At 43.2% G+C, this 837,324-nt stretch overlaps 1 protein-coding gene and 310 non-coding genes across 317 annotated transcripts; 185 read left to right on the top strand and 126 right to left on the bottom strand.

Moving 5' to 3' along the window:
* Positions 1 to 1,088: 1,088 nt before the first annotated feature.
* Positions 1,089 to 1,162, bottom strand: TRNAT-AGU (transfer RNA threonine (anticodon AGU)). The gene has a single exon. It is a non-coding gene; the product is annotated as a tRNA-Thr (tRNA).
* A 2,055-nt stretch (positions 1,163 to 3,217) lies between these two features.
* TRNAT-AGU (transfer RNA threonine (anticodon AGU)) lies at positions 3,218 to 3,291 on the bottom strand. Its single transcript has one exon. It is a non-coding gene; the product is annotated as a tRNA-Thr (tRNA).
* A 2,056-nt stretch (positions 3,292 to 5,347) lies between these two features.
* TRNAT-AGU (transfer RNA threonine (anticodon AGU)) lies at positions 5,348 to 5,421 on the bottom strand. Its single transcript has one exon. It is a non-coding gene; the product is annotated as a tRNA-Thr (tRNA).
* Positions 5,422 to 7,620: 2,199 nt separating this feature from the next.
* On the bottom strand, positions 7,621 to 7,694 carry TRNAT-AGU (transfer RNA threonine (anticodon AGU)). Its single transcript has one exon. It is a non-coding gene; the product is annotated as a tRNA-Thr (tRNA).
* Positions 7,695 to 9,117: 1,423 nt separating this feature from the next.
* TRNAS-UGA (transfer RNA serine (anticodon UGA)) lies at positions 9,118 to 9,199 on the top strand. The gene has a single exon. It is a non-coding gene; the product is annotated as a tRNA-Ser (tRNA).
* Positions 9,200 to 9,750: 551 nt separating this feature from the next.
* TRNAT-AGU (transfer RNA threonine (anticodon AGU)) lies at positions 9,751 to 9,824 on the bottom strand. The gene has a single exon. It is a non-coding gene; the product is annotated as a tRNA-Thr (tRNA).
* A 2,055-nt stretch (positions 9,825 to 11,879) lies between these two features.
* On the bottom strand, positions 11,880 to 11,953 carry TRNAT-AGU (transfer RNA threonine (anticodon AGU)). Its single transcript has one exon. It is a non-coding gene; the product is annotated as a tRNA-Thr (tRNA).
* A 2,056-nt stretch (positions 11,954 to 14,009) lies between these two features.
* On the bottom strand, positions 14,010 to 14,083 carry TRNAT-AGU (transfer RNA threonine (anticodon AGU)). Its single transcript has one exon. It is a non-coding gene; the product is annotated as a tRNA-Thr (tRNA).
* Positions 14,084 to 16,138: 2,055 nt separating this feature from the next.
* TRNAT-AGU (transfer RNA threonine (anticodon AGU)) lies at positions 16,139 to 16,212 on the bottom strand. Its single transcript has one exon. It is a non-coding gene; the product is annotated as a tRNA-Thr (tRNA).
* Positions 16,213 to 18,268: 2,056 nt separating this feature from the next.
* TRNAT-AGU (transfer RNA threonine (anticodon AGU)) lies at positions 18,269 to 18,342 on the bottom strand. The gene has a single exon. It is a non-coding gene; the product is annotated as a tRNA-Thr (tRNA).
* Positions 18,343 to 20,398: 2,056 nt separating this feature from the next.
* On the bottom strand, positions 20,399 to 20,472 carry TRNAT-AGU (transfer RNA threonine (anticodon AGU)). Its single transcript has one exon. It is a non-coding gene; the product is annotated as a tRNA-Thr (tRNA).
* A 1,423-nt stretch (positions 20,473 to 21,895) lies between these two features.
* TRNAS-UGA (transfer RNA serine (anticodon UGA)) lies at positions 21,896 to 21,977 on the top strand. The gene has a single exon. It is a non-coding gene; the product is annotated as a tRNA-Ser (tRNA).
* Positions 21,978 to 22,528: 551 nt separating this feature from the next.
* TRNAT-AGU (transfer RNA threonine (anticodon AGU)) lies at positions 22,529 to 22,602 on the bottom strand. The gene has a single exon. It is a non-coding gene; the product is annotated as a tRNA-Thr (tRNA).
* A 2,056-nt stretch (positions 22,603 to 24,658) lies between these two features.
* On the bottom strand, positions 24,659 to 24,732 carry TRNAT-AGU (transfer RNA threonine (anticodon AGU)). The gene has a single exon. It is a non-coding gene; the product is annotated as a tRNA-Thr (tRNA).
* A 2,200-nt stretch (positions 24,733 to 26,932) lies between these two features.
* On the bottom strand, positions 26,933 to 27,006 carry TRNAT-AGU (transfer RNA threonine (anticodon AGU)). The gene has a single exon. It is a non-coding gene; the product is annotated as a tRNA-Thr (tRNA).
* A 2,056-nt stretch (positions 27,007 to 29,062) lies between these two features.
* TRNAT-AGU (transfer RNA threonine (anticodon AGU)) lies at positions 29,063 to 29,136 on the bottom strand. The gene has a single exon. It is a non-coding gene; the product is annotated as a tRNA-Thr (tRNA).
* Positions 29,137 to 30,558: 1,422 nt separating this feature from the next.
* Positions 30,559 to 30,640, top strand: TRNAS-UGA (transfer RNA serine (anticodon UGA)). The gene has a single exon. It is a non-coding gene; the product is annotated as a tRNA-Ser (tRNA).
* Positions 30,641 to 31,191: 551 nt separating this feature from the next.
* TRNAS-AGA (transfer RNA serine (anticodon AGA)) lies at positions 31,192 to 31,265 on the bottom strand. Its single transcript has one exon. It is a non-coding gene; the product is annotated as a tRNA-Ser (tRNA).
* Positions 31,266 to 33,322: 2,057 nt separating this feature from the next.
* On the bottom strand, positions 33,323 to 33,396 carry TRNAT-AGU (transfer RNA threonine (anticodon AGU)). Its single transcript has one exon. It is a non-coding gene; the product is annotated as a tRNA-Thr (tRNA).
* A 2,057-nt stretch (positions 33,397 to 35,453) lies between these two features.
* Positions 35,454 to 35,527, bottom strand: TRNAT-AGU (transfer RNA threonine (anticodon AGU)). The gene has a single exon. It is a non-coding gene; the product is annotated as a tRNA-Thr (tRNA).
* Positions 35,528 to 36,950: 1,423 nt separating this feature from the next.
* TRNAS-UGA (transfer RNA serine (anticodon UGA)) lies at positions 36,951 to 37,032 on the top strand. Its single transcript has one exon. It is a non-coding gene; the product is annotated as a tRNA-Ser (tRNA).
* A 551-nt stretch (positions 37,033 to 37,583) lies between these two features.
* On the bottom strand, positions 37,584 to 37,657 carry TRNAT-AGU (transfer RNA threonine (anticodon AGU)). The gene has a single exon. It is a non-coding gene; the product is annotated as a tRNA-Thr (tRNA).
* A 2,056-nt stretch (positions 37,658 to 39,713) lies between these two features.
* Positions 39,714 to 39,787, bottom strand: TRNAT-AGU (transfer RNA threonine (anticodon AGU)). Its single transcript has one exon. It is a non-coding gene; the product is annotated as a tRNA-Thr (tRNA).
* A 2,056-nt stretch (positions 39,788 to 41,843) lies between these two features.
* TRNAT-AGU (transfer RNA threonine (anticodon AGU)) lies at positions 41,844 to 41,917 on the bottom strand. Its single transcript has one exon. It is a non-coding gene; the product is annotated as a tRNA-Thr (tRNA).
* Positions 41,918 to 43,340: 1,423 nt separating this feature from the next.
* On the top strand, positions 43,341 to 43,422 carry TRNAS-UGA (transfer RNA serine (anticodon UGA)). Its single transcript has one exon. It is a non-coding gene; the product is annotated as a tRNA-Ser (tRNA).
* A 2,049-nt stretch (positions 43,423 to 45,471) lies between these two features.
* Positions 45,472 to 45,553, top strand: TRNAS-UGA (transfer RNA serine (anticodon UGA)). The gene has a single exon. It is a non-coding gene; the product is annotated as a tRNA-Ser (tRNA).
* Positions 45,554 to 48,235: 2,682 nt separating this feature from the next.
* Positions 48,236 to 48,309, bottom strand: TRNAT-AGU (transfer RNA threonine (anticodon AGU)). The gene has a single exon. It is a non-coding gene; the product is annotated as a tRNA-Thr (tRNA).
* Positions 48,310 to 49,732: 1,423 nt separating this feature from the next.
* TRNAS-UGA (transfer RNA serine (anticodon UGA)) lies at positions 49,733 to 49,814 on the top strand. Its single transcript has one exon. It is a non-coding gene; the product is annotated as a tRNA-Ser (tRNA).
* Positions 49,815 to 50,366: 552 nt separating this feature from the next.
* On the bottom strand, positions 50,367 to 50,440 carry TRNAT-AGU (transfer RNA threonine (anticodon AGU)). Its single transcript has one exon. It is a non-coding gene; the product is annotated as a tRNA-Thr (tRNA).
* A 1,423-nt stretch (positions 50,441 to 51,863) lies between these two features.
* TRNAS-UGA (transfer RNA serine (anticodon UGA)) lies at positions 51,864 to 51,945 on the top strand. Its single transcript has one exon. It is a non-coding gene; the product is annotated as a tRNA-Ser (tRNA).
* Positions 51,946 to 53,994: 2,049 nt separating this feature from the next.
* Positions 53,995 to 54,076, top strand: TRNAS-UGA (transfer RNA serine (anticodon UGA)). The gene has a single exon. It is a non-coding gene; the product is annotated as a tRNA-Ser (tRNA).
* Positions 54,077 to 56,122: 2,046 nt separating this feature from the next.
* TRNAS-UGA (transfer RNA serine (anticodon UGA)) lies at positions 56,123 to 56,204 on the top strand. The gene has a single exon. It is a non-coding gene; the product is annotated as a tRNA-Ser (tRNA).
* Positions 56,205 to 56,755: 551 nt separating this feature from the next.
* Positions 56,756 to 56,829, bottom strand: TRNAT-AGU (transfer RNA threonine (anticodon AGU)). Its single transcript has one exon. It is a non-coding gene; the product is annotated as a tRNA-Thr (tRNA).
* Positions 56,830 to 58,885: 2,056 nt separating this feature from the next.
* On the bottom strand, positions 58,886 to 58,959 carry TRNAT-AGU (transfer RNA threonine (anticodon AGU)). Its single transcript has one exon. It is a non-coding gene; the product is annotated as a tRNA-Thr (tRNA).
* Positions 58,960 to 60,382: 1,423 nt separating this feature from the next.
* On the top strand, positions 60,383 to 60,464 carry TRNAS-UGA (transfer RNA serine (anticodon UGA)). Its single transcript has one exon. It is a non-coding gene; the product is annotated as a tRNA-Ser (tRNA).
* A 2,049-nt stretch (positions 60,465 to 62,513) lies between these two features.
* Positions 62,514 to 62,595, top strand: TRNAS-UGA (transfer RNA serine (anticodon UGA)). The gene has a single exon. It is a non-coding gene; the product is annotated as a tRNA-Ser (tRNA).
* Positions 62,596 to 64,644: 2,049 nt separating this feature from the next.
* Positions 64,645 to 64,726, top strand: TRNAS-UGA (transfer RNA serine (anticodon UGA)). The gene has a single exon. It is a non-coding gene; the product is annotated as a tRNA-Ser (tRNA).
* A 7,945-nt stretch (positions 64,727 to 72,671) lies between these two features.
* TRNAS-UGA (transfer RNA serine (anticodon UGA)) lies at positions 72,672 to 72,753 on the top strand. Its single transcript has one exon. It is a non-coding gene; the product is annotated as a tRNA-Ser (tRNA).
* Positions 72,754 to 73,304: 551 nt separating this feature from the next.
* On the bottom strand, positions 73,305 to 73,378 carry TRNAT-AGU (transfer RNA threonine (anticodon AGU)). Its single transcript has one exon. It is a non-coding gene; the product is annotated as a tRNA-Thr (tRNA).
* Positions 73,379 to 74,801: 1,423 nt separating this feature from the next.
* TRNAS-UGA (transfer RNA serine (anticodon UGA)) lies at positions 74,802 to 74,883 on the top strand. The gene has a single exon. It is a non-coding gene; the product is annotated as a tRNA-Ser (tRNA).
* Positions 74,884 to 76,928: 2,045 nt separating this feature from the next.
* TRNAS-UGA (transfer RNA serine (anticodon UGA)) lies at positions 76,929 to 77,010 on the top strand. The gene has a single exon. It is a non-coding gene; the product is annotated as a tRNA-Ser (tRNA).
* A 551-nt stretch (positions 77,011 to 77,561) lies between these two features.
* On the bottom strand, positions 77,562 to 77,635 carry TRNAT-UGU (transfer RNA threonine (anticodon UGU)). Its single transcript has one exon. It is a non-coding gene; the product is annotated as a tRNA-Thr (tRNA).
* Positions 77,636 to 79,057: 1,422 nt separating this feature from the next.
* On the top strand, positions 79,058 to 79,139 carry TRNAS-UGA (transfer RNA serine (anticodon UGA)). Its single transcript has one exon. It is a non-coding gene; the product is annotated as a tRNA-Ser (tRNA).
* Positions 79,140 to 79,690: 551 nt separating this feature from the next.
* Positions 79,691 to 79,764, bottom strand: TRNAT-UGU (transfer RNA threonine (anticodon UGU)). The gene has a single exon. It is a non-coding gene; the product is annotated as a tRNA-Thr (tRNA).
* Positions 79,765 to 81,187: 1,423 nt separating this feature from the next.
* On the top strand, positions 81,188 to 81,269 carry TRNAS-UGA (transfer RNA serine (anticodon UGA)). The gene has a single exon. It is a non-coding gene; the product is annotated as a tRNA-Ser (tRNA).
* Positions 81,270 to 81,820: 551 nt separating this feature from the next.
* TRNAN-AUU (transfer RNA asparagine (anticodon AUU)) lies at positions 81,821 to 81,894 on the bottom strand. The gene has a single exon. It is a non-coding gene; the product is annotated as a tRNA-Asn (tRNA).
* A 1,423-nt stretch (positions 81,895 to 83,317) lies between these two features.
* TRNAS-UGA (transfer RNA serine (anticodon UGA)) lies at positions 83,318 to 83,399 on the top strand. Its single transcript has one exon. It is a non-coding gene; the product is annotated as a tRNA-Ser (tRNA).
* A 2,046-nt stretch (positions 83,400 to 85,445) lies between these two features.
* TRNAS-UGA (transfer RNA serine (anticodon UGA)) lies at positions 85,446 to 85,527 on the top strand. Its single transcript has one exon. It is a non-coding gene; the product is annotated as a tRNA-Ser (tRNA).
* A 552-nt stretch (positions 85,528 to 86,079) lies between these two features.
* TRNAT-UGU (transfer RNA threonine (anticodon UGU)) lies at positions 86,080 to 86,153 on the bottom strand. Its single transcript has one exon. It is a non-coding gene; the product is annotated as a tRNA-Thr (tRNA).
* A 1,422-nt stretch (positions 86,154 to 87,575) lies between these two features.
* TRNAT-UGU (transfer RNA threonine (anticodon UGU)) lies at positions 87,576 to 87,657 on the top strand. Its single transcript has one exon. It is a non-coding gene; the product is annotated as a tRNA-Thr (tRNA).
* Positions 87,658 to 88,208: 551 nt separating this feature from the next.
* Positions 88,209 to 88,282, bottom strand: TRNAT-AGU (transfer RNA threonine (anticodon AGU)). The gene has a single exon. It is a non-coding gene; the product is annotated as a tRNA-Thr (tRNA).
* Positions 88,283 to 89,705: 1,423 nt separating this feature from the next.
* Positions 89,706 to 89,787, top strand: TRNAS-UGA (transfer RNA serine (anticodon UGA)). Its single transcript has one exon. It is a non-coding gene; the product is annotated as a tRNA-Ser (tRNA).
* Positions 89,788 to 90,339: 552 nt separating this feature from the next.
* Positions 90,340 to 90,413, bottom strand: TRNAT-AGU (transfer RNA threonine (anticodon AGU)). Its single transcript has one exon. It is a non-coding gene; the product is annotated as a tRNA-Thr (tRNA).
* Positions 90,414 to 91,836: 1,423 nt separating this feature from the next.
* TRNAS-UGA (transfer RNA serine (anticodon UGA)) lies at positions 91,837 to 91,918 on the top strand. The gene has a single exon. It is a non-coding gene; the product is annotated as a tRNA-Ser (tRNA).
* Positions 91,919 to 93,965: 2,047 nt separating this feature from the next.
* Positions 93,966 to 94,047, top strand: TRNAS-UGA (transfer RNA serine (anticodon UGA)). The gene has a single exon. It is a non-coding gene; the product is annotated as a tRNA-Ser (tRNA).
* A 551-nt stretch (positions 94,048 to 94,598) lies between these two features.
* Positions 94,599 to 94,672, bottom strand: TRNAT-AGU (transfer RNA threonine (anticodon AGU)). Its single transcript has one exon. It is a non-coding gene; the product is annotated as a tRNA-Thr (tRNA).
* Positions 94,673 to 96,095: 1,423 nt separating this feature from the next.
* On the top strand, positions 96,096 to 96,177 carry TRNAS-UGA (transfer RNA serine (anticodon UGA)). The gene has a single exon. It is a non-coding gene; the product is annotated as a tRNA-Ser (tRNA).
* Positions 96,178 to 98,226: 2,049 nt separating this feature from the next.
* Positions 98,227 to 98,308, top strand: TRNAS-UGA (transfer RNA serine (anticodon UGA)). Its single transcript has one exon. It is a non-coding gene; the product is annotated as a tRNA-Ser (tRNA).
* A 2,047-nt stretch (positions 98,309 to 100,355) lies between these two features.
* Positions 100,356 to 100,437, top strand: TRNAS-UGA (transfer RNA serine (anticodon UGA)). The gene has a single exon. It is a non-coding gene; the product is annotated as a tRNA-Ser (tRNA).
* A 551-nt stretch (positions 100,438 to 100,988) lies between these two features.
* TRNAT-AGU (transfer RNA threonine (anticodon AGU)) lies at positions 100,989 to 101,062 on the bottom strand. The gene has a single exon. It is a non-coding gene; the product is annotated as a tRNA-Thr (tRNA).
* Positions 101,063 to 102,484: 1,422 nt separating this feature from the next.
* On the top strand, positions 102,485 to 102,566 carry TRNAS-UGA (transfer RNA serine (anticodon UGA)). Its single transcript has one exon. It is a non-coding gene; the product is annotated as a tRNA-Ser (tRNA).
* Positions 102,567 to 103,117: 551 nt separating this feature from the next.
* Positions 103,118 to 103,191, bottom strand: TRNAT-AGU (transfer RNA threonine (anticodon AGU)). The gene has a single exon. It is a non-coding gene; the product is annotated as a tRNA-Thr (tRNA).
* A 1,422-nt stretch (positions 103,192 to 104,613) lies between these two features.
* Positions 104,614 to 104,695, top strand: TRNAS-UGA (transfer RNA serine (anticodon UGA)). Its single transcript has one exon. It is a non-coding gene; the product is annotated as a tRNA-Ser (tRNA).
* Positions 104,696 to 105,246: 551 nt separating this feature from the next.
* On the bottom strand, positions 105,247 to 105,320 carry TRNAT-AGU (transfer RNA threonine (anticodon AGU)). The gene has a single exon. It is a non-coding gene; the product is annotated as a tRNA-Thr (tRNA).
* Positions 105,321 to 106,743: 1,423 nt separating this feature from the next.
* Positions 106,744 to 106,825, top strand: TRNAS-UGA (transfer RNA serine (anticodon UGA)). Its single transcript has one exon. It is a non-coding gene; the product is annotated as a tRNA-Ser (tRNA).
* Positions 106,826 to 107,376: 551 nt separating this feature from the next.
* TRNAT-AGU (transfer RNA threonine (anticodon AGU)) lies at positions 107,377 to 107,450 on the bottom strand. Its single transcript has one exon. It is a non-coding gene; the product is annotated as a tRNA-Thr (tRNA).
* Positions 107,451 to 108,873: 1,423 nt separating this feature from the next.
* Positions 108,874 to 108,955, top strand: TRNAS-UGA (transfer RNA serine (anticodon UGA)). The gene has a single exon. It is a non-coding gene; the product is annotated as a tRNA-Ser (tRNA).
* Positions 108,956 to 111,001: 2,046 nt separating this feature from the next.
* TRNAS-UGA (transfer RNA serine (anticodon UGA)) lies at positions 111,002 to 111,083 on the top strand. Its single transcript has one exon. It is a non-coding gene; the product is annotated as a tRNA-Ser (tRNA).
* Positions 111,084 to 113,129: 2,046 nt separating this feature from the next.
* Positions 113,130 to 113,211, top strand: TRNAS-UGA (transfer RNA serine (anticodon UGA)). Its single transcript has one exon. It is a non-coding gene; the product is annotated as a tRNA-Ser (tRNA).
* Positions 113,212 to 115,257: 2,046 nt separating this feature from the next.
* On the top strand, positions 115,258 to 115,339 carry TRNAS-UGA (transfer RNA serine (anticodon UGA)). The gene has a single exon. It is a non-coding gene; the product is annotated as a tRNA-Ser (tRNA).
* A 2,046-nt stretch (positions 115,340 to 117,385) lies between these two features.
* On the top strand, positions 117,386 to 117,467 carry TRNAS-UGA (transfer RNA serine (anticodon UGA)). The gene has a single exon. It is a non-coding gene; the product is annotated as a tRNA-Ser (tRNA).
* A 2,046-nt stretch (positions 117,468 to 119,513) lies between these two features.
* Positions 119,514 to 119,595, top strand: TRNAS-UGA (transfer RNA serine (anticodon UGA)). The gene has a single exon. It is a non-coding gene; the product is annotated as a tRNA-Ser (tRNA).
* Positions 119,596 to 121,642: 2,047 nt separating this feature from the next.
* TRNAS-UGA (transfer RNA serine (anticodon UGA)) lies at positions 121,643 to 121,724 on the top strand. Its single transcript has one exon. It is a non-coding gene; the product is annotated as a tRNA-Ser (tRNA).
* Positions 121,725 to 123,771: 2,047 nt separating this feature from the next.
* TRNAS-UGA (transfer RNA serine (anticodon UGA)) lies at positions 123,772 to 123,853 on the top strand. The gene has a single exon. It is a non-coding gene; the product is annotated as a tRNA-Ser (tRNA).
* Positions 123,854 to 124,404: 551 nt separating this feature from the next.
* TRNAT-AGU (transfer RNA threonine (anticodon AGU)) lies at positions 124,405 to 124,478 on the bottom strand. Its single transcript has one exon. It is a non-coding gene; the product is annotated as a tRNA-Thr (tRNA).
* Positions 124,479 to 125,900: 1,422 nt separating this feature from the next.
* Positions 125,901 to 125,982, top strand: TRNAS-UGA (transfer RNA serine (anticodon UGA)). The gene has a single exon. It is a non-coding gene; the product is annotated as a tRNA-Ser (tRNA).
* A 551-nt stretch (positions 125,983 to 126,533) lies between these two features.
* Positions 126,534 to 126,607, bottom strand: TRNAT-AGU (transfer RNA threonine (anticodon AGU)). Its single transcript has one exon. It is a non-coding gene; the product is annotated as a tRNA-Thr (tRNA).
* A 1,423-nt stretch (positions 126,608 to 128,030) lies between these two features.
* Positions 128,031 to 128,112, top strand: TRNAS-UGA (transfer RNA serine (anticodon UGA)). Its single transcript has one exon. It is a non-coding gene; the product is annotated as a tRNA-Ser (tRNA).
* A 4,179-nt stretch (positions 128,113 to 132,291) lies between these two features.
* Positions 132,292 to 132,373, top strand: TRNAS-UGA (transfer RNA serine (anticodon UGA)). The gene has a single exon. It is a non-coding gene; the product is annotated as a tRNA-Ser (tRNA).
* Positions 132,374 to 132,924: 551 nt separating this feature from the next.
* TRNAT-AGU (transfer RNA threonine (anticodon AGU)) lies at positions 132,925 to 132,998 on the bottom strand. Its single transcript has one exon. It is a non-coding gene; the product is annotated as a tRNA-Thr (tRNA).
* A 1,423-nt stretch (positions 132,999 to 134,421) lies between these two features.
* Positions 134,422 to 134,503, top strand: TRNAS-UGA (transfer RNA serine (anticodon UGA)). Its single transcript has one exon. It is a non-coding gene; the product is annotated as a tRNA-Ser (tRNA).
* Positions 134,504 to 136,551: 2,048 nt separating this feature from the next.
* Positions 136,552 to 136,633, top strand: TRNAS-UGA (transfer RNA serine (anticodon UGA)). Its single transcript has one exon. It is a non-coding gene; the product is annotated as a tRNA-Ser (tRNA).
* Positions 136,634 to 138,681: 2,048 nt separating this feature from the next.
* TRNAS-UGA (transfer RNA serine (anticodon UGA)) lies at positions 138,682 to 138,763 on the top strand. Its single transcript has one exon. It is a non-coding gene; the product is annotated as a tRNA-Ser (tRNA).
* Positions 138,764 to 139,314: 551 nt separating this feature from the next.
* TRNAT-UGU (transfer RNA threonine (anticodon UGU)) lies at positions 139,315 to 139,388 on the bottom strand. The gene has a single exon. It is a non-coding gene; the product is annotated as a tRNA-Thr (tRNA).
* Positions 139,389 to 140,811: 1,423 nt separating this feature from the next.
* Positions 140,812 to 140,893, top strand: TRNAS-UGA (transfer RNA serine (anticodon UGA)). The gene has a single exon. It is a non-coding gene; the product is annotated as a tRNA-Ser (tRNA).
* Positions 140,894 to 141,444: 551 nt separating this feature from the next.
* On the bottom strand, positions 141,445 to 141,518 carry TRNAT-AGU (transfer RNA threonine (anticodon AGU)). The gene has a single exon. It is a non-coding gene; the product is annotated as a tRNA-Thr (tRNA).
* Positions 141,519 to 142,941: 1,423 nt separating this feature from the next.
* Positions 142,942 to 143,023, top strand: TRNAS-UGA (transfer RNA serine (anticodon UGA)). The gene has a single exon. It is a non-coding gene; the product is annotated as a tRNA-Ser (tRNA).
* A 2,048-nt stretch (positions 143,024 to 145,071) lies between these two features.
* TRNAS-UGA (transfer RNA serine (anticodon UGA)) lies at positions 145,072 to 145,153 on the top strand. The gene has a single exon. It is a non-coding gene; the product is annotated as a tRNA-Ser (tRNA).
* A 2,048-nt stretch (positions 145,154 to 147,201) lies between these two features.
* Positions 147,202 to 147,283, top strand: TRNAS-UGA (transfer RNA serine (anticodon UGA)). The gene has a single exon. It is a non-coding gene; the product is annotated as a tRNA-Ser (tRNA).
* A 551-nt stretch (positions 147,284 to 147,834) lies between these two features.
* On the bottom strand, positions 147,835 to 147,908 carry TRNAT-UGU (transfer RNA threonine (anticodon UGU)). Its single transcript has one exon. It is a non-coding gene; the product is annotated as a tRNA-Thr (tRNA).
* A 1,422-nt stretch (positions 147,909 to 149,330) lies between these two features.
* TRNAS-UGA (transfer RNA serine (anticodon UGA)) lies at positions 149,331 to 149,412 on the top strand. The gene has a single exon. It is a non-coding gene; the product is annotated as a tRNA-Ser (tRNA).
* A 4,179-nt stretch (positions 149,413 to 153,591) lies between these two features.
* Positions 153,592 to 153,673, top strand: TRNAS-UGA (transfer RNA serine (anticodon UGA)). The gene has a single exon. It is a non-coding gene; the product is annotated as a tRNA-Ser (tRNA).
* Positions 153,674 to 155,722: 2,049 nt separating this feature from the next.
* On the top strand, positions 155,723 to 155,804 carry TRNAS-UGA (transfer RNA serine (anticodon UGA)). Its single transcript has one exon. It is a non-coding gene; the product is annotated as a tRNA-Ser (tRNA).
* Positions 155,805 to 157,851: 2,047 nt separating this feature from the next.
* On the top strand, positions 157,852 to 157,933 carry TRNAS-UGA (transfer RNA serine (anticodon UGA)). Its single transcript has one exon. It is a non-coding gene; the product is annotated as a tRNA-Ser (tRNA).
* Positions 157,934 to 158,484: 551 nt separating this feature from the next.
* TRNAT-AGU (transfer RNA threonine (anticodon AGU)) lies at positions 158,485 to 158,558 on the bottom strand. Its single transcript has one exon. It is a non-coding gene; the product is annotated as a tRNA-Thr (tRNA).
* A 1,422-nt stretch (positions 158,559 to 159,980) lies between these two features.
* TRNAS-UGA (transfer RNA serine (anticodon UGA)) lies at positions 159,981 to 160,062 on the top strand. Its single transcript has one exon. It is a non-coding gene; the product is annotated as a tRNA-Ser (tRNA).
* Positions 160,063 to 162,109: 2,047 nt separating this feature from the next.
* On the top strand, positions 162,110 to 162,191 carry TRNAS-UGA (transfer RNA serine (anticodon UGA)). Its single transcript has one exon. It is a non-coding gene; the product is annotated as a tRNA-Ser (tRNA).
* Positions 162,192 to 164,239: 2,048 nt separating this feature from the next.
* On the top strand, positions 164,240 to 164,321 carry TRNAS-UGA (transfer RNA serine (anticodon UGA)). Its single transcript has one exon. It is a non-coding gene; the product is annotated as a tRNA-Ser (tRNA).
* Positions 164,322 to 164,872: 551 nt separating this feature from the next.
* TRNAT-AGU (transfer RNA threonine (anticodon AGU)) lies at positions 164,873 to 164,946 on the bottom strand. The gene has a single exon. It is a non-coding gene; the product is annotated as a tRNA-Thr (tRNA).
* Positions 164,947 to 166,994: 2,048 nt separating this feature from the next.
* TRNAT-AGU (transfer RNA threonine (anticodon AGU)) lies at positions 166,995 to 167,068 on the bottom strand. Its single transcript has one exon. It is a non-coding gene; the product is annotated as a tRNA-Thr (tRNA).
* A 2,200-nt stretch (positions 167,069 to 169,268) lies between these two features.
* Positions 169,269 to 169,342, bottom strand: TRNAT-AGU (transfer RNA threonine (anticodon AGU)). The gene has a single exon. It is a non-coding gene; the product is annotated as a tRNA-Thr (tRNA).
* Positions 169,343 to 173,527: 4,185 nt separating this feature from the next.
* On the bottom strand, positions 173,528 to 173,601 carry TRNAT-AGU (transfer RNA threonine (anticodon AGU)). Its single transcript has one exon. It is a non-coding gene; the product is annotated as a tRNA-Thr (tRNA).
* Positions 173,602 to 175,657: 2,056 nt separating this feature from the next.
* Positions 175,658 to 175,731, bottom strand: TRNAT-AGU (transfer RNA threonine (anticodon AGU)). The gene has a single exon. It is a non-coding gene; the product is annotated as a tRNA-Thr (tRNA).
* Positions 175,732 to 177,786: 2,055 nt separating this feature from the next.
* On the bottom strand, positions 177,787 to 177,860 carry TRNAT-AGU (transfer RNA threonine (anticodon AGU)). The gene has a single exon. It is a non-coding gene; the product is annotated as a tRNA-Thr (tRNA).
* A 1,423-nt stretch (positions 177,861 to 179,283) lies between these two features.
* TRNAS-UGA (transfer RNA serine (anticodon UGA)) lies at positions 179,284 to 179,365 on the top strand. Its single transcript has one exon. It is a non-coding gene; the product is annotated as a tRNA-Ser (tRNA).
* A 551-nt stretch (positions 179,366 to 179,916) lies between these two features.
* TRNAT-AGU (transfer RNA threonine (anticodon AGU)) lies at positions 179,917 to 179,990 on the bottom strand. Its single transcript has one exon. It is a non-coding gene; the product is annotated as a tRNA-Thr (tRNA).
* Positions 179,991 to 181,557: 1,567 nt separating this feature from the next.
* On the top strand, positions 181,558 to 181,639 carry TRNAS-UGA (transfer RNA serine (anticodon UGA)). The gene has a single exon. It is a non-coding gene; the product is annotated as a tRNA-Ser (tRNA).
* Positions 181,640 to 182,190: 551 nt separating this feature from the next.
* TRNAT-AGU (transfer RNA threonine (anticodon AGU)) lies at positions 182,191 to 182,264 on the bottom strand. Its single transcript has one exon. It is a non-coding gene; the product is annotated as a tRNA-Thr (tRNA).
* A 2,056-nt stretch (positions 182,265 to 184,320) lies between these two features.
* Positions 184,321 to 184,394, bottom strand: TRNAT-AGU (transfer RNA threonine (anticodon AGU)). The gene has a single exon. It is a non-coding gene; the product is annotated as a tRNA-Thr (tRNA).
* Positions 184,395 to 186,449: 2,055 nt separating this feature from the next.
* TRNAT-AGU (transfer RNA threonine (anticodon AGU)) lies at positions 186,450 to 186,523 on the bottom strand. Its single transcript has one exon. It is a non-coding gene; the product is annotated as a tRNA-Thr (tRNA).
* A 2,056-nt stretch (positions 186,524 to 188,579) lies between these two features.
* On the bottom strand, positions 188,580 to 188,653 carry TRNAT-AGU (transfer RNA threonine (anticodon AGU)). Its single transcript has one exon. It is a non-coding gene; the product is annotated as a tRNA-Thr (tRNA).
* A 2,055-nt stretch (positions 188,654 to 190,708) lies between these two features.
* On the bottom strand, positions 190,709 to 190,782 carry TRNAT-AGU (transfer RNA threonine (anticodon AGU)). Its single transcript has one exon. It is a non-coding gene; the product is annotated as a tRNA-Thr (tRNA).
* Positions 190,783 to 192,838: 2,056 nt separating this feature from the next.
* Positions 192,839 to 192,912, bottom strand: TRNAT-AGU (transfer RNA threonine (anticodon AGU)). The gene has a single exon. It is a non-coding gene; the product is annotated as a tRNA-Thr (tRNA).
* Positions 192,913 to 194,334: 1,422 nt separating this feature from the next.
* Positions 194,335 to 194,416, top strand: TRNAS-UGA (transfer RNA serine (anticodon UGA)). The gene has a single exon. It is a non-coding gene; the product is annotated as a tRNA-Ser (tRNA).
* Positions 194,417 to 194,968: 552 nt separating this feature from the next.
* Positions 194,969 to 195,042, bottom strand: TRNAT-AGU (transfer RNA threonine (anticodon AGU)). The gene has a single exon. It is a non-coding gene; the product is annotated as a tRNA-Thr (tRNA).
* Positions 195,043 to 196,465: 1,423 nt separating this feature from the next.
* TRNAS-UGA (transfer RNA serine (anticodon UGA)) lies at positions 196,466 to 196,547 on the top strand. Its single transcript has one exon. It is a non-coding gene; the product is annotated as a tRNA-Ser (tRNA).
* Positions 196,548 to 197,099: 552 nt separating this feature from the next.
* Positions 197,100 to 197,173, bottom strand: TRNAT-AGU (transfer RNA threonine (anticodon AGU)). Its single transcript has one exon. It is a non-coding gene; the product is annotated as a tRNA-Thr (tRNA).
* Positions 197,174 to 198,596: 1,423 nt separating this feature from the next.
* Positions 198,597 to 198,678, top strand: TRNAS-UGA (transfer RNA serine (anticodon UGA)). The gene has a single exon. It is a non-coding gene; the product is annotated as a tRNA-Ser (tRNA).
* Positions 198,679 to 199,230: 552 nt separating this feature from the next.
* On the bottom strand, positions 199,231 to 199,304 carry TRNAT-AGU (transfer RNA threonine (anticodon AGU)). Its single transcript has one exon. It is a non-coding gene; the product is annotated as a tRNA-Thr (tRNA).
* A 1,423-nt stretch (positions 199,305 to 200,727) lies between these two features.
* TRNAS-UGA (transfer RNA serine (anticodon UGA)) lies at positions 200,728 to 200,809 on the top strand. Its single transcript has one exon. It is a non-coding gene; the product is annotated as a tRNA-Ser (tRNA).
* Positions 200,810 to 201,361: 552 nt separating this feature from the next.
* On the bottom strand, positions 201,362 to 201,435 carry TRNAT-AGU (transfer RNA threonine (anticodon AGU)). Its single transcript has one exon. It is a non-coding gene; the product is annotated as a tRNA-Thr (tRNA).
* A 2,055-nt stretch (positions 201,436 to 203,490) lies between these two features.
* On the bottom strand, positions 203,491 to 203,564 carry TRNAT-AGU (transfer RNA threonine (anticodon AGU)). Its single transcript has one exon. It is a non-coding gene; the product is annotated as a tRNA-Thr (tRNA).
* A 2,056-nt stretch (positions 203,565 to 205,620) lies between these two features.
* Positions 205,621 to 205,694, bottom strand: TRNAT-AGU (transfer RNA threonine (anticodon AGU)). Its single transcript has one exon. It is a non-coding gene; the product is annotated as a tRNA-Thr (tRNA).
* A 1,422-nt stretch (positions 205,695 to 207,116) lies between these two features.
* On the top strand, positions 207,117 to 207,198 carry TRNAS-UGA (transfer RNA serine (anticodon UGA)). The gene has a single exon. It is a non-coding gene; the product is annotated as a tRNA-Ser (tRNA).
* A 552-nt stretch (positions 207,199 to 207,750) lies between these two features.
* On the bottom strand, positions 207,751 to 207,824 carry TRNAT-AGU (transfer RNA threonine (anticodon AGU)). Its single transcript has one exon. It is a non-coding gene; the product is annotated as a tRNA-Thr (tRNA).
* Positions 207,825 to 209,247: 1,423 nt separating this feature from the next.
* TRNAS-UGA (transfer RNA serine (anticodon UGA)) lies at positions 209,248 to 209,329 on the top strand. Its single transcript has one exon. It is a non-coding gene; the product is annotated as a tRNA-Ser (tRNA).
* A 552-nt stretch (positions 209,330 to 209,881) lies between these two features.
* TRNAT-AGU (transfer RNA threonine (anticodon AGU)) lies at positions 209,882 to 209,955 on the bottom strand. The gene has a single exon. It is a non-coding gene; the product is annotated as a tRNA-Thr (tRNA).
* A 1,423-nt stretch (positions 209,956 to 211,378) lies between these two features.
* TRNAS-UGA (transfer RNA serine (anticodon UGA)) lies at positions 211,379 to 211,460 on the top strand. The gene has a single exon. It is a non-coding gene; the product is annotated as a tRNA-Ser (tRNA).
* Positions 211,461 to 212,012: 552 nt separating this feature from the next.
* On the bottom strand, positions 212,013 to 212,086 carry TRNAT-AGU (transfer RNA threonine (anticodon AGU)). The gene has a single exon. It is a non-coding gene; the product is annotated as a tRNA-Thr (tRNA).
* A 1,423-nt stretch (positions 212,087 to 213,509) lies between these two features.
* TRNAS-UGA (transfer RNA serine (anticodon UGA)) lies at positions 213,510 to 213,591 on the top strand. The gene has a single exon. It is a non-coding gene; the product is annotated as a tRNA-Ser (tRNA).
* A 552-nt stretch (positions 213,592 to 214,143) lies between these two features.
* TRNAT-AGU (transfer RNA threonine (anticodon AGU)) lies at positions 214,144 to 214,217 on the bottom strand. The gene has a single exon. It is a non-coding gene; the product is annotated as a tRNA-Thr (tRNA).
* A 2,057-nt stretch (positions 214,218 to 216,274) lies between these two features.
* Positions 216,275 to 216,348, bottom strand: TRNAT-AGU (transfer RNA threonine (anticodon AGU)). The gene has a single exon. It is a non-coding gene; the product is annotated as a tRNA-Thr (tRNA).
* A 1,423-nt stretch (positions 216,349 to 217,771) lies between these two features.
* Positions 217,772 to 217,853, top strand: TRNAS-UGA (transfer RNA serine (anticodon UGA)). Its single transcript has one exon. It is a non-coding gene; the product is annotated as a tRNA-Ser (tRNA).
* Positions 217,854 to 218,404: 551 nt separating this feature from the next.
* TRNAT-AGU (transfer RNA threonine (anticodon AGU)) lies at positions 218,405 to 218,478 on the bottom strand. Its single transcript has one exon. It is a non-coding gene; the product is annotated as a tRNA-Thr (tRNA).
* Positions 218,479 to 219,900: 1,422 nt separating this feature from the next.
* Positions 219,901 to 219,982, top strand: TRNAS-UGA (transfer RNA serine (anticodon UGA)). The gene has a single exon. It is a non-coding gene; the product is annotated as a tRNA-Ser (tRNA).
* A 552-nt stretch (positions 219,983 to 220,534) lies between these two features.
* Positions 220,535 to 220,608, bottom strand: TRNAT-AGU (transfer RNA threonine (anticodon AGU)). Its single transcript has one exon. It is a non-coding gene; the product is annotated as a tRNA-Thr (tRNA).
* Positions 220,609 to 222,031: 1,423 nt separating this feature from the next.
* TRNAS-UGA (transfer RNA serine (anticodon UGA)) lies at positions 222,032 to 222,113 on the top strand. Its single transcript has one exon. It is a non-coding gene; the product is annotated as a tRNA-Ser (tRNA).
* Positions 222,114 to 222,665: 552 nt separating this feature from the next.
* Positions 222,666 to 222,739, bottom strand: TRNAT-AGU (transfer RNA threonine (anticodon AGU)). The gene has a single exon. It is a non-coding gene; the product is annotated as a tRNA-Thr (tRNA).
* A 2,058-nt stretch (positions 222,740 to 224,797) lies between these two features.
* TRNAT-AGU (transfer RNA threonine (anticodon AGU)) lies at positions 224,798 to 224,871 on the bottom strand. The gene has a single exon. It is a non-coding gene; the product is annotated as a tRNA-Thr (tRNA).
* Positions 224,872 to 226,294: 1,423 nt separating this feature from the next.
* TRNAS-UGA (transfer RNA serine (anticodon UGA)) lies at positions 226,295 to 226,376 on the top strand. The gene has a single exon. It is a non-coding gene; the product is annotated as a tRNA-Ser (tRNA).
* A 2,049-nt stretch (positions 226,377 to 228,425) lies between these two features.
* Positions 228,426 to 228,507, top strand: TRNAS-UGA (transfer RNA serine (anticodon UGA)). The gene has a single exon. It is a non-coding gene; the product is annotated as a tRNA-Ser (tRNA).
* Positions 228,508 to 229,055: 548 nt separating this feature from the next.
* On the bottom strand, positions 229,056 to 229,129 carry TRNAT-AGU (transfer RNA threonine (anticodon AGU)). The gene has a single exon. It is a non-coding gene; the product is annotated as a tRNA-Thr (tRNA).
* Positions 229,130 to 230,552: 1,423 nt separating this feature from the next.
* On the top strand, positions 230,553 to 230,634 carry TRNAS-UGA (transfer RNA serine (anticodon UGA)). The gene has a single exon. It is a non-coding gene; the product is annotated as a tRNA-Ser (tRNA).
* Positions 230,635 to 232,679: 2,045 nt separating this feature from the next.
* TRNAS-UGA (transfer RNA serine (anticodon UGA)) lies at positions 232,680 to 232,761 on the top strand. Its single transcript has one exon. It is a non-coding gene; the product is annotated as a tRNA-Ser (tRNA).
* Positions 232,762 to 233,312: 551 nt separating this feature from the next.
* Positions 233,313 to 233,386, bottom strand: TRNAT-AGU (transfer RNA threonine (anticodon AGU)). Its single transcript has one exon. It is a non-coding gene; the product is annotated as a tRNA-Thr (tRNA).
* A 3,525-nt stretch (positions 233,387 to 236,911) lies between these two features.
* Positions 236,912 to 236,993, top strand: TRNAS-UGA (transfer RNA serine (anticodon UGA)). Its single transcript has one exon. It is a non-coding gene; the product is annotated as a tRNA-Ser (tRNA).
* Positions 236,994 to 239,039: 2,046 nt separating this feature from the next.
* TRNAS-UGA (transfer RNA serine (anticodon UGA)) lies at positions 239,040 to 239,121 on the top strand. Its single transcript has one exon. It is a non-coding gene; the product is annotated as a tRNA-Ser (tRNA).
* Positions 239,122 to 239,672: 551 nt separating this feature from the next.
* Positions 239,673 to 239,746, bottom strand: TRNAT-AGU (transfer RNA threonine (anticodon AGU)). The gene has a single exon. It is a non-coding gene; the product is annotated as a tRNA-Thr (tRNA).
* Positions 239,747 to 241,168: 1,422 nt separating this feature from the next.
* Positions 241,169 to 241,250, top strand: TRNAS-UGA (transfer RNA serine (anticodon UGA)). The gene has a single exon. It is a non-coding gene; the product is annotated as a tRNA-Ser (tRNA).
* A 551-nt stretch (positions 241,251 to 241,801) lies between these two features.
* On the bottom strand, positions 241,802 to 241,875 carry TRNAT-AGU (transfer RNA threonine (anticodon AGU)). Its single transcript has one exon. It is a non-coding gene; the product is annotated as a tRNA-Thr (tRNA).
* Positions 241,876 to 245,428: 3,553 nt separating this feature from the next.
* On the top strand, positions 245,429 to 245,510 carry TRNAS-UGA (transfer RNA serine (anticodon UGA)). Its single transcript has one exon. It is a non-coding gene; the product is annotated as a tRNA-Ser (tRNA).
* Positions 245,511 to 246,061: 551 nt separating this feature from the next.
* TRNAT-AGU (transfer RNA threonine (anticodon AGU)) lies at positions 246,062 to 246,135 on the bottom strand. The gene has a single exon. It is a non-coding gene; the product is annotated as a tRNA-Thr (tRNA).
* Positions 246,136 to 247,558: 1,423 nt separating this feature from the next.
* Positions 247,559 to 247,640, top strand: TRNAS-UGA (transfer RNA serine (anticodon UGA)). The gene has a single exon. It is a non-coding gene; the product is annotated as a tRNA-Ser (tRNA).
* A 2,045-nt stretch (positions 247,641 to 249,685) lies between these two features.
* Positions 249,686 to 249,767, top strand: TRNAS-UGA (transfer RNA serine (anticodon UGA)). Its single transcript has one exon. It is a non-coding gene; the product is annotated as a tRNA-Ser (tRNA).
* Positions 249,768 to 251,815: 2,048 nt separating this feature from the next.
* Positions 251,816 to 251,897, top strand: TRNAS-UGA (transfer RNA serine (anticodon UGA)). Its single transcript has one exon. It is a non-coding gene; the product is annotated as a tRNA-Ser (tRNA).
* A 551-nt stretch (positions 251,898 to 252,448) lies between these two features.
* Positions 252,449 to 252,522, bottom strand: TRNAT-AGU (transfer RNA threonine (anticodon AGU)). Its single transcript has one exon. It is a non-coding gene; the product is annotated as a tRNA-Thr (tRNA).
* Positions 252,523 to 253,945: 1,423 nt separating this feature from the next.
* Positions 253,946 to 254,027, top strand: TRNAS-UGA (transfer RNA serine (anticodon UGA)). The gene has a single exon. It is a non-coding gene; the product is annotated as a tRNA-Ser (tRNA).
* A 2,049-nt stretch (positions 254,028 to 256,076) lies between these two features.
* Positions 256,077 to 256,158, top strand: TRNAS-UGA (transfer RNA serine (anticodon UGA)). The gene has a single exon. It is a non-coding gene; the product is annotated as a tRNA-Ser (tRNA).
* Positions 256,159 to 258,207: 2,049 nt separating this feature from the next.
* TRNAS-UGA (transfer RNA serine (anticodon UGA)) lies at positions 258,208 to 258,289 on the top strand. Its single transcript has one exon. It is a non-coding gene; the product is annotated as a tRNA-Ser (tRNA).
* Positions 258,290 to 260,338: 2,049 nt separating this feature from the next.
* TRNAS-UGA (transfer RNA serine (anticodon UGA)) lies at positions 260,339 to 260,420 on the top strand. Its single transcript has one exon. It is a non-coding gene; the product is annotated as a tRNA-Ser (tRNA).
* A 551-nt stretch (positions 260,421 to 260,971) lies between these two features.
* TRNAT-AGU (transfer RNA threonine (anticodon AGU)) lies at positions 260,972 to 261,045 on the bottom strand. Its single transcript has one exon. It is a non-coding gene; the product is annotated as a tRNA-Thr (tRNA).
* A 1,423-nt stretch (positions 261,046 to 262,468) lies between these two features.
* On the top strand, positions 262,469 to 262,550 carry TRNAS-UGA (transfer RNA serine (anticodon UGA)). The gene has a single exon. It is a non-coding gene; the product is annotated as a tRNA-Ser (tRNA).
* Positions 262,551 to 264,599: 2,049 nt separating this feature from the next.
* On the top strand, positions 264,600 to 264,681 carry TRNAS-UGA (transfer RNA serine (anticodon UGA)). The gene has a single exon. It is a non-coding gene; the product is annotated as a tRNA-Ser (tRNA).
* A 2,048-nt stretch (positions 264,682 to 266,729) lies between these two features.
* Positions 266,730 to 266,811, top strand: TRNAS-UGA (transfer RNA serine (anticodon UGA)). The gene has a single exon. It is a non-coding gene; the product is annotated as a tRNA-Ser (tRNA).
* Positions 266,812 to 268,857: 2,046 nt separating this feature from the next.
* On the top strand, positions 268,858 to 268,939 carry TRNAS-UGA (transfer RNA serine (anticodon UGA)). The gene has a single exon. It is a non-coding gene; the product is annotated as a tRNA-Ser (tRNA).
* A 2,047-nt stretch (positions 268,940 to 270,986) lies between these two features.
* TRNAS-UGA (transfer RNA serine (anticodon UGA)) lies at positions 270,987 to 271,068 on the top strand. The gene has a single exon. It is a non-coding gene; the product is annotated as a tRNA-Ser (tRNA).
* Positions 271,069 to 271,619: 551 nt separating this feature from the next.
* Positions 271,620 to 271,693, bottom strand: TRNAT-AGU (transfer RNA threonine (anticodon AGU)). The gene has a single exon. It is a non-coding gene; the product is annotated as a tRNA-Thr (tRNA).
* Positions 271,694 to 273,115: 1,422 nt separating this feature from the next.
* Positions 273,116 to 273,197, top strand: TRNAS-UGA (transfer RNA serine (anticodon UGA)). Its single transcript has one exon. It is a non-coding gene; the product is annotated as a tRNA-Ser (tRNA).
* Positions 273,198 to 273,748: 551 nt separating this feature from the next.
* On the bottom strand, positions 273,749 to 273,822 carry TRNAT-AGU (transfer RNA threonine (anticodon AGU)). The gene has a single exon. It is a non-coding gene; the product is annotated as a tRNA-Thr (tRNA).
* A 3,552-nt stretch (positions 273,823 to 277,374) lies between these two features.
* Positions 277,375 to 277,456, top strand: TRNAS-UGA (transfer RNA serine (anticodon UGA)). The gene has a single exon. It is a non-coding gene; the product is annotated as a tRNA-Ser (tRNA).
* A 551-nt stretch (positions 277,457 to 278,007) lies between these two features.
* Positions 278,008 to 278,081, bottom strand: TRNAT-AGU (transfer RNA threonine (anticodon AGU)). The gene has a single exon. It is a non-coding gene; the product is annotated as a tRNA-Thr (tRNA).
* Positions 278,082 to 279,504: 1,423 nt separating this feature from the next.
* Positions 279,505 to 279,586, top strand: TRNAS-UGA (transfer RNA serine (anticodon UGA)). The gene has a single exon. It is a non-coding gene; the product is annotated as a tRNA-Ser (tRNA).
* Positions 279,587 to 281,629: 2,043 nt separating this feature from the next.
* Positions 281,630 to 281,711, top strand: TRNAS-UGA (transfer RNA serine (anticodon UGA)). Its single transcript has one exon. It is a non-coding gene; the product is annotated as a tRNA-Ser (tRNA).
* Positions 281,712 to 283,757: 2,046 nt separating this feature from the next.
* Positions 283,758 to 283,839, top strand: TRNAS-UGA (transfer RNA serine (anticodon UGA)). Its single transcript has one exon. It is a non-coding gene; the product is annotated as a tRNA-Ser (tRNA).
* Positions 283,840 to 285,885: 2,046 nt separating this feature from the next.
* Positions 285,886 to 285,967, top strand: TRNAS-UGA (transfer RNA serine (anticodon UGA)). The gene has a single exon. It is a non-coding gene; the product is annotated as a tRNA-Ser (tRNA).
* An 8,030-nt stretch (positions 285,968 to 293,997) lies between these two features.
* TRNAS-UGA (transfer RNA serine (anticodon UGA)) lies at positions 293,998 to 294,079 on the top strand. The gene has a single exon. It is a non-coding gene; the product is annotated as a tRNA-Ser (tRNA).
* Positions 294,080 to 296,125: 2,046 nt separating this feature from the next.
* Positions 296,126 to 296,207, top strand: TRNAS-UGA (transfer RNA serine (anticodon UGA)). The gene has a single exon. It is a non-coding gene; the product is annotated as a tRNA-Ser (tRNA).
* A 551-nt stretch (positions 296,208 to 296,758) lies between these two features.
* Positions 296,759 to 296,832, bottom strand: TRNAT-AGU (transfer RNA threonine (anticodon AGU)). The gene has a single exon. It is a non-coding gene; the product is annotated as a tRNA-Thr (tRNA).
* Positions 296,833 to 298,248: 1,416 nt separating this feature from the next.
* On the top strand, positions 298,249 to 298,330 carry TRNAS-UGA (transfer RNA serine (anticodon UGA)). The gene has a single exon. It is a non-coding gene; the product is annotated as a tRNA-Ser (tRNA).
* A 2,047-nt stretch (positions 298,331 to 300,377) lies between these two features.
* TRNAS-UGA (transfer RNA serine (anticodon UGA)) lies at positions 300,378 to 300,459 on the top strand. Its single transcript has one exon. It is a non-coding gene; the product is annotated as a tRNA-Ser (tRNA).
* Positions 300,460 to 301,010: 551 nt separating this feature from the next.
* Positions 301,011 to 301,084, bottom strand: TRNAT-AGU (transfer RNA threonine (anticodon AGU)). The gene has a single exon. It is a non-coding gene; the product is annotated as a tRNA-Thr (tRNA).
* Positions 301,085 to 302,506: 1,422 nt separating this feature from the next.
* Positions 302,507 to 302,588, top strand: TRNAS-UGA (transfer RNA serine (anticodon UGA)). Its single transcript has one exon. It is a non-coding gene; the product is annotated as a tRNA-Ser (tRNA).
* A 551-nt stretch (positions 302,589 to 303,139) lies between these two features.
* Positions 303,140 to 303,213, bottom strand: TRNAT-AGU (transfer RNA threonine (anticodon AGU)). The gene has a single exon. It is a non-coding gene; the product is annotated as a tRNA-Thr (tRNA).
* A 1,423-nt stretch (positions 303,214 to 304,636) lies between these two features.
* TRNAS-UGA (transfer RNA serine (anticodon UGA)) lies at positions 304,637 to 304,718 on the top strand. Its single transcript has one exon. It is a non-coding gene; the product is annotated as a tRNA-Ser (tRNA).
* Positions 304,719 to 305,269: 551 nt separating this feature from the next.
* TRNAT-AGU (transfer RNA threonine (anticodon AGU)) lies at positions 305,270 to 305,343 on the bottom strand. The gene has a single exon. It is a non-coding gene; the product is annotated as a tRNA-Thr (tRNA).
* Positions 305,344 to 306,766: 1,423 nt separating this feature from the next.
* TRNAS-UGA (transfer RNA serine (anticodon UGA)) lies at positions 306,767 to 306,848 on the top strand. The gene has a single exon. It is a non-coding gene; the product is annotated as a tRNA-Ser (tRNA).
* Positions 306,849 to 307,400: 552 nt separating this feature from the next.
* TRNAT-AGU (transfer RNA threonine (anticodon AGU)) lies at positions 307,401 to 307,474 on the bottom strand. The gene has a single exon. It is a non-coding gene; the product is annotated as a tRNA-Thr (tRNA).
* A 1,423-nt stretch (positions 307,475 to 308,897) lies between these two features.
* TRNAS-UGA (transfer RNA serine (anticodon UGA)) lies at positions 308,898 to 308,979 on the top strand. The gene has a single exon. It is a non-coding gene; the product is annotated as a tRNA-Ser (tRNA).
* A 551-nt stretch (positions 308,980 to 309,530) lies between these two features.
* Positions 309,531 to 309,604, bottom strand: TRNAT-AGU (transfer RNA threonine (anticodon AGU)). Its single transcript has one exon. It is a non-coding gene; the product is annotated as a tRNA-Thr (tRNA).
* Positions 309,605 to 311,021: 1,417 nt separating this feature from the next.
* TRNAS-UGA (transfer RNA serine (anticodon UGA)) lies at positions 311,022 to 311,103 on the top strand. The gene has a single exon. It is a non-coding gene; the product is annotated as a tRNA-Ser (tRNA).
* Positions 311,104 to 313,151: 2,048 nt separating this feature from the next.
* On the top strand, positions 313,152 to 313,233 carry TRNAS-UGA (transfer RNA serine (anticodon UGA)). Its single transcript has one exon. It is a non-coding gene; the product is annotated as a tRNA-Ser (tRNA).
* A 2,049-nt stretch (positions 313,234 to 315,282) lies between these two features.
* On the top strand, positions 315,283 to 315,364 carry TRNAS-UGA (transfer RNA serine (anticodon UGA)). The gene has a single exon. It is a non-coding gene; the product is annotated as a tRNA-Ser (tRNA).
* Positions 315,365 to 317,412: 2,048 nt separating this feature from the next.
* TRNAS-UGA (transfer RNA serine (anticodon UGA)) lies at positions 317,413 to 317,494 on the top strand. The gene has a single exon. It is a non-coding gene; the product is annotated as a tRNA-Ser (tRNA).
* A 2,049-nt stretch (positions 317,495 to 319,543) lies between these two features.
* Positions 319,544 to 319,625, top strand: TRNAS-UGA (transfer RNA serine (anticodon UGA)). Its single transcript has one exon. It is a non-coding gene; the product is annotated as a tRNA-Ser (tRNA).
* Positions 319,626 to 320,176: 551 nt separating this feature from the next.
* On the bottom strand, positions 320,177 to 320,250 carry TRNAT-AGU (transfer RNA threonine (anticodon AGU)). Its single transcript has one exon. It is a non-coding gene; the product is annotated as a tRNA-Thr (tRNA).
* Positions 320,251 to 321,673: 1,423 nt separating this feature from the next.
* TRNAS-UGA (transfer RNA serine (anticodon UGA)) lies at positions 321,674 to 321,755 on the top strand. Its single transcript has one exon. It is a non-coding gene; the product is annotated as a tRNA-Ser (tRNA).
* A 2,048-nt stretch (positions 321,756 to 323,803) lies between these two features.
* On the top strand, positions 323,804 to 323,885 carry TRNAS-UGA (transfer RNA serine (anticodon UGA)). Its single transcript has one exon. It is a non-coding gene; the product is annotated as a tRNA-Ser (tRNA).
* Positions 323,886 to 324,436: 551 nt separating this feature from the next.
* TRNAT-AGU (transfer RNA threonine (anticodon AGU)) lies at positions 324,437 to 324,510 on the bottom strand. The gene has a single exon. It is a non-coding gene; the product is annotated as a tRNA-Thr (tRNA).
* Positions 324,511 to 325,933: 1,423 nt separating this feature from the next.
* On the top strand, positions 325,934 to 326,015 carry TRNAS-UGA (transfer RNA serine (anticodon UGA)). The gene has a single exon. It is a non-coding gene; the product is annotated as a tRNA-Ser (tRNA).
* A 2,047-nt stretch (positions 326,016 to 328,062) lies between these two features.
* Positions 328,063 to 328,144, top strand: TRNAS-UGA (transfer RNA serine (anticodon UGA)). Its single transcript has one exon. It is a non-coding gene; the product is annotated as a tRNA-Ser (tRNA).
* Positions 328,145 to 328,695: 551 nt separating this feature from the next.
* On the bottom strand, positions 328,696 to 328,769 carry TRNAT-AGU (transfer RNA threonine (anticodon AGU)). Its single transcript has one exon. It is a non-coding gene; the product is annotated as a tRNA-Thr (tRNA).
* Positions 328,770 to 330,192: 1,423 nt separating this feature from the next.
* On the top strand, positions 330,193 to 330,274 carry TRNAS-UGA (transfer RNA serine (anticodon UGA)). Its single transcript has one exon. It is a non-coding gene; the product is annotated as a tRNA-Ser (tRNA).
* Positions 330,275 to 332,321: 2,047 nt separating this feature from the next.
* TRNAS-UGA (transfer RNA serine (anticodon UGA)) lies at positions 332,322 to 332,403 on the top strand. Its single transcript has one exon. It is a non-coding gene; the product is annotated as a tRNA-Ser (tRNA).
* Positions 332,404 to 332,954: 551 nt separating this feature from the next.
* TRNAT-AGU (transfer RNA threonine (anticodon AGU)) lies at positions 332,955 to 333,028 on the bottom strand. Its single transcript has one exon. It is a non-coding gene; the product is annotated as a tRNA-Thr (tRNA).
* A 1,422-nt stretch (positions 333,029 to 334,450) lies between these two features.
* TRNAS-UGA (transfer RNA serine (anticodon UGA)) lies at positions 334,451 to 334,532 on the top strand. The gene has a single exon. It is a non-coding gene; the product is annotated as a tRNA-Ser (tRNA).
* Positions 334,533 to 336,579: 2,047 nt separating this feature from the next.
* TRNAS-UGA (transfer RNA serine (anticodon UGA)) lies at positions 336,580 to 336,661 on the top strand. The gene has a single exon. It is a non-coding gene; the product is annotated as a tRNA-Ser (tRNA).
* Positions 336,662 to 338,709: 2,048 nt separating this feature from the next.
* TRNAS-UGA (transfer RNA serine (anticodon UGA)) lies at positions 338,710 to 338,791 on the top strand. The gene has a single exon. It is a non-coding gene; the product is annotated as a tRNA-Ser (tRNA).
* Positions 338,792 to 340,835: 2,044 nt separating this feature from the next.
* Positions 340,836 to 340,919, top strand: TRNAS-UGA (transfer RNA serine (anticodon UGA)). Its single transcript has one exon. It is a non-coding gene; the product is annotated as a tRNA-Ser (tRNA).
* A 2,188-nt stretch (positions 340,920 to 343,107) lies between these two features.
* TRNAS-UGA (transfer RNA serine (anticodon UGA)) lies at positions 343,108 to 343,188 on the top strand. The gene has a single exon. It is a non-coding gene; the product is annotated as a tRNA-Ser (tRNA).
* Positions 343,189 to 345,235: 2,047 nt separating this feature from the next.
* On the top strand, positions 345,236 to 345,317 carry TRNAS-UGA (transfer RNA serine (anticodon UGA)). Its single transcript has one exon. It is a non-coding gene; the product is annotated as a tRNA-Ser (tRNA).
* Positions 345,318 to 345,869: 552 nt separating this feature from the next.
* On the bottom strand, positions 345,870 to 345,943 carry TRNAT-AGU (transfer RNA threonine (anticodon AGU)). Its single transcript has one exon. It is a non-coding gene; the product is annotated as a tRNA-Thr (tRNA).
* A 1,423-nt stretch (positions 345,944 to 347,366) lies between these two features.
* TRNAS-UGA (transfer RNA serine (anticodon UGA)) lies at positions 347,367 to 347,448 on the top strand. The gene has a single exon. It is a non-coding gene; the product is annotated as a tRNA-Ser (tRNA).
* Positions 347,449 to 348,000: 552 nt separating this feature from the next.
* On the bottom strand, positions 348,001 to 348,074 carry TRNAT-AGU (transfer RNA threonine (anticodon AGU)). The gene has a single exon. It is a non-coding gene; the product is annotated as a tRNA-Thr (tRNA).
* A 1,423-nt stretch (positions 348,075 to 349,497) lies between these two features.
* TRNAS-UGA (transfer RNA serine (anticodon UGA)) lies at positions 349,498 to 349,579 on the top strand. Its single transcript has one exon. It is a non-coding gene; the product is annotated as a tRNA-Ser (tRNA).
* Positions 349,580 to 350,130: 551 nt separating this feature from the next.
* On the bottom strand, positions 350,131 to 350,204 carry TRNAT-AGU (transfer RNA threonine (anticodon AGU)). Its single transcript has one exon. It is a non-coding gene; the product is annotated as a tRNA-Thr (tRNA).
* Positions 350,205 to 351,626: 1,422 nt separating this feature from the next.
* Positions 351,627 to 351,708, top strand: TRNAS-UGA (transfer RNA serine (anticodon UGA)). Its single transcript has one exon. It is a non-coding gene; the product is annotated as a tRNA-Ser (tRNA).
* Positions 351,709 to 352,259: 551 nt separating this feature from the next.
* Positions 352,260 to 352,333, bottom strand: TRNAT-AGU (transfer RNA threonine (anticodon AGU)). Its single transcript has one exon. It is a non-coding gene; the product is annotated as a tRNA-Thr (tRNA).
* Positions 352,334 to 353,756: 1,423 nt separating this feature from the next.
* Positions 353,757 to 353,838, top strand: TRNAS-UGA (transfer RNA serine (anticodon UGA)). The gene has a single exon. It is a non-coding gene; the product is annotated as a tRNA-Ser (tRNA).
* Positions 353,839 to 355,883: 2,045 nt separating this feature from the next.
* On the top strand, positions 355,884 to 355,965 carry TRNAS-UGA (transfer RNA serine (anticodon UGA)). The gene has a single exon. It is a non-coding gene; the product is annotated as a tRNA-Ser (tRNA).
* A 552-nt stretch (positions 355,966 to 356,517) lies between these two features.
* On the bottom strand, positions 356,518 to 356,591 carry TRNAT-AGU (transfer RNA threonine (anticodon AGU)). The gene has a single exon. It is a non-coding gene; the product is annotated as a tRNA-Thr (tRNA).
* Positions 356,592 to 358,013: 1,422 nt separating this feature from the next.
* TRNAS-UGA (transfer RNA serine (anticodon UGA)) lies at positions 358,014 to 358,095 on the top strand. The gene has a single exon. It is a non-coding gene; the product is annotated as a tRNA-Ser (tRNA).
* A 2,048-nt stretch (positions 358,096 to 360,143) lies between these two features.
* On the top strand, positions 360,144 to 360,224 carry TRNAS-UGA (transfer RNA serine (anticodon UGA)). Its single transcript has one exon. It is a non-coding gene; the product is annotated as a tRNA-Ser (tRNA).
* Positions 360,225 to 360,775: 551 nt separating this feature from the next.
* Positions 360,776 to 360,849, bottom strand: TRNAT-AGU (transfer RNA threonine (anticodon AGU)). The gene has a single exon. It is a non-coding gene; the product is annotated as a tRNA-Thr (tRNA).
* Positions 360,850 to 362,272: 1,423 nt separating this feature from the next.
* On the top strand, positions 362,273 to 362,354 carry TRNAS-UGA (transfer RNA serine (anticodon UGA)). Its single transcript has one exon. It is a non-coding gene; the product is annotated as a tRNA-Ser (tRNA).
* Positions 362,355 to 362,905: 551 nt separating this feature from the next.
* On the bottom strand, positions 362,906 to 362,979 carry TRNAT-AGU (transfer RNA threonine (anticodon AGU)). Its single transcript has one exon. It is a non-coding gene; the product is annotated as a tRNA-Thr (tRNA).
* Positions 362,980 to 364,401: 1,422 nt separating this feature from the next.
* On the top strand, positions 364,402 to 364,483 carry TRNAS-UGA (transfer RNA serine (anticodon UGA)). Its single transcript has one exon. It is a non-coding gene; the product is annotated as a tRNA-Ser (tRNA).
* Positions 364,484 to 365,035: 552 nt separating this feature from the next.
* TRNAT-AGU (transfer RNA threonine (anticodon AGU)) lies at positions 365,036 to 365,109 on the bottom strand. The gene has a single exon. It is a non-coding gene; the product is annotated as a tRNA-Thr (tRNA).
* Positions 365,110 to 366,528: 1,419 nt separating this feature from the next.
* Positions 366,529 to 366,610, top strand: TRNAS-UGA (transfer RNA serine (anticodon UGA)). The gene has a single exon. It is a non-coding gene; the product is annotated as a tRNA-Ser (tRNA).
* A 2,049-nt stretch (positions 366,611 to 368,659) lies between these two features.
* TRNAS-UGA (transfer RNA serine (anticodon UGA)) lies at positions 368,660 to 368,741 on the top strand. The gene has a single exon. It is a non-coding gene; the product is annotated as a tRNA-Ser (tRNA).
* A 2,049-nt stretch (positions 368,742 to 370,790) lies between these two features.
* TRNAS-UGA (transfer RNA serine (anticodon UGA)) lies at positions 370,791 to 370,871 on the top strand. Its single transcript has one exon. It is a non-coding gene; the product is annotated as a tRNA-Ser (tRNA).
* A 551-nt stretch (positions 370,872 to 371,422) lies between these two features.
* TRNAT-AGU (transfer RNA threonine (anticodon AGU)) lies at positions 371,423 to 371,496 on the bottom strand. The gene has a single exon. It is a non-coding gene; the product is annotated as a tRNA-Thr (tRNA).
* A 1,423-nt stretch (positions 371,497 to 372,919) lies between these two features.
* On the top strand, positions 372,920 to 373,001 carry TRNAS-UGA (transfer RNA serine (anticodon UGA)). The gene has a single exon. It is a non-coding gene; the product is annotated as a tRNA-Ser (tRNA).
* Positions 373,002 to 375,047: 2,046 nt separating this feature from the next.
* On the top strand, positions 375,048 to 375,129 carry TRNAS-UGA (transfer RNA serine (anticodon UGA)). The gene has a single exon. It is a non-coding gene; the product is annotated as a tRNA-Ser (tRNA).
* Positions 375,130 to 375,680: 551 nt separating this feature from the next.
* Positions 375,681 to 375,754, bottom strand: TRNAT-AGU (transfer RNA threonine (anticodon AGU)). Its single transcript has one exon. It is a non-coding gene; the product is annotated as a tRNA-Thr (tRNA).
* A 1,423-nt stretch (positions 375,755 to 377,177) lies between these two features.
* On the top strand, positions 377,178 to 377,259 carry TRNAL-UAA (transfer RNA leucine (anticodon UAA)). Its single transcript has one exon. It is a non-coding gene; the product is annotated as a tRNA-Leu (tRNA).
* A 551-nt stretch (positions 377,260 to 377,810) lies between these two features.
* Positions 377,811 to 377,884, bottom strand: TRNAT-AGU (transfer RNA threonine (anticodon AGU)). The gene has a single exon. It is a non-coding gene; the product is annotated as a tRNA-Thr (tRNA).
* Positions 377,885 to 379,307: 1,423 nt separating this feature from the next.
* TRNAS-UGA (transfer RNA serine (anticodon UGA)) lies at positions 379,308 to 379,389 on the top strand. Its single transcript has one exon. It is a non-coding gene; the product is annotated as a tRNA-Ser (tRNA).
* Positions 379,390 to 379,940: 551 nt separating this feature from the next.
* TRNAT-AGU (transfer RNA threonine (anticodon AGU)) lies at positions 379,941 to 380,014 on the bottom strand. Its single transcript has one exon. It is a non-coding gene; the product is annotated as a tRNA-Thr (tRNA).
* A 1,423-nt stretch (positions 380,015 to 381,437) lies between these two features.
* Positions 381,438 to 381,519, top strand: TRNAS-UGA (transfer RNA serine (anticodon UGA)). The gene has a single exon. It is a non-coding gene; the product is annotated as a tRNA-Ser (tRNA).
* A 2,049-nt stretch (positions 381,520 to 383,568) lies between these two features.
* TRNAS-UGA (transfer RNA serine (anticodon UGA)) lies at positions 383,569 to 383,650 on the top strand. Its single transcript has one exon. It is a non-coding gene; the product is annotated as a tRNA-Ser (tRNA).
* A 551-nt stretch (positions 383,651 to 384,201) lies between these two features.
* On the bottom strand, positions 384,202 to 384,275 carry TRNAT-AGU (transfer RNA threonine (anticodon AGU)). The gene has a single exon. It is a non-coding gene; the product is annotated as a tRNA-Thr (tRNA).
* A 1,423-nt stretch (positions 384,276 to 385,698) lies between these two features.
* Positions 385,699 to 385,780, top strand: TRNAL-UAA (transfer RNA leucine (anticodon UAA)). The gene has a single exon. It is a non-coding gene; the product is annotated as a tRNA-Leu (tRNA).
* Positions 385,781 to 386,331: 551 nt separating this feature from the next.
* On the bottom strand, positions 386,332 to 386,405 carry TRNAT-AGU (transfer RNA threonine (anticodon AGU)). The gene has a single exon. It is a non-coding gene; the product is annotated as a tRNA-Thr (tRNA).
* A 1,423-nt stretch (positions 386,406 to 387,828) lies between these two features.
* On the top strand, positions 387,829 to 387,910 carry TRNAS-UGA (transfer RNA serine (anticodon UGA)). The gene has a single exon. It is a non-coding gene; the product is annotated as a tRNA-Ser (tRNA).
* A 2,049-nt stretch (positions 387,911 to 389,959) lies between these two features.
* On the top strand, positions 389,960 to 390,041 carry TRNAS-UGA (transfer RNA serine (anticodon UGA)). Its single transcript has one exon. It is a non-coding gene; the product is annotated as a tRNA-Ser (tRNA).
* Positions 390,042 to 390,592: 551 nt separating this feature from the next.
* Positions 390,593 to 390,666, bottom strand: TRNAT-AGU (transfer RNA threonine (anticodon AGU)). Its single transcript has one exon. It is a non-coding gene; the product is annotated as a tRNA-Thr (tRNA).
* A 1,423-nt stretch (positions 390,667 to 392,089) lies between these two features.
* On the top strand, positions 392,090 to 392,171 carry TRNAS-UGA (transfer RNA serine (anticodon UGA)). Its single transcript has one exon. It is a non-coding gene; the product is annotated as a tRNA-Ser (tRNA).
* A 551-nt stretch (positions 392,172 to 392,722) lies between these two features.
* On the bottom strand, positions 392,723 to 392,796 carry TRNAT-AGU (transfer RNA threonine (anticodon AGU)). Its single transcript has one exon. It is a non-coding gene; the product is annotated as a tRNA-Thr (tRNA).
* Positions 392,797 to 394,219: 1,423 nt separating this feature from the next.
* On the top strand, positions 394,220 to 394,301 carry TRNAS-UGA (transfer RNA serine (anticodon UGA)). The gene has a single exon. It is a non-coding gene; the product is annotated as a tRNA-Ser (tRNA).
* An 8,027-nt stretch (positions 394,302 to 402,328) lies between these two features.
* On the top strand, positions 402,329 to 402,410 carry TRNAS-UGA (transfer RNA serine (anticodon UGA)). The gene has a single exon. It is a non-coding gene; the product is annotated as a tRNA-Ser (tRNA).
* A 552-nt stretch (positions 402,411 to 402,962) lies between these two features.
* TRNAT-AGU (transfer RNA threonine (anticodon AGU)) lies at positions 402,963 to 403,036 on the bottom strand. The gene has a single exon. It is a non-coding gene; the product is annotated as a tRNA-Thr (tRNA).
* A 1,424-nt stretch (positions 403,037 to 404,460) lies between these two features.
* Positions 404,461 to 404,542, top strand: TRNAS-UGA (transfer RNA serine (anticodon UGA)). Its single transcript has one exon. It is a non-coding gene; the product is annotated as a tRNA-Ser (tRNA).
* A 551-nt stretch (positions 404,543 to 405,093) lies between these two features.
* TRNAT-AGU (transfer RNA threonine (anticodon AGU)) lies at positions 405,094 to 405,167 on the bottom strand. The gene has a single exon. It is a non-coding gene; the product is annotated as a tRNA-Thr (tRNA).
* Positions 405,168 to 406,590: 1,423 nt separating this feature from the next.
* TRNAS-UGA (transfer RNA serine (anticodon UGA)) lies at positions 406,591 to 406,672 on the top strand. The gene has a single exon. It is a non-coding gene; the product is annotated as a tRNA-Ser (tRNA).
* A 552-nt stretch (positions 406,673 to 407,224) lies between these two features.
* Positions 407,225 to 407,298, bottom strand: TRNAT-AGU (transfer RNA threonine (anticodon AGU)). Its single transcript has one exon. It is a non-coding gene; the product is annotated as a tRNA-Thr (tRNA).
* Positions 407,299 to 408,721: 1,423 nt separating this feature from the next.
* TRNAS-UGA (transfer RNA serine (anticodon UGA)) lies at positions 408,722 to 408,803 on the top strand. The gene has a single exon. It is a non-coding gene; the product is annotated as a tRNA-Ser (tRNA).
* Positions 408,804 to 409,355: 552 nt separating this feature from the next.
* On the bottom strand, positions 409,356 to 409,429 carry TRNAT-AGU (transfer RNA threonine (anticodon AGU)). The gene has a single exon. It is a non-coding gene; the product is annotated as a tRNA-Thr (tRNA).
* A 1,423-nt stretch (positions 409,430 to 410,852) lies between these two features.
* On the top strand, positions 410,853 to 410,934 carry TRNAS-UGA (transfer RNA serine (anticodon UGA)). Its single transcript has one exon. It is a non-coding gene; the product is annotated as a tRNA-Ser (tRNA).
* Positions 410,935 to 412,983: 2,049 nt separating this feature from the next.
* TRNAS-UGA (transfer RNA serine (anticodon UGA)) lies at positions 412,984 to 413,065 on the top strand. Its single transcript has one exon. It is a non-coding gene; the product is annotated as a tRNA-Ser (tRNA).
* Positions 413,066 to 415,114: 2,049 nt separating this feature from the next.
* On the top strand, positions 415,115 to 415,196 carry TRNAS-UGA (transfer RNA serine (anticodon UGA)). Its single transcript has one exon. It is a non-coding gene; the product is annotated as a tRNA-Ser (tRNA).
* A 2,049-nt stretch (positions 415,197 to 417,245) lies between these two features.
* On the top strand, positions 417,246 to 417,327 carry TRNAS-UGA (transfer RNA serine (anticodon UGA)). Its single transcript has one exon. It is a non-coding gene; the product is annotated as a tRNA-Ser (tRNA).
* A 551-nt stretch (positions 417,328 to 417,878) lies between these two features.
* On the bottom strand, positions 417,879 to 417,952 carry TRNAT-AGU (transfer RNA threonine (anticodon AGU)). The gene has a single exon. It is a non-coding gene; the product is annotated as a tRNA-Thr (tRNA).
* A 1,423-nt stretch (positions 417,953 to 419,375) lies between these two features.
* Positions 419,376 to 419,457, top strand: TRNAS-UGA (transfer RNA serine (anticodon UGA)). The gene has a single exon. It is a non-coding gene; the product is annotated as a tRNA-Ser (tRNA).
* A 552-nt stretch (positions 419,458 to 420,009) lies between these two features.
* TRNAT-AGU (transfer RNA threonine (anticodon AGU)) lies at positions 420,010 to 420,083 on the bottom strand. The gene has a single exon. It is a non-coding gene; the product is annotated as a tRNA-Thr (tRNA).
* A 1,423-nt stretch (positions 420,084 to 421,506) lies between these two features.
* Positions 421,507 to 421,588, top strand: TRNAS-UGA (transfer RNA serine (anticodon UGA)). The gene has a single exon. It is a non-coding gene; the product is annotated as a tRNA-Ser (tRNA).
* Positions 421,589 to 422,140: 552 nt separating this feature from the next.
* Positions 422,141 to 422,214, bottom strand: TRNAT-AGU (transfer RNA threonine (anticodon AGU)). Its single transcript has one exon. It is a non-coding gene; the product is annotated as a tRNA-Thr (tRNA).
* A 1,423-nt stretch (positions 422,215 to 423,637) lies between these two features.
* TRNAS-UGA (transfer RNA serine (anticodon UGA)) lies at positions 423,638 to 423,719 on the top strand. Its single transcript has one exon. It is a non-coding gene; the product is annotated as a tRNA-Ser (tRNA).
* A 552-nt stretch (positions 423,720 to 424,271) lies between these two features.
* On the bottom strand, positions 424,272 to 424,345 carry TRNAT-AGU (transfer RNA threonine (anticodon AGU)). Its single transcript has one exon. It is a non-coding gene; the product is annotated as a tRNA-Thr (tRNA).
* Positions 424,346 to 425,768: 1,423 nt separating this feature from the next.
* TRNAS-UGA (transfer RNA serine (anticodon UGA)) lies at positions 425,769 to 425,850 on the top strand. Its single transcript has one exon. It is a non-coding gene; the product is annotated as a tRNA-Ser (tRNA).
* Positions 425,851 to 426,402: 552 nt separating this feature from the next.
* Positions 426,403 to 426,476, bottom strand: TRNAT-AGU (transfer RNA threonine (anticodon AGU)). Its single transcript has one exon. It is a non-coding gene; the product is annotated as a tRNA-Thr (tRNA).
* A 1,423-nt stretch (positions 426,477 to 427,899) lies between these two features.
* Positions 427,900 to 427,981, top strand: TRNAS-UGA (transfer RNA serine (anticodon UGA)). The gene has a single exon. It is a non-coding gene; the product is annotated as a tRNA-Ser (tRNA).
* A 2,049-nt stretch (positions 427,982 to 430,030) lies between these two features.
* On the top strand, positions 430,031 to 430,112 carry TRNAS-UGA (transfer RNA serine (anticodon UGA)). Its single transcript has one exon. It is a non-coding gene; the product is annotated as a tRNA-Ser (tRNA).
* Positions 430,113 to 432,161: 2,049 nt separating this feature from the next.
* TRNAS-UGA (transfer RNA serine (anticodon UGA)) lies at positions 432,162 to 432,243 on the top strand. The gene has a single exon. It is a non-coding gene; the product is annotated as a tRNA-Ser (tRNA).
* Positions 432,244 to 434,292: 2,049 nt separating this feature from the next.
* TRNAS-UGA (transfer RNA serine (anticodon UGA)) lies at positions 434,293 to 434,374 on the top strand. The gene has a single exon. It is a non-coding gene; the product is annotated as a tRNA-Ser (tRNA).
* Positions 434,375 to 436,423: 2,049 nt separating this feature from the next.
* TRNAS-UGA (transfer RNA serine (anticodon UGA)) lies at positions 436,424 to 436,505 on the top strand. Its single transcript has one exon. It is a non-coding gene; the product is annotated as a tRNA-Ser (tRNA).
* Positions 436,506 to 438,554: 2,049 nt separating this feature from the next.
* TRNAS-UGA (transfer RNA serine (anticodon UGA)) lies at positions 438,555 to 438,636 on the top strand. The gene has a single exon. It is a non-coding gene; the product is annotated as a tRNA-Ser (tRNA).
* Positions 438,637 to 440,685: 2,049 nt separating this feature from the next.
* Positions 440,686 to 440,767, top strand: TRNAS-UGA (transfer RNA serine (anticodon UGA)). The gene has a single exon. It is a non-coding gene; the product is annotated as a tRNA-Ser (tRNA).
* Positions 440,768 to 442,816: 2,049 nt separating this feature from the next.
* TRNAS-UGA (transfer RNA serine (anticodon UGA)) lies at positions 442,817 to 442,898 on the top strand. The gene has a single exon. It is a non-coding gene; the product is annotated as a tRNA-Ser (tRNA).
* Positions 442,899 to 453,444: 10,546 nt separating this feature from the next.
* On the bottom strand, positions 453,445 to 453,518 carry TRNAT-AGU (transfer RNA threonine (anticodon AGU)). Its single transcript has one exon. It is a non-coding gene; the product is annotated as a tRNA-Thr (tRNA).
* A 1,423-nt stretch (positions 453,519 to 454,941) lies between these two features.
* Positions 454,942 to 455,023, top strand: TRNAS-UGA (transfer RNA serine (anticodon UGA)). Its single transcript has one exon. It is a non-coding gene; the product is annotated as a tRNA-Ser (tRNA).
* A 552-nt stretch (positions 455,024 to 455,575) lies between these two features.
* TRNAT-AGU (transfer RNA threonine (anticodon AGU)) lies at positions 455,576 to 455,649 on the bottom strand. The gene has a single exon. It is a non-coding gene; the product is annotated as a tRNA-Thr (tRNA).
* Positions 455,650 to 457,073: 1,424 nt separating this feature from the next.
* TRNAS-UGA (transfer RNA serine (anticodon UGA)) lies at positions 457,074 to 457,155 on the top strand. Its single transcript has one exon. It is a non-coding gene; the product is annotated as a tRNA-Ser (tRNA).
* Positions 457,156 to 463,715: 6,560 nt separating this feature from the next.
* On the bottom strand, positions 463,716 to 463,789 carry TRNAT-AGU (transfer RNA threonine (anticodon AGU)). Its single transcript has one exon. It is a non-coding gene; the product is annotated as a tRNA-Thr (tRNA).
* A 1,423-nt stretch (positions 463,790 to 465,212) lies between these two features.
* On the top strand, positions 465,213 to 465,294 carry TRNAS-UGA (transfer RNA serine (anticodon UGA)). The gene has a single exon. It is a non-coding gene; the product is annotated as a tRNA-Ser (tRNA).
* A 2,049-nt stretch (positions 465,295 to 467,343) lies between these two features.
* TRNAS-UGA (transfer RNA serine (anticodon UGA)) lies at positions 467,344 to 467,424 on the top strand. The gene has a single exon. It is a non-coding gene; the product is annotated as a tRNA-Ser (tRNA).
* A 552-nt stretch (positions 467,425 to 467,976) lies between these two features.
* Positions 467,977 to 468,050, bottom strand: TRNAT-AGU (transfer RNA threonine (anticodon AGU)). Its single transcript has one exon. It is a non-coding gene; the product is annotated as a tRNA-Thr (tRNA).
* Positions 468,051 to 470,106: 2,056 nt separating this feature from the next.
* On the bottom strand, positions 470,107 to 470,180 carry TRNAT-AGU (transfer RNA threonine (anticodon AGU)). Its single transcript has one exon. It is a non-coding gene; the product is annotated as a tRNA-Thr (tRNA).
* A 1,423-nt stretch (positions 470,181 to 471,603) lies between these two features.
* Positions 471,604 to 471,685, top strand: TRNAS-UGA (transfer RNA serine (anticodon UGA)). The gene has a single exon. It is a non-coding gene; the product is annotated as a tRNA-Ser (tRNA).
* A 2,048-nt stretch (positions 471,686 to 473,733) lies between these two features.
* TRNAS-UGA (transfer RNA serine (anticodon UGA)) lies at positions 473,734 to 473,815 on the top strand. The gene has a single exon. It is a non-coding gene; the product is annotated as a tRNA-Ser (tRNA).
* Positions 473,816 to 474,367: 552 nt separating this feature from the next.
* TRNAT-AGU (transfer RNA threonine (anticodon AGU)) lies at positions 474,368 to 474,441 on the bottom strand. Its single transcript has one exon. It is a non-coding gene; the product is annotated as a tRNA-Thr (tRNA).
* Positions 474,442 to 475,863: 1,422 nt separating this feature from the next.
* Positions 475,864 to 475,945, top strand: TRNAS-UGA (transfer RNA serine (anticodon UGA)). Its single transcript has one exon. It is a non-coding gene; the product is annotated as a tRNA-Ser (tRNA).
* Positions 475,946 to 476,497: 552 nt separating this feature from the next.
* TRNAT-AGU (transfer RNA threonine (anticodon AGU)) lies at positions 476,498 to 476,571 on the bottom strand. Its single transcript has one exon. It is a non-coding gene; the product is annotated as a tRNA-Thr (tRNA).
* A 3,554-nt stretch (positions 476,572 to 480,125) lies between these two features.
* Positions 480,126 to 480,207, top strand: TRNAS-UGA (transfer RNA serine (anticodon UGA)). Its single transcript has one exon. It is a non-coding gene; the product is annotated as a tRNA-Ser (tRNA).
* A 2,032-nt stretch (positions 480,208 to 482,239) lies between these two features.
* On the top strand, positions 482,240 to 482,322 carry TRNAS-UGA (transfer RNA serine (anticodon UGA)). Its single transcript has one exon. It is a non-coding gene; the product is annotated as a tRNA-Ser (tRNA).
* A 2,047-nt stretch (positions 482,323 to 484,369) lies between these two features.
* On the top strand, positions 484,370 to 484,451 carry TRNAS-UGA (transfer RNA serine (anticodon UGA)). The gene has a single exon. It is a non-coding gene; the product is annotated as a tRNA-Ser (tRNA).
* Positions 484,452 to 485,002: 551 nt separating this feature from the next.
* On the bottom strand, positions 485,003 to 485,076 carry TRNAT-AGU (transfer RNA threonine (anticodon AGU)). The gene has a single exon. It is a non-coding gene; the product is annotated as a tRNA-Thr (tRNA).
* Positions 485,077 to 486,499: 1,423 nt separating this feature from the next.
* TRNAS-UGA (transfer RNA serine (anticodon UGA)) lies at positions 486,500 to 486,581 on the top strand. The gene has a single exon. It is a non-coding gene; the product is annotated as a tRNA-Ser (tRNA).
* A 2,041-nt stretch (positions 486,582 to 488,622) lies between these two features.
* TRNAS-UGA (transfer RNA serine (anticodon UGA)) lies at positions 488,623 to 488,704 on the top strand. The gene has a single exon. It is a non-coding gene; the product is annotated as a tRNA-Ser (tRNA).
* A 552-nt stretch (positions 488,705 to 489,256) lies between these two features.
* Positions 489,257 to 489,330, bottom strand: TRNAT-AGU (transfer RNA threonine (anticodon AGU)). The gene has a single exon. It is a non-coding gene; the product is annotated as a tRNA-Thr (tRNA).
* Positions 489,331 to 492,878: 3,548 nt separating this feature from the next.
* On the top strand, positions 492,879 to 492,960 carry TRNAS-UGA (transfer RNA serine (anticodon UGA)). The gene has a single exon. It is a non-coding gene; the product is annotated as a tRNA-Ser (tRNA).
* A 2,048-nt stretch (positions 492,961 to 495,008) lies between these two features.
* Positions 495,009 to 495,090, top strand: TRNAS-UGA (transfer RNA serine (anticodon UGA)). The gene has a single exon. It is a non-coding gene; the product is annotated as a tRNA-Ser (tRNA).
* Positions 495,091 to 506,541: 11,451 nt separating this feature from the next.
* TRNAS-UGA (transfer RNA serine (anticodon UGA)) lies at positions 506,542 to 506,623 on the top strand. The gene has a single exon. It is a non-coding gene; the product is annotated as a tRNA-Ser (tRNA).
* A 2,041-nt stretch (positions 506,624 to 508,664) lies between these two features.
* On the top strand, positions 508,665 to 508,746 carry TRNAS-UGA (transfer RNA serine (anticodon UGA)). Its single transcript has one exon. It is a non-coding gene; the product is annotated as a tRNA-Ser (tRNA).
* Positions 508,747 to 510,799: 2,053 nt separating this feature from the next.
* Positions 510,800 to 510,881, top strand: TRNAS-UGA (transfer RNA serine (anticodon UGA)). Its single transcript has one exon. It is a non-coding gene; the product is annotated as a tRNA-Ser (tRNA).
* A 2,051-nt stretch (positions 510,882 to 512,932) lies between these two features.
* On the top strand, positions 512,933 to 513,014 carry TRNAS-UGA (transfer RNA serine (anticodon UGA)). The gene has a single exon. It is a non-coding gene; the product is annotated as a tRNA-Ser (tRNA).
* A 552-nt stretch (positions 513,015 to 513,566) lies between these two features.
* On the bottom strand, positions 513,567 to 513,640 carry TRNAT-AGU (transfer RNA threonine (anticodon AGU)). Its single transcript has one exon. It is a non-coding gene; the product is annotated as a tRNA-Thr (tRNA).
* Positions 513,641 to 516,716: 3,076 nt separating this feature from the next.
* TRNAS-UGA (transfer RNA serine (anticodon UGA)) lies at positions 516,717 to 516,798 on the top strand. Its single transcript has one exon. It is a non-coding gene; the product is annotated as a tRNA-Ser (tRNA).
* Positions 516,799 to 524,408: 7,610 nt separating this feature from the next.
* TRNAS-UGA (transfer RNA serine (anticodon UGA)) lies at positions 524,409 to 524,490 on the top strand. Its single transcript has one exon. It is a non-coding gene; the product is annotated as a tRNA-Ser (tRNA).
* A 2,049-nt stretch (positions 524,491 to 526,539) lies between these two features.
* TRNAS-UGA (transfer RNA serine (anticodon UGA)) lies at positions 526,540 to 526,621 on the top strand. Its single transcript has one exon. It is a non-coding gene; the product is annotated as a tRNA-Ser (tRNA).
* Positions 526,622 to 528,668: 2,047 nt separating this feature from the next.
* Positions 528,669 to 528,750, top strand: TRNAS-UGA (transfer RNA serine (anticodon UGA)). Its single transcript has one exon. It is a non-coding gene; the product is annotated as a tRNA-Ser (tRNA).
* Positions 528,751 to 581,417: 52,667 nt separating this feature from the next.
* Positions 581,418 to 797,507, top strand: FRRS1 (ferric chelate reductase 1). 7 transcript variants are annotated; one of them, XM_085601870.1, is made up of 18 exons: positions 581,480 to 581,500; positions 599,250 to 599,274; positions 599,709 to 599,731; positions 652,777 to 652,972; positions 663,906 to 664,042; positions 682,065 to 682,159; positions 687,721 to 687,868; positions 689,455 to 689,637; positions 692,422 to 692,520; positions 703,279 to 703,426; positions 713,326 to 713,439; positions 730,820 to 730,935; positions 738,804 to 738,890; positions 751,506 to 751,603; positions 766,302 to 766,360; positions 768,499 to 768,642; positions 781,431 to 781,492; positions 793,920 to 797,507. In XM_085601870.1, the coding sequence occupies exons 4-18, from the start codon at positions 652,777 to 652,779 to the stop codon at positions 794,010 to 794,012; spliced, it is 1,779 nt and encodes a 592-aa protein (XP_085457996.1). In that variant the 5' UTR covers positions 581,480 to 581,500; positions 599,250 to 599,274; positions 599,709 to 599,731; the 3' UTR covers positions 794,013 to 797,507. The 7 variants fall into 7 exon arrangements, with proteins under 7 accessions (XP_085457990.1, XP_085457995.1, XP_085457991.1 ...); XM_085601865.1 differs by lacking the exon at positions 599,709 to 599,731 and having other exon boundaries at positions 581,465 to 581,500; XM_085601864.1 differs by lacking the exons at positions 599,250 to 599,274; positions 599,709 to 599,731 and having other exon boundaries at positions 581,418 to 581,500.
* The last annotated feature ends 39,817 nt before the right edge of the window (positions 797,508 to 837,324 follow it).

Raw genomic sequence — 837,324 nt, 5'->3', positions numbered from 1 at the left:
AAGAGCTGCACGACCATCACTCCCCAGAAAAGATGGATTGAAGGCAAGAATCATCCGCAGACCCTCCCATCTGCCACACTCATCCAGAAAGGTACTGGTCTCGGCTTGGTAGCACTCGCATGCTCAATGCTATGCAGGTTCATCTCACACCCGAGCTTAATCCATACCACACACTGTCACTCACTGGGCTCTCAATCCTTAACCCTTCACTTCCTGTACCTTTTTCTCTGTACTCCTTACCCAATCTCTCATACCTGCCCCTCCCTTCACTTTCATAGAACTGGACCCTTGCTGCGCCTTCTTCTGTGATTCTCCAGAGAACACAGTTTATAACCTTATAAAGAAGATTATGTGCTCAATATTGTCTGCGCCTTCCCTTCATTAACTAACATCTTTTACCCATACTATAGACCACATTACAGCTTATTTATGAGTGAGTGCACATCTTGAAAGGTGTAGTCATGGCCGAGTGGTTAAGGCGATGGACTTGCAATCCATTGGTGTCTCACCGCGCAGTTTCGAATCCTGCCGACTACGCTTTCCTTTTTATTATGTCATTACATTTTGACGTGGAAACTAATTATGTGGTTCGTAACCATCTGCATATCCGCATAATTGTGTCTTTGCTACTCTTGTGCTAAGTGTGCTGCACCTGTTGTTTGAAGCTTGCATTACTGCTTCCCATGTTGTACTTTGATGGCAGTGCAGCTTAAAAACATCTTTTCACTTCACAAAACCAAACTTATACTGAAATGCGCATACTCTCATATAAGTGAATTGATTTATCTTCTGCATTTGTTCATATCACTAACACCTGGCAGACATTAAAGCATGGCTGCATATTTATTGGTTAAATAAATATGGAAATATACCAGTTTCAGCTTTATTTTTCTCACAAAACCCATAATAAATATGGATGAATACAGATAAAGTTGACAACAAATTAAATATGGATAAATACAGACGGAAATGTCAAAAAAATAAACACCATAAAACCGGGAGCCCTAAATATAATAGGACCAACTGGGTTTACAAAGAATGAGTCTATTATCTAACAGTACCTCTTCTATGAGGTTGTGTAAAACAAAAGGTACTGCTGAGATTCGAACTCAGGATCTCCTGTTTACTAGACAGGCGCTTTAACCAACTAAGCCACAGCACCTACTCTGTTACACGGCTCACCACTGTACCTTCTGTCCTGGTGTCACTGTGAGGCCCTGCATATTTGTCTGTCTTGAAAGATTTGATTTTTTTCAGCTGCTACCGAAAAGAAAATGGAGAAGAAAAATCAGATATTAAGATGGAAATATTACAAAGAGGGTCATGAAAAACTAATATCATTATACGTACGTATCTGTATTTATTTTCTAAAGTTTTACACTGATGGGCCAGGGGCTCAATGCATTCGTTAAACTAAACCAGATTACAATTATTTAAAGGTCACCAATATACACAAGATCATTCCTGATGCCTACATTACCCATGTGCTCTTTCCTTCACCTCTCTTGGCCTCTGGACATCCCACCAAGCAGCAGAGGAACCGCAACTCACGGAGAGAAAGTGTCACCTAAGTGACGCGTCCATGTTCAAACAGCGCTTCACAAAGTGCACTTTGAGAGACCCAAGAAAACTTGGCAGAGGCGGGTATCACAGCAAGGAGGGCTGATAGCCCGCAGTGCCCTTTACATGGCTATAGCAATACTCACCCTGGTCCTGGTCCAAACATCAGCCACCAGAGCTCAATAAATTACCAGAATAAACAACAACCCTATATGGTGTTTTTATAGCCTTGTTTTTTAATGGATTTCTTTTCTACTTTATGAAAAAGGTGTTGCCCGTACAGAGATCGAACTCACAGCCTTGGTGTTACTAGCACCATGCTCTAACCAACTGACCCAACCGGCCAAAGCATAATGTGATACTAAAGGAGTTCTATTGAAACTGAAGAGGCAGTGACTGTACACAGAGACATTGAATAGACAGACAGACAGGCCATTGCTGACCCATCATAGAATCAGGCCAAGACATTGAAGCGCTCCAATAATCCTGCACCAATTCGCACACACCGGGGAGCATCACCAAAGAACACAGATAGTATTTAATGAGCTGCACTGAACGTGCTTCAATAACAAAAGCTGCACGACCATCACTCCCCAGAAAAGATGGATTGAAGGCAAGAATCATCCGCAGACCCTCCCATCTGCCACACTCATCCAGAAAGGTACTGGTCTCGGCTTGGTAGCACTCGCATGCTCAATGCTATGCAGGTTCATCTCACACCCGAGCTTAATCCATACCACAAGCTGTCACTCACTGGGCTCTCAATCCTTAACCCTTCACTTCCTGTACCTTTTTCTCTGTACTCCTTACCCAATCTCTCATACCTGCCCCTCCCTTCACTTTCATAGAACTGGACCCTTGCTGCGCCTTCTTCTGTGATTCTCCAGAGAACACAGTTTATAACCTTATAAAGAAGATTATGTGCTCAATATTGTCTGCGCCTTCCCTTCATTAACTAACATATTTTACCCATACTATAGACCACATTACAGCTTATTTATGAGTGAGTGCACATCTTGAAAGGTGTAGTCATGGCCGAGTGGTTAAGGCGATGGACTTGCAATCCATTGGTGTCTCACCGCGCAGTTTCGAATCCTGCCGACTACGCTTTCCTTTTTATTATGTCATTACATTTTGACGTGGAAACTAATTATGTGGTTCGTAACCATCTGCATATCCGCATAATTGTGTCTTTGCTACTCTTGTGCTAAGTGTGCTGCACCTGTTGTTTGAAGCTTGCATTACTGCTTCCCATGTTGTACTTTGATGGCAGTGCAGCTTAAAAACATCTTTTCACTTCACAAAACCAAACTGATACTGAAATGCGCATACTCTCATATAAGTGAATTGATGTATCTTCTGCATTTGTTCATATCACTAACACCTGGCAGACATTAAAGCATGGCTGCATATTTATTGGTTAAAAAAATATGGAAATATACCAGTTTCAGCTTTATTTTCTCACAAAACCCATAATAAATATGGATGAATACAGATAAAGTTGACGACAAATTAAATATGGATAAATACAGACGGAAATGTCAAAAAAATAAACACCATAAAACCGGGAGCCCTAAATATAATAGGACCAACTGGGTTTACAAAGAATGAGTCTATTATCTAACAGTACCTCTTCTATGAGGTTGTGTAAAACAAAAGGTACTGCTGAGATTCGAACTCAGGATCTCCTGTTTACTAGACAGGCGCTTTAACCAACTAAGCAACAGCACCTACTCTGTTTCACGACTCACCACTGTACCTTCTGTCCTGGTGTCACTGTGAGGCCCTGCATATTTTTCTGTCTTGAAAGATTTGATATTTTTCAGCTGCTACCGAAAAGAAAATGGAGAATTAAAATCTGATATTAAGATGGAAATATTACAAAGAGGGTCATGAAAAACTAATATCATTATACGTACGTATCTGTATTTATTTTCTAAAGTTTTACACTGATGGGCCAGGGGCTCAATGCATTCGTTAAACTAAACCAGATTACAATTATTTAAAGGTCACCAATATACACAAGATCATTCCTGATGCCTACATTACCCATGTGCTCTTTCCTTCACCTCTCGTGACCTCTGGACATCCCACCAAGAAGCAGAGGAACCGCAACTCACGGAGAGAAAGTGTCACATCAGTGACGCGTCCATGTTCGAACAGCACTTCACAAAGTGCACTTTGAGAGACCCAAGAAAACTTGGCAGAGGCGGGTATCACAGCAAGGAGGGCTGATAGCCCGCAGTGCCCTTTACATGGCTATAGCAATACTCACCCTGGTCCTGGTCCAAACATCAGCCACCAGAGCTCAGTAAATTACCAGAATAAACAACAACCCTATATGGTGTTTTTATAGCCTTGTTTTTTAATGGATTTCTTTTCTACTTTATGGAAAAGGTGTTGCCCGTACGGAGATCGAACTCACAGCCTTGGTGTTACTAGCACCATCCTCTAACCAACTGACCTAACCGGCCAACGTATAATGTGATACTAAAGGAGTTCTATTGAAACTGAAGAGGCAGTGACTGTACACAGAGACATTGAATAGACAGACAGACAGGCCATTGCTGACCCATCATAGTTTCAGGCCAAGACATTGAAGCGCTCCAATAATCCTGCACCAATTCGCAAACACCGGGGAGCAACACCAAAGAACACAGATAGTATTTAATGAGCTGCACTGAACGTGCTTCAATAACAAGAGCTGCACGACCATCACTCCCCAGAAAAGATGGATTGAAGGTAAGAATCATCCGCAGACCCTCCCATCTGCCACACTCATCCAGAAAGGTACTGGTCTCGGCTTGGTAGCACTCGCATGCTCAATGCTATGCAGGTTCATCTCACACCCGAGCTTAATCCATACCACACACTGTCACTCACTGGGCTCTCAATCCTTAACCCTTCACTTCCTGTACCTTTTTCTCTGTACTCCTTACCCAATCTCTCATACCTGCCCCTCCCTTCACTTTCATAGAACTGGACCCTTGCTGCGCCTTCTTCTGTGATTCTCCAGAGAACACAGTTTATAACCTTATAAAGAAGATTATGTGCTCAATATTGTCTGCGCCTTCCCTTCATTAACTAACATCTTTTACCCATACTATAGACCACATTACAGCTTATTTATGAGTGAGTGCACATCTTGAAAGGTGTATTCATGGCCGAGTGGTTAAGGCGATGGACTTGCAATCCATTGGTGTCTCACCGCGCAGTTTCGAATCCTGCCGACTACGCTTTCCTTTTTATTATGTCATTACATTTTGACGTGGAAACTAATTATGTGGTTCGTAACCATCTGCATATCCGCATAATTGTGTCTTTGCTACTCTTGTGCTAAGTGTGCTGCACCTGTTGTTTGAAGCTTGCATTACTGCTTCCCATGTTGTACTTTGATGGCAGTGCAGCTTAAAAACATCTTTTCACTTCACAAAACCAAACTGATACTGAAATGCGCATACTCTCATATAAGTGAATTGATGTATCTTCTGCATTTGTTCATATCACTAACACCTGGCAGACATTAAAGCATGGCTGCATATTTATTGGTTAAAAAAATATGGAAATATACCAGTTTCAGCTTTATTTTTCTCACAAAACCCATAATAAATATGGATGAATACAGATAAAGTTGACAACAAATTAAATATGGATAAATACAGACGGAAATGTCAAAAAAATAAACACCATAAAACCGGGAGCCCTAAATATAATAGGACCAACTGGGTTTACAAAGAATGAGTCTATTATCTAACAGTACCTCTTCTATGAGGTTGTGTAAAACAAAAGGTACTGCTGAGATTCGAACTCAGGATCTCTTGTTTACTAGACAGGCGCTTTAACCAACTAAGCCACAGCACCTACTCTGTTTCACGACTCACCACTGTACCTTCTGTCCTGGTGTCACTGTGAGGCCCTGCATATTTTTCTGTCTTGAAAGATTTGATATTTTTCAGCTGCTACCGAAAAGAAAATGGAGAATTAAAATCTGATATTAAGATGGAAATATTACAAAGAGGGTCATGAAAAACTAATATCATTATACATACGTATCTGTATTTATTTTCTAAAGTTTTACACTGATGGGCCAGGGGCTCAATGCATTCGTTAAACTAAACCAGATTACAATTATTTAAAGGTCACCAATATACACAAGATCATTCCTGATGCCTACATTACCCATGTGCTCTTTCCTTCACCTCTCGTGACCTCTGGACATCCCACCAAGAAGCAGAGGAACCGCAACTCACGGAGAGAAAGTGTCACATCAGTGACGCGTCCATGTTCAAACAGCACTTCACAAAGTGCACTTTGAGAGACCCAAGAAAACTTGGCAGAGGCGGGTATCACAGCAAGGAGGGCTGATAGCCCGCAGTGCCCTTTACATGGCTATAGCAATACTCACCCTGGTCCTGGTCCAAACATCAGCCACCAGAGCTTAGTAAATTACCAGAATAAACAACAACCCTATATGGTGTTTTTATATCCTTGTTTTTTAACCCCTTGCATGCCCGCCCCTTTCCCCGCCCAGTGCCGCGCTTTGTATTAGCGGGCGGAGTTCATGACGAGCTGGACTCGTCATGGGCACAGCGCCACCGCAGCCCATGACGAGTCCAGCTCGTCATGGGCACTGAAGGGGTTAATGGATTTCTTTTCTACTTTATGGAAAAGGTGTTGCCCGTACGGAGATCGAACTCACAGCCTTGGAGTTACTAGCACCATGCTCTAACCAACTGACCTAACCGTCCAAAGCATAATGTAATACTAAAGGAGTTCTATTGAAACTGAAGAGGCAGTGACTGTACACAGAGACATTGAATAGACAGACAGACAGGCCATTGCTGACCATCATAGTTTCAGGCCAAGACATTGAAGCGCTCCAATAATCCTGCACCAATTCGCACACACCGGGGAGCATCACCAAAGAACACAGATAGTATTTAATGAGCTGCACTGAACGTGCTTCAATAACAAGAGCTGCATGACCATCACTCTCCAGAAAAGATGGATTGAAGGCAAGAATCATCCGCAGACCCTCCCATCTGCCACACTCATCCAGAAAGGTACTGGTCTCGGCTTGGTAGCACTCGCATGCTCAATGCTATGCAGGTTCATCTCACACCCGAGCTTAATCCATACCACACACTGTCACTCACTGGGCTCTCAATTCTTAACCCTTCACTTCCTGTACCTTTTTCTCTGTACTCCTTACCCAATCTCTCATACCTGGCCCTCCCTTCACTTTCATAGAACTGGACCCTTGCTGCGCCTTCTTCTGTGATTCTCCAGAGAACACAGTTTATAACCTTATAAAGAAGATTATGTGCTCAATATTGTCTGCGCCTTCCCTTCATTAACTAACATCTTTTACCCATACTATAGACCACATTACAGCTTATTTATGAGTGAGTGCACATCTTGAAAGGTGTAGTCATGGCCGAGTGGTTAAGGCGATGGACTTGCAATCCATTGGTGTCTCACCGCGCAGTTTCGAATCCTGCCGACTACGCTTTCCTTTTTATTATGTCATTACATTTTGACGTGGAAACTAATTATGTGGTTCGTAACCATCTGCATATCCGCATAATTGTGTCTTTGCTACTCTTGTGCTAAGTGTGCTGCACCTGTTGTTTGAAGCTTGCATTACTGCTTCCCATGTTGTACTTTGATGGCAGTGCAGCTTAAAAACATCTTTTCACTTCACAAAACCAAACTGATACTGAAATGCGCATACTCTCATATAAGTGAATTGATGTATCTTCTGCATTTGTTCATATCACTAACACCTGGCAGACATTAAAGAATGGCTGGATATTTATTGGTTAAAAAAATATGGAAATATACCAGTTTCAGCTTTATTTTTCTCACAAAACCCATAATAAATATGGATGAATACAGATAAAGTTGACAACAAATTAAATATGGATAAATACAGACGGAAATGTCAAAAAAATAAACACCATAAAACCGGGAGCCCTAAATATAATAGGACCAACTGGGTTTACAAAGAATGAGTCTATTATCTAACAGTACCTCTTCTATGAGGTTGTGTAAAACAAAAGGTACTGCTGAGATTCGAACTCAGGATCTCCTGTTTACTAAACAGGCGCTTTAACCAACTAAGCCACAGCACCTACTCTGTTTCACGACTCACCACTGTACCTTCTGTCCTGGTGTCACTGTGAGGCCCTGCATATTTTTCTGTCTTGAAAGATTTGATATTTTTCAGCTGCTACCGAAAAGAAAATGGAGAATTAAAATCTGATATTAAGATGGAAATATTACAAAGAGGGTCATGAAAAACTAATATCATTATACGTACGTATCTGTATTTATTTTCTAAAGTTTTACACTGATGGGCCAGGGGCTCAATGCATTCGTTAAACTAAACCAGATTACAATTATTTAAAGGTCACCAATATACACAAGATCATTCCTGATGCCTACATTACCCATGTGCTCTTTCCTTCACCTCTCGTGACCTCTGGACATCCCACCAAGAAGCAGAGGAACCGCAACTCACGGAGAGAAAGTGTCACATCAGTGACGCGTCCATGTTTAAACAGCACTTCACAAAGTGCACTTTGAGAGACCCAAGAAAATTTGGCAGAGGCGGGTATCACAGCAAGGAGGGCTGATAGCCCACAGTGCCCTTTACATGGCTATAGCAATACTCACCCTGGTCCTGGTCCAAACATCAGCCACCAGAGCTCAGTAAATTACCAGAATAAACAACAACCCTATATGGTGTTTTTATAGCCTTGTTTTTTAATGGATTTCTTTTCTACTTTATGGAAAAGGTGTTGCCCGTACGGAGATCGAACTCACAGCCTTGGTGTTACTAGCACCATGCTCTAACCAACTGACCTAACCGGCCAAAGCATAATGTAATACTAAAGGAGTTCTATTGAAACTGAAGAGGCAGTGACTGTACACAGAGACATTGAATAGACAGACAGACAGGCCATTGCTGACCCATCATAGTTTCAGGCCAAGACAATAAAGCGCTCCAATAATCCTGCACCAATTCGCACACACCGGGGAGCATCACCAAAGAACACAGATAGTATTTATTGAGCTGCACTGAACGTGCTTCAATAACCAGAGCTGCACGACCATCACTCCCCAGAAAAGATGGATTGAAGGCAAGAATCATCCGCAGACCCTCCCATCTGCCACACTCATCCAGAAAGGTACTGGTCTCGGCTTGGTAGCACTCGCATGCTCAATGCTATGCAGGTTCATCTCACACCCGAGCTTAATCCATACCACACACTGTCATTCACTGGGCTCTCAATCCTTAACCCTTCACTTCCTGTACCTTTTTCTCTGTACTCCTTACCCAATCTCTCATACCTGCCTCTCCCTTCACTTTCATAGAACTGGACCCTTGCTGCGCCTTCTTCTGTGATTCTCCAGAGAACACAGTTTATAACCTTATAAAGAAGATTATGTGCTTAATATTGTCTGCGCCTTCCCTTCATTAACTAACATCTTTTACCCATACTATAGACCACATTACAGCTTATTTATGAGTGAGTGCACATCTTGAAAGGTGTAGTCGTGGCCGAGTGTTTAAGGCGATGGACTTGAAATCCATTGGGGTCTCCCCGCGCAGGTTCGAATCCTGCCGACTACGCTTTCCTTTTTATTATGTCATTACATTTTGACGTGGAAACTAATTATGTGGTTCGTAAACATCTGCATATCCGCATAATTGTGTCTTTGCTACTCTTGTGCCAAGTGTGCTGCACCTGTTGTTTGAAGCTTGCATTACTGCTTCCCATGTTGTACTTTGATGGCAGTGCAGCTTAAAAACATCTTTTCACTTCACAAAACCAAACTGATACTGAAATGCGCATACTCTCATATAAGTGAATTGATTTATCTTCTGCATTTGTTCATATCACTAACACCTGGCAGACATTAAAGCATGGCTGCATATTTATTGGTTAAATAAATATGGAAATATACCAGTTTCAGCTTTATTTTTCTCACAAAACCCATAATAAATATGGATGAATACAGATAAAGTTGACAACAAATTAAATATGGATAAATACAGACGGAAATGTCAAAAAAATAAACACCATAAAACCGGGAGCCCTAAATATAATAGGACCAACTGGGTTTACAAAGAATGAGTCTATTATCTAACAGTACCTCTTCTATGAGGTTGTGTAAAACAAAAGGTACTGCTGAGATTCGAACTCAGGATCTCCTGTTTACTAGACAGGCGCTTTAACCAACTAAGCCACAGCACCTACTCTGTTACACGGCTCACCACTGTACCTTCTGTCCTGGTGTCACTGTGAGGCCCTGCATATTTGTCTGTCTTGAAAGATTTGATATTTTTCAGCTGCTACCGAAAAGAAAATGGAGAAGAAAAATCAGATATTAAGATGGAAATATTACAAAGAGGGTCATGAAAAACTAATATCATTATACGTACGTATCTGTATTTATTTTCTAAAGTTTTACACTGATGGGCCAGGGGCTCAATGCATTCGTTAAACTAAACCAGATTACAATTATTTAAAGGTCACCAATATACACAAGATCATTCCTGATGCCTACATTACCCATGTGCTCTTTCCTTCACCTCTCGTGGCCTCTGGACATCCCACCAAGCAGCAGAGGAACCGCAACTCACGGAGAGAAAGTGTCACCTAAGTGACGCGTCCATGTTCAAACAGCGCTTCACAAAGTGCACTTTGAGAGACCCAAGAAAACTTGGCAGAGGCGGGTATCACAGCAAGGAGGGCTGATAGCCCGCAGTGCCCTTTACATGGCTATAGCAATACTCACCCTGGTCCTGGTCCAAACATCAGCCACCAGAGCTCAGTAAATTACCAGAATAAACAACAACCCTATATGGTGTTTTTATAGCCTTGTTTTTTAATGGATTTCTTTTCTACTTTATGAAAAAGGTGTTGCCCGTACAGAGATCGAACTCACAGCCTTGGTGTTACTAGCACCATGCTCTAACCAACTGACCCAACCGGCCAAAGCATAATGTGATACTAAAGGAGTTCTATTGAAACTGAAGAGGCAGTGACTGTACACAGAGACATTGAATAGACAGACAGACAGGCCATTGCTGACCCATCATAGTTTCAGGCCAAGACATTGAAGCGCTCCAATAATCCTGCACCAATTCGCACACACCGGGGAGCATCACCAAAGAACACAGATAGTATTTAATGAGCTGCACTGAACGTGCTTCAATAACAAAAGCTGCACGACCATCACTCCCCAGAAAAGATGGATTGAAGGCAAGAATCATCCGCAGACCCTCCCATCTGCCACACTCATCCAGAAAGGTACTGGTCTCGGCTTGGTAGCACTCGCATGCTCAATGCTATGCAGGTTCATCTCACACCCGAGCTTAATCCATACCACACACTGTCACTCACTGGGCTCTCAATCCTTAACCCTTCACTTCCTGTACCTTTTTCTCTGTACTCCTTACCCAATCTCTCATACCTGCCCCTCCCTTCACTTTCATAGAACTGGACCCTTGCTGCGCCTTCTTCTGTGATTCTCCAGAGAACACAGTTTATAACCTTATAAAGAAGATTATGTGCTCAATATTGTCTGCGCCTTCCCTTCATTAACTAACATATTTTACCCATGCTATAGACCACATTACAGCTTATTTATGAGTGAGTGCACATCTTGAAAGGTGTAGTCATGGCCGAGTGGTTAAGGCGATGGACTTGCAATCCATTGGTGTCTCACCGCGCAGTTTCGAATCCTGCCGACTACGCTTTCCTTTTTATTATGTCATTACATTTTGAAGTGGAAACTAATTATGTGGTTCGTAACCATCTGCATATCCGCATAATTGTGTCTTTGCTACTCTTGTGCTAAGTGTGCTGCACCTGTTGTTTGAAGCTTGCATTACTGCTTCCCATGTTGTACTTTGATGGCAGTGCAGCTTAAAAACATCTTTTCACTTCACAAAACCAAACTGATACTGAAATGCGCATACTCTCATATAAGTGAATTGATGTATCTTCTGCATTTGTTCATATCACTAACACCTGGCAGACATTAAAGCATGGCTGCATATTTATTGGTTAAAAAAATATGGAAATATACCAGTTTCAGCTTTATTTTCTCACAAAACCCATAATAAATATGGATGAATACAGATAAAGTTGATGACAAATTAAATATGGATAAATACAGACGGAAATGTCAAAAAAATAAACACCATAAAACCGGGAGCCCTAAATATAATAGGACCAACTGGGTTTACAAAGAATGAGTCTATTATCTAACAGTACCTCTTCTATGAGGTTGTGTAAAACAAAAGGTACTGCTGAGATTCGAACTCAGGATCTCCTGTTTACTAGACAGGCGCTTTAACCAACTAAGCCACAGCACCTACTCTGTTTCACGACTCACCACTGTACCTTCTGTCCTGGTGTCACTGTGAGGCCCTGCATATTTTTCTGTCTTGAAAGATTTGATATTTTTCAGCTGCTACCGAAAAGAAAATGGAGAATTAAAATCTGATATTAAGATGGAAATATTACAAAGAGGGTCATGAAAAACTAATATCATTATACGTACGTATCTGTATTTATTTTCTAAAGTTTTACACTGATGGGCCAGGGGCTCAATGCATTCGTTAAACTAAACCAGATTACAATTATTTAAAGGTCACCAATATACACAAGATCATTCCTGATGCCTACATTACCCATGTGCTCTTTCCTTCACCTCTCGTGACCTCTGGACATCCCACCAAGAAGCAGAGGAACCGCAACTCACGGAGAGAAAGTGTCACATCAGTGACGCGTCCATGTTCTAACAGCACTTCACAAAGTGCACTTTGAGAGACCCAAGAAAACTTGGCAGAGGCGGGAATCACAGCAAGGAGGGCTGATAGCCCGCAGTGCCCTTTACATGGCTATAGCAATACTCACCCTGGTCCTGGTCCAAACATCAGCCACCAGAGCTCAGTAAATTACCAGAATAAACAACAACCCTATATGGTGTTTTTATAGCCTTGTTTTTTAATGGATTTCTTTTCTACTTTATGGAAAAGGTGTTGCCCGTACGGAGATCGAACTCACAGCCTTGGTGTTACTAGCACCATCCTCTAACCAACTGACCTAACCGGCCAACGCATAATGTGATACTAAAGGAGTTCTATTGAAACTGAAGAGGCAGTGACTGTACACAGAGACATTGAATAGACAGACAGACAGGCCATTGCTGACCCATCATAGTTTCAGGCCAAGACATTGAAGCGCTCCAATAATCCTGCACCAATTCGCACACACCGGGGAGCATCACCAAAGAACACAGATAGTATTTAATGAGCTGCACTGAACGTGCTTCAATAACAAGAGCTGCACGACCATCACTCCCCAGAAAAGATGGATTGAAGGTAAGAATCATCCGCAGACCCTCCCATCTGCCACACTCATCCAGAAAGGTACTGGTCTCGGCTTGGTAGCACTCGCATGCTCAATGCTATGCAGGTTCATCTCACACCCGAGCTTAATCCATACCAAACACTGTCACTCACTGGGCTCTCAATCCTTAACCCTTCACTTCCTGTACCTTTTTCTCTGTACTCCTTACCCAATCTCTCATACCTGCCCCTCCCTTCACTTTCATAGAACTGGACCCTTGCTGCGCCTTCTTCTGTGATTCTCCAGAGAACACAGTTTATAACCTTATAAAGAAGATTATGTGCTCAATATTGTCTGCGCCTTCCCTTCATTAACTAACATCTTTTACCCATACTATAGACCACATTACAGCTTATTTATGAGTGAGTGCACATCTTGAAAGGTGTAGTCATGGCCGAGTGGCTAAGGCGATGGACTTGCAATCCATTGGTGTCTCACCGCGCAGTTTCGAATCCTGCCGACTACGCTTTCCTTTTTATTATGTCATTACATTTTGACGTGGAAACTAATTATGTGGTTCGTAACCATCTGCATATCCGCATAATTGTGTCTTTGCTACTCTTGTGCTAAGTGTGCTGCACCTGTTGTTTGAAGCTTGCATTACTGCTTCCCATGTTGTACTTTGATGGCAGTGCAGCTTAAAAACATCTTTTCACTTCACAAAACCAAACTGATACTGAAATGCGCATACTCTCATATAACTGAATTGATGTATCTTCTGCATTTGTTCATATCACTAACACCTGGCAGACATTAAAGCATGGCTGCATATTTATTGGTTAAAAAAATATGGAAATATACCAGTTTCAGCTTTATTTTTCTCACAAAACCCATAATAAATATGGATGAATACAGATAAAGTTGACAACAAATTAAATATGGATAAATACAGACGGAAATGTCAAAAAAATAAACACCATAAAACCGGGAGCCCTAAATATAATAGGACCAACTGGGTTTACAAAGAATGAGTCTATTATCTAACAGTACCTCTTCTATGAGGTTGTGTAAAACAAAAGGTACTGCTGAGATTCGAACTCAGGATCTCCTGTTTACTAGACAGGCGCTTTAACCAACTAAGCCACAGCACCTACTCTGTTACACGGCTCACCCCTGTACCTTCTGTCCTGGTGTCACTGTGAGGCCCTGCATATTTGTCTGTCTTGAAAGATTTGATTTTTTTCAGCTGCTACCGAAAAGAAAATGGAGAAGAAAAATCAGATATTAAGATGGAAATATTACAAAGAGGGTCATGAAAAACTAATATCATTATACGTACGTATCTGTATTTATTTTCTAAAGTTTTACACTGATGGGCCAGGGGCTCAATGCATTCGTTAAACTAAACCAGATTACAATTATTTAAAGGTCACCAATATACACAAGATCATTCCTGATGCCTACATTACCCATGTGCTCTTTCCTTCACCTCTCTTGGCCTCTGGACATCCCACCAAGCAGCAGAGGAACCGCAACTCACGGAGAGAAAGTGTCACCTAAGTGACGCGTCCATGTTCAAACAGCGCTTCACAAAGTGCACTTTGAGAGACCCAAGAAAACTTGGCAGAGGCGGGTATCACAGCAAGGAGGGCTGATAGCCCGCAGTGCCCTTTACATGGCTATAGCAATACTCACCCTGGTCCTGGTCCAAACATCAGCCACCAGAGCTCAGTAAATTACCAGAATAAACAACAACCCTATATGGTGTTTTTATAGCCTTGTTTTTTAATGGATTTCTTTTCTACTTTATGAAAAAGGTGTTGCCCGTACAGAGATCGAACTCACAGCCTTGGTGTTACTAGCACCATGCTCTAACCAACTGACCCAACCGGCCAAAGCATAATGTGATACTAAAGGAGTTCTATTGAAACTGAAGAGGCAGTGACTGTACACAGAGACATTGAATAGACAGACAGACAGGCCATTGCTGACCCATCATAGTTTCAGGCCAAGACATTGAAGCGCTCCAATAATCCTGCACCAATTCGCACACACCGGGGAGCATCACCAAAGAACACAGATAGTATTTAATGAGCTGCACTGAACGTGCTTCAATAACAAAAGCTGCACGACCATCACTCCCCAGAAAAGATGGATTGAAGACAAGAATCATCCGCAGACCCTCCCATCTGCCACACTCATCCAGAAAGGTACTGGTCTCGGCTTGGTAGCACTCGCATGCTCAATGCTATGCAGGTTCATCTCACACCCGAGCTTAATCCATACCACACACTGTCACTCACTGGGCTCTCAATCCTTAACCCTTCACTTCCTGTACCTTTTTCTCTGTACTCCTTACCCAATCTCTCATACCTGCCCCTCCCTTCACTTTCATAGAACTGGACCCTTGCTGCGCCTTCTTCTGTGATTCTCCAGAGAACACAGTTTATAACCTTATAAAGAAGATTATGTGCTCAATATTGTCTGCGCCTTCCCTTCATTAACTAACATATTTTACCCATACTATAGACCCCATTACAGCTTATTTATGAGTGAGTGCACATCTTGAAAGGTGTAGTCATGGCCGAGTGGTTAAGGCGATGGACTTGCAATCCATTGGTGTCTCACCGCGCAGTTTCGAATCCTGCCGACTACGCTTTCCTTTTTATTATGTCATTACATTTTGACGTGGAAACTAATTATGTGGTTCGTAACCATCTGCATATCCGCATAATTGTGTCTTTGCTACTCTTGTGCTAAGTGTGCTGCACCTGTTGTTTGAAGCTTGCATTACTGCTTCCCATGTTGTACTTTGATGGCAGTGCAGCTTAAAAACATCTTTTCACTTCACAAAACCAAACTGATACTGAAATGCGCATACTCTCATATAAGTGAATTGATGTATCTTCTGCATTTGTTCATATCACTAACACCTGGCAGACATTAAAGCATGGCTGCATATTTATTGGTTAAAAAAATATGGAAATATACCAGTTTCAGCTTTATTTTCTCACAAAACCCATAATAAATATGGATGAATACAGATAAAGTTGACGACAAATTAAATATGGATAAATACAGACGGAAATGTCAAAAAAATAAACACCATAAAACCGGGAGCCCTAAATATAATAGGACCAACTGGGTTTACAAAGAATGAGTCTATTATCTAACAGTACCTCTTCTATGAGGTTGTGTAAAACAAAAGGTACTGCTGAGATTCGAACTCAGGATCTCCTGTTTACTAGACAGGCGCTTTAACCAACTAAGCCACAGCACCTACTCTGTTTCACGACTCACCACTGTACCTTCTGTCCTGGTGTCACTGTGAGGCCCTGCATATTTTTCTGTCTTGAAAGATTTGATATTTTTCAGCTGCTACCGAAAAGAAAATGGAGAATTAAAATCTGATGTTAAGATGGAAATATTACAAAGAGGGTCATGAAAAACTAATATCATTATACGTACGTATCTGTATTTATTTTCTAAAGTTTTACACTGATGGGCCAGGGGCTCAATGCATTCGTTAAACTAAACCAGATTACAATTATTTAAAGGTCACCAATATACACAAGATCATTCCTGATGCCTACATTACCCATGTGCTCTTTCCTTCACCTCTCGTGACCTCTGGACATCCCACCAAGAAGCAGAGGAACCGCAACTCACAGAGAGAAAGTGTCACATCAGTGACGCGTCCATGTTCAAACAGCACTTCACAAAGTGCACTTTGAGAGACCCAAGAAAACTTGGCAGAGGCGGGTATCACAGCAAGGAGGGCTGATAGCCCGCAGTGCCCTTTACATGGCTATAGCAATACTCACCCTGGTCCTGGTCCAAACATCAGCCACCAGAGCTCAGTAAATTACCAGAATAAACAACAACCCTATATGGTGTTTTTATAGCCTTGTTTTTTAATGGATTTCTTTTCTACTTTATGGAAAAGGTGTTGCCCGTACGGAGATCGAACTCTCAGCCTTGGTGTTATTAGCACCATCCTCTAACCAACTGACCTAACCGGCCAACGCATAATGTGATACTAAAGGAGTTCTATTGAAACTGAAGAGGCAGTGACTGTACACAGAGACATTGAATAGACAGACAGACAGGCCATTGCTGACCCATCATAGTTTCAGGCCAAGACATTGAAGCGCTCCAATAATCCTGCACCAATTCGCACACACCGGGGAGCATCACCAAAGAACACAGATAGTATTTAATGAGCTGCACTGAACGTGCTTCAATAACAAGAGCTGCATGACCATCACTCCCCAGAAAAGATGGATTGAAGGTAAGAATCATCCGCAGACCCTCCCATCTGCCACACTCATCCAGAAAGGTACTGGTCTCGGCTTGGTAGCACTCGCATGCTCAATGCTATGCAGGTTCATCTCACACCCGAGCTTAATCCATACCACACACTGTCACTCACTGGGCTCTCAATCCTTAACCCTTCACTTCCTGTACCTTTTTCTCTGTACTCCTTACCCAATCTCTCATACCTGCCCCTCCCTTCACTTTCATAGAACTGGACCCTTGCTGCGCCTTCTTCTGTGATTCTCCAGAGAACACAGTTTATAACCTTATAAAGAAGATTATGTGCTCAATATTGTCTGCGCCTTCCCTTCATTAACTAACATCTTTTACCCATACTATAGACCACATTACAGCTTATTTATGAGTGAGTGCACATCTTGAAAGGTGTAGTCATGGCCGAGTGGTTAAGGCGATGGACTTGCAATCCATTGGTGTCTCACCGCGCAGTTTCGAATCCTGCCGACTACGCTTTCCTTTTTATTATGTCATTACATTTTGACGTGGAAACTAATTATGTGGTTCGTAACCATCTGCATATCCGCATAATTGTGTCTTTGCTACTCTTGTGCTAAGTGTGCTGCACCTGTTGTTTGAAGCTTGCATTACTGCTTCCCATGTTGTACTTTGATGGCAGTGCAGCTTAAAAACATCTTTTCACTTCACAAAACCAAACTGATACTGAAATGCGCATACTCTCATATAAGTGAATTGATGTATCTTCTGCATTTGTTCATATCACTAACACCTGGCAGACATTAAAGCATGGCTGCATATTTATTGGTTAAAAAAATATGGAAATATACCAGTTTCAGCTTTATTTTTCTCACAAAACCCATAATAAATATGGATGAATACAGATAAAGTTGACAACAAATTAAATATGGATCAATACAGACGGAAATGTCAAAAAAATAAACACCATAAAACCGGGAGCCCTAAATATAATAGGACCAACTGGGTTTACAAAGAATGAGTCTATTATCTAACAGTACCTCTTCTATGAGGTTGTGTAAAACAAAAGGTACTGCTGAGATTCGAACTCAGGATCTCTTGTTTACTAGACAGGCGCTTTAACCAACTAAGCCACAGCACCTACTCTGTTTCACGACTCACCACTGTACCTTCTGTCCTGGTGTCACTGTGAGGCCCTGCATATTTTTCTGTCTTGAAAGATTTGATATTTTTCAGCTGCTACCGAAAAGAAAATGGAGAAGAAAAATCTGATATTAAGATGGAAATATTACAAAGAGGGTCATGAAAAACTAATATCATTATACGTACATATCTGTATTTATTTTCTAAAGTTTTACACTGATGGGCCAGGGGCTCAATGCATTCGTTAAACTAAACCAGATTACAATTATTTAAAGGTCACCAATATACACAAGATCATTCCTGATGCCTACATTACCCATGTGCTCTTTCCTTCACCTCTCGTGACCTCTGGACATCCCACCAAGAAGCAGAGGAACCGCAACTCACGGAGAGAAAGTGTCACATCAGTGACGCGTCCATGTTCAAACAGCACTTCACAAAGTGCACTTTGAGAGACCCAAGAAAACTTGGCAGAGGCGGGTATCACAGCAAGGAGGGCTGATAGCCCGCAGTGCCCTTTACATGGCTATAGCAATACTCACCCTGGTCCTGGTCCAAACATCAGCCACCAGAGCTCAGTAAATTACCAGAATAAACAACAACCCTATATGGTGTTTTTATAGCCTTGTTTTTTAATGGATTTCTTTTCTACTTTATGAAAAAGGTGTTGCCCGTACAGAGATCGAACTCACAGCCTTGGTGTTACTAGCACCATGCTCTAACCAACTGACCTTACCGGCCAAAGCATAATGTGATACTAAAGGAGTTCTATTGAAACTGAAGAGGCAGTGACTGTACACAGAGACATTGAATAGACAGACAGACAGGCCATTGCTGACCCATCATAGTTTCAGGCCAAGACATTGAAGCGCTCCAATAATCCTGCACCAATTCGCACACACCGGGGAGCATCACCAAAGAACACAGATAGTATTTAATGAGCTGCACTGAACGTGCTTCAATAACAAGAGCTGCACGACCATCACTCCCCAGAAAAGATGGATTGAAGGCAAGAATCATCCGCAGACCCTCCCATCTGCCACACTCATCCAGAAAGGTACTGGTCTCGGCTTGGTAGCACTCGCATGCTCAATGCTATGCAGGTTCATCTCACACCCGAGCTTAATCCATACCACACACTGTCACTCACTGGGCTCTCAATCCTTAACCCTTCACTTCCTGTACCTTTTTCTCTGTACTCCTTACCCAATCTCTCATACCTGCCCCTCCCTTCACTTTCATAGAACTGGACCCTTGCTGCGCCTTCTTCTGTGATTCTCCAGAGAACACAGTTTATAACCTTATAAAGAAGATTATGTGCTCAATATTGTCTGCGCCTTCCCTTCATTAACTAACATCTTTTACCCATACTATAGACCACATTACAGCTTATTTATGAGTGAGTGCACATCTTGAAAGGTGTAGTCATGGCCGAGTGGTTAAGGCGATGGACTTGCAATCCATTGGTGTCTCACCGTGCAGTTTCGAATCCTGCCGACTACGCTTTCCTTTTTATTATGTCATTACATTTTGACGTGGAAACTAATTATGTGGTTCGTAACCATCTGCATATCCGCATAATTGTGTCTTTGCTACTCTTGTGCTAAGTGTGCTGCACCTGTTGTTTGCAGCTTGCATTACTGCTTCCCATGTTGTACTTTGATGGCAGTGCAGCTTAAAAACATCTTTTCACTTCACAAAACCAAACTGATACTGAAATGCGCATACTCTCATATAAGTGAATTGATTTATCTTCTGCATTTGTTCATATCACTAACACCTGGCAGACATTAAAGCATGGCTGCATATTTATTGGTTAAATAAATATGGAAATATACCAGTTTCAGCTTTATTTTTCTCACAAAACCCATAATAAATATGGATGAATACAGATAAAGTTGACAACAAATTAAATATGGATAAATACAGACGGAAATGTCAAAAAAATAAACACCATAAAACCGGGAGCCCTAAATATAATAGGACCAACTGGGTTTACAAAGAATGAGTCTATTATCTAACAGTACCTCTTCTATGAGGTTGTGTAAAACAAAAGGTACTGCTGAGATTCGAACTCAGGATCTCCTGTTTACTAGACAGGCGCTTTAACCAACTAAGCCACAGCACCTACTCTGTTACACGGCTCACCACTGTACCTTCTGTCCTGGTGTCACTGTGAGGCCCTGCATATTTGTCTGTCTTGAAAGATTTGATATTTTTCAGCTGCTACCGAAAAGAAAATGGAGAAGAAAAATCAGATATTAAGATGGAAATATTACAAAGAGGGTCATGAAAAACTAATATCATTATACGTACGTATCTGTATTTATTTTCTAAAGTTTTACACTGATGGGCCAGGGGCTCAATGCATTCGTTAAACTAAACCAGATTACAATTATTTAAAGGTCACCAATATACACAAGATCATTCCTGATGCCTACATTACCCATGTGCTCTTTCCTTCACCTCTCGTGGCCTCTGGACATCCCACCAAGCAGCAGAGGAACCGCAACTCACGAAGAGAAAGTGTCACCTAAGTGACGCGTCCATGTTCAAACAGCGCTTCACAAAGTGCACTTTGAGAGACCCAAGAAAACTTGGCAGAGGCGGGTATCACAGCAAGGAGGGCTGATAGCCCGCAGTGCCCTTTACATGGCTATAGCAATACTCACCCTTGTCCTGGTCCAAACATCAGCCACCAGAGCTCAGTAAATTACCAGAATAAACAACAACCCTATATGGTGTTTTTATAGCCTTGTTTTTTAATGGATTTCTTTTCTACTTTATGAAAAAGGTGTTGCCCGTACAGAGATCGAACTCACAGCCTTGGTGTTACTAGCACCATGCTCTAACCAACTGACCCAACCGGCCAAAGCATAATGTGATACTAAAGGAGTTCTATTGAAACTGAAGAGGCAGTGACTGTACACAGAGACATTGAATAGACAGACAGACAGGCCATTGCTGACCCATCATAGTTTCAGGCCAAGACATTGAAGCGCTCCAATAATCCTGCACCAATTCGCACACACCGGGGAGCATCACCAAAGAACACAGATAGTATTTAATGAGCTGCACTGAACGTGCTTCAATAACAAAAGCTGCACGACCATCACTCCCCAGAAAAGATGGATTGAAGGCAAGAATCATCCGCAGACCCTCCCATCTGCCACACTCATCCAGAAAGGTACTGGTCTCGGCTTGGTAGCACTCGCATGCTCAATGCTATGCAGGTTCATCTCACACCCGAGCTTAATCCATACCACACACTGTCACTCACTGGGCTCTCAATCCTTAACCCTTCACTTCCTGTACCTTTTTCTCTGTACTCCTTACCCAATCTCTCATACCTGCCCCTCCCTTCACTTTCATAGAACTGGACCCTTGCTGCGCCTTCTTCTGTGATTCTCCAGAGAACACAGTTTATAACCTTATAAAGAAGATTATGTGCTCAATATTGTCTGCGCCTTCCCTTCATTAACTAACATATTTTACCCATACTATAGACCACATTACAGCTTATTTATGAGTGAGTGCACATCTTGAAAGGTGTAGTCGTGGCCGAGTGGTTAAGGCGATGGACTTGAAATCCATTGGGGTCTCCCCGCGCAGGTTCGAATCCTGCCGACTACGCTTTCCTTTTTATTATATCATTACATTTTGACGTGGAAACTAATTATGTGGTTCGTAAACATCTGCATATCCGCATAATTGTGTCTTTGCTACTCTTGTGCCAAGTGTGCTGCACCTGTTGTTTGAAGCTTGCATTACTGCTTCCCATGTTGTACTTTGATGGCAGTGCAGCTGAAAAACATCTTTTCACTTCACAAAACCAAACTGATACTGAAATGCGCATACTCTCATATAAGTGAATTGATTTATCTTCTGCATTTGTTCATATCACTAACACCTGGCAGACATTAAAGCATGGCTGCATATTTATTGGTTAAATAAATATGGAAATATACCAGTTTCAGCTTTATTTTTCTCACAAAACCCATAATAAATATGGATGAATACAGATAAAGTTGACAACAAATTAAATATGGATAAATACAGACGGAAATGTCAAAAAAATAAACACCATAAAACCGGGAGCCCTAAATATAATAGGACCAACTGGGTTTACAAAGAATGAGTCTATTATCTAACAGTACCTCTTCTATGAGGTTGTGTAAAACAAAAGGTACTGCTGAGATTCGAACTCAGGATCTCCTGTTTACTGGACAGGCGCTTTAACCAACTAAGCCACAGCACCTACTCTGTTTCACGACTCACCACTGTACCTTCTGTCCTGGTGTCACTGTGAGGCTCTGCATATTTTTCTGTCTTGAAAGATTTGATATTTTTCAGCTGCTACCGAAAAGAAAATGGAGAAGAAAAATCAGATATTAAGATGGAAATATTACAAAGAGGGTCATGAAAAACTAATATCATTATACGTACGTATCTGTATTTATTTTCTAAAGTTTTACACTGATGGGCCAGGGGCTCAATGCATTCGTTAAACTAAACCAGATTACAATTATTTAAAGGTCACCAATATACACAAGATCATTCCTGATGCCTACATTACCCATGTGCTCTTTCCTTCACCTCTCGTGGCCTCTGGACATCCCACCAAGCAGCAGAGGAACCGCAACTCACGGAGAGAAAGTGTCACCTAAGTGACGCGTCCATGTTCAAACAGCGCTTCACAAAGTGCACTTTGAGAGACCCAAGAAAACTTGGCAGAGGCGGGTATCACAGCAAGGAGGGCTGATAGCCCGCAGTGCCCTTTACATGGCTATAGCAATACTCACCCTGGTCCTGGTCCAAACATCAGCCACCAGAGCTCAGTAAATTACCAGAATAAACAACAACCCTATATGGTGTTTTTATAGCCTTGTTTTTTAATGGATTTCTTTTCTACTTTATGAAAAAGGTGTTGCCCGTACAGAGATCGAACTCACAGCCTTGGTGTTACTAGCACCATGCTCTAACCAACTGACCTAACCGGCCAAAGCATAATGTGATACTAAAGGAGTTCTATTGAAACTGAAGAGGCAGTGACTGTACACAGAGACATTGAATAGACAGACAGACAGGCCATTGCTGACCCATCATAGTTTCAGGCCAAGACATTGAAGCGCTCCAATAATCCTGCACCAATTCGCACACACCGGGGAGCATCACCAAAGAACACAGATAGTATTTAATGAGCTGCACTGAACGTGCTTCAATAACAAGAGCTGCACGACCATCACTCCCCAGAAAAGATGGATTGAAGGCAAGATTCATCCGCAGACCCTCCCATCTGCCACACTCATCCAGAAAGGTACTGGTCTCGGCTTGGTAGCACTCGCATGCTCAATGCTATGCAGGTTCATCTCACACCCGAGCTTAATCCATACCACACACTGTCACTCACTGGTCTCTCAATCCTTAACCCTTCACTTCCTGTACCTTTTTCTCTGTACTCCTTACCCAATCTCTCATACCTGCCCCTCCCTTCACTTTCATAGAACTGGACCCTTGCTGCGCCTTCTTCTGTGATTCTCCAGAGAACACAGTTTATAACCTTATAAAGAAGATTATGTGCTCAATATTGTCTGCGCCTTCCCTTCATTAACTAACATCTTTTACCCATACTGTAGACCACATTACAGCTCATTTATGAGTGAGTGCACATCTTGAAAGGTGTAGTCGTGGCCAAGTGGTTAAGGCGATGGACTTGCAATCCATTGGTGTCTCACCGCGCAGTTTCGAATCCTGCCGACTACGCTTTCCTTCTTATTATGTCATTACATTTTGACGTGGAAACTAATTATGTGGTTCGTAACCATCTGCATATCCGCATAATTGTGTCTTTGCTACTCTTGTGCTAAGTGTGCTGCACCTGTTGTTTGAAGCTTGCATTACTGCTTCCCATGTTGTACTTTGATGGCAGTGCAGCTTAAAAACATCTTTTCACTTCACAAAACCAAACTGATACTGAAATGCGCATACTCTCATATAAGTGAATTGATGTACCTTCTGCATTTGTTCATATCACTAACACCTGGCAGACATTAAAGCATGGCTGCATATTTATTCCTTAAAAAAATATGGAAATATACCAGTTTCAGCTTTATTTTTCTCACAAAACCCATAATAAATATGGATGAATACAGATAAAGTTGACAACAAATTAAATATGGATAAATACAGACGGAAATGTCAAAAAAATAAACACCATAAAACCGGGAGCCCTAAATATAATAGGACCAACTGGGTTTACAAAGAATGAGTCTATTATCTAACAGTACCTCTTCTATGAGGTTGTGTAAAATAAAAGGTACTGCTGAGATTCGAACTCAGGATCTCCTGTTTACTAGACAGGCGCTTTAACCAACTAAGCCACAGCACCTACTCTGTTTCACGACTCACCACTGTACCTTCTGTCCTGGTGTCACTGTGAGGCCCTGCATATTTTTCTGTCTTGAAAGATTTGATATTTTTCTGCTGCTACCGAAAAGAAAATGGAGAATTAAAATCTGATATTAAGATGGAAATATTACAAAGAGGGTCATGAAAAACTAATATCATTATACGTACGTATCTGTATTTATTTTCTAAAGTTTTACACTGATGGGCCAGGGGCTCAATGCATTCGTTAAACTAAACCAGATTACAATTATTTAAAGGTCACCAATATACACAAGATCATTCCTGATGCCTACATTACCCATGTGCTCTTTCCTTCACCTCTCGTGACCTCTGGACATCCCACCAAGAAGCAGAGGAACCGCAACTCACGGAGAGAAAGTGTCACATCAGTGACGCGTCCATGTTCAAACAGCACTTCACAAAGTGCACTTTGAGAGACCCAAGAAAACTTGGCAGAGGCAGGTATCACAGCAAGGAGGGCTGATAGCCCGCAGTGCCCTTTACATGGCTATAGCAATACTCACCCTGGTCCTGGTCCAAACATCAGCCACCAGAGCTTAGTAAATTACCAGAATAAACAACAACCCTATATGGTGTTTTTATAGCCTTGTTTTTTAACCCCTTGCATGCCCGCCCCTTTCCCCGCCCAGTGCCGCGCTTTGTATTAGCGGGCGGAGTTCATGACGAGCTGGACTCGTCATGGGCACAGCGCCACCGCAGCCCATGACGAGTCCAGCTCGTCATGGGCACTGAAGGGGTTAATGGATTTCTTTTCTACTTTATGGAAAAGGTGTTGCCCGTACGGAGATCGAACTCACAGCCTTGGTGTTACTAGCACCATGCTCTAACCAACTGACCTAACCGGCCAAAGCATAATGTAATACTAAAGGAGTTCTATTGAAACTGAAGAGGCAGTGACTGTACACAGAGACATTGAATAGACAGACAGACAGGCCATTGCTGACCCATCATAGTTTCAGGCCAAGACATTGAAGCGCTCCAATAACCCTGCACCAATTCGCACACACCGGGGAGCATCACCAAAGAACACAGATAGTATTTAATGAGCTGCACTGAACGTGCTTCAATAACAAGAGCTGCATGACCATCACTCTCCAGAAAAGATGGATTGAAGGCAAGAATCATCCGCAGACCCTCCCATCTGCCACACTCATCCAGAAAGGTACTGGTCTCGGCTTGGTAGCACTCGCATGCTCAATGCTATGCAGGTTCATCTCACACCCGAGCTTAATCCATACCACACACTGTCACTCACTGGGCTCTCAATTCTTAACCCTTCACTTCCTGTACCTTTTTCTCTGTACTCCTTACCCAATCTCTCATACCTGGCCCTCCCTTCACTTTCATAGAACTGGACCCTTGCTGCGCCTTCTTCTGTGATTCTCCAGAGAACACAGTTTATAACCTTATAAAGAAGATTATGTGCTCAATATTGTCTGCGCCTTCCCTTCATTAACTAACATCTTTTACCCATACTATAGACCACATTACAGCTTATTTATGAGTGAGTGCACATCTTGAAAGGTGTAGTCGTGGCCGAGTGGTTAAGGCGATGGACTTGCAATCCATTGGTGTTTCACCGTGCAGTTTCGAATCCTGCCGACTACACTTTCCTTTTTATTATGTCATTACATTTTGACGTGGAAACTAATTATGTGGTTCGTAACCATCTGCATATCCGCATAATTGTGTCTTTGCTACTCTTGTGCTAAGTGTGCTGCACCTGTTGTTTGAAGCTTGCATTACTGCTTCCCATGTTGTACTTTGATGGCAGTGCAGCTTAAAAACATCTTTTCACTTCACAAAACCAAACTGATACTGAAATGCGCATACTCTCATATAAGTGAATTGATGTATCTTCTGCATTTGTTCATATCACTAACACCTGGCAGACATTAAAGCATGGCTGCATATTTATTGGTTAAATAAATATGGAAATATACCAGTTTCAGCTTTATTTTTCTCACAAAACCCATAATAAATATGGATGAATACAGATAAAGTTGACAACAAATTAAATATGGATAAATACAGACGGAAATGTCAAAAAAATAAACACCATAAAACCGGGAGCCCTAAATATAATAGGACCAACTGGGTTTACAAAGAATGAGTCTATTATCTAACAGTACCTCTTCTATGAGGTTGTGTAAAACAAAAGGTACTGCTGAGATTCGAACTCAGGATCTCCTGTTTACTAGACAGGCGCTTTAAGCAACTAAGCCACAGCACCTACTCTGTTACACGGCTCACCACTGTACCTTCTGTCCTGGTGTCACTGTGAGGCCCTGCATATTTGTCTGTCTTGAAAGATTTGATATTTTTCAGCTGCTACCGAAAAGAAAATGGAGAAGAAAAATCAGATATTAAGATGGAAATATTACAAAGAGGGTCATGAAAAACTAATATCATTATACGTACGTATCTGTATTTATTTTCTAAAGTTTTACACTGATGGGCCAGGGGCTCAATGCATTTGTTAAACTAAACCAGATTACAATTATTTAAAGGTCACCAATATACACAAGATCATTCCTGATGCCTACATTACCCATGTGCTCTTTCCTTCACCTCTCGTGGCCTCTGGACATCCCACCAAGCAGCAGAGGAACCGCAACTCACGGAGAGAAAGTGTCACCTAAGTGATGCGTCCATGTTCAAACAGCGCTTCACAAAGTGCACTTTGAGAGACCCAAGAAAACTTGGCAGAGGCGGGTATCACAGCAAGGAGGGCTGATAGCCCGCAGTGCCCTTTACATGGCTATAGCAATACTCACCCTGGTCCTGGTCCAAACATCAGCCACCAGAGCTCAGTAAATTACCAGAATAAACAACAACCCTATATGGTGTTTTTATAGCCTTGTTTTTTAATGGATTTCTTTTCTACTTTATGAAAAAGGTGTTGCCCGTACAGAGATCGAACTCACAGCCTTGGTGTTACTAGCACCATGCTCTAACCAACTGACCCAACCGGCCAAAGCATAATGTGATACTAAAGGAGTTCTATTGAAACTGAAGAGGCAGTGACTGTACACAGAGACATTGAATAGACAGACAGACAGGCCATTGCTGACCCATCATAGTTTCAGGCCAAGACATTGAAGCGCTCCAATAATCCTGCACCAATTCGCACACACCGGGGAGCATCACCAAAGAACACAGATAGTATTTAATGAGCTGCACTGAACGTGCTTCAATAACAAAAGCTGCACGACCATCACTCCCCAGAAAAGATGGATTGAAGGCAAGAATCATCCGCAGACCCTCCCATCTGCCACACTCATCCAGAAAGGTACTGGTCTCGGTTTGGTAGCACTCGCATGCTCAATGCTATGCAGGTTCATCTCACACCCGAGCTTAATCCATACCACACACTGTCACTCACTGGGCTCTCAATCCTTAACCCTTCACTTCCTGTACCTTTTTCTCTGTACCCCTTACCCAATCTCTCATACCTGCCCCTCCCTTCACTTTCATAGAACTGGACCCTTGCTGCGCCTTCTTCTGTGATTCTCCAGTGAACACAGTTTATAACCTTATAAAGAAGATTATGTGCTCAATATTGTCTGCGCCTTCCCTTCATTAACTAACATATTTTACCCATACTATAGACCACATTACAGCTTATTTATGAGTGAGTGCAGATCTTGAAAGGTGTAGTCATGGCCGAGTGGTTAAGGCGATGGACTTGCAATCCTTTGTTGTCTCACCGCGAAGTTTCGAATTCTGCCGACTACGCTTTCCTTTTTATTATGTCATTACATTTTGACGTGGAAACTAATTATGTGGTTCGTAACCATCTGCATATCCGCATAATTGTGTCTTTGCTACTCTTGTGCTAAGTGTGCTGCACCTGTTGTTTGAAGCTTGCATTACTGCTTCCCATGTTGTACTTTGATGGCAGTGCAGCTTAAAAACATCTTTTCACTTCACAAAACCAAACTGATACTGAAATGCGCATACTCTCATATAAGTGAATTGATGTATCTTCTGCATTTGTTCATATCACTAACACCTGGCAGACATTAAAGCATGGCTGCATATTTATTGGTTAAAAAAATATGGAAATATACCAGTTTCAGCTTTATTTTTCTCACAAAACCCATAATAAATATGGATGAATACAGATAAAGTTGACGACAAATTAAATATGGATAAATACAGACGGAAATGTCAAAAAAATAAACACCATAAAACCGGGAGCCCTAAATATAATAGGACCAACTGGGTTTACAAAGAATGAGTCTATTATCTAACAGTACCTCTTCTATGAGGTTGTGTAAAACAAAAGGTACTGCTGAGATTCGAACTCAGGATCTCCTGTTTACTAGACAGGCGCTTTAACCAACTAAGCCACAGCACCTACTCTGTTTCACAACTCACCACTGTACCTTCTGTCCTGGTGTCACTGTGAGGCCCTGCATATTTTTCTGTCTTGAAAGATTTGATATTTTTCAGCTGCTACCGAAAAGAAAATGGAGAATTAAAATCTGATATTAAGATGGAAATATTACAAAGAGGGTCATGAAAAACTAATATCATTATACGTACGTATCTGTATTTATTTTCTAAAGTTTTACACTGATGGGCCAGGGGCTCAATGCATTCGTTAAACTAAACCAGATTACAATTATTTAAAGGTCACCAATATACACAAGATCATTCCTGATGCCTACATTACCCATGTGCTCTTTCCTTCACCTCTCGTGACCTCTGGACATCCCACCAAGAAGCAGAGGAACCGCAACTCACGGAGAGAAAGTGTCACATCAGTGACGCGTCCATGTTCAAACAGCACTTCACAAAGTGCACTTTGAGAGACCCAAGAAAACTTGGCAGAGGCGGGTATCACAGCAAGGAGGGCTGATAGCCCGCAGTGCCCTTTACATGGCTATAGCAATACTCACCCTGGTCCTGGTCCAAACATCAGCCACCAGAGCTCAGTAAATTACCAGAATAAACAACAACCCTATATGGTGTTTTTATAGCCTTGTTTTTTAATGGATTTCTTTTCTACTTTATGGAAAAGGTGTTGCCCGTACGGAGATCGAACTCACAGCCTTGGTGTAACTAGCACCATCCTCTAACCAACTGACCTAACCGGCCAACGCATAATGTGATACTAAAGGAGTTCTATTGAAACTGAAGAGGCAGTGACTGTACACAGAGACATTGAATAGACAGACAGACAGGCCATTGCTGACCCATCATAGTTTCAGGCCAAGACATTGAAGCGCTCCAATAATCCTGCACCAATTCGCACACACCGGGGAGCATCACCAAAGAACACAGATAGTATTTAATGAGCTGCACTGAACGTGCTTCAATAACAAGAGCTGCACGACCATCACTCCCCAGAAAAGATGGATTGAAGGCAAGAATCATCCGCAGACCCTCCCATCTGCCACACTCATCCAGAAAGGTACTGGTCTCGGCTTGGTAGCACTCGCATGCTCAATGCTATGCAGGTTCATCTCACACCCGAGCTTAATCCATACCACACACTGTCACTCACTGGGCTCTCAACCTTAACCCTTCACTTCCTGTACCTTTTTCTCTGTACTCATTACCCAATCTCTCATACCTGCCCCTCCCTTCACTTTCATAGAACTGGACATTTGCTGCGCATTCTTCTGTGATTCTCCAGAGAACACAGTTTATAACCTTATAAAGAAGATTATGTGCTCAATATTGTCTGCGCCTTCCCTTCATTAACTAACATCTTTTACCCATACTATAGACCACATTACAGCTTATTTATGAGCGAGTGCACATCTTGAAAGGTGTAGTCGTGGCCGAGTGGTTAAGGCGATGGACTTGAAATCCATTGGGGTTTCCCCGCGCAGGTTCGAATCCTGCCGACCACGCTTTCCTTTTTATTATGTCATTACATTTTGACGTGGAAACTAATTATGTGGTTCGTAAACATCTGCATATCCGCATAATTGTGTCTTTGCTACTCTTGTGCCAAGTGTGCTGCACCTGTTGTTTGAAGCTTGCATTACTGCTTCCCATGTTGTACTTTGATGGCAGTGCAGCTTAAAAACATCTTTTCACTTCACAAAACCAAACTGATACTGAAATGTGCATACTCTCATATAAGTGAATTGATGTATCTTCTGCATTTGTTCATATCACTAACACCTGGCAGACATTAAAGCATGGCTGCATATTTATTGGTTAAAAAAATATGGAAATATACCAGTTTCAGCTTTATTTTTCTCACAAAACCCATAATAAATATGGATGAATACAGATAAAGTTGACAACAAATTAAATATGGATAAATACAGACGGAAATGTCAAAAAAATAAACACCATAAAACCGGGAGCCCTAAATATAATAGGACCAACTGGGTTTACAAAGAATGAGTCTATTATCTAACAGTACCTCTTCTATGAGGTTGTGTAAAACAAAAGGTACTGCTGAGATTCGAACTCAGGATCTCCTGTTTTCTAGACAGGCGCTTTAACCAACTAAGCCACAGCACCTACTCTGTTTCACAACTCACCACTGAACCTTCTGTCCTGGTGTCACTGTGAGGCCCTGCATATTTTTCTGTCTTGAAAGATTTGATATTTTTCAGCTGCTACCGAAAAGAAAATGGAGAATTAAAATCTGATATTAAGATGGAAATATTACAAAGAGGGTCATGAAAAACTAATATCATTATACGTACGTATCTGTATTTATTTTCTAAAGTTTTACACTGATGGGCCAGGGGCTCAATGCATTCGTTAAACTAAACCAGATTACAATTATTTAAAGGTCACCAATATACACAAGATCATTCCTGATGCCTACATTACCCATGTGCTCTTTCCTTCACCTCTCGTGACCTCTGGACATCCCACCAAGAAGCAGAGGAACCGCAACTCACGGAGAGAAAGTGTCACATCAGTGACGCGTCCATGTTCAAACAGCGCTTCACAAAGTGCACTTTGAGAGACCCAAGAAAACTTGGCAGAGGCGGGTATCACAGCAAGGAGGGCTGATAGCCCGCAGTGCCCTTTACATGGCTATAGCAATACTCACCCTGGTCCTGGTCCAAACATCAGCCACCAGAGCTCAGTAAATTACCAGAATAAACAACAACCCTATATGGTGTTTTTATAGCCTTGTTTTTTAATGGATTTCTTTTCTACTTTATGGAAAAGGTGTTGCCCGTACGGAGATCGAACTCACAGCCTTGGTGTTAATAGCACCATGCTCAAACCAATTGACCTAACCGGCCAAAGCATAATGTGATACTAAAGGAGTTCTATTGAAACTGAAGAGGCAGTGACTGTACACAGAGACATTGAATAGACAGACAGACAGGCCATTGCTGACCCATCATAGTTTCAGGCCAAGACATTGAAGCGCTCCAATAATCCTGCACCAATTCGCACACACCGGGGAGCATCACCAAAGAACACAGATAGTATTTAATGAGCTGCACTGAACGTGCTTCAATAACAAGAGCTGCACGACCATCACTCCCCAGAAAAGATGGATTGAAGGCAAGAATCATCCGCAGACCCTCCCATCTGCCACACTCATCCAGAAAGGTACTGGTCTCGGCTTGGTAGCACTCGCATGCTCAATGCTATGCAGGTTCATCTCACACCCGAGCTTAATCCATACCACACACTGTCACTCACTGGGCTCTCAATCCTTAACCCTTCACTTCCTGTACCTTTTTCTCTGTACTCCTTACCCAATCTCTCATACCTGCCCCTCCCTTCACTTTCATAGAACTGGACCCTTGCTGCGCCTTCTTCTGTGATTCTCCAGAGAACACAGTTTATAACCTTATAAAGAAGATTATGTGCTCAATATTGTCTGCGCCTTCCCTTCATTAACTAACATCTTTTACCCATACTATAGTCCACATTACAGCTTATTTATGAGTGAGTGCACATCTTGAAAGGTGTAGTCATGGCCGAGTGGTTAAGGCGATGGACTTGCAATCCATTGGTGTCTCACCGCGCAGTTTCGAATCCTGCCGACTACGCTTTCCTTTTTATTATGTCATTACATTTTGACGTGGAAACTAATTATGTGGTTCGTAACCATCTGCATATCCGCATAATTGTGTCTTTGCTACTCTTGTGCTAAGTGTGCTGCACCTGTTGTTTGAAGCTTGCATTACTGCTTCCCATGTTGTACTTTGATGGCAGTGCAGCTTAAAAACATCTTTTCACTTCACAAAAACTAAACTGATACTGAAATGCGCATACTCTCATATAAGTGAATTGATTTATCTTCTGCATTTGTTCATATCACTAACACCTGGCAGACATTAAAGCATGGCTGCATATTTATTGGTTAAATAAATATGGAAATATACCAGTTTCAGCTTTATTTTTCTCACAAAACCCATAATAAATATGGATGAATACAGATGAAGTTGACAACAAATTAAATATGGATAAATACAGACGGAAAAGTCAAAAAAATAAACACCATAAAACCGGGAGCCCTAAATATAATAGGACCAACTGGGTTTACAAAGAATGAGTCTATTATCTAACAGTACCTCTGCTATGAGGTTGTGTAAAACAAAAGGTACTGCTGAGATTCGAACTCAGGATCTCCTGTTTACTAGACAGGTGCTTTAACCAACTAAGCCATAGCACCTACTCTGTTTCACGACTCACCACTGTACCTTCTGTCCTGGTGTCACTGTGAGGCCCTGCATATTTTTCTGTCTTGAAAGATTTGATATTTTTCAGCTGCTACCGAAAAGAAAATGGAGAAGAAAAATCTGATATTAAGATGGAAATATTACAAAGAGGGTCATGAAAAACTAATATCATTATACGTACGTATCTGTATTTATTTTCTAAAGTTTTACACTGATGGGCCAGGGGCTCAATGCATTCGTTAAACTAAACCAGATTACAATTATTTAAAGGTCACCAATATACACAAGATCATTCCTGATGCCTACATTACCCATGTGCTCTTTCCTTCACCTCTCGTGACCTCTGGACATCCCACCAAGAAGCAGAGGAACCGCAACTCACGGAGAGAAAGTGGCACCTCAGTGACGCGTCCATGTTCAAACAGCGCTTCACAAAGTGCACTTTGAGAGACCCAAGAAAACTTGGCAGAGGCGGGTTTCACAGCAAGGAGGGCTGATAGCCCGCAGTGCCCTTTACATGGCTATAGCAATACTCACCCTGGTCCTGGTCCAAACATCAGCCACCAGAGCTCCGTAAATTACCAGAATAAACAACAACCCTATATGGTGTTTTTATAGCCTTGTTTTTTAATGGATTTCTTTTCTACTTTATGGAAAAGGTGTTGCCCGTACAGAGATCGAACTCACAGCCTTGGTGTTACTAGCACCATGCTCTAACCGACTGACCTAACCGGCCAAAGCATAATGTGATACTAAAGGAGTTCTATTGAAACTGAAGAGGCAGTGACTGTACACAGAGACATTGAATAGACAGACAGACAGGCCATTGCTGACCCATCATAGTTTCAGGCCAAGACATTGAAGCGCTCCAATAATCCTGCACCAATTCGCACACACCGGGGAGCATCACCAAAGAACACAGATAGTATTTAATGAGCTGCACTGAACGTGCTTCAATAACAAGAGCTGCACGACCATCACTCCCCAGAAAAGATGGATTGAAGGCAAGAATCATCCGCAGACCCTCCCATCTGCCACACTCATCCAGAAAGGTACTGGTCTTGGCTTGGTAGCACTCGCATGCTCAATGCTATGCAGGTTCATCTCACACCCGAGCTTAATCCATACCACACACTGTCACTCACTGGGCTCTCAATCCTTAACCCTTCACTTCCTGTACCTTTTTCTCTGTACTCCTTACCCAATCTCTCATACCTGCCCCTCCCTTCACTTTCATAGAACTGGACCCTTGCTGCGCCTTCTTCTGTGATTCTCCAGAGAACACAGTTTATAACCTTATAAAGAAGATTATGTGCTCAATATTGTCTGCGCCTTCCCTTCATTAACTAACATCTTTTACCCATACTATAGACCACATTACAGCTTATTTATGAGTGAGTGCACATCTTGAAAGGTGTAGTCATGGCCGAGTGGTTAAGGCGATGGACTTGCAATCCATTGGTGTCTCACCGCGCAGTTTCGAATCCTGCCGACTACGCTTTCCTTTTTATTATGTCATTACATTTTGACGTGGAAACTAATTATGTGGTTCGTAACCATCTGCATATCCGCATAATTGTGTCTTTGCTACTCTTGTGCTAAGTGTGCTGCACCTGTTGTTTGAAGCTTGCATTACTGCTTCCCATGTTGTACTTTGATGGCAGTGCAGCTTAAAAACATCTTTTCACTTCACAAAACCAAACTGATACTGAAAAGCGCATACTCTCATATAAGTGAATTGATGCATCTTCTGCATTTGTTCATATCACTAACACCTGGCAGACATTAAAGCATGGCTGCATATTTATTGGTTAAAAAAATATGGAAATATACCAGTTTCAGCTTTATTTTTCTCACAAAACCCATAATAAATATGGATGAATACAGATAAAGTTGACAACAAATTAAATATGGATAAATACAGACGGAAATGTCAAAAAAAATAAACACCATAAAACCGGGAGCCCTAAATATAATAGGACCAACTGGGTTTACAAAGAATGAGTCTATTATCTAACAGTACCTCTTCTATGAGGTTGTGTAAAACAAAAGGTACTGCTGAGATTCGAACTCAGGATCTCCTGTTTACTAGACAGGCGCTTTAACCAACTAAGCCACAGCACCTACTCTGTTTCACGACTCACCACTGTACCTTCTGTCCTGGTGTCACTGTGAGGCCCTGCATATTTTTCTGTCTTGAAAGATTTGATATTTTTCAGCTGCTACCGAAAAGAAAATGGAGAATTAAAATCTGATATTAAGATGGAAATATTACAAAGAGGGTCATGAAAAACTAATATCATTATACGTACGTATCTGTATTTATTTTCTAAAGTTTTACACTGATGGGCCAGGGGCTCAATGCATTCGTTAAACTAAACCAGATTACAATTATTTAAAGGTCACCAATATACACAAGATCATTCCTGATGCCTACATTACCCATGTGCTCTTTCCTTCACCTCTCGTGACCTCTGGACATCCCACCAAGAAGCAGAGGAACCGCAACTCACGGAGAGAAAGTGTCACATCAGTGACGCGTCCATGTTCAAACAGCACTTCACAAAGTGCACTTTGAGAGACCCAAGAAAACTTGGCAGAGGCGGGTATCACAGCAAGGAGGGCTGATAGCCCGCAGTGCCCTTTACATGGCTATAGCAATACTAACCCTGGTCCTGGTCCAAACATCAGCCACCAGAGCTCAGTAAATTACCAGAATAAACAACAACCCTATATGGTGTTTTTATAGCCTTGTTTTTTAATGGATTTCTTTTCTACTTTATGGAAAAGGTGTTGCCCGTACGGAGATCGAACTCACAGCCTTAGTGTTACTAGCACCATGCTCTAACCAACTGACCTAACCGGCCAAAGCATAATGTGATACTAAAGGAGTTCTATTGAAACTGAAGAGGCAGTGACTGTACACAGAGACATTGAATAGACAGACAGACAGGCCATTGCTGACCCATCATAGTTTCAGGCCAAGACATTGAAGCGCTCCAATAATCCTGCACCAATTCGCACACACCGGGGAGCATCACCAAAGAACACAGATAGTATTTAATGAGCTGCACTGAACGTGCTTCAATAACAAGAGCTGCACGACCATCACTCCCCAGAAAAGATGGATTGAAGGCAAGAATCATCCGCAGACCCTCCCATCTGCCACACTCATCCAGAAAGGTACTGGTCTCGGCTTGGTAGCACTCGCATGCTCAATGCTATGCAGGTTCATCTCACACCCGAGCTTAATCCATACCACACACTGTCACTCACTGGGCTCTCAATCCTTAACCCTTCACTTCCTGTACCTTTTTCTCTGTACTCATTACCCAATCTCTCATACCTGCCCCTCCCTTCACTTTCATAGAACTGGACATTTGCTGCGCATTCTTCTGTGATTCTCCAGAGAACACAGTTTATAACCTTATAAAGAAGATTATGTGCTCAATATTGTCTGCGCCTTCCCTTCATTAACTAACATCTTTTACCCATACTATAGACCACATTACAGCTTATTTATGAGTGAGTGCCCATTTTGAAAGGTGTAGTCGTGGCCGAGTGGTTAAGGCGATGGACTTGAAATCCATTGGGGTCTCCCCGCGCTGGTTCGAATCCTGCCGACTACGCGTTCCTTTTTATTATGTCATTACATTTTGACGTGGAAACTAATTATGTGGTTCGTAAACATCTGCATATCCGCATAATTGTGTCTTTGCTACTCTTGTGCTAAGTGTGCTGCACCTGTTGTTTGAAGCTTGCATTACTGCTTCCCATGTTGTACTTTGATGGCAGTGCAGCTTAAAAACATCTTTTCACTTCACAAAACCAAACTGATACTGAAATGCGCATACTCTCATATAAGTGAATTGATGTATCTTCTGCATTTGTTCATATCACTAACTCCTGGCAGACATTAAAGCATGGCTGCATATTTATTGGTTAAAAAAATATGGAAATATACCAGTTTCAGCTTTATTTTTCTCACAAAACCCATAATAAATATGGATGAATACAGATAAAGTTGACAACAAATTAAATATGGATAAATACAGACGGAAATGTCAAAAAAATAAACACCATCAAACCGAGAGCCCTAAATATAATAGGACCAACTGGGTTTACAAAGAATGAGTCTATTATCTAACAGTACCTCTGCTATGAGGTTGTGTAAAACAAAAGGTACTGCTGAGATTCGAACTCAGGATCTCCTGTTTACTAGACAGGCGCTTTAACCAACTAAGCCACAGCACCTACTCTGTTTCACGACTCACCACTGTACCTTCTGTCCTGGTGTCACTGTGAGGCCCTGCATATTTTTCTGTCTTGAAAGATTTGATATTTTTCAGCTGCTACCGAAAAGAAAATGGAGAAGAAAAATCTGATATTAAGATGGAAATATTACAAAGAGGGTCATGAAAAACTAATATCATTATACGTACGTATCTGTATTTATTTTCTAAAGTTTTACACTGATGGGCCAGGGGCTCAATGCATTCGTTAAACTAAACCAGATTACAATTATTTAAAGGTCACCAATATACACAAGATCATTCCTGATGCCTACATTACCCATGTGCTCTTTCCTTCACCTCTCGTGACCTCTGGACATCCCACCAAGAAGCAGAGGAACCGCAACTCACGGAGAGAAAGTGTCACCTCAGTGACGCGTCCATGTTCAAACAGCGCTTCACAAAGTGCACTTTGAGAGACCCAAGAAAACTTGGCAGAGGCGGGTTTCACAGCAAGGAGGGCTGATAGCCCGCAGTGCCCTTTACATGGCTATAGCAATACTCACCCTGGTCCTGGTCCAAACATCAGCCACCAGAGCTCAGTAAATTACCAGAATAAACAACAACCCTATATGGTGTTTTTATAGCCTTGTTTTTTAATGGATTTCTTTTCTACTTTATGGAAAAGGTGTTGCCCGTACGGAGATCGAACTCACAGCCTTGGTGTTACTAGCACCATGCTCTAACCAACTGACCTAACCGGCCAAAGCATAATGTGATACTAAAGGAGTTCTATTGAAACTGAAGAGGCAGTGACTGTACACAGAGACATTGAATAGACAGACAGACAGGCCATTGCTGACCCATCATAGTTTCAGGCCAAGACATTGAAGCGCTCCAATAATCCTGCACCAATTCGCACACACCGGGGAGCATCACCAAAGAACACAGATAGTATTTAATGAGCTGCACTGAACGTGCTTCAATAACAAGAGCTGCACGACCATCACTCCCCAGAAAAGATGGATTGAAGGCAAGAATCATCCGCAGACCCTCCCATCTGCCACACTCATCCAGAAAGGCACTGGTCTCGGCTTGGTAGCACTCGCATGCTCAATGCTATGCAGGTTCATCTCACACCTGAGCTTAATCCATACCACACACTGTCACTCACTGGGCTCTCAATCCTTAACCCTTCACTTCCTGTACCTTTTTCTCTGTACTCCTTACCCAATCTCTCATACCTGCCCCTCCCTTCACTTTCATAGAACTGGACCCTTGCTGCGCCTTCTTCTGTGATACTCCAGAGAACACAGTTTATAACCTTATAAAGAAGATTATGTGCTCTATATTGTCTGCGCCTTCCCTTCGTTAACTAACATCTTTTACCCATACTATAGACCACATTACAGCTTATTTATGAGTGAGTGCACATCTTGAAAGGTGTAGTCATGGCCGAGTGGTTAAGGCGATGGACTTGCAATCCATTGGTGTCTCACCGCGCAGTTTCGAATCCTGCCGACTACGCTTTCCTTTTTATTATGTCATTACATTTTGACGTGGAAACTAATTATGTGGTTCGTAACCATCTGCATATCCGCATAATTGTGTCTTTGCTACTCTTGTGCTAAGTGTGCTGCACCTGTTGTTTGAAGCTTGCATTACTGCTTCCCATGTTGTACTTTGATGGCAGTGCAGCTTAAAAACATCTTTTCACTTCACAAAACCAAACTGATACTGAAATGCGCATACTCTCATATAAGTGAATTGATGTATCTTCTGCATTTGTTCATATCACTAACACCTGGCAGACATTAAAGCATGGCTGCATATTTATTGGTTAAAAAAATATGGAAATATACCAGTTTCAGCTTTATTTTTCTCACAAAACCCATAATAAATATGGATGAATACAGATAAAGTTGACAACAAATTAAATATGGATAAATACAGACGGAAATGTCAAAAAAATAAACACCATCAAACCGGGAGCCCTAAATATAATAGGACCAACTGGGTTTACAAAGAATGAGTCTATTATCTAACAGTACCTCTTCTATGAGGTTGTGTAAAACAAAAGGTACTGCTGAGATTCGAACTCAGGATCTCCTGTTTACTAGACAGGCGCTTTAACCAACAAAGCCACAGCACCTACTCTGTTTCACGACTCACCACTGTACCTTCTGTCCTGGTGTCACTGTGAGGCCCTGCATATTTTTCTGTCTTGAAAGATTTGATATTTTTCAGCTGCTACCGAAAAGAAAATGGAGAATTAAAATCTGATATTAAGATGGAAATATTACAAAGAGGGTCATGAAAAACTAATATCATTATACGTACGTATCTGTATTTATTTTCTAAAGTTTTACACTGATGGGCCAGGGGCTCAATGCATTCGTTAAACTAAACCAGATTACAATTATTTAAAGGTCACCAATATACACAAGATCATTCCTCATGCCTACATTACCCATGTGCTCTTTCCTTCACCTCTCGTGACCTCTGGACATCCCACCAAGAAGCAGAGGAACCGCAACTCACGGAGAGAAAGTGTCACATCAGTGACGCGTCCATGTTCAAACAGCACTTCACAAAGTGCACTTTGAGAGACCCAAGAAAACTTGGCAGAGGCGGGTATCACATCAAGGAGGGCAGATAGCCCGCAGTGCCCTTTACATGGCTATAGCAATACTCACCCTGGTCCTGGTCCAAACATCAGCCACCAGAGCTCAGTAAATTACCAGAATAAACAACAACCCTATATGGTGTTTTTATAGCCTTGTTTTTTAATGGATTTCTTTTCTACTTTATGGAAAAGGTGGTGCCCGTACGGAGATCGAACTCACAGCCTTGATGTTACTAGCACCATGCTCTAACCAACTGACCTAACCGGCCAAAGCATAATGTGATACTAAAGGAGTTCTATTGAAACTGAAGAGGCAGTGACTGTACACAGAGACATTGAATAGACAGACAGACAGGCCATTGCTGACCCATCATAGTTTCAGGCCAAGACATTGAAGCACTCCAATAATCCTGCACCAATTCGCACACACCGGGGAGCATCACCAAAGAACACAGATAGTATTTAATGAGCTGCACTGAACGTGCTTCAATAACAAGAGCTGCACGACCATCACTCCCCAGAAAAGATGGATTGAAGGCAAGAATCATCCGCAGACCCTCCCATCTGCCACACTCATCCAGAAAGGTACTGGTCTCGGCTTGGTAGCACTCGCATGCTCAATGCTATGCAGGTTCATCTCACACCCGAGCTTAATCCATACCACACACTGTCACTCACTGGGCTCTCAATCCTTAACCCTTCACTTCCTGTACCTTTTTCTCTGTACTCCTTACCCAATCTCTCATACCTGCCCCTCCCTTCACTTTCATAGAACTGGACCCTTGCTGCGCCTTCTTCTGTGATTCTCCAGAGAACACAGTTTATAACCTTATAAAGAAGATTATGTGCTCAATATTGTCTGCGCCTTCCCTTCATTAACTAACATCTTTTACCCATACTATAGACCACATTACAGCTTATTTATGAGTGAGTGCACATCTTGAAAGGTGTAGTCATGGCCGAGTGGTTAAGGCGATGGACTTGCAATCCATTGGTGTCTCACCGCGCAGTTTCGAATCCTGCCGACTACGCTTTCCTTTTTATTATGTCATTACATTTTGACGTGGAAACTAATTATGTGGTTTGTAACCATCTGCATATCCGCATAATTGTGTCTTTGCTACTCTTGTGCTAAGTGTGCTGCACCTGTTGTTTGAAGCTTGCATTACTGCTTCCCATGTTGTACTTTGATGGCAGTGCAGCTTAAAAACATCTTTTCACTTCACAAAACCAAACTGATACTGAAATGCGCATACTCTCATATAAGTGAATTGATGTATCTTCTGCATTTGTTCATATCACTAACACCTGGCAGACATTAAAGCATGGCTGCATATTTATTGGTTAAAAAAATATGGAAATATACCAGTTTCAGCTTTATTTTTCTCACAAAACCCATAATAAATATGGATGAATACAGATAAAGTTGACAACAAATTAAATATGGATAAATACAGACGGAAATGTCAAAAAAATAAACACCATAAAACCGGGAGCCCTAAATATAATAGGACCAACTGGGTTTACAAAGAATGAGTCTATTATCTAACAGTACCTCTTCTATGAGGTTGTGTAAAACAAAAGGTACTGCTGAGATTCGAACTCAGGATTTCCTGTTTACTAGACAGGCGCTTTAACCAACTAAGCCACAGCACCTACTCTGTTTCACGACTCACCACTGTACCTTCTGTCCTGGTGTCACTGTGAGGCCCTGCATATTTTTCTGTCTTGAAAGATTTGATATTTTTCAGCTGCTACCGAAAAGAAAATGGAGAATTAAAATCTGATATTAAGATGGAAATATTACAAAGAGGGTCATGAAAAACTAATATCATTATACGTACGTATCTGTATTTATTTTCTAAAGTTTTACACTGATGGGCCAGGGGCTCAATGCATTCGTTAAACTAAACCAGATTACAATTATTTAAAGGTCACCAATATACACAAGATCATTCCTGATGCCTACATTACCCATGTGCTCTTTCCTTCACCTCTCGTGACCTCTGGACATCCCACCAAGAAGCAGAGGAACCGCAACTCACGGAGAGAAAGTGTCACATCAGTGACGCGTCCATGTTCAAACAGCACTTCACAAAGTGCACTTTGAGAGACCCAAGAAAACTTGGCAGAGGCGGGTATCACAGCAAGGAGGGCTGATAGCCCGCAGTGCCCTTTACATGGCTATAGCAATACTCACCCTGGTCCTGGTCCAAAGATCAGCCACCAGAGCTCAGTAAATTACCAGAATAAACAACAACCCTATATGGTGTTTTTATAGCCTTGTTTTTTAATGGATTTCTTTTCTACTTTATGGAAAAGGTGTTGCCCGTACGGAGATCGAACTCACAGCCTTGGTGTTACTAGCACCATGCTCTAACCAACTGACCTAACCGGCCAAAGCATAATGTGATACTAAAGGAGTTCTATTGAAACTGAAGAGGCAGTGACTGTACACAGAGACATTGAATAGACAGACAGACAGGCCACTGCTGACCCATCATAGTTTCAGGCCAAGACATTGAAGCGCTCCAATAATCCTGCACCAATTCGCACACACCGGGGAGCATCACCAAAGAACACAGATAGTATTTAATGAGCTGCACTGAACGTGCTTCAATAACAAGAGCTGCACGACCATCACTCCCCAGAAAAGATGGATTGAAGGCAAGAATCATCCGCAGACCCTCCCATCTGCCACACTCATCCAGAAAGGTACTGGTCTCGGCTTGGTAGCACTCGCATGCTCAATGCTATGCAGGTTCATCTCACACCCGAGCTTAATCCATACCACACACTGTCACTCACTGGGCTCTCAATCCTTAACCCTTCACTTCCTGTACCTTTTTCTCTGTACTCATTACCCAATCTCTCATACCTGCCCCTCCCTTCACTTTCATAGAACTGGACATTTGCTGTGCATTCTTCTGTGATTCTCCAGAGAACACAGTTTATAACCTTATAAAGAAGATTATGTGCTCAATATTGTCTGCGCCTTCCCTTCATTAACTAACATCTTTTACCCATACTATAGACCACATTACAGCTTATTTATGAGTGAGTGCCCATTTTGAAAGGTGTAGTCGTGGCCGAGTGGTTAAGGCGATGGTCTTGAAATCCATTGGGGTCTCCCCGTGCAGGTTCGAATCCTGCCGACTACGCGTTCCTTTTTATTATGTCATTACATTTTGACGTGGAAACTAATTATGTGGTTCGTAAACATCTGCATATCCGCATAATTGTGTCTTTGCTACTCTTGTGCTAAGTGTGCTGCACCTGTTGTTTGAAGCTTGCATTACTGCTTCCCATGTTGTACTTTGATGGCAGTGCAGCTTAAAAACATCTTTTCACTTCATAAAAACTAAACCGATACTGAAATGCGCATACTCTCATATAAGTGAATTGATTTATCTTCTGCATTTGTTCATATCACTAACACCTGGCAGACATTAAAGCATGGCTGCATATTTATTGGTTAAATAAATATGGAAATATACCAGTTTCAGCTTTATTTTTCTCACAAAACCCATAATAAATATGGATGAATACAGATAAAGTTGACAACAAATTAAATATGGATAAATACAGACGGAAATGTCAAAAAAATAAACACCATAAAACCGGGAGCCCTAAATATAATAGGACCAACTGGGTTTACAAAGAATGAGTCTATTATCTAACAGTTCCTCTGCTATGAGGTTGTGTAAAACAAAAGGGACTGCTGAGATTCGAACTCAGGATCTCCTGTTTACTAGACAGGCGCTTTAACCAACTAAGCCACAGCACCTACTCTGTTTCACGACTCACCACTGTACCTTCTGTCCTGGTGTCACTGTGAGGCCCTGCATATTTTTCTGTCTTGAAAGATTTGATATTTTTCAGCTGCTACCGAAAAGAAAATGGAGAAGAAAAATCTGATATTAAGATGGAAATATTACAAAGAGGGTCATGAAAAACTAATATCATTATACGTACGTATCTGTATTTATTTTCTAAAGTTTTACACTGATGGGCCAGGGGCTCAATGCATTCGTTAAACTAAACCAGATTACAATTATTTAAAGGTCACCAATATACACAAGATCATTCCTGATGCCTACATTACCCATGTGCTCTTTCCTTCACCTCTCGTGACCTCTGGACATCCCACCAAGAAGCAGAGGAACCGCAACTCACGGAGAGAAAGTGGCACCTCAGTGACGCGTCCATGTTCAAACAGTGCTTCACAAAGTGCACTTTGAGAGACCCAAGAAAACTTGGCAGAGGCGGGTTTCACAGCAAGGAGGGCTGATAGCCCGCAGTGCCCTTTACATGGCTATAGCAATACTCACCCTGGTCCTGGTCCAAACATCAGCCACCAGAGCTCCGTAAATTACCAGAATAAACAACAACCCTATATGGTGTTTTTATAGCCTTGTTTTTTAATGTATTTCTTTTCTACTTTATGGAAAAGGTGTTGCCCGTACGGAGATCGAACTCACAGCCTTGGTGTTACTAGCACCATGCTCTAACCAACTGACCTAACCGGCCAAAGCATAATGTGATACTAAAGGAGTTCTATTGAAACTGAAGAGGCAGTGACTGTACACAGAGACATTGAATAGACAGACAGACAGGCCATTGCTGACCCATCATAGTTTCAGGCCAAGACATTGAAGCGCTCCAATAATCCTGCACCAATTCGCACACACCGGGGAGCATCACCAAAGAACACAGATAGTATTTAATGAGCTGCACTGAACGTGCTTCAATAACAAGAGCTGCACGACCATCACTCCCCAGAAAAGATGGATTGAAGGCAAGAATCATCCGCAGACCCTCCCATCTGCCACACTCATCCAGAAAGGTACTGGTCTCGGCTTGGTAGCACTAGCATGCTCAATGCTATGCAGGTTCATCTCACACCCAAGCTTAATCCATACCACACACTGTCACTCACTGGGCTCTCAATCCTTAACCCTTCACTTCCTGTACCTTTTTCTCTGTACTCCTTACCCAATCTCTCATACCTGCCCCTCCCTTCACTTTCATAGAACTGGAACCTTGCTGCGCCTTCTTCTGTGATTCTCCAGAGAACACAGTTTATAACCTTATAAAGAAGATTATGTGCTCAATATTGTCTGCGCCTTCCCTTCATTAACTAAAATATTTTACCCATACTATAGACCACATTACAGCTTATTTATGAGTGAGTGCACATCTTGAAAGGTGTAGTCGTGGCCGAGTGGTTAAGGCGATGGACTTGAAATCCATTGGGGTCTCCCTGCGCAGGTTCGAATCCTGTCGACTACGCTTTCCTTTTTATTATGTCATTACATTTTGACGTGGAAACTAATTATGTGGTTCGTAAACATCTGCATATCCGCATAATTGTGTCTTTGCTACTCTTGTGCTAAGTGTGCTGCACCTGTTGTTTGAAGCTTGCATTACTGTTTCCCATGTTGTACTTTGATGGCAGTGCAGCTTAAAAACATCTTTTCACTTCATAAAAACTAAACTGATACTGAAATGCGCATACTCTCATATAAGTGAATTGATTTATCTTCTGCATTTGTTCATATCACTAACACCTGGCAGACATTAAAGCATGGCTGCATATTTATTGGTTAAAAAAATATGGAAATATACCAGTTTCAGCTTTATTTTTCTCACAAAACCCATAATAAATATGGATGAATACAGATAAAGTTGACAACAAATTAAATATGGATAAATACAGACGGAAATGTCAAAAAAATAAACACCATAAAACCGTGAGCCCTCAATATAATAGGACCAACTGGGTTTACAAAGAATGAGTCTATTATCTAACAGTACCTCTTCTATGAGGTTGTGTAAAACAAAAGGTACTGCTGAGATTCGAACTCAGGATCTCCTGTTTACTAGACAGGCGCATTAACCAACTAAGCCACAGCACCTACTCTGTTTCACGACTCACCACTGTACCTTCTGTCCTGGTGTCACTGTGAGGCCCTGCATATTTTTCTGTCTTGAAAGATTTGATATTTTTCAGCTGCTACCGAAAAGAAAATGGAGAAGAAAAATCTGATATTAAGATGGAAATATTACAAAGAGGGTCATGAAAAACTAATATCATTATACGTACGTATCTGTATTTATTTTCTAAAGTTTTACACTGATGGGCCAGGGGCTCAATGCATTCGTTAAACTAAACCATATTACAATTATTTAAAGGTCACCAATATACACAAGATCATTCCTGATGCCTACATTACCCATGTGCTCTTTCCTTCACCTCTCGTGACCTCTGGACATCCCACCAAGAAGCAGAGGAACCGCAATTCACGGAGAGAAAGTGTCACCTCAGTGACGCGTCCATGTTCAAACAGCGCTTCACAAAGTGCACTTTGAGAGATCCAAGAAAACTTGGCAGAGGCGGGTTTCACAGCAAGGAGGGCTGATAGCCCGCAGTGCCCTTTACATGGCTATAGCAATACTCACCCTGGTCCTGGTCCAAACATCAGCCACCAGAGCTCAGTAAATTACCAGAATAAACAACAACCCTATATGGAGTTTTTATAGCCTTGTTTTTTAATGGATTTCTTTTCTACTTTATGGAAAAGGTGTTGCCCGTACGGAGATCGAACTCACAGCCTTGGTGTTACTAGCACCATGCTCTAACCAACTGACCTAACCGGCCAAAGCATAATGTGATACTAAAGGAGTTCTATTGAAACTGAAGAGGCAGTGACTGTACACAGAGACATTGAATAGACAGACAGACAGGCCATTGCTGACCCATCATAGTTTCAGGCCAAGACATTGAAGCGCTCCAATAATCCTGCACCAATTCGCACACACCGGGGAGCATCACCAAAGAACACAGATAGTATTTAATGAGCTGCACTGAACGTGCTTCAATAACAAGAGCTGCACGACCATCACTCCCCAGAAAAGATGGATTGAAGGCAAGAATCATCCGCAGACCCTCCCATCTGCCACACTCATCCAGAAAGGTACTGGTCTCGGCTTGGTAGCACTCGCATGCTCAATGCTATGCAGGTTCATCTCACACCCGAGCTTAATCCATACCACACACTGTCACTCACTGGGCTCTCAATCCTTAACCCTTCACTTCCTGTACCTTTTTCTCTGTACTCCTTACCCAATCTCTCATACCTGCCCCTCCCTTCACTTTCATAGAACTGGACCCTTGCTGCGCCTTCTTCTGTGATACTCCAGAGAACACAGTTTATAACCTTATAAAGAAGATTATGTGCTCAATATTGTCTGCGCCTTCCCTTCATTAACTAACATCTTTTACCCATACTATAGACCACATTACAGCTTATTTATGAGTGAGTGCACATCTTGAAAGGTGTAGTCATGGCCGAGTGGTTAAGGCGATGGACTTGCAATCCATTGGTGTCTCACCGCGCAGTTTCGAATCCTGCCGACTACGCTTTCCTTTTTATTATGTCATTACATTTTGACGTGGAAACTAATTATGTGGTTCGTAACCATCTGCATATCCGCATAATTGTGTCTTTGCTACTCTTGTGCTAAGTGTGCTGCACCTGTTGTTTGAAGCTTGCTTTACTGCTTCCCATGTTGTACTTTGATGGCAGTGCAGCTTAAAAACATCTTTTCACTTCACAAAACCAAACTGATACTGAAATGCGCATACTCTCATATAAGTGAATTGATGTATCTTCTGCATTTGTTCATATCACTAACACCTGGCAGACATTAAAGCATGGCTGCATATTTATTGGTTAAAAAAATATGGAAATATACCAGTTTCAGCTTTATTTTTCTCACAAAACCCATAATAAATATGGATGAATACAGATAAAGTTGACAACAAATTAAATATGGATAAATACAGACGGAAATGTCAAAAAAATAAACACCATCAAACCGGGAGCCCTAAATATAATAGGACCAACTGGGTTTACAAAGAATGAGTCTATTATCTAACAGTACCTCTGCTATGAGGTTGTGTAAAACAAAAGGTACTGCTGAGATTCGAACTCAGGATCTCCTGTTTACTAGACAGGCGCTTTAACCAACTAAGCCACAGCACCTACTCTGTTTCACGACTCACCACTGTACCTTCTGTCCTGGTGTCACTGTGAGGCCCTGCATATTTTTCTGTCTTGAAAGATTTGATATTTTTCAGCTGCTACCGAAAAGAAAATGGAGAATTAAAATCTGATATTAAGATGGAAATATTACAAAGAGGGTCATGAAAAACTAATATCATTATACGTACGTATCTGTATTTATTTTCTAAAGTTTTACACTGATGGGCCAGGGGCTCAATGCATTCGTTAAACTAAACCAGATTACAATTATTTAAAGGTCACCAATATACACAAGATCATTCCTGATGCCTACATTACCCATGTGCTCTTTCCTTCACCTCTCGTGACCTCTGGACATCCCACCAAGAAGCAGAGGAACCGCAACTCACGGAGAGAAAGTGTCACATCAGTGACGCGTCCATGTTCAAACAGCACTTCACAAAGTGCACTTTGAGAGACCCAAGAAAACTTGGCAGAGGCGGGTATCACAGCAAGGAGGGCTGATAGCCCGCAGTGCCCTTTACATGGCTATAGCAATACTCACCCTGGTCCTGGTCCAAACATCAGCCACCAGAGCTCAGTAAATTACCAGAATAAACAACAACCCTATATGGTGTTTTTATAGCCTTGTTTTTTAATGGATTTCTTTTCTACTTTATGGGAAAGGTGTTGCCCGTACGGAGATCGAACTCACAGCCTTGGTGTTACTAGCACCATGCTCTAACCAACTGACCTAACCGGCCAAAGCATAATGTAATACTAAAGGAGTTCTATTGAAACTGAAGAGGCAGTGACTGTACACAGAGACATTGAATAGACAGACAGACAGGCCATTGCTGACCCATCATAGTTTCAGGCCAAGACATTGAAGCGCTCCAATAATCCTGCACCAATTCGCACACACCGGGGAGCATCACCAAAGAACACAGATAGTATTTAATGAGCTGCACTGAACGTGCTTCAATAACAAGAGCTGCACGACCATCACTCCCCAGAAAAGATGGATTGAAGGCAAGAATCATCCGCAGACCCTCCCATCTGCCACACTCATCCAGAAAGGTACTGGTCTCGGCTTGGTAGCACTCGCATGCTCAATGCTATGCAGGTTCATCTCACACCCGAGCTTAATCCATACCACACACTGTCACTCACTGGGCTCTCAATCCTTAACCCTTCACTTCCTGTACCTTTTTCTCTGTACTCATTACCCAATCTCTCATACCTGCCCCTCCCTTCACTTTCATAGAACTGGACATTTGCTGTGCATTCTTCTGTGATTCTCCAGAGAACACAGTTTATAACCTTATAAAGAAGATTATGTGCTCAATATTGTCTGCGCCTTCCCTTCATTAACTAACATCTTTTACCCATACTATAGACCACATTACAGCTTATTTATGAGTGAGTGCACATCTTGAAAGGTGTAGTCGTGGCCGAGTGTTTAAGGCGATGGACTTGAAATCCATTGGGGTCTCCCCGCGCAGGTTCGAATCCTGCCAACTACGCTTTCCTTTTTATTATGTCATTACATTTTGACGTGGAAACTAATTATGTGGTTCGTAAACATCTGCATATCCGCATAATTGTGTCTTTGCTACTCTTGTGCTAAGTGTGCTGCACCTGTTGTTTGAAGCTTGCATTACTGCTTCCCATGTTGTACTTTGATGGCAGTGCAGCTTAAAAACATCTTTTCACTTCATAAAAACTAAACCGATACTGAAATGCGCATACTCTCATATAAGTGAATTGATTTATCTTCTGCATTTGTTCATATCACTAACACCTGGCAGACATTAAAGCATGGCTGCATATTTATTGGTTAAATAAATATGGAAATATACCAGTTTCAGCTTTATTTTTCTCACAAAACCCATAATAAATATGGATGAATACAGATAAAGTTGACAACAAATTAAATATGGATAAATACAGACGGAAATGTCAAAAAAATAAACACCATAAAACCGGGAGCCCTAAATATAATAGGACCAACTGGGTTTACAAAGAATGAGTCTATTATCTAACAGTACCTCTGCTATGAGGTTGTGTAAAACAAAAGGTACTGCTGAGATTCGAACTCAGGATCTCCTGTTTACTAGACAGGCGCTTTAACCAACTAAGCCACAGCACCTACTCTGTTTCACGACTCACCACTGTACCTTCTGTCCTGGTGTCACTGTGAGGCCCTGCATATATTTCTGTCTTGAAAGATTTGATATTTTTCAGCTGCTACCGAAAAGAAAATGGAGAAGAAAAATCTGATATTAAGATGGAAATATTACAAAGAGGGTCATGAAAAACTAATATCATTATACGTACGTATCTGTATTTATTTTCTAAAGTTTTACACTGATGGGCCAGGGGCTCAATGCATTCGTTAAACTAAACCAGATTACAATTATTTAAAGGTCACCAATATACACAAGATCATTCCTGATGCCTACATTACCCATGTGCTCTTTCCTTCACCTCTCGTGACCTCTGGACATCCCACCAAGAAGCAGAGGAACCGCAACTCACGGAGAGAAAGTGGCACCTCAGTGACGCGTCCATGTTCAAACAGCGCTTCACAAAGTGCACTTTGAGAGACCCAAGAAAACTTGGCAGAGGCGGGTTTCACAGCAAGGAGGGCTGATAGCCCGCAGTGCCCTTTACATGGCTATAGCAATACTCACCCTGGTCCTGGTCCAAACATCAGCCACCAGAGCTCCGTAAATTACCAGAATAAACAACAACCCTATATGGTGTTTTTATAGCCTTGTTTTTTAATGTATTTCTTTTCTACTTTATGGAAAAGGTGTTGCCCGTACGGAGATCGAACTCACAGCCTTGGTGTTACTAGCACCATGCTCTAACCAACTGACCTAACCGGCCAAAGCATAATGTGATACTAAAGGAGTTCTATTGAAACTGAAGAGGCAGTGACTGTACACAGAGACATTGAATAGACAGACAGACAGGCCATTGCTGACCCATCATAGTTTCAGGCCAAGACATTGAAGCGCTCCAATAATCCTGCACCAATTCGCACACACCGGGGAGCATCACCAAAGAACACAGATAGTATTTAATGAGCTGCACTGAACGTGCTTCAATAACAAGAGCTGCACGACCATCACTCCCCAGAAAAGATGGATTGAAGGCAAGAATCATCCGCAGACCCTCCCATCTGCCACACTCATCCAGAAAGGTACTGGTCTCGGCTTGGTAGCACTCGCATGCTCAATGCTATGCAGGTTCATCTCACACCCGAGCTTAATCCATACCACACACTGTCACTCACTGGGCTCTCAATCCTTAACCCTTCACTTCCTGTACCTTTTTCTCTGTACTCCTTACCCAATCTCTCATACCTGCCCCTCCCTTCACTTTCATAGAACTGGAACCTTGCTGCGCCTTCTTCTGTGATTCTCCAGAGAACACAGTTTATAACCTTATAAAGAAGATTATGTGCTCAATATTGTCTGCGCCTTCCCTTCATTAACTAAAATCTTTTACCCATACTATAGACCACATTACAGCTTATTTATGAGTGAGTGCACATCTTCAAAGGTGTAGTCGTGGCCGAGTGGTTAAGGCGATGGACTTGAAATCCATTGGGGTCTCCCTGCGCAGGTTCGAATCCTGCCGACTACGCTTTCCTTTTTATTATGTTATTACATTTTGATGTGGAAACTAATTATGTGGTTCGTAAACATCTGCATATCCGCATAATTGTGTCTTTGCTACTCTTGTGCTAAGTGTGCTGCACCTGTTGTTTGAAGCTTGCATTACTGTTTCCCATGTTGTACTTTGATGGCAGTGCAGCTTAAAAACATCTTTTCACTTCATAAAAACTAAACTGATACTGAAATGCGCATACTCTCATATAAGTGAATTGATTTATCTTCTGCATTTGTTCATATCACTAACACCTGGCAGACATTAAAGCATGGCTGCATATTTATTGGTTAAAAAAATATGGAAATATACCAGTTTCAGCTTTATTTTTCTCACAAAACCCATAATAAATATGGATGAATACAGATAAAGTTGACAACAAATTAAATATGGATAAATACAGACGGAAATGTCAAAAAAATAAACACCATAAAACCGTGAGCCCTAAATATAATAGGACCAACTGGGTTTACAAAGAATGAGTCTATTATCTAACAGTACCTCTTCTATGAGGTTGTGTAAAACAAAAGGTACTGCTGAGATTCGAACTCAGGATCTCCTGTTTACTAGACAGGCGCATTAACCAACTAAGCCACAGCACCTACTCTGTTTCACGACTCACCACTGTACCTTCTGTCCTGGTGTCACTGTGAGGCCCTGCATATTTTTCTGTCTTGAAAGATTTGATATTTTTCAGCTGCTACCGAAAAGAAAATGGAGAAGAAAAATCTGATATTAAGATGGAAATATTACAAAGAGGGTCATGAAAAACTAATATCATTATACGTACGTATCTGTATTTATTTTCTAAAGTTTTACACTGATGGGCCAGGGGCTCAATGCATTCGTTAAACTAAACCATATTACAATTATTTAAAGGTCACCAATATACACAAGATCATTCCTGATGCCTACATTACCCATGTGCTCTTTCCTTCACCTCTCGTGACCTCTGGACATCCCAACAAGAAGCAGAGGAACCGCAACTCACGGAGAGAAAGTGTCACCTCAGTGACGCGTCCATGTTCAAACAGCGCTTCAAAAAGTGCACTTTGAGAGACCCAAGAAAACTTGGCAGAGGCGGGTTTCACAGCAAGGAGGGCTGATAGCCCGCAGTGCCCTTTACATGGCTATAGCAATACTCACCCTGGTCCTGGTCCAAACATCAGCCACCAGAGCTCAGTAAATTACCAGAATAAACAACAACCCTATATGGTGTTTTTATAGCCTTGTTTTTTAATGGATTTCTTTTCTACTTTATGGAAAAGGTGTTGCCCGTACGGAGATCGAACTCACAGCCTTGGTGTTACTAGCACCATGCTCTAACCAACAGACCTAACCGGCCAAAGCATAATGTGATACTAAAGGAGTTCTATTGAAACTGAAGAGGCAGTGACTGTACACAGAGACATTGAATAGACAGACAGACAGGCCATTGCTGACCCATCATAGCTTCAGGCCAAGACATTGAAGCGCTCCAATAATCCTGCACCAATTCGCACACACCGGGGAGCATCACCAAAGTACACAGATAGTATTTAATGAGCTGCACTGAACGTGCTTCAATAACAAGAGCTGCACGACCATCACTCCCCAGAAAAGATGGATTGAAGGCAAGAATCATCCGCAGACCCTCCCATCTGCCACACTCATCCAGAAAGGTACTGGTCTCGGCTTGGTAGCACTCGCATGCTCAATGCTATGCAGGTTCATCTCACACCCGAGCTTAATCCATACCACACACTGTCACTCACTGGGCTCTCAATCCTTAACCCTTCACTTCCTGTACCTTTTTCTCTGTACTCTTTACCCAATCTCTCATACCTGCCCCTCCCTTCACTTTCATAGAACTGGACCCTTGCTGCGCCTTCTTCTGTGATTCTCCAGAGAACACAGTTTATAACCTTATAAAGAAGATTATGTGCTCAATATTGTCTGCGCCTTCCCTTCATTAACTAACATCTTTTACCCATACAATAGACCACATTACAGCTTATTTATGAGTGAGTGCACATCTTGAAAGGTGTAGTCGTGGCCGAGTGGTTAAGGCGATGGACTTGAAATCCATTGGGGTCTCCCCGCGCTGGTTCGAATCCTGCTGACTACGCTTTCCTTTTTATGTCATTACATTTTGACGTGGAAACTAATTATGTGGTTCGTAAACATCTGCATATCCGCATAATTGTGTCTTTGCTACTCTTGTGCTAAGTGTGCTGCACCTGTTGTTTGAAGCTTGCATTACTGTTTCCCATGTTGTACTTTGATGGCAGTGCAGCTTAAAAACATCTTTTCACTTCATAAAAACTAAACTGATACTGAAATGCGCATACTCTCATATAAGTGAATTGATTTATCTTCTGCATTTGTTCATATCACTAACATCTGGCAGACATTAAAGCATGGCTGCATATTTATTGGTTAAATAAATATGGAAATATACCAGTTTCAGCTTTATTTTTCTCACAAAACCCATAATAAATATGGATGAATACAGATAAAGTTGACAACAAATTAAATATGGATAAATACAGACGGAAATGTCAAAAAAATAAACACCATAAAACCGGGAGCCCTAAATATAATAGGACCAACTGGGTTTACAAAGAATGAGTCTATTATCTAACAGTACCTCTTCTATGAGGTTGTGTAAAACAAAAGGTACTGCTGAGATTCGAACTCAGGATCTCCTGTTTACTAGACAGGCGCATTAACCAACTAAGACACAGCACCTACTCTGTTTCACGACTTACCACTGTACCTTCTGTCCTGGTGTCACTGTGAGGCCCTGCATATTTTTCTGTCTTGAATGATTTGATATTTTTCAGCTGCTACCGAAAAGAAATTGGAGAAGAAAAATCTGATATTAAGATGGAAATATTACAAAGAGGGTCATGAAAAACTAATATCATTATACGTACGTATCTGTATTTATTTTCTAAAGCTTTACACTGATGGGCCAGGGGCTCAATGCATTCGTTAAACTAAACCAGATTACAATTATTTAAAGGTCACCAATATACACAAGATCATTCCTGATGCCTACATTACCCATGTGCTCTTTCCTTCACCTCTCGTGACCTCTGGACATCCCACCAAGAAGCAGAGGAACCGCAACTCACGGAGAGAAAGTGTCACCTCAGTGACGCGTCCATGTTCAAACAGCGCTTCACAAAGTGCACTTTGAGAGACCCAAGAAAACTTGGCAGAGGCGGGTTTCACAGCAAGGAGGGCTGATAGCCCGCAGTGCCCTTTACATGGCTATAGCAATACTCACCCTGGTCCTGGTCCAAACATCAGCCACCAGAGCTCAGTAAATTACCAGAATAAACAACAACCCTATATGGTGTTTTTATAGCCTTGTTTTTTAATGGATTTCTTTTCTACTTTATGGAAAAGGTGTTGCCCGTACGGAGATCGAACTCACAGCCTTGGTGTTAGTAGCACCATGCTCTAACCAACTGACCTAACCGGCCAAAGCATAATGTGATACTAAAGGAGTTCTATTGAAACTGAAGAGGCAGTGACTGTACACAGAGACATTGAATAGACAGACAGACAGGCCATTGCTGACCCATCATAGTTTCAGGCCAAGACATTGAAGCGCTCCAATAATCCTGCACCAATTCGCACACACCGGGGAGCATCACCAAAGAACACAGATAGTATTTAATGAGCTGCACTGAACGTGCTTCAATAACAAGAGCTGCACGACCATCACTCCCCAGAAAAGATGGATTGAAGGCAAGAATCATCCGCAGACCCTCCCATCTGCCACACTCATCCAGAAAGGTACTGGTCTCGGCTTGGTAGCACTCGCATGCTCAATGCTATGCAGGTTCATCTCACACCCGAGCTTAATCCATACCACACACTGTCACTCACTGGGCTCTCAATCCTTAACCCTTCACTTCCTGTACCTTTTTCTCTGTACTCCTTACCCAATCTCTCATACCTGCCCCTCCCTTCACTTTCATAGAACTGGACCCTTGCTGCGCCTTCTTCTGTGATTCTCCAGAGAACACAGTTTATAACCTTATAAAGAAGATTATGTGCTCAATATTGTCTGCACCTTCCCTTCATTAACTAACATCTTTTACCCATACTATAGACCACATTACAGCTTATTTATGAGTGAGTGCACATCTTGAAAGGTATAGTCGTGGCCGAGTGGTTAAGGCGATGGACTTGAAATCCATTGGGGTCTCCCTGCGCAGGTTCGAATCCTGCCGACTACGCTTTCCTTTTTATTATGTCATTACATTTTGACGTGGAAACTAATTATGTGGTTCGTAAACATATGCATATCCGCATAATTGTGTCTTTGCTACTCTTGTGCCAAGTGTGCTGCACCTGTTGTTTGAAGCTTGCATTACTGCTTCCCATGTTGTACTTTGATGGCAGTGCAGCTTAAAAACATCTTTTCACTTCACAAAACCAAACTGATACTGAAATGCGCATACTCTCATATAAGTGAATTGATTTATCTTCTGCATTTGTTCATATCACTAACACCTGGCAGACATTAAAGCATGGCTGCATATTTATTGGTTAAATAAATATGGAAATATACCAGTTTCAGCTTTATTTTTCTCACAAAGCCCATAATAAATATGGATGAATACAGATAAAGTTGACAACAAATTAAATATGGATAAATACAGACGGAAATGTCAAAAAAATAAACACCATAAAACCGGGAGCCCTAAATATAATAGGACCAACTGGGTTTACAAAGAATGAGTCTATTATCTAACAGTACCTCTTCTATGAGGTTGCGTAAAACAAAAGGTACTGCTGAGATTCGAACTCAGGATCGCCTGTTTACTAGACAGGCGCTTTAACCAACTAAGCCACAGCACCTACTCTGTTTCACGACTCACCACTGTACCTTCTGTCCTGGTGTCACTGTGAGGCCCAGCATATTTTTCTGTCTTGAAAGATTTGATATTTTTCAGCTGCTACCGATAAGAAAATGGAGAAGAAAAATCAGATATTAAGATGGAAATATTACAAAGAGGGTCATGAAAAACTAATATCATTATACGTACGTATCTGTATTTATTTTCTAAAGTTTTACACTGATGGGCCAGGGGCTCAATGCATTCGTTAAACTAAACCAGATACCAATTATTTAAAGGTCATCAATATACACAAGATCATTCCTGATGCCTACATTACCCATGTGCTCTTTCCTTCACCTCTCGTGGCCTCTGGACATCCCACCAAGCAGCAGAGGAACCGCAACTCACGGAGAGAAAGTGTCACCTAAGTGACGCGTCCATGTTCAAACAGCGCTTCACAAAGTGCACTTTGAGAGACCCAAGAAAACTTGGCAGAGGCGGGTATCACAGCAAGGAGGGCTGATAGCCCGCAGTGCCCTTTACATGGCTATAGCAATACTCACCCTGGTCCTGGTCCAAACATCAGCCACCAGAGCTCAGTAAATTACCAGAATAAACAACAACCCTATATGGTGTTTTTATAGCCTTGTTTTTTAATGGATTTCTTTTCTACTTTATGAAAAAGGTGTTGCCCGTACAGAGATCGAACTCACAGCCTTGGTGTTACTAGCACCATGCTCTAACCAACTGACCTAACCGGCCAAAGCATAATGTGATACTAAAGGAGTTCTATTGAAACTGAAGAGGCAGTGACTGTACACAGAGACATTGAATAGACAGACAGACAGGCCATTGCTGACCCATCATAGTTTCAGGCCAAGACATTGAAGCGCTCCAATAATCCTGCACCAATTCGCACACACCGGGGAGCATCACCAAAGAACACAGATAGTATTTAATGAGCTGCACTGAACGTGCTTCAATAACAAGAGCTGCACGACCATCACTCCCCAGAAAAGATGGATTGAAGGCAAGAATCATCCGCAGACCCTCCCATCTGCCACACTCATCCAGAAAGGTACTGGTCTCGGCTTGGTAGCACTCGCATGCTCAATGCTATGCAGGTTCATCTCACACCCGAGCTTAATCCATACCACACACTGTCACTCACTGGGCTCTCAATCCTTAACCCTTCACTTCCTGTTCCTTTTTCTCTGTACTCCTTACCCAATCTCTCATACCTGCCCCTCCCTTCACTTTCATAGAACTGGACCCTTGCTGCGCCTTCTTCTGTGATTCTCCAGAAAACACAGTTTATAACCTTATAAAGAAGATTATGTGCTCAATATTGTCTGCGCCTTCCCTTCATTAACTAACATCTTTTACCCTTACTATAGACCACATTACAGCTTATTTATGAGTGAGTGCACATCTTGAAAGGTGTAGTCATGGCCGAGTGGTTAAGGCGATGGACTTGCAATCCATTGGTATCTCACCGCGCAGTTTCGAATCCTGCCGACTACGCTTTCCTTTTTATTATGTCATTACATTTTGACGTGGAAACTAATTATGTGGTTCGTAACCATCTGCATATCCGCATAATTGTGTCTTTGCTACTCTTGTGCTAAGTGTGCTGCACCTGTTGTTTGAAGCTTGCATTACTGCTTCCCATGTTGTACTTTGATGGCAGTGCAGCTTAAAAACATCTTTTCACTTCACAAAACCAAACTGATACTGAAATGCGCATACTCTCATATAAGTGAATTGATGTATCTTCTGCATTTGTTCATATCACTAACACCTGGCAGACATTAAAGCATGGCTGCATATTTATTGGTTAAAAAAATATGGAAATATACCAGTTTCAGCTTTATTTTTCTCACAAAACCCATAATAAATATGGATGAATACAGATAAAGTTGACAACAAATTAAATATGGATAAATACAGACGGAAATGTCAAAAAAATAAACACCATAAAACCGGGAGCCCTAAATATAATAGGACCAACTGGGTTTACAAAGAATGAGTCTATTATCTAACAGTACCTCTTCTATGAGGTTGTGTAAAACAAAAGGTACTGCTGAGATTCGAACTCAGGATCTCCTGTTTACTAGACAGGCACTTTAACCAACTAAGCCACAGCACCTACTCTATTTCACCACTCATCACTGTACCTTCTGTCCTGGTGTCACTGTGAGGCCCTGCATATTTTTCTGTCTTGAAAGATTTGATATTTTTCAGCTGCTACCGAAAAGAAAATGGAGAATTAAAATCTGATATTAAGATGGAAATATTACAAAGAGGGTCATGAAAAACTAATATCATTATACGTACGTATCTGTATTTATTTTCTAAAGTTTTACACTGATGGGCCAGGGGCTCAATGCATTCGTTAAACTAAACCAGATTACAATTATTTAAAGGTCACCAATATACACAAGATCATTCCTGATGCCTACATTACCCATGTGCTCTTTCCTTCACCTCTCGTGACCTCTGGACATCCCACCAAGAAGCAGAGGAACCGCAACTCACGGAGAGAAAGTGTCACATCAGTGACGCGTCCATGTTCAAACAGCACTTCACAAAGTGCACTTTGAGAGACCCAAGAAATCTTGGCAGAGGCGGGTATCACAGCAAGGAGGGCTGATAGCCCGCAGTGCCCTTTACATGGCTATAGCAATACTCACCCTGGTCCTGGTCCAAACATCAGCCACCAGAGCTCAGTAAATTACCAGAATAAACAACAACCCTATATGGTGTTTTTATAGCCTTGTTTTTTAATGGATTTCTTTTCTACTTTATGGAAAATGTGTTGCCCGTACGGAGATCGAACTCACAGCCTTGGTGTTACTAGCACCATGCTCTAACCAACTGACCTAACCGGCCAAAGCATAATGTGATACTAAAGGAGTTCTATTGAAACTGAAGAGGCAGTGACTGTACACAGAGACATTGAATAGACAGACAGACAGGCCATTGCTGACCCATCATAGTTTCAGGCCAAGACATTGAAGCGCTCCAATAATCCTGCACCAATTCGCACACACCGGGGAGCATCACCAAAGAACACAGATAGTATTTAATGAGCTGCACTGAACGTGCTTCAATAACAAGAGCTGCACGACCATCACTCCCCAGAAAAGATGGATTGAAGGCAAGAATCATCCGCAGACCCTCCCATCTGCCACACTCATCCAGAAAGGTACTGGTCTCGGCTTGGTAGCACTCGCATGCTCAATGCTATGCAGGTTCATCTCACACCCGAGCTTAATCCATACCACACACTGTCACTCACTGGGCTCTCAATCCTTAATCCTTCACTTCCTGTACCTTTTTCTCTGTACTCATTACCCAATCTCTCATACCTGCCCCTCCCTTCACTTTCATAGAACTGGACATTTGCTGCGCATTCTTCTGTGATTCTCCAGAGAACACAGTTTATAACCTTATAAAGAAGATTATGTGCTCAATATTGTCTGCGCCTTCCCTTCATTAACTAACATCTTTTACCCATACTATAGACCACATTACAGCTTATTTATGAGTGAGTGCCCATTTTGAAAGGTGTAGTCGTGGCCGAGTGGTTAAGGCGATGGACTTGAAATCCATTGGGGTCTCCCCGCGCAGGTTCGAATCCTGCCGACTACGCGTTCCTTTTTATTATGTCATTACATTTTGACGTGGAAACTAATTATGTGGTTCGTAAACATCTGCATATCCGCATAATTGTGTCTTTGCTACTCTTGTGCTAAGTGTGCTGCACCTGTTGTTTGAAGCTTGCATTACTGCTTCCCATGTTGTACTTTGATGGCAGTGCAGCTTAAAAACATCTTTTCACTTCATAAAAACTAAACTGATACTGAAATGCGCATACTCTCATATAAGTGAATTGATTTATCTTCTGCATTTGTTCATATCACTAACACCTGGCAGACATTAAAGCATGGCTGCATATTTATTGGTTAAATAAATATGGAAATATACCAGTTTCAGCTTTATTTTTCTCACAAAACCCATAATAAATATGTATGAATACAGATAAAGTTGACAACAAATTAAATATGGATAAATACAGACGGAAATGTCAAAAAAATAAACACCATAAAACCGGGAGCCCTAAATATAATAGGACCAACTGGGTTTACAAAGAATGAGTCTATTATCTAACAGTACCTCTGCTATGAGGTTGTGTAAAACAAAAGGTACTGCTGAGATTCGAACTCAGGATCTCCTGTTTACTAGACAGGTGCTTTAAGCAACTAAGCCACAGCACCTACTCTGTTTCACGACTCACCACTGTACCTTCTGTCCTGGTGTTACTGTGAGGCCCTGCATATTTTTCTGTCTTGAAAGATTTGATATTTTTCAGCTGCTACCGAAAAGAAAATGGAGAAGAAAAATCTGATATTAAGATGGAAATATTACAAAGAGGGTCATGAAAAACTAATATCATTATACGTACGTATCTGTATTTATTTTCTAAAGTTTTACACTGATGGGCCAGGGGCTCAATGCATTCGTTAAACTAAACCAGATTACAATTATTTAAAGGTCACCAATATACACAAGATCATTCCTGATGCCTACATTACCCATGTGCTCTTTCCTTCACCTCTCGTGACCTCTGGACATCCCACCAAGAAGCAGAGGAACCGCAACTCACGGAGAGAAAGTGGGACCTCAGTGACGCGTCCATGTTCAAACAGCGCTTCACAAAGTGCACTTTGAGAGACCCAAGAAAACTTGGCAGAGGCGGGTTTCACAGCAAGGCGGGCTGATAGCCCGCAGTGCCCTTTACATGGCTATAGCAATACTCACCCTGGTCCTGGTCCAAACATCAGCCACCAGAGCTCCGTAAATTACCAGAATAAACAACAACCCTATATGGTGTTTTTATAGCCTTGTTTTTTAATGGATTTCTTTTCTACTTTATGGAAAAGGTGTTGCCCGTACGGAGATCGAACTCACAGCCTTGGTGTTACTAGCACCATGCTCTAACCAACTGACCTAACCGGCCAAAGCATAATGTGATACTAAAGGAGTTCTATTGAAACTGAAGAGGCAGTGACTGTACACAGAGACATTGAATAGACAGACAGACAGGCCATTGCTGACCCATCATAGTTTCAGGCCAAGACATTGAAGCGCTCCAATAATCCTGCACCAATTCGCACACACCGGGGAGCATCACCAAAGAACACAGATAGTATTTAATGAGCTGCACTGAACGTGCTTCAATAACAAGAGCTGCACAACCATCACTCCCCAGAAAAGATGGATTGAAGGCAAGAATCATCCGCAGACCCTCCCATCTGCCACACTCATCCAGAAAGGTACTGGTCTCGGCTTGGTAGCACTCGCATGCTCAATGCTATGCAGGTTCATCTCACACCCGAGCTTAATCCATACCACACACTGTCACTCACTGGGCTCTCAATCCTTAACCCTTCACTTCCTGTACCTTTTTCTCTGTACTCCTTACCCAATCTCTCATACCTGCCCCTCCCTTCACTTTCATAGAACTGGAACCTTGCTGCGCCTTCTTCTGTGATTCTCCAGAGAACACAGTTTATAACCTTATAAAGAAGATGATGTGCTCAATATTGTCTGCGCCTTCCCTTCATTAACTAAAATCTTTTACCCATACTATAGACCACATTACAGCTTATTTATGAGTGAGTGCACATCTTGAAAGGTGTAGTCGTGGCCGAGTGGTTAAGGCGATGGACTTGAAATCCATTGGGGTCTCCCTGCGCAGGTTCGAATCCTGCCGACTACGCTTTCCTTTTTATTATGTCATTACATTTTGACGTGGAAACTAATTATGTGGTTCGTAAACATCTGCATATCCGCATAATTGTGTCTTTGCTACTCTTGTGCTAAGTGTGCTGCACCTGTTGTTTGAAGCTTGCATTACTGTTTCCCATGTTGTACTTTGATGGCAGTGCAGCTTAAAAACATCTTTTCACTTCATAAAAACTAAACTGATACTGAAATGCGCATACTCTCATATAAGTGAAATGATTTATCTTCTGCATTTGTTCATATCACTAACACCTGGCAGACATTAAAGCATGGCTGCATATTTATTGGTTAAATAAATATGGAAATATACCAGTTTCAGCTTTATTTTTCTCACAAAACCCATAATAAATATGGATGAATACAGATAAAGTTGACAACAAATTAAATATGGATAAATACAGACGGAAATGTCAAAAAAATAAACACCATAAAACCGTGAGCCCTAAATATAATAGGACCAACTGGGTTTACAAAGAATGAGTCTATTATCTAACAGTACCTCTTCTATGAGGTTGTGTAAAACAAAAGGTACTGCTGAGATTCGAACTCAGGATCTCCTGTTTACTAGACAGGCGCATTAACCAACTAAGCCACAGCACCTACTCTGTTTCACGACTCACCACTGTACCTTCTGTCCTGGTGTCACTGTGAGGCCCTGCATATTTTTCTGTCTTGAAAGATTTGATATTTTTCAGCTGCTACCGAAAAGAAAATGGAGAAGAAAAATCTGATATTAAGATGGAAATATTACAAAGAGGGTCATGAAAAACTAATATCATTATACGTACGTATCTGTATTTATTTTCTAAAGTTTTACACTGATGGGCCAGGGGCTCAATGCATTCGTTAAACTAAACCATATTACAATTATTTAAAGGTCACCAATATACACAAGATCATTCCTGATGCCTACATTACCCATGTGCTCTTTCCTTCCCCTCTCGTGACCTCTGGACACCCCACCAAGAAGCAGAGGAACCGCAACTCACGGAGAGAAAGTGTCACCTAAGTGACGCGTCCATGTTCAAACAGCGCTTCACAAAGTGCACTTTGAGAGACCCAAGAAAACTTGGCAGAGGCGGGTCTCACAGCAAGGAGGGCTGATAGCCCGCAGTGCCCTTTACATGGCTATAGCAATACTCACCCTGGTCCTGGTCCAAACATCAGCCACCAGAGCTCAGTAAATTACCAGAATAAACAACAACCCTATATGGTGTTTTTATAGCCTTGTTTTTTAAAGGATTTCTTTTCTACTTTATGGAAAAGGTGTTGCCCGTACGGAGATCGAACTCACAGCCTTGGTGTTACTAGCACCATGCTCTAACCAACTGACCTAACCGGCCAAAGCATAATGTGATACTAAAGGAGTTCTATTGAAACTGAAGATCCAGTGACTGTACACAGAGACATTGAATAGACAGACAGACAGGCCATTGCTGACCCATCATAGTTTCAGGCCAAGACATTGAAGCGCTCCAATAATCCTGCACCAATTCGCACACACCGGGGAGCATCACCAAAGAACACAGATAGTATTTAATGAGCTGCACTGAACGTGCTTCAATAACAAGAGCTGCACGACCATCACTCCCCAGAAAAGATGGATTGAAGGCAAGAATCATCCGCAGACCCTCCCATCTGCCACACTCATCCAGAAAGGTACTGGTCTCGGCTTGGTAGCACTCGCATGCTCAATGCTATCCAGGTTCATCTCACACCCGAGCTTAATCCATAGCACACACTGTCACTCACTGGGCTCTCAATCCTTAACCCTTCACTTCCTGTACCTTTTTCTCTGTACTCCTTACCCAATCTCTCATACCTGCCCCTCCCTTCACTTTCATAGAACTGGACCCTTGCTGCGCCTTCTTCTGTGATTCTCCAGAGAACACAGTTTATAACCTTATAAAGAAGATTATGTGCTCAATATTGTCTGCGCCGTCCCTTCATTAACTAACATCTTTTACCCATACTATAGACCACATTACAGCTTATTTATGAGTGAGTGCACATCTTGAAAGGTGTAGTCGTTGCCGAGTGGTTAAGGCGATGGACTTGAAATCCATTGGGGTCTCCCCGCGCAGGTTCGAATCCTGCCGGCTACGCTTTCCTTTTTATTATGTCATTACATTTTGACGTGGAAACTAATTATGTGGTTCGTAAACATCTGCATATCCGCATAATTGTGTCTTTGCTACTCTTGTGCTAAGTGTGCTGCACCTGTTGTTTGAAGCTTGCATTACTGTTTCCCATGTTGTACTTTGATGGCAGTGCAGCTTAAAAACATCTTTTCACTTCATAAAAACTAAACTGATACTGAAATGCGCATACTCTCATATAAGTGAATTGATTTATCTTCTGCATTTGTTCATATCACTAACACCTGGCAGACATTAAAGCATGGCTGCATATTTATTGGTTAAATAAATATGGAAATATACCAGTTTCAGCTTTATTTTTCTCACAAAACCCATAATAAATATGGATGAATACAGATAAAGTTGACAACAAATTAAATATGGATAAATAATAATAATAAGGGTAGCTTATAAAGCGCATGGTTACGCAGAAGCGTGTCCCCGCGCTACAACTGAAAAACTCATTGCGAGGGTTGCAGACCGGAGATCTTTTATCTGGAGAACAGGTATGTTTTTAGGTTCCTGCGGAAGCTGGTTTCGGATGAGTCAAGGCGAAGATGGAGAGGGAGGGAGTTCCAGCTCTTTGCTGCCAAATAGCGGAAGGAGCGTCCGCCCATGCGGGCCTTTTTGATTCTTGGAACCAGTAGTAGACCCCCATATGCTGAGCGCAGATCACGTGCTGGTGTATACCTTGTCAACAAGTTCTGGAGTGGGATCGGAGATTTTTTAGCCAGGATGCGGTGACAGGTGCAGAGGGCTTTAAATACCACTCTGTTTTTAACTGGCAGCCAGTGGAGGGTTTTGAGAGCGGCTTTGGTATCTGATCGTTTTGGGATGTTTAAGATGAGACGGGCAGCCGCGTTCTGTATTACCTGAAGGCGGTTCATGGCTTTGCAGGTGGTGCCCAGGTAAAGTAGATTGCCATAGTCTAGGCGTGATGTCACCAGGGCATGTACCAGTGTTCTCCGTGCTGACATAGGGAGAAGGTCAAGGACCTTCCTTATGGTTTTTAGGATGCCAAAACAGACCCCTGCAACTCGGTCTATTTGGGGTCCAAAAGATAGGTCAGCGTCGAGCCATATGCCAAGATTTTTGACTCCCTGGGTGGGTATGGGAGCCTCGCCCAGGCATGGAGGCCACCACGTCGATGACCAAGCAGATGGGTCCCTCCCCACCACGAGCACCTCGGTCTTGTTGCCGTTTAATTTAAGGCAATTGGTGGACATCCAGGTTGCAAGTTCTTGCATGCAATCCCTGAAACTGTCCATCGCAAGACCGGGTGCACGCGATAGGGAGATAGCCAGCTGCGTGTCATCGGCGTATGACACGATGCTCAATCCGTGACTCACGGCAATTGAAGCCACTGGAGAGACATAGAGATTAAACAAAGTTGGGCTCAGGGACGAACCCTGGGGAACACCCTGTCCCAAGCCTATGTCTCTCGAGTAGTGGTCACCTTGGCGAACCTGGAAGCTTCTCCCTGTCAGGAAGGATTGTAGCCATTGGAGTGCAGCTTCGGATATTCCTCCATTATTCAGACACTGTAGCAAGTTGTAGTGCGCTACAGTGTCGAATGCTGCACTCAAATCCAATAGGATGAGGGCCATGGTATGTCCCTCATCCACCCCCTGGCGTAGGGTCTCTACTGCTGTTAGGAGTGCAGACTCTGTAGAGTGGCGAGGTCGGAATCCAAATTGGGTGTCGTGTAATAGGGCAGCCTTTTCCACGAAGTCCATTAGCTGAATATTGACCGTTTTTTCCGCCACCTTAGCCAGGTAGGGAAGGAGTGAAATTGGGCGGAGGTTGTCGAGTTTCTCAAAACAGATGGTGGCTTTCTTCCTAAGGGGTAGAACAACCGCCTTTTTCCAATCCCTAGGTACTGTCTTTGTGCTGAAAGATACATCGAGCAAATGTCTAATGTATGGTTCTAGTACTCTTAGACTATCTGTTAGGCGTTTGGGTGTGGTTGGGTCTCGAGGAGAGCCCGACTTCACCGACCTGCAAATTTTTAGAAGATCTTCCGTGGGAGGGGTGACAAAGTTGGTAAGTATAGGTTTATCTCCCCATTCCCTAGGGTTTTCGGCGAACTCTGCCCCGGTTTTGGGCTGCGTAGGGAATGCTAAGTATATTTTTGTTATTTTTTCTGAAAAGAAGTCTGCGATTTTGTCACACAATTCTGGCGAGCAGTCATCAGGGATAGTAGCTGAATTTCCACCTGAAAGAGTTTTATAGAGTGTGAACAGCTCTTTTGTTGAATTACCCGCCTCACTAATCCTAGACGTAAAGTATGATTTTTTTGTTTTTCTGATTAGTCCATGGTAGGTTCGTCTCTCGGTTAGGTACTTAGTTCTGGTTTCTTCAGAGAAACTCTTACGCCATTCTCTTTCAGTTCTTTTTAGAGCAGTTTTCTGGACTCTTAGTTCGGCGTTGAACCAAGAGGCGGTTTTGTTTACCCGGCTCCAAGATTTGGTTTTTAGCAAGGGGGCTGTGCAGTCAAGTGCCTCATTAATCCGTGTGCAGAAGTTAGTATTGGCTGTGTCCACATCCTCCCCCCCTGGGCTTCCTCCTTTCGTCAATTCTTCACAGAATTTGGACTGAGAAAAATTTGCCCATTTCCGTTTAAGGTGGTACATGACTGGTGGCTGTGGGGGTCTACATCCGGGTATTCGTATGGAGAAAGGGACCAGATAGTGGTCCGACCAAGGGATGGGAGTAGGGGTCAGGGCTTCCACTTCCCCCCAGTTGACAAATATGGGGTCCAACAGATGGCCCAGTTGGTGGGTAGGGCCTTTAACAATTTGGTTCAGTTGGAGGGCTCTCAGTGCCTGACCGAAATTCTTGCTGACGTTATCTGAAGGGTTATCTAGATGTAGATTGAGATCCCCAAGAACCAGAAACTTATCATTGCACAGTACGGTTTCCATGATTCCTTCAACCAGACTCTCCTCGAACCTGGCTATAGGGCCTGGGGGTCTGTAAATAAGCATGCCCTTTAGTGTGTAGTTGTTATTCACTTTGACAGAGAAGCTCCCTGCTTCACTGTCCAGGATGGGAGAGCTGTCGAGCTGGCAGCGTAGGGTTTTGCGGGCTATAATTGCGATGCCGCCTCCTCTGCCAGTGGGTCGGTCCTGTCTATGTATAGTATACCCTCCTGGAATTGCCTCAAGGGCGTAGGGGGTAGACTCATTATCTAGCCATGTCTCTGTTAGGAACATAAGATCCCATTGTTTTTCGGTGAGTAGGTCATAGAGGTCTAGCCTATGTTTTCTCAGTGAACGTACGTTAAGTAATCCGCAATGTAAGGTGTAGCCCATACTGTTTATATTATTACCGTTGTCAAATGAAAAGTGACAGTGTTCGCAACCCATAACGTTTTCCACACATAGGCTATGTTTGCAGGAGTCATTGATATTGTGGCATAAGTTCAGTAAGTCCTGCTTGCTCCACCGTATGTGACCCTGTGGAGGAGCAGGGGTTGGGGCCCTGGACCGCGTACGAACGCGGACGGGCGCAGACGGGCTGGACTTTGGCTCGACTTCGGCGCGAAGTCGGCGCTCCCGCTGCGCTCGTCCGCTGCGCGTCCGGGGAGGGTTCATAGTTATGGTGGCGGTGGGCGTGGCCTCAAAGTGGGCGTGGTTTGCGGGTCAAGCGCGCGAAGGCGGCAGCGCTGTTCCCCACCGTCAATCAGCGATAAAGTCCGCTGTGCAGGTGTTTCCCAACAGCCAAGTAAGCAGGGGCTAAGGGAGTGAAAGTGCGCGTTTAAAAATACAAGATTAGTGACACAATTTTTAAAATACAGAAGCTCAATCTCCCGGCTTCCGCCTCAGGAGTGTTCCGGTTGTTTTGGCGCGTTCGTGAGTCAGCGCGACTAAATAGAGCCAGGAGTGGGCGCGGCCTCAAAGTGGGCGTGGTTTGCGGGTCAAGCGCGCGAAGGCGGCAGCGCTGTTCCCCACCGTCAATCAGCGATAAAGTCCGCTGTGCAGGTGTTTCCCAACAGCCAAGTAAGCAGGGGCTAAGGGAGTGAAAGTGCGCGTTTAAAAATACAAGATTAGTGACACAATTTTTAAAATACAGAAGCTCAATCTCCCGGCTTCCGCCTCAGGAGTGTTCCGGTTGTTTTGGCGCGTTCGTGAGTCAGCGCGACTAAATAGAGCCAGGAGTGGGCGCGGCCTCAAGTGGGCGTGGTTTGCGGGTCAAGCGCGCGAAGGCGGCAGCGCTGTTCCCCACCGTCAATCAGCGATAAAGTCCGCTGTGCAGGTGTTTCCCAACAGCCAAGTAAGCAGGGGCTAAGGGAGTGAAAGTGCGCGTTTAAAAATACAAGATTAGTGACACAATTTTTAAAATACAGAAGCTCAATCTCCCGGCTTCCGCCTCAGGAGTGTTCCGGTTGTTTTGGCGCGTTCGTGAGTCAGCGCGACTAAATAGAGCCAGGAGTGGGCGCGGCCTCAAAGTGGGCGTGGTTTGCGGGTCAAGCGCGCGAAGGCGGCAGCGCTGTTCCCCACCGTCAATCAGCGATAAAGTCCGCTGTGCAGGTGTTTCCCAACAGCCAAGTAAGCAGGGGCTAAGGGAGTGAAAGTGCGCGTTTAAAAATACAAGATTAGTGACACAATTTTTAAAATACAGAAGCTCAATCTCCCGGCTTCCGCCTCAGGAGTGTTCCGGTTGTTTTGGCGCGTTCGTGAGTCAGCGCGACTAAATAGAGCCAGGAGTGGGCGCGGCCTCAAGTGGGCGTGGTTTGCGGGTCAAGCGCGCGAAGGCGGCAGCGCTGTTCCCCACCGTCAATCAGCGATAAAGTCCGCTGTGCAGGTGTTTCCCAACAGCCAAGTAAGCAGGGGCTAAGGGAGTGAAAGTGCGCGTTTAAAAATACAAGATTAGTGACACAATTTTTAAAATACAGAAGCTCAATCTCCCGGCTTCCGCCTCAGGAGTGTTCCGGTTGTTTTGGCGCGTTCGTGAGTCAGCGCGACTAAATAGAGCCAGGAGTGGGCGCGGCCTCAAAGTGGGCGTGGTTTGCGGGTCAAGCGCGCGAAGGCGGCAGCAATGTAAGGTGTAGCCCATACTGTTTATATTATTACCGTTGTCAAATGAAAAGTGACAGTGTTCGCAACCCATAACGTTTTCCACACATAGGCTATGTTTGCAGGAGTCATTGATATTGTGGCATAAGTTCAGTAAGTCCTGCTTGCTCCACCGTATGTGACCCTGTGGAGGAGCAGGGGTTGGGGCCCTGGACCGCGTACGAACGCGGACGGGCGCAGACGGGCTGGACTTTGGCTCGACTTCGGCGCGAAGTCGGCGCTCCCGCTGCGCTCGTCCGCTGCGCGTCCGGGGAGGGTTCATAGTTATGGTGGCGGTGGGCGTGGCCTCAAAGTGGGCGTGGTTTGCGGGTCAAGCGCGCGAAGGCGGCAGCGCTGTTCCCCACCGTCAATCAGCGATAAAGTCCGCTGTGCAGGTGTTTCCCAACAGCCAAGTAAGCAGGGGCTAAGGGAGTGAAAGTGCGCGTTTAAAAATACAAGATTAGTGACACAATTTTTAAAATACAGAAGCTCAATCTCCCGGCTTCCGCCTCAGGAGTGTTCCGGTTGTTTTGGCGCGTTCGTGAGTCAGCGCGACTAAATAGAGCCAGGAGTGGGCGCGGCCTCAAAGTGGGCGTGGTTTGCGGGTCAAGCGCGCGAAGGCGGCAGCGCTGTTCCCCACCGTCAATCAGCGATAAAGTCCGCTGTGCAGGTGTTTCCCAACAGCCAAGTAAGCAGGGGCTAAGGGAGTGAAAGTGCGCGTTTAAAAATACAAGATTAGTGACACAATTTTTAAAATACAGAAGCTCAATCTCCCGGCTTCCGCCTCAGGAGTGTTCCGGTTGTTTTGGCGCGTTCGTGAGTCAGCGCGACTAAATAGAGCCAGGAGTGGGCGCGGCCTCAAGTGGGCGTGGTTTGCGGGTCAAGCGCGCGAAGGCGGCAGCGCTGTTCCCCACCGTCAATCAGCGATAAAGTCCGCTGTGCAGGTGTTTCCCAACAGCCAAGTAAGCAGGGGCTAAGGGAGTGAAAGTGCGCGTTTAAAAATACAAGATTAGTGACACAATTTTTAAAATACAGAAGCTCAATCTCCCGGCTTCCGCCTCAGGAGTGTTCCGGTTGTTTTGGCGCGTTCGTGAGTCAGCGCGACTAAATAGAGCCAGGAGTGGGCGCGGCCTCAAAGTGGGCGTGGTTTGCGGGTCAAGCGCGCGAAGGCGGCAGCGCTGTTCCCCACCGTCAATCAGCGATAAAGTCCGCTGTGCAGGTGTTTCCCAACAGACGGAAATGTCAAAAAAATAAACACCATAAAACCGGGATCCCTAAATATAATAGGACCAACTGGGTTTACAAAGAATGAGTCTATTATCTAACAGTACCTCTTCTATGAGGTTGTGTAAAACAAAAGGTACTGCTGAGATTCGAACTCAGGATCTCCTGTTTACTAGACAGGCGCATTAACCAACTAAGCCACAGCACCTACTCTGTTTCACGACTCACCACTGTACCTTCTGTCCTGGTGTCACTGTGAGGCCCTGCATATTTTTCTGTCTTGAAAGATTTGATATTTTTCAGCTGCTACCGAAAAGAAAATGGAGAAGAAAAATCTGATATTAAGATGGAAATATTACAAAGAGGGTCATGAAAAACTAATATCATTATACGTACGTATCTGTATTTATTTTCTAAAGTTTTACACTGATGGGCCAGGGGCTCAATGCATTCGTTAAACTAAACCATATTACAATTATTTAAAGGTCACCAATATACACAAGATCATTCCTGATGCCTACATTACCCATGTGCTCTTTCCTTCACCTCTCGTGACCTCTGGACATCCCACCAAGAAGCAGAGGAACCGCAACTCACGGAGAGAAAGTGTCACCTCAGTGACGCGTCCATGTTCAAACAGCGCTTCACAAAGTGCACTTTGAGAGACCCAAGAAAACTTGGCAGAGGCGGGTTTCACAGCAAGGAGGGCTGATAGCCCGAAGTGCTCTTTACATGGCTATAGCAATACTCACCCTGGTCCTGGTCCAAACATCAGCCACCAGAGCTCAGTAAATTACCAGAATAAACAACAACCCTATATGGTGTTTTTATAGCCTTCTTTTTTAATGGATTTCTTTTCTACTTTATGGAAACGGTGTTGCCCGTACGGAGATCGAACTCACAGCCTTGGTGTTACTAGCACCATGCTCTAACCAACTGACCTAACCGGCCAAAGCATAATGTGATACTAAAGGAGTTCTATTGAAACTGAAGAGGCAGTGACTGTACACAGAGACATTGAATAGACAGACAGACAGGCCATTGCTGACCCATCATAGTTTCAGGCCAAGACATTGAAGCGCTCCTATAATCCTGCACCAATTCGCACACACCGGGGAGCATCACCAAAGAACACAGATAGTATTTAATGAGCTGCACTGAACGTGCTTCAATAACAAGAGCTGCACGACCATCACTCCCCAGAAAAGATGGATTGAAGGCAAGAATCATCCGCAGACCCTCCCATCTGCCACACTCATCCAGAAAGGTACTGGTCTCGGCTTGGTAGCACTCGCATGCTCAATGCTATGCAGGTTCATCTCACACCCGAGCTTAATCCATACCACACACTGTCACTCACTGGGCTCTCAATCCTTAACCCTTCACTTCCTGTACCTTTTTCTCTGTACTCCTTACCCAATCTCTCATACCTGCCCCTCCCTTCACTTTCATAGAACTGGACCCTTGCTGCGCCTTCTTCTGTGATTCTCCAGAGAACACAGTTTATAACCTTATAAAGAAGATTATGTGCTCAATATTGTCTGCGCCTTCCCTTCATTAACTAACATCTTTTACCCATACTATAGACCACATTACAGCTTATTTATGAGTGAGTGCACATCTTGAAAGGTGTAGTCGTGGCCGAGTGGTTAAGGCGATGGACTTGAAATCCATTGGGGTCTCCCTGCGCAGGTTCGAATCCTGCCGACTACGCTTTCCTTTTTATTATGTCATTACATTTTGACGTGGAAACTAATTATGTGGTTCGTAAACATCTGCATATCCGCATAATTGTGTCTTTGCTACTCTTGTGCCAAGTGTGCTGCACCTGTTGTTTGAAGCTTGCATTACTGCTTCCCATGTTGTACTTTGATGGAAGTGCAGCTTAAAAACATCTTTTCACTTCACAAAACCAAACTGATACTGAAATGCGCATACTCTCTTATAAGTGAATTGATTTATCTTCTGCATTTGTTCATATCACTAACACCTTGCAGACATTAAAGCATGGCTGCATATTTATTGGTTAAATAAATATGGAAATATACCAGTTTCAGCTTTATTTTTCTCACAAAACCCATAATAAATATGGATGAATACAGATAAAGTTGACAACAAATTAAATATGGATAAATACAGACGGAAATGTCAAAAAAATAAACACCATAAAACCGGGAGCCCTAAATATAATAGGACCAACTGGGTTTACAAAGAATGAGTCTATTATCTAACAGTACCTCTTCTATGAGGTTGTGTAAAACAAAAGGTACTGCTGAGATTCGAACTCAGGATCTCCTGTTTACTAGACAGGCGCTTTAACCAACTAAGCCACAGCACCTACTCTGTTTTACGACTCACCACTGTACCTTCTGTCCTGGTGTCACTGTGAGGCCCTGCATATTTTTCTGTCTTGAAAGATTTGATATTTTTCAGCTGCTACCGAAAAGAAAATGGAGAAGAAAAATCTGATATTAAGATGGAAATATTACAAAGAGGGTCATGAAAAACTAATATCATTATACGTACGTATCTGTATTTATTTTCTAAAGTTTTACACTGATGGGCCAGGGGCTCAATGCATTCGTTAAACTAAACCAGATTACAATTATTTAAAGGTCACCAATATACACAAGATCATTCCTGATGCCTACATTACCCATGTGCTCTTTCCTTCACCTCTCGTGGCCTCTGGACATCCCACCAAGAAGCAGAGGAACCGCAACTCACGGAGAGAAAGTGTCACCTCAGTGACGCGTCCATGTTCAAACAGCGCTTCACAAAGTGCACTTTGAGAGACCCAAGAAAACTTGGCAGAGGCGGGTTTCACAGCAAGGAGGGCTGATAGCCCGCAGTGCCCTTTTCATGGCTATAGCAATACTCACCCTGGTCCTGGTCCAAACATCAGCCACCAGAGCTCAGTAAATTACCAGAATAAACAACAACCCTATATGGTGTTTTTATAGCCTTGTTTTTTAATGGATTTCTTTTCTACTTTATGGAAAAGGTGTTGCCCGTACGGAGATCGAACTCACAGCCTTGGTGTTACTAGCACCATGCTCTAACCAACTGACCTAACCGGCCAAAGCATAATGTGATACTAAAGGAGTTCTATTGAAACTGAAGAGGCAGTGACTGTACACAGAGACATTGAATAGACAGACAGACAGGCCATTGCTGACCCATCATAGCTTCAGGCCAAGACATTGAAGCGCTCCAATAATCCTGCACCAATTCGCACACACCGGGGAGCATCACCAAAGTACACAGATAGTATTTAATGAGCTGCACTGAACGTGCTTCAATAACAAGAGCTGCACGACCATCACTCCCCAGAAAAGATGGATTGAAGGCAAGAATCATCCGCAGACCCTCCCATCTGCCACACTCATCCAGAAAGGTACTGGTCTCGGCTTGGTAGCACTCGCATGCTCAATGCTATGCAGGTTCATCTCACACCCGAGCTTAATCCATACCACACACTGTCACTCACTGGGCTCTCAATCCTTAACCCTTCACTTCCTGTACCTTTTTCTCTGTACTCTTTACCCAATCTCTCATACCTGCCCCTACCTTCACTTTCATAGAACTGGACCCTTGCTGCGCCTTCTTCTGTGATTCTCCAGAGAACACAGTTTATAACCTTATAAAGAAGATTATGTGCTCAATATTGTCTGCGCCTTCCCTTCATTAACTAACATCTTTTACCCATACTATAGACCACATTACAGCTTATTTATGAGTGAGTGCACATCTTGAAAGGTGTAGTCGTGGCCGAGTGGTTAAGGCGATGGACTTGAAATCCATTGGGGTATCCCCGCGCAGGTTCGAATCCTGCCGACTACGCTTTCCTTTTTATGTCATTACATTTTGACGTGGAAACTAATTATGTGGTTCGTAAACATCTGCATATCCGCATAATTGTGTCTTTGCTACTCTTGTGCTAAGTGTGCTGCACCTGTTGTTTGAAGCTTGCATTACTGTTTCCCATGTTGTACTTTGATGGCAGTGCAGCTTAAAAACATCTTTTCACTTCATAAAAACTAAACTGATACTGAAATGCGCATACTCTCATATAAGTGAATTGATTTATCTTCTGCATTTGTTCATATCACTAACACCTGGCAGACATTAAAGCATGGCTGCATATTTATTGGTTAAATAAATATGGAAATATACCAGTTTCAGCTTTATTTTTCTCACAAAACCCATAATAAATATGGATGAATACAGATGAAGTTGACAACAAATTAAATATGGATAAATACAGACGGAAATGTCAAAAATATAAACGCCATAAAACCGGGAGCCCTAAATATAATAGGACCAACTGGGTTTAGAAAGAATGAGTCTATTATCTAACAGTACCTCTTCTATGAGGTTGTGTAAAACAAAAGGTACTGCTGAGATTCAAACTCAGGATCTCCTGTTTACTAGACAGGCGCTTTAACCAACTAAGACACAGCACCTACTCTGTTTTACGACTCACCACTGTACCTTCTGTCCTGGTGTCACTGTGAGGCCCTGCATATTTTTCTGTCTTGAAAGATTTGATATTTTTTAGCTGCTACCGAAAAGAAAATGGAGAAGAAAAATCTGATATTAAGATGGAAATATTGCAAAGAGGGTCATGAAAAACTAATATCATTATACGTACGTATCTGTATTTATTTTCTAAAGTTTTACACTGATGGGCCAGGGGCTCAATGCATTCGTTAAACTAAACCAGATTACAATTATTTAAAGGTCACCAATATACACAAGATCATTCCTGATGCCTACATTACCCATGTGCTCTTTCCTTCACCTCTCGTGGCCTCTGGACATCCCACCAAGAAGCAGAGGAACCGCAACTCACGGAGAGAAAGTGTCACCTAAGTGACGCGTCCATGTTCAAACAGCGCTTCACAAAGTGCACTTTGAGAGGCCCAAGAAAACTTGGCAGAGGCGGGTATCACAGCAAGGAGGGCTGATAGCCCGCAGTGCCCTTTACATGGCTATAGCAATACTCACCCTGGCCCTGGTCCAAACATCAGCCACCAGAGCTCAGTAAATTACCAGAATAAACAACAACCCTATATGGTGTTTTTATAGCCTTGTTTTTTAATGGATTTCTTTTCTACTTTATGGAAAAGGTGTTGCCCGTACGGAGATCAAACTCACAGCCTTGTTGTTACTAGCACCATGCTCTAACCAACTGACCTAACCGGCCAAAGCATAATGTGATACTAAAGGAGTTCTATTGAAACTGAAGAGGCAGTGATTGTACACAGAGACATTGAATAGACAGACAGACAGGCCATTGCTGACCCATCATAGTTTCAGGCCAAGACATTGAAGCGCTCCAATAATCCTGCACCAATTCGCACACACCGGGGAGCATCACCAAAGAGCACAGATAGTATTTAATGAGCTGCACTGAACGTGCTTCAATAACAAGAGCTGCACGACCATCACTCCCCAGAAAAGATGGATTGAAGGCAAGAATCATCCCAGACCCTCCCATCTGCCACACTCATCCAGAAAGGTACTGGTCTCGGCTTGGTAGCACTCGCATGCTCAATGCTATGCAGGTTCATCTCACACCCGAGCTTAATCCATACCACACACTGTCACTCACTGGGCTCTCAATCCTTAACCCTTCACTTCCTGTACCTTTTTCTCTGTACTCCTTACCCAATCTCTCATACCTGCCCCTCCCTTCACTTTCATAGAACTGGACCCTTGCTGCACCTTCTTCTGTGATTCTCCAGAGAACACAGTTTATAACCTTATAAAGAAGATTATGTGCTCAATATTGTCTGCGCCTTCCCTTCATTAACTAACATCTTTTACCCATACTATAGACCACATTACAGCTTTTTTATGAGTGAGTGCACATCTTGAAAGGTGTAGTCGTGGCCGAGTGGTTAAGGCGATGGACTTGAAATCCATTGGGGTCTCCCCGCGCAGGTTCGAATCCTGCCGACTACGCTTTCCTTTTTATTATGTCATTACATTTTGACGTGGAAACTAATTATGTGGTTCGTAAACATCTGCATATCTGCATAATTGTGTCTTTGCTACTCTTGTGCCAAGTGTGCTGCACCTGTTGTTTGAAGCTTGCATTACTGCTTCCCATGTTGTACTTTGATGGCAGTGCAGCTTAAAAACATCTTTTCACTTCACAAAACCAAACTGATACTGAAATGCGCATACTCTCATATAAGTGAATTGATTTATCTTCTGCATTTGTTCATATCACTAACACCTGGCAGACATTAAAGCATGGCTGCATATTTATTGGTTAAATAAATATGGAAATATACCAGTTTCAGCTTTATTTTTCTCACAAAACCCATAATAAATATGGATGAATACAGATAAAGTTGACAACAAATTAAATATGGATAAATACAGACGGAAATGTCAAAAAAATAAACACCATAAAACCGGGAGCCCTAAATATAATAGGACCAACTGGGTTTACAAAGAATGAGTCTATTATCTAACAGTACCTCTTCTATGAGGTTGTGTAAAACAAAAGGTACTGCTGAGATTCGAACTCAGGATCTCCTGTTTACAAGACAGGCGCTTTAACCAACTAAGCCACAGCACCTACTCTATTTCAAGACTCACCACTGTACCTTCTGTCCTGGTGTCACTGTGAGGCCCTGCATATTTTTCTGTCTTGAAAGATTTGATATTTTTCAGCTGCTACCGAAAAGAAAATGGAGAAGAAAAATCTGATATTAAGATGGAAATATTACAAAGAGGGTCATGAAAAACTAATATCATTATACGTACGTATCTGTATTTATTTTCTAAAGTTTTACACTGATGGGCCAGGGGCTCAATGCATTCGTTAAACTAAACCAGATTACAATTATTTAAAGGTCACCAATATACACAAGATCATTCCTGATGCCTACATTACCCATGTGCTCTTTCCTTCACCTCTCGTGACCTCTGGACATCCCACCAAGAAGCAGAGGAACCGCAACTCACGGAGAGAAAGTGTCACCTCAGTGACGCGTCCATGTTCAAACAGCGCTTCACAAAGTGCACTTTGAGAGGCCCAAGAAAACTTGGCAGAGGCGGGTATCACAGCAAGGAGGGCTGATAGCCCGCAGTGCCCTTTACATGGCTATAGCAATACTCACCCTGGCCCTGGTCCAAACATCAGCCACCAGAGCTCAGTAAATTACCAGAATAAACAACAACCCTATATGGTGTTTTTATAGCCTTGTTTTTTAATGGATTTCTTTTCTACTTTATGGAAAAGGTGTTGCCCGTACGGAGATCAAACTCACAGCCTTGGTGTTACTAGCACCATGCTCTAACCAACTGACCTAACCGGCCAAAGCATAATGTGATACTAAAGGAGTTCTATTGAAACTGAAGAGGCAGTGATTGTACACAGAGACATTGAATAGACAGACAGACAGGCCATTGCTGACCCATCATAGTTTCAGGCCAAGACATTGAAGCGCTCCAATAATCCTGCACCAATTCGCACACACCGGGGAGCATCACCAAAGAGCACAGATAGTATTTAATGAGCTGCACTGAACGTGCTTCAATAACAAGAGCTGCACGACCATCACTCCCCAGAAAAGATGGATTGAAGGCAAGAATCATCCCAGACCCTCCCATCTGCCACACTCATCCAGAAAGGTACTGGTCTGGGCTTGGTAGCACTCGCATGCTCAATGCTATGCAGGTTCATCTCACACCCGAGCTTAATCCATACCACACACTGTCACTCACTGGGCTCTCAATCCTTAACCCTTCACTTCCTGTACCTTTTTCTCTGTACTCCTTACCCAATCTCTCATACCTGCCCCTCCCTTCACTTTCATAGAACTGGACCCTTGCTGCGCCTTCTTCTGTGATTCTCCAGAGAACACAGTTTATAACCTTATAAAGAAGATTATGTGCTCAATATTGTCTGCGCCTTCCCTTCATTAACTAACATCTTTTACCCATACTATAGACCACATTACAGCTTATTTATGAGTGAGTGCACATCTTGAAAGGTGTAGTCGTGGCCGAGTGGTTAAGGCGATGGACTTGAAATCCATTGGGGTCTCCCCGCGCAGGTTCGAATCCTGCCGACTACGCTTTCCTTTTTATTATGTCATTACATTTTGACGTGGAAACTAATTATGTGGTTCGTAAACATCTGCATATCTGCATAATTGTGTCTTTGCTACTCTTGTGCCAAGTGTGCTGCACCTGTTGTTTGAAGCTTGCATTACTGCTTCCCATGTTGTACTTTGATGGCAGTGCAGCTTAAAAACATCTTTTCACTTCACAAAACCAAACTGATACTGAAATGCGCATACTCTCATATAAGTGAATTGATTTATCTTCTGCATTTGTTCATATCACTAACACCTGGCAGACATTAAAGCATGGCTGCATATTTATTGGTTAAATAAATATGGAAATATACCAGTTTCAGCTTTATTTTTCTCACAAAACCCATAATAAATATGGATGAATACAGATAAAGTTGACAACAAATTAAATATGGATAAATACAGACGGAAATGTCAAAAAAATAAACACCATAAAACCGGGAGCCCTAAATATAATAGGACCAACTGGGTTTACAAAGAATGAGTCTATTATCTAACAGTACCTCTTCTATGAGGTTGTGTAAAACAAAAGGTACTGCTGAGATTCGAACTCAGGATCTCCTGTTTACAAGACAGGCGCTTTAACCAACTAAGCCACAGCACCTACTCTATTTAAAAACTCACCACTGTACCTTCTGTCCTGGTGTCACTGTGAGGCCCTGCATATTTTTCTGTCTTGAAAGATTTGATATTTTTCAGCTGCTACCGAAAAGAAAATGGAGAAGAAAAATCTGATATTAAGATGGAAATATTACAAAGAGGGTCATGAAAAACTAATATCATTATACGTACGTATCTGTATTTATTTTCTAAAGTTTTACACTGATGGGCCAGGGGCTCAATGCATTCGTTAATCTAAACCAGATTACAATTATTTAAAGGTCACCAATATACACAAGATCATTCCTGATGCCTACATTACCCATGTGCTCTTTCCTTCACCTCTCGTGACCTCTGGACATCCCACCAAGAAGCAGAGGAACCGCAACTCACGGAGAGAAAGTGTCACCTCAGTGACGCGTCCATGTTCAAACAGCGCTTCACAAAGTGCACTTTGAGAGACCCAAGAAAACTTGGCAGAGGCGGGTTTCACAGCAAGGAGGGCTGATAGCCCGAAGTGCTCTTTACATGGCTATAGCAATACTCACCCTGGCCCTGGTCCAAACATCAGCCACCAGAGCTCAGTAAATTACCAGAATAAACAACAACCCTATATGGTGTTTTTATAGCCTTGTTTTTTAATGGATTTCTTTTCTACTTTATGGAAACGGTGTTGCCCGTACGGAGATCGAACTCACAGCCTTGGTGTTACTAGCACCATGCTCTAACCAACTGACCTAACCGGCCAAAGCATAATGTGATACTAAAGGAGTTCTATTGAAACTGAAGAGGCAGTGACTGTACACAGAGACATTGAATAGACAGACAGACAGGCCATTGCTGACCCATCATAGTTTCAGGCCAAGACATTGAAGCGCTCCAATAATCCTGCACCAATTCGCACACACCGGGGAGCATCACCAAAGAACACAGATAGTATTTAATGAGCTGCACTGAACGTGCTTCAATAACAAGAGCTGCATGACCATCACTCCCCAGAAAAGATGGATTGAAGGCAAGAATCATCCGCAGACCCTCCCATCTGCCACACTCATCCAGAAAGGTACTGGTCTCGGCTTGGTAGCACTCGCATGCTCAATGCTATGCAGGTTCATCTCACACCCGAGCTTAATCCATACCACACACTGTCACTCACTGGGCTCTCAATCCTTAACCCTTCAATTCCTGTACCTTTTTCTCTGTACTCCTTACCCAATCTCTCATACCTGCCCCTCCCTTCACTTTCATAGAACTGGACCCTTGCTGCGCCTTCTTCTGTGATTCTCCAGAGAACACAGTTTATAACCTTATAAAGAAGATTATGTGCTCAATATTGTCTGCGCCTTCCCTTCATTAACTAACATCTTTTACCCATACTATAGACCACATTACAGCTTATTTATGAGTGAGTGCACATCTTGAAAGGTGTAGTCGTGGCCGAGTGGTTAAGGCGATGGACTTGAAATCCATTGGGGTCTCTCTGTGCAGGTTCGAATCCTGCCGACTACGCTTTCCTTTTTATTATGTCATTACATTTTGACGTGGAAACTAATTATGTGGTTCGTAAACATCTGCATATCCGCATAATTGTGTCTTTGCTACTCTTGTGCCAAGTGTGCTGCACCTGTTGTTTGAAGCTTGCATTACTGCTTCCCATGTTGTACTTTGATGGAAGTGCAGCTTAAAAACATCTTTTCACTTCACAAAACCAAACTGATACTGAAATGCGCATACTCTCTTATAAGTGAATTGATTTATCTTCTGCATTTGTTCATATCACTAACACCTTGCAGACATTAAAGCATGGCTGCATATTTATTGGTTAAATAAATATGGAAATATACCAGTTTCAGCTTTATTTTTCTCACAAAACCCATAATAAATATGGATGAATACAGATAAAGTTGACAACAAATTAAATATGGATAAATACAGACGGAAATGTCAAAAAAATAAACACCATAAAACCGGGAGCCCTAAATATAATAGGACCAACTGGGTTTACAAAGAATGAGTCTATTATCTAACAGTACCTCTTCTATGAGGTTGTGTAAAACAAAAGGTACTGCTGAGATTCGAACTCAGGATCTCCTGTTTAATAGACAGGCGCTTTAACCAACTAAGCCACAGCACCTACTCTGTTTTACGACTCACCACTGTACCTTCTGTCCTGGTGTCACTGTGAGGCCCTGCATATTTTTCTGTCTTGAAAGATTTGATATTTTTCAGCTGCTACCGAAAAGAAAATGGAGAAGAAAAATCTGATATTAAGATGAAAATATTACAAAGAGGGTCATGAAAAACTAATATCATTATACGTACGTATCTGTATTTATTTTCTAAAGTTTTACACTGATGGGCCAGGGGCTCAATGCATTCGCTAAACTAAACCAGATTACAATTATTTAAAGGTCACCAATATACACAAGATCATTCCTGATGCCTATATTACCCATGTGCTCTTTCCTTCACCTCTCGTGACCTCTGGACATCCCACCAAGAAGCAGAGGAACCGCAACTCACGGAGAGAAAGTGTCACCTCAGTGACGCGTCCATGTTCAAACAGCGCTTCACAAAGTGCCCTTTGAGAGACCCAAGAAAACTAGGCAGAGGCGGGTATCACAGCAAGGAGGGCTGATAGCCCGCAGTGCCCTTTACATGGCTATAGCAATACTCACCCTGGTCCTGGTCCAAACATCAGCCACCAGAGCTCAGTAAATTACCAGAATAAACAACAACCCTATATGGTGTTTTTATAGCCTTGTTTTTTAATGGATTTCTTTTCTACTTTATGGAAAAGGTGTTGCCCGTACGGAGATCGAACTCACAGCCTTGGTGTTACTAGCACCATGCTCTAACCAACTGACCTAACCAGCCAAAGCATAATGTGATACTAAAGGAGTTCTATTGAAACTGAAGAGGCAGTGACTGTACACAGAGACATTGAATAGACAGACAGACAGGCCATTGCTGACCCATCATAGCTTCATGCCAAGACATTGAAGCGCTCCAATAATCCTGCACCAATTCGCACACACCGGGGAGCATCACCAAAGTACACAGATAGTATTTAATGAGCTGCACTGAACGTGCTTCAATAACAAGAGCTGCACGACCATCACTCCCCAGAAAAGATGGATTGAAGGCAAGAATCATCCGCAGACCCTCCCATCTGCCACACTCATCCAGAAAGGTACTGGTCTCGGCTTGGTAGCACTCGCATGCTCAATGCTATGCAGGTTCATCTCACACCCGAGCTTAATCCATACCACACACTGTCACTCACTGGGCTCTCAATCCTTAACCCTTCACTTCCTGTACCTTTTTCTCTGTACTCTTTACCCAATCTCTCATACCTGCCCCTCCCTTCACTTTCATAGAACTGGACCCTTGCTGCGCCTTCTTCTGTGATTCTCCAGAGAACACAGTTTAAAACCTTATAAAGAAGATTATGTGCTCAATATTGTCTGCGCCTTCCCTTCATTAACTAACATCTTTTACCCATACTATAGACCACATTACAGCTTATTTATGAGTGAGTGCACATCTTGAAAGGTGTAGTTGTGGCCGAGTGGTTAAGGCGATGGACTTGAAATCCATTGGGGTCTCCCCGCGCAGGTTCGAATCCTGCCGACTACGCTTTCCTTTTTATGTCATTACATTTTGACGTGGAAACGAATTATGTGGTTCGTAAACATCTGCATATCCGCATAATTGTGTCTTTGCTACTCTTGTGCTAAGTGTGCTGCACCTGTTGTTTGAAGCTTGCATTACTGTTTCCCATGTTGTACTTTGATGGCAGTGCAGCTTAAAAACATCTTTTCACTTCATAAAAACTAAACTGATACTGAAATGCGCATACTCTCATATAAGTGAATTGATTTATCTTCTGCATTTGTTCATATCACTAACACCTGGCAGACATTAAAGCATGGCTGCATATTTATTGGTTAAATAAATATGGAAATATACCAGTTTCAGCTTTATTTTTCTCACAAAACCCATAATAAATATGGATGAATACAGATGAAGTTGACAACAAATTAAATATGGATAAATACAGACGGAAATGTCAAAAATATAAACGCCATAAAACCGGGAGCCCTAAATATAATAGGACCAACTGGGTTTACAAAAAATGAGTCTATTATCTAACAGTACCTCTTCTATGAGGTTGTGTAAAACAAAAGGTACTGCTGAGATTCAAACTCAGGATCTCCTGTTTACTAGACAGGCGCTTTAACCAACTAAGACACAGCACCTACTCTGTTTCACGACTCACCACTGTACCTTCTGTCCTGGTGTCACTGTGAGGCCCTGCATATTTTTCTGTCTTGAAAGATTTGATATTTTTTAGCTGCTACCGAAAAGAAAATGGAGAAGAAAAATCTGATATTAAGATGGAAATATTGCAAAGAGGGTCATGAAAAACTAATATCATTATACGTACGTATCTGTATTTATTTTCTAAAGTTTTACACTGATGGGCCAGGGGCTCAATGCATTCGTTAAACTAAACCAGATTACAATTATTTAAAGGTCACCAATATACACAAGATCATTCCTGATGCCTACATTACCCATGTGCTCTTTCCTTCACCTCTCGTGGCCTCTGGACATCCCACCAAGAAGCAGAGGAACCGCAACTCACGGAGAGAAAGTGTCACCTAAGTGACGCGTCCATGTTCAAACAGCGCTTCACAAAGTGCACTTTGAGAGACCCAAGAAAACTTGGCAGAGGCGGGTATCACAGCAAGGAGGGCTGATAGCCCGCAGTGCCCTTTACATGGCTATAGCAATACTCACCCTGGCCCTGGTCCAAACATCAGCCACCAGAGCTCAGTAAATTACCAGAATAAACAACAACCCTATATGGTGTTTTTATAGCCTTGTTTTTTAATGGATTTCTTTTCTACTTTATGGAAAAGGTGTTGCCCGTACGGAGATCAAACTCACAGCCTTGGTGTTACTAGCACCATGCTCTAACCAACTGACCTAACCGGCCAAAGCATAATGTGATACTAAAGGAGTTCTATTGAAACTGAAGAGGCAGTGATTGTACACAGAGACATTGAATAGACAGACAGACAGGCCATTGCTGACCCATCATAGTTTCAGGCCAAGACATTGAAGCGCTCCAATAATCCTGCACCAATTCGCACACACCGGGGAGCATCACCAAAGAGTACAGATAGTATTTAATGAGCTGCACTGAACGTGCTTCAATAACAAGAGCTGCACGACCATCACTCCCCAGAAAAGATGGATTGAAGGCAAGAATCATCCGCAGACCCTCCCATCTGCCACACTCATCCAGAAAGGTACTGGTCTCGGCTTGGTAGCACTCGCATGCTCAATGCTATGCAGGTTCATCTCACACCCGAGCTTAATCCATACCACACACTGTCACTCACTGGGCTCTCAATCCTTAACCCTTCACTTCCTGTACCTTTTTCTCTGTACTCCTTACCCAATCTCTCATACCTGCCCCTCCCTTCACTTTCATAGAACTGGACCCTTGCTGCGCCTTCTTCTGTGATTCTCCAGAGAACACAGTTTATAACCTTATAAAGAAGATTATGTGCTCAATATTGTCTGCGCCTTCGCTTCATTAACTAACATCTTTTACCCATACTATAGACCACATTACAGCTTATTTATGAGTGAGTGCACATCTTGAAAGGTGTAGTCGTGGCTGAGTGGTTAAGGCGATGGACTTGAAATCCATTGGGGTCTCCCCGCGCAGGTTCGAATCCTGCCGACTACGCTTTCCTTTTTATTATGTCATTACATTTTGACGTGGAAACTAATTATGTGGTTCGTAAACATCTGCATATCTGCATAATTGTGTCTTTGCTACTCTTGTGCCAAGTGTGCTGCACCTGTTGTTTGAAGCTTGCATTACTGCTTCCCATGTTGTACTTTGATGGCAGTGCAGCTTAAAAACATCTTTTCACTTCACAAAACCAAACTGATACTGAAATGCGCATACTCTCATATAAGTGAATTGATTTATCTTCTGCATTTGTTCATATCACTAACACCTGGCAGACATTAAAGCATGGCTGCATATTTATTGGTTAAATAAATATGGAAATATACCAGTTTCAGCTTTATTTTTCTCACAAAACCCATAATAAATATGGATGAATACAGATAAAGTTGACAACAAATTAAATATGGATAAATACAGACGGAAATGTCAAAAAAAATAAACACCATAAAACCGGGAGCCCTAAATATAATAGGACCAACTGGGTTTACAAAGAATGAGTCTATTATCTAACAGTACCTCTTCTATGAGGTTGTGTAAAACAAAAGGTACTGCTGAGATTCGAACTCAGGATCTCCTGTTTACAAGACAGGCGCTTTAACCAACTAAGCCACAGCACCTACTCTATTTCAAGACTCACCACTGTACCTTCTGTCCTGGTGTCACTGTGAGGCCCTGCATATTTTTCTGTCTTGAAAGATTTGATATTTTTCAGCTGCTACCGAAAAGAAAATGGAGAAGAAAAATCTGATATTAAGATGGAAATATTACAAAGAGGGTCATGAAAAACTAATATCATTATACGTACGTATCTGTATTTATTTTCTAAAGTTTTACACTGATGGGCCAGGGGCTCAATGCATTCGTTAAACTAAACCAGATTACAATTATTTAAAGGTCACCAATATACACAAGATCATTCCTGATGCCTACATTACCCATGTGCTCTTTCCTTCACCTCTCTTGGCCTCTGGACATCCCACCAAGAAGCAGAGGAACCGCAACTCACGGAGAGAAAGTGTCACCTAAGTGACGCGTCCATGTTCAAACAGCGCTTCACAAAGTGCACTTTGAGAGACCCAAGAAAACTTGGCAGAGGCGGGTATCACAGCAAGGAGGGCTGATAGCCCGCAGTGCCCTTTACATGGCTATACCAATACTCACCCTGGTCCTGGTCCAAACATCAGCCACCAGAGCTCAGTAAATTACCAGAATAAACAACAACCCTCTATCGTGTTTTTATAGCCTTGTTTTTTAATGGATTTCTTTTCTACTTTATGGAAAAGGTGTTGCCCGTACGGAGATCGAACTCACAGCCTTGGTGTTACTAGCACCATGCTCTAATCAACTGACCTAACCGGCCAAAGCATAATGTGATACTAAAGGAGTTCTATTGAAACTGAAGAGGCAGTGACTGTACACAGAGACATTGAATAGACAGACAGACAGGCCATTGCTGACCCATCATAGTTTCAGGCCAAGACATTGAAGCGCTCCAATAATCCTGCACCAATTCGCACACACCGGGGAGCATCACCAAAGAACACAGATAGTATTTAATGAGCTGCACTGAACGTGCTTCAATAACAAGAGCTGCACGACCATCACTCCCCAGAAAAGATGGATTGAAGGCAAGAATCATCCCAGACCCTCCCATCTGCCACACTCATCCAGAAAGGTACTGGTCTCGGCTTGGTAGCACTCGCATGCTCAATGCTATGCAGGTTCATCTCACACCCGAGCTTAATCCATACCACACACTGTCACTCACTGGGCTCTCAATCCTTAACCCTTCACTTCCTGTACCTTTTTCTCTGTACTCCTTACCCAATCTCTCATACCTGCCCCTCCCTTCACTTTCATAGAACTGGACCCTTGCTGCGCCTTCTTCTGTGATTCTCCAGAGAACACAGTTTATAACCTTATAAAGAAGATTATGTGCTCAATATTGTCTGCGCCTTCCCTTCATTAACTAACATCTTTTACCCATACTATAGACCACATTACAGCTTATTTATGAGTGAGTGCACATCTTGAAAGGTGTAGTCGTGGCCGAGTGGTTAAGGCGATGGACTTGTACTCCATTGGGGTCTCCCCGTGCAGGTTTGAATCCTGCCGACTACGCTTTCCTTTTTATTATGTCATTACATTTTGACGTGGAAACTAATTATGTGGTTCGTAAACATCTGCATATCCGCATAATTGTGTCTTTGCTACTCTTGTGCCAAGTGTGCTGCACCTGTTGTTTGAAGCTTGCATTACTGCTTCCCATGTTGTACTTTGATGGCAGTGCAGCTTAAAAACATCTTTTCACTTCACAAAACCAAACTGATACTGAAATGCGCATACTCTCATATAAGTGATTTGATTTATCTTCTGCATTTGTTCATATCACTAACACCTGGCAGACATTAAAGCATGGCTGCATATTTATTGGTTAAATAAATATGGAAATATACCAGTTTCAGCTTTATTTTTCTCACAAAACCCATAATAAATATGGATGAATACAGATAAAGTTGACAACAAATTAAATATGGATAAATACAGACGGAAATGTCAAAAAAAAAACCACCATAAAACCGGGAGCCCTAAATATAATAGGACCAACTGGGTTTACAAAGAATGAGTCTATTATCTAACAGTACCTCTTCTATGAGGTTGTGTAAAACAAAAGGTACTGCTGAGATTCGAACTCAGGATCTCCTGTTTACTAGACGGACGCTTTAACCAACTAAGCCACAGCACCTACTCTGTTTCACGACTCACCACTGTACCTTCTGTCCTGGTGTCACTGTGAGGCCCTGCATATTTTTCTGTCTTGAAAGATTTGATATTTTTCAGCTGCTACCGAAAAGAAAATGGAGAAGAAAAATCTGATATTAAGATGGAAATATTACAAAGAGGGTCATGAAAAACTAATATCATTATACGTACGTATCTGTATTTATTTTCTAAAGTTTTACACTGATGGGCCAGGGGCTCAATGCATTCGTTAAACTAAACCAGATTACAATTATTTAAAGGTCACCAATATACACAAGATCATTCCTGATGCCTACATTACCCGTGTGCTCTTTCCTTCACCTCTCGTGGCCTCTGGACATCCCACCAAGAAGCAGAGGAACCGCAACTCTTGGAGAGAAAGTGTCACCTAAGTGACGCGTCCATGTTCAAACAGCGCTTCACAAAGTGCACTTTGAGAGACCCAAGAAAACTTGGCAGAGGCGGGTATCACAGCAAGGAGGGCTGATAGCCCGCAGTGCCCTTTACATGGCTATAGCAATACTCACCCTGGTCCTGGTCCAAACATCAGCCACCAGAGCTCAGTAAATTACCAGAATAAACAACAACCCTATATGGTGTTTTTATAGCCTTGTTTTTTAATGGATTTCTTTTCTACTTTATGGAAAAGGTGTTGCCCGTACGAAGATCGAACTCACAGCCTTGGTGTTACTAGCACCATGCTCTAACCAACTGACCTAACCGGCCAAAGCATAATGTGATACTAAAGGAGTTCTATTGAAACTGAAGAGGCAGTGACTGTACACAGAGACATTGAATAGACAGACAGACAGGCCATTGCTGACCCATCATAGTCTCAGGCCAAGACATTGAAGCGCTCCAATAATCCTGCACCAATTCGCACACACCGGGGAGCATCACCAAAGAACACAGATAGTATTTAATGAGCTGCACTGAACGTGCTTCAATAACAAGAGCTGCACGACCATCACTCCCCAGAAAAGATGGATTGAAGGCAAGAATCATCCGCAGACCCTCCCATCTGCCACACTCATCCAGAAAGGTACTGGTCTCGGCTTGGTAGCACTCGCATGCTCAATGCTATGCAGGTTCATCTCACACCCGAGCTTAATCCATACCACACACTGTCACTCACTGGGCTCTCAATCCTTAACCCTTCACTTCCTGTACCTTTTTCTCTGTACTCCTTACCCAATCTCTCATACCTGCCCCTCCCTTCACTTTCATAGAACTGGACCCTTGCTGCGCCTTCTTCTGTGATTCTCCAGAGAACACAGTTTATAACCTTATAAAGAAGATTATGTGCTCAATATTGTCTGCGCCTTCCCTTCATTAACTAACATCTTTTACCCATACTATAGACCACATTACAGCTTATTTATGAGTGAGTGCACATCTTGAAAGGTGTAGTCGTGGCCGAGTGGTTAAGGCGATGGACTTGAAATCCATTGGGGTCTCCCCGCGCAGGTTCGAATCCTGCCGACTACGCGTTCCTTTTTATTATGTCATTACATTTTGACGTGGAAACTAATTATGTGGTTCGTAAACATCTGCATATCCGCATAATTGTGTCTTTGCTACTCTTGTGCTAAGTGTGCTGCACCTGTTGTTTGAAGCTTGCATTACTGCTTCCCATGTTGTACTTTGATGGCAGTGCAGCTTAAAAACATCTTTTCACTTCATAAAAACTAAACTGATACCGAAATGCGCATACTCTCATATAAGTGAATTGATTTATCTTCTGCATTTGTTCATATCACTAACACCTGGCAGACATTAAAGCATGACTGCATATTTATTGGTTAAATAAATATGGAAATATACCAGTTTCAGCTTTATTTTTCTCACAAAACCCATAATAAATATGGATGAATACAGATAAAGTTGACAACAAATTAAATATGGATAAATACAGACGGAAATGTCAAAAAAATAAACACCATAAAACCGGGAGCCCTAAATATAATAGGACCAACTGGGTTTACAAAGAATGAGTCTATTATCTAACAGTACCTCTTCTATGAGGTTGTGTAAAACAAAAGGTACTGCTGAGATTCGAACTCAGGATCTCCTGTTTACTAGACAGGCACTTTAACCAACTAAGCCACAGCACCTACTCTGTTTCACGACTCACCACTGTACCTTCTGTCCTGGTGTCACTGTGAGGCCCTGCATATTTTTCTGTCTTGAAAGATTTGATATTTTTCAGCTGCTACCGAAAAGAAAATGGAGAAGAAAAATCTGATATTAAGATGGAAATATTACAAAGAGGGTCATGAAAAACTAATATCATTATACGTACGTATCTGTATTTATTTTCTAAAGTTTTACACTGATGGGCCAGGGGCTCAATGCATTTGTTAAACTAAACCAGATTACAATTATTTAAAGGTCACCAATATACACAAGATCATTCCTGATGCCTACATTACCCATGTGCTCTTTCCTTCACCTCTCGTGACCTCTGGACATCGCACCAAGAAGCAGAGGAACCGCAACTCACGGAGAGAAAGTGTCACCTCAGTGACGCGTCCATGTTCAAACAGCGCTTCACAAAGTGCACTTTGAGAGACCCAAGAAAACTTGGCAGAGGCAGGTTTCACAGCAAGGAGGGCTGATAGCCCGCAGTGCCCTTTACATGGCTATAGCAATACTCACCCTGGTCCTGGTCCAAACATCAGCCACCAGAGCTCAGTAAATTACCTGAATAAACAACAACCCTATATGGTGTTTTTATAGCCTTGTTTTTTAATGGATTTCTTTTCTACTTTATGGAAAAGGTGTTGCCCGTACGGAGATCGAACTCACAGCCTTGGTGTTACTAGCACCATGCTCTAATCAACTGACCTAACCGGCCAAAGCATAATGTGATACTAAAGGAGTTCTATTGAAACTGAAGAGGCAGTGACTGTACACAGAGACATTGAATAGACAGACAGACAGGCCATTGCTGACCCATCATAGTTTCAGGCCAAGACATTGAAGCGCTCCAATAACCCTGCACCAATTCACACACACCGGGGAGCATCACCAAAGAACACAGATAGTATTTAATGAGCTGCACTGAACGTGCTTCAATAACAAGAGCTGCACGACCATCACTCCCCAGAAAAGATGGATTGAAGGCAAGAATCATCCGCAGACCCTCCCATCTGCCACACTCATCCAGAAAGGTACTGGTCTCGGCTTGGTAGCACTCGCATGCTCAATGCTATGCAGGTTCATCTCACACCCGAGCTTAATCCTTACCACACACTGTCACTCACTGGGCTCTCAATCCTTAACCCTTCACTTCCTGTACCTTTTTCTCTGTACTCCTTACCCAATCTCTCATACCTGCCCCTCCCTTCACTTTCATAGAACTGGACCCTTGCTGCGCCTTCTTCTGTGATTCTCCAGAGAACACAGTTTATAACCTTATAAAGAAGATTATGTGCTCAATATTGTCTGCGCCTTCGCTTCATTAACTAACATCTTTTACCCATACTATAGACCACATTACAGCTTATTTATGAGTGAGTGCACATCTTGAAAGGTGTAGTCGTGGCCGAGTGGTTAAGGCGATGGACTTGAAATCCATTTGGGTCTCCCCGCGCAGGTTCGAATCCTGCCGACTACGCTTTCCTTCTTATTATGTCATTACATTTTGACGTGGAAACTAATTATGTGGTTCGTAAACATCTGCATATCCGCATAATTGTATCTTTGCTACTCTTGTGCCAAGTGTGCTGCACCTGTTGTTTGAAGCTTGCATTACTGCTTCCCATGTTGTACTTTGATGGCAGTGCAGCTTAAAAACATCTTTTCCCTTCACAAAACCAAACTGATACTGATATGCGCATACTCTCTTATAAGTGAATTGATTTATCTTCTGCATTTGTTAATATCACTAACACCTGGCAGACATTAAAGCATGGCTGCATATTTATTGGTTAAATAAATATGGAAATATACCAGTTTCAGCTTTATTTTTCTCACAAAACCCATAATAAATATGGATGAATACAGATAAAGTTGACAACAAATTAAATATGGATAAATACAGACGGAAATGTCAAAAAAATAAGCACCATAAAACCGGGAGCCCTAAATATAATAGGACCAACTGGGTTTACAAAGAATGAGTCTATTATCTAACAGTACCTCTTCTATGAGGTTGAGTAAAACAAAAGGTACTGCTGAGATTCGAACTCAGGATCTCCTGTTTACTAGACAGGCGCTTTAACCAACTAAGCCAAGCACCTACTCTGTTTCACGACTCACCACTGTACCTTCTGTCCTGGTGTCACTGTGAGGCCCTGCATATTTTTCTGTCTTGAAAGATTTGATATTTTTCAGCTGTTACCGAAAAGAAAATGGAGAAGAAAAATCTGATATTAAGATGGAAATATTACAAAGAGGGTCACAAAAAACTAATATCATTATATGTACGTATCTGTATTTATTTTCTAAAGTTTTACACTGATGGGCCAGGGGCTCAATGCATTCGTTAAATTAAACCAGATTACAATTATTTAAAGGTCACCAATATACACAAGATCATTCCTGATGCCTACATTACCCATGTGCTCTTTCCTTCACCTCTCGTGACCTCTGGACATCCCACCAAGAAGCAGAGGAACCGCAACTCACGGTGAGAAAGTATCACCTCAGTGACGCGTCCATGTTCAAACAGCGCTTCACAAAGTGCACTTTGAGAGACCCAAGAAAACTTGGCAGAGGCGGGTATCACAGCAAAGAGGGCTGATAGCCCGCAGTGCCCTTTACATGGCTATAGCAATACTCACCCTGGTCCTGGTCCAAACATCAGCCGCCAGAGCTCAGTAAATTACCAGAATAAACAACAACCCTATTTGGTGATTTTATAGCCTTGTTTTTTAAAGGATTTCTTTTCTACTTTAGGGAAAAGGAGTTGCCCGTACGGAGATCGAACTCACAGCCTTGGTGTTACTAGCACCATGCTCTAACCAACTGACCTAACCGGCCAAAGCATAATGTGATACTAAAGGAGTTCTATTGAAACTGAAGAGGCAGTGACTGTACACAGAGACATTGAATAGACAGACAGACAGGCCATTGCTGACCCATCATAGTTTCAGGCCAAGACATTGAAGCGCTCCAATAATCCTGCACCAATTCGCACACACCGGGGAGCATCACCAAAGAACACAGATAGTATTTAATGAGCTGCACTGAACGTGCTTCAATAACAAGAGCTGCACGACCATCACTCCCCAGAAAAGATGGATTGAAGGCAAGAATCATCCGCAGACCCTCCCATCTGCCACACTCATCCAGAAAGGTACTGGTCTCGGCTTGGTAGCACTCGCATGCTCAATGCTATGCAGGTTCATCTCGCACCCGAGCTTAATCCATACCACACACTGTCACTCACTGGGCTCTCAATCCTTAACCCTTCACTTCCTGTACCTTTTTCTCTGTACTCCTTACCCAATCTCTCATACCTGCCCCTCCCTTCACTTTCATAGAACTGGACCCTTGCTGCGCCTTCTTCTGTGATTCTCCAGAGAACACAGTTTATAACCTTATAAAGAAGATTATGTGCTCAATATTGTCTGCGCCTTCCCTTCATTAACTAACATCTTTTACCCATACTATAGACCACATTACAGCTTATTTATGAGTGAGTGCACATCTTGAAAGGTGTAGTCGTGGCCGAGTGGTTAAGGCGATGGACTTGAAATCCATTGGGGTCTCCCCGCGCAGGTTCGAATCCTGCCGACTACGCTTTCCTTTTTATTATGTCATTACATTTTGACGTGGAAACTAATTATGTGGTTCGTAAACATCTGCATATCCGCATAATTGTGTCTTTGCTACTCTTGTGCTAAGTGTGCTGCACCTGTTGTTTGAAGCTTGCATTACTGTTTCCCATGCTGTACTTTGATGGCAGTGCAGCTTAAAAACATCTTTTCACTTCACAAAACCAAACTGATACTGATATGCGCATACTCTCTTATAAGTGAATTGATTTATCTTCTGCATTTGTTCATATCACTAACACCTGGCAGACATTAAAGCATGGCTGCATATTTATTGGTTAAATAAATATGGAAATATACCAGTTTCTGCTTTATTTTTCTCACAAAACCCATAATAAATATGGATGAATACAGATAAAGTTGACAACAAATTAAATATGGATAAATACAGACGGAAATGTCAAAAAAATAAGCACCATAAAACCGGGGGCCGTAAATATAATAGGACCAACTGGGTTTACAAAGAATGAGTCTATTATCTAACAGTTCCTCTTCTATGAGGTTGTGTAAAACAAAAGGTACTGCTGAGATTCGAACTCAGGATCTCCTGTTTACTAGACAGGCGCTTTAACCAACTAAGCCACAGCACCTACTCTGTTTCACGACTCACCACTGTACCTTCTGTCCTGGTGTCAGTGTGAGGCCCTGCATATTTTTCTGTCTTGAAAGATTTGATATTTTTCAGCTGCTACCGAAAAGAAAATGGAGAAGAAAAATCTGATATTAAGATGGAAATATTACAAAGAGGGTCATGAAAAGCTAATATCATTATACGTACGTATCTGTATTTATTTTCTAAAGTTTTACACTGATGGGCCAGGGGCTCAATGCATTCGTTAAATTAAACCAGATTACAATTATTTAAAGGTCACCAATATACACAAGATCATTCCTGATGCCTACATTACCCATGTGCTCTTTCCTTCACCTCTCGTGACCTCTGGACATCCCACCAAGAAGCAGAGGAACCGCAACTCACGGTGAGAAAGTGTCACCTCAGTGACGCGTCCATGTTCAAACAGCGCTTCACAAAGTGCACTTTGAGAGACCCAAGAAAACTTGGCAGAGGCGGGTATCACAGCAAGGAGGGCTGATAGCCCGCAGTGCCCTTCACATGGCTATAGCAATACTCACCCTGGTCATGGTCCAAACATCAGCCGCCAGAGCTCAGTAAATTACCAGAATAAACAACAACCCTATATGGTGTTTTTATAGCCTTGTTTTTTAATGGATTTCTTTTCTACTTTATGGAAAAGGTGTTGCCCGTACGGAGATCGAACTCACAGCCTTGGTGTTACTAGCACCATGCTCTAACCAACTGACCTAACCGGCCAAAGGATAATGTGATACTAAAGGAGTTCTATTGAAACTGAAGAGGCAGTGACTGTACACAGAGACATTGAATAGACAGACAGACAGGCCATTGCTGACCCATCATAGTTTCAGGCCAAGACATTGAAGCGCTCCAATAATCCTGCACCAATTCGCACACACCGGGGAGCATCACCAAAGAACACAGATAGTATTTAATGAGCTGCACTGAACGTGCTTCAATAACAAGAGCTGCACGACCATCACTCCCCAGAAAAGATGGATTGAAGGCAAGAATCATCCGCAGACCCTCCCATCTGCCACACTCATCCAGAAAGGTACTGGTCTCGGCTTGGTAGCACTCGCATGCTCAATGCTATGCAGGTTCATCTCACACCCGAGCTTAATCCATACCACACACTGTCACTCACTGGGCTCTCAATCCTTAACCCTTCACTTCCTGTACCTTTTTCTCTGTACTCCTTACCCAATCTCTCATACCTGCCCCTCCCTTCACTTTCATAGAACTGGACCCTTGCTGCGCCTTCTTCTGTGATTCTCCAGAGAACACAGTTTATAACCTTATAAAGAAGATTATGTGCTCAATATTGTCTGCGCCTTCCCTTCATTAACTAACATCTTTTACCCATACTATAGACCACATTACAGCTTATTTATGAGTGAGTGCACATCTTTAAAGTTGTAGTCGTGGCCGAGTGGTTAAGGCGATGGACTTGAAATCCATTGGGGTCTCCCCGCGCAGGTTCGAATCCTGCCGACTACGCTTTCCTTTTTATTATGTCATTACATTTTGACGTGGAAACTAATTATGTGGTTCGTAAACATCTGCATATCCGCATAATTGTGTCTTTGCTACTCTTGTGCTAAGTGTGCTGCACCTGTTGTTTGAAGCTTGCATTACTGTTTCCCATGTTGTACTTTGATGGCAGTGCAGCTTAAAAACATCTTTTCACTTCATAAAAACTAAACTGATACTGAAATGCGCATACTCCCATATAAGTGAATTGATTTATCTTCTGCATTTGTTCATATCACTAACACCTGGCAGACATTAAAGCATGGCTGCATATTTATTAGTTAAATAAATATGGAAATATACCAGTTTCAGCTTTATTTTTCTCACAAAACCCATAATAAATATGGATGAATACAGATAAAGTTGACAACAAATTAAATATGGATAAATACAGACGGAAATGTCAAAAAAATAAACACCATAAAACCGGGAGCCCTAAATATAATAGGACCAACTGGGTTTACAAAGAATGAGTCTATTATCTAACAGTACCTCTTCTATGAGGTTGTGTAAAACAAAAGGTACTGCTGAGATTCGAACTCAGGATCTCCTGTTTACTAGACAGGCGCATTAACCAACTAAGCCACAGCACCTACTCTCTTTCACGACTCACCACTGTACCTTCTGTTCTGGTGTCACTGTGAGGCCCTGCATATTTTTCTGTCTTGAAAGATTTGATATTTTTCAGCAGCTACCGAAAAGAAAATGGAGAAGAAAAATCTGATATTAAGATGGAAAAATTACAAAGAGGGTCATGAAAAACTAATATCATTATACGTACGTATCTGTATTTATTTTCTAAAGTTTTACACTGATGGGCCAGGGGCTCAATGCATTCATTAAACTAAACCAAATTACAATTATTTAAAGGTCACCAATATACACAAGATCATTCCTGATGCCTACATTACCCATGTGCTCTTTCCTTCACCTCTCGTGACCTCTGGACATCCCACCAAGAAGCAGAGGAACCGCAACTCACGGAGAGAAAGTGTCACCTCAGTGACGCGTCCATGTTCAAACAGCGCTTCACAAAGTGCACTTTGAGAGACCCAAGAAAACTTGGCAGAGGTGGGTTTCACAGCAAGGAGGGCTGATAGCCCGCAGTGCCCTTTACATGGCTATAGCAATACTCACCCTGGTCCTGGTCCAAACATCAGCCACCAGAGCTCAGTAAATTACCAGAATAAACAACAACCCTGTATAGTGTTTTTATAGCCTTGTTTTTTAATGGATTTCTTTTCTACTTTATGGAAAAGGTGTTGCCCGTACGGAGATCGAACTCACAGCCTTGGTGTTACTAGCACCATGCTCTAACCAACTGACCTAACCGGCCAAAGCATAATGTGATACTAAAGGAGTTCTATTGAAACTGAAGAGGCAGTGACTGTACACAGAGACATTGAATAGACAGACAGACAGGCCATTGCTGACCCATCAGAGTTTCAGGCCAAGACATTGAAGCGCTCCAATAATCCTGCACCAATTCGCACACACCGGGGAGCATCACCAAAGAACACAGATAGTATTTAATGAGCTGCACTGAACGTGCTTCAATAACAAGAGCTGCACGACCATCACTCCCCAGAAAAGATGGATTGAAGGCAAGAATCATCCGCAGACCCTCCCATCTGCCACACTCATCCAGAAAGGTACTGGTCTCGGCTTGGTAGCACTCGCATGCTCAATGCTATGCAGGTTCATCTCACACCCGAGCTTAATCCATACCACACACTGTCACTCACTGGGCTCTCAATCTTTAACCCTTCACTTCCTGTACCTTTTTCTCTGTACTCCTTACCCAATCTCTCATACCTGCCCCTCCCTTCACTTTCATAGAACTGGACCCTTGCTGCGCCTTCTTCTGTGATTCTCCAGAGAACACAGTTTATAACCTTATAAAGAAGATTATGTGCTCAATATTTTCTGCGCCTTCCCTTCATTAACTAACATCTTTTACCCATACTATAGACCCCATTACAGCTTATTTATGAGTGAGTGCACATCTTGAAAGGTGTAGTCGTGGCCGAGTGGTTAAGGCGATGGACTTGAAATCCATTGGGGTCTCCCCGTGCAGGTTCGAATCCTGCCAACTACGCTTTCCTTTTTATTATGTCATTACATTTTGACGTGGAAACTAATTATGTGGTTCGTAAACATCTGCATATCCGCATAATTGTGTCTTTGCTACTCTTGTGCCAAGTGTGCTGCACCTGTTGTTTGAAGCTTGCATTACTGCTTCCCATGTTATACTTTGATGGCAGTGCAGCTTAAAAACATCTTTTCACTTCACAAAACCAAACTGATACTGAAATGCGCATACTCTCTTATAAGTGAATTGATTTATCTTCTGCATTTGTTCATATCACTAACACCTGGCAGACATTAAAGCATGGCTGCATATTTATTGGTTAAATAAATATGGAAATATACCAGTTTCAGCTTTATTTTTCTCACAAAACCCATAATAAATATGGATGAATACAGATAAAGTTGACAACAAATTAAATATGGATAAATACAGACGGAAATGTCAAAAAAATAAACACCATGAAACCGGGAGCCCTAAATATAATAGGACCAACTGGGTTTACAAAGAATGAGTCTATTATCTAACAGTACCTCTTCTATGAGGTTGTGTAAAACAAAAGGTACTGCTGAGATTCGAACTCAGGATCTCCTGTTTACTAGATAGGCGCTTTAACCAACTAAGCCACCGCACCTACTCTTTTTCGCGACACACCACTGTACCTTCTGTCCTGGTGTCACTGTGAGGCCCTGCATATTTTTCTGTCTTGAAAGATATGATATTTTTCAGCTGCTACCGAAAAGAAAATGGAGAAGAAAAATCTGATATTAAGATGGAAATATTACAAAGAGGGTCATGAAAAACTAATATCATTATACGTACGTATCTGTATTTATTTTCTAAAGTTTTACACTGATGGGCCAGGGGCTCAATGCATTCGTTAAACTAAACCAGATTACAATTATTTAAAGGTCACCAATATACACAAGATCATTCCTGATGCCTACATTACCCATGTGCTCTTTCCTTCACCTCTCGTGGCCTCTGGACATCCCACCAAGAAGCAGAGGAACCGCAACTCAGGGAGAGAAAGTGTCACCTAAGTGACGCGTCCATGTTCAAACAGCGCTTCACAAAGTGCACTTTGAGAGACCCAAGAAAACTTGGCAGAGGCGGGTATCACAGCAAGGAGGGCTGATAGCCCGCAGTGCCCTTTACATGGCTATAGCAATACTCACCCTGGTCCTGGTTCAAACATCAGCCACCAGAGCTCAGTAAATTACCAGAATAAACAACAACCCTATATGGTGTTTTTATAGCCTTGTTTTTTAATGGATTTCTTTTCTACTTTATGGAAAAGGTGTTGCCCGTACGGAGATCGAACTCACAGCCTTGGTGTTACTAGCACCATGCTCTAACCAACTGACCTAACCGGCCAAAGCATAATGTGCTACTAAAGGAGTTCTATTGAAACTGAAGAGGCAGTGACTGTACACAGAGACATTGAATAGACAGACAGACAGGCCATTGCTGACCCATCATAGTTTCAGGCCAAGACATTGAAGCGCTCCAATAATCCTGCACCAATTCGCACACACCGGGGAGCATCACCAAAGAACACAGATAGTATTTAATGAGCTGCACTGAACGTGCTTCAATAACAAGAGCTGCACGACCATCACTCCCCAGAAAAGATGGATTGAAGGCAAGAATCATCCCAGACCCTCCCATCTGCCACACTCATCCAGAAAGGTACTGGTCTTGGCTTGGTAGCACTCGCATGCTCAATGCTATGCAGCTTCATCTCACACCCGAGCTTAATCCATACCACACACTGTCACTGACTGGGCTCTCAATCCTTAACCCTTCACATCCTGTACCTTTTTCTCTGTACTCCTTACCCAATCTCTCATACCTGCCCCTCCCTTCACTTTCATAGAACTGGACACTTGCTGCGCCTTCTTCTGTGATTCTCCAGAGAACACAGTTTATAACCTTATAAAGAAGATTATGTGCTCAATATTGTCTGCGCCTTCCATTCATTAACTAACATCTTTTACCCATACTATAGACCACATTACAGCTTATTTATGAGTGAGTGCACATCTTGAAAGGTGTAGTCGTGGCCGAGTGGTTAAGGCGATGGACTTGAAATCCATTGGGGTCTCCCCGCGCAGGTTCGAATCCTGCCGACTACGCTTTCCTTTTTATTATGTCATTACATTTTGATGTGGAAACTAATTATGTGGTTCGTAAACATCTGCATATCCGCATAATTGTGTCTTTGCTACTCTTGTGCCAAGTGTGCTGCACCTGTTGTTTGAAGCTTGCATTACTGCTTCCCATGTTGTACTTTGATGGCAGTGCAGCTTAAAAACATCTTTTCACTTCACAAAACCAAACTGATACTGAAATGCGCATACTCTCATATAAGTGAATTGTTTTATCTTCTGCATTTGTTCATATCACTAACACCTGGCAGACATTAAAGCATGGCTGCATATTTATTGGTTAAATAAATATGGAAATATACCAGTTTCAGCTTTATTTTTCCCACAAAACCCATAATAAATATGGATGAATACAGATAAAGTTGACAACAAATTAAATATGGATAAATACAGACGGAAATGTCAAAAAAATAAACACCATAAAACCGGGAGCCCTAAATATAATAGGACCAACTGGGTTTACAAAGAATGAGTCTATTATCTAACAGTACCTCTTCTATGAGGTTGTGTAAAACAAAAGGTACTGCTGAGATTCAAACTCAGGATCTCCTGTTTACTAGACAGGCACTTTAACCAACTAAGCCACAGCACCTACTCTGTTTCATGACTCACCACTGTACCTTCTGTCCTGGTGTCACTGTGAGGCCCTGCATATTTTTCTGTCTTGAAAGATTTGATATTTTTCAGCTGCTAACGAAAAGAAAATGGAGAAGAAAAATCTGATATTAAGATGGAAATATTACAAAGAGGGTCATGAAAAACTAATATCATTATACGTACGTATCTGTATTTATTTTCTAAAGTTTTACACTGATGGGCCAGGGGCTCAATGCATTCGTTAAACTAAACCAGATTACAAATATTTAAAGGTCACCAATATACACAAGATCATTCCTGATGCCTACATTACCCATGTGCTCTTTCCTTCACCTCTCGTGACCTCTGGACATCCCACCAAGAAGCAGAGGAACCGCAACTCACGGAGAGAAAGTGTCACCTCAGTGACGCGTCCATGTTCAAACAGCGCTTCACAAAGTGCACTTTGAGAGACCCAAGAAAACTTGGCAGAGGCGGGTTTCACAGCAAGGAGGGCCGATAGCCGCAGTGCCCTTTACATGGCTATAGCAATACTCACCCTGGTCCTGGTCCAAACATCAGCCACCAGAGCTCAGTAAATTACCAGAATAAACAACAACCCTGTATAGTGTTTTTATAGCCTTGTTTTTTAATGGATTTCTTTTCTACTTTATGGAAAAGGTGTTGCCCGTACGGAGATCGAACTCACAGCCTTGGTGTTACTAGCACCATGCTCTAACCAACTGACCTAACCGGCCAAAGCATAATGTGATACTAAAGGAGTTCTATTGAAACTGAAGAGGCAGTGACTGTACACAGAGACATTGAATAGACAGACAGACAGGCCATTGCTGACCCATCATAGTTTCAGGCCAAGACATTGAAGCGCTCCAATAATCCTGCACCAATTCGCACACACCGGGGAGCATCACCAAAGAACACAGATAGTATTTAATGAGCTGCACTGAACGTGCTTCAATAACAAGAGCTGCACGACCATCACTCCCCAGAAAAGATGGATTGAAGGCAAGAATCATCCGCAGACCCTCCCATCTGCCACACTCATCCAGAAAGGTACTGGTCTCGGCTTGGTAGCACTCGCATGCTCAATGCTATGCAGGTTCATCTCACACCCGAGCTTAATCCATACCACACACTGTCACTCACTGGGCTCTCAATCCTTAACCCTTCACTTCCTGTACCTTTTTCTCTGTACTCCTTACCCAATCTCTCATACCTGCCCCTCCCTTCACTTTCATAGAACTGGACCCTTGCTGCGCCTTCTTCTGTGATTCTCCAGAGAACACAGTTTATAACCTTATAAAGAAGATTATGTGCTCAATATTTTCTGCGCCTTCCCTTCATTAACTAACATCTTTTACCCATACTATAGACCCCATTACAGCTTATTTATGAGTGAGTGCACATATTGAAAGGTGTAGTCGTGGCCGAGTGGTTAAGGCGATGGACTTGAAATCCATTGGGGTCTCCCCGTGCAGGTTCGAATCCTGCCAACTACGCTTTCCTTTTTATTATGTCATTACATTTTGACGTGGAAACTAATTATGTGGTTCGTAAACATCTGCATATCCGCATAATTGTGTCTTTGCTACTCTTGTGCCAAGTGTGCTGCACCTGTTGTTTGAAGCTTGCATTACTGCTTCCCATGTTATACTTTGATGGCAGTGCAGCTTAAAAACATCTTTTCACTTCACAAAACCAAACTGATACTGAAATGCGCATACTCTCTTATAAGTGAATTGATTTATCTTCTGCATTTGTTCATATCACTAACACCTGGCAGACATTAAAGCATGGCTGCATATTTATTGGTTAAATAAATATGGAAATATACCAGTTTCAGCTTTATTTTTCTCACAAAACCCATAATAAATATGGATGAATACAGATAAAGTTGACAACAAATTAAATATGGATAAATACAGACGGAAATGTCAAAAAAATAAACACCATGAAACCGGGAGCCCTAAATATAATAGGACCAACTGGGTTTACAAAGAATGAGTCTATTATCTAACAGTACCTCTTCTATGAGGTTGTGTAAAACAAAAGGTACTGCTGAGATTCGAACTCAGGATCTCCTGTTTACTAGATAGGCGCTTTAACCAACTAAGCCACAGCACCTACTCTTTTTCGCGGCACACCACTGTACCTTCTGTCCTGGTGTCACTGTGAGGCCCTGCATATTTTTCTGTCTTGAAAGATTTGATATTTTTCAGCTGCTACCGAAAAGAAAATGGAGAAGAAAAATCTGATATTAAGATGGAAATATTACAAAGAGGGTCATGAAAAACTAATATCATTATACATACGTATCTGTATTTATTTTCTAAAGTTTTACACTGATGGGCCAGGGGCTCAATGCATTCGTTAAACTAAACCAGATTACAATTATTTAAAGGTCACCAATATACACAAGATCATTCCTGATGCCTACATTACCCATGTGCTCTTTCCTTCACCTCTCGTGGCCTCTGGACATCCCACCAAGAAGCAGAGGAACCGCAACTCAGGGAGAGAAAGTGTCACCTAAGTGACGCGTCCATGTTCAAACAGCGCTTCACAAAGTGCACTTTGAGAGACCCAAGAAAACTTGGCAGAGGCGGGTATCACAGCAAGGAGGGCTGATAGCCCGCAGTGCCCTTTACATGGCTATAGCAATACTCACCCTGGTCCTGGTTCAAACATCAGCCACCAGAGCTCAGTAAATTACCAGAATAAACAACAACCCTATATGGTGTTTTTATAGCCTTGTTTTTTAATGGATTTCTTTTCTACTTTATGGAAAAGGTGTTGCCCGTACGGAGATCGAACTCACAGCCTTGGTGTTACTAGCACCATGCTCTAACCAACTGACCTAACCGGCCAAAGCATAATGTGATACTAAAGGAGTTCTATTGAAACTGAAGAGGCAGTGACTGTACACAGAGACATTGAATAGACAGACAGACAGGCCATTGCTGACCCATCATAGTTTCAGGCCAAGACATTGAAGCGCTCCAATAATCCTGCACCAATTCGCACACACCGGGGAGCATCACCAAAGAACACAGATAGTATTTAATGAGCTGCACTGAACGTGCTTCAATAACAAGAGCTGCACGACCATCACTCCCCAGAAAAGATGGATTGAAGGCAAGAATCATCCCAGACCCTCCCATCTGCCACACTCATCCAGAAAGGTACTGGTCTTGGCTTGGTAGCACTCGCATGCTCAATGCTATGCAGGTTCATCTCACACCCGAGCTTAATCCATACCACACACTGTCACTCACTGGGCTCTCAATCCTTAACCCTTCACTTCCTGTACCTTTTTCTCTGTACTCCTTACCCAATCTCTCATACCTGCCCCTCCCTTCACTTTCATAGAACTGGACACTTGCTGCGCCTTCTTCTGTGATTCTCCAGAGAACACAGTTTATAACCTTATAAAGAAGATTATGTGCTCAATATTGTCTGCGCCTTCCCTTCATTAACTAACATCTTTTACCCATACTATAGACCACATTACAGCTTATTTATGAGTGAGTGCACATCTTGAAAGGTGTAGTCGTGGCCGAGTGGTTAAGGCGATGGACTTGAAATCCATTGGGGTCTCCCCGCGCAGGTTCGAATCCTGCCGACTACGCTTTCCTTTTTATTATGTCATTACATTTTGATGTGGAAACTAATTATGTGGTTCGTAAACATCTGCATATCCGCATAATTGTGTCTTTGCTACTCTTGTGCCAAGTGTGCTGCACCTGTTGTTTGAAGCTTGCATTACTGCTTCCCATGTTGTACTTTGATGGCAGTGCAGCTTAAAAACATCTTTTCACTTCACAAAACCAAACTGATACTGAAATGCGCATACTCTCATATAAGTGAATTGTTTTATCTTCTGCATTTGTTCATATCACTAACACCTGGCAGACATTAAAGCATGGCTGCATATTTATTGGTTAAATAAATATGGAAATATACCAGTTTCAGCTTTATTTTTCTCACAAAACCCATAATAAATATGGATGAATACAGATAAAGTTGACAACAAATTAAATATGGATAAATACAGACGGAAATGTCAAAAAAATAAACACCATAAAACCGGGAGCCCTAAATATAATAGGACCAACTGGGTTTACAAAGAATGAGTCTATTATCTAACAGTACCTCTTCTATGAGGTTGTGTAAAACAAAAGGTACTGCTGAGATTCAAACTCAGGATCTCCTGTTTACTAGACAGGCACTTTAACCAACTAAGCCACAGCACCTACTCTGTTTCATGACTCACCACTGTACCTTCTGTCCTGGTGTCACTGTGAGGCCCTGCATATTTTTCTGTCTTGAAAGATTTGATATTTTTCAGCTGCTACCGAAAAGAAAATGGAGAAGAAAAATCTGATATTAAGATGGAAATATTACAAAGAGGGTCATGAAAAACTAATATCATTATACGTACGTATCTGTATTTATTTTCTAAAGTTTTACACTGATGGGCCAGGGGCTCAATGCATTCGTTAAACTAAACCAGATTACAATTATTTAAAGGTCACCAATATACACAAGATCATTCCTGATGCCTACATTACCCATGTGCTCTTTCCTTCACCTCTCGTGGCCTCTGGACATCCCACCAAGAAGCAGAGGAACCGCAACTCACGGAGAGAAAGTGTCACCTCAGTGACGCGTCCATGTTCAAACAGCGCTTCACAAAGTGCACTTTGAGAGACCCAAGAAAACTTGGCAGAGGCGGGTTTCACAGCAAGGAGGGCTGATAGCCCGCAGTGCCCTTTACATGGCTATAGCAATACTCACCCTGGTCCTGGTCCAAACATCAGCCACCAGAGCTCAGTAAATTACCAGAATAAACAACAACCCTATATGGTGTTTTTATAGCCTTGTTTTTTAATGGATTTCTTTTCTACTTTATGGAAACGGTGTTGCCCATACGGAGATCGAACTCACAGCCTTGGTGTTACTAGCACCATGCTCTAACCAACTGACCTAACCGGCCAAAGCATAATGTGATTCTAAAGGAGTTCTATTGAAACTGAAGAGGCAGTGACTGTACACAGAGACATTGAATAGACAGACAGACAGGCCATTGCTGACCCATCATAGTTTCAGGCCAAGACATTGAAGCGCTCCAATAATCCTGCACCAATTCGCACACACCGGGGAGCATCACCAAAGAACACAGATAGTATTTAATGAGCTGCACTGAACGTGCTTCAATAACAAGAGCTGCACGACCATCACTCTCCAGAAAAGATGGATTGAAGGCAAGAATCATCCGCAGACCCTCCCATCTGCCACACTCATCCAGAAAGGTACTGGTCTCGGCTTGGTAGCACTCACATGCTCAATGCTATGCAGGTTCATCTCACACCCGAGCTTAATCCATACCACACACTGTCACTCACTGGGCTCTCAATCCTTAACCCTTCACTTCCTGTACCTTTTTCTCTGTACTCCTTACCCAATCTCTCATACCTGCCCCTCCCTTCACTTTCATAGAACTGGACCCTTGCTGCGCCTTCTTCTGTGATTCTCCAGAGAACACAGTTTATAACCTTATAAAGAAGATTATGTGCTCAATATTGTCTGCGCCTTCCCTTCATTAACTAACATCTTTTACCCATACCTTAGACCACATTACAGCTTATTTATGAGTGAGTGCACATCTTGAAAGGTGTAGTTGTGGCCGAGTGGTTAAGGCGATGGACTTGAAATCCATTGGGGTCTCCCTGCGCAGGTTCGAATCCTGCCGACTACGCTTTCCTTTTTATTATGTCATTACATTTTGACGTGGAAACTAATTATGTGGTTCGTAAACATCTGCATATCCGCATAATTGTGTCTTTGCTACTCTTGTGCCAAGTGTGCTGCACCTGTTGTTTGAAGCTTGCATTACTGCTTCCCATGTTGTACTTTGATGGAAGTGCAGCTTAAAAACATCTTTTCACTTCACAAAACCAAACTGACACTGAAATGCGCATACTCTCTTATAAGTGAATTGATTTATCTTCTGCATTTGTTCATATCACTAACACCTTGCAGACATTAAAGCATGGCTGCATATTTATTGGTTAAATAAATATGGAAATATACCAGTTTCAGCTTTATTTTTCTCACAAAACCCATAATAAATATGGATGAATACAGATAAAGTTGACAACAAATTAAATATGGATAAATACAGACGGAAATGTCAAAAAAATAAACACCATAAAACCGGGAGCCCTAAATATAATAGGACCATCCGGGTTTACAAAGAATGAGTCTATTATCTAACAGTACCTCTTCTATGAGGTTGTGTAAAACAAAAGGTACTGCTGAGATTCAAACTCAGGATCTCCTGTTTACTAGACAGGCGCTTTAACCAACTAAGCCACAGCACCTACTCTGTTTTACGACTCACCACTGTACCTTCTGTCCTGGTGTCACTGTGAGGCCCTGCATATTTTTCTGTCTTGAAAGATTTGATATTTTTCAGCTGCTACCGAAAAGAAAATGGAGAAGAAAAATCTGATATTAAGATGGAAATATTACAAAGAGGGTCATGAAAAACTAATATCATTATACGTACGTATCTGTATTTATTTTCTAAAGTTTTACACTGATGGGCCAGGGGCTCAATGCATTCGTTAAACTAAACCAGATTACAATTATTTAAAGGTCACCAATATACACAAGATCATTCCTGATGCCTACATTACCCATGTGCTCTTTCCTTCACCTCTCGTGGCCTCTGGACATCCCACCAAGAAGCAGAGGAACCGCAACTCACGGAGAGAAAGTGTCACCTAAGTGACGCGTCCATGTTCAAACAGCGCTTCACAAAGTGCACTTTGAGAGACCCAAGAAAACTTGGCAGAGGCGGGTATCACAGCAAGGAGGGCTGATAGCCCGCAGTGCCCTTTACATGGCTATAGCAATACTCACCCTGGTCCTGGTCCAAACATCAGCCACCAGAGCTCAGTAAATTACCAGAATAAACAACAACCCTATATGGTGTTTTTATAGCCTTGTTTTTTAATGGATTTCTTTTCTACTTTATGGAAAAGGTGTTGCCCGTACGGAGATCGAACTCACAGCCTTGGTGTTACTAGCACCATGCTCTAACCAACTGACCTAACCGGCCAAAGCATAATGTGATACTAAAGGAGTTCTATTGAAACTGAAGAGGCAGTGACTGTACACAGAGACATTGAATAGACAGACAGACAGGCCATTGCTGACCCATCATAGCTTCAGGCCAAGACATTGAAGCGCTCCAATAATCCTGCACCAATTCGCACACACCGGGGAGCATCACCAAAGTACACAGATAGTATTTAATGAGCTGCACTGAACGTGCTTCAATAACAAGAGCTGCACGACCATCACTCCCCAGAAAAGATGGATTGAAGGCAAGAATCATCCGCAGACCCTCCCATCTGCCACACTCATCCAGAAAGGTACTGGTCTCGGCTTGGTAGCACTCGCATGCTCAATGCTATGCAGGTTCATCTCACACCCGAGCTTAATCCATACCACACACTGTCACTCACTGGGCTCTCAATCCTTAACCCTTCACTTCCTGTACCTTTTTCTCTGTACTCCTTACCCAATCTCTCATACCTGCCCCTCCCTTCACTTTCATAGAACTGGACCCTTGCTGCGCCTTCTTCTGTGATTCTCCAGAGAACACAGTTTATAACCTTATAAAGAAGATTATGTGCTCAATATTGTCTGCGCCTTCCCTTCATTAACTAACATCTTTTACCCATACTATAGACCACATTACAGCTTATTTATGAGTGAGGGCACATCTTGAAAGGTGTAGTCGTGGCCGAGTGGTTAAGGCGATGGACCTGAAATCCATTGGGGTCTCCCCGCGCAGGTTCGAATCCTGCCGACTACGCTTTCCTTTTTATGTCATTACATTTTGACGTGGAAACTAATTATGTGGTTCGTAAACATCTGCATATCCGCATAATTGTGTCTTTGCTACTCTTGTGCTAAGTGTGCTGCACCTGTTGTTTGAAGCTTGCATTACTGTTTCCCATGTTGTACTTTGATGGCAGTGCAGCTTAAAAACATCTTTTCACTTCATAAAAACTAAACTGATACTGAAATGCGCATACTCTCATATAAGTGAATTGATTTATCTTCTGCATTTTTTCATATCACTAACACCTGGCAGACATTAAAGCATGGCTGCATATTTATTGGTTAAATAAATATGGAAATATACCAGTTTCAGCTTTATTTTTCTCACAAAACCCATAATAAATATGGATGAATACAGATAAAGTTGACAACAAATTAAATATGGATAAATACAGACGGAAATGTCAAAAAAATAAACACCATAAAACCGGGAGCCCTAAATATAATAGGACCAACTGGGTTTACAAAGAATGAGTCTATTATCTAACAGTACCTCTTCTATGAGGTTGTGTAAAACAAAAGGTACTGCTGAGATTCGAACTCAGGATCTCCTGTTTACTAGACAGGCGCATTAACCAACTAAGACACAGCACCTACTCTGTTTCACGACTCACCACTGTACCTTCTGTCCTGGTGTCACTGTGAGGCCCTGCATATTTTTCTGTCTTGAAAGATTTGATATTTTTCAGCTGCTACCGAAAAGAAATTGGAGAAGAAAAATCTGATATTAAGATGGAAATATTACAAAGAGGGTCATGAAAAACTAATATCATTATACGTACGTATCTGTATTTATTTTCTAAAGCTTTACACTGATGGGCCAGGGGCTCAATGCATTTGTTAAACTAAACCAGATTACAATTATTTAAAGGTCACCAATATACACAAGATCATTCCTGATGCCTACATTACCCATGGGGTCTTTCCTTCACCTCTCGTGACCTCTGGACATCCCACCAAGAAGCAGAGGAACCGCAACTCACGGAGAGAAAGTGTCACCTCAGTGACGCGTCCATGTTCAAACAGCGCTTCACAAAGTGCACTTTGAGAGACCCAAGAAAACTTGGCAGAGGCGGGTTTCACAGCAAGGAGGGCTGATAGCCCGCAGTGCCCTTTACATGGCTATAGCAATACTCACCCTGGTCCTGGTCCAAACATCAGCCACCAGAGCTCAGTAAATTACCAGAATAAACAACAACCCTATATGGTGTTTTTATAGCCTTGTTTTTTAATGGATTTCTTTTCTACTTTATGGAAAAGGTGTTGCCCGTACGGAGATCGAACTCACAGCCTTGGTGTTACTAGCACCATGCTCTAACCAACTGACCTAACCGGCCAAAGCATAATGTGATACTAAAGGAGCTCTATTGAAACTGAAGAGGCAGTGACTGTACACAGAGACATTGAATAGACAGACAGACAGGCCATTGCTGACCCATCATAGTTTCAGGCCAAGACATTGAAGCGCTCCAATAATCCTGCACCAATTCGCACACACCGGGGAGCATCACCAAAGAACACAGATAGTATTTAATGAGCTGCACTGAACGTGCTTCAATAACAAGAGCTGCACGACCATCACTCCCCAGAAAAGATGGATTGAAGGCAAGAATCATCCGCAGACCCTCCCATCTGCCACACTCATCCAGAAAGGTACTGGTCTCGGCTTGGTAGCACTCGCATGCTCAATGCTATGCAGGTTCATCTCACACCCGAGCTTAATCCATACCACACACTGTCACTCACTGGGCTCTCAATCCTTAACCCTTCACTTCCTGTACCTTTTTCTCTGTACTCCTTACCCAATCTCTCATACCTGCCCCTCCCTTCACTTTCATAGAACTGGACCCTTGCTGCGCCTTCTTCTGTGATTCTCCAGAGAACACAGTTTATAACCTTATAAAGAAGATTATGTGCTCAATATTGTCTGCGCCTTCCCTTCATTAACTAACATCTTTTACCCATACTATAGACCACATTACAGCTTATTTATGAGTGAGTGCACATCTTGAAAGGTGTAGTCGTGGCCGAGTGGTTAAGGCGATGGACTTGAAATCCATTGGGGTCTCCCCGCGCAGGTTCGAATCCTGCTGACTACGCTTTCCTTTTTATGTCATTACATTTTGACGTGGAAACTAATTATGTGGTTCGTAAACATCTGCATATCCGCATAATTGTGTCTTTGCTACTCTTGTGCTAAGTGTGCTGCACCTGTTGTTTGAAGCTTGCATTACTGTTTCCCATGTTGTACTTTGATGGCAGTGCAGCTTAAAAACATCTTTTCACTTCATAAAAACTAAACTGATACTGAAATGCGCATACTCTCATATAAGTGAATTGATTTATCTTCTGCATTTGTTCATATCACTAACACCTGGCAGACATTAAAGCATGGCTGCATATTTATTGGTTAAATAAATATGGAAATATACCAGTTTCAGCTTTATTTTTCTCACAAAACCCATAATAAATATGGATGAATACAGATAAAGTTGACAACAAATTAAATATGGATAAATACAGACGGAAATGTCAAAAAAATAAACACCATAAAACCGGGAGCCCTAAATATAATAGGACCAACTGGGTTTACAAAGAATGAGTCTATTATCTAACAGTACCTCTTCTATGAGGTTGTGTAAAACAAAAGGTACTGCTGAGATTCAAACTCAGGATCTCCTGTTTACTAGACAGGCGCATTAACCAACTAAGACACAGCACCTACTCTGTTTCACGACTCACCACTGTACCTTCTGTCCTGGTGTCACTGTGAGGCCCTGCATATTTTTCTGTCTTGAAAGATTTGATATTTTTCAGCTGCTACCGAAAAGAAATTGGAGAAGAAAAATCTGATATTAAGATGGAAATATTACAAAGAGGGTCATGAAAAACTAATATTATTATACGTACGTATCTGTATTTATTTTCTAAAGCTTTACACTGATGGGCCAGGGGCTCAATGCATTTGTTAAACTAAACCAGATTACAATTATTTAAAGGTCACCAATATACACAAGATCATTCCTGATGCCTACATTACCCATGTGCTCTTTCCTTCATCTCTCGTGACCTCTGGACATCCCACCAAGAAGCAGAGGAACCGCAACTCACGGAGAGAAAGTGTCACCTCAGTGACGCGTCCATGTTCAAACAGCGCTTCACAAAGTGCACTTTGAGAGACCCAAGAAAACTTGGCAGAGGCGGGTATCACAGCAAGGAGGGCTGATAGCCCGCAGTGCCCTTTACATGGCTATAGCAATACTCACCCTGGTCCTGGTCCAAACATCAGCCACCAGAGCTGAGTAAATTACCAGAATAAACAACAACCCTATATGGTGTTTTTATAGCCTTGTTTTTTAATGGATTTCTTTTCTACTTTATGGAAAAGGTGTTGCCCGTACGGAGATCGAACTCACAGCCTTGGTGTTACTAGCACCATGCTCTAACCAACTGACCTAACCGGCCAAAGCATAATGTGATACTAAAGGAGTTCTATTGAAACTGAAGAGGCAGTGACTGTACACAGAGACATTGAATAGACAGACAGACAGGCCATTGCTGACCCATCATAGTTTCAGGCCAAGACATTGAAGCGCTCCAATAATCCTGCACCAATTCGCACACACCGGGGAGCATCACCAAAGAACACAGATAGTATTTAATGAGCTGCACTGAACGTGCTTCAATAACAAGAGCTGCACGACCATCACTCCCCAGAAAAGATGGATTGAAGGCAAGAATCATCCGCAGACCCTCCCATCTGCCACACTCATCCAGAAAGGTACTGGTCTCGGCTTGGTAGCACTCGCATGCTCAATGCTATGCAGGTTCATCTCACACCCGAGCTTAATCCATACCACACACTGTCACTCACTGGGCTCTCAATCCTTAACCCTTCACTTCCTGTACCTTTTTCTCTGTACTCCTTACCCAATCTCTCATACCTGCCCCTCCCTTCACTTTCATAGAACTGGACCCTTGCTGCGCCTTCTTCTGTGATTCTCCAGAGAACACAGTTTATAACCTTATAAAGAAGATTATGTGCTCAATATTGTCTGCGCCTTCCCTTCATTAACTAACATCTTTTACCCATACTATAGACCACATTACAGCTTATTTATGAGTGAGGGCACATCTTGAAAGGTGTAGTCGTGGCCGAGTGGTTAAGGCGATGGACCTGAAATCCATTGGGGTCTCCCCGCGCAGGTTCGAATCCTGCCGACTACGCTTTCCTTTTTATGTCATTACATTTTGACGTGGAAACTAATTATGTGGTTCGTAAACATCTGCATATCCGCATAATTGTGTCTTTGCTACTCTTGTGCTAAGTGTGCTGCACCTGTTGTTTGAAGCTTGCATTACTGTTTCCCATGTTGTACTTTGATGGCAGTGCAGCTTAAAAACATCTTTTCACTTCATAAAAACTAAACTGATACTGAAATGCGCATACTCTCATATAAGTGAATTGATTTATCTTCTGCATTTTTTCATATCACTAACACCTGGCAGACATTAAAGCATGGCTGCATATTTATTGGTTAAATAAATATGGAAATATACCAGTTTCAGCTTTATTTTTCTCACAAAACCCATAATAAATATGGATGAATACAGATAAAGTTGACAACAAATTAAATATGGATAAATACAGACGGAAATGTCAAAAAAATAAACACCATAAAACCGGGAGCCCTAAATATAATAGGACCAACTGGGTTTACAAAGAATGAGTCTATTATCTAACAGTACCTCTTCTATGAGGTTGTGTAAAACAAAAGGTACTGCTGAGATTCGAACTCAGGATCTCCTGTTTACTAGACAGGCGCATTAACCAACTAAGACACAGCACCTACTCTGTTTCACGACTCACCACTGTACCTTCTGTCCTGGTGTCACTGTGAGGCCCTGCATATTTTTCTGTCTTGAAAGATTTGATATTTTTCAGCTGCTACCGAAAAGAAATTGGAGAAGAAAAATCTGATATTAAGATGGAAATATTACAAAGAGGGTCATGAAAAACTAATATCATTATACGTACGTATCTGTATTTATTTTCTAAAGCTTTACACTGATGGGCCAGGGGCTCAATGCATTTGTTAAACTAAACCAGATTACAATTATTTAAAGGTCACCAATATACACAAGATCATTCCTGATGCCTACATTACCCATGTGCTCTTTCCTTCACCTCTCGTGACCTCTGGACATCCCACCAAGAAGCAGAGGAACCGCAACTCACGGAGAGAAAGTGTCACCTCAGTGACGCGTCCATGTTCAAACAGCGCTTCACAAAGTGCACTTTGAGAGACCCAAGAAAACTTGGCAGAGGCGGGTTTCACAGCAAGGAGGGCTGATAGCCCGCAGTGCCCTTTACATGGCTATAGCAATACTCACCCTGGTCCTGGTCCAAACATCAGCCACCAGAGCTCAGTAAATTACCAGAATAAACAACAACCCTATATGGTGTTTTTATAGCCTTGTTTTTTAATGGATTTCTTTTCTACTTTATGGAAAAGGTGTTGCCCGTACGGAGATCGAACTCACAGCCTTGGTGTTACTAGCACCATGCTCTAACCAACTGACCTAACCGGCCAAAGCATAATGTGATACTAAAGGAGCTCTATTGAAACTGAAGAGGCAGTGACTGTACACAGAGACATTGAATAGACAGACAGACAGGCCATTGCTGACCCATCATAGTTTCAGGCCAAGACATTGAAGCGCTCCAATAATCCTGCACCAATTCGCACACACCGGGGAGCATCACCAAAGAACACAGATAGTATTTAATGAGCTGCACTGAACGTGCTTCAATAACAAGAGCTGCACGACCATCACTCCCCAGAAAAGATGGATTGAAGGCAAGAATCATCCGCAGACCCTCCCATCTGCCACACTCATCCAGAAAGGTACTGGTCTCGGCTTGGTAGCACTCGCATGCTCAATGCTATGCAGGTTCATCTCACACCCGAGCTTAATCCATACCACACACTGTCACTCACTGGGCTCTCAATCCTTAACCCTTCACTTCCTGTACCTTTTTCTCTGTACTCCTTACCCAATCTCTCATACCTGCCCCTCCCTTCACTTTCATAGAACTGGACCCTTGCTGCGCCTTCTTCTGTGATTCTCCAGAGAACACAGTTTATAACCTTATAAAGAAGATTATGTGCTCAATATTGTCTGCGCCTTCCCTTCATTAACTAACATCTTTTACCCATACTATAGACCACATTACAGCTTATTTATGAGTGAGTGCACATCTTGAAAGGTGTAGTCGTGGCCGAGTGGTTAAGGCGATGGACTTGAAATCCATTGGGGTCTCCCCGCGCAGGTTCGAATCCTGCTGACTACGCTTTCCTTTTTATGTCATTACATTTTGACGTGGAAACTAATTATGTGGTTCGTAAACATCTGCATATCCGCATAATTGTGTCTTTGCTACTCTTGTGCTAAGTGTGCTGCACCTGTTGTTTGAAGCTTGCATTACTGTTTCCCATGTTGTACTTTGATGGCAGTGCAGCTTAAAAACATCTTTTCACTTCATAAAAACTAAACTGATACTGAAATGCGCATACTCTCATATAAGTGAATTGATTTATCTTCTGCATTTGTTCATATCACTAACACCTGGCAGACATTAAAGCATGGCTGCATATTTATTGGTTAAATAAATATGGAAATATACCAGTTTCAGCTTTATTTTTCTCACAAAACCCATAATAAATATGGATGAATACAGATAAAGTTGACAACAAATTAAATATGGATAAATACAGACGGAAATGTCAAAAAAATAAACACCATAAAACCGGGAGCCCTAAATATAATAGGACCAACTGGGTTTACAAAGAATGAGTCTATTATCTAACAGTACCTCTTCTATGAGGTTGTGTAAAACAAAAGGTACTGCTGAGATTCAAACTCAGGATCTCCTGTTTACTAGACAGGCGCATTAACCAACTAAGACACAGCACCTACTCTGTTTCACGACTCACCACTGTACCTTCTGTCCTGGTGTCACTGTGAGGCCCTGCATATTTTTCTGTCTTGAAAGATTTGATATTTTTCAGCTGCTACCGAAAAGAAATTGGAGAAGAAAAATCTGATATTAAGATGGAAATATTACAAAGAGGGTCATGAAAAACTAATATTATTATACGTACGTATCTGTATTTATTTTCTAAAGCTTTACACTGATGGGCCAGGGGCTCAATGCATTTGTTAAACTAAACCAGATTACAATTATTTAAAGGTCACCAATATACACAAGATCATTCCTGATGCCTACATTACCCATGTGCTCTTTCCTTCATCTCTCGTGACCTCTGGACATCCCACCAAGAAGCAGAGGAACCGCAACTCACGGAGAGAAAGTGTCACCTCAGTGACGCGTCCATGTTCAAACAGCGCTTCACAAAGTGCACTTTGAGAGACCCAAGAAAACTTGGCAGAGGCGGGTATCACAGCAAGGAGGGCTGATAGCCCGCAGTGCCCTTTACATGGCTATAGCAATACTCACCCTGGTCCTGGTCCAAACATCAGCCACCAGAGCTGAGTAAATTACCAGAATAAACAACAACCCTATATGGTGTTTTTATAGCCTTGTTTTTTAATGGATTTCTTTTCTACTTTATGGAAAAGGTGTTGCCCGTACGGAGATCGAACTCACAGCCTTGGTGTTACTAGCACCATGCTCTAACCAACTGACCTAACCGGCCAAAGCATAATGTGATACTAAAGGAGTTCTATTGAAACTGAAGAGGCAGTGACTGTACACAGAGACATTGAATAGACAGACAGACAGGCCATTGCTGACCCATCATAGTTTCAGGCCAAGACATTGAAGCGCTCCAATAATCCTGCACCAATTCGCACACACCGGGGAGCATCACCAAAGAACACAGATAGTATTTAATGAGCTGCACTGAACGTGCTTCAATAACAAGAGCTGCACGACCATCACTCCCCAGAAAAGATGGATTGAAGGCAAGAATCATCCGCAGACCCTCCCATCTGCCACACTCATCCAGAAAGGTACTGGTCTCGGCTTGGTAGCACTCGCATGCTCAATGCTATGCAGGTTCATCTCACACCCGAGCTTAATCCATACCACACACTGTCACTCACTGGGCTCTCAATCCTTAACCCTTCACTTCCTGTACCTTTTTCTCTGTACTCCTTACCCAATCTCTCATACCTGCCCCTCCCTTCACTTTCATAGAACTGGACCCTTGCTGCGCCTTCTTCTGTGATTCTCCAGAGAACACAGTTTATAACCTTATAAAGAAGATTATGTGCTCAATATTGTCTGCGCCTTCCCTTCATTAACTAACATCTTTTACCCATACTATAGACCACATTACAGCTTATTTATGAGTGAGTGCACATCTTGAAAGGTGTAGTCGTGGCCGAGTGGTTAAGGCGATGGACTTGAAATCCATTGGGGTCTCCCCGCGCAGGTTCGAATCCTGCCGACTACGCTTTCCTTTTTATGTCATTACATTTTGACGTGGAAACTAATTATGTGGTTCGTAAACATCTGCATATCCGCATAATTGTGTCTTTGCTACTCTTGTGCTAAGTGTGCTGCACCTGTTGTTTGAAGCTTGCATTACTGTTTCCCATGTTGTAGTTTGATGGCAGTGCAGCTTAAAAACATCTTTTCACTTCATAAAAACTAAACTGATACTGAAATGCGCATACTCTCATATAAGTGAATTGATTTATCTTCTGCATTTGTTCATATCACTAACACCTGGCAGACATTAAAGCATGGCTGCATATTTATTGGTTAAATAAATATGGAAATATACCAGTTTCAGCTTTATTTTTCTCACAAAACCCATAATAAATATGGATGAATACAGATAAAGTTGACAACAAATTAAATATGGATAAATACAGACGGAAATGTCAAAAAAATAAACACCATAAAACCGGGAGCCCTAAATATAATAGGACCAACTGGGTTTACAAAGAATGAGTCTATTATCTAACAGTACCTCTTCTATGAGGTTGTGTAAAACAAAAGGTACTGCTGAGATTCGAACTCAGGATCTCCTGTTTACTAGACAGGCGCATTAACCAACTAAGACACAGCACCTACTCTGTTTCACGACTCACCACTGTACCTTCTGTCCTGGTGTCACTGTGAGGCCCTGCATATTTTTCTGTCTTGAAAGATTTGATATTTTTCAGCTGCTACCGAAAAGAAATTGGAGAAGAAAAATATAATATTAAGATGGAAATATTACAAAGAGGGTCATGAAAAACTAATATCATTATACGTACGTATCTGTATTTATTTTCTAAATTTTTACACTGATGGGCCAGGGGCTCAATGCATTCGTTAAACTAAACCAGATTACAATTATTTAAAGGTCACCAATATACACAAGATCATTCCTGATGCCTACATTACCCATGTGCTCTTATCTTCACCTCTCGTGACCTCTGGACATCCCACCAAGAAGCAGAGGAACCGCAACTCACGGAGAGAAAGTGTCACCTCAGTGACGCGTCCATGTTCAAACAGCGCTTCACAAAGTGCACTTTGAGAGACCCAAGAAAACTTGGCAGAGGCGGGTTTCACAGCAAGGAGGGCTGATAGCCCGCAGTGCCCTTTACATGGCTATAGCAATACTCACCCTGGTCCTGGTCCAAACATCAGCCACCAGAGCTCAGTAAATTACCAGAATAAACAACAACCCTATATGGTGTTTTTATAGCCTTGTTTTTTAATGGATTTCTTTTCTACTTTATGGAAAAGGTGTTGCCCGTACGGAGATCGAACTCACAGCCTTGGTGTTACTAGCACCATGCTCTAACCAACTGACCTAACCGGCCAAAGCATAATGTGATACTAAAGGAGTTCTATTGAAACTGAAGAGGCAGTGACTGTACACAGAGACATTGAATAGACAGACAGACAGGCCATTGCTGACCCATCATAGTTTCAGGCCAAGACATTGAAGCGCTCCAATAATCCTGCACCAATTCGCACACACCGGGGAGCATCACCAAAGAACACAGATAGTATTTAATGAGCTGCACTGAACGTGCTTCAATAACAAGAGCTGCACGACCATCACTCCCCAGAAAAGATGGATTGAAGGCAAGAATCATCCGCAGACCCTCCCATCTGCCACACTCATCCAGAAAGGTACTGGTCTCGGCTTGGTAGCACTCGCATGCTCAATGCTATGCAGGTTCATCTCACACCCGAGCTTAATCCATACCACACACTGTCACTCACTGGGCTCTCAATCCTTAACCCTTCACTTCCTGTACCTTTTTCTCTGTACTCCTTACCCAATCTCTCATACCTGCCCCTCCCTTCACTTTCATAGAACTGGACCCTTGCTGCGCCTTCTTCTGTGATTCTCCAGAGAACACAGTTTATAACCTTATAAAGAAGATTATGTGCTCAATATTGTCTGCGCCTTCCCTTCATTAACTAACATCTTTTACCCATACTATAGACCACATTACATCTTATTTATGAGTGAGTGCACATCCTGAAAGGTGTAGTCGTGGCAGAGTGGTTAAGGCGATGGACTTGAAATCCATTGGGGTCTCCCCGCGCAGGTTTGAATCCTGCCGACTACGCTTTCCTTTTTATTATGTCATTACATTTTGACGTGGAAACTAATTATGTGGTTCGTAAACATCTGCATATCCGCATAATTGTGTCTTTGCTACTCTTGTGCCAAGTGTGCTGCACCTGTTGTTTGAAGCTTGCATTAGTGCTTCCCATGTTGTACTTTGATGGCAGTGCAGCTTAAAAACATCTTTTCACTTCACAAAACCAAACTGATACTGAAATGCGCATACTCTCATATAAGTGAATTGATTTATCTTCTGCATTTGTTCATATCACTAACACCTGGCAGACATTAAAGCATGGCTGCATATTTATTGGTTAAATAAATATGGAAATATACCAGTTTCAGCTTTATTTTTCTCACAAAACCCATAATAAATATGGATGAATACAGATAATGTTGACATCAAATTAAATATGGATAAATACAGAGGGAAATGTCAAAAAAATAAACACCATAAAACCGGGAGCCCTAAATATAATAGGACCAACTGGGTTTACAAAGAATGAGTCTATTATCTAACAGTACCTCTTCTATGAGGTTGTGTAAAACAAAAGTTACTGCTGAGATTCGAACTCAGGATCTTCTGTTTACTAGACAGGCGCTTTAACCAACTAAGCCACAGCACCTACTCTATTTCACGACTCACCACTGTACCTTCTGTCCTGGTGTCACTGTGAGGCCCTGCATATTTTTCTGTCTTGAAAGATTTGATATTTTTCAGCTGCTACCGAAAAGAAAATGGAGATGAAAAATCTGATATTAAGATGGAAATATTACAAAGAGGGTCATGAAAAACTAATATCATTATACGTACGTATCTGTATTTATTTTCTAAAGTTTTACACTGATGGGCCAGGGGCTCAATGCATTCGTTAAACTAAACCAGATTACAATTATTTAAAGGTCACCAATATACACAAGATCATTCCTGATGCCTACATTACCCATGTGCTCTTTCCTTCACCTCTCTTGGCCTCTGGACATCCCACCAAGAAGCAGAGGAACCGCAACTCACGGAGAGAAAGTGTCACCTAAGTGACGCGTCCATGTTCAAACAGCGCTTCACAAAGTGCACTTTGAGAGACCCAAGAAAACTTGGCAGAGGCGGGTATCACAGCAAGGAGGGCTGATAGCCCGCAGTGCCCTTTACATGGCTATAGCAATACTCACCCTGGTCCTGGTCCAAACATCAGCCACCAGAGCTCCGTAAATTACCAGAATAAACAACAACCCTATATGGTGTTTTTATAGCCTTGTTTTTTAATGGATTTCTTTTCTACTTTATGGAAAAGGTGTTGCCCGTACGGAGATCGAACTCACAGCCTTGGTGTTACTAGCACCATGCTCTAACCAACTGACCTAACCGGCCAAAGCATAATGTGATACTAAAGGAGTTCTATTGAAACTGAAGAGGCAGTGACTGTACACAGAGACATTGAATAGACAGACAGACAGGCCATTGCTGACCCATCATAGTTTCAGGCCAAGACATTGAAGCGCTCCAATAATCCTGCACCAATTCGCACACACCGGGGAGCATCACCAAAGAACACAGATAGTATTTAATGAGCTGCACTGAACGTGCTTCAATAACAAGAGCTGCACGACCATCACTCCCCAGAAAAGATGGATTGAAGGCAAGAATCATCCCAGACCCTCCCATCTGCCACACTCATCCAGAAAGGTACTGGTCTCGGCTTGGTAGCACTCGCATGCTCAATGCTATGCAGGTTCATCTCACACCCGAGCTTAATCCATACCACACACTGTCACTCACTGGGCTCTCAATCCTTAACCCTTCACTTCCTGTACCTTTTTCTCTGTACTCCTTACCCAATCTCTCATACCTGCCCCTCCCTTCACTTTCATAGAACTGGACCCTTGCTGCGCCTTCTTCTGTGATTCTCCAGAGAACACAGTTTATAACCTTATAAAGAAGATTATGTGCTCAATATTGTCTGCGCCTTCCCTTCATTAACTAACATCTTTTACCCATACTATAGACCACATTACAGCTTATTTATGAGTGAGTGCACATCTTGAAAGGTGTAGTCGTTGCTGAGTGGTTAAGACGATGGACTTGAACTCCATTGGGGTCTCCCCGTGCAGGTTCGAATCCTGCCGACTACGCTTTCCTTTTTATTATGTCATTACATTTTGACGTGGAAACTAATTATGTGGTTCGTAAACATCTGCATATCCGCATAATTGTGTCTTTGCTACTCTTGTGCCAAGTGTGCTGCACCTGTTGTTTGAAGCTTGCATTACTGCTTCCCATATTGTACTTCGATGGCAGTGCAGCTTAAAAACATCTTTTCACTTCACAAAACCAAACTGATACTGAAATGCGCATACTCTCATATAAATGAATTGATTTATCTTCTGCATTTGTTCATATCACTAACACCTGGCAGACATTAAAGCATGGCTGCATATTTATTGGTTAAATAAATATGGAAATATACCAGTTTCAGCTTTATTTTTCTCACAAAACCCATAATAAATATGGATGAATACAGATAAAGTTGACAACAAATTAAATATGGATAAATACAGACGGAAATGTCAAAAAAATAAACACCATAAAACCGGGAGCCCTAAATATAATAGGACCAACTGGGTTTACAAAGAATGAGTCTATTATCTAACAGTACCTCTTCTATGAGGTTGTGTAAAACAAAAGGTACTGCTGAGATTCGAACTCAGGATCTCCTGTTTACTAGACAGCCGCTTTAACCAACTAAGCCACAGCACCTACTCTGTTTCACGACTCACCACTGTACCTTCTGTCCTGGTGTCACTGTGAGGCCCTGCATATTTTTCTGTCTTGAAAGATTTGATATTTTTCAGCTGCTACCGAAAAGAAAATGGAGAAGAAAAATCTGATATTAAGATGGAAATATTACAAAGAGGGTCATGAAAAACTAATATCATTATACGTACGTATCTGTATTTATTTTCTAAAGTTTTACACTGATGGGCCAGGGGCTCAATGCATTCGTTAAACTAAACCAGATTACAATTATTTAAAGGTCACCAATATACACAAGATCATTCCTGATGCCTACATTACCCGTGTGCTCTTTCCTTCACCTCTCGTGGCCTCTGGACATCCCACCAAGAAGCAGAGGAACCGCAACTCTTGGAGAGAAAGTGTCACCTAAGTGACGCGTCCATGTTCAAACAGCGCTTCACAAAGTGCACTTTGAGAGACCCAAGAAAACTTGGCAGAGGCGGGTATCACAGCAAGGAGGGCTGATAGCCCGCAGTGCCCTTTACATGGCTATAGCAATACTCACCCTGGTCCTGGTCCAAACATCAGCCACCAGAGCTCAGTAAATTATCAGAATAAACAACAACCCTATATGGTGTTTTTATAGCCTTGTTTTTTAATGGATTTCTTTTCTACTTTATGGAAAAGGTGTTGCCCGTACGAAGATCGAACTCACAGCCTTGGTGTTACTAGCACCATGCTCTAACCAACTGACCTAACCGGCCAAAGCATAATGTGATACTAAAGGAGTTCTATTGAAACTGAAGAGGCAGTGACTGTACACAGAGACATTGAATAGACAGACAGACAGGCCATTGCTGACCCATCATAGTCTCAGGCCAAGACATTGAAGCGCTCCAATAATCCTGCACCAATTCGCACACACCGGGGAGCATCACCAAAGAACACAGATAGTATTTAATGAGCTGCACTGAACGTGCTTCAATAACAAGAGCTGCACGACCATCACTCCCCAGAAAAGATGGATTGAAGGCAAGAATCATCCGCAGACCCTCCCATCTGCCACACTCATCCAGAAAGGTACTGGTCTCGGCTTGGTAGCACTCGCATGCTCAATGCTATGCAGGTTCATCTCACACCCGAGCTTAATCCATACCACACACTGTCACTCACTGGGCTCTCAATCCTTAACCCTTCACTTCCTGTACCTTTTTCTCTGTACTCCTTACCCAATCTCTCATACCTGCCCCTCCCTTCACTTTCATAGAACTGGACCCTTGCTGCGCCTTCTTGTGTGATTCCCAGAGAACACAGTTTATAACCTTATAAAGAAGATTATGTGCTCAATATTGTCTGCGCCTTCCCTTCATTAACTAACATCTTTTACCCATACTATAGACCACATTACAGCTTATTTATGAGTGAGTGCACATCTTGAAAGGTGTAGTCGTGGCCGAGTGGTTAAGGCGATGGACTTGAAATCCATTGGGGTCTCCCCGCGCCTGTTCGTATCCAGCCGACTACGCTTTCCTTTTTAATATGTCATTACATTTTGACGTGGAAACTAATTATGTGGTTCGTACACATCTGCATATCCGCATAATTGTGTCTTTGCTACTCTTGTGCCAAGTGTGATGCGCCTGTTGTTTGAAGCTTGCATTACTGCTTCCCATGTTGTACTTTGATGGCAGTGAAGCTTAAAAACATCTTTTCACTTCACAAAACCAAACTGATACTGAAATGCGCATACTCTCATATAAGTGAATTGATTTATCTTCTGCATTTGTTCATACCACTAACACCTGGCAGACATTAAAGCATGGCTGCATATTTATTGGTTAAATAAATATGGAAATATACCAGTTTCAGCTTTATTTTTCTCACAAAACCCATAATAAAGATGGATGAATACAGATAAAGTTGACAACAAATTAAATATGGATAAATAGAGACGGAAATGTCAAAAAAATAAACACCATAAAACCGGGAGCCCTAAATATAATAGGACCTACTGGGTTTACAAAGAATGAGTCTATTATCTAACAGTACCTCTTCTATGAGGCTGTGTAAAACAAAAGGTACTGCTGAGATTCAAACTCAGGATCTCCTGTTTACTAGACAGGCACTTTAACCAACTAAGCCACAGCACCTACTCTGTTTCACGACTCACCACTGTACCTTCTGTCCTGGTGTCACTGTGAGGCCCTGCATATTTTTCTGTCTTGAAAGATTTGATATTTTTCAGCTGCTACCGAAAAGAAAATGGAGAAGAAAAATCTGATATTAAGATGGAAATATTACAAAGAGGGTCATGAAAAACTAATATCATTATACGTAAGTATCTGTATTTATTTTCTAAAGTTTTACACTGATGAGCCAGGGGCTCAATGCATTCGTTAAACTAAACCAGATTACAATTATTTAAAGGTCACCAATATACACAAGATCATTCCTGATGCCTACATTGCCCATGTGCTCTTTCCTTCACCTCTCGTGGCCTCTGGACATCCCACCAAGAAGCAGAGGAACCGCAACTCTTGGAGAGAAAGTGTCACCTAAGTGACGCGTCCATGTTCAAACAGCGCTTCACAAAGTGCACTTTGAGAGACCCAAGAAAACTTGGCAGAGGCGGGTATCACAGCAAGGAGGGCTGATAGCCCGCAGTGCCCTTTACATGGCTATAGCAATACTCACCCTGGTCCTGGTCCAAACATCAGCCACCAGAGCTCAGTAAATTACCAGAATAAACAACAACCCTATATGGTGTTTTTATAGCCTTGTTTTTTAATGGATTTCTTTTCTACTTTATGGAAAAGGTGTTGCCCGTACGGAGATCGAACTCACAGCCTTGGTGTTACTAGCACCATGCTCTAACCAACTGACCTAACCGGCCAAAGGATAATGTGATACTAAAGGAGTTCTATTGAAACTGAAGAGGCAGTGACTGTACACAGAGACATTGAATAGACAGACAGACAGGCCATTGCTGACCCATCATAGTTTCAGGCCAAGACATTGAAGCGCTCAAATAATCCTGCACCAATTCGCACACACCGGGGAGCATCACCAAAGAACACAGATAATATTTAATGAGCTGCACTGAACGTGCTTCAATAACAAGAGCTGCACAACCATCACTCCCCAGAAAAGATGGATTGAAGGCAAGAATCCTCCCAGACCCTCCCATCTGCCACACTAATCTAGAAAGGTACTGGTCTCGGCTTGGTAGCACTCGCATGCTCAATGCTATGCAGGTTCATCTCACACCCGAGCTTAATCCATACCACACACTGTCACTCCCTGGGCTCTCAATCCTTAACCCTTCACTTCCTGTACCTTTTTCTCTGTACTCCTTACCCAATCTCTCATACCTGCCCCTCCCTTCACTTTCATAGAACTGGACCCTTGCTGCGCCTTCTTCTGTGATTCTCCAGAGAACACAGTTTATAACCTTATAAAGAAGATTATGTGCTCAATATTGTCTGCGCCTTCCCTTCATTAACTAACATCTTTTACCCATAGTATAGACCACATTACAGCTTATTTATGAGTGAGTGCACATCTTGAAAGGTGTAGTCGTGGCTGAGTGGTTAAGGCGATGGACTTGAAATCCATTGGCGTCTCCCCGCGCAGGTTCGAATCCTGCCGACTACGCTTTCTTTTTTATTATGTCATTACATTTTGACGTGGAAACTAATTATGTGGTTCGTAAACATCTGCATATCCACATAATTGTGTCTTTGCTACTCTTGTGCCAAGTGTGCTGCACCTGTTGTTTGAAGCTTGCATTACTGCTTCCCATATTGTACTTCGATGGCAGTGCAGCTTAAAAACATCTTTTCACTTCACAAAACCAAACTGATACTGAAATGCGCATACTCTCATATAAATGAATTTATTTATCTTCTGCATTTGTTCATATCACTAACACCTGGCAGACATTAAAGCATGGCTGCATGTTTATTGGTTAAATAAATATGGAAATATACCAGTTTCAGCTTTATTTTTCTCACAAAACCCATAATAAATATGGATGAATACAGATAAAGTTGACAACAAATTAAATATGGATAAATACAGACGGAAATGTCAAAAAAATAAACACCATAAAACCGGGAGCCCTAAATATAATAGGACCAACTGGGTTTACAAAGAATGAGTCTATTATCTAACAGTACCTCTTCTATAAGGTTGTGTAAAACAAAAGGTACTGCTGAGATTTGAACTCAGGATCTCCTGTATACTAGACAGGCGCTTTAACCAACTAAGCCACAGCACCTACTCTGTTTCACGATTCACCACTGTACCTTCTGTCCTGGTGTCACTGTGAGGCCCTGCATATTTTTCTGTCTTGAAAGATTTGATATTTTTCAGCTGCTACCGAAAAGAAAATGGAGAAGAAAAATCTGATATTAAGATGGAAATATTACAAAGAGGGTCATGAAAAACTAATATCATTATACGTACGTATCTGTATTTATTTTCTAAAGTTTTACACTGATGGGCCAGGGGCTCAATGCATTCGTTAAACTAAACCAGATTACAATTATTTAAAGGTCACCAATATACACAAGATCATTCCTGATGCCTACATTACCCATGTGTTCTTTCCTTCACCTCTCGTGGCCTCTGGACATCCCACCAAGAAGCAGAGGAACCGCAACTCACGGAGAGAAAGTGTCACCTAAGTGACGCGTCCATGTTCAAACAGCGCTTCACAAAGTGCACTTTGAGAGACCCAAGAAAACTTGGCAGAGGCGGGTATCACAGCAAGGAGGGCTGATAGCCCACAGTGCCCTTTACATGGCTATAGCAATACTCACCCTGGTCCTGGTCCAAACATCAGCCACCAGAGCTCAGTAAATTACCAGAATAAACAACAACCCTATATGGTGTTTTTATAGCCTTGTTTTTTAATGGATTTCTTTTCTACTTTATGGAAAAGGTGTTGCCCGTACAGAGATCGAACTCACAGCCTTGGTGTTACTAGCACCATGCTCTAACCAACTGACCTAACCGGCCAAAGCATAATGTGATACGAAAGGAGTTCTATTGAAACTGAAGAGGCAGTGACTGTACACAGAGACATTGAATAGACAGACAGACAGGCCATTGCTGACCCATCATAGTTTCAGGCCAAGACATTGAAGCGCTCCAATAATCCTGCACCAATTCGCACACACCGGGGAGCATCACCAAAGAACACAGATAGTATTTAATGAGCTGCACTGAACGTGCTTCAATAACAAGAGCTGCACGACCATCACTCCCCAGAAAAGATGGATTGAAGGCAAGAATCATCCGCAGACCCTCCCATCTGCCACACTCATCCAGAAAGGTACTGGTCTCGGCTTGATAGCACTCGCATGCTCAATGCTATGCAGGTTCATCTCACACCCGAGCTTAATCCATACCACACACTGTCACTCACTGGGCTCTCAATCCTTAACCCTTCACTTCCTGTACCTTTTTCACTGTACTCCTTACCCAATCTCTCATACCTGCCCCTCCCTTCACTTTCATAGAACTGGACCCTTGCTGCGCCTTCTTCTGTGATTCTCCAGAGAACACAGTTTATAACCTTATAAAGAAGATTATGTGCTCAATATTGTCTGCGCCTTCCCTTCATTAACTAACATCTTTTACCCATACTATAGACCACATTACAGCTTATTTATGAGTGAGTGCACATCTTGAAAGGTGTAGTCGTGGCCGAGTGGTTAAGGCGATGGACTTGAAATTCATTGGGGTCTCCCCGCGCAGGTTTGAATCCTGCCGACTACGCGTTCCTTTTTATTATGTCATTACATTTTGACGTGGAAACTAATTATGTGGTTCGTAAACATCTGCACATCCGCATAATTGTGTCTTTGCTACTCTTGTGCTAAGTGTGCTGCACCTGTTGTTTGAAGCTTGCATTACTGCTTCCCATGTTGTACTTTGATGGCAGTGCAGCTTAAAAACATCTTTTCACTTCATAAAAACTAAACTGATACTGAAATGCGCATACTCTCATATAAGTGAATTGATTTATCTTCTGCATTTGTTCATATCACTAACACCTGGCAGACATTCAAGCATGGCTGCATATTTATTGGTTAAATAAATATGGAAATATACCAGTTTCAGCTTTATTTTTCTCACAAAACCCATAATAAATATGGATGAATACAGATAAAGTTGACAACAAATTAAATATGGATAAATACAGACGGAAATGTCAAAAAAATAAACACCATAAAACCGGGAGCCCTAAATATAATAGGACCAACTGGGTTTACAAAGAATGAGTCTATTATCTAACAGTACCTCTTCTATGAGGTTGTGTAAAACAAAAGGTAATGCTGAGATTCGAACTCAGGATCTCCTGTTTACTAGACAGGCACTTTAACCAACTAAGCCACAGCACCTACTCTGTTTCACGACTCACCACTGTACCTTCTGTCCTGGTGTCACTGTGAGGCCCTGCATATTTTTCTGTCTTGAAAGATTTGATATTTTTCAGCTGCTACCGAAAAGAAAATGGAGAAGAAAAATCTGATATTAAGATGGAAATATTACAAAGAGGGTCATGAAAAACTAATATCATTATACGTACGTATCTGTATTTATTTTCTAAAGTTTTACACTGATGGGCCAGGGGCTCAATGCATTCGTTAAACTAAACCAGATTACAATTATTTAAAGGTCACCAATATACACAAGATCATTCCTGATGCCTACATTACCCATGTGCTCTTTCCTTCACCTCTCGTGACCTCTGGACATCCCACCAAGAAGCAGAGGAACCGCAACTCACGGAGAGAAAGTGTCACCTCAGTGACGCGTCCATGTTCAAACAGCGCTTCACAAAGTGCACTTTGAGAGACCCAAGAAAACTTGGCAGAGGCGGGTTTCACAGCAAGGAGGGCTGATAGCCCGCAGTGCCCTTTACATGGCTATAGCAATACTCACCCTGGTCCTGGTCCAAACATCAGCCACCAGAGCTCAGTAAATTACCAGAATAAACAACAACCCTATATGGTGTTTTTATAGCCTTGTTTTTTAATGGATTTCTTTTCTACTTTATGGAAAACGTGTTGCCCGTACGGAGATCGAACTCACAGCCTTGGTGTTATTAGCACCATGCTCTAACCAACTGACCTAACCGGCCAAAGCATAATATGATACTAAAGGAGTTCCATTGAAACTGAAGAGGCAGTGACTGTACACAGAGACATTGAATAGACAGACAGACAGGCCATTGCTGACCCATCATAGTTTCAGGCCAAGACATTGAAGCGCTCCAATAATCCTGCACCAATTCGCACACACCGGGGAGCATCACCAAAGAACACAGATAGTATTTAATGAGCTGCACTGAACGTGCTTCAATAACAAGAGCTGCACGACCATCACTCCCCAGAAAAGATGGATTGAAGGCAAGAATCATCCGCAGACCCTCCCATCTGCCACACTCATCCAGAAAGGTACTGGTCTCGGCTTGGTAGCACTCGCATGCTCAATGCTATGCAGGTTCATCTCACACCCGAGCTTAATCCATACCACACACTGTCACTCACTGGGCTCTCAATCCTTAACCCTTCACTTCCTGTACCTTTTTCTCTGTACTCCTTACCCAATCTCTCATACCTGCCTCTCCCTTCACTTTCATAGAACTGGACCCTTGCTGCGCCTTCTTCTGTGATTCTCCAGAGAACACAGTTTATAACCTTATAAAGAAGATTATGTGCTCAATATTGTCTGTGCCTTCCCTTCATTAACTAACATCTTTTACCCATACTATAGACCACATTACAGCTTATTTATGAGTGAGTGCACATCTTGAAAGGTGTAGTCGTGGCCGAGTGGTTAAGGCGATGGACTTTAAATCCATTGGGGTCTCTCCGCGCAGGTTCGAATCCTGCCGACTACGCGTTCCTTTTTATTATGTCATTACATTTTGACGTGGAAACTAATTATGTGGTTCGTAAACATCTGCATATCCGCATAATTGTGTCTTTGCTACTCTTGTGCTAAGTGTGCTGCACCTGTTGTTTGAAGCTTGCATTACTGCTTCCCATGTTGTACTTTGATGGCAGTGCAGCTTAAAAACATCTTTTCACTTCACAAAACCAAACTGATACTGAAATGCGCATACTCTCATATAAATGAATTGATTTATCTTCTGCATTTGTTCATATCACTAACACCTGGCAGACATTAAAGCATGGCTGCATGTTTATTGGTTAAATAAATATGGAAATATACCAGTTTCAGCTTTATTTTTCTCACAAAACCCATAATAAATATGGATGAATACAGATAAAGTTGACAACAAATTAAATATGGATAAATACAGACGGAAATGTCAAAAAAATAAACACCATAAAACCGGGAGCCCTAAATATAATAGAACCAACTGGGTTTACAAAGAATGAGTCTATTATCTAACAGTACCTCTTCTATAAGGTTGTGTAAAACAAAAGGTACTGCTGAGATTCGAACTCAGGATCTCCTGTATACTAGAAAGGCGCTTTAACCAACTAAGCCACAGCACCTACTCTGTTTCACGACTCACCACTGTACCTTCTGTCCTGGTGTCACTGTGAGGCCCTGCATATTTTTCTGTCTTGAAAGATTTGATATTTTTCAGCTGCTACCGAAAAGAAAATGGAGAAGAAAAATCTGATATTAAGATGGAAATATTACAAAGAGGGTCATGAAAAACTAATATCATTATACGTACGTATCTGTATTTATTTTCTAAAGTTTTACACTGATGGGCCAGGGGCTCAATGCATTCGTTAAACTAATCCAGATTACAATTATTTAAAGGTCACCAATATACACAAGATCATTCCTGATGCCTACATTACCCATGTGTTCTTTCCTTCACCTCTCGTGGCCTCTGGACATCCCACCAAGAAGCAGAGGAACCGCAACTCACGGAGAGAAAGTGTCACCTAAGTGACGCGTCCATGTTCAAACAGCGCTTCACAAAGTGCACTTTGAGAGACCCAAGAAAACTTGGCAGAGGCGGGTATCACAGCAAGGAGGGCTGATAGCCCGCAGTGCCCTTTACATGGCTATAGCAATACTCACCCTGGTCCTGGTCCAAACATCAGCCACCAGAGCTCAGTAAATTACCAGAATAAACAACAACCCTATATGGTGTTTTTATAGCCTTGTTTTTTAATGCATGTCTTTTCTACTTTATGGAAAAGGTGTTGCCCGTACGGAGATCGAACTCACAGCCTTGGTGTTACTAGCACCATGCTCTAACCATCTGACCTAACCGGCCAAAGCATAATGTGATACTAAAGGAGTTCTATTGAAACTGAAGAGGCAGTGACTGTACACAGAGACATTGAATAGACAGACAGACAGGCCATTGCTGACCCATCATAGTTTCAGGCCAAGACATTGAAGCGCTCCAATAATCCTGCACCAATTCGCACACACCGGGGAGCATCACCAAAGAACACAGATAGTATTTAATGAGCTGCACTGAACGTGCTTCAATAACAAGAGCTGCCCGACCATCACTCCCCAGAAAAGATGGATTGAAGGCAATAATCATCCGCAGACCCTCCCATCTGCCACACTTATCCAGAAAGGTACTGGTCTCGGCTTGGTAGCACTCGCATGCTCAATGCTATGCAGGTTCATCTCACACCCGAGCTTAATCCATACCACACACTGTCACTCCCTGGGCTCTCAATCCTTAACCCTTCACTTCCTGTACCTTTTTCTCTGTACTCCTTACCCAATCTCTCATACCTGCCCCTCCCTTCACTTTCATAGAACTGGACCCTTGCTGCGCCTTCTTCTGTGATTCTCCTGAGAACACAGTTTATAACCTTATAAAGAAGATTATGTGCTCAATATTGTCTGCGCCTTCCCTTCATTAACTAACATCTTTTACCCATACTATAGACCACATTACAGCTTATTTATGAGTGAGTGCACATCTTGAAAAGTGTAGTCGTGGCCGAGTGGTTAAGGCGATGGACTTGAAATCCATTGGGGTCTCCCCGCGCAGGTTCGAATCCTGCCGACTACGCTTTCCATTTTATTATGTCATTACATTTTGACGTGGAAACTAATTATGTGGTTCGTAAACTTCTGCATATCCGCATAATTGTGTCTTTGCTACTCTTGTGCCAAGTGTGCTGCACCTGTTGTTTGAAGCTTGCATTACTGCTTCCCATGTTGTACTTTGATGGCAGTGCAGCTTAAAAACATCTTTTCACTTCACAAAACCAAACTGATACTGAAATGCGCATACTCTCATATAAGTGAATTGATTTATCTTCTGCATTTGTTCATATCACTAACACCTGGCAGACATTAAAGCATGGCTGCATATTTATTGGTTAAATAAATCTGGAAATATACCAGTTTCAGCTTTATTTTTCTCACAAAACCCATAATAAATATGGATGAATACAGATAAAGTTGACAACAAATTAAATATGGATAAATACAGATGGAAATGTCAAAAAAATAAACACCATAAAACCGGGAGCCCTAAATATAATAGGACCAACTGGGTTTACAAAGAATGAGTCTATTATCTAACAGTACCTCTTCTATGAGGTTGTGTAAAACAAAAGGTACTGCTGAGATTCGAACTCAGGATCTCCTGTTTACTAGACAGGCGCTTTAACCAACTAAGCCACAGCACCTACTCTGTTTCACGACTCACCACTGTACCTTCTGTCCTGGTGTCACTGTGAGGCCCTGCATATTTTTCTGTCTTGAAAGATTTGATATTTTTCAGCTGCTACCGAAAAGAAAATGGAGAAGAAAAATCTGATATTAAGATGGAAATATTACAAAGAGGGTCATGAAAAACTAATATCATTATACGTACGTATCTGTATTTATTTTCTAAAGTTTTACACTGATGGGCCAGGGGCTCAATGCATTTGTTAAACTAAACCAGATTACAATTATTTAAAGGTCACCAATATACACAAGATCATTCCTGATGCCTACATTACCCATGTGCTCTTTCCTTCACCTCTCGTGGCCTCTGGACATCCCACCAAGCAGCAGAGGAACCGCAACTCACGGAGAGAAAGTGTCACCTAAGTGACGCGTCCATGTTCAAACAGCGCTTCACAAAGTGCACTTTGAGAGACCCAAGAAAACTTGGCAGAGGCGGGTATCACAGCAAGGAGGGCTGATAGCCCGCAGTGCCCATTACATGGCTATAGCAATACTCACCCTGGTCCTGGTCCAAACATCAGCCACCAGAGCTCAGTAAATTACCAGAATAAACAACAACCCTATATGGTGTTTTTATAGCCTTGTTTTTTAATGGATATCATTTCTACTTTATGGAAAAGGTGTTGCCCGTACAGAGATCGAACTCACAGCCTTGGTGTTACTAGCACCATGCTCTAACCAACTGACCTAACCGGCCAAAGCATAATGTGATACTAAAGGAGTTCTATTGAAACTGAAGAGGCAGTGACTGTACACAGAGACATTGAATAGACAGACAGACAGGCCATTGCTGACCCATCATAGTTTCAGGCCAAGACATTGAAGCGCTCCAATAATCCTGCACCAATTCGCACACACCGGGGAGCATCACCAAAGAACACAGATAGTATTTAATGAGCTACACTGAACGTGCTTCAATAACAAGAGCTGAACGACCATCACTCCCCAGGAAAGATGGATTGAAGGCAAGAATCATCCGCAGACCCTCCCATCTGCCACACTCATCCAGAAAGGTACTGGTCACGGCTTGATAGCACTCGCATGCTCAATGCTATGCAGGTTCATCTCACACCCGAGCTTAATCTATACCACACACTGTCACTCACTGGGCTCTCAATCCTTAACCCTTCACTTCCTGTACCTTTTTCACTGTACTCCTTACCCAATCTCTCATACCTGCCCCTCCCTTCACTTTCATAGAACTGGACCCTTGCTGCGCCTTCTTCTGTGATTCTCCAGAGAACACAGTTTATAACCTTATAAAGAAGATTATGTGCTCAATATTGTCTGCGCCTTCCCTTCATTAACTAACATCTTTTACCCATACTATAGACCACATTACAGCTTATTTATGAGTGAGTGCACATCTTGAAAGGTGTAGTCGTGGCCGAGTGGTTAAGGCGATGGACTTGAAATCCATTGGGGTCTCCCCGCGCAGGTTCGAATCCTGCCGACTACGCGTTCCTTTTTATTATGTCATTACATTTTGACGTGGAAACTAATTATGTGGTTCGTAAACATCTGCATATCCGCATAATTGTTTTTTTTCTACTCTTGTGCTAAGTGTGCTGCACCTGTTGTTTGAAGCTTGCATTACTGCTTCCCATGTTGTACTTTGATGGCAGTGCAGCTTAAAAACATCTTTTCACTTCATAAAAACTAAACTGATACTGAAATGCGCATACTCTCATATAAGTGAATTGATTTATCTTCTGCATTTGTTCATATCACTAACACCTGGCAGACATTAAAGCATGGCTGCATATTTATTGGTTAAATAAATATGGAAATATACCAGTTTCAGCTTTATTTTTCTCACAAAACCCATAATAAATATGGATGAATACAGATAAAGTTGACAACAAATTAAATATGGATAAATACGGACGGAAAAGTCAAAAAAATAAACACCATAAAACCGGGAGCCCTAAATATAATAGGACCAACTGGGTTTACAAAGAATGAGTCTATTATCTAACAGTACCTCTTCTATGAGGTTGTGTAAAACAAAAGGTACTGCTGAGATTCGAACTCAGGATCTCCTGTTTACAAGCAGGCACTTTAACCAACTAAGCCACAGCACCTACTCTGGTTCACGACTCACCACTGTACCTTCTGTCCTGGTGTCACTGTGAGGCCCTGCATATTTTTCTGTCTTGAAAGATTTGATATTTTTCAGCTGCTATCGAAAAGAAAATGGAGAAGAAAAATCTGATATTAAGATGGAAATATTACAAAGAGGGTCATGAAAAACTAATATCATTATACGTACGTATCTGAATTTATTTTCTAAAGTTTTACACTGATGGGCCAGGGGCTCAATGCATTCGTTAAACTAAACCAGATTACAATTATTTAAAGGTCACCAATATACACAAGATCATTCCTGATGCCTACATTACCCATGTGCTCTTTCCTTCACCTCTCGTGACCTCTGGACATCCCACCAAGAAGCAGAGGAACCGCAACTCACGGAGAGAAAGTGTCACCTAAGTGACGCGTCCATGTTCAAACAGCGCTTCACAAAGTGCACTTTGAGAGACCCAAGAAAACTTGGCAGAGGCGGGTATCACAGCAAGGAGGGCTGATAGCCCGCAGTGCCCTTTACATGGATATAGCAATACTCACCCTGGTCCTGGTCCAAACATCTGCCACCAGAGCTCAGTAAATTACCAGAATAAACAACAACCCTATATGGTGTTTTCATAGCCTTGTTTTTTAATGGATTTCTTTTCTACTTTATGGAAAAGGTGTTGCCCGTACGGAGATCGAACTCACAGCCTTGGTGTTACTAGCACCATGCTCTAACCAACTGACCTAACCGGCCAAAGCATAATGTGATACTAAAGGAGTTCTATTGAAACTGAAGAGGCAGTGACTGTACACAGAGACATTGAATAGACAGACAGACAGGCCATTGCTGACCCATCATAGTTTCAGGCCAAGACATTGAAGCGCTCCAATAATCCTGAACCAATTCGCACACACCGGGGAGCATCACCAAAGAACACAGATAGTATTTAATGAGCTGCACTGAACGTGCTTCAATAACAAGAGCTGCACGACCATCACTCCCCAGAAAAGATGGATTGAAGGCAAGAATCATCCGCAGACCCTCCCATCTGCCACACTCATCCAGAAAGGTACTGGTCTCGGCTTGGTAGCACTCGCATGCTCAATGCTATGCAGGTTCATCTCACACCCGAGCTTAATCCATACCACACACTGTCACTCACTGGGCTCTCAATCCTTAACCCTTCACTTCGTGTACCTTTTTCTCGGTACTCCTTACCCAATCTCTCATACCTGCCCCTCCCTTCACTTTCATAGAACTGGACCCTTGCTGCGCCTTCTTCTGTGATTCTCCAGAGAACACAGTTTATAACCTTATAAAGAAGATTATGTGCTCAATACTGTCTGCGCCTTCCCTTCATTAACTAACATCTTTTACCCATACTATAGACCACATTACAGCTTATTTATGAGTGAGTGCACATCTTGAAAGGTGTAGTCGTGGCCGAGTGGTTAAGGCGATGGACTTGAAATCCATTGGGGTCTCCCCGCGCAAGTTTGAATCCTGCCGACTACGCTTTCCTTTTTATTATGTCATTACATTTTGACGTGGAAACTAATTATGTGGTTCGTAAACATCTGCATATCCGCATAATTGTGTCTTTGCTACTCTTGTGCTAAGTGTGCTGCACCTGTTGTTTGAAGCTTGCATTACTCTTTCCCATGTTGTACTTTGATGGCAGTGCAGCTTAAAAACATCTTTTCACTTCATAAAAACTAAACTGATTCTGAAATGCGCATACTCCCATATAAGTGAATTGATTTATCTTCTGCATTTGTTCATATCACTAACACCTGGCAGACATTAAAGCATGGCTGCATATTTATTAGTTAAATAAATATGGAAATAAACCAGTTTCAGCTTTATTTTTCTCACAAAACCCATAATAAATATGGATGAATACAGATAAAGTTGACAACAAATTAAATATGGATAAATACAGACAGAAATGTCAAAAAAATAAACACCATAAAACCGGGAGCCCTAAATATAATAGGACCAACTGGGTTTACAAAGAATGAGTCTATTATCTAACAGTACCTCTTCTATGAGGTTGTGTAAAACAAAAGGTACTGCTGAGATTCGAACTCAGGATCTCCTGTTTACTAGACAGGCGCATTAACCAACTAAGCCACAGCACCTACTCTGTTTCACGACTCACCACTGTACCTTCTGTCCTGGTGTCACTGTGAGGCCCTGCATATTTTTCTGTCTTGAAAGATTTGATATTTTTCAGCTGCTACCGAAAAGAAAATGGAGAAGAAAAATCTGATATTAAGATGGAAATATTACAAAGAGGGTCATGAAAAACTAATATCATTATACGTACGTATCTGTATTTATTTTCTAAAGTTTTACACTGATGGGCCAGGGGCTCAATGCATTCATTAAACTAAACCAGATTACAATTATTTAAAGGTCACCAATATACACAAGATCATTCCTGATGCCTACATTACCCATGTGCTCTTTCCTTCACCTCTCGTGACCTCTGGACATCCCACCAAGAAGCAGAGGAACCGCAACTCACGGAGAGAAAGTGTCACCTCAGTGACGCGTCCATGTTCAAACAGCACTTCACAAAGTGCTCTTTGAGAGACCCAAGAAAACTTGGCAGAGGTGGGTTTCACAGCAAGGAGGGCTGAGAGCCCGCAGTGCCCTTTACATGGCTATAGCAATACTCACCCTGGTCCTGGTCCAAACATCAGCCACCAGAGCTCAGTAAATTACCAGAATAAACAACAACCCTATATGGTGTTTTTATAGCCTTGTTTTTTAATGGATTTCTTTTCTACTTTATGGAAAAGGTGTTGCCCGTACGGAGATCGAACTCACAGCCTTGGTGTTATTAGCACCATGCTCTAACCAACTGACCTAACCGGCCAAAGCATAATGTGATACTAAAGGAGTTCTATTGAAACTGAAGAGGCAGTGACTGTACACAGAGACATTGAATAGACAGACAGACAGGCCATTGCTGACCCATCATAGTTTCAGGCCAAGACATTGAAGCGCTCCAATAACCCTGCACCAATTCACACACACCGGGGAGCATCACCAAAGAACACAGATAGTATTTAATGAGCTGCACTGAACGCGCTTCAATAACAAGAGCTGCACGACCATCACTCCCCAGAAAAGATGGATTGAAGGCAAGAATCATCCGCAGACCCTCCCACTTCCACACTCATCCAGAAAGGTACTGGTCTCGGCTTGGTAGCACTCGCATGCTCAATGCTATGCAGGTTCATCTCACACCCGAGCTTAATCCTTACCACACACTGTCACTCACTGGGCTCTCAATCCTTAACCCTTCACTTCCTGTACCTTTTTCTCTGTACTCCTTACCCAATCTCTCATACCTGCCCCTCCCTTCACTTTCATAGAACTGGACCCTTGCTGCGCCTTCTTCTGTGATTCTCCAGAGAACACAGTTTATAACCTTATAAAGAAGATTATGTGCTCAATATTGTCTGCGCCTTCGCTTCATTAACTAACATCTTTTACCCATAGTATAGACCACATTACAGCTTATTTATGAGTGAGTGCACATCTTGAAAGGTGTAGTCGTGGCCGAGTGGTTAAGGCGATGGACTTGAAATCCATTTGGGTCTCCCCGCGCAGGTTTGAATCCTGCCGACTACGCTCTCCTTCTTATTATGTCATTACATTTTGACGTGGAAACTAATTATGTGGTTCGTAAACATCTGCATATCCGCATAATTGTGTCTTTGCTACTCTTGTGCCAAGTGTGCTGCACCTGTTGTTTGAAGCTTGCATTACTGCTTCCCATGTTGTACTTTGATGGCAGTGCAGCTTAAAAACATCTTTTCACTTCACAAAACCAAACTGATACTGATATGCGCATACTCTCTTATAAGTGAATTGATTTATCTTCTGCATTTGTTCATATCACTAACACCTGGCAGACATTAAAGCATGGCTGCATATTTATTGGTTAAATAAATATGGAAATATACCAGTTTCAGCTTTATTTTTCTCACAAAACCCATAATAAATATGGATGAATACAGATAAAGTTGACAACAAATTAAATATGGATAAATACAGATGGAAATGTCAAAAAAATAAGCACCATAAAACCGGGAGCCCTAAATATAATAGGACCAACTGGGTTTAAAAAGAATGAGTCTATTATCTAACAGTACCTCTTCTATGAGGTTGTGTAAAACAAAAGGTACTGCTGAGATTCGAACTCAGAATCTCCTGTTTACAAGACAGGCGCTTTAACCAACTAAGCCACAGCACCTACTCTGTTTCACGACTCACCACTGTACCTTCTGTCCTGGTGTCACTGTGAGGCCCTGCATATTTTTCTGTCTTGAAAGATTTGATATTTTTCAGCTGCTACCGAAAAGAAAATGGAGAAGAAAAATCTGATATTAAGATGGAAATATTACAAAGAGGGTCATGAAAAACTAATATCATTATACGTACGTATCTGTATTTATTTTCTAAAGTTTTACACTGATGGGCCAGGGGCTCAATGCATTCGTTAAACTAATCCAGATTACAATTATTTAAAGGTCACCAATATACACAAGATCATTCCTGATGCCTACATTACCCATGTGTTCTTTCCTTCACCTCTCGTGGCCTCTGGACATCCCACCAAGAAGCAGAGGAACCGCAACTCACGGAGAGAAAGTGTCACCTAAGTGACGCGTCCATGTTCAAACAGCGCTTCACAAAGTGCACTTTGAGAGACCCAAGAAAACTTGGCAGAGGCGGGTATCACAGCAAGGAGGGCTGATAGCCCGCAGTGCCCTTTACATGGCTATAGCAATACTCACCCTGGTCCTGGTCCAAACATCAGCCACCAGAGCTCAGTAAATTACCAGAATAAACAACAACCCTATATGGTGTTTTTATAGCCTTGTTTTTTAATGCATGTCTTTTCTACTTTATGGAAAAGGTGTTGCCCGTACGGAGATCGAACTCACAGCCTTGGTGTTACTAGCACCATGCTCTAACCATCTGACCTAACCGGCCAAAGCATAATGTGATACTAAAGGAGTTCTATTGAAACTGAAGAGGCAGTGACTGTACACAGAGACATTGAATAGACAGACAGACAGGCCATTGCTGACCCATCATAGTTTCAGGCCAAGACATTGAAGCGCTCCAATAATCCTGCACCAATTCGCACACACCGGGGAGCATCACCAAAGAACACAGATAGTATTTAATGAGCTGCACTGAACGTGCTTCAATAACAAGAGCTGCCCGACCATCACTCCCCAGAAAAGATGGATTGAAGGCAATAATCATCCGCAGACCCTCCCATCTGCCACACTTATCCAGAAAGGTACTGGTCTCGGCTTGGTAGCACTCGCATGCTCAATGCTATGCAGGTTCATCTCACACCCGAGCTTAATCCATACCACACACTGTCACTCCCTGGGCTCTCAATCCTTAACCCTTCACTTCCTGTACCTTTTTCTCTGTACTCCTTACCCAATCTCTCATACCTGCCCCTCCCTTCACTTTCATAGAACTGGACCCTTGCTGCGCCTTCTTCTGTGATTCTCCTGAGAACACAGTTTATAACCTTATAAAGAAGATTATGTGCTCAATATTGTCTGCGCCTTCCCTTCATTAACTAACATCTTTTACCCATACTATAGACCACATTACAGCTTATTTATGAGTGAGTGCACATCTTGAAAAGTGTAGTCGTGGCCGAGTGGTTAAGGCGATGGACTTGAAATCCATTGGGGTCTCCCCGCGCAGGTTCGAATCCTGCCGACTACGCTTTCCATTTTATTATGTCATTACATTTTGACGTGGAAACTAATTATGTGGTTCGTAAACTTCTGCATATCCGCATAATTGTGTCTTTGCTACTCTTGTGCCAAGTGTGCTGCACCTGTTGTTTGAAGCTTGCATTACTGCTTCCCATGTTGTACTTTGATGGCAGTGCAGCTTAAAAACATCTTTTCACTTCACAAAACCAAACTGATACTGAAATGCGCATACTCTCATATAAGTGAATTGATTTATCTTCTGCATTTGTTCATATCACTAACACCTGGCAGACATTAAAGCATGGCTGCATATTTATTGGTTAAATAAATCTGGAAATATACCAGTTTCAGCTTTATTTTTCTCACAAAACCCATAATAAATATGGATGAATACAGATAAAGTTGACAACAAATTAAATATGGATAAATACAGATGGAAATGTCAAAAAAATAAACACCATAAAACCGGGAGCCCTAAATATAATAGGACCAACTGGGTTTACAAAGAATGAGTCTATTATCTAACAGTACCTCTTCTATGAGGTTGTGTAAAACAAAAGGTACTGCTGAGATTCGAACTCAGGATCTCCTGTTTACTAGACAGGCGCTTTAACCAACTAAGCCACAGCACCTACTCTGTTTCACGACTCACCACTGTACCTTCTGTCCTGGTGTCACTGTGAGGCCCTGCATATTTTTCTGTCTTGAAAGATTTGATATTTTTCAGCTGCTACCGAAAAGAAAATGGAGAAGAAAAATCTGATATTAAGATGGAAATATTACAAAGAGGGTCATGAAAAACTAATATCATTATACGTACGTATCTGTATTTATTTTCTAAAGTTTTACACTGATGGGCCAGGGGCTCAATGCATTTGTTAAACTAAACCAGATTACAATTATTTAAAGGTCACCAATATACACAAGATCATTCCTGATGCCTACATTACCCATGTGCTCTTTCCTTCACCTCTCGTGGCCTCTGGACATCCCACCAAGCAGCAGAGGAACCGCAACTCACGGAGAGAAAGTGTCACCTAAGTGACGCGTCCATGTTCAAACAGCGCTTCACAAAGTGCACTTTGAGAGACCCAAGAAAACTTGGCAGAGGCGGGTATCACAGCAAGGAGGGCTGATAGCCCGCAGTGCCCATTACATGGCTATAGCAATACTCACCCTGGTCCTGGTCCAAACATCAGCCACCAGAGCTCAGTAAATTACCAGAATAAACAACAACCCTATATGGTGTTTTTATAGCCTTGTTTTTTAATGGATATCATTTCTACTTTATGGAAAAGGTGTTGCCCGTACAGAGATCGAACTCACAGCCTTGGTGTTACTAGCACCATGCTCTAACCAACTGACCTAACCGGCCAAAGCATAATGTGATACTAAAGGAGTTCTATTGAAACTGAAGAGGCAGTGACTGTACACAGAGACATTGAATAGACAGACAGACAGGCCATTGCTGACCCATCATAGTTTCAGGCCAAGACATTGAAGCGCTCCAATAATCCTGCACCAATTCGCACACACCGGGGAGCATCACCAAAGAACACAGATAGTATTTAATGAGCTACACTGAACGTGCTTCAATAACAAGAGCTGAACGACCATCACTCCCCAGGAAAGATGGATTGAAGGCAAGAATCATCCGCAGACCCTCCCATCTGCCACACTCATCCAGAAAGGTACTGGTCACGGCTTGATAGCACTCGCATGCTCAATGCTATGCAGGTTCATCTCACACCCGAGCTTAATCTATACCACACACTGTCACTCACTGGGCTCTCAATCCTTAACCCTTCACTTCCTGTACCTTTTTCACTGTACTCCTTACCCAATCTCTCATACCTGCCCCTCCCTTCACTTTCATAGAACTGGACCCTTGCTGCGCCTTCTTCTGTGATTCTCCAGAGAACACAGTTTATAACCTTATAAAGAAGATTATGTGCTCAATATTGTCTGCGCCTTCCCTTCATTAACTAACATCTTTTACCCATACTATAGACCACATTACAGCTTATTTATGAGTGAGTGCACATCTTGAAAGGTGTAGTCGTGGCCGAGTGGTTAAGGCGATGGACTTGAAATCCATTGGGGTCTCCCCGCGCAGGTTCGAATCCTGCCGACTACGCGTTCCTTTTTATTATGTCATTACATTTTGACGTGGAAACTAATTATGTGGTTCGTAAACATCTGCATATCCGCATAATTGTTTTTTTTCTACTCTTGTGCTAAGTGTGCTGCACCTGTTGTTTGAAGCTTGCATTACTGCTTCCCATGTTGTACTTTGATGGCAGTGCAGCTTAAAAACATCTTTTCACTTCATAAAAACTAAACTGATACTGAAATGCGCATACTCTCATATAAGTGAATTGATTTATCTTCTGCATTTGTTCATATCACTAACACCTGGCAGACATTAAAGCATGGCTGCATATTTATTGGTTAAATAAATATGGAAATATACCAGTTTCAGCTTTATTTTTCTCACAAAACCCATAATAAATATGGATGAATACAGATAAAGTTGACAACAAATTAAATATGGATAAATACGGACGGAAAAGTCAAAAAAATAAACACCATAAAACCGGGAGCCCTAAATATAATAGGACCAACTGGGTTTACAAAGAATGAGTCTATTATCTAACAGTACCTCTTCTATGAGGTTGTGTAAAACAAAAGGTACTGCTGAGATTCGAACTCAGGATCTCCTGTTTACAAGCAGGCACTTTAACCAACTAAGCCACAGCACCTACTCTGGTTCACGACTCACCACTGTACCTTCTGTCCTGGTGTCACTGTGAGGCCCTGCATATTTTTCTGTCTTGAAAGATTTGATATTTTTCAGCTGCTATCGAAAAGAAAATGGAGAAGAAAAATCTGATATTAAGATGGAAATATTACAAAGAGGGTCATGAAAAACTAATATCATTATACGTACGTATCTGAATTTATTTTCTAAAGTTTTACACTGATGGGCCAGGGGCTCAATGCATTCGTTAAACTAAACCAGATTACAATTATTTAAAGGTCACCAATATACACAAGATCATTCCTGATGCCTACATTACCCATGTGCTCTTTCCTTCACCTCTCGTGACCTCTGGACATCCCACCAAGAAGCAGAGGAACCGCAACTCACGGAGAGAAAGTGTCACCTAAGTGACGCGTCCATGTTCAAACAGCGCTTCACAAAGTGCACTTTGAGAGACCCAAGAAAACTTGGCAGAGGCGGGTATCACAGCAAGGAGGGCTGATAGCCCGCAGTGCCCTTTACATGGATATAGCAATACTCACCCTGGTCCTGGTCCAAACATCTGCCACCAGAGCTCAGTAAATTACCAGAATAAACAACAACCCTATATGGTGTTTTCATAGCCTTGTTTTTTAATGGATTTCTTTTCTACTTTATGGAAAAGGTGTTGCCCGTACGGAGATCGAACTCACAGCCTTGGTGTTACTAGCACCATGCTCTAACCAACTGACCTAACCGGCCAAAGCATAATGTGATACTAAAGGAGTTCTATTGAAACTGAAGAGGCAGTGACTGTACACAGAGACATTGAATAGACAGACAGACAGGCCATTGCTGACCCATCATAGTTTCAGGCCAAGACATTGAAGCGCTCCAATAATCCTGAACCAATTCGCACACACCGGGGAGCATCACCAAAGAACACAGATAGTATTTAATGAGCTGCACTGAACGTGCTTCAATAACAAGAGCTGCACGACCATCACTCCCCAGAAAAGATGGATTGAAGGCAAGAATCATCCGCAGACCCTCCCATCTGCCACACTCATCCAGAAAGGTACTGGTCTCGGCTTGGTAGCACTCGCATGCTCAATGCTATGCAGGTTCATCTCACACCCGAGCTTAATCCATACCACACACTGTCACTCACTGGGCTCTCAATCCTTAACCCTTCACTTCGTGTACCTTTTTCTCGGTACTCCTTACCCAATCTCTCATACCTGCCCCTCCCTTCACTTTCATAGAACTGGACCCTTGCTGCGCCTTCTTCTGTGATTCTCCAGAGAACACAGTTTATAACCTTATAAAGAAGATTATGTGCTCAATACTGTCTGCGCCTTCCCTTCATTAACTAACATCTTTTACCCATACTATAGACCACATTACAGCTTATTTATGAGTGAGTGCACATCTTGAAAGGTGTAGTCGTGGCCGAGTGGTTAAGGCGATGGACTTGAAATCCATTGGGGTCTCCCCGCGCAAGTTTGAATCCTGCCGACTACGCTTTCCTTTTTATTATGTCATTACATTTTGACGTGGAAACTAATTATGTGGTTCGTAAACATCTGCATATCCGCATAATTGTGTCTTTGCTACTCTTGTGCTAAGTGTGCTGCACCTGTTGTTTGAAGCTTGCATTACTCTTTCCCATGTTGTACTTTGATGGCAGTGCAGCTTAAAAACATCTTTTCACTTCATAAAAACTAAACTGATTCTGAAATGCGCATACTCCCATATAAGTGAATTGATTTATCTTCTGCATTTGTTCATATCACTAACACCTGGCAGACATTAAAGCATGGCTGCATATTTATTAGTTAAATAAATATGGAAATAAACCAGTTTCAGCTTTATTTTTCTCACAAAACCCATAATAAATATGGATGAATACAGATAAAGTTGACAACAAATTAAATATGGATAAATACAGACAGAAATGTCAAAAAAATAAACACCATAAAACCGGGAGCCCTAAATATAATAGGACCAACTGGGTTTACAAAGAATGAGTCTATTATCTAACAGTACCTCTTCTATGAGGTTGTGTAAAACAAAAGGTACTGCTGAGATTCGAACTCAGGATCTCCTGTTTACTAGACAGGCGCATTAACCAACTAAGCCACAGCACCTACTCTGTTTCACGACTCACCACTGTACCTTCTGTCCTGGTGTCACTGTGAGGCCCTGCATATTTTTCTGTCTTGAAAGATTTGATATTTTTCAGCTGCTACCGAAAAGAAAATGGAGAAGAAAAATCTGATATTAAGATGGAAATATTACAAAGAGGGTCATGAAAAACTAATATCATTATACGTACGTATCTGTATTTATTTTCTAAAGTTTTACACTGATGGGCCAGGGGCTCAATGCATTCATTAAACTAAACCAGATTACAATTATTTAAAGGTCACCAATATACACAAGATCATTCCTGATGCCTACATTACCCATGTGCTCTTTCCTTCACCTCTCGTGACCTCTGGACATCCCACCAAGAAGCAGAGGAACCGCAACTCACGGAGAGAAAGTGTCACCTCAGTGACGCGTCCATGTTCAAACAGCACTTCACAAAGTGCTCTTTGAGAGACCCAAGAAAACTTGGCAGAGGTGGGTTTCACAGCAAGGAGGGCTGAGAGCCCGCAGTGCCCTTTACATGGCTATAGCAATACTCACCCTGGTCCTGGTCCAAACATCAGCCACCAGAGCTCAGTAAATTACCAGAATAAACAACAACCCTATATGGTGTTTTTATAGCCTTGTTTTTTAATGGATTTCTTTTCTACTTTATGGAAAAGGTGTTGCCCGTACGGAGATCGAACTCACAGCCTTGGTGTTATTAGCACCATGCTCTAACCAACTGACCTAACCGGCCAAAGCATAATGTGATACTAAAGGAGTTCTATTGAAACTGAAGAGGCAGTGACTGTACACAGAGACATTGAATAGACAGACAGACAGGCCATTGCTGACCCATCATAGTTTCAGGCCAAGACATTGAAGCGCTCCAATAACCCTGCACCAATTCACACACACCGGGGAGCATCACCAAAGAACACAGATAGTATTTAATGAGCTGCACTGAACGCGCTTCAATAACAAGAGCTGCACGACCATCACTCCCCAGAAAAGATGGATTGAAGGCAAGAATCATCCGCAGACCCTCCCACTTCCACACTCATCCAGAAAGGTACTGGTCTCGGCTTGGTAGCACTCGCATGCTCAATGCTATGCAGGTTCATCTCACACCCGAGCTTAATCCTTACCACACACTGTCACTCACTGGGCTCTCAATCCTTAACCCTTCACTTCCTGTACCTTTTTCTCTGTACTCCTTACCCAATCTCTCATACCTGCCCCTCCCTTCACTTTCATAGAACTGGACCCTTGCTGCGCCTTCTTCTGTGATTCTCCAGAGAACACAGTTTATAACCTTATAAAGAAGATTATGTGCTCAATATTGTCTGCGCCTTCGCTTCATTAACTAACATCTTTTACCCATAGTATAGACCACATTACAGCTTATTTATGAGTGAGTGCACATCTTGAAAGGTGTAGTCGTGGCCGAGTGGTTAAGGCGATGGACTTGAAATCCATTTGGGTCTCCCCGCGCAGGTTTGAATCCTGCCGACTACGCTCTCCTTCTTATTATGTCATTACATTTTGACGTGGAAACTAATTATGTGGTTCGTAAACATCTGCATATCCGCATAATTGTGTCTTTGCTACTCTTGTGCCAAGTGTGCTGCACCTGTTGTTTGAAGCTTGCATTACTGCTTCCCATGTTGTACTTTGATGGCAGTGCAGCTTAAAAACATCTTTTCACTTCACAAAACCAAACTGATACTGATATGCGCATACTCTCTTATAAGTGAATTGATTTATCTTCTGCATTTGTTCATATCACTAACACCTGGCAGACATTAAAGCATGGCTGCATATTTATTGGTTAAATAAATATGGAAATATACCAGTTTCAGCTTTATTTTTCTCACAAAACCCATAATAAATATGGATGAATACAGATAAAGTTGACAACAAATTAAATATGGATAAATACAGATGGAAATGTCAAAAAAATAAGCACCATAAAACCGGGAGCCCTAAATATAATAGGACCAACTGGGTTTAAAAAGAATGAGTCTATTATCTAACAGTACCTCTTCTATGAGGTTGTGTAAAACAAAAGGTACTGCTGAGATTCGAACTCAGAATCTCCTGTTTACAAGACAGGCGCTTTAACCAACTAAGCCACAGCACCTACTCTGTTTCACGACTCACCACTGTACCTTCTGTCCTGGTGTCACTGTGAGGCCCTGCATATTTTTCTGTCTTGAAAGATTTGATATTTTTCAGCTGCTACCGAAAAGAAAATGGAGAAGAAAAATCTGATATTAAGATGGAAATATTACAAAGAGGGTCATGAAAAACTAATATCATTATACGTACGTATCTGTATTTATTTTCTAAAGTTTTACACTGATGGGCCAGGGGCTCAATGCATTCGTTAAATTAAACCAGATTACAATTATTTAAAGGTCACCAATATACACAAGATCATTCCTGATGCCTATATTACCCATGTGCTCTTTCCTTCACCTCTCGTGACCTCTGGACATCCCACCAAGAAGCAGAGGAACCGCAACTCACGGTGAGAAAGTGTCACCTCAGTGACGCGTCCATGTTCAAACAGCGCTTCACAAAGTGCACTTTGAGAGACCCAAGAAAACTTGGCAGAGGCGGGTATCACAGCAAGGAGGGCTGATAGCCCGCAGTGCCCTTTACATGGCTATAGCAATACTCACCCTGGTCCTGGTCCAAACATCAGCCGCCAGAGCTCAGTAAATTACCAGAATAAACAACAACCCTATATGGTGTTTTATAGCCTTGTTTTTTAATGGATTTCTTTTCTACTTTATGGAAAAGGTGTTGCCCGTACGGAGATCGAACTCACAGCCTTGGTGTTACAAGCACCATGCTCTAACCAACTGACCTAACCGGCCAAAGCATAATGTTATACTAAAGGAGTTCTATTGAAACTGAAGAGGCAGTGACTGTACACAGAGACATTGAATAGACAGACAGACAGGCCATTGCTGACCCATCATAGTTTCAGGCCAAGACATTGAACCGCTCCAATAATCCTGCACCAATTCGCACACACCGGGGAGCATCACCAAAGAACACAGATAGTATTTAATGAGCTGCACTGAACGTGCTTCAATAACAAGAGCTGCACGACCATCACTCCCCAGAAAAGATGGATTGAAGGCAAGAATCATCCGCAGACCCTCCCATCTGCCACACTCATCCAGAAAGGTACTGGTCTCGGCTTGGTAGCACTCGCATGCTCAATGCTATGCAGGTTCATCTCACACCCGAGCTTAATCCATACCACACACTGTCACTCACTGGGCTCTCAATCCTTAACCCTTCACTTCCTGTACCTTTTTCTCTGTACTCCTTACCCAATCTCTCATACCTGCCCCTCCCTTCACTTTCATAGAACTGGACCCTTGCTGCGCCTTCTTCTGTGATTCTTCAGAGAACACAGTTTATAACCTTATAAAGAAGATTATGTGCTCAATATTGTCTGCGCCTTCCCTTCATTAACTAACATCTTTTACCCATACTATAGACCACATTACAGCTTATTTATGAGTGAGTGCACATCTTGAAAGGTGTAGTCGTGGCCGAGTGGTTAAGGCGATGGACTTGAAATCCATGGGGGTCTCCCCGCGCAGGTTCGAATCCTGCCGACTACGCTTTCCTTTTTATTATGTCATTACATTTTGACGTGGAAACTAATTATGTGGTTCGTAAACATCTGCATATCCGCATAATTGTGTCTTTGCTACTCTTGTGCTAAGTGTACTGCACCTGTTGTTTGAAGCTTGCATTACTGTTTCCCATGTTGTACTTTGATGGCAGTGCAGCTTAAAAACATCTTTTCACTTCATAAAAACTAAACTGATACTGAAATGCGCATACTCCCATATAAGTGAATTGATTTATCTTCTGCATTTGTTCATATCACTAACACCTGGCAGACATTAAAGCATGGCTGCATATTTATTAGTTAAATAAATATGGAAATATACCAGTTTCAGCTTTATTTTTCTCACAAAACCCATAATAAATATGGATGAATACAGATAAAGTTGACAACAAATTAAATATGGATAAATACAGACGGAAATGTCAAAAAAATAAACACCATAAAACCGGGAGCCCTAAATATAATAGGACCAACTGGGTTTACAAAGAATGAGTCTATTATCTAACAGTACCTCTTCTATGAGGTTGTGTAAAACAAAAGGTACTGCTGAGATTCGAACTCAGGATCTCCTGTTTACTAGACAGGCGCATTAACCAACTAAGCCACAGCACCTACTCTGTTTTACGACTCACCACTGTACCTTCTGTCCTGGTGTCACTGTGAGGCCCTGCATATTTTTCTGTCTTGAAAGATTTGATATTTTTCAGCTGCTACCGAAAAGAAAATGGAGAAGAAAAATCTGATATTAAGATGGAAATATTACAAAGAGGGTCATGAAAAACTAATATCATTATACGTACGTATCTGTATTTATTTTCTAAAGTTTTACACTGATGGGCCAGGGGCTCAATGCATTCATTAAACTAAACCAGATTACAATTATTTAAAGGTCACCAATATACACAAGATCATTCCTGATGCCTAAATTACCCATGTGCTCTTTCCTTCACCTCTCGTGACCTCTGGACATCCCAACAAGAAGCAGAGGAACCGCAACTCACGGAGAGAAAGTGTCACCTCAGTGACGCGTCCATGTTCAAACAGCGCTTCACAAAGTGCTCTTTGAGAGACCCAAGAAAACTTGGCAGAGGTGGGTTTCACAGCAAGGAGGGCTGATAGCCCGCAGTGCCCTTTACATGGCTATAGCAATACTCACCCTGGTCCTGGTCCAAACATCCGCCACCAGAGCTCAGTAAATTACCAGAATAAACAACAACCCTATATGGTGTTTTTATAGCCTTGTTTTTTAATGGATTTCTTTTCTACTTTATGGAAAAGGTGTTGCCCGTACGGAGATCGAACTCACAGCCTTGGTGTTACTAGCACCATGCTCTAACCAACTGACCTAACCGGCCAAAGCATAATGTGATACTAAAGGAGTTCTATTGAAACTGAAGAGGCAGTGACTGTACACAGAGACATTGAATAGACAGACAGACAGGCCATTGCTGACCCATCATAGTTTCAGGCCAAGACATTGAAGCGCTCCAATAACCCTGCACCAATTCGCACACACCGGGGAGCATCACCAAAGAACACAGATAGTATTTAATGAGCTGCACTGAACGTGCTTCAATAACAAGAGCTGCACGACCATCACTCCCCAGAAAAGATGGATTGAAGGCAAGAATCATCCGCAGACCCTCCCATCTGCCACACTCATCCAGAAAGGTACTGGTCTCGGCTTGGTAGCACTCGCATGCTCAATGCTATGCAGGTTCATCTCACACCCGAGCTTAATCCTTACCACACACTGTCACTCACTGGGCTCTCAATCCTTAACCCTTCACTTCCTGTACCTTTTTCTCTGTACTCCTTACCCAATCTCTCATACCTGCCCCTCCCTTCACTTTCATAGAACTGGACCCTTGCTGCGCCTTCTTCTGTGATTCTCCAGAGAACACAGTTTATAACCTTATAAAGAAGATTATGTGCTCAATATTGTCTGCGCCTTCGCTTCATTAACTAACATCTTTTACCCATACTATAGACCACATTACAGCTTATTTATGAGTGAGTGCACATCTTGAAAGGTGTAGTCGTGGCCGAGTGGTTAAGGCGATGGATTTAAAATCCATTGGGGTTTCCCTGCGCAGGTTCGAATCGTGCCAACTACGCTTTCCTTCTTATTATGTCATTACATTTTGACGTGGAAACTAATTATGTGGTTCGTAAACATCTGCATATCCGCATAATTGTGTCTTTGCTACTCTTGTGCCAAGTGTGCTGCACCTGTTGTTTGAAGCTTGCATTACTGCTTCCCATGTTGTACTTTGATGGCAGTGCAGCTTAAAAACATCTTTTCACTTCACAAAACCAAACTGATACTGATATGCGCATACTCTCTTATAAGTGAATTGATTTATCTTCTGCATTTGTTCATATCACTAACACCTGGCAGACATTAAAGCATGGCTGCATATTTATTGGTTAAATAAATATGGAAATATACCAGTTTCAGCTTTATTTTTCTCACAAAACCCATAATAAAAATGGATGAATACAGATAAAGTTGACAACAAATTAAATATGGATAAATACAGACGGAAATGTCAAAAAAATAAGCACCATAAAACCGGGAGCCCTAAATATAATAGGACCAACTGGGTTTACAAAGAATGAGTCTATTATCTAACAGTACATCTTCTATGAGGTTGTGTAAAACAAAAGGTAATGCTGAGATTCGATCTCAGGATCTCCTGTTTACTAGACAGGCGCTTTAACCAACTAAGCCACAGCACCTACTCTGTTTCACGACTCACCACTGTACCTTCTGTCCTGGTGTCACTGTGAGGCCCTGCATATTTTTCTGTCTTGAAAGATTTGATATTTTTCAGCTGCTACCGAAAAGAAAAGGGAGAAGAAAAATCTGATATTAAGATGGAAATATTACAAAGAGGGTCATGAGAAACTAATATCATTATACGTACGTATCTGTATTTATTTTCTAAAGTTTTACACTGATGGGCCAGGGGCTCAATGCATTCGTTAAACTAAACCAGATTACAATTATTTAAAGGTCACCAATATACACAAGATCATTCCTGATGCCTATATTACCCATGTGCTCTTTCCTTCACCTCTCTTGGCCTCTGGACATCCCACCAAGAAGCAGAGGAACCGCAACTCACGGAGAGAAAGTGTCACCTAAGTGACGCGTCCATGTTCAAACAGCGCTTCACAAAGTGCACTTTGAGAGACCCAAGAAAACTTGGCAGAGGCGGGTATCACAGCAAGGAGGGCTGATAGCCCGCAGTGCCCTTTACATCGCTATAGCAATACTCACCCTGGTCCTGGTCCAAACATCAGCCACCAGAGCTCAGTAAATTACCAGAATAAACAACAACCCTATATGGTGTTTTTATAGCCTTGTTTTTTAATGGATTTCTTTTCTACTTTATGAAAAAGGTGTTGCCCGTACAGAGATCGAACTCACAGCTTTGGTGTTACTAGCACCATGCTCTAACCAACTGACCCAACCGGCCAAAGCATAATGTGATACTAAAGGAGTTCTATTGAAACTGAAGAGGCAGTGACTGTACACAGAGACATTGAATAGACAGACAGACAGGCCATTGCTGACCCATCATAGTTTCAGGCCAAGACATTGAAGCGCTCCAATAATCCTGCACCAATTCGCACACACCGGGGAGCATCACCAAAGAACACAGATAGTATTTAATGAGCTGCACTGAACGTGCTTCAATAACAAAAGCTGCACGACCATCACTCCCCAGAAAAGATGGATTGAAGGCAAGAATCATCCGCAGACCCTCCCATCTGCCACACTCATCCAGAAAGGTACTGGTCTCGGCTTGGTAGCACTCGCATGCTCAATGCTATGCAGGTTCATCTCACACCCGAGCTTAATCCATACCACACACTGTCACTCACTGGGCTCTCAATCCTTAACCCTTCACTTCCTGTACCTTTTTCTCTGTACTCCTTACCCAATCTCTCATACCTGCCCCTCCCTTCACTTTCATAAAACTGGACCCTTGCTGCGCCTTCTTCTGTGATTCTCCAGAGAACACAGTTTATAACCTTATAAAGAAGATTATGTGCTCAATATTGTCTGCGCCTTCCCTTCATTAACTAACATCTTTTACCCATACTATAGACCACATTACAGCTTATTTATGAGTGAGTGCACATATTTAAAGGTGTAGTCGTGGCCGAGTGGTTAAGGCGATGTACTTGAAATCCATTGGGGTCTCCCCGCGCAGGTTCGAATCCTGCCGACTACGCTTTCCTTTTTATTATGTCATTACATTTTGACGTGGAAACTAATTATGTGGTTCGTAAACATCTGCATATCCGCATAATTGTGTCTTTGCTACTCTTGTGCTAAGTGTGCTGCACCTGTTGTTTGAAGCTTGCATTACTGTTTCCCATATTGTACTTTGATGGCAGTGCAGCTTAAAAACATCTTTTCACTTCATAAAAACTAAACTGATACTGAAATGCGCATACTCCCATATAAGTGAATTGATTTATCTTCTGCATTTGTTCATATCACTAACACCTGGCAGACATTAAAGCATGGCTGCATATTTATTAGTTAAATAAATATGGAAATATACCAGTTTCAGCTTTATTTTTCTCACAAAACCCATAACAAATATGGATGAATACAGATAAAGTTGACAACAAATTAAATATGGATAAATACAGACGGAAATGTCAAAAAAATAAACACCATAAAACCGGGAGCCCTAAATATAATAGGACCAACTGGGTTTACAAAGAATGAGTCTATTATCTAACAGTACCTCTTCTATGAGGTTGTGTAAAACAAAAGGTACTGCTGAGATTCGAACTCAGGATCTCCTGTTTACTAGACAGGCACATTAACCAACTAAGCCACAGCACCTACTCTGTTTCACGACTCACCACTGTACCTTCTGTCCTGGTGTCACTGTGAGGCCCTGCATATTTTTCTGTCTTGAAAGATTTTATATTTTTCAGCTGCTACCGAAAAGAAAATGGAGAAGAAAAATCTGATATTAAGATGGAAATATTACAAAGAGGGTCATGAAAAACTAATATCATTATACGTACGTATCTGTATTTATTTTCTAAAGTTTTACACTGATGGGCCAGGGGCTCAATGCATTCATTAAACTAAACCAGATTACAATTATTTAAAGGTCACCAATATACACAAGATCATTCCTGATGCCTACATTACCCATGTCCTCTTTCCTTCACCTCTTGTGACCTCTGGACATCCCACCAAGAAGCAGAGGAACCGCAACTCACGGAGAGAAAGTGTCACCTCAGTGACGCGTCCATGTTCAAACAGCGCTTCACAAAGTGCTCTTTGAGAGACCCAAGAAAACTTGGCAGAGGTGGGTTTCACAGCAAGGAGGGCTGATAGCCCGCAGTGCCCTTTACATGGCTATAGCAATACTCACCCTGGTCCTGGTCCAAACATCAGCCACCAGAGCTCAGTAAATTACCAGAATAAACAACAACCCTATATGGTGTTTTTATAGCCTTGTTTTTTAATGGATTTCTTTTCTACTTTATGGAAAAGGTGTTGCCCGTACGGAGATCGAACTCACAGCCTTGGTGTTACTAGCACCATGCTCTAACCAACTGACCTAACCGGCCAAAGCATAATGTGATACTAAAGGAGTTCTATTGAAACTGAAGAGGCAGTGACTGTACACAGAGACATTGAATAGACAGACAGACAGGCCATTGCTGACCCATCATAGTTTCAGGCCAAGACTTTGAAGCGCTCCAATAACCCTGCACCAATTCGCACACACCGGGGAGCATCACCAAAGAACACAGATAGTATTTAATGAGCTGCACTGAACGTGCTTCAATAACAAGAGCTGCACGACCATCACTCCCCAGAAAAGATGGATTGAAGGCAAGAATCATCCGCAGACCCTCCCATCTGCCACACTCATCCAGAAAGGTACTGGTCTCGGCTTGGTAGCACTCGCATGCTCAATGCTATGCAGGTTCATCTCACACCCGAGCTTAATCCATACCACACACTGTCACTCACTGGGCTCTCAATCCTTAACCCTTCACTTCCTGTACCTTTTTCTCTGTACTCCTTACCCAATCTCTCATACCTGCCCCTCCCTTCACTTTCATAGAACTGGACCCTTGCTGCGCCTTCTTCTGTGATTCTCCAGTGAACACAGTTTATAACCTTATAAAGAAGATTATGTGCTCAATATTGTCTGCGCCTTCCCTTCATTAACTAACATCTTTTACCCATACTATAGACCACATTACAGCTTATTTATGAGTGAGTGCACATCTTGAAAGGTGTAGTCGTGGCCGAGTGGTTAAGGCGATGGACTTGAAATCCATTGGGGTCTCCCCGCGCAGGTTCGAATCCTGCCGACTACGCTTTCCTTCTTATTATGTCATTACATTTTGACGTGGAAACTAATTATGTGGTTCGTAAACATCTGCATATCCGCATAATTGTGTCTTTGCTACTCTTGTGCCAAGTGTGCTGCACCTGTTGTTTGAAGCTTGCATTACTGCTTCCCATGTTGTACTTTGATGGCAGTGCAGCTTAAAAACATCTTTTCACTTCACAAAACCAAACTGATACTGAAATGCGCATACTCTCTTATAAGTGAATTGATTTATCTTCTGCATTTGTTCATATCACTAACACCTGGCAGACATTAAAGCATGGCTGCATATTTATTGGTTAAATAAATATGGAAATATACCAGTTTCAGCTTTATTTTTCTCACAAAACCCAAAATAAATATGGATGAATACAGATAAAGTTGACAACAAATTAAATATGGATAAATACAGACGGAAATGTCAAAAAAATAAACACCATAAAACCGGGAGCCCTAAATATAATAGGACCAACTGGGTTTACAAAGAATGAGTCTATTATCTAACAGTACCTCTTCTATGAGGTTGTGTAAAACAAAAGGTACTGCTGAGATTTGAACTCAGGATCTCCTGTTTACTAGACAGGTGCATTAACCAACTAAGCCACAGCACCTACACTGTTTCACGACTCATCACTGTACCTTCTGTCCTGGTGTCACTGTGAGGCCCTGCATATTTTTCTGTCTTGAAAGATTTGATATTTTTCAGCTGCTACCGAAAAGAAAATGGAGAAGAAAAATCTGATATTAAGATGGAAATATTACAAAGAAGGTCATGAAAAACTAATATCATTATACGTACGTATCTGTATTTATTTTCTAAAGTTTTACACTGATGGGCCAGGGGCTCAATGCATTCGTTAAACTAAACCAGATTACAATTATTTAAAGGTCACCAATATACACAAGATCATTCCTGATGCCTACATTACCCATGTGCTCTTTCCTTCACCTCTCGTGACCTCTGGACATCCCACCAAGAAGCAGAGGAACCGCAACTCACGGAGAGAAAGTGTCACCTCAGTGACGCGTCCATGTTCAAACAGCGCTTCACAAAGTGCACTTTGAGAGACCCAAGTAAACTTGGCAGAGGCGGGTTTCACAGCAAGGAGGGCTGATAGCCGCAGTGCCCTTTACATGGCTATAGCAATACTCACCCTGGTCCTGGTCCAAACATCAGCCACCAGAGCTCAGTAAATTACCAGAATAAACAACAACCCTGTATAGTGTTTTTATAGCCTTGTTTTTTAATGGATTTCTTTTCTACTTTATGGAAAAGGTGTTGCCCGTACGGAGATCGAACTCACAGCCTTGGTGTTACTAGCACCATGCTCTAACCAACTGACCTAACCGGCCAAAGCATAACGTGATACTAAAGGAGTTCTATTGAAACTGAAGAGGCAGTGACTGTACACAGAGACATTGAATAGACAGACAGACAGGCCATTGCTGACCCATCATAGTTTCAGGCCAAGACATTGAAGCGCTCCAATAATCCTGCACCAATTCGCACGCACCGGGGAGCATCACCAAAGAACACAGATAGTATTTAATGAGCTGCACTGAACGTGGTTCAATAACAAGAGCTGCACGACCATCACTCCCCAGAAAAAATGGATTGAAGGCAAGAATCATTCGCAGACCCTCCCATCTGCCACACTCATCCAGAAAGGTACTGGTCTCGGCTTGGTAGCACTCGCATGCTCAATGCTATGCAGGTTCATCTCACACCCGAGCTTAATCCATACCACACACTGTCACTCACTGGGCTCTCAATCCTTAAACCTTCACTTCCTGTACCTTTTTCTCTGTACTCCTTACCCAATCTCTCATACCTGCCCCTCCCTTCACTTTCATAGAACTGGACCCTTGCTGTGCTTTCTTCTGTGATTCTCCAGAGAACACAGTTTATAACCTTATAAAGAAGATTATGTGCTCAATATTTTCTGCGCCTTCCCTTCATTAACTAACATCTTTTACCCATACTATAGACCACATTACAGCTTATTTATGAGTGAGTGCACATCTTGAAAGGTGTAGTCGTGGCCGAGTGGTTAAGGCGATGGACTTGAAATCCATTGGGGTCTCCCCGTGCAGGTTCGAATCCTGCCGACTACGCTTTCCTTTTTATTATGTCATTACATTTTGACGTGGAAACTAATTATGTGGTTCGTAAACATCTGCATATCCGCATAATTGTGTCTTTGCTACTCTTGTGCCAAGTGTGCTGCACCTGTTGTTTGAAGCTTGCATTACTGCTTCCCATGTTGTACTTTGATGGCAGTGCAGCTTAAAAACATCTTTTCACTTCACAAAACCAAACTGTTACTGAAATGCGCATACTCTCTTATAAGTGAATTGATTTATCTTCTGCATTTGTTCATATCACTAACACCTGGCAGACATTAAAGCATGGCTGCATATTTATTGGTTAAATAAATATGGAAATATACCAGTTTCAGCTTTATTTTTCTCACAAAACCCATAATAAATATGGATGAATACAGATAAAGTTGACAACAAATTAAATATGGATAAATACAGATGGAAATGTCAAAAAAATAAACACCATAACACCGGGAGCCCTAAATATAATAGGACCAACTGGGTTTACAAAGAATGAGTCTATTATCTAACAGTACCTCTTCTATGAGGTTGTGTAAAACAAAAGGTACTGCTGAGATTTGAACTCAGGATCTCCTGTTTACTAGACAGGCACTTTAACCAACTAAGCCACAGCACCTACTCTGTTTCACGACTCACCACTGTACCTTCTGTCCTGGTGTCACTGTGAGGCCCTGCATATTTTTCTGTCTTGAAAGATTTGATATTTTTCAGCTGCTACCGAAAAGAAAATGGAGAAGAAAAATCTGATATTAAGATGGAAATATTACAAAGAGGGTCATGAAAAACTAATATCATTATACGTACGTATCTGTATTTATTTTCTAAAGTTTTAAACTGATGGGCCAGGGGCTCAATGCATTCGTTAAACTAAACCAGATTACAATTATTTAAAGGTCACCAATATACACAAGATCATTCCTGATGCCTACATTACCCATGTGCTCTTTCCGTCACCTCTCGTGGCCTCTGGACATCCCACCAAGAAGCAGAGGAACCGCAATTCACGGAGAGAAAGTGTCACCTAAGTGACGCGTCCATGTTCAAACAGCGCTTCACAAAGTGCACTTTGAGAGACCCAAGAAAACTTGGCAGAGGCGGGTATCACAGCAAGGAGGGCTGATAGCCCGCAGTGCCCTTTACATGGCTATAGCAATACTCACCCTGGTCCTGGTCCAAACATCAGCCACCAGAGCTCAGTAAATTACCAGAATAAACAACAACCCTATATGGTGTTTTTATAGCCTTGTTTTTTAATGGATTTCTTTTCTACTTTATGGAAAAGGTGTTGCCCGTACGGAGATCGAACTCACAGCCTTGGTGTTACTAGCACCATGCTCTAACCAACTGACCTAACCGGCCAAAGCATAATGTGATACTAAAGGAGTTCTATTGAAACTGAAGAGGCAGTGACTGTACACAGAGACATTGAATAGACAGACAGACAGGCCATTGCTGACCCATCATAGTTTCAGGCCAAGACATTGAAGCGCTCCAATAATCCTGCACCAATTCGCACACACCGGGGCGCATCACCAAAGAACACAGATAGTATTTAATGAGCTGCACTGAACGTGCTTCAATAACAAGAGCTGCACGACCATCACTCCCCAGAAAAGATGGATTGAAGGCAAGAATCATCCGCAGACCCTCCCATCTGCCACACTCATCCAGAAAGGTACTGGTCTCGGCTTGGTAGCACTCGCATGCTCAATGCTATGCAGGGTCATCTCACACCCGAGCTTAATCCATACCACACACTGTCACTCACTGGGCTCTCAATCCTTAACCCTTCACTTCCTGTACCTTTTTCTCTGTACTCCTTACCCAATCTCTCATACCTGCCCCTCCCTTCACTTTCATAGAACTGGACCCTTGCTGCGCCTTCTTCTGTGATTCCAAGAGAACACAGTTTATAACCTTATAAAGAAGATTATGTGCTCAATATTGTCTGCGCCTTCCCTTCATTAACTAACATCTTTTACCCATACTATAGACCACATTACAGCTTATTTATGAGTGAGTGCAAATCTTGAAAGGTGTAGTCGTGGCCGAGTGGTTAAGGCGATGGACTTGAAATCCATTGGGGTCTCCCCGTGCAGGTTCGAATGCTGCCGACTACGCTTTCCTTTTTATTATGTCATTACATTTTGACGTGGAAACTAATTATGTGGTTCGTAAACATCTGCACATCCGCATAATTGTGTCTTTGCTACTCTTGTGCCAAGTGTTCTGCACCTGTTGTTTGAAGCTTGCATTACTGCTTCCCATGTTGTACTTTGATGGCAGTGCAGCTTAAAAACATCTTTTCACTTCACAAAACCAAACTGATACTGAAATGCGCATACTCTCATATAAGTGAATTGATTTATCTTCTGCATTTGTTCATATCACTAACACCTGGCAGACATTAAAGCATGGCTGCATATTTATTGGTTAAATAAATATGGAAATATACCAGTTTCAGCTTTATTTTTCTCACAAAACCCATAATAAATATGGATGAATACAGATAAAGTTGACAACAAATTAAATATGGATAAATACAGACGGAAATGTCAAAAAAATAAACACCATGAAACCGGGAGCCCTAAATATAATAGGACCAACTGGGTTTACAAAGAATGAGTCTATTATCTAACAGTACCTCTTCTATGAGGTTGTGTAAAACAAAAGGTACTGCTGAGATTCGAACTCAGGATCTCCTGTTTACTAGACTGGCGCTTTAACCAACTAAGCCACGGCACCTACTCTTTTTCATGACTCACCACTGTACCTTCTGTCCTGGTGTCACTGTGAGGCCCTGCATATTTTTCTGTCTTGAAAGATTTGATATTTTTCAGCTGCTACCGAAAAGTAAATGGAGAAGAAAAATCTGATATTAAGATGGAAATATTACAAAGAGGGTCATGAAAAACTAATATCATTATACGTACGTATCTGTATTTATTTTCTAAAGTTTTACACTGATGGGCCAGGGGCTCAATGCATTCGTTAAACTAAACCAGATTACAATTATTTAAAGGTCACCAATATACACAAGATCATTCCTGATGCCTACATTACCCATGTGCTCTTTCCTTCACCTCTCGTGGCCTCTGGACATCCCACCAAGAAGCAGAGGAACCGCAACTCACGGAGAGAAAGTGTCACCTAAGTGACGCGTCCATGTTCAAACAGCGCTTCACAAAGTGCACTTTGTGAGACCCAAGAAAACTTGGCAGAGGCGGGTATCACAGCAAGGAGGGCTGATAGCCCGCAGTGCCCTTTACATGGCTATAGCAATACTCACCCTGGTCCTGGTTCAAACATCAGCCACCAGAGCTCAGTAAATTACCAGAATAAACAACAACCCTATATGGTGTTTTTATAGCCTTGTTTTTTAATGGATTTCTTTTCTACTTTATGGAAAAGGTGTTGCCCGTACGGAGATCGAACTCACAGCCTTGGTGTTACTAGCACCATGCTCTAACCAACTGACCTAACCGGCCAAAGCATAATGTCATACTAAAGGAGTTCTATTGAAACTGAAGAGACAGTGACTGTACACAGAGACATTGAATAGACAGACAGACAGGCCATTGCTGACCCATCGTAGTTTCAGGCCAAGACATTGAAGCGCTCCAATAATCCTGCACCAATTCGCACACACCGGGGAGCATCACCAAAGAACACAGATAGTATTTAATGAGCTGCACTGAACGTGCTTCAATAACAAGAGCTGCACGAACATCACTCCCCAGAAAAGATGGATTGAAGGCAAGAATCATCCCAGACCCTCCCATCTGCCACACTCATCCAGAAAGGTACTGGTCTCGGCTTGGTAGCACTCGCATGCTCAATGCTATGCAGGTTCATCTCACACCCGAGCTTAATCCATACCACACACTGTCACTGACTGGGCTCTCAATCCTTAACCCTTCACTTCCTGTACCTTTTTCTCTGTACTCCTTACCCAATCTCTCATACCTGCCCCTCCCTTCACTTTCATAGAACTGGACCCTTGCTGCGCCTTCTTCTGTGATTCTCCAGAGAACACAGTTTATAACCTTATAAAGAAGATTATGTGCTCAATATTGTCTGCGCCTTCCCTTCATTAACTAACATCTTTTACCCATACTATAGACCACATTACAGCTTATTTATGAGTGAGTGCACACCTTGAAAGGTGGAGTCGTGGCCGAGTGGTTAAGGCGATGGACTTGAAATCCATTGGGGTCTCTCCGCGCAGGTTCGAATCCTGCCGACTACGCTTTCCTTTTTATTATGTCATTACATTTTGACGTGGAAACTAATTATGTGGTTCGTAAACATCTGCATATCCGCATAATTTTGTCTTTGCTACTCTTGTGCCAAGTGTGCTGCACCTGTTGTTTGAAGCTTGCATTACTGCTTCCCATGTTGTACTTTGATGGCAGTGCAGCTTAAAAACATCTTTTCACTTCACAAAACCAAACTGATACTGAAATGCGCATACTCTCATATAAGTGAATTGATTTATCTTCTGCATTTGTTCATATCACTAACACCTGGCAGACATTAAAGCATGGCTGCATATTTATTGGTTAAATAAATATGGAAATATACCAGTTTCAGCTTTATTTTTCTCACAAAACCCATAATAAATATGGATGAATACAGATAAAGTTGACAACAAATTAAATATGGATAAATACAGACGGAAATGTAAAAAAAATAAACACCATAAAACCGGGAGCCCTAAATATAATAGGACCAACTGGGTTTACAAAGAATGAGTCTATTATCTAACAGTACCTCTTCTATGAGGTTGTGTAAAACAAAAGGTACTGCTGAGATTTGAACTCAGGATCTCCCTGTTTACTAGACAGGCGCATTAACCAACTAAGCCACAGCACCTACTCTGTTTCACGACTCACCACTGTACCTTCTGTCCTGGTGTCACTGTGAGGCCCTGCATATTTTTCTGTCTTGAAAGATTTGATATTTTTCAGCTGCTACCGAAAAGAAAATGGAGAAGAAAAATCTGATATTAAGATGGAAATATTACAAAGAGGGTCATGAAAAACTAATATCATTATACGTACGTATCTGTATTTATTTTCTAAAGTTTTACACTGATGGGCCAGGGGCTCAATGCATTCGTTAAACTAAACCAGATTTCAATTATTTAAAGGTCACCAATATACACAAGATCATTCCTGATGCCTACATTACCCATGTGCTCTTTCCTTCACCTCTCGTGGCCTCTGGACATCCCACCAAGAAGCAGAGGAACCGCAACTCACGGAGAGAAAGTGTCACCTAAGTGACGCGTCCATGTTCAAACAGTGCTTCACAAAGTGCACTTTGAGAGACCCAAGAAAACTTGGCAGAGGCGGGTATCACAGCAAGGAGGGCTGATAGCCCGCAGCGCCCTTTACATGGCTATAGCAATACTCACCCTGGTCCTGGTCCAAACATCAGCCACCAGAGCTCAGTAAATTACCAGAATAAACAACAACCCTATATGGTGTTTTTATAGCCTTGTTTTTTAATGGATTTCTTTTCTACTTTATGGAAAAGGTGTTGCCCGTACGGAGATCGAACTCACAGCCTTGGTGTTACTAGCACCATGCTCTAACCAACTGACCTAACCGGCCAAAGCATAATGTGATACTAAAGGAGTTCTATTGAAACTGAAGAGGCAGTGACTGTACACAGAGACATTGAATAGGCAGACAGACAGGCCATTGCTGACCCATCATAGTTTCAGGCCAAGACATTGAAGCGCTCCAATAATCCTGCACCAATTCGCACACACCGGGGCGCATCACCAAAGAACACAGATAGTATTTAATGAGCTGCACTGAACGTGCTTCAATAACAAGAGCTGCACGACCATCACTCCCCAGAAAAGATGGATTGAAGGCAAGAATCATCCGCAGACCCTCCCATCTGCCACACTCATCCAGAAAGGTACTGGTCTCGGCTTGGTAGCACTCGCATGCTCAATGCTATGCAGGTTCATCTCACACCCGAGCTTAATCCATACCACACACTGTCACTCACTGGGCTCTCAATCCTTAACCCTTCACTTCCTGTACCTTTTTCTCTGTACTCCTTACCCAATCTCTCATACCTGCCCCTCCCTTCACTTTCATAGAACTGGACCCTTGCTGCGCCTTCTTCTGTGATTCCCAGAGAACACAGTTTATAACCTTATAAAGAAGATTATGTGCTCAATATTGTCTGCGCCTTCCCTTCATTAACTAACATCTTTTACCCATACTATAGACCACATTACAGCTTATTTATGAGTGAGTGCACATCTTGAAAGGTGTAGTCGTGGCCGAGTGGTTAAGGCGATGGACTTGAAATCCATTGGGGTCTCCCCGTGCAGGTTCGAATCCTGCCGACTACGCTTTCCTTTTTATTATGTCATTACATTTTGACGTGGAAACTAATTATGTGGTTCGTAAACATCTGCACATCCGCATAATTGTGTCTTTGCTACTCTTGTGCCAAGTGTGCTGCACCTGTTGTTTGAAGCTTGCATTACCGCTTCCCATGTTGTACTTTGATGGCAGTGCAGCTTAAAAACATCTTTTCACTTCACAAAACCAAACTGATACTGAAATGCGCTTACTCTCATATAAGTGAATTGATTTATTTTCTGCATTTGTTCATATCACTAACACCTGGAAGACATTATAGCATGGCTGCATATTTATTGGTTAAATAAATATGGAAATATACCAGTTTCAGCTTTATTTTTCTCACAAAACCCATAATAAATATGGATGAATACAGATAAAGTTGACAACAAATTAAATATGGATAAATACAGACGGAAATGTCAAAAAAATAAACACCATGAAACCGGGAGCCCTAAATATAATAGGACCAACTGGGTTTACAAAGAATGAGTCTATTATCTAACAGTACCTCTTCTATGAGGTTGTGTAAAACAAAAGGTACTGCTGAGATTCGAACTCAGGATCTCCTGTTTACTAGACAGGCGCTTTAACCAACTAAGCCACGGCACCTACTCTTTTTCATGACTCACCACTGTAACTTCTGTCCTGGTGTCACTGTGAGGCCCTGCATATTTTTCTGTCTTGAAAGATTTGATATTTTTCAGCTGCTACCGAAAAGAAAATGGAGAAGAAAAATCTGATATTAAGATGGAAATATTACAAAGAGGGTCATGAAAAACTAATATCATTATACGTACGTATCTGTATTTATTTTCTAAAGTTTTACACTGATGGGCCAGGGGCTCAATGCATTCGTTAAACTATACCAGATTACAATTATTTAAAGGTCACCAATATACACAAGATCATTCCTGATGCCTACATTACCCATGTGCTCTTTCCTTCACCTCTCGTGGCCTCTGGACATCCCACCAAGAAGCAGAGGAACCGCAACTCACGGAGAGAAAGTGTCACCGAAGTGACGCGTCCATGTTCAAACAGCGCTTCACAAAGTGCACTTTGAGAGACCCAAGAAAACTTGGCAGAGGCGGGTATCACAGCAAGGAGGGCTGATAGCCCGCAGGGCCCTTTACATGGCTATAGCAATACTCACCCTGGTCCTGGTTCAAACATCAGCCACCAGAGCTCAGTAAATTACCAGAATAAACAACAACCCTATATGGTGTTTTTATAGCCTTGTTTTTTAATGGATTTCTTTTCTACTTTATGGAAAAGGTGTTGCCCGTACGGAGATCGAACTCACAGCCTTGGTGTTACTAGCACCATGCTCTAACCAACTGACCTAACCGGCCAAAGCATAATGTGATACTAAAGGAGTTCTATTGAAACTGAAGAGGCAGTGACTGTACACAGAGACATTGAATAGACAGACAGACAGGCCATTGCTGACCCATCATAGTTTCAGGCCAAGACATTGAAGCGCTCCAATAATCCTGCACCAATTCGCACACACCGGGGAGCATCACCAAAGAACACAGATAGTATTTAATGAGCTGCACTGAACGTGCTTCAATAACAAGAGCTGCACGACCATCACTCCCCAGAAAAGATGGATTGAAGGCAAGAATCATCCGCAGACCCTCCCATCTGCCACACTCATCCAGAAAGGTACTGGTCTCGGCTTGGTAGCACTCGCATGCTCAATGCTATGCAGGTTCATCTCACACCCGAGCTTAATCCATACCACACACTGTCACTCACTGGGCTCTCAATCCTTAACCCTTCACTTCCTGTACCTTTTTCTCTGTACTCCTTACCCAATCTCTCATACCTGCCCCTCCCTTCACTTTCATAGAACTGGACCCTTGCTGCGCCTTCTTCTGTGATTCTCCAGAGAACACAGTTTATAACCTTATAAAGAAGATTATGTGCTCAATATTGTCTGCGCCTTCCCTTCATTAACTAACATCTTTTACCCATACTATAGACCACATTACAGCTTATTTATGAGTGAGTGCACATCTTGAAAGGTGTAGTCGTGGCCGAGTGGTTAAGGCGATGGACTTGCAATTCATTGGTGTCTCACCGCGCAGTTTCGAATCCTGCCGACTACGCTTTCCTTCTTATTATGTCATTACATTTTGACGTGGAAACTAATTATGTGGTTCGTAACCATCCGCATAATTGTGTCTTTGCTACTCTTGTGCTAAGTGTGCTGCACCTGTTGTTTGAAGCTTGCATTACTGCTTCCCATGTTGTACTTTGATGGCAGTGCAGCTTAAAAACATCTTTTCACTTCACAAAACCAAACTGATACTGAAATGCGCATACTCTCATATAAGTGAATTGATGTATCTTCTGCATTTGTTCATATCACTAACACCTGGCAGACATTAAAGCATGGCTGCATATTTATTCCTTAAAAAAATATGGAAATATACCAGTTTCAGCTTTATTTTTCTCACAAAACCCATAATAAATATGGATGAATACAGATAAAGTTGACAACAAATTAAATATGGATAAATACAGACGGAAATGTCAAAAAAATAAACACCATAAAACCGGGAGCCCTAAATATAATGGGACCAACTGGGTTTACAAAGAATGAGTCTATTATCTAACAGTACCTCTTCTATGAGGTTGTGTAAAACAAAAGGTACTGCTGAGATTCGAACTCAGGATCTCCTGTTTACTAGACAGGCGCTTTAACCAACTAAGCCACAGCACCTACTCTGTTTCACGACTCACCACTGTACCTTCTGTCCTGGTGTCACTGTGAGGCCCTGCATATTTTTCTGTCTTGAAAGATTTGATATTTTTCAGCTGCTACCGAAAAGAAAATGGAGAATTAAAATCTGATATTAAGATGGAAATATTACAAAGAGGGTCATGAAAAACTAATATCATTATACGTACGTATCTGTATTTATTTTCTAAAGTTTTACACTGATGGGCCAGGGGCTCAATGCATTCGTTAAACTAAACCAGATTACAATTATTTAAAGGTCACCAATATACACAAGATCATTCCTGATGCCTACATTACCCATGTGCTCTTTCCTTCACCTCTCGTGACCTCTGGACATCCCACCAAGAAGCAGAGGAACCGCAGCTCACAGAGAGAAAGTGTCACATCAGTGACGCGTCCATGTTCAAACAGCACTTCACAAAGTGCACTTTGAGAGACCCAAGAAAACTTGGCAGAGGCGGGTATCACAGCAAGGAGGGCTGATAGCCCGCAGTGCCCTTTACATGGCTATAGCAATACTCACCCTGGTCCTGGTCCAAACATCAGCCACCAGAGCTTAGTAAATTACCAGAATAAACAACAACCCTATATGGTGTTTTTATAGCCTTGTTTTTTAACCCCTTGCATGCCCGCCCCTTTCCCCGCCCAGTGCCGCGCTTTGTATTAGCGGGCGGAGTTCATGACGAGCTGGACTCGTCATGGGCACAGCGCCACCACAGCCCATGACGAGTCCAGCTCGTCATGGGCACTGAAGGGGTTAATGGATTTCTTTTCTACTTTATGGAAAAGGTGTTGCCCGTACGGAGATCGAACTCACAGCCTTGGTGTTACTAGCACCATGCTCTAACCAACTGACCTAACCGGCCAAAGAATAATGTAATACTAAAGGAGTTCTATTGAAACTGAAGAGGCAGTGACTGTACACAGAGACATTGAATAGACAGACAGACAGGCCATTGCTGACCATCATAGTTTCAGGCCAAGACATTGAAGCGCTCCAATAATCCTGCACCAATTCGCACACACCGGGGAGCATCACCAAAGAACACAGATAGTATTTAATGAGCTGCACTGAACGTGCTTCAATAACAAGAGCTGCATGACCATCACTCTCCAGAAAAGATGGATTGAAGGCAAGAATCATCCGCAGACCCTCCCATCTGCCACACTCATCCAGAAAGGTACTGGTCTCGGCTTGGTAGCACTCGCATGCTCAATGCTATGCAGGTTCATCTCACACCCGAGCTTAATCCATACCACACACTGTCACTCACTGGGCTCTCAATTCTTAACCCTTCACTTCCTGTACCTTTTTCTCTGTACTCCTTACCCAATCTCTCATACCTGGCCCTCCCTTCACTTTCATAGAACTGGACCCTTGCTGCGCCTTCTTCTGTGATTCTCCAGAGAACACAGTTTATAACCTTATAAAGAAGATTATGTGCTCAATATTGTCTGCGCCTTCCCTTCATTAACTAACATCTTTTACCCATACTATAGACCACATTACAGCTTATTTATGAGTGAGTGCACATCTTGAAAGGTGTAGTCGTGGCCGAGTGGTTAAGGCGATGGACTTGCAATCCATTGGTGTCTCACCGTGCAGTTTCGAATCCTGCCGACTACGCTTTCCTTTTTTATTATGTCATTACATTTTGACGTGGAAACTAATTATGTGGTTCGTAACCATCTGCATATCCGCATAATTGTGTCTTTGCTACTCTTGTGCTAAGTGTGCTGCACCTGTTGTTTGAAGCTTGCATTACTGCTTCCCATGTTGTACTTTGATGGCAGTGCAGCTTAAAAACATCTTTTCACTTCACAAAACCAAACTGATACTGAAATGCGCATACTCTCATACAAGTGAATTGATGTATCTTCTGCATTTGTTCATATCACTAACACCTGGCAGACATTAAAGCATGGCTGGATATTTATTGGTTAAAAAAATATGGAAATATACCAGTTTCAGCTTTATTTTTCTCACAAAACCCATAATAAATATGGATGAATACAGATAAAGTTGACAACAAATTAAATATGGATAAATACAGACGGAAATGTCAAAAAAATAAACACCATAAAACCGGGAGCCCTAAATATAATAGGACCAACTGGGTTTACAAAGAATGAGTCTATTATCTAACAGTACCTCTTCTATGAGGTTGTGTAAAACAAAAGGTACTGCTGAGATTCGAACTCAGGATCTCCTGTTTACTAAACAGGCGCTTTAACCAACTAAGCCACAGCACCTATTCTGTTTCACGACTCACCACTGTACCTTCTGTCCTGGTGTCACTGTGAGGCCCTGCATATTTTTCTGTCTTGAAAGATTTGATATTTTTCAGCTGCTACCGAAAAGAAAATGGAGAATTAAAATCTGATATTAAGATGGAAATATTACAAAGAGGGTCATGAAAAACTAATATCATTATACGTACGTATCTGTATTTATTTTCTAAAGTTTTACACTGATGGGCCAGGGGCTCAATGCATTCGTTAAACTAAACCAGATTACAATTATTTAAAGGTCACCAATATACACAAGATCATTCCTGATGCCTACATTACCCATGTGCTCTTTCCTTCACCTCTCGTGACCTCTGGACATCCCACCAAGAAGCAGAGGAACCGCAACTCACGGAGAGAAAGTGTCACATCAGTGACGCGTCCATGTTCAAACAGCACTTCACAAAGTGCACTTTGAGAGACCCAAGAAAACTTGGCAGAGGCGGGTATCACAGCAAGGAGGGCTGATAGCCCGCAGTGCCCTTTACATGGCTATAGCAATACTCACCCTGGTCCTGGTCCAAACATCAGCCACCAGAGCTCAGTAAATTACCAGAATAAACAGCAACCCTATATGGTGTTTTTATAGCCTTGTTTTTTAATGGATTTCTTTTCTACTTTATGGAAAAGGTGTTGCCCGTACGGAGATCGAACTCACAGCCTTGGTGTTACTAGCACCATGCTCTAACCAACTGACCTAACCGGCCAAAGCATAATGTAATACTAAAGGAGTTCTATTGAAACTGAAGAGGCAGTGACTGTACACAGAGACATTGAATAGACAGACAGACAGGCCATTGCTGACCCATCATAGTTTCAGGCCAAGACATTGAAGCGCTCCAATAATCCTGCACCAATTCGCACACACCGGGGAGCATCACCAAAGAACACAGATAGTATTTAATGAGCTGCACTGAACGTGCTTCAATAACAAAAGCTGCACGACCATCACTCCCCAGAAAAGATGGATTGAAGGCAAGAATCATCCGTAGACCCTCCCATCTGCCACACTCATCCAGAAAGGTACTGGTCTCGGCTTGGTAGCACTCGCATGCTCAATGCTATGCAGGTTCATCTCACACCCGAGCTTAATCCATACCACACACTGTCACTCACTGGGCTCTCAATCCTTAACCCTTCACTTCCTGTACCTTTTTCTCTGTACTCCTTACCCAATCTCTCATACCTGCCCCTCCCTTCACTTTCATAGAACTGGACCCTTGCTGCGCCTTCTTCTGTGATTCTCCAGAGAACACAGTTTATAACCTTATAAAGAAGATTATGTACTCAATATTGTCTGCGCCTTCCCTTCATTAACTAACATATTTTACCCATACTATAGACCACATTACAGCTTATTTATGAGTGAGTGCACATCTTGAAAGGTGTAGTCATGGCCGAGTGGTTAAGGCGATGGACTTGCAATCCATTGGTGTCTCACCGCGCAGTTTCGAATCCTGCCGACTACGCTTTCCTTTTTATTATGTCATTACATTTTGACGTGGAAACTAATTATGTGGTTCGTAACCATCTGCATATCCGCATAATTGTGTCTTTGCTACTCTTGTGCTAAGTGTGCTGCACCTGTTGTTTGAAGCTTGCATTACTGCTTCCCATGTTGTACTTTGATGGCAGTGCAGCTTAAAAACATCTTTTCACTTCACAAAACCAAACTGATACTGAAATGCGCATACTCTCATATAAGTGAATTGATGTATCTTCTGCATTTGTTCATATCACTAACACCTGGCAGACATTAAAGCATGGCTGCATATTTATTGGTTAAAAAAATATGGAAATATACCAGTTTCAGCTTTATTTTCTCACAAAACCCATAATAAATATGGATGAATACAGATAAAGTTGACGACAAATTAAATATGGATAAATACAGACGGAAATGTCAAAAAAATAAACACCATAAAACCGGGAGCCCTAAATATAATAGGACCAACTGGGTTTACAAAGAATGAGTCTATTATCTAACAGTACCTCTTCTATGAGGTTGTGTAAAACAAAAGGTACTGCTGAGATTCGAACTCAGGATCTCCTGTTTACTAGACAGGCGCTTTAACCAACTAAGCCACAGAAACTACTCTGTTTCACGACTCACCACTGTACCTTCTGTCCTGGTGTCACTGTGAGGCCCTGCATATTTTTCTGTCTTGAAAGATTTGATATTTTTCAGCTGCTACCGAAAAGAAAATGGAGAATTAAAATCTGATATTAAGATGGAAATATTACAAAGAGGGTCATGAAAAACTAATATCATTATACGTACGTATCTGTATTTATTTTCTAAAGTTTTACACTGATGGGCCAGGGGCTCAATGCATTCGTTAAACTAAACCAGATTACAATTATTTAAAGGTCACCAATATACACAAGATCATTCCTGATGCCTACATTACCCATGTGCTCTTTCCTTCACCTCTCGTGACCTCTGGACATCCCACCAAGAAGCAGAGGAACCGCAACTTACGGAGAGAAAGTGTCACATCAGTGACGCGTCCATGTTCAAACAGCACTTCACAAAGTGCACTTTGAGAGACCCAAGAAAACTTGGCAGAGGCGGGTATCACAGCAAGGAGGGCTGATAGCCCGCAGTGCCCTTTACATGGCTATAGCAATACTCACCCTGGTCCTGGTCCAAACATCAGCCACCAGAGCTCAGTAAATTACCAGAATAAACAACAACCCTATATGGTGTTTTTATAGCCTTGTTTTTTAATGGATTTCCTTTCTACTTTATGGAAAAGGTGTTGCCCGTACGGAGATCGAACTCACAGCCTTGGTGTTACTAGCACCATCCTCTAACCAACTGACCTAACCGGCCAACGCATAATGTGATACTAAAGGAGTTCTATTGAAACTGAAGAGGCAGTGACTGTACACAGAGACATTGAATAGACAGACAGACAGGCCATTGCTGACCCATCATAGTTTCAGGCCAAGACATTGAAGCGCTCCAATAATCCTGCACCAATTCGCACACACCGGGGAGCATCACCAAAGAACACAGATAGTATTTAATGAGCTGCACTGAACGTGCTTCAATAACAAGAGCTGCACGACCATCACTCCCCAGAAAAGATGGATTGAAGGCAAGAATCATCCGCAGACCCTCCCATCTGCCACACTCATCCAGAAAGGTACTGGTCTCGGCTTGGTAGCACTCGCATGCTCAATGCTATGCAGGTTCATCTCACACCCGAGCTTAATCCATACCACACACTGTCACTCACTGGGCTCTCAATCCTTAACCCTTCACTTCCTGTACCTTTTTCTCTGTACTCCTTACCCAATCTCTCATACCTGGCCCTCCCTTCACTTTCATAGAACTGGACCCTTGCTGCGCCTTCTTCTGTGATTCTCCAGAGAACACAGTTTATAACCTTATAAAGAAGATTATGTGCTCAATATTGTCTGCGCCTTCCCTTCATTAACTAACATCTTTTACCCATACTATAGACCACATTACAGCTTATTTATGAGTGAGTGCACATCTTGAAAGGTGTAGTCGTGGCCGAGTGGTTAAGGCGATGGACTTGCAATCCATTGGTGTCTCACCGTGCAGTTTCGAATCCTGCCGACTACGCTTTCCTTTTTATTATGTCATTACATTTTGACGTGGAAACTAATTATGTGGTTCGTAACCATCTGCATATCCGCATAATTGTGTCTTTGCTACTCTTGTGCTAAGTGTGCTGCACCTGTTGTTTGAAGCTTGCATTACTGCTTCCCATGTTGTACTTTGATGGCAGTGCAGCTTAAAAACATCTTTTCACTTCACAAAACCAAACTGATACTGAAATGCGCATACTCTCATATAACTGAATTGATGTATCTTCTGCATTTGTTCATATCACTAACACCTGACAGACATTAAAGCATGGCTGGATATTTATTGGTTAAAAAAATATGGAAATATACCAGTTTCAGCTTTATTTTTCTCACAAAACCCATAATAAATATGGATGAATACAGATAAAGTTGACAACAAATTAAATATGGATAAATACAGACGGAAATGTCAAAAAAATAAACACCATAAAACCGGGAGCCCTAAATATAATAGGACCAACTGGGTTTACAAAGAATGAGTCTATTATCTAACAGTACCTCTTCTATGAGGTTGTGTAAAACAAAAGGTACTGCTGAGATTCAAACTCAGGATCTCCTGTTTACTAAACAGGCGCTTTAACCAACTAAGCCACAGCACCTACTCTGTTTCACGACTCACCACTGTACCTTCTGTCCTGGTGTCACTGTGAGGCCCTGCATATTTTTCTGTCTTGAAAGATTTGATATTTTTCAGCTGCTACCGAAAAGAAAATGGAGAATTAAAATCTGATATTAAGATGGAAATATTACAAAGAGGGTCATGAAAAACTAATATCATTATACGTACGTATCTGTATTTATTTTCTAAAGTTTTACACTGATGGGCCAGGGGCTCAATGCATTCGTTAAACTAAACCAGATTACAATTATTTAAAGGTCACCAATATAAACAAGATCATTCCTGATGCCTACATTACCCATGTGCTCTTTCCTTCACCTCTCGTGACCTCTGGACATCCCACCAAGAAGCAGAGGAACCGCAACTCACGGAGAGAAAGTGTCACATCAGTGACGCGTCCATGTTCAAACAGCACTTCACAAAGTGCACTTTGAGAGACCCAAGAAAACTTGGCAGAGGCGGGTATCACAGCAAGGAGGGCTGATAGCCCGCAGTGCCCTTTACATGGCTATAGCAATACTCACCCTGGTCCTGGTCCAAACATCAGCCACCAGAGCTCAGTAAATTACCAGAATAAACAACAACCCTATATGGTGTTTTTATAGCCTTGTTTTTTAATGGATTTCCTTTCTACTTTATGGAAAAGGTGTTGCCCGTACGGAGATCGAACTCACAGCCTTGGTGTTACTAGCACCATCCTGTAACCAACTGACCTAACCGGCCAACGCATAATGTGATACTAAAGGAGTTCTATTGAAACTGAAGAGGCAGTGACTGTACACAGAGACATTGAATAGACAGACAGACAGGCCATTGCTGACCCATCATAGTTTCAGGCCAAGACATTGAAGCGCTCCAATAATCCTGCACCAATTCGCACACACCGGGGAGCATCACCAAAGAACACAGATAGTATTTAATGAGCTGCACTGAACGTGCTTCAATAACAAGAGCTGCACGACCATCACTCCCCAGAAAAGATGGATTGAAGGCAAGAATCATCCGCAGACCCTCCCATCTGCCACACTCATCCAGAAAGGTACTGGTCTCAGCTTGGTAGCACTCGCATGCTCAATGCTATGCAGGTTCATCTCACACCCGAGCTTAATCCATACCACACACTGTCACTCACTGGGCTCTCAATCCTTAACCCTTCACTTCCTGTACCTTTTTCTCTGTACTCCTTACCCAATCTCTCATACCTGCCCCTCCCTTCACTTTCATAGAACTGGACCCTTGCTGCGCCTTCTTCTGTGATTCTCCAGAGAACACAGTTTATAACCTTATAAAGAAGATTATGTGCTCAATATTGTCTGCGCCTTCCCTTCATTAACTAACATCTTTTACCCATACTATAGACCACATTACAGCTTATTTATGAGTGAGTGCACATCTTGAAAGGTGTAGTCATGGCCGAGTGGTTAAGGCGATGGACTTGCAATCCATTGGTGTCTCACCGCGCAGTTTCAAATCCTGCCGACTACGCTTTCCTTTTTATTATGTCATTACATTTTGACATGGAAACTAATTATGTGGTTCGTAACCATCTGCATATCCGCATAATTGTGTCTTTCCTACTCTTGTGCTAAGTGTGCTGCACCTGTTGTTTGAAGCTTGCATTACTGCTTCCCATGTTGTACTTTGATGGCAGTGCAGCTTAAAAACATCTTTTCACTTCACAAAACCAAACTGATACTGAAATGCGCATACTCTCATATAAGTGAATTGATGTATCTTCTGCATTTGTTCATATCACTAACACCTGGCAGACATTAAAGCATGGCTGCATATTTATTGGTTAAAAAAATATGGAAATATACCAGTTTCAGCTTTATTTTTCTCACAAAACCCATAATAAATATGGATGAATACAGATAAAGTTGACAACAAATTAAATATGGATAAATACAGACGGAAATGTCAAAAAAATAAACACCATAAAACCGGGAGCCCTAAATATAATAGGACCAACTGGGTTTACAAAGAATGAGTCTATTATCTAACAGTACCTCTTCTATGAGGTTGTGTAAAACAAAAGGTACTGCTGAGATTCGAACTCAGGATCTCTTGTTTACTAGACAGGCGCTTTAACCAACTAAGCCACAGCACCTACTCTGTTTCACGACTCACCACTGTACCTTCTGTCCTGGTGTCACTGTGAGGCCCTGCATATTTTTCTGTCTTGAAAGATTTGATATTTTTCAGCTGCTACCGAAAAGAAAATGGAGAAGAAAAATCTGATATTAAGATGGAAATATTATAAAGAGGGTCATGAAAAACTAATATCATTATACGTACATATCTGTATTTATTTTCTAAAGTTTTACACTGATGGGCCAGGGGCTCAATGCATTCGTTAAACTAAACCAGATTACAATTATTTAAAGGTCACCAATATACACAAGATCATTCCTGATGCCTACATTACCCATGTGCTCTTTCCTTCACCTCTCGTGACCTCTGGACATCCCACCAAGAAGCAGAGGAACCGCAACTCACGGAGAGAAAGTGTCACATCAGTGACGCGTCCATGTTCAAATAGCACTTCACAAAGTGCACTTTGAGAGACCCAAGAAAACTTGGCAGAGGCGGGTATCACAGCAAGGAGGGCTGATAGCCCGCAGTGCCCTTTACATGGCTATAGCAATACTCACCCTGGTCCTGGTCCAAACATCAGCCACCAGAGCTCAGTAAATTACCAGAATAAACAACAACCCTATATGGTGTTTTTATAGCCTTGTTTTTTAATGGATTTCTTTTCTACTTTATGAAAAAGGTGTTGCCCGTACAGAGATCGAACTCACAGCCTTGGTGTTACTAGCACCATGCTCTAACCAACTGACCTAACCGGCCAAAGCATAATGTGATACTAAAGGAGTTCTATTGAAACTGAAGAGGCAGTGACTGTACACAGAGACATTGAATAGACAGACAGACAGGCCATTGCTGACCCATCATAGTTTCAGGCCAAGACATTGAAGCGCTCCAATAATCCTGCACCAATTCGCACACACCGGGGAGCATCACCAAAGAACACAGATAGTATTTAATGAGCTGCACTGAACGTGCTTCAATAACAAGAGCTGCACGACCATCACTCCCCAGAAAAGATGGATTGAAGGCAAGAATCATCCGCAGACCCTCCCATCTGCCACACTCATCCAGAAAGGTACTGGTCTCGGCTTGGTAGCACTCGCATGCTCAATGCTATGCAGGTTCATCTCACACCCGAGCTTAATCCATACCACACACTGTCACTCACTGGGCTCTCAATCCTTAACCCTTCACTTCCTGTACCTTTTTCTCTGTACTCCTTACCCAATCTCTCATACCTGGCCCTCCCTTCACTTTCATAGAACTGGACCCTTGCTGCGCCTTCTTCTGTGATTCTCCAGAGAACACAGTTTATAACCTTATAAAGAAGATTATGTGCTCAATATTGTCTGCGCCTTCCCTTCATTAACTAACATCTTTTACCCATACTATAGACCACATTACAGCTTATTTATGAGTGAGTGCACATCTTGAAAGGTGTAGTCGTGGCCGAGTGGTTAAGGCGATGGACTTGCAATCCATTGGTGTCTCACCGTGCAGTTTCGAATCCTGCCGACTACGCTTTCCTTTTTATTATGTCATTACATTTTGACGTGGAAACTAATTATGTGGTTCGTAACCATCTGCATATCCGCATAATTGTGTCTTTGCTACTCTTGTGCTAAGTGTGCTGCACCTGTTGTTTGAAGCTTGCATTACTGCTTCCCATGTTGTACTTTGATGGCAGTGCAGCTTAAAAACATCTTTTCACTTCACAAAACCAAACTGATACTGAAATGCGCATACTCTCATATAACTGAATTGATGTATCTTCTGCATTTGTTCATATCACTAACACCTGACAGACATTAAAGCATGGCTGGATATTTATTGGTTAAAAAATATGGAAATATACCAGTTTCAGCTTTATTTTTCTCACAAAACCCATAATAAATATGGATGAATACAGATAAAGTTGACAACAAATTAAATATGGATAAATACAGACGGAAATGTCAAAAAAATAAACACCATAAAACCGGGAGCCCTAAATATAATAGGACCAACTGGGTTTACAAAGAATGAGTCTATTATCTAACAGTACCTCTTCTATGAGGTTGTGTAAAACAAAAGGTACTGCTGAGATTCGAACTCAGGATCTCCTGTTTACTAAACAGGCGCTTTAACCAACTAAGCCACAGCACCTACTCTGTTTCACGACTCACCACTGTACCTTCTGTCCTGGTGTCACTGTGAGGCCCTGCATATTTTTCTGTCTTGAAAGATTTGATATTTTTCAGCTGCTACCGAAAAGAAAATGGAGAATTAAAATCTGATATTAAGATGGAAATATTACAAAGAGGGTCATGAAAAACTAATATCATTATACGTACGTATCTGTATTTATTTTCTAAAGTTTTACACTGATGGGCCAGGGGCTCAATGCATTCGTTAAACTAAACCAGATTACAATTATTTAAAGGTCACCAATATAAACAAGATCATTCCTGATGCCTACATTACCCATGTGCTCTTTCCTTCACCTCTCGTGACCTCTGGACATCCCACCAAGAAGCAGAGGAACCGCAACTCACGGAGAGAAAGTGTCACATCAGTGACGCGTCCATGTTCAAACAGCACTTCACAAAGTGCACTTTGAGAGACCCAAGAAAACTTGGCAGAGGCGGGTATCACAGCAAGGAGGGCTGATAGCCCGCAGTGCCCTTTACATGGCTATAGCAATACTCACCCTGGTCCTGGTCCAAACATCAGCCACCAGAGCTCAGTAAATTACCAGAATAAACAACAACCCTATATGGTGTTTTTATAGCCTTGTTTTTTAATGGATTTCTTTTCTACTTTATGGAAAAGGTGTTGCCCGTACGGAGATCGAACTCACAGCCTTGGTGTTACTAGCACCATGCTCTAACCAACTGACCTAACCGGCCAAAGCATAATGTAATACTAAATGAGTTCTATTGAAACTGAAGAGGCAGTGACTGTACACAGAGACATTGAATAGACAGACAGACAGGCCATTGCTGACCCATCATAGTTTCAGGCCAAGACATTGAAGCGCTCCAATAATCCTGCACCAATTCGCACACACCGGGGAGCATCACCAAAGAACACAGATAGTATTTATTGAGCTGCACTGAACGTGCTTCAATAACAAGAGCTGCACGACCATCACTCCCCAGAAAAGATGGATTGAAGGCAAGAATCATCCGCAGACCCTCCCATCTGCCACACTCATCCAGAAAGGTACTGGTCTCGGCTTGGTAGCACTCGCATGCTCAATGCTATGCAGGTTCATCTCACACCCGAGCTTAATCCATACCACACACTGTCACTCACTGGGCTCTCAATCCTTAACCCTTCACTTCCTGTACCTTTTTCTCTGTACTCCTTACCCAATCTCTCATACCTGCCTCTCCCTTCACTTTCATAGAACTGGACCCTTGCTGCGCCTTCTTCTGTGATTCTCCAGAGAACACAGTTTATAACCTTATAAAGAAGATTATGTGCTCAATATTGTCTGCGCCTTCCCTTCATTAACTAACATCTTTTACCCATACTATAGACCACATTACAGCTTATTTATGAGTGAGTGCACATCTTGAAAGGTGTAGTCGTGGCCGAGTGGTTAAGGCAATGGACTTGAAATCCATTAAGGTCTCCCCGCGCAGGTTCGAATCCTGCCGACTACGCTTTCCTTTTTATTATGTCATTACATTTTGACGTGGAAACTAATTATGTGGTTCGTAAACATCTGCATATCCGCATAATTGTGTCTTTGCTACTCTTGTGCCAAGTGTGCTGCACCTGTTGTTTGAAGCTTGCATTACTGCTTCCCATGTTGTACTTTGATGGCAGTGCAGCTTAAAAACATCTTTTCACTTCACAAAACCAAACTGATACTGAAATGCGCATACTCTCATATAAGTGAATTGATTTATCTTCTGCATTTGTTCATATCACTAACACCTGGCAGACTTTAAAGCATGGCTGCATATTTATTGGTTAAATAAATATGGAAATATACCAGTTTCAGCTTTATTTTTCTCACAAAACCCATAATAAATATGGATGAATACAGATAAAGTTGACAACAAATTAAATATGGATAAATACAGACGGAAATGTCAAAAAAATAAACACCATAAAACCGGGAGCCCTAAATATAATAGGACCAACTGGGTTTACAAAGAATGAGTCTATTATCTAACAGTACCTCTTCTATGAGGTTGTGTAAAACAAAAGGTACTGCTGAGATTCGAACTCAGGATCTTCTGTTTACTAGACAGGCGCTCTAACCAACTAAGCCACAGCACCTACTCTGTTACACGGCTCACCACTGTACCTTCTGTCCTGGTGTCACTGTGAGGCCCTGCATATTTGTCTGTCTTGAAAGATTTGATATTTTTCAGCTGCTACCGAAAAGAAAATGGAGAATTAAAATCTGATATTAAGATGGAAATATTACAAAGAGGGTCATGAAAAACTAATATCATTATACGTACGTATCTGTATTTATTTTCTAAAGTTTTACACTGATGGGCCAGGGGCTCAATGCATTCGTTAAACTAAACCAGATTACAATTATTTAAAGGTCACCAATATACACAAGATCATTCCTGATGCCTACATTACCCATGTGCTCTTTCCTTCACCTCTCGTGACCTCTGGACATCCCACCAAGAAGCAGAGGAACCGCAACTCACGGAGAGAAAGTGTCACATCAGTGACGCGTCCATGTTCAAACAGCACTTCACAAAGTGCACTTTGAGAGACCCAAGAAAACTTGGCAGAGGCGGGTATCACAGCAAGGAGGGCTGATAGCCCGCAGTGCCCTTTACATGGCTATAGCAATACTCACCCTGGTCCTGGTCCAAACATCAGCCACCAGAGCTTAGTAAATTACCAGAATAAACAACAACCCTATATGGTGTTTTTATAGCCTTGTTTTTTAACCCCTTGCATGCCCGCCCCTTTCCCCGCCCAGTGCCGCGCTTTGTATTAGCGGGCGGAGTTCATGACGAGCTGGACTCGTCATGGGCACAGCGCCACCGCAGCCCATGACGAGTCCAGCTCGTCATGGGCACTGAAGGGGTTAATGGATTTCTTTTCTACTTTATGGAAAAGGTGTTGCCCGTACGGAGATCGAACTCACAGCCTTGGTGTTACTAGCACCATGCTCTAACCAACTGACCTAACCGGCCAAAGCATAATGTAATACTAAAGGAGTTCTATTGAAACTGAAGAGGCAGTGACTGTACACAGAGACATTGAATAGACAGACAGACAGGCCATTGCTGACCCATCATAGTTTCAGGCCAAGACATTGAAGCGCTCCAATAATCCTGCACCAATTCGCACACACCGGGGAGCATCACCAAAGAACACAGATAGTATTTAATGAGCTGCACTGAACGTGCTTCAATAACAAGAGCTGCATGACCATCACTCTCCAGAAAAGATGGATTGAAGGCAAGAATCATCCGCAGACCCTCCCATCTGCCACACTCATCCAGAAAGGTACTGGTCTCGGCTTGGTAGCACTCGCATGCTCAATGCTATGCAGGTTCATCTCACACCCGAGCTTAATCCATACCACACACTGTCACTCACTGGGCTCTCAATCCTTAACCCTTCACTTCCTGTACCTTTTTCTCTGTACTCCTTACCCAATCTCTCATACCTGCCTCTCCCTTCACTTTCATAGAACTGGACCCTTGCTGCGCCTTCTTCTGTGATTCTCCAGAGAACACAGTTTATAACCTTATAAAGAAGATTATGTGCTCAATATTGTCTGCGCCTTCCCTTCATTAACTAACATCTTTTACCCATACTATAGACCACATTACAGCTTATTTATGAGTGAGTGCACATCTTGAAAGGTGTAGTCGTGGCCGAGTGGTTAAGGCGATGGACTTGAAATCCATTGGGGTCTCCCCGCGCAGGTTCGAATCCTGCCGACTACGCTTTCCTTTTTATTATGTCATTACATTTTGACGTGGAAACTAATTATGTGGTTCGTAAACATCTGCATATCCGCATAATTGTGTCTTTGCTACTCTTGTGCCAAGTGTGCTGCACCTGTTGTTTGAAGCTTGCATTACTGCTTCCCATGTTGTACTTTGATGGCAGTGCAGCTTAAAAACATCTTTTCACTTCACAAAACCAAACTGATACTGAAATGCGCATACTCTCATATAAGTGAATTGATTTATCTTCTGCATTTGTTCATATCACTAACACCTGGCAGACATTAAAGCATGGCTGCATATTTATTGGTTAAATAAATATGGAAATATACCAGTTTCAGCTTTATTTTTCTCACAAAACCCATAATAAATATGGATGAATACAGATAAAGTTGACAACAAATTAAATATGGATAAATACAGACGGAAATGTCAAAAAAATAAACACCATAAAACCGGGAGCCCTAAATATAATAGGACCAACTGGGTTTACAAAGAATGAGTCTATTATCTAACAGTACCTCTTCTATGAGGTTGTGTAAAACAAAAGGTACTGCTGAGATTCGAACTCAGGATCTCCTGTTTACTAGACAGGCGCTTTAACCAACTAAGCCACAGCACCTACTCTGTTACACGGCTCACCACTGTACCTTCTGTCCTGGTGTCACTGTGAGGCCCTGCATATTTTTCTGTCTTGAAAGATTTGATATTTTTCAGCTGCTACCGAAAAGAAAATGGAGAAGAAAAATCAGATATTAAGATGGAAATATTACAAAGAGGGTCATGAAAAACTAATATCATTATACGTACGTATCTGTATTTATTTTCTAAAGTTTTACACTGATGGGCCAGGGGCTCAATGCATTCGTTAAACTAAACCAGATTACAATTATTTAAAGGTCACCAATATACACAAGATCATTCCTGATGCCTACATTACCCATGTGCTCTTTCCTTCACCTCTCGTGGCCTCTGGACATCCCACCAAGTAGCAGAGGAACCGCAACTCACGGAGAGAAAGTGTCACCTAAGTGACGCGTCCATGTTCAAACAGCGCTTCACAAAGTGCACTTTGAGAGACCCAAGAAAACTTGGCAGAGGCGGGTATCACAGCAAGGAGGGCTGATAGCCCGCAGTGCCCTTTACATGGCTATAGCAATACTCACCCTGGTCCTGGTCCAAACATCAGCCACCAGAGCTCAGTAAATTACCAGAATAAACAACAACCCTATATGGTGTTTTTATAGCCTTGTTTTTTAATGGATTTCTTTTCTACTTTATGAAAAAGGTGTTGCCCGTACAGAGATCGAACTCACAGCCTTGGTGTTACTAGCACCATGCTCTAACCAACTGACCCAACCGGCCAAAGCATAATGTGATACTAAAGGAGTTCTATTGAAACTGAAGAGGCAGTGACTGTACACAGAGACATTGAATAGACAGACAGACAGGCCATTGCTGACCCATCATAGTTTCAGGCCAAGACATTGAAGCGCTCCAATAATCCTGCACCAATTCGCACACACCAGGGAGCATCACCAAAGAACACAGATAGTATTTAATGAGCTGCACTGAACGTGCTTCAATAACAAAAGCTGCACGACCATCACTCCCCAGAAAAGATGGATTGAAGGCAAGAATCATCCGCAGACCCTCCCATCTGCCACACTCATCCAGAAAGGTACTGGTCTCGGCTTGGTAGCACTCGCATGCTCAATGCTATGCAGGTTCATCTCACACCCGAGCTTAATCCATACCACACACTGTCACTCACTGGGCTCTCAATCCTTAACCCTTCACTTCCTGTACCTTTTTCTCTGTACTCCTTACCCAATCTCTCATACCTGCCCCTCCCTTCACTTTCATAGAACTGGACCCTTGCTGCGCCTTCTTCTGTGATTCTCCAGAGAACACAGTTTATAACCTTATAAAGAAGATTATGTGCTCAATATTGTCTGCGCCTTCCCTTCATTAACTAACATATTTTACCCATACTATAGACCACATTACAGCTTATTTATGAGTGAGTGCACATCTTGAAAGGTGTAGTCATGGCCGAGTGGTTAAGGCGATGGACTTGCAATCCATTGATGTCTCACCGCACAGTTTCGAATCCTGCCGACTACGCTTTCCTTTTTATTATGTCATTACATTTTGACGTGGAAACTAATTATGTGGTTCATAACCATCTGCATATCCGCATAATTGTGTCTTTGCTACTCTTGTGCTAAGTGTGCTGCACCTGTTGTTTGAAGCTTGCATTACTGCTTCCCATGTTGTACTTTCATGGCAGTGCAGCTTAAAAACATCTTTTCACTTCACAAAACCAAACTGATACTGAAATGCGCATACTCTCATATAAGTGAATTGATGTATCTTCTGCATTTGTTCATATCACTAACACCTGGCAGACATTAAAGCATGGCTGCATATTTATTGGTTAAAAAAATATGGAAATATACCAGTTTCAGCTTTATTTTTCTCACAAAACCCATGATAAATATGGATGAATACAGATAAAGTTGACGACAAATTAAATATGGATAAATACAGACGGAAATGTCAAAAAAATAAACACCATAAAACCGGGAGCCCTAAATATAATAGGACCAACTGGGTTTACAAAGAATGAGTCTATTATCTAACAGTACCTCTTCTATGAGGTTGTGAAAAACAAAAGGTACTGCTGAGATTCGAACTCAGGATCTCCTGTTTACTAGACAGGCGCTTTAACCAACTAAGCCACAGCACCTACTCTGTTTCATGACTCACCACTGTACCTTCTGTCCTGGTGTCACTGTGAGGCCCTGCATATTTTTCTGTCTTGAAAGATTTGATATTTTTCAGCTGCTACCGAAAAGAAAATGGAGAATTAAAATCTGATATTAAGATGGAAATATTACAAAGAGGGTCATGAAAAACTAATATCATTATAGGTACGTATCTGTATTTATTTTCTAAAGTTTAACACTGATGGGCCAGGGGCTCAATGCATTCGTTAAACTAAACCAGATTACAATTATTTAAAGGTCACCAATATACACAAGATCATTCCTGATGCCTACATTACCCATGTGCTCTTTCCTTCATCTCTCGTGACCTCTGGACATCCCACCAAGAAGCAGAGGAACCGCAACTCACGGAGAGAAAGTGTCACATCAGTGACGCGTCCATGTTCAAACAGCACTTCACAAAGTGCACTTTGAGAGACCCAAGAAAACTTGGCAGAGGCGGGTATCACAGCAAGGAGGGCTGATAGCCCGCAGTGCCCTTTACATGGCTATAGCAATACTCACCCTGGTCCTGGTCCAAACATCAGCCACCAGAGCTCAGTAAATTACCAGAATAAACAACAACCCTATATGGTGTTTTTATAGCCTTGTTTTTTAATGGATTTCTTTTCTACTTTATGGAAAAGGTGTTGCCCGTACGGAGATCGAACTCACAGCCTTGGTGTTACTAGCACCATCCTCTAACCAACTGACCTAACCGGCCAACACATAATGTGATACTAAAGGAGTTCTATTGAAACTGAAGAGGCAGTGACTGTACACAGAGACATTGAATAGACAGACAGACAGGCCATTGCTGACCCATCATAGTTTCAGGCCAAGACATTGAAGCGCTCCAATAATCCTGCACCAATTCGCACACACCGGGGAGCATCACCAAAGAACACAGATAGTATTTAATGAGCTGCACTGAACGTGCTTCAATAACAAGAGCTGCAGGACCATCACTCCCCAGAAAAGATGGATTGAAGGCAAGAATCATCCGCAGACCCTCCCATCTGCCACACTCATCCAGAAAGGTACTGGTCTCGGCTTGGTAGCACTCGCATGCTCAATGCTATGCAGGTTCATCTCACACCCGAGCTTAATCCATACCACACACTGTCACTCACTGGGCTCTCAATCCTTAACCCTTCACTTCCTGTACCTTTTTCTCTGTACTCCTTACCCAATCTCTCATACCTGCCCCTCCCTTCACTTTCATAGAACTGGACCCTTGCTGCGCCTTCTTCTGTGATTCTCCAGAGAACACAGTTTATAACCTTATAAAGAAGATTATGTGTTCAATATTGTCTGCGCCTTCCCTTCATTAACTAACATCTTTTACCCATACTATAGACCACATTACAGCTTATTTATGGGTGAGTGCACATCTTGAAAGGTGTAGTCATGGCCGAGTGGTTAAGGCGATGGACTTGCAATCCATTGGTGTCTCACCGCGCAGTTTCGAATACTGCCGACTACGCTTTCCTTTTTATTATGTCATCACATTTGACGTGGAAACTAATTATGTGGTTCGTAACCATCTGCATATCCGCATAATTGTGTCTTTGCTACTCTTGTGCTAAGTGTGCTGCACCTGTTGTTTGAAGCTTGCATTACTGCTTCCCATGTTGTACTTTGATGGCAGTGCAGCTTAAAAACATCTTTTCACTTCACAAAACCAAACTGATACTGAAATGCGCATACTCTCATATAAGTGAATTGATGTATCTTCTGCATTTGTTCATATCACTAACACCTGGCAGACATTAAAGCATGGCTGCATATTTATTGGTTAAAAAAATATGGAAATATACCAGTTTCAGCTTTATTTTTCTCACAAAACCCATAATAAATATGGATGAATACAGATAAAGTTGACAACAAATTAAATATGGATAAATACAGACGGAAATGTCAAAAAAATAAACACCATAAAACCGGGAGCCCTAAATATAATAGGACCAACTGGGTTTACAAAGAATGAGTCTATTATCTAACAGTACCTCTTCTATGAGGTTGTGTAAAACAAAAGGTACTGCTGAGATTCGAACTCAGGATCTCCTGTTTACTAGACAGGCGCTTTAACCAACTAAGCCACAGCACCTACTCTGTTTCACGACTCACCACTGTACCTTCTGTCCTGGTGTCACTGTGAGGCCCTGCATATTTTTCTGTCTTGAAAGATTTGATATTTTTCAGCTGCTACCGAAAAGAAAATGGAGAAGAAAAATCTGATATTAAGATGGAAATATTACAAAGAGGGTCATGAAAAACTAATATCATTATACGTACATATCTGTATTTATTTTCTAAAGTTTTACACTGATGGGCCAGGGGCTCAATGCATTCGTTAAACTAAACCAGATTACAATTATTTAAAGGTCACCAATATACACAAGATCATTCCTGATGCCTACATTACCCATGTGCTCTTTCCTTCACCTCTCGTGACCTCTGGACATCCCACCAAGAAGCAGAGGAACCGCAACTCACGGTGAGAAAGTGTCACATCAGTGACGCGTCCATGTTCAAACAGCACTTCACAAAGTGCACTTTGAGAGACCCAAGAAAACTTGGCAGAGGCGGGTATCACAGCAAGGAGGGCTGATAGCCCGCAGTGCCCTTTACATGGCTATAGCAATACTCACCCTGGTCCTGGTCCAAACATCAGCCACCAGAGCTCAGTAAATTACCAGAATAAACAACAACCCTATATGGTGTTTTTATAGCCTTGTTTTTTAATGGATTTCTTTTCTACTTTATGAAAAAGGTGTTGCCCGTACAGAGATCGAACTCACAGCCTTGGTGTTATTAGCACCATGCTCTAACCAACTGACCTAACCGGCCAAAGCATAATGTGATACTAAAGGAGTTCTATTGAAACTGAAGAGGCAGTGACTGTACACAGAGACATTGAATAGGCAGACAGACAGGCCATTGCTGACCCATCATAGTTTCAGGCCAAGACATTGAAGCGCTCCAATAATCCTGCACCAATTCGCACACACCGGGGAGCATCACCAAAGAACACAGATAGTATTTAATGAGCTGCACTGAACGTGCTTCAATAACAAGAGCTGCACGACCATCACTCCCCAGAAAAGATGGATTGAAGGCAAGAATCATCCGCAGACCCTCCCATCTGCCACACTCATCCAGAAAGGTACTGGTCTCGGCTTGGTAGCACTCGCATGCTCAATGCTATGCAGGTTCATCTCACACCCGAGCTTAATCCATACCACACACTGTCACTCACTGGGCTCTCAATCCTTAACCCTTCACTTCCTGTACCTTTTTCTCTGTACTCCTTACCCAATCTCTCATACCTGCCCCTCCCTTCACTTTCATAGAACTGGACCCTTGCTGCGCCTTCTTCTGTGATTCTCCAGAGAACACAGTTTATAACCTTATAAAGAAGATTATGTGCTCAATATTGTCTGCGCCTTCCCTTCATTAACTAACATCTTTTACCCATACTATAGACCACATTACAGCTTATTTATGAGTGAGTGCACATCTTGAAAGGTGTAGTCATGGCCGAGTGGTTAAGGCGATGGACTTGCAATCCATTGGTGTCTCACCGCGCAGTTTCGAATCCTGCCGACTACGCTTTCCTTTTTATTATGTCATTACATTTTGACGTGGAAACTAATTATGTGGTTCGTAACCATCTGCATATCCACATAATTGTGTCTTTGCTACTCTTGTGCTAAGTGTGCTGCACCTGTTGTTTGAAGCTTGCATTACTGCTTCCCATGTTGTACTTTGATGGCAGTGCAGCTTAAAAACATCTTTTCACTTCACAAAACCAAACTGATACTGAAATGCGCATACTCTCATATAAGTGAATTGATGTATCTTCTGCATTTGTTCATATCACTAACACCTGGCAGACATTAAAGCATGGCTGCATATTTATTGGTTAAAAAAATATGGAAATATACCAGTTTCAGCTTTATTTTTCTCACAAAACCCATAATAAATATGGATGAATACAGATAAAGTTGACAACAAATTAAATATGGATAAATACAGACGGAAATGTCAAAAAAATAAACACCATAAAACCGGGAGCCCTAAATATAATAGGACCAACTGGGTTTACAAAGAATGAGTCTATTATCTAACAGTACCTCTTCTATGAGGTTGTGTAAAACAAAAGGTACTGCTGAGATTCGAACTCAGGATCTCCTGTTTACTAGACAGGCGCTTTAACCAACTAAGCCACAGCACCTACTCTGTTTCACGACTCACCACTGTACCTTCTGTCCTGGTGTCACCGTGAGGCCCTGCATATTTTTCTGTCTTGAAAGATTTGATATTTTTCAGCTGCTACCGAAAAGAAAATGGAGAATTAAAATCTGATATTAAGATGGAAATATTACAAAGAGGGTCATGAAAAACTAATATCATTATACGTACGTATCTGTATTTATTTTCTAAAGTTTTACACTGATAGGCCAGGGGCTCAATGCATTCGTTAAACTAAACCAGATTACAATTATTTAAAGGTCACCAATATACACAAGATCATTCCTGATGCCTACATTACCCATGTGCTCTTTCCTTCACCTCTCGTGACCTCTGGACATCCCACCAAGAAGCAGAGGAACCGCAACTCATGGAGAGAAAGTGTCACATCAGTGACGCGTCCATGTTCAAACAGCACTTCACAAAGTGCACTTTGAGAGACCCAAGAAAACTTGGCAGAGGCGGGTATCACAGCAAGGAGGGCTGATAGCCCGCAGTGCCCTTTACATGGCTATAGCAATACTCACCCTGGTCCTGGTCCAAACATCAGCCACCAGAGCTCAGTAAATTACCAGAATAAACAACAACCCTATATGGTGTTTTTATAGCCTTGTTTTTTAATGGATTTCTTTTCTACTTTATGGAAAAGGTGTTGCCCGTACGGAGATCGAACTCACAGCCTTGTTGTTACTAGCACCATGCTCTAACCAACTGACCTAACCGGCCAAAGCATAATGTGATACTAAAGGAGTTCTATTGAAACTGAAGAGGCAGTGACTGTACACAGAGACATTGAATAGACAGACAGACAGGCCATTGCTGACCCATCATAGTTTCAGGCCAAGACATTGAAGCGCTCCAATAATCCTGCACCAATTCGCACACACCGGGGAGCATCACCAAAGAACACAGATAGTATTTAATGAGCTGCACTGAACGTGCTTCAATAACAAGAGCTGCACGACCATCACTCCCCAGAAAAGATGGATTGAAGGCAAGAATCATCCGCAGACCCTCCCATCTGCCACACTCATCCAGAAAGGTACTGGTCTCGGCTTGGTAGCACTCGCATGCTCAATGCTATGCAGGTTCATCTCACACCCGAGCTTAATCCATACCACACACTGTCACTCACTGGGCTCTCAACCTTAACCCTTCACTTCCTGTACCTTTTTCTCTGTACTCCTTACCCAATCTCTCATACCTGGCCCTCCCTTCACTTTCATAGAACTGGACCCTTGCTGCGCCTTCTTCTGTGATTCTCCAGAGAACACAGTTTATAACCTTATAAAGAAGATTATGTGCTCAATATTGTCTGCGCCTTCCCTTCATTAACTAACATCTTTTACCCATACTATAGACCACATTACAGCTTATTTATGAGTGAGTGCACATCTTGAAAGGTGTAGTCATGGCCGAGTGGTTAAGGCGATGGACTTGCAATCCATTGGTGTCTCACCGCGCAGTTTCGAATCCTGCCGACTACGCTTTCCTTTTTATTATGTCATTACATTTTGACGTGGAAACTAATTATGTGGTTCGTAACCATCTGCATATCCGCATAATTGTGTCTTTGCTACTCTTGTGCTAAGTGTGCTGCACCTGTTGTTTGAAGCTTGCATTACTGCTTCCCATGTTGTACTTTGATGGCAGTGCAGCTTAAAAACATCTTTTCACTTCACAAAACCAAACTGATACTGAAATGCGCATACTCTCATATAAGTGAATTGATGCATCTTCTGCATTTGTTCATATCACTAACACCTGGCAGACATTAAAGCATGGCTGCATATTTATTGGTTAAAAAAATATGGAAATATACCAGTTTCAGCTTTATTTTTCTCACAAAACCCATAATAAATATGGATGAATACAGATAAAGTTGACAACAAATTAAATATGGATAAATACAGACGGAAATGTCAAAAAAATAAACACCATCAAACCGGGAGCCCTAAATATAATAGGACCAACTGGGTGTACAAAGAATGAGTCTATTATCTAACAGTACCTCTTCTATGAGGTTGTGTAAAACAAAAGGTACTGCTGAGATTCGAACTCAGGATCTCCTGTTTACTAGACAGGCGCTTTAACCAACTAAGCCACAGCACCTACTCTGTTTCAAGACTCACCACTGTACCTTCTGTCCTGGTGTCACTGTGAGGCCCTGCATATTTTTCTGTCTTGAAAGATTTGATATTTTTCAGCTGCTACCGAAAAGAAAATGGAGAATTAAAATCTGATATTAATATGGAAATATTACAAAGAGGGTCATGAAAAACTAATATCATTATACATACGTATCTGTATTTATTTTCTAAAGTTTTACACTGATGGGCCAGGGGCTCAATGCATTCGTTAAACTAAACCAGATTACAATTATTTAAAGGTCACCAATATACACAAGATCATTCCTGATGCCTACATTACCCATGTGCTCTTTCCTTCACCTCTCGTGACCTCTGGACATCCCACCAAGAAGCAGAGGAACCGCAACTCACGGAGAGAAAGTGTCACCTCAGTGACGCGTCCATGTTCAAACAGCACTTCACAAAGTGCACTTTGAGAGACCCAAGAAAACTTGGCAGAGGCGGGTATCACAGCAAGGAGGGCTGATAGCCCGCAGTGCCCTTTACATGGCTATAGCAATACTCACCCTGGTCCTGGTCCAAACATCAGCCACCAGAGCTCAGTAAATTACCAGAATAAACAACAACCCTATATGGTGTTTTTATAGCCTTGTTTTTTAATGGATTTCTTTTCTACTTTATGGAAAAGGTGTTGCCCGTACGGAGATCGAACTCACAGCCTTGGTGTTACTAGCACCATGCTCTAACCAACTGACCTAACCGGCCAAAGCATAATGTGATACTAAAGGAGTTCTATTGAAACTGAAGAGGCAGTGACTGTACACAGAGACATTGAATAGACAGACAGACAGGCCATTGCTGACCCATCATAGTTTCAGGCCAAGACATTGAAGCGCTCCAATAATCTTGCACCAATTCGCACACACCGGGGAGCATCACCAAAGAACACAGATAGTATTTAATGAGCTGCACTGAACGTGCTTCAATAACAAGAGCTGCACGACCATCACTCCCCAGAAAAGATGGATTGAAGGCAAGAATCATCCGCAGACCCTCCCATCTGCCACACTCATCCAGAAAGGTACTGGTCTCGGCTTGGTAGCACTCGCATGCTCAATGCTATGCAGGTTCATCTCACACCCGAGCTTAATCCATACCACACACTGTCACTCACTGGGCTCTCAATCCTTAACCCTTCACTTCCTGTACCTTTTTCTCTGTACTCCTTACCCAATCTCTCATACCTGCCCCTCCCTTCACTTTCATAGAACTGGACCCTTGCTGCGCCTTCTCCTGTGATTCTCCAGAGAACACAGTTTATAACCTTATAAAGAAGATTATGTGCTCAATATTGTCTGCGCCTTCCCTTCATTAACTAACATCTTTTACCCATACTATAGACCACATTACAGCTTATTTATGAGTGAGTGCACATCTCGAAAGGTGTAGTCATGGCCGAGTGGTTAAGGCGATGGACTTGCAATCCATTGGTGTCTCACCGCGCAGTTTCGAATCCTGCCGACTACGCTTTCCTTTTTATTATGTCATTACATTTTGACGTGGAAACTAATTATGTGGTTCGTAACCATCTGCATATCCGCATAATTGTGTCTTTGCTACTCTTGTGCTAAGTGTGCTGCACCTGTTGTTTGAAGCTTGCATTACTGCTTCCCATGTTGTACTTTGATGGCAGTGCAGCTTAAAAACATCTTTTCACTTCACAAAACCAAACTGATACTGAAATGCGCATACTCTCGTATAAGTGAATTGATGTATCTTCTGCATTTGTTCATATCACTAACACCTGGCAGACATTAAAGCATGGCTGCATATTTATTGGTTAAAAAAATATGGAAATATACCAGTTTCAGCTTTATTTTTCTCACAAAACCCATAATAAATATGGATGAATACAGATAAAGTTGACAACAAATTAAATATGGATAAATACAGACGGAAATGTCAAAAAAATAAACACCATAAAACCGGGAGCCCTAAATATAATAGAACCAACTGGGTTTACAAAGAATGAGTCTATTATCTAACAGTACCTCTTCTATGAGGTTGTGTAAAACAAAAGGTACTGCTGAGATTCGAACTCAGGATCTCCTGTTTACTAGACAGGCGCTTTAACCAACTAAGCCACAGCACCTACTCTGTTTCACGACTCACCACTGTACCTTCTGTCCTGGTGTCACTGTGAGGCCCTGCATATTTTTCTGTCTTGAAAGATTTGATATTTTTCAGCTGCTACCGAAAAGAAAATGGAGAATTAAAATCTGATATTAAGATGGAAATATTACAAAGAGGGTGATGAAAAACTAATATCATTATACGTACGTATCTGTATTTATTTTCTAAAGTTTTACACTGATGGGCCAGGGGCTCAATGCATTCGTTAAACTAAACCAGACTACAATTATTTAAAGGTCACCAATATACACAAGATCATTCCTGATGCCTACATTACCCATGTGCTCTTTCCTTCACCTCTCGTGACCTCTGGACATCCCACCAAGAAGCAGAGGAACCGCAACTCACGGAGAGAAAGTGTCACATCAGTGACGCGTCCATGTTCAAACAGCACTTCACAAAGTGCACTTTGAGAGACCCGAGAAAACTTGGCAGAGGCGGGTATCACAGCAAGGAGGGCTGATAGCCCGCAGTGCCCTTTACATGGCTATAGCAATACTCACCCTGGTCCTGGTCCAAACATCAGCCACCAGAGCTCAGTAAATTACCAGAATAAACAACAACCCTATATGGTGTTTTTATAGCCTTGTTTTTTAATGGATTTCTTTTCTACTTTATGGAAAAGGTGTTGCCCGTACGCAGATCGAACTCACAGCCTTGGTGTTACTAGCACCATGCTCTAACCAACTGACCTAACCGGCCAAAGCATAATGTGATACTAAAGGAGTTCTATTGAAACTGAAGAGGCAGTGACTGTACACAGAGACATTGAATAGACAGACAGACAGGCCATTGCTGACCCATCATAGTTTCAGGCCAAGACATTGAAGCGCTCCAATAATCCTGCACCAATTCGCACACACCGGGGAGCATCACCAAAGAACACAGATAGTATTTAATGAGCTGCACTGAACGTGCTTCAATAACAAGAGCTGCACGACCATCACTCCCCAGAAAAGATGGATTGAAGGCAAGAATCATCCGCAGACCCTCCCATCTGCCACACTCATCCAGAAAGGTACTGGTCTCGGCTTGGCAGCACTCGCATGCTCAATGCTATGCAGGTTCATCTCACACCCGAGCTTAATCCATACCACACACTGTCACTCACTGGGCTCTCAACCTTAACCCTTCACTTCCTGTACCTTTTTCTCTGTACTCATTACCCAATCTCTCATACCTGCCCCTCCCTTCACTTTCATAGAACTGGACATTTGCTGCGCATTCTTCTGTGATTCTCCAGAGAACACAGTTTATAACCTTATAAAGAAGATTATGTGCTCAATATTGTCTGCGCCTTCCCTTCATTAACTAACATCTTTTACCCATACTATAGACCACATTACAGTTTATTTATGAGCGAGTGCACATCTTGAAAGGTGTAGTCGTGGCCGAGTGGTTAAGGCGATGGACTTGAAATCCATTGGGGTCTCCCCGCGCAGTTTCGAATCCTGCCGACTACGCTTTCCTTTTTATTATGTCATTACATTTTGACGTGGAAACTAATTATGTGGTTCGTAACCATCTGCATATCCGCATAATTGTGTCTTTGCTACTCTTGTGCTAAGTGTGCTGCACCTGTTGTTTGAAGCTTGCATTACTGCTTCCCATGTTGTACTTTGATGGCAGTGCAGCTTAAAAACATCTTTTCACTTCACAAAACCAAACTGATACTGAAATGCGCATACTCTCATATAAGTGAATTGATTTATCTTCTGCATTTGTTCATATCACTAACACCTGGCAGACATTAAAGCATGGCTGCATATTTATTGGTTAAATAAATATGGAAATATACCAGTTTCAGCTTTATTTTTCTCACAAAACCCATAATAAATATGGATGAATACAGATAAAGTTGACAACAAATTAAATATGGATAAATACAGACGGAAATGTCAAAAAAAATAAACACCATAAAACCGGGAGCCCTAAATATAATAGGACCAACTGGGTTTACAAAGAATGAGTCTATTATCTAACAGTACCTCTTCTATGAGGTTGTGTAAAACAAAAGGTACTGCTGAGATTCGAACTCAGGATCTCCTGTTTACTAGACAGGCGCTTTAACCAACTAAGCCACAGCACCTACTCTGTTTCACGACTCACCACTGTACCTTCTGTCCTGGTGTCACTGTGAGGCCCTGCATATTTTTCTGTCTTGAAAGATTTGATATTTTTCAGCTGCTACCGAAAAGAAAATGGAGAATTAAAATCTGATATTAAGATGGAAATATTACAAAGAGGGTCATGAAAAACTAATATCATTATACGTACGTATCTGTATTTATTTTCTAAAGTTTTACACTGATGGGCCAGGGGCTCAATGCATTCGTTAAACTAAACCATATTACAATTATTTAAAGGTCACCAATATACACAAGATCATTCCTGATGCCTACATTACCCATGTGCTCTTTCCTTCACCTCTCGTGACCTCTGGACATCCCACCAAGAAGCAGAGGAACCGCAACTCACGGAGAGAAAGTGTCACATCAGTGACGCGTCCATGTTCAAACAGCACTTCACAAAGTGCACTTTGAGAGACCCAAGAAAACTTGGCAGAGGCGGGTATCACAGCAAGGAGGGCTGATAGCCCGCAGTGCCCTTTACATGGCTATAGCAATACTCACCCTGGTCCTGGTCCAAACATCAGCCACCAGAGCTCAGTAAATTACCAGAATAAACAACAACCCTATATGGTGTTTTTATAGCCTTGTTTTTTAATGGATTTCTTTTCTACTTTATGGAAAAGGTGTTGCCCGTACGGAGATCGAACTCACAGCCTTGGTGTTACTAGCACCATGCTCTAACCAACTGACCTAACCGGCCAAAGCATAATGTGATACTAAAGGAGTTCTATTGAAACTGAAGAGGCAGTGACTGTACACAGAGACATTGAATAGACAGACAGACAGGCCATTGCTGACCCATCATAGTTTCAGGCCAAGACATTGAAGCGCTCCAATAATCCTGCACCAATTCGCACACACCGGGGAGCATCACCAAAGAACACAGATAGTATTTAATGAGCTGCACTGAACGTGCTTCAATAACAAGAGCTGCACGACCATCACTCCCCAGAAAAGATGGATTGAAGGCAAGAATCATCCGCAGACCCTCCCATCTGCCACACTCATCCAGAAAGGTACTGGTCTCGGCTTGGTAGCACTCGCATGCTCAATGCTATGCAGGTTCATCTCACACCCGAGCTTAATCCATACCACACACTGTCACTCACTGGGCTCTCAATCCTTAACCCTTCACTTCCTGTACCTTTTTCTCTGTACTCATTACCCAATCTCTCATACCTGCCCCTCCCTTCACTTTCATAGAACTGGACATTTGCTGCGCATTCTTCGGTGATTCTCCAGAGAACACAGTTTATAACCTTATAAAGAAGATTATGTGCTCAATATTGTCTGCGCCTTCCCTTCATTAACTAACATCTTTTACCCATACTATAGACCACATTACAGCTTATTTATGAGTGAGTGCCCATTTTGAAAGGTGTAGTCGTGGCCGAGTGGTTAAGGCGATGGACTTGAAATCCATTGGGGTCTCCCCGCGCTGGTTTGAATCCTGCCGACTACGCGTTCCTTTTTATTATGTCATTACATTTTGACGTGGAAACTAATTATGTGGTTCGTAAACATCTGCATATCCGCATAATTGTGTCTTTGCTACTCTTGTGCTAAGTGTGCTGCACCTGTTGTTTGAAGCTTGCATTACTGCTTCCCATGTTGTACTTTGATGGCAGTGCAGCTTAAAAACATCTTTTCACTTCACAAAACCAAACTGATACTGAAATGCGCATACTCTCATATAAGTGAATTGATGCATCTTCTGCATTTGTTCATATCACTAACACCTGGCAGACATTAAAGCATGGCTGCATATTTATTGGTTAAAAAAATATGGAAATATACCAGTTTCAGCTTTATTTTTCTCACAAAACCCATAATAAATATGGATGAATACAGATAAAGTTGACAACAAATTAAATATGGATAAATACAGACGGAAATGTCAAAAAAAATAAACACCATAAAACCGGGAGCCCTAAATATAATAGGACCAACTGGGTTTACAAAGAATGAGTCTATTATCTAACAGTACCTCTTCTATGAGGTTGTGTAAAACAAAAGGTACTGCTGAGATTCGAACTCAGGATCTCCTGTTTACTAGACAGGCGCTTTAACCAACTAAGCCACAGCACCTACTCTGTTTCACGACTCACCACTGTACCTTCTGTCCTGGTGTCACTGTGAGGCCCTGCATATTTTTCTGTCTTGAAAGATTTGATATTTTTCAGCTGCTACCGAAAAGAAAATGGAGAATTAAAATCTGATATTAAGATGGAAATATTACAAAGAGGGTCATGAAAAACTAATATCATTATACGTACGTATCTGTATTTATTTTCTAAAGTTTTACACTGATGGGCCAGGGGCTCAATGCATTCGTTAAACTAAACCATATTACAATTATTTAAAGGTCACCAATATACACAAGATCATTCCTGATGCCTACATTACCCATGTGCTCTTTCCTTCACCTCTCGTGACCTCTGGACATCCCACCAAGAAGCAGAGGAACCGCAACTCACGGAGAGAAAGTGTCACATCAGTGACGCGTCCATGTTCAAACAGCACTTCACAAAGTGCACTTTGAGAGACCCAAGAAAACTTGGCAGAGGCGGGTATCACAGCAAGGAGGGCTGATAGCCCGCAGTGCCCTTTACATGGCTATAGCAATACTCACCCTGGTCCTGGTCCAAACATCAGCCACCAGAGCTCAGTAAATTACCAGAATAAACAACAACCCTATATGGTGTTTTTATAGCCTTGTTTTTTAATGGATTTCTTTTCTACTTTATGGAAAAGGTGTTGCCCGTACGGAGATCGAACTCACAGCCTTGGTGTTACTAGCACCATGCTCTAACCAACTGACCTAACCGGCCAAAGCATAATGTGATACTAAAGGAGTTCTATTGAAACTGAAGAGGCAGTGACTGTACACAGAGACATTGAATAGACAGACAGACAGGCCATTGCTGACCCATCATAGTTTCAGGCCAAGACATTGAAGCGCTCCAATAATCCTGCACCAATTCGCACACACCGGGGAGCATCACCAAAGAACACAGATAGTATTTAATGAGCTGCACTGAACGTGCTTCAATAACAAGAGCTGCACGACCATCACTCCCCAGAAAAGATGGATTGAAGGCAAGAATCATCCGCAGACCCTCCCATCTGCCACACTCATCCAGAAAGGTACTGGTCTCGGCTTGGTAGCACTCGCATGCTCAATGCTATGCAGGTTCATCTCACACCCGAGCTTAATCCATACCACACACTGTCACTCACTGGGCTCTCAATCCTTAACCCTTCACTTCCTGTACCTTTTTCTCTGTACTCATTACCCAATCTCTCATACCTGCCCCTCCCTTCACTTTCATAGAACTGGACATTTGCTGCGCATTCTTCGGTGATTCTCCAGAGAACACAGTTTATAACCTTATAAAGAAGATTATGTGCTCAATATTGTCTGCGCCTTCCCTTCATTAACTAACATCTTTTACCCATACTATAGACCACATTACAGCTTATTTATGAGTGAGTGCCCATTTTGAAAGGTGTAGTCGTGGCCGAGTGGTTAAGGCGATGGACTTGAAATCCATTGGGGTCTCCCCGCGCTGGTTTGAATCCTGCCGACTACGCGTTCCTTTTTATTATGTCATTACATTTTGACGTGGAAACTAATTATGTGGTTCGTAAACATCTGCATATCCGCATAATTGTGTCTTTGCTACTCTTGTGCTAAGTGTGCTGCACCTGTTGTTTGAAGCTTGCATTACTGCTTCCCATGTTGTACTTTGATGGCAGTGCAGCTTAAAAACATCTTTTCACTTCACAAAACCAAACTGATACTGAAATGCGCATACTCTCATATAAGTGAATTGATGCATCTTCTGCATTTGTTCATATCACTAACACCTGGCAGACATTAAAGCATGGCTGCATATTTATTGGTTAAAAAAATATGGAAATATACCAGTTTCAGCTTTATTTTTCTCACAAAACCCATAATAAATATGGATGAATACAGATAAAGTTGACAACAAATTAAATATGGATAAATACAGACGGAAATGTCAAAAAAAATAAACACCATAAAACCGGGAGCCCTAAATATAATAGGACCAACTGGGTTTACAAAGAATGAGTCTATTATCTAACAGTACCTCTTCTATGAGGTTGTGTAAAACAAAAGGTACTGCTGAGATTCGAACTCAGGATCTCCTGTTTACTAGACAGGCGCTTTAACCAACTAAGCCACAGCACCTACTCTGTTTCACGACTCACCACTGTACCTTCTGTCCTGGTGTCACTGTGAGGCCCTGCATATTTTTCTGTCTTGAAAGATTTGATATTTTTCAGCTGCTACCGAAAAGAAAATGGAGAATTAAAATCTGATATTAAGATGGAAATATTACAAAGAGGGTCATGAAAAACTAATATCATTATACGTACGTATCTGTATTTATTTTCTAAAGTTTTACACTGATGGGCCAGGGGCTCAATGCATTCGTTAAACTAAACCATATTACAATTATTTAAAGGTCACCAATATACACAAGATCATTCCTGATGCCTACATTACCCATGTGCTCTTTCCTTCACCTCTCGTGACCTCTGGACATCCCACCAAGAAGCAGAGGAACCGCAACTCACGGAGAGAAAGTGTCACATCAGTGACGCGTCCATGTTCAAACAGCACTTCACAAAGTGCACTTTGAGAGACCCAAGAAAACTTGGCAGAGGCGGGTATCACAGCAAGGAGGGCTGATAGCCCGCAGTGCCCTTTACATGGCTATAGCAATACTCACCCTGGTCCTGGTCCAAACATCAGCCACCAGAGCTCAGTAAATTACCAGAATAAACAACAACCCTATATGGTGTTTTTATAGCCTTGTTTTTTAATGGATTTCTTTTCTACTTTATGGAAAAGGTGTTGCCCGTACGGAGATCGAACTCACAGCCTTGGTGTTACTAGCACCATGCTCTAACCAACTGACCTAACCGGCCAAAGCATAATGTGATACTAAAGGAGTTCTATTGAAACTGAAGAGGCAGTGACTGTACACAGAGACATTGAATAGACAGACAGACAGGCCATTGCTGACCCATCATAGTTTCAGGCCAAGACATTGAAGCGCTCCAATAATCCTGCACCAATTCGCACACACCGGGGAGCATCACCAAAGAACACAGATAGTATTTAATGAGCTGCACTGAACGTGCTTCAATAACAAGAGCTGCACGACCATCACTCCCCAGAAAAGATGGATTGAAGGCAAGAATCATCCGCAGACCCTCCCATCTGCCACACTCATCCAGAAAGGTACTGGTCTCGGCTTGGTAGCACTCGCATGCTCAATGCTATGCAGGTTCATCTCACACCCGAGCTTAATCCATACCACACACTGTCACTCACTGGGCTCTCAATCCTTAACCCTTCACTTCCTGTACCTTTTTCTCTGTACTCATTACCCAATCTCTCATACCTGCCCCTCCCTTCACTTTCATAGAACTGGACATTTGCTGCGCATTCTTCTGTGATTCTCCAGAGAACACAGTTTATAACCTTATAAAGAAGATTATGTGCTCAATATTGTCTGCGCCTTCCCTTCATTAACTAACATCTTTTACCCATACTATAGACCACATTACAGCTTATTTATGAGTGAGTGCCCATTTTGAAAGGTGTAGTCGTGGCCGAGTGGTTAAGGCGATGGACTTGAAATCCATTGGGGTCTCCCCGCGCTGGTTCGAATCCTGCCGACTACGCGTTCCTTTTTATTATGTCATTACATTTTGACGTGGAAACTAATTATGTGGTTCGTAAACATCTGCATATCCGCATAATTGTGTCTTTGCTACTCTTGTGCTAAGTGTGCTGCACCTGTTGTTTGAAGCTTGCATTACTGCTTCCCATGTTGTACTTTGATGGCAGTGCAGCTTAAAAACATCTTTTCACTTCATAAAAACTAAACTGATACTGAAATGCGCATACTCTCATATAAGTGAATTGATTTATCTTCTGCATTTGTTCATATCACTAACACCTGGCAGACATTAAAGCATGGCTGCATATTTATTGGTTAAATAAATATGGAAATATACCAGTTTCAGCTTTATTTTTCTCACAAAACCCATAATAAATATGGATGAATACAGATGAAGTTGACAACAAATTAAATATGGATAAATACAGACGGAAATGTCAAAAAAATAAACACCATAAAACCGGGAGCCCTAAATATAATAGGACCAACTGGGTTTACAAAGAATGAGTCTATTATCTAACAGTACCTCTGCTATGAGGTTGTGTAAAACAAAAGGTACTGCTGAGATTCGAACTCAGGATCTCCTGTTTACTAGACAGGTGCTTTAACCAACTAAGCCACAGCACCTACTCTGTTTCATGACTCACCACTGTACCTTCTGTCCTGGTGTCACTGTGAGGCCCTGCATATTTTTCTGTCTTGAAAGATTTGATATTTTTCAGCTGCTACCGAAAAGAAAATGGAGAAGAAAAATCTGATATTAAGATGGAAATATTACAAAGAGGGTCATGAAAAACTAATATCATTATACGTACGTATCTGTATTTATTTTCTAAAGTTTTACACTGATGGGCCAGGGGCTCAATGCATTCGTTAAACTAAACCAGATTACAATTATTTAAAGGTCACCAATATACACAAGATCATTCCTGATGCCTACATTACCCATGTGCTCTTTCCTTCACCTCTCGTGACCTCTGGACATCCCACCAAGAAGCAGAGGAACCGCAACTCACGGAGAGAAAGTGGCACCTCAGTGACGCGTCCATGTTCAAACAGCGCTTCACAAAGTGCACTTTGAGAGACCCAAGAAAACTTGGCAGAGGCGGGTTTCACAGCAAGGAGGGCTGATAGCCCGCAGTGCCCTTTACATGGCTATAGCAATACTCACCCTGGTCCTGGTCCAAACATCAGCCACCAGAGCTCAGTAAATTACCAGAATAAACAACAACCCTATATGGTGTTTTTATAGCCTTGTTTTTTAATGGATTTCTTTTCTACTTTATGGAAAAGGTGTTGCCCGTACGGAGATCGAACTCACAGCCTTGTTGTTACTAGCACCATGCTCTAACCAACTGACCTAACCGGCCAAAGCATAATGTGATACTAAAGGAGTTCTATTGAAACTGAAGAGGCAGTGACTGTACACAGAGACATTGAATAGACAGACAGACAGGCCATTGCTGACCCATCATAGTTTCAGGCCAAGACATTGAAGCGCTCCAATAATCCTGCACCAATTCGCACACACCGGGGAGCATCACCAAAGAACACAGATAGTATTTAATGAGCTGCACTGAACGTGCTTCAATAACAAGAGCTGCACGACCATCACTCCCCAGAAAAGATGGATTGAAGGCAAGAATCATCCGCAGACCCTCCCATCTGCCACACTCATCCAGAAAGGTACTGGTCTCGGCTTGGTAGCACTCGCATGCTCAATGCTATGCAGGTTCATCTCACACCCGAGCTTAATCCATACCACACACTGTCACTCACTGGGCTCTCAACCTTAACCCTTCACTTCCTGTACCTTTTTCTCTGTACTCCTTACCCAATCTCTCATACCTGGCCCTCCCTTCACTTTCATAGAACTGGACCCTTGCTGCGCCTTCTTCTGTGATTCTCCAGAGAACACAGTTTATAACCTTATAAAGAAGATTATGTGCTCAATATTGTCTGCGCCTTCCCTTCATTAACTAACATCTTTTACCCATACTATAGACCACATTACAGCTTATTTATGAGTGAGTGCACATCTTGAAAGGTGTAGTCATGGCCGAGTGGTTAAGGCGATGGACTTGCAATCCATTGGTGTCTCACCGCGCAGTTTCGAATCCTGCCGACTACGCTTTCCTTTTTATTATGTCATTACATTTTGACGTGGAAACTAATTATGTGGTTCGTAACCATCTGCATATCCGCATAATTGTGTCTTTGCTACTCTTGTGCTAAGTGTGCTGCACCTGTTGTTTGAAGCTTGCATTACTGCTTCCCATGTTGTACTTTGATGGCAGTGCAGCTTAAAAACATCTTTTCACTTCACAAAACCAAACTGATACTGAAATGCGCATACTCTCATATAAGTGAATTGATGCATCTTCTGCATTTGTTCATATCACTAACACCTGGCAGACATTAAAGCATGGCTGCATATTTATTGGTTAAAAAAATATGGAAATATACCAGTTTCAGCTTTATTTTTCTCACAAAACCCATAATAAATATGGATGAATACAGATAAAGTTGACAACAAATTAAATATGGATAAATACAGACGGAAATGTCAAAAAAATAAACACCATCAAACCGGGAGCCCTAAATATAATAGGACCAACTGGGTGTACAAAGAATGAGTCTATTATCTAACAGTACCTCTTCTATGAGGTTGTGTAAAACAAAAGGTACTGCTGAGATTCGAACTCAGGATCTCCTGTTTACTAGACAGGCGCTTTAACCAACTAAGCCACAGCACCTACTCTGTTTCAAGACTCACCACTGTACCTTCTGTCCTGGTGTCACTGTGAGGCCCTGCATATTTTTCTGTCTTGAAAGATTTGATATTTTTCAGCTGCTACCGAAAAGAAAATGGAGAATTAAAATCTGATATTAATATGGAAATATTACAAAGAGGGTCATGAAAAACTAATATCATTATACATACGTATCTGTATTTATTTTCTAAAGTTTTACACTGATGGGCCAGGGGCTCAATGCATTCGTTAAACTAAACCAGATTACAATTATTTAAAGGTCACCAATATACACAAGATCATTCCTGATGCCTACATTACCCATGTGCTCTTTCCTTCACCTCTCGTGACCTCTGGACATCCCACCAAGAAGCAGAGGAACCGCAACTCACGGAGAGAAAGTGTCACCTCAGTGACGCGTCCATGTTCAAACAGCACTTCACAAAGTGCACTTTGAGAGACCCAAGAAAACTTGGCAGAGGCGGGTATCACAGCAAGGAGGGCTGATAGCCCGCAGTGCCCTTTACATGGCTATAGCAATACTCACCCTGGTCCTGGTCCAAACATCAGCCACCAGAGCTCAGTAAATTACCAGAATAAACAACAACCCTATATGGTGTTTTTATAGCCTTGTTTTTTAATGGATTTCTTTTCTACTTTATGGAAAAGGTGTTGCCCGTACGGAGATCGAACTCACAGCCTTGGTGTTACTAGCACCATGCTCTAACCAACTGACCTAACCGGCCAAAGCATAATGTGATACTAAAGGAGTTCTATTGAAACTGAAGAGGCAGTGACTGTACACAGAGACATTGAATAGACAGACAGACAGGCCATTGCTGACCCATCATAGTTTCAGGCCAAGACATTGAAGCGCTCCAATAATCTTGCACCAATTCGCACACACCGGGGAGCATCACCAAAGAACACAGATAGTATTTAATGAGCTGCACTGAACGTGCTTCAATAACAAGAGCTGCACGACCATCACTCCCCAGAAAAGATGGATTGAAGGCAAGAATCATCCGCAGACCCTCCCATCTGCCACACTCATCCAGAAAGGTACTGGTCTCGGCTTGGTAGCACTCGCATGCTCAATGCTATGCAGGTTCATCTCACACCCGAGCTTAATCCATACCACACACTGTCACTCACTGGGCTCTCAATCCTTAACCCTTCACTTCCTGTACCTTTTTCTCTGTACTCCTTACCCAATCTCTCATACCTGCCCCTCCCTTCACTTTCATAGAACTGGACCCTTGCTGCGCCTTCTCCTGTGATTCTCCAGAGAACACAGTTTATAACCTTATAAAGAAGATTATGTGCTCAATATTGTCTGCGCCTTCCCTTCATTAACTAACATCTTTTACCCATACTATAGACCACATTACAGCTTATTTATGAGTGAGTGCACATCTCGAAAGGTGTAGTCATGGCCGAGTGGTTAAGGCGATGGACTTGCAATCCATTGGTGTCTCACCGCGCAGTTTCGAATCCTGCCGACTACGCTTTCCTTTTTATTATGTCATTACATTTTGACGTGGAAACTAATTATGTGGTTCGTAACCATCTGCATATCCGCATAATTGTGTCTTTGCTACTCTTGTGCTAAGTGTGCTGCACCTGTTGTTTGAAGCTTGCATTACTGCTTCCCATGTTGTACTTTGATGGCAGTGCAGCTTAAAAACATCTTTTCACTTCACAAAACCAAACTGATACTGAAATGCGCATACTCTCGTATAAGTGAATTGATGTATCTTCTGCATTTGTTCATATCACTAACACCTGGCAGACATTAAAGCATGGCTGCATATTTATTGGTTAAAAAAATATGGAAATATACCAGTTTCAGCTTTATTTTTCTCACAAAACCCATAATAAATATGGATGAATACAGATAAAGTTGACAACAAATTAAATATGGATAAATACAGACGGAAATGTCAAAAAAATAAACACCATAAAACCGGGAGCCCTAAATATAATAGAACCAACTGGGTTTACAAAGAATGAGTCTATTATCTAACAGTACCTCTTCTATGAGGTTGTGTAAAACAAAAGGTACTGCTGAGATTCGAACTCAGGATCTCCTGTTTACTAGACAGGCGCTTTAACCAACTAAGCCACAGCACCTACTCTGTTTCACGACTCACCACTGTACCTTCTGTCCTGGTGTCACTGTGAGGCCCTGCATATTTTTCTGTCTTGAAAGATTTGATATTTTTCAGCTGCTACCGAAAAGAAAATGGAGAATTAAAATCTGATATTAAGATGGAAATATTACAAAGAGGGTGATGAAAAACTAATATCATTATACGTACGTATCTGTATTTATTTTCTAAAGTTTTACACTGATGGGCCAGGGGCTCAATGCATTCGTTAAACTAAACCAGACTACAATTATTTAAAGGTCACCAATATACACAAGATCATTCCTGATGCCTACATTACCCATGTGCTCTTTCCTTCACCTCTCGTGACCTCTGGACATCCCACCAAGAAGCAGAGGAACCGCAACTCACGGAGAGAAAGTGTCACATCAGTGACGCGTCCATGTTCAAACAGCACTTCACAAAGTGCACTTTGAGAGACCCGAGAAAACTTGGCAGAGGCGGGTATCACAGCAAGGAGGGCTGATAGCCCGCAGTGCCCTTTACATGGCTATAGCAATACTCACCCTGGTCCTGGTCCAAACATCAGCCACCAGAGCTCAGTAAATTACCAGAATAAACAACAACCCTATATGGTGTTTTTATAGCCTTGTTTTTTAATGGATTTCTTTTCTACTTTATGGAAAAGGTGTTGCCCGTACGCAGATCGAACTCACAGCCTTGGTGTTACTAGCACCATGCTCTAACCAACTGACCTAACCGGCCAAAGCATAATGTGATACTAAAGGAGTTCTATTGAAACTGAAGAGGCAGTGACTGTACACAGAGACATTGAATAGACAGACAGACAGGCCATTGCTGACCCATCATAGTTTCAGGCCAAGACATTGAAGCGCTCCAATAATCCTGCACCAATTCGCACACACCGGGGAGCATCACCAAAGAACACAGATAGTATTTAATGAGCTGCACTGAACGTGCTTCAATAACAAGAGCTGCACGACCATCACTCCCCAGAAAAGATGGATTGAAGGCAAGAATCATCCGCAGACCCTCCCATCTGCCACACTCATCCAGAAAGGTACTGGTCTCGGCTTGGCAGCACTCGCATGCTCAATGCTATGCAGGTTCATCTCACACCCGAGCTTAATCCATACCACACACTGTCACTCACTGGGCTCTCAACCTTAACCCTTCACTTCCTGTACCTTTTTCTCTGTACTCATTACCCAATCTCTCATACCTGCCCCTCCCTTCACTTTCATAGAACTGGACATTTGCTGCGCATTCTTCTGTGATTCTCCAGAGAACACAGTTTATAACCTTATAAAGAAGATTATGTGCTCAATATTGTCTGCGCCTTCCCTTCATTAACTAACATCTTTTACCCATACTATAGACCACATTACAGTTTATTTATGAGCGAGTGCACATCTTGAAAGGTGTAGTCGTGGCCGAGTGGTTAAGGCGATGGACTTGAAATCCATTGGGGTCTCCCCGCGCAGTTTCGAATCCTGCCGACTACGCTTTCCTTTTTATTATGTCATTACATTTTGACGTGGAAACTAATTATGTGGTTCGTAACCATCTGCATATCCGCATAATTGTGTCTTTGCTACTCTTGTGCTAAGTGTGCTGCACCTGTTGTTTGAAGCTTGCATTACTGCTTCCCATGTTGTACTTTGATGGCAGTGCAGCTTAAAAACATCTTTTCACTTCACAAAACCAAACTGATACTGAAATGCGCATACTCTCATATAAGTGAATTGATTTATCTTCTGCATTTGTTCATATCACTAACACCTGGCAGACATTAAAGCATGGCTGCATATTTATTGGTTAAATAAATATGGAAATATACCAGTTTCAGCTTTATTTTTCTCACAAAACCCATAATAAATATGGATGAATACAGATAAAGTTGACAACAAATTAAATATGGATAAATACAGACGGAAATGTCAAAAAAAATAAACACCATAAAACCGGGAGCCCTAAATATAATAGGACCAACTGGGTTTACAAAGAATGAGTCTATTATCTAACAGTACCTCTTCTATGAGGTTGTGTAAAACAAAAGGTACTGCTGAGATTCGAACTCAGGATCTCCTGTTTACTAGACAGGCGCTTTAACCAACTAAGCCACAGCACCTACTCTGTTTCACGACTCACCACTGTACCTTCTGTCCTGGTGTCACTGTGAGGCCCTGCATATTTTTCTGTCTTGAAAGATTTGATATTTTTCAGCTGCTACCGAAAAGAAAATGGAGAATTAAAATCTGATATTAAGATGGAAATATTACAAAGAGGGTCATGAAAAACTAATATCATTATACGTACGTATCTGTATTTATTTTCTAAAGTTTTACACTGATGGGCCAGGGGCTCAATGCATTCGTTAAACTAAACCATATTACAATTATTTAAAGGTCACCAATATACACAAGATCATTCCTGATGCCTACATTACCCATGTGCTCTTTCCTTCACCTCTCGTGACCTCTGGACATCCCACCAAGAAGCAGAGGAACCGCAACTCACGGAGAGAAAGTGTCACATCAGTGACGCGTCCATGTTCAAACAGCACTTCACAAAGTGCACTTTGAGAGACCCAAGAAAACTTGGCAGAGGCGGGTATCACAGCAAGGAGGGCTGATAGCCCGCAGTGCCCTTTACATGGCTATAGCAATACTCACCCTGGTCCTGGTCCAAACATCAGCCACCAGAGCTCAGTAAATTACCAGAATAAACAACAACCCTATATGGTGTTTTTATAGCCTTGTTTTTTAATGGATTTCTTTTCTACTTTATGGAAAAGGTGTTGCCCGTACGGAGATCGAACTCACAGCCTTGGTGTTACTAGCACCATGCTCTAACCAACTGACCTAACCGGCCAAAGCATAATGTGATACTAAAGGAGTTCTATTGAAACTGAAGAGGCAGTGACTGTACACAGAGACATTGAATAGACAGACAGACAGGCCATTGCTGACCCATCATAGTTTCAGGCCAAGACATTGAAGCGCTCCAATAATCCTGCACCAATTCGCACACACCGGGGAGCATCACCAAAGAACACAGATAGTATTTAATGAGCTGCACTGAACGTGCTTCAATAACAAGAGCTGCACGACCATCACTCCCCAGAAAAGATGGATTGAAGGCAAGAATCATCCGCAGACCCTCCCATCTGCCACACTCATCCAGAAAGGTACTGGTCTCGGCTTGGTAGCACTCGCATGCTCAATGCTATGCAGGTTCATCTCACACCCGAGCTTAATCCATACCACACACTGTCACTCACTGGGCTCTCAATCCTTAACCCTTCACTTCCTGTACCTTTTTCTCTGTACTCATTACCCAATCTCTCATACCTGCCCCTCCCTTCACTTTCATAGAACTGGACATTTGCTGCGCATTCTTCGGTGATTCTCCAGAGAACACAGTTTATAACCTTATAAAGAAGATTATGTGCTCAATATTGTCTGCGCCTTCCCTTCATTAACTAACATCTTTTACCCATACTATAGACCACATTACAGCTTATTTATGAGTGAGTGCCCATTTTGAAAGGTGTAGTCGTGGCCGAGTGGTTAAGGCGATGGACTTGAAATCCATTGGGGTCTCCCCGCGCTGGTTTGAATCCTGCCGACTACGCGTTCCTTTTTATTATGTCATTACATTTTGACGTGGAAACTAATTATGTGGTTCGTAAACATCTGCATATCCGCATAATTGTGTCTTTGCTACTCTTGTGCTAAGTGTGCTGCACCTGTTGTTTGAAGCTTGCATTACTGCTTCCCATGTTGTACTTTGATGGCAGTGCAGCTTAAAAACATCTTTTCACTTCACAAAACCAAACTGATACTGAAATGCGCATACTCTCATATAAGTGAATTGATGCATCTTCTGCATTTGTTCATATCACTAACACCTGGCAGACATTAAAGCATGGCTGCATATTTATTGGTTAAAAAAATATGGAAATATACCAGTTTCAGCTTTATTTTTCTCACAAAACCCATAATAAATATGGATGAATACAGATAAAGTTGACAACAAATTAAATATGGATAAATACAGACGGAAATGTCAAAAAAAATAAACACCATAAAACCGGGAGCCCTAAATATAATAGGACCAACTGGGTTTACAAAGAATGAGTCTATTATCTAACAGTACCTCTTCTATGAGGTTGTGTAAAACAAAAGGTACTGCTGAGATTCGAACTCAGGATCTCCTGTTTACTAGACAGGCGCTTTAACCAACTAAGCCACAGCACCTACTCTGTTTCACGACTCACCACTGTACCTTCTGTCCTGGTGTCACTGTGAGGCCCTGCATATTTTTCTGTCTTGAAAGATTTGATATTTTTCAGCTGCTACCGAAAAGAAAATGGAGAATTAAAATCTGATATTAAGATGGAAATATTACAAAGAGGGTCATGAAAAACTAATATCATTATACGTACGTATCTGTATTTATTTTCTAAAGTTTTACACTGATGGGCCAGGGGCTCAATGCATTCGTTAAACTAAACCATATTACAATTATTTAAAGGTCACCAATATACACAAGATCATTCCTGATGCCTACATTACCCATGTGCTCTTTCCTTCACCTCTCGTGACCTCTGGACATCCCACCAAGAAGCAGAGGAACCGCAACTCACGGAGAGAAAGTGTCACATCAGTGACGCGTCCATGTTCAAACAGCACTTCACAAAGTGCACTTTGAGAGACCCAAGAAAACTTGGCAGAGGCGGGTATCACAGCAAGGAGGGCTGATAGCCCGCAGTGCCCTTTACATGGCTATAGCAATACTCACCCTGGTCCTGGTCCAAACATCAGCCACCAGAGCTCAGTAAATTACCAGAATAAACAACAACCCTATATGGTGTTTTTATAGCCTTGTTTTTTAATGGATTTCTTTTCTACTTTATGGAAAAGGTGTTGCCCGTACGGAGATCGAACTCACAGCCTTGGTGTTACTAGCACCATGCTCTAACCAACTGACCTAACCGGCCAAAGCATAATGTGATACTAAAGGAGTTCTATTGAAACTGAAGAGGCAGTGACTGTACACAGAGACATTGAATAGACAGACAGACAGGCCATTGCTGACCCATCATAGTTTCAGGCCAAGACATTGAAGCGCTCCAATAATCCTGCACCAATTCGCACACACCGGGGAGCATCACCAAAGAACACAGATAGTATTTAATGAGCTGCACTGAACGTGCTTCAATAACAAGAGCTGCACGACCATCACTCCCCAGAAAAGATGGATTGAAGGCAAGAATCATCCGCAGACCCTCCCATCTGCCACACTCATCCAGAAAGGTACTGGTCTCGGCTTGGTAGCACTCGCATGCTCAATGCTATGCAGGTTCATCTCACACCCGAGCTTAATCCATACCACACACTGTCACTCACTGGGCTCTCAATCCTTAACCCTTCACTTCCTGTACCTTTTTCTCTGTACTCATTACCCAATCTCTCATACCTGCCCCTCCCTTCACTTTCATAGAACTGGACATTTGCTGCGCATTCTTCGGTGATTCTCCAGAGAACACAGTTTATAACCTTATAAAGAAGATTATGTGCTCAATATTGTCTGCGCCTTCCCTTCATTAACTAACATCTTTTACCCATACTATAGACCACATTACAGCTTATTTATGAGTGAGTGCCCATTTTGAAAGGTGTAGTCGTGGCCGAGTGGTTAAGGCGATGGACTTGAAATCCATTGGGGTCTCCCCGCGCTGGTTTGAATCCTGCCGACTACGCGTTCCTTTTTATTATGTCATTACATTTTGACGTGGAAACTAATTATGTGGTTCGTAAACATCTGCATATCCGCATAATTGTGTCTTTGCTACTCTTGTGCTAAGTGTGCTGCACCTGTTGTTTGAAGCTTGCATTACTGCTTCCCATGTTGTACTTTGATGGCAGTGCAGCTTAAAAACATCTTTTCACTTCACAAAACCAAACTGATACTGAAATGCGCATACTCTCATATAAGTGAATTGATGCATCTTCTGCATTTGTTCATATCACTAACACCTGGCAGACATTAAAGCATGGCTGCATATTTATTGGTTAAAAAAATATGGAAATATACCAGTTTCAGCTTTATTTTTCTCACAAAACCCATAATAAATATGGATGAATACAGATAAAGTTGACAACAAATTAAATATGGATAAATACAGACGGAAATGTCAAAAAAAATAAACACCATAAAACCGGGAGCCCTAAATATAATAGGACCAACTGGGTTTACAAAGAATGAGTCTATTATCTAACAGTACCTCTTCTATGAGGTTGTGTAAAACAAAAGGTACTGCTGAGATTCGAACTCAGGATCTCCTGTTTACTAGACAGGCGCTTTAACCAACTAAGCCACAGCACCTACTCTGTTTCACGACTCACCACTGTACCTTCTGTCCTGGTGTCACTGTGAGGCCCTGCATATTTTTCTGTCTTGAAAGATTTGATATTTTTCAGCTGCTACCGAAAAGAAAATGGAGAATTAAAATCTGATATTAAGATGGAAATATTACAAAGAGGGTCATGAAAAACTAATATCATTATACGTACGTATCTGTATTTATTTTCTAAAGTTTTACACTGATGGGCCAGGGGCTCAATGCATTCGTTAAACTAAACCATATTACAATTATTTAAAGGTCACCAATATACACAAGATCATTCCTGATGCCTACATTACCCATGTGCTCTTTCCTTCACCTCTCGTGACCTCTGGACATCCCACCAAGAAGCAGAGGAACCGCAACTCACGGAGAGAAAGTGTCACATCAGTGACGCGTCCATGTTCAAACAGCACTTCACAAAGTGCACTTTGAGAGACCCAAGAAAACTTGGCAGAGGCGGGTATCACAGCAAGGAGGGCTGATAGCCCGCAGTGCCCTTTACATGGCTATAGCAATACTCACCCTGGTCCTGGTCCAAACATCAGCCACCAGAGCTCAGTAAATTACCAGAATAAACAACAACCCTATATGGTGTTTTTATAGCCTTGTTTTTTAATGGATTTCTTTTCTACTTTATGGAAAAGGTGTTGCCCGTACGGAGATCGAACTCACAGCCTTGGTGTTACTAGCACCATGCTCTAACCAACTGACCTAACCGGCCAAAGCATAATGTGATACTAAAGGAGTTCTATTGAAACTGAAGAGGCAGTGACTGTACACAGAGACATTGAATAGACAGACAGACAGGCCATTGCTGACCCATCATAGTTTCAGGCCAAGACATTGAAGCGCTCCAATAATCCTGCACCAATTCGCACACACCGGGGAGCATCACCAAAGAACACAGATAGTATTTAATGAGCTGCACTGAACGTGCTTCAATAACAAGAGCTGCACGACCATCACTCCCCAGAAAAGATGGATTGAAGGCAAGAATCATCCGCAGACCCTCCCATCTGCCACACTCATCCAGAAAGGTACTGGTCTCGGCTTGGTAGCACTCGCATGCTCAATGCTATGCAGGTTCATCTCACACCCGAGCTTAATCCATACCACACACTGTCACTCACTGGGCTCTCAATCCTTAACCCTTCACTTCCTGTACCTTTTTCTCTGTACTCATTACCCAATCTCTCATACCTGCCCCTCCCTTCACTTTCATAGAACTGGACATTTGCTGCGCATTCTTCTGTGATTCTCCAGAGAACACAGTTTATAACCTTATAAAGAAGATTATGTGCTCAATATTGTCTGCGCCTTCCCTTCATTAACTAACATCTTTTACCCATACTATAGACCACATTACAGCTTATTTATGAGTGAGTGCCCATTTTGAAAGGTGTAGTCGTGGCCGAGTGGTTAAGGCGATGGACTTGAAATCCATTGGGGTCTCCCCGCGCTGGTTCGAATCCTGCCGACTACGCGTTCCTTTTTATTATGTCATTACATTTTGACGTGGAAACTAATTATGTGGTTCGTAAACATCTGCATATCCGCATAATTGTGTCTTTGCTACTCTTGTGCTAAGTGTGCTGCACCTGTTGTTTGAAGCTTGCATTACTGCTTCCCATGTTGTACTTTGATGGCAGTGCAGCTTAAAAACATCTTTTCACTTCATAAAAACTAAACTGATACTGAAATGCGCATACTCTCATATAAGTGAATTGATTTATCTTCTGCATTTGTTCATATCACTAACACCTGGCAGACATTAAAGCATGGCTGCATATTTATTGGTTAAATAAATATGGAAATATACCAGTTTCAGCTTTATTTTTCTCACAAAACCCATAATAAATATGGATGAATACAGATGAAGTTGACAACAAATTAAATATGGATAAATACAGACGGAAATGTCAAAAAAATAAACACCATAAAACCGGGAGCCCTAAATATAATAGGACCAACTGGGTTTACAAAGAATGAGTCTATTATCTAACAGTACCTCTGCTATGAGGTTGTGTAAAACAAAAGGTACTGCTGAGATTCGAACTCAGGATCTCCTGTTTACTAGACAGGTGCTTTAACCAACTAAGCCACAGCACCTACTCTGTTTCATGACTCACCACTGTACCTTCTGTCCTGGTGTCACTGTGAGGCCCTGCATATTTTTCTGTCTTGAAAGATTTGATATTTTTCAGCTGCTACCGAAAAGAAAATGGAGAAGAAAAATCTGATATTAAGATGGAAATATTACAAAGAGGGTCATGAAAAACTAATATCATTATACGTACGTATCTGTATTTATTTTCTAAAGTTTTACACTGATGGGCCAGGGGCTCAATGCATTCGTTAAACTAAACCAGATTACAATTATTTAAAGGTCACCAATATACACAAGATCATTCCTGATGCCTACATTACCCATGTGCTCTTTCCTTCACCTCTCGTGACCTCTGGACATCCCACCAAGAAGCAGAGGAACCGCAACTCACGGAGAGAAAGTGGCACCTCAGTGACGCGTCCATGTTCAAACAGCGCTTCACAAAGTGCACTTTGAGAGACCCAAGAAAACTTGGCAGAGGCGGGTTTCACAGCAAGGAGGGCTGATAGCCCGCAGTGCCCTTTACATGGCTATAGCAATACTCACCCTGGTCCTGGTCCAAACATCAGCCACCAGAGCTCCGTAAATTACCAGAATAAACAACAACCCTATATGGTATTTTTATAGCCTTGTTTTTTAATGGATTTCTTTTCTACTTTATGGAAAAGGTGTTGCCCGTACAGAGATCGAACTCACAGCCTTGGTGTTACTAGCACCATGCTCTAACCAACTGACCTAACCGGCCAAAGCATAATGTGATACTAAAGGAGTTCTATTGAAACTGAAGAGGCAGTGACTGTACACAGAGACATTAATTAGACAGACAGACAGGCCATTGCTGACCCATCATAGTTTCAGGCCAAGACATTGAAGCGCTCCAATAATCCTGCACCAATTCGCACACACCGGGGAGCATCACCAAAGAACACAGATAGTATTTAATGAGCTGCACTGAACGTGCTTCAATAACAAGAGCTGCACGACCATCACTCTCCAGAAAAGATGGATTGAAGGCAAGAATCATCCGCAGACCCTCCCATCTGCCACACTCATCCAGAAAGGTACTGGTCTCGGCTTGGTAGCACTCGCATGCTCAATGCTATGCAGGTTCATCTCACACCCGAGCTTAATCCATACCACACACTGTCACTCACTGGGCTCTCAATCCTTAACCCTTCACTTCCTGTACCTTTTTCTCTGTACTCCTTACCCAATCTCTCATACCTGCCCCTCCCTTCACTTTCATAGAACTGGACCCTTGCTGCGCCTTCTTCTGTGATTCTCCAGAGAACACAGTTTATAACCTTATAAAGAAGATTATGTGCTCAATATTGTCTGCGCCTTCCCTTCATTAACTAACATCTTTTACCCATACTATAGACCACATTACAGCTTATTTATGAGTGAGTGCACATCTTGAAAGGTGTAGTCATGGCCGAGTGGTTAAGGCGATGGACTTGCAATCCATTGGTGTCTCACCGCGCAGTTTCGAATCCTGCCGACTACGCTTTCCTTTTTATTATGTCATTACATTTTGACGTGGAAACTAATTATGTGGTTCGTAACCATCTGCATATCCGCATAATTGTGTCTTTGCTACTCTTGTGCTAAGTGTGCTGCACCTGTTGTTTGAAGCTTGCATTACTGCTTCCCATGTTGTACTTTGATGGCAGTGCAGCTTAAAAACATCTTTTCACTTCACAAAACCAAACTGATACTGAAATGCGCATACTCTCATATAAGTGAATTGATGCATCTTCTGCATTTGTTCATATCACTAACACCTGGCAGACATTAAAGCATGGCTGCATATTTATTGGTTAAAAAAATATGGAAATATACCAGTTTCAGCTTTATTTTTCTCACAAAACCCATAATAAATATGGATGAATACAGATAAAGTTGACAACAAATTAAATATGGATAAATACAGACGGAAATGTCAAAAAAAATAAACACCATAAAACCGGGAGCCCTAAATATAATAGGACCAACTGGGTTTACAAAGAATGAGTCTATTATCTAACAGTACCTCTTCTATGAGGTTGTGTAAAACAAAAGGTACTGCTGAGATTCGAACTCAGGATCTCCTGTTTACTAGACAGGCGCTTTAACCAACTAAGCCACAGCACCTACTCTGTTTCACGACTCACCACTGTACCTTCTGTCCTGGTGTCACTGTGAGGCCCTGCATATTTTTCTGTCTTGAAAGATTTGATATTTTTCAGCTGCTACCGAAAAGAAAATGGAGAATTAAAATCTGATATTAAGATGGAAATATTACAAAGAGGGTCATGAAAAACTAATATCATTATACGTACGTATCTGTATTTATTTTCTAAAGTTTTACACTGATGGGCCAGGGGCTCAATGCATTCGTTAAACTAAACCAGATTACAATTATTTAAAGGTCACCAATATACACAAGATCATTCCTGATGCCTACATTACCCATGTGCTCTTTCCTTCACCTCTCGTGACCTCTGGACATCCCACCAAGAAGCAGAGGAACCGCAACTCACGGAGAGAAAATGTCACATCAGTGACGCGTCCATGTTCAAACAGCACTTCACAAAGTGCACTTTGAGAGACCCAAGAAAACTTGGCAGAGGCGGGTATCACAGCAAGGAGGGCTGATAGCCCGCAGTGCCCTTTACATGGCTATAGCAATACTCACCCTGGTCCTGGTCCAAACATCAGCCACCAGAGCTCAGTAAATTACCAGAATAAACAACAACCCTATATGGTGTTTTTATAGCCTTGTTTTTTAATGGATTTCTTTTCTACTTTATGGAAAAGGTGTTGCCCGTACAGAGATCGAACTCACAGCCTTGGTGTTACTAGCACCATGCTCTAACCAACTGACCTAACCGGCCAAAGCATAATGTGATACTAAAGGAGTTCTATTGAAACTGAAGAGGCAGTGACTGTACACAGAGACATTGAATAGACAGACAGACAGGCCATTGCTGACCCATCATAGTTTCAGGCCAAGACTTTGAAGCGCTCCAATAATCCTGCACCAATTCGCACACACCGGGGAGCATCACCAAAGAACACAGATAGTATTTAATGAGCTGCACTGAACGTGCTTCAATAACAAGAGCTGCACGACCATCACTCCCCAGAAAAGATGGATTGAAGGCAAGAATCATCCGCAGACCCTCCCATCTGCCACACTCATCCAGAAAGGTACTGGTCTCGGCTTGGTAGCACTCGCATGCTCAATGCTATGCAGGTTCATCTCACACCCGAGCTTAATCCATACCACACACTGTCACTCACTGGGCTCTCAATCCTTAACCCTTCACTTCCTGTACCTTTTTCTCTGTACTCATTACCCAATCTCTCATACCTGCCCCTCCCTTCACTTTCATAGAACTGGACATTTGCTGCGCATTCTTCTGTGATTCTCCAGAGAACACAGTTTATAACCTTATAAAGAAGATTATGTGCTCAATATTGTCTGCGCCTTCCCTTCATTAACTAACATCTTTTACCCATACTATAGACCACATTACAGCTTATTTATGAGTGAGTGCCCATTTTGGAAGGTGTAGTTGTGGCCGAGTGGTTAAGGCGATGGACTTGAAATCCATTGGGGTCTCCCCGCGCTGGTTCGAATCCTGCCGACTACGCATTCCTTTTTATTATGTCATTACATTTTGACGTGGAAACTAATTATGTGGTTCGTAAACATCTGCATATCCGCATAATTGTGTCTTTGCTACTCTTGTGCTAAGTGTGCTGCACCTGTTGTTTGAAGCTTGCATTACTGCTTCCCATGTTGTACTTTGATGGCAGTGCAGCTTAAAAACATCTTTTCACTTCACAAAACCAAACTGATACTGAAATGCGCATACTCTCATATAAGTGAATTGATGTATCTTCTGCATTTGTTCATATCACTAACACCTGGCAGACATTAAAGCATGGCTGCATATTTATTGGTTAAATAAATATGGAAATATACCAGTTTCAGCTTTATTTTTCTCACAAAACCCATAATAAATATGGATGAATACAGATGAAGTTGACAACAAATTAAATATGGATAAATACAGACGGAAATGTCAAAAAAATAAACACCATAAAACCGGGAGCCCTAAATATAATAGGACCAACTGGGTTTACAAAGAATGAGTCTATTATCTAACAGTACCTCTTCTATGAGGTTGTGTAAAACAAAAGGTACTGCTGAGATTCGAACTCAGGATCTCCTGTTTACTAGACAGGCGCTTTAACCAACTAAGCCACAGCACCTACTCTGTTTCACGACTCACCACTGTACCTTCTGTCCTGGTGTCACTGTGAGGCCCTGCATATTTTTCTGTCTTGAAAGATTTGATATTTTTCAGCTGCTACCGAAAAGAAAATGGAGAATTAAAATCTGATATTAAGATGGAAATATTACAAAGAGGGTCATGAAAAACTAATATCATTATACGTACGTATCTGTATTTATTTTCTAAAGTTTTACACTGATGGGCCAGGGGCTCAATGCATTCGTTAAACTAAACCAGACTACAATTATTTAAAGGTCACCAATATACACAAGATCATTCCTGATGCCTACATTACCCATGTGCTCTTTCCTTCACCTCTCGTGACCTCTGGACATCCCACCAAGAAGCAGAGGAACCGCAACTCACGGAGAGAAAGTGTCACATCAGTGACGCGTCCATGTTCAAACAGCACTTCACAAAGTGCACTTTGAGAGACCCGAGAAAACTTGGCAGAGGCGGGTATCACAGCAAGGAGGGCTGATAGCCCGCAGTGCCCTTTACATGGCTATAGCAATACTCACCCTGGTCCTGGTCCAAACATCAGCCACCAGAGCTCAGTAAATTACCAGAATAAACAACAACCCTATATGGTGTTTTTATAGCCTTGTTTTTTAATGGATTTCTTTTCTACTTTATGGAAAAGGTGTTGCCCGTACGCAGATCGAACTCACAGCCTTGGTGTTACTAGCACCATGCTCTAACCAACTGACCTAACCGGCCAAAGCATAATGTGATACTAAAGGAGTTCTATTGAAACTGAAGAGGCAGTGACTGTACACAGAGACATTGAATAGACAGACAGACAGGCCATTGCTGACCCATCATAGTTTCAGGCCAAGACATTGAAGCGCTCCAATAATCCTGCACCAATTCGCACACACCGGGGAGCATCACCAAAGAACACAGATAGTATTTAATGAGCTGCACTGAACGTGCTTCAATAACAAGAGCTGCACGACCATCACTCCCCAGAAAAGATGGATTGAAGGCAAGAATCATCCTCAGACCCTCCCATCTGCCACACTCATCCAGAAAGGTACTGGTCTCGGCTTGGCAGCACTCGCATGCTCAATGCTATGCAGGTTCATCTCACACCCGAGCTTAATCCATACCACACACTGTCACTCACTGGGCTCTCAACCTTAACCCTTCACTTCCTGTACCTTTTTCTCTGTACTCCTTACCCAATCTCTCATACCTGCCCCTCCCTTCACTTTCATAGAACTGGACATTTGCTGCGCATTCTTCTGTGATTCTCCAGAGAACACAGTTTATAACCTTATAAAGAAGATTATGTGCTCAATATTGTCTGCGCCTTCCCTTCATTAACTAACATCTTTTACCCATACTATAGACCACATTACAGTTTATTTATGAGCGAGTGCACATCTTGAAAGGTGTAGTCGTGGCCGAGTGGTTAAGGCGATGGACTTGAAATCCATTGGGGTCTCCCCGCGCAGTTTCGAATCCTGCCGACTACGCTTTCCTTTTTATTATGTCATTACATTTTGACGTGGAAACTAATTATGTGGTTCGTAACCATCTGCATATCCGCATAATTGTGTCTTTGCTACTCTTGTGCTAAGTGTGCTGCACCTGTTGTTTGAAGCTTGCATTACTGCTTCCCATGTTGTACTTTGATGGCAGTGCAGCTTAAAAACATCTTTTCACTTCACAAAACCAAACTGATACTGAAATGCGCATACTCTCATATAAGTGAATTGATGCATCTTCTGCATTTGTTCATATCACTAACACCTGGCAGACATTAAAGCATGGCTGCATATTTATTGGTTAAAAAAATATGGAAATATACCAGTTTCAGCTTTATTTTTCTCACAAAACCCATAATAAATATGGATGAATACAGATAAAGTTGACAACAAATTAAATATGGATAAATACAGACGGAAATGTCAAAAAAAATAAACACCATAAAACCGGGAGCCCTAAATATAATAGGACCAACTGGGTTTACAAAGAATGAGTCTATTATCTAACAGTACCTCTTCTATGAGGTTGTGTAAAACAAAAGGTACTGCTGAGATTCGAACTCAGGATCTCCTGTTTACTAGACAGGCGCTTTAACCAACTAAGCCACAGCACCTACTCTGTTTCACGACTCACCACTGTACCTTCTGTCCTGGTGTCACTGTGAGGCCCTGCATATTTTTCTGTCTTGAAAGATTTTATATTTTTCAGCTGCTACCGAAAAGAAAATGGAGAATTAAAATCTGATATTAAGATGGAAATATTACAAAGAGGGTCATGAAAAACTAATATCATTATACGTACGTATCTGTATTTATTTTCTAAAGTTTTACACTGATGGGCCAGGGGCTCAATGCATTCGTTAAACTAAACCATATTACAATTATTTAAAGGTCACCAATATACACAAGATCATTCCTGATGCCTACATTACCCATGTGCTCTTTCCTTCACCTCTCGTGACCTCTGGACATCCCACCAAGAAGCAGAGGAACCGCAACTCACGGAGAGAAAGTGTCACATCAGTGACGCGTCCATGTTCAAACAGCACTTCACAAAGTGCACTTTGAGAGACCCAAGAAAACTTGGCAGAGGCGGGTATCACAGCAAGGAGGGCTGATAGCCCGCAGTGCCCTTTACATGGCTATAGCAATACTCACCCTGGTCCTGGTCCAAACATCAGCCACCAGAGCTCAGTAAATTACCAGAATAAACAACAACCCTATATGGTGTTTTTATAGCCTTGTTTTTTAATGGATTTCTTTTCTACTTTATGGAAAAGGTGTTGCCCGTACGGAGATCGAACTCACAGCCTTGGTGTTACTAGCACCATGCTCTAACCAACTGACCTAACCGGCCAAAGCATAATGTGATACTAAAGGAGTTCTATTGAAACTGAAGAGGCAGTGACTGTACACAGAGACATTGAATAGACAGACAGACAGGCCATTGCTGACCCATCATAGTTTCAGGCCAAGACATTGAAGCGCTCCAATAATCCTGCACCAATTCGCACACACCGGGGAGCATCACCAAAGAACACAGATAGTATTTAATGAGCTGCACTGAACGTGCTTCAATAACAAGAGCTGCACGACCATCACTCCCCAGAAAAGATGGATTGAAGGCAAGAATCATCCGCAGACCCTCCCATCTGCCACACTCATCCAGAAAGGTACTGGTCTCGGCTTGGTAGCACTCGCATGCTCAATGCTATGCAGGTTCATCTCACACCCGAGCTTAATCCATACCACACACTGTCACTCACTGGGCTCTCAATCCTTAACCCTTCACTTCCTGTACCTTTTTCTCTGTACTCATTACCCAATCTCTCATACCTGCCCCTCCCTTCACTTTCATAGAACTGGACATTTGCTGCGCATTCTTCTGTGATTCTCCAGAGAACACAGTTTATAACCTTATAAAGAAGATTATGTGCTCAATATTGTCTGCGCCTTCCCTTCATTAACTAACATCTTTTACCCATACTATAGACCACATTACAGCTTATTTATGAGTGAGTGCCCATTTTGAAAGGTGTAGTCGTGGCCGAGTGGTTAAGGCGATGGACTTGAAATCCATTGGGGTCTCCCCGCGCTGGTTCGAATCCTGCCGACTACGAGTTCCTTTTTATTATGTCATTACATTTTGACGTGGAAACTAATTATGTGGTTCGTAAACATCTGCATATCCGCATAATTGTGTCTTTGCTACTCTTGTGCTAAGTGTGCTGCACCTGTTGTTTGAAGCTTGCATTACTGCTTCCCATGTTGTACTTTGATGGCAGTGCAGCTTAAAAACATCTTTTCACTTCATAAAAACTAAACTGATACTGAAATGCGCATACTCTCATATAAGTGAATTGATTTATCTTCTGCATTTGTTCATATCACTACCACCTGGCAGACATTAAAGCATGGCTGCATATTTATTGGTTAAATAAATATGGAAATATACCAGTTTCAGCTTTATTTTTCTCACAAAACCCATAATAAATATGGATGAATACAGATGAAGTTGACAACAAATTAAATATGGATAAATACAGACGGAAATGTCAAAAAAATAAACACCATGAAACCGGGAGCCCTAAATATAATAGGACCAACTGGGTTTACAAAGAATGAGTCTATTATCTAACAGTACCTCTGCTATGAGGTTGTGTAAAACAAAAGGTACTGCTGAGATTCGAACTCAGGATCTCCTGTTTACTAGACAGGTGCTTTAACCAACTAAGCCACAGCACCTACTCTGTTTCACGACTCACCACTGTACCTTCTGTCCTGGTGTCACTGTGAGGCCCTGCATATTTTTCTGTCTTGAAAGATTTGATATTTTTCAGCTGCTACCGAAAAGAAAATGGAGAAGAAAAATCTGATATTAAGATGGAAATATTACAAAGAGGGTCATGAAAAACTAATATCATTATACGTACGTATCTGTATTTATTTTCTAAAGTTTTACACTGATGGGCCAGGGGCTCAATGCATTCGTTAAACTAAACCAGATTACAATTATTTAAAGGTCACCAATATACACAAGATCATTCCTGATGCCTACATTACCCATGTGCTCTTTCCTTCACCTCTCGTGACCTCTGGACATCCCACCAAGAAGCAGAGGAACCGCAACTCACGGAGAGAAAGTGGCACCTCAGTGACGCGTCCATGTTCAAACAGCGCTTCACAAAGTGCACTTTGAGAGACCCAAGAAAACTTGGCAGAGGCGGGTTTCACAGCAAGGAGGGCTGATAGCCCGCAGTGCCCTTTACATGGCTATAGCAATACTCACCCTGGTCCTGGTCCAAACATCAGCCACCAGAGCTCCGTAAATTACCAGAATAAACAACAACCCTATATGGTATTTTTATAGCCTTGTTTTTTAATGGATTTCTTTTCTACTTTATGGAAAAGGTGTTGCCCGTACAGAGATCGAACTCACAGCCTTGGTGTTACTAGCACCATGCTCTAACCAACTGACCTAACCGGCCAAAGCATAATGTGATACTAAAGGAGTTCTATTGAAACTGAAGAGGCAGTGACTGTACACAGAGACATTGAATAGACAGACAGACAGGCCATTGCTGACCCATCATAGTTTCAGGCCAAGACATTGAAGCACTCCAATAATCCTGCACCAATTCGCACACACCGGGGAGCATCACCAAAGAACACAGATAGTATTTAATGAGCTGCACTGAACGTGCTTCAATAACAAGAGCTGCACGACCATCACTCCCCAGAAAAGATGGATTGAAGGCAAGAATCATCCGCAGACCCTCCCATCTGCCACACTCATCCAGAAAGGTACTGGTCTCGGCTTGGTAGCACTCGCATGCTCAATGCTATGCAGGTTCATCTCACACCCGAGCTTAATCCATACCACACACTGTCACTCACTGGGCTCTCAATCCTTAACCCTTCACTTCCTGTACCTTTTTCTCTGTACTCCTTACCCAATCTCTCATACCTGCCCCTCCCTTCACTTTCATAGAACTGGACCCTTGCTGCGCCTTCTTCTGTGATTCTCCAGAGAACACAGTTTATAACCTTATAAAGAAGATTATGTGCTCAATATTGTCTGCGCCTTCCCTTCATTAACTAACATCTTTTACCCATACTATAGACCACATTACAGCTTATTTATGAGTGAGTGCACATCTTGAAAGGTGTAGTCATGGCCGAGTGGTTAAGGCGATGGACTTGCAATCCATTGGTGTCTCACCGCGCAGTTTCAAATCCTGCCGACTACGCTTTCCTTTTTATTATGTCATTACATTTTGACGTGGAAACTAATTATGTGGTTCGTAACCATCTGCATATCCGCATAATTGTGTCTTTGCTACTCTTGTGCTAAGTGTGCTGCACCTGTTGTTTGAAGCTTGCATTACTGCTTCCCATGTTGTACTTTGATGGCAGTGCAGCTTAAAAACATCTTTTCACTTCACAAAACCAAACTGATACTGAAATGCGCATACTCTCATATAAGTGAATTGATGCATCTTCTGCATTTGTTCATATCACTAACACCTGGCAGACATTAAAGCATGGCTGCATATTTATTGGTTAAAAAAATATGGAAATATACCAGTTTCAGCTTTATTTTTCTCACAAAACCCATAATAAATATGGATGAATACAGATAAAGTTGACAACAAATTAAATATGGATAAATACAGACGGAAATGTCAAAAAAAACTAAACACCATAAAACCGGGAGCCCTAAATATAATAGGACCAACTGGGTTTACAAAGAATGAGTCTATTATCTAACAGTACCTCTGCTATGAGGTTGTGTAAAACAAAAGGTACTGCTGAGATTCGAACTCAGGATCTCCTGTTTACTAGACAGGCGCTTTAACCAACTAAGCCACAGCACCTACTCTGTTTCACGACTCACCACTGTACCTTCTGTCCTGGTGTCACTGTGAGGCCCTGCATATTTTTCTGTCTTGAAAGATTTGATATTTTTCAGCTGCTACCGAAAAGAAAATGGAGAAGAAAAATCTGATATTAAGATGGAAATATTACAAAGAGGGTCATGAAAAACTAATATCATTATACGTACGTATCTGTATTTATTTTCTAAAGTTTTACACTGATGGGCCAGGGGCTCAATGCATTCGTTAAACTAAACCAGATTACAATTATTTAAAGGTCACCAATATACACAAGATCATTCCTGATGCCTACATTACCCATGTGCTCTTTCCTTCACCTCTCGTGACCTCTGGACATCCCACCAAGAAGCAGAGGAACCGCAACTCACGGAGAGAAAGTGTCACCTCAGTGACGCGTCCATGTTCAAACAGCGCTTCACAAAGTGCACTTTGAGAGACCCAAGAAAACTTGGCAGAGGCGGGTTTCACAGCAAGGAGGGCTGATAGCCCGCAGTGCCCTTTACATGGCTATAGCAATACTCACCCTGGTCCTGGTCCAAACATCAGCCACCAGAGCTCAGTAAATTACCAGAATAAACAACAACCCTATATGGTGTTTTTATAGCCTTGTTTTTTAATGGATTTCTTTTCTACTTTATGGAAAAGGTGTTGCCCGTACGGAGATCGAACTCACAGCCTTGGTGTTACTAGCACCATGCTCTAACCAACTGACCTAACCGGCCAAAGCATAATGTGATACTAAAGGAGTTCTATTGAAACTGAAGAGACAGTGACTGTACACAGAGACATTGAATAGACAGACAGACAGGCCATTGCTGACCCATCATAGTTTCAGGCCAAGACATTGAAGCGCTCCAATAATCCTGCACCAATTCGCACACACCGGGGAGCATCACCAAAGAACACAGATAGTATTTAATGAGCTGCACTGAACGTGCTTCAATAACAAGAGCTGCACGACCATCACTCCCCAGAAAAGATGGATTGAAGGCAAGAATCATCCGCAGACCCTCCCATCTGCCACACTCATCCAGAAAGGTACTGGTCTCGGCTTGGTAGCACTCACATGCTCAATGCTATGCAGGTTCATCTCACACCCGAGCTTAATCCATACCACACACTGTCACTCACTGGGCTCTCAATCCTTAACCCTTCACTTCCTGTACCTTTTTCTCTGTACTCCTTACCCAATCTCTCATACCTGCCCCTCCCTTCACTTTCATAGAACTGGAACCTTGCTGCGCCTTCTTCTGTGATTCTCCAGAGAACACAGTTTATAACCTTATAAAGAAGATTATGTGCTCAATATTGTCTGCGCCTTCCCTTCATTAACTAAAATCTTTTACCCATACTATAGACCACATTACAGCTTATTTATGAGTGAGTGCACATCTTGAAAGGTGTAGTCGTGGCCGAGTGGTTAAGGCGATAGACTTGAAATCCATTGGGGTCTCCCTGCGCAGGTTCGAATCCTGCCGACTACGCTTTCCTTTTTATTATGTCATTACATTTTGACGTGGAAACTAATTATGTGGTTCGTAAACATCTGCATATCCGCATAATTGTGTCTTTGCTACTCTTGTGCTAAGTGTGCTGCACCTGTTGTTTGAAGCTTGCATTACTGTTTCCCATGTTGTACTTTGATGGCAGTGCAGCTTAAAAACATCTTTTCACTTCATAAAAACTAAACTGATACTGAAATGCGCATACTCTCATATAAGTGAATTGATTTATCTTCTGCATTTGTTCATATCACTAACACCTGGCAGACATTAAAGCATGGCTGCATATTTATTGGTTAAAAAAATATGGAAATATACCAGTTTCAGCTTTATTTTTCTCACAAAACCCATAATAAATATGGATGAATACAGATAAAGTTGACAACAAATTAAATATGGATAAATACAGACGGAAATGTCAAAAAAATAAACACCATAAAACCGTGAGCCCTAAATATAATAGGACCAACTGGGTTTACAAAGAATGAGTCTATTATCTAACAGTACCTCTTCTATGAGGTTGTGTAAAACAAAAGGTACTGCTGAGATTCGAACTCAGGATCTCCTGTTTACTAGACAGGCGCATTAACCAACTAAGCCACAGCACCTACTCTGTTTCACGACTCACCACTGTACCTTCTGTCCTGGTGTCACTGTGAGGCCCTGCATATTTTTCTGTCTTGAAAGATTTGATATTTTTCAGCTGCTACCGAAAAGAAAATGGAGAAGAAAAATCTGATATTAAGATGGAAATATTACAAAGAGGGTCATGAAAAACTAATATCATTATACGTACGTATCTGTATTTATTTTCTAAATTTTTACACTTATGGGCCAGGGGCTCAATGCATTCGTTAAACTAAACCATATTACAATTATTTAAAGGTCACCAATATACACAAGATCATTCCTGATGCCTACATTACCCATGTGCTCTTTCCTTCACCTCTCGTGACCTCTGGACATCCCACCAAGAAGCAGAGGAACCGCAACTCACGGAGAGAAAGTGTCACCTCAGTGACGCGTCCATGTTCAAACAGCGCTTCACAAAGTGCACTTTGAGAGACCCAAGAAAACTTGGCAGAGGCGGGTTTCACAGCAAGGAGGGCTGATAGCCCGCAGTGCCCTTTACATGGCTATAGCAATACTCACCCTGGTCCTGGTCCAAACATCAGCCACCAGAGCTCAGTAAATTACCAGAATAAATAACAACCCTATATGGTGTTTTTATAGCCTTGTTTTTTAATGGATTTCTTTTCTACTTTATGGAAAAGGTGTTGCCCGTACGGAGATCGAACTCACAGCCTTGGTGTTACTAGCACCATGCTCTAACCAACTGACCTAGCCGGCCAAAACATAATGTGATACTAAAGGAGTTCTATTGAAACTGAAGATCCAGTGACTGTACACAGAGACATTGAATAGACAGACAGACAGGCCATTGCTGACCCATCATAGTTTCAGGCCAAGACATTGAAGCGCTCCAATAATCCTGCACCAATTCGCACACACCGGGGAGCATCACCAAAGAACACAGATAGTATTTAATGAGCTGCACTGAACGTGCTTCAATAACAAGAGCTGCACGACCATCACTCCCCAGAAAAGATGGATTGAAGGCAAGAATCATCCGCAGACCCTCCCATCTGCCACACTCATCCAGAAAGGTACTGGTCTCGGCTTGGTAGCACTCGCATGCTCAATGCTATGCAGGTTCATCTCACACCCGAGCTTAATCCATACCACACACTGTCACTCACTGGGCTCTCAATCCTTAACCCTTCACTTCCTGTACCTTTTTCTCTGTACTCCTTACCCAATCTCTCATACCTGCCCCTCCCTTCACTTTCATAGAACTGGACCCTTGCTGCGCCTTCTTCTGTGATTCTCCAGAGAACACAGTTTATAACCTTATAAAGAAGATTATGTGCTCAATATTGTCTGCGCCTTCCCTTCATTAACTAACATCTTTTACCCATACAATAGACCACATTACAGCTTATTTATGAGTGAGTGCACATCTTGAAAGGTGTAGTCGTGGCCGAGTGGTTAAGGCGATGGACTTGAAATCCATTGGGGTCTCCCCGCGCTGGTTCGAATCCTGCCGACTACGCTTTCCTTTTTATGTCATTACATTTTGACGTGGAAACTAATTATGTGGTTCGTAAACATCTGCATATCCGCATAATTGTGTCTTTGCTACTCTTGTGCTAAGTGTGCTGCACCTGTTGTTTGAAGCTTGCATTACTGTTTCCCATGTTGTACTTTGATGGCAGTGCAGCTTAAAAACATCTTTTCACTTCATAAAAACTAAACTGATACTGAAATGCGCATACTCTCATATAAGTGAATTGATTTATCTTCTGCATTTGTTCATATCACTAACACCTGGCAGACATTAAAGCATGGCTGCATATTTATTGGTTAAATAAATATGGAAATATACCAGTTTCAGCTTTATTTTTCTCACAAAACCCATAATAAATATGGATGAATACAGATAAAGTTGACAACAAATTAAATATGGATAAATACAGACGGAAATGTCAAAAAAATAAACACCATAAAACCGGGAGCCCTAAATATAATAGGACCAACTGGTTTACAAAGAATGAGTCTATTATCTAACAGTACCTCTTCTATGAGGTTGTGTAAAACAAAAGGTACTGCTGAGATTCGAACTCAGGATCTCCTGTTTACTAGACAGGCGCTTTGACCAACTAAGACACAGCACCTACTCTGTTTCACGATTCACCACTGTACCTTCTGTCCTGGTGTCACTGTGAGGCCCTGCATATTTTTCTGTCTTGAAAGATTTGATATTTTTCAGCTGCTACCGAAAAGAAATTGGAGAAGAAAAATCTGATATTAAGATGGAAATATTACAAAGAGGGTCATGAAAAACTAATATCATTATACGTACGTATCTGTATTTATTTTCTAAATTTTTACACTTATGGGCCAGGGGCTCAATGCATTCGTTAAACTAAACCATATTACAATTATTTAAAGGTCACCAATATACACAAGATCATTCCTGATGCCTACATTACCCATGTGCTCTTTCCTTCACCTCTCGTGACCTCTGGACATCCCACCAAGAAGCAGAGGAACCGCAACTCACGGAGAGAAAGTGTCACCTCAGTGACGCGTCCATGTTCAAACAGCGCTTCACAAAGTGCACTTTGAGAGACCCAAGAAAACTTGGCAGAGGCGGGTTTCACAGCAAGGAGGGCTGATAGCCCGCAGTGCCCTTTACATGGCTATAGCAATACTCACCCTGGTCCTGGTCCAAACATCAGCCACCAGAGCTCAGTAAATTACCAGAATAAACAACAACCCTATATGGTGTTTTTATAGCCTTGTTTTTTAATGGATTTCTTTTCTACTTTATGGAAAAGGTGTTGCCCGTACGGAGATCGAACTCACAGCCTTGGTGTTACTAGCACCATGCTCTAACCAACTGACCTAGCCGGCCAAAACATAATGTGATTCTAAAGGAGTTCTATTGAAACTGAAGATCCAGTGACTGTACACAGAGACATTGAATAGACAGACAGACAGGCCATTGCTGACCCATCATAGTTTCAGGCCAAGACATTGAAGCGCTCCAATAATCCTGCACCAATTCGCACACACCGGGGAGCATCACCAAAGAACACAGATAGTATTTAATGAGCTGCACTGAACGTGCTTCAATAACAAGAGCTGCACGACCATCACTCCCCAGAAAAGATGGATTGAAGGCAAGAATCATCCGCAGACCCTCCCATCTGCCACACTCATCCAGAAAGGTACTGGTCTCGGCTTGGTAGCACTCGCATGCTCAATGCTATGCAGGTTCATCTCACACCCGAGCTTAATCCATACCACACACTGTCACTCACTGGGCTCTCAATCCTTAACCCTTCACTTCCTGTACCTTTTTCTCTGTACTCCTTACCCAATCTCTCATACCTGCCCCTCCCTTCACTTTCATAGAACTGGACCCTTGCTGCGCCTTCTTCTGTGATTCTCCAGAGAACACAGTTTATAACCTTATAAAGAAGATTATGTGCTCAATATTGTCTGCGCCTTCCCTTCATTAACTAACATCTTTTACCCATACAATAGACCACATTACAGCTTATTTATGAGTGAGTGCACATCTTGAAAGGTGTAGTCGTGGCCGAGTGGTTAAGGCGATGGACTTGAAATCCATTGGGGTCTCCCCGCGCTGGTTCGAATCCTGCCGACTACGCTTTCCTTTTTATGTCATTACATTTTGACGTGGAAACTAATTATGTGGTTCGTAAACATCTGCATATCCGCATAATTGTGTCTTTGCTACTCTTGTGCTAAGTGTGCTGCACCTGTTGTTTGAAGCTTGCATTACTGTTTCCCATGTTGTACTTTGATGGCAGTGCTGCTTAAAAACATCTTTTCACTTCATAAAAACTAAACTGATACTGAAATGCGCATACTCTCATATAAGTGAATTGATTTATCTTCTGCATTTGTTCATATCACTAACACCTGGCAGACATTAAAGCATGGCTGCATATTTATTGGTTAAATAAATATGGAAATATACCAGTTTCAGCTTTATTTTTCTCACAAAACCCATAATAAATATGGATGAATACAGATAAAGTTGACAACAAATTAAATATGGATAAATACAGACGGAAATGTCAAAAAAATAAACACCATAAAACCGGGAGCCCTAAATATAATAGGACCAACTGGTTTACAAAGAATGAGTCTATTATCTAACAGTACCTCTTCTATGAGGTTGTGTAAAACAAAAGGTACTGCTGAGATTCGAACTCAGGATCTCCTGTTTACTAGACAGGCGCATTAACCAACTAAGACACAGCACCTACTCTGTTTCATGATTCACCACTGTACCTTCTGTCCTGGTGTCACTGTGAGGCCCTGCATATTTTTCTGTCTTGAAAGATTTGATATTTTTCAGCTGCTACCGAAAAGAAATTGGAGAAGAAAAATCTGATATTAAGATGGAAATATTACAAAGAGGGTCATGAAAAACTAATATCATTATACGTACGTATCTGTATTTATTTTCTAAAGCTTTACACTGATGGGCCAGGGGCTCAATGCATTCGTTAAACTAAACCAGATTACAATTATTTAAAGGTCACCAATATACACAAGATCATTCCTGATGCCTACATTACCCATGTGCTCTTTCCTTCACCTCTCGTGACCTCTGGACATCCCACCAAGAAGCAGAGGAACCGCAACTCACGGAGAGAAAGTGTCACCTCAGTGACGCGTCCATGTTCAAACAGCGCTTCACAAAGTGCACTTTGAGAGACCCAAGAAAACTTGGCAGAGGCGGGTTTCACAGCAAGGAGGGCTGATAGCCCGCAGTGCCCTTTACATGGCTATAGCAATACTCACCCTGGTCCTGGTCCAAACATCAGCCACCAGAGCTCAGTAAATTACCAGAATAAACAACAACCCTATATGGTGTTTTTATAGCCTTGTTTTTTAATGGATTTCTTTTCTACTTTATGGAAAAGGTGTTGCCCGTACGGAGATCGAACTCACAGCCTTGGTGTTACTAGCACCATGCTCTAACCAACTGACCTAACCGGCCAAAGCATAATGTGATACTAAAGGAGTTCTATTGAAACTGAAGAGGCAGTGACTGTACACAGAGACATTGAATAGACAGACAGACAGGCCATTGCTGACCCATCATAGTTTCAGGCCAAGACATTGAAGCGCTCCAATAATCCTGCACCAATTCGCACACACCGGGGAGCATCACCAAAGAACACAGATAGTATTTAATGAGCTGCACTGAACGTGCTTCAATAACAAGAGCTGCACGACCATCACTCCCCAGAAAAGATGGATTGAAGGCAAGAATCATCCGCAGACCCTCCCATCTGCCACACTCATCCGGAAAGGTACTGGTCTCGGCTTGGTAGCACTCGCATGCTCAATGCTATGCAGGTTCATCTCACACCCGAGCTTAATCCATACCACACACTGTCACTCACTGGGCTCTCAATCCTTAACCCTTCACTTCCTGTACCTTTTTCTCTGTACTCCTTACCCAATCTCTCATACCTGCCCCTCCCTTCACTTTCATAGAACTGGACCCTTGCTGCGCCTTCTTCTGTGATTCTCCAGAGAACACAGTTTATAACCTTATAAAGAAGATTATGTGCTCAATATTGTCTGCGCCTTCCCTTCATTAACTAACATCTTTTACCCATACTATAGACCACATTACAGCTTATTTATGAGTGAGTGCACATCTTGAAAGGTATAGTCGTGGCCGAGTGGTTAAGGCGATGGACTTGAAGTCCATTGGGGTCTCCCTGCACAGGTTCGAATCCTGCCGACTACGCTTTCCTTTTTATTATGTCATTACATTTTGACGTGGAAACTAATTATGTGGTTCGTAAACATCTGCATATCCGCATAATTGTGTCTTTGCTACTCTTGTGCCAAGTGTGCTGCACCTGTTGTTTGAAGCTTGCATTACTGCTTCCCATGTTGTACTTTGATGGCAGTGCAGCTTAAAAACATCTTTTCACTTCACAAAACCAAACTGATACTGAAATGCGCATACTCTCATATAAGTGAATTGATTTATCTTCTGCATTTGTTCATATCACTAACACCTGGCAGACATTAAAGCATGGCTGCATATTTATTGGTTAAATAAATATGGAAATATACCAGTTTCAGCTTTATTTTTCTCACAAAGCCCATAATAAATATGGATGAATACAGATAAAGTTGACAACAAATTAAATATGGATAAATACAGACGGAAATGTCAAAAAAATAAACACCATAAAACCGGGAGCCCTAAATATAATAGGACCAACTGGGTTTACAAAGAATGAGTCTATTATCTAACAGTACCTCTTCTATGAGGTTGCGTAAAACAAAATGTACTGCTGAGATTCGAACTCAGGATCTCCTGTTTACTAGACAGGCGCTTTAACCAACTAAGCCACAGCACCTACTCTGTTTCACGACTCACCACTGTACCTTCTGTCCTGGTGTCACTGTGAGGCCCAGCATATTTTTCTGTCTTGAAAGATTTGATATTTTTCAGCTGCTACCGATAAGAAAATGGAGAAGAAAAATCAGATATTAAGATGGAAATATTACAAAGAGGGTCATGAAAAACTGATATCATTATACGTACGTATCTGTATTTATTTTCTAAAGTTTTACACTGATGGGCCAGGGGCTCAATGCATTCGTTAAACTAAACCAGATTACAATTATTTAAAGGTCATTAATATACACAAGATCATTCCTGATGCCTACATTACCCATGTGCTCTTTCCTTCACCTCTCGTGGCCTCTGGACATCCCACCAAGCAGCAGAGGAACCGCAACTCACGGAGAGAAAGTGTCACCTAAGTGACGCGTCCATGTTCAAACAGCGCTTCACAAAGTGCACTTTGAGAGACCCAAGAAAACTTGGCAGAGGCGGGTATCACAGCAAGGAGGGCTGATAGCCCGCAGTGCCCTTTACATGGCTATAGCAATACTCACCCTGGTCCTGGTCCAAACATCAGCCACCAGAGCTCAGTAAATTACCAGAATAAACAACAACCCTATATGGTGTTTTTATAGCCTTGTTTTTTAATGGATTTCTTTTCTACTTTATGAAAAAGGTGTTGCCCGTACAGAGATCGAACTCACAGCCTTGGTGTTACTAGCACCATGCTCTAACCAACTGACCTAACCGGCCAAAGCATAATGTGATACTAAAGGAGTTCTACTGAAACTGAAGAGGCAGTGACTGTACACAGAGACATTGAATAGACAGACAGACAGTCCATTGCTGACCCATCATAGTTTCAGGCCAAGACATTGAAGCGCTCCAATAATCCTGCACCAATTCGCACACACCGGGGAGCATCACCAAAGAACACAGATAGTATTTAATGAGCTGCACTGAACGTGCTTCAATAACAAGAGCTGCACGACCATCACTCCCCAGAAAAGATGGATTGAAGGCAAGAATCATCCGCAGACCCTCCCATCTGCCACACTCATCCAGAAAGGTACTGGTCTCGGCTTGGTAGCACTCGCATGCTCAATGCTATGCAGGTTCATCTCACTCCCGAGCTTAATCCATACCACATACTGTCATTCACTGGGCTCTCAATCCTTAACCCTTCACTTCCTGTACCTTTTTCTCTGTACTCCTTACCCAATCTCTCATACCTGCCCCTCCCTTCACTTTCATAGAACTGGACCCTTGCTGCGCCTTCTTCTGTGATTCTCCAGAAAACACAGTTTATAACCTTATAAAGAAGATTATGTGCTCAATATTGTCTGCGCCTTCCCTTCATTAACTAACATCTTTTACCCTTACTATAGACCACATTACTGCTTATTTATGAGTGAGTGCACATCTAGAAAGGTGTAGTCATGGCCGAGTGGTTAAGGCGATGGACTTGCAATCCATTGGTATCTCACCGCGCAGTTTCGAATCCTGCCGACTACGCTTTCCTTTTTATTATGTCATTACATTTTGACGTGGAAACTAATTATGTGGTTCGTAACCATCTGCATATCCGCATAATTGTGTCTTTGCTACTCTTGTGCTAAGTGTGCTGCACCTGTTGTTTGAAGCTTGCATTACTGCTTCCCATGTTGTACTTTGATGGCAGTGCAGCTTAAAAACATCTTTTCACTTCACAAAACCAAACTGATACTGAAATGCGCATACTCTCATATAAGTGAACTGATGTATCTTCTGCATTTGTTCATATCACTAACACCTGGCAGACATTAAAGCATGGCTGCATATTTATTGGTTAAAAAAATATGGAAATATACCAGTTTCAGCTTTATTTTTCTCACAAAACCCATAATAAATATGGATGAATACAGATAAAGTTGACAACAAATTAAATATGGATAAATACAGACGGAAATGTCAAAAAAATAAACACCATAAAACCGGGATCCCTAAATATAATAGGACCAACTGGGTTTACAAAGAATGAGTCTATTATCTAACCGTACCTCTTCTATGAGGTTGTGTAAAACAAAAGGTACTGCTGAGATTCGAACTCAGGATCTCCTGTTTACTAGACAGGCGCATTAACCAACTAAGCCACAGCACCTACTCTGTTTCACGACTCACCACTGTACCTTCTGTCCTGGTGTCACTGTGAGGCCCTGCATATTTTTCTGTCTTGAAAGATTTGATATTTTTCAGCTGCTACCGAAAAGAAAATGGAGAAGAAAAATCTGATATTAAGATGGAAATATTACAAAGAGGGTCATGAAAAACTAATATCATTATACGTACGTATCTGTATTTATTTTCTAAAGTTTTACACTGATGGGCCAGGGGCTCAATGCATTCGCTAAACTAAACCAGATTACAATTATTTAAAGGTCACCAATATACACAAGATCAATCCTGATGCCTACATTACCCATGTGCTCTTTCCTTCACCTCTCGTGACCTCTGGACATCCCACCAAGAAGCAGAGGAACCGCAACTCACGGAGAGAAAGTGTCACCTCAGTGACGCGTCCATGTTCAAACAGCGCTTCACAAAGTGCCCTTTGAGAGACCCAAGAAAACTAGGCAGAGGCGGGTATCACAGCAAGGAGGGCTGATAGCCCGCAGTGCCCTTTACATGGCTATAGCAATACTCACCCTGGTCCTGGTCCAAACATCAGCCACCAGAGCTCAGTAAATTACCAGAATAAACAACAACCCTATATGGTGTTTTTATAGCCTTGTTTTTTAATGGATTTCTTTTCTACTTTATGGAAAAGGTGTTGCCCGTACGGAGATCGAACTCACAGCCTTGGTGTTACTAGCACCATGCTCTAACCAACTGACCTAACCGGCCAAAGCATAATGTGATACTAAAGGAGTTCTATTGAAACTGAAGAGGCAGTGACTGTACACAGAGACATTGAATAGACAGACAGACAGGCCATTGCTGACCCATCATAGCTTCAGGCCAAGACATTGAAGCGCTCCAATAATCCTGCACCAATTCGCACACACCGGGGAGCATCACCAAAGTACACAGATAGTATTTAATGAGCTGCACTGAACGTGCTTCAATAACAAGAGCTGCACGACCATCACTCCCCAGAAAAGATGGATTGAAGGCAAGAATCATCCGCAGACCCTCCCATCTGCCACACTCATCCAGAAAGGTACTGGTCTCGGCTTGGTAGCACTCGCATGCTCAATGCTATGCAGGTTCATCTCACACCCGAGCTTAATCCATACCACACACTGTCACTCACTGGGCTCTCAATCCTTAACCCTTCACTTCCTGTACCTTTTTCTCTGTACTCTTCACCCAATCTCTCATACCTGCCCCTCCCTTCACTTTCATAGAACTGGACCCTTGCTGCGCCTTCTTCTGTGATTCTCCAGAGAACACAGTTTATAACCTTATAAAGAAGATTATGTGCTCAATATTGTCTGCGCCTTCCCTTCATTAACTAACATCTTTTACCCATACTATAGACCACATCTTGAAAGGTGTAGTCGTGGCCGAGTGGTTAAGGCGATGGACTTGAAATCCATTGGGGTCTCCCCGCGCAGGTTCGAATCCTGCTGACTACGCTTTCCTTTTTATGTCATTACATTTTGACGTGGAAACTAATTATGTGGTTCGTAAACATCTGCATATCCGCATAATTGTGTCTTTGCTACTCTTGTGCTAAGTGTGCTGCACCTGTTGTTTGAAGCTTGCATTACTGTTTCCCATGTTGTTCTTTGATGGCAGTGCAGCTTAAAAACATCTTTTCACTTCATAAAAACTAAACTGATACTGAAATGCGCATACTCTCATATAAGTGAATTGATTTATCTTCTGCATTTGTTCATATCACTAACACCTGGCAGACATTAAAGCATGGCTGCATATTTATTGGTTAAATAAATATGGAAATATACCAGTTTCAGCTTTATTTTTCTCACAAAACCCATAATAAATATGGATGAATACAGATAAAGTTGACAACAAATTAAATATGGATAAATACAGACGGAAATGTCAAAAATATAAACGCCATAAAACCGGGAGCCCTAAATATAATAGGACCAACTGGGTTTACAAAGAATGAGTCTATTATCTAACAGTACCTCTTCTATGAGGTTGTGTAAAACAAAAGGTACTGCTGAGATTCAAACTCAGGATCTCCTGTTTACTAGACAGGCGCTTTAACCAACTAAGACACAGCACCTACTCTGTTTCACGACTCACCACTGTACCTTCTGTCCTGGTGTCACTGTGAGGCCCTGCATATTTTTCTGTCTTGAAAGATTTGATATTTTTTAGCTGCTACCGAAAAGAAAATGGAGAAGAAAAATCTGATATTAAGATGGAAATATTACAAAGAGGGTCATGAAAAACTAATATCATTCTACGTACGTATCTGTATTTATTTTCTAAAGTTTTACACTGATGGGCCAGGGGCTCAATGCATTCGTTAAACTAAACCAGATTACAATTATTTAAAGGTCACCAATATACACAAGATCAATCCTGATGCCTACATTACCCATGTGCTCTTTCCTTCACCTCTCGTGACCTCTGGACATCCCACCAAGAAGCAGAGGAACCGCAACTCACGGAGAGAAAGTGTCACCTCAGTGACGCGTCCATGTTCAAACAGCGCTTCACAAAGTGCACTTTGAGAGACCCAAGAAAACTTGGCAGAGGCGGGTTTCACAGCAAGGAGGGCTGATAGCCCGAAGTGCTCTTTACATGGCTATAGCAATACTCACCCTGGTCCTGGTCCAAACATCAGCCACCAGAGCTCAGTAAATTACCAGAATAAACAACAACCCTATATGGTGTTTTTATAGCCTTCTTTTTTAATGGATTTCTTTTCTACTTTATGGAAACGCTGTTGCCCGTACGGAGATCGAACTCACAGCCTTGGTGTTACTAGTACCATGCTCTAACCAACTGACCTAACCGGCCAAAGCATAATGTGATACTAAAGGAGTTCTATTGAAACTGAAGAGGCAGTGACTGTACACAGAGACATTGAATAGACAGACAGACAGGCCATTGCTGACCCATCATAGTTTCAGGCCAAGACATTGAAGCGCTCCAATAATCCTGCACCAATTCGCACACACCGGGGAGCATCACCAAAGAGCACAGATAGTATTTAATGAGCTGCACTGAACGTGCTTCAATAACAAGAGCTGCACGACCATCACTCCCCAGAAAAGATGGATTGAAGGCAAGAATCATCCGCAGACCCTCCCATCTGCCACACTCATCCAGAAAGGTACTGGTCTCGGCTTGGTAGCACTCGCATGCTCAATGCTATGCAGGTTCATCTCACACCCGAGCTTAATCCATACCACACACTGTCACTCACTGGGCTCTCAATCCTTAACCCTTCACTTCCTGTACCTTTTTCTCTGTACTCCTTACCCAATCTCTCATACCTGCCCCTCCCTTCACTTTCATAGAACTGGACCCTTGCTGCGCCTTCTTCTGTGATTCTCCAGAGAACACAGTTTATAACCTTATAAAGAAGATTATGTGCTCAATATTGTCTGCGCCTTCCCTTCATTAACTAACATCTTTTACCCATACTATAGACCACATTACAGCTTATTTATGAGTGAGTGCACATCTTGAAAGGTGTAGTCGTGGCCGAGTGGTTAAGGCGATGGACTTGAACTCCATTGGGGTCTCCCCGTGCAGGTTCGAATCCTGCCGACTACGCTTTCCTTTTTATTATGTCATTACATTTTGACGTGGAAACTAATTATGTGGTTCGTAAACATCTGCATATCCGCATAATTGTGTCTTTGCTACTCTTGTGCCAAGTGTGCTGCACCTGTTGTTTGAAGCTTGCATTACTGCTTCCCATGTTGTACTTTGATGGCAGTGCAGCTTAAAAACATCTTTTCACTTCACAAAACCAAACTGATACTGAAATGCGCATACTCTCATATAAGTGATTTGATTTATCTTCTGCATTTGTTCATATCACTAACACCTGGCAGACATTAAAGCATGGCTGCATATTTATTGGTTAAATAAATATGGAAATATACCAGTTTCAGCTTTACTTTTCTCACAAAACCCATAATAAATATGGATGAATACAGATAAAGTTGACAACAAATTAAATATGGATAAATACAGACGGAAATGTCAAAAAAATAAACACCATAAAACCGGGAGCCCTAAATATAATAGGACCAACTGGGTTTACAAAGAATGAGTCTATTATCTAACAGTACCTCTCCTATGAGGTTGTGTAAAACAAAAGGTACTGCTGAGATTCGAACTCAGGATCTCCTGTTTACTAGACAGACGCTTTAACCAACTAAGCCACAGCACCTACTCTGTTTCACGACTCACCACTGTACCTTCTGTCCTGGTGTCACTGTGAGGCCCTGCATATTTTTCTGTCTTGAAAGATTTGATATTTTTCAGCTGCTACCGAAAAGAAAATGGAGAAGAAAAATCTGATATTAAGATGGAAATATTACAAAGAGGGTCATGAAAAACTAATATCATTATACGTACGTATCTGTATTTATTTTCTAAAGTTTTACACTGATGGGCCAGGGGCTCAATGCATTCGTTAAACTAAACCAGATTACAATTATTTAAAGGTCACCAATATACACAAGATCATTCCTGATGCCTACATTACCCGTGTGCTCTTTCCTTCACCTCTCGTGGCCTCTGGACATCCCACCAAGAAGCAGAGGAACCGCAACTCTTGGAGAGAAAGTGTCACCTAAGTGACGCGTCCATGTTCAAACAGCGCTTCACAAAGTGCACTTTGAGAGACCCAAGAAAACTTGGCAGAGGCGGGTATCACAGCAAGGAGGGCTGATAGCCCGCAGTGCCCTTTACATGGCTATAGCAATACTCACCCTGGTCCTGGTCCAAACATCAGCCACCAGAGCTCAGTAAATTACCAGAATAAACAACAACCCTATATGGTGTTTTTATAGCCTTGTTTTTTAATGGATTTCTTTTCTACTTTATGGAAAAGGTGTTGCCCGTACGAAGATCGAACTCACAGCCTTGGTGTTACTAGCACCATGCTCTAACCAACTGACCTAACCGGCCAAAGCATAATGTGATACTAAAGGAGTTCTATTGAAACTGAAGAGGCAGTGACTGTACACAGAGACATTGAATAGACAGACAGACAGGCCATTGCTGACCCATCATAGTCTCAGGCCAAGACATTGAAGCGCTCCAATAATCCTGCACCAATTCGCACACACCGGGGAGCATCACCAAAGAACACAGATAGTATTTAATGAGCTGCACTGAACGTGCTTCAATAACAAGAGCTGCACGACCATCACTCCCCAGAAAAGATGGATTGAAGGCAAGAATCATCCACAGACCCTCCCATCTGCCACACTCATCCAGAAAGGTACTGGTCTCGGCTTGGTAGCACTCGCATGCTCAATGCTATGCAGGTTCATCACACACCCGAGCTTAATCCATACCACACACTGTCACTCACTGGGCTCTCAATCCTTAACCCTTCACTTCCTGTACCTTTTTCTCTGTACTCCTTACCCAATCTCTCATACCTGCCCCTCCCTTCACTTTCATAGAACTGGACCCTTGCTGCGCCTTCTTCTGTGATTCCCAGAGAACACAGTTTATAACCTTATAAAGAAGATTATGTGCTCAATATTGTCTGCGCCTTCCCTTCATTAACTAACATCTTTTACCCATACTATAGACCACATTACAGCTTATTTATGAGTGAGTGCACATCTTGAAAGGTATAGTCGTGGCCGAGTGGTTAAGGCGATGGACTTGAAATCCATTGGGGTCTCCCTGCACAGGTTCGAATCCTGCCGACTACGCTTTCCTTTTTATTATGTCATTACATTTTGACGTGGAAACTAATTATGTGGTTCGTAAACATCTGCATATCCGCATAATTGTGTCTTTGCTACTCTTGTGCCAAGTGTGCTGCACCTGTTGTTTGAAGCTTGCATTACTGCTTCCCATGTTGTACTTTGATGGCAGTGCAGCTTAAAAACATCTTTTCACTTCACAAAACCAAACTGATACTGAAATGCGCATACTCTCATATAAGTGAATTGATTTATCTTCTGCATTTGTTCATATCACTAACACCTGGCAGACATTAAAGCATGGCTGCATATTTATTGGTTAAATAAATATGGAAATATACCAGTTTCAGCTTTATTTTTCTCACAAAGCCCATAATAAATATGGATGAATACAGATAAAGTTGACAACAAATTAAATATGGATAAATACAGACGGAAATGTCAAAAAAATAAACACCATAAAACCGGGAGCCCTAAATATAATAGGACCAACTGGGTTTACAAAGAATGAGTCTATTATCTAACAGTACCTCTTCTATGAGGTTGCGTAAAACAAAATGTACTGCTGAGATTCGAACTCAGGATCTCCTGTTTACTAGACAGGCGCTTTAACCAACTAAGCCACAGCACCTACTCTGTTTCACGACTCACCACTGTACCTTCTGTCCTGGTGTCACTGTGAGGCCCAGCATATTTTTCTGTCTTGAAAGATTTGATATTTTTCAGCTGCTACCGATAAGAAAATGGAGAAGAAAAATCAGATATTAAGATGGAAATATTACAAAGAGGGTCATGAAAAACTGATATCATTATACGTACGTATCTGTATTTATTTTCTAAAGTTTTACACTGATGGGCCAGGGGCTCAATGCATTCGTTAAACTAAACCAGATTACAATTATTTAAAGGTCATTAATATACACAAGATCATTCCTGATGCCTACATTACCCATGTGCTCTTTCCTTCACCTCTCGTGGCCTCTGGACATCCCACCAAGCAGCAGAGGAACCGCAACTCACGGAGAGAAAGTGTCACCTAAGTGACGCGTCCATGTTCAAACAGCGCTTCACAAAGTGCACTTTGAGAGACCCAAGAAAACTTGGCAGAGGCGGGTATCACAGCAAGGAGGGCTGATAGCCCGCAGTGCCCTTTACATGGCTATAGCAATACTCACCCTGGTCCTGGTCCAAACATCAGCCACCAGAGCTCAGTAAATTACCAGAATAAACAACAACCCTATATGGTGTTTTTATAGCCTTGTTTTTTAATGGATTTCTTTTCTACTTTATGAAAAAGGTGTTGCCCGTACAGAGATCGAACTCACAGCCTTGGTGTTACTAGCACCATGCTCTAACCAACTGACCTAACCGGCCAAAGCATAATGTGATACTAAAGGAGTTCTACTGAAACTGAAGAGGCAGTGACTGTACACAGAGACATTGAATAGACAGACAGACAGTCCATTGCTGACCCATCATAGTTTCAGGCCAAGACATTGAAGCGCTCCAATAATCCTGCACCAATTCGCACACACCGGGGAGCATCACCAAAGAACACAGATAGTATTTAATGAGCTGCACTGAACGTGCTTCAATAACAAGAGCTGCACGACCATCACTCCCCAGAAAAGATGGATTGAAGGCAAGAATCATCCGCAGACCCTCCCATCTGCCACACTCATCCAGAAAGGTACTGGTCTCGGCTTGGTAGCACTCGCATGCTCAATGCTATGCAGGTTCATCTCACTCCCGAGCTTAATCCATACCACACACTGTCATTCACTGGGCTCTCAATCCTTAACCCTTCACTTCCTGTACCTTTTTCTCTGTACTCCTTACCCAATCTCTCATACCTGCCCCTCCCTTCACTTTCATAGAACTGGACCCTTGCTGCGCCTTCTTCTGTGATTCTCCAGAAAACACAGTTTATAACCTTATAAAAAAGATTATGTGCTCAATATTGTCTGCGCCTTCCCTTCATTAACTAACATCTTTTACCCTTACTATAGACCACATTACTGCTTATTTATGAGTGAGTGCACATCTAGAAAGGTGTAGTCATGGCCGAGTGGTTAAGGCGATGGACTTGCAATCCATTGGTATCTCACCGCGCAGTTTCGAATCCTGCCGACTACGCTTTCCTTTTTATTATGTCATTACATTTTGACGTGGAAACTAATTATGTGGTTCGTAACCATCTGCATATCCGCATAATTGTGTCTTTGCTACTCTTGTGCTAAGTGTGCTGCACCTGTTGTTTGAAGCTTGCATTACTGCTTCCCATGTTGTACTTTGATGGCAGTGCAGCTTAAAAACATCTTTTCACTTCACAAAACCAAACTGATACTGAAATGCGCATACTCTCATATAAGTGAATTGATGTATCTTCTGCATTTGTTCATATCACTAACACCTGGCAGACATTAAAGCATGGCTGCATATTTATTGGTTAAAAAAATATGGAAATATACCAGTTTCAGCTTTATTTTTCTCACAAAACCCATAATAAATATGGATGAATACAGATAAAGTTGACAACAAATTAAATATGGATAAATACAGACGGAAATGTCAAAAAAATAAACACCATAAAACCGGGATCCCTAAATATAATAGGACCAACTGGGTTTACAAAGAATGAGTCTATTATCTAACCGTACCTCTTCTATGAGGTTGTGTAAAACAAAAGGTACTGCTGAGATTCGAACTCAGGATCTCCTGTTTACTAGACAGGCGCATTAACCAACCAAGCCACAGCACCTACTCTGTTTCACAACTCACCACTGTACCTTCTGTCCTGGTGTCACTGTGAGGCCCTGCATATTTTTCTGTCTTGAAAGATTTGATATTTTTCAGCTGCTACCGAAAAGAAAATGGAGAAGAAAAATCTGATATTAAGATGGAAATATTACAAAGAGGGTCATGAAAAACTAATATCATTATACGTACGTATCTGTATTTATTTTCTAAAGTTTTACACTGATGGGCCAGGGGCTCAATGCATTCGTTAAACTAAACCAGATTACAATTATTTAAAGGTCACCAATATACACAAGATCATTCCTGATGCCTACATTACCCATGTGCTCTTTCCTTCACCTCTCGTGACCTCTGGACATCCCACCAAGAAGCAGAGGAACCGCAACTCACGGAGAGAAAGTGTCACCTCAGTGACGCGTCCATGTTCAAACAGCGCTTCACAAAGTGCACTTTGAGAGACCCAAGAAAACTTGGCAGAGGCGGGTTTCACAGCAAGGAGGGCTGATAGCCCGAAGTGCTCTTTACATGGCTATAGCAATACTCACCCTGGTCCTTGTCCAAACATCAGCCACCAGAGCTCAGTAAATTACCAGAATAAACAACAACCCTATATGGTGTTTTTATAGCCTTCTTTTTTAATGGATTTCTTTTCTACTTTATGGAAACGGTGTTGCCCGTACGGAGATCGAACTCACAGCCTTGGTGTTACTAGCACCATGCTCTAACCAACTGACCTAACCGGCCAAACCATAATGTGATACTAAAGGAGTTCTATTGAAACTGAAGAGGCAGTGACTGTACACAGAGACATTGAATAGACAGACAGACAGGCCATTGCTGACCCATCATAGTTTCAGGCCAAGACATTGAAGCGCTCCAATAATCCTGCACCAATTCGCACACACCGGGGAGCATCACCAAAGAACACAGATAGTATTTAATGAGCTGCACTGAACGTGCTTCAATAACAAGAGCTGCACGACCATCACTCCCCAGAAAAGATGGATTGAAGGCAAGAATCATCCGCAGACCCTCCCATCTGCCACACTCATCCAGAAAGGTACTGGTCTCGGCTTGGTAGCACTCGCATGCTCAATGCTATGCAGGTTCATCTCACACCCGAGCTTAATCCATACCACACACTGTCACTCACTGGGCTCTCAATCCTTAACCCTTCACTTCCTGTACCTTTTTCTCTGTACTCCTTACCCAATCTCTCATACCTGCCCCTCCCTTCACTTTCATAGAACTGGACCCTTGCTGCGCCTTCTTCTGTGATTCTCCAGAGAACACAGTTTATAACCTTATAAAGAAGATTATGTGCTCAATATTGTCTGCACCTTCCCTTCATTAACTAACATCTTTTACCCATACTATAGACCACATTACAGCTTATTTATGAGTGAGTGCACATCTTGAAAGGTGTAGTCGTGGCCGAGTGGTTAAGGCGATGGACTTGAAATCCATTGGGGTCTCCCTGCGCAGGTTCGAATCCTGCCGACTACGCTTTCCTTTTTATTATGTCATTACATTTTGACGTGGAAACTAATTATGTGGTTCGTAAACATCTGCATATCCGCATAATTGTGTCTTTGCTACTCTTGTGCCAAGTGTGCTGCACCTGTTGTTTGAAGCTTGCATTACTGCTTCCCATGTTGTACTTTGATGGAAGTGCAGCTTAAAAACATCTTTTCACTTCACAAAACCAAACTGATACTGAAATGCGCATACTCTCTTATAAGTGAATTGATTTATCTTCTGCATTTGTTCATATCACTAACACCTTGCAGACATTAAAGCATGGCTGCATATTTATTGGTTAAATAAATATGGAAATATACCAGTTTCAGCTTTATTTTTCTCACAAAACCCATAATAAATATGGATGAATACAGATAAAGTTGACAACAAATTAAATATGGATAAATACAGACGGAAATGTCAAAAAAATAAACACCATAAAACCGGGAGCCCTAAATATAATAGGACCAACTGGGTTTACAAAGAATGAGTCTATTATCTAACAGTACCTCTTCTATGAGGTTGTGTAAAACAAAAGGTACTGCTGAGATTCGAACTCAGGATCTCCTGTTTACTAGACAGGCGCTTTAACCAACTAAGCCACAGCACCTACTCTGTTTTACGACTCACCACTGTACCTTCTGTCCTGGTGTCACTGTGAGGCCCTGCATATTTTTCTGTCTTGAAAGATTTGATATTTTTCAGCTGCTACCGAAAAGAAAATGGAGAAGAAAAATCTGATATTAAGATGAAAATATTACAAAGAGGGTCATGAAAAACTAATATCATTATACGTACGTATCTGTATTTATTTTCTAAAGTTTTACACTGATGGGCCAGGGGCTCAATGCATTCGCTAAACTAAACCAGATTACAATTATTTAAAGGTCACCAATATACACAAGATCATTCCTGATGCCTATATTACCCATGTGCTCTTTCCTTCACCTCTCGTGACCTCTGGACATCCCACCAAGAAGCAGAGGAACCGCAACTCACGGAGAGAAAGTGTCACCTCAGTGACGCGTCCATGTTCAAACAGCGCTTCACAAAGTGCCCTTTGAGAGACCCAAGAAAACTAGGCAGAGGCGGGTATCACAGCAAGGAGGGCTGATAGCCCGCAGTGCCCTTTACATGGCTATAGCAATACTCACCCTGGTCCTGGTCCAAACATCAGCCACCAGAGCTCAGTAAATTACCAGAATAAACAACAACCCTATATGGTGTTTTTATAGCCTTGTTTTTTAATGGATTTCTTTTCTACTTTATGGAAAAGGTGTTGCCCGTACGGAGATCGAACTCACAGCCTTGGTGTTACTAGCACCATGCTCTAACCAACTGACCTAACCGGCCAAAGCATAATGTGATACTAAAGGAGTTCTATTGAAACTGAAGAGGCAGTGACTGTACACAGAGACATTGAATAGACAGACAGACAGGCCATTGCTGACCCATCATAGCTTCAGGCCAAGACATTGAAGCGCTCCAATAATCCTGCACCAATTCGCACACACCGGGGAGCATCACCAAAGTACACAGATAGTATTTAATGAGCTGCACTGAACGTGCTTCAATAACAAGAGCTGCACGACCATCACTCCCCAGAAAAGATGGATTGAAGGCAAGAATCATCCGCAGACCCTCCCATCTGCCACACTCATCCAGAAAGGTACTGGTCTCGGCTTGGTAGCACTCGCATGCTCAATGCTATGCAGGTTCATCTCACACCCGAGCTTAATCCATACCACACACTGTCACTCACTGGGCTCTCAATCCTTAACCCTTCACTTCCTGTACCTTTTTCTCTGTACTCTTCACCCAATCTCTCATACCTGCCCCTCCCTTCACTTTCATAGAACTGGACCCTTGCTGCGCCTTCTTCTGTGATTCTCCAGAGAACACAGTTTATAACCTTATAAAGAAGATTATGTGCTCAATATTGTCTGCGCCTTCCCTTCATTAACTAACATCTTTTACCCATACTATAGACCACATTACAGCTTATTTATGAGTGAGTGCACATCTTGAAAGGTGTAGTCGTGGCCGAGTGGTTAAGGCGATGGACTTGAAATCCATTGGGGTCTCCCCGCGCAGGTTCGAATCCTGCCGACTACGCTTTCCTTTTTATGTCATTACATTTTGACGTGGAAACTAATTATGTGGTTCGTAAACATCTGCATATCCGCATAATTGTGTCTTTGCTACTCTTGTGCTAAGTGTGCTGCACCTGTTGTTTGAAGCTTGCATTACTGTTTCCCATGTTGTTCTTTGATGGCAGTGCAGCTTAAAAACATCTTTTCACTTCATAAAAACTAAACTGATACTGAAATGCGCATACTCTCATATAAGTGAATTGATTTATCTTCTGCATTTGTTCATATCACTAACACCTGGCAGACATTAAAGCATGGCTGCATATTTATTGGTTAAATAAATATGGAAATATACCAGTTTCAGCTTTATTTTTCTCACAAAACCCATAATAAATATGGATGAATACAGATAAAGTTGACAACAAATTAAATATGGATAAATACAGACGGAAATGTCAAAAATATAAACGCCATAAAACCGGGAGCCCTAAATATAATAGGACCAACTGGGTTTACAAAGAATGAGTCTATTATCTAACAGTACCTCTTCTATGAGGTTGTGTAAAACAAAAGGTACTGCTGAGATTCAAACTCAGGATCTCCTGTTTACTAGACAGGCGCTTTAACCAACTAAGACACAGCACCTACTCTGTTTCACGACTCACCACTGTACCTTCTGTCCTGGTGTCACTGTGAGGCCCTGCATATTTTTCTGTCTTGAAAGATTTGATATTTTTTAGCTGCTACCGAAAAGAAAATGGAGAAGAAAAATCTGATATTAAGATGGAAATATTACAAAGAGGGTCATGAAAAACTAATATCATTCTACGTACGTATCTGTATTTATTTTCTAAAGTTTTACACTGATGGGCCAGGGGCTCAATGCATTCGTTAAACTAAACCAGATTACAATTATTTAAAGGTCACCAATATACACAAGATCATTCCTGATGCCTACATTACCCATGTGCTCTTTCCTTCACCTCTCGTGGCCTCTGGACATCCCACCAAGAAGCAGAGGAACCGCAACTCACGGAGAGAAAGTGTCACCTAAGTGACGCGTCCATGTTCAAACAGCGCTTCACAAAGTGCACTTTGAGAGACCCAAGAAAACTTGGCAGAGGCGGGTATCACAGCAAGGAGGGCTGATAGCCCGCAGTGCCCTTTACATGGCTATAGCAATACTCACCCTGGCCCTGGTCCAAACATCAGCCACCAGAGCTCAGTAAATTACCAGAATAAACAACAACCCTATATGGTGTTTTTATAGCCTTGTTTTTTAATGGATTTCTTTTCTACTTTATGGAAAAGGTGTTGCCCGTACGGAGATCAAACTCACAGCCTTGGTGTTACTAGCACCATGCTCTAACCAACTGACCTAACCGGCCAAAGCATAATGTGATACTAAAGGAGTTCTATTGAAACTGAAGAGGCAGTGATTGTACACAGAGACATTGAATAGACAGACAGACAGGCCATTGCTGACCCATCATAGTTTCAGGCCAAGACATTGAAGCGCTCCAATAATCCTGCACCAATTCGCACACACCGGGGAGCATCACCAAAGAGCACAGATAGTATTTAATGAGCTGCACTGAACGTGCTTCAATAACAAGAGCTGCACGACCATCACTCCCCAGAAAAGATGGATTGAAGGCAAGAATCATCCCAGACCCTCCCATCTGCCACACTCATCCAGAAAGGTACTGGTCTCGGCTTGGTAGCACTCGCATGCTCAATGCTATGCAGGTTCATCTCACACCCGAGCTTAATCCATACCACACACTGTCACTCACTGGGCTCTCAATCCTTAACCCTTCACTTCCTGTACCTTTTTCTCTGTACTCCTTACCCAATCTCTCATACCTGCCCCTCCCTTCACTTTCATAGAACTGGACCCTTGCTGCGCCTTCTTCTGTGATTCTCCAGAGAACACAGTTTATAACCTTATAAAGAAGATTATGTGCTCAATATTGTCTGCGCCTTCCCTTCATTAACTAACATATTTTACCGATACTATAGACCACATTACAGCTTATTTATGAGTGAGTGCACATCTTGAAAGGTGTAGTCGTGGCCGAGTGGTTAAGGCAATGGACTTGAAATCCATTGGGGTCTCCCCGCGCAGGTTCGAATCCTGCCTACTACGCTTTCCTTTTTATTATGTCATTACATTTTGACGTGGAAACTAATTATGTGGTTCGTAAACATCTGCATATCTGCATAATTGTGTCTTTGCTACTCTTGTGCCAAGTGTGCTGCACCTGTTGTTTGAAGCTTGCATTACTGCTTCCCATGTTTTACTTTGATGGCAGTGCAGCTTAAAAACATCTTTTCACTTCATAAAACCAAACTGATACTGAAATGCGCATACTCTCATATAAGTGAATTGATTTATCTTCTGCATTTGTTCATATCACTAACACCTGGCAGACATTAAAGCATGGCTGCATATTTATTGGTTAAATAAATATGGAAATATACCAGTTTCAGCTTTATTTTTCTCACAAAACCCATAATAAATATGGATGAATACAGATAAAGTTGACAACAAATTAAATATGGATAAATACAGACGGAAATGTCAAAAAAATAAACACCATAAAACCGGGAGCCCTAAATATAATAGGACCAACTGGGTTTACAAAGAATGAGTCTATTATCTAACAGTACCTCTTCTATGAGGTTGTGTAAAACAAAAGGTACTGCTGAGATTCGAACTCAGGATCTGCTGTTTACAAGACAGGTGCTTTAACCAACTAAGCCACAGCACCTACTCTATTTCAAGACTCACCACTGTACCTTCTGTCCTGGTGTCACTGGGAGGCCCTGCATATTTTTCTGTCTTGAAAGATTTGATATTTTTCAGCTGCTACCGAAAAGAAAATGGAGAAGAAAAATCTGATATTAAGATGGAAATATTACAAAGAGGGTCATGAAAAACTAATATCATTATACGTACGTATCTGTATTTATTTTCTAAAGTTTTACACTGATGGGCCAGGGGCTCAATGCATTCGTTAAACTAAACCAGATTACAATTATTTAAAGGTCACCAATATACACAAGATCATTCCTGATGCCTACATTACCCATGTGCTCTTTCCTTCACCTCTCTTGGCCTCTGGACATCCCACCAAGAAGCAGAGGAACCGCAACTCACGGAGAGAAAGTGTCACCTAAGTGACGCGTCCATGTTCAAACAGCGCTTCACAAAGTGCACTTTGAGAGACCCAAGAAAACTTGGCAGAGGCGGGTATCACAGCAAGGAGGGCTGATAGCCCGCAGTGCCCTTTACATGGCTATACCAATACTCACCCTGGTCCTGGTCCAAACATCAGCCACCAGAGCTCAGTAAATTACCAGAATAAACAACAACCCTCTATCGTGTTTTTATAGCCTTGTTTTTTAATGGATTTCTTTTCTACTTTATGGAAAAGGTGTTGCCCGTACGGAGATCGAACTCACAGCCTTGGTGTTACTAGCACCATGCTCTAATCAACTGACCTAACCGGCCAAAGCATAATGTGATACTAAAGGAGTTCTATTGAAACTGAAGAGGCAGTGACTGTACACAGAGACATTGAATAGACAGACAGACAGGCCATTGCTGACCCATCATAGTTTCAGGCCAAGACATTGAAGCGCTCCAATAATCCTGCACCAATTCGCACACACCGGGGAGCATCACCAAAGAACACAGATAGTATTTAATGAGCTGCACTGAACGTGCTTCAATAACAAGAGCTGCACGACCATCACTCCCCAGAAAAGATGGATTGAAGGCAAGAATCATCCGCAGACCCTCCCATCTGCCACACTCATCCAGAAAGGTACTGGTCTCGGCTTGGTAGCACTCGCATGCTCAATGCTATGCAGGTTCATCTCACACCCGAGCTTAATCCATACCACACACTGTCACTCACTGGGCTCTCAATCCTTAACCCTTCACTTCCTGTACCTTTTTCTCTGTACTCCTTACCCAATCTCTCATACCTGCCCCTCCCTTCACTTTCATAGAACTGGACCCTTGCTGCGCCTTCTTCTGTGATTCTCCAGAGAACACAGTTTATAACCTTATAAAGAAGATTATGTGCTCAATATTGTCTGCGCCTTCCCTTCATTAACTAACATCTTTTACCCATACTATAGACCACATTACAGCTTATTTATGAGTGAGTGCACATCTTGAAAGGTGTAGTCGTGGCCGAGTGGTTAAGGCGATGGACTTGAAATCCATTGGGGTCTCCCCGCGCAGGTTCGAATCCTGCCGACTACGCTTTCCTTTTTATTATGTCATTACATTTTGACGTGGAAACTAATTATGTGGTTCGTAAACATCTGCATATCCGCATAATTGTGTCTTTGCTACTCTTGTGCCAAGTGTGCTGCACCTGTTGTTTGAAGCTTGCATTACTGCTTCCCATGTTGTACTTTGATGGCAGTGCAGCTTAAAAACATCTTTTCACTTCACAAAACCAAACTGATACTGAAATGCGCATACTCTCATATCAGTGAATTGATGTATCTTCTGCATTTGTTCATATCACTAACACCTGGCAGACATTACAGCATGGCTGCATATTTATTGGTTAAATAAATATGGAAATATACCAGTTTCAGCTTTATTTTTCTCACAAAACCCATAATAAATATGGATGAATACAGATAAAGTTGACAACAAATTAAATATGGATAAATACAGACGGAAATGTCAAAAAAATAAACACCATAAAACCGGGAGCCCTAAATATAATAGGACCAACTGGGTTTACAAAGAATGAGTCTATTATCTAACAGTACCTCTTCTATGAGGTTGTGTAAAACAAAAGGTACTGCTGAGATTCGAACTCAGGATCTCCTGTTTACTAGACAGGCGCTTTAACCAACTAAGCCACAGCACCTACTCTGTTTCACGACTCACCACTGTACCTTCTGTCCTGGTGTCACTGTGAGGCCCTGCATATTTTTCTGTCTTAAAAGATTTGATATTTTTCAGCTGCTACCGAAAAGAAAATGGAGAAGAAAAATCTGATATTAAGATGGAAATATTACAAAGAGGGTCATGAAAAACTAATATCATTATACGTACGTATCTGTATTTATTTTCTAAAGTTTTACACTGATGGGCCAGGGGCTCAATGCATTCGTTAAACTAAACCAGATTTCAATTATTTAAAGGTCACCAATATACACAAGATCATTCCTGATGCCTACATTACCCATGTGCTCTTTCCTTCACCTCTCGTGACCTCTGGACATCCCACCAAGAAGCAGAGGAACCGCAACTCACGGAGAGAAAGTGTCACCTCAGTGACGCGTCCATGTTCAAACAGCACTTCACAAAGTGCACTTTGAGAGACCCAAGAAAACTTGGCAGAGGTGGGTTTCACAGCAAGGAGGGCTGATAGCCCGCAGTGCCCTTTACATGGCTATAGCAATACTCACCCTGGTCCTGGTCCAAACATCAGCCACCAGAGCTCAGTAAATTACCAGAATAAACAACAACTCTATATGGTGTTTTTATAGCCTTGTTTTTTAATGGATTTCTTTTCTACTTTATGAAAAAGGTGTTGCCCGTACGGAGATCGAACTCACAGCCTTGGTGTTATTAGCACCATGCTCTAACCAACTGACCTAACCGGCCAAAGCATAATGTGATACTAAAGGAGTTCTATTGAAACTGAAGAGGCAGTGACTGTACACAGAGACATTGAATAGACAGACAGACAGGCCATTGCTGACCCATCATAGTTTCAGGCCAAGACATTGAAGCGCTCCAATAATCCTGCACCAATTCGCACACACCGGGGAGCATCACCAAAGAACACAGATAGTATTTAATGAGCTGCACTGAACGTGCTTCAATAACAAGAGCTGCACGACCATCACTCCCCAGAAAAGATGGATTGAAGGCAAGAATCATCCGTAGACCCTCCCATCTGCCACACTCATCCAGAAAGGTACTGGTCTCGGCTTGGTAGCACTCGCATGCTCAATGCTATGCAGGTTCATCTCGCACCCGAGCTTAATCCATACCACACACTGTCACTCACTGGGCTCTCAATCCTTAACCCTTCACTTCCTGTACCTTTTTCTCTGTACTCCTTACCCAATCTCTCATACCTGCCCCTCCCTTCACTTTCATAGAACTGGACCCTTGCTGCGCCTTCTTCTGTGATTCTCCAGAGAACACAGTTTATAACCTTATAAAGAAGATTATGTGCTCAATATTGTCTGCGCCTTCCCTTCATTAACTAACATCTTTTACCCATACTATAGACCACATTACAGCTTATTTATGAGTGAGTGCACATCTTGAAAGGTGTAGTTGTGGCCGAGTGGTTAAGGCGATGGACTTGAAATCCATTGGGGTCTCCCCGCGCAAGTTTGAATCCTGCCGACTACGCTTTCCTTTTTATTATGTCATTACATTTTGACGTGGAAACTAATTATGTGGTTCGTAAACATCTGCATATCCGCATAATTGTGTCTTTGCTACTCTTGTGCTAAGTGTGCTGCACCTGTTGTTTGAAGCTTGCATTACTGTTTCCCATGTTGTACTTTGATGGCAGTGCAGCTTAAAAACATCTTTTCACTTCATAAAAACTAAACTGATACTGAAATGCGCATACTCCCATATAAGTGAATTGATTTATCTTCTGCATTTGTTCATATCACTAACACCTGGCAGACATTAAAGCATGGCTGCATATTTATTAGTTAAATAAATATGGAAATATACCAGTTTCAGCTTTATTTTTCTCACAAAACCCATAATAAATATGGATGAATACAGATAAAGTTGACAACAAATTAAATATGGATAAATACAGACGGAATTGTCAAAAAAATAAACACCATAAAACCGGGAGCCCTAAATATAATAGGACCAACTGGGTTTACAAAGAATGAGTCTATTATCTAACAGTACCTCTTCTATGAGGTTGTGTAAAACAAAAGGTACTGCTGAGATTCGAACTCAGGATCTCCTGTTTACTAGACAGGCGCATTAACCAACTAAGCCACAGCACCTACTCTGTTTCACAACTTACCACTGCACCTTCTGTCCTGGTGTCACTGTGAGGCCCTGCATATTTTTCTGTCTTGAAAGATTTGATATTTTTCAGCTGCTACCGAAAAGAAAATGGAGAAGAAAAATCTGATATTAAGATGGAAATATTACAAAGAGGGTCATGAAAAACTAATATCATTATACGTACGTATCTGTATTTATTTTCTAAAGTTTTACACTGATGGGCCAGGGGCTCAATGCAATCATTAAACTAAACCAGATTACAATTATTTAAAGGTCACCAATATACACAAGATCATTCCTGATGCCTACATTACCCATGTGCTCTTTCCTTCACCTCTTGTGACCTCTGGACATCCCACCAAGAAGCAGAGGAACCGCAACTCACGGAAAGAAAGTGTCACCTCAGTGACGCGTCCATGTTCAAACAGCGCTTCACAAAGTGCTCTTTGAGAGACCCAAGAAAGCTTGGCAGAGGTGGGTTTCACAGCAAGGAGGGCTGATAGCCCGCAGTGCCCTTTACATGGCTATAGCAATACTCACCCTGGTCCTGGTCCAAACATCAGCCACCAGAGCTCAGTAAATTACCAGAATAAACAACAACCCTATATGGTGTTTTTATAGCCTTGTTTTTTAATGGATTTCTTTTCTACTTTATGGAAAAGGTGTTGCCCGTACGGAGATCAAACTCACAGCCTTGGTGTTAGTAGCACCATGCTCTAACCAACTGACCTAACCGGCCAAAGCATAATGTGATACTAAAGGAGTTCTATTGAAACTGAAGAGGCAGTGACTGTACACAGAGACATTGAATAGACAGACAGACAGGCCATTGCTGACCCATCATAGTTTCAGGCCAAGATATTGAAGCGCTCCAATAACCCTGCACCAATTCGCACACACCGGGGAGCATCACCAAAGAACACAGATAGTATTTAATGAGCTGCACTGAACGTGCTTCAATAACAAGAGCTGCACGACCATCACTCCCCAGAAAAGATGGATTGAAGGCAAGAATCATCCGCAGACCCTCCCATCTGCCACACTCATCCAGAAAGGTACTGGTCTCGGCTTGGTAGCACTCGCATGCTCAATGCTATGCAGGTTCATCTCACACCCGAGCTTAATCCATACCACACACTGTCACTCACTGGGCTCTCAATCCTTAACCCTTCACTTCCTGTACCTTTTTCTCTGTACTCCTTACCCAATCTCTCATACCTGCCCCTCCCTTCACTTTCATAGAACTGGACCCTTGCTGCGCCTTCTTCTGTGATTCTCCAGAGAACACAGTTTATAACCTTATAAAGAAGATTATGTGCTCAATATTGTCTGCGCCTTCCCTTCATTAACTAACATCTTTTACCCATACTATAGACCACATTACAGCTTATTTATGAGTGAGTGCTCATCTTGAAAGGTGTAGTCGTGGCCGAGTGGTTAAGGCGATGGACTTGAAATCCATTGGGGTCTCCCCGCGCAGGTTCGAATCCTGCCGACTACGCTTTCCTTTTTATTATGTCATTACATTTTGACGTGGAAACTAATTATGTGGTTCGTAAACATCTGCATATCCGCATAATTGTGTCTTTGCTACTCTTGTGCTAAGTGTGCTGCACCTGTTGTTTGAAGCTTGCATTACTGTTTCCCATGTTGTACTTTGATGGCAGTGCAGCTTAAAAACATCTTTTCACTTCATAAAAACTAAACTGATACTGAAATGCGCATACTCCCATATAAGTGAATTGATTTATCTTCTGCATTTGTTCATATCACTAACACCTGGCAGACATTAAAGCATGGCTGCATATTTATTAGTTAAATAAATATGGAAATATACCAGTTTCAGCTTTATTTTTCTCACAAAACCCATAATAAATATGGATGAATACAGATAAAGTTGACAACAAATTAAATATGGATAAATACAGACGGAAATGTCAAAAAAATAAACACTATAAAACCGGGAGCCCTAAATATAATAGGACCAACTGGGTTTACAAAGAATGAGTCTATTATCTAACAGTACCTCTTCTATGAGGTTGTGTAAAACAAAAGGTACTGCTGAGATTCGAACACAGGATCTCCTGTTTACTAGACAGGCGCATTAACCAACTAAGCCACAGCACCTACTCTGTTTCACAACTTACCACTGCACCTTCTGTCCTGGTGTCACTGTGAGGCCCTGCATATTTTTCTGTCTTGAAAGATTTGATATTTTTCAGCTGCTACCGAAAAGAAAATGGAGAAGAAAAATCTGATATTAAGATGGAAATATTACAAAGAGGGTCATGAAAAACTAATATCATTATATGTACGTATCTGTATTTATTTTCTAAAGTTTTACACTGATGGGCCAGGGGCTCAATGCATTCGTTAAATTAAACCAGATTACAATTATTTAAAGGTCACCAATATACACAAGATCATTCCTGATGCCTACATTACCCATGTGCTCTTTCCTTCACCTCTCGTGACCTCTGGACATCCCACCAAGAAGCAGAGGAACCGCAACTCACGGAAAGAAAGTGTCACCTCAGTGACGCGTCCATGTTCAAACAGCGCTTCACAAAGTGCTCTTTGAGAGACCCAAGAAAACTTGGCAGAGGTGGGTTTCACAGCAAGGAGGGCTGATAGCCCGCAGTGCCCTTTACATGGCTATAGCAATACTCACCCTGGTCCTGGTCCAAACATCAGCCACCAGAGCTCAGTAAATTTCCAGAATAAACAACAACCCTATATGGTGTTTTTATAGCCTTGTTTTTTAATGGATTTCTTTTCTACTTTATCGAAAAGGTGTTGCCCGTACGGAGATCAAACTCACAGCCTTGGTGTTACTAGCACCATGCTCTAACCAACTGACCTAACCGGCCAAAGCATAATGTGATACTAAAGGAGTTCTATTGAAACTGAAGAGGCAGTGACTGTACACAGAGACATTGAATAGACAGACAGACAGGCCATTGCTGACCCATCATAGTTTCAGGCCAAGACATTGAAGCGCTCCAATAACCCTGCACCAATTCGCACACACCGGGGAGCCTCACCAAAGAACACAGATAGTATTTAATGAGCTGCACTGAACGTGCTTCAATAACAAGAGCTGCACGACCATCACTCCCCAGAAAAGATGGATTGAAGGCAAGAATCATCCGCAGACCCTCCCATCTGCCACACTCATCCAGAAAGGTACTGGTCTCGGCTTGGTAGCACTCGCATGCTCAATGCTATGCAGGTTCATCTCGCACCCGAGCTTAATCCATACCACACACTGTCACTCACTGGGCTCTCAATCCTTAACCCTTCACTTCCTGTACCTTTTTCTCTGTACTCCTTACCCAATCTCTCATACCTGCCCCTCCCTTCACTTTCATAGAACTGGACCCTTGCTGCGCCTTCTTCTGTGATTCTCCAGAGAACACAGTTTATAACCTTATACAGAAGATTATGTGCTCAATATTGTCTGCGCCTTCCCTTCATTAACTAACATATTTTACCCATACTATAGACCACATTACAGCTTATTTATGAGTGAGTGCACATCTTGAAAGGTGTAGTCGTGGCCGAGTGGTTAAGGCGATGGACTTGAAATCCATTGGGGTCTCCCCGCGCAGGTTCGAATCCTGCCGACTACGCTTTCCTTTTTATTATGTCATTACATTTTGACGTGGAAACTAATTATGTGGGTCGTAAACATCTGCATATCCGCATAATTGTGTCTTTGCTACTCTTGTGCTAAGTGTGCTGCACCTGTTGTTTGAAGCTTGCATTACTGTTTCCCATGTTGTACTTTGATGGCAGTGCAGCTTAAAAACATCTTTTCACTTCATAAAAACTAAACTGATACTGAAATGCGCATACTCCCATATAAGTGAATTGATTTATCTTCTGCATTTGTTCATATCACTAACACCTGGCAGACATTAAAGCATGGCTGCATATTTATTAGTTAAATAAATATGGAAATATACCAGTTTCAGCTTTATTTTTCTCACAAAACCCATAATAAATATGGATGAATACAGATAAAGTTGACAACAAATTAAATATGGATAAATACAGACGGAAATGTCAAAAAAATAAACACTATAAAACCGGGAGCCCTAAATATAATAGGACCAACTGGGTTTACAAAGAATGAGTCTATTATCTAACAGTACCTCTTCTATGAGGTTGTGTAAAATAAAAGATACTGCTGAGATTCGAACTCAGGATCTCCTGTTTACTAGCCAGGCGCATTAACCAACTAAGCCACAGCACCTACTCTGTTTCACAACTTACCACTGCACCTTCTGTCCTGGTGTCACTGTGAGGCCCTGCATATTTTTCTGTCTTGAAAGATTTGATATTTTTCAGCTGCTACCGAAAAGAAAATGGAGAAGAAAAATCTGATATTAAGATGGAAATATTACAAAGAGGGTCATGAAAAACTAATATCATTATACGTACGTATCTGTATTTATTTTCTAAAGTTTTACACTGATGGGCCAGGGGCTCAATGCATTCATTAAACTAAACCAGATTACAATTATTTAAAGGTCACCAATATACACAAGATCATTCCTGATGCCTACATTACCCATGTGCTCTTTCCTTCACCTCTTGTGACCTCTGGACATCCCACCAAGAAGCAGAGGAACCGCAACTCACGGAAAGAAAGTGTCACCTCAGTGACGCGTCCATGTTCAAACAGCGCTTCACAAAGTGCTCTTTGAGAGACCCAAGAAAACTTGGCAGAGGTGGGTTTCACAGCAAGGAGGGCTGATAGCCCGCAGTGCCCTTTACATGGCTATAGCAATACTCACCCTGGTCCTGGTCCAAACATCAGCCACCAGAGCTCAGTAAATTACCAGAATAAACAACAACCCTATATGGTGTTTTTATAGCCTTGTTTTTTAATGGATTTCTTTTCAACTTTATGGAAAAGGTGTTGCCCGTACGGAGATCAAACTCACAGCGTTGGTGTTACTAGCACCATGCTCTAACCAACTGACCTAACCGGCCAAAGCATAATGTGAGACTAAACGAGTTCTATTGAAACTGAAGAGGCAGTGACTGTACACAGAGACATTGAATAGACAGACAGACAGGCCATTGCTGACCCATCATAGTTTCAGGCCAAGACATTGAAGCGCTCCAATAACCCTGCACCAATTCGCACACACCGGGGAGCATCACCAAAGAACACAGATAGTATTTAATGAGCTGCACTGAACGTGCTTCAATAACAAGAGCTGCACGACCATCACTCCCCAGAAAAGATGGATTGAAGGCAAGAATCATCCGCAGACCCTCCCATCTGCCACACTCATCCAGAAAGGTACTGGTCTCGGCTTGGTAGCACTCGCATGCTCAATGCTATGCAGGTTCATCTCACACCCGAGCTTAATCCTTACCACACACTATCACTCACTGGGCTCTCAATCCTTAACCCTTCACTTCCTGTACCTTTTTCTCTGTACTCCTTACCCAATCTCTCATACCTGCCCCTCCCTTCACTTTCATAGAACTGGACCCTTGCTGCGCCTTCTTCTGTGATTCTCCAGAGAACACAGTTTATAACCTTATAAAGAAGATTATGTGCTCAATATTGTCTGCGCCTTCGCTTCATTAACTAACATCTTTTACCCATACTATAGACCACATTACAGCTTATTTATGAGTGAGTGCACATCTTGAAAGGTGTAGTCGTGGCCGAGTGGTTAAGGCGATGGACTTGAAATCCATTGGGGTCTCGCTGCGCAGGTTCGAATCCTGCCGACTACGCTTTCCTTCTTATTATGTCATTACATTTTGACGAGGAAACTAATTATTTAGTTCGTAAACATCTGCATATCCGCATAATTGTGTCTTTGCTACTCTTGTGCCAAGTGTGCTGCACCTGTTGTTTGAAGCTTGCATTACTGCTTCCCATGTTGTACTTTGATGGCAGTGCAGCTTAAAAACATCTTTTCACTTCACAAAACCAAACTGATACTGATATGCGCATACTCTCTTATAAGTGAATTGATTTATCTTCTGCATTTGTTCATATCACTAACACCTGGCAGACATTAAAGCATGGCTGCATATTTATTGGTTAAATAAATATGGAAATATACCAGTTTCTGCTTTATTTTTCTCACAAAACCCATGATAAATATGGATGAATACAGATAAAGTTGACAACAAATTAAATATGGATAAATACAGACGGAAATGTCAAAAAAATAAGCACCATAAAACCGGGGGCCGTAAATATAATAGGACCAACTGGGTTTACAAAGAATGAGTCTATTATCTAACAGTACCTCTTCTATGAGGTTGTGTAAAACAAAAGGTACTGCTGAGATTCGAACTAAGGATCTCCTGTTTACTAGACAGGCGCTTTAACCAACTAAGCCACAGCACCTACTCTGTTTCACGACTCACCACTGTACCTTCTGTCCTGGTGTCACTGTGAGGCCCTGCATATTTTTCTGTCTTGAAAGATTTGATATTTTTCAGCTGCTACCGAAAAGAAACTGGAGAAGAAAAATCTGATATTAAGATGGAAATATTACAAAGAGGGTCATGAAAAGCTAATATCATTATACGTACGTATCTGTATTTATTTTCTAAAGTTTTACACTGATGGGCCAGGGGCTCAATGCATTCGTTAAATTAAACCAGATTACAATTATTTAAAGGTCACCAATATACACAAGATCATTCCTGATGCCTACATTACCCATGTGCTCTTTCCTTCACCTCTCGTGACCTCTGGACATCCCACCAAGAAGCAGAGGAACCGCAACTCACGGTGAGAAAGTGTCACCTCAGTGACGCGTCCATGTTCAAACAGCGCTTCACAAAGTGCACTTTGAGAGACCCAAGAAAACTTGGCAGAGGCGGGTATCACAGCAAGGAGGGCTGATAGCCCGCAGTGCCCTTTACATGGCTATAGCAATACTCACCCTGGTCATGGTCCAAACATCAGCCGCCAGAGCTCAGTAAATTACCAGAATAAACAACAACCCTATATGGTGTTTTTATAGCCTTGTTTTTTAATGGATTTCTTTTCTACTTTATGGAAAAGGTGTTCCCCGTACGGAGATCGAACTCACAGCCTTGGTGTTACTAGCACCATGCTCTAACCAACTGACCTAACCGGCCAAAGGATAATGTGATACTAAAGGAGTTCTATTGAAACTGAAGAGGCAGTGACTGTACACAGAGACATTGAATAGACAGACAGACAGGCCATTGCTGACCCATCATAGTTTCAGGCCAAGACATTGAAGCGCTCCAATAATCCTGCACCAATTCGCACACACCGGGGAGCATCACCAAAGAACACAGATAGTATTTAATGAGCTGCACTGAACGTGCTTCAATAACAAGAGCTGCACGACCATCACTCCCCAGAAAAGATGGATTGAAGGCAAGAATCATCCGCAGACCCTCCCATCTGCCACACTCATCCAGAAAGGTACTGGTCTCGGCTTGGTAGCACTCGCATGCTCAATGCTATGCAGGTTCATCTCACACCCGAGCTTAATCCATACCACACACTGTCACTCACTAGGCTCTCAATCCTTAACCCTTCACTTCCTGTACCTTCTTCTCTGTACTCCTTACCCAATCTCTCATACCTGCCCCTCCCTTCACTTTCATAGAACTGGACCCTTGCTGCGCCTTCTTCTGTGATTCTCCAGAGAACACAGTTTATAACCTTATAAAGAAGATTATGTGCTCAATATTGTCTGCGCCTTCCCTTCATTAACTAACATCTTTTACCCATACTATAGACCACATTACAGCTTATTTATGAGTGAGTGCACATCTTTAAAGGTGTAGTCGTGGCCGAGTGGTTAAGGCGATGGACTTGAAATCCATTGGGGTCTCTCCGTGCAGGTTCGAATCCTGCCGACTACGCTTTCCTTTTTATTATGTCATTACATTTTGACGTGGAAACTAATTATGTGGTTCGTAAACATCTGCATATCCGCATAATTGTTTCTTTGCTACTCTTGTGCTAAGTGTGCTGCACCTGTTGTTTGAAGCTTGCATTACTGTTTCCCATGTTGTACTTTGATGGCAGTGCAGCTTAAAAACATCTTTTCACTTCATAAAAACTAAACTGATACTGAAATGCGCATACTCCCATATAAGTGAATTGATTTATCTTCTGCATTTGTTCATATCACTAACACCTGGCAGACATTAAAGCATGGCTGCATATTTATTAGTTAAATAAATATGGAAATATACCAGTTTCAGCTTTATTTTTCTCACAAAACCCATAATAAATATGGATGAATACAGATAAAGTTGACAACAAATTAAATATGGATAAATACAGACGGAAATGTCAAAAAAATAAACACCATAAAACCGGGAGCCCTAAATATAATAGGACCAACTGGGTTTACAAAGAATGAGTCTATTATCTAACAGTACCTCTTCTATGAGGTTGTGTAAAACAAAAGGTACTGCTGAGATTCGAACTCAGGATCTCCTGTTTACTAGACAGGCGCATTAACCAACTAAGCCACAGCACCTACTCTGTTTCGCGACTCACCACTGTACCTTCTGTCCTGGTGTCACTGTGAGGCCCTGCATATTTTTCTGTCTTGAAAGATTTGATATTTTTCAGCTGCTACCGAAAAGAAAATGGAGAAGAAAAATCTGATATTAAGATGGAAATATTACAAAGAGGGTCATGAAAAACTAATATCATTATACGTACGTATCTGTATTTATTTTCTAAAGTTTTACACTGATGGGCCAGGGGCTCAATGCATTCATTAAACTAAACCAGATTACAATTATTTAAAGGTCACCAATATACACAAGATCATTCCTGATGCCTACATTACCCATGTGCTCTTTCCTTCACCTCTCGTGACCTCTGGACATCCCACCAAGAAGCAGAGGAACCGCAACTCACGGAGAGAAAGTGTCACCTCAGTGACGCGTCCATGTTCAAACAGCGCTTCACAAAGTGCTCTTTGAGAGACCCAAGAAAACTTGGCAGAGGTGGGTTTCACAGCAAGGAGGGCTGATAGCCCGCAGTGCCCTTTACATGGCTATAGCAATACTCACCCTGGTCCTGGTCCAAACATCAGCCACCAGAGCTCAGTAAATTACCAGAATTAACAACAACCCTATATGGTGTTTTTATAGCCTTGTTTTTTAATGGATTTCTTTTCTAATTATTGGAAAAGGTGTTGCCCGTACGGAGATCGAACTCACAGCCTTGGTGTTACTAGCACCATGCTCTAACCAACTGACCTAACCGGCCAAAGCATAATGTGATACTAAAGGAGTTATATTGAAACTGAAGAGGCAGTGACTGTACACAGAGACATTGAATAGACAGACAGACAGGCCATTGCTGACCCATCATAGTTTCAGGCCAAGACATTGAAGCGCTCCAATAACCCTGCACCAATTCGCACACACCGGGGAGCATCACCAAAGAACACAGATAGTATTTAATGAGCTGCACTGAACGTGCTTCAATAACAAGAGCTGCACGACCATCACTCCCCAGAAAAGATGGATTGAAGGCAAGAATCATCCGCAGACCCTCCCATCTGCCACACTCATCCAGAAAGGTACTGGTCTCGGCTTGGTAGCACTCGCATGCTCAATGCTATGCAGGTTCATCTCACACCCGAGCTTAATCCTTACCACACACTGTCACTCACTGGGCTCTCAATCCTTAACCCTTCACTTCCTGTACCTTTTTCTCTGTACTCCTTACCCAATCTCTCATACCTGCCCCTCCCTTCACTTTCATAGAACTGGACCCTTGCTGCGCCTTCTTCTGTGATTCTCCAGAGAACACAGTTTATAACCTTATAAAGAAGATTATGTGCTCAATATTGTCTGCGCCTTCGCTTCATTAACTAACATCTTTTACCCATACTATAGACCACATTACAGCTTATTTATGAGTGAGTGCACATCTTGAAAGGTGTAGTCGTGGCCGAGTGGTTAAGGCGATGGACTTGAAATCCATTGGGGTCTCCCTGCGCAGGTTCGAATCCTGCCGACTACGCTTTCCTTCTTATTATGTCATTACATTTTGACGTGGAAACTAATTATTTAGTTCGTAAACATCTGCATATCCGCATAATTGTGTCTTTGCTACTCTTGTGCCAAGTGTGCTGCACCTGTTGTTTGAAGCTTGCATTACTGCTTCCCATGTTGTACTTTGATGGCAGTGCAGCTTAAAAACATCTTTTCACTTCACAAAACCAAACTGAAACTGATATGCGCATACTCTCTTATAAGTGAATTGATTTATCTTCTGCATTTGTTCATATCACTAACACCTGGCAGACATTAAAGCATGGCTGCATATTTATTGGTTAAATAAATATGGAAATATACCAGTTTCTGCTTTATTTTTCTCACAAAACCCATGATAAATATGGATGAATACAGATAAAGTTGACAACAAATTAAATATGGATAAATACAGACGGAAATGTCAAAAAAATAAGCACCATAAAACCGGGGGCCGTAAATATAATAGGACCAACTGGGTTTACAAAGAATGAGTCTATTATCTAACAGTACCTCTTCTATGAGGTTGTGTAAAACAAAAGGTACTGCTGAGATTCGAACTCAGGATCTCCTGTTTATTAGACAGGCGCTTTAACCAACTAAGCCACAGCACCTACTCTGTTTCACGACTCACCACTGTACCTTCTGTCCTGGTGTCACTGTGAGGCCCTGCATATTTTTCTGTCTTGAAAGATTTGATATTTTTCAGCTGCTACCGAAAAGAAAATGGAGAAGAAAAATCTGATATTAAGATGGAAATATTACAAAGAGGGTCATGAAAAGCTAATATCATTATACGTACGTATCTGTATTTATTTTCTAAAGTTTTACACTGATGGGCCAGGGGCTCAATGCATTCGTTAAATTAAACCAGATTACAATTATTTAAAGGTCACCAATATACACAAGATCATTCCTGATGCCTACATTACCCATGTGCTCTTTCCTTCACCTCTCGTGACCTCTGGACATCCCACCAAGAAGCAGAGGAACCGCAACTCACGGTGAGAAAGTGTCACCTCAGTGACGCGTCCATGTTCAAACAGCGCTTCACAAAGTGCACTTTGAGAGACCCAAGAAAACTTGGCAGAGGCGGGTATCACAGCAAGGAGGGCTGATAGCCCGCAGTGCCCTTTACATGGCTATAGCAATACTCACCCTGGTCATGGTCCAAACATCAGCCGCCAGAGCTCAGTAAATTACCAGAATAAACAACAACCCTATATGGTGTTTTTATAGCCTTGTTTTTTAATGGATTTCTTTTCTACTTTATGGAAAAGGTGTTGCCCGTACGGAGATCGAACTCACAGCCTTGGTGTTACTAGCACCATGCTCTAACCAACTGACCTAACCGGCCAAAGGATAATGTGATACTAAAGGAGTTCTATTGAAACTGAAGAGGCAGTGACTGTACACAGAGACATTGAATAGACAGACAGACAGGCCATTGCTGACCCATCATAGTTTCAGGCCAAGACATTGAAGCGCTCCAATAATCCTGCACCAATTCGCACACACCGGGGAGCATCACCAAAGAACACAGATAGTATTTAATGAGCTGCACTGAACGTGCTTCAATAACAAGAGCTGCACGACCATCACTCCCCAGAAAAGATGGATTGAAGGCAAGAATCATCCGCAGACCCTCCCATCTGCCACACTCATCCAGAAAGGTACTGGTCTCGGCTTGGTAGCACTCGCATGCTCAATGCTATGCAGGTTCATCTCACACCCGAGCTTAATCCTTACCACACACTGTCACTCACTGGGCTCTCAATCCTTAACCCTTCACTTCCTGTACCTTTTTCTCTGTACTCCTTACCCAATCTCTCATACCTGCCCCTCCCTTCACTTTCATAGAACTGGACCCTTGCTGCGCCTTCTTCTGTGATTCTCCAGAGAACACAGTTTATAACCTTATAAAGAAGATTATGTGCTCAATATTGTCTGCGCCTTCCCTTCATTAACTAACATCTTTTACCCATACTATAGACCACATTACAGCTTATTTATGAGTGAGTGCACATCTTTAAAGGTGTAGTCGTGGCCGAGTGGTTAAGGCGATGGACTTGAAATCCATTGGGGTTTTCCCGCGCAGGTTCGAATCCTGCCGACTACGCTTTCCTTTTTATTATGTCAATACATTTTGACGTGGAAACTAATTATGTGGTTCGTAAACATCTGCATATCCGCATAATTGTTTCTTTGCTACTCTTGTGCTAAGTGTGCTGCACCTGTTGTTTGAAGCTTGCATTACTGTTTCCCATGTTGTACTTTGATGGCAGTGCAGCTTAAAAACATCTTTTCACTTCATAAAAACTAAACTGATACTGAAATGCGCATACTCCCATATAAGTGAATTGATTTATCTTCTGCATTTGTTCATATCACTAACACCTGGCAGACATTAAAGCATGGCTGCATATTTATTAGTTAAATAAATATGGAAATATACCAGTTTCAGCTTTATTTTTCTCACAAAACCCATAATAAATATGGATGAATACAGATAAAGTTGACAACAAATTAAATATGGATAAATACAGACGGAAATGTCAAAAAAATAAACACCATAAAACCGGGAGCCCTAAATATAATAGGACCAACTGGGTTTACAAAGAATGAGTCTATTATCTAACAGTACCTCTTCTATGAGGTTGTGTAAAACAAAAGGTACTGCTGAGATTCAAACTCAGGATCTCCTGTTTACTAGACAGGCGCATTAACCAACTAAGCCACAGCACCTACTCTCTTTCACGACTCACCACTGTACCTTCTGTTCTGGTGTCACTGTGAGGCCCTGCATATTTTTCTGTCTTGAAAGATTTGATATTTTTCAGCTGCTACCGAAAAGAAAATGGAGAAGAAAAATCTGATATTAAGATGGAAATATTACAAAGAGGGTCATGAAAAACTAATATCATTATACGTACGTATCTGTATTTATTTTCTAAAGTTTTACACTGATGGGCCAGGGGCTCAATGCATTCGTTAAACTAAACCAGATTACAATTATTTAAAGGTCACCAATATACACAAGATCATTCCTGATGCCTACATTACCCATGTGCTCTTTCCTTCACCTCTCGTGGCCTCTGGACATCCCACCAAGATGCAGAGGAACCGCAACTCAGGGAGAGAAAGTGTCACCTAAGTGACGCGTCCATGTTCAAACAGCGCTTCACAAAGTGCACTTTGAGAGACCCAAGAAAACTTGGCAGAGGCGGGTATCACAGCAAGGAGGGCTGATAGCCCGCAGTGCCCTTTACATGGCTATAGCAATACTCACCCTGGTCCTGGTTCAAACATCAGCCACCAGAGCTCAGTAAATTACCAGAATAAACAACAACCCTGTATGTGTTTTTATGGCCTTGTTTTTTAATGGATTTCTTTTCTACTTTATGGAAAAGGTGTTGCCCGTACGGAGATCGAACTCACAGCCTTGGTGTTACTAGCACCATGCTCCAACCAACTGACCTAACCGGCCAAAGCATAATGTGATACTAAAGGAGTTCTATTGAAACTGAAGAGGCAGTGACTGTACATAGAGACATTGAATAGACAGACAGACAGGCCATTGCTGACCCATCATAGTTTCAGGCCAAGACATTGAAGCGCTCCAATAATCCTGCACCAATTCGCATACACCGGGGAGCATCACCAAAGAACACAGATAGTATTTAATGAGCTGCACTGAACGTGCTTCAATAACAAGAGCTGCACGACCATCACTCCCCAGAAAAGATGGATTGAAGGCAAGAATCATCCCAGACCCTCCCATCTGCCACACTCATCCAGAAAGTACTGGTCTTGGCTTGGTAGCACTCGCATGCTCAATGCTATGCAGCTTCATCTCACACCCGAGCTTAATCCATACCACACACTGTCACTGACTGGGCTCTCAATCCTTAACCCTTCACTTCCTGTACCTTTTTCTCTGTACTCCTTACCCAATCTCTCATACCTGCCCCTCCCTTCACTTTCATAGAACTGGACACTTGCTGCGCCTTCTTCTGTGATTCTCCAGAGAACACAGTTTATAACCTTATAAAGAAGATTATGTGCTCAATATTGTCTGCGCCTTCCCTTCATTAACTAACATCTTTTACCCATACTATGGACCACATTACAGCTTATTTATGAGTGAGTGCACATCTTGAAAGGTGTAGTCGTGGCCGAGTGGTTAAGGCGATGGACTTGAAATCCATTGGGGTCTCCCCGCGCAGGTTCGAATCCTGCCGACTACGCTTTCCTTTTTATTATGTCATTACATTTTGATGTGGAAACTAATTATGTGGTTCGTAAACATCTGCATATCCGCATAATTGTGTCTTTGCTACTCTTGTGCCAAGTGTGCTGCACCTGTTGTTTGAAGCTTGCATTACTGCTTCCCATGTTGTACTTTGATGGCAGTGCAGCTTAAAAACATCTTTTCACTTCACAAAACCAAACTGATACTGAAATACGCATACTCTCATATAAGTGAATTGATTTATCTTCTGCATTTGTTCATATCACTAACACCTGGCAGACATTAAAGCATGGCTGCATATTTATTGGTTAAATAAATATGGAAATATACCAGTTTCAGCTTTATTTTTCTCACAAAACCCAAAATAAATATGGATGAATACAGATAAAGTTGACAACAAATTAAATATGGATAAATACAGACGGAAATGTCAAAAAAATAAACACCATAAAACCGGGAGCCCTAAATATAATAGGACCAACTGGGTTTACAAAGAATGAGTCTATTATCTAACAGTACCTCTTCTATGAGGTTGTGTAAAACAAAAGGTACTGCTGAGATTCGAACTCAGGATCTCCTGTTTACTAGACAGGCGCATTAACCAACTAAGCCACAGCACCTACTCTGTTTCACGACTCACCACTGTACCTTCTGTCCTGGTGTCACTGTGAGGCCCTGCATATTTTTCTGTCTTGAAAGATTTGATATTTTTCAGCTGCTACCGAAAAGAAAATGGAGTAGAAAAATCTGATATTAAGATGGAAATATTACAAAGAGGGTCATGAAAAACTAATATCATTATACGTACGTATCTGTATTTATTTTCTAAAGTTTTAAACTGATGGGCCAGGGGCTCAATGCATTCGTTAAACTAAACCAGATTACAATTATTTAAAGGTCACCAATATACACAAGATCATTCCTGATGCCTACATTACCCATGTGCTCTTTCCTTCACCTCTCGTGACCTCTGGACATCCCACCAAGAAGCAGAGGAACCGCAACTCACGGAGAGAAAGTGTCACCTCAGTGACGCGTCCATGTTCAAACAGCGCTTCACAAAGTGCACTTTGAGAGACCCAAGAAAACTTGGCAGAGGCGGGTATCACAGCAAGGAGGGCTGATAGCCCGCAGTGCCCTTTACATGGCTATAGCAATACTCACCCTGGTCCTGGTTCAAACATCAGCCACCAGAGCTCAGTAAAGTACCAGAATAAACAACAACCCTGTATGGTGTTTTTATAGCCTTGTTTTTTAATGGATTTCTTTTCTACTTTATGGAAAAGGTGTTGCCCGTACGGAGATCGAACTCACAGCCTTGGTGTTACTAGCACCATGCTCTAACCAACTGACCTAACCGGCCAAAGCATAATGTGATACTAAAGGAGTTCTATTGAAACTGAAGAGGCAGTGACTGTACATAGAGACATTGAATAGACAGACAGACAGGCCATTGCTGACCCATCATAGTTTCAGGCCAAGACATTGAAGCGCTCCAATAATCCTGCACCAATTCGCACACACCGGGGAGCATCACCAAAGAACACAGATAGTATTTAATGAGCTGCACTGAACGTGCTTCAATAACAAGAGCTGCACGACCATCACTCCCCAGAAAAGATGGATTGAAGGCAAGAATCATCCCAGACCCTCCCATCTGCCACACTCATCCAGAAAGGTACTGGTCTTGGCTTGGTAGCACTCGCATGCTCAATGCTATGCAGCTTCATCTCACACCCGAGCTTAATCCATACCACACACTGTCACTGACTGGGCTCTCAATCCTTAACCCTTCACTTCCTGTACCTTTTTCTCTGTACTCCTTACCCAATCTCTCATACCTGCCCCTCCCTTCACTTTCATAGAACTGGACACTTGCTGCGCCTTCTTCTGTGATTCTCCAGAGAACACAGTTTATAACCTTATAAAGAAGATTATGTGCTCAATATTGTCTGCGCCTTCCCTTCATTAACTAACATCTTTTACCCATACTATAGACCACATTACAGCTTATTTATGAGTGAGTGCACATCTTGAAAGGTGTAGTCGTGGCCGAGTGGTTAAGGCGATGGACTTGAAATCCATTGGGGTCTCCCCGCGCAGGTTCGAATCCTGCCGACTACGCTTTCCTTTTTATTATGTCATTACATTTTGATGTGGAAACTAATTATGTGGTTCGTAAACATCTGCATATCCGCATAATTGTGTCTTTGCTACTCTTGTGCCAAGTGTGCTGCACCTGTTGTTTGAAGCTTGCATTACTGCTTCCCATGTTGTACTTTGATGGCAGTGCAGCTTAAAAACATCTTTTCACTTCACAAAACCAAACTGATACTGAAATGCGCATACTCTCATATAAGTGAATTGATTCATCTTCTGCATTTGTTCATATCACTAACACCTGGCAGACATTAAAGCATGGCTGCATATTTATTGGTTAAATAAATATGGAAATATACCAGTTTCAGCTTTATTTTTCTCACAAAACCCATAATAAATATGGATGAATACAGATAAAGTTGACAACAAATTAAATATGGATAAATACAGACGGAAATGTAAAAAAAATAAACACCATAAAACCGGGAGCCCTAAATATAATAGGACCAACTGGGTTTACAAAGAATGAGCCTATTATCTAACAGTACCTCTTCTATGAGGTTGTGTAAAACAAAAGATACTGCTGAGATTCGAACTCAGGATCTCCTGTTTACTAGACAGGCGCTTTAACCAACTAAGCCACAGCACCTACTCTGTTTCACAACTCACCACTGTACCTTCTGTCCTGGTGTCACTGTGAGGCCCTGCATATTTTTCTGTCTTGAAAGATTTGATATTTTTCAGCTGCTACCGAAAAGAAAATGGAGAAGAAAAATCTGATATTAAGATGGAAATATTACAAAGAGGGTCATGAAAAACTAATATCATTATACGTACGTATCTGTATTTATTTTCTAAAGTTTTACACTGATGGGCCAGGGGCTCAATGCATTCGTTAAACTAAACCAGATTACAATTATTTAAAGGTCACCAATATACACAAGATCATTCCTGATGCCTACATTACCCATGTGCTCTTTCCTTCACCTCTCGTGGCCTCTGGACATCCCACCAATGAGCAGAGGAACAGCAACTCACGGAGAGAAAGTGTCACCTAAGTGACGCGTCCATGTTCAAACAGCGCTTCACAAAGTGCACTTTGAGAGACCCAAGAAAACTTGGCAGAGGCGGGTATCACAGCAAGGAGGGCTGATAGCCCGCAGTGCCCTTTACATGGCTATAGCAATACTCACCCTGGTCCTGGTTCAAACATCAGCCACCAGAGCTCAGTAAAGTACCAGAATAAACAACAACCCTGTATGGTGTTTTTATAGCCTTGTTTTTTAATGGATTTCTTTTCTACTTTATGGAAAAGGTGTTGCCCGTACGGAGATCGAACTCACAGCCTTGGTGTTACTAGCACCATGCTCTAACCAACTGACCTAACCGGCCAAAGCATAATGTGATACTAAAGGAGTTCTATTGAAACTGAAGAGGCAGTGACTGTACATAGAGACATTGAATAGACAGACAGACAGGCCATTGCTGACCCATCATAGTTTCAGGCCAAGACATTGAAGCGCTCCAATAATCCTGCACCAATTCGCACACACCGGGGAGCATCACCAAAGAACACAGATAGTATTTAATGAGCTGCACTGAACGTGCTTCAATAACAAGAGCTGCACGACCATCACTCCCCAGAAAAGATGGATTGAAGGCAAGAATCATCCCAGACCCTCCCATCTGCCACACTCATCCAGAAAGGTACTGGTCTTGGCTTGGTAGCACTCGCATGCTCAATGCTATGCAGCTTCATCTCACACCCGAGCTTAATCCATACCACACACTGTCACTGACTGGGCTCTCAATCCTTAACCCTTCACTTCCTGTACCTTTTTCTCTGTACTCCTTACCCAATCTCTCATACCTGCCCCTCCCTTCACTTTCATAGAACTGGACACTTGCTGCGCCTTCTTCTGTGATTCTCCAGAGAACACAGTTTATAACCTTATAAAGAAGATTATGTGCTCAATATTGTCTGCGCCTTCCCTTCATTAACTAACATCTTTTACCCATACTATAGACCACATTACAGCTTATTTATGAGTGAGTGCACATCTTGAAAGGTGTAGTCGTGGCCGAGTGGTTAAGGCGATGGACTTGAAATCCATTGGGGTCTCCCCGCGCAGGTTCGAATCCTGCCGACTACGCTTTCCTTTTTATTATGTCATTACATTTTGATGTGGAAACTAATTATGTGGTTCGTAAACATCTGCATATCCGCATAATTGTGTCTTTGCTACTCTTGTGCCAAGTGTGCTGCACCTGTTGTTTGAAGCTTGCATTACTGCTTCCCATGTTGTACTTTGATGGCAGTGCAGCTTAAAAACATCTTTTCACTTCACAAAACCAAACTGATACTGAAATGCGCATACTCTCATATAAGTGAATTGATTCATCTTCTGCATTTGTTCATATCACTAACACCTGGCAGACATTAAAGCATGGCTGCATATTTATTGGTTAAATAAATATGGAAATATACCAGTTTCAGCTTTATTTTTCTCACAAAACCCATAATAAATATGGATGAATACAGATAAAGTTGACAACAAATTAAATATGGATAAATACAGACGGAAATGTAAAAAAAATAAACACCATAAAACCGGGAGCCCTAAATATAATAGGACCAACTGGGTTTACAAAGAATGAGCCTATTATCTAACAGTACCTCTTCTATGAGGTTGTGTAAAACAAAAGATACTGCTGAGATTCGAACTCAGGATCTCCTGTTTACTAGACAGGCGCTTTAACCAACTAAGCCACAGCACCTACTCTGTTTCACAACTCACCACTGTACCTTCTGTCCTGGTGTCACTGTGAGGCCCTGCATATTTTTCTGTCTTGAAAGATTTGATATTTTTCAGCTGCTACCGAAAAGAAAATGGAGAAGAAAAATCTGATATTAAGATGGAAATATTACAAAGAGGGTCATGAAAAACTAATATCATTATACGTACGTATCTGTATTTATTTTCTAAAGTTTTACACTGATGGGCCAGGGGCTCAATGCATTCGTTAAACTAAACCAGATTACAATTATTTAAAGGTCACCAATATACACAAGATCATTCCTGATGCCTACATTACCCATGTGCTCTTTCCTTCACCTCTCGTGGCCTCTGGACATCCCACCAATGAGCAGAGGAACAGCAACTCACGGAGAGAAAGTGTCACCTAAGTGACGCGTCCATGTTCAAACAGCGCTTCACAAAGTGCACTTTGAGAGACCCAAGAAAACTAGGCAGAGGCGGGTATCACAGCAAGGAGGGCTGATAGCCCGCAGTGCCCTTTACATGGCTATAGCAATACTCACCCTGGTCCTGGTCCAAACATCAGCCACCAGAGCTCAGTAAATTACCAGAATAAACAACAACCCTATATGGTGTTTTTATAGCCTTTTTTTTTAATGGATTTCTTTTCTACTTTATGGAAAAGGTGTTGCCCGTACGGAGATCGAACTCACAGCCTTGGTGTTACTAGCGCCATGCTCTAACCAACTGACCTAACCGGCCAAAGCATAATGTGATACTAAAGGAGATCTATTGACACTGAAGAGGCAGTGACTGTACACAGAGACATTGAATAGACAGACAGACAGGCCATTGCTGACCCATCATAGTTTCAGGCCAAGACATTGAAGCGCTCCAATAATCCTGCACCAATTCGCACACACCGGGGAGCATCACCAAAGAACACAGATAGTATTTAATGAGCTGCACTGAACATGCTTCAATAACAAGAGCTGCACGACCATCACTCCCCAGAAAAGATGGATTGAAGGCAAGAATCATCCGCAGACCCTACCATCTGCCACACTCATCCAGAAAGGTACTGGTCTCGGCTTGGAAGCACTCGCATGCTCAATGCTATGCAGGTTCATCTCACACCCGAGCTTAATCCATACCACACACTGTCACTCACTGGGCTCTCAATCCTTAACCCTTCACTTCCTGTACCTTTTTCTCTGTACTCCTTACCCAATCTCTCATACCTGCCCCTCCCTTCACTTTCATAGAACTGGACCCTTGATGCGCCTTCTTCTGTGATTCCCAGAGAACACAGTTTATAACCTTATAAAGAAGATTATGTGCTCAATATTGTCTGCGCCTTCCCTTCATTAACTAACATCTTTTACCCATACTATAGACCACATTACAGCTTATTTATGAGTGAGTGCACATCTTGAAAGGTATAGTCGTGGCCGAGTGGTTAAGGCGATGGACTTAAAATCCATTGGGGTCTCCCCGCACCTGTTCGATTCCTGCCGACTACGCTTTCCTTTTTATTATGTCATTACATTTTGACGTGGAAACTAATTATGTGGTTCGTACACATCTGCATATCCGCATAATTGTGTCTTTGCTACTCTTGTGCAAAGTGTGCTGCACCTGTTGTTTGAAGCTTGCATTACTGCTTCCCATGTTGTACTTTGATGGCAGGGAAGCTTAAAAACATATTTTCACTTCACAAAACCAAACTGATACTGAAATGCGCATACTCTCATATAAGTGAATTGTTTTATCTTCTGCATTTGTTCATATCACTAACACCTGGCAGACATTAAAGCATGGCTGCATATTTATTGGTTAAATAAATATGGAAATATACCAGTTTCAGCTTTATTTTTCTCACAAAACCCATAATAAATATGGATGAATACAGATAAAGTTGACAACAAATTAAATATGGATAAATACAGACGGAAATGTCAAAAAAATAAACACCATAAAACCGGGAGCCCTAAATATAATAGGACCAACTGGGTTTACAAAGAATGAGTCTATTATCTAACAGTACCTCTTCTATGAGGTTGTGTAAAACAAAAGGTACTGCTGAGATTCAAACTCAGGATCTCCTGTTTACTAGACAGGCACTTTAACCAACTAAGCCACAAAACCTACTCTGTTTCATGACTCACCACTGTACCTTCTGTCCTGGTGTCACTGTGAGGCCCTGCATATTTTTCTGTCTTGAAAGATTTGATATTTTTCAACTGCTACCGAAAAGAAAATGGAGAAGAAAAATCTGATATTAAGATGGAAATATTACAAAGAGGGTCATGAAAAACTAATATCATTATACGTACGTATCTGTATTTATTTTCTAAAGTTTTACACTGATGGGCCAGGGGCTCAATGCATTCGTTAAACTAAACCAGATTACAATTATTTAAAGGTCACCAATATACACAAGATCATTCCTGATGCCTACATTACCCATGTGCTCTTTCCTTCACCTCTCGTGGCCTCTGGACATCCCACCAAGAAGCAGAGGAACCGCAACTCACGGAGAGAAAGTGTCACCTCAGTGACGCATCCATGTTCAAACAGCGCTTCACAAAGTGCACTTTGAGAGACCCAAGAAAACTTGGCAGAGGCGGGTTTCACAGCAAGGAGGGCTGATAGCCCGCAGTGCCCTTTACATGGCTATAGCAATACTCACCCTGGTCCTGGTCCAAACATCAGCCATCAGAGCTCAGTAAATTACCAGAATAAACAACAACCCTATATGGTGTTTTTATAGCCTTGTTTTTTAATGGATTTCTTTTCTACTTTATGGAAACGGTGTTGCCCATACGGAGATCGAACTCACAGCCTTGGTGTTACTAGCACCATGCTCTAACCAACTGACCTAACCGGCCAAAGCATAATGTGATACTAAAGGAGTTCTATTGAAACTGAAGAGGCAGTGACTGTACACAGAGACATTGAATAGACAGACAGACAGGCCATTGCTGACCCATCATAGTTTCAGGCCAAGACATTGAAGCGCTCCAATAATCCTGCACCAATTCGCACACACCGGGGAGCATCACCAAAGAACACAGATAGTATTTAATGAGCTGCACTGAACGTGCTTCAATAACAAGAGCTGCACGACCATCACTCTCCAGAAAAGATGGATTGAAGGCAAGAATCATCCGCAGACCCTCCAATCTGCCACACTCATCCAGAAAGGTACTGGTCTCGGCTTGGTAGCACTCGCATGCTCAATGCTATGCAGGTTCATCTCACACCCGAGCTTAATCCATACCACACACTTTCACTCACTGGGCTCTCAATCCTTAACCCTTCACTTCCTGTACCTTTTTCTCTGTACTCCTTACCCAATCTCTCATACCTGCCCCTCCCTTCACTTTCATAGAACTGGACCCTTGCTGCGCCTTCTTCTGTGATTCTCCAGAGAACACAGTTTATAACCTTATAAAGAAGATTATGTGCTCAATATTGTCTGCGCCTTCCCTTCATTAACTAACATCTTTTACCCATACCTTAGACCACATTACAGCTTATTTATGAGTGAGTGCACATCTTGAAAGGTGTAGTCGTGGCCGAGTGGTTAAGGCGATGGACTTGAAATCCATTGGGGTCTCCCTGCGCAGGTTCGAATCCTGCCGACTACGCTTTCCTTTTTATTATGTCATTACATTTTGACGTGGAAACTAATTATGTGGTTCGTAAACATCTGCATATCCGCATAATTGTGTCTTTGCTACTCTTGTGCCAAGTGTGCTGCACCTGTTGTTTGAAGCTTGCATTACTGCTTCCCATGTTGTACTTTTATGGAAGTGCAGCTTAAAAACATCTTTTCACTTCACAAAACCAAACTGATACTGAAATGCGCATACTCTCTTATAAGTGAATTGATTTATCTTCTGCATTTGTTCATATCACTAACACCTTGCAGACATTAAAGCATGGCTGCATATTTATTGGTTAAATAAATATGGAAATATACCAGTTTCAGCTTTATTTTTCTCACAAAACCCATAATAAATATGGATGAATACAGATAAAGTTGACAACAAATTAAATATGGATAAATACAGACGGAAATGTCAAAAAAATAAACACCATAAAACCGGGAGCCCTAAATATAATAGGACCAACTGGGTTTACAAAGAATGAGTCTATTATCTAACAGTACCTCTTCTATGAGGTTGTGTAAAACAAAAGGTACTGCTGAGATTCAAACTCAGGATCTCCTGTTTACTAGACAGGCGCTTTAACCAACTAAGCCACAGCACCTACTCTGTTTTACGACTCACCACTGTACCTTCTGTCCTGGTGTCACTGTGAGGCCCTGCATATTTTTCTGTCTTGAAAGATTTGATATTTTTCAGCTGCTACCGAAAAGAAAATGGAGAAGAAAAATCTGATATTAAGATGGAAATATTACAAAGAGGGTCATGAAAAACTAATATCATTATACGTACGTATCTGTATTTATTTTCTAAAGTTTTACACTGATGGGCCAGGGGCTCAATGCATTCGTTAAACTAAACCAGATTACAATTATTTAAAGGTCACCAATATACACAAGATCATTCCTGATGCCTACATTACCCATGTGCTCTTTCCTTCACCTCTCGTGGCCTCTGGACATCCCACCAAGAAGCAGAGGAACCGCAACTCACGGAGAGAAAGTGTCACCTAAGTGACGCGTCCATGTTCAAACAGCGCTTCACAAAGTGCACTTTGAGAGACCCAAGAAAACTTGGCAGAGGCGGGTATCACAGCAAGGAGGGCTGATAGCCCGCAGTGCCCTTTACATGGCTATAGCAATACTCACCCTGGTCCTGGTCCAAACATCAGCCACCAGAGCTCAGTAAATTACCAGAATAAACAACAACCCTATATAGTGTTTTTATCGCCTTGTTTTTTAATGGATTTCTTTTCTACTTTATGGAAAAGGTGTTGCCCGTACGGAGATCGAACTCACAGCCTTGGTGTTACTAGCACCATGCTCTAACCAACTGACCTAACCGGCCAAAGCATAATGTGATACTAAAGGAGTTCTATTGAAACTGAAGAGGCAGTGACTGTACACAGAGACATTGAATAGACAGACAGACAGGCCATTGCTGACCCATCATAGCTTCAGGCCAAGACATTGAAGCGCTCCAATAATCCTGCACCAATTCGCACACACCGGGGAGCATCACCAAAGTACACAGATAGTATTTAATGAGCTGCACTGAACGTGCTTCAATAACAAGAGCTGCACGACCATCACTCCCCAGAAAAGATGGATTGAAGGCAAGAATCATCCGCAGACCCTCCCATCTGCCACACTCATCCAGAAAGGTACTGGTCTCGGCTTGGTAGCACTCGCATGCTCAATGCTATGCAGGTTCATCTCACACCCGAGCTTAATCCATACCACACACTGTCACTCACTGGGCTCTCAATCCTTAACCCTTCACTTCCTGTACCTTTTTCTCTGTACTCCTTACCCAATCTCTCATACCTGCCCCTCCCTTCACTTTCATAGAACTGGACCCTTGCTGCGCCTTCTTCTGTGATTTTCCAGAGAACACAGTTTAGAACCATATAAAGAAGATTATGTGCTCAATATTGTCTGCGCCTTCCCTTCATTAACTAACATCTTTTACCCATACTATAGACCACATTACAGCTTATTTATGAGTGAGTGCACATCTTGAAAGGTGTAGTCGTGGCCGAGTGGTTAAGGCGATGGACCTGAAATCCATTGGGATCTCCCCGCACAGGTTCGAATCCTGCCGACTACGCTTTCCTTTTTATGTCATTACATTTTGACGTGGAAACTAATTATGTGGTTCGTAAACATCTGCATATCCGCATAATTGTGTCTTTGCTACTCTTGTGCTAACTGTGCTGCACCTGTTTGAAGCTTGCATTACTGTTTCCCATGTTGTACTTTGATGGCAGTGCAGCTTAAAAACATCTTTTCACTTCATAAAAACTAAACTGATACTGAAATGCGCATACTCTCATATAAGTGAATTGATTTATCTTCTGCATTTTTTCATATCACTAACACCTGGCAGACATTAAAGCATGGCTGCATATTTATTGGTTAAATAAATATGGAAATATACCAGTTTCAGCTTTATTTTTCTCACAAAACCCATAATAAATATGGATGAATACAGATAAAGTTGACAACAAATTAAATATGGATAAATACAGACGGAAATGTCAAAAAAATAAACACCATAAAACCGGGAGCCCTAAATATAATAGGACCAACTGGGTTTACAAAGAATGAGTCTATTATCTAACAGTACCTCTTCTATGAGGTTGTGTAAAACAAAAGGTACTGCTGAGATTCGAACTCAGGATCTCCTGTTTACTAGACAGGCGCATTAACCAACTAAGACACAGCACCTACTCTGTTTCACGACTCACCACTGTACCTTCTGTCCTGGTGTCACTGTGAGGCCCTGCATATTTTTCTGTCTTGAAAGATTTGATATTTTTCAGCTGCTACCGAAAAGAAATTGGAGAAGAAAAATCTGATATTAAGATGGAAATATTACAAAGAGGGTCATGAAAAACTAATATCATTATACGTACGTATCTGTATTTATTTTCTAAAGCTTTACACTGATGGGCCAGGGGCTCAATGCATTTGTTAAACTAAACCAGATTACAATTATTTAAAGGTCACCAATATACACAAGATCATTCCTGATGCCTACATTACCCATGTGCTCTTTCCTTCACCTCTCGTGACCTCTGGACATCCCACCAAGAAGCAGAGGAACCGCAACTCACGGAGAGAAAGTGTCACCTCAGTGACGCGTCCATGTTCAAACAGCGCTTCACAAAGTGCACTTTGAGAGACCCAAGAAAACTTGGCAGAGGCGGGTTTCACAGCAAGGAGGGCTGATAGCCCGCAGTGCCCTTTACATGGCTATAGCAATACTCACCCTGGTCCTGGTCCAAACATCAGCCACCAGAGCTCAGTAAATTACCAGAATAAACAACAACCCTATATGGTGTTTTTATAGCCTTGTTTTTTAATGGATTTCTTTTCTACTTTATGGAAAAGGTGTTGCCCGTACAGAGATCGAACTCACAGCCTTGGTGTTACTAGCACCATGCTCTAACCAACTGACCTAACCGGCCAAAGCATAATGTGATACTAAAGGAGTTCTATTGAAACTGAAGAGGCAGTGACTGTACACAGAGACATTGAATAGACAGACAGACAGGCCATTGCTGACCCATCATAGTTTCAGGCCAAGACATTGAAGCGCTCCAATAATCCTGCACCAATTCGCACACACCGGGGAGCATCACCAAAGAACACAGATAGTATTTAATGAGCTGCACTGAACGTGCTTCAATAACAAGAGCTGCACAACCATCACTCCCCAGAAAAGATGGATTGAAGGCAAGAATCATCCGCAGACCCTCCCATCTGCCACACTCATCCAGAAAGGTACTGGTCTCGGCTTGGTAGCACTCGCATGCTCAATGCTATGCAGGTTCATCTCACACCCGAGCTTAATCCATACCACACACTGTCACTCACTGGGCTCTCAATCCTTAACCCTTCACTTCCTGTACCTTTTTCTCTGTACTCCTTACCCAATCTCTCATACCTGCCCCTCCCTTCACTTTCATAGAACTGGACCCTTGCTGCGCCTTCTTCTGTGATTCTCCAGAGAACACAGTTTATAACCTTATAAAGAAGATTATGTGCTCAATATTGTCTGCGCCTTCCCTTCATTAACTAACATCTTTTACCCATACTATAGACCACATTACAGCTTATTTATGAGTGAGTGCACATCTTGAAAGGTGTAGTCGTGGCCGAGTGGTTAAGGCGATGGACCTGAAATCCATTGGGGTCTCCCCGCGCAGGTTCGAATCCTGCCGACTACGCTTTCCTTTTTATGTCATTACATTTTGACGTGGAAACTAATTATGTGGTTCGTAAACATCTGCATATCCGCATAATTGTGTCTTTGCTACTCTTGTGCTAACTGTGCTGCACCTGTTGTTTGAAGCTTGCATTACTGTTTCCCATGTTGTACTTTGATGGCAGTGCAGCTTAAAAACATCTTTTCACTTCATAAAAACTAAACTGATACTGAAATGCGCATACTCTCATATAAGTGAATTGATTTATCTTCTGCATTTTTTCATATCACTAACACCTGGCAGACATTAAAGCATGGCTGCATATTTATTGGTTAAATAAATATGGAAATATACCAGTTTCAGCTTTATTTTTCTCACAAAACCCATAATAAATATGGATAAATACAGATAAAGTTGACAACAAATTAAATATGGATAAATACAGACGGAAATGTCAAAAAAATAAACACCATAAAACCGGGAGCCCTAAATATAATAGGACCAACTGGGTTTACAAAGAATGAGTCTATTATCTAACAGTACCTCTTCTATGAGGTTGTGTAAAACAAAAGGTACTGCTGAGATTCGAACTCAGGATCTCCTGTTTACTAGACAGGCGCATTAACCAACTAAGACACAGCACCTACTCTGTTTAAAAATTCACCACTGTACCTTCTGTCCTGGTGTCACTGTGAGGCCCTGCATATTTTTCTGTCTTGAAAGATTTGATATTTTTCAGCTGCTACCGAAAAGAAATTGGAGAAGAAAAATCTGATATTAAGATGGAAATATTACAAAGAGGGTCATGAAAAACTAATATCATTATACGTACGTATCTGTATTTATTTTCTAAAGCTTTACACTGATGGGCCAGGGGCTCAATGCATTTGTTAAACTAAACCAGATTACAATTATTTAAAGGTCACCAATATCCACAAGATCATTCCTGATGCCTACATTACCCATGTGCTCTTTCCTTCACCTCTCGTGACCTCTGGACATCCCACCAAGAAGCAGAGGAACCGCAACTCACGGAGAGAAAGTGTCACCTCAGTGACGCGTCCATGTTCAAACAGCGCTTCACAAAGTGCACTTTGAGAGACCCAAGAAAACTTGGCAGAGGCGGGTTTCACAGCAAGGAGGGCTGATAGCCCGCAGTGCCCTTTACATGGCTATAGCAATACTCACCCTGGTCCTGGTCCAAACATCAGCCACCAGAGCTCAGTAAATTACCAGAATAAACAACAACCCTATATGGTGTTTTTATAGCCTTGTTTTTTAATGGATTTCTTTTCTACTTTATGGAAAAGGTGTTGCCCGTACGGAGATCGAACTCACAGCCTTGGTGTTACTAGCACCATGCTCTAACAAACTGACCTAACCGGCCAAAGCATAATGTGATACTAAAGGAGTTCTATTGAAACTGAAGAGGCAGTGACTGTACACAGAGACATTGAATAGACAGACAGACAGGCCATTGCTGACCCATCATAGTTTCAGGCCAAGACATTGAAGCGCTCCAATAATCCTGCACCAATTCGCACACACCGGGGAGCATCACCAAAGAACACAGATAGTATTTAATGAGCTGCACTGAACGTGCTTCAATAACAAGAGCTGCACGACCATCACTCCCCAGAAAAGATGGATTGAAGGCAAGAATCATCCGCAGACCCTCCCATCTGCCACACTCATCCAGAAAGGTACTGGTCTCGGCTTGGTAGCACTCGCATGCTCAATGCTATGCAGGTTCATCTCACACCCGAGCTTAATCCATACCACACACTGTCACTCACTGGGCTCTCAATCCTTAACCCTTCACTTCCTGTACCTTTTTCTCTGTACTCCTTACCCAATCTCTCATACCTGCCCCTCCCTTCACTTTCATAGAACTGGACCCTTGCTGCGCCTTCTTCTGTGATTCTCCAGAGAACACAGTTTATAACCTTATAAAGAAGATTATGTGCTCAATATTGTCTGCGCCTTCCCTTCATTAACTAACATCTTTTACCCATACTATAGACCACATTACAGCTTATTTATGAGTGAGTGCACATCTTGAAAGGTGTAGTCGTGGCCGAGTGGTTAAGGCGATGGACTTGAAATCCATTGGGGTCTCCCCGCGCAGGTTCGAATCCTGCCGACTACGCTTTCCTTTTTATGTCATTACATTTTGACGTGGAAACTAATTATGTGGTTCGTAAACATCTGCATATCCGCATAATTGTGTCTTTGCTACTCTTGTGCTAAGTGTGCTGCACCTGTTGTTTGAAGCTTGCATTACTGTTTCCCATGTTGTACTTTGATGGCAGTGCAGCTTAAAAACATCTTTTCACTTCATAAAAACTAAACTGATACTGAAATGCGCATACTCTCATATAAGTGAATTGATTTATCTTCTGCATTTGTTCATATCACTAACACCTGGCAGACATTAAAGCATGGCTGCATATTTATTGGTTAAATAAATATGGAAATATACCAGTTTCAGCTTTATTTTTCTCACAAAACCCATAATAAATATGGATGAATACAGATAAAGTTGACAACAAATTAAATATGGATAAATACAGACGGAAATGTCAAAAAAATAAACACCATAAAACCGGGAGCCCTAAATATAATAGGACCAACTGGGTTTACAAAGAATGAGTCTATTATCTAACAGTACCTCTTCTATGAGGTTGTGTAAAACAAAAGGTACTGCTGAGATTCAAACTCAGGATCTCCTGTTTACTAGACAGGCGCATTAACCAACTAAGACACAGCACCTACTCTGTTTCACGACTCACCACTGTACCTTCTGTCCTGGTGTCACTGTGAGGCCCTGCATATTTTTCTGTCTTGAAAGATTTGATATTTTTCAGCTGCTACCGAAAAGAAATTGGAGAAGAAAAATCTGATATTAAGATGGAAATATTACAAAGAGGGTCATGAAAAACTAATATCATTATACGTACGTATCTGTATTTATTTTCTAAAGCTTTACACTGATGGGCCAGGGGCTCAATGCATTTGTTAAACTAAACCAGATTACAATTATTTAAAGGTCACCAATATACACAAGATCATTCCTGATGCCTACATTACCCATGTGCTCTTTCCTTCACCTCTCGTGACCTCTGGACATCCCACCAAGAAGCAGAGGAACCGCATCTCACGGAGAGAAAGTGTCACCTCAGTGACGCGTCCATGTTCAAACAGCGCTTCACAAAGTGCACTTTGAGAGACCCAAGAAAACTTGGCAGAGGCGGGTTTCACAGCAAGGAGGGCTGATAGCCCGCAGTGCCCTTTACATGGCTATAGCAATACTCACCCTGGTCCTGGTCCAAACATCAGCCACCAGAGCTCAGTAAATTACCAGAATAAACAACAACCCTATATGGTGTTTTTATAGCCTTGTTTTTTAATGGATTTCTTTTCTACTTTATGGAAAAGGTGTTGCCCGTACGGAGATCGAACTCACAGCCTTGGTGTTACTAGCACCATGCTCTAACCAACTGACCTAACCGGCCAAAGCATAATGTGATACTAAAGGAGTTCTATTGAAACTGAAGAGGCAGTGACTGTACACAGAGACATTGAATAGACAGACAGACAGGCCATTGCTGACCCATCATAGTTTCAGGCCAAGACATTGAAGCGCTCCAATAATCCTGCACCAATTCGCACACACCGGGGAGAATCACCAAAGAACACAGATAGTATTTAATGAGCTGCACTGAACGTGCTTCAATAACAAGAGCTGCACGACCATCACTCCCCAGAAAAGATGGATTGAAGGCAAGAATCATCCGCAGACCCTCCCATCTGCCACACTCATCCAGAAAGGTACTGGTCTCGGCTTGGTAGCACTCGCATGCTCAATGCTATGCAGGTTCATCTCACACCCGAGCTTAATCCATACCACACACTGTCACTCACTGGGCTCTCAATCCTTAACCCTTCACTTCCTGTACCTTTTTCTCTGTACTCCTTACCCAATCTCTCATACCTGCCCCTCCCTTCACTTTCATAGAACTGGACCCTTGCTGCGCCTTCTTCTGTGATTCTCCAGAGAACACAGTTTATAACCTTATAAAGAAGATTATGTGCTCAATATTGTCTGCGCCTTCCCTTCATTAACTAACATCTTTTACCCATACTATAGACCACATTACAGCTTATTTATGAGTGAGTGCACATCTTGAAAGGTGTAGTCGTGGCCGAGTGGTTAAGGCGATGGACTTGAAATCCATTGGGGTCTCCCCACGCAGGTTCGAATCCTGCCGACTACGCTTTCCTTTTTATGTCATTACATTTTGACGTGGAAACTAATTATGTGGTTCGTAAACATCTGCATATCCGCATAATTGTGTCTTTGCTACTCTTGTGCTAAGTGTGCTGCACCTGTTGTTTGAAGCTTGCATTACTGTTTCCCATGTTGTACTTTGATGGCAGTGCAGTTTAAAAACATCTTTTCACTTCATAAAAACTAAACTGATACTGAAATGCGCATACTCTCATATAAGTGAATTGATTTATCTTCTGCATTTGTTCATATCACTAACACCTGGCAGACATTAAAGCATGGCTGCATATTTATTGGTTAAATAAATATGGAAATATAACAGTTTCAGCTTTATTTTTCTCACAAAACCCATAATAAATATGGATGAATACAGATAAAGTTGACAACAAATTAAATATGGATAAATACAGACGGAAATGTCAAAAAAATAAACACCATAAAACCGGGAGCCCTAAATATAATAGGACCAACTGGGTTTACAAAGAATGAGTCTATTATCTAACAGTACCTCTTCTATGAGGTTGTGTAAAACAAAAGGTACTGCTGAGATTCGAACTCAGGATCTCCTGTTTACTAGACAGGCGCATTAACCAACTAAGACACAGCACCTACTCTGTTTCACGACTCACCACTGTACCTTCTGTCCTGGTGTCACTGTGAGGCCCTGCATATTTTTCTGTCTTGAAAGATTTGATATTTTTCAGCTGCTACCGAAAAGAAATTGGAGAAGAAAAATCTGATATTAAGATGGAAATATTACAAAGAGGGTCATGAAAAACTAATATCATTATACGTACGTATCTGTATTTATTTTCTAAAGCTTTACACTGATGGGCCAGGGGCTCAATGCATTTGTTAAACTAAACCAGATTACAATTATTTAAAGGTCACCAATATACACAAGATCATTCCTGATGCCTACATTACCCATGTGCTCTTTCCTTCACCTCTCGTGACCTCTGGACATCCCACCAAGAAGCAGAGGAACCGCATCTCACGGAGAGAAAGTGTCACCTCAGTGACGCGTCCATGTTCAAACAGCGCTTCACAAAGTGCACTTTGAGAGACCCAAGAAAACTTGGCAGAGGCGGGTTTCACAGCAAGGAGGGCTGATAGCCCGCAGTGCCCTTTACATGGCTATAGCAATACTCACCCTGGTCCTGGTCCAAACATCAGCCACCAGAGCTCAGTAAATTACCAGAATAAACAACAACCCTATATGGTGTTTTTATAGCCTTGTTTTTTTTTTTTTTTTTTTTTTGAAACCGTTTATTACAATCTCAAATAGTTACAAGTATGGGCCTACAACCGTCTGGCCGGCCGCTAGAGTAGCAGTAGCATATGACATACATACAGAAAAATCTCTTGGCGGTGCAAAAAGGGGTAAATCAGGAGATATCAGTAGTGCAGGCCCCTTAACTCCAAACCAACAATACGGTTTCCTTTTGTCAAAACACAACAACACAAAAACAACCACACCCGCAAGGCAACCCGCAATCCCAAGTGACAGCACGCGCTCCTGAAGTGGGGGACCCCAACCAATCGCCAAACTCTGAAGAGGGGAATAAGAACAGATCAGGGACTGGGGAACCACGTGCCCATGGCTGGGGGTGGGGGTCGGCTAGGGGGACGGAGCTGGCGAAGCAGCCGGCAGCAGCGGCGGCTCGCAAATACCCCCGCGATAGGCGTTCCAGGGGCCCCAGATTTTCACCCACGCCCCAGGCTTACCCCTCGCAACATACACCACCTTTTCACGAAACATACACCAATCCATGTGTTCTTTCCAGGCTGACACCGCCGGAGGCCTCTGGGATCCCCACAATTGAGCAATGTCACGCTTAGCGATCATGTATCCCAGAGTCACCCACCGCGTCTGCGGAACCGAGTAGTCAGTTGGCTCCCACACATTCAGCAAGCATCTCCTCGCTTCAGGCAACAGCACGACACGCGTAACCACTCGCAGGACCTCATGCACACCACGCCAGAATCGCTCCACCTTTGGGCATTCCCACAGAATATGCAAGAAAGTTGCCAAAGCACCACAGCCACGCTTACACAGTCCATCCTCAGCTAAGCCCATACGTAGGAGCCTTGGCCCCGTCACGTAGACCCGGTGGAGGATCTTAAGCTGGACGAAGCGAAGGCGAGCCGGGATGGCCACCTCCTTCGGAGAGGCCACCGCGGACATCCAGTCCTCGTCGTCCAACTCCAGCCCATCGGCAACCCAGGCCTCGCGGAGGCCAGTCAGCAGGCCCGATCGGTCGTTAATCAGTTTTTTATATATAAGGGAGATCGTGCTGTCTGGGACATGGCCATCCAGCACTCTGTCCTCCAGGGGGGAAGACTCCGGAATGGACGCGACATCCGGGAAGACGGAGCCCAGCGCGTGTCGGACTTGTAAGTACCGGAAGTACTCACTGCCTTGCAACTGAAACTCCGTCTGCAGCATCTCGAAAGTTTTGAATCCCCCCCTCGTCCAGAGATCTCCCACTGTGCTGATGCCGATCGTGTCCCATTTCTCGAAGCCCTTCGAGGTCCACAAGGAGCCCAACCTCGCCGATGCATATAGCGGTGACGCCCGGGTCAAACGGTCCTTCCACCCCATAGCTGCGTTAGCCGCGTGCCATACACGCACCATGACATGCGTCGGTCCCGTCAGGCGAGGGTCCGGCGCGCCAGAGTAAAGCGCCCGATTGTAGTCGCCACCGGGCAGGAGCATCTTGTCCATTTCAAATGCCGGGTTCAGGGCGGGCCCGTAAAGGCCATGATTAATCGCAGCTAGCTGGGAGGCCCAGTAATACCGTTTAATATCCGGGAGGGCAACCCCCCCATCGTACCACGGGAGCGTCAATTTAGCCAAGGCGATACGTGGCCTCCCATCCCAGAACAGGCGACGCTGCAAACTCTCCACCTCTCGGAAGTAGCGCGCCGGAACCAAATCCATAGTGTTCTGGAGAGCGTACAGAAAGCGCGGCAACGACATCATTTTAAACAAGGCCGCTCGGCCAAGCGGCGAAAGCGGCAGACGCCGCCAACGCACCACGTCCTCCTTCAAGCGCTGGAGGGGGGGCAGCAAATTCCGCTCGTAGCGGGCCTCCGGGTCCAGAGTAATATATATACCCAGGTACCGAAACCCCTGGGAGGCGATCTGGATCGGACAGTCCCGTGGTAGGACCAGAGCCTCCCCGGCAAGCACATATACACAGGATTTCGCCCAGTTGATGACGAGGCCTGAGTTGCGACCGAATGAGCGCAAAACATCAACTAGGACGATCAGTGATTTACGCGGGGAGGCGAGATATAGAAGGATATCATCAGCGTAGAGGGACACACGGTCCTCATGCTCGGGGGTCCAACGGAGACCACGGATGGAAGGGTGCCACCGCAGCCACTCCGCCAGGGGCTCCAGGGCCAGTGCAAACAGGAGAGGCGACAGGGGGCAGCCCTGTCGCGTACCCCGTCCCAGTGCGAATGGGGCCGAAACTCGTCCATTCACCACCACCTGCGCCAATGGGCCGGAATACAACAACTTGACCCAGCTGATGAAGCCCGGTCCGAAGCCAAACTTCGCCAGCATCGCCCAAATGTATGGCCACTCAAGCGTATCAAACGCCATGGTGGCGACCAAGGACGCCAAGATGGCCGGTTCCCGCACGAACGGGACACGCGCGAGCACCCCATGCAAGCGTCGCAGATTAAGGGCCGTGTTACGATGGGGTATGAAGCCGGACTGGTCTTGGTGGACCAAGTCGCCCACCACGCCGACCAGCCGGTTGGCCAGCACCTTGGCGAGGATTTTGGGCTCCGCATTCAAGAGCGAGATAGGCCTATAGGATGTGACCCGCTCACGGGGTCTCCCCTCCTTGTGGATCACCACGATCGTGGCCAGACGCTGGTCCGGCGGAAGGGAACCCCGCGAGCAGGCCGCCAGGAACATCGCGCGCAGGTGGGGCGCCAGCACATCCGGTCGCAGCTTGTACAGCTCGATAGGAATGCCATTGGGGCCCATGGCCTTGCCAGATGCGACCGAGCGGATAGCAAGGGCAATTTCGTCCGAGGTGGGAGGAGCGTCCAGCGAATCCCTGTCCTCCACCGAAAGGGAGGGCAGCGCGATGTCCCGAAGCAGGGCATGGGAATCCTCCTCCGAGCAGGGAGAAACCGGGGAATATACCTCGCGGAAATAATCCGCGAAGCAGGAGACAATGGCGTCCGGCTCGGTGACACATACACCATCCATCCTCTCGATCAACGGAACCACACGACTCGCTCTCTCCTTTTTATCCAACCACGCTATCAATTTACCAGCCTTATCACCCACATCATACAGTCGCCCCTGTTGCTCTCCACTGAGGCCCCTGGCCGCCTCCGTGACGAGGGCCCTATAGGCCGCCTGCTTGAGGTGTAGAACATGCAATGTGGCATCCGTCACCCCGCTCCCCAGGTCACCCTCTAGTTCAGTAATTTCGGCCTCCACCCGGGTTACCTCCTCCCGCTCGCGCCTCCGGGCATGGGAGATAAAGGAGAGGGCCTCCCCCCTAAGAACTACCTTAAAAGCCTCCCAAAGGGAGATGGCAGAAGGGACAGACCCCACATTCTCCTCAAAGTACCGCTGCAAGGATTTGATCAATTCGGCTCGAATAGTGGGGTCGCGCAGGTACCAGGCATTGATTGGGGCTACTCTGCCCTCCCCCCTCGGGAAGACACCAAGATGCAGCAGTAGTGGGGAGTGATCTGAAATACCCCGCGCCAAATGGCGCACCTCTCCCACCCTCCCAGCATAGGCCGCAGGAACAAGGATATAATCAAGCCGCGAGAGGCTACCATGGGCACCCGAGTGGAAGGTGTATTGCAGCTGCGCGGGATGCTTTAGTCGCCAGCAATCCACCAATCCTAGTGTATCTAAGAGGCCGGACAGCCACGCCTGTGCCCGGGGGAGGTCCCTGGGGGGATGACGATCCATAGACCCTGAAGCCACCGCATTGAAGTCCCCCCCAACTACCAGAAGCCCATCCGGGAGGTCAAGGAGGAGGCGCCCCAGGTCCGCAAACGTGGTAGATTGCAACCCCGGCGGAACGTACACTGATACAAAAACGACCACTCTGCCCTCCATTCTACCCACCAAGACAGTGTAACGTCCCCTCTCATCATGGCGCACCTCGTCAATCTCCAATGGGAGCGAGTTCTTAATCATGATGCCCACCCCCCGCGAGCCCGAGGTGAAGCCCGAATGGGCCACCAAGCGATAGCCTCTCCGATTCATGGCATGAAAGGAATTACCTATAAGGTGTGTCTCCTGCAGGAAAATCACATCTGGTGAAATTCGTTTCAGATACTGCAGGACCACACCACGCTTAATCCTATCCCCCAGTCCGTTAACGTTCCATGATAACACAGTCAGGTCCCTACCCCCCATCAAACATGGAAGCCATCAATCGTCCCCCAAAGAGCATCTCAAAAACAACAATACAGTAAAGGGTTCGCCTTGCGGTGCAAACAAACAACACTCCACCCCCACCCACCCATCCCAACAGAACTCCCCCCTCCCTGCACCCCTGCATGAGCCCAGACAGCCCCCCCAAAGTGCAGTGTGCCTGTCGCCCCATAGATGAAAAACTAACTAGTCCCCCAGAGGAGGAGGGAAAGCCCCCAACGGACCCCGTACGACCTCCATAGGAGGGGAACATACACGATCAGTGAATGGTAACCAAAATGTTGTCCAGAGCAAGGCCTACTATTCACCCCTCAGTTCTGATCTGGCGCGCCCTCCCTGCCAACCGCACCCCCCCCACCCCCCCCGGCCCCGATCCCCAGGCAGAGTATCCAACCAGTCCCCAGCCGCCTCGGGACGGTCAAAAAAGTGCGTGCGACCATCCACCTCCACCCTCAGCTTAGCTGGAAAAAGCATTGAGTACTTAAGGTTCATGTCCCGTAGGCGACGTTTAACTCCGAGAAAACTCAGTCTCTGCTTTTGGACCGTCGGAGTAAAGTCAGGGTAGAAATTCACATCCATATTATCAAGCTTGACCGGTCCCTGTAGCCTGGAAGTCTGCAAGATAGCGTCTCTGTCCCGAAAGTTAAAAATCCGGGCAATGAGAGGCCGCGGCGGAGCTCCGACCTTAGGTCTTCCTCCGGGGACTCTGTGAGCACGTTCCACCGCAAAAAGTTTACTCAGCCCCCGGGGCTGGAGATGGGTGAGGATCAGGTCTTCCACAAACAAATCTGCCGCCTCCTCCTCCCGTCCCTCCGGCACCCCGACAATACGAACGTTGTTCCTCCGGGCCCGACCCTCGGCGTCCTCCAGTCGACGGTCCATCATGACGCTCGCCTGGCCAAGCCGGTGCACCTCCTTTTGAAGGGCCGCCACGTCTGCAGTGAGACTTGAGGTGGTGTGGGCCAGGGAATCGACCCGGCCATTTGTTTTAGACAAGTCGGCTCTCACCAGGCCCACCTCCACCAGGGCCGAGTCTATCCTCTGCGCCAGAGTATCAAAGCGCCGGTCCACCGAGGCCTTCATTTCGGCAATGGCGCCCATGACGTCCCGGAGGGTCAGATCCGCGGGTTGAGCAGACGCCTCAGCCGGGCCCGCGGGGGATGTACGCTGTGCCTCTGGGGATCCCTTCTGGAGGGTGTAGCGGTCCATACTGTTTGACTGATGTGCCGGGCCGCGGCGGGTCGATTTCACCTTGGCCCGGTCGCCATCTTGCTTTGTGGACATGTCGCACTCCCAAAGTCGTGCCAATCTCCTCGAAAGGGCCGATAAACCAGTTCACGGGGTCCGGGGGGGGGTGACCACTGCACCGCAGGACAACTCACAGCCGGCGGGTCAGCCGGGCACAGGGGCAAGGCCACACCACTGCACCCCGCTCCGCAACCCTACCCCGCCCGAGGGCAAGGAGGGCGCAAAAGCGAAAGCGAAAGCGCGGGGTACGCGAGTCGCCCAGCCCTGCCCGCCGTTGTTGTTCGCTTTGTCCCCGGATCGCCCCACAACTCCAATCCGGGGGGCCGGCGCGGAGAAGGCCGCAATCTTCGATCAGTGCTCCCACCAGTGTCCGGGGTCCGATTCGAAAACGTAAAACGGGTGCCGCCTCAGCTCGGGTACACAGACACAGTCCCCTCGTCAAAGACAGGATATAATCAGGATTAATTCAGGAGGTCGCGGAGGTCCTCGGGAGCTTCGCACCTACGCGGGCATCTTGGTTGCGCGCTATGCTCCTCTAGCCTTGTTTTTTAATGGATTTCTTTTCTACTTTATGGAAAAGGTGTTGCCCGTACGGAGATCGAACTCACAGCCTTGGTGTTACTAGCACCATGCTCTAACCAACTGACCTAACCGGCCAAAGCATAATGTGATACTAAAGGAGTTCTATTGAAACTGAAGAGGCAGTGACTGTACACAGAGACATTGAATAGACAGACAGACAGGCCATTGCTGACCCATCATAGTTTCAGGCCAAGACATTGAAGCGCTCCAATAATCCTGCACCAATTCGCACACACCGGGGAGCATCACCAAAGAACACAGATAGTATTTAATGAGCTGCACTGAACGTGCTTCAATAACAAGAGCTGCACGACCATCACTCCCCAGAAAAGATGGATTGAAGGCAAGAATCATCCGCAGACCCTCCCATCTGCCACACTCATCCAGAAAGGTACTGGTCTCGGCTTGGTAGCACTCGCATGCTCAATGCTATGCAGGTTCATCTCACACCCGAGCTTAATCCATACCACACACTGTCACTCACTGGGCTCTCAATCCTTAACCCTTCACTTCCTGTACCTTTTTCTCTGTACTCCTTACCCAATCTCTCATACCTGCCCCTCCCTTCACTTTCATAGAACTGGACCCTTGCTGCGCCTTCTTCTGTGATTCTCCAGAGAACACAGTTTATAACCTTATAAAGAAGATTAAGTGCTCAATATTGTCTGCGCCTTCCCTTCATTAACTAACATCTTTTACCCATACTATAGACCACATTACAGCTTATTTATGAGTGAGTGCACATCTTGAAAGGTGTAGTCGTGGCCTAGTGGTTAAGGCGATGGACTTGAAATCCATTGGGTTCTCCCCGCGCAGGTTCGAATCCTGCCGACTACGCTTTCCTTTTTATGTCATTACATTTTGACGTGGAAACTAATTATGTGGTTCGTAAACATCTGCATATCCGCATAATTGTGTCTTTGCTACTCTTGTGCTAAGTGTGCTGCACCTGTTGTTTGAAGCTTGCATTACTGTTTCCCATGTTGTACTTTGATGGCAGTGCAGCTTAAAAACATCTTTTCACTTCAAAAAAACTAAACTGATACTGAAATGCGCATACTCTCATATAAGTGAATTGATTTATCTTCTGCATTTGTTCATATCACTAACACCTGGCAGACATTAAAGCATGGCTGCATATTTATTGGTTAAATAAATATGGAAATATAACCGTTTCAGCTTTATTTTTCTCACAAAACCCATAATAAATATGGATGAATACAGATAAAGTTGACAACAAATTAAATATGGATAAATACAGACGGAAATGTCAAAAAAATAAACACCATAAAACCGGGAGCCCTAAATATAATAGGACCAACTGGGTTTACAAAGAATGAGTCTATTATCTAACAGTACCTCTTCTATGAGGTTGTGTAAAACAAAAGGTACTGCTGAGATTCGAACTCAGGATCTCCTGTTTACTAGACAGGCGCATTAACCAACTAAGACACAGCACCTACTCTGTTTCACGACTCACCACTGTACCTTCTGTCCTGGTGTCACTGTGAGGCCCTGCATATTTTTCTGTCTTGAAAGATTTGATATTTTTCAGCTGCTACCGAAAAGAAATTGGAGAAGAAAAATCTGATATTAAGATGGAAATATTACAAAGAGGGTCATGAAAAACTAATATCATTATACGTACGTATCTGTATTTATTTTCTAAAGCTTTACACTGATGGGCCAGGGGCTCAATGCATTTGTTAAACTAAACCAGATTACAATTATTTAAAGGTCACCAATATACACAAGATCATTCCTGATGCCTACATTACCCATGTGCTCTTACCTTCACCTCTCGTGACCTCTGGACATCCCACCAAGAAGCAGAGGAACCGCAACTCACGGAGAGAAAGTGTCACCTCAGTGACGCGTCCATGTTCAAACAGCGCTTCACAAAGTGCACTTTGAGAGACCCAAGAAAACTTGGCAGAGGCGGGTTTCACAGCAAGGAGGGCTGATAGCCCGCAGTGCCCTTTACATGGCTATAGCAATACTCACCCTGGTCCTGGTCCAAACATCAGCCACCAGAGCTCAGTAAATTACCAGAATAAACAACAACCCTATATGGTGTTTTTATAGCCTTGTTTTTTAATGGATTTCTTTTCTACTTTATGGAAAAGGTGTTGTCCGTACGGAGATCGAACTCACAGCCTTGGTGTTACTAGCACCATGCTCTAACCAACTGACCTAACCGGCCAAAGCATAATCTGATACTAAAGGAGTTCTATTGAAACTGAAGAGGCAGTGACTGTACACAGAGACATTGAATAGACAGACAGACAGGCCATTGCTGACCCATCATAGTTTCAGGCCAAGACATTGAAGCGCTCCAATAATCCTGCACCAATTCGCACACACCGGGGAGCATCACCAAAGAACACAGATAGTATTTAATGAGCTGCACTGAACGTGCTTCAATAATAAGAGCTGCACGACCATCACTCCCCAGAAAAGATGGATTGAAGGCAAGAATCATCCGCAGACCCTCCCATCTGCCACACTCATCCAGAAAGGTACTGGTCTCGGCTTGGTAGCACTCGCATGCTCAATGCTATGCAGGTTCATCTCACACCCGAGCTTAATCCATACCACACACTGTCACTCACTGGGCTCTCAATCCTTAACCCTTCACTTCCTGTACCTTTTTCTCTGTACTCCTTACCCAATCTCTCATACCTGCCCCTCCCTTCACTTTCATAGAACTGGACCCTTGCTGCGCCTTCTTCTGTGATTCTCCAGAGAACACAGTTTATAACCTTATAAAGAAGATTATGTGCTCAATATTGTCTGCGCCTTCCCTTCATTAACTAACATCTTTTACCCATACTATAGACCACATTACAGCTTATTTATGAGTGAGTGCACATCCTGAAAGGTGTAGTCGTGGCCGAGTGGTTAAGGCGATGGATTTGAAATCCATTGGGGTCTCCCCGCGCAGGTTTGAATCCTGCCGACTATGCTTTCCTTTTTATTATGTCATTACATTTTGACGTGGAAACTAATTATGTGGTTCGTAAACATCTGCATATCCGCATAATTGTGTCTTTGCTACTCTTGTGCCAAGTGTGCTGCACCTGTTGTTTGAAGCTTGCATTACTGCTTCCCATGTTGTACTTTGATGGCAGTGCAGCTTAAAAACATCTTTTCACTTCACAAAACCAAACTGATACTGAAATGCGCATACTCTCATATAAGTGAATTGATTTATCTTCTGCATTTGTTCATATCACTAACACCTGGCAGACATTAAAGCATGGCTGCATATTTATTGGTTAAATAAATATGGAAATATACCAGTTTCAGCTTTATTTTTCTCACAAAACCCATAATAAATATGGATGAATACAGATAAAGTTGACAACAAATTAAATATGGATAAATACAGACGGAAATGTCAAAAAAATAAACACCATAAAACCGGGAGCCCTAAATATAATAGGACCAACTGGGTTTACAAAGAATGAGTCTATTATCTAACAGTACCTCTTCTATGAGGTTGTGTAAAACAAAAGGTACTGCTGAGATTCGAACTCAGGATCTCCTGTTTACTAGACAGGCGCTTTAACCAACTAAGCCACAGCACCTACTCTATTTCACGACTCACCACTGTACCTTCTGTCCTGGTGTCACTGTGAGGCCCTGCATATTTTTCTGTCTTGAAAGATTTGATATTTTTCAGCTGCTACCGAAAAGAAAATGGAGATGAAAAATCTGATATTAAGATGGAAATATTACAAAGAGGGTCATGAAAAACTAATATCATTATACGTACGTATCTGTATTTATTTTCTAAAGTTTTACACTGATGGGCCAGGGGCTCAATGCATTCGTTAAACTAAACCAGATTACAATTATTTAAAGGTCACCAATATACACAAGATCATTCCTGATGCCTATATTACCCATGTGCTCTTTCCTTCACCTCTCTTGGCCTCTGGACATCCCACCAAGAAGCAGAGGAACCGCAACTCACGGAGAGAAAGTGTCACCTAAGTGACGCGTCCATGTTCAAACAGCGCTTCACAAAGTGCACTTTGAGAGACCCAAGAAAACTTGGCAGAGGCGGGTATCACAGCAAGGAGGGCTGATAGCCCGCAGTGCCCTTTACATGGCTATAGCAATACTCACCCTGGTCCAAACATCAGCCACCAGAGCTCCGTAAATTACCAGAATAAACAACAACCCTATATGGTGTTTTTATAGCCTTGTTTTTTAATGGATTTCTTTTCTACTTTATAGAAAAGGTGTTGCCCGTACGGAGATCGAACTCACAGCCTTGGTGTTACTAGCACCATGCTCTAACCAACTGACCTAACCGGCCAAAGCATAATGTGATACTAAAGGAGTTCTATTGAAACTGAAGAGGCAGTGACTGTACACAGAGACATTGAATAGACAGACAGACAGGCCATTGCTGACCCATCATAGTTTCAGGCCAAGACATTGAAGCGCTCCAATAATCCTGCACCAATTCGCACACACCGGGGAGCATCACCAAAGAACACAGATAGTATTTAATGAGCTGCACTGAACGTGCTTCAATAACAAGAGCTGCACGACCATCACTCCACAGAAAAGATGGATTGAAGGCAAGAATCATCCCAGACCCTCCCATCTGCCACACTCATCCAGAAAGGTACTGGTCTCGGCTTGGTAGCACTCGCATGCTCAATGCTATGCAGGTTCATCTCACACCCGAGCTTAATCCATACCACACACTGTCACTCACTGGGCTCTCAATCCTTAACCCTTCACTTCCTGTACCTTTTTCTCTGTACTCCTTACCCAATCTCTCATACCTGCCCCTCCCTTCACTTTCATAGAACTGGACCCTTGCTGCGCCTTCTTCTGTGATTCTCCAGAGAACACAGTTTATAACCTTATAAAGAAGATTATGTGCTCAATATTGTCTGCGCCTTCCCTTCATTAACTAACATCTTTTACCCATACTATAGACCACATTACAGCTTATTTATGAGTGAGTGCACATCTTGAAAGGTGTAGTCGTGGCCGAGTGGTTAAGACGATGGACTTGAACTCCATTGGGGTCTCCCCGTGCAGGTTCGAATCCTGCCGACTACGCTTTCCTTTTTATTATGTCATTACATTTTGACGTGGAAACTAATTATGTGGTTCGTAAACATCTGCATATCCGCATAATTGTGTCTTTGCTACTCTTGTGCCAAGTGTGCTGCACCTGTTGTTTGAAGCTTGCATTACTGCTTCCCATATTGTACTTTGATGGCAGTGCAGCTTAAAAACATCTTTTCACTTCACAAAACCAAACTGATACTGAAATGCGCATACTCTCATATAAGTGATTTGATTTATCTTCTGCATTTGTTCATATCACTAACACCTGGCAGACATTAAAGCATGGCTGCATATTTATTGGTTAAATAAATATGGAAATATACCAGTTTCAGCTTTATTTTTCTCACAAAACCCATAATAAATATGGATGAATACAGATAAAGTTGACAACAAATTAAATATGGATAAATACAGACGGAAATGTCAAAAAAATAAACACCATAAAACCGGGAGCCCTAAATATAATAGGACCAACTGGGTTTACAAAGAATGAGTCTATTATCTAACAGTACCTCTTGTATGAGGTTGTGTAAAACAAAAGGTACTGCTGAGATTCGAACTCAGGATCTCCTGTTTACTAGACAGCCGCTTTAACCAACTAAGCCACAGCACCTACTCTGTTTCATGACTCACCACTGTACCTTCTGTCCTGGTGTCACTGTGAGGCCCTGCATATTTTTCTGTCTTGAAAGATTTGATATTTTTCAGCTGCTACCGAAAAGAAAATGGAGAAGAAAAATCTGATATTAAGATGGAAATATTACAAAGAGGGTCATGAAAAACTAATATCATTATACGTACGTATCTGTATTTATTTTCTAAAGTTTTACACTGATGGGCCAGGGGCTCAATGCATTCGTTAAACTAAACCAGATTACAATTATTTAAAGGTCACCAATATACACAAGATCATTCCTGATGCCTACATTACCCGTGTGCTCTTTCCTTCACCTCTCGTGGCCTCTGGACATCCCACCAAGAAGCAGAGGAACCGCAACTCTTGGAGAGAAAGTGTCACCTAAGTGACGCGTCCATGTTCAAACAGCGCTTCACAAAGTGCACTTTGAGAGACCCAAGAAAACTTGGCAGAGGCGGGTATCACAGCAAGGAGGGCTGATAGCCCGCAGTGCCCTTTACATGGCTATAGCAATACTCACCCTGGTCCTGGTCCAAACATCAGCCACCAGAGCTCAGTAAATTATCAGAATAAACAACAACCCTATATGGTGTTTTTATAGCCTTGTTTTTTAATGGATTTCTTTTCTACTTTATGGAAAAGGTGTTGCCCGTACGAAGATCGAACTCACAGCCTTGGTGTTACTAGCACCATGCTCTAACCAACTGACCTAACCGGCCAAAGCATAATGTGATACTAAAGGAGTTCTATTGAAACTGAAGAGGCAGTGACTGTACACAGAGACATTGAATAGACAGACAGACAGGCCATTGCTGACCCATCATAGTCTCAGGCCAAGACATTGAAGCGCTCCAATAATCCTGCACCAATTCGCACACACCGGGGAGCATCACCAAAGAACACAGATAGTATTTAATGAGCTGCACTGAACGTGCTTCAATAACAAGAGCTGCACGACCATCACTCCCCAGAAAAGATGGATTGAAGGCAAGAATCATCCGCAGACCCTCCCATCTGCCACACTCATCCAGAAAGGTACTGGTCTCGGCTTGGTAGCACTCGCATGCTCAATGCTATGCAGGTTCATCTCACACCCGAGCTTAATCCATACCACACACTGTCACTCACTGGGCTCTCAATCCTTAACCCTTCACTTCCTGTACCTTTTTCTCTGTACTCCTTACCCAATCTCTCATACCTGCCCCTCCCTTCACTTTCATAGAACTGGACCCTTGCTGCGCCTTCTTGTGTGATTCCCAGAGAACACAGTTTATAACCTTATAAAGAAGATTATGTGCTCAATATTGTCTGCGCCTTCCCTTCATTAACTAACATCTTTTACCCATACTATAGACCACATTACAGCTTATTTATGAGTGAGTGCACATCTTGAAAGGTGTAGTCGTGGCCGAGTGGTTAAGGCGATGGACTTGAAATCCATTGGGGTCTCCCCGCGCCTGTTCGTATCCTGCCGACTACGCTTTCCTTTTTAATATGTCATTACATTTTGACGTGGAAACTAATTATGTGGTTCGTACACATCTGCATATCCGCATAATTGTGTCTTTGCTACTCTTGTGCCAAGTGTGATGCGCCTGTTGTTTGAAGCTTGCATTACTGCTTCCCATGTTGTACTTTGATGGCAGTGAAGCTTAAAAACATCTTTTCACTTCACAAAACCAAACTGATACTGAAATGCGCATACTCTCATATAAGTGAATTGATTTATCTTCTGCATTTGTTCATACCACTAACACCTGGCAGACATTAAAGCATGGCTGCATATTTATTGGTTAAATAAATATGGAAATATACCAGTTTCAGCTTTATTTTTCTCACAAAACCCATAATAAAGATGGATGAATACAGATAAAGTTGACAACAAATTAAATATGGATAAATACAGACGGAAATGTCAAAAAAATAAACACCATAAAACCGGGAGCCCTAAATATAATAGAACCAACTGGGTTTACAAAGAATGAGTCTATTATCTAACAGTACCTCTTCTATGAGGCTGTGTAAAACAAAAGGTACTGCTGAGATTCGAACTCAGGATCTCCTGTTTACTAGACAGGCACTTTAACCAACTAAGCCACAGCACCTACTCTGTTTCACGACTCACCACTGTACCTTCTGTCCTGGTGTCACTGTGAGGCCCTGCATATTTTTCTGTCTTGAAAGATTTGATATTTTTCAGCTGCTACCGAAAAGAAAATGGAGAAGAAAAATCTGATATTAAGATGGAAATATTACAAAGAGGGTCATGAAAAACTAATATCATTATACGTACGTATCTGTATTTATTTTCTAAAGTTTTACACTGATGGGCCAGGGGCTCAATGCATTCGTTAAACTAAACCAGATTACAATTATTTAAAGGTCACCAATATACACAAGATCATTCCTGATGCCTACATTGCCCATGTGCTCTTTCCTTCACCTCTCGTGGCCTCTGGACATCCCACCAAGAAGCAGAGGAACCGCAACTCTTGGAGAGAAAGTGTCACCTAAGTGACGCGTCCATGTTCAAACAGCGCTTCACAAAGTGCACTTTGAGAGACCCAAGAAAACTTGGCAGAGGCGGGTATCACAGCAAGGAGGGCTGATAGCCCGCAGTGCCCTTTACATGGCTATAGCAATACTCACCCTGGTCCTGGTCCAAACATCAGCCACCGGTGCTCAGTAAATTACCAGAATAAACAACAACCCTATATGGTGTTTTTATAGCCTTGTTTTTTAATGGATTTCTTTTCTACTTTATGGAAAAGGTGTTGCCCGTACGGAGATCGAACTCACAGCCTTGGTGTTACTAGCACCATGCTCTAACCAACTGACCTAACCGGCCAAAGCATAATGTGATACTAAAGGAGTTCTATTGAAACTGAAGAGGCAGTGACTGTACACAGAGACATTGAATAGACAGACAGACAGGCCATTGCTGACCCATCATAGTCTCAGGCCAAGACATTGAAGCGCTCCAATAATCCTGCACCAATTCGCACACACCGGGGAGCATCACCAAAGAACACAGATAGTATTTAATGAGCTGCACTGAACGTGCTTCAATAACAAGAGCTGCACGACCATCACTCCCCAGAAAAGATGGATTGAAGGCAAGAATCATCCGCAGACCCTCCCATCTGCCACACTCATCCAGAAAGGTACTGGTCTCGGCTTGGTAGCACTCGCATGCTCAATGCTATGCAGGTTCATCTCACACCCGAGCTTAATCCATACCACACACTGTCACTCACTGGGCTCTCAATCCTTAACCCTTCACTTCCTGTACCTTTTTCTCTGTACTCCTTACCCAATCTCTCATACCTGCCCCTCCCTTCACTTTCATAGAACTGGACCCTTGCTGCGCCTTCTTGTGTGATTCCCAGAGAACACAGTTTATAACCTTATAAAGAAGATTATGTGCTCAATATTGTCTGCGCCTTCCCTTCATTAACTAACATCTTTTACCCATACTATAGACGACATTACAGCTTATTTATGAGTGAGTGCACATCTTGAAAGGTGTAGTCGTGGCCGAGTGGTTAAGGCGATGGACTTGAAATCCATTGGGGTCTCCCCGCGCCTGTTCGTATCCTGCCGACTACGCTTTCCTTTTTAATATGTCATTACATTTTGACGTGGAAACTAATTATGTGGTTCGTACACATCTGCATATCCGCATAATTGTGTCTTTGCTACTCTTGTGCCAAGTGTGATGCGCCTGTTGTTTGAAGCTTGCATTACTGCTTCCCATGTTGTACTTTGATGGCAGTGAAGCTTAAAAACATCTTTTCACTTCACAAAACCAAACTGATACTGAAATGCGCATACTCTCATATAAGTGAATTGATTTATCTTCTGCATTTGTTCATACCACTAACACCTGGCAGACATTAAAGCATGGCTGCATATTTATTGGTTAAATAAATATGGAAATATACCAGTTTCAGCTTTATTTTTCTCACAAAACCCATAATAAAGATGGATGAATACAGATAAAGTTGACAACAAATTAAATATGGATAAATACAGACGGAAATGTCAAAAAAATAAACACCATAAAACCGGGAGCCCTAAATATAATAGCACCAACTGGGTTTACAAAGAATGAGTCTATTATCTAACAGTACCTCTTCTATGAGGCTGTGTAAAACAAAAGGTACTGCTGAGATTCGAACTCAGGATCTCCTGTTTACTAGACAGGCACTTTAACCAACTAAGCCACAGCACCTACTCTGTTTCACGACTCACCACTGTACCTTCTGTCCTGGTGTCACTGTGAGGCCCTGCATATTTTTCTTTCTTGAAAGATTTGATATTTTTCAGCTGCTACCGAAAAGAAAATGGAGAAGAAAAATCTGATATTAAGATGGAAATATTACAAAGAGGGTCATGAAAAACTAATATCATTATACGTACGTATCTGTATTTATTTTCTAAAGTTTTACACTGATGGGCCAGGGGCTCAATGCATTCGTTAAACTAAACCAGATTACAATTATTTAAAGGTCACCAATATACACAAGATCATTCCTGATGCCTACATTGCCCATGTGCTCTTTCCTTCACCTCTCGTGGCCTCTGGACATCCCACCAAGAAGCAGAGGAACCGCAACTCTTGGAGAGAAAGTGTCACCTAAGTGACGCGTCCATGTTCAAACAGCGCTTCACAAAGTGCACTTTGAGAGACCCAAGAAAACTTGGCAGAGGCGGGTATCACAGCAAGGAGGGCTGATAGCCCGCAGTGCCCTTTACATGGCTATAGCAATACTCACCCTGGTCCTGGTCCAAACATCAGCCACCAGAGCTCAGTAAATTACCAAAATAATCAACAACCCTATATGGTGTTTTTATAGCCTTGTTTTTTATTGGATTTCTTTTCTACTTTATGGAAAAGGTGTTGCCCGTACGGAGATCGAACTCACAGCCTTGGTGTTACTAGCACCATGCTCTAACCAACTGACCTAACCGGCCAAAGGATAATGTGATACTAAAGGAGTTCTATTGAAACTGAAGAGGCAGTGACTGTACACAGAGACATTGAATAGACAGACAGACAGGCCATTGCTGACCCATCATAGTTTCAGGCCAAGACATTGAAGCGCTCAAATAATCCTGCACCAATTCGCACACACCGGGGAGCATCACCAAAGAACACAGATAATATTTAATGAGCTGCACTGAACGTGCTTCAATAACAAGAGCTGCACAACCATCACTCCCCTGAAAAGATGGATTGAAGGCAAGAATCATCCGCAGACCCTCCCATCTGCCACACTCATCCAGAAAGGTACTGGTCTCGGCTTGGTAGCACTCGCATGCTCAATGCTATGCAGGTTCATCTCACACCCGAGCTTAATCCATACCACACACTGTCACTCACTGGGCTCTCAATCCTTAACCCTTCACTTCCTGTACCTTTTTCTCTGTACTCCTTACCCAATCTCTCATACCTGCCCCACCCTTCACTTTCATAGAACTGGACCCTAGCTGCGCCTTCTTCTGTGATTCTCCAGAGAACACAGTTTATAACCTTATAAAGAAGATTATGTGCTCAATATTGTCTGCGCCTTCCCTTCATTAACTAACATCTTTTACCCATAGTATAGACCACATTACAGCTTATTTATGAGTGAGTGCACATCTTGAAAGGTGTAGTCGTGGCTGAGTGGTTAAGGCGATGGACTTGAAATCCATTGGGGTCTCCCCGCGCAGGTTCGAATCCTGCCGACTACGCTTTCTTTTTTATTATGTCATTACATTTTGACGTGGAAACTAATTATGTGGTTCGTAAACATCTGCATATCCACATAATTGTGTCTTTGCTACTCTTGTGCCAAGTGTGCTGCACCTGTTGTTTGAAGCTTGCATTACTGCTTCCCATATTGTACTTCGATGGCAGTGCAGCTTAAAAACATCTTTTCACTTCACAAAACCAAACTGATACTGAAATGCGCATACTCTCATATAAATGAATTGATTTATCTTCTGCATTTGTTCATATCACTAACACCTGGCAGACATTAAAGCATGGCTGCATGTTTATTGGTTAAATAAATATGGAAATATACCAGTTTCAGCTTTATTTTTCTCACAAAACCCATAATAAATATGGATGAATACAGATAAAGTTGACAACAAATTAAATATGGATAAATACAGACGGAAATGTCAAAAAAATAAACACCATAAAACCGGGAGCCCTAAATATAATAGGACCAACTGGGTTTACAAAGAATGAGTCTATTATCTAACAGTACCTCTTCTATAAGGTTGTGTAAAACAAAAGGTACTGCTGAGATTCGAACTCAGGATCTCCTGTATACTAGACAGGCGCTTTAACCAACTAAGCCACAGCACCTACTCTGTTTCACGATACACCACTGTACCTTCTGTCCTGGTGTCACTGTGAGGCCCTGCATATTTTTCTGTCTTGAAAGATTTGATATATTTCAGCTGCTACCGAAAAGAAAATGGAGAAGAAAAATCTGATATTAAGATGGAAATATTACAAAGAGGGTCATGAAAAACTAATATCATTATACGTACGTATCTGTATTTATTTTCTAAAGTTTTACACTGATGGGCCAGGGGCTCAATGCATTCGTTAAACTAAACCAGATTACAATTATTTAAAGGTCACCAATATACACAAGATCATTCCTGATGCCTACATTACCCATGTGTTCTTTCCTTCACCTCTCGTGGCCTCTGGACATCCCACCAAGAAGCAGAGGAACCGCAACTCACGGAGAGAAAGTGTCACCTAAGTGACGCGTCCATGTTCAAACAGCGCTTCACAAAGTGCACTTTGAGAGACCCAAGAAAACTTGGCAGAGGCGGGTATCACAGCAAGGAGGGCTGATAGCCCACAGTGCCCTTTACATGGCTATAGCAATACTCACCCTGGTCCTGGTCCAAACATCAGCCACCAGAGCTCAGTAAATTACCAGAATAAACAACAACCCTATATGGTGTTTTTATAGCCTTGTTTTTTAATGGATTTCTTTTCTACTTTATGGAAAAGGTGTTGCCCGTACAGAGATCGAACTCACAGCCTTGGTGTTACTAGCACCATGCTCTAACCAACTGACCTAACCGGCCAAAGCATAATGTGATACTAAAGGAGTTCTATTGAAACTGAAGAGGCAGTGACTGTACACAGAGACATTGAATAGACAGACAGACAGGCCATTGCTGACCCATCATAGTTTCAGGCCAAGACATTGAAGCGCTCCAATAATCCTGCACCAATTCGCACACACCGGGGAGCATCACCAAAGAACTCAGATAGTATTTAATGAGCTGCACTGAACGTGCTTCAATAACAAGAGCTGCACGACCATCACTCCCCAGAAAAGATGGATTGAAGGCAAGAATCATCCGCAGACCCTCCCATCTGCCACACTCATCCAGAAAGGTACTGGTCTCGGCTTGATAGCACTCGCATGCTCAATGCTATGCAGGTTCATCTCACACCCGAGCTTAATCCATACCACACACTGTCACTCACTGGGCTCTCAATCCTTAACCCTTCACTTCCTGTACCTTTTTCACTGTACTCCTTACCCAATCTCTCATACCTGCCCCTCCCTTCACTTTCATAGAACTGGACCCTTGCTGCGCCTTCTTCTGTGATTCTCCAGAGAACACAGTTTATAACCTTATAAAGAAGATTATGTGCTCAATATTGTCTGCGCCTTCCCTTCATTAACTAACATCTTTTACCCATACTATAGACGACATTACAGCTTATTTATGAGTGAGTGCACATCCTGAAAGGTGTAGTCGTGGCCGAGTGGTTAAGGCGATGGACTTGAAATTCATTGGGGTCTCCCCGCGCAGGTTCGAATCCTGCCGACTACGCGTTCCTTTTTATTATGTCATTACATTTTGACGTGGAAACTAATTATGTGGTTCGTAAACATCTGCACATCCGCATAATTGTGTCTTTGCTACTCTTGTGCCAAGTGTGCTGCACCTGTTGTTTGAAGCTTGCATTACTGCTTCCCATGTTGTACTTTGATGGCAGTGCAGCTTAAAAACATCTTTTCACTTCATAAAAACTAAACTGATACTGAAATGCGCATACTCTCATATAAGTGAATTGATTTATCTTCTGCATTTGTTCATATCACTAACACCTGGCAGACATTAAAGCATGGCTGCATATTTATTGGTTAAATAAATATGGAAATATACCAGTTTCAGCTTTATTTTTCTCACAAAACCCATAATAAATATGGATGAATACAGATAAAGTTGACAACAAATTAAATATGGATAAATACAGACGGAAATGTCAAAAAAATAAACACCATAAAACCGGGAGCCCTAAATATAATAGGACCAACTGGGTTTACAAAGAATGAGTCTATTATCTAACAGTACCTCTTCTATGAGGTTGTGTAAAACAAAAGGTACTGCTGAGATTCGAACTCAGGATCTCCTGTTCACTAGACAGGCACTTTAACCAACTAAGCCACAGCACCTACTCTGTTTCACGACTCACCACTGTACCTTCTGTCCTGGTGTCACTGTGAGGCCCTGCATATTTTTCTGTCTTGAAAGATTTGATATTTTTCAGCTGCTACCGAAAAGAAAATGGAGAAGAAAAATCTGATATTAAGATGGAAATATTACAAAGAGGGTCATGAAAAACTAATATCATTATACGTACGTATCTGTATTTATTTTCTAAAGTTTTACACTGATGGGCCAGGGGCTCAATGCATTCGTTAAACTAAACCAGATTACAATTATTTAAAGGTCACCAATATACACAAGATCATTCCTGATGCCTACATTACCTATGTGCTCTTTCCTTCACCTCTCGTGACCTCTGGACATCCCACCAAGAAGCAGAGGAACCGCAACTCACGGAGAGAAAGTGTCACCTCAGTGACGCGTCCATGTTCAAACAGCGCTTCACAAAGTGCACTTTGAGAGACCCAAGAAAACTTGGCAGAGGCGGGTTTCACAGCAAGGAGGGCTGATAGCCCGCAGTGCCCTTTACATGGCTATAGCAATACTCACCCTGGTCCTGGTCCAAACATCAGCCACCAGAGCTCAGTAAATTACCAGAATAAACAACAACCCTATATGGTGTTTTTATAGCCTTGTTTTTTAATGGATTTCTTTTCTACTTTATGGAAAAGGTGTTGCCCGTACGGAGATCGAACTCACAGCCTTGGTGTTATTAGCACCATGCTCTAACCAACTGACCTAACCGGCCAAAGCATAATATGATACTAAAGGAGTTCCATTGAAACTGAAGAGGCAGTGACTGTACACAGAGACATTGAATAGACAGACAGACAGGCCATTGCTGACCCATCATAGTTTCAGGCCAAGACATTGAAGCGCTCCAATAATCCTGCACCAATTCGCACACACCGGGGAGCATCACTAAAGAACACAGATAGTATTTAATGAGCTGCACTGAACGTGCTTCAATAACAAGAGCTGCACGACCATCACTCCCCAGAAAAGATGGATTGAAGGCAAGAATCATCCGCAGACCCTCCCATCTGCCACACTCATCCAGAAAGGTACTGGTCTCGGCTTGGTAGCACTCGCATGCTCAATGCTATGCAGGTTCATCTCACACCCGAGCTTAATCCATACCACACACTGTCACTCACTGGGCTCTCAATCCTTAACCCTTCACTTCCTGTACCTTTTTCTCTGTACTCCTTACCCAATCTCTCATACCTGCCCCTCCCTTCACTTTCATAGAACTGGACCCTTGCTGCGCCTTCTTCTGTGATTCTCCAGAGAACACAGTTTAGAACCTTATAAAGAAGATTATCTGCTCAATATTGTCTGCTCCTTCCCTTCATTAACTAACATCTTTTACCCATACTATAGACCACATTACAGCTTATTTATGAGTGAGTGCACATCTTGAAAAGTGTAGTCGTGGCCGAGTGGTTAAGGCGATGGACTTGAAATCCATTGGGGTCTCCCCGCGCAGGTTCGAATCCTGCCGACTACGCTTTCCATTTTATTATGTCATTACATTTTGACGTGGAAACTAATTATGTGGTTCGTAAACTTCTGCATATCCGCATAATTGTGTCTTTGCTACTCTTGTGCCAAGTGTGCTGCACCTGTTGTTTGAAGCTTGCATTACTGCTTCCCATGTTGTACTTTGATGGCAGTGCAGCTTAAAAACATCTTTTCACTTCACAAAACCAAACTGATACTGAAATGCGCATACTCTCATATAAGTGAATTGATTTATCTTCTGCATTTGTTCATATCACTAACACCTGGCAGACATTAAAGCATGGCTGCATATTTATTGGTTAAATAAATCTGGAAATATACCAGTTTCAGCTTTATTTTTCTCACAAAACCCATAATAAATATGGATGAATACAGATAAAGTTGACAACAAATTAAATATGGATAAATACAGACGGAAATGTCAAAAAAATAAACACCATAAAACCGGGAGCCCTAAATATAATAGGACCAACTGGGTTTACAAAGAATGAGTCTATTATCTAACAGTACCTCTTCTATGAGGTTGTGTAAAACAAAAGGTACTGCTGAGATTCGAACTCAGGATCTCCTGTTTACTAGACAGGCGCTTTAACCAACTAAGCCACAGCACCTACTCTGTTTCCCGACTCACCACTGTACCTTCTGTCCTGGTGTCACTGTGAGGCCCTGCATATTTTTCTGTCTTGAAAGATTTGATATTTTTCAGCTGCTACCGAAAAGAAAATGGAGAAGAAAAATCAGATATTAAGATGGAAATATTACAAAGAGGGTCATGAAAAACTAATATCATTATACGTACGTATCTGTATTTATTTTCTAAAGTTTTACACTGATGGGCCAGGGGCTCAATGCATTTGTTAAACTAAACCAGATTACAATTATTTAAAGGTCACCAATATACACAAGATCATTCCTGATGCCTACATTACCCATGTGCTCTTTCCTTCACCTCTCGTGGCCTCTGGACATCCCACCAAGAAGCAGAGGAACCGCAACTCACGGAGAGAAAGTGTCACCTAAGTGACGCGTCCATGTTCAAACAGCGCTTCACAAAGTGCACTTTGAGAGACCCAAGAAAACTTGGCAGTGGCGGGTATCACAGCAAGGAGGGCTGATAGCCCGCAGTGCCCATTACATGGCTATAGCAATACTCACCCTGGTCCTGGTCCAAACATCAGCCACCAGAGCTCAGTAAATTACCAGAATAAACAACAACCCTATATGGTGTTTTTATAGCCTTGTTTTTTAATGGATTTCATTTCTACTTTATGGAAAAGGTGTTGCCCGTACAGAGATCGAACTCACAGCCTTGGTGTTACTAGCACCATGCTCTAACCAACTGACCTAACCGGCCAAAGCATAATGTGATACTAAAGGAGTTCTATTGAAACTGAAGAGGCAGTGACTGTACACAGAGACATTGAATAGACAGACAGACAGGCCATTGCTGACCCATCATAGTTTCAGGCCAAGACATTGAAGCGCTCCAATAATCCTGCACCAATTCGCACACACCGGGGAGCATCACCAAAGAACACAGATAGTATTTAATGAGCTGCACTGAACGTGCTTCAATAACAAGAGCTGAACGACCATCACTCCCCAGGAAAGATGGATTGAAGGCAAGAATCATCCGCAGACCCTCCCATCTGCCACACTCATCCAGAAAGGTACTGGTCTCGGCTTGATAGCACTCGCATGCTCAATGCTATGCAGGTTCATCTCACACCCGAGCTTAATCCATACCACACACTGTCACTCACTGGGCTCTCAATCCTTAACCCTTCACTTCCTGTACCTTTTTCACTGTACTCCTTACCCAATCTCTCATACCTGCCCCTCCCCTCACTTTCATAGAACTGGCCCCTTGCTGCGCCTTCTTCTGTGATTCTCCAGAGAACACAGTTTATAACCTTATAAAGAAGATTATGTGCTCAATATTGTCTGTGCCTTCCCTTCATTAACTAACATCGTTTACCCATACTATAATTACAGCTTATTTATGAGTGAGTGCACATCTTGAAAGGTGTAGTCGTGGCCGAGTGGTTAAGGCGATGGACTTGAAATCCATTGGGGTCTCCCCGCGCAGGTTCGAATCCTGCCGACTACGCGTTCCTTTTTATTATGTCATTACATTTTGACGTGGAAACTAATTATGTGGTTCGTAAACATCTGCATATCCGCATAATTGTGTCTTTGCTACTCTTGTGCTAAGTGTGCTGCACCTGTTGTTTGAAGCTTGCATTACTGCTTCCCATGTTCTACTTTGATGGCAGTGCAGCTTAAAAACATCTTTTCACTTCATAAAAACTAAACTGATACTGAAATGCGCATACTCTCATATAAGTGAATTGATTTATCTTCTGCATTTGTTCATATCACTAACACCTGGCAGACATTAAAGCATGGCTGCATATTTATTGGTTAAATAAATATGGAAATATACCAGTTTCAGCTTTATTTTTCTCACAAAACCCATAATAAATATGGATGAATACAGATAAAGTTGACAACAAATTAAATATGGATAAATACAGACGGAAATGTCAAAAAAATAAACACCATAAAACCGGGAGCCCTAAATATAATAGGACCAACTGGGTTTACAAAGAATGAGTCTATTATCTAACAGTACCTCTTCTATGAGGTTGTGTAAAACAAAAGGTACTGCTGAGATTCGAACTCAGGATCTCCTGTTTACAAGCAGGCACTTTAACCAACTAAGCCACAGCACCTACTCTGTTTCACGACTCACCACTGTACCTTCTGTCCTGGTGTCACTGTGAGGCCCTGCATATTTTTCTGTCTTGAAAGATTTGATATTTTTCAGCTGCTATCGAAAAGAAAAAGGAGAAGAAAAATCTGATATTAAGATGGAAATATTACAAAGAGGGTCATGAAAAACTAATATCATTATACGTACGTATCTGAATTTATTTTCTAAAGTTTTACACTGATGGGCCAGGGGCTCAATGCATTCGTTAAACTAAACCAGATTACAATTATTTAAAGGTCACCAATATACACAAGATCATTCCTGATGCCTACATTACCCATGTGCTCTTTCCTTCACCTCTCGTGACCTCTGGACATCCCACCAAGAAGCAGAGGAACCGCAACTCACGGAGAGAAAGTGTCACCTCAGTGACGCGTCCATGTTCAAACAGCGCTTCACAAAGTGCACTTTGAGAGACCCAAGAAAACTTGGCAGAGGCGGGTTTCACAGCAAGGAGGGCTGATAGCCCGCAGTGCCCTTTACATGGATATAGCAATACTCACCCTGGTCCTGGTCCAAACATCAGCCACCAGAGCTCAGTAAATTACCAGAATAAACAACAACCCTATATGGTGTTTTTATAGACTTGTTTTTTAATGGATTTCTTTTCTACTTTATGGAAAAGGTGTTGCCCGTACGGAGATCGAACTCACAGCCTTGGTGTTACTAGCACCATGCTCTAACCAACTGACCTAACCGGCCAAAGCATAATATGATACTAAAGGAGTTCTATTGAAACTGAAGAGGCAGTGACAGTACACAGAGACATTGAATAGACAGACAGACAGGCCATTGCTGACCCATCATAGTTTCAGGCCAAGACATTGAAGCGCTCCAATAATCCTGCACCAATTCGCACACACCGGGGAGCATCACCAAAGAACACAGATAGTATTTAATGAGCTGCACTGAACGTGCTTCAATAACAAGAGCTGCACGACCATCACTCCCCAGAAAAGATGGATTGAAGGCAAGAATCATCCGCAGACCCTCCCATCTGCCACACTCATCCAGAAAGGTACTGGTCTCGGCTTGGTAGCACTCGCATGCTCAATGCTATGCAGGTTCATCTCACACCCGAGCTTAATCCATACCACACACTGTCACTCACTGGGCTCTCAATCCTTAACCCTTCACTTCCTGTACCTTTTTCTCGGTACTCCTTACCCAATCTCTCATACCTGCCCCTCCCTTCACTTTCATAGAACTGGACCCTTGCTGCGCCTTCTTCTGTGATTCTCCAGAGAACACAGTTTATAACCTTATAAAGAAGATTATGTGCTCAATACTGTCTGCGCCTTCCCTTCATTAACTAACATCTTTTACCCATACTATAGACCACATTACAGCTTATTTATGAGTGAGTGCACATCTTGAAAGGTGTAGTCGTGGCCGAGTGGTTAATGCGATGGACTTGAAATCCATTGGGGTCTCCCCGCGCAAGTTTGAATCCTGCCGACTACGCTTTCCTTTTTATTATGTCATTACATTTTGACGTGGAAACTAATTATGTGGTTCGTAAACATCTGCATATCCGCATAATTGTGTCTTTGCTACTCTTGTGCTAAGTGTGCTGCACCTGTTGTTTGAAGCTTGCATTACTGTTTCCCATGTTGTACTTTGATGGCAGTGCAGCTTAAAAACATCTTTTCACTTCATAAAAACTAAACTGATACTGAAATGCGCATACTCCCATATAAGTGAATTGATTTATCTTCTGCATTTGTTCATATCACTAACACCTGGCAGACATTAAAGCATGGCTGCATATTTATTAGTTAAATAAATATGGAAATATACCAGTTTCAGCTTTATTTTTCTCACAAAACCCATAATAAATATGGATGAATACAGATAAAGTTGACAACAAATTAAATATGGATAAATACAGACGGAAATGTCAAAAAAATAAACACCATAAAACCGGGAGCCCTAAATATAATAGGACCAACTGGGTTTACAAAGAATGAGTCTATTATCTAACAGTACCTCTTCTATGAGGTTGTGTAAAACAAAAGGTACTGCTGAGATTCGAACTCAGGATCTCCTGTTTACTAGACAGGCGCATTAACCAACTAAGCCACAGCACCTACTCTGTTTCACGACTCACCACTGTACCTTCTGTCCTGGTGTCACTGTGAGGCCCTGCATATTTTTCTGTCTTGAAAGATTTGATATTTTTCAGCTGCTACCGAAAAGAAAATGGAGAAGAAAAATCTGATATTAAGATGGAAATATTACAAAGAGGGTCATGAAAAACTAATATCATTATACGTACGTATCTGTATTTATTTTCTAAAGTTTTACACTGATGGGCCAGGGGCTCAATGCATTCATTAAACTAAACCAGATTACAATTATTTAAAGGTCACCAATATACACAAGATCATTCCTGATGCCTACATTACCCATGTGCTCTTTCCTTCACCTCTCGTGACCTCTGGACATCCCACCAAGAAGCAGAGGAACCGCAACTCACGGAGAGAAAGTGTCACCTCAGTGACGCGTCCATGTTCAAACAGCACTTCACAAAGTGCTCTTTGAGAGACCCAAGAAAACTTGGCAGAGGTGGGTTTCACAGCAAGGAGGGCTGATAGCCCGCAGTGCCCTTTACATGGCTATAGCAATACTCACCCTGGTCCTGGTCCAAACATCAGCCACCAGAGCTCAGTAAATTACCAGAATAAACAACAACCCTATATGGTGTTTTTATAGCCTTGTTTTTTAATGGATTTCTTTTCTACTTTATGGAAAAGGTGTTGCCCGTACGGAGATCGAACTCACAGCCTTGGTGTTACTAGCACCATGCTCTAACCAACTGACCTAACCGGCCAAAGCATAATGTGATACTAAAGGAGTTCTATTGAAACTGAAGAGGCAGTGACTGTACACGGAGACATTGAATAGACAGACAGACAGGCCATTGCTGACCCATCATAGTTTCAGGCCAAGACATTGAAGCGCTCCAATAACCCTGCACCAATTCACACACACCGGGGAGCATCACCAAAGAACACAGATAGTATTTAATGAGCTGCACTGAACGTGCTTCAATAACAAGAGCTGCACGACCATCACTCCCCAGAAAAGATGGATTGAAGGCAAGAATCATCCGCAGACCCTCCCATCTGCCACACTCATCCAGAAAGGTACTGGTCTCGGCTTGGTAGCACTCGCATGCTCAATGCTATGCAGGTTCATCTCACACCCGAGCTTAATCCTTACCACACACTGTCACTCACTGGGCTCTCAATCCTTAACCCTTCACTTCCTGTACCTTTTTCTCTGTACTCCTTACCCAATCTCTCATACCTGCCCCTCCCTTCACTTTCATAGAACTGGACCCTTGCTGTGCCTTCTTCTGTGATTCTCCAGAGAACACAGTTTATAACCTTATAAAGAAGATTATGTGCTCAATATTGTCTGCGCCTTCGCTTCATTAACTAACATCTTTTACCCATAGTATAGACCACATTACAGCTTATTTATGAGTGAGTGCACATCTTGAAAGGTGTAGTCGTGGCCGAGTGGTTAAGGCGATGGACTTGAAATCCATTTGGGTCTCCCCGCGCAGGTTTGAATCCTGCCGACTACGCTTTCCTTCTTATTATGTCATTACATTTTGACGTGGAAACTAATTATGTGGTTCGTAAACATCTGCATATCCGCATAATTGTGTCTTTGCTACTCTTGTGCCAAGTGTGCTGCACCTGTTGTTTGAAGCTTGCATTACTGCTTCCCATGTTGTACTTTGATGGCAGTGCAGCTTAAAAACATCTTTTCACTTCACAAAACCAAACTGATACTGATATGCGCATACTCTCTTATAAGTGAATTGATTTATCTTCTGCATTTGTTCATATCACTAACACCTGGCAGACATTAAAGCATGGCTGCATATTTATTGGTTAAATAAATATGGAAATATACCAGTTTCAGCTTTATTTTTCTCACAAAACCCATAATAAATATGGATGAATACAGATAAAGTTGACAACAAATTAAATATGGATAAATACAGATGGAAATGTCAAAAAAATAAGCACCATAAAACCGGGAGCCCTAAATATAATAGGACCAACTGGGTTTAAAAAGAATGAGTCTATTATCTAACAGTACCTCTTCTATGAGGTTGTGTAAAACAAAAGGTCCTGCTGAGATTCGAACTCAGAATCTCCTGTTTACTATACAGGCGCTTTAACCAACTAAGCCACAGCACCTACTCTGTTTCACGACTCACCACTGTACCTTCTGTCCTGGTGTCACTGTGAGGCCCTGCATATTTTTCTGTCTTGAAAGATTTGATATTTTTCAGCTGCTACCGAAAAGAAAATGGAGAAGAAAAATCTGATATTAAGATGGAAATATTACAAAGAGGGTCATGAAAAACTAATATCATTATACGTACGTATCTGTATTTATTTTCTAAAGTTTTACACTGATGGGCCAGGGGCTCAATGCATTCGTTAAATTAAACCAGATTACAATTATTTAAAGGTCACCAATATACACAAGATCATTCCTGATGCCTACATTACCCATGTGCTCTTTCCTTCACCTCTCGTGACCTCTGGACATCCCACCAAGAAGCAGAGGAACCGCAACTCACGGTGAGAAAGTGTCACCTCAGTGACTCGTCCATGTTCAAACAGCGCTTCACAAAGTGCACTTTGAGAGACCCAAGAAAACTTGGCAGAGGCGGGTATCACAGCAAGGAGGGCTGATAGCCCGCAGTGCCCTTTACATGGCTATAGCAATAGTCACCCTGGTCCTGGTCCAAACATCAGCCGCCAGAGCTCAGTAAATTACCAGAATAAACAACAACCCTATATGGTGTTTTTATAGCCTTGTTTTTTAATGGATTTCTTTTCTACTTTATGGAAAAGGTGTTGCCCGTACGGAGATCGAACTCACAGCCTTGGTGTTACAAGCACCATGCTCTAACCAACTGACCTAACCGGCCAAAGCATAATGTGATAATAAAGGAGTTCTATTGAAACTGAAGAGGCAGTGACTGTACACAGAGACATTGAATAGACAGACAGACAGGCCATTGCTGACCCATCATAGTTTCAGGCCAAGACATTGAAGCGCTCCAATAATCCTGCACCAATTCGCACACACCGGGGAGCATCACCAAAGAACACAGATAGTATTTAATGAGCTGCACTGAACGTGCTTCAATAACAAGAGCTGCACGACCATCACTCCCCAGAAAAGATGGATTGAAGGCAAGAATCATCCGCAGACCCTCCCATCTGCCACACTCATCCAGAAAGGTACTGGTCTCGGCTTGGTAGCACTCGCATGCTCAATGCTATGCAGGTTCATCTCACACCCGAGCTTAATCCATACCACACACTGTCACTCACTGGGCTCTCAATCCTTAACCCTTCACTTCCTGTACCTTTTTCTCTGTACTCCTTACCCAATCTCTCATACCTGCCCCTCCCTTCACTTTCATAGAACTGGACCCTTGCTGCGCCTTCTTCTGTGATTCTCCAGAGAACACAGTTTATAACCTTATAAAGAAGATTATGTGCTCAATATTGTCTGCGCCTTCCCTTCATTAACTAACATCTTTTACCCATACTATAGACCACATTACAGCTTATTTATGAGTGAGTGCACATCTTGAAAGGTGTAGTCGTGGCCGAGTGGTTAAGGCGATGGACTTGAAATCCATTGGGGTCTCCCCGCGCAGGTGCGAATCCTGCCGACTACGCTTTCCTTTTTATTATGTCATTACATTTTGACGTGGAAACTAATTATGTGGTTCGTAAACATCTGCATATCCGCATAATTGTGTCTTTGCTACTCTTGTGCTAAGTGTGCTGCACCTGTTGTTTGAAGCTTGCATTACTGTTTCCCATGTTGTACTTTGATGGCAGTGCAGCTTAAAAACATCTTTTCACTTCATAAAAACTAAACTGATACTGAAATGCGCATACTCCCATATAAGTGAATTGATTTATCTTCTGCATTTGTTCATATCACTAACACCTGGCAGACATTAAAGCATGGCTGCATATTTATTAGTTAAATAAATATGGAAATATACCAGTTTCAGCTTTATTTTTCTCACAAAACCCATAATAAATATGGATGAATACAGATAAAGTTGACAACAAATTAAATATGGATAAATACAGACGGAAATGTCAAAAAAATAAACACCATAAAACCGGGAGCCCTAAATATAATAGGACCAACTGGGTTTACAAAGAATGAGTCTATTATCTAACAGTACCTCTTCTATGAGGTTGTGTAAAACAAAAGGTACTGCTGAGATTCGAACTCAGGATCTCCTGTTTACTAGACAGGCGCATTAACCAACTAAGCCACAGCACCTACTCTGTTTCACGACTCACCACTGTACCTTCTGTCCTGGTGTCACTGTGAGGCCCTGCATATTTTTCTGTCTTGAAAGATTTGATATTTTTCAGCTGCTACCGAAAAGAAAATGGAGAAGAAAAATCTGATATTAAGATGGAAATATTACAAAGAGGGTCATGAAAAACTAATATCATTATACGTACGTATCTGTATTTATTTTCTAAAGTTTTACACTGATGGGCCAGGGGCTCAATGCATTCATTAAACTAAACCAGATTACAATTATTTAAAGGTCACCAATATACACAAGATCATTCCTGATGCCTACATTACCCATGTGCTCTTTCCTTCACCTCTCGTGACCTCTGGACATCCCACCAAGAAGCAGAGGAACCGCAACTCACGGAGAGAAAGTGTCACCTCAGTGACGCGTCCATGTTCAAACAGCACTTCACAAAGTGCTCTTTGAGAGACCCAAGAAAACTTGGCAGAGGTGGGTTTCACAGCAAGGAGGGCTGATAGCCCGCAGTGCCCTTTACATGGCTATAGCAATACTCACCCTGGTCCTGGTCCAAACATCAGCCACCAGAGCTCAGTAAATTACCAGAATAAACAACAACCCTATATGGTGTTTTTATAGCCTTGTTTTTTAATGGATTTCTTTTCTACTTTATGGAAAAGGTGTTGCCCGTACGGAGATCGAACTCACAGCCTTGGTGTTACTAGCACCATGCTCTAACCAACTGACCTAACCGGCCAAAGCATAATGTGATACTAAAGGAGTTCTATTGAAACTGAAGAGGCAGTGACTGTACACAGAGACATTGAATAGACAGACAGACAGGCCATTGCTGACCCATCATAGTTTCAGGCCAAGACATTGAAGCGCTCCAATAACCCTGCACCAATTCACACACACCGGGGAGCATCACCAAAGAACACAGATAGTATTTAATGAGCTGCACTGAACGTGCTTCAATAACAAGAGCTGCACGACCATCACTCCCCAGAAAAGATGGATTGAAGGCAAGAATCATACGCAGACCCTCCCATCTGCCACACTCATCCAGAAAGGTACTGGTCTCGGCTTGGTAGCACTCGCATGCTCAATGCTATGCAGGTTCATCTCACACCCGAGCTTAATCCTTACCACACACTGTCACTCACTGGGCTCTCAATCCTTAACCCTTCACTTCCTGTACCTTTTTCTCTGTACTCCTTACCCAATCTCTCATACCTGCCCCTCCCTTCACTTTCATAGAACTGGACCCTTGCTGCGCCTTCTTCTGTGATTCTCCAGAGAACACAGTTTATAACCTTATAAAGAAGATTATGTGCTCAATATTGTCTGCGCCTTCGCTTCATTAACTAACATCTTTTACCCATAGTATAGACCACATTACAGCTTATTTATGAGTGAGTGCACATCTTGAAAGGTGTAGTCGTGGCCGAGTGGTTAAGGCGATGGACTTGAAATCCATTTGGGTCTCCCCGCGCAGGTTTGAATCCTGCCGACTACGCTTTCCTTCTTATTATGTCATTACATTTTGACGTGGAAACTAATTATGTGGTTCGTAAACATCTGCATATCCGCATAATTGTGTCTTTGCTACTCTTGTGCCAAGTGTGCTGCACCTGTTGTTTGAAGCTTGCATTACTGCTTCCCATGTTGTACTTTGATGGCAGTGCAGCTTAAAAACATCTTTTCACTTCACAAAACCAAACTGATACTGATATGCGCATACTCTCTTATAAGTGAATTGATTTATCTTCTGCATTTGTTCATATCACTAACACCTGGCAGACATTAAAGCATGGCTGCATATTTATTGGTTAAATAAATATGGAAATATACCAGTTTCAGCTTTATTTTTCTCACAAAACCCATAATAAATATGGATGAATACAGATAAAGTTGACAACAAATTAAATATGGATAAATACAGATGGAAATGTCAAAAAAATAAGCACCATAAAACCGGGAGCCCTAAATATAATAGGACCAACTGGGTTTAAAAAGAATGAGTCTATTATCTAACAGTACCTCTTCTATGAGGTTGTGTAAAACAAAAGGTCCTGCTGAGATTCGAACTCAGAATCTCCTGTTTACTAGACAGGCGCTTTAACCAACTAAGCCACAGCACCTACTCTGTTTCACGACTCACCACTGTACCTTCTGTCCTGGTGTCACTGTGAGGCCCTGCATATTTTTCTGTCTTGAAAGATTTGATATTTTTCAGCTGCTACCGAAAAGAAAATGGAGAAGAAAAATCTGATATTAAGATGGAAATATTACAAAGAGGGTCATGAAAAACTAATATCATTATACGTACGTATCTGTATTTATTTTCTAAAGTTTTACACTGATGGGCCAGGGGCTCAATGCATTCGTTAAATTAAACCAGATTACAATTATTTAAAGGTCACCAATATACACAAGATCATTCCTGATGCCTACATTACCCATGTGCTCTTTCCTTCACCTCTCGTGACCTCTGGACATCCCACCAAGAAGCAGAGGAACCGCAACTCACGGTGAGAAAGTGTCACCTCAGTGACGCGTCCATGTTCAAACAGCGCTTCACAAAGTGCACTTTGAGAGACCCAAGAAAACTTGGCAGAGGCGGGTATCACAGCAAGGAGGGCTGATAGCCCGCAGTGCCCTTTACATGGCTATAGCAATAGTCACCCTGGTCCTGGTCCAAACATCAGCCGCCAGAGCTCAGTAAATTACCAGAATAAACAACAACCCTATATGGTGTTTTTATAGCCTTGTTTTTTAATGGATTTCTTTTCTACTTTATGGAAAAGGTGTTGCCCGTACGGAGATCGAACTCACAGCCTTAGTGTTACAAGCACCATGCTCTAACCAACTGACCTAACCGGCCAAAGCATAATGTGATAATAAAGGAGTTCTATTGAAACTGAAGAGGCAGTGACTGTACACAGAGACATTGAATAGACAGACAGACAGGCCATTGCTGACCCATCATAGTTTCAGGCCAAGACATTGAACCGCTCCAATAATCCTGCACCAATTCGCACACACCGGGGAGCATCACCAAAGAACACAGATAGTATTTAATGAGCTGCACTGAACGTGCTTCAATAACAAGAGCTGCACGACCATCACTCCCCAGAAAAGATGGATTGAAGGCAAGAATCATCCGCAGACCCTCCCATCTGCCACACTCATCCAGAAAGGTACTGGTCTCGGCTTGGTAGCACTCGCATGCTCAATGCTATGCAGGTTCATCTCACACCCGAGCTTAATCCATACCACACACTGTCACTCACTGGGCTCTCAATCCTTAACCCTTCACTTCCTGTACCTTTTTCTCTGTACTCCTTACCCAATCTCTCATACCTGCCCCTCCCTTCACTTTCATAGAACTGGACCCTTGCTGCGCCTTCTTCTGTGATTCTCCAGAGAACACAGTTTATAACCTTATAAAGAAGATTATGTGCTCAATATTGTCTGCGCCTTCCCTTCATTAACTAACATCTTTTACCCATACTATAGACCACATTACAGCTTATTTATGAGTGAGTGCACATCTTGAAAGGTGTAGTCGTGGCCGAGTGGTTAAGGCGATGGACTTGAAATCCATTGGGGTCTCCCCGCGCAGGTTCGAATCCTGCCGACTACGCTTTCCTTTTTATTATGTCATTACATTTTGACGTGGAAACTAATTATGTGGTTCGTAAACATCTGCATATCCGCATAATTGTGTCTTTGCTACTCTTGTGCTAAGTGTACTGCACCTGTTGTTTGAAGCTTGCATTACTGTTTCCCATGTTGTACTTTGATGGCAGTGCAGCTTAAAAACATCTTTTCACTTCATAAAAACTAAACTGATACTGAAATGCGCATACTCCCATATAAGTGAATTGATTTATCTTCTGCATTTGTTCATATCACTAACACCTGGCAGACATTAAAGCATGGCTGCATATTTATTAGTTAAATAAATATGGAAATATACCAGTTTCAGCTTTATTTTTCTCACAAAACCCATAATAAATATGGATGAATACAGATAAAGTTGACAACAAATTAAATATGGATAAATACAGACGGAAATGTCAAAAAAATAAACACCATAAAACCGGGAGCCCTAAATATAATAGGACCAACTGGGTTTACAAAGAATGAGTCTATTATCTAACAGTACCTCTTCTATGAGGTTGTGTAAAACAAAAGGTACTGCTGAGATTCGAACTCAGGATCTCCTGTTTACTAGACAGGCGCATTAACCAACTAAGCCACAGCACCTACTCTGTTTCACGACTCACCACTGTACCTTCTGTCCTGGTGTCACTGTGAGGCCCTGCATATTTTTCTGTCTTGAAAGATTTGATATTTTTCAGCTGCTACCGAAAAGAAAATGGAGAAGAAAAATCTGATATTAAGATGGAAATATTACAAAGAGGGTCATGAAAAACTAATATCATTATACGTACGTATCTGTATTTATTTTCTAAAGTTTTACACTGATGGGCCAGGGGCTCAATGCATTCATTAAACTAAACCAGATTACAATTATTTAAAGGTCACCAATATACACAAGATCATTCCTGATGCCTACATTACCCATGTGCTCTTTCCTTCACCTCTCGTGGCCTCTGGACATCCCACCAAGAAGCAGAGGAACCGCAACTCACGGAGAGAAAGTGTCACCTAAGTGACGCGTCCATGTTCAAACAGCGCTTCACAAAGTGCACTTTGAGAGACCCAAGAAAACTTGGCAGAGGCGGGTATCACAGCAAGGAGGGCTGATAGCCCGCAGGGCCCTTTACATGGCTATAGCAATACTCACCCTGGTCCTGGTTCAAACATCAGCCACCAGAGCTCAGTAAATTACCAGAATAAACAACAACCCTATATGGTGTTTTTATAGCCTTGTTTTTTAATGGATTTCTTTTCTACTTTATGGAAAAGGTGTTGCCCGTACGGAGATCGAACTCACAGCCTTGGTATTACTAGCACCATGCTCTAACCAACTGACCTAACCGGCCAAAGCATAATGTGATACTAAAGGAGTTCTATTGAAACTGAAGAGGCAGTGACTGTACACAGAGACATTGAATAGACAGACAGACAGGCCATTGCTGACCCATCATAGTTTCAGGCCAAGACATTGAAGCGCTCCAATAATCCTGCACCAATTCGCACACACCGGGGAGCATCACCAAAGAACACAGATAGTATTTAATGAGCTGCACTGAACGTGCTTCAATAACAAGAGCTGCACGACCATCACTCCCCAGAAAAGATGGATTGAAGGCAAGAATCATCCCAGACCCTCCCATCTGCCACACTCATCCAGAAAGGTACTGGTCTCGGCTTGGTAGCACTCGCATGCTCAATGCTATGCAGGTTCATCTCACACCCGAGCTTAATCCATACCACACACTGTCACTCACTGGGCTCTCAATCCTTAACCCTTCACTTCCTGTACCTTTTTCTCTGTACTCCTTACCCAATCTCTCATACCTGCCCCTCCCTTCACTTTCATAGAACTGGACCCTTGCTGCGCCTTCTTCTGTGATTCTCCAGAGAACACAGTTTATAACCTTATAAAGAAGATTATGTGCTCAATATTGTCTGCGCCTTCCCTTCATTAACTAACATCTTTTACTCATACTATAGACCACATTACAGCTTATTTATGAGTGAGTGCACATCTTGAAAGGTGTAGTCGTGGCCGAGTGGTTAAGGCGATGGACTTGAAATCCATTGGGGTCTCCCCGCGCAGGTTCGAATCCTGCCGACTACGCTTTCATTTTTATTATGTCATTACATTTTGACGTGGAAACTAATTATGTGGTTCGTAAACATCTGCATATCCGCATAATTGTGTCTTTGCTACTCTTGTGCCAAGTGTGCTGCACCTGTTGTTTGAAGCTTGCATTACTGCTTCCCATGTTGTACTTTGATGGCAGTGCAGCTTAAAAACATCTTTTCACTTCACAAAACCAAACTGATACTGAAATGCGCATACTCTCATATAAGTGAATTGATTTATCTTCTGCATTTGTTCATATCACTAACACCTGGCAGACATTAAAGCATGGCTGCATATTTATTGGTTAAATAAATATGGAAATATACCAGTTTCAGCTTTATTTTTCTCACAAAACCCATAATAAATATGGATGAATACAGATAAAGTTGACAACAAATTAAATATGGATAAATACAGACGGAAATGTCAAAAAAATAAACACCATGAAACCGGGAGCCCTAAATATAATAGGACCAACTGGGTTTACAAAGAATGAGTCTATTATCTAACAGTACCTCTTCTATGAGGTTGTGTAAAACAAAAGGTACTGCTGAGATTCAAACTCAGGATCTCCTGTTTACTAGACAGGCGCTTTAACCAACTAAGCCACAGCACCTACTCTTTTTCACTACTCACCACTGTACCTTCTGTCCTGGTGTCACTGTGAGGCCCTGCATATTTTTCTGTCTTGAAAGATTTGATATTTTTCAGCTGCTACCGAAAAGAAAATGGCGAAGAAAAATCTGATATTAAGATGGAAATATTACAAAGAGGGTCATGAAAAACTAATATCATTATACGTACGTATCTGTATTTATTTTCTAAAGTTTTACACTGATGGGCCAGGGGCTCAATGCATTTGTTAAACTAAACCAGATTACTATTATTTAAAGGTCACCAATATACACAAGATCATTCCTGATGCCTACATTACCCATGTGCTCTTTCCTTCACCTCTCGTGGCCTCTGGACATCCCACCAAGAAGCAGAGGAACCGCAACTCACGGAGAGAAAGTGTCACCTAAGTGACGCGTCCATGTTCAAACAGCGCTTCACAAAGTGCACTTTGAGAGACCCAAGAAAACTTGGCAGAGGTGGGTTTCACAGCAAGGAGGGCTGATAGCCCGCAGTGCCCTTTACATGGCTATAGCAATACTCACCCTGGTCCTGGTCCAAACATCAGCCACCAGAGCTCAGTAAATTACCAGAATAAACAACAACCCTATATGGTGTTTTTATAGCCTTGTTTTTTAATGGATTTCTTTTCTACTTTATGGAAAAGGTGTTGCCCGTACGGAGATCGAACTCACAGCCTTGGTGTTACTAGCACCATGCTCTAACCAACTGACCTAACCGGCCAAAGCATAATGTGATACTAAAGGAGTTCTATTGAAACTGAAGAGGCAGTGACTGTACACAGAGACATTGAATAGACAGACAGACAGGCCATTGCTGACCCATCATAGTTTCAGGCCAAGACTTTGAAGCGCTCCAATAACCCTGCACCAATTCGCACACACCGGGGAGCATCACCAAAGAACACAGATAGTATTTAATGAGCTGCACTGAACGTGCTTCAATAACAAGAGCTGCACGACCATCACTCCCCAGAAAAGATGGATTGAAGGCAAGAATCATCCGCAGACCCTCCCATCTGCCACACTCATCCAGAAAGGTACTGGTCTCGGCTTGGTAGCACTCGCATGCTCAATGCTATGCAGGTTCATCTCACACCCGAGCTTAATCCATACCACACACTGTCACTCACTGGGCTCTCAATCCTTAACCCTTCACTTCCTGTACCTTTTTCTCTGTACTCCTTACCCAATCTCTCATACCTGCCCCTCCCTTCACTTTCATAGAACTGGACCCTTGCTGCGCCTTCTTCTGTGATTCTCCAGAGAACACAGTTTATAACCTTATAAAGAAGATTATGTGCTCAATATTGTCTGCGCCTTCCCTTCATTAACTAACATCTTTTACCCATACTATAGACCACATTACAGCTTATTTATGAGTGAGTGCACATCTTGAAAGGTGTAGTCGTGGCCGAGTGGTTAAGGCGATGGACTTGAAATCCATTGGGGTCTCCCCGCGCAGGTTCGAATCCTGCCGACTACGCTTTCCTTCTTATTATGTCATTACATTTTGACGTGGAAACTAATTATGTGGTTCGTAAACATCTGCATATCCGCATAATTGTGTCTTTGCTACTCTTGTGCCAAGTGTGCTGCACCTGTTGTTTGAAGCTTGCATTACTGCTTCCCATGTTGTACTTTGATGGCAGTGCAGCTTAAAAACATCTTTTCACTTCACAAAACCAAACTGATACTGAAATGCGCATACTCTCTTATAAGTGAATTGATTTATCTTCTGCATTTGTTCATATCACTAACACCTGGCAGACATTAAAGCATGGCTGCATATTTATTGGTTAAATAAATATGGAAATATACCAGTTTCAGCTTTATTTTTCTCACAAAACCCAAAATAAATATGGATGAATACAGATAAAGTTGACAACAAATTAAATATGGATAAATACAGACGGAAATGTCAAAAAAATAAACACCATAAAACCGGGAGCCCTAAATATAATAGGACCAACTGGGTTTACAAAGAATGAGTCTATTATCTAACAGTACCTCTTCTACGAGGTTGTGTAAAACAAAAGGTACTGCTGAGATTTGAACTCAGGATCTCCTGTTTACTAGACAGGTGCATTAACCAACTAAGCCACAGCACCTACTCTGTTTCATGACTCACCACTGTACCTTCTGTCCTGGTGTCACTGTGAGGCCCTGCATATTTTTCTGTCTTGAAAGATTTGATATTTTTCAGCTGCTACCGAAAAGAAAATGGAGAAGAAAAATCTGATATTAAGATGGAAATATTACAAAGAGGGTCATGAAAAACTAATATCATTATACGTACGTATCTGTATTTATTTTCTAAAGTTTTACACTGATGGGCCAGGGGCTCAATGCATTCGTTAAACTAAACCAGATTACAATTATTTAAAGGTCACCAATATACAAAAGATCATTCCTGATGCCTACATTACCCATGTGCTCTTTCCTTCACCTCTCGTGACCTCTGGACATCCCACCAAGAAGCAGAGGAACCGCAACTCACGGAGAGAAAGTGTCACCTCAGTGACACGTCCATGTTCAAACAGCGCTTCACAAAGTGCACTTTGAGAGACCCAAGAAAACTTGGCAGAGGCGGGTTTCACAGCAAGGAGGGCTGATAGCCGCAGTGCCCTTTACATGGCTATAGCAATACTCACCCTGGTCCTGGTCCAAACATCAGCCACCAGAGCTCAGTAAATTACCAGAATAAACAACAATCCTGTATAGTGTTTTTATAGCCTTGTTTTTTAATGGATTTCTTTTCTACTTTATGGAAAAGGTGTTGCCCGTACGGAGATCGAACTCACAGCCTTGGTGTTACTAGCACCATGCTCTAACCAACTGACCTAACCGGCCAAAGCATAACGTGATACTAAAGGAGTTCTATTGAAACTGAAGAGGCAGTGACTGTACACAGAGACATTGAATAGACAGACAGACAGGCCATTGCTGACCCATCATAGTTTCAGGCCAAGACATTGAAGCGCTCCAATAATCCTGCACCAATTCGCACACACCGGGGAGCATCACCAAAGAACACAGATAGTATTTAATGAGCTGCACTGAACGTGCTTCAATAACAAGAGCTGCACGACCATCACTCCCCAGAAAAGATGGATTGAAGGCAAGAATCATTCGCAGACCCTCCCATCTGCCACACTCATCCAGAAAGGTACTGGTCTCGGCTTGGTAGCACTCGCATGCTCAATGCTATGCAGGTTCATCTCACACCCGAGCTTAATCCATACCACACACTGTCACTCACTGGGCTCTCAATCCTTAACCCTTCACTTCCTGTACCTTTTTCTCTGTACTCCTTACCCAATCTCTAATACCTGCCCCTCCCTTCACTTTCATAGAACTGGACCCTTGCTGTGCTTTCTTCTGTGATTCTCCAGAGAACACAGTTTATAACCTTATAAAGAAGATTATGTGCTCAATATTTTCTGCGCCTTCCCTTCATTAACTAACATCTTTTACCCATACTATAGACCACATTACAGCTTATTTATGAGTGAGTGCACATCTTTAAAGGTGTAGTCGTGGCCGAGTGGTTAAGGCGATGGGCTTGAAATCCATTGGGGTCTCCCCGTGCAGGTTCGAATCCTGCCGACTATGCTTTCCTTTTTATTATGTCATTACATTTTGACGTGGAAACTAATTATGTGGTTCGTAAACATCTGCATATCCGCATAATTGTGTCTTTGCTACTCTTGTGCCAAGTGTGCTGCACCTGTTGTTTGAAGCTTGCATTACTGCTTCCCATGTTGTACTTTGATGGCAGTGCAGCTTAAAAACATCTTTTCACTTCACAAAACCAAACTGATACTGAAATGCGCATACTCTCATATAAGTGAATTGATTTATCTTCTGCATTTGTTCATATCACTAACACCTGGCAGACATTAAAGCATGGCTGCATATTTATTGGTTAAATAAATATGGAAATATACCAGTTTCAGCTTTATTTTTCTCACAAAACCCATAATAAATATGGATGAATACAGATAAAGTTGACAACAAATTAAATATGGATAAATACAGACGGAAATGTCAAAAAAATAAACACCATGAAACCGGGAGCCCTAAATATAATAGGACCAACTGGGTTTACAAAGAATGAGTCTATTATCTAACAGTACCTCTTCTATGAGGTTGTGTAAAACAAAAGGTACTGCTGAGATTCAAACTCAGGATCTCCTGTTTACTAGACAGGCGCTTTAACCAACTAAGCCACAGCACCTACTCTTTTTCACTACTCACCACTGTACCTTCTGTCCTGGTGTCACTGTGAGGCCCTGCATATTTTTCTGTCTTGAAAGATTTGATATTTTTCAGCTGCTACCGAAAAGAAAATGGCGAAGAAAAATCTGATATTAAGATGGAAATATTACAAAGAGGGTCATGAAAAACTAATATCATTATACGTACGTATCTGTATTTATTTTCTAAAGTTTTACACTGATGGGCCAGGGGCTCAATGCATTTGTTAAACTAAACCAGATTACTATTATTTAAAGGTCACCAATATACACAAGATCATTCCTGATGCCTACATTACCCATGTGCTCTTTCCTTCACCTCTCGTGGCCTCTGGACATCCCACCAAGAAGCAGAGGAACCGCAACTCACGGAGAGAAAGTGTCACCTAAGTGACGCGTCCATGTTCAAACAGCGCTTCACAAAGTGCACTTTGAGAGACCCAAGAAAACTTGGCAGAGGTGGGTTTCACAGCAAGGAGGGCTGATAGCCCGCAGTGCCCTTTACATGGCTATAGCAATACTCACCCTGGTCCTGGTCCAAACATCAGCCACCAGAGCTCAGTAAATTACCAGAATAAACAACAACCCTATATGGTGTTTTTATAGCCTTGTTTTTTAATGGATTTCTTTTCTACTTTATGGAAAAGGTGTTGCCCGTACGGAGATCGAACTCACAGCCTTGGTGTTACTAGCACCATGCTCTAACCAACTGACCTAACCGGCCAAAGCATAATGTGATACTAAAGGAGTTCTATTGAAACTGAAGAGGCAGTGACTGTACACAGAGACATTGAATAGACAGACAGACAGGCCATTGCTGACCCATCATAGTTTCAGGCCAAGACTTTGAAGCGCTCCAATAACCCTGCACCAATTCGCACACACCGGGGAGCATCACCAAAGAACACAGATAGTATTTAATGAGCTGCACTGAACGTGCTTCAATAACAAGAGCTGCACGACCATCACTCCCCAGAAAAGATGGATTGAAGGCAAGAATCATCCGCAGACCCTCCCATCTGCCACACTCATCCAGAAAGGTACTGGTCTCGGCTTGGTAGCACTTGCATGCTCAATGCTATGCAGGTTCATCTCACACCCGAGCTTAATCCATACCACACACTGTCACTCACTGGGCTCTCAATCCTTAACCCTTCACTTCCTGTACCTTTTTCTCTGTACTCCTTACCCAATCTCTCATACCTGCCCCTCCCTTCACTTTCATAGAACTGGACCCTTGCTGCGCCTTCTTCTGTGATTCTCCAGAGAACACAGTTTATAACCTTATAAAGAAGATTATGTGCTCAATATTGTCTGCGCCTTCCCTTCATTAACTAACATCTTTTACCCATACTATAGACCACATTACAGCTTATTTATGAGTGAGTGCACATCTTGAAAGGTGTAGTCGTGGCCGAGTGGTTAAGGCGATGGACTTGAAATCCATTGGGGTCTCCCCGCGCAGGTTCGAATCCTGCCGACTACGCTTTCCTTCTTATTATGTCATTACATTTTGACGTGGAAACTAATTATGTGGTTCGTAAACATCTGCATATCCGCATAATTGTGTCTTTGCTACTCTTGTGCCAAGTGTGCTGCACCTGTTGTTTGAAGCTTGCATTACTGCTTCCCATGTTGTACTTTGATGGCAGTGCAGCTTAAAAACATCTTTTCACTTCACAAAACCAAACTGATACTGAAATGCGCATACTCTCTTATAAGTGAATTGATTTATCTTCTGCATTTGTTCATATCACTAACACCTGGCAGACATTAAAGCATGGCTGCATATTTATTGGTTAAATAAATATGGAAATATACCAGTTTCAGCTTTATTTTTCTCACAAAACCCAAAATAAATATGGATGAATACAGATAAAGTTGACAACAAATTAAATATGGATAAATACAGACGGAAATGTCAAAAAAATAAACACCATAAAACCGGGAGCCCTAAATATAATAGGACCAACTGGGTTTACAAAGAATGAGTCTATTATCTAACAGTACCTCTTCTACGAGGTTGTGTAAAACAAAAGGTACTGCTGAGATTTGAACTCAGGATCTCCTGTTTACTAGACAGGTGCATTAACCAACTAAGCCACAGCACCTACTCTGTTTCATGACTCACCACTGTACCTTCTGTCCTGGTGTCACTGTGAGGCCCTGCATATTTTTCTGTCTTGAAAGATTTGATATTTTTCAGCTGCTACCGAAAAGAAAATGGAGAAGAAAAATCTGATATTAAGATGGAAATATTACAAAGAGGGTCATGAAAAACTAATATCATTATACGTACGTATCTGTATTTATTTTCTAAAGTTTTACACTGATGGGCCAGGGGCTCAATGCATTCGTTAAACTAAACCAGATTACAATTATTTAAAGGTCACCAATATACAAAAGATCATTCCTGATGCCTACATTACCCATGTGCTCTTTCCTTCACCTCTCGTGACCTCTGGACATCCCACCAAGAAGCAGAGGAACCGCAACTCACGGAGAGAAAGTGTCACCTCAGTGACACGTCCATGTTCAAACAGCGCTTCACAAAGTGCACTTTGAGAGACCCAAGAAAACTTGGCAGAGGCGGGTTTCACAGCAAGGAGGGCTGATAGCCGCAGTGCCCTTTACATGGCTATAGCAATACTCACCCTGGTCCTGGTCCAAACATCAGCCACCAGAGCTCAGTAAATTACCAGAATAAACAACAATCCTGTATAGTGTTTTTATAGCCTTGTTTTTTAATGGATTTCTTTTCTACTTTATGGAAAAGGTGTTGCCCGTACGGAGATCGAACTCACAGCCTTGGTGTTACTAGCACCATGCTCTAACCAACTGACCTAACCGGCCAAAGCATAACGTGATACTAAAGGAGTTCTATTGAAACTGAAGAGGCAGTGACTGTACACAGAGACATTGAATAGACAGACAGACAGGCCATTGCTGACCCATCATAGTTTCAGGCCAAGACATTGAAGCGCTCCAATAATCCTGCACCAATTCGCACACACCGGGGAGCATCACCAAAGAACACAGATAGTATTTAATGAGCTGCACTGAACGTGCTTCAATAACAAGAGCTGCACGACCATCACTCCCCAGAAAAGATGGATTGAAGGCAAGAATCATTCGCAGACCCTCCCATCTGCCACACTCATCCAGAAAGGTACTGGTCTCGGCTTGGTAGCACTCGCATGCTCAATGCTATGCAGGTTCATCTCACACCCGAGCTTAATCCATACCACACACTGTCACTCACTGGGCTCTCAATCCTTAACCCTTCACTTCCTGTACCTTTTTCTCTGTACTCCTTACCCAATCTCTAATACCTGCCCCTCCCTTCACTTTCATAGAACTGGACCCTTGCTGTGCTTTCTTCTGTGATTCTCCAGAGAACACAGTTTATAACCTTATAAAGAAGATTATGTGCTCAATATTTTCTGCGCCTTCCCTTCATTAACTAACATCTTTTACCCATACTATAGACCACATTACAGCTTATTTATGAGTGAGTGCACATCTTTAAAGGTGTAGTCGTGGCCGAGTGGTTAAGGCGATGGGCTTGAAATCCATTGGGGTCTCCCCGTGCAGGTTCGAATCCTGCCGACTATGCTTTCCTTTTTATTATGTCATTACATTTTGACGTGGAAACTAATTATGTGGTTCGTAAACATCTGCATATCCGCATAATTGTGTCTTTGCTACTCTTGTGCCAAGTGTGCTGCACCTGTTGTTTGAAGCTTGCATTACTGCTTCCCATGTTGTACTTTGATGGCAGTGCAGCTTAAAAACATCTTTTCACTTCACAAAACCAAACTGATACTGAAATGCGCATACTCTCTTATAAGTGAATTGATTTATCTTCTGCATTTGTTCATATCACTAACACCTGGCAGACATTAAAGCATGGCTGCATATTTATTGGTTAAATAAATATGGAAATATACCAGTTTCAGCTTTATTTTTCTCACAAAACCCATAATAAATATGGATGAATACAGATAAAGTTGACAACAAATTAAATATGGATAAATACAGATGGAAATGTCAAAAAAATAAACACCATAAAACCGGGAGCCCTAAATATAATAGGACCAACTGGGTTTACAAAGAATGAGTCTATTATCTAACAGTACCTCTTCTATGAGGTTGTGTAAAACAAAAGGTACTGCTGAGATTTGAACTCAGGATCTCCTGTTTACTAGACAGGCGCTTTAACCAACTAAGCCACAGCACCTACTCTGTTTCACGACTCACCACTGTACCTTCTGTCCTGGTGTCACTGTGAGGCCCTGCATATTTTTCTGTCTTGAAAGATTTGATATTTTTCAGCGGCTACCGAAAAGAAAATGGAGAAGAAAAATCTGATATTAAGATGGAAATATTACAAAGAGGGTCATGAAAAACTAATATCATTATACGTACGTATCTGTATTTATTTTCTAAAGTTTTACACTGATGGGCCAGGGGCTCAATGCATTCGTTAAACTAAACCAGATTACAATTATTTAAAGGTCACCAATATACACAAGATCATTCCTGATGCCTACATTACCCATGTGCTCTTTCCTTCACCTCTCGTGGCCTCTGGACATCCCACCAAGAAGCAGAGGAACCGCAACTCACGGAGAGAAAGTGTCACCTAAGTGACGCGTCCATGTTCAAACAGCGCTTCACAAAGTGCACTTTGAGAGACCCAAGAAAACTTGGCAGAGGCGGGTATCACAGCAAGGAGGGCTGATAGCCCGCAGTGCCCTTTACATGGCTATAGCAATACTCACCCTGGTCCTGGTCCAAACATCAGCCACCAGAGCTCAGTAAATTACCAGAATAAACAGCAACCCTATATGGTGTTTTTATAGCCTTGTTTTTTAATGGATTTCTTTTCTACTTTATGGAAAAGGTGTTGCCCGTACGGAGATCGAACTCACAGCCTTGGTGTTACTAGCACCATGCTCTAACCAACTGACCTAACCGGCCAAAGCATGATGTGATACTAAAGGAGTTCTATTGAAACTGAAGAGGCAGTGACTGTACACAGAGACATTGAATAGACAGACAGACAGGCCATTGCTGACCCATCATAGTTTCAGGCCAAGACATTGAAGCGCTCCAGTAATCCTGCACCAATTCGCACACACCGGGGCGCATCACCAAAGAACACAGATAGTATTTAATGAGCTGCACTGAACGTGCTTCAATAACAAGAGCTGCACGACCATCACTCCCCAGAAAAGATGGATTGAAGGCAAGAATCATCCGCAGACCCTCCCGTCTGCCACACTCATCCAGAAAGGTACTGGTCTCGGCTTGGTAGCACTCGCATGCTCAATGCTATGCAGGTTCATCTCACACCCGAGCTTAATCCATACCACACACTGTCACTGACTGGGCTCTCAATCCTTAACCCTTCACTTCCTGTACCTTTTTCTCTGTACTCCTTACCCAATCTCTCATACCTGCCCCTCCCTTCACTTTCATAGAACTGGACCCTTGCTGCGCCTTCTTCTGTGATTCCCAGAGAACACAGTTTATAACCTTATAAAGAAGATTATGTGCTCAATATTGTCTGCGCCTTCCCTTCATTAACTAACATCTTTTACCCATACTATAGACCACATTACAGCTTATTTATGAGTGAGTGCACATCTTGAAAGGTGTAGTCGTGGCCGAGTGGTTAAGGCGATGGACTTGAAATCCATTGGGGTCTCCCCGCGCAGGTTCGAATCCTGCCGACTACGCTTTCCTTTTTATTATGACATTACATTTTGACGTGGAAACTAATTATGTGGTTCGTAAACATCTGCATATCCGCATAATTTTGTCTTTGCTACTCTTGTGCCAAGTGTGCTGCACCTGTTGTTTGAAGCTTGCATTACTGCTTCCCATGTTGTACTTTGATGGCAGTGCAGCTTAAAAACATCTTTTCACTTCACAAAACCAAACTTATACTGAAATGCGCATACTCTCATATAAGTGAATTGATTTATCTTCTGCATTTGTTCATATCACTAACACCTGGCAGACATTAAAGCATGGCTGCATATTTATTGGTTAAATAAATATGGAAATATACCAGTTTCAGCTTTATTTTTCTCACAAAACCCATAATAAATATGGATGAATACAGATAAAGTTGACAACAAATTAAATATGGATAAATACAGACGGAAATGTAAAAAAAATAAACACCATAAAACCGGGAGCCCTAAATATAATAGGACCAACTGGGTTTACAAAGAATGAGTCTATTATCTAACAGTACCTCTTCTATGAGGTTGTGTAAAACAAAAGGTACTGCTGAGATTTGAACTCAGGATCTCCTGTTTACTAGACAGGCGCATTAACCAACTAAGCCACAGCACCTACTCTGTTTCACGAATCACCACTGTACCTTCTGTCCTGGTGTCACTGTGAGGCCCTGCATATTTTTCTGTCTTGAAAGATTTGATATTTTTCAGCTGCTACCGAAAAGAAAATGGAGAAGAAAAATCTGATATTAAGATGGAAATATTACAAAGAGGGTCATGAAAAACTAATATCATTATACGTACGTATCTGTATTTATTTTCTAAAGTTTTACACTGATGGGCCAGGGGCTCAATGCATTCGTTAAACTAAACCAGATTACAATTATTTAAAGGTCACCAATATACACAAGATCATTCCTGATGCCTACATTACCCATGTGCTCTTTCCTTCACCTCTCGTGACCTCTGGACATCCCACCAAGAAGCAGAGGAACCGCAACTCACGGAGAGAAAGTGTCACCTCAGTGACGCGTCCATGTTCAAACAGCGCTTCACAAAGTGCACTTTGAGAGAACCAAGAAAACTTGGCAGAGGCGGGTTTCACAGCAAGGAGGGCTGATAGCCGCAGTGCCCTTTACATGGCTATAGCAATACTCACCCTGGTCCTGGTCCAAACATCAGCCACCAGAGCTCAGTAAATTACCAGAATAAACAACAACCCTGTATAGTGTTTTTATAGCCTTGTTTTTTAATGGATTTCTTTTCTACTTTATGGAAAAGGTGTTGCCCATACGGAGATCGAACTCACAGCCTTGGTGTTACTAGCACCATGCTCTAACCAACTGACCTAACCGGCCAAAGCATAACGTTATACTAAAGGAGTTCTATTGAAACTGAATAGGCAGTGACTGTACACAGAGACATTGAATAGACAGACAGACAGGCCATTGCTGACCCATCATAGTTTCAGGCCAAGACATTGAAGCGCTCCAATAATCCTGCACCAATTCGCACACACTGGGGAGCATCACCAAAGAACACAGATAGTATTTAATGAGCTGCACTGAACGTGCTTCAAAAACAAGAGCTGCACGACCATCACTCCCCAGAAAAGATGGATTGAAGGCAAGAATCATCCGCAGACCCTCCCATCTGCCACACTCATCCAGAAAGGTACTGGTCTCGGCTTGGTAGCACTCGCATGCTCAATGCTATGCAGGTTCATCTCACACCCGAGCTTAATCCATACCACACACTGTCACTCACTGGGCTCTCAATCCTTAACCCTTCACTTCCTGTACCTTTTTCTCTGTACTCCTTACCCAATCTCTCATACCTGCCCCTCCCTTCACTTTCATAGAACTGGACCCTTGCTGTGCTTTCTTCTGTGATTCTCCAGAGAACACAGTTTATAACCTTATAAAGAAGATTATGTGCTCAATATTTTCTGCGCCTTCCCTTCATTAACTAACATCTTTTACCCATACTATAGACCACATTACAGCTTATTTATGAGTGAGTGCACATCTTGAAAGGTGTAGTCGTGGCCGAGTGGTTAAGGCGATGGACTTGAAATCCATTGGGGTCTCCCTGTGCAGGTTCGAATCCTGCCGACTACGCTTTCCTTTTTATTATGTCATTACATTTTGACGTGGAAACTAATTATGTGGTTCGTAAACATCTGCATATCCGCATAATTGTGTCTTTGCTACTCTTGTGCCAAGTGTGCTGCACCTGTTGTTTGAAGCTTGCATTACTGCTTCCCATGTTGTACTTTGATGGCAGTGCAGCTTAAAAACATCTTTTCACTTCACAAAACCAAACTGATACTGAAATGCGCATACTCTCTTATAAGTGAATTGATTTATCTTCTGCATTTGTTCATATCACTAACACCTGGCAGACATTAAAGCATGGCTGCATATTTATTGGTTAAATAAATATGGAAATATACCAGTTTCAGCTTTATTTTTCTCACAAAACCCATAATAAATATGGATGAATACAGATAAAGTTGACAACAAATTAAATATGGATAAATACAGATGGAAATGTCAAAAAAATAAACACCATAAAACCGGGAGCCCTAAATATAATAGGACCAACTGGGTTTACAAAGAATGACTCTATTATCTAACAGTACCTCTTCTATGAGGTTGTGTAAAACAAAAGGTTTCTGCTGAGATTTGAACTCAGGATCTCCTGTTTACTAGACAGGCGCTTTAACCAACTAAGCCACAGCACCTACTCTGTTTCACGACTCACCACTGTACCTTCTGTCCTGGTGTCACTGTGAGGCCCTGCATATTTTTCTGTCTTGAAAGATTTGATATTTTTCAGCTGCTACCGAAAAGAAAATGGAGAAGAAAAATCTGATATTAAGATGGAAATATTACAAAGAGGGTCATGAAAAACTAATATCATTATACGTACGTATCTGTATTTATTTTCTAAAGTTTTACACTGATGGGCCAGGGGCTCAATGCATTCGTTAAACTAAACCAGATTACAATTATTTAAAGGTCACCAATATACACAAGATCATTCCTGATGCCTACATTACCCATGTGCTCTTTCCTTCACCTCTCGTGGCCTCTGGACATCCCACCAAGAAGCAGAGGAACCGCAACTCACGGAGAGAAAGTGTCACCTAAGTGACGCGTCCATGTTCAAACAGCGCTTCACAAAGTGCACTTTGAGAGACCCAAGAAAACTTGGCAGAGGCGGGTATCACAGCAAGGAGGGCTGATAGCCCGCAGTGCCCTTTACATGGCTATAGCAATACTCACCCTGGTCCTGGTCCAAACATCAGCCACCAGAGCTCAGTAAATTACCAGAATAAACAACAACCCTATATGGTGTTTTTATAGCCTTGTTTTTTAATGGATTTCTTTTCTACTTTATGGAAAAGGTGTTGCCCGTACGGAGATCGAACTCACAGCCTTGGTGTTACTAGCACCATGCTCTAACCAACTGACCTAACCGGCCAAAGCATAATGTGATGCTAAAGGAGTTCTATTGAAACTGAAGAGGCAGTGACTGTACACAGAGACATTGAATAGACAGACAGACAGGCCATTGCTGACCCATCATAGTTTCAGGCCAAGACATTGAAGCGCTCCAATAATCCTGCAACAATTCGCACACACCGGGGCGCATCACCAAAGAACACAGATAGTATTTAATTAGCTGCACTGAACGTGCTTCAATAACAAGAGCTGCACGACCATCACTCCCCAGAAAAGATGGATTGAAGGCAAGAATCATCCGCAGACCCTCCCATCTGCCACACTCATCCAGAAAGGTACTGGTCTCGGCTTGGTAGCACTCGCATGCTCAATGCTATGCAGGTTCATCTCACACCCGAGCTTAATCCATACCACACACTGTCACTCACTGGGCTCTCAATCCTTAACCCTTCACTTCCTGTACCTTTTTCTCTGTACTCCTTACCCAATCTCTCATACCTGCCCCTCCCTTCACTTTCATAGAACTGGACCCTTGCTGCGCCTTCTTCTGTGATTCCCAGAGAACACAGTTTATAACCTTATAAAGAAGATTATGTGCTCAATATTGTCTGCGCCTTCCCTTCATTAACTAACATCTTTTACCCATACTATAGACCACATTACAGCTTATTTATGAGTGAGTGCACATCTTGAAAGGTGTAGTCGTGGCCGAGTGGTTAAGGCGATGGACTTGAAATCCATTGGGGTCTCCCCGTGCAGGTTCGAATCCTGCCGACTACGCTTTCCTTTTTATTATGTCATTACATTTTGACGTGGAAACTAGTTATGTGGTTCGTAAACATCTGCACATCCGCATAATTGTGTCTTTGCTACTCTTGTGCCAAGTGTGCTGCACCTGTTGTTTGAAGCTTGCATTACTGCTTCCCATGTTGTACTTTGATGGCAGTGCAGCTTAAAAACATCTTTTCACTTCACAAAACCAAACTGATACTGAAATGCGCTTACTCTCATATAAGTGAATTGATTTATCTTCTGCATTTGTTCATATCACTAACACCTGGAAGACATTAAAGCATGGTTGCATATTTATTGGTTAAATAAATATGGAAATATACCAGTTTCAGCTTTATTTTTCTCACAAAACCCATAATAAATATGGATGAATACAGATAAAGTTGACAACAAATTAAATATGGATAAATACAGACGGAAATGTCAAAAAAATAAACACCATGAAACCGGGAGCCCTAAATATAATAGGACCAACTGGGTTTACAAAGAATGAGTCTATTATCTAACAGTACCTCTTCTATGAGGTTGTGTAAAACAAAAGGTACTGCTGAGATTCGAACTGAGGATCTCCTGTTTACTAGACAGGCGCTTTAACCAACTAAGCCACGGCACCTACTCTTTTTCATGACTCACCACTGTACCTTCTGTCCTGGTGTCACTGTGAGGCCCTGCATATTTTTCTGTCTTGAAAGATTTGATATTTTTCAGCTGCTACCGAAAAGAAAATGGAGAAGAAAAATCTGATATTAAGATGGAAATATTACAAAGAGGGTCATGAAAAACTAATATCATTATACGTACGTATCTGTATTTATTTTCTAAAGTTTTACACTGATGGGCCAGGGGCTCAATGCATTCGTTAAACTAAACCAGATTACAATTATTTAAAGGTCACCAATATACACAAGATCATTCCTGATGCCTACATTACCCATGTGCTCTTTCCTTCACCTCTCGTGGCCTCTGGACATCCCACCAAGAAGCAGAGGAACCGCAACTCACGGAGAGAAAGTGTCACCTAAGTGACGCGTCCATGTTCAAACAGCGCTTCACAAAGTGCACTTTGAGAGACCCAAGAAAACTTGGCAGAGGCGGGTATCACAGCAAGGAGGGCTGATAGCCCGCAGGGCCCTTTACATGGCTATAGCAATACTCACCCTGGTCCTGGTTCAAACATCAGCCACCAGAGCTCAGTAAATTACCAGAATAAACAACAACCCTATATGGTGTTTTTATAGCCTTGTTTTTTAATGGATTTCTTTTCTACTTTATGGAAAAGGTGTTGCCCGTACGGAGATCGAACTCACAGCCTTGGTGTTACTAGCACCATGCTCTAACCAACTGACCTAACCGGCCAAAGCATAATGTGATACTAAAGGAGTTCTATTGAAACTGAAGAGGCAGTGACTGTACACAGAGACATTGAATAGACAGACAGACAGGCCATTGCTGACCCATCATAGTTTCAGGCCAAGACATTGAAGCGCTCCAATAATCCTGCACCAATTCGCACACACCGGGGAGCATCACCAAAGAACACAGATAGTATTTAATGAGCTGCACTGAACATGCTTCAATAACAAGAGCTGCACGACCATCACTCCCCAGAAAAGATGGATTGAAGGCAAGAATCATCCCAGACCCTCCCATCTGCCACACTCATCCAGAAAGGTACTGGTCTCGGCTTGGAAGCACTCGCATGCTCAATGCTATGCAGGTTCATCTCACACCCGAGCTTAATCCATACCACACACTGTCACTCACTGGGCTCTCAATCCTTAACCCTTCACTTCCTGTACCTTTTTCTCTGTACTCCTTACCCAATCTCTCATACCTGCCCCTCCCTTCACTTTCATAGAACTGGACCCTTGCTGCGCCTTCTTCTGTGATTCCAAGAGAACACATTTTATAACCTTATAAAGAAGATTATGTGCTCAATATTGTCTGCGCCTTCCCTTCATTAACTAACATCTTTTACCCATACTATAGACCACATTACAGCTTATTTATGAGTGAGTGCACATCTTGAAAGGTATCGTCGTGGCCGAGGGGTTAAGGCGATGGACTTGAAATCCATTGGGGTCTCCCCGCGCCTGTTCGATTCCTGCCGACTACGCTTTCCTTTTTATTATGTCATTACATTTTGACGTGGAAACTAATTATGTGGTTTGTACACGTCTGCATATCCGCATAATTGTGTCTTTGCTACTCTTGTGCCAAGTGTGCTGCACCTGTTGTTTGAAGCTTGCATTACTGCTTCCCATGTTGTACTTTGATGGCAGTGAAGCTTAAAAACATCTTTTCACTTCACAAAACCAAACTGATACTGAAATGCGCATACTCTCATATAAGTGAATTGTTTTATCTTCTGCATTTGTTCATATCACTAACACCTGGCAGACATTAAAGCATGGCTGCATATTTATTGGTTAAATAAATATGGAAATATACCAGTTTCAGCTTTATTTTTCTCACAAAACCCATAATAAATACAGATGAATACAGATAAAGTTGACAACAAATTAAATATGGATAAATACAGACGGAAATGTCAAAAAAATAAACACCATAAAACCGGGAGCCCTAACTATAATAGGACCAACTGGGTTTACAAATAATGAGTCTATTATCTAACAGTACCTCTTCTATGAGGTTGTGTAAAACAAAAGGTACTGCTGAGATTCAAACTCATGATCTCCTGTTTACTAGACAGGCACTTTAACCCCTTCCATGCTCATGACGGAACGGTTCCGTCATGAGCATCGGTTGAGCTGTGCTCATGACGGAACCGTTCCGTCATGGCCCCGCCCGCGCTCGAACCCTTCAGCACCGCGGGGGAATCCACGCAGCGCTGAAGGGGTTAACCAACTAAGCCACAGCACCTACTCTGTTTCATGACTCACCACTGTACCTTCTGTCCTGGTGTCACTGTGAGGCCCTGCATATTTTTCTGTCTTGAAAGATTTGATATTTTTCAGCTGCTACCGAAAAGAAAATGGAGAAGAAAAATCTGATATTAAGATGGAAATATTACAAAGAGGGTCATGAAAAACTAATATCATTATACGTACGTATCTGTATTTATTTTCTAAAGTTTTACACTGATGGGCCAGGGGCTCAATGCATTCGTTAAACTAAACCAGATTACAATTATTTAAAGGTCACCAATATACACAAGATCATTCCTGATGCCTACATTACCCATGTGCTCTTTCCTTCACCTCTCGTGGCCTCTGGACATCCCACCAAGAAGCAGAGGAACCGCAACTCACGGAGAGAAAGTGTCACCTAAGTGACGCGTCCATGTTCAAACAGCGCTTCACAAAGTGCACTTTGAGAGACCCAAGAAAACTTGGCAGAGGCGGGTATCACAGCAAGGAGGGCTGATAGCCCGCAGTGCCCTTTACATGGCTATAGCAATGCTCACCCTGGTCCTGGTCCAAACATCAGCCACCAGAGCTCAGTAAATTACCAGAATAAACAACAACCCTATAGGTGTTTTTATAGCCTTGTTTTTTAATGGATTTCTTTTCTACTTTATGGAAAAGGTGTTGCCCGTACGGAGATCGAACTCACAGCCTTGGTGTTACTAGCACCATGCTCTAACCAACTGACCTAACTGGCCAAAGCATAATGTGATACTAAAGGAGTTCTATTGAAACTGAAGAGGCAGTGACTGTACACAGAGACATTGAATAGACAGACAGACAGGCCATTGCTGACCCATCATAGTTTCAGGCCAAGACATTGAAGCGCTCCAATAATCCTGCACCAATTCGCACACACCGGGGAGCATCACCAAAGAACACAGATAGTATTTAATGAGCTGCACTGAACGTGCTTCAATAACAAGAGCTGCACGACCATCACTCCCCAGAAAAGATGGATTGAAGGCAAGAATCATCCCAGACCCTCCCATCTGCCACACTCATCCAGAAAGGTACTGGTCTCGGCTTGGTAGCACTCGCATGCTCAATGCTATGCAGGTTCATCTCACACCCGAGCTTAATCCATACCACACACTGTCACTCACTGGGCTCTCAATCCTTAACCCTTCACTTCCTGTACTTTTTTCTCTGTACTCCTTACCCAATCTCTCATACCTGCCCCTCCCTTCACTTTCATAGAACTGGACCCTTGCTGCGCCTTCTTCTGTGATTCTCCAGAGAACACAGTTTATAACCTTATAAAGAAGATTATGTGCTCAATATTGTCTGCGCCTTCCCTTCATTAACTAACATCTTTTACCCATACTATAGACCACATTACAGCTTATTTATGAGTGAGTGCACATCTTGAAAGGTGTAGTCGTGGCCGAGTGGTTAGGCGATGGACTTGAAATCCATTGGGGTCTCCCCGCGCAGGTTCGAATCCTGCCGACTACGCTTTCCTTTTTATTGTGTCATTACATTTTGACGTGGAAACTAATTATGTGGTTCGTAAACATCTGCATATCCGCATAATTGTGTCTTTGCTACTCTTGTGCCAAGTGTGCTGCACCTGTTGTTTGAAGCTTGCATTACTGCTTCCCATGTTGTACTTTGATGGCAGTGCAGCTTAAAAACATCTTTTCACTTCACAAAACCAAACTGATACTGAAATGCGCATACTCTCATATAAGTGAATTGATTTATCTTCCTCCTTTGTTCATATCACTAACACCTGGCAGACATTAAAGCATGGCTGCATATTTATTGGTTAAATAAATATGGAAATATACCAGTTTCAGCTTTATTTTTCTCACAAAACCCATAATAAATATGGATGAATACAGATAAAGTTGACAACAAATTAAATATGGATTAATACAGACGGAAATGTCAAAAAAATAAACACCATAAAACCGGGAGCCCTAAATATAATAGGACCAACTGGGTTTACAAAGAATGAGTCTATTATCTAACAGTACCTCTTCTATGAGGTTGTGTAAAACAAAAGGTACTGCTGAGATTCGAACTCAGGATCTCTTGTTTACTTGACTGGCGCTTTAACCAACTAAGCCACAGCACCTACTCTGTTTCACGACTCACCACTGTACCTTCTGTCCTGGTGTCACTGTGAGGCCCTGCATATTTTTCTGTCTTGAAAGATTTGATATTTTTCAGCTGCTACCGAAAAGAAAATGGAGAAGAAAAATCTGATATTAAGATGGAAATATTACAAAGAGGGTCATGAAAAACTAATATCATTATACGTACGTATCTGTATTTATTTTCTAAAGTTTTACACTGATGGGCCAGGGGCTCAATGCATTCGTTAAACTAAACCAGATTACAATTATTTAAAGGTCACCAATATACACAAGATCATTCCTGATGCCTACATTACCCATGTGCTCTTTCCTTCACCTCTCGTGACCTCTGGACATCCCACCAAGAAGCAGAGGAACCGCAACTCACGGAGAGAAAGTGTCACCTAAGTGACGCGTCCATGTTCAAACAGCGCTTCACAAAGTGCACTTTGAGAGACCCAAGAAAACTAGGCAGAGGCGGGTATCACAGCAAGGAGGGCTGATAGCCCGCAGTGCCCTTTACATGGCTATAGCAATACTCACCCTGGTCCTGGTCCAAACATCAGCCACCAGAGCTCAGTAAATTACCAGAATAAACAACAACCCTATATGGTGTTTTTATAGCCTTGTTTTTTAATGGATTTCTTTTCTACTTTATGGAAAAGGTGTTGCCCGTACGGAGATCGAACTCACAGCCTTGGTGTTACTAGCACCATGCTCTAACCAACTGACCTAACCGGCCAAAGCGTAATGTGATACTAAAGGAGTTCTATTGAAACTGAAGAGGCAGTGACTGTACACAGAGACATTGAATAGACAGACAGACAGGCCATTGCTGACCCATCATAGTTTCAGGCCAAGACATTGAAGCGCTCCAATAATCCTGCACCAATTCGCACACACCGGGGAGCATCACCAAAGAACACAGATAGTATTTAATGAGCTGCACTGAACGTGCTTCAATAACAAGAGCTGCACGACCATCACTCCCCAGAAAAGATGGATTGAAGGCAAGAATCATCCGCAGACCCTCCCATCTGCCACACTCATCCAGAAAGGTACTGGTCTCGGCTTGGTAACACTCGCATGCTCAATGCTATGCAGGTTCATCTCACACCCGAGCTTAATCCATACCACACACTGTCACTCACTGGGCTCTCAATCCTTAACCCTTCACTTCCTGTACCTTTTTCTCTGTACTCCTTACCCAATCTCTCTTACCTGCCCCTCTCTTCACTTTCATAGAGCTGGACCCTTGCTGCGCCTTCTTCTGTGATTCTCCAGAGAACACAGTTTATAACCTTATAAAACGATTATGTGCTCAATATTGTCTGCGCCTTCCCTTCATTAACTAACATCTTTTACCCATACTATAGACCACATTACAGCTTATTTATGAGTGAGTGCACTTCTTGAAAGGTGTAGTCGTGGCTGAGTGGTTAAGGCGATGGACTTGAAATCCATTGGGGTCTCCCCGCGCAGGTTTGAATCCTGCCGACTACGCTTTCCTTTTTATTATGTCATTACATTTTGACGTGGAAACTAATTATGTGGTTCGTAACCATCTGCATATCCGCATAATTGTGTCTTTGCTACTCTTGTGCTAAGTGTGCTGCACCTGTTGTTTGAAGCTTGCATTACTGCTTCCCATGTTGTACTTTGATGGCAGTGCAGCTTAAAAACATCTTTTCACTTCACAAAACCAAACTGATACTGAAATGCGCATACTCTCATATAAGTGAATTGATTTATCTTCTGCATTTTTTCATATCACTAACACCTGGCAGACATTAAAGCATGGCTGCATATTTATTGGTTAAATAAATATGGAAATATACCAGTTTCAGCTTCTTTTTTCCTCACAAAACCCATAATAAATATGGATAAATACAGATAAAGTTGACAACAAATTAAATATGGATAAATACAGACGGAAATGTCAAAAAAATAAACACCATAAAACCGGGAGCCCTAAATATAATAGGACCAACTGGGTTTACAAAGAATGAGTCTATTATCTAACAGTACCTCTTCTATGAGGTTGTGTAAAACAAAAGGTACTGCTGAGATTCGAACTCAGGATCTCCTGTTTACTAGACAGGCACTTTAACCAACTAAGCCACAGCACCTACTCTGTTTCACGACTCACCACTGTACCTTCTGTCCTGGTGTCACTGTGAGGCCCTGCATATTTTTCTGTCTTGAAAGATTTGATATTTTTCAGCTGCTACCGAAAAGAAAATGGAGAAGAAAAATCTGATATTAAGATGGAAATATTACAAAGAGGGTCATGAAAAACTAATATCATTATACGTACGTATCTGTATTTATTTTCTAAAGTTTTACACTGATGGGCCAGGGGCTCAATGCATTCGTTAAACTAAACCAGATTACAATTATTTAAAGGTCACTAATATACACAAGATCATTCCTGATGCCTACATTACCCATGTGCTCTTTCCTTCACCTCTCGTGGCCTCTGGACATCCCACCAAGAAGCAGAGGAACCGCAACTCACGGAGAGAAAGTGTCACCTAAGTGACGCGTCCATGTTCAAACAGCGCTTCACAAAGTGCACTTTGAGAGACCCAAGAAAACTTGGCAGAGGCGGGTATCACAGCAAGGAGGGCTGATAGCCCGCAGTGCCCTTTACATGGCTATAGCAATACTCACCCTGGTCCTGGTCCAAACATCAGCCACCAGAGCTCAGTAAATTACCAGAATAAACAACAACCCTATATGGTGTTTTTATAGCCTTGTTTTTTAATGGATTTCTTTTCTACTTTATGGAAAAGGTGTTGCCCGTACGGAGATCGAACTCACAGCCTTGGTGTTACTAGCACCATGCTCTAACCAACTGACCTAACCGTCAAAAGCACAATGTGATACTAAAGGAGTTCTATTGAAACTGAAAAGGCAGTGACTGTACACAGAGACATTGAATAGACAGACAGACAGGCCATTGCTGACCCATCATAGTTTCAGGCCAAGACATTGAAGCGCTACAATAATCCTGCACCAATTCGCACACACCGGGGAGCATCACCAAAGAACACAGATAGTATTTAATGAGCTGCACTGAACGTGCTTCAATAACAAGAGCTGCATGACCATCACTCCCCAGAAAAGATGGATTGAAGGCAAGAATCATCCGCAGACCCTCCCATCTGCCACACTCATCCAGAAAGGTACTGGTCTCGGCTTGGTAGCACTCGCATGCTCAATGCTATGCAGGTTCATCTCACACCCGAGCTTAATCCATACCACACACTGTCACTCACTGGGCTCTCAATCCTTAACCCTTCACTTCCTGTACCTTTTTCTCTTTACTCCTTACCCAATCTCTCATACCTGCCCCTCCCTTCACTTTCATAGAACTGGACCCTTGCTGCGCCTTCTTCTGTGATTCTCCAGAGAACACAGTTTATAACCTTATAAAGAAGATTATGTGCTCAATATTGTCTGCGCCTTCCCTCCATTAACTAACATCTTTTACCCATACTATAGACCACATTACAGCTTATTTATGAGTGAGTGCACATATTGAAAGGTGTAGTCGTGGCCGAGTGGTTAAGGTGATGGTCTTGAAATCCATTGCGGTCTCCCCGCGCAGGTTCGAATCCTGCCGACTACGCTTTCCTTTTTATTATGTCATTACATTTTGACGTGGAAACTAATTATGTGCTTCGTAAACATCTGCATATCCGCATAATTGTGTCTTTGCTACTCTTGTGCTAAGTGTGCTGCACCTGTTGTTTGAAGCTTGCATTACTGCTTCCCATGTTGTACTTTGATGGCAGTGCAGCTTAAAAACATCTTTTCACTTCATAAAAACTAAACTGATACTGAAATGCGCATACTCTCATATAAGTGAATTGATTTATCTTCTGCATTTGTTCATATCACTAACACCTGGCAGACATTAAAGCATGGCTGCATATTTATTGGTTAAATAAATATGGAAATATACCAGTTTCAGCTTTATTTTTCTCACAAAACCCATAATAAATATGGATGAATACAGATAAAGTTGACAACAAATTAAATATGGATAAATACAGACGGAAATGTCAAAAAAATAAACACCATAAAACCGGGAGCCCTAAATATAATAGGACCAACTGGGTTTACAAAGAATAAGTCTATTATCTAACAGTACCTCTTCTATGAGGTTGTGTAAAACAAAAGGTACTGCTGAGATTCGAACTCAGGATCTCCTGTTTACTAGACAGGCGCTTTAACCAACTAAGCCACAGCACCTACTCTGTTTCACAACTCACCACTGTACCTTCTGTCCTGGTGTCACTGTGAGGCCCTGCATATTTTTGTGTCTTGAAAGATTTGATATTTTTCAGCTGCTACCGAAAAGAAAATGGAGAAGAAAAATCTGATATTAAGATGGAAATATTACAAAGAAGGTCATGAAAAACGAATATCATTATACGTACGTATCTGTATTTATTTTCTAAAGTTTTACACTGATGGGCCAGGGGCTCAATGCATTTGTTAAACTAAACCAGATTACAATTATTTAAAGGTCACCAATATACACAAGATCATTCCTGATGCCTACATTACCCATGTGCTCTTTCCTTCACCTCTCGTGACCTCTGGACATCCCACCAAGAAGCAGAGTAACCGCAACTCACGGAGAGAAAGTGTCACCTCAGTGACGCGTCCATGTTCAAACAGCGCTTCACAAAGTGCACTTTGAGAGACCCAAGAAAACTTGGCAGAGGCGGGTTTCACAGCAAGGAGGGCTGATAGCCCGCAGTGCCCTTTACATGGCTATAGCAATACTCACGCTGGTCCTGGTCCAAACATCAGCCACCAGAGCTCAGTAAATTACCAGAATAAACAACAACCCTATATGGTGTTTTTATAGCCTTGTTTTTTAATGGATTTCTTTTCTACTTTATGGAAAAGGTGTTGCCCGTACGGAGATCGAACTCACAGCCTTGGTGTTACTAGCACCATGCTCTAACCAACTGACCTAACCGGCCAAAGCATAATGAGATACTAAAGGAGTTCTATTGAAACTGAAGAGGCAGTGACTGTACACAGAGATATTGAATAGACAGACAGACAGGCCATTGCTGACCCATCATAGTTTCAGGCCAAGATATTGAAGCGCTCCAATAATCCTGCACCAATTTGCACACACCGGGGAGCATCACCAAAGAACACAGATAGTATTTAATGAGCTGCACTGAACGTGCTTCAATAACAAGAGCTGCACGACCATCACTCCCCAGAAAAGATGGATTGAAGGCAAGAATCATCCGCAGACCCTCCCATCTGCCACACTCATCCAGAAAGGTACTGGTCTCGGCTTGGTAGCACTAGCATGCTCAATGCTATGCAGGTTCATCTCACACCCGAGCTTAATCCATACCACACACTGTCACTCACTGGGCGCGCAATCCTTAACCCTTCACTTCCTGTACCTTTTTCTCTGTACTCCTTACCCAATCTCTCATACCTGCCCCTCCCTTCACTTTCATAGAACTGGACCCTTGCTGCACCTTCTTCTGTGATTCTCCAGAGAACACAGTTTATAACCTTCTAAAGAAGATTATGTGCTCAATATTGTCTGCGCCTTCCCTTCATTAACTAACATCTTTTACCCATACTATGGACCACATTACAGCTTATTTATGAGTGAGTGCACATCTTGAAAGCTGTAGGCGTGGCCGAGTGGTTAAGGCGATGGACTTGAAATCCATTGGGGTCTCCCCGCTCAGGTTCCAATCCTGCCGACTACGCTTTCCTTTTTATTATGTCATTACATTTTGACGTGGAAACTAATTATGTGGTTCGTAAACATCTGCATATCCGCATAATTGTGTCTTTGCTACTCTTGTGCTAAGTGTGCTGCACCTGTTGTTTGAAGCTTGCATTACTGCTTCCCATGTTGTACTTTGATGGCAGTGCAGCTTAAAATCATCTTTTCACTTCACAAAACCAAACTGATACTGAAATGCGCATACTCTCATATAAGTGAATTGATTTATCTTCTGCATTTGTTCATATCACTAACACCTGGCAGACATTAAAGCATGGCTGCATATTTATTGGTTAAATAAATATGGAAATATACCAGTTTCAGCTTTATTTTTCTCACAAAACCCATAATAAATATGGATGAATACAGATAAAGTTGACAACAAATTAAATATGGATAAATACAGACGGAAATGTCAAAAAAATAAACACCATAAAACCGGGAGCCCTAAATATAATAGGACCAACTGGGTTTACAAAGAATGAGTCTATTATCTAACAGTACCTCTTCTATGAGGTTGTGTAAAACAAAAGGTACTGCTGAGATTCGATCTCAGGATCTCCTGTTTACTAGACAGGCGCTTTAACCAACTAAGCCACAGCACCTACTCTGTTTCACGACTCACCACTGTACCTTCTGTCCTGGTGTCACTGTGAGGCCCTGCATATTTTTCTGTCTTGAAAGATTTGATATTTTTCAGCTGCTACCGAAAAGAAAATGGAGAAGAAAAATCTGATATTAAGATGGAAATATTACAAAGAGGGTCATGAAAAACTAATATCATTATACGTACGTATCTGTATTTATTTTCTAAAGTTTTACACTGATGGGCCAGGGGCTCAATGCATTCGTTAAACTAAACCAGATTACAATTATTTAAAGGTCACCAATATACACAAGATCATTCCTGATGCCTACATTACCCATGTGCTCTTTCCTTCACCTCTCGTGACCTCTGGACATCCCACCAAGAAGCAGAGGAACCGCAACTCACGGAGAGAAAGTGTCACCTCAGTGACGCGTCCATGTTCAAACAGCGCTTCACAAAGTTCACTTTGAGAGACCCAAGAAAACTTGGCAGAGGCGGGTATCACAGCAAGGAGGGCTGATAGCCCGCAGTGCCCTTTACATGGCTATAGCAATACTCACCCTGGTCCTGGTCCAAACATCAGCCACCAGAGCTCAGTAAATTACCAGAATAAACAACAACCCTATATGGAGTTTTTATAGCCTTGTTTTTAATGGATTTCTTTTCTACTTTATGGAAAAGGTGTTGCCCGTACGGAGATCGAACTCACAGCCTTGGTGTTACTAGCACCATGCTCTAACCAACTGACCTAACCGGCCAAAGCATAATGTGATACTAAAGGAGTTCTATTGAAACTGAAGAGGCAGTGACTGTACACAGAGACATTGAATAGACAGACAGACAGGCCATTGCTGACCCATCATAGTTTCAGGCCAAGACATTGAAGCGCTCCAATAATCCTGCACCAATTCGCACACACCGGGGAGCATCACCAAAGAACACAGATAGTATTTAATGAGCTGCACTGAACGTGCTTCAATAACAAGAGCTGCACGACCATCACTCCCCAGAAAAGATGGATTGAAGGCAAGAATTATCCGCAGACCCTCCCATCTGCCACACTCATCCAGAAAGGTACTGGTCTCGGCTTGGTAGCACTCGCATGCTCAATGCTATGCAGGTTCATCTCACACCCGAGCTTAATCCATACCACACACTGTCACTCACTGGGCTCTCAATCCTTAACCCTTCACTTCCTGTACCTTTTTCTCTGTACTCCTTACCCAATCTCTCATACCTGCCCCTCCCTTCACTTTCATAGAACTGGACCCCTGCTGCACCTTCTTCTGTGATTCTCCAGAGAACACAGTTTATAACCTTCTAAAGAAGATTATGTGCTCAATATTGTCTGCGCCTTCCCTTCATTAACTAGCATCTTTTACCCATACTATAGACCACATTACAGCTTATTTATGAGTGACTGCACATCTTGAAAGGTGTAGTCGTGGCCGAGTGGTTAAGGCGATGGACTTGAAATCCATTGGGGGCTCCCCGCGCAGGTTCGAATCCTGCCGACTACGCTTTCCTTTTTATTATGTCATTACATTTTGACGTGGAAACTAATTATGTGGTCCGTAACCATCTGCATATCCGCATAATTGTGTCTTTGCTACTCTTGTGCTAAGTGTGCTGCACCTGTTGTTTGAAGCTTGCATTACTGCTTCCCATGTTGTACTTTGATGGCAGTGCAGCTTAAAAACATCTTTTCACTTCACAAAACCAAACTGATACTGAAATGTGCATACTCTCATATAAGTGAATTGATTTATCTTCTGCATTTGTTCATATCACTAACACCTGGCAGACATTAAAGCATGGCTGCATATTTATTGGTTAAATAAATTTGGAAATATACAATTTTCAGCTTTATTTTTCTCACAAAACCCACAATAAATATGGATGAATACAGATAAAGTTGACAACAAATTAAATATGGATAAATACAGACGGAAATGTCAAAAAAATAAACACCATAAAACCGGGAGCCCTAAATATAATAGGACCAACTGGGTTTACAAAGAATGAGTCTATTATCTAACAGTACCTCTTCTATGAGGTTGTGTAAAACAAAAGGTACTGCTGAGATTCGAACTCAGGATCTCCTGTTTACTAAACAGGCGCTTTAACCAACTAAGCCACAGCACCTACTCTGTTTCACGACTCACCACTGTTCCTTCTGTCCTGGTGTCACTGTGAGGCCCTGCATATTTTTCTGTCTTGAAAGATTTGATATTTTTCAGCTGCTACCGAAAAGAAAATGGAGAAGAAAAATCTGATATTAAGATGGAAATATTACAAAGAGGGTCATGAAAAACTAATATCATTATACGTACGTATCTGTATTTATTTTCTAAAGTTTTACACTGATGGGCCAGGGGCTCAATGCATTCGTTAAACTAAACCAGATTACAATTATTTAAAGGTCACCAATATACACAAGATCATTCCTGATACCTACATTACCCATGTGCTCTTTCCTTCACCTCTCGTGGCCTCTGGACATCCCACCAAGAAGCAGAGGAACCGCAACTCACGGAGAGAAAGTGTCACCTAAGTGACACGTCCATGTTCAAACAGCGTTTCACAAAGTGCACTTTGAGAGACCCAAGAAAACTTGGCAGAGGCGGGTATCACAGCAAGGAGTGCTGATAGCCCGCAGTGCCCTTTACATGGCTATAGCAATACTCACCCTGGTCCTGGTCCAAACATCAGCCACCAGAGCTCAGTAAATTACCAGAATAAACAACAACCCTATATGGTGTTTTTATAGCCTTGTTTTTTAATGGATTTCTTTTCTACTTTATGGAAAAGGTGTTGCCCATACAGAGATCGAACTCACAGCCTTGGTGTTACTAGCACCATGCTCTAACCAACTGACCTAACCGGCCAAAGCACAATGTGATACTAAAGGAGTTCTATTGAAACTGAAGAGGCAGTGACTGTACACAGAGACATTGAATAGACAGACAGACAGGCCATTGCTGACCCATCATAGTTTCAGGGAAAGACATTGAAGCGCTCCAATAATCCTGCACCAATTCGCACACACCGGGAAGCATCACCAAAGAACACAGATAGTATTTAATGTGCTGCACTGAACGTGCTTCAATAACAAGAGCTGCACGACCATCACTCCCCAGAAAAGATGGATTGAAGGCAAGAATTATCCGCAGACCCTCCCATCTGCCACACTCATCCAGAAAGGTACTGGTCTCGGCTTGGTAGCACTCGCATGCTCAATGCTATGCAGGTTCATCTCACACCCGAGCTTAATCCATACCACACACTGTCACTCACTGGGCTCTCAATCCTTAACCCTTCACTTCCTGTACCTTTTTCTCTGTACTCCTTACCCAATCTCTCATACCTGCCCCTCCCTTCACTTTCATAGAACTGGACCCCTGCTGCACCTTCTTCTGTGATTCTCCAGAGAACACAGTTTATAACCTTCTAAAGAAGATTATGTGCTCAATATTGTCTGCGCCTTCCCTTCATTAACTAACATCTTTTACCCATACTATAGACCACATTACAGCTTATTTATGAGTGAGTGCACTTCTTGAAAGGTGTAGTCGTGGCCGAGTGGTTAAGGCGATGGACTTGAAATCCATTGGGGGCTCCCCGCGCAGGTTCGAGTCCTGCCGACTATCCTTTCCTTTTTATTATGTCATTACATTTTGACGTGGAAACTAATTATGTGGTCCGTAACCATCTGCATATCCGCATAATTGTGTCTTTGCTACTCTTGTGCTAAGTGTGCTGCACCTGTTGTTTGAAGCTTGCATTACTGCTTCCCATGTTGTACTTTGATGGCAGTGCAGCTTAAAAACATCTTTTCACTTCACAAAACCAAACTGATACTGAAATGCGCATACTCTCATATAAGTGAATTGATTTATCTTCTGCATTTGTTCATATCACTAACACCTGGCAGACATTAAAACATGGCTGCATATTTATTGGTTAAATAAATTTGGAAATATACCATTTTCAGCTTTATTTTTCTCACAAAACCCACAATAAATATGGATGAATACAGATAAAGTTGACAACAAATTAAATATGGATAAATACAGACGGAAATGTCAAACAAATAAACACCATAAAACCGGGAGCCCTAAATATAATAGGACCAACTGGGTTTACAAAGAATGAGTCTATTATCTAACAGTACCTCTTCTATGAGGTTGTGTAAAACAAAAGGTACTGCTGAGATTCGAACTCAGGATCTCTGTTACTAGACAGGCGCTTTAACCAACTAAGCCACAGCACCTACTATGTTTCACAACTCACCACTGTTCCTTCTGTCCTGGTGTCACTGTGAGGCCCTGCATATTTTTCTGTCTTGAAAGATTTGATATTTTTCAGCTGCTACCGAAAAGAAAATGGAGAAGAAAAATCTGATATTAAGATGAAAATATTACAAAGAGGGTCATGAAAAACTAATATCATTATACGTACGTATCTGTATTTATTTTCTAAAGTTTTACACTGATGGGCCAGGGGCTCAATGCATTCGTTAAACTAAACCAGATTACAATTATTTAAAGGTCACCAATATACACAAGATCATTCCTGATGCCTACATTACCCATGTGCTCTTTCCTTCACCTCTCGTGACCTCTGGACATCCCACCAAGAAGCAGAGGAACTGCAACTCACGGAGAGAAAGTGTCACCTCAGTGACGCGTCCATGTTCAAACAGCGCTTCACAAAGTTCACTTTGAGAGACCCAAGAAAACTTGGCAGAGGCGGGTATCACAGCAAGGAGGGCTGATAGCCCGCAGTGCCCTTTACATGGCTATAGCAATACTCACCCTGGTCCTGGTCCAAACATCAGCCACCAGAGCTCAGTAAATTACCAGAATAAACAACAACCCTATATGGAGTTTTTATAGCCTTGTTTTTAATGGATTTCTTTTCTACTTTATGGAAAAGGTGTTGCCCGTACGGAGATCGAACTCACAGCCTTGGTGTTACTAGCACCATGCTCTAACCAACTGACCTAACCGGCCAAAGCATAATGTGATACTAAAGGAGTTCTATTGAAACTGAAGAGGCAGTGACTGTACACAGAGACATTGAATAGACAGACAGACAGGCCATTGCTGACCCATCATAGTTTCAGGCCAAGACATTGAAGCGCTCCAATAATCCTGCACCAATTTGCACACACCGCGGAGCATCACCAAAGAACACAGATAGTATTTAATGAGCTGCACTGAACGTGCTTCAATAACAAGAGCTGCACGACCATCACTCCCCAGAAAAGATGGATTGAAGGCAAGAATCATCCGCAGACCCTCCCATCTGCCACACTCATCCAGAAAGGTACTGGTCTCGGCTTGGTAGCACTTGCATGCTCAATGCTATGCAGGTTCATCTCACACCCGAGCTTAATCCATACCACACACTGTCACTCACTGGGCTCTCAATCCTTAACCCTTCACTTCCTGTACCTTTTTCTCTGTACTCCTTACCCAATCTCTCATACCTGCCACTCCCTTCACTTTCATAGAACTGGACCCTTGCTGCGCCTTCTTCTGTGATTCTCCAGAGAACACAGTTTATAACCTTATAAAGAAGATTATGTGCTCAATATTGTCTGTGCCTTCCCTTCATTAACTAACATCTTTTACCCATACTATAGACCATATTACAGCTTATTTATGAGTGAGTGCACATCTTGAAAGGTGTAGTCGTGGCCGAGTGGTTAAGGCGATGGACTTGAAATCCGTTGGGGTCTCCCCGCGCAGGTTTGAATCCTGCCGACTACGCTTTCCTTTTTATTATGTCATTACATTTTGACGTGGAAACTAATTATGTGGTTCGTAAACATCTGCATATCCGCATAATTGTGTCTTTGCTACTCTTGTGCTAAGTGTGCTGCACCTGTTGTTTGAAGCTTGCATTACTGCTTCCCATGTTGTACTTTGATGGCAGTGCAGCTTAAAAACATCTTTTCACTTCATAAAAATCAAACTGATACTGAAATGCGCATACTCTCATATAAGTGAATTGATTTATCTTCTGCATTTGTTCATATCACTAACACCTGGCAGACATTAAAGCGTGACTGCATATTTATTGGTTAAATAAATATGGAAATATTCCAGTTTCAGCTTTATTTTTCTCACAAAACCCATAATAAATATGGATGAATACAGATAAAGTTGACAACAAATTAAATATGGATAAATACAGATGGAAATGTCAAAAAAATAAACACCATAAAACCGGGAGCCCTAAATATAATAGGACCAACTGGGTTTACAAAGAATGAGTCTATTATCTAACAGTACCTCTTCTATGAGGTTGTGTAAAACAAAAGGTACTGCTGAGATTCGAACACAGGATCTCCTGTTTACTAGACAGGCGCTTTAACCAACTAAGCCACAGCACCTTCTCTGTTTCACGACACACGACTGTACCTCCTGTCCTGGTGTCACTGTGAGGCCTTGCATATTTTTCTGTCTTGAAAGATTTGATATTTTTCAGCTGCTATCGAAAAGAAAATGGAGAAGAAAAATCTGATATTAAGATGGAAATATTACAAAGAGGGTCATGAAAAACTAATATCATTATACGTACGTATCTGTATTTATTTTCTAAAGTTTTACACTGATGGGCCAGGGGCTCAATGCATTCGTTAAACTAAACCAGATTACAATTATTTAAAGGTCACCAATATACACAAGATCATTCCTGATGCCTACATTACCCATGTGCTCTTTCCTTCACCTCTCGTGACCTCTGGACATCCCACCAAGAAGCAGAGGAACCGCAACTCACGGAGAGAAAGTGTCACCTCAGTGACGCGTCCATGTTCAAACAGCGCTTCACAAAGTTCACTTTGAGAGACCCAAGAAAACTTGGCAGAGGCGGGTATCACAGCAAGGAGGGCTGATAGCCCGCAGTGCCCTTTACATGGCTATAGCAATACTCACCCTGGTCCTGGTCCAAACATCAGCCACCAGAGCTCAGTAAATTACCAGAATAAACAACAACCCTATATGGAGTTTTTATAGCCTTGTTTTTAATGGATTTCTTTTCTACTTTATGGAAAAGGTGTTGCCCGTACGGAGATCGAACTCACAGCCTTGGTGTTACTAGCACCATGCTCTAACCAACTGACCTAACCGGCCAAAGCATAATGTGATACTAAAGGAGTTCTATTGAAACTGAAGAGGCAGTGACTGTACACAGAGACATTGAATAGACAGACAGACAGGCCATTGCTGACCCATCATAGTTTCAGGCCAAGACATTGAAGCGCTCCAATAATCCTGCACCAATTCGCACACACCGCGGAGCATCACCAAAGAACACAGATAGTATTTAATGAGCTGCACTGAACGTGCTTCAATAACAAGAGCTGCACGACCATCACTCCCCAGAAAAGATGGATTGAAGGCAAGAATCATCCGCAGACCCTCCCATCTGCCACACTCATCCAGAAAGGTACTGGTCTCGGCTTGGTAGCACTTGCATGCTCAATGCTATGCAGGTTCATCTCACACCCGAGCTTAATCCATACCACACACTGTCACTCACTGGGCTCTCAATCCTTAACCCTTCACTTCCTGTACCTTTTTCTCTGTACTCCTTACCCAATCTCTCATACCTGCCACTCCCTTCACTTTCATAGAACTGGACCCTTGCTGCGCCTCCTTCTGTGATTCTCCAGAGAACACAGTTTATAACCTTATAAAGAAGATTATGTGCTCAATATTGTCTGTGCCTTCCCTTCATTAACTAACATCTTTTACCCATACTATAGACCATATTACAGCTTATTTATGAGTGAGTGCACATCTTGAAAGGTGTAGTCGTGGCCGAGTGGTTAAGGCGATGGACTTGAAATCCATTGGGGTCTCCCAGCGCAGGTTCGAATCCTGCCGACTACGCTTTCCTTTTTATTATGTCATTACATTTTGACGTGGAAACTAATTATGTGGTTCGTAAACATCTGCATATCCGCATAATTGTGTCTTTGCTACTCTTGTGCTAAGTGTGCTGCACCTGTTGTTTGAAGCTTGCATTACTGCTTCCCATGTTGTACTTTGATGGCAGTGCAGCTTAAAAACATCTTTTCACTTCATAAAAACCAAACTGATACTGAAATGCACATACTCTCATATAAGTGAATTGATTTATCTTCTGCATTTGTTCATATCACTAACACCTGGCAGACATTAAAGCGTGACTGCATATTTATTGGTTAAATAAATATGGAAATATTCCAGTTTCAGCTTTATTTTTCTCACAAAACCCATAATAAATATGGATGAATACAGATAAAGTTGACAACAAATTAAATATGGATAAATACAGATGGAAATGTCAAAAAAATAAACACCATAAAACCGGGAGCCCTAAATATAATAGGACCAACTGGGTTTACAAATAATGAGTCTATTATCTAACAGTACCTCTTCTATGAGGTTGTGTAAAACAAAAGGTACTGCTGAGATTCGAACTCAGGATCTCTTGTTTACTTGACTGGCGCTTTAACCAACTAAGCCACAGCACCTACTCTGTTCCACGACTCACCACTGTACCTTCTGTCCTGGTGTCACTGTGAGGCCCTGCATATTTTTCTGTCTTGAAAGATTTGATATTTTTCAGCTGCTACCGAAAAGAAAATGGAGAAGAAAAATCTGATATTAAGATGGAAATATTACAAAGAGGGTCATGAAAAACTAATATCATTATATGTACGTATCTGTATTTATTTTCTAAAGTTTACACTGATGGGCCAGGGGCTCAATGCATTCGTTAAACTAAACCAGATTACAATTATTTAAAGGTCACCAATATACACAAGATCATTCCTGATGCCTACATTACCCATGTGCTCTTTCCTTCACCTCTCGTGGCCTCTGGACATCCCACCAAGAAGCAGAGGAACCGCAACTCACGGAGAGAAAGTGTCACCTAAGTGACGCGTCCATGTTCAAACAGCGCTTCACAAAGTGCACTTTGAGAGACCCAAGAAAACTTGGCAGAGGCGGGTATCACAGCAAGGAGGGCTGATAGCCCGCAGTGCCCTTTACATGTCTATAGCAATACTCACCCTGGTCCTGGTCCAAACATCAGCCACCAGAGCTCAGTAAATTACCAGAATAAACAACAAACCTATATGGTGTTTTTATAGCCTTGTTATTTAATGGATTTCTTTTCTACTTTATGGAAAAGGTGTTGCCCGTACGGAGATCGAACTCACAGCCTTGGTGTTACTAGCACCATGCTCTAACCAACTGACCTAACCGGCCAAAGCACAATGTGATACTAAAGGAGTTCTATTGAAACTGAAGAGGCAGTGACTGTACACAGAGACATTGAATAGACAGACAGACAGGCCATTGCTGACCCATCATAGTTTCAGGCCAAGACATTGAAGCGCTCCAATAATCCTGCACCAATTCGCACACACCGGGAAGCATCACCAAAGAACACAGATAGTATTTAATGAGCTGCACTGAACGTGCTTCAATAACAAGAGCTGCACGACCATCACTCCCCAGAAAAGATGGATTGAAGGCAAGAATTATCCGCAGACCCTCCCATCTGCCACACTCATCCAGAAAGGTACTGGTCTCGGCTTGGTAGCACTCGCATGCTCAATTCTATGCAGGTTCATCTCACACCCGAGCTTAATCCATACCACACACTGTCACTCACTGGGCTCTCAATCCTTAACCCTTCACTTCCTGTACCTTTTTCTCTGTACTCCTTACCCCATCTCTCATACCTGCCCCTCCCTTCACTTTCATAGAACTGGACCCCTGCTGCACCTTCTTCTGTGATTCTCCAGAGAACACAGTTTATAACCTTCTAAAGAAGATTATTTGCTCAATATTGTCTGCGCCTTCCCTTCATTAACTAACATCTTTTACCCATACTATAGACCACATTACAGCTTATTTATGAGTGAGTGCGCATCTTGAAAGGTGTAGTCGTGGCCGAGTGGTTAAGGCGATGGACTTGAAATCCATTGGGGCTCCCCGCGCAGGTTCGAATCCTGCCGACTTCGCTTTCCTTTTTATTATGTCATTACATTTTGACGTGGAAACTAATTATGTGGTCCGTAACCATCTGCATATCCGCATAATTGTGTCTTTGCTACTCTTGTGCTAAGTGTGCTGCACCTGTTGTTTGAAGCTTGCATTACTGCTTCCCATGTTGTACTTTGATGGCAGTGCAGCTTAAAAACATCTTTTCACTTCACAAAACCAAACTGATACTGAAATGCGCATACTCTCATATAAGTGAATTGATTTATCTTCTGCATTTGTTCATATCACTAACACCTGGCAGACATTAAAGCATGGCTGCATATTTATTGGTTAAATAAATATGGAAATATACCATTTTCAGCTTTATTTTTCTCACAAAACCCACAATAAATATGGATGAATACAGATAAAGTTGACAACAAATTAAATATGGATAAATACAGATGGAAATGTCAAAAAAATAAACACCATAAAACCTGGAGTCCTAAATATAATAGGACCAACTGGGTTTACAAAGAATGAGTCTATTATCTAACAGTACCTCTTCTATGAGGTTGTGTAAAACAAAAGGTACTGCTGAGATTCGAACTCAGGATCTCCTGTTTACTAGACAGGCGCTTTAACCAACTAAGCCACAGCACCTACTCTGTTTCACGACTCACCACTGTTCCTTCTGTCCTGGTGTCACTGTGAGGCCCTGCATATTTTTCTGTCTTGAAAGATTTGATATTTTTCAGCTGCTACCGAAAAGAAAATGGAGAAGAAAAATCTGATATTAAGATGAAAATATTACAAAGAGGGTCATGAAAAACTAATATCATTATACGTACGTATCTGTATTTATTTTCTAAAGTTTTACACTGATGGGCCAGGGGCTCAATGCATTCGGTAAACTAAACCAGATTACAATGATTTAAAGGTCACCAATATACACAAGATCATTCCTGATGCCTACATTACCCATGTGCTCTTTCCTTCACCTCTCGTGACCTCTGGACATCCCACCAAGAAGCAGAGGAACCGCAACTCACGGAGAGAAAGTGTCACCTCAGTGACGCGTCCATGTTCAAACAGCGCTTCACAAAGTGCACTTTGAGAGACCCAAGAAAACTTGGCAGAGGTGGGTTTCACAGCAAGGAGGGCTGATAGCCCGCAGTGCCCTTTACATGGCTATAGCAATACTCACCCTGGTCCTGGTCCAAACATCAGCCACCAGAGCTCAGTAAATTACCAGAATAAACAACAACCCTATATGGTGTTTTTATAGCCTTGTTTTTTAATGGATTTCTTTTCTACTTTATGGAAAAGGTGTTGCCCGTACGGAGATCGAACTCACAGCCTTGGTGTTACTAGCACCATGCTCTAACCAACTGACCTAACCGGCCAAAGCATAATGTGATACTAAAGGAGTTCTATTGAAACTGAAGAGGCAGTGACTGTACACAGAGACATTGAATAGACAGACAGACAGGCCATTGCTGACCCATCATAGTTTCAGGCCAAGACATTGAAGCGCTCCAATAATCCTGCACCAATTCGCACACACCGGGGAGCATCACTAAAGAACACAGATAGTATTTAATGAGCTGCACTGAACGTGCTTCAATAACAAGAGCTGCACGACCATCACTCCCCAGAAAAGATGGATTGAAGGCAAGAATCATCCGCAGACCCTCCCATCTGCCACACTCATCCAGAAAGGTACTGGTCTCGGCTTGGTAGCACTCGCATGCTCAATGCTATGCAGGTTCATCTCACACCCGAGCTTAATCCATACCACACACTGTCACTCACTGGGCTCTCAATCCTTAACCCTTCACTTCCTGTACCTTTTTCTCTGTACTCCTTACCCAATCTCTCATACCTGCCCCTCCCTTCACTTTCATAGAACTGGACCCTTGCTGCACCTTCTTCTGTGATTCTCCAGAGAACACAGTTTATAACCTTATAAAGAAGATTATGTGCTCAATATTGTCTGCGCCTTCCCTTCATTAACTAACATCGTTTACCCATACTATAGACCACATTACAGCTTATTTATGAGTGAGTGCACATCTTTCAAGGTGTAGTCGTGGCCGAGTGGTTAAGGCGATGGAATTGAAATCCATTGGGGTCTCCCCGCGCAGGTTCGAATCCTGCCGACTACACTTTCCTTTTTATTATGTCATTACATTTTGACGTGGAAACTAATTATGTGGTCCGTAACCATCTGCATATCCGCATAATTGTGTCTTTGCTACTCTTGTGCTAAGTGTGCTGCACCTGTTGTTTTAAGCTTGCATTACTGCTTCCCATGTTGTACTTTGATGGCAGTGCAGCTTAAAAACATCTTTTCACTTCACAAAACCAAACTGATACTGAAATGCGCATACTCTCATATAAGTGAATTGATTTATCTTCTGCATTTGTTCATATCACTAACACCTGGCAGACATTAAAACATGGCTGCATATTTATTGGTTAAATAAATTTGGAAATATACCATTTTCAGCTTTATTTTTCTCACAAAACCCACAATAAATATGGATGAATACAGATAAAGTTGACAACAAATTAAATATGGATAAATACAGACGGAAATGTCAAACAAATAAACACCATAAAACCGGGAGCCCTAAATATAATAGGACCAACTGGGTTTACAAAGAATGAGTCTATTATCTAACAGTACCTCTTCTATGAGGTTGTGTAAAACAAAAGGTACTGCTGAGATTCGAACTCAGGATCTCCTGTTTACTAGACAGGCGCTTTAACCAACTAAGCCACAGCACCTACTATGTTTCACGACTCACCACTGTTCCTTCTGTCCTGGTGTCACTGTGAGGCCCTGCATATTTTTCTGTCTTGAAAGATTTGATATTTTTCAGCTGCTACCGAAAAGAGAATGGAGAAGAAAAATCTGATATTAAGATGAAAATATTACAAAGAGGGTCATGAAAAACTAATATCATTATACGTACGTATCTGTATTTATTTTCTAAAGTTTTACACTGATGGGCCAGGGGCTCAATGCATTCGTTAAACTAAACCAGATTACAATTATTTAAAGGTCACCAATATACACAAGATCATTCCTGATGCCTACATTACCCATGTGCTCTTTCCTTCACCTCTCGTGACCTCTGGACATCCCACCAAGAAGCAGAGGAACCGCAACTCACGGAGAGAAAGTGTCACCTCAGTGACGCGTCCATGTTCAAACAGCGCTTCACAAAGTTCACTTTGAGAGACCCAAGAAAACTTGGCAGAGGCGGGTATCACAGCAAGGAGGGCTGATAGCCCGCAGTGCCCTTTACATGGCTATAGCAATACTCACCCTGGTCCTGGTCCAAACATCAGCCACCAGAGCTCAGTAAATTACCAGAATAAACAACAACCCTATATGGAGTTTTTATAGCCTTGTTTTTAATGGATTTCTTTTCTACTTTATGGAAAAGGTGTTGCCCGTACGGAGATCGAACTCACAGCCTTGGTGTTACTAGCACCATGCTCTAACCAACTGACCTAACCGGCCAAAGCATAATGTGATACTAAAGGAGTTCTATTGAAACTGAAGAGGCAGTGACTGTACACAGAGACATTGAATAGACAGACAGACAGGCCATTGCTGACCCATCATAGTTTCAGGCCAAGACATTGAAGCGCTCCAATAATCCTGCACCAATTCGCACACACCGCGGAGCATCACCAAAGAACACAGATAGTATTTAATGAGCTGCACTGAACGTGCTTCAATAACAAGAGCTGCACGACCATCACTCCCCAGAAAAGATGGATTGAAGGCAAGAATCATCCGCAGACCCTCCCATCTGCCACACTCATCCAGAAAGGTACTGGTCTCGGCTTGGTAGCACTTGCATGCTCAATGCTATGCAGGTTCATCTCACACCCGAGCTTAATCCATACCACACACTGTCACTCACTGGGCTCTCAATCCTTAACCCTTCACTTCCTGTACCTTTTTCTCTGTACTCCTTACCCAATCTCTCATACCTGCCACTCCCTTCACTTTCATAGAACTGGACCCTTGCTGCGCCTTCTTCTGTGATTCTCCAGAGAACACAGTTTATAACCTTATAAAGAAGATTATGTGCTCAATATTGTCTGTGCCTTCCCTTCATTAACTAACATCTTTTACCCATACTATAGACCATATTACAGCTTATTTATGAGTGAGTGCACATCTTGAAAGGTGTAGTCGTGGCCGAGTGGTTAAGGCGATGGACTTGAAATCCGTTGGGGTCTCCCCGCGCAGGTTTGAATCCTGCCGACTACGCTTTCCTTTTTATTATGTCATTACATTTTGACGTGGAAACTAATTATGTGGTTCGTAAACATCTGCATATCCGCATAATTGTGTCTTTGCTACTCTTGTGCTAAGTGTGCTGCACCTGTTGTTTGAAGCTTGCATTACTGCTTCCCATGTTGTACTTTGATGGCAGTGCAGCTTAAAAACATCTTTTCACTTCATAAAAATCAAACTGATACTGAAATGCGCATACTCTCATATAAGTGAATTGATTTATCTTCTGCATTTGTTCATATCACTAACACCTGGCAGACATTAAAGCGTGACTGCATATTTATTGGTTAAATAAATATGGAAATATTCCAGTTTCAGCTTTATTTTTCTCACAAAACCCATAATAAATATGGATGAATACAGATAAAGTTGACAACAAATTAAATATGGATAAATACAGATGGAAATGTCAAAAAAATAAACACCATAAAACCGGGAGCCCTAAATATAATAGGACCAACTGGGTTTACAAAGAATGAGTCTATTATCTAACAGTACCTCTTCTATGAGGTTGTGTAAAACAAAAGGTACTGCTGAGATTCGAACTCAGGATCTCCTGTTTACTAGACAGGCGCTTTAACCAACTAAGCCACAGCACCTACTCTGTTTCACGACTCACGACTGTACCTCCTGTCCTGGTGTCACTGTGAGGCATTGCATATTTTTCTGTCTTGAAAGATTTGATATTTTTCAGCTGCTATCGAAAAGAAAATGGAGAAGAAAAATCTGATATTAAGATGGAAATATTACAAAGAGGGTCATGAAAAACTAATATCATTATACGTACGTATCTGTATTTATTTTCTAAAGTTTTACACTGATGGGCCAGGGGCTCAATGCATTCGTTAAACTAAACCAGATTACAATTATTTAAAGGTCACCAATATACACAAGATCATTCCTGATGCCTACATTACCCATGTGCTCTTTCCTTCACCTCTCGTGACCTCTGGACATCCCACCAAGAAGCAGAGGAACCGCAACTCACGGAGAGAAAGTGTCACCTCAGTGACGCGTCCATGTTCAAACAGCGCTTCACAAAGTTCACTTTGAGAGACCCAAGAAAACTTGGCAGAGGCGGGTATCACAGCAAGGAGGGCTGATAGCCCGCAGTGCCCTTTACATGGCTATAGCAATACTCACCCTGGTCCTGGTCCAAACATCAGCCACCAGAGCTCAGTAAATTACCAGAATAAACAACCCTATATGGAGTTTTTATAGCCTTGTTTTTAATGGATTTCTTTTCTACTTTATGGAAAAGGTGTTGCCCGTACGGAGATCGAACTCACAGCCTTGGTGTTACTAGCACCATGCTCTAACCAACTGACCTAACCGGCCAAAGCATAATGTGATACTAAAGGAGTTCTATTGAAACTGAAGAGGCAGTGACTGTACACAGAGACATTGAATAGACAGACAGACAGGCCATTGCTGACCCATCATAGTTTCAGGCCAAGACATTGAAGCGCTCCAATAATCCTGCACCAATTCGCACACACCGCGGAGCATCACCAAAGAACACAGATAGTATTTAATGAGCTGCACTGAACGTGCTTCAATAACAAGAGCTGCACGACCATCACTCCCCAGAAAAGATGGATTGAAGGCAAGAATCATCCGCAGACCCTCCCATCTGCCACACTCATCCAGAAAGGTACTGGTCTCGGCTTGGTAGCACTTGCATGCTCAATGCTATGCAGGTTCATCTCACACCCGAGCTTAATCCATACCACACACTGTCACTCACTGGGCTCTCAATCCTTAACCCTTCACTTCCTGTACCTTTTTCTCTGTACTCCTTACCCAATCTCTCATACCTGCCACTCCCTTCACTTTCATAGAACTGGACCCTTGCTGCGCCTTCTTCTGTGATTCTCCAGAGAACACAGTTTATAACCTTATAAAGAAGATTATGTGCTCAATATTGTCTGTGCCTTCCCTTCATTAACTAACATCTTTTACCCATACTATAGACCATATTACAGCTTATTTATGAGTGAGTGCACATCTTGAAAGGTGTAGTCGTGGCCGAGTGGTTAAGGCGATGGACTTGAAATCCATTGGGGTCTCCCAGCGCAGGTTCGAATCCTGCCGACTACGCTTTCCTTTTTATTATGTCATTACATTTTGACGTGGAAACTAATTATGTGGTTCGTAAACATCTGCATATCCGCATAATTGTGTCTTTGCTACTCTTGTGCTAAGTGTGCTGCACCTGTTGTTTGAAGCTTGCATTACTGCTTCCCATGTTGTACTTTGATGGCAGTGCAGCTTAAAAACATCTTTTCACTTCATAAAAACCAAACTGATACTGAAATGCACATACTCTCATATAAGTGAATTGATTTATCTTCTGCATTTGTTCATATCACTAACACCTGGCAGACATTAAAGCGTGACTGCATATTTATTGGTTAAATAAATATGGAAATATTCCAGTTTCAGCTTTATTTTTCTCACAAAACCCATAATAAATATGGATGAATACAGATAAAGTTGACAACAAATTAAATATGGATAAATACAGATGGAAATGTCAAAAAAATAAACACCATAAAACCGGGAGCCCTAAATATAATAGGACCAACTGGGTTTACAAATAATGAGTCTATTATCTAACAGTACCTCTTCTATGAGGTTGTGTAAAACAAAAGGTACTGCTGAGATTCGAACTCAGGATCTCTTGTTTACTTGACTGGCGCTTTAACCAACTAAGCCACAGCACCTACTCTGTTCCACGACTCACCACTGTACCTTCTGTCCTGGTGTCACTGTGAGGCCCTGCATATTTTTCTGTCTTGAAAGATTTGATATTTTTCAGCTGCTACCGAAAAGAAAATGGAGAAGAAAAATCTGATATTAAGATGGAAATATTACAAAGAGGGTCATGAAAAACTAATATCATTATATGTACGTATCTGTATTTATTTTCTAAAGTTTTACACTGATGGGCCAGGGGCTCAATGCATTCGTTAAACTAAACCAGATTACAATTATTTAAAGGTCACCAATATACACAAGATCATTCCTGATGCCTACATTACCCATGTGCTCTTTCCTTCACCTCTCGTGGCCTCTGGACATCCCACCAAGAAGCAGAGGAACCGCAACTCACGGAGAGAAAGTGTCACCTAAGTGACGCGTCCATGTTCAAACAGCGCTTCACAAAGTGCACTTTGAGAGACCCAAGAAAACTTGGCAGAGGCGGGTATCACAGCAAGGAGGGCTGATAGCCCGCAGTGCCCTTTACCTGTCTATAGCAATACTCACCCTGGTCCTGGTCCAAACATCAGCCACCAGAGCTCAGTAAATTACCAGAATAAACAACAAACCTATATGGTGTTTTTATAGCCTTGTTATTTAATGGATTTCTTTTCTACTTTATGGAAAAGGTGTTGCCCGTACGGAGATCGAACTCACAGCCTTGGTGTTACTAGCACCATGCTCTAACCAACTGACCTAACCGGCCAAAGCACAATGTGATACTAAAGGAGTTCTATTGAAACTGAAGAGGCAGTGACTGTACACAGAGACATTGAATAGACAGACAGACAGGCCATTGCTGACCCATCATAGTTTCAGGCCAAGACATTGAAGCGCTCCAATAATCCTGCACCAATTCGCACACACCGGGAAGCATCACCAAAGAACACAGATAGTATTTAATGAGCTGCACTGAACGTGCTTCAATAACAAGAGCTGCACGACCATCACTCCCCGGAAAAGATGGATTGAAGGCAAGAATTATCCGCAGACCCTCCCATCTGCCACACTCATCCAGAAAGGTACTGGTCTCGGCTTGGTAGCACTCGCATGCTCAATTCTATGCAGGTTCATCTCACACCCGAGCTTAATCCATACCACACACTGTCACTCACTGGGCTCTCAATCCTTAACCCTTCACTTCCTGTACCTTTTTCTCTGTACTCCTTACCCAATCTCTCATACCTGCCCCTCCCTTCACTTTCATAGAACTGGACCCCTGCTGCACCTTCTTCTGTGATTCTCCAGAGAACACAGTTTATAACCTTCTAAAGAAGATTATTTGCTCAATATTGTCTGCGCCTTCCCTTCATTAACTAACATCTTTTACCCATACTATAGACCACATTACAGCTTATTTATGAGTGAGTGCACATCTTGAAAGGTGTAGTCGTGGCCGAGTGGTTAAGGCGATGGACTTGAAATCCATTGGGGGCTCCCCGCGCAGGTTCGAATCCTGCCGACTACGCTTTCCTTTTTATTATGTCATTACATTTTGACGTGGAAACTAATTATGTGGTTCGTAAACATCTGCATATCCGCATAATTGTGTCTTTGCTACTCTTGTGCTAAGTGTGCTGCACCTGTTGTTTGAAGCTTGCATTACTGCTTCCCATGTTGTACTTTGATGGCAGTGCAGCTTAAAAACATCTTTTCACTTCATAAAAACCAAACTGATACTGAAATGCGCATACTCTCATATAAGTGAATTGATTTATCTTCTGCATTTGTTCATATCACTAACACCTGGCAGACATTAAAGCGTGACTGCATATTTATTGGTTAAATAAATATGGAAATATTCCAGTTTCAGCTTTATTTTTCTCACAAAACCCATAATAAATATGGATGAATACAGATAAAGTTGACAACAAATTAAATATGGATAAATACAGACGGAAATGTCAAAAAAATAAACACCATAAAACCGGGAGCCCTAAATATAATAGCACCAACTGGGTTTACAAAGAATGAGTCTATTATCTAACAGTACCTCTTCTATGAGGTTGTGTAAAACGAAAGGTACTGCTGAGATTCGAACTCAGGATCTCTTGTTTACTTGACTGGCGCTTTAACCAACTAAGCCACAGCACCTACTCTGTTTCACGACTCACCACTGTACCTTCTGTCCTGGTGTCACTGTGAGGCCCTGCATATTTTTCTGTCTTGAAAGATTTGATATTTTTCAGCTGCTACCGAAAAGAAAATGGAGAAGAAAAATCTGATATTAAGATGGAAATATTACAAAGAGGGTCATGAAAAACTAATATCATTATACGTACGTATCTGTATTTATTTTCTAAAGTTTTACACTGATGGGCCAGGGGCTCAATGCATTCGTTAAACTAAACCAGATTACAATTATTTAAAGGTCACCAATATACACAAGATCATTACTGATGCCTACATTACCCATGTGCTCTTTCCTTCACCTCTCGTGGCCTCTGGACATCCCACCAAGAAGCAGAGGAACCGCAACTCACGGAGAGAAAGTGTCACCTAAGTGACGCGTCCATGTTCAAACAGCGCTTCACAAAGTGCACTTTGAGAGACCCAAGAAAACTTGGCAGAGGCGGGTATCACAGCAAGGAGGACTGATAGCCCGCAGTGCCCTTTACATGTCTATAGCAATACTCACCCTGGTCCTGGTCCAAACATCAGCCACTAGAGCTCAGTAAATTACCAGAATAAACAACAAACCTATATGGTGTTTTTATAGCCTTGTTATTTAATGGATTTCTTTTCTACTTTATGGAAAAGGTGTTGCCCGTACGGAGATCGAACTCACAGCCTTGGTGTTACTAGCACCATGCTCTAACCAACTGACCTAACCGGCCAAAGCACAATGTGATACTAAAGGAGTTCTATTGAAACTGAAGAGGCAGTGACTGTACACAGAGACATTGAATAGACAGACAGACAGGCCATTGCTGACCCATCATAGTTTCAGGCCAAGACATTGAAGCGCTCCAATAATCCTGCACCAATTCGCACACACCGGGAAGCATCACCAAAGAACACAGATAGTATTTAATGAGCTGCACTGAACGTGCTTCAATAACAAGAGCTGCACGACCATCACTCCCCAGAAAAGATGGATTGAAGGCAAGAATTATCCGCAGACCCTCCCATCTGCCACACTCATCCAGAAAGGTACTGGTCTCGGCTTGGTAGCACTCGCATGCTCAATGCTATGCAGGTTCATCTCACACCCGAGCTTAATCCATACCACACACTGTCACTCACTGGGCTCTCAATCCTTAACCCTTCACTTCCTGTACCTTTTTCTCTGTACTCCTTACCCAATCTCTCATACCTGCCCCTCCCTTCACTTTCATAGAACTGGACCCCTGCTGCACCTTCTTCTGTGATTCTCCAGAGAACACAGTTTATAACCTTCTAAAGAAGATTATTTGCTCAATATTGTCTGCGCCTTCCCTTCATTAACTAACATCTTTTACCCATACTATAGACCACATTACAGCTTATTTATGAGTGAGTGCGCATCTTGAAAGGTGTAGTCGTGGCCGAGTGGTTAAGGCGATGGACTTGAAATCCATTGGGGCTCCCCGCGCAGGTTCGAATCCTGCCGACTTCGCTTTCCTTTTTATTATGTCATTACATTTTGACGTGGAAACTAATTATGTGGTCCGTAACCATCTGCATATCCGCATAATTGTGTCTTTGCTACTCTTGTGCTAAGTGTGCTGCACCTGTTGTTTGAAGCTTGCATTACTGCTTCCCATGTTGTACTTTGATGGCAGTGCAGCTTAAAAACATCTTTTCACTTCACAAAACCAAACTGATACTGAAATGCGCATACTCTCATATAAGTGAATTGATTTATCTTCTGCATTTGTTCATATCACTAACACCTGGCAGACATTAAAGCATGGCTGCATATTTATTGGTTAAATAAATATGGAAATATACCATTTTCAGCTTTATTTTTCTCACAAAACCCACAATAAATATGGATGAATACAGATAAAGTTGACAACAAATTAAATATGGATAAATACAGACGGAAATGTCAAAAAAATAAACACCATAAAACCTGGAGTCCTAAATATAATAGGACCAACTGGGTTTACAAAGAATGAGTCTATTATCTAACAGTACCTCTTCTATGAGGTTGTGTAAAACAAAAGGTACTGCTGAGATTCGAACTCAGGATCTCCTGTTTACTAGACAGGCGCTTTAACCAACTAAGCCACAGCACCTACTCTGTTTCACGACTCACCACTGTTCCTTCTGTCCTGGTGTCACTGTGAGGCCCTGCATATTTTTCTGTCTTGAAAGATTTGATATTTTTCAGCTGCTACCGAAAAGAAAATGGAGAAGAAAAATCTGATATTAAGATGAAAATATTACAAAGAGGGTCATGAAAAACTAATATCATTATACGTACGTATCTGTATTTATTTTCTAAAGTTTTACACTGATGGGCCAGGGGCTCAATGCATTCGGTAAACTAAACCAGATTACAATGATTTAAAGGTCACCAATATACACAAGATCATTCCTGATGCCTACATTACCCATGTGCTCTTTCCTTCACCTCTCGTGACCTCTGGACATCCCACCAAGAAGCAGAGGAACCGCAACTCACGGAGAGAAAGTGTCACCTCAGTGACGCGTCCATGTTCAAACAGCGCTTCACAAAGTGCACTTTGAGAGACCCAAGAAAACTTGGCAGAGGTGGGTTTCACAGCAAGGAGGGCTGATAGCCCGCAGTGCCCTTTACATGGCTATAGCAATACTCACCCTGGTCCTGGTCCAAACATCAGCCACCAGAGCTCAGTAAATTACCAGAATAAACAACAACCCTATATGGTGTTTTTATAGCCTTGTTTTTTAATGGATTTCTTTTCTACTTTATGGAAAAGGTGTTGCCCGTACGGAGATCGAACTCACAGCCTTGGTGTTACTAGCACCATGCTCTAACCAACTGACCTAACCGGCCAAAGCATAATGTGATACTAAAGGAGTTCTATTGAAACTGAAGAGGCAGTGACTGTACACAGAGACATTGAATAGACAGACAGACAGGCCATTGCTGACCCATCATAGTTTCAGGCCAAGACATTGAAGCGCTCCAATAATCCTGCACCAATTCGCACACACCGGGGAGCATCACTAAAGAACACAGATAGTATTTAATGAGCTGCACTGAACGTGCTTCAATAACAAGAGCTGCACGACCATCACTCCCCAGAAAAGATGGATTGAAGGCAAGAATCATCCGCAGACCCTCCCATCTGCCACACTCATCCAGAAAGGTACTGGTCTCGGCTTGGTAGCACTCGCATGCTCAATGCTATGCAGGTTCATCTCACACCCGAGCTTAATCCATACCACACACTGTCACTCACTGGGCTCTCAATCCTTAACCCTTCACTTCCTGTACCTTTTTCTCTGTACTCCTTACCCAATCTCTCATACCTGCCCCTCCCTTCACTTTCATAGAACTGGACCCTTGCTGCACCTTCTTCTGTGATTCTCCAGAGAACACAGTTTATAACCTTATAAAGAAGATTATGTGCTCAATATTGTCTGCGCCTTCCCTTCATTAACTAACATCGTTTACCCATACTATAGACCACATTACAGCTTATTTATGAGTGAGTGCACATCTTTCAAGGTGTAGTCGTGGCCGATTGGTTAAGGCGATGGACTTGAAATCCATTGGGGTCTCCCTGCGCAGGTTCGAATCCTGCCGACTACACTTTCTTTTTTATTATGTCATTACATTTTGACGTGGAAACTAATTATGTGGTTCGTAACCATCTGCATATCCGCATAATTGTGTCTTTGCTACTCTTGTGCTAAGTGTGCTGCACCTGTTGTTTGAAGCTTGCATTACTGCTTCCCATGTTGTACTTTGATGGCAGTGCAGCTTAAAAACATCTTTTCACTTCACAAAACCAAACTGATACTGAAATGCGCATACTCTCATATAAGTGATTTGATTTATCTTCTGCATTTGTTCATATCACTAACACCTGGCAGACATTAAAGCATTGCTGCATATTTATTGGTTAAATAAATATGGAAATATACCAGTTTCAGCTTTATTTTTCTCACAAAACCCATAATAAATATGGATAAATACAGATAAAGTTGACAACAAATTAAATATGGATAAATACAGATGGAAATGTCAAAAAAATAAACCATAAAACCGGGAGCCCTAAATATAATAGGACCAACTGGGTTTACAAAGAATGAGTCTATTATCTAACAGTACCTCTTCTATGAGGTTGTGTAAAACAAAAGGTACTGCTGAGATTCGAACTCAGGATCTCCTGTTTACTAGGCAGGCGCTTTAACCAACTAAGCCACAGGACCTACTCTGTTTCACGACTCACCACTGTACCTTCTGTCCTGGTGTCACTGTGAGGCCCTGCATATTTTTCTGTCTTGAAAGATTTTATATTTTTCAGCTGCTACCGAAAAGAAAATGGAGAAGAAAAATCTGATATTAAGATGGAAATATTACAAAGAGGGTCATGAAAAACTAATATCATTATACGTACGTATCTGTATTTATTTTCTAAAGTTTTACACTGATGGGCCAGGGGCTCAATGCATTCGTTAAACTAAACCAGATTACAATTATTTAAAGGTCACCAATATACACAAGATCATTCCTGATGCCTACATTACCCATGTGCTCTTTCCTTCACCTCTCGTGGCCTCTGGACATCCCACCAAGAAGCAGAGGAACCGCAACTCACGGAGAGAAAGTGTCACCTAAGTGACGCGTCCATGTTCAAACAGCGCTTCACAAAGTGCACTTTGAGAGACCCAAGAAAACTTGGCAGAGGCGGGTATCACAGCAAGGAGGGCTGATAGCCCGCAGTGCCCTTTACATGTCTATAGCAATACTCACCCTGGTCCTGGTCCAAACATCAGCCACTAGAGCTCAGTAAATTACCAGAATAAACAACAAACCTATATGGTGTTTTTATAGCCTTGTTATTTAAAGGATTTCTTTTCTACTTTATGGAAAAGGTGTTGCCCGTACGGAGATCGAACTCACAGCCTTGGTGTTACTAGCACCATGCTCTAACCAACTGACCTAACCGGCCAAAGCACAATGTGATACTAAAGGAGTTCTATTGAAACTGAAGAGGCAGTGACTGTACACAGAGACATTGAATAGACAGACAGACAGGCCATTGCTGACCCATCATAGTTTCAGGCCAAGACATTGAAGCGCTCCAATAATCCTGCACCAATTCGCACACACCGGGAAGCATCACCAAAGAACACAGATAGTATTTAATGAGCTGCACTGAACGTGCTTCAATAACAAGAGCTGCACGACCATCACTCCCCAGAAAAGATGGATTGAAGGCAAGAATTATCCGCAGACCCTCCCATCTGCCACACTCATCCAGAAAGGTACTGGTCTCGGCTTGGTAGCACTCGCATGCTCAATTCTATGCAGGTTCATCTCACACCCGAGCTTAATCCATACCACACACTGTCACTCACTGGGCTCTCAATCCTTAACCCTTCACTTCCTGTACCTTTTTCTCTGTACTCCTTACCCAATCTCTCATACCTGCCCCTCCCTTCACTTTCATAGAACTGGACCCCTGCTGCACCTTCTTCTGTGATTCTCCAGAGAACACAGTTTATAACCTTCTAAAGAAGATTATTTGCTCAATATTGTCTGCGCCTTCCCTTCATTAACTAACATCTTTTACCCATACGATAGACCACATTACAGCTTATTTATGAGTGAGTGCAAATCTTGAAAGGTGTAGTCGTGGCCGAGTGGTTAAGGCGATGGACTTGAAATCCATTGGGGGCTCCCTGCGCAGGTTCGAATCCTGCCGACTACGCTTTCCTTTTTATTATGTCATTACATTTTGACGTGGAAACTAATTATGTGGTCCGTAACCATCTGCATATCCGCATAATTGTGTCTTTGCTACTCTTGTGCTAAGTGTGCTGCACCTGTTGTTTGAAGCTTGCATTACTGCTTCCCATGTTGTACTTTGATGGCAGTGCAGCTTAAAAACATCTTTTCACTTCACAAAACCAAACTGATACTGAAATGCGCATACTCTCATATAAGTGAATTGATTTATCTTCTGCATTTGTTCATATCACTAACACCTGGCAGACATTAAAGCATGGCTGCATATTTATTGGTTAAATAAATATGGAAATATACCATTTTCAGCTTTATTTTTCTCACAAAACCCACAATAAATATGGATGAATACAGATAAAGTTGACAACAAATTAAATATGGATAAATACAGACGGAAATGTCAAAAAAATAAACACCATAAAACCGGGAGCCCTAAATATAATAGGACCAACTGGGTTTACAAAAAATGAGTCTATTATCTAACAGTACCTCTTCTATGAGGTTGTGTAAAACAAAAGGTACTGCTGAGATTCGAACTCAGGATCTCCTGTTTACTAGACAGGCGCTTTAACCAACTAAGCCACAGCACCTACTCTGTTTCACGACTCACCACTGTTCCTTCTGTCCTGGTGTCACTGTGAGGCCCTGCATATTTTTCTGTCTTGAAAGATTTGATATTTTTCAGCTGCTACCGAAAAGAAAATGGAGAAGAAAAATCTGATATTAAGATGAAAATATTAGAAAGAGGGTCATGAAAAACTAATATCATTATACGTACGTATCTGTATTTATTTTCTAAAGTTTTACACTGATGGGCCAGGGGCTCAATGCATTCGGTAAACTAAACCAGATTACAATGATTTAAAGGTCACCAATATACACAAGATCATTCCTGATGCCTACATTACCCATGTGCTCTTTCCTTCACCTCTCGTGACCTCTGGACATTCCACCAAGAAGCAGAGGAACCGCAACTCACGGAGAGAAAGTGTCACCTCAGTGACGCGTCCATGTTCAAACAGCGCTTCACAAAGTGCACTTTGAGAGACCCAAGAAAACTTGGCAGAGGCGGGTATCACAGCAAGGAGGGCTGATAGCCCGCAGTGCCCTTTACATGTCTATAGCAATACTCACCCTGGTCCTGGTCCAAACATCAGCCACCAGAGCTCAGTAAATTACCAGAATAAACAACAACCCTATATGGTGTTTTTATAGCCTTGTTTTTTAATGGATTTCTTTTCTACTTTATGGAAAAGGTGTTGCCCGTACGGAGATCGAACTCACAGCCTTGGTGTTACTAGCACCATGCTCTAACCAACTGACCTAACCGGCCAAAGAATACTGTGATACTAAAGGAGTTCTATTGAAACTGAAGAGGCAGTGACTGTACACAGAGACATTGAATAGACAGACAGACAGGCCATTGCTGACCCATCATAGTTTCAGGCCAAGACATTGAAGCGCTCCAATAATCCTGCACCAATTCGCACACACCGGGGAGCATCACTAAAGAACACAGATAGTATTTAATGAGCTGCACTGAACGTGCTTCAATAACAAGAGCTGCATGACCATCACTCCCCAGAAAAGATGGATTGAAGGCAAGAATCATCCGCAGACCCTCCCATCTGCCACACTCATCCAGAAAGGTACTGGTCTCGGCTTGGTAGCACTCGCATGCTCAATGCTATGCAGGTTCATCTCACACCCGAGCTTAATCCATTCCACACACTGTCACTCACTGGGCTCTCAATCCTTAACCCTTCACTTCCTGTACCTTTTTCTCTGTACTCCTTACCCAATCTCTCATACCTGCCCCTCCCTTCACTTTCATAGAACTGGACCCTTGCTGCACCTTCTTCTGTGATTCTCCAGAGAACACAGTTTATAACCTTATAAAGAAGATTATGTGCTCAATATTGTCTGCGCCTTCCCTTCATTAACTAACATCGTTTACCCATACTATAGACCACATTACAGCTTATTTATGAGTGAGTGCACATCTTGCAAGGTGTAGTCGTGGCCGAGTGGTTAAGGCGATGGACTTAAAATCCATTGGGGTCTCCCCGTGCAGGTTCGAATCCTGCCGACTACACTTTCTTTTTTATTATGTCATTACATTTTGACGTGGAAACTAATTATGTGGTTCGTAACCATCTGCATATCCGCATAATTGTGTCTTTGCTACTCTTGTGCTAAGTGTGCTGCACCTGTTGTTTGAAGCTTGCATTACTGCTTCCCATGTTGTACTTTGATGGCAGTGCAGCTTAAAAACATCTTTTCACTTCACAAAACCAAACTGATACTGAAATGCGCATACTCTCATATAAGTGATTTGATTTATCTTCTGCATTTGTTCATATCACTAACACCTGGCAGACATTAAAGCATGGCTGCATATTTATTGGTTAAATAAATATGGAAATATACCAGTTTCAGCTTTATTTTTCTCACAAAACCCATAATAAATATGGATAAATACAGATAAAGTTGACAACAAATTAAATATGGATAAATACAGATGGAAATGTCAAAAAAATAAACACCATAAAACCGGGAGCCCTAAATATAATAGGACCAACTGGGTTTACAAAGAATGAGTCTATTATCTAACAGTACCTCTTCTATGAGGTTGTGTAAAACAAAAGGTACTGCTGAGATTCGAACTCAGGATCTCCTGTTTACTAGACAGGCGCTTTAACCAACTAAGCCACAGCACCTACTCTGTTTCACGACTCACCACTGTACCTTCTGTCCTGGTGTCACTGTGAGGCCTTGCATATTTTTCTGTCTTGAAAGATTTGATATTTTTCAGCTGCTATCGAAAAGAAAATGGAGAAGAAAAATCTGATATTAAGATGGAAATATTACAAAGAGGGTCATGAAAAACTAATATCATTATACGTACGTATCTGTATTTATTTTCTAAAGTTTTACACTGATGGGCCAGGGGCTCAATGCATTCGTTAAACTAAACCAGATTACAATTATTTAAAGGTCACCAATATACACAAGATCATTCCTGATGCCTACATTACCCATGTGCTCTTTCCTTCACCTCTCGTGACCTCTGGACATCCCACCAAGAAGCAGAGGAACCGCAACTCACGGAGAGAAAGTGTCACCTCAGTGACGCGTCCATGTTCAAACAGCGCTTCACAAAGTTCACTTTGAGAGACCCAAGAAAACTTGGCAGAGGCGGGTATCACAGCAAGGAGGGCTGATAGCCCGCAGTGCCCTTTACATGGCTATAGCAATACTCACCCTGGTCCTGGTCCAAACATCAGCCACCAGAGCTCAGTAAATTACCAGAATAAACAACAACCCTATATGGAGTTTTTATAGCCTTGTTTTTTAATGGATTTCTTTTCTACTTTATGGAAAAGGTGTTGCCCGTACGGAGATCGAACTCACAGCCTTGGTGTTACAAGCACCAAGCTCTAACCAACTGACCTAACCGGCCAAAGCATACTGTGATACTAAAGGAGTTCTATTGAAACTGAAGAGGCAGTGACTGTACACAGAGACATTGAATAGACAGACAGACAGGCCATTGCTGACCCATCATAGTTTCAGGCCAAGACATTGAAGCGCTCCAATAATCCTGCACCAATTCGCACACACCGGGGAGCATCACTAAAGAACACAGATAGTATTTAATGAGCTGCACTGAACGTGCTTCAATAACAAGAGCTGCACGACCATCACTCCCCAGAAAAGATGGATTGAAGGCAAGAATCATCCGCAGACCCTCCCATCTGCCACACTCATCCAGAAAGGTACTGGTCTCGGCTTGGTAGCACTCGCATGCTCAATGCTATGCAGGTTCATCTCACACCCGAGCTTAATCCATTCCACACACTGTCACTCACTGGGCTCTCAATCCTTAACCCTTCACTTCCTGTACCTTTTTCTCTGTACTCCTTACCCAATCTCTCATACCTGCCCCTCCCTTCACTTTCATAGAACTGGACCCTTGCTGCACCTTCTTCTGTGATTCTCCAGAGAACACAGTTTATAACCTTATAAAGAAGATTATGTGCTCAATATTGTCTGCGCCTTCCCTTCATTAACTAACATCGTTTACCCATACTATAGACCACATTACAGCTTATTTATGAGTTAGTGCACATCTTGCAAGGTGTAGTCGTGGCCGAGTGGTTAAGGCGATGGACTTGAAATCCATTGGGGTCTCCCCGTGCAGGTTCGAATCCTGCCGACTACAATTTCTTTTTTATTATGTCATTACATTTTGACGTGGAAACTAATTATGTGGTTCGTAACCATCTGCATATCCGCATAATTGTGTCTTTGCTACTCTTGTGCTAAGTGTGCTGCACCTGTTGTTTGAAGCTTGCATTACTGCTTCCCATGTTGTACTTTGATGGCAGTGCAGCTTAAAAACATCTTTTCACTTCACAAAACCAAACTGATACTGAAATGCGCATACTCTCATATAAGTGATTTGATTTATCTTCTGCATTTGTTCATATCACTAACACCTGGCAGACATTAAAGCATGGCTGCATATTTATTGGTTAAATAAATATGGAAATATACCAGTTTCAGCTTTATTTTTCTCGAAAAACCCATAATAAATATGGATAAATACAGATAAAGTTGACAACAAATTAAATATGGATAAATACAGATGGAAATGTCAAAAAAATAAACACCATAAAACCGGGAGCCCTAAATATAATAGGACCAACTGGGTTTACAAAGAATGAGTCTATTATCTAACAGTACCTCTTCTATGAGGTTGTGTAAAACAAAAGGTACTGCTGAGATTCGAACTCAGGATCTCCTGTTTACTAGACAGGCGCTTTAACCAACTAAGCCACAGCACCTACTCTGTTTCATGACTCACCACTGTACCTTCTGTCCTGGTGTCACTGTGAGGCCTTGCATATTTTTCTGTCTTGAAAGATTTGATATTTTTCAGCTGCTATCGAAAAGAAAATGGAGAAGAAAAATCTGATATTAAGATGGAAATATTACAAAGAGGGTCATGAAAAACTAATATCATTATACGTACGTATCTGTATTTATTTTCTAAAGTTTTACACTGATGGGCCAGGGGCTCAATGCATTCGTTAAACTAAACCAGATTACAATGATTTAAAGGTCACCAATATACACAAGATCATTCCTGATGCCTACATTACCCATGTGCTCTTTCCTTCACCTCTCGTGACCTCTGGACATCCCACCAAGAAGCAGAGGAACCGCAACTCACGGAGAGAAAGTGTCACCTCAGTGACGCGTCCATGTTCAAACAGCGCTTCACAAAGTTCACTTTGAGAGACCCAAGAAAACTTGGCAGAGGCGGGTATCACAGCAAGGAGGGCTGATAGCCCGCAGTGCCCTTTACATGGCTATAGCAATACTCACCCTGGTCCTGGTCCAAACATCAGCCACCAGAGCTCAGTAAATTACCAGAATAAACAACAACCCTATATGGAGTTTTTAAAGCCTTGTATTTTAATGGATTTCTTTTCTACTTTATGGAAAAGGTGTTGCCCGTACGGAGATCGAACTCACAGCCTTGGTGTTACTAGCACCATGCTCTAACCAACTGACCTAACCGGCCAAAGAATAATGTGATACTAAAGGAGTTCTATTGAAACTGAAGAGGCAGTGACTGTACACAGAGACATTGAATAGACAGACAGACAGGCCATTGCTGACCCATCATAGTTTCAGGCCAAGACATTGAAGAGCTCCAATAATCCTGCACCAATTCGCACACACCGCGGAGCATCACCAAAGAACACAGATAGTATTTAATGAGCTGCACTGAACGTGCTTCAATAACAAGAGCTGCACGACCATCACTCCCCAGAAAAGATGGATTGAAGGCAAGAATCATCCGCAGACCCTCCCATCTGCCACACTCATCCAGAAAGGTACTGGTCTCGGCTTGGTAGCACTCGCATGCTCAATGCTATGCAGGTTCATCTCACACCCGAGCTTAATCCATACCACACACTGTCACTCACTGGGCTCTCAATCCTTAACCCTTCACTTCCTGTACCTTTTTCTCTGTACTCCTTACCCAATCTCTCATACCTGCCACTCCCTTCACTTTCATAGAACTGGACCCTTGCTGCGCCTTCTTCTGTGATTCTCCAGAGAACACAGTTTATAACCTTATAAAGAAGATTATGTGCTCAATATTGTCTGTGCCTTCCCTTCCTTAACTAACATCTTTTACCCATACTATAGACCATATTACAGCTTATTTATGAGTGAGTGCACATCTTGAAAGGTGTAGTCGTGGCCGAGTGGTTAAGGCGATGGACTTGAAATGCATAAGGGTCTCCCCGCGCAGGTTCGAATCCTGCCGACTACGCTTTCCTTTTTATTATGTCATTACATTTTGACGTGGAAACTAATTATGTGGTTCGTAAACATCTGCATATCCGCATAATTGTGTCTATGCTACTCTTGTGCTAAGTGTGCTGCACCTGTTGTTTGAAGCTTGCATTACTGCTTCCCATGTTGTACTTTGATGGCAGTGCAGCTTAAAAACATCTTTTCACTTCATAAAAACTAAACTGATACTGAAATGCGCATACTCTCATATAAGTGAATTGATTTATCTTCTGCATTTGTTCATATCACTAACACCTGGCAGACATTAAAGCATGACTGCATATTTATTGGTTAAATAAATATGGAAATATTCCAGTTTCAGCTTTATTTTTCTCACAAAACCCATAATAAATATGGATGAATACAGATAAAGTTGACAACAAATTAAATATGGATAAATACAGACGGAAATGTCAAAAAAATAAACACCATAAAACCGGGAGCCCTAAATATAATAGGACCAACTGGGTTTACAAAGAATGAGTCTATTATCTAACAGTACCTCTTCTATGAGGTTGTGTAAAACAAAAGGTACTGCTGAGATTCAAACTCAGGATCTCTTGTTTACTGGACTGGCGCTTTAACCAACTAAGCCACAGCACCTACTCTGTTTCACGACTCACCACTGTACCTTCTGTCCTGGTGTCACTGTGAGGCCCTGCATATTTTTCTGTCTTGAAAGATTTTATATTTTTCAGCTGCTACCGAAAAGAAAATGGAGAAGAAAAATCTGATATTAAGATGGAAATATTACAAAGAGGGTCATGAAAAACTAATATCATTATACGTACGTATCTGTATTTATTTTCTAAAGTTTTACACTGATGGGCCAGGGGCTCAATGCATTCGTTAAACTAAACCAGATTACAATTATTTAAAGGTCACCAATATACACAAGATCATTCCTGATGCCTACATTACCCATGTGCTCTTTCCTTCACCTCTCGTGGCCTCTGGACATCCCACCAAGAAGCAGAGGAACCGCAACTCACGGAGAGAAAGTGTCACCTAAGTGACGCGTCCATGTTCAAACAGCGCTTCACAAAGTGCACTTTGAGAGTCCCAAGAAAACTTGGCAGAGGCGGGTATCACAGCAAGGAGGGCTGATAGCCCGCAGTGCCCTTTACATGTCTATAGCAATACTCACCCTGGTCCTGGTCCAAACATCAGCCACTAGAGCTCAGTAAATTACCAGAATAAACAACAAACCTATATGGTGTTTTTATAGCCTTGTTATTTAATGGATTTCTTTTCTACTTTATGGAAAAGGTGTTGCCCGTACGGAGATGGAACTCACAGCCTTGGTGTTACTAGCACCATGCTCTAACCAACTGACCTAACCGGCGAAAGCACAATGTGATACTAAAGGAGTTCTATTGAAACTGAAGAGGCAGTGACTGTACACAGAGACATTGAATAGACAGACAGACAGGCCATTGCTGACCCATCATAGTTTCAGGCCAAGACATTGAAGCGCTCCAATAATCCTGCACCAATTCGCACACACCGGGAAGCATCACCAAAGAACACAGATAGTATTTAATGAGCTGCACTGAACGTGCTTCAATAACAAGAGCTGCACGACCATCACTCCCCAGAAAAGATGGATTGAAGGCAAGAATTATCCGCAGACCCTCCCATCTGCCACACTCATCCAGAAAGGTACTGGTCTCGGCTTGGTAGCACTCGCATGCTCAATTCTATGCAGGTTCATCTCACACCCGAGCTTAATCCATACCACACACTGTCACTCACTGGGCTCTCAATCCTTAACCCTTCACTTCCTGTACCTTTTTCTCTGTACTCCTTACCCAATCTCTCATACCTGCCCCTCCCTTCACTTTCATAGAACTGGACCCCTGCTGCACCTTCTTCTGTGATTCTCCAGAGAACACAGTTTATAACCTTCTAAAGAAGATTATTTGCTCAATATTGTCTGCGCCTTCCCTTCATTAACTAACATCTTTTACCCATACTATAGACCACATTACAGCTTATTTATGAGTGAGTGCACATCTTGAAAGGTGTAGTCGTGGCCGAGTGGTTAAGGCGATGGACTTGAAATCCATTGGGGGCTCCCTGCGCAGGTTCGAATCCTGCCGACTACGCTTTCCTTTTTATTATGTCATTACATTTTGACGTGGAAACTAATTATGTGGTCCGTAACCATCTGCATATCCGCATAATTGTGTCTTTGCTACTCTTGTGCTAAGTGTGCTGCACCTGTTGTTTGAAGCTTGCATTACTGCTTCCCATGTTGTACTTTGATGGCAGTGCAGCTTAAAAACATCTTTTCACTTCACAAAACCAAACTGATACTGAAATGCGCATACTCTCATATAAGTGAATTGATTTATCTTCTGCATTTGTTCATATCACTAACACCTGGCAGACATTAAAGCATGGCTGCATATTTATTGGTTAAAAAAATATGGAAATATACCATTTTCAGCTTTATTTTTCTCACAAAACCCACAATAAATATGGATGAATACAGATAAAGTTGACAACAAATTAAATATGGATAAATACAGAAGGAAATGTCAAAAAAATAAACACCATAAAACCGGGAGCCCTAAATATAATAGGACCAACTGGGTTTACAAAGAATGAGTCTATTATCTAACAGTACCTCTTCTATGAGGTTGTGTAAAACAAAAGGTACTGCTGAGATTCGAACTCAGGATCTCCTGTTTACTAGACAGGCGCTTTAACCAACTAAGCCACAGCACCTACTCTGTTTCACGACTCACCACTGTTCCTTCTGTCCTGGTGTCACTGTGAGGCCCTGCATATTTTTCTGTCTTGAAAGATTTGATATTTTTCAGCTGCTACCGAAAAGAAAATGGAGAAGAAAAATCTGATATTAAGATGAAAATATTAGAAAGAGGGTCATGAAAAACTAATATCATTATACGTACGTATCTGTATTTATTTTCTAAAGTTTTACACTGATGGGCCAGGGGCTCAATGCATTCGGTAAACTAAACCAGATTACAATGATTTAAAGGTCACCAATATACACAAGATCATTCCTGATGCCTACATTACCCATGTGCTCTTTCCTTCACCTCTCGTGACCTCTGGACATTCCACCAAGAAGCAGAGGAACCGCAACTCACGGAGAGAAAGTGTCACCTCAGTGACGCGTCCATGTTCAAACAGCGCTTCACAAAGTGCACTTTGAGAGACCCAAGAAAACTTGGCAGAGGCGGGTATCACAGCAAGGAGGGCTGATAGCCCGCAGTGCCCTTTACATGGCTATAGCAAAACTCACCCTGGTCCTGGTCCAAACATCAGCCACCAGAGCTCAGTAAATTACCAGAATAAACAACAACCCTATATGGTGTTTTTATAGCCTTGTTTTTTAATGGATTTCTTTTCTACTTTATGGAAAAGGTGTTGCCCGTACGGAGATCGAACTCACAGCTTTGGTGTTACTAGCACCATGCTCTAACCAACTGACCTAACCGGCCAAAGCATACTGTGATACTAAAGGAGTTCTATTGAAACTGAAGAGGCAGTGACTGTACACAGAGACATTGAATAGACAGACAGACAGGCCATTGCTGACCCATCATAGTTTCAGGCCAAGACATTGAAGCGCTCCAATAATCCTGCACCAATTCGCACACACCGGGGAGCATCACTAAAGAACACAGATAGTATTTAATGAGCTGCACTGAACGTGCTTCAATAACAAGAGCTGCATGACCATCACTCCCCAGAAAAGATGGATTGAAGGCAAGAATCATCCGCAGACCCTCCCATCTGCCACACTCATCCAGAAAGGTACTGGTCTCGGCTTGGTAGCACTCGCATGCTCAATGCTATGCAGGTTCATCTCACACCCGAGCTTAATCCATTCCACACACTGTCACTCACTGGGCTCTCAATCCTTAACCCTTCACTTCCTGTACCTTTTTCTCTGTACTCCTTACCCAATCTCTCATACCTGCCCCTCCCTTCACTTTCATAGAACTGGACCCTTGCTGCACCTTCTTCTGTGATTCTCCAGAGAACACAGTTTATAACCTTATAAAGAAGATTATGTGCTCAATATTGTCTGCGCCTTCCCTTCATTAACTAACATCGTTTACCCATACTATAGACCACATTCCAGCTTATTTATGAGTGAGTGCACATCTTCCAAGGTGTAGTCGTGGCCGAGTGGTTAAGGCGATGGACTTAAAATCCATTGGGGTCTCCCCGTGCAGGTTCGAATCCTGCCGACTACACTTTCTTTTTTATTATGTCATTACATTTTGACGTGGAAACTAATTATGTGGTTCGTAACCATCTGCATATCCGCATAATTGTGTCTTTGCTACTCTTGTGCTAAGTGTGCTGCACCTGTTGTTTGAAGCTTGCATTACTGCTTCCCATGTTGTACTTTGATGGCAGTGCAGCTTAAAAACATCTTTTCACTTCACAAAACCAAACTGATACTGAAATGCGCATACTCTCATATAAGTGATTTGATTTATCTTCTGCATTTGTTCATATCACTAACACCTGGCAGACATTAAAGCATGGCTGCATATTTATTGGTTAAATAAATATGGAAATATACCAGTTTCAGCTTTATTTTTCTCACAAAACCCATAATAAATATGGATAAATACAGATAAAGTTGACAACAAATTAAATATGGATAAATACAGATGGAAATGTCAAAAAAATAAACACCATAAAACCGGGAGCCCTAAATATAATAGGACCAACTGGGTTTACAAAGAATGAGTCTATTATCTAACAGTACCTCTTCTATGAGGTTGTGTAAAACAAAAGGTACTGCTGAGATTCGAACTCAGGATCTCCAGTTTACTAGACAGGCGCTTTAACCAACTAAGCCACAGCACCTACTCTGTTTCACGACTCACCACTGTACCTTCTGTCCTGGTGTCACTGTGAGGCCTTGCATATTTTTCTGTCTTGAAAGATTTGATATTTTTCAGCTCCTATCGAAAAGAAAATGGAGAAGAAAAATCTGATATTAAGATGGAAATATTACAAAGAGGGTCATGAAAAACTAATATCATTATACGTACGTATCTGTATTTATTTTCTAAAGTTTTACACTGATGGGCCAGGGGCTCAATGCATTCGTTAAACTAAACCAGATTACAATTATTTAAAGGTCACCAATATACACAAGATCATTCCTGATGCCTACATTACCCATGTGCTCTTTCCTTCACCTCTCGTGACCTCTGGACATCCCACCAAGAAGCTGAGGAACCGCAACTCACGGAGAGAAAGTGTCACCTCAGTGACGCGTCCATGTTCAAACAGCGCTTCACAAAGTTCACTTTGAGAGACCCAAGAAAACTTGGCAGAGGCGGATATCACAGCAAGGAGGGCTGATAGCCCGCAGTGCCCTTTACATGGCTATAGCAATACTCACCCTGGTCCTGGTCCAAACATCAGCCACCAGAGCTCAGTAAATTACCAGAATAAACAACAACCCTATATGGAGTTTTTATAGCCTTGTTTTTTAATGGATTTCTTTTCTACTTTATGGAAAAGGTGTTGCCCGTACGGAGATCGAACTCACAGCCTTGGTGTTACTAGCACCATGCTCTAACCAACTGACCTAACCGGCCAAAGCATAATGTGATACTAAAGGAGTTCTATTGAAACTGAAGAGGCAGTGACTGTACACAGAGACATTGAATAGACAGACAGACAGGCCATTGCTGACCCATCATAGTTTCAGGCCAAGACATTGAAGCGCTCCAATAATCCTGCACCAATTCGCACACACCGCGGAGCATCACCAAAGAACACAGATAGTATTTAATGAGCTGCACTGAACGTGCTTCAATAACAAGAGCTGCACGACCATCACTCCCCAGAAAAGATGGATTGAAGGCAAGAATCATCCGCAGACCCTCCCATCTGCCACACTCATCCAGAAAGGTACTGGTCTCGGCTTGGTAGCACTCTCATGCTCAATGCTATGCAGGTTCATCTCACACCCGAGCTTAATCCATACCACACACTGTCACTCACTGGGCTCTCAATCCTTAACCCTTCACTTCCTGTACCTTTTTCTCTGTACTCCTTACCCAATCTCTCATACCTGCCACTCCCTTCACTTTCATAGAACTGGACCCTTGCTGCGCCTTCTTCTGTGATTCTCCAGAGAACACAGTTTATAACCTTATAAAGAAGATTATGTGCTCAATATTGTCTGTGCCTTCCCTTCATTAACTAACATCTTTTACCCATACTATAGACCATATTACAGCTTATTTATGAGTGAGTGCACATCTTGAAAGGTGTAGTTGTGGCCGAGTGGTTAAGGCGATGGACTTGAAATCCATTGGGGTCTCCCTGCGCAGGTTCGAATCCTGCCGACTACGCTTTCCTTTTTATTATGTCATTACATTTTGACGTGGAAACTAATTATGTGGTTTGTAAACATCTGCATATCCGCATAATTGTGTCTTTGCTACTCTTGTGCTAAGTGTGCTGCACCTGTTGTTTGAAGCTTGCATTACTGCTTCCCATGTTGTACTTTGATGGCAGTGCAGCTTAAAAACATCTTTTCACTTCATAAAAACCAAACTGATACTGAAATGCGCATACTCTCATATAAGTGAATTGATTTATCTTCTGCATTTGTTCATATCACTAACACCTGGCAGACATTAAAGCATGGCTGCATATTTATTGGTTAAATAAATATGGAAATATACCAGTTTCAGCTTTATTTTTCTCACAAAACCCATAATAAATATGGATGAATACAGATAAAGTTGACAACAAATTAAATATGGATAAATACAGACGGAAATGTCAAAAAAATAAACACCATAAAACCGGGAGCCCTAAATATAATAGGACCAACTGGGTTTACAAAGAATGAGTCTATTATCTAACAGTACCTCTTCTATGAGGTTGTGTAAAACAAAAGGTACTGCTGAGATTCGAACTCAGGATCTCTTTTTTACTAGACAGGCGCTTTAACCAACTAAGCCACAGCACCTACTCTGTTTCACGACTCACCACTGTACCTTCTGTCCTGGTGTCACTGTGAGGCCCTGCATATTTTTCTGTCTGGAAAGATTTGATATTTTTCAGCTGCTACCGAAAAGAAAATGGAGAAGAAAAATCTGATATTAAGATGGAAATATTACAAAGAGGGTCATGAAAAACTAATATCATTATACGTACGTATCTGTATTTATTTTCTAAAGTTTTACACTGATGGGCCAGGGGCTCAATGCATTCGTTAAACTAAACCAGATTACAATTATTTAAAGGTCACCAATATACACAAGATCATTCCTGATGCCTACATTACCCATGTGCTCTTTCCTTCACCTCTCGTGGCCTCTGGACATCCCACCAAGAAGCAGAGGAACCGCAACTCACGGAGAGAAAGTGTCACCTAAGTGACGCGTCCATGTTCAAACAGCGCTTCACAAAGTGCACTTTGAGAGACCCAAGAAAACTTGGCAGAGGCGGGTATCACAGCAAGGAGGGCTGATAGCCCGCAGTGCCCTTTACATGTCTATAGCAATACTCACCCTGGTCCTGGTCCAAACATCAGCCACCAGAGCTCAGTAAATTACCAGAATAAACAACAAACCTATATGGTGTTTTTATAGCCTTGTTAATTAATGGATTTCTTTTCTACTTTATGGAAAAGGTGTTGCCCGTACGGAGATCGAACTCACAGCCTTGGTGTTACTAGCACCATGCTCTAACCAACTGACCTAACCGGCCAAAGCACAATGTGATACTAAAGGAGTTCTATTGAAACTGAAGAGGCAGTGACTGTACACAGAGACATTGAATAGACAGACAGACAGGCCATTGCTGACCCATCATAGTTTCAGGCCAAGACATTGAAGCGCTCCAATAATCCTGCACCAATTCGCACACATCGGGAAGCATCACCAAAGAACACAGATAGTATTTAATGAGCTGCACTGAACGTGCTTCAATAACAAGAGCTGCACGACCATCACTCCCCAGAAAAGATGGATTGAAGGCAAGAATTATCCGCGGACCCTCCCATCTGCCACACTCATCCAGAAAGGTACTGGTCTCGGCTTGGTAGCACTCGCATGCTCAATGCTATGCAGGTTCATCTCACACCCGAGCTTAATCCATACCACACACTGTCACTCACTGGGCTCTCAATCCTTAACCCTTCACTTCCTGTACCTTTTTCTCTGTACTCCTTACCCAATCTCTCATACCTGCCCCTCCCTTCACTTTCATAGAACTGGACCCCTGCTGCACCTTCTTCTGTGATTCTCCAGAGAACACAGTTTATAACCTTCTAAAGAAGATTATGTGCTCAATATTGTCTGCGCCTTCCCTTCATTAACTAACATCTTTTACCCATACTATAGACCACATTACAGCCTATTTATGAGTGAGTGCACATCTTGAAAGGAGTAGTCGTGGCCGAGTGGTTAAGGCGATGGACTTGAAATCCATTGGGGGCTCCCCGCGCAGGTTCGAATCCTGCCGACTACGCTTTCCTTTTTATTATGTCATTACATTTTGACGTGGAAACTAATTATGTGGTCCGTAACCATCTGCATATCCGCATAATTGTGTCTTTGCTACTCTTGTGCTAAGTGTGCTGCACCTGTTGTTTGAAGCTTGCATTACTGCTTCCCATGTTGTACTTTGATGGCAGTGCAGCTTAAAAACATCTTTTCACTTCACAAAACCAAACTGATACTGAAATGCGCATACTCTCATATAAGTGAATTGATTTATCTTCTGCATTTGTTCATATCACTAACACCTGGCAGACATTAAAGCATGGCTGCATATTTATTGGTTAAATAAATATGGAAATATACCAGTTTCAGCTTTATTTTTCTCACAAAACCCATAATAAATATGGATGAATACAGATAAAGTTGACAACAAATTAAATATGGATAAATACAGACGGAAATGTCAAAAAAATAAACACCATAAAACCGGGAGCCCTAAATATAATAGGACCAACTGGGTTTACAAAGAATGAGTCTATTATCTAACAGTACCTCTTCTATGAGGTTGTGTAAAACAAAAGGTACTGCTGAGATTCGAACTCAGGATCTCCTGTTTACTAGACAGGCGCTTTACCCAACTAAGCCACAGCACCTACTCTGTTTCACGACTCACCACTGTTCCTTCTGTCCTGGTGTCACTGTGAGGCCCTGCATATTTTTCTGTCTTGAAAGATTTGATATTTTTCAGCTGCTACCGAAAAGAAAATGGAGAAGAAAAATCTGATATTAAGATGAAAATATTAGAAAGAGGGTCATGAAAAACTAATATCATTATACGTACGTATCTGTATTTATTTTCTAAAGTTTTACACTGATGGGCCAGGGGCTCAATGCATTCGGTAAACTAAACCAGATTACAATGATTTAAAGGTCACCAATATACACAAGATCATTCCTGATGCCTACATTACCCATGTGCTCTTTCCTTCACCTCTCGTGACCTCTGGACATTCCACCAAGAAGCAGAGGAACCGCAACTCACGGAGAGAAAGTGTCACCTCAGTGACGCGTCCATGTTCAAACAGCGCTTCACAAAGTGCACTTTGAGAGACCCAAGAAAACTTGGCAGAGGCCGGTATCACAGCAAGGAGGGCTGATAGCCCGCAGTGCCCTTTACATGGCTATAGCAATACTCACCCTGGTCCTGGTCCAAACATCAGCCACCAGAGCTCAGTAAATTACCAGAATAAACAACAACCCTATATGGTGTTTTTATAGCCTTGTTTTTTAATGGATTTATTTTCTACTTTATGGAAAAGGTGTTGCCCGTACGGAGATCGAACTCACAGCCTTGGTGTTACTAGCACCATGCTCTAACCAACTGACCTAACCGGCCAAAGCATAATGTGATTCTAAAGGAGTTCTATTGAAACTGAAGAGGCAGTGACTGTACACAGAGACATTGAATAGACAGACAGACAGGCCATTGCTGACCCATCATAGTTTCAGGCCAAGACATTGAAGCGCTCCAATAATCCTGCACCAATTCGCACACACCGGGGAGCATCACTAAAGAACACAGATAGTATTTAATGAGCTGCACTGAACGTGCTTCAATAACAAGAGCTGCACGACCATCACTCCCCAGAAAAGATGGATTGAAGGCAAGAATCATCCGCAGACCCTCCCATCTGCCACACTCATCCAGAAAGGTACTGGTCTCGGCTTGGTAGCACTCGCATGCTCAATGCTATGCAGGTTCATCTCACACCCGAGCTTAATCCATTCCACACACTGTCACTCACTGGGCTCTCAATCCTTAACCCTTCACTTCCTGTACCTTTTTCTCTGTACTCCTTACCCAATCTCTCACACCTGCCCCTCCCTTCACTTTCATAGAACTGGACCCTTGCTGCACCTTCTTCTGTGATTCTCCAGAGAACACAGTTTATAACCTTATAAAGAAGATTATGTGCTCAATATTGTCTGCGCCTTCCCTTCATTAACTAACATCGTTTACCCATACTATAGACCACATTACAGCTTATTTATGAGTGAGTGCACATCTTGCAAGGTGTAGTCGTGGCCGAGTGGTTAAGGCGATGGACTTGAAATCCATTGGGGTCTCCCCGTGCAGGTTCGAATCCTGCCAACTACTCTTTCTTTTTTATTATGTCATTACATTTTGACGGGGAAACTAATTATGTGGTTCGTAACCATCTGCATATCCGCATAATTGTGTCTTTGCTACTCTTGTGCTAAGTGTGCTGCACCTGTTGTTTGAAGCTTGCATTACTGCTTCCCATGTTGTACTTTGATGGCAGTGCAGCTTAAAAACATCTTTTCACTTCACAAAACCAAACTGATACTGAAATGCGCATACTCTCATATAAGTGATTTGATTTATCTTCTGCATTTGTTCATATCACTAACACCTGGCAGACATTAAAGCATGGCTGCATATTTATTGGTTAAATAAATATGGAAATATACCAGTTTCAGCTTTATTTTTCTCACAAAACCCATAATAAATATGGATAAATACAGATAAAGTTGACAACAAATTAAATATGGATAAATACAGATGGAAATGTCAAAAAAATAAACACCATAAAACCGGGAGCTCTAAATATAATAGGACCAACTGGGTTTACAAAGAATGAGTCTATTATCTAACAGTACCTCTTCTATGAGGTTGTGTAAAACAAAAGGTACTGCTGAGATTCGAACTCAGGATCTCCTGTTTACTAGACAGGCGCTTTAACCAACTAAGCCACAGCACCTACTCTGTTTCACGACTCCCCACTGTACCTTCTGTCCTGGTGTCACTGTGAGGCCTTGCATATTTTTCTGTCTTGAAAGATTTGATATTTTTCAGCTGCTATCGAAAAGAAAATGGAGAAGAAAAATCTGATATTAAGATGGAAATATTACAAAGAGGGTCATGAAAAACTAATATCATTATACGTACGTATCTGTATTTATTTTCTAAAGTTTTACACTGATGGGCCAGGGGCTCAATGCATTCGTTAAACTAAACCAGATTACAATTATTTAAAGGTCACCAATATACACAAGATCATTCCTGATGCCTACATTACCCATGTGCTCTTTCCTTCACCTCTCGTGACCTCTGGACATCCCACCAAGAAGCAGAGGAACCACAACTCACGGAGAGAAAGTGTCACCTCAGTGACGCGTCCATGTTCAAACAGCGCTTCACAAAGTTCACTTTGAGAGACCCAAGAAAACTTGGCAGAGGCGGGTATCACAGCAAGGAGGGCTGATAGCCCGCAGTGCCCTTTACATGGCTATAGCAATACTCACCCTGGTCCTGGTCCAAACATCAGCCACCAGAGCTCAGTAAATTACCAGAATAAACAACAACCCTATATGGAGTTTTTATAGCCTTGTTTTTTAATGGATTTCTTTTCTACTTTATGGAAAAGGTGTTGCCCGTACGGAGATCGAACTCACAGCCTTGGTGTTACTAGCACCATGCTCTAACCAACTGACCTAACCGGCCAAAGCATAATGTGATACTAAAGGAGTTCTATTGAAACTGAAGAGGCAGTGACTGTACACAGAGACATTGAATAGACAGACAGACAGGCCATTGCTGACCCATCATAGTTTCAGGCCAAGACATTGAAGCGCTCCAATAATCCTGCACCAATTCGCACACACCGCGGAGCATCACCAAAGAACACAGATAGTATTTAATGAGCTGCACTGAACGTGCTTCAATAACAAGAGCTGCACGACCATCACTCCCCAGAAAAGATGGATTGAAGGCAAGAATCATCCGCAGACCCTCCCATCTGCCACACTCATCCAGAAAGGTACTGGTCTCGGCTTGGTAGCACTCTCATGCTCAATGCTATGCAGGTTCATCTCACACCCGAGCTTAATCCATACCACACACTGTCACTCACTGGGCTCTCAATCCTTAACCCTTCACTTCCTGTACCTTTTTCTCTGTACTCCTTACCCAATCTCTCATACCTGCCACTCCCTTCACTTTCATAGAACTGGACCCTTGCTGCGCCTTCTTCTGTGATTCTCCAGAGAACACAGTTTATAACCTTATAAAGAAGATTATGTGCTCAATATTGTCTGTGCCTTCCCTTCATTAACTAACATCTTTTACCCATACTATAGACCATATTACAGCTTATTTATGAGTGAGTGCACATCTTGAAAGGTGTAGTTGTGGCCGAGTGGTTAAGGCGATGGACTTGAAATCCATTGGGGTCTCCCTGCGCAGGTTCGAATCCTGCCGACTACGCTTTCCTTTTTATTATGTCATTACATTTTTTTTTTTTTTTTTTTTTTTTTTGAAACCGTTTATTGCAGGTTGTAAAAGTTACAGGTATGGGCCTACAACCACCCGGCCGGCCGCTAGAATGACAAAAGCATATTGCCTACATACAGTAAAAGTCTCTCGGCAGTGCAGAGCAGTGAAACAGGAGTAATCAATGGTGCAGGCCACACAGCTCCAAGCCCACAGTACGGTTCCCTTTTCTTGAAACAAAACAACACCAAAAAACCACACCCGCAAGGCAACCCGCGATCCAAAGTGACAGCACGTGCTCCATAAGTGGGGGATCCAAACCAGCAGCAGAACTCTGAGGAGGGGAATGGGAGTAGGTCAGGGACTGGGGGACCGCGCGCCCGCGGCCGAGGGAGGGGGGCCGTCTAGGGAGACGGAGCAGGTGAGGCAGCCGGTAGCAGTGGTGGCTCACAAATACCCCCGCGGTAGGCGTTCCAGAGGCCCCAGAGTTTCACCCACGCCCCAGGCTTACCCCTCGCCACATACACCACCTTTTCACGAAACATACACCAATCCATATGCTCTTTCCAGGCCGATACCGCAGGGGGCCTCTGGGATCCCCACAATTGAGCAATGTCACGCTTAGCTATCATGTATCCCAGAGTCACCCACCGCGTCTGCGGGACCGAATAGTCATTCGGTTCCCATACATTCAGCAAGCATCTCCTCGCTTCAGGCAGCAGCGCGACACGCGTAACCACACGCAGGACCTCATGCACACCACGCCAGAATCGCTCCACCTTCGGGCACTCCCACAGTATATGCATGAAAGTCGCCAGCGCACCACAGCCACGCTTACACAGTCCGTCACCAGCAAAACCCATACGCAGAAGCCTTGGCCCCGTCACGTAAACCCGGTGAAGGATCTTGAGCTGGACGAAACGAAGGCGAGCCGGGATGGCCACCTCTTTCGGGGAGGCCACCGCGGAAATCCAATCCTCGTCGTCCAGCTCCAGCCCGTCGGCAACCCAGGCCTCGCGGAGACTAGTCAGCAGGCACGATCTATCGTTGATCAGTTTTTTGTATATGAGGGAGATCGTGCTGTCCGGTACATGGCCGTCCAGCACTCTGTCCTCCAGGGGGGAAGACTCCGGAATGGATGCGACGTCCGGGAAGACGGAGCCCAGCGCATGGCGGACTTGTAGGTACCGAAAGTACTCACTGCCCTGCAGCTGAAACTCCGCCTGCAGCGTCTCAAAAGTTTTGAATCCCCCCCTCGTCCAGAGATCTCCCACCGTGCTGATTCCGATCGTGTCCCACTTCTCGAAGCCCTTCGACGTCCATAGGGAGCCCAACCTCTCAGACGCATACAGCGGTGACGCCCGGGTCAAACGGTCCTTCCACCCCATAGCTGCATTAGCCGCGTGCCAGACACGCACCATAACACGCGTCGGTCCCGTCAAACGGGAGTCGGGCGCGCCAGAGTAGAGCGCGCGATTGTAATCGCCACCGGGTAGGAGCATTTTATCCATCTCAAATGCCGGGTTCAAGGCGGGCCCATAAAGGCCATGATTAATTGCAGCTAGTTGGGAGGCCCAGTAATACCGTTTAATGTCCGGGAGGGCGACCCCCCCATCGTACCACGGGAGCGTCAATTTAGCCAGAGCAATGCGCGGCCTCCCGTCCCAGAACAGGCGCCGCTGGAGGCCCTCCACCTCACGGAAATAGCGTGCCGGGACCAAGTCCATAGTATTCTGGAGGGCGTAGAGGAATCGCGGCAGGGACATCATTTTGAACAAAGCCGCTCGGCCGAGCGGCGAGAGCGGCAGACGCCGCCAGCGCACCACGTCCTCCCTCAAGCGCTGGAGGGGGGCAGCAAATTCCGCTCATAGCGGGCCTCCGGGTCAAGTGTGATATAGATACCCAGGTACCGAAAACCGTGGGGGGCAATCTGGATCGGACAGTCCCGTGGTAGGGCCGGAGCCTCCCCGGAAAGCACATAGACACAGGATTTCGCCCAGTTGATGACCAGGCCTGAGTTGCGACCGAATGAGCGCAAAACATCAACCAGGACGATCAGTGATTTACGCGGGGAGGCGAGATACAGAAGGATGTCGTCAGCGTAGAGGGACACACGGTCCTCATGCTCGGGGGTCCAGCGGAGACCACGGATAGAAGGGTGCCACCGCAGCCACTCCGCCAGGGGCTCCAGGGCCAGGGCAAACAGGAGAGGCGACAGGGGGCAACCCTGTCGCGTACCCCTCCCCAGCGCGAATGGGGCCGAGACTCGCCCATTCACTACCACCTGCGCCAATGGGCCCGAATATAGCAATTTGACCCAGCTAATGAAACCCGGGCCGAACCCGAATTTCGCCAGCATCGCCCAGATGTATGGCCATTCAAGCGTATCAAACGCCATGGTGGCGTCCAAGGACGCCAAGATGGCCGGCTCCCGCACAAATGGGACACGCGCGAGCACCCCGTGCAAGCGCCGCAGATTGAGCGCCGTGTTGCGGTGCGGTATAAAGCCAGATTGGTCTTGGTGGACCAGGTCGCCCACCACGCCAACCAACCGGTTGGCCAACACCTTGGCAAGGATTTTGGGCTCCGCGTTCAAAAGCGAAATCGGCCTATAGGATGTGACCCGTTCACGGGGCTTCCCCTCCTTGTGGATCACCACAATTGTGGCCAGGCGCTGGTCCGGCGGGAGGGAACCCTGCGAGTGGGCCGCCAGGAACATCGCGCGCAGGTGGGGCGCCATCACATCCGGGCGTAGCTTGTAGAGCTCGATGGGAATACCATTGGGGCCCATGGCCTTGCCGGATGCAACCGAGCGAATAGCCAAGGCAATTTCGTCCGAGGTGGGAGGGGCGTCAAGCGAATCCCTGTCCTCCACCGTTAGGGAGGGCAGTGCGATGTCCCGAAGCAGGGCATGGGAATCTTCCTCCGAGCAGGGGGAAACCGGGGAGTAGACTTCGCGGAAATAATCCGCGAAGCAGGAGACAATGGCTTCCGGCTCGGTGACACACGCACCATCAACACTCTCAATCAAAGGCACCACGCGGCTCGCTCTCTCCCTCTTATCCAACCACGCAATCAATTTGCCAGCCTTATCACCCACATCATACAATCGCCCCTGCTGCTCTCTACCGAGGCCCCTGGCCGCCTCCGTGACGAGGGCCCGATAGGCCGCCTGCTTTAGGTGTAGAACATGCAACTTGGCGTCTGTTACCCCGCTCCCCAGGTCACCCTCCAGTTCTGCAATCTCGGCCTCTACCCGGGTCACCTCCTCCCGCTCGAGCCGCCGGGCATGGGAGATAAAGGAGAGGGCCTCCCCTCTAAGGACTACCTTGAAAGCCTCCCACAGGGAGATGGCGGAAGAGACCGACCCCACATTCTCGTCGAAATATCGCTGTAAGGATTTGATCAAATCGGCACGAATGGTGGGGTCACGCAAATACCATGCATTGATTGGGGCCACCCCGCCATCCCCCCTCGGGAAGACATCGAAATGCAACAACAATGGGGAGTGGTCTGAGATACCCCGCGCTAGATGGCGCACCTCCCCCACCCTCCCTGCATGGGCCGCCGGGACAAGGATGTAATCAAGCCGCGAGAGGCTACCATGGGCACCCGAGTGGAAGGTGTACTGTCGCAATGCGGGATGCTTTAATCGCCAGCAATCCACCAGGCCCAGCGTGTCCAGAAGGCCGGGCAGCCACGCCTGTGCCCGGGGGAGGTCCCTAGGGGGATGGCGATCCATAGACCCAGAGGCTACCGCATTAAAGTCCCCTCCAACCACCAGCAGGCCACTCGGAAGGTCCAGAAGGAGGCGCCCCAGGTCCGCGAATGTGGTGGCTTGTAACCCAGGCGGGACGTACACTGATATAAAGATAAACACTCTACCCTCCTTTCTTCCCACCAGAACCGTGTAGCGTCCCCTCTCATCATGGCGCACCTCATCAATCTCCAACGGGAGCGAGTTCTTGATCATAATACCCACCCCCCGCAAGCCCGAGGTGAAGCCGGAATGTGCCACCAAACGATATCCCCGCCGATTCATTGCATGAAAGGAGTTACCTATAAGGTGCGTCTCCTGCAGGAAGACAACATCTGGTGAAATACGTTTTAAGTACTGCAGGACCACACCACGCTTAATCCTATCCCCCAGGCCATTAACATTCCATGACAACACAGTCAAATCCCTACCCCCCATCATACGTCGAATCAATCGGTCGTCCCCCATCGAGCATCCTAATAACAACAACATAGTAGCGGGTTTGCCCTGCGGTGCTAACAAACAACACACCCCCCCCACCCCCCGGTCCCAACAGAACTCCCCCCTCCCTGCACCCCTGCATGAGCCCAGACAGCCCCCCCAAAGTGCAGTGTGCCTGTCGCCCCATAGCTAAAACACTAACTAGTCCCCCAGAGGAGGAGGGAAGCCCCCAACAGACCCCACGCAACCTCCATAGGAGGGGAACATACGCAATCAATAAATGGTGAAGGAACAACGTCCAGAGCAAGGCCTATTCAGTCACCCCTCAATTCTGATCCGGCGGGCCCTCCTCGCCAGCCGCGCCCCCCCCGCCCCCCCGGCCCCGATCTCCAGGCAGAGTGTCCAGCCAGTCCCCAGCCGCCTCGGGCCGGTCAAAGAAGTGCGTGCGACCATCCACCTCTACCCTCAGCTTGGCCGGAAAGAGCATTGAGTACTTGAGGTTCAGGTCCCTTAGGCGACGTTTAACCCCAAGAAAGCTCTGTCGCTGCTTCTGGACCGCCGGAGTAAAGTCTGGGTAGAAATGTATCTCCACGTTGTCAAGCTTGACCGGTCCCTGTTGCCTGGAGGTCTGGAGGATAGCATCTCTGTCCCGAAAATTAAAAATCCGGGCAATGAGCGGCCGCGGCGGGGCACCAGTCTTAGGTCTGCCCCCGGGGACCCGGTGAGCACGCTCCACCGCAAAAAGCTTACTCAGCCCCCGGGGCTGGAGATGGGTCAGGATCAAATCTTCCACGAAAAGATCCGCCGCCTCCGCCTCTCGTCCCTCCGGGACCCCCACAATACGGACATTATTCCTCCGGGCCCGACCCTCGGAGTCCTCCAATCGCCGGTCCATCAGGGCGCTCGCCTGGCCACCTCCTTCTGGAGGGCCACCATGTCTGTCGTGAGGCTCGTTGTGGTGTGGGCCAGGGAGTCGACTCGGTCGTTTGTTTTGGACAAGTCTGCCCTCACAAGGCTCACATCCACAAGGACCGAGTCTATTTTTTGCGCTAAGGTGTCGAAACGCTGGTCCACCGAGGCCTTCATCTCTGCGATGGCGCCCATGACGTCCCGGAGGGTCAGATCCCCTGGATGAGCAGATGCCTCCGTCGGGCCCACCGGGGATGCACTCGATGTCTCCGGAGAACCCTTCTGAAGCGTGTAGCGGTCCATACTGTTGGCCTGGTGCGCCGTGCCACGGCGGGTCGTCTTCACCTTCGCCCGGTCGCCATCTTGTTTGGTGGACATGCTGGCTCTTCCACCGTCGTGCCAAGCTCCCCAAACGGGCCGCTATACCAGTCACGGGTGCCAGGGGGGGGGCAGGGGCGACCACCGAACCGCGGGTCAACCCACCGCCGGCGGGTCAGCCGGGCTCCTGGACAAGGCCACCGCACCCCGCTCCGCAGCACGACCCGGCTTGAGAGCTAGGAGGGCGCAAAAGCGAAGGTGAAAGTGCGGGGTACGCCAGTCGCCCAGCCCCGCTCGCCGCTGTTATTCACCTTGTCCCCGGATCGCCCCACTACTCCAATCCGGGGGGCCGGCGAGGAGAAGGCCGCAACCCTCGATCGATGCTCCCACCGGCGTTCGGGGTCCGATTCGAGCCCAAAAAACGGGTGGCGCCTCAGCTCCGGTTCCCCAACACAGTCCCCTCAACAAGGACAGGATATCGCCAGGATTAATTCAGGAGGTCGCGGAGGTCCTCGGGAGCCTCGCACCTACGCGGCCATCTTGGTTGCGCGCTAGGCTCCCATGTCATTACATTTTGACGTGGAAACTAATTATGTGGTTTGTAAACATCTGCATATCCGCATAATTGTGTCTTTGCTACTCTTGTGCTAAGTGTGCTGCACCTGTTGTTTGAAGCTTGCATTACTGCTTCCCATGTTGTACTTTGATGGCAGTGCAGCTTAAAAACATCTTTTCACTTCATAAAAACCAAACTGATACTGATATGCGCATACTCTCATATAGGTGAATTGATTTATCTTCTGCATTTGTTCATATCACTAACACCTGGCAGACATTAAAGCATGGCTGCATATTTATTGGTTAAATAAATATGGAAATATACCAGTTTCAGCTTTATTTTTCTCACAAAACCCATAATAAATATGGATGAATACAGATAAAGTTGACAACAAATTAAATATGGATAAATACAGACGGAAATGTCAAAAAAATAAACACCATAAAACCGGGAGCCCTAAATATAATAGGACCAACTGGGTTTACAAAGAATGAGTCTATTATCTAACAGTACCTCTTCTATGAGGTTGTGTAAAACAAAAGGTACTGCTGAGATTCGAACTCAGGATCTCTTGTTTACTAGACAGGCGCTTTAACCAACAAAGCCACAGCACCTACTCTGCTTCACGACTCACCACTGTACCTTCTGTCCTGGTGTCACTGTGAGGCCCTGCATATTTTTCTGTCTTGAAAGATTTGATATTTTTCAGCTGCTACCGAAAAGAAAACGGAGAAGAAAAATCTGATATTAAGATGGAAATATTACAAAGAGGGTCATGAAAAACTAATATCATTATACGTACGTATCTGTATTTATTTTCTAAAGTTTTACACTGATGGGCCAGGGGCTCAATGCATTCGTTAAACTAAACCAGATTACAATTATTTAAAGGTCACCAATATACACAAGATCATTCCTGATGCCTACATTACCCATGTGCTCTTTCCTTCACCTCTCGTGGCCTCTGGACATCCCACCAAGAAGCAGAGGAACCACAACTCACGGAGAGAAAGTGTCACCTAAGTGACGCGTCCATGTTCAAACAGCGCTTCACAAAGTGCACTTTGAGAGACCCAAGAAAACTTGGCAGAGGCGGGTATCACAGCAAGGAGGGCTGATAGCCCGCAGTGCCCTTTACATGGCTATAGCAATACTCACCCTGGTCCTGGTCCAAACATCAGCCACCAGAGCTCAGTAAATTACCAGAATAAACAACAACCCTATATGGTGTTTTTATAGCCTTGTTTTTTAATGGATTTCTTTTCTACTTTATCGAAAAGGTGTTGCCCGTACGGAGATTGAACTCACAGCCTTGGTGTTACTAGCACCATGCTCTAACCAACTGACCTAACCGGCCAAAGAACAATGTGATACTAAAGGAGTTCTATTGAAACTGAAGAGGCAGTGACTGTACACAGAGACATTGAATAGACAGACAGACAGGCCATTGCTGACCCATCATAGTTTCAGGCCAAGACATTGAAGCGCTCCAATAATCCTGCACCAATTCGCACACACCGGGGAGCATCACCAAAGAACACAGATAGTATTTAATGAGCTGCACTGAACGTGCTTCAATAACAAGAGCTGCACGACCATCACTACCCAGAAAAGATGGATTGAAGGCAAGAATCATCCGCAGACCCTCCCATCTGCCACACTCATCCAGAAAGGTACTGGTCTCGGCTTGGTAGCACTCGCATGCTCAATGCTATGCAGGTTCATCTCACACCCGAGCTTAATCCATACCACACACTGTCACTCACTGGGCTCTCAATCCTTAACCCTTCACTTCCTGTACCTTTTTCTCTGTACTCCTTACCCAATCTCTCATACCTGCCCCTCCCTTCACTTTCATAGAACTGGACCCCTGCTGCACCTTCTTCTGTGATTCTCCAGAGAACACAGTTTATAACCTTCTAAAGAAGATTATGTGCTCAATATTGTCTGTGCCTTCCCTTCATTAACTAACATCTTTTACCCATACTATAGACCATATTACAGCTTATTTATGAGTGAGTGCACATCTTGAAAGGTGTAGTTGTGGCCGAGTGGTTAAGGCGATGGACTTGAAATCTATTGGGGTCTCCCTGCGCAGGTTCGAATCCTGCCGACTACGCTTTCCTTTTTATTATGTCATTACATTTTGACGTGGAAACTAATTATGTGGTTTGTAAACATCTTCATATCCGCATAATTGTGTCTTTGCTACTCTTGTGCTAAGTGTGCTGCACCTGTTGTTTGAAGCTTGCATTACTGCTTCCCATGTTGTACTTTGATGGCAGTGCAGCTTAAAAACATCTTTTCACTTCATAAAAACCAAACTGATACTGAAATGCGCATACTCTCATATAAGTGAATTGATTTATCTTCTGCATTTGTTCATATCACTAACACCTGGCAGACATTAAAGCATGGCTGCATATTTATTGGTTAAATAAATATGGAAATATATCAGTTTCAGCTTTATTTTTCTCACAAAACCCATAATAAATATGGATGAATACAGATAAAGTTGACAACAAATTAAATATGGATAAATACAGACGGAAATGTCAAAAAAATAAACACCATAAAACCGGGAGCCCTAAATATAATAGGACCAACTGGGTTTACAAAGAATGAGTCTATTATCTAACAGTACCTCTTCTATGAGGTTGTGTAAAACAAAAGGTACTGCTGAGATTCGAACTCAGGATCTCTTGTTTACTAGACAGGCGCTTTAACCAACTAAGCCACAGCACCTACTCTACTTCACGACTCACCACTCTACCTTCTGTCCTGGTGTCACTGTGAGGCCCTGCATATTTTTCTGTCTTGAAAGATTTGATATTTTTCAGCTGCTACCGAAAAGAAAATGGAGAAGAAAAATCTGATATTAAGATGGAAATATTACAAAGAGGGTCATGAAAAACTAATATCATTATACGTACGTATCTGTATTTATTTTCTAAAGTTTTACACTGATGGGCCAGGGGCTCAATGCATTCGTTAAACTAAACCAGATTACAATTATTTAAAGGTCACCAATATACACAAGATCATTCCTGATGCCTACATTACCCATGTGCTCTTTCCTTCACCTCTCGTGGCCTCTGGACATCCCACCAAGAAGCAGAGGAACCGCAACTCACGGAGAGAAAGTGTCACCTAAGTGAAGCGTCCATGTTCAAACAGCGCTTCACAAAGTGCACTTTGAGAGACCCAAGAAAACTTGGCAGAGGCGGGTATCACAGCAAGGAGGGCTGATAGCCCGCAGTGCCCTTTACATGTCTATAGCAATACTCACCCTGGTCCTGGTCCAAACATCAGCCACCAGAGCTCAGTAAATTACCAGAATAAACAACAAACCTATATGGTGTTTTTATAGACTTGTTATTTAATGGATTTCTTTTCTACTTTATGGAAAAGGTGTTGCCCGTACGGAGATCGAACTCACAGCCTTGGTGTTACTAGCATCATGCTCTAACCAACTGACCTAACCGGCCAAAGCACAATGTGATACTAAAGGAGTTCTATTGAAACTGAAGAGGCAGTGACTGTACACAGAGACATTGAATAGACAGACAGACAGGCCATTGCTGACCCATCATAGTTTCAGGCCAAGACATTGAAGCGCTCCAATAATCCTGCACCAATTCGCACACACCCGGAAGCATCACCAAAGAACACAGATAGTATTTAATGAGCTGCACTGAACGTGCTTCAATAACAAGAGCTGCACGACCATCACTCCCCAGAAAAGATGGATTGAAGGCAAGAATCATCCGCAGACCCTCCCATCTGCCAAACTCATCCAGAAAGGTACTGGTCTCGGCTTGGTAGCACTCGCATGCTCAATGCTATGCAGGTTCATCTCACACCCGAGCTTAATCCATACCACACACTGTCACTCACTGGGCTCTCAATCCTTAAACCTTCACTTCCTGTACCTTTTTCTCTGTACTCCTTACCCAATCTCTCATACCTGCCCCTCCCTTCACTTTCATAGAACTGGACCCCTTGCTGCGCCTTCTTCTGTGATTCTCCAGAGAACACAGTTTATAACCTTATAAAGAAGATTATGTGCTCAATAATGTCTGCGCCTTCCCTTCATTAACTAACATCTTTTACCCATACTATGGACCACATAACAGCTTACTTATGAGTGAGTGCACATCTTGAAAGGTGTAGTCGTGGCCGAGTGGTTAAGGCGATGGACTTGAAATCCATTGGGGTCTCTCCGCGCAGGTTCGAATCCTGCCGACTACGCTTTCCTTTTTATTATGTCATTACATTTTGTCGTGGAAACTAATTATGTGGTTCGTAACCATCTGCATATCCGCATAATTGTGTCTTTGCTACTCTTGTGCTAAGTGTGCTGCACCTGTTGTTTGAAGCTTGCATTACTGCTTCCCATGTTGTACTTTGATGGCAGTGCAGCTTAAAAACATCTTTTCACTTCACAAAACCAAACTGATACTGAAATGCGCATACTCTCATATAAGTGAATTGATTTATCTTCTGCATTTGTTCATATCACTAACACCTGGCAGACATTAAAGCATGGCTGCATATTTATTGGTTAAATAAATATGGAAATATACCAGTTTCAGCTTTATTTTTCTCACAAAACCCATAATAAATATGGATGAATACAGATAAAGTTGACAACAAATTAAATATGGATAAATACAGACGGAAATGTCAAAAAAATAAACACCATAAAACCGGGAGCCCTAAATATAACAGGACCAACTGGGTTTACAAAGAATGAGTCTATTATCTAACTGTACCTCTTCTATGAGGTTGTGTAAAACAAAAGGTACTGCTGAGATTCGAACTCAGGATCTCCTGTTTACTAGACAGGCGCTTTAACCAACTAAGCCACAGCACCTACTCTGTTTCACGACTCACCACTGTACCTTCTGTCCTGGTGTCACTGTGAGGCCCTGCATATTTTTCTGTCTTGAAAGATTTGATATTTTTCAGCTGCTACCGAAAAGAAAATGGAGAAGAAAAATCTGATATTAAGATGGAAATATTACAAAGAGGGTCATGAAAAACTAATATCATTATACGTACGTATCTGTATTTATTTTCTAAAGTTTTACACTGATGGGCCAGGGGCTCAATGCATTCGTTAAACTAAACCAGATTACAATTATTTAAAGGTCACCAATATACACAAGATCATTCCTGATGCCTACATTACCCATGTGCTCTTTCCTTCACCTCTCGTGGCCTCTGGACATCCCACCAAGAAGCAGAGGAACCGCAACTCACGGAGAGAAAGTGTCACCTAAGTGACGCCTCCATGTTCAAACAGCGCTTCACAAAGTACACTTTGAGAGACCCAAGAAAACTTGGCAGAGGCGGGTATCACAGCAAGGAGGGCTGATAGCCCGCAGTGCCCTTTACATGGCTATAGCAATACTCACCCTGGTCCTGGTCCAAACATCAGCCACCAGAGCTCAGTAAATTATCAGAATAAACAACAACCCTATATGCTGTTTTTATAGCCTTGTTATTTAATGGATTTCTTTTCTACTTTATGGAAAAGGTGTTGCCCGTACGGAGATCGAACTCACAGCCTTGGTGTTACTAGCACCATGCTCTAACCAACTGACCTAACCGGCCAAAGCACAATGTGATACTAAAGGAGTTCTATTGAAACTGAAGAGGCAGTGACTGTACACAGAGACATTGAATAGACAGACAGACAGGCCATTGCTGACCCATCATAGTTTCATGCCAAGACATTGAAGCGCTCCAATAATCCTGCACCAATTCGCACACACCGGGGAGCATCACCAAAGAACACAGATAGTATTTAATGAGCTGCACTGAACGTGCTTCAATAACAAGAGATGCACGACCATCACTCCCCAGAAAAGAAGGATTGAAGGCAAGAATCATCCGCAGACCCTCCCATCTGCCACACTCATCCAGAAAGGTACTGGTCTCGGCTTTGTAGCACTCGCATGCTCAATGCTATGCAGGTTCATCTCACACCCGAGCTTAATCCATACCACACACTGTCACTCACTGGGCTCTCAATCCTTAACCCTTCACTTCCTGTACCTTTTTCTCTGTACTCCTTACCCAATCTCTCATACCTGCCCCTCCCTTCACTTTCATAGAACTGGACCCTTGCTGCGCCTTCTTCTGTGATTCTCCAGAGAACACAGTTTATAACCTTATAAAGAAGATTATGTGCTCAATATTGTCTGCGCCTTCCCTTCATTAACTAACATCTTTTACCCATACTATAGACCACATTACAGCTTATTTATGAGTGAGTGCACATCTTGAAAGGTGTAGTCGTGGCCGAGTGGTTAAGGCGATGGACTTGAAATCCATTGGGGTCTCCCCGCTCAGGTTCCAATCCTGCCGACTACACGTTCCTTTTTATTATGTCATTACATTTTGACGTGGAAACTAATTATGTGGTTCGTAAACATCTGCATATCCGCATAATTGTGTCTTTGCTACTCTTGTGCTAAGTGTGCTGCACCTGTTGTTTGAAGCTTGCATTACTGCTTCCCATGTTGTACTTTGATGGCAGTGCAGCTTAAAAACATCTTTTCACTTCATAAAAACCAAACTGATACTGAAATGCGCATACTCTCATATAAGTGAATTGATTTATCTTCTGCATTTGTTCATATCACTAACACCTGGCAGACATTAAAGCATGGCTGCATATTTATTGGTTAAATAAATATGGAAATATACCAGTTTCAGCTTTATTTTTCTCACAAAACCCATAATAAATATGGATGAATACAGATAAAGTTGACAACAAATTAAATATGGATAAATACAGACGGAAATGTCAAAAAAATAAACACCATAAAACCGGGAGCCCTAAATATAATAGGACCAACTGGGTTTACAAAGAATGAGTCTATTATCTAACAGTACCTCTTCTATGAGGTTGTGTAAAACAAAAGGTACTGCTGAGATTCGAACTCAGGATCTCCTGTTTACTAGACAGGCGCTTTAACCAACTAAGCCACAGCACCTACTCTGTTTCAAGACTCACCACTGTACCTTCTGTCCTGGTGTCACTGTGAGGCCCTGCATATTTTTCTGTCTTGAAAGATTTGATATTTTTCAGCTGCTACCGAAAAGAAAATGGAGAAGAAAAATCTGATATTAAGATGGAAATATTACAAAGAGGGTCATGAAAAACTAATATCATTATACGTACGTATCTGTATTTATTTTCTAAAGTTTTACACTGATGGGCCAGGGGCTCAATGCAAACGTTAAACTAAACCAGATTACAATTATTTAAAGGTCACCAATATACACAAGATCATTCCTGATGCCTACATTACCCATGTGCTCTTTCCTTCACCTCTCGTGGCCTCTGGACATCCCACCAAGAAGCAGAGGAACCGCAACTCACGGAGAGAAAGTGTCACCTAAGTGACGCGTCCATGTTCAAACAGCGCTTCACAAAGTGCACTTTGAGAGACCCAAGAAAACTTGGCAGAGGCGGGTATCACAGCAAGGAGGGCTGATAGCCCACAGTGCCCTTTACATGTCTATAGCAATACTCACCCTGGTCCTGGTCCAAACATCAGCCACCAGAGCTCAGTAAATTATCAGAATAAACAACAACCCTATATGGTGTTTTTAAAGCCTTGTTATTTAATGGATTTCTTTTCTACTTTATGGAAAAGGTGTTGCCCGTACGGAGATCGAACTCACAGCCTTGGTGTTACTAGCACCATGCTCTAACCAACTGACCTAATAGGCCAAAGCACAATGTGATACTAAAGGAGTTCTATTGAAACTGAAGAGGCAGTGACTGTACACAGAGACATTGAATAGACAGACAGACAGGCCATTGCTGACCCATCATAGTTTCAGGCCAAGACATTGAAGCGCTCCAATAATCCTGCACCAATTCGCACACACCGGGGAGCATCACCAAAGAACACAGATAGTATTTAATGAGCTGCACTGAACGTGCTTCAATAACAAGAGCTGCACGACCATCACTGCCCAGAAAAGATGGATTGAAGGCAAGAATCATCCGCAGACCCTCCCATCTGCCACACTCATCCAGAAAGGTACTGGTCTCGGCTTGGTAGCACTCGCATGCTCAATGCTATGCAGGTTCATCTCACACCCGAGCTTAATCCATACCACACACTGTCACTCACTGGGCTCTCAATCCTTAACCCTTCACTTCCTGTACCTTTTTCTCTGTACTCCTTACCCAATCTCTCATATCTGCCCCTCCCTTCACTTTCATAGAACTGGACCCTTGCTGCGCCTTCTTCTGTGATTCTCCAGAGAACACAGTTTATAACCTTCTAAAGAAGATTATGTGCTTAATATTGTCTGCGCCTTCCCTTCATTAACTAACATCTTTTACCCATACTATAGACCACATTACAGCTTATTTATGAGTGAGTGCACATCTTGAAAGGTGTAGTTGTGGCTGAGTGGTTAAGGCGATGGACTTGAAATCCATTGGGGTCTCCCCGTGCAGGTTCGAATCCTGCCGACTACGCTTTCCTTTTTATTATGTCATTACATTTTGACGTGGAAACTAATTATGTGGTTCGTAAACATCTGCATATCCGCATAATTGTGTCTTTGCTACTCTTGTGCTAAGTGTGCTGCACCTGTTGTTTGAAGCTTGCATTACTGCTTCCCATGTTGTACTTTGATGGCAGTGCAGCTTAAAAACATCTTTTCACTTCATAAAAACTAAACTGATACTGAAATGCGCATACTCTCATATAAGTGAATTGATTTATCTTCTGCATTTGTTCATATCACTAACACCTGGCAGACATTAAAGCATGGCTGCATATTTATTGGTTAAATAAATATGGAAATATACCAGTTTCAGCTTTATTTTTCTCACAAAACCCATAATAAATATGGATGAATACAGATAAAGTTGACAACAAATTAAATATGGATAAATACAGACGGAAATGTCAAAAAAATAAACACCATAAAACCGGGAGCCCTAAATATAATAGGACCAACTGGGTTTACAAAGAATGAGTCTATTATCTAACAGTACCTCTACTATGAGGTTGTGTAAAACAAAAGGTACTGCTGAGATTCGAACTCAGGATCTCCTGTTTACTAGACAGGCGCTTTAACCAACTAAGCCACAGCACCTACTCTGTTTCAAGACTCACCACTGTACCTTCTGTCCTGGTGTCACTGTGAGGCCCTGCATATTTTTCTGTCTTGTAAGATTTTATATTTTTCAGCTGCTACCGAAAAGAAAATGGAGAAGAAAAATCTGATATTAAGATGGAAATATTACAAAGAGGGTCATGAAAAACTAATATCATTATACGTACGTATCTGTATTTATTTTCTAAAGTTTTACACTGATGGGCCAGGGGCTCAATGCAAACGTTAAACTAAACCAGATTACAATTATTTAAAGGTCACCAATATACACAAGATCATTCCTGATGCCTACATTACCCATGTGCTCTTTCCTTCACCTCTCGTGGCCTCTGGACATCCCACCAAGAAGCAGAGGAACCGCAACTCACGGAGAGAAAGTGTCACCTAAGTGACGCGTCCATGTTCGAACAGCGCTTCACAAAGTGCACTTTGAGAGACCCAAGAAAACTTGGCAGAGGCGGGTATCACAGCAAGGAGGGCTGATAGCCCGCAGTGCCCTTTACATGGCTATAGCAATACTCACCCTGGTCCTGGTCCAAACATCAGCCACCAGAGCTCAGTAAATTACCAGAATAAACAACAACCCTATATGGTGTTTTTATAGCCTTGTTTTTTAATGGATTTCTTTTCTACTTTATGGAAAAGGTGTTGCCCGTACGGAGATCGAACTCACAGCCTTGGTGTTACAAGCACCATGCTCTAACCAACTGACCTAACCGGCCAAAGCATAAAATGATACTAAAGGAGTTCTATTGAAACTGAAGAGGCAGTGACTGTACACAGAGACATTGAATAGACAGACAGACAGGCCATTGCTGACCCATCATAGTTTCAGGCCAAGACATTGAAGCGCTCCAATAATCCTGCACCAATTCGCACACACCGGGGAGCATCACCAAAGAACACAGATAGTATTTAATGAGCTGCACTGAACGTGCTTCAATAACAAGAGCTGCACGACCATCACTCCCCAGAAAAGATGGATTGAAGGCAAGAATCATCCGCAGACCCTCCCATCTGCCACACTCATCCAGAAAGGTACTGGTCTCGGCTTGGTAGCACTCGCATGCTCAATGCTATGCAGGTTCATCTCACACCCGAGCTTAATCCATACCACACACTGTCACTCACTGGGCTCTCAATCCTTAACCCTTCACTTCCTGTACCTTTTTCTCTGTACTCCTTACCCAATCTCTCATACCTGCCCCTCCCTTCACTTTCATAGAACTGGACCCTTGCTGCGCCTTCTTCTGTGATTCTCCAGAGAACACAGTTTATAACCTTATAAAGAAGATTATGTGCTCAATATTGTCTGCGCCTTCCCTTCATTAACTAACATCTTTTACCCATACTATAGACCACATTACAGCTTATTTATGAGTGAGTGCACATCTTGAAAGGTGTAGTCGTGGCCGAGTGGTTAAGGCGATGGACTTGAAATCCATTGGGGTCTCCCTGCGCAGGTTCGAATCCTGCCGACTACCCTTTCCTTTTTATTATGTCATTACATTTTGACGTGGAAACTAATTATGTGGTTCGTAAACATCTGCATATCCGCATAATTGTGTCTTTGCTACTCTTGTGCTAAGTGTGCTGAACCTGTTGTTTGAAGCTTGCATTACTGCTTCCCATGTTGTACTTTGATGTCAGTGCAGCTTAAAAACATCTTTTCACTTCATAAAAACCAAACTGATACTGAAATGCGCATACTCTCATATAAGTGAATTGATTTATCTTCTGCATTTGTTCATATCACTAACACCTGGCAGACATTAAAGCATGGCTGCATATTTATTGGTTAAATAAATATGGAAATATACCAGTTTCAGCTTTATTTTTCTCACAAAACCCATAATAAACATGGATGAATACAGATAAAGTTGACAACAAATTAAATATGCATAAATACAGACGGAAATGTCAAAAAAATAAACACCATAAAACCGGGAGCCCTAAATATAATAGGACCAACTGGGTTTACAAAGAATGAGTCTATTATCTAACAGTACCTTTTCTATGAGGTTGTGTAAAACAAAAGGTACTGCTGAGATTCGAACTCAGGATCTCCTGTTTATTAGACAGGCGCTTTAACCAACTAAGCCACAGCAACTACTCTGTTTCACGACTCACCACTGTACCTTCTGTCCTGGTGTCACTGTGAGGCCCTGCATATTTTTCTGTCTTGAAAGATTTTATATTTTTCAGCTGCTACCGAAAAGAAAATGGAGAAGAAAAATCTGAAATTAAGATGTAAATATTACAAAGAGGGTCATGAAAAACTAATATCATTATACGTACGTATCTGTATTTATTTTCTAAAGTTTTACACTGATGGGCCAGGGGCTCAATGCATTCGTTAAACTAAACCAGATTACAATTATTTAAAGGTCACCAATATACACAAGATCATTCCTGATGTCTACATTACCCATGTGCTCTTTCCTTCACCTCTCGTGACCTCTGGACATCCCACCAAGAAGCAGAGGAACCGCAACTCACGGAGTGAAAGTGTCACCTCAGTGACGCGTCCATGTTCAAACAGCGCTTCACAAAGTGCACTTTGAGAGACCCAAGAAAACTTGGCAGAGGCGGGTTTCACAGCAAGGAGGGCTGATAGCCCGCAGTGCCCTTTACATGGCTATAGCAATACTCACCCTGGTCCTGGTCCAAACATCAGCCACCAGAGCTCAGTAAATTACCAGAATAAACAACAACCCTATATGGTGTTTTTATAGCCTTGTTTTTTAATGGATTTCTTTTCTACGTTATGGAAAAGGTGTTGCCCGTACGGAGATCGAACTCACAGCCTTGGTGTTACTAGCACCATGCTCTAACCAACTGACCTAACCGGCCAAAGGATAATGTGATACTAAAGGAGTTCTATTGAAACTGAAGAGGCAGTGACTGTACACAGAGACATTGAATAGACAGACAGACAGGCCATTGCTGACCCATCATAGTTTCAGGCCAAGACATTGAAGCGCTCCAATAATCCTGCACCAATTCGCACACACCGGGGAGCATCACCAAAGAACACAGATAGTATTTAATGAGCTGCACTGAACGTGCTTCAATAACAAGAGCTGCACGACCATCACTCCCCAGAAAAGATGGATTGAAGGCAAGAATCATCCGCAGACCCTCCCATCTGCCACACTCATCCAGAAAGGTACTGGTCTCGGCTTGGTAGCACTCGCATGCTCAATGCTATGCAGGTTCATCTCACACCCGAGCTTAATCCATACCACACACTGTCACTCACTGGGCTCTCAATCCTTAACCCTTCACTTCCTGTACCTTTTTCTCTATACTCCTTACCCAATCTCTCATACCTGCCCCTCCCTTCACTTTCATAGAACTGGACCCTTGCTGCGCCTTCTTCTGTGATTCTCCAGAGAACACAGTTTATAACCTTCTAAAGAAGATTATGTGCTCAATATTGTCTGCGCCTTCCCTTGATTAACTAACATCTTTTACCCATACTATAGACCACATTACAGCTTATTTATGAGTGAGTGTACATCTTGAAAGGTGTAGTCGTGGCCGAGTGGTTAAGGCGATGGACTTGAAATCCATTGGGGATTCCCCGCGCAGGTTCGAATCCTGCCGACTACGCTTTCCTTTTTATTATGTCATTACATTTTGACGTGGAAACTAATTATGTGGTTCGTAACCATCTGCATATCCGCATAATTGTGTCTTTGCTACTCTTGTGCTAAGTGTGCTGCACCTGTTGTTTGAAGCTTGCATTACTGCTTCCCATGTTGTACTTTGATGGCAGTGCAGCTTAAAAACATCTTTTCACTTCATAAAAACCAAACTGATACTGAAATGCGCATACTCTCATATAAGTGAATTGATTTATCTTCTGCATTTGTTCATATCACTAACACCTGGCAGACATTAAAGCATGGCTGCATATTTATTGGTTAAATAAATATGGAAATATACCAGTTTCAGCTTTATTTTTCTCACAAAACCCATAATAAATATGGATGAATACAGATAAAGTTGACAACAAATTAAATATGGATAAATACAGACGGAAATGTCAAAAAAATAAACACCATAAAACCGGGAGCCCTAAATATAATAGGACCAACTGGGTTTACAAAGAATGAGTCTATTATCTAACAGTACCTCTTCTATGAGGTTGTGTAAAACAAAAGGTACTGCTGAGATTCGAACTCAGGATCTCCTGTTTATTAGACAGGCGCTTTAACCAACTAAGCCACAGCAACTACTCTGTTTCATGACTCACCACTGTACCTTCTGTCCTGGTGTCACTGTGAGGCCCTGCATATTTTTCTGTCTTGAAAGATTTTATATTTTTCAGCTGCTACCGAAAAGAAAATGGAGAAGAAAAATCTGATATTAAGATGGAAATATTACAAAGAGGGTCATGAAAAACTAATATCATTATACGTACGTATCTGTATTTATTTTCTAAAGTTTTACACTGATGGGCCAGGGGCTCAATGCATTCGTTAAACTAAACCAGATTACAATTATTTAAAGGTCACCAATATACACAAGATCATTCCTGATGTCTACATTACCCATGTGCTCTTTCCTTCACCTCTCGTGACCTCTGGACATCCCACCAAGAAGCAGAGGAACCGCAACTCACAGAGAGAAAGTGTCACCTCAGTGACGCTTCCATGTTCAAACAGCGCTTCACAAAGTGCACTTTGAGAGACCCAAGAAAACTTGGCAGAGGCGGGTTTCACAGCAAGGAGGGCTGATAGCCCGCAGTGCCCTTTACATGGCTATAGCAATACTCACCCTGGTCCTGGTCCAAACATCAGCCACCAGAGCTCAGTAAATTACCAGAATAAACAACAACCCTATATGGTGTTTTTATAGCCTTGTTTTTTAATGGATTTCTTTTCTACGTTATGGAAAAGGTGTTGCCCGTACGGAGATCGAACTCACAGCCTTGGTGTTACTAGCACCATGCTCTAACCAACTGACCTAACTGGCCAAAGCATAATGTGATACTAAAGGAGTTCTATTGAAACTGAAGAGGCAGTGGCTGTACACAGAGACATTGAATAGACAGACAGACAGGCCATTGCTGACCCATCATAGTTTCAGGCCAAGACATTGAAGCGCTCCAATAATCCTGCACCAATTCGCACACACCGGGGAGCATCACCAAAGAACACAGATAGTATTTAATGAGCTGCACTGAACGTGCTTCAATAACAAGAGCTGCACGGCCATCACTCCCCAGAAAAGATGGATTGAAGGCAAGAATCATCCGCAGACCCTCCCATCTGCCACACTCATCCAGAAAGGTACTGGTCTCGGCTTGGTAGCACTCGCATGCTCAATGCTATGCAGGTTCATCTCACACCCGAGCTTAATCCATACCACACACTGTCACTCACTGGGCTCTCAATCCTTAACCCTTCACTTCCTGTACCTTTTTCTCTGTACTCCTTACCCAATCTCTCATACCTGCCCCTCCCTTCACTTTCATAGAACTGGACCCTTGCTGCGCCTTCTTCTGTGATTCTCCAGAGAACACAGTTTATAACCTTCTAAAGAAGATTATGTGCTCAATATTGTCTGCGCCTTCCCTTCATTAACTAACATCTTTTACCCATACTATAGACCACATTACAGCTTATTTATGAGTGAGTGCACATCTTGAAAGGTGTAGTTGTGGCCGAGTGGTTAAGGCGATGGACTTGAAATCCATTGGGGTCTCCCCGTGCAGGTTCGAATCCTGCTGACTACGCTTTCCTTTTTATTATGTCATTACATTTTGACGTGGAAACTAATTATGTGGTTCGTAAACATCTGCATAGCCGCATAATTGTGTCTTTGCTACTCTTGTGCTAAGTGTGCTGAACCTGTTGTTTGAAGCTTGCATTACTGCTTCCCATGTTGTACTTTGATGGCAGTGCAGCTTAAAAACATCTTTTCACTTCATAAAAACTAAACTGATACTGAAATGCGCATACTCTCATGTAAGTGAATTGATTTATCTTCTGCATTTGTTCATATCACTAACACCTGGCAGACATTAAAGCATGGCTGCATATTTATTGGTTAAATAAATATGGAAATATACCAGTAACAGCTTTATTTTTCTCACAAAACCCATAATAAATATGGATGAATACAGATAAAGTTGACAACAAATTAAATATGCATAAATACAGACGGAAATGTCAAAAAAATAAACACCATAAAACCGGGAGCCCTAAATATAATAGGACCAACTGGGTTTACAAAGAATGAGTCTATTATCTAACAGTACCTCTTCTATGAGGTTGTGTAAAACAAAAGGTACTGCTGAGATTCGAACTCAGGATCTCCTGTTTATTAGACAGGCGCTTTAACCAACTAAGCCACAGCAACTACTCTGTTTCACGACTCACCACTGTACCTTCTGTCCTGGTGTCACTGTGAGGCCCTGCATATTTTTCTGTCTTGAAAGATTTTATATTTTTCAGCTGCTACCGAAAAGAAAATGGAGAAGAAAAATCTGAAATTAAGATGGAAATATTACAAAGAGGGTCATGAAAAACTAATATCATTATACGTACGTATCTGTATTTATTTTCTAAAGTTTTACACTGATGGGCCAGGGGCTCAATGCATTCGTTAAACTAAACCAGATTACAATTATTTAAAGGTCACCAATATACACAAGATCATTCCTGATGTCTACATTACCCATGTGCTCTTTCCTTCACCTCTCGTGACCTCTGGACATCCCACCAAGAAGCAGAGGAACCGCAACTCACGGAGAGAAAGTGTCACCTCAGTGACGCGTCCATGTTCAAACAGCGCTTCACAAAGTGCACTTTGAGAGACCCAAGAAAACTTGACAGAGGCGGGTTTCACAGCAAGGAGGGCTGATAGCCCGCAGTGCCCTTTACATGGCTATAGCAATACTCACCCTGGTCCTGGTCCAAACATCAGCCACCAGAGCTCAGTAAATTACCAGAATAAACAACAACCCTATATGGTGTTTTTATAGCCTTGTTTTTTAATGGATTTCTTTTCTACGTTATGGAAAAGGTGTTGCCCGTACGGAGATCGAACTCACAGCCTTGGTGTTACTAGCACCATGCTCTAACCAACTGACCTAACCGGCCAAAGCATAATGTGATACTAAAGGAGTTCTATTGAAACTGAAGAGTCAGTGACTGTACACAGAGACATTGAATAGACAGACAGACAGGCCATTGCTGACCCATCATAGTTTCAGGCCAAGACATTGAAGCGCTCCAATAATCCTGCACCAATTCGCACACACCGGGGAGCATCACCAAAGAACACAGATAGTATTTAATGAGCTGCACTGAACGTGCTTCAATAACAAGAGCTGCACGGCCATCACTCCCCAGAAAAGATGGATTGAAGGCAAGAATCATCCGCAGACCCTCCCATCTGCCACACTCATCCAGAAAGGTACTGGTCTCGGCTTGGTAGCACTCGCATGCTCAATGCTATGCAGGTTCATCTCACACCCGAGCTTAATCCATACCACACACTGTCACTCATTGGGCTCTCAATCCTTAACCCTTCACTTCCTGTACCTTTTTCTCTGTACTCCTTACCCAATCTCTCATACCTGCCCCTCCCTTCACTTTCATAGAACTGGACCCTTGCTGTGCCTTCTTCTGTGATTCTCCAGAGAACACAGTTTATAACCTTATAAAGAAGATTATGTGCTCAATATTGTCTGCGCCTTCCCTTCATTAACTAACATCTTTTACCCATACTATAGACCACATTACAGCTTATTTATGAGTGAGTGCACATCTTGAAAGGTGTAGTCGTGGCCGAGTAGTTAAGGCGATGGACTTGAAATCCATTGGGGTCTCCCCGTGCAGGTTCGAATCCTGCCGACTACGCTTTCCTTTTTATTATGTCATTACATTTTGTCGTGGAAACTAATTATGTGGTTCGTAACCATCTGCATATCCGCATAATTGTGTCTTTGCTACTCTTGTGCTAAGTGTGCTGCACCTGTTGTTTGAAGCTTGCATTACTGCTTCCCATGTTGTACTTTGATGGCAGTGCAGCTTAAAAACATCTTTTCACTTCACAAAACCAAACTGATACTGAAATGCGCATACTCTCATATAAGTGAATTGATTTATCTTCTGCATTTGTTCATATCACTAACACCTGGCAGACATTAAAGCATGGCTGCATATTTATTGGTTAAATAAATATGGAAATATACCAGTTTCAGCTTTATTTTTCTCACAAAACCCATAATAAATATGGATGAATACAGATAAAGTTGACAACAAATTAAATATGGATAAATACAGACGGAAATGTCAAAAAAATAAACACCATAAAACCGGGAGCCCTAAATATAACAGGACCAACTGGGTTTACAAAGAATGAGTCTATTATCTAACAGTACCTCTTCTATGAGGTTGTGTAAAACAAAAGGTACTGCTGAGATTCGAACTCAGGATCTCCTGTTTACTAGACAGGCGCTTTAACCAACTAAGCCACAGCACCTACTCTGTTTCACGACTCACCACTGTACCTTCTGTCCTGGTGTCACTGTGAGGCCCTGCATATTTTTCTGTCTTGAAAGATTTGATATTTTTCAGCTGCTACCGAAAAGAAAATGGAGAAGAAAAATCTGATATTAAGATGGAAATATTACAAAGAGGGTCATGAAAAACTAATATCATTATACGTACGTATCTGTATTTATTTTCTAAAGTTTTACACTGATGGGCCAGGGGCTCAATGCATTCGTTAAACTAAACCAGATTACAATTATTTAAAGGTCACCAATATACACAAGATCATTCCTGATGCCTACATTACCCATGTGCTCTTTCCTTCACCTCTCGTGGCCTCTGGACATCCCACCAAGAAGCAGAGGAACCGCAACTCACGGAGAGAAAGTGTCACCTAAGTGATGCCTCCATGTTCAAACAGCGCTTCACAAAGTACACTTTGAGAGACCCAAGAAAACTTGGCAGAGGCGGGTATCACAGCAAGGAGGGCTGATAGCCCGCAGTGCCCTTTACATGGCTATAGCAATACTCACCCTGGTCCTGGTCCAAACATCAGCCACCAGAGCTCAGTAAATTATCAGAATAAACAACAACCCTATATGGTGTTTTTATAGCCTTGTTATTTAATGGATTTCTTTTCTACTTTATGGAAAAGGTGTTGCCCGTACGGAGATCGAACTCACAGCCTTGGTGTTACTAGCACCATGCTCTAACCAACTGACCTAACCGGCCAAAGCACAATGTGATACTAAAGGAGTTCTATTGAAACTGAAGAGGCAGTGACTGTACACAGAGACATTGAATAGACAGACAGACAGGCCATTGCTGACCCATCATAGTTTCAGGCCAAGACATTGAAGCGCTCCAATAATCCTGCACCAATTCGCACACACCGGGGAGCATCACCAAAGAACACAGATAGTATTTAATGAGCTGCACTGAACGTGCTTCAATAACAAGAGATGCACGACCATCACTCCCCAGAAAAGATGGATTGAAGGCAAGAATCATCCGCAGACCCTCCCATCTGCCACACTCATCCAGAAAGGTACTGGTCTCGGCTTGGTAGCACTCGCATGCTCAATGCTATGCAGGTTCATCTCACACCCGAGCTTAATCCATACCACACACGGTCACTCACTGGGCTCTCAATCCTTAACCCTTCACTTCCTGTACCTTTTTCTCTGTACTCCTTACCCAATCTCTCATACCTGCCCCTCCCTTCACTTTCATAGAACTGGACCCTTGCTGCGCCTTCTTCTGTGATTCTCCAGAGAACACAGTTTATAACCTTATAAAGAAGATTATGTGCTCAATATTGTCTGCGCCTTCCCTTCATTAACTAATATCTTTTACCCATACTATAGACCACATTACAGCTTATTTATGAGTGAGTGCACATCTTAAAAGGTGTAGTCGTGGCCGAGTGGTTAAGGCGATGGACTTGAAATCCATTGGGGTCTCCCTGCTCAGCTTCCAATCCTGCCGACTACACGTTCCTTTTTATTATGTCATTACATTTTGACGTGGAAACTAATTATGTGGTTCGTAAACATCTGCATATCCGCATAATTGTGTCTTTGCTACTCTTGTGCTAAGTGTGCTGCACCTGTTGTTTGAAGCTTGCATTACTGCTTCCCATGTTGTACTTTGATGGCAGTGCAGCTTAAAAACATCTTTTCACTTCATAAAAACCAAACTGATACTGAAATGCGCATACTCTCATATAAGTGAATTGATTTATCTTCTGCATTTGTTCATATCACTAACACCTGGCAGACATTAAAGCATGGCTGCATATTTATTGGTTAAATAAATATGGAAATATACCAGTTTCAGCTTTATTTTTCTCACAAAACCCATAATAAATATGGATGAATACAGATAAAGTTGACAACAAATTAAATATGGATAAATACAGACGGAAATGTCAAAAAAATAAACACCATAAAACCGGGAGCCCTAAATATAACAGGACCAACTGGGTTTACAAAGAATGAGTCTATTATCTAACAGTACCTCTTCTATGAGGTTGTGTAAAACAAAAGGTACTGCTGAGATTCGAACTCAGGATCTCCTGTTTACTAGACAGGCGCTTTAACCAACTAAGCCACAGCACCTACTCTGTTTCACGACTCACCACTGTACCTTCTGTCCTGGTGTCACTGTGAGGCCCTGCATATTTTTCTGTCTTGAAAGATTTGATATTTTTCAGCTGCTACCGAAAAGAAAATGGAGAAGAAAAATCTGATATTAAGATGGAAATATTACAAAGAGGGTCATGAAAAACTAATATCATTATACGTACGTATCTGTATTTATTTTCTAAAGTTTTACACTGATGGGCCAGGGGCTCAATGCATTCGTTAAACTAAACCAGATTACAATTATTTAAAGGTCACCAATATACACAAGATCATTCCTGATGCCTACATTACCCATGTGCTCTTTCCTTCACCTCTCGTGGCCTCTGGACATCCCACCAAGAAGCAGAGGAACCGCAACTCACGGAGAGAAAGTGTCACCTAAGTGATGCCTCCATGTTCAAACAGCGCTTCACAAAGTACACTTTGAGAGACCCAAGAAAACTTGGCAGAGGCGGGTATCACAGCAAGGAGGGCTGATAGCCCGCAGTGCCCTTTACATGGCTATAGCAATACTCACCCTGGTCCTGGTCCAAACATCAGCCACCAGAGCTCAGTAAATTATCAGAATAAACAACAACCCTATATGGTGTTTTTATAGCCTTGTTATTTAATGGATTTCTTTTCTACTTTATGGAAAAGGTGTTGCCCGTACGGAGATCGAACTCACAGCCTTGGTGTTACTAGCACCATGCTCTAACCAACTGACCTAACCGGCCAAAGCACAATGTGATACTAAAGGAGTTCTATTGAAACTGAAGAGGCAGTGACTGTACACAGAGACATTGAATAGACAGACAGACAGGCCATTGCTGACCCATCATAGTTTCAGGCCAAGACATTGAAGCGCTCCAATAATCCTGCACCAATTCGCACACACCGGGGAGCATCACCAAAGAACACAGATAGTATTTAATGAGCTGCACTGAACGTGCTTCAATAACAAGAGATGCACGACCATCACTCCCCAGAAAAGATGGATTGAAGGCAAGAATCATCCGCAGACCCTCCCATCTGCCACACTCATCCAGAAAGGTACTGGTCTCGGCTTGGTAGCACTCGCATGCTCAATGCTATGCAGGTTCATCTCACACCCGAGCTTAATCCATACCACACACGGTCACTCACTGGGCTCTCAATCCTTAACCCTTCACTTCCTGTACCTTTTTCTCTGTACTCCTTACCCAATCTCTCATACCTGCCCCTCCCTTCACTTTCATAGAACTGGACCCTTGCTGCGCCTTCTTCTGTGATTCTCCAGAGAACACAGTTTATAACCTTATAAAGAAGATTATGTGCTCAATATTGTCTGCGCCTTCCCTTCATTAACTAATATCTTTTACCCATACTATAGACCACATTACAGCTTATTTATGAGTGAGTGCACATCTTGAAAGGTGTAGTCGTGGCCGAGTGGTTAAGGCGATGGACTTGAAATCCATTGGGGTCTCCCTGCTCAGCTTCCAATCCTGCCGACTACACGTTCCTTTTTATTATGTCATTACATTTTGACGTGGAAACTAATTATGTGGTTCGTAAACATCTGCATATCCGCATAATTGTGTCTTTGCTACTCTTGTGCTAAGTGTGCTGCACCTGTTGTTTGAAGCTTGCATTACTGCTTCCCATGTTGTACTTTGATGGCAGTGCAGCTTAAAAACATCTTTTCACTTCATAAAAACCAAACTGATACTGAAATGCGCATACTCTCATATAAGTGAATTGATTTATCTTCTGCATTTGTTCATATCACTAACACCTGGCAGACATTAAAGCATGGCTGCATATTTATTGGTTAAATAAATATGGAAATATACCAGTTTCAGCTTTATTTTTCTCACAAAACCCATAATAAATATGGATGAATACAGATAAAGTTGACAACAAATTAAATATGGATAAATACAGACGGAAATGTCAAAAAAATAAACACCATAAAACCGGGAGCCCTAAATATAACAGGACCAACTGGGTTTACAAAGAATGAGTCTATTATCTAACAGTACCTCTTCTATGAGGTTGTGTAAAACAAAAGGTACTGCTGAGATTCGAACTCAGGATCTCCTGTTTACTAGACAGGCGCTTTAACCAACTAAGCCACAGCACCTACTCTGTTTCACGACTCACCACTGTACCTTCTGTCCTGGTGTCACTGTGAGGCCCTGCATATTTTTCTGTCTTGAAAGATTTGATATTTTTCAGCTGCTACCGAAAAGAAAATGGAGAAGAAAAATCTGATATTAAGATGGAAATATTACAAAGAGGGTCATGAAAAACTAATATCATTATACGTACGTATCTGTATTTATTTTCTAAAGTTTTACACTGATGGGCCAGGGGCTCAATGCATTCGTTAAACTAAACCAGATTACAATTATTTAAAGGTCACCAATATACACAAGATCATTCCTGATGCCTACATTACCCATGTGCTCTTTCCTTCACCTCTCGTGGCCTCTGGACATCCCACCAAGAAGCAGAGGAACCGCAACTCACGGAGAGAAAGTGTCACCTAAGTGATGCCTCCATGTTCAAACAGCGCTTCACAAAGTACACTTTGAGAGACCCAAGAAAACTTGGCAGAGGCGGGTATCACAGCAAGGAGGGCTGATAGCCCGCAGTGCCCTTTACATGGCTATAGCAATACTCACCCTGGTCCTGGTCCAAACATCAGCCACCAGAGCTCAGTAAATTATCAGAATAAACAACAACCCTATATGGTGTTTTTATAGCCTTGTTATTTAATGGATTTCTTTTCTACTTTATGGAAAAGGTGTTGCCCGTACGGAGATCGAACTCACAGCCTTGGTGTTACTAGCACCATGCTCTAACCAACTGACCTAACCGGCCAAAGCACAATGTGATACTAAAGGAGTTCTATTGAAACTGAAGAGGCAGTGACTGTACACAGAGACATTGAATAGACAGACAGACAGGCCATTGCTGACCCATCATAGTTTCAGGCCAAGACATTGAAGCGCTCCAATAATCCTGCACCAATTCGCACACACCGGGGAGCATCACCAAAGAACACAGATAGTATTTAATGAGCTGCACTGAACGTGCTTCAATAACAAGAGATGCACGACCATCACTCCCCAGAAAAGATGGATTGAAGGCAAGAATCATCCGCAGACCCTCCCATCTGCCACACTCATCCAGAAAGGTACTGGTCTCGGCTTGGTAGCACTCGCATGCTCAATGCTATGCAGGTTCATCTCACACCCGAGCTTAATCCATACCACACACGGTCACTCACTGGGCTCTCAATCCTTAACCCTTCACTTCCTGTACCTTTTTCTCTGTACTCCTTACCCAATCTCTCATATCTGCCCCTCCCTTCACTTTCATAGAACTGGACCCTTGCTGCGCCTTCTTCTGTGATTCTCCAGAGAACACAGTTTATAACCTTCTAAAGAAGATTATGTGCTTAATATTGTCTGCGCCTTCCCTTCATTAACTAACATCTTTTACCCATACTATAGACCACATTACAGCTTATTTATGAGTGAGTGCACATCTTGAAAGGTGTAGTTGTGGCCGAGTGGTTAAGGCGATGGACTTGAAATCCATTGGGGTCTCCCCGTGCAGGTTCGAATCCTGCCGACTACGCTTTCCTTTTTATTATGTCATTACATTTTGACGTGGAAACTAATTATGTGGTTCGTAAACATCTGCATATCCGCATAATTGTGTCTTTGCTACTCTTGTGCTAAGTGTGCTGCACCTGTTGTTTGAAGCTTGCATTACTGCTTCCCATGTTGTACTTTGATGGCAGTGCAGCTTAAAAACATCTTTTCACTTCATAAAAACTAAACTGATACTGAAATGCGCATACTCTCATATAAGTGAATTGATTTATCTTCTGCATTTGTTCATATCACTAACACCTGGCAGACATTAAAGCATGGCTGCATATTTATTGGTTAAATAAATATGGAAATATACCAGTTTCAGCTTTATTTTTCTCACAAAACCCATAATAAATATGGATGAATACAGATAAAGTTGACAACAAATTAAATATGGATAAATACAGACGGAAATGTCAAAAAAATAAACACCATAAAACCGGGAGCCCTAAATATAATAGGACCAACTGGGTTTACAAAGAATGAGTCTATTATCTAACAGTACCTCTACTATGAGGTTGTGTAAAACAAAAGGTACTGCTGGGATTCGAACTCAGGATCTCCTGTTTACTAGACAGGCGCTTTAACCAACTAAGCCACAGCACCTACTCTGTTTCAAGACTCACCACTGTACCTTCTGTCCTGGTGTCACTGTGAGGCCCTGCATATTTTTCTGTCTTGTAAGATTTTATATTTTTCAGCTGCTACCGAAAAGAAAATGGAGAAGAAAAATCTGATATTAAGATGGAAATATTACAAAGAGGGTCATGAAAAACTAATATCATTATACGTACGTATCTGTATTTATTTTCTAAAGTTTTACACTGATGGGCCAGGGGCTCAATGCAAACGTTAAACTAAACCAGATTACAATTATTTAAAGGTCACCAATATACACAAGATCATTCCTGATGCCTACATTACCCATGTGCTCTTTCCTTCACCTCTCGTGGCCTCTGGACATCCCACCAAGAAGCAGAGGAACCGCAACTCACGGAGAGAAAGTGTCACCTAAGTGACGCGTCCATGTTCGAACAGCGCTTCACAAAGTGCACTTTGAGAGACCCAAGAAAACTTGGCAGAGGCGGGTATCACAGCAAGGAGGGCTGATAGCCCGCAGTGCCCTTTACATGGCTATAGCAATACTCACCCTGGTCCTGGTCCAAACATCAGCCACCAGAGCTCAGTAAATTACCAGAATAAACAACAACCCTATATGGTGTTTTTATAGCCTTGTTATTTAATGGATTTCTTTTCTACTTTATGGAAAAGGTGTTGCCCGTACGGAGATCGAACTCACAGCCTTGGTGTTATTAGCACCATGCTCTAACCAACTGACCTAATAGGCCAAAGCACAATGTGATACTAAAGGAGTTCTATTGAAACTGAAGAGGCAGTGACTGTACACAGAGACATTGAATAGACAGACAGACAGGCCATTGCTGACCCATCATAGTTTCAGGCCAAGACATTGAAGCGCTCCAATAATCCTGCACCAATTCGCACACACCGGGGAGCATCACCAAAGAACACAGATAGTATTTAATGAGCTGCACTGAACGTGCTTCAATAACAAGAGCTGCACGACCATCACTACCCAGAAAAGATGGATTGAAGGCAAGAATCATCCGCAGACCCTCCCATCTGCCACACTCATCCAGAAAGGTACTGGTCTCGGCTTGGTAGCACTCGCATGCTCAATGCTATGCAGGTTCATCTCACACCCGAGCTTAATCCATACCACACACTGTCACTCACTGGGCTCTCAATCCTTAACCCTTCACTTCCTGTACCTTTTTCTCTGTACTCCTTACCCAATCTCTCATATCTGCCCCTCCCTTCACTTTCATAGAACTGGACCCTTGCTGCGCCTTCTTCTGTGATTCTCCAGAGAACACAGTTTATAACCTTCTAAAGAAGATTATGTGCTTAATATTGTCTGCGCCTTCCCTTCATTAACTAACATCTTTTACCCATACTATAGACCACATTACAGCTTATTTATGAGTGAGTGCACATCTTGAAAGGTGTAGTTGTGGCCGAGTGGTTAAGGCGATGGACTTGAAATCCATTGGGGTCTCCCCGTGCAGGTTCGAATCCTGCCGACTACGCTTTCCTTTTTATTATGTCATTACATTTTGACGTGGAAACTAATTATGTGGTTCGTAAACATCTGCATATCCGCATAATTGTGTCTTTGCTACTCTTGTGCTAAGTGTGCTGCACCTGTTGTTTGAAGCTTGCATTACTGCTTCCCATGTTGTACTTTGATGGCAGTGCAGCTTAAAAACATCTTTTCACTTGATAAAAACTAAACTGATACTGAAATGCGCATACTCTCATATAAGTGAATTGATTTATCTTCTGCATTTGTTCATATCACTAACACCTGGCAGACATTAAAGCATGGCTGCATATTTATTGGTTAAATAAATATGGAAATATACCAGTTTCAGCTTTATTTTTCTCACAAAACCCATAATAAATATGGATGAATACAGATAAAGTTGACAACAAATTAAATATGGATAAATACAGACGGAAATGTCAAAAAAATAAACACCATAAAACCGGGAGCCCTAAATATAATAGGACCAACTGGGTTTACAAAGAATGAGTCTATTATCTAACAGTACCTCTACTATGAGGTTGTGTAAAACAAAAGGTACTGCTGAGATTCGAACTCAGGATATCCTGTTTACTAGACAAGCGCTTTAACCAACTAAGCCACAGCACCTACTCTGTTTCAAGACTCACCACTGTACCTTCTGTCCTGGTGTCACTGTGAGGCCCTGCATATTTTTCTGTCTTGTAAGATTTTATATTTTTCAGCTGCTACCGAAAAGAAAATGGAGAAGAAAAATCTGATATTAAGATGGAAATATTACAAAGAGGGTCATGAAAAACTAATATCATTATACGTACGTATCTGTATTTATTTTCTAAAGTTTTACACTGATGGGCCAGGGGCTCAATGCAAACGTTAAACTAAACCAGTTTACAATTATTTAAAGGTCACCAATATACACAAGATCATTCCTGATGCCTACATTACCCATGTGCTCTTTCCTTCACCTCTCGTGGCCTCTGGACATCCCACCAAGAAGCAGAGGAACCGCAACTCACGGAGAGAAAGTGTCACCTAAGTGACGCGTCCATGTTCGAACAGCGCTTCACAAAGTGCACTTTGAGAGACCCAAGAAAACTTGGCAGAGGCGGGTATCACAGCAAGGAGGGCTGATAGCCCGCAGTGCCCTTTACATGGCTATAGCAATACTCACCCTGGTCCTGGTCCAAACATCAGCCACCAGAGCTCAGTAAATTACCAGAATAAACAACAACCCTATATGGTGTTTTTATAGCCTTGTTTTTTAATGGATTTCTTTTCTACTTTATGGAAAGGGTGTTGCCCGTACGGAGATCGAACTCACAGCCTTGGTGTTACAAGCACCATGCTCTAACCAACTGACCTAACCGGCCAAAGCATAAAATGATACTAAAGGAGTTCTATTGAAACTGAAGAGGCAGTGACTGTACACAGAGACATTGAATAGACAGACAGACAGGCCATTGCTGACCCATCATAGTTTCAGGCCAAGACATTGAAGCGCTCCAATAATCCTGCACCAATTCGCACACACCGGGGAGCATCACCAAAGAACACAGATAGTATTTAATGAGCTGCACTGAACGTGCTTCAATAACAAGAGCTGCACGACCATCACTCCCCAGAAAAGATGGATTGAAGGCAAGAATCATCCGCAGACCCTCCCATCTGCCACACTCATCCAGAAAGGTACTGGTCTCGGCTTGGTAGCACTCGCATGCTCAATGCTATGCAGGTTCATCTCACACCCGAGCTTAATCCATACCACACACTGTCACTCACTGGGCTCTCAATCCTTAACCCTTCACTTCCTGTACCTTTTTCTCTGTACTCCTTACCCAATCTCTCATACCTGCCCCTCCCTTCACTTTCATAGAACTGGACCCTTGCTGCGCCTTCTTCTGTGATTCTCCAGAGAACACAGTTTATAACCTTATAAAGAAGATTATGTGCTCAATATTGTCTGCGCCTTCCCTTCATTAACTAACATCTTTTACCCATACTATAGACCACATTACAGCTTATTTATGAGTGAGTGCACATCTTGAAAGGTGTAGTCGTGGCCGAGTGGTTAAGGCGATGGACTTGAAATCCATTGGGGTCTCCCTGTGCAGGTTCGAATCCTGCCGACTACGCTTTCCTTTTTATTATGTCATTACATTTTGACGTGGAAACTAATTATGTGGTTCGTAAACATCTGCATATCCGCATAATTGTGTCTTTGCTACTCTTGTGCTAAGTGTGCTGCACCTGTTGTTTGAAGCTTGCATTACTGCTTCCCATGTTGTACTTTGATGGCAGTGCAGCTTAAAAACATCTTTTCACTTCATAAAAACTAAACTGATACTGAAATGCGCATACTCTCATATAAGTGAATTGATTTATCTTCTGCATTTGTTCATATCACTAACACCTGGCAGACATTAAAGCATGGCTGCATATTTATTGGTTAAATAAATATGGAAATATACCAGTTTCAGCTTTATTTTTCTCACAAAACCCATAATAAACATGGATGAATACAGATAAAGTTGACAACAAATTAAATATGCATAAATACAGACGGAAATGTCAAAAAAATAAACACCATAAAACCGGGAGCCCTAAATATAATAGGACCAACTGGGTTTACAAAGAATGAGTCTATTATCTAACAGTACCTTTTCTATGAGGTTGTGTAAAACAAAAGGTACTGCTGAGATTCGAACTCAGGATCTCCTGTTTATTAGACAGGCGCTTTAACCAACTAAGCCACAGCAACTACTCTGTTTCACGACTCACCACTGTACCTTCTGTCCTGGTGTCACTGTGAGGCCCTGCATATTTTTCTGTCTTGAAAGATTTTATATTTTTCAGCTGCTACCGAAAAGAAAATGGAGAAGAAAAATCTGAAATTAAGATGTAAATATTACAAAGAGGGTCATGAAAAACTAATATCATTATACGTACGTATCTGTATTTATTTTCTAAAGTTTTACACTGATGGGCCAGGGGCTCAATGCATTCGTTAAACTAAACCAGATTACAATTATTTAAAGGTCACCAATATACACAAGATCATTCCTGATGCCTACATTACCCATGTGCTCTTTCCTTCACCTCTCGTGGCCTCTGGACATCCCACCAAGAAGCAGAGGAACCGCAACTCACGGAGAGAAAGTGTCACCTAAGTGACGCGTCCATGTTCGAACAGCGCTTCACAAAGTGCACTTTGAGAGACCCAAGAAAACTTGGCAGAGGCGGGTATCACAGCAAGGAGGGCTGATAGCCCGCAGTGCCCTTTACATGGCTATAGCAATACTCACCCTGGTCCTGGTCCAAACATCAGCCACCAGAGCTCAGTAAATTACCAGAATAAACAACAACCCTATATGGTGTTTTTATAGCCTTGTTTTTTAATGGATTTCTTTTCTACTTTATGGAAAGGGTGTTGCCCGTACGGAGATCGAACTCACAGCCTTGGTGTTACAAGCACCATGCTCTAACCAACTGACCTAACCGGCCAAAGCATAAAATGATACTAAAGGAGTTCTATTGAAACTGAAGAGGCAGTGACTGTACACAGAGACATTAAATAGACAGACAGACAGGCCATTGCTGACCCATCATAGTTTCAGGCCAAGACATTGAAGCGCTCCAATAATCCTGCACCAATTCGCACACACCGGGGAGCATCACCAAAGAACACAGATAGTATTTAATGAGCTGCACTGAACGTGCTTCAATAACAAGAGCTGCACGACCATCACTCCCCAGAAAAGATGGATTGAAGGCAAGAATCATCCGCAGACCCTCCCATCTGCCACACTCATCCAGAAAGGTACTGGTCTCGGCTTGGTAGCACTCGCATGCTCAATGCTATGCAGGTTCATCTCACACCCGAGCTTAATCCATACCACACACTGTCACTCACTGGGCTCTCAATCCTTAACCCTTCACTTCCTGTACCTTTTTCTCTGTACTCCTTACCCAATCTCTCATACCTGCCCCTCCCTTCACTTTCATAGAACTGGACCCGTGCTGCGCCTTCTTCTGTGATTCTCCAGAGAACACAGTTTATAACCTTATAAAGAAGATTATGTGCTCAATATTGTCTGCGCCTTCCCTTCATTAACTAACATCTTTTACCCATACTATAGACCACATTACAGCTTATTTATGAGTGAGTGCACATCTTGAAAGGTGTAGTCGTGGCCGAGTGGTTAAGGCGATGGACTTGAAATCCATTGTGGTCTCCCCGTGCAGGTTCGAATCCTGCCGACTACGCTTTCTTTTTTATTATGTCATTACATTTTGACGTGGAAACTAATTATGTGGTTCGTAAACATCTGCATATCCGCATAATTGTGTCTTTGCTACTCTTGTGCTAAGTGTGCTGCACCTGTTGTTTGAAGCTTGCATTACTGCTTCCCATGTTGTACTTTGATGGCAGTGCAGCTTAAAAACATCTTTTCACTTCATAAAAACTAAACTGATACTGAAATGCGCATACTCTCATATAAGTGAATTGATTTATCTTCTGCATTTGTTCATATCACTAACACCTGGCAGACATTAAAGCATGGCTGCATATTTATTGGTTAAATAAATATGGAAATATACCAGTTTCAGCTTTATTTTTCTCACAAAACCCATAATAAACATGGATGAATACAGATAAAGTTGACAACAAATTAAATATGCATAAATACAGACGGAAATGTCAAAAAAATAAACACCATAAAACCGGGAGCCCTAAATATAATAGGACCAACTGGGTTTACAAAGAATGAGTCTATTATCTAACAGTACCTTTTCTATGAGGTTGTGTAAAACAAAAGGTACTGCTGAGATTCGAACTCAGGATCTCCTGTTTATTAGACAGGCGCTTTAACCAACTAAGCCACAGCAACTACTCTGTTTCACGACTCACCACTGTACCTTCTGTCCTGGTGTCACTGTGAGGCCCTGCATATTTTTCTGTCTTGAAAGATTTTATATTTTTCAGCTGCTACCGAAAAGAAAATGGAGAAGAAAAATCTGAAATTAAGATGTAAATATTACAAAGAGGGTCATGAAAAACTAATATCATTATACGTACGTATCTGTATTTATTTTCTAAAGTTTTACACTGATGGGCCAGGGGCTCAATGCATTCGTTAAACTAAACCAGATTACAATTATTTAAAGGTCACCAATATACACAAGATCATTCCTGATGTCTACATTACCCATGTGCTCTTTCCTTCACCTCTCTTGACCTCTGGACATCCCACCAAGAAGCAGAGGAACCGCAACTCACGGAGTGAAAGTGTCACCTCAGTGACGCGTCCATGTTCAAACAGCGCTTCACAAAGTGCACTTTGAGAGACCCAAGAAAACTTGGCAGAGGCGGGTTTCACAGCAAGGAGGGCTGATAGCCCGCAGTGCCCTTTACATGGCTATAGCAATACTCACCCTGGTCCTGGTCCAAACATCAGCCACCAGAGCTCAGTAAATTACCAGAATAAACAACAACCCTATATGGTGTTTTTATAGCCTTGTTTTTTAATGGATTTCTTTTCTACGTTATGGAAAAGGTGTTGCCCGTACGGAGATCGAACTCACAGCCTTGGTGTTACTAGCACCATGCTCTAACCAACTGACCTAACCGGCCAAAGGATAATGTGATACTAAAGGAGTTCTATTGAAACTGAAGAGGCAGTGACTGTACACAGAGACATTGAATAGACAGACAGACAGGCCATTGCTGACCCATCATAGTTTCAGGCCAAGACATTGAAGCGCTCCAATAATCCTGCACCAATTCGCACACACCGGGGAGCATCACCAAAGAACACAGATAGTATTTAATGAGCTGCACTGAACGTGCTTCAATAACAAGAGCTGCACGACCATCACTCCCCAGAAAAGATGGATTGAAGGCAAGAATCATCCGCAGACCCTCCCATCTGCCACACTCATCCAGAAAGGTACTGGTCTCGGCTTGGTAGCACTCGCATGCTCAATGCTATGCAGGTTCATCTCACACCCGAGCTTAATCCATACCACACACTGTCACTCACTGGGCTCTCAATCCTTAACCCTTCACTTCCTGTACCTTTTTCTCTATACTCCTTACCCAATCTCTCATACCTGCCCCTCCCTTCACTTTCATAGAACTGGACCCTTGCTGCGCCTTCTTCTGTGATTCTCCAGAGAACACAGTTTATAACCTTCTAAAGAAGATTATGTGCTCAATATTGTCTGCGCCTTCCCTTCATTAACTAACATCTTTTACCCATACTATAGACCACATTACAGCTTATTTATGAGTGAGTGTACATCTTGAAAGGTGTAGTCGTGGCCGAGTGGTTAAGGCGATGGACTTGAAATCCATTGGGGGCTCCCCGTGCAGGTTCGAATCCTGCCGACTACGCTTTCATTTTTATTATGTCATTACATTTTGACGTGGAAACTAATTATGTGGTTCGTAACCATCTGCATATCCGCATAATTGTGTCTTTGCTACTCTTGTGCTAAGTGTGCTGCACCTGTTGTTTGAAGCTTGCATTACTGCTTCCCATGTTGTACTTTGATGGCAGTGCAGCTTAAAAACATCTTTTCACTTCATAAAAACCAAACTGATACTGAAATGCGCATACTCTCATATAAGTGAATTGATTTATCTTCTGCATTTGTTCATATCACTAACACCTGGCAGACATTAAAGCATGGCTGCATATTTATTGGTTAAATAAATATGGAAATATACCAGTTTCAGCTTTATTTTTCTCACAAAACCCATAATAAATATGGATGAATACAGATAAAGTTGACAACAAATTAAATATGGATAAATACAGACGGAAATGTCAAAAAAATAAACACCATAAAACCGGGAGCCCTAAATATAATAGGACCAACTGGGTTTACAAAGAATGAGTCTATTATCTAACAGTACCTCTTCTATGAGGTTGTGTAAAACAAAAGGTACTGCTGAGATTCGAACTCAGGATCTCCTGTTTATTAGATAGGCGCTTTAACCAACTAAGCCACAGCAACTACTCTGTTTCATGACTCACCACTGTACCTTCTGTCCTGGTGTCACTGTGAGGCCCTGCATATTTTTCTGTCTTGAAAGATTTTATATTTTTCAGCTGCTACCGAAAAGAAAATGGAGAAGAAAAATCTGATATTAAGATGGAAATATTACAAAGAGGGTCATGAAAAACTAATATCATTATACGTACGTATCTGTATTTATTTTCTAAAGTTTTACACTGATGGGCCAGGGGCTCAATGCATTCGTTAAACTAAACCAGATTACAATTATTTAAAGGTCACCAATATACACAAGATCATTCCTGATGTCTACATTACCCATGTGCTCTTTCCTTCACCTCTCGTGACCTCTGGACATCCCACCAAGAAGCAGAGGAACCGCAACTCACAGAGAGAAAGTGTCACCTCAGTGACGCTTCCATGTTCAAACAGCGCTTCACAAAGTGCACTTTGAGAGACCCAAGAAAACTTGGCAGAGGCGGGTTTCACAGCAAGGAGGGCTGATAGCCCGCAGTGCCCTTTACATGGCTATAGCAATACTCACCCTGGTCCTGGTCCAAACATCAGCCACCAGAGCTCAGTAAATTACCAGAATAAACAACAACCCTATATGGTGTTTTTATAGCCTTGTTTTTTAATGGATTTCTTTTCTACATTATGGAAAAGGTGTTGCCCGTACGGAGATCGAACTCACAGCCTTGGTGTTACTAGCACCATGCTCTAACCAACTGACCTAACTGGCCAAAGCATAATGTGATACTAAAGGAGTTCTATTGAAACTGAAGAGGCAGTGGCTGTACACAGAGACATTGAATAGACAGACAGACAGGCCATTGCTGACCCATCATAGTTTCAGGCCAAGACATTGAAGCGCTCCAATAATCCTGCACCAATTCGCACACACCGGGGAGCATCACCAAAGAACACAGATAGTATTTAATGAGCTGCACTGAACGTGCTTCAATAACAAGAGCTGCACGGCCATCACTCCCCAGAAAAGATGGATTGAAGGCAAGAATCATCCGCAGACCCTCCCATCTGCCACACTCATCCAGAAAGGTACTGGTCTCGGCTTGGTAGCACTCGCATGCTCAATGCTATGCAGGTTCATCTCACACCCGAGCTTAATCCATACCACACACTGTCACTCACTGGGCTCTCAATCCTTAACCCTTCACTTCCTGTACCTTTTTCTCTGTACTCCTTACCCAATCTCTCATACCTGCCCCTCCCTTCACTTTCATAGAACTGGACCCTTGCTGCGCCTTCTTCTGTGATTCTCCAGAGAACACAGTTTATAACCTTCTAAAGAAGATTATGTGCTCAATATTGTCTGCGCCTTCCCTTCATTAACTAACATCTTTTACCCATACTATAGACCACATTACAGCTTATTTATGAGTGAGTGCACATCTTGAAAGGTGTAGTTGTGGCCGAGTGGTTAAGGCGATGGACTTGAAATCCATTGGGGTCTCCCCGTGCAGGTTCGAATCCTGCTGACTACGCTTTCCTTTTTATTATGTCATTACATTTTGACGTGGAAACTAATTATGTGGTTCGTAAACATCTGCATAGCCGCATAATTGTGTCTTTGCTACTCTTGTGCTAAGTGTGCTGAACCTGTTGTTTGAAGCTTGCATTACTGCTTCCCATGTTGTACTTTGATGGCAGTGCAGCTTAAAAACATCTTTTCACTTCATAAAAACTAAACTGATACTGAAATGCGCATACTCTCATGTAAGTGAATTGATTTATCTTCTGCATTTGTTCATATCACTAACACCTGGCAGACATTAAAGCATGGCTGCATATTTATTGGTTAAATAAATATGGAAATATACCAGTTACAGCTTTATTTTTCTCACAAAACCCATAATAAATATGGATGAATACAGATAAAGTTGACAACAAATTAAATATGCATAAATACAGACGGAAATGTCAAAAAAATAAACACCATAAAACCGGGAGCCCTAAATATAATAGGACCAACTGGGTTTACAAAGAATGAGTCTATTATCTAACAGTACCTCTTCTATGAGGTTGTGTAAAACAAAAGGTACTGCTGAGATTCGAACTCAGGATCGCCTGTTTATTAGACAGGCGCTTTAACCAACTAAGCCACAGCAACTACTCTGTTTCACGACTCACCACTGTACCTTCTGTCCTGGTGTCACTGTGAGGCCCTGCATATTTTTCTGTCTTGAAAGATTTTATATTTTTCAGCTGCTACCGAAAAGAAAATGGAGAAGAAAAATCTGAAATTAAGATGGAAATATTACAAAGAGGGTCATGAAAAACTAATATCATTATACGTACGTATCTGTATTTATTTTCTAAAGTTTTACACTGATGGGCCAGGGGCTCAATGCATTCGTTAAACTAAACCAGATTACAATTATTTAAAGGTCACCAATATACACAAGATCATTCCTGATGTCTACATTACCCATGTGCTCTTTCCTTCACCTCTCGTGACCTCTGGACATCCCACCAAGAAGCAGAGGAACCGCAACTCACGGAGAGAAAGTGTCACCTCAGTGACGCGTCCATGTTCAAACAGCGCTTCACAAAGTGCACTTTGAGAGACCCAAGAAAACTTGACAGAGGCGGGTTTCACAGCAAGGAGGGCTGATAGCCCGCAGTGCCCTTTACATGGCTATAGCAATACTCACCCTGGTCCTGGTCCAAACATCAGCCACCAGAGCTCAGTAAATTACCAGAATAAACAACAACCCTATATGGTGTTTTTATAGCCTTGTTTTTTAATGGATTTCTTTTCTACGTTATGGAAAAGGTGTTGCCCGTACGGAGATCGAACTCACAGCCTTGGTGTTACTAGCACCATGCTCTAACCAACTGACCTAACCGGCCAAAGCATAATGTGATACTAAAGGAGTTCTATTGAAACTGAAGAGTCAGTGACTGTACACAGAGACATTGAATAGACAGACAGACAGGCCATTGCTGACCCATCATAGTTTCAGGCCAAGACATTGAAGCGCTCCAATAATCCTGCACCAATTCGCACACACCGGGGAGCATCACCAAAGAACACAGATAGTATTTAATGAGCTGCACTGAACGTGCTTCAATAACAAGAGCTGCACGGCCATCACTCCCCAGAAAAGATGGATTGAAGGCAAGAATCATCCGCAGACCCTCCCATCTGCCACACTCATCCAGAAAGGTACTGGTCTCGGCTTGGTAGCACTCGCATGCTCAATGCTATGCAGGTTCATCTCACACCCGAGCTTAATCCATACCACACACTGTCACTCATTGGGCTCTCAATCCTTAACCCTTCACTTCCTGTACCTTTTTCTCTGTACTCCTTACCCAATCTCTCATACCTGCCCCTCCCTTCACTTTCATAGAACTGGACCCTTGCTGTGCCTTCTTCTGTGATTCTCCAGAGAACACAGTTTATAACCTTATAAAGAAGATTATGTGCTCAATATTGTCTGCGCCTTCCCTTCATTAACTAACATCTTTTACCCATACTATAGACCACATTACAGCTTATTTATGAGTGAGTGCACATCTTGAAAGGTGTAGTCGTGGCCGAGTGGTTAAGGCGATGGACTTGAAATCCATTGGGGCCTCCCTGCGCAGGTTCGAATCCTGCCGACTACGCTTTCCTTTTTATTATGTCATTACATTTTGACGTGGAAACTAATTATGTGGTTCGTAAACATCTGCATATCCGCATAATTGTGTCTTTGCTACTCTTGTGCTAAGTGTGCTGAACCTGTTGTTTGAAGCTTGCATTACTGCTTCCCATGTTGTACTTTGATGTCAGTGCAGCTTAAAAACATCTTTTCACTTCATAAAAACCAAACTGATACTGAAATGCGCATACTCTCATATAAGTGAATTGATTTATCTTCTGCATTTGTTCATATCACTAACACCTGGCAGACATTAAAGCATGGCTGCATATTTATTGGTTAAATAAATATGGAAATATACCAGTTTCAGCTTTATTTTTCTCACAAAACCCATAATAAATATGGATGAATACAGATAAAGTTGACAACAAATTAAATATGGATAAATACAGACGGAAATGTCAAAAAAATAAACACCATAAAACCGGGAGCCCTAAATATAATAGGACCAACTGGGTTTACAAAGAATGAGTCTATTATCTAACAGTACCTCTTCTATGAGGTTGTGTAAAACAAAAGGTACTGCTGAGATTCGAACTCAGGATCTCCTGTTTATTAGACAGGCGCTTTAACCAACTAAGCCACAGCAACTACTCTGTTTCACGACTCACCACTGTACCTTCAGTCCTGGTGTCACTGTGAGGCCCTGCATATTTTTCTGTCTTGAAAGATTTTATATTTTTCAGCTGCTACCGAAAAGAAAATGGAGAAGAAAAATCTGAAATTAAGATGGAAATATTACAAAGAGGGTCATGAAAAACTAATATCATTATACGTACGTATCTGTATTTATTTTCTAAAGTTTTACACTGATGGGCCAGGGGCTCAATGCATTCGTTAAACTAAACCAGATTACAATTATTTAAAGGTCACCAATATACACAAGATCATTCCTGATGTCTACATTACCCATGTGCTCTTTCCTTCACCTCTCGTGACCTCTGGACATCCCACCAAGAAGCAGAGGAACCGCAACTCACGGAGAGAAAGTGTCACCTCAGTGACGCGTCCATGTTCAAACAGCGCTTCACAAAGTGCACTTTGAGAGACCCAAGAAAACTTGACAGAGGCGGGTTTCACAGCAAGGAGGGCTGATAGCCCGCAGTGCCCTTTACATGGCTATAGCAATACTCACCCTGGTCCTGGTCCAAACATCAGCCACCAGAGCTCAGTAAATTACCAGAATAAACAACAACCCTATATGGTGTTTTTATAGCCTTGTTTTTTAATGGATTTCTTTTTTACGTTATGGAAAAGGTGTTGCCCGTACGGAGATCGAACTCACAGCCTTGGTGTTACTAGCACCATGCTCTAACCAACTGACCTAACCGGCCAAAGCATAGTGTGATACTAAAGGAGTTCTATTGAAACTGAAGAGTCAGTGACTGTACACAGAGACATTGAATAGACAGACAGACAGGCCATTGCTGACCCATCATAGTTTCAGGCCAAGACATTGAAGCGCTCCAATAATCCTGCACCAATTCGCACACACCGGGGAGCATCACCAAAGAACACAGATAGTATTTAATGAGCTGCACTGAACGTGCTTCAATAACAAGAGCTGCACGGCCATCACTCCCCAGAAAAGATGGATTGAAGGCAAGAATCATCCGCAGACCCTCCCATCTGCCACACTCATCCAGAAAGGTACTAGTCTCGGCTTGGTAGCACTTGCATGCTCAATGCTATGCAGGTTCATCTCACACCCGAGCTTAATCCATACCACACACTGTCACTCATTGGGCTCTCAATCCTTAACCCTTCACTTCCTGTACCTTTTTCTCTGTACTCCTTACCCAATCTCTCATACCTGCCCCTCCCTTCACTTTCATAGAACTGGACCCTTGCTGTGCCTTCTTCTGTGATTCTCCAGAGAACACAGTTTATAACCTTATAAAGAAGATTATGTGCTCAATATTGTCTGCGCCTTCCCTTCATTAACTAACATCTTTTACCCATACTATAGACCACATTACAGCTTATTTATGAGTGAGTGCACATCTTGAAAGGTGTAGTCGTGGCCGAGTGGTTAAGGCGATGGACTTGAAATCCATTGGGGTCTCCCTGCGCAGGTTCGAATCCTGCCGACTACGCTTTCCTTTTTATTATGTCATTACATTTTGACGTGGAAACTAATTATGTGGTTCGTAAACATCTGCATATCCGCATAATTGTGTCTTTGCTACTCTTGTGCTAAGTGTGCTGAACCTGTTGTTTGAAGCTTGCATTACTGCTTCCCATGTTGTACTTTGATGTCAGTGCAGCTTAAAAACATCTTTTCACTTCATAAAAACCAAACTGATACTGAAATGCGCATACTCTCATATAAGTGAATTGATTTATCTTCTGCATTTGTTCATATCACTAACACCTGGCAGACATTAAAGCATGGCTGCATATTTATTGGTTAAATAAATATGGAAATATACCAGTTTCAGCTTTATTTTTCTCACAAAACCCATAATAAATATGGATGAATACAGATAAAGTTGACAACAAATTAAATATGGATAAATACAGACGGAAATGTCAAAAAAATAAACACCATAAAACCGGGAGCCCTAAATATAATAGGACCAACTGGGTTTACAAAGAATGAGTCTATTATCTAACAGTACCTCTTCTATGAGGTTGTGTAAAACAAAAGGTACTGCTGAGATTCGAACTCAGGATCTCCTGTTTATTAGACAGGCGCTTTAACCAACTAAGCCACAGCAACTACTCTGTTTCACGACTCACCACTGTACCTTCAGTCCTGGTGTCACTGTGAGGCCCTGCATATTTTTCTGTCTTGAAAGATTTTATATTTTTCAGCTGCTACCGAAAAGAAAATGGAGAAGAAAAATCTGAAATTAAGATGGAAATATTACAAAGAGGGTCATGAAAAACTAATATCATTATACGTACGTATCTGTATTTATTTTCTAAAGTTTTACACTGATGGGCCAGGGGCTCAATGCATTCGTTAAACTAAACCAGATTACAATTATTTAAAGGTCACCAATATACACAAGATCATTCCTGATGTCTACATTACCCATGTGCTCTTTCCTTCACCTCTCGTGACCTCTGGACATCCCACCAAGAAGCAGAGGAACCGCAACTCACGGAGAGAAAGTGTCACCTCAGTGACGCGTCCATGTTCAAACAGCGCTTCACAAAGTGCACTTTGAGAGACCCAAGAAAACTTGACAGAGGCGGGTTTCACAGCAAGGAGGGCTGATAGCCCGCAGTGCCCTTTACATGGCTATAGCAATACTCACCCTGGTCCTGGTCCAAACATCAGCCACCAGAGCTCAGTAAATTACCAGAATAAACAACAACCCTATATGGTGTTTTTATAGCCTTGTTTTTTAATGGATTTCTTTTCTACGTTATGGAAAAGGTGTTGCCCGTACGGAGATCGAACTCACAGCCTTGGTGTTACTAGCACCATGCTCTAACCAACTGACCTAACCGGCCAAAGCATAATGTGATACTAAAGGAGTTCTATTGAAAGTGAAGATGCAGTGACTGTACACAGAGACATTGAATAGACAGACAGACAGGCCATTGCTGACCCATCATAGTTTCAGGCCAAGACATTGAAGCGCTCCAATAATCCTGCACCAATTCGCACACACCGGGGAGCATCACCAAAGAACACAGATAGTATTTAATGAGCTGCACTGAACGTGCTTCAATAACAAGAGCTGCACGACCATCACTCCCCAGAAAAGATGGATTGAAGGCAAGAATCATCCGCAGACCCTCCCATCTGCCACACTCATCCAGAAAGGTACTGGTCTCGGCTTGGTAGCACTCGCATGCTCAATGCTATGCAGGTTCATCTCACACCCGAGCTTAATCCATACCACACACTGTCACTCACTGGGCTCTCAATCCTTAACCCTTCACTTCCTGTACCTTTTTCTCTGTAATCCTTACCCAATCTCTCATACCTGCCCCTCCCTTCACTTTCATAGAACTGGACCCTTGCTGCGCCTTCTTCTGTGAAACTCCAGAGAACACAGTTTATAACCTTATAAAGAAGATTATGTGCTCAATATTGTCTGCGCCTTCCCTTCATTAACTAACATCTTTTACCCATACTATAGACCACATTACAGCTTATTTATGAGTGAGTGCACATCTTGAAAGGTGTAGTCGTGGCTGAGTGGTTAAGGCGATGGACTTGAAATCCATTGGGGTCTCCCTGCGCAGGTTCGAATCCTGCCGACTACGCTTTCCTTTTTATTATGTCATTACATTTTGACGTGGAAACTAATTATGTGGTTCGTAAACATCTGCATATCCGCATAATTGTGTCTTTGCTACTCTTGTGCTAAGTGTGCTGAACCTGTTGTTTGAAGCTTGCATTACTGCTTCCCATGTTGTACTTTGATGTCAGTGCAGCTTAAAAACATCTTTTCACTTCATAAAAACCAAACTGATACTGAAATGCGCATACTCTCATATAAGTGAATTGATTTATCTTCTGCATTTGTTCATATCACTAACACCTGGCAGACATTAAAGCATGGCTGCATATTTATTGGTTAAATAAATATGGAAATATACCAGTTTCAGCTTTATTTTTCTCACAAAACCCATAATAAATATGGATGAATACAGATAAAGTTGACAACAAATTAAATATGGATAAATACAGACGGAAATGTCAAAAAAATAAACACCATAAAACCGGGAGCCCTAAATATAATAGGACCAACTGGGTTTACAAAGAATGAGTCTATTATCTAACAGTACCTCTTCTATGAGGTTGTGTAAAACAAAAGGTACTGCTGAGATTCGAACTCAGGATCTCCTGTTTATTAGACAGGCGCTTTAACCAACTAAGCCACAGCAACTACTCTGTTTCACGACTCACCACTGTACCTTCAGTCCTGGTGTCACTGTGAGGCCCTGCATATTTTTCTGTCTTGAAAGATTTTATATTTTTCAGCTGCTACCGAAAAGAAAATGGAGAAGAAAAATCTGAAATTAAGATGGAAATATTACAAAGAGGGTCATGAAAAACTAATATCATTATACGTACGTATCTGTATTTATTTTCTAAAGTTTTACACTGATGGGCCAGGGGCTCAATGCATTCGTTAAACTAAACCAGATTACAATTATTTAAAGGTCACCAATATACACAAGATCATTCCTGATGTCTACATTACCCATGTGCTCTTTCCTTCACCTCTCGTGACCTCTGGACATCCCACCAAGAAGCAGAGGAACCGCAACTCACGGAGAGAAAGTGTCACCTCAGTGACGCGTCCATGTTCAAACAGCGCTTCACAAAGTGCACTTTGAGAGACCCAAGAAAACTTGACAGAGGCGGGTTTCACAGCAAGGAGGGCTGATAGCCCGCAGTGCCCTTTACATGGCTATAGCAATACTCACCCTGGTCCTGGTCCAAACATCAGCCACCAGAGCTCAGTAAATTACCAGAATAAACAACAACCCTATATGGTGTTTTTATAGCCTTGTTTTTTAATGGATTTCTTTTCTACGTTATGGAAAAGGTGTTGCCCGTACGGAGATCGAACTCACAGCCTTGGTGTTACTAGCACCATGCTCTAACCAACTGACCTAACCGGCCAAAGCATAATGTGATACTAAAGGAGTTCTATTGAAAGTGAAGATGCAGTGACTGTACACAGAGACATTGAATAGACAGACAGACAGGCCATTGCTGACCCATCATAGTTTCAGGCCAAGACATTGAAGCGCTCCAATAATCCTGCACCAATTCGCACACACCGGGGAGCATCACCAAAGAACACAGATAGTATTTAATGAGCTGCACTGAACGTGCTTCAATAACAAGAGCTGCACGACCATCACTCCCCAGAAAAGATGGATTGAAGGCAAGAATCATCCGCAGACCCTCCCATCTGCCACACTCATCCAGAAAGGTACTGGTCTCGGCTTGGTAGCACTCGCATGCTCAATGCTATGCAGGTTCATCTCACACCCGAGCTTAATCCATACCACACACTGTCACTCACTGGGCTCTCAATCCTTAACCCTTCACTTCCTGTACCTTTTTCTCTGTAATCCTTACCCAATCTCTCATACCTGCCCCTCCCTTCACTTTCATAGAACTGGACCCTTGCTGCGCCTTCTTCTGTGATTCTCCAGAGAACACAGTTTATAACCTTATAAAGAAGATTATGTGCTCAATATTGTCTGCGCCTTCCCTTCATTAACTAACATCTTTTACCCATACTATAGACCACATTACAGCTTATTTATGAGTGAGTGCACATCTTGAAAGGTGTAGTCGTGGCCGAGTGGTTAAGGCGATGGACTTGAAATCCATTGGGGTCTCCCTGCGCAGGTTCGAATCCTGCCGACTACGCTTTCCTTTTTATTATGTCATTACATTTTGACGTGGAAACTAATTATGTGGTTCGTAAACATCTGCATATCCGCATAATTGTGTCTTTGCTACTCTTGTGCTAAGTGTGCTGAACCTGTTGTTTGAAGCTTGCATTACTGCTTCCCATGTTGTACTTTGATGGCAGTGCAGCTTAAAAACATCTTTTCACTTCATAAAAACCAAACTGATACTGAAATGAGCATACTCTCATATAAGTGAATTGATTTATCTTCTGCATTTGTTCATATCACTAACACCTGGCAGACATTAACCCCTTGGATGCTCATGACGGAGCGGTTCCGTCATGAGCATCAGTTGGGCTGTGCTCATGACGGAACCGCTCCGTCATGAGGACAGCCCCTGGGGGAAGCGCTGGCACTCCCCCCCTGGGGCATCGATCGTGTCCCCACAGACGGGGATGGCAGCGGAAGAGTTTCCGCTGCCACCCCCGAGCCCCCCCACGCTTCCTGGTGACGTCAGCGCGCACAGCGCGCGCTGGCGTCATCAGGAAGTGCTCGGACGCCTGGAAGCCATTTGCTTCCAGGCGTCCACAGAGGAAGGTGAGTGTTGTTTGCTCCGGTGGGGTGGCGGGGGACTTTTAGAGTGTATTGAGGCATCGGGGGAGAGGAAAGAGTATTTCCTCTCCCCTGATGTCTCAATACAGGGCATTCCTGCTCCACGATCGCGCACAGCGTCGCGATCGTGGAGCAGGGATGCCCCACTAGACACCAGGGATGTGTTTTTTTTTTATTTTGGAAGCGACCCCTTGGGTAAGGGTCGCTTCCTGGTGCCATCTATTATTTGTAGACTTTTCTGCCCCCTCTGGGGGCAGATCATTTTTTTTTTTGCCGTTTCTGCTTCCAGGGGGGGCAGAAAAGCCCACTAGACACCAGGGATAATTGTATTTATGTAGGAAGCGACCCCTTGGGTAAGGGTCGCTTCCTTGGGGCCATTTATTATTTGAAGACTATTCTGCCTCTGGGGGCAGATCGGTGGTTTTTTTTCGCCGTTTCTGCTCCCAGGGGGGGCAGAAAGCCCACTAGACACCAGGGATATTTGTATTTATGTAGGAAGCGACCCCTTGGGCAAGGGTCGCTTCCTTGGGCCCCTAAATATTTGGAAGACTTTTCTGCCCCCTCTGGGGGCAGATCGGTGTCATTTTTTTGCTGTTTCTGCTCCCAGGGGGGGCAGAAAAGCCCACTAGACACCAGGGATCTTATTATTATTGTAGGAAGCGACCCCTTGGGCAAGGGTCGCTTCCTTGGGCCCACACATTTTTGTAAGACTTTTCTGCCCCCTCTGGGGGCAGATCGGTGTTTTATTTTCGCCGTTTCTGCTCCCAGGGGGGGCAGAAAAGCCCACTAGACACCAGGGATATCAGTATTTACGTAGGAAGCGGCCCCTTGGGCAAGGGTCGCTTCCTAGGGCCCCTAAATATTTGGAAGACTTTTCTGCCCCCTCTGGGGGCAGATAGGTGTTATTTTTTCGCCATTTCTGCTCCTGGGGGGGGGGGCAGAAAAGCCCACTAGACACCAGGGATATAAATATTATTGTAGGAAGCGACCCCTTGGGCAGATCGGTTTTATTTTTTCGCCGTTTCTGCCCCCACGGGGGGCAGAAAAGCCCACTAGACCCCAGGGAATTAGTTCAAATAAAAATAGAAGTGACCCCTCGCTTCCAGGGTGCAATTTGTTTTCTGCCCCACCTGGCACACAACCCGATTGACCATTTGGGTAGTGACATAGCATGTTATAATGTTTAGTGTTATATTTTTTGTGAATTCCAATTGTAATGTTTTTTTCTTGTTTACTTTTTTGTTCTAGGTGAAGGCTTTTCTTCTTTTCACGTTGCCGTTTTGTGGCTGGTGGTTCTGCTGTTTGTGTAGTTTGGTAAGAGACTTATTTTTGTACAATGTAAATGTGTTTGATTTCTCTGCCTGGTTTTTTTTTTTGCAAATGGTGTAATAATAGCAGTATGTTTGGTTTTTGAGTGTCAAAAACTTTTTGCATTGGTGCTCGATGTGTATTTTGTTGTCTTGTGAGTAATTTGTTTTTTTTTCTTCTTTCTAGTTTGATATCGTTGGTTTTTGCTGTGTCACTGCAGAGTTTGTTTCTGGTGAGTGCAGCTGTCTCTTGTAATTGGATTGTATAGTTTTTGAGTACATTGATCTTTGTGATAAAGGTACACATTTCTTTACTTACTTGGTGTGCACATTGTTGGTTGTTGTTGACTTGTTTGTGCAGTCTTCTATCTTAGTAAGTATAATGGCTAGCCGCAGGATTACTGCTCAGCAGGTTGTTGGTTTGCTGTTTGAGTCTTCCTCTGATATTGGTTCAGAGACTGACTCTGCATCTGAGGGAGAGGAGGCAGGGGACGATTCTGGCAGTGAGTTTTCTCTCCGTATGGGGTCATCGGATGATGAAGATACTCTTAGTGCGGATGAAGTGCCTGTGTTAGAGGAGGAGACTGATGTGCCGATAGTGCGGCAAGAGGCATCTGGGCTGCAGCCTGCGGCTGCAAGGCTTCCCGTTGGTGTAGTGCGACAAGAGGCTTCTGGGTTGCAGCCTGCGGCTGCAAGGCTTCCCGTTGGTGTAGTGCGGCAAGAGACATCTGGGCTGCAGGCTGGGGCTGCAAGGCTTCCCGTTGAAAGTGATGACCTCTGGGTTGCCCCTGGCATGGTGCAGCCGGAATTGCCAGAGTTTACTGGTGTTCCAGGGTCTAGAGTGAATACTGAGAACTTTTTGCCTGTAAATTTTTTTCAGTTGTTTATGGACGATGTGTTTTTGGCAGAGATTGTTGAGCAGACTAATTTGTATGCCGAACAGTTTTTGAGGGACAACAGTGCCAGTCTTAAGCCACACTCTAGAGCTACCCGGTGGACTCCCACAAATGTTGAAGAGATGAAGAAGTTCTTGGGTTTAACTTTTTTGATGGGCTTGCTAAGGAAGCCATCAATGGCTTCATATTGGTCTAGCAGTCCCTTGATGGCAACGTCTATTTTTCCGGCAGTCATGACTCGTGACAGGTATTTGCTTCTGCTTCGGATGATGCACTTTGTTGATAATGGTTTAGCGTTGCCACGAGATCACCCTGATTGTGACCGTCTTTTTAAGATTAGGCCTGTCCTTGATCACTTTGTTGATCGATTTTCTGAGATTTATGCCACTGGTAGAGAAATTGCAGTGGATGAGTCTTTGGTGTTGTTCAAGGGCCGCTTGGTTTTTAGGCAATACATTCCTAGTAAGAGGGCACGCTATGGAATAAAGCTGTATATGCTGTGTGACAGTAGGACTGGATATGTCTCTAATTTCAGGGTGTACACCGGTAAGGAATCTAGGTTTAACCTCCCTGGTTGTCCATCCACTTTTGGAGTGACTGAGAAAATTGTTTGGGAACTTGGTAGAGGATTTTTTAACAAAGGCCACCATTTATATGTAGATAACTTCTACACTGGTGTGCGGTTGTTCAGGGAATTGGCCAAAGTGGACACTTTTGCTTGTGGCACAATCCGCTCTAACCGTAAAGGTTTCCCGAAAGAACTTGTTTGTCAAAAGCTTGTGCGGGGACAGTGCAGTGCGTTGCGTTGCCAGGAGCTTCTTGCTGAGAAGTTTACAGACAGGAGAGATGTCTACATGCTGACTTCCATCCATGATGAAAGCACTGCACCTGTGACTGTTTGGGGTCAGGTCGCTGAAGTGCGCAAACCTGTGTGCATTTTAGACTATAATAGGCACATGGGTGGTGTTGACAGAGTAGATCAGAGGTTGGAACCTTACACTGCTCTTCGTAAGGCTTACATTTGGTACAAGAAGTTGGCTATCCATCTTTTCCACTTGGCAATGTTTAATGCTTTTGTTGTGTTCCAGGATTCTTGCCCTGAGTCAAAGATGACTTTTGCTAAGTTTCAGGAGTCTGTAATAGGCAGCCTTGTTGTAGTGGAAAAGGCAAGTGTTCCTAGAGTTGGAGTGGTGGAGGATGTTGCTAGATTGAAAGAACGCCACTTTCCAGATCACATTCCTCCCACACCCGCAAAAGATTTTCCCAGTAGGAGATGTAGAGTCTGTTGGCGAAGAGGTTTGCGGAAGGAGAGTCGTATGTACTGCCCCGATTGTCCCTCTCATCCTGCACTGTGTCTCCCTGCTTGTTTCAGAGCGTACCACACGCGAAAAAATTTCTGGGAACATTCATGAGTGGTAAAGTGAACTGCCTGGTCTGTATTCTTTGGAAAATATGATTCTGTTTCAAGGTTGGTGTTAGTGCAATGTATTTAGTTGCTGATTTTCTGTTAGAAGATTTGTATCTATTTGCAATTTGTTTGTGTTTTTATTTTTTTCTAAAAAAATCCTAAATGTGATGGCGGTGTGTGTAGGCTTGCGCTTGGCTGTTGGTGTGTGTGGACTGGCACTTGGTTGGTGGTGTGCGTGGAATGGTGCTTGGCTGACGGTGTGCGTGGACTGGCGGTGTGCATGGACTGGCGGTGTGCGTGGACTGGTGCGTGGCTGGTGGTGTGCGTGGAATGGTGCTTGGCTGGCGGTGTGCGTGGAATGGTGCTTGGCTGGCGGTGTGCGTGGAATGGTGCTTGGCTGGCGGTGTGCGTGGACTGGTACTTAGCTGGCGGTGTGTGTGGACTGGTGGTGTGTGCGGACTGGTGTTTGGCTGGTGGTGTCTGTGGACTGGAGCTTGGCTGGTGGTGTCCGTGGACTGGAGAGCTTGGCTAGTGGTGTGCGTGGACTGGAGCTTGACTGGCGGTGTGCGTGGAATGGTGCTTGGCTGGCGGTGTGCGTGGACTGGTACTTGGCTGGCGGTGTGCGTGGACTGGTGGTGTGTGCGGACTGGTGCTTGGCTGGTGGTGTCCGTGGACTGGAGCTTGGCTGGCGGTGTAGGTGGATTGGCGATTGGCTGCCGGTGTGCCTGGACTGGCGCTTGGCTGGCGGTGTGCCTGGACTGGCGCATGGCTAGCGGTGTACGTGGACTGGCGTTTGGCTAGCGGTGTGTGTCGACTGGTGCTCGGCTGGCTGTGTGTGAGTAGTGACTTTCTGCTGGTCACTACACACACTGCTAGCTGAGTGCCACTCCACGCAATCCTTCAGCCTGTGTAGTTGCTGTATCTGGATTGTGGGCGTGTGAAAGTGATGGGCCCTTGAATGGCGCTGTGTGCTGGTGTGGGTTTTGTTATGTGATGGGCCCGCGGCTGGCGGTGTGAATGGTTTTGTATGTCTCACACGTATGAAAGGTGTATGAATGGCCTGTAAAGAGGTTGGTGCCTTGTCGTGGCTTTACAGCTCACGAGCTGTGAGTCAATGGTTCAGTTTCTCGCCCCTTCAATTATTACCAGTGCATTTCATGTTTTGTGAAATCACTTGCTAATACAATTTTATCTACTGAACCATCACTCACCCTCGTGTCAAATCCAACCAGTATGTGTGTGTGCTTGCGGGTTAGATGGCTGTGCAGTAATATTTGTCTTTCTGAAGCAGGGTGTACCTTGTCCCTTTTTGGTGATTTTTGTACTGTGTTGCTTTTGTACCTGGTGGTGCGAATGGTCTTGTTTGTATCACGTATGAAAGATGTGTGAATGGCCTGTAAAGTGGTTGGTGCCTTGACGTGGCTTTACAGCTCACGAGCTGCGAGTCATTGGTTTGGTTTTTTGTGAATTTAATTATTGACAGTGCATTTCATTTTTGTGAAATCTCTTGTTAATAAAATTTAATACACTGAACCATGACTCGCCCTCGTGCCAAATCCAACCAGTATGTGTGTGTGTTTGAGGAATAGATGGTTGTGCAGGAATCTTTGTCTTTAGTTTCTCTGCCAAGGTACACTTTCCATGTAAGAATAACCCACCAACTGTAGATATTGTCGAAAACCCTTGGGAGTTCATGGTGATGTCTCTCTAGTGAATTGAAAAATATTTTTTATCCCCATTGTCCTGTAAACCTCAAACTGTCTGCCACATTTTCTTTGCAGTATTATTCCAAAATTCTCACGCTGTAGTAACAATAGTTAATCTGGTTTTGCAAGGGGGGTTACTTTGTTTTTTTGCCCGGTGCTCGGCGGCCATCTAGGGAAACCTACCAAACCCACAAATTTTTGAAAACTAGACACCCGGCGGCTTCCAGGGAGGTATGGCTTGCGTGGATCCCCCAACGTTTCCTTACCCAGAATCCCCTGCAAACCTCAATTTTTGCTCAAAAAATCACTTTTTTCACACATTTTGGGGTGGGAAAGTAGTGGCATCACCGGGCTCACACAAATTTACCACCACCCAGCGTTCCCCTAGGTCTCCCGGTAAAAATGGTGCCTCACTTGTGTGGGAGGCCCAAGTACCCGCGGCAGGCAAGGGCCCAAAACGTAGTGAGGCGACATCAAAATGGCCTATCGGCAAACCACCTGGTTTTGCAAGGGGGGTCACTTTGGTTTTTGGCCCGGTGCTCGGCGGCCATCTAGGGAAACCTACCAAACCTACACATTTCTGAAAACTAGACACCCGGCGGCTTCCAGGGAGGTATGGCTTGCGTGGATCCCCCAACCTTTCCTTACCCAGAATCCCCTTCAAACCTCAATTTTTGCTCAAAAAATCACTTTTTTCACACATTTTGGGGTGGGAAAGTAGTGGCATCACCGGGCTCACACAAATTTACCACCACCCAGCGTTCCCCCAGGTCTCCAGGTAAAAATGGTGCCTCACTTGTGTGGGAGGCCCAAGTACCCGCGGCAGGCAAGGGCCCAAAACGTAGTGAGGCGACATCAAAATGGCCTATCGCCAAACCACCTGGTTTTGCAAGGGGGGTCACTTTGGTTTTTGGCCCGGTGCGCGGCGGCCATCTAGGGAAACCTACCAAACCCATGCATTTCTGAAAACTAGACACCCGGCGGCTTCCAGGGAGGTATGGCTTGCGTGGATCCCCCAACGTTTCCTTACCCAGAATCCCCTGCAAACCTACATTTTTGCTCAAAAAATCACTTTTTTCACACATTTTGGGGTGGGAAAGTAGTGGCATCACCGGGCTCACACAAATTTACCACCACCCAGCGTTCCCCCAGGTCTCCCGGTAAAAATGGTGCCTCACTTGTGTGGGAGGCCCAAGTACCCGCGGCAGGCAAGGGCCCAAAACGTAGTGAGGCGACATCAAAATGGCCTATCGCCAAACCACCTGGTTTTGCAAGGGGGGTCACTTTGGTTTTAGGCCCGGTGCGCGGCGGCCATCTAGGGAAACCTACCAAACCCACGCATTTCTGAAAACTAGACACCCGGCGGCTTCCAGGGAGGTATGGCTTGCGTGGATCCCCCAACGTTTCCTTACCCAGAATCCCCTGCAAACCTCAATTTTTGCTCACAAAATCACTTTTTTCACACATTTTGGGGTGGGAAAGTAGTGGCATCACCGGGCTCACACAAATTTACCACCACCCAGCGTTCCCCCAGGTCTCCCGGTAAAAATGGTGCCTCACTTGTGTGGGAGGCCCAAGTACCCGCGGCAGGCAAGGGCCCAAAACGTAGTGAGGCGACATCAAAATGGCCTATCGCCAAACCACCTGGTTTTGCAAGGGGGGTCACTTTGGTTTTTGGCCCGGTGCGCGGCGGCCATACAGGGAAACCTACCAAACCCACGCATTTCTGAAAACTAGACACCCGGCGGCTTCCTGGGAGGTATGGCTTGCGTGGATCCCCCAACGTTTCCTTACCCAGAATCCCCTGCAAACCTCAATTTTTGCTCAAAAAATCACTTTTTTCACACATTTTGGGGTGGGAAAGTAGTGGCATCACCGGGCTCACACAAATTTACCACCACCTAGCGTTCCCCCAGGTCTCCCGGTAAAAATGGTGCCTCACTTGTGTGGGAGGCCCAAGTACCCGCGGCAGGCAAGGGCCCAAAACGTAGTGAGGCGACATCAAAATGGCCTATCGCCAAACCACCTGGTTTTGCAAGGGGGGTCACTTTGGTTTTTGGCCCGGTGCGCGGCGGCCATCTAGGGAAACCTACCAAACCCACGCATTTCTGAAAACTAGACACCCGGTGGCTTCCAGGGAGGTATGGCTTGCGTGGATCCCCCAACGTTTCCTTACCCAGAATCCCCTGCAAACCTCAATTTTGGCTCAAAAAAACATTTTTTTCACACATTTTGGGGTGGGAAAGTAGTGGCATCACCGGGCTCACACAAATTTACCACCACCCAGCGTTCCCCCAGGTCTCCCGGTAAAAATGGTGCCTCACTTGTGTGGGAGGCCCAAGTACCCGCGGCAGGCAAGGGCCCAAAACGTAGTGAGGCGACATCAAAATGGCCTATCGCCAAACCACCTGGTTTTGCAAGAGGGGGTCACTTTGGTTTTTGGCCCGGTGCGCGGCGGCCATATAGGGAAACCTACCAAACCCACGCATTTCTGAAAACTAGACACCCGGCGGCTTCCAGGGAGGTATGGCTTGCGTGGATCCCCCAACGTTTCCTTACCCAGAATCCCCTGCAAACCTCAATTGTTGCTCAAAAAATCACTTTTTTCACACATTTTTGGGTGGGAAAGTAGTGGCATCACCGGGCTCACACAAATTTACCACCACCCAGCGTTCCCCCAGGTCTCCCGGTAAAAATGGTGCCTCACTTGTGTGGGAGGCCCAAGTACCCGCGGCAGGCAAGGGCCCAAAACGTAGTGAGGCGACATCAAAATGGCCTATCGCCAAACCACCTGGTTTTGCAAGGGGGGTCACTTTGGTTTTTGGCCCGGTGCGCGGCGGCCATCTAGGGAAACCTACCAAACCCACGCATTTCTGAAAACTAGACACCCGGCGGCTTCCAGGGAGGTATGGCTTGCGTGGATCCCCCAACGTTTCCTTACCCAGAATCCCCTGCAAACCTCAATTTTTGCTCAAAAAATCACTTTTTTCACACATTTTGGGGTAGGAAAGTAGTGGCATCACCGGGCTCACACAAATTTACCACCACCTAGCGTTCCCCCAGGTCTCCCGGTAAAAATGGTGCCTCACTTGTGTGGGAGGCCCAAGTACCCGCGGTAGGCAAGGGCCCAAAACATAGTGAGGCGACATCAAAATGGCCTATCGCCAAACCACCTGGTTTTGCAAGGGGGGTCACTTTGGTTTTTGGCCCGGTGCGCGGCGGCCATCTAGGGAAACCTACCAAACCCACGCATTTCTGAAAACTAGACACCCGGTGGCTTCCAGGGAGGTATGGCTTGCGTAGATCCCCCAACGTTTCCTTACCCAGAATCCCCTGCAAACCGCAATTTTGGCTCAAAAAATCACTTTTTTCACAAATTTTGGGGTGGGAAAGTAGTGGCATCACCGGGCTCACACAAATTTACCACCACCCAGCGTTCCCCCAGGTCTCCCGGTAAAAATGGAGCCTCACTTGTGTGGGAGGCCCAAGTACCCGCGGCAGGCAAGGGCCCAAAACGTAGTGAGGCGACATCAAAATGGCCTATCGCCAAACCACCTGGTTTTGCAAGGGAGGTCACTTTGGTTTTTGGCCCGGTGCGCGGCGGCCATCTATGGAAACCTACCAAACCCATGCATTTCTGAAAACTAGACACCCGGCGGCTTCCAGGGAGGTATGGCTTGCGTGGATCCCCCAACGTTTCCTTACCCAGAATCCCCTGCAAACCTCAATTTTTGCTCAAAAAATCACTTTTTTCGCACATTTTGGGGTGGGAAAGTAGTGGCATCACCGTGCTCACACAAATTTACCACCACCCAGCATTCCCCCAGGTCTCCCGGTAAAAATGGTGCCTCACTTGTGTGGGAGGCCCAAGTACCCGCGGCAGGCAAGGGCCCAAAACGTAGTGAGGCGACATCAAAATGGCCTATCGCCAAACCACCTGGTTTTGCAAGGGGGGTCACTTTGGTTTTTGGCCCGGTGCGCGGTGGCCATCTAGGGAAACCTACCAAACCCACGCATTTCTAAAAACTAGACACCCGGCGGCTTCCAGGGAGGTATGGCTTGCGTGGATCCCCCAACGTTTCCTTACCCAGAATCCCCTGCAAACCTCAATTTTTGCTCAAAAAATCACTTTTTTCACACATTTTGGGGTGGGAAAGTAGTGGCATCACCGGGCTCACACAAATTTACCACCACCCAGCATTCCCCCAGGTCTCCCGGTAAAAATGGTGCCTCACTTGTGTGGGAGGCCCAAGTACCCGCGGCAGGCAAGGGCCCAAAACGTAGTGAGGCGACATCAAAATGGCCTATCGCAAAACCACCTGGTTTTGCAAGGGGGGTCGCTTTGGTTTTTGGCCCGGTGCGCGGCGGCCATCTAGGAAAACCTACCAAACCCACGCATTTCTGAAAACTAGACACCCGGCGGCTTCCAGGGAGGTATGGCTTGCGTGGATCCCCCAACATTTCCTTACCCAGAATCCCCTGCAAACCTCAATTTTTGCTAAAAAAATCACTTTTTTCACACATTTTGGGGTGGGAAAGTAGTGGCATCACCGGGCTCACACAAATTTACCACCACCCAAAGAATGAGTCTATTATCTAACAGTACCTCTTCTATGAGGTTGTGTAAAACAAAAGGTACTGCTGAGATTCGAACTCAGGATCTCCTGTTTACTAGACAGGCGCTTTAACCAACTAAGCCACAGCACCTACTCTTTTTCACGACTCACCACTGTGCCTTCTGTCCTGGTGTCACTGTGAGGCCCTGCATATTTTTCTGTCTTGAAAGATTTGATATTTTTCAGCTGCTACCGAAAAGAAAATGGAGAAGAAAAATCTGATATTAAGATGGAAATATTACAAAGAGGGTCATGAAAAACTAATATCATTATACGTATGTATCTGTATTTATTTTCTAAAGTTTTACACTGATGGGCCAGGGGCTCAATGCATTCGTTAAACTAAACCAGATTACAATTATTTAAAGGTCACCAATATACACAAGATCATTCCTGATGCCTACATTACCCATGTGCTCTTTCCTTCACCTCTCGTGACCTCTGGACATCCCACCAAGAAGCAGAGGAACCGCAACTCACGGAGAGAAAGTGTCACCTCAGTGACGCGTCCATGTTCAAACAGCGCTTCACAAAGTGCACTTGGAGAGACCCAAGAAAACTTGGCAGAGGCGGGTTTCACAGCAAGGAGGGCTGATAGCCCGCAGTGCCCTTTACATGGCTATAGCAATACTCACCCTGGTCCTGGTCCAAACATCAGCCACCAGAGCTCAGTAAATTACCAGAATAAACCACAACCCTATATGGTGTTTTTATAGCCTTGTTTTTTAATGGATTTCTTTTCTACTTTATGGAAAAGGAGTTGCCCGTACGGAGATCGAACTCACAGCCTTGGTGTTATTAGCACCATGCTCTAACCAACTGACCTAACCGGCCAAAGCATAATGTGATACTAAAGGAGTTCTATTGACACTGAAGAGAAAGTGACTGTACACAGAGACATTGAATAGACAGACAGACAGGCCATTGCTGACCCATCATAGTTTCAGGCCAAGACATTGAAGCGCTCCAATAATCCTGCACCAATTCGCACACACCGGGGAGCATCACCAAAGAACACAGATAGTATTTAATGAGCTGCACTGAACGTGCTTCAATAACAAGAGCTGCACGACAATCACTCCCCAGAAAAGATGGATTGAAGGCAAGAATCATCCGCAGACCCTCCCATCTGCCACACTCATCCAGAAAGGTACTGGTCTCGGCTTGGTAGCACTCGCATGCTCAATGCTATGCAGGTTCATCTCACACCCGAGCTTAATCCATACCACACACTGTCACTCACTGGGCTCTCAATCCTTAACCCTTCACTTCCTGTACCTTTTTCTCTGTACTCCTTACCCAATCTCTCATACCTGCCCCTCCCTTCACTTTCATAGAACTGGACCCTTGCTGCGCCTTCTTCTGTGATTCTCCAGAGAACACAGTTTATAACCTTATAAAGAAGATTATGTGCTCAATATTGTCTGCGCCTTCCCTTCATTAACTAACATCTTTTACCCATACTATAGACCACATTACAGCTTATTTATGAGTGAGTGCACATCTTTAAAAGTGTAGTCGTGGCCGAGTGGTTAAGGCAATGGATTTGAAATGCATTGGGGTCTCCCCGCGCAGGTTCGAATCCTGCCGACTACGCTTTCCTTTTTATTATGTCATTACATTTTGACGTGGAAACTAATTATGTGGTTCGTAAACATCTGCATATCCGCATAATTGTGTCTTTGCTACTCTTGTGCTGAGTGTGCTGCACCTGTTGTTTGAAGCTTGCATTACTACTTCCCATGTTGTACTTTGATGGCAGTGCAGCTTAAAAACATCTTTTCACTTCATAAAAACCAAACTGATACTGAAATGCGCATACTCTCATATAAGTGAATTGATTTATCTTCTGCATTTGTTCATATCACTAACACCTGGCAGACATTAAAGCATGGCTGCATATTTATTGGTTAAATAAATATGGAAATATACCAGTTTCAGCTTTATTTTTCTCACAAAACCCATAATAAATATGGATGAATACAGATAAAGTTGACAACAAATTAAATATGGATAAATACAGACGGAAATGTCAAAAAAATAAACACCATGAAACCGGGAGCCCTAAATATAATAGGACCAACTGGGTTTACAAAGAATGAGTCTATTATCTAACAGTACCTCTTCTATGAGGTTGTGTAAAACAAAAGGTACTGCTGAGATTCGAACTCAGGATCTCCTGTTTACTAGACAGGCGCTTTAACCAACTAAGCCACAGCACCTACTCTGTTTAACGATTCACCACTGTACCTTCTGTCCTGGTGTCACTGTGAGGCCCTGCATATTTTTCTGTCTTGAAAGATTTGATATTTTTCAGCTGCTAAAAAAAAAAAAATGGAGAAGAAAAATCTGATATTAAGATGGAAATATTACAAAGAGGGTCATGAAAAACTAATATCATTATACGTACGTATCTGTATTTATATTCTAAAGTTTTACACTGATGGGCCAGGGGCTCAATGCATTCGTTAAACTAAACCAGATTACAATGATTTAAAGGTCACCAATATACACAAGATCATTAGCTGATGCCTACATTACCCATGTGCTCTTTCCTTCACCTCTCGTGACCTCTGGACATCCCACCAAGAAGCAGAGGAACCGCAACTCACGGAGAGAAAGTGTCACCTCAGTGACACGTCCATGTTCAAACAGCGCTTCACAAAGTGCACTTTGAGAGACCCAAGAAAACTTGGCAGAGGCGGGTATCACAGCAAGGAGGGCTGATAGCCCGCAGTGCCCTTTACATGGCTATAGCAATACTCACCCTGGTCCTGGTCCAAACATCAGCCACCAGAGCTCAGTAAATTACCAGAATAAACAACAACCCTATATGGTGTTTTTATAGCCTTGTTTTTTAATGCATGTCTTTTCTACTTTATGGAAAAGGTGTTGCCCGTACGGAGATTGAACTCACAGCCTTGGTGTTAGTAGCACCATGCTCTAACCAACTGACCTAACCGGCCAAAGCATAATATTATACTAAAGGAGTTCTATTGAAACTGAAGAGGCAGTGACTGTACACAGAGACATTGAATAGACAGACAGACAGGCCATTGCTGACCCATCATAGTTTCAGGCCAAGACATTGAAGCGCTCCAATAATCCTGCACCAATTCGCAAACACCGGGGAGCATCACCAAAGAACACAGATAGTATTTAATGAGCTGCACTGAACGTGCTTCAATAACAAGAGCTGCACGACCATCACTCCCCAGAAAAGATGGATTGAAGGCAAGAATCCTCCGCAGACCCTCCCATCTGCCACACTCATCCAGAAAGGTACTGGTCTCGGCTTGGTAGCACTCGCATGCTCAATGCTATGCAGGTTCATCTCACACCTGAGCTTAATCTATACCACACATTGTCACTCACTGGGCTCTCAATCCTTAACCCTTCACTTCCTGTACCTTTTTCTCTGTACTCCTTACCCAATCTCTCATACCTGCCCCTCCCTTCACTTTCATAGAACTGGACCCTTGCTGCACCTTCTTCTGTGATTCTCCAGAGAACACAGTTTATAACCTTCTAAAGAAGATTATGTGCTCAATATTGTCTGCGCCTACCCTTCATTAACTATCATCTTTTACCCATACTATAGACCACATTACAGCTTATTTATGAGTGAGTGCACATCTTGAAAGGTGTAGTCGTGGCCGAGTGGTTAAGGCGATGGACTTGAAATCTATTGGTGTCTCCCCGCGCAGTTTCGAATTCTGCCGACTACGCTTTCCTTTTTAATCATGTCATTAAATTTTGACGTGGAAACTAATTATGTGGTTCGTAAACATCTGCATATCCGCATAATTGTGTCTTTGCTACTCTTGTGCTAAGTGTGCTGCACCTGTTGTTTGAAGCTTGCATTACTGCTTCCCATGTTGTACTTTGATGGCAGTGCAGCTTAAAAACATCTTTTCACAAAACCAAACTGATACTGAAATGCGCATACTCTCATATAAGTGAATTGATTTATCTTCTGCATTTGTTCATTTCACTAACACCTGGCAGACATTAAAGCATGGCTGCATATTTATTGGTTAAATAAATATGTAAATATACCAGTTTCAGCTTTATTTTTCTCACAAAACCCACCATAAATATGGATGAATACAGATAAAGTTGACAACAAATTAAATATGGATAAATGGGGGAGGAGCCTAGCGCGCAACCAAGATGGCCGCGTAGGTGCGAGGCTCCCGAGGACCTCCGCAACCTCCTACGTTTATCCTGTCTTCATCCTGCCTCGGTTGAGGGGACTGTGTCGGTGAGCCTGAGCCGAGGTGGTACCCGTTCCCTGTTCTCGAATCGGACTTCGGGGGCCGGAGTGAGCACCGATTGAAGTTTGCGGCCTACTTCTCGCCGGACCCCGGATTCGCGCTGGGGGGTGACCCAGTGGCAAAGTGAACAACAACGGCGGGCTGGGCCTGGCGAGTCGCGTACCCCGCACTTTCGCTTTCACTTTCGCACCCCCTTGCCGTCTTTGCAAGTGAGATCGCGGAGCTCTTTGTGTTGGGGTGGCCTCGCTGGGAGACCCTGCCTGCCTGCCTGCTGTGACCCACCCCGCCGACTTGGGGTGGCCCCCCGGAGCTCGTGGCCTTGATTGCCTGCCCTCAACGGCGTAGTTGGTGCGGGTGGGAGACCCGCGGCGATGGCCACGAAACAAGATGGAGATCGGTTGAAGACCAAGTCGACCCGGCGTGGCGCCGTACATCAGGCCAACATTATGGACCGCTATTCCCTCCAGAAGGGATCTCCCGGCGGACCGCACAAGTCCTCTGAGTGCCCCCCTGATGCCCCGGATTTGCCCACGGATCTGACTCTGCAAGACGTCATGGGCGCCATTGCTGAGATGAAGGCCTCGGTGGGCCAGCGGTTCGACACCTTGGCGCATAAGATCGACGCGGTCCTCGTGGATGTCAGCCTGGTGAGGGCTGATCTCTCCAGGACCAACGACCGGGTCGATTCTTTGGCCCAAACCGCGTCGGGCCTCACGACTGAGGTGGCGGCCCTCCAAACGGAAGTGCACCGACTTCGTCAGGCGAGTGCGCTTATGGATCGGCGCCTGGAGGATTCCGAGAGTCGGGCCCGGAGGAATAACATCCGCATCATCGGAGTGCCCGAGGGACGGGAGGAGGCGGCGGCAGATCTCTTTGTAGAGGACCTGATCGCTACCCATCTCCAGCCTCGGGGACTGAGTAAATTCTTTGCCGTGGAGAGGGCCCACAGAGTTCCCGGGGGAAGGCCGAAGGTCGGAGCCCCTCCGCGGCCTCTCATTGCCCGGATTTTTAACTTTCGGGACAGGGACGCGATCCTGCAAGCCTCCAGACTACAAGGGCCGATTAAGCTGGAAAATATGGAGGTGAACTTTTATCCTGACTTTACCCAAGCGGTCCAGAAACAGAGACTGAGTTTCCTGGGCGTCAAGCGCCGGCTTCGGGACATGAACTTAAAATACGCCATGCTCTTCCCGGCCAGGCTGCGGGTAGAGGTGGATGGTCGCACGCACTTTTTTGATCGTCCCGAAGCGGCCGGGGACTGGCTGGACACTCTGTCTGGGGGTCGTGATCGAGATGGCGGGGGGGCGGCGGGAGGAGACGGCCCACTGGATCGGGACTGAGGGGTTGATATTGGGCCTCACTCTGGACGACTATGATGCCACTTTCGACCTAGCTTCTGTCTTTGTTTTTTCCCCTCCCTTGGAGGTTGTGTGGGGTCTAGAAGGGGTACTCTTTCCTCCTCTAGGGGGTCTAGCTAGTTTCATTATATAGGGGCGACAGGCACACTGCAAGTTGGGGGGGCTGTCTGGGCTCATGCAGGGGTGCAGGGAGGGGGGAGTTTTGTTGGGGCGGGTGGGTTGGGGTGGGGTGTTGTTCGTTTATACCACAAGGCAAAAGTATTGTTGTGCTATTTCTAACGTGCTCTCTGGAGGACGGGTGATTGCTTCTGTTTATGATGGGGGGTAGGGGACTGAGTCTGTTGTCCTGGAATGTTAATGGATTGGGGGACAGGATAAAACGAGGTGTGGTCCTGCAGTTCTTGAAACGAATTTCACCGATATAGTTTTTCTGCAGGAGACACACCTCATTGGCAACTCCTTTTGTGCTATGAATCGACGGGGCTACCGCCTTGTGGCCCATTCGGGCTTCACGTCTGGTTCAAGGGGTGTGGGCATTATGGTTAAGAACTCGCTCCCGTTGGAAATTGATGAGGTGCTCCATGACGACAGGGGACGTTACACGGCTCTGGTGGGTAGAATGGAGGGCAGAGTGGTCGTTTTTGTGTCTGTCTATGTCCCGCCGGGGCTGCAGACGACCACCTTTGCGGATCTGGGGCGCCTCCTCCTTGGCCTTCCGGAGGGGATTTTAGTGGTGGGGGGGGATTTTAACGCTGTGGTTTCCGGAAATGTGGATCGTCACCCCCCTAGGGATCTCCCCTGTGCACAAACGTGGTTGTCTGGCCTATTGGATACCTTGGGGCTGGTGGATTGTTGGCGTTTGAAACATCCAACTCAGCTACAGTACACCTTCCATTCAGGGGCTCATGGTAGTCTCTCAAGGCTAGATTATGTCCTGGTTCCGGCGGCGCATGTGGGAAGGATAGGGGAGGTGCGCCATTTGGCACAGGGTATTTCGGACCACTCCCCGCTCTTGTTGCACTTTGATATTCTTCCGAGGGGAGAGGGTAGGGTGGTCCCGATTAATCCCTGGTACCTGCGTGACCCCACCATTCGTGCAGAGCTGGTTAAATCCCTTAAGCGATACTTTGACGAGAATGTGGGGTCTGTGGCATCGGCGGTCTCTCTGTGGGAGGCGTTCAAGACGGTACTCCGGGGAGAGGCCCTGTCCCTTATTTCCCATTCCCGGAGGCGCGAGCGGGAGGAGGTGACCCGTGTTGAAGCTGAGATAACCGAGTTGGAGGGTGATCTAGATTGTGGGGTGACGGATGACAAATTACATGTTCTCCGACTCAAGCAAGCGGCCTATAAGGCCCTCGTCATGGAGGCGGCCAGGGGCCTCAGTAGAGAGCATCAGGGGAGACTTTATGATGTGGGTGATAAGGCTGGTAAATTGATTGCGTGGCTGGACAAAAAGGAGAGAGCGAGTCGAGTTGTCCCGTTGATTGAGAAACAGAATGGTGTGTGTGTCACTGAACCGGAAGAAATTGTCTCCTGCTTTGCGGACTATTTCCGTGGGGTGTATTCCCCGGTGTCCACCCGCTCTGAAGAGGATTCCCATGCCCTGCTCAGAGATATCGCGCTGCCTTCCCTTTCGGAGGAGGACAGAGTGTCGTTGGACGCCGCTCCAACATCCGAGGAAATTGCCCTCGCCATACGTTCGGTCGCTTCCGGCAAGGCCATGGGTCCTAATGGTCTGCCCATCGAGTTGTATAAACTGCGACCGGATACGCTGGCGCCGCATCTCCGTGCTATGTTCCTCGCGGCCCACTCGGCGGGTTCCCTCCCGCTAGACCAGCGTCTGGCTACTATCGTGGTTATTCATAAGGAGGGGAGGCCGCGGGACCGGGTCGCATCCTATCGGACTCTTTCGCTGTTGAATGCGGAGCCCAAAATTCTCGCCAAGGTGTTGGCCAATCGGCTGGTCGGCGTAGTGTGCGACTTGATTCACCAGGATCAGTCCGGTTTTATCCCTCATCGCAACACAGCGCTTAACCTGCGGCGTTTGCATGGGGTGCTCGCACGTGTCCCGTTCATACGGGAGCAGGCCATTTTGGCGTCCTTGGACGCCACTATGGCGTTTGACACACTTGAGTGGCCATATATTTGGGCGACGCTCGCGAAGTTTGGGTTTGGCCCAGGATTCATCGGCTGGGTAAAATTGTTGTACTCTGGACCGCTGGCGCAGGTGGTTGTGAACGGTAGAGTGTCAGCTCCGTTTGAGCTGGGCAGGGGCACGCGGCAGGGCTGCCCGTTATCGCCGCTCCTTTTCGCGCTTGCCTTGGAGCCCCTGGCGGAGTGGCTGCGGTGGCATCCTCCTATCCGTGGTCTCCGTTGGACCCCCGAGTATGAGGAACGCGTCTCTCTATATGCTGATGATATTCTCCTGTACCTGGCTTCCCCACGTAAATCACTGATAGTGCTGGTTGATGTATTGCACTCATTTGGCCTTAACTCCGGCCTTGTCATCAACTGGGCTAAATCGTGTGTGTATGTTCTCTCTGGGGAGGATCCTATCCTTCCGCGGGGTTGTCCTATCCAGATCGCCCCGCGGGGATTTAGGTACCTGGGTGTCTTCATTACCCTGGACACGGAGGCCCGATATAGTCAGAACTTGCTTCCCCCCTCCAGCGCCTGAAGGAGGATGTCGCGCGTTGGAGGCGCTTGCCGCTCTCGCCGCTCTCCCCGCTCGGCCGGGTGGCATTGTTTAAGATGATGTCACTGCCGCGTTTCCTGTACGCTCTGCAGAACACAATGGACGTCGTCCCGGCGCGCTACTTTCGCGAGGTGGAGAGTTTGCAGCGCCGACTGTTCTGGGAGGGTAGACCGTGTATCGCCCTGGCGAAGCTGATGCTCCCGTGGTATGACGGGGGGATTGCCCTCCCGGATATCAAACGGTATTATTGGGCCTCCCAGCTGGCTGCGATCAATCATGGCCTGTACGGGCCCGCTCTAAACGCGGCCTTTGAAATGGATAAGATGTTACTGCCGGGTGGTGATTATAATCGAGCGCTTTACTCCAGCTCGCTTGACGCACGTCTGACGGGCCCTACGCGTGTCATGGTACGAGTGTGGCACGCGGCTAATGTGGCGATGGGGTGGAAAGATCGTTTGACCCGGGCGTCGCCACTATACGCATCTGAGCAGTTGGGCTCCCTGTGGACCTCGAAGGGTTTTGAGAAGTGGGACATGATAGGCATCAGCAGGGTGAGTGATCTCTGGACGAGGGGGGGATTCAAGACGTTCGAGGTGCTGCAGACAGAATTCCAGTTGCAGGACAGGGAGTACTTCCGACATATGCAGATCCGTCATGCGTTATGCTCCGCATTCCCGGACGTTGCCTCCATCCCGGAGTATTCCCCTCTGGAGGATAGAGTGCTCGATGGGCATGTACCGGACAGCACGATTTCATTAATTTATAAAAAACGTATCAATGACCGTTCGGGACTGCTGACTAACCTTCGTGAGGCATGGGTTGCCGATGGATTGGAGCTGGATGACGAGGACTGGGTATCTGCGGTGGCCTCCCCGAAAGAGGTGGCCATACCGGCCCGCCTTCGCTTCGTCCAGCTCAAGATACTCCATAGGGTCTATGTTACGGGGCCAAGGCTACTGCGTATGGGTTATGCTGTGGACGGGTTGTGTAAGCGTGGGTGTGGTTCTTTGGGGACCTTTCTCCATATTTTGTGGGAATGACCGGAGGTGGAGCGATTCTGGCGTGGTGTGCATGAGGTCCTGCGGGTGGTTACGCGTGTGTCGCTGCTGCCCGAAGCGAGGAGATGTCTTCTGAATGTGTGGGAGCCAACCGACTACTCGGTGCCGCAAACGTGGTGGGCGACTCTGGGATATATGGTGGCCAAACGCGACATTGCTCAACTGTGGGGTTCCCAGAGGTCGCCGACTGTCTCGGCATGGAAGGATAACATGGATTGGTGCATGTTTCGGGAAAAGGTGGTGTATGTTGCGAGAGGTAAGCCTGGGACATGGGTGAAAGTGTGGGGCCCCTGGAACGCCTACCGCGGGGGAATCTGTACCCCGCCGTTATTGCCCGACCCGTCACCGGCCCCGTCCCCTTAGCCAGTTTATTTCCCCGGTGCCGGGCACTGAGTCCACTTAGTCCCCGTCCTGACCTTTTCCCCCCCTTGATACTCCTATGGATTGGTGGGGTCCCCCTGCTAGGGGAGCACGTGCTGCTGTTTCCGATTTTGGGTTGCCTTGTGGATTTGGTTTTTTTGGTTTTTTTTGTTGTTATTTATATTAAAATGAAACCGTTATGTGGGGTCCAGATGGTGTGGCTACCAACGCTTTTAACTCCTGTGCATTTCTCTCTGCCGCAGCATGCGCACTATTGTCTGTATCACATGCTCCTCTTGCTTGCTAGCGGCCGGCCTGAAGGTTGTAGGCCCATCTTTGTATATTTTTTGGATTTTGTAATAAACGGTTTAAAAAAAATAAATAAATAAAAAAAAAAAAATATGGATAAATACAGACGGAAATGTCAAAAAAATAAACACCATAAAACCGGGAGCCCTAAATATAATAGGACCAACTGGGTTTACAAAGAATGAGTCTATTATCTAACAGTACTTCTTCTATGAGGTTGTGTAAAACAAAAGGTACTACTGAGATTCGAACTCAGGATCTCCTGTTTACTAGACAGGCGCTTTAACCAACTAAGCCACAGCACCTACTCTGTTTCACGACTCACCACTGTACCTTCTGTCCTGGTGTCACTGTGAGGCCCTGCATATTTTTCTGTCTTGAAAGATTTGATATTTTTCAGCTGCTACCGAAAAAAAAATGGAGAAGAAAAATCTGATATTAAGATGGAAATATTACAAAGAGGGTCATGAAAAACGAATATCATTATACGTACGTATCTGTATTTATTTTCTAAAGTTTTACACTGATGGGCCAGGGGCTCAATGCATTCGTTAAACTAAACCAGATTACAATTATTTAAAGGTCACCAATATACACAAGATCATTCCTGATGCCTACATTACCCATGTGCTCTTTCCTTCACCTCTCGTGACCTCTGGACATCCCACCAAGAAGTAGAGGAACCGCAACTCACGGAGAGAAAGTGTCAACTCAGTGACGCGTCCATGTTCAAACAGCGCTTCACAAAGTGCACTTTGAGAGACCCAAGAAAACTTGGCAGAGGCGGGTTTCACAGCAAGGAGGGCTGATAGCCCGCAGTGCCCTTTACATGGCTATAGCAATACTCACCCTGGTCCTGGTCCAAACATCAGCCACCAGAGCTCAGTAAATTACCAGAATAAACAACAACCCTATATGGTGTTTTTATAGCCTTGTTTTTTAATGGATTTCTTTTCTACTTTATGGAAAAGGTGTTGCCCGTACGGAGATCGACCTCACAGCCTTGGTGTTACTAGCACCATGCTCTAACCAACTGACCTAACCTGCCAAAGCATAATGTTGTACTAAAGGAGTTCTATTGACACTGAAGAGGCAGTGACTGTACACAGAGACATTGAATAGACAGACAGACAGGCAGTTGCTGACCCATCATAGTTTCAGGCCAAGACATTGAAGCGCTCCAATAATCCTGCACCAATTCGCACACACCGGGGAGCATCACCAAAGAACACAGATAGTATTTAATGAGCTGCACTGAACGTGCTTCAATAATAAGAGCTGCACGACCATCACTCCCCAGAAAAGATGGATTGAAGGCAAGAATCATCCGCAGACCCTCCCATCTGCCACACTCATCCAGAAAGGTACTGGTCTCGGCTTGGTAGCACTCGCATGCTCAATGCTATGCAGGTTCATTTCACACCCGAGCTTAATCCATACCACACACTGTCACTCACTGGGCTCTCAATCCTTAACCCTTCACTTCCTGTACCTTTTTCTCTGTACTCCTTACCCAATCTCTCATACCTGCCCCTCCCTTCACTTTCATAGAACTGGACCCTTGCTGCGCCTTCTTCTGTGATTCTCCAGAGAACACAGTTTATAACCTTATAAAGAAGATTATGTGCTCAATATTGTCTGCGCCTTCCCTTCATTAACTAACATCTTTTACCCATACTATAGACCACATTACAGCTTATTTATGAGTGAGTGCACATCTTGAAAGGTGTAGTCGTGGCCGAGTGGTTAAGGCGATGGACTTGAAATCCATTGGGGTCTCCCCGCGCAGGTTCAAATCCTGCCGACTATGCTTTCCGTTTTATTATGTCATTACATTTTGACGTGGAAACTAATTATGTGGTTCGTAAACATCTGCATATCCGCATAATTGTGTCTTTGCTACTCTTGTGCTAAGTGTGCTGCACCTGTTGTTTGAAGCTTGCATTACTGCTTCCCATGTTGTACTTTGATGGCAGTGCAGCTTAAAAACATCTTTTCACTTCATAAAAACCAAACTGATACTGAAATGCGCATACTCTCATATAAGTGAATTGATTTATCTTCTGCATTTGTTCATATCACTAACACCTGGCAGACATTAAAGCATGGCTGCATATTTATTGGTTAAATAAATATGGAAATATACCAGTTTCAGCTTTATTTTTCTCACAAAACCCATAATAAATATGGATGAATACAGATAAAGTTGACAACAAATTAAATATGGATAAATACAGACGGAAATGTCAAAAAAATAAACACCATAAAACCGGGAGCCCTAAATATAATAGGACCAACTGGGTTTACAAAGAATGAGTCTATTATCTAACAGTACCTCTTCTATGAGGTTGTGTAAAACAAAAGGTACTGCTGAGATTCGAATTCGGGATCTCCTGTTTACTAGACAGGCGCTTTAACCAACTAAGCCACAGCACCTACTCTGTTTCATGACTCACCACTGTACCTTCTGTCCTGGTGTCACTGTGAGGCCCTGCATATTTTTCTGTCTTGAAAGATTTGATATTTTTCAGCTGCTACCGAAAAGAAAATGGAGAAGAAAAATCTGATATTAAGATGGAAATATTACAAAGAGGGTCATGAAAAACTAATATCATTATACGTACGTATCTGTATTTATTTTCTAAAGTTTTACACTGATGGGCCAGGGGCTCAATGCATTCGTTAAACTAAACCAGATTACAATTATTTAAAGGTCACCAATATACACAAGATCATTCCTGATGCCTACATTACCCATGTGCTCTTTCCTTCACCTCTCGTGACCTCTGGACATCCCACCAAGAAGCAGAGGAACCGCAACTCACGGAGAGAAAGTGTCACCTCAGTGACGCGTCCATGTTCAAACAGCGCTTCACAAAGTGCACTTTGAGAGACCCAAGAAAACTTGGCAGAGGCGGGTTTCACAGCAAGGAGGGCTGATAGCCCGCAGTGCCCTTTACATGGCTATAGCAATACTCACCCTGGTCCTGGTCCAAACATCAGCCACCAGAGCTCAGTAAATTACCAGAATAAACAACAACCCTATATGGTGTTTTTATAGCCTTGTTTTTTAATGGATTTCTTTTCTACTTTATGGAAAAGGTGTTGCCCGTACGGAGATCGAACTCACAGCCTTGGTGTTACTAGCACCATGCTCTAACCAACTGACCTAACCGGCCAAAGCATAATGTGATACTAAAGGAGTTCTATTGACACTGAAGAGGCAGTGACTGTACACAGAGACATTGAATAGACAGACAGACAGGCCATTGCTGACCCATCATAGTTTCAGGCCAAGACATTGAAGCGCTCCAATAATCCTGCACCAATTCGCACACACCGGGGAGCATCACCAAAGAACACAGATAGTATTTAATGAGCTGCACTGAACGTGCTTCAATAACAAGAGCTGCACGACCATCACTCCCCAGAAAAGATGGATTGAAGGCAAGAATCATCCGCAGACCCTCCCATCTGCCACACTCATCCAGAAAGGTACTGGTCTCGGCTTGGTAGCACTCGCATGCTCAATGCTATGCAGGTTCATCTCACACCCGAGCTTAATCCATACCACACACTGTCACTCACTGGGCTCTCAATCCTGAACCCTTCACTTCCTGTACCTTTTTCTCTGTACTCCTTACCCAGTCTCTCATACCTGCCCCTCCCTTCACTTTCATAGAACTGGACCCTTGCTGCGCCTTCTTCTGTGATTCTCCAGAGAACACAGTTTATAACCTTATAAAGAAGATTATGTGCTCAATATTGTCTGCGCCTTCCCTTCATTAACTAACATCTTTTACCCATACTATAGACCACATTACAGCTTATTTATGAGTGAGTGCACATCTTGAAAGGTGTAGTCGTGGCCGAGTGGTTAAGGCGATGGACTTGAAATCCTTGGGGTCTCCCCGCGCAGCTTCGAATCCTGCCGACTACGCTTTGCTTTTTATTATGTCATTACATTTTGACGTGGAAACTAATTATGTGGTTCGTAAACATCTGCATATCCGCATAATTGTGTCTTTGCTACTCTTGTGCTAAGTGTGCTGCACCTGTTGTTTGAAGCTTGCATTACTGCTTCCCATGTTGTACTTTGATGGCAGTGCAGCTTAAAAACATCTTTTCACTTCATAAAAACCAAACTGATACTGAAATGCGCATACTCTCATATAAGTGAATTGATTTATCTTCTGCATTTGTTCATATCACTAACACCTGGCAGACATTAAAGCATGGCTGCATATTTATTGGTTAAATAAATATGGAAATATACCAGTTTCAGCTTTATTTTTCTCACAAAACCCATAATAAATATGGATGAATACAGATAAAGTTGACAACAAATTAAATATGGATAAATACAGACGGAAATGTCAAAAAAATAAACACCATAAAACCAGGAGCCCTAAATATAATAGGACCAACTGGGTTTACAAAGAATGAGTCTATTATCTAACAGTACCTCTTCTATGAGGTTGTGTAACACAAAAGGCACTGCTGAGATTCGAACTCAGGATCTCCTGTTTACTAGACAGGCGCTTTAACCAACTAAGCCACAGCACCTACTCTGTTTCACGACTCACCACTGTACCTTCTGTCCTGGTGTCACTGTGAGGCCCTGCATATTTTTCTGTCTTGAAAGATTTGATATTTTTCAGCTGCTACCGAAAAGAAAATGGAGAAGAAAAATCTGATATTAAGATGGAAATATTACAAAGAGGGTCATGAAAAACTAATATCATTATACGTACGTATCTGTATTTATTTTCTAAAGTTTTACACTGATGGGCCAGGGGCTCAATGCATTCGTTAAACTAAACCAGATTACAATGATTTAAAGGTCACCAATATACACAAGATCATTCCTGATGCCTACATTACCCATGTGCTCTTTCCTTCACCTCTCGTGACCTCTGGACATCCCACCAAGAAGCAGAGGAACCGCAACTCACGGAGAGAAAGTGTCATCTCAGTGACGCGTCCATGTTCAAAGAGCGCTTCACAAAGTGCACTTTGAGAGACCCAAGAAAACTTGGCAGAGGCGAGTATCACAGCAAGGAGGGCTGATAGCCCGCAGTGCCCTTTACATGGCTATAGCAATACTCACCCTGGTCCTGGTCCAAACATCAGCCACCAGAGCTAAGTAAATTACCAGAATAAACAACAACCCTATATGGTGTTTTTATAGCCTTGTTTTTTAATGGATTTCTTTTCTACTTTATGGAAAAGGTGTTGCCCGTACGGAGATCGAACTCACAGCCTTGGTGTTACTAGCACCATGCTCTAACCAACTGACCTAAACGGCCAAAGCATAATGTGATTCTAAAGGAGTTCTATTGAAACTGAAGAGGCAGTGACTGTACACAGAGACATTGAATAGACAGACAGACAGGCCATTGCTGACCCATCATAGTTCCAGGCCAAGACATTGAAGCGCTCCAATAATCCTGCACCAATTCGCACACACCGGGGAGCATCACCAAAGAACACAGATAGTATTTAATGAGCTGCACTGAACGTGCTTCAATAACAAGAGCTGCACGACCATCACTCCCCAGAAAAGATGGATTGAAGGCAAGAATCATCCGCAGACCCTCCCATCTGCCACACTCATCCAGAAAGGTACTGGTCTCGGCTTGGTAGCACTCGCATGCTCAAGGCTATGCAGGTTCATCTCACACCCGAGCTTAATCCATACCGCACACTGTCACTCACAAAGCTCTCAATCCTTAACTCTTCACTTCCTGTACCTTTTTCTCTGTACTCCTTACCCAATCTCTCATACCTGCCCCTCCCTTCACTTTCATTGAACTGGACACTTGCTGCACCTTCTTCTGTGATTCTCCAGAGAACACAGTTTATAACCTTCTAAAGAAGATAATGTGCTCAATATTGTCTGCGCCTTCCCTTCATTAACTAACATCTTTTACCCATACTATAGACCACATTACAGCTGATTTATGAGTGAGTGCACATCTTGAAAGGTGTAGTCGTGGCCGAGTGGTTAAGCCGATGGACTTAAAATCCATTGGGGTCTCCCCGCGCAGGTTTGAATCCGACCGACTACGCTTTCCTTTTTATTATGTCATTACATTTTGACGTGGAAACTAATTATGTGGTTCGTAACCATCTGCATATCCGCATAATTGTGTCTTTGCTACTCTTGTGCTAAGTGTGCTGCACCTGTTGTTTGAAGTTTGCATTACTGCTTCCCATGTTGTACTTTGATGGCAGCGCAGCTTAAAAACATCTTATCACTTCACAAAACCAAACTGATACTGAAATGCGCATGCTCTCATATAAGTGAATTGATTTATCTTCTGCATTTGTTCATATCACTAACACCTGGCAGACATTAAAGCATGGCTGCATATTTATTGTTTAAATAAATATGGAAATATACCAGTTTCAGCTTTATTTTTCTCACAAAACCCATAATAAATATGGATGAATACAGATAAAGTTGACAACAAATTAAATATGGATAAATACAGACGGAAATGTCAAAAAAATAAACACCATAAAACCGGGAGCCCTAAATATAATAGGACCAACTGGGTTTACAAAGAATGAGTCTATTATCTAACAGTACCTCTTCTATGAGGTTGTGTAAAACAAAAGGTACTGCTGAGATTCGAACTCAGGATCTCCTGTTTACTAGATAGGTGCTTTAACCAACTAAGCCACAGCACCTACTCTGTTTCACGACTCACCACTGTACCTTCTTTCCTGGTGTCACTGTGAGGCCCTGCATATTTTTCTGTCTTGAAAGATTTGATATTTTTCAGCTGCTACCGAAAAGAAAATGGAGAAGAAAAATCTGATATTAAGATGGAAATATTACAAAAAGGGTCATGAAAAACTAATATCATTATACGTACGTATCTGTATTTATTTTCTAAAGTTTTACACTGATGGGCCAGGGGCTCAATGCATTCGTTAAACTAAACCAGATTACAATGATTTAAAGGTCACCAATATACACAAGATCATTCCTGATGCCTACATTACCCATGTGCTCTTTCCTTCACCTCTCGTGACCTCTGGACATCCCACCAAGAAGCAGAGGAACCGCAACTCACGGAGAGAAAGTGTCACCTCAGTGACGCGTCCATGTTCAAAGAGCGCTTCACAAAGTGCACTTTGAGAGACCCAAGAAAACTTGGCAGAGGCGAGTATCACAGCAAGGAGGGCTGATAGCCCGCAGTGCCCTTTACATGGCTATAGCAATACTCACCCTGGTCCTGGTCCAAACATCAGCCACCAGAGCTAAGTAAATTACCAGAATAAACAACAACCCTATATGGTGTTTTTATAGCCTTGTTTTTTAATGGATTTCTTTTCTACTTTATGGAAAAGGTGTTGCCCGTACGGAGATCGAACTCACAGCCTTGGTGTTACTAGCACCATGCTCTAACCAACTGACCTAAACGGCCAAAGCATAATGTGATTCTAAAGGAGTTCTATTGAAACTGAAGAGGCAGTGACTGTACACAGAGACATTGAATAGACAGACAGACAGGCCATTGCTGACCCATCATAGTTCCAGGCCAAGACATTGAAGCGCTCCAATAATCCTGCACCAATTCGCACACACCGGGGAGCATCACCAAAGAACACAGATAGTATTTAATGAGCTGCACTGAACGTGCTTCAATAACAAGAGCTGCACGACCATCACTCCCCAGAAAAGATGGATTGAAGGCAAGAATCATCCGCAGACCCTCCCATCTGCCACACTCATCCAGAAAGGTACTGGTCTCGGCTTGGTAGCACTCGCATGCTCAAGGCTATGCAGGTTCATCTCACACCCGAGCTTAATCCATACCGCACACTGTCACTCACAAAGCTCTCAATCCTTAACTCTTCACTTCCTGTACCTTTTTCTCTGTACTCCTTACCCAATCTCTCATACCTGCCCCTCCCTTCACTTTCATTGAACTGGACACTTGCTGCACCTTCTTCTGTGATTCTCCAGAGAACACAGTTTATAACCTTCTAAAGAAGATAATGTGCTCAATATTGTGTGCGCCTTCCCTTCATTAACTAACATATTTTACCCATACTATAGACCACATTACAGCTTATTTATGAGTGAGTGCACATCGTGAAAGTTTTAGTCGTGGCCGAGTGGTTAAGGCGATGGACTTGAAATCCATTGGGGTCTCCCCGCGCAGGTTCGAATCCGACCGACTACGCTTTCCTTTTTATTATGTCATTACATTTTGACGTGGAAACTAATTATGTGGTTCGTAACCATCTGCATATCCGCATAATTGTGTCTTTGCTACTCTTGTGCTAAGTGTGCTGCACCTGTTGTTTGAAGTTTGCATTACTGCTTCCCATGTTGTACTTTGATGGCAGCGCAGCTTAAAAACATCTTATCACTTCACAAAACCAAACTGATACTGAAATGCGCATACTCTCATATAAGTGAATTGATTTATCTTCTGCATTTGTTCATATCACTAACACCTGGCAGACATTAAAGCATGGCTGCATATTTATTGGTTAAATAAATATGGAAATATACCAGTTTCAGCTTTATTTTTCTCACAAAACCCATAATAAATATGGATGAATACAGATAAAGTTGACAACAAATTAAATATGGATAAATACAGACGTAAATGTCAAAAAAATAAACACCATAAAACCGGGAGCCCTAAATATGATAGGACCAACTGGGTTTACAAAGAATGAGTCTATTATCTAACAGTACCTCTTCTATGAGGTTGTGTAAAACAAAAGGTACTGCTGAGATTCGAACTCAGGATCTCCTGTTTACTAGATCGGTGCTTTAACCAACTAAGCCACAGCACCTACTCTGTTTCACGACTCACCACTGTACCTTCTTTCCTGGTGTCACTGTGAGGCCCTGCATATTTTTCTGTCTTGAAAGATTTGATATTTTTCAGCTGCTACCGAAAAGAAAATGGAGAAGAAAAATCTGATATTAAGATGGAAATATTACAAAAAGGGTCATGAAAAACTAATATCATTATACGTACGTATCTGTATTTATTTTCTAAAGTTTTACACTGATGGGCCAGGGGCTCAATGCATTCGTTAAACTAAACCAGATTACAATTATTTAAAGGTCACCAATATACACAAGATCATTCCTGATGCCTACATTACCCATGTGCTCTTTCCTTCACCTCTCGTGACCTCTGGACATCCCACCAAGAAGCAGAGGAACCGCAACTCACGGAGAGAAAGTGTCACCTCAGTGACGCGTCCATGTTCAAACAGCGCTTCACAAAGTGCACTTTGAGAGACCCAAGAAAACTTGGCAGAGGCGGGTTTCACAGCAAGGAGGGCTGATAGCCCGCAGTGCCCTTTACATGGCTATAGCAATACTCACCCTGGTCCTGGTCCAAACATCAGCCACCAGAGCTCAGTAAATTACCAGAATAAACAACAACCCTATATGGTGTTTTTATAGCCTTGTTTTTTAATGGATTTCTTTTCTACTTTATGGAAAAGGTGTTGCCCGTACGGAGATCGAACTCACAGCCTTGGTGTTACTAGCACCATGCTCTAACCAACTGACCTAACCGGCCAAAGCATAATGTGATACTAAAGGAGTTCTATTGACACTGAAGAGGCAGTGACTGTACACAGAGACATTGAATAGACAGACAGACAGGCCATTGCTGACCCATCATAGTTTCAGGCCAAGACATTGAAGCGCTCCAATAATCCTGCACCAATTCGCACACACCGGGGAGCATCACCAAAGAACACAGATAGTATTTAATGAGCTGCACTGAACGTGCTTCAATAACAAGAGCTGCACGACCATCACTCCCCAGAAAAGATGGATTGAAGGCAAGAATCATCCGCAGACCCTCCCATCTGCCACACTCATCCAGAAAGGTACTGGTCTCGGCTTGGTAGCACTCGCATGCTCAATGCTATGCAGGTTCATCTCACACCCGAGCTTAATCCATACCACACACTGTCACTCACTGGGCTCTCAATCCTTAACCCTTCACTTCCTGTACCTTTTTCTCTGTACTCCTTACCCAATCTCTCATACCTGCTCCTCCCTTCACTTTCATAGAACTGGACCCTTGCTGCGCCTTCTTCTGTGATTCTCCAGAGAACACAGTTTATAGCCTTATAAAGAAGATTATGTGCTCAATATTGTCTGCGCCTTCCCTTCATTAACTAACATCTTTTACCCATACTATAGACCACATTACAGCTTATTTATGAGTGAGTGCAAATCTTGAAAGGTGTAGTCGTGGCCGAGTGGTTAAGGCGATGGACTTGAAATCCATTGGGGTCTCCCCGAGCAGGTTCGAATCCTGCCGACTACGCTTTCCTTTTTATTATGTCATTACATTTTGATGTGGAAACTAATTATGTGGTTCGTAAACATCTGCATATCCGCATAATTGTGTCTTTGCTACTCTTGTGCTAAGTGTGCTGCACCTGTTGTTTGAAGCTTGCATTACTGCTTCCCATGTTGTACTTTGATGGCAGTGCAGCTTAAAAACATCTTTTCACTTCATAAAAACCAAACTGATACTGAAATGCGCATACTCTCATATAAGTGAATTGATTTATCTTCTGCATTTGTTCATATCACTAACACCTGGCAGACATTAAAGCATGGCTGCATATTTATTGGTTAAATAAATATGGAAATATACCAGTTTCAGCTTTATTTTTCTCACAAAACCCATAATAAATATGGATGAATACAGATAAAGTTGACAACAAATTAAATATGGATAAATACAGACGGAAATGTCAAAAAAATAAACACCATAAAACCGGGAGCCCTAAATATAATAGGACCAACTGGGTTTACAAAGAATGAGTCTATTATCTAACAGTACCTCTTCTATGAGGTTGTGTAAAACAAAAGGTACTGCTGAGATTCGAACTCAGGATCTCCTATTTACTAGACAGGTGCTTTAACCAACTAAGCCACAGCACCTACTCTGTTTCATGACTCACCACTGTACCTTCTGTCCTGGTGTCACTGTGAGGCCCTGCATATTTTTCTGTCTTGAAAGATTTGATATTTTTCAGCTGCTACCGAAAAGAAAATGGAGAAGAAAAATCTGATATTAAGATGGAAATATTACAAAGAGGGTCATGAAAAACTAATATCATTATACGTACGTATCTGTATTTATTTTCTAAAGTTTACACTGATGGGCCAGGGGCTCAATGCATTCGTTAAACTAAACCAGATTACAATTATTTAAAGGTCACCAATATACACAAGATCATTCCTGATGCCTACATTACCCATGTGCTCTTTCCTTCACCTCTCGTGACCTCTGGACATCCCACCAAGAAGCAGAGGAACCGCAACTCACGGAGAGAAAGTGTCACCTCAGTGACGCGTCCATGTTCAAACAGCGCTTCACAAAGTGCACTTTGAGAGACCCAAGAAAACTTGGCAGAGGCGGGTTTCACAGCAAGGAGGGCTGATAGCCCGCAGTGCCCTTTACATGGCTATAGCAATACTCACCCTGGTCCTGGTCCAAACATCAGCCACCAGAGCTCAGTAAATTACCAGAATAAACAACAACCCTATATGGTGTTTTTATAGCCTTGTTTTTTAATGGATTTCTTTTCTACTTTATGGAAAAGGTGTTGCCCGTACGGATATCGAACTCACAGCCTTGGTGTTATTAGCACCATGCTCTAACCAACTGACCTAACCGGCCAAAGCATAATGTGATACTAAAGGAGTTCTATTGACACTGAAGAGGCAGTGACTGTACACAGAGACATTGAATAGACAGACAGACAGGCCATTGCTGACCCATCATAGTTTCAGGCCAAGACATTGAAGCGCTCCAATAATCCTGCACCAATTCGCACACACCGGGGAGCATCACCAAAGAACACAGATAGTATTTAATGAGCTGCACTGAACGTGCTTCAATAACCAGAGCTGCACGACCATCACTCCCCAGAAAAGATGGATTGAAGGCAAGAATCATCCGCAGACCCTCCCATCTGCCACACTCATCCAGAAAGGTACTGGTCTCGGCTTGGTAGCACTCGCATGCTCAATGCTATGCAGGTTCATCTCACACCCGAGCTTAATCCACACCACACACTGTCACTCACTGGGCTCTCAATCCTTAACCCTTCACTTCCTGTACCTTTTTCTCTGTACTCCTTACCCAATCTCTCATACCTGCTCCTCCCTTCACTTTAATAGAACTGGACCCTTGCTGCGCCTTCTTCTGTGATTCTCCAGAGAACACAGTTTATAGCCTTATAAAGAAGATTATGTGCTCAATATTGTCTGCGCCTTCCCTTCATTAACTAACATCTTTTACCCATACTATAGACCACATTACAGCTTATTTATGAGTGAGTGCACATCTTGAAAGGTGTAGTCGTGGCCGAGTGGTTAAGGCGATGGACTTGAAATCCAATGGGGTCTCCCCGCGCAGGTTCGAATCCTGCCGACTACGCTTTCCTTTTTATTATGTCATTACATTTTGACGTGGAAACTAATTATGTGGTTCGTAAACATCTGCATATCCGCATAATTGTGTCTTTGCTACTCTTGTGCTAAGTGTGCTGCACCTGTTGTTTGAAGCTTGCATTACTGCTTCCCATGTTGTACTTTGATGGCAGTGCAGCTTAAAAACATCTTTTCACTTCATAAAAACCAAACTGATACTGAAATGCGCATACTCTCATATAAGTGAATTGATTTATCTTCTGCATTTGTTCATATCACTAACACCTGGCAGACATTAAAGCATGGCTGCATATATATTGGTTAAATAAATATGGAAATATACCAGTTTCAGCTTTATTTTTCTCACAAAACCCATAATAAATATGGATGAATACAGATAAAGTTGACAATAAATTAAATATGGATAAATACAGACGGAAATGTCAAAATAATAAACACCATAAAACCGGGAGCCCTAAATATAATAGGACCAACTGGGTTTACAAAGAATGAGTCTATTATCTAACAGTACCTCTTCTATGAGGTTGTGTAAAACAAAAGGTACTGCTGAGATTCGAACTCAGGATCTCCTGTTTACTAGACAGGCGCTTTAACCAACTAAGCCACAGCACCTACTCTGTTTCACGACTCACCCCTGTACCTTCTGTCCTGGTGTCACTGTGAGGCCCTGCATATTTTTCTGTCTTGAAAGATTTGATATTTTTCAGCTGCTACCGAAAAGAAAATGGAGAAGAAAAATCTGATATTAAGATGGAAATATTACAAAGAGGGTCATGAAAAACTAATATCATTATACGTACGTATCTGTATTTATTTTCTAAAGTTTTACACTGATGGGCCAGGGGATTAATGCATTCGTTAAACTAAACCAGATTACAATTATTTAAAGGTCACCAATATACACAAGATCATTCCTGATGCCTACATTACCCATGTGCTCTTTCCTTAACCTCTCGTGACCTCTGGACATCCCACCAAAAAGCAGAGGAACCGCAACTCACGGAGAGAAAGTGTCACCTCAGTGACGCGTCCATGTTCAAACAGCGCTTCACAAAGTGCACTTTGAGAGACCCAAGAAAACTTGGCAGAGGCGGGTTTCACAGCAAGGAGGGCTGATAGTCGCAGTGCCCTTTGCATGGCTATAGCAATACTCACCCTGGTCCTGGTCCAAACATCAGCCACCAGAGCTCAGTAAATTACCAGAATAAACAACAACCCTATATGGTGTTTTTATAGCCTTGTTTTTTAATGGATTTCTTTTCTACTTTATGGAAAAGGTGTTGCCCGTACGGAGATCGAACTCACAGCCTTGGTGTTATTAGCACCATGCTCTAACCAACTGACCTAACCGGCCAAAGCATAATATGATACTAAAGGAGTTCTATTGAAACTGAAGAGGCAGTGACTGTACACAGAGACATTAAATAGACAGACAGACAGGCCATTGCTGACCCATCATAGTTTCAGGCCAAGACATTGAAGCGCTCCAATAATCCTGCACCAATTCGCAAACACCGGGGAGCATCACCAAAGAACACAGATAGTATTTAATGAGCTGCACTGAACCTGCTTCAATAACAAGAGCTGCACGACCCTCACTCCCCAGAAAAGATGGATTGAAGGCAAGAATCATCCGCAGACCCTCCCATCTGCCACACTCATCCAGAAAGGTACTGGTCTCGGCTTGGTAGCACTCGCATGCTCAATGCTATGCAGGTTCATCTCACACCCGAGCTTAATCCATACCACACACTGTCACTCACTGGGCTCTCAATCCTTAACCCTTCACTTCCTGTACCTTTTTCTCTGTACTCCTTACCCAATCTCTCATACCTGCCCCTCCCTTCACCACTTTCATAGAACTGGACACTTGCTGCACCTTCTTCTGTGATTCTCCAGAGAACACAGTTTATAACCGTCTAAAGAAGATAATGTGCTCAATATTGTCTGCGCCTTCCCTTCATTAACTAACATCTTTTACCCATACTATAGACCACATTACAGCTGATTTATGAGTGAGTGCACATCTTGAAAGGTGTAGTCGTGGCCGAGTGGTTAAGCCGATGGACTTAAAATCCATTGGGGTCTCCACGAGCAGCTTTGAATCCTGCCGACTACGCTTTCCTTTTTATTATGTCATTACATTTTGACATGTAAACTAATTATGTGGTTCGTAAACATCTGCAGATCCGCATAATTGTGTCTTTGCTACTCTTGTGCTAAGTGTGCTGCACCTGTTGTTTGAAGCTTGCATTACTGCTTCCCATGTTGTACTTTGATGGCAGTGCAGCTTAAAAACATCTTTTCACTTCACAAAACCAAACTGATACTGAAATGCGCATACTCTCATATAAGTGAATTGATTTATTTCTGCATTTGTTCATATCACTAACACCTGGCAGACATTAAAGCATGGCTGCATATTTATTGGTTAAATAAATATGGAAATATACCAGTTTCAGATTTATTTTTCTCACAAAACCCATAATAAATATGGATGAATACAGATAAAGTTGACAACAAATTAAATATGGATAAATACAGACAGAAATGTCAAAAAAATAAACACCATAAAACCGGGATCCCTAAATATAATAGGACCAACTGGGTTTACAAAGAATGAGTCTATTATCTAACAGTACCTCTTCTATGAGGTTGTGTAAAACAAAAGGTATTGCTGAGATTCGAACTCAGGATCTCCTTTTTACTAGACAGGCGTTTTAACGAACTAAGCCACAGCACCTACTCTGTTTCACGAGTCACCACTGTACCTTCTGTCCTGGTGTCACTGTGAGGCCCTGCATATTTTTCAGTCTTGAAAGATTTGATATTTTTCTGCTGCTACCGAAAAGAAAATGGAGAAGAAAAATCTGATATTAAGATGGAAATATTACAAAGAGGGTCATGAAAAACTAATATCATTATACGTACGTATCTGTATTTATTTTCTAAAGTTTTACACTGATGGACCAGGGGCTCAATGCATTCGTTAAACTAAACCAGATTACAATGATTTAAAGGTCACCAATATACACAAGATTATTTCTTGATGCCTACATTACCATGTGCTCTTTCCTTCACCTCTCGTGACCTCTGGACATCCCACCAAGAAGCAGAGGAACCGCAACATACGGAGAGAAAGTGTCACCTCAGTGACGCGTCCCTGTTCAAACAGCTCTTCACAAAGTGCACTTTGAGAGACCCAAGAAAACTTGGCAGAGGCGGGTATCACAGCAAGGAGGGCTGATAGCCCGCAGTGCCCTTTACATGACTATAGCAATACTCACCCTGGTCCTGGTCCAAGCATCAGCCACCAGAGCTCAGTAAATTACCAGAATAAACAACAACCCTATATGGTGTTTTTATAGCCTTGTTTTTTAATGCATGTCTTTTCTACTTTATGGAAAAGGTGTTGCCCGTACGGAGATCGAACTCACAGCCTTGGTGTTACTAGCACCATGCGCTAACCAACTGACCTAACCGGCCAAAGCATAATATGATACGAAAGGAGTTCTATTGAAACTGAAGAGGCAGTGACTGCACACAGAGACATTGAATAGACAGACAGACAGGCCATTGCTGACCCATCATAGTTTCAGGCCAAGACATTGAAGCGCTCCAATAATCCTGCACCAATTCGCACACACCGGGGAGCATCACCAAAGAACACAGATAGTACTTAATGAGCTGCACTGAACGTGCTTCAATAACAAGAGCTGCACGACCATCACTCCCCAGAAAAGATGGATTGAAGGCAAGAATCATCCGCAGACCCTCCCATCTGACACACTCATCCAGAAAGGTACTGGTCTCGGCTTGGTAGCACTCGCATGCTCAATGCTATGCAGGTTCATCTCACACCCGAGCTTAATCCATACCACACACTGTCACTCACTGGGCTCTCAATCCTTAACCCTTCACTTCCTGTACCTTTTTCTCTGTACTCCTTACCCAATCTCTCATACCTGCCCCTCCCTTCACTTTCATAGAACTGGACACTTGCTGCACCTTCTTCTGTGATTCTCCAGAGAACACAGTTTATAACCTTCTAAAGAAGATAATGTGCTCAATATTGTCTGCGCCTTCCCTTCATTGACTAACATCTTTTACCCATACTATAGACCACATTACAGCTTATTTATGAGTGAGTGCACATCATGAAAGGTGTAGTCGTGGCCGAGTGATTAAGGCGATGGACTTGAAATCCATTGGGGTCTCCCCGCGCAGGTTCGAATCCAGGTGACTACGCTTTCCTTTTTATCATGTCATTACATTTTGACGTGGAAACTAATTATGTGGTTCGTAAACATCTGCATATCCGCATAATTGTGTCTTTGCTACTCTTGTGCTAAGTGTGCTGCACCTGTTGTTTGAAGCTTGCATTACTGCTTCCCATGTTGTACTTTGATGGCAGTGCAGCTTAAAAACATCTTTTCACTTCACAAAACCAAACTGATACTGAAATGCGCATACTCTCATATAAGTGAATTGATTTATTTCTGCATTTGTTCATATCACTAACACCTGGCAGACATTAAAGCATGGCTGCATATTTATTGGTTAAATAAATATGGAAATATACCAGTTTCAGCTTTATTTTTCTCACAAAACCCATAATAAATATGGATGAATACAGATAAAGTTGACAACAAATTAAATATGGATAAATACAGACAGAAATGTCAAAAAAATAAACACCATAAAACCGGGAGCCCTAAATATAATAGGACCAACTGGGTTTACAAAGAATGAGTCTATTATCTAACAGTACCTCTTCTATGAGGTTGTGTAAAACAAAAGGTACTGCTGAGATTCGAACTCAGGATCTCCTTTTCACTAGACATGCGCTTTAACCAACTAAGCCACAGCACCTACTCTGTTTCACGACTCAACACTGTACCTTCTGTCCTGGTGTCATTGTGAGGCCCTGCATATTTTTCTGTCTTGAAAGATTTGATATTTTTCAGCTGCTACCGAAAAGAAAATGGAGAAGAAAAATCTGATATTAAGATGGAAATATTACAAAGAGGGTCATGAAAAACTAATATCATTATACGTACGTATCTGTATTTATTTTCTAAAGTTTTCCACTGATGGGCCAGGGGCTCAATGCATTCGTTAAACTAAACCAGATTACAATGATTTAAAGGTCACCAATACACACAAGATCATTTCCTGATGCCTACATTACCCATGTGCTCTTTCCTTCACCTCTCGTGACCTCTGGACATCCCACCAAGAAGCAGAGGAACCGCAACTCACGGAGAGAAAGTGTCACCTCAGTGATACGTCCATGTTCAAACAGCGCTTCACAAAGTGCACTTTGAGAGACCCAAGAAAACTTGGCAGAGGCGGGTATCACAGCAAGGAGGGCTGATAGCCCGCAGTGCCCTTTACATGGCTATAGCAATACTCACCCTGGTCCTGGTCCAAACATCAGCCACCAGAGCTCAGTAAATTACCAGAATAAACAACAACCCTATATGGTGTTTTTATAGCCTTGTTTTTTTAATGCATGTCTTTTCTACTTTATGGAAAAGGTGTTGCCCGTACGGAGATCGAACTCACAGCCTTGGTGTTACTAGCACCATGCTCTAACCAACTGACCTAACCGGCCAAAGCATAATATGATACTAAAGGAGTTCTATTGAAACTGAAGAGGCAGTGACTGTACACAGAGACATTGAATAGACAGACAGACAGGCCATTGCTGACCATCATAGTTTCAGGCAAAGACATTGAAGCGCTCCAATAATCCTGCACCAATTCGCACACACCGGGGAGCATCACCAAAGAACACAGATAGTATTTAATGAGCTGCACTGAACGTGCTTCAATAACAAGAGCTGTACGACCATCACTCCCCAGAAAAGATGGATTGAAGGCAAGAATCATCCGCAGACCCTCCCATCTGCCACACTCATCCAGAAAGGTACTGGTCTCGGCTTGGTAGCACTCGCATGCTCAATGCTATGCAGGTTCATCTCACACCCGAGCTTAATCCATACCACACACTGTCACTCACTGGGCTCTCAATCCTTAACTCTTCACTTCCTGTACCTTTTTCTCTGTACTCCTTACCCAATCTCTCATACCTGCCCCTCCCTTCACTTTCATAGAACTGGACACTTGCTGCACCTTCTTCTGTGATTCTCCAGAGAACACAGTTTATAACCTTCTAAAGAAGATAATGTGGTCAATATTGTCTGCGCCTTCCCTTCATTAACTAACATATTTTACCCATACTATAGACCACATTACAGCTTATTTATGAGTGAGTGCACGTCGTGGCCGAGTGGTTAAGGCGATGGACTTGAAATCCATTGGGGTCTCCCCGCGCAGGTTCGAATCCGACCGACTACGCTTTCCTTTTTATTATGTCATTACATTTTGACGTGGAAACTAATTAGGTGGTTCGTAAACATCTGCATATCCGCATAATTGTGTCTTTGCTACTCTTGTGCTAAGTGTGCTGCACCTGTTGTTTGAAGTTTGCATTACTGCTTCCCATGTTGTACTTTGATGGCAGTGCAGCTTAAAAACATCTTTTCACTTCACAAAACCAAACTCATACTGAAATGCGCATACTCTCATATAAGTGAATTGATTTATTTCTGCATTTGTTCATATCACTAACACCTGGCAGACATTAAAGCATGGCTGCATATTTATTGGTTAAATAAATATGGAAATATACCAGTTTCAGCTTTATTTTTCTCACAAAACCCATAATAAATATGGATGAATACAGATAAAGTTGACAACAAATTAAATATGGATAAATACAGACGGAAATGTCAAAAAAATAAACACCATAAAACCGGGAGCCCTAAATATAATGGGACCAACTGGGTTTACAAAGAATGAGTCTGTTATCTAACAGTACCTCTTCTATGAGGTTGTGTAAAATAAAAGGTACTGTTGAGATTCAAACTCAGGATCTCCAGTTTACTAGAGAGGCGCTTTAACCAACTAAGCCACAGCACCTACTCTGTTTTACTACTCACCACTGTACCTTCTGTCCTGGTGTCACTGTGAGGCCCTGCATATTTTTCTGTCTTGAAAGATTTGATATTTTTCAGCTGCTACCGAAAAGAAAATGGAGAAGAAAAATCTGATATTAAGATGGAAATATTACAAAGAGGGTCATGAAAAACTAATATTATTATACGTACGTATCTGTATTTATTTTCTAAAGTTTTACACTGATGGGCCAGGGGCTCAATGCATTCGTTAAACTAAACCAGATTACAAATATTTAAAGGTCACCAATACACAGAAGATCATTCCTGATGCCTACATTACCCATGTGCTCTTTCCTTCACCTCTCGTGACCTCTGGACATCCCACCAAGAAGCAGAGGAACCGCAACTCACGGAGAGAAAGTGTCACCTCAGTGACACGTCCATGTTCAAACAGCGCTTCACAAAGTGCACTTTGAGAGACCCAAGAAAACTTGGCAGAGGCGGGTATCACAGCAAGGAGGGCTGATAGCCCGCAGTGCCCTTTACATGGCTATAGCAATACTCACCCTGGTCCTGGTCCAAACATCAGCCACCAGAGCTCAGTAAATTACCAGAATAAACAACAACCCTATATGGTGTTTTTATAGCCTTGTTTTTTAATGGATTTCTTTTCTACTTTATGGAAAAGGTGTTGCCCGTACGGAGATCGAACTCACAGCCTTGGTGTTACTAGCACCGTGCTCTAACCAACTGACCTAACCGGCCAAAGAATAATGTGATACTAAAGGAGTTCTATTGAAACTGAAGAGGCAGTGACTGTACACAGAGACATTGAATAGACAGACAGACAGGCCATTGCTGACCCATCATAGTTTCAGGCCAAGACATTGAAGCGCTCCAATAATCCTGCACCAATTCGCACACACCGGAGAGCATCACCAAAGAACACAGATAGTATTTAATGAGCTGCACTGAACGTGCTTCAATAACAAGAGCTGCACGACCATCACTCCCCAGAAAATATGGATTGAAGGCAACAATCATCCGCAGACCCTCCCATCTTCCACACTCATCCAGAAAGGTACTGGTCTCGGCTTGGTAGCACTCGCATGCTCAATGCTATGCAGGTTCATCTCACACCCGAGCTTAATCCATACCACACACTGTCACTCACTGGGCTCTCAATCCTTAACACTTCACTTCCTGTACCTTTTTCTCTGTACTCCTTACCCAATCTCTCATACCTGCCCCTCCCTTCACTTTCATAGAACTGGACCCTTGCTGCACCTTCTTCTGTGATTCTCCAGAGAACACAGTTTATAACCTTCTAAAGAAGATTATGTGCTCAATATTGTCTGTGCCTTCCCTTCATTAACTAACATCTTTTACCCATACTATAGACCACATTACAGCTTATTTATGAGTGAGTGCACACCTTGAAAGGTGTAGTCGTGGCCGAGTGGTTAAGGCGATGGACTTGAAATCCATTGGAATCTCCCCGCACAGGTTTGACTCCTGCCGACTATGCTTTCCTTTTTAATCATGTCATTAAATTTTGACGTGGAAGCTAATTATGTGGTTCGTAAACATCTGCATATCCGCATAATTGTGTCTTTGCTACTCTTGTGCTAAGTGTGCTGCACCTTTTGTTTGAAGCTTGCATTACTGCTTCCCATGTTGTACTTTGATGGCAGTGCAGCTTAAAAACATCTTTTCACTTCACAAAACCAAACTCATACTGAAATGCGCATACTCTCATATAAGTGAATTGATTTATTTCTGCATTTGTTCATATCACTAACACCTGGCAGACATTAAAGCATGGCTGCATATTTATTGGTTAAATAAATATGGAAATATACCAGTTTCAGCTTTATTTTTCTCACAAAACCCATAATAAATATGGATGAATACAGATAAAGTTGACAACAAATTAAATATGGATAAATACAGACGGAAATGTCAAAAAAATAAACACCATAAAACCGGGAGCCCTAAATATAATAGGACCAACTGGGTTTACAAAGAATGAGTCTATTATCTAACAGTACCTCTTCTATGAGGTTGTGTAAGACAAAAGGTACTGCTGAGATTCGAACGCAGGATCTCCTGTTTACTAGACAGGCGCTTTAACCAACTAAGCCACAGCACCTACTCTGTTTCACGACTCACCACTGTACCTTCTGTCCTGGTGTCACTGTGAGGCCCTGCATATTTTTCTGTCTTGAAAGATTTGATATTTTTCAGCTGCTACCGAAAAGAAAATGGAGAAGAAAAATCTGATATTAAGATGGAAATATTACAAAGAGGGTCATGAAAAACTAATATCATTATACGTACGTATCTGTATTTATTTTCTAAAGTTTTACACTGATGGGCCAGGGGCACAATGCATTCGTTAAACTAAACCAGATTACAATTGTTTAAAGGTCACCAATATACACAAGATCATTCCTGATGCCTATATTACCCATGTGCTCTTTCCTTCACCTCTCGTGACCTCTGGACATCCCACCAAGAAGCAGAGGAACCGCAACTCACGGAGAGAAAGTGTCACCTCAGTGACGCGTCCATGTTCAAAGAGCGCTTCACAAAGTGCACTTTGAGAGACCCAAGAAAACTTGGCAGAGGCGGGTATCACAGCAAGGAGGGCTGATAGCCCGCAGTGCCCTTTACATGGCTATAGCAATATTCACCCTGGTCCTGGTCCAAACATCAGCCACGAGAGCTCAGTAAAATACCAGAATAAACAACAACCCTATATGGTGTTTTTATAGCCTTGTTTTTTAATGGATTTCTTTTCTACTTTATGGAAAAGGTGTTGCCCGTACGGAGATCGAACTCACAGCCTTGGTGTTACTAGCACCATGCTCTAAGCAATTGACCTAACCGGCCAAAGAATAATGTGATACTAAAGGAGTTCTATTGAAACTGAAGAGGCAGTGACTGTACACAGAGTCATTGAATAGACAGACAGACAGGCCATTGCTGACCCATCATAGTTTCAGGCCAAGACATTGAAGCGCTCCAATAATCCTGCACCAATTCGCACACACCGGGGAGCATCACCAAAGAACACAGATAGTATTTCATGAGCTGCACTGAACGTGCTTCAATAACAAGAGCTGCACGACTATCACTCCCCAGAAAAGATGGATTGAAGGCAAGAATCATCCGCAGACCCTCCCATCTGCCACACTCATCCAGAAAGGTACTGGTCTCGGCTTGGTAGCACTCGCATGCTCAATGCTATGCAGGTTCATCTCACACCCGAGCTTAATCCATACCACACACTGTCACTCACTGGGCTCTCAATCCTTAACCCTTCACTTCCTGTACCTTTTTCTCCGTACTCCTTACCCAATCTCTCATACCTGCCCCTCCCTTCACTTTCATATAACTGGACCCCTGCTGCACCTTCTTCTGTGATTCTCCAGAGAACACAGTTTATAACCTTCTAAAGAAGATTATGTGCTCAATATTGTCTGCGCCTTCCCTTCATTAACTAACATCTTTTACCCATACTATAGACCACATTACAGCCTATTTATGAGTGAGTGCACATCTTGGAAGGTGTAGTCGTGGCCGAGTGGTTAAGGTGATGCACTTGAAATCCATTGGTGTCTCCCCGCGCAGGTTCAAATCCTGCCGACTATGCTTTCCTTTTTATCATGTCATTACATTTTGACGTAGAAACTAATTATGTGGTTCGTAAACATCTGCATATCCGCATAATTGTGTCTTTGCTACTCTTGTGCTAAGTGTGCTGCACCTGTTGTTTGAAGCTTGCATTAATGCTTCCCATGTTGTACTTTGATGGCAGTGCAGCTTAAAAACATCTTTTCACTTCACAAAACCAAACTCATACTGAAATGCGCATACTCTCATATAAGTGAATTGATTTATTTCTGCATTTGTTCATATCACTAACACCTGGCAGACATTAAAGCATGGCTGCATATTTATTGGTTAAATAAATATGGAAATATACCAGTTTCAGCTTTATTTTTCTCACAAAACCCATAATAAATATGGATGAATACAGATAAAGTTGACAACAAATTAAATATGGATAAATACAGACGGAAATGTCAAAAAAATAAACACCATAAAACCGGGAGCCCTAAATATAATAGGACCAACTGGGTTTACAAAGAATGAGTCTATTATCTAACAGTACCTCTTCTATGAGGTTGTGTAAAACAAAAGGTACTGCTGAGATTCGAACTCAGGATCTCCAGTTTACTAGACAGGCACTTTAACCAACTAATCCACAGCATCTACTCTGTTTCACGACACACCACTGTACCTTCTGTCCTGGTGTCACTGTGAGGCCCTGCATATTTTTCTGTCTTGAAAGATTTGATATTTTTCAGCTGCTAACGAAAAGAAAATGGAGAAGAAAAATCTGATATTATGATGGAAATATTACAAAGAGGGTCATGAAAAACTAATATCATTATACGTACGTATCTGTATTTATTTTCTAAAGTTTTACACTGATGGGCCAGGGGCTCAATGCATTCGTTAAACTAAACCAGATTACAATTATTTAAAGGTCACCAATATACACAAGATCATTCCTGATGCCTACATTACCCATGTGCTCTTTCCTTCACCTCTCGTGACCTCTAGACATCCCACCAAGAAGCAGAGGAACCGCAACTCACGGAGAGAAAGTGTCGCCTCAGTGACGCGTCCATGTTCAAACAGCGCTTCACAAAGTGCACTTTGAGAGACCCAAGAAAACTTGGCAGAGGCGGGTATCACAGCAAGGAGGGCTGATAGCCCGCAGTGCCCTTTACATGGCTATAGCAATACTCATCCTGGTCCAAACAACAGCCACCAGAGCTCAGTAAATTACCAGAATAAACAACAACCCTATATGGTGTTTTTATAGCCTTGTTTTTTAATGGATTTCTTTTCTACTTTATGGAAAAGGTGTTGCCCGTACGGAGATCGAACTCACAGCCTTGGTGTTACTAGCACCATGCTCTAACCAACTGACCTAACCGGCCAAAGCATAAAGTGAAACTAAAGGAGTTCTATTGAAACTGAAGAGGGAGTGACTGTACACAGAGACATTGAATAGACAGACAGACAGGCCATTGCTGACCCATCATAGTTTCAGGCCAAGACATTGAAGCGCTCCAATAATCCTGCACCAATTCGCACACACCGGGGAGCATCACCAAAGAACACAGATAGTATTTAATGAGCTGCACTGAACGTGCTTCAATAACAAGAGCTGCACGACCATCACTCCCCAGAAAAGATGGATTGAAGGCAAGAATCATCCGCAGACCCTCCCATCTGCCACACTCATCCAGAAAGGTACTGGTCTCGGCTTGGTAGCACTCGCATGCTCAATGCTATGCAGGTTCATCTAGCACCCGAGCTTAATCCATACCACACACTGTCACTCACTGGGCTCTAAATCCTTAACCCTTCACTTCCTGTACCTTTTTCTCTGTACTCCTTACCCAATCTCTCATACCTGCTCCTCCCTTCACTTTCATAGAACTGGACCCTTGCTGCGCCTTCTTCTGTGATTCTCCAGAGAACACAGTTTATAGCCTTATAAAGAAGATTATGTGCTCAATATTGTCTGCGCCTTCCCTTCATTAACTAACATCTTTTACCCATACTATAGACCACATTACAGCTTATTTATGAGTGAGTGCACATCTTGAAAGGTGTAGTCGTGGCCGAGTGGTTAAGGCGATGGACTTGAAATCCAGTGGGGTCTCCCCGCGCAGGTTCGAATCCTGCCGACTACGCTTTCCTTTTTATTATGTCATTGCATTTTGACGTGGAAACTAATTATGTGGTTCGTAAACATCTGCATATCCGCATAATTGTGTCTTTGCTACTCTTGTGCTAAGTGTGCTGCACCTGTTGTTTGAAGCTTGCATTACTGCTTCCCATGTTGTACTTTGATGGCAGTGCAGCTTAAAAACATCTTTTCACTTCTTAAAAACCAAACTGATACTGAAATGCGCATACTCTCATATAAGTGAATTGATTTATCTTCTGCATTTGTTCATATCACTAACACCTGGCAGACATTAAAGCATGGCTGCATATTTATTGGTTAAATAAATATGGAAATATACCAGTTTCAGCTTTATTTTTCTCACAAAACCCATAATAAATATGGATGAATACAGTTAAAGTTGACAATAAATTAAATATGGATAAATACAGACGGAAATGTCAAAATAATAAACACCATAAAACCGGGAGCCCTAAATATAATAGGACCAACTGGGTTTACAAAGAATGAGTCTATTATCTAACAGTACCTCTTCTATGAGGTTGTGTAAAACAAAAGGTACTGCTGAGATTCGAACTCAGGATCTCCTGTTTACTAGACAGGCACTTTAACCAACTAAGCCACAGCACCTACTCTGTTTCACGACTCACCACTGTACCTTCTGTCCTGGTGTCACTGTGAGGCCCTGCATATTTTTCTGTCTTGAAAGATTTGATATTTTTCAGCTGCTACCGAAAAGAAAATGGAGAAGAAAAATCTGATATTAAGATGGAAATATTACAAAGAGGGTCATGAAAAACTAATATCATTATACGTACGTATCTGTATTTATTTTCTAAAGTTTTACACTGATGGGCCAGGGGATTAATGCATTCGTTAAACTAAACCAGATTACAATTATTTAAAGGTCACCAATATACACAAGATCATTCCTGATGCCTACATTACCCATGTGCTCTTTCCTTAACCTCTCGTGACCTCTGGACATCCCACCAAAAAGCAGAGGAACCGCAACTCACGGAGAGAAAGTGTCACCTCAGTGACGCGTCCATGTTCAAACAGCGCTTCACAAAGTGCACTTTGAGAGACCCAAGAAAACTTGGCAGAGGCGGGTTTCACAGCAAGGAGGGCTGATAGTCGCAGTGCCCTTTGCATGGCTATAGCAATACTCACCCTGGTCCAAACATCAGCCACCAGAGCTCAGTAAATTACCAGAATAAACAACAACCCTATATGGTGTTTTTATAGCCTTGTTTTTTAATGGATTTCTTTTCTACTTTATGGAAAAGGTGTTGCCCGTACGGAGATCAAACTCACAGCCTTGGTGTTACTAGCACCATGCTCTAACCAACTGACCTAACCGGCCAAAGCATAATATGATACTAAAGGAGTTCTATTGAAACTGAAGAGGCAGTGACTGTACACAGAGACATTAAATAGACAGACAGACAGGCCATTGCTGACCCATCATAGTTTCAGGCCAAGACATTGAAGCGCTCCAATAATCCTGCACCAATTCGCAAACACCGGGGAGCATCACCAAAGAACACAGATAGTATTTAATGAGCTGCACTGAACGTGCTTCAATAACAAGAGCTGCACGACCATCACTCCCCAGAAAAGATGGATTGAAGGCAAGAATCATCCGCAGACCCTCCCATCTGCCACACTCATCCAGAAAGGTACTGGTCTCGGCTTGGTAGCACTCGCATGCTCAATGCTATGCAGGTTCATCTCACACCCGAGCTTAATCCATACCACACACTGTCACTCACTGGGCTCTCAATCCTTAACCCTTCACTTCCTGTACCTTTTTCTCTGTACTCCTTACCCAATCTCTCATACCTGCCCCTCCCTTCACCACTTTCATAGAACTGGACACTTGCTGCACCTTCTTCTGTGATTCTCCAGAGAACACAGTTTATAAACTTCTAAAGAAGATAATGTGCTCAATATTGTCTGCGCCTTCCCTTCATTAACTAACATCTTTTACCCATACTATAGACCACATTACAGCTGATTTATGAGTGAGTGCACATCTTGAAAGGTGTAGTCGTGGCCGAGTGGTTAAGCCGATGGACTTAAAATCCATTGGGGTCTCCCCGAGCAGGTTTGAATCCTGCCGACTACGCTTTCCTTTTTATTATGTCATTACATTTTGACATGTAAACTAATTATGTGGTTCGTAAACATCTGCAGATCCGCATAATTGTGTCTTTGCTACTCTTGTGCTAAGTGTGCTGCACCTGTTGTTTGAAGCTTGCATTACTGCTTCCCATGTTGTACTTTGATGGCAGTGCAGCTTAAAAACATCTTTTCACTTCACAAAACCAAACTGATACTGAAATGCGCATACTCTCATATAAGTGAATTGATTTATTTCTGCATTTGTTCATATCACTAACACCTGGCAGACATTAAAGCATGGCTGCATATTTATTGGTTAAATAAATATGGAAATATACCAGTTTCAGATTTATTTTTCTCACAAAACCCATAATAAATATGGATGAATACAGATAAAGTTGACAACAAATTAAATATGGATAAATACAGACAGAAATGTCAAAAAAATAAACACCATAAAACCGGGATCCCTAAATATAATAGGACCAACTGGGTTTACAAAGAATGAGTCTATTATCTAACAGTACCTCTTCTATGAGGTTGTGTAAAACAAAAGGTACTGCTGAGATTCGAACTCAGGATCTCCTTTTTACTAGACAGGCGTTTTAACCAACTAAGCCACAGCACCTACTCTGTTTCGCGAGTCACCACTGTACCTTCTGTCCTGGTGTCACTGTGAGGCCCTGCATATTTTTCAGTCTTGAAAGATTTGATATTTTTCTGCTGCTACCGAAAAGAAAATGGAGAAGAAAAATCTGATATTAAGATGGAAATATTACAAAGAGGGTCATGAAAAACTAATATCATTATACGTACGTATCTGTATTTATTTTCTAAAGTTTTACACTGATGGACCAGGGGCTCAATGCATTCGTTAAACTAAACCAGATTACAATGATTTAAAGGTCACCAATATACACAAGATCATTTCTTGATGCCTACATTACCATGTGCTCTTTCCTTCACCTCTCGTGACCTCTGGACATCCCACCAAGAAGCAGAGGAACCGCAACATACGGAGAGAAAGTGTCACCTTAGTGACGCGTCCCTGTTCAAACAGCTCTTCACAAAGTGCACTTTGAGAGACCCAAGAAAACTTGGCAGAGGCGGGTATCACAGCAAGGAGGGCTGATAGCCCGCAGTGCCCTTTACATGACTATAGCAATACTCACCCTGGTCCTGGTCCAAGCATCAGCCACCAGAGCTCAGTAAATTACCAGAATAAACAACAACCCTATATGGTGTTTTTATAGCCTTGTTTTTTAATGCATGTCTTTTCTACTTTATGGAAAAGGTGTTGCCCGTACGGAGATCGAACTCACAGCCTTGGTGTTATTAGCACCATGCGCTAACCAACTGACCTAACCGGCCAAAGCATAATATGATACGAAAGGAGTTCTATTGAAACTGAAGAGGCAGTGACTGCACACAGAGACATTGAATAGACAGACAGACAGGCCATTGCTGACCCATCATAGTTTCAGGCCAAGACATTGAAGCGCTCCAATAATCCTGCACCAATTCGCACACACCGGGGAGCATCACCAAAGAACACAGATAGTACTTAATGAGCTGCACTGAACGTGCTTCAATAACAAGAGCTGCACGACCATCACTCCCCAGAAAAGATGGATTGAAGGCAAGAATCATCCGCAGACCCTCCCATCTGCCACACTCATCCAGAAAGGTACTGGTCTCGGCTTGGTAGCACTCGCATGCTCAATGCTATGCAGGTTCATCTCACACCCGAGCTTAATCCATACCACACACTGTCACTCACTGGGCTCTCAATCCTTAACCCTTCACTTCCTGTACCTTTTTCTCTGTACTCCTTACCCAATCTCTCATACCTGCCCCTCCCTTCACTTTCATAGAACTGGACACTTGCTGCACCTTCTTCTGTGATTCTCCAGAGAACACAGTTTATAACCTTCTAAAGAAGATAATGTGCTCAATATTGTCTGCGCCTTCCCTTCATTGACTAACATCTTTTACCCATACTATAGACCACATTACAGCTTATTTATGAGTGAGTGCACATCATGAAAGGTGTAGTCGTGGCCGAGTGGTTAAGGCGATGGACTTGAAATCCATTGGGGTCTCCCCGCGCAGGTTCGAATCCAGGCGACTACGCTTTCCTTTTTATCATGTCATTACATTTTGACGTGGAAACTAATTATGTGGTTCGTAAACATCTGCATATCCGCATAATTGTGTCTTTGCTACTCTTGTGCTAAGTGTGCTGCACTTGTTGTTTGAAGCTTGCATTACTGCTTCCCATGTTGTACTTTGATGGCAGTGCAGCTTAAAAACATCTTTTCACTTCACAAAACCAAACTGATACTGAAATGCGCATACTCTCATATAAGTGAATTGATTTATTTCTGCATTTGTTCATATCACTAACACCTGGCAGACATTAAAGCATGGCTGCATATTTATTGGTTAAATAAATATGGAAATATACCAGTTTCAGCTTTATTTTTCTCACAAAACTCATAATAAATATGGATGAATACAGATAAAGTTGACAACAAATTAAATATGGATAAATACAGACAGAAATGTCAAAAAAATAAACACCATAAAACCGGGAGCCCTAAATATAATAGGACCAACTGGGTTTACAAAGAATGAGTCTATTATCTAACAGTACCTCTTCTATGAGGTTGTGTAAAACAAAAGGTACTGCTGAGATTCAAACTCAGGATCTCCTTTTCACTAGACATGCGCTTTAACCAACTAAGCCACAGCACCTACTCTGTTTCACGACTCAACACTGTACCTTCTGTCCTGGTGTCATTGTGAGGCCCTGCATATTTTTCTGTCTTGAAAGATTTGATATTTTTCAGCTGCTACCGAAAAGAAAATGGAGAAGAAAAATCTGATATTAAGATGGAAATATTACAAAGAGGGTCATGAAAAACTAATATCATTATACGTACGTATCTGTATTTATTTTCTAAAGTTTTCCACTGATGGGCCAGGGGCTCAATGCATTCGTTAAACTAAACCAGATTACAATGATTTAAAGGTCACCAATACACACAAGATCATTTCCTGATGCCTACATTACCCATGTGCTCTTTCCTTCACCTCTCGTGACCTCTGGACATCCCACCAAGAAGCAGAGGAACCGCAACTCACGGAGAGAAAGTGTCACCTCAGTGACACGTCCATGTTCAAACAGCGCTTCACAAAGTGCACTTTGAGAGACCCAAGAAAACTTGGCAGAGGCGGGTATCACAGCAAGGAGGGCTGATAGCCCGCAGTGCCCTTTACATGGCTATAGCAATACTCACCCTGGTCCTGGTCCAAACATCAGCCACCAGAGCTCAGTAAATTACCAGAATAAACAACAACCCTATATGGTGTTTTTATAGCCTTGTTTTTTTAATGCATGTCTTTTCTACTTTATGGAAAAGGTGTTGCCCGTACGGAGATCGAACTCACAGCCTTGGTGTTACTAGCACCATGCTCTAACCAACTGACCTAACCGGCCAAAGCATAATATGATACTAAAGGAGTTCTATTGAAACTGAAGAGGCAGTGACTGTACACAGAGACATTGAATAGACAGACAGACAGGCCATTGCTGACCATCATAGTTTCAGGCCAAGACATTGAAGCGCTCCAATAATCCTGCACCAATTCGCACACACCGGGGAGCATCACCAAAGAACACAGATAGTATTTAATGAGCTGCACTGAACGTGCTTCAATAACAAGAGCTGCACGACCATCACTCCCCAGAAAAGATGGATTGAAGGCAAGAATCATCCGCAGACCCTCCCATCTGCCACACTCATCCAGAAAGGTACTGGTCTCGGCTTGGTAGCACTCGCATGCTCAATGCTATGCAGGTTCATCTCACCCCCGAGCTTAATCCATACCACACACTGTCACTCACTGGGCTCTCAATCCTTAACTCTTCACTTCCTGTACCTTTTTCTCTGTACTCCTTACCCAATCTCTCATACCTGCCCCTCCCTTCACTTTCATAGAACTGGACACTTGCTGCACCTTCTTCTGTGATTCTCCAGAGAACACAGTTTATAACCTTCTAAAGAAGATAATGTGCTCAATATTGTCTGCGCCTTCCCTTCATTAACTAACATATTTTACCCATACTATAGACCACATTACAGCTTATTTATGAGTGAGTGCACATCGTGAAAGTTTTAGTCGTGGCCGAGTGGTTAAGGCGATGGACTTGAAATCCATTGGGGTCTCCCCGCGCAGGTTCGAATCCGACCGACTACGCTTTCCTTTTTATTATGTCATTACATTTTGACGTGGAAACTAATTAGGTGGTTCGTAAACATCTGCATATCCGCATAATTGTGTCTTTGCTACTCTTGTGCTAAGTGTGCTGCACCTGTTGTTTGAAGTTTGCATTACTGCTTCCCATGTTGTACTTTGATGGCAGTGCAGCTTAAAAACATCTTATCACTTCACAAAACCAAACTGATACTGAAATGCGCATACTCTCATATAAGTGAATTGATTTATCTTCTGCATTTGTTCATATCACTAACACCTGGCAGACATTAAAGCATGGCAGCATATTTATTGGTTAAATAAATATGGAAATATACCAGTTTCAGCTTTATTTTTCGCACAAAACCCATAATAAATATGGATGAATACAGATAAAGTTGACAACAAATTAAATATGGATAAATACAGACGGAAATGTCAAAAAAATAAACACCATAAAATCGGGAGCCCTAAATATAATAGGACCAACTGGGTTTACAAAGAATGAGTCTGTTATCTAACAGTACCTCTTCTATGAGGTTGTGTAAAATAAAAGGTACTGTTGAGATTCGAACTCAGGATCTCCAGTTTACTAGAGAGGTGCTTTAACCAACTAAGCCACAGCACCTACTTTGTTTTACGACTCACCACTGTACCTTCTGTCCTGGTGTCACTGTGAGGCCCTGCATATTTTTCTGTCTTGAAAGATTTGATATTTTTCAGCTGCTACCGAAAAGAAAATGGAGAAGAAAAATCTGATATTAAGATGGAAATATTACAAAGAGGGTCATGAAAAACTAATATCATTATACGTACGTATCTGTATTTATTTTCTAAAGTTTTACACTGATGGACCAGGGGCTCAATGCATTCGTTAAACTAAACCAGATTACAATGATTTAAAGGTCACCAATATACGCAAGATAATTTCCTGATGCCTACATTACCCATGTGCTCTTTCCTTCACCTCTCGTGACCTCTGGACATCCCACCAAGAAGCAGAGGAACCGCAACTCACGGAGAGAAAGTGTCACCTCAGTGACGCGTCCATGTTCAAACAGCGCTTCACAAAGTGCACTTTGAGAGACCCAAGAAAACTTGGCAGAGGCGGGCATCACAGCAAGGAGGGCTGATAGCCTGCAGTGCCCTTTACATGGCTATAGCAATACTCACCCTGGTCCTGGTCCAAACATCAGCCACCAGAGCTCAGTAAATTACCAGAATAAACAACAACCCTATATGGTGTTTTTATAGCCTTGTTTTTTAATGCATGTCTTTTCTACTTTATGGAAAAGGCGTTGCCCGTACGGAGATCGAACTCACAGCCTTGGTGTTACTAGCACCATGCTCTAACCAACTGACCTAACCGGCCAAAGCATAATATGATACTAAAGGAGTTCTATTGAAACTGAAGAGGCAGTGACTGTACACAGAGACATTGAATAGACAGACAGACAGGCCATTGCTGACCCATCATAGTTTCAGGCCAAGACATTGAAGAGCTCCAATAATCCTGCACCAATTCGCACACACCGGGGAGCATCACCAAAGAAACACAGATAGTATTTAATGAGCTGCACTGAACGTGCTTCAATAAAAAGAGCTGCACGACCATCACTCCCCAGAAAAGATGGATTGAAGGCAAGAATCATCCGCAGACCCTCCCATCTGCCACACTCATCCAGAAAGGTACTGGTCTCGGCTTGGTAGCACTCGCATGCTCAATGCTATGCAGGTTCATCTCACACCCGAGCTTAATCCATACCACACACTGTCACTCACTGGACTCTCAATCCTTAACCCTTCACTTCTGTTAGAGTCGGGGATCTCCGGTTGGCGCAAGGTTGCCCTTGTGTCAAGCAGGAACCCTCTCCTCCACGTCAGGGCGCAGGATAACCCCTCGCGAATGACCCTTGCTCACCCTCTAGGTGCGTGGCGTGAGCAGCCAAGGCGATTCCTCAGGCGTTGTTGGTTAAGCACTTGCAATCATACACACAGTAAATACATCAATCCCCCCAGAAACGGACACCAGACTTGGATATATATAAAAATACGCTTCTTTATGTAAAAATAAGGTATATATATCTCAGCAGACTTATCACAAGACCAATAACGTTTTCGCTATACCACCAGGTTGTACAGCGGGCAAATGTTCGTTTGTTCGTAGCTTCAAATGGATAGTTCGTAGTCTCTTTTACTCGTAGTTCCAGTACTCACAGAGATCGGTTCCTGCGAACGGGGAAATAAGGCGTTGCGGGCCCCGAGCCCGATACTGGACTTCTTTCGTGATTAGGAGAGTCGGCACAGGTCGGTGCGACTCTCAGCTTGGGAAGTGTTCTTGGGTCCTCAATCAGCAGGTGTGGGCACGTAGGCAGGCGCGGCCAGCGACCCTTTAGCACGGCGGTGCAGGAGGGTCTCCACAGCGGGGGCGGCGCGGCCTGAGAAGTCCGGGGATAGCGAAGCGGGGTCGCAGGGCACGGTTAGTGCAGCTGGGTGACCCGGCGTAGATCACAGTCGTCGGACGGCTTCCGGCAGGAGAGGTGATAGCGCGTTCAGCGCACTCCAATGGCAGGCGGTGACAGGGATGCAGGCGGCCTGGCCCGGGAACAGAGAGCGGCTCCGGACGGAGCGGGGCTCTCACGGGTTGGAGGCAGGCGAGCTTCTGAGTGTCACGGCCCTAGGAGGGGCGATGAGGGGCGCAGTCTCTTTTCCAGCGGGATGCACACACGGCTCGAATTGGAGGACGAGCAAGAAGCACAGAGAACCCACTGTTCCTGGGGTTCAGTTCAGGGGGCAAGCTCAGATCAAGCCCTTGGAGAATGTTCAAGCACAAAGTAGCAAAGTCTTTTCAGTAAGTCTCTTCCTCTCCTTTCTCAGCAAGGCAAGCAGCAGGCCAGCTCCTCCGGCGTCTTCTTCTCCTTCTAGTCGGGCAGAGGTTCTTTGTGGTAAACAGGATTCTGATTTCTTAGGAGCCAGGCTCCTACTTTTATACCATGATTCTTTTGTTCTTTAGCGCCAGGGGGCCTAGGCCTGGCTCAGTCCAGTTCTGGAGCACTTTGTTATGGTGACTCTGCTCTTTCCTTTCAGCAGCAGGGCAGAGACATCAGCCGCCCCACAGGGGGTGGCGCCGGCTTTGTGGTGGCAGAGCACAGGTCTATTCAAGAGTCAAGGTGTACTCCTCCCACCCATCCAGGTGTAATCTCTCTACCCACCACCTGGCAGCCAACCTGTCTCTGGGGATCCCCCCACCCTGCTCCTTACTGTTGCTGGGCAGAACACACACACACACAGCAGAGGCGGACTGAGATGGTCAGGTCAGTAAATACTAACTTTCTAAAAGTAGTATTTACAAACCCAGGATATTAAAATAAACTTGACTACAAGAAGTATTTTATCATCCTGAGTTCAGGCATACTAACCTTGACACTTCTACCATGCTCTCTGAGTCCACTGGGGTCACAGCGTTGGCGTGATCCCAGCAGCCCATTCTGGCCTATGGAGAGCAGGTAGCCTTCAATAGTGAAAAACGACAAGGGCTGTAATTCACTACTAAGACAGGCCACACACACCAGGGCATGTCTTACCTTATGCCTACAATGCACCCTGCCCTTGGGCCTACCAGAGGGGTGGCTAATATGTAGGTAAGGGAAGGTTTAGGGACTGGCAAGTGGGGGCACTGGCGCAGTCAGCGCGACGGTCCCGGACCGCGCACAGGGTCTGCGGTGGCAGACCCTAGACACATTTTACAAGGCCGCTTCTGTGGGTGGCGCAACCAGCGCTGCAAGCCCACCAGCAGCATTGGCATCCACAAGCCCTGGCACCCCTGGTGCACTTTACTGGGGACTGACAGTGAATCCAATGAACCAATCATGGACATCAATTACAGGTACACTTTACCTAGGGAGCACTTGCACTGCGGCACGGATTAGCCGTGGCGCAGTGCCCTGAGCGGACAACACCAGCAAAACAGTCGAGGCACACCATCAAAAAGTGGAAGGGAAACTCACGCCAAGGTGCCAGGTCTAACACGTGTCCCCTCCAGCTGAAATGTGGGGAGAACTACCCTTGCCCAGGGGGTTCCTCGTCACTAAGGCGGAAATACCTGGACAGACCGTCAGCGTTGGCGTGATCTGTACCAGGACGGTGTTCCACCGTAAAGTCCATACCCTGTAGGGAGATGGACCACCTCAACAGCTTCGGGTTCTCACCCCTCATTTGCATCAACCATCTGAGGGGCCTGTGGTCCGTCTGAACCCGGAAGTGAGACCCAAACAAGTAGGGTCTTAGCTTCTTCAGTGCCCAGACCACAGCAAATGCTTCTCGCTCAATTGCACTCCACCTACTTTCCCGTGGAAGTAACCTCCTACTGATGAAGGCTACGGGTTGGTCCCAGCCCTCCTCAGTCATCTGTGAGAGAACAGCCCCCACACCATGCTCTGAAGCGTCTGTCTGGACTAGGAATTCCTTGGAGAAGTCAGGGGCCAAGAGCACGGGCGCCGTGCACATGGCAGTCTTCAGGGTGTCGAAAGCTTTCTGACAGGTGTCAGTCCAAATCACGTTCCTGGGCTGCTTCTTCGAAGTCAGCTCTGTCAAGGGGGCAACGATCGTTCCATAGCCCTTGACAAACCTCCTGTAGTACCCAGTGAGCCCCAGGAAGGCCCTCACTGCGGTCTGCGTCTTGGGGGGTTCCCAAGCCAGGATGGTTTCAATTTTGGGTTGCAAGGGTGCCACCTTGCCGCTCCCCACTTGGTGTCCCAAGTACACCACGGAACCCTGCCCGATCTGGCACTTGCTTGCCTTGATCGTGAGGCCTGCTCGGCGCAGCGCCATCAACACTTCCCAGAGGTGGCGCAGGTGTTCAGGCCAGGTGGCACTGAACACTGCGATGTCATCCAGGTAGGCGGCACTGAACGCATCCAGCCCAACCAGTACCTGGTTGACCAACCTCTGAAAGGTGGCAGGGGCATTCTTCATCCCAAATGGCATGACTCGGAACTGGAAGTGCCCATCTGGTGTAGAGAATGCTGACCTCTCTTTGGCCCCATCGGTCAAGGCGATCTGCCAGTACCCAGACGTTAAATCAAACGTACTGAGGAACCGGGCAGCCCCCAGCCGATCAATGAGCTCATCAGCTCTGGGGATGGGGTGCGCGTCAGTCTTCGTGACTGAATTGAGTCCTCTGTAGTCCACACAGAACCGGAGTTCAGGTGTGGCTCCCGGCGCAGCAGCCTTTGGGACCAAGACCACGGGGCTGGACCAAGGACTGCTGGAGGACTCAACCACCCCTAGCGCAAGCATTTTGGAGACCTCCTCCTTAATGCAAGCTCTGACCCTGTCAGTTACCCTGTAAGCCTTGTGCTTCACGGGTAAGCTGTCTCCTGTGTCCACATCATGGACGCACCAATCTGTGACACCAGGAACCAGGGAGAATCGGTCGGAAAATTGTCCCAGCAAGTGGCGGCAGTCTTCCTGTTGTTCGGGCGTCAGGGTGGGTGAGAGGTTAACTCCATCCACTGACCCATCTTTCTCAGAGGCCACTAAGAGGTCAGGGAGAGGCTCGGTCTCCTCTTCCATTCCATCATCAGTGGCCAGCAGCATGCCCACTTCGGTCCTCTCTAAGTGGGGCTTAAGGCGGTTAACATGTAGGACCCTCAAAGGGTTCCTGGGAGTCTGCATGTCCACCAAGTAGGTGATAGGACTTTTGCGCTCCACAACCTCAAATGGACCTGTCCACTTATCCTGAAGTGCACACGGCTCCACTGGGGCCAAGACCCACACCTTTTGTCCAGGTTGAAGCTCTACCAGAGTGGCATTCCGGTCGTACCACCGCTTCATCTTCTTCCTGGCTGGCTTCCAGATTTGCCTCAGCAAGTTGCCTGAAACGCCGAGTCTGGTTTCGGAAGGCCAGCATGTAACTATATACATTCTGGGGAGGTTTCCTGGGAGATTGCTCCCAGCCTTCCTTCACCAAACTCAGAGGTCCTCTTACCGGGTGACCATACAGAAGCTCAAAGGGGCTGAATCCTAGAGACTTCTGTGGCACCTCTCGGTAAGCGAAGAGCAGGCATGGCAAGAGGACGTCCCACTTACGCCTCATTGGACCGTCCAGGCCCATGATCATGCCTTTGAGGGTTCGGTTGAATCTCTCAACCAACCCATTTCCTTGGGGATGGTAAGGAGTGGTGAACTTGTACGTTACCCCACACTCCTTCCACAGGGATTTCATATATGTGGATATGAAATTGGTCCCCCTGTCGCTCACCACCTCTAGAGGGAATCCCACTCGGGAGAAAATTCCCATCAGTGCCCGTCCCACCACGGGGGCCGTCACTGTCCTCAGAGGGATGGCTTCAGGGTACCGGGTGGCATGGTCCACCAAGACCAGGATGAACCTGTTGCCCAGGGCTGTCTTGGGGTCCAGAGGCCCCACAATATCAATACCCACTCGTTGGAATGGCGTACCGACCACGGGGAAAGGTTGCAGAGGAGCCTTGTGCTTCCCTCCGCTCTTACCACTTGCCTGGCAAGTCTGACAGGTTCTGCAGTAGGAATCGGAATTCTTGTGCATTTGGGGCCAGTAAAAGTGGGTGACAAGCCTGTCATAGGTCTTGTCCATCCCCAAATGTCCTGCTAACGGCACATCATGAGCCAGCCCCAGTAGGAAGGTTCTGAACTTCTGGGGTACCACCAGCACACGGGCTGACCCAGGTTCAGCAGCCTTAGGCTCGGAATACAGGAGGTCACTCTCCCAGTACACGTAGTGTGTTTTGGCCTGAACACCATTGGCCTGGTCTGCAGCCTGTTGCCGCATACCCACGAGAGAAGGGCATTCTTTCTGCTCCCTGCAGAATTCCTCCCTGGAGGGACCTCCTTCTTGCTGCCAATGGGTCAGCTCAGGCAAGTCTCCCAGTTCGGCAATCTGTTCCCCGGTAGGCTCCAGAGCATCCCCCTCAGGGTCTACTTCCTCCTGGGCCGTGGGAACTTCGGGGGCCGGTTTCCCGCGCCTCCTGCGCCTTCTCCCTAAGGCCGGTTCCTGGACCTCTCCCTCAGGCTCCAGGACCCTCTCAACACCCCTACTGGCTGCCATGGACCGGGTGGTCACGCACGCCCAGTCGGGTAGACCCACCATCCTCAGATGCGTGGTCTTCTCCACCTTTTCCCAAGGGGAACTCTCCAGGTCGTTCCCTAGCAGACAGTCTACAGGCATGTCAGTTCTCACAGCGACTTGTAGAGTACCAGAGACCTCCCCCCACTCAAAGGGAACTTGAGCCATTGGACAACGACTCTCTACGTTGTCAGCATTGACAACCCTACAGTAGGCATTGGGTACAATCTGCTCTTGAGACACCAGGTGTTGCCTCACCGAGGTCACGCTGGCTCCTGTATCTCTAAGAGCCTCCACCTTCCTTCCATTGATGGTCACCACTTGCCCATATTTCTTAGTGTTAGAGGGCAGGTAGGTTACAGGGACCATCTCACTGTCTCCTAGCGAGACTAGGGTCATCTGCCCGGGACCCCCACCCTCCTGGACTGCTACTTCCTCCCCAAAGTTAACACTAGCTACTTGCCGGGGTGGAGCACCAGTGGGTGCGGTCTTACCAAACAGGCGACACTTAGGATCAGAGGCAATGTGACCCGGGTCACCACACTTATAACAATTGAAGGGCCCCTTTGGAACAGGTCTACCTGTCGGGGCCCCGTTCTGCTGCGGGGGTGGGGGAGGCTGAGAACCCTTCTGCTGGTTCCCTTGGGAATTACTTTGGGGGCCTTTTTGGAACCCCTTCTGTTTACCCTTGTCCCCCCCACTCTTCTGCTGGGGACCCTGCCCACCTTTGGCGGAGTCTCCCACTTGACCCTTGTGGACCCTGGTGCTGAGCCAGCGGTCCTCCTCCTCAGCAAGCTTCCTCGGGTTGGACAGCTTGCTATCAATCAGGTGCTGGCGTAGCTCAGGAAAACATTGACTGGACAAGTGCTCCCATGCAATTAAATCAAGCAGCCCTTGATAATCATTCACTTTGCTACCCTTCACCCAACCATCCAGCGCTCTGCAGAAAAAGGTCACATACTCCACATACGTACTCTCAGGGATCTTCTTCGTCTCCCTGAACCGCTGTCTATATAGCTCCAGAGTTAACCCATACCTGGTCATTAAAGCTTCCTTCATATGGGGGTATGAGGTTTGGAGATCTAAGGGTAAATCTAACAGTGTGTCACGCCCTTCAGCAAGGAACCTTCCCCACAACCCCGCTCCCCAGTCTTTCTCAGGGACCCGGTGTGAGGACATGGCCACCTCGTAGGCCCTAAACCACTGCCCTATGTCATCCTTTCTAAAATACTCCTTTACTACATCTTTGGGGATGTACACCTTGGACTCTACCTGCACTGGTGGAGTGCTGCCACCAGAAGGAGCGGTGTCCAAACTTTTCGCCTTCAGCTCCAACTCCTTCAATCTGATATCATGATCCATTTGGCGTTGTTGTGCCTCCAGGGCCAACTTCTGCTTTTCCATTTCCATTTGTCCTGCCAACTTTGCCATCTCCATTGCATGCGCCCTGTCGGCTGCCCTGTCTGCCAGCTCCTCTGGCGACCGGACTCTGCTGGGCTCCTCAAGGTTGTCGGGTGGAACGATGTCCCCCGCATTCCGTAGGTCTCGTGACTCCTTCCAGGCTCTCAACGCCTTGGTGTACTGGGGCTTCCTCTTGCATCCAGCATGGGGGACTCTGAACTGTACACTGTAGCCTTTCAATTGCTCCATCGTGTAGCCTTCCAGTCTCTCCCAATCCACCTCATCTATTCCAGAAATCACAGAGAGTGCTCTTCCAGCGGAGTGCGAGCCAGGCATGGTTGCAGTAATGGCAGATGTCTCAACAAAGTTCAACAATTACAAACCTGTGGCTGCGTTATTTGGTATGCTCTCACTATCTGGTGATTAATAATTCACTGTATGCAAATTACAAGTGCAAATCCGAAATCCCACCCGCTGCCACCAATGTTAGAGTCGGGGATCTCCGGTTGGCGCAAGGTTGCCCTTGTGTCAAGCAGGAACCCTCTCCTCCACGTCAGGGCGCAGGATAACCCCTCGCGAATGACCCTTGCTCACCCTCTAGGTGCGTGGCGTGAGCAGCCAAGGCGATTCCTCAGGCGTTGTTGGTTAAGCACTTGCAATCATACACACAGTAAATACATCAATCCCCCCAGAAACGGACACCAGACTTGGATATATATAAAAATACGCTTCTTTATGTAAAAATAAGGTATATATATCTCAGCAGACTTATCACAAGACCAATAACGTTTTCGCTATGCCACCAGGTTGTACAGCGGGCAAATGTTCATTTGTTCGTAGCTTCAAATGGATAGTTCGTAGTCTCTTTTACTCGTAGTTCCAGTACTCACAGAGATCGGTTCCTGCGAACGGGGAAATAAGGCGTTGCGGGCCCCGAGCCCGATACTGGACTTCTTTCGTGATTAGGAGAGTCGGCACAGGTCGGTGCGACTCTCAGCTTGGGAAGTGTTCTTGGGTCCTCAATCAGCAGGTGTGGGCACGTAGGCAGGCGCGGCCAGCGACCCTTTAGCACGGCGGTGCAGGAGGGTCTCCACAGCGGGGGCGGCGCGGCCTGAGAAGTCCGGGGATAGCGAAGCGGGGTCGCAGGGCACGGTTAGTGCAGCTGGGTGACCCGGCGTAGATCACAGTCGTCGGACGGCTTCCGGCAGGAGAGGTGATAGCGCGTTCAGCGCACTCCAATGGCAGGCGGTGACAGGGATGCAGGCGGCCTGGCCCGGGAACAGAGAGCGGCTCCGGACGGAGCGGGGCTCTCACGGGTTGGAGGCAGGCGAGCTTCTGAGTGTCACGGCCCTAGGAGGGGCGATGAGGGGCGCAGTCTCTTTTCCAGCGGGATGCACACACGGCTCGAATTGGAGGACGAGCAAGAAGCACAGAGAACCCACTGTTCCTGGGGTTCAGTTCAGGGGGCAAGCTCAGATCAAGCCCTTGGAGAATGTTCAAGCACAAAGTAGCAAAGTCTTTTCAGTAAGTCTCTTCCTCTCCTTTCTCAGCAAGGCAAGCAGCAGGCCAGCTCCTCCGGCGTCTTCTTCTCCTTCTAGTCGGGCAGAGGTTCTTTGTGGTAAACAGGATTCTGATTTCTTAGGAGCCAGGCTCCTACTTTTATACCATGATTCTTTTGTTCTTTAGCGCCAGGGGGCCTAGGCCTGGCTCAGTCCAGTTCTGGAGCACTTTGTTATGGTGACTCTGCTCTTTCCTTTCAGCAGCAGGGCAGAGACATCAGCCGCCCCACAGGGGGTGGCGCCGGCTTTGTGGTGGCAGAGCACAGGTCTATTCAAGAGTCAAGGTGTACTCCTCCCACCCATCCAGGTGTAATCTCTCTACCCACCACCTGGCAGCCAACCTGTCTCTGGGGATCCCCCCACCCTGCTCCTTACTGTTGCTGGGCAGAACACACACACACACAGCAGAGGCGGACTGAGATGGTCAGGTCAGTAAATACTAACTTTCTAAAAGTAGTATTTACAAACCCAGGATATTAAAATAAACTTGACTACAAGAAGTATTTTATCATCCTGAGTTCAGGCATACTAACCTTGACACTTCTACCATGCTCTCTGAGTCCACTGGGGTCACAGCGTTGGCGTGATCCCAGCAGCCCATTCTGGCCTATGGAGAGCAGGTAGCCTTCAATAGTGAAAAACGACAAGGGCTGTAATTCACTACTAAGACAGGCCACACACACCAGGGCATGTCTTACCTTATGCCTACAATGCACCCTGCCCTTGGGCCTAACAGAGGGGTGGCTAATATGTAGGTAAGGGAAGGTTTAGGGACTGGCAAGTGGGGGCACTGGCGCAGTCAGCGCGACGGTCCCGGACCGCGCACAGGGTCTGCGGTGGCAGACCCTAGACACATTTTACAAGGCCGCTTCTGTGGGTGGCGCAACCAGCGCTGCAAGCCCACCAGCAGCATTGGCATCCACAAGCCCTGGCACCCCTGGTGCACTTTACTGGGGACTGACAGTGAATCCAATGAACCAATCATGGACATCAATTACAGGTACACTTTACCTAGGGAGCACTTGCACTGCGGCACGGATTAGCCGTGGCACAGTGCCCTGAGCGGACAACACCAGCAAAACAGTCGAGGCACGCCATCAAAAAGTGGAAGGGAAACTCACGCCAAGGTGCCAGGTCTAACAACTTCCTGTACCTTTTTCTCTGTACTCCTTACCCAATCTCTCATACCTGCCCCTCCCTTCACTTTCATATAACTGGACCCCTGCTGCACCTTCTTCTGTGATTCTCCAGAGAACACAGTTTATAACCTTCTAAAGAAGATTATGTGCTCAATATTGTCTGCGCCTTCCCTTCATTAACTAACATCTTTTACCCATACTATAGACCACATTACAGCCTATTTATGAGTGAGTGCACATCTTGGAAGGTGTAGTCGTGGCCGAGTGGTTAAGGTGATGCACTTGAAATCCATTGGGATCTCCCCGCGCAGGTTCAAATCCTGCCGACTATGCTTTCCTTTTTATCATGTCATTACATTTTGACGTAGAAACTAATTATGTGGTTCGTAAACATCTGCATATCCGCATAATTGTGTCTTTGCTACTCTTGTGCTAAGTGTGCTGCACCTGTTGTTTGAAGCTTGCATTAATGCTTCCCATGTTGTACTTTGATGGCAGTGCAGCTTAAAAACATCTTTTCACTTCACAAAACCAAACTCATACTGAAATGCGCATACTCTCATATAAGTGAATTGATTTATTTCTGCATTTGTTCATATCACTAACACCTGGCAGACATTAAAGCATGGCTGCATATTTATTGGTTAAATAAATATGGAAATATACCAGTTTCAGCTTTATTTTCCTCACAAAACCCATAATAAATATGGATGAATACAGATAAAGTTGACAACAAATTAAATATGGATAAATACAGACGGAAATGTCAAAAAAATAAACACCATAAAACCGGGAGCCCTAAATATAATAGGACCAACTGGGTTTACAAAGAATGAGTCTATTATCTAACAGTACCTCTTCTATGAGGTTGTGTAAAACAAAAGGTACTGCTGAGATTCGAACTCAGGATCTCCAGTTTACTAGACAGGTACTTTAACCAACTAAGCCACAGCATCTACTCTGTTTCACGACACACCACTGTACCTTCTGTCCTGGTGTCACTGTGAGGCCCTGCATATTTTTCTGTCTTGAAAGATTTGATATTTTTCAGCTGCTAACGAAAAGAAAATGGAGAAGAAAAATCTGATATTATGATGGAAATATTACAAAGAGGGTCATGAAAAACTAATATCATTATACGTACGTATCTGTATTTATTTTCTAAAGTTTTACACTGATGGGCCAGGGGCTCAATGCATTCGTTAAACTAAACCAGATTACAATTATTTAAAGGTCACCAATATACACAAGATCATTCCTGATGCCTACATTACCCATGTGCTCTTTCCTTCACCTCTCGTGACCCCTAGACATCCCACCAAGAAGCAGAGGAACCGCAACTCACGGAGAGAAAGTGTCACCTCAGTGACGCGTCCATGTTCAAACAGCGCTTCACAAAGTGCACTTTGAGAGACCCAAGAAAACTTGGCAGAGGCGGGTATCACAGCAAGGAGGGCTGATAGCCCGCAGTGCCCTTTACATGGCTATAGCAATACTCATCCTGGTCCAAACATCAGCCACCAGAGCTCAGTAAATTACCAGAATAAACAACAACCCTATATGGTGTTTTTATAGCCTTGTTTTTTAATGGATTTCTTTTCTACTTTATGGAAAAGGTGTTGCCCGTACGGAGATCGAACTCACAGCCTTGGTGTTACTAGCACCATGCTCTAACCAACTGACCTAACCGGCCAAAGCATAAAGTGATACTAAAGGAGTTCTATTGAAACTGAAGAGGGAGTGACTGTACACAGAGACATTGAATAGACAGACAGACAGGCCATTGCTGACCCATCATAGTTTCAGGCCAAGACATTGAAGCGCTCCAATAATCCTGCACCAATTCGCACACACCGGGGAGCATCACCAAAGAACACAGATAGTATTTAATGAGCTGCACTGAACGTGCTTCAATAACAAGAGCTGCACGACCATCACTCCCCAGAAAAGATGGATTGAAGGCAAGAATCATCCGCAGACCCTCCCATCTGCCACACTCATCCAGAAAGGTACTGGTCTCGGCTTGGTAGCACTCGCATGCTCAATGCTATGCAGGTTCATCTAGCACCCGAGCTTAATCCATACCACACACTGTCACTCACTGGGCTCTCAATCCTTAACCCTTCACTTCCTGTACCTTTTTCTCTGTACTCCTTACCCAATCTCTCATACCTGCCCCTCCCTTCACTTTCATAGAATTGGACCGTTGCTGCACCTTCTTCTGTGACTCTCCAGAGAACACAGTTTATAACCTTCTAAAGAAGATTATGTGCTCAATATTGTCTGCGCCTTCCCTTCATTAACTAACATCTGTTACCCATACTATAGACCACATTACAGCTTATTTATGAGTGAGTGAACATCTTGAAAGGTGTAGTTGTGGCCGAGTGGTTAAGGTGATGGACTTGAAATCCATTGGGGTCTCCCCTCGCAGGTTTGAATCCTGCCGACTACGCTTTCCTTTTTATTATGTCATTACATTTTGACGTGGAAACTAATTATGTGGTTCGTAAACATCTGCATATCCGCATAATTGTGTCTTTGCTACTCTTGTGCTAAGTGTGCTGCACCTGTTGTTTGAAGCTTGCATTACTGCTTCCCATGTTGTACTTTGATGGCAGTGCAGCTTAAAAACATCTTTTCACTTCACAAAACCAAACTGATACTGAAATGCGCATACTCTCATATAAGTGAATTGATTTATTTCTGCATTTGTTCACATCACTAACACCTGCCAGACATTAAAGCATGGCTGCATATTTATTGGTTAAATAAATATGGAAATATACCAGTTTCAGCTTTATTTTTCTCACAAAACCCTTAATAAATATGGATGAATACAGATAAAGTTGACAAGAAATTAAATACGGATAAATACAGACGGAAATGTCAAAAAAATAAACACCATAAAACCGGGAGCCCTAAATATAATAGGACCAACTGGGTTTACAAAGAACGAGTCTATTATCTAACAGTACCTCTTCTATGAGGTTGTGTAAAACAAAAGGAACTGCTGAGATTCGAACTCAGGATCTCCTGTTTACTAAACAAGCACTTTAACCAACTAAGCCTCAGCACCTACTCTGTTTCACGACTCAAAACTGTACCTTCTGTCCTGGTGTCACTGTGAGGCCCTGCATATTTTTCTGTCTTGAAAAATTTGATATTTTTCAGCTGCTACCGAAAAGAAAATGGAGAAGAAAAATCTGATATTAAGATGGAAATATTACAAAGAGGGTCATGAAAAACTAATATCATTATACGTACGTATCTGTATTTATTTTCTAAAGTTTTACACTGATGGACCAGGGGCTCAATGCATTCGTTAAACTAAACCAGATTACAATGATTTAAAGGTCACCAATATACACAAGATCATTTCCTGATGCCTACATTACCCATGTGCTCTTTCCTTCACCTCTCGTGACCTCTGGACATCCCACCAAGAAGCAGAGGAACCGCAACTCACGGAGAGAAAGTGTCACCTCAGTGACGCGTCCATGTTCAAACAGCGCTTCACAAAGTGCACTTTGAGAGACCCAAGAAAACTTGGCAGAGGCGGGTATCACAGCAAGGAGGGCTGATAGCCCGCAGTGCCCTTTACATGGCTATAGCAATACTCACCCTGGTCCTGGTCCAAACATCAGCCACCAGAGCTCAGTAAATTACCAGAATAAACAACAATCATATATGGTGTTTTTATAACCTTGTTTTTAATGCATGTCTTTTCTACTTTATGGAAAAGGTGTTGCCCGTACGGAGATCGAACTCACAGCCTTGGTGTTACTAGCACCATGCTCTAACCAACTGACCTACCCGGCCAAAGAATAATGTGATACTAAAGGAGTTCTATTGAAACTGAGGAGGTAGTGACTATACACAGAGACATTGAATAGACAAACAGACAGGCCATTGCTGACCCATCATAGTTTCAGGCCAAGACATTGAAGCGCTCCAATAATCCTGCACCAATTCGCACACAACGGGGAGCATCACCAAAGAACACAGAGAGTATTTAATGAGCTGCACTGAACGTGCTTCAATAACAAGAGCTGCACGACCATCACTCCCCAGAAAAGATGGATTGAAGGCAAGAATCATCCGCATACCCTCCCATCTGCCAAACTCATCCAGGAAGGTACTGGTCTCGGCTCGGTAGCACTCGCATGCTCAATGCTATGCAGGTTCATCTCACACCTGAGCTTAATACATACCACACACTGTCACTCACTGGCCTCTCAATCCTTAACCCTTCACTTCCTGTACCTTTTTCTCTGAGTCTGTACTCCTTACCCAATCTCTCATACCTCCCCCTCCCTTCACTTTCATAGAACTGGACCCTTGCTGCACCTTCTTCTGTGGTTCTCCAGAGAACACAGTTTATAACCTTCTAAAGAAGATGATGTGCTCATTATTGTCTCCGCCTTCCCTTCATTAACTAACATCTTTTACCCATACTATAGACCACATTACAGCTTATTTATGAGTGAGTGCACATCTTGAAAGGTGTAGTCGTGGACGAGTGGTTAAGGCGATGGACTTGAAATCCATTGGGTTCTCCCAGCGCTGGTTCAAATCCTGTCAACTACGCTTTCCTTTTTAATCATGTCATTAAATTTTGAGGTGGAAACTATTTATGTGGTTCGCAAACATCTGCATATCCGCATAATTGTGTCTTTGCTACTCTGGTGCTAAGTGTGCTGCACCTGTTGTTTGAAGCTTGCATTACTGCTTCCCATGGTGTACTTTGATGGCAGTGCAGCTTAAAAACATATTTTCACTTCACAAAACCAAACTGATACTGAAATGCGCATACTCTCATATAAGTGAATTGATTTAACTTCTGCATTTGTTCCTATCACTAATACCTGGCAGACATTAAAGCATGGCTGCATATTTATTGGTTAAATAAATATGGAAATATACCAGTTTCAGCTTTATTTTTCTCACAAAACCCATAATAAATATGGATGAATATAGATAAAGTTGACAACAGATTAAATATGGATAAATACAGACGGAAATGTCAAAAAACATAAACACCATAAAACCGGGAGCCCTAAATATAATAGTACCAACTGGGTTTACAAAGAATGAGTCTATTATCTAACAGTACCTCTTCTATGAGGTTGTGTAAAACAAAAGGAACTGCTGAGATACGAACTCAGGATCTCCTGTTTACTAGAAAGGTGTTTTAACCAACTAAGCCACAGGACCTACTCTGTTTCACGACTCACCACTGTACCTTCTGTCCTGGTGTCACTGTGAGGCCCTGCATATTTTTCTGTCTTCAAAGATTTGATATTTTTCAGCTGCTACCGAAAAGAAAATGGAGAAGAAAAATCTGACATTAAGATGGAAATATTACGAAGAGGGTCATGAAAAACTAATATCATTATACGTATGTATCTGTATTTATTTTCTAATGTTTTACACTGATGGAGCAGGGGCTCAATGCATTCGCTAAACTAAACCAGATTACAATGATTTAAAGGTCACCAATATACACAAGATCATTTCCTGATGCCTACATTACCCATGTGCTCTTTCCTTCACCTCTCGTGACCTCTGGACATCCCACCAAGAAGTAGAGGAACCGCAACACACGGAGAGAAAGTGTCACCTCAGTGACGCGTCCATGTTCAAACAGCGCTTCACAAAGTGCACTTTGAGAGACCCAAGAAAACTTGGCAGAAGCGGGTATCACAGCAAGGAGGTCTGATAGCCCGCAGTGCCCTTTACATGGCTATAGCAATACTCACCCTGGTCCTGGTCCAAATATCAGCCACCAGAGCTCAGTAAATTACCAGAATATACAACAACCCTATATGGTGTTTTTATAGCCTTGTTTTTTAATGGATGTCTTTTCTACTTTATGGAAAAGGTGTTGACCGTACGGAGATAGAACTCACAGCCTTGGTGTTCCTAGCACCAAGCTATAACCAACTGACATAACCGGTCAATGCGTGATATGATACTAAAGGAGTTCTATTGAAACTGAAGAGGCAGTGACTGTACACAGAGACATTGAATAGACAGACAGACAGGCCATTGCTTACCCATCATAGTTTCAGGCCAAGACATTGAAGCGCTCCAATAATCCTGCACCAATTCGCACACACCGGGGAGCATCACCAAAGAACACAGATCGTATTTAATGAGCTGCACTGAACGTGCTTCAATAACAAGAGCTGCACGACCATCACTCCCCAGAAAAGATGGATTGAAGGCAAGAATCATCCGCAGACCCTCCCATCTGCCACTCTCATCCAGAAAGGTACTGGTCTCGGCTTGGCAGCACTCGCATGCTCAATGCTATGCAGGTTCATCTCACACCCGAGCTTAATCCATACCACACACTGTCACTCACTGGGCTCTCAATCCTTAACCCTTCACTTCCTGTACCTTTTTCTCTGTACTCCTTACCCAATCTCTCATACCTCCCCCTCCCTTCACTTTCATAGAACTGGACCCTTGCTGCACCTTCTTCTGTGGCTCTCCAGAGAACACAATTGATAACCTTCTAAAGAAGATGATGTGCTCAATATTGTCTGCGCCTTCCCTTCATTAACTAACATCTTTTACCCATACTATAGACCACATTACAGCTTATTTATGAGTGAGTGCACATCTTGAAAGGTGTAGTTGTGACCGAGTGGTTAAGGCGATGGACTTGAAATCCATTGGGGTCTGCCCGCGCAGGTTCGAATCCTGCCGACTACGCTTTCCTTTTTATTATGTCATTACATTTTGACGTGGAAACTAATTATGTGGTTCGTAAACATCTGCATATCCGCATAATTGTGTCTTTGCTACTCTTGTGCTAAGTGTGCTGCACCTGTTGTTTGAAGCTTGCATTACTGCTTCCCATGTTGTACTTTGATGGCAGTGCAGCTTAAAAACATCTTTTCACTGCATAAAAACTAAACTGATACTGAAATGCGCATACTCTCATATAAGTGAATTGATTTATCTTCTGCATTTGTTCATATCACTAACACCTGGCAGACATTAAAGCATGGCTGCATATTTATTGGTTAAATAAATATGGAAATATACCAGTTTCAGCTTTATTTTTCTCACAAAACCCATAATAAATATGGATGAATACAGATAAAGTTGACAACAAATTCAATATGGATAAATACAGACGGAAATGTCACAAAAATAAATACCATAAAACCGGGAGCCCTAAATATAATAGGACCAACTGGGTTTACAAAGAATGAGTCTATTATCTAACAGTACCTCTTCTATGAGGTTGTGTAAAACAAAAGGTACTGCTGAGATTCGAACTCAGGATCTCCTGTTTACTAGACAGGCGCTTTAACCAACTAAGCCACAGCACCTACTCTGTTTCACGCCTCACCACTGTACCTTCTGTCCTGGTGTCACTGTGAGGCCCTGCATATTTTTCTGTCTTGAAAGATTTTATATTTTTCAGCTGCTACCGAAAAGAAAATGGAGAAGAAAAATCTGATATTAAGATGGAAATATTACAAAGAGGGTCATGAAAAACTAATATCATTATACGTACGTATCTGTATTTATTTTCTAAAGTTTTACACTGATGGGCCACTGGCTCAATGCATTCGTTAAACTAAACCAGATTACAATTATTTAAAGGTCACCAATATACACAAGATCATTCCTGATGCCTACATTACCCATGTGCTCTTTCCTTCACCTCTCGTGACCTCTGGACATCCCACCAAGAAGCAGAGGAACCGCAACTCACGGAGAGAAAGTGTCACCTCAGTGACGCGTCCATGTTCAAACAGCGCTTCACAAAGTGCACTTTGAGAGACCCAAGAAAACTTGGCAGAGGCGGGTATCAGAGCAAGGAGGTCTGATAGCCCGCAGTGCCCTTTATATGGCTATAGCAATACTCACCCTGGTCCTGGTCCAAACATCAGCCACCAGAGCTCAGTAAAATACCAGAATAAACAACAACCCTATATGGTGTTTTTATAGCCTTGTTTTTTAATGCATGTCTTTTCTACTTTATGGAAAAGGTGTTGCCCGTACGGAGATCGAACTCACAGCCTTGGTGTTACTAGCACCATGCTCTAAACAACTGACCTAACCGGCCAAAGCATAATGTGATACTAAAGGAGATCTATTGAAACTAAACAGGCAGTGACTGTACACAGAGACATTGAATAGACAGACAGACAGGCCATTGCTGACCCATCATAGTTTCAGGCCAAGACATTGAAGCGCTCCAATAATCCTGCACCAATTCGCACACACCGGGGAGCATCACCAAAGAACACAGATAGTATTTAATGAGCTGCACTGAACGTGCTTCAATAACAAGAGCTGCACGACCATCACTCCCCAGAAAAGATGAATTGAAGGCAAGAATCATCCGCAGACCCTCCCATCTGCCACTGTCATCCAGAAAGGTGCTGGTCTCGGCTTGGTAACACTCGCATGCTCAATGCTATTCAGGTTCATCTCACACCCGAGCTTAATCCATACCACACACTGTCACTGACTGGGCTCTCAATCCTTAACCCTTCACTTCCTGTACCTTTTTCTCTGTACTCCTTACCCAATCTCTCATACCTCCCCCTCCCTTCACTTTCATAGAACTGGACCCTTGCTGCACCTTCTTCTGTGGTTCTCCAGAGAACACAGTTGATAACCTTCTAAAGAAGATGATGTGCTCAATATTGTCTGCGCCTTCCCTTCATTAACTAACATCTTTTACCCATACTATAGACCACATTACAGCTTATTTATGAGTGAGTTCACATCTTGAAAGGTGTAGTCGTGGCTGAGTGGTTAAGGCGATGGACTTGAAATCTATTGGGGTCTCCCCACGCAAGTTGGAATCACGCCAACTACGCTTTCCTTTTTAATCATGTCATTAAATTTTAACGTGGAAACTAATTATGTGGTTCAAAAACATCTGCATATCCGCATAATTGTGTCTTTGCTACTCTGGTGCTAAGTGTGCTGCACCTGTTGTTTGAAGCTTGCATTACTGCTTCCCATGTTGGACTTTGATGGCAGTGCAGCTTAAAAACATCTTTTCACGTCATAAAACCAAACTGATACTGAAATGCGCATACTCTCATATAAGTGAATTGATTTATCTTCTGCATTTGTTCATATCACTAACACCTGGCAGACATTAAAGCATGGCTGCATATTTATTGGTTAAATAAATATGGAAATATACCAGTTTCAGCTTTATTTTTCTCACAAAACCCCAAATAAATATGGATGAATACAGATAAAGTTGACAACAAATTAAAATGGATAAATACAGACGGAAATGTCAAAAAAATAAACACCATAAAACCGGGAGCCCAAAATATAATAGGAACAACTGGGTTTACAAAGAATGAGTCTATTATCTAACAGTACCTCTTCTATGAGGTTGTGTAAAACAAAAGGCACTGTTAAGATTCGAACTCAGGATCTCCTGTTAACTAAATAGGCGCTTTAACAAACTAAGCCACACCACCTACTCTGGTTTAAGACTCACCACTGTATCTTCTGTCCTGGTGTCACTGTGAGGCCCTGCATATTTTTCTGTCTTGAAAGATTTGATATTTTTCTGTTGCTACCGAAAAGAAAATGGAGAAGAAAAATAAACAACAACCCTATAAGGTGTTTTTAAAGACTTCATTTTTAATGCATGTCTATTGTACATTATGGAAAAGTTGTTGCCCGTATGGAGATCAGCCTTGACGTTACTAGCACCACGCTCTAACCAACTGACCTAACCGGCCAATCAGAATGTGATACTAAAGGAGTTCTATTGAAACTGAAGAGGCAGTGACTGTTCACAGAGACATTGAATAGACAGACAGACAGGCCATTGCTTACCCATCATAGTTTCAGGCCAAGACATTGAAGCGCTCCAATAATCCTGCACCAATTCGCACACACCGGGGAGCATCACCAAAGAACACAGATAGTATTTAATGAGCTGCACTGAACGTGCTTCAATTACAAGAGCTGCACGACAATCACTCCCCAGAAAAGATGGATTGAAGGCAAAAATCATCCACAGACCCTCCCATCTGCCACACTCATCCAGAAAGGTACTGGTCTCGGCTCGGCAGCACTCGCAGGCTCAATGCTATACAGGTTCACCTCACACCCGAGCTTAATCCATACCACACACTGTCACTCACTGGGCTCTCAATCCTTAACCGTTTACTTCCTGTACCTTTTTCTCTGCACTCCTTCCCCAATCACTCAAACCTCCCCCTCCCTTCACTTTCATAGAACTGGACCCTTGCTGCACCTTCTTCTGTGGTTCTCCAGAGAACACAGTTTATAACTCTCTAAAGAAGATGATGTTCTCATTATTGTCTGCGCCTTCCCTTCATTAACTAACTTCTTTTACATATACGATAGACCACATTACAGCTTATTTATGAGTGAGTGCACATCTTGACAGGTGTAGTCGTGGCTGAGTGGTTAAGGTGATGGACTTGAAATCGATTGGGGTCTCCCTGCGCATTTTCGAATCCTGCCGACTACGCTTTCCTTTTTAATCATATCAATAAATTTTGACGTGGAAACTAATTATGTGGTTCGCAAACATCTGCATTTCCGCATAATTGTGTCTTTGCTACTCTGGTGCTAAGTGTGCTGCATCTGTTGTCTCAAGCTTGCATTACTGCTTGCCATGTTGTACTTTGATGGCAGTGCAGCTTAAAAACATCTTTTCACTTCACAAAACCAAACTGATTGGCTTTGAAAATTAAACATTCTGGTGGTTGGTGGTACAATACATTGGGATCTAAACACTCGAAAACATCTTTAGCTTCGAAGGAGGAGCATTGTGCGCATGAGGATAATTATAATTAATGCTCCGTGTTTCCAGTTTTTACAGATTTTACAGATGCATATATACTAAAAACCATTTATTTTCTTGCCTATTTGTTTTTAAATATGGATAAAAACGGAAATTGGGTGTTTTTTGAGTGATTCTAAATACACTTTGCCATGACTGCCAGACCAATAACTGTGTGGACTGAAAGGTAAAGGGGTTAAAAAAGAAAGACATTTTGTAAAGAGGATTAAACAGCAGTAGATATGCTCAAAGCTGATACTGAAATGCGCATACTCTCATATAAGTGCATTGATTTATCTTCTGCATTTGTTCATATCACTAACACCTGGCAGACATTAAAGGATGGCTGCATATTTATTGGTTAAATAAATATGGAAATATACCAGTTTCAGCTTTATTTTTCGCACAAAACCCATAATATATATGGATGAATACAGATAAAGTTGACAAAAAAATTAAATATGGATAAATTCAGACGGAATTGTCAAAAAAATAAACACCATAAAACCGGGAGCCTTAAATATAATAGGACCAACTGGGTTTACAAAGAATGAGTCTATTATCTAACAGTACCTCTTCTATGAGGTTGTGTAAAACAAAAGGCACTGCTGAGAGTTGAACTCAGGATCTCCTGTTTACTAGACAAGCGCTTTAACCAACTAAGCCACAGCACCTCCTCTGTTTCAGGACTCACCACTGTACCTTCTGTCCTGGTGTCACTGTGAGGCCCTGCATATTTTTCTGTCTTGAAAGATTTGATATTTTTCAACTGCTACCGAAAAGAAAATGGAGAAGAAAAATCTGATATTAGAATGGAAATATTACAAAGAGGGTCATGAAAAACTAATATCATTATACGTACGTATCTGTATTTATTTTCGAATGTTTTACACTGATGGACCAGGGGCTCAATGCATTCGTTAAACTAAACCAGATTACAATGATTTAAAGGTCACCAATATACACGTGACCTCTGGACATCCCACCAAGAAGCAGAGGAACCGCAACTCACGGAGAGAAAGTGTCACCTCAGTGACGCGTCCATGTTCAAACAGCGCTTCACAAAGTGTACTTTGAGAGACCCAAGAAAACATGGCAGAGGCGGGTCTCACAGCAAGGGGGGCTGATAGCCCTCAGTGCCCTTTACATGGGTCTAGCAATACCCACCCTGGTCCTGGTCCAAACATCAGCCACCAGAGCTCAGTAAATTACCAGAATAAACAACAACCCTATAAGGTGTTTTTAAAGCCTTCATTACCTCCTCATCCGTCTTCCTCACCACAGTATTCAGAATGAGCATTCGGCTCCCGACAGAAACTCCAAGTGAAGATTAGCATACCAGTCTCCCTCTCCCTCTAATATGGCATCCAGTGACGACAGCCAATCCCATAAAGGGATACAGAAATCCTCAAAAGACCTGTTTTTTTGTTTCTGCACTGCTCCGAGTGCTGTGTTCCTGCTTGTCAGGTGAGTGTGGGGCGGCGGTCCTGCTATAGCGGACTCTTGTGCCCTGTGTTTGTTTGGTGTTGGGGGAACGTTAGTTTTTGTTAATTTGTTTTGTTCCTCTGTCCAACGTGCCTCTCCGGTTCCTGCTCTAGCAGCCCCGGCGTGGCGGCGGTCGGGTTCGCTTTGGGACCCGCCTCCTCCCTGAATTCCCCGCCTCGGTGTCCTGCTGCAGCGGACTCTTAGCGGCACATTTTTCAGTCCTTGCCAACCGCACATCCTGCACAGCGGACTTCATGCGGTCGGCGCTTTATTGTTGTTTATGTTCTTCGCGCTTCAGGCGCAGAGCGTTCTGTGCTGCCGTCTTTCTGTTTTGGGATTCCTTTAGCTCAACAGTCGTTGGCGGCGACTCCTCGGCTGGGGTTTCTTCTCGGGTAAGAGGCGCGGGCCTCCGGCTCCTTTATTGTGTGGTGGGGGCGTGTCCTGTGTTTTTTTTCATGATTGACATGGGGCCAGGTGGCCATTTAAACGCTGATTTCTTGCCGGTTTCTGTGCTGGGTTGTTCTTCCCTTACTGCTTTTGCGTTTGCTGCTGTTATGGAGGTTTCTGGTGATGCTGTGGCTCCTGGTCTTGGGGAAGTCGCTTCTGGGTCTCAGGATGCATTGCCTTCCTTGTCTGTGCTTCAACAGATGATTGATTCGGCTGTGGCTGCTGCTTTGCAGGGCAAGATGGCTGCGCCTCCTTCTAAGAAGATCAGGTCTGATCCTGCCTCCCAGGTTGATTCTGATGCTGAGGATGATGTGGAGGTTAGGGGTCGCTTTGTGCAAGGTGCTGACCTTAAGGACATGCTGGGGCACATTCGCATCAACTTGCTGTTTCCTGATTCGGTTGTTCCGATGGAGGAGGATTTTTTTGCGCAATATCAACGTCCGGATCCTGAAAATCTTCCTCTGCATTCTTCTGTTGTTAAGGTGTTAGAGACTGAATGGAAGGATGTTGACAAGGGGGCTTTCCCACGATACTTGGCTAAGCGTTACCCTTTGCAGGATTTTTCTACCAAGTATCCTTCGTCTGTGAAGGTTGATTCCTTGATGGTGGCGATGTCGTCTCATGGGTCTGTGGTTTCTGAGGATTCCTCTCCAGCGGATCCTGTGGATAGGAAGGTGGATGAGGCGGTGAAGCGCACTTTTTCTGCTGTCAATTTTTCCATCCGAGCTGCTACTTATTCTTCTTATGGCATTCAGTCTCTGCTGAAGGATTTTCAGTCGTTGACCGAACTATTGGACCAGGGGGAGGATGTCTCCTCTACGTTGGCCATGATGGAGCAGCAGGTTCGTCTCCTTTGGGACGTCTCTTTTGATGCCTTGGGTGCGGCTGCTTCTGCGGCTGGTTCTTCGGTGGCGGCTAGGCGCCAGTTGTGGCTGCGCTCCTGGAAGGCTGATGCTACCCAGAAGACTTTGTTGATGAAGATTCCATTTACTGGGGTTAAGCTTTTTGGGCTTCCTTTGGAGGATATGGTGAAGAAGACTGCGGAGGATAGGAAGCTGCTGGCTCCGGATCGAGCTGGTCGTTTGTGGTCTTTTTGCGCTACCCGTGCCTTTGGTCCTTCTCGTAGGGGCCGTGTTCACCAGCCCTTTCTGGTTGGGGGCGTGGCCGGGGTGCCCCTTCCACTGATAAGTCCCGGTTCTCCAACGTTCCCTCCTCCGCTTCTGCTCCCTCCAAATCGTGACTCTGTTTCTCCGGGAAAGGGTCCAGTTGGGGGTCGGCTGCGATTCTTCCTGACGTCCTGGAGGTTGACTGTGTCCGATCAGTGGGTCCTTCGTGTAGTTTCCGAGGGTTTTCGCCTTGGGTTCAGCCAGGATTCGCCAGACTATTTCCGGTCCACTCCTTGCCCCCGGTTTGCCCTCAAGATAGCAGCGCTTTTGGCAGGTATAGACTCTCTTCTGGCAAAAGGTGCTGTGATTCCAGTTCCGGAGGCTCAGCGGGGGTTGGGGGTGTACTCCATACTGTTCCTTGTGTCCAAGTGCACGGGGGATCTCAGGCCTGTCCTGGACCTAAAGTGGCTGAATGGCTTCATTCCCCCTCAGACTTTCAAGATGGTGTCTCTGAAGGTGATTCTACCTCTGATTTCTCGGGGAGGCTTTCTGGCGTCAATCGATCTGCAAGACGCCTATCTCCATGTGCCTGTGCACCCCGACAGTCAGCGTTTTCTGTGGTTCTGTGTCCTGGGTCGGCACTACCAGTTTCAGGTATTGCCTTTTGGTCTCTGCTCTGCACCCAGGGTGTTTACGAAGGTTCTGGCACCTGTCATTGGTCATTTGCATGGGGAGGGCCTTCAGGTGTTTCTCTACCTGGACGATTTATTGGTTTCTGCTTCTTCTCTTCCTAAGGTGGTGATCCATGTCCAGAGGGTTTGCCGGGTCCTGGAATTGCACGGAATCCTGGTGAATGTGGGGAAGTCCTCCCTGGTTCCTTCGCAGGATCTGACTTTCATTGGGGCTCGTTTCAGAACTCTGTTGGGCTCGGTGTTCCTGCCCCCTGCTCGGATGGAAACCCTGCTGTCTGCTGTTCGGTCCCTGCTGTCAGGTCCTTCCCAGCCTGCGGGACTTTGGTTGAGGGTTCAGGGTCTCATGTCTGCTTCCTTGTCCGTGGTTCCTTGGACTCGCCTGCACATGTATCCCGTGGTGTCCCACATTTTGTTGCATTGGGACCCCTGTTCTCGGAATCTTGCTCTTTTGATTCCTGTGTCAGTGGGGGTTCGGGAAGCCCTGGGGTGGTGGTTGGACGTGGTTCATCTCTCCCGGGGTTGTCCTTTTCTGGTGGTTCCTTCTCGGGTCCTCACTACCGATGCCAGCCTCTTGGGCTGGGGTGCTACTCTGGGGGACTCTTCAACTCAGGGTGTTTGGGCTCCGAATGTGATGTCTTGTTCCTCGAATTACAGGGAGCTGAAGGCTGTCCAGTTGGGTATGTTGGCCTTCTCGGACCTTCTCTTGGGTCACCATGTTCAGGTCAGGATGGACAATCAGGTGGTCATGGCGTATCTCAATCATCAGGGGGTTGGCGGGTTCCTTCCCTCAGTTCCCTCAGTTACCAGATTTGTTCGTGGGCGGAGTTGCACCTGGAGTCACTGTCGGCTGTTTACCTTCCTGGTCGGGAGAACGTGGTGGCGGACTGCCTGAGCAGGGTCTTTCCGTCCATGGGGTCCTTGTCCCTGACGCGCCCGATGTTCCTGGCTTTGTGGAGGAGGTTTGGGTCTCCGATTGTGGACCTGTTTGCATCCCGGTCCAATGCGCAAATCTGTTGTTTTTGCACGATTATGCCGTGTCCAGAGGCATGGCGGATAGATGCTCTGTCCTTCCTGTGGCCGAAGGGCCTGTTGTACGCATTCCCTCCTGTTCCCCTGATCCCCGCTGTGTTGCCGAAGATCAAGAGGGAGGGGGCCCTTGTTCTTCTGATTGTACCGGGTTGGCGTCGCCGCCCGTGGTTTCCTCTATTGTTGGAGTTGGAGGTGGGCACGGGATGGTTGTTGCCCTTCGATCCTTTTCCTCTGGTGGGCCTACGCTTCCTCTTCCGGTGTTCCGGTCCTTGGGTCTGCGGGCCTGGCTCTTGAGAGGGACTCCCTGATTCGGGGTGGGTGTTCTGTGGTAGTTGCTGATGTTATTCAGCGGTCCAGGCGTCCATCTACTTTGCGTTCCTAGGCTAAACACTGGGACAACTTTGCGCCTTGGTGCGTTCGGCACGATTTGTCTGTGTCTGACTTGGATCCTGCAGGCATTCTTGATTTTTGCATGAGGGTTTTGATTTGGGTTTGGCCATCTCTACTCTTTGTGCACAGTGGGCTGCCATTCGGGCCTTTCATGCGCTTCCTTTGTTCTCTGTGACGCCCTTGGTGTCCAGACTTTTGAAGTCTCTGGCTTTTCAGCGTCCCCGTCCTGTTCTGTCTGGTTCTGCGTGCTCTGCAGTCGATTCCTTTTGAGCCTTTGGAGTCGGTTGAAATTCTTGACTCTTAAGGTCGTCTTTCTCATGGCTATTGCTTCTGCCAGGAGGATTGGGGAGTTGGGAGCTTTCCTGCGGTCTGCTCCTTTTTTGTGTATTCTGGAGGATCGAGTTGTGCTACGCCCTCACCCCACTTTTGTTCCTAAGGTGAATTCCTTTTTTCATCGTTCTGCTGAGGTGGTTCTTCCGGTTCTTTGTCCTGGTCCCTCCTCTGGGGAGGAGTCGCTGCTGCATCTTCAGGATGTTCGGCGCGCCTTGTTGATTTACCTGGATCGGACTTCTTCCTTTTGCAAGGTGGACAATTTGTTTGTGAATTTTGGTTTGTCCCGTAGGGGTTTGCGCCCTTCCCTGTCCACTCTCAGTCATTGGATTAAGGACGTTATTCTGTTGGCTTATGGTTCATCTTCCTTGGTTCCCTCTCTTCCTATAAAGAGGCGTTCCACTCGTTCGGTTTCTGTCTCCTAGGCCGCTTTCAAGGGGGTGTCCCTGGAGGATATTTGCCGTGCTGCCACTTGGTCTTCCCCTCATACCTTCATGTCGCACTACTGTCTTCAGGTTGGTGGTGGTGCTTCGGTTGCCTTTGCCTCTTCTGTGCTCCCATAGGTTGGAGGTTCTATGTGTCTCTTTCCTGTTGTTTGATAAAGTTTTGCTATGATGCTGACTTACGTGGTGGCCTGTGTTCTTCCATGAAGCTGATATGCTTTGGTATCGGCTCATTCTTAATACTGTGGCGAGGAAGACGGACGTAAGTAATGCCCCGGTTACTTACCGGTAATCTTCATTACTCCGAGTCCTTGTCTTCCTTGCCACAGTATAGTTTCCCTTTCCCTCCCGGCCCTCTTATTGGCTTCATGTCCGCAGCTTGGTTTCTCAGGTCGTTTGAGGATTTCTGTATCCCTTTATGGGATTGGCTGTCGTCACTGGGGGCCATATTGGAGGGAGAGGGAGACTGGTATGCTAATTTACACTTGGAGTTTCTGTCGGGAGCCGAAGGCTCATTCTTAATACTGTGGTGAGGAAGACAAGGAATCGGAGTAATGAAGATTACCGGTAAGTAACCGGGGCACTTTTAATGCATGTCTTTTGTACATTATGGAAAAGTTGTTGCCCGTATGGAGATCGAACTCACAGCCTTGACGTTACTAGCACCATGCTCTAACCAACTGACCTAACCGGCCAAAGCAGAATGTGATACTAAAGGAGTTCTATTGAAACTGAAGAGGCAGTGACTGTACACAGAGACATTGAATAGACAGACAGACAGGCCATTGCTGACTCATCATACTTTCAGGCCAAGACATTGAAGCGCTCCAATAATCCTGCACCAACTCGCACACATCGGGGAGCATCACCAAAGAACAAAGATATTATTTAATGAGCTGCACTGAACGTGCTTCAATAACAAGAGCTGCACGACCATCAATCCCCAGAAAAGATGGATTGAAGGCAAGAATCATCCACAGACCCTCCCATCTGCCACACTCATCCAGAAAGGTACTGGTCTCGGCTCGACAGCACTCGCATGCTCAATGCTATGCAGGTTCATCTCACACCCGAGCTTAATCCATACCACACACTGTCACTCACTGGGCTCACAATCCTTAACGCTTGACTTCCTGTACCCTTTTCTCTGTACTCCTTCCCCAATCACTCATACCTCTCCCCCTTCACTTTCATAGAACTGGACCCTTGCTGCACCTTCTTCTGTGGTTCTCCAGAGAACACAGTTTATAACTCTCTAAAGAAGATGATGTGCTCATTATTGTCTGCGCCTTCCCCTCATTAATTAACTTATTTTACCCATACGATACACCACATTACAGCTTATTTATGAGTGAGTGCACATCTTGACAGGTGTAGTCGTGGCCGAGTGGTTAAGGCGATGGACTTGACATCCATTGGGATCTCCCCGCGCAGGTTAGAATCCTGCCGACTACGCTTTCCTTTTAAATCATATCATTAAATTTTGACGTGGAAACTAATTATGTGGTTCGTAAACATCTGCATTTCCGCATAATTGTGTCTTTGCTACTCTGGTGCTAAGTGTGCTGCACCTGTTGTTTGAAGCTTGCATTACTGCTTCCTATGTTGAACTTTGATGGCAGTGCAGCTTAAAAACATCTTTTCACTTCACAAAACCAAACTGATACTGATATGCGCAAACTCTCATATAAGTGAATTGATTTATCTTCTGCATTTGTTCATATAACTAACACCTGGCAGACATTAAAGCATGGCCGCATATTTATTGGTTAAATAAATATGGAAATATACCAGTTTCAGCTTTATTTTTCTTACAAAACCCATAATAAATATGGATGAATACAGATAAAGTTGACAAAAAATTAAATATGGATAAATACAGACGGAAATGTCAAAAAAATATACACCATAAAACTGGGAGCCCTAAATATAATAGGACCAACTGGGTTTACAAAGAATGAGTCTATTATCTAACAGTACCTCTTCTATGAGGTTGTGTAAAACAAAAGGTACTGCTGAGATTCGAACTCAGGATCTCCTGTTTACTAGACAGTCGCTTTAACCAACTAAGCCACAGCTCCTACCCTGTTTCACGACTCACCACTGTACCTTCTGTCCCGGTGTCACTGTGAGGCCCTGCATATTTTTCTGTCTTGAAAGATTTGATATTTTTCAGCTGCTACCGAAAAGAAAATGGAGAAGAAATATCTGATATTAAGATGGAAATATTACAAAGAGGGTCATGAAAAACTAATATCATTATACGTACGTATCTGTATTTATTTTCTAAAGTTTTACACTGATGTGCCAGGGGCTCAATGCATTCGTTAAACTAAACCAGATTGCAATGATTTAAAGGTCACCAATATACACAAGATCATTTCCTGAAGCCTACATTACCCATGTGCTCTTTCCTTCACCTCTCGTGTCCTCTGAACATCCCACCAAGAAGCAGAGGAACCGCAACTCACGGAGAGAAAGTGTCACCTCAGTAACGCGTCCATGTTCAAACAGCGCTTCACAAAGTGCACTTTGAGAGACCCAAGAAAACTTGGCAGAGGCGGGTATCACAGCAAGGAAGGCTGATAGCCCGCAGTGCCCTTTACATGGGTCTAGAAATACCCACCCTGGTCCCGGTCCAAACATCAGCCACCAGAGCTCAGTAAATTACCAGAATAAACAACAACCCTATAGGGTGTTTTTAAAGCCTTCATTTTTAATGTGTGTCTTTTGTACATTATGGAAAAGTTGTTGCCCATATGGAGATCAAACTCACAGCCTTGACGTTACTAGCACCATGCTCTAACCAACTGACCTAACCAGCCAAAGCAGAATTGGATACTAAAGAGTTCTATTGAAACTGAAGAGGCAGTGACTGTACACAGAGACATTGAATAGACAGACAGACAGGCCATTGCTTACCCATCATAGTTTCAGGCCAAGACATTGAAGCGCTCCAATAATCCTGCACCAACTCGCACACACCGGGGAGCATCACCAAAGAACACAGATATTATTTAATGAGCTGCACTAAACGTGCTTCAATAACAAGAGCTGCACGACCATCACTCCCCAGAAAAGATCGATTGAAGGCAAGAATCATCCACAGACCCTCCCATCTGCCACACTCATCCAGAAAGGTACTGGTCTCGGCTCGGCAGCACTCGCATGCTCAATGCTATGCAGGTTCACCTCACACCCGAGCTTAATCCATACCACACACTGTCACTCACTGGGCTCTCAATCCTTAACCCTTCACTTCCTGTACCCTTTTCTCTGTACTCCTTCCCCAATCACTCATACCTCCCCCTCCCTTCACTTTCATAGAACTGCACCCTTGCTGCACCTTCTTCTGTGGTTCTCCAGAGAACACAGTTTATAACTCTCTAATGAAGATGATGTGCTCATTATTGTCTGCGCCTTCCCTTCATTAACTAACTTCTTTTACCCATACGATAAACCACATTACAGCTTATTTATGAGTGAGTGCACATCTTGACAGGTGTAGTCGTGGCCGAGTGGTTAAGGCGATGGACTTGAAGTCCATTGAGGTCTCCCCGCACAGGTTCGAATCCTGCCGACTACGCTTTCCTTTTAAATCATATCATTACATTTTGACGTGGAAACTAATTATGTGGTTTGCAAACACCTGCATTTCCGCATAATTGTGTCTTTGCTACTCTGGTGCTAAGTGTGCTGCACCTGTTATTTGAAGGTTGCATTACTGCTTCATATGTTGTACTTTGATGGCAGTGCAGCTTAAAAACATCTTTTCACTTCACAAAACCAAACTGCTACTGAAATGCGCATACTCTCATATAAGTGAATTGATTTATCTTCTGCATTTGTTCCTATCACTAACACCTGGCAGACATTAAAGCATGGCTGCATATTTATTGGTTAAATAAATATGGAAATATACGAGTTTCAGCTTTATTGTTCTCACAAAACCCATAATAAATATGGATGAATACAGATAAAGTTGACAAAAAATTAAATATGGATAAATACAGACAGAAATGTAAAAAAATAAACACCATAAACCGGGAGCCCTAAATATAATAGGACCAACTGGGTTTACAAAGAATGAGTCTATTATCTAACAGTACCTCTTCTATGAGGTTGTGTAAAACAAAAGGTACTGCTGAGATTCAAACTCAGGATCTCCTATTTACTAGACAGGCTCTTTAACCAACTAAGCCACAGCACCTACTCTGTTTCCCGACTCACCACTGTACCTTCTGTCCTGGTGTCACTGTGAGGCCCTGCATATTTTTCTGTCTCGAAAGATTTGATATTTTTCAGCTGCTACCGAAAAGAAAATGGAGAAGAAAAATCTGATATTAAGATGGAAATATTAAAAGAGCTTCATGAAAAACTAATATCAGTATACGTACGTATCTGTATTTATTTTCTAATGTTTTACACTGATGGACCAGGGGCTCAATGCATTCGTTAAACTAAACCAGATTACAATGATTTAAAGGTCACCAATATACACAAGATCATTTCCTGATGCCTACATTACCCATGTGCTCTTTCCTTCACCTCTCGTGACCTCTGGACATCCCACCAAGAAGCAGAGGAACCGCAACTCACGGAGAGAAAGTGTCACCTCAGTGACGCGTCCATGTTCAAACAGCGCTTCACAAAGTGCACTTTGAGAGACCCAAGAAAACATGGCAGAGGCAGATATCACAGCAAGGGGGGCTGATAACCCGCAGTGCCCTTTACATGGCTCTAGCAAGACTCACCCTGGTCCTAGTCCAAACATCAGCCACCAGAGCTCAGTAAATTACCAGAATAAACAACAACCCTATATGGTGTTTTTAAAGCCTTGTTTTTTAATGCATGTCTTTTCTACTTTATGGAAAAGGTATTGCCCGTACGGAGATTGAACTCACAGCCTTGGTGTTACTAGCACCATGCTCTAACCAACTGACCTAACAGTCCAAAGAAGAATGTGACACTAAAGGAGTTCTATTGAAACTGAAGAGGCAGTGACTGTACACAGAGACATTGAATAGACAGACAGACAGGCCATTGCTGACCCATCATAGTTTCAGGCCAAGACATTGAAGCGCTCCAATAATCCTGCACCAATTCGCACACACCGGGGAGCATCACCAAAGAACACAGATAGTATTTAATGAGCTACACTGAACGTGCTTCAATAACAAGAGCTGCACGACCATCACTCCCCAGAAAAGATGAATGGAAGGCAAGAATCATCCGCAGACCCTCCCATCTGACACACTCATCCAGAAAGGTACTGGTCTCGGCTTGGTAGCACTCGCATGCTCAATGCTATGCAGGTTCATCTCACACCCGAGCTTAGTCCATACCACACACTGTCACTCACTGGGCTCTCAATCCTTAACCCTTCACTTCCTGTACCTTTTACTCTGTACCCCTTACCCAATCTCTCATGCCTCCCCCTCCCTTCACTTTCATAGAACTGGACCCTTGCTGCACCTTCTTCTGTGGTTCTCCAGAGAACACAGTTGATAGCTTTCTAAAGAAGATGATGTGCTCATTATTGTCTGCGCCTTCCCTTCATTAACTAACTTCTTTTACCCATACTATAGACCACATTACAGCTTATTTATGAGTGAGTGCACATCTTGATAGGTGTAGTCGTGGCCGAGTGATTAAGGCGATGGACTTGAAGTCCATTGAGGTCTCCCCGCACAGGTTCGAATCCTGCCGACTACGCTTTCCTTTTTAATCATGTCATTAAATTTTGACGTGGAAACTAATTATGTGGTTCGCAAACATCTGCATAGCCGCATAATTGTGTCTTTGCTACTCTGGTGCTAAGTGTGCTGCACCTGTTGTTTGAAGCTTGCATTACTGCTTCCCATGTTGTACTTTGAGGGCAGTGCAGCTTAAAAACATCTTTTCACTTCACAAAACCAAACTGATACTGAAATGCGCATACTCTCATATAAGTGAATTGATTTATCTTCTGCATTTGTTCCTATCACTAATACCTGGCAGACATTAAAGCATGGCTGCATATTTATTGGTTAAATAAATATGGAAATATACCAGTTTCAGCTTTATTTTTCTCTCAAAACCCATAATAAATATGGATGAATACAGATAAAGTTGACAAAAAATGAAATATGGATAAATACAGACGGAAATGTCAAAGAAATAAACACCATAAAACCGGGAGCCCTAAATATAATAGGACCAACTGGGTTTACAAAGAATGAGTCTATTATATAACAGTACCTCTTCTATGAGGTTGTGTAAAACAAAAGGCACTGTTCAGATTCGAACTCAGGATCTCCTGTTAACTACACAAGTGCGTTAACCAACTAAGCCACAGCACCTACTTTGTTTCAAGACTCACCACTGTACCTTCTGTCCTGGTGTCACTGTGAGGCCCTGCATATTTTTCTGTCTTGAAAGATTTGATATTTTTCAGCTGCTACCAAAAAGAAAATGAAGAAGAATAATCTGATATTAGAATGGAAATATTACAAAGAGGGTAATGAAAAACGAATATCTTTATACGCACGTATCTGTATTTATTTTCTACTGTTTTACACTGATGGATGTGGGGCTCAATGCATTCGTTAAACTAAACCAGAGTACAATGATTTAAAGGTCACTAATATACACAAGATAATTTCCTGATGCCTACATTACCCATGTGCTCTTTCCTTCACCTCTCGTGACCTCTGGACATCCCATCAAGAAGCAGAGGAACCGCAACTCACGGAGAGAAAGTGTCACCTCAGTGACGCGTCCATGTTCAAACAGCGCTTCACAAAGTGCACTTTGAGAGACCCAAGAAAACATGGCAGAGGCGGCTATCACAGCAAGGGGGGCTGATAGCCCTCAGTGCCCTTTACATGGCTCTAGCAATACCCACCCTGGTCCTGGTCCACACATCAGCCACCAGAGCTCAGTAAATTACCAAAATAAACAACAACCCTATAAGATGTTTTTAAAGCTTTGTTCTTTGATGCATGTCTTTTCTACTTTATGGAAAAGTAGTTGCCCGTACGGAGATCTAACTCACAGCCTTGGTGTTATTAGCACCATGCTCTAACCAACTGACCTAACTGGCCAATGGAGAATATGACACTAAAGGAATCTAATGAAACTGAAGAGGCTGTGACTGTACACAGAGACATTGAATAGACAGACAGACAGGCCATTGCTGACCCATCATAGTTTCAGGCCAAGACATTGAAGCGCTCCAATAATCCTGCACCAACTCGCACTTACCGGGGAGCATCACCAAAGAACACAGATATTATTTAATGAGCTGCACTGAACGTGCTTCAATAACAAGAGCTGCACGACCATCACTCCCCAGAAAAGATGGATTGAAGGCAAGAATTATCCACAGACCCTCCCATCTGCCACACTCATCCAGAAAGGTACTGGTCTCGGCTCGGCAGCACTTGCATGCTCAATGCTATGCAGGTTCTTCTCACAACCGAGCACAGTTAACGGTTATTGTTTTTTGCCAAACAGCTGCTGGCACAATAGCACAGAGGTCGTTGCCTATTGAGGGGTGTCAGGTGCCACATAGTGAACTGCGGAGGTCTTGGGGTGTGTTTTTGAAGCCAAGCCTCAATACACATAAAAGGCCTTCTCATAGCAGGTGGTAAATATCTGCATTAAAGTTCCCAGAAACAGAGCAAACATATGGTAACAAACCAATAAAATGCAGATCCAGAAGGTTAATTCCATTCCAGAGACTTTATATAAAATAGTTTATGTTCTATATGACTTTTAAGTTTCAGACTTCTATCGGTTACCAGTGCATTTACTTCACCCAGGCATAAAAGCACCTATCTCCCATCAAGGCATGTGGGTACCCAAGATCGATTTCAATTAGGGGTATCCTCCAGAAGATGCTGCTACACCTTTGTTGCGTTTTGGCTCTTAGCCTTCCTCTTGATGACTTGTTGTTGAGGCTGTGTTAGGAAAAGGGCAAATAGATCACATAAGAACAATGCAACAATGACTTACAGGTGATCTTCTTTACCTACCATCCATCGTTCTCGTCCCAGTCCTGACTCTTAAGGATTTCACAGAAGAAATTAATTGCACCGACATTTGTATGATGCTGACACCACACAATCATTTTTATTCATATTCAAGCATGACTGGACCAAACGTTCTGTCTGAAGAATGTACAGAATCCAATCCATAATGATTTACCATAGTCGGTGGGGTCAACCATGTAGCCGCCCGGTCTCTATCAAGAAAGCTCCACCTGCTTCTGTCCATGTGGCTGAGAAAGATCTTGCTGAGTGCCCCTGAACCTTCTCCGGAAGTTCCAAAAAGCAATGATCTATAGGCTTTAATTTTTTCCAGCTTGACTCACCGACTAAATGTGACGGCTGAAACTTTTTTACCCCTATTGGCTGCACCAAAAGAAATACGAAATGCACTAGATTCCCCAAATGCCTTGTGAAGTCTAAGTAAATCAAAAGGGATCCCCTAAAATGTTTTGTATACCCACCCCATTTTGCATGTTGTTTTATTAATTAGATTAATTAATTAATTATAATCGAACTAATGGTTTGGAGTGATGTGGGAAATACTTACCAACCTTACTAATATATGAATTACACTTGGGATTTGCACCTGCATGGCCTAATAAATACATGAACTAAATTCTGTACGTATATTAATGATAGACAATTAGAATATTGCATGATATATGTCGCTTTTGTGATGTAATTGTGATTTGTGCTTTATTCAGTAAGTATAAACCGCACTGAGTGTCGCTTTTGCTAGATAAATACACACACATATGGGTATTAGCGAGGGAATAACATTTAAATAGCCATTTCTATGTATTAATTACGTTTTTGTGTTTCTTTGCTTAAGTTGACCATTTCGAGTGGCCACAAAATGGCTGACTTCTGTATCCGATGAAACCGGCTCCATTGCACAAGGTTCTGGGTGAAGTGCGCATGCGTCACCGCTAGCAACTGTGGCCTGGACCTGACCCCAGATGAACATGTACCTTCCAAGGACAGTTTGGGACATCAGCCAAATATTTTGAACAAAGACTATTGTGTGAACCGGAACTGACAAGGGTCATAACCCAAAAGACACTTTCGTGAGAAACCAAAAGGATGATCCCTGATTGTCCAATCAGCGAACTCGGATGCCCAAACTTTGATACTTTTAACATTGATTTTACTATTAATTATGGTAGAATAGAGAGCTAAAAAGGTTGTTTTCCAATTTCCTGATGTTATGCTGACGGAGAGGACGGTGACACTGCAGGACAGCTGTTTCCCTGAATCTTTGACAGACTGATCGGATGCCCAATTTCCTGATATACTGAACTTTCAAATTTGACGGGCATAGATTGATGATACTACTGGATTTGACTTAGAAGACGATAATTAGCCAGAATAGGTAAATATGATGGTCAGCTGCTTGAACAACTAATGAATTTACTTGCATTAATTAGATAAAGAATTGATTTGTTTCATTACAGAAATGAGTTGGTTTGTTTATTTATGAAAATGTATTAATGCGAAGGGAAAAGAGAATTAGATAATCATTTAAACAGCAACTAGCAGATCCACCGCCTAAATTATGGGAGGAATACCAAAGATGGAATATAGGGCCTAATGAGCAACGGAAGGTGGTGTAGTTTTGTCACTCATTAGGGTAAAAGTGGTATTTCCTTCTCATACCAGCGTTTGGAAGATCATCGCCTCCCACACGGATTAATGGTGAGTGAATGTTGGTGTTATGGGCCCCACCAGCGAATGTACGGATAATGTGTGTATGTGAGATCTTTGGTCTGTGATAAAGGGAGGGATTTTGCACTCCACGCTGGAGCAGTTTTTCTGGTAGCAGAATGATGGTTTGTTATTGTTTTGGTTTGATGGTTATTGCTTGTATATAGCTTATTGATTATTGATTGGTATTGATTTATGTACTAACACTCTATGTTGAGTTGCGTCGAGTTTAATGTTGTTGGTACGGCTTCTTGGATGTAGGAAGTCGGAAGTTTGTAACGGTTCTGAAGTAGGGCAGAGGTAAGCGCTGCTCTCGGGAAAGACAGAATTGTTGTTGCCCTGTAGGTACACAGGGGAAACGTGTGACAATTGAAGTTGCACGGCGCATTGTCTGGGTTCGATTCGGTAGCATCGTCGTGTGTTGCCATTAGAGACATTTATAGTGTGAGAGAAGAGTGTATGAAAGCAAAGGTTACCTGTGAAATTCTGGTCTTAGGTACCAGGGATCCAACTGGCATTCCGATAACGCTTATCACTGGAAAGGTAATAGGTACTCTCTGAGCTTGTTAAAAGGACAAAGGAGAGGTAAGCGCTGTTTTGTTAACGTATGTCATAATTCTGTAGTAGAACAGACTGTTCGCTGTTCTCGGAAAAGACAGGATTCTGTGTGAATGTACTACATTTTTCTTGTGTGAACGAGTGTGAATATAAAGGCATTTGGGTTAGTTGCGAAACTCTGGGTTTACTTCTCAGGAGCATTGGGTCTCCAACTATGTGTCTTAAATACTAGAGAAACAATTGGCTAATGCTTGATAGAAGGGTGAAGTAGAGGGATGTGCTACTGTATCAACGGAAGTAATGTATCCGTAGTGTGGCAGAGGTAAGCGCTGCTCTCGGGAAAGACGGAATTCTCGTGAGAAAGGTCTTTTGCTGTTCTTTGGTTAGCGAAGCGGACAATGGAGATGTTTCTATGTTGTTACTAACAGAAGTGTAGAAATTGAAACAAAAACTTACTGAGCAGATTTGTAAAGGAGGGGTAGACAGAAGCAGGAGTAGGAGCAGGAGCTGTCGCAGCGGTTGCTGACGTCAGAACGACCGCGCTGGGATTGGACAGTCGGTCATAACTGTGAAACGCTCCGGATTGGTGCGTTAGTGTATGCCGCACTAGGAGTGGAGAAATACAGGGTGACGTGGACGCTCTTTTGGTGCGTTAGTGTGAGTCGCGCTGGGATTTGAGGATTGTGACAGTGACGTAGACGCTCTGAATTGGTGCGTTAGTGTGAGTCGCGCTGTGATTGGATAGACTAGCGGCACAAACGTAAAGAGAGACTAGTGATACGCGAAAGGCAAGAAAATGTATTACGATCCACCAGAAAAAGAGAGAAAAACGTGGTTAGGAAGAATTAAGAAGTGGTTTAAGAAGGACAAACCAGTTAAGACTAGGGAAGGACAGTTACTTGCTCCACCGAAAACCCCCGCATCCTTTATAATTGCGAAATATGGGTATCATACTTGTATTTGGTTAGATAACTGGGTGAGATATACGAAAGAGGACGGAGTATTAGCTTTTCCAGAGCATGGTTCATTTAATTTGGCTGTTTTGAGAAATTTGAGAGAGAAAATGATGAATCTAGAACCAAGACCTAAACCGACGCAGTTGGAGGCTTTGACGGAATGGGAAGACGAAATGCATGAACGAGATAGAGACAAAGAAATGGTGGAGGATATAGATACCTGTTTGGAAGACCATACGGACATGAAACGCATAATGATCGAATGAAAAGATGGCGGGATGCGAGTATGACTGAGGGTGTGTTCCCTGTAAGAACTGTTGGAGAGAATGAAGGACGAAAGTGTGTAGAAAAGAGGCATAATGTGGAGTCGAGAGGGTATGGAGTGAATGAGTCTGAGGATGATGTTCTTGATGATATGTTCTATAAAAATCCACCACTGTATCGACCAGAACCAGAAATATTAACTCCAAGTGCCCCAATGAGAGAAATGATGCGAATTATAAAATCGGAACCAGAATCCCTAAGTTTGAGTAAAAACAGTGCTACTAGGGAAGTAGAAAAGAGGTCGGAAGAAAAAACAGATGGAGAAAATTCTGTACAATTAGCAAAAACAACCCTGGAATTAACTGAGAAAATAAGAGAATTAAAAAAATCTAGAAGCGGTAACTGTTCCAGTAACAATAGGTCCAGTTATGCCTATTTTTGATAAAACAGAAGGACAGTGAGCATTGTTTAACAGTCCCTTACAGAAGTAATAAACCCGTAGAACAACCAAGAGTGAGTCAGAATGAGAATCCATGGAGGCAGACTATGAGTGTAATGGAACCGAATTTTACAAATAATCGATTTGTAGATCAGAATTGTGCAGAGAGACATATGACAATGATAGAGACAGTGTCAGAAACACAAAAAGATTTTGGACACGGAAGTATAGAAAAACCAGTAGGGCCATCGACAGAAGAATTAAGTGAATGGTTAAGAAGCTTGCAGAGGAAAGACAAGGAATCCCAATCAATTGATGTGGCCCAGTTACGAATGGTATTGGAAGAATTAATAGTAGGGACTATTCCAACAGAAAAATTGAAAACCTATCAGGATGAAGAATTATTATTTTTGTGCAAGAGTGTGACCTGGAGAGCAAACAACTTACATGAAAGGTTAGAAGAAGTAGCAAATGAGATGGGCATTGATATTGAAAAGGTAAAAGCCTTACAGAAACCATATCGAGTAGATTTCACTGAAAAGGACATTGAGAATATGAACACCACAGGACGAATAGGTCAAATTAAGGACATAATCATTTTGCTGAGAAAATGGGGAGACGTTGGTAAATGGAGAAGCAGGTGGTATAGAAAACGCAATGATGCCTCAGATAAGACATTTTCAGCCTTTCCTGTAAGAGAAAAGGAGAAGGTAGTGACAGAATGCCCTATGAGAGAGATTCCAGGAGGGGGATATGTACATGTTCCATGGATGAGACAGGATATTTTGTCTTTTACGAATGCTTTCCCTCGTCTGCGTGAGAAGCCCGTCGAGTGGTACAGGCAGGTAGACAGATTTGTGAAATTGTCTAAAGTATTATGGATTGATTTGAATAGTCTGTTTGACATAATTGTACCAGCAGATCTATGGACAGAGTGCAAACTAATGATTAATTGGCCAACCCAGGAATATCCTAGGGATCCTAAAACAGGAGCTCCAGACCCCAAGGTAATGAAGAAATATGAGCAGGTTATGGTATTTTTGAAAAATAAAGTGCCCCCTAAAGAGACAGATTTGGTAAAAGTTGATCGAACACACAAGGAAAGTAAAGAGTCAGTACATGCATCTTACGAGAGGCTAATACTAGCTTTTAAACAGTTTAGCGGAGATGAGAATCTGAGTGAAAAGGATTTGAGTCATTTTGTATACAGATTTGTATATGGTTTACGTCCAGAAATTGGTGAGATGATTAAACAGCATACGGTCGATTGGCAAAACAAGAAAATAGATGAAGTATTGAGACATGCTAAATGCTTCAGTGATGAAATTGAAGCAAAACAGCGAAAGCTAAAAGAGAAGGCAATGTGGGCACAGGTAAAGGTAGTGGAGAGACAAGAAGCACAATTAGTGGAACAAGCAGGGTCAAAGCCGAAATTTAATACTGGGAAGTATAAAGGGAATATTGAAGAAGCTAAAAAGAAATTTCCGTGTCATAATTGCGGCAGGATAGGGCATTGGAAATCGAAGTGTAAGTTTCCCCCGAATACTAACAATGAAAATCCATCATTGAACTCACAGGTGCAGCATGAGGTGAGTGGTCAACTGCAGCAACAGCAGCAAGTTGTTCCCCCACAGAATCAGGTGCCAAAACCGCCTTTTCCACAGAGCAGAAACACACAGAAGTATAGTAGTGAATCGGGATTCTACAATGAAGAACAGGTAAATAGGCCGCCACGCGCTAGCGCTGTCTCGCAGTTTTGGCTGCAACGCGATGAGAGTGACTCAGAAGAGAGCTATTGACGGTGCCGAAGGGAGGAAGAAGAGTGCGTACTTGGCGCAACTCTAGAAGTAGACCAGACAGGACCTTTTGTAGATGGGAAGGTTAATGATGAAAATATTACTTTCCTAGTGGATACTGGTGCTACTCGATCAACTGTTAGATCAGCTGATGTTAAGAATCTTCCTCTCTCGGATGAAACGATCCAAGTAGTTGGTGTGTCCAACAGACAGATTAAATTATATCTTACAGACCCAGTGAAAGTTAGCATAGGGAAATTTTCAGAAATGCACCGCTTTGTGGTGTGTGACACCAGTCCTGTGAATTTATTAGGTAGGGACCTGTTGTGCAAGATGAATTGCACTATATTCTGTACTCCGGATGGAATAGCTTTTGAAACACCAGATGAGGATGTATTGTACAAAATGACCATAGCTAACAGAGAAAATGAAGTTACTGAAACATATGCTGTATTCAACCCTGATGAATTACCTAAAGAATTGAGACAATCTGTAAAAGCAGAAGTTTGGGATTTCACTGGAGAAGATGTAGGGCTAATGAGAAATGTAGATTCAATCAAAATAACCGTAAAGGAAGGAGTAACATATCCAAATGTTCCGCAATACAAGTTGACACGTGAAATAATTGAAGGTGTAACTCCTGCAATAGAGAAAATGATCAGGCAAGGAATTTTGAGAGAAATAATGAGTAGTCCATGTAATTCACCGATAATGGGACTGAAAAAGCCAAATGGGAAATTCAGGATAGTACAAGATCTGAGAAAGGTGAATATTATTGTGGTATCATGTTGTCCCATTGTACCAAATCCATCAGTGATTTTATATCAGATTCCCCATGATGCAGAATGGTACACAGTGATTGATCTGTGTCATGCTTTCTTTTCTATTCCATTGCACCACGACAGTCAGCAAATTTTTGCATTCCGTTTTGGTGAGCGTATTTTGGCATGGTGCCGAATCCCACAGGGGTATACAGAAAGCCCCTCAATATTCAATCAGCTATTAAAGAAGTCTTTGGAGAGTCTAGAGATGCCCGAGAGCTCTGTATTAGTCCAATACATTGATGACCTTTTGGTGGCGCCAAAAACACGTGAAGCTTGTGAGGTAGAAACAATAGCCTTGCTGAATCATTTGGCAGATGGAGGACTTAAAGTGTCGCCAGCGAAACTACAGTTTTGCAAGAAGGAAGTGCGGTATTTGGGACATAACATTGAGAAAGGACTAAGGAAAATAACCATAGACAGAATCAGAATAATAAAAGGAATGAGAGCTCCCATGACTCAAAGAGAAGTGAGGATGTTTTTGGGAATGGTTGGATACTGTCGTCAGTAGATAAGCAACTTTTCCTTGATCGCAAAACCTTTGGTGCGATTAACGAGAAGTGATGTGAGAGATCCCATTGAATTAAACAAGGAGGAATTGGCAGCATTCAGAAAATTGAGAGATGGTTTGTGTGAAGCACCTGCATTGGGTATGCCTGACTATGAGAAAGAATTCGAGTTGTATTGCAGTGAGAGAAATGGATGTGCACTTTCTGTGTTGATCCAGAAGCATGGAAAACTGAGAAGACCAACTGCATATTTTTCATCAATGATTGATCCAGTAGCTGTAGCTTTACCTGGATGTTTGAAAGCGGTGGCTGCAACATGTCGAAGTTTGCAGCAGAATGAAGGAATTGTGATTGGATATCCATTGAAAGTGTTTGTACCTCATGATGTAGAGATTGTGTTAACAAGGAGTCGTACTCAGTATATGACACACAGTCGGCTGACTAAATATGAGAAGGTCATATTGGGTGCAACTAATGTGAGTCTTGCAAGATGCTTGAATGTGAATCCTGCAACTTTGTTGCCTGATGCTGAGATTGTGGAATTAAGAGATGAAGTAGATCATGATTGTTTGGATGTACTTGATTTTTGTACAAAACCCCGACCTGATATAAAAGATGTACCTTTGCCAGAAAGTGATTTTGTGATGTTCGTTGATGGGTCATTTTTGAGAACAGATGAAGGAGTGCTGAGTGCAGCGTATGCAGTATGCACAGTTGCAGCAGTAATAGAAGCATAATATCTGAAAGGAGTGAAATCAGCCCAAGTAGCAGAACTTGTGGCTTTGACTAGAGCATGCAAGATTGGGAAGAGTGTGAGAGTGACTGTGATAACTGACAGCCAGTATGGCTTTGGAATGGTCCATGACTTTGGCCAATTATGGCTACAAAGAGGTTTCCTAACCTCAAGTGGAACTCCTAATAAGAATGCAGAAGTGGTTGGAAAGTTGCTTGAGGCGATACAGCTGCCTAGACAATTGGCTATTGTAAAATGTGCTGCTCATAGTCAAGGTGGTGATTATATCGCCACCGGGAACAGGTACGTCAATGACATGGCACAGTATTGTGCACGAAATCAGAATTCGGTCAATCGGGCTAAGGAAAGAGAAATGTCCTCTTGCTCATTGATGTTTACTAACATTGTAGGGTCTTGGGAAGAGGTAAGGCAGTTGCAAGAAGAGGCAGGAGATGAGGAAATGAGACAGTGGGTAAAAGCAGGATGTGCCCCAAGGGAAAAGGATCATGTGTGGGTCTATAGAGATGGAAGACCAGTTATGCCTGATAGCATGATGTCTACCATGGCACGGATGTATCATGGCCAGGGACATATAGGGAGACATGCCATGATCAGGTCATTTAAGCAGACCTGGTACAATGCAAAATTCAGACTTGTAGCAGAAAGTCTTTGTCAAAGGTGCCTAATATGTCAACAATACAATCCGGGAAGGAAGACAGTAGTAAATCTGGGAACGATAGGTCGAGAAGGAGGGCCTTTCTCCAGAATGCAAGTAGATTTCATTGAGATGCCTCCCTGTAACAGACTGAGGTATGTTTTGGTTGTGGTCTGCCTATTCTCTAGGTGGGTGGAAGCATTCCCAACAAGAAGAAATGATGGGTTGACAGTAGCCAAGTTACTGCTGAGAGAGTTCATCCCTAGGTTCGGGTTCCCAGTAACAATTGAGTCAGACCGAGGAGGACATTTCCATAATGAGATTATAGGATTAATTTGTGAAGCACTGAATGTACAACAAAAACTACATTGTGCCTACCGACCAGAGGCTTCTGGTGTGGTTGAACAGATGAATGGTACTATCAAAAATAGAATAGGGAAAATGTGTTTGGCCACAGGTATGAAATGGCCTGATGTCTTGCCTCTAGTACTCATGACAATTAGGTCAATTCCAGACAGAACTACAGGATTGAGTCCTCATGAAATAATCATGGGACGCGCTATGAGGCATGTGTTTATACCAGTCAACAAGCTGATGACTATAACTCATGACATGGTGTTGGAATACTGTAAAGGCCTGGCTGACGCAGTTCATTCTGTGTTTCATCAGGTTGGAGCAGATGCCACCATACTTGAAAAGAAGCCAGCCCATGATCTGAGCCCAGGTGACTGGGTAAGGATAAAGGTCCACAGAAGAAGAAATTGTTTGGTTCCAAGGTGGGGAAAACCACGATAAGTCATTCTGACCACGACCACAGCTGTGTAGTGTGCTGGACTGAAAAACTGGATCCATGCAAGTCATACATTGAGAATTCCGAATCCGGTGGACAGCACAGGAAAAGAATATTTTGATGAATCAGAATAAAGTACTGAGTCAGATGACGAAGGGTCAAAGACAGGAGAAAACTCTGAAAGGGGGAAAACAGAACAAAGTCCAGCTTTGGTCCCCAGAAGTAGCTCTCTGAGAAGAAGATTGCAGATTTCTGAATCCAGCGATTCTGGAAACGAGCAAGATGCGCAGGGTTCTAAAAAAGAACACAGAAAGAAAAAAGGAAAGAGTGCTGAAGATACAATAAGAGAAATTCGTGAAAATGAAGTACCAGACGAGAGACTGAGAGAAATTCCACCTGAAATAACAAATTTAAGTGAACAAGGGACAGGTACAGAGAGGGAGGGACAGATTTCTGCGGAAGACCCCCAAGGAGGTGTAGGGAACTGCAACATCCAGTTAGGTGAAGGGAAAAGTAGCCAGCAGGAAGATTGCGTGTCGGAGATCCGAGGAGGGACAGAAGCAGGGAAAACAAAACAAGTGGTGGAAGAAGAAGTCGTTGAAAAGACAAAGCAAGTTGAGACAGAGTCTGAAGAGAGTGAAAATGAAATACCTGAAGGTCGAGTTCTAAGAAAGAGAGCTTGGAGGAATGAAAAGAATGACAAAGGGAGTAAAGTAAAAAGAGTTGCGAGAGATGATGTTTGGCCCAATAAAATAATGAAACTGAGATATCGACTGACACGAGTGAATTCACCAAGAGCTGAACAGGTGAATGAAGTGACAAGTCAAGAAAAATCAAAAGAAGACAAATTAACTGAAGACAAAGAGAGTAAAAGACCAAGGAAACCTAACTGTTAGATCTGGGGGTCTCCAGTTGGCAGAGGTAAGTACCTGAGACCAAATAGGGACTCTTGCTTCTAGTCAGGGCACAGGGACACATACTGTAGATAACCCCTGCTCACCCTATAGGTAGCTTGGCACGAGCAGACGGGCTTATCCCCAAGGCAATTTGTTAGGTATTTGCACTCAATCACCACAATGACCCCCCAGTACACCACAAAGGTAGACCACACAGGTAGGTATATGAAAATATATCTTTATCTAGTTTAGCCGGAAAGAAAGACGATCACTTACAGGATGATTTCACATGAGCTTAATGGTTGCACTAGGTTACTAGGAAGTTCTTCTACTTAGAAATAGTCTCAAGTCTCTAATCGCTATCGCAGGGTATCACAGCAGGGCTGTGGGACCAAAGTCAGCTCTTCACTAACTCTAGCGGTACTTTTCTATGCTCTTCTCACAGTTGCGCTTTCCACTGAAGCCTCAGTGTGGGCGGAATCTCAGGAGCAGCCCCGGCCGATCCCGTCCGCTCTTCCGCCCGCTCTCGACAATCCAATGAGCGGCGGGGAGGCAGTTCGGCACTTCTCTTTCTGGGACCGCAGGCCGGGGGCGCTGAACACACTCGCTGCTCCCTCGGCGGGGACGCGTCACGCAGATGCCTCGGGCACCACTTTCGACGGCTTCCCGGGATATTCCGATGACGCTGGCTAATCCCAGCGTGGCGTTAGCGAGGGGGCTCGATCCTCTCGACCAATGAGAGGGCAGCGGGCTCGTTCTTTGCCTCCGAAGCGCCGGCAAGGTACGGCAAGATCGCGGGACGATGTACGGCCCTCAGGCAGCGGAAAACTTTCACGGCAACAGGGTTTGGAGGGTGCTGGCCACGGCTAGGCCGCCCTCAAGGTCCCAGGTGTTGATTTAAGGCAGAATTCACGGGGGGAGGAAACACAGACCTCCGACCCTCGCAAAAACCGTGTGCCGATGAGCACACCGATTGGGACTCTTAGCAGCTGTTGACAAATTCACGCTCCAGGCAGAAACAGCACGGTCTTGATAGCTTAGTTCAGTTTCTTGGGAACCTTTTAACCCTGGGTTCCAGGACAGGAGGCCAGCTCTTCTCAGGCCCTTGGAGATTCAGTCGAAGACACAGCACACAGCAAAGTCTCGGTAGATACATGTAGGCAGGGGCACAGCACACAGCAAGCCCTTCTTCTCTCCTTCAGTTGAACAGCAGAACAGGTCAGCCCTTGGAGCACACAGCAAGGCAATCTTCCTTCAGTTCTTCAGCGGTCCTTCTTCTGGCAGAGGTTCCTCTTGATTGTAGAATCTCATTTTCTGTTGTCAGGGGTCCTTTACTTATGCCCCTAAAAGTCTTTGAAGTCTTTGTGCAAGTGGGTCCTGAGCCCGGTCTGATCCAGTTCTGGGTGTTGCTGGAGCACTTTGTTTTCCTGGCTTCTTCTTTCCTTTCGGAGTGAGGGGCAGAGTCGTCAGCCGCCCAGCAGGAGGTGGAGCCAGCATTGTGGCAGGCAGGCACAGCCCTATTCACTCCCAGGTGCTGTCTCCTCCCTCCACTCTACTTGCAAATGCAGTCATTCAGCAAAGGGCTGACTCATCCAACCTCCTGGGGGCTCCCAAGCCCCTGTCCCTCTCAAACCAGACAGTCAATCCACAAACATGCCCAGGTACACAGAAGGGTCAGACAAGAGAACAGCTGCTCTCTAAAAAGTACTGTACGCCAACTCAGGATTTAAAAACAACCTCTCCTAAAAGATGTGTTATTAAATGCTGAGCTCAGGGATATCAAACACTCATGTCTTACCTTGTTCCTATGAGAAGATAGGCTGATAGCCATTGGCACCAGCCTCCCTATGTTAGCCTATGGAGCAAGATAACCTTGCAGCAATGAACACACAAAATGGCCGCTGTTCACTACCAGAGCATGGTACCTGCACTAGTACATGCTCTACCTTTTACATACACTGCACCCTGCCCAGGGAGGTACCTTGGGCCTTCCATAGGGATGACTGATGTGAACAAAAAGGGAAGGGTTAGGCCCGGCCAGTGTGGACACTGGCCAGGAAGACATGGCAGTCCAGGGACTGCAGGCAGGCCTGCGGTGGCAGGCCTGAGACACCATTTTAGGGCTACTCATGTGGGTGGCGCAATCAGCGCTGCAGGCCCACTAGTAGCATCTGTCATCACCAGCCCTGGCACCCATAGTGCACTTTACTAGGGACTTCATGGCGATACAAATATGCCAATCAGGTATATCCAATCAATATGATATTTTACACAGGGAGCACATGCACCTTAGCACTGATCAGCAGTGGTAAAGTGCCCAGAGTCCTATTGCCAACAACCACAGGTCAGGAAGAAGCAAAAAGTTTGGGGATAACCCTGCAAAAAGGGCCAGTTCCAACACTAACCAGAAGTATAAGTCACCGGAATGGACGTACGTGGCTCTGCCTGAAAAGGGAGAAGAGGCAGATAGTCAAGGAAATCCAGAGGAGGCTGTACTGAAGGTGGTTGAAGACGAAGTAGAATCGGAAATCCTGAGAGTTCTCTTGTCCGACATTGGAGAAGAAGAAATGGAAGTTCAGGAAAGTCTGTATTTGAATGACGAGAGGAAAGTGAAGAATGATGAGATGCCAAAATGAATAAATCAAGAAAAATATTGATGAAGAGAACAAGATATTGAATCAAAAGATAGAGACTGGTAGAACCAAATAGGTGTTAGAACCTTAGGTTAGAAAACTAGTTGTGAAGTGAAAGAGGCTAAGTCAAAAGACACGGTCCATTTTAACAAAGATGACTAACATAGATAGTAGCAAAGGTAGATGTACATTCATGAAAAGATGGTGTAAAATGTGTTGTTGTGGTACAGGATTATTAACCACATCGATGCGAGTGACGGAGCGGTTCCGTCATGCGCGTCGGTTGCGCTGTGCGCATGACGGAACCGCTCCGTCATGGCCCCGCCCGCGCAATAGAACCTTCAGTACAGCGCGGTAATCCGCGCCGAGCTGAAGGGGTTAGTGCTTTTATGGAGCATCCTTGCTCTTGTCATTTCTTTTAACCCCTTCTGTGCCACGCCCTTTCCCCCTCCTGTGCCGGGCGTTTTATTAGTGGGTGGGGTTCATGACGAGATAGTCTCGTCATGGGCACAGCGCGACCGTGCTCCATGACGAGACTATCTCGTCATGGGCACTGAAGAGGTTAAGGTCACTATAGATACATTAGAAGGACATAGTGAAAACAAAACTAATATAGGGAAAATTCCAACGGTAGTTCCAACTAGAATAGATAATAATTATTTGCATAAAGACAGGTCAATAACAGATTTTTCTCATAATGTGTTTTCAAAATTGTATGAATATGTAAAGACAATGGACGTACGGGACTGCTACGTATGTATGCAGTTACCTGCATCTGTTTCTGAAGGAGTGACTTATCATCACCTTCCAGCAACGTATGGAATAACATGTAGTGTAATAGCTAGTTTATTTTATCAGACAGGGAAATTAGAATATTATTTTTCAGATGTAGATAACATTTTTGCGCAAGTGCCTTCTTATAATAAATTAAACAAAGTAAAACCTGCTAGGGTGTTAGGTGAATTTTTCTTAGAAACTAAAGAACTAACATTAGAGTATATTTTTTTTAACAATTTGACATGCAGTTTGAAGAAGGAAGAAAAGACATTCTTAGACATGGTTGAAGAAAGGAGATTGAAAATGCAAAGAAAGGCAGCAGAAGGGAAAGTGGAGAAAACAGTCTGGGATATAGAGAAAGAAAAACATTTGAAAGGAGAAGCTAGTCCAACTATAGCTTTAGATTGGCCTCAGAAAAGGAAATTTTGCACCCGAAGGAATCAAACTGTGTATGATAATTATTTTCTAGGTAATAGTGAGTGCCATGATACATATCGAATCATGGGTGGATGGGGATTTAAAGGTGGTAAAGATCCAGTCTTTCCTGGATTATATTTTATTTGTGGGAACAGGGCATATTATCGTTTGCCAGACCATTGGTATGGCACATGTTACGTAGGCCTGGTCTTTCCGGAAAATTTTCATATGGATAGAGGAGAAGATGGTGTACATAGTTTAAGTAATCATTTAGCGAGGAGTAAGAGAGAATCTTGGGCAGAAATTGTAGGTGATATTTTCGAGGCATTGATACCAGCAGTGGGAATAACTCTGAATGCAAACAAAATTAGAAAATTATCAACAGTAGTGGATCGCTTGTCAACAAGCATCGCTGGAGGATTTTTATTGGTTAACACGGAAATGGTTGCCATGCGTGCTAGGGTAATGCAAAATCGACTTGCCCTTTATATATTATTGGCAAAAGAGGGTGGAGTCTGTGGAATGCTGATAGTTCAACATTGTTGTACTTACAATCCTGACGAAAGCAAAGATCTGAAAAGTTATATTAAGAATATTACTGAATTGCATGAGGAAATTGCACCCCTAGAGGTTGAAGGTGTTTGGGAATAGATTGGAAAGAAAATAGCTGCTATTAAAAATTTCTTAGTAAAAATGGTAGTACTTTTATAGGTAAAATATTATTTCCATTAACATGTGTAATTTTCATATTATTAGTGATTTGATTAGGTTGTATGTGCTGTAAAAATAAGAAAAATAAGAAAAGAATAAAAAGAGAAAAATTAAAAGGAAAGGACAAGGATCAAGATAGAGATTTGGAAGAGATAACATTAGAAGAATGGAAGGAGAGTATGTATAAAACAGCAAAAAGAGAAGAATTGGGTGAAACTGAATTATGAATAAGAGCAAGAAAACATTCTAAAAATTCCGTAAGATAGAACAAAATTTTTGGGTGGTATGGTGATAAAATCACCAAAGGGGGGATTGCTGGAGCGGGTAATACAAAATATTTCGTATACCCACCCCATTTTACATGTTGTTTTATTAATTAGATTAATTATAATCGAACTAATGGTTTGGAGTGATGTGGAAAATACTTACCAACCTCACTAATATATGAATTACACGTGGGATGTGCACCTGCATGGCCTAATTAAAACATGAACTAAATTCTGTACGCATATTAATGATAGACAATTAGAATATTGCATGATATGTCGATTTTGTGATGTAATTGTGATTTGTGCTTTATTCAGTAAGTATAAACCGCACTGAGTGTTGCTTTTGCTAGATAAATACACACACATATGGGTATTAGCGAGGGAATAACATTTAATTAGCCATTTCTATGTATTAATTACGTTTTTGTGTTTCTTTGCTTAAATTGACCATTTCGAGTGGCCACAAAATGGCTGACTTCTGTATCCGATGAAACCGGCTCCATTGCACAAGGTTCTGGGTGAAGTGTGCATGCGTCACCGCTAGCAACTGTGGCCTGGACCTGACCCCAGATGAACATGTACCTTCCAAGGACAGTCTGGGACATCAGCCAAATATTTTGAACAAAGACTGTTGTGTGAACCGGAACTGACAAAGGTCATAACCCAAAAGACACTTTCGTCAGAAACCAAAAGGATGATCCCTGATTGTCCAATCAGCGAACTCGGATGCCCATACTTTGATACTTTTAACATTGATTTTACTATAAATTATGGTAGAATAGAGAGGTAAAAAAGGTCGTTTTCCAATTTCCTGATGTTATGCTGACGGAGAGGACGGTGACACTGCAGGACAGCTGTTTCCCTGAATATTTGACAGACTGATCGGATGCCCAATTTCCTGATGAACTGAACTTTCAAATTTGACGGGCATAGATTGATGATACTACTGGATTTGACTTAGAAGACGATAATTAGCCAGAATAGGTAAATATGATGGTCAGCTGCTTGAACAACTACTGAATTTACTTGCATTAATTAGATAAAGAATTGATTTGTTTCATTACATAAATGAGTTGGTTTGTTTATTTATGAAAATGTATTAATGCGAAGAGAAAAGAGAATTAGATAATCATTTAAACAGCAACTAGCAGATCCACCGCCTAAATTATGGGAGGAATACCAAAGATGGAATATAGGGCCTAATGAGCAACGGAAGGTAGTGTAGTTTTGTCACTCATTAGGGTAAAAGTGGTATTTCCTTCTCATACCAGCGTTTGGAAGATAATCGCCTCCCACACGGATTAATGGTGAGTGAATGTTGGTGTTATGGGCCCCACCAGCGAATGTATGGATAATGTGTGTATGTGAGATCTTTGGTCTGTGATAAAGGGAGGGATTTTGCACTCCACGCTGGAGCAATCTATAGGCTTTAATTTTTTCCAGCTTGACTCACCGACTAAATGTGACGGCTGAAACTTTTTTACCCCTATTGGCTGCACCAAAAGAAATACGAAATGCACTAGATTCCGCAAATGCCTTGTGCAGTCTAAGTAAATCAAGAGGGATCCCCTAACAGAAGCATTGTGAGATTATGCGTCTGGCCGAAAACTGGAAAAAGTATCTCCTGAGATAGGTGAAACTTTCAGTTGATCTTTGGTACAAAGTAAGGGTCTGGTTTTAATACTGCCCTGTCCGAGAAAAATTTCATGTATGGGTAAATCACCACCAAAGAATTTGACTCCCCCAGCTTTCTAGCTGATGTAATGACTATCAAGAACGCTACTTTCGATGACAACTATGGAAGCTTAGTCGATTCCAGGGGCTGAAACAGCAATTCTTGAAGACCTTTCAAAACCACAGCTTAATCCCAAGTTGGTAGAGGGATGGGGACTATTGGTCTTTTACGTCTACAACTTTTGAGAAGCCTACCAACTAGAAGTACAACTGATGATAAGTTATCTGCAGGCCTTTGGAATTCCCTTATTGCTGCCCATTGGGCTTACAGCGTAGCTGGAGCCAAATCCCTCAGATATCTGTCACACAAAAAAATCCAGATTCCTGAAAGGTTCTAAACTTCTAGGATCTGAGAACTTGCCTGTACACCAAGTTTGGAAAGACAGCCAATGATTGGTGTAATGAGGCTAGCATAACTGCCTTCCTAGAAGCCTGAATATCCAAAGCCACTTGTCTAGAACAATCTGTTTGCTCTAACCCATACCTCTCAATTTAAAGGCTGTTAAGGCTAGGTGTTGAAGGGAGTTGAGTGACATATTGGGAAGCTAAAGGTAATGAGGATCGAGAGGAAGGTGTAATGGATCCCAAACGACATCTACATTATTTTGGAAAGCAATGCTGTTCTTGGCCCAAAAAACAGCTACTAAAATGAGTCTCCGTTTCTCCCCCGAATCTTCTAAAACACGGGATCGATAAGGCATCCACCGCATAGGTCGAGGGCATGGAATCTCTGAATAAAAGATTGGTAACATCGCATTGCGAGAGGATGTAAACAGATCTATGCTTGGTGTGCCGAATAGGGAACATATGTGATTGAAGTGTGTCAAAGATGTGCGATATGACACTAACAATAGAAAATTCAGACTCAGTGAATCTGCCTGAAAATTCAGAACGCTGTGAATGGAAATCAAATTAATTGCAAGGAGATGGAGCTTTGCCCAAACAAAGATCATTTTACTAAATTGTCCAATTCTTCGTTCCCCCTTGGCAGTTAATACAATTTGGGCACCATGTTATTAATTCTTACCACAAAATACATCATCTCCAACTGGTCCCATAAAGTTTGAATCACTTCCCACAAAGCGGCTAGCTCCCTCCAGTTCGGAGGATTGACTTCTCTGCTAATCTGACCAATGGCTCCTCACCTCCTGATGCTGGAAAACTGCTCCCCAACCCCAGAGTCTTGCATCTATTGTTAATACTACTGGAGTAGGGAGATGGAAAGGAGTTTCCTTAATCAAATTGTGATCTACTAACCACCACTGGAGATCTAGAGCAATCTGGAGAGTAACTGGAATCCCATCCTCAAAGTTCTGAGATGTCTGATCCCAGAACTGAAGGAGGTAATTTAGAAGAGGCTGCAGGTGGAAATGAGCCAGGGAACCACTGCCGTTGTTGCGGCCATGAATCCATGGACTTCCAGACAGATTCTTGCTGGAGCACTTTGACATGAGTGAAGTCTGGACAGACTTGTCTGGAGAGTTGAAATTATCTTCTGCAGGAGAAACACTCAGCCCACTTAGTTGTTGAAGATTGCCCACCTGAAGATCACTTGGTGATAGTGTGGACTTTTCTTGATTGATGACCAGTCCTAAGTCGTGAAGGAGGCTGCACCATTCTCCTATCTTGCTGAGCCTTACAGAGGGAGGAAGAACATAGGAGCCAATTATCAAGATATGGGAAGGCAGACACTCCTTTTAGCTGTAATATGCTACTACCGTCTCCGTTACCTTCGTGAATACCCTTTGAAATGTAGCAAGATTGAATGGAAGTGCCTGAATTTGGTAGAGTTTTTTGCCAAAAGCAAACCTCAAGTATTTTTGGTATCTTTCAAATCCAAGTTCTCCATGAAATTGCCCATTGATATCAATGGTATTATTGTTTGCTGAGTCACCATCCAGAAAGTCTATCATGAGAAACTTGTTCAGAGCTTTGACTCCCAGTGCTGGATGAAATTAACCATCCCACACTGGGACTAATAACAGTATCAATTAAGAATCCTAACATTTATGGGCTCTGGGAACTCAAACTATTCCCTCCAAGACTAATAAGCCCTGTATGCCCTGCCGCATTTATTCTCTTCTATTTGTATCCAGCGATAATGGAGTACATCTCTACTAAGGCATCGCAGGGCGTGGGTTGAATTGAATGCAATACCCCTCTTTCTCAACTGAGAGAGCTCAGCCATCTTGAACTGTCTGTGTCCATTGGAAAAAAGTTCATTAGTATTCCTCGTACATTAAGATTGTCATTTCTGCTGCTGTTGATGTTGGAAGAACTGGAGGTGGGATTTTCCTCCACTGCGATCCCATGGCCACAGGCCGGCCTCTAAAGGGGCGTTTGCTATCACTTTGATTTTGTAAATTTCTCTTTTGGAGGAAAGATTTTTATCTGGAAACAACTTAAACTGCTTCAGAATTTTTATTTTCCTCTGCGATTTTTGGACAATGTTGTTTAACTCTACTCCAAACAACTTCGGTCCTGTGAAGGGTAACTTTTTAACTAGGGATCGTGTACATGCATCTAGCTTCGAGGGCTATGTCCACTGACGCCTTCTGCCTTGAATGGCTGTCCCCACAGTCATTGATGCAGACCAAAGGGAGTCAAACAAAACATCCAAAAGTAAACGGGCGAGTAGTTCCATTGCAGCCACAATTGAAAATAATACAACCTTTCCCGCAGACACTCATATAGTGACTGAAAATCTTTCAAAAGCACTTGGGCAACATCTGTTGCATAGGTGCTAGCCCTTAGAGAAAAATGTGTTGCTGCATAAGCCATTTTCAAAGAGCTCTTAACTATTTTGTGCATTACCTCAGGCAACATGGCATCTACCAAGGCAAGCAAGGACAAAGATGCCAAGGCTTCAGCACTGTACTGTGCATATAATTTATTCTCCTTCTGAGGTATTTATTCAAACCTCCAACACTTCTCTTATATAGGGTAAGATCTCATGTAGTTGAGAGCTCTGAATATAGTTCCCTTTTGGTTCAGTCTACGTCATCATCTGAATTTGTTCTTGCCCTTTTTGCTTGGGGCTTGATATTATTTTGCTTAGCAGAGCACTTGTGGGACTCCATTACCCAAGATTACTTAACCGTGCTACAGCAGCGGTACTTCAAGTTTAAATATTTATTTTTAAATGCCAGATCTCATCCTGTGGGATTCTGGTACTAAACAAGAAACAGCAGTCTCCTGGGTTGCGTGTGCAAGCAAATACCACCAGATCGGGTTGGGAGCTCTGACTTATGTAGCCTCTACTGGCCCACTTTCCAGCACAGGATGACCTCCCCACCCCAGCTCTGCACATGAATATATGACGTTACAAAACAAACAATCACAAGGCATGCTTTTACAAAGCGGTTTTTACATCGCAACTACCATCACATCGCATGATTTTACAACGCATGCCATTACAATGCATTTTTTAAAAACCACCATTACAACACATTACATTACAACGCATACTATTACAATGCATACCATTACAATGCATAATACTTTTAGGGCAATAGTAGGGTACGTGTTGGATAGTGTGGGGATAAAAATGACTAATCCCACTCCAGTGAGTGCAACAGTAGGGTAAGTGTTGGCTAGTGTAGGGGTAAAATTACTACTCCCATCTACCCCAAGACCCATACTCACCCTAAAAGTAAACAATCTCCATTAATTACCTTATAATGCGTTGTAATGGCATGCGTTGTAATGGTATGCGTTGTAATGGCATGCGTTGTAGTGACATGTGTTGTAATGGCATGCGTTGTATTGGCATGCGATGTAAAGGCAGTTGTGTTGTAAAAGCAGTGTGATGTAATGGCTGCGTTGTAATGGATGTTTCCCCTGCCCAGAAGAGGGGAGCATGCTAAAATGTGGTGCTTCAGGAAATAAAGTCATCTGCTTTGCAGGAGACACTTACAGCGTAATTTATAAATATTTAAAAATGTTATAAAGTAAGAATTGTTTACCAAACAATCCTGAACCTGTCCTGACTGGGGAAAGAATAGGACAAAGGGTGGGGAGAAGCGAAGTCTTATGCTACTAACTACAGTAATAGAACAAAGACTAAAAGTGATATAACTATATTGTTATGGTGTTGTATTAGGGACAGAACTCCTTAAAGAGGCAGGACTGGAACTAGGAGAACGGATGATGGGTAATGCCTACTTTAAGTCAAAGCCTACCAGACAGCGCAGCTGTCTGGTTTGCTAACAACATCTTGGGGACACTCGGAAAGCTTCCCTGGGAATGTATTAAACCCATTGCTTACCACCCATTGATTAACATTGGCTTTGTGGTTTGTAACTCACATATGCTTTCTATTTGCTGTTTTTTTTTGTTTTAGGCTGTCCAGCTTGAATTTGTCACTTCCGCTGCCCAGATCCTAATTTACTGTATTCTTGCACTAGCACTGGATTTTTATAAAAAGGCCTTTAAATTTTGTTCTTATCTTGCCACATTTGCTGTGCAATCAGAGACGATTTAAAATGCCAGGCTCTGTCTTCTAGGCAGCTTGGTGTTTCATTTCTTTTTCCGACTTCAAAGTGAAAGGATTTATGTGACAATCATGCTGGCTACTGGGGGTGTGCTTGAGGAAGGTTGTGTGATTTTTTTTTTCTAGCCCACAACAAAATTTGAATGTCTATGAATCAACTGGGAAAATATTTATGAATATATCAGAGTTCGAAAATGACAAATGAAGCACATTTTTCGGTAATTCTGAAGTATGGTGAAAACAAATATTTTTATATGATTAAAACAAATCAATACACTAGGTGATGACATTGCCACACATTATTGTTAGTGTGCTGTATACTTTTACCAGTAAAACTGTATGTCTGTGTTAATTTATTGGTAATTTCAATTGAAGATGTGTTGTCTGTAATGGCTGTACTCTACCATACCATGCATACTCCACTTTACCCCTCTCCACTCTATTGTCCACACCGCATCACTCTATGGCACTTCATCCTATGTGTCTCTAATCTACACCACTCTACTGTTTGCTAATTCACTCTACCCTACACTACTCTACTATGCACCACTGCACTCTTCACCACTCCAATCTATGCCACTCTACTCTGCAATACTGCACTCTACGCCAATGCTCTCTACGCCAATATACTCTACTCTGTACCACTATACTCTACGCCAGTGCACTCTATGTTAATCTACTCTATGCCCCTCTAATCTACTCTGTACTCTACACTAATCTACTCTACGCCACTGTACTCTACCGTTCACCACTCTACTCTACTCTGAAACAATCTTCTGCATGCCACTGCACTGAGAGCCACTGAACTCTGCACCACTCCCCTCAGCATCACTCCACTTTGTTCCACTCCACTCTACTCTGTGGCACTCCACTCCACTCTGCCCCACCGCTCTCTACGCTGCATCACTGCACTCTACGCCAATGCACTCTACATGACTTTATTCAAAACGAATGCACTCTACGCCAATCTACTCTGCACCACTGCAGTCTACAACAGTCTACTCTGCAACACTGCACTCTCTGCCACTAAAATCTGCGTCACTGCAGTCTACTGAGCACCACTCTATGACTCTCAATGCCAATGCACTCTATGCCACTACACTCTACACCACTACACTCTGCATCACTCTACTCTACTCCACTGCACTCAACCCTGCAGCACTCCACTCTACTCCACCACACTCTGCATCACTCTACGCCACTCTAATCTAATCTGCACCACTGCACTCCACACCACTGTACTCTACGCCACTCTGTGTACACCTCTCCCACACCCTCCCACACCTGCCCGGGTGGGGCAGGTGTGGGAGGGGTGTTAAGGGATGCTTAATTTCACTGCCATCTTTGTAACTCAGGCTCAGAGTTGGGTTGCAACATAGTTTTGCTGGAATGAACAATCTGCAGACCTGATGAGTTAACTAAGTTGGAGCTCCAATGCTTTGAAAATCACTGGGAAATAAGCAAAGACATGAAGTCCTCGTTATAATTTTTTGCTATTTGAGAGTTGAATAAAGAAAGTGCAGTCTTTGGCATTACCACTGACGAACAAGACAACCACTGGAAGGAGATAATTGTAATGAAATAGCACTGAGGTGACCAAAAACTTTTTCAGTAAACATAAAAAAACATATTCACTCTAAATCCAATAAATAATAAATGTTCTTTGTATTTTCTCAAATCACCACTACTTCTGACATCATGGTTCTGTGAGTCACCGAAAGATTACAAATTCGCTGCTCTTGCACAAATTTATCGCTGAGGTTTGGCTCTGAGAGAAGTAATTTTTAACCACTCTTGGCCCTCGTGGATGTACAATGAATCGAAAAGGATTGTTATCACTGCATGCAGTGTTTTGCCAACCCTCACACTTTGTGCAGCTCCAGAATAGCAGAGGCAGGTTTTCCCTGAAGCACTTTTTCTGGTGAAGGGAGTGGAGGGAACAGATACGAGAAACAATAACAAACCAGCAGTGGAAACCCCGCTAGGTTTGACTTTTGTATCATTCATTCAAAGAGCACACACACGCACGCACGCACGCGCGCACGCACACACACACACACACACACACACGCACACACACACACACACACACTCTCTCTCTCTCTCTCTCTCTAGCTCTCTCTCTCTCTCTCTCACAGACTGTCAGATGGTCCAAGAGACCTACCCCGTGATCGTGCGCTCAAAAAATAGTCCATAACACATAACTGTCATGCAGTCCAGTCAGCCATGCACACTGACCACTAACAGATGTTCAACACAAAATGCCACCATGAGGACAGACCAACAAACTCATGGATACACATGCCCAGAGGGAGGTAGAAGGTGATGTGCTTGAGGGGAGCAGAGGGTGATTATATCTGGGGAACCCATGTTGATGTGCAGTAGGGAAGCACAGCAGTGGCGGCTCCTCCGCTTAGGTGGAGAAGCGTCGCCCCACTATTCTCAGAGCAGTGCAACAAGGAAAAATAAAATGATAATAACACATGGTTACTGTAATTTTAGTTTTCTGCACGGAGCCAGGTAGGGGCGGGCGGGGCTGGTACACAGGAGCAGGAGTGGTATGTGCATGACGGTTTGGACGGCAGTCTTGGGTCGGCCAAACCATAATGTGCACTTATCATTTCTCCACCAGGCTGTGTTGCACAGCAGAGTGGAGAACTGTCCCAAGCCTCCCAGGCACTGCAAGAGTGGCCAAACTGGCCACTTATACCAATCACGATGCTGCAGTCATGCTTGTGATAGCAGTGTCATGATTGGCTTAGGAGAGCCTGGGAGCTTAATGCTTCAGGGAGTCAGGAGGAGAGGCAGCGCCGTAGCCAGGTAAGTTTTTTTAGCCACCCTGTTCCTTAGCAGCCACCACGGGACCACAGTGAGACATAAGGCAGCAGGATGAAAGCAAGGTAAAGCAGGGGAGCACAGGGTGTTCAGCACAGGTTGATTTGCACTAAGGGAGCGCAGTATGTTGTGCTTAGGAGAGCACTAAATGTACCATAAGTGAATATATGAGTGTGTGCGTTAAAAGAGCACTGGGTGTTGTGGACTATGTGAGCACTAGGGGATTTGCAGTTCTGAGGCACTTGATTGTGGTCACTTAGTGAATAGAGGGATGTGTGCCAAAGTAGCTTTGGGTGATGCACAGATGGGTACATGGGGTGGTGTTAACCAGGGGGGGACAGGGTAAGGTGTGGGAGGTAGCACACACTGATGCCCAATAGCAGACATTGGTAGGTGGGCTTAGGGTGATATGAGAGAGGTTCTAAATTGTTACATGTGAAGCATGTGCAGCTTTGATTTGACGTCATGAGATATCATGTGATGCATTGTGGTAATATGATGTGTTTTCCAATGTCATGACCTAGTATTTTATTAATCAAGCATATGGTACCTGTTGGACTTGGCCCTTTTTGCAAGGTCATCCCTGAACTTTTTGCCTTCCTCCTGTATTTTTTCAGACCTGTTGTTGGCTGTTTTATGACTCTGGGCACTTTACCACTGCTGATCAGTGCTAAAGTGCATATGCTCTCTATTGTAAATTGATGTATGGATTAGTGACTCCATGATTGGATTATTTGATTTACTGGTCAGATCCTAGTACAGTGCACTGCGTCTGCCCAGGGCTTTTAAATCAAATGCTGCTGGGGCTTGCAGCACTGGTTGTGCCACCCACAGAAGCAGCTTGTAAAGTGTGTCTCAGGCCTGCCATTGCAGGGCCTGTGTGGAGTCTGTGACTGCCATGCTGACTGGGCAAGTGCACCCACTTGCCAGTCCTTAAACCTTCCCTTTTCTTCATATCAGACACCCCTATGGTAGGCCCAAGGGCAGGGTGCATTCTAAGTATAAGGTAGGACATGCCCTGATGTGTGTCGCATGTCCTAATAGTGAATTACAGCCATTTTCGTTTTTCACTATTGCAAGGCTACCTGTTCCCCATAGGCCAGAATGGGCAGTTTGATTATAACATCCTTTAATCCTAACTGACCCAGGGAACATGGTAGAAATTCGAGTTTAGTATGCCAGAACTCAGAATGATAAAATACATCTTTTAGTGAAGTTGGTTTTAACATTCTGTGTTTGAAAATACCACTTTTAGAAAGTAGGTATTTTCTTGCCTAACTATCCAAGCCTGCCTCTGCTAGGTTGTGTATTCCTTGTCTGGAGTTTAAGTGACAGGGGCTGGGGGAATTCCAGGAGACAGGGTGAGTCAGCACATGGCTGAATAGAGCTATCTGCATGTAGATGGGTGGGAGGAGTTGCACCTGGGTCTGAATAGGGCTGTGCCTGCCATCCACAATGCTGGCTCCACCTCCTGTGGTGCGTCTGATGTCCCGTGCCCACACTGTCAAAGGAAAGAAGGAGTCTTGTCAACAAAGTGTTCCAGGACTGACCAGAACTGGTTTGGACTAGGCAAAGGCCTCTCTGCCTTCAGAGAACAAAGAGAATATGAGTATAAATACTGCGGCCCAGACCGCAAGACTTTAGATCACTTCTGGGAAAACAAGAAGAATCTTTGCTGAGGAGAGGAACCAAAGAGAGAGACTGCAGGAGGAGACTATCCCTATTCTGTGTGCTGTTTGAGGATTGGCCTGCAGTGGTTACCTGAGTGCCAAAGAAAGGAGATAGTACTTTGTGCTACTTTCATCAACTTGTAAGAAGATCTCCAAGGGCTTGAACTAGAGCTTGCCTCCTGCTGAAGTCTCAGGGTCAACAGACTTCACCCACCAGCTTTCCCCTGCCTTCCCTTTCTGGGAATTGAAGTGTCTGCTGTGGCGCTCGGCCTTCTGAGACACTCAAGACGAAGAAACGTGTCGCTGCCGCAGCAGTTGTCGTCGCCTCACCAGAGAAGAGTGTCGCCGTCGCAGCAGACGCCGTCGCATCACTGGAGAAGCGTGCCGCCACTGCCGCTGTCGCCATTGCATCACCCGAAGCACCTCACATCACCGGAGAAGAGCGTCGCCGTTGCAGCAGATGCTGTCGCATCACCGGAGAAGAGTGTCGCTGCCGCAGCTGCTGTCGTCGCATCGCTGAGGAAGCGTGCTGCCGCTGTCGCATCGCATCACCGAGGTGCCCCTGGAGAAGAGTGTCACTGTCGCAGCAGACGCCATCACATCACTGGAGAAGCGTGCCGCCGCTGTCGCCATCGCATCACTCGAAGCGCCTCACATCACCGGAGAAGAGCGTCGCCATTGCAGCAGATGCTGTCGCATCACCAAAGAAGAGTGTCACTGCCGCTGTCGTCGCATCGCTGAGGAAGCATGCCACCGCTGCCGCTGTCGCATCTCATCACCGAGGCGCCCCGCATCCCTGGAGAAGAGTGTCGCCATCGCAGCAGATGCCGTCGCATCGCCAGAGAAGCGTGTCGCAGGGCCTGTCGCGGCTCAAGAAGATTCACCGAGTCGGTGCACGGCCGTCGGGCATGCACACATCAGCCATTTGTTGTCGCAACATCAAGAAGACGCCATCTTTGTTTCATTGCACCGGATCTTCCTCGCATCACGGCATTGCTAGCCGCATCACCACAGAAGCACAGTAAGAAACCAACGCATCACCTCCCCGCGCAGAGAAGAACCGACGCATCACCTGTCCTCTGGTAAGGAACCGACGCATCTCTGTTCCCTACGCAGCAGTAGGGAACAGACGCATCACCTCCCCCGGAGTAAGGAACCGACGCATCCCCGTTCTTGCGTGTAAGGAACCGACACATCACCTTCCCTGAAACTCTTTTGTTGTATAGAGTTACGCATCCAAAGGTACATTGAACATAAAGTGTAGCATTTACCATTTTAAGAGAACTAAGCTATTTCTACCATTTTTAAAGTAGAGTATTGTGGATTTTTGTTGTTTGTGGTCTTGTGATATGTCTATATAAATGATACTTATTTTTATACTACAACCTGTGTGGTGTCCCTTTGGAATGTTGTCACTATATTACTATATGTGTTCACAAATGCTTTACACACTGCCTCTGAGATAAGCCTGCCTGCTCGTGCCAAGCTACCAAGGGGGTGAGCAGGGGTTATTTTAGGAGTGTACACCCTTACCCTGACTAGAGGCAAGGGTCCCTATTTGGTCAAAGGTACCTACCTCTGCCAACTAGAGACCCCCACATCTAACAGTAGCTTACAGGGAATGAGTAAGGAGGTGACAACCAGATCTGCTGTCTGAACTTCGAATCACTTTCAATGAATCTTAAACATAGTGCGAAATGATTTCACATTTTAGTTGCAAGATGTACAACCACCTTTGCAAACTGGCTATATGCAAAGAACAGTCATGAGCAATTGATTATAGCAAGATATGGTTGATCAGCTTAACCCTTAGCAAGCCAGGCTCCGGCTTTCCAAGTGCTCTACAAGCCATACACATAAACCTTAAAATGTATTATGAGTTCTACAGGCAGCCAATGGGTTTGTGGCAAAGCAGATATAATACATATGTGCGCTGATATTCAAAAGATGCAGTCTAGCTTACAAACCATTGGATGGTAAAGATACTCCACTTCAATAGTCCAACCTGAAGGATGCCTTGCCTAGGAAGGACAGGTACTGCAATAGACTTCAGAGTTGGTAGAAGGCATTCCTTACAACTGACCTTATTAAGAAGTATGAATCTAATTCAGAGTTTAAAATAAGTTTGAGATAGAGATGATTGACTGGAATGGTTTGGGGCCCTATACACTGATCCAGATTATACATTTTCCGTTTTTTTACTTATTATGACTCATCCATTCCAGATTTGAGTATGCAGTCTTTGAAAGTAGCTACAGGAATGATCAGTGTGCCTTCGATATGCAGCAGTGTGTGGTTATCATCTGCAAAGAAGTAAAATCAGAGCCCAAAGATTCCAATGAACATGGTCAATGGTTAGACATATGTGTTGAAAAACAAGGTGCCATGTCAATCCTCTTGCATGTGATATTTTAGGTTACATTGAGACAAATACAGTGGAAGTGCAACTGGCCAGAAGTGTTCAGTATAAAACAAATGTTTCAAGCCTTTGGTTTGCGTGTGACCCTATTGGTTCTAGCCTATCAGCATAATTCCATTGTGTTGAAAGTCATCGATAGATCCACAAGGCCCATAGCTTCTTCATCAGCTTCATTAGAGATCTGGGACCACATTTACGAACCTTTCATGCAACACAATGTAGCAAGGCAACTTGCTGTACTGTGTTGCGTAAAAGGGAGAGAGCAGAAATGAGCCATATCTACTAAGATATGGCACACTTCTGCTCTTTCATGGTGTTGGCGCACTTCAGGCAGCCTAGCGCCCCAACAAAGGCACTCTTGCATCATGTTGCCAGCGTGCCTGATTTACAAGGAGAATTGTTTTGTGCAGGAAGGAATACCTTCCTGCACAAAACCAACCATTCGAGGCATTTTTCTCTTTCTTTGTGTGCTGCAGATTGCAGCACACATTGAAAGAGGGAATGAGGAGGAGAAAAAAAGATTTTCCTCCTTGTTACTCCATCGCCTGAGAGGCGTGGTGATTTCACGCAATCCCAGTGTTACAAACCTTCGTGTATCTGGGATTGCGTGAAATCCATGGGTGGATGCATGGGAATGTCCATGTTCCACCCTGGGAAAACCTCCCAGAATTAAATCCGCTACACTACATTAAATTTATTTTACAAAGCTACGCAAGGTGGCACAAATCGCCCCTTGCGTGACTTTGTAAATATCTACTAGCATTTCGCATCATTGATGTACCACAAAAGTGGTGCAATTATAACGCAAAATGTTAGTAAATCTGGCCCCGACACATAGCATCCAAAATGGAGAACTGCACTAGAGTGGAAGCCGATCTGAATGAGATCCAAACAGCCATGCATGTCAAAGGGGCTTAACAGTTAGCTGATCATTCCAATCTGCATCACCTTTGCTGGGAAAGGTAGTTGTGAAATGGGTCAGAGGTTATATGGATAGGTTTAACTTCGGTAGGATCTTTTTCCAGAAGGGAAGAAACACTGCTGTATTTGGTACTTTTGGAACAATACCGATATCAAAAGAGGAATTTATATTACAACGCAATGATTATTCAGTGCCACACCATCTCACTTGACTAACTACAGTGGGCAGATTTCTTTAAATCAACCAATTGTTGTGAAATGTTTATGATAGAGTGCCAAGGGGACTGCAAATAGAAGGCCCTTTTGGTGAAGGGCCATCACTGGGACATGGTAATATCCATGACTCTAAGGAGGAGACTAAATTTCCTAGAATCAATATTGAAATAATTTCCTAAAGACATTTGTATTGTTATGGATGTGATGAGTAGATAGAATAGGAAAAATGAAATGTAGAATGTGTGTTCTTGGAAGATGGAATGGATGATGTAGGCATGTAGAGTAAGTGACGCTGATAAATAGAGAGGTTTCTGCGTTGCTCCGTTTGATGTACTTACTCACTTAAATAAAGTCTTCATAGCGGACAACGCTGTTCCTGTTTCAGTACTTCATGGCATCCTCAACAGCATCCCTTCCAGAAGGATGTTGAACTTGATTCATTGCTTATTCTCTTCAAATTGATGATAGGCCAGAAAATCCTACCTGACTTTGGGACCAATAAGAGGATTGAGTAAACCCGATTGAGAAAACCTTCTTGTCTAGCTTGTCCTGTGGGACAGAAAATAATGACTTTCTTCAGCAGCAAGTCTGCAATCCGCTTAGGTAGATTTTTCAGCTTATGAGGATTGACAAGGCAAGGTGTTAGGTCCACACTTGAGTCTGAACTGGTCCTGGAAAAGTGAAGAGCAGAGACATACAGACAACTCCTAACACTTAAGAGTCTGAACTGTAAGTCTGCCAATCAGGGGTGAAGGTGAAGGGGTGAAGGCGAACAGCGGACCTTCCAAAGGCAGAAGGTCCACGTCCAGACTCATGGTAGGAACACTTTAATAGTCATAATGAATTTAATTATTATTGGATAGTCGTAATGGATGTTGTTTGGCCAATTCCTCATCCTGTGGCCAACAAACTTCTGCCCCAGAAGAGTTAGTTTGCAGCGCAAAACCTTTTTGGAAGTGTTATCCTTCAAAGTACGCATCCAGTATTGGTAATAAGCTACCATGAGGGCAGCAGCCATAAGGCATCAAATGCCGAATGAAGTCGGTTTTCCCAATAACTTAAATAGAAACCCTCAATGCATGCCCTCATACGAAGCTACAAGAAGAGCCTGAAAGTCTTGGAGAAAGTACTGACTCATGCATTCTGCATGGGGCTTAAAACAAAGGCAAATAATTTGCAGCTGAAATAACCCTTTTCAGTGATGTGTCCACATGCTTTCATCAGCATCTGAAGGTTATATATCCTCCAAATCCACAGAAGTGTGCCCATGAGGAGGGATGTTCGGAAATATGGCTTTGGAGCTCGTCAGGTTTCTGAATGGTTGCTTAAATGTATGTATTCTACAAGAAACAAATAAAGTAGGGAGGGGAAAAAGAATATGGGCAGCTTGAAAAAGTCTCTGATCTGTCCAAGTACCCTGGTGGTTTGTTAATATACAGATCTTCTATTGGAGTCAGCCTAATGGGTTCTTCTTTCTCCTAGGCTTGTGGGACCGATGCCACATGCAACCTTTGGGAAAGACCAGAATGTCCAGGTAAGTATACATAATGAACTCAAAATTCTCTTTACTTAACGTAGAAACCATTCTCCAATTGCTTGAGTTATTGCCAGCCTTAGTTAATCCTTAAAGCCCATTCACCCATGTGTAATCATGGAATTATTTGGAGTGGTGGAAATTATGCTCATTTCTCCCAAATTGGGCCGGAGTTAGGATTTGCTCCTTACTCAAGGTAGTATCAGCCCCCGGGTAAGGAAAGGTCCGCTATATTGTAAAAGTTAGGAGCATTTGTTCCTTTTCCTCTATTCATGTTATATCCCTCCTACCTCTTACCAACTATGGACTGACCATCTATAGAAAGATAACAAAGCTTTGCAATTCAAAATACCCTTCCCTTATCCTGCTTTCCGGGATCCAGTCACTCATCGGGTCTGCAACAGCTCTCCGGAGTTGTGGTGGGCTTTCTTGCGACAGCATCCACTAGTTCTTGCACCACTTGCCTTCATCCTCTGCATCGGATGTAGCGTCCTCCTTGGCTGCCACTCATTCAGAGTCCCAATGTGCCGTAGTTCTGGGTCACACCTCTGTTTGGGGTGTCTCTCTTCACACTACTCTGTTCTTCACAGGGCCGTGTTCCTCTCTGAAATGTCTGCATCTCCTCCTCTCTCTTTCTCCAGCCTCCTCAGGTACTGTATAACAGTAAGTTTAGTTCGTCCTTTTCCTTGGAGCCCACCAAGACTAGATAGAAGAAATTCAGTCTGAGGACCAATGATATAGACTGTGACAAGGAAGAATAGAGCAGAGTGTGAGGAAATGCTCCCCGAACCCCCCTACTTACCATATAGCCATCTGTTGGCACACCCAGCTGACTCCCAAATCCACTGCAATGCCTGTAAGAAAAATAGAGAAAGGAAAAAACATTACAAAAAAGTCACCCACACCAATAAAAGACTATCATTGTCTTCCACAGAGAGCCGGTGGGCAGCAGCCAATCCCTGGATCCTGGAGGTGGAGAAAAGGGCATGAAGATAGGAAGGAGACAGAGCGAAGAAAGAACGCAGGTTGTGGCCGGAGGACGTGAGGATCAGAGGAGTAAGACGGCAGCTGGGACTACGAACCAGAGAGAGGAAGACGCCAATCCCGACGAGGCACCCGACTCGTGGAGTGAAGAGTAGCAGACACCCTTTGAGGAAGCAGATGAGCGGCTGCAACTCAGGAGAGTTGCGGTGCAGCGGGTACGTTACAGCGGGAAGGGTGGGGAACATATTGAGGGTGGTAGGGGAGGAAGCGGGCTCACAGTGTGAGGGAACACAATATTGGTTTTACTGTGCGTCATGTCACGGGGGATATCTCCCGACAGTACTAATTCTGGATGGAGCCTAGATAATGGGTCGGAGCTGCATACATAAAACACTACCATTGTTCATTACCACATGCCACTAAAAAAGGAAAAGAAGAAAGCTGGGAACCATACGGACTGGGTGAGGGTAAGCTGAAGAAATATCCTGATCTCTGAAAGGAAGAGTACGGACAAAAGCTGCCTGATTAGAGTAATCCCAGAGAAAAGTCATAGTGGTAAAGGAATGCATGGTTTGGTTTTTTAGGCACATCAATTCCCTTATCAGTTGTTGCCGCCCCCCCCCTTCTGCCAAAAAAACATCTCACCCAAAAGACCACGAAATGTAGAGTGTGGTGATGGTTCAGGAAAGAGTTATTTTCCAGAACTCCTACCTACGGCTGATATTTCTTTGTTTTGAGCCTTCGGGTGGTGCAATCTTGACGAACAGAGAGTCTGGAAGAAGAAAAGAAAGACCAAACGAAGCCATACTAGACCTAGAGGGTCGCACGGCAGCATTCTCTGTGTGAAAAGAATAATAAACATCATCATTAAGAAATATATTCAGCCTCCTCGCCTATTTATTCACCCAGACCTCCCACAGTTGGTGTCAGAAGTGGGATACAGTGAAATGAAGGCTGTGGTCACCAAAATGGGAGAGAGTAATGACAAATTGTAGAAGGTTGTGAAGAAGTTTCTAGCCGTGGCAGAAGAAGACCGAGAAAAGCATCATCAAGCTCTAACAGGCCAAAGCCAGCCACATGAGATGGCTATAGGAAAGCTTGCTGAGGCGTTAGGGCAACAATGGGGCCATACAGCTTTACCTTCGGTGGTTATGCAAAAATATGTCAGTGGGGAAACCCTGGATTTAATTTTCTATAACTTTGAGCGGATGGCTAGGCTGCGGCCTTGCCCGCAGACAAGTGGGGTCAATATTCAGGACCTCTCTTATCAGGTTGCTGGAGCAGGGTTTTCTGTTAAAACCCGAACATCAGCTTATATTTTTATATGTCATAATTAAAATTATTAATGATTAATTACTAGATATTAATTTTGTCAAGTTTCTGACTAATCAACCTTACTAATGAAAGATTATACGTGGGAATGCATTTATGTTGCTTTATTAATACGTGAACTAAGTTGGTGAGCAAATTAATTAAATATGTGTGGCTAAAGTGCTATTTGTTATGTGTTTGCGCTTTGAAATAATACGCTGTAATGCTTCTTTATGTCGCAAATGGCTAGATAAATACATACACATAAGGGTTTAAATGGGAATTAACACTGTTTAATCATTACGATGTAGTAACGTTGTTTTGTGTTTCTTTTAATTAAGATTGTCCATTCTGGCCTAGTGAAAGATGGCCGACAATTACAGCCTGCATTTGAATAGATGAAATACGAAGAGAGGCCTCGCTGAATATGGTTGGAATCCTGACCTCGGCCTCTGTCTGTATTAAAAGTTTCCGTGAGGACGGCAGCTCTGGGCTTGATGCCAGTTGTCACCAGTTATCCTTGGGAGAGAATAAAAGCCACAATGAACTTTGATAAACTTGCGGTGGCTTTACTATGATTCCGAGGAAGAGCATTCATGGATGTTACATTTTTTTAGTTTGTGTTTCCTTCTTCCGTGTTTTTATTTTTGAGATTTTCGAGAGCGGAGGTTTTTTTTAAATGTTGCGAGTCAACATCCTTTCCTGCTCGCTCTGCTCAACGGCTCAACAGCCGTTTAGAGCTTGTTTGTAACTTTTAATGTGTAAGTTTTGTTATAAATATTGTTAGACTAGAGAGGGTCTAAGGCCACTTCTTCCCGAACCTATGCTCGAGAGGATCGACGCTGATTGAGAGGACGGCCACTCGGGAGACTTTACTGAGAGACCTGTCCTGACCTAATTACGACATTTAGCTAGAATAGGTAACTATGAGAATAATGATTTTGCTATTGATTGACCTTCATTTGAACTAATTTAGATAAAATAACCTTTTGTTTGAATCACAGTGTCGGGTGGTTATTTCTTTGTCAATTTATTGGGATCTCAGATGTGTTCTTATTGTTTGAATCATGACTCGAGACATATCAATTAGGTTGCATTGACCTCAGTTTAGATGCAGATTGATTTAGGAGTTCTCTCGTATATTCAGTGTGGATAGAGTAATAGAATGAATGTTAGTGTGATGGGCCCTAGCGTATGATGAGTGTATGTGCGTATGACTGTGGAATTACTCTGTCCGTGGAAGTAGGGAGAATTTATAAGCTCCGATCTGCAGCAGTTTCCTGGTAGCAGTATGATGGTTTTGATTATTGTCTTGATCTGATAGATTGCTTGTACATAGGCTTTTGGATTTATTGATTTATTGATTGATGTTGATATATGTACTAACATTATATGTTGAAGTCGTCGTATTGAGTTTTATGTAGTGTGTACGGCTTCTGGAACGTGGGGAGCTGGTGACGGTTCCGTAGTAGGGCAGAGGGAAGTGAGTGCTGCTCTCGGGAAAAACGGGATTGTTGGCCCTGTACGTATGCAGGGAAAAGCGTGTGACAATTGAAGTTGCGCGTCGCATTGTCTGGGTTCGGAATCAGTGACATCGCCGTGTGTTACTACTAGAGATATATTTTCTGTATAAGAGGAGTGTGTATGGTAGTGAAGGTTATCTGTGAAACTCTGGTCTTAAGTCCCAGGGATCCGTAAGGTTCGCCGTTGAAACTTATTGCTGGAGAAGTAATAGGTATTCTCTGAACTTGATTGAAGGACTGGGCAGAGGTAAGCGCTGCTTGGTTAACGTGTGTTATAATTCTGTAGTAGGACAGACTGTTTGCTGTTCTCGGGAAAGGCAGGATTCTGTGTGGATGTGCTACATTTTCTAGTGTGAAAGTGCGTGAATGTATGAGCATTTAGTTAATTGTGAGACTCTTTGGAGCATTCCTAGAGGAAACAGTTATTGGATGCATGTTAGAAGGGCAGAGTAGAGGGATGTGCTACTGTGTCAACGAGAGTAATAATTCCGTAGTGGAGCAGAGGTAAGCGCTGTTCTAGAGAGAAGCGGGATTCTTGTGAAAAAGACCTTTCTTTACTATTCTATGGTTAGCGAAGCAGACAATGGAGATGTTTTTTATGTTGTAACTAATAGATTTTGTAGAATCTGAAACGAAGTCTACTGAGAAGGCTTTGTAAAGGATGGGTAGACGAGTGACAGGAGACGGAGTAGAAGCGACTGCAGCGACTATTGACGTCAGACAGACCGCGCTGTAATTGGACAGTGGATTAGAACAGTGCTCGCGCTGTGATAGGTGCGTTGGTGTGAGCCGCGCAGGGATTGGAAGGAGTACAGGGTGACGTAGACGCTCCAGGATTGGTGCGTTGATATGAGTCGCGCTGTTATTGGACAAAAGATCGTACAGTTGCGGAAAGGACTAGAGGGTTGTAGTAAACGCTAAAATGTATTACCAAACGGAGGAAAAGAAAAAGAAATCCTTGTTCGGTAAAATTTAAAAATGGTTCGACAAGGATAAGGACATAATACCTAGAGAAGGCGAACTGCTACCTCCGACAAGAACCCCTGCATCCTTCATGGTTGCGAAATATGGGTATCATACCTGTATTTGGTTAGACAATTGGGTTAAGTACACTAAAGAAGATGGTGTTTTAGCGTTCCCGGAACATGGTTCATTTAATCTGGCCGTGTTGAGAAATTTACGGGAAAAGATGATGTGTCTAGAGCCTAGACCAAGGCCGACACAGTTTGAGGCATTGGTGGAATGGGAAGATGAGGTGCATGAGCGAGAAAAGCAGAGGAGTGGAGGTAATTATAGGTACATTTTTGGTAGGAAATATGATCGTGAAACTCATTATGATCGAATGAGGAGATGGCGAGATGCTAGTATGTCAGAGGGACTATATCCCATGAGAACTGTTGAGGAAGCAGAAGGGAGGAAAGGTGCGGAAAAGGTACCTGATACAGAATTGAGGAGGTATGGGGCCAATGATTATGAGGATGAAGTCTTGGATGACATGATTTACAAAAGACCACCTCCATATAGACCAGAACCAGAAGTGAGAACATCAGTTGCTACTCCAATAAGAGATACTTTGCAGATCATTAAAACAGAAGTTGCGACACCTGATTTGAAGAGTGGTAGCTCTTTCACGGTAAGAGAGAGAGAAAGAGAGCGAGAGAGAGAGAGTGCAATCGGGAATGAGAAAACAAGAGAGTTAGCAAGAACAACATCTGAGTTGACAGAAAAGATCAGAGAATTAACGAAGAATCTAGAAGCTGTTACAGTGCCTGTTACCATAGGTCCGGTTATGCCTATTTTTGATAAGCAAAGAATGGGTGAAAATGGTTTGACAGTTCCCTATGTAGGAAATGGTTTGGTTAATTCTTCGGGAGAGTCAGGAATGAGGACGGAAGAAAATCATTTGAGACAGTTGAGACATGACACATGTGGTGGAGGGTCAGATGTACAGCCTAATTCAAGATTGAATACTGGTTGTTTGGGAGAATCAATTTTTGAACCACAGAGGATGGCAGAACAAGTGAGTACAGTGAAAAGATCTACAGAAATAACGGCTGAGGATTTGAATGATTGGTTGAAAGTTCTTCAAAAGAAGGATAAAGATTCACAGGCAATTGATGTAGCCAGGTTACGCATAGAACTGGAGGAACTCATAGCAGGAACAATTCCGACAGAGATGTTGAAAAATCATCATGATGGAGAGTTGTTATTCATGTGCAAGAGTATTACCTGGAGGGCTAAAAGTACACATGACAGGTTGAAAGGAATAGCGAGTGAAATGGGAGTTGAAATGGATAAGGTGAAAGCTTTGCAGAAGCCTTACAGGGTGGATTTCTCTGACAAGGACATTGAGAATTTAAATGATGTTGGCAGAACAGGGCAGATTAAGGAAATTATTTCCTTATTGCGAAAATGGGGTGATGTGGAAAAATGGAAGGATAGGTGGTACAAGAAAAGGGAAGATTCAGTGGACAGGACTTACTCAGCATTTCCCATGAGAGAAAAGGAAAAAACAGTGGATGCCTATCCCATGAGAGAGATTCCTGGAGGAGGATATGTACATGTCCCATGGACTAGACAGGATATTTTGTCATTTACGAATGATTTCCCTCGACTGAGAGAAAAGCCCGTCGAGTGGTATAGGCAGGTAGACAGGTTTGTGAAATTGTCAAAAGTGCTGTGGATTGACCTGAATAGTCTGTTTGATATAATTGTTCCAGCAGACTTGTGGGCAGAGTGCAAAATAGTTGTAGATTGGCCTGCTAAGGAGTAGCCGAGAGATCAGAAAACAGGAGCTCCAGACCCAGAGGTCACGAAGAAGTATGAGCAGGTTATTGTGTTTCTGAAGAATAAGGTACCCCCTAAAGAAACAGGCTGGGTTAAGATAGATCGAACACATCAGGATGCAAAAGAATCAGTTCATGCTTTTTATGAAAGGCTGATACTGGCTTTTAAACAGTTCAGTGGAGATGAACACCTGGGTGATAAGGATTTGAGTCATTTTGTATACAGATTTGTATATGGCTTGAGACCTGAAATCAGTGAAAGGATTCGAGAGCACACAGTTGATTGGCAGAGTAAAAAGATTGATGAGATCTTGAGACATGCGAAATACTTCAGTGATGAAATTGAGGCAAAACAAAGAAAGCTGAAAGAGAAAGCAATGTGGGCACAGGTGAAAGTTGCAGAAAGACAAGAAGCACAGCTGGTTGAACAAGCAAATAATCCAGGAAATAGGCCCAGATATGGTACAGGAAAAGGAAAGGGGAATTTAGAGGAGGCAAAAAAGAAGTTCCCATGTCACAACTGTGGACAATTGGGGCATTGGAGATCCGAGTGTACCAATCCACCATTAGTGAGTAATGAGAATAAATCATTGAATCAACAGGTGCAGAACGAGGGGTGTAATCATCAGCAGCAACAGCAGAAGGTTGTCAGACAGCAGAGTCAAGAGCCAAAACCGCCCTTGCCGCAGAATAGAGGGTCCCAGAAATATAACCAGGACTCGGGATTCTACAATGATGAGCAGGTAAACAAACCGAGAGGTTCAAACCCGGTACAGCAGTACTGGTTAAAGAATGAGGGGAGTGAGTCTGAAGGGGACTACTGACGGTGCCGAAGAGAGGAGGAAGTGTGCATACTTGGTGCAACTCTAGAAATAGACCAGGCAGGACCATTTGTAGATGGGAAAATCAATGAGGAAAGTGTTACTTTTTTGGTAGACACAGGAGCGACGAGATCAACTGTCAGGTCAGCAGATATAAGAAATCTTCCTCTCTCGGACGAAGCAATCCAAGTGGTTGGTGTAGCTAATACACAGATTAAGACTCGTCTTACTGAACCAGTAAGGGTAAGAATAGGGAAATTTTCAGACATGCACAGGTTTGTTGTCTGCGACACTAGTCCAGTGAACTTGTTAGGTAGGGACTTATTGTGTAAAATGAATTGCACAATTTTCTGTACTCCGGATGGAATAGCTTTTGAGACACCAGATGAGGATGTCTTGTACAGGATGACTCTAGATAATAGAGAAAGTGAGATTGTTGGAACATATGCTGTATTTAATCCAGATGACTTGCCTCAAGAGTTGAGGAATACAGTAAAAGCAGCGGTCTGGGATTTTACTGGAGAAGATGTGGGGTTGATGAATAATGTAGATCCAGTGAAGATTTCAGTGAAAGAGGGAATCACTTATCCTAATATCCCACAGTACAGATTGACACCAGAGATAATTGAGGGAATAACCCCTATAATTGACAAGATGATTCAACAAGGTGTTTTGAGAGAGTTACTGAGTAGCCCATGTAATTCACCGATAATGGGGCTGAAGAAACCTAATGGGAAGTTCAGGATTGTACAAGATTTGAGAAAGATTAACAAAATTGTGGTAGCATGCTGTCCCATTGTGCCAAATCCGTCAGTGATTTTGTATCAGATTCCCCATGATGCTGAATGGTACACAGTAATTGATTTGTGTCATGCTTTCTTTTCAATTCCATTGCATCATGACAGCCAGCCGATTTTTGCATTTCGGTTTGGACAGCGTATTTTGGCATGGTGCCGTATCCCACAGGGGTATACAGAGAGTCCATCAATATTCAATCAGTTGTTAAAGAAGTCTTTGGAAAGTTTGATCATGCCTGAGAGTTCAGTACTAGTACAGTATATCGATGACCTACTTGTGGCATCGAAGACACGTGAAGCTTGTGAAGTAGATACCATAGCTTTACTGAATCATTTGGCAGATGGAGGGTTAAAGGTATCTCCAGCCAAATTGCAGTTTTGCAAGAAAGAAGTACATTATCTTGGACACAATATTGAAAAAGGTCTGAGAAAAGTGACCAATGACAGGATCAAAATTATCAGAGGAATGAGAGCCCCTATGACCCAGAGAGAAGTGAGAATGTTTCTGGGAATGGTGGGTTACTGTCGTCAGTGGATAAGTAATTTTTCCCTGATAGCAAAGCCACTGATTAAATTGACCAAAAGTGAAGTGAAAGACCCATTGGAACTGAATGCAGAACAAATGGCAGCATTTGAAGAATTGAAGAGCAGAATGTGTGAAGCTCCTGCTTTGGGAATGCCAGACTATGAGAAGGAGTTTGAATTGTACTGTAGTGAGAGGAATGGATGTGCACTTTCAGTGTTAATCCAGAAACATGGACGACTGAGAAGGCCAATTGGGCACTTCTCTTCAACACTTGACCCAGTAGCTGTGGGTTTGCCAGGTTGCCTGAAAGCAGTAGCTGCTACATGCAGAAGCTTGGAACAGAGTGAGGGTATAATAATGGGATATCCTGTAAGGGTGTTCGTACCTCATGATGTGGCAATTCTTTTGACAAAAAGCAGGACTCAATATATGTCACATAGTCGGCTGACTAAATATGAGAAAATCATTCTGGGAGCATCAAATGTGACTCTTGAGAGATGTGTGAATGTGAATCCAGCAACACTCTTGCCAGATGCTGAAAATGTGAGTGTGAGAGATGATGTTGATCATGATTGCTTGGATGTGCTTGATTACTGTACAAAACCGAGACCAGACATAAGAGATCTGCCACTACCTGAGAGTGATCATGTGTTGTTTGTGGATGGATCATGTTTGAGAACTGATGATGGTGTGCTGAGTGCAGCATATGCGGTGTGCAAAGTTTCAGAGGTTATGGAAGCTTCGTCTTTGAAAGGAGTATGGTCTGCTCAAGTAGCTGAATTGGTGGCATTGACGAAAGCTTGCAAGATTGGGAAGAATTTGAGAGTGACTGTAATGACTGATAGTCAGTATGGATTTGGAGTGGTTCATGATTTTGGCCAACTTTGGCTACAGAGAGGTTTCTTGACGTCGAGTGAGACTCCTATAAAGAATGCTGAGGTGATTGGAAAATTGCTTGAGGCGATACAGCTGCCTAAAGAACTAGCAGTTGTAAAATGTGCTGCTCATGGACAAGGAGATGATTTTGTTACTCTTGGAAATCATTTTGCAAATGACATAGCACAGTATTGTGCAAAGAACGATCATTCGATTAACAAGGGAAGAGAAAGGGAAATTTCTTTTTGTTCTGTAATGTTTACTAATGTCCTGGAAACATGGGATGAGGTGAAACAGTTGCAGGATGAAGCAGGAGATGAGGAAATGAGAGATTGGATGAAGGCAGGTTGTGCTCCAAGAGAGAAAGATCATGTTTGGATCTATAGAGATGGAAGACCAGTTATGCCTAACTCAATGCTGTCAACAATGGCAAGAATGTATCATGGCCAGGGTCATCTGGGGAGGGACGCTATGATTAGGTCCTTTAAACAAACCTGGTACAATGCAAAGTTCAGGCTGATTGCAGAGAGCATCTGTCAAAGATGTTTGATTTGTCAGCAGTTCAATACTGGAAAGAAAACAGTGGTGAGCCTAGGAACAATAGGCAGAGAAGGAGGTCCTTTTACCAGAATGCAAATAGATTTCATTGAAATGCCTCAGGTCAATAGATTGAGGTATGTTCTAGTGGTAGTCTGTTTGTTCTCAAGATGGGTAGAAGCCTATCCGACTAGGAGAAATGATGGAATAACAGTGGCAAAGTTACTGTTAAGAGAGTTGATTCCTAGGTACGGGTTCCCAGTGACAATTGAGTCAGACAGAAGGGGACACTTCTACAATGAGCTCATGGGTCTAATTTGTGAAGCATTGAGCATACAGCAGAAGCTACATTGTGCATACAGGCCAGAGGCTTCTGGTGTTGTTGAACAGATGAATGGCACAATTAAGAACAGAATTGGTAAGATGTGTTTAGCCACTGGAATGAAATGGCCTGATGTCTTGCCTCTAGTGCTAATGACTATTAGGTCTACTCCAGATAGAACTACAGGGTTGAGTCCACATGAAATATTGATGGGACGAGCAATGAGACATGCATTCGTGCCTGTCAACAAATTGATGACAATAACTGATGACATGATTTTGGATTACTGTAAAGGACTGGCTGACGCAGTTCATTCTGTGTTTCACCAGGTTGGAGGAGACGCCACCACACTTGAAAAGAAGCAAGCCCATGATCTGAGTCCAGGGGACTGGGTGAGGATAAAAGTGCACAGAAGAAGAAATTGCTTGGTTCCAAGGTGGGGAAGGCCAAGACAAGTAATTCTGACTACGACAACTGCAGTAAAGTGTGCTGGTGTGAAGAACTGGGTTCATGCAAGTCATACTCTGAGAGTTCCAAATCCAAAGGATGGGACTGGGAAAGAGTATTTTGAAGAGTCAGATTCCAGTGATGATGCAGACGCTGAAACAGTGAGAAGAAAAAAGAATCCTGAAAGGGGGGAAGAAGAGTTGGAAAGAGAGTCAGGTGATTCTTTTTTCTTACCAAGAGAAGCTTCAAGAGAAACATAGAGAGCTTCAGAGGAAAGTTCGGATTCTGTTAGAGTGCCTGAAGTTCCAACAAGCAGTGGAGAAAATAAAGGAGGAAAGAGGAAAGAAAAGAGCAATTCCACAGAGACTATACCTGAGTCAGATGAAGAGATTGAGGATCCACCTGAGATTACTTTTGAAGAAGTAGGGTCAGAAGAAGATAGAGAGGGACAGATTGCGGAAGACCCCCGAGGAGGTGTAGGGAACATTCCTGATAAGCTAGGTGAAGGGACAAGTAGACAGCAAGAAGATTGCGTGTCGGAGACTCGAGGAGGGACAGTAGTAGGGAAATCTCAATTGGTGGAGAAGAAGTCTGTGGAGCAAAAGAAAATTGTTGATGAACAAGAGGCAAATGAGACAGAATCGGATGAGAGTGAGAATGGGAAACCAGAGGGTCGAGTTCTGAGAAAGAGAACTTGGATCGGAGAAAGAAATAATAAAGAAGTAAGATCGAAAAGGAGTGTAAAAGGAGATCTTTGGCCTAACAAGATAAAGAGGCTGAGGTACCGACTGACTCGAGCTAATTCATCGAAAGCTGAACAGGTGAACGAGGTATCGAGTCAGAATCAAGCAAAGGGTGAAAAACAAAAAGACTCAAAAGAACCAGAGGAGATCAAGAGAATCAGAAAGCCTAACCAGAAGTATAGGTCACCGGAATGGACGTATGTGGCACTGTCTGAAGAAGAAGAGGTAGAAAGTCAAGGAAATCCAGAGGGGACCTTACGGGAAGTGGTTGAGGAGGAGAAAACTGTTGGAGTCCTGAAAGTTATCTTGACTGACATTGGAGAAGAGTCAGATGCTCAGGATATTGAAGATTTGATACAATTTGATGTTGCTGAAGAAGTAAAAGGTGATGAAAATCCAAATTGAGTGAACTAAAGGAGTCACTTGGAGAAAAGTGAAAAAGAAGAAATCTAAAATTAACAGATTGGAATAATCTAGTGTTCTAGAGATTCAGTAGTGGAGTAGTAGAGGCTAAGTCAAAAGACACAGCCAAAGTAGTAAAATGGCTAACACAGAAAATAATCAAAGTAGATGTACCTTCTTGAAAAGATGGTGTAGAATGTGCTGCTGCTGTACAGGATTATTAATGCTACTATGGAGTGTACTTGCTTTATTAGTTACATTTAGAGTTACAATAGACACTTTTGGAATACATACTGAGAATATGACTAACATAGGGAAGAGTTCACAGAAAATAGTGCCAACTAGAATTAGTAATATATACATACATAAGGATAGATCAATTAATGATTTTTCTAGCAATGTTTTTTCAAAGTTGTTGTACGAATACGTAAAGACAATGGAAGTAAGGGATGCTACGTCTGTATGCAATTGCCTGCATCTGTTTCAGAGGTAGTTACTTCTCATCATCTTCCAGCTACGTATGGGATTTCATGTAGTGTGCTAAGTAGTGTTTTTTATTTTCTAGGGAAAATAGATTATGAGATGTCTAATAAAGATAACATTTTTGGGCAATTGCCTATGAATAAGAAACTGAATCCTGCAAAAGAAGCTAACATTTTTGGTGAGATTTTTATTGAGACAGAAGAATTAACGTTAGATTACATTTTTAGAAACAATTTAACTTGTAGTTTGAAGGAAGAAGAAAAAGCTTTCCTGGATATGGTAGAGAAAAGGAGAGTGAGCATGCATGAAAAGGCAGGAAGATATAAAATGAGCGAGACAATATGGGATATTGAGATGGGAAAGGAGTTGAAGAATGGGGCCAGTCCAACTTTGGCTTTAGATGCACCACAGAAGGGTAGGGTAAACTATGCGTTACCAGAAGGAAATCCCAATATGATAATTATTTCGTTGGGACTAGTGAGTGTCATGATACATACTTTATTGCAACAGGATGGGGATTCAAGGGAGGAGAAGATCCAGTTTTCCCGGGAGTGTATTATATATGTGGGAATAAGGCTTATTACAGGTTGCCTGACCATTGGTATGGCACATGTTATGTTGGCCTGGTCTTTCCAAAGATTTTTCATATAGATAGGATAGAGGATGTAGAACAAATTAATTTACTAACACGCTTTAAGAGAGAAACTTGGTCAGAAATTGTAGGAGATATTTTTGGAGCTTTGATTCCAGCAGTGGGAATTTCATTAAATGCATATGGAATTCGGAAGTTGTCAACAGTGGTGGATCGCTTATCGACAAGCACCGCTGGAGGGTTTCTATTGGTAAATACGGAGATGGTTGCCTTACGCACCATGTCTATGCAAAATCGACTTGCCCTGATATTCTATTGGCCAAAGAGGGTGGAGTCTGTGGAATGCTCAGGTTCAACATTGTTGCACTTACATTCCTGATGAAAGCAAAGATCTAAAGATCTATATAAAAAATATTACTGATTTGCATGAAGAATTAGTACCACTGGAAGCTGAAAGTATCTGGACTAAAATGGCTAATAAGATGATCGCTGTTGAGAACTTTATTGCTAAGATAGGTAGTACCATATTTGGTAAGATATTGTTTCCATTGACATGTGTAATTGTTGCTTTATTGATACTTAGATTAGGGTGTTTGTGTTGTAAAAACAGGGGAGGGAAAAAGAAAATAATAAGAGAAAATTCTGAAAAGAAACAAAAGAGGTCAAAAAGAGACCCACAAGAAATAGAATTAGAGGAATTTAGGGAGAGTGTGTACCTAGAATCAAAAAGAGATGATGAAAGAGAGGCTGGTGTGTAATGTTGTGCAAAAAGACATTTGAATTTCTCCTAAGAAATGGGGACTACATTTTTTTGGGGGGTTGGTTTTTGTGGTGATAATATATCACCAAAGGGGGGATTGCTGGAGCAGGGTTTTCTGTTAAAACCCGAACATCAGCTTATATTTTTATATGTCATAATTAAAATTATTAATGATTAATTACTAGATATTAATTTTGTCAAGTTTCTGACTAATCAACCTTACTAATGAAAGATTATACGTGGGAATGCATTTGTGTTGCTTTATTAATACGTGAACTAAGTTGGTGAGCAAATTAATTAAATATGTGTGGCTAAAGTGCTATTTGTTATGTGTTTGCGCTTTGAAATAATACGCTGTAATGCTTCTTTATGTCGCAAATGGCTAGATAAATACATACACATAAGGGTTTAAATGGGAATTAACACTGTATAATCATTACGATGTAGTAACGTTGTTTTGTGTTTCTTTTAACCCCTTCAGTGCCCATGACGAGCTGGACTCGTCATGGGCCGCGGTGGCGCTGTGCCCATGACGAGTCCAGCTCGTCATAGACCCCGCCCGCTAATGCAACGGCCGGCACTGGGCGGGGAAAGGGGCGGGCACTGAAGGGGTTAATTAAGATTGTCCATTCTGGCCTAGTGAAAGATGGCCGACAATTACAGCCTGCATTTGAGTAGATGAAATACGAAGAGAGGCCTCGCTGAATATGGTTGGAATCCTGACCTCGGCCTCTGTCTGTATTAAAAGTTTCCGTGAGGACGGCAGCTCTGGGCTTGATGCCAGTTGTCACCAGTTATCCTTGGGAGAGAATAAAAGCCACAATGAACTTTGATAAACTTGCGGTGGCTTCACTATGATTCCGAGGAAGAGCATTCATGGATGTTACATTTTTTTAGTTTGTGTTTCCTTCTTCCGTATTTTTATTTTTGAGATTTTTGAGAGCGGAGGTTTTTTTTAAATGTTGCGAGTCAACATCCTTTCCTGCTCGCTCTGCTCAACGGCTCAACGGACGTTTAGAGCTTGTTTGTAACTTTTAATGTGTAAGTTTTGTTATAAATATTGTTAGACTAGAGAGGGTCTAAGGCCACTTCTTCCCGAACCTATGCTCGAGAGGATCGATGCTGATTGAGAGGACGGCGTCTCGGGAGACTTTACTGAGAGACCTGTCCTGACCTAATTACGACATTTAGCTAGAATAGGTAACTATGAGAATAATGATTTTGCTATTGATTGACCTTCATTTGAACTAATTTAGATAAAATAACCTTTTGTTTGAATCACAGTGTCGGGTGGTTATTTTTTTGCCAATTTATTGGGATCTCAGATGTGTTCTTATTGTTTGAATCATGACTCGAGATATATCAATTAGGTTGCATTGACCTCAGTTTAGATGCAGATTGATTTAGGAGTTCTCTCGTATATTCAGTGTGGATAGAGTAATAGAATGAATGTTAGTGTGATGGGCCCTAGCGTATGATGAGTGTATGTGCGTATGACTGTGGAATTACTCTGTCCGTGGAAGTAGGGAGAATTTATAAGCTCCGATCTGCAGCAAGGTGACCTCTAGTCCGCGAACCTCCAGTGTGGTGTTGGTTCAGGAAAGAGGTATTTCCAGAACTCCTACTTACCGCTGCTATTTTTTTGCTTTGAGCCCCTGGGTGGTGCCATCTTCACGAACGGACAGTCTGGAAGAAGAAAAGATGAAAAGAAAGTCCATTGAGACCACACTGAGCCATACTAGACCTAGAGGGTCATGCGGCATAATTATTTGTGTGAAAAGAATAATATACCTATTTATCCACACAGCCCTCCCACACTGAGCAAAGGAGATAACTGGTAAGCAAACCAAGCATTCCCCTCACTCTCCATCACTATCATTACTAGAAGTCGCTGTGACATTGGGACACACATTTTCTTTTAAAAATAGATGCTTTTCCAGGTGTGTTAGTCCAATAGGTTTGCTTGAACTAGACCACAATCACAACTCCCTTAGAGGACGTGTGTGTTAAATAAAGAACTAATTGCTTAATTTTGAGTGCCACAGTAAATTTAAAAATTGGAATACTGTGCAGAATTCTGGTCTCAAAAACTTGCACAACACAATATTTCCAAATACCAAGTGGTAAAATCAGGATGAAGTGCAAAAATCTACCCAATACAATGCAGTAACTATACTTCCCCCAGGAAATTCTTAAACTAGTTTTTGACACTGTGGTGTACTGAGGACATTGGCCTGAAAGCAAGGTATCTTGTGCCCAGGAGTCATCTGAAACTGCATCAGAAAGTGGTCTGAGGGAGGAGAATAGGAGCGTCTAAGGCACCATGAAACCACTACTCCTTTCTTAGACCATAATGATTTAATTTACAATCCTTAGCAAAGCAAATACATCTGATTTGTTTTGAGGTCATGTGTTTGTTGTAGTGTTACATTTCTGGATGCACTAACAGAAAACTCACAGAGAGGCAGCCAATACTGGTCAGGTGGCATGCTGCGTCAAGCACAGGATTTTAGTTAATGTATTTTAAGCCATGCTCTTAATTCAGGGGTCTTCAAACTGTGGGGCGCGACCCCCAGGGGGGCCGTGGAGTGATGCAAAGGGGGTCGCGCTTTCCCAGTCACACTTCTGCCCAGGCACAAGGGCTTCAGCCCCCCCCCCACCTCTTCCCCCGTCCTGTGTCTCAGCCCGGGCTGCTGCAGTGAAACTTGAGCTGCTGGGGGCTCAGCTGGGCAGTGTCTGGAGTCTTATCTCCGGCACCCTCGTGTTTTTCACAGGTCTTTAAAGACCATTTGCATTTTTGCATGCCTTTGCAAACTGGTTACAGAGGCTTAGGTTTTTTTCCTGGTTCCAGTACTCCCTGGGTCCCCACTCAGCCTATTTCTTTCATTTGTATTTTACATTCACTGCCGTAGTGTGAGAATGCATTTCAAGGAAAGGAATACAAAGTAGGCTTGCCAAAAGAAAAATGCCTGCCATGTTTTGTTTAAAGAGCCTGCAAAGATCTCCTCTTGGTACTAAATAGACTTAGAAATAAAAAAGTATGTATGCATTCGTTATGTGACTTTTCTGTCTTTGTTCTCTTTAATTACCAGTCATGGATCATTGAGGCAGCCCTAGAACACAATTAAAAGAGCTTTCTATTTATATTTGCTGTTGGAAGTATGCACAGATAAGTGCTGAAAATACCGCTTTAGGTGACTGCTTTTTTTTGTACCGACTGGGCCATCAAAATAATCTGCTGGCAACCCTAACCATAGGACTGGAAGTTTGTTACAGGATCAGCACATTATTTATTTCCTTCACCCTCGATCCCCGATTAATGCTGCAATAGTTTAACTTAGATCTTAAACTTTACGCCGCCGTCAATAACATGCTGAGTTACTTCATGGGTCTGGGAATGCACCCTGCATTCAGACAACTCATTCCTCATTCTCGCCCTTCATTTTCACGCTCACCCTGCACCCACAGCGATCACAATGCACTCACACTGATCACCATGCACTCGCACCATTCACCCGCTCACCTTGCACTCACAGTGATCACTCTGCACTCACAATGCACTTACGCTGTTCACCCTATACCTCACCCTGCAGTCACACAAGCACACTACTCATCCTGCACTCATGTGACACTTCAAGCACCTGTCCCCCTCACTACTCAATATGCAACTCACTCAAACAAGCCCATCAGTAATCATACATTCCTTCATCCCATTGTGAACTTGCATCCGCACCCAAATTCATACACCACCTTTCTCACCCTGCAGTCACTCCTCTTGTCCTACTCTCACTGTTGCATTGCTCACCGTGCACTCACATGGGCACTCTTGTCACCCACACAGTGCAGAGGATTAATGTGCCTGCTACAAAGAATATGTACCATACAGATCCCAGAAATGAGTGTGAGTAAACTATGAGTAGTGCTATAAAAAATCAAATGTTTGTCAGAAAGGTGCTATAGAGAGATGCGGTGCATTGTTGGTGAGTGGCAGTGAAGGAATTCATGGAGAAGGAGGAAACGGGGGTGGGGCATCGAACAAGACTGATGCACCGGGTGCGACCAGCGTTAGGACCAGCCCTGACTGGGAGTGTTTGCCCCCCCCCTCTGAAGTTCTGGTCTAGTGGCTCCCCTGCTTCTGCCTATTATTATTTACATTTGTAGTGCACTACTGTTACAAAAAGATGTCCTGGGGCTAATAACCATTTACTGCCTGAAGGCAAATGAGAAACACACAGAAGGAGAAGGAGAACCAGCCAAATGGGGTAACCTACAGAGCATAGAGAAAGGTTTTTATATCTTCCTAAAGGATAATAGATTCTTGGTGGAGCGAAGCAAAGGAGGGTGCACGTTCCATAACTGCACGGCCTGCACCAAAACAGCGAGACAGACAATTAATGCCTTCTTGAATTAGGGAACAATAAGCAGAGTGGCACCTGCCGAGAGGAGCATACGGGTCCGACCCGTATGCTTGGTGATGAGAGGATGAGAGAGGACATCAAGGGAGTGAGAGAATTTGATTGAAGAGGTCAGGGATGAGTAGAAATGTGAATTGACGAAGAGAAGTGTGGACACACAAGAAGTGAGTGTGATCCAAAGGTGAGGGCTTCTGTTAGAAGGGGAGATGTGAAAGAGGAATGGAGGGACTGCAGAGGTGTAAGATACAAATAGACAAAAATTTGAATGGAGAGACGAGGTGAATGAGAAGTGCTGAGGGGCACAGGAGGTGACAGGGCCAAAGAGGCCATGAGATAAATGTGAGAGACTGTTAGAGATGAGGGCAGTGAAAAGACAAAATGGCAAAAGGTGATTAAAGGTGAAGTGAGAGGTTGAATGGGGAGAATTCAAAAGTTGTAAAAAGGGGTGAAAGAAAATGGCCTGCAAAGTGAGAGAGGGATCCGGGGTTAGGAAAGGAGAGAGGGATGGAAGGGAGGGGGTGAGAGGAAAGCTGCATGGGTAAACTGCTTAACTCTGCACAAGACCCCCAGGGCTTTAAGGGACCCCTGCTACTCCCGTCCAGGGTCAGGTGAGCTTCTAATGTAGCAGCACGTATTCCTGCAGAGTGGAAGGGCCTTCACAAAGGTTGACTTGAAATCTTTCTGATGATAATTGCTGTATTTTGGTTATAAATGGGTACTGATTGGGTGAAATCTTTCCTCAGTGTTACTGTGTGTAACAAATGTCAAAATAATGAAGCAATGCTAGCCCAAAATACGCGGCATCACATAACCTCATTTACATTTTCATCCCACGCGATTTAGTCAACAGCTTTAAACATTTTTGTCAGGAGGGGGGTCCTTACGCCTCAAAATGTTGACAGGGGGGTCTCGGCATCCAAAAGTTTGAAGACCTCTGTCTTAATTACATAGGGCAAGCTCTAAGGATGCATAGTTAAGCCATTGAACGCTTTAAGAGACCCCCGCTCTTTTCATTTCACTTAAAGCACTGTGTAGTAAGTACTCTTTCAGTTCTAAAGTGTGCTAACTCAGACTTCCATCGTCTGAAGAAAGAAAGAAATCTGTGGGAAACAAGCTGCCGCCCATGTCCCTTTGTTGACTTTTTCACCTACTGGTATTGTAATGTATGACCCACTTATGTTCCTTTTAAGTAAGGATTCGGGTTTATCTACTCACCTCACACATATGTTCCTATAGGTCAAAAGGGAGTTGTCCTCCTGACCCAGCTGATAAATGGCTCCACCCATCTGCTGAGACTCGATACAACCTGAGGAGCGACACGGAAGTGCCTTCCCACAGCGCCGGGCTCGCCAGACAAGGTACGTGCCGCTCTTTCAAGCCAAAAAAAGTTTCCAGACATATGCGTTCAGCAAGTGCAGTTACAACTTTTTCAAGGTGATAGTCGTAATGTAGCAACAAGAGACCGCGCCTGCGGTTTCTTTTGTTTTGTGTGTTTGTTTCTGGGACAGCATGGCTAGGGAACGTGCGTGCAAACGAGAAGGACGAGCAACCCTCGTCCGAGCCCCCATTCAGCGACAGTACGCCCACCGCAGGGCTGCTTAGTGCCAGCCTGCAAAGCAGCGGGGCTTTTAAACCTGAAGGTGTTGTGCTGCTGAACGAGGCGATTTCGTAGTTTTCAAAGTCTGAGCGCTGATTTTTACATTCATCTAACGTTGTGCTTTAAGGCCGATTGCTATTGTGCCGTGTTTTTTTTTTACTGCTTTGTTGTTTGTTCAAGGTAATCTGTGCAGACTGGCATTGCACGCTGGCTTGGGATGTTTTACCTGCATTTTAACGCGTTCTTCCTGACTTAATCCTAATGTTACGCTCCCGGCCACACAGGTAGTGAAGTGAGGGAGGGGAATGATTCAAGACGGCTGTTTATCTTCTGCCCCCTGCTCGCCCCCCCTATACCCAAGCAAGGCTGCTTGTGGTGTTTGTATGTGGCTTGTTTGATCTTCGATGGAGGGCAGAAGCTTGGTTGAGCCGAGCGGAGATCATATTACTGCAGTTTGGGTGAACCTCGCCTAGCTCTATGCCGTCAGGAAAGGCAGGTTACCAGTCCAGTATTTTCATTTGAAAACCAAATGTCTTCTGGGAGCTGTAGTTACTTAGTGTATTCTTCCCTCGGACTAATTGGACCAGCAGCACACGAAATCACAATGATATGTAAAAGAAAAGCCAAGCACCGTTAACATTGTGTCCTACAACAAGGAGCGACAGTTTAAACACCCTCTCCAGTTTTCTAATTTGCAGATAATCCCTTATTTCCATAGCGCTATCAGGGCTGCCATATGACTCCGAGTCATCAGGACACACATTTTCCACTACTGGATTTTCCATTTACGGATCCCTGCTGCGCGGAGGGCTAGTCCCGCGAGTACCACGGAATGAAACCAGCCAGTCTCGGCTGGAGTTGTGCGGTAAATGCAACCCCAGGACTGGAAAGGGTGACCGTGGGGATCACATGGTAATTATTAAAGATGGGAGATGGCAACAGATCGCTGTATGGAGGAGGGATGTGCCGTTTCTAGCTTGGGGCTTTCATTTAACAAAGCTGTGCATTCTGCAAGTTGTAGTTTTTAAATAGGGTAGCACCACTGGCATACGCACCTAGGTGGTCATCACACACTACACGAAACACTAACCACATGGGCTCAAAAAAGCACAACACCCTTGAAGCCATAGAGCCGAGCTGGCTATCCTTGTGGGTAAGTGCTTCAGTGCCCCACACTGAGGTAGCAAGCACTATACAAATGCTGCAGTACGCTACTAAATAAAAATACTTTAATAAAGGAAAGCATGGGGCAGTCAACATGGTGTCCTGCTGATAATCTCAGTCCAGCAATCCTTGATACTTCTGTAGTTAGAGGACCAGAAACAAGCATCCTGGGACCCCTCATCAGCCAGGCCATCTTGAATCTAGTGGCACAGTGAGCACAGGACCCACGTCTGGGCATACGCTTTCCACTTAGGGCAACTATAGCAACACAAAAATGGGGGTAGTCGCCCAGGGAGAGCCTGTGGCCTGGCAGTTCAGACTGGACTGTTTCCATGGGGAGCAGGGTCAAGGCTGATTTGAATATGCGTGGGTCCAAACTGGAATGGCATTGTGAGTAAAACAACAATGGATTCAGGCCCAGATCTCTGTACTGGGGGTGATTATTTGACAATGTTCAGCATTCTGTCCATCATCTTTTTGTGTTGCTGTATTCGCCCCAAGTGGGAAGGGTATGCCCAGACTTGGTTCCCATGCTCACTATGCCATTGGATTCAAGCTATCCTGGCTGATGAGGGGTGATTGCCTGAAACTGTTACCAGGATGCTGGTTTCCGGTCCAGGGAGGGCCTGTGGCATGGCAGTTCGTACTGGACTGTTCCCATAGGGTGCAGGTTCAAGACTGATTTGCATATGGCTGGCTCCAAAATGGAATGGCATAGTGAGCAAAAAACCAATCGATTCAGGCCCAGATCTCTGTACTAGGGTGAATGCTTGACAATGTTGAGCATTCCATCCATATTCTTTTTGTGTTGCTTTGTCATACACTTGACTTGTATCCTTGTTCGCCAGAACCAGTTAGGAGTATTCATCTGGCACTTGAATGATGCTGTACAGCAAGAGCACAGAGAGATATCTAGCCTGGATGTCTAGTGATGCCCTTTCTCATCCCATCCTCCTTACTCCCAAGGCTTGGCCACACCTGTGTCATCAGAGACGCCCTGATCCTACATTCTGCTTTTAAAATTGCTCTGTCCGGACCTGAAACTGGCTACTTTGGCTTGGACAGGTTACCCAGATCCCTGAACCATCCATCTGACTAATTTCTGGAGACAACATCGTGTAGACGTGCAGTAGGGCGCTGACTCTCAATAAAAGTTCTCCAGTGGCGAGAATTGGTGTATTCAGTGAGGTCCCCCACTACCCATACGTTCTCCCAGCGCCAAAATATGGGACTGCCACCCGCTGTTTACCTCCAGTTTTGATAGAATGCTCTTTTAACACCATTGACGCCACAGTAGGAACTTTGACTCTGGGACCGGTTCTAGCAGTAACTGATTGCTCTTAAACTGTGTCTATCAAGAACCTAGAATACCTTCTGTAACCTGGTGGGTCCCGGTGAGCTAATGGTTTAAAATAAATGTCTCACAAGGGATAATCTGTAGTGGACCAGATTCATTTCTGGATGTTAATCTTCGAGAGGGAAATGAAATGTCTGGTTATTTTTTAACACATCAATAATTAAAGATGATTACTTGATGAGAACAACATACCTTTTTAGATTTATTTTAGAAGATGTTTAGTAAATATAATGTGCTTTTTAAACGTTGTTATGGTTTTAATTAACTAAAACAATAAACTTGACTTAACTGGTTAGTTTTTAACACAAAAGGATATTCGCCACACAGAACAAAATGGGTCACTTTGTATGATTCTTAACAAAAGGGCACACAATATACTAAGACAGGCATGCACATCCTCAATACACATTTAAGGTCGTAGCATAATTAGTAAGCGAATACCAGACCAGCTGTTGTCGGCGTTCTTGTAGGTATTTGTGGAGCATTGGAAAATTGTGCTCAAGTGGATATAAACACTTTTTCAATAAGCCAAAACCAATCAACCGAGTCTTCCTCCAGTTGGAAAACGAAAAGGGCCCTCTTTGAGGCAGATGTTCTAAATGCTCGAAGAAATCGATGAGTGAGCCCTTTGTTACAAACCTGCCTATACATGATGCTAGGCTATAATTAAGTTAATAATCAAAATAACAGGGTGGGTATGGGAAGTACTAATCCCGATGACCCATGCAGTGTTGACATGACTGTCAGTCGAACAAACTGGAGCCAATAATCCCTCTTCAAATGAGGTCAGTGTAAGAAAAGCACAGTCACTCATTTTATAAAAATGGATTCAGCTCATTCGGCATATAAATGAGAATGTTGGGTTATGAGTTTTATTTTTTTTAATTTTATTTCAATAACTTCATTTTAGAAAATTGGATATGATGGCCTAATTATTATGATTCTGTGAGCACCTTTCAAAAGTACAATTTGGGGATGTAATGATGAACTATAACAAACTAGGTCAATTGTAAAATGTCAGGACATCGAAATGAGGAAACATATGTTTATGTGGCCTAAAAAGTTCTCAGCAACTAAGTATTAAAATACAAGAGGCATGCTAATAGTCCTACACTTCCTGGAATTCCTGCCAAATTGAGTTGAACAGATTCATGTGATATTTGCCAGGCTAGCGAGGTGCAATAGCAAAGTATCAATTATTAACTTGCTATATAAGTTCCAGTTTCATAAAACAATGTTCTTTGCTACTGTTACCACCATAATAACTTACTTTTTCTATCTGTGACAGTTTGGCTGTGTCATTGGGATTTTTCTCATTGGGACACAAGGTTGTGTGTAGAGAATCTTATTTATTCTCATAGTCATATCGGACCACAATTATTTTGCAACTGGACAACAAATCAACGCATGTGAATACTTTTGATTGTGCCTGTTGACAGCTCCAAGATTCCACCTTCATAAAGACCTAATTTACTTGTGTTTATGTTGCTTAAGTAGGTTGATGTGCCTGGGCATGTGTTTGCTAGATACCTTGACCACTTCACGTCAGTGACGTGACGTTCAATTCAGTGTCCCAGTCATTCGTATTATTTTCAGGGTGTTCACAACTAACCAGAAGCTTAGTGACCTCAATTCACTGTCTAAGAGTTTGAATTGCGTCCTGCACCCCCTACAATTAATCCCACCTACCCCCCTGTTCAGGCCCAGCCATTCACCCACCTTCCCTTTTTGGGTGGTGGGTTGCGGGCTTTTGGATAATTTGGGGAAAATGTTTTTTGGCTACCTGGTCTCCAGACCTCTCCCTTGCCAGGGTGAGAACTAATAAAAAGGACACTTGTATTATGCCAGGCTGGAAGCACTTGTAAGGTTTTATCTGGCTACGTTAATCCTCAAGATAAATTGTTTTTTAGTAAATACCTGAGACTCGACGTTTCTGGAGATAACTAAGGACCCAGGGCTCCATCCCATAGCACCGTTCAAATGAGAAATCCATTTTAATTAGATAATCCTGCCGCTATAAAACACTTTGTGTACATATTGTGGGATAAGCAAGTGCTTGGACCATCTGTTTTTGTATTGTTTATTGTTGTTACTTCGATGTAGATGGTCAACCTTTCTCAGAACAAGGGTCTAGTGCACTGCAGGTCCAGTGCACTGCACTTGTGTGGCTCGGCATTGTTTATTCCTGCTTGCTTCCAACTCTCCTTTTGATTAATTCTTTGTGTTTAAATTGCCTTGCGAAATAATTACCGGTTGAGATATTGTTTTTTGTATGCATACTCCTGTTTTTTTGTGTTTATGACCTTTGGAAAGCTGGCATCTCTACTCCTAATCATTTGTGCCTTCTGCCTGTATCCTGGGTCAGATGACTCTGCTCTTGGTGTTTGTGTATTCCTGCCAGACAGTAAGACAAAGGGGTGTAGGAAAGTTGGGCCATCCTGCCAGGATAGTTGGGGGCAGAGCTGTGTCCAGCGCACACACAAAGGAACCCAACACTTCTTGGAGCCTTAACCGGGCAAGGGTAGAGCTTTTCAGAAACAGATGTGGGGGTTGTCTGGGGAACCCCTGTCTAGGGAATCCCCCCCCCCCCCACTTCAAAGGCTGGCACCAGCTATAAATATTGGACCTGTGGAAGACTTTAGAAGGACTGCCTCGACCTGCTAAGGGCTGCCCTGCTGCTAGAGGCTTGCCTTGCTGCTTGAAGGAGAACTGGATCATCTCCTTGAACCGGAGACCACCAGAAGTGGTTCCAAGGGCTAGTTTGCTCCAGTGGCGGCTGGTGACATTTGAAAGTGGTGCAGCGTAAAAGTTCTTGCTGTATGTAGCATCGTGAGTGAGCGAAGCATGTCAGTGAGACTCTCATCAGGGGGTTCAGAAGGGTCCTCCTCCAAAAAGATTTGAAAGGAACACTGGGAAATGCATGTATTTTAATGCAAATCTGAGAAAGCAAGATGGTTTATAAAGCAATAGTGATAGAATAGACTTGAAATATTTAAACACATGAAAAATACTCCATATTTTACAGAACTAAAATGGTTTAGTTACCGTAGAGTGCAAATGCTACAGTGCAGCAAGCAAGAGTTGTAATTATTTAACCTGCACACACGGTTGTCTGGTCTTTCTACCGTCTGCAGTGCAGCTGCCTGTCTATCATGTTCTTCTTACAGTCTTGTTATGACTTTAATACAGGCATTTCATGATAATGACATAGCTTTAAAGATTGGACTGAGATTGACTGTCTTCCCCCCCCCCCCCCCCCCCGGTCCAAGAGCAAGCACGAGTTAAGCGCCCCTGGCTTTCCCGACTTCAACACTCTCACAGATTGATTGACTCATTCTCCTCCCCTCCCAGTCCAGCAACGAATAGTCTTAGTAGGGTCCAGACGATCCCTATAGCCACTTTCCATCTACACTCCAAGGGTTGTCCAGCTGAGCAAGAGCGGAGGAGTTGTTCCCCAGTAGAGCTTGACCATTTCCACTCACCATTGGCAGCGAATACTCGCCCTCAGGCTAGCGATCCAGCTAGAAGGACTGACGGCCGAGTTGGGCCCATATTGCAAGTGTTGCCCTCCTCCCAGGTCCGGGTGGAACTAGATAATCGGGACATGATGAACATCCTCTCATGGAACCTGGCAGGTATTAGTCGAAAGTGTAACTGCCCCTATTGGTTGGACCTGGTTTCCCGCCAGGAAATATGTTTATTTCAGGAAACCTGGTCCCAGATTCCTATACATTTCCCTGGGTTTATGTCCTTTTTTAAACCAGCAGTATCTGCCAAAGCAGGGCGGGCGTCAGGTGGGCTACTCATCCTGGTAAATCTTACTGTGAATCAAAAGAGCTGGTTACTAATATCCCGGACATTTTGGGGATTAGGTTAGCAAACGGAAATGGGCAAACCGTTGATATGTACAACATATACGCTAGGAGTACCAGAGGTGGTAGTTCGCCGACCCTTCTTGCTTTGGATAATCTATTGGGGGACCGGAATGTCAGCTATCCGCTGATAATCGGTGGCGATTTTAATGTTGCATTCGAACCCCTTGACTGGGTCGAGTTCTTTGACGTGTCTGAAGAGGATAAAGTTTGGAGGGTACCTCCGTTGGAATCCCCTCCAATCAAACCAGCATTGGCATAGCCAATAGGTCTCGCCTTTGGGACCTTATAAGTGTTTAGCCATGCAACAGTTGCATAACTAAATACTTGTAAGGTCCCAAAAGCGAGACCTATTGGCTATGCAAGCAGCTGTGCGGCCGCGAAAGCGATCGCGATCAAACATCAAAGCGGCGTGCGGCTGCGAAAGTGAAAGTAATCGCGGTCAAGCCCGCGCATGCGCACATACACTGTAGCTCTAGGCTGGCCTGGTAGCACTTTTTGGAGCCCTCTCAAAAAGTCTCGCCAGACCAGCACATGCGCTGGGTCAGGCGAGACCTAAAAATAGTCACACGCTGCCCTCCAACTGAATGCAATTTCCCTAGAATACAGGCTAAGGGCCACCAATGGTCGAACCAACTCCTACAAAAGTGGTGGAATGACCTTCATAGGAACAAATTGGTCAAGTCGGATTGACTATATATTAGTGGATCTGACCTTGTGGCCCCAAGTTCAGGACATGTTCATACACCAGGCCTGTGATAGTGATCAGAATTCCCTACACCTATCCATTAGTCATCTATGGGGGAGTATTCGGCAGGATTTCACTGCCCCACTATGCACGAGGGAGCGGAGTGCCACAAATGATAAGCATTGGCTTAAATGGCCCAAGGTCTTGGCAGATGAATTTAAAATGAAAAAGATTAATGAAGTTCTAGCAGAGCATTTAGTGACATTAGAATCAGCAAGTAGCGATCCACTCTCTAATAATACCTGTAGTGTCCTCCATGGAGCCTTTTCTGAGCAATTGGCCACCTTCTTTTACATCCCCCTATAATGATTAGCTCCTTGCGGGGTAGTCGCCATGGAGTAAATCCTTGGTACAACAAAAACTGCAGGCTAGCGAGAGCGAGATTGACCACAGCTATCAAAAACAGGGTCCAAGTAAGCATCCGTGACTACAGAAGGGCCTACAAACAGGCACAGGGTATAGCTTAAAAACAATGGGATGAAGGGAGATGGGAAGAGCTAGAGGAGGCTATTGGTCATCCTGACCCTCGACAATTTTGGTTGCTAGTGGCAAAAACAAACTTCGACCGCTCCCCTCCATTGGCCAACAACATCACATCATTAGAATGGTATAATCATTTCAACGAGCTTTATTCTATAGATAACACTACCAATAGCTTTCGGATGCCCCCCAGCTTGGATGCCCAACGAAGCACAATCGCATTTACTAGGAAAGAGATCATGAGTTCCTTAAATGCCATTATACCCGCCAAAGCCTCAGGCCCAGATGGCATCCCAGGCGACCTCTTTCGCGCTGATAGGGCAAACTGGGCGACATATTTTATGAACTTGGCCAATGATATTGTTGGAGGAGGAAGGATTCCGGATTCGTGGAAGGGGGCTGAAGTGATCCCAATTTTCAAAAAATGGGACAGGTCTAAGCCCTCCAACTACCGTCCAATTAGCTTGATAGATTGCGCCCAAAAGGTCTTCTGTCGCTCGCTCTTAACCAAAATCCAAACCTGGATGGATGAGAAGAGCATCCTCTCTCCATTACAGGCAGGCTTTCGACGGAAGACCAGTACTATTGACGAGGCTTTTCGTCTTCTCTTGCTATATTGGAAGGTGGTTGGGTTGGGCAAAGGCAGTCTATATCTTGTCTTCATAGATCTTACAACCGCCTTTGCGCTTGTTCCCAGAAATCTACTTTGGCAAACCCTCATGAACATGGGAATGCCCCTTGAAATCTTAGAACCTTTGGTCAGGCTGCATGATGACAATTTTGCACGTGTGAGGTGGGGCAGCAAGGGGCAACTTACTGACCCAATTAAGATCCGGCGTGGGGTCCGCCAAGGATGCGTATTGGCTCCTACTCCTTTTTCCCTTTATGTCAATCAGATTGTCAACCTTCTATTTTCAATTCCGGATGATGCTCAACTCATTGGCGAACCAGAAAATAGCTACTTAACTGTTCGCCGATGATACTCTTTTGGTATCCAAAACTCCTATGGGCCTCCAGAAACTCTTGAACCAATTTAAGGCCTTCTGTGATGAGAGGGGTCTGGTTATTAACACCACCAAAACCAAGTTGATGATAATGAACCCTCGTAAAACTTTTAAACAGGACTTGGTCTTAGATAATGTCCCACTGGAGAGGGTTAGCTCCTTTGAGTACCTGGGCATAGTGTTATCTGATAGCATGACTTGGAATAATCATCTGAACAAGGCGACACTAAAATTCTCCCAGCTATCAGGGGCCTTCGGCGCGAGATTTGTTTATCATATACCAAGCCCGTAGCCCCAGACCTTAAACTATATAGCTCAAAGGTTGTGAGTAGTGTGCTCTATGGGGTAGAACTGTGGGGCTCAGTGGATGCAAGGGAATTAACAACATTCGAAAACAAGTTTTTTAGGAGTCTTGTAGCCCTACCTCCAAGCACCCCCCTTCACCTATTGAAACTGTACCTGGGAGTTAGGTCTATGCATGACCAAGCGAGTCTGCGCCCCTTGCTTTTTTGGTATAGGTTGGTCACCACTCTCGACCTGGCCCCTTATGTTGCTGCTTTTAATGAAGTGTCTGCCCTTGACAGGAATACAAAAATTGGGTGGATAAAATATGTTAACATTGTTCAGGCAGCAATTGGCCTCCCAAACGAACCTGTTAGCTCCCCACCACTGTATTCAAAGGACCTCATAAAGCGTCAATATTGGTTTATGGGTAGAGCAGACCACCTATTCGAGGATTCGTCATGGTTGTTTAACCGATGTTATTTTAGATATAAAACTCTCTAAACATCCTGAGAAATATTTTGACATCATCAAAGTGCCTGGGGACAGGAAATTGTATACACAGTTTAGGTTTGGTTGTTTACCTATCAATGCTTTTATCAATCTTTGGCAAAACAAAACCAGCCAGCCTAAGGGATACCCTTCCTGCCCAGACCCAAATGAAACTGTGGGCCATGTTTTCTTTGCATGTCCAGCTTATGACAGACCAAGAAGGAATTGGTTGGTTCCACTATGTAGACAGTTGGGGACTCCGCCATCTTGACGCCTTACAGATTTTAAGATCAGATACAAGACCATCTTTTGTATGTGCTGTTGCAAAAGTTCTTGGTCAGTTTTGGGCCATTAGGCAAAGGCTTCTGTCTACTCTCCCGTGTGCTAGGGACTAGCTGCAGCAAAGACTCTATGATTTGAGGGTGACCTAATTTCCAGGATCCTGTTCTTAACTCCTTTTTTAAAAGTTCTTATCAAAAAATGTTATATCATTTTTACTAAAAGTTACAAAGACAACAGGCTCCCTATCGAAAGCTTCAGAGTGAAAACTGTGGAGATCGTTAGACACTAATGCACTCGCACTTTATTCTTGTTTTATCTATTGAATTTGGCTCTAATGGAGTACAGACATAGCTAACGATGTATCTTAGTGATCTCTTTTGTGGTTACAAACTACATCATGAAATACTTGACCATTAGAACCTGGTGTATTAAATACTGTTTACTGTGACAACTGTATCGTGGGCTCCACTGTCAAGGAAGAATATGTGTGCATCTTTTATGGTTTTATAGCCGAAATAAAGATTTTTTTTTTTAAAACAAAGCTGTCCCCATTCTTTACCTAGAGAACTGTATAATGGACATGAGATGACAGTGCTAGTAGATTCCCACAGATTTCTTTACTTAACACCTTTTAGAAATAAAATCTACTAAGAAGATATGAGCTACTGTGATTTGTCAGACTAGATGAAATGAGACAGAAAGACAGAAACCTTGAAGGGCAGCCTCCAAGACATTTTACGTAAGCAGAATCTTCAGGATACTATAAATTGGCTGTAAAAATACCTCACACATTACACAGACATTGTCTTCTGTGATTGATTGTGTGCTGCAGATCAAGCTGCACATCTGAATTGCTAACCCCCTGGTCACTCAACAACACAAGCAGACTGACTAGGATGCCTTCACTCCATTTGTTCTCTGCCAGAGCTCGGACTTAGGGCTGTAAATTACTTTGATCAAAAAAATCCCAAACTAGAAGCAACCAAATGGGACTAACATCAAAGCACGAAACTAAAGATCCCCTCTTGTTTACATTTGAAAACAACATGTTTTGGAGGAATCTTTAACCCCTCAAATTGGTGAAACAGTAGTGCTAACATTTTGTGACTAGTCTTGTGTGACTGCTGATGCAGTAGGTGGCCGTTTGAATGAACACATAACACAATCTAGTCAAGAGAAGTTTCAACGGTGTATGTCACAAGGACAAGAGAAACAACATAGTTTAGCAGACTTAACTACACAAAATCAAAGACTGTCTTAAGGGAAGGCACTGTGAGGTTTTCTTTTGAACACATTAACTGCGACACATTCCACCTGCAATGCATGCCATTCCATCTTCAAAACAAACAACTTTACAGTTTCCCATTTTAATTGGGTTAAGAGAGGCATTTCAGATTAGGCCCTCTGCGCCATAACTAAACAAGTCCCTTGAACGGCCGTGATTAGGAGAGCAGAGAGGCCAGCCACCGCGCTCAAGAGCCCCAAAACACGCATTGATTCAGAGGCACTACTAGTCTAGTCTGAGGCACATCACTCCAGGGGATGGATGCCCGTGGAAACAGGGCAGCAGTAAATAACAACGTAGCCGGTGGCACAACGATGAACACAAAATACTTTTGAAATTAGTGTCACTGACAAACCATATTCACAGCTGTCAACAGCGCTGAGCACAATACTTGTGAAATGGGGGCGGGCCTCTTAGAAAGTGGTGCCCTGGGCAACTACACTTTTCCCACAAGCTCTAAAACTACCCTGTGTTTCATATGAACAATTGCAAGCATATCAGCGCGGCTGTAGTAGTATAAGCAATGGCAAGCAGACAAGAACGTTTTACTAATGCCTATCGTATTTTTATTTCCAAGGGTATTTTCGAGATGGCAATTGCTTGTGGGTCTTTAAAGTCTAACTGGATAAGGGCTTTATAAGTGAATTGATGGGTTTGTCTCGAGAAGGGTACTACGCTAACTTAGGTGTTTCATGTGAGCCTGCAAAAAACAATAAAGACTTATTTATTCCTATGATGCACCCTCCTCCTACTTTATTTTCACTCCGCTGCACTTGAGTCTATTGGGTCAAAAGAATGTGGGAGCAAATTGGAAGTTTCCGTACTAGTACCACGTTGACATCATGAGGCTGTGACGTTCTGCAAACGGCTGGGCCGGGAAGAATGCATTCACCAAAGATCCAGCTTTGCCTTTTCTTTAAATTCAATTCGTTAGCGGTTGTGTAAACCTGTAATTCGTTAGGCATGAACAAAATAAAACAGCCTGGTGTTCACTCTCAGTTGGGCCTCGTGTAATATTAAAGAAAGGAAAAGCTATTACCTTAGTGACTGAGTGACTCTGTGATTGACTCCGCAACTCAGAGTGCCAGAGCCTGAGCTACTGCTGCTAGTTTCGGTCAGGGGTCCCTGCGCCGAGGTCACCTCATCACTCACCGTCGCGCTCTCTGCTCAGGAAGCAGGAGCTGCTGAGTTAAACGAGGAAGGCTGCTCTCCACGTGCACGGTGCTGTTACTGGTCGGGTGGCTGGCGCTGCTTACGAAGAGGGAGCAGGAGTGAACAGAAATGGCGGCTACTCACTGCATGACTTTAAAATAAAACAATGCAGTGATTGGCCACTGAGTGTTCTGCTGTGGACTGGGATTCTCCCCACCCCCACACGGCCTGTAGGAGACCAAGACCTACGTAGTGACTGCCTGTCTAAGCCAATGCAGATGCTGCTCTTAAACCATGAGAGCACTATAAGGATTGGCTTGGTCAGGCTTAGTCAGCGCTCATTAGGAGTCTTGGGGGCTGCGGCTGTGGTGTTAGAAGTGCTGCTCCCGCCTAACCCTAAAACGTGGGACATAGAAAACATTTCTCTAATAAGTGCCAGAAGAACTGACTGAAGACCTGGACTTACCAGCCAGCCAATCTGCCCAAGATGCATCGCTGGTCGGCTTGACTTTGCATTCACTCCTGCTACGTTCTTCACTTCAGCAGCAAATCCTGTTCAGCAGTACCTCTCAGCGATGGTATCCGGCCTCATGGACCCCTCTTCAGCTACAGCTTACAGCTTTGTCACGCTGGAGGTAAAAATCTTCACCAGGCTTGACAGTAATCCGTTCCCCATTGCCGACTACCTCTTCTGCAAGGTAATCTGGCTTCTACCACTCAGAGCTTTTTCCCGCCAACATCGATGGCTTAACCGAGACTTCCTCCAGTTGTCCTCGGCAACAAAGTTCTCCTCTGCAACAACAGCTACTCCTCGGACGCAGCCTGCTGCCTTGCCTCGCTGAACTCCACCTTCTCCAGGACTTTCCTCAAAAGATTTTGAAGTCCGAATGTAAGCAGAGTACCGGCCCAATCCACCTCTTTTATTTGGTCGTGCTCCATCACGGTCACCTTAACTTTTGACTTTCCCCTGGTGTTGTGCGATCAATTACCTGCGGTTGGCACTTTGATCTTTTAGGCGCTAGATTTCACCAAAAAATTTAAAAAATCATAACTCCAGTTCTGCAGATTGGATTTAATTCGTTTTGGTGTCATTTCATTTATTAAAATGTATCCTAGTTTTCTAAATTAATTTGGGATTTTTCTTGTGTTGTGTTTTCACTTTATTGCTGTTTGTGTGCTGTGCCAATACATTATGCATTGCCTCTTAGTTAAGCCTTACTGCTTTTTGTGCCAAGCTAGAGGGCTAAGCACAGCTTAATTTATTGATTTATGTGGTTTACCCTGACCAGGATTGTGGTAATTGCCTGCGTGGGGCTTCCTCAACTAATAACCCAATCTCTTACATCCACAATCTGCAGAAGAAGTGAAAAAAGAATAAACTGTGCTTATACCAGTGCTTGAGATTTTGTTCTTTAGAGTGTCGGTAGACTTGCATGTTCTGTTACACCAGTGGCCTGAAACTGTGGCTCTCTGCTCTCCAGCACAATTCTGTACATTCTTGTTCTCAAATCAGTGACGGGTCCACATTGTGCAGGGCTTACTGTGGGAGCTGATCGAAGGACCATGATGCATTGTGAAAGTCTAGCTGAATCGTAAAAATGACAACCTTTCTTTTAGGGAACTCAGTTCATTTTTCGAAATTAAATGTTTGCATTTGATAGTAAAAAAAAATATATATAATCAAATGCAAACATTTCATTTTGAGGAAAAAAACTATATATAGACAAGTTGATGTTTGCGGACAATACAATTGTACTTACAAATATATTTTAAGTTTACAGGGAAGTGATAATCATTGATGTTAGCTCCAGACCCACGTCTAAAAGATTTGTGCTATCCAAGCCTGTAAGGTGTCTGCAACACATGCAGCCAGCACCACGCTGCGTTCGGGCAAAGGCCCTGTGTCCAACCCCAAAGGCTGCCTCCCCCCTCCCCGGGTCCCACCACATTCTTTTAAGGAAGGGGGTACATAGCTTCCCTGCTCTGTTCGTATTTGGGCCAAGTGGTCTCCCCATCCCTCAACACAAATGTTTTCATATATTTCCCTGCCCACTTCACAGTGGGCAGGGAAACAGATTAAAAGTCATCTCCCAGCTGGTGGGAGCATTTTTAAAGTTCCTGCCAGCTGGCAGCGGACGTAATGTTTGCTCTCATTTTAGTGGAAGCTTTAAAATTGCTCCTGCCAAGCAAGGGCAAACACAGGTTTCCATGGGCACACCGGGACCTAGCAGGAGACGACCCTGCGGGGTGGGGTCCCCAGGCCCATTAATGCCTTCAGGAAGGAGGGCCCGGTCAGTGCTGAAAATGGCCTGGAGAGGGAGGGGCCACTCGGCCCCCCCTCCTCATTACTATTATGGATGGGGCCCCGGCGCCAACATCGGCTCAGAGAGGGCGGCTGCGTGCCCCCTTCATCCTCTTGGGTCTTGGCCAAATCCGAGGCCCCCGAGATGGCTGCCAACACTTCCTGCTTAAAGTGGTGGCAGCCACTCAGATCTCTTTTTGAGACCTGTCGGATCCGCAGACACTCTGCATTCCTAGATATTTATAAATCTTTTTTTCTTTAATAATTACAAAACAACTGAACAGTTTTACTTCAAATCACATAAAGAGATCTTTCTGGCCCAAGATCTAGCTTTCTGCCAAATTTGGTGTAATTCCATTCAGCGGTTTGGGCTGTAATTGTGTTTTAAAATCCCTATGAGAAATTGCATGGGGTAAACATGTTTTGGGACAACCCCCCCCCCCCCGCCCCCCTTTCAGCTCTCGGTTGATGAAGCACCCCAAAACTTTCCATACAGCAGCTAAGGTGATTGGGTACTAGTTTTGAAATTTTTGTGAGGATTCGTCAAGCGGCACCAACAGTATTTGCAAAACAGAAAAACGCTTTGTCTTTGGAAACTAGATCGTAACTATAACTACCTACTGGCAACCGCCAGTAGGTAAAATATATAATATATCTCTCTTCCTGCTCGGGCCCCCATTGCAATCGTGGAGGTGTAGCGCCTCAGCTAGAGGAGCGTGGCGGTCAAACAATCATAGCCACAAAATCCGATGTAATTAAAGTCGCTCACTCGGGGCAAAGCTGTGTGCCTGGTCTGGTAATCTTTATTTTACGTGCACAGACCTGACAACGAGTTTTGTCCACATCCGGTCTGTTCATAAAAATAAATAAGAGGCACACTGCTTTGCCCCGAGTGAGTGCCTTTATTTATATGGGATTTTGTGGCTGTGATTTATATATAATTTTATTGTTACGAGGCGGCAGCTGTTGCGTGCTGGTGGGCAGCTTCTGTCCTTTTTGGTGCTTGCCGTACCGTGTTTCCTCCTTTTCTCCCACCTCTTTTAATTTACTGTTCTACCATGGCTGGCCACCATGTTTAAATGGTAACAATATCTACCATGTGTCACAATACATTTGTGAGTCACAGTGCAAACTTGCGTCTTGTGTGTATGCTTTCTTAATGGGATACCCATTCCAAGATTGCCAGCCATGCGTACACATTCGTCTTGATGTATGTGTTTGAATGCTGGTGCAAAGCAGTATTGGTACAGCCAATAACTCAGCCATGTAAAGCTAAGACCTATTGGGTTTGCCAGTACTTATTTAAATCTTTATATGAAAATATTCTCATTTAACTTGACTTCAGACGGTGCTGTTTTTTTTTGGCTAATTACAGTTTCTCATTTTAAATAATAATTTTGGCTTGAATCACAATGATCTGAAAGTAATACTACTCATACATTTCTTGAACAGATTGTAGGGGAGACGTTTGATTTAGGATGTTAAACTAATTTTACATTAAAAATTGAGGTAAAACTCACATGTTAAAAAAATAAGTTGCTAGACGCTGCTGTGTTGCAGTGAATTTTTGACTAAGCTGGAGATACTTAGCTTTTAACATTAGCTGACAAGGCAGGCAGGGTTGTCTTTAAAACTCGATGTGGCAGCAGAGATAATTGCACATGCCGAATGTTAGTCTCTGTAAACAGTATGAGAACATTCTAAGGCTAATAATTATCCGAGTACCCAGTGAGCTCTTTAATGGTGTCTCCACAGTTACATTCCAAACTCAAGCTAAGAAAACACTGATAAACACCTGGTCCTTCTTCGTTATTCGATCCATGATAATTCTGAGGGTGCATTTGTCATTTAGGGCAACAATACTGCTAGCTGGCCGCTAAATCTCAAAACAACAACCTTTCAACAAACCTTGTCAAAGCCAATAGGTCTTGCCTATGTGAGATTTATTGGCTTTGCTAATGTTGTTTTCAGTTATGCTGCACTGAATCTAGCGCTGCTGTATACCATGGTTAAGATCTTGCATAGTCGAGCCCTTTTGGCTTTGCCAATGCTTGGCATGCCATATGGTAAGTTATACGTTTTTATATAGTGTTTACAACGACTGAGGTGCTAATGCTATAGAATGGTCCATGTCCATGTCCAGAAGCATTTTAGGACCATACAAAAACTGTGAAAATGTGATACATAAATGCACTGAATGTGACCTAAGTTGTAGGTAAACCGAAAAGTCCAATAGGTTACAGCTTTTTTACAGTGATGCTTTAGGCTATGTGTTACTTTGGGTGCAATGGTTACAAAAGAAGAACTCCTTACATTTTTTTTTTTTTTTTTTTTTTTTTAGTAGTAAAATACAGCAATAATCCGTGTTCATTGAGTTTCCTAGACCTTTTGCCCCTGTGCCACTGCAGCTGCTGCACCATTCAAATCATGACCCTAGTGTCAGCAAAGTAACTGCACCTGTGACTGCTTGTTAAGTAGTAAAATACAGCAATAATCCATGTTCCTTGGGTTTTCTAGACCTTTTGGCCCCTGTGCCACTGCCCCTGCTGCACCATTGATATTATGACCCAAGTGCCTACAAGGACAAATGAGGAAATCATTTATATCCAGTAATATATGTGTTCCGAAAAAGGAACAATTGCAGATGGAATACATAATTGTGCAGCTAAACAAATACAAAAGCTTTCATAAAAAGTGACTTTAAACCTCTCCAACTCTCCAAAACAGAGTTGCCACAGATGTCATAAATAAAGCTTATGCTTTACACATCAAAGTTAAAACCAAGCATTGTTAAATTGTGTTAAAATGTGGCTTGCTCATTCCTGTGAAGGGATCTTATCCTTTGCTTGGTAGTGAATAGGCCAAAAACAGTGTAAATTGCCCAAGATCACCATATGTTAGGCTGATGCCGTGACTGAAATGTGGTTTTGTACTTTGTTGCTAAAAAGGCAGTTTCACAAATTAAATGGACTTGCCGAAGAAGAGTAATTTTGCAAAAAACGTGCAAATGTTTTGTGCAGCTGAAGAACAAGATACCTTTTGATATGGCCATTTCTAAAATGCATTTTTTTTTCTTTTTTTTTTTTAAAGGGCACAAGCGGGCTTCTTGGAGAAAGTAAGCTGAATTTCTCTTTAATATAAATGCCCACTTTGAAGTCAACCACCTCCCACGAAAACACAGCTTGACATTTGACCTCGGTCTTTGAATGCCCAACAAATGTGACAATATAAGAACAAGATTTAAAGGCCTATTTATCACACAAAAATGAGTTAGTGGAAGATTAATGTAAACATTACTTTAGCATTGGGATGGACAAACTCAAGCTGCACAGTCTAAACAAAATAAAGCCAGCAAAGGGAAAGGCAGAAAATGTGAGTTAAAAACCACAAAGCCAATAGCAAGCCACGGGTGTAATGCATTCCCAGGTCAACTTTCTTAAAGTCCCCAAGATGTTTTTCACCTAGCCAGACAGCTGCTCTGTCTGGTAGGTGGCGACCTAAAAATGTGCTCCCCTCCTCTTGGTCTAAACATCGTTTTCTCTTTCCCAGACCTCTGTGTTTCCAGCTGTCAGGTGAGTACACTTCTGGTGCAGGTATGGATTGGGGTGTTTATGGAAGCAAGCAAAGTTGTGTTAGTCCTTTACTGTATATTGCTAAATGATGTTTGATAAATTATGTTTTACTTAGTAGTTGGTTTGAGAAGCTCAAGGCTTTGTTTTTGCAGGACAAGCAGGATTCATGTGCCATATGGCTGAGAAGTTTGCTTCATGCTATTCTGTTACAAATCAGAGGAAGACATTGCCCGAATATGGTGTATCCTACAATATTGCTATAAGCATCTCTGAAACTGGGTTACCTCATTTCACCCCACTCTCCATTTCTGTTCTGTCACCCCTTGAACCAAAGAACTGTGGACCAAAATTACTTTAATGAATCACATTTGCTTGTAAAGAGCCTGTGCTCCCTTATGTCTGACTGGCCTGAGGCCATATGTCTTTGTCCAGGTGCACAACGTCAAAATCTGTTTGACTTTTACATATTGGTCAAAGGAAAGGTGACGTGGGAGGTGTAGTGAAGAACCAGGCTTAATTAGGCCTGGCGGCGTAGGGTACGCCTGAAATCTTCTGAGTTCGCCTTCTAAATGTACAGAGACACGGAACACTCTGTTGGCATAGGAACTTCAATTTATTAGCTGCAGCTAGGTACAGTTGTCCTAGAAGTACATCAGTGGTAGGTTCTCAGGAGACTGCCACTTCAATCCGTGGCTCAGTCTTTTATAGCGTTGAATCCCCTAAAGCAACAACCCCCTCAATGTGCAAAAAAACCGAACAAATCATCCACTAGCAAACCTTCTTTGTACAAGATACAGGATAATAGGTAATAGAAATTCCTTCCCTAGGGGCGTGTTCTCTACCTGACCCTATAGGCCAGGTGGCATGAGCATTCCTAAGTTAAATTAATTTACAACAGGACGTGTTTGCGTGTTGCAGGTGGTGATTCGTAAAACAATTGGAGAGGCAGAGAAGGATCACCAAGGGTCAATAGATGGTTATCACGGGAATTAGTTGCTTCGAGCCGGGTCTCAGAATGTACTTTGCTCAGAGAGACAGGAAAAGGTTGTTTAACATGTTACAGTACAGAGTATGAAAGAAACGCTACGAAGGTTGTCGGTGCCTGAGTGAGGGCAACATCGCAATGGTGTCAATACGCAAGATGGAGCCGTAATCAAATTTCCTCAGACCCTCCTTTTGCCATTACTCAGGCAAAAACACAGAGGCTGTTGTTAATCAGAATCGACTTCAATAGCCATGAAATCTACAAGCTGTTGTTGCAGCATTATCTTCGTGTTCTCTGCTTTCTGGGATACAGGATTTGGAACACACAGGGTGGCGCAGAGCCCGCATATAGCGGGACCACATTGCAGGCAAAGGCAACATGAGAAGAGAATAGCCAAAGTCGCTCCGACAAAGGTAAGAATCGTCCATCCCCATGTAGACAGTAGTCCCCCAAACCATCCCATCAGAGACCAATTCCCTTCATCCTGGTGAACTGACTCAGCGATCTTATGTAGTTTAGAGATGGCTTGGTATACTGTAGGGGCGGTGTCTGGAATATAAATGCAACAGCTAGATCTGATCAATTTGTATACGCCCCCACGGTCAGCAAGCATAATATCTAATACCATCCTGTTCTGAAGCGTGACAAGGCGGTCCGCAATGAGTTCTGCAGTGAGATTACTCAAAGCTCCAGCTGTTTCATTGACAGTGGCTTCTACAACTCGAATTAGTTGTCTTATGTCTCTACTGTTGGCTATTGGACCCCAGAATGGAAGAAGTCCTTTCAAGACATCCCCGACTTCTTGTCCTGACGTATCCTGGTCTGACGCCACCCTTCTTTTCTGTAAATGATGCTTGGCATCTGCTATATATGTAGGGGGCAACAACCAAGCGATATAACAAGTGCCTCTCCAATTAACAGGTAGAGAAGTGTAATCCTTATTTCCACACACGAAGTATGTATTGCGTGAGGGAACCATGCGAGGCCAATCTGTCCCATTCAAGGTCACAATATGTTGGCATTTGCTTGTACCTTTATATTCTAACCCTCCTTTCCTAATACAGAATGGTGCTTGTCCGATCAGCATATTCTGACTTCTCACTATTCGTCCCATATATCCTTTTTCTGTCCCGCCAACATAAATGGTATAGATGTACTCCCAAGCTCCTTACATCTCGGGTATCACCATCTCCAGAAAATACCCAACTGGCACTCAATTCCCACCATGCACTACAAGAACCATTAAATGAAAAAGGAAGGGTAATGTATGGTATTCCAGTATTCACCGAACTTGGCAGAAGACCACAAACCCAACAGTTCGTCGCATTAGTAGCCAGTTGATGTTGGTGTAGCATAGAAACAAATGTGTTCTTACGGAATTCACTCCTTCTTGACTCAACATGAGGTGGTAGAGCGACATGTGTATGCATTTCAACGGTAACTTTGGGAATAGGCTGCATAAAAATTACATGTAGTCCCCATCCTATGCAAGACAATATAATACACATTAAAATCAATATTATTAAAACCACTACAAAACGATTATGCAATAATTTGCAATGCTTCGTGCTCATTGTTTGTATTTTGTCCATTCCCTTTTGAACAGTCATTTCCATCTCTAAATGTTGCCCGTGACGGGAGGTTGCTTCACTCAGCTGTGATTGTCTGTAGTTCTTTTTATTTTCCTACAAGTCCCACAGGCCTAGAGCCACACCTTGGGTCACAATTCTGAGACTACGATCACGGCCCTGCAACATGTGGAAATCGGGATAAAGACAAAGTCAATGAGGCACTATTGAGGTATTTTTGTTCAGTCTGGGCCTCAAATCGTACCTCTGGGAACCAGGTACAAGTTTGTTCGTGGAAGAGGAGATGTGGTTTAGTAGTGTCTAATTTCAATGCCGGTGGTATAGCTGTTTGGAGGACCTCGTCGTCGTCTTTCTCTGATCTGGCAAAGTCTAGGTGTGCATCGCTAAACAGTCCAAATCTTGGTATTCTTTCGCTTTCAGAGTCGCTAATTGGGTTGCGAACCCACTGATCATAAGGCAAAGGTAGTGGCACTTTCTTGCAATGTACCCCATGTACCCAGTTCTTTTTGCCGGCCACCTTCACTGCAGTACGCGACGCTAGAAGTACTTGACGAGGTTCTCTCCAGCGAGGTTCCAAGTTCTTCGACCACTGGAAGTTTTTAATGCAGACCCAATCTCCGGGCCGTATGGTATGACCAGGATCCGTTGAAGCCTGAGGCAAAGTATCTTGTACCTGTTGGTGAAGGACACGTAACTTAGTGGTGAGATCATGCAAATAGTCAATTAACAATGGATGCTCTATCTCTGAGTATTTCTTTGGCCTTGGGACTCCCCAAACATTTGCAGGGCGTCCAAACACAACCTGATAAGGACTAAGCCCCATACGGGAATGGGTGGTTGTTCTGGTGGATAAGAGAGCCAAGGGCAAGGCATCAGGCCAAGCAAGGCCCGTGCTGGCTTGAATTTTCGCGAGTTTAAGCTTAAGAGTGCCATTATAGCATTCCACCAAACCTGCTGACTGAGGATGGTTTGCTGCGTGGAACTTTTGTTTAATGCCAAGGCCTGTACATACTTTCTGCATGATCTGCCCCACAAATTCACTTCCGTTGTCACTCCAAATAATTCTGGGTAACCCAAATCTCGGCAGAAACTCCTTCAAAAGGACTTTTGCTGTGGATAGAGCAGTATTATCTTTCAGGGGATAGGCCTCTATCCATCGGGAGAAGGCACATACCACAACAAGAACATACTTCAGATTGTTACATCGTTCCATGTGAATGTAATCTATTTGCAAAACCTCAAAAGGGTACATTGGGGGAGCAAAGTGGCCTGCCGGTGTTGGTGTTCCCTTCCCCGGGTTATGCATCAAGCATATAATACAATGCTTAACCAGATTGTCTGCACATTTAGGGATCCCCACATTCTGCCATACCGGAGCCAGAAGTTTGCATATACCTTTATCGCTAATGTGGGCTGGACCATGTGCCATGGTAACTACTGGGAGTACATAAGCATCTGGTAACAACCAGCGTTGATGTTCCGACAAGTCTGTCCAGCACCCTGTCACATCCAACCTTCCTATACTCTCTTTCCACGTACTCAATTCTTTCTCTGTGGCCTCTGCCTGGATCATTTTCACACTGTCCACAGTATTCTCACACATCCCTCCTTGTGCAACCCATCTAGCAGAGCCCGCAACATACATGCGGCTTGTAATGTCTCTACCTGTCTCTTTCGCTATCTGGTCTGCGAAAGCATTTCCTTGACCTACATCATCAGTGATCTTCTTATGTGCACTACACTTCACAATCGCTATCTGAGTGGGCAAGGTGAGTGATTCAAGAAGGTCATTTACCAATTGGCCATGCTGTATCTTAGTGGCATGGGATGTGAGAAACCCTCTTTCCTTCCACAGGCAGCCAAAACTATGGGCCACTCCAAACGCATACTAACTATCAGTATACACATTCACCCTTTTTCCTTCAGCCAACACACAAGCTCTAGTCAGTGCTATCAATTCAGCTGCCTGGGCTGAATTATGTATAATACGCGCTGTTTCCACAACAGTGTACAAGGTAGTGACTGCATAGGCTGAGGTCGTTTCACCATTGGGAAGCTTAAAACAAGAACCGTCCACCCATAGGATCCCATCCGGGTCCGGGAGTGGAGTATCCTTTAAATCAACTCTGCCTCTTGTCTCTTCCTCCGTGCGGAGGAAGCAATCGTGCTGCTTCTGAGTACCATTTTCTACTGGAATTGGCAGCAATGTTGCCGGGTTCAGGGCATTACATCGCTTAATGTGTATGTGGCTAGCCAAGAGCGTCAATTCGTGCCCCGAAAGGCGGGCACTCGTGAGGTGTTGAGTCTTTGTTCTATTTAGGAGGGTGTCTACTGCATGCGGCACCATGACAATAAGGGCATTATCTAATACCAATCCAGCAGACTGGCGAATGGAAACTGCCGCTGCTGCTGTAGCCCTCAAACAGCTAGGTAATACCTTGACCACTGGATCTAACGTGGCCGAAAAATAGGCACAGGGACGTTGCTTGTCCCCAAATCGTTGCGTTAAAACTGAAAATGCGCAACCTTCTTTCTCATGAACATAGAGTGTGAAAGGCTTACTGTAATCAGGAGTTCCTAACACAGGAGCAGAGCACAAGGCAGTACGTAAATCAGTGAAACTTTTCTGACATTCCGCGGTCCATGGGAGAGGGTGCGGTGTATCTTTAAGACTAAGTGCCAACAAGGGTTTCGCCAGAAGGGAAAAATTGGGGATCCATTGTCTACAATAAGAGGTAATACCTAAAAAGGCACGCACCTCTTTTTGCGTACATGGAATAGGCATTTGGGCAATTGCTTGGATACGTTCTGGGGTCCATCGCCGTCCCTCCTTTGACAAGAGATGACCTAGGTAGGTAACCTCTTGGCAGCAATATTGCAATTTTGATGTTGAAACCTTGTGGTGGTGGTCAGATAAGTGGCGTAACAGTGAAATGGTAGCCTTTTTACAAGTGTCCTCCGAATCTGCTGCAACCAACAGGTCAGCCACATATTGAATGAGAGTGGCCCCTGGTGGTAAAGACAAAGTATCGAGCTCTGATTTTAATGCTTGACTATAAATGGAGGGGCTCTCGCAATAACCTTGAGGAGCCCGCTTGAACCGGAAGCTTCGGCCTGCTAAGGAGAAGCCCAAAAATATCCCTACTTTCCTCAGCAATGGGAATGCTGAAGAAAGCATTTTTGAGGTCAATGACAGAAAACCAGGAAGCTGAGGCAGGTATCATTGTCAACAGGGCATTAATATCCGGGACAACAGGGAATTGAGGTACTACAATCTTGTTCACCTCTCTGAGATCAATCACAAAACGATAGACAGGTGGCTGAGAGGGGTCGGTTCATTTAAAAAACAGGCAAAACAGGGCTATTGTATACATTTCCCCTAGTCTCTTCAACCACACCATTTTGTACCAAATCATGAACTATAGTCAAAAGAGCTTTTTCGCCGTCACTGGAAATTTTATACTGTGGAATGCGAGGAAATTTAATATTAGGCTTGAGGGTTACAATGTAGGGCGGGATCCGCAGGAGGCCCACATCATTGGGGCCGGTGGCCCAGAGGGTGGCGGGAAGAGATTGTAATTCAGGGGGAAGCTGGTCTTTAGACCAGTACATCGGTGAGGTCAATTTCTTACAGAAGGGGAACAGTGTAATGTCGCGTACAATCTCTTCAATAAATCCAAGCCCAACAAATTTTCACCACAACTAGTTGTTAAAAGGAGCGGGCCTCCAATTTGTAAGGACCTATTGAAATGGGCAAAGGGTGTGAAACTGGGTTTTGAACTGGGGCGCCAGAAAAACCTACCGAAACATTCGTACAGCCAGACAAAGGTGCCCCAGGGAGTTTAGAGTGAATCATAGAGCTCTTCGTCGCACCAGTGTCTAATAGGAATAGTGCTACCACATCAACATAAGGCCCGCTTTGGTCATCTGGAACTGATACTACTGCCTTACTTTGTCCATGGCTGTCCTAGCTACATTGGGAATTCTGGCTCTCATCCTCGGTATAATAATCATCATTGTAATAGTTGGTAGACTGAACATTTTGCTGATCAAAATAATTTGTGGAGTTTCCAGGGGGCATGGAACGTTGGTTATTAGGCGGCGTACCCCGTCCTCTACCCCTGGGTGCTGACTGATAACCACCCCGGCCTCGTGACCCGGGAATGCCGCTCGTGCGCTGTAACAAAACCGGGCAATTATACTTTAAATGGCCTTCTTTACAGTAGGCGCATTGATTCTGGCCCAGTGGGGGTCGGGGAACAAAAGGCCCAGGCCTCTGCAACTGTCTCTGAAATTGTGGAGGCGGCTGATATTCACGTTGGGCAGGGCGAGGAGGATAAGCTTGTTGCAAAAGAACTTTTGTTTTCAGCTCTTTAGGCTTTTTATCAAGTTTCTCTCTTTCCTCTTTATCCCTATTTTCATAATACTGAGCAGTAGCCAATATCTGGGCCGAAGAGGAGACCGCCCACGCACTTTCGGAATTCTTCAAGTTATTAGATATTTCCGGAACCAAATTTGACACAAATTTGTCTACAAACAGTCGTTGGCCACCTTCCGTGCTCCTATCCTGACCACTATGTTCGATTAACGTCTCCTCAAAACGAGTGAAGAAATCAGAGACGTTTTCATCCGCTTTCTGCTTACAAGCTGCTAACTTATCCCAATTAACTCGCAGAGGGGGGCATCATAGTTTTCAGTAAGGCAATGATCCTAGCTGGGAGTTCTGTAATTAAAGCCTCGGGTTTGGCACCACCCACTTGGAGTCTGTCCGCGGTAAGTATGGCAGCCCAATCGCCCCCCAATTCCCTGGGATGGTCCTCCTTTCGAATCCTAGCCCATAATAGTTGTGGGACCACATTACCCATTAGCATGTCTATATCGGCCAAATTCATAATACATGCATCAACAGATTGGGACAACTCTTTGTAGTACCCAGCAGGATTTTTACGGGGGTCCGGTAAGGACTGTTTAAGGGCCAATACCTCAGATCGTTTCCAAGGAACGTGTACCCACACACGTTGAAAGTGAGCAGGTATAAGAGGATTACCACCCTGAGCTGCAACCTCCTCTCTCCACACTGGGGGAACCTCTCTCATAGGATAGTGTTTTAATTTTCGTCTAACAGAGGAATCGCGTTTTGGCAAAGACCGGCAAGCAAACATCATTCTAAATGTGACAAGCGTCCTTACCGCATCCTCGACCTCTGCGCCCACAATCAGCCCTTTATCAAACTCGGCCTGAACATCTAGCAGGCCCTGAGGGGCTGGTCCCAATCCCATATCCTCCCACTCTTGACCTAAAATGTTACACATAGTATCAAAAACATATCTCTGCGTTGGTGCCTCCCACTGTTGAAAGGTGACCATAATGTCTTGCACACTATACTGGGGGCCATTCGTGATCCACCTTTGGGCAAGGAGATCTAGCACTTCCCGTTCATCTGGACCTGGGAGCTGACTACGAGTTTGTCTACGAGGAGGAACAGGGGTCATTTGAAGTGTCCAAAGAGAGGGGACAAAAGGCCAGAAACGGTATCAACCATTCGCCTCCGAGCGGAGGGAGAATTCGTCATTAGGACAGGAGACAGAATATTAGGCGGGGCAGAAGAGGGAGTAATAGGTACAAAGGGAGACGAAGGTAAGGGATAGCTTGGTAATACCGGAAGAGGCTGTGATGGGGGTGCAGGAACCGATTGAGGAGCGACAGGTGGAACAGGTGGAGCAGGTGCTAATAATAAAGGTGCATTCGCTCCCGGAGCAGGCGGTAGTGCAAAAGGTACATTAGCCCCCTGCGCATAGGGCGGAGGTAATCTCAACAGATGGGACATTAAAGGATCCTTCTCAGGGTCCACATTTTTCTCTGTAGGGGTAGTTGGCAACACTGGATAACATTTATCTACCGCCATACGATGTTGCCTATCTGAAACCTCAATCGGATGATCGGTCTCATTATTTTTAAACTGTTGCGCAGCTTGCAAAATAGACATATCCCTCCTATCTCTTTTAGCTTGTTTTATTTCTTTCTGTTTGGCCTCCTTACGCCATAAGCGAAAAGAGTCGAACATAGCCGGCCGGGCTTTTCGTTTAAACGAAGTGTCCTCCAAATTATCTAAGATATTGAGCTCAAAACTGCCATTCTGCGGCCACCGTAAAACACCATCTTTCCTAATATAGCGAACCCACGCCTCATTAAAGGCTATGGGGCCAATACCATGTTTAGAATATACTTCATAAGTGGGAGTCCCGGCCGGAGGAATTGGACAAGAGTCCTCCAGTCGGGAATCCCTATCGCAACAACAACAAAACCATCTTCCAAACTTACTGAAACCAGGCATCGCTATCGCACTAGTTTCTTTACAAACTTCAAGGGTTTAATTAGTCACTTTATAGTACAAAAACTGCACTCACCCCTCGGTTTCGGCTTTTGCAAAAGTCGAACAAAGACAAAACAAAGAGAAAGGAGTGGCCACTATACTTAACTTAACCAGATGTTTTCTTACGCCAACAGAGGTCCGTCTAATGTCTCGCAATACCAATCACCAAGGGAGCCAAAGCGTGGCGGCAGTCAGGGCAGCAGGTCTTCGCAGCCGTTGGAAGGGAGAAGCCACACTGTAAAAACCTTTGGTCCACTTACGACATGCAGGGGTCGATCACGTGGTGCGCGTCCTCCGGAATTTCCTTGCGGGGCTCCTCACGATCCTCGGGCTGGACCCACGACCTCTGAAGCCGCCTCACAGAGGGCACCATTTGAAGAACCAGGCTGAATTAGGCCTGGCGGCGCAGGGTACCCCTGAAATCTTCTGAGTTCGCCTTCTAAATGTACAGAGACACGGAAAACTCTGTTGGCATAGGAACTTCAATTTATTAGCTGCAGCTAGGTACAGTTGTCCTAGAAGTACATCAGTGGTAGGTTCGCAGGAGACTGCCACTTCAGTCCGTGGCTCACAGTCTTTTATAGCGCTTGAATCCTCTAAAGCAACAACCCCCTCGATGTGCAATAAAAACGAACAAATCATCCACTAGCACACATTCTTTGTACAAGATACAGGATAATAGGTAATAGAAATTCCTTCCCTAGGGTCGTGTTCTCTACCTGACCCTATAGGCCAGGTGGCATGAGCATTCCTAAGTTTAAATTAATTTACAACAGGACGTGTTTGCGTGTTGCAGGTGGTGATTCGTAAAACAATTGGAGAGGCAGAGAAGGATCACCAAGGGTCAATAGATGGTTATCACGGGAATTAGTTGCTTCGAGCCGGGTCTCAGAATGTACTTTGCTCAGAGAGACAGGAAAAGGTTGTTTAACATGTTACAGTACAGAGTATGAAAGAAACGCTACGAAGGTTGTCGGTGCCTGAGTGAGGGCAACATCGCAATGGTGTCAATACGCAAGATGGAGCCGTAATCAAATTTCCTCAGTAGTCCTTCCATATTCTTACAGTGGTGTCGATATGCCAATCCAGTGGCATAACATTAGCCCCCGCAGCCACCATGGTGTGAACTCCAGGGGCACTGTGCACATGCTGCGGGCCCCTAGCCTGAGAACTTGTGACTGGGTCTGGAGCGTTGGAGCCCTCTTCATGTACTTTTACGGGAGGAGTCCTCAAGTTTTGTTATGACACTGTGCCAATCTGTAATTAGATTGCAGTAGTCCTACATGGCGTCCTATTTGGGTTGTCAAGGAAACTGAGTCTCGGAGATGTGGGTAGTCACCACTTACCCTGCGCATCAGCTAGGTTTACATGTCAAAATTTTCATGAGTTATGGCAATGACCGCATGAGAGAGGACATTCTCTTGTACCCGCCTCCTCCTCCCTTTTCCTGCCCTTCATTATTAAGGCTAAAAAGTCTGTACGACCTGTGATAAGTACTCACCATGGACTGTTAATGTAAAGCTTGTGCATGCTGAAGCTCTAGTCAAAATGATGTTATTTGCACTGTCTTTCCCCATAACTCATAAGGAAGTGTTCACTGGTAAGGCATGTACAATGGAAAGAGTAAAACCAATAAAAGAAATTACAAGCATAGATCGGGCATTGCTGGGACTGTAGGAGATTAGTCGAAAAGTGTAAGTGTAATGACTCTTAAGTAATTGCAAAGATGGTCAAATGTCACATGTATAACCACCTGCCTAATGAATGTGATGGTCAGCTGGTGGGAAGGGATAATTCTGAACCTTCCCGGTCATCCATTGGCTGGATTCTTCTGTTAATGAGTGATTGCTCGCTGAGTCCCACTCCCTTGTCTTCTAGCCAAATTCAAAATTTAGAACATTTGTAATTTGTCTTAGTTAAGTATGTGAAGATCTTGATACTAATTGTTATTTTGTAAAGAGATCCATGACTAACACCAAAGATGCTGTGTAGGGTTTATACTCTATTTGTAATGATTTTAAGTAATCCTACACGTTTTGCTCTCCCTGTATGAGAGATGATCATTAGTTTAGATGATGGGAGTGTGCAGAACATCACCATCCATGCAGCAGAGGCACCCCAGCCCCTGGGACTTCTGCATCATCCCTGCAGAAGTTGGGATTTCTCTGGTCCAGTGCACATTGTTGTACTTTACTGCAGCATTTGTACAGCGCTTACTACCCCCTGCGTAGAGCACTGAAGTGCTCAGCCACACAGAAAGCAAGCTACAACGTATAGGGTGTGTGGTCGGGAAGGTCATTTTGCTTCCTGTATGGGAAGTTTTTTCATGTCATGGGACTGCGGTGTGGTTATGGAGCGCAGCACCTAGTGGTGTGATGGGTGAGGGTATGTGAGAAACAGACATGCAGATTATAATGAGCCTTAAGCATCTTAGCCTCAGGGACATCATGATGTTGTGGGTCTGTACACCAAAAAGGGTGGTAATCAGAGAATACCCAGTAATCCATATGGCAACATGTGCCAGGCAGATTTGCTGCCGCAGGAGTAACTCAGTCACTCACTATAAAGATTACACCTATAGTGTATCCAGCTGATAAAGTAATGGTGCTCTTGAAAGGACTGCAATCACGCCTGAATGTAATATAGGCTTCTAATAATAGAACAGCACTGAAAGTGAATGTGTAAAAAAAAAAAAAAGAAAAAGAAAAAAAAAAAGATTGTATTGGGTTTCATGAGGTTATTCTCGCATAAAATACAAAATAATTCAATAGAAAAAGACAGGTTTGAGCAATCTTTTGACAACTTCACATTGAGCAAAAGGGAGTTACATTTCTATGGTTTCGAGAGGACAGGATTGCTGCCTATGGGCATATAGTAGATATATAAGCTACCTACATTGTTTTAATTTAGCATGTATATATTGTTGAGTTTGTTTTTAATTTTTATAGCATTTGTGTTCGAGGCTGAATACAAGAACGAATCGGTGGATGAATGAAGTCATGAGTGCAAAGATGAATGACAATGTATGATGATGTATTGAGTGTCTGAACCCATCAGGGACACAAAAGATAATTCCATTATTAGTCCGACCTATTGGGATTGCCAACGATTGCTTCAGTTAGCACCAGAAAGACTTGCTTATATGCAAAATGCGTTTAAAAAAAATGCAAATTACATTTATCTGCACTGTTAATTCTGAATGATATAAGAAGAATGCTATATTTTATGGTTTTACTTTTGGTGATTGTGTTTCTTTTTAACCTATTTGCAGGATGTATGTCCTCTGTTTTTATGGGAATAACTGTTAATCAAATTCTGCCAGTTGGCTATACCTTTAATCGGATGCCAAGTCATGGTATAAACGTTTGTTTTATCTGGGGATACAAACCTAATTAAATTTAAACGTGCGGTGCCAAGCACTCCTCCAGCACACTGCACATGCACTAATCCTGCAGCCGTGCTGACCAATCAGGGTTGATTAGGCTGTCCGCACACAAGATAGAATAAGAAGCCTGAATGACTAGGCTCTTAAACAGAATTACTGTTGGCAAAATAAATACTTTGAAATATTTAATAAAAGAATGTCATCGGTTATGTGTGGCTGCAAAATAGTTTCGTAGGTAATAGAAAATCCAATTTGTCGATTAGATATATTGCTGTTTTATCAAACATTGTTTGGAATATTATTTAAACTGTAATTTGTCTGTTTTATCTACTATTGTCAGCACAGTCAGACATTTTATGATGTTGGCAAATGTTTAGTTGTCGTGGTTATTGTTGGCTATAAAGCAGATAATAATTTTTTTGCTCTTGAAATGATGTAGACTTAAAGGCAAATGTAAAATGTGTACTGTTTAATTTGAGCCAGTTGGAGGGTGGGGTGGGGGGGGGGGTGGGGGGGAGGGGGGGAGGGGGACCTGCACTTATTTTTCCCATATCAGATATTTGTAGAGTGCAGGAGAGGGGAGAAAACACAGATCAAAAAGACGGAGGAAGAAAAAGATTGCATAACTGTTACATGCAGAAAGCAGGAACCTGCAGGTGCGAGAACAGAGTACAGGGAGAGTCCTGTAGTGGATTAAAGTATGCCAGCTTTGGTATTCAGCATGCTGACGTCCTATTTTGCCAGCTTCTAAGCAGAGCTTCGGGTACCGGCAATTTTTTTTTTTGTGTAACACAAATTAAGCACTGGACCCAAGATGAGGATTTGCTCAAAACTGTTGGCCTGTCCATACCTACAGCATGCTAGAGACTGGTAACAGTTTACTCATTGTTCGTGATCGATCAGGGTTTCTTGTTTTTCAGTCTCTTGGTAAAGTCATCAAACAAAATACCCCACTGGTGGTATGGACCTTTTGATTGTCAACTTGAAGTTTAAGAAAGGAGCTAACATCAGAAATACATTGGAACATAGTGAAACCAATGTGGTTCGACAAAAACAACAGGGATGACGGTGTCCAAAGCTTAAGGGTTTATCAACAAATTTAGTTCACGATACACGTTAAATCAGTCAGCAAAATTGACATATGAATTTGGCAAAAACATACATATTTAAATGTTCATGCATTCTGAACTTGTATATTATCAGAAAGAATATGCAAAACAGAATAACATACAGCAAACAAAATATGACCCAAGCGGATTCCATAAAGGAACTTTCCTAGTCTAAATAAAGTATCCAATGTTGTAAGGGGAAATTCTATGAGGAAGGTATCGGCATCAGATGAACCAGGTTTAAGAAGCTTAATGTCCTGGGCAGGAGACATCTGCAGAGGCGAGAAGAGGCCTTCTCTCATCAAAGTCAGGATAAGGTCTGATGTACTATTCTAAAGAGCACACAATTAAAGCATGAAATAAGTTTCCAGAGACTTCTCCTTGTCTTCCATAGAACAAACCAATCAATGGTCAGTGTTCTTGTGGTGCAGGTAGACTCCTTATTTTCCCAGCTTCCATCAAAGAATCCGTGTTCTGTACAACCTTGGATGTAACATCAGTCTGGCCTGCCTGGTACAAGATGGTATCTCCCACAATATCAGTCTCCATATTCAAGGCCAAAAGTTAATTAAAATATCAGTACTTTGCTAGTCTAATACAGGCAACTTATTTTGAGCTAACAAGGACATAGATAAGACCCCTGCAAAGAAAGGAAAACAAGACTCAGGCAAAACATGTTAATAAATGTAAATGTGCCCTGAGGCCTGGTTACAAGTTAGGCCAACACTAGATCGAAATAAGTTCTCAATTAATACAGTTACCATAATTGATTATATCGAATGCAATTTTAAAGAAAAAACATGCATTACTTAATTCAGCAAAATATGACTAGCTCTCAGTAAAGGAATATACAGCCACTTATTGCAATGCATCAATAAAATGCACACAGATTAATACAGTTAAACACATGCGAAGCATATAGGTCAGTGGGTCATACATTAGCTTATGCTGCTCCAATCCCCCTTATGAAGGCTAGAATAGTCCTCATACAAATTAAAGGAACCTTCTGCGATCACTTTAAAATCTTGTTTTCTTCAACAATTTATGCCTTGACTTTGCCAACTCCTTCATCCCTTTTCCTCTTACCTCCCTTTCTGTCAATCACCATTTTCTTTGATTTCATATATTCAAGTCACATAAACCAAGCAAATATACTAATCCAACAAATGCTAGTGATAAAATAGGCCTCAATATAGCGCTTAAAAAATACTAAACCAACAATCTACAGCAGCAAATTACATTCCAACTGCTTCCCAAGTACTAGTTGCTTCTAATTCCTTCAAATCAACCTTCAACCCAGTGGTATTCTTCATAAATCCTCTTATCGTCTTACTCTTATCAAGGATAAAAATACAACATTGTTGTACCTTCAACATCTTACAGACTCTGCCCTTTTTACCATCAAAATGTTTAATGCAAAACGATTTTGACATTATAGACCTAATAGCTCTGTGTCTACAGCCAACAATGCCCCAGCTGTACTAGTGGCAAGTTTATCCACTATTATGGAAAGCGTTAGGATCTTCAAATCATTTAGAACAACACCTACTGAAGGTACCATAACTCCTACTACCATGTAGGAGTTATGGTAGTAGTAGGTACCATGTCACCTACTATCCTTGAGGCACTACTACCGCTATGTTTATGTTTACTAAATGATCCCTTTTCAGGTTTGTCCAGATTCTTTGCATGATAGATTTTTAGAAACACAAGGGCAAGGTAGCAAGTACCCAACCAATATTGGGGCAATTTAAAAGAAGCATCCTGTCCACACAGAAAATAAACTCTAGTATTCACTTGATCACTTTATCTTTTCTGGTAAGAATTCGGAGCAGGGCCACGTAAAGGATCAAATTTATATTCACACGCTCTTTTCCCCATATATCTATTTTGTTCCACACAAGCTAATTTATAAATGCACAACTTCCCTTTATGTTGCGAGTCCAATTTCAACTTGGGATAAATGGGTGCATACATAGCAGTCCTTCACCTACATTGTGCATATGTACTCATACAGTAATCTAGAAAAGACGTTAGTATAAAAGTCTCCTCCTGAAGCAAAACTATATTCTTCTTCAACAAGGTGTAGCCTTAGGTATGGACCGAACAGGGCTATTATCAGGAGGCAAACTTTACCCTATTAATAAAGTAGCAATGAGTATAACCACTACTACTAAAACTCCAGCTACAGATAACCTACGCTGGTCTTTGGTAAGCATACCTATAATTTTTCTACAGTCCGACCCTTTGAGTAGATTAGCAGCAAGCTGTTTTATAAATTCTGCAAAGTTTCTGCGGTCAAAATGCAAAACGTATTTTGATATTACAAGATGAGAATTTTATATATACAGAAGTCTTTAAGTCATCCCTAGCTCTACTCCACCTTCTTCTGAAATGACAACCCTACTCTTCTACTGCAGCCTTGGCCCTAGGGAATTGTCATAATTCAATAAATGCAAAATGAATCAACATTCAGTTCAACAGACCTTAATGGAGGTTAAGTTCATACATACAGTTTGTTACAATGATGGTTATCAATCCAGGAAATCAATTGCTGTTGCAGTGTAAGCACAAATCATGGAGGCTCAGTTGGCACAGTTCCCTTCTCATCCAGTTCATAGGTGAGTGGATCAAGTTCACCACCAACCTTACAGTGGTTGAGAATCCTACAATTTGTGATATTCACAAGCGCATTAGCAGGCAATCTTATGGCCTTTCCCATAAGAATCTCTCGGGGGGGGGGGGGGGGGGGGGAGGATCCTGTTCATTGATCAGGAGTACTTCAGAGACTCATCAGCACCAAAGGCAAAGCATCTGGCTATATCAGGGAGGTAGAAGCACACACTTCAGCATCCCATTCACTTGTTCCACAATGCCAGATGCCTTGGGTCGGTAACTGTAATGCAGTCGCTATTCCACCTGCTAAGCCAAAAACCGCATTCTCAAGACTTCATTATTAAAATTAGTTCCTCGGTCTGTTTTCGAAGAAACTGGGAGCTGAAACCTGGGTCTCAGTTCACACAACAGCAATTTAGCTACAGTGAGACTGTTTTTCCTCCTAGTTGGGTATGCTGCAACCCAATGAGAGGAATTGCACACTATAAACAATCTCTCAACTCGTTACACACAGACCTCTCAAAGTCCAGTTGATTTCGGTTAAAGAGACCTCCTAATCTCCCTATTTGACTCATGGTCACTGGGTATCTTCTCTCTACATCTATCTGCTAGCAGACAGCTAGAACTGCAAGGCGATGTCCTCTCTGAAGAAGAACACAAATCCAGAGTATTTACCATTGGCTGAGATTAATTCAAGCATTCCACCTCAATATTTTGTTTCCCAGGTCAGGTCTGCAGCTGTTTATAGCTCATACTTACAGTGATGTGCCAAGTACTCTATATTGTCTACTGCTAAATCACCCACCCCGTCGGGCTGTAAAACTGCAGGGATGTACAGTTCCTAACCAGAGAAATATGCCCCTTCTTTTCACCAACGGGACCTGTTTATTCCGCATCACGACCAACGCCGACGACACCCTGACAACCGCCGAACACCTTCACTTCCAGGTCCACATCAACCCCAAGACCACCCTCAGAGGCACCCTCATCTACAGACCCCCGGGACAACGCACACAATTCAGCGAACACATCGCCGACTTCATCAGCCCGCACGCCCTTCTCTCCGCTGACTACATCCTCCTCGGGGACCTCAACTTCCACCTGGAGAACAACAACAACCGCAACACCACCACCCTGCTGGACAACCTCGCTAACCTCGGTCTCAAGCAGCTGGTGACCACCCCCACCCACTACGCCGGACACACACTCGACCCAGTCTTCTCATCCAGCAAGGACATCGCCTTCAGCCACGCCACCGGACTCCACTGGACGGACCACAGCTGCGTCCACTTCAGCTTCAGAAGGACCACGACCCACCACCACCACCAACAACAGGCTGCACGCAGAAGCTGGAACAAGATCACAGCCGACCAGCTCGCGACCTCCCTGAGCAAGAACCCACCCACCAGCGCAACGAACCCCAGCCAAGCGGCCACCAACCTCACGAAGTGGATCAGCGACTGCGCTGACGACCTCGCCCCCCTGAGGACCCCGCCCAGCAGACCCGGCAGCAAGAAAGCCCCATGGTTCACCGAAGAACTCAAGAGATCCAAGAAGAACTGCCGAGCCCTCGAGAGAACCTGGCGCAGAGACCCAACACCGGAAAACATGACGGCCCTCAAGCTCGCCACCCGAAAACACCACCAACTCATCCACGCAACCAAGAAAACTGCATTCAAGGAACGACTGGACAACAACGCACACAACAGCAAGGAACTCTTCAACATCGTTAAAGAGCTCTCCAACCCCAACGCCGGAAACAACGACATCACCCCTTCGCAAGACCTCTGCAACTCCCTCGCCTCCTACTTCCACAACAAGATCGCGGACATACACAACAGCTTCAGCACTCAACCGACGCACGCCACGACCGAACCACCGCCACCCTCCACGCCTGGACCCAGATCAGCACCGAAGACACCGTCCGCACAATGAACTCCATCCACTCCGGATCTCCGACTGACCCGTGCCCTCACCACGTCTTCAACAAGGCCGATGCTGTCATCGCACCCCACCTGCGGGACATGATCAACACCTCCTTCGACACCGCTACCTTCCCGGAGAGCTGGAAGCACGCCGAACTCCACGCTCTACTAAAGAAGCCATCAGCCGACCCCACCGACCTCCAGAACTACCGCCCCATCTCGCTGCTCCCGTTCCCTGCAAAAGTCATCGAGAAGACCGTCAACAAGCAGCTGGCCGCCTTCCTCGAAACGAACGGATCCCTAGACCTCTCACAGTCTGGCTTCCGGGCCAACCACAGCACTGAGACCGCCCTGATCGTAGCCACCGATGACATCCGAGCCCTGCTTGACAACAGAGAAACAGCAGCCCTCATCCTCCTAGACCTCTCCGCGGCCTTCGACACTGTCTGCCACTGCACACTTGTGCAGCGACTCCGCAACGTCGGAATCCAGGAGAAGGCACTGGAGTGGATCATCTCCTTCCTCGCCGGAAGGACACAGAGTTCACCTCCCCCCGTTCAGATCTGAAGCCACCGAAGTCATCTGCGGCGTTCCTCAAGGCTCCTCGCTCAGTCCAACCCTCTTCAACGTCTACATGAGCCCCCTCGCAGACATCGCACGCCAGCACAACCTCAACATCATCTCCTACGCCGACGACACCCAGCTGATCCTCTCCCTCACCAACGACCCCGCCACCGCCAGAGCCAACCTCCACGAAGGGATGAAAGAGGTAGCCGAATGGATGAAGAACAGCCGCCTGAGCTCGGACAAGACGGAAGTCCTCATCCTGGGATCCTCACCCTCCGCCTGGGACGACTCCTGGTGGCCCCCTGCCCTAGGCAGCGCACCCAAACCAACAGACCACGCACGCAACCTAGGCTTCATCCTGGACTCCTCCCTCTCCATGACCAGACAAGTCAACGCCGTCTCCTTTTCGTGCTTCAACATCCTGCGCATGCTACGAACGATCTTCCGGTGGATCCCCACCGAGACCAGGAAGACGGTCACCAGGAACCACCGCCAAACTCCAGAAGAGACTACAGCGGATCCAGAATGCCTCAGCACGACTCATCCTGGACATCCCCCGTCGCAGCCACATCTCCGAACACCTGAGAGACCTGCACTGGCTCCCGGTCAACAAGAGAATCACCTTCCGTCTCCTCACCCACGCTCACAAAGCCCTACACAACCAAGGACCAGGATACCTCAACAGCCGCCTCAACTTCTACGCTCCCAAACGCCAGCTTCGATCGACCGCCCACGCCCTCGCCACTGTCCCCCGAATCCGAAGAGCCACCACAGGGGGACGGTCCTTCTCCTACCTCCCCGCCAAGACATGGAACTCCCTCCCGACCCACCTCCGCCTGACCCAGGACCACCTCACCTTCAGGAAGCCGCTCAAGACCTGGCTGTTCGAGCAGTAGCGGACCCCCCTCCCCTAGCGCCTTGAGACCCTCTGGGTGAGTAGTGCGCTATATAAATGCATTGATTGATTGATTGATTGAATCTGCAGGCCTGTAGGTTCCCAATACATCCGAGGGTTCCGTGCAGAGTGTACACATCCGCATGTCGTTACAGATTCACAATAGGTGGATGTGAACATGCAACTTTAATTTCTAGCAACATTCCATTTACTCCAGCAAATAGTGCCTGTCTGATAAATGGTGAGCTCGCACAAACTAATGATACTCTGCTGGTTCAGAGTATTGTTTGTTTTACACCTTGCATAAGTATCTCGAGTGTTTCAACTGTTTTAATGTCCACTTGACTACTACAAAGCACAAAAGGAAGCCAGTTCTATAATTAGTCTCATCACATGACAATAATTGCCTTGTTCCCCTCACATTAGTGTCACTCAAAATGTCATACCTATGTTGAAATGTCACACATAAGCACACCACGAACATTGAAATGTCACACAAGTGTTGCAGCGCAAGTGTGGTAAAATGTTATTTTACGTTAACTCTTACTACTCTAACCGTACTGGGCCCTTTACGATTAGACACTCTGTAGCATTTTCACTTGCCACAGAGGCAATGATCCTCTGAAGAATCTTTCTCTGCTGATTCGAGAGGTAGAAATTAAGTTGGCCAGAACACCACGTTACCTGACCAATGAGGACCATTAATTGACAGCAAACTCACAAATTTGAGATCAGATTTAGGTACACCACTCTTAAGACCATGCTGCAGAAATAAAGAATTACACTGAGAAGACCCACCCTCCTGAAGAAGTTAAGTGGGGCTAGAATTAAGCAGACCAAAAGCTCTTCAACAGCAACACAAAACAAAAGAAGTAATACCTGAAGTTCTGACGGAGTTTGCTGATTCTCATTACAACACATGTAAGTCATCAGTAAAATAGCACAGTTTAAATCGAAGAACCAACAAGACTCAATAATAGACTCAGATAGATATTAAATGAATTTTGGGTAATGTAGTAAAGATTCAAAATTCATAGCAATAAGCAATCTTTTTTGAGAATTTGAGTTAAGAATATCACAGCTAGCATTAAAGCACAAAACATTTAGGCAAGGCTTAACTGGATGATTATTATATAAATTGATTTACAAAGTTACAGAGTTCCACTACTATTAAAGGCAGAAGGATTGTTTGTTTGTATAACAGCTCAAATATTACGAAGAAGTGGAATTGGTTCAGATTTAAAGTCAATTACGTTAAGAGTCAATTAACATAGAATAAAGAAATAAAGGAAAATGAAATGGTTTGGCAAAGGAGAGTTTCAGTCTATCAGCTACAGAGTGTAGCATTCGCAATGGCAGTCCAAAGTAAAGGATGGTTCTTGAAAATCATCAACCTTTGATTAGCATAGTGTTCTAGTCTCAAAGTAAGAAAAATCTCAATAGCGGTTGTCAAGAAGCAAAAATCAAGTAGCGTTGCAATGCCCCTCCTTTTGGAGTTTCTTCTTTTATAAAGTCCTAACTGGGTTCCAGCGATGTAGCATCACACCACCATCAGAAGACTGTCATAATCTCAGATCCACATAATGTCACCTAGGGCCCTGGCAACAGTTAAATGCTTTCCCATGCTAGTCATGAGAAATAAGAGATTTGAAAGTCCACATAGGCCTAACATTGGTAAAAAGAAATACAAAGTGTTAGTCTATAGTTGAAGCTGAAATCCTGTTCCCAGGGGAATAATTCACTGTGAACGTTGAAACATTTAGGAATGTTGAAACTTACACATGTACTGAACAAATAAAGCAAAATGTCACTAGTTGTAAATGGGCCATTGTATTAGGTCAGGGGAAAGTCAGCATTCGAGAAAAAGCATTTTCAAAAGAGCCTTTAAATTAGTATTACACATTTTAAATGCAATGAATTCTAAATCAATATCTAATGTAATAAAATATATTCATATAACCACTGTTTTTCGGGCACTCTGATATATCGCCCACCTGGTCCCTCTAAACAATTTCATAATCTTCTACCATCAATTGTAGCGCCACGCATTAGCGCAGCTTCTAACTACACTGTGTTAGGCGATCTCAATTTTCACTTTGATTCATCGCTGGATCCTACGGCTACTATACTAGTCGATGACCTGGCCGCGCTTCAACTTATCCAACGAGTAAAAACATCGACTCATGTAAAAGGACACCTTTTAGATCCAGTGTTCAGTAACTGTGTGGATTTTGTGGTTGGGCCTCCGCTCCCCCTCCCATGGACTGACCACTCTCTGGTGCCCTTTACTTGGTTTACCCAGAAACCTATTCCGGTAACACCGATGATAAGACATGCTAGATCCTGGACGCGGATACCAGTAGATGAATGGAAAAATGAACTTACGAAAGTACTTCCCTCTAATAATGAGGATCCATGTCTGGCTAACCAGGCCTATGAGAACTGGATCCGGCATTCTCTCGATACCATCCTTCCCCTTAAGAACTTAACGGTAAAACGCCTCCATAAAACAGCACCTTGGTACTCGGAGGCCCTCAGGGACAAAAAGCGCCAATGCCGAAAAATTGAAAAGAAATGGCGTCTAGACTACTCCATGGAGGAAAAAACTCTATATCGAGAAGAAATAAAAGCCTACAAAAAGGAAGTAAAAGCTGCTCAAGCGGTCTACTTTACTGACCAGATCCGAGCTGCAAAATCTAAACCCAGGGAAATCTTCCAAATTCTGCAAAAACTTACAAAGCCTCCCCCTCCCAGCAGATATGAGGAAAAATCTGCTTCCCAATGCAATGACCTGGCGGAATTCTTTTCAGCCAAAGTTAATAAAATATACGCCTCTTTTCCCTGCACTACCACTCCTCTGATAGTTCAGGATAAAACCAGGAGGACAGCCGATGTGCTAAGCTCTTCACCTACGCTTGATCACTTTCCTTGCATGGATCTCGAGGTTGTAGAGTCCATGGCTCGGAAAGTAAAATCTGGCTCGCCAACTGACCCGGCACCTCCAGAAGCAATGTTGTTAGCGTCTCAGGTTGTTTTACCTATCATCAAAAATCTCCTGAATGCCTCCATCACTTCTGGCACCGTCCCTCCTGCCTGGAAACGGGCGATGGTCCGAGCACTGATAAAGAAGCCAAACCTGGACCCACTGGACTTTGGCAATTATCGTCCTATCTCCCTGCTCCCCTGGGTGAGTAAAATCGTGGAGAAGTATGTCAATCTCCAGCTGGTTAGCTTTCTTGAAGATAACCAGCTGCTAGATACCACTCAGACAGGGTTCAGACCTAAGCACGGAACAGAGTCCGCTCTCCTCATGGTCATCGAGGAGTCCAGGAAAATTCTTGACCAGGGAGGATCAGTGGCAGTGATCCTCCTTGATCTCAGTGCAGCGTTCGACACGGTCAGTCATAACACCCTACTGAACCGTCTTTCGAATGTCGGCATTGTGGATAAGGCCTGGCTCTGGTTAAAATCTTTTCTGAGTAACAGGTCATTCCGAGTGTTTGACGGACAGACGGTGTCTTCCAGCATGCCCCTGAAGTGTGGAGTCCCCCCAGGGCTCCTCTTTAAGCCCCGCGCTTTTTAATATCTATATGAGGCCACTGGCTGAGGTAGTTCGTCCGTATGGAGTCAAGATCATATCCTATGCGGACGACACCCAGTTGGTGGTCTCATTAGCGCAGGATGCTCAGCAACCACTTCTAGGTGGACTAATAAAATGCTTGGAGGAGGTAAAGGCCTGGATGACTCTGTCATCATTAAAGCTTAATGGTGACAAAACTGAGCTTATGCTCCTGGGCCCGGCTGATCCCACCTTTTTTAACTCACTATGGCCCACCTGTCTAGGCCCCCCCCCGGCCCCGAAGGATAACATCAAAAGCCTAGGGGTATGGCTGGACAGAAGGTTGTCATTCAACATCCAGGCCACAAAGCTCTCAGCCACCTGTTTTGGATTGCTCAGGACACTGAAGAAAGTCCTTCCTTTGCTCCCAATGGAGGCAAAGCAAACTGCTGTACAGGGCCCGATACAGTCACGCTTAGACTCTAACAACGCCCTCTACCTGGGTGCTCCAGAGTACACCCTAAAGAGGCTACAGCTGGTACAAAACTGTGCTGCTCGTATCCTGCTACAGATCCCACGCAGACTGCCAGTTAGAGCGACACTGACCAGCCTGCATTGGCTCCCAGTGCGTAAGAGAGTCACCTTTAAGGCAATGTGTATTGCTCACCAGGCCTTCTGGGACTCGGGACCCCTAATCACTCGTAGTCTAGTAAACCAGTATCGTCCAGGGAGAGATCTACGATCTAGCCAGGCTTTTATGGCAACAGTCCCTAGAATTAAAAGGACAAGATCGGGTGGAAGGACGTTTGCCTTCAACGCCACCAAGATCTGGAACTCCCTCCCCTCTCATTTGAGATCCAACCCTGACCTCGTCTCTTTCCGTAAACAACTAAAAACACACCTGTTCAATTCTCCTCAATAAACCCAGTTCTCCTTCCCTACCGGTCTACAACCTCACTCACCCTACCATCTGGTTCCTTTTAGCACTTGGACGCCTCAGGGCAGCAATTCGCGCTGTTATAAATTTACATTCATTCATTCATTCATTCATTCATATAAGGAGTTGGTAGAACTTTCACTAGACATTATTACATGGAAATAGCTAACCTTAGAAAGTATCCTGCTATCATAATTTATCTCAATATTCATATAAGTATATCATTTTCTAAATTCACACTGCAAAATTAGTTTTTCAAGTTTCCTAAACTAGATTCTTTAGTATTATGCAAAATTTCAAGATTGTTTGAAAGAAAGGCAACCCCCTATGAAAATTATTAAGGTCAGGGAACAGGGGGAAAAGAGAACAACGAACTATACTGTACAGTATCCCTCAAGACCTATATTGCTTTAATTATCGTGGATTCACAATAGAAGAACACAACAACCTATTACATGTATTGTTTTTTATCTTTTTATTTAATTTCTTTTGTTCATTATTTTACGTACAGATAAAATTAATCTCTTATTTTCAAGAAAACATATAAACATTCATTACTATTTTCATATATACAAAGCTATCCAAATTGTACCAAAAAATATAGCAGGCTTTTTATATGATAGTACCTTTAGAATGCAAAGTTGGTATAGGATGCAATTGAATATTATTTTATACCAGCCTACAGTTATTGGCATAGCTTCAAAAAAGAAAAAGTCCCCACACCATTTACACCTCTCCACACTCCTCATTCATATCACTGACATACATAGCACACACCCTACCCACCCCAGAATCCGACAACATGCACAGAAAGACCAAAAACAGGGGTGAGCTGCTCAGCCCTCTGTTGCTGTGCTGTGCGCTGGGGTGTGTCATACACACTGGTCGACGCGCGTTTCGATGGCTTATTCTCCTTTACTTGCCATCTTCTTCAAGACCTGTTACTAGTCAATTAGGTAACGGGCATGGATGGGGGAATGAGATTTCTGCAAAGAGAATACAGAGTATTATTTTTATAAATTTTACATAAATGATTATGTTGTTGTTTTCAACCCACGAGAGAATTCTTAAATTTTCTCCAAAAGATTGACTCTAGAATAAACATGCTGTCAGAGTTGCAAATATGCCACTAGAAGAGGGTGCTCTAGTTATATAGGAAAAAGCCTCCCCGTGAAGAAAGGTCAAGAACTAAGTGAAAAAATCAAACTAAAAGGAGGTAAAAGCACTACAGGTCAAAGTACTGGGATCAGATTCCTGTATGGGCCAGAAAACGCTTTACTTGTCCATACAGGTTATTTGTTAAAAAGGTTTTCTGCGATGTCTACTCATGATCACTTTATCCCAGAACAAACTGAAGTGGGCACAGAAACCCATCTTAGCTGTCTACCCAATAAACACAGATACATTACTTTACAAACCTTTATGCTGTTTTAGCCTTATTTCGGATAATTTTTTGGATCCAGAAATTGAGCGAGTCGTTTTTCACGATAGATGTACTTAGATTATTGTCTAGATTTCAAGATTGTGCCTAGCTTCTACACATTTTTGCACCGATTTTGATAAAAGGTGCATTCTAAGAAAAAGGCATTAGAAACACTAGGCCACCTTATTGGTTGTACAATTTGATCAATAAATGTTAATAAACTTGTTCGTAAGCAATTAATTAATGCACTTGTTTATATGTATTAGTATTACTTTGTGTGTATATTGTCTTCATCTTACATTTTAAAGCACGGTACTTCTACTACACTTGTCTCGGTTTCTTGTGTCACTGTGTCTATAACGTGTGCAAAGAGTACTTTCAGTTTTTTGTGTCTTAAATCAGTAAATGCGTCGTATATTATATGATTTTCGAAATCTAGCGTCATCATAAGCAAAAATTATTGCCATGTATTCCAACTCCAGGACTGCACTGACATGCTAAACCATTTTTATTCACTCCCATTTCAAGTTATGCGTTCCAACAAAGGGAATGTAATATCGTGGGTGACTAGGCCCAAAGTATGAATGACCACGCAGATACACAGGTGTGGTGTTAGTGGTTAGCCATGAACTAACACCACGCCCAGAGCCCTGAGCTTTTTATTATCATCCTCACGTGGTCTCGACCTCCGTTGAGCCCACCTACAAAGTCTTATTCTCGGGGGTGTTTGCTGGCAACTCTTCCCCTATCGTAGCGAGAGGCGTGGGCTGCCCCACAGTCTCTCGCGATACTACATTCCTCCTCAACCAGGAGACAAAATGAAATAATCATAAACATGCACATCCAGTCCTGACCGTTGGCTACCGGTCGAGTTATAACAAACTGAAACAGTCTTACTTGGAAGTTGTCGGCAACTGCTCACCCTGGCTGCGACCCGACATCCGATCGCCGACTAGCCACTGGTTACGTAGTCTTTGTACCTCTGGGAGAGCTTGGGGCAGGGCCGGAGGTGATACCGGCTTTGACTGCCCCTCAGCTGCGAGTCTGGAGGCTGGTCAGCTGGATCGTGGATGGAAGTCCCACTCTGCTCTCTTTCCGACTCCCGGGCTGCTGGCGGTGAAGACGGCAGGTTGGTGGAGCAACCGGTGGGGCTTGGCTGCCCCTGTTCAGTCCTTCTGTTCCTCGGGCTTGCAGGCCTCCTTTGGGGTGTCTCGTCCTGCTCGGGGGGTATCCGCTGGGTCGCATTCTTCTGCGGGAGGGACCTTTTTAAAGAATGACACATTGCGGGTAACTGTCTCGGAACCCCTCAGAGCGGTCAACATGGTACCCTTGATGGCAACGGTAGTCCATGGATGTCGTTCGAACGGTGTCCGGAACTTTCCTCCGGGATGTCGAACTTTTACAAGTACCTGGTCGCCCACGGCGATGGGGCTCTCTATGGCGCGTCTCCTCTGAGATGCAGCTTCGTTGGTTTTTGTTTGCCAGAGGTCTGATGGGTTCGGAGGAGTCATGGTTCTTTCCCATGTAGAGTGATGGGGAATGGTGTCAGTGACTTTTCGGCCAAAGCACAGGCGGCTCAGGGATATACCTGTGCTACAGTGGGGAGTGAGCCGGTATTCCCGGAGAAACTGATACACAGCCTGCTCTAGGTTGAGTCCCTCGGACAACGCGATCTGTACGGTTTTGTTCAAAGTTCGAATCAGGCGCTCTACTTCGCCGTTGGCCTGGGGCCACCTAGGCGTAATTTTGTGGTGCTTTATCCGATGGGACTCTAGGTACTCAACGATTTCCATGCTGGTGAACGGTGGCCCGTTGTCGGTCCGGAGTTCTCCAAACAGTCCGTGAGTGGCTATCACCTATTCGAGTTTAGGGATGACTTCTGCTGCGGACGTGGAGGAAACTAACTCTACCTCTGGGTACCTAGAGAAGTCGTCAACCACTATCAGCATGTGTCGCACTCCTGAAAGACTGCCGAAATCCGCGCTGACTCTGTCCCATGGGCTGCTGGGGCTTGCTTCGGTGACCACCGGTGCTGGTCTGCTTGGGAGGCTCGTGGCGAGGCATGCGGGACAGTGTTGTATGAGTGACTCAATTTGGTGGTCTAGGCCGGGAAACCACACTTTGCTCCGAAGCCAGTTCTTGGACTTGACAATCCCTTGATGCGCTCCATGGGCAAGGAGTGCCGCTTGTCTGGTGAGGCTCGCAGGTAGGACTAAGCGCGGGCCACGCAGGAGACATCCTTCTGCAGACACCGACAACTCGTGACAGACTTGGTGTAGCGATCTTAGCGTGGCTTGAGCTGTTGCTGTATGCATGGGCGACGGGTTTTGGAGATGCTGCCAGTCTCCGGAGCCGACTGCTTTTATCGCCATTTGGAGGCAGTCGTCGTCCGGGGTGGCGGTTATGACTTCGTGCAGTGACATCGGGAGGGGTCGGGACCGCTCAACAACCATCCGTACATAGTCTTCTGTGGCAGCTGCTTCCTCGGCCTCGGGAGGGGTGACTGGCCGGGCATGCCACGACAGAAAATCGGCAGGGCTCCGTGTGCCGGGTTGGTATTCTACCTTCAGCTGGAACTCCTGTAGTTGCAGTATCCACTTCTCAATCCGTGGAGGGGGCCGGGACGATGAGCCTTGGAATAGCGGAATTAGTGGCTTGTGATCAGTGATGACTGTGAACGGGTGGCGGCATTCCCATAGAATGGCTATGGCCTCTCTTTCAATTTGTGAGTAGCACTGTTCAGTAGGCGTTGGAGTTCTACTCGCATAGGCCACTGGCACCCAGTCACCGCAACTCTGGCGTTGAGCTAAGACGGCACCAAGACCGGTGGGGCTGGCGTCTACGACCAGTTGGGAGTCATGGCACGGGTCAAAGTACACAAGGGTTGTGTCAGCGGACAACGTGGCCTTGGTCTGCTGGAATGCTTGCTCCTGTGCCAGGCCCCAGGTCCAGTGGGCGGTGGTCTTTGTGAGCTCTCGCAGGGGGCCTGTCAGATCCGACAGGTTCTTGATGAACCGGCCACAATACGTGACCATGCCCAGACTCCGGTTACCGATGTGGGGGCTGGCGCTTCTTGAACGTCTCTTACTTTGGCGGGATCAGGCCCGATGCCTCTGTCTGAAAACTGATATCCAAAGAAACTTATGTCTCGGCGTAGGAATTCGCATTTCTCCCTGTGGAGTGTTAGGCCGCAGCCTCTCAGGCGTGTGAACACTGCGTTGAGGCGGGTGATGTGTTCCTTAGTGAAGGGGCGTGGACCAGGATGTCATCGCTTACATTGAGCACCCCTTCTAGCCCCTGCAGGGCAGTTTTGATGATATTTTGGAACACTTCGGCTGCGCTGGAGATCCCGAAGTTAAGGCGTTTGTAGCGCCACAAGCTGGCGTGGGTGGTGAAGGTCGTGATTGGACGCGAGTATGGGTGGAGCGAGACTTTATGATATCCCGACCGGAGGTCCATCTTCGAGAACCACTTTGACCCTGCAAGCTCGCCTCTGATGTCATCAACCGTGGGCTTCCGGTGGCGTTCCCGTTTTGATGGCGAGATTCGGGATTCGCATGTCAATGCATATGCGGACAGCGTCCGGCTGCTTCGGTTTCTTCGCAACCACGATGGGGGACACCCACAGGGTGGGACCTCTCACCCATTCAATGATTCCGGCCGCTTCCAGCAAGCGGAGCTCTGATTCCACTTTCGGTCGGAGGTGAAAGACAATCCTCCTGTGTCTGAGAGCCACCAGAGCTACCGACTTGTTGATGTGTAGACGAACTGCTGGGCCCTTGAGGCACCCGATCCCGTCAAAGAGGGGTGCAAACTCTGATATCAACCGGTCCAGATCATGTGCCTGTACTGCAAAAGCAAAGTGGATGAGGCGCAGTTCTTGGGCTGTGCGACAGCCGAGTAGAAATCCTGACCCTTCTCTGGAAACGTAGACCTTGGCCGACTGACGGATGTCGTTGTGCGCAATTTCCGCTTGGAATACTCCGCACATTCGGAGTGGGGTGTGGGTCCCAAACGCATACACTTGGACGTTGGTGTTGCGGAGCGCAGGCGGGTTGGGCAGCAGTTTGTAGGCACAGATGGCCATGAGGTTGATTGTGGCGCCAGTGTCGATGAGCGTTGTTTCTGGGTGCCCTTGCACGTTAACCGTGCACATGGGTGCAGCTTGCGGTGATGCCGAGAGGGCATGCAGCATGTGTACCACATGCACAGTGGCGGCTTCATCATCGTCCATGTCTTCGCTCGAGGAATCCCCAGGGACAGGCTCCAGCACGTGCACTGGTGGAGCTGGGCCTTGCGACCGCCGTAAGGGCCTTGAGCGACAGACCTTGGAGAAGTGATTGACTTTTCCACATGCACTGCATGTTTTCCCCTGAGCTGGGCACGCGCCGTCGTGTGGGAACGGGCCCCTGCACCATCCGCAGAGGCGGATTTTAGGATTCTGTCCGGATCCTTGGGCCGAGGGTTTTCTGGGTCTCTGCCGTGGGCCTCGTGGATTGGGCTGAATAGCACAGACCGGTTCCTCTTTGATCGCTGCCGGAACTTTCAGTTCCATATGGGCCGCCCTGGCCTTGGACAGTTTTTTGGAGCGTCCTAGGGTCAGTATGTCCTTCATCGCCATGTTGTGCTCTTCAAGGACGCGTTAGCGCAGTTTTGAGGAAGCGCACCCTTGGATGAATTGTGCCCGCACCTCATCGTCCTCATCAGGCAGGGTGCACGTGCTTGCTAACTCCTTGAGTCGAGTGTAGAATACGTCGACTGATTCTTCTGGGAGCTGTTTCGCTTGGCGGAGATGGAACCGTTCGTAGTCTAGGTGAGCATATGGCTCGAAGTGCGCAGCGATGGCATCCCACAACGTGGCTTAGGTCTTCGGGGGTCCGGCTTCATGGGCAGTCTTCGCGATTTTATGAATGTCCGCGCCGCCCAGGTGAAGGAGCATGGACCGCTGTTGTCGCTCTTTAATCTCCGCAGCTACAAAAACGTCTCCAGCCGTTCCACCCACACATTCCATCGCGCAGCTTGGGAAGGCGGCGGACCTGTTATGGCGAAGGGCTCCAGGGGCGGGACGGTGGTCCTGGTGGCACCGCTGTGGACGACTCCTAGGGCGCAGGAAGGCTATACAGCGCGTCTGTGGGGCACCAGAGCGTCGACGGCAGGAGGAAAACTATAGAGGTGCAAGGCGGCGGTGTCTCCACTGGTGGCTGACCAGCAGGAGGTGGCGGCTGGGGCCTTGATGGGGCATGCGCACCACAGGCGGCTGGGACCGTCCCACAGCCGAGGGTCGTGTGCTAGAGGCGTTCAGCAGTTCCTGTGCCAGAGAGGGGATGGGACCCAGAGGTGAGGCAGCGTGGCACCGTGTGGCACGGTTGGGCAGTTGCACTTTGAGGGGTGGGCTCCCTTGAAGTGTTTGGCAGCCACTCCTGTGGACGATTGGTGGTGGCCGGTGGTCAGAGATGCAGGGAAGAATGCTCTTCACAGGCACTTGCAGCGCGCGACTCCCGGGCAGGGTCACCCACAGGTTACGCCGGGATAAGGCCGTATTGGGTGCGGTGACGTCAGACGGCTAGAGGGGCAGCAGAGAGCATGCGAGCACTCACCGCGTCCATGACGTCTCGCGGGGCAACGGCATACGCGCTCCAGCCCTTCTGCCTACAATTCGCTGCAGGCGATCCTCAACGGTCTAGCAGGGACGCTGCGAGGCTTCAGCGACGGGCGGGGACCCAGGCAACGCTCGCACCGAGCGAGGCACACCAGCGGGAGGGCCTGCACGGTGGCAGGTTGGTGCGCGACAGTGGCAGGCAGGCAGCACGGCGGGTCAGAAGTAGGACAGCAACTTGCTGACACCACCTCGTCGCCAGTGTAATATCGTGGGTGACTAGGCCACAGTATGAATGACCACGCAGATACACAGGTGTGGCGTTAGTGGTTAGCCATGAACTAACACCACGCCCAGAGCCCTGGGCTTTTTATTATCATCCTCACGTGGTCTCGACCTCCGTCGAGCCCACCTACAAAGTCTTATTCTCGGTGGGTGTTTGCTGGCAACTCTTCCCCTATCGTAGCGAGAGGCGTGGGCTGCCCCACCGTCTCTCGCGATACTACAGGGAACATGACAAAATGATCCCCACCTTGCGTATGCTTAAGGTAAAGGGGTGGATATGGCTACTAACCTGGGTGAAATATTGTCAACACGCCTTCATGGAGCAGATGCTTGATGTTAGCATTCAGTCTATAGTAACATGTTTCCAAAACGGTTTTAGAAATCCTAATACTCAATCTCACACAATCCACGGTAGTGAGCCGATTTAATTAACTTTGTTACGGATCAAAAGATGAAGAAACCTTTACATTTCTTCCTATTTAATGACACACTTGATGTTTAAAAAACGTTCAGAAAAGACTTCAAATTAACAGAATGCAAGCCTATTGCTCTAGTAATGTTCTCTGCGTTTAGTACTCTGAAAAAGATAAGAGTGAGGCAATTCAAAGATGGCGCTCTATTTACCAATGCAAACCCAGACACCGGCGGCATGATAGTCCTTTCTTCATGGTTGCATGCAGGTACCGTGAGGCTAGAGTGTGAGCCTACAAACTGCAAAAAACAGAGGCGAGGATACTGGTGAACGACCCTAAAAAAAATGAAAATATGTTCGGTAGATGTAATTCCAGAAAGCACGAAGTTCACTATTTTAAATGCTAAAATATTACATCTGCATGCATGATAACAAAACAAAAAACCCTAGTTTTGCCGCCCACATCTTGTTCTCTTTTTGTTGTCCTCTGTCTATCTCCATTGCGCCTCTTGTTGCTGCGTCCTTTTTCCCCGGCGTCCCTCCTTTTGGTGGACGCGACTTACACTTTGTTCGGCTCTTCCCCCCTCCCCTACACGGTATGTCACACTCCACTCCAGTGCTTGCTGAGAGTTTTGGAGCGATGGTTTTGTAGCTCCATTTAGGCATCTTTTGGAGTTTTGAGTTGACACCGAACAGAAGACGATCTGCAGCGACAGGTGCAGACGCTCTCTTGGCTGTCCCCCACCGCAGACCGTGCGAACAGGACAGTATTTCTGGTCGTCTCATGTCGATCAGAATGAAACCCCAGTGAATCATTTGTTCGCATTTCGGTCCCCTAATTTTGTTTTCCTCAAGAATGTGTGATTGCAGTGCACGTTGGATATAATCGCGCATAACTTGGAACATTTCTACTATAAGGAACGTGCTGCTTCCAATAAACACCGCACAATCGTGTTAGTTTGTCTGACTATAATTGCTTGTTTTAGAAATAAATTAAGGGGACCATATTGGGAGTGTTCCATGTGACAAAGTCGCTAGGTGTAAACCTATAGGAAAGCCCACTAAAAAAAAAAATTTGCTTATCCCTAGGGTTCCTTATTTTCGAAACACAACTTGGTGCTAAACAATGACACCGTGATTTCCATTGTACTTTTACAAATGTACCCATAACTTGTTGATATTTTAAGCTAGTTTGCTCTTTTATTTTTTTTGTTGCATATTTATATAGCGCAAACTCGACCCGAATGTATTGGAGCGCTTTACATGAGCACCGTATTTACATTACACATTTAGGCACGGGGAGATTAAAGCGATTTGCCCAGAATCACAGGATGTGGATGCGACCTCGAGGCACGAACTCTGGTTTTCAGCGCCAAAGTCGGCAGCGTAGTCGACGGACCACACCTCCCTTAACATCCTTAACATCTTTACACAACCAATTGAAAAGTAAAATACACAGATCTGATTCTGTTCTACAGTGGATGTCCTGCATTATTCCGTATACAATATTTTTGAGAAACATCGGCTCTCAAATTTCAACAGCCATTTAGGAGCTGTAATAATTAGTAAGTAGCCGTCTTTTTTTATATCGTTTTAATATTAATTTTGCCGTTTTTAAGAGCTTTAAATAGCAGGTTGAAAAATGGAGTGTTTACATCGAATTATTTGTTATTTACAGCACTTAAAAATGACAAAAAGGTTATACCAAACACTATATAAAAATGTTATTTATTTAAAAGTATTCCTTCACTCTGCAAATAATAAATATTGCTGTTTCCCAATCTAAATCGCCACCGATTATCACATTTGCGATACGTCTACCGTTTGTCATGTAAGCTAAACAGGCATACACCGTTATGATACATATACTGTCTGAGTCATTTAGTATTGTACACACCTCTGGTGCTTAGTAGCCAGTTTTGCTCTCTAAAATTCCGCATATGGGTATTCCAAAAGCTAATACTCCAATTAAACAGCCTGATAAATTGTGGCACTCTCGAGATCGTCATACGTGCACAGCAGGTACAGGACTTAAGGGCACATCCTTGTATCCATTAATGGTTGGTGTTATCGTGAACTGGTGCTGAATCTGTCTCATGCATTCCTTGTAATGCAAGACTGAAACTGCTGTACAAGTACACATGTATTCCATGTACAGCACTCTTCCTCACGTTGAGCAGGAAAGCAGGGGTTTCCTCAGATAAGGAGTTTAAGGACGAAGGACTACAGGATCTCCCCAATTATACTTCAAGTAGAAGAAGGTTAGGAGTACACTGTCACACACCCCAGCACTCCATTTGGTCAAATGCATCATGGTAAATGGAGTGGATGATCACACTTCAGTAGAAGTGTTTAATTGTTCAACCTTGTTGGTGCAGCCTGTACTGTGTAACTCCAGGCACGTGATTCTGGATCCGTTCCTTCATCAGTAGAGCGCAACAAGTATTTTTGGGGGTGCTGGAAATACTGCCCAGTCCTCTCAGGTCTCTGTACTACTCACTGGGAGCAGGTCCATCAACACAAGCTCGTCCGCTCAGTAGCTCAAGGAAGCCTTTTCAAACAGGAGAGTGGGAGTACAGTGCCTCACATCCCAGCACTCAATTTGCCCGATGCGTCATGGTAAATGCAGTCCATGGTAAGACTTCTGTAGTTGCCTTTAATTTTTCACCCTCTTTGGTACACCCTGTGCTGTGTAACTCTTGACACGTGTTTCGGGGTCCATTCCTTCATCAGTAGAGAGCAACAAGTCATTTTGGGGGTGCTGGAAATGCTGTCCAAAGTCTTCTAAGGTCTCTGTACCACTACTACTGAAGTGTTATCATGCACTACATTTACCATGATGCATTGAGGCAAATTGAGTGCTTGGATGTGAAGCAGTTGCTCTCAACTTCCTTCCACTTATTCAAGTAGCTGACCCTCGCAATGGCCTAATGGTAAGAATGTTCCATCGAGTACACTTCAATTTTACTCTTGTTTTATGACTTGCAGTTTTCCTTTTAAACCCATTGTGAACTAACAAATACTTTCTTATAAATTAAAAACAAATCTTAACATATAGCAACAGGTTTTGTATAGAACTACTTGGGTAAGCAGTTGAGTTTACAAACCTGATGTGATCTCACCAACAAAACTGAATTGTGATAGTGAACTAATGTAAAATTGGCAGTACAAGATGGAAACGAGGCATACGTGAGAATTGTAGTATTGTTCTTCCACATCTGTAGACCTGCTAAAAGGGTTTGTCCTCACCTTTTAGTCCGTGTACACGGATAGGAATTGTGAGCAATGCGTTAATTTTGATGCATGATGATTCGGTGGGGAAAACACAGATTCCACCTGTAGTTCCTCTTTTTCCAGAGGAAAATCTTTTCATGAATTTTTTTCCCCATCCAGAATATATCTCACCCTGGAGTATCTCTATTTGCCAACAGCGGTAAATACCTCCGTGTTTACCTTCCATCTCCTAATCATGGGCTTAGAACTGGGTTCAAATGTTTGACACAGTCCTCTTTTATTGGTTCCCAATGAACGCTGTTTCCACCAGTTAATTTTCTATGCTTCATTGTCAAAAGTACTTGGTCAACAAGCAAAAAAAGAAGGGCAAAATTGGCCCATCAGCCAATTCACTGACGTGCTCTTCTTTTTCGACAGATGAGCACTTTTAATCTGGCTAAAAACCAGATACTAGAGCGCTAATGGCTAAAGTTGGCTGACCAATTTCTCCATACTGTATAGATTGGTGGGCAGCAGCAATATGTGAATGTTAATTTAACAGACCAGTTGATAAAGAGAGCCCTCCCAAAGCCCCCCAGTTTAAGTCAATGTATTCATCTATTTTCATCAAAAATGTTGTATTACAGTATCCCCATCTTACTGAGAAGGTCATTGGGCAGATAACGCCTGTTCTAGAAAAAATGTTTACTTTTCCCCAATGACAGACTCGATTTTCGCAGTAGGTCGCAATTCTAGCAACAAACAAATATGTACTTCTCTGGGGCAAGGAGGGATTAGATGAGAGAATACATATACAATTGATCTGTTGTCTACACAAGCCAGGAGGATGACCTGCATATTTGCTTTATTTCAATTACTTAGTCGGGGGCATTGCTGTTAGCCTTCTGCAAGTAGAATATGCAATTCTCATGTAGAAGGACTAATATTTTAGTGATGCAACCTATAAAGGGAAATTTGCCCTAGTTGTATGTAACTAGTGAAGTGGATATTTGTTAACACTGAACTCCATTCCCCCCTTTATTTGAAATGAGTGCAGTTAATTGCCCTAATTAATTTTCATCCATAAGTGCCTGAAGTAAACACAATTGCCTCGAAGAAAGGTCAGTGAAAATATTTAAGAAACCTGGCACATGGGTACTCTTCAGTGGACTGGGTTCTGGCTTATGTTCCAGCAGAGTGTTTCCTTTCAAAGTCGAAATTACCTGCCTAATAGTGGAATGATGAAGGAATGTTAGAGGAGAACTCTGAACCTACAACGGATATCCAACTTCTAGGACTGGAGGCACTTACATCAGTTTTACTGAATACTTGTTATTGTAACGATTGTATTGATAGTGACGATTAGGATCCAGGGCTCTGGCTGCCTTTCCTGCCATAGGCGAGGACGCTGGACCACTGTCTTCTAAGAGCTTCAGGTGGGACTATAAGGCAGAAATGTGCTCAGTGTGTTTGGAAGAGTTGGAGAGGATGGCCGCACAAGGACGAAATAGTATTTTGACACACATGCTTTCTCGTGTTTATTTTGTATCTCTGGACTGTTCACTTACTTGAGTATTTGCTACAAACGTTCCAGTTTTCTTGGTTTTTGAGACCACATATTCAGATGGATGAAAGCAAATGGGACGGCACAGAATAGGGCTACCAAAATGTTGACTTCTCATATGTTTGAGGACCCCAACATGAAAACCATGGTACGATACAATGAACATTTAGTTTGCTAAAAGGAACAAAAACAGTACAAGTCAGAGCAGTTTTTTTGTTTGTTTTCTATTTAGTAATCCTGAAACTGAAGGGACACCATATGAGATTAATCAGGTGTACTAATACATATATTTATTTTTTGAGGATCTGGCATACCAGAACAACCTAGAATTGGTGGAGTGAAGTACATTAAAAGAAAAATCGTCACTGAAAACCCACTTGGGTTATTGAGAAGTTAGCCTAACGCATGATACCCTGGTTTTGTATGATTTGGAGTGCTATATTAACTAAATCAATTACAAAGCAAATGAGCATTGGCAAAATCATTTAAGTTAGGATTTCATGTGCCATGCCACGTAAACCAAGACATTCACAAATTATGTTTTTATGCCTTAAATGCATACATACTGTTTCTCATGTGTCCTGATGGCTTTGCTAGTGCTGGGAAAATAGCTAAAAATGATTGCTTTCTAGTTGGAATGCATACAAGAGATAAATAATGTGACGTGTGAATGATTCGGTGTAATTTTCAGATGTACTATAGTCCATCATGCATTGCAGTGGAAACACTTCTGTTATCTACTGAACTGTACCTGTTTCATTTAAACTGTGATGTCATCCATAGAGCTTTAGAATGGTACTGTTTGAATCCAAGGGGCTGCTGTGACAGTTCCCTGGAAGCTGTGGAGACGAACGGTCATTAAACATACAGTTCCTACTCCTACCTGTCTGTTGGTAATTACTTCAAATTTGGCGACGAGGATGGGATAGCCGCTCCTCCTGTGCAAGTTGTTGTACCACCCACTGAACCATGGATGAAGTTAGCTGTAGGTTTTGTAGGGTCTTTCAATGCCCTTCCCCACAGACACAAATTTCTCTTGGTGGTAGCTGACTATCATAGCAAATGGTGGGAAGTTCAATTTATGGTTGATCCCAATACTAGAGAGGTAATTTGGTTCTTCCAAAGTTTGTTCGCTAGGGAAGGTTTTTCCAAGGAGATTGTCTCCGATAATGGGGTGCTGTTTACCCCTAATGAAATGTCGGAGTTGTTATCCCAGTGTGGCAAATTGCACCGCAGTGTGGCCCTTTATCATCCCCTGGCCAATGGTTTCATTGAGCGCTTGAATCGCATCCTGATTGAGTGCGTGCAGTGGGCCCTATCTAATGGCCTGTCCATAGCATGTTATGGGCCTATCGCACAACCCCAAATCAAATCATGGGAAAAAGCCCATTTGAATTGTTGCGGGGGAGAATTGCTACCTTCAGTATGTGTCCTGCGTGGATGAGAAAGTGGGGTTTGCGCTCAAGGGTGGGGACATCCAACAGCTCTCTGTTTGGTTCCCATGATTCTGAGTTGAGCACAAACACAACCACGAGTGATGTTTCCAGTAATCCGATCAAACATTCGTAGGAATCTAAGATTTCTGTTGGTGATTGGGTCAAAATCAACCTACCTACTAAGATGCCAAAGGAATTGTCCAAGTTCAGTTCCCTTGTCAAGGTGGATGCTATTTCACGTTTTGCTGTCAGGATCAATGGGAAGAATTGGTGGAACTGTTCTAGAGTTTACAACATTCTCAAAAATGTGGTCCTCAGATTGAGACTTGAGACTGGTGGTGAGAAGAATAATGATTTGGGCCAGTCTCAAGATCAAGGTCGTTCTCAAGGCCAACCTATTCCTAATTCTCCTTCTCTGCGTATGAGTCTTAGGAGGAGTGTTCCTCCTAAACGTGTGGATCTGAGTTTCTTTCAGTTTTGTATCCTGTTTTCTGTCTTTTATCAACACAGGGTGTACTTTCGCTTGCTATTTCTTCCCACCCTTTCTCTCTCCTTTTCCTGTATTTACCCATTTTACCTTTACACTTTTATCTGCCTTGATTTTCTTCCCAGCCTGTTCTAATTACATCTTCTACTTCTTATGAAAGAAGGGAAATGTTGTTGTAATCTACTGAACTGTACCCGTTCCACTGAAGCTGTGATGTCATCCATAGAGCCTTAGAATGTTACTGTTTGAATCCAAGGGGCTGCTGTGACAGTTCCCTGGAAGCTGTGGAGACGAACGGTCATTAAACATACAGTTCCAACTCTTACCTGTCTGCTGGTAATTACTTCAACTTCCCTGGAAGGCGAAATAATACACCAAATAGCCAATGGCAAGTAGTAAGACAATAACTCTCCTGACTTAAGCCAGAGTTGCTTGATGTACATTTCAAATAATTGGTAACAGTACGTCTTGCAGACGGCTGCACTGTCAAGCCAGTCCTAAAACTGGTTCAGAAAATTTGGCTGATTTTATTAAGTATGTAAATCCTTCAGATGCAATGCCATTATAACTTCCAGAGTACCCAAAGTAAATGTATATTTTATAGCAGACTCTGAGGTGAAAACTCATCTCCGAAATTACAGTCACTTCCTCCACAGTTAACACCTGGCCCACGCACGTTTTTCTGACATGGACTATCCCCTAAAGAAGTTTAAAGTTTTAGGGTCCGTTTCTTTTTTTTAATTTATTGTTTTCTAAATTTCATCGAACACTTAATATAATATTCCGCACATCAGTAAAGCAGATGTAGTGACCATGGACCATGCAGTGTGGTAAGTAAATGACATTAAAAAGCATAAACATTTAAGAGAGTCCGGGTTCATCTTGGATTATGTACTGGAAAAGAAGTTCATAAGTGGTAGCCATGGTTATTTTAAAAGTCGGATAGTGCATCTTGAACTATTAACTGGAAAAGAATGATTGTTACAGGTTATTTTGAATACCGTGAGTGAGACGTGGCATTCCACTACTACTCAAACGTTGGAGGATTAGAGTCTTTATTTTTAATTTGGGTGGTTAGTCGTTGGGTATAATTGCTATAAGTAGGTTAAGTAATTTAGTCCTTATGTCAACAACAAGTATTTTGGCAGCTAAAACCATAACAACAAGTCTTGTAGTAATAGATAAGAGTGATATAATGGAGATTTACTTCTTTTAAAATCTTAGACCAGAATGTGTCGACCTTGGGGCATGGAAATAACATGCCTTCTACGTTCGCTTTAAGAGAATCACATCTCCATTGGTGGACATTACTTTGGAGACCTGCTGTGTAGAATTTATTTGGAGACTAGAGTGATCTGTGGAGAACAAAAAAGATTATTTGTGCAACAGAGGCCGATTTGCCCCAGTGATTCACGCTTTTCCAAATAAGTTCAGTGGTGGTGGTGTTTAATGGAACATTCAAGTAGGACCAAGATTCTAGAGCAGAGGTTTGCAGATCAGGGTGGATGGTGTTTACCCTGGGAGAGGAGCCAGGCACTGGCCAAGAGGCTCATCATGCTTAATATAGTGCGTCGTATTGAGTGGGGGAAAACAGATTGAGCCACTTTTTAATAGGCCATCCCTATGATATTTTGTCACCATTATCCTGGCTGGGAATAGGTGTCAAAGGGAGAAGGGCTCCATATGATCCCTCCACACATTTCTGACAAAGAACCATACTATGTGGATACGTATATCCTTTAGAAAGAACAAGTTGACTACAGCGTATTGGCAATCATGTATTTAATTGTATTTTTAAAAGGTTAACTTAACATAATTGAAATGTTTTCATTCTAAAATTTATTTAGAGCAGCCAATTTTATAGAGTAATTGTAAAAAAATGTTTTCATTCTGGGGTGGTGAGGCTCCCCCCCCCCTCCCTCACCCTCTCATATATATGCTCTGGAGCCAGGGTTTGTGATTGAGTATATGGTGGATAGAAGTTCAAAGGAGGTTTTTGTTCTTGATATTCATCGAGACAAGTGCTTTGGTAATGATTTTAGTAGTTTCTTTATTAATTCTTCTATTCGGAGCACAAAAGTTATAACCAGCTTGGAGTATTTGAAAAGAAATTAAGGAGCATTCTTCAAAGAGTTTACCAATGGAAAACATGTAGTGATGTATCCACACTTAACACAATGTTTGAGGATTCATGATATGAAGGTGATTATTGAACCATAGAGGTTTTTAATTTGTCAAGCTCTGATATTTTGGTTTGTATCTCAAGGCAAGGGAGGAGGTTTGTTTTGGACTTAAGGAGACTATGGAGGTACAGAATTCCTTCTTGTTGATGGAAGGGAATGGGAAGAATGAGTGAGGCTTCAAGCTTAACCCAAGGCAGAGTGGTTGGATCTTCAGGATGTAGTGTCCAGTGTGGTGCTTGCACTTCAGTTAGTGTGTTGATACATATTGAAATCAAGAAAGTTCACATCTAATTTGTTTGGAAGTTTGCCATTGGTTAAAGAGATTCTATTTTGTTGTTGTTGCCTTTCCTTAGATGTAAATTAAGATGCGTGTAAACTTTTTTGAAGAATGATTGTGGATAACACAAGGTGGCTATATAGACTAATTGATGTTAGCATCATTTTGATGGTGTCTAGTCGTCCCCATCATGAGTTAAGAGGAGACCATGTAGAGGTTTACTGAAAGGAATGCCCAAAATACATAATTTTAGAGGGGCTCCTTTTAATATTACAATCATGAAATGTGTGTTAAGCATAGATATGAAAGGGGCACAACTTAATTTTTTTCTGGTTTAGCTTATAATCAGATAGTGATGGTAGATTGAGCTCTCTCAAGCAATTGAAAATCCATTTTTGTGTCTTATTTACAAACACAAGAATATAGTTTGCATAGCCACATAGTTTACAAGTGTTAGATTTGATTGTAATGAATTCTATAGTCTGTTTGTTAAAAATCATTATTATTATAATTGTAAAGCACGCATGATTACCCTAATGTCCTGGTGCTGAAAGATTTACTGCTTAAAGGAAAGGAAGAGGCAGTCTAAAGGGGCTACTGGCTACGGGAATAGCTAGGGTTTGAGATCTTAAAGTGAGTGAAATAAGCCTGGGAACAACAAGAGATGTGAAGGGAGTTCCAATGTCTGGCAGCAAGGAAAGAAAAGGATCAACCTCTGCTTCTGATTCACTTGATTCTTGGATAATCACTTTATTGAGATGTGCAGAGCAATGTGTTGCCGAGGCATTACCAAAGTTACCTAATTTGCTAAGATAGGTTGAGCCTTTGTCAGAGGGCCTGAAGCGCAATCCATGGGGTATTAAAAAGAGATTGTTTACATACACTGAACCAGTGCAGTTCTTTGAGGTGTTGGGCGATATGAGATTTGGCAAGAAGCTCAGGATAAGCCTGGCAGCTCAGTTTTAATTCGGCTGCAGGTAATGTAGCAAAAGATCCACATGGTCTAAGAAAAGGAGTTGCAGTAGTCAAGATGGGAGGTTTTAAGACCCTGAAGTATGGTTTTCTGTGCTGATAGTAAAAGCCAATTGAAGGATTTCACTTACATGTGCAAGATATGAAAGTAAGTTAAGGCTGCTTGAGTTACTTGATTGACCACAGAGAGGCTGTGGTCCAGCATGATGCCCACATTTCTGGGGCATGTTGTAGGAATGGGGCTTGGGCTGATTTCAGTAGGCCACCACATTGGAGACCAGGTGAAACACTTTACAAAACTGAATGACCTCTGTCTTTTCACTGTTATGTTTCAGACTTTTGTCTTCATCCAGCTAGCAATGTGCACATAGAAGAGAAGTTTTCCTGAGTCTACATAGTTCTTGTAAATAAAGACAATAATTTGTGTATCATTAGTAAATGTGTACTTGTAAACGTTTGCCCAGGGGGCCAAAATATATGGTCTATGTTGTAACTGAGGGCCGCATTGATTGGGTGGGGCATGGGAGGTGTGAAGTAGATGTAGGGGAATTGAAGTATGTATTTTGTGTGGGCAGTGAGTCATGGAGGTATTTTGAGGGTTTCATTCCATACTGTCCTTTAAATTAAGCCCCTAATCTCTATAAGAATCTTTCATTTGGCTATACGGTGTTATGCTGTATATGAGTCATTGTCCCTCTAATACACCTAGAGGTAAGTCTTCTCTGCTTGCTATCAGTGCCCTGGCTTAGTCAAGTGTACAACGATAGTAACTTGATTGTTCACTTAGAATAAAATAGAATTACACAATGCGAAACCATAGAACCTGAAATCAATCCCTCTTGACCAAATTGTGTGATCCTTGGCAATTGTTTTATTTCACTTCGCCTCCATTTTCTGCATTATGACATATACGAGCAGCTTGAAATACATGAGTATAGGATGTTTATGAAATCAAACCCTTACAAAGGTTTTCTACAGTAAACTATAATGTTGTTCAGGTACATGAACAATTCAGGCCACCCGGAGAGGTCCACATAACAATTGACGTGCCTCTTCGTTGACTATTATTACAAAAAACAGTGGACCCTAGTAGTTGGGGGATTAAGATAAGGATAGACACAAACTGAATAGTATTTATGTCCTTTGTCCAGCCGGACAGGAATTTATTTGGCGATGCACAAAATCAGAAAGTAATGTGAAGGGGGCACAGCCCTTGACCTACAGTGAACAAGACAAAACAACAAATCTAGGCAACAGCGAGCAAATCGGTCTGTATACTTATAATCAGTGAACAGACTTGATTATAATTTGAGTGACCATTGTACATAGCATTCACAAGCATATTCAGTACATATGATCCGATTGTGTCATCGACGTTTCGATGCCGAAAAACAAAATAAATGGCATCATCTTCAGGACAAATATATAAATCATGTTTGTCTTGGAATTATAAACAATTTGCCTTTCATGCATCAGTGGTGCGTCGATATCAGGATATCCCGCGTATTTATCAAGGAAACCGTCCAGATCACGGCTCAAGTGGTGCCGGTTGCAGAATCGCAGGACGCGGCATCTCTGGCGGGGCTCGCTGGATTTCGTTGACTATTGGCATTGTTGTAAGGTTGGGGTGCGGCATGAATGTTTCTACATTCATGTTTGAAAGCCATCATTTAAAAAAAAATACTTCTCGATGCACTGATGGTATCTGAATACTAAGGTGAAATGCTTCAGCATGTTAATGAAAAACACTTTTTTTTTAATTTAGAAGAGACTATATTGTATTTTTACACATTTTGTTTCGCAATGTCTTTAAAAATGAAGGTGTTTCTAAAGTTAAATGTTGCAGGGCACCTTCTTTGCTTCTTTTCTTTTGCCAGTTAACCTGTATAAATGCTGGTCAATTTATTTACCATCAAATTGAATGTTTGTGCTCTGTCAACTAAACAGCAGTTCAGCGGTTCTGTTCACCAGGAGACCGCATATAAAGGGTAGGAGGGCCGCAGGCGTCCCCTGGGCTGTACTTTGAGTATTACTGTATTAGTATTTGATACAATTTCAAAAGAAAACGTACTGACAATGTTGGCAAGGTGATATACATAAAACATTTTTAAAACATTTGTTGCTCGAGGTTCCCTCAAGAGCTAGAATGACGAGGAAAGAGAACTGCCCAGTGCTTTGAGCAAGTCAGAATCTACAGTACAGCATTTCTTTGTTCAGCACAGATGCTTGGGGCTTAGTGTAGAGGATTTTGATACAAGATTGTATAGGGGAGGCTGTGCCAAAATAGGACTTCAAAATGACCACTCAACTCTTATCGAAGGCCTTTTTGGCATTCAAACCAATCGTACTATGTATTAATTTTGCCTGTGTGAGTATTTTGGTTAAGAGTTTGATTTTACTGCAGAGGAACTGCCCTTAATATACCCTGCCTGGTCTTGGTGGAGCAATGAAGGGCTCATGGTGAATAATTGACAGACTAATATTTCAGCCAGGATTTTGCAATCCGTATTGGTTAATAATATGGGGTTGTACAACGCAGGGAAATACACTTTTTTAACCACGCATGTTTTTACCAAGCATATGCTTTTATAATGCATGCCATTAGCATTGCATTTTTACACCTCTAAAAACAATGTATTTGTGAGGGGAGACCCACCCCATATTGCCTTAAATGCGTGGTAAAGGCATGCACATGGTAAATATATGCGTGCCAAAAAATGAGTGGTAAAGGCACAATTAGGTAATAACCTCGTTGTAAAGGCTGTTTCCCTAAGATGGGGGCAATTGATTTTTGTATCTTGTGGGTATTTGTTTTATATGAATAAGATTGATAATAGCCTCTGTTAATGTGATAACCGGATGGTTAGTATAGTAATTATAGAGTGATAAGAGTCTTTGAATTAATGTTCCTTGTAGTTCTTCATGGAACTCTGGTGGTACTTTTTTACCTTGAGGGTATGTATACTTCTCAGTACTTCATCTTCCGTAATTTTAGTTCTGAGGGTTAAAACGGTCTATGTTCTGGAGATTGGATTGTGGGACTTGGTTTAATGGTGAAAAAAATTCATTGCCATTTGATTTGTAGCTCTTTTTCCACTGGTGTAAAGTGACTGGTAGGATACTTTGTGTTTACAATTGGAATGTTTGGTTACTAGGGTTCCATGTTTGTTTATGACAATTTTGCACCTTTATGATTTTTCCTTGAGATAGTTGGCAAGATGTTTGCCACCTGTTTGATCCGGTGTGATACCTTGCTTTGATATTGCATAAGATGTGGTCAGCTGCATATGTGCATCTTTTATTAGATTCCATATTAAGTAATTCATTGAAAGTTGGAATTGTGTTATCTTTGATAAGTTGAGATTTTACATTTTGAATTTTCCATAGAATGGTTGGGAATCTTTGGCAGCTTCTTTCTTCTTTTTAGGAACTATAGCTTTGATTTCTCTTCTCGGTGTTGACTTGTAGGCATCCCATATAGTTTCTTTGGAAATAATTTCAGAGATGATGTGTTGAGAATTCTTCAATAAATGCCTTGAGCTGATGAACAATCTTAGTATGTTTAAAAGGGCAGTGTTCAGATACAATCTAGTTGAGCTGCTGCACCTAGTTGTGCTCTCTAAGGAAAGAGAGATTGATGCTTTGTTTAAGAGGAGGATTGAACTGATATTTGAGCCTGCTGCACTATTTAGCAGGGACTGTGAGCCAAGGAGCTATTTGATCCTCGTATGTGATTTGCACCAATTTGAGTAGAATGTTTGTTTGGTAGGGTTGGCAAAGACCCAAAGGGCATCAATTTTTACTTTCTTAATTAGTTCAACAGCCCATTCTTTTTAGCTTTTTTGGAATGGGTCTAACAGAATTTCCTATCCCCGTAGCTTTGAGATATGTGTTGCAGTCTCCTCTGACAGTAAACGTCTGTTGGTACCAAGTTTGTTTTGACTCTTTGGATCTTTTCCCGCAAGTGACATTACCTGAGGCGGTAGAGTAGATGTTGATTTAGGTTGTGCATGGTTTCACCAGTAGAGATGGTAATCTATCCCACACTTTCATCAATTGAGGACGCTTAGTCTTTTGTGCATTAGGATTGCTAACGAATTAATAACTTCACCAACTCATTTTTCCATAAACCTGGTTATATTAGTTTTAATGTTTTTCAAGAGTGAAAGGGATTTCTGATTTTTAATGGGGGTTGTTAATGCCTTTTACATCCCATGAGATACATTTAATTGACATACTAAGGAATCATGAGACATACTGCTCGATAACAAATTTAATCAATGGGCTCTCTTAAGCGAGAACTGGAAATGCATGGATGAGATGGGCAGCACGTGGCAAGTGGCAGCTTGTTATTGATTAAGGGAATCTTCATTTCAAGATGATGTTGGCACTCTATGGTTGTTTGATGGATGCAGTTGCCTGGTTAATTGTTTTGTCATCTAGCATGATCAATTCCAACAAGTTTTCTTGTTCTTGGGATCCATTGAAGATTCTCATTTTATTGTTAAAGGTGGTTTTGCACTTCTGCAGGGTCACAAGGCTAGGTCTCCAAACTATACCGACTATACACAGACATCGTCCCAAAAACCAATAGCACTGTATTCGGTAAATAGGCACGAGACATTGGCGAAGATATTTCTTATGTTGTATGAACAAACTGCTGCATGCAAACCAAATTAATTTCTAAGTAAATCACAGACACAAACTACTTCATTTGAAATTAATCAACAGAATATCCTGCATCACTAAACTTCTTCACACCATCAATTCAAGTACCTCCGCCCAGTGCGCCAGCTGCTGTACAGCACCAGCTAGCTTTTCCCACCTAGCCTGGAAATGCCCACTAGTGAAATCACACTTTGTTCCATTGGTAATCCTGCCAATAATTCCAGCAAACAACTGCACTCCTAAACTCCTGCTGCTAGCTATGTGAAACCATTCCCCAATGAGAAGACTTGCAGCCCTGTTAATATTAAGATCACTTAGCGAAGACTGAGTACTGATAATGGATACACACAGCCCATCATCTTAAGAGTTTGATTGCAGTCAATGTGCACTCAAACCTGCCCCCTCCTTGTGAGTTGCACCCCATATTTCATGAGTTTTAACCGCTGCACCCACCATAGCGCTTTGAGATCTAAAGCGCTACATAGGTCTAATTGATTAACCAGTCGCCAACATGCTGTGCTTTTAAAGAGAATGTGTCCACATTTTCCAGCGTCCTCATCGGGTCCTCATGAAAGCGCCAACGAAAGGACTCCCTGAATGGTGCAACGGACATGAAGCAGCCGCTGCGATCAGAAATAAACACTGTGAACGTTGTCCAGTTTCACAGTAACATTTCCTTAATGTTCTTTTAAGTCACAAAATAGTTATACTAAAAGCATCTCAAAATAAAGGAACACAAACATCGAGTTTTCATGTTCTTCGATATTTGATGTTATTGGAACGAGAACATCAAAGGGGCGCCGCGAAATTGATCGCGGGCGAAAGTGATCGCGGACGCTTAATGAGCATGATGAGGTTTGCCATATGGTGCCTCTGCTCCTAAGCGTGCGCCCGCGTAAATGCACTGTAGCCCTAGGCTGGCCATGGTAGCCTTTTTTGAGCCCTCACAAAAAGTCTCGCCAGACCAGCGCATGCGCTGGGTCAGACGAGACCTAAAAACTACAGACACATAGCATGTTGCCATTTGGAAACCTAGGTAGGGGGCAATAGAGCTCTGTACACTGCAATAGGGCTGACATAAAAATATATCAAGGGATTGAACTATAGGCTGGGTCGTGGCAGTGCATCTTGCAGACAGTAATTCAAGAAAATATTTGGCCCTAATATTTTTTTTTCTTATTATACAATTTAAGCAGTCAGCAGTCCATATTCATAACATTGCAATAGAGACCCATCTGAAAAATGGTTCGATCACAGAGTCTCAAATTTTTGAACAAAGACTGAAGACCATCTTTTCATTCTTTGTGAACAAAATAATTTATTGCGCCCATTACAAATTTACCACCCAAGTATTTTTAAACTACTCTAGGAGCAGAGCGCAACGCTGAAATGGAAGTGTATGCATGGTAGTGATAATAGCAGCCCTGATGCAGCAGGAAAAGCTGATGGAATGGAGCTTCCAGTGATAACTACAGACTGAAAACACCTTCTGACAAGACCATGTCAATATCTTCATGATCAGGTCTTCCATGCTCAAAACCTTAGAGGAAATTTTTAACTGAAGGGAAAATGGCCCCATGCAGCAGTAGGAACCACAAATACTTCATATTGACTGACTGGAAGGTTTTTCTTAGTGAATGCAATTTGCTGGCAAACTCCCACATTTAGTTCCTGGTTTAACACAGAGTTGTACAACTCCCTTGATGCCAATATGGATGCATGGAACATGGAACTCATCCCAGTATCAGGGGTTGGGCAAACAGAAGTCAGGTGGAAGATAAACCTAGAACAAATCCCTCCTCATTAGTTTTTAACAACCTCATTACATCTTTCTTGTGCTTCAGGTTTTTACATAAAAGAAACCAGCAGTCAACAGTAGAAAGGTAGCCACCGATTGTTGACCTGAGTGCCAGAGTTGTACTGAGATAGAAATAATGACCCAAGTGAGTCTCCAGAGATGAAACAGTAGGATTACTCATTGATCTATGGACCAAATAAAAGCCACTATGGGCTTAATATATATATTGCTATGCCATCAAGTTGTGGGCGCCTCATGTAGTATATCATATTCAGATTTATAGGCAAATAGCAAAAGCTTTCCACAAAAGGCTCTTCAGACCGAGGATAGGAACATCTTCACCAAATAGATATGACATGAAAGACCTGGAAATTTAAACTAAAATGTTTGAAGAAGTCTTCTGTAACTATGCCATATCTTTCAGAAGAAAAACAAATGTGGCCTAGATATAGACTAAACTGGCACTGATATTGAATCTTTGAAATCAACTTCCAAATTCACAGTTTTCAAGACCACCACACACAATACCATAAACATCCAGACTCAGAACATTACGTTAATATCCGTCTAGGAGCCCATTAGATCACCTGAAGCTGTGAATAAAGCCGGATGTGCTAGAAGAGTTTGGTGTCACAAGACCTATACACATTAATATGCAAACAAAATTAGGAATTATACAAAAAATCTGCACAAATCTACTGAGGGCAAATGGAAAGTCCAACTGATTCTCTATCCCTGGTAAGTCTCATCTTGCGCCCTGCATCCACACTTCTTCCATTATTATATGAACCTCTGGCTGCATAATCAGGACCAGACTTAGGATCTGTGGAATTAAGCCGACTTGCGACTTCATTGTAGTTGTTTAGCATTACACATAATTTAAGAATATCATTTCACCAAATTTCCATTTGCTGTAAAAGCCACATTGTTAGTGAGTTGGAAATTACATGGAGTAACCACTTGTTTTTATGTGAAAGGTCGTAAGGCCCTGGCCGTGTCGTAAATGATCAAAACTGCTCTTTTCGAAAACAAACATTTCGAAATATCGGGACGTTTATTTGCAGGATCCATAATTTCTCTCAGGCTGTTCATATGCCTGGTGAATGCTTAGTGTACTGAGTGGCGCAAATTCTGGATAACCGAAAAAAGTCCACACCTGATGTCCTTGCATTTCAAGATCAAGGCAATACACATTTTATTTTTCACTTTCTGGAATATTCTAGCATGGGTGCACTCCCCACTGTCCCTCAGCACAGATGTTGTGTTCCACTTCATTATCAGAATGTCTCCTACAAAGTGGCATAGCACTCCCAGTGCCACAGGCGCTTTCAACTCTCCGTCCGACATAGTCTCAACTCATCAGCAGCAGCCAACCACACACCCACAACCACACACCCACAACCGCACACACAACACAACCGCGCACACAACACAACCGCCCACACAACACCGCACACACAACCGTACACACACAACCGTACACACACAACCGCACACACACAACCGCACACACACCCAACCGCACACACACACCCAACCGCACACACACACCCAACCGCACACACACACCCAACCGCACACACACACCCAACCGCGCACACACACCCAACCGCACACACACACCCAACCGCACACACACACCCAACCGCACACACACACCCAACCGCACACACACACCCAACCGCACACACACCCAACCGCACACACACCCAACCGCACACACACCCAACCGCACACACACCCAACCGCACACACACCCAACCGCACACACACCCAACCGCACACACACAACCCCCCCACACACACAACCCCCCCCACACACACAACCCCCCCCACACACACAACCCCCCCCCACACACAACCCCCCCCCACACACAACCCCCCCCCACACACAACCCCCCCCCACACACACAACCCCCCCACACACAACCCCCCCCACACACACAACCCCCCCACACACACAACCCCCCACACACACCCAACCGCACACACACACCCAACCGCACACACACACCCAACCGCACACACACACCCAACCGCACACACACACCCAACCGCACACACACACACCCAACCGCACACACACACCCAACCGCACACACACACCCAACCGCACACACACACCCAACCGCACACACACACCCAACCGCACACACACACCCAACCGCACACACACACCCAACTGCACACACACCCAACTGCACACACACCCAACTGCACACACACCCAACTGCACACACACCCAACCGCACACACACCCAACCGCACACACACCCAACCGCACACACACAACCCCCCCACACACACAACCCCCCCCACACACACAACCCCCCCCCACACACACAACCCCCCCCCCACACACACAACCCCCCCCACACACACAACCCCCCCACACACACAACCCCCCCCACACACAACCCCCCCCACACACAACCCCCCCCACACACACAACCCCCCCACACACACAACCCCCCCCACACACACAACCCCCCCCACACACACAACCCCCCCCACACACACAACCCCCCCCACACACACAACCCCCCCCACACACACAACCCCCCCCCACACACACAACCGCACACACACACCCAACCGCACACACACACCCAACCGCACACACACACACCCAACCGCACACACACACCCAACCGCACACACACACCCAACCGCACACACACACCCAACCGCACACACACACCCAACCGCACACACACACCCAACCGCACACACACACCCAACCGCACACACACACCCAACCGCACACACACACCCAACCGCACACACACACCCAACCGCACACACACACCCAACTGCACACACACCCAACCGCACACACACCCAACCGCACACACACCCAACCGCACACACACCCAACCGCACACACACCCAACCGCACACACACCCAACCGCACACACACCCAACCGCACACACACCCAACCGCACACACACCCAACCGCACACACACAACCCCCCCCACACACACAACCCCCCCCCACACACACAACCCCCCCCCACACACACAACCCCCCCCCACACACACAACCCCCCCCCACACACACAACCCCCCCCCACACACAACCCCCCCCACACACAACCCCCCCCCCACACACAACCCCCCCCACACACAACCCCCCCCACACACACAACCCCCCCCACACACACAACCCCCCCACACACACAACCCCCCCCACACACACAACCCCCCCCCCACACAGCCCCACTCACACACACACAGCCCCACTCACACACACACAGCCCCACTCACACACACACAGCCCCACTCACACACACACAGCCCCACTCACACACACACAGCCCCACTCACACACACACAGCCCCACTCACACACACACAGCCCCACTCACACACACACAGCCCCACTCACACACACACAGCCCCACTCACACACACACAGCCCCACTCACACACACACAGCCCCACTCACACACACACAGCCCCACTCACACACACACAGCCCCACTCACACACACACAGCCCCACTCACACACACACACAGCCCCACTCACACACACACAGCCCCACTCACACACACACAGCCCCACTCACACACACAGCCCCACTCACACACACAGCCCCACTCACACACACACACAGCCCCACTCACACACACACACAGCCCCACTCACACACACACACAGCCCCACTCACACACACACACAGCCCCACTCACACACACACACAGCCCCACTCACACACACACACAGCCCCACTCACACACACACACAGCCCCACTCACACACACAGCCCCACTCACACACACAGCCCCACTCACACACACACAGCCCCACTCACACACACACAGCCCCACTCACACACACACAGCCCCACTCACACACACACAGCCCCACTCACACACACACAGCCCCACTCACACACACACAGCCCCACTCACACACACACAGCCCCACTCACACACACACAGCCCCACTCACACACACACAGCCCCACTCACACACACACAGCCCCACTCACACACACACAGCCCCACTCACACACACAGCCCCACTCACACACACAGCCCCACTCCCCCACATAACTAAATAATTAGAAGGTCCCAAAAGCGAGACCTATTGGCTATGCCAATGCTTGTTTCTGTAGCTATATGTTTCTTGCCTGGCATGTGTAGATTGTCTAACGACTGTTTTTGATCTGCATTCTGTTATTTATATTCCTGCGTTTGCAACGGAAAACAAACTACAAGTACTGAATTAATCAAAAAATTTCCTGGACGGAATGTATTACTTGCCTGTTTTGGGACTATTTGACATCGAAATCTGGCTAGAGTAATGGTTGATAAGCTAGCTAGTCCCAAATCACTGAATGATTCAGGAGGAAGCCGTGCTATTCTTGAGGAAAAGCAAAGTATGGGTCTCTCACTATTAATAATGCTGGTGGTGGTCTTTAATGCAAAATGTACAACCTTTAGGGCACTGCGGAATCGTTACAGTTATTAATGCATCTTAGATTAGGTCTAGGTGCAGTCACATCATTTTCAGTGCTAATTTCCGGCAGACACCTCCTCAAATTAAACCATATGACTATTACAAAGAGAGTACATGTGAAAATGTAATTTTGTGAAAGAAGCATTAGAAATTTTGCCAGACCTCTTGAATAAGGAGGAGAGCAAAAAACACCTTATAAATGAACTTGAAATGTTTCTTGAATAGAGAGGATTGTTAATCAGACCTTCCAAACAATTGTTTTGCCTTTATCAATGTGCATTTGTGAATTGACTTGTTGCTGTTTCCCCCCCCCCCCCAATATAGATGATACTTCAGCAGCCTGCTGTAATCTTTGCCGTGTTTTCCCTCCTCCTTGAGCCAGTGGCTGGTTATGCAAATGGAAAAGTAACACGTGCTTGTGGTAGCATGCGCCCTCAACATGGGCATCACGAACAAGATTCTCCCATGCACAATGTAACAGTGGACACAAGTGTATTCAAGCCAGGGAGCCGTATTAAAGGTAAAGTATTTACTTGAAAGTTTAAGCTTACTTTAAAATTGGTCTACATAATGTGTCATTTTATCTTGTGCAAAAGAATTTGGTATTCTATTGAAATGATGCACAAAGTGTTATTTGGATGTGAAAGAAAGTCTATGGTCCATTTTGCTTTAAATGTTTCTTCCCTGAGCTCTGCAAAACTTCTTAAATGTGGACTGTCCAGCCCTACCCAGTATTCAGCCAACTGAAACGATTGCAGAAGGGTGGTAATCTGTATTAAGATTGTTATTGATGGCTGAACTATAATGGTAGAATCAGGGAGGCCTCAGAGAGACAACCTGACACTAACCCTGAGACTTCTTTGAAGGGCCTTCTGGTTTGAACCCATGACCCGAGATTGCCAAGTTGGGCAGTGTTGTGAGGCACCTGATGGCACTCAGTTGAATGCTCCTGCTCCATTGGCCAAGCTGGTCCCCGAGCACACTCAAAGGCACCCAGAAACACTAGGGCTCCCCAACAAAGTCACCAACATGCTCCTTGCTGAAAAAGTGGTGTAGATGAGGGGCAGCAGTTGTGAAGTGTCAGACGCATAGAAGTGTGAAAAGTATCAGGAATAATTTTCTGTAAAGACCTAAAGAAGGTATCGAATCAAGGAAAATTAGTCTAGACTTGTACTAGGTACTTCAGAGCGAGCATCTTGTTTAAGAACTCGGGGTTAACCTAAACCACCACTCTAACACATTTTATGCTTAGTCATGCCCAGTGATTAAGTCCTGCCCAGTCATGAAGTCATGCACAATTAGTCATTGTTATTTTGGTTGGTAGTCGGTCCTGAAATCACACTTTTTAAACCTATCATTAAATTAATCAGAATTTCCATGACTGTGCACAGGTCTATTCTATTCCTGCCCTATCTGTTGCTTTTGTGTAATGCTGCAGTTGCTTTGTTTTCAAGTACGGGTAATCTTTCTCCTGCCTGCTAGTATTACTTCCTCAGCTCAATTCAGTAACACTCATATGTTTGATTTATTTGAATCAAGCACAGTTGTCAGTTGTAAAACCGAGTATCAAAGACTCTTCAAAAAATGCTTTTTCCTCTAACCCTAAAAAATGTGATTGGAGCACCAATACCGAAAAACGAATTAGCTCAGATGTCCAACATTTAGATAGGAAGTTTGACATTTCTGGTTATTTACACGAGCCCTTGGCTTAGAATTGGCAACACCTTGTGTCTGAGAGAATCCGGGCCGGACTGGTAATACCGGGCACCGGGCAATCCCCTGGGAGGACGGAAGGGGTGGGGGCCGGTTTCTTTACAGGGGGCCGGTTTTGTTACTGGGGCCCCCGATTTTAATCGTCCCCCAGCAACAAAATCAGAAGACCATCCTGCTTCCAGGCCTGTGGCAGCATGGCTTCTCATCAGGAATCCAACCCTGGAGTGTCCAAATGCAAAAATGCACACGCAGTATCAATAATATGTACTTGCCGGGAGGAGCGGTGCACGGGGTGACGTGATGGTCAGAGGGAGGAGCCATGCATGAGTGGCAGTTTGGGATCCAGAAGGAGGCCTCCTGTAAGAAAGATGCTGAACACCGAGGCTGCGGTGATGAGAAGGGAGCGCAGGAGAAGAAGTGAAAGGTAGAAGGAGGAAGCAAGGAGCGCTCCAGGGTTAGCGGGAGGCGCCGTGGGAGAAGCAAGAGCTGGCGGGTGAAGGTGGGAGTGCCGGCATGTGGGATGAGAAGGGCACGAGGACAGAGAGTTCAATGATCCGTGCAAGAGGGAAGGGGCGCCACTGCCGGTGACTCGAGAGCAAGGACACCCCACGAGCTGGCACTGCCCAGGAGCACGGGCAAAGACCGGGAGAGCCGGGAGCCCCAAAATAAAGGACCATGAGCCCGGAGATCTGGGGGTTCGAGCCGGGAGACTGACAGAGGAGCATGGGCACCAGGGAGCAGGATTCGGGAGCTGCTGCGGAGTCCACTGAGGAGCAAGCCCTGGGCGGATAAACAGGGAGTATGGGGTGCAGTGACCCAGACACACTGATTAGGAAATGGCCCTGAGGGAGAGGTACTGAGGGCTGTCACTGAGCGAACGGTACTGAGGACTATCACTGAGCGAGAGGTGCTCAGGGATACTGCCCACGGAGAGGCACTGAGGACTGGCACTGATTGAATGATAGTGAAGAGCGCTAAGGACTAGCACCGAGGATTGGTACTCACAGACTGCCTTGAGGATTGGTACTCGCAGAGGGGCACTGAGGGCTGGTACTGAGCGAGGTGTACCGAAGACTGGCGCTGAGGACTGCTGCTAACAGAGGGACACTGAGGACTGTCACTGGAGAGGGATTATGCAGACTGGCACTGAGCGAAGGGCACTGAGGATTGGTACTCACGCAGGGCCACTGAGGACTGTTACTGAGCGAGCAGTACTGAGGACTGGTGCTTAAAGAGGACTTACCCTGAATAAGAAGTACTGAAGACTGCTATTAACTAGGGGAGGAGGTAGGGGGTCAGAGGACTAGTATTTGTGAAGGTCATTGTGGACTGGCACTGAGGGGAACTGAGACTGGCATGGAGCGAGGCGCACTGAGGACTGGCACAATAGGGAGGGGTATTAAGGACTGGCACTGAGAATTGTTACTCACCGAGGGTCTCTCAGGACCGATATGGACCAATTGAGCATTGAAGACTGTGTTGAGTGAGGGGTACAGAGGACAGGTACTGACCAAGTGACTATGAAGACTGTGCTCACTGTGGAGTACTGAGGGCAGGTACTGACCGAGTGAGCCCTGAAGACTGTGTTCACTAAGGGGTTCTGAGGGCAGGTACTGACCGAGTGAGCCCTGAAGACTGTGTTCACTAAGGGGTTCTGAGGGCAGGTACTGACCGAGTGAGCCCTGAAGACTGTGTTCACTAAGGGGTTCTGAGGGCAGATACTGACCGAGTGAGCATTTAAGACTGTGTTCACTGAGGGGCGATTGAGGACAGGTACTGACAGTGACTCTGAAAACTGTGTTCATTGAGGGGTACTGTAATTTCTGATATTTATGTTTCCCTCATGTAGAAAGTGTCACTCATAGTCATTGAATATCACTCATAATTACACTGAATTTATGAAAATGTCACACACCACAATCTGAAACCTTGGCAGCTATGCACAGTGCAGTGTGCACTCCTGCCTCTGCTCTGCGGAGAAAAAGCACAACTGCCATTGGTGAGGTGACCTCTCGCACACGAATGGCAGTGGTGCTTTTTACCCGCACAGACAGAGGTGCTGCGGTGCAGTAGTTGGGTTGAATTTAGTAGTGCATGTGCCTCACACATATTACTAAATAAGTCCCAAGTTACCATACCAGTCCACCCAGCTACTGCAATGTGCGTGCGCAGGGACAGGGTGCCTTGCGGCCGGTGCGTGTAGGCCGCGGCCTGCGTACACTTACTTTCTGCACCACAACCACTGTCTACCACCACCACCCCTCGTGACCAGGCAGGCACTGAGGCACCTGACTTACCTTAATTGTAGGCATAATGACTGGATAACCTGGTGCTCTTTAAGGTCATCATGTACTATTTACTGTGCTTTAAAAGTTCATACAATGAAATTTGTAATGAAAAATGTGCTGTAAAATGCACCATTTTGGTCTGTCTTTTTGCAAAATTTTCGTGGGGGTTGGAACCCCACCAAACCCCTCTAGTAGTGGTCGGGCTCGCTCGCTATACCCTGGATGGGGGCTGCTCTGGTTAAATTTGCCAGGGCTGCTTTCAGTGCCCAGTCCGGCCCTGGAGAGAATCCTAAAAGCACGCATTCAGGAATATATGGAGGAATATGATGTAATATGATGCAAATGCTGCTAATGTAAAAATGAGCATAGAAGTGCAAGAATTTGGGAGATGTGGACAGTCTGTGTCGATGGGGAAGGTAATATTTGTTTGTGTCATCCATACACAGTACATCCTGTCTACCTGTTTTCTTGTCTAAAATAACATTCTATTGCTCAGTACCTGCTCTTACATTTTAAAAGGTTTTTCATAAATCACTCCAGGGGACTTGAAAGCCCGCTATTCACCCGTGAGGGTCTCATGGCACTGGGGGAGGGGGGGGGAGCAGGGGGGGATAGAGCAGCTCCGTTCAGGTAGAAGAGCCAGGTCTTGAGTGTATTCCTGAAGATGTTCAGGGAGGGGGCGCATCTGATGTCGATTGGGAGCTCGTTCCAGGTCTTGGCCGCGATGTAAGAGAAGGCTCGTCCACATGCTCTGGCTCAGCGGATGCGCTGGGTTTTGGCGAGGCCAAGGATCGTAGGTTTCTCTTGGGTACGTGGAAGGAGATTCTCTTTTTGAGGTATTGGGGTCCGGTGTTGTGGCAGCACTTATAGGCGTGGGTGAGTATCTTCAAAGTGACTCTCTTCTCAACGGGGAGCCAGTGGATGTTGCGCAGGTGTTGGGTGATGTGTTTGTGTCGAGGGATGCTAAGGACAAGTCTGGCTGCGGTGTTCTGTATGGCCTGGAGTTTGTAGAGCGGAGACTTTTTGATCCCGGCGTAGAGCGCGTTTCCGTAGTCCAGTCTGTTGGTTATGAGTGCGTGGGTGATGGATTTCCTCGATTCAGGGGGATCCATTTGAAGGTCTTTTGGAGGATCACTCTCTCCTGGGCTTTCTTATTAATGTGAGATCCCTTATTAGGAATAAGCCGGACTGGGTGTTTATCACTGAGACATGGGCCAGAGACTGCTCTGGCCCTGATCTGGTGGATGCAATCCTTTCTGGATATGCATTATCCAGGTTCGACAGGGCAGGCAAAATGGATGGAGGCTTGGGCATTTTATATAAAACTGTCTATTCCTGCCATATCGAGCCGCTCACTACCTCTCTAGATCCGTACTAGGCTTTATACTTTTTATTGAAAGTTCATTCAACTGAAAGTTTTACTGGCATTCTGACCTGTCGCCCACCTGGACCTAGATCATTGTTTAGCCAAGATTTTAGTAATCTTATAGAACCCTACCTGGCAAGACCCAATCTTACTAACCTGGGTAATTGTAATTTTCACCTGGATAAGACACTATCCAAGGAAACGCTAACTTTTCTAGAAACTCGTGACTGTTGTGGTCTGCCACAATTAGTTAGGCGTTCTACTCACTCAGCGGGACCCATATTAGATGGAATCTTCTCTAACGATTCTTGCCTTATGGTAAGAGAACTTCTACAACTCTTCTTGGTCGGATCGCTATGCCGTTCCTTTCTATCTCCAGACTCCTGCTGCTCGTACAGTTCTAAATGAGAAAAGACAACAGAAAGGAAGAGAAACTTAAGTTGTATGAGTAAGGAGGTTCTTCTTAATTCACTTAACAACCAACAATACGGTGGCGGCCACCGAATTTTCAAATTGGCTTCTAACCGCCATAGACAGCCTAGCATCCTTTAAGGAGCATTATGCAGCTAGAAAAAAGCCCTCCACACCCTGGTTTTCCGATAGACTGAGACAATCCTGTTTCCATCAGGAAAGGATCTGGCGGCTAGACCTACATCTTGCGGGATGAGACTCAAACAAACCAAGATTGAGGGAATATAAGGCCGCCATCATTGAGGAAAAAGTGTATTTTTATTCCAAGGTTACAGAATCCTTTAAATCTCCTAGGGAGCTTTTTAATTTTAATTAATTCTCTCTCGTCCCCTCAGTCTCCGGCACGGATATCTCCCGGGACCTCTGACAGAATGGCCAGTTTTTTCCACTCTAAGATCACAGAAATATACACCGCTTTAGAGACTCACAGCGCTGGGATCCACAACTCCGTCCCTGCCAACCTCACCCCTTCACTCAACCTCAAACCTTCACTGAATCCGGCTGAACTAAAAAATTACCGCCCCATCTCTTTGTTACCTGTCCCTGCAAAAAATTCTGGAGAAACATTTGAACTCCCATCTCCGCTCCTACCTAGGGGAATCTCGACGGCTCGCAGCATGGTTTTAGAAGTGATCACAGCACGGAGACGGCATTAACCTCCGTAATCAACCATATTCGCATTCAGGGTGAAGCCGGACATACCACGCTGTTGATTCTTCTTGACCTTACTGCGGCCTTCAACACTATATCCTTTCTGAGACTTGTGGACAGGCTTAAGGAAATGGGGGTCGGGGTGTTGCCCTTAAGCTGCTCACCTCATTCCTTAGTGAATAGGCACAAATACTGGAAATGGGTCAATTTAACTCTTCCCCCTGGCCAGGTGGTTTGTGGAGTCCCTCAAGGCTGAAACCAATAGCATATCTGGTCCCACGCCTGGTGGCCTGACACCCTTGGCCCCTGCCCAGTGTCCCAAGGAAAAAATCTTGGGGTCATTGTGGACAACTCTTCCTCCTTGGGCCCCCAGATTAACAGAACGGTATCTACCTGCTTCCGGACTATCAGGATTGTTAGGAAAATTTCGCAATTTCTTTCCTTCTCCTCTCGAAAGCAGGCAGTCCTCTCCCTAGTGTTATCTAGCCTAGATTATTGTAATGCCCTCTATTTTGGTATTAACAGAGGGCTCATTAATCGTCTGCAGCTGGTACAGAATGCCGCAGCCAGACTGGTGATGGACCTTCCTAAATTCCACTCCGTCTCGACCACTGTTAGTGAGTTCTTTTAAACCAGAGAATCCTGTTTAAGGCTCTCAGGCTTACACATAAGGCCTTCTACAATCTAGGTTCAGAAGGCATCAAAAGTCTCTTCCGTCGTTTATGTTCCTACCAAGCTGCTTAGATCAGCCAACAAAAATCTGTTGGTAGTCCCCAGGTTTAAGAGAGTCAGATGGGGGGGCCTTCTCTGTCGCCGCTGCTAGGCTCTGGCACTCCCCCCTCCCCCCCCCTCTGCAATTTCAGGACAAGAATCTCACTCTCTTCCGCAAGGTCTTGAAGACCTGGCTCTTTACCAGTCTATCAGTGTGAGCGCCACAGGTTTCCATTGTTTGATGGCCTTTTCCGCAGTGCCTTGACGCCTCTGGGCTAAGTTTGCGCTATACAAGACCACTATTCATTCAGGATGCGGAGGGTGTTGAAACAGCTGGAGACGACGACGTTGACGTGTAGGGTCGTGGAGCGGGAGGAATCGAGTAAGATGCCGAGGTTTCGGGCGTCATCCGTGGGGTTGGAGGGGGGCTTTCGAGGGCGGTAGGCCACCAGGTGTTGTCTGAGGATGAGGACCTCTGTCATCTCCTAGTTGAGCTTCAGGCAGTTGCTGCTCATCCAGAACGCGACGTACTTCATTCCTTCCTGGAAGTTGAGTCTGGTGGTTACGGGGCCTTGGTGAGGGAGAAGATGAGCTGAGTGTCGTTGGCGTAGGATATTATGCTGAGTCTGTGCTGTCCTATATTGATTTTGCTCTCGAACCTGCTATTGAAGGAAGGGAATTACTAACCTTGTCAAAAAAATTGTCTCCTGACTGATGCCCGTCACTGTTCTCCATAGAGTGCTTAGCTTGGCGTAACTTTGTGGTATTGAAATGCTGCCTCCTCCTCTGTTCTGTGGTCATCATTGCTATCTATTCATATTTTATTTTTCTCATTTTGTTTAACTTTCTGAAGAACAGTATCCTCCATTGCAGCTCCTCTTTTCTTTTTATCTAAAGATGTTGAAAAATATAGGCACTTGTATTTAATCTTGACTCATCTCACTACTCTGCTCCTTCTTCCCATTATGGGCGCCATTTCTTGCCACTGTGTGTAATCTGTCATTTAATCACTTGCCAGTGCACCTCAGCACTCTTTAGACAGAAGCCAAGAGTATGTAATTTGCACATCACTCCTTTGTAGATCCCTGCCCTGCTCCATAGCTGCTTCCCTCACAGACACCTTCACCCCACTCCTTGCCACTTTAACGGACAGCTTCGGTTTGAAAAGGATAGTCTGCATAGCACTGAAAAGCTCAGTTACATGTGATAAAATTAAAATCTCTTCCAAAGGCCCTTGGAATTCATGAAATGATTCCCATGCCTTACCCCGCATCACCCAGAGAGAGACCAGTACTACAACATTGGGCACCTGAAATGCAAACCAGTGAAAACAAAGTCCAAGCATGTCGCATCTCATTGGCATGGAGGGCAGTAATCCGGTTGGACTAGCTCTATGGGGTACTAAGGCTTTTTTGGATGTAACTTGTCCTTTTCTCTTCTGTTCCTAAGTGGCACAAAAAGGAATATGCATGGGAGAGTGATCCATCCTAGAAACATTCCCTTATAGGTTTACATGGCAAAGTCTGTGATTTTGGCTTAGCATGACTCGAGTAAGGGAAGACCATGGCATGCAGCTCATTAGAGGGACTAAAGAGAATGCACACAAAAACTAGACCTACAACGAATCTGAAGAGATGCCACCCTGAAAATGGGTTGAGCTTCGAAAGGATAAGGGAAAATTAACTGTTTTACCTTGAGAAGCGGCTGCACCTTAGTGGCCAGGCTAGAGTGCCTCAGAGGTCTAGTAACCTTCTGGGGTAGGAAGAAGAGAAGAGGGAGCTTGTGGAAATGGCTGAAAGTCTAGTGGTGACTACAACAGAGGCTGAGTTGAGAGGCAAGCATAGAGCTCTTAAAATCTTAGGGAATCTTTGGGACTGGAGGTGCTTCTGTACAACAGCACGCTAGGACAGTTGATTAAGGGCAATGCTCCTGCAGTAAGAAAGATGGATATCCCGAGACATATAAGTGTTGGGTGGCAGGATGCAAGCTGGAACCTTATTCTGACTCATGACATTGTGTGTACAACAACTGGGCTGGAGAATGAACATCTCTGTGGGCAGAGAAAGTTTTAGTCATATTACGACCTGTGAGGATTTCATGTGGCCTGAATTTTGCATACCAGCTGGAATCTCCCCATACTGTTCCTGAATTTACAAGTGAAACCCATCACAACAGAATAAATCTTGTAGTACCTGGAATTGCTGAGTAGAATTCTGAAAGGTATTCCTAATTCTGGGGGTTTAATGCATACACCGACCCCCTGCACTAATAGAAGAGGGTGGGAGACGGAAGTGGCAAATGCTTCCTTGCAAGGGAATCATTGCATGCATTACTTGTTATTTATCCCGCATCTAGGAAATCTGGTTGTGGTTACGGCCCACTCAAGACTGAGCAGAGCAGAATTAAACAGATTCTGCTCTGCTTGCCTTGTATTTGGGGCCTATTACTGGAGCCTCTTTTGGGCTGAAAAAAGTATAGTGGAGGAAGGCACAACACAAAGCACTCAAATATGTGTGAGGCAGCCCTCCCTTGTGTGAGTAGAAAGGGCTTTGCAATCTGCTGCAGGCATGGTGCAATGGGCTGCACAATAGAAGCTGCAATAAGAGACTTGTGTTTTGTTTACTTTGTGAACGTGTCAGCAGTTCTACAGCATTGTGCACGACAAACCCAAGTACTCCAGTGCTGCAGAAAAGATCTTCAGTGTAATGGAGGAGGGTGAAAGGTTGAAAGCCTAAACTCTTCTGATACTGAAAGTTTTTATGATATCCAGGCTACATTGGTAGCATTAATCGATGATAGCAGAGGTTTTTCTTTTCCTCAGAGCTTGAGTAAGTGGCAGACATACGAGTGAAAAGGGGAGAATCTGTGAGCTTGCAGATCCTGTTCACGCGAAGAAGCTAAAGTAGGCAAGCTCACATCTACAGACAGCAGAACCGTCAGGAGCAACTTCAGAATTGTGGGTTTGCCAGGGGAAGCTTTTGACTGAGAAGCCTTTCTGTAAGTCCTGACCAAAAAACTGATTGCTTGCATCTTGGAAAAAAGGATTCTATCCTCATTTGAGCCAGAGTTAGTATTTCCTGTTCCAAAATTCATATCTATGTTCCAGGATTTCTGGAACACCATCATTAGGCAGGTTTGTGCAACCAGAAATTCTGAAGTCCTAGATCTAACAAATAGTATTTGAATCCCAGTGAACAGCATGTTATGGCCACCAACAGTGTCGGAGTTGATGGTTTCCCCATTCAGATACATCAGAAGCTCAGCAACTATCTGCGGTACATTGTCAAAACCCATCAATACAAATTTAAATTGCTATCATTTGCCAGAATATCTGCAGCCAGGTTATTGGGCAGATTTGTTACTATGCTCACAGCACATCTGAGGAAACTCAGAACTTCAAAGAGGCCCCATTGTGGAGACGTGCTGCCATCCTCCAAACATATCTTGGTGTATTAAAAGTCCAATTTAACTCTGTGACAAAACATAAATTATTATGAGCTGTCAAAAACACAGAATTAATTAACTGATGTTACCTTCCCTTGTGACACCTGATACGTGTGGATCCAGAAGCTAAATGCGTATACTGAGCATTCAAAATACCATTTACAGGGAAAAATGTGATGAATGGAATATGTTCCAACTTTGTCCATACCAATAAGGAAATGGAAGATAAACATTCTTCTAGACAACTGTTTGGCTTTGAACTATCCTGGGGACTGTAATTCTGTTGGCAGAATGTGTACAAAAGATTCAAGAAAGGCTTGGAGGATAGTTTTGACCACTATATCGATGAATGGCAAAATGTGAACTGCTGCACTTTAAGAACTAATCGGGAAACATCAAGAATTTTGCAATCACCCTCTTCTTAAGTCTCTGGCTTCCTTTAGAGTGTTAGAAAAAAGCTGTTGAGTCCTGCCAAGGCATTTTATAAAAATAGAAGCCAGAGTGCCTGCACTGCTCTGGGCCCTGCCAGTGGTCTTCATCCACCCCTGTTCAGCATATCCCCATTATCTAGTAGATTGTAAGGGATCTGACACCGACTGTCCATGTTAAATGATAGCCTGTGCTGGAACCCATACTTGACACGATAATTAAATCATACTGAAGCATCAGATGTGACTATTAATGTTTTAATTGATTTAGGTAAAAGTGGTTCATTGATTTGGAGAGTTTTCGTTTAATATCCATATCATCTTTAATAATCATGCATGTATCATCTCTAGTATATTTAATACCTTCATTTTCTGTTTCAGTAACGCTGTCTGGGACACGTTTTCAAGGATTTTTCCTGCAAGCACGTGATGCTGAGAACCTGGATGGTGATGCAGTTGGATCATTTACGCTGATTGATCCTGAAGAGTCCCAGCTTCTGAAATGTGGCGATGTTCAGGTAGGTTAAATTGCAAATCTAAATGTTTCTTGTGGTGCCATGTAGTAGGAAGATTCTATTGCTTCAGACCAATGATGTGGCCTAAATGTAGGACGCAAAATGGCAATATTCACCCCCTTTGGCGACGGGCGGATGGATTTCTAAATGAAGAATTCTACATTCGTAAAATACGCATTTAATATAAGTAGCGTAGAAGGTAGTTGGTGTGTGCTGGCTTATAGAGATTCCATTGCTTCTTTTCACTATGTCACTTATTTAGTGCTGTGCTGCACCTTCACTAGCTGCCCATCTCGAGGCTTTGACCACAGAAAAGAGGCAATCCCAGATACATTTCTGCGTCGTGGGCATCACCCTAGTGGAGTAGCTTCAGCAAGTACAGGGAGATCCACTTCTAGTAACCCCGTAAAATCTGCTTGCATTTAATTGAGGAACGTGTGCAATTTTGTATTTATTTCTGATGTTCCAACCATAGACACTTATCGTAAATAGGGGCTGGTGGATGGTTGCTGAGAAATTTGTCCACGAAGTTAGGGCATATCTGAAAGAAAATCCCCAAATCTTGGTCTCTCGCAAAGATATTATGACATGTCCTCATGGAATTGATTTGCTTTTGAACCCCCAGTATGTTGTCCTCCTGCCTCCCCACCCTGAGGATTGGATATTCATGCTGTTGCCTGCTGCATGATATGAAAACAGTAGTTTACATTTCTTATATATTTTGCAAGGTTGTTGTACGTTCTTCTCATCAGAAATCTGTTTCTGTGACTTATACTATTCGATGCCACTAAGAATTTGGAAGCTCCTTTCAGTCATACAAGAAAAATTGTTTCAGTCTATTGACTAAGGTTTGCTCGCTGTCCTGGGCAGCTGAACCTTTGGCTGGATAGAATACAGTGCAATTTATCTAGGCACGTTTTTCACTTAGCAAGTCCTACTAGCCAACCGCTTATCTGATTAGAATGTATTCTGCTCCAATAATTTCTAAAACGTATAGTTCCTTTTCTTAGCCAGCTGTGGCACACCAAGAAAAACCTCTTGTAAAGCCACCATTTAGCACGTTTTCTCACTGAGCCATTATAGATTTATCACTTGGAAAAATTATTTTAATAACACACTGAGCACTTTACATCCAAAAGCAATTTGGAACAACTCAGTCAGTGTGGGGAATTTTCACTTGGTAGCCAAAATACGTCCTATGCTTTACAAGGGACATATAAAACAGAGCATAAATAAACACTCAGGTTACACTGTAGGAAGTGACTTTGAAAACTATCTTCCAAATGATCTTTTAGCCACCCTGTCCATAGCAGCAAGACATAATTTTATCCCTATTCATTGTGTTTGTTTTTTATGCATTCCACTAATGGAGTTTCCGCACACTTGGCCAGCCTGTAAACATTGCTCGAATTTCTGATGCATATGAGGTTATAAACAAGGAACATTGATCCATATTTTATGTGCCTTTTCAGTGCTTCGACCAGAACTGCAAAGATGGCTCAAGAAACAATTAGCAATGCTAGTAGGTCTGGCATATGAATGAAATTCCTTTTGTGTTATTGGTGGGTTAAGGCACTCAATAGGTCATCATATATGCAAGTTTTCACTCAGTCTGTACACTGGGACCTCCATTCTTCCATCCATCGCCTGAGTTTCATTCTCCTTCTGCCACAATAAAACACCTCTAAAACTCAACAAATGCAAAATAAACTAAAAGTATCCAAGTAAAAAAAATAAAACCAGCCATTTAAACACAACGGGGAACATGCTTGAAATTACCAAACTTAGCATAGGTGTTTTGGCCTGTAGTGGTATTGTGCGCGGTGTATTGTTGTTTCAAAGTTCAAGCATGGGTGTAACATTTTGAACCGTGTTGGCCATCTTAGAATGGTAAAACAATGATACACAATCAACAACAGTATTACATAATGGTTGTCTGGTTTAGAGGAAGTGGCCATGCGGCATACAGTGCACTCCAGATGAAATAAGTGGCAAGCAGCTGGTCTGTTAGCGATGCCTGGGAAGCTGTAGTATCATCTCAAACATTAAAATAAAATGGGAAGCAAAGAAATGAAAGGGGAACTATAAAGCGAGGAAATTGAAAACTAAGTGACTAGCCAACCAGCTCTGTTACTGACGCTCACTCATTTTCAGGAGGATCTGCACATCTGATCAAAACAATCCGTGACGGAGCAAGAGAGTTGTGGACTGAATCATTACCCCATTCAGTATGTTGTCATTGAAGGAAGCAAAGTGTAAATGACACCCAGACAGGCCAATGGAAGATGAGTGAGGACCCAAAGATCTTGGGCCCGATTCACAGAATTAACTTAAGACAAAATCCTAAACTTACCACCATTTTGGTATTCACAGAAGGCACTTACTCATTTTGGTATTCACAGAAGGCACTTACTCATTTTGGTATTCACAGAAGGCACTTACTCATTTCGGTATTCACAGAAGTTAGGAGTCCTAACTTTAGGACTCCTAAATGCCTTCTGTTAATACCGAAAGTCTTAAAGTTAGGATTTTTCTCAGTTTAGGAGTAGTAAAGTTAGGAGTCCTAACTTTACGTCTCCTAAACTGAGATGTATCCTAACTTTAAGACTTTCGGTATTCACAGAAGGCATTTAGGAGTCCTATAGTTAGGACTCCTAACTTCTGTGAATACCGAAATGAGTAAGTGCCTTCTGTGAATACCAAAATGAGTAAGTGCCTTCTGTGAATACCAAAATGGTAGTAAGTTTAGGATTTTGTCTTAAGTTAATTCTGTGAATCTGGCCCCTTCTATGTTTCTATATCAAAATATATTTAAGTACATGGATGTATGATTTTAATAAAACATTTTTTTTTAAACAAAATCTCGGCAGACAGCTAAGCCTCTCAGGCTTCTTTAAAAGATTCTAGACATATAAACCTAGGACCGATGCCAAATTTACCGAGCACCTCTATTAAGTATTGCCATCCCAGGGTATCCAACGCCTTTTCGGTATCCAAGGCTGCCAGCCACGGGGTATTGGCTGCCGTACTGGACCAGTCCAGCAACCTGAATAGGCGGCGCAGATTCAGCCCTGTTTCTCTCCCCGCGATAAAGCCATTTTGATCCTCTTGTATCGGGAGGGCTGCCATTTCTATTAGTCGGTTAGCCAATACTTTTCCCAGTATTTTATAATTGGCATTTAATAAAGATAAGGGCCGACATGATGCCATTTGCAGGGGATCCCTACCGGATTTAGGCAGTACCACCAACAGCGCCTCCCGCATGGATGCCGGAAGTGCTTCCCTTTCGTAGGCCTCCTCATATACCCTCGCCAGCTGAGGTACCAGTTTCTCAGAATAGGTGGAGTATAGTTCTGAGGGCCAGCTATCGGTACCCGGAGATTTACCTGCCACTAACTGTTTAATAGCGTCCAGTATTTCATGCACTGTGATATATTCCTCTAATGAATCATATTGGGATTGTGTGGCCTGTGGGATCTGTACTGTTGTTAAAAAGCTATGAATGTGAGGGAGGGTATTAGCGACAGGCGCCCTATACAAAGCCATGCTGTATTTTTAGTAAGAATCGTTGATCGCCGCCTGCGTATTTACTAGCACCTCTTCGTTGTTATAAATCGCGGTGATGGAGAGGGTTGAGAAGCATTAGTTTTTAATAGCCAAGCTAAAATGTTGCCCACTTTGTCACCCTCTGCGTGCTGTCCGGCTAAATAGTGCTTGTAGTCTAGTGCATTTAGGCTATCTGAGGTCTCTTTGTATGCCAGCCGCGCCTGAGCCAGCAGCATTATCACCTGGGGATCTGTGGGAGCCAGGCTTTCACATCTTTTAATCTCCGTCTCATGTCTTTGTACATCCCCCATCAGTGCCATGCGTGAGCCATATATCGTCTTGATGGCCTGTACTCAGGCGACCGTTTTAAATGCATCCCATTCCATCCCTCTATTGGAAGCGGTACCGGCATTCTCCTGGAAATATGTGGTGAACATCTGTGAGATAGCAGAGCGAAAGGTTGTGTCTTTGAGTGTGGCTACTGAAAGACGCCATGTCGGGATTCTAGAACTCCGGGCGCCCCATGAGATGGTGAAGCTGAGTGGATCATGATCAGATAACACACGTGCTAGATATTCCATCTGCGTTACCCTAGCTAGGGCTTCCATGGAGCAATATATTGCATCAATCCGTGTGTGACGATTGTGCAGCTTAGAATAATGAGTATATGCGCATTACAGGATGTTGACTACGCCAGGCTTCTTTTAGTTGCATATGATCTGCCCATTCCCTTGGGTGTCTTGCAAGGTGGATGGATTGCACACCCGTAAGCGGTGTACGTGAGCGGTACAGGTCTAGATCGTATGTACAGTTATAGTCTTCCCCCCCCCCACCCCCCCCAAACTGTTGGTGCTGTAGGGTCGGACAGAATGGACGGCCTGAGTGTATGTAGGAACTGCACCTGTCCAGTGTTCAGGGCATACAGAGAGACCAGTGCAAGTGGGGACCCGTCCAACAGGCCCTGTAATATCACGTAGTGGCCCTGAGTGTCAATGCGAGTGTTTTCCAATTTCAGCGGTACGCCAGGTGCCAACCATATGAGGGCGTATCCAGAGTATGAGGTGCCTGTGACCGTGCCCCTCCATCGCTTACGCAATGAAGCCAGTGTTTGTGCGGTGAGATGAGTCTCTTGTAGTAATGCAATTGTGATCTTATGGGAGCGCAAGTATTGATATATTTTATGTCGTTTGACGCACCCTGCCAGGCCACGCACATTCCAGGTTACTAATATGCACTCGTTGTTAGCCATTCAGTCCCTATTGTGGAGAGAGTGGGAGAAGCCTCACCCAAGCGGTCTCCCTGCCCAGCCATCTGTCCCATCCGTTCGCCCCAATCCCTCCCCCCTCCAGCCACTCCCTTGTGTGTTATTTTGCACCACTGCATCACATGTCTTACACAGTAACAAATAGCGATCGCATTGAACAAAGATAACGTCCCCAGAACTCCCCATCCAAGGCTGGCTTGCCAACGGGCAATTGGCCACATGCACTACAATGCCTACAAACTCTGTTATCAAAAAGTGCTATCTCAGCTACCTAACAGGTTGTCGGGACGCAGATGCATGCTATTCTAGCCTGACTTTGGCTGCCGGTTATTACTCAACCAGCCCTAGGATATCACATAGCTCAGTTCCCCATGTTCAGAAAAGAAAACCATAAACAACTAAGCGAGGTGGACTCCAGATCGACTTTTACACCATGTGCTAATAATACAGAAAAGAATACGCAGGACTCTTTCCCCCCCCTCCCCCCCTCGCCTCCCAGTCCCTCTGCCGTTCAATAGTTCAGCATAGAGTCTCATACCCGGGTCTCAGCATACTCCAAGGTTTCGCCCAAACTCATTCACAGACTCTGGGGTAACCTCTGGGCCTTCTCCTTGTAGTTCCGCATGCTGTTACTTTGTTATGGGCACTAGGCCGTCCCGGTCGTCGTCCTAGTCCGGGCTAAACGACGCTGCAGCATTGTTAAGATGTTCTGCTGTTTTTATGGCCTGAGCTCGCTCTGCTGCCACCTGTGTCTCGGGAGGCCGGTGTATCCTGCTTCTCCCTCGCCTTCTGCTTGCGCCCACGAGTTTCCAGGCCGGCCGTGAATCTGCCTTGACAGTGGGTGGAGGATGTGCAAACCCTTTTTGGTCCAACCATGACCAGGCTTCTTCCGGGGTGGAGCAATATATGTTGGAGTCTTTATGGTGAATATGCAGCTTGGCTGAAAATTGCAGCGCATATTGTATCTAGTGCTCTCCCAGGCATTGCTTATCTCTGTGTAAGAGGATCTACGACATTGGACAGCCAGGGTATAGTCTGGGTATATATCAACAGTTGCATTTTCCACCTACCAGGGACCCTTGGACCTAGTTATTTGAAGGATGAGGTATCTGTCCCTGTAGTTGAACAGCCTGGCTGGTTCCCTGGGCGTGGAGGGCCACCCAGGACCCTGTGTGCCCTCTCTATGGAAAATAATTTTGAGACCTTGCCCTGTAGGATTTCGCTGGAGAACCACTGTTCCAGGTACAGGTCCATGGCTGGTCTCTCTATTTGTTCCAGCAGCCCCATAACGCGTAGATTGCATGAAAAAAACACATTTCCACTCAACTTATACTGGCTGGTAATGCTCCAAAGGTTCTATACAACATTCTTCAGTCATTTGTAAAACCTAAGGCCTGTGAGAATGTTGAAGCACCTTCACAAACATTATGCAATGATATTGCATCACACATTTCACAAAAAATAGAATTAATTTATGAAACAATTGTCTCTGCAGGAAATCCACACCAGATGCTTATGACCACAGAAATATCAGAATCAATTCCTTCCATGCTGCTTGAGAATTTTCCCCCACTAACCACAGCAGACGTAGAGGCCCTAATGCATCAAGTGAACTCTGGCTCGCCTTGCGATTTGATTCCTGCGAGAGTAGCCAGTACCATAATCCCTCAACTATCTCCATTGATTGAACATCTTCTGAATTTGTCAATAAAGGAAGGTTTTGTTCCATCGGAATGGAACGCCGCACAGATCATGCCAATTTGCAAAATTACCAAGGTCCCTCTGACCGATCTGACCAATCTTCGTCCCATTTCGCTCTTACCTAATAGAGAGACCCGTCAACAAACATCTCTCAAACCATGTCGAACTTTCAGGCTGCCTAGTCTCCTCTCAGTCAGGCTTTAGGCCCAAATATAGCACCGAATCAGCCCTGCAGTAATCACAGATCACATCAGAATGACTCTAGAAAAGGGCCACTCTATGATTCTGGTGCTATTGGACCTATCTGCCGCGTTCGACACGGTTTCCCATCAAATGTTGCTCAGAAGGCTGAGGAAAATGGGACTAAGAGACTGCCTTTCAGTGGATGTCAAGCTTTCTATCTGGTCGATCTCAGACGGTTAACCTAGGCTCATATCGTTCGGCGCCCATGGAACTGTCCAAGGGAGTCCCACAGGGTTCTTGCTTGAGTCCTACTTTATTTAATATCTATGTGGCTCCCTTGGCCAATGTTCTAAGAAAATATGGGTTTATTCCAATATCATATGCTGACGATAAGCAGTTACTTTTTCCTTTCGACGAACTCACTCCCACTGTCCAGGAGATCTTTTCTTTGGGTATGAGTGCCATCTCACAATGGATGAAGAATTACTTCCTCCAATGTAATGTTGGGAAACCTGAGCTTTTACCTTTCGGAGAGGCTCTCTTATTATGGTCACCTAATTGGTGGCCTATCAATCTTGGGAAGCCTCCCATTCCTAAAACCTCCGTTAAGAACTTAGGAGTTTGTTTAGACCATGCCCTTACCTTTAAGGAACATATTGGCCAGACAGTAGGCACATGTTTCCATACATTGGGCCTACTTCGAGTCTTTCCTTTGCTCCCGGACTCTGTTCGAAGGACTTTGACTCAGGCACTAATATTGAGTTGCCTGGACTACTGTAATGGTCTGCTGCTCTCTGCCAAGGAAACTTCGATTTAGTAAACTTCAGGTGGTTCAGAATCAATCTATCAATCAAATAATTTGTAAAGCGCACTACATACCTGCAAGGGTTTCAAGGCGCTGAGGGTGGGGAGTGGGGGGGGGGGTGCTGTTGCTACTGGTCGAACAGCCAGGTCTTGAGTCGTCTCCTGAAGGTTAGAAGGTCTTCGGTTTGTCGTAGGTTGAGGGGGAGGGTGTTCCAGGTCTTGGCGGCGTGGTGGGAGAAGGATCTCCCTCCGGCTGTGGATCTACAGATGCGTGGGACGGTAGCCAGGGAGAGGTCTGCGGAGCGGAGTTTCCTGTTGGGTACGTAGAAGGAGAGTCGACTGTTGAGGTAGGCTGGGCCGGTCTTGTGGAGTGCCTTGTGTGCGTGGATCAGGAGCTCGAAGGAAATTCTTTTGTCGACAGGGAGCCAGTGCAGGTTCCTCAGGTGGGGGGGGGGGGGGTGATCACCGCTCGGGATGTCGAGGATCAGGCGTGCAGAGGCATTCTGGATTTTTTGCAGTCTGTTGATGAGCTTGCTCGGGGCTCCGGTGTAGAGGGAGTTTCCGTAGTAGAGTCTGCTGCTGACTAGGGCCTGGGTGACTGTTTTCCTTGTCTGTCGGGATCCATCTGTAGATCTTGCGGAGCATACGGAGGGTGTTGAAGCAGGCGGAGGAGACAGCGTTGACTTGTTTGGTCAGGGTGAGTTTCGAGTCGAGGATGACTCCCAGGGTGCGTGCGTGGTTGGTAGGTGCGGGGGTGTCCCCAGCGATGCGGGCCACCAGGAGTCGTCCCATGCTGAGGGGTTGGGCCAGAGGATGAGGATCACCGTCTTGTCTGTGTTCAGCTTAACGCGGCTATCCTCCATCCAGTCGGCGACTGCCTTCATTCCCTGGTGGAGGTTGGATTTGGCGGTGAGGGGGTACTTGGTGAGGGAGAGGATCAGTTGCGTGTCGTCGGCGTAGGAGATTATGTTGAGGTCGTAATGTCAGGCGATGCATGCGAAAGGCGCCATGTAGACGCTGAACAGCGTCGGGCTGAGGGAGGATCACTGCGGGACGCTGCAGATGATCTCGGAGGCTTCAAATCGGAATGGGGGAGGCGGACGCTCTGGGTTCTGCCGGAGAGGAAGGAGGAGGTCCAGTCCAGAATACGGCAGCGCGACTGGTCCTGAGCATGCCTCCCAGATCAGCTTCCCGCCCTCTTCTTTTAAAACTTCACTGGTTACCCATACGCCAACGGATACAATTTAAAGTCTGTTGCACTATCCACAAGGCATTGTTTAATCTTGGCCCTAGTTATCTGTCAGAAAAGTTCACTCTCGATCATCCCCCAATATCCCTACATTCTAGTACTAAACACTTTCTGAAGGTCCCCCTAATCAGGAGAGCAAGATTAGGAGGAAAAGCTCTCTCACATCTTGGCCCGCAATACTGGAATGAACTTCCCCTACATTTAAGAGAATGTTCGAACCATCTTCATTTTTTAGAAAGTTACTTAAAACCATTTTGTTTTTAAGTTCCACAGTTTCCGCATATGTAATTGATACTCGGCCAAAGCGCAGAGTTACTCCTCTGAGTCGATTCTGGCGCTATACAAAACCAAAAATAAATACATTGATACTACGGAAGCGACCTTCGTGGTCCTCCACCTGATTTGTTCAGTATTCCACCTCCAGCTGCAGGGCTTTGATTTGATCTGTGGCAACCGACACTGTAGGGCATAGGGCTGCCAGTGTAGATTCCGACTCCTCCGCTTTGGCTTTGAGCTTTCTGTGGTCATCTCGCAGGAATCCCATATCGATGCATAATGTATCTATTTTGGGCCCCAACGTGGTCTTGATGTCCAGTATTGCCGCCATCAGCTCATCGAATGTGGGGACTGTGCTTTATCGGACTGTGGCTTCCCCATCGGATATGAGGGTATTGGCTAGATCCTAAGACAGCGAGTTTGCAGGCCGCAACTCCCACGTGGCGGGGCTAAATGGGCGGTCTAATGGTCAACCACTCCCATCTAGCGTAGCGATAGGCAGCTCCCCGCTCACTCCTCCTGACCCAGGAATTGTGCAACAACACCATTACAATCCAGTGACTCTGAAGGGTGGAGGGAGGAAACATGTGCGTTGATTCAGGGAGCACAAATGGCAAGTGAGAGACCCACTCCGACTACCATGCCGCTCTACTCAGTGGCTGTCAAGTCACCTAGGATACCACTGCGACTAATGTATAGTAGAGTAATGCTTAATTTGCCTCAGGGCCCGGACCTCTTCCCCTGTTAAGGATGACATCTGTAGCCCCCAGGGCACAGGAGAAGCCTCCGGATCCCCGGTGCAGATGATATTGCCGGCATGTGGAGGAATGTAGCACACACTCCCATTGGCAGCTAGGCCTCAGTGCAAACGTGCGGGCTCCCCGCCATCACATATCACATCCCCCCCCCCGTATAGCCACAGTAACCCATATGGCACAATGTCTCCCAGTCCCCTGTAGGTAGTTCAGCCCCAGTTCTTTTCGCGAGATGGGGGGAGGGGGGGGGGGGGAGGGAAGAGTCTTGGCGCGCACACTACACACCCGTGCCACCAGCCACCAGGTCTCCGATGCAGTGGCACAGGTAGGGGAGGACTGCACTCCTCACTGGACTTGGGCCTAATTGCAATATGTGCGGCCCAGTTTCCAGCAGGCAAACGGCATGGGGGGGAGGAGGGGTGGATGAGTGTTAGGATATCCAAGGCACCCGTCCTCTGCAGGCTTACCAGGTTCCATCGGGAGATGTCGCCTTCCGCGTTGCCCCCGGCGTTATCCCCCTCGCCTCTCCTTCCTTTATGATGGCCTCTGGTGGCTCGGCCTCGAGTGAAGTACGCTATCGGCGACGGCCTCTGCGCCGACACCCCGAATCACCGGGTGTCGGTGACCGGGGGTACCTCCTCCCGCACTGTCTTTGATGTTGCTCCTCCTTACATCCCCTTCGTTGCTTCGGGCGGCTCGGCCTCGGGCACGATCTGCTGTCTGTGGCAGCCACGGTGCCGCTCCGATCTCGCTGCCGTTTCGACCGTCTTGAGTTTGTGATCCGAGGGCACTGTAAAGAACAAAGTGGAAGCAATAGGTTGAGTCGTAAGTTCTTTATTCTTCGCCAACACAGCTCCGAACGTGGAGCGCAAGATTGCAGCTGCTGCTCAGGATCACCAGCTGTCAACTGTCACCAACTGACAGCTGGTGAGGTCACAGCTGGTGAGAGGCAACGATACGGTGTCCTCGCAGGGACACGCAAGTGCATAGGACACTACGGTGTCCACAGGATGACAATACACATACACAACACATCTTCCCCCCTAATGAACAGAGGGAGCATTGACATAACAAGGTTTAACAATATACCTAATCACAAATGTAATCGTTAAGTTTCGCGGGAGGTACTATCCTTCTACCACACCTGCTAGTACTAGATGGTAGTGACTCGTCGTACCTAGGAGTAGGTGGCAAAACCCTGACAACCCTACCTGAATCCGCGCTAGGGGTGTGAGCCACTGGGTTAGGTGCCTCTGTATGTGTAGTGTGTGGGTCCTGTGAGGCTTCACTGTCGGAGGAGTCAGACAGGGAAATGTGGTGCTTGTTATCGTACAACTTACTGTGCACTTTGTTGGGGACTGCCGTGGTGGGCTTACACACCGAGAGGGCCGAGAGGTGACGCACTTTACCATCACTCAAAAGAGCAGAGTTACAATACACTTTTTTAACAATAAGGGGTGGAGAGAACCTGTTCTGACCCTTCGCTATGTGACCACTTCTCTTCACCTTCACAGTATCCCCTATTGAGAGTTGCACTTCTTTGCAACCGTGTTTGTGGTCGTACATTTTTTTGGTTTTGTCCTGCCCATGCTCAACCTTCCTTCTTACTTGGTCACTAGTCCAGTGCACTCTCTTTGAGGCTAAGGCCCAACCCACATTGTCTTTTGAGAGGGGCGTTCTGCCCCGCATGAGTACGAATGGGCTGTGGCCAGTAGAGTCGCATGGCGTGATTCTGTAGGCCCATACTGTTTTTAGGATCTCATTTTTCCAGCACAGTCTGTTGTCGTTAGACAACTGGATAATGCCTTTTAGTACTCTATTGAAGCGTTCCACTGCGCCGTTTCCAGCTGGGTGGTACACCGATGTTGTTTTGTGCGAAATTTGGTTTCTAGATGTGTAGGCCTTAAATAGGTCTGACAAGAACTGCGGCCCATTGTCACTAGTTATTTGTTTTGGGAGCCCTTCTCGCGTGAACACTGAATCTAGAAACTCAACCACCGTCTTGGAATCTGGTTTGACTGTGAATTTAAGTTCAGGCTATTTGGTAAAATGGTCTATAAGTACAATTATATACCACTGCTCTTCTTTTTCCTCTATGGGGCCCATGATATCTATTCCCACTCTTTCCCATGGCATGGCTGGGCAACCAATGGGGTGTAATGGTGGTCTAAGGGTTACTTGGGTCTTGTCGGATTGCTGACACATGTTGCAGCTTCTGACTATTCTTTCTACGTCCATGATTACCCCAGGCCACCAGTAATTTTCCTTGACTCTTCTTTTACACTTAACTATGCCTAAATGTCCCTCGTGACATATTTCAAGGATTCTTTTCCTTAACGTGACTGGGGGTACCACCCTACTACCCCTCAACAGTAAGCTATTTTCGTGTGATAGTTCTTCCTTCACTTCATAGTAATGTCTCATTGTTTCAGTGAGTTTATTTTTATGTGTCCACTCTCCCTCTAACATCCTGATCACAAGACAGATGTCTTTGTCCTTTTCTTGCTCTGTGAGCCATTCTTCCTTTGAGATTCCCTGTAGATTGTCATCTAGGCTGGCTATACAGTACTCTTCCACTTCTGTATTGTTTTCTTGGTTTTCTTCTCTTATTGGTAATCTGCTTAAGTAGTCTGCAACAACGTTCCTCACTCCAGGTACATATTCTATGTTATAATTGTAGTCAAATAGGCGTACAGATAAGCGCGCTAGCCTAGGTGACGCTGAATATAGACCTTTTGTCGTGAACACCTTGGTGAGCGGCTTATGGTCCGTGCATAGTGTGACTTTGTTTCCCCACACATAATTTCGATAGTGCTCCAAGGCCCACACACATGCCAATGCTTCGCGTTCGATGACAGAGAATTTTTCCTCCGTCGGTGTCAATGACCGTGATGCGAACGCAATGGTGTACTGTATTCCCTTGTCATCTTTTTGAGTCAATACGGCTCCAAGTCCCTTCGAACTTGCGTCCGTTGTGATGGTGTTGCGGAGTGAAGGGTCAAAGCCCTGTAGAGGTATAGCATTGCACAAGTCATTTTTAACGGAGTTGAACGCGGCTTGGCACGTGTCAGTCCAATTGAATTGACTTCTCATCTTCAGTAGTTGTCGAAGATCATAAGTTTTTTTCAGAGAAGTTCTTTATAAACTTCGCATAAAATTCTGCAAGGAAAGACCTCAGCTCTTCCTTGTTTTTGGGCACAGGAGAGTATTTTATAGCATCCATTAAGTCTTTTTTCGGGTAGATTCCTTTTCCATTTATTTCGTGCCCAAGATAGTTCACTGACTCACATGCAAACTTGCATTTACTGTACTCTGCCGTGAGCCCCTTAGTTTCCAAGATTCCTAGTACTTGTTCTACCTTATCATCATGCTCCTCCTTAGATTTACCCATGACAAGGATGTCATCCTGAAACATCAGAATACCCTTGACTCCCTTAAAGATGTTGTTCATTAGTCTTTGGAACATCGCTGCTGCGGATGCCAACCCAAAAGGTACTCTCGTAAATTGGTAACACCCGAAGGGTGTGATGAACGTCGTGAGTCTTTTGCTTTCACGATGCAGTAGTACCTGGTGGTACGCGGACTTTAGGTCAATAGTTGAAAACCATCTGACCCCTTTAGTAGTAGCCAACATTTCACTAATTTTTGGTAATGGAAACTGTTCAACTATTATATTTTTGTTCAGGTCCCGTAAGTCCACACATAGTCTCAATTTTCCGTTAGGACGTTTGGCTACGACCAGTGGTGCGACCCATTCACTAGCCTCCACTTGTTCAATTATGCCTTCATTAAGGAGTTTCTCAATTTGTTTCTTTACTTCGTCCTTTATTGCAAACGGTAGATTGCGAGTTTTGTGTACTACCGGTGTTGCATCAGGTTTAACTATTATTTTATGTTGGTACCCCTTTAGTGCTCCAATTTTGTCTTTAAAGACATTTGGGTACTTGTGTAAGACGGATTTGTTATAGTCATTCGTGTTTTGTACCACTAGGACAGGGTCAGAACTGCTAGGGTCCAAGATGATGCTCAAATTTCCCTGGTCCATCCATCCCAAGACCGATGGGCCAACAGCGGATACATAGAGTTTTCCTTCTGATTCTCTCCCTTTGTATGCAAAATTTAGTTTTCTGTAACCACACACGTTAATTGGTTCTCCAGTGAATGACTTAATCAGTATGTCTGCCTTCTCAAGGTGACTGCCAATATGTGGTGTGAACTTTTCTTCCCATACTTTTTTGTTCACAATCGTATAGGGTGAGCCTGAATCGGCGACTATGCTGATATCGACGCCTCCAATGGCCATGTTGCATGTGGGTTTCTTCTTTTTAGTCATGCCGCCAGCACTGACTTCATTTATTTGCTCCTCTTCGATGCTGAGGACACACATATTGACGTCGTCTTCATCCGAATCTTCATCCTCATATTCTTCTGATTCATAGATGTTTTTCACAGAGCGAGCCTTACGCCTTCGACATGCCTTCTGGAAATGCCCGATGACACCACAGTATGTGCATTTCACTCCACGTGCTGGGCACTTTCTGTCGTCAGCCCAATGTGTATTGTCTCCACATCTGTAGCAACGCCTAGTTCCATTATCCCCAGATTTGTTATTCATGCTTTTCGCAGACTTGTTCCATGTGTTCTTCGAATTTTGTTTAACTTGTGTCACCTTGCTGACGGTTCCACTTTCTTTTTTTTCATTGCTTTCTGCTATTACTGCCTTTGCGCAACGTCCGGTTAATTCGGATTTTCTGGCAACGTCAATTATGTTCTGGAGTGGATACTCCCCTTTAGCCCAGAGGCTGTCCTGGATGTCAGCATTTGACCCCTGCATAACGATTTGATCTCTTATGAACTCGTCGTGTAGATTCCCAAAGCGACAGTTCAATGCCAACTCCTTTAGTGCAGATACATAGTCATCGACTGACTCTTCCTTCCCTTGCTTCCTGTGGAAGAATTTATATCTATCCACTCCAACGCACACATTGGGTTTGTAGTACGCATTTAGGTCATCAATAGCATTAGCGTAAACATCTTCTCCCTCCCCTCTTGTTTTCATGTTGATGCTGTTGTACACTTTTATTCCTCCTGCTCCGAGACAATGTAGTAGGAGTTTGTATTTCTTTTTAGGTGTAAATTCATCGTCATCATCAAACTGCGAGATGTAGTTATTAAAATACTCCCTCCATTCTTCCCATTTCAGTAATGGTTCACCCTTGCCAGGTAGGAATGATTGTGGAGGGGAGAGATTCCACAAGTAGCCAGATGCCATGCTGCTTTTAATTTTTTTTTTTTTTTTTTTTTTTTCCTTTAAACACAGTGCTTAATGTGCTAGATTAATTCTCTTTTTTTTTTTTTGCTAATTATTTGGTCCGTTTTTATCCATTAGGATTAGACCAGCGCATAAATATTGCTTAAGTTCGTTGCCGGTAGCTGTTTATTTGCAAAGATCTGAGCTGCCGGGGTTTTTTTTCCTAAATGCGTGTTCGCGCGTTGCCTTGGTGTTTCAATTTCACTTGTATTGTTTACATATGGGAAAATTCAAAATGGCCGCACGTTCGGGTACGTCGTGCGTCACTTCGAGATTCCTGAAGGATTCCTCAATGCGTCTGTGCACACTACGTCACATTTAATTTGCATACGTGATGCTGCTCCAGCTGACAGTTGACACAGTTAAACTGTCGTTTCTTTACAGTTAGAGTATGGTGCAGCGTTTCACCTCACAAATGCTGACTTCAACAGACATGCTAATAGTTACTCACGGTGTCGCCTGTCAATGTTCCACATTACTTCCTTCTCAATTACCACGGCAGTTTCTTCGTTTGCATTATACGCGCAATTCCATGTATATCTCTTCACGCATAAATTTGTATGTTCCTGGTTTTTTTCCGTATTGATGTGCCACAGCTGCTATTTCTTACAGTTCTTTAACCCCTTCGGTGCTCATGACGGAATGGTTCCGTCATGACCCACGGTTGAGCTGTGCTCATGACGGAACCATTCCGTCATGACCACGCCCGCGCAAGATTCCGTCAGCACAGCGGCGGAATCTGCGCAGCATCGAAGGGGTTAACACTCTTTTCTTTTTTGTGTTAGTATTCTTCCTTTGTTTCTGTAAGTTTCCTTTCTCGCCGTTTTTTTTTTCTTTTAAAGTTCATATACCGGTTGTGGGTTCCGGTGTTGGCGCTCGTCGCCACTTTGTAAAGAACAACGTGGAAGCAATAGGTTGAGTCGTAAGTTCTTTATTCTTCGCCAACACAGCTCCGAACGTGGAGCGCAAGATTGCAGCCGCTGCTCAGGATCACCAGCTGTCAACTGTCACCAACTGACAGCTGGTGAGGTCACAGCTGGTGAGAGGCAACGATACGGTGTCCTCGCAGGGACACGCAAGTGCATAGGACACTACGGTGTCCACAGGATGACAATACACATACACAACAGGCACCAAGAATTCAGGGGTCTAGCGCTGCAAATTAGACCTCAAATAGACGGGTCTTGGTGGCATATATCAGGATAATGTGACAGACCAGGCACGGAGTTTACCACAGTGTGTCCGCATTTGCCGCCATTTTGGCTATGCCCCAATCTGTGAGATTCCTTGTAACCAAATCCGTTCCTGTAATAACAATCCTTCCTCAAAAGGATTGATAATAAAATATGCTTTTGTCAATAAATATGTCCGGTCTAATGACATATCATAATGTTTCATATTCAACAGATCAGTCCTTCAGCTATGATCATTTGCTTTCCTCCATATCCAACTCAGTCCTGCTGTACTGAGTGTAAGCTTTGCGCACATGTCAAAAAGTGCTATACTATACTCTGCAGTGGGAGCCGACAATTTCACATCCGATCCTGCACTCCAGGGATCCTACATGTGGATACAGATTAAGTCCATCTCTCAATAGTGCTCTGAATGCTCTTTTTTTGTTGTTGATCACAAAAGGTCTAACCTGTGGCAGCTGTGCTGTCATACTAGATCTAAAAATGCATGTAAATTAGTATAGCCTGGGGCAGGACATACTGCTCATAAACACCAAACTACATTCTGAAGTCAATGGTGAAATGGGAAGTAAAGGGTGCTGTGACCAGAAAACATTACATTCCTCATGAATGCCCTCCTCCCATCTGTGCTGCTGTCAGAGGAAAACCAACCCTGTAAATTATCTACTTATCTAAGACACTTTAGCAGGATTACAGTGCATGTTTGTGCCCGCGAAAGGAACTCCAGCTCCTTCACCTTTAAATAGGATACTTTATGCATGTTAAAGAGCTTTCTATAGGCAGAAACAATTTAAACAACCACAGCTGCGTGGAAGGAGAAGCTCTTTTCAGGTTCATCTCGTAAGGTCTGATGACCGCTGAGCTGTCAAGCTAGACCTAAATAAGGCTGCTGCAATGTGAGTGAGGCTTTGAAATACTCAATGAATTCGGAATATCTTCAAATGACGGTAAATCTAATGACGTTTTATGAATGTAGCTCTGTGCCATTTAAGAGGTGTAGAGGATAGAAACACCTAGTTAACTGGTTGTGTATGGTTGGTAGTTTTTACAAGCTGTCTGGATAGCATATGAATTGAAAAGCTGGCTTCTGAAACTTTTAATGAATATAGCTTGTTTTATTGTTTTGGAAAAACGTTTTACGAGTTTAATTAAATAACAATACATTTGATTTGACATGCTTGAGGGGCACTCCTATCTTGCTTGAGTTACGGGGACATTGAACACCCTGCTGGCCTAGTTTCAGAAAAATACCCTATAAATATTTTAATTGTTGTGCATGAAAAGGATTTCCTTGTTAAACTACCTTCATATTTTCCTAAGCTAAGTAAATTAAAATGTCAATGTTATTGGCCCAGAATAAAATAAGTCCTTTAATGAATTCTGTGTTGTTGCTAATTACGTTCATATCAACATTTGAGGGGGGAGGGTGAGGTTGTCTTTTTCCTCAGGTTTTATGGGCAATTATTTATCATCATAATACCACTGTGCGAACAGGTGGCTCACACTTTTCTCAGTGGTACATGGTGCTGGGATAATCTGCCTTCAGTAAAACGTAATTTGGATGTTGGGACACTTTTGTTTTAATAATGCGAGTGCACTATGCCTTTTTCATGTAAAATGACATATACTTTACTTTACGTTGCCAGTCCATCTCTAATGGGATGTTTAGGCTTGAATTCTCCTGAGGTCTGATTGTAGGCTTGCAGTGCTATTCCTATAGTTACAATCGTCTCTTTGTTCCAGGACTCCGCTGTCAGTCACACAAGCAAATCAAGGAAGACACAGATGGAGGCCTATTGGAATGCTCCCAGCAATGCACCACAGCACATCCAGTTTATGTGAGTCAGCAGATGATTCTTGGGGCGGAAGGCTATATAGATATCTGCTCAACCCGAGTCGCATCTGCAAGTACAAGTGTTTCAGTTAATCAGCTACCCATCACCCATTCTTGTTTGCATGTGTTAATTCAGTTACTTCGTTTTAAGGGTATTGAGGTTACTTCATTCACATTGCAATGCCATCTAATTACTTCATAAAGTACATATTTGGACTATACATAAAGTAAGCAGCCTCTTTCATTGGTTAGGTAAAGCCGTACGGACAGTACACTGATCTTCACTCTTGCCAAATCCTGATGACCTGCATTATTGAAGCCATCTTACTGTTTGCCGATAGCAAATTTTTATGTCGAGGCACCAGCTGGAGGTTTAAAGACAATTTGATTGTGTTGCAAACCTCTCTAGAGTAGCGATTGTGAGCATGTAGAACTTGAACTTCTAGAACAGTGATGGTGCACTTAAAGCAGGGCTCAAGGTTTCAAACCCTTAATGTATAATACAAGCTTAATTGCACTTCATGGCCTACAAACATTGTTATTTTCAGGTAGGACATTATCTAGGGCAGGGATGATGAGATTAAGACTAAGTTAAAGACTCCAGACCTCTAATGTCGACTTTACAGAGTCCTGGGGGTACTAGTGCAGCAACAGTGAGCCTAGAACTTTAAGATTTAGAACAGTGATGACAAGCTTGAAGTAATGCTGCAGCTTGAAGTCCAATTCTAGGCTGTTGTACTGTGGCTGTTGGTAACAGCGATGGTGATCTTTTAAGTAGTAGTTCCGCTCTATACGAATGAGCTGGATAAGTACCTATGGCTCTAGAGTAGGACCAGTGAGCTTTGAAGTTGAAACTCTAGTGTAGAGCTGGGGTGGATAGATTAGTGTCTCAAGCAGTGATTCAGTCTTGTTAGTAAAAGCAGTAATCCTCCACACAAAATGGAATTTAAGGTTCTGTGCAGGGAAGGGTGTAGCTACACAGGATGGATCTTCAGTGATGGTGAACTCAAAGCAAATTTTGACTGGAATTGAACCTCTGCATTAAAGTAAATTATATACTATGCGTGTAACTGAGTGACAATGTTTTTGAATTGATGTAGAATATCCCACAGAAGGGGGTGTATGAAGATGCTGTAGTCTTTCTCCACTATGAAAATTGTGTGCAGTCATACCAGAAGAAAAATATAAGGAGTAAAGAAAAGAAATTCCATTGTGAAAGAGACGTTGAATCGCAGATTCCGCACCATTTTTATATTTCCCAAGGCGTCAGACTGGATCATGAAAATTGAGCAGTACTCCTGTGTGTCTGATAAGTGGCACCCTGCGGCTCCGCAGGAATGTTGCTCTGGTCCAGAAATGACATGCAGGGCCTATGTAGGCATCATGCATGCACGTGACATCAGTTATTTTCTTTCCGTGCCAACAGACGCAGATCAAGAGTTACTCATCTCTTTCGAGACCATCATTTCCTCCCCCAACCCACAAATTTTGCTACAGTGTCCGAGGGAACATTTTACCGCCTTTTGGAGAATGTTGCAAACTAATGTTTCTGATAACCCTGCATGTGGCTTGCCTGGGGTCGGATCACAACCCCAAGACCTACATTGATTGCTCCTTGATACACTCCCAGGACATTCTGAATTGAGAAGCAAAGCGGTTCGTTGCAGTGCACTGCAAAAATTCATGCCATGAACAGTTGAGGTCCAAGGGTAGGTTCTGGTCCCACTTTGGAGTTCGTTCCCATGACAGATTTTTGTCCCAGTCAAATTCTTTGGGTGAGTCGAAGAAAAAACACGAAGTCCAAGTGAGACTCTGCTCCTTCCCGTCACTTTCAAACTCCTGTGGAAGACACAAGGGCGTCAGTGTTCCTCCCATTCTCGGTCCTAAAGCCGTTCTCTTTTGGAGTCGATTCTAACTCTTGCCCCAAGGCAACTTGAATTTTTGGGGACGTCAGCGACTCAAAGCAAGACAATGAATTCCATATTACCATGCTGCAGCTTTTTGGCACATTAACGGCTCCCTCTGGCATGCCTTTGGACCTCAAGGAGCAGAGAGGCCTCCCAACTGGGCTTCCTCTGACATGTCACTTCTTGGTGCCAGTTGGGCCCACTGGTTTCACTCCGGATTTTGGACCTCGCCGGTACCACATTCCATTCTGGAGCATTATATGCCAGCACCGTTGACACCAGTCAGCCCATTGTGATGTCTGGCACTGCTGAAACCTCAAAAGAGGCTGCATACATCTCTCATGGTGCCACAGCCTATTGGCCACCCATCTGATTCTGATATTTTGCCCTTGCCCCTCGGAAGAGTGTATGTCTTACATGATTTGTTTGGCGCCAATTTGGATAGCAGTGGCTATGATGCTGGGGGCTCGTTTGCCCAGCCTAATCTGAGGACAATTGGTATGAAGACCACCCCGATGCCAATAGTCTGGATACTTCCCCAGGCCCTGTCACAGAGTAAAGTGCATCTTTGCAATGGTTGGCGGAAGTTGGCAGAGGTCCTTGATCTTTATCTTCCTACTCAGGAAGTTTAGATCGGTGTCCTAACTAAGGTGCTTCAGACTAGTCAAATACGTTCTGAGCCCCTCCTTCCCTCCAATGAGGCTCTTGGAAACGTCTGGGGACCTGGGATAAACCCCCTACTATGGATTCTATTGGTAGAACCTTTGGCACCAGTGTGACCCTTCGCAGGCCTGCCTCGATGCGGTCTTCTGACATTTTAGGCGATTCCCTGGCCAGTCTCATGGACATACCATTCAATGGTTCCCATCGTTTTGGGAATAAAGTTGAGACTGTCCTGGAGTGTTTTAGAGACCACAGGGCCACAGATTGCTGCCTTTGGTTACCTGCTTCCCCACATCACCATTTTCGCCCCTCTGTGGCTACTGTAGGGGCTTTCAGTACCACCTGTAGATGCAACCAGTACAGCAATCCCCCCCAGACCTTTTGTGGCCGTGACTGCAGTCCCCAGAGACCACATGGACAACACAGGAGTAGCCTGCAACCCAGTCTTTCACTTCCACAGCTTCTGCAGCCCCCAAGCTTCTTTAGCATGCACTTCAATGCACAGAGCCACCCTGCTGGAGGCCGAATCTGAAATTCTCTTCCAGAGTGGCAGGCGATAACTTTGGACAAGTGGTTCCTGCAAATTGTTCAGTCGAGTTGCTCCTTACCATTACTTGCAACCATGCCGCACCCTCCACAATCATCATACCAGTTGACAGAGGACTATCTATCTCTATTGGAGCAGGAACTGCAGGCTCTTTTGGCCAAAGGAGCCATAGAGGGTGCAGGTACCAGAGGTTAGTAGAGGTTGTTACACTCACGACTTATTGATGCAAAAAAAAGGCACCGGTCTCGGTCCCATCCTGGACCTTTCCCCTATCAATAGCTTCTTGGGGAAGGAAAAATTAAAGATGCGCCTCCTGTCCCAGGTCATGTCTGCCCCAGACCCTGGAGACTGGATGATATTGCTGGTACTGCTGGACCTGCAGGACACTTATTTCCACATCCCCGTTCTTCAGGCCCACAGATGTTACTTGTGGTTCATGGTGGACCCAGGGGCATTTTCAATTCACTGTGCTCCCATTTGGCCTAACCAGTGCTTCTCGGGCGTTCATGAAAGTGATGGCTAAGGTCAGTGGTCCGAGTCTTTCCCTACTTCGACAACTGATTGCTGAAGGTGGGCTTGCCAAGGCAGTCGTTACCACCTCAGGTATATGGCAAACCTCCTGACATCTTTGGAGTTTACTATCTATATCAGTCACACCTGACTCCTTCACAGATGCTCCCCTTTATCAGAGCCATTCTCGACTGTTTTGCGCCTGTCTCGTGGAGTGAGGAGTATAGGTTATTGGGGCTATGATTCTGATGTTTTAGCGTCTGTCCTGGATTTCAGTGAGGATGACTCTGAGGATGCTGGAACTGATGGCCTCCTGCATCCTGCTGGTGAAGCACCCCAGATGGCACCTTCAAGCAGCTCTGCAGTGGGAGCTGAATTCCTAGTGGGCACAGCACCAGGGGAACCTCTGTGATCACGTCCACATGTAGGAGGAGACTGCAATGGTGGCTACAGGACCGCAATCAAGTCATGGGCAAACCAGTCTGCTTACCCCACTTGGAGCTAGCACTGGTGACCGATGCATCACTTCTGGGTTTGATTGGCCTCCTGGGAGAGGTGGAGTTCAGAAGTCTCTAGTGGCGGCTTGACTTCACATCAATTTGTTGGAGCTCCGAACCATCCGTATGGCATTGAAAGCTTCCCTTCCTTCCATGAAATGGAGGCTGTTGCAGATGCTCCTGGACAACCACGCCGCCATGTGGTATTGCAACAAGCAGTCTAGGATGGGGTCGTGGACCCTATTATAGGAGACCCTGCACCTTGGAGGCCCTACACCTCTGACATGGCTGAAATGGTATAAGATTTTCCTGCTGGTTTGCCACCCAGGGGAATTTCTGAACATCAGGGCAGACAAACTCCACCATTTATACCTGACCGATCATAAATGGTGGTTACATCTGGAGGTGGTGCAAGGACTCTTCCGTGAATGGGAAAAATCTTGGCTCAGTCTTATCGGCACTGCCAAGAGCTTGCAATGTTGACTCTTTGCACATTAGAGTTTCCAAGGTGTCTCTCACCTGGAGATTCGCTCTGCATAGAGTGGCACTTGGGACTGGAGCAAAGAAAGGCAAAGCAGTGCAGAAGGGGATCATCTTTTGCTCTAAATTAATATCTGCTATTTGTTGGCTAAAAAGCAGTCTTCAGAGAACTTTTGGGATCACTCCATCAGAGCCAAAACAGAAACAACTGCATTTGCATGCAGGGTGCCTATCATGGATGTTTGCCAGGCGGCTATGTGGATGGACCTCCATGCATTCACAAAGCACTATTGTGTGGATAGTCGGATCTGCCCAGATGCATTTTACTTGCTGAGCCCTGCAAGACTTTTTGGTTTGATCTAGTTCAAACCCTTTACCTGGCAGGTTCTGCTTTGGTATCTATTCTAATGGTGAGTCTGAAGTTAGAACTCTCTATCACAAGAACAAGTTACTTACCTTTGGCAACTCCTTTCTTGGTAACTACTCTAACCGCAGGTTCCTCACTGACACTTCCATCCTCCCCTTTGTGTGAACTTGACTCTTCTCGTTTTAAAGTTCCCTATTAGAGATCTACATCCTAGTTTGTATTCTGCGCCTGAGGGAACGGACAGTTCAGAAAGCAACTGATGTCAGTGAATATGGACGGTGCCTACATGGGGGCTGCAGGCCACTTCCGGGGGGCGGAGGCATAGGACACCACTGTCGGCACACTGGGGTACTGATTAAGATTTTCCGGATCCAGTGTGACGCTTAGGGAAAATATTCAAAAGTTGAAGAATCGGCAGTTAGAGTTCACACCAGGAAAGGTGCTACCGAAGGTATAAGTATATTTAGTTAAATAATGTTTGAAGTTTTGTAGTCTTTGGGATTTTGCATTCTAATATTTTAAATGTTGTTCATTTATTTATATTCATCAAAGAAAAATGATAAAAGTCCTATTTTAATTGCGCTTCTCTTTCAGGTTCTCTGTGGTTGAAAAATATAAGATCTACTGGGTGAAGCTTCCTGGACCCATTATTTCACAGACCAGTGCACCTCCAGTGACTAAGAGCCCCAAACCAACTGGTGCTCCATTGACTTCGGGAGCACGATCCCATCTAATAAAACCGGTGAGTGTTGTTTTCCATCATATCTGCCACCATTATGCCGTCGTGCTGGCAAATAATGTACAGTCTTTCAATAGAAGGCACCATACAAAGGCACAAAAATTAATGTGATCTACCATCACCGCCCAGACATTGCACACCAGAAAGACGTACCCTTTGCGTGTGCCTTGAAATCTCCAGTATACACAGGCACAGGTTTTAAGATTGCTTTTTATTTAAAGCCGGTTGTACTTTTTAATTAATAATTCAATCCGCCTTAAAACGGAAGGCCTGATTTAGAGTTCGGCAGATGGGTTATTCCATCACAAACTTTACTGATAGACCATGCGCTACATTACAAGCGCCATTGGATATAATGTACTTGTAATACAGCATATGTAAGCCGTCCCTCGAACTCCAAATCAGACCCTTAGTCTGTTAAACCCAATCTTTAGTTAAATGTAGGCAAACACCAAAAATGGTACCATTGAATGAAAATAAAAGAAAATGCTTTGAAGGAAATTACTAAAGTGAAATGAATTTAAAAATGTGGTCCATGTCCGATCACGTTTCTTCTGTTCAGTTCCTCTTTAAAATCCTGTTAGCTCCAGCTTTAATATACCCCTATTACTTTCTTGTTTCAGCTGAAATGTTGCTTACTTACAACTCTTTTAAATGTATCTACCGCCTGTCCCAGTTAAGCCTGCCTTCTTGCCTTCACTTTTTTGTACATCTTTCAAATCGATCTTACCCCCCCTCTCTTTTTAAAAAAGATATGTTTTTATCGCTTTCTGCTTGGTTGCACATTCTTGAATCCTCTTTTCACAGTTGCTTTTATATAGATTTTGGGATGTAAGAAATACCTAGTATTCTATTGACCAAAGGGTGTGCCACCTTCAGAGGTTAACGACTTGCTGATAGGAAATCTGAGCTTGCAAGTTTTCTTTTCTCTTGTCTTTTTTCCTCTCCTTTTCTCTGCCTCCCTCTTTCCTTTTGCTTTTCTTTTTCTTCAGTTTTGGCACAATTTAGAACTATACCTCTGCAGCCAACTGCAGGTCTCTTTAAAAAGGCAAAACCTTTTTCGACAAAGTGGTGTAGACTGTCTCTTTTTTCCAGAGTATAGCCAGAGCAGCTAATGATATTTCCAACGTTGAAGAGCTAAGTACTTGTGGTGGAGGCCACTGGATGTATACACTTCAGCAACTTGGAATATGAAAGCGTTGTAAAGGTTCATATAATCACGGAAGATGTAACTGCTGTGTGATTAATAAAAGGAGTGAAGACTTATATTTTGAATGTGTATATCTGCAGTCTCAAACTGAGTTTGATGTACTAAGTGAGATGCGTGGATCATGTTCCTCTTGAGGGAGCAATTTACTTTCTTACATTTTTATTACAATGACACTACTGTCATCAGAGTGCTTATTAAAGCCTTCCATGATGCAACCTTGCATCAAGTTCTTTGAATGACCTTCTACACATGTATCTTTCCCATAATAATAGAGTAATTATTTGTGTAATGTGTTTTGGAGAAATGCATTTCTTGTTTGTGTTCTTTTGAACAATAGCTGGTCTATTTAAACTCTCTAATTTTCTGCTCATCTTCACAGTTTAATTCTACAGGATGTGGAGTTTCTAAGTTCTGTGTGACGAATCCTTCACTCTGTGACCCTGAAACAGACTCCCAGTGTTTCTTCCTCTCCTTTAAAGCAGAAGGTGACTCTGTGCTGATTGAGATGAGTGGTCCAAGTGATGGCTACATTGCCTTTGCTTTGTCGCATGACCAATGGATGGTTCGTATTTTATTTGAAACTGTATGCCATTTTAATACATTCCAGATACAGAAAAAGTAGACTCCTGCCTCCGCTTGAGTGGTTAAAGCATAATTTGTGTCAAATACACATTGTTTTAAAATTGCTTGCCTTCTTCGTTTATATATTTTAGGTGGCAGAGCTTGTTCCTCAATCACATCTGCATTTGTAGTTTAGGGGCGGAGAGTTAGTAGTGCAGTTCGGTAGATGTGCAGTAACCAAAAGCGATGACAGGGTGTCTTCTGCTGTCAGTAACCGTAGCCAGATTGGTTCTGGAATTTGTGTTCACTCCATCAATCGGAGATGGATTTGAATATAGTGAGTGCTGTTCACCTGAGCTAGGAGGGCACAGTGGAGGGTCCCTGAAGGATCCTGAAAGTGGCCCTTTGGAATATCCCTCTCCAAAATTGATGGCTAGGATTACCATTAAGAGTTTCTTTCACTCTCTATCGCGGACATGTGAACCGATTGTTGTTTTGTAATTGCATCTATAAAGCGCTTACTACCCTGGACAAGGCGTTGACTGGCTTTAGGATGGGAAGCACACAGCTTCGGAACCCAAGGTTTGTGGTTAGTCCAGTGATATTGGTTAGTGTTAGTTATTGGATTTAATCTTGTGCGTCCAAGCAAGCCATTCCATGCATTTATTCCAGTTTCTTTGTGGAAGATTAATAGGTGTGATCATTAGTGGGGGCTAGGGGAGTTCATGCAGATGGTTGTGGGTTAGAAAAGGAGCTGGAGCAGATCAGGTATTGTTAGGTTTTAAGTGTACGACTTTCAAAGGAGGAAGTTGTGAGCTTGACGGGCGATGCGGACAATTTTCAGAAATACAATCCTAGATATTAAGGCATGCTGTGACTTTGAAAAGGTTGTGCTCCGAGAGGAAAGGCAGAGGACGAAAGGGAAAATTAGGGGCATTTGAAAGAAAAAATGACAGGCCACCGAAGTCAGTGTTTCATGCCCTATTTAGAAATCTAGAAGGTTTTCTTTTTGAGATGGCATACAAATTGGGGGTGCAAAACTGTAGAAAGAAACAACCTAATTCGCATAAGAAGGTGGTGATGATATTAGGTACTTTTGACAGTCGCTAGAATAGGGCTAACAGTCTGAATGCACTCCTGTTAAATTATATTACATGAAGTTGATAAATATTCTCTTCACATTGCCTGAGCATGCGTCTTACCCAGCGAATATTGTCATCACAGCGAATATTTGGTAATTATTTAATCCCAGCATCCCTTTTTGAGTACGATCATGGAGCGCGGTCTACCTCAAAATAGACCATATACCATTTTCCAAAGCAGTCTATTAAGCTCAGTCAGCTTCAGTCAGGGTGCAGCACTTAGACAGCAACCCTTAAGAGTCTTGACCCCATACATATCGGAGCATTGACTGTCATTTCCGTTGATCTCCTAGCACCTTTTTCACACCATTGACTATCTTTCTATTCATACTGTGGAAAAGAGTATGGGGACCACAGGGCATTTGGTAAGTCAGTTTGCCTTCTTACCTGTCGTTTAATCTCTGATGTTAAAAGTCGGAAACTCCTCCTGTGTGGCATCTGAGGAGTACGTTTTAGCTTCATTTTCCGTAAAGACCATACATGTCTCTACAAGCACACTACTGGTCAAGGACCCACCTTTATGTAGGTGAAATTCTGAATGGGTGGCTGAACTTTGCCTTTATTTGAAACCTACTATTCCCTCTATTTTCTGCTGCAGCCTTCACATATTTGTTTACAGTGGTAGCTCACCCAAGCTGGTTTTGCATGCCAAAGGGCTCGTGATTTACTTTAATTCACCTCTGTAAGCTAGACGGCTTTGGGAATTTAGTAATTGCCAAATCTTTCTTTCAAAAAAGTTCAAGACTTTATTCCAGCCATGTTGTCCGTGCCCTTGATGCAGCCAGCAGATGGAGGTACCACAGCCTTTGCATGGGGTCCTGAATCCTCAACCACTTCATTTAGAGATGTTACATTTCGCTCCTTAGCTAGTAGAATGGCCCAAAAAGGATCACATTTCTGTTCTTCGCACTCACCTGGTTGGTTTCCAACAGGAGACAAGTTCTTAGTTTAAGATTTGTTGCTTTGACGCAGAAAGCAATTTACCGCTGAACATCCTTTTTCAGGCCGAAAGCTTGGTATCACTGGTAGGCTGTAGGTCTCCAGGAGTTGCACTAATTGGACCGCTAGAGGCTGCAACATTCGATTTTGAAACCTGCTTCTGATGAGGATTGGAATGGTGACAAGTTTCTGTACAAAACCAATAGTTCCCTTTACCAATAGTTCCCTTTTTGTAATATATTTGGGGTAATTTAAGTTCCTAGGAAATGTCTGTTTGGATTTAATATATTGACTGTTCAATGATTGTCCCATTTATCTTAAATTGTTACAATGTGATCCAAGGTAGCAAAGGGGTTGCATAACAGTTAAATACAAGTGGGGCAGTGGATTTGAGTGTCATATAATTCAGGTTGTCTTTCGTGGCACCAATTTATTGTTGCATGTAATCACTGTTGCAAGACAAAAGTTTATATTTTGGTCCTGCTTTAATTTTTCTAGCATATTGTGCATAATGATTGGATGCAAGTTCTAGGTTATTGAAAATGTAACTTCATGCTTTAGAACTAATTTGATGTCTCTCAGTGAAATCAAATGATAAATCTTAGAGAAGTCTCCTTATCACTGTGCAGAAACTGCATTAATTGTGGTAGTATGAAGCAGAAATGTTCGCTCTGGTAATTTTTTATTTTCATTTTTATTTACAGGGTGGGGACGATGCTTATTTATGTGTAGCTGAAGACCAACAGATTCAAATAAATGCTGCATATTTGTCTGGTCGAACATATCCAGACATGGACAGTGAGGTATTGTTATTAAAAATATATGTTTAAGAGTGATAGTAGACATAAGTATATTTTCTAGATTATAGTCTGGGCTGTGCCTGGATTTTTTCTAGGACTGTGTATGTTCTGACAAACAATCCTTTGAGAAGAGTACATTTCCCAATTTAAGATGTTTCTCAAAGACACAGATTCCTGGTGAACACATCCACAGAGGTGCTGTGCCAGGCAATAAAATATGCAATATAATAAAGTGCTCTATGGTGAATGATTCCCACCTCTTCCTTCTCTGCCGGATATTAGTTGGCAAAACCTTTTTTTGTTTTAAATTAGTTTTGTTAGGTTATTGCTAATACAAAAGAAAAACCACAAAGGAACATACATAACTTCCTACACAACGTAGTTGCTACAGTCTTGTACAAAGTTCTGAATCACAATATTATCAGTATCTCAAATCAGTGTGTTAAAAGCAGAAAAGTGACAGACCCAACCGTGTCGGGTTTTTTCAGACCTTAGTTCCGGATTCGCTAAAGTTTAAGCGGGCCCTAGTGCGCCCCCCTCGGAATCCTGTGTATGGTCCTTAGTCTGCTCAGTAGCCTCTGCTTCCCCTGTGTCTGAATGCGCTAGGAGATATTTTTTCGGGGGGTTCCAAATGCCTTGAGGGCGGGATGATGGCAGCAGTAATTTTGCATATGTATTCAACTGGTCTTGGCAGATTATGAGGTCATTTAGCCATTATTTAAATTTGGGTGCCCTCCCTCTCCCCCATCTGCTGGCCACTCTACGTTTGGCCAACAATAGCGCTAAAGATATATATTTCCTGAATGGGACAGTGAGGTCTTTGGTGTATCCTAGTACTGTGATGAGTGGATCATCGGGTATGTGTACACCAGTCATCTGGTCGAGCGTCTTGGAATGTGACTTTCAGACGCGCCAGGAATAGCATGTCATATGTAATGTTTGCCTGTTGAAGCTTTTTCATGACAGGGAGATGCTTCCTGCGGGCCTCCTGGACCGCCATGGTAAAGTCCGGGTATATGGCTATTTCCGTGTTTTCAAACAACAGTTTCTGTTTCTCTCTCCCTAGTTGTAGAGCGGTATCTCGGTCACAGTAGTTTAATACCCTAGCGATTATCGGCCTGGGGCGAGCCCCGGGTGGAGGCTGGGCGGCCAGTGATCGTTGCACTCTTTCCACTATTAGAATGGCTGAGAATGCTTTTCTGCCAAAGAGCGCAGTGAGTAGGCGTTCAACGTTTTTTTTTTCGTATTTGTAGATTCCGGTACACCAAGAATTCTGAGGTTCTTTCTACGTGACCTAGATTCTAAGTCCTCATTTTTTGCATCTGTTACTTTTAGGGCTTTCTCCATGTTTAGCATCTTCTCTGTGTTTTCTGTGGAGGCGTCTTCTAGCTCCGGTATGCGTTGCTCCGTCTCTTTATATGCTCTTCGTGCTGGTCAATTTTATGTGTGACATTGTCTAGTCGCGTGCACATGGAATCCATTTTGGATTCTATTGAGGTGAGACTGGCTTTCATGGTGAGGAGTAGCTCCTTCAGATCTTCGGTTGATGTGGGCAATCCTGTGGCAGGGACATCTGCAGTGCCTTCGTCCACCTCAATCTGCGTCCTGGAGGACTTGCGGGCCTCAAAGGGAATTTTGGTTTGCTTGCTGTCAGTCTTCCCCATGCTGTACTCTGCACGTCTAATTCCCCCTATTTATTTTTTTGGGTGGGGGTGTTTGGTATGTTTATTGACTTTGGGAAAAGCGGGGAGGTGTGGTGGTAAGAGGTTGCACAGTGGGTAAGCCAGCGCGTGGAGTGCTGTAGAGCAGTGCCGAGGGTGAGAGTGTTCTCTGGGTAGAGGTATGGATGCCACTCCAGGGTCAACAGGGGTGCTCCATGTACATCCCCAATTCGGAGAGTATGTGGGCTTGGATGATTAGGTGCTAGTCTATTGCAGACTCCGTTTCGTGTGCAGGTCTGACCATCAGTTCCTGCTTTATATCACAAGGAGGGGGACCATTGTGTTAAGTTGTGGTGTTCCCCCCTGATCAGATTCTGTTAGAATCTGGGTTCTCTGGTTGGCACAGGTAGGTACTTGTGACAAGCAGGGAACCTTTCCTCTAGTCAGGGTAAGGGGGTTACACTCCTAAAATAACCCCTGCTCACCCTCTAGGTAGCTTGGCGCGAGCAGAGAAGGCTTATCTCAGAGCGTTATAGGTTAAGCATTTGTGAACACCTACAGTAACCAAGTGACAACACTACAGATGGACACCACACAGGTTTTAATATTAAAAATAAGGATTCTTTATATAGACCATTAAACGACAAAAATACACAATACTGTTACTTTAGATGGTAGAAGTTTCTCTTAAGTTCTCTTAAGTTCTTAAATGCGACACTTTAAGTCAATGTACCTTAGATGCGACACGCAGGGCAACAAAAGTGTTGCAACGATGCTGATGCGATGAAGTTTTTGGTGCAAAGAAATAGACGTGAAGATCTTCCAGATGCGTTACGCTTCTCCGATGTTGCGAGAGGACTCGTCTCGATGCGTCGGCTGCAGCAGCGTCACCCCTTTACGCGATGCGAAGACAGCAGCTCCGACGGCGGCACGCTTCTCCGTGGATGCGAGGCGCTTTTCTTGATGTGGTGCAATGCGACAGCTGCGATGGCGACACGGTTCTTCCTCGATGCCAGACTCTTCTCTTGATGCGGTGCAATGCGTCCGATACGATGGCTGCAATGGCGACACGTTTCTTCGGCGTTGCGAGACACTTCCGGAATGATGCGAGATGCTTCCGCTCGATGCGATGCTGCAGCGGCGACGCCCTTTGCGAGATGTGACGACAACAGCTCCGACGGCGGCACGCTTCTCCTTCTCGAGTCGTGCTTCCAGCTCCTTGCGACACGCAGTCCCTCAGAAGGCCCAACAACAGCAGCAGACACTTCCAAAAGACTCTGGGGAGCTGGGGGTGAAGTCCACTGGTCCTGGGACTTCGTTCAGGGGGCAAGCTCAGCACAAGCCCTTGGAGATCTTTTAAGCACAAGTTGAAATAAAGTCTTAGTAGTCTTTTCTCCTCTCCTTTCAGCAGCAAGGCAACCACTGCAGGCCAATCCCCCCAGGTCAGGGACAGTACTCCTCCTTACAGCTTTCCCAGTTCCTTCTCCTCAGGCAGAGGTTCTTCTTGTCAAGCAGGATCTAATTTCTTGGGAGCAGGGTCCCAATACTTATACCCCTAATTCCTTTGTTCCTCTGGGGTAGAGGGGCCTTTGCCCAGTCCAAACCAGTTCTTGAGCACTTTGTTGACATGACTCTGCCTTTCTATTCAGGGTGCAGGGCAGAGACATCAGCCGCTCCACAGGAGGTGGAGCCAGCATTGTGGTGGCAGAGCACAGCCCTATTCAGAGTCCAGGTGCACTTCTCCCACCCATCTGGATGTCAATCTCTCTATTCACTCCAGGCTACCTAACCCTGCCCCTCTGGGTTTCCCCAGCCCTGTCACTCACACAAACCAGACAGGCAGATACACTTCATAGCAGAGGCGGGCTGAAATGGTTAGGCAAGCAAATACCAACTTTCTAAAAGTGGTATTTGCAAACACAGAATATTAAAATAAACTTTACTAAAAGATGTATTTTATTATTCTGAGTTCAGGCATACTAAACTCGATTTTCTACCATGTTCCCTGGGTCTGTTAGAATCATAGGATGTAACAATTCTAACAGCCCATTCTGGCCTATGGAGAACAGGTAGCTTTACAATAGTGAAAAACGAAAATGGCTGTAATTCACTATTAGGACATGCCACACACATCAGGGCTTGTCCTACCTTATGCTTACAATGCACCCTGCCCTTGGGCCTACCATAGGGGTGACTAATATGAAGTTAAGGGAAGGTTTAGGGACTGGGAAGTGGGTGCACTTGCCCAGTCAGCATGACAGTACCAGACTGCACGCAGGTTCTGCAATGGCAGACCTTAGACACATTTTACTAGGACGCTTCTGTGGGTGGCACAACCAGTGCTGCAAGCCCACCAGCAGCATTTGTATTTACAAGCCCTGGGCACTCCTGGTGCACTTTACTGGGGTCTGACAGTAAACCAAATAAGCCAATCATGGAATCCAACCAACATATACATTTTAAATAGGGAGCACTTGCACTGTGGCACTGGTTGGCAGTGGCACAGTGCTCTGAGCAGCCAACACCAGCAAAACACATGAGGCACAGCGACAAAAAGTGGAAGGGAGACTCACGCCAAGGTGCCAGGTCTAACAGATTCCTTTAATGCACTGTCACGTCAAAGGGTGCAAGATGCAGCGGGGGCCGGCTGGACGCAGCTGCGAGCGTGGCAGGCCCAGGTGCCAAGAGAGGCTGCAGTTAAATGAGTTATTGCAATGATTGAGCATCCTGGCAGGTTTCTGTAAACTGATGCATCGCATCCGTTCAGGGCAGCATCGTCGTGTGTAAGGGTGCTTAACAGGTGCTTGGCGCTACTATTGCTATGGTCCTGGCGGGCGCGACACAGTACTCTTTACAGGCGATACAGGAGTTTATGGAGGCACTGAGGGAGCGTTCACGCTGTAAGCGAAATCCTTGAAGGGGGCGACGCGCCGTAGGTGGTGATGTGGCTCAACTCTCGCCCGCAGTCAGCAAGTGATCGGTGCTGTCGGGCTGTGCAAAGTAGGAGCGTTTGAGATGCCAAATTGTTGCAATGTCCTCAGGGGAAGGCTGGAGCGGGGGGAGGCTGGAGGGTGCCTCAGTCCCTCGCAGCTGTGGCATGTTGCTTAACGGCCCTCACTCACCGGGAAGTTGCACTGCGCCTGGGGTGATTCCGCTGGCAGCGTCTGGTCCTGATGCAGTTCGCCGGCCTCCGACCTCGGTGGCAGCAGCTGCGAGCCCTCTGCAGGGGTGGCAGCCGGGTCAGGAGTCAGCTCTGAGAAGGCGCCCGAGTGCACTGGATTATCACGTTGCCGAGCCCCGACATGTCTTGTCTGTTCTCGAGGGTTGGGGTGCTGCAGATCTCGTGGTCTGCGTCCTGCTGGTGATCAGTGGCGCTCCGGTGGCTCACCGTATGGTGTGCAGATCCTAGGGACTTTCCCAGAGCCAGCGGCCGCTACCCAGAGCGCGCGGCCGCCATCTTGGGATATCGGCAGAGTTGGATTCGGGGGAGATTTTCTCAGCAATCAGGGCAGACTCGTTGGTGTCTTCTGCCCCAAAATCTGTCGGCGGTGCTCTGGTCGTATTGTGGCACTTTTTGGGGTCTCTGGAACGGCTTGTGAGGAGGATAATGGTGGTTATGAGCCCTGGGCTGCTAGAACCTCACACAAGTGCGGCCATCTTACTGCGCGCCTTCTAACGCCCACCTAGTCTGCAAAACGTTACACATCTGATCCTCACTCTTATTGAATGTGTAGGAAAGTTAAACTATGGGACTTCCTCTAAGAAAACTTTATATATTACTTGTTCCGCAATGCTAAAGCAACATTAGAAATAATAAATACATGTTAAAAGTCCTAAACCAGTTGAGTTAAGTAGAACAAAATAGAAGTATCACATTGCCACAAAAAGAAATGGAATCCGAAATAGAAATCAAAAGGAATTAAAACCACCAATTGGAATACTTTTTGAATCTCAACTGTCTTTGGGAGTAAAATTCAACAAAACAAGATACTGACCATGGTTATTAAAAAATAAAAAAAACTGTGGTAGCAGTGCATTCATTTTTGGCTCTGAAATAAAACAATTTCCTACTAGGGAATTTGTTTACAAGAGTGTGGTTTTAAGAAGATTATACCTTTTACAAAACCTACTATACACTAGGAGTAAATGTTCTTTAAAAAGTATCTGTTGAAACAGTGTCTCTACCGTCAAGTTTTAGTTCTTCAAGCAGCTGAGTGTCCTCTGCAACCACATCACTTCCTTCATCCTCTGGGCTTTCACCCATCTACTCCTAGTTGAACTCGGCAGTAATGGAAATCAGTCCCTGAATGAACTAAGCAAAAGTTAATGCATTGCCCCCCCCTAGGTTTTACTACATTTCTGATAACTTTTTTGCCTTACAGAGGTCCCGTACTTTAAAGGGCAATCTACAGTGCTTTGTCTCTCAATCTAGCAATTTGACTTTTCAGGCCTGGCTTAGTTCTTCCGTCCTCTAATTAGTCTCAGTCCAAGGTAAAACCACACCTTCCTCCAGAGGATCAAAGAAAGTCCCCACTCCTCTTAGACACATCAGCTCCCCATTCAGGAGCAATAAAGGTCCTATAAATCTGTGACCCGTTCCTCTGGAAGGAAAGAAGTGTAAGGCCACCCACTGACAGGAACTTGTGGCTTGAGAGTTGTCTGGGCTGCATGAAAAAAAAAGTGGATCAAAGCAGATTTTAACATGATTGTTTCTGTCTGGAGTTGCACCTTGCGCAAACTAATTGTAGACTACAAGGGTACCCCCAAAACAGCGGATATTAATTCAAGAATTTCATCCCTCACTTTTTTGTTTCTCTCACTGGGACATGGTAAGTGTGATTGGTATTTCCAGTTTCAGGCCCTGGACCTCACAATGGCATAGGTTTCTAGCTGCTCCTCACTAGGTCTCACATTAATATGTCGGCCGGACCGCCACTACAGGCTGTCGGTGGCAGTCCGCACGACATCTAGGGCAGCGGTTACTATGCTGGTGGTCAGAGGGCGGGGGAGGGGGGTACCCCCCTGCCTCCAACAGGCTCAAGCAGCCTGGTGGGGTGGTGGTCGGACCATAATCCCTACAATGGGGGGGGCGGGGCCAGTCACCGCCGTAGGGATTATGATGTCCATTTCCTGCAGCCTTTCCGTGGCAGTCTCACCGCCATGAAAAGGCTCTCGGAAAAAGCCTTTGGAGGCCCTTAGCCTGGGCCTCCGCTTTGTGGCCCTGGGGACACTTGTGGTGCCCCACCAAACATCCATGCACCGAGGGCCATGCACCACATGGTGTTTGGCACATGGTGAATGGATGTTTAAAAACATCCTTTTTATATTGCAGCATTTGCTGCGGCTCTTTTCTGGCCCACAGCACAAGCGGCAATAGAAAAAAGCATGTGTCCGACCACCTGCACCCTGATTGCATCATAATCTGCTGGGTAGGACCTCTGACTACTTGTCGGGCTGTCCCAATCTCGACTACCATTGTAATCGGGCCCTAAGTGCGAACAAGGCTGAAACCAGTCTCAGGTTGCTTGTGCTCCGGTTCACAAGGGTCATGACCTGACAGATCAAGCTGCCCTATTCTTTTGTACACAGACAAGGCAATAGAGGATATGGTTGCTGCATGTTGAATGACATTGGGAGCATAAAGATGATGGACTGGAGTGTGGCCCATATTAACTACTCATTGCTTAGATTTATTTGAGCTTTCCACCAAGCAAAGTTTTTCAGTTTCTCTATACTGTCAAGTTGGCCACTATAGACTCACTCTTGGTGGGGGCTTGACATATCCTTTTCCTAAGGAGAGCAGCCCTGACTGATTGAAAAGGATGAATGGTATACCATACACTGTATATCTCACAGCATTTTACAGTTCGGCAATGAGGGGTCAGTCCTTGGAGTAGGGGACCCAGTATCAGGTTACTGCTGTTGCTGCTAAGAATTCATGGCGGCGACAAATGTTTCACACAATCGCTGTGCAATAGAGGGGCCTGCCTGTTTCTAATGGGCGAGAAAATACATTTTGTTGCAGAGAACAGCTTGTATGCACTGGAGCATTGCAAACTGTATTATAAAAAAACAAAGGATTATTGCTTTTTGTCTCCTGAGACAGAAGCTCCAGACTTTGAGTGTACCTTCTTGACCATTCAGTGTCACCTTTGTAGGACCTGGCCTGCTTGCTTTCAAGCGAACCACACCTCACCAGATGTGGTACACCAGGACCTCCTGTCCAAGTGAAGAGGTCAGACCCTCTGTGGGTGCAATAAGAATACTGACAAACCTCAACAAATTGGACACAAATGGGCCGATACCGATCATTCATGCATGGAGGATGTGACCACAGAAATGTAAATCGTATTTCCTGTTATTTATATTGTGTATGTTTCAAATCTTCAAATCGACTGTTCTTGGATCCACAATTAATCCAACTTCTTGGCAAATCTTCTATATTGTAAACTGTTCACATTAAAAAAGCCGCTTCTTGTACTCTTGTCAGAAAAAATAGCCCATAAGATACACAGCTAAAGCTGAAGATGCACAACTACAACCGACATGCTTCATAGTAAAAGAAAGCGCTTTGCATCTATGATGCAGATTTAAAAAAAAATTGTTTTACATTAGATTTTTTTTTTATTGATTTAAAAATAATTTCTTTACCATATCTCCCATACATTTCTCTATGCCATATTTTCTAAAGTTACTCGCAATCACTATCTGGCATCACCTCCCACCTCCAGGTCTATCTGTATTCTTGCATAAAACAGATGGAGAGATGGACTTTATGAATTTTTTGAAAAAATAACGATAAAGAATATTTGCTAAGAAGTTGTAGTAGTTCGAATTGATGAATAGATTGTCATCTAGTTGATATAATCTGAAACACTATCGTTTAGTGTACATTTACAGCTGTTGTACTAAAGTTGCAAATCTGGCTTTTTAAATGCAAAAACATACATACAAACCTACACACAAACACGCACACAAATGCAGGCATCCCCTGTGATGCCATACTGTCTCGGTTTTTGTTTTAGAAGTAAGTGGAGAACAGTTTGTCTGCAGGCTTATCTCTTCTGCATATTGAGCCATCTGTGCACTCAATACAGCTGACATACCAGATTTAAATATACCTATTTAATTACAATATGATTTTTCAGTTTTGGGGTAGGGTGCAGTTATTTGGAAGCCTAGTGATTAAAATATCAGTCGCCTGAAGTTCAAAAATCTAAATATTTTATGGAAACCTGACAATCCTGGTAAAAATATGGGTTTTCTTCAGATGCATATTCTACCTGCAGAGCTTTATTTATTTATAACTGGCTACTTTGACATTCCTAATAACTTTTTATTAATAGCTACAATAGGTGAGACTAAGGGCCACATATACGATCGCTACATTTTGTGAGTTCCTAATTTCAACTTTTTGCGACTTACAATTAGTAAGTCGCAAAATGCGATGTACTAATGTGTCTCAGACACATTTAGGGATTCCCAGTGAGCCAATATTCACGAGACTAGTCTCAATCTGTGACCCATTGGTAAGGCCCGTCTGGGAACAGCAACCAAGTCCTGGCAGTTTGATTCTCGACCGGCCCCAGGGTAGGGGCAGGAAGGGAGGTGGTGTGGGGTGCTAGTAAAAAGCACTGCTTCCATTTTTGTTACAGGAGGCCGATATTGCAGCACAACCGGCCACACAGTGACAAAACCGGCCCCTACCCCTCCGGCCCGCCAGGGAAACCCACTGTGCCTGCTATGGCCAGTCCAGCCCTGCCTTTTAAGAATTGCTAAAAACAGAGGGATGGTGGCCGTGATTTTAAATAAGGCAACTTGTTTTTTTTTTTTAGTGCAGCCCCTTTTCTTTAAGAAAAAATGGAAAGTGTTTCAAGAAGAAAAATGAAATGTTTTCGTTAAATTTTTTCAGAGTAGGCAGTAGTCTGTGCGGCCACTGCTTGCCCTTAAAAAAATATTTTCGACTGGCTTACCACCTATGAAAGTCGGTGTAAAATGCGAATGTTTTGCGACCGCATTTCTGTTACAAAACATTCATACATCCCCCTGCGACTCACTGTTGGGGACTCCCTTAACACTTCCTTTCCTAATTCAGACTTGCAAACCCTTTTTTGCAATTTCGTAATAGGTTGTAATAGGTTACCGACTCGCGAAATAGTGTTAGTACATGTCAAAAGGCTATTTAGCGGTCAATTACAGCTCGATTCTTTGTTTGCGACAGCTAAAAACTTTTGTACGTTTTTAGTATTTAGCTTTAGTTGTGTAGTTTTTATTTGTTGCAAGGAAGGCTTGCATTGTGTCACGGCTAGTACACCCTTATGCTATAGGAGGCCTCTACTTCAATTCAAGTTAACCCAGTCACTACACTTTAAAAAAAAAAAAAAAAAGAAAAAGACAAAGTAAAGGCGCTGTTACGGATTTAGGTGGATGTACACTTGGAGATTAAAATGCACAGCATTTCACTATACAATTAGAATAACTCCGCTCTCCCTGATGTAGCAAAGGTGTGCAGTAGCATTGTGTAGTCAAGTAAATGCGGATTTTCTACATTATAATTTTTGTAAGATGTTTCCAGAAATTCCAAGAAGTTCAAAGAAATTACTGTTTTAAATATGAAAAATGCTCAAAAAGAAGTTGAATCTATTTAAACGTATGATTTTATAGACCACTTTCTTGATGTCTCTACTATTGCGGGTATTATAAGATGTATTTCCAAAGCACATTTCAATCCTTTGGTTTGGTATGTACAACTCAGTTGTACACATTTTATCACCCTCAGCAGAACTAAAGGCCGAGTTGACCCACAGGGATTTGAAACTGTTGCCATGAGGTCAAACACATATTTCAGTGGTTCTGCTGAACCATCCAACCTGGCTCAAGGATCACTACCTAACATGTCAAAGAGTAATGCATTTGCATTTTGTGATCAATGTGCCAGAGAAACAGGAGTATTTTTAATAGAGGAAGGTGAAGAATGGTTTGCTAACCCAGTAATGCACTGACTCCAGTGCGGAACTTTCCAGTCTTGATACCATAAGGACAGAAATGGCTGTGTTCTTCTGAAGCATCATTGGGAAACTGATCGATTTTTAATTTTCAGCCCGTCCTTCGAGATACGGCATGGAGGCTGGCCGATGGTGTAATTCAGTGCTCTTTCCGGAGAAACGTCCACCTTCCCACGTACAAATCAAGATTTGATCTTGACCACCCTTATTACATATTTGTAGCTGATGGGGAAGCACGCGATGGTAAGTTGACTAGGATTTCTAATTCGCCCATTCCTGACAAAATGAAATCGTTCTGACAGTAATAGATTATGCACCATTTAAATAAATCATCGTCAATCTTTAACTAATGGGTGGTTTAGTGAGGGTAAATGTTGCTCAGATAGTATCTGTGTTTAGTCTTATGAATGGATTTTTCAGGCTCACTACTGATAAGTCACAAGATCAACCCCAAGCTAGCACTCAAACATTTGACACAGAAATCGGAAATGTGATATACTCAAATTGAACATTTATGAAATTGGTGCCTATGATTCAGTAAGTCTTCTGCATTTTCGGTTTACTATATGTCTGCAGTGATCATTGGTAGCTAAACTAAGAGGAATTAAAATGAAGAGGATTCATGATTAATGATTAACAGTTCAGTTACCGGTTAGTAGGGCAAAGTTCAGAGTCCCAGCAGTTTGCAAAAAAAATAAAAATTGCAAACAAACATTAACTCGTGTTGAATGAGACCTGCATTTCTTCTGTATCTTGCTGCACTTTGCATTTTAAAAAAAAAGCTATTGTATGTATTTGGGTTATTAGTCAAGAAGGGTGACTACCCACCTCGTAAAAGAATTTCAATCCTTGTAAGAGCGAACCATCAAAGTCACTAAATTAACCTTTGCTCAAACCTCTGGTAGCTATGGCACAGAGCAGAAAGGCTTAACTTAGTGTAATGTATAAAATATGTATGCAGTACCAAAGCAGTAATGAAATGCAACACAATAACAATCCCAACCAGATTTGAAAGAGAGTGAATGTTTATAAATAAAAGACAGCAAAATAAAAAAAATCCAATAGGGGAACGGGAGGTATGCTTTATTAAAGTTTTAATCAAAAATAGTACTAAAAAGCATTAAGCGAACCGTAGTCAACTTGTCGCTGTAGACCGGACCTAGATGGGATTTGAGTCCGACCTTGCTAGAGTGCAGTGCGGATACAGAAACCATGTTGGGCCCAGTTGGGGGTTTTCCCTTAAGATTGAAGAAATGGAAGTTCAAAATCTTCAGTGGAGCAGGGCAGTAGGCTTTAGCAGATGAGGGCTCCACAAGGTCGGATACCGGTTTGACTCACTCCCGGTGAAGCTGTTGGTTTTGGCAAGAAAAGCTCAGAGCGGGGGAAATCTGAATATCAAAGTCAGGGAAGTCCTGTCTCCATCTGAATTCTGTTGGAGCCTTCGTCAGGTTAAGAATTCTGCATACGCACTCAGACCAGACCAGAATTCTGAATTGTTCAGGGGGGCACGGTTGTAGTCGAAGAACAAGTGGGTCCAGTCTTGTGAGCTCCTCTTACGTTAGAAACAAAAGGACCAGTCCTCTTCTGTTCCTCAGGTATAGAAAGTGTTCTGAAGAGAGTGCAATGGGTATGCCACATTTATGCCTGACACTAGCTTGTTGGTGGGGTGACTCCTAGCCCATCCCTAACCAATGGGGTAAAAGTTCCCTTGGGTAGCTTTGACCATGTTTGCAGCAGTTCCCACCTGCCCTACTGCACAGTGCCCTTCACTCCTAAAATCCTAAATGGTCAAACCATTCACCAATGGTGTGGACAATAATGAGCAGCTCCTCCTTTTTGGTCACTCCAAACTTGTTCTGGGGGTAGGTCCCCTTCCACTGGGAGTGGTGCCTGCCTGACTGGAGGAACATAAAGAAGGCACCTGTTTGTGTGTCATCTGACATCTGCTTGTGATAGGAGAGGCCTTTTTTAAGTGAATTTAGTCCTTGGGTACAGCCCAAATTGTCATCCTGCTGGATGAATAAAAACACCTTCCCGAACCCATACCTTCTTGGCACCTCAATCAGTTTTCAAACCTAATTCAGGGCATATTCATCAGCTGGGCTACAGTTGGAAAGCTCATGTAAATTAGCCTTTAGGAGTTTCAAGCAGATAAGTTAACTTTCTAAAACATATTTTTCCTTACTATGTATCAAAAATCCAACATCATCGTTGAGTTGGAGTTTTGGTAATTATTAAAAAGAGTTGTTGAATCCTGTTTCTAGCAGGTCTCTACCCAGAGATAGCAGAATTAATATTTACTACTGCTTCCCAATGTTTCTTTACGGGCCGGCCAGCTCTCCTACACTGAAAACAGCTTTTGGTTGCTAGTCTCAGTAAGTACAAGTTAATATTACATTTTTATTTTTGTTACTTTTAAATGTCATGCACCCTGCATTGTGGGCTGCAAGGCCTACTTAGGGGCCGATTCCGTTCCGGGTCGGAAAGCACTCCGACTGAGTCGGATCCGGAGTGTTTTTCGACCGAGCCGGACCCCTACAGTCCGACCGAGCGAGTACGCTGCGCACGTATGCTGTCTGACTCGGTTTTTAGAAGTCAATGGGAGCCAGTTGTACGAGTCGGTGCCATCCACGCCGTACATGCCTGTGTGGGGGAGACCCATGGGTCTCCCCCTGTGTGCGAGTCGTGCGGGTGTCGGGGGGAGGGGGGGGCGGGGGGTGGGTCCGACGCGGGCCCCCGAAGTCCAACTCGGGGAGCTTTTGCGAGCCGGACACTCTGGCTCGCACAGGCTGTCCGACGCGTGCGTCGTACTGGCTCGGTCGTGAAACGCATCCATTGCATGCCACGGTTAGCTTACGACTGAGACGTATGGAGCAGTTCGGACCCGGAAATGTCTCGGTCGGTGAATTTCATGTAGCTCGCATCGTACTGGCTCGCTCGTACGAGTTGGGCAGAAAACACGCGTACGGCTCGTAGTTTTTCCGGCCAGATCGCGTTCGGTGCCCTTCCGACCCGGATCGGAATCGGCCCCTTAGTGGTGAATTTTTAATATTTAAAAGTAAGATTTAGACCTGTCAAAAAGTGTTTATTTTGACTGGTAGGATAGCAGTTTTTACACTGGTCCACTCAAGCTACAATAGTAGGCCTGAAACCATATTTGCACGGTCACTGTAGTGAATGGCCCAAAAGGTGCTGGAGTCCACTAGGGCAATTTAAATTTGTATATATATCAGGGAACTATGAGCAAGATACGTATGCCAATTAGGAGTATACCAATTCAACCATGTTAAAAGGGGAGCACAGGCACTTTACTACTGGTTAGGAGGGGTAGAGTTCACCTTGTTCTACATAGTTCTCCTATTTATTACTGTATCTGGATTTTTGTAAAGTTCTTCACACCCCTAAAAAAAACAAAACCCACCTGAGAACACTTAGGGTTAAAAAAAAGTCTGTGTCAGCAGGCCACTCGGTCCTGGCCTTTCCCTTTACAAATAATTACTGTCCGGTGCATTACTTTAATTGGCTCAGTGGAGCAAATCCAAACTCCCAGATTGCATTGAGTTGTTCAGTGAAACCCCAGTACTGGTAACATGTTGTCACCACATAAATTGAGGTGGCATCCCTCCTTTGGGTGAGTAGAGCCCTTGCATATGCGAAGGAGAGCGTTTCCCTTAGCTTTGGGCATTCATGTTGATGTTCTGTACAATTGCGTTGATATGTAGAGCTGGGGAAGCCCCAAAGAGGACTACCCATTGCATCATAGATGGCCGAAGGCAAGCCTGTCTTGGGTATTTACTCAACAGGCGCAGTGGGCAAAATGTCAGTGATTTTGATGAGTTGTGTGGGAGTGCACTTGGAGTACCCTTCTACATACAGATGAAGAGCTGACCCTTCGTTCTTTTACAGTTGAGTAGGTAATGAAGATTTCAAGGTGCTTTCTATGAGCACATTAAAGAGGTTGAGGCTTCTAAATGCTAAAAAGCCTCAAAATACATTTGTTCACAATAAAGCTTAAGCTACAAAATGGCGTAAGGAGCATCGCCACACAGGAAAAATAAAATGATAACTCTATGTTTACCATTTTATTTTTCCCGTACTGGCCCAGTTGCGTTTTGTTTAAGGGACGGGGCTGCAGCTGGGCTGTCAGCCAGCAGGGGTAGGAGCGGTATGTGCACTTAAGTGCACATGACCGTTTGGCCGCCGTCTTGGGCCGGCCAAACAGTCATGTGCACTTATGTTCTCCACAGTCTGGGTGGTAAACATGCACAGGCTCCCACTCCCTGTCTGAGCGCTGAACCATGGCCCTCCGACCAATTACAACACTGCTATTAAGAGCGTTGTGATAGACTAGGGGAGTCTGGCAGCCTGTGTGCTTCCTGCGTTGTCAACAGAAGAATGGAGAAGAGGCGGCAGCATGTTAAGTGGAATTTTCTTCTTTAGTTTTGACAGAGAAGCAAAGTAAAATGGTTACTGTCACAATTTATATTTCAATTTGATTTTTCTATTTTCAGGAAGCTGAGGGCATTACCTCTGTTCATCTTTCCTAAGTATATTTGGTTAGCTGCAAATGGATGTCAACCATTTTTTTGCCCCTGTGCCTTCTTTATGTAGGATGCCCCTCGCATTGATTGAATGAGGGACCTGTATTTCAGTCATATCCAAATAGACTGAATTATGGACCTTTGGATACCCTAATGCAGGAACATTCAGTTTTCATTGCTTCCGAAACTTAAGCTAGTCATAAAGAGCCGAATTCCAGTAAAGTTTTCCTAAAGTGAGGAGCTTTAAGGAATCTACATTGTTGAATGTAAGAGCACACGAGTGTGCTCACCGCATGGACTTCGAGATGCAGTAGTTGGAAAAGTGAGTTGAGCAATGGGGACAGGGAGTTAAAAGCAAGGCAGTTTTTCTGAGGAAATATTGAAAGTATCTTCTACATAAATAAACCTAAAAAGAGAGCCATCTTGAATAGAGAAAATATGATTTGTGGGGTTTAATAATCGAAGCAAATTCCTTAAGTTATTAGCCACCTTAAAATATATTCACTTTGAGTAGTACAAATACAGAGAGCTAAAGCACATAGATTCCAGTTATATTTGAATTTAAAGAACAACAAAAAAAATCAAAGTGGAAAAAATTTGAATGATCACACAATACAGTGTTTATTTACTGGGAATTGTTTTCTTAAATCTTCATTTTCTAATGGTAAGCATCTAGGTCCAGCATCAAGTTCATTAGGTGTTGCTCAATGGTTGCTTAAATTAGAGCAAGGTCCACCTTTGGCCAATTTTTTTCCCAAAACCTATTGTGCCATCTCTGGGATTCTCATGAAGCTGGCAGAGTGTTTGAAACAAAAAGTTAGAGGACTAAAACCTAGAAGAGCGATGTATTTTTTGAGAGAAAAGCGACACAAAACCTAAACAAAATTTAGCGTGAGAACTATCACACTAGACAATGTTTCGGGGAGTAGGTGATTCGCCTCTAAATGCCGTTTTTTTAATGGTAACTTTACTATGGTAGTAGTTGAGTGTAGTTCATAAACTTTGCTCCTTCACGTAATTATCAACTTGCAGTGTTGGTGGGATCGGAGTTCTGCACAGTCCGAGTTAACTCTTGTTCATTTAGTTGAATATAGATGCAATTAGTTATGTTTATCCATTTAGTCTGGATCACACGGTTATTTTCCTGAAGAAGGAATTGAAGTTACATTTGCGTTTCGTGTAGATGTTAGGTAGTTTTCAGATGCATTTCGAATTGTTGAACATATTTAGAATGAAAATCTTCAGTTTGCATTTCAGGACAGTTTGGGTTGTGGCACCTAAATACAGGCAAGTGCTTTCTTGCATTTTTTGGGTCCTCACACAGGAGTATTCTCAGCTCTTTACATGCTTATCAACAGTGATTTGCAGCTGTGGTCATGCATCAGTAGAATGTGGCTTACCTCTGCAAAAAGGGAGGAGGATGATGCAGCTGGAGTGCCACGCTGCTGGTTGCCACACACTCCATTTGTTGATGACTATTTTTCAATGGTGTTGTCGATTGTAGATTTGAGACACAATTGAGTGATGTTGGAGGATGTTCTGTATTTTACTGTCGGAGCAGAAAAATGAAGCTAGGTTATGTTCTTATTTCTTGATTTGTATTTTCCCCTCTTGAATGTTCTTGCTTGGCTCTCAAAAATCGACCTTTGTCAAGATAACGCCTGGTGAAGCTTTTACATAGATCATTGTATCTCCTTGACTCTAAACCTGAAAGATGAGTGCATCATATATTTTAAAGCCTGTATAACACAGGCTGCATGGTGACTTACAATAGTGCATGCAGAAACATAATAGTAAGGAACACATAAACCTAATTACATACTTCAATTGCATGAAGAATCGTACCGCAAAATCTACTACAATAGGTTTGTCCGTTGATACCATAGTGAGTATGTGAAAGAGATTTTTAAACTTTTCACTGGCCTTGCAATGTATGCATGGGTCAGTCAGTATGGTGCTTAAAAGCCTAGATTCTTTTTTTCTTTTCTGGACTTGTATCTACATGGAGCTAAGAGGGGCTGAATGGGTACTTATCCATGGTCTCTATTTGAGTGATGGTGAGTGAATGTGTGATGCTGTGTACCTTTAGGTGCTTATATGCTAGTGGAGCGGTTTGTATTTTAATTGTAACTCTGATCAGTCAAGGAAGTGTCTCTGAGCATTTTGGTGCAGTAGGATATTGTGTAATGCCAAGAGAATTGATAGGGGTGGTGATAGTGTGACCCCAATAATTTACTGAACCCTAACATTTTGAACACCCCAAAATTATCTTTGGTGATCCGGTGCAAGCACCCTTGATCTAGCGATTAGAGACTCCACCCTCCTTGACATTCGTCTCAATAAATAGCAAAGTAAAATCAAAATAGTGACTGGGACCACTCAAGAAATGAGCTCTAGATCAAATGGAAAAGTAAAGAGTTTTATTACAAATTAAGATCAAGTCTGTACCAAGTCAGAAATCCGAATGATCAAATTCGAATTAAGAACAGTAACAGCATTTCTAAATGAAAAGATTTCAAAAGTGTGAGGAAATTAAAATTCTCGCCCATGTAAACTGTTTTGTAAGGAAAAAATAAAATCGTACCCATTCATATAACAGATATTTTTTTTAATACAATATTTACAGTGAAAACTGTAGAGTCCGCATAGCATGATTATCAACCGTACATTTTAGACAGTTCAGAAAATGTATCCTCCCAAATAAGTCTATAGCACTATCCCACTTCTAAGAATAATTAAAATCTTGTATTACCTTCCACAGCAACAGAAACTGGGGGATGCAAAGCACAATATGAAACGTTCTCTAACGAAGGCCAATAGATTATTAATATGCTAGCAATCCAGTATCCACAGTTCAAGTGGAAATGTCCTCACTGTTTCATCTTAATATCTCCATGTGAATCGAACCAGAGATTTAATCCTGATAAAGCCTGTCTATACCAAAAGCTATAGGCTAGTAACCTATACAATGTTGCAAATGTTCACAAACACACAAGTCTACTGTTCCCGCACTCACTGGCATCTGATAATGACCAACTTTATGTTGGTGATTAACGTAATAAGCTCTGTTGCATTTAGGGGTGCTAAACACAACAACTTTATTAACCTTTGAATATAAATACTGATTAAGGTAATGCCGAAAGAAAGCTGCATTAGACAGTGTTGCCAGTTCTTGGAATTAATTTAAAAATATAGTGTGTTTTAGACTTGGGTAATTCCACTAACCTAAGTGGGCTGGCTAACTTCAAAATGAGGTAGAGAACCAGGACTGAATAGCTGGTGTCCTGATAACTGAAACGTGGTGACATCCTTAGATGGGATGCAACCTTAAGGACGGCCTCACTTCTGGATAGAATTTTGCATAGACTTAATGGATCAAGGTATCCAATAGTAATAACAGACATGCCTTACCATTATCTAGTATGTGGATAGCCTAATTTATGTAGCTCATGAAGGGTAGCTGTTCTGGTGTCACATTTAGGTTTGGAACCAGACTGAACTGATATTTTCTTTTTAATCAACTTTCCCAGAAAGAGGAGTCAAAAGATTGGTGTTGTCTTCTGTAAATCATAATTATCATGGCTTGGTGATGTTAACAGGTGGGAAGGACAATTTAAGCACAGTTTTGAGAGAAGAGGATGTCTACTTGCAGTAGTCAGTCTTTAATAATTTTGAGGACAATTGAAGCAGCTTCTTGTCACAGGATTTAGGGACCCAGAAGATCTGCATAGAATGAATGCTTCTTTATTGAAAATATTGGAAGTAAATTCTTAAGAAAATAATTGAACTGTGTTCTGATTGTGCCAGCTACATGTGGGATATGTGGTTTCTAATCATAATTAAGAATATGCTTTTTGCATGAAAAGTTTTTGCGGGCTTGCTGTAAAGAATGAACCATTTTAATTCTGAAAATATTTGGCCTGGAAAGAACATATGGATTGGTGTATGTTTCGTGAAAAGGTAGTGTATGTGGCGAGGGGTAAGCCTGGGGCGTGGGTGAAAATCTGGGGCCCCTGGAACGCCTACCGCGGGGGCATTTGTGAGCCGCCACTGCCACTGGCCGCCTCACCAGCTCCGTCCCCCTAGCTGACCCCCTCCCCCAGCCGCGGGCATGTGGTTCCCCTGTCCCTGATCTATTCCCATCCCCCTCTTCAGAGTTTGGCTGCTGGTTGGGATCCCCCACTTAAGGAGCACGTGCCGTCACTTTGGATTGCGGATTGCCTTGCGGGTGTGGTTTTTTTGTGTTGTTCTGTTTTGAAAAAAAAGGAAACCGTATTGTGGGCTTGGGGTTATGTGACCTGCGCTATTGATATCTCCTGATTTACCGATCTGCACCGCCAAGAGACTCATACTGTAGGAATGTCATATGCTTCTGCCACTCTAGCGGCCGGCCGGATGGTTGTAGGCCCCTACCTGTAACCTTTTCAACATGTAATAAACGGTTTCCAAAAAAAAAAAAAAAAAAAAAAAAAAAAAAAATTGTTTTTGAAGTAAAAGCTTTGTGACTTTGAATTTAAGATTTTAGGGCATTGAAGAGCTTTGAATATTTTAGGACACACAATTCTTCTCGCGTTTTCTCACTTCATGCTTGCATGTCTATTGCATTCAGAAGATTGGCCTTCACATAATTTACTGCGCTTTTCTAGAGTGTCACTTGAGTTAGCAGAATGTTGAAAATGTGACAACTCTTAACCCCTGATTCTTTATTTTGTAAGTACCACAAAGTTAGGAGCTCAGTTAATTGTCCCCAAAAGTAATATGGTCTCTGAAATCTACACATATATTATGTGAAAATGGTCTTGAGCAACATCACCCGGTAGAATTGCTGTATCCTTTGCATTGTACAACACAAGCAGAATACAAAACAAAAACTACAGTTGGACAAAGGTGTAGAGAGCAATGTGTACCCACTTTGAAAACTACAGGTTTGAACTTCCTGCATTCAAGGTGAGGTTGTTCTCTACATTGACAACTGGTGTCTGAGTACACATTACACCAACTTCAGTAAATGACATGTTTGTTCGATCATCTCTGCACACTCATTGATATATCAGCTACTATTATGAAGTGTGAACGTTTTGCCAGTGACTTGATTGCTTACCAAGTGTAAGTAATTGTCATTAGACTTGTCTTCCTGCATTTAGGATTGTACACGTGCTTTTCAAGATTCCAACTAGCCTGGTAGATGTTTCTACATCTGAAAATATTGTATACTTCACTTTGGAAATAATATCTCTTGATTTCATAACTACATTGAATGGAAAGTAGATTGCAGACTGTTAAGTTATCCCTTTGTAATGCCTCTTTACTGATGATGTTTATAAACTGAGGAATACAAATAATTCATGTTGTTGTCCTGATATCTGATGTTGCATAAAGTTTGAGGTTAACACTTTTTCATAAAGGCTAGATATTCATTAACTGATTCAGACTTAGGATAACAAGTATTTGTTTTGTTTAACTTTTTCCAGTGTTACTGTGGATTCTTTTCAAAATCGATAAAGTATATTTTAATGCATGGACTCCTGAATAGTTACATTTTAAAGTTTCAGAAATAGGGTACCGTACAATGATCATATGTTGCTTGCTTTTCTATTGCAGGTCTGATATCAAGGCATCACCATCAGCCACTAATAACAAGCAATAAATATGTTGTCGTTGGATTTCCCGAGAATGTGGGTGGATCCCGCTCTCCCCTCCTTATAAAGGCTCATGGCAAGTATTAAACTTTCTCCCCACTTAGACTAAAAAAAAGGCGCTCCTACTTTGCATACATATGAAAAGGAATTGCCTTCGCATTTTACACACTCTTAGCATTTAACGCTCACTAGCTCCTGTGCTATAAATTTTTTATTTTTTTATTAGCATTTGAAAGGTATACAAATTAAATACAACCATAACATTGTGGTCACAGTACAATAGCATCCGTTTTGCATTCTTAATCACAGGCCCTCCACACCCTCCGATCATCACTGTATGTAGAATACTCATTTAGTTCACCTGATACTGCTGCAAGAACTGGGTCAGGTGTTTCCAATAATCTCTTGGTTTCGACCTGGTAGGTAGTTCTTCTTCATATGTCTTTAGTGTATCTTTACAATACGTTAAGTCAGCAATCCAGTCTTTAAATTTTGGGATCCTACTGCCATTCCAGCAGAGCGATACTCTCCGTTTGGCCAAGAGTAAGGAAATCACACAAAATTTGCGCTTTTGGGCCTTCACCCCAGGCAGTAGACCCAGCAAACATGTTCTAACATTGCAGCCCACCTCACCACCCACCATATCCCCCAGCATCTGCGTCACCTGCGTCCAATATTCCATAACCACCGTACAAGACCATGCTAGATGAATAAAATCCGCCCCTTCCTCATTGCAGCGGCCACATCTAGAATCCGAGCGTAGCCCATATCTGTGCAATCTAGCAGGTGTGTAATATGTCTGGTGTAGGTACTTGAAGTGGAGAATGCGTAGATTGCCATTAGGTGTGAGTATACCAGTCAGTGTGCAAGCTATAGCCCAGTCTTCCTCAGTTAATGGAACATCTAGACCGCAATTCCATTTTTCCATAGCTTTATGTGTTCAGTCTTCCACTCCAAGGGGTACTCCATGGGATACGGTTGTGTGCTGTCCGTCAAGGGAATAATCAAGGATTTAGCCCAGTTTATATTTATACCCGAGTGATGTGCGAATTTTACATATTCACTTAGTAACAGGTTCAGATTTTCCCCTGGGTCCCTCGCATATAATAACATATCATCGGCATACAATGATATGTGCAGCGGTCTTTGCGGAAATTGAAGAGCCGAGTAATGATGTCCCTGCCGAATTTTACATGCCAGTGGCTCTAGCACTAGAGCAAACAGTAGTGGGGACAAAGGGCACCCATGTCTAGTCCCCCATACGGATATCAATGGGCTCTGAAACACATTTATTCACCCGGACTCGCGCCACTGGTGCATCATATAGCAGTTGTATCCATTGGAGAAACATGGGCGGAAAGCCCATCCTCCGTAGCACTGTATTTAGATATGTCCACTCCAACGAGTCAAAGGCCTTGGCTGCGTCTAGAAACACCGCCGCAGCCCTCGTCATGGGTGTCGGGTAGTGCGACAATGCAAATAGAGTCCGTGTATTATGTGTGGTGGAGCGCGAAGGGATGAACCCAGATTGATCAGGCAAGATCAGCTTAGACATTAAAGGGTTCAGCCGAGCAGCAAGCAGTTTGGCCAGTATCTTATTGTCCACATTTATAAGAGACAAGGGCCTATATGAGTCACAGAGCTCTGGATCTTTTGCGGTTTGAGCAACGCCAGTAGAAGTGCCTCGCGTAGAGTCGGAGGCAAGCTCTGTTGCTCATGGGCATTACCATACATCTCCACCAGGCGAGGTGCTAACTGATCCACAAAGGCCTTGTAAAATTCGCACGTAAACCCATCTGGGCCCGGAGCCTTACCATTTGGCAATGGTTTAATCACTTCCGTGACCTCTTCCACCGTGACAGGCAGAGACAGATATTCCCGATGCGTGTCCGACAGTCACGCTATCGCCACGTCCTCTAGGTACTCCATTATTTCGGCCGGGTCCGCCGTGGGTCTGGAGGCATATGTTTCACCATATGCAGTCACAAACTCGCTTAAAATTTCCTGTGCGCCAAATCTCTTTTCCCCCTGCTTATTGCGTACCATATGAATGTTCTGCGGTACGTGACCTTCACATATTTTAGCCGCCAAGTGTCTGCCCGATCTACCCCCCTCCCCGTAAGCCCTTGCTGTCTGTCTTTTCGCTGTATATTTAACTTCATCTTCCGCATAGTTTTGATATTCAGATAGTATTGTTCTGATGTCTCCTAATATTTTGGTATCTTGTGTTCTCTCATAGTCCCCCTCCAGAATTTGCAGTTTGTCTTCCCTCATCGTTAGCTGTTGCCTTATGTCTTTTAGAATACCAGCGTTCGTGCTTATACAGACGCCGCGGATCGTTGCTTTAAATGCATCCCACAGTACGCCGGGATCTTTCATAGTAGGTGTATTGTGATCAAAATATTCCTGTATCGCCTGCCCAATAGTGTCTACATACATGGGATCCAAGAGAGCTTTTGCGTTAAATCTCCAACTGAAGGGAGGTGGTACATAGTGGGGAAATTCCAGGGATAGGAGCACTGGGCTATGATCAGACAGTGTTCTGGGCAAATGTCTAACCTCCCGTGTCCATAAGGCAATGTCCCCAGATACTAACCAGTAGTCGATGCGAGACCAACTACCGTGTGCTGCCGATGCGTGCGTGGCCTCCCTCCCCTCAGGATTCCTACTTCTCCAAATATCAATAAGTCCCCTATCCACCATTATATCCTTCAATACATGTAGCGCCCGTCTGTGAGGCTCAGTCGTCGACCCAGATCTGTCTAGGTCATCATATAATGCTATATTGAAGTCCCCTCCCCAGATCAAGTGCGTAGCTTGTAGGTCCCTCAGCTTACCCCAGAAGGAATGATAGAATTGCGCATCATCCACATTTGGCCCGTATGTGCTCGCACAATCACAAAGCGCCCCAAGTCATCTGTCACAGTATTTTCTATCTTAAACTGCAGTCCCCTTTTAACCAGTATTAACAACCCTCTTGCATAGGATGAGTATAAAGAGTGATGCACCGCCTCTGCCCACCTTCGCCCTATACTAGACTTATGCGCCGGCGCACAGTGCGTCTCCTGTATTAATGCAATATCTATGTGTAGCCTATCTAAGTATGCTAATGTCTGTCGGATTTTTTTGGGGTTATTAAGCCCCCACACATTCCACATCAGCAATTTGAGGCACCCAGCCCCTACTCTTGCATCCACCATTTACCAATAGTGCTAGTAAGGCATACCCAATACAGGCATTCGGTTAGTGCGTTCCAGTGAACATCGGAGCGCAAAGTGACCTCATCGTTCCCCAGTATAATTATTTGGATTTCAGCGATGCGTCTCATGCACTGCGACCAACAAACCAACTTTCCAACCGCTTTCCCCCTCCCCCCCACCCACTTCAGCACCCCAATCATGCCAAAGACATACCCCACAAAAATAAACTAGCATAAAGTAACGGAGTTCGGGGATCACCCGCTTTGGGGGATCGCCCAGAGCACACATCTCCATCCAACTAAATGGATGTGGCCGGGAATACAATAGGAGTCGGAGCCTAGAGTTTACCATAACAATACAGGTAGCTTACTGTCGTATAACATATCTCACAGTGACCATGTAGTCCATTGTTTCCGACCGCCCCACAGTAGTGCACCCCCGCTGTTTGGCGGACAGCGCCCCAATAATCCTGCAGCCAACCTGTGACCTCACCTGTGTCAGAGGACCACCGCCAATGAGCGGCTCTCTACCCCCTACATCTGACCCATCATCTCTCAGTCCCTCAGGCCCATTATAGCCACAAAACAGGTCAACAGTGCTTGCCAATAGCGCAGTCCCTAGTTTGTAGTTCGTTATCCCCTTAGCAATCATCAACAACCAACAGTCTCAGGGTCCATTTGGTCTGTACGCACTTTGAGGTACCATAGCTCAGCAGATAGTGCGCAAGGGCAACATAGTTCACACCGCTCGTACTTACAGTCTACAGCAGACCAGAAAAGTCCCACAGCCAGTGAAAGGCAGCGATGCTTTTTCCCTGAGGTTCTGGGACTGGCTTAGGTCCGTCACCTTACCATGTGTGGTCATCTCGTCCGCCTCGCACGACCTGCTCCGCCGCTTTCCGAAGTCCGCTCTTCTTCTGCATGCTAGTTTGCATCCGAATTCCGATCCTGTCTCTGCCGCTCTTTGCGTTTGGCGCCAATTTGTTTGAGATCTTGCGCCGCCTTAGGCGTGTGACATATTGTTGCTCGGTCCTCATGCGTTACTCGAAGCCTGGCTGGATACAGCATGGCGTATTCAATTCCAAGGTCACGCAGCTTTTTCTTAACTGGATTGAATTCCTTCCGCGCCAGCTGGAACGCGACTGTGAAGTCCGGATAACATTCCAGCGTATTGCCCTGGTGTGTTATCTGCCGCTTTTCTCGTGCCAGCCGTAAGATGACATCTCGGTCTCTATAGTTAAGGACTCTAGCAACTATAGGACGTGGGGGTGCTCCAGGCTTCGGCCGTGGCGCCAGCGATCGATGCGCTCGCTCAATCAAGAACATCGGGGAAAGGTGCTCCGTGCCAAGGACACTGCGTATCAGCTCCTCCACATATGTTTCCATCCGTCCAACGTTGGTGGATTCCGGAACCCCCGTGATTCTTACGTTATTGCGCCGCGACCGCGCCTCCAAATCCTCCACCTTATTTTTTTAGCACGTCCAGCAGCTGCCCGACCTCCGCACATTTTTGGGCCGTGGCCTGGGAGACATCTTCCACTTATATGCGATTTTTCCGCCTCCACCAGTCTCTCCCCATGTCCATCCAGCTTTGTCGCCATATTGTCAACTCGTAGCGTGATAGTGTCCAGTTTGCCATTTATGTCCTGCAGGATGGCCTGCAGCACCCCCTCCATACTCGTGGACATCGCCTATCCAGCGTCAAGGGCAGCGTCCGATAGGGTTGTGGCGCCTTTCGCTTGTCGTTTAGATTCAAAGGGGAGTTTAGATTGGGTTTTATCCGGTTTCCCAATGTCCCTTTCTTCCACCGTCGGCCACCAGGATAAGCAAGTTGTAAGTCTCCCCGGCTGGGGTGTCGCAGTCCTCCACCCGCAGACGCAATGGACCCCCGTCAATCCGCGCACAGGTCTCCGATGTTCGTGCAGTGCCCCAGACGTCCGTGCCAGCACCAGCGCCCTTCGTGTGGACCACCGTGTGCTTCTAGCCTCCTCCAGCCGCGCGAGCCCTGATGGTGGCAAGTTCACACAGCGCCTTTCAGACACGTTCACAATCAAGGAGGCCACACAGCAGGTGTGCTATTTAATGCACGACAGCCAGCAATCCAGGCGACTTCCAGCCACCTCGCATGCCTCAGGGACAGTGAATAATCGCAGAAGCCAGTCTGGTGCACTCACGTTCTCTAGCGGTCAGCGTTGTATGCGCCGAGGATCAAACCTCCATCTCCTGCTGTGTAATGGCGGCCGCCGAGACCAGCGATCTGCGGTTCACTCTCGCTGCAACCTCGCCTTCTCGCAGTCGCGCTAAGCAGCCCTCAGTCCCCCGACCACACAACAGGGATCCAAGGCCTCCGGGGCAGGCAAGGACACAAGTGTCACGCGGGCAGTGCTCACCCCCGCCGCGCCCACGGAGGCAGTGTGTGGCAGGGTCGTTCGCGGTGCCGGCGTCGCCATGTATCGATGCATCAACCGCATCCAATGATGTTCTCACCCGGATTGTGAGTCCGAGCCGGGCGCCGCCGCCATTTCGCGCATCTCCATTCGTCAGCGCAGAGTCCTCCGGAAAGCACTTAAATCACAAGCGCAATCCCAACGCCCAAAGGCAGTGGCATTCTCACAATCCCCAGCGCACAGGGGCGGCCCGTAGCGATTATCTTGTCGGCTCCCCGCCACAGCAGCCCTCGGTCTCTCCGGGCGGCGCCATCTTGTGTTCCAAGAGCCTCGACTACGGCCAGATGGTCATCAGCTCATTTCCGAGCCCACAGTGCCGGTATTCTGTCCTACACCCCAGCCATACGTGGACGCTCGTGTCCGGTTACCAAAACAGCAATTTTCCGCTGTTTTGCAGCTCCTTACATGCTCGTTTGTGCCGTTGTTAGTCCCTGTCCGGCGGAGCTGTCTCACAAGGCAGCCATTCCACTGTGCGCCCTCTAGCGCCCTCCTGTGCTATAAATTTAGCAATTTAGTAGTGGGGTGTGGCCAATGTATGTTGAAACATGCTTATCAGACTCAACTTGTGGATTACTTAGTGACCCCTATGCACATTATTGCAGATTGTCTAGAAAAAATTATAGTCTTTTTGAATTAGGCAAAGTAATTAATTTAAAGATGACACTGGAAAATTTCCAGGCTCAACTGACAAACCGTGTTTGCAAGTAGTTAACAAGTGCTCGGGATGAAAAGCTCTAATTTCACCAGTGTGTCTTGTAATCATGTCATACGTTTTTAATAAATTTAAGACCGTACAATATGGTGTTGCATTACAAATTGGAGGTGGTTGCAAATGGACCACATCCTATTTGTATACTTTAAAAAAAATTATTGCTGCCTCGAAGTATAACAAAACATAGAATTGAAGAACAAAATTGACGCAAGTAATAAAACTGCAAAGTTCGGTTAAAGAATGGAACAATCCTATCTATAATCCTCTCTGTGTCTCACATAGATGATAGCCAAGTGTGTTCTTCTGGTTAGGCCAGACATTCCATTGAAAAGTCCTTTTTATTTTATTAATATTATTGGTGCAGTTTAGCAATTCATCTGATTTAGGTTTGACATTGCAACTTTTTTTAGTTTGGTTAAAGGGGGCATAGGAAATAAACAGAGGTCAAAAAGTGTAATTTACTATTTAAATTACCATTGGAATCTTTGCTCTCTGCTACAGAAAATGTTGAATGGAATTAGACAGACCTTGACATGAAACTAGAACTTTACTCAAGGAAGTTTCTTTACTTGGTTTAGTGTAATACCCTTAAGTAATTTTCAAGAAAGTAATGTTACACAAATGTGTGTGGTGAGCATGAAAGTGTTATAAAGTTAGATATATCTTGACTGTTCATTACAGATTCTTCATGAACCGTAAATAAAACTAATAAGCTATGTGATTTGATGAGGAGGCTTTTCTTCTGTCTTTCTTCAGCTTTGGGCCTCTAGACCCAAAGCTGTAACCGCAAACTCAAATTATCTATTTGGCTGTCCGCAACAGAGAAAATCCAGTTGCAGCTGCTATTACTGTAAGCAGAACTCTGTCCTCATGCCCTGAAAATAAAAAGTGTCAAAGCAATAAGGGGGATGGGGGAGCATAGGTGGTGCATCTCAAATGGACCCCTGGTGTCAAAATGTTAAATAAAATTCGATTCTGCCGTTGGATTCGTGAACCTGCTGTGAAGATCTCAATCTAGAACTGGCTCATCAAATGCAAAGTTTATGGCCTCACAGCATTAATACAAAAAAGTAACAACTCCTAAAAGTACATTCAATAACAACACGTACTTAAATACACGTACTTAAATAAATGATGCTACATTAATAGTCCTCTCATGCAAAGTGTTAATGGTAGTGTGATGTGTAATCTCATCTGTAAGATTATTTATGGCATTTGTGTTTGCATCTTCCTCATAAAGAGTGGGTCATTGCATTTGGTGAGCAGGTTATGGTTTGCATTACTGTTGTGCTGAACACCGTTGTTCATAGCAAGGGTAGTGCTCCCATTGTAGTTGGGTGAAGAGCCCGGGCAAAGGCCAGGCCCTGCTTCCAACCCCCACTGCAGATGGCCGTCTGTTTGTGGCTGGAGAAAGTAGTTTTTCATGAAAAAACACTAAATCAGCTGAAACAAAAAACACAATTAGGCACAGTTAAGATTAGGTATGGTTCAGTGAACAATACAATTAAAATATCATGATATTCAACAGTTATCATATTTAGCACTTCATAACTTGCACTCCCGGCATGCTCATTACACCATTTTCCTTTTTTTTTATTATTTTTTTTTTTATTAATGTTCCACAAGCCATACAATTACAGTTGTCAATCAAACATAAAGGCCACAAATAGTTACACATAACTTTCATATATGACAGAGCTAATCATAAATATTTACTCATCAAAATAATCTTTTAGCGGGCGCCAAATAATAAGGCCAAATCGTCTCTTGCGTGGTTTTTTCAGCATATACATACTGGTTTCAAGGTTATACAGATTAAATATCTTAGAGCGCCACATATCAAAACTCGGTGCTTGTGGTTGCAACCATGCTGTAGCTATTGACAAACGTATCACAGCTGCTATAATAAAAAGAAAAAAACAAAACTCAAAAAGAGGATGCCCTTGGGTGGTTTCCTCCCCAATGCCCAGTAAATAAATTTGATGACAATGAAACAGATTTACCAAGTACATAACCCAAAAAGTTTGAAATTTGATTAAAAAAAGGCGTTAAGGAAGGACAAGTATAAAACACATGTACTATATCAGCTTTGCATGCTTTACAGCGAAAGCATTCACCCGAATTTGAATATAGGGAAGAGCTGCCCCATTTCATCATCACCGCAGGTGTGCGATATAAATTGAAAATAGTTTTGTATAATTGAGTTTTTAGTGACGCAGAGTAGAGAACCATATGGGCCATTTTGATCGATTCTTGAATGTTAATAGATGTAGATAACAGCCGACAAGACCATTTCTCATTAGTTTTATCAATATCATCTATGCGCTGTGCAATAAGCTCCTTGTAAATAGTACCGATAGGTGATTGCGATCTAATAACATCAATAATACGGATTGAAGACAGCGACGCGGTATGCTTGTGAAGAAAATCGCGGATCTGTAAATATTTAAAGAATTGGTTGTTAGATAAATCAAATTGCTGTCTAAGTGTATCAAAAGAAAGAAAAACACCCGCGGCAGAAACAAAATCACCCAGGCATGTGATACCTTTAGAACGCCAGCATCGTACCACTGAATCGCCAAAAATAGAAGGTAGTAGATAAGGTGCCCTAAGTGGAGTGTATATCATAAATTTGGGTATATTGCAGATTTTCCTAACAGATTTCCATACATTAAAAGCAGAGATGTCTTAAACCGGGTGCGCTTGTAATAGCTACCATCAATATTGGAGATCAAACATTTCTTTGCTATCGAGCCAAGCGTAATTTTATAGATTGAAGGTGTTTCGGCCACATTAGACATTTCCTCTCCAGTCAAGAGAATACGCATCCTTAAAAGTAAACATGAAATCTGATAGAGAGCAAAATCCGGGACTCCCCATCCACCACGGGCAGGTGGCAGCGTCATAAAACGTGAAGCTCTGCGAATTCTTCCTGGAGCCCAAAGATATTTCTCACAGACCGATTTGTAATTGGCGAATCTGGTATCCAGGAATCAAAAGGGGAACAGCACGAAAAAAGTACAGTACTCTAGGTAATATAATCATTTTGAGAAAATTAGCTCTGCCAACCAGGGTTAGGGGAAGACTCTGCCACGACTCCAGTGCATGTTTGGTTTTATCCAATATATCGATCCAATTAACACTAACCAAATCCTCCAACTTAGGCCTGATCTTGATACCCAAGTATACCACTTCGTCCACAATCCTGCTATCAAAAGCTAGCGTTTGGTCCGTACACAAGCATTGTGTCTTAGCTTTATTGAGTTTATACCCAGAGTATCTGCCAAAACATTCCGCTAGTTGTTTTATAGAGGGTAAAGCAGTAGCTAAATCTGACGTAATGACAGCTATATCATCCGCGTAAGCGAGAACGCTGTACTTCGTGCCTTGAGCTATAAAGGGGGGGATTTGTGAGTTAAAATCGAGCATTCTAATGAAAGGATTAATCTAAAAAGCAAAAAGAATAGGGGAACAAGGACAGCCTTGCCGGGTCCCTCTACTGATCTGAACCTCCTCCGATTTAAGACCCATAGCACATATCCTTGCAGTAGGGGACCGATAAAAAATCTGAAGAGCCCGAAGAAAACCTGGGTTAAACCCTAAGCGTACCATAACCTCCCATAAAAAAACTCCATGACACGCGGTCAAAGGCCTTCTCGGCGTCTAGCAGGACAAGACCCAGAGATCTGGAGTCAACCTGCGCGACGTCGAGAAGTGCAATGACCCTATTAATGTGATCGACCGTCCCCCGTCCTGGCACAAAGCCATGCTGCTGTGGTGATACCAAACCTGCAACAAGCGGAGCCATACGATTTGCTAACAGTTTAGCATATAATTTACCATCGCAGTTAACCAACGATATCAGGCGATATGACCCTGGTTGATGAGGAGGTTTCCCCTTCTTTGGAAATACAACTACATGGGCAGCATCCCATGACTGGGGAGGAAATCCCAACCTTGCCGCTTGGAAAGTATTCAGAAGATCCTCACGGAGTTCTTGGGAAAAGGTCTTATAGATCTCTGATGGAAGAGAGTCTGGACCGGCCGCCTTGCCCGAGGGCAATTTAAACAGTGCGCGCTCGATTTCTTCGGCAGAAAATGGCAGATCCAATCTCTCTGCCACAGCAGAATCAAGCCTATTCCATTCTAGCACTGGTAGCCCGAAATCGGGTGGAGAATCGCCAACATCCGGCTGGCTATACAACTCCGAATAAAATTGGTGAAAAACTTTCATAATAGCCAGAGGTTCATAAACTAATACCTGTTGGTCGTTATAGATAGAATTAATTTTAGATATTTGTTTTTTTGCCCGAATCCTTTGAGCTAAGCATCTCCCTGCAGATTCCCCTTAACTCATACAACTGTTTCCTATAAAGGTGATATCTCTAGGGCCCATACAAGATTAATCTTAGCTTTACAGCGAGCTAGTCTATCAAGGCAGTCCTTAGGATCATCAGCTGCCTGTAGTTGAGCTATAAGATCTACTTCAGCGTTCCGTAAATGAGTAAATGGCTGCATCAAATTTTGTTTGCGCAATCTTTGAGCATGTAGGGCAAAGCTGAGGACCTCACCTCTAAAACATGCCTTAAAGGAATCCCAGACTACCGCGGGTTCAGCTGAACCACGGTTAAGATGGAAAAAGTCTGGGATCCACCTTTTCATATAGTTCACAAAAGAAATATCAAGCAGCAACTTCCTATCAAAAGTGAAAGTCTTACTATATCTTATAGTAGCCACATTAGAAAAGGAGATAGCCACAGGAGCATGATCGGATAAGAGACTAGGATAGACTTGAATTTGGCTACAGGAGGCCCAGGCAACAGGAATAATAAAACAATCCAGCTGAAATAGCTTAGTGTGGGGTGGAGAGAAAAAAGTATAACCAGGTGTTTGTGGATATAAAAAATTCCACCCATCAACCAAACCATGATCGGCCATCAGATTCTTTAAAGCTTGAAAAACCTTAGGTTTACGACCCCTGTATAGCCAGGGAGAAGAGCTTGCCCAATCGCTATCCAAATGGAAATTGAGATCTCCACAACACACAACTGGTGAGGGCCATAGAGCAAGCTCACCATTTAAAAAATCAAAAACATTAGCTTCGTCAAGATTAGATCCATATATAGTACAAAGGGTAAACCGTTTATCTCCAACTAAACAGTCAAGAATAACCCATCGGCCATGTATATCTGCCAAGAAGCGCTCAGTTTTAACTAAAGAGGGGCGAGCAAGAATGGCCACCCCCCACGTTGTATCTGATTGTTTCGAGGCGACCAGAGTAACATACCCCAAATCATCTAACTTCTGGCGTACAGACCACGAAATATGTGTTTCCTGAATACACACAATATCGGGGTTAATGAGTTTCAATTCCATTTGCATCTTCCTTCGTTTCTCATAATTATTAAGGCCACAAACATTATAAGTTACGATTTTTAAATTCAAATTGGCCATTAAATTCAACGTTTAGGAGCCCTTTAGTAAATCTAATCATAAATGCTTCAAACAAAAAAACACAGAAAAGAGTCAAACAGTTGGAACATATTTTTTGCTTTTATCCCTCCCATCCCACACCTCGGCCCATGCCTTCCCTCCACCCTACCGAACCCACCCACCCCACCATCAACCTTCCCCCCTCCCACCGCACCCTCCCAAAAATGAGGCATTAGGACCAGAGTCCTAGTGATGGGGAGCTGGAAACACTCACCCGCGGTACCCCATACCCAGAAAAAAACATAAATATAACTAAAGCACACTTGCCACCTTAGCCTCGTTATTATCTGCAGCTCAGTTCACAGGCGCCAACTGTTGCAAATATTCCTTAGCCAATACCTCTGGAAAAAAAAACCTGTTTTGACCCTGAACCACTACCTTTAACTTTGCGGGGTTCATTAAGAACACCTGCGCACCTTTCGCTTGAAACCTAGGTATTAGCTGACGAAGGTGCCATCTGCGAGACACTGTTTCATGCGAAAAATCTGGCCTAACAAAAAAATAGATCCCTTTGGCCAATCTCTTACGGTTTGGACGCGCCAAATCGTAAACCGCTTCTCTAGCTAGAAAATTATTAATTGAGGTCAAGATGGCACGAGAATATACAGGTTCTGATCCTGAGTGAGTAGCTTGTTGTTTTCTATGGATAGGGAATCGATGGGCTCTCTGAATCTCTATCCCCCAATCCCACTGGGAAAGCTCCGGAAAAGCCTCTGTAAACAGTTGGATAATAAACTGTCTCGGATCATCCCGCTCTGCCCCCTCCGGAATACCCAACACTCGTAAATTGCTCCGTCGCATCTGATTTTCAAGCTCAGATAATTTCCAGGTGGCATCATCTTTTTAGTTTTTTTAGTGCAGTCACCGTATCTTTTTGCGTTGATAGTTCATCCTCCAGCGCTGAGATGCGGTTTTCAGTTTCATTACCTCTAATACCAATCTCAGCGCTTGACTTATTAATGCGTCTGACAGCATTTTGTAGTTTGCGACAGGCACCCTGTGTTCTGGCATTCTCTAACCTAGTCTCCGCTCTATGTGAGATCATCGTCTCATAAATCATTTCCAGCTTGATAGGTTTAGGAGAGTCAAATGAATTAAACATAGCAGGATTCCCTGGGTCCGCTTCATGGCCTGAAGCGGGAGGCTTTACAGTGGAGAATGAATAATCCCATGCCAAGTTCTCCCCTAGGGCATTAGGGGTGTTATCAGGTAAATTGCCCCCTAAATCCTTCTCCTCTTCACTCAAGGTTTTGTTGTTTTTCCGAACTGTACCACAAGGGGCCATATTCATATATCCACCCGTTATGCAGTCATCAATTTCTCCCTGCTCATACTCTGCCCAATCCCTGCTGGTCACATCATCATCAGATGTGGTAGACCCATCTGATAAAGAAAAAAGTTATCTAATAAGTCATTATCTGGATTAGACCCGGCCTGGTCAGTACCTAGCCCATCTTGAGTTACCGCAGTTTTTGGAAAGTCGGTAGGCTTAGAAGGGAGAACTACAGGTCCCAGCATGCATCCTGATAAGCCAGCCAACACATTTGAAGTCTCGACCTCCAAGTCCAAAGCGCTTCCTATCGCTGATTGACTACTGTGACTCACCGGTGTTGCACCCCTCATGTCCGCCAAATTATTTCCCTCCAAGGTGGTGTGGGGGACAGCGTCCAAAGTCTGTTGTATCCCACTATCTGCCGATCTGTTCAGGAGCTGTGTCGAAGCTTTAGTTGCTCGCTTGACGAACAGAGGAGCCATCTGTTTAACGGCGGGTGAAGTGGCCGAGGAAGAACAGATTTTGCCCGTAGGGGTCCTAGAACGGGGGAGCAAGCTAGAATCGGAGCCATCATTCAGCCCGATACCCGCAGCCGTTACCTTTGCCTGACCCCCAGCTGCAGAGTCCACGTTCACAGCTTACTTGCCGGCGCGGGACTTTGAATTCTTTATCGGAAGCTTAGGAGCTGTTTTCGGCGGCATTCCTGTAGTGGTCTGAAGGGCCCTGCCAGCCGCCAGAGCCAGAGCAATGAACGAGCACCAGCTCCTCCGGCGCGAAGGGCAAAAGCGCCAGACTCCTCCACGCACACAGATCACAGCGGACGCCGCAGTAAGTATATTCATCGCCGGAGGCGATTTCAGCTACAAACACGGGCACCGCTTTTCTCTTCTCTCGCAGGATGGGGTGTCATATCTTATGCGTTAAAACCTTCTAGGCGAAATCATCTTCGTGGCGGTGTCAATGAGGGGAATCGCCGCGGGGAGTGCAGGGTCCAGCTCACTCGGCCGATGGACCGGCCGCCATCTTGCCTCGCCATTACACCATTTTCCTAATGCACATGTAAAATAAAATTCCATCCAAAAGGAACATGGGATTATGGTGCAAGTTATGTTGTGTGCTGCATACCTTGACTGACAACGTTTAGAGTTTGTTTGGCTTTGTGTTCACTGATTTAAAACTAACCTTTATCTCTTTTCTCCGCCCCCCCCCCCCCCCATGGAAAAAACATATATTTTACATAATATGCTATGGTATTTAAAATACCTGTGGCCTAATAACACGTTGTTTAGGGCAATTGTACTAATAAATGCCCAATCATAACATTTGTTACCACATAACGCGGGTCAAATTTGAGTTGATTACCACAGTACAGCAACATTTACCTATGAAAAACACATTTCAATGTTTCACAAATTGCATGGAACAATTACATAGGTGAACAACTCTCTTGCTACTCATGATTCAATTTGATTTTACTATACTACACAAATGTAACTCCTTTTGTTACAACTAGTACACATGGAAAATATAGTATGGCTCACACCATATATGCAGTTGCACAGAGTGAAATATTGTATGTTATTACCATTGTTGAGGAAGGGGAGGAAAATCATCGCCCACTCAGTTTCGCTGCTTGTGAGTCATTGCCCCGCCCCACACTCAATGATGGTGATAGATTTCATATAATACTCTTGGCATCTGCATACATATTAGATGTCACAGATGACATGCAGGCCCTGTGCTAGTCCCTTTTCCACATTATCACTGTGCGTGTTTTTTTTTTTTATCATACTTAGTTGTACTGTGAATTTTCTTAAAATCAGGATGGGAGTCTAGTCTTTGATCTATGAACCCGGCAACCAAAACAGGAGCTTTTTAAAAAAAATATTTGACCACATCTCCACTTCATCCTTTAGGTCAAGCGATACCACCCTGTCTGCTTTAACTTTACTGGCTCTTTTCTTGTAACGATATAGGGTTCCTACAGCAAAAAGTGTCAGTTGCTGCCAGGTAATCAGATTGCTTGCGTTTGTAAACCCTTTTTGGGTTAACTCACCCAACCAGAGATCTTTTAAAATTAACCCTTCGAAGCCCTGTGACACCATTTTAATGCTAATATCAAAAAACATCTGAACAGATTTACGCCAACCCCCAAAGGGCAACTGTTCTAAAAACATGTGTCTTGAATTTTATTTCAAGTCTGGCATCCTACTAATTTGGCATGTAAACAGACCCTAGGCCTGCCCTTGACATTGCGAGGTCCCAGACCTGTCATGTGGGCTCACCAAGCGTATCCTTCTAGTCAACAGTGGACTGCATTCTTACTCTTGGGTGAGGCACATAAAGCTGTAGTGGTAGTTTACCCTATTGTTTTAATCTTTGGTGTGACCAGAGCTTTTTATCGGTCTGTGAGGATGTTATCTACTGAACCTTCTATTGTAAAGATTTACTATTATGTGAAACCAAAGCCTTGTGCTCCCATCCCATGTTTATGTAGAGTGCATGTATAATATGCATGTTGTACATATGTGGTAATAGTCTGATGATTGAATCAAGCAGGATCCATATTGGAGACCATAGGTTCTAACATAGCACAAGAGAAAGAATTAGGGCAGCTTTTCCCAGGCTGTGAGGGAAAATGTATTGCCTCCTTTCCTGTGACTAGAGGGTTGAGACCCACACACTGAAGTGAAGAGAATGGAGGCCGAGATACCTTTAGAAATATTATGAAGACTTTGTTAGCAAGGGGCTGATGATTAGTTCTTCCTGACCGCTGCTATCTAGTAGACGGTAAGGATGAAAGCTGGACTGTAGTTTCTGTTGTTCAAAGTGAGGAAGTTTCTAGGCCAGGCCTGCCCTTTTGTCTGACACCAATTACTACTTCATATTGTGGGTACTCCAGGGAGCCCCTCTGCCACCTGCTGTGAGTAGCCTCTCTTTAGAAATGGGCTGTGTTCGGTGGACCTGTGAAAGAGACACATTTCATGGAATGTTCCACTAGCCTCTTCGTGCAGTTCATAGAATGAACTGCATTAAGATGTGCCTGAAGCGTGTTACCTGGCAGCCAGCTGTGGGTCTGATCGTTGAATACTGACGATGCTGATGAGGAGCAAAGGAACTACATCACTCAGAGTGCCCCCTCTGCCCAAGGATTTTCCATTGCTGGATATCATCGTCAAGAGAAGATTCGATCTGTAGGCTGCAACAATATTTGGCAGCGCACTGAGGAACTGAGTCTTGATATGAAGACCCACCTCCCTGACACCACAGCACTGCAGCAAATATGCATGTTGTGAAGCAGGATGGTACAAATCCATCCACCACCCTCCCAGGAATGTTGAAAGTGTCTTGCAGGTAAACCACCGGGCTTATACTACTCCCAGAACCAAGTGCCACAAAGGCACAGGCCTTTCCACTGTGTAGTCTGGTACTGTTAAATTAAGACTCAGGAAAAATAACTGGGCTGCGTACTAAACACTGAGATGTTTGAGAACTGCACTTGAGCCTAGTTGCATAGACTAGTGGGGACAGTACCTGCAGGAACCTTAATCCAGGAAGGGAGAAAGGCGATTACTGGGAAGGTAGAAGAGTGAAAATGCTTTAATGATCGGACACTGCATTCTAGAACCCTGTCTTTATACACATTGATTGTACAGGATTTAGTTTTGCTGTGAGAATAGAAAGTGCTCTCTTAAAGTAATTTCTTTTTCATAAAGATATGCACTGGTCTAGATATTACTTTGTCTGTTGGTTGATTGTTAAAATCTCAGTTCTTGACACTCCATTACTTCCCTGAGAAACCTCTGACTGCTGACCCTTGCTACTCTGAGTGTTTAGTGCTGAAAGCGTGGTTCTTGTCCCAGTTTACAGAGCCATGGTAGGGCGCTCCACAGTGGCAAACAACCTCAGGCCCCGAAGTTTGGTCCCAGTAGTCCCTGTCTGCACCGTGGCTCCTGAACTGCATCTGATACAAACTCTCATTAAAACATGTTGGATTGGAAATGGGGTTCATCCTTTTTTTAAGGGACTTCTTCCATGCCGTATTTTTCATACCAATTAAGGAAACTAAGGATGTGTTTAAGGTTGAATCTATTTTTCTAGAATTGTTCAGCTTATTGTAGTTCCTGTGCAAGGTAAGGACACATAAATCACAAATACTTAAAGCTAGCTAACTACTGGCATGCAACACCATATTTCTATCTTTCAGTGTAAAAAAAATGTAACACCTTACAAATGAGCTAATGTAATTTTAAAATTGCATAATTTTGTCCCTTGCTGTCTTACTTTATCTTTGCCACCATGCTAAGGCAGCTCACTGCTTTCTTTTAACAGGTGCTCTGATGTTTGTGGCATGGATGACTCTAGTTAGCATTGGTGTTCTTGTTGCTCGCTTCTTTAAACCAGTTTGGCCTGATGGGACAATATTTGGAGAGACGATTTGGTTTCAGGTAGGTACAAAAGTATCCTGCAAAGTTACAGAAACAGTCTATGATCACTGCAAAGAATTGTGACAAGCGAGTGGGGTTAGTAAGAAAGACATGCATTTGGTGGAATTGCAAATGTTTTGTTGTGTGGTTTCTTTGATCTGATAAAGTCTAGTCCCTCTCTTCTTTCCCTTTCAACTTGCTGAATGTCCAGCTCAACTGGCCGCAAAAAGATCACTCTTAAATAGTATCTAATAGGCTCTGCTTTATAAGCCTGGGGATGTGTGCCTAGTGCCCCCCATGCACAGTAACACGCAAAGGTCTTTTTCCTTGGATCTTACACTGTCTTGCTAATCCTAGCTTACAGGCTCCCACTCTTCTACACCCAGGTTTTGATGCACCTCTCTATTTTGACCTGATGTGAGCCGGGAGCTCATTCCAGTTTTTGGCTGCGATGTAAGAGAAGGATCTTCCGACTGCTCTGGCTTTGAGGATGCGCGGGATTTTGGCGAGTGCGAGGTTGGCTGATCGGAGGTTTCTTTTGGGTACGTGGAAGGGGATTCTGTCGATGTATGTGGCCTGGTGTTGTGTAGGCATTTGTAGGTATGGGTGAGGATTTTGAAAGTGACTCTTTTCTCCACGGGGAGCCAGTGGAGCTTTCGTAAGTGTTGGCTGATGTGCTTGTGCCGAGGGATTCCAAGGACAAGTCTGGCAGCGGTGTTCTGTATCCTCTGCAGTTTGCAGAGTAGGGACTTGTCTATGCCGGCGTAGAGTGCGTTTCCATAGTCCAGTCTGCTGGTGATGAGTGTGTGAGTGACTGTCTACCTTGACTCGGGGGAGGGATCCATTTGAACGTCTTACCGAGGATGCCGAGGGTGTTGAAACAGCTGGAGGCGACGGCGTTTACCTGTCGGTTCATGGTGAGGGATGAGTCTAGTATGATGCAGAGGTTTCTGGCGTGGTCTGAGGGGGTCGGTGGGTTGCCATAGGGCAGTGGGCCACCAGGTGTTGTCCCATGTTGAAGGGGTAGTTCCAAGGATGAGGACTTCTGTCTTCTCGGTATTGAGCTTTAGGCAGCTGTTGGTCATCCAGACTGCGACGTCCTGCATTCCTTTCTGAAAGTTGAGTATGGCGGTGGTGGGGTCTCTGGTGAGGGAGAGGATGAGCTGGGTGTCATCAGCGTAGGAGGCCATGTTGTCGGATGATGGCGGCGAGGGGGGCCATGTAGATATTGAAGAGGATATGGTTTAGTGATGACCCCTGTGGCACTCCGCAGGTGAATTCCGTGGGATCGGAGAGGAAGGATGGCAGTCTGATCCTTTGGCTTATTCTGGTGAGGAATGATCGGAACCAGTCTAGGGCAGTTCCTTGCATGCCGGCGTTGTGTAGTCTGGCGATGAGTGTGCGGTGGGAGACGCTGTCAAGGGCTGCTGATAGGACGAATAGGATCAGGACTGCGGAGTTGCCTTGGTCCAGGAGGGTGTGGATGTCATCTGTGGCGAGGTCTGGTAATTCTTGAGGTCCGTAGGGTCAGCTGAGGGCTTCTTGAGCAAGGGCCTGACTTATGCGAGTTTTCAGTCGTCTGGGAAGGTGCCTGTTTCGAAGGTGGTGTTGATGGTGCGTTGTAGTTCGGGTGCAATGGCAGTGGCGGCTCTGTGCTAGATGTGTGGAGGGCAGGGGTCGGTGGGGGCCCGGAGTGGATGCCTTTCATGGTGGAGGCTGTGTCTTCGGCCGTGATTGCAGTCCAGGTGAAGATGGTGGGCTGGCTGGTGTCTGGGGGCGGGCAAACTGAGGTGTCTGGTGGATGGTCGACGAAGTTGTCGCAGAGCTTTTTGATCTTGAGGTGGAAGTAGGTTCCAATCTTATCGCAGAGATCTTGGGAAAGGGTGATGTCTGTGGTTTCGCTGCGGGGGTTGGTGAATTCCTGGATGATGCTGAAGAGTTCCTTGGAATTGCTGGAGTTGGCAGGGATTTTGTTGTGGATGAAAGTTTTTTTGGTGGTGCTGATTCAGTTGTGGTAGTCCGTCATAGTGTCCTTGTAGGTGGTGTTGTTTCAAGGTGTCTTGTTGTTTCTCCAGTTCTTCTCAAGGCATCTGCAGGTGCGTCTGGCTTCTTGGAGATCGGTGGTGAACCAGGCGGCTTTCCTGGGGCGCTGTTTGTCGGGCTTGCGTAGCGGGCGTGCTTGTCTGCGGCGTTGGAGATCCACGTGTGGAATTCACTGGCTGCTAGGTTGGCGTCGGATGCCGGAGTGTGGTTGTCTCAGGTGAAGGTGGATTAGAGTTGTTAGTCGGTGACTTTGCTCCAGTTCCTTCCTGGTGGGCGTGTGGCTGGTTTGGGTGGCTTCGGTTTGTCGACGAGTAAGTGTACACAGTGGTGGTCAATCCATAGGGGTTGCATTGTGTCGCTGAAGTGGACGCTGTTTCCTGCTGTGAAGTTGGGGTCAAGGGTGTGTCATGCCCTGTGAGTCGGTGTGGTGACGAGCTGTTTGAGTCCGATGTTGGCGAGGTTGTCACGAAGGGTGGTGGAGATGGGGTCGTCGAGGTGGAAGTTCAGGTGTCCGATGAGTATGTAGTTCATTGAGGCGATGGCGTGGGGTGCAATGAGGTCAGTGATGGTGGCGGCGAAGGAGGCCTGGGGATTCTGTAGGCGAGGGTGCCCCGGAGTGTGAAGTTGGGGCACGTCTGGATCTGGAAGTGCAGGTGTTCGGCAGAGGGTAAGGTTTCGCTGGAGGCGATGAGGCGGGGGTGTTCTTGTGGGCAATGGCGAGGCCCCCTCCCTGTTAGTTGAGCCGGTCCTTCCTTCTGGATCTTATATTCGTTCAGGATGGTGGTGTTGATGTCTGGAGCGGAGGTCCAGGTCTCCATGAAGAATGCCATGTCAGGCGAGAGAGTAGAGTAGGTTCCAGATCTGCACGGCGTGTTTGTGCGTAGAGCGCAGGTTGAGGAGGATGCATTTTTGGGTGTCACCGGTGTTGGTTGGGGTTGGTGGCCTTGGCGGTGGTGAAGGTCTGACGACAGTGGAGGCATGAGAACTGGCCGTGTTTGGCGTGGCCTGTTGGCAATCTGAGTTTTCCGGGGTTGAATGGTGGGAGATCCAGGGTCCCTGGCGCTGGTCGCGGTCTGGCCCAGACGGGCTTGCTTTTGGCTCGTCCGTCATTAAGTAGGGGAGGGGGGAGGAAGGAGAGGCTGGGAGGTGGGAGCGGGGGTTTTCCGGGGGGAGGGGCCTCATGGGCAGTAACGACGGTAGGGAGGCAGGCAAAAAAAACAGTGGAGGAAAATAATGCAAGAACACAAATAGACACAATAAACATTGGTGGCACAACAGGGAAAAATAATATAAGTAAACCGGCTGAAAATGGTTATGGTGGCAGCAGGGCGTGAATCGGGCTGAAGGCAGTCTGGTTCCCAGTTGGAGCAGGCAGCAGGCGTGGGCAGCAGCCTCAAACCTCCCAGGAGGTCGGGTCTGGAGGGCAGTAGATGGCACAACGGAACAGCGGGGAGAGAGTGGACCTAGACCGAGGGTCAAAGGTGGTGGTGGAGGAGGAGTGTGGAGCACAAATGCCTAATCTATTTGTTTATTTACTAATGCTCCTGGTTAATCAGCAGTTTAATTAAATTGGCAGTCTTTACGCCAGGATGTCTTGTTGATGATCGTGCTCTAAAAAAAATCCTTCATGTAATAGCACGTTTATCTATATACAAAAATTGAACACATTAGTCCCCCACTGTTGAGTTTTAGGAGGCTGTGCATTAAACCATGATTATGCTTAGTGAATGCATGATTGTTTTAAGATTAATTTTAAGTTCCCTCAGGAGGATACCACTTAATTTCTTGAATATGATATCCAAAAATACAGTTTTGTGGAAAAAAGGAAAACCTGTGATTGAAATTACTGTAACAACTTTTGGGACATAAGTGTTAGTTGTCAGTCACAAACCAATTTTGGGATATAATAAAGTAATATGTACTCTGTTTTGCCTGTTGCTTATTGTTTAGTCTTGGTTTTGCTTCTTCATGATAACTCCACTAATTCTGTTTTCAGGTGCATTTCGCTCAATCAACAAAAATTATTACGTACATTTAAGAAGTAATAAAAACTGAAGAAGTGGTAGATATTTTTAAAATATCATTGCAATGATCGACAAAACGGACACCATGACCTGCAGGACAAAATCCTACGTTTATTGCATGGGTTAGGAAAACTCAAAATAATGAAAGTAAAGTTACATTTAAATGAGGATGTTCATCCTGATGCTCAAAGACACAGACGAGTTGTTTTTCACTTGCAACAATCTGTCGAAAAGGAACTTAATTTTTTGCTTAAACATGACGTCTTTGAACGCTCTTCTGGTCCAACACTATGGGTTAGCCCCATTGTAATAGTGCCTATAAGAGACGGTGAAGGAGCTTGCCGCATCTGCATTGACATGCATCAGGCCAACAAGAGACATCCTGGTCTGCACATTATTGATATGACCACTCATTTGAATGGTGAGAAGTTCTCTCTGCTAAACTAAATAAAGGATATCACCGATTAGAGCTTGAAGAAAAAAAATACAGGTACATAGCAACCTTTTCTACGCATGTTGGTTTGTTTTGCTACAAGCGATTGAGTTTTGGTATATCATCTGCTGCTGAACTTTTCCAACATGTCATTTGATGTATCCTACAGCATGTAGTAAAGTCATCTAACTATAGTGATGACATATTGGTTTTCGGAGCTACACAGAAAGAGCATGACAAAGCTCTCATGCAAGTATGTTATTTGCTGAATGATTCAGATATAACTCTAAATGCTGACAAATGTGAATTCCACAAGAAAAGCTTGAAATTCTTTCAGCCATGTCTATTCTGATGGGGGTATGAAACCTGATCCAGCTAAAGTACAAGTGTTGTCTTCTGCAAATACCCCAGTAAACCTGCTATTTTAAGATAATTTCTTGAATGGCCAGTTACTGTTCTAGTTACATACAAGATTTTGCTACAGCATTGCACCGTTACGAGAACTAAAAAAAAGATTGTGTCTTTTTTATTGGTCACGAGAATGAGAGAAGAGATCAAGCAAGCTATTGAGAGTGCCACTGAAATGGCCTGCTTTGATCCCAAACTTCGTACAGAGGTTGTGGTTGAGGCCAGCCCTGCCAGGTTAGGCGCCATCCTTGCACAGCACAACAGACAGCCCAATGCACGGAGACATAGCAGCATATGTTAGGAAAAGCTTGTCACAAATGGAACATGCTTCTTTTCAGCCTGAAAAAGAAAGGTTGGCAGTGGTCTGGGCTTGCAAATATTTCTGTGTGTTTTGTTGTACAGAAGGCCCTTCACAGTAGTGACTGATCATCAAGCACTGTTGATGATATTCGGCAATCGTAAAGTCAAAATGCCTCCTAGAATTGAACATTAGGGGTTTGGCGCTACAAGAATACAACTAACCGGTTCTTAATCATCCACGGAAAGATCAGAATCCTGCTAATTATTTTTCAAGAGTGCCATTACAATGCCCTGGTACCCCATCTTAGAGAGCGGAGGCTTACATCAATTTTATTGTGAAATCAAGCATACAAGCTGCTATGTTTATAGAACAAATTGTCACTGCCGCAAGCCAAGATAGTGACAAGTTAAAGTTGAAGGACATTATTGCTCATCAATAGTGGAACCAGCACTCTCAACCTTTCATTAATGACAGTGATTATCCAAAACTAAAAAATGTAAGAGATGAACTTTCAGTGACTCAGGAAGGCACACAAATTGTAATTTCCAAGAGTCTCGGAGGGGGGTGTACTGACTATCTTAAAATCTGATAACGGCGCAACTTTTAATAGTCAAGAATTTACCGCCTATCTAAATCACCTCTATATAAAGAATCAAAAAGGCCCTCCTCTTTGGCCCCAGGCCTACGGTTTATGAGTACTATAAAGAAAGCTGTTCAGCGTGCTGCACTGAAGAAGCTACACCTCAAAGTTGTACTCGTCGAACTTACCGTTCGACCACTCACTCAACGACCGGGTAAAGCCTTGCAATTCTTATGTTTGGAAGAGCCATGATGACCAAGCTACCCCAATGGACCAACCTCCGGTCCAAGAATGAGGAAAACATTAATGTTACAAACTTTGGTCACAAACAGAAAAGGAAAATATATGCTGACAGAAGACGCCATGTAAAAGATGCCACCATTACAAGGGTTGATTGAGTGCTTGACAGACAAAGAAACATGGTGACAGCGCAGCATCCTGGGAAGTCCTTTACGACAGATTCTTCTCTTTTCACATGTGGCCCAGCACTCCTCAAGCATCGATGTCAATAGAGAGACTGTGTCCCGAAAGATAGTTGATGACTGTGTCTGCTGATAATTTCACCTCACCTGTGCAGATCAGTTACACTTTGACTGCCAGTTGCCGGTTTCTAATGACCTGATCAGGATTTGTGATTCAGGCGCCATGGCGCCTAATTGAAGCAATGTAATTGCCTGTATTTCTATGATTATCCTTGTTTTTATTTACTTATTTATCTATTTTTAAAAGTTATAACTTGTAATTTTTCAAAGCGGGGGATGTAGTGTCTTGTAAATAAAAGAACGTTGGAACCCTTTGGTTCCCAATTGTACACCGTAGAACTGTGACATAAGTGTTGGAGAGACAAGTTGAAGGCAGGCTCAGAATGTTGCGTTCTGACATACACACATCAGAATAAAGGCAACTCTGTGTGTGTGTGACGTGGTTATTAGCGAGTAACTGGGCTGGCAAGACACTACAGAATGAATGTTTGTGGGTCAGCCAGAGTTGGTAATCCTGAGACTTGACAGTCCATGATGGCGTGTACAGCCTACTTAGTAGAAAATGTCAGTTAGTGAAAGGGCTAGTCCATGGGCCAAAAACGTTTCTGTAGGGGTTTGTTGTGAGTAGAATGCTGGCTTACTTAGTCACGATGTGGAGGTGGACACTGTGGTAAATTGTACTGTACCCTGCTTGCAAAAATGAGTACTTTACGGCCCATGTTGGCTCGAGTCCTGAACTATCGGGACAGAGATGTGAGAAGTTAAGACGTAACGGTGACAGATAAAATCTGCATTGTTGGGCTTTAATCCAGAAAAGTTAGGGTTGCATACCTTTGCTTGTAGCGAGCAAGGTATAATGCTGGACTGTTACCATGCTGGTTGCTCTCCAACCTTATATTATCTCTTAATTCATGGTACTGTAACGTAACCAGTGCCTTGTAGGAGGAGTTAATATCTGCTCTATTTACCCATAAGCTTATCATCCCAAGATCTTGAAGTGACGTTTTAACGTAGTTGAACCGAGGGATAGATTGCACGCTATCTAATTAAAAAACATCTTTCACAATGTCACACATGAACTTTAGCTCTGGAGCATACCATAGTTTGACCCATAAAAGGACAAGTGCCTGTCATATTAAATCTTCTAGGAACCCTAGCTCTACCTCAATATGATAAGTAAAATATATTTACCTACCTGTTAACGTACCTGGCCTTATAATTCCATTTACTTGATGAATTGGAATTGCTCGATTGCCATATAATTTGGAGACTGTACTGTAAAATGCCATTTTAACTTGTGAATGCAGTGCATAGAGGAAAAATGTTAGTTACCTGTAACAGTAGGTATGCAACTTGAACCTATTTGAGATTCACATATTGAGCATCATTCTGCGGTCTAGTGGGTGGTTTCTAGAAGGTCTCATTACTTGTCTGAAAATTTGGTGTTGTCAGTATGACTCCGGGAACGTCGAGCTGAAGCCCACAATGAATTGTGCTGCATGTGTTATTTTAAGATTCTGTCACAAGCGCAGTAGCTTTCTGATCAAGATGGAAACCTAATAAATTGTACATTAACATTGTTTGCATGATATTTAAATTAAATTGATGTTTCTTTTAGGTGCATCGCATTTTGATGGTTTCCACTATACTTCTGACTTGTACAGCTTTTGTTCTTCCTTTCCTGTACAGAGGAGGCTGGAGCAAAGTAAGAGGTTATTGATTATATTTTCCTGATTTAAAGGTTTTTTTATTTAAAGATCTCGGCACTATGCTGCTTTTTCCTAGTATATACACCCAGTGAAGACTAATTTTGTTAATTGAAATGGCATTCACGTTTTAAAAGGCTTATGTTGTAGACTCATTTATTTTTGCTTTTTTGTGACATCATTAATATTACTCATCTGATTACCACTCATTTTGAAACCTCTTTTCTGAGCATTTAAAAAGTAACAAAGGTCACCAACATTCAGGCAGTAGGGGTGCAAATTAACAGCTCCACAGTAGTACTAAGAATATATGGATTCATCATCTACAATTCTAATTTTGAACTGCTTAGGAAAAGAGAAACCCACAGCTTCTTAATCAGTCGCCCTCTGTGACCAATCCACTATAACGCGTAAGCGGGCTGCTCTGTAGCACAGTAGGAATTTTGGAGGACCCAATTCATCTCGGCCTGGTTCAGATTTTGGAGGGCAATGCGAAAGACCTGCAGTGGTGGCTAACAGACCTCTATTGGATCAAGGACAGACCCCTCTCCCTTCCTTACCAAGATCTTACAGCTCATAGTAGTGACAGATGCGTCCCTTCTGGGATGGGGGATAGCCATCTGGGGAGGTGGAGCTCAGAGGACTCTGGTCTCTGGCGGAAGCCAAGCTCCATATCAATCTGTTGGAGCTTCGGGTGATCTGACAGGCACTGAAAGCCTTTTTACCATCCATAAACGGAAGGCTAATACAGGTTTTCACTGACAACATTACCGCAATGTGGTACTGCAATAAACAGGGTGGAGAGCGGTCGTTGACTGTTTGTCAAGAAGTCCTGCTTCTCTGGACCAGCAGGGCCTTTCCCTGGTGGTTCAACATCTGGCCGGTTCTCTGAATGCCAGGGCGGACAAGCTCAGCCGAAGGTGCCTTGCGTATCACGAGTGGCGTCTCCATTCGGAGGTAGTACAAGATCTTTCAGCGGTGGGCAGAACCTTGGTTAGATCTATTCGCCTCTGAAGAAAATGTACAATGTCAGCAGGTTTGCGTGCTGGAGTTTAGAAGGCGATTCTTACTCAGGGACGCTTTTTGCCACGAGTGGAGCTCAGGCCTCTTATATGCCTTTCCGCCCATACCACTCCTGCCCAGAGTGCTCAAGAAAATCAAGAGCAACCGGACACAAGTTATTCTTATGGCCCTGGACTGGGCACGGATTGTTTGGTATCTCATGCTTCTAGACATGATCATTGATTCTCCGAGCAGGTTGCCCCCTAAGGGAGGATCTTCTGTCACAGCAGCAGGGGAGGGCCCTTCACCCGAACCTGTCCACTCTCCGCCTCCTTGCGTGGAGATTGAGCGGCGACAGTTTACCCCTTTTGACCTCCCTCCTGAAGTCTGTGAGGTTATTCTGGCATAAAGGCATCCCTCCACAAAATCGGTATGCTCCTGCCAATGGAAGAAATTTTGTAAAGATAAGTCCATTGACCCCTTGTCTTCCTCTCTGGCAGATACCCTTTTGTTTATCCTTTCTTTGGCCTAGAAGTGTTCTGCCTTGGGCACTCTGAAGGGGTATCTTTTGGCCCTCTAAACCTTTCTTCGGCTACCAGATCAGCCTTCACTTTCCAAGTTCCTCTGGTGCAGAGGTTCTTGAAGGGGTTGACCCAGTTGTTTCCCGCTTCTCCCTTTCTTATGCCACAATGGGACCTTATTTTGGTCCTCACCTTCTTGATGTGTGCCCTGTTTGAGCCGATACACAACTGCCCTTTACGGTTACTCACCATCAAAACCGCATTCTTGGTGGCAATTACCTCTGCTAGGAGGGTGAGCGAACTACAGGCACTGTCATCACAGCCTCCTTACCTGATGTTTTTTCAGGAAAAAGTGGTGCTGAGATGTAGGGCATCCTTTTTGCCCAAGGTCATAACTCCCTTTCATCTGGGACACTCGGTTACTCTGCCCACTTTCTATGCAGCTCTACATCTTTCCAAGGAAGAGGAGCTTCTCCACTGTCTAGACCCAAAAAGGCCATTATCATTTTATCTCCATTGCACTAAAGAGTTTTGGGTGGATGACTAACTCTTTATAGGATACATGGGAGCAAAGAAGGGGTGTGCAGTTCAAAAGAGGACAATATCTCGTTGGGTCATCCTCCCTATAAAAATCTGTTACGCCTTGGCAAACAAGTAGCCTTGTGAGGGCCATTGGGCCCATTCCACCAGAGCAAAGGCAGCCCCAACAGCCCTCCAGCGTGGGGTTCCAATTGCTGATATCAGTCAAGCTGCCATGTGGGCGTCTAGGCACGCTTTTGCCAGACACTATTGCCCGGATTCTCAGGCTAGCACAGAAGGCCTGTTTGGTCACTGTGTTCTGCAGGATTTTCTGGTCTAAAAGTTTTCCGCAGTACCTCCTCCAGGTAAAGTATTGCTTGGGTATCTGTTCAAAGGTAATAAATCTGCGGCTAGATGTCTCTATCGCATGGACAAGTTACTAACCTTCAGTAATGACTTAGCTTGTAGAGACATGATCTAGCTGCACATTCCTTACCTACCCACCAATGCATCCTCCCCGCACTGTGGAATTGAATAGCTCGGCCAAACTATTTGACAGAGCTCTTTTTTTAGCTTGATTTGTTGCTTTTCTTGCTGTGGTTTCGCTTTACGAAACCCCTGTTCTTGGTAATCTATTTTCACTAAAAAATGTAGGTCTAGCCACAGTTTCAGGTAAACACGCGTGGGTATTCCCTATCCATAGGCCCTATTTTCAATACACATCCACCATCCCTCAAACAGTATCGGTCTAATTTGTTGACGTCTTTAAAATTACCCAGAACTGCAAGACACACAAGGAGGAAAATATTCAGTCTGCCTCTTTGAGGTTTGGACTTTGTGTTTCCAGCTGAGGCCTTGTTTTTAATTTAGGACAAGAATTGTTGGGTTCATTTTGTGGGATTTGGCGAAATTGATTTTTGCAATCTGTTGTGTGTTTATTATTATTTAAAAAAAATTACAATGATAGAGTTCTGAATGCATTTTTAACTGATAAAGTGAATGGAGTTTGATGATTTGTGTTTTTTTCGATTTATCCGTGTAATTTGTTGCCCATATTATTGCACCTTAAGGTTTTATGATCTAGTGAACTGTTTTCAATAACCACAAGGATCAGGGCTAAGTATGGGAAACTCTCTAGCATAACAAAGAATAAAAATTGTATTGGCAGCCAGGGCACGTGTACTTGTATGCTCCGGCTGTCCATGCGCGCCACAGCCCTATATGCACAGGTCTTTTCTCTCACTCCTCATGCACAAGCTCCTACTCTTAACTCTTTCTTCTGGCAATGAAGGTCAAAATTGTATACTGGCAAATTGATCATGTCTGAAGGTGGGTAGTCCTTTGTACCATAGACAGTCAGGAGGCATATTTCTGTATTATCTTCTGGCCCCATGTAGGAATATCCTGATAATTGATATAGGTTGTGCATCCATTGCCAGTGCAAGGGTATCAGATTTGGTCTGGGTTAAGCCTGAAAATCATTTACTTCAGTAGCAGCCTTTCTTCATTAGCTGATGGTCACATTCAGGAACCAACTATAGCAGTCACAGTTATGCTTGGTTCCTTCACTGAAAAATAAAGGCTCCTACTGCAACAAAAACACTTCAACAATTGGCTTTTCATGATCTGTCTTGGACGTCTGGTGCAGCATGGCTGTTCCTCCTACAGGGAGGGTGGCAGCCCGTCAGCAGGCCTTGATCCACTTCCGCGCTTTCCTGGGATCTTTGAGGCTCTTCATCTCTCATGTTCAAGGTATTTTGTTCACTGACATCAGGATGCTTTGGATACAATGTCTTCTTATGGCTCACTAAGGCCAGGGGTATCACCCATGATGTGCTGCAATTGTGATCTTTCAGAATGTTCAGATGAGGAACCTCTGCAAATTATCATCACCCTTACAAACCCTTTGGTAGCCCCTTACCACTAACTGTTCAAAATGAGGTTGTGGTTTTGCTGTTTGTTTCTGGAAGGTGCACAGCCACCTTCACATAAATATGTTCAAATGCACTTATTTCCTACTATTGGTTAGTGGGAATCGACCAAAGTTTTCTTCCATACAAAACAATGCAGCCTATACAGCACAATACGTTAGAACAAACAAATGATGGACGGAATGCTGACAATGCATACATTCTCCCCCAGTCAAGAGATCTGGGTTAAATCCATCGTTCTTTTGCCCACTACACCACCCCAGTTTAGACATGGCCATATGCAAATCAGTCTTGACCCTGTGCCTCATGGGAACAGTCCAGCCCGAACTGCCAAGCCATGTCTTCCCTGGACCGGAATCAAGCATCCTAGGACCGGTTTCTGGATATCAGCCGTCATCAGCCAGGATAGCTTGACTCCAGTGGCGTAGTGAGCACGGGTCCCACGTCTGGGAATACCCATCCCACTTAGGGCGAAAACGTTATAACAAACAAATGATGGACGGAATGCTGACAATGCATACATTCTCCCCCAGTCAAGAGATCTGGGTTAAATCCATCGTTCTTTTGCCCACTACACCACCCCAGTTTAGACATGGCCATATGCAAATCAGTCTTGACCCTGTGCCTCATGGGAACAGTCCAGCCCGAACTGCCAAGCCATGTCTTCCCTGGACCGGAATCGAGCATCCTAGGACCGGTTTCTACATGCACAGGTCTTTTCTCTCACTCCTCATGCACACGCTCCTACTCTTAACTCTTTCTTCTGGCAATGAAGGTCAAAATTGTATACTGGCAAATTGATCATGTCTGAAGGTGGGTAGTCCTTTGTACCATAGACAGTCAGGAGGCATATTTCTGTATTATCTTCTGGCCCCATGTAGGAATATCCTGATACTTGATATAGGTTGTGCATCCATTGCCAGTGCAAGGGTATCAGATTTGGTCTGGGTTAAGCTTGAAAATCATTTACTTCAGTAGCAGCCTTTCTTCATTAGCTGATGGTCACATTCAGGAACCAACTATAGCAGTCACAGTTATGCTTGGTTCCTTCACTGAAAAATAAAGGCTCCTACTGCAACAAAAACACGTCAACAATTGGCTTTTCATGACCTGTCTTGGACGTCTGGTGCAGCATGGCTGTTCCTCCTACAGGGAGGGTGGCAGCCCGTCAGCAGGCCTTGATCCACTTCCGCGCTTTCCTGGGATCTTTGAGGCTCTTCATCTCTCATGTTCAAGGTATTTTGTTCACTGACATCAGGATGCTTTGGATACAATGTCTTCTTATGGCTCACTAAGGCCAGGGGTATCACCCATGATGTGCTGCAATTGTGATCTTTCAGAATGTTCAGATGAGGAACCTCTGCAAATTATCATCACCCTTACAAACCCTTTGGTAGCCCCTTACCACTAACTGTTCAAAATGAGGTTGTGGTTTTGCTGTTTGTTTCTGGAAGGTGCACAGCAACCTTCACATAAATATGTTTGAATGCACTTGTTTCCTACTATTGGTTAGTGGGAATCGGCCAAGTTTTCTTCCATACAAAACAATGCAGCCTATACAGCACAATAGCCATGTTTCACTTATATGACCAATTAAGTATTTACTCTTTGCAGCTTAATCTCACACACATCAAACTGAAGGTCTGGGATCTAAGTTGGGGCATATAACTGCAGACAGTGCATTTGGCAGTATCCTGCAGCATGGAGGCTGGTTTTTTCAGTAGTAGCAAATGCATACCTTTATTTTGACCGTAGTCTATTAAACTATAAACCATGTCTGCATATAGTAAGCATGGTTTGTAGCCCCTCCCCAAGATCTTTGGGTAGTGTCTGCTTTGTAAAATCTGGGAGAGGTCAGCAAGATAGAGTAAGCAAGGTAGGTGATAATACATGCCCTTTCCTTAAGCCATTCACTCACTCTAACACTTTTCGAGATAATGCTCCATTTTTCTCTAACTCCACTTTCGCTTAGTTCCCATGGTTTAATTCCATCAGCACAGCTAAAAGAATTATTGGAATATTTACATGTTATAGTTTATTCCAAAGAATTACACAGTTGTCGAAATAGAAGGCAGAGCGGAAATAGCTCTCTGCCTTGAGTTTTCATAGATTTCTGACTGCTGGCCCACAACCTGTAGCAATGAGCCTCTCTTTAAACCATCCCTGGTCAGCTGGCATCATGATCAATCTAGTTGCTCACATATAGCAGTATTAACTTTGCATATATTTTAGAGCCTACATCTAGTTGGCTAATTACATTATCATTTTTAGAGTCCGCTGGATTTTTTTATTTCCAGATTTGGTTTAATTGTATAGCTCCTTTCTAGCTAGGGAGAAAAACAGGTATAAGTTATTGTTTTAAATACTTCAGCAAACAATCTGAACCACCAGTCTATATGGAGTTTGTAATAATTGCATGCAGGTAATCTGATCCTGCCACCCTTGTGAACTTTAATGATATTACCTTTATTATCCCATTTTCAGGCATGAGTGATAAAAATTATTTGTCTGGCCTAAACCACCCGCTCTGGGAAGGCCTAATTGTATCTGCATATATCGTGATCAAAAATCTTACTTAATCTTCTTTTGGGACCACACAGTGAAGTGAAAGCCTTACGTTGTCCCTTCCTTTTTAGAGCACTTCCCTGAATTTCTTAATATCTTTTGTGGCCAACACAACTATTGTTGCTCCCCAGTTGGATATTAAAGACATATTGCGATCTAGTTTCACAAATTGCCTTATGTCAATTGTCATTTGGTGTTTATCAGTTTCTTTTAATATGCTACCTCATTTTTTTAAAGCCCTGCACTGATCATTATTCCAAATCAGGCATTTGTGAGTTGGTGCGTTTTTTTTAAAATCCAATAATATGTTGATTATTCTGTGTCACTATCAAGCAGGTTCTTACTTTCTTTATCTTGGCTGAATGGCACGAAATATCGCCTTGATCAATGTCGCTACTAACTAGACTCTCTCAGCTTGCATGTAGGCTAAATGTGCTAGAGGCCAGTGATTCCTCCCATTTAAAATTAGAACCTGAAAATTATTACACAACCCAAAATACCAAGGGTGAATAAATATATAATCGATTGGATCTTCCAAATTTCTTTGCAGCAATGTTTTTCATGCAGGGATGTCCACCCCATAGCATTCATTGAGGCAGACAAAACCCCAGTCAACTAAAAAATCATTTGGATCCTCCTTGCAAATCTAGATACAACACAATTTGGAAATACAGCCTGAGGGTTATTATAGGCCACAAGAATGTCTAACTTGACCTGGTCTTTTTGTAAGGGGTTTAAGTGCACGTTGAAAGCCAAGTGCAACTTTTAAAGGCTTGTAGGAGATGTAATCTATTTAGAGGGTTCAATTTTCTTGGTTTTTCCCCTTTTTCATAATGCTAAAAAAAGGGCTAAATTATTTTCAGCTGCTTTGAGGTTTAACTTTGTACCCCGTGATTGTTCCATTGAGGCTTTTTATGAGAAGGTTCATTTTTGATGTTACTTGAAGCAAGCAAATCACTATGCTACTTTCTTGACGCCCCCTCTTCTTCTTTACCTGATTGGACTTCCCCTTTGTTGCTTCTTTACTAGGGGCTATTGAAGTTTTCTTAACACCTTTCCCCTTGATAGTATCCTTCGCTTGCTGGCCTTATCTTCTTTCTTTTCCTGAAATAGTGGGCACTAAGGGGGGCGAGGGGTAGCTTGAAATGTTTTCCCTTATATTCACTATTCCTCTTTTCTTAAGCATTGCACTGACCCTCTTAAGACTACCTTTCGGGGTTGCCCTCCACTCCATACAAGGCCTGAGACATCTACTAACAAACAGAGGTCATCTCCCATAAAAAATAGGATCACCTATTCTTTTTTACCAACATTAGGACTTTGGTCCTCTGCAGGGCTCCCCAAACAAATTTCTTGTACTCACTCCCCTAAACCTGATTTAATTGGCATATATCCAATTGACCTATTTAATTCACTTAAGAGTACCTTGTAGAATGGTATACCATATACTGAGGGCCTGTAAATTAAATGGTACTAGTGGACCTGCAGCTTTGATTGTGCTATCCACTCAAGTAGCACCATAAAAGCATGTCCCAGGCCTGCCATTGCATCCCGAATGCAATGTTACACTGACATGTCAACTTTACAATTAAACTCCCTTGCCAAGCCTTAAACTCCCCTTTTAATCACCTCTAGGTTAGGCCCTATGCACTCCATAGGGCAGGGTGCTGTGTAATTAAAAGGCTGCACATGTACATTTGTTTTACAAGTCCTGGCACTGAAAACGACCACATTTGTTTTACACTACTGTGAGGCCTATCCCTTTCATAGGATAACTTTGGGAATTCCTGATTACATTTAATAAGATGAAATTCCTAATTGAGAAGAGGGAAACATGTCATGTTTGTACCTATGGAAATGTATTGCTAAATCCTTTTTAATGGTAAAGTCAGATTTACCATTACAATTTTGACAATGCCACTTTAAGCCTCTTTGTGTCTGCAGGCTGTCCTAGGTCACATGACTGGGTGTTCCTGACAATTGGACTTTGTGAATTCCTCACAGAAAGTCCCACATTAGAGGGATTGGATGTGCCTGAATGGTCCATCTGCTGGTAAGATGGTGGGTGAGCGGAGCTGAGCAGTCTCGCATCTGAATAGTTTGTGCTCTGCCTTCACCTAAAGGGCTTAATAACCCTGTATTGTCACTGCAGATAGCTTAGAATCAGGGCAATTCTATGCACTTCAAAAAACATTTCCAGAAGCTTCTCCCACCTTCTAGAAGAAGGGCACCAGGGTATAAAAATAGGACTGTCAGACCCACTCTTCAGTTCACTGCTGGACCTGTGGAAGGATGTGAAGGTCTGCCTGCTGTGCACTCTAAGCTGCTGCTGTACCTGGAAAGACAGCTTTGCTACTTTAAGCCTGCATTGAACCTTCAGAGGTGAGCCATGCCGTTGAGCCCTGCATCTACACCTGAACCCTGAATTACCAGAAGTGACACCAACGGCTATTTCGTTGGCCACTGGTTCAGAGCCACTGGGACATAAAAGGAACCCACCATCTTGAACCCACACCTGGACCCAGTTTGAATGAGACCTGAACCCCCAAGTGGTGTCCCATCAAACCTGGACCGTTGGTTGTGGTGCTAAAGGTGCCCAGATGCCCATTTTCCAAAACTGAGGACTTTGACAAAATTTGGCCAAAAAGTGCTCTGAGAACAGGAGGGGGCTGGGACCGACCTGCTTGCCTATCCGCCCGAGATGTGTCGCTGGTCAGATTGACTTTGCTGCTTCACCTGCTTCCTTCTTCTCTGCAGCAGCAAATCTGTTTCAGCGGTCCTTTGCTAAATCGGTATCCAACCACATGGAACTGTCCTCGCCTACAGCCTTCTGCCTCGTCCTGCGGGAGTTTTCGACTTCCATTTCGTCAAATAAGTCAGCACCTCACCGCGGCTTTGACTCAAGGCCATCCCAGAATGCCGCTCCCTCCTCAGACACTTCTCAGCCTTGCCCTGCTAAACTTTACTTTCTCTGACATTTTTCTTCAGAAGTGTTTGTAACTCTGTAGGTAAGCGCTGACCAGGCCAGGTCACTGCTTGTATCCGAACCTCGCTCCATTGCAGTAGTCCTGAATTTTCGACTTTGACCCAGTATGACGTGACTAGAAGTTTATGGTTGCTGTTTTGTGCTTTTAGGTGATATTTGTGCTCCTGATTGGAAATCTCTCATTTTGGTGTCATATAATTATTAAAATATACTCTATTTTTTTTTTTAATTGGTTTGTCATTTTTCTTGTGTTCTGTTTTCACTTTATTACTGATTGTGTGCTCCATAAATACTTTACACTTCGCCTCTAAGTTAAGCCTGACTGCTTTTTGTGCCAGGCTACCCAGGGTTAAGCACAGGTTAATTTAGTGACTTTTTGTGGTTCACACTGCAGGACAATTTTCCACAGAGATGAAAACTGAAGGGGGTTGCCGCTATTTTTCCCATCACTTTACAGTCCCTTGTTTCTTTTCCGTTTTTTTAGGGTGACCAGATCTAGCTAACACTGGCATGTTTGAATAAATGAAACTAATATCTTTGGCAGTGCTTTTTAGTAGGAGGGTGATCTGCGTTTTCATACCGTAATTGGTTACTACCACTGCTTTTTAGAATTCCCTCGAAAGGTTTTTGCATAAGGAGGAGCATTTCCTTGAGGGAAAGAGTATAGAGGATTTAAGTTTTGGGATACTTGTAGGGGTACATGCTAATGTTTGTGCTTGTATAATATTGGAATTTCCACTATCTTCGAGTCTTGGGGCCCCATTTTGTTAGCAGAGGCAGTGAGTTAGCTCCCTTCTTCCCTGCCCTTTGATTAGTTAGGTCTTGTTCGAGGGCTTTTCTGCATTATCTGTGGGAAACCGGGAGAAGAGAATAAACGAAGATTTTGGTGGTTTCAAAATGAATCTGAAGATAGATTTAGTGTGTCCTCTTCACCTGTATGAATTGGGGGATATTGTTGAAAGGCTACTTGCTCCATTTGTTGAGTGGAGCTGATCACTTACAAGTCCCCTTTGTTTTTCTTGAAGTGTTTCCCTACACATTCCCATATTGAAGTTGCTAGGTCTACAGCGAGTTTACGATTTTGTATAGGCCCACCACCACTTGGGGCTAGTTAATAGATGCTTGGGAGGTTTGCCAACTTTTATCTCCCTTGTTTGTCCTATAGTCTGCTGCTTCTTTCCAACTTCCTCTCCCTCTAGGCTCCTTCATTCCCCCTTGCGTCTATTCCTCATGACTGGCATCCCACATCTCCATATTTGTGAGCAAAACGCTTATTGCAGAACCACCAGGTACTCTTTATCAGGGCCTCTGCTCTGGGGAGCAAATCACTTCAAGTTTACTTAACCTTCTTCCTCCATGTACCTCAGTGTACTGCCGCTGCCTCTACCCTTTGGTCCATTGTAACCTTTCAAATCTCTATTGTGATCAAGAAATCATTTTCCATATAATCTACTGAGTCTGTAAGATGATTCTTGCATTTTTCTGAAGCCCACTTACTCTGGCTTGTCCCCTCAGTAGCACTAATGGCAACACTTAAGTGCTCAAGTATCCTGCACTTCCCTTGCACCGTTATGAGCACCTTGCCACACACCCGCCCTCTTAGCTCCCCGAGCTCAGTGGTGTGGTGAAGTGCCAGCCACAACCCCACAAAGGGTGTTTGTAGGTAAAATGGCAGGGAGCTGCAAGCAAGTGGAGCAGAACAGCAAAACAGATTTTCTTTGTAGTCTTTGCCCAATCCAATTCAAAGTCTTCTTTAGGTGTGGCATCGCTTACTAGGAGGCAAGGCGATAAGCCTGTAATTCTGGATCAGCTAAAAGTCCAGAAGATGGCTGGGCACGAGCACAGCGCGTACAACATATTGTAGAGGTAGGAGCTGTTGCCTCAGAGTGATGTTTAGTGTTCCTTTGAGTGATAGTTCATTTGTTTTCCCCATTCTTATTTGGGCACCTTTATGTTGTATTGGTATACTCTGGTCTTTTATGATTTGCTTTCCCTTCATGTTTTCCGATTAACAAAATCCTTTTGGAGGGGAGATCATTCATACTCTTTGTAGAACTCATTTAAATGAGTTTTTGCTGGTTTCTGAAGCTGATGCATCCAGTAACTGAAGTTCAATTATTGATCCCAAACTTAGTTGACCTGCTCTTAGAACAGAGGGTGTCTAGTTATCCATTACAACTGCTAGGTTTCTGGGAATTTTGCCTGTGGCCCTATTAAACCTTTAGCTACAATCTGTACATTTTACAAGCATGTATAAAGCTGATTAGCATGGCTTATTGTAAATACAGTTGGTTTTCTGACCTGTGTCACTAATCTTCCTTCTTGAACTAGGTTAATAAGATATACATGGTCTCCCACCTGGCTAGGTCAGGCATTATAGTAGAATTCTGTAGTCGATTTTGGCTGCATTAGCAACCTTAAGGAAGATACCACTTTCTCTGAACTCCACACTGGTCAAGCATCATTCCCATGGCTCGCATAATCTTTTCCTCCAAATCGAGAGCCATTATTTTGTCTTAATTGATTACTTTAGAGTTTGCATATAATATATTTCAACACTTGCACGCCGCTGGCATTACATTTTGGGTGCTCTCTTTGATCTTTCCTTCTGAATGTTGCATTTACCAGGAGGAAGTGTTTCCCCTTTTCCTGCATAGTTCAATTGCCAATGACTTGCATACCAAATAAATCTGCATGGGTGTTAGGTGCTTAAATGCTCCACCATCTCAGCTGTGAAATGCCTATCAATCCTGTCTTTGGGCAATCCAGAATAAAAAGATGTTTCAGGAAGCCAATAAAGACCTGATTGCTGTCCAGTTTGGTCTCTCGTCAATGTTCTCACAGCTTCACCTTTCATCATTTTGAAGACCGCACAGAGAGTCCGTCAGTAACAAGCCTGTGCTATTACCAGGTAGACCTTTGTATAATTTGAACCTTGAATGAAAATTGTCATCTCAAAATCTAATATTTCTTTTTTTGTGAATTCATTTATTTGTGTCTGCAGTAAAAAAAATGTTTACCCATAATTCATGAATTTTAATTAATATTGTCTTTGAGATAATTTGAACTGTCTTGCTGTAATACTTGCAGGGAGCTGGTTATCATCCGTACATTGGCTGTATCGTCATGGCCTTGGCAGTAATCCAGCTGATTATGGCAGTCTTCAGACCACCTCCAGACTCTCTCAGGTACTGTGCAGCTACATCAAATTACCATTATTTATAGTGTGCTAATGTCTGTGTGTCTTAAGCCAAAAATTAGTAGGACTATATAGTGTTATGTTTATAAATTTCTGATTTTCTAAATCATGATCAATCGATGTACAAAAGAGCGAGCAGCACTGAATGAGTAATTATTTTATGCCCTTGATGATTTCCGAAGATTTCCTAGATGGGATCCCCAGTGACTTCACTGACCCCAATCACAGTAAGGATTCTCCAATGTTCCACTGAGATGATCTCATATCTCTTTAGTTATTTGAGTCTGACAGTCCCATTTCCTCAACTGTTATTTTCAACTCTGTTAGGTGTGCATTTATAAAGGCCTACCTAGCTGAGGCAACAGGGGACTTAACAATGCCAGTAGCATGGAGTATGATCCAGGATCATTTACAGAGTTAAAAGGTACTGAGGCTGCGGAAATGATTGGTTATGGAGCTACATAAGGCACTGAGATGCAATGCTATTTGATGATGATTGTCACCTGCTAATTTCTGAATGAAGGTGGGTTGAGGCTTTTATGATATTGATGATATTGAGCCTAGATGCTTACACCTGCTGCCTGTCTTTTCCTTTGTTGCAATTCTAAGTTTTCAGTCCAGAGATGTTCTGGCTGTTTGTGTTGTTTTGATTCTGTGAAACTGACTTTACAAACTGGATTAAATCAATCCAACACTATTTTGTTTAGGGTTGCATACACTACATGGTGATTGGATGTAAGAATCCACCAAGATCCTGATGTGCCCCCCCTCCTTTTGTGAACTGAAGTGATTGAGTGCTTAATATGTAGCACAATTGTGATTGTCTTATTTGAGTTATCCTGTGATGCTGGTTTATACCACTTGCTTTATTATTTGTGTGTTCATGTAATGTTGATTTATAACACTTGTTTACAACATGTACCTTACAACTGAGTGATATTTGTTATGTGTTGATCTTTTTGGAATATTGCTTTCATTACAGTGTGTGGCAACAGTAATAGAAGAAGGCCCCAACTCTCAATATGTTCTGATGATGGTCCTAACAGTCTAATTGAACTGGACCGAAATATTGACTACAAGGTGCCTGACCATCGAAAATATTCAAGTGTATTTGGTCTATGAGCCAAAGACATATCAAGGGATCTCATTGTGTTCCTTGTATAGGGTGTTCCTTTCAAAGAAAACACTGTGTATTATGTAAGGGTGGGCAGAGTTCACCGAGTTGCACTACGTGGAATTCCGTGGAGTTGCATCAAAATTCTGTGGAATTCCGCAAAGTTCTGCTCCCCCTAGTCACAGGAGGCAATAGGTTACTAACATGCAACATGGTACTCATGACTCGCATATTACCTCAGTAATGTTAACATTCTAGTTCCATTTCAGAATTCTGAAGGAGAATGTGTGTGGGCTGCTGGACAAGACGCGGGCCCTGAGGCATTCAGGCCGAACAGTGTCACGGAAGCTAAAAAAATGTGTGTTCAAAGCTCTAAGACCGCTGTGGTCTAGAGATTTCCTCACTTCACGGACCCAGTTACCGAGATCTTTCAATTGCCACCGTTCGGCCTTCTTGCACTAAAGTAATGAGGCCTCTGTTGTATCACGGTTGTTGCCACGTGCCATGCCACTCTGATGGCGTGTGACAGTAACTGGCACATGAATCACCTGCACGAGAGCAGGTATTATGATGTATCACTCCACCTCTGTTCCTATTGGTTTTCCCCCACATTCCATATTCTATCTTACCGTTAAACGGTTGTTATCGGTCAGTTTCACCAGGAACTGCAGAACTAACCAGACGTGTATGGAGTTGTACATTTAAACCTAAAGTAAATTTAACTACATCGCTCCAGCTTCTTTATTACAAATTAGCAACGAGGAGACAAGCCTATTCACGTCAAACGTAATGTGTATCCTGCGAATTTCATATGATTGACCGCGTACTCACCGTCTCTTCGGATCCAGTGCTGCGAAAATATAACTTCGATCCGTCCTAGATAGCCAAACGTGTCGGTGATTGACGTGTGGATGGTCCTGGAGGCGGCGTATGCGAAAGAGCATCTGTAGAGGAATCTTGTGCCATCTGTGTTAGAAACTAGAGAATTGAATATCAGTATTGGCATTGTGGTGGTGTTTTAGGTTGTACAGGGATCAGCCTTACTGATTGGAGCCTAAACCCTTTTTTGTTGTTTTTTTAAAAATCTGTGGACACTCAGCATCGAGATTTGTATTGCGCCAGTATACTGAGGGAGAGATGTGTAGTCAAAGAGTGGTGCGTTGAAATTATGACGTTCGAAGTCCTACATCAGAGGTGAGTCGCACAAGAGCTTATCTCCACGTGTGCAACCGCAATTCAAAGGAGTAAAGTAAACCAGCGCGAGGTCACATTGGTCACCTTGGAATTTCTAAAACCAAACAGAGTTAAAAGTAACTATTGGTGGCCTGGAATTTTCAAGAAAATTAAAGTCTTGATTAGAGACTGCATCAACTGCAATGACCAAATTCTCAAGGTTTTTAAAGTTCCTTTAAATCCTATAGAATGTCCCAGTATGCCTTGGGAAAGAATAGGCATGGACATAACTGGACCTATTGAAGGTCACGATGGTGTCATCAAATACATACTAGTTTTCATGGATCATTTTTCAAAATGGCCTGAGATCAAAATTGTTCCTAATGCATTTACATCAGATGCATTCAAATCGATCCTTGAAAGGAATTGTATAGCTCACAACACCACTTCACTTTGTCATCCAGAAGGAAATGGACTAGTGGAACTCTTCAACAGTCATAAAAGGAAACATACAACTATCCAGAACTAGCAAAATCAATTGGGAAGAAGAGATTTTTAAGCTCATATGGACGTACAGAATAACATCCCTGTTCCAGCACAAATTAATCTCCATTTGTTCTCATGAGAAGTAGACCACTCATTAGCCAGGACCTAGAGTGGATGCCTACGTCAAAACATATTGAATGGTCACCTGAAACCATCAGAAAAAATATAGCGAAAGGATAAATGTGTTATAAGGAATGGTATGATAATAGACATGGAGTAAAAGGACATTCATTTAAATGTGGTGATTTTGTTAAAGTACGTCTAGAAAAAAAAGTTAAGAAAGTAAATTCACAAACCCCCTTCGCATTTGCAAGTTGTATACCAATGTTGCTAAACTCAGCAATGGCAAAGTTTGGCATTTGAACAGATTAGCAAAATGCACTGTGGATAGTAAGCAATAGTTGCTCAATCAACAATATAAGGACAGAATTAACAATGATTTATGGGTTGATTTTGATGAGCCAGAAAATGTACCCAGTTCCTTGAATTCAGGTAATGATTTGTTTTGTAAAAATAATGCCTCAAATGTTGATGAAGTCCCATCTTCTTATGAGCCTACTGAGCATCACTCGTCCGATCTTAGGGGTGAAATCGATTCACACTCTGATTCAGATGCTGCAGGTGACAGTCATGTTATCACTGGAAGATTTGGTAGACTCATTATCAAACCCCAACAAATTCAGTGACTTTGTATATTAATTACAACTCACTTTTATGCAATGTTTTAAGAGAAGAAGATGAGTTGTATCACAGTTGTCGCCATGCCACTCTGATGGCGCGTGACAGTAACTGGCACGTGAATCATCTGCACAAGAGCAGGTATTATGATGTATCACTGCACCTCTGTTCCCATTGGTTTTCCCCTACATTCTATATTCTATCTTACTGTTAAATGGTCTTTACCGGTCAGTTTCATCAGGAGCTGCTGGACTGACCAGACGTGTATGGGGTTGTCCATTAAAACCTGAAGTTAATTTAACTACATCGCTCCAGCTTCTTTATTACAGCCTCCAAGGAAGGAGGACACTACAGGCGAACATTCTGGCTTCACTGGTAACCAAGGAGCAAACATTTCTTTATCCCATCAAAAACCACAATACGTGCATCTGAGAGCTCTTAAAGCCATTGAATGGAGAGTACTTTCTGGTCAATCCTGTTACATGCATTCATCCAACGATTTCACGGTCATGATGCTTTTCAGGACAAATAGAAGATGTTTCCTCCAATTAGAATTTTAAACCAGGTGTGCGTGCTGCTGCCTGACCCCACGCCTCGCGTCACTTTGCTTGTTCATCATGGAATGGAGCTGCACCGCCACTTTCACGTCGGAGCCTCTCATCCCTGTTCCCACTGCCTTCTTTCCTCCCCTTCCGTCTCCTTCTGGGATGGAGAAAAGAATGCGAGAACAAGAGTAGGTGGGGTCAGGGATGAGAGGTGAGGTATTGGGAGAGGGGACGGCACTCTCAAATAATGAACGCTGCATTTATGTGCTATTGACTTTCAGCCCATTATGGGAGGTGATGAATTAGGTAGTAATTGGCTTTCGGCAGCTTCCAGGCTCCAGCCATACAGTGGGCCCTATCGCAGGGGACTGTAAGTAAATTCCCCTTGCCACTAGAAAGCAGAGGCTGTAAAGACTGCTACTAATAGTTCAAATTACAGGGGATAGGATTGCTTTTAGGAGTGGGTGGCAGGGGCTAACCCTGAACTCCGCGCTCCCAGCAGCACGCGGAGTTGGGAAAACTTCACAAACTCCGCTGGCGTTTTTAATGTGTGTTGTTATTCTATTGTTAGCTGTAAGATTTATCAAAATGTAAGTTTTTTAATGACCACGAAAATGTGCTTTTCTTTCCCATTTTATATGTTGTAATAACCCCAAATAGTCCAATATGCTGGTTCTAATTTAGACAATTACTGTTTGAAAGGTATGATATAACTATATAAAACATTGCAATATTATCTTTTTGGTTTAGATGCATTTAATATTTGGAGGTGTAATCCATTGTTTTTAAAATTGATGCTCCAGTGGTATTGTATGGTTTATTGTTGCTATATCCTGGCCCGTTGGGCAATTATTTGGGTACATCCGGTGTTAGTGTAACACTGGCTGCTGGTGTTTCATGAGCCATCAGATTTGGTTAGTTTGTTGAGTAGATGGGTAGTGGTGCCTATCCTGATGACTTTCAGAGTTATGCAGATGGTCTTGAAGATTGTCACAGACTTGAAAAGTCAACAAAGTTCCATTAGGTTGGAAGTGTTATGGTCGAATTTCTCTAAATCATAAAGGCATGTAATGTGGAGTCAGGGAGGCTGTAGAGAAGGGTACTGCCTCCACAGAGACATGGAAATATGAATGTTTGGCGACCGCTGTGAAGTTGCTTTAAGTAGGAAAGGTTTCACTTTTTGCAGGAGGGAGAGTTGCTGCAATCCATAATGGGCTGCTTGGTGTTGTGTTCTTTGAGGATAATAATTGTTTTGCATATGAATCCAAGTGATTTAGCAATGGTTGATAGTGAGCTAGGTGTTTACTAGTTACTTCTTGCCAGTGAATAGAAGGAATTCAGTATTTGTGGAGTTGAGGTTCTGGAGGTCCAGGTCTGGATGAGTTGCAGGCTGTGTTTTAGTAGCCGAATGTCAGGAGATGTTCATGGGTATTTGTGTGACAGCAGCATATCTCTGGAGTGTGACATTGCTGTGAGTCAGAAGGGTTTGGAGTTTGAACTTGGGCACAACACAATTGATTCATCTAGCCATCTCAGATTACCCGTTGATAGGCTTATGCCTAACCTCACAGTAGTTCCAATCCACTCGTTTTGTACAGAATGATACCAGTGTATCAACTTAATCCCTGTTGTGCTGAATGTGATGATTCATTTTATACTAGTTCACAAATCCTAATCTTGGCTTCTAGAAGTAATTAATAGACATTCGCACAGTGACCTGTTTCTGTGCAAATGTTTCGCTTAGACCAATGCTGTAAATTGATTATCTAAGAGTGTTTGGCCATTGCTTTTAAGGCCACCTTCTCCAACGTGAACTGTCTCTAGCTCTGCTTGATTTATCCATCCACCAGCAGTAGTTACAATACCCTGTAGACCTTATACATTGGTATTGGTGTTAAAGCACCAGTGGGCCCTAATAAGAATTCAGCTGGTTTTGAGCCTTCGAGTGGGACTATACAGCTTCATAGTTTGGCCACTTGCCAGCAGTGTATTCTCAGTGAATGTATTGTCTTCTGCTGAAGGCCACAGAAGATTGCTTTTCCAGATAATATTACAGTGCTTAATTAGTTTTACACATTTAAGACATCAGAGCTTATGAAAAAAAAAGCATTGGCAAAGCCAGTAGGTCTTACCTATGTGGGATTTATTGGTTTTGCTAATGTTTTTTAGCTTTGTTGTAAATGGCTGTAAGTAACATCAAAAAAATCTGTATGACTCAACCAGCGTTGACCACATTATAGTACTTTTTTCAAAAAATTGTTATGCTGCACTGAAGCTAGCGCTGCTGTATAATATGTCTCAAAAACATTCAAAAAGCCAATAGATACCGCATAGGCGAGTCCTGTTGACTTTGCCACTGCTTGGTATGGAATGCTATATGGTAAGTTATAAGTATTTATATAGTGTATACAATGGCTGAAGTACTATTGTTATAGAATGCAGAATGCCCTTGCCAAGATGTTAGCGTGTGCAGATTCAGAAGCATTTTAGGACCATCACAAACTGTGAAAATGTGCCATATAAATGCGCTGAATGTAACATAAGTTGTAGTTAGACATAAAAATTAAATAGTTTACAACTTTTATTACAGCGATGCTTTAGAATATGTGTTACTTTGGGTGCAGTGGTTACAAAAGAACCAAAAAAACACTCCTAACTGCTTGTTTAGTAGTAAAAGTGAGTTCAGTGAATTTCCTAGACCTTTTCACTCGCTGCATATGGCCCAGCTGCAGGGGCTGCCTCTCAAAATGTGCCAAAACAGAGTTCTGGTATGACCTGTGGGTGGTATTAGCTAGTTGAGTAAATGGCTTGTGGTGGTGCCTCGTTGTGTATTGTGAATGACCATCAGAATATTAGTATACTTTTGAAGGAACAGACTAATGAAGCTCACATCATAGTTCTATGAAAGAGTGACTCAGGTATTCTAGGTAAAGTCATAGAATACATAGGTATCGGCTCAGAATTGTTTTCTAATGCTGTGGGTTGTATGGGAATTTCAATGTACCTTCTTTCCTTCCCCCATACACATTCTTGCAGCATTAGACCTTTGAAGTAATCACAGTCTTGCCTCGTGTAAAAGGTAAATGCCACTCGCACATGCCTTACAAATACATAGGAGGCAGCATTCGGCCTTTCAAGTTTAAGCTTTACTGGCACGAGTAAATTATAGGTGCTTCGCACCCACACCTTGCAGATATACTGGGTGCAGCATTCAGTCTCTCATAGAAGTGCTTTACTCTCTAGCTAAGTCTAATGTCCCACTGATTAATCCTGTTCAATCTCAAATTTGTGAAGCTTCAGTCTCTCACACATGCACATCATTATAACCAACTTATTGTTTGAATGGTAACTCCTAATCCAACGCGTTGGGTAAAAGTGGCTTTATATTCTATTGAATAAATCACCGTGAAGCCTTGCCTGTGTTTGGACATTCATTTGGGAAAGGAGTGCATCTGATGCTTTGCTGCATTGTGGAACTGTATTCGTGACAGGGATTCTCGGACCCTGAGATGGCACCGCGGTGCAAGCGTCCCGGCAATCTCTGAGAGTGTGGCTTGATACTTATTAAGATTTACCGGTTGACCGCAGTATGGAGCATTGGTTTGTAAACTTTATTGGTATGCACCAAGACAAGGGGAATCTCTGAATTTTCACCGCAGACGGCATTTTGGATTACGAGTATGACGATTAACAACGGTCACGCCAGGATCCAAAGGAGTTACCCTCTGTGTGAGTAATCCTTATTATTTTCTTATTTTCTTTAAGCCTACGCATGCGGATGAGCGGATCCCTCCCTTGTGCTTTTTGGAGAGTATATTGACCTTCTATACTCAATCATTGCTCCTACCGCTACCGTCCCCTCCACTAGCGACGTCTATCTTAGACTTACGATTTATGGCGGGGCTCCCAAAATGACTGTGCTCACATTCAGGTTGGTCTTAAATTAGACAAGGCTAACAATTACATTTGAAATTCTAAATAACACGGTTTGATTAACTAGCTACAATGGAAGAGGATATGGATGCACGTAGAAGGCTGAGAGCGAAGTCTATGTTCACAATAAGTAGTGACAAGCTACCTGCCCAGGAAATAGGAGCTACGCCTACTTCTTTAAGTCAAAAATACCAAAAGTTGGAGAAACTAATGAAGAAAGAGATTTCAAAGTGGTGGGAGGCGTTAACACTGGAGAAATATCAAGAAGAGGGCAGAGTCCCCAGAGGTCTCCGTATTCTCATTGCTCCATCATATGAGGACCAAGACCCTGAGCTTGCCAATGAATGGGCGAGCAACTTAATGGAATGCTCCAACAGAATGCTATCGATACTAATTAAGTATGCCTGGAAAGAGCGAGCATCATTGTTGAAATCAATTTCTGATCTCAAGGAAGAAATAATGAAGGAAGATACTCCAGAAAAGTTCACTTCCAAACTCGAGGAGATCAACAAAAGGTTTGAAAAATATGAGGAAGAAATTATAGCCAAGAAAGAACGGAAATTCCTCAGAGACAAGATCGATTATCAATCAGGCAGGATCTTCACTTTTGGTCGCAAATTTGACAATATTAAAAGCAAGGAGGTGGATGTTCCTGTTGAAGACAAAATTACAACCAGTGAAAGAGAGGAAAGTGACAAAAGTGATGTTAGTGAGAGCGACATCTCGGACGACGGAACAACAACTGAGAAAATTGTAACCAGACCAGTAAATTTTTGGGAGGAATTCCGTCTAATGAACCAAACTCAGAATCAACAGAATTGGCAAAAAGATCGTGGTCGGGGAAGAGGAAGGGGATACAGAGGACGAGGCAGAGGAAGAGGAAGAAGCGCAAGAGGACAATCAACAACTGGAACCAAATCAGACGTGGCGGATGGAGCAAGAACCACAATAACCCCCATGGGAATGGAAACAAGGGGTCAAAAAAGCAAAAAATGATGAACTGCAAAAATGTGGTAAACCTTTCTAATCATTTGTTGAATTGTAGTGAATATGATGTACTACAGTATGGTCTGTCCTTTTGTCCCACTGCCCCATTTTCTTATTCTAAGGAAAGGGTTGACTTATATCATTTCACTAGGAAATTACGTTTACACAAATGGCACAAATTAAAAGTGAAGAACATTCAACCACAAAAACACATTGCTAAGATCATTCCAGTAAAAGACACTATCAATGAAGTTAACACTTTAATTGCTTTAAAAGAACTAGAGAGCGAAGATATTATCGAATCTAGTCCCATTACAGCCCAATCTTTGGGCTTTAAGACAGATTTGAATTATGAGAATGATTTTGCCCCCAAATCCAACTTCAATCCCACCATGCCTCTGAGTGGCATTGACATTTTTGAAACTCTCATGATCACTGATTTGAAAGCACTGGCTAGAAAGGAAAATAAAAATCAATGGCATAGAAATCAATGGCACCATGATAATTTGAGTAAACAAGAAAGAGCAGCTATCAAATCCCTACAAACAGATAAGGATATTGTGATTCGACAATCGGATAAGGGAGGAAATGTTGTTGTTCTCAACACATGTGATTATCTGAAGGAAGGGTTACGACAGCTAGAAGTCAAAGAATGTTACGAGGTTGTAGAAAGAGTTGTGATTGATGAAGCTAATACGCAGTATCACAACATGTTAAAGACATGGCACACACAAGGGATCTTGGAGTGGAATGAATATTCCTTTCTACTGAACCGTACACCTAAAGTGGCTATATTATATCTTTTGCCCAAATTACATAAGGACATGTCCAATCCTCCAGGGAGACCTATTGTGTCATCTATAGGCTCCCTGTTGGAAAAAACATCCAAGTACATTGATTATTTCTTACGAGGACATGTAGAAAGTTTACCATCCTACCTGAAAGACAGTCGAGATTTTCTGAAAAAGATCAAGGAAGTAACCTGGCAAGAAAACTACCTGCTGATTACACTGGATGTGTGTAGTCTCTACACGGCCATCAAACATTCAGATGGCATAACAGCATGTAAACATTTCCTCATGTCACGTTCCATCTCATTCCTGCAACACACTGACATGGTGTTGGAGATGATTAGGTACTGCTTGGAGAATAACTTTTTTGTCTTTAATGACGTTTTCTACAGACAAACCCAGGGCACGGCCATGGGCACCTGCTTTGCTCCTAGTTATGCTAACCTTTTCATGGGGTACTGGGAGCAGCAGGTGCCTGGACTGCACAAGTTGTATCGTGGCCATGTGAAAACATGGCTACGATACATAGATGATCTTTTCATCATTTGGGAGGGAAGTGAGGACCTTGCACAAGAGTTCATTGTTGATCTCAATAACAATGAGGTCAATTTGAAATTTGAAGGGACTTTAAGTAGGTCCAGCATTGAATTCTTAGATTTGCAAATTCAGGTAGTCAATGGTACTCTGACTTCCAAACTGTATCGTAAAAAGACATCTGGGAATACGCTACTGCACGCTGAAAGTGCACACCCTAAAGCTCTTATCAGGAGTATTCCTTTTGGTGAGTTCCTCCGGGCTCGGAGGAACTGTAGTTCTGATATTGATTTTGAACATGAATGCAATGTAATGCAGGAAAGATTCTTGGAGCGAGGATACATATTACATGACATTACTCAAGCCCGCTTGAAAGTTAAAGATTTAAAACAAGCTGATCTACTGATCCCTAAAGACAATCATGACGACAGTACCAATCAAGTTGTCAGATACTTAACAACCTATAATTTAGGATCATTTGCAGTCAAAAGATGTCTCAAGAAACATTGGGACATCCTCAAAACTGAATCTACATTAGACGAAGTGGTCAAGGATGCACCTAATGTAACTTACAGAAAGGCTAATTCCCTGCATGAAAAATTATGTCATAATGAAGTCAGCAATGTAAGAACTGTAACTACTGATATTCAAGGCTTTTTCACCTGCATGGTTTGCAAAGCTTGCAAGTTCAGTTCAAATGTAAAAAAAGTCCATTACCCTATCACAGATGTAGACAAACCCATTGAGAAACATCTAACTTGTTTATCTGATTATTGTGTATATGTACTATATTGCCCGTGTGTCAAGAGATACGTAGGGAGCACTATGTTTGCTGCCAAGAAACGTGTGTTAGAACACATGAGAGCGATTCAGAATAAGGACAAACTCTCCCCCATAGCACGACATTATGAAGAATTCCACAAGAGCAACCGTAATTTGTTGAAATTCTTTGTAATTGATCGTATACCGGCAAACACCAGGGGGGGAGACAGAATTCGCAAGCTTAGACAACTTGAGTCTCATTATATTCTAGAACTCAACACCAAGATTCCATGGGGTCTGAATTCTGAAGAAGAGTTAGCCTGGTTTCTTGGTGAATAGTCTATTCTTCTATTTGGTTGTTTACAGCATGCACAGTATATGTACAATATATGGATTTTGACTTTTTACTCTTCTACATGTACATCCATGTTTTAACAGTCTGTTTTTATCAATTTACAATCGGCCTAATTGATAATTGTATTTTATTTTTTTGTTTATCTTTGTAGGTGGTGCACACATATGAAGGTTTATCGCTTGTTCTGACTTTATATTATTACTCTTTGCTTCAAAAGTGATATGTTGCTCATGCACAGATACCTTTTAACCCATTGGGGTTTTACAATGAATTAATAATACCTATGTATGTATATATTGTAATTAGGGAAAATATTTGATTGTATCCGCATTGCTTTGATCATGTATACGTACCCACTGGGGTTTCTGATTTGCCGTTTTATCGCGCATATCGTATCTACATGTTAATGTCTTGGCAAAGGAATTTATTACCCACTGGGGTTATATTATAAGCATTGAGAGTATTTGTATTAATTTGAGTTTTCTAACCGCCATTACCCACTGGGGTTGTATTACAGTTGGAGAATTAATGATTAATTCGTATTCAGATTCGCATTAATCTGTGTGGGTTCTGATATTTTACAACAGTTTTGAACTTGCATCTGGCATGTTGATATCATTTACTCTACCTTCCTGCTCCATGATTACACTCATCTCTGTTACTGTTTGATAATTTTGACTATCTTGTGCATACTTGGAGACCTCAACTGACAGGTTGCAGAGAGTAGGATATTTCCTTTTCTCTCTCCAGTGATGTGCTCATTCTGTGGCTGCGCGCATTGTCTACAAGCCATAGTAATAAAGTTGTGTGAAACATTTTTTTCACAGCGCGACCAGGTACATTTCCTTAGTGTAATTACAGGCTGCAGAGAGGAGGTTATTTCCTTTTCTCTCTCCAGTGATGTGCTCATTCTGTGGCTGCGCGCATTGTCTATAAGCCATAGCAATAAAGTTGTGTGAAACATTTTCTTCACATCGCGATCAGTTACATCTCCTTAGTATAATTATTCAGTGCACACAACACTGCGGAGTTTTCATAACGTATATTCAGTTATCAACAAATGAGCACCACGCATATAACTTACATTATATGTTTTCAAGTTTTAGCGTCAATTATTCTTTGGTTATGTACAGGTCTCTTTTTAATGCATTTGCACACGTTTAGTTAATTCATAGATTTAAATATGAGTGTAACATTGCAGGTCTTCATATGTTAGTGGCACTGCTTCAAAATGGCTGAAAATTTAGACATCATGTATTGCAGCCTTTTAGTTAGTCCTATTTCTGTTATTATTTTTTGTCACGCTTTATGTTTATATATTGTATAACATTGAACGTGGAACTACCCGTGACCAAGGCGGTTACGCCGAAACGCGTTGGGTAAAAGTGGCTTTATATTCTATTGAATAAATCACCGTGAAGCCTTGCCTGTGTTTGGACATTCATTTGGGAAAGGAGTGCATCTGATGCTTTGCTGCATTGTGGAACTGTATTCGTGACAGGGATTCTCGGACCCTGAGATGGCACCGCGGTGCAAGCGTCCCGGCAATCTGAGAGTGTGGCTTGATATATATATATATATATATATATATATATATATATATATATATATATATATATATATATATTCTACTGGCGGTTGCCAGTAGATAGTTATAGTTAGGACCGTGTTTCCATAGGAAATCCGCAACATTCTATTTGGAATAACTTTGGCGCCGGTTGACGAATCCTCGCGAATTTTTCAAAACTAATGGGGTGCTACGCTCCGCTCCTACCCTGAAAGTCTCGGGGGGATTCGTCAAGCGGGGGCTGAGAAAAAAGGGGGGTCCCAAAATGCGTTTTCCCCATGCATTTTCCCATAGGACCTTTAGTCCGAGCTACAGCCCGAACGGCTGAACAGAATTGTGTGAAATTTGGCAGAGAGGTAGCCCTCAGGTCAGGGATGTGCCTTTTGAAGGTCTTGTGTAAATCTGTTCAGTATTTCCTGAGAAAATAGCATTTAAATCAATATATATATCTGTAGGCGCGCTCGGAGCGCTTACGGTAAGCTTACCGTACGCGTACGGTGCCGTGCGCGAGCGCGATTCTGATTGGTTGTTAGATCAAAGTAAACATTCGTATCGGTCGAAACCAGGAAGTATCGCCGCCATTTTCTGTGTCTCGCACTGAAAAACAAAGGTTGATAACATGAAAAGGGGGCAACGAAGAGAGTTGCAGACCCCCTAGCGTTCGTCAGGGGGTTCACGAAGGACCAAAAAGTATGAAAAATAAATTTAATAATTTTTAAAAAAAATCGCGGAGTGCGCGTACGGTAAGCTTACCGTACGCGTACGGTAAAAAAAAAGAAAAAAAAAAGAATTAACAATCACATTTAATATATAAATCTAAGGACCCCCAAGGGAGAAAAAAACAATTGATATTTTGGAAAAGATGGCGAGGCGTGCACGGTACGAAATGCGCAACGTGGGCGCGCACCGAGTGCCCACAGCTTTGGTGCATATGCGCGCAAAAATTAAAAATAAATACATAACTTAGCATTTAAAAAAACTTACAAATTCACTGAAAAAACCATAGGTTTCACACACGTTATAGTTAGGAATTAGCATTTAAAAAACCTTGCAAATTCACTTAAAAAACCATAGGTTTCACACAAGTTATAGTTAGCTGTACATTTCACTCGTAAAAAACCAATGAAATTCCACGTTATAGTTAGATCAGGTAACTATAACTTGCGCGACCGCAATGCACAATGTGTCATTTCAGATGTCATCATTGATGTCATGAGTGATGTCATTGACCATGTCATAAGTGATGTAATATGTGACGTCATCAGCAGTGCATTGCGGGCGCGCAAGTTATAGTTACCTGATCTAACTATAACGTGGAATTTCATTGGTTTTTTACGAGTGAAATGTACAGCTAACTATAACTTGTGTGAAACCTATGGTTTTTTAAGTGAATATATATATATATATATATATATATATATATTAGATAAAGGGCTGCTAGACTTAGTCATATAAAGACATGAGTTTTTTCCCCTGTTCTTTTGCAATAAACAGTTTCAAAATACCTATGGTTAGTGACTTACATTGTTATATATTGTATGTTTCGATTCCTGTTGAACACTCGTACCGTTTAGCTGATCGATTTGAGGAAAATGATTGTTCCCTAAAGTCATTCTAAAATGATTCCCTTTTCATGTACGAGTTGTGGTGCATGCTCCCAGCTTTGGTGCATATGCCTCACATGCCCTTGTTTCTTTTGTAGACGGCCGCTCTTTAATTGGGCTCATTGGAGTACTGGAACTACTGCCAGAATACTCGCTGGTGAGTAAACCATTAAGTTGACCTGGCTTCTGTCTGTTTTCATATATATTTTTTGTACCAGTGAACGTCAGATAATAACTGTAGACATTTCCCATGAAGTTTGAAATGCATTCATGTAAACACTCGAAGTAATGCTTCCATACATGTACCTGGTAGTGAATTAAGACCATAGGTCGAGAGGGTGTCCAGTCCCACCACAACTCGCTCCCCATCAACTGGGTTGAGGTGTATGGACCACCAAAGATTTTGCTTGCAAGTCTTCTCCAAACGAATTGTGGAATAAGTCGGTGGGAGTCACATGCCGATAACACCTATTATTTGCACAGCTTGACCCTGACGTGTCCCTGTTATTAACCCTCTTAAGGCAGGCATCAGTGTAGCACACAATTTCTGTTGGGTACAGAACACGACTAACTGCAAACTGCATGTATCAAGCTTTACTAAAGTCCTAAGTAACACTGGTAGATACATTGGCAATCCAATATATGGTGACACCATGAGGCAGACTGTCATAAGTGCCTGTGTAGAAAATGAAATGCTGGTGCCCAGCACCCAAAACCTCTGGCTCAACTTAAGGACTGTTAATGGCATAGATGAGCTTTCTGATGCCTGACTGAGGACCTGGGGCACAGGGTCAGACTGATTTGCATATGGCCATGTCTGAACTGGGGTGGTGGAGTGAGCTAAAGAATGATGATGGATTAAACCCAGATCAGTTGACTGGGGGTGAGTGTTTGATTTGCTCAAACGCTCCGTCCATCGTCCCCTTTGTTATCTCTTTGACTGAGGACCTGTGCAGCTGGTGGGAATTTTGAAGTATCTAAATTTATGACATGTGTCTTGGAGACATCCCCCTACCTCACCACCCCGGCTGTGACTCGTCTAGGCGCTGGACTGAAAGCCTCTATTCTCACCACATTTTAGGGGCATAGTTCGTCACCTGAGAAAATAAGCGATCCGTGAGAATCTTCTAGAGGCCAGGGACATTACCCCTAGTTAAGCTCCACATCTGTAGGTACTTAAGGATGGGTGAATGATGCAGGTCAGTCGGTCACTGGACTGGCAACTGGGTCGGGCAGTGACACAATTGGTGGTATGTCCAGATTTAAGATGCAGTAGATAACTAATTTCAACCTATTTTCTGAAGTGCCCCTTCTGATAAGACATGACCTGTCTTCACAATGACTTTTTTCAACTATACCTTGCAGCATACCTCCCTTCCTCCCACAAGACTCGCTGTTCCGCCATATCGGCACACCAGCATGTATCCTACTCTTTATCCCCAAGCCAGCCGTAGACTGATAAATGTAATATCAAATTGTACTCTGGCCACAACTTTGGGCTATTTGTGTAGAATAAAATTGTCACCCATTCTGTAAAAGATGTCCCATTTCGATGTGCAACCACACAGACTCTTTCCTATATGATGGTAATATATAGGCAGCTGGAGTCAATAGATGCTGTAACCAGTATGATTCTATATACAGAAGCCTCTGGCTCCCTGCTGAGGTCTCTGCATGCAACTTTGATGCCTCCAAACTGGGCTATGCTGCCCTCCTGCTTCTCCAAAGAAACTTTGATAAATCAATCCATTTCATCCCGGCTGGTGGCACACACAACATTAGTATTCCAAAAATATAACTAAACCTTGGAGCTACCATCATCTTGCCAGTTTGAACCCAACTCCACAGCGATTGCAATTTGGACCATTGCAAAAGATCAGAGAACTTCTTCCCTAGTATTGTTGTCAAATGATCTCGAACCACATTCTCTAGACACTAATTAATGTATATACCCAAATAGTTATCAGAAGCTGACTCCTATTTGTGCATTATGCCTGACAGTACCATGCCCCCGCCTACATTTTCAGCATTAGGGAATCGACATACAAATGATTAGCCTACCAGGCGATGTAATCTCATCTTTCTTTCAGCAACACTATTGTCTCCCTCAAGGGGTTTGAACAACTCTGAATGGTAGTGATGGAGGTTACATCGAACTATCCAATATTTGCATCAACTTTTACCACTGTGTAAAGCCTCAATAAAATTGTTGGACATGGTGGTCTATTTGTAACGTGCATTATTCTTGGTTAATATAAATGTTTTGCATGTCTTCACGACTATTTCTTTGTTTAGTGGTGGCAATGTTCCTTGGAATGGACGTACCAGCGCTCAACCTCCCAGACCCTTGGGACACATACATGCTGACTGGTTTTGTATTGTGGCACGTGTTTGTTGACGTTGTACTCGAGATCCACAGCTACTGCCTAATTAACAAAGGTACACACCTTTATATTTACATGTGTTAAGAACTGGATTGCGTTTTTGATTCTTTTTGTAAATGATGCTTCTGAAATAGAAAATGTTTCTAAAAATTGGAAATTGTCCAGTGCCTCAGCACACTCAGTGGTAAAGGCATCCATCATCCAGGGAACGTTTCTCAATGAGGGCCTTCCATATCTTCAGACAGAGAGTGGAACTCACCTATTTTTCAATCATGATCAGAATGAACTTCTGTTATGCAGAGTCTTTTTTTAAGGTGTGGGCAATTTAAACATCTTTTAAATTAACTGTGCAAGTATTTCAGAATATATTAGAATTAAGAAAGTACAAATAAAGCTATTTTTTTGTAATTCTGAAGTGTAATGGAAACAAATAATCTAATATGATCAAAACAAATCTATACACGAGGTGATGCCATTTCCACGCATTGTTGTTGTTTGTGCACTGTATAGTTTAATCAGTAAAACTGTGTCTGTGCAAATGTAATTGTCATTTCAATTGAAAATGTGTTTTCTGTAATTGCAGTGCGCTATTACACAATACATACTCCACTCTGGGCTACTCCACTTTATGCCACTCTGCCGCTCCTCAACTCTACAACACTCTAATATGCTCTAGGCCACTCCACGTAACTCTACTCTGTGACACTTTGCGCCAACCCACTCTATACCCCAACCCACTCAATGCCACTCCACGATAATCCACTCTGTGACACTCTGATGTTCTACTCTAGTCCACTCTATTCCACTCCATTCTACAACCCTCCATTCCACTATGCGCCACTTCATGACTCCACTCTATGTGAGTACACCCTACGGCATTATGCCACTCCCCTATAGTCCAATTTATTCCTCTCTACGCCACTTTTTACCACTCCACTCTATGCCACTCCATTCTACTACTTTACATGCCACTTACTGCTCTCTACAACACCACTCCACAACATTTTAATCCACTCTACGACACTTTACTGTACTCTACACTACTCTACATCACTGCTCTCTTCGTCGCTCCTCTCTGTTGCTCCATTCTTACCCTCTACTCCACTGTACTCAACACCACTCCATGCCGCTCTACTCTACAACTCCACTCGGACACTCCTGTATGAATGTATGCCACTCTACACCTCTTTACTCCACTTCACCACCACGTTACTCCCCTTAATTCCACTTTTCTCCACTTGACTCCACTCTACTTCACAACACTTTATTCCACTCTTCGACACTGTACTCCACTGTATGCCCCTCCATTCCACACCCATCCACTCTCATAATCTAGCTCAACTCCCAGTAGCTATGGCACAGAGCATAAGGTCTAAATTAAAGGCAATGTGCAAAGAATTTATGTAGTACCAAAACAGTAATAAAGTTAAAATGCATCACAAGAAAAACCCCAAATAAGTGTAAAAAATGTAAGTAAATTGTAATGAACAAAATGCCACTAAAATGCCAAAAATTCAAACTGGGGAACCGGAGTTATGAATTTTTAAAGTTTATGGTAAAAAATGGCAACAAAAAGCGTTCAGCTCCAAACTGTATTCAACTGGACTAGGTAGACCAGTACCTAGGCATGATTTGAGGCCAACTGAGATGCAGCATGGGTCGGATATAGAAACCAAGTTCGACCCAGTCATAAGTTTTACCCTTGCAATCAGTTTGTGACATGGAAATCAACAATTTTCAGTGGTGCAAGGCAGAAAGCTGTGTCAGAGGAGGGCTCCATATCGTCAGATAGCTATTGAATGAGGTCCAGATGAAGCCGTTGATTTTTGGTGGGTAAGCTTCAAGCTGGAGAAATTTGAAAATTGTGCCCAAGGATATTTCCTTCTATGTTTGGACGTTGTGTTTTTTTGGGGGGGGCTGCGGATTCCTCCAGTGGGACAAGAATGTAGCTGAAGACTGCCCCATGAAGCTGGATACCTTCTCTGTGAGGTCCTGCTGAATCGGAGTTTCTGCTGCATAAAAACTCCAAGCAGGCGAAGCCTGAATTTTCAGCCAAGCACTGCGCACCTTCGTCGGATTGGCCTAGCAGGTTTGGCTTGGTCCTCCGGAGGTCTCTGGAGCCAACCACTTTCAAGGTTCTGGGTTTCAGGAGATGCTAGGAGTAGTACACGTTGACACAGACAAAGATTCCAGGACTTCGAGGACAACATGGGGGATCAAGATTCACTCCAACAGAAGCCACCATCATGGTCCTGGGCTGGTCCAGTTGGTCATCGGGCAGTTGCACGAAAGGCTTCTTTTATCATGCTGTGTTCCTGCAGTTTAATAAAAGTTTAGCCGTATGGCCCTTCAAGTTCACTTCCTTATCCTGGGTACAAGACGGAGAGCAGTTCCAGTCTACTAGGCACTTCTCGGGTCTCACACAGCAGGATCAGTCAGCTTCTGGACTTCCAAGGTACTGTGGGTGCCACATTTATGGCCGGCACCTTCCTGCGTGTGGGGTGACTTTTGGCTCCTCCCTAACTGGTGGGATAAAAGATCCAAGGGGTAGCCATACCCTCTTTTCATTTGCAGCATTTCCTGCATGCCCTACTGCAAGCCATCCCACAGTGTCCCTCTGTATTTGAAACAAAGATGGCAGAACCATTTAGCCACGGGTGCAGACCTTTTGCGCCACTCCCAGAGCCTTCACCATGGAAATGAGCAACTCCCGCTCTGTGGTCACTCTGAGCGAGTTCTTGGGGGGGGGGGGTGCTCTTCTCCCACTAGGATTGATGCCTTTCTGACTGGGGGGAACAAAAGAAGGGCCAGCCCAAATGTCAGCTAATATTTGCCTGTGGCAGGATAGACCTCTGTGAAGTGAATCCACTTCCTGGGCACAGCCCACTGTCCATGATGCCAAAAGAACAAAACCTCTCCACACCCAAGGCCTTTGTCCTGCTCTGTGAGCAGTTTCCCACTTAATCAAGGGGGCTACTCGGCTTTCTGATGACAGTTTGAACTTATGAAAATGGGCCGCTGAAGGCTTTAGGAAGGGAAAAGGTAACTTTCTAAACAAACCTATTCCTTAATAGTTATTGAAAGTTTGGTTTTACTGTTAAATTTGATTTAGAATAACTAATAAAGAGTTTTTGAATCACATTTCTAGCTGTTTGCTAACTGAATTTAGTATTATTAAATGTAAATGATGTGACCCAGTATTTTCCAATGGAACAGCCTGCCTTGCTAGGATAAAAATAGCTTTTGGACCTTTTTCTCGATGAGGACATATTTAACGCTAACTTGTACATGGCCTGCTTTTAAATACCATGCACCCTTCCTTATAAGCAATAGGGCTTATTTAGGGGTGACTGATAAATATTTAAAAGGAAGGTTTTGTCATGTCAAAAGCGGTTATTTTGACAGGTCAGATTTGCATTTTAAAACTGCAATAGCCAGGCTCCAAATGGTAAGCCTGGAGTAATGTTGGAACTGTCACTATAGTGGATTGCAGAATGAGTGCTCCAGTCCACTAGTGACATTTATTTAGTGGTCCTAGGTACACTTTATACGATATACTAGGGACTTATAGGTGAGTTAAATATGCCATAATAGATGTATGCTAATATCCTCATGTTGAAAGGGAGAACACAGGCTCATCACCACTGGTTAGCAGGGGTTAAGTACACAGAATTCTATATCCAGCAAAAATCTGAGGGCACACTGTGCAAAAGATGGTCATTTAATACATTGACTTTTGCAGCTAAAGTAAAGGCTATCAAGATTGCCCTAGACATCAACCTCGACAAGGAGAAGATGAGTCACTCTGCACGCTACTTCAAGGCCCAGGCTGCATCACAGGTCAATTTGGTAAACTCCTAGAAAGCAATTGTGTAAATCATTGACGGAGAATGAATAATAGTAGCACAGCAATGAGCCAAGACAACTGTGCCTAAAAAACCTTTAAACATTCTTTAAAGACCCACTAGCATTTCAGCCCCCATATTTCACTTTCTGTGCCTTGACCACTACATGGGTGTTGTTTTACACTCTAATATTTGGTCGCTGTTGCTTCTTTCTATCTCCAGAGTTAAACCATCAATCAGTGCTACAATCTGGTGGAGATAAAAATAGCCTCATTCCTTCAGTTGCTTGCATAAAGTCTATGGAAAATGTGGTCTTTCTGTAATTTGTGTAATGTTTAAAATGTGGTCAAATTTGAGTTGAACTTAATTAGTTCTGTTATTTTCCTCTAAATAGGGTGTTGAGAAATAGTCCCTTGATTGTACAGTATTTAGGTCAGGCTGCATCTTTCATTGCTTTTAACACATTCAAATCATGTCATACCTGTCTTGTCAGCGGTTTGTACAAAGATTCAGCACAATTATTTGCAAGCCAATTATTTGCAAGCCACTCCAGGCAGTGGAGACCACCGTTGTACAGTCGGCAGGCATAATCTTCATAGAGCGTCATATATTCTGAGGGATTGCATTATGTTTTGCAAAATCCTGTTTTCCAATTGGTGCAAGTAATCCGGTACACACACCTTCACGGACCATACCAAGGTATTTTTCTAGCAACGTCGGGTAGAAACATTTGTTTGAAGATAAGGCCCACTTGCTTCTTCACAACTGTTAATATTGTTTACCCCTCAAATGTTGCTTGATATAATCATTGGTCTCTATAGTTAAATATATTTGTAATGAGGAGGGGGTTTCTGACCACAAGGAGACATATGGCGTGTGCGACCATGAGGATGATGACATATAATGCGTTTGTTGGATAGTGGATGTCTGTTCAAAAAATTAAAATTATCATGGAAAAAACATACTGAAAGGGTATCCAGTTGTCCAAATTATGTCGCATAGATTCAAATGTACGTATTGTAACCTTCTGCCATTGATAAACGTTTTTCAAAGAGGCCAGACTTGTCTGGTAATTCAGTGAATTGTCCACTTTTGGTTTGTCTCTTCTTCTCTAGCCTTTAGTGGTCTATTTACTACTTTCAATGCTCTTAAAAGAAAGCAAGGCTCACGTTGGTTTTCTGCAGTAAGCAGTGTTCCGTTTTTATTTGTTATTGAATTGAATTGAAATTACATTTATAGAACACATGGCTACCCTAGGGCCTCCCAGCGCCAGGAGCGAACTCATCACAGTACAGCAGTTAGGTGTTAAGGGAACAGGAAGGTCTTCAAGAGTTTCCAAAAGGATAAATAGTTGTTCTCCAAACGGATATGATTGGGTAGCTGATTCCTGCATTTCGCTGCATTGTATGAAAACATGCACCCCCCACACCGAACTCTATTTATCCTGGGAACAGCAGTCAGATGTTTATTCCCCTAACGCAAGGACCTATTGGGACAGTAGGAGGAGATGATAGATTGGAGAATCGGTGGACCCTTGCACCATAAAGTCTTATGGGCAATGCACAGAGCTTTAAATTGCACTGGCTCCGCGACCGGGAGCCAATGGAGAGAGGGGATGGGCGACCTTGCAGATTCCCGATTAGGGATCTGCATAAGAAGGCGTGCTGCACAGTTTTGAACGGTCTGTAGTTTTTTTTATCGTTGACCTTGGGGATCCTAAGTAAAGCACGTTGGCGTAGTCAAGCCGAGAAAGATTGACGGCCTGCACCAACAGTCTCCTAGCAATGAAGGGCAGCAGGGGGAGGATTTTCCTTACCATCTTCAAAATCCCATAACCGGTACCTGCCACCTTCCGAGCTTGCTCCTTAAAGTTATGCTGTTGTTATAGCCCAAACCCTGCCACGTGGACAGCAAAACCCTTCACACTCAATTAGAGTAACCTAAGAAAGAAAGTTATTTCAAGTAATCCACATGGTAATATGGACGTTTCTGCCTTCTAGTAGTACATTTTAGTAGCAGCTTAATATATGGAATCTGCAAATTCCCATGACAAAAATGTTAATATATAAAGATTAATGCTCAGTTATTTTGTACGACCTGTTGTTGGTGGTTTTATGACTCTGGGCACTTTATCACTGCTTTTCAGTGCTGAAGTGCATGTGCTCTCTATGGTTAACTTGGTAAGATTGGTCTACATCTGTTTGGCATATTTAATTTACCAGTCAGTCCCTTGTACAGAGGTATCCCACATACCCAGGGCCAGTAAATTAAATGCTACTGGTGGGTTTGCAGCGCTATTTGCGCCACCCACCAAAGTAGCCTTTCAAACCTGTATCAGGCCTCTGCCACTGCAGGTCCTGCGCTCAGTTTACTGCCGCTGTGATGTGGCACATAAAGTGGCTGCCACATTTATGACTCCCCTTTTACTACATATCACTCACCCCAAAGATAGCCCTAGCTAGCCCTATGGGCAGGGTGCGGTGTAGGTAAAAGGTAGGACATGTGCCTTAACTGTGTGGCATGTCCTCGTAGTGATAAACAACCTATTTGGTTTCTCACTGCTGTGAGGTTGACCTCTTGTAGAAATGCATAGGGAATTCCCTGAGATGTTCTTTAGTGGTAATTCCTGATATGAGAGAGGTAGTGTGATCAAGTTTGGTATGTTTGGAAGAGTGGTGATAAATGCTGCGTATTGGTGTTCGCAGATTTATTATCAATATTTTAGAAATGCCACGTTTAGAAGTAGGCATTTCTGTGTGCTATGTGTCTTTGTGCCTGCCTGTTGTGTATTGACTGTCTGGCCTTGGAGTGACAGGGTCTGGGAAGGTGCAGTGGCTCCAGAGAGTCTGGATGAGTCAGCGCTAGGCTGAATAGGCCTGGTCTATATTTAGAGTGATGGGAGGAGTAGCACCTGCACCTGAATAGGCCTGCCTTCCACAATGATGGCTCCACCCCCTTGTGGTGTGTCTGGGGCCAGAGCCTACCCTCACAATGGGGAGTTTTGTGCACTTGCCAAGTTCCCCCCAGAACTGGTTTGGACTGGGCTCCGAGCCTGTGCCAGTGGGAGAACAAAGACTGTAGTGCTATAAGCACTGGGGTTGTGACCTCATGTCAAGAAAACAAACTGGAACGTGGGAAGACACTGCGTGCCAGGAGGAACCGCCACCTAGACTGCCTACTTGTGGGACTGAACCTGTTGGGCAGCTGAAGGGACTACCACTCTGTTAAGGGACCCTGTGTCCTAGCCTGCCTGTGCCCTGTTCTCTGCCCCCAGTGATCTCTTAAACACTTTGTGACCTGCCCTCCGGGCGGGAGAAGTTATCGCCGGGCAAGCACTTTATTTGTTTTACACCGACCGCTGGTGAGCGCTGCCTGTTCCTTAGTTCGGATCGCCATGGTGAAGACAAGCTGAGCGCTTTATTTTTCAGTAAGAGCGCTCCACCTTTGCGGTGCTCCTCCGCGCTGTGTCTGCACCCCAGGAGCGCGTGGAGGGTGCTCTCAATTTGGTTTCTAGGACCCTGAGAAGTGGGCTCAACAATAAGGTGGGTGCAAAGTGTGCTTGCGCCATGAGGGGATGCCGCCGGAAGTCAGGCAGAAGCTGAGCCTGGTTGTGGGCGTGGCCCAACAATAAGAGGAAGTTCTCAACCAGACACGGGACCGGTGGAGACTTCGCTCCATGTCCCACTACTGTCCTGCAGAGAACTGTGGTGGTCAACCAGGGTGGCGCGAGGACCGCGCTTGAAAAGGACTGTGGGACGACGCACCTGCGTTCCAGGCCAGTATGAGGCTCGATAGGGCCAGAGAAGCTGCAGTCATCAGCAGCTGTCTCACAACGGGCTGATGCCATTGAGGGAGATCCCGAACGGGGCCTCCTGCTGGATTCATGTTGTTGGCTGCACTTTTATTGGGCCCGGGACCCGATAACCAACACAGCCTAGTTGCGGCAGCTGCGCCACAGGTTCGTGGGCAGCCGTGTCTGATGTGTGCTGGGTGTGGGACCCTGTGACGGAGGCCCCCCATGGTTAGAATTGCTGCATTCCGGAAAGACACTATGGCTGCTTTACGGGGAGTGAAGCCGTGTCTGCCTTTTTGGCAGTGGGAGACAGGAACAACGTGGTATGCTTTGGGAACACCGCTAGTTGTGAGTAATACGTGCCTAGGGGCACAGTGACTTCTGCATTACTTTGGTTGCGAAGGTACATTGCGATTGAGTATATTATGTAACTGCTATTACCTTGTCTGGACTGCACCCTAGGTACCGTAATGGTGACCTGCAGTGGCCTAAGGAGGACTTGATGTGGTATGTGCCTGGTGCAAGAGTTTACTGGTCGCCCTAACTGTGATGAGTCTGACAGTGGCCCGACTGGCCCAGTGATTTATGCATTCCCTGTGAAGTCATGACAAGTGCCTGGTGGCACAGTGCATATATGTGATGTGTTCTAATGTATTTTTATGCATCATACAAAGGCTATTTTTATATAACCTTGTGTGGAGTTTCTTTTGTGGTGTGCCTAGTGTGTCGCTGCTGTGTGAGTGTGTTGCGCAAACATTTTACACATTGCCTCTGGGAAAAGCCTGACTGCTCTGCCAAACTACCAAGGGGGTAAGCAGGGGTTATCTGCAGCGTGTAACTCCCTTGCCCTGAGTAGAGTGGTGGGTTCTGTCTGGCTTAGGCGCATACCCTAGCCAACCAGAAACCCAATTTCTAGGAGTTGAGGTAACATATTGCTTTTTTAATCCTAATAAAGTCGCTGCTGGCAAACAACAATCCACTGTTTTGTTGAATTAGTCTTATGATTGGTAAACAAACTACCTTAAATTATAGACATTTACAATGATTTTAGTCTTAATATTCCATGAAAGAGCCATCGAATCTTCTGCAATCCATTATTACAAAAAAGTGAGTCTTAAATTTAATTGGATTTATATAGTGTCTATTCATAGTGGAAAGAATGGAGTGGGAGGCAAAATGAATAGCAAGGGTAAGAGAGTTTCAGCATTTGGGGTGGAAAAGGAGCAGGGACGGTAAGAAGAAACCTGTGCAGTGAGGGTGGGAGTGGGAAGTATATGGACCACCTGCATAAAAAGGGAGACAAAAGCCATCTGGAGAGATTCCAGCAACTAGTGGTTATGGAGCAGAGTACTGTTCTCTAGGCACAGACAACAGAAGAGACTGAACATGTTTGTAATCCAAACTAATGAGCTTATGTATAGCTCCAAGGACTGCAAGGTGCTCATAATGGAAGAACAAGATAAAGAAACAAAAACCTGACACACCTAGAGATGGAACCCCCACTCCATTCTTTCCACTATGACTAGACACTATATCAAGAGGAAAAACAGATTTTTATAGCAATTGTTGATCACGTTAAGACAAACGGTTTTTTTCATTTCAATCCCCTTGTATTTCTTTTATTCAGTGTATTTCAGTTTTGAGCCAAATCCTCCAATATTGCAGTAGTTGCTATTAGAACAGTGACCACAGATTATTCCCGTTTGAAAGGGACTTTTGAGTAGCACACTCCTCCGCAGCCTTCTTCTGGCCAGGCCTCAATCTTCACCAACTTCACTTATGTTATGGGCTCTCTCTGATGATCTGTCTCTCTACATATGGGAGAATTTTGTTGTCTAAGTTTGAGAGGCCATGCAATAATTGTCGGAAATCTCTGTCATAGTTAATGATTTAATTCTGCCATCAACAATACTGGCAAAGGTATATCAACCATAGAGGAAGAGACGCCATGATAACCATTTGTCTTGGGAATGCTGTATTGAAAATGTACTGTACTGGTATTGTACCTAGATATTTCCAATCGATTGATCATACTGCTGTTTTTTTGTTGTATTGGTCAATAAATAGTTATTAAAAAAAGCAATACTGGCAAAGGTAATTATGAAATGGAATTCTCTGCAAAAACAACAATTATGTCAACTGTAGAGCTGCTCCCTTTGCGTCCCCTTGGAATTGCAAAACAAATGTGTGCGGTTGTTGTTAGGTCTTCGTGAATGTATTTGTATGCTCAGCATGCAGAGTTATAACTTTGGATAGAATAGATGTGGTCTCTAGGGGAACATTGCATGTGTAGAGAACACAGAATTAGTGGTGCTTTGGCTTGTAGCTGCTGTGAGTCTTGACCTGTACAGGTTCTTAGACTCAAACAACAGTGGGGAAAAGGGAAATACTCAGAGAGGGAAAATCAAATTCCCTGTACATCAGATTTAGTGAAACCAATCTCAGTTATGTTTACAAATGGCAAATTAACATGATATTTCTTGAAATTAGAAATAAAGTATGTAACGGCAGGTATTGCTGCTATGGTATGTCCCTGTGGTCTGGTAGGGTATAACCAGAGTTTGCTTTCATTTAAAACTGATACAACACCCCCAAAGGTAATATTTGCTGCACTTTTACTGCTTTGGTAACCTATGGAGTCAAAGCAATCAAGGCATGTTTCTGTGATCCGCTATCACCCCCTCTGGCCTTAGTAAGCCATCTATTGTCTCCTTTTGACCATCCACAAGGCCAATGGACTCCCAGGACATACTTCCACTCCCGCTTTGAGAGCACAGCTCTTCTCCTATGGCTTCAACTAACTGTTCGCTGCACATTGCTGTATGGCCAGGAGGCTGTCTGCAGAAATAGGATGAGAGTCTCAGTGAAGGGCCAGAGGCACCACCATGATGTCATCGTTGTTAACAGACAGCGGGACCAGGCTGTGCTTTCTGAAAGCTCCAGTAGAAAGATTGTGACAACAAAGATCATTTTGTGACAAGGAGACTAGAGGCAAAGAATTCTGTGCCCAAGCAGAGGACCTGGTGTATAAATGGAGAGGTTCCCTCATCAAGCATAAGACTTTGGGATCCATGGTGGTGCCATGCTCAGTCACCGTAATCTTTAAATGGTGCACGTCCCAATTTAATATTTCTCTGATCACCATCTATTTGCAATCTGTCATTTGATATTGATGTTGCCACTTTGATACAGATGTGACACCTGTTGGACTGTCAAGTATTATTTATTGTTATCGGTTATGATCTAATAAAAAGCTGTAACAAAAATAAGATCACTGTGCATATGGACACTTTGAGTATCACTGACCTCCCATAAAGAGCTAAGCCCAACCCTGCTATTCTGTTCTTAGTTTTTCATCGTGATCTGAAAAGCATGCCTATAGGAGCATTTCCGAATACAGAAGGCCAAGGATCATATCATTCACATCATCAGCAAACATGCACAGACCTCAGAAGAGGTCCAAAAAACCTGTTTTGTTGTAACTGCACTGCCTACAAAGAATGTATTAACACAGGAAATATTTCAGTTGCAAGCAGTTCAGCTGAAACACAAAGACAGCCTCTGTTCTATTTTCCTAGTAGGTGCTGCACAGGTCACAATTTAAGTAAAAGGCACTGTATGGATCCATTTATAGCACCACAATCAAGTTCAACTTTCACTGTTAAGCTTGGAACCGATGGTGCTGAAACAAGTCCTGGCCCTAGGTTAAATCACCTGTACACACTACTGGGAATGTATTTAATAGAAACCTATTGAGACCTGCTCGTTCTTCCCCCAAGATGTAAAACTGCACAAACAGTGAATGCTTCACCGAAAACAATGAAAGTGCTTTGGGCTACTCTCACAAATGCCTGGCAGGAGCAGTGTCTTCATTGCGTTCAAATAAACATAGGCCAAACGCTTGCTAAAAGTCAGTGCTTAACACTCCTTGCTCTGGCTATCCCATAAACACAAATTCTCGTAGCCGTGGCCCAATAATGTAAAATGAGCTTCACTTATGGTGTGAACTACAGTGGCAAAGAACCCAAGGCATCCGGCATGTCATGAAGTGCTTTACTACCCCAGCTGCTTCATTATACAGCAGCAGAGTTTGCGGTCACCAAAGACTCTATAGCTAACAATATGTATATTAATTCATTGGCACACTTCTCCCCTCTGACCAGTTACAGCATTCATAAGTCCAGGTAACATTCTAATGCCACATTTATTAGCCCAGTCCTTTATTGGTATCTCAAGACAAAAGAGCACTGAACACCCCACAAAACATATCTTATTTCCTAAGTAGAAGAACGTTATTCAGTCGATCTAAGTCACTCGAAAAATAGAGGAAAAGAAAGGTGTGTTAAATGCTCACCATTAACCTTTTGCATGCTGGAACCATATCTTATGAGGTGCAACCATTTCCCAACTATACACATCTTGGACATGGGTTGGACTACGCTGCTGGAAAGAGAAGTGTGAGGTCTGAGAAATCAGACAAGCAGGGAGGCAAAAGAAATAGTGAAATGTTAATTGTAAGAACAAATGCAAGGAAAAGAGACAGATAAGTGAATTGGAAGCAGGGAAGAACTAACAGGAAAGGAAGGAAGTAAATAAAAGCCACATTTTGTTAACAGAGAAAAAGATTGTGAATACTATTAACCACTGATATGTTTTACAATTTTTGAAAACATTTGAGTACTGTGAAAATCCTCTCCGTAGCTCACAACTGGAAAAAGAACTGAAAACAGGAACGCCTACTCGTGATAAAAAGAGAAATATTTCTGCTGCATACTGTATGTTGTCAAATTGTATGTTTAACCCCTTCAGCGCTCATGACGGAGCCACTCCGTCATGAGCCACGGGTGCCGTGTGCTCATGACGGAGTGGTTCCGTCATGCTGCGGCCGTTGGCCGCCGCTCCTCCCACGCTGCGCTGATTCCCCGCCTGTGCGGGCGATTAGCGCAGTGGGCGGAGTCATGACGGAACCACTCCGTCATGAGCACAGCTCAACCGTGGCTCATGACGGAGTGGCTCCGTCATGAGCACAGCGCCACCACGCTGCCCCCAAACCCCCTCCCCAGTGCTGCGGCGGAATTCCCGCCGCAGCGTAGGGGTTAATGATTCTTTGACAAAAATCAAATGTGCGGCTGTTTAATTTATGTTTAGAATTATGAAAAGTACAGAATTATTCTTGCTAGATCTAATTGGTCCCTTTCTGAACAGCTGAAGTATTTGACGAAGATCTGGTTGAAATTCTGAATCCTGTCTCCTCGGTTGGCAGAAAGGTAAGTTATCCTTTTAAGTAACATTACAACTAATGGCAACTTCCCTTTAGCCGTTATCTATGAATAAAAACCACAATGTGAAATGTGTTTATGCTTGAAAGAGGGTAAAAATGGTTAACAAGTGTAGTAAATGTATGTGTTAAAAGAATACCCTTTAGGCAGTTTGATAAAGGATACTAGTGAAATACAAAAATACAAATCATGTGAGAAGGCAATTTAATGAGGTAATGCTGCATATTGCTTTTAGAAAAGAGAACTGTTAATGAGATTTCATTTCACCCTTTCTTGTGACTTTTAGTTTATTGGTGATATCTCACAGGGCATTGTGATAGATGCATTAGGTTAAACTGATATGAACCAAAAGATTGGAACAGCCAATTTTTTCCAAAGTCGTCATTGAAATTTTCTTGTGCTTAAGTGGGAAAATCCTAAATGGAAATATGTAATCTTGGATCTGCACGGTATGAATTTATTGATAATCATAAGTATTGAATAATTCCAGCCTGCATGTGCAGAGCCTGGAAATTCTTTGACACAAATTTCAAGAGGTAAAATCTGTTTATTGTAATGTGAATAGACTTGAATTTCTAAAGTTTTCCAACTGAAAAACACTACATACATCAACAACTTTGCAGCACAGTACCCTCAAACCGCTGCCAAGGGAGAGACACTACTTAAAACTGAGGAAAATGCAGGAAAGAGAGCATGATAGGCAGTTTGCAGTGCAAAACTGAAAACATGCATCCTCACTTTAAGGAGCCATCACCTTCTGCTTTGTACTGTCAGTAGACTGGAACGGGGTTGCTGTACTACGTCTCTGTACCTTCCAGCTGCCTGTGACACAGCTGACCATGACACTCTAATTCAAAGACTCTGTGAATCCCACATAGAGGGCATTGCCCTCGACTGAATCGCATCCTACCTTCAGTACAGAACAAATATCATCCATTCTCCCCCCCTTCTCATCCAAACCGTACTTCACAAAAGCAAGTGTCCCTCAAGGTTCTATCATCCCACCCATGCTTTTCAACATCTGCATAAAGTCATCATCAGCAACGATCAATTAATTTACCGTTGCATGCTATAACTAATCATGACACACAAATACTCCTTAAACTGGAAAGCCCCAAAGACATTGGAAACTCACAAATCTTCAGTTGCCTCAGAGCCGTTGATCAGTTGATGACATGGAGCCATCTAAAATTGAGTGCTTCTGTAACGAAAATACTCACATCTGGCGATTGGAAACTTTTTGACCCACTCTGCGCCTGGCTGACAATCTGGGAACACCTCCTAAAGTATCTAAGTGGGTAAGAAACGTTGGAATTACCATTGACTCTAAGTTACCAATGAATGCCCAAGTGGACAAATTTGCACAATCAAGCTTCATTACCAAGAAAACTGTAACGCATCTTCCCCCACCTGGGATTTCCACACAAGGTCTAGGCTACTATCTCTTGTACTGTCTAAATTTGATTACGCCAATGACCTCTACCACGGTTCATCTTTATCAATTATGAAAAGACTTCAGCGGATTCAGAACTCTGCTGCCAAACTACTCCTACATGTAAAGCAACAAGCCACATCTTCTCTGCCTTGAGGGCCCTACATTAGTTACTAGTTGCCAGAAGATCCACCTTCAAGCTGCTTTATATCACTCACAAAGCAATGCATGGAACCAGACCTCTTCAGGAATAAAATCACCAAATACGTTCAACAAAGGAACCTCTGCTCAAGATTGCCTCCGTTCATCAAACCCCCATCGTACAAGAAAAAAACATAGGGGGCACATCTTTCTCTGTTCAAGGAGCCAAACTATGGAATTCATTAACCCCAAACATAAGATCTACGGGCAACCATCTTACCTTCAGCAGACAATTCAAGAGTGGTCTGTTTCCTACATAACCACCATACTCCTACATAATGTACAGCATATCCCTGTGTTTGTAAACATGTATAACTTGTGTATGTATCAAGGTATGTGTATTTATTTGTACAAATATGTACAACTATGATTTTAAAATATATATATATTCTTTAGATCTGCTTAAGAAATGTATATATTACTTATAGTTAAATATATATATTCACTGAAAAAACCATAGGTTTCAGAGACATTATGGTTAGTTGTTAGTGAAATTTGACAGTTAGATAAGCTAACTATAACTCGCACCCCCGCAATGCACTGCTGATATCACATATTACATCATTCATGACACGGTCAGTGACATCACTAATGACATGACACCCTTGCCTGTTGCGGGTACTTGACCCACCCACATGAGTGAGGTACCATTTTTATCGGGAGACCTGGGGGAATGCTGTGTAGAAGGAACTTTTTTCAGCTAAATTTGAGATTTGTAGGGAATTCTGGGTAGGGTAATGTTGGGGGACCCACGCAAGCCACACCTTGCTGGACTCCCCCGGGTGTCTAGTTTTCAGAAATGTGTGGGTTTGGTAGGTTTCCCTGGATGGCCGCTTAGCCGGGGGCCCAAAACTCATGGGACCCACTTGCAAAACCAGGTTGTTTTGTGATAGGTAATTTTGATGTCGCCTCAATAGGTTTTGGGCCCTTGCCTATCGCGGATACTTGAGTCACCCACACAAGTGAGGTACCATTGTTCTCGGAAGACTTTGGGGAATGCGGGGTGGGTGGAATTTTGTGTATCCACGCAGATTCCAGAACTTTCCACCACGGAAATGTGAGGAAAATGTGGTTTTTTTTTTTACAAATTTTGAGGTTTGCAAGGGTTCTAGGTAACAGAACCTGGTGAGAGCCAGACAAGTCACCCCCTGCCCAGATTCGCCTGTGTGTCTAGTTTTAAAAAATGTATAGGTGTGCTAGGTTTCCCTAGGTGGCGGGAAGCTAGGGTTCAAAATCTATAGCTAGGCACTTTGCAAAAAAGGGTCAGTTTCCACTGTAAAAAGTGTGTCCACGTTGCGTTTTGAGCCATTTCTTGTCGCGGGCACTAAGCCTCCCACACAAGTGAGGTACTATTTTTATCGGGGGACGTAGGGTAGCACAGAATTGTAGAGGAACTGTTCTTACCTATTGGCTTCCGATGCATTTCTGCCTTCCAAATGAAAGACGAAAAATGTCCTATAATTCTCATGCTAGAATGGGTACTCACAATTTTGCAAATGTGCAAATATCTACTGTTTCTAAACTCTATATTTTGTTCCAATTTCAGAAATACATAGGTGTCTTTCATACCGATTTTTCTATGTATATATTTTCCCAAAATAATTGCTATATACCCGGTACGTAATAAAAAAACATTGTAAGACGCTGCTCAGTTATTGACTCTGAGTTCGTCGGGTTCTTGGTGAACCTACAAGTCCTATATATCCCCACAACCAGAAAGGTCCAGTGGATGTAACGGTATATTGCTTTCAAACAGCTGTCATAATTAGAAGTTACAGGTGAAAACGTTGGCACATATGGCTGTTTTTTTCAACTAAGTTTAAAGTTTTCCTATATTCAACTGTTAGTTTCTATAAAGATACCCTGAAGGATCTACACAAATGACCCCTTGCTGAATTCAGAATTTCATCTACTTTTCTAATATGAATAGTTTTCCAGGATCCATTATTGCTTTCATACCCATTTCTACCATTAACTGGAAGAAGGTTGAAAGCACAAAAATAGCAAAAATAGGCTATGTCTCAGTAAAATGCCAAAACTGTGTAAAAAATGTTGGTTTTCTGACAAAAGTCTGTCTGTCCCTAAAAGCTGGGGTAATGGTGATTTCAGCCCCACAAACCCTCTGTTACCATTTGCAAGGAAAAACCAGATGATTTCATTTGTAGCACTTTTTTTTCCCATTTTTCAAAAAAAAAAGAAAAAAACATTCAGCTGTATTTTGGCTAATTTCTGGGTCCCCTCCAGGGGAATCCACAAACCCTGGGTACCTTTTAGAATCCTCATGATGTTGGAAGAAAAGGACGCAAATTTGGTGTGGATACCTTATGTGGTCAAAATGTTACAGGGGCCTTAGCGCAATCTCCCTCAAATAGCCAAAAAAAAGACTTCGCACAGGGGGTAAAAGACATAGCAGCGAAGGGGTTAAACTAGTAGTGAAAGTTTAGCCCCAAGTGGGTGTCATGTGACTGATCGGTATTCTGGTAAAAGTAGTCCTGCAAAATCTTATATGCCCTAGCTTCCCGTTGCCCAGTCTTACATTTTAGTAATAATCCCAGTAGATTTGGTTAAAATGTCGTTACTGGAATTGCAGCACAGATAACGTCTAACCAAAGTCCCTCTGTTCCAACATTTGCTCACAATTCCACTGATCCGCTATTTCCCGCCACGGCGCATCTTCACGGCTGGACTAGCCGTTTAATACCAAACACAAAGTTGCCCTCAAAGAAGACGCGCCTCCCAGAAAGGGTATTGCTTCTTTAATGAGATTTGCAGCCGGAAAATACCACCTTAATACGGTCTAATGCATTTCAGGCATCTCCGCCCTTGCTCACAGACCTAGAAACGAGCAAACAGCAATTACTTTATGCCTACTGTAGAAGAAGAAAAAAATTGTACATGTATACCCGTTCTATGTAGTTATGTATCCATAAATGTATTACTTTACTTCTGCTTTAGAAGAGAGAAAGAAAAAACCCTTGAATCTCCAATGCAGTACTGTCTCACCCCATACCTCTCTCAATATATCCACTGCCTCCACTCTGACTCATTCCGCACCTCATTTTTCTACTATAATTTCCTAAAAAAACATTCCTCGACTCTTCCTCCCTCTGTCCCTCCTTGGCTCACCTGAAACCTTATTTTACTACTATGATTTCCCAAGCAACCCTTTCTAAATTCATCCCTCGGGTATCCCAAACCTCATTTTACTACTATAATTTCCCTATTCCCTTTCTAGAGATTGGCCTCTCCATCTCTCCTTTTACTCATTCCATCTTACTACTATGATCTCCCAAATAACATTTTCTAGACTCATCCCTCTCCTATCCCTCCATTATCCCATTCAATCCAACTAACAGACTTGCATGTCCACCGCTCAAATTAACACATATTTCCCTATACTAACAAACCGCTAATCCTATTTGGGTTCCGGAGTAGCGTGCTATTCGCCGAAAAGCACTCCAACACCTCGTCAGAAATGGTAAGTGCTATATAAATACAATTACTCAAGCTCAGTTTTTTTATCTTGCTCCTGTGATAATGATTTCCGAACACCAGTTGACTTACTTTAACTGTTTCTGTGTGAATTATAGCACCTAAAAAGTCCAGGGAATTCTGGGGCTATGTCAACAGCCTGGCAAGCACAACCTCCGGCAAGGAGAAAACTGTCCCAGCCTACAAATGGGCTGCTCATCTATCAAACCTGTACGTAGATTCTGCTAAATCAAGTGCCACCACCAAGAACTCATTTGCTAATGCCTTGAAGGCGTGCCCAATGGTTGCATCTGAAAATGAGATATTAAGCAGCTTGAAGAGCATCCAGAAAGATGGAGCCTCTGGCCCAAATGGCTTATCGGGGAGCATCTTTAAGGAAAACTGAGCATTTTGGGCACCCTATATGCTCAGACTGGTTAACAAATGTATCTTACAGTCTCCTATCCTGAAATCATGGAAAGGATCCATCTTGCATCCAATACATAAACGAGCATTTGCAATGCAATCGGTCTCGCCTTTGGGACCCTATGTGTATTCAGCTATGCAGCACATTAGCCTGGGTGCTGAAACATCTACTGTTCTTTAACATGGAGGGAAAGTAAGCATCAAACTGCGTGACACGCCAGGTACGGGAACACATGGAGAGAAGTATTGCCTTTCAGCTGGAAATGGTATAGTCCAGAGCTCTGTTTTTAATATAAAATCAGCGCCTTTGGTGACATATCACTGAAAATACAAGATTTGAAAAAAATATTGTCTACAGGTGCTCATGGAAGACAATTTCTATTGACTGGAATCTAGAGAATGGTAAGGTGATTCTGGTATTTTTATGCCCTCGACTGGTCGTTTTCTATCAAAGTTAAATAGAGGCAGTTGCCAGAAAAATGTAAAAAAGAAAGTCCCTCAGCAGTAAGCAATTCTGGCATTTTACTGTTCTCTACTGGTCATTTTCTATCAAGACAGTTAAATATAGGCAGTTGAACAGAAAAAAAAAGTCCCTAATCGGAAGCAGACCAGTCGTAGGGCTGATCTCCAGAGCCCACAAAGTAAATACACATATAACTATATACTAAAGTATATACAAGAGGTCTCGAATGCTCGACATAAAAAGTCAACACCTCACCTGAAAACTACAGGTTAAAAGCCCTACTAGATGTAGATAGTAAGGCTTTTGTGAAGGTGCTTCTACACGAGCTGGAGGTCTGGATTAATGGGAACAATATTATTCCACACTATCAGACAGGGTTCAGGCCGAACTCCTTTTCTGTGAGCAATGTGATTGCTCTTTCCTATCTGGGGGTTAAGGCCATTGAAACATCCACGCCCCAGTTTTACTCCTGTTTAATCGATTACAGTGCAGCATTTAATGGAATCGATCGGAACACCCTCTGGACAAAACTCGCAGAGTGGGGAATATGAAGGCAACTCCTGGTGGCTACAACAGCGCTGTAGATCGTCAACTGGGTCCGCACTAAGATAACTCAAAACCATGCCACAGCAATAATATATACAAAAAAAGGTCTGAAGCAGGGATACGTCATTGTTCCCACCTTGTTCAACTTATACACAGCTGACTTAGGTGCGGAGTTGCTGAATGGAAATATCTTTCCACCTAAGTTAGGCCACATCATATTACCTTTTATACAACTCGCAGACGACCTGGTGCTATTGGATTAAACACAAACTCGGATGAAGAGAGCCCTCAGCGTACTCCACTTACACAACACAAAGAATACCCTGCTTGCAAATGCTGCAAAAACCAAAGTTTTGGTCTTTGTCCAAGAAGCTAAGAAACATCAGCTGGAATGGCAGTTGGGCCCCCTAAAGATAAGCATGACCTGCAAATATAACTACCTCAGTGTTTGGCTGGCCGATACTGGCAAATCCTTCCATGTCAAGGCGCTGATAGAGGAAGCAGCCACAACCACACCACGTATGTATTATACAAATTATATCACAACTTACAAAGTCATTTGGTGAAGGGGATCCGAAGAGTAACACAGGTTACCCACTATAAGCTATGGACACTGTGCTTTCCCTGGCAGGCCTACTGAGCCATTAGAGCGCTGTCATACAGCTGCATACATGAAAATATTCAACATCCCCAGCGTGCATTGATCTGCCTAGAGTTTGGCCTAGTGAAAATGGATATTGAATGCAGAAAGGGTTTAATCAAATATCACCATCATGTGGCCAGGGTGGATCCAGACTCAATGAGAGGTGCCTTGAGTGTGGTATGTCAGGATAAAGAGAGCAGGTGGTCAAGGTACCTTGGTAGCGCTAGAGAATCACCGAACTTGACCTCTATCAACACAGCACTTAAGAGGACCCTAAAGGAGCAGGGCAAGCGCATATCCAGAGAACAGGACATTAATGAAATCGGAAACATCCCAAGAGCAGTGGGGTTTGATGCATTACAGGAAGCCACCTCTTGCCAGCCATATCTGAAAGCAACCTTGGGAATACAAGCTCTAAAGAACATTTTGCTGACGAGGCTCCTAACACTGCCCATATCGGAATATAAGTCCCACTGGAAGAACATTCCCGCAGGACAAGGGCAGTACTTGCTTTTCCAGTACCACTCGGAGTCGTCGGTGTGCATTGTATGTTGCTGCCCAGCACTGCTCCTTCAGAGGCATGTCAATCTAAGGGCAGTTTTCCTGCAAAATGGTATAAGAACATGCACAGTGACATACATTATCACATCAGATGTACCAACGGAACTTGCACGGAGTGGAAAGTTGTTTGCTACCGATTGAAGGCTTGTGCGAGATGCCGGACCACCCCTGGGGATAGCTACTTTACAGTCTTAAGTATGAACTCAAGAAAGACATTGACTTGATATGGCTTGATAACTTGGCACTTTGTTTACAAACATAGCCACATCTACACCATGTCTTCAATAAGCTATATGTGTTCACAAGCTTTTCTAGCTAGGAGGTCTGGCTTCTTGCAAAAAGTCCAACTGTCGTGTGCGATCTGGTATGGCTTGGCGATTTTGGTACTTTTGTACTTTGATGAAACCACTGCCCATGATCACTGCTAAATCAGTCTGTGGTACTTTAATGACCTCGCACATTTGTCTTTCAAACGAATGCCCCAAATTGAGCTCCGTTTTGTGTCACTTGAATAGTCTGGACATCGTGTCACTTTGAAGTTTGAATGTCATGTATTTTTACTAATCGCTCTTGCACCAGCGCGGCACTTTAGTGAATGGTCCTACAACTTGGCTCCTTGCACTTTGTAGATATATGCTCGGTATTTGACATTTTAGCGACTATGCACTTTGAAAGAAATGCAGGCATATGCTTGTTGGATCTCCACATGTCACTTTAGAGAGCTTGCACTCTTGTCACTCATGCTGCTGGTCCTTGATGGGCTCGGTCTTGAGTCTGTGTATAAGCCTTGGCAACTCAGCACCCTGCAACTCTGAACCTATACTGGAAATGTCTACACCTGCACTGTTTTAAAACGCTAGTGCGATACATGAGGTGTTGCGACTCAAGCAGCTGGTCTCGCGACTCATACAGTTCTTTTTTGCTGTGCTACACCGCTCAATAAGCTTTGACTACTTGGCACTTTGAATAGAATACCTACTTCATAAATCACTCCTGGGGCCGTTTTACACAAAGTGCCCCTGGGGTGCAACAGGCGTTTCCGCCTGCTTTGTGCGCCCTTGGATCACTATGGTATTACAGAAGGGGCCACAGACGCTTGTGCCGACCCTTTTGTAGTACTGAAAATGCTGGCGCACATACCGTGCCAGCGCTTTTTCAGGCGGGCATTCCCTCATGTGCATAGGGTTGTGACCCCATGCAAATGAGGGAATCCCTTTGCCTCTGCACCCACGCCTAATCATAACTGCGGGCGCAGAGCCTAAGAAGCTGTCAGGGGGGCACACTGACAGTGCGCCACCTGATAGCAGCCCTGTGGAGGGAGAAAAGGGGGTCCTGCGGATCCTACAGACATCCCCTTGCTTATGTGTGCAGTCACTCATTGCACCCACCTGCAAGGGGATTTCCAAACCCCTTTTAAAAGTGCAGGCGGGTTGTCGCCTGCTCTGATGCACGGAGCGGCTGCTTCAAAGCCGCTCCATTTTTCACTTAAATGCGCTGCCCCCAGGACTGCACGAGTTTGCAGCTGCCCTGGGGCAGGCCATTCTGTTTTAATAGGCCACCCTTTCTCTATTCGCGCCCTCGCACACCTGTTTGAAACTGGTCCACTGATAGACTGCATACATGAGATAGTGATGGGTTCTTTTAAGTGTGGGTTTGTTAGGTTGTCCATGATTCAGGGTTTGCTTTCTGTTGATATTGAGTAATTAGTCGGATCTATAATAAAATCGTGTGTTCCAGATCTCAGTGACTGATCAAATGAATCTGCAAACTGCCAAATAGAAAGCTGCATCAATTAAGGGCATTGGGATGTAGATTTCCTTACAGCTTCTCTGTTTGGAAACTAGGTTGCCAAAATGGTATGCTACAAGTATGATAAATTGCAACCTGAAATAGGAGAGGGTCTAACACTGTGAATTCCGACTGGAGGTTAGTCAAGTTGGGGGGGGGGGGGGGACAACAACAGTGACTCTTTATATTTAACAGTAGTATAACTCATTGCCTGAATAGGAAAATGGGACTCTCGGATGTAAGGCCTCTCATGTTACAAAACTCTTAAGGAGTATACAGTTGATTCCCTTCCTTTTTACCTTCACTCTGGTGAGTAAGCAACAATGGCGAGTAGTCAAAAAGAATTCTGGGTCCCAATAGTGCCAGTACATTGAATCGGTGGCTATAGTATGGTCTATACTACCATGCTATAGTCTAGCTATATTATATGTATAGCATATACTAAAATTGAGTGGTTCACCTATAATCTGATTGTTATGAAAGAGAGGGCCACCCCGGATTCTGCACATGTAGGGCTAGCATGAACGTAAACTCACATGCAACTCCAAACGTGTCATTTAGAGGTGCTATTTCTACAGCAGATATCTCCCAGAGGATTTGTATACCCTCCCTTCATGCTTAACAAGTGAATGCAAGTTGATAACCTCACCATGATAGAATTTAATTACTGCGATTTTCCTGTGTGCTTCCAGTAGCTCATGGCAGGGAAGTCGACTAAATGGGCTCATTGTCCTGTTTCAATACTAGAAAGGAAGGTGATGAAGGAGAATGTGTTATTCTCATTAAGTTAGTACCCTTGTAGCAGTGCATTCAACAAACAGAATCTGGTATGGACGACTAGTCGCCTCGTTTGAAGCACCAGTGTGCTCCGGAAAAAAGGACACGTATTGGGAGAAATAAAAACAATATGATATAGTGGAGTCTAATAAATCACATTTAGAAAAGCTCCAATCTTCCTAATAATATTAAAATGATGACACATATATTTTTATTATTGAATTAAGTAAAACATTTTATTGTTAGTGCATTGCTTTGATGTATACTTGTTTGAGCTTTTTTGTGTATTGTTTTTGACTTTTGATTCGTAGAAAGGTCATAGGGTGGGGGTCACCGGCTTTCAGTAGCAATTCCTTTAGAATCCAGAGAAGTTAAATGATTGACAGTGAAGCACTATTTCATTGTACAGCATTCAGAATCAGTAGCTGAATTATCAGATTTTCAAGCACCACTTTAGGTCTTGCTTGCTGACTGCGCAAGCGCTTTGGCTGCAGGGGTATTGTTTATTATAAGGGGATTGGAGCCTGCCCATGCCTAACAGTTTGTTTGCTTCATTGCCACTCTCCTTTGCTGCCTCCTAATTCGCCAGCGCATGCCAGCTTTACTTTTTCTTTCGTGTGGAGCATGGACCAACTACTGATTGGTTTAGATTGATTAGTGTCCTTCCGCTGTCTATCTACTTCTCACACTGTGATTCAGGTGCCATTTTCTTTTTTGCTTCCCCACCCTCACACCACAGATTATCCATGTTGCTTCTACCCCTCCCACCCTTCTTGCTTAGTGTTGCTTCTTCCCTACCCACCCCCTGTGATCCTGTTGCTTCTTCCAATTCAACACCTACCCCTGCTGTCAGTGTTGCGTCATACCTCACCTGCACCTCCCATTGTCTTTGTTGCCTCCCCATTCACCATAGCAAAAAACAAGCACTATGACGTGACCAGCATTAGCAGAATCGTATTGCTTTTCTTTACAGCCCCCTTCCCTTCTTCACCCCCTTCCTTGCCTGTTCCCTCCCTCCCGTTGTCCATCTTGCCCACCCCCACCTGCCGCATCGTAGTGCTTTCCGATAACGTTTCTTTTAGCCATGCTGTACAGTCACACTGCTGTACAACATGGCTAAAAGACATTGGCATATGTAAAAGCTATTGATATTGACGTTGCCAATGGTTGTTTTTATTGCAATCATTAGCTGCTCATTGAGGTTGTGGGCAATTGGTAAAGCATGATGTCACCTTAGTGAATTTTTCAGAGATTGGTACAAAGGACACAGTGTCTGGATTCAGGTGTATGCTTCTGTTAATGTCACTGTGGCAACAGAATGAGAACATATATTTAGCCACAGTGCGGAATAGTGAGTGAAATGAATATTTATGATGCAGGATTTAAATGTGCAATCTGTGCAGCTCAGTTTGATTGTAGATCAAAAGGGATTATGTAATCTTTTCTTTTATTATTTTCATTCGCTGTTGGTGGGCGAAGACATCCAGAAACATGTAAAGAGTGCTTTTCCCATATTACCACAATTTCCTCTGTTTTCATGACACTTGTTGCTCCCTAGCAGTGATTCACAGCCTCTTGACCGATGGATTTCAGTTTTGATTCTACATAACTATTTCAGATACCTAGGAGATCTAATGGCTGCTATTCAACTCTTGTATGTCCCCAGGAACGTCTTGCACGGTGAAAAACGTTGATGACCCCCTGGATTTACCCAAATCATATCTTCTTCTGGTCTACAAAGGGGTCTTCTTTTTGTCTTTGGAATGGTTCATGTGAACACCTGGGTAGAAAAGTCTCCATTTGCTCGGTATAAAGATGTATTTCGCTGCCACCACATTTACTTATCAACCATGTAATTCACAATATCCCATGTATAAAGGTTTTGCAGCGATGTTGTGAGCATTTGCTAGATTCCTTACCTAAATTTTCATCAGTTCTCCACATTAATAAGGGAGTTTTAAAATGTTGGTAACTTTAGTTTCAGGTAAGTACTTGATATTTTGTAGTTATCTCTTTCTTAATTTGTGACATCTTTAAGTGACCACTTAGTGTTTTGCTTTGTTCTCATTATTCTTTATTACATTGTTTGGCAAATTTTGTCTTTCAGGGTCACCGCTTTAAGAAGGTAGTATTGACAGTGTACATCTGTGGAAACCTTGCGTTCCTAATCCCCTTCCTGGCAGCAATCAACCAAATTTGAAAGACCTCTGGTGACCTCCAGCATAAGCAATACTGCGTCAGCTACAGTTCAAACCACTAAGTAAATTGCACCTGGGAAGAATTCAAAACCGTTTGAGTTTCCTGGAAATCCTCATCGATGTACCTCTTGAAGAATTATATACAATCCTTTCCCTCTGACCTTGGTGGAGTTCTACTATTGAGGGACAAGTGCTCCTAGGAGTGAGTGGAAAAGGATGGGCATTCTCTGAGTTGTGATCGGCATGGTGACCATGAGACAGCATACCTTGTAGCAGATTAGTTAAAGCAGAACCTTTATCAGTTCTATGAGTCGTGATTTTGTCGTAGATGGCGTAGGATATGATTCAATGGTGGACACACAGCCTTTCAAATCCACAAATATAGATCTGCTCTAAGGAGTATCACTCATCAGGCGACTGGTGTGAGTCCTCCTTTTGTGTCTCCGTTGCCCCATGGCTTTGCATTGGATAGCTTGCATCTCAGACCATGCGGGTCTACCAAAACCGAAATTACCTCCCCCATTTTTATAATTACTCATGTTTGAGAATTCTTTTAATTAGCCGAGACAATGATAGTACTATATAATGTTTTTAGCATGCAACATATTGTTGCACAAATAAGTGCCTGCTTGATCTATTATCCTGCCTTCTACTCTGCACACCAAATCCACTGTTGCCTCTTGTGAAAGTAACTTTTTTACTGCTCAGTGAAATGGTAGTTTTCTGCCCAGCTTCTTACTCAGCACATAGATGTCAATCAGTATACCATTGTGCAGCTGACAGAAAAAATTTAGTAGTTTATTTTAAATTCACTTCCACTAAGCAGGGAATGAAAGTACATCAATTTGCAAAAAAGAAAGACCGGGAAGATTACCCTTTTTAAATCATTTTTCATATTACAGAATCATTTTCTATGTTTTGGGGAGTTTTTTTATTAGTCACTGCAGTAAATTCGAAATATTTTTTATATCTTTCGTATATCACATCTTCATAATTTGGTGACTCGTAAAGCATGTGCCTCAAGTATTAAACTGGTGGATTATGAATACCTGTATCCCTTCAAATAACTGTTTGTAATGTTGGTAATGATTTCTGACTCGTTTATTGTCATTGTAATTAAATTGTTTTTCTAGATCGATTCTAAGTAGGTTCTACATTAACTGTAGCTCCTTTTAAGTGAATGCAGGAAAATAGTATTTTCTGCTCTGAGAGCAGGCATATACATATTGCATAATATTTAACAGGTTGTCTATATTTATATTGCAGCTGTTCAAATCCTTTTTACACTTGTTCAGTAGCATCAACTGGGTCAGTAGGACATAAAGGATGCAGTAACATTGGATATTTAAAGGCTGTATTTGTGGTCTCCTGAATGTTGAGGTCGTTGTCATTGGTATATCACTCAGGACATGGTTTTAAAACATGGAGCTAGTTAAGAAAAACTCATGAAACGTGCCTGTAGCAGTAATGTCTACATTTTCCCCCATTATATCTGCTCCTGGCATTCGAAGAATTGTGTTTGGCGTGCCATGAGTTCATGCTTCCTGCAGCCAGGAGCTAATGTGCAAGTCAGGCTCTTCGATGCAATAATTTCTGACCGAAAAGGAAGAAGACAGTACCTGAGAAGTCAATCAGTAGCCCTGAAAATTGATCTATTTTAAACGGCTAGATGAATTCTTTAATAATGTAATTTAGTAATAATGTCTTTATCAGAATGACTTCACACAAAATAACGAAACCTCACTTTTGGCTCTTGGGCCATCCTTTTATTCACTAGACCCCTGCTCCAGGTTCGCTTGTTTTCATTCCAAGTGACATGGGCATGATGCATCTATTTTAAACAGCTAGACTAATTATTTCTGTAATAATGTCTTTATCAGAATGACTTCTTTACACGAAATAACGAAACCTCACTTTTGGCTCTTGGGCTATCCTTTTATTCTGTTGGTGATTGTTTCTATAGCTCTTCTCCATGTCAGCTGTCCATCTTTTTCACTAGACCCCTTCTCCAGGTTTGCTTGTTTTCATTCCAAGTGACGTGGGCACCAATCCTGCCCACCTGAAACAGTTTTCTGTTCCATACAAGTAGAGTTCAAAGAGGAGTCCTGTAGAAGATGGCCAGCAGCAAGAAATAAGTAGACACCAATTTTAACTCCTAAAAAGCAAGAGTAAACTGAGTCTTGAGTTCTGGAGGTAGACTAATATATTTGTGTTGGCTTAGAATGGGCAGTCTTTGTCTTTACTAAGAAAATGCGTTTTAGGGTCTGACTAAGAAGACAGCCGCCATCTTTATGACCTGTAACATTCTAGAAGGAGAATTATTTCACAGTTGCATAATATGTTAATGTTGTTCAAGACCTTTATGGACTGCTTTGAACTTTTCCCTGACCTTCTCTAAAAGGATTGCCACTTATATCTCTCGGATGAGTGAGAAACCTAATGTTCTTGCGATTAACACTTTTTCAATATAGCTGACAAAATCTTTAGAATAGCACTGACATTAGGTTGACATAATCTTGAACTGTGTCTGTAAATTATAGAAAGCCTTTCACAGTCAGACGTTGCGCATCTGAAGTGACTCTGGTAGTTGCTTTTAGCTAATATGTTTCACATTACAAAGGGATAAGTAAACATTTTATTAATTTTATTATAGTGCTAGACATTTAAAACAAGGAAGGGCAAGAAGTGCAATAGGTGCGTAATAATGAATTAAAGGGAGGTTCACATTTTCATTCTAGGGTATGGACAGTGTATCTGGGCAAAGAACTTGATGGTAGGTTTGGGCAGTGTTTGCTCTTTAGCTCTTTGTTCAACGAACCAAGATTAGAAAGGATCACTGGTAAGTAGTGGTAGAACAACACTGACGGTTGAGCTGTGTCTTCGGGCAGTAAATTGTTCAAAATATATTTAGATTTCCTACTACTTTGTGTTCTTGATTTTAGGCCTTCTGTTGATCATTCTGGTTTCAGGGACACAGGAAGGCAACAGAATCAGTTTAAACTAGCGGAGAGAAAAGAGGAACTTCTAAAAGGAAATGTAGAGACAAGACTGAAGAATCAATGGAGGCTGTTGAAACAAACCAACATTAGCTCAAGTCTAGTAAAAGGACAATGGATTTGTCCATTAGGGCTTTCTGGATTTATGGAAGAACTCTGTTGGCGAGGTTTCTTGAAGTTTTTGAGGAGGGCTGTTGCAATTTGTGTGTGTTTGGGGGGGGGGGGGGGGGGGTCACACAAGGTAAGCCTGGTGGCTCGGATGGCAGGGTAGTAGTGTCAGCGTGGTGTGAAAGACCCCAAACCGGTAAACCACATCTCCTGCTGATCTCCCCTCTTTATAAGCACTGCATCTCGCCATTCCTCATTTTGTGAACCCATAGCAAGAATTTTGCCCTCCATATTCCATTCTTTGCTATCCTAAGTTTTTATTACATGTGAAAACCAAAACTGATTCAAATGATTGTGAGATATTGTAATTGAATAAAGGCATATTCAACTGTACCTCTGCTTTTCACATTTTCTTTCAGAATCGCTTTCATTTTTATTTTTAAATCTATTAATTAGTTTTATCATTTTAAAGGAAATGTTAGAATATTTAGCATTTATCACAGTTCTACCCTGTTTGATTAGTTCTGTCTGTACAACCTTTGGAGTTGGTTAATCCATATTCTCTACTTTAACGATAACCATAGAATCTTAAGAGCAACTTCAACTTTGGATGCCCATTGTTCTTATCAACAAGACAATCATGCTTTGCAGTATGCTCCCCATTTTCACTTCTGGCCTTCATAGGTATAGCAGTGACTCATCTGATGATACTGCCTTTGTGTAGTCTGTAGTGGTTTCTGGTCTTCTGGATTACGCCTTTTGCTTTAAGACTGCTTAGCCCAGAGTTTTCTCAAAGATGATCAGTATTTCATTCTGCAGTCCTGCTGTTGCCCACCTGTGTGTTCCTCAACTCTCTTCTCCATGTAGCACCATGGTTTCTGCTCTGGCCCACTTCACAACCTCATTTTTCCATTTAGTGTACGGAGGCCTGCTTGTCAATCACCAATGCCATTGCCCTCTTAGCCAGTACCAAAGCTAGATCCAGTAATCTATTATATAGGATAAACCCATCTATAGTCTTGTGATGCACAAAAATTTTTTTTCTAGATTGTGTAGGTCCATCAAATCTAGGGATTTTTCCGTTTGGGCTATGATTGCCCATTCAAAAGCAGGTTATGTCTGGACATCCCCAAACCATGTGGAAGAAATCGACACATGCATGTTCACAACGAGGGAATTTCCTGTCTTCATTTCCCTCAACTCTATTCACCCTTTTAGAGATAATTAAGCTGTGTATATCTAAATATAGTATTTTGGGAAATGTTATAGGAATATTTTCTGTTAGCCTACTATGCAGTCCTCCCAATCTATCTCCAGATTAGGCAAGCTATGTTTAGTCATTGACCGTAAAGCTTTAGAGAGCCATTCAATCAATCTAAGTCAACAACTGCAATACACCATGTGTCTGACATTCCACACAGCCAGTTCCCTATATTTGTGACCAGGTTTTTACCAATGCCCCATAGTGTAAGAACAGGTTGTTAGGTAGATACCTCCTTCCTCTATCAATGTATTTAAACTCAAATATCCCCTCCCTCATAACCGTTTCTCACTGAGTATGTCAGAGTCCATCCAGGCTCTGTTGATTTGCTGAACCCGCCCCCCCAAATATTCATGGTAAGAAATTCCACCAATAGCGAAGTCAGGCATTTAATGGTGTCTTTGGGAGTTTCCTAAACTTCCCCAGCATTGCTGTGCTAGTTTTAGAAGACTGGGTCCTTGAAAGATTGTATTAGCAACGTCACCAAGATACTTTGGTAGTGTGCTTCACCAAATGTCACGGGCTCCTCTAACTGTGTCCTCTTGCGTCACCTAGGCACTCAATGCAGCTGTGCTGATAGGTAGTGTTGTTTGTAATCCAGAGAATCGAGGACCTCCTCTCTAGACTCAGGTTGTAATACTCTTAATGTAACTCTGTCTATCCTCATCGTATATTGGTTCCCTAAAAAGAGGATCCAGCTCTATAAACCAACCTTGTTAAACCCAGACTTGGAGGTTCACAAAACAATGCATCAATTGGTGTGGCACCTTGGTATCCTGACCATTATTAGTTAATTAAGTGATCTCCAGAATTCCCCATTCCCTTTCTGAGAACCAATAGTCTGACCCAAGTTGCCATCTCTAAAATCTTTCTCTCTGTGGTACAAATATCTAAATGCATGCGTCTCCCATGCAATACCGCACTGATCAAGAAGGGTTGGCGTCTTACTCATATCAGGGGACACTGGGAACACACTCAGGTCTTGGGACAATTTTCCTTGAGGCCTGGCAACTTTTCAAATTTTACCAAGCTTCTAAGTGGCAGTTTGAGAAATCGGAGCATGTCATCTGCATAGAGATAAATAACACGTCCCCCCATCTCAGCAGGATGCCCCTTTTGCCTCATCTTACTCATGAGCTTGGCAAAAGGCTCCATTGTCCACTCAAAAAGCATTGGAGGATAGAGGGCACCCCTCTCTAGTACCTCTCAGGACTTTGTATGCATTCGATGTGCATTGCATACTCTTGGTGATGGTTCTGTATAGAAGAGTGATCCATTTCATCCATCCTTCCCCATGCCTATTTGAAGCATCACAGCCTGCAGGGATCCTCAGTCAAGCATGTCAGATGCCTTCTTTAAATCTGCCAAGCAGACAATGGCATCCTGGTACAAATCTTTCAGCATTTCTTCTAGTACTCTGAATAACCTCCTAATGTTTGGGGATATGTTGCATATGGCTATAAAACCATTTTAGTCTCTATGCACTAACGTTCGGATGTGAGGGTACAAACGTTGAACTTTATTTAAAAGTGCATAAGCCAGTTTCAACTAAGTGGTTTCTATGGAGTGCCATCTTGTGTGCCACAATATGGTTTTGGTAGGGACTCTTGTCAGGGCTTCCCTGGTCATGGCCAGTAATGTACAGTGTTCTAGTGCAACTGCATATGGTCAGGTGAGCTGAGCAGACCGAACAACGTTTGATAAAATGCAGCTAGCTGCCCATCTGTCCCTGGAGTTGTAGCCCTAGCTATTTCATTAGGCATGTCTTTATTTCCACTTCATTTATACGACCGCCCCATTTCACTTGCATCCTCGGGAACGTGTGCCAATTTCAACCAGTGTAAATAGGACACTCTATCTTACCTGGGATTGATGTCCGTCGCCAATATAATTTTGGTTAATTGACATGAAACATTTTAATTTTTTCCCCTTTTTGTGTAAACAGGGGACCCTGGAATACTTCTTGCCTGTGTTATCGGGTTGCACCTAGATTTGAGTTGTTTAATCCAGGCCAGTATACAACTTTCTCTTCCCCTCCTGATTCCTAGCCATATTTTCCTTGTAATAAAGGCAGTGCAATCTCTCCATAGAGGTGGTGTATTTTTCCCTCTCCTCGCAATCTAGAATGTATGCTGAGGTCACTACTACCCCCGTCTCAGCTTGTGAATGGTTCTGTCAAGTGTTTTTTAGTCATTTGCTAGTGATTTCCTAACTTCCACCGATAGGACAATTCAGTGACCTTGTACTATAGTCTTACAGGCCTCCCATTCAATAAGAGCGTTAGAGGTAGTGTTGTGATTACAGAACACTAGTCATCTAGCATCTTTCCCTGTAATTTCTAACCAGGGATGGGAAATAACTGTCAACTGCTGGATCACTAGCATGAGGGGACTTTTAAAGTACGACTCTGGTATTCCATATGCTTTATTACCTCACCTTTGTTTCCCAAACACATCAGTCTGTCCAGTCGTACATTTAAAACCTGCATCGGGGAGAAAACAAACCTCCCAAATATCCATAAGGCCCCAATCTACAGATCGTTTTGCAAATCCTCTAGCATTCCTAACAACCAGTGTTCCAGCAAGTGGGGGTGTGGAGCCATTCAAAGCCATTTCAAGGACCACCTCCTCTTCAGTAGCATAGATGATTGCACCCCTTGTGCCAATAAAGGTCCACCAAGAAGGGCAACTGATCCGTATTTGGAGTCACGTAACTACAGTCTCATCTTGTTTACCCTGCAGTTTGACATATCCGCCTTGTATATCTACTTGTATTTCGAAGGCGGCAGTAAATACTTCAGGTCAAATCCAAATTAGGGTTCCTCTGGAAATGATGAAAAGCCAGAGGCATAGACTAATCCTCTCCACCTCCTCTGCAGTTTTGCCACACAATCTGGATACCCCATGTTTTAAGTTGTCAATATTTTATTTATTCTACTCCGTGACCCATGCCTCCTACGTTCCACGTAAAAAATGTGCACCTATTCAGGCAGTTTGCCATCTTATAAAATACTCACTTGTGTAGCCCAACAAATTAGTGTTGCAACCCATCCAAAGTGCTGTGTTAAGCTTTGTTGCATGAGCATCCCTTCTTTCATCAGTCAGGCAAACCTAGGTAATACATTTGCCATCTCCCCTTTCTTGGGACAGAATAGCAGCGACCTGCTCGATTAACATCAAATTATACTAAAGGGCAGTATGCCTTTCTCTCCTTCACCCAATGTATTTCTAAGTAAGTGGAGTTCTAGATGGGTGTGTCAAATTTCCCAGCCCACCCCAGCTCACTTAGTCTCGGTCTTGACTGGCTGTCCTCAGGGACGTGTCTGAGTCTCGATCTGTGGATTCAAGTGTGTTCTTGTTGAGATCTGTTTCTAATATTGACTTAAATGTTGTTGCTGTTTCCACGCCCGCTGCCACCCTTTCCACTCTGCTTGTTGTTTAATCTGGCCTTTGATGGTGCTTTTGGGTCGTTTCTCTCGTCTTCTTTTGGGTGATTGTTGCATCTTCCTTTCTTACCATATGCTGTTCTGGCTAGTCTCAAGCTTCTTTTGATTCACTGGGGAAAAAGTGCCTTGCCATCATTCATCACTTTCAGCTTGGCAGGCAACAGCAACATGTATTTCAACCCCTCTTCTCTCAGCCACTTATAGGCTTTCACATACTAGACTCTTTTGTGTTGTACTGCCATGGTGTAGTCTGGAAATATCAAGACCACATTTTTTTTAGTTTTCTACTTACCTGTGTTCCTGACTCTTTTCAGTGTGCGGTCACAATCTTGGTAACAGAGCAAGTGAGCAACCATTGGCCTCGCAGGCCTGTGTGCCCTTTCCAAGGTGAAGAACTTGATATTACCTTGGGGGAACTACGTTTGGTGTCATTACTCAGTTCTCCAAATATGGCACCATGTATACCCCCCCAGTGCCCGCTGGTAGGCCCTTTACTCGATTAGGGTTTTGCCTGCTCTTTACCAGCTCTATATTAGAGAATTCACACCAGTCTGTTTGGTTTGCCACTTGTTGCAAATTGTCTAAATTGGAGCTGGCCTAGCCTTTAATTACTTTAGTTCATTTTACTTTGTATTCCATTTTATTGTTCTTTTCTAAAGCCTCTCTGGAGGTAGAAATCTCTTGTATAGCTTGTCTAATTTATGTTGTGGGTCCAGATACTGTTCTCTATGCTGATCAGTTTGGCCCTCCTCTCCTCCTTTTGCAACTCTGGACTGTTAGATTTTGGACTTACTTTAGTGCCACATAATAAATCTGTTTCCCTTTACTCTCCCCATTTCAACTTCAGGCTGTAAGTGGCTGCCAGGTGGTCTCTTCTGCAGGGTGGGTTGCATGATGCCTTATTTTGGCAAGGGCACAAATTCACTTCTTAGTCATACACCATGTAGGCAAAAGCAGGAAGCCATCTGGCTCTGTGCTTGTGTGGCTCTTATAGCTTTGGTTGCTACCCTGCAAGAATCTCAAAGGGGGTTTTCAATGCTCCTCGGATCACATTCAGTACTTTGTCGCTCTACTTCCTGAGTGTGCATTCCCAGAGCTTCTGCCTTCCCTTTTTTCTAGTTTCTCCTTCTCCAGTTACCAAGGATCGTACAATGAGTTTAATCAAGTTGCCGGCCCTTGCCACTCACCAAGCTGCACTTTACCTTCCCCGGTGTCTCGTCTCACTTGCCAATTCATACACCAGGGTTAAGGTCCATCAGGGGGTCGGCACCCATTCAGAGGACTCCAGTCACCTAAGATCAGTGGCATAGGTTGACACCCCCTCATCTGCCCAGCAACGGGGAGTAGTGTTCATGTGTCGGCCAGTGTTTTATTTGGCATTCATAAGGCCCACTTAGCCTTTCCGCTTGCGTTCGGGAGTCTGTGGCACTGCCCTCCCTCTCCTTAGCGGCACTGTGCTCCTGTCAGTAGCCCCACAAGCTGATGCGAAGAGCTGTGGTTTACCAGGAGGCCAGTTGTCCTGTATCCATCACTCCTGAGCTCTAGCAGTTTCCCAGCAATCAAAGGCTTCACTTCACCTCCATAGCGGGAGCCCTCTTGGATCCCACACGTAGCTCTCCTATTTGCCTTCCCTCATGATTCAATCCGAAGATCTTGAAATCACTTGGAATCACACTCCCTCAACAGAGCCCATAGTCCTCAGTGTGAGGATGCCCCACGGGGCTTCAGAGGTGCTGGATGGTAGAGGATTGAACCAGGCAGTTAAAAGCAGAAGCTGCTCACTCCATTTGGAAAGTATAATTATTGCTAATTTGTAAGGTCCCTGTTCGAAACACATTATTAAAAAGAAAATGTGTTGGACGTTACTTAATAATTTGCAACTCTTAATTTCTGCAAGACTTCTACCTCATGCTCTAGTATTAAAACAAACCATTACTTTTTCCAGTTAAAGGAACTCCCTTATGGAGCAACAGCAAGACATCCAATCAAGGTGGGGGAGACCAGTTTAAGTATCTGGGTATAATAGTTACCAAGGATAGCAAACTATTCTATAGGAACAATTGAGACATACTACTGCTTAGTTCTAGAGATGATTTACATAATTGAAACTGCTTTCCTCCTGGGAGGGTAGAGACGCATAGTTTAAAATAGTCTCCCTATGCAGATTCTTTGCATTTTTCTGAACACCCCTTACTGGGTCCTAGGTATGTATTTCCTTAAGATTGACGCTGCCCTAAACAGACCCCAGAATTTCTCTGTACAAATTGTCACCCAGTTTGAGAGTGGCATCGATATACACTGTTTCAGAGGTGACTACTGCTTGTGGTAGGTAATGCATTTAAAAAAAATTTTTTTTTGCATATTTATATAGCGCGAACTCGACCCGAAGGTATTGGAGTGCTTTATATGAGCACCGTATTTACATTACACATTCAGGCACGGGGAGATTAAGTGATTTGCCCAGAATCACAGGTTGTGGACGCGACCTCGAGGCTCGAACCCTGGTTTCCAGAACCAAAGTCGGCAGTTTAGCCGACGGACCACATCCTCTCCCTTCCATGAGCATGTTCTCTTTTTGAGGAACACTGAATGGATCTTGATCTTCAGACAATGGGGGTTCATAAATGTGCACAATTTATTTGGGGTCTGGGACATAAGTGCTTTAATGCTGGTGGTGGTGATTAAGGCTTGGAGTAACGCTACAAAAGTTGTAGACTACAATCAGGTGACTTGCCCCCGCCCCCTCCTTTTCTCCAATGAATGGTTATCTGAGGGGTTGAAATTGAAAGGATAAATACTGTTGCACCCTATGGGAATTTAAAAGTCGAGTGATTTGGTAGACAGATGTAGGCTGAAGATTTTTGAGGATTTGAAAAAGGGAAATTTAAGGATACTGGCTTTGAATATTATAGGTACCTATGTGTTTTGCCATACTTTGAGTTGCCTTAGATGACTTACAGTACCATTCTCCCTTAGAGGCATCTGACGTAGGAACTGGCAGAAAAATCCGTCTCACACAGTAATAACACTATTATAGGGAATATGACCGATTCGTTTGATAGTCTGAAAGCAAAGTGAGTTGGAGGATTGGGATTGGGAAGAGACGAGCACTAAGTCGGGCACGGTTGATACACTGTCCAGTCTGAGCTAGGTACAACTCATGATTTTGCACAGGACCTATGCGCAGAGCAAATGAAATTGGTCAGGCACTACATTGCATTAGGTGCAAACATGAAGAGGGCTTCAATATGGGAGTGTATCCCTGACCACGCATATGGTCTTTGTTCAGTACCTGAGAGAGGTGACAGGCCTCTGTAGTGTCTCCGATTGTTCGCTGCTGGTGGCTGAGTTGATGTGTATTTAGGGCATTTTCTTGTGGGTGTGGGAATTTGTATGGATGATTAGGATGTAAAGTCCAAATGCAAGTTATACAGCCACTACAGTTGAAGTACTACTGTGGTACTTTTAGACCGCATTAAATGCTGAATAATGCTTGCTGAGATGTGATGCTCTTTTTGAAAAATAAAATAATAAAGTTTATAACATCGATTGGAGTTGCTAGGGTAGCGTTTTTTTTAAATGAGAAGGAACGGAAGGCGTTTATGTACCAGTGGAAAAACATTCCGCTTCCTTCCAAACTGTCTGTTATGTTGCTGCTCAATGATTTCCTGTTGTAAGGTGAAACGACCAATTGGTTATTATCTACGCAAAGATTTCTTCAATAGGTTTTTTAATATACATTTTATGTGTAAAACAATTGAATTACGTTATCAGCATATATACATTTTTTGAAAAATACTTGTAATGTTTCCAGTTTTCTTGTATTTTTTTTATAAAAGTATTTTAAGTATCACCACCTCTTTTCCAGGTGTTTTAGTTATTTTTAGAAATTGCATCAACAGATATAAACCTTGGAAATTGTAAATTATGCATGTGCAGTCCAATAAACGAGGTCATGTAAAAAACTTGAATGATGGCAAATAGTTTTTTATGATTAACGTAATGATTTTGTTTTTAGTTTCTGTGACTGATATTGGGAAATGCCAAAGTAAAAAGGCTAACCTGTAGGATCATTACTAACAATTGACATACGTTATACAAGTAAACTTTTAAAATATATGTATATGAATTTTGTTTGGTGTAAATACATCTGACCAAAAAAGTAGCGTGAAAATATCCCAGTGAGTGCCACCTGGTTTATACTTTAGTTCCTGCAATACTAGTAGTAGCTGCACTAATTCGTTTCAATATTGTACCCCATTTCTTCATAACGATTCAGTGATAGCTCTTTTATTTCCAAATATCTTAAGTCTGTGGAAAGCATTGGCTAACCTTCAAACCTTTTGCATATGTGTGGTCTAGACTGATACATAAGGGTACCTAATTTATTCATGACATAGAAGAGGCTGTGAACTCAGGAGGAGGAAGTATTTCTGTCTATATAATGGGAAAATTCTTCCCCATGCTGGGATGGAACTGCAGTACACTGGGCAACAACAATGAAAAAAAAGCTTTGGAAGATCAAGTGGTACTGCTCACACCAAGCCCCACTCAATTAACAAGTTTAATGTTCCTTTAGATCAGATCAGTTTTCCATCAAAGAGGTTGAACTGTACACATGCTCCTTTGCAAAGAATCAGCCACACGCAGTGTTTGTTTCATCTCTGTATTTTCTGTCCGGAATCTTTCTTCTCCCACCCCGAATTCTTTCACATTTCTCACCATCATTACCCGCCTGCCCTTTTAACCAATGTCCGCTAATTATGTGTGAAAGAAAATTATTTTACAACTCCCCTCTCCCCCCCCCAGATGCTGCCTGGTGCCTCTTACGCACTGCACCTATTGACCAATCCTACAGTGACGGGCCACTTCCGTTCCAGTTTCTGTAATTGCTACAACCCCAGACTCGCACCTACCTGAATTGTCTGCCTTTATACCAAGTTGCCTGTTTCCTGCTTGCCCTTTGCCAAGCTTCTTCTTCTACCTGCCCCCTTTCTGCTCCTTTCTGTGTAAAATTAGAGTCAATAGGGTAACCCTGTGTCCCTCGTAGTAAAGTCTACAGGGTGCTCTGTTGGGTCGTCCAATTGCTTAGTATAAATAGTGATTGAATGAAAGTCAATGAATATTTGGCGCACTAATATTAATCCCTTTGCAAAACAGAAATGTAAGTCAAAACACTCCACATAAAAGACATACTCGATACTTGATACAAATATATTTCATTGGCTTGTCTTAAAATCTATATGGCTGTTACATAAGTGAATCACAAACAAAAATAAAGTGACTGTTCTGTACAAGATTACAAAAAAACACACAATTCAATGAAACATAGATAGTACATATAAATAGAAAAACCATCCTCTTTAAGTGTATGGATTTCCACTGTCACAGTTTTTTACCCTTATTAGTTATAGGTGAAGTATCTCAGGATGTGATTTTGATTAAGCGTCGATGTTTCGACCCCAGCTGTGTGTGTTAATCATTAGACATCACGTTGGGTCTTCCTCAGGACAGTTCTTAAGCCATATAGCCAGCCAAAAGGGTAATGTAAGGCACTCCTCCTTGCTTGGATGGAGTCACCAAGTGCGTGTGAGTGAATGCAAGTATTCCTTCAAAATTGCCAGATTGATCCTTGGTAAACGGCAGAGGGTGTTAATTATTTCGTGACTCAGGCTAACAGTCCCATGTCAATCCCTTGATGCAAAATCCTTCTTCAAAAAAGGCAACAGACGTACTACTTTCTTTTAGTGGCAGAAGGTCCAAATTCCTAGTTTCGGCCTCTGTGTAAATCCTCGCGGTATGCCTCAACGAATGCAGCAAGAACTGGCGCTTTCGTGAAATTAAACACATGAGAACAATGATCAAGTAAATGGGTTAAAGTAGCACTGGAAAAGGAACATGACCAACATAGTGGAGAAACAGATGGATCACATTTCTATTTACATTCAGGAGTAATAATATCTCTTTTATAAACAAAAAATAGAGACTGTGTAATATGCTCGGCTTTGGAAGTGTTGAACACTTCGATCCATATTTTACCCCATTGATGAACAGAACGTGATAAAGAGCGATTGTTTTGCCATAATATTTCTATAGAGTTTTTTAATCGCAAAAAAGATAGTAACATTCCGTAAATATAAGCAGCTTTGGGAATAGTGTTGTGATTAATATTATCCAACAACGTCTGAGGTGTGGGTCGGACTGTGGTAGGATGAAAATTGTGAGATGTTAATAAGGGCTGTAAAACAGAAGACATTCCATTATAAAAGAAGTAGGGTAAGTTATATTGTGTTTGTAGCTGGGGGAAGCGTGTAACCTAGTTATATCCTACCAATTGGTGGACAAATATGATACCCTTCTCTTTCCACTGTTTAAAAAGTTTTGTCCTGAAATTTGATTAAATTATACCAAATTGAAGAGGATAGAAAGTATTGTTGAAAGTCAAGATCAGCTGAGAATATTGTATATAACAAATACTGGGAGTTCTTTAAAATAGAAATGAAAGAATTATTAGACATATAAATCACATCCTTGAATAAAAACTCCTTCACTAACGAACGTTCAAATACAATCCATCGTGGTATGGGAGAATCATGAGTCATTAATCAAGGTGTAAAATTGTCGGATGAAAAAGGCGGAATGATGTAGCTTAAAATCAGGGAATCGGACCCCACCATAAACACCTTAGGGTGTTTAAGATTAGACAAGGCAATGCGTAGATGTTTGTAATTCAAAAGAATTTTGGTGTAAATGGAATTAATCTGTAAAAAATAATAATGGGCTATTTCAAATGTTAACATTGAAAGTGTGTAAAGGATGTGTGGTAGAATCATCACATTAAGGGTGTCTAAGCTGCCCCAGCTTGATAAATGAAGAGGAGACCAGGGTGACAAACGTCTGTATTTTACGTTTTAAAATGTTACAATTATGACTAATAATATTGGAAATTAGTATGAGAAACCTACATAGCCAGGTACTTTACTCAGGGGCACCATGTATAGTTTTTATTTGTAAACATATACTATTCAATGGTAAACTTTCAGTCTTGGAAAGGTTGTGTTTACGTCCAGAAATGGTAGAGGATAAATTGATCTCTTGTGAAAAAAAAGGATCTATAGAGGACAAGGGTTTGGACATATAAATAAGAACATCATCAGCATAAGCCGATAGCTTAGTCTCAAAGGAGGCGTATTTAAATCCAGAGAGGTGTGTTACTACTGATCCGTTCAAGAAAGGGTTTTAGACAAAGAATAAAAAGCAACAGGGAGAGGGTACAACCTTGCATGGTACCTCTATGCAAATTAAAGTATATGGAGAAATGACCTTTAACAAAAACACTGGCTTGAGGGTCAAACTATAATAATTTTATGAACAAAATACATTTGGGACCAAAGCCAAACCTATGGGGAGTGGTTAACCTAAACTTCCAACTGATGCGATCAAATGCTTTTTCAGCATCTAGGAATAAGGCAGCGAGGGTGGTAAGTTATTTCTTAGACAATGTAAGAATATTAGAGCACATTCTGGCATTATCAGCTACAAGTCTACCCTTAAGGAAACCAGATTGATAAGGTTTGATAAGAAGGGATAAAATGGTTTCTAGGCGAGAAGCTAGGATTTTAGCAAATATTTTGCATTCATAATTAATTAATAAATGAGATAGGACAATAGTTTGTACAAATGGTGGGGTCTTTATCAGGCTTATGGATGATAACAATGACGGCCTCCAAAAAGGAGCCACGGGCCTTTGAATTCAAAAGAAAGGGTTGAAAAGCTCTAACAATTTGGGGGCAAAAAAGATGTTTAGCAGTTTTTAGAGATCTGATGGCATCAGTGATTACTTGAAGGGTTATGTCGGCTTCTAATTCATTGACGGTGTCAGGAATAGAAGGAGGGTTGGAGAGACCATTAAAAAATAAGTTTCCATATCAGGTTCTGAGGGGAGGGTATCTTCTGTATATAATACATTGTAGTTGGTTTGGTAAACATTAGAGGTATCGGAGTTGGAGGCTGAAATGATGTTATTAAAATCTTACGCTCTCATTTAATTTCTAAATAATTAGCATTTTAACCACCTTATTTTGACCTCCTTGGAATTTAAATCTAACCTTAAGTAAGATGTTACATGCATCAGTAGTAGCAAGTTTATTGAGATTAGATTTAGCTGTAATAAGTTCATGTAAAACGGAAGAGAATTTAGAGGTAAAATAAGTGAGCAAGCCAATAGTAAAAGCCTGGAAGGAGGCTTTAAAAACACCCCAATTATTAGGAAAGTAAGTGTCAATAAAGGGGCTAATTTGGAAAAAATCCCTAATGAAGGCAATGGCTTCTGTAATAAAATTGTGCAAGGAGTTATTAAATCTCCAACGGCCAGTCTTGGAGTTGTTGAGGTATAAATCAAAAGAATCTCAAACAGGGGCATGATCTGAAATAAAAATAGAACCGATTTTTGAGGATTGTATAGAAGGAACAAAGGACTTGGTAACTAAAATATAATTAGTAAATTCACATGTATCAGGGTTACAAGTGTTCCATACATCAAAGAATGGACATGTGGTAATGTCTGATTGAAATGCCTTGTGGGATTTGTCCGGCTTGAATCTACATACATTTATATTTCCTGTCTGTAAGAGGTTCCAACCATTGGTTAAAGTCACGTGCTACAAGAATGTCGTGATTATTAATGGAAGCACGTTTCATTTTAATTCTATGCCAAAAATCAGGGTCAGGTTTGACTAGTCCACAAATATTGAATAAAGAGATCGGTTTATTATGAATAGTGGCAGTGACCAATACCCATCGTCCATTAGTGTCACATTCAGTTGATAAAATCTGTACATTTATTCATTTGTTACATAAAATGGCCACACCACCCTTATGATTGACTGCAGGGGAGAAACTACCTGGCCAACCCATTGGCGTTTTAATTTGAGCGATTCAAAATTATTGCAATGAGTTTCCTGTAAAAAGGTAAAATGTGAATTAAGTTTTGAAAGATGTGAGAGTACCTTTTGTCTTTTGACTGGATGTCCCAGACCATGAACATTTCCACGAAAAAGCATTAACCATAGTGGGGAATATGAATAAGGAAACGGGAACATGGATGATAAGCTGCAAAAACGTAGAGGGAAACAAAAAGACAGTATATAACAACAACATACCATAACAGTAATGCAAACAAGGGGATAATTGAAGACATTAAAACACTCACATAATTACAGGGGAAAAAAAGGAGAGAAAAATATAGACAAAAGTATAAAGAGACAGACCAAGGATAGAAATACAGATCTAAGGAGAAGAGCATGATAAATTAGCATGGGGGTGTTGCACTAGAACAAGAGCGAAAGCAGGGAGATAAAAAGTTAAATATATAAAAAAAAAGCCATATGCTCAAGAATTTAAAGAAAAACTTGCATAACAAAAGCCTATGAATATTGAACATTAGTGTCCATATTATGAGGTGAAATGCTTTGAAGAAACGTTTTTAATTTAGCAGGATCATTAAAGGATCTTGAGGTGCTTTTATGAGTAATTTTGCAGAGACTAGGGGGGAGAATGCCATAGCGGATATTCAGCGGTCTCATTTGAGGTCGTATGGCATGCAACTCCTTTCTTCTGGTATTTGTTGTATTAGAGAGATCTTGAGAAAGGAAGATTTTATGGCCAGACCATATGAGGTATCATTTTTTCTTTGGCAGCCTTCAAAACACACAAGATCTGTGAATTTCAGAAATAGCATAATAATTCCTCTGAGTTTGGAGGAGTGAGGATGAGGAAGACCAAGGTGATGTGCTCATTGAATATTAAGCTGAGGGGAATTCAGAAGGCTGAGGAGATCTGGAAGAAATTTCTTCAGGAATCCGAAAAGGTCCAGACCCTCAAGGGTTTTAGACAAACCATATAGGCAAAGGTTATTACGTCTATTTCTGTTTTCTAAATCTTCTGTATGACGTTTGAGTGTTTGAATTTCTTGATCAAGGAGAGGAATTTTGGTTGCTGCATCTTGAAGATTACGAACACGTTGCTCCTTTTCTAACATTTTACCTTCCATAGTAATCCATTGTTCCTCAATTTGCTGACGTTTTCCATTAGTGGTATGCTTGAAAGGTTTTAGACCCCTCACCTCATCCAAGCTGGTATCCAGATCTGAATTATGGGGGGGCAGAATTGGTGAAGGAGGATCCTTTTTTGCTTAAAGTCTCATCAGAATCCAATTGTGTCCCGAACAATTTTTAGAAAAAGTTTCAAAGTTCTGAGAGACACATGTACAACAGACTGTGAGGGGGGGGAAGCTGAAAGAATTCAGTTGTTGTAGTAAGTGATAGGAAGAGTGGTATAAGCGATGAAAAATGCAGGCTTGAAATAGACTGTTGTAAAGAGGAATACTTAACAGAATTTTCTTAATTTTTTTTACCTGCAAGCAGCGTGCTGATGGCAATGACAATAGCTTGCTGAATTAGTAAGAGGGACAGTCATTATTTGTACTCGGAGGGCATATTTTCCCTTTGTATTTCAACATAAATTGTCCTATCTGCTGTAATTCTGAGGAGACGAATGGCAGGCAGGGCGAGCAGTGTGCTGCCAAAATGGCATCAGCTTGTGAAGAGGAAAACTCACCACCGGGGCACTCGGTAGACTTCTAGAGGAATAACCGTCAGATGAAACCGGAGCGGGGATCAAAGGAAGCTGAAATGCTTGCCAGCATAAAGGGTACTCCTGTTGGAGATGGCTTATGCAGGGTCTAGTAGCTCTGTGTCACAACAGAGCTCAGGTATCCATCACTATCTTGCACGGCGCGGATGGCACTCCAAAAATAGACTCTGACAAAAGAAGCACACCTGCTCATAGCCAACCTTAGGAAACATGCAAAATTTTTCACTATACAGACAGGACAGTGTCCATGTTTCAAGAGAATGTCAAAGCTCTCGAAGGAATAGTTGATCATTTAAAAATATATATATATTTTCCACAAGTGAAGCATGAAAATTATGAAACACGCTTGTGAAGAAACAACATTAGGGTGGAGGGGGTTCCAGAGAGAGTAGAGGGTCCCAGTGTTGAGTTATTCCTGGAGGGCTTTTTCTTTTAAATACTGTCAAGCCAAAGGGCCTCACTTACTACTTTTCTATCTGAGCATCGATGTCCCTTCCCACCAACGCTGCCATCAGAATCATCCCAAATTTCACGCTAAAGGTCCAATGACTAAGACGCAGCTTCCAAAAGAAGGCTCTAAGGGAGAGAGAAATCAAATATGACGTTATAACCGGCCAAAATGCAGATTGTGGCAGAAGATAAGACCTGGCATTTCAGAATGCTACAGGAAGCTTGGGAATGTATAGAGGCTGGAGACTGGCCCTCTCAAAATGCAAATGGGGCAGAGGAAGCAGATCACAGACTGGCAGGCTAAAGGAGAGCCTCGCCCGCCTTTAGAATCAAAATGGGTAATTTGGAACTAGATCACAAATACATACTGAACTGGGAAACAAAGTAGTTGGCAGTGTACTGAGGAAGAATCAGAATGCTAACATTGGCAATTACTAACACAATGAGGAGGAAGAGAGTATTTTCTTATTAAAGAGGTAGACGTAACTTCCTCCCTAGGCACAAACAATTCAGTTCACCAATGCAGGGTTCGGAACCTCTCCCTCAAGATTAATACAGGACAGTAATTCCCATAGGATAATAAACAATGACCTTGGGACGAGTTAAAGATCACTAACCAGTACATTATAAGTTGGATGGACTGGAATGCACCCCAAAGCAATCACAAGTGGCTGATATTAATTCAAGCATTCCCTCCATCACTTTGCTGTTTGCAGTAGTAGCTTTAAGTAGGACTGGTATGCCCAGATGTGGGGGCCATTGCTCACCTTGCCACAGGACTCCAGCTAAACCTCACTGACAAGGGCTAAGTATGCCAAAACTGGTCGGGTTTTCTTGTGTTCCCATCTAGATGGATCCTGGCCTTGTAGTTTGTGCTGGAGTGTTTTTATTGCGCAGATTAAATAACTGCGTATTGTTGGTTTCTGTCTAGAGTGGCACAGTCGATGAAAAACAATGAACTGGAATGTGGCTTTGGCAATCGCAAGTGGCTGGCGGAGATTAGTTCAAGCAATTTATCCATCACTTTGTTGTAGTTACAAAGGGTTGCCGTAGTCTGGTAATTTGTGTCTTTGAGCTATTTGTCTGGGTAGTATGTATGTTTCTCTTCCTAGTAAATGCTATTTATTGTGACATTAGTGCCACACCAGCAGATCAGATGTTTTTGTTTTATTCTGAACAAATTATGGACTTTGGGTGGCTATTTTTATGACTTTTTCATGGTTGATAGCTTTATGACAAACTCCCAGATCTGTAATCCAAAGTGCATTTAATTAACTCTGTTGCGAAATTGCGAATTAAGGGGCACATGCATCATTGGAAATTGCGGTCACAAAGGGGCAGATTTGCAGAATCTTCCCATTTGTGACCGCATTTCTTGCATTTGGAATGCATCATCCCGAATGCAAAAATCGATATTTAAGTAATCGCTAAGTTTGCGATTACTTTAATTGTGATTGCATTTAGGGAATCGCAAATTACGATTCACTAAATGCTATGCAAACGCAAATTACCATCAACTCAAAGTTGAAGGTAATTTGCAAGAACTTTGAAAAATGCACAAAAGTGAATTTTTCAAAGTTCTATGATGCACGCATACATGCCCTTGGGGCATGTGTGTGTACAATATGTTTTTATATTACAATTTCAGGGTTGCATCAGTGTGTCCTTTTGGCACCCTTGTACCCTTGAAATTGCATGCGCAATTTGAGAGTCCCTATTTGGTACTCTCAAAACGTGCATGCAATTCCCATTGATTCCTATGGGCCTCAAGGCACATAGGAATGAATGGGAAGCAATCCCTTATTTGCGATTCACAATTTGCGAGTCACAAATAAGGAATGTTTAGGAATCGCATTTTTTTTGCGATTCCTACATGCATAAGGAATTGCGATTCCTAAATTGCGGTTTCTTAAATATCGCAATTGAGGAATCGCAATTCCTAACTTTGATGCATGTGGCCCTAAAACTTTATATTTTCTTCCGGAGGATGATTAAGTGTTAAATAGAAATTTGACTTTAGAGAAAAATACAATAAGGAATGAAGATGAGATCTACTAGGAACCACCTATTCTACCTTGCTTCAGAAAAATTCCTACACAATGGAGGGACTATCAGTTGGAGATTTTTTGACTCTGGGGAGAAGCCATAAGTAGGTTTAAGTGATTACTGGCATCTTGCTTTTGGGAATCAGCCAGACACTGTCCGTACTAGTCACTGGAGGCATGCAACCAGTTGTTTGTCTGGAATGTGTGGAATCCTTTTGAAATCGGGTGGCTGATTTTACTATTTATTTGGCAGATCAATATCTATGAAAGTGACTTTTACTACAGTGATTAAAACCGAATGTGTTGTATGTGGTGTGTTTGACCAGATGTCAAATCTTGTAAGCTATTCATAATATTTTGCAGTAAAAGGGTAGGTGAGACGCATTCTCAGTGCCAGTGATTGGATTGCTTGTACACTTTCTATCTTCCAAGCACATTCTCTCATGAACCAGATGCTCTTACACTAGAATGTTTGGTCTGCTGCGGTGTTTGCAGTCAGCAATGAAAGCTTGCCTTCTGAGCCTGTAAGTACCTGGAAACGGAGAGGTGCTAGATAAAAGGAGTCTTTAGCACACTGCAAATGATTCCTATTGCTTGCCTTGTGGGGGGCTGAAAGAGCTTTGAGATCAGTTTTTTTCTTCTTGTGGGAATGCCACGGAAACTTCGCCCAAGTTAACTATGTTTGTAGTTGAGTTTTCAAGAGCACTGGATCAACAGCCCTGTCAGTAGACACAGAAAGAAAAGAAGCACATCTACCAAGGCAATTGATTTCTCCTTAAACCAAGTGTCCCCTTGGCATGCCTAACGACTTTAGTGAAATACTTGATGAACGGCTATGATGTGGTGAATTACTTTGATGGTTTAATGTTTGTACTGTACTACAAAATCAATGCTAAGTAAATGGCTAGTGATACTGTTACCCAAAAGCCTTTTTTTAACATTTGTAATGGATCAGAACAGCCTTTGTAAGCTCTTGTTGTTAAGTACAGACCAAGCATTATTATATGATACTATACATTAACATTGTGTGATAATAACTGGGAACCCGACCTCTTTGCCCGCACATAGTTATTGTCATCCTCCATTTGTCTCAGAATCGATCACAGTAAAAAGAGTTTAGCCCACTTGAGGCATACATAGGTTCCCCCTCTATTCGTTCCATTTGTTCCATATTTCCCCACATGTCTTCGGGCACCCTCTTTTCACATAGACTGCTTTTTCTGCCAACATACACCAGTCAATATCTCTCTTCCAATCCCGCAATGTGGGGGGGTTCCCGCCCTCCAGTGATGAGCTATATTACGCTTTGCCAACATAAGACCCAAAGTTATCCAGGTTTGATCAGCTCAACCTAGGTTTGTATCCTCCCATACGTTAAACAGGCACCATTTAGGCAAAGTGTAAGTGTTTCTCACACCACCCCGACATACACAATACTGTTGCTTGCCAATAATTCTGAATCATCTGACATGTCATTATATGATAAAATGAACCCACCTCTCCACGTTGTGTATTACAAATTGTGTTAGACCTACGGCCCATGTTTACAAGTGTCGTGCATGAGATGTACGCTCCGTGTAAAATTTTAAGTTGGACTATCGGGAAGCGGGCCCTAATGGCCACTTCCCCCAGGGAGGCCAGGGCTTCAAGCCAATATTCCTCTTGCAAGTTCGGGATGTCTAGCCCCCAGCGATCTTTCAGGATTTAAAGAGTGCCTGATAAATTGTTGATTGATTTTCGATAGGTAAGCAAGATTGCCTTTCGCGATAGGTGTTCCTCGAGGGGTCTACATTCCAGAGGAGACTATTCCGGGAGCTCGGCTCCTCTGGGTGCTGCCACCTGTATAACATGTCTGATTTGTAGGTAACGAAAATACTCTGACTTAGCCAGTTCATATGTTTTTTGTAGGTGTTCAAATGAGACAATCTCCCTCCCTGTGTAAAGGTCTCCTAGTCTCAATATTCCTATTAGGTCCCACTTGACAAAGCCCCTCCTTATGTCTGCTGCACCTAACTGTTGGGATTCACAGAGTGGTGTGGCCACCCAAAAGCCTTTTTTGCTGCTTTTTGTTGTGTATGTAATTATTTTTTCAGCTACGTAGTTTAAGGGATCACTATCCTTTCAAGTGCTATTTTTCACTTTCCTTTTGTCTGGTGTTAGTGGTACTTGGTAAAACATTTTTATTCGGTTCGATTAGCTTAATAATAAAATATCTCTACCAAATGTGACCTCTGCTCAAACCGAGCTCTGAAGAGTGAACCAGATGATACCTTGGAAGAACATCTAGTTTACCCTTGTGTGTTCCCCTGATCAGGGAGTGTTTGGCAAACCTCAGATAATTACTGTGGCCTCTGTAAACAGCAAAGGAGGAGAAGGGAGCAGTGTTAACTTGTTGGTGCTGAGGACCAAAGGATGAGAAGAAAGTGAGACCTGTGTAGAACATCTTATAATCTCACTTCTAGTGATTCGGAACATTAACGACAGCCTTTATTACAAATGTGCAGGAATGTTTCATTAAAATATGAAGTTAAGGACTCTTATTCCAATGGCTATGTTTACCTAAATAAATTCTTTTTTCATGTTGGCTGAAAAGCGGTCAGGAAGCCAATCTCTAAACTTGTGTCTCTGTGAGGTGGAGCTCACTGTGCCCCTCTTGTTGGAGGTGGGCACAATGTTCGTTTCAGAAATTAAGACTTATAGTAGAATGAACAATGCTAGCAAAATGAAGTTTTCATACTGACTTTTCTTTATATATATTTATTGTTTTCAGAATTCACGTTGTACAATTATCACCACATTTCAATTATAATAGTTTCTTATAGCATGTTCAGTATTAATGTCAACATTGTAAAGCAAGTCTCAAACTCCAACAGGTTAAACCATTGCACCAAGTATCCGCCCCCTCGTGTCCCCTCTACCTCCTCACCCCTCCCAATGTTCCCCCACACCTCCTTACAGTAGTTTTGATCTCGATATTACCTTTCCTGTAGCAGCAGGGAACATAACATGAACCGGATAAAAGTCCACACCATCCACAACAATTTCCTTTAAATCCCACTCAGTATGGCGTGCCTAATCATAATCCCCAGTGTGCCACAGCACATACTCCTCTGAATGCCATCCCTGTCTTTCCATCATTTGCTAATCATCTGTCTACTAATACCAATTAGCAAGGGTTGCCCGTAGCCTTCTGTCCCAGAGGATCATTCAGTAATCTTATCATCTCGGAACAGTCATGAGGTCTTCTGCTAATTTTTAATTTTGTGAAGTCTGTCTCTTCAGTATTTTCTCTACTGTGGCCCATTCCACCATGTCCTGTGTCCGTTTAGCAATTTTCTTTTCTATAAATTCTTTTTATTGAGCAGTTAAAGTAAACTGCAGTGACATTAGACATTGCAGCTCAGTAGAGAAAAACAGCAGAAGCCATTGACAAAGACCTTGATGGACAGCCACACTGTGGCATTGGCTCACGACAGCAGTATTATACAGATCAGTGGTAAAATCAACAGCATCATTCTTACAAGACATCATCAGCGCTATTCAGGGGTTCGCAGATGCCTCCCCTATACTAATGCCACTTATCCCATTATTAAGTCCATTTATTTGGGCAATATAGATTTCCCGCATATACAACCCTTTCTGCCAGCATGCACCAGTCTACATCTTTCTTCCAGTCCCCCAAACTCGGGCTTAATTCAGATCTCCACATGCTGGCTATATGCTACTTGGCCACCATCAGTCCCAAGGTGAACTAGTCGGTTCATACAATTGAAGTCTGCTGCAGCCTACACGTTGAGAAGGCATCATTTGGTAGACACAGATCACTTCCCATCACTTAGTTAAGGAAGGTCAGTACCCTCTCCCAATAATGTTGAAGCGTGGGGCAACTCCACAGCATATGGAAGAAAGAGCCTTCCTGACCACACCCCCTAGGACCCCCAACATGATCTTGTTTGCCCATTTTAACCAGGGTAGTCCACGAATAATAGCTGTGATGGCGTATTTTCAGTTGCACCAGTCAAAATCTGAAGCATATGGCCACCTCTCTAGGGAAGGCTAGGGCTTCCGACCGCTCTTCCTCCTCCATATCTTCTATATCTTCCTCCTAACTCATCCGGAGCCTGGTCAGGGGTTTAGGGGAGTTATTAATTAATTTGCGGTAGGTGAACGAGATTGCCGGTCTTTGCATGTACTCCTATAGCAACCTATCCTAAAGTGGAGAGGACTCTGGAAGATTGCCTTCTGAAGGAAGGTTTCGGCGGGGCCCAGCTGGTAGTAGTCTTGTAGCTCTGGGAATGTAAGAACGGCTCCCTACTTACACACATCACCCACCCTTGACACACCTATCGAGTCCCATTTGACAAACCCCCTGTGTGTGGCCAGAGTGCCTAAATCCGCATATGCCACAAGGGGTGGCCTGTGTGATTTCGTCCCTCCACCCCTTGTTGTGAAGTGCAGATAGACAAAGAGCCACTGTATTAGCAGTAAGGCTAAGGGTAGGGGCAGCCTTAGGAATCCCATGAATGGCTCTAATATTGCCTCCAGGCTTCATGTTGTCCCTGTCCATCCTATATGCTGCTTCCCCCTTTGGGAGATGGACCCAGTGGTTTACAGCTGTTATCTGTGCTGCCCAATAGTACTCTTTTATGTCGGGAAGGACTATACCACCCTCAAACCAACTCTTGAGTCAGTTTTTGCGGGGCAATGCATAGGAGACCCCCATCTCAGAGAAGGTTGCACATCTCACTATCGATGGTCTGGCAGTAGAACACGGGAACCTTATATCGCCTGTTATACAGTGCATACAAGAATCAAGGCAGGGCCATCATCTTCAAGAGAGCCAACCTCCCCAAAAGAGACTAAGGCAGGGCTCTCCAATGTTGGGCCTCCACTCTAAGCCTAAACAGCGGTTACTCCAGATTGAGGGTGTGTAAAACCCCAGGTTCATGCATGAAAAAAATCCCCAAGTATCTGAAACCACCCGTTACCACTTAGGCCTCACAAGCAGTTGGCAACATCGGAGTCTCACCACTAAGTACATATATTAGTGAATTATGCCAATTAGTAGTATAGCCGAAGTACCTCCGATATGTAACACATGCATGATTCTTTTCAAGGGAGTCAGTGGGATCAGCAACGTACAGCAAAGGGAGATGCTATCTTCCCACTCCGCAGTCCATCTCAGTCTTGTCATCATAGTATCAGTTCTCACCCATGCCCCCAATGGCTCCAGCACAAAGGCAAACATTAAGGGGGAAAGAGGACAGCCCTGTCACGTGCCCCATTGCAGTGAAAACTGAGCAGATGTGCCCCCATCCACTGCCACCTGGGAAAGCGGATCAGAAAATAGAAGCCAAACCAGGACAGGAAACAAGGGCCAAATTAAAGCTTTTCCAACACTGTTAAGTAAAGAGCCATTCTACCATGTCGAAAGCCGCGCATCTAGGGACAGTATGATTGTATCTTCCCTGATCAAGCAATTTTGGTTAAGCGCTGTGCTCCTACCCAGCATGAAGCCAGACAGATCTGTATGGGTTTAGCGGACTAATCACTTGAATCAAGCGTGGGCCAAAAGTTTTGTGAGTATTTTAACTTTTGCGTTCAATAACAAAATCGCCTGTATGAGGTGCATTCCTCAGGCAGCTTGCTGTCCCTGTGGATCACCACTATAGTAGCCACTCTTTGATCTCTTGGCAGCACACCGGACTCTCAGCTGTCCACGAACATGCGCAGGAGACAGGGTGCCAGTTCCAGGGCTGCAATTTTGTACAACGCTAAGGTGAGTCCATTGGGACCCACCGCTTTACCTGAGTTTAGAGCACTAATGACGTCCGCCACCTCCTCCTCCTCCATAAGATCTTGGTCCATCGTTTCTCTATCTGACTGCGAAAGGCCCGGCATTTGGATATCCACAAGGGGCTCTCGAGATTCCTCGAGACTGGCTGTGTCAGCCGAGGCATAGATGCAGGTATAATAGTTTGCAAACACCGGGGCCACCGACCCGTCTGTTGCGTTCAGCATTTTTTGGTGGACAAACATTAACCCAGTGCATAGCTATTTTCCTTTTTGCGAGACGTAATCCCAATAAATTACATTTGTTGCCAGCTCCTCCACCAACCCTTTTTTTTTTTTTTGGCAGCAGCCTCAAAAAGCAGTATTGGATTGTAGGTTGTATTTCACAACCTGTGCAGAGTGCTCGTTTAGCCACTACATCAGTCCCAATATCCCCACCTCCTGACACTTCCAGGAGAGATGTATGAAGTCCTCTCTTTCCTCCTCACTGCGTGGACATCTGAAGGAGCTTCAAATAGGTCCTATTGAGCTGGGCAGGTGTCCGGTAACTCATGTGAAAGTAACTATATTGAATAAGTCTCCCTCCAATACACACTTTATCCCATTCCGCATCAGTGATAAGGTCAGGAGTGACCATCCGTCTCACGCTCTCAACCTCTGCAGAGGTCTATAAGTGCAGAGGGCCATAAATTGCTAATGTGATCTTTTTCCTACAATTCAACGACGCAACAATTCAAGCATAGTTCGAGTTGGCATTGGGTCTTCTGAGAAAGTGGGCCGTAGCTCCCTAGCCTGCATGTACGTGCTGTTTTTATACAGACTTAATCCATCAACTCGCTCTTGGTAGGAATTAAGGACACTCCAAGGTATTTATTGAAGCAGTAGCAGCTATTTAGGGACCGAGCTAGCAAGGGATTTAGATCTAATTGGTGGCTGCAACTGAAAACCCTTTGGTCCCCAGTAAATAAAAAAACAGATGCCTAAGGACAGCGAAAAAGAGCTAAATTTTTTCTAAGTGAATAAGATAATTCTATTGAAGGAATTTCTGACCGGGGCATTGGCAACTTTTTGGAAAAAAAATGTATTGCAACTTGCGAGACGCTAAGAATAAAATTAAAAAGGAGTTGAAACCTTTCTTGAAGGACTCAATAAAAGCTAACTAGTTTGGAAGGAGGAAGGATGAAAAAGGGATACATTTTAGAAGCAAACAGCACTTTGTTGCAGAAGCAGAGAAAGGTGGTTGCACACAACCCCACAAAGGGCAGACCTCTAACCAATTGCTTGAAATGGTCTTTGAGAACAAGAGTGGACATGTGGGATATAAGGAATTAACGTACAGAAAACCAGAGTATCTGCTAGAAAACATTGACATTGTAGGTAATAAGATAAAAAATGAAAGTTGATGAAAAATTGATAATTGCTTTGTAACGAGACACAAAATAGTTCAAGGTTAAGAGCTGATTACGATGGTTAAAATAACACCATTTGACCACTTGTTGGACCTGGCCCCCTGTGCAGGGTCACGCACAGATGGTTTGACTTCACCTCTCCTATTTTCCGAATCAGTTTTTGTTCGGTTTTAGGACAATGTGCGCTTTACCATTGCCAACCACTGCTAAAGTCCTTGTCCTCTTGCTTTTAAACAGGGTAAAATTGGCTAGCACCTAAAGTAGTACTACAGGTGCAGAAGACCTATAAAGTAAACTCTGCTAGCTGGCCTGCAGCACTTATTGTGCCACTCACTTAAGTCCTTCAAAACAGGTTTCTAGCCTGCCAATGGAGCCTATGTGTGCAGTTTTAAACTTTCATTTCAACCTGGGAAAGTAAAGCTTTTGCCAGGCCTAAACCTTCCTTTTTAATACATATAGGTTACCCCAAGGGTAGGCTGTGATGTATATAAAAAGTTGGACATGTGCTTTGAGGTTTTACATGTCCTGGTAGTGAAAAACTCTCATTCTTTTTTCAATGTTACAAGGCCTACCACTCCTGTAGGATAACATTGGGTTACCTTATTACATGTAATAAGTGATTACTTTTGTTGGGGAGCAGGTAGGGATGTCATTTTTGATTTTGGATGAATTGTAATCTCAAACCCTTTTTAATGGTAAAGTCTGATTTTAAGTCAACATTCTGAAAATGGCACATTTAAAAAGTTGAACTTTTCTTACCCTAAATATTTGGTGCCTTCAGCCTATTCCTGGGTCGCATGACTAGGTGAAGTTGGCAGCTGGTGTTTGTGTATTCCTCCCAGACAGCCACATAATAGAGGGTTTGGGTGTTGACAGGATGGCCCATCCTTACTTAATAAGAGACAGAGCTGTCACACTTGCACTTCAAAGACCATACCTCAGCTCACACACAACTAGTCTATTGTGCCTGAAGACAAAATGGGACCAGAACAGGGAGGCAGGAAATTCCAGACACTTCTGTAGAGGAAAGCCACCAGATGTTTCCTCCACTTCAAAGTGGGCACCAGATATAAAAATGGGATCCTCAGACTCACTCTTCAGTATACTCTTGGACCTGTGGATACTACAGAAGAAGGGCTGCCATGCTGCTGGAGTATTACCCTGCTGCTTGAAACCCGCCCTGAGACGGAAGACTGGACCCTTCATCCCAGAATGAAGTAACTCCAAGGGTCCTGTTCTGAGCTACAGGGACAAAACGAACTCCAGAGACCTCTCTGCAACTGTTCAGGTAACCTCTTGTACTGGACTTGCCTGAGCTTTGCTGGCTTCTGCTTCCTGATCCCCATAGGTGTCCCTCTGCCTTGGTGTGGCATCAGTTGAGATACTTCTAGAAGCAAAGGAGAAATCCTGAAGGGTTGGGCGCTACTGTGAACAGGTCTGTTCTTAGAAAGATCTTTCTGATTAGCAATGCGAAAGCTCTGGTGATCCCGACTCTTCACGCTACAGCCAGCAGGGATCAGCAACCTGAGATCTGCAATATGTGCTACCGGATCAATTGCCAGTTCTAAGCTCTAGCAAGGACCATCTGCGAAGCTACACAGGATCTTTCCACTACAACAACGCCGACTATCTGCAACACCTGGCCTGTTTTTCATGCAACAGCAAAGACCATCCACAATGTTCTCCCTGCTCCTCGCGGTCTCCTCCACCGTGAGCTGGACTCTTTGCGCGGGACTTTAGAAGGTAACTTTTCCAGCGGGACTAACCTGCTCCCTGTATCTGGGCGGCGCTCTATCGCAGTCGACCTGAACTTGTGGCTTTCACCTGGTCTTGCATGGCCAGAAAACTGCGAGGGGCACTTTGTGCTTTTTGGCGCTATACTTAACTTAAATCTGCATATCTTCGGTTTTACTGATTTATTTTATTTTGCTTTGGTGTTAAATTATTTGACGCCAAAGCGAAATAAATCTATCAGTTTACTCTATTGTTTTAAATTGGTGTAGGATTTTTCTTGTGTTGTTTTCACTTTAGTACTGTTTGAGTGAAGCATAAATACTTTACACATTGCCTCAAAGTTAATCCTTGACTGCTTTTGTGTCAAGTTACCAGAGTGTCAAGCGGAGGTTAATTTAGTGACTTTTGTGGTTCACATCTCCTTAACCAGCATCCCAATTTCTCACAGCACTTTAATCAAACTTTGATTACCAATTAATGAAGGTCAAGTTGAGTACCTATTCTTTTCAACACATTTGACACATTAGATTAGCCAAAGACTGGTACAAGTGTGCACCTCATTTAAATATAACATGTGTATTTGTAAAGCGCATGGTCACCAAGAAGGGTATTTTGGTGTTGAATGTTAGATGTTTTTTGTTACTCAACTCAATGGTACTGGTTTTAATGACCTCAGAAGGATGAAAGGCTTAGTGGACCCACCAGGATTTTAACCTGTGACCATAAGGTCAAAAACAGGCGCTTACAGCAATTCAGAAGGCTTCAGCTGCTTCAAATAAAAAAATATATATGTGTATTTTAGATAGTAAAAGCCTGAAACGAAGAACAAAGAGAAACAGAAATTCTGTATGATCTTGAAAATGGAAGTAGGCATTGCAATTTTTTAATTTCTGTGAGTAGAAGAAGTTGTGGCAATTGGTAAGGACCTAAGACAGCTTTTGATAGATGTGATATAGTGCAAGTTACAGAAGGAGGACCGCCCTGCTACCAGAAGACTGCAATCTTGCTTGAAGGACTGCCTTTCTGTCTGAGAAGGAAGACTTGGCTTGCTTACCTTCATCCCAGGCTAACCAGAGTGACTCCAAGGGACAGTTGTTTGAACTCCTATGTGAGCTACAGGGACACAAAAAGCTTCAGAGGCCTCCCTGCAACTACCCAGCTGTCCTGCTGCACTGGACTTGTAAATTAACCTGCCTGAGACTTTCTGCTGGCCTTTGCAAGGAGTCCATCTTGATCCCCAAGAGGTGCCTCTCAGGTCCTGGACCCCTGGCTGGCATCAGTGTACTCCTCCCTGATTAACTGTGGGTTCCATCAATCGAACCGATTGGAATCAACGCAGAGTCACACAATGCGACGCAGGGCTTTGCATCGTGGCACCTTACTGCTCCTAATCTGGACCAACTCCATGCAGCACCAAGCTTCCCATCAAGGACATATGGTACAACTATCATCTGAAGTAACCTGGTCCCTCTATCCGGCCCACGCTCCATTGCGGTCAGCCTGAACTTGTGACTTTGTTCCGGTCTGGCACGTCAAGATACCAATAGCTGCCGCTTTTTGTTTTTTGGTGCTAGTTTTACTAAAAACTTTAAAAGTTGTTATCACCGGTTCTACTGATTGGATTTTTGTTGGTCTTGTATCATTATTTTTTTATTAAAGTTTTCACTTTTTTTCTAAATTGATTTTGGATTTTTTTTTGTATTTTCACTTTATTGCGTTTTTTGTTCTGCATAAATACTTTACTCAGTGCGTGTTAAATTAAGTCTGCCTGCTTTTTTTTCAAGCTACCAGAGTGTTAACCACAGGTTAATTTAGTGGCTTTTGTGGTTCACCTGGACAAGGACTGTTGTAGTTTGAGTAGGTTTTTCACACTCCTCAACCAATAACCCATTTTCTTACACATATGTTGTGCAGAAAAATACAAAATCTCTCACTCTTTTGGTGCAGTGCAACTCTGACATAGCTCAGAATTTTGGGGTTTCTATGTGGAAATGTTGTCTCAAGAACCAACGTTTCTTCTCTTTTCATAGTGAAAAATCTTCTTTACTGGGAGAATGAAAGCCTTGGTAGAATTACAGCTTTCCCTCTGGCTGAAAATTACATTCTTTCTCGGGAAACATCCCATGGAGTGCAGCTTACCACAATTTTCACTTTTTTCTTATGATAGTAAATTGTCAGTTCAAAGTTTTGGTCACTCCCTTTAGAAGACAACCCTTTGAAATGGGAGAAGGGTAAGCACAGCTTTCTATAAGTAAGTCAATTTCTCTGGATGACTAATCCAAACTGCAGATGTCCGCTCTGTATGCGAAGACTTCCTCTTGCCCGTCCCCACTTTGGACTTGATGATAAGTTACGCACGACAAGTGATTCTCCTACTGGGCTGCCTGACAAACCTCAATTATGCATTTGCTGTATCACACTTCATATACTGATGGACTGTAGGAAAGTGGAATTACTGAAGTTTAGATCTATGAATGTACTAACAAATTCAGACCTGCAATTCTACCTACCTCTGCAACTCGCTTTGTAAAAATTAAAACTGAACAGCAACAGCTAAACCGCTTTGAGAATTGCTGTTAAAATCCAGAAAAAATGCAAAGTTTGCTAAATACTGAGGTAAACGTGCAGAATTTGCAGCAGGCCAGTCAAGAGGCTAATAAGTGCAAACTATAGAATTTGACTCGTATTGCATCCCAGATCTCAAAAATGGCAGCACCCTACCTGAGGCCCTATTATGTATAGGGTGCGCTTCCCCTGTTTGCGTCCAGTGCACCTTAAGACAGGTGCTCCGGGCGCAAACAGGGAAGTGTGCCATAATTTATAGAATGAACTGCCCCCAGGGAACCGCATAATCACACTTCGCTGTGGTCAGTGCATTCAGCTTTGAAGCAGCCGCTCTGTGTTTCACTGTGCTGGTGGCAACCTGCCTGCAATTTCAAAAGGGATTAGAGATCCCCTTGCGAGTGAGTGCAGTGAGTAACTGTACCCGCCTGCAAGGGGATGTCCGGGGGGTCCATAGGACCCCCTTTCTGCCCTTCAGAGGGCTGCTATTAGTGGGCGCACTGAGTGCGCCACCTTTTAGGTGACACTGTATGTGTACCAGCGCTTCCAGTATTACAGAAGGGACCAAAAAAGCATCTGCAACCCCTTCTGTGATGCCAAAGTGCCTCGGTGGCGCGCACAGCGTGCACAAACGCCCGTTGCACTCCCGGTGCACTTTGTGTAATACGGCCCCTGGTGAAAGGATGCTGACGCCCATAGACTGTACAGGAAGATCAGAGGAGGGCAGTGGAGAGTTCTAAATACAGTGCCTAATGTGTGTAGAGACAAACAATTCAACCAATAAACGATTTGTGAATGATTATTTTTTTCTACAATCAAATTTATGTTTGTAAGTAATGGCACCTGATTCTGATGTTTACATGTCAACGACGTTTCAGCCCATTGAAAATGTTTTTAGGTCATCATCAGGACTAAGAGGATTGGCAACTAAGTGCCAAATTCCTATTAAAAACACGTAGTGTTAAAATAAAATCCAAATTAAGTGGCACAGTGACACACAAAACAAAGGGGCTGGTGGCATTTTTGACTTGGAGGGCAGAGGCAGGAAGGGCAAGGGGAGTGGGAAATGGGTTGCGTAATGATTGGGAGGGAAATACATTAATAATTGATGCCTGAATCAAAGGTTTGTGTTCCAGTCACACTAACCTCTATAATGAAAGTTTTAAAGCCAATTAGAACAGATGAAATCAAACTTGTGCAAGTGATCCAACCACATGTAGTATCTTAATTAGAATGTGGTGATAGGAGCAGACCTAAAATAAGTATAGGGGTGTATACTGTCAGTCTTGTGGGGATAAAACAAATTGAATTTAAGGTTATGTAATTATTTTCTAACATGTATAAAGCCAAGGTGTTTGGTGTTAGATGTGGGAGGGCACTAAGATTGCCATGCTACACTCCTCACATACACCTCCAGCCCTTCGAGCCCAAGTTTAGTGTGGCCGAAGACTTTCGCCATCTTGAAAAATTCCCAAATTGGTTCGGGTTAACCCCGGGAATGTTTACAACATTGGTTAGTGTGTGCACAGGAGTTATTCCTACTCATTAGCTGATGCCATGCCTACATACCAACTACAGAACACTCCTGGACCAAAGGAAGAACAGAAGTGGGCTAGACCTGCTGTCTATGACCTGATCGGAGCCATGAAGGACTGTACCTGTTCCCTCTTGTACCCAGGACAAAGATTTGTCTCCAAGGGTCACACAACTGACCTCCTGTTAAAGCTACACAGACACAAGCTGCAAGAGGCCATTTCGTGCAACTACCCAACTGACCAGTGACAACTGGACCTACCCTGCTTTTCGCCTCTAGCCGCCACACTGTGAGCATTTTAGTGTCTCCTCTGAAGTCCTGGGGGCTTTGGAAATTTATCTCTGTGGTGGATTGGGACTCAAAGCATAAAAGTCATAAAATCTTTACTAGGATGAACTTAAGTAGTGTATATGACCCGTACTCTATTGCGGTCAGGATTAACTGCACCTTGGTCTACTGCTACCCCTGACTATCATTGGTGCTTTGTGTTTTTTGGCACTATTTATACTTGTTGCATTCTTTTTGTGTCACTTTGTTTATTACATTTTACTCTATTTGCCTAATACGGTTTGGGATTTTTATTGTTTTGCAGCTTGATTTTATTACAGTTTTAGCACTTGCGTAACTACTTTACACATTGCCTAGGTTAAGCCTGTCTGCTCTGTGCCATAGCTACCAGGGGGTTAAACTCAGACTTTGAGGGTTTACCCTTACAAGGGCTGTGATCATTCCTTGAGGTGGGTAGTCTATTTCCTACGATCCTCACACAAAATGATGGGATGCTAGTTCAAGGGTAGCCAAAGTACATCTTTGAGTCAAGGAACTAGGGGAGTCTTACCTCTTAAAGACGAGAACCCTCACTCACCCAAGGGTGACATGCTTCATCATTGGGTCCCCTCTTACACACTGCAACCGCAAGGTATACAGTGTGGGCTACGACTCTCCAAGATGGAGAGGAGCGTGAGGTGTTTTGTAAGGTTACCAATTCAGGCAATGGGAGTCAGGGGCAGAGTGCAAATAAGCAGCAAAAAGTGTATTAAAACTAGCTCCTCGGTGACAAAGACAAGTTTAATACATGTCCCCATAGGCTAGGATTAAAAAGAAAGTGATATATAGGACTGGAAGAATGTCCTAATCGTCAACGGTCAACATGTTTCTGCCAAATGATGGAAAGTTTGCGGCATTCATCAGGACCTCAAACGTTGTCACTCAGCTAGAATTTGGTGAAAAATAATATATTTAAAAAACATACTTAATTGTTATGGTAGTTGGGACAAAGGTACCAGCTGCAGTCCGGTCCAATGTCTGTAAGAAACAGCAAACATAAATGTCAGTTTCAATTTTTATTTCTACCACTTTGGCTCCCTTAACACCACACACGTGATATATAGGCACACACGTGATTCTTAAATGTGAAAAAAGAAGAAGAAAAGCACGTCTAAATAAACACCAAATGAACTCACCGAGGCGGTAATTTGAATTTACTTCCACCTTTATGGGAGTTTTTACCTCAGATCACAGATTTCTGAGGATTAAGACAGAAAGGAACAAAAACTCAAAATCAAACTCTAAAATGCACAACACATATGCTTAATAAAAAGAAGAAGAAGCAGTCTTATTTCCTACACTAGATATCTGTCAAAATTTACCATAAAGGAAAACTGTGGCACAAGATTAAGTGGTATGGGCTAAAACCTAAAGTAATGAAGATAAATGACTCCCTTTTAATAATTGTATGTCCTTGTACTCTGATACTTAAGTACAGGTGACGTTACGTTACATCAAAACAGAGAAACCAAAGGACCATTTAAAGAGCACCAGAGACTAAATGAAGTGCTGTCTTTAGGCCAAATATTCGTTTCCATGTGTCTTAACAATATGCATTTTAGGACATACCAAAGTTTAAAAGCTTCCAGGGTTCCTTTCTGCTCTATGCGATTTATTGTATTCATGCAAGAATGGAGGAATAAATTATAGCCTCACTAACAGTGGTCAATGACTATGGTAGTAGAAATAAGCTGACAATCCGTGCAAAAAGCAAAATAAATTGTTCAACAAATTGGGTAATGGAAGAGAACCAGGTACAGGGAACGATACATGTGAGAATGTTCTTTACTCCTCTACCTCAGAAAGCAGAACACCAACAATCTTATCTGGGATGTATAAGAAATCCATCCTTTTCATCTACACCTACATTTCTTTTGCACTTGACATCCATTATTTTGACCAGCTGACCTGGCCCTAGCTTTAAAAATATTCAACCACCTTAACATTACGAGCAGAAATTCTACCTAAATTGACTGTCCAGAGCCTCAGTATTTTGTCTGCAGTGTAAAAAGTCCAATTGCAGGGTGCATGAGTTAAATTAAATTATTTTTCTTTTGCACCCAAAACAGACACATTTTTTACTGTATTTGTGACTAGCAGTTGTCAGGCTGCACACCGTCCTCTGAAATGTACAACATAGATAAAACCTCTATTTAACTAAAAGTGAGAAATTCTATTTAAATCCACTTTGTTATAAATAGGTATGCAGAACAATTTCTTTTTAAAACGAGTTTGCTTACCTTAACTGCTTATCTAAGTTTCCAATAATTAAAGATAGCTTTCTAAAACTTAACAGCAGTACTCAACAAAATGCCATCAACATTAGTGAGCAGTCTCATGTCATCCATCCATAATCCTTTCTATAGCTGAAAAAAGCAGCACATGGAATTCAAACAACAGTCCAAAAAATGAAGGTTCTATGGTATTCCAAAGTGACTCTCTTGTATCAACATAGATACCAGTCATCAGCCACTGGAGCCAAAACATATAGAAGGGATGCCCATAATGGGAATTTAGAAGTTGTTTTGGGGTTGGAGGTGAGACAGAGGTAAGCAGAGGGAACAACAGTGCAATTATTTTGGATTTCTGTGGTGAAAGGAACTTTGGGCTAACTTTTGTCTGAATGTACATGGCACACGAGATGAGTAAACAAGAGCTGGACTTAAAAGCCAAGTAGTTCTCAGAACCCACCAGCAATGGTGGCAGTATTTTCCCCAAGCCCAGTGGAGACAGGTGGGTCCACATTCCCAAGGACATGGTGCCTAACTTTGTTGTGTGGATGATATTGATGAGGAGGTTTGAGGCTTATAAGGTTACATTGGAGATGCACAGAGTCCTTGAGGAGGATTGCAGAAGGATTACTATTGAAGGAAGGTATGCATTGCTGACCCTGGATCTCATGAAGGACACCCTTCTCAGGAAATATGGTGTCACCCCTGAAAAGTATAGGCAGACATTTAGGGACAGCCAGAAGCTGCTTCAACTGTCCAGGGTGAATTTTGTGGCTCACTATTGCAAGGCATTGGAGGGTTGGGTGAAGGGCAGTGATGCAAGTGATTACTAGGGGCTGTACAATCCCATAGCCAGAAAGCACATCTTCAGTAATTGTTCTACAAATCTGTGCTAGCACTTAGTGAGCACTTAGTGAATAGTGAGCTCACTTACCTCAGAGAGCTTGCTAAGGAGGCAGACTGTCTGTTGAGTACCATGGTTCCCAGGAAGGTTATCAGAGGGATATCCCCAAAAGGGTGGATAGGGTTACCATCAGATGAAAGAGGGAGGAAGAAAATAATAAAAACAAGGAGTTCTCTGAAGGACCGAAAACAGTTCTCAGAGTAAGGATACCAAGTCCCAACCTGACCAGAAGAAGAATGGATTCCCTGAAAAGAAGTCAGGGAAGTTCAACTCTTAATGTTGTGTGTTCAATAGATATGGGCATATCCAGGGAGATACCATAAAAGGGTGCAGCCCCCCATTGGTGGTCAGGCACCAGGGTTGGCTAGTTGGGCGCTTTGGGAGGAGATTTCCCCAGTTAGCATAGGGGGTAGTGCAAAGGTTACCTCAGTGTTCCTGGGTGACAAGGAGATGGTGCCAAAAGCCTACCTGCCTACGTATTCTTCCAAGTATAAGCAGTTGGTCAACATCGGCCAAAGGTGGAGGCTCTTTGAGAAACAGGAGCCAGTATGACTACTGTCAGGTGTCATCTGGTATCCTCAGAGCAAGTAATCCTTAATGTGTTCCACCAGGTGGTGGTAGCAGACAACTGGGGGTTGCCACTAACTTGTAGTTCTAGTTCCCTTTGAGTAGAGTGCGGGGGGAGAGGTCTCAGGTTCCTTGAGGGTAGCTATGTGTCTCGACATGCCTGTGACTTGTCTGCTTTGGAATGACTTCGAGCACACCACCTGGAAGGAGGTTAAGCACGAGTCTCACCTGGAAATGTTATGTTAGGGTTGCCTGAATGGGTGTGCCTGACCACAAGGTACGTGGTAGCCCAAGAGAGTAGACAAGGAGGCCGGAAGCCTAGATAAATGGCCCAGGTAGCTGCCAAGAGAAAGGGCAAAGGGCGTGGGAAACCTGTCCTTGGAACTCCCACGGCCATGGAGGAGGCTGAGCCTGAGGGCGACTCTCCGGAGCCAACAAGGGGGGAGGAGGGCATTTCTTCCCTGGAAGGCCTGCTTGAGCTGGCTGGCTGGCTGGCTGGCTAGCTGAGGGAGGAGTTCTGCAGCTCTTAAAAGGAGTGTCCTACTCCTGTGTTGGCAGTGGTGGTAAGTTGAGGCCCAGGAAGCTAGTGGCACCTCTGGAAATCATCTGATATATTGGGAGAGTAACCCTCTATAAAGTGAGCCTAAGAGTCCCTAGCCTGGGGCAGCCCATTCGTTACTGATGCCCCAGTGCTACAGTTCCTTCCTACTGGGTCTGGCTCATGATATACCCCTGGAATGATATTCGGGGCTGGATAAGAAACTTTGGTAGACTTGCCACTCACTTTTACTGTTCCCAGATGAGTGACATCAGTTGCATTCTGCTGGTCATGTCTTACCTGCCAAGCCAGTAGGAAGTTAGTGGATAACCTAAAGGCTCCTCTAGTTCACCTACTTGTCATTATCACCTCCTTTGAAAGCGTGGGCATCAACATTGAACATGGAAGAGGAGAGTGAACCTCTCCCCGAACTCCTATCTTCTAAGAAGTTGGTTGGGTCAGTGGTAAGTGTTAGACCTGGGATTCTCTTGTTGGCTGAGGTAGGTACCTTAGCCCAAATAGAGACCCTTGCTTCTAAGTCAAGGAAAGGAAGGACACTTTCTCCGATAGCCCCTGTTCACCCCCTCGGTAGCTTGGGACGAGCAGCCAGGCTTATCTCCACGGCAAATGTGTAATGTACTTGCAATCAGGCTCTCAGTAACCCAATGGTAACACCTCAAATGGTCTCCAAACGAGTTTCATAAAACAATTATATGTTTATATAAAAAATATATACGATTAGACCACACGATAAAAATGCAACATATGCGTATTTGTAATATTTGACCCTATTGGTTATTAGGCCAGCAAGCCTTGCATTATTAATGAGCAATTCTCAATGATCCAATGCAGTCTTAGTGCAATGCTATGCAGTTCATAATGCTAAAATCAGGCACTTCGTAATGTAAAAATAATGCAGTTCGTTATGCAACAATCAGGCAGTTCGTAATGCAAAAATAATGCAAAAATAATGCAACAATAAGGCAGTTTGTAATGCAAAAATAATGCAAAGCGTAATGCTAAAATCAGGCCGTTCGTAATGCAACAATAATGCAATGCATAATGCAACAATCAGGCAGTTCGTAATGCCAACAATAATGTACTACAGCACCGTTCACGGTGCTCTGGACGGTTTCTATGCCACTCGTATTGACTCGCGGTCAGCCACTGCCAAAATATGCCCCAACACGGGTCTGGTGTAAAACAAAGTGCAGCTCCACACTCCGGCCCCAGTACTGCCACTCCTCGGCAAGTATGGGCCGTGATTCTAACTTGAGCAGAGGCTCACCCTGCAAAGATGGGAAAGGCCCAAAGCGTTTCTCTCAGAGACCGCACCCCGCCCCAGGCGGCGACACATGCACGCTCGCTGAGCGTTACCTGGGGGTGCCATCTCACTCTCCTCTCCTCACTGCTTGGGCCTCCGGTGCGACTTCGTTGATCTCGGGCAGTGGAACACGGACCCCCGATGTGATGGTTCGAGGTCTCTCCTTGGCAACGGGTGGCTCGGGCCGGCGGTGGTGAACTCACAGCTCCTCTGGAGATGCCAGTACCGGCCGATGGCAATGATGATCTCAGCACTTCTGGTCACGCTGTAGTGCAACTCAGAGAACACTACTGCTCCGGGACACACAGTCATGGGGCAATTTTCTCACGAAGGTCTCAGGCTGCAACAGGGCACACGCACGCATCGTCAATGACAATCACTAAAGCTTCGGGTGCGCACGATCACAGGGCAGTTCTTACGAAGGTCTCAGGTTGCACAAAGCATATGCACACAGCATCGCTGAGACACTTCTGGAAACTTTTATGTTCCTGAGTTCCACAACAGGGAGCCAGCTCTCCTCGGGCCCTTGTGGACAAGTTACTTCAGGACACAGGAAAGTTTTTTCAAGCAGGGGGACACAGCACACAGCAAAGTCCCTTAGCCTCTCCTTGGTTAAGTCCGCAAACTGCAGGCCAGCCCCTGAACGCACAGCAAGGGTCAGTCCTTTCCTTTAGTCTATTCAGCTGTTTCTTCCTTTGCAGAGGTTCCTCTTGACCACGAAGTAGTTTCAATCCTTTTCAGTCTTGATCAGTTCCTACTTTCAGGGGTTTCAGCTCTCATAGTTATACCCCTCAATGTCTTTGAAGTCCTTGTATTCAGGGGGGCACTGACTCCTGTCCAAACCAGTTCTGAGTGTCTCCCTGCCAGTGACACTTTCTTCCTTTGATAGTGGTGTCTGGATCCTCAATCACTCAGCAGGAGATGGAGCCATTGTTTTATGGCGGCAGCCCAGTCCTCTTCACCTCCAGGGGCTACTCCGCCCCCTTACACTCTAGATGCAGGTCAGCCTGTTGCTGTCTCACCTCCTCCCCTGGATCAAAACATTCCCCAGATCCTATCACTTTCAAATCCAGACAGTCAATCCACAACCAAGCAGAGACACACAGAATTGTTAGAACACAAAAAAACAGCCACTTCTAAAAGTGTGGTTTCTAAACACACAATTCAAAACCACCTTCACAAAAAGATGTGTTATTAAATTGTGAGTTCAGGCACACTAAACTTCACCTCTCCATCTTAAGCCTATGGGAAGATAGGCTGGGAACATATTACACAGCCTCCCCATTCTGCCCAAGGGGCAAGATGGCCTTTCAACAGTGAAAAACGAAATGGAGAATATTTCACTGTCAGGACATGGTACACACCTCAGTACATGTCCTACCTTTCACATACGCTGCACCCTGCCCAGGGTCTGATGTGCATATAAAGGGAAGGGTAAAGCCTGGCAATTGCGTGCACTTGTCAGGACAACAAGGCAGTTTAACAAACTGCGCACAGGCACTGCAGTGGCAGGCATGAGATCTCTTTTCAGGGCTACTTATGTGGGTGGCACAATTAGTGCTGCAGGCCCACTAGTAGCATTTGTACTACCAGCCCTGACACACATAGTGCACTTTACTAGGGACTTTACTAGTAAGACAAAAATGCCAATTATGGACAACCAATTACCATTACACTTTACACAGGGAGCATTTGCACTTTCACACTGATCAGCAGTGGCAAATTGCCCAAAGCATCTAAGCCAGTAAAACGAAATCCATCACAGCATCAGAAATAGAGGAGGAAGAGGCAAAAGGTCTGGGGTAATCACGCCAAGAAATGCCAGGTCTAACACGTGTCCCCTCCAGCCGAAAAGTGGGGGGAACTACCCACCCTCATGGGAGTTCGCATCACTAAGGCGGAAAAATCTGGACAGACCATCAGCATTGGTGTGTTCTGTTCCAGGTCGGTGTTCCACCGTGAAGTCCATTCCCTGTAGCGAGATGGACCACCTCAACAGTTTTGGGTTCTCACCCCTCATCTGCATCAACCATCTGAGGGGCCTGTGGTCTGTCTGAACCAGAAAGTTAGTCCCAAACAAGTAAGCCCTCAGCTTCTTCAGCGCCCAGACCACAGCAAAAGCTTCCGTTTCAATTCCAGTCCAACTGTTCCCTGGGAAGTAGCCTCCTGCTAATGAAAGCTATGGGTTGGTCCAAGCCCTCGTCATTCAATTGTGAGAGTACTGCTCCCACACCATGCTCTGAGGCATCTGTCTGCACCACAAATTCTTTGGAGAAATCGGGCACCTTGAACACGGGTGCCATGCACATGGCTCTTTTCAGGGCATCAAAAGCGGTCTGGCAGGCATCAGTCCAGATCACCTTCTTGGGCTGTTTCTTTGAAGTCAGTTCTATCAAGGGTGCAACAATGGTGCCATACCTCTTAACAAACTGTCTGTAATACCCAGTGAGTCCTAAAAAGGCCCTCACTCCCATCTGAGTCTTGGAGGGGTTCCCAAGCCAAGATGGTATCAATGTTTGCCTGTAGGGACGCCACCTAGCTGCTCCCTACCTGGTGTCCTAAGTACACCACAGAACCCTGCCCTATCTGGCACTTACTTACCTTGATAGTTAGGCCTGCCCTCTGCAAGGCCTTCAACGCTTCACAGAGGTGTTGCAAATGTTCCTCCCAACTGGAGCTGAACACAGCAATGTCATCCAGGTAGGCGGCGCTGAATTCCTCCAGCCCACACAGCATCTGGTTAACCAGTCTCTGGAAGGTGGCAGGGGCATTCTTCAAACCAAAGGGCATAACCCTGAACTGGTAGTGCCCCTCTGGCGTTAAGAAAGCTGACCTCTCTTTGGTCCCGTCGGTCAAGGCAATCTGCCAGTACCCAGATGTCAAGTCAAATGTACTGAGGTACTGGGCAGCTCCCAGCCGATCCACAAGCTCATCAGCTCTAGGGATGGGGTGAGCGTCAGTCTTGGTGACTGCATTGAGCCCACGGTAATCCACACAGAACCGGAGTTCTGGGGTGGCACCAGCTGCAGCAACTTTTGGCACAAGGACCACTGGGCTAGCCCCGGGGCTGCTGGATGGCTCAATTACCCCTAGCACCAGCATCTTGGAAACCTCCTCCTTAATGCTGGCCCTGACCTTATCAGCTACCCTGTAAAATGTTTGTTTTACAGGCAGGCTGTGTCCAGTGTCCACATCATGGATGCACCAATGGGTGATGCCTGGGGTCAGGGAGAACAGAGAGGCGAACTGACCCAATCCCTGGCGACAGTCTCTCTGATGTTCCAGGGTCAGGGTAGGCGAGAGGTTCACCCCATCCACTGACCCATCCTTCTCTTTGGCTGACAGGAGGTTAGGGAGGGGTTCACTCTCCTCTTCCGTCCCATCATCTGTAGCCAAGAGCATAGTCACATAGGACCTCTCAAAGTGGGGTTTG

The sequence above is a fragment of the Triturus cristatus genome, chromosome 4_2 (genome assembly GCF_964204655.1).
Source record: "Triturus cristatus chromosome 4_2, aTriCri1.1, whole genome shotgun sequence".
In the NCBI taxonomy this organism is placed as follows: Eukaryota; Metazoa; Chordata; class Amphibia; order Caudata; family Salamandridae; genus Triturus; species Triturus cristatus.
Note: the sequence above shows the minus strand (reverse complement) of the source record. Positions and strands in the feature narration are given on the sequence as shown.

Bases quoted from the DNA above. Each gene is read 5' to 3' on its own strand.
- FRRS1 (XM_085601864.1), top strand. From the start codon at position 652,777: ATGATACTTCAGCAGCCTGCTGTAATCTTTGCCGTGTTTTCCCTCCTC. The intron at 682,160-687,720 runs GTGAGTCAGCAG...CTTCTCTTTCAG, and splicing joins CCACAGCACATCCAGTTTAT to GTTCTCTGTGGTTGAAAAAT. The intron at 751,604-766,301 runs GTACTGTGCAGC...TTTCTTTTGTAG, and splicing joins CCACCTCCAGACTCTCTCAG to ACGGCCGCTCTTTAATTGGG.